The 1,153,433-nt window shown below is 33.7% G+C and overlaps 48 protein-coding genes, 1 long non-coding RNA gene, 1 other non-coding gene and 1 pseudogene across 63 annotated transcripts in view; 30 read left to right on the top strand and 21 right to left on the bottom strand.

Moving 5' to 3' along the window:
- The window catches only part of LOC146536997 (carboxypeptidase A1-like), a 2,741-nt gene extending 104 nt beyond the window's left edge, over positions 1-2,637 (top strand). Inside the window, exons 1-3 of the mRNA XM_085189397.1 lie at positions 1-19; positions 594-648; positions 2,395-2,637. The exon at positions 1-19 is cut by the window's left edge and continues 104 nt beyond it. Of these exons, the coding sequence (XP_085045523.1) occupies positions 1-19; positions 594-648; positions 2,395-2,617 (297 nt within the window). The 3' untranslated portion in view covers positions 2,618-2,637. The remainder of the gene's footprint in view (positions 20-593; positions 649-2,394) is intronic.
- Positions 2,638-3,334: 697 nt separating this feature from the next.
- On the top strand, positions 3,335-7,655 carry LOC146536996 (zinc carboxypeptidase-like). Its single transcript, XM_085189651.1, has 8 exons — positions 3,335-3,676; positions 4,216-4,428; positions 4,768-4,954; positions 5,419-5,485; positions 5,932-6,134; positions 6,486-6,570; positions 6,950-7,004; positions 7,409-7,655. The coding sequence occupies exons 1-8, from the start codon at positions 3,393-3,395 to the stop codon at positions 7,653-7,655; spliced, it is 1,341 nt and encodes a 446-aa protein (XP_085045777.1). The 5' UTR covers positions 3,335-3,392.
- An 11,979-nt stretch (positions 7,656-19,634) lies between these two features.
- On the top strand, positions 19,635-22,260 carry LOC146536995 (zinc carboxypeptidase-like). The gene is made up of 7 exons (XM_085189473.1): positions 19,635-19,969; positions 20,323-20,489; positions 20,700-20,926; positions 21,021-21,108; positions 21,293-21,495; positions 21,736-21,820; positions 22,003-22,260. The coding sequence occupies exons 1-7, from the start codon at positions 19,689-19,691 to the stop codon at positions 22,194-22,196; spliced, it is 1,245 nt and encodes a 414-aa protein (XP_085045599.1). The 5' UTR covers positions 19,635-19,688; the 3' UTR covers positions 22,197-22,260.
- An 816-nt stretch (positions 22,261-23,076) lies between these two features.
- On the top strand, positions 23,077-29,686 carry LOC146536994 (uncharacterized). The gene is made up of 12 exons (XM_085189474.1): positions 23,077-23,419; positions 23,507-23,897; positions 23,981-24,065; positions 24,146-24,348; positions 24,427-24,511; positions 24,890-25,102; positions 26,253-26,403; positions 26,493-26,883; positions 26,961-27,045; positions 27,124-27,326; positions 27,416-27,500; positions 29,349-29,686. Exons 1-12 carry the CDS (start codon positions 23,127-23,129, stop codon positions 29,612-29,614), a joined length of 2,451 nt encoding a protein of 816 aa, XP_085045600.1. The 5' UTR covers positions 23,077-23,126; the 3' UTR covers positions 29,615-29,686.
- Positions 29,687-145,496: 115,810 nt separating this feature from the next.
- Positions 145,497-217,870, top strand: pxb (putative Hedgehog signaling attenuator pxb). 2 transcript variants are annotated; one of them, XM_085189403.1, is made up of 5 exons: positions 145,497-145,532; positions 183,743-184,331; positions 198,115-198,227; positions 215,296-215,461; positions 215,938-217,870. In XM_085189403.1, the coding sequence occupies exons 2-5, from the start codon at positions 183,765-183,767 to the stop codon at positions 216,565-216,567; spliced, it is 1,476 nt and encodes a 491-aa protein (XP_085045529.1). In that variant the 5' UTR covers positions 145,497-145,532; positions 183,743-183,764; the 3' UTR covers positions 216,568-217,870. The 2 variants fall into 2 exon arrangements, with proteins under 2 accessions (XP_085045529.1, XP_085045528.1); XM_085189402.1 differs by lacking the exon at positions 145,497-145,532 and adding an exon at positions 178,794-178,904.
- Positions 217,871-301,115: 83,245 nt separating this feature from the next.
- LOC146536992 (uncharacterized) lies at positions 301,116-303,810 on the bottom strand. The gene is made up of 4 exons (XM_085189527.1): positions 302,270-303,810; positions 301,946-302,153; positions 301,744-301,839; positions 301,116-301,361 (listed from the first exon to the last, which is right to left on the bottom strand). The coding sequence occupies exons 1-4, from the start codon at positions 302,366-302,368 to the stop codon at positions 301,144-301,146; spliced, it is 621 nt and encodes a 206-aa protein (XP_085045653.1). The 5' UTR covers positions 302,369-303,810; the 3' UTR covers positions 301,116-301,143.
- Positions 303,360-305,377, top strand: LOC146536991 (apolipoprotein D-like). Its single transcript, XM_085189650.1, has 4 exons — positions 303,360-303,479; positions 303,806-304,013; positions 304,627-304,725; positions 305,151-305,377. The coding sequence occupies exons 1-4, from the start codon at positions 303,360-303,362 to the stop codon at positions 305,342-305,344; spliced, it is 621 nt and encodes a 206-aa protein (XP_085045776.1). The 3' UTR covers positions 305,345-305,377.
- Positions 305,378-306,066: 689 nt separating this feature from the next.
- LOC146536990 (insecticyanin-A-like) lies at positions 306,067-307,796 on the bottom strand. The gene is made up of 4 exons (XM_085189526.1): positions 307,636-307,796; positions 306,965-307,196; positions 306,553-306,654; positions 306,067-306,286 (listed from the first exon to the last, which is right to left on the bottom strand). The coding sequence occupies exons 1-4, from the start codon at positions 307,765-307,767 to the stop codon at positions 306,096-306,098; spliced, it is 657 nt and encodes a 218-aa protein (XP_085045652.1). The 5' UTR covers positions 307,768-307,796; the 3' UTR covers positions 306,067-306,095.
- Positions 307,797-309,311: 1,515 nt separating this feature from the next.
- On the top strand, positions 309,312-312,477 carry LOC146536989 (lopap-like). The gene is made up of 4 exons (XM_085189486.1): positions 309,312-309,480; positions 310,619-310,847; positions 311,614-311,718; positions 312,146-312,477. Exons 1-4 carry the CDS (start codon positions 309,355-309,357, stop codon positions 312,337-312,339), a joined length of 654 nt encoding a protein of 217 aa, XP_085045612.1. The 5' UTR covers positions 309,312-309,354; the 3' UTR covers positions 312,340-312,477.
- A 1,569-nt stretch (positions 312,478-314,046) lies between these two features.
- On the top strand, positions 314,047-315,767 carry LOC146536988 (bilin-binding protein-like). Of its 2 annotated transcripts, none has more exons than XM_085189146.1 (4): positions 314,047-314,221; positions 314,571-314,787; positions 315,120-315,227; positions 315,501-315,767. In XM_085189146.1, exons 1-4 carry the CDS (start codon positions 314,129-314,131, stop codon positions 315,647-315,649), a joined length of 567 nt encoding a protein of 188 aa, XP_085045272.1. In that variant the 5' UTR covers positions 314,047-314,128; the 3' UTR covers positions 315,650-315,767. The 2 variants fall into 2 exon arrangements, with proteins under 2 accessions (XP_085045272.1, XP_085045273.1); XM_085189147.1 differs by having other exon boundaries at positions 314,048-314,221; positions 315,123-315,227.
- Positions 315,768-317,624: 1,857 nt separating this feature from the next.
- LOC146536987 (bilin-binding protein-like) lies at positions 317,625-321,548 on the top strand. Its single transcript, XM_085189148.1, has 4 exons — positions 317,625-317,740; positions 320,033-320,249; positions 320,775-320,882; positions 321,283-321,548. The coding sequence occupies exons 1-4, from the start codon at positions 317,648-317,650 to the stop codon at positions 321,429-321,431; spliced, it is 567 nt and encodes a 188-aa protein (XP_085045274.1). The 5' UTR covers positions 317,625-317,647; the 3' UTR covers positions 321,432-321,548.
- Positions 321,549-323,868: 2,320 nt separating this feature from the next.
- Positions 323,869-335,377, bottom strand: LOC146536986 (uncharacterized). The gene is made up of 11 exons (XM_085189649.1): positions 335,207-335,377; positions 334,783-334,999; positions 332,555-332,662; positions 331,641-331,790; positions 330,886-330,986; positions 330,599-330,815; positions 330,277-330,381; positions 329,618-329,760; positions 325,442-325,658; positions 324,642-324,731; positions 323,869-324,274 (listed from the first exon to the last, which is right to left on the bottom strand). The coding sequence occupies exons 1-11, from the start codon at positions 335,312-335,314 to the stop codon at positions 324,126-324,128; spliced, it is 1,605 nt and encodes a 534-aa protein (XP_085045775.1). The 5' UTR covers positions 335,315-335,377; the 3' UTR covers positions 323,869-324,125.
- A 3,833-nt stretch (positions 335,378-339,210) lies between these two features.
- On the top strand, positions 339,211-341,945 carry LOC146536985 (KRAB domain-containing protein 2-like). The gene has a single exon (XM_085189485.1). It carries the CDS (start codon positions 339,393-339,395, stop codon positions 340,725-340,727), a length of 1,335 nt encoding a protein of 444 aa, XP_085045611.1. The 5' UTR covers positions 339,211-339,392; the 3' UTR covers positions 340,728-341,945.
- A 4,706-nt stretch (positions 341,946-346,651) lies between these two features.
- Positions 346,652-387,775, top strand: LOC146536984 (uncharacterized). The gene is made up of 58 exons (XM_085189145.1): positions 346,652-346,804; positions 349,998-350,220; positions 350,660-350,746; positions 351,248-351,480; positions 351,724-351,937; positions 353,653-353,748; positions 353,969-354,198; positions 356,743-356,959; positions 358,470-358,565; positions 362,118-362,344; positions 363,355-363,568; positions 364,504-364,596; positions 365,000-365,229; positions 365,484-365,688; positions 367,554-367,649; positions 367,848-368,077; positions 368,446-368,662; positions 369,474-369,569; positions 369,814-370,043; positions 370,159-370,378; positions 370,511-370,603; positions 370,688-370,917; positions 371,229-371,436; positions 371,543-371,638; positions 371,766-371,995; positions 372,289-372,505; positions 372,645-372,740; positions 372,960-373,189; positions 373,273-373,492; positions 373,736-373,828; positions 374,000-374,229; positions 374,523-374,733; positions 375,233-375,328; positions 375,595-375,824; positions 375,914-376,130; positions 376,281-376,376; positions 376,839-377,068; positions 377,264-377,477; positions 377,768-377,860; positions 378,295-378,524; positions 378,936-379,146; positions 379,342-379,437; positions 379,954-380,180; positions 380,719-380,932; positions 381,177-381,272; positions 381,483-381,712; positions 381,987-382,194; positions 382,527-382,622; positions 382,764-382,999; positions 383,565-383,784; positions 383,984-384,079; positions 384,321-384,547; positions 384,767-384,971; positions 385,662-385,742; positions 386,015-386,241; positions 386,501-386,723; positions 386,984-387,091; positions 387,567-387,775. Exons 1-58 carry the CDS (start codon positions 346,688-346,690, stop codon positions 387,773-387,775), a joined length of 10,341 nt encoding a protein of 3,446 aa, XP_085045271.1. The 5' UTR covers positions 346,652-346,687.
- Positions 387,776-389,586: 1,811 nt separating this feature from the next.
- On the top strand, positions 389,587-399,272 carry PpD3 (protein phosphatase D3). The gene is made up of 9 exons (XM_085189184.1): positions 389,587-389,853; positions 390,003-390,244; positions 391,568-391,715; positions 392,509-392,630; positions 393,142-393,412; positions 394,117-394,347; positions 394,663-394,882; positions 395,181-395,262; positions 395,557-399,272. The coding sequence occupies exons 1-9, from the start codon at positions 389,760-389,762 to the stop codon at positions 395,617-395,619; spliced, it is 1,473 nt and encodes a 490-aa protein (XP_085045310.1). The 5' UTR covers positions 389,587-389,759; the 3' UTR covers positions 395,620-399,272.
- Positions 399,273-399,784: 512 nt separating this feature from the next.
- Positions 399,785-402,074, bottom strand: LOC146536982 (uncharacterized). Of its 2 annotated transcripts, none has more exons than XM_085189389.1 (5): positions 401,805-402,074; positions 401,353-401,476; positions 400,836-400,989; positions 400,383-400,569; positions 399,785-399,977 (listed from the first exon to the last, which is right to left on the bottom strand). In XM_085189389.1, exons 1-5 carry the CDS (start codon positions 401,879-401,881, stop codon positions 399,821-399,823), a joined length of 699 nt encoding a protein of 232 aa, XP_085045515.1. In that variant the 5' UTR covers positions 401,882-402,074; the 3' UTR covers positions 399,785-399,820. The 2 variants fall into 2 exon arrangements, with proteins under 2 accessions (XP_085045515.1, XP_085045513.1); XM_085189387.1 differs by having other exon boundaries at positions 401,353-401,488; positions 401,805-402,057.
- Positions 402,075-403,905: 1,831 nt separating this feature from the next.
- On the top strand, positions 403,906-411,201 carry LOC146536979 (uncharacterized). The gene is made up of 5 exons (XM_085189514.1): positions 403,906-404,183; positions 404,478-404,564; positions 405,041-405,167; positions 410,322-410,466; positions 410,718-411,201. Exons 1-5 carry the CDS (start codon positions 404,073-404,075, stop codon positions 410,890-410,892), a joined length of 645 nt encoding a protein of 214 aa, XP_085045640.1. The 5' UTR covers positions 403,906-404,072; the 3' UTR covers positions 410,893-411,201.
- On the bottom strand, positions 405,417-406,939 carry LOC146536981 (uncharacterized). Its single transcript, XM_085189513.1, has 4 exons — positions 406,833-406,939; positions 406,363-406,469; positions 406,063-406,287; positions 405,417-405,992 (listed from the first exon to the last, which is right to left on the bottom strand). Exons 1-4 carry the CDS (start codon positions 406,915-406,917, stop codon positions 405,453-405,455), a joined length of 957 nt encoding a protein of 318 aa, XP_085045639.1. The 5' UTR covers positions 406,918-406,939; the 3' UTR covers positions 405,417-405,452.
- On the bottom strand, positions 407,209-409,497 carry LOC146536980 (uncharacterized). Its single transcript, XM_085189511.1, has one exon. The coding sequence runs from the start codon at positions 409,364-409,366 to the stop codon at positions 407,282-407,284; it is 2,085 nt and encodes a 694-aa protein (XP_085045637.1). The 5' UTR covers positions 409,367-409,497; the 3' UTR covers positions 407,209-407,281.
- Positions 411,202-411,599: 398 nt separating the features above from the next.
- LOC146536978 (N-acetylneuraminate lyase-like) lies at positions 411,600-418,100 on the bottom strand. The gene is made up of 9 exons (XM_085189487.1): positions 417,897-418,100; positions 417,496-417,706; positions 416,183-416,410; positions 414,739-414,868; positions 414,182-414,327; positions 413,131-413,299; positions 412,600-412,745; positions 412,108-412,279; positions 411,600-411,779 (listed from the first exon to the last, which is right to left on the bottom strand). Exons 1-9 carry the CDS (start codon positions 418,004-418,006, stop codon positions 411,634-411,636), a joined length of 1,458 nt encoding a protein of 485 aa, XP_085045613.1. The 5' UTR covers positions 418,007-418,100; the 3' UTR covers positions 411,600-411,633.
- Positions 418,101-418,518: 418 nt separating this feature from the next.
- Sgf11 (SAGA associated factor 11kDa) lies at positions 418,519-420,973 on the top strand. The gene is made up of 4 exons (XM_085189489.1): positions 418,519-418,962; positions 419,258-419,447; positions 419,815-419,952; positions 420,409-420,973. The coding sequence occupies exons 1-4, from the start codon at positions 418,608-418,610 to the stop codon at positions 420,638-420,640; spliced, it is 915 nt and encodes a 304-aa protein (XP_085045615.1). The 5' UTR covers positions 418,519-418,607; the 3' UTR covers positions 420,641-420,973.
- Positions 420,974-422,624: 1,651 nt separating this feature from the next.
- Positions 422,625-440,745, bottom strand: Adss (adenylosuccinate synthetase). Its single transcript, XM_085189488.1, has 11 exons — positions 440,686-440,745; positions 438,286-438,522; positions 433,782-433,884; positions 431,532-431,665; positions 429,310-429,455; positions 428,930-429,135; positions 428,261-428,415; positions 427,911-428,035; positions 427,511-427,637; positions 426,270-426,390; positions 422,625-425,670 (listed from the first exon to the last, which is right to left on the bottom strand). The coding sequence occupies exons 2-11, from the start codon at positions 438,469-438,471 to the stop codon at positions 425,618-425,620; spliced, it is 1,356 nt and encodes a 451-aa protein (XP_085045614.1). The 5' UTR covers positions 438,472-438,522; positions 440,686-440,745; the 3' UTR covers positions 422,625-425,617.
- Positions 440,746-441,438: 693 nt separating this feature from the next.
- LOC146536975 (post-GPI attachment to proteins factor 6) lies at positions 441,439-451,563 on the top strand. The gene is made up of 4 exons (XM_085189139.1): positions 441,439-441,921; positions 443,501-443,749; positions 445,864-447,006; positions 447,387-451,563. Exons 1-4 carry the CDS (start codon positions 441,624-441,626, stop codon positions 448,106-448,108), a joined length of 2,412 nt encoding a protein of 803 aa, XP_085045265.1. The 5' UTR covers positions 441,439-441,623; the 3' UTR covers positions 448,109-451,563.
- Positions 451,564-451,862: 299 nt separating this feature from the next.
- Saysd1 (SAYSVFN motif domain containing 1) lies at positions 451,863-453,856 on the bottom strand. The gene is made up of 2 exons (XM_085189140.1): positions 453,358-453,856; positions 451,863-453,265 (listed from the first exon to the last, which is right to left on the bottom strand). The coding sequence occupies exons 1-2, from the start codon at positions 453,520-453,522 to the stop codon at positions 452,852-452,854; spliced, it is 579 nt and encodes a 192-aa protein (XP_085045266.1). The 5' UTR covers positions 453,523-453,856; the 3' UTR covers positions 451,863-452,851.
- A 249-nt stretch (positions 453,857-454,105) lies between these two features.
- On the top strand, positions 454,106-460,343 carry Bili (FERM domain-containing protein 8 Bili). 2 transcript variants are annotated; one of them, XM_085189236.1, is made up of 12 exons: positions 454,106-454,287; positions 454,355-454,472; positions 454,568-454,782; positions 455,344-455,469; positions 455,781-456,020; positions 456,337-456,502; positions 456,884-457,045; positions 457,384-457,569; positions 457,901-458,030; positions 458,360-458,500; positions 458,573-458,690; positions 459,522-460,343. In XM_085189236.1, exons 2-12 carry the CDS (start codon positions 454,357-454,359, stop codon positions 459,704-459,706), a joined length of 1,785 nt encoding a protein of 594 aa, XP_085045362.1. In that variant the 5' UTR covers positions 454,106-454,287; positions 454,355-454,356; the 3' UTR covers positions 459,707-460,343. The 2 variants fall into 2 exon arrangements, with proteins under 2 accessions (XP_085045362.1, XP_085045361.1); XM_085189235.1 differs by having other exon boundaries at positions 454,106-454,472.
- A 472-nt stretch (positions 460,344-460,815) lies between these two features.
- Positions 460,816-602,262, bottom strand: lobo (coiled-coil domain-containing protein lost boys). The gene is made up of 14 exons (XM_085189234.1): positions 601,565-602,262; positions 601,125-601,250; positions 468,084-468,278; positions 467,418-467,579; positions 466,933-467,118; positions 466,498-466,705; positions 465,985-466,132; positions 465,147-465,256; positions 464,048-464,195; positions 462,892-463,168; positions 462,499-462,720; positions 461,849-462,055; positions 461,406-461,497; positions 460,816-461,134 (listed from the first exon to the last, which is right to left on the bottom strand). Exons 1-14 carry the CDS (start codon positions 601,994-601,996, stop codon positions 460,978-460,980), a joined length of 2,670 nt encoding a protein of 889 aa, XP_085045360.1. The 5' UTR covers positions 601,997-602,262; the 3' UTR covers positions 460,816-460,977.
- On the top strand, positions 596,095-600,704 carry LOC146536972 (protein distal antenna-like). Its single transcript, XM_085189237.1, has 2 exons — positions 596,095-596,236; positions 597,982-600,704. Exon 2 carries the CDS (start codon positions 597,998-598,000, stop codon positions 599,663-599,665), a length of 1,668 nt encoding a protein of 555 aa, XP_085045363.1. The 5' UTR covers positions 596,095-596,236; positions 597,982-597,997; the 3' UTR covers positions 599,666-600,704.
- Positions 602,263-602,819: 557 nt separating the features above from the next.
- Positions 602,820-604,813, top strand: elm (calcineurin like EF-hand protein 1 elm). Its single transcript, XM_085189233.1, has 4 exons — positions 602,820-603,027; positions 603,143-603,406; positions 603,625-603,718; positions 604,136-604,813. The coding sequence occupies exons 1-4, from the start codon at positions 602,961-602,963 to the stop codon at positions 604,278-604,280; spliced, it is 570 nt and encodes a 189-aa protein (XP_085045359.1). The 5' UTR covers positions 602,820-602,960; the 3' UTR covers positions 604,281-604,813.
- Positions 604,814-605,099: 286 nt separating this feature from the next.
- On the bottom strand, positions 605,100-614,927 carry Sec23 (transport protein Sec23). Of its 2 annotated transcripts, XM_085189230.1 has the most exons (14): positions 614,771-614,912; positions 614,396-614,683; positions 613,996-614,251; positions 613,279-613,849; positions 612,839-612,981; positions 612,268-612,407; positions 611,508-611,626; positions 610,852-611,005; positions 610,524-610,675; positions 610,059-610,233; positions 609,628-609,783; positions 606,005-606,070; positions 605,767-605,787; positions 605,100-605,297 (listed from the first exon to the last, which is right to left on the bottom strand). In XM_085189230.1, the coding sequence occupies exons 2-14, from the start codon at positions 614,672-614,674 to the stop codon at positions 605,208-605,210; spliced, it is 2,322 nt and encodes a 773-aa protein (XP_085045356.1). In that variant the 5' UTR covers positions 614,675-614,683; positions 614,771-614,912; the 3' UTR covers positions 605,100-605,207. The 2 variants fall into 2 exon arrangements, with proteins under 2 accessions (XP_085045356.1, XP_085045357.1); XM_085189231.1 differs by lacking the exon at positions 605,767-605,787 and having other exon boundaries at positions 614,771-614,927.
- On the top strand, positions 606,427-609,212 carry LOC146536969 (uncharacterized). Of its 3 annotated transcripts, none has more exons than XM_085189228.1 (5): positions 606,427-606,617; positions 606,708-606,816; positions 606,899-606,984; positions 607,063-608,058; positions 608,135-609,212. In XM_085189228.1, the coding sequence occupies exons 1-5, from the start codon at positions 606,512-606,514 to the stop codon at positions 609,148-609,150; spliced, it is 2,313 nt and encodes a 770-aa protein (XP_085045354.1). In that variant the 5' UTR covers positions 606,427-606,511; the 3' UTR covers positions 609,151-609,212. The 3 variants fall into 3 exon arrangements, with proteins under 3 accessions (XP_085045354.1, XP_085045353.1, XP_085045355.1); XM_085189229.1 differs by having other exon boundaries at positions 606,432-606,557; XM_085189227.1 differs by having other exon boundaries at positions 606,427-606,816.
- Positions 614,928-615,389: 462 nt separating the features above from the next.
- Positions 615,390-672,338, top strand: MTA1-like (metastasis associated 1-like). 3 transcript variants are annotated; one of them, XM_085189225.1, is made up of 16 exons: positions 615,390-615,758; positions 635,325-635,486; positions 648,279-648,386; positions 662,610-662,803; positions 664,215-664,332; positions 664,629-664,831; positions 665,579-665,767; positions 666,193-666,326; positions 666,669-666,784; positions 667,004-667,104; positions 668,043-668,162; positions 668,880-669,330; positions 669,487-669,684; positions 670,868-671,043; positions 671,299-671,405; positions 671,819-672,338. In XM_085189225.1, exons 1-16 carry the CDS (start codon positions 615,731-615,733, stop codon positions 672,015-672,017), a joined length of 2,604 nt encoding a protein of 867 aa, XP_085045351.1. In that variant the 5' UTR covers positions 615,390-615,730; the 3' UTR covers positions 672,018-672,338. The 3 variants fall into 3 exon arrangements, with proteins under 3 accessions (XP_085045351.1, XP_085045350.1, XP_085045352.1); XM_085189224.1 differs by having other exon boundaries at positions 667,004-667,116; XM_085189226.1 differs by lacking the exons at positions 670,868-671,043; positions 671,299-671,405; positions 671,819-672,338 and adding an exon at positions 670,356-670,551 and having other exon boundaries at positions 667,004-667,116.
- Positions 672,339-673,640: 1,302 nt separating this feature from the next.
- On the bottom strand, positions 673,641-680,922 carry LOC146536966 (uncharacterized). The gene is made up of 3 exons (XM_085189217.1): positions 680,216-680,922; positions 676,685-677,953; positions 673,641-676,286 (listed from the first exon to the last, which is right to left on the bottom strand). The coding sequence occupies exons 1-3, from the start codon at positions 680,394-680,396 to the stop codon at positions 676,258-676,260; spliced, it is 1,479 nt and encodes a 492-aa protein (XP_085045343.1). The 5' UTR covers positions 680,397-680,922; the 3' UTR covers positions 673,641-676,257.
- Positions 680,923-681,218: 296 nt separating this feature from the next.
- LOC146536965 (eukaryotic initiation factor 4A-III) lies at positions 681,219-683,988 on the top strand. Its single transcript, XM_085189218.1, has 5 exons — positions 681,219-681,633; positions 681,707-682,042; positions 682,450-682,672; positions 682,967-683,221; positions 683,623-683,988. The coding sequence occupies exons 1-5, from the start codon at positions 681,483-681,485 to the stop codon at positions 683,873-683,875; spliced, it is 1,218 nt and encodes a 405-aa protein (XP_085045344.1). The 5' UTR covers positions 681,219-681,482; the 3' UTR covers positions 683,876-683,988.
- A 112-nt stretch (positions 683,989-684,100) lies between these two features.
- Positions 684,101-685,767, bottom strand: LOC146536964 (ubiquitin-conjugating enzyme E2 J1-like). Its single transcript, XM_085189223.1, has one exon. It carries the CDS (start codon positions 685,597-685,599, stop codon positions 684,841-684,843), a length of 759 nt encoding a protein of 252 aa, XP_085045349.1. The 5' UTR covers positions 685,600-685,767; the 3' UTR covers positions 684,101-684,840.
- An 83-nt stretch (positions 685,768-685,850) lies between these two features.
- On the bottom strand, positions 685,851-691,377 carry LOC146536963 (uncharacterized). 3 transcript variants are annotated; one of them, XM_085189220.1, is made up of 2 exons: positions 690,666-691,377; positions 685,851-686,407 (listed from the first exon to the last, which is right to left on the bottom strand). In XM_085189220.1, the coding sequence occupies exons 1-2, from the start codon at positions 691,375-691,377 to the stop codon at positions 686,352-686,354; spliced, it is 768 nt and encodes a 255-aa protein (XP_085045346.1). In that variant the 3' UTR covers positions 685,851-686,351. The 3 variants fall into 3 exon arrangements, with proteins under 3 accessions (XP_085045346.1, XP_085045347.1, XP_085045348.1); XM_085189221.1 differs by having other exon boundaries at positions 690,598-691,280; XM_085189222.1 differs by having other exon boundaries at positions 690,646-691,280.
- On the top strand, positions 689,446-692,250 carry LOC146536962 (uncharacterized). Its single transcript, XR_014878197.1, has 2 exons — positions 689,446-691,417; positions 691,473-692,250. It is a non-coding gene; the product is annotated as an uncharacterized LOC146536962 (long non-coding RNA).
- An 828-nt stretch (positions 692,251-693,078) lies between these two features.
- Positions 693,079-702,515, top strand: Sf3b2 (splicing factor 3b subunit 2). The gene is made up of 13 exons (XM_085189216.1): positions 693,079-694,204; positions 694,498-694,628; positions 695,121-695,272; positions 695,430-695,625; positions 696,044-696,253; positions 696,777-696,979; positions 698,939-699,089; positions 699,462-699,665; positions 699,969-700,044; positions 700,465-700,633; positions 701,245-701,351; positions 701,748-701,944; positions 702,353-702,515. Exons 1-13 carry the CDS (start codon positions 693,265-693,267, stop codon positions 702,419-702,421), a joined length of 2,805 nt encoding a protein of 934 aa, XP_085045342.1. The 5' UTR covers positions 693,079-693,264; the 3' UTR covers positions 702,422-702,515.
- Positions 702,516-703,677: 1,162 nt separating this feature from the next.
- On the top strand, positions 703,678-706,831 carry Etfb (Electron transfer flavoprotein beta subunit). Its single transcript, XM_085189038.1, has 6 exons — positions 703,678-703,841; positions 704,232-704,390; positions 704,682-704,840; positions 704,931-705,011; positions 705,909-706,049; positions 706,543-706,831. The coding sequence occupies exons 1-6, from the start codon at positions 703,791-703,793 to the stop codon at positions 706,711-706,713; spliced, it is 762 nt and encodes a 253-aa protein (XP_085045164.1). The 5' UTR covers positions 703,678-703,790; the 3' UTR covers positions 706,714-706,831.
- On the bottom strand, positions 706,725-714,286 carry LOC146536959 (DDB1- and CUL4-associated factor 10 homolog). Of its 2 annotated transcripts, XM_085189036.1 has the most exons (11): positions 713,828-714,286; positions 713,460-713,573; positions 711,875-712,244; positions 711,315-711,470; positions 710,826-710,885; positions 710,450-710,601; positions 709,919-710,027; positions 709,350-709,432; positions 708,438-708,641; positions 708,076-708,226; positions 706,725-707,852 (listed from the first exon to the last, which is right to left on the bottom strand). In XM_085189036.1, the coding sequence occupies exons 1-11, from the start codon at positions 714,046-714,048 to the stop codon at positions 707,577-707,579; spliced, it is 1,896 nt and encodes a 631-aa protein (XP_085045162.1). In that variant the 5' UTR covers positions 714,049-714,286; the 3' UTR covers positions 706,725-707,576. The 2 variants fall into 2 exon arrangements, with proteins under 2 accessions (XP_085045162.1, XP_085045163.1); XM_085189037.1 differs by lacking the exons at positions 709,350-709,432; positions 709,919-710,027.
- A 918-nt stretch (positions 714,287-715,204) lies between these two features.
- On the bottom strand, positions 715,205-717,505 carry Gle1 (Gle1 RNA export mediator). 2 transcript variants are annotated; one of them, XM_085189033.1, is made up of 2 exons: positions 717,390-717,505; positions 715,205-717,309 (listed from the first exon to the last, which is right to left on the bottom strand). In XM_085189033.1, the coding sequence occupies exon 2, from the start codon at positions 717,278-717,280 to the stop codon at positions 715,349-715,351; it is 1,932 nt and encodes a 643-aa protein (XP_085045159.1). In that variant the 5' UTR covers positions 717,281-717,309; positions 717,390-717,505; the 3' UTR covers positions 715,205-715,348. The 2 variants fall into 2 exon arrangements, with proteins under 2 accessions (XP_085045159.1, XP_085045160.1); XM_085189034.1 differs by having other exon boundaries at positions 717,423-717,493.
- Positions 717,506-717,887: 382 nt separating this feature from the next.
- On the top strand, positions 717,888-738,581 carry PolE1 (DNA polymerase epsilon catalytic subunit 1). The gene is made up of 41 exons (XM_085189144.1): positions 717,888-718,115; positions 718,209-718,332; positions 718,416-718,634; positions 718,811-719,040; positions 719,455-719,775; positions 720,139-720,239; positions 720,537-720,678; positions 720,976-721,108; positions 721,713-721,826; positions 722,301-722,475; positions 722,730-722,997; positions 723,728-723,837; positions 724,197-724,315; positions 724,888-725,027; positions 725,537-725,719; positions 725,969-726,087; positions 726,415-726,533; positions 726,688-727,211; positions 727,476-727,707; positions 728,050-728,226; positions 728,719-728,883; positions 729,201-729,288; positions 729,532-729,656; positions 730,017-730,249; positions 730,425-730,550; positions 730,805-730,898; positions 731,327-731,508; positions 731,890-732,086; positions 732,902-733,052; positions 733,413-733,568; positions 734,322-734,454; positions 734,745-734,817; positions 735,036-735,180; positions 735,617-735,801; positions 736,120-736,244; positions 736,557-736,631; positions 736,730-736,887; positions 737,256-737,418; positions 737,722-737,894; positions 738,064-738,196; positions 738,377-738,581. Exons 1-41 carry the CDS (start codon positions 718,033-718,035, stop codon positions 738,542-738,544), a joined length of 6,681 nt encoding a protein of 2,226 aa, XP_085045270.1. The 5' UTR covers positions 717,888-718,032; the 3' UTR covers positions 738,545-738,581.
- Positions 738,582-739,220: 639 nt separating this feature from the next.
- On the bottom strand, positions 739,221-740,454 carry Sec13 (nuclear pore and COPII coat complex component secretory 13). Its single transcript, XM_085188980.1, has 2 exons — positions 739,787-740,454; positions 739,221-739,697 (listed from the first exon to the last, which is right to left on the bottom strand). The coding sequence occupies exons 1-2, from the start codon at positions 740,354-740,356 to the stop codon at positions 739,326-739,328; spliced, it is 942 nt and encodes a 313-aa protein (XP_085045106.1). The 5' UTR covers positions 740,357-740,454; the 3' UTR covers positions 739,221-739,325.
- Positions 740,455-740,753: 299 nt separating this feature from the next.
- On the top strand, positions 740,754-742,225 carry LOC146536955 (uncharacterized). Its single transcript, XM_085188981.1, has 5 exons — positions 740,754-740,937; positions 741,010-741,069; positions 741,139-741,312; positions 741,387-741,530; positions 741,704-742,225. Exons 1-5 carry the CDS (start codon positions 740,866-740,868, stop codon positions 742,061-742,063), a joined length of 810 nt encoding a protein of 269 aa, XP_085045107.1. The 5' UTR covers positions 740,754-740,865; the 3' UTR covers positions 742,064-742,225.
- Positions 742,226-742,254: 29 nt separating this feature from the next.
- Rab8 (RAS oncogene family member Rab8) lies at positions 742,255-745,876 on the bottom strand. Its single transcript, XM_085188982.1, has 5 exons — positions 745,670-745,876; positions 745,369-745,429; positions 745,089-745,293; positions 744,445-744,585; positions 742,255-742,786 (listed from the first exon to the last, which is right to left on the bottom strand). The coding sequence occupies exons 1-5, from the start codon at positions 745,791-745,793 to the stop codon at positions 742,682-742,684; spliced, it is 636 nt and encodes a 211-aa protein (XP_085045108.1). The 5' UTR covers positions 745,794-745,876; the 3' UTR covers positions 742,255-742,681.
- Positions 745,877-746,166: 290 nt separating this feature from the next.
- On the top strand, positions 746,167-748,366 carry Polr2G (DNA-directed RNA polymerase II subunit Rpb7). The gene is made up of 6 exons (XM_085188983.1): positions 746,167-746,325; positions 746,391-746,500; positions 746,667-746,826; positions 747,064-747,114; positions 747,604-747,741; positions 748,270-748,366. Exons 1-6 carry the CDS (start codon positions 746,314-746,316, stop codon positions 748,318-748,320), a joined length of 522 nt encoding a protein of 173 aa, XP_085045109.1. The 5' UTR covers positions 746,167-746,313; the 3' UTR covers positions 748,321-748,366.
- A 3-nt stretch (positions 748,367-748,369) lies between these two features.
- On the bottom strand, positions 748,370-826,330 carry Myo81F (unconventional myosin 81F). Its single transcript, XM_085188984.1, has 39 exons — positions 826,077-826,330; positions 795,364-795,430; positions 773,137-773,261; positions 771,677-771,739; positions 770,001-770,090; positions 769,481-769,640; positions 768,000-768,190; positions 767,488-767,709; positions 766,730-766,894; positions 766,302-766,544; positions 765,790-765,915; positions 765,318-765,578; positions 764,993-765,126; positions 764,463-764,669; positions 764,007-764,148; positions 763,636-763,868; positions 763,115-763,349; positions 762,392-762,776; positions 762,005-762,167; positions 761,429-761,576; positions 760,882-761,032; positions 760,454-760,608; positions 759,859-759,987; positions 759,293-759,586; positions 758,765-758,994; positions 758,158-758,296; positions 757,839-758,015; positions 757,390-757,537; positions 756,638-756,809; positions 756,150-756,386; positions 755,703-755,871; positions 754,919-755,113; positions 754,358-754,543; positions 753,912-754,119; positions 753,536-753,668; positions 753,131-753,266; positions 752,786-753,025; positions 752,218-752,421; positions 748,370-751,724 (listed from the first exon to the last, which is right to left on the bottom strand). The coding sequence occupies exons 3-39, from the start codon at positions 773,254-773,256 to the stop codon at positions 751,626-751,628; spliced, it is 6,690 nt and encodes a 2,229-aa protein (XP_085045110.1). The 5' UTR covers positions 773,257-773,261; positions 795,364-795,430; positions 826,077-826,330; the 3' UTR covers positions 748,370-751,625.
- A 291-nt stretch (positions 826,331-826,621) lies between these two features.
- LOC146536950 (lysM and putative peptidoglycan-binding domain-containing protein 2-like) lies at positions 826,622-846,089 on the top strand. Its single transcript, XM_085189032.1, has 4 exons — positions 826,622-826,889; positions 826,974-827,260; positions 835,712-835,936; positions 843,090-846,089. Exons 1-3 carry the CDS (start codon positions 826,695-826,697, stop codon positions 835,917-835,919), a joined length of 690 nt encoding a protein of 229 aa, XP_085045158.1. The 5' UTR covers positions 826,622-826,694; the 3' UTR covers positions 835,920-835,936; positions 843,090-846,089.
- LOC146536951 (protein GVQW3 pseudogene) lies at positions 840,629-841,030 on the top strand (annotated as a pseudogene).
- A 15,362-nt stretch (positions 846,090-861,451) lies between the features above and the next one.
- On the bottom strand, positions 861,452-992,268 carry LOC146536947 (uncharacterized). Its single transcript, XM_085189648.1, has 24 exons — positions 992,195-992,268; positions 990,618-990,972; positions 893,630-893,829; positions 890,960-891,064; positions 887,865-887,947; positions 884,218-884,295; positions 884,047-884,123; positions 883,565-883,629; positions 882,390-882,567; positions 877,389-877,525; positions 876,797-877,001; positions 875,938-876,102; positions 874,579-874,772; positions 874,081-874,177; positions 873,133-873,381; positions 868,460-868,734; positions 866,505-866,623; positions 865,956-866,110; positions 865,003-865,348; positions 863,972-864,173; positions 863,591-863,726; positions 863,002-863,128; positions 862,376-862,508; positions 861,452-862,278 (listed from the first exon to the last, which is right to left on the bottom strand). Exons 1-24 carry the CDS (start codon positions 992,266-992,268, stop codon positions 861,657-861,659), a joined length of 4,377 nt encoding a protein of 1,458 aa, XP_085045774.1. The 3' UTR covers positions 861,452-861,656.
- Positions 903,455-903,525, bottom strand: TRNAG-ACC (transfer RNA glycine (anticodon ACC)). The gene has a single exon. It is a non-coding gene; the product is annotated as a tRNA-Gly (tRNA).
- LOC146536948 (uncharacterized) lies at positions 942,645-944,029 on the top strand. The gene has a single exon (XM_085189406.1). The coding sequence runs from the start codon at positions 943,252-943,254 to the stop codon at positions 944,026-944,028; it is 777 nt and encodes a 258-aa protein (XP_085045532.1). The 5' UTR covers positions 942,645-943,251; the 3' UTR covers position 944,029.
- Positions 992,269-1,153,433: the final 161,165 nt, after the last annotated feature.

Genomic DNA, 1,153,433 nt, shown 5'->3' with positions numbered 1-1,153,433 from the left:
ACCGTTTATGATGTTGATGGTGAGTGGGTTTTTTTTTTGTTATTTTATAGTTTCACACTTTATAACGCATTTAGTGAGGAAGGCAGAGGGAAGTTGAGATATTGAGTGTCTGTCCTGTGGGATATTAGATATGCGGAAATTACGTGAAGCTTCCCGCCGTACCCCCCATTCAGTAGGATACGCAGAGGGAAAGTAGTGTTAAGATGCTTCTTGTTTACCGCCCAATTTTGAGATATTAGCGGAACTTTGTAGGTATGTTTTAACTCTTGGGCCTCAGCAGGAAAGGTAAAATGGTATGCGAAAAAAACGAGAAGCTGATAAAAAATATTATTATCATGGATTTCGTTCAGACAGGATAGATTTTAGGTTTGGCTGACGTAAAGAGGCCAAATCGACATTGGCCCGCCTATGTTATCTGTTAGACACTTATCAACAGTTATCCTAATGATCGATTGATTTAACGAGTTAATCAGATTTTGTTGTCTTATTCAGATAATCTTACATTGGACTGTTTAAGGCTGTGATGGTTGCGGGTTTGATTCCCACTCGTGTACAGTTAGACCGTGCTATCATGGTTTTTTTTTAAATTTTAGGATTCAGAGCCTCTGGTGACAGCATTTCTTGGGTAAAGAAGACACACAAATTAAAGTAAGTTCACGGTAAATTTATACATATTTTTTAGCTTTCACGCTGTATCCCGCACATAGCATAGGGTACGCAGAGAGAATTTGGACACCTCCGTTCCTATTAGGATACTTCCGTTCCGCGCGACGAAGGCTGAACTCAACGCAGCGCCTTGTTGCCTCTACACTAGAGGGAAGAAATTAAAATATTAAATATTCCATTTCCTGAAATAAGTAGATCTACATGATTAATATTATTGTTTTAACTTCCCCCTTTATTCTATCCATAGAACAGTAAACAAAGATAACCTAAAATTCCATTAGCATTTCCTTCTCCATGTTAAATTGGAATTCCATACAGCGGTAAATCAATGCATTACAAAGATCACGCCAAAATGGGAAAATAAAATAATGAAAATAATTTAACCTAGTTGGGATCCTACTTTCAATTCGATTACAAAGGTTTTACAAGGTATACAGAAGGAACCTAGCGTTAAAACACTTCGTTCCCCATTTTCCGTTGATTTTTATCTAGCAGTTTGTTTTGAATGACATAACTCAACGCCGTGGTGCCAGACCGAAGAAATGAAAATATTAAAAAATTGAAAATATTTAATTGATTAATGAGTGGGGATCGAACCCACAATAATCGCGTTTATAGCCACTGGTTTATGCCACTGTGCCACGAGGTCCTTTACATTTACAGTCAGTCATAGTAATAATAAAAAATATTTTTTATCTCCGCCCAAATATTAATTAAAGATTATTTACTATCGTGCCTAATTCCATTATGTCTGCAATTTTTTTCTCTTATCAAAAAAACGTGTTAGGTGCACGCGTGTATAATAATCTGATAGTTTCTATAGGTACTTGAAATATTTAATAATATCTTTTAATATCTAATATTATTTAGATATCAATTTATTTTATTATTATAGGTTATCGAAAAAAAAAATAGTGGAAAGTTTAGGTGCTGAGAATATAGGTATATACATTTAAATAACAACAAATTAAATTAAATAAAAACTATATATTAAATACAAAATAAAAGATTACAGGCTTTACGCGTGTCAGTTGTGGGTTCGATTTCCACTCGAAGAATTAAATATTAATATTTCCTCTGGTACGAGGCAAAGTGCGGTGTTGATTTCCGCCATTGATAACCTGTAATACCTCCAGAATTCCGCGGTAAGTGAGAAAATCTCAATGGGAACGAATATCTTAACACTAGCCTCCAAATTTTATAATGCAAGCCAAAGAGAAAGAATTTTTATTTAATCAAATTCGTAAAATATATTTATTTTACTATTAAATGCTTCTATATAATATAATAAAATTATAAGCTTTAAACAGATATTGAACCTAAAACAACCTATTAACCAAATATGTTTGCTCACCGTGTGTGCACCACTTACCTAAATGGATGTGGCGAACACGAAATCAACGTATTAATTACTATAATGAATAATCAGAATTTATTAGGCATGAATATATGAGCTAATATATATGTATGTTTGTACGTAGAGACATATTATATGTAATCCGTAAGTATACATAGGGTAGGAAGAACCTGGGAACCTAGTGTTAAGGTAATACGTTCCCCTAAAACAAATCCACTAGAAATTCCAATGAATTCTGGAGGTATTGCGTGTTTAGTGGTGTAACTTAACGCCGAGCGAGTCTACCAGAGCCATAAAAGGAAACTAATTGAAATGTAACCACATCCTCCATTTCTAAGGAAGTAAACATCTATTATTTGGCATTGTTTCAGACACGTGATGTCCTTTTACCTTCGTGACAACGGTACATTTGGGCATGCTTTGCCAGGAGATCAGATCTTGCCAGCGTGCAGGGAAGTCCTAGTGGGCCTCGTCGAAGCAATGACAGCCAGGCATAGACACGTTGGCAGAGAGTTGTTTAGTAGGGCAGAGATAACGAGAAGCTCTCCACCTATCATTCTACCTATTATTATTTTATATCGATTTGGAATGTAATAAATTTATCATGATATGTATATAATTTTTTGATTTATTATATTTAGGCTCAGACAGGATTTAGATTGTGGGGATTAATGTGAATACTCAATAAGGTTTAGTCTACAAAGTTAAAGATTGTTCATTACTTTTTTGGGAATTGAATGAATTTATGAATTGATTTTAGTGATGTCTCATAAAATTTTCATTAAAATTGAATCGTCGCTTCTTAGAAAAGTGAACTACTACATAGATAACTTTTTAGGATAGTAAAAGGCAATAAATTTAATTTTTACCCCGAAGAGAAATGTAATTTTAAAAGTGTTAAGACTTCATTTCTCCTATGTATTTTACATACATGACAGAAATTAAGTTCTCTAGCATTACAATAATTGATATAACAAACTTACATTGTATTTTTTTAGTTTTACGCAGATAGCAGAGCCAGGAAATAAAATTATTAAATATTTCGTTTTCCCAAGTATCACGTTTACACGCTTGAGCCACTGCAACATGACTGGCATCAGTATTGTAATAATATGGTTGAAAATATTTTAAAATATAATAAAATTTAATTTAAACATTATAACATTTACTATCGTAAATCTTTAATATCAGATGGAAATTTTAATTTTTGTAAGAAAATACGAATTTGATGTGGCAAACTAAGAATTTTAAGCAAATTAAAATTAATAACCTCCTTGCTGTCATTGTCATAATATAACCACTGACGTTTGATACAAAATGTACACTCTAGAAGGCTTTTTTATCTTACCTAAATTTAACGAGAACAGAAATGAATATATTTCATATTATAATTCCTATTATTTATTTAAATGGATGTTTATCAAAGAAAGAATATTATAATTATACACTATATAGAGCTATTCCAGTGAAAAGTGAAGATGTGGAATTTTTATTAGAAATAGGTGATGTCTACAATGCTAACTATTGGAGATACCCAAGTCTGGTTAAAAAACCAGTAGAATTTCTTATACCACCAGATGTGAAAGAGAAGTTTCTGCAAAACGCGGAAATGCAGAATATTTATTTGTCAACTCTGATTGAAGATATTCAAAGGTGAGAATTATGTCTATTACTTCTTCTGCTTCTTCTTCTTCTTGCTTATTTGCTGAAAATATTTTGCATTTTCTTTTTATTTGCAATTTTGAGTTGAGTATCGTTTGAAAATTATGAGCAATGTATATATATATATATATATATATATATATACATATATATACATTGCATTACATACATACAATGAATATATATATATATATATATATATATATATATATATATATATATATACATTGTATTAATAACAGAGTCGTGATAGTTATGGGTTCTTTGAATAAATTTCTACGCGTATTCCACCTCAAATACGAGGCATTGCGTGTTGAGTAGCGGGACTTAACGCTGTTTTATGTCTTAACAGAGCAATGCAATGAAAACAATTCATTACCCTAAGTGGGAATCGAACCGAAATGATACGTGTACAGTCAGACACGGTGCCAAGGCGCCAAGACAGCGAAAAACAGAGTATCTCTAAAAACTGGTAAAAACAAGTACATATATAATATTTAAATACAATAATTTTGACTATAATATTTTAGTTCGTTTGACCTACAAACAGTCAAAACATACATACGTCGTAATATGGAATCTTTCGATTGGACTAATTACTTCCGCTTGGACGATATCTACGAATGGTTAAGAGATTTGAGGGATACATATGAGGATGTGATGCAATTGCAAAGTATTGGAAGAACGTTTGAGAAACGTGAAATATTAGCTGCTAGAATTAATATAGGAGAAACGACCAACAAGTAAACATTTTCTTTTTAAAATGTTATTTAAAAAATACGGGGTAAAACACGGGGTTCCTCACTTTCTTCCTCATGTTGAATAGTAAAAATTAGAACTTAAAATTTGTCTTATTACCGGGCAGAGAAAAATGAAATGAATTCATTTATATGAGTGGGACTCAAACCCACAAACATTGGATTTACAGTAAGTGAAAAAATATAAATCATAAAAAAAGTATTGTAACGTTTCTTTTTTAGGCTTCCAAAGCCAAATGATGAAAAACCCTCATAAATTCGTCATGCCTGTCTGTCTGTCTGTCTGTTTGTACGTCACAGCCACTTTATCTTTACTAATTTTAGGCCAAAAGTGATAGTAGAAGGCGGAATCCACGCTAGAGAGTGGATATCGGTAGCTTTTGTCACATATTTTTTGCATCGTATATTGACAGCAAATAGAAATACAGCCTTGAACGATATCGCGGAGTCCTACGAATGGTTCTTCGTACCAGTACTTAACCCTGATGGCTATGAACATACTCACCTAAAGGTAAGCTTAATGATTTTGAATGAGATCCTTTATCCTGAATTATCGTGTATACCTATATATTTTACTTAATGTCAAACACTCCGTTCTCAATTTTCCGTCCGAATTTGAAATATGTGGTGTTGAGTGGTGGAACTCTACGCCACACTATCTTTTCATTGGATGAATATGGCGATCACTTTGTGCCTTGAGTGGTAATTAAATTTACAACTATAGTTAACACGCTGTGTCTACGGCGCATAACGCCGCCTGGCTACGACATATTGAGCAGGCTTGGTTATAGCTAGGACCTGAATAGTGGAATTCTTTAAAGGTTACTAGTTGAAGCTCATATAATTTACAGCACTTACAGCACTTCTTGATGTAGACAAGTGTTTTTTAGTTTAAATTTTTCACTGTATATTATTAATTATTAAAATTTGTTAATAAATATTTCTTATTTATTTAAGCTACACTGAAAATTTCAGGATCGCTTGTACAGAAAAAACTCTCGAGGTGTAGATATTAATAGAAATTTCGATATTCGATTTGGAAGTAAGTTTATTTATTTATTTACACTTTATTGTGCACAATTACATATTAAGAAGAAAAAGAAGAGTATAAAAACGACAAAAATATAACAATTGACACACAAAAGGCGGCCTTATCGCTAATCAGCGATTTCTACCAGACAATCTTTGTAATGTAAACAAAATGTTGTTATATATTTTCTTCTTGAGGCCTATCGTGGCGTATTCCCACATTCCCCAATTTTATCGATTTATGGAGGCATTGCATCTTGAGTAGCGGAACTCAACGCCGACCTTTACCTCGTTACTAGAGCGAGAAATGAAATTTTTTCATTTTTCATTTCCTTGAGTTGGAATCAAACTCACAGCCTGTCGCCATTACAGTATCACGTTTGTGCCCCTGCGCCTACAACTGGCCTCATCTCTAGCTTTATAGTATTACTATAGATGAAAATATTTTCTTCGTTACAGCGGTTGGTGTCAGTTCCTCTAAAACAAGTGAAGTGTACTGTGGACCTGCAGCATTCTCTGAAGCGGAGAGCTCGGCTATGGGGAAATTTATAAGAAAAAATAAAGAAAATTTAAAATATTATTTGGCATTTCATTCGTATGGACAGTATATGATCATACCATACGCCTACTCAGCTAAGCATCAAGATAATTTTGAGGAAGTTGTGAGTGTTATATTTAACTGATAACTCTAAGAAATAAATTGGAATCCCATTTTAATCTGTTCCCGTGGGAATTTCGGGAAATCATCACTTAGCTTCCCTACACACCCCATTATGACGAGAAATTTCATCATTTTTTTGCAAAATTATTTCATATATATAACATAATATAGCTATAAAATATTTTTCGCTAACGCACTGCTCGTATTACTCATCGCCTCATCGTCGCGCTTTGTCCTCTTCCAGGAACAAGAAATTGAATGTAATTAATTTTCCCGAATAGTAATCGAACCCATGACCGTCGCTTTTACAGCCACAGAAAGTAAATATTTAAATATTTTCATTTAATTACAGTACGACATAGGTCGACAAGCAGCGAAACGTATTTCCCAAAAATATGGAACCAAATATAGTGTTGGTACCGCGTACGATACTGTCGGTATGTATATTGTGAAAAATTCTTCTAGTGGCTAGTGTTTTAGTGCTATTTATATTAAAAACCTACTATTAATACACTCCGTTCCCCACTTTTAACACAGTTTTCAAGATATTGAGTATAAGAGAGTTATTTCTCCAAGTGGGTATCGAACCGTATTGTTGTTATTAAAAGACTTTTTAAATTGGTTAAAGGTCCATTTTGTTTATCCTTACCCATATATTTTTTAAAATACCTTTAAAGTGGCTAATAATAGTTTTTAATATATCAAAATAAAATATAATCTTTAAAGTTAGTTATAAAATTGCATACATGTTTACTTTTTAAGTAAGTTAGTTAAGGCCACGAAAAAGATCAACTCATCCTAAATTTTATTGCACAGGATACCTAACATCTGGTGTTAGTGGTTGTTGGGTAAAGAAACAATTTAAAGTGCCGTAAGTTTCAATATATATGTATTATAATTATTTTAGATTTAGAAGTACTATTTATTAGTTTTCACTTGTTTAATCAGCTTTGGGCTATTCTCCCTTTACTGCGATATGCGCTCGCGCAATCCACGGAATGGTGAAGATTTTTTTATTTAACATTTAGCTTCACGTTATATGCCGCACATAAAACGGGAGGCAGTGGGAACCTTACTGTATTAGACGGAAATGTCCTACATTAACACACTTGCGTTTTCCACTTTCCGCAGATTTCTTCCGACCTCTTCCGAGATTCCGCTTGGGCCACGACTGCTCTGTAAGGATAGACCAGATAAAAAGATAGATAGATAAAAAAAGATATATAGATAAGTCTTTTAATTTATTAGTATCGTTTATATATAAATTATTTTCAGCTATGTACTTACATTTGAACTTCGTGATGATGGTAAACACGGCTTCGCTCTACCACCCAATCAAATATTGCCCACTTGTAAAGAAACTATGGTGGGAATGATACAACTCTTGACAAATAATCAACTTCTAACTAAATTCAATAAAGAGGAGATAATACCTAAAGAAGAGTCCAATGGAGGGACTATTTTGAAAAGTTTCAAAATTTTGTGGAATTTTTGTTTGTTTATTATAGTGCGGTTTTATTGATAAATTGTCTTTTATTTTCAATTTTTACAATCTGTAGCGTCATGACACAGAAAATAAGTAAATAAGCAGGTTTTCTGTAAAGTTATTTTACAGGAGACATTTCGCTCCCCATTTTTAAGAGACGGAACTAAGCGCCGTGCTTTGTTACGATACCAGAGCCAACCACCATTTCATTTCCCCTAGGGTGTCAGACCCACAAACTTGTGCCCCTACGCCATGACCTCACGCACTTTTTCTTAAGATAAAAAGTAAATAATGCTCAAAGTGCTCAAATACCTATAATTCCAATGCACAAATAAAAAACACATATAAATATATATAAAAAAAATTCAAAACACCAAAAAACCATTAACTTTAATTACTTCTCATATGAAAGCCTCCGAATGAGGCATCATAAATTTTACAATGAACTAAGTAACGACGCTATCAAAGGTGGTAACATGACTAATGATAGTGTATAATCGTTTAGGCGTTACGACAAATGGTCTAATCACGTGACCTCGTGCCATTTATTGTGCTTACACCCAACCAATTTGTGAAGGACTCAAATGATCCATAATTGCTTTTTTTAGCGAAGGAGACACAGGAGGGTAGGCAGAGGGAACCTAGTGTTGAGGCACTCCGTTCCTCGTTTTCTGTGCAGTTTTGTGGAGCTCAAGGCTGCTTTGACACCAGAGCGAAGATATAGGTATAACAAATACTTCATTTCCTCGCGTGGGAATCGAACCCACAACCTGTCACGTCGTCTGAACAGTAACTCTTTGTGCCCCTGCACCACTAGCCTCATGATCCATAGAGTTTTATAAAAATAGTGGAGCTACACATGGACCAATTTATATTTGACGGTAAACGTAACGCGTTTAATATGAGGCCTATTTATGTTGTTTAATCTATTTTATGACTTGTGTTCTTGTCATTAAGTTGATTTTATAATACTTCTTCGTATAATAATGATAAAAGTAAAAAAGTTATTTTAGTATAATTAGTGTATATTTTTTTTTATATAAATAACATTACCGAATACTTCACTAGCGACAATTTTTAATTTATTTATTTAAGGTTTTTACTCTTCTCATATCTGTTCTGTCTCGATGTTTTTTTTTAGTAGACAGAGGGAATTTGAGAACCTAGTGTTAAGACACTCCCCTCTCATTAAGATACTTCCGTTTTCCACATTTAGAAAAATTCTTTTGTTTTGCCTCGTATATGCAGATTACAGCTAAAAAATTATAGGTTTTTTGATATCGATGTTGCGGAATTATACATTTTAAGCTTATACAAAAAAAAAACATTTGAAATGTATAAAAATGTCTTAATTTGCCAATATTAAAAACCCTAATTGTAAAATTAGAATTTAATATGAACATAGCAATTAATTATATGCAATTCGAGGGTAGCGCGTTCAAATCTCACTACATCATTAGTATGCACTCTTACATCATTTAACAAGTAGAAATTTCCTCACAAAATTAAAAATTCATAAATAAAAAAATTAGGTTAAACGAGAAATTAAAGAGCATTGTCCTAGTTTCGTTGGGACAAAGAATAGAGTAGTGGACGAGGAGCACTCTATGTTGGCAAGAATTTCGCTGTATCTTTAGATTTTCAGCTTAATCTCGAGCGCACTCGAGTGATTTTTAAACTCAATGTGCACTGCTTTTATGTTACGTTCATTAACATTAGTTTTAATATTTCTAAAGCGGAAGTACTTTAAATGTAAGAACGTACTATTTTTTATGGGGTTGATGGGTTGTATTGCAGGGGCATAGCGTGTGCCTGTAAGCTGATTGGTTGTGGATTTGATTCTCAATCGAGACAATGATTTAGTTTTATTTTATCGCTCTGATAAAAAGAAATCGCGTAGAAAGTAAATTATATGAGCTTAAACTCAAGTGATTTTCTAGTAACCTCTGGAAGTTCTGCTATTGAGGTTCTGGTTCCATCATCAGACCAATTTGATGAGACTATATCATTGTATTGTCATCTACGCTATGCATATGTGCACAAGCGTTCGTCTGTAAATACCACGGGTTGTGGGTTCGATCCCCACTGGAGGAAATTAAATATTTAACATTTTCGTTATTTCGCTCTGGTGTCTGAGATTAAGCGCGGCGTTTAATTCCGCCACTAAACACACAAAGCCCCCAGAATTCGACGAACGACGGAGTGACTTAACAATAGGTTTTCTCTGACTACCCTGCTGAAAAAAAACCAATTATATTAAACAGAATTCCGTTTCACACATTTCATTACACAGTTACAGAATTCCATAGTTATATCCTAATAAAATCATGTGAAAATATTCTTCATTTCTTCTAAAATAGTTCAAGAAAAAGCAATATTCAAATCTGATTATAATATTCCTAAACGAATTTGTTTTTTAAACAGAAATCGCATCTAAAATGGCATCCCTCGTTCAAGTTGCGGTTGGAGCTGGCTTCACTCCAAACAGGGAATTATTAATTGGAACATCGAGACGTTTCTCCACCAGCTCCTTAGTAGCCTTTAAGGATTTTATTTTTAAGTGCATTAGATGCTTACTGCTAGCTCTATTGGTTCGTTTTAAATATTTATAAAAGGATATGTGTACTGTTGTCGTTGAGATTTTTGTCACGATGCCTGTTTCTGCCATTGTAGATGAAAAAGCAGAAAGAATTAAATATTCTAGCGGAATTCTAGTGTAAAGACACTCCATTCTCCATTTTCCACCGAATACTTTGAGGCATTGCGTGTGACAGAATTCAATGGCGAGTATTGCCTTATTAGCAGGGCGAGGAAATGAAAATATTAACCATATCAATCCCCCGGGTATCAAACCTTTGGTTCTCTACCACCTCTATAAGTATAAGTTCAACAAAGACAGATAATATGATGTTGATATTGTCCAAAAATATTTTTACCTATTCTGATATTATATATATGAAGAGTTTATTTGGTCGATGGTTCTATATTCAGAAACTACTGGCAAGTGTTGATTTAGGCCATCTATCGATTAAGTCGATGCAATATAAACTTTTTGATATTAATCGTTTCGCTGTAGCCTGCACTTCCAACACGTGACTGTTGATGACTCAACACGCGAAGCCTCTGAAATTCGGCGAATAATGGCAAACGGACATCCCTTTAATACTAGGTTCCCTCTGCCTACAAAAGTTAAGTTAAGTGAAGTTAAAAAAATATACTTACTTCATTTGATCACGAGGCGAAGTGGTTTAATTAAATTTAATTAAATCTAGTACTAAATAAAATTGGCGAAGTTTATTAGACTGGTTATTATAAAACAAATTTTCAAAAGGAAAATGGTGGACTTATTAAAAGAATTTTGAGCAGTGCCAATTAAAAATTTATAACAAATAAAGACTTATTGAGTTGAGAAGTTTAATTTCCATTTTTCCTCATTAACGATGTACGACCAGTTTTATATATTTAAATCTAAAAGTTTTGTTTGGGATACAAAGTTATTTTCTTTGAACATTTCTTGTTGATTAAAGTACTTTATTTTTATATAACCAATTTCTAAAAAAATAGGAATTTTATATGCTACAAACATATTACATAGCATTATTTTACTTAATCATAGCACAAAGAAGAGATTATGGGTTCGATTCCCACTCAACGAATGATTACATTCTTTTTTTCCATTTTCACCAAATCTCGAATATGAGCTCGAGTGGCAAGGCAAGAGTAATAACATTAAATTCTCCCTTTTACCCTGCCCTAAAATTGTAATGCTAAATATTACTAAGTGCTGATGAGAAATTTCACAAATACCTATAGCTGTATCCCGCCAATAGCAAGGTAGGCATAGGGAACCTGGAAACCGCACAAATTGTTGCTCTTACAATTGCACGCTTGAACCCCTGCCCTCCGAATGACCTCAACTTTCACAGAAATAGAATAATCTAAATAAAATATAGATGTCTATTTCGCCTTATTTTTAAATTTCAAAATTTTCTCCATTTCGCAATATGCGTAAGATCCATGAAAAAAAAGCGTCTACTAAATAAATAATATCTTCTACCCTCAGGATAGACTTCATGATACTGGTGACCAAGAAAATATCAGTTTTAGAAATCTACAAACTTAGATGACTTGTTTGAAAGTGTGACCATTTTCAATTAAAGTTTTAGCCCTAGAGAGCGAGCTATGTACTGTCTGGCACTCCTGAATGTCTAATACTATTTGTAGTATATTTGTCAAACAAATACTAGGAGAGACCTGTCGTGGTGGTGGTACAAGCGCATACGGAACTTGGGTTTGGAACTCTAAAATTTTATATAAAAAAATGTGAAATATCTTATTAACCACAAAATTTCACATTGGAAAACTGAGTGTATTAATTCTCTGTCTACCCTATTATAATAAGTAGAGGGCATGCGAAGCTGAATAGAAATAAAGACACCAAAACATGAGTGGAATGCTTCAGAGTAATTCACTGGTATCGATCTTTCACCCTATACGTCAATGTCTAGTTGGCATTGATGCATGGGTTCGAATCCCGTACAGGGTGAATATTTGCTACGATTTGGTATATGTGATATTCGATACAATGTACGTTAATATTAGCCTATAGGATACCTATAGGATATCATTAGTTATTACTATTAAACTATGAATATAATGAAGGGAAAATCTTATCTTTACAATTCTAAGTAGATACCTATAGAAGATTTCAATATATTACAAAAGTCAACGTTAGCTTTAGATGTGTAATGTGGAAAAAGTATTTTTATTTAAAGAATTGAACCCAGAACCTAATCGTACATTCAAAACGTATCTACTGCACTGCATTACAGCATATAGTTATAGTAAAATTAGGTAATTGTAATAAGTGATATGTACCATCTAATAACAATACTTTACACGAGTTTCTTTTAATACTGTGACATACAGAAATACAGTATAAAGCTGGAAAAAGCTGATATTTTATTATTATATCTAAAATATCACAAAAAAACTGTGAACAAATAAAAATATTTAATTAAAACACCCATCTAAAGGTACAAACTATTTATACCGATGGCCCAATAAATCAATTAGACCTGTAAACGAAGTATCGGACTTCGAATCAGCTTTGGCAATACGCCAGTACGTGCCTAAAACAACGTCAGCTCGAGCTACAATTGTCTGAATTAATGCAGCCGCGTGATAGATTGCATTGTTTTTGAGATGTGACAGGATGAATGGCTTTATTACTTGGTGGTTTGATTTTTTAATACTTTTAGACATTTTTTTATATAAAAAAAAATTAAAATCGGGAGGGAATCGGGAGTGTAAACGCTGTTTGTGGATACGATTCCCACTGGAGGGCAAGAAATATTAAATATTGCCTATGCCTCCAGAATTCGGCAGAAAGCGGAGAACGGAGTGTTTTAACACTAGATTCCCTCTGCCTACCCTGCTATGTGTGGGATACAGCGTGAAGCTAAATTGAATTGTAATGCAGCAGAGCGCGGCGTTGCCTTTCGCCACTCAACACTTAATGCCTCCGGAATTCGATGAAAAATGAAAGGAACGGAAGAGTCTTAATGGAATCGGAATATCTTAACGTTAGGTTCCCAGGTTCCCAAAACAAACGTGTACAGTGGACACACGCTGATGTCAATATCAATATTTACTGCCTAATTACTTAAATACGTTAATCTGCTTACCCTGTCTAATCAGTCGTATAATTTTAATGATTGCAGTTTGTTTTGAATTGTTTTGCAAATATTGGAAAATGTATTTATTTATATCAATTTAGTATGTAATTGAAGTTTTAGTTTAATTCAAGATTATATTGTACTGTAGGTGCCTACACTACATGGCTACAATTCCAATTGTAGTTTAAAAAATATCGTATTTAAAAATAGGAATGGTATTATAATTCATCAAGAAGCTAGCCTTGCAATTGTAAGCGCGACAGATTGCGAGTTCGATTCCCATTTGAGGGGCAGAATATTCCTTGCACTATATGATAAGGAGAGAAGAAACTATAAGAATAATTAAAATCTTATTATGTGCCTACTAGATTTCAGTAGGCACCTATAGCAGGATCTCATTAATTATTATATCCAATGACAAAAGCAAAGTTAATAGATGCGTCAAAAACACAGAGCCTTAACACTAATATCTCTCTTTCTACTCTAAGCGTGTATCAAGTATTAAGACAGCACACCCCCCACTTTCCATTCAGCTTTTAAGACATTGCCTATCCAGTCACGCATTGTGTTGTTACCAGAGGATCCTGTAATGGGAATCGAACCCTCAACTATCGCTATTACAGAAACACCTAGAACAGAAAAAATCCTAATTAAAAATTCTATTATCAGTCCAAGAGATCCAAGCAAGTACTGCATGATCTCATTCATTATCATGCACATTAGTGGGCGTGCGAGCGGCGGAGACGACGGCTACTGATTTATTGGACCACCTCCTGCCCTTAACGACACGCGGTGATGTACGGCTGTTGAAGTTTGGTGCAAGTTCTAGTTGGTGTCTACTGGTGAAATTCTGATTTCGACTAAATAATTTAGTAATTCTTAGTTTTTTTTAGTGGTTATTCCATATCAAGGAAAATAGATTTTTTTAAAACCTAATAAAATTTGGATATTAGATAATTACAAAAGAAATTCTAATTTGTAGATTTAGAAGAAAAGTTGTTATTTGTTTTATTGATAAGTAATTCTTTTTTCTATGCTTGTCTATCTTAGGAACACATTTGTTTAGGCAATTTATTAATAAAAAATATATTTGTGAACGTGTAAATGAACGAATGAACAAATTAACTCCTCAAAGGTTACTCATCATCTTTAGCTTCGGGCTATATCGCCCATAATATGGCAGAGACTGGAAAAAGGAATCCCATATTATGACACTATGACTCTCCGCCCTTTTCGGTACATTATTATATGAAAGAACACTACGCTGTCTTCTTCACCAAAGCGAGAAAATGAAATTATTCCATTTCTCAAACGGAGAAGGAACCCACAAATGATATCCATGGAAATTTAGTAGCAATATATGTATATATTTAATTTCATACATTCAAAAACAAAACTTCAACATACAATCCCACACGCACTACTTGTACCATACAAAAAAGAGGCATCAGCCATCCGTAAAGAACAAAGGGAATTATTCGAAGATGAAGTCAACCGCGTCATTGTGGCACGGACGGAGCCGGGTGATGGATGCTGTGCGTAATTTACTATTGCGCTTTTGTTTATAAAAGGAAGACTTTTATTGTTACTGAAATCGACTTTCAGATGTTTTGGAACGGTTTAACAAAGCTAAATGTTATAGCAGCTTGTGATATAATTAGTATTAATGGTTTGATATATCCTTTAATTATCCATTGGTGATGAAAAAGCGGCTATAGTAGATGTAAAGGGCTTTTGTAGTCGTATTGACTATAAAAGTTGTAATTTATATAGACTGTGTACTGGTGGAATAGAATTAGTGGATAATGTTTCATCTGCCTACGCTGCTGTGTACGGGATACCAAAAAAAACTTATATCTGTTAATATATTGAAAGAAAAACCTTGTCACAGAATTATTAAATTGGCAGAATTCAACGCCGCTCTATACCTTATTAGTCTATAGTAATAACTCCCTATGGATTAAATGACAATACAATAATATATTTCGTCGAGTTCGGATTCTAATGCATTCTGCCGAAAATTGCTTTCATCCAGACGCTGCCCCACTAGTCTACAACGGCGATTTTTCTATATTAGAGTACTACCATGAACGGAAACCTCGTCAGAAAATTACCTTGGACCTTCACAGATGAATAGGTATACTACAAATAACCACTACGCTATTAAGGCGTCAACACTACCCCCCTTAAATACTAGGGCACAAATTAAAAAAATCTATTCACAAAAATCACTCTCCCCCCCTTCAACGTGAACGAACACAATGCAGAAGTGTAGAGGCACTCCAAAAGCGAATCTATTCAGATTATATTCTGAAGGAACGACCGAGCCATAATATTCAATATTTATAAGAGAACTGCGAAAGTATTACTTGAATTAATTAAATGGAAACCTCACCATCCTTTGTTGACCTTCGCCGGTATAGAAAGGTTATTAAGAAATTTCGCAACGTCAGACCATTACTTTAAAGGAAATGGCTTATGCTGGAGTGCTTTGGTAAACTGCTTTTTAAACGAGGAAGTTAGAAAAAAATTGTTAGAAAAATGCAATTTTATTATAAAGTGTACGGATAATAGTTGATTTTTTTTAATTTTTATATGAATATTGAAGCGGAATTAGGATTTTTAAACTGTTAACTTAACTACATATATACATTTATTACTTTAAAGATAAGCGTTTTCGAAAATTGTACACTCACGTTTGTCACCTGAAGAAAACTACATAATCATAGAAAAGTAGTTTTGCATATAAAAACTGTAATATATATATTAACTGTAGTATATATCTGTAATATTCTTAAAAAATTGTAACATTGTACCAAAATACCCCATATAAAATGCGAATTATGGTCAAGAAGCTTTAGAAACCGCACTGGCACGACAACTCAATCTGGCTTGAATCGTTTCATTAAATTTGTTTCGTGTTTCGAATCCATTAGTTTAATTTTAGCCCTTGTAATATGCGGTGGACAATAATTTCGCGGTTTACGCGGTGATTTAGTCATCCGTGGCCGTGGAGATTGTTATATACGAGATGTCGAAAAAAATTGAGGCCATCATGGCGCAATAATACAGCTTTTGATTGTAGATACGACCATTGTGTGTTCGATTCCCATTTGCTGAATGAATTATTTTCATTTACTGGTCAGTTTCAGTTCTGCCACTCAGTAGGCAATGTCTCGAAAATTGGACGAAGTGTCTAAACACTAGATAACTTCTGCCTTACATTATAGCGCAAAAGCCAAGCCGAGCAGGTGCGAGTCGGACTCCCCCACCGAGCGTCCCAATCAATTTCACAAGATACATTTTTCCTCATTAAGACTTACATTCCTCAATTTTCGCCGAAAACTTGAGGCATTATGTGTAGAATGGAACTCTACGCCACGGCTTTTATCTCTTTTCCAAAGAGAGAAAATCCTTTAATGGGAATCGAACCTAGAACCATAACAGTCACGTTTACAGTCGCACCTTTGTACTCCTATGTCACAACAACCTCAAATACATCACATTCAATAAGTCCACCCCACGACCGCAATGAATGAACGAATGATAAAAGGGTTTTTCAAAGCCGTTTTATCACCACCCTACGAACTATACCTCCAATACATTTACCACAGATTTACCTTCCCTTAACACTTTCAATCAACCTAATTAGCTCCACTAAGGCGGAACTTCCTGCGCATGTCTGCTGAACAGCCAACAGTGAAAAGTAACTGTCCGCATCGGGACCTAAGACAAACGATGACGCCTTTACAGCTTACATTAATCGCAATTAACGTAAAACAATGGATTGTATAGAATTTTTTTTATTTAGTTTAGATGTTTAAATAAGTTATTTAGAAAATTATATTAATTTTAAGGAATAATTTGGACATATTTAGTTCTAGACAATTTCATCAACTTGGTTGTTATATCGAATAAATAGACTATGAGAAAATTAGCATATTTTATTTCAAGGAAAATTACTACTAAGCGGTTTGTGGGTTTTTTTTTTATTTTTCCTCTACGATTCTATGCCTCTAAAATTCGGGGAAAAGTAGAGAACGGAAGTATCATAATGGGAACATAGTATTTTAACATTATGTTCTCATATTCCCTCTATCTACTCTGCTTTGTTAATGGTACAGCGTGAAGCGAAAGAAAATAAAATAATAATAATTAATTTTACTTTCCAAATAATTACTAACGCGTTGTCAAAATGCTGGCATTTAAAAACTAAGTGCAGACAGTTAACCACCGATTCATTGCTAATTGCTCTCATGCCATCCATCTTTAGAAGACGTTGTTAAATATCCACTCCAGTATTTTATTTTGTAAATTTTTTTGGGAGCTAATTAACTTTTTAGTTTTGCTTCACGCTGTATCCCGCTCACAGCAGGGTAGGCAGAGGGAACCTAGTGTTAAGATACTCCGTTCTATTTACACACTTTTTAGTTTATATTAAGTCGAGAATCGTGGACTTAAGACTAGTAGTATATCTAGGTATAAGAAATGGTTCTATAAAAAGATATTTATTTGTGCTTTTAAATATTTATAAGAATTTAGATTTTAGATTGTATAAATAGTATCGATAGTATAAATAACGAGGTATAACATATTACCTATCAACCAGTTTTAATAATTTGCGTATTAATGAATTTCGTTAAGAATTTTTTTATTTAAATGTCTTAAAATAAAAATAATATTTAACTGAAACTGTCGTGGAACATCGATATAGTGTCCATTAATCGCGACGGTTGTGGATTCTTTTCCTATTTAAGGCCATGAAACTTTAATTTCTTCGCTCTTGAAATAAATCTCGTCTATGAGTTCTGCAATATCTCTAAAATTGAATGAAAAATGTAGGACGGAGCGTTTCAACACTATTCTTACCTTGCAATTAATTTTTCGTCCATATAGCGGAAACCTATATTTATTTTTAATAAAACCATTACGAAAATTCGAACTCAAAAACCTCGTGCTTTTAGGCACTACATTTCAATGACATTTTCCATATAAAAAAAACTGGATCATATTTAGTATCCATGAAATTTTATTAAAACCGACAAAGGCTTGTGGTATTTCAGAACAAATACAAACATTGCACAAAGAACGAACTCAATTATTCAGAGTGGCTGGTCGAGTTTTGGTCGTTATTTTGGTAACTATAGACTATCGTAAAACTAAGAATGGATATAAAACCTAAGTATGTACTAAATAATTATAAATATTATCTATAAAACGTAAAATTATGAATTGTTGACATGATAATGTCTTATATATCGACTAGACGACCTGGGCGGCTACGCCCGCTTAAACTATACGAATGTTTTGCAGGGGACGCTGTCAAACGGTTCTTGTTATCAGAGAATGTGTGAGGCTAGGAGAACATTTAACTGTAAAAGGCCCATTATATATCCCATTGTATTTACGATCAGAGTTACCTTGGACAATAAGAATGTTATTCAGCCCGAAAATATAAACAATATTTAATAGAAAGGAAAAAAATCAACTTTGCAACCACAGATAACAGAGCAACAAGTAGTTTTAAACATAAACATAATATGTTAGGTTTAATATGTAGATATAGATTATTTCAGAATAATTAACTTAATACATTATTATGTGATATTATCGCGCTAGAATGGACAATAATTTCGAATTAGACCTAAATGGAAATTCGAAATCAGTGGGTCATTAGTAAGCATTATTGCCTGGCCAATGCTAAACGATACTCGATACTGCATGTACTAGCTCCCTTAGGCAATTCAAAATTTAGTATATTGACTATATATAATTAGAAATTTAATATGTAATAAGTAAGATTCGATTGCGGCGTGATGATGTATCTTTGGTGAGGTAGTTATGTGGTCAATCTCGGTTTAGAAGTATGTAAGAAGATAAAAGAAGATAACAACACGTTCTTTTCTGCATATCAGAGTAAGCAGAGGGAACCTAGTATTAGGTAGAGAACCCAATGTGTTCCCATTTTTCAAAGTGGCAAAATTAACGCCACTTTTCATGTACAGAAATAATTTAAATATAATCATTCCCCCATGTGGGGATCGAACCAACAAGCATCACGTTTGCAGCCATATGCTGTCCTTTACTCGCAAAGGGCCTTACGATTTTTGAGCTATTATCTTAATCAGAAAATATTTTAGTATTAAAATTAAAAAGATATCGAATGAATGTTGTACAATGAATTTATAGATAATTGTACGATATTCATTCGATATCTTTTTAATCCTGATAACATTTAAATTATCAATGTACGGCACACGATTTTAATTAAATATTTGTATTAAAATGAACCTTAAATCCTAAGATGATAAAAAATAGAAACTACGATAGTATATCAGATAATTCTTAATAGAAACAGGCTATTCAGTGCATTTTGTAAAAAACAACGAAAATGTTACTGAAACTAGTATTTTTATTTGTTTTAAGTGTTATAAGTGCAGAGAAAGTGAGATATGATAACTATGCACTATACAGAATACGTGCACAAAATGGAGATGACCTAAAAATTCTGAATAAGATTGAAGAAAGCAATGATCTACATATATGGAAGTCGGCTGTAAATGTTGGTGATTATGTGAGCATTGTTGTTTCTCCGAAAAAGAGAGTCGCCTTCGAAAATGATCTTAAAAAGAAAAATATTATCTATGAAGTTATGTTGGAAAATATACAAGAGTGAGTAATTATTGATATGAATGAGTGAGAATTAATTAAATTAGCAAGTTCTGTGATTAATAAATTAGCATGTATTGAAAATATGTCGTGGCCCAGGAGCAAAAATGTGCTTGTAAGCAAGGGGGGCATTGTGGGTTCGATTTCTACTCGGTGGAATAAAATATTCAATATTTTCATTTCCTCGTTTTAATCAATGGGCTGAGATTTTAGAATGTACTCGTTTCGAATGTACATGTTTATGGAAAAGATATTTGGACCACAAAGCCACATCTGTGCATCTTCAGAATGGGTTTTAAATCTAGTCTAGAACCTATTTTAACTCGAAAATTAAAAATATATATATATTTTTCCAGGGCGTTTGAAGATGAACTTATAATTAATAGAAGTAAACGCGACATAAGGAATCAGTTATTCTGGACCAATTACCAAACAATGGATGACATATACGCGTGGTTTCATCGCTTAGCAGATACTCACAGAGACATTGTTTCTATTATCCATGGCGGGAAGTCTTATGAAGGTATCAGCATAATTAGCCATGTTGAATGTTGATGCTATAATCGGTTTATATTTGTATAATCTGTTCTATTCTATTTAAAGAATATTAAAAAATCTTATGCTTAGAATATGAATAGTATTTCTGTGGGAATTTCTGTATTAAGCAAATATTAAATTAAATATTATTAAAAGAACTAAAGCAACTCCATAAGATTATATTATTACATTCTAGGGAGGAACATAACTGGAGTAAAAATTTCTCGAGGAACTAGTAAAAGAGCTGTATTCATTGAAGGTGGACAAGTAGCTGCAGATTGGTTATCTCCAACTGTAGTAACGTATATTGTAGATCAGCTAGTTAAAGGTGACAATCCTGTAATAAGAGAAGCTACAGAGGAATTCGAATGGCATATATTCCCTATCCTCAACCCTGATGGCCATGAATTTACACAGAATTCTGTAAGTAGCAGAAATCCAAATTATAATGTTTTCCACAAATCCAAATTTGTGGAAAAAAATGATTATATTTTATGATTGCATATTTTTTTCACAGAATAGACTTTGGCTTAAAAATAGAAGACCTATCTCTGGTTCTACTATTGGTGTTGATCTAACAAAGAACTGGAACTCACAATGGGGCGGTAAGGTTGACATAAAATAATTGTATAAGATTTTGCAAGTTTCTGGGTTCTATTTGTTTATTATTGTAAATAGACCGCTAAATAAAAAGTAGCAAAAGAATTATGTTAAATGATATAGGACTTATATAATGTTTCTTAGTATTTTTTTATGGTCATGTATATTTCTACTCCTTTTTTGTTGCAGTGAGAGGGGGCAGTTTTAACGCTGCTGACAGTAACTACATTGGTTTAGGCCCATTTTCAGAAGTAGAAACTAGATCAATTTCTAGATACGTAGAAAACATTGATGCTGGATTATCTGTCTTTTTATCATTCCGAGGTTTTGGACAAAGATTCATAATACCATTCGCCCACACTCTTTCGCACATGTATAATTATAATGAAACGGTATGTTTAATATCATTAATATGCATTATTCTCTTCTCAATGAAATTATTCAACAAAATAAAATGATAAAATAATAGTTCAGCAATATCCTATTCGTAATAATATAAATGTGAACATTTATAAGTAGTTTAGTGTGGATGTTCATTCAATTTAAAGCTTATATTTTGTAAAGAATATTGTAAAAGTCGTCTATTTAAACTTGTAACGAGCCTTGTATTGTATATATGCTTTATTTTTTAGGTCTTAATAGGAAGAAGAGCCATGGGGTCCTTATTTGTACGGTACAATACACAATATTTAGTTGGAACGTCAATGGAAGTACATGGTAATCCTCATATTTGTTACAATTAAGTAGTGTAGCTTAACGGTTTCGCGCATGACTGAGTAGGCAGAGAGAAAATATTGCTTAGTGTTTTAGCCGTTGCCCACTCACCGCACAATTACCAGAGAGGGTAAATAAAAATGATTAATTCCTCAAGTGAAAGTAAATAAAATCAATATTTTCAGATGGTGCTACAGGCTCTGCAGCTGATTGGGCCAAGCATCGATACAACCCTCCAGTAGTAGCGACATATCAGCTAAGAGATAACGGCGCTTGGGGCTATATCCTACCAGTTAATCAAGTTTTACCGACTTGTGAAGAAACCTTCGATTCTATAGTAACAGTTTTGCAAGAAGCGAAAAATCTTAATGTTCTGTAAAATTAAAATATAAAATAAAAACTCATGAAATAAATATTATAAAAAATATATTTATATAGCTTTATTTATGACTTGTTTTTCTTCATAGTTTAAATATAAAGAACGCTACTATGACACACCCGGATTTTTTTTTAATTTTATGAGTGACACATGACGGTTATTGGTTGGTTATGGTTTTCCCCTACGAGTCTATGTCTATTTTTTGTACTTTCCAGTCAAAAAAGGGATTCAATTGCAGATATTTCCATACTATATAATTTGGGGGCAATTAATTTTTTATATTAAGTACACATCTAGTGGTGGCAATGGTCTCTTAAAGCAGAACTCATTTTTAAATTTAACACGAAGCTTCATGCAAGTCTAGCAAGCCAAGATTACAGATATCTGCAATTTGCGTATTACACTCGCGATAGCATTGATTAAATAATGCTGTCAGTAGTTAAATTTATTACATTCATATACTTATATTAACATTGAAATACAAATTTATATTGCAATTTATATTTAAAGCCAAAAAGATACATTGTTATATAAAGATTTTAGGGACCATAAGAAGTGTTGATATTACAATAAAATTTATCTAGTTTATGATATATTTTAAAATATCACAAAGGAAATTGACCTTATTTTATTAAAGGACATGGATAGACGACTTAGTGACATAATTATATTAATTGTAACTCCACTTTTGTTGCATATTATATAAAGTCCACCTTTAAATTCGGAAATAATTGTCTTAAAAATATAAGCAAAACTGAAATATTTATATTTAATATCAAAAGAACGAGAATGTAAATATCAATTGTAAATCAATTTTTATGTCACATATTATCAGCTGTACTAATAAAATTTTGCTATCTGATAGCACCGTAATTATTTTATAAGGATAAACTTGATCAGTGTTTCATGTAGGTACCTCCTTTTGCAAAGATGATATTGAAATTTACATTAATTTTCTTAGTTTTCTTTTTATCCGTCGTTTTAAGTGAAAAATTTCGTTATGAAAATTATACATTGTACAAAACATTACCTGAAAACGAACAACAAATGAAATTTCTTCAAAATATACAAGATATTGACACCAGATTCGATTTTTGGAACGAGCCGGGGCCTTTAGTGAAATATGCCTTAATTGTTTCTAGTCCTCAAAACAAAGGTAGTTTGGAGAGTATTTTGAAAGAAAATAAAATAAAATATGAAATCAAAATGAATAATATTCAAGAGTAAGTATTTTTTTAAAATAACTCTATCTGGCTTTTTGTCAGCTTATTTAAGTTGAATACAAAGTAGATGCAATAATTATTTTTCAGTGCTATTGACAAAGAAGCTGTACATGGGGACTCGAGAAGTGCTGTCACAAATATACAATGGAATATTTATTATACCCTAGATCAAATTAACAGCTGGCTTGATAGTTTAGTCGTAGCTCACCGAAACGTTTCCAGTATTGTCAAGGGTGGCGAATCGTATGAAAAAAGAGACATCAGAGGTATCCGGATATCACATGGGTCTGGTAGAAGAGCTATATTTATTGAAGCCGGTATTCATTCACGAGAATGGATTTCTCCATCATCAGCATGTTACCTTATTAATGAACTTTTAAACAGTCAAAATTCTGACATTCGAGCAGCTGCAAGAGACTATGACTGGTATATCTTCCCTATTTTCAATCCTGACGGTTATGTGTGGTCTCATGAGCAGGTATTTAGAGAAGATATTATTATACAAAAAATAGTTAGCTTTCTTGGTAATAGCTGATTCTTAAATATTTTTTTAAATTTTAGTTCCGCTTGTGGCGTAAAAACAGACGGCCTTTTGGCAATAATTTTGGTGTTGATTTAAACAGAAACTGGAATAATAACTGGTTGGGTAAGTGTCGAATGTTGTAATTTTTCTTAAGATAATTCCATAGTATGTCAATTTATAATTTTTTTCTGTAATTTTTCCAGTTGCTGGATCAAACCTTAATCCAGCATCAGACAATTATGCTGGTCCAGGACCTTTTTCTGAACCAGAAAGTAGGTCTTTGTCAAGATTTATTCGATCAATTGGTAACAAGATAGACTTATACATTTCAATTCACTCCTTTGGGCAACTTTTACTTATACCATTTGGAAATTCAACTGCTCCTTACGCTAATTACCATGATGCTGTGAGTAATTTGCAAAATTGAAGGTTAAATTATATTTTTAATATAAAAAAAACCTTATTCTTGAATATTTCATTTTAGATAAATATCGGTAGACGAGCAATGGGCGCTTTATCTGTAAGATATGGAACACAATATGTAGCAGGCAATATAGCTGAAGCCATATGTAAGTGTTATGAATACTCAAATTATTAACATTAATAATATTAAATTTAACGACAAGTCTCAATCAACATAATTCAGCTACTTCCAAAGTATTATCATATTGATATCGTTATCATGTAGTTGTGTAGTCGTTTGTAGGCAAATTATACATTTTAATATATATAATTTTAAATTTACAATATAAAAGGAAAAATATGAATCTAAATAAGAATAACAAGTAAGGTTTTATTAAGAAAACCGATCTACGTCTTAAGGTTAATAATTGCACTTTAGTAGTATTATATGAGTACTCTAATACATAACAGAAACTAACTGGGTAAAGTATATATTTAAATCCATTTATATAGTTTTCTTTAATATATTTAAAAAACATTTTCAGATCTAGCTACTGGTAATAGCCTTGACTGGGTAAAAGAACATTTGCAAGTACCCCTTGTATATTGCTATGAGCTTCGAGATCAAGGTAATAATGGCTTCCTTCTTCCCGTGGACCAAATCTTGCCAAACAATAAGGAATTTCTGGACTCAATAATTGATTTACTTTATCAGGCAAAGAGGTTTGGCTATATGCAAAATAGCTCTTGCGGTGTGAGTTCATCTATTTTGATGATTGTGGTATCAGCTTTTATAATTTTAATGCAATACTGATGGTTATAATTAAGTTATTATATTTTATGTACGGAAATAAATAGAAAATATTTAAATATTTAAAAAATAAACTAATAGATTTTTTATTTTATGTATCTTACCCAAAACTTCCCAAAACATACAAAAAGCAGTTAAGTCGCAAACGTCCTGGAAGGCTCGGTATAACTCGGCACAACAGGTACAATTTATAAAAATTGAAGTTAGCGGGCATTTGCTTACTTTTTCGTACTTTTTAAAATTAGGTACTCTTTAAATAAGACTATTAAAAACTGCTTTGAATGTGATAAGTAAAAAAAATGAAATGGGAAATTTAATTTTTTGTTAAAGGATTATTGCTTTGCTAAAAAAATTACAGAAACATTTGTGTCAGGGTAACAAAGACTAATATAATGGAGGATATTACAATGGTCATTTATTATATTGGAAATGTTTTCAATTTATCCGTTTATCTAAAGTTTACCTGCTGTCTAAAGAATATTACTTGAGTTGAGTTTAGTTAGTATTTTATTCAGGATTTTTAAGATAAAATTACATCATTGGCAAAGAAAAAAATAATAAAGTATTAAGCATTTGTGTGAAGGCCATGACCTTTCCATTGAAAATTATTAAATACATTTAGATCAAAACACTCGATCATCAACTATATAAGTACAAATGAACATCACCATTTCAGCTTACTATAAAAGAACCATTTAGATCAGTTCAAAAGAAACGTCTTTTATGGTCGATAATTTAATAATTTATAAATACAAGCAAAACTGCAAATAATGTATTGTCCATGCATCAACGATGACATCGATGTCGATATCGATTGTAACTCAATTATTCATATCATATTTTATCGGCTTTAGTAATAATATTTTCTAAGCTGATAACAATGTAATTATTTTTTAAACATGCGGATCTAAAATTGTTCAGTCTCTCATATCCATATGTACCTTCTAGCATCATGATGATATTAAAATTCACATTAATATTTTTAATTTCCTCTGTAACTGTTGGTTTAAGTGAAAAATTTCGGTATGAAAACTATTCGTTATATAAAGTTTTACCCGAAAATGAGCAGCAAATTAAATTTCTTCAAAATGTGCAAGACTCAGACTCAAGATTCGATTTCTGGAACGAGCCGGGGCCGTTGGTGAATTACGCCTTGATTGTTTCTAGTCCTCAAAACAAAGGTGACTTGGAAAGTATATTGAAGGAAAATCATATAAAATTTGAAATTAAAATGAATAATATTCAAGAGTAAGTACTTTTTATTTAGCTCATCTTAAATATTCCTTTTAAAATAAAAGATATGTAATAGAATAGTAAATGCAATAATTTATTTTTAGGGCTATTGATAAAGAAAGAGTCCATGGAGAATCTAGAAACGCTGTCATAAATATGCAATGGAATGCTTATTATAGCTTAAATCAAACTAACAGTTGGCTCGATAGCTTAGTAGCAGCACATAGTAACGTTGCTAGTATTGTCAAGGGTGGTGAATCTTATGAAAAACGAGACATCAGAGGAATTAGAATATCTCATGGCTCTGGTAGAAGAGCTATATTTATCGAAGCCGGTATTCATTCACGAGAATGGATTTCTCCATCATCAGCATGTTACCTTATTAATGAGCTTTTAAACAGCCAAAATTCTGATATTCAAGCAGCTGCTCGAGACTATGATTGGTACATCTTTCCCATTGTTAATCCTGATGGTTATGTATGGTCTCATGAACAGGTAAGATATCTTCAAATAAAATATTTGAAGATAATTTTTTGGAAACAACTAATTTTAAGTAAATTATGTTATTTTAGTTCCGCTTGTGGCGTAAGAACAGAAGACCTTTTGGAAATAACTTTGGTGTTGATTTAAACAGAAACTGGAATAACAACTGGCTGGGTAAGCGTAAAATACTGTGAATTGATTACTATCTATTTTTTACGAGGCATTTTCTAACATTTCGTAATTTATTAACAGTTGCTGGATCTAGTCTTAATCCAGCATCAGACAATTATGCAGGCCCAGGACCTTTCTCTGAACCTGAAACTAGATCTTTATCACAATACATTCGATCCATTGGAAATAAGCTGGACTTATATATTTCAATTCACTCTTTTGGCCAACTTTTGCTTTTACCATTTGGAAATTCAACCGCTCCGTACGGTAATTATAATGATGCAGTGAGTATTTTTTATTCTTTCAAATCATAAAATTATACCAAAAAATTATAGTATATTAAAAATATATATTTATGTGATATTAATTTTAGATAAACATCGGCAGACGAGCTATGGGCGCTTTATCTGTAAGATATGGAACAAAATATGTAGCAGGCAACATTGCTGAAGCCATATGTAAGTTATATCCTATATCTTATAAAACAAAGTCGCTTTTCGTGTCTGTCTGAACTTTCTAACTCTTCTTCTTCTAAACCACCCAAAGGATTTTGATGCGGTTTTCACCATTAGGTCGAGTATTTCTCAGGGAAGGTTTATATATAGTTTATTATTTGTACGTTCTTATGTAAATTAACATAAATACGATAAATGTGTATAAAGTCCTACCCGCTGAGACACTTTGGCGCATGCGCTGCTTTAATGGTAAATACTACATGAAAAAAATGTACTGGAGTATTGTTCCTCTTAATAAGATCTACAAAAAAGTCCGCGAGAGCATATTTTTATCTTTTAAAGATAACGTGTAGTGATCATATTTCTGTCTAAAAATAGTAATTTCAATATATTTTTTGTTGTGAGGGATATTTTTCCATAATGGTATTAATCCTTATCCTTTAAAATACTTTATTAAATTTCTACGTTAAACGAAGATAAAATTTGCTTTTTAAACTATTTCGAAATTGCGAATAGTTTTAGAGAAAAACGCATTTAATTATTGACACATCACGCCGTTCACACATCAACTGTATCGAGTCAAGTTTCACTTATCCCGTACTCTCAGCATATAAATAAGTATATTAGTTACGTTGGCCATTTAATGTAGATCAAAACTGTCTTTTCTGTTTTTCATTTTAATAAGTACTTTAGAAGTTGTTACAATATCAAAAAATCCTTGCTGCGAAACAGCTCGCCACTCGCCATGCGTCCGCCGCGCCCGCATGCCTTACACGCATCGGTGGTTCAGTGGTAGAATGCTCGCCTGCCACGCGGGCGGCCCGGGTTCGATTCCTGGCCGATGCATTCTATTTAATTTTCCTCACAGGCAGCCACGTAGTGCTTGCTTTTCATCAGCTACAGAATACCCTCTTCAGCATTAACCACAAGCTCGAAAAAAAAAAACCCGCCTGCCTTTATAGCAACGAAGATTTAGATGCGTTTGCACGTATTGGATAATTCGAGTTGAATGTATTATTTAATGTCATTTAACTATCTAAAAATAGTAATTTAAATATATTTTAATAAGTACTTGAAAAGATTAGTAGCACAGATTTAAAATTACGGTACCTACTAAAAAATCCTTGCTGTGTAAAACAATTGGAAAATCGAAACTACGAACTACGAAAATGCGGGTTGCATTAGGGTTTAATTAATTTTCACATTATCTTAAGTGCTTTGCAAACATACATTATATGAATAATCCAGTAGTAAAAGCGGGCGAAGCCGCAATAGGGTCGCTAGTAAGTTATAATCCATATTGATAACACTTCAGTGATATATTATAATAGACAGAATATAAAGAAAGAAATAAAAAATAATTTCCTAAATTATATATATTCCTAAATTATAACCTATCACTCAGATCTCAGAACAATAACAATTGATTGATACAGACGCTCAGAAGCATAATTATACTGTGCTAATTATACAATTGAGCTGTATAATATTTAGAATATAATAAAATCTACAATATTAGCAAATATTGAATATCCCGCATACAGCAAGGTAGGTAGAGGGAACCTAGTGATAAGACACTCCGTTCCCCACTTTCCGCCGAAATCTGGAGGCATTATGTGTGGAGTGGCGGAACTCAACGCTGCGCTTTATCCTGACACCAGAGCGACGAAATGAAAATATAAATTGAAATAAATATTTTCTTTCCCCGAATGGGGATCGAACCTACAACCAGTCAATTTTCAAAAATCACGACTGGCTTCAAAATATAAACTAAAAAATATTATTTATTATATATATTTACTCTTTCAAAGGTATTTAGTTTAACGTAAAACAAATTATTAAATATTTCAGATCACGCCACCGGTGGTAGTATCGACTGGGTGAAAGGACATTTGAATGTACCTCTTGTGTATTGCTATGAGCTTCGTGATCAAGGTGACAATGGGTTCCTACTTCCCGCGGACCAAATTTTGCCCAATAATCAGGAGTTTATGGACTCAATAATTGATCTTCTTTATCAAGCAAAGAGATTCGGCTATATGCAGAATAGTGCTCACGGTGTGAGTGCATCCATTTTGATGATTGTAGCAGCTTTTACTGTTTTATTTAAATTTTAAGTTATTTATATTTATACTGTTTATGTTAATAAATCAATGCTATTTATAAAATAAATAAATTATATACATAAATATTGAGAATTTTTATTGGTAACTGATTTACGTTGGAAATCTGAAAAACATGTTTTCCGATAAGACATAAAAAAATATTTTTTTAAATACATATATTATACTATGTATAAAGTATTTTATGTTGTTATATATTTTGTTTATAAAATTAAAACTTTTATTTACTTTTGTACCAATTGGATTAAAATAAGATATTGTAAGTGTCTATAATAACGTCCTTTCTGAGTGAGGAGGTTTCCACATATTCTAGTATTGAAAAAATACAGTTGTGAATGAATATCAAAAATATATGTAGATATAAACCAAAGGTAAGTCCGATACTACAGTATTGTGTTTTATATACAGTATAGTCTAAAGCTAGACTTAGCTTTCAACCATTACGGTTTGGCTAATGGACGAGCTTACGAATAGAAGATATATTAGCAAATACACCTTAATATTAAAAGGTGCTTTAATCAGACTTATCTACAAGTTCAATTCTTGATTATATTAAACAAAGATTCATTTAAAAAAGTGAAATATATCGTCAGTTAAGTAGAAAAGTTGTTTAATTGAAAAAACACGAATTTTACAATAATGTTAATTTTAATTAAAAGTTTTTATGCATAGTTAGCACTATACGTTTTTGGTTTCAAGCAAAGGTTTTGGCTTCAACAATGAAGCTTATCTGAGGTTTTAGAGCTCCCGATGCTTACAAAACATAGCTTGCACCTATTGTGTATATTTACTTATATCCCCAGTAAAATCAGCTTCACGCTGTATCCCGCACACAGCAGGATAGGCAAAGGGAACCAAGTGTTAAGACGCTTCGTCGTTCCCCACTTTCAGCGGAACTCAACGCCGCGCTTTTGCTTTGACACCAGAGAAACGGAAATATAAATTTAAGTAAATATTTCGTATCCTCAAGTGGGAATCGAACCCGCAACCAGATGCTTTTACAGTCACACTTTGTGCGTCAACGACTGGCCTCAAAATATCTTCTATAACAATAAAATGTAGAAGATGACTAAATAAAAAAAAACATTGAAAAAAAAATCCATTTCTTATGGATTCGAACCCTCTCTTACCAAAACAGTTAAAATGTGCGCGGTCATGGCAAAACAAAGATGTTTCGACGATAATTGTTATTAATGGCCGAAACAGTTATATATACAGATAAACTTTGACATTCTGTCTGTGTGTCCGTTGATTTATTTTTATTCCGAATTTAATGGGGTTGCATGATTCATGCAATATTTTGAGTGTTTGGTTTGTGATAATGGAAATAATTATGAATATTTGCTATATTTTTTAATTTTATAAAAAATGTATTTAGTTTACTTTTGGGACATTTTTAATGAGAATAAATTAGGTTGATGTAGTCTGATTACAACTATGACTTAGTGGTTAGAGAATTTGCAAGAGTGAGTTCGAGACTCGCTTCGTTTTAATACGTTTTTCAATATGCTCGAACAAAAATAATAACTAATTTAATGTTTTTGTTCCAGAAGAAAAATACTCATCAAATTCTATAAACATTTAATATTCATAGAAATATAATTAATAATTTCATTAGAAACTGGTTTCACAAAATGAAATGAAACCAGATCACATTACTAGTATACATTAATATATTTGAATCAAAAAACGAAGGTGTAAACAAAAAACAACATTAACACGCTAAACTTATCTCCGTATCGATCAATTACATTCGAAATAAGAGCATTTCTTATCAATAATGGATCAATCATTGTAGATGGTGGGGTTGCTTTTGATCTTCGGCTTTTAATATAATGGAGAGATGAACTGAGAGACTATTGTAGCACGGCAGCACAGCATCTGGCTGCATACGCAACGGTTGGGTGTTCGTTTCCCATTTAGTGCAATAAATTATTTTTATTTCGTCGCTCTTTTAACCAGACAAAGAGAAATATTGACTCTACGAACTGAAAAACTGAAACTAAATTTTTTATGCTATCTTTACTAATATTATAAAGCTGAAGAGTTTTTTTGGTTGAATGTGCTAATCTTAGAAACTACTGGTATGAATTGAAAGATTTTTTTCCTATCCGGTAGTTCATTTACCGACAAAGGCTGTTAATTATACTATATAACTATACTAATTTACTATGTACTATATGACTATAACCATTAGCTACGAGAACCTGAGAACTTAGTGCTAGGACACTCTGTTCTCATTAACACACTCCTTTCCTACAATTCGCCAAATTCTTGAGGCATTGCACGATGAACTGAACGCTTTACCTTAAAATCAGAGCGAATAAAATATATATCAAATATTTAATTTCCCCGAATGGGAATCAAACCCGTAACCATTACGTTTACAATAAATTTACTAACCAATAACACAAAGAACATAATAAGACTAAATTTCAACTATCAAAATATATCGAACCCACTACACCCGCTTCAATAGCGAATAAACATAATCGTTCACACAAACCAATCAATCGAGAGAGCGATACGACGCTATGATCTTATTGCTTTTTGTGGATCATTTAATGCATCACTATATTTATTTGAATTATTTATAACAGTAACTATTTGTTTTTTTTACAGCTTCATGCTGTATCACGCACAGAGCAGGATAGGCAGAGGGAACCTGGGAAGTGTTAGGACACTTCATTCCTCATTTTCAGCCGGTATTCCGGAGGCATTGCAGCATTGCATGTTAGGTGGCGGCACTCAACGCCGCGCTTGGCCTTGATGCAAGAGGAAAAAATTGAAAATATTAATATTTTAATTAACTTTATCTGACAGTAAATGCGACGTTTGTGAGTTCATTTCTCTCTGTGATGGATGATTTATTTAGTTCTGCAGAAAGTCGGGAAGGAAGGGTTAATAATAAATTCCCATACCTAAAAAAATTACATATTGCATACAAATTTGTTTCTATAGTATCTATATAATGATTATTAATCTACTTCATTATTTATATGTGACCCCTTTAAATACGAGCAAATAGCTATACTTCAATCGGGAAATGAACCTGTTGACTACAAACAAAAAACCCATTCCAAAATACTCAAGAAGTACATTCACAATATATAATTTTAAGCTCATTTCTCCTAATGTCGATAGTTTGATAAAGTAAGTGAAAGCTAAACCATGGGAACGCTCTCGTTTCATTATAAGTGAATATAAAAACAATTGTATTGTTATACTTTTTTTTTATTAATTTAAAATAGTTTTCTCACGTCATTTTGGAAATTGATATCATAATATTATTAGAAAGATTATTCATATTCAAAACAGCACGGCGTTGTGTTCCGCTGCATACAGCGTGGAGTTAAAGAATCCATAAATATATAACATGTGCGGCCGTTATGGCCGTTATGTGCAACAGTAAACGCGACGGTTGTGAGTTCGATTCCCATTCAGAGGCATTAAAAGTTTTATATTTTCATTTCCTAGGTCTAGTAACTAGTAGAAATGGAAATTTATATTTAAATTACATATAAAAACTATTACAAATTAATAATTGTTTAAAACATTTCTGGTGGTGTAATTCTCTTTGTCTACATCCTGATACAGAAGTCTCTGTGGGCGAGTCCGACTCGCGAAACTTTCTCAAAGGCGAGCGACGCTAGCGAAAACTATCGAGCGAAGCGAAACGGCCATAGTACAAATAAATAAAAATATTTCTACCTAATGCTTACAAATAATATCTTTAATACTCCTTCAAGCAGGAATCAAATCTAGAACCATTTCGCCTAGACCCGAAATCCTCTGCTCTAACCTAACCAACTGCTCTAGAATTACTTTATGCTATGTATTAATTAAAGGCCAAAATAAAGAAATAATTTCACTTTAAAAACTAAACTAAAATTAATTTTAGAAACAAAAGAAGAAAATTAACTTGTGTTTATTTGAAAATCGACGTAACACACGTCGTTAGGGCGGCTAAGTAAATAATAATGGATGCGGCAATTATATTCACATTGCCTTGTATGTACGCACCAGTCGTTATTCATGACAAAAGAAACTATTATATTTGGGATCATTGAACGAAAAGGGGGCTTTAGATACTGTATTTGATGATACATTTGGTATTGGGTTCGATTCCGTTTTGTTTTTTTTATTACTGGTTACGTAAGATATAATAGTAGAAGCGTTAAGCTTACAAGATCTCGTTAGTCAAAGGAGTTCTTATGCCACCAATCAAAACACCAGCAAGTAATACGTTTAAATATATAGAAAATGCTAAAAGAACCCCTTAAGATTGGGATCTTATAAACTGAAAATAAATAGCCTGCTAAAAGTTTAAATTATGAAATAAAATACAGGAGGACAAATTATACTGCAAAAAATTCTTCCTTAATCAAAAACATTTAACACTATTCGATGAGAATTGATACCGCCCTCTCCGTCTTTCAAAATGGAGAAAAGAGAGACTTATCAATTATAAAAAGAAAAAAATTATAAAAAAATGACAGTCTCCATACAATTTCTCGCTCAAACCTTACGTAATGTTGTCCCAAGTGAACGTTGGACGATGAACAATAGGTTTTTATTCGAGAGCAGCCACTCGTCTCTCTATTTGTGTAAGTGACGTCCGTTTTACCGGTTTTTCATTTTAATGCTGACCTTATCTCATAGATTAGAAGGGTGATTAGAAATGGTGGGAGTGTGTTAAAGTTAAAGTCAGATTTTTTTTAAATGAAGCTTAAAAACCTTAACATATGAGTTATATAATTTAATTTACCGTGTTCCACACTTTTCAAGTTGTTTAAGATAACTCGGAAGATTTTGTTTTAGCTTCCATTAGGATAATTCCGTTCCCCACTTTTCGCCGAATTGTCAAAGCATTTGTGAAAATATGAAATATTTAATCCCCCAAATGGTAACAACACGTACGGCTTCAATTCTCGCCTAAAAACTGAGCAATCCATTTCATATAACTTCATGCAATTTCTATCAGAATTTCTATTCTATTTCCTTCTAAGACGTAAGCAGCCATGAAATTAGGTGGATTGGCAAAGCGCTTAATGAATTGAAGTATCTTGAATATAAGCTTTTTTAACCGACTTCTGTAAGAAAAGGAGGTTATCAATTCGACTGTATTTTTATTTTTTTTTTTATTTTTTTTTTTTATGTTTGTTACCTCATAACTTTTAACTGGGTGGACCGATTTTGATAATTTTTTTTTTATTTGAAAGGTATAGCTTCCCGAATGGTCCCATTTTTTTTTGGTCCATGTCTGACAATGGTATCCATGAGAAAATCACATAAGTCTTAAATTTGCATTATGCATGTGCGCGACTAATAGCCGAATAACTCAATGTCGCGCCAACCGATTTTGATGATTCTTTTTTTATTTGAAAGGATACACTTCAAGGATAATTTGGTGAAAGTTTGCTTAGGTTTCGATTATGGAATTCGGAGAAAATTGAGAAAGTTTGTTTTTTTTGGTCAAAAATTAATTATACTGTAATAGTTACAAGCAAAAACTTTTTAAATTGATGTCAGAAGTGAGATTCCTGATCGTTGCATTTCTTTTCAACCAATCTCAAAAAAGAGGATGTTCTCATTTTCAACCAACTTCAAAAAAGGGAGATTCCGAATTCACCCGAATACTTTTTATGTTTGTTCTTGTCAATATACCAAAATGTAACTTTGCACAAAAATAATAGCTAATTAAATGAAGTTTTACATAGAACAATCACAACCACTCGTTGACAACCACTACCACCACCATCACCACTCGTTCAAGAAGCATCATTTTAAGATCTACCCATCACTAAAAATCGTAAAATAAATTAATTTTTAACAAAAACAAAAACCGACTTCTAACAACGAACTAAAAAGTGAAAAATAATTATATAAAGATTTTATAATTTTGAAGTCGGTGTCAAACTAATGCTACAACACCCTTACTACAATATCTAATTACTAAGCCTGTTTGTTTTACTTGGCACCGACTTCAAAATTATAAAATGTTTATATAATTATTTTTCACTTTTTAGTTCGTTGTTAGAAGTCGGTTTTTGTTTTTGTTAAAAATTAATTTATTATATCGTACGCCCGAGGTCCGCTCTAGATATTTTGGATTTTCTTTATTTTTGTTAGAGTTGACAGTTTGGTTGGGATAAAAATACCATGAGTACATTTACTTTATTATATTTTATTTATTTTTGTAGTTTCAACGTGAGTGGTTTTATAGTGAAATTTTCGATACGTTTTACAATTTGGAAATATTTAACTTAAATCGATGAATACAGGTTCAATTTTACTTTTTTTACGCTTTAACAGACACTATCCCCTTTTTGGCAGGACTTCTGAAAAATCACTTATCGAGTGAACGATATGGAGGAATCGATCGAAGCGAAGCGAAGGAAACGATCAAAGCGAGGAAATGAAAATAACTCCGAGAATCGAACTCACAGTCGCGCCGTCATGCTTTTTACATGACCTTCCACCAGAAACATCAACATTGTGCTCTTAAAGTTCCGACATCTCCGTCTGCCTCTCTTACCACTTATCATTTAAAACAATAATTGTCCATACAAATCGAATTCTTCTTCTTCTTCTTAGTGGTACGCTCCTGTCGGAGTGGTCGTGGTCATGAGCTGTCTTTTCCAATTAAAAGCTAGATTACGAGATTTCTCCATCTAACAAATCGAATTCACAATACCCAAAATCCAATTCTCAAATCACTTCACAAATACACCATCGAAACCAAATACAAATTTATCTTTCCAAACTATCCTACAGATAGGATGCGTTTGTTCAAACAAGTAAGATTAGGAGGGTCAAGAAATAATGGGGACTGTGGGACCCTAATTACGATCTACAAATCAAGTAACTTACGATATATGGGTCAAACTATGTTCCCAATATTCAATTATACAGGCAGACCAATATTTCGCCCCTAGCGTTCTCCCATCTCAAAATTGGCTACCCATCTGAGGATATTGGTATTTTATTATAGCGCTTATTCCAAGGTAATAAAGTCTGTTTTATGATGTTTTATACGTCTTTGAGTTGAGAAGCCTTTGATTGGGTATCCTAACACGTTGCTTACCAATTACTTAGCCTAAGTGATTGTCTTATACCAAGATATATCAGTTTTCATTGAGATTGTTCTAGCATCTACATAAAACGCATTTTAGCTTTTGAATTACTGTTTAGATTTATTTAATAGCACGTTAGTTATTAGTTTTGTACATATATATTAGAGGCCAGTCATGGCGCAGAGGCTCTAAGTGGGACTGTAAGCGTGAACAGGTTGTGGTTTCGGTTCCCACGCGAGGAAATAAAATATTTAATATTTTCGCTTTGGTGTAGAGGCAAAGCGCCGCGTTGGGTTTCCCCACTCAACATGCAATTACTCCAGAATTTGGAGGAAAATGGGAAACTGCATGTCTTACCACTAGGTTCCCTCTTCCTATCCTGCTGTGTGAGGTATACTAGTGGTCGTTGGAAAAATAATTTTCAAAAATCATTTTAATCGTCCCTATAGGATTTTTTTGAAATTTAGTAAAATTTTAGTAACCCCAACACCCTCTAAGAACCATAAATACCAAATTTCGGTTGTTCGTTGTCCGTCAGTCATTCAGTAACGGAAGAGATTTATCTAAGTTGATAAAATTTGAAAATAAATAATGAGGAGACTTTAAAAGCGATGGTTGTGAATTCGATTCATTAATTTAATGTCCTCGCTCGATGCGAAGCGCGGCGTTTAGTTCCGCCAATAAAGCATACAGCGTGAAGCTATAAAACAACACTAAAAGCACTTAGTCTATAAGCTATTACAACAAATTGAAACTATAGATAGAGTTTCATAAATCTCAGACGACCATCCTTTATAAATTCTTCCAAGCGATTAAATTCTGTTACAGAATTCTATGAAAGAAGGTGGCAAATTCGAACTCCATTACCATATGAATGAAAGGAACTAAAACGCCGCAGGTAGCCTGGTGGACCGGAAATATCCTTTTGAAAAAGATGTACTTACATATTCGTGTCGTTTTACAGCCTCTGAGGGTTATGGGTTCTATTCCCAGTTGAGAAAGTGGATTATTTTTATTGTCTCGCTCTGGTGACAAGATAAAGCGAGACATTGAGGTCCGCCATTTAATACGCAATGTGTCGGAAATTAGAAAACGTAATGTCTTAATATTAGATACAGCGTAAAGCCGATTTGAAATTTTAAAATTTTCATATAAAACATTTTATTTTATAGGTAAATAAAAGGGTTTCTTATAGCGCTAGAGAATCTTATGAGGTCAAGAGCTTGCAGTCTGCGGTAATATTGCAAATATATTATAGTGCTATTTTATAGAAAATATTTATATGCTATACCTAATTTAGAATTCAGTTGGTCGTGGCACAGGAGACCAGTGTCCAAGTTCGATTCCCACTCGAATTATTATTCGAATTATTTTCATTTCCTCCGTCTCAAAAAAAACAAAGGGTTAGAGGTAATTTCCGCCACTTTAAAGATAATTTCTGGATAAATGGGCTGAAAATCTGGAACTAAATAACAATCTTACAACATTTTATGTATAGTTATATCAGTATTTTTATTTACCTTAATAAGAATAGAGAATATCTCAAAATTCCTATGGAAACGAAAAAAAAGAATATTCTCCGTTTTAAACGTTTATGATCGTCTTTTATATTAATTCTTCATAATATTGAAGAAGAACTTTTTCTTGTACACAAAACGATATTTACTTGATAAAAGTTTACTTTGTTTTAATAACAAACTTCTTCAACTTCACTAGTGAAAATAAAATTAAATGAAAATTTCAAGTAAAAGTCCAACTTTTAATCAGATGACAGTATCTATTTAGTCTCTGTGAGTGCAGTTTATAGGTATAAGTTTTTATATTAGAAAGATTTAATTTTGCGCCAGTTGCTGCCCAGAGGCACAAAGTGTGACTCCAAATTGAGTGGTTGTGGGTTCGATTCCCACTCGAAGAGATTTATTTAAATGTATATTTCCATTTTTTCGCTCTGGAGTCGAGTTTGCGAGGTTGAGTTCTGCCTCGCAACACGTAATGCCTCCAGAATTAGGCAGAAAGTGGGGAATGGAGTGTTACACTACGTTCCCTCTGCTTACCCTGCTGTGCGCGGGATACAGCGTGAAACTGAAAAAAAAATATTTTAATGTAAATTTGATGATTGTACTCAAGAGAAAGATTATATTTAAATTATTTTAATTTTCCTTCTCTATTGCTCTCTTCAAAGGAAACCTATTGTCACGACTTAATATTGCAAAGCTAAGAAATGTAAATCGATTATTGATTTACTAGCCTAAAGCCTCTAAAAGAGCCAAGTAACACAAAAAATAATAATAATACGAACCAGTAGTTCATGAGATTAGCTCGTTCAACCAAACAAACACTTTAGCTTTACAATATTACCAACATTACAAAAAAGGAATCTCAAAGGAACTTAATAAATTATAATAAGATCAAATTAACCTAGGTTCCCACTGTTTTTACAATAAGTTAAAAATTAGTGTTATTTTGTAGACGGTGAACAAAATGTATGCGGGGCACGCTCTCTGAAGAACGGTTGGCTGATTTCAAACTCTCTTTTCCGTAGCTTCCTGTGAGGAGGTTCTTTTTTTAGAAGAAATATAATTTGGTAAATTATTTTCTCTATTCGTGCTTCGTACTAGCTGTGCAGATTATATGTTTTTTTATTCCTATCCTATTACCTAGGCACCTAGTGTCAAGGCACTTCCGTTCCCCTCTCTCTGCCGAACTCTGGAGACATTATAAATTGTTTGATGGAACTCTCCCTGTAACGTCTGGTAAAAAAGGTAAAACGCGGAATAGATTCTTCTTAACACGCAAAGCCTCAAGCGGAGGAAAGTGTGGGACAGAGAGAGAGAGAGAGATTTCGTCTGCCTACCATGCTATACTGCTGAATCACTTATTTCTTATAAATGATACTTTGCGTTACCACCCACACGTTTACATAAATAATCACAGTTAGAAGATCAAAAATACGAATGCATCTATCGAATCTAGTTAATAACGTAAGTAGTCCATTACGAACAGATTACTTTATGTTAGAGAAATTCTTTAAATTATTGTTTTTTTTAATCTAGTTTTAAACTTGGATAAATAATTGTTTTGGTGATATTATTATAAATATTATTTTATTAAAAGTAATAATTATAACTGAATTTAAATTTACTTTGAACCAAACCAAAAATACGTATTCTTTAAGAAGTTATTCAAGACGTCACCTGCACTGACTATATTTTTTATATCTCATCTTAATATTATAAAAATTAAGAGTTTGTTTGTTTGCCCTAATCTCGGGAATCACTAGTTCAAAATGGCATTGGCAAGGGCTATATGCTATAGGGTATATATAGTACGTAACGTCATGTATCACACATGAGTCTTACTTATTTCTATTTCACTACAAAGGCAAAGCCAAAGGTAAGAACTAGTACATAATAAATATTTAATAAAAAAAACCTTTCTTGACTAAATTACACAAAAACTGTATAAACAAATGAACGGAAAAACGGAGGGTACACTCCGTTCCTCATTTTCTGTCGTATTTTTCGAGGCATTACGTATTGAGTAGCAGAACTCAACGCCAGACTTAAGCCTTGGTGATAGAGCGAAGAAATGAAAATAATAAATAATTAAAATTTTACTATTTTTATTTTTTTTATATTATTTTTTTTATTTTTAAGTTACAGTCACACCTTTATGCTTCTTTATAAATACAGAATAAAAAAACACTCTACCCACACTTACTCTATACACCATACGTCACTTAAGCAATGTGAAACTCGAATAGAGCTGTTAATGTGTAAACTAATTTAGTTTTAAAATATTACGCGCGGTGTTAAATAAATAAATATGTATGTCTGTCTGTATGTTACACTAATGGCGGCGTGTGGGGCATATCTCACGGACAGTTACTTGTCAATATTTTTATAGGTTCTGTATTGTATTGTATTCTGCACATAGCAAGATAGGCTGGGGGAACCTGGGAACCTATTATTAAGACACTTCTGTTCCCTACTTTCCGATGATTTCGAAGAATGGATTCAGAGCGATGGAATGCAAATATTAAACATTTCATTCCTCTGAGTGGGATTGAACTCACAAACGCCGTGTTTACGTTCGCCTACTTGTGACACTGCGCTACGACGGTCTTTTTACGTATTTTGTAAAAATATATATTTATATAAGTAATATTTCTTTAAATTGTAAAATTGAAAATATCTAATAGAATATTTTAATAATCTTATCTATTATATTATCAAGTCTGCTACTGATTTCACTATCAAAGTTATTTTTTATTTATTATCATTAATTTCATTTCGTCCCGAGGCCGTTTAGCTTCATTCAAATGGATTTTTTATTTATTCCCTCATTCTGAAAGACAAGGTGTGACGTTAAGACGACATAATACAACTATGTCAGCTTCACGCTGTATCCCGCATGCAGGCAGAGGGAACCTAGTGTTAATGGCGGAACTTAACGCCACGTTTTGCCTCTAGATTGGAGCGAAGAAATGGAAATATAAACGTAAATAAATATGAAATATTTAACATTTTTATTTCCGCGCTCTGGTATCGAGGGAAAGCGCGGCGTTGAGTTACAACACTTAACACCTAATGCCTCAAAATATCAGCGGAAAAAGAAGAACAGCACTTTCGTTCTTAATGAAAATCGGAATTAACACTAGGTCCCCAGGTCCCCTCTGCCTACCCTAACAGCTGCTATATAGCGTGAAGCTAAAAAAATATAAAATAAACAAAATAAACACAGAACTGTAGATAGAGCCATTAAAATATTCCGCTTTAGTTTCAAAATACGGTGCATTAAGTGAACAAATATTTCAATGTATAAAAGCAGAGACCGCGCCGTCTCTCACATTTGGCATGCACTCATTAATCCGTTGGATTATGTAAAAACTATATTTTTTTAAATAAATAAAGTAGAGTTATAGAATTTGTTTTTTTTTGGTATTGGTTCATGAAATTTTATGCTATTCGAGGCTATTATGCCGGACGAGCACAAAGGTGCCTGACGGTTCCAAACGTGACGATTGTGGATTCGATTCCCACTCACTCATGAAATATTTAAAGACCAAATCAACAAGTAATACCTTAAGAATTGAGTGGAAAGTGGGAGATGAAAGTCTCTTAATTGGGAACAGAGTTTCTTAACTAGAGATACGGAACTCAGCACCGCGCTTTGCCTTGTTACTAAGGAAATGAAAATATTAAATCCTCAAATGAGATTCGAACTGACAACACTTGTGACGGCCTCAAATTTAAAATTAATATCAATAATAATAAATTTCACCAAGAAAACGCCAATCAGCCCTAATTACATATTTAAAAGCTTTCTAAACATTGTTAATAAAGTATAAAGGCACCTACCTACCTACATTCAAAGCTATAAATCCGCCTACATTTCACTAACGTAGGGTGTTGCTATTCGTTTAACGCACTGCTAAATAAATCAGAGTTTGTCCCCGTTAAGTTTTTGTCACGCTATGTTAGTTGCAGGGAGAATTCTGTTTTGAAAAATTGTAATTAATATTTATTGTATTGGATAAATCGATTAAAATTCAATTAATTATTTTAATTCGATTTTTTTAGGAACCTATTCTTAGAAGACTGCGTTCTCCATTTTCCGTCGAATTGTTTAGACATTTTAGAAGTGAGAAAATTTAATGCCGCGTTTTGCCTTGTTACTAGATGAAATGAAAATATTTCATTATTCCGAGTGAGCATCGAACCCACAAACATCGCGTTTACTGTTTTGTGCTCCTGCGCCACAAGTACCTCGTGAATGGTCTAATGGAAATATTTAATAATTGTATATAATACATCATGTATTATATATTCTTTCCCATGTCTTCCTTCGTTCTCTTCTCTCTTTACTTTTTCTGCTTTCTGATAAATTGAATAAAAGGATTTATTTCATTTGAACAAGTAATTCTTGAGATTTACCTGTTCAACCAAACAACCCTTTATTTTTTATTATTAGTATAAATCCTCTGTTCCCAAGATAGTTCTGGTGAATGGATGGTTCTGGATGTGACGAAAAAAGAGGGTTCACAAGTCGTAAGGTAAGAAGATAATTTATTTGCCTTCGATGGTGAAGAATTAAAAATATTGCTTGACTTCTACTATTTCTATCAATAAACACAGATAATATTTTAAGAAGTTTAGTAACTTTTACTAGTAAAAACTTGCATATTTCATATTCAGTTCAACGTGTGGAGACTTACTAAGCTCCACCGCTGCCTTCATCCACAATGCTTATTCAGATCAGTAGCGTGCGTGTATTTCTTGCATGAATCTTCTTTTGCAAATTTCCATATATAGATATAATCTTCACATTTTTATCGACTTTTTAAAATATGATAGAAATCTAGCTGCAGAAGGTGCGAGACCAACTAAATTTTAAAAGAGGTGTATATGAAAAAAATTGGGAACCTCTGGTATAGATTTTGTGATTCCTGTGAACTATTAGAAACATGATCGTCTTATTCAATTATTTTTTTTTTTTAGTCAAATAATTTTCAATATGTAGGTACTTAAACTTCCTTGTCTTCTAACTAATCAAAATAATTAACCTACCGAGTAGATGGGTGAAGGATTGCGCCTTGAATAGTATGCCTCGATGATGTATCAATAAGAAATCTCTTATTGGTATATCATATTTCTAGACCTCAACAACCGTTGAAACCACTTTCCGTTGCATTCTGAAGGCATTGTGTGTTGAGGGGCCCAAGACGCTTTTGCCTCAACACCAAACTGAAGAAAAGAAAATATTAGTCATTTCATTTCCTCGTATGGCAATCGAACCCACACGAACGAACCCCAACGTGGCTTTTGCGCCACGAGTGGTCTAGAAAAAAAAGTTCCATATCCTATAATACCTGTTTCTATTAAACAAAAGCTATTACCAAAGCTCAATACAAACCACTACAAAAATACCTATAAACAATTACAGCACTAAAGTAGCGGAAATGGTCATAAATCTAGAATATAGCGTGAGACGCCCTGAGCCCTAACATCTTATTTAAACTAAATAGGCTCACATTAATAACCACCTACTGGCTTCAAATACTGTAAATTCAACCCTATTTTAATAGTGATAAAGTTTATATTACTACAGAAATATTTCTAGTACGTAGGTGGCTGAGATAGAGGTGAAAATATTGGTTTTGCCGACACATGGAATTTAACTGGAATTAGAATTTAAATAATTACTAGTTTTCTTATACAGATTAACTTAATTCATTTAGTGAGGACGTCGCGGCGTAGTGACAGGCTGCGATTGTAAACGTAAAGATTATGGGTTCGATTTCCACTAGGAGGAATACATTTTTAATATTTTTATTTCTTCGCGCTGTGACGGGGTGAAACGTATTGTAGAGTTCCGAAACACGCTACATTTGGTGAAAAGTGGAGAACTTAGCTTCACGCTGAATCTCGCACATTGAAGCGAAGGCAGAAGGAACCCGGGAACCTAGTATTAAAACCACACCCATAACAGTCACCCCCTATAAGAAAATATTTTACAAGATAATGCACATAATAGTAAAAAATATCCTCCACGTTTCATTCCAAATTAGGAAACTCAACGAGAAAACATCGTTTAAATATTAATTAGTGAAAGGAAGTTGGAGAGAGAGGAGAATTTATTACACCATTAATAGTCTGTTACGAAAAGATTTATATGAAACTGGTATGTCGTGACTTTGCTCTGATGTAATTACTATTTTTTTTTTCAATTGACTACATAATTGATGCTGATAGTTCGGTTCGGTTCGGATAAGTTCGGTACTCTCAAAATAAATTATCTTTGTTTACTTACGCTAGTAGTTTCAAAGCGCGGTGTTAAGTTCCGTAAATTAAATGTCTTGATGTTCTGTTTTTTTTTGCCTATACTGCTATAGGTATCGACTATAATACAAGCTAAACGAAAAAGATTTTGGCAAGCATCGATTTATGTTATTGCCAAACAAAGTGATTGAGTTGTTTTTATTTGTTGGCGCTAGGAACAAGGGTGCGACTGTAATCACGACAGGTTGTAGGTTCGATTCCCACTCGAGGTAATGAAATATTTAAAATTTTCACGTCCTTGCTTTGGTAACGGGATCTCTCTTTCTGATTTTCTCCACTAAACACGCAATGCCTTCAGAATTGGACGAAAGAAGGGAACTAAAAACTATCTTAACACTAGGTTCCCAGTTTCTTTCTTCCCATTCTGCTCTATCTCAGGACACGGTGTAGATAAAATAAGAAAAAACTATTGTTTCAAATACTTTTATTTTTATAAATAATATTTAGACTTGACCTTTCCCTAAAATTTTAAACCTCATTCATTAAAGGCAACGTCCAGACGGCCATTATGTTAGCAAATAAGCTTATAAATAAAATATATATTTACAGCATCCCGGCGTGATCAAACACTTATCTAAAGTGACTGAGCGATCAATATACATTTGAATCACTGTATAAATTTGCAAAAATATCCTTGTGTAAGCTCTGGGAGGCCTCGATAGTACGGGTGTGGGAGGTACCAATGTTTTGCTATGGATGCGGTGTTTGAGTGAAAATTATTTAAAAATAAAAAAAATCAGCTTCACGCTGTATCCCGCACACAGCAGGATAGGCAGAGGGAACCTAGTGTTAAGACACTCCGATTCCCACTTTCTGTCGAATTCTGGAGGCAATAATAATAAAATAATAAATAAAAAATAAAAAGCCTTTTATTTCTTGCATCCTTAGTTGGTAGTTACATTTCATAGAATATAAATACAATTTTTTCCGTTAGTTTTAGTTTTAGTTGTTTTCTAGCATATTGTAGTTAGTAAATTTATTAGTGCGTTTATTATATCTAATCATATATTTATTATCTATTTATTTATTTATTTTTTCTTCCATTTTAGCTTTTATTATTATTATTTTTAAATTTGCTTTTTTGTATATTTATATATCTATATCTATTGATGTATATGTATCAAGCAACCTCTGGAGGCAATAAATAAATTTTATTGAAATAAAATGACTTGAATGTGCATTTTTTTATTATTTATTTAATAACTTATTGACAGGTATATTTTTCAACACAATGTTCCTTCATAACAGGCTAAAGGACGTGATGAGCAGTAATCGACCTTGCGATTTATCTTATCAAAACTGGAACATGAAAACAATAATTACCTGAGTGAAAATCGAACCTACAACCATTGCGTTTACAGGTATGCCTTTAAGCCACGATGGCCTCAATAATATACTTTTTGCAATAAAGTTATTACAATATTTGCTCTGAAATTTTTACTACCTTACCAAGCACCATTCACATTTTTTTTAAATAAAAAATAGAAAATTAAGCTTAGGCCGTCGTCGAACAATTGTGGGTTTGGTTTCTACTTGAAGTAATGAATTATTTTCATTTTCACGTTTTAGATAACATGAATAGAAAATTGGGCGAAAAGAGGGTAACAGGGTATTCTAAAACGGGGTTCCTTATGTCTACCCTGTTATATATGGGAAAGAAAATAATGCCATATTCACAATTTATTACAAAATGTTCTAAAATACCAAGATCAACAGCAGAGCAACAAACTTTTCGTCGAGGGTTGCTATTTGCATAAGATCTTAAAACAGCAATTGACTGATCTCGACACCTTACTTGGAGAAAATATTGAAATTCTGGTGCAGTAAATGAAATATATACGTAATAAGGTTCCGTTGTGGTTTAATAGGAATACGTAACACAGAATAGTCGGTCGTAGCGTAGGGATTCGATTTCCAGTCGAGGGAATAAAATGTTTTCACTTATTCGTCTTGCTAAAAAGATAACGCACAGCTTTGGGTTTTAGCTCTCAACAAGTCATGCTTGAAAATTAACAGGAAAAACGGGAAACCCACATATGTGTCAATTTTCTGTATACGGTTAATTTAAACAGATTTAAAATTTAAACCACGTTCCTGCGATTAAAGAGTTGTATTGAAACTTTAATATTTGCGGGCTCAGTCCATTCGGAGGAATACTTAGTTATTTTTAAATCATTCCTATATATAAAAAAGTATATCTATATATTCTCGTAATACATTATATTCTTATAATAATATATTTTCTTTTAAACTATTGGCATATCATATATCAAGATTGTAATCGGCAAGAGCAAAACAGTGCGTAACTAATGATGCCAAGTATTCTAGATCTAGTTAGACTAACATGAGCTTACGATTCATATTTAAGATAATAATTAGCTTTCAGTTAATTGGAACGTATGTAAAGATGATTAATAAAAGGGATAACTAAGTGAAGGAGGGCATCGTGGTGCAGTAGGAAGTTCGATTCCCGTTCAGGGAATAGAAATTTTTCGTTTTCTTTTTTTGGCAACAAAATATAAACATGGTGTTGAATTTCTCCTCTAAATACGCAATGAAATGTTTTAAAACCAGTATCCCTCTACCAACATTCAGGATGCAGCGTTAAACCGTGCCCTCGTAAATAATGGAACGTAACTTCTATAACTAAAATCATGACTATCATTATAGCACTTTCAAATCCAACGATATTCTAAAATGTATATTGCCAAAATAAGGGACGCTCACGTGAGGTTCACCTTAATAGGACAAACACGCTTAACCCAAATGCATTTAGATACTAATACTATGAAAATACTAGTACTTCCATATCCAATAACCAAACTCATGATATTCCCAAAAATAGGAATAATATGTTGTAAAATATTTTATATATTGATAGATAAATGAATGATAGATAAATGAATGATAGATAAATGAAGAGAGAGAGAGAGGGAGAGATAGAAGTCTAGTTAAATAATATCTAGTGTTATGAGATTCTTCCATCCAAATTTCCAAATATACCATAATAAGTGACAGAACTCAAGCAGCACTTTATCTTGTTACTAGAACAAAGAAATGAGCAAAAGATCAAACTCCTACTGGAAATTGAACGTATAACTATTGCGCTTACGATCAGATATCTTACCATCGCGCCAAGACATCCTCAAAACATTACCAAGAATAATTATAAGTTTGCAGAAACTAATACGTCATTCTCATAATAGAACTACCATTGAGTAGAAGTCATTGATTTTAAGTCGCTGATTGCGTGTGATTAATGAGAGCGCTTCCATTCCAGATCCATTTACTTCAATAATTAAACTATACTAAGATTGAACGTGGTGCAGTTGGAAGTTATCTTAGTGCACATTGATAGTTGGAACTTCGAATCCCATCTGTAGGTTTAGTAGTGTTTCGCACAAAGCAGGGTGGGCAGAGAGATTTAGTGTTTGGACATTATGTTTTGAGCATTCCCGATAAATCTGAGACATCATCACTTTGATGATTGTAGATAATTAAAATTAAAAAAAACATCCCAAATGTAATTCGAAATGCAATGTGATATCTCCAGCAATAATTATTCCAAAAAATATACGCGTCGGGATGTCGATTCCAAATTTCTTAAGAACATCATTAGCTTATGAACCAAATTACGTAGGCTCACGTTCAACCAGATCAAACTTGTTATTGGGTGTCATTCCCGAAGATATAACAAAATATAATATACAATTAGATGTCTACACAAGATACAAATGCTAATCCAGAAACCCAAAATTTCCAAAAAGACACTTGGTCCATCGAGAAAATATTTCACACAGCATCGCGTTGGTCTGGCATGCCAGAACGCAGTCCCACGCGTATATGCTCTGGTAAAAAGCGTTTATCAGACCGCGGCGGTCGACGATGCGTTTTTTCTTTATTTCTCCAACAAGTGCCATCGATACATGGATATGTACCATTGTTCTGATGTCATTGTTGTGACTTCGAAGGTTCTGCAATGGTTTTGGGGTACGGAATGTTGTAATTAAAGTGCAAAGTGTTCGTTTCTTTTAAAAAGGGTTCGCTATATCCCGCAGGATAGGTAGAGGTAACCTTGTGTAAATACACAATTTCTTACATCCCGCCTAATTTTTGAGACATTGCGTATTGAGTGGCGGAGCTTAACGCCGCGTTTTTTCTTGTTACCAGCTAGTAAGAACATCTTCCTTATACAAAGAAGACGCCTAACTTAACATAAGCCGTTGCATTTTTAAAAATAAAATTGAAACTAAATGTGGTTGACATCATTTTGGTTGCATTATTCAACTGAATATCCGAGTTGCTCCATTTACGATCACGACGCGAGGGATGCGTTTTGACATTTCCAATCCAACTCCTCTTTCCTCTTTTGTGGAGATCCTTATGTAATAGCGTTATGTAAAATATTCTACTATAAGCCGTTTCACGCTTTTTCCCGTATGACAGCGTGAACAGAGAAAATCTAGTCTATGAAAACAGTAAAATAATCAAAATATTCTATCAACTGGCTCACTGGGTGTCTGACGCATATGCAATGTTTTGTGGGTTTAACTGTGTGGTATAATTAATTTTCATATGTTTGCCCTCGTATAAAATTTGCGGTGTTTAACACCGCTCGTTTTGTAACGTCTCGAATTCAGGTGGTAATCGGAGATCTAAGTATATTTAATATTTAATCTAGATATCTATCTAAACACTACATGTATAATATTTACAAATAAAAAATAACCTACAGAACTACTGTAGTTTATATACTAATAGTGTTTTTTTTTTATTTCATTATTCTCCGGCCGTGTATGAAGCGAGGACAATGAAGTCTGGTCGTAACGAATATGTTGATTTACAAAATCGCATGTATGCCGCCGGTCAGATTTATATTAAAAGGAGATCCGTTTACAGAGTATCGTTCCGACATGGATTTAAAATTAAATGTTTTTCGAATATTTTTATATTACTTTTTATATAAACTTACTATTACTGATATCAGGTATTTATTATCTACGAATATTTAATTATATTTTATTTATATATTAAAAAAAAGTATGATAGGATTAAATCTTTTAATTTATTAATTTTACAGAAACAATTTTAAATAACTCAACTTCACTAACTTAAATTTATAGACTAGTAACTACGTTAAGAAACTTGGACAACAGTTACTTTAATAGGAAATATTATGTTTAACTGTTATTTTGTAGTTTTTTAATTCAAATAATGAAACACGAACCCACAATCATCAACCACGACCACCAGTCGTGGCGCAGCGACACCAAGTGTGATTATAGACGCGACAGGTCATGGGTTCGATTCCCACTCGAGGAAATTAAATATTTAACATTTCCATTATCCTCGCTCCGCTGTCGAGACAAACCACGGCTTTAAGTACGGGCACTCAACACGTAAAAAAATCAACAATCGTATCGCACACATAAAAACAGAAATAATATCATGATTTGCTTCACACAGTAATGATGATATGGGACTTTATGTGTATTTTGTAGGCGCGAATGTTCCTTGGGTCGTATTTATGGTTTCCATAACCTTTTGTTTCGTGAATGCCGAGTTATGTGAACATACGCTATGGAGCTGAGATCTAAATTGGCTAAACAATAATCTTGCTGACCACGTCGATACGAAGTGAGAATAAAGACTGGTGGTGGTGATAAGAAATGTTTTCTAAAAGTGCTTGAAGAATATTATTAAAAAATTATATAGATTATGTATATTTGAGTTGGTTGGAATTATAAATCGACGGTAGTGGGTTCATGTTTCACTTGGATTATGAATCATTGCTATTTCTCCATACTAAAAACAGAAGGAATGTCAGAAAGAGAATGTCAGATTTTCTAGAATAGGCTCTTTAAGTTTGTTGATTATACAAACCTATATAATGTTAATTATGAATTTGAGGAACCTAGAGGTCCTAAGACATTCTGCACTTTCCACCGATTTTTTGGAGATATTGGGTGTTGCATGGTGAAAACTAACGCCGCGCTATCTCTACCAGAGCGAACAAATCATATTATGATTCTCTAAATAGAAATCAAACTCACAATCACCGCTTCAACCCTACCACTATCCCACCCAAAACCATTTATTTAGCACACATAAATATTTATATATTTATATTATTATCTCCCATATAAGAAGTGCCCATATAAAATTTATTGTGTCCAGAAAATAACATGAATTATTCCAATTTTTATAACGATGCAAGATAAACATTGAATGTAAATAGAACAATGTGGTCTCTTTATGAGACATTATAAACCAGTTCGTTCTTATACTGTAGTGGCTTCGAGATATTGTTAGCCATTTGGTGTTGAATACAAAAGATATTCGTTCGTATATATTTAAAGGTACTCTTGTAAAAATATCAATGTTTTGGAGTTAAGTTACGGAAATTTTTAAAATATTAAAATTTCTTCATTTAAAAAACATAAATTAAAAAAAACCGAATGTAAATTAGTAAATTCTGACCATCTAATACACAATATCTCTAAATAGAGACAATCACTAAGTAGAGAACATAGTGTCTCGTCACTCTCTCTCTCATTTCTCTGTAAAATAAAAATAAATATATTTTTTTTCACATAGGTGTATGTTTTTTCTAACCGTACACACTCGCGGTGGGTATAATGTAAACTGGTTAGCTGATGCGTTTTCAATGCCGCCGCGAAAGTAATAACATATGTAGGATAAAAAGGCGAATTTACTACCCACGCTGTTCCTTGTTTGTGTCTTAATGGAGTTGAAAATTGTACTTTAACTTAAACATTTTAAGTAGAATTTCCTTTGAAAATAAATGTAAAGCTGGTCAAAGACAACGATGCATTTATTGAGGATTTTTTCGTAAAACTTTCGTAGTAATATTGTTTTGGCGAAAGTTTGTTTGTTTGTCGTCCACTTTTTTAATAAAATATAAGATTAATTTATTTTGTGCATATTTTTACCTCTGTGCTGCGAATTAGCAAACTCCGCCGAATTCTCGAGGCATAGCGTGTTCAGTAGTGGTACTTAACGCCGCGCTTTGTCTCGTTACCAGAGCGAGGAAAGGAAAATATTAAAATTTATTTTTAATTTGGGAATCGAACACAGAACCACTCTTGTGGCCCATACTTCACGACGGCATCGATGTTTTTAGATTGCAAAGTATATTTTATTATTTTTGCAGAAAAACAAGTAAAAACACAGTCTTAAGTTATATTCTTATAAATATTAAAATAAGACCTGCGAAAATAAATTCGGTAGCTTCATCGTTCCTTAAGTATCGCATAACAAACTAATTAAAAAAGTAGATGTTATCCTTTTGAATAATTGACGTATTGTTTTAAATTAATTAAATTGAATTTTTGTCCTTTTTAGTTTTATTTTCAAGATTTTACAAAGTAAACAATAATAACTTTTACTAGGAATTTTTAACACGCTGTATCCCGCAGATAGTAGGTAGGCAGAGGAAAGCTGACATCTCAGTGTTTATAAACGTCTTAAGACATTTTCTTTTCCCATTTTCTTCGAATTCTCAAGATGCTTTCCCATATCCATACAAACTTTCAATAATGTTAATATATTTAAACGGCCTCATAACTAACGTTCAAAGAACTATAATAAATCTCATTGATTTATATCATTTTATTATTATTCTTATTTCATACTAAAGTACGCAAAAACTTAATTTATATTGTTTACTCGGAATCGTATCGATTACCTTTCTTATCGACTGATAACGGTCAGCTTGACTTTTCTTCTCTTTATTTATTGCACAGGACTTTTCTTCTCTTTATTTATTGCAGGCACAGGTTCATTATTGTTTTATTTAGATTTATTGATAAAATTAAATTTAATGCTTAAGCCATATTGGGTAACTCTGGTTTTAAGATAAAAAAAATTTTTTTTATCATATTTTATTTTGTATTTAGTATCATATTTTTAGGTTAATTTATATTAAAAAACCAGTTAAGTGCGAATCGGACAATTTGATTGTAGATCAATGGGAAGTACAAATTATAAAAGTGTACCAACTTAAGATTGCAGACATAATATATGGACTTATGTTGTGTGAAATTAAGAATATACACTAAAAAGCGAGGGGAACACACTACGGGGGGCTAAGGGTTGAAAGTTTGTATGGAAGAATCTTTAAATCGGCATCAATTATTATAAAATGTGAAATTTAAACTCTTAAAAATATTTAATTGAACACGTGTTTCATGTTTTTTTTTAAGAATTCTTAAAATATTTCCATAAACAAATTTAACAAATATTCGTATAGTTCAAGCAGGCGAAGCCACCCAGATCGGTTAATATAATATAAGTCTCATAATAATTAAACCAACATACATTTCTAAGAAATATCGATTCGAAACAGTGTAGTGTGAAATTTAGATTAAACTTATTAGAGGGTGCATGCTAAATGATATTTTGGGTGCTGTTAGAATTTTTTTATTCCAATATTTGTTTACAAAAGAAACAAGATATAATTATAGCATAAATGTGATATTTGGAATACTACTCTCTGAGATTCTTTTAGTTTTAAAGTGTCAACAGGAATGTATTTTTATTATGTTAAAAATTGTATTCAGTACTGCCTTAATTATACAAATCAATAAACGAGTATTGTACTTAGAAGGTTTATTTTGATTTTGGAAAAGGCCTTCTCCTTCACAAGAAATTGGGTACTTGAGGTTTAGTTAGAATGCGTGCGTTGATTGTGGGTTCGTATCCTAGTCAGAAAAATGAATGATTAAATAGTTATTTCTCCGAATAGGTAACCAGCCATTAAAGTTTGCTACTAAATATGCAATTACTCTAAAATCGAGCTGAGAGTGGGAAACAAAAGTTGTTTTACACTAGGTTCCCTTTGTCTACCCTACTATGTACGGAACATAATGTAAAGAAAATGAATTTTATTCGATATTAATATCTTTTCTTCTCAAAAATACAAAAAATAAAGTTAAATTTCCACAAAACAATACAAATCTTTCCAACAATTTATAACAGTACATAGAAAACCATGAATATCTTCAGATATTCATGAAGTGCTAACATGATTTATTTGACATCGGCCACAAATTCGAATCCTACTGTTGAGTAATTCCACTACACACATGTGGCTTACAGTACAGTTAACCTAGAACCCTCAAAACTAATAAAAGGAAACAAATATAAGCCTTACCAGCTCCAGGATAAGACAGGAATTGGAGTAGTTCCAGCAACATTTTGGTCACCGTACCAAAGATTCTTGGTCAATTCACAGTTGCGATATATAGATTTACTAGAGTGTTTTCGTACGTCAAATCTACTGGTTCATGTTTCAATATATTTCGGAAGTTCCATGTAAATGTGTTGACAGGCTTTTAAGTAATTGATACGTTTAGCCACGAATAGCTGGTGTTTTAGCAAATGAAGTTTCTTGAATGAAAATGAAATTGTTTGTTTTGTATCTTCTGTTTGTTTTAAGAATTTCACACTACTTAATATAGAAATGTAAATAAGTAAGTATTTGGATGGTATTTTTGCACAACTTAACTGAAATGATAATTCTGAGTTATGAATCGATGGAAGGTTTATGGTATTAGTTTACGTATATGAGGTTTATTAAATTGGTCAAAGAAGGTTACTCGGTTTCGCCATACATAAAAACATTGTTGTGAATTCCATTTCTATTAGGAGTTAATTGATTTTCATTTCTTCGCTCTATCTCTAACAACACAAAGAGTATCTATAAGTTTCCCCATTTGGACCGACAGTGAACTAGGTTCCCTCTGCCTACGAAACTTAAAAAAATAAAAAATGCGATTTATTGGTCGGTTATAACTCTTTGAAATACTTTATATAAGTATACGAATATCCTGGCTTAAAAAATAAAAGCAAGAAGGTAGTGTGTGATCTGTATCGGCTTTATTGATACTCTCAGTCTATTTGATTATTGTTTTATTTATTACAAAAGAAAGATAATATTTTTAATTTATTATGAAATACTTTATTCCATTATTAGTATTTTTATCGGAAATTTCAATTATAATATCAATGCATCTGAGTATAATTAAATTATTGGAACAACAGATTTTAATCATAATAGTTCTTGTTTCAGTAGAATTAACTTCTACTTCTATAACATTATTTTGTATTTCTAGTTTAAGAAATGGTTTTTGGCACCAATGTGGCCTTGCAGAGCTATGATTATCACAAAGATTATTTAAATTAACAAACAGACAATAAAGAATGAACGATCTCTCTGTTTTTTTCTCCCACATTTCCATACAGAATTCGAATACAGTACCATCATTCTCTCTACAAACGACTAGGCAATATGTAATACACTTCTATAAATAAAACTATATTTCATTTAATTACTGCAATGTTCACCCAGTCATGCATATTTCGGTCACACGTAGCAAAGGGCGAGTTTTAATCTTTAATATGGCGAGATATTAATCACGTTAATTTATAGCTTTCACGTCGAACGCATTGTAATTTTAAAATTATAAGAATTATGATATTATAGTACTTCTAGACATGTTGAGATTTTGCTATTCGATGGTTGTAAGTTGGAATTCAAAGCATATTTACATTTTTTATAAACGCGACGATGGTGGGTTCGATTACCGCCAAAGGAATGAATTATTCTTATTTCCATGCTGTGGTAACAAGACAAATGCAGCGTTGAGTTGGAGACGGAGGAGACGGAGTGTTTTGACATAAGATTCCTCGTATTTTTACTTCTTTGCTTCTTTGGATATAGCTGGCTAGGCTGGATCCTAGTATTTATAGTATAGTATGTGTTTCATATTTTGTACTTTGCAATGATTGGCAAAAGAGACGAAAATTTAGATTATTAAAAAATATATTTTAACAGATTATAATATTAGCTTTCATTTACAGCATTGCAGGTATACCTCAGGTTACAAAAAAATACCTGATTTTCCATATATATATTTTAAATTTTTACAAAGACTTTTTTTAAAGATATTTCTCATGTGAAATCAATAGACTAATATCCTTTAAGTCAAATAAATCGCGACCAATCTTTAGGAGCCACGAGCCGACATCGAATAAATTTAGCTCGATTTCGATTACCGTTATCGCTGCATCGCTCGTTCAAATAGAATAGATAATCTAAGCATGGCTACAAGAAGCTACGAAGTTTAATATTGGGAATACAAGTAATTGTTAGTGCTGGCACGAGATGTTTAGCAGAGAATATTGTATAATAGTCGAGGGTTCTGGTTTCCTCTGTGTACAGCGTGAAAAATAATATTTTGATTATGCTTGCAGTTTTCATTGTTGAATTTTAGCAGACATCCCTTAACATCTAGCATTTATTTAATTTAAATTGGTTCTTAAATAAATAAATATATATGAACATGTTATATTTTGCGACAATATAGCTATAAATTATTTTTGTAAGAACAAAAAATAAATTCAAATTGAGATTAGTAAATAAATGATTATGAAATCTAAGCAATTATTTTTATTCCCCAATTCCTATAAGGTAAAGTGTGAGAATTGAGTTAAGTTGCAAATTGAAAAGCAGTAATCCAAATTAGGGTCGAAAACGGAAAGTGGAATATTTGAACACTACCTTCTCTTTGCTTACTTGCAGCAACTTTCAAAGGCAATAGACAGTAAATGGAAGCAGCATGGCAAAGGTCATAAACGTCCATGCTAGGTTGCGTAATTCAAGCGGGCGAAGCCGCGAGCGGGTCGCTAATTCTAAATAAAACGATAGTTTATATAGCAACTCCAAAAGCTTTATAGATCCAAACCGAAGCTAACCACCAGGTTCCTCTCCAACATGTATACAAGTGTATTAATGCATTCCTGTTCCAGTCGGTGGTACTGAACGGTTGGACGCACAGCTAATGCTATGTACACGGGAGCTCCTTTGCTAATCATTTACCTATTTAGAAATAAACGGAGTGTTTTCTCATTATTTTTTTTAGTTCTTATGTAGAATTTATGAGATTTGTGTTGATTTGAAAAATATTAATTAACTTTTCATAGCTTTTGGAATATATGTATGTAATCTAATGTGATTTATTAACTATTTTTAACTATGAAATATCGGCTGTTATGGCGTAGAGCGACGGTTTTAGGTTCGGATCCGACGTATTTGTATCTAGATATAAATTATGTTAATTTTCTATCAGCATTAAGTTCCGATACAACCGTATCGGAACTTAAAGAAACCTCATTTAATTTAAATAATTTACAAACATGAAAAAAAGTCCTGAAAACCTGGCTCTTATTTTTTAATACATACTGTATAATATAATCTGTGCAGATTTTAAATATTTTTCATAATATCAAAATTTCCAACAAAATTTAAACGATAAGAGTATCGCTTCAATTTCTCCCGACCGATACCTCATTCCAGATTTCCGATAGGATTCTACTTGAAACAACTAAACGTTAAGCGACAGAAAATTAACGAATATTCGCTCAAAGTTTCGAAATTACTGTTTAAGCTGTTGCCTATAAGTAGTACTTTACTATGATTTTGTTTAAAATTATTATTAGATATAGCTAATACTTTTTAAAATAATAATAATGTATACTTATTATTTTTAGTAGGATTGTTCCAAAATTGGTTAGTTAGTGAATTCCAAGAAATAATAATAAAATATTAATCCCCTCGCTCCAGTAGCATAACGCGGCGTTAAATACCGCCACTCAACACACTATTACTCCAGAATTTAATGGAAAACTGAAGTCTCTTAACACTAGGTTCTCAGGTGCAATGTGCGGGATACAGCGTGAAGCTACAAAAAGTATTCCTGTCAAATATTAACTAAGTAATTACGCCACCAAGGTAAATTCAGTTAACCTAAAAGTCTTTGTTTTCAATTGAATAATATAAATAATAAAAAATACGACTCGTATTATTTCTTTAAGCCAGCGACGCCCGCATGTCGCGTCTCTGATCTTGTAACTGATACTGAAATGTCGATATAATGCATTGTTTTTAGCCAAGTTTAAATGGCTATTGTGGCACAGTGGAAAAGATACTGGCAAGAACGGGTTGATTGTGGTTTATTTATGCTCGATGATGATATTTTTTCAAATAAATATATTTACTAGACCTTTTATATGGGTCTTTACTCCTGCCAGACGTCCTAAAGGTTGTTTAAAATTGGGGCAAATACGTTATATTAAAACTTTAATTTTACATACATTATATACTATTTCAATACCCCTTTTAAGCACCCAGACTACACCGATGGCTCAATCATGATCCCAGGCAAAGATGTACCCTTATTTGGAGCTACCTCGTAATGGGCCCCACTATAACAGAAAACTGTCGAATATATAATTAAAAGAATATTTTTTTAACATTAAGCCCACAGCCATCGTGTTTACTAGAGTACTTCATGTTGCCAAAGTGCATCAAGTAGCTCCCAAATAATTATATCTTCAGGCTAAAAGGAAGATCAGGGACCGTCCTTGCGGTAACTCTTCCTACAATAAACTTATAAATCAGTTACTGAGAGCTGAATCAAATCGCTTGTATCTATCGCCTTAGCAATCGATAAGATCGTCACCTTAATATTGTAGTTATACAGGCCAGTCGTGGCGCAGAGGCACAAAATTGAAAAATCGACTGGTTTTGGGTTCGATCCCCACTCGAGGGAATTTATTTAAATTTACATTTTCATTTCTTCGCTCTGGTGTCGTGCCATAGAGCGGTGTTGAGTTCTGCCACTCAACACGCAATACCTCCAGAATTCTGCAGAAAGTGGGGAACGGAGTGTTTTAACACTAGAACCCTCTGCCTATCCTGCTGTATGCGGGATATAGCGTGACGCTGATTTGAAGAAAGTTTTTCATTTCATTACAGCATTGTTAGTAATATGAAAGATTAAAAAGCGCGACCTAAATACAAATAATTTTAAAAATATACCCGCATCGATTCGACCCACATTCGCCCATTGAAATAAGCCGGATGTTTAATCTATTCAACAGAGAAAGTTATATTAAAATCTACACAGGCGGACAGTTTATAAGCAAACATGTTTATGAACTGTTTGAAAAGTGTGTAGAAAATGTAAATAGATTATGTACGGTTTTGTTGGTTATTCACAGAAGAAGTATATTTTATATTTATTAAAAGAAAACAGTCTTATTTACTTTTCTTTATAATTATTCCATTATATATAACAAAACTATTAATTTCGCTCTGGTAAGAAAACAAATCAAATATTTAAGTTCCGCTATATGCTTGACTTTTATCTTTGAATAGAGGGTACTTGAGGCCGTGTGACGCAGTGGTACGGGCGCAGCATGTGACTATTAACGTTATAATTCATTCCCACTTGAGGTAATTAATTATTTAATATTAACAGGTTTCTAGTCTAGTAACAAGATAACAAAACTAAATAGTACTATGATCTTATGGTACTTCTGGACCCTAGAAGCAAAGAGATCTCTTAAAGAGATTAATCCACTTTTTAGAACTAAATATTTTTTCGTTATTTTTCCTTATGTATTCTAGTATAATAAAGAATATTATATTACGTGGCGTTGAGTTCCACCCTTCAACACGTAATGTCTCAAAAATTAAACGAAAAGTGAAAATATAACAGCTATATTACTAAATGACCTCCTTACAATTATTCTTGGAGCAAACGAGAAGTTTTAAAACTCGATCAACCCCCATTGTGGTCTCATTTGGTAGTTATTAATTCAACTTAACCCCTTAATATCCTCAGGAATAAAGGAAACGGGCCAAATCCCTTGTCTTTCAAATTATTTGATTGTGGACTTGATTGCTTACAGCCAACAAGTGTTACGTTATTTAAGTAGGGTTTTAATTACGGATATTAGTCTCTTGTTGTATTGTCGAAAGTTACTTTTGAGTTTAATGGAATTTATAAGTGAGCTTCAATTGAAGGTAGTAGATTCGAATTTAGTAATGTTATTTGTTTCTAGAATTATGAAATTCAAAAAAAAATAAAAATTTAGGTACAGTCAATAAAGATTTTTTTTCACGCTTTATCCTAAACTTTAAACAATTTTAACTAAAATATGCCGAAACGCGACTAGGTTGTTTCAAGACTTGGAGTCGACAAGTGGATTTGGGGTTACCAGTTAACAGAATGTTGCCCTATTCGCACTATCTAGATAATTTTATTTTATTTTTTCAAATGTGCTACGGACGCAGGCAGCTCGATCCACAAATCTCAACAGTCCTGAAAATTGGGCGGTTTGTGGGCAACGGAGTGTTTTGACACTAAGTTCTGTCTTTTTATCCTGTTGTCCTTAGTAAACTGTGAAGCTGAGAAAAAAAAATACAAAATATAAAATGTAAAGATAAATTCTTTTACGAAAAACCTTAAATTTTCTATATCAATTGCAAGATCAAATACATTCGTGTTTTCAATGGATCGCGAGCGACATCATTCACGAGTAACGCGTTAACAAGTGTGAGGCAAAGATATCATTCTTAAGATAAATCTCGAGGTAAATCTCAAGTTTCGTTATTGAGAAGGATCGTGAATTTGCAAAGTCTTTTACGAGGTAGATAAACAATGTTTTTTTGGCTGGAAAGTGATAAGAGGCTCCAGAGGTTGTGTTTTTTATCTTTTTTTTATCAACACGATGCTTGTGAGTTCAATTCGTAATCGGGGGAATTATTTATTATTATTTTCATTTCCTCGTTCTGTTAAATTTTGACATCGGAGTGTCTTGGCACTAAACGTGAAGCTCACAAAAAATAGAAATAGGTAATTATTGCTTAAATTTGTTGATAATAAATATTCAAATGAAATTGAAGTATTTATTAATTTATTTTATGATATTTTGTACACACTTTTTACACATAAACTATTTTAAAAATTTCGGCTATTACAATTACCTATTTAAATAATTGAAATTTTCAACATTTTCAACATTAGAATTATTAACAATACTCCATACAAAACCATTCAGAAATATATCAAAAGATTATCTTTAAATTGCCATATATATGGTTCAAAAAATCCGTATGTTAATCGCGACGGATGGAATTATCGAGACTGTCTTTATCTATAAGGCAATTACGCGTAAACGATTAAGCTCTTTCGCATAAGTGCTAATATATCATTAATTTTTATTTTTTCTACTTTGACCGTTGTGGTGCAGTGGTAGAGCGACAGATTGTAAAAGCGGTGGTTATGGGTTCAATCCACTTAATAAATCGTGGCGTTCAGTTTCGCCACTCTTTCAAATCACAAGATTCCCAGATTCTCTCTATGTGCTATAGCGAGATATAGCGTGAAGCAAGATAAAAGTAAAATATTATAAAGCGTATTGCATGTTGAATGGTGGAACTTAACGCCGCGCTTTGCCCGATACTATAGTGGAAAAAATATATATATTTTTTTGATTTCCTCGAATGGGGATCGAACCTACAACTTTTCGCGGTTACGATCATACATTTATGTCTCTGCAGCACAACTAGCCTTAAAAATTAATACCTATAAAATAATATAACTATAAAATTGAGTTCTGCCACTCAATACGCAATGCCTTCAGAATTCGGCAGAAAATGGGGAATGGAGTATCTTAACACTGGGTTCTCTCTGCCTACCCTGCTTTATGCGGGATATAGCGTGAAGTTGATTAGACCAATAAACAAAATTTTCAAACTATATAGCAAAATTGTCGAAATTCGTGAGCAATCCTTATTGAAACCATCTTACGTCGCTTCAAACAACTTTATTAACTTTGATTGAAAAATTGTTGTACGAATTGTTTAGAACCCCTTTGAAGATGATGAAGATGGGCGGAGATTCTGAAGATTCTATGTATTTTAGCTGAGGTTAGTGAACTTTTTTTATTATTTTATATATTTTTTAGTTATTCTACTACTAGATATTTTAGTAATTTTTATCTAGTGCTTATTATAATAAAAATATATTATATACTATATAGTGTGATAGTACCTACTAAGTTAATATAAATGTTTTATTTATGCGGTGTTAAACTCCTTTACCTTAACAAACAGTGGCTTAAAAATTATCAGAACTATTAAGCATCTGTATGTTTTTCTTATTTAATAAAAAATACAAAAGGGAAAAGAAGTACAGGCCGCCCTCCAACCAGGTGGATCGACGACCTCAAGAAGACAGCGGGAACCCGCTGGATTTGGGCTGGACCGAACGGAGACCGCTTGGCGCTGGACCGAACGGAGTGGCAAGCATTGGGGGAGGCCTATGTCCAGCAGTGGACTTTAAAAGGCTGATGGATGGATGAATGGAGTAAAAAATTCAAAATTAACAATCTTACTAACAAATTCATATAAAAAATTTTCAACTATAAATTCTAACCAAACTTTTATTAGAAACAAAATGTTATCAATAAAAAACAAATTATCCAATTAACATACAAATTAAATTTGTCCTCATAACTCTAAGTAGCTTTTAAGCTCAGCTACAAGAGACTTCTGCACTGGTATTACTAAGGCCATCTATTATTTCAGTACATATTCATCTAGGCGTGGGACGATGACACGACCAGAACGGGTTCGTTCCTTTTGTGGCTTTTAAATTAAATAATATATAGAATTCTATTTTAAAATTAAATAAATTAATAAAATTCTCAATTTTTTTAGAGGAGAAACTAGTCACTTACAATAAGGACATTTATTTGCTTGTATATTAGAGATGTTTAAAGTCTTAAATACCAATTTTTTCAAGTTAATTTTTTTTTTAATATAGCAACAAATGTTGATGTTTGCTCTACTACGGAACTACATGATCATTTTATCCTAATAATAGTGCTGAAACTCAACGGAACGTTTTATCCCCTTCTTCATATCGAAGAAATAAAAATATTTTTTCTCCTGAGAGGAAATCAAACCCTCTACCATCGCGTTTGCTAGACATTGTGCCGCCACTCTGCGACAATCTCAGAATAAAAATGATACCAATAAAAATATAATACACGATAAAATAACAAAATAAAGAAATTTAATTTAAAAGTATTTTATCCATTTTTTTTTTCAGCTTCACGCTATATCCCGCACACAGCAGGGTAGGCAGAGGGAACCTAGTATTAAAACACTCCGTTCCCCACTTTCTGTCGAATTCTGGAGGCATTTGAGGAGCAGAACACATCTTTTAATAATAAATCTGGAGAATATGAAGAAACCCAAGTAAAGTGCATAGCGGAACACCACCATACTCTGTCCTTAGTATCAGATCGATCTCGGTCTGATTAATAGCTGCTCGGGCTATCACGATTGCGTTTCACTAATTAATTGGACGGTGTTTAGTTTAGACTGCTTCAATATCTTCATTTTAAAATACTATAGAAATACGAATATTTATTGAGAAAATTGAATGGAAAATCGAAGCAATCGAAATAAATTATTGCAAGGTAGTGTTAATACACTCCGTACCTCGCTTGGTATCTAAAGTTACCTTATTACCAGAGTGAGAAAAGTCATTTCTTCGTGTAGGAATTGAACCCAAAACCGTTGCGTTTATAATCGCTGCGCCAAGACGGGCGTTGAATTTTATATTCACGTATATTACATCCAAGAGCGTCGCCTGAGATGGTTTGGCCACGTTACGCACCGGCCTATGAACTATGTCGGATGCAAGTGCCTTGCTATACCAGTTCCTGGGGCGCGACCTCCCGGACCCCTAAGGAAGCGCTGGTTGAATGTCATGATGCAGGACATGAGAGCCAATGGTCTAACCACCGAGGACGCAAAAGACCTTGCAAAGTGGAGTAGGTTGAGTAGGAAGGCAGACCCTGGTATTAGCCGGGATTAATGCCAGGAGGAAAAAGTATGTTACATCTGCTTATTTCATATAAATGGATATTAAATCCCTAATTTATATTTTACCGCGGTCAAAATTCAAATGAATACGTTCAACCTAAACGTCTCTAATGAGGTCGTATACTCCTAATTTAGTATTAAATCGGTGGATCGAGTGGGATGAAATTAAATAACTTAAATTATTCATTACAAGTTTAGACTTATACTTTGTTTTAAAAAATATATAAAAAGCAGCTTCAGGTTTTTCCCCTTATAGCACTAGCTAACTAGACTAGCTAACTAGACTCTATTATTAAAATACTTATTTTTAATTGAAACTTTTTAATTCTTGTAATATATTTAGAATTATTATTATATAATTTGTATTAGTACTCCGATATATACCGATTCTTGATATCAGAGAAGTGTTCCTCAATCCTTACAATTCTAGTGATATCACATACATGCACGTCAAGATGATAATTTCTTTCCTATTTCAGCTTCACGCTAAATCCATATTGCTGAATAGGCAGAGGAAACCTAGTGTTAAGACACTCCATTCGCCATGTTTCCTCGAATTTCAAGGCAGTACGTGTTGAGTAGCAAAAATCAATCGTTTTTACCTTAGTTGATACCAAATAGAGAAATAATGAAAATATTAATATTTTTTTATTAATTACCCCGAGTGGGAACGGAACTAGCTACCAACATGTTACAATCACACGTTTTTGCCTTTGCGCCATAATGGCCTCAGACCGCCCTTTTTTAAAGTCAGTTAAAAAATTCTATATGAAATGCATTGTTATGGTATAGGAGAATATACCAACGCACTCCTCGCCGTCACCGACTGGTTTACATTAAAAAAAAAACAGAAAAAAAAACATGTATGTATGTTTCAGACTTTTAATTAAGCCGTCTTGTTGGCCTGATTAAGTATTTGTTTGTTTTGTCACAAAGTGGGGTTTTATCAGCTTTAACTCCTAAACTAACATGTATCTTATTTTCTTTACAATTGAGCTTATATTCCTTTAGCACGACATTTTAATGCAATTATCAATAAGTAAATGGATTCAAATAAGAACTTTTTGCAAATACCTGCTTTTAAAGCTCCATTTAAAGTAATGTGTGTATCATTCGTTATTTTATAATTTAAGTGCTTAATGGAGAAACTGGTGTGCGAAATATATTTTCAATTTATTTCAATTTAATCCTGACTTTTGAAATTTAAATCAAATATGTGGACAGGTTAGTTGTGGTCCGCGATTTCGTTTGGACGAAATTGGACAAAAAATCATAAAATCCTATATTTCGGTTAGAAATGTCCTTTTCTTTTCTTAGGAATTTCGACAAATTCTCTTTTATGAGAGCAAACAACCTTTCTTTGGTAAATAGATATATTATCTGTATCGAAATTTGAAATTAAAATATGTGAGTAGATAGATAGATAGATTATGTTTCGAAAATTCCTAACACTATATTAGCCCTATATAATACTAAAAAAACGTAAACCTATAATATTTTAAAACACAATATTTAAAACCACTCAAAATCTACAATATATCACTTCAATAGATGCTACTTCTACACGAGGGTGGCAATACAACCCCCCTCCCCCCCCCCCTACAATTTTTCAGAACCATGATCCATAGTATACATTACTAAACTGGTGAGTCAGCGAATTACCCCATCATTAATACCAACAAAGGCATAAATACAAATAAATCTGTATAGTGCTTATGAAAGTGATGAATGATTTTAAAATGATTCTACGATGTTTTGTTACGGGATGGTAATAGATAATAAATATGTATAGATCTATAGATATTGATAGAGTTGTTTTTTGACGTCATTACCTAGCTTCTCTCTCGTTCTCTTTGAAATGTATGATTTCAAATTATAACGCACTAGTAGAGCATGTGCCTGTAGGCGTGAGGGTTCCTGATTCGATTCCCATTCAGGGTAACATTGTTAAGTCTTGTAAGCGTATTAGTTTTATAACTTTAAGCAATAAAAATATATTGTAACTAAGTTACTGAAAGAAAACGCTTAGCCAAATTTTATTTATATAAAAACTGAAAATTAAGGATTCTACAATCCTCTTTTAGTCCCTCTACACCTACAAAGACTAAAAGAGGATTTCCTGAAATTTGTCCTAAATATTAAATGTTATAGTTAACTATATAGCTTTATAGTAAACCATTTTAATAACAAAATAATATACTAAAACACTAAAATGATGACAAAATCACAAACACATTTAATTTAATTATTCCAGTAGTTCACAGCATCCGGGCAGGTCATTCAAAGGCGTTCTCTGGAACACCGTTTAACACTCTCATTGTGGGTTCACAAAGCTCTCTCCAACAAAACACATGACCATAAATAGCTAGAAGTGATACAGTTTTGAAAGGGGGGGAAAGTAAATGGAATTATTCGTTGTAGCAAATTATTCAGGCGACGTGATTGTAAGCGGGACGGTTCTGGATTCGATTCCCACTCCGGAGAATGATTATTTTGAATATCTCTCTCTGGTAAGAAGGCAAAGCTTTTACATATATTATATATACGTGAAATATTTAATTTTCTGTTCTTTTCTTTAATTCTTGCCATTTGGGCGTTAATTACTTAGCCAATGTCACGTAAGGAGAGCATATGAAAGAGTTTGTATAATAAAACAGAGATATCCTCACAACATTTTTTCCTTTTTTAACCAAAATAATCTAAAAGAAAATAAACCAAATCAAGCATTTCCATTTAATTTCTACGTTTCTTTACGTTTGCCCTCAACAAAAGGCTTCCACATTATACAGTGACTGTAAGAGCCTTATCCGGAAGACGCCACTTGTAAGGTAAATACGCTTTTGCCAGAGAACAGAGACGTTATATAAAATCACTTCAGATTATTTAAGGGCGGTCATTTGGCTTTTTGTTAAAATAAAACAGAGCGCGGCGTTGAGTTACGCCACTCAACATGCAATGTCTCCAGAGCTATGCTTTCCAAATTCGCTAGGTTCCCAGGTTCCCTCTACCTACGCTGCTATATGTGGAAGACAGCGTGAAGCTAAAAAAAATACAATTGGTCAATGTTTCTTAAATAGAACGGGTACAGTTCTGTACAAGGAATTTCAACCCAAGACTATAATTGATTGATCGCAAGTAGACCTTGATGCTATCGAAGCTTCAATATTACGAGAGAAGGCAGTCCATGGACAGAAAGCTCTTTTAAATATTATGTATGCAGCAACATTGTTATTCATTGACTCTTGCAACATTGTAAAAGTAGTAAAGTAACATTTTTAGCTAAAATTGACATAATTTAATTTTCTCTCCGTCTTTCATGTTTCATCTATTCTAGGGAGATATTTTTAAGACATACTCATGTTTATAGGATGTAATTTAATTTAAATATTTTATATTTTTAGTTTTACGCCACAAGTCTAACATCTTAGCTACATCGGCAGCGAAAACTATTTATGCATAAAGTTCTAGGTTCAATCCCTACTTGGGGGATTAATTATGTTTAAACAATTTTAATTTTCCACACTGGGTTCCCTTTATGCTGTATGGGAAAAGCGTGAAGCTTTTTGGTTTTTTTGTTTGTATAATAGTATAATATTTTTAATTCCAGCATTACATAATCTTTCTGAAAATCTTTTACAAACGTAAAACGAGAAGCAAGTCCAAAATTAATTAAAGCCATTTTTTCCATCAAAAAAACTTTGGTCGTTAATATAAAACAGTTATAGGAATATCGATTCATATTGCATTTACATTGTAAAGTAGAGAAATGAGGAGAATGTCTTATTAAGAGCGGATCTTTTACGACTAAGGACGAAGCGAGTGTTACTTATTTCAAGACATATAGATGTGTGAGTCAGTTATGAAATGTTTAAATGATTTGGTAATGCAGAATTTAAATCGTAATTTTTTTCTTTTTTCACTTTGTATCCCGCTATGTGCGAGCCAAGCACATATAAAGTATTTTATTACCTTGAGTGGGAATTGAACCCACAACCTATCACGTTAACAGTCGCATGTATGTGCCCCTGCGCCACGGCTGGTCTCAGTTATTATTTTATTGAAAGTAATCAAAGGCTGTCGTAATGAGACATCGCCTGTATCGCGATAATTTTTGGGTTCGTTCCCCGCTCGGGAATTTTTCTTTTAAATATCTTAAAATCAGGCAAAATGTGGGGAAAGGAATGTCTTATCGTTAGATTCCATATGTCTACTCTGTTATAAGATAAAAACGAGAAGCTGCTTCTTAAAAACTCTACGAATATGTATTATCTGTCTGTGAGTCGTGGCACAGGGGCACAAACGACACACGGCAGGTTGCGGGTTCGATTCTCACTCGAGGAATATGATATTTAATTATTTAATTTCCTCGCTCTGGTAATGAAGCAAACGAGTTGAGTTTACCCCAGAATTTGGCGGAAACGGAAGTGTCTTAACACTAGGTTTCCAGATTTCTTCTGCATACCCTCCTATCTGGGGAATACAGCGTAAAGTAATAAAAATGTACTATCTAAATAAAACAAAATAGAACCAGTAGTTGACTTCCTACTGATCATTTAACACTAGAAGTGCCGAAGATTGAGACCCCCCTTGAACCGCCGTCGTGACAAATTTGTCCCATTCTACTTATTATGTTGATTGTTGGTATAATACAAAAAAAATATTATTAAAATAATTCGTAAAATATGTAGACCATCTTTAATAATCAATTCTTATTCTTTAACCTTTAAGTATGGACGTCGGGTCTGACAGACCAGACAGTTCTACGAATTCTACAAATCGGCCACTTCTCGGTGACCTCCGCCACTGAGTCTCTCAGTACCTTTCGTATTAGTGACAAAATGAATGTAGATAGCAGTGGTTTTGTCTCTGGGTTCAAAACACGTGAGTATTTAACTTTCTAAACGCGGCCTGGGTCTGTCAGACCCGACGTCCATGTTTCCCATACATGAATGATTTCAAAACGCCATATATTTTCATAATATTACAAAATATACTTTAATATTTTAATTGTATTATTTGTATTCAAATGCTTTTATTGTTATATATCATATATTATTTTGCATTGTTTGTTATATATTTTAGTAATATAAATATTATTTACCTAAAAAAGATTCAATTTTTTTAGTTTTTATGATAAAATGGAAAAAAATGATCGACCTAGCACGTCAGGGACAAAAATATCGGTACTTTATAATCAACATCAAACAAAAGAATTGGACGACGACATTTTATAAAGAAAATAGCACTTTATCAAATAAAAAGACGCGTTTCGTGTACTAAACTACTCTAAGAATTGAAAATGACTTTGACTCGCGTTTCGCGATCTGATCTATCATTTATTGAACATGAAGCTAAAAAAATAGTTTTGGGTTCTTGAAAAACATGTACACTTTGCCCCCAAAAGATATATAGAAAGACAACACATACTTATGTTGACTGCAATCGTCCTGTTTGCCTACAATGTTGAAAGCCATTGTGTATCGATGTTCAATAATACCTTATCTTGAGGTGTTGTCAAAATTTTATTTTATAACATAAGACGTAATTTCTTTATTTTTTTTATTTGTTAGACTTTATATTTTGTTAAAAAAATATTTATTTTATTATCTGTCTTTTTTTTATAGTATTATTTTCTTAAGAGTCATCCCATGTGGCCAAAGACTGAAATTGTGACTTTAAGTTACTTAAATCGTTTTGATGCGTAAAGTTTAATAAAAAGCGATTTTATTTATATTGATTTTGTTTGATTTGAGGCTATTCATGTAAACTAAAACATAAAATTGTCTTCTTCCTTTAAAAAACAGACGGAATATGACCAATAAATCCACTGGTCTGACAGACCCGACGTCCATATGTGTGTTATAAAAAAATCACGTCCATAGTTAAAGGTTAACAAACATAAAAGTACCAAAAAATAAAACACAAAGAAAGAATCAAATATTTCTAATACGTTCTGAGGTCGTGACAACTAACTGAATAACTCTTACAAAATTATAAGTTATTGAAATTAGTTAATATTATTAGTAGGCCAAGTAATGCATTAATATATTCTTCATCAGTGATACATCACAGATGATTTATAACATTGCTTGGTAATGCCTCCAGAATTCGGCGGAAAATGCCAGCGGAGTGCATAGCACTAGGTTCCCAAGTTCCCTCTACCTACCCTACAATTGCCCACATTTGGTATCAAGTGTATTTTTGAAATTCAAGCCTAGATTAGTCATCCTTTCATCTGATACCTCACTTGGACTAGCGGCAAAATTTAGTATTGACACCAATTTTACCCCACTTTTCAGGCTATTATTTTTTAAGATTTATACATAAATGTATAGTTTTCAGATTTTTTCCTGTACTGGTACTACATGTAGATGCTAGCTGCCAAATTTCATAATTCTAAGTTAACTGAAAGTATCTTATTAATTTGATTCCCTTTATAGTGTCGAAATACGTGTTTTTTACTATATAAATGGTCATATCTTTTTTTAAGGGCGCTTTTTCAGGAAATCAAGGGACTGTAGATCGTCATATAGTTCATATTCATATACTCATATGAATATCAACTCGATTTCTCCAAGCATTCCTAAGATAAAGGCACCGACAGACGGATGGACAAAAAAATGATCTTATAAGGGTTTTTTTTTCCTTAAAAGCTACAGAACCCTAAAAACTTAGGCATTGACTGCTAAATCTACTATTCAATTTTTTTCCGCCCCCACATTGCCCTTTCCCCTCCATCTCGTCCCCGAGGCATGAAAATATGTCAAATTATACCCTCAAATAATGAAATAATAATAGCGGGACAAAAATGACCCAGCGGCAGTTCTAGGTATATCTATTTTTTTTTCAAAAAGTATGACTGCTATAAAATTATATATATTTTTAATTAAATAAAGGTGTAAAATTGGTAATAGTAAAAAAATTTCATCTACATAAATTAACAAATAAAAAAGTTATATACAATCAACCTTGCGTTTGGGTCAAAAATGGGACGGCGGCGCTTCTAGTGTTAAAGCACTACCACATTAAAGCCGACGAAATATGATCAATTGAAAGGGCTGTCACAAGGTGCAATTCTAGGTCCAGTATTTTAATGTTAATGCGACACGGATACCAGTTTTGCCGACCGGTAGCCATTACGCGTACACAATGCACGATAATACCTGATAGAATATTCATGGGATATATCATTCAACTCCGTTGTTCAGAATACGTATTAAATTTACACTAGCTCATGAGTAAGAAGAGTTTTGAACGGGTGAATCATACTGTTTTTAGTGTTGCTGTGAAAGATATGAAACGACTAGATGAGGGTGTCTATATCCAAGATCTTCTGTTTTTAGGAATGGCAGAAAGAATTTAGTGGTTAGTCACTTCTATTTTTTCTTGGTTTTAAGGAAATGTTGAATTTTAAATATTTTTTTTTGGAGATTTTGCTGTTTGATAATCTAAGATAGATTATTTATTGGATATATTAAAAATCTCGATGGGAGGGAACTTGTTACATTGAAACAAAATTTACGCTACCACCAATAAAACCATAGATAAGAACTAATCCCAAATATTATTAAAGGTGATTCAATGTTAATCTTTGTTCTCACATACATATATCCCACTGAATTTTCATATCTTCTCATTGTTTGCGACGACGGTACGACCGTTGCGAGTTACGAGTATGACGAACCGGTAGCCATTTCGGATGCGGTGACTTGGTGAATAAATCATTTAGTATAATGCTAGTGAAAGATCTTGGAAGCTTACATCTGTATAACAATATATATTTGTTAAATGTATTCTATACATTTTTTTTCACGATCTATCCCGCACACAACAGGATAGGCAAAGCCTAGTGTTAAGACATTCCGTTCCCCACTTTTCTCCCCATTTTTCGAGGCATTGCGTGTTGACTGGCGAAACTCAACGCCGAGTTTTCGGCTTGGCGTCAAAGCGTAGAAATGAAAATATTAATAAATAACGATTCATTCTGACGGATAATCCCACGAATAATACTCATTTAAAATAGATACAGGTAAGCTTTAAATCAATAAATCGTAGATTTCGCCCACGATACAAGTAAACACGCTCCATACACGTCCAACATGTGTGGGACGTGATAATGCGTGCAAATACAAGCTCATTATATTACTTTTGTCATCAAGAATCTCAGTAATGTTATATCTATACTATTATTATAGAACTGAATAGTTTGTTTGGTTGAGCGCGCTAACCTCAGGAAGTTCTAAAAAACTAGCTAAGCGTATCGAAATCGAAGCTAACTTAATTCACATTATTCATAAGAATGTGATGTATGACAAGAACTTTTTTTTAGTTTGCATCCCGGTTATAGCAGGTTAGGCAGAGGAAAAGTGTAGTGTATAGACACTCCTAGTTTTCCTTTTTTATATGGATTTTAGATAGCTGGCACAAAATCCCGCATTGTCTTCATACTAGAGCGAGCAAATGATCTTAATAAATTCCGAGAAATAAAAACTGTGACTAATCACTAGATATTCTATTCATTTTTTCTTCAAAGTAGTGACATGAAAAAAAAAATATTCAAATAAACATATTTTGTGAGCTGCAAGTCCTATAAACAGACCATAAAATGAAAACCGTAATATTGTATCAACACGTTCGTTCGCTATATACGGTGCCTTTTATTATAGTAATAAAATATCAAAAATATTATATGGCGATTTTACTCTTACAAGGTTTTGTTTTTCTACAACTACCCTATATAGCATTGTAAAGTGTATTTATTTAAAAAAATAAGATATTTCTTTTTTCAACGTTATACACTCCGTTCCCATTAAGACACTTCCGCTCCCCACTTCTGATTCCATTCCGTTTCTCCCAATCCTCGAGGCGTTGTGTGTTAAATAGCGTAACTCAACGCCACGCTTTGCCTTGTATTAGCAATTTCTCTGTTTTTTATTTATTCGAAAAAGATAAGATAAATAAAAAATAATATATATATATATAGTTAGTTATAGTTAATAATAGAACACTGACATCATTGGTCTTAGAAGTGTACTCTAATGAAGTTAGGAAGTTGCCCATTTGAGCCTACAGCGGATATATGAGGTTTTCGATTCTACACCTGATAGGATTGTGGATATGATTCCCAGTTAGGGGAATATTTCCCCAGTTAGGGGAATGTTTTGTTTTAATAATCTGTTTAGATAAAAGGCGGTGTTAAATTCCGCCAATACGAAATAAAATTAGGATCATGTATCTTAGCACTAGATTATTTTCCTTACGTGATTGTCCCGCTGTAAATAAGCATGATCATTGTTGAGACATCCCCCGAATGAGAATCGAACCCGCAACCGTCGTATTTACAGTCAGACTATCCTTACTAAGACTTACTAAGAAATTTATGTTAATTTAGTTCCAAACAATAAATTATAAACGTATAACGAAACGGACCGTGCTCGTAAATATTGTAAAAGACAGACTTGCTAATTGTCATTGTAGATGATGTTTCAAAGGGCTTAAAGAGGATTATACATGGAAAATGTCAATTTACTTAATTAACTTTTTTTAAAAGAGTAATTTTATTTGTGTGTTCTTAATTTTCTCGTTTTTCCCCGTTTCTGTAGGATTTTAGAAACAACCTTTCTTTTAGTAATTGCAGTAATGTCATCTGTGCCTTGTCCGTTTGTCACTCAGTAAACATGAAGTAAAGATTTTTTTAGATTGGCAAATATTTCGATAGAGTTTTGCTCGCTTGATGCTTTTATGCCGGGATTAATCGTAAAGCATAGAAAACCTAAAGCTAAAACACTCCGTTCTTCATTTTCCGTCCAAATTTGACAAGTTGCCTTAAGTGGTTGAATTCTTTCCTCCCCAATGGAGATCCAACACACAATTCCCGATTGTGTTCTCTTTAAGAATAACTAGAATATTCATATTTTTTCCTAACATTTATTGTTCTTAAGTATATTATTATTATTTATTTTTAGCTTCACATACATAACGGAATAAGCAGAGGGAACTTGAGAACTTATTTAAAATTCGTTTCATTAAACAATTTTAATCGCAAAACCTTTTTGAGATTTTTAAAACAATGGGTATTTATTGTAGAAATCTTTGAAAGAAACCCTTCGAGAGGGTAAAAATAAAGTAACCTCTATACTTTCGTACCTACAAAATGATCCTATATCCTATCAATCTGGACAGTGTGCTATATCTCTAAAACATATATAAAGCTACAAACACTAAAGAAAAAACAAAATTTTGTTAGAAAATCCTACATTGTGAAAATACCTTAGCTATATCCAATATATTTGAGCCAACACAAATCACTGGAATAAACTACTGAATATTATTATTTAACACCTGTAACCGTACCGTAGTTGGAGATATGCGGGAGAAATCTCTCTACTCTATCCTAGTGGATCAAGGTTCAAAATCGGTTGAAGCATTTTAACAAGGCACCCCCATTTTAAATGTAAATCTTCTTTGAAAGGATTCTTTTGTAAGGTACAACTACGAAGTTTAAATCGACGATTACTTACTGCATTTTAAAACAGTATTCTGAACTTGTGACATTAAAATGTCGATATTCATTTTTCATTTATGTCCGACGACTTGGGTTTTGTTGTATTGAATTGGGAAATTTTATATATTTTATGTAAATATATAATATAAAAATAAAGGATATAATTAACTCATTACCTAAAATATAGCATTTTATTAATGTGAATGATAATTATGCATTCTTTTCGGCACCACGCTATGATCCCGCACGTAGCAAGGTAGACAGAGGAAACTTAGACACTCCGTAACGCAACACAACGCCGCGATGTGCCTCGATATCAGAGCGATTTGTCCTTCTATTATAATTGTGCTTTTCTATAAATATAAGATTTTCTGCTTCTAAGAGACTGACAGATAACATACAGACAAGACTACTAGACCTAGAAAATACAAATTTAAAGGTTAATCATTTAGATATGTTAGGTTTTAGTGTAGGGGAGCACTAAAAGAAGATTTCTCAAAATTCCTAAGGAAACAGAAAAAACTATTTTTATCTAAACAGAGAAATTTTAAATATAAATTAAATACTATTTAAATAGTTTTATCTATACATCAATACAAATATACAGATTTAACATCAGTTAAACGCTAATTGATATCTCTGAGCGTGATCAACACAGTCTATTTCAGTTTCCAACTATTATCGCTTCGCCCGACAATCGACTGACACTTATCAAAGTCATTTATCGGGAAATATCCGCCATTATATAATTCAGGGCAAATTGATAGACAATTGACACAAATGTGTCGAACACCACCATCATTCTATTACGGAATTGAAAAATTAAATTACTGATTGTTTAACTCAGTATAGTTGGGTGGTGTGTTTTTAGAAAGGTTAACAGAGGGAACCTAGTGTTAAGACATTACGAGTATCTTCTTCACGCATCGCCCAATTTTCAAGACATTGCGTAGAGATGTACAAAACTTCACTTTGTATTTCTTGACAGTCGAACCCGTTGTAGCGAAGGCTTAAAGCGACGTTTGCGAATTCGATGTCCTCTCAAGAAATTATTATATTAAATTTATTTTATTTTCCATGTTCTGGTGGCATATAAATTTTTTAAAAAAATACATCCAACGTTTTGCCACTCATCACGCAATGCCTCGAAAATTCGACGAAAAGTGGGCAAAGGATCTCTTAACACTACGTGCCTACCTTGCTATATTTGGGATATAGCGTGAAACAAAAAAACACTCCACGCTTCCCAAATTTCAAGCTATCAATTTGAATTTACTGTTTTTGTAACGTCTTATAATAAAACAATGCAAAATATCCAAACTATATTAATTAAATGTTGGAATTATTAAAAGAGCTTTCGAAAACGTTTCTTTTATGCACCTGTGTCATCATTCTACATAATCAGGTATTAAAATTCAAGTTAAATGGACACACAGTGAAAACTGTAATTTATAACAAGGCTATTTGTATCTACCCTGCAAAACATAAAAAATACTAAAATAGAAATAAAAGAAATAATAATAAATTAACATTCTCATTTAGACAGCTAATATTCTGTCAACAAGAAATAAAGGCACTTAATCTCCAACCTGTGCATTACAAGCATAGAATCTATGCAGTCTCCCACCCCACCTGCGCTACTCTCTCTTTCGCTCTCATCACACCCTCTCTTTCACATTCACGAAGCACATTCGGCAATTTTCGTGCATTCTCGGATGCAATGGCAACTAATAATTTTGAGTCAGTCCATTCCCGACCGTTGGAGGAGAACGTTGCTGCCGGTCGTCCCTCCCGCGTATAACATCGCAATCGGTGTTGTTAATGTTGTAAATGTTTGCAGATTTAAGTCTCGGATTTCTACCAGTGTTGTGAACTGAGTGCTTAAAGTTTTCTGGTACTTAATTAAAGCTTTATAAAAAAATCTGTTGTTTCTAGATTTAAATTTAAATAAGTGTTAAATAAGCTGATAATTGCGACTCTACATATAAATTGTATGTGGGAGGATCAAAAGTAATGAATGAATTGTTTTCTATTGATTTTTATTACAATAGCCTATTGTTTGTAATTAGTGTGGCTTTGAAAATAAAGTACAAAGGTCACAAAAATTAATTAAACTTGAACAATAACAATATCAATTGAACTTTGGCAACGGCTATTGGTTACGCGTTCAGTTAACCAAAGCTGACCTTAAGTATGATTACATTTTGGTTGATTTAGCTAAATAATTATTTATTCAATTAACCTATTTTAAATATAGGTAGTTCACAGTTTAGAGTTCTTTGTTGTTTGTTCGAATACAATGTAAAATGATATAACTAGTACTTTCATAAATAATTTTGGAAAACATAATTTTATTTCCTACACTTATTTGCTAATACAATTAATATAAAAAAATTTGGTTATATACAAATATTTAATTTAGAATCAGCAAATTATTATAAGGTAAAAAATATGTTTCAGATTTGAACCCTCTAACGTGAAATAGTGATAAGTGAATAGTTCTGAAGGTGTCTCTACATTTTATATGAAAAATAATATGATGTAAGTAGCTATATATATGTTTATAAAATTATATATCTTTGTATATATTATTAGTATTATAATACATACTTTAAGAAGGAATTCTAAGCTCTTAGAATAATAGCTGTTTCATGCAAGTCTTTTTAATTCGCAAAAATGCAATGTTTTTAACAATATTGTTTTTCTAAATGTCAAAATGTAAGTCATCACTTACAATGTTTACATATTTTTGACATTTTCAAACGTTTAAGCCTGCAGTATATTAATTTACTTAAAACCTTCGAGCTCTGACACAATTTTTTAAAGAGTCTTCGCTAAGTGTGTACTATTTTTAATGAGATTCTCATTGGATTATTGTGGTTTTTCTACCTTTCCGTCATAGCGCAGTGGAACAACGTCTGGCTGTAAACACGACGGTTGTTATTTCATATCTATAACGACAGGTTGTGGATTCAATTCTCACTCGAGAAAATTAAATATTTAATAATTTAATTTCTTCGCTGAGTTCCACCACTCAACACGCAACGAATTCGACGGAAAATGGGGAATGCAGTGTTTTCACGCTAGGTTCCCTTTGTCTAACCCGCTGTGTGCGGGATAGGAGTGAAGTTATAAAAAATATCAACAGTTCATATTACATAAGTATATAAAGTGAGAAGAACAATCCTGATGGAGTCCACACAAAAATTTTTTTGGAATAAAAAACCATTAGAGTCATACCGAAGCCTACAATGTGCTTTTATTTTTCATTTTTCATCCTCGAAACTCTAATGTTCTTTAGTGAAAGAAGCCGATGCCACATTTTTTCTTACTGAATTCGTCTTTGTAATGTTTCATCTGAAGATGCCCTTATTATATGTGGGTCAATGAGTTGGAAGTAATTTATTTAGGAATTTTCTTAAGAAGTGTTTTGTACAATAGAAAAATCGCATCAAAATTGGTGGAGTAAATTTTAAAGTGATATGTGGTGGTTTCAATTCCCACTAGGTTCCCAGAAATCTCATTTGAAACTTTCAATCATGATTTAAAAACGCAAGTACAAATATGTATTATAGTAGAAAAGTTATCAACAGTTCCCAATGAGATTCGTTTAAGCTATTACTAAGTTAGAATACTTTCCTAGATTTATATGGGGTTAGTTTGTGAAGTCGTGCTAGATCTTTCACTTAGGATAAATGTTGAGATGCATTTTGAATATATAATAAGTTTTGTAACAGTCATTGCTTATTGTAGTATTAACCGATTTAGAGGCCAACGTGGTCATGGGTTCGATTCCCACTCGGGACAATTAATTATAAGTTATTAATATTTTTATTTTTTTTTACTCTTGTAATAAGTAATACGTCTAGGTACTCCATACCGCCTAAAAAAATAAGTATAAGAAAAGAGAGAGAGAAGAAAAAATTACAATATATTTTATAATTATTAAAAAAAAAAGAAAAAAAATACAACAGAATAAATTAAGAATATAGAATAAAATGTTATATTTTTGTCTGTAATAAACCTAAGGATTACTAAACAGATCTAGTAGTTCATGTTTCCATATACGAATAAGACGTAGGTCAAGATATCGTTGAAATATAGAAGATATACAGGTTTTATTTGTAATGTGAAACGTTTACGTAATTAAGAGTCTTTTTTATCCTGCACGTAGCAGGGTAGAACCAGGCAGAGGGAACCCAGTGTTAAGACATTACGTTCCCCACTTTCTGCCGAATTCTGGAGGCATTACGTGTGGAGTAGCTGAGCTCAACGCCGGTATAATAAATACAGGTGTTGCTATTACATACTATTCACACCAACGATTCAATATTTTAAAAGACCCGTACACTAAAAGTACTGCTAGCAAAGACCACACATAGAAATTGGACTCACAACTAAAAAACTAACTTTAACATCTTCTTCTTAAGACATACACTCGTTTGTTAGTAAAATAAACTATTTACTAGATAAAAGCGACATTTGCCAGCCTGGTTGGAATAGATAATGCTTCGTCCGGATATAATGATGGTGGACCCAACTATCCTCATTAGGTAGATCAGTATGTCTTGGTTTGAGTTGATGAGTTAATTATATTTTGTTGTTATTAGCATTGATTTGTATAAGTAGGATAGGAAGAGCAGAGAGTCAGGAATCTCTTGACAATGAGTATAGAATTACGTAACTCAACGCTGTCAACCGATCTAAAATTGCGCCACGATTACCTCTTGAATATGAATAATTTCCATATTAGTAAAAAAAATTGTGAGCTATTGATTTGTTTCTCCTTTTTTAGGTATATTGGAGTGAGTGGGGTTTATGAGTGCCAATTTCACAAATATTACGAAAATACGAAAATGTTGTACATTTTTTTAGAAAATTTTAATAATAATTTTGGGTGTATTTCGTCATATTTCACGGTCATATTATTAGGAATACTGCAAAAAAAGTATTTAAGGATCACCAGTTGTTTTGCCAGTTATATGATAAACTGGCTTTTATCTGCGGCTTCGCCCTCGCACTAAAATTCCAATAATTAATATATGTATAATGTCACCGAGGTTACTCCAAGCGTAGATAGAAAAGATTATCATGATGATATACAGCCTATAAATAGGCTTAAAACAAAATTATTTTTTCAATTTGAACCAGTAGTCCCTGAGCAGAATGTCCAAGCTCATCAGATTTGTTATATTAATATTAAGTAAGAGTATCAATAAATAAATTCTTAGCGTAAAAACCTATATATATACGACTATATTAAAAAACCACTTTGGGGGTCCAAAATTAATATCAAAAATATTAAAAAAAATCTGTATACACTATCAATATAAACATTCCATACATTACAAAGATCACAATTCTAAGCTTAAGGTAAACTGTTCTATTTTTATTTCTTTGATCTTCCCTAAGACGGTACGATAGGGCGTTATTAAGCATGAAATGTTTACATATAGATTTTATAGACTGTATAGTATGTACCGTGACTTTGTTCGGATGATATAATTGAAAGCGTCAATAATTAGTAGGGTAGTTAGAAATTCTTTTCTAAAGCTTGTAATGTGTTCCTTTTTTATCTTCTTCAGGGAATTGACTGGTTTTTAGTATTTTTATAATTCACAACGTCTGAAGTATTAGATGGAAAGTGGAAAACGGAGTGTCCTAACACTATATATTCCTCTGACTAAACCTTCTATTGTGGAAATAGGATGAAGTTATTAATAACATAGACGCTGGCGATTCTATTTTGTGAATATCAAAATTGTATACATCAAAGAGAAATTATAAAAATTTTTCGACAAAAATGTAATAAAAAGGCTTAAGGTATATGTAAATAATTATATCAAATAAATTTATTTAACAATTTTAAGCTTACTGAACAAATCTAAAATTCCGACACTCCGTTCTCCGAATTCTACTTAAGCTATTGCATTATGAGTAGTGGAACTCAACGTTGCGGTGTGTCTACTAAGGAAATTAAATGAAAATTGGAATAATACTAATTTTAATATATATTCTTTGAATAGGAAATAAAGATTTTACTCAAACAAACAAATATTTCTATAAATTCTTATAGGAAACACAAATAATTAATTAAGCGGAAGCATCCTTTGTGAAGAAATACCGGCAAGTTCTGTAAATAAAAATGTTAGTAGTTGTACGTAATGAAAAACCTCTCATTGATATCTCGTGTTGAGGTAAAATGTAAATACTAGGTATTTTTTTAATGTACCTACGGGCTAAATACTGTGCTGGTGGTTGTGCATTCAATTCTCATTCAGTAGTTATGCAAATTGCATTAAAATGATTTTCATTAAGTTAAATTTTAAGTTATGATTTTATGTTAGTTTCATTTCCTTAGTTCAGTTGAATGAAAGGCGGTATTAATTTGCGACCCAGCAAGCGATTTCTCCTATTAAAACTTTCTTTCTCTCTATACTCTCTCAACTTTCCGCCTGAATTCCAAATATATAGTGTTGAAGAGCTGATATCAACAATTTAACTAATTATTTTGAAAAATTAAGATAAATAGTTTGAATGTAATCATTCCCAGAATTGTCACCAACCTCCCTTATAATATTTACTTTAAAATATTATATTACCACACAAACAGACAAACAGACACACAAATCAACCTTCATACACATGGACAATACACCCCGGCCTCCCCTATCCGCTCAATGAGGAATTCTAAACATAAACTAATATTTACTGAAAGTGCATATATCTAAATCTGGCTGAGGAAGCAACCTGAATAATTTCATAGGCCATCAGAGCTGCGTGTGGAACACTATATGAATATTGATTTTAGGTATGACGGGAATGTAGATTAGTTTAGATGTAAATATATAGATATTGTTAGAGGTTGACGGTTGTAAGTTCGATTCCCATTTCAAACTTTATCTCGTATAGAATATATTAGGAAGAGATGTTATTAAGGCGCTGACGGACCCTTAAGAGTATTTTTTTATGTAATATTTCTTAGCCGAATAGATAAAGGAACCTGGGAAACTCGTGTTAAACTCATTTCATGATCAATGGTGGGCATCAATACCACGCTTTATGATAAACTATTTTGATCAGCTTCACGCTGTATCTCGCATGTAGCAAGGAGGGCAGGGGGAACGTAGAGTTAAGACACTAAAATATAGAATATAAAATTTCCTCAAATGGGAATTGAACCCACTACCTGTAATGTTTACAGCCACGACTGGCATCTAGTATATGATTAATAAAAGTATTCTAAGTAAATCTCATCATGATATCCATAAGCTGTGAATGTCCGAATGAAATAGATTAATGGTTTACTTTATTACTTTCTGAACTCCGGTATAGAGAGAGCTATTAATATAAAGAATTTACCAAAACGATCATGTAGACTTTGTCTTTTATTACTTATGGGGTGCTTTTAATAGGATAGGGGTGGGGAGAAGAAGAAGGGGGTTGAGGTCATCTTTTCTACACTCTCCGCCAATTTTAAGGTTAACATCGTTAACTTGATGCAACAAATATTTCAAAAATTGCAAATATATCTCAATTTTTAGTTTATGAAAAGTTTTTCCTCATACTTTATTATGTTTTACTTCGAAAGTTCCATTTCACCAATGTGATGCTACCTTTTGAGTAAAGAACAGAATTCATCGATTTTTCTTTCTATTCTGTCAAAAAATATAATTAAATATTGACATTTTTTAATGTGAATTGAACCCCCAACCATTGTGAACAGCTCGACAATCTCCCACTGAACTATAACGGTATTACAACAGATTAATGACCCGCTTTATTACTTTCTGAAGTCCGGTAAGCTATAAACCATTTACTAAAACTAACCGTTTCCCCGTTCCGTTCCCATGTTAGTTATACTATGTAAGTAAGTAGAAAAGTAGTGAGTTTTTTCCATTTTTTCCAGTATGAGATATAAAAAATAGTGTTTTATATTATTTTTTATAGCTTCACGCTTCCCAGTAAGCAGCGTAGGCAGAGGGAACCTTGTTTTAAGACACTGAGTCCACCACGCACCGCCCAATTGAGTAGCGAAAGCGAGAAAATGAAAATAATTTATTTCCTTGGATATGATTCGAACCCACACCCATAGAGTTTACAAAAAAACAAAAATTTTCTCTAAACAGCCAAACATTTTTAATTAACCGTATATAATTTGTGTATACGAATTCCGCACAAATATTAGAAGTAAGAAAATGTATTCGGGTTAATTACTTAGAGGAGTGTAATAAAAACCAAATTAATTTGATCTCTGACTTTAAAACTTTCATGTCTATATTTATGGAAAACAAGTAAAATTTTATTATATATTTTTCTCGTCTTTCCTTTCCCGATAGAGAAAAACATATATAATCTAGTGTCAAAACACTCCGTTCTTCGTTTTCAGCCAGATTCATTACATGTTAGTTAAGTAGCGGAGCTACTAAGCGGGAAGTAAATATTTAATACTAGCGGCCCACTCGCGATTACACTCGCGTAAACTATGTTATTATTAATTTCTGTCTCCATGACTACGTCGTAGTGACGTCTATGCAAAATTTGAGACTCCTAGCATTTGTAGTAACGAAGTTTCATACGAACTTTCGACCCCAAAAACAACCCGAAGTCGAATAAGTTAGAAGTCGAATATTGCAAATTCCCGTCTTAGCGAGCACTTACGTCCTATAAATAACTCCAATGCAAAATTTGCGAGTCCTAGCACATGTAGTTTCTGAGATTTCGTGATGAGTGAGTGACCTTTCGATTTTATATATATAGATAACGAGGTAATGCGTGGTATTGAATTTCGCCATCCTGCCATTTCATTATCCAGCCATGTGCAGGATACAGCGTAAAGCTAAAAAAAAAACTATTTTCTCGATTTGGGATCGCACCTACAACCATCGAGTCGGACGTTGTCTCATTGCGCCACTACGACCTAAATTGTAAACTGGTTAAAAACATCAGAAATCTCTTGAAATGAATAGAAACATGATAGTTGTCTACAAATTCGTTATGTTTATTTATAGTTATTGTTTTGTTTAATTGCTTAGATATTTACATAGGCTTGGCATAAATATTTATTATAATCTATCTATTGAAACCATCGTGGCGTAGAGCACAAGCGTACGACTGTCAACGGTTATGGGTTCGATTACAATTTTGGTAATGGGGAATGCGCGGCGTTAAGTGCCGCCATTCAACACGCAATATCTCTAGAATTCGGTGGAAAGTGGGAAATGTTTCTTAATGGAAAAGTAATGTCTAAACACTAGGCGTAGATTTAGGTTTCCTCTGGCTATCCTGGTAAAAATCGCTTCACGCTATATCTTAAACTTCATTATTGGTTAACTTTTATTATTTACCCAAAGTACTATAAAACAGTCAAACTCAAATAAGAATTCACTTCCCCATCTTTACTTTTCAAACCTTGAACTTCTTTCAAGAGCTTCTCCAAGCTAAATACGTACATATATGAAAAATATTTCTTAGAAAGAAACTCTTTAAAACGTCTTAAGCGGGATGAGGCAAAATATGTTTATGTAATATAAAAGAGGCTGGAATTGAAATAGTATTTTTTTCATCTTTCTTTGAATACAGCTCAGCTATATTTAAAATTGTTTACTAAATATTCAAATGGCTGTTAGCATTTTAAAGTATTTTGGCATTTTATATTAGAGTCGTATTTCTATTTTGTAATGGAAATAAAAAAGTAGCTCAATTGTTGATATAAGTGTTTAGAAATACTTAAGACATTTTGTCTTGGTTCTGGGATTCCAGAAAATATACAAAAAATCCCAGAAATGTATGTATGTGTTTGCTGATCTGAAAGGCGTAGCTCAACTACGAATACAAATTTTGTCTAATTGGTCAGGCCAAATCAGTTAAAATATAACTCAAAACCCTTATTTGAAATTGAACCAAGAACTACCGCAATATTTAACTAACTTAACCAAGCACTTATTTGTAAATATCTTAAAGGAGTACCTCAAGAGTAGAATATCGATAAAAACGTAACGGCACCGATAAACCTTTGTTAGACGTTTCTGTTTCCTCAGCATTTGGAATTTCCTTTATACTACTCGAGGATAGCTGAAATAAAGTAAATTGCACGCACTGGTATATATAAATGTATTTCCCCTAATATCTTTATGGTTATTTTCAAAGGTATGGGGTTCATATACTTTTTGTCAATTTTTGAAGAGAGTGTAGAGATCTGGAATGTAACGTTGTGGGTTCTATTTTCACTCGAGCAAAATTAAATATTATGCCCTCGTTTCACGTAACAAGGCTAAGTGCGGTGTTAAGTTGCGCACGCAATGCCTCTAGAATTTGGCCTGCGTTCACAGTCGCACGCTTGTGGCTCTGGCCATGATTGGCCTCATATCTCTATCCTTATGTATTTTAATACTTAATTTGAAACAATTTTAAATATTTACTCTATACAAATTGATTTTTTTTTGCTTCTACAGGGTGAGTCATATTGAACTTTCCGGTTTTGGAAGGACGTTGCACGAAGAAGGGAAGGAGTAGAAGGGTGGGGATGGTGTCATTAGACGCGCCATGACATGCAGTTTTAGTGTGAGCAATGGCTTGGTCGGGACAACATCGTGCGTTCGTAGTTGAAGAGTTTATTAAAAATGGCGGCTCCGTGATCACAACACAGCGTGCGTTCCGTTTACATTTTGCTATTGGTCGACGTGATCCCATTCCCACTGGACCAACAATCAGAAATTGGGTATCAAATTTTAGAGCAACATCATCAGCATTAAAAACAAGACCACAAGGCATGTATTATATAATAGAGGTGAATAGATGAACGAGCGTGTGTTGATTTTCGTGTTGCCTCCAGAATTCGATGCAAAGTGGAGAGCGGAGTGTCTCAACACTAGGTTCCCTCTGCTGATAAAAAAACTGATATTGCAATAAACATAGTGTCCCACTTATAAACGATACACGTCTCTAACTAGTTAGAATAAACTAAGTAAAGATTTCACAGAAAATCTTTATTTTCTTTTATATAAAAAAAGCACATCTAAAGAAGCTTTTAAGCTTATTTCAATAGGAATATATGAAAATAATATAGCAATTTATGAATTTTCCATGAGAACATCGTGCCCGTATACAATTACGTTATCTAATACGAACTGAGCGCCTAATAAATTTTAGGCGAATTTGGAGAGTAAATAATCTTATAAGAACGTAAGATTTTCTACAGCCTACGCATAAGAGTAGAAATGGGGGTGAAACCTCCCTTTTAAATATAATAAAGCGAGGTAGCGACTGTAAACAATGATTTCGGGTTCGATTCTAACTCGAGGGAATAAATTATTCTCATTAGTTTCATCTGGTTACAAGATAAATATCCTCACAATTTGACGGAAGTGGAGAACGGAGTGTTTTAACACTAGCTCCCCGATATCCTGCTATATGCGGGATACAGCGAGAAACTAAATAAAAAGTGTTTAACACACTAGAATACATTTTTTCTTTTTACTAAATAGAATATAAATATTTTCTAAACAGATTCTGAATCTACAGCATTTTTATAGGTTGCATGCATATTCATGCAAATAATTTAATAGTGAAGTGACTATTAATGAATAAATCTTAAGATATATCGCAAGCATTAGTTTCCATTAGATATTATCCGGAGATATCGATGCATTTATCACTTGAAGCCTAATTTCAATACTTGCTTTACGACTAGAACCACTGTAGTTGACTTGTAATCAATGTTAGGTAATTATGTTATATACTAATATTATATAGCTTGCGGCTAGTCGTGGCGGAACAACGCCTCAGGTCACGGGTTCGAGGATTTTTAAAATTAATATTTTCATTTCAGAAAAAAATCTTGGGAAAGCAGTGTCTAATATTCCATTCATATTAAAACAGTTCTCCTCTTAACTTACTGCGTACATTTACACTTTTGAGATATTGCGTGTAGAATAACGGAACTAAACACCGCGATTTGCTCGTAAAGCGAAAAAGTTTTATATTTAATTTCCCTAAATTCCCAATCGAACTCACAACTATTCCACTCTAATGCCACCGAGCCACAACGGTCTTGGATTTTGTTTAGACGCAAGTTTATAACAAAACCACTTAGCACATTTGAAAATAATTAAAAATCCTTTGTTATTTAAGACTCGTAAATTTTATTGGTAGTATCCATTCTAATTGCAAAGTGTTAATAGGGACTTCCGCCAACATGTATGTATGTTCGTACGTTACACACTCTGTACGATTTGTTAACATGTTCTTTAGATATATTATTCTAATGAGATTTGGGGTTAGTTTATATGAAGAGGAAGTTTTAATTAATGAAAGAATTAAATTGTTCTTGGTTTTCGTTTAAGGAATGTAAGCATTTTTTTTATTATTTTTACTAACGATTATAAATTACAATCAATGGCTTTTTATATAAAATTGAAAGGTCACTCACTCATCACGAAATCTCAGAAACTACAAGTGCTAGGAATCTCAAATTTTGCATAGGAGTTACTTATAGGACGTAGGTGCTCGCTAAGACGGGAATTAGCAATATTCGACTTCCAAGGGGTTGTTTTTGGGGTTGAAAGTTTGTATGAAAGTTCGTTACTGCAAATGTTACGAGTCTCAAATTTTACATGGACGTCACTTATAGACAGAAATTAATAATAACGTAGTTCACGCAGGCGAAGCCGCGGGCGGGCCGCTAGTATATATATATATATATATGCACTTTATCTTGTTCAATGTTCACTCTAAGAATTTTTTTTATCGAACTCCAAATCGAACCTACACACTCAATTTAAATATAAACGCTTTAACCACTGTACTATATACATTCTATATTGTTATAATTCAATGACATACTTTGTCGACGCGAAGTTTGGCATCATTTAATTATGAAGGCAAGTAATTTCCTAGCTCAACGAAGTTTCAAAGTATGAAAATTGTGTTTTCTATTGTTATAAATAAGATATATGTTCATTTAATATATCTCTTGTATGGAGTGAGGATACTTTCTGCTATTTAGTTCAGTTCTTAATATTCTTATGCGGAGAACGGAGTGTCTCGACACTAAGTGATTTCTCTAACGTTTGTGATCTTTATTTCCTTCAACAAATTGACATCTAATGTTGCTGTTTTTCAGGTTTTGGTGGTGGGTTTGATTAGGGGATTCCCGTTACGAGCGTTCGTTCCCCAGAGGTCACCATTGCCCATTATGTTAATATTTACATGCATATATAATATAGGTTCTTTCCTTCATTCCATACTCCGGATATAGCAGGACAAACAGAAGGAACCTGGTGATAAGATACTCCGTACTGGGATGACTAAGATTTATCCAAAACTCCTGTCCTTTTATTCTGTACCTATTAAACCTTATTGGAATGGCGTAAATATTTCCATAAAAGTAATTTAATATTAACATTTAAAATTATGGTGACAAAAAAAAGGAAACTTTTTTAATAAAACATACCAGCATAACCTAAGAAATTTAAATTTAATAAAAATGCCAGGTGCTAGAGACAAGCTCGTCCTAATAAAGGACTAATAAGAAAATTGAAAATTTTCATAATTTTTGTTACTAGTATCTAATATAGTATGTACTTATATAGTCAATGTCTATGATACCTACATCATGATACATGTGAGTTCAATCTCCTCTAAGGGGAATAACACATAGTGATTTGACTTTACTTGAATGTTTAATTTTGATGTGTAAAAAAAAATATAGTCGAATTGATAACCTCCTTCTTTTTGAAGTCGGTTAAAAATTACTGTTTTTTTTTTCTTTAAATATTTCTCGAGAATAAATCTTTCTCTCCATAAGGAGAAGGCAAATTGAAATAGTCTTTAGATATTACCTGTAAGGTAGTGAAACTCAATGCCTAACATAAAATTCTACCATTCAAAACATAATATCTGGAAAATTGGACGGAAAGTGGAGAACAGAGTAGCTTAGCGGGATACAGCGTGAAGCGGCAAAGGATACAAACTCTTCCAAACGAGAATCCACTAATATATAAACCAATACCGTTAAAATTCCTTCATATATCTTCATACAAACATACGTACAAACATAAATATTTTATTACATCAATATAGATTTTTAATAGAACATTTAAAACCCATCAGTCATTTACAACAGTAATTACAAATGCTCGTCGGGCATTACTCCAGAACTACCTCTAGAACGTTATTTATGGCTATCATAATTTAATTTGGATTGGAATATAATTCCAAGGCGAATTTCAATAGATATACTAAACTATAAAATATAATTTACAAGTATTTTAATATATGAGTCGTATATCTTTTTTTTATTTTCATACGTTCTTATGTATGTCAGAATAGTGTTAAGACACTACGTTTTGTAGAAATTGCGTGTTAAGTGCATGGAAAAGAATTCCCCCTAATGAGAATCGAACCAAAACCGTCGTATTTACAGTCAAACGATTTACCATGGCGGAACCCCACGACCATCAGGGATAAATAAGGATAAAAATATATGGTCTTAGTTTTAGAGAAAATATTTAAAATAAATATTGAAAACTAAAAATTAAATGGAAAAAAAATGACGAACAGAAATTCTGTAATATCGAATGTTACATCAGATTTAGAAAAAAACAACCATTATAAATTACTCCGAGCAGGAATCGAACTTAAAACCAATTATGTAGTTAAACATTATACTACTAAAGAACGATTCATAAAATTAAATATTCTTTACGACAAGTTTAATATTCGAGTTATAAATCAAAATGATCCAATTTTATATTGCTTCAGTATACTTAATTTTGTAGTTTGACATCGATTCGATGAAGAATGACTTTATTAATATTTAAATTTTATTATAATAGACAGATATTTTATGGTAGAGGCTGTAGAGTGACTGTAAACGCAACAGGTTGTGAGTTCGATTCCTATTTGGGGGAATGAAATATTTACTAATACGATAGAGGCAGTAAAACAGCACCTGACTGTAAAGGCGATGGTTGTGGATTCGATCCCACTCGAAAATGATTATAATTTTTTTTTTCACTTCTCTGCTGAGTTTTATCATTTATCGTGCAATGTCTTAAAAATTAGGTAGAAAATGAGGAACAGAGTGTATTAAAATTAGATTCCGTTTGCGGGAAAAGTGTGTAGGATATATTTTGCTTTTGTCTATAAATGCAACGATTGTGAGTCAGACCCTACTTACGAAAATTATTCATTTCTGAGTGAGGATATCCTTGTCAGACAAGGAATATTTGGTCCTAGTTACACCACTCTACACGAACTGTGGATTCCGGAGAAAAGTGGAGAACGGAGTGTCTTCCCCCTATCTCTCTGTCTACATTCTGCCTTCCTTAATCTCTTTTACATATCAAAACAGAAGTCAACACTTTAATATTACACAAAACTAATTTAACCCTTTCACGTTCTAACGAGAACGTTTACACCTCGATTATCATATGAATAATCTTGACTAAAAAACTGGTCTTTCAGAAAGGCCGCCCGCCCATTTAGTCACTTAGCATTCATATCATATATTCGTAATACCTCTACTTAGTAACGAAATATATTCTATATATTTAGAGCCTCATGACATCATTTAGTACAAAAAAATGTCTTAGAAAATCCTCAAGCTATAGAAACCCAGGGGTCAAGCTATAGTGGTCTCTTTTTAGCTTGGTCGTTTTGTTTCACGAAAACGTTATATAAAAGATTAACTTATTAGTATTCGAATAACGTATTTAGTTGTGGCGCGTGAGAAATGCAACACGGCTTTGGAGATCAATTGTTATTGTTTTTGTTATACATATTATAAGTACTAAAGGATATAATTAAAATCGTATACCATTCTTAAGGACCGGTTTTCCACCTGTCTTGAATACAGGTTTTGTAAAAATGAGGGCATTTTCGTAGAATTGCGTGGTATTTTAGATGATTTTGTTTTGGCGGAAATCGAACTTGTTACTTCTGTGGTTATAATTTACTTACGTTATTAAAAATCATTTGCTCGAAAGTATCATAATTAAGAATACTTATATTCAAAGGCTGCGAGATTTCAATAGAAATTCCCATCAAATAAATTGGTCAAAGGTCATTATAGAACATCACCAAATACGTGTTGAGTAACTGGAATTAGCGAAACAACGGCTGTTAATGTACTGTCATAGCATATTAGGCGAATCATTAGTTTTGATTGTACGAAATGATTCAGCGTATATTACTTTTTAATGGAATGACTATTGCAATTTACCTTTGTATGTATGTGGTGGGAATTAATAGAAAATGGAGAGCGGAATATCTTAACACAAGGTTCCCTTTACCTATTCTTCTGTGTGTGGGATACAGCATAAACTGATGTTGAGGCCAGTTATGGCGCAGAGATACAAGCGTGTGATCTTTACTTGAGGAAATTATATATTTCCTAATTTTAAGTTATAAAAAGGGAATGATTTTTTTCAGTTATTCGATCTGATAACACGATAAAACGTGCCGTTTAGTTCCGCTACTCAACACACATTGTCTTAGAAACAATAATAAAAAGCTAAAAAATGATCAATTTCTCCCGTTTCTCATAAATTCCACATTCTAAATAGAAGAAACATCTATATTCTTATTAATAATAAGAATATTTTTTCTGCCACCAGTACAAGACAGTATGACTAACGCACGTCTTCGTAAACTGATTATAGTCGGTCGGACATAATGACTTTATTACCATTACAGTCAATTGATTCGAAATAACTGCGGGAAGAGCTCTGACCTTGGAGCTAACTTGTGATATAAATCGTTTTTTTATTATGTGAAAGAAGTGTTTTTTTGGGATTTTTTGCTAAAATACTTTTACGGTAACAGTTTTACCCTTTTTTTCTTATTAGCAAGGTAGGGAATGACGAAATTTCTTCAACTCAACGTCATAAAATGTCTCGAAGCTCAGCCAAAATTTGGAGAATAGATTCTTGACACTAGGTTCCTTCTGCCTAGCATGTTGTATATGAGCTAACGTTTAAAACTAAAAAAAAATATAAAGAAATATTAAATATTTCTTATTTACTAGCCCACCCAAGATATTTATTTTTACTAGAAATAATACTTCTCAGCACATCCAACTTAAACACACCCATTACACATAAAGTTGCCTTATATTTAAATGTAACATATTTCCAACAGGAATGAAGACATTAACCAGTTCAAGGCGATAATACGTTCATAATCGTATGCTATATACCTTGACTAGATGTAGTCCCCATAATTTTAAACTTGCGTGTGTTCTTCTTTAACAATATCTTTTCTTCCACAGATTATCTTTTTTTAAAAGATATCTTTTTAACTTCACGCTGTATCTTTAAGGCATTGCTTGAGGAGTTTTAGTTTAAAAATATGGATTCTAATGTGGTGTAGATGATATATTTATGAGTTCAAATACGAATTTGTGCTTATAAAATAGATTGTTTTCCAATCTTGCAAGAAATATATTAATCTTGGATGTAAAATGATTGTTATTTCAGTATTTCTCTACATATACGATATTTTAGGAATAATGTCAAAAAATATTGAATTCATAGATATAATTTGAAATATGTATGAGGAATCTTGTTGGAAAATTATTTTGCTTAAACATTAGGATATTTTATTAGTATTATTTTGATTTCCAAATATCGTTATAATTGTATTTTAATAGTTATCGTAAAAAATTATAATACCTAGACAATTTGAATCTACAGTTACAAGTTAGTACAAATTAGATTTTCAATGCTGCTTATCTACCAAAACAGGAAACTGAAAATAATTCATTCCCCTAAATAACAATCGAACCCATAACCACGTTTACTAATTACTTACAAATTATTCCAAATCGAAGATTTTCATACCTCACATCTCTACTCTTTCCTTATTAGAATTCCAAGCGAAGTTTAAGGGCTGATTGTGATGGGTATCTACGACTCTGATACCAATACGTGCTGCGAAATTTCGATCCTCAACTTAGGTAAGCTTGCGGTTATCTTGTCCCAAGTATAGTTTTATAGCAGACTTTGTTGTTACTGAATGTGACGTGCATAAATTATGGGCACGCGTTTGTTTCTGCTTTAGAGCTGATGAAGGATTTCACATTCTCCTGTTGGAAAAGTTATGTTTATTTTGTAAAACTTCTTCTTTTCTATAGGGGGCTCTAAAAATTATTTGTAATATGTTATTAGGTTCTTCAGTTTCTAATCAATTTTGGTATACAATTATTAAGAGACCAAACTGGTGGACAACGTCTGAACGTAAACTTGGGAAATGAATGTTCTTATATTTTTTTTCTGGTAACAAAACATAATGTGTCGTGGAATTCCACTTTCAATATCTTAAAAATTAGGAGGAATTTCGGGAACGGAGTGTCGTAACACTAAGTTCCCTCTGTCTAATTTTCTAAGCTAACCACGATGAGAACTAGTTTCAAAATTTGTTTCATATTACTACTCACATTTTACAATCATAAATTATTACAATAGACCTCAATTGATAAAACTTTTAGCTTAGAAGATATAACTTTAAATCATAAAATCAAATCAGTAATTTCTGAGATTAGCACGTTAACCCATGTAAATTCTCCAATTTTATAATATGAGTATGGAGTATAAATTAATAATCTTTCTTTCAAAAATACTTGCTGTTTAAACATCTCAAGTATTTCAATTTTGTCTTGAATCCTGATATAAGGACCGGGATGAGTAATTTAATAAAGTGTTTTGGCAAACTTAATTAAATTATGCTTAACTTACTTGGCTTCTATATATTTTATCCCACTAGATTATACGAAATTTGCCTAATAATATTAGACTACAGCCAGTTAACAAATTATAGTAGGAATTATAATATTAAACCTATAATATCAAAATTGTATTTCGTAAGTTACTTAAGACTCCATCTCGATAAAATAATTGGGATATGCTTAAATTATTTTTATTAGCTTTAAGCTGTATCCTGCACTTATCAAGGTAGACACAGGGAACCTGTGAGCGTAGTGCAAATACTCTCTGTTCCCCTTAAGACACTTCCACTCCCCACTATGAGTGGAGGATGTCAACGCCGCTCTTTGCTTCGGTACCATATCGAGGAACTGAAAACATTACATATTTCAATTGGAATCCACAATTTCTTTCATGCCTTTCGACTGGCTTTAAACAAAAAATAGATTATAAAATAAAGATAAAGTACGTTGAGTTCTTCCACTCAACACGCAATGCCTCCAGAATTAAGGGAAGGAGGAATTCTGCCGAAGTCACTAGGTCACTAGATTCCCTCTGCCTACCCTGCTGTGTGCGGGATACAGCGTGAAGCTGGTTTTATTAAGGTAAAAAAAGAGTTTAAAATTAAAAAAAAAAAGATTAAACAGTGTTAACAAAAGCATTCGTCACACATTAAACAACTTTCACGAAACACCGAAACTTATTCATACGAACAAGTAACTATTGTAAAAACTATGTCACATGAGACAAAAGAATAATCAAAGGTTGACTGACGTGAGGTCTTATAGACCCTCGAAAGTTATTTTTAAAAAAATAGTATAAGCGAAGTTAATCATATTTTTTTTATTATGATAAACAAAATTAAGCTTTAAATTAAGGATTTTTACGGCTAAAATCGATTGTATAAATAAAAAATCTGTCGAACAGTATGTGGCCACCGTACTCAGGAAATTAACAGACAACGATGACAAGTTACAAGTGTTCTTCACTAAATTGCTTTTTGCAGGTGATTTTTTTGTATTTCTTTTATGATCCTATTGTTTTGTAATAAGGTGTATAATTGAAGTATTTGATAAGTATGGAAATTATTTTAAATTATTTCTTTTGTTATAGCCGGTTAGGCAGAGGAAACCTTGTGTTAAGACTATCATAATATAAGTTCTTCTGTGAATAGCGGAACTAAACTCCGCTTCGTCTAGTTACCAGAGCGAAGAAATTAAAAAAGTTCATATTTCCCAGCAAGATTCGAACCCCGTTATGTAATTAGACGCTGTTCTCTGTAACTCGATGGTCTCATAAATTATTAAAGAATTAATTATTAAAAAAAATAATAAGTGTATTTTCTATTGACCATTAAAAACTCAGAGCATAAAAGTTTCAAATAATAGCTTATTTAACACTGTAGTAAATTCAATATAAAATTGTTTTTTAGTTTCACGCTTTACTCTCCACATAATAAGCAGAACTTAGTGTTAATACACTCAGTTATCTACGTGTTATTTTCAAGACATGGGAAGAGAAAAACACCGGATATGAACCCGCTCCTAACAGAAACCATTAACAACTTTCCAAACACACATACAATAATCAAATATTATATTAACTTTTAATATTTTTAACACCAGAACTTCCAAAGCTTAGCAGTAACTTAGCTAACAAATGACATAGTCCGAGCGCTGATTGAGATAAATGCCGCTACATTTGCACCATTAATAAATATTAACACAAACTAAACTGATTTATACGGGATTCTTTTAATAAATCTCTTCGTGCCAGCACTTAGACTATGTTCGTATATTCTACTTTATATAGTTATATCGAAGCTCCTATAGATTTTTACTCGATTGCGGCGGCTAAAAGAAGGGTTAAGTTTTTAGTATAGATGTATGTCCGTTCTTCTGTTCCTTTGTAACTGTTAAACAAGTCAATCGATTTTGATTAATGATATGTCGTCGGATTTGTCTCGATGGCGCGATATGTAATTTTAAACTAAATTTCAACTTTCCTAAGAAAGCAGTTTAATCTGTTAGTTGTCTGTCAGTCAATAACAGAAGAGTTATATATATATATATATATATATAACTCTTCTCATATATATATATATATACATATATATATATATAAATAGTATTATATATGTATGTATATATATATATACTAGCGGACCCGGACGCGGCTACGCCTGCTTGAAATATAAGAATATAATTTCTATAGAAATATAATTTCAATCTAGATGAAATGCTAAAAGTGACATTTATTTTCATAAGGATGAATATCAAAATGACGCGGTAACGAACGCGGTCGCGTAGCGACGACGGTTGTTATTAACATGGCAGAATAAATTGCATGTTAAATTAGAAAGTATTTTAATTTATTAGTATATATGTGTTATGTTATGTTATATAGCCTATAGCACTTCTGAAGAATGCAGCTTTCATACAAAACAAAAACAAAGTAAATCGATAGAGTAGATCCAGAGATCTTAGCGTTCAAACAAACAAACAAACAAACAAACAAACTCTTCCGCTTTATTATATTAGTATAGATATATATATATATATATGTATATATATATATATATATATATATACTACTACTACTACTATACTACTATATATGTATATATATATATATATATATATATATATATATATATATATATATAGGATTATTTAATAAATCTCATCGTGACCACATTTAGACTTAGCTCGTGATTTCATTCAGCTTTATACACGAAGGTTCATGTTACATAGAATATTTATATCTCTTTCCTTTGATATGATTTAGAAAGGGAGAAACTATATTTTATAGATTCTTCTAATGATTGCATATCAATAGCAATATTTTTCAAATGTTGTTTTGTCTTTACTATAAATAATTTAAAGTTTGAATTTATTTTGTTTAGCTTCAAGCTGTATCCCTTATATAACAGGGTCGATAAAGGGAACCTGGGAACCTAGCGGAAAGACAATTGATAATTTCTGCGGTTTATTATTTTTCCTTTATAAATCACTAGCGACCCTCTTGCGGCTTCGCCCGCTTTAACTACTGGATTATTCATATAATGTTGTTTGCAAAGCACTTAAGATAATGTGAAAATTAATTAAACCCTAATTCAACCCGCATTTTCGTAGTTTCAATAAAGATTTTCCAATTGTTTTACACAGCAAGGATTTTTTAGTAGGTACCGTAATTTTAAATCTGTGCTACTAATCTTTTCAAGTACTTATTAAAATATATTTAAATGACTATTTTTAAACGGAAGAAATTATAAACAAGAACCTACCTACTAATAACTACTACAAAAAATATGAAACCATATATATCGCCCTGAAATAATACATTCAACTCGAATTATCCAATACGTGCAAACGCATCTAAATCTTCGTTGCTATAAAGGCAAGCGGGTTTTTTTTTTCGAGTTTGTGGTTAATGCTGAAGAGGGTATTCTGTCCCTGATGAAAAGCAAGCTCTACGTGGCTGCCTGTGAGGAAAATTAAATAGAATGCATCGGCCGGGAATCGAACCCGGGCCGCCCGCGTGGCAGGCGAGCATTCTACCACTGAACCACCGATGCGTGTAAGGCAAGCGGGCGCGGCGGACGCATGGCGAGTGGCGAGCCGTTTCGCAGCATGGATTTTTTGATATTGTAACAACTTCTAAAGTACTTATTAAAATGAAAAACAGTAAAAGACAGTTTTGATCTACATTAAATGGCCAACGTAACTAATATACTTATTTATATGCTGAGAGTAAGGGATAAGTGAAACTTGAGTTACATACAGCTGATGTGTCGACGGTGTGATGTGTCAACAATTAAATGAGTTTTTCTGTAAAACTATTCGCAATTTCGAAATTGTGTAAAAAGCAAATTTTATCTTCGTTTAACGTAGAAAATCAATAAAGTATTTTAAAGGATAAGGATTAATACCATTATGGAAAAATATGACTCACAATAAAAAATATATTGAAATTATTATTTTTAGACAGAAAAATGATCACTACACGTTATTCTTAAAAGATACGAATATGCCATCGCGGACTTTTTTGTAGATCTATTAAGAGGAACAATACTCCAATACATTATTTTCATGTAGTACTTACCATTAGAGCAGCGCATGCGCGAAAGTGTCTCAACGGGTAGGACTTTATACATATTTATCGTATTTATGTTAATGTACATAAGAATGTACAAATAATAAACTATATATAAACCTTCTACGGAAAATACTCGACCTAATGGTGAAAACCGCATCAAAATCCGTTGGATGGTTTAGAAGAAGAAGAGTTAGAAACAACAGACAGACACGAAAATCGACTTTGCTTTATAAGATATAGGATTAAACGTGTACGTATAGATAATCAAGGCAGTCCCTTCTCCACTTTACGTAATTCTAAGTATTTAAAGTTAAACTTTATTAAAAAAATATATCTAACACCTGAATGACTAATTGTAATGCCAAATATCCATTTTTTTTAAATCTTATTCATATTTTATGAAAAAAAAAAACATTTTTATTCTTATTTAATCTGCAAAACCGATAAAAAATGTATTGCAATAAAATTAATAGTATTAACAACTCAACGGATGGGAAATAATAAAAAAAGCGTTTGTGAGTAACGTCAATCAATTTATCGTAAAAGTGCATCACTATGAAAAGGGTAAGCCGAGTGAAAACACCTCCTGGCGGGTATTATGCAATAACCGAAAGAAGTAAGGGCGAATATAATATTCCTTAGCGGGTTCTGTATCTAATAATTAGAAATATTTTAGGGAAAGTAATTGTTTTTTGTTTTAAAACAAAGAATAACATAACAGACAATGCCTCGAGAATTCCGCGGTAATTGGAGAATGGAAATATTTTAATAGGAACGGAGTGTCTTAACACTAGGTTCTCTCTGCCTAGTTTGCTATAAGCTAAACGCAACGTTAATCAAAAAAAAAACAAACATAAAGACAGTATTATAGTATTTATTACGTAATATGAAACTTATCCACGGTACCCAAATATTTATACATAAAAAAACTACCTTTAAACGTCTCTATTCTAGTAACACGATGCGTTCGACTTCAATGAATCCAATTGAATGGTTATATCGGATTGTAAAAGATTAATTTTTTTCTTCTTCTATAAGTAACGTATATATTCTGAATATAAAGGAATTATGCTATAGCAGTATTAGTGTGCGTTCGAATATTTTAAGGGGTTGATGAAAAATTGTACCTGATTTCAAAACATATTTTAAATAACTTATAAAAATCTGTCGTTCTCCACTTTTCGATGTACGTTACGTTCGATAGAGATTGCGTGTTAAGTAACGGAACTTAACGCCGCGCTTCTTCTTCTATCACAATAATCTCGTTTACAGACAATTTTTACTTTAAGTATATTTCTTTAAGTATATTTATTATATATTTCTTTAAGTATATTTAAGTATATTTAAGTATATTTTTTACTTTAAGTATATTTCTCTAAAAAAAACATTTCAAAACTTTTTAATAGCCAGCATCAGGCCTGTAGTAGACAGATTGTGGGTTTGATTCCCACTGACAGAATTTCTTCGCTCTGGTGTAGAGGCAATTGATCTCCGCCACTTCACACACAGTAACTCCAGAATTCGGAAAGTGGGGAGCAAAGCGTCTTAACACTTGGTTCCCTCTGCAACCCTGCAACCTGAGGGATACAGAATGAAGCTAAAAAAAAAGTTACGTTAAAAGGTACACCTTTTTAACATAACATTACTTAATATCACACAATCCTCACATACAAAGGTCGAGGACAGTTTCTGAGTTTTTCCAAGCTTTTTATAAAAAATATTTTATATTTTCACCCAAAATATGAAAGCCCGAGTACTTTCTACGTTTGTGAATATTTAAACCTTAGATTACCATGTTAGAGATGGTCATGAGTGAAAAAACAATGTGACAATATAATGCTTAAGATTGCTTGATAATGCTTTGTTAGATATAAATTGTATGGATAATTTACTCCTTCTTTATGTTCACCCAGTAGTCTTACGTTTATTAAATAAAGACTGGAAAGAATGGTTTTGGGTTCGATTCCCAATCCGGCGAAAGAATTAGTGTTGTACTTCGTGATATAAATATGGCTATTTTGTTATTTAATGATTTTTTTGGGAATTTTAAAAATATTGTAACTATTTATTAAATCTAGGCTTTTATATAATCTTTTTGTATTATTATTATTTTTTTAATTTCAAGCTGTACTCCATAGGATAGGCTGAGGGAACCTTGGCACCTAGTGTGTAGACATTTTCGTTCCCCATTTTCTGTTGAATTTTGGAGGCATTGCGTTTTACTTATTATTGTCAAAGAGAGGAAATGAAAATATTAAATGTTTCATTTTATCGAGTGGGAACCTACAACCGGTCACATTACAGTCACAATTAGCCAATTTGTTACTTTCTATTTAAAATTCTTTGTCTCTTGTACGTTTACAACAAAAAAACATCTTTATATCTATCTATACATAAAAATTATCTAAAACTAGAAAAGATAGATATATATTTTTAAAATATAAACAAACAACTATAACCTAAAAGCTTCCACCAAGAACGAGAATGCAAATATTTTGCAATATAATACAGACTACAAAAAGGGGCCATTCATACGACGTTCCATAAAGGATTCTTATGTCATACCCTTAATATTTTTTACTCTCACTCTGGTACATTGTTAGTTGTAAAGGGGGGTACCTATAGACGTAAGCTGATAGCTGTGTTTGGGGGACAACATATTATTATATCCTTTTGTATTTGCTTGAATCGATTTTGATAATGTTTTGTGTTAAATGTTGAGACTACATGTAGTGAGGCAGACTACATGTACAGGAGTATCATTGTCAAAGCGATTGTAGATTGGATTCCCAGTTGGAGAAATTAATTATTTTATATTTTAGTTCCTTCTCTATAGTAGTCGGGCAGACCCTGGTAATAGCCGGGATTAATGCCAGGAATAAGAAGAAGTAACAACGCAAAGCGCGGTGTTGACTTCCGCGGTTGAATGTACAAAGAGAGCTGAACTCTCCAACAGAAAATGAGGAACAGTTAAGTTAGCTTAATATTAGGTCCCCCCACCCTTAACCCGTAATAATAATTATCAAAATATATTTTCCAGTCTTTTCTTTTCTTAAATTGATATAAAGTTACAAAATAAAAAATAAATAAATAAAAAAATGGGTATCGCAGTTTATTTTTTTCCAAATATTTATCCCATTATTTACTTAGAAATCCTATTCTTGCTTCTTCCCGCCCCTTCCTAAACGTGATATCTTTTCATTTTGTTATGACTCTCGTCGTTGATATCTGATTACAGTAAACTTGTTTATGATATAGAACATTTTTATTGACTCGACTTTGTTAATGCTGTTCAAATATACACGAATAATAGAAAATATAAAACATTCTATACATTTTTGTTGATAAATTCAATTTAAAACTAAAAATGTACTTTATTTTAAGCTTCCCGCATGTGAGGCATGCAGGAATCCACGGCTGTAGGCGCAACGGTTATTGTTTCAATTCCAACTCTGAGAAAATTAATTATGTTCATTTTGTAGTCAAAACATAAAGCTTGGCATTGAATTTCTTAAAAATGGGAACGGAGTGTCCTAATTCTACGTTCCCACTGTCTACCTTGATATATGCGAAATATAGCGTTAACCCAAAAAATAAGTTTCTTTTTCATTTCATGAACTCTAAAACTTATCTTACGCAATTCTCCACATTGTCATATATATAAAATTTATAGGCATCGCCGTGTTTGTGGTTTGTACGAAGCTTTTGTATGAACAGAACGCTCCGGAAGTCCAGAATTCGCATAAACGTATAAATGACAAATAATAATCATTGTATCTCCAACAATTGTATAGACACTGCAACGAATGTTGCTTTAGAACCTTTTATGATCCACTTCCGTTATTCTATTTCTTGTTTTTTTTTCTTTTTGATAGATTATGTCAATTTTTTTCGTGGTTTTTGGTGTTCTGTCTGTCTGTAGGTAGCGTCCTTTTCTTTTGAATTTTTATATATAGCTAAATGTAACATTTAGAATAGAATGGGTGTTAGACCAAAATTGCGAGATGCCCGGCGGCAACTCCTTCAGTTTTTTAGTGTCACACTTCTTTCGATAAATTTGGTTAGGCAGGTAAAAAATATAGAATTAAGGCACTGTTATTCCATGTCCAAAAAACTATATAAACAGTCAAGAATCGAACCCACACTCTCATTAACAACTGGTCCATAACAGCGTCAATAATAGATAATTGTAATAGTTTTAAATCTAAATATACTTCGTCTTACTTCCCATGTTCCAGAATCTTTTTAAGAGGGCCATTACATATCGAAATGTATACGAGGTACTTGAAGACTGATATAGTAATATAGACATCTAAATCATAGTTAAAAAGATACTAGAAGTTTCAAGTGTTCCTGTCAAAATTATGCTTTTTATTTATTACTTGCCAGCTGGTTTAGCTGTAATAGATTGCTTGGTTTTTGAAAAAACCGGTCAAGTGCGAGTCATATCCGTTCAGTGAGGGTTCCGTACCAATTTCAGGTCAGGTCAAGTCAAAGGGAAGTAGCTGCAGTGCATAAAAGTAGACAAAGTTAAGTTTCCAGAGGTTTGAACTAGTTTAATACAAAATGAACTCCAATTTAAGTTTGTCATAATTTTAAACTGTAATATAAAAGTATTAATTTTCATTTTTATATTATTTTAGTGTCTATCTTATAAACCTTGATATGAAGATACGAAAAAGTCGACAAAATCAAGTTTGCGGGCGTATGCACTTATTTTGTATGAAATGAACTACAAATACAGTTGTACTCAGTACGGAACCATCGGTCGTGTCCGACTCGCACTCGGCCGCGTTTTTATTATAGTTGTATTCATATAGCAAAGTAAGCAGAGAGTACATAGTGTTAAAACACACCATTCCTTACGCACCGCTCAATTTTCGATACATTTTGTATTCAATGGCGAAACTCAACCCCAAATCTTATCTTTTTACCAGAGCGAGGAATAATAATAATTCATTCCCCCAAATGGGTACCGAACCCATACTAAATTATGTATCATTTCATATTAATACTACAGCTGACTACATCCTGTCAACTAATTTTATGAAAAAAAAAATGACAGGTGGACATAATAAACCTTCATCTTTGAAAATGTCAAACTTATATCTAAAGAATCCAAAGTTGACAAAAATGATAGATCATGGACAATGTGTCACATTATGTTAGAATTGTATTACGTTTTTTTCTTAGTTACACGCGTCACTAATATTTGGCAGAGAATAGTAGAAAATAGAGTTAAGCCTCTTAGTTCTCAACTCTCCGCGTAATGTCAAGACATTGAGTATTAAGATTTAACTCAACCTAGCGAGGTTGGAGACATAAAGCGTTTTGTCTTTCCAAAACAATTTTGTTCCTGTGTCCCACATATCAGGTAAGGTAGAGGAAACCCGGGAACCTAGTGTTATGATACTCCATTCCCGTTAAAACAATTTCGTTACCAATAACGAAGAAATAAACGTAAATTTCCTTTTATATTAATTGGGAATCGAATCTACAACCACGGTCGTACCTCTACGTACAAATCTACGATGCCAGCGTAGCGTAGACAAAAATAACTGGTTTTTGTTTTTTTTTTCTATTTCTCTACAAAAATATACGTTTCCAAATTTAGTTCACATCGTACGTCCCCCCACTAACTCAATAAACGTTAAATAAAGTCAATCTATGAGAATATGATAGCAAAATTAAATTCTCCCGTTATACGAAGATATTGAAACAAAATGTCATCCCGATAAAACAAGGGTCCGGGCTTTTAAGAGCTACGTGAGCAATTTTCAAGTAATTTTCAATACTAAAAGCTAAGCTTCTAACGTTTTTTTGTATCGTTATTGTCACGTTCAATACATTTTTGTTATTATTTCGTTGTTAATATTGTTTTAAAGTGAATTAAAATTCTTAAGGACTGTAATAACAATGGTTTTAGGTTCGATTCCCATTTGGGTGACTGGGAGAAAAAGTATAATATCAGAAAATTTGGTGGAAAGTTGAGAAAGAAAAGAAATCTGAAATTTTGCATAGGAGTTACTTATAGGACGTAGGTGCTCGCTAAGACGGGAATTTGTAATATTCGACTTCTAAGGGGTTGTTTTTGGGGTCGAAAGTTTGTATGAAACTTCCTTACGACAATTGCTAGAAGTCTCAATTTTTGCGTAGACGTCACTAGGACGTAGTCATGGAGACAGAAATTAATAATAACATAGTTCACGCGGGTGAAACCGCGAGCGGGCCCCTAGTATTTTATATATTTGGTTACTATCGATAAACTCAAAAATTACATCAATAGATTTTTGAGGTATACTCAGTTTTTGGTATGACAAAAATTACCCTCAACGGAAAATGAACCTGCTACAATTAATATAAAACTACTGTGCAACTGGCTCTATAAACACTTTATAAGTCTTATGCTAAAAGTACGTTCTCTTAAGGAAGTCAAAGGAACTCCTTTTATATACTGAACAGAATGAGAATAAAATACAAACAATGAAAAAGCTATTATTCACAAATTCAATTTGTCGTTTCCATTCACGATCATTAGACTATTTATATATACCCCTTTTTGCATGACTTTCTCCACTTACTGACAATTTTAGAAACGTTGTTTGTCTAATAGCGGAACATAACGCCGCGTTTTGTCTGAACAGACCCTCCTAGCGCAGGGGTCTTCATGCTTCAAGTCAAGGATTTTTTTTTCTAATATTTTCATATCCTCTCTTAACAAGGCAAAGCACGGAGTTAAGTACCGCCACTACATGCAATGCCTCCAGAATTCAGTGAAAAATGGGGAACGGAAGTGTCTTAACAACAGGCTCCCATGTGTGAAGCTGAACAAATAAAAATACAACTTTTTGGAATTGTGAAAGCTATCCGGCTTCTATCCTACATGATTATAGTTAGTGACTAAAAACTAAAAGAACAGACGGTTTAAGTGACTCATCACTCCACTCTACACCGTACACCCTATAATAATATCAAAAACAGTATAAATTGGGACAAACATCTTAATTGTCATAGCGAGCTAACCCATTAATTAGCTGGGGAATAAATCTAAGAACAAATAGAGCAATTATAATAAATTGTCAGTCGGTTTATTTAAAAGTCATCCGATTGCAACGTTAATTGCAGCTTAGATAAATAAATAAGGAATGGGATTTATTATCCAAATTCAAGTGTATTTCTGTACTTAGATAGTAGAAGCGATGGTAGTGGGTTCGAATTATTTTTATTTTCTCGCTCTGGTCACAAGTAAGCGTTGAGTGCCGACGATTAGTACGTAATACGACGATTAGTACGTAATCGTATAATTAAAATTAGGCGAAAATTAATATAAATAAACTAAGTGTCCTAACACTAGATGCCCTCTCCATTTCCTGCAATATGCGGAAAATATGGAAAAAAATAAGTATCTTTCTCAACATTTTTAGGTAGAAACTTGACATACACTTAATGAATCTGAAACTATTAACTGAAAATGTTTCCTATTCTGTATTTTCCACTCAATTTAATTTAAAATAATGTCTTTCTTTATTTTTTTTTTGTTACAATGTAGAAATACTATGTATACAATTAGTTATTAGTTATTAAATGCCGTAAAGTTTTACTTCATTTGCCTATATATAATTGAATTTTTTTTAGAAATAAATGAAATCGAATTTATCTTTTCTATATTGAGATTTAATAACTGCTTTATAATAGTGTTTATAAAAACCAATTTTATTGTAGCCTAGAGCATAATTATAGATAGAAAGTTAACTCTAAAATTATTCACGCAAATTTAAAAGATGTATGGGAAAGTTCAATATGTAATTACAGTTTATATTTAACTGTTATGACTTAACTAAGACATTAAGATACAAATTTAACCTATTATACGAGTATAAATAGGTGTTTCATACATAATATATTTTCATACTTAATTTTTTTTTATTTTATTTCTTTGTTAAGTGGAGGAAATCAACGCCACAACTAGACACTAGAGCGAAAAAATGAAATCATTAAATATTTCAATTGTACGAGCGGGAATCGAAACCACAACCGACGCGTTTACACCCAAACCTTAGTGCCCCGGCGCCAGGACTGGTCTCTTTTTAAAATATTTCATGAATAATATCCTAGCTGGACATACTGCAGTATAGTTATTACAATAAATAAAGATAAGATACGATATCCTTAAAAATAAACAAGATAAAGTAAACCCTAGTAAAATATTTCAAATGCAGTTTAAAAAAACTCTACCACCAAATGTATGCATATTTTTTTTTATGACGGTACCTACCTAAGAGACATGAAGTTAATGATAGAGCTTAACGCCGTGCTTCCATCAGAAATCAAAAATATAGTAATGGTAAGGCACAAGTGTGCTACATGGGTTCGATTCCCAATTGAGGAAATGTAATATTTAATTTCTTCATTTCCTCGCTCTGGTAACGAGGCAAAGTCAAAAAAGCGTTAAATTCCGCCACTCATACGCAATGCTTCCCGATCTTGGCGGAAAATGGGTACCAAAAATGTCTTAAAAGGAATAGTATCTTAAAAGCATATTTTCTAAAAAATTATGAAGATGATTATATAAAATTATGAAGATTGAACCCATAACCTACCCATTTATAATTACAATTTACATTCTAAATTATACCTAAATAAACACAGAATAGGCATTAACCAATATAACAAGAGTTACAATTAAGCTTTAGACAATGTATCGCTCGAGTCGAGTCGAGTCGGTGACAACTTAATTTGTTATTAAAGATTTATAAGACGGCTATAGAATAGTAATGTCGATATCTTAATCGATAATTCTGAACGATAAATGTGATTTTCTTAGGCATAATAATCGATTTTGATTGTGAATATTGCTGCTTTCACGCTGCATCCTGTATATAGCAGGGTAGGCGAAGGAACCTAGTGTCAAGACATTTTGTGGTCTTTTTTCCGCCCAATTTTTTCAGACATTACTGTTTTGTTACAAGAGCGAAGAAATTTAAGTAATTAATTGCTCCAAATAAGAGTTCAACCAACAAGCAACGCGGTTACGGTCAGTTGATCTACTACCAAGCCAATAAAAATGTACTTTATTAGTACTTCGTTGCTAACTGATCATTGTCTCAAATAGGAAGCAAACCTGTAACCATCGTATATGGCAGAAAACACCAGACATACAACTATTCCATTCAATACTGGACATAAAGTGCAGGACAGAGAAACGTACCACTAAATTTCCTTTATCATGCAAAACTGCGGAAGATAATATAATCGATAAAACTCTATTCGATTCTTAGTATCGAAACGCCATTAAAATAACTTAAACATTAACAAACAGAACAAGTATTTCTGAATTGCGTGTTCAGACATAGATTAGGTCTTTAGCACTTAATTGTAGATACAAAATATATTTCTTAATATTACACTCTTAATTTTAATAAAAGGCATTTGAAACTCTATTTCTTTGGAACTAAGTCGATATTTGTGAAAATTTATTTTTGAAATCTATCTCTTCTTTAGTTTATAGCTAATTATTGTGGTGGCTTTAAATTTTCTCAATGAGCTTTAAGATAAGTGTCGTTATTGTGCATATATTTTATAGATTTTGATAAGAAATGCGTGCTCCGTGCATTTGCGGTGTTATGTTCCGCCACTGAACACGCAAAGCCTTCAAAATTTTATTTATAGGAACATTTTCAGTGTTAAATCATTAGGTTCCCAGGTTCCCTCTGCCTATCCTGTGTATTCATTTTACAATAGTTTTTTATGTTTATTTCATGGCTTATGATATATTCGTTGTGTTAAGACATACCGTTTTCTAATTTTCACCAAGTCTCGAGGGATTGTTGAAAATGTTTAATGTCATCGTAGTTTTCAATATTATCATGTTTAATTATTTTTAATTCATCTTTTATTTCACGGTTACGTTATTTTACTAAATTTTATTTCTTTTTTCTTTTTTAATTAAGGTGGTCTTAAACTTTTGGCCGACAGTGTATGCATAAAACTAGAACTACGAAGCTTTACACTAAGTAAGATACCTACAAGAAACCTGATCTATATTGACATAGTAAATTATAATTGCCAATTTACAGCTTATTATATGATAGAATTGTAGAGCATAAATTGGCTTTTAATATTATTTAGTATAATATTTAAGCGAATGGCTAAGAAACTGGTTACATCACATTTAATTAAAAAGTAAATTATAGTAGGCATTTTCAGAGACATTTTGGTTTGAGTTTCGGCGCTAAACATCACATTTTGTCTTGTAGTCGAGAGGATTTGAATAATTTATCTTCCCGAGTGGAGGAAGAATGATAGTGGGGAAAGGAAATGTCTTAATGGGAACGGATTGTATTCCATCAGGTTCCCTATGCCTACCCTACTATGTGCCTGATATTATAAAGCTGAAGAGTTTATTGTCTGTTCTAATTTCACAAATTACTGGTTTGAATTGCTTTGAGATAGTCCATTTATCGACGAGGCTATATTACATAACGTAAATGGTTTTGTCATAAAATGTACTACAACTAGTAGATATTTCTATTTGATCACGCGGGTAAAGCCTCTTGGGAGACTTAGTCAAATATAATATTAAAAAAACTCTATCTTCATCGATACCCAAAAAAAATAGAGCCAACTGACAACAGGAAGACGCGCTACGATATCTTATTTGTTCCATACATTTTATTAAAAAAAGTCTCACCAAGGATCCAACAACAAAATTATCAACAAACTGACATCACCATACACTTTTATATTAATATATAAATATATTATACATACATTTCTCTTACTCTACCCTACCAGCTACTGTAGAGTATGAGAAGGATGTATAAAATATTTTATCAGACAACGTCAGAAGCTCGAGCTTGATTTATCAATTACTTATCAATTTGTAAATAACATTCGACGTGTGGATTTTATTAACTGGAAACTTGTAATGGATTAGAACACACTGACACGTGGTAGCTGATAACGTTTGATCGATGGTTGTATGGGGTTTTAAATTTTTCTATATAGATTGTGTTTTGACGCCTGTGGTAGGGTATGATGGAGTTTAACATGGTTGTTTTTAGATTTGTTTGGGTTAGATTGGTATTAAAAATGTTTGGGTGACATTGGTAGATCGAAAACTAGAGATGGCGGCGGCTTCGCCCGCATTTCATCTAAATCTGTTCTGTAGTTTTTGCGAGAAAATGGAACAAACATCCATCCTCAATAACAGAACATATTTATAATATCAAATATGAGCACAATACAATTAGCTTAGCTTATTATTTATAAATAGGCAAGTATTTAAAAGTATATAATTGTAGGTAGAAAAATAATTGTTAAAAAAATAATTCTACTTATAAATTAGAAATATGGCCTTTCTTTTTCTATTCATAATGTCTCATGTTTCTTTTTATAACTAACGCTTTTTACCCTCTCATAGAACTTAGTACTTTCAAGAGATTACATTTTAAATGGCGGAATTTAACGCCGTCGGGGAATTGTATTGGACCCAAAATTCAAATCTATAAGTAAAATACTGGAAAGCACATAAACTATGATATGATAACATTACAATATCCAACAGATATGATAAGCGATAGGAATACAAAGGCTATATATTCGCCATATCGTACGCTCTCAAGGGAAAGGAAAGCTTATATATAACTGTACTAGACATTTTATATTATGGTTTATTATTGTTAAATTTTGGTTTGCAAACCGTTATGGCGCAGTGAGGGTCTGATATAATGGTTGTGGCTTCGATCCTCACTTGTGAAATTATCATTTACGTAAAAACATATATAAAATATATAAGTAAATAAAAAGTAAACTATTTATAATAATAATTCTATAAAAAAATAATATTAGCATCATAAATTACAATATATTAATATAAATAGTATTCTATTTTAGGTAAAGCACAGGTTGCTTTATATTAGCTTGATCGTATCTCTTCAAAAAGCTAAAACCTTGAAAGCCTTAAATCACGGGCAATCTATCTGAGCACCGGGTACTATAAAAATAATAATTCGTCTCAGTCAGCACAGTCCATGGGTTAAGCGGAAGCGAATAAGTTGTTTTTTTTAGCGTATTTTTACACGTTTGTTTTTATTGTTTAAGCTGATTTTAATTTCCTTATCATATTTAAGGTAAATTCAGAAAAACTTATAAAAATCTTTAAAGTTGATTAGGTGAGGGCCGCCGCGGTGCAGTGAGATAACAACCTGACTGTAAAACCTGTCGAAGGAGAGAGGAGAAATTTGATTCTCATTTAGGGGAAGTCATAAATTTTATTTATTCGTTTTGTTATCAAAACAAAGTGTGACGTTAGGTTTCGCCACTCAACATAAATTATATTTAAAAAGTATGTGATATTGGGAAAGAGTATCGGAGTATATTAACACTAGGTCATTGCCTAGTTTGCTACATCCGGAATACAGTGGAAGCTAAAATAAATGACCTATAAAAATATATATTTACATACTTCGTATTCATGTTTTTTGCTAACATATAATCAATGTTATATTAAAAAAAAACGTATTTCAAATACACTTAAGTAAATAAACCAAATATAAATATAAACAATATTGGCCATCCGTCTTCCTCTTATACCACGCTACAAAAACGCGTTCGTGATCCCTGGACCAACCGCGTGGCGTCCTAATATCCCTTAGAGAGCAACCGCTTGGTTTTCATAAAACAGAATCTTATCCTAAATTATACGTAAAGGTAAAGTGTTTGAAGATTGCATTTTAAGTGAACGGATTTTGATGGAACTTTAGCTATAGATAATATATAATATTTCTTGACTAGAACTAGTGGGTGCTTTAGAGCTTTGTAATATTATTTGTTTTTTTTTTTTACAGCTTCCCGCTCTCTATCCCGCTTATAGTAGAGAAGGAATTGGTATGGTAGTGTTAAGATAGTCCGTTCCCATTAAGACACTTTCGTTTCCCGCTTACCTCCAATTTGTTAATATAAACCTATATTGGTCGAAATTAGATTAAATCCATGAAATTTATATTGAGAGAAAATAACAACTACCAACTTCTGAAAAATTTCTACGTACTCTTCTTTAATTAAGAAATTTAATTTAGTTATTTATACTTTGAAAATATCATATTGTTTTATTTATACAACCAATTTGATACAAGTTTATAACATCAATTTTATTAAACTTTACGACTTTTTTGCAATTTTAAATTGGACAAGAGAATCAAAATAAGTGATAAAATAAGGCGAAAGAGGTCTGTCGAGGCGAAAGAGGTAAGTAGGTAAAGACTGTAGCGTTTGGCGCTCCTGACTACCTCTCTACCCCGCTAGGGATAAAGCGTGAAGTTAAGTATCAAAACAAGATTAGCAGTTTCCATAAACAATCAAACATAATACTAGTAATTATGAGGCTTGACCTCGAAAAAATACCGGTTTGGTCGAGCCTGTGATTAAGCGATCCCCCGTTGTTACACCGATTTCGAGTTAATTTCTTCATTTTGTTGGTTCTCCGGAATTCTTCATTCTGCCCCATCTTAACATTCTGTTCAAAACTTGAACAATTTTTCTAATGGAGTTTCAGAGAGCTCGTGTCGCAATCAAAATGCTTTCTTTTGTAATAATGGTCGTCTTTAATACCAGTTTGTTTTGTTCACGGCAAATATCTGTGGAGCTCTTGGAAGTTCGCGTTGTTAGAAGTTCTAAGATTTTGTTTTTTGGGTCTGTGTATGAAATGTTTTGTGTACGAGTGTATATTTTTAATTGCAAAATTAAAAAGTCTGTATGGCCCAAAATATAGCACATCAAGAAAATTGTGATAAGGATTTTTTTTTGGTGTATTAACTAGGACAGATGATTAACAAACAAAACAAAACAAAAATTCAATTCGTTTCCGTGGAGAACGGAGAACGGAGTGTAACACTGGGTTTCCTAGGCCTTCCCTACTATTTGTGTGATACAGTGTAAAGCTAAGAATATTGATCAAGGGAGAATCGAATTCACTCACCGAGGGGTTCGTACCAAAAGCAGAATTTTCTAATCTAATAGGTATCTTATGATTTTTGTCTATGGAACATCTTTCAACTTTCACTTTTCGTTTCTTTATTTCTATTATATGTGCTCACTTAGTGCCTATTTCATAGATATAAGTTCTTCCAGATTGCATTAATCTAAGCTTGAATTTCCATGTATTCCAAGATACCGTAAACCTTATTGTTCGATGATAATTTCAGCTTGCAATCTTGAGATAAATGGTGTTGACAGACGGACAGACGAACGGACAGACAAAGTGAAAAACTGAGGAACCCTAAAAAGTACAGCACAGACTATTCAGTATGTCAAAAAACATACAAAATATAGAGAGACAAGAAAGAATAAATAAAATCTAATATCAGAGAAGTGTGATGTGCAAGACAATGGAGTTACGAAAGCTATTTCGTCACTGTTTGACGTATATTATTTTCGTCTTCAAAGAAAAATTGTTTTGTATTGAAGAGGAAAATCGCTTTTGAAATACATATACTTGTCTTTATTGACATAATTAAGTAAGTCTGAGGTTAGTTGTGGCATAGGCACATAAGCGTGTGACTGTAAACATGACAGGTTCGATTCCCGCTTGTGGGAATGAACTAATTAATATTTGCATTTCTTCGCTCTGGTAACGAAGCAAAGCACTTCCTTTAGTCCCTTCACTCAACACACAATGCTTCCAGAATTCAGTAGTAATTCATTTATGTGAACGGAGTGTTTTAATATACTAGGTTCCCAGATTTCTTTAGCTTACTATAAAAAAATATGTCATTTTCATTATTGACTTAGCTGTCATATTTTGAAAATACTCGTAAGAAGAACGGAGTAATGATAAATCACTTCTTTGAACAACGATTCTTTTATTTCAGTCAATTACTACACTATGAAATACATATTTACTAAATTAAAAGCTATTTTTTTAATTTTTTGATTTCATTGAACTAACCGACAGTAGAAAGAAATTATCACACCTCAAGCAACACATACCAGAAATTTCCAAAAGAAAAAAAAAGAAAATAAGAATTCATGACGTTTACCTCAATCCCAACGAACCCACGACCCCTCAACTGTCAGGCAAACGTAACATTAATCTTAAAGCTACGACCTTGTCACTTCGAAGGCTCGTCTCCATGACAGTACGGATTCCGAGCATCGACGGGACGCGACGTCGTGATCGAGATGTCAATGTGACGTTTTTATCTACACTCGTGTACCGACAGATTTTTTTTTTAACTTTTCCCAATGTTTTTTTACATTTTTTGTTTTACGATTGGGTTTGTTTTTATAATCTTTTTGGCTTATATCCAATTTATTTTTAAGGCTAATTAGTAAAAAGTGCTAATATAGACCTTGTAGATAGTCAAAATTTGGGCACAAAAACTCCTATAATTAAAAAAGATTTACTTGTTCCCAAAATTAACGAAATAAAATTAATGAAGTTACTTTTAGACGTCCATGCTTATTGCCCATGTAACCTTTTTCTTCTTACCCATTTAACCAGCACCAGTCGAGCTAAGAATAAATTACAAACTAGTGATCATAAGCATAACATCTGAAGAATTCAATTATAAAACATTAAATTTCATTCTGGTAATTCAATAAAGTACTTTCTTACCTTCAAAAGCAGGAAAAGACAGATGTACTAAAACAATAAGTGGGCACAGAATGCAATAACGAAATTATTAAACCAAAACACACAAATAGCGGTAAGGCACGGATTCAGATTTCACATTATGATGATTCTTGACATTTGAAAGCTGAATATTTAAAATGTTCATCCCAAGATATTGTGGATCGTAAAGTTGAACATTTTACGGTTCAAAATGGTTCCAACTTTGAACTTTCTTAGTTAAGTATGAACCGAACGCCAAATCGTAGGGTCAAGAGCTTCAACGTTATACATGTTGGGTATTCATTTAAATACATTTAACAAGCATGAAATGGAGTTTCTTTAGTTTTCTAATATACTATATATAATATACTTGTAAGAATATAATGTTATAATTAGTTAGTTCGTTATAAAGACTTTGATTTGTTGATGTTGTTGGGACGAGTTTTTCTATTTTGTTTTTGATAGTTTGGAGTAAAGTTTATTGTTTAGCTTTCTCATGTTTGATTGGATTTTTGTTTGGTTCGAAGGTTATTTTCTATTTGTTGTTTAATGTTCTTATCACAATTGTATTGAAATGGTGAAATGTGAAATAAAATAATTATGCCGTTGTAAGCATTAGTTGTGGTTTCGATTACCAAACTATGAATTACTCACTTTTCTACTGGTCACAGAAAGAACGTCGTTAGATTTCAACACTTACTTGTACATGCAATTATTTAAAAATAAACGAAAAATAGAAAACAGATTGCGGTATGTGTAGATTGTGATAAAAATAAAATAAAATTAATAATGTACCGTAGACATTTAGTTGAAAATTATTCTAATTATTTAATATATCTTCTAAAGTTACAATAACTTATTGTACGTAAATTATAATAATATCTATGGCAGGTTTAAATCCATACATCGATTTGTAAGCATTATGGTAACACCTTTGGGAAATATCTTAGTATACTTCGGAACGATCTAAATCTATTCATATCCAGTACTTGAACTAGAACTTCTCTATTGTCTCTAGAGGCATATTGTTAGATTTAAAATTTTAACTTATTTTTACGCTTATTGGTTCAGCAAATATAAAATATATAGCCACATATAAAAAACCTAGTGTTAAGACACTCCTTTCGCCATTTTTTACCAGTTTTAATGGTATTTCGTATTGAGATATTTGTGAAGTTTTATCTCTTCCTTTAGTTAATTAAATATAAACAATCGAACACCCATCGTGTGCACAGTTAACACCAGTTCTACTACGTCATGAGATATAAAAATAATAGATAATTTTACATACACTATTGTAGTATAGGTAAGTACATGTTGCGGTTTAATTGATCATTATTCCTGAGAATGTTACCCGGGAGACATAGAAGATTTGTGTGCCGCAGTGTATTATTGGCTTATATGACAATATTATAATATCCTATACTATAGATGAGTCCGTCGTGGACCAACGGCACTAGTGTGTGACTGTAACGCGACGGTTGTGAGTTCGATCCCCACTCGAGGAAGTGAAATATTTATTTACATTTATATTTTCATTTCTTCTGGTGTCTTATATAAATGGGTAGGCAGAGGGTGTCTGGTGTTAAGACATTCGATTTACCGCGAACTGCCCAATTTTCGAGACATTACGTATTGAATGGCAGAACTCAACGCTTTGGTACATCTATCAGAGCAGGGAAACAAAAATAATTTAGAATTATTATAGCAGCTATCTTTCCAAATAATTTCTGACAATAATATACAAACAAAAACTTTTAAAAGCGGTTTTTTTTTTGTGAACTACTATATATGAATCAATCTATTGATTGAGGTTGGATTTGTGAACAATTCCTCAGCTTTGTTTCGGCGTTATAAAGAAGGTGGCAGCTCGTAAACGTCGGCTTTATTGGCATTACTCAGTTTGTTTATACCTTACTGGATTACAGTGATTGATTCCTGTTGATACGAATAAAAATACTTGTCTTAATGCGTCCTTTCTGTGATATTCTATAGATTTTTTTCTTACTTTTTTTGTCTTCGACTATGTTGTGAGGGTATATAGTTATTCTATTTTTTTTATATAGACTAGTTATAGCCTGCAACAGTGTTTGCGTGGACTCTTATAAGTAAAATGAAAAACCTCGTCCCCATACGAATGATGAAAAATTCTAAGTGATAACCTTTACTCCCAAATTCCAGCTTCCTTCAAAGGTGTAGGTAGTTCATATTAGCCACTCTGTAATGAAAGCGTAAAAATTAAAATTGTGAAAATTTATATTTCTAATACGAATTTTCACAGGTTCCCTAAAAACTGTATTATATTTTAACAATTTTAAAGGATAAACGAGTTATATAAAAATAAAATATCACAATTGAAATTTACCTTTTTTCACCACGTAACTCGTAAAAACTGTGATATTACGTGCAGAGCGATGTGCATACAGCATTAACATTGTTTATTATTCATTTTATGATTGTAATAAATAATGTTTTTTTTTTATTTATATTCGCGCGATCCTCTTCTGGTTTCCAAGTACATTCTGTTGAAGAGGCGAAGTGACACATGTGTCATGAGAGAGATGAGATGAGAGAGATCATGTTTTTTCAAACTTCACGCTCTATCCCGCATATATAAACAAATGGGAACGCAGAGGCATTCCTGAATTTACAGTCATTCCCCGAGCGAGAATCGAACTCACAACCGGTCAATTGTTCCATTTTGCCTCATATCCACAACTATGTTATACCATTAAAATGTGATTCATATTTTAAAATCCAAAACCATATAAGCATTTTAAAAGAAAATTACATTAAGAATCAAAGCAGTTAATAGCCATACGCCTAGCTTCATCTACTACATAACACAAACATTTAACTGTATTTTCTTACTAATAGAGTATAAATTTACTTAACAAATAACCTTCCTCCATTCGTACCAAAAAGTTCCCTACGCCTGGTTAATTAAGACATGGATTATCAAACGTTTTTTGGGCAATAAATAAAGTTATAATCTATATATATAAAATAGGCGTCTCTAGCACACTCTATTATCTCTTAGCTTAGAGTACCGCGTTTCTTTGATCCATCCATATCCATTTACGTAATGTCTCTGTGATACTAATGCACTGTCAATTTTTAGAGTTCCGTACGGGTTATGCAATTGTAATTTATAATGTTAGTTTGTCTGTTTGGTTTTACCTCTAGAACTATAAGTTGTAGATATTTTTAAAATATATTTGTTTTAATAAGTGAAATTGTGGTTGAAACTTTTTCAATTTTTTTTAAATATTTATATTTATAATAATTATACGTCGTTGCTTATGAATAACGTTGTTTATTTCTGCCACCTCTACTTATAATTTCTGCTAACACGGATAGAGTCTAGAAACATTGAGAATAAAAAGCTAAAATTGCGAGTAATAAAAAGAAGAATTAGGTTTTTTTTAGCTTTTAATGTTCTTAGCTTACTTAAAATATATTATAAAAAAGTTAAATTAAGATCTGATTTTAAATGAATTATTCATAAATATTTTCCTTGATGTTGCAAATATATTATTCTTATATATTAATCACATTTATATCACATGCTTTAACATAGAAACTAAAAATAAATATCTTACGGAACCCACCTTGAGTAAAGTAAGCCTCTACAAATCTTGTTTTACCGATAAGCTACATAGAAGAGTAAATTTAACATTAAGTGATCCAATATTTAATGTGTGTTAGAGTTTTGACACTGATACTTTTGTTCTTTACAGGTAAGTACGTGATTCTGATCTGATGCCACTGAGTGGGAGTTATGAGGATGTTGAGGTAATATTGGTAGCACTTAAAATGGTTTTGTAATTGAATTTTTTATAGCTTCACGCACTTTCCCGCAGAGTGTATAGACAGAGGGTAATTAGTGTTAGGATACTCCGTTTCCAATTTTTTACAATTGTTGAGGTTATTGTACGTTTAGTAGATATTCAACTTGGAATTTTCTAGTTTATAGTTTTATTTCTTCGTTTTGGTAGAGAATGATGAGTGAGAATTGAATCCATATCCATTGCGGACGTTGTCTCTTTGTGCCATCAAGGACTTGTGTAACACAAGCTTTTAGCTATGAATTTTAAATTAAAATGAAAATTGGAGTAATCATTTTCCTGTATATGTACGGTACAGAAATTTTTTAATCTTGTTTTAACTAGCATAACTTGCTTTAGTTATTTATTTATCTTTTACAAAATTTGTTTGTCAAAATTTATTTCTCTTTCCATAGTTTCTCTAAGTAAATATCTTATTTTGTTACTCAAGGAACGGAAGAATATTTAGTATTATAGCTAGCAATACAAGTATCCAAATTTATTGCATACCACTTAAGAATTAAACGAACCCAAACCTGAACAATTAGAAAAACGAGATTACTTTAACAGTTTTCTTTTATTGAAACCTAACGCCGTAATTTGTTTCTTTAGTACCCCCTTCTTTATTATCCCTAATTTAAGTAAAACTCCAAAATATAATTCACGTCAGAACTTCTTGTGAATGGTAGGACAGATTCGGTTTTAAACTTTTATAGAAACAAGGATCGAGATTTATTGTTTTACTTTAAATAAGCATAAAGTTAGTGTAATTAGTTCGTTATTTACTGCTTTGATATCGTCTAAGTATTATGGGATAATTTATAAACAAATCTACTCTATAAGATTGATGGTATTTATAGTGGCTGTAGGTTTGATTATTTTTTTTTTATTTAAAAATCTACTTCACGCTGTATCCCGCTCACAGCAGGGTAGGCAGAGGGAACCTAATTTAAGACACCGTTCCCCACTTTCTGCCGAATTCTGGAGGCATTGCGAGTTGAGTGGCAGAACTAAACGCCGGGCTTTGTCTCGATACCAGCGCAAAGAAATGGAAATATAAACGTAAACAAATATTTCACTTCCGCGAGTGGGGTCGAACCTACATACGTCGCGTTACAGTCACACCCTTGTGCCGCTGGGCCACAACAGCCTCAAATCTTTAAACCCCACATATTACTAAATATAGTATACTAAACGATATTAAATACAAATAGCTATTTATATTACACCTAAAATAGCTTCCGAGGTGTAGTTCCTATACTCATATATAAAAACATCGGTTTTACGTAAAGACGACTAACGATACAGTCAATATTGACCTGCTCTGAGCATTATCTGGGGAAGCGGTGTTTCTTTGACGAATGTACGGTCACCACCTTATTTGTTGGTTTTAGTAATGCTTAGCTTCTAGTGGGGGGAAATTATTTTTGTCTTGTATAGCTTCTATAGCTGTCGTGGTTCGGTGGAATAGCGTCTGATTGTAAACGCGACAGTTTTGGATTCGATCAGGTGATGATTATTATATCTAAATTCTTTACATTTCCTTGCTCTGGTAAATAAAACGTGGCGATGAGTTTCGCCACTATCTTTTGAACCCACGACCGTTGGTTTTACAGTCAGATTTCCCACCATTGCGTCAAGACAGCCTGTGAAGCTGATTGCGAAATTCAACTAAATTTGCGAAACGTGATTGATAAAAGTTATTTATAAAAAAATATATCAATAGTAATTTAGATTTATTGAAAAGCTAACGAATTACCTTAAATAACGTTTAAAAGGCTGATTCAAAATTCATTAAGCAAAATATATTTTAAGCACAGTAAAAAGAGTCTCCAAAATATATCATACAAATATTATAAACTAGCGGACCACTCGCGGTTTCACCCGCGTGAACTATGTTATTATTAATTTCTGTCTCCATGACTACGTCCTAGTGACGTCTATGCAAAATTTGAGGCTGCTAGCATTTGTAGTAACAAAGTTTCATACAAACTTTCGACCCCAAAAACAACCCCTTAGAAGTCGAATATCGCAAATTCCTGTCTTAGCGAGCACCTACGTCCTATAACTAACTCCTATGCAAAATTTGAGATTCCTAGCGCATGTAGGTTCTGAGATTTCGTGATGAGTGAGTGACCTTTCGATTTTATATATATAGATGTGAATTTAAGTTTGTGTTTTTACGCTTTCACGCTGAAACTTTGTACACATATTCTAAGTGGTATATCTGTGTATTAAACTGTACTGACTGACTGACTGTAACTGTAACTGACTGTAAAGCGCAAAGTTCGTGGGTTCCATCCCCACGCGAGGGAATCAATTTTTTTTAATATTTTCATTTCTTCGCTTTGAGACCAAGGCAAAAGCCCGGCGTTGAGTTCCCCACTCAACACGCAAGCAACCTGCTGTATCCCGCATACAGCGTAAAGCTAATTTAATGTTTCATTTATAATATAAAAAATAAATATAAGCAAGCGAAAAAATCTACTCACATTCCATGGAGGACGACCCTAACGTCTGTTTGTTTGTTCCTATTAATGTTCTCGGTGTTTCGAGGCGCGGTGCCCTTTGTAATTAAGAGTGGGTTCATATTTCTGGTCAATCCCGACTTTTGAGTATCTACCGTCAATATTTGCAATTGACCAAACCTACTGCTGTAGGGGGCGTCGGTCAATTTATAAAATGGCTGCCGACTTGATGTTTACTTCTGAGTATTTCAGTTCAGTTAAATATGGATTTTTGTTTGATTTTAGTTATGTTGGTTAAGTGGTTGGGGTTAATATTTAATTATTATGTTAATATATATAGATCGGCAGTTCAGATTCTATAAAGATGTTTATTAATATATTTTTTTAATTATTATAAAACGATGAATGTAATGTATAACATAAAAAAGTTATTAATATTTAAAGGTCGGCAACGCACCTGTAGCTCCTCTGGTGTTGCACGGGGTCGTGGGCGGTGATCACCATCAAGTGACCCGAACGCTCGTTTGTCTTGTCCTTTTTCCAAAAAAAATATATGTATATTACCTAAATGAAGCTTTTTAAAAAAAACATTCTGTAAGTACTAGACTACTAGACTAGTAAGACTTCAAAAATTTTAAATATGAAATTGTAAACACATATTATATAATAAATATCAATAATTTAATTATTCTTATTAAAATTCTATTTCGAAAATATTATTTTAATTCTTTTTTAGTTTGCGTCTTTTTCAAAGTAACATCAAATGTCACAACAAACCATCGAAACTGGCGTTTCTTCATAAAATCGGGCCTATCACCACATTTGTTACCAATTAAGACGTTGAAATACACACTGAGAATCGTTTTAGTCGGATGTCAGTCGGTCTGTAATTAATAACTCGGGAACGCCCTCACTCAACACATGTGCGGGTAGGGTTACTGATTTATTATATTATTATACATTTTAATATATCATATGAAGTTTGAGGTCGTTATGGTCGTAGTACCAGCGTGTGTCTGTAAGCGCGACGGTTGTGAATTTGATTCCCATTGGAGGGAATTAATTGTTTTATTCTTGCTCTGGTTACCAGGCAACGCGACGTTGCATCCCTCTCTTTAATAGGCAATGTCTCGAAATATTCAGCAAAAAGTGAGGAAAGGAGTGTCTTATCAATGCAATCCCTCTGCCTCACATATCAGAAAAGGCTAAGAATCAATACACTTCGTCCATTTACAATTAGACACTGACAATGCAAAAAAAAAGAAAATAACTCACTCCTCCGAAAGGTAATCGAACCCATAACCGCCGTATACTAATGTAAGAACGCTCATATACGAAACTTTATATTTTTAAAAACCTATATACTTAAATAACACTATGAAAGATATTATATCATTATTATCAACTCAATAATGATAGACGCAGGCTTACAACTACTTTTTGCAACAACCTGTCTTGATTGCAACTGCAACGGTGAGAACTCTAGTAGTAAATTGTAGTTTTTAATGAAATACAGTTGTTTTTCCATTATTTATGACATTTTTTTGTTATTTATCCCGTTATGATAAAAGATAGCTTTGGATTTTGTTTTATTTTATATTTTTATTCCTAAACTTAAAATTTACTATTAGGGACGGCCCGAAAGTTCGTTCGAGTGAAATACATATTAAATCTGTTTTTTTCCCATTTTTGTAGGAATTTCTATCTTACTAATGTCTTAAACGTGAAATTTGTAAAGATAAACGATTGTTCTTCTTTCAAACAATAAGGATTTGGATGAAACCTTGTAGTATATACCTATATTTACATTAGAATATACCTAATGTACACACATAAGCTACAAATTATGTAAACATTTTATATAAGTTCGCTTTAATTAAACAAGAAATATAAGCGGGCGAAGCCGCGTTTGGGTTGCTAGTAAAATATAAGACCGTTATTGACGGAAAACGTAGAGCCGAAACTATCTGAAATTCGGCATGAAGGCTATTTGGGGAACGTAGGAGGGCATTAAGAGAATATTTCTCCCTATTCTCATTCCTCTACGGGAATTGATTTTACAAATATCATTATATAGCCCACACAAACGGAGCTGTAAACAACAACTAGTCTATTATAAAATACATATATTTCCATATTAAACATAGCAATAAATCAAAACACAATAAAACTTCACAAAGGAAACAATTATTCTCACTAGATTACGAAGATATATCAAGAATTTTGCAACAATTACTCAACGTTGAAATATTTAAATTATGCTACTTAGGCCTTTTTGCTTTCATATGGAAGAGGCATAAAATTATCATTTTATTAGCGAGGTTATTTACATTATAAATCATAATTATTAATGCCGTTTCGTTTTTGAATCTAATTTGAGTTGTCTCTTACGCATAATTTATAACTTTACAATACGGCTGTTTATATAATTTGTCGCCGTTTGACGTTCAAACTAAAACTTAATTTTGTAAAGTTCATTTGAATTATGTTTATGTTGTAAATTAATGCAAAAAGAAGAAGCTTTCGTGGTGCAATGGGGGGGTTGTGGGTTTGGTTCCCACTTGGGGGATTGATAGTATTTAATTGATTGATTAAATACTATCAATCCCCCCGACGCGGCGTTGAGTTTCGCTAGTCAATGTGCAATGTAGAATAAGAAAATGGACTGGAAATGGGGAACGGAGTAGAGTCTCTTTGTCTTAGCCAATATACGTTAAAAAGTTGTTTATACATTAAATAAGTATAATTATTCTAAAGTGTGAAAATTGAACCCATAACCGCTGCTTTTACCATCACAAGCTGGTCCACTGAACCACGATGACCACTATTTTTTTTATTAATATACAACATAAAAGTTATTTTAATTAACTTCACAAAATTCAGTTTTTCTATAATATTTGAGAACTAATCAACATTTATAACATACAAACCAATGGTGCAAGAAATACTGAATTTGTGGCGCGACGCTACGACAATCTCAACGGGCCGAGTATTTTGTAATTTGCACTCTGGTCAAACTAGTGTGGCCATGATTTTTACTATTAAATAAATAAATCAGCTTCACGCTGTATCCCGCACACAGTACGGTAGGCAGAGAGAACAATGTTAAGACACTCCGTTCCCCGCTTTCCGCCGAATTCGCACATTTCTTCACGCCGGTGTCGAAGCAAATCGTTGAATTCTGCCACTCAATACGCAATGCCTCCAGAATTCGGTAGAAAGTGGGAAACAGAGTAATCCTCTCTGCCTACCCTGCTGTGTGCGGGATAAAGCGAAAAGCTGAAAAAAAATCCAGTTGTGGCGCAGGAGACAAGCGTATGATTGTAAACGTGACAGGTTGTGAGTTCAATTCCCACTTGATAAAATGAAATATTTATTATGTTAATTTCTTCGCGTGAAAATCTACAACTTAAGACAAATCCCGAAAATTCGACAAACAATGAGCAACGGAACTTTTTAACACTAGGTTCCCTCTGACTACCTTACTATAATGGCAAGTAACTAAAAAAAAAATTTATGGTAAACCCACACTGGCTAATTTCACGTTGACTGCAAATTCAACACGCGCTTATTAACCGCCCAAATATATTTAATTACTTTGGAAAGAAACAAGTAATTAGCGAGTTCTTTCGTGCGAATAACTTACTTGTAACTTGAATTCTACATCATTACAATATGTTATTAAATATCATATTATATACTAGCGACCCGCTTGCTGCTTCGCCTGCTTGAACTAAATAATTATTTAATTATTTACTGAATTGCTTTTGTGTAGGCGTTAACTAATAGTAATAATATTATAGTAAGGATGGTGTAGCGCCATTCAGGGGAACGAAAGTGTCTTAATGGGAACAGAGTGTCTTAACACAAAAATAATTGTGTTGTGTTTTACTGACATTCAAACAATGTTAGTAAAACACACCAAATATCAAAGAAAAACAAAACAAACTATCACAAACCCATAAACTCGTACAATTATATTTCAATCCACCGTATAATAGTATATTCATATAGAACAAAGACAGATTTCTCATCAGCTCGCTGACCGACAGCATTCTTTAGCATTGAGACCGAACGAGTTCAGAGCAAAAAGTTCGCGCTATTCATAAAGCCTATACCGACTGCCAGCGTAGCGTCGATATATGAAAGATTTATTTCTGTCTTTACACTAGTTTTACATTTACTTCGGTTGGTTTAAATTAAATATTGTTTTTTTAGGTTCACGGTGTTAGAGTTCTCCGTTTCCATTAAGGCACCAATTTCCGCCGAATTTTGGAGACATTGCATGTTGAGTGGCGGTTACCAGAGCGAAGAAATGGAAATATTAATTTAAATAAATATTTCATTACCTCGAGAGGGGATCGAATCCACAACCACCGCGCTTACAATCCGACATACATTCCGCTAGGTCAAAACATTTTTACGTAAAATAACTACTTTAAAGAATCATTTCTGTTCAAGAGCTAATATTGGCCCAAGATGTCGTAGTACATAGGAGGATACAGTACGGCCGATGTGTTGTGGCTGCCCTGAAGAAAAACTTCTTGAATTTATTCATACTCGTGGAAAAATAATCAAAAGTAAGATCAGAGAGAGAAAGAGAGAGATAGAAAAATCTGCGCAGCCATCTACAATTAACTTCAGGGTGGCCACAACTCGTCGATAGTACTGTACGTACCTACTACACTATAAATATCGCGAGTTATCGATACCACAGTCCACAGACAGACGCCAAAGCTTTTTACCAACTTCAATGAGATAGAATCACATTCATATAATTGAAATGGCTATAAGATATACCGTTATTATGTTTTTCTCACACTGTTACTGAGAAAACTATGGGAATTTTTTAATTGGTCGCTCTTGTCGCTGTAATAATGGCCATTTGTTGGGAGTTATTATAAAAATGTAAGTATAGAAAGAAATTGGTATTTATTTTACGGTAATCATCTACCGGTGACTTATGATTGTAGGGTCTTTAGGGTTTTTTTAGTATTAGCTAGTAGTTAGTAGATAGAGGATATCTTGTATTAAGAGAGTGCATTCCCCTTTTCCCCCCCAATTTTCGATTTTCGAGACATTTCCTGCTAAATAGCTAATCTCAACTCCACACTTTGTTTTCTTTACCAAAGAGCAAATAAAAATGTGTACTGTAAACACGATAATCGTGGGTTTGATTCCCATATGAGAGAAAGAACTATTTAATATTTTCATTTCTACCACTCAATAAGTAGTGTTTCGAAAATTCGATGGAAAGTAAGAAATGTCTTAATGGAAACGGAGTTTCAGAATACTAGGCTTTCTAGTTCCTTCTGCCATAGGCGGGATGGTGATGGAGGGATGAGCATCTATCCATCACCATTAAAAAAAAGCTCTAAAAAATAAATTTCAATCTACAGCACCTATACTCAAATACACACTTCCACAAAACATTAATATTAATAACCAATTTAAAACATTCACACCAATTCTGTAGCCGTCGTTCTAAAAACGTCAAGACTTTTTCTAATTATTATTCTTAACATCATAATCGTGAGCAATCATCGTGTACTGGCCAGCGTAACAAGGCACCTTAGAGACCCGACATGGGATATTTATCTATATTAATATAATAAGATGAAATGTCTGTTTGGTTGAAAACCCTTATCTCAGGAACTACTGCTTAGAATTGAAATACTATTTTTGTGTTGGATAGACCATCTGTAGAGGAAGGCATGGGTGGGAAAGGGGATATACGTAACTTAGGTTGTTTTCAATTGACCAAGCGAGCGATTTCGCAGATAAAAGATAATTTAATAAAACTCTTCCGTTACAGTTTGACAATATTTATCAATAAATAAAATTTGGGCTATAGAGAGCCAAAATGTAGCTTTAAGAGTCTACTATAAGAGGATTCTTTGAAATTTAATAAATGTCATAAAGTCAAATAAATAATGAGACCAGTCTTGGTGCAGGGGCTCAAGCGTGCGACTGTAAACGTGACAGATTGCGGGTTCGATTCCCACTCGAAATCGAAACCGAAATGAAATATTTAATTTTGACTTTACCTTGGTCTGATAAGAGGCGAAGATCAGCGTTGAGTTCGACACTCAGCACATAATACAGCAGCAATATATAGAAAGAAGTATCTTAACACTAGGTTCCCAGGTTCCCTCTGCCTACCCTGCTACATATATGCGGGGTGCAGCGTGAAGCTAAAAAACCCAAGCAAAATTACGAACAAGATCTTGTTCTTACATAGCCTTAGTTTGTTAAGTATCTTGTTATCTGGTCGTTGATTATAATGTTAGTTGAAAACGTGGTGGAGCCACCCGCTGAGCTCGATGTGAGGTGTACAGTCGGTCTGTAATTTTGTTTTGTTCTTAATATATGTATGTGTTTTTATTTGAATTTTTAATTTTGGTGTTTTAATTTATTTTATGTTGGAATTTTTAATGATTTAGTGCTGATGGGAAGGTGATGATGGTCTCTACAAATGATGGTCTTATTTTTTTGTTTCTTTTTTTAAGTAAAATTTGAAGTTAAAAGTTAACTAGAACAATATTGTTAAAAATATTAGGATTTGAGCTTTTCTCGTCAAGCTATCATCATTAAAAAAAATTTTTATATAAAAAAAATAACAAAGCGAAATATAATAAAGTTTTAAATACTAAAGTTTTAAGTATTTTCTCTATCAAATCTTAAATCAGTTTTTTAAATATTTATATTCGTAACTAAGTTAGTTAAGTAGCATATTAACTAAAGAAAGGATAAGGTCAGGCTTTAAATTTAAAATAAGCTAGATTATTTTCTACTATAAAAAATAATACCTACATACAGACATAGTATTTCTTAATATTGAAACTGAACCTTGTACTTCTGACTAAATTTTAAACCACTCTACCTATAGGTAAATGATTACCAATATATTATTATCTGTCAAAGTTAATAACTAAACATACGTCGATAAATTCACAATTGGATGTAACTTTAGTTGTAAATTGTACACCGCAAGCAGTTTCATTACATCGTTTATCATTTACATTACAATAATTTATTCATATATATATATTTTTATTTTACAAACAGATTGTCTTACTCTTAATGCTTTTGAGGACGTGATGCAATGTGTAAAAAAGAAATGAAAATGTGATAAAAATAGCCAAGTTCATATACGTATGATTTTTGAATTTTTATTTCTGTCGCCAAAAAAGGGTCCAGATTTAGAACAAGAAGAACAGACATCGCACTGACGGATAGACAACGTACAGACAGATTTAAAAGTAAAAATTTAGTATGTTAGTGGGTTAGATAGTAGAGGAATTACTGATTTTTTTATTGAAACAGGAAAATCGGGATTTTCTATTTTACGAGTACGTGCCGTGTATTTCCACGCAAAAAAGACGTTCACTTATATGTATTAATTAAAATATATAACACTATATTCTCAGTCATCACAGCACAAGCTTGGCTCTCACACTCTCCTGTGTTGTGATTCTTATAAACTTGTACACACTTATTTTCTTTATAAATAACAATATTTCACTTGAAACTCCATATGCAAGTGTAATCTGAGCACTATTTATGTTTCTATAACTAAGACATCTTATCAGATTTAATGTTTTATTTTATTTAAAGTGTACCTTTCCTTGTACGTATACTATATTTAAAAATTCGTTCACATCTTGTTTCTTAACTTATATTTTCGTATATGGCATTCTGCTTATGAGATGTAAAATTTGGACTAAATTCTCGATAATAATTGGTGGCCAATCCAAATAGCAAATATCATGAAATCCACATGAATAAAGTTGCTGGCAACTGCTATAATATTATATAATTAAGAAAAAGAAATTACAGATATAATATAGCACACACTAAATAAATAATAATGAAAGATTGTTATTAATACAGACATACTATAAATTTAATTATCTTAACGTCTCTAATCTTGTTATAAATTTGACACTGTTATTATTTACTTTAGACTGTGTGATTATGATAGTTAGAAAACTGATTGATAGGTTGATATTTTATTCTAGCTAGGAGGATCTAAGTATATGATAATAATTTTAAAACGAATTGTCTTAAATTTAGGTGAAAAGCGGAGAATGAAACGTCTGGGCACTAGGTCGTTGCCAATTCCGAAATATAAGAGACAAATGATGAAACCAAAAAAAATAAATCTAATAAAAATATTTAGATTTAGAAATTTTTAACTTAAATCTCATTAGTTAAGCTTCCTGAATCACCAACTGCAAGGTACAATTTGAATTATGAACAATATAATCGACGGTAATCGAACTCACGGCCATTGCCATACAATCAAGTGCCACAGAATAAGTAATAGTTAATATGTACATATTTTTCATATTTTCATATATTGAAAGTAATTTATGTTATTTAATACTGAGCTGGGTACTTCATAGCTGGGATAGTATGGAAATGAGACTGGGTGAGATCCAACTCCCGGCCATGAGAGCTGAACCTAGTGACGTAGAAAATTGTGTTCCCTAGTTGATCTTGCCAAAATTGCTACCCCGTTGTATAACAATGTTAATATTAATGTATTATTTGATTATTAAATAGTATATAAGTTATTTATTTAGTTTAGAATAATTGATAGTACAGGCGTTTTCTCATTTAGTGTAAGTTCAAATTCAAATTCAAATTCAAAATATTCTTTATTCAAATAGGCAATTATTATAAGCACTTTTGAATCGTCGAATGAACATATGAACAAAAAGCTACCCCCGGTTCGGAAGGCAGTTCTGCTGAGAAGAGCCGGCAAGAAACTCAACAGTTGCTCTTTTCAAAATCAATGGTACAATCTATTACATTAGCTGGCAGCTATCCTGCATTACATTCAATAGACATTAATTCCATACATGCTTATCCTCTAGATATTCATGAACAGTGTAATACGCTTTACTTGTTAGAATTTTTTTTACAGATATTTTAAATTTTTGTAGTGGCAAGCTAAGAATACACTGCGGAATTTTATTATATACACGTATACTCAGACCCATAAAGGATTTATTAACTTTCTGGAGGCGAAAACTTGGTGTAACGAGCTTATCTTTATTTCTCGTTTCTATCATATGATTGTCACTATGTTTACTATGACAATGTATATTTGTGTGATAAGACACTCATTTCCTCGCCGTCATTTTTACTAGATATTTTGTGTTAAGTAGCAGATATTATCGTCACTCTTTGCTTTTTTACCAGAATTAGAAAATAAACATAATCCCCCAAGAAAGAATCGAACTCACAACCGCTAACCGCAATCAGACGCTCTTCCACTGCATAAGAGAGATGTAAATATATATAAGAACAAATTATCAATAATATTTTAAAGACAGCACTAAAATTACCAAAAAATATACATTTTAAGTATATTTTATTTATAAATATAATTCTATACTAATAAAATATAATAAACGACGGCTAATAATAAATTCCAATAACAAACTCACGTGCAAAGTTATTAGGCCATTTAATTTTTAATAGTAATTTTATGAAAATATATTTAAGTAGAGAGATTTATGATTCATATAATATTAAAAGTTGATAGAAACGTGGGCTCGGCTTAACACCTTTTTAATAATTTATAATAATTAGTAAGGCTAAACGAGTATACCCGGCAGCACAAGGGTTTGACTGTAAGCGTGGTAGGTGGGGGTTTGATTCTCACTCTGGAAATGAAATATTTAATATTTTCATTTCCTCCGTATTTCCATTTCTTTCCGTAAAAGATTTCCTCCACTCAACAAGCAAATCAAATTTAAATTATGAAAAAAAAAGAGAGTCCATAGTGGCGCAGTTGCTCTAACAGTAAAGGTTGCGGGTTCGATTATTAATATACAAAATAATTACGATTTTCGGGGTTCCATTTCCAGGTTCTTTCTCCCCACCTTTTCGCTCGAATTCAAGACGTTCGATACCAATGATTTGCTAAAATAAAAAAGAAACTACAACCTATATATATCATTCGCATCAATTAACCTTAGTTCAGGCGACATTGGGAACCTGTTTCTCTCAGAATCAGAAAGTAAAATAGAATGATCGCAATCAATAAATTTTGTGTGTGGGCTTTTCTGTATATATTTATGGCTTTATTAGCATTAATAACGGTATTTAGCGTTTTAATATCATATATTCCAATCAGTTTTATATTATTGTATATTATTATATTTTTTAAGTATCAAATAATAAACTTCCCGAAATATTTTTAGGAAATGTATAAAAATTTGAACGTAGCGGGATTTGAACCCATTCCTTTTGTAAGCCGTCCAAGCGCTTTGATTACTATACCTACGCTCTTATTATCCAACGTCGAAATTTTTATAGGCTTGTTACAATCGACTTTTGTTATAGTAAGCATTTTAAAATATCTAATTCTGACTATATCTACACTCTAAGGCTGTATTGGCGCAGGGGCACAATCGTGCGCTTGAAAACACGATGTGTATGGGTTTGATTCCCATCCCTCTACCTACCTTGTTATGTGATGAAAACGGTGTAAAGCTAAAAACATTTATTTAATCCAAACTGTACCAACGAAAAGGCTAAAAAGAACCAACTCGGACCATGTCCATCCGTCCAGTCAAAATGAAAACTGAAAATATTCCAACAAACAATCGAAAACGGAGTGTCTTTACTCAAGGTTCCCAGCTTCCCTCAGCCTATACCCTAGCTCTACCATGTGATGAAAACAGCATGAACCTAAAAAACATTTATCCAATCCAAGCCGTACCAACGAAAAAGCCAAAAAGAACCAACTCTGACCATGTCCGTTGGTCCGTCCATTCGAAACGAAAACTAAAAATATTCTAACAAAGCTGCCGACTGATGTCTTAATTCCACGAACGAAACGTATGCCCAACAATTTGTCGGCCCCGTCCGCTTGATATCTAAATTAGTATGTAGACGTCTATCCTTCTTTTTTCATCATCCTTTGCAAACTCGACGTCTCAATTAATGGCGTGTAATTTGAAAGATCTAAATCGTTAACGCCTCATGTAGCAGTAAAATGATTTTACGGTGTGGTTTTTGTTTATTTTGGTTCACCCTGTATAGCACCCGCGTATAGCAGGATATGGGGACTTAGTGACAAGACACTCCGTTTCCCAGAGACCCCAGAATTTTCAGGATACTACGTGTTGAGTGGAGGTCCTTCATATCGATTTTAAAAGGATATTAATTTTTTGTTACGTTGAATCCTGAATATAACAGAGTAAACATGGAATATAGGGTTTCTCCTTTCTGTTATCATATATTTTCTACTATATATTTATGTTATTATACATATATTCCATTCAGGAATGAGAATCAAACCCGAAGTCGTGTGGCCAACGACAACCAGTGTACTGCACCAAGCCGGCTTCAACTAATGGCGTGTAATTTGAATGATCTAAATCGTTAACGCCTCATATACCAGTGAAATGATTTCGCGCTGACGGTTTTAGATTTGCTATATTAATATTGGTAGCAAAAGTGCCTTTTTGTATGATTTGCACAAATTATACGCCATCCATCTTGACTTTATCAAAATTACTGACGTTTAATTAAAATTGAGGCCTGATGATGGTTCAGGGGCACAAAGGAGTGACTGGTTGAGGGTTTCATTCCCACCCGAGAAAATGAAATATTTAATTTTTTTTTACTCGTTCTAGTAACTAAGTAAAATGCGGCGTTAAGCTCCGCTAATCAACACATCACAATTTTAGAATAGTATTGTCTATATTTTGTATTTAAAGATAAGTTTTCTAATGCATGCAACGCAACGTTAAGCTTTTATAAGCTCAAAAGGATTTTGTCAAAAATTAATGCAAAATAATACAATTTGGTTAAAAGACCCAGACGAGAGCAATGTTTTGGACTCCATGTAACCACGAACCATTTATTTTTTTATTTTAGTTAGTAGTTAATATAAACTGCTTTTTTTCTCGTTTGAATATTGCCTGACTGTAAACGTGATGGTCGCGGGTTCGTTCCCTACTCAGAGGAATGATTATTTTTAGATTATTTAAAATCCTCCAATTTTACAAACAAAGTCTTGAAAATTGGGCCCAAAAGTTTAGAACGGACTGACCTAACACTGAGCTACCTCTTCTTCAGAGAATCAAAAACCTTTAAATATAAATCAAAATTAAATTTTACATTGAAAACTATTACAATATTACATAAAAAACCACAACTACCTCGTTAGTTGAAAATCTCGAAAGCACTATAGAAATTATTATAGCCCTAATGATGTAACTGCGGCAAAGAGATTTCTTTACTAAAATTTAAAGAAAAAAACCCTTAAACCTTACAAAGTGGACTCAAAAAAACTGACAATCCATCATGGTAGTGCCAAGCAATTAATGTTGGAAGTCTTAATGCCGTTCATTATTATACTAAATAACTTGTTTTGACTGTATAAGATATAACGATATCGATAATAATCTCGTTTTTATAATTACTTGACCATTTCTCTTCTAACAATCTAATAGGCTCTATTTGTATGGGTTTTATGTATGGTCCATACAAACATGCCTTAATTTGGTTGGTGGACGTGTCTCTTTAAACCTAATTTGTATTATTTTTTATCTCCATCAATTACAAATTTGGGGTATTTTATCTTGTATGCTGTAAAAGTTAAACTTGGTTTAGTTAAGTTTTGATAACAGAATGTTATGGCTATCATTAAATATTTAGTTAATGTGTTGTTTCTTTTGTAAATGTGCTTAATGAGCACTAAAATTTGTAAAAACTAAATAAGAATTTATATAAAAAAGTTCAAATATATGTATATTATTTGTTTATAAAACAGTCGAGATCCGCCACTCAAAATGCAATGCCTCGAACTGAATGCCAGAAACTGTGTGCTTCCCTTTACCTATCCTGCTATGAACGGGATATAGCGTGAAGATAAAAAAAATAATATTTCATCCTTTCTTCAACCAGCCAAAGCAACCACTAAAATTATCCAAATTACCCACCTAAATTCTCTGGCTACCGTTCTAAATAATAAATATTAATCACTCTTTAACTCATATTTAAATGACGGTAGCTTCTGTTAGAAAATAACTAATGCCCGAACGTATTTTTATTCATACATCCTCATTATCATATGGGGCTGGCTGGGCTTGTGGGTCAACGAGTTCCCTTTATTGTTTGAAGCATTGTCACAGGCTTGGTAATAATATATTTAATTCTATACTAGTTTAATGAACTGACTTTGGCTTTTTGTTATGGTTATTAATATTAAGTTACTATAGAGCTTAGCTGTGGAGAGGCACAAATTGTAATTGTAAATGCGACAGTTTCAGATTCGATTCTCTTTCGAGTAAATTAAATATTTTACATTTCGTCGATAGGGTAACGAGGTACAGTGCGGCGTTGCATTCTACCAGTCAACACGCAATGCTTACAGGATCTTGCGGATCATGGGGAGCGAAGGTTTAATGGAATCGGAATATCTTAACACTAGGTTCTCAGGTTTCATCTGCCCACCTTGCTATTTGCGGGATACAGCGTGTAATTAATAAATAAAATATAGTGACGAGATGATTTTAGTTCACATGTTATTAATGTTTGTTTTCAGCCTCTCATTCCGAAAAGCAGGGTAAGAAGAGAGAACCCTCTATTTTTGACTTCCCATCTAAATTATCGAAGATATTGCATGTTAATTTGCTTCTGTATACCCTTCTATATGCAGAATACAATGTAAACCTAAAATAAAATATACCAAAAACCACATCAATTCTTTATTATAAAATAAACATTATTTATATTTATGACCACACAAAAGAACAAAACAATTTATTTCAAAGAAACCCGATCCAAGGTTGATTCACCCTGATTATGCTAACCAAGTCCTTCCTATCGTAACAACTTTAAAATATACTACATTTTAATTAACTATAGCATTATCTCTTCGTATATCATTATCTCTATCTCTCCGTAAATCATTATTTCATCAGATAGTCACGTCTCCATGACCCCGTCAACGAGGTACAGCGGTTATATTATAATTCTAAATTTAATGTATTAAACATGCCTCTAAGTATAAATAAAATTACTGGCCATTTTGTTTTTAAGCTCGTCTCAACTCGACGCGCGTCAGTGGGTTTCGTAATTATGATGTTAACTTGCTGTGTTGCCAGATGCGAACAAATAAAGTGGATTTAAAATTAAATTTTTGTGTTAAATTTAATTATTATTAGGGGTAACTGAAATATTGGTTAAGTGTAGATTTGCGTACGTTTTTCATATTTGCGATATATTTTATATAAATAAATAATGGAAAAGAAAAAGGGAGGGTGCAAGTGTGCGAAAAGTTATGGGTTCGATTCCCACTCGAAGAAATGAAATACTTATATTAATATTTCCATTTCATTGCTCTAATATGAGGCAATGCGGCAACGCGGCCACTCACTGCCTGCAAAATTTGGCGGAGAAAGGCGAGAGAAGGAGCCTTAATGGAAACAGAGTATCTTAATAAGGTTCCCAGGTTCCTGTTGCCTACCCTGCTAAATGTAGAATACCGAAAAACAGCGTGAACCCAAAAAAAAATTACAATATTTATATAAGAAAAAAAAACAACAAATAAAAATATTTTTATCAGGCAACCCCAGTATATTAGTAGTGAGTACACCTACACGCATGTCGGCCTTTTTGATATCGGACTTTAGCGTTTGTCTAATAATAATTACTATATACCTTGCACCCGCGGGCGTTCCCTCTCGGTTGCTGGCAAGTTTTTATTGGCTCATTTTTTATCTTCATTATAATGTGAGTTGAAATGGTGGTTTAAATAATAATTGACGCCATCGTGGTGATGGTGGGAAGTATCTTAATGGGGTTTTAGGTTTGATTTTTAGTAGAATTTCTGTACTAATTCTTCATTTTTAATGGCGTAGATTGGACAACCATAAGTCACTATCTGTATATTGTTATATACCACACAAAGCAGAGACAACCTGAGCACCTAGTGCTTATTCCGTTCCCATTATGACACTACCGTTCCCCACTTTCCGCCGAATTCTCGCGGCATTGCGTATTAGGGGCGGAATTAAACATCGCGCTTGACCGTTGTCCAGCGAGAAAACAAAAAAAATCCTCGGGTGGGTATCGAACCTACACACAACCTGTTACGTTTACAGTCAAATGCTTGAACCGGCCTGTCTAGGCGCTATTTATTTTTCAAAACCCATCTCTTTTAACTTTTATTTAAAACATTATTAATCTAAAATGATAATGGGCTATTAAAATAGTTTCATTTTATATCAAAACTAGCGACCCTATTGCGGCTTCGCCCGCTTTTACTACTGGATTATTCATATAATGTATGTTTGCAAAGCACTTAAGATAATGTGAAAATTAATTAAACCCTAATGCAACCCGCATTTTCGTAGTTTCAATAAGGATTTTCCAATTGTTTTACACAGCAAGGATTTTTTAGTAGGTACCGTAATTTTATATCTGTGATACTAATCTTTTCAAGTACTTATTAAAATATATTTAAATTACTATTTTTAGATAGTTAAATGACATTAAATAATACATTCAACTCGAATTATCCAATACGTGCAAACGCATCTAAATGTTCGTTGCTATAAAGACAGGCGGGTTTTTTTTTTCGAGCTTGTAGTTAATGCTGAAGAGGGTATTCTGTCCCTGATGAAAAGCAAGCACTACGTGGCTGCCTGTGACGAAAATTAAATAGAATGCATCGGCCGGGAATTGAACCCGGGCTGCCCGCGTGGCAGGCGAGCATTCTACCACTGAACCACCGATGCGTGTAAGGCAGGCGGGCGCGGCGGACTCGCTTATATAAGCATAACGTTGCGAGGCGCGTTTCGCAGCAAGGATTTTTTGATATTGTAACAACTTCTAAAGTACTTATTAAAATGAAAAACAGAAAAGACAGTTTTGATCTACATTAAATTGCCAACGTAACTAATATACTTATTTATATGAGAGTAAGGGATAAGTGAAACTTGACTCGATACAGTTGATGTGTGAACGGCGTGATGTGTCAATAATTAAATGCGTTTTTCTCTAAAACTATTCGCAATTTCGAAATAGTTTAAAAAGCACATTTTATCTTCGTTTAACGTCGAAATTTAATAAAGTATTTTAAAGGATAAGGATTAATACCATTATGGAAAAATATCCCTCACAATAAAAAATATATTGAAATTACTATATTTAGACAGAAATATGATCACTACACGTTATTCTTAAAAGATATGAATATGCCATCGCGGACTTTTTTGTAGATCTTATTAAGAGGAACAATACCCCAGTACATTTTTTTCATGTAGTATTTACCATTAAAGCAGCGCATGCGCCAAAGTGTCTCAGCGGGTAGGACTTTATACACATTTATCGTATTTATGTTAATTTACATAAGAATGTACAAATAATAAACTATATATAAACCTTCCCTGAGAAATACTCGACCTAATGGTGAAAACCACATCCAAATCCGTTGGGTGGTTTAGAAGAAGAAGAGTTAGAAAGTTCAGACAGACACAAAAAGCGACTTTGTTTTATAAGATATAGGATAAATACTGACCACTATCCATCAATATTATATTTACGTACAAAAGTTATCAAAAAGCAATAACATATTAATAAGGAAAACAATTATATTTATGAATATAAATAGAATATTCTATTGGTATGATATTATTAATATTCCACTAGTCAGTTATTTTTTGGAGTAGGCAGAGGGAACCTTATGTTAAGACACTGTTCCTCCCGCTCAATTTTTGAGACTTTTGAGCATCGAAACTCAACGCCCAGCAGTGTTACATCTCATATGAAGGGTCGTAAAAAATAAATTATAATCATTCCTCCAAAGGAATTGAACCTACAACCATTGCACGTACCGCCAGGCATTCGGTTCGTTATAATGAAATCAATAACCATTATTTCTTTATGCATAATTAAAAGATTAGTCCACTCAAGTAAACAATTGATAAATTTGCAGATGACGTTCTCCATTTTGTTTTGAAAGGAAGTCCGGCATTGAACATGACAGAATTATTAGGCTTGCAGCTTGCTATCAGAGGATAACTGTAGGTCGTAGGTTCGATGCTTTGCTCTAAACAAATGTTGTAAAATATACGTATTTGTTATTTGTTTGTCTATATGTCTTATTGGAACCAGGGTTTCTTAATATTAGGTTAACAGGTTCCCTCAAACATAAAATAAATTACAAAATATATAATATAAATAACAATTTCGCAGTACAACAGCTGGCAATAATTAACAGTTATAAAAGCTAACATTAATGATTATTACAATAAAGTGATTAAAACAAAATCAAGAGAAAAAAAAAAGGTTGCACGAAACAAGGCCAAAAAAAGTTAACAATAAGAAAACGAGGCACCCGCCCGCGTCTCGGGCCTAACAAAACAACTAATGATCCCACAGATCATGGAGCGCGAGGCTGACGACTTAATCTACGTTCCTTTGTGAATCTTGAACTCTAGATTTATGTTTTCCTTTTACTTTCACGCTGTATCCCGTGTTTTGCAGGGTGGCCAGAAAGCTAGTGTTTAGGCACTCTGTTCAAGCACTCTGCTCACGTCACCAAATTAAGATTTTAATTATATGTAAAAAGAGATTACCTTACTTTATTTATAGAGAATCGGAATGTTTATATAAATAAAATAATTAAGGAAATATAAATAATATTTATCTCCCATAGGACTTGAATCTACATACTACATTCATATCCAATTAGTTCACATTCTACTGCGTCAAGACGGCGCCAAAATTCCAAGACAAAATATTCGTCAATTAAAGTATTCCTCAAGATTTCTTCCTCTCTTGAAATGAAACAATGTTAATGGCACTCGAGATCATATTTAACTTGACGTCTCCATAACAATCTATATGTACGTTTTACAAGAAGTTCCCGAGAAAATGCAGACTAACGAAAGTAAACAAAGAAATTGTTAGACAACAAAAGGTAAATACAAAGGGCATTTAGTTGGACGATCCTGACAGCGCTACCCACGGCGTCACGACTCCTTTTTCGTCTCGACTTCCATGTAGGTATTTAGCTAGCTTTCAAAATTATTATATTGTATTTTTTTTCGATTGAAATATGAAATTAACTACTTAATTATAAAAAAATAATACTTAATTAAAAAAATATGGAGGTATTAAGTAAGTTTTGAGTCTGTTTCCCTTTAAATATCCTTCGAGTGTCCTCTAGATACAATTTTTACAAAAATTAAACTACAGTCTATAAAATATAAATAGAATTTAAAATTGATTTACTTATACGTTACTAAGTTTGATTACAAAAAATAAGAGTTACATACTTATCCTTTTAATTATCCTTATCCTTAAATCCTTCAATAATAATTATCCCTTTTAGTCTTTTTTTAGGTTCACGTCATAACCCGCAGGGTACACTGAGGTGATCAATACTCCCCACATCACCAATTTTTCTAGACAAAGCGTATTGGTTTATGATGAAATGAAAATAATTCATTGTCCCGAGTGAGAATCGAACCCAAAACCGTCGCCGAACAAAAGATATATGTAGAAAAGATTTATTCATATCTTTTTTTTCTGTATTTCTACCATTGTAAAATACCATTTGAAATAAAAAAAAAGATTCTGTAACGTATTCGCAAAAACCGCCGACGCAAATTGATAAACCTTTCAATTTCGTTGTCCAAGTCTAGTTGAAAGCTAAAAAAAAGTCTGAAAAAAAAACTTAAAGTTAACAAACGAACGCCAATTAACTTTTTCGGGTTGATCTTTTTTTTTTTAAAATGAGGCCAAATTTTAAACCGTAAAAGCGTTTATTTTAAAAGTATCGTTTTTTAATATACCTATTTGTATATAGCTTAAATTGATTAATTAAAATTCTAGATTTATACTATTCAAATATATTTTATGAGTATTGCGAAAAATTAAATAATAAATAATTTAATAGATGGGCACTTTCAGGACATCGGGCACAGCGTCAGCATGTGAACGCAAAGGCCGTGGGTTCTACTCAGTTCCAAAAAATAAATGCGGCGTAGAGTTGTGCCACTCAATTCACATATCCAAAAAGTTTTGCGGAGAGTGGAGAACGGAGTATTTTTACACCAGGTTACCTTATCTATGTACAAACATTCCCGTTCCACACTTTCCGCCAAATTCTTGAGACATTGCAGTGGAACTATTTCGCTTTACGTTAACAGAACAAGGCAATGAAAATGTTAAATATTCATTTGTCTAGAGTGTGAATCGAATCCACAACCTTTCGCGCTTACAGTCGTCGTCGCCACGACTGGCCTCAAAAGTTTTATCTATTATACGTATAATATATAGATTATAAAGCGAAACGACACGACTGACAAGACTTACACCCTATTTTATTTAGACCATTTCTTATTATATTTTTTGTACCCTACTTGTTGGTTTTGTAGGGAATGTAAAGATATTGACGTCTTCATAGAGATTCGTCACGCTTTGCCTATTGGATGACTTTGCGATTTCATTTCTATGTTGTATTGGGATTTTTTTGGTTGTTGTTGAGTAATATTTAGGTGTATTTAAAAAAAAGTCGGTAGCTAGTTTTAAATTATATATATAATTTTTTATTATTTTTTATTTTTTTACAGCAGCTGTATATAGGAGAAAATAGTGTTAAGGCACTACGTTCCTTACTGTTACTGCTACACGAACAGCTTATTTTTAGTAATATTATAAAAAAATATTACTTCATTTATATATTCTTGTATTGTTGTCTATTTTATTTAATAATTATATAGAAAATATGTTTCACCTAAATTCCTTCTATGACTAAATCTGATTATTTTACATATATTTATATAAACAACAAATAATTCATTTTCTAGAAACAAAACAATATATTTCTAATTTATTATAGTGTTTCTGATGTTAGAAATATATTTTACACGGACTACAAGTATACTACTACAACTAGAAATTACTTTAGAGGCCATAGCTTATCCCTTACAAGATTTACAAAGCCAGTTATCTTGTTTACGTACTCTTGTTAGGTGTCTAATTTTTTTCATATATTTGTTACATTTTTTTGTAAGTGGAGAGTGGAGTGTCTTAACACTAGGTTCCATCTAGCTACCCTGCTGTGTGCGGGATACAGCGTGAAACTGATTTTTTTATAGCCTGCCATTTCGCTTGCAAATTGCAAATGTATATAATAAAATTAATACATAATGACCAGAAAATGTAAAAAATAATGAACCTTAAATAAATCAGATTGTTTTAGTTAGTTATTATTCAAACTGCCCGGGCATTATCAATAATTTACAGCACCCTTGACTTCTTCCACTCAAATTGCCAATTGCCAAATTGCAATGCCTACAGAATTCAGCGGGAAGTAAGGAACGAAAGTGTCTTAATAGAAACAGAGTGAACACTAGGTTCCCATTTTCCCTCTGCTATGTGCGGGATACAACGTGAAGAAAAATATTAGAAATAATGTATTATTATTTACTTTGCCCAAAATATATACAAATAAAATAATTATTAATAAAAACTATAGATCAGTATTTACTTATAATAATACTAGTGGACCCGAACTCAGCTACGCCCGCTTCAACTATACGAATATTTATTAAATATGTTTATGAAATTATTTTCAGTTTTCAATAGAGAGATGCGTTAAGCAAGCTCATTTTGGGTGACGTTTTCTAACAACAAACTTTGCAAATCGTTGCTTAGCAACGGTCATAGCGATAGTTGTTATTAACATGGCAGAATAAATTGCATGTGAAATTAATAAATATTTTAATATATTGGTATATATCGATAATATTACAAATATGAGAAAAAAAGTATCCTATGTTCATCCCGATACCCTCAAGTATCTCTATATGAGTATTTTATCACAATGAAATTAGCAGTTTGGCCCTGATTGCGTAAAAGACAGACAGACAGACAGAGTTACTTTCGAATTTATAATATAGGTATGGATGGTTAAATGAATAATTTTCAACACATCATGTTTATTAAACCATGTATGTAAATTGTATCGACAAGTGATTTTATAATTATAACAGAAATATATGTTTTTAGCACAAACTGTATGCAAATTACCAGCAAACTGGGGATAATATTTGCTTAACCGCAATCCAAATTGTGGATAGTACTGATAGAACTCGACTATTTCTATAATATATTATAATAATTATATATTGTATTATATTATGATTATAGTGTTGTGCTGTTGTTATTAATATAATATTATATTATATAGATTGTATTAATTATGCTTTTATTATTATTAAAATTATAATTTAAACTGTAAAAAGGATTTTATTTTTAGTATTGTTTATGTAATTTTCTATTTGTTTAATTTTATTGAGGTGCAGTGACACAAACGTTCGACTGTAAAGGTGACAGGTTGTGGGTTCGATTTCCACTGTAGTAAATTAAATTTTTAATATTTTAATTTCAGTCTACTAATAACATACCTACTTGCTTAGTTAAATTATAGGTATATGACCAATAATTACAATGCGAACTGTATAGACTGGTTGAAATTTGGATAGAACAAAGGCAACGTTATAGTATTCACAGTTAGCATGGAAATTGAAACACTCTAACTTGTATAGGAAAGAAAATATACGTTTACTGATATGCCAAAATGAAGCTCTTATTACCCGACAGCGGCGAAGTCCAAAAGAAGGGTAATGTTCTTAGCACGTATATATATGTCCATTCCTTTGTTCCCTTGTAACTCTTAATTTTTGGATTTGTTTTGATGGCGCAAGTGTTACTGGATAAATTAATTTAGTTTATTCAATCGATTTTTTTGTTTTTATTATAATTTACTTGTCTTAATTTATTTTTTAATACACGAAAAAAAAGGCAAAAAATAACAACCTTCATTACTATACGAGAAAAAGCTAAGAAATACACATACACAAATCATAATTAGCAATTTAAAAACACATAACTTTTACACACAAAAACAAATAAACACGTAATAGTACGAAACTACACAATAATTGGCCTAACAATAGTTCGCAGGAAACACATGTTTCGGTCGTACGTACGTCTGTATGTACGTACATACATACATACGTACATACGTCACTGGCCATTTGCATTTAGTAATCACGCGTGTAGTTGCTTTAGACATTGAGTAGTTGTTTGGTTTAATAATAAAAGACATAATTCAGAAGTTACATTTCGTTTATGTTTGTAGGTAAATGCGGTAGTTATGGATTCGAATCCTACTTGGGATATAATTATAATTATGCTCATTTACGCTCTGGTAAAGCACGGCGTTGAGTTCGGCGAAATATCTTCACACAGTATCCCGCTCGTAGCAGAATAGGCAGAGGGAAACTGCTAATTATCCGTTCCCATTAAGACAATACCGTGTTCCCATTAAGACAATGCCGCCGAATTCTAAAGGCATTACGTGTTGAGTGCTCGATCTTAATGTCATGCTTTGCCTCGTTACCGGGGCGAGGAAATGAAAATATTAAAAAAATCATTCATTCATTCCAACCCCGCAATCCGAATCGAACCCATAACCGACCCGTTTATAGAGTCATGCTTGTGCCGCTCCGCCATGACTTCCAAAGAAGACTTAATTGAAACTACTGGAGCAAATTACGATTTCATAACTTAGAACAGTATTGCAAAAATGAAAATAGTCGCTTTAAAATCTCAAAGCTCTAGGAGTTCTTGTCATTACTATTTAAAAGAATAATAGAACGACCGACTTTCGTTGTTCGGGTGGCAAATATTTAAACTGGGTCAGTGTTCCTTGGTCTGCATAATATTTTGTCATTTCAATTATTAGAGGCCGTCGTAGCGTAGAGGCACAACCGGTTGTAGGTTCGATTCCCATTCGGGGGAATCAATTTTTTTCCCTCTCTCTGGTGACAACGTAAAACGTGACGTATTTATCTTAAGTAAAGTTTTTTTATCGTAAGTGTCTTAATTTAAGGTTCCTAGGTTCCCTCTGCCCACTCCTGCTGTGTGTGGAATATAGCTATAAAAAATTGACATCGATTCCAATATAAGGCGTCGTCTGACTATAATTGCAAAGATTGTGGGTTCAATTCCTATTGCGAAAAATAAATTAAATAAATTATTCGCGTTTTGCCTTGTTACTATTGAACTAAATGAATAAAGTTGTATTCCCTGAGTGGGAATCGAATTCATAACTACCACGCTTACAGACACACGCTATGCAACAGCCTTAATATATAATATAAATATATATATATATATATAATATATAATATAAATATATATATATATATATATAATATTTTAATAATAAGCTTAACCGCAACTTACCGCCCAGGTTCAGAACCAATAAACCAGCAACTAATATCTCTCACAGAATTTGCATCTCAAACGGTATCCCGTAGGACCTGATAGCTAATACTGCAAGACAGAAATTTCCCTACATTAACGCCGTAATGGTGTGCTTTAAATTTTCGTATACATTATTTATTTATGAAGCCGCCGTAGCCCAGTGGGGCGGTTTGCGTCTGTAAATGTGATGGGTGTGGGTTCGAATCCCGTTTATTGTTCAAAAATAATTTGTCTGGTAGAAGACGTGCGGCGTTGTGCTCCGTAAGTCAACAAACAATGTTTGTAAGTGAAGCGGAAGAATATCTTAACACTGCAAAAAATCGTTTTTCTTAGTAAGCATTTTAGAGCATAGACTTTTGTATTATTGGTACTATACTATGGAGAGAATTTTCAGTAAAAAATTTTAATTGTCTCTGCCAATTGATTTAAATCGCGATATTACTATTAAGATTGAGATAAGTAAATATATATTTTATATATAAAAAAAATTGTTAAATAAATCAAAGATTTGTAGTCCTAATCAAAAATTCTAGAGCAAATGAAAGTCTCGTTAAAGTTATGACTTTACAATATTCTATTTTACTAAAATTCTAACCGATTTATTGTATATATTTATAGTATTGTATTTATTATCTTTGGATATAGTTAGGTTTGCAGAAATATTCTTAATTTAATCTTTATTAAGTTTTTTATGCTTTTTAATTCTTGAAATCCGTTATTTTTAACCTATTTTTTTATTCCCCTATTAATATTATACAATAACAGTATAACAATAACATTATAACGACGTCAAAATATACATATATATATTATTAAGAACCATAATATGCTAAACACCTATCATATCCCATTACTTCGGTCTACGAATATGTAATAAGCTTGTATTATATTACCTCTAGCTAATATTACTTAGCAAAGTCATTAGACAAATAGACATTATGTTGACATAAACGAACTTGACACGTCTAATATATGGATTTTTTTCATTGTTTGCTATTTAAATTTTAAATATATTAATGAAACGCGGCGTTAAGTTACGCCACTTATGTTGAAAATGGGGAGGAAAGTGGAGAATGGGGTGCCTTAATACTAGGTTCTTTATAAAAGTAGGTACATATAAATATAATACTCAACGAGGTAAGGTTAAACGCGGTTTTAAGTTCCGCTATTCAACAAGTAATGCCTTTAAAATCTATCGGAAAGTGGGAAGTGTCTAAATGAAAATGGAGTATCTTGACATTAGGTTCCCAGGTTCCCTCTGCCTACCCTGCAATATGCGTGAAGCTAAAAAAATAATAATTAGTAGGTTCATCACCCGTTTACCGCAAGTTTTAATATTTTCAATAAAAGTAAACATCGTTTCAATCACTTCAATGTTTTGCTCTATCAAGAAAAAAGTAATTGCCTAGCTTTTTAATTGGCTTCCTTTTCTTGAGACCTCATCTTTTACTCGATACACTTCTTATAAAATATTTCTTTATTTCCTATTAATTTTACGTCGATTATTCATATAAATAACGCATAAAAGTTACTTCGAAAATGCTAAAACATACGTAAATAAATGCTAAAAAGATATGCTATGTATATTGTAAGATATTCTTAGAAAACATTAAAAAAGTTGTACGTAAAAGTCGAGTGTTATTTGTTCGAGGCTTCGCGACTTTGGGTGGCTTTAAGTGGCGGATATCAACGCCGCACGTTGCCTACCAGAGCAGTGATAAAAGAAACATTAAATATTTTAATTCCCCCGAGGGAGAATAGAACTTACAAACATCGCATTTTTTATAATCACTTTCATATATTTTCCACAAAACAGAACAAATTCAAGGAACCCAATTATATAAATATACATAACTCATTTAATTCCACCATTTATGCTCATTAAAATCGTTAACTTTAGTAAGAGAAACAATGTTTTTACCTATTAACAACTATACCGGAAACATCAAGGAGATATTCATCTATGGTTTTAATTATTCCTCTTTGGCCCCGCCCGGTGTTGTAAATTGTATGGGACTGTCCAATCAAATTAACTTTAGATCACAGAGAGATGCAGTGATAAGTCACTTTATATTAATGTTATATGACGTGTAGTGTCGGTTCAGTTCCATTTAAATTATATTATAATATATATTTTTAAATGGATGGTTGTTTAAATTCTTTTTTAGGGTTCCGTGCCTCGAAAGGTGTAAGCATAACCCTTATAGGATCACTTATCGTTCGTCTGTCCCTCGGTCAAAACGAAGAAGAAGAGCTACAAATTGCTGAAAGAAACTGAAGCTGAAATTAATATTAAATATTCAAGTTTTTGGTGGAATGAAGCACAGAAAAAATCTAAGAAGTCAACACAATTAAAAGATATGAGCGTTTTATATCCATCTTCCTTTTAAAATTCATATATTTGTACCGTTTAAAATACCACGTAAAGTGGGGAATGGAGTAACTTAACACTATGTTCCCTGCGGGATAAAGCGTAAGGTTGATTTAAATGTGTAATAAACGAATAAAAATCTTGTAAAACTCTTGCAATCATTTCCAATATTCCCTTTCATCAAAATCTCAAGATAGCACGATTCAACACTAATAGCCCACTCATCGTTATATAATATAATACAATATAATTTACAGCTGCTCAAGCGGATGCCTTCTCACAAATTACGTTACAAAATAACACATTCTTACCGACACGACTGGCCATGGGGCGATTTGAAATTAACTATAATTGCTTAATTCTGAACTGGTGTTTGTTCGCCGAGTACGGCTCTGTGTGAAAGAGATGGTTATACGGGTAATGATATTGGTAGTGGTTAAAAAGCCAAGTTCTTTTTGATGTGTGATGATTGCGAAGGATAAAATCATTTTTTTTAAAAGAATCTATCAAAAATAGTTTAAAAAACTCTAACTTCTTCCATTAACAAAAATAAATTGCTTTATTATTGTTAATTATTTGGTCACTATTACTCTCAGTCCTCTAGAACAAAAGAATAAATTATAATTTAATCAACACTACTATATATCCAAGGTTGTACTTTCAACGAAAGTCCAGTTATTATTTTTTTTAGCATCCTGCTTCATGATAGCATAATTATATGTTCATTATAGGGTGTAATACTTAACAACATGCCATTGCTTGATTATTGTCACATTTTTTATTATTATAATAATAATTTCCTTAAACTTGGCTCTACAACTGCTGTGTTTAGTAATAGCAGTAGAGCATTGACTACAGAAATTGGTTGAAATATAAAAAAATAACGTGCGAAGGAAATCAAATTGGTATAGATGTTTTTTGTGTTTAATGATTTTTTTAATATAAGATTTATACCGACATGTGTATTTTATATAAAAATATTTTAAATACGTTCATAAACAATTGAAAAGTTATTTAAATTACAGTAAATACGCACTTAAAAAGCTAGAAAGTTAGAGACTTTTCTCTGCCATATGAAGGGGATGAATGAAGTAAACAAAAATTATATATGAGTAAGTATATTTAATTCTAATATGTGACGACCATGGCATAAAATAAGCGATATAAAATGAAACTTTAAAGTATTTTCAATTGTTTTATATATGTTTTGCTGTTTTAGTATTATAATATGTGTATAATGATAAAATATTTTACATTATAATTAATTGCTTCCTCTCATTATTTGCAAATGTCGTCGTGACTTGAATAATGACATTGAAAAGGTCGGTATATCATTATATTGTATTATTTTTTTTATTAATATTATCTTTTTTTAGTTTTAATATAGCAGTTACAACGTGAGAGCCCACCAATGTCTCGAAAATGGCTGTGCGTTGAGAACGGAGTATCTTAACTCTAGGTTCCCTCAGCGTACACTGCTATATAGGATCTATATGTACTCTGCTATATAGCCAAGACTCTCCTTTCCCCATTCTCCATTCGAATTCGAGACATTCCGTGTTAAGTGGAAGATAAGCCCCCTCAAGTGATAGTTGGATCCCAATCATTCAAGATACGTCGGTTCGTATTTTTTTCTTTTTACTTTCTAGTTTAACGCTATATCCCGTACATAACAGGGTAGGCAGAGGGAACCTGGGGTACTAATGTTAAGATACTCACTTCCTCTCTCAACTTTGTGCCGAATTTTCGAATCAGTCTGTCCTTCTGTTAACAAATGAATGAATGAAAACATAGCAATCGATTTTACGATACTAAATCATGAAATATGTTAAATATAATTTCAACTTTAGCGTGCAAGTAATAAATTTAAAAATTTAGTGTGGCCATATACCCAGTATTTATGGTCAAATTATTGATAGTAAAACTGTATGACCAGGTAGAGTACTCGTGTGTAAACAGTAAAAGTCTGATAGCACCTATAGCTTGCTATAAATTTACTTTATAGTGGAATTTCTAGATCATTATTATTTCCACATTTCGTAGACATAATGTGGTGTTAAATTACCTAATTTTCTCACATACTTTCTATGAGCAAAGTAAGCGTTAACTGTGAGTTTGATACTCACTCGAGGGATGGATTATAATTAATTACTTATATGTCTTGAGTTCTGCTTTCTCTCTCTGCAAGTAGTAATGGCCAAAATTTGGGCCAAAAGCGGAGGATGAAGTTACACTAGATTCTCCTTGCTTATCCGTTTTTATGAGGGTTGCGTACCCAAAAGACAGTTGGAAGAAAAATAAGAAAATAACAATAATTCATTCTCCGGAGTGGATATCGAACCCACTACCGTCACGTTTATAGTGAAAAACTATGCCGCTGCGCCATCACGGATTCAATACAAATTATAATTTACATTGATAAATTGACTTAACCCTGGGAACAATTAATTTACTTTGTCATTCGTATTATACTCGTAGAAGACAAGTGATTTAATATTTTGCGACTCAATCACGAGATTTCTCGTTCATTTTGAATTTATTTCTGTTTGTTTCAAGCAGTAATTGTAAAATTTGTACCTAATCTGAGCCGTTCTGGGTCGATATCGTTCTTGGATACTGTTAAGTTTCACGTTATAGGACCACACGAAATAGGAGAGATAAAGTGAATTTAGTGATAAAACACTCTGTTCCCCACTTTCCGACCAATTTTCGAGATATTTCATGTTGAGTGGCGGAATTCAACAGGTTTCAACAGGTTAAAGGAATAGAAAAATAAAAATAGTGCACTTCCTCAATTGATTTAACAGTAGGTTCCCTCTACCTTCCCTGGTGAAAACTTATAAATTAAACAATATAATTATTAATTAATTCCTAACACCCATATTTTAGGATAATTTCTCACCAACTATATAAAACTCGTTATCACACTAACTTCTAAGCAAAGCATTGCTTCTAATAAATATAAAAATGCAGTATGATCGCGAAACACGCTAATGACTGTTGTAAACAACGAAGAGTGGTGAACTGTTGACTACAATTCACATTATTACTGTCGCATTTTCAACCTTATTCCTAAGACTTAAGATCTATGGCGCAAATCTCAGGATGATTCAAGGCAAACAAAGTTTCTCCTTCTCTGGTATACAATCAAAGTTGTTTCGCATATTTCTTACAGTATTTCGGTAGCTAAAAGGAAATTGCTGGCCTCCGGCACCAAACGTTCCATTCTTTTATAGTAACCATAATCTTGCCCGGATTTTTAAAATAAGACCTTTTGTGCTGTTATAGCGATGCAATTTTTAAAACGGCCGTCCTATTACAATGTCCATTGGTGAAATGGGTCAGTGTTTCAATGAAATATTAAATTTCTGTTGTCTAAAAAATAGTTGAAAATATATAAAATCTATAAAATTATTATAATTTCGTATAAATATTTTGCGTTACTGAGTGACGGACAACGCACAGACGAAAGGAACTACTGGACTTAAAAAGTTGAAATTTGGCATGTAGGAAGTGTAGTGCATTTTTCTCCAGATTCTCCGTTGTACATCTTAAAGTATACGCAAAGAAAGTCGTGAGTGACAGCTAGTTTAATTTATGTAAGTTTCATCAACAACATTATATACGCAAAAAATATAATTTTATCACATTTAATGATGAAATAGCGTATAAACGAAATTCATAGAACATTTCTACCCAACTCTTCCTGGCACCACGTACACTTGTTCTCTATTACAGCCAGTCATGTTACCCTAAAAGAGAATTAAAACCCAACAACACTAATAAACGTTTACAAACCAAACATACGAATAAATAAACATAAATCAGACCAATTAAGTCACAAGTTTTTGCTGAACGAATCAAGGTACTCACACAGATGGTTTAAATCCCTCATAAATCCAAGCGACGCTTGTCAACACGAAATCTCTTTCTTCGAAAACAGTTTTAACTTGTATGTAGTAACTGGCGGTTTGACATGGTGAAACAGATGTCTCCTGTTTGACGGATGGGTCAGCGAGGTCGGTTCTTCCCCTCCGTTACCCCTGGGGTGCCTGACAGCTGATGAGACAATTACTATGATCGTGACTTCGTTGTATTGTTCTTATGTAATCTAATCTAAGTTATATTTGAATGGCTTATAGTGTTTGTTTGTTTTTTTAGAAATAATTGACAAAGTAAATTAAGAAAGATATAAATATATATGTTATATTTAAATTTATTATTAAAGTGAGATGCAATTATGGTATACATAAATTAAATCTGTTGAGCACATCACTAAAGTTCATATTCCATGTAATATTTATATTGGCCTTCGTGACGCGAGAGAATAGCGTATGCGTATGGTTGCGAGTTCGATCCCTACTTCGAGTAACAAGACAGAGTGCGGCGTTAAGTTCTACCGAGTAACGGTCGGTCGGAAAATAGGGAATTAAATGTCTTAATACAAGTCTCCTGTTATACGTCTGATACAGCTAAAAAAATATATTTATTATTTAGGCCTTGCAACCTGTCTAATAAAATAAAAAAAAAATACGCAAACTAAAACCAGCTAATAAACTAATGAAAAGGCGGTCTCCCCAATAGCGTCCAAACCTTAATACAGCATAAATTTAACTATCAATTATAGTCCGCAACCTCCAATCAGAATGCACCTGTACAGGTTGTTATAATGAAGACGTTTGAGTTCCTCGCAGGTGTCCATGGTTCCCCATCCCAAATCTTCTTATTATGTTGTTTAATTCATTATGCGCTTTGTTTTCTTCATTTGTTTTTTGTCGATGCCGCGAATAACTTGATTGTCTCCTCGGAAATTTATTATGGCGCAAAGGAGGGAAGGGTCCCATTATAAATCGTGCCCACTAACATATGTACGCAATTAAGTTGTAAAGTTTTTTAAACGTTCCCAACGATTTGGGAAAACACGAAATATTTGAACTTAGAAAGTATGAGAGAACGCATTTAATTCTAAACAATGGAGGTAAATGAGGCGGGGCAGCGGTTTTATTTTTTAAATAAAACCAACCGACGGGCACGTAACAGACTCACATAGCGTCCAATTTTTATTTTTTCGTGTCAACTTTTTGAACTGCCATAGCATCGACAGCGTACATCGTTTTGCGTTTCGAATCTCGATTACGAACTCATTGACGTTTCCAACCATACCTTTAGGAAATAAGAATGTCATGTGGAAATTGTGCCTTTCAGAAATGAGCTCAAAGGGGCCGTGATTAGAGCTATCGGGGCACTCGTTTTGTTTTACACATGACGTGCTAGAAATAGACGACGTGAAATTCTTTAAGATAAAACAAGAGGTTCCCTCCAGCCGTTAACAGGTCCAAGGCAATTTAACCTTTCTCCACGCTCGAGTAGAGCTTTTTATTACACGAACGAAACATCGAGGCCTCAAATAAAAGTTATTGAATGATCCCTGATTAGATGATTATCGATGGAGTTGGGCTGGATCGGCTTGGTACATTTTATATGGTAATTGAAATGTAATATAGGCATTCGCTTCGAGACGTTCATTATCGGGGTTTATGACGATCGCTATTGGTAACGTGAGTGAGAGGTTTCATTTTAAACATTGTATATCAGAGTTAGGCATTCGAATAATTATCGACTTTTGGTATCGGTTACATGAATTTTAATGAGCGAATTCGATACTGAAGGTCATTTGGTTGTATTATTTATGTTGAGGATAGTTGTGGCACAGAGGCACCAAGTTTGACTTAAACGCAACTGGTTCTGGGTTCGATGATTCGATCTCCATTCGAGGAAATGTGTTATTTATTTAAATTTATATTTCCACTTCTGAACTCTGGTCGAGGCTCCAGAAACCTCTGCTGACCCTGCTGTGTGCGGGATACAGCGTGAAGCTGTTTTGATTATTATTGTATGTGGACGTTTCATATATATCTATTTTCGGATGATAAAAAAGGGACAAAGGCGGCAGATGCAAGCTAGCGAAGGCGCAATTAATTTCATATAAAACGTTCCTATCCAAAGGAAACCATTTCTCCACAGATTTGACGTGTTATAAATTTTCGTGAATGTGGGTAGTATTATATTTTTTTCTCGTTTCGTTTCATGCCATATGCCGGTGTTATATTCGGGCTGGGTTTGTTAGCTGACTAGTTTTTATGGACTTGTGTTATTAGTGTTAGCGTTAGGTCCAGCGTAGTCCGTACTCGTACCTCCATTACGAGTGCTCCAAAAAATATTTTGCTTTAACAAATAGAAGTATTTTTTCTATTGTTTCGTTATAAAATATTGTTTTGTGTTAGTTTTATATTGGCTTTTATTTATTAATAAAATGTATAGGTAAATGCACAATTGTTGCGAAGTTTTTTATTTTATGTTTTAGTTTTCTACTTAAATTTTGTAATAGTTAGTTAGTCAAAAGAAATACTATAATCATTTTGTAGAAAATTTTGTTAAAAATACGAAGAAATTTCTTCAGTAAAGTTCTTAAGAAAATAAAATCATTATTATTAATTTTAATGTAGATTTTGTAATGAAACTAAAGTTACTTAGTCTAACACTGTACCTTTAATTTTGCACCTAAATTTAACATAATATTACCTTAATAAAAATATTAATAACATACGACAAAAAAAATTATGCCGGCTACCTGCTAACTTTACATGCAAAAATTTATTTAACCGTAACATGAAAACGCCATCAATATCCAAATGGATTCCAACCCCCGGGCGACAGATGGTCGAATCTACCCCACATTCATATTTTGATTATTTCTATAGCGTTCCATTATATATACAATTCAAAACATTAATACAACAAAGAGTGGTACAAAGGGATAGTTTCGTTGCAATAAACGATTTATTCATACATTTATTAGAGACCCAAATGACCCATGTGAACAAATTTTAGGTATAATTGTCGTTTGATAATTTGGGTGGTATCAGGTACTTTGTATGGTAAAGCTGACTGTCAATTAGATTTATTTCAATGAAATTTCGGCACTAAGGAATATTATTAATAATATAATTTATATATTTAATGGTTTATCTTTAATAAGAAAAATATTAAAAATGTTGATTATTAGTAACAAATTTTATTTGGTTTTATCTCAGATCACTAACCGTATAAAATATAATATATATGCGTATAAAATTTACATCATCGTTCATGTATTAAGTATATTTAATTAAGACAAGTAAGTCTGTATAAGTAAGACAATTAAATTATATCTTCCTTTTGCACTCGATGGTATAATTAAACTGAAAACACTACTCCTTGATTTCAACTTGTCATCTACACTTTTCCACGGTGCCACAGGGTAAAACACATTACGACACATATGGATTTTAAAACAAGATGTTCACTGGCGCCAAGCAGTTAAAAATCCAACAATAAACGATTTTATGATTTAAAAAAAAAACCCTTATTTTTCTAAGACTAAAGTTTGTTTACTTCGTCTACGACTATGAATACACCGCTACTGACTCATTGTATTTCGAGTATCTATTTGTCCTTTCTGAAGTGCTTTATAAGAAAGAAATGTTTGATAAAAAATATTAACAATTGTCACGCAGTGTTCTTTTTTTTTCGTCGGCCGTTAAGTGTTAGAAGATCGTGACTTTGATATTTGAACAAATAGAAGGGAAACTTGTATTTTTATATTATTTTTTACACAATAAGGCCTTACATAAAATAAAAATAATTTTAAATAGAAAAAAAAGAAGTAAAATTGGCATATATTTTGATGGAAACTTTGAGTGTGATACAGTGAGTGTTTTGTATTATGTGGAATAAAAATTATTCACTCTCCTGATTTCGAATCGAACCCACAAGCGCCGTGTTTCCAGCCAGGCCCTGTGCCGTTGGGTCATAACGACCTGTAGAGAAACATAAATAAAAGTGTTAAGGACATAATAAAGTTCAAAAACATACTGGTACATAGGAAAGTGAATAAATTTAATTTAATATCGTTACTTCTAGGGCTCTAAACAAAGCGCACTTTAAACAAAAGGTCTCGCAAGTCACCGTTGGTAGTATCGTTAAAGTTAACTATTGTAGTAAAGTTATTTGAGTTTTACTGTTGAAACTTAAACGTAAAATGGACCTTATAATAGAGAAATTTTAAGTGTGCGTTTTTTTTAATAAATGTTTTTTGTCTTTTTTTTCTTCACGATGTATCCCGCAATTAACGCAGAGGGAATATACTAATAAGACACTCAGTTTTCCATTTTTCAGCGAATTTTCAAGACATTGCAATTAGAATGGCAGAACTTAACTTCGAGCTTTTTCTTCGTGCTAGTGTAAGAAAAAGAAATAACATTCTTCCGAGTGAAAATCGAACTCACAACTGTCGGGTTTTCACTCAAACGTTGTACCACTGCGTTGACAACCTCAAATCTTCATATAAAAAAAATTCCTGATTTTTTAAAATCTTTTTTGAACTAAAAATCTATCTACCCACAATACGTAATTCATTTCAACACGTCACCAGCAAGAAACACAACATTTAGCATTTAGACGCGAACAAATAGATTTAGCTCGTATTTCGAAACTAGGCAACTAGCGCCTAACTACTGTACTGCATTAAGCTTGTCAAATAGTACGGCAGCGTCATTTGTCAAACGTTAGTATTGTAGAATTACGATAATTCAGCTTTCTAGTGTTTCGTTCTAGTTTTGGATGAGCTTTTACGTTGGAAGGTGAATCTGTAACTCCTTTGTATATTATGATCGAGGTCAGTCGTGGAGCAAGGGAACTGTGAACACGACTGGTTGTGAGTTCAATTCTTTATATTTTCATTTCTTCTTTCACTAGGAACTACTATAACGGAGGAACGGAGTGTCATAACACAAAGCTCCCTCTGCCTATCCTGATAGTTGCGGGGTATAGAGTGAAGCTGGAAAAAAAAATGAAATTATTTTAGCTTTCAACGAGAACATTTTATGAGTAAAGTGTATCAGATAAGAATTTAAAAAAACACGACTGATAATAAAATTTTCAAACTATAACAGCTTACTTAGCTTACAACTAAACATATGGAGATACAACAAACACCCTTACAGTACAACCGTATATTGTGTTAATATATCAAAACGACTTAAAACTATTATGTAAAATACGATCAACACCTTTAAAATAAGCTTTGAACGACTTCATCGATGCGTTTATGATTCAATAATTTAATACATCATCAATCAACGATTCATGGAAAGCGATTTATAAGACCGTATGCCGTTTGAATCTTTACCTGCTCGGGTATAAAAAAAGGCGACAATAACGATGCATGGGTAAACTGACCAGATATCTCAATTTATGAAGTCGACCTCAGTTTTCTTTAAAGTTTTGGGGGCAATTTGTTCGTGGAATAGCTCACAAATACTGGTGTCGAGACGATTATCTATTATATTTATGTCTTTATACTGTTCTGCTTTAGATTGTAGTTCTTGGGTAGTGATCGTTCACTTTGATGTTGGCCGCTTTGTGTTATTATAAGCAATATTCAATACATCTTTAGTATATGTGAGTTTTACTAAATTTAAGTTGAGTTAATTCTATAATCTAGTAAACTAAATTTGGTCACAATATATTTGGGGTTCTAATCAGGCATGGCTCATTTACGTTCAGAACCCTTCAAATTTAAATAGAAGCGCCCTCACTGTCCATTTTTATTCCCTAATAATATAACATTTTATATGTAAATTTTAATCATTATTCTAGGTAAAATATTTCAATAGTAAAATGTTAGAGAATTGAATTGGCAACCATCAGTACCATTACCCAGTGGTTTAAGAATAGCTTCCGAAACATGACAGCTCATTCCTAGAACCCACCAAGTGTGAACTTAATAAAGTCATCATAAAACAAAGCCTACAGGTCCTAAAGGCCCCAAGGGTTCCCAGAAATTATTCGGAGATTATTATCTAAGTTTCACCTCGGCCCGACAGACCAGCTAAGTTCCTCTATCTGTTATTTTTTTCGACGTCAGTGGTCGTTGTCGCGATGAGTGAAGAAGATAGCTATAATAGATGGCTACCGATTGACAGCTAAGGATTTGGTGCGCTGACAACTTACAATTTACGATATGGCGTTGTTTGATACGAATGTACTGTTATGCAAGTCGTAAAAATTGTGTTTGTTTTTGTAGATGGAAGTAGTGTTTTAATTGTTTATTTTATTTCAATTACAGAAGTTTTAAAAAGGAGAAATTACTTATTTGGTCCCATTTTGATATGGTTGGGCATGGATATTTAGATATGGCGTAGTCATTTTGAGAAATATTCTTTTTTATTTTATTTAGCTTGTTATTAAAATTGTATGTATATAGTGATAAAACGGTAATAAACTCTTTTTGAGTGTTAAGTGGTGGAACTTAACGCCGAGAGAGGTATTTTCAATAGAGATAAGAAATAAAAATAATTTATAATCCTCCATTATCATTTATAGACCATTTTTCCTAAACATTTAGTTAACTATATCATTTACCTTTCAAATTCAAACAGAAATAAAGACCAAACTCAAATACAGGTGTGTTTATTGTTATTTTAATAGTATACAAGATAACCCGAGTGCAACTGTCGCTACCCTACTAGCCTGGCATATGTCGCGCAACGCTCCTTTGTAAAGCATATCAGAATTAAGATAATGCGTAGTGACCATCCCTCTACATTCCTACTTTATTATTGGCTTCGGTGCCAGCTGCCGTCGTTTTTTTATTAAATGGCCAGCCGTTATTTTATGGTTGAAATAGTTAATGACTTTATTTTAGAAATTGTGGTTGAATTTGCAAATATGGCTCGTGTGGGTAGCTTTAATTATTGAGATGGATATTAGTTGTTTTTGTATACAAAATTGGTTTTTCATTTGGGTTCGCGTGATCATAAATATATATTTTTTATCTGTTTAATGTCTCTTCTTTTAGTTTCACGCTGAATTCCGCCTGTAGTAGCTTGGCAGAGAACTTAGTGTTAAGACATTTCATTTTATACGTTCAAACTAGGTGATATAAAATAGAGCTTATGGACGTGTCATTAAAATAGAAAACTTCGAAATAAAAAAATATAATAATAAAACATTGACTGATTTTTATTTAAGATTTTTAAACCCTTTCAATGGCACAAAATGGACGTTTACATGAAAATTTTTAATCAAAACTCACATATTGGCCGTCACTATACCAATTTCCGCGACTCCAATCAGTACAACAACAAAACAAACTGTTACATGGCCATTGTTATCTCATCGGCGACAGATGCCAGAGCGTTCGTTATCGTAATATTTATTTACATTTTTGTTAACTTTTATAAAAAAAATAGGTTTAGCATGGTAAAATGGCAAAAGGAGCCTAGAGTTAAGGCACTTCATACTCTACTTTCTGCTTATTTAAAAGATATGGCTTATTAGTAAATGGCGCAACACCTTGAGGATTGAGAATCTCCTCCTTTTTGGAAATATACTCATTTCCAGGACTGGGGTCCGAACCCATAACCGTATTTAGAGCAAAATATGGATCTAAATTCGTTATTTTATGATCACTTTCTTTCTATACAACGATTTACTACAAATAAATTGGGAAGAGCACCACCATGATTCCATTTGCTTAATGGTACATCCAAATATTTGGCCCGATTCTGATTTAGTTAGATATGTCAATACGACGGCTAATAAAGGACAACATCACAAGCTATTGATGGTTGTGTGCCAAATTGAGACATATCTCATGGATTCAAAATCTATTTTAGATCTTGATGAACCTCGATCCCATCATGGAGTAAGCTTAAATAGCGAGTTTAGATCTCAATGAAAAGCTTTTTGATAGCTTCATGCTATGTTTCTAATATAGCATGATAGGTATAGGGAGAGTGAGAGAGAGAGAGAGAAAGGTGGACAGAATATTTGGTTATTTTTTTTAGTTTGATGCTTTGTCTTGCATATAGTAGAGTCCTACCGTCAAGATGCTTCGTTCTCCGCTTTCGACATATTTTTTAAAAAGCATGTTAATATATTTATCACTTGAAGAAGATGCATAAGACAGGTAGAGAATTTTGTTTTTTTTTTTAAATGCTATAAAATGTAAAACTTATAATATGCTGCTTCTCCCCTTCTCACCTTCATAGCTAGCCGCACGCAGAAATTCCTCATAACTCCGAAAGTCTGTTATATCTTACCATGTATGATTTTATACCAATCGTAAAAATTTTACAATCTCTTTTACGGTCTAACGCATTAAGGGAAGGAAGGTTTTTAGCGTTTTCGCGCGTCCAAAGTTGTTTGTTCTGTAATCACAATAAATGTTGTTTTTTTGTGAAGAGGTTAGAAGTTTTTGTCATTGGAAGAATTCTTAAATTGAGTTAACTGAAGCCTTCGGTGTGTTGAAACAGCCTCTAAATTTAAGCGTGATAGTCGTGAGTTCGGATACGTTTGGGGGAATGATTTTTTAATTATTTTCTTTTAAAATATCTCAAATTTAGTCTAAATACATTGGCGGAGAACTGGATGTCTTGGTTGTCCGTTTGTAATGATGAGAGAAGATTGCCTGAAGATAAAAGTAATAAAAAGAATACGTATAAACAAATTTGAACAAATGCATATATTTTGTAGCTCTACTAGGGCCTAGTGATAAGACACTCCGTTCCTACAAAGACACTTTCGTCCCCAACTTTCCAAATTCTGGAGTGGACTTTTCATTTTATTTATTTGATTAAACAAAGTGCGATAAAAGACTTACCCTATTTAATTGTCAACATCACAATGTCTCTGATTTAGGTGTAAATTAAAATAATATTGATAATTATTTAATTTTGCAATTTAAAAATCACTTTTTATTTCATATAGATCCAGAATTATATATATTTTTCAATTACTATCAAGATTAATACAATAAATCTCAACACATTATACTTAACGACTCCATCGATGATGTCTTCATCAGAATATTTTGTAAACAAACAATTTTCACCTTCCGGTGGAGACTAATAATTCTTTAAGAGTTATTACTATAAATTAAATAAACATATCAAGTTGGACATTTATAACGGAACGTGGAGTCACTGTGGAATATAAATACGCGTAGAAAACGTCATGTTTTAGAACTGAAACGTATTTAATTGGGTGCGACTGACAGATCTTAAAATAAATAGAAATAGTGAAAAAACGTCACGAAATTAATTTGCTTCATAAAGAATCTACTGCTATAGTTTTTTGTTAGCGTTACTTCCCGCGTATGCATGGTAGGTAGAGGGAACCTACTGTTACGACGCTCGGCACCGTCCGTCCAATATTCGAGACATTGAATGTATATAGAAAGGTGGAACTAAACGCCGCGGTCTATCTTGTTAACAGAAAGAACAACGTCGCTTTTACAGTCATACGCTATGCCGCTATTAATATATGGTAAAAGATTCCATCTAAACAAATTAAGATGTAAATCTTATTTAAAATTTATTTACTTCATATTTTAAGTTACCTGTAAATTTAGCTTAGCTTATAAACTTAATGAAAGAATACACCTTTCTTTCTTTTTCTTAGATACGTACTATATCTCGCACATAACAGGGTGGACAGAGGGAACCTGAGAACCTATTGTTAAGATACAACGTTCTCCATTTTCCAGCTAACTCTGCATCATATTGTTTTGAGTGGTAAAACTCAACGCAGCGCAAAGAAATGAAAATATTGAAATATTTAATTTCCTCGGTTGAGAATCGAACCCATAACTTTCACGTTTGAGCCCCTGTGCCACACCTGGCCTTTCCAATCTCCTCTATTTTATAATAACCAATAATTTAATAGTATAAACCATGTTAGATTATCGTAGTAATAAAACTATACGATGATTCTAGAGTGGGTGTTTACCCTTTGTCCAGCTTGTACGTCCGAATGGGCCCGGGTGTGATAAAAATTGTGATTTTACGATAGCGTAGATCTGAAAACATTATTCATCTTGGGTGGGCGAACACCAGCTTGTTGGTTTAAGCTAATGCTCATTTAATTGTTTATTTTAGTGTCATAACCACAGAATTACTATAGATTTTTTGGTCGATTAATGTTATATTTTGTTTGTGTTTTATGGATTTTCTATGGAGGCTGTAAATGGATTCGATTTCGAGTCTTTCTCCACCACTCAGCACGCAATGTCATCAGAATTCAGTGGAAAGTGCCTTAATGGGAATTAAGTGTGATACTAGGTTCCCGGGTTCCCTTTGTCTACCATGCTATGAGCGGAATTCTAGCTCCCCAAGGTAGCTTAAATATAGATTATGTAGGTTACATACCAAGATTCGGCTGTGCGTTGTTAGTTGGTGAGTCAGTAAACGAAGAGTTTATATACCCTATAGATTATACAAATATTATACATATCCATACAATATGTATTTTTTATTGCTTAAAGTTCATCCTGGTCAAAAGATATCTCATCTTAAAATCTTAAAAATATAATTTCGCTGAAACGAAGACAATGTTGCCGATTGACTTTTTGCGGACCTTTGTCGTATTCTGGTAAAGCTGATATCACTGGAAGAAATAACTCTATAGGTATACCTTATTTCGACCTCTTATAGTTAAGTTTTGCTTATAAAATCTAGTCTTAAGATTTCGGCGGATCTTAACGCCGCACCTTGTTTTACTAAAAGGATATTAAATCCTCATGTTTTCATTCAAACATTATTCTACAACGAAACGAGAAATAAATGGCTTAACCAAGACTAAGCTGTCATTTTACTAAATAGAAATGAACCTATAACCACCGCAACTACACCATATTGGCACAATTTTCACCAATGTATGTATGTATGTATAATTTATTAAATTTCTCCGAAACCTTGCACTGGCCGTATCTTAAACCGAGTATATTTCATCACAGTGACATCTGTCAGCTTGTACGGCGTGGAGCGTACACGGATCGGCTTTGTCGCTGACGTTTGTATTAATTTCCTTTCCTCCCGCTTATTGGTTTTGATTGGTTTATTTTAAAGTCTTTTATATTTTGCATTTTATTATAATGCTGAAGAATGAATAATGATGTTAAGTATCGGTTCGTTCTTTTACTTTTCTTTTGGATTGGTCAAGAGATAATCGATGAGCAATGAATGCTTGAATATGATTTTAAAGTTTTTGAACTGAATGGATTTTTATTAAAAAATAGTCTGTTTGTTTCTTATTTTTACTTCAAAACATGTGCTTTTCTCTCCTTATAATATGTTAAACGGGTTTACATATTATACTCTTTTTTTTTTCTTTCAGCATTGGCTAAATGAGCGAATATATTAAAAATAAACCAAGTTTCCCAGTGGTATCAAAATCTGCATCTATAAAATACAAATTATAATATCTTTAATCACCCAAATGTGCAACAATTTTTTTTTATTAAATGACAGAACCCCAAAGCTTTTGTCTTACCAGACCTAGAAAATCAATATAATGAATTTCCCCGAACAGAAATCGAACCCCAACCCGTACTGACAGCATTTACGTCAACTGACAGAAAATACTATTAAAAATACATATAATACAGTGTAAAAGTTGTCAGTCCAAAAATATTTGAGCTTGTCGCCAGCATTCATGTCATTTCCCTCAGCTCTCGTTTATGGCCGTCTATTGAATTATTTCCGAGTCGAGTTCGCTTCTATCTAAAATAAGCTACGTTTATTTGGATCTTGTTAGTTTTAATATCTTTCAGCGTTACAGTTTTTCTTTCTTGATTGGCAATAAAGAAGAGATGAATGTTTCTCGGGTTTTTTTTTTGTGGAAAAAACTTTAGTTCTAGCAGTGTTTGGTATTTGTTGAGTGGTTTCTGATAGTTGCTATTGACTCTTTTTTTTAGGTTCACGCCTTATCTCGCATTTAGCGGGTTTGGTAGAGAGATGTTAGTGCTAAAGACATCCTGATTTCGCCATTTGATATCGCGTGTGGAATGGGGGAACTTAGCACTGTTTTTAGATAAGGAACGGTAAGAAATAGGGAACCTGGGAACCTAGACGCTCCTATACCATTAAGGCACTTCCGTTCAACACCTTCCACCGAATTCTGGAGGTATTGAGTGTTGAGTCGCAGAAATCAGTTTTGCTTTGTCACTAGAGCGAAAATAAAAATATTAAATGTTCCATTCCCCCAAGTGAGAATGGAACCCACAACTGTCACGTTTACTATTGCACTCTTGTACTTCTGCGTCCCAAACTTAATGGACAAAACTAAACAAAATAAGAAAATAAAGCGAAAGAAAAACAAAAGTGATTGTCATAACAATTATATTCTCAGCACGAAACTTCTTAAGCTCTTAAACTGTATATCATTAAAGTATATTGTACTTAAGAATAAAAGTAAGTAAACAGGGTAAGTAAGTACTCAAGATAAGTAAGTAGGCACAGGGAACCTAGTGTTAAGTCTCCTTTCCTCAATTTCCGTCCAATTTTCGAGATATGGCGGAATTCAACTACAGAAAGTATTTCGATAAAATGAAACTCGATAAAAGACACTTCCGTTTCCTATATTCTACCGAACTTTTGAGGCATTGCGTGTTACGTGACGGAACTTAACGCCGCGTTTTCCCTCGTTACCAGAGCAAGAAATGAAAATATTAATACGCTTCTGATAAAATACAATACGATGTAATATAATAGATTTTTTCTTAAAATTATTAAAAATACAAAAAAACTATATGAATATTGCACAAAAAAAATAATTACAAAATCCCATAACATCATATTTAATTACTATACGGAAGCGCCGCTACAGACTGCCTTGCAAAAAATATATATATATCAAACTAATAATAAGGTAATTACTCACGACGATGGGTTAAAGTAACTTGTCGGTGAGCAAAAACAACGTAGGTACATTCGAACCAAAGTTTTTGTTGCAAGAATCACAGGCCACAAACCACAGCCTACAAAAACGCTGACACCGTATGTCACACTGTACTGTCACAGGACAAGAGATCGTGTTGAAATGACATATGGTAGCGTATGAGAAAAAGTATTGTTGTTATATATTTTAGAGTTAATAGTTGAGGCCAAGGGAATAATCGTAAGCACGACAGGTTATGGGTTCGATTCCAACTCGAGAAAATTAAATATTTAATATTTTCCTATGTTCATTCTGATGTCAAGTCAAAGCTTGATTTGATTTTCGTCACCCAACAAGCAATGCCTCCAGAACTTGGCGGAAAGTGGAGAGCGGAGTGTCTTAACACTAGGCTTAGAAGTCTACCGTTATTTTAAAATAGCTAGAATAATAACATAATAAAAATAATGAAACAATATAATATTATGATTATATAGGTGAGTGTACGGTCTAGTAACATCTAGTAACTGTAAAAGTTACTGGTCGTGGTTAGTTTGTGAATGAAGTCATGTTATGCACAGTTGATTTCAATATATTTCACATATTTTATTATAATAAAATTATGCTTATTCATATTATTTTTTTTAGTGTACTAAAATAATGTAGTTTTAATAAATATTTGCCGTAATAGGAAATCGAAGCTATAGCTTTAGACTTGGCAATCTGTTGACAAGGTTCAACGTAAAAAATATCTAATTTACATACAAAATAATCTTTACCCAAATAGAGTTTCACGTGTTTATAGACCAGGGTAAACAGGGAGAACCTGGGAACTTCGTGTTATTCCCTAACCTAACCTAGTAGGAAAGTAGAATTACTTTCCGCGGAATTTTGAAGTATCTGCGTTTTGAGTGACTCGTTACCAGAGCAAAAAAATGAAAATTTCAAATATGTAATTTCTTTGAATGGAAATCGAATCCACAACCCGTCGCGTTAACAGTCACTCACTTATGTTTCTGCATCACAATAGGCCTTAAAGCTGACTTCCTAATGAAAATCTCATCATAATTCGAAATACCATTTCACAAAGTAATATTTTGATTCACGATCCTCACTTAGCAGAAACATTTGTCTCGGATGTCCGCTATAAAATCAACTGCGAAAATTGCGTTGCAGCTTTGTAGGACGAGACAAAAAAGACATTTCTGTAATTGGACCCAATCCAAATTAGTTGGGGGACGTCTTACGGAGTAATAAGATTTTGTGCTTTCAAAAAATTATTTTGGATACATTAATTAGTAGTTAATTTTGGAGTTATAATCGAATTTGTTTGTGCTTGATATATTTTTTTGTTATAGGTTTTTGGTTAGGTGGGCAAAGGCCCAGCTTTTGAGAGGTAATTCTATTTTTTTTATATTTTTGAGATATTGTGTTACTCCCACATAACAGGATAGGTAGAGGGAATCTAGTGTTACGATATACGTGTTACGTGTTACGATTTCTGACACCAAATTTTGCTCCCGGGAGCGGGAATCGAACCCATAATCGCCGCATTTACAGTCGCATAGCCTTAAAATATATAATCATCTGTCAATATTACAATTCTTCTTAGTTTATCTCTGAATAATTATAATATATGTAAAAAATATACGTACAAACATACATAAGTAGGATAATATTAGAGAAATTTCATTTATTTAATTGGCTAGACTGTTTGGATCGTTTCCAAGAGACTTGAATTCAAATCATACTAAATTATTAACTTTTTGTAGGGAATAATAAAAGATATATTAAATCACGAAAAAATAGTAAGAAATATATGCGTATGATACATCTAAAGGTAAGCTACCTACGGCGTTAAGTTCCGCCACTAAACAAGAAAACTGACAGAAATTGGGGTACGGAAGTGATTTAATGGTAACGGATTGTCTCAACAGTCGGTTCCCACGTAGAGGAACAGCGTATGACTAAAAAGCGGTAGTCATGGGTTCATTTTTAATCGTGGAAATGAAATCTAAAGTTTATCGGAATGAATTATTTTCATTTTCCTGCTCCGATAGAATTACAAAAAACACCAATATTTTAACAAAAACCTTACTAATTTCCTCAACCAACTAAGCCATGGAAGTCCATAACTCACATGTTAAATGGGAATCCTAATAACTAAAAGATTTAGTCCAATCAATCAACCTAAACCCTACTGATTGACGAAATCAACGCTTCAACGTTGAATGGTGACAAATGGTGGCGTAATTGTCGTGAAAGGAAAGAACAAATATATTTTTTAAGGAGAAATCCTGATCTGGAATAAGTACTACGATTGATGGCCTGTTGATGGATTGAACGATCTGTGTTATCTGATATGGCTGTAGAGTAAGTACGGAGAGCTTTTGTTATATATTTTGTAGGCTTTTACGGTGCTAAGAAATTAGGTGACACAACGTACGGGGGTTCGATCCCATTGGGAGGATGAACCACTGTCTCAAAAATTTAAAGGATAACGTGGAAAGGAATGTCTTGACATTACACTCCCGTTGTGTAATGTCAAGATTTTTTTGCACTGTTGTATACCAATACTGCTTGGAACTTTAAAAATGACATACATTTTCTTGATCAAAAAAAAATTCTTTCTCTATCTCTCTTTTCTCGTTCTTGAGCTTTTTCCACCGTAAACATAACACAATAGAATCTACACATATTAACGTTACTAAATATTAAACAATATTAGACATTATTAAATATACTTAAATAATCTTGTCAGAATTTTCCGTCAGCGATGTCAGCCTACTTGATATCTTCTTAAGTTTCATTAACAAAAGACTTAATAAAATCTAGACATCTTTGTGTCTTTAAAAACCTTTATAATAAAGGAACAAAAGAAATTATCGTCGAAAATCTAGTTAGTCCTTATAATATTATTATAGAAAATTGTGATTGACATTATCGTGATATTAAATTTGTAATCTTAATTGCACATTGATAGTAGTTACGAGTTCAAAGTGTGTTGTCCCCTATAGTAACGCAGGCAGAGGGAATCTGGTGTTAAAACACTCCGTTCCCTAAGTTCCACCAGATTTTAACACAGCATGTTAGGAGGCGGAAATCAACGCCGCGAATTGTCTTGTTCCCTGAGCGAGAAAATGAAAATAATCAATTAACCCTGACTGCGCTGTTTTATATTCAAATATTATATACCTTTAGCAAGACAACACAAGTATAGAGGATCTAAGGGTAATTTTCCATTCTAATCGAACCCATTACCATCGTTTCGGCATGGAATGAAGATAAAGTATTACTATGTAAGTAGTACTATGTCTATACAGTCCGACAGTTATTCTCTTCTTGCAATATATGTATGTATGTTGGCCTCAATCTCCGTGAAAAACTGAAAGATTTACGACCCTTTTACGCAAAGGTGGTAATTCTGCATACCTTCTAGTAATATCATAGAAAACACGTGAAAACAGATTGTTTAAAATAAATATAGGACAATTTAAAATAATTTCACTTTTTAATAAAAGCAATGAAAAGGATCAGCCTTAAAAATAACAAAACTCTTTGTTAGTTGAAATGTAAATCTATTTTATTTAAAAGAACTCCGTTCCACCTAAGCATTACTCGCGGTGGAACCGGGCTTTTACCACTGCGCTACAATGGTCTCTTGCTCTTTACACGTATAGAATAAATAAAAACAAATGAACACAATGAAAATAAAAAAGATAATTTATTTTTAATTGTACGACAAATTTTATCGAACCAATTGTCAGGTGACATTTACCCTACACCTGTCCTTATTAATATTTGTTCGAACTCGAATCCATTACAAATGCATCGGTATTAAAATTTTACGATTTCCTGTACGAAATAAATAACAATAAAATAAATGAATCCTGTCTGTTTAAAGAAATAAATGTTAAGGTTTCTATATCAATTTTGAAAAAAAACCGAAAACGAAAGCACGGCGTTGAGTTACGCAATCGATTTCAATGCGGTTCTCGCTAATAAACACATATATAAATATAGATAATCACGACCAATTGAAAACCACTGAACATAAATTTTCTGGCTAAGTAACATCACTTCCATTTCAACAAAATTAAAAAATTACTTGAAAAATAATACAAAAAAAATTAAAAAACGGAAAATCTTTTAACATTTTTCATTTTAATAAATACAGAATTGAAACAAAAGGTTGCTAAAGTATTATATTTTAAAAATATAACAACGAAATAGTTCAAACGGTGCTTTCCATAAAGCTCCGAGATATAATCAAAGGGCAACCAACCTCAGGATATCGTCCGCCCCATAAATTCGCTTTTGACTTAACCGAAAAAACTGAAACCTTTCAGAATTTACGATGCCATTTTGACGCAGGCTGTTTTTGCGGTAACGGTAACGAAATCGTTTAAATTTTTTCCATACAATATACCTACTTGTTACAGTTCGTATGGCACAGGCTGTATTGGGATGGAGTATAGAAGTATATAAAGTTAGGCTTTATTGAACGTTATTTTTAGGGTATATTGGCATAGTTAAGCGGTGTTTGCGGAAATTCGACAGTTCTAGGTTCGAATATTGTTGGGAAAAAGTCCAAAATATACAAAATATTTACTTCTATCTTTTTTGGTCTATTTTATAAATAAATACTTACCTATTATATAAGTACCTACTTAAAAGTATAGTTAGATATTATATGCGTATAATATATTTTAAGTGTCGGAACTTAACGCCGCGCTTTGCCTCGTTACTAGAGCGAGTAAGAATCAAACTCACAACCTGTCGCGTTTACTGTCGCACCCTTATGCACTTACGCCACGACAGCTTTTATATAAATCGATATAATATAAAGTTATTAATGCTTATTTACCAAAAGGTGAAAATGGAAAAAAAATAACATAATTCTCTTAAAACAAATGTATTATACAAAAAACTAGAAACTAGACTTGTTACAAAACATACTAAAAAAACCTAAAATAAAATAAAAAAAATATCAAATCAAAGAAAAGTCCACGGAAGTGACAAGTTTTACAAATAAACTTCTTAGATTAGGATGTCAAGCACATCGCCTATCTAAATGATTGTTAACGCACGTACAAACGTTTACAGAACTTTTGATAGAGTCGTGATCCGGTGGACGTAAAAAGTGGAGCGACTTTAAAAAATTGGTGCTCTGGAACTGATAAAGTAAATAAGTAAAATACAAAAAATATATTAATCTACATTTATAGCTGTAATGGCGCAATGAGACCGTAATTGGGTTCGATTCTTATTAAGGGAAGTATCTTCTGTTCTGGCAGACGAGGTGAGAGGCATGTATATGAGAATTTTGATATAAAATGGTAAGAACATAATATGGCTTAGTGACCAGAGCGCTCGGACAGCTTTTAAGAGATGGTTCGGGATCTGTCCCGTTTTTATATATTTTTAAATAAGGTAAAATATGAGTTGTTAGAATTCGAGTGGAACGTAGAGAATAGAGTATCTTGGCACTCAGTTATCTCTGCCTGTGCTATATATAGTGTAGAATATTTTTTTTGTGAATTTTTAATATATTTGGTACAAACAGGTTTATGGATTTGTATCAAAACTACTTAGGAATTAGCAATCCACTCAATCAATAAGTTCGTTTTATTTAAAAACAAAGGTAAAAGAGGAAAGAAAAAACATATATATATATATATATATATATATATATATATATAAAGAACAGTAAAACATAACATACAAAAATATACGACAAAACCGTGACAAAATGACTAAAAACTTTCGAGCTTCATTAATAACTGAAATTAATCCAAAGTACAATATATGTTATAGGTATATTCATACGTAACGCTCGCGTATTAATTAAAACACGCTATACATCAAATTTAGTCGTGTTTCTCCATCCGTCCGTCCTACTTCGTGGAACAGCGGGTGGTGGTGGTGGTTGTGGGTTCGATTCCCACTCGAGGAAATGAATTCAATATTTTCAAGGCAAAGTGCGGCGTTGAATTCCGCCACTCAACACGCAATGCTTCCAAATTCGGCGGAGTGGAAACGGAGGAGCACTAGGTTCCCTCTGCCTACCCGTACAGCGTAATGCTAAAAAAAACATATATTCGTACAACACACGCGTATTAAAACGTCGTATTAATTAAAATACGCTATACATTAAATTAACTCGAGTTCCTTTTGATTAAACGGTACGGAGGTTGAATATTTGCAGGATTATGGTGCTCTCGTCACGGTATAGCTTACAAGTATTTTGTGTAGTGTTATTTTGTTGACATCTAGTGCTCGTTCTCATAATAGATTGTATTAGTTTTTAAGTTATTAAAATTAAATAAAAACTAGAAAGGCTAAAATTAATTCTAGATCTGTATTTTAGTCTTTTAAAGTTTTTAGTCAATTTTTTAAAGTTGAACAGAGTGAAATATCACTTGTTTTTCTCTTCCTACGCAATAATGACAGAAACAAACGCAGAAGAATAAATAAAAATAAGGCTGAAGTACGAAGGGGAGCTTTAACGTGAATAGTGTGAAAATGGCTTAATAATTGCCGTATGTCTAGACGAGGTTTTACGACAGTTATCAAAGTGCTTTAGGGAGGGATACAGTAGGAAAAATATTTCTGTATTAGCTGAATTTATTAAGAACATTTATCGTTGAAATAAAAAATATGGTTTTTAGCTCTCGTTGTATTCTTTAGATAGCATAGTAGGCAGGTGAGAAGTACAGAGACCTGTCGCCTTTACATTCGTGCGCTGGTGGTCTTATATGAGTTTTACTTAATATTTTTATTTTTACGCCAGTAAAAACAGGTTATATAAATAAATGGTATAACTTAGTGATAAGACACTTCGTTGCAGATTTTCTAAAAAAAAAAACATTATAAAAAAATCATATTAAATAGCGGAATCAATTAATCTCCACCAAATTTCATTTTTTTGAAATATTATTACTATATTTTTATATTAATAACAATTATTTATTACCATTTTAATAACGATAACTAACATTAATTTCTGTCTTTGATTTATTCTTGTACTTCAATTATGCTTTTTGTTCAGTTTCTCTTTTGTCTTCTACACGGTGATCAAAGGCCTGTTAGTGTTTCATTATAAATGAAGGTGCTGACGTGTTGAAAATACAGTACATTATGCTTATATTTTTAGATACAATTAACGCACAAACGATAGCTAGCTTTGTTATTCTGGTTTTGCTTAGTCAGTTATTTATTAAATTAAAAAAATTACAGCGTTGAATTCCGTTACTCAACATGTGATATGTACAGAATTAGGTGGAATATGGGGAACGGAAGTGTCTTAATGGGAACGAAGTATCCTAGAACTAGATCACAAGTTTCCGTCTGCCTACAAAAGTAAAGTAAAGTGAAGTAAAAAAAATCTTAATGATTTTTATTTCTCGATGAAATTCACTGTAATGATAATTATGTAACCGATGTCAATTCATAGCTACCTGTATGAATATATTTATTTATTTTTTATTTTTTTTACAATATAGAAAAAAAGATAGATTTTCCATACAAAATTCTTATTTATTTTCATTTATCCACAGGAAAAAAACCATATAATAATATAAAATATCGCAGCAACATTTCAAATAACAATTAGTTCTAAACACGTATCTGTTGGCAATTACATGAACTGAATGTACCAACCAATTTGCTTGTACTGAGCGAGTGATAAATTAATGCTAAAACACTGCTTCAGGCACCAATCCTCATTTCATCCTTTATAAATATAGGCGTGTTAGTTTCCCTTCTTTTTTCAGCTTGTTAACCTGTGTCTTGGAGGGAAGCATATTATAAACAAGACGGCCGATAAAATTAATTTTACTTTGAAAGTTTAAAATTAATATTTTGTTTGTTGCCCTTATAAATATTACCTATTAGTTTTAGAAATAGTATTTAGGACATAGAAAGTATATAGAAGGGGCAGAAGAAACTTAGTGTCAAGACACTCCGTTTTCATTGTAAGTTCGATTCTTATTCGAGGTTTTCTTGTAACGAGGCAACCCGTATTTTCTCCAGAATTCTGCGAATGGAAGTGTCTTAATAAGAAAAAGTATCTTAACACTAGGTTCCAGGTTCCCTCTGTTTACCCCGCAATATGTAGAACTAGCGGACGCGCGCAGCTTCGCCCGCTTATTTGCACTTTTAGGGGTGAATTCCAATAAACCATGAAACACGTGTTCAATGAAATAATTTTAAGAGTTTAAATTTCAAATCTTATAAAAATCGGTGGTGATTTAATTTTTTTTCCATACAAACTTTCAACCTCTATTTCACCCCCTTAGGAGTCGAATATTGCAAATTCCCGTCTAAGAAGCACCTACGTCCTATAAGTAACTCCTATGCAAAATTTGAGATTCCTAACACATGTAGTTTCTGAGATTTCGTGATGAGTGAGTGACCTTTCGATTTTATATATATAGATATAGCGAGAACAAAAAATATATATATTAAAACGTGTTCATAGTATTATACAAGGAATCTTTAAGTAACATTATACACTAGCCAATCAAAATACATACAAAAGCCGCGTCGAACATGTTCGTAACATGTACATGTTACATCTCACTAACATGTTCGTTAGCGAAAATGCATGTTAACTAGAGGAACGGGATAAAGTGATCAAGTAAGTAAAAAATACCACCGGCTATTTCAATTCAACACAGAACTAAGACTTGCGACGCTCAGTTTCTAGACAACGTAAATATTTCCACAAACGTGCGGTGCTTTCGAATTTTGTTCCTTTTTTTTGGGTTCCCTTTATTGTTTTTTAGTTGTTCACCTTTGGTATTTGGTGATTGGAAAATTTATTTGGGTTGAATGTTTTTAAAGTACGCTTCACCGTTCTTCTCGCATGATCGGGACAGAGAGATCTTAGTGTTAAGACACTCTGTTACCCATTTTTTATTGATTTTTCAAAACTCAATGCCTGCTTCCTGTACCTGAGCAGAGAAATGAAAATAAATGAAATGTAAATGTCTCCACGACTGAAAAAAGAACTCACAACTGTCACGTTCACAACCATTGAACTACGACAGTTTCAAATGGTTTTAATCTATATATATAAAAGGACTTGTCCTCACTGACTGAGGTAAGACGCACGCACAGCCGTAACCGCTGTGCGTAGAAACGTGAAATTTGGACAGATGTTTACTTTCGTAACCTAAGACATACACTAAGAAGGGATTTTGATAAATTTTAACCCTAAAGGGGTGAAATAGGGGTTGAAAGTTTGTATGGAAAAAAAATTAAATCAGCACCGATATTTATAAAATTTAGCAGCACGTCTCGGTCTTCTATAAGAAAACATTTAAAAAGTCTCTTTTAAATTTATAAAGATGGTTAAAGAAACCATTTCCTAAACTTTATAATTCCAAATTCTTTTATACTAAATTCAAGCATTTATGGGTTAAACGTATCGCTTACTTCGACAACAAGTTTAGTTAAACAGTTTAAAGTATACAATATTTGGCACCGAAGTACCATACATACAACTTGGAGTATTTACTTTTAACTTAGCTTTTCAATGAATTGAAGAAGTTGGAGATAAATGGGCTCACTTCCGGTCTGGACTTTTGCGAGGAACTTGAGGAACTAAATAGGTCACCCCTACGTCTTATTATAGTAGTAAAGTGTGAGATATAAGATATTTGTTTGGAACACTCATATGAGTTATTGGAAAAGTAAAATCGTGATTTATGCACCTGCGCTGGTCTTGGTCGTTGGCTTAATAATGGAGATATATTTTTAAGATATTTTCTTTATCCACCTTCAATTAGTGTCGGATATTTCCGAACTTGAGTATTCACAAGGAAATGGAGAATAGTCAATTTTATTAAGATTTTTCTGTTTATTTATTTATTTAATATGTGGAGTATGCAAAAACATAAAAAAAATTGATGAAAAATGAGTGGGTTCGATTCCCACTCAATGAAATATTTCATATTTTATTTTGAGTTCCCCCAGTCAACACGCAACGCCTCCAGAATTTGGCAGAAAATGGCCAACGGCGTCTTAACACTTCCCTGAGTTTGAGTTCCCTGTACTTACTCTCTCGTGAAACTAATCTTAGTATAACATTTTTCTTTATTAAGCCAGCAAAGACAGTTTTAAATCAAAATTTAACAAATCATGATATAATGACAGCCACACATAACAAACCTATCAACATTAAATTTACGTTAAGAAACTCAAACACATCTAACCCCCCCAGAACTTGGCTATGCAAAATTAGTGCGGAACACGACTTACCAAAACTCATGTTGTAAGTACGTGTTTCAATTTTAATTACATTGATATGCACTCACGTAGCGGAATTAGATTTGGAATTCTGATCGAACCTCGTTATTATAATGGGGGGGAGAGAAGTTCAACCCAAGGAAGGATTCAACCCGTTTGGTAACGATTGTTTGATTGGAAGATATGTAAGATATTAAGGATGGAAAGATAATATGAATTGTTGTTTAGAAGATCTGTCTAGAGGATGATTCGAGGCAGTTGTGGTGGCACAGCAGTGTCTCTAAACGCTTTGGCTTTAGGTTCAATTTTCACTCAGATAAATATTTCTTTTTTCAATACCTTTGCTCTGGAATATTATGTGGTGTTGACGAAGTTTGTGCTGCTTCCTAATTCAGAGATATTTTTATTGAAATTAAATTTATCTAAATATTTCTTTTTATTAAAATTCCAACAACTTTGGAAATTCAAATACCAATTTAGCCAATGATTTTACATTCAAAACAAACCATCTATAAACACAAATACCATATATAACTTTAATAAACACAATTGTTCACTATCCCCCTATAAATGGCAACTATCCCTAGTATATGTAAATAATCCGGATAACCATCAAGAATTCTAATAGCATCTTAACTCTGTAGACACGTACGGATTCCTTGTAAATTGGCGTCGTTAGGTATCTTAATTAAGTCCCCCAGTTCAGTTCAGTTTTTAGTCGTGGCCCGCGAATAGTCGTGAGGTCTTTACGTCTCAAATTGATATATTTATTGTAATGTTTCTTTTTAATTGTATATTTGTATATAAATTGATTAGTTTGTTATTTTCTAGGAATAGGGCAAGTTTGTAGTAATATTTACTTATGGACGTTATTATCTTATTTACAATTAGGAAATTGGTACGGAACCTTGGTAGAGCAATAATTTTGTATTAAAAGGTTTGTCTGTTTATCTGTGTGTTTATACATGCTAATCTCAGAAATGGCTTAACCGATTTAAATGTTGTTTTCACAATTGTATTTTGACAAACTAATTAATAAAAAAAATATATCAATTTAAAAAGTTTTGCTTCCTTTATTTCCAATAAATATTATTTTAAAAAAGATAATAGATAAAAAAGATAAGATAATTGTCTTTAGAATATGATAGTAATTCAGATTAATAAATAAATAATTGCGTAGTACAAGCTGGTGAAGCGCGCGCGAGCGGGTCGCTAGATTTATACTAAACTAAATTTTACTTGAAGATTCGCCCACGTGAACAAATGGAAATAGCTGACAGCCTAACTTCATCGATAAATGGACTATATAATTTTTTCCCAATTTCAATAATCAGTAGTTCTTAAGATTACGGCATTCAACCAAACAAACTCACTCTTCAGCTTTATAATATTAGTATCGATCATCTACTTAAATTTATTTATAGCTAGTAAAATGTCCTAAAATACTCTAGTCAGAGGTAATATCAATAAAGTTGCCTAAAAAATTGTTGAAATGTTTATTTAACGGTTCGGATTAACTCCGCTGAAGCTTTCACAAATTCCACGCCGGATTTGTATTGAGGGCAATCATTTATTAAACAATTTTACTTTAAAATAGAAAAAACTATTGCTTATCTATGGAAGTAAGTTTAAAAAATTTAAAAAAATAATACCAAATAACAGAGTAGCCTAACTACATTATCTCTAGGACCTAGTGTTAAGACCCAAGAGACGTTCTTATTTGCCGACGTCCAAAATCGAGATATTACATGGCGGAACACAACGCCGCACTTATCAAAACATAACAATTAAAGGAGTGATTTAAATTTATCTTATTATGTTTCATATTTTAAGAAAAATAAGTAAAAAAATTTTACATAAAGTAAATAAAGTAAACAAATAAAAATATATTTTGAAACATTCTTTATTACATTAATGATTTGAATACATAACTAACGATTGTTTAAGGCATTTACAGATGAAATTCACAGCGTAGAATTCGAACTGTTTACTCAAATATTTGTATTTTATACAGCCCAGTGAAATATTTCGATTTTAAATATCCATTAATATTATCAATATCAAAAATTTACATACTTTATTTACAATTTTCACTTGGCGACAGTCAAAACATAAATCAAATTGGAATCCATCGATAGTTTAAACGAAATTTTAGTAAGAACTGTTGAGAGATAGCCTCTCGAGCAAACTCAATATGCTTCCGGCAGTAGGTTGTAGTTGCCAAGTTCTAACATCCTCCCTAAGTCCTATTGCCACCCCTCTATCTGATATACTACGGTTATTTTACTTTACTAAGGGCAGTAACGTTTTAACTATATTGTTATTTATTCTTTAGTGTAGTTAATGTAATACATAACTCCGAATTTCTTTTGTATAATTCGTGATATATTGGATTGGTGATATATAATAAGTTAATTAAAAGATGATTAAGATTAAATGTCTATATAAAAAAATATTAAAAATATGTTATATGCACAACGGCATTGAATTTCTCCTCTTTATCAGGCCAATTTCCGAATTCGGGAGAAATTCGATCCAGATAAGCAGAGACCCATCTTGCTATAAAGAACTAGATGTGAAACTAAGAAACAAAATATAATTTAAAGTATAATTCTAAAACAATACAGACAGTAAATATTTTTCGAAATAGTGACACGTAAACGGACTGTAAACGCAAAGGTACGAATCTATAGATTCGATTCCCACTTGAAGAAATGGTTTATTTTCATTACCTTACTTTGTTAACCAGACAAAACGCAGCGTTAAGGTCAGCCATTCAATATGAAATATCCCAAGGATTAGACGGGAAGAGAGTTTCAATACTCCCTTCGCCTACCTGCTATACAGCGTGAATTAAAACAAATATATATTTTGACATTACCATAGTAGTCGCCCTGTAGACATGTTAGTGATACTTGGCTGTCTTTTCACTTGGCACGCATGTACATCAGCCTGTATAACCCAGATTTGTATCTAGATTTTCTACTTTGTTGCAAAAAAAATTGGGTTACGTTCTTGTTTTTCCAAAAGTCGTGAAAATTGGTGACATTATTACTTTTTATAGTTCACATTATTTCGTTATTCATATGTGGTGTATAGTTTTACGCCAACAGTGTGTAAAATATTTTTGTTGTTTCCATATTTTGAATGTGGAATTCAGTTTTTAAATTGTATATGAAACCGGTCACCGGTTCAATTCCGGTTGAGGCACAAATCTGAATGATAGTTTATGAAAGAGTAGCTTCACGTTTTTGCCGCTGAGTAGATAGCTCTGAGATATTTCCCTATTATTCGCCCTATTTTATGAGATATTAAAATAATTCGCTCCCCTTAATTAGTATTGAACTCACAATCATGTAGTCAGGTGTTGTTTCACTACGCCGTGATGGCTTAAAATTCTAAATTTAGCTTGGATTTAGCAAGATGTTTAGTGCTAAGCGAAGAATGTAAAATAACAATAAATAATAATGAATTTCCTCGAGTGGGGATCGATCTCACAACCGTCGCGTAACGAAAAACCGTTCAAATATTAATACATTTTCTTAATATTCTCTAGTTTCTATCCTTAATTTCGAGAAACACTTAAAAAATATAAAAAAAATACTATTTTTTATTAAAAAAACATGAAAGAGGTACTCATTAAAAATAACGTAAATAGTATGGTTTCAAACAACTTTCTAAGAAGCTTTTATCATTAGTGCATCTAACATCTTTTATATACATTTTATGGTTTTATTATGGACTTAGGTAATATAAAGTTAATTTAATATAAAGATCTCAGTTTTATAAAAATGAACTAGTGAAAAACTAAAGAAATATTTGATTAAATAGAAGTAATAGATTATTTTTTAGCTTCTCGCTGTATCCCGTACATAGCTGCGTAGGCAGAGGGAACCTGGGAACCTAGTGATAATATACTCTGTTCCCATTTCCGTTCCCTAGTTTCTGATGCATTCAGTTAACCAGATAACGTGCCTCTGGAATATCCTTTAAAATTGATACAGTCATTATATTTTAGTAGTTTAGTTTCATAGTTAATTGTTACAAAATTTGATGGATCGACAGACATAAGTTTAGAAAGACTACGACGGTACTATATCTTTTTCTACCTTATCAGTCTGTAATTGTCGTAGTATTCGTAATATTCCCTAGAAATTGAACCGGTAACACTAGGTTCCCTCTGCCTACCCTGCTGTGTGCGGGATAAAGCGTGAAGCTGATTTATTTATTTAAAAGTGAAGCGAACCTTCAACGTGGCGCCTATGTTCTCACAGCCGATATTTTTTTTAAAAAACTTAAAATTAATAGAAAACGATATTTTCAGTAATAACTACGGAACACATTTCATATGAAAACAAAGTTTTCGAAGGTTAAAATAAAAACAAATCTTTCGGCGTAACCCGCTCGAGTGTTATTGCATTTAGTACAAACCAATAAACCTGGGCATTGGGCAAGGTGAGCGCTCACTACTGGTATTATAAATATTATTTTTCTCTCTCTTTGTGTTAGCTTAAAAGTAACTAATAGCAAAAGTTTAAATTTTCCTAGAAACAAAATTTGGAAATACGTACAAAAAATTTCATTCAAATCGGTCCAGTCGTTTAAGATTGGGATGACAAATATATAGAAGAATTATTAAATTCTAAAAATGTATAATAAATAATTGTGATAGTCAATAGAAAAAATATTAACAATAATTGAATAAAAATTGATAAAATTTTAAAAACAATTTCGTATTTGATTAGTTACTTGTTTGTGACGTCATAATTTTAAATATATTATTAAATTTTACCAAAATGGAAAATAACTAAGTATATGACACACTATAGTTACATCAAACAGCTGTTTAGAGCCTGAAGCCTGCAGCTCCAGGTTATCATAACCGCAGGTATAGTGGTTAACGTCGTCGTACCAATTAACGTTATACGAGTACAATTTAAATTAAATTAAATTAAATGGACAATACAAAAGTCCAGTCGTGCTGTAACATAAAGTGTAGTGCAAAATCGACTGGTAGTGGGTTCGATCCCCACTCGAAGAAAGGAATTTTTTTTTTAATTTATATTTTCATTTCTTCGCTCTGGCGTCGGGGCAAAGCGCGGCGTTGTGTTCCGCCACTCAACACGCAAAGCCTTCAAAATTCGATGGAAAGTGGGGAAATATGTGCGATGATACAGCGTGAAGCTAATTTGATTTTATTTACAAAAATAACTTACCTTTAAAAAATAGTTCCTGACATTAGCATTATCATATTTAAATATAGCAATATAGATACAAATATAAAAAAGCTCAAAAACCCCCAAAACTCCCCAACCGTAGTGCGTTTACACCCCAGCTTAACTACTTTACAAGCGTGTAAAGAACAAGACGCCGGCCATTAGACGGAGGCTAACACCAGAACAAACATGGAGCATGCTCTCAGCTAAAATGTTTGACCGCTATACATCAAATGGATGGATATTATACCGACTTATACCGTTATTTCATAATTTAGGGGATTTAGGGGGAGAATTAGTTATTATTATTAAATATTTAATATTTTGTTTTTCTCGCCTTATTAAGGAGGCAAACCGCGGCGTAGAGTTCCGCTATTCGATACAGAATGCCTCGAGAATTGGGTAGAAAATGGGGATCGGAAGTGTCTTAATGGGAACAGAGTGTCTTAATATTACGTTCCTATCTGTGTATCCTGTTGCGGGATACAGCGCGCAACGAGATGAACTTGAATTATATCCCCTCTCGAGGTGATGAATTATTTTCATTTCTTCTCTTTGGTAATAAAAGAAACAAGCGGCGTTTAGTTCCGTAACTCAACAAGCAACACTATGTTCCCTTTACCTACCTCATCATATATTCGGGAAATAGGAAGAAATAATAAATAAAACGACAAGCTCAAAAAATGTCAACCTTTTTTATATTATTTTTTTAGCTTCATAAATAATATTTAATATAAAAATATACCACACCTAACAATTTCATATAAACAGAACAAATACCAAAACAAATCCCCACAAACTTATTAACTAGCGAACACGTATTAATAAGATTAGCTACGTCTAAGGAATAGTTTTAGTTGAATGTCGCTGTCGGCCGCAGAAATATATTGTTATTTACTTGCAAAGTAATATTTTTATACTTTTCTGGTATATTTACTTTATATTATATATTTGATTTTTTTTACAAGACAAAGCGCGGCGTTAAGTTCTGAAATTCTACACATAATGTCTTAAAAAATGGACGAAAAAAGTAGATGTCTCAAAAAGTGGACGAAGTCTTAACACTATGTTTCATTTAACTACAATTTGAAAGTAAAAAATCTGCGTTCTCCAAAACTCTCCAGAGCCCTTTGTCAGCCAGGACAGGGAAATAAAAATATTTTTTAAATAATGATATTCCCGAATAGGAGTTGAACCCATAATCGTAAAAGATAGACAGCCCCACTGCGCCACGACGGGTTATGAACGAGACGAATACTTTATTAAAAGAAGTAATGAGGAAAGGTGGAAATCTACAAGATTTTTGCCTTGCACTTTCTTAATTAGAGTGTTTACTTGGTTTTATACTTGTAATTTACTTTCTTTCATCGTTTGACTTTAGTTAACTTTGAAATATAAACAATTTTCATAGCAAACTAGCTATCACCAGGCCAGCTATCTTTTGAAGAAGCAGCTGTTAATTTAGCATCATATTTTTCAGTGAAAAAGAAAATATTTTTCATTATAAATATCTTTTGACGTCATTTTGGCAAAGTAAAAATGTCTCAGTTTTAATACGGTGTTTGGGGATTCAAATTCTATTCGGATTTATAATTATATTACCACACCGAGATAGTATGTAAGATCTAAGATCTCTTTCATATTTAAGTTATTAAAGATTTATTTTTAACTTTAGGAAACTTTTTTAATATCCCACAGAATAGCAGGAAAGGCAAAGAGAACACTCCCTATCCCTACTTTCCGCCGAATTCATAAAATACAATATCATTAAATATCAAAATTAAAATCTATTGTAATTTAGTAATAAGGAACCATAGAGACAGAGAAAGAGTTTCTTATTTAGATAACAGATTTGGATTTGAACCTTTCCTGTTATTTTTAGGTTATAGCTTCACGATATAAAGAGGGAAAGCAGAGGGAATCGTGTCACGACACTCTATACCCAGTGATAGAAGAATAATGAATACAGCTCTTTGTGTTCTTATAAAAGCAAGAAAATTAAAATATTTAATTGCTTTGAATAAGAATAGAGCCCACAATTGTCAAGTTTCCCAGTCATACGCTATCCCGCTGAACTACGATGGTCTCTTATTTACTAATATATATAACAATATTATAGAAAAGACATAACTAGCGTCCTCAAATATACATAACAAAATCATAGTTATCAAAATAATCAAAGAAAATATTTTCATAATAAATCTTTGTAACAACAAAAATATACAAGTTACGAATACTAGCTAATGAAATACAACAAAAAAGGGGCTACCTGGTCACAGCCAATCATAGTTGAGCTCTACTGTCGAAAACCGAGGATTTATAAGGGGGTGCCTGTGAAAAATATCATTTAGTTCCGAACTCTGGTCGTGAACGGACGTGAACGGACGTGTTTGTAATGTGCGTGAAAGTGCTGTGTTATTTAAAAGTTTAGTGCCAATATGTGGATTTGGATTGCGTTTTCTAAAGGTTTGTTTTCTATTTGGAAATAATATTTAGGTTCATATTTAATTATGTGTAGTTTTAGTTATTTTTATAAAGTTATTTTTGATGTAGAGTTTCGTGAAATAAAAGTTTTTAGCTTAGCTTTTTCAAAGTTTTAAAAGGTTATCGTTATGTTTTCTTTATATTTACGTTATTATAAAATTATTATTTGTTTAAATAATAGTATAAAATCTATATTTTAAATCTTATAAAAGAAGTTTCGTATTTTTGATAAAAACAAATGTTCAAACGTAAAAATCTTTTTAATACATTAATAAAATCCAGCACTATTATTTGCGTAAAAATATATTTATTATTATCGAAAAAATATAAAACTACGAGTAACATAATTTAACTTTGTAAGTTATAGATTTTACTTAAAATATATAATTTAATTATGATGATATTTAGTTAAAATAAAAAGATGGAAGTTTTTTATCGGGATATTTCATTGTTTTTGATATTTAATAACGAAAAGTATTATTGAGGTCGTCATCGAATGAAAAATCGGTATCAGTGTCCCAACACTCTCAGTTTAGAAAAAAGTTTTATAGTAAATTTTAACAAGAAAGATTATACAATACCAATATGAAAAGTAAACATATATTCTACCTAATATTAGTTTCGTAATACGTCTGTCCGTCTCGAATCAAATAAACTAAAGCTAATTATAAAAATAACCTCCTTTCCAAACATAAATTACACCACAAAAGAGAACGAAATCAAATATGTCAGTGGGTGATAAAAATGAAGTTCATAAATTTTAAACCCGTTTTGTTTAGAGCCCGTCAGGACGCGGGATGGATTGTAAACCATGGCAGGTTCGATTTCCACTTGAGGGAATGATTATATTTAAATTATTTTTATTTATCTGCTCTGTTAGATAAAGCACGGCGTTGTTCTCCGCAAATCGATATGTAAGATCTTATTTTTTTTTTTTTAATTTAGTTAAACGGAAAGTAAGGATTGTTTTAACATTTAGTTTCCTTTGCCTAGCACTGTATACGAAAATCTTTTAACTGTAAAAGAAATAATTGAACCCAATAAGAATAGTTACCCATATACCTAATTCAATACACGAACTAAATAAACTTGGCAATGTTAGGCAATATTTAATATATCGCGTTATAACATTATTGCTGTACAGGTCCGACTGTTTCCCAACAAGTTATTCTTTTCACATGTTTTGTAGTTTTACAAACGAAATTATTAAGTTCTTACTTTTGATTAGTTTTAACGTAGTTATTTATTTTGTTTTTATTGATTTATATACGTGCAAAGTAAGTTCTATATGAATTCGAATATATAAAACTGTAATTGCCATTAATTTCGTCGTAGTGTAGTAGCGCATTCAAATACTGTAAAACTCGGACTAATGAATTATTAAAATAAAAGTGGGAAACTGTGTTTTAACACTGGGTTTCCTCTGCCTGCCCTGCTATATGCGGGATACAGCGTGAAGCTGATTCATTTAATGTGAGCTGCTCGGCGTAACCCAACGCCACTTTCCGCCTGAATTCGAGATATTGCGTGAATGGCAGGGTTCAGCGCCGCGTTTTATCGTGCCGTGACCGTAATTTTAGCAAAACAGCATCTCACTGAGCCACGATAGCCTACAATTACATAAATTAGTCTGTCCCCAAATTCGCCATATCGGTATCAATCAATCAATTAATAGCTTGCAGGAATTGAACTAGCAATATCTTATATAATATTACTAGCGGCCCGCCCGCGGCTTCGCCTTCGTGAACTAACGTTATTACTAATTTCTGTCTCCATGAGTACCTACGTCCTATAAGTGACATCCATGCAAAATTTGAGACTTCTAGCATTTGTAGTAACGAAGTTTCATACAAACTTTCAACCCCAAAAACAACCCCTTAGAAGTCGAATATTGCAAATTCCCGTCTTAGCGAGCACCTACGTCCTATAAGTAACTCCTATGTAAAATTTGAGATTCCTAGCACATGTAGTCTCTGAGATTTCCTGATGAGTGAGTGACTTTTCGATTTTATATATATAGGATATATCAATTTTCCGCATACGTGTAATATACAGAAATCGATACATTTCAAATAAAATAGGTCACAAGTCAAGCTCTACCATACAAATTGAAAACTTTATCGTTCTTGTGTATTGTTATTTGTATAAAAAGAAATCTTTTGGGCAGCTGTCCCATAAATCTTTAGACTATATATGAGAATATTGAAATAAAGTAAAAGTAAAGATATTATATAATAATGAGTAATTAGATTTTAAATATTTTTTGTTGTTTATTTAATAAAAAAAGTTTTTTTTCGGTGCAACACACTTAACAATATAGTTTATAAACTCGGCTCATGTTTATCAGTAGCGAGTATTTCAATTGCGTTTCCACGCAATCACTCGCCTTTAGTTCAGGCGGAAAGCAGAGAACGGAATCTTTTAAAATAACGTAGGTTTCAGAATAAAGCTTGGCAAAATAAGAAATCTCAAATCTTGTTAAAATCAAACAAATCCCATTAGAATTTCTCAACAAAATCGATACCACATTAAAATTCAGAAGAGGTCTTATTAGAAACGACCATCCCTACCTCCAGCACTACGGTACCGGTAAACCTAATAATTCACACGAGAAAAATCAACAGAATAGCGTTCGTTAAGAGGCTCGATGGCCCTACAGTTTGTATTGTGCTGATGTCAGACCCTCGGAGTTCGCCAAAATGGTAATGAGACAACCCAGATTGAGTGCTGTCGATGGGATCCGTCTATAACAATTACCAATAATTAAGATGTTTCTGATTTGTACGTGGTTGATACAGATTCGAATTCTATTTGGGGTATATTTATATTTTTAATTTTTTTTTTTAATTTTGCGCAATACCTACGAATTTGTGTCGAATTTTGCAATCAGGTTCAGTCATTTCTTCGTCATTACTTCGTCAGGTTACTGAAAAAACCAAAAAAATATTTGCAGTATTTCGACATATTTAATTATATTCTTTCTATTCTTTTTCCCAATTATATCACTTTTCAGTACAAAACGGACCAAAAAAAAATAAAAAACATTAATTCCAAATAATTTATTATCAAAATAGAAAAAAAGTATCAAATACCTCATTAACCTGTACTATTTTAAAAGCTTAATTAGTAAAATTATTCGCATGTCTATAGAAGATTTCGTCTGTTCTACTCACATAGGCTTATTAATGTCAATCTATCTGACAGCGTATTAAATCTAATTAACGTGAGTCGGTACGTATTAGGGTATCGTACGTGCGTGTTCTACGCCTTTGTTGGAAGAATCTTGATCGGTAAGCCTGTTTGTTTTGGATAAAGGATTTTGGTTATTTGTAGTTTTAATAAGATTGCTTCACGCTGTATCCCGCACACAGCATTGTAGGCAGACGGAACCTAGTAACACTCCGTTCCCCAACTTCTGCCGAATTCTGGAGGCATTGAGTCTTGAGTGACAGAACTCAACGCCGCGCTTTGCTTCGACAGCAGAGCGAAGAAATGGAAATATATACGTAAATAAATATTTCACTTCCTCGAGTGGGGATCGAACCCACAACCGTCGTGTTACAGTCACACCCTTGTGCCGCTGCGCCAAGACGGCCTCAATAAGATTAAATTGGTAATTCGTAAAATATAAAATAGCTCTTTTTAATTAAGATTGTAAACTTTTAATTTATTTTTTTATCTTTGAGATAGCTGAGATTTGTATAAATAATCAAATGGGAAATCATTCTTTATAAAACGGCCACACAATAGCCCTAGTTAAGTTAGGTATAATTCAATGCAAAATTTCTTTCATTATTGTATAGATGTACTTATATAAATTTAAAAAATATTTCAAAAATATATTTTTTTTTATTTAAAATTTCCAAAATAGTAACATCTATATATTTATTACATAATCAATATTAAATTTAACAATCCTATCAAAAAATAAAACTTGCAACACTGCACACATAATTATTAAGCATTATATTCTAAACCAACTCTCAATCAATCATATCGACTTAACTACAATAAGTTATAATGTTCGCAATCGATGTATGTATGGTATGTACTTATTGACTTGTCTTGACCTCCTGAACTCGGAATCTCACGCCGGATTCACCGAACCTTTTACGCCCAACTATTATGTCTAACTACAATGTCAATGGAACATTAATATATATTCATTGGAATAATACGTTGATTAAAGTTTTTGACGTATATTAAACGTATGATTAATGGATTTTTAGATTCAAAACGATATACTTGAGTTTCTATTAAAAACAAATAATGTTTAATTTTTTGTTATTTTTATAGAAAAGTTGGACTTATGAACTTATTTATACACTATAGGTGAATATTATAAAATTATATTAACCTCGAGTTAATATAAGCACAATAATAAAGCAATGTTAGATTATCATTTAAATTACTTCAGAAATATCTGATCAATGGATGCTAGCAAACGTTTAAACAAAAAAAACTGAACTTTAATCTTCGAAAGCCTGTTCTGACATCACGATACGAAGAGTGCATAGCTAAAGAACCATCCGCTTAAATGGACATGGTAAAAAATAAATTAAAATAACCAGGCTCGATGATATCGATACTAACGCAGCCATTGTGCTTCGAGATGCGGTAGTCTCTAATTGCGGTCTCTTTGTTATACAAAATGAGGTGTTAGTTCTTCTATTAAATAATAAGTAGTTTGATCGAAGTCAGGAATTGATTCGCCCCATTTCAGTTACGAAATTGCTAGCAATGACTGACTATATAGTCATTATTTAAATTTGATTCGTTTATAAGATAAAATTGATATTTAAATGTTGTTTTTGTTACAGATAAAATAGAAGAAAACCGCGCATGGACGCAAGGTACGACGACAGTCCAACTAAGGCGTCAGTGTACGCTTTTTGGACAAAACACAATGCCTGGCGCAGAAACCTTAGTGAATATACACTGCCAAAAATAAACACTGTTCCAGAATCTGTCAATGAAAATGTTGTCCAAACTGAAAACACAGAAGATAGTGATATTACGGAATATAAAAGTGTTATAGCACTAGAGGAAGATACGATAAGTGACGAAAGTGACTCTGATTATAATGATAGGAAAAATGTGTGGAGTGATGTCGATGATGAACTGTACATAGCAAATTTAATCAAACTTAGGACTTCAAATGAAGTCAGCCGCGTTATACGTGATACTAGCCTTTCTAGTGTTAGTGATTTCAAGGAGGTTGTGAATAGTGTTAAGTTAGACAAGTACGAGATGTGGGAGTTGGAGCCCACGGATCTAACAGATTGTGACTGTCTCGGACCACCGCCTGAGTTCCTTTTGCCACCACCACCACGACCACCGTTTCTCCAAGCGGAGTATTACTGTGCTGACGATCCTATACCAGATTTGGAAACTTGCAATACGGAACCAGTGAGTATTTTATATTTATTTCTTTAAAATAATTGACATTATGGCTATGAACACTACGTTAGGCCCCAATATATCAATTTTAAGAATAATAAAATTGATAAAGTGTTGGCATTCTTTATAGAATCTATTGTAGAAGTTATAGCTTATTTTAAATATTACTCTTAATTGATGTAGGTCATTATAATTCCATATTGTGAAATACTTAAAAGAAACAACTCAAAGAAAGAATTCGAGAATATGAAGTTATTAGTATTAATATACTGAACTGAGGGAAAATAACAAAAATAATAACGAATGCATGTATGGTGAAAGAAAAATAAAATGTGGTTCGCTCGTAAAGTTGGAATAACTTAAATATGTAGGAAAATTTAATGCAAATTCTAATTAGAATGCCACTTCTGCAACATTTCTGCAACAGTCCACTTGGAAAAGCTTACTTAATCTAAAACAAAGTGTTTTAGTATTCACATAGTCAAATTTAGTCAGGCTTAAAATTATTTTAAGCTTTAGTAGAGAAAATTTGATATATTTTACTAAAGAATGCAATAAAAATAAGTAATTTAATTTAGTAGTGACTTAAATATTTGTAATGTAGTTGAAGGTTCGAACAGAGCTTTTACTTTTATAATTTGATCTTTTTTCTTATTTTCGTTTTTAATACCATAAACATAAAAAGCTTAAGCTTAGATAAAAAAATATGTTTTAAATATATTATTTATAGTACATGGCTAGGTGCCAGTTAGTCCAACCTAATAAATATAAAACCACCACCGTACATTTTTTTCTGCTCTAATTCAAACCGAACGTAATTCGTGTCGATGATCTTATTGAATGGAGAAGGAAATGTACTGATCTTAAGATTTAAATTTAATTTTCTTGAATTGAAATATATGGTTGTAGCTAGTCTTGGCGCTGGTAAAGTGTGACTTAACGCGATAGGTGTGGGTTCGATTCCCTTACGAGAAAATTAAATATTTTATAATATTTCTACATTCGTGTTAAGGTAAATCGTGGTGCTGAGTTCCACCACACAGATTAAGAGCTATGGAAAAAAATTAAATATTATTCTTATGTTTTTTTTACATTTTCGTTTGTCAACACTGTGACTATAAGTTTAATTTCCACTTATAATAAGAAACTATTAGCCCCTACAATTTAATAACCATTTATAGTGGAAAAGTCTAAAATGAAATTCTAAATAACTCTAGCTTTTATTTCATAATATTTTAAAGCGTTATTCATGCACAAAGGATATATTAAGCCTATTGAAAATATACATAAAAATTTCAAATGTAGCGCAATTCTAACTAAGCTTTATATTGAATAATAATTGAGGTTATAAAAATATTATTTAGGGAATAATAACACACTACAGGTAGTGGGTTCGATTCCCACTTGAACCTGGAAATGAAAATATGAAATATCTATTTAATATTTTCATTTCCTCGCTCGAGTAACACAACGTTCAGTTCTTCCACTCAACATGTAATGCCTGCATTAGGTAACGGAAATGGTAACGGAGTGACTCAAAACTAAAATATTCCCGCGAAATACAGCGTGAAGTTAAAAAAATATATAATTTTGTATAAAAGCATTTATAAAAAAAATATTTTCAACAGATTAGTAGTACCATGAAGAAAATAGTAACTTAACCTTATAAAAATTTCACTAGAAAATAGGCACAAGCAGTTTCGTTATAAAAAATTGCAATTTGATAACAAAGAAAAGGGTCATTTGTTCATATCCTGCCATACCCAAAAATTTAGTACACATTTTCTATGAATCACTCGAGCTTTTAAAAGTTCAAATAAAAGCTTAAAATATTAGAACACCTATGAACGTGAGATAACCGATTTCTGTTATCTAAAAGGCTAATGACTAACTCTCTTATCAGTACTGTAAATATTTGACATATGCTGACTTTTAATGACAATGCCTTTTATCTCTACATCTTATCTGTACTAAGGCAAGTCGATAGTCGCTAGCGAGAAGAATTGTGATATTGTTCGAGACTTTAAAATAATACTGTCAAACGTATGGTATTCGTGGTTCTATTAATTTAATGTAGTTTTTAGGCATTACTTAAGAAATACATTTTCTCTATTTATATTAACTACTAGCGGCCCGCTCGCGGTTTCACCCGCGTGAACTATGTTATTATTAATTTCTGTCTCCATGACTACGTCCTAGTGACGTCTATGCAAAATTTGAGACTCCTAGCATTTGTAGTAACGAAGTTTCATACAAACTTTCGACCCCAAAAACAACCCTTTAGAAGTCGAATATTGCAAATTATCGTCTTAGCGAGCACCTACGTCCTATAAATAACTCCTATGCAAAATTTGAGATTCCTAGCACATGTAGTTTCTGAGATTTCGTGATGAGTGAGTGACCTTTCGATTTTATATATATAGATAGATAACTGTGCAAATTTCGTAATCCTTCAACTGCACAGTTTAAATAATATATTAAAGGTACCGTACTTTTTCTATAATACTTAAGACGTGTTTAATATTTTAATTAAAGCATACCCATTAAAAAAATACTGAATAATGATAAAGAATAATAATATACGAATCAAAACAAACTTTTAGACAAAACGTAAGCCACTCAAGTAATCTACAACTGCCATAGTAAGTTAAACGTTACCAGCGATACATTTTACACTCAAACTGTTGATTACTTTTCTACTTTACTGTTAGAAACTGACTAACGGTTTATTGCCTGGATTTCGTAAACACTCGTAATGCTAACATTGATACTTGCTTTCTATTTGCTTCCCTCATTTCTTCATTATTACTAAAGAATTTTCAAGTTGTTTTTTCTTCGTATTGTTTATTCTATTGTTTAGTATAATATAGATACGTGTAATATTATTCTTAGTTGCACGCTATATCCCGCACTTTGCAGGGTAGGCAGAGGAAACCTGGAGACAAATTAAGACACTTCGTTTCCATTAAGGCATTTTCTTTCCACACTTTCCGCCGAATTCTGGAGGCATTGCGTGTTGAGTGGTGGAACTTAACGCCGAGCGATGCCACGTACTAGTATGTTTAATAAACAATTTCACGGTGTTGGGTTCCGCCATTCAACTTGTCATCTCAAGACTTGGATTCCGGCGGAATCCGTGCTGTCTCCTGTACATATGTGATAAAGCTTGAAAGTATAAAAATATATAACTTGGTTTAAACGGATTAGAACGTAAATGATAGAGTGTTTGAAAACACTTTAGATAGTGTCATAGAGTGGAGTGACCATAAAGTTATAATTAGGTTATCTCAGCTATCACTACGAAGTACAAATATTGTTTAGATATGAACGTCAAATATTATGAAATACATAGATAGTACTTTTAAAACCATCGTAGAGCAGGGACATAAGCGCCCGACTATAAACGCGGGTTCGATTCCCATTGGGGAAAAAATATTTAATATTTTCGTTTATATTGAAAGATTCCCTGAATATTACCTACATTTTTCATATATCTTCCTTGTACTTCCAGCTATTATTTATAGTTTTATTCTATGTAAAATAATTCCAAAATTAGAGATCTTTCTAACTAAAAGATTTACTACAATTAAAAAACGTTTTATAAGTACATTATAAAATATTTAGGTGTGGAGTAAATCGACCAATTAAAGTATCCAAATCCTATGTTTTCCATTAAAACTGAGATATCGGTGTAATCTGTTCTGTAAATGAAGTGTGTAACGAATCACTAATTTTTAACGCGTTTTTATATCATTTTTATAACCCGCGTAAAATTCCATAGCATTTTCATATCACATTCTCTTTTGATTAAGACATCAAGGCGGCACTTTGAGAGGCCGATAAAGTTTTAGTAGGTAAATGCGCGGTAGGTAGCGATACTAGGTTCCTCCTCCTTACTTCACTCTCCATATCATAAATTCAGAGGTAATTCTAGCGCAGTGGCACATCGACTAATTATAAACGCGATAGTTGTAGATTCGATTAATACTCGAGGAAATTAATTATATTCATTTCAGTAAAAAAAGTCTATTATTTATTAAATTAAAAGTTAAATGAGAAATTGTCTTTATTTTATGATTATTTCTTTTATTGCTATCTATCTTTCTTTTCTATTATTTTTATATTTTGAAAATGTCGTTTTTCTATTAAAAAATATTATTTCAAAGCCCATTATCTAATTAAACAAAAATAAAGAACGTTTAAATTACGACCATTACTAATGCAAATTTCAAAACAAAAGACAACATTAATCCATTACTCACACAACAACCATTTTTCACTAAACCCATTACACCACGGAGGTCTTCATTAAAAAATATATCATATATAAGTATTTTAACAAGATCTAACCGACAGAACATCTTCTTTTATATAGACGTTTGCGATTTCAACGCCAACTGTGCTAACATGTTAGCTTGAGTCATAGTAAGCGGAATTACGAGGTGGTCTCTATCGGGACAGAAATTTTGTAGACATTGTAGACAAGAAGCAATAAATTTTTATATAATTAAGTTGTTTTATAATTTTTTTTATGTTATTCCCACACTTAAAGTGTTTAAATTCATTTTTTAATTCTTTTTCATTTTGTTTTTAGCTTTGTGAATCAGACATTGGTTTTTCCTATTGAATATAAAGATAGGTAGTAAAGTAAGGTAAGACAAATCACGGAGATAGGTTCCGCCTCTTGTTTTTTAATTGATTGAAAGGAGTATATTTTGTGGGGTAGTGTATTAACACTAGGTTCCCTCTGCTTATCCTGCTGAGTGCAGGATACAGCGGTCTCTGAAAACTTCTTTAGCCTCGTCCACTGTCATCAACCTCTTCATACATGCCCTCCGGGGGTTCCTCATGCGTTATACGTGACCTTCCTCCACTATCTTTGATATTGTGTTTTCGAAGGTCAACTGAGATCCCAAACTACAATACCGCTTACTTTTTCAATAAAAATAAACAATCTTACAATATTTTAAAGAATTGTTAAAAAAAATATTATAATGATACTGAAATTCCATATTAAAATCTGCTTCGTTTTAATTTAGTATTGAATTCCAATAACTTTAGTAAGTTGTCATTTTTTAATGCATGTTTTTACGCTTCTGTCGTCGGGTGTCATTCTTTTATGAATCATCCAGTGACCCTGTCTTTAGTTAATATATAATAGAGGAGTTATTAAAAGTCAAGTTAAAAGGCATAATATAGATAAATAAGTATATGAAACTTATCTTATTAAATAATTTAAAATTTTCATTTTCTGGCCCGCTCGCAATGCCTCCAGAATTCAACAGAAACTGGTGGAAGTATCTTAATAGGAACGGAGTGTCCTAACACTAGGTCCCAAGTTCCCTCTACTTACCCTGCTGTGTGTGGGCTACAGCGTGAATAAAAAAAAAATTTATAAGTGCAGTTTAAATAACGATACTTATTAAACCATGTTCTCAGTATCTTTAGCCATTTTCCTTAACTTTTATAATAATAAAGGACACTTTACGACTTATAGCTGTAATAAAAGTGCTAAAATGGTGGCTACAATTTTAAAACTATATTTTATGAGTTAATATTAATTTTTAAATATTTCTAAAATGAAAATATAAAGTAGTGACTCAGTATATACAGACTGTAATACAGGTCTACATCAACTTGCAATGCCTCGAAAATTAGTTAGAAAGTGGGAAATAAAGTTACTTAACAGTAGGTTCCCTCTGCCTACCTTGCTATAAGCGGGACTAATTAAAAAGAACATATTTAATAGTGACTCAGTGTATATTTTACACTAACTTATTACTTATATTACTAACTAACTTATCTATACTAATATAATAAAGCGGAAGAGTTTGTTTGTTTGTTTGTTTGTTTGTTTGAACGCTAAGATCTCTGGATCTACTGGTCCGATTTTCATTGTTTTTGTTTTATATGAAAGCTGCATTCTTCAGAAGTGCTATAGGCTATATAACATTACATAACACATATATACTAATATACTAATATATTATACTTTCTAATTTGACATGCAATTTATTCTGCCATGTTAATAACAAACGTCGCGTCGCTACGCAACCGTTACCGCGGCGTTTGGATATTCATCCTTATGAAAATAAATATAATAGTCACTTTTAGTGTTTTATCTAGATTGAAATTATAGTTTACTGTATAACATTGTAATAAATAATTAAGAAGATGTCATGATTCGAAGTGACCTAGCCTTCGGGCGGCACAGTATGAGTATGACCGACGCGAAAATATTCTTATAGTTCAAGCAGGCATAGCCGCGTCCGGGTCCGCTAGTTATTTATATTACTCTAACTATACATATTTAAAAGAGAAGACTGGGGTGCAAAGTCACATTTTTTTGTCAATATTTAATTTTCTATTATATTTTTTGTTTTCTTTTTTATTTCTTTCATATACATTTAACATTAAATAATATACAAGCGAAACCCAGTATTTATATAAGTGTTATTGTAACAGTTGTGTTTATCCTTTTAACCCTATCCTAATCATTGTTTATTTTAACTATGATTGTTTGTGATGAGACTGCAAGATTTAATATGCACATAATATTAAATATCATTAAAATTATTCTCTCTTTTTTGTTTCTGACTCGTTTTTTCAAAATTATTTGAATAATTAATTTTACATATTCATGTAACGAGGCCCGCCCCCTTGTTGCTTGGATTTCTTATTTTTTTTATCTTCAAATTTATCTTTGAGAGTAGAAAGTGATAACGCATTTTTTATCTACATTGATAGTAAAGAAAAGTTAGTGACCAATCTTTCTATTTTAATTTTTATTTTTATTCAGCTACACACTATATCTAACGCATAACAAGTTAGGGAGATGGAATCTTGAAACCTATTGTTAAGTCTTTTATAAAAATATGTGTGTCTACCTGCTATTTGCGGGATACAGCGTGAAGTTAATAAAATATAACTACTTTATGTTTACGTAAATTGTTTAACGTTAGGTACAATAATATATCGATCAGGTTTAAATTTAAACTTTGTAAGTGAACTTGTTAGCCGATGTCGGAAATTGACTGTCGTGATTTTCTAATGCAGCCGTTATGTAAGTTAAAAAGTTTATAAGAACCCTATTAAAGTTGGTACAGCCGATGAATTTCATTCAATATTTTTATCTGGATCTTCGGAAATTTGAGACTTTCACCTAGGAACGTATATTATTTATATTTAAATTAAATGATTATTAATGAAAGTTAATTATATATTATTTATTAATAATTAGATTTTAATATGAAATTAAATATTAATAAGAAAATATACATTTGGATCATATTGTTTTAGATTTTTAAATGTGTATGAAGTCTCATATCTTGAATATTAACAACTAACAACTATGCCAATAAGCATATACGAGTACATATTATTAAAAAAACAGGAAAGCATTTGAAAATAAAAAAAATGAAAATCTATATATATAAAAGGACTTGTCCTCACTGACTGAGGTAAGACGCACGCACAGCCGTAACCGCTGATGGTAGAAACGTTAAATTTGAACAAAAGTTTACTTTCGTAATCTGGACATCCACTAAGAAGGGATTTTGAAAAATTTTAACCCTAAAGGGGTAAAATAGGGGTTCAAAGTTTGTATGGAAAAAAATTTAAATCCGCACTGATTTTTATAAAATTTGAAATTTAGGTTTTTAAAAGTATTTCATTGAATACGTGTTTCATGGTTTTCTAGAATTCACCCCCTAAGAGTGCAAATAAGGGGTTGAAAGTTTGTATGGGAAAATTCTTAAATCGCCACCGATTTTTATAAAATTTGATATTTAGATTCTTAAAAATATTTAATTGAACATATGTTTCATGGTTTTCTAGAATTCACCCCCTAACGGTGCAAATAAGGGGTTGAAAGTTTGTATGGAAAAATCTTCATATCGCCATCGATTTTTATAAAATTTGAAATTTAGACTCTTAAAAATATTTCATTGAATACATGTTTCATGGGTTATTAGAATTCACCCTTTAATACGCAAGCGAAGCTGCGCGCGTCCGCTAGTATAATATAAGAACAGAAAAATCACAATCTACACATTAGCTATTAAAATATTTATTGCTAACGTGTAGATTTTATTGTATCCTAAATTTTTACTAAAACATGAACTCACATCCACAAAAAATCCAGTAAATTCAAAACAATTCCACGCAAAAGACTTCCAATTAATTATACATTTTGAAATAAAAAAAAAATGTATTTCATAAAATGGCGTACCATTCAATAACGAGTCCCCACTCCACCCTTTGCTTAATTGTCTTATTTTGGAATCCTCTAAAAAATTAAGGATGGAGGGATGGTCATAATTTATAAAAAACTTCCAGTAGCAGCACCAAATTAATTAAAACCCTTCCAATTCTTTTCCTGCTTTTTAATAATTAAACGACGAGCATTGACAAATAGCTACCGTCTTCAGATCGATTGGGTGAGGGTGGCTGTGCAGCTTATATTTATAGGACAATATTTCGTTTGTGAATTTAAATTTGGTTCTATCATTTGTGCTAGCTAGCAATACTAGCTTCCCTCTATCTGCTCTGCTAAAACATTAAACTATGTTCTACTTTAATATTTCAATATTATTAATATACCAGCGGTCCCCCGCGGCTTCACTTGCGTGAATTACGTTATTATTAATTTCTGTCTCCATGAGTACCTACGTCCTATAAGTGACGTCCATGCAAAATTGAGACTCCTAGCATTTGTAGTAACGAAGTTTCATACAAACTTTCAACCCCAAAAACAACCCCTTAGAAGTTGAATATTGCAAATTCCCGTCTTAGAGAGCACCTACGTCCTATAAGTAACTCCTATGCAAAATTTCAGATTCCTAGCTCATGTAGTTTCTGAGATTTCCTGATGAGTGAGTGACCTTTCGATTTTATATATATAGATGATTAAATAATTATATGGAATTGAATATAAATAAAAAAATAGACTGTGGATATATTTCTAATTACAAAAATTATAACTTTCTGCATTTTTTATCGGTCTCCTTTACATTCACCATCAATGGTCACCCAATCCATATCATCCGGAGAATTTAGAATATTGTTCTTAAGATATATCCGTATCTTTTGTTTAGATACACGCGATATACCTTCGATAAATCGTCTTGCCCCGATGACGGATTCCTGTACAGATAGCTCGACGTTTTGACAAATCGAGGTCCCTTTTTTCAAGTTTAATTCTCTTGGGCCTGGTCTTGTCTGATATTTATCTGTTTTATGGAATATCGATACAATGACCAGCTTGGGAATGTTTTAGATAACTTATGATATATGTCATATATGTGTATGTGGTTTAGTTGAGATATTACTGGTTTTAGCTTATCTGATGATATTAGGGTTAATTTTTAAATATTAATATTGAACGGAGGCTATCGTGGCGTATGGGTCACACGAGCGGCTGTAAACGCGACGGTAGTGGATTCGATTCTCATTTAGGTGAATCAATTATTTCATATTTTCATTTCGTAGCTGGTATTGGTAACGGGTGAAACGCAGCGTTCAGTTCCGTTAGTCAACACGCAATATAAAAGGGATTTTGAACAACATTACATTTTTAATTAATTGCATTGAAAACTCGACATATCGATATGGGGTGGAATTTTTAACTAGCTTTCCTTTATCATTCTCATAAGCACACATGTACGTAAGTGTGTGTGTGTGTACATGTGTATATTATTAAACGAGTTCTAACGCGACCTCTTAACGAGTTAACGTTCTAAAGTTATTTACACAATTGATTTGGTATATTGTTTAAAATGTACTTAAGTGTCGAATGGTATAGATAGCAAATATACTTTACAACTTAGTCTTGTATAAGAATGTGACTGTAAATGACAGAGGTAACTGGTTCGATTTCTATTCGAGGAAATAAAAAAAATAATTTTAATTTCCCCGCTCTGGTACGAGGTAATGAGGCTAAGCGCGGCATTTAAAATTGAGTATGTCCAAAATTCGGCGGAAAGTGGAGAGTAGAAGTGTCCTAATAGGCATAGGCACTTATCTTAACACTATGTTCCCAGGTTCCCAGGTTTTCTGCCTTCCTTGGTATGTGCGGAAAGCAGCGTGAAGCTAAAAAAAAAACTAAGCATACATAAATTAAGAAATCTCTGTACACGATAGTTGTAGGTTCGAATATATATATTTACATAAGCAAATATACAAAGGTAAACCAAATTCTTCTCTCTACAAAACACCACCTAAAACAATAACTCCACATACCCTACTCCCCAGGCCCTAATAACGTACGAAGCAATGATATTTCATTACTCCCATACAAAATGGACAGGCAGACGCCCTAATTCGATAAAATCTATCGAATTGCCGTAGATAATATTATTTGCGCCGCACCCTAATTGCTTCGAAATGCCGAAAAACATTAGCACACCCCCCATATTCGCACATATACGTATAATAATGGAATTCGGCGTTGGAATCGGTCACTTGAAATATGACATCGTAATAAGGGCGGAAAGAGGAGAAAAGAGTCATACCACTCGGCTCTTTCTGTTTTTGCTTAATCTTTATATAATTGCCAAATTTAATTACGATACATTTAGTTAAAATAATAATAAATAAATAAGTTTAAATAATGGGTAAATAAAGTAAGGTTGGTAGGATAGTATTAATTCCGAATGACTTTGAAGAAACGAAAGAAAGAAATTTTCCCGATTTTCTTGTTATGGAAAGCTTAGAATAATATCTGCCAAAATGTCATATAAGTAAATCAAGAAACAATCAACAAAACTAAAGGTAGAACGTATTTTTTTAAATTTCCTCATTGTAAGTAATGAAATAGTCTTAAAATACTTAGAAATTGAAATAATTTATTAGTAATTCGAACAATAACTACTCACGCGTATATTTAAATAGTTTTTACGTACACCTCTATGATTAATGTGGCTTTCATTTTAAATACATAAACAATGGTCGTTTGTAAGAATTTACATTGTCCTGTGAATATGATTCACTGGGTACTAACTGGGTACTAACTAATGTCTTAGAAGCCAGACTGTCAACGCAATGGTTGTGGATTCAATCCTCACTCAGTAAATTGAAATTATTTACATTACTCCTACCTGATATACCTGAAGAATAACGGAGGAGGAAGGAAGAGAGCGAGGGGAATCAGACCACAACCGTAATGTCTAAAGTCAGATCTTATGCCTAGGCCACGACGGCCTCAACTAGAATTTAACATAGTACTGAATTCATATAAGAAATAGTGACAGATGGCTGCTATGCATACCAGCTGTGGAGTACTCTTTATATCCTATCTATATCTTTTATTATAATAATTAACAGAATATGCAATAACTGCATTTTATTATTATGAACGTCTGTAGGGTTCTTCCCTCGTAAATAAAATGTCATCCATGCATAATATAAATGGTTGTAGAGACAAATAACCACTTTCCTTTCCTTTTTGATATACTGTATTGTCTGACAACCCTTTATTTTTTTCTTTTATTATTAAAATTTGTTTCTATAATAAAGAGCTAATAAAAAAATCTTACGACAACATTTAATGAATTAAGTTATCAAAAGAAAAAAGGTTGAAACCGTCGCGTCGTGATTCAGTGGCATAGCATCTCATTATAATCGTTTTTCATAGGTTCGATTTACATCCGGGGAAGTTAATTGTTATTATTTCCTTGCACGTACGGCGTTAAGTTTCGCCAGACAACACCCAATGTCTCAAAGCAAAATGGTATGTGAAGAAAAAACCATTCATCCATTGCACATCTAACCCTAATATACATTAAATTAACAATTTATATTTAAGTCTCAAAGTTCAATATTAGAATAAATTTTCAACATCATTACTTCTGTCAATTGTGTGGAATTCCTCGCCTTTGTCAATCTAGTAGGGTAAAAAACAAAGGAATTTTTTCGACCCTTTTTTTGTTTTTTGTATGAATTCTCCAGAGGGAAAGTATTAGGTACATGGGGCCACAATGAGCTTCTTCAAAAGCGTGTTGTGAAGTTATTATAGCATCTTAAGCTTAGTATGAACTGGTATTATTTTAATATGATGGAGGATTTTATATTGTTTCAATAAATCTAGAATATCGAGAATATCGAGTGAATTATTTATATTTCTTCCTCTGGTACAAAGACATAGCCATTCACACTAGGTTCCCTCTGCCTACCCTGCTGTATGCGGGATACAGCGCGAAGCTGATTTATCTTAAACCAATACAAAATTAAAACAACCATACAAAAGTTAAACCAAAAAGAAATCAGGCTAATACAATATATCAAACAACAAACGATCTACAAACTATAGAATAACATCCATTACCAACAATTTTGGCAGAAATGAGCTATGGAAGTGGAAATTTTCAAATGGTCCAAATTTGGCTAGGATAGCAGCAGGCTCCTTCCAAGACATATTAGTAGCAGTAGTGTCCAAAAGTGATTATGTCACTAGCGTATTGCATTATAGCCTTTCAGGGTACACATGAATGCCTATTTCTCTGTCATATTTATGACAAATGGTATACGCGATTGTTCCTTTGGTATCTGGATCTGGTCCAACTATTCTAGTATTGAATTATTCTCTGCACAGATACTTTGCTTTGATTAATTTGTGTTTTGTGTGTGTTTGTATTGATTTTTTTTTTGTTCATTGTGTGTTTTATTACAATTCATATGTTTTTTAATGGATTTATAGAGAGAGAGAGAGATAGAAAGCTAGTAAAGTCTCTTATTTACTTTTTACAAATTTCGTTATGCAATATGTAAAACTCTTGAGATAATCTTTTGTAGAAAATTATATCAACAATAGAAGCAAAAATTGAATACTCTAAAGAAGGACGTTTTTACTCACATTGCATAGTAAATACTTAGTGTGAAGACACTCCTTCTTCTATTGTTTTACTAATCAACAGTCCCAGTACTCAAAGAGCGGGAAAATTCAAATAAATTTATTAAAATATTAAAACAATCAATCCCTCGAATTGAGATCGAATTTACACCCTTCGAGTTTCAACCTGAGATCGTCTCAAACCTGCTCTAAATACTGCTCAAGTCCTCCTACTTGAGCAGCATACTACCAAAAAGGAAAACAAAGTTATTTTCACTATATAAACGTATAAAAAATCTGTCCGTACATAATTCCATGATATAATTTATCGAACGAAGTGTAATTTACGCTCCAAATAAAGTGATGACTAAAGAATTTTCTTACAAAGCTACCTATTACGGGCTAAACGTGACATGTTTCAATTTTCTTAATGCTACCAGGTTTTCACATTTTGAATATTTGTAAGGAGGAAAAATATGAAATTGTGAATGATATTACGTTTATTTTTTTATTTTCACAATGGGAATTCAAAGCACCTGTTTTTCGAAATGTTTTTGTAAATATCTAATATTTATTAAGTATATTGAGAGATTTATAAGAATTGTAAAATGTATATTTTCGTAGAACTAGCCGTTGCCAGCAACTTTGTTTGTGTTGTGGACTTTAGTATGTAAAATTAAAAACAATTGGGTAATATGCCGAATTTCAGCTTGTTTTAGTAGATTCGTCTTTGCGTAATATTAAATACAGTAAAGATAATCTAATAATATTCGAGGAAATAATTATTTGCATCAGAGAAGAGAATAAATGTTTGAGACCAATTATCAAGAAGTTTGTTTTCCTCTCTTCAATCATTTTTAAAGACATTGTGAGTTGGAGGGCGTAACTCAACACTGTATTTCATATAAATAATATATTTTTCTTAATTGTAAAATATCTTTTATTAATCATAATTATCTTTTACAGAAGATAGACGCGTACAACCACAGCGGACCATCGTTTCAAACGTCAGCTGTCATCGCGCTCTGTTCCGTTGTCCTCATCATAGGCGTGTTTATAGGGGCCATACTTATTTGGAAGTAAGTACTTTTTTAATATAATAAAATATAATTTAAATATTAATAATCATATTTTCAATTTACACAGTAATTTTCTATCTATATACTAATAATAAGAAAACTTTGCACATCTTTTTAAGAAAATTACGCAGATTAGAGTAGGAGGTGTATGAAATTTGACATAGTTATAGTTTATATAAAGAAAGAATGTAGAAATGCATGAATTATTTTCACTTCCTCGATCTGGTAACAAGACAAACAACGGTCTTTAATTCCACCATTATTCATTAATTAAGCAGAACAATAAATAAAACATAAATATCAAAATTTCTATCAACAAAAACCAAATTAAAACTCACTCCAAATCCAAACTCCAAATTACCATCTCCAAACCATAAAATCCTTCCACCATCACCATCAAATCGTCACTAAATCACCAAGAAAATGGAAAGGAGGGGAACAAAACAATATTTTCACGAATTAGCGCCACCGATCTGGAGACAAGAGTGGATGTGACAGTTTAATCGTCGTTAAAACCGTCGTCACATACGTCTCGGCAAAGTTGATTACGACTGTCACCTATTCGAGATTTAGTCTCGTTCTTGGGTGTAGTGTATAAGTAAAAAGCTCAAATATAATATATGCATTTATGATTTTTACGTTTTTAGAGAAGTTTTCTTACATATGTACTAGCTGGACGCAGGGGCCAACAGGTTGTGTGGTTTGATTCGCTTTAGGGGAATTAAAATATTTAACATTTTAATTACTTCGCTTTAGTTGAAGAATTCAGTGGAAAATGGGGAACGGAGTGTCATAACACTAGGTTCCCAGATTAATATGCAATTTTAAAATCACTTTTATTTTATTATAAAAAAACGCTTCCTCCTTTAACTTGATTTGAGCAGATTAAATAAAACTTGTCACAATACTCCACGGACAACTCGATGTTATCAGATTTAAGCCTTAACAAGACCAAAAATGTAATGTTATTTATTTATATATATTAATTTAATAAGCTGACAGAAATTTCAATTTGGTTATAAATTTATAATAATTTGTTTAAATGGAAAAGTACTTATCATTGGGAAGTTTACGTGGATTTTGATTTGTTATATGAAAAATCCTTTCCCTAACGTACTAAGGACTTAAAATTAAATAAGAAGATATAAAATTGAATCACTTTTAAGGTCTGAGGTCGCCGTGGCGCAGCGCCACAAAGGTGTGGCTGTAACGCGACGGGTGTGGGTTCGATCCCCACTCGAGGAAGTGAAATTTCTTCGCTCTGATATCGAGGCAAAGCGCGGCGTTGAGTTCTGCCCCTCAACACGTGTCTTAACACTAGGATCCCTCTGCCTACCCTGCTGTGTGCGGGATACAGCGTGAAGCTGAGTTTTAAGATCTCGTAGCTTAAGATCAATGATATTTCTATTCACATATTAGATATTTGTCTAAAATCAAAGATTTTTATGAATATAAAATTGAGGCTGACATAACACAATGGAACGCAATAGTTATAGGTTCAATTACCACTCAGGATAAAAAAAAAACTGAAAAATCTGTCCATCCATCCTACAGTTTTCGAATATAAAATTCCATTCGCATTTCACTATTTTTAACCGACTTTTTCCTTACATTTCTGTTCATAAAATGTAAAAGTGAACGACGTGGGTCTAACTAAACAAATACTCTAACGTTACGTCAGTCACAATCGCCGGCAGTGACGCCCACACCTCACGTGCCTACATACGAGTACAGCTATAGAATAAAACGACAGAGTGAAAATTTCATACGATTTATATTTAGTTTTATTGTACTATATAAATAAAACACAAGCTTTGGCCTATATATATTCGGTTGAGGCTGGAATTTTTTTTTTAATATTTTTTTTAGCTTCACGCTGTATCCCGCACGTAATAAAATAAGCAGAGGGAACCCGGGAACCTGGCGTTACCACTCCACACTCGTTTCTATACTTTCCACCGAATTCTGGAGGTATTGCATGTTGGGTAGCGAAATATATAAACATAAATATATTTTTTCAACCGAACTAGTACGAACTATGCCGTGACGGTTATCATAGATAGGAAGATATTTTATTCCCAAAGCAATTATTGTAGGAATACGACAAAGCCCAACTTATTTACTTAGACTCTCATTATTTTTAAAAACCCATATAAAAAATAAGCTTTTTATAGTATATTTTATTATAATTCATGTTATAATGAAATATATTATAAAAAGCTAGAAAACTACTAAAAAATACATTTTGTTTATATATCTTTCAAATTCTTACAAATGTAATGAAATATACCAAAAAAAAGTAAAAAAAAATACACAACAAGAAAATCGACCCTACTAACCCCCCTCCCCCCCATTTAAACCACAAATCGGTGTTAACATCCAAAGTTAATCTAATAAAATCACTTACCGTATAACGAGCCGTTAAAGTCAGTAACTACGGAGAACAATGTACGTCGTAAATTCCAATGTTTAGCTATTGCTAGTACCGTCTGACCGTCAGTAAATCTAACTGAAGATATTGTAAGTATTGTTTAAAGGTTAGTACAGACGTAGAGAAGTTTGTAAGCTATTTAAAAAAAACAGAGAGATCTCTCTGCTTTCTATTTCAGTTTTTATAAAGTTTAGAGATGATTTTTGAGATGATAAAGTTTAAAAGCATTTTTTGTTCTATTTCTTTATTTTTCCATATAGCAAAGTAGGCAGAAGGTAGAATATTAAGACATTCCTTAATTCCCCATTTTTTGAGACAGTATGAATTCAGTGGCAGAACTTAACGCCGTGCTTTGTATTGTTACCATAGAGAAGAAATTAACATAACTTATTCATTATCTTGTTACCAAAACGATAAAGAAAATAATTTATTTGGTTCTACCCGAGGGAGTGATTATATTTAACGATGGCTTTGAGACCAATTCCCACTTGGAGAAATTATATTATTTTTATATTCCCTCTAGTGAGATCGGCGTTGACTTCCGCGATATTGGACAAAAATATACAGTCTAATTGATAACCTTCTATTTTTTAAGCCGGTTAAAAATAGAAAATGGATTCGCTTAGAATTAGGTTCCCGCTTCTTAACCGGCTCTTATACGGAAAAAAGAAGAAGCTCTCTCAATATATGTTATAATATCAGATATGTTGGTAACTCTGATCTATCAGTATTACCATTTTCAATTTTACATATTATTTAAATGTAATTTTTAAATGTAACTTTACAACGAAAAAGCTTTTTTTTATACGTAAAAAAAAACTCAAAAGGGAAGGTTGTAGACCTTTCGTTTTTTCTGAGAAATTCGTAATTAAAATGCTTTGTGATACCCCCAGAGCGATGTCAGTTAGCATTAAGAAATTCAATTTAAATTTTGGAGGGCACTTTTTATTTTTATTTTTAGAGTAATTTACTCGTTTGAACTGTCTTGATGTAGATACTTATAACAAAAAATATATATTTAAAATTTTCTTTCATGTTATAAAATTATTTAAACAACACAAGGTACATAATTAGTAAAAAAAATATGATGGCTGAACTCAACCCCGCGTTTTGCCTCATTACCAGAGCGAAGAAATGAAAGTATTAATGTCACAAGCCCCACAAATAACCTCAAATTTATATAATTAACTCATCACATATTTAAAAGTGTATTTCATATTTTTTTTTCTCCTAATATCTACAAAAACACTAATGTATGTACGTACGTCCTTAGAACAATAAACTATTTTAGAACAATATGGCAACATGCCGCACGCGTTTATTATTCATAAATCATCTAAAAGTCGATATGTAAACAGAAATATCGTACGCTTCCTCTCCGTCTCTCCTATGATGGAAAGAATAATAATCTCAACAGGACATTAGGTTTAATGAACTTTATTTAATTATAAGTACTTACTTATATGAAGAACTTATGGGTTCGGATTCTCTCGGGGAAATGAAATATTTGAGCGGCGTTAATTTCCGTCACTCAACACGCACTGCCTAGAGAATTCGGAAGAAAGTGGGCAAAGGAAGTGTTTTAGTGGGAAAAGAGGTTCCCAGGTTCTTCCTAAGATCAAACCATAAGAAATATCTCTGATGATAATGCTGATATAATAGAGAAAACTTTACCTAGCGAGTCTAATCAATACAATTTTTGATTTCTAAACTATTTTTCTATTTCCATTCAAAAAAAACCTTAGGAAAAGTCATTCTAAAGGTCTCCACACACATCTGTTACCTAAGATTTTAAAAAAGAATTTTCGTGTTTGAATAGTACTTAGAATAACGCTTCGCCAACGACGGCGGTTATTATTTTCGCTGAAACATTTTTCCATTCGCGACTACATATTTACATTTCGTACTAGAAAATCTGAACTTTTGTAAAAATATGCTTGTATCTATCTATCTATCTATGTTTTAATTTTTTTTCCACTTTCAACTAATGTATGTTCTATTTGCTGAACGTGGAAATGGAAATTAAAATTTTTTCTACGCTAATGCTGAACGAAAAGCACTAAAAGTGGGTTCAAATTCATATCCTATAAATATCTATATTAAGTCTACTGATATTTGTCAATATTTTTTCCTTTTTTTTTAATTCACATTACAATTTTTTGACATATTACAGATATTCCAGTGTTCATTTTGTACCTCACATACCTGAAGAGGCATACATACATACTAGGCTTTAACTAGGCTGTACTAAATATCGCTTCGCTTCGCCCCATGGACAAATCGCTATATCTAAGAGTTGCTTATGACTTATTCAATGTCCAAAAGCTCTGAACCCAGTTAGTTAGAAAAATGTGATTTTATGTAACCCATAAACCTACCTGGATGGATGAAAGGACTACTCAACACAAAAAGAATATTTCAATTGGAACCTGTAGTTTCTGAGATTATCGCGTACAATCAAACTAACTTTGTAGCTTTATAATATTAATGTAGAAGTAGAGATAGAAACATTGCACCCAGTGAGCTTTGAAACCACAATTACCAAATCAACAATCAAAAACTCACACCATAAAGAATACCAATTTTATTATACTTTTCTATATAAAATAGCATATATATATAAAATAGAAACCTACCAGTATTATTTAAATCAGAAACATGTGGCGGACAAACAATTTTATAGCAAGCGTATATCAAAAATATTTTTTGTATCATTTCAATGCGTGACTAATTATGCCAAATTTATACAGCGTAGCTCGTTTGCGATTGGCCACGGACGTGACGGTCGACCAATAAAATTGTAGGGCGGTCCACTCTTGCGCAGTACTTCACGATATATTTGAATATAATAATATTAATAATACTATAGGAACACCATCGGGGCGTAGAGGCACTAGGGTGTGACTGTAAACGCTGGTTGTGGGTTTGATTATCACTTGAGGGAACGAACTATTTAATATTTTAATTTCCTCGGCGTTGAGTTCTGCCACTCAATTCGCAATTCGCAACGCTTCCAGAATTCGGCGGAAAATGAGAACGGAATTTCCAGGGAACCTATAGGTGATTTAAATTGATATGAAAACAAAATCATTTTCATTTATTATACCTACGAGTACTTGTATTTATGTATACCTGTAGCAGAATCGATATCGTTAACCGGATGAGTTCCTTGATAGTTGTACCAGATACGTTTGAATGTGAATAAGCCGGAAGTACCGAATTATGTTATAGATTGTAAAAGATTTTTAAAACTTTAATAAGCGAATTAAGCGCGGCGTTCTGTTCCGCCACTGAAAACACAATGCCTCCAGAATTCGGTGGAAAGTGGAGAACGGCGGTGTTTTTATAGGAATGGAAAGTCTTGATACTAGGTTCCCAGATGCCCTGTGCCTACCCTGCAATGTGCAGGATACAGCGTAAAGCCAAAAAAATATACGTTACAAAAACCCTAGTTTGAATATGCAAAGCTTATTTTCAATTAAACCACGATCGTTATCAACTATTCCCAACTTTCATGAAAGATTGAACAGAACCACACCTCAACAGAGCAGCCCTCAACAACACTCAGCCTGCACTCGAACCCCCTTTGCTGGGGGTCCAAACAATGGACTATTTACAGACGCCTTTGTTTTAACTTTGAGTGGTCCAACCCAAGAACTAAGAAAGGCTGCAGTAAATTCTATTTTGCTTTCCTTTTTTCAAAGTCTGAACCAGATTTTCAATGGATTCCAGTTCTGATTGAAGTTTCCAAATTTTGTTTGTTTTCTTAATTTTTGGTAATTGAGCAAGAAAGCCAAAGGGTGGTTTAGCTAATTAATAGACTTAGGTCTTTTGGACTTATTAGTTTTATGGAGTTGGTAATTCCAAACTTGGTTTAACAGAACGTGGATAATAATTTGGAATATACTTATACAGGTTTTTGTGAAAATTATTTAGTTTTTACTGTATTCTATAGGAATTATTAAAATTTACAAATTTCTTAACTCAAACGTTATTTATACTATAGTATTTACATAAAATAATAAATAACTATAATCTCCACTTTTAACCAGTATAGAGGAAGTGCGTGCCGAGTAGCGGAACACACATCACGCTCCCTCAAATAAGACTAGGGAAACGTGTTGAGCACAACGTGGGCACAATGGTCACAGATTCGATTTCACCTTACTATTAGACATAGAAAATATATCTTTAAAAATATAAGCTTTATTAGTTATGTTTTATACAGCTTAAAATATAACAACCCAAAAAGTATAGAGACCATCGTGGCACAGAAACACAGGTGTTTGTCTATAAGCGCGACAATTTTGGGTTCGATTCCCACTCGAAGGAAAGAAATATTTAACACAATTTCAATTTCATCACACAATGTCTCAAGAATTTCGGAAAGTAGGGTACGGATGTCTTAATAGAAAACGAAATATCTTAACACCAGGTTCCCAGGTTCCCCTCCAAAAAAAAGGTTCATAACATAAAAATATCGATACAAATTCATAATAAACATTCGATGCGTGAAATTTTATACGAGAACCTATAATCAAATAGGACCCCTCAAGCTTAAACCGTATATCATGCATATATCGTATAACGTCTTTATTAAGCCCCATTGTTTCTCTCATTATAGTTACCAATTGCGCAACAAACTGAAAACACCAAATTAAATCTTATTTCCTATACATAAAGTCTAAAATTACTTAATGTCTTAGATCTCGATAGTCATACTTCCAATGTCTTAAAATAAATTATATTCAATAAATAATGTACTCTATTGATAAGTTTTAAGGTTGATTTTTAATTGTATTATAAAAATCTATATATTTATATCGATATCAGCACTCTACATACAATAACAAATTTGCATTATATCTCAATTCGTTTGTTGCTTAATTTGAATAGTATTTTACGCAAGAGTTCAACTTAACTATTGTTTTGTTTATTAGAAACCGTTCACTTTCGGTTATTGTTAACGGATGTACGGATTATATAATAAGTAGCGGACCCGCACGCGGCTACGCCTGCTTGAAATATAAGAATATAATTTCTATAGAAATATAATTTCAATCTAGATGAAATGCTAAAAGTGACTATTATATTTATTCTCATAAGGATGAATATCAAAATGACGCGGTAACGAACGCGGTCACGTAGCGACGACGGTTGTTATTAACATGGCAGAATAAATTGCATGTCAAATTAGAAAGTATTTTAATTTATTAGTATATATGTGTAATGTAATATTATATAGCCTATAGCACTTCTGAAGAATGCAGCTTTCATACAAAAGAAGAAAAAAAAATTAGATCGATCCAGTAGATCCAGAGATCTTAGCGTTCAAACAAACAAACAAACTCTTCCGCTTTATTATATTAGTATAGATTAAGAGATTGTTTAAACTTCCGTTATCCAAATTCCGTTAAATTGTCAAGACGATGCGTGTTGAGTGGCGGAACCCAACTCTTCGCCTTACCAAACCACCGGAGCGAAGATATGAAAATATTAAATATTTCATTCCCCCGAATGGGAATCAAACTCACAACCCTCATATTTAAAGTGGCACGCTTGTGCCGGGACGGTAGTGTCTTGTTGAGAACAGAGCTCTGCCTACCTATCAACGTGAAGATTGTGAGTCACTCGGGAATCTTCATTTCTCCGGCTTGGTAGACAAGAATAGAGAGGAGATTAGGAAACGTAGTGTCTTAACACTAGGTCTACTCTATACGTAAAGTACCTACAATAATATATATACTTACATACGATAAACCTCTAAATAAACAAACCATTGAACATTATTTACTTATATTAATTATCAATTTTAAATAAGTATTACACTTTGAATGGATTTCAATTAACGTAGAACAAATAACAGTAAAAATTAATTGTTATTATACGCAATACTGTATTATTTATTTATTATAATTACTGACGTGAAAAAGCGAGTTACACGAACTATACAAACACGCTTACAATGTGTGCTTTTGCTGACCTACCCTTAATTAACCTGTTTTTATTGAATTTTGTGGTTAATCATTGTTTTGAGGCCAGAGTAAATGCGACAGGTTGTGAGTTCGATTTCCATTCCAGGAAATGTTTTTTTTTCCATTTACCTTGCTCTTGTAACGAGGCATTGCCGCGGCGTTCAGTGTCGCCACTCAACACGCAAATTAAACCAAAAAGTCAATGATTGCTATAGCAAACAAAAGCCCGGCGTTAGTTTCCGCTGTTCAATACGAAATGTGTTGTAAAGTTGGATTCTTAACAAGTTATCAGTAAAATGCGGGTACTATTATAACTTGAAGTAGTTTTTTAAGCTTTGCCTCATTGCCTAAGCCTAATATTAAATATTTCATTTTGTCGAGAGGCAAACAAACCTAAAACTATACCATTTACAGTAGGCCTTATAAAATTCACGAGGCCTAATAAAAATCAAGAAGTCCTATTGTCTAACTTAGCAAAACACATAAAAGAAGCTTAAATGAATACTGGTCCAAGTACAAACCAATCTTCAATGCTCCAAAAGCACCAGATTTCCTTGTAATTATTGTCTCAAAGCTATCCGTTGAAAGCTTCCCAAACTTCATGATTAAGTATGACATTGTCGGTCCATAAATTATAAGATATAACCCATTTATCTAAACTCCATTCGTATTATGTAATTACATACAGACAGACCTTATATATATATACGTTATCAGTACAAATGACAGGTTTCAGGCTCAATTTAAATTATAGTGTGATTTTGACAGTTTTAATTAAGTATAATGGAGGACTGGAGGAGTTTATTAAGGTTATGTATAGGAAATGTAGAATATTCTGAGCTGCCTTAGAAAACGTTTGAAATGCTGAGGAAATAGTGTTGTAACACTCTCTTTTGTTTTCTTTGCTTACTCTGCTTTATGCGGGATACGTGTAGTTGTAAGATGATGAAATATGTAGAGTTTAGAGGCCGTCGTGGCCTTAACTCTCTGCCTACCTGTATGAAGCTAAAAAAAATTATATTTTTTATAATGTTTTTAAAATAATAATCTATGTCATCTACACAGCCAGCAAGATAAGAATAAATTAAATAAAATCATCACAAAAAAAATATTTTTAAACAATATTCACGAACACACTGGATACTGTTACGTTACATTCAGAATTTTCGCCCCCAGAAGTAGGAACCAGGAAACTTATAACTTCTGCATGCCAATTCGGAAACTTTACAGACACTAACTCCAGCATAATGGACTTCTCGATGTTCACGCTATAGCTATACTATGCTATACTATACTATAATATATCGAAGTACCAAGTTATAAATATGCAACAGAAAAGTTCCAAATATTATCCAACTTTAACGCGATTAAACTGAAGTTAAAAAGTTGTATAGAAAATGTATGTGCCTTTTTCCTGTGTGTTTCAAATACGCTATTACGGCATACGATGATTCTGGGTTCGAATCTAAATTGACATATTTTTTTGATAAATGATCTATGGTGGCTTCGCCGGCTTAAAGTTATAGTTATATTATATTATAGAATATAAATATAAATTTTAATCTGACGTATAAGCTTTAAAAGTGAAGGAATGTAGCCTCTATAAATATAGTGGTTATTGGTTTGATCTCCGATCGGGGTCCAACACGCAATGTTGAGAGGAAAATTAGCAGTTTTAGGTTCTAGGTTCTCTCAATATATCCTGCTGCGGGATAAAGCGTGAAACACTTTTTTGCTGTAACGACTATTCTTCTTTTTTGTCTTCTAAAAGCAAATGGACAATCGTCATGTTAAAAATCATATACTGTGCCTACACCACGACGGTTTTAAAAAATAAATATTTAAATGATTATTTACTCCTCATTAAGACAAGTGAAGTAAAGGCAAAAAGCTTAAACTTTATTTCTGGTAATTATTCCTTTTATCTAGATTCCACTAGTCCTCAAGCTAACCTAGGTCGAGCAGTCTAATTCAAGTTGTCACCTTAAAAGGATGTTACCCTAGATTATTTTTTTTCTCTATGAGAAAAAAAGATGGGACTGTCGTCGCGCATTACGATAGCGGAATATAAAGTGATTTTTTTATGAAAAAAAATACTAAATACAGATTTTTAACAATTTTTTTTTAAAGAAAATGCATTTTTTTTCAGTTTGACGCTTTTTTGCATATGGAAAAGTGAACGGAGAGAATTTTGTATCAGGATATTCTTTTCTCTGCTTTCCACCTGCTCTTTAAAACATTGCGTGAAAAGTTGCGAAACTGAACGCCGCCTTTCCTCAATGGGAAAAAAGCGAATTAATTAATAATAAATTTATTTTATCGAAATAATTTTATCATTGAACATAAAAATTTATATTTTATAGAAACTAATATAAAACACATTTTTTCTCTATTCGAACGAGAGACGTCAATCCTCGATTACGCTCAGGCCATTTGCGAGTGCCATACGTTACGTTAACTTGAACAGGTAGTTTTTCCCTTAGAATTTAGATGTTAATAATTTTTTAAAATTGATTTATATAAGGACAAACCGCGGCGTTAACTTCCGCCACAATCTCATATTAATTTGTTATGGACAGAACGTATAGGTAGAAAACGAAATGTCTTAACGTATATAAAATAAATCGGCTACCCAACGAAAATGATCTAGAAAAAAAATCTATAACATATATAAAATGCATTTAAAGCATGATCACAATAATTATTGGAAAGAAAACCAATTTTTAAACTGCTGATAAAGGTTTCTAACTGAATTTGAATCTAGATCCACCAAAAACTTAATAATTTATCCACTCGGCCACTACAGAAAAATGAGTATAATTATATATAATACTCCCTACAACAATTTATATACAATTTTACTGCTAAATAATATATTTTTGCTCTGCTGGGTACCCTACCTTGCATTTGATACGCGCGTCAAGTACACGTGCCAACTTTTTGGGTATGCGATATCAAAAATGAGTTTATTATTACCATATTTTAATGCATATTATCTAAAGTTTAAATTTTATTATATAGACATAACTAAGACACCCAAAAAGATAAAAAATAGTGATTGAACACTATTTTCTCTACATTTATAACACAAGACAGAAATCACTTAATAACATCTTGAGCATACACCCTATCTGCACGCATCCGTAGTTCGTGAGACAAAATTAAATTTTACTTTCGATATGAGCCCAAATAATCAAATAAGGCTTTGATGCCGATCCTGTATCCTATCCCAACAATTATAGAACCCGGATATGAATTTTAATTGAAACATGATGCTATAATTAAATGTACAGGGCCGGACTAGATTAATATATTCTTCGTTGTATTACAGATCGTATAGGCCCCATATATAATATGATATACTTTCAATTATTATCAGATATTTTAATTAAGCCTTCATTGCTGATGCCGCCAACACATTCCGTCGTGGCGCAGTGGCACAAGGGTGTCTGTAACACGACGGTGGTGGGTTCGATCCCCACTCGAGGAAGTGAAATAGTTATTTACGTTTATATTTCCATTTCTTCGCTCTGGTGTCGAGGCAAAGCGCGGCGTTGAGTTCGGCAAAAAATGGGCACCGGAGTGTTTTAACACTAGTTCCCCTCTGCCTACTCTGCTGTGTGCGGGATACAGCGTGAAGCTGATTTAGTTTTTAATTTATTTTATTTTTTTTGATTGATGTCATTGTGGCATAGTATAGTGGCATCATACAGAATAATAGTAATCACCAAGGCTATAGGTTCGATTCCCACTTGGAAAAATATATTATTTATTTCTCCGTTCTAAGAAAGAAATAAGTGTAATAATTTAACTTCAGCGAAAACATTTAAATAACCTTAAACAAGGACGGGAACCCGTACATAAATTCAGATAGACAATACCAGCATCACGATACTGTAATGTAATCTTCTCGAAAGCGAACGAGACTTCACAACGCCTTCTTGTAACTTAAATATATGGCTTTTGATACATTCGTGCTAACAATTAATTATTTAGTACGAAAATCTGTTTATTATATTAAATTTTGTTTATTTTGTTTGTAGCTTTACGTTTTTATTCTGCCTACTTTAAACTGAACTAATCGAGAATTTATGAATTAGACATTCTGATCCCCACTTTCTGTACAATTTTCAAATGCATGCTTAGTGGCGGAACTTGACGCCGTGCCTTATCCGGCCCAATCTGGAAAATTAAATTATTAATTTAAGAGAGAATCAAACCCAAAGCGATCATAGCTATGATGGCCTCGAATATACTTTTAATATACATTAAAACGCAAAATAAATGACCCAAAACATAATTCCGTTACAAAACCAACGGAATGTAAAAATAAATAACAAGTGAACAAGACGCAAAATCGACGTCGACACTTCATTTTGTCGATACCACCACATATCAGGTTTCTCCATATTTAGTGGCTCGATAATAATTAGTGGCGCGTCACTAATCGCTTGGACAACTTATGAGATTGATTGGCGTATTTCTTTACAGCTAGTGATGTGCCATGGGATAATGAGCTGTGACGTATGACGTGTTGATGATAAATCACATGGGGTTTTTAACACTTTCTTTTTTCTACTGTAGCACCAATTAAAAGATAAAATTACTTTGTAGGTGGTATTTGTGTGAAAATTTACGCATCAGCGCGGTCTTGGGATTGTTTTTTTGCTTTTTTTTTTTTTTGAAAAATTAATTTTGTATTATTTTTTAACTTTCTTACATTATTTCCTTTTAAAAATTTTCGGGTAAGATAAAGTTTTACGCTGTATCCATGGCACATAAGCAGGGGAGAACCTAATTATAAGACACTCGGTTCCCATAGAGACACTTCCGTTACCTAAAGCATTGCGCGTTGGCGTAACTCAACGCCGAAGTTGTAAATACACAGTTATAAATTATTATTATTTAAATTCTATTAAATTTAAAAATTTCACTTGACTAACTTTTGAAGCACATCCTGGCTCCTCAATGTAAGGATATTTTAAATGAAATGAAGGACTACCTATATTCTTTACAATGTTTACTTATATATTTAACTTCTGAAAAATAAAGTTAAAAAAGGAATACCACCCCCATCACCAGGAAATATGGCGATCCACTATTGAGCAGTTTTGTAAGAACTCCATTTTTTATTATTTCTGGTAACAAATTTGTCTTGTTGAGGTGTCAAAATCTGCCATTCAGCACGCAATGTGTAAAAATTGAGCAGTTAGTCCCCACTAACTGCAACAGAGTATTTTATTAGGTTCCCTCTGCCTTCCTTGCTAATTCTGAGATTTAATGTAAAACAGAAAAAAAAAGAAAATAACAATATATCACCACGCCGATCTCCATCTTTAGATATCATAACCCATTTAACTATCAACACAAAATAAACTTAAAATACAACGTTTGATCAAAGATAAACATAATTACACAAATTATACGAATATTTTTTAAGAAAACAAAATCGATATCTAAAGAAAATATTTATTTATGAAAATATAATTTATCGATATTTAAATTCGAAACAAGTTGCTTGATTTATTTTATTGATTTTGTCGACAGCCTACGTGCGGCCGTAGGAGATATTTTTAGGGGGGAAAAGATAAAAAATAGACTTTAATGTCCAAGTTAATAAAGTTCAGTTTCTATTAAACCTTGGATGTTATAAAAATGAGAACTTATCTTGAAAAATTAGATAATAGATACGTATCTTCCGTATATGGTCAAAGTGAGATTAATAAGGAATGACTAAATGTTTGGATGGGCATTCCTTTATAATGCAGGTGTATATCACATATCGTATAAGAAATATAATTATTTATATTATAGTGTATTTTTTATTATTAAAATTTAATTATTTATATTATCAATTCTTCGCTCTGGTGTCGAGACGAAATCCGGCGTTGAGTTTCGCCACTCAACACGCAAGGCCTTTAAAATTTGAGAGAAAATAAAAAAAATAAAATCACTTCTATAACAATAATCACTCAATAACTCCTCAATTCTTCTTAAATGTGAATTTTATTTATATACTGTTATTACATATATAAAACTATGGAATGACTGAGAGAGAACGCACAGACGAAACTATTGAACTAAACTTAGAAAGACAAAATTTGGCGAGTACGTAACTTAGGAAGTAGATACAGGGGAGACTAAAAGAAGATTTTTCGAAATTCCAACAGAAACGGAGAAAAAAAGGAGATTTTCAATTATTTTTGTTAAAGTCAACGCGAAAAAAGATACGGGCAACTACTAGTTAAGACACAAAATTGCAAGCCCGATTTCTGTACCCAACAAAAACTTTTCTTTTCCTCTTATATCTTGATATCAAAACAAAAAAAGTACATTAGAACAGACAGACGTGTTTATATGGCACGTTGTTTGAGGGAAAGCGTTGTATCAGTCAATCGACAACGAGCTGTTAACTGCCTTTTTATAGCAGTGGCCATTTCACGATGTCAGTACTATAGCCGTGGGTGGTCGGTGTTGTAATCGGAAGTTAGTTTTTTGGTTTTCTGACCTTTGAATTTTGATATTTATTATTGAAATACTTTGAAATGTCGTTTAGTGTATAGAAAGTTGCTATAAATATATATTTTACAAGACAAATTGATAAAATATATTTTTTCATAGCTTTTCGCTTATTCCGCACACATATTTTCCGTCAAAATTTGCTTGTATTGCGTGTTGAGTGACGGACCTTAACGCCGCGCTTTACCTCAACACCAGAGCAAATAAAATGAAAACATTAAATATTTCTTTTCCTCGAGTGGCAATCGAACCCACAACCTATCACGTTTACAGACACACTAGCCCCTGCACGGCGATTAGCCTTAAGGCCTCAAGTACAATATACCTATCGTGTTTTTAATTGCTGCATTTCCTATATAGGAAGAGTCTACTCTTGTCTACAGAAGGGACGTAACGTTAAGCCACTTCGTCCCCCATATTCTACCCAGTTTTAGAGATCTTGCATGTTAAGTGGTCGAACTTGAGAACCCGCTTTGTCTTACTACCAGAGCGTACAAATGAAATCAATTCATTCCCTCGAGCGGGAATCGAAAACACTACCATCGAATTGGTAAATTCTACAAGCTGTGCCTCTAATCTATACACATTCACGCAAAAACTACTGAACGGATTTAGATGGAACTTTATGTAAAGGTTTTATATAATTTGGTTAAAATATAATAATAACTTTAAGCGGGCGAAGCCGCATTTGGGTATATAAAAAAACATATGTTAACCACATTAGAGAAATATTCAAGTACCGTATCTAATATGTTTATAATAAGCCAATAGTAATTATCCTAAATTCAAACTTGTAATTGCACAGTAGAGTGGACAAATATAATAATATTATTCGAGCATTGTAAAATTAAATGCATTCGTTGAAATTATTAAACCAAATTGTTAGAAAAGATAGAAATTTTATTTTTGAATGCTTTTTTTTGTGACGTTGTAAATTTAGCAGACGTATTAATAAAACTTTTTATATTAAAACTATAATTAAAATCCATCAAAATCATTGTTATTAGCTTCATGTGTCACCTACATTTTAAACTTAATAGAATATTATACCATGAGAAAAACCATACCAAAAATTTTCAACCGCTTCTCTTGGGTTCACCTTGTCTTGCCACACTTTGCTGATAAAAAAAATTAAATATGGGCGAAAACATGAAAATACAAGAGAAATCTGCGAGAGGGAATCGAACCCACGACCAGTCACGCGCCACTACTTGCCTCTTCTTAAAATATAATTCATTTACTCAAAATCAGTTAAGAACATCTGCGTGAATACCACAATCGTTAGATTTTAGATACAATACGTCCCCGACAAATATTAATTGAGATATAACGATAACCGCATATACATTCGTAGAGGCTTTGTTGAAATTTTTCATAATAATAATAATATATTATATAAATTTTCTTTTTATAAGAAAGTCTGTTATTATCTTCTAAATAAATAGTCTTTGTGATAGCAACTTCCTGTTGTTTGTACTTTATATGGGTACTTTTTGATATCGTTGGGTGTGTTCAATATGCTCGTACTTGCGCTATTGTATATCTTAGAAATATTTAATTGTATGGAGGTCTGTGGTCGCTGCACAGGGGCACAAGAGCACAAAGCAGGTTAGGTAGAAGGAACCTGGGAACACAGTTAAGATACTTCCTTTCCCCAATTTATACTGATTTTTGAAGGCGAAGCGTGTTGCAAAATATTGAATATTTCATTTTTTCGAGTGAGAATTGAACCTACAACCTATCGTGTTTACATTCTTACCATCATACCCCTGGGTACCCTGGCACCATTTTCATAGGTAAAGATAAAACGGGTAGCATTAAATATAGGGCGTCGCTGTCGTCTCAATCGCGTGTTCATGTTTGGAAACCCCGATAATTTACCTCACTTTTGAACGCGAGATGAATCTTAAATGCTAAATTTACACAGAAACCCGAAAACATGATTTTGTAATCCCGAATGTTAATCACTGAGCCATTACTAAATACGGCACCATAATTCAAAGTCATTATCGTATAAATAGAAATTGTTAGTTACTGTTGTCAAACTAATCGTTGATTTTTTTTATTTTCACGCAGTATCCCGCATGATATGCGGGAAAAAAAGTGTAATTATATTTTTAACTTATGTAATTTTTTTTTACAGACATAAACGAAAAGTAACGAATCTTCTACCATCAAAATCATCAGCTCACAGCCAGGGAGGATCACAAAGACGGGCTCCTCCGCCAGCGCCTCTCTACGAAGACCTGCAAGACTTGCCAAGGAGACCACCCTTGCCTCATAGACCGGAAATGGAACCACAGCTTGAGGTAATTTCGTTATTTTTATTTCATATTGTGTGGATAAAGATGCAGGTTGTGAATTCGATTATCATTCAAGGAAACGAAATATTTCACATTTTTATTCTGTCTCTCTCTGGTGGCCTCCAGAATTCGGCGGAAAATGGAGAATAGAGTCATATTAAATATAAACAAAATATAATATTGACAAATCCAAAAAATATACGTATTATGTTGTCTTATATTTACTTAAACCACAAAGTTGAATAAACAAACTCGAAAAACGTGAACTTGTCGTCAACACGCTTTACTTAGTACGTGTATTTTGTAACACGCACGAACCTTCCTTAAACGTCTCAAAAATGAAAAGTAATTTATGTTAATTATACATGCCTGTCACGTGAACACGTTGTATATTTCTGTTTTGATGATTTTCGATAATACTATGGTAAAACATGTGTAAATCATAGAAACTACTTATTAAAAAAAAACATATTTGTTTACAGATGGTGGAAACAAAGAGGCCCAGCTGCCAAGAGCGTGTTTTTGTTTGTGGAACTGGTGGTTCGTGGCGAGGAAACTCTTGTGGTGACCCTTGTGGTACACCATTGTACGAAGAGTTGCCTCATCGGTCTGATGACTCTGTACATAGTGATGACCACTTTGCTGAAGACGAACTAAGTCTAGTGGGCGAAGCTGTACCCTGTCGGACATGTTCACGGCCACCTGCACCACATTCCTTGCCACACAGACCGAGACCGCAACGATTAGATCGCCGGCCCAAGTCTCTGGAACGACGACGAGGTCAACATAGAATGCCAAGACATATACATCCACCAGATCCTTCAGAATTTCATGAAGGAGTTCTCCTAGATGCCCTCCTGAGACTGTATCCACAAGTTGGAACGGTTGGAGCCAGACCACCTGGTCCCATGCCAATTGGGCCTGGCGGAGCGTGGCCTGGAGGTGAATTACCAGGGATTAACTGCTGGAGAGGTCCAAGGGCGTCTCCAAAACCTCCTAGTGGAGACTCATCATTTGGATCCGATTCAGGATATAGTAATAATACTTGCGGCACCTGTGGTACCAGAGCTTCATCACGACATCGCTTATCAGCAGAAATACCCTTGTCGTGAACGAAAAAGTTCGGACACAGTGGGTGTGCCATAACGGTTCTGTATTGAGTGATATCACAACTTTTAATCAATTGTAATTCCAAGCATTTATTAGTTTTACACGGCCTACTCTAACTGATATTCAGTATGGCCTCTTGCCTTCTTCGATAATAGCGTTTATGGATTCATTGGGATTATATATAGTAGGAATATTTCTACAAGTCTGTACAAAAGAGTTTCTAATAAGCCGAAGGTTTTTCAATTAGAAATATTGATTTTTCATAGCTTTTAGTATTCATTTTAAAAAAAGCAATTTGGATAGGTTTGTATAAAATTATGTGAAAATATTTAGATAGTAGCGGTTTCGTCCTAGTAATTTATCGAGCTAGTCCTAAAATTATTGCAATTATGTATTATGTGTGAAATTATAAACACATTTTTGATTTAATGTAAAAAGATTGTAAATCGTGGACTTTACTGAATTGTAGATATTGTAAAAATAGATTAAGTATAGAATAGTGACTTGAATTTTATAATCATATCACAGTAAAATTATCTGCATTAATTTATAACAATTTTAAAGTGTTTTTCTCACGCTTAGTAAATATAAACGGATTTGAGGTCTGTATAACACTAAACATGTCAGGATTTGCAAGAATTCTGCTATGTTTTAGCTTTGTATGGATATTAAGCCTGTCTATCTGCATCACATCTTATAGTGTAAAATCACTCTTTTTAATTTATGTAGATTATTTATTTTCTGGTGGTGCTACTTTGGAATTACAAAATAAATTGAAAATTATTTATGTATGAAATTGAAATATTCTGCATTTCTCTATAGGAAAAAAATATCATGTAAATTTTCTTTCAAATGTAAATTTCACTACTGTCCCGGAAAATTAAAAATTAATTTACTAAAAAATAAGCATAAAATACTGTCCTTTTCAGGCTAAGAGAACTAGAAGGAGATTATTAGTAACCGTCAAGTAACCTAACTAGAACTTGAAAATTAACATAACAAATTTCACTCTTGATGTATATTGAAAATATCATATATATTATAACTATCATTAAAAAAAGTTTCTACATGCAGTATAAAAAACTATAACAAAAAAACTAAAATTGTTTGGTTATAAACTAAGTTGTTATCAATAAAGTTTTTGTTTCTGTTTTTCCATAGAATTTAAGTTATATTTATTTTTTACTTATTTCGAATTGTATAGTTTGAAAGCATCGCTATTATTATAAAGTTTTCGGACGAATACGTCCATTTATAAATATGAAAAGCACAATAAAATGAAAAATAAATACATTTCTAAATAAACTGTATTTTTATTTTCACAAAACTATCGACGTGTACAATCCTCTCGTTCATTTTAATGGCAATAGTACAAGAATTTTAGAAAATAAAACTAGTAGTGCCGCTTTTATACAAATTATAAATGTTAATAAAAATGGTAAAACCGCCTTAGCTACAGCTGTTTAGTGATGGGCACAGCAGTTACAGCGTTTAACTGCGATAATTCTGAATTCGATCTCCACGGAGGGAAATAATATAAATATTTAAACTATTTTCATTTTCCCACTCCGGTTAAACAAAGCCTGGTGTTGATTCGCAACTCAATACAATATCTCAAATTTAGGTAGAATGCGGAGAATAAAGTCTATCGACACTAGTTTCTCTTTGGCTGTTTCAAATTTCAATGACGACGGATGGTAATTGCAAGAAGAAAAAGAAGATTCATAAACTAATTGGTGTCTAATACTCGTCAGTCGTCAATATTGATATTTTGTTTCATTATTTTTTTTTTTAATAGGCAGAGGGAATCTGGGATCCTAGAGTTAAAAAGTTCCCCATTTCCCGCTCAATTTCAATAGGTTTTGCGTGTTGAGTGTCGGAACTGAACGCTGCGTTTTGCCTCGTTACCAGTGCGGGGAAATAAAAATATTTATTATTTCACATTTTCGCATTTATGTCTATATTAAGAACTTTTATTGCACAGTGGATTATTGTAAGCCATAAATTATAGTCCATTTCTAAATAAAAGCACGACATATGACAAAGTAGACGTACAAACTTCGTGCAAACAAACTGACACACGCACAACTCTTTCTACGTATTCGTTTAGCAATGCTTTAGATTTTACTATGTTATTTATACTGACATCATAATTATTATTTATTGGATGTGGTATCCAATTTTCCTATGTATCTATATATAAATGAAAAATTAACTATAATTCCTTTTTAAGCTTTTAAGTGTCTGCTATAATTACTCTTAAAAAAAGGCCACTTATTAAATTCTATTAACTTCCCATTTTCGTAACAAGTGTTGAAATTGTAGGCAGAGGAAACCTATCATCAATAAACTCCATTCTCCACTTCCCGCACGACTCTCATCTACTTACCAGACCGAGGCAATACAAACAACAAATTCCTCGAGTGGAAATCGAACCTTGAACCGTCGTGTATCATCCAGTACCACTACATACTACCCAGCAAATATTAATAAGCCGCCCAAGGCAGTTGATTTATGCGTGTAGACGAGCGCGCGCAAATGAATACATTTTAACTACATACGAGGCCGAGATAACTAAATGAGATTATTATTTATATGGGGGACAGAAACAAAAGAAATAAGTGATAATCGTGGAGCTAAAGTGTTTATTTATATTTGTGTTACAAGTTAACTATGGAACGTATAGTGTTGTGGTGTTCCCTTTGCCTGTCGTGCTTTGCGGGAAAAAGCGTGAAGTTACATAAAACAAAGGAGGCCGTCGCACTATGGACAATGGTAGAACAACAGCAGATCAAAAGTCATTTTTTCAAAGTCGTCCCTGACGCACTATTTTTTTTTTAATTAATAGTATAATAGTGGAACTTTAATGTTATGTATTATTTTTTCGTGAATTACATTTGGAATATATATTTATTCATCGTGAAAAATTGTCATTCGTGAGAATGTCTATTTCAGGTTGTTTACTTTGATACTTTAAACATAATTTCCTTAAAAAAATGTGCAAATAGGTATAAAGTGTTATATATTTTTGCAGAGCCCATAGTATGTAGATTTTAAAACAACTATTATATTGTAGATATCGTGACTATATTTTAATAAAAAATATTAACAATAAGTGAAGAGAAAAAAGGTACGTGTTTAAAGTTCATCGAGACTTTTAACAGTTACCGACGTCTCCCGACGCGTTATATTTGATATTGTTTTATAGTCCAGATATTCATAAATAACATTTATCAAAAATCAGCTGCAGAGACCTGCAGACTGAGAAGTTATCACGAAAACTACGATATAAGTCAGGGGACACGAAAACTCTATCTATTGTAGTTTCTAATGTTTTACTATTTAATTGATTAGATTGCGGTAAATTTCCATTAAATTATTGTTATTTATTGATAAAAGGACGTTTTATCTTCATTTTGCACGCATTTTGCACGATCATTTATTCACACTACCCTCATTTATGAAATTATATGAAGAGTGAATTAATTTAAAAAAACTATTACAAATTAGTAATAAAATTACTAACAGACGTTTGATTATTAAGTGTTTTCACTAAATTTCAAAATGACGAATACTTTTAAGTTGAATTGAGTTGAATTATTACTCCCATACATTGACGGTGCAGGGTTTACGTTCAATAGGAGAAGAATTAGCACCTCTTTAAATTATTTGAGGTTCCTGGTAAAGATTTTATTGATTGAAGAATTACTTATAGGTCCCAACTGTTCATCCTAATAAACTATTGGGCTTGTTAATTTCTTTTCAGATTTATGCAGTCGGGGTGTTTGTTTTTTAATAAATATTTTTTTATTTTTCAAATTTTGGTAATGATAATCATGATATACCTTTTTAAAATCCTCGTATTGAGCTCTTGAATTTGATACCCATATTGTGGTATTCGAAACCAAAAATTTTTTTTCACTAAGTCCAATGGCGTCCCACAGCCGCCATGATTATTATTTTTCGTCACCTACCTAAGACTACTTGGGCTGCTAAAGCGAATATAACGATACCTCAATTATGTAAATCCGTTCAGCGGTTCTGGAGATACAAGGTAATAAAGAATATTGCATACAAACATACGTACATACATACATACAAAATACGCGCGAAAAACATAACTCTTCCTTAGCAGTCTGGAATAATAATAAACTAATTTAATAATACATTTTTACTATTATTCCTTTAATTTTTACTATTATTTACTGAAAACTTTTCTTTTCATTATTTTTTTATATATATATTCTCCAATAAAAGTATAATATCTGAACTTCACCTAACGCACTATTTCATACTTTATGCTTATGCAAAATTTCAATAGTTTATCTTAACAAATAAAAAAGTTATCGATTTTTGATCTGATACAGACCTCGATTTCCCATAGTGCGTCGTGACGCAGCGGCACAGGCGCGCGATTATAAGCGAGACGGTTCTAGGTTAGATTCTTAATCGAAGAAATGAAGGATCACCTATTTTCATTTCCTGACTTTAGCAACGAGGTGTTGAGAGATTGAGGAACAGAGTATCTTACTGGAGTACGTAGTACCTCAACACTAGGTTCCCAGGTTCCCTTTGCCTACGTTCTCTCAACGCTACTTTACTCAGAACGACATTCTAACATTTTAATAATATAATACGTACTTACATACATGAAACTAAAATAACTAAATGAGATTATTATTTATATGGCTGACATGAACAAAAGAAATAAGTGATAATCGTGAAGTTCCAGGGTTTATTTATATTTGTATCACAAATAAATTAACAATGTGTCACACGCCGTGTTGAAGCGTGTTCCATTAATATATCCATTCTGGTAACTGGCAACTTGCAGACAGTCCGCGGCGTTGAGCTCCGTTGAGTTCGTATTATTATTATTATTATATTAATCATTTTATTATTGTTTTATTTTTTACTAACAGTTAGTAGAAACCTAGTGATAGGTCATTCCGCCCAATTTTCGGGACTTTGCGTGTTAAGTTCACCAGCACAAGGTTTTCAGGTTCCCTCTGATACGATAAAGCGTGAAAGTAAAAATACGCATACATATATATAAATAGATATATATTTGAAGTTATTAAATACAATAACCGTCAATACGAAGACGACAATATCAATCTTAGCAGCTATCGTCGGCGTCGGAGAGTGACGGAGAATTTCAAAGGATGTCGGTAGCTGATACCACTTTGTAGGGGTTAATCTTGGAAAGTTATCATTTATATTAAATATATTTTATAATACTATACCTGAAGCCATTGTGCTGTGCCCCATAGCGGTAGTGGGTTCGATTTCTGTTCAGGGGAATAATTTAGTTTCATTTCTCGATAACATTTCTTTAGCATTACTCGATAACCTAACACAAAAAAACCTTTTCAATTTGAAACAGTAGTTCCTGAGATTAGTGCGTTAGAACAAACAAAAGCTTTTGTATTAATCATATTAGTATAGATTTATGAGATCAGTGTGGCGCAGCAGTTATTGGTTCCTTTTTGTAGGAATGCGTTATTTTCGTTCTCTCACTCTGGCAACGAAACAAACACTATAACACGTAACCCACTGGGTTCCCTCTCTACCCTGCTTTAAGCAAGATTCATAGTGAAACTATTAAAAAATTATAGATTTGTTCTTCAAAGTGCAAAATGTTATGATATATTTTAGTACTAACTAGCGACCCTATTGCGGCTTTGCCCGCTTTTACTACTGGGTTATTCATATAATGTATGTTTGCAAAGCACTTAAGATAATGTGACAATTAATTAAACCCTAATGCAACCCGCATTTTCGTAGTTTCAATAAGAATTTTCCAATTGTTTTACACAGCAAGGATTTTTTAGTAGGTACCGTAATTTTAAATCTGTGCTACTAATCTTTTCAAGTGCTTATCTATATATATAAAAGGACTTGTCCTCACTGACTGAGGTAAGACGCACGCACAGCCGTAACCGCTGATGGGAGAAACGTAAAATTTGGGGAGATGTTTACTTTCGTAATCTGGACATCCACTAAGAAGGGATTTTGAAAAATTTTTACCCTAAAGGGGTGTAATAGGGGTTCAAATTTTGTATAGAAAAAAAAATAAATCGGCACCGATTTTTATAAAATTTCAAATTTAGATTTTTAAAAGTATTTAATTGAACACGTGTTTCATCGTTTTCTAGAATCCTCCCCCTAAGAGTGCAAATAAGGGGTTGAAAGTTTGTATAGATTTTTTTTAAATCGGCACCAATTTTTATAAAATTTGAAATTCAGACTCTTAAAAGTAATTTAATTCAACATATGTTTCATGGTTTTCTAGAATTCTTCCCCTAAGGGTGCAAATAAGGGGTTGAAATTTTGTATGGAAAAATCTTTAAAACGCCACCGATTATTATAAAATTTTTAATTTAGAGTCTTAAAAATATTTAATTGAACATGTGTTTCATGGTTTTCTAGAATTCACCCCCTAAGGGTGCAAATAAGGGGTTGAAAGTTTGTATGGAAAATTTCTTTAAATCGCCACCGATTTTTATAAAATTTGAAATTTAGACTCTTAAAAATATTTCATTGAACACATGTTTCGTGGTTTATTAGAATTCACCCCTGATTACGCAAGCGAAGCTGCGCGCGTCCGCTAGTTAAAATATATTTAAATGACTATTTTTAGATAGTTAAATGACATTAAATAATACATTCAACTCGAATTATCCAATACGTGCAAACGCATCTAAATCTTCGTTGCTATAGAGGCAGGCGGGTTTTTTTTTCGAGCTTGTGGTTGATGCTGAAGAGGGTATTCTGTCCCTGATGAAAAGCAAGCATTATGTGGCTGCCTGTGAGGAAAATTAAATAGAATGCATCGGCCGGGAATTGAACCCAGGCTGCCCGCGTGGCAGGCGAGCATTCTACCACTGAACCACCGATGCGTGTAAGGCAGGCGGGCGCGGCGGACTCGCTTGTATAAGCATAACGTCGCGAGGCGCGTTTCGCAGCAAGGATTTTTTGATATTGTAACAACTTCTAAAGTACTTATTAAAATGAAAAACAGAAAAGACAGTTTTGATCTACATTAAATGGCCAACGTAACTAATATACTTATTTATATGCTGAGAGTAAGGGATAAGTGAAACTTGACTCGATGCAGTTGAGGTGTGAACGGCCTGATGTGTCAATAATTAAATGCGTTTTTCTCTAAAACTATTCGCAATTTCGAAATAGTTTAAAAAGTAAATTTTATCTTCGTTTAACGTAGAAATTTAATAAAGTATTTTAAAGGATAAGGATTAATACCATTATGGAAAAATATCCCTCACAATAAAAAATATATTGAAATTACTATTTTTAGACAGAAATATGATCACTACACGTTATTCTTAAAAGATACGAATATGCCATCGCGGACTTTTTTGTAGATCTTATTAAGAGGAACAATACTCCAGTACATTATTTTCATGTAGTACTTACCATTAAAGCAGCGCATGCGCGAAAGTGTATCAACGGGTAGGACTTTATACACATTTATCGTATTTATGTTAATTTACATAAGAATGTACAAATAATAAACTATATATAAACCTTCTACGGAAAATACTCGACCTAATGGTGAAAACTGCATTTAAATCCGTTGCGTGGTTTAGAAGAAGAAGAGTTAGAAACAACAGACAGACACGAAAAGCGACTTTGTTTTATAAGATATAGGATAGGATAATATAGATAACATATATACTAATAAATTTTATAAAATGTAAAATCTACGTAACTCCTGTGATGGTAAATAAGCATAATAACTTCTTTAAAGAATTTTACGATTGCCCTTAAAGTATTCTTCTTTATTTGGCTAATTTTAGAAAGAATCTTATTAGAAGTTCCTAATATTTTTGTACTTTTGCCACATTTTTTCACGAATTTATTGTGATCCTTTTACTTCATTATTGTAAAAGTTTTATCACTCCAATCTAACAGTTGTAACCAAAACTTGGTACGAGCAAGTTTTTGTAGTTACATTTCCCTAAGAACCTTCTATTGTAATGTAAATTTATATGGTATTGGGTGAGTTTAGCTGGTAATGTCTAATATGAATGTGGTAGAAGATTCGAAAAGTAAATTCTTTCTTTGGATTCTTTCTTTGGATTCTCTTGGAAGTAAATTCTTTCTAAATAAGGATAGCATCACTTTGTTGTCTGTCTGTGTATCAAGCTGAAATTAATATCAAGCTGAAATTAATATTAAATGTTTAAGTCTACGGTCCCTTGGAGACAGCGGCAGACAACAGAATCAAAAGATACTAGCATTTATGAATTTCGTATGAAATTTACGGCGTAATCAAAACCTATATGTTATTTCCCGTTAACCTGCAGTTAAGAAAAGTGGCACGAAATGAGAACTTAACCACCAACATAGAAAATATCCTTAAAGTACATATTTATATGTATTTCATAGAAAAACATGGTAATAATATATTTGTAATTCACTGCATACAAAATGAGTGCATAAGCTCACACAATATAAAGATTGTCAATTTTCGAGGGCAATTGTATATTAATTGGCGAAACTCAAGACCACAGCTTACCTTGATACCAGAGTAAGGAAAAAAATTGATTCCCCCGAGTAGGATCAAATCCACAACCGACGTGTTTGCTGTTAGATGCTGTACAGCTACGTTTACCATGTCTAATTCTCATATACTATACAGTACGTTCAGCGAATCGTGGCCGTACAGCTAATTTTTCAGTACAGCCACAACTTGTTGACCACACTGTAGTGTAAGGGATTCGTCGTTTGAATTCATCAAAAAGGACACGAAACCATAATTCTTTGGACGGACTCGGCCACGAGGAATGCAATTTATAAAAGACAATTTTGTTTCAAAATTCACTGAACACTCGCTCGTGACGATCTTTAGGCCACACGATATAAATAAATATGTGGGACTATTCTGAACAAAATAACTGTTAATATTAATTAAAATACTTTCTTTTCTTCAATCAGTAAAGACAATATAAACTCTATTTAGAGACATTGTGCGTGTGTGTTGATTAACGGAACTTAACACTGCATTTTATCTAGCCAGCACAGGGAAATGTTTTTTTTTATCTTCATCAACCACAATATGTTGAGTAAACCTAGTGTAAGACCCTCCCTACTTTCTGTCTAAATTACGGTGGAACTTAACGCCGCGCTTTGCCTTGATACGAGAACCCCCAACTGTCGCATGATGTACCACTAAGCTTTTTCTTCATTTTTTTATTATAAACCATTTCCCAATTAGAAATCGAATCCACTACCATCCATCCATTCACTGTGGAACTGCGTCGCACTGGCGCCATGACATTTCATTCGTTTATTTAAAGATATGCAAATGAAGTTGGTTTCGATAGTTTGCTGTCGTAATTCATTTTAAACTTTTATAGTGTACAGTATCGATTTCATCTATTAACCGAGTTTTACTGCGTCATGTTTTATATTGCTTTTTCTTTTTGGTTATAATATGTATAATGCTTGGAAGATTTTGAAATGTGTGCATTTTTTTTATAAATAATCTAAAACAGAGATATTATAACTAGTCTGGACATTATATGATGGTAGTTGAGAATTCAATTCCATTGAACTATTTTATTTTATTATTTGAAATATTTTTAAGTTTAGTTTTCATTTCTTTGCTCTAGTGTCGACGCAAAACGTGAGGTCGAATTCCACTCAACCCACAATGCTTCCACAATACAGCGAAAGGTGAATAACGTAGTGCCTTAACACAAAGCTTTCTATCATAATATATAAAACATTAAAAAATATTAAAAAACCATTCGACAAATTAACGTACGACCACTTTAATAGACGCCCAACTGATTGAGTATTTCACGTTATAATTTTAGCTCTAAGCGTTTACGATGTTTGTCACCTTCTTTGTACTTGCCATGTATCATTGCGGGGTGTTGTGCCCTTTGAAATGTATTTTTAGTTAATATCTATATATATAAAATCGAAAGGTCACTCACTCATCACGAAATCTCAGAAACTACAAGTGCTAGGAATCTCAAATTTTGCATAGGAGTTACTTATAGGACGTAGGTGCTCGCTAAGACGGGAATTTGCAATATTCGACTTCTAAGGGGTTGTTTTTGGGGTCGAAAGTTTGTATGAAACTTCGTTACTACAAATGCTAGGAGTCTCAAATTTTGTATAGACGTCACTAGGACGTAGTCATGGAGACAGAAATTAATAATAACATAGTTCACGCGGGTGAAACCGCGAGCGGGCCGCTAGTAAAACTATAAAATTTGTTTCTATTATCCTTATTAATGAATGAAAGTAACCTCATAAACATTAAAAGTCGTCGTGGTACAGTGGGGCAGTGCCGACAATGTGATGGTCGTGGATTCGATTGTGATGAATGCTTAAATTATTTTCATTTCTCCGTTCTTTTAGAAAAGAGCAGCGTTTAGTTCCGCCGCGCAACAAGCGTAGATTCTACGGTTAAACACTTCATTAACACTAACATAATTCACTATGTTAGTGTTAGTGAGGGCAAGCTGTAAACGTGGCAGTTTGGGTTTGATTTCCACTAGAGGAAATTTAATAATCACATTTTCCTGGTTCCGTTCACGAAGCAAAGAAAGGCGTTGAATTCCGCATCTGAACACATAATGCAGTGCTGCAGTGTCTTAATGGGAACGAAGTGTCTCAAAACTAGGTTCCCAGGTTCCCTCTGCCTACCCTGCTATGGTTACAGTGTGAAACTAAAAAAAAAGTAGTATGAGTGTAGGTAGCACTCATATTAATAAATAATGCTACCTTAAAATGAAAATATCAAATTTTAAAAGCTTTTTACAATTTACTCTACATGATGTCAGGTAAATAATATTTCAATAATAATTGTAAAATTTTCATTAGTTTTCTCCCAATAATATTATTACAGTATACGAAAGAGTATTACCGAGATTTATATTTACGAGGTTCACCAAATCATTTTGCATGCCCATTTTTTATGGAAATTTAAATTTCACGCTCTATCACGCAGCGGGGTAAGACTTGGTATCCCCAAAACACACACACTATCAAGACACTCTTCTTCACTTTCTGCTAGAATTTAAAACAGTTGAAATAGGTAATTAAAGATAAATAATAATAAAGTAATGAAAGATTAAAGGTAAGATACCGCGGCGTTGAGTTACGCCACTCAATACAAAATCGCTCGAATTCGGGTGAAATGTAGAAAATGAAATGTATGGAAACAATTAAAGAGTTTTTTATATAAAACGTTCGTATTTTACGATTAGTGTTTTCCACATATGTTTGAAATTGGCAATAAACAAATATTTATGTAACTTATTCAATTAAACCTTTTGCTCACTTATTTGTGTTTAAAGTTGAAAAAAAAAACAATTGTAGTACTAGCTGTTTTATTCACAAAATTTCTATTATTCATCACAAATAAATAAGAAGCCTGAATTATAAGAACGTAACGTAACGGCGCGGTGTGCTCAGAGCACTTGATGGATTGTCTTTCATAGGCGTGGATTCGAGTCCCTCAAAGTTAAATTTTTCAAATTTCAGCGGGAAGTATTTTAAGGGGAACAGAGTGTATCGAAACTAGATTCCCAGATTCCTATGTGAGGAATGTAGCGTAAAGCTAAAAAAAATAACACCTAGAACTGAAAAAGTGAATTAAAAAATATATTAATTAAACTGTATTTATTTTGTAGAGCACGCTGTATAAACTTCCCTCTGACCTATTACCTACGACCACGTTAAAAAATTAATAACTTAATTTTGAATTATTAATGGAAATTTTATCTTTTCAATCAACAGCTGTCTGTTATTGTTAAAGCGTTCACGCTAATATTCCCCTATTGCATGACTTACTTATAAAATGATTATATTTTCATTTTAACCCAGTGAAATGATATAAGATCAAATTTTACTAAAATTGAAAACATTTTTCATTTCTTTTTTTAGATATTGCTTAAATATTTAATAAACTAAAGCAATTAATAGCAAAAAACTATTAAAAAGTGTAAATAAATACTTTGAAGTTCTACAGGTAGCTTCTTTTACCAGTCACCGATTGAGCTGGAATTTGGATTACGACTTCTTAATTATAATCAATAAGATATCTGGAAACAAGACAAATCATAGCGTTGTGCTCCGCCTATCAACACGCAAGGCCTCCAAAATTCAGCGGAAAATGAGGAACTGTATCTTAACACCACCTACCTACCATGCTGTATGAGGAATGCAGGGTAAAGCTATTTGATTACTGGTTGATGATATTTTGGACATCGCCAAATTGAACCCAAAACTTCAACCAGTCCATAAAATCTGACATTTCCAATGTATCTACCCTGGCACCCTTAAATACACTGTTAATATAATTTTAAATAATCGTTTATACACTGTAATACGAGTGTACGAAGTTATCGAACAATGAAAATGAGCTCTGGCCAATTAACAATTTGTACCCAATTACATAGTACGTGTCGGATCGACCACGATGCTGGCAGTGTACTGTTTATACTATCTAATTATTATGTGTTGATTTTTATTTGTTTTAAATTAGCATAATGAGGCCAGTTGACTGTGTGATAGGTTATGGGTTCGATTCTCGATTGATAAAATGAAGAATTTAATATCTTCGGTGCCTTCGTTTCGTAGCGACGCAAAGCGATGCCAAATGACTCTAGAATTCGACGCGAAGTGGGGAATGTTTTGAGACATTGTAAATTATATGGCGGAACTCTACGCCGTGCAGTTTTAGTAAAGAAAATATTACACAATTTTACCGCAAAATTAAGGAAAGTTTAAAAAAAAAACACAGGTAAAACACATACAGCCATAGTAAAAGGTAAAAGTAAATCATATATGTATTTGAATTACGCTTCGCCAGTTCAAGTAGTTTTTGCGTGGAGCGAGATTTTTAATTGATTTCGCGTTTTTAAATGTGAACGAGATTTATATAGAGATTTTTGAATTTCATAAAATTGTATAAATCCTGACTTTTTCACGAGCAAATCCTTCGTTGAAATTATATTATTATACTAGTACTGTAACCTTTTTCAATGACGCCACGGCACAGATGGGAATATCTGGCTCTAGTACATTTTTGTAAAATTATTACGAAAGATTCCGCAATCTCGACAAAAAAGCGATTAAGAGTTAGGTATTTTTCTCATCATTCTGGTTTTTCTGGAGAAAATCGTCTCGTTTCGAACGTTTGGATGAAAAATGAGAAATGGAAAGGTGTTTTGACGCTAAACCGAACCTACAACCTTCAATTTACAGTCAGACACTTTGCCGCTGTGCCGCTAATGCTTCAAAATCAAGATGAGAAAACTGAATAATTCTCAACTCGCTAAAAGAACCCTGGACATCATAATCTCTCGTATAAACTAGTTGATATACTAAATAACAATAAAAGAAAAGCGAGTTTAAAAACCATTTCTAGCACTGTCAACGACAAGTTAGTCCTAATTTACTATGTTATTATAATGTGCAGATTAAACTCGGTACGTCTAAAACCTTAAATAATATGACATTTATATTACAAAAACCTATTTAAATACCAATAAAATATTAAAGTTATTGTACACTAAGCCTACTTTGCGCAATTTTGTAATGGTTTACGCATGTTGAGGAATTTTTGGTTGTTGTTAAACGTTTTTCAACATTTTTTTATAGCTTCTCGCTGTATCCCGCACAAAGCAGGGTAGGCAGAGAGGGAACCTACTGTTAAGATCCTCCGTTCCCCACTTTCTGCCGAATTCTGGAAGCATCGCGTGCAGAACTTAACGCCGCGTTTTGTTTCGACACCAGAACGAAGTAATGGAAATAAAAACTTAAATAAATATTTCATTTCCTCGAGTGGGGATCGAACCAATAAGATATCTGGAACATTTAAAATGGGCCACATTAGCACGGTGTTCAGTTCCGCCACTCAACACGCAATATCTCGAAAACAGGAGAAAAGTAGTGAACGAAAGATCTCAACGCTAGGTTCATTCTACCGACCGTGCTATTTGCGGGATATTGCGTGAAACTGAAAAAAAGGGACAATATGAGGAAAGTATAATAAGCAATATAGTTTGAATAAGTAGATCAATTTGTAATACAACACTAACTCTAATTTAATATCACAATGTGTTGATTTAACGAGACGCATAAATATAAGATTTAATTGAGTTATGATTATGGCGATTTTATAATCTTCTGCTTAGTGACTTACTGTTATTAAGTTTGATAGTGATGTGCTTTCAATTATCGGTTTTTAATTTATTATTTTTATATGGAATTTTATATATTATTATTATGGAAATAGTTATTTAATATAATAATTATAAAGGTAGGAATGATATGCGTTAAAATCTTCCAAATATTTATTTAGATTTCTTAAAAAGAATTTTCTACTCTGTTTTACAAACGCAACATATTCAAAGACAAATTATAGAAGCATTACGTACTATATTGCATTTAAAAGGTGCAATAAAATATCCTGACTGTACATTGTAGGTAAACGCAATGACCGTGGGTTCGTCCGGTATTCCCCTGTATATTTAATTCACCGATTTGGTAAGACACAACGTGGCGTTGGTTTCAGTAACTAGCATAATGTCTCTAGAATTTAAAGAAAGAGACGAATAGAATACTTTTAGACAATGCCATAGTGAATGAAGTCTTTACCCTGGCCAAAGAAAAAAAGCTAAAAACTCTTTTCTCAATAAAAAATGCTAAATTTCAATGATAAATAAAAACAAATTTCCAAAAATCAATATCGATATATTCAACTCACCACTCTGCTCTTCACTAGAGACATAGTATATTTTTGTCTCCCACCTGCCACAATCCGTCTAACGGGACGCGTCGTTCTGTTAACAACCTTGTTTTGACGTATACCAGTGTTTAGTTTTCAGAATTGGGAGATTTCTTTTTTTGTATCTGAAATATTATAATAATTATGCAATTTCTAAATTTCATTCAGAAAAGTATATTTTAAGCTTCATTATAATAATCTCCTGAATACTATGGGGTGGGCAAAAAACTCTACGCTATTTTAAATGAAACTGTAACCAGATTAATCGCGTATATTTAGTAATATAAGTTTTTGGAAACCCCATGTTTTGAATATATTGCAGTAGTCCGTGGTCACAGGTAGACTTAACCACTGGGACGGGAGACCACGGACTACTGTAAGGTGCTCGGAATGTCGGTTTTACGAAAATGTATACAAATAAATATGAGTACGTGATTAATCCACATAAAATTCAGAAATAATCGTGAAAATCAAAGATCTTAATAATTCTACAATAGTATTTTTAACCCAAACTTACCGAAATAGTGACTGTCATGGGACAATGTCTCAATGTCTTAAAAATGGTTGTGGGTTCGATTACCATTTGGTATAGTGATTAAAGTAGTTGCATTTCCATTTCTCCGGTAATACAAAGCCTAGCGTTGAGTTCTACCACTCAGTACAAAAGTTCTTGAAAATAAAGTGAAAAATGGGGAACAGAGTGTCTTAACTTAAAGGTTCCCTCTCCTAACTTAACCAAGAGGTAAGATAGGAATCTGTGGAAAAATTGAAGTTGATAAAAATTGTAATTTCAGGTATATTTATGTGTAATTTAACCGAATTGTACCCAATATAGCCGTGTTTACAAACAAGCTAATATTAATTCTTAAAATAGTGGAATTAAGTCTCGTACTTACGCCGTCGTGTAAGCCGATAATTCTAACTCTAAAAATAGAGAACATAAAGAAAATTAACACATCTCATGTAAACTAGGAGTAAATACACTGCTTCTATTTCCAGATATATTACCTACCTACACATGTTTTTCCTATGATTTATGACTGTAATAAATTTTGTAAGGTTTTAATTATATATTCGTATCACAAACGGTGCCAAGTCCGTTGTTTATTAGAAGGCGATTTAATTAAAATTAATTTTTACATTGTAAAAGACAATCGTGTATTCCCAAGATATATCAATTATTTTAGTGTTAAATTACTATTTTTTTCTTGACACTAAAAGTAATTAATAAGAAAACTGAAAAAATAATGATGTCTTTACTTTGTAATTAAGGTCAGTCGTGGTGCAAGGGACAGGTGTGATTGTAGACGCAACTGGCTGTGAGTTCGATTCCCACTCGAGATTCCCTCTGCCTACCCTGCTGTGACCAGAATACAGCGTTAAGCTGATTTTTTTATTTTATTTTAAAATTATGTAAAGAAATGTAAAAAAAATACAGATTTACTTCAATTATAAATTCTATTAGGTAATTATCGATGACACGAATGTGGATTCGATTCTCACTCGGTGAAAATGAAATATCATTTTTACTCGCTCAAAACACAATCTCTTCAAAATTCGTCAGAAAATGAGTAACGGAATATCTTATCACTAAGTTATCTATATACAAAAAAATAAATAAAACATATGAACAAAAGGCAATATCACAATACCATAAATAAACCATGAGATACTATATAATATGTACCAATACCACTAGACCATACAGTATGTCAATCGAAACCATTTTTAATTCAGCAAAAATCCCTTAACGGCAGTCACAATGGCCGACCTGAGGTAGGTGGCGAATACCTATATACCTATATAGGTATACTACTATAAAGGTATGGGTAGGAAAAAATCACCATTGTATTATACCTACGTGAGGTGAATACCTGGACGGCTGTGTTGGAAATTATTCTGTAGCTGCTTCTTTTTTTTTTTTTTTGATTTGCTTTGCTTTACTCTGGGTTGATAGAGGAATGGCTGAATGAGTCTTAGGGTTAGAAAAATATTAAATTTCGATATGATTTAATTGAGATATTATATACACTTTTATTACATAAGTGGAATAAATTATACATTTTTAAATATAAATTGTTATAAAAATTACATTTAAAAATATAAAAAATCACTCTTCCGAAGGTGGGACAAGCCAAGCCATCGGTGGCTAGGGCTCCAGAGAGAGGAACCTCCTCACAATACGCATCGACTCAAGTAAATCTGTTTTATTACAACAGAAATATGATAAAAAAATGGTTCCATATAGCTTTCGAATTTCTTATACTGTTGTTACTCCTTCTGGAACTTTCTATCCTAGGCACGTACATATATGAATAACTTATTAAAATAGATAAAATAGTAGTTTTATCAATAAATGTAAATAAGCATAAAATTTTGCTTCATTAGATTTATTTATTTAAGTTATTTTTTGTCAACACATTCCATTTTCCATGCACCACCTAATTTATTATTAAAACTAAATATTTTATAAATAATATTTCCAAATTGTAAGCCACATCTAGCACACGATATCTATAATTCCTGGTTCTTCATAAACCCCTTATTGGTTCGTATTGTGACAGTTTTTAGGGGTCCGTAATGAAAGAATTATTCCACACAGGTGCCGTAAAACCTATTTCGTCGCTTTAGCAGATAGTTAAGATAATCAACGCCACCGTGGTCGAGTGGGATAACGTAAACAATAGGTGGAGGTTCAACTATATTTCTTTGGTACATCAATGACGTATTTGCATTTTTTCGCCCAGATAATGAAGACAAGGTATAAAACTACATCTCAATACGAAATGTCTTGAAAAGTGAAGAACGGGGTGTCTTAACAATAAGTTCCCTCTATACGCTGCTATTTGCGGGATAGAGCGTGAAGGGTACCCAAAGATACCCTTGTGTCTTGTGTCTTGTATATGAATGAGAATAATAGATATATAAGCGAACCTAATCACAATTTATTTCCGGAATCGATGGTATTGACTGTACTTTGGGTAAACAAAGATCTTATAGATTACACAAGGAGTACATGAAACGCCTTTGATTGCGATACATTGCTTAATTAGACACAGCTAACATACAAGAGGTGTAACCCTATTTTATAATTATTTTAATTTTTCGCTCTGGTGTCGAGGTAAGGCGCGGCGTTGAGTTCCATCACTCAACACGCATTGCCTCCATAGTTTGGCGGCAAAAGGGAAACGGAGTGTCTTAACACTAGGTTTACTCTGCCTACCCTGCTGTGTGCGGGGTAATACTTGGGATATAATTATCGTTTTAAGCATTTCGATAATTTTATGGATATAGGTATATTTATTTATTTATAGCTAGTTGAAAGATGTCTAAAATTTCTGTGTAACTGAAATATATGTTAAATATTTTTTTTAAGAACCATAAATATCTAATTTAGACCTAATATTCACACTATTACTGTTATATCACTTTGCTTGGCTGCCTTTAATTAATCATTGTATAGTTTGTTTCCGTATGTGAAATGCAAATGGTTATCTCGATTTCATATTAGCAATACAATACAATACATTTCAATCTGTAGTGATTGCAATTTTGTAATCATTTAAATATTATATACAGTACACATCGTTAAACTCTGCTGCTCGACGTGGGTTCTCCTTCTCTATGAGAAGAAAAAAAAACACAAAAAAATCTATATAGACAAAAATTGTAGTCTACAATATAACTATGAGATGTTAAATCAAAAAAATATTTTTTTCTCATTCCTGTATTCATTTTTAAAAAATCAATACCTCCATTGGAAATCGAACTCACAACCATCACGCTACCACCCCAGAACATATCTTATTAGTTGTTATTCTAAAAACGTTATGTTTAAAGGTACCCTCTCTAATTAACACTACACAAAAATTTTTGTTCGTTAATTTGTATACAAAATGAAATAGGTAAAAAGTAACGAATGACTTTTAACAGTTTTAATAGAACAGTTGTAGCTTATTAGAAAGATTGACTACTATGTAGTTATGGGGGCATTACAAAATTGATTAAAAAACATATAATTGATAAATTGAGTGGCGGAACTTAACGTCGCAGATGAAGAAGTAGGTTCTGGTAGAGCTTTTGTGCTCCACCAAACAAATTCTTCAGCTTTATAGTATAGATATAAATATACGAATACGATTTGAACTGATAACTCTCTCTCTTCACTCTCTCTTTACTAATTAACTTCCACGTACATAATATAAGATGAATGTTTAGATATTCAACGTATCAGGTGGTAACGCCCTAACGATTAGTATATCTAACTAATAATAATAGGGAGGAGCTGCAAATTGCGGGATTTCGGACTCGGCGATTTTTATGTTGGCCCAATTCAAAAGCTTTTTATTGTTTAAATATTGTTGATGCCATCGTGGCGTAGGGGCACAAGCATGCGACTTGTGGGTTCTATTCCCACCAGGAAGATTGATATATTTGATATTTTTATGTCTTCGCTCTGCTAACGAGGCAAAGCACGGCGTTGATATCATCCAGTCAACAAGCAATGGTTCCAAAATTGTACTAAAATTGGACAACGGAAGGGTTTTATTCGCGGAGTGTCTTTACACTAGATTTCCAGGTTTACTCCGCCTACACTACATTGTGCCGGATATAGAGTAAAGTTAAAAAAATAGAACTGATAAGTACAACCGAATCATCAAGATTGCGGAAGCGAAAATATTTTTTTTCATATAATACTTTTCTGAGTGTGAATTCATTTATTCATTGACAACCATTGTGTTACAGTAAAAAAAACCTAGTGTTAAGATACTCCGTTCCCCACTTACATGTTTTGGCTAGATTGATTGTTGTATTTAGAATAATTGTTTGTCTTGTTAGTATTATTTCCATTTACGAGGATTGGTAAAAACAAACTATGTCAGAAATTCGTGTGAAAATGAAGAGCAGAATGTCTATATCCCTGTTGTTTATTTATTTATTTGACTTTAGTTTTCTATTGGCATTATGATTATGATGTTGATGATAATGATATTATAATGACGATTATTTGCTCGATAAAACTTAAAACTAATAAATAAAAAGAATATTAGTATTTTAATTACAATACGCTTCACGCTATACCTTGTCCCACAGTCTAACATTGCCTGCAACGTTATGGGGTGCGTGTTCAGAATTTTATGAGCCCCCAAATGAACCTGAAACAGTTATTTTTTCCCGAACATCTGTTTAATTATGCCGAAAGATCTTACCAATGGGTTTTCGTTAAATAGACAACGAGGATTCTCTTTTTTTCGTCTTCTTTGTTAAGATTAGTATGGCGTTAATTTAATTTGCTTAGGTGCTAGTCGAATAATGCAGATATATCCGTAAAATCAGAGTAGATATTCTCATAAGGCCTTCGGTTAAGTTGCTTTTTCTAGAATTGCTAAAAGTCTGTAAAGTAAATAAATGGTATTCTTTTACATTTTTTACAGACTATTATTTTGAATAACGCCACTCAACCCAATTAGAAAGTGGGGAAAGGAATGTTACCTCTGTCACTTCTTTTTCTTCCTCTTTAAGCCAAGTGAAGCTAGAAAGGGACGTATTTTTTTGTGATGAATGAAGAGTTTATGTAAGATTGCATTTTGTCTGCAGTAACTATTGAAAGTAAATTGTTTGCTAAAAACTTTACTGACTCACTTTATTGATTCGTGGAAATTGAACACATTAAGAAAACCAAAAATAGCAAACCTAAGCTTAATTAGCAATTTCCGGATCTTTCAAATATTCACTTTTATGCTATTTTTTAATTTTTGGAGGAAACTTTATTTAATTCTCTTAGTTTTTTGTTTATTCAAATTATTACTATTACAGTATGAATTTTGTTAAAGACCGACCCACTGCGTTCCTTAAAGAAATTTCCTTTAACAATCAAGATGCCCTTAAGAATGATGACGATGAATTCTGTTAATGACAGCTTTTATCAAGTGGAATTCGAACCTAAAATAACAGTATTTAGTAAAATTGTTTTATATGAACATTCCCAAATAATCTTAATAGTTTCAGGAAACAAAACAAGTGAACACATAGTTTTCATACACAAAACCACTTTACTAACTACAACCCCACACATAAACTTTGCACGATTATGGCAAAGTTTTCATAGTCAACCAGTAAATTTCATTTCAGACATTTAAAGCTTTAATAAAAACTATTTACACAACTTTAGGCCAGTCGTGGTGCAAGGGCACAAGCGTGTGACTATAAACATGATAAGTGTGGGTTCGATTTCCCCTCGAGGGTATTAAATATTAAATATTTTCATAAGCCAGTCACTAAATTATTTAATTTTATGTCCAGCAACCGTTTAATTTTTATTGAATATTGAAGAATAGTGAGTAAGAAATATAAGAATTGGTACGAAATATGTCATCATACAAATGCCATAAATATAAATGAATTAGCTTCACGCTGTATCCCGCACACTACAGAGTAGGCAGAGGAAATTTAGTGTTAAGACTCTCCATTCTCCACTTTTCGTCGAATTCCGGAAGCATTGCGTGTTGAGTGGCGGAATTTAACGCCGACACTAGAGCGAAGAAATATAAAATTCATATGATATAATGTAGGTATTAGGGTATTTCTACAAATTTAATAATAATTAAATGTTAATAGACATCTCTGAGGGTGTTAATTCGTCAAAAGAAAGCAATAATTACATACATCATTTGCACAAAATATCTATACAACGAATATGTTAGATTCTACTTTGAACGCCAAACGATTTTATGCAAATTAACCTAATTAGTCGAAATTATGTTTACAGAATTCAAATTGCATCACATTTTCGATAAAATCAAATCAAATTTATACTAAATTTAATAATTTAGAGGACGAATATTATAAAGCTTTACGCCTGTAATAATAATTTAGCAATTATTCATATAGTCGTATCGTATCGACATAGAGTTGTGCCTGTGAAATTTTAATGGCAATGATTTTTTTTGGAGACTTTGCTATTATTCAGTTTTAGATAAACAAAGGAAATGTTTGTAATATCAAATATGTAATAATATTTTTATACATAGTAAAAAGAACGCAGTAGACTAGATATACCGCTTCATTATAAACATGATAGCTGTATTGTTTGATTCCCATTCCGAAGAATGCATTATTTTCATTTCCACGCTCTGGTAACATGGTAAAGAACTGCGTTGACTTTCGTCAATGAATATAATTATTATAGTGTCTCGAAAAATGGGATGGATGGAGATTTTTTTCAGTTTCACGCTGTATCCCGCACACAGCAGGGCAGGCAAAGGGAACTTAGTGTTAATACACTCCATTCACCACTTTCCGCCGAATTCTGGAGGCATTGCGTATTGAGAGGCGGAAATCAACGCCGCGTTTTGCCCCGACACCAGAGCAAAGAAATGAAAATATAAATTTAAATAAATATTTGACTTCCTCGAGTGGGGATCGAACCCACAACCGTCACGTTACAGTCACACCCTTGTGCTGGTGGGCCACGACGACGGCCTGACATAGCAAATGATAGTTGCCTTTACTCTGATGAAACTATAGTGGCTACATTGTGAAGTTAAAAAAATTAAACTAACTAGACACCTATTTAAAATCTTATTAGAGTTAATTTTACTTAAGCCACTTAAATTTCCTCTCTCATCCACCTATAATCCAGTCAGTTGTTTTATTTTAGTAAATATTATATTAGCATATTCGATTGCAAATACAAAATTATCATATTTATTGCAAATCTCCTAACATACATACTCATTTCATCTCATAAATATTCTTACCCTATAGCTGTACATACAAATTTCTAAGAAACCTTTTATTAAAATCTTTTAAACGTAAAAAATATTTTATAGAAATATATCCTTTATTAACTAGTTTATTAGGATCAAAATCCTATGTCATAATAAATTTTTAGATACCCTCCTTCTAGATACAAAATCGCGGTAATATTTGTAAGTTACCTCCAAAATACTCGACTCACGCGTAAATTCTATAAATATTTGAGTTTTGTTCCCAATGTATGAAAGCTTAAGGTAAAATGCGGTCGCTATATACCTCATATAATACTTTTATTAATGTTTAAGACCATATTGGCGTAGCGGCCCAATCTGCATGTAAACGACGGTTGTGGATTCGATTCCTACTCGGTGTAATGTTAATTTTTGTATGAATTATTTTAATATACTTTCTTTCTTTTTTACTCTGTGTGATTTTAACATCATCGATATAGTTATAGAAAAGAATATGTTTTTCTTCATATTTACATTGAAGGGAACGATTGGCGATCGAAAAGTAAAAGAAAAGAATTAAAATAGAAAAAAATTAATATGCAATTATAATTAATTTTATCTTGCAAGTGTGGATTCAAGTCGTACAAACATACGATAGATTTTTATTACCAGAGAAAGAAAATGAAAATATTAATAAACATATTTGAGTTCCTAGAGTGGGAATCGAACCTACAACCTGTAGCGTTAATCACGCCTGCTTAGGCCTCTGTGCTACGAATGGCCCGAACCGTACTTTAGAATGAACAATTAATTTCTATGTTAAATGGACTCAATTTGTCGACTAGATAATTCCATCACAAAATGGTACCTCGGTTAGCCAAACTGTAATACATTAATAGAAATAATAACACGGTAGTAATTTAGTTCAATTTAATATACAAAATCTTTTATATATATGTATAATGTATATAGTTGTACAGTGAAACAGTGTCTGTCTGTAAACCATTTTATTTATAGTGCTTTCACTGCCCCAAACAAGCCTTTTGACAAAGTACGGCGTTGAGTTCCGCCTTTTAACGTGTTTTTTAAAAAACATAACTCCAGCACCTACTATTAAGACACTAAAGGATCGGCTTTCCTTATGTGGCGCCAAGTATTTCGTTGACAAGTATCTTCAGTCTTAAGACCTAGCTCTCTTCATGTCCTTTTGGACACAAATCAACCAGCTAGTGTGAGGTCTCCCCCTACTTTTTTCTCTTCTTTCTTCTTCTTCTTTCCCCCTACATTTTGTTTATAGCCATGGAAAGGCCCTTATGCACAGCATAATCCTCGGATTTTCTCATGACGTAACCGTACCACCTGAGCCTCGATCCTGATAATTAACTAATATCTAGCCAAGTTTTATACGCAAGAATGGAGTCCAAACCACAACATCAATAGTCTATAATCCCCGTAAACGCATCAATATCCTCATCAACCCTAATTTGACATATTGTTACCGGTAATATGTGGTAAACCATAGGTTATGGAATTAATTACAGCTAATATATGATAGTCTAGGTCGCAGTGCCAAGAGGAATATGTTCGCGCTGTCGATTTTAATATAATAAAAAAAAATACAGGCCAGTAGTGGAGGAGGGGCACAAACGTGACAGGTTTTAGGTTCGATTCGTATATCCGTGGACCATATGAGGTAATTTGTAAAATCTCGAATCCGTTAGCATTTCGAGAAATCTCCTTATAGTGGTCCCCTACACTTTTCATGTCACCTATATGAAAAATTTCAGCGCCTTCAACGGAAATTTGTTTACGTTTTAGTATAGTTTCTATTATTGTATGCTCTTGAAAAAAAAACATAATTAATTGAAATCACAAAGATGATTTGAATTTAGGGGAAGGTGGAGAATGGTTATTCGAGTGTGTAACCTAGGCTACGACATTCAATTATCCATGTCGATATGATAATATTATAGTTATTTATATTATTATAACAATTTAAATAAAAATTAAATTAAAGAAACAACCATCATAAGGTTTCCCTTTACCATATTATCTAAATTTAAAAAATTAAAGGAAACCTCTACGCCTGTCAGTTCTAAATATAAAAAATGAACCAAAATAAAGAAAACACTATAATTTTTCCTAGATGAAACAACGACATTTATATCAATATCTATATCCCAATATCTTTTTTCCTTAATATGTAATCTTATCCTATTACATAGACGTTATGAAATAACAAAACCTGACTTTCTCAGGATCGGAACGAGGAAAACGTTCATTTGAAGGGACACTTTGAGTGATGGGTGACCCTATTAAGAGGCTGGGTCAACTAGTCGACGCATTCGGACGTATGTGGAAACCAGATTAAGAAAAGCTCTTTGGGTCGCAAAAGCTGGAAAATCTGAAGGAAGGATGGTCCATGAGTATTGGGGTCCGAAGGTCAACGATGTTGGACAATGGGCATTACGCGGTTGAGAAAACAGACTTAATATGATAGACAGGACTATTTCGATTTATCTATGTCGAGAAGAGATTGACTTGTTCTATATATTTTTTTCTCATATTAAAGAGCAAATATTGCAATATTGGAGTGGTTTAAGGTTTAAAATAATATAATAGATATAATTTTGACTTTTATTTACTAGAAGCAACGATATTTTAAATTAATTTCCCGAATGTATGTTATATAATATTATTAGGAACCTGGGACTCCATTATATTCTACATAAGTACATAAATATTATAACATCAAAACATAAACAGGAAACGTCATGAAAAGTTATTTAATTATGTAAACTCTATTATTTCAAGCAACTAATCCCATAATAATAATTGAATTGCATTACAGTAATGAATTTTGTTTTTCGAAACACGAGTTCATCTTTTAATATTGTTTATGTAAATACGTAGCCATCGTCTCTTACTAAGCATGTGACTGTAAACGTTATGAGTGTAGGTTCGACTACCTGGAGTAGGAAATGAAAATTGTGTGTTATCATCAAGCCTGATTGTGTGAAGGGAGTGAAGCATTGCTGCCGTTTAAGGTGTTGTACGCTTGCCTAATAAATATCTATTCAGTCTGTTTCGTCTCCGTTTTATCATAGATAATTCTGTCTTTTTTTATTTTTTTTTTCTCTCTGGTTTTGGCATCGACAAAACGCGTTGAGTGGTACTACTTAACAGGCAATTTCTCCAGAATTCTCGGTCTACTTCCCTCTCGGTCTACTTTGCCACATGCGGGATAAAACGGGAAGTGAAAAGAAAAAAAGTATATCATTGGAAATACTGATACGGAACTCTCTGTGCAAATGAAGTGGCGTTTCTTTCAAACGTTAAGAATTTCCACAGTGTATGGATGGCGTAAAGCTTAATTCCTAGAGGTTCTATAGTAAAAAGTGGCAGGGGGAATTACGAGTAGGTTGTGCAAGTTCAAGAAATGTATGCAATAAAAAACAGACGAGGCAATGCTATGCATGTAAATAAGGCTCTGCATCTTAGTATTAACGAGAGTCTCATCTTTGACTAACCTTCTGGCTCATTTCTCAATTGACTTCAAAGCCTGTTATTGGTACTTGGTCCCAAATTCGAACGAAGAGAAGAAAACCGGAATCGAAGACGGACTATGTCGATATTTTTATAACACCAAGTGATCCTAAAATGAAAGGCAACTATGAAACTAAAACTTTTTCATAAGCTTGGTTTCAATTATCATAAACCTATGTTAGCATTTGGATCAAAATGAACTTTTTTTTACTACAAGGCGTTCATATTTTACGGTATTTTTATTTGTTTCTTCATAAATTTGTACAGTTGGATCTTTTGTTTCTTATGTTTTGTTATACTATATTTTTTATTTCTATTGTTTATTTATATAAGTAAATATAGTAGCTTCAAAATTATAAAATCTTTGTAAAATTATTTTTCACTTTTTAGTTCGTTGTTGTCGTCGTGGTGTTGAAGTCGGTTTTTCTTTTTGTTAAAAATTAATTTATTTTACTTCAACTTGCTTATAACAGGGTAGATAGAGGGAACCTAATATTAATATATTCCGCTTCACCATTTCGAATAATTTTTGAGATATTTTTTGTATAGAGAATTTTGTGTGCTTTGCCTCGCTGCGCTACAATGGCCCCAATTTAATAATTATAATAATATAATAATAATAATAATAATAAAGCCTTTTATTTACCGTTGCCACAGTTACAAACTTAATGCTAATTTAATATAGTTTACTTCCTAATTTATTTATTTTAACTACACTATACTATTATTTATTCTATGTACAATATTACTAATAATATTTCAGTATATGTTATAAGGGGATATATATTTAATAATTATGTACTATTATTTTTATGGTAAGGACGAGGCAAACGAGCGTATGGGTCACCTAAGGGTGATGGTGTGTGAAGTGATGACCATCGCCCACGACCACGTGCAACATTAAAGAAGCTACAGGTGCACCGGCCTAGATAGATTAAAATATATTATTGCAGCATTTTTTGTCTAGCCTAGCTTAGAAGCCTAATAAGTAAGGACTTAGTACTTAGTAGTTTTACGTAACTATTAAGTTAATAGAATAATTGTTACTAGAGATCAAATAATTTTATTTAAAATAAGAAGTTACATGCTTAATTTATTGGACGTCAAATAATTAACCGCCAGTTCACTTAATTTAATGCCTCAGATCTGTGAAGAACTGGTCCAAGAAACTCAGCGAGAAACCTTCAAATATGGAAATTTTACTTATTTATACCTACATAAAAAAATAAAAATATGCCTTTGTCCAATCTTAAAAAATCAATTATACGCTAGAGTCCTGAACAAGGGGCAATATTATGCTTTCATAAAAGAAATTTCCGACGTATTCATCCGCTTTGCCTTGCCATATTCGAATTTCTCCAGGGATATCACTCAACTCAAAGTGGACTCATTCTTGCCACTGAAAATTTAATAGCACGCATTGCTTACTGTGTCTACTGTGTGAGGTTTACTTCACTACGGTGGTTGTGGTGGGATGGGGAAATCTTTAAGATCAAAGGTTGTTTTTTGTTTTGTTTTTCACATCTTGCGTGCTTTTCAGGACAAAAACAAAAAGGAAACACGCTTTTTCACGCATGCTGGGTAGGCAGAGGAAACTTAATGCCACAATTACACCAAATAGGGGAAACGAAAATATTTATTGGTGGGTTCGGTCCCCATTCGAAGAAAGAATTACTTTCAATTCCCCATTCCGGTAATATAAAGTAAAAAATTTTTTTAAGCAACATATATAATAGAAGACGTGTTCCGATGTTGGAAATTAATGTAAATCTTTAATTATTAATTCTATGAATACAAATAAGACGAATAAAAATGAAATAATGTAGTTATATCAAAGTACTGAAAACAAAATGGCAACCTAAAAAAACGATATATTTTTATGAGGAACTTAGTGTTTAAACACTTTACGCCAAATTTCGAGGCATTGCGAGTTGAGTGGACAAAATGAAAAAAAATAATAAATTATATTCATTTCCCCAAATGGGGATTGAATCCATCTACACCGTCGCCTACAGTCATTCAGACGCCTGGCTAAACGACGCCTGAATAAAATCACATAAATGCCACACATACCAACAAACACAACAATACCAAAAACAACAACCCACCAGCTAAAATTTAATAAGCCAGTGCTAGTGGCGACATCTGTCCAAATAACAGTGTACTATGCAAAATTCATAAAACGCTTAATACTTAGCAGTACGTACTTGGACCGTCTGTATACGTCTTTATGACGCGCCGGGACAGAATCCAAAATTAGAATTTACCCAATTTAGCTTCTTTATTACTAGCTGCCTCCAGTCGAGTGGGGTAGGAGTGGGGTAGCCCTGTATTATTCTCATGACAATATCTTTTTAATATCTGCGTTATTATATATAGGGTATTTGTTGTTTTTTTTTTTAATTCACGCTGTATCCCGATGCTAGGCAGAGGGGACCTGGGAACCTATTGTTAATACACTCTGGCCCCCATTAAGATATTTGCATTTTCCACTTACTGCTGAATTCTCCAGACATGTTGTTTGGCGGGACTCAACGCCATGCTTTGCCTCGTTACTCGTTAGGAAGTGAATATATAAAATATTTATTTCCTTTCCCTGTTTTTAAATTGTAGTGATAAATCACTTTATTTTCTAACTTGTGAAAAATAGAACGATTGTGATATGTTTTTTCGGAAGCAATGCATTGATTGGTCACTATTGAATGGAAATAAAACTATAATAAACACTACCAAATATGATGCATATAGAACCAAAAAAAGAGAAAAAAAAAAACATAGAGTCGAATCGACAACCTCCCCCAATTGAAGTCGGTCAAAAATAATAATAAATCGCTAATTACTACATCTGAAAAAAGAGTTAAATAAGAAACAAACAAAGCTATCATCAAATATATTAAAAAAAACTTAATAGGTAACTTAATTAAATTTCATCCCATAACTTCTAGGTAAGGTTTATGCTTTCCATAATAAAACGGTACCATATTGTATACCAAATAAAGGGAAATATATAAATTCAAAGGACTTTATTCACTGTGTCTCATGATTTTTATAGCATTATTATTAAAGGGCCCTACATAAAGTTGGGTTTTTATGACAGAGTGCCTACCAGATCGGGTTGCCAGATTTATATTCCATTAGCCTGGCGTTCGGGCTGGAGAAACATTTTGTTTTAAGCTTAGACTTCTGTAAGTACGTAATTTGTACAATATATATTAATGTATGTTCTTTTTCTAGATTTCTATTGTATTTCAGAAATGTTTGGGTAAGTAAAGGGAACCTGCCGGAATTTAACGCCGCAATCTTCAAATGTTTGTCAACAAATAATTACCCTATAATGACGAGGTGGTTTTTGTCAGTTTCGTCTCAGGTTTGGCTTCATTTGTCTCTCAAAAAATTATAAAATTAAATCTTACTCTCTTTTACGTCCAAAATACTAACGAAAGTTTACTAAACGATTATATTAACTTCGTTGAAATATTATATACTCGTACTTACACGTGTTAATATTTTCCAGACAATCGTGACTATCTGGTAAAAAAATATTTTTTTTTTTTAAATTTAACTAGAAATAGATCTTGAGGCCAGTCGTAACGCAGGAGCGCAAACGTGTGACTGTAAACGTAACGGGTTGTGGATTCGATTCCCATTGTAGAAAATAATAATTAATTTACTTATTTAGATAGTAGATAGTTTCGACTTTATTTAGTCATCTTATATAATAAAAAAAATCATATAAGTCATTTTCAATTAAGATCCACGATATTTCAAAGAGGAAGAGAGATCTAATTATTTAGATAGAGAGAGAGAGAGATTTAAAATATCTTATATTTTAACTTAACCAATAAAATAAATTCACTGTAATAAAATTCCCAGTGGAAATACTGTATAAACACTAAAGTAACCTATTCGATATACCAATCGATCTCGGTCTTGCCAAAGGTTTCTAGTAGTTTATTTGTCGGGCTTCTTTGCCCCTTGCAGTCAACTCGAGATTGTGTCACTGAGGGAACCTAATGGAATAGTGTGATCGAACGCCAGCGCAAACACGCTTTAATTCACGTGTTTCTGAAAAATAGGATATCGGGTCTTGGAAGTGTTTGGAAATACCGGTAATGTATTTTTAGATATTTTTCTTGTGTACATTTTACGAAAATTATGTGTAAAATAGTATATAATGTACACAAGTACTAAATCTAATGTGTTATTAATAGCAAACCTTTATTATTCCTCGTATTATTACTAGAGCGGGGAAATGTAAATTATTTTGGATGGGAATCGAATCTACAACCATCGGATTAACAACTCGATGCTCCAACATGGACTCGTGTTCCGGTTTGTTTAGTATATTTTTTTATTATTTAATTAGATTAAGGAAGACAAGGGTAAACGGTTTCAGGTGGTCATTTCGGTAGAGGCTTTTTAAATAATTTATTTTAAAGCTTTTGTGCAATTTAAATTTTTTACTACATTATTTATGGAAAAGGTTAAAATTGTTTTTTTTTATTCGCACAAAAAAAAATTATTAAAAAATGCTGGTTAATTAATTAAATAATTAGATTGTCTAATTTTCGACCATAAAATGGTCATGTTCTACATTATGACATGCAGCCAACGCTCCCTTGGGCGTTCAGGGTACCTAACTCCAGAAACCGACAGGCACTCCTAAAATAATTCCATATTAATAGTATATTTACTAGGCTATTGCATAGTTTTACTCAAAAAAAACCTCAATTGCTAACCAAATACGTAAATCGTTATCCTCCTATTCCTATAGAATGAGTGAAGTAACCAGAATGGCATCATATCGTACAACAATACCCCAAATAGCTCGGCAATTCTATCACATTGGTTCCCTCCTATTTTTCGGATAAAACTAATTTTGTGCTTTGTTGACTTCCCTTGTGTTACATTTTTTATTCGATTTCGAGCCTGCGTTTCAGTGATAAGGGCCGAACTGTTGTTGTGTTGACAATTACTTTTATGCCACCTAGATTTTACGATCAAAAACTAAGCATTGTGACTAAATTCTCCTCATAACTCTCTCTCTCTCTTCTTTCTTGCAGCATCAACCCCGTGATCAAATGGGAATAGTATATGACACGTGACAAAAGAGCCTGGGGTACCTTTTATAAGAATAAAATTAAGTATGGCAGCTTTCTTCGTTAAATGGACTATCCAATAAAGAAATATTGATAGATACATCGAGGGCAGTCGTGTCGCAGGGTCACAACTAGTGGGACCGTAAACACTGGCTGTGGGTTCGATTCCCATTCGAGGAAATGAAATATTTAATTTTTTCACTTCACTACTCTGGCGCCAAGGCAAAACGCGGCGTTGAGTTCCGCTATTCAATACGAAATGCCTCCAGAATTCTGTGAAAAATGGAGAACGAGAGTATCTTAACACAAGGCCCCCGTCTGTTTCTCTCTACCTTTTTATGTGTGGAATACAGCAAGAAGCTGAAGAAAAAATAAAAGCAAAAAAAATATTTTTTCGATTTGAACTTAGGATTATTCTTAGGATTTATAATATCAGTATTAATATTATTATTATAAACGAAAATGTAGGTATGTTACAACTAAGCTAAAACTATTTTAGGTACTCATTCCACAAACTTAACCCAGCTAACTTCTTTTTGCCTTAAGCGATTAAAAGGAACAATCGTTTCATACAGTTGCCTTTTAGAAACGATCTAACTGAACGTGAAGTGTTTCAATTTCTAATTAATGATTTTTCGCTTTGAGTTTGTCTGGTTTTTCTTTTTCTTGTACGTTTGATTCTCTATGTGTAGAAGAATGTGTACTATATATCAAAAGAAGAAGCAAGAATAAGCGAAACAGTTGTGGTATAGGGGCACAAGCGAGCGACTGTAAAGGGTTATAGGTTCGATACCCTCTCGGGGAATGAAATATTTTTTTTTTTTCATTTTATTTTATTTCACATAACTTATTCAAATGTACTCATATTAACATTTCTTTTACTATAAACTCATAATGAAAACTATCTACTGCTAACACAAGTAATAGCGGAATATCTAAAAAAAAACACCTTCTTCATTGTTTAAGCTAAAATATCCTAATGTCAAGATATTCTGTTGTTATTATTCTAACTGAATTTGAGACATAGCTATCGGCTTATAATTTAAACTATTAAAAGCAGCAAGAGTCCAACATAATTAAAGAATATTTGTATAGACAATGAACCTCGCATACCGAATTTTAATCTAAAACGCCGCTTTAGATTTGTGTCGGTCTCGTACGTGGTACGAATAAATAGCCCGAAGGAACCCTTTGTAAATTCTACTTAATAAAATTTCCCGTACAAATTGGATTGATCTTGCCTTCCCTTCTAATTGTTTTAACCAACCCACCATTTGTTTTTAATGGGATTACTTAATTTGTTAAAGAACTTGCGATTGTTCTTTTTAAAAATCAAGTTCTTTTTTGAATTTGATGAACGTTCAGCTTGGTTGTTTTCCTTTTTCTTGTAGGAAGTAATTTATTTGTTCACTCGAGTCGATAAATTAAGGTATTTTTATAAATTATAAGTATTTATGTATTACAAAAATCCTGATTATGTAATTATTATACCCTTTAATAAAACAGAACGCGTCGTTGAGTTCCACCAATTAACGAGAAATGTCTACGAAAGTAATATTCGATTGAAAATTGGGCGGAAAGTGGGGAACTAAATATCTTAACACTTCCTTTTCCTTCTTTTCCTTTAGCTATCCTCTTATACAAGAACAAACGATGTTCCATTTTTTTAATTTATAATTTTAACGCTATAATAGAAATTTTATACAAAATGATATGTATTTATACAAATAAATAAAGAAAATAAGAATGACTTTAATAAAAAAATATATTTTTAATATATTCTCGTCTTGCTTGTTTTGAACTCATCTGTGCAAACAATAAATAAAATTCATCATTTCCATATTTGTGACTGCAATATATTAAGAGAAATAGAACTAAAAAAAAAGAAAAAAGGCCATTGACGCCATTATGGCTCATGGACAAACTGTAAATATGTTGACTGTTACGAGTTCGATTCCCATAGGGGGAACGTAATATTTTCATTTCCTCTCTCTAATAACAAGACAAGATACAATGTGGAATTCCACTGTGTGGAGAACGGAGTGCCTTAACACATCCAACCCTCTGTTACGCGGCTATATACGGGATACAGTGCTATTTCATTTTTTTACTAGAAAAAACATTTTCCCAGATATTCTCCAAGAGCTAGACTTTCTTAAACTGCTGGAGCATATGAAAAGCAGGTCACGTACGCGTCACTCACAGTCACAAACTGATGGTCGTCGTGTGCACTCACGTTATTGAGTTCCCAGCCAGACATATTTACTCGCTTCTTTTACTATTAATATAAGAAAGTATGTTTTTCTTGAAAACTCTTTTTTAAATATAATATGAATTGGGATATAGAATTGTAGTATTTTTTCTTTATATGTATACTTTATATTATAGAACTGGAGAGTTTATTTGGTAGAACGTGCTAATCTCAGAAACTATTGATATAAATTGAAAAAATGATTTTTAGTTATCTATATATATAAAATCGAAAGGTCACTCACTCATCACGAAATCTCAGAAACTACAAGTGCTAGAAATGTCAAATTTTGCATACGAGTTATTTATAGGACGTAGGTGTTCGCTAAGACGGGAATTTGTAATATTCGACTTCTAAGGGGTTGTTTTTGGGGTCGAAAGATTGTATGAAACTTCGTTACTACAAATGCTAAGAGTCTCAAATTTTGCATAGACTTCACTAGGACATAGCCATGGAGACAGAAATTAATACTAAGGTAGTAGCTAGTTGCTCTTATCAACTAGGGGCACAAGCATATATATAATAAATGCGACAGGTTATGGGTTCGATTCAAATTGGGAGAAATAAAATATTTCAAATTTTCATTTCTTACGTTGAGTTCCTCCAGAATACCTCCAGAATTCAGCGGAAAATGGGGAGCGGAGTCTCTTAACTCTAGACTCTCTGCCTAGTGAAATGTACCTTAATGCCTACTTATTTTTAGTGTCTAAAATTTATTTAGACATTAAACAAGGTAAGTGAAACAAAGCTTTATTCAGTTAAATTTGATAGCATGTCCTATTATATGATATTAATGTCAACCCCTACGCGCTACTAAAACGTATTCGCCCTACTATCCTAAAAGATAATGTAAATTGCCAACATTTGGCCCCCCGATGTAACGTTCACGCGATAGCTAGTACTAACTACGAGTTAAATTTAATAACTTACACTTAAACATTTCTATGTTAAAATGTAATACAAATTAGTTAGGTTTTGGTGGAAAATGTTATCGTAATAGCAATATATATATATATATAGAAAATATAATATGTAATACTATTCTACTTTTACAATTAAAGCTAATATGATTCAAAATACTGGTCAAGTGCGAGTCGGAATCATCCATTGAGGGTTCTGCACTACTTCGAGTATATTATGTATGTTATGGGAACGTTAATTATAAAAATTGAAAAATTGAAATTGTCAGGACTATGAAATGTACTACAAACATATATGAATTTGTAATGTTTCGTTTGTAATTTCTTGTCAAATTTCAAAATTGTAGGTCCATAGGAATTGACGACGCAGCGAAATTTACCAAAAGAAACTTTGATTATGTTGACATACAGTTTTACTGTACTTTAAAGGACTGGAGATCTGGATATTTAATATAGATCTCAGCTTTACACGTCAACAGGATATTGAGAAAAGTGGTTGTGACGGTTGGACAGATTATACAGACAAAAAATTGATCCAAAATGAGTTTTTTTTTTACTTTTTAGACACGGATTACTAAAATTAGTATATGTTAATTGTCCATAAAATCTTATACTATTTAGCTTTTGATAATATTTTTTGGCAATATTAAATTACGCTTCAGTTATGAACAGTTACCTGGCCAAGCAGTCACAAGAAGTGCTTCTACGCCCGTTGCAGTAGCATAGCGTCTGGCTTCATATCTACACAATTTTTGTAACTAGACGCAGGGAACCTGGAAACCTAGTGTTAAGACACTCTGTTCTCTTGACGATTTCTGTTCCCCCCAATCTGACTCGAAATTCAACGCCGCACTTTGCCTCGTTTCCAAAACGTGAAAATGAAAATGTTAAATATTTAATTTCCTCGAGTAGGAAGCAACCCCCAACCTGTCGCGTTTACGGTCACACTAAGTGCCGTTCCCACTGACTTCTTTTCAGTTTATTTTAATAATATATTAAAAAAAAAAGAAAAAATATTAAAATAAAATATCTAAATTTTAACTATTAATATAACATCGCGATACAACCCCCATTCCACACGCAGCACACGTCCGAATGTTATGCGGTTAGCATCTGTTCGCGACTGCTACGTGACTGACAAATTTTAATTGTCAGTCTAAACTCCTATCTAATAAGATTTTGAACTGAAATTTAGGTTATTGTTTAAATTAGTGTTATCTTATTATTAGTTTAAATTAATATATGTAATAAGATAAGATTTGTGGTAATTTTGGGGGCTAAGCGTGTTTGTAAACGTGAAAGGTTGTGGATTCGACTCCCAGTTAGTCAGCCAGTCCTGGTAACAAGGTAAAGCGCGGCATTTAGTTTCTCTTTGTATTATTATTAAAGCAAGGAATTGAAAATATTTCCCCCAAGTGGCGATCGAATCCATAACCCTCCCATTTAAAAATAAACGCTGTGCCGCTGCGCTACGACGGTCTACTATATATATATACTGAATCTCAAAAACAATTCAAACATTCTCACTACTGAGATACATTGGTGTAATAACTTATTATTAAAAATTCTATTATTTCTTGAACAATAAAATCCAAGGAAATATTGATTAAAAATATTTCTAATAAATAACACGCTGTATAGTAAAGTTAAAATATCAAAACTTTTTCCATTTAGTTCACAACGATGCATTATGTTTGCTTTGACCGAGCGAAACTTGCAAGTTCAGTTTAAAATCTAAATTACATACGTTTATCAGTATAGTAGTTTTCTGTTTCAAGTTTGCTTAGTATACAATACTAGCGGACGCGCGCAGCTTCGCTTGCGTATTTAAGGATGACTTCTAATAACCCATGAAACATGTGTTTAATGAAATATTTTTAAGAGTCTAAATTTCAAATTTCATAAAAATCGGTGGTGATTTAAGAATTTTCCTATACAAACTTTCAACCCCTTATTTGCACCCTTAGGGGGTGAATTCTAGAAAACCATGGAACATGTGTTCAATTAAATACTTTTAAGAGTCTAAGTTTTAAATTTTATAAAAATCGGTGGCTATTTAAAGATTTTTCCATACAAACTTTCAACCCCTTATTTGCACCCTTAGGGGAAGAATTCTAGAAAACGATGAAATACGTATTCAATTAAATACTTTTAAAAATCTAAATTTCAAATATTATAAAAATCGGTGCCGATTTAAATTTTTTTCCATACAAACTTTGAACCCCTATTTCACCCCTTTAGGGTTAAAATTTTTCAAAATCCCTTCTTAGTGGATGTCCAGATTACAAAAGTAAAAACATCCAAATTCCACGTTTCTACGCACAGCGGTTTCGGCTGTGCGCGCGTCTTACCTCAGTCAGTGAGGACAAGTCCTTTTATATATATAGATTATAAGATGGCATTTTTTTTATTTTGAATCCCCTTTATATTAGAGTATCATGGAACAGTGGAAGAGCGTCTCAATGTAAATATGATAGTTGTGGGTTCTATCGTCAATGGAAGAATGCCTCTTTATTTTTGAGTTTCACGCTATAGCATGAAATTCAGGAGTCGTAGCCCGTAACTTCTTTTCCGTGGACTATAAAATTTTGTTTATTTTGTAGTCTTATAGAAATTTCGGGAAGTAATCTCATAGTGCTCCCTTATACACCCCAAATTCTTCGAGCCAAAGGGTCTAGCCCGATAAGCATGGGAAAGCTGCACTGGTTTCTAATGAATTATTTTGAATATGATTGTGTTGCTTTTTATCTGAAATATTACTGTAAGCAATAAGCGAGCTATAGGGGTAACAACCCTTAAATTTATTTTCTCGGCATCTATTGCAGATATATTTATCAAATTTCTATTGAACAAGGCTTATTTAAAGTTGAAATATCAAACATAAAATGTTGAAATATCTATAAGCTTATATGTTTAATATATTAGTTATATATTTTTACTTTCATTTTCATAGTATGTATTAGTTAGCTATCTAAGCTACATTTTACAAAAAAAATCAAACTAGTGGTGTACCACTACTTTGATTTTATTGTAATTTCTTAAATAAAAAAAGCAATAGCCAAAAATAATAATAAAAAACCAAAAATCATAAGTAAGTACGAGCTTTGAAGTTTCAGATAGATACATTATAGCGCTACAATGATATTAACATATTATGTACATAAACAGACTACTTATTCATAATAAAGTTAATAATAAAATAAATATAATTTATTATCATAAAAAAGAAAATATACTTTTTAAGAAATATAAAGTAAAACGTCTCTATAGAAATCATTCAAAGGTTTTATTCATTTACGAATCCGCTTATCGGCACTCTACATACTTGCCTTGGAAAGAGATTTTTTTCCCTATATTCAGTAATAATGTTTAGTACTTGAATATATCTTGGAAATATTATTAATTACGTACTCGTATGTATTCACATTGCATTGCGCGCACAGCACGGTAGACAGGAGGAACCTGGGAACCTAATCTTAAAACATTCCGTTCTCAATTATGACACTTCCGTTTCTCCTTCCGCCGAATTCTGGAGGTGGCGGGATCCAACGCTCCAGCACACAGCAGGGTAGAAGGAACCTAGTGTTAATACACCCCGTTTCCCACTATAAATTTATAATAAAATTTAATTTACATAAAATGACTCAAATCGACCAATAAGTACGATTCTATAGATATGTAGTACTATATGTTCCTTTTTTTAGACTTACACTGGGATACAGCAGGAGAGGCAGAAGAAATTAACCTGCCTGACCTGGAAGCTTACCCTGCTATATGCAGAATAAATTCGAATATTATAAAAAAAGAATCATATTAATATTTTACTCAAACTTATTATCTCTTAGTAACCTACAGTATACCAGCGGAAAAGTATTTAGAAATGAGAAAAGTTTATAGCGAAGTCCGATTACATATTTACGACCTTTTCATTAATTTTTAAGAAAAATATATTTTTTTACTAAAAGTGGAAAACATTTTAAAATAAAAAAAAAACAATGAATAACATTATCTATCCAATTAATAATTCTAAACAATTATCTTTGAGAGATACTAACGACATAAAAAAATTGTATTAAGTGTATACAAATTCTACGTAGTTGATGAGATCTATGGTTAAACGGTGAAAGCGCTTGGACCCTTGAGAGTTCTCTGGAGAGTGGAATGTTTTAACACTAGTCTCCCTATGCCTACTACAGCTACAAGCGGCATACAATGTGAAACAGCAAAAAACTATCAAGACAAAACTGTCGCACACTGTGAAGTCTTCCTTAAATCCCACTTCAATTATTGAAATCAACTTTATATCTCTTAAATTTTCGTTTTGTTTATAGTACGAGTATACGGTGGCGGAGTCGCTACGTGATATGGATGACGATAAAAATGTCAAGAAGTTTGCTTCAGCCATGTTTCCTGAAGAATTTTACGATCGGCCATTTTATTTATTAGATTTTATGTTAGTAGATGAGATGAGGCTGTACTTTATTATTAAATGATGAATTTATAACAGATTTATTAAGACTAAATACGTAAGAATTGTATTTTTGTAGAGATTTAAAATTTATTAATTTATTTAGGCATAGGGAACCTAATGTTACGACACTCCGTGCACTATTTTACGCTGAATTCTGGAGGTATTGCGTGATGAGTGGCGGAACTCAACGACGCTAGTGCGAAGAAATGAAAATATAAATTTCATCGAACCCACAACCAGTTGCGTTTATAGTCACATACGAGTACTTATGCCTCAATCAAATAAAATACTGGTTAATTTCAACATACTCGTATATTCCGACATTTCAGTTGAAAATTAACTTTTGCGGTACAAAGCGTTAAAACATTACCAACCAAGCGCTCAGAGCTTTAAGGCATGAACCTCTTAATTTGAACCTACCCCCAATTCTAATTGCGACGTGTACGCCACTCTGCACCGCCTCTCGCTCCTTAAATAGAAGCTCTTGAGAATTCAAATATAGGATATATTGGTGAGATAAAGCGAATTAAGGCAAATTGTTTTTAAAGAATCAATTGTTCTGTTTTTATCTTTGCCCGAACTGAGATTTTTTTAAAGACCCATAAAATAATATAACTTTCGTCGCGCCAATCTCTCCGGCTACAGCGTTATCAATAAAATCTCCGGAATCGAATCCTACACCATCTGACTTACACGTTCTGAAACATGAAAACGTATAAAGTAACATAACTAACCTACCAAGTTAAGAGAATCTTAACTAATATCTACACTTGTAGTATACGTATTTGGGCACCTGTAACAGGCCGCGGTTATCTTCAGATTGCTTCACAATTTTTCCTAGAGAAACAAGCCTACTTTTACTTGTAAACATTTTAATTTTAAATCTCACAATCAAAAACTTAAGTCGCTTCCGCTTCCTTATATAATGTGCCCGCGGACTTACAAGTGACAATGAATTGAATACCACTTCAATATGGTGTGAAATTCTATTTATATTTTTATTTTTGATTAATTAAATTTTATTATTTAAATAAACAATCAATTAAAATAGTAGTCTAGGCAACCTATCCATACATTAATTTTACATTTCTGCTCAATTTTCTCTTATTAAGTAGCGGGACTTAACGCCACGTTCTGTTTTAGCACCGCGGGGAAATTAAGTTTATATAAATATGATCGTTGATGGAGGATTTTGCTCGTAGCTATCGCATCATAAGCCAGTCACTGTACCTCTGAACCATACGTTAAATTCATTCGGCGTTAAATTCGGCGTAAAGTGGGAAACGGAAATGTCTTACTGGAGAATGGAGTGTATTAACACTACACTTGACTGTAGGAACTCAACGTAGTCCTCTGTCTTGACACTGCACCACGACGACCACACCTTACTGGATTTTTTTTACTATACAGAAAAGAGACTTTTACACATTTTAAAATAATTATATTTAACTCTCCAGTCCATTACTCTTATATGAATTCGGCTTATAAAATTTCGATATCAAAATTTTAATACAAAGTAAATACACATTAAATCCTTTGGCGGAGAGATTTCGTTTTGAACTTTGATTGATCAAGTTTATAATGGTTTTGTTCTTGTTGGAGATTATCTTAACCGCTCTCGTAGTAGGCTAAGAGCATACTTCTTAAATTAACTGTAATAAGGTTTATATGGTTTAAATATTCTATATATGTAAATATAAACATTTGTACGTACGTGTCCATCCTTTGTGAGTTCGATTTCCACCTCGCTCTAATAACAAGACAATGCGTGTTGTGCGGCGTTGAGTTCTGCTACTCAATATGCAAGATCTCGAAATTTGGGCGAAAAGTGGGAAGTCTCCTTGCCCTACTTAAAATTAGGTCTCCCCTGTTAAATGACAGATAGACAAACATTTCAAAATTGTGTTAACACATTTATTTAGATATCGTATAAAAATAAACGTAGTAGGATTTGAACCCAGGCCACATAATTTTTTTATACGATTTTTATAAAATTGTAGTGAACTTCTACAATACGAAGACTACAGGAAATTAATTTCTTAACATAGCCATTATTTTATAGCCATCTGGTATTTCTTCGCGCGCGTCTGTTGGAAGTCTGTCTATTGAAATTTTTATTACTTACTTTTTTAATAAAATGCATAGAATATTATTATTTTATAAGCTTTTAGTGTTAGAATGTGAAGAAAACTTACAAAGCTTATTTAATTTATTTTAATAGAAATAAATTAATATTTTATTTCTATATCGATTATATGATATAACAAAACATCATAAAATAATCATCACACACTTTGTTTATGCAAAATAATACTGTTTTTGATTATTCTTAAAATTTAAATGGATTGGAACTTGAAATAGATAATATCTAACTATAATAATCTCACTACTACATTTCACATTTTAATATAACTATGGAATATCATATTTAATATATTAGTACAGAAAATTTATAAAAAAAATAAGATTTATGAATTATTTTTGGCATGTAATATAGAAGGAACATTTACAACGCCTCTTAGACTACTTCATTTATCCGAACACAACAATGACGTTATCAATCTTCTATTTATGCAGGGCACATTGAATATTAGTATTGAAATTTATAGAATTGTTCTTGTTCTTCAAGAAATTAGTAAGAATTATTTTATTAATTTATTTACATAGACTATACTGAAAATCTATCTATAAGCATTAAAATATTTAGCAGAAAAATGAAACTCGATTGATTTATTATCGATTATAAATAACCTATCGATTATCAATAGTCTTCAACATCCTCGGCGGTAAGTCCATTGGTTTCTCGTCCACAACATCCAGCCATTGTTTTGGGGATCTGGGAAATCTTACTCTAGGGAAAGACATAGCAAAGCACTTCCTTCCAACATTAGTCTATATTCTTGGGGCTTATGCGTTACGTCACGAGCTCCAAGACTTCCTGGACATATTCGAGGAAGTGCCTGGCTTTAAAAAGACAAAGCGCAGAATAAAGATGAGCCACTTAACACATAGTCTCAAAGTTAGGCAGAGAGAGGAGAACTGTGAGACTTGACTCTTTACAGCTCTGCCTAACCTGCTATACGGGAAAAATGAAAAATGGTTTTCCGTCTCAGTCATATTTAGGGCATTCACAAGAAAAGAAAGGATAATGTAGGCTAACGACGTCATATTAAAACACTCATTGTTAGCAAATCATTTGACAAAGCATTGTAGAACGTGACATGTGCCCATTCTTCCATTTCTACTAACGAGGGTATATAATGAATTCGAGGAGGTTTAGGGTCTACACAAACGTATTAATATGAGCCATTTAGGTGGTTAAAGGATTTATTGCTTACTAGTTTGCCCTGGTTTTTGTTGGACACCATATACCATTTTTTATGTCAACTTGAAAAATTAAAGAGCTTCCAATTTTTTATTAATATAAGAATTTATGTACTTATATATAATATTTATATACAATATTTCATCATTCATTTTTCAGTCACTTTCGTCATTCAGGATTTTAGGTTAACTTCCGTTAATGAAAATACAACTTAAAAAAGTTGACAAAGTTAACTTTTATATGAAATTAACTATAATTATATTTTATCTTCATCATCCTAAGTTAGTAGTAAAACTAGCATTAAATATAGATTAGATTACTTATTACTTGTAGCCTGTCACTTTACTTGTGTCAATTTTGTGTAGTTTCGGTTTGACTGTCTAACTGAAGATTTTTTTTATCAGCTTTACGTTCTATCCCGCATATAGAAGAATAGGCAGAGGCAATGTAGTGCTAAAATACTCCATTCCCTCTTAAAATGGCTGGTTTATTAAACAAAATAAGAAATTCAAGTTGTATAATTTAAAAAAAGGCTATCTGAAACTATTGTCTTAAAATTCAATTTTAATAATAATTATAAGAAAATATTACTCAAGAGATTAAAGACTACAAGTGAAGGTTCTATTGTCTTTTAAATAATGCGATGGAACCCCAAAATGATTAATTTTATTAGAGTCCTTTGTAAGAGGGACGGCCGTTAAATGACATAGTGAAAATTATGTGACATACTGAGCGTGTAATATAAAAGATGTCCTGGCCAACATAAATATAGCGAAAAGTCAATTTATTATTATTCTTTAAGTTTCATGTTTCATTCTAGATTTTTATTCTCTCCGTTCTCTCCTTTACACTTAAATTGAGTGAGAGACACTGAGTATGGAGTGGCGAAACTCAAAGCGGTGTTTAAAAAAAGTCTTAACAGAAGTTAACAATAGATGCATTCCTTGACGCCGCACTTGCAGCTCCCGAAAACAAACAATAGAGTTTAATATATTTGATGAATTAACTATTTTGAATAATATACAATTTTAATAAAGATTGTCTGTCTTCAACTTGCTTTAAAACCGAAAGGTTGTTTACAAAATTAAATAAATATTTTTTATAATTCCGGGTAATCTAACTTGGAGCATAAAAATGATATCTAAATAATGCAATCCCCCGAATGGGAAAACAACCTGCACTCTTCTTTAACAGTAGTTGGTCTCACTGTACCACATTGATACTTATATATATACAATTAATTGAAATTTCTTTTTTTAACTAACTACAGGCACCAGTTATTTAAGACAAATCCTATATCCTATCCTATCCTATATCTTATAAAACAAAGTCGCTTTTCGTGTCTGTCTGTTGTTTCTAACTCTTCTTCTTCTAAACCACCCAACGGATTTTGACGCGGTTTTCACCATTAGGTCGAGTATTTTTCGTAGAAGGTTTATATATAGTTTATTATTTGTACATTCTTATGTAAATTACCATAAATACGACAAATATGTATAAAGTCATACCCGTTGAGACACTTTCGCGCATGCGCTGCTTTAATGGTAAGTACTACATGAAAATAATGTACTGGAGTATTGTGTGTCTTAATAAGATCTACAAAAAAGTCCGCGAGAGCATATTCGTATCTTTTAAGAATAACGTGTAGTGATCATATTTCTGTCTAAAAATAATAATTTCAATATATTTTTTATTGTGAGCGATATTTTTCCATAATGGTATTAATATCTTATAAAACAAAGTCGCTTTTCGTGTCTGTCTGTTGTTTCTAACTCTTCTTCTTCTAAACCACCCAACGGATTTTGATGCGGTTTTCACCATTAGGTCGAGTATTTTTCGTAGATGGTTTATATATAGTTTATTATTTGTACATTCTTATGTAAATTAACATAAATACGATAAATGTGTATAAAGTCCTACCCGTTGAGACACTTTCGCGCATGCGCTGCTTTAATGGTAAGTACTACATGAAAATAACGTACTGGAGTGTTGTTCCTCTTAATAAGATCTACAAAAAAGTCCGCGACGGCATATTTGTAACTTTTAAGAATAACGTGTAGTGATCATATTTCTGTCTAAAATTTATAATTTCAATATATTTTTTATTGTGAGGGATATTTTTCCATAATGGTATTAATCCTTATCCTTTAAAATACTCTATTAATTTTCTACGTTAAACGAAGATAAAATTTGCTATTTACACTTCAGCATTAACCACAAGCTCGAAAAAAAAACCCGCCTGCCTCTATAGCAACGAAGATTTAGATGCGTTTGCACGAATTGGATAATTGGAGTTGAATGTATTATTTCAGCGCGATATATTGGGTTTCATATTTTTTGTAGTAGTTATTAGTAGGTAGGTTGTTATTTATAATTTCTTTCGTTTAAAAATAGTCATTTAACTATCTAAAAATAGTCATTTAAATATATTTTAATAACTACTTGAAAAGATTAGTAGCACAGATTTAAAATTACGGTACCTACTAAAAAATCCTTGCTGTGTAAAACAATTGGAAAATCCTTATTGAAACTACGAAAATGCGGGTTGCATTAGAGTTTAATTAATTTTCACACTATCTTAAGTGCTTTGCAAACATACATTATATGAATAATCCAGTAGTAAAAGCGGGCGAAGCCGCAAGGGGGTCGCTAGTATACTAGTAATTTTCAAATATTATAGTAAATTAAACATAAGAATAAATTATTTATAAATTTAAATAGGAATTGCAGGATATTAGGCTTAGAAATTATATTTGGCCTCGTTTATAGCTACAAATAAAAATAATTATAAATAATTTTGTAAACTAAAGTTATCTACCCGGATTTGAATTTATGCATCAAAGTTTAGCAAGGTCTCCATATTGGGTTCCGTGTTTGGATATTAGCATAAACTTTCTCAATATAAAATTAATGATCGGCAAAGGAAACTGGACAGTATAGGGTAAAGGAATGTAGCCTATAAGATTAATTAATCATTAAATAGATATATCTGCTTCACGCTGTATTCACATAACAGGGTAGGCAGAGGGAACCTGTTGTTGCGATCCTCCGTTCCCAACATTCCACTGAATTCCAGAGCGAAGAAATGGAAATATAAACGTAAATAAATATTTAAAAAAATCAAATAAAAAATACATATGTTAGACAGTTAAAAAGTTTGTAGGCGCCTTAAAATTGTTTCCTTTTGACATAATGAAAAACTGTTGAAGTTATCAACTTCAATTAATATCGAGTTTAACAGTAATGAGGGAATGAACTCGCATCGTGCTCGTATGTAAATTGCGTACAAGTTAGAAGTTTCAATGATTTCGGATGTATGCTTAAATTAATGATGGGCCGAACGAGCGTTGTCAAGCGTTTAATAAATAAATGCTATAGATTCTTAACATTTTAAAAATTTTATTTCACGTTTAAAAAGGAAAAATATAGTTTTTTTATAGAAATCAAATAAGTACGCAGTTAGATTTGAAGCCCAACTTCCTTGCAAGAACATATATATGGTTAAAAAAGGTATTGATTTTTTAATAATGATGCAGCTTGTGGGCTTCCCCATTCCCACTTGGAGAAATTCCCATTTTCATTTCTTCACTCTGGTACGAGGAATCTGGGAACGGAGTGTCTTAACTCTTAACACTACGTTACCTCTGTCTATCCTGCTATATACGGGATACAGCGTTAAGCTATTTATTATATATTATTATGCTATTTCTACATGCATTCATATAATATATCTATTTCCAAAGTCATCTTTATTTTATAGTAACTGCCAATTAGAATGGTCCTATAGCTAAACCAAATACAGCTAGTCACATTAAAAACAACGGCTTCGGACATTACAAGGCGTTCTATCACACCGAAAATATTCGTTTTTCCGGCCATGGCGTTTTCAGTTATAAAAAAAAATTAGGATATAAATACGTTTACACGAACAAGTTGGTTAATTTTGGTCTTATTTACTAGTTTTTGTTATGTTTATTCTGTTTTTGTAAGTATTTCCTATTTTGTGATGCCTGAGCAAGCAGCTTTACGTTTTTTTAGCATATAGCAGGAAAAACGGAAGGATTCTTCTGTTAAACACCTCTTCTTTATATTATTTTTGAATATTCTAGTTATCATCTGATTTATATTATCTCCTTATAAATCCATCAACCATCATCCATCAAGAAACCTAACAACTAACACAGCAACTCAGCCTCATACTGTCATACAATTAACGTATAGCTCCCAACATGTCTAGAATATAAATCGAGGAAACCGTAATCGCGACGGTTGTAGGATCATTTCAAGCTCGGGAAAGTAAATAGGTTTTTTTCTGACTGATAACAAGACAAAGCACGTCGCCGAGTTCCACCACTCTACAGGCAGTGTCTGGAAAATTTCACTGCAGTTTCCCCCGAGCAACCATAAGGTTTCCCCTGGCTACTCTGCAATTTTCGGGGTAAAGCCAGAAACATGAAGAAAAACAAGAAAAAGAACTGTATGGTGTTACTAGAGAAGGACATCAGAAAACAACACTACACCGGAGTAATTACATGTAGGTAATACCTTTGTGCGTGGAATGTTAAGCGCCTAGCCCTGTGGAATCCATAATGATATTAGCAACCTTTATCGTCACACGATTGTTGCTAGCGAGTAGTTAATATACCGTGGATTTGCTTGTATTCTGTATACTTAAATTTAGAAAAAATATTCAAAAGATTGAAGGTTTCGAGAAATTATTTAAGTTCAATCCAGAATTTGGAGGAAAATGGGGACGAGAAGTATCTTAATGAAAATGGAGTGTCCTAATATAAGGTTTCCAGGTTGAGGTAACCTGGAAACCTACTCTGCGATATGTGAGATACAGCATGAAGCTAAGAAAAAAAAAATTTAAAAGTTTTTACACCCATTATAGTTATAGCCGGTTATGTAAATCATTATAGCTATTAAGGATTCTTAAGGGTATCCTGTATATTTCTGTATATTCCTCTGTAAACTCTGTTAAGGAGGCAGAGGGAACCTAGATTTAAGATATTCCGTTCCCTATGCAAAACCCTATTTCCAAGACATTGTATGTTGAATGGAGAAACTCAACGCTGCGTTTTGCCTTGATATCTGTGCGAGATAATACCTATTAAATATTTAAATTCCTCGACGTATAATCGAACCCGCAACCTGTCATGTTTACAGACCTCCTCGTGCTCCAGTATCTATTCCACCTATTATAAACACATGTCTTTTCCGGACCTACGATAATGAAGAAACTTGTGGACATTTAGTACCCCATATTATTGTTAGTGTTATAGCCTCATAGCCCTCCATACTTAGATCGTAAACGTTAAAACGTTGTAAGGAAAGGTATGCTATTAAACATATATCAGTGCATAGTTAAATATTCATATTTAATCTATATATATAAAATTGAAAGGTCACTCACTCATCACGAAATCTCAGAAACTACATGTGCTAGGAAACTCAAATTTTGCATAGGTGTTACTTATAGGACGTAGGTGCTCGCTAAGACGGGAATTTGCAATATTCGACTTCTAAGGGGTTGTTTTTGGGGTCGAAAGTTTGTATGAAACTTCGTTACTACAAATGCTAGGAGTCTCAAACTTTGCATAGACGTCACTAGGACGTAGTCATGGAGACAGAAATTAATAATAACATAGTTCACGCGGGTAAAAACCGCAAGCGGGCCGCTAGTATTTTATATATCATGTGAGAAGTGGTGGAGTCTTTTAACACTAGGTTCCCACTACCTACTTTTGCTGCCTTAGAAAAAAATTAAATATGTTAAGTAAAGGAAAAAAAATCAATTTCACGCTGTATCCCGCTAATAGCAGACAAAGGATAATGTTAAGACACTCCATTCCCCACTTTCTCTCAAATTCTGGGGCGCTTAAATTGCCTCGACACCAGAGTGAAGAAATGAAAACATATTTATATTAAAAATAACGTTAATAACTGCCACACAGTTTACAACTAATGCGGTTATTATCGTTATAAATTGTTTTTTTTTTGTAATTTTGTTTATGAATAAATTATATTATTATTATTATTAAAAATAACATTATATTAACTTTAACATTATTTATTATTAACTAAATATTTAATTTCCTCGAGTGGGGATCGAACCCACAATCATTGGCGTTTAGAACCACACATTAGTTTCGCTGCGCCACGAGTAGCCTCAATACGGTTTAGAGATATACGGTTTTAAAAGTAAAATAACACTTTCTCCTATCTTTTATCCTCAATATATCCCCATTCTCATCTAATACTTCTATTTAATACCTAATATTGGGTTTATACTGTCCATATATCAGTAGCTTCGATAAAGAAAAGGCTAAAAGGATAGCACCATTGATATCATTTATGGCTTTAATTTTTGTGGAAACTGACTATAATATAGTTAGCTACAAAATTGTCCTTGTCAAATTTTTTTAAACTTCACGCTCAAACCCGCAGATAGCAGGGAAGGCAGTGGAAACCTTGTATAGAGACAATTCGTTCCCCATATTCGGCCGAATTTTAGAAGCATTGCGTGTTGAGTGGCGGAGCTGAGCGCCGCGCAATTAATGCGGTGTTTGTATTAAAATGTGTTATAATTGCTAAAGGCAAAATCTGGTTCCCAGACATTTATGAATAATTCAATGTCATGGTTGTTAGTTCGATCCCTTTTTGGGGAAATGATACAGCACCTCTGATGAAGTACAATATATATATTTTTTTTTTAATTTACAAGGCAAAGAAGTAAGAAGGAGATTCGTGTTGAGTCACTACGTTCTTCACTTTGATATATTATGTGCTATGTGGCGAAACTCAATTTCTCTATTTATTTACTAGAGCAAGAAAACGAAACCTTCATGCTTACAGTAATCTTCCACTGGGCCCCAATAACCTCAGCTATTTTTTAATGAAATAAAAAGTAAATATGAGAAAATAGAAAAATCTTACAATATATAAGAGCTAGAAAGTCTCTACGGTTTGTAGCCAGCCAGTTGCTTCAATATCGTTTATTTGCTTGGAACTGCCTGTGTTCGCTTTAACCTAAATTACCTACCAAGATATCTTGCTGGGAACGGTCTTCCTAACTTAGTTACTTACTAGTAATATATTTATATTGGAAAGGAGTTTCATTTATTTAGTCTACTGATCAAAGACTGAATAAATGAAATCTTGGAACCTTGAAACACCACCTAAGTGGGAACTCAAGCGGGTTATGAAGGACTCATGCACTGACTGGTGTAGGCTGTTTATAATACCGGTGTAAGCTCATGGTGTTCTTCCTATTAGGTAGGGGATTCGGGCCCTAAGGAAACCCTAATAGAACAGAGATCTTCTCCTTCTTCTCTTATCATCAACTACTTAAATTGAAAATATAGAAGATGAAACAAACATACTGAAGCAACACTTAGACAGATTAAAGGACGTATTTTTTTTTATTTAAATAAAATCCACAGTGGTATTTGATTCGTTATATTTAATACGGCACGTCTCAACTAAGCTACGTTAGTCTCGTAATATTATTAAAATTTACTTGAGCACATTCTCTTTGTCTCTAAAATACCTTAAACCAGACTACTTTATTTCAAGAACGTATTCTTGTGAACATTCTTCCACACGATAAAACTGCTATGAAAATCTCAAAGTGCACGGAGAACTTGAAAGTAGCAATCGTCTGTAGCGAATTAGTTTCATTGGTGTTTATTTACTAGTTACGCTCATTTAGTTTAAGCGAGGTGCGCTGGTGTGTAAATTTACCTCAGAATCTTTATAGTACAGGTTCAAATTCCATTTGAGGAATATAAAGGAAATTATTATAAAAATTAAATATGAAATGTTTTGAATTATTTTACAGATATTTGTAGTCAAGTTCTGAATGGGAATTGAACTAGCAATCATCACGTTTACTTACAGAGGCCGTCACGCATATTTTAGCAATATATAAACTAGTTCTAGCTAGAGATTTATTTCAGCAAGATTGAAGTTTCCACCATACAAAGTTATCAGAACTCAATGAACTAATCTACTATAACCATAGAACAACCAAATAACAATCCTTTCGTACAAACAATTTCAGTTCCACAGAAAAACTCATTTGGGCTTAATCCGGCACATAAAGAAGTTTTCCATTCGTTCCGCTAAGCTGCTAGTGGCGAGTCGTTCAAAAGTTTTTCAACCAACCCATATGTAGGTATTTATGTAGGCTCAGGAATTTTGGGTCAAATTCACTTTGTATTTCGTGTTTTGTTTGAACTAATGTTAATATGTATGTGTGTGCTCTATAAATTAGGAACTCTTTTTAATTATAACTGTTTTAGATGGGGGAGAATTCCTACTAAATGTGAATTCATCTGAACCCAACGCCAACCGTGACCATCGGTGATTACGGCATTTCTTATTGTATTTAGATTATCAGAGACATGTACCCCGCTCCTATGGTTAGGACTGCAATTGGCCACCACGACACGCGGCACCAAACTCCTCCAGATTTTAATGGGATCTTATCAGGGCTTGGCCGTTAGTCCGTTCTTATTAATTATAGTGCTAGACACTATCTCACACCCAGGACCAACCTCCATTGCTGATGATGTACGCTGATCCGATTGATGCTTGGGCGTAAAGTGTACCTCTGGAAGTGTATACTTGAGAACGGCGGTTTTAAACTAAGTGTGTCAAAGACTGAGTCCATGTTAGGATAAGAAGATTAGAGTAAGATTCAATTTTTTCGACTTTTCGTACGAATCTGAGTTGAGTAGCGGAACTCAACCGAGCTGGTGTACCAAAGCAAGAAAATTCCCTTCAGATGTCATTGAACCCACGACCATTCCATTTATTAGATGTCCACCTACGCTACGATATCCACTATAAATTTTGTTAATTTAAACTTAAATTTAGTAACATATTTAGTCTATGCTAACCTGTCTGGCAAGGAGATAGGGCTAGAACAATAAGTGGCATTGAAGCGAAAACCAGATAGCACAAAATTAATTTATACCGGGGTGCACTAAAGCATGTACTTGTATATCGGTGTAACTTTATCGGTGCTGGCTACTTCCATCTTTGTTTGCATGTATTTTATATATATATATATTTTGTATATGATATGTAGGCTTATCATGAAGTATTGTATCTTCATATAGGAAAATGCAAAGAGAACTCTACTCATATTCTTTTTACTTTTTTTTCAATTTCACGCAGTATCCCGGTGCTACCACTACTGGACTCTTTTCTTTACGATCTTATAATTTTATATTGATCTTATCCTGAAAAAACTGAGCACCAAACGCTATACTCACTAAACTCTTCAAAAATGCTCTCCGAGGGTTCGTCATCAGGGATTGGCTTATACTTGAACTTCCTCCAGTTTCATAAATATTATGCTCTCGAAGGTCAAATGAAGTCTCCTGCACTACGCAGCGAAAACATTTTAATATAAACGTTATCCTAGTTATTATTTCACAGTGGTCGTAGATTCACATTATGTTCATCAAAGAAATGTAATTTTTTATTTCTACAGATAAGAAAATTTCGATTTCTCTCGAATTTTACTGGTACACAGTATGCATATAAAATATAGTACAAAAATAAGTGAAAGAAGACGTAGGAATTGTTTAAGGCAAAAAAAAACATTAAAACGAATATGTAACAAGACAAGGCGTTTAACACCTCCACAATAAATAACATAAAGAATCAGTTTGTAGAAGAAAATTCAAACACAAATTTCACTTAAGGCGGCTTATGGGCAACTTTTATGAGTCGCTGTAGGACTATAAAATAACAAAGCTCTCCCATAATATATTGTTCAGAATATATATTATAAAGCGGCCAAATATGGTAGGTATGCGGGTAAGCGCGGTTTTATCGTTTCACTTAGATTTTTATTGGTATAACAATTTATTGCAAGGTATTTTGAGTGAGTAGAGAGAATATTAGAATGTAGGAGAGTTGTGGTTGAGGGTATTAGCGTGTGACTGTAAATACGAAGTTGCGGGTTCGAGTCTCGAGGTAATGAAATATTTATTACTTTCATTTCCTCCTCGAGGTAGTTAACGAGGAATTTGACAGCTCAACACAAAATGTCTCCAGAATTTGGTGAAAAGTGGGAAACAGAAGGGTCTTAATGGCAACGGAGTGCGCGAACGGAATTCTTAACACTAGGTTTCCAGGTTCCCTTGCTATGTGTAAAGCTGAAAAAAGAAAGAAAAAATCTATCTGTCCGTTCTTTATTAATCAAAAACATGTTTATAGAGATTACATTAGATTTTTTGTGTTGACGTGATCGCTATTGGCACTCTAAACAGGCAATGTCTCTAAAATTACCTCAACCGTAGGTTCCTTCTGCCTACCCTGCTACATTTAGAATAAGCGTAAAACTTGAAAAAAATAAAAATAAATCGACATTTAATATAAAATTTAAATCCCTACCTAAATGAACGTTCTTAAAGTAACAATATATATTTTTAATCCGTTTAACGGCAAACGGGGAAAAACTGTTACGAAAATTAGCGGCATTTCGACTGAAATCCTTTAATGATCTCTTTGCAATGGCCGTTTGTGGTGTAGTTTTTTATTGAAAATAGATAAAAGCGAATCTTTTTTTTTTCGCTTTTTAATCTATGTACAGACTACGTCTTGCAGTTTAAATAATCTATATATATAAAAGGACTTGTCCTCACTGACTGAGGTAAGACGCACGCACAGCCGTAACTGCTGATGGTAGAAACGTTAAATTTGGACAAAAGTTTACTTTCGTAATCTGGACCTCCACTAAGAAGGGATTTTGAAAAATTTTAACCCTAAAGGGGTGAAATAGGGGTTCAAAGTTTGTATGGAAAAAAATTTAAATCGGCACCGATTTTTATAAAATTTGAAATTTAGATTTTTAAAAGTATTTAATTGAACACGTATTTCATTGTTTTCTAGAATTCTCCCCCTAAGGGTGCAAATAAGGGGTTGAAAGTTTGTATAGGTTTTTTTTAAATCGTCACCAATTTTTATAAAATTTGAAATTCAGCCTCTTAAACGTACATAATTAAGCACGTGTTTCATGATTTTCTAGAATTCACCCCCTAAGGGTGCAAAGAAGGGGTTGAAAGTTTGTATGGGAAAATTCTTAAATCGCCACTGATTTTTATAAAATTTGATATTTAGACTCTTAAAAATATTTAATTGAACATATGTTTCATGGTTTTCTAGAATTCACCCCCTAAGGGTGCAAATAAGGGGTTGAAAGTTTGTATGGAAGAATCTTTAAATCGCCACCGATTTTTATAAAATTTGAAATTTAGACTCTTAAAAATATTTAATTGAACACATGTTTCATGGGTTATTAGAATTCACCCTTAAATACGCTAGCGAAGCTGCGCGCGTCCGCTAGTTCAATATAATTTTTAATTGTGTAATTTTGTGTAATATAATTTTGTGTTTTCATAAAGAAAAAAACTACATAAAAGCCTCGTAATACAGTGTCCTCATTAATATTCTTTGTCAAACAAAAATATTACCACTTATTATCCACAAAGAGTCGACACAGAAACGAAATGTAAGTGTGTAACGCCATTAGTGTCAGCTATTCTGTTAATGTAAATGCATAGACTATGAAGATGTAGTGCGAGTTCGAATATAGACTATATTAAATATGTCTATATTTTTTAATATAAATATTTATATTGAGTAAAAATCAAATTGAGGCAGTAGTGGTACTACCAGACCAGGTATGTGGTTTCGATTGCCACGACGAGGCTTCCGTACTAATTTTAGGATTGTAGGTCCTAAAGTCCGAAAGTCCTAAATCCGGAAGTATAAATTATAGAAGTTGACAAACTTAAGTTTGCGGGTATCTATTCTGATTTTGTATGAAATTAACTATAAATATAAGTTAGTAACGATTTTTTTAATTAAATATCTATAATTTTTTACTTTTTGGACTTTTTCCTTTAGTTATATTATACGATCTCACTTGGTGTGAACAAATAAATTTCTTAACTGTAGTTCCACGGAAAGGTTCCTTAAGTTTAAATATATCAAAAACGATACATAAATGCTCGTATCTTTTAATTGTTTTGACTCTAAGGGTCCGTAAACTTTAATATTTAATAACATTTTCAGCTTCATAGCTATATAGGATTTTGAGATAATCGGTCGTTACAGACAAACAATAGACGCATCCTATAAGGATTCCGTTTTCCCTTTTGAGTTACTTAATCCTAAATAAAAAATAATAATCACGTCATAGAGAGAGGCTGTCCCAGTGCGGCTTAACAAATCTTCTATTAAAAGAAGATATTTAGTTTCAAATCATCTTCATCATATTAGTTTCATATTTAGACCACATTTGGTAAAATAAAAACCAGTATGAGTTACTACTAAATATATAAGTGTGACTGCTACATGCGGTCGCCAGAAGCTACGAAATGAATTCATATGACTTCCTGAATTATGTATAAAAGTATAATTATAGGATTAGGCGTTTTTCTATGTTTTTTAGGGTTCCGTAAAAAATATTTTTTACTTTTATTTTAAAAATAATTGAATGAAAATATTTTATACAGCCTACAAAAATAGTTTAATTTTATTTTTTCTATTTTTTTAAAAAAAGAGATATAGTAATAGAGTGTTAAGACGCTTAATTTTTCACTTTTGAACCTAATTTCCAAGAATTTGACAAAAATGACAATATATTTACATAGAATTAAGTTGATGTTCTTATCAGGACGATTCCGATAATTAGAAATGTTTAATCTGTTAATTATTTATTGTTAGAGCCCACACTTTAATAAATAAGTAAATAATAATATTGCTATAAAGGCAGCTACGCTGTATACCTCGTGTAGCTAGACTGGCAGAGAGCCTAGTGTTACAACACCTCACTCCCCACTTTCCACCAAATTATTATAAATTTTATAAATATTAATTTTAATTGCTACCATCTGAACAATATTATACTCAGATAATTATTATTAAATAAACATTATTTATTACAACCTACCCTCACGAAATCTCCTTTAAAATTTTCAAAACCACTTATTCAACCATAAAGAAATAGCTTATAGCACAAAATAAACGAAAACTCCACTTCCTACAAAAGCTCAAACATAAACCCGCTTTAAAGAAGCTTATTTTATTTGGCAAGTTAACTATTCGATACAAACCCAGGCGTAAAGTTTATCTACCCGTAAACTTTTACACCTCGCGTAATATTTGATACATCCAGTACGTACCGGACGCGGGCAGTTTCAACCGGATAAAAGCGGATATATCCGGACTCGGGCGGTCGTAGCCGGTGCTTGCCGCAAAGCAATTAGTTTATGTTTCCGATGTATGTACGCATCGACGTTTGGCCTTTGTGGAATGGTGGTCTTAAACGAAAATCACTCTAGTATAAGGTAATATATTCACATCTTAGATCATGTTTTTTTCAGTTTCACGCTGTATTATGTAGCAGGGTGGAGGGAGCCTAGTGTTAAGACACTCCGCACATTTTTCGCCTAATTCTGGAGACATTACGTGTTGAGTAACGGAATTGAACGCCGTGATTGGCCTCGACACCAGAGCAACGAAATAAAAATATTCAATATTTACATTTACAGTCACAAGTATATAATTAAATCTATAAATTATTTTTAGAAATATTATTATTATTTAGTAGTTTTAAATTAAAATTCATATTAATCGAGATTCTAACTTGCAAAATTTGGTTCCATATTAATATTCGCACTACGTCTATGAATTTAAAGTGAAATAAAAATTTAAAATTACCAAAAGCTTATAAAATTTCTCACATGAACACAAACGCAAAGGAATATACGATAATAAACACGAACATAACGAAAAAATAACTCGGGTTTGTTCCACAGCACGCTCGGAGAGTTCGTTTAATTTAAAATAAAAATTAGTGTTACCAGTTCAAAACGAAATAAAGCGCGTTTAAAAGTATGTACGTGGAAAAGAGGTTAAGAGGCGAGCTGACTGTACTGCTTTGTGAGGACTGCTTTATACAGTTCCAGTATAGATAAATATTTTTCATTATAAGCAAAATTATAATTGAAGCCGTTCTGGCGTAGTGAACTAATAACTGAAAACAACGGTAGTGGGTTTGATGCTCAAGCGAATGAATTATTTTCTTTTCCACGTTCTGGCAACAAGGCAAAGAATGCCGTCGATTTCGTCCACTCAGGTCAAGCAGAGAGAGCTTGAGGCCAGTCCTGGCGAAGAGACACAAGTGTGTGACTGGTTGTGGGTTCTATCCCCACTCAATCCAATAAAATATTTATTTTAATTTATATTTTCATTTCTTCGCTTTGTTAACGAGGCAAACGGCGGCGTTCAGTTCCGCCACTCAACTCGCATTGTCTTCAGATTTCGGCGGATAGTGGAGAACGGAGAGTCAACATAATAGCTGATTTATATATAGATATATTAAAATAGAATACTATTATCCAAAGCTTAATTTCGCTTCAATAAACTTAGCAAGACCGGGCGTTGGGAGAGTTCCTTTGTATGCATTTGGCTACAAGGAGCTGAGTTAAGATGGAGTTAATCATGTTAATTGCTTGAAAATTCACATTGTTATATTATATATGAAATTTATCTTGTTTTTATCTGTTTAAAATATGTACGTTTTACATTATGTTAAGTAAATTCATTTTTTTTTACTTTCTGGTTTACTGTTTGAAGTCGGTAGGTTTTTTTTGTTAAAAAATATTTTATATTGTAAATTTTTACTGTAAAAGAATTATTATTAAGAATTCTTTATTTAAAGATCCATATGCAAAGTACAAATTAATTAATTATTTGCATTAGCGTTATGACACCCAGGTCTTAATTTTTTGCCTTATTTCAGTTTTCCAGTATATCACAATCAGAGATGTTTTTTTTATATATATAAAATTTGAATTCTTTTTTTAATTTGGCTAACAAATATCTTACAACAACGTTATTTTGCTTCCAACTAAACGTTCTGAATAGATAACATACATATACACATATATATATGGTATTGTAGAGCTTTCTGCTTCAATTAACTTTCTAGTTCCAAACTTTCCCATACACCATTCATAGTAGCTGTAGTTCGCAAGAAATCGAGCTGAGCTGGATCAAATTAGGGCGTTTGAGGATTTTACTATTCATCTATCTTTAAAAATAGAAGTTTTTTTTTGTTTAGTTAGTTTTTTGGGGAGGCAGAGGGAACCTGGGAACCTAGTAGTAAGACTTTTTGTTTCCATTAAGATATTTCCGTTCTCCATTTTACAATGAATACTGGAAGCATTGCATGTGGGGCAGTCGTTACCAGAGCGAAAGTATGGATTTTTTTTTTCATTTACTCGAGTGGGAATCGAACCTAAAACCTGTCGAGCTAGCAGCCTCACGCTTGTACTGCCCTACGCCACGAATGGCCTCAATAGAAAGCTTAATGTTATCTAAATTAAAATACTATTTTTTTATTTATATTATATATTAAACTAACTTCAGCAATAAGCGATATCAAGTGGAACTTCCTTCTCTGAGAATTTTCTCCCAACTTGTAAAACATTGCCCTAATATATTTCAACTTTAAATAGTTGTATGGTAAAATTTGTTCGTGCGTATATTTTCAGGAAAATAATTCTGTTGTTTGAAACCCATTTCCTTATTTTTGACTAGTGTAACGCTCGTGGCTTTGCTCGCATGGACTTATACACTATTATTATAACTATATGAGAATGAACTCAAATAATTATATCTTTTCGACATACATTACAAATCTTTAGTGCTTATGGCTTGGAATAAACTATTTAATATTTTTATTTTCTCGGTAAGGTAACGAGGCAAAGCGCGGCGTTGTGTTCCACCACTTACCACGCAATGAAAAATGGTAAATAGAAGTGTCTTAATGGGAACACAGTGTCTAAATACTAGGTTCTTAGGTTCCCTCTGCCTACCCTGCTATGCGGAATACAGCCATAATATCACTATTAATATAAAGCTATAACTCAAAGTAAAATTGAATTGTTTTCAAACATGAAATATTAGGGTCATCTATCAATTGCTTAGATAAAAAGAGGCAAATTCGAGCAGAATTCTAACACAGGTTCCGTAATAAATATTAATATATTTTTAATATTTTTATTACTAAAGATGCTATTTTGTCATAAGGTGAAAATATGTAAGTACAATAAAAAAATTTTCACCTCCTCCTCACCTAACACCTTCAATTGGAAATCGAACCTACAACTGTTTACAGTTATAGCTGTACCGCTGCATCACGACAGTGTCTACACCATATTTTCTTCATAAATTCATCTCGATAACAGGTTTATATACTCGTATATTTGAATACGGTACCCCAAAAAGTATTCAATCAAAAGCCTACACTGCCATAAATTGTTTGGAATCGTTGAAAAAACTATTAGCTTTTACTACCATTCATCATATCGCCAAAAAAATATATGTGGGCACGAAATAAATTTTGGTTTATAACTTTTATAACAAAGGCAATACAAATATGTGTAAATCATGCTTGTTTTAAATAACAGAGAGATATGTTTTTCAATTTCAGGCATCTTCAGCATTTGAGGGTATCGTGGCCAAGTTCGATCCTCGGTTGATATTGAGTACTGCATTTCACAATGCATCCCGCACATAGCAGGGTAGGCAGGGAACCTGGGAACCTAGTTTTAAGACACTCTCTTCCCATTAAGAAACTTCCGTTCCTCGCTTTAACCGAATTGTTAAGGCATATATCGAGTGGAGGAACTCAAAGCCGAACATAGCAGGATAGACAGAGACTTGAAAACCTAGTGTTCCTCTCCCCTCTTTCCACCAAATTCTTGGGGCATTGCGGGTTGAGCGACGGAACTCAAGCCGGCAGGTTGCTTCTGACTCTCCTGCCAAATGCGGGAAAAAGCGTGAAGCTAAAAAATAAAACAATTGTCGCGTCAAACTAATAAAGAAAAAAAACTTTACGTTATAATAGCAATGAATATATGTTAAATATATATATTTTTTAAACATTTATGTTCAATCTAGTAAATAAAGTGGACTATGGATAGCACATCTGGGCGCACCAAATGCGATCAATTTTAAAGTATATTAGAAACTAGCTTTAGGTGTGAAAACGGGAGGAAGGTGGAGTGAAGATTTCGTTATTAGTTAGTGTTATTTTATTCAAATATCTATAATACCTTCTTTTCAGGTTTTCGCTGTATCCCTTATTTAAAAGAGAAGGCAGAGGGCGCCTAATGTTAAGATCTCTCCACTTTCCGCCAAATTCTGAAGACAATGTCATTAAATAAAATACTTTCTATAAGTTGTATATAATAAATCGAGTGGTGTTCTCAGTTTTATATACTTTCGTACTCCTAGTGAGAATCTTTGCACAGAATCGAATTTGCATCTTCCGTTAACATATACCGCAATAAGCGTTCTAAACGAAAAACGTGAAACGGTAGAAAATAAAAACAGAGATCCCGAAAATAAAACTGAATGCTCATAAAGTGAACCAGCAATATACGGAACCGCGAGTGCTGCAGGACCGCCATACTTTTACTTTTTAATAAAACCCAGGTGTTTCAACTTTTTCAAAGTGCAGTACGTCGGCCCTCACTACACTGTTGATAACTGAAAATAGTCAACGCATTCAAATGGAAAATCGAAAACAGTTATATATATAATTGTTTGTTTTATATATATATATATATATATATATATATATATATATATATATATATATATATATATATATATATATATATATATATATATATATATATGGACCGTTTATTTTGAAAGTGGTGTAAGTCCATTTTTGAGAAAAATGAGCTATTACGTAATTCATGCTTAATTTAATGTAATTTTTTTATATATAACTAGTCCGTGTTAAATTTCTCAAAAAAAAACCCATGTTTTGAACAACTTAAAATCGGTCGGTAAATGAAATTGCATAATCATCGACATACTAACCTTTAATTTTCTCGAAACAAAAGAAAATGGACTATAAATATATATATATATATATATATATATATATATATATATATATATATATATATATATATATATATATATATATATGTATATTGTAAGCTTAAGATATTTCCTGCACAGCAGGGAAGGCAGAGGGATTCTAATGTTTAAATACTCCATTCTTCAAGTTGAGTGGCGGAATTCAACTACGGAATTGTTTCTTTATCTTATAATCAGAATTAGGAAATGAAAAAAGTTAATTCGCCAAAATGGGAATCGAATTCACTTCCTCATTATTTGGTGTTATTATGATCTATGTATATCCAAATTTTTCTCCGCTCTCTTATGTATATTCGGTTACTCTACTTCCCTTTAGTAGGCAAAGGGGCGTGAAAAAAAAAAATTCAACAACAAAACCTTCAAAATTTCGAGCTTCTCCGCTTTGTTATTCCAGCTAATTACAAATAAATATTTTAAACACGGAATGGCCTAAAATGCCTATATTCATTCTACATCTATAAAATATTCAAACTATTCAAAAACTGTTAAGAACTTGAATCGACTATAAAATAGCAATGAATATTTAAACTAAAAATTGTTTTAAAGCAATTTTGCAGGCTTTTGTCGCTAACATTAAGAGCAATCCCATTCTCTCAAATACGCCATAAGTTATAGTATCCATAGAATTACTGGCTGTTGAAATGAAAATAATTAAAAAAATACACCATCAGAGGCCAGTCGTGGCGCAGGAACACAACTGGTTGAGGGTTCGATCCTCAGTCGAGGAAAAGAAATATTTAATAAATGTATATTTCCATTTCTTCGTTCTGGTGTCGATTGTAAAACGCGGCGTTTAGTTCCGCCAACTAGCAAACTGCAGTCATGCCTGGTGGTTGAAATGAGTTCTTATCAACTGTTGCTCTTAGTGCTCACTTGTACTATAAAAAATCCTATTTGTATAATCAAGGTCCTAAGATTCTAGGTATAGGTTTTTGGGTTATGGGTTCCTTTTTCGTTATTCAACCCAAATTAAAATATTCCTTTAAAAAAGTAAAATTCACTAAAAACACAGATCAATAAAATTACACAACCTTTTATTAATTTAAAATATTAATAGAATAAAAGAAGGGAGACCACCCACCTTTTTTTATGAAAATTTATATTATTTTCAGTTTTTCCTTTGAACAATCTCCTTTTGAAGCGGACGCCTTGTGTTAACCGCGGCATACTTCGGTAAAGGATTCCTTTTGGTGAATTATGCCTGGGAACAGATTACCTTGGACGCTATCGGGGAAATTGTTTTAAAACGATATCCTCCGTCGTTTCTTGTTGTTATTATGACCTAAATATAATATGGTGGTCGTAGGTTCGAAAAGTGGAGATGAAAATGGATAAGAATTAAAAAAAAATCCTAACATGCTCTATAATAATATAACTGGTAAAAGAACTCTGTCAAGACACTCCGATAACCATTTTTCGATGAATTTTGGATACAGATAATATGTACGTAGAAAGCAAAGCAATTAAATATTTATTAAATTTAAACTATTTGAGGCGAAAATGAAGAACGAAAGTGTCTGAATTAGAACAGAGTGTATTAATATTATGTTCCCAGGTTCCCTCTGAATACACTGCAGTGTGTCAAAAAATAATAAAAAATTTCCAACCATGGAATACAATAAGACATGTTTCAATATTACATTCTTCTACTAGCACATCTATGTTAGTTGTTTACATCGTTAAATAAGGTTTTATAAAGACACTAACCAGTTAAAGCTATAATATTATTTTGCTAACAAGAAGATAAGAAAGAAGATCGATGCTTGCATTGCTAAGAAGATAAAGGGTGACTGAAAATTCATACACAATGTTTCGAAAATTCGGCATAAAGTGGGGAACAGGATCTTTTACACTCTGTTCTCCTTCCCCATACGGCTATATATGGGATATAGCATGAAGCTGCAAAAAAAAACAAAACATAAGTGACTTCTTTTATGGAACACAAGCCTTATAAGAAAAATGCATTTCAAGACCGCTATTCATCGCGAAGCGACGAAATGAAACTACAATACGAGTTCGATGCCTTTTGCTATTTTCAATTTCAGTCAATTTTCCCTGAAACAGTCGTCTATAAACATTTTATTATTTAACTTGTGTAGATAAATTCTTTCTTTTTTTGCAATTTATTATAATTTAAAAGTCACATAAATAACCATATTAATTGAGGCTATAGCGGCCCCCATTGCAAACGCGAAGGTCGTGGGTTCTATCCCAAAGCTATATTAATGAACTAGCGGACGCGCGCAGCTTCGCTTACTTATTTACGGGTGAATTCTAATAAACTACGAAACATGTGTTCAATGAAATATTTTAAGTCTAAATTTGGAATTTTATAAAAATCGGTGGCGATTTAAAGATTTTTCCATACAAACTTTCAACCCTTTACTTGCATCCTTAGGGGGTGAATTCTAGAAAATTATGAAACATGTCTTCAATTAAATACTGTAAAAAGTCAGAATTTCAAATTATATAAAAATTGGCGCCGATTTAGAAACCCCAACCCCATATTTGCACTCTTAGGGGGTGAATTCTAGAAAACGATGAAACACGTGTTCAATTAAATACTTTTAAAAATCCAAATTTCTAATTTCATAAAAATCTGTGCCGATTAATTTTTTTTTCCATACAAACTTTCAACCCCTATTTCACCCCTTTAGGGTTAAAATTTTTCAAAATCCCTTCTTAGTGGATGTCCAGATTACGAAAGTAAACATCTGTCCAAGTTCCACGTTTCTACGCACAGCGGTTACGGCTGTGCGTGCGTCTTACCTCAGTCAGTGAGGACAAGTCCTTTTATATATATAGATTATATTCATATCATTTATGTGACTACTAGTTGTTAGCTACGTCTTAAGACACTCTATTCTCGTTAAGACATTTCCGTTCCCCGCTTTTCACCGGTTTCTGAAGACATTGTGTGTTGAGTGGGGGAACTAAACGCCGCGGTTTGCCTTTTCGTTGAGTGAGAACGGAACCTACGACCTATGGTGCTAACAGTCAACAGCAAAGAAGATATTTATCTCTGTTAGAAAGTTTATTTTTAATTTATCATTATAAAATAAGAAAATATTGATATTCTAAAAAAATATTGTTATTTTTAACAAAAACAAAACAACTAGGTACAATATTGTAATTTTTAACAAAAAAAAACAACTAAAAGCTACAAAAGTTTATAAAAGCTTACAAATTTTAAAGCAAAATCTGTTCTGAACAGCTTTAAATATTTAGAGCAGAAATTATTAATGTAATTTCAATTTCAACAGAAAGAGCCGCTATTATGGCGCAATCAGTACAGAAGACGATAGTTTCGGGTTCGAATACCAATCAACTTAACTTAACTTAACGCTGTACCCCTAGCGAAATAGTCAGAGAGAATGGAGCGCCACCTCTTACCTCTTTCACCTCGTCCACTGTCATCAACCTCTTCATACATACCCTTAGGAGGTTCTCATGCTTTTTACGTGACCTTCCTCCAGTATCTTCGATACTGTGTTTTCGAAGGTCAACCGAGGTCTCCCCCTACCTCTCTTACCACTCACTTTTCCATTATAAATCTTTTTTGCTATTCTTTCAAACCAGTTGAGCCCGTATCAAACCAGCTGAGTACGTTAGGTGAGTAAGACTTATATATTTTCTTAATATATACGTATTAAAAGGCTATCGCTTAGCTGTTGGATCAAGAACCGGATACAGAAGGCAGTGTTACTTGAGACGGCACGTATTGTGCGGCGGTTCCTCTCTCTGGAGCCCTAGCCACCGATGGCTTGGACCCTAGTCCCGCCCTCGGAAAGGTGTTTTTTTATATTTTTAAATGTATTTTGTTATAATAATTTATATTTAAAAATGTAAAATTTATTCACTAATTTAATAAAAGTATATTCTGAACTCATTTTCAACGTTTAGAATGCATATACAAAATAGAATTTAGGTCGTTGTTTTCTAACTCCGTGACGGTGTAAATTGAATTCCAGATTGTGACCGGAGTGTACACTCCTGTATGACTAAAAAGGCTATGCTTAAAATACTTCACTAATATTGTACTAGACAATTGTTATTTTTTAGTAAATATTTCAATATTTTTTAATATACTATAAGGGTGTAAATTAAAAAACTAAACACATGCTTCGGGTTCCATCAACCATTTTCAGTTCCATAATCTCCAGGAGATCAGATCCCCAGGAGAAACGCTACCAGGGCTTCGTCTCTATCATCAGACTAACTTGATAATGCCATAATATTATTATTTTCTCACCAAAACTACATATAAATACGAAATCAGTATCTTAATTTTTCTTACATAGAACCATAGAACCTTAACAAGTAAGATACAACATAGAGTACAAACACTAATTTACGAATATTTACGTGTATTATATATATCTAAATTATAAAAAAAACAAAATAAATTTCTCTTTACAAAGTTAAATTTATATTTATAATTTTATTTAAAAATAAACAAACTATAAAAAAGATTTCTCTTAAGCAGTAGCAACACACCAAACTACGTCCCAACACGAAACTCAAAGGCTTTGCATAGAAAATGAGAATGGAACTAAAATCTACTATAAAATATGCTATTACTAAGACCTAAAAGGCTTAACAATTATTATTTTAGAAGTGTATATTATAACAGTTTGTTATGTTTTTCTAATTTCATTTGCCCAATTATATCCCGCACATAGCAGGATAGGCAGAAGGAAAGAAATGCAGAGAAGTATCTTAGCAGGGTAAGGCAGTCTGGTTCACTCTTTCTTTCTGCCCAATATATCAAACTATTTTGAGTCTAAAGGAGGAACTTAAGGCTACGTTTTGTCTTGTTGCCAGAGTGATTAAGTATTTGGCTTAATTTATATATAAAGGCTGAGCCAAATAATTTAGAACTGAATTCGATCTAGACAGAGACTGATGAAATCACGGTGTGGGTTCGATTTCCACTCGAGAGAATGAATTTTAGTTAATTATTCGTTCCACTCTGGTAACAAAAACAATAATGACAAAGCACGGTGATAATCCCACTGCTTAACATGGTCTTGGCACTAAATTTTCTCTGCCTACCAAATTACGAGGAATAAAGAGAACATTAAAAATTTCCTTAAATACAAAATAACCTGAAAATCAAAAATTTAACTAACCAGCCCACCCCTCCACATTGCATTAGGCAATCAAGCAAGTTCACTGACCGATCCGCATCATCTCTACCCCTTACTTCAGCAAACACCAAGTCTACTCGAATCGCGCCATAAAAGATAAACGGTGTTGTAATTCCGGCTCCCCAACGAATACGTAAAACAAAAGGGTCCCTGAGGTGCACCCAATGTACGGTTACCAACAAAATATAACGTCTATTACAAGGGATAGCTACGAATATAGCGATTATACAACTAGAAAGGTTTGCTATTAACGAGCTTACGAGTACGTTTTTTTTTAGAATTACGCTGTATTGTGCACATAGAGGGAACCTAATGTCCCCTCTCTGGACCCCAATTTCCGCTGAATTTTTGAATCATTGCATGTTTACTTATTACCAGAGATGAATGAAAATAATGCATTCCTCGAGTGGAATCGAACCCAGAACCGTCACGTCATACAGTCAGAGGTTGCTACGTCATGATGGCCTCGGCATATCTATTGTAGTTAGAATAAAGTAAGCGTAGTTAAATTATAATTTTACTTTTTCGTCTATATGTTTTTCTATTTTTTTTATTAATTACTATCAAATATCCATACAAATATATTTTTACATTGATGAAGGCACTACAAAAAACCACGAAGGTTTGTCTGGAGTACCATAACTCGTCTAAATTATAGATTTAAATAATATTTCTTTAATAGTAGATATCAATGTGACATAATATGTGATAATTCTTAATTAAACCCTTGAACTTTTTAAATTCCAACTTTACATTTCCGGAATATGAATCTACTACCCTCGAATATTAAGGAGGATCCACCCGTGCCACAATGGAGTCATATTATTAATTACTTAATTGAAATTTAATGTCACAGTATCTGATATCAATTTGGGAAATCTAATAAATCTTCATCGTATTGGATTCGCGGACAATCAATCTATTGGAAACGCAACCAATCGGTTTTCATTTGTTTTTGCCTTTTCAGTTATATTGTGTAACGTACAAAGAATTTGCATATACAGTTTGGTGCATGCATATATAAATGTATGCATTAACGAGAAGTGGCAAGGAAGGGAGAGGGAACTTAGTGTTAAAACACTACGTTCTCTTCCGCTGAATATAAGAGACATTGCGGTTGATCAATGAACTCAACGCCATAGCTCGTCTACTAAAGGTTAAAATATATATATAATTGTACTCTGACTGGAAATCGAACCCACAATCATCGCGTTAACAATAAGACGCCTGTCTCTTTATCATATTTATCGGGTCATATTTTATTTAATTTTATTTTCAGCATTTTTCCCATATTTAGCGTTGATTGCTTAATAAGTATCGCTATCGATACTTAATAAGAAAAAAATAAACATAATTTTTAAAGAAAACCTTTTAGTAAATTTGGAAAATATAAAAATTACCCCGACATATCCGTTGGAGTTTCAAGCAGTACTTCTTCCGGTCTTCCGCATCCGGTTCTTGACCCGCCAGTTAAGCGATGTCCTTTTAAATTTAATCCTATATTTTTACTACTAAACCTAATATTGCTTTTTTATTGCTTGCTATTTGCCATGCTGTTTCGCGTATAGCGGTAAAAGGAGTCTAGTGTTAAAACACTCCGTCTCCGATGTAACCGTTTCGAGTCACTGCGTGTATGAACTCAACAAACACAGCAGGTGTATTTCTCCGAGTGGGAATTGAACGTTAACATCTCGTTGTCAGTTAGACATTTTACTGCTGCGCTACGACGTCCTATATTGCTATTGTATTACAAAAATAAAATATTTAACAGCGTGAAATTTTAAATAACCTATTAGACTATGGTCTAAATCAATCAATATTTCTGTCAATCGATTTTTTAACTGCAATACTGTTATTGGTATTGCTAAAAATATTTTATGAAGTTAAAAAGTTGAACCTTAACTCTTTTTCTACAATTCTTATTCAATTTGGTTTTTTAGTTTTAGAAAAAAATCATTTGATTTTTCAACGGAATCCTACGCATGAATGGCACGCTAAAAATGTTTATATTTTGAATAAAAAAATATTTTTAAACTATGCTTTAAAAATAAAATTTCTCGTAGTAACCTATGTAGTTCTACAATTGGCAAGTAAAACATGAAGCAAAGCAAAATAAGGTCCATCGCGGCGTTAAGTTCCACCACTCTTTACTACCTACACTCGATGAATGAAAGAATGAAAAGGAATGTCCTGAAATAATGTTTAGAGAATGCAAATAGGAAAAGCGTAGAGCTAAAATAAAAACACTAGAAACAAACTGCACTACGTTTCAGTATAGGTGTATAAGTACTTTTGTTTTAAGGCTATTACAGACGAAGTATTTGCATTCAACGATATAAAAATCACTAGATATGACTAATGTGAATAATCTTAAAATGCACGTAGAAGGTGACCTTTTCTTTATGAACAAATAAAAATATATATTATATGTAATTAAAGTGACATAATCTGTAAATTCACTTACAAACAGAATTTTCCCACGAAATATTTTTTTTAAGTAATATTTGTATATCTCATAATATACCTCATCATGTGGATTAAACGTCGCTACGTCACTTTCATTTCATTATATTTCTAGACCAATAAAAAAATACTAGCTGTAATAAAATAAGAATCCACACCTCTTTTACATCAATCCGACATAACGAGTAACTAATCCACAATGGCATCAGTACTCGCAAATGAATACAATTATTTATTCATTAGATTACCATTATGTTAAAAATGTACATACACACAACCAAATAAAGCTTACACAAAACCCATTTGGCTTAAAACTAGAACCGACACTTACATGTCAAATAGAGAGAGAGAGAGAGAGAGAGAGAGAGAGAGAGATTCATAATCCAGAGCAAAACAAGTCTAAAAGTGCACTTAGCAGCATTACGCATGCAAATCGTCTCCCGTTCATCCTTAATCTGATTATACGGAAAACTTGCTCCCAACGATTGTTCTTATGTGAGAACAATAGGCGACAAAGCGTTTTTCGAAATTTGTGCAATTTTTTACTTTATTGCGAATGTAATAAAATTTAAATTTGAAATGGGTGATTGAGTATTTAAGGCTGGCTGCAGACTTGCAGTTTTACTACCAGACAAAGTCAAAATTTAAATTGTCAAATTTTTAGGCTTTTTAAAATAAAAAAATTCTAGCTTGCTGTGGCTTTGGGCCTGGCTCTATATTATAATAATATTATTATTATAAACGAAAGGGTTGTGGGTTACATTTCCGCTCGGTACCCCCGGTAGTTATTTTCATTTTTTAGCTCTTATAATAACACAAAGCAGACGGCGAGCACCACTACGTGAATATCTCATAAATAAGACGATACGTGAAGAGCGGAGTGCCTTAACACTCAGTTTCGTTTGCGTACCCAACCCTACGCGGCATAAATAATAAAGTAAGAGAAAAAAAATGGCTTTTTTATTTCACTTATATATAGATGACAAAATCTTTAAATACCCATTGACAAAATCCTATAAACCGCTAATAAATCGCACCAAACGCCCCGTCTGTGGGCTTCATCATCACAGTCATCTCAATGTTGCCCAATTATGTAAATGACAGTAATAATTTAAAACTTAATTGACCAATGATCATCAACACCCGTGGTGATTAACTTAATTACTTCTCAATGTGATTATTCTGTACTCCTTTCCATACTAATTGCTCCTTGCTAATTTACTTATAATGGGAGGTATTTGTCCCTTGGAGTCCCTTTTACTTTTTTTTGTAATATTGGAGTTTTTTAGGTTTTAATACCTCAGGTATTTTTGAAGGTGGAAAAGAGACTCGAAGTGTTTTAATAGGAACAGAGGATCCTTACACTAGTTTTCTAGGTTCACTTTGCCTACCCCTATTTTTCGCCAATATTTTAAAACGTTGTGTGAACTCTTGTTACCAGAAGGAAGAGAAGAAGGAGGAATACCAGACGGAGTAAATGTAATAATTAATTCCTCCGAATGGGAATCGAAACCACTACCGTCACGTTTACAGTTAAACACTGTACCGCTGTGCCAAGACAGCCTGAAATGTCAAACTTAAACGAAATATAATATAACAATGTAGCCATATTTATGTAACAAAAAGGCTGTATTTCCCTCATAATCCTGCTGCAATAAATTTTTTCGCTTTGTTGGTTCCAAATAAGGATATCAAGGGTTTTATTTGGATATAATATTAACAAAATGAAAAAGGTAAATATTTTTAGGTTTATACTATATGAGCATTTATCTTCAACTCAAATTCAAAATTTATTTACTTATTCTTATTTTATGTTTACAGATAAATAAAGAATTTATTTATTTTAAATGAAACTATTTAATAGGATTAAGGGTGTATGTTTATTTATCATATATTTTTTGGAAACTCAACCTTTGCAATAGTCTGTGGTCACTTTAAAAAAGGACTAAAAAAAGCTGTCCATCATGGTTTACTGAGGCAGCTTCTGATTATAAACGCGGTTACCATCAGTTGGACCTCTTGAAAAGAGAAGTCTGGATACCAGGTTTTTCTGTTCTCGCAATGGAGAAATACATCCAAAACATTTCCAATAAAAAAATTGGAAATATATTTGCCAAAATAAAAGAAAACATAATCATCCCAAACCTTCACGTAACACATCGGCCACGTCAGCTAAATCCCCCTAATTATTTTGAACCAATAAAAAATAAATCGGGTCCTCGGTATTCAGTTCACGTCCCTCTCGCGACACCTCACTCGAGTACCTCATAGTGCCTTATTGGCTTGCTTGTCAACTCCCTTATCAACGCTTCTCAATCTTTTATCAAGACTAGGCTTTACCTACAACTTTACTTTTTCTATCGAACGAATTTACTTTTTTAATTGTAAAATTTGAAGATTTATATCGATTTCTCTGGAATTCCACCTTCATGTTCTGAGTTACCACCAATTATTTACAAATTATAAATATTTTTAAAAAATGGCCAAGAAATCGATAGACATACAATCTTCTCCTTAATTATTAGAAATTATAAAACAAAGAATAATAACTCCAAAATGAACTATGAACTAAAATTCACTTCAAAAATTCTATATAAAGAAACTTCTATACAAACCATTAAAAAATTATACCTTATAATACCAATAATATACGATGACAATTTCTTTTGAAAATCGATGTGAAAATATAATAATTTTCCATGACATTAAATAATTCGATAATAAAAAAACATTTGAGAAGGGATGTCCGACGGGGGCAAAACGAAATGCTTTTCGTTGAGAGTGTGCTTTTAATACAAAGGGGGAACCGGACCGGAATGGAGCAGTCAATTTTTGGATATAAGTATGCCCTTTGGCGCAGGGTTACCCTTTTTTGGGGAAAAAAAAACCTTTTTAAAATGCATTTTTAGGGTTTGTTTTTAGAAACGACTAAAGGTTGAATTTATTTATGAAATCTCAGAATGTGAACATGGGGATTTTTATAGAGATTTTCCCGTGAAACCTAGCGATGCAGAACATAGAGTTTTGTACTACAACTGGTATGGTGAAATATATGAATAAAGTTTTTTTTTATTTTTTCAAAAGTCGTCATTTTTTTTATATAAACTCCGATTCTATACCTTAATTTTTTTCCTTTCACATGGTAGCTTCACGCTTTTTCCCGTATTTGAGTGTTATAGCACTCGTTCCTCATTTTCCGTTCAATATTGAGAAATACTATGGCGGAACGGCGGAAGCGTTTTGTCTTCTTAGCAAAGCAGCGAAGAAATAAAAAGATTGATTGCCCAAGTGAGAATCGAACCCATAACCGTTACAGTCAGATGCTATGCTGCTGCACGACGGTTTCATTAACTTTTTTACAATATGCTTATTTACCGCATTTTGCGTCAAACATCAAGCATGCGTAAAACTCACTGTATATTGAGTAGCGGTACTCAGCGCCGCGCTTTGCCTCATTGCCGAAACGAGGAAAATAAAAATATTAAATATTTCATTTCCTCGAATGGAAATCGAACTCACAACCTATGGCGTTTAGAGTAGCACGCTTATGCCCTGCACTACGACGGGCCTCACACATTTTGTATACCTAGAGGTACCCATCCATCCGTCCATCCATCAGCCTTTCAACGTCCACTGCTGGACATAGGCCTCCCCTAATTCTCGCCACTCCGTCCGGTTCTGCGCCCTTGTCCTAGAGGTATATAAATACTTACAAATTATATTTTGACATAGATCACGATTTTACTTACCTGAAATAAAAAATCTACATTTTATTATGACACCTTTTGTACAATTTCTTAAGAACTTTGACTCATATTGTTATTTACTGAAAGCATTCATTTACACTATAGAAATTAAGATTGGTTAGTTTCCATGTTTATGACCTTTATACCATTGAAAATAAGGTTCAAAATATAAATTTAAGTATAAATGGAAAACTTTTAACAGGTGTCAAGGGGTGCCGTTAAGGAAAACGGACGTTTGCACTCTGCACTTTGTTACCTAATTGTTTGATTTACGATTTTAATTCTCTGAAAGACTAAGTAACTATAGCGATATTATATTTTAAGGTAAAAATTAAATTAGTTTTGTAATTTTCATTTACGCATATTTTTAAGGTTTCATAAGTTCACTAGACGGTAAAAATTAAGCTTCTAGGTCCTAAGTCAACGCAATGAAAAAATAGGAGCATTTGTTAGCGGTAGTATTCATTATGAGTTTATAGTAAAAATGTGAATATGATTAATTAGAATGAAACGAAATGTGTAAGTTGTGTATTTAATAAAATCGATATGTATGTACGCACGCGCGGAATTTTATTAGTTATTTCTACTTCCCTTGAAGCAATAATTTCAAGATTTTTTATTCTAATAATAAATTCAAAATATTATTTATTCAAATTTACTATCACAAGCACTTTTGAATCTTCGACTGAACATATAGACACAAAGCTACCACCGGTTCGGAAGGCAGTTCTGCTAAGCAGAGCCGGCAAGAATCTCAATAGTTGCTCTTTTCAAAGTATATGATATAGTTTATTGTTACATTAGCTGACATCTATCCTGCCTGACATTCAATAGACATTAATTCCATACATGCTTATCCTCTAAACATTCTTGTACAGTGTAATAAGCTTTACTTATTAGAATTTTTTTTACAGATATTTTAAATTTTGGTACTGGCAAACTAAGAATACACTGCGGAATTTTATTATATACACGTATACTCAGCCCCATAAAAGATTTATTAATTTTTTTGAAGGCGAAAACTTGGCGTAACATGCTTATCTTTATTTCTCGTTCCTGTCACTATTTTTACTATGACAGTGTATATAATATACAAATATGTTTCCATTTATTCTCTTGATTATTTATATTTTCTTACTATTTTTATCGATAACTGAAAATAATTTCATAAATATATTAATAAATATTCGTATAGTTCAAGCAGGCGAAACCGCGTCCGAGTCCGCTAGGAATATATCTCTAATTCAACTACACTCTTCTGAAATAGAACTTAGTGATAAAGCATCAACATGCATCATCCGCTCGGCTATTACAGTGTTCAACAATAAGACGACATTCTTGCATAATATGCCACCGGGCACTTGTAGGTAATAAGTCCCGTTTACTCATGGCTCTACGAAATGCAGAGAAATCAGTGATCACTTTTACCTAACACTAACAACTACAGTAACCATTAACAACAACGTCTACAGGTTTAGTGCTTCGCGGTTCAATAATTCGATATTTTACCGTATGAAATTTAAATTTGTCACTGTCCACAATTAATATTAGGGATTTCAACGAATATAAAAAAAATATTTGTTTTGTAAATCATTATATACATTTTTACAGAAAGTATGTCAAATTAAGTTTACTTTTAAATAGAAAACAACAACTATTAAAAAAAATTTACGTCCGCACTTACATTTGATTACAATTAAAACACTTTTTCAACCGGTTATACTGTAAAAAGTCATTGAGATAAAGTACTTAAATAATTTAAAACTTGTTCAGGTTCTTTAAATGTGCAAGTTCCCGCTCCCATTCTTATAAATTTATCATCTATGGCATGTATTAACCGCCTTAATATCCTTAATTTTAATTAAAATCATTTTTTCATAATAATAATTTTCTAAAGATTATTATTAGCATATCCGTTAAAAGATCTTAATGTTTGTGTCCATTCTTCCCAAGAAAATAACAATCCTTTATACCACTTTCTTGCCGTTCAATTTTGGCCATAATGACATTTAGGATTAAAACACTACATAAAGCAGAAAAATTATTGCGAGTGTAAATAGCTCGCATATGATTATTACTAGTAGGTAACGGTACAACTTCGCTTACGTTTTAGATTTACCCATTTTAAGTATAAGCAAATCCTATAGTTTTTACAAATGTAGTATTATAGTGATTCAAACCAGCATATAAATTTAAATATAACAAATACCCTAATAAGAAACAATTACATAATAAAAGTAACCACAAAAGTAAAAATAATAATAAAAAGAACAATAGTCACTTGTGAATAACAAAATTCAATAGGAAAAAACATAATATTATACAATATATAACACTTCTAACCTTTGATAGATCAATTATAAACCTTCACTCTTTAAATCGCTTTATTATGAACACTTTCTACTTAGCACTGACATTTAAACACTCAGCACTTAAACTATCACTTAATAACGTTTGCTTAGAGCTTGCTGGCAGTATTACAACGTCGGGAAGACTGGGCTCATTTCTGTTTTTGGGGTGTTTTTATAGGTTACAATTTCCCTCCAAAACTAAGCTTGACTAAGCGGATGTATCTCATATTCATAATTCACAATAAAGATAGTTTCAGTGCTGCCATCATTTATAACATATCATAGTAACTTCTTATAGTTTTAACAATATAATGTACAATCACTATCACAAAATATTTAATTGAAGTCAAATTACTAAATCATATTGACAATATTTATTTTAAAATTATATATTAATAAAAGTACTTCATTTATATTTTTATCTTCAGTCATAATAATATCATAACAACTTCTCTTTATTTAAATACACAACTTACACATTTCGTTTCATTCTAATTAATCATATTCACATTTTTACTATAAACTCATAATGAATTCTACCGCTAACATTATTATCTATATATATAAAAGGACTTGTCCTCACTGACTGAGGTAAGACGCACGCACAGCCGTAACCGCTGGGCGTAGAAACGTGAAATTTGGACAGATGTTTACTTTCGTAATCTGGACATCCACTAAGAAGGGATTTTAAAAATTATAACCCTAAAGGGGTGAAATAGGGGTTGTAAGTTTGTATGGAAAAAAAAGTTCAAATCGGCACCGATTTTTATAAAATTTGAAATTCAGACTCTTAAAAGTATTTAACTGAACACATATTTCATGGTTTTCTAGAATTCAATCCCTAAAGGTGCAAATAAGGGGTTGAAAGTTTATTATAAGTTTCATGGTTTATTAGAATTCACCCCTAAATAAGCTAGCGAAGCTGCGCGCGTCCGCTAGTATATTAATAAAAGTACTTCATTTATATTTTTATCTTCAGTCATAATAACATCATAACAACTTCTCTTTATTTAAATACACAACTTACACATTTCGTTTCATTCTAATTAATCATATTCACATTTTTACTATAAACTCATAATGAATACTACCGCTAGCACATTTATGCACTAATTTCTACGTTTTGTATGAAATTACCAATAACCAACACTTATAGACTTACCTCCCGTGGACCTACAGCTATAAAAAATGGCATGAAGTGAGAAGTACGTATTTCACGTTATGAAGGGAGTATTTTAATGTTAGAGTTCTTCTGCCTACTTGCGCTTGGCTGTTTTACGCGGGATTCACAGCGAAGTTTAAAAAACACAATTTTTTTAATTATTATCAATTGATTATTTTACCAAAAGAATGCAATTGTTAATAACATGTATATGTTGGCCATAAGAATCAATCAGTTAGCTTTACGTTGTACCCCGCACACAACAGTGTAGGCAGAAGGAACCTCTTATTAGCACACTCCTTTCCTTACTTTCCGGTACCGGAGGCATTGCGTGGCGGAACTCAACGCCGGGCTCAAAATGAAAATATAAATAAATATTTCTCAAGTGGGTTACGAACCCACAACCAGTCGTGTTTTAACGCCACGACTGGCGTCAGTTTATTCAACAAATTTCTCTAATTCTAACTACTAGATTGGAAAAATATACGAAAAATATATACATAAATAAATAAATAAAAGCTACGTTTGATATTTTATTTACAAGTCAACAATCCGTCTCGTACCCGGGTGGATCCTAAATTGTCGACCGTACCGTCCTTCAATATTAAAGCACAAAGAATATTGGACTCGCTTGGGATTATAACGATAGGAAGTAACTAACTTATGGAGAACATTCGTTTCAACATATTGGAGAATTCATATTTTTTGGTTTTAGTATGTACTAAAATCTTCAGAGTTCGGCGAAGAGTATAGAACGGGAGAAAAGTGTCAACACAACCTAGTGGGTACTGGGAACTGGTGGGAAGTGGGAACCTTCCCATGTCCCCTCTGCATATCCTGCTATGTGTAGGATATAGCCTGAAGCTAAAGTACCACTTTATACCGTCAATACCTTTTCCTTACTCGAGGAAATTAAATATTTTCATTTCCTTGTTTTAACACTACATTACCTTTGGCTACGGTGTGGAATAGCTCTTTTATAACATTTTTCTCTAGCCGTATTTGATAAAAAAACAAACAACAAAACTTTATAATATGAAAATTTTATTTTCAATAACTATCTTTTTAAAAGGTACCTAACATAAAATAAAATTAATATTTACAAAAAATAATTTCATAATTTCACAATTTCCTCTTAGGGCCTACCTACCTACCTATACCCATACTAGTAAAGCAATGTCAGAGCACATAACTAGTATCCATATCTATATTATAAATTCAAAAGTAAGTGTCTGTCTGTCTGTCTTTTACACAATCAGGGCCAAACCGCTAATTTACTTGTGATAAAATACTCATATAGAAATACTTGAGGGTCTCGGGACGAACATAGGATACTTTTTTTTCTCATATTTGTAATATTTTCAATATATACCAATATATTAAAATACTTATTAATTTGACATGCAATTTATTTCGCCATGTTAATAACAACCGTTGCTATACGACCGTTGCTAAGCAACGATTTACAAAGTTTGTTGTTAGAAAACATCACCCAAAAAGAGGCTTGCTTAACGCATCTCTCTATTGAAAACTGAAAATAATTTCATAAATATATTTAATAAATATTCGTATAGTTCAAGCGGGCGTAGCCGCGTTCGGGCCCACTAGTAGTATAATATAAAATAAATCGTACCCACTTTCGACCCCATAGCGTCACGTGCCCCAGGGACCCGATACAGGGGCTATCTTGTACGTGCACGGCCGGGACTCGTAAATTCACACTATCGCGCTTTTGCAATATTTATTTATATATACTGAAAATTGGAATTCGGTAACATCTTGCTTTAAACAAGTTAAAAGAAATTTTCTTAATTTCATTTTTTAATAATTAGACAGCTTCACGCTGTATCCCGCACACAGCAGGGTAGGCAGAGGGAACCTAGTGTTAAAACACTCTGTTTCCCACTTTCCACCGAATTCTGGAGGCATTGCGTGATGACTGGCGAAACTCAACGCCGCGCTTTGCCTTTCGGTCCGATCCTTTTGGTCTGCCTATCCTCTTCTTATCGTCCTCTTATTCTCAACGTAACGCTAAGAATAAGAAGACGATTAAAAGTAAAATTTTGTAGTATAAAAATGTCCAAATACGTAATGATTTAGAAGTAGCCAGTAGACATCCGGAAGGAAACTTAGTGTCAAAACACTCTGTAATAATAATCCGCAAACAGTATAACACTTTTAAATAAACAAATAATAAAGAATATAACAACCAATGTACTACAAACGTAGTTAAAATGTCGGCCACAGCTAACCACGTCTGATACTTTAATTGTTTCTACCGAAGCGGAAATTGCCTTGTATTAACTGAGGAACATTTAAACTCAATTAATTTACTCTATCTATATAATAAAATAGTATTTTTTAGATTCAAATTTTACCTCATAGCAGGAAAGGTGAAAACCTAATGTCAAGACACTCCGTTCTCCATATTGATAAAATAATTCCTATTTCTATTAAATAGGGGAAGAAATGTTTAAATTTAATAATAAGTCTAATCTATATATATAAAATCGAAAGGTCACTCACTCACAACTATATGTGCTAGGAATCTCAAATTTTGCATAAGAGTTACTTATAGGACGCAGGTGCTCGCTAAGACGGGAATTTGAAATATTCGATTTCTAAGGGGTTGTTTTTGGGGTCGAAAGTTTGTATGAAACTTCGTTACTACGAATGCTAGGAGTCACAAATTTTGCATAGACGTCACTAGGACGTAGTCATGGAGACAGAAATTAATAATAAAGTAGTTCACGCAGGCGAAGCCGCGGGCGGGCCGCTAGTTATTTTATATTTCCCAAATATTTTCCGGCAAAAAATAAAAAATAAATGTAGGAAAAAATAACAGACTTAATAAAGCTATATATATATAAGCTTCTCTTCATAAAAGACTAACTTAGCAAACTTAAGTCGCGGGAGAACTTTTGATTGCCTACTTCACCTAAGTTTTTATAATGTAAAGTTTTTAAAGTAACATAAATAAAATTATTCCAATAAACATTGAGATGAAAGAAATATAAGAAACGTATAATTACTTTTTCTTTCTGTATAACCGACTTCTGTAAAAGGAGGTTATCAAGTCGAGTTTATTTCTTAAGATTTAAAACTTAGCTATAGTGTCTGTATTCTTACTCAATTCTGATAAAATAATGAAAGTAAAAATAATCTCAGGAAGTACTTATTCGAATCGGAAAAATATTTTTATGTTCTTCTTCTTCTTCCTCCTATCTTGAGCTCTTGAGTGGTGGTGATCGTCGTTTTAAAGGGTAACTAAAAACATCGTAATTGTAGGTTATAGACTCGAGATATTTATTAATAACATTGTTTTAAATCATAAACTATATAAATATGTATTAATATTTAGATTTGTGAACAATATAGATGCCAAAATATCTTATAGTCTGCTAAGTTTACATACGCTTAGTGTTGTTATTAATATTTTTAAGTTATTCAGAAAAAAAAATAATATTATTAAATCTAAGTAAAAAAACAATATATATATTTAAACTAAACCTTAGAAGCCAGGCCAGTTGACGCACAGGGGTGCAAAAGCCTGACTGTATGAGAAATATTTCATATTTTCATTTCTTTGCTCTTGTTCTCTATCTACACAGAATACCTCGAATTTAATCGCAAATTTGACTTGACCCAATTGTACGGGATAACGCGTGAAAATGAAAAATACATATAAGATACATGAAAACGTGCTTTTAATAAATCATATTATATTTATTCGAACATGTCAACAGAGGTTACGTTGAAATAAAAATGTACACTGATAAAAATTTCATGTTTCGTCTCGATGCAGCCGACTATTTTGTTTTTAAAATCTCTTTGTTGGAACCTCAGGGAACCTAAAAATCACTTCATACAATTTTGTAATATCTTAAAACTTTTCTCTTATCTTAACTCTTTTTAGGATTCCGTAAATAAAGGATAAAACGGAATCCTATTACTAAGGTTTCGTTATCTATACGTCTGTCGTCCGGCTGTAACTCATCAATCGTTATAATAGGATACTTGAAATTTTCACATATGATGTATTTCTGTAGCCGCTTTAACAATGAATGCTAAAAAGCAGAATTAAATATTTTTTTTAAGGGCAGAAAATAAATATTTAACATATAAAAATACCTGGACTCTCTCTGGAATTTAATATTTAGATAATTATTATCTTTAGTTATAAGGCCGACTTAAGTAATAAATAAATGTAAAACTAAAGGTGATAATTACAAAAAAGTACGGACCACGTGTCTGTAGTGTTTAGTTAACATTTAAAAAAATATATATATTTAACCAAATTTTAATGCGGTTTATACTAATAAGAGGAAATTTAAAGGTTTATATGTAAAATATGTTATATTTATTATTTAAAATTATAAAAACGACAGTAATTCAATAATAAATAAATGAATTTCCCTGTCTGTACATTCCTAACACCACTTCCATAGCTGTTCAGTTCAAGCACGTTGAAAAAAAGAACAAAATCCAAACGTGCTGTATTGATAACCCTTTGAATAACCAATGCTGTATTTTTTATACAAATATTGGAAATAAAACAAGTATTGGACTCTCGTTTCGCCTCTAGCTAATAAACGCACTATATGAATATTATAAACTAAAAACAAAGCTTTTTTTATTTTCAAATGGCAAGGTAGACAGAGGGAACCTAGTATCCTGAGAATATTTTACCAAATTTCTGTCTGAATTTAAAACAATACGTGTGGATGTAGTACCAGACAGAGAAAGATCAAAATTTGTTTTTTTTTTATTTTCACGCTGTATCCCGCACGTAGCAAATCAGGCAGAGGGAACCTAGTGTTAAGAGACTCCGTTCCTCACTGTCCGCTGATTTTTCGAGGCATTGCGGGCTTTTTGGTTTGGTACCAGAGCGAAGAAATTAACATAATATCTATATTTTACATTAATATATTAAAAGAGTACAAAAAAGTATTTAACCAATCATAGAAACTCATAGTACAGACTCCAGATGACATTAGCCGTGCACGAAACACCATCGAAAATGTTCGAGCAAATGCAGAGACGGCAGTATCAGGCAAAATTGGATCGATTTAATCCTTTTTCCTAGTCCACGTGTTAGTAAGCGAATGTGAACAGTGGCTTGAAAAAGAATTTACAAAACATTTTTGCTTGTAAACCCTTACTATTTGTTGGCATTTATTGTTCCCGCACGTACGCAGGAGGTAGGCAGAGGGAATGTGGAAACTTAGTATTAATGCACTCCATTCCCATTAATCCGTTCTTCAGTTTATGCCAGATTCTGGAGGCATGTGTCTTGACTGGCGGAACTTAACTCCACGCCTTGCCTCATCACCAGAGCGAAGAAATGAAGATATTTCATATTACATTAACCCGACTTGGAATCAAGGGTGTGACTGTAACGTAAGGTTGTGGATTCGATCGGGGAATTAATTAATATTTTCTTACTAATACTATAATTTATTCTCTCTGGCATCAAGGGAAAAGCCTGGTTTTGAGTTCCACCACTCAATACTCATTGCCTCGAAAAATTCGGCGGAAAGTCCGGAATGTCTTAACACTAACTTCTCTCTGCCTACCATTCTATATGCGGGATACAGCGTGAAGCTGATTTTTATAGCTTATATAAAACTTAGCATCCAGTACAAATAGTAAGGGCTACACGAACGAAGCTAGAAATGCATCTTCTAATGAAAATCTCTTATTGGACTATGTTAGCTTTAGTAAAGGTGCGAGTGTGGTACGCGCGAGTACGAGTTTGAAATTAAATACGTATCTAATAATAATTTCATTTCCTATATTACTTTGCGTGAATAATCCATTAAAAATAGCTTCTAGGTCGTAGTGGCGCAGTGGTGGTGGTTGAGTATAACGTAACGGCTATGGGTTCGTTTTCTAATAAAAAAAAGAGAAAATTCATTCTCTCGCTCAGTTAAAAGATAAAGCATCAAAAAATGGACGGTTAAGATAATACGGCGTTAAGTTCCGTTAATCCATTCGGATTTGGACAGTCAAAACTAAAATGTTTTGAAAAATAAATCATCGTTGGCTGTTTTGCCGTATGCAAAAGATGTCAGAATATTTGAGTTTTTGTTTTTTCCATAAAAAATTGACATATTCAAAAACATATTTGTAGGAACGAAATGTTTCTTTGCATTTAAGAATTTTAAAAAATTGACTAGATTTTTTTTCAACTTGACGCTATATCCCATATAAATAGTAGGTAGACAGAAGAACCTCTCTGTCTTCACATTCAGCCCAATTCTGAAAGTTTGAGTGGTGGAATTCAAGAAAAAAATAGAATTCCATTTCATTTCACAAATGCAACTATCTTAACAAATAGTAAACTTACTTTAACCCCAAACCCAATCCACGTAAGCTTAATTACACGCAACGTGTCTACATCTTGTAAACCAAACCATACAGTGGTGGGGTTAGGTATTCCAAATCTTAATGAAGACCGACTGGTAGCTTTAGTGTTCATTAAAAGCTTAGCAAGCTTCCTGAGGCTGTACTATCTTAGAAACTAAAGGGGGGCAGTCGTGGCGCAGGGCCTGTAAGCTTTACGGGTTGTGGATTCAATTCCCATTTGAGGAAATGAGGTATTTAATATTTGCATTTCCTTGCTCTGGTAATGAGGCAAAGCGCGGCGTTGGGTTTCGCCACTCAACACGAAATGGGAAAATGAGTTTCCGTTGAATTGTAAAGGAATGGAACGGAAGTGTCCTAAAGGAAATAACAGCGTTAAGGTAAAAAAAATCTAACGTATATTTACATACTTCCACTAAAAAGTAATTATATTTGTTTTTATTCTCATACTATTATAATAAACCCCAAAGTCCAATTTCCTTCCAATCTAATTCTTCTTCTTTTTTTCCTTCTTCTTCGAAGTTTGGGTAGCGTAACTGTGCACTTTACCTTGTCTTTTTAATAGAGTAAGGGAATGAATTTTTATTCTCCGACTGGGAATCGAACTCACTACCATCGCATTCGGTTACTTTGCCTCAATAGTGTGAAATAAGTATACAAATAATTTATACCTTTGTCCTCTAAACAACTGACCGCAATGTTTCTCGGTTCATTTGCTCCATTACGTCGCGGTCGCGCCTTAGTTTTTGTTAATATACAAAAACTATTCTGGCTTGTGATAAATAATTTCGCTTTTCTGGTATATGTTAAGATCGTTTATATATATATATGATACTACTAGTAGGCGAGGTCATATTATATATTTATTTAGCCCCACTTTCAGCCGATTCACAGTGTTGAGTGCAGAAACTCAACACCGCAAAGGGGTACTCAAATAAAAAAGTGTAACACATTCCTTGGCTTTATAGTTTAGCATAGTATTTATTATATTAAGTACAATTAAAAACAAATAACTTTATTTTGATATATATTTATTAAATGAATGAACTGAATGAACTCAATTGTCTCGTTACAAAAGCGAAAATAAAAATATTAAACATTTCATTGCCCCCAGTGGGAGTGGAACCCATAACACATTGTGCCCATAGTCACACGCCCAACTCTGCGTCACGCCTCAAATAATAACGTTATCTTTTTTTTATAAAAATTAATACTTAACACGTACGGAGACATCACCAATAATTAAAATCGATTTTGTTAAATGTCTATCGAATAAAATATTCCCATTTATAATAATTATATAGTACTTTAAAAGCTTTTAGCACAAATTAATTTCAATAATTTTATCCAATAGTGTGAGCTTGCATAATAATTTCAATATCGTAAAACGACGATAATCTAAGACTGTTTTTACTAATTCTTTTATTATATTCCATTGGAACATTTTTTATCTTTCTTAAGTTTTTATACGAAAAAATATTCAAATAATATTGGAGATTTAAAAAAAAGCAGTTTTATACCAGTCGCTATTTAAAGCAAGTTGTGGAGTCTCACAAGAGTGTGTCTGTAAACGTGACTGGTTATGGGTTCGATCTCTACTCGAGGCAAATGAAATAACATTAACATTTTCATATATTCGGTCTAATGAGGAGGCAAAGTGCAGTTGATTTTCGCTACTCGTCAGTGGAAAATAGAGAACGGAGTGCCTTAACACTAGGTTCCACCTACCATGCTGAGTGCGGTATACTTTGTGAACCTTTCTAAAAAAAGCTTACCTTTTAAGCAAAAAAGAAAACAAAAAACACACAACTAGCTATCTAAACCTCAACTATATCTAATTTGTTAGAACATTTACCGACTTCACATATCGTCTATCCCCTTGAAAACCGCCAAAGAAAACTCCTTCCCACTATTTCACCTTCGGGCATTACTGTAATCAACTCGTATACTAAAACCATTCTTTTAGCATTAAAAAACTATGTGTTTCAATAATATATATTTTATATCTATTTACATAAGGTTCGGAATATATTTCGCTTGTTTTCCGAAGTTCCAGTATAAATTTGTTTGGTTTGTACCAGCGGTACTGAACTCGCCGTTCGTGGGTGTAAAAACTGCCGTAAAAGTCAAGGATCCAACTCTGGAAGTTGTAAACACTTGTCGTAATCATAATAAGTAACGGTATTCCTCGATTGTATAGAAATTTCTTTAGATTGATAGTCATTTTCAGGATAAATTGAAATATGAGGTGTTGTATGAGATGAATGATGAGATAGTTGTGGCGTAGTGGCACCGCGGTTGACTTTACGCGATAGTTGCGGGTTCCATCATTTTTATGAATTAATTAGTTTTATTTTTTCGCTCTGATAGAATTTATTTCAATTTTCATTTTCTTTGCTCTCACGCAATGCCTTCAGAATTCGGCGGAAAGTGGGGATCGGAGTGTGTTAACACTACCTACCCTACTGTGTGCGGGACACAGCGTGAAGCGAAGTGATTGAAAATTATTATGTTATTCATAAAAAAAAATGTTATATACAAATGTACATTTAAAACTTTTACTTCTCGTTGAATTACGGTCATGGCATTGGCACGGGACCCTCTGTGTGCGAATCCGACTCGTAGTTGACTACTTATTTTATATTTTATTATTTGCTTACAACACCATCTACAGAATATATAAGGAACTTGCTTCAAGGTTTTTGTAAAATGGGTGTAGTGCTATAGTGTTTATAGTTTTCTCTCTCAAACGCAAGAGGTCACTTCTAAACAAAATATTTTTATCATAAAGAATATTCCAATTAAATACATTTTTAGTAAAATTTATTAAATAATAAATTTAAATCTTTTCCAAGTAATGAATAATTAGTAATGTTATAAAAAAATACCAAGCTTTCTTTATTATTATTTTTTTATTTTCTTTTAAAACTAACTTAATAATTTAACTAATATTATATTATACAGGTATTCTATTAAATTTTTCAAATAGTGAAACTACAAAAAGTGAAAATAGATCAGTTAAGCTGTAGTTATAAACAGCAAATATACTCGTAGGTACTATAATATTTTTTAAATTTGCCTCCAGATTTCGGCAGAAAGTGGAGAAAGGAGTGTCTTAACACTAGGTTCCCTCTGCGTACCCTGCTGTATGCGGGATAGAGCGTGAAGCTGAATTGTTTTTTTAAAAAAGTAATCTTAAATTATGTAACATTCTTATACACATACAAAAATTATATAGCAACTTTTTTTCTAATATAACCGTCGGAGCATAGCAATGGTGGCAGCCGACGTCATAATCAAGGTAGCTGGGTTCAAATGGTTAGCGGCGTTAATTTTACATGAGTCCTCTGAATTTTTGAAGAAAACAAACGTCGAGTTCTCCAAATCGTATTTTCGTACGGTCTGATCTAGCTTCGAAGCATCAGTTGCCTTTAGGTGAAGAGAACGCGTCAATTTCCATAGCTCATCTGTAATTTAACAAAGAATATAGCATATACTTCTTTTCATACATAGCAAGATAGATACAATTTGGGAACCTAGTGTTAACACACTCCGTTCTGATTTAGGCACTTTTAAAGGCCACACCCATGTGTCGAGTGAGAGAAAGCCACTTTATTTTATACAGTACAATTTGAATGAGGAAAGAAAATATTTATTGAAATTTACATATATTTCCATTTCTTCGCTCTGCTGTCGAGGCAAACCGCGGTGCTGAGTTCCACCATTCAGTAGGAAATACCTCAATCCGGAGGAAAGTTGGCATCGGAAGTGTCCTAATGAGAAGCGGAATGTCTTAACACTAAATTCCCAGGTTCCTTTAACCTTCACTAACACTTGCACTTCACTTACATGTTATACTTCCATCTACATTGTCAGCACACGCGTACAAAGTAATGTAATGCTCGTAGTCTACTCCCAATACTGAATATTTTAAGGTACGATTATCTGAAATAAAAAAAATATAATTGAGCATGTTCACGGAAAAGACAGAGTGATTTACTACTAAATTCTCTCTGATTACCCCCAAAAATACACAAAAATAAAAAAATACCTTTATATTTCACTATAAGCAAATCACCGCCGTTAACTTCATCCCTTAGAAACACAGAACCATTATTGAAACTAGCTGTGTTGTTAACAACCCAAGTAACTGATATATCGGTGGTGTTATTCGTTTTATGGTTAAAATCAACCATAGCACAGTCTACTTGCTCATTGAAGTTTGTGGCCACCGCCGCAAAGTACCATCTGCCGTCGAGCTGAAGAGAAAATATGCGGCGTTAAGTTACGCCTTTTTCAGTCAAGTTAAGTAAGTAGATATCATATGTAGGGTTAATGGTTATTAAAAGAGATTTCCATCCTAGGAAGTGCTTACCTTCGGCAAATCCAAAATGGTAGAGTTAACAATCGTACAACTTGTACTCTGACAATTAACTTTGTAAACAAATAAAACTAAAACAATATAAAATAACATTTTAGATTATTATATATGTATACTTTAGAAATAATATATTTATATGAGACCAAATTATAAGTGATTTTTATGTAAGTTAATGTCATAAAGAACCAAACATTTGACTAAATCTTAGAACTCTACACATTTCTTGAAAGGAAACTACTAAAGCAAAGTATAAAAAGGAAATACTTTTATAAGATTTTTCCGGAAATCAATAAGGCTTCCGTATTTACTTTGAGTAATTTGACGGTATTTGGCGTTTTTTTAAGGAAAAAAAATAATTAGATCTCCTGCCTCAGTGCATTTAAAGTATTTCCTTTTGTTGATCAACTTTTCAATTTCCGGTTGATGGTTTTAATTGAATTTAATGAAAGAAAGAACTTTGTTAAAGTTTGAAAATATTTTTTTTAATTATTATTTTAATATTTTAGGGAATAAAGATTAAGAAATTTTATATGTGATTTTTGTAGACCCAAGTTAAATTTAGATTCATATTATTTTTCGTAATAAAATTAATACGTTATGGGTTTCGGTTAAATAAAATATTTCATAATTTCTTTTCTTCACTCTGGTTACGACGCAAAGCGCGGCGTTAATTTTCGCGACGTAACACTCAATGCCTCAAAAATTTGGCGGAAAATGGGGGACGGAAATCTTCTAATAGAGACCTGAGACCTGACCTGGCCTCAGCATTAGGGAACGAAGTGTATTAATTATGAACACTAAGTTCCTAATCTCCTTCTCCTCCCTCATCGTCTTCTCTCCTCCTCCCTTCTCCTTCGTCCCTTCTCCTTTATGTGTAAAAAGAAACCGAGTGGAAATCGAACCCATTCAGTAATTTATGCAGTCATACACTATACCATGGTGGTCTTAACTACAGTTCAATATATTGGATTACGAAAATTTTTTTAAAGATAACTTTCAAATCTCCAAAAGATAAAGATAAGATAAGTGATATAAGAAAAAACATTTTTTCTTATTGTCAATAGTCTTTTAGCTCTTAGTAAGAATGTATCAATTTCTATTAATAATTTTTATTTTAGGCCTACAAAGTGTTAGTGAAGGACAGGTGTTGTTGTTTGGTGATTGTAAACAAGTGGAAACTATGAAATATTTTGAATTGGAAAAGGTAGAGCCAAGAGCTTGTTTTCTAATTTATCTATCTATCTATGTTTGCTATTACAATTGTTTGAATCAATTTTAATCTTGAAATACCTTTTAATTTCTTTTTTCTTTTGCTTATGAATCTTTTTGAAATATTATTTGTTTAATATACTTTTGATAAACATCATATATTCTACACAATCAAAAAAACCGAACAAGCGTGAGTCTCCCTCTTTCTCCTTTGTCGCTTTAATATTTTATTATTAGCTGAATTCGAATCTGCTCCCCTTGGGAACCGTCGCGCTCTAACCACTAAGACATACGTTCTTATCCTCATATATTTTATATTAGTTTCTAGGAAGGTGGTATCAAATAGCCAGATTTCCATCCTGGTATGAAGACGACGGTGACTGCTCATACAAACTCATTCAACGATGCGGCAGAACCTTACAATTCCAACATATTTACGTGAAAAGCGGGATACGATATGTACTGCACGTGAACAGCTCGTACACGCCTGGGGATGAAGCCGTTTTTAATATACGGGCGAATAATATTGGTTTGTTTTTTTTTTTCGTTATATATTTTATATATTTTAAACCTTTATTGGATGAAGAGATAAATAAGTCAATCACGAAACTCTCCGTTTTCTTCTTCCTTCTTCACAGTGTTGGTAAATATTTCAAGCGATTAATATTTCAATATTTTTGATCCTTCGATTCAACAAATTCAAATTCAAATTCAAATTCAAATTCAAATTCAAATTCAAATTCAAATTCAAATTCAAATTCAAATTCAAATTCAAATTCAAATTCAAATTCAAATTCAAATTCAAATTCAAAATATTCTTTATTCAAATAGGCAATTATTATAAGCACTTTTGAATCGTCGAAAAACTTACATAAATTGGTGAAACCCTATAATATCGTAATCTTATGACAATATACCAAAATAAAGAGTTTTTGCCCATAATTACTCTTTTGCAGAAATGAAGAGAGAACTCTTCACATGATCTCCACAAAATGGAAAACCAATTACAATAAAAGCAATAAATTCATGCCAGGGGTTGCAATCTCCACTCGGGGGACTGATCTCTCCCTCTTTAACGTTGAATTCCACTCCATTCCACATAAATATAATTCTGCCCTAACCTATTCCATTCTGTTTTCCAGATCCCATTGGTATCCCGTTGTCTATAATAACAACAGATTATACAAATTATGCTGTTGTATATGGATGCAAAACTAATGAAGAATTAAATTTAAAATATGGTGAGCATTATAAAATAAAGAGAGAGAGAGTTATGAGCTGGTAATGCTTAGGCGGACCAGACTCCTTCCTCCTCCTTTTAAGGCAAAGCACGGCGTTATGGAAAACGGGGTATCTTAACACTAAGTTCCAGAGGGAACTTCCTCCCTCCCGGCAGAGGCCTACTCTGTTGTGTGCGGTATACATCGTGAAGCTTAAAGAAAAATCCGATTATTTATTTCCTTGCTCTGGTAACGAGGTAAAGTACACAATATCTCCAGGATTTAGGCAAAAAATGAGGAACAGAAGAGTTTTAATGAGAACTAATTGTTTTAACATTAGGTTGCCAGGTTCCAGTGAGAACCTACACTCATATGTTCGCTTACAGCTAAAAAACAAAAAAAAAACCAAAAAGCTAAAAAAGTACATGTGTACACATTTTTTTCAGTGATTGCCTGGATCTTGTCAAGGGATAACTTCCTAGAACCAGATATATTGGACAAAGCGTATAGAGAAGTGAACTCGCTACCCTCAAGCAGCATTGTGTATTTAGATACTGTGAAACACGACGAGAAACACTGTGCCTATCACTGGTCAGCCCATGTAAATGCTGAATATATTAATAATACAACAGAAAAATGAAGAGAAAATAAAAAAAATATATAAATAAGAAAAATTATTGTATATAAATAATAGGTTTTTTTTATACAATAAACAAAATATACCATAATTATAATAATTTGAGAAATTAAATCCTGTATATATTCCCAGGAGATGATAAATTTGAAAAAGTAATTGATGAGTCTCTCGGTCCCTCTAAACCGAGCTTTTCGAGCTGTTAGTCGATCCTATAAGACTGACAAAACTGACATATAACTTTGCTGCTGCTGAGTTATATAACTTTGCAATTCAAAAGTTCTTACAATAGCTTTCCTTTTAATTGAGTAAATTACTGACATATTTAAAAGCAAAGACTGACATATTTTAAAAAAAGAGAAAGATTAAGTAACTAAGATGCAAAAAATTGTATCTAACTTTCGTTATATTATAAAGCTTAATTTTTTAATATTTTCTTGTGAATAATATTAGAAACTTAGCGTAGTTTAACCTCCTGCCAGATAGACACCTTTCACCTCTACTAAATTATAAGCGCCTATAAATCTAATATACTAAAGTATAAAAAAATATTATTTGCTAATAATATGTTCGTAGGTGCTTATAGCTTATAAGATTTGGGGGAGTTTGGCAGGGAGTTATAATCATGCTAAGTGGATACTTTCCAGAATTCAGTGTGAAACCCTTTCTTGTGCAGGACACAGCGTGCAGCTAAGAAAGAAAAGAGAAAAAAGAGAGAAAAAAATAAAAAAGTATATATGTTAATGTTATTTAAATCTTAAACTGGCACAGCAAATCTAAAAGTAGTGGGCTCCAACGGAACATCTTCATAGTACTTAGGATTACATTTGCTTCGGTCTTCTTGTATAAGTTTTTGATGATCAACTCCAATTTGCTGAAGAGGTTTCACAGCAATTTCTTTAGATACGGCATTCAATGTTGGATTCCTTGATAAAATCCACACGTAGACTATAATAAGGTAGAAAAAAATATTATTCATACAAATATAAAAGAAAATATTAGAATATGAAATAATTGAGAAAAAAACTGAATATAAATGTATGGGCTCTACGATGGAAGATTTTCCCCCCTCTTTTTTACGCTTAAGTTACTTTTAAGCAGTTATGCAATAAATATCTTAATATTTATATTTAAGATACAATATGAAAATAATTAAAATTAGTTTAAAAATTGAACGTTCGATCATATTTCTTAAGAAAATAGCAAATACTTACTAAAATGTTTGTTAATCAAGTGACTGTACTGACAGGTGTATATAGTAGCATAGTAGTTGTAGTTTGTTGCTAGCACACGGAACGGGTACTTGCGAGTCTTTACTGAAATATTTAGGATAATATAAATACTACCCTCATTATATTTAAAAAAATCTAAAATATTCTGCGAATAGCAGCATAGGCACCGGAAACCTAGTGTTAATACCCCGCTTTTCTCTCTATGAAAGAGACATTGCCTGTTGAGGGGCGTAACCCAATTCTGTATTCTTAGAAGAGCGGGTAAACGAAAATTCTTCCGAGTGAAAATCGAACCCGCAACCATCACGTTCTAATAATTAAATGTGTGACGATCACAATACTCAGAAAAACAAATTGATTTTCTTACATAAATATTTTTTCTATTAATACTAACTTCGCCTTGGTGCATTTTTGAACGCAAAAGTTATATCCAATTTTGATGCTTCTTCAATGCTAGAAGGTATTTCTATCTTGCCGACGCTAAATCGATGGAAAAGTCCAAGATCAACTCTGGACTGGTTTAAGTAAATTCCTGAAGGTCTCGTCATGAGCTCGATCGTTGAACAATTGTTTAACTGTTGACCATCGCTGGAGTAATGGTAGGCTTGGTACCATTTGCCATAGAACTGGTGAAATAAAAAGGAAAATTGAATTTATAAAAATACAATCCTATATTAGACACAGTGAATATAAAGTCGAGAAAGCTCGACTTTCGGTCCAATCTCTCTGAACTTAATTGCTTGAACTTAACTCTCCGCTTTGTCTTATAGGCTGTAGGGCGGAGAGATTAAAATAATATTATCATTATTGTGATTTATGACTGCGTTACGACGCAACACCTAGATTAATAAATATAAGAAAGGAAGAAATATTTATAAATATAAGAATAAACATTATGTGAACACTCTTGGCTCAGAGGCACAAGACCGTAAACGTGTAAGGTTGTAGATTCTATTCCCTCTCGAGGAAATGAATGAATAAATCAAAAATTTTTCATTTCCTCGATTAGGAATCGAACCCAGGCCAGGACAATTAATAAACAAACATAACTAAAACAATACGTACTTCAGCTAATCTAAAATCTTCTTTCAGTCCAACATTATCTGGACATCTTCCAGGTATTGTAAAATATGCAAATGCAGAATTAAAACAAAAAACTAAATATATCAACTTCAGCATTATGCCAGCTGATTGCATACTGAGAGTATCTCGGAGAGTATAACCGGAGGTTAACTATAGGTTATCTATTAACCAGATGATTCTAAGAATAAATATACAATGCTAGATACTTTCTTGTTTGTTTTATTTCATTATATAAATAATTAATTATATTTGTTAAATATTAACTAAAAATATATATTTAAAATTTTATATTTGAGTAAGAACTTTAATTTTATATTTGAGTAAGCGCGACAGGTTATGGGTTTAAATCCCACTCGAAGATATGAAATATTTAATATTTTCAATTCCTCGATCTGGCAAAACGCGGTGTTGAGTTCCACCACTCAATGCAAATGCCTCCGGAATTCGGCTGAACATGAGGAATGGAAGTATCTTAATGGCAACAGAGTATCATTACAACTAGGCTCCCAGGCTACCTCTGCCTACCCTGCATGTGCAGGATGAAGCTAAAGAAAACAGAAAAAAGGAAAATAAATAAAGGCAGCCTCAAGATTAAGTAACAAGAGTAAATTAAACCCAATTTTTTTTTAGAGAAAAGCCGAAGACAGCGTGGCATTAGAGAGGCATGGGCTGTTGGAGCCATCTCCAGCAGTGGACGAGGACAGGCTGGTGTTGATGATGATGATTGGGACTGTACTATTTTACAAAAATGTGGGCAATCAATAAATTTTCCTTCACCAATCTATATAGAGTCCATTCAAATTGAATTATTAAGCTAAATGTAGACGTAATAGATATCTTATAAAATAACATAAGGTCCTAAAACAACCATATATGTCGTTTTTTTTTATACTTTATTTTTTTTTGGGTATATTTGCGTAGACAGAGGGAACATATTGCTAAGACAATTTGTTTCCAATTTTCTGTCAAAGACATCGAACCCATAGCTATTTTGCTTATATTAAGTTACGTCGTGGCCGCGTGGTACACCACTGCGCTATGATGGCATCACTCAGTATAATATGTTATAAATATTTCTTAGTAATCTCTTGTTTTGTTTATTAAACCACATTTTATTTCATTTCTAGTAATTTTACAAGGAAAATTCTTGATTTAAATAGGATTTTCAATAAGATTAAAGATTTTAAAAATTGCAATTATATTTTTATAGAAACCCATAAGAAACTTGTAAGAAAATTATCTTATTATCTTTCAATGCGTTTTTATTTAAAAGATATTAGAAATATGTATAAGTAGTTTAAGTATTTAATAGTTTCCAATTCAAAATAAACAAATCTAATAGCTCGCTCTACACAAATGATTAAATTCGTTTTATTTATATTCCGTATACTTTCAATTTACAATTAACTGTTCTGTATCTACGATCCCAGTTATCTACTCATAAAAACAATTACAAGTATTTTTCTATTCCAAATTTAGCAAATCCCTGAAAAATCTTAAAAAATCTCAAATATCATATGAAAATATTTACTATAGCTAAAAATAACCAAATCTAAAAAGAAAACAACCGTTGTCCATTGTACAAACGAACCCCCATTCAATTGGCAATTTTAATATAAAGCGAGTTTACGGTCATTTAATAATAAAATTATCGTGTGGGACGCGACCCCGCAATCTGTAACGCACGCTCGGACGTACTACATGTCCACAATGTTATTTTTATATATATTTGGTGCTTATATTACTCTAGCAGCAGATGCAGCGGAGTTCACTCTACCAGGTGAATGTCCTCAGATGAAAATACAAGAGAATCTAGACTATACTAAGGTTAGTTTTTCTATTTTTTTTTTTTACTTCGGACCGAATTCTTCCGTTTGAGACCGTCATGGTGCAGGCACAAACGTGTGATTGTAGGTGGTGGTTGTGAGTTCGATTCCCATTTGGTGGAAATTATAATGTTATCGGAACAAGAGAATAATTCAGATTAGTAAATAATTAATGGTGTAGTTTATGCGAGTCGCTTCCACATTTAGACACCTCAAGTCAAAGATATTACATATTTATAAAAAGTAATACATTAAACACAATTGTATTAGATTCTTTCATTTTTTATGTAAGTATGTATAATATCTTGAATCTTTATTTATTTATTGTTCATTTATTTTCTCAAATAAACAAATATAAAAACACTTACAGCTACTCCGCCAAACCATTTAAATGTTTAACCGATAGACAAAGCCTTCTTTTACACATTTAGAATTTAAACTTAAATATAATGAAAAAACAAGGTTTAAAGTTATTAGCTAAATTATAGATACTGTATTTATATAAACATTTTATATTTAACAAACATTATAGATTATTTTTACTAAAAGTGGGTAAACAAAAATATTTATTATTATATTTATTATTATTATATTATATTCGTTGTTGATGCCGAGTTTATCTTCTTTATCTCATACATATCACAGAAGTTCGTCATCACAGGTACCTACTCGTATTAATTAAAGACAGTCTATTCTATTTTTACTCACAATGCGTTGGCTTTGCTACTCTTAAACTATTGTAACTGCGTATTCGTCCTTATTTTGGTTTGTTTTAATAAAAAAAAAATATATAAAAGAAAGTTATTACCATTTCTCTCTCTGGTGAACAAACACAATGTCTCAAAATATGATAGACAAAAAGAAGCTAATGTTAATATACTCCGTTTTCCACTCTCCGCCCAATTTTCGAGAATGATTTCATGTCGAGTACAAGTTGAACATTGCTTAAAAAATAATTAACTCTTCCAAGTGAGAATAACACAGTGTCTTAACACTAGGTTCCCTCTGCCTCTGCCTCTGCCTGGTCTGTGCAGGATATAGCGTATAGCTGAAAAAAAAGACCGAATCGACCCCATAAACGTCACGTTTATAGTCAATTTTAATAATAAACGTCTAATATTTATTCTTATTTTTTACAGTTTTCTGGTCTATGGTACAATGCAGCTAGCTACGCCAGTGACGGTCGAAGCATATACGATTGTGCCTCGCTGGACTTCCAGGAGGATAACCTGGGCTACACGCTGAGAGAGACCTACGTAGATTTGGATCAAAATAATAATAGGACCCAAAAATCCTATTTTGCAAGAGTAGACCCAACTTTTGATGCTGGTAATAAGGCACAGTTCATTGTAAGCCATGAGGATGGAGGTTAGTTCTGGTTATATTTAAAATCCGATGAGTATATAGAATGGATAGTGATGTATGTGATATACATCACTTAAGTAGGGGGTTCCTCTATAATAAAAAAAATGTATGGAAAAAGGTAGTTGTTATAGGCATTTCCGTTGGCAAGACAAAAAATGGCGGTGTCGAAAAATATTATGCTATCTATGCTTATCCAGGTAAATGCTGAAGAAGCAATACTGTGGCATGGAATGCATACAAGCCTAAAAGATGAAAGAGTTACATCTTTACATTTGATTCTAAAAGATGAAAAAGTTACATCATCTCTATACAGTAATCCAAAAGTCGCTTTTCATTGTTTGAAGGTTGACTGATGGGTGAAAAATGACTGCTTTACTTTTTAGCTTAAAAAAGCTTTCTATTACCGATAAAAATCCAAAACAATTTAAATATTTGGACCTTCGAAATTAAATAACTTTTTAGATGAAAATAATTACTTTTTAGTTACATCAAATTAGGAAGATGAATAAGGAGTTTAGTATTAAGACAATATGTTCGCTACCTTTTACCATTTTTTGAAGACATTACGAGTTAAGTTGAGGACCCAACACCACTCTTGGTCTTGGGTCCTCCACTTAACTCGTAATGAAAATGAAAAAAGGGAAAAAGAACTACTAATATTCATTCCCTATATCCAACACGCAACCACTGCGTTTAAATACGTTCCGCCCCAAATCCTATTTAACTAATACAATAATTACATTTCAAATAATTTTAATATATATTTCAGATAAAGTTCTACAGTTTCCATTCTTTATACTTGCAACAGACTACGACGGGTACGCTATTGCATACACTTGTAAAACACTGAAGAAGAAAACTAGAACACATTATGGTGAATATTTTTCTATAATATTTTCCGCTGAATTCTGGAAGCATTGCGTGTTGAGTGGCGGAACTCAACGCCGCGCTTGGCCTCGAGGCCAGAGCGAATAAATGAAAATAAAAATTTCAATAAATATTTAATTTCCTCGAGTGAGGATCGGATCCAAAACCAGTCTTGCTTGTTATACTGGCCATTGGTGTTAGTTAGTGACTTAACTCTCTGCTAAGCAATAAAAATATGCGTATTTATTCCGAAATTAAGATAAAATTTACATCATAATATTTTAACTCTCTGCTAAGCAGTAAAAATATGCTTATTTATTCCGAAATTAAGTTAAAATTTACATGATAATATTTTACAACTATAATTACAAAATATACCCTCGTATATTGGAATATTATATTTACGAAATGTTGCAATTTTTTATTATTTTCAGTTTTCACCTGGGTGCTGTCACGAAGGAAAGAAAAATTACAAGGGGAACTGCTGAAAAACGTTGAAAACACCCTATCGAAGTACCCTGAACTGGCGGAGCATCGACAGTCTTTTGTTCTTAAAGATTTTTCTGAGGCTAGCTGTGGTTTCACAAATAAATACGAGACTGATTTCTTTACTAATAATTTTTGGTAATAGTTATTCAATCTGTTTTGTTTTAAAATAATTGAAAAAATATTAAAAGTAGAAAAAAAAATTAAAATTTTGTAAACACAAAATTATGCTTGAATAATTTATTTTGAAAATAAACGTATAATTCTGGTTTTTATTTTATTTGCCATTTTTTATTCTATTATTTAATGCTAATTAGAAAATGTAAGTACGAACTTACTATATTTCTTCTTAGCAAGTCACTTATACTTATTTTATAATATTTTTATTAGGGTACAATATAGACGATCACTAGAAATATTTAAGATATCCTAAGCAATATAATAAATAATTCCAATAAAATTAAGTTGACTGTGTAAAAAGGATCCTAATGTCATATTATGATGCAAAATAAATAAACATTATAATTATTACACACATAGTACGAATATTCTTTTTGTTTCCCAAAACAAATAAAATATTGCACAAAAAATTATATTACAGTAAAAACTCGATTATCCGGCCCTCAGTTATACGGATTCGCGATCATCCGGACTATCAACCGCGATAATTATTTTACACGATCTACTATAAAGAAACATAAGAAAAATATGTATATATATGTACATAAATATTACACATATGAATTTACGTACATATATCAAAAAAATATTAATAATTTCTTAATGAATGTTGATTTTCGTTGGTATTTCAACGAAAATCAATCTTACTTGTTAATTGCTTCTTGCTTAATCAATCAATATTACTTGTTGTTATTAATAGATATATAACAATGTTGTGCTACATGAATGCAATGAATTGAATTTAGAATGAATTAAAATTTACTAATACATATTTTCAATTCTTCGCTCTGGCACCAAGGCAAAACCGGCGTTTAGTTCCGCCACTCAACTATACAAAGACTATACAATATGTACTTTAAAGTGTTATTTAATATACTTTGTTTAAACTGTGAGTAGAGTTTTTATTCATCTCCTTCAACACTACAAGAATAATCACTGATAACTAAATCAGTTAGTTGCCTGCTTCATTTTTATAATTTCTTTATAACTACAACTTTATCATTAGCAATGTGCCACAACGTCAGGCTTGTGCCGAAGGCTGCGAATTCACCAAGGTCTTACTTAACGGGCGAAAACGAAAGAAAAATTCAGAAAATGCATAGAGAAATCTTCTTCCTCCTGGCATTAACCCCGGCTATTGCCAGGATCTGCCTTCCTACTCAACTTACTCCACTTTGCACGGTCTTTTGCGGCATATAGAAATGAATTGAATTGACTCTTGGCTGGCACATGTCCCAATATGATCACTATCCCTAATAATTAACGTTAAAATAATCATTACCAATAACTTTCGGGTTATCCATCTATCCATCCATCCATGGTCCATTTTTGTTTGGTCGGTATTTCCAAGATATATAGAGTGATAGTTTTAATCTGTTTTATGATACAGAAGGTCCATTATAATATTTCAATTTAATTTTCCGTATCCATATATTATTAACTTATTTAAAAAAAAATAATTGCACAGATTCTAAAGGTAGAATTATTTTGTATGTTTTTCAAGATTTTATAATCACTGAAAATCACCAAACATACATGAGAGGAGGTAAAATTGATAAATACTGTTAACATCCTGTATATAGATATTATATAGACGTCTGAACCCGATATTCAAATAGGAACATATTACCGAGAACTTGACCTTGCATTAGACAAATCGGGACCGGGAGGAGTATAAAACGAGAACTCTGAACTTAATCGAATTAGTGGAATAAAGGATCCTTTGAGAGTAAGATCAACGTATAACAACGATGTATCGCTTCGCTTTTTTATTTTTGATCGTGTCCGTCGCTGCCAACTCTTGTCCAGAAGTGCAGCCTGTTGAAAATTTTAATTTTACATCTGTAAGTTGTACTAAATATCATATATTTTTTAATTAAATTCACGTCTTTTATAATTAAACGAGGTAATGAAATAAGGGACCCCCATTCTTTCATTCTTTAGTCTCTGAATATCTCTGGATATTTGTTCTTATATATTATTTAGAATCCAAGTCATAAAACAGTTAATTGTAACCGGAATATCTTATAGAAAATTGTATACTTTTAAATATTGTTGGGTTTGTTATATTAGCATTCTAAATATTTTCAGAATGATAAGCGAAATGTAGAGAAACTAAAAAACCATACAATACTTTCCAAAACTAAACTTATAGCATCATCAAAATCAAACTCCCCATACATTTCTTTCCAGTATGGTCAAGGCATTTGGTATGAAGTAGCACGGTACCCTAATGCAGGAATAGACATCGGTGATTGTGGTTCCGCAGAATACAAGTTAGAAGGAGATGAGATTAAGGTGAAAAATTTTCACGTTGTCAATAAGAAAGGTGTATACGTTGAAGGTATTGCAAAACTTGCCCCGGATGCTGGAAAAGCAGGAAAAGTGGCCCACAGTATACATCATGGAGGTAATTTAATAAAATAATTATATTTTTGGTTCCATTGTTAGTCTTATTGGTAGCATGGGAGAATTCTAATTTAATTTGAATACTAATTTTCATTTTATTAACTCACAGTCAGTCAGTCAGTCATTTATTTGAACAATTTAAATTAAAGTAAAGTGTGACTTTTGTTTCGCGTTATTTCTCAAGAGTCCTTGTAAATCGAAAAAAAGAAATTTATACTTGGTCCTAAGAATTAGTAAAAAAATATTTTTTATTTATGTACGTTTTTCTTATAGCGGCTAGCTAGTATTATTGCAGTTTTTCATCTTATATTAAAATAAACTATTTTATTTCAGCAGGAGACGCGTTAAGTGATAGTATTTTGAATATCTTAGCGATCGACTATGACAAATATCTTATCGCATATTATTGCAAATATGATGAAACTTCACAAAAACAACAAGGTATCTATGACCTATGAGGAACTCTTTAATTTTTATACGTTTTCTGAAATTATATTATGAATGAATTTAATATAATAAAAAACATGAAATTTTAAAATATATAATTTCATAAATTAGATATATGTAATCATAAACATACTTTAGGAATTACGTAATTTGTATATAATCGAATAGTTCTCGTAATTTTTAGATAAAATAGAAATATAGATAAGAAAAATATAGATAGACAAGAAAATTATTTAAAAAATAATTTAACTTATTCTTTTATTGCAGAATTCGCTTGGATCCTTGCTAGATCTAAGAATCTCTCCGCCGAATCGAAGGCAGTCGTTGACAAATATTTAAAGGAATGCATAGTGTTGAATGCTGAGCAGTTCGAGTGGCCTAAGTTCAGCGAGGAGGCTTGTAAAGTTGAAGCTTGAAATAGCCTTAAAAATGTGATAAATTTAATAAAATAAAGCGGTTTTGGAATTGTGAAATATTTTTTTCAGTACATTAGTGTACTCGGCAATATAATCTAAAAATAAATTTATAAAATATGCATATTACTTTTATTAAAATGATTCCTAACCTGACTTCCCTTTCTTTTTATTTTAATAATAGAAGTAGAAATAAAATGTAACTTTATAAATAATTATCAATGTTTTAATTTATGAAATATAACGAAAATTTCCCTCTGCCTACCCTACTGTATGCGGGATAAAGCGTGAAGCTGAAAAAAAACACATAATTAGTATACTTAATTATGAATAATACGCATTTGTATGAACGTAGATAATGCTGAAGACGTCACTCCGGGGCATTTATTTAACTTATCGGCCGCTTTGCGGTAGTGCGCTTGATCTAAAGACTTATATTAATCTCATAAATCAATTAACATAAAAAAAAATACTAACAAGTTAGCTTATTACAGTGTTCAAGAATATTTAGAAGATAAACATGTATGGAATTAATGTCTATTGAATGTAATGCAGGATGGCTGCCAGCTAATGTAATAGATTGTACCATTGATTTTGAAAAGAGCAACTGTTGAGTTTCTTGCCGGCTCTTCTCAGCAGAACTGCCTTCCGCACCGGTGGTAGCTTTTTTATCTATATGTTCATTCGACGATTCAAAAGTGCTTTTACTACTTAGTCTATTTAAATCCAGAATATTTTGAATTTGAATTCGAACATCAAAATGTCTGAAATTGGGCAGAGAGTGGAGACAAAAATGTCATATTAAGTTTCCTCTGCCTACACCTACTCTACCTAAACCTACTAGGATACATTGTCAAGTTAAATAAGAAAATAAGTTTTTATCAGCTATAAAAAGTCCATAAAATGCCCAAAAAACTTGTTTATCATTTGATTATTTTTTATGTCAATAATAATTTTTTTTAGTAATTATACTCTGATTTTTGTCACTTTTAGGGGTACGTCTTCAAAAGAAAAAGACGAAAGCCTTATACATGTTTTTTTAAGAACATGTGGCGGTGTCAAGCTGAAATTAATATCTATTATCCAGATCTATGTTCTGTAGACTTAGAATTATTAAATTTTGCAAGAAGTGAGTACTCACTGTACAAATAAAACAAAATATATAAAAAGTTATAGGCAAAAAAAAAACAAAAAATGCAGTTATAGAGGCTGCCTAAAATGTGAAATCTTATAACTATTGAATTTGGGCATTTAATAGAATCACTAAGTCGTATTTTTTTTTATGAAATAGGTTGTTGGAAAAATATTACATCTATAAATGTTTCATACATTTATGATAGGATAAATTCCAAGACTTATTAACCAAATATTAGCTTATAAAGGAAATTTATTGTCAACTGACATTAATGAAAGAAGCTGCAATTATAGTAAAGAATTGAAACTTGAAGAAAAATGGGTTAAATAGCACCAACAATTCAAAATCCAGAAGAGGAGAATATGGTTATTATTATTATTTATTTATTATTATAATAGAAGATACATACATAAATTAAAACCTGGTTGGTACCTATAGCTGAGGATATTTATTTTATATTATATTATATTTTTTATTTTTATATTTTTCTTTTTATATTTATTTTACCATACCATAATGAGATGGAGTATATGTAACGACTTACTAATGGAATTGATAATACTCGGTGGGCGAGACTGTTGCGCTATTGACCAGTTTTATATTAAATTGCTCGTTAAGATGTCCAAACAAATGCTATTTACTTTAAAATATACGAATTTGAAATCAATTCATTAAACAACCGGTAAGTGACCATCGTAAACGACTTGATAAGACAACTTTATGCAAGAAGACAAATAGCCATAAAATATGTCGATAACCCAACATTTTTATATTCATGACCTGCAACTGGGATGTATATATAAACTAAAGATTTTTCGAAATTACGCAATTCATTCACAGATCTGTAAAAGTCGGTATAAGTCAATATGTCTTTGATAGCGCCAGTAGGCCTCGTCGCATCAGTCTCGGCCAATGGCTGTCCAGATATCAAAACTGTTGATAACTTTCAATTTAAGACAGTAAGTACAATATATTGTATTTTTAAACGGTTTTATTTAGCTCACCCCGTTTGTTTGTTTGTTTGGGTCAAATTTAGTAATTGAAATTTAACCCTCTTCCCGTTAACCGATTGATCTGAAATTTGGTATACGCCTTTGATTCTGGTGACAATACAATTATCCATATTCAATATTATTGTGAATCCAAGATGGCCGCCGCTACAAGATGGCGGACAACTTAGTTTTTTTCAATCCCATCAATATGGGTATCAAATGAAAGGGCTTGTCAATTAGAATTCAGTGGACTATACAAAATCAAAATCCAAGATGGCCAACACTACAAGATGGCGGACAAGTTAGTTTTTTTCAATCCTATCAATACGGGTATCAAATGAAAGGGCTTGTCAAGTAGAATTCAGTGGACTACACAAAATCAAAATCCAAGATGGCCGCCGCTACAAGATGGCGGACAAGTTAGTTTTTTTCGATCCCATCAATATGGGTATCAAATGAAAGGGCTTGTCAAGTAGAATTCAGGGCACTATACAAAATCAAAATCAAAGATGGCCACTGCTACAAAATGGCGGATAATGTAGTTTTCAATCCCATCAATATGGGTATCAAAATAAAGGGCTTGGTAAGTATAATACAGTATACTATACACAATTACAATATGAATCTCCCACCTAAGTCAAGATCTGATATCCTGTCGAGGACTGTGTGGCTATAGGGTGCCTAAAAATGAGACGTCGCTAGGGGTACACCACCCAAGGTAAAAGGTAAAAGCGCGCCGAGAACTGTATGGCACTAGGTGGATAAAAATGATATGTCGTTAGCGTTTTCCCCTCAAGATTCAGGCACATCTTGTTGTACATAGCCTTGTCCCTCTATTGGACCTCTGGGGGGGTCGTTCGTAACATTCTCCATTAACCTTGCAATAATGAGACATCGAGCCTCATTTCAACGAATTGAATAGCATGAGAAATAAAAACTAAAAACTTAAAAATAAAAAAGTAAAAAAAAAATTTTAAGTTAAACGGTTTTATATTGCAGATAAATGTACTAAAAGCTAAAAAATAATTTCATAGAAATTATGATTACTAAAATAAAATCGTGGGGACACTTGCTACTTACCACTAGGTGGGTGAAGTCTCACGCTATGTCTTTCAATTGTAGATATTGGACGTGCCCCACGATTAAATTTTAGTAATCATAATTTCTATGAAATTATTTTTTAGCTTTTAGTACATTTATCTGCAATATAAAACCGTTTAACTTAAAATTTTTTTTTTACTTTTTTATTTCATCAGCCTATCGCCGTCCACTGCTGAACGTAGGCCTACCTCATCAAGCGCCAACCATCCCGGTGTTAGGGCTTCTCGCATCCATCTTCACCTTCTTTAAATCGTCTGTCCATCGTGCTGCAGGGCGTCCTACACTACGCTTGCCTAAGCGCGGTCTCCACTTATATTGTATGCACTTTGTTTATTAATTATTTTTTAAATACCCTCATTTTGATATTACAGGAGCAAAATAATCTACCAATTTTGCTGTCACCTTGGCTTGGCTTGTCACCTTTTTCGTAACCCATATATTAAGTAATTTGGTAATTTTAAGTAAAATGTTATTTATATTGATTATGTTTGTTTATATGCGTTTTAAGTTCCTTTTTCAACACTAATCTATTTTTATAAGTTTCAAGTTACCTCTCTCGGGTTCTAATGTTATCGAAATTATGTTAATCGGCAAATCCAATATGACCGCTACAGCCAAATGGCGGATATTTTTTTAGAAAAGCAGTTAAAATCATGTTTATTTTTTCTTAATATTGCCTTTTTATTTATAAGCCGAAATGTTTATTGAACTTTAACCGCCATCAAAAAATACAAGGAAAATCGTCGTGTCTTTTTATCTATATCTAAATAAAATATCTTACATATACTTTGCACCCCTTCTAGATAAATTATCTTCTCTCAAAGGTGTTTATTTTAATGCATTGACCCGGATTTTACTCGTCATATATACATATAGATCGTACAAACTTTTTTATATCCAACTGCGACGAAGGACAAATGAGGGTTATGGTTTTAGTGCGCATGGTATATCCGTTCATTTGTTCCATTGTAACTTCTAAGCCAGTGAACCGATTTTGATAAATAATTAGTCGTTAGGTTTATCTTGTTCACACGAGTATCTCATTCCTCATGCACCGCCCGATTTTCGTGATTTTGCGTGTTTATTGGCGAATTCACAATCATCTCACAGTTAAACACGCCAAGACGGCCACCTCTATATTCAATTTTATAATTACAGTTCGGACAAGGCATATGGTACGAAGTCGCGAGATACAACCACCCTGCTGAAGAAGGTAGCGTGTGTGGCCACGCGGAATACACCCTCGTCGGAGATGAAATAAAAGTGAAAAACTATTTTGTTCGTAAAAACAAAGCGTACACTATTGAAGAACCAGGTAGACCAGCCCCAAGTGCTGGTAAATCAGGCAAGATTCTCTTCCAGTATCCGTATGGACGTAAGTAATGCTATATTGTAATGCTCTAAAATGAAATATTTAATTAATAACCCACGATATACGAGTATATATACGTGACGGTTGTGAGTTCGATTACCATTAAGGGGAATTAATTATTTTCATTTCCGCGGCGTTTCCGCCAATCAACACACATAATCCCGAAATTGAAAGGGTTTCGTCTGCCTACCCTGCTGGATGGACCATGAAGCAAAAGAAGGAAGCTAAGAGAATAAAAACACTGCAACAGTCTCATCTCTATTAATAATATTTGCTGTTATTATTATTATATAAGCAGTTATTTTTGATCCGCGTTCAATATTTAATTTATTGATATATTCACTTTACAAAGAGATCCTGACCCTGATTAAAGTTCGAGAACAGTGGAAAATTTTGTGCATTTGTTTAAATAATTGTGAGATTTTTACCCCGGGCTTTTAGAAACTGTCTAAATTTGCAAACTTCTACATTTTATCTAAAAAAATATCTTTTATAAGTGCAGTATTTATCATAAAGTATTTTTTCCAGCCGGGCGTTCAATTTCTGATAGCATTTTCAACATCTTAGCGATCGACTACGATAACTACTGTATCGGCTACTACTGCAAATGTGACCAAGATTCACAAAGCTATCAGGGTATGATATTTTTCTATATTATTTAATATTTTAGAAGCCATCGTGATGCAGTAGAGTAGCTGACTCTAAGCGAGACGGTTGTCGGTTCGACCCACTCGAGGTATATTCAAATTAATTTGGCTTCTCCGCCCTGGTAGACAAATGGCGTCGTTGAGTTCCGCTATTTAACGCGTAAAATTCGTATGTGGGGAAACCATAACAGAGTCCCTTAACACTAGATTATTTCTGTCTACCCTTCAGCCTGCTCGGGAAAGAGCATAAATCTATAAACTAAAAAAAATCAACTTCACGCTGTATTCCCAGCACACCCATACAGCAGAGTAGGCAGAGGAAATGTAGTGGTAAGACACTCTGTTCCGCACAAAATAATTTTCTTAAATATATACTTGGTTCTTTCCAGACTTTGCTTGGGTTTTCTCTAGAACAAAAGTTCTCTCTGCTGATGCCAAGGCCGCTGTTGACAAGTTTATTAGTGAATCCAAACTTTTGGATAGTAAGAAATTCATTTGGCCGAAATTTACTGAAGAAGCTTGCAAAGTAATACCTTAGGAATAATATGATGCAGAAAACAGCAACAATAACGATCTCACCCTGGATATACAAATGTAATGAAATATATTAGATAATATATTAATATATATTGTTGACAATATATTCAAACAGAAATTTTAGTTTTATTGACTACACTCTCCGTCAAAATAAAACTCTTACAACGCCTCGCGTGGAGTTTACTGTGTAAGGTATAATGGTTCTATGACAATAAGCACCCAAATGGTAAGATGAGACCCTACTATTCAGCTTCACGCTGTATCCCGCACACAGCAGGATAGACAGAGGAAAGAATCTAGTGTTAAGACACTCCGTTTCCCACTTCCTGCTAAATTCTGGAGGCATTGCGTGTTAAGTGGCAGAACTCAACGCCGCGCTTTGCCTCGACACTAGACCGAAGAAATGGAAATATAAATGTAAATAAATATTTCACTTCCTCGAGTGGGGATCGAACCCACAACTGTCGCGTTACATTCACACCTTTGTGCCGCTGCGCCACGACGGCCTCTGTTAGATAGTTAGACAGTTGAGTTTTTTTTTACTTTAACCACTTATGATTGTAAAATTGTTATCATGTGATAACCCTCCACGTTGATTTCAACGTGAGGTTATAACGATATTATGTTTATAGATAAGGTTTTTTTATTATTAATATATAATAAATGTAAATTAGAAATGTATCACTCATTCTTTATTAATGTATAGGACATGGATTAGCTTATATAAAATATTTTTTAAATAATAAAAAAATATATATATTATACGGGGAATGACTGTTAATAAAATTAGATTGCATAACATCCTAAAAAATTTCGAAAGTTGTAAATACGTCGTTGTTGCACTAATTGATATGTAGTTTTGATGAATCGAGAGTGTGTGGAAGCCGTCAGTGGTGGGGCTGGGGCACAAGAGTACTGTACGCGACGGTTGTGGGTTCGATTCCCACTTATGGGGAAAAATATTTAATATTTTAATTTACGTTTTGAATTTATTTTAAGTTTTGGTAGCTCACTTGTTGAGTTGCACTCCACACGCAATGCCTCAAGAACTCGGTAGAACAGAGTGTCTTAACATTAGGTTCCCAGGTTCCATTTGCCTACCCTGCTATGTGCGGTATACAGAATGAAGTTAAAAATAAATTGTTTGGTGAAACTCAATGGCGTGCTTTATCCTATCCTATCCTATCCTATCCTATCCTATCCTATCCTATATCTTATAAAACAAAGTCGCTTTTTGTCTGTCTGAACTTTCTAACTCTTCTTCTTCTAAACCACTCAACGGATTTGGATGTGATTTTCACCATTAGGTCGAGTATTTCTCAGGTAAGGTTTATATATAGTTTATTATTTGTACATTCTTATGTAAATTAACATAAATACGATAAATGTGTATAAAGTCCTACCCGCTGAGACACTTTGGCGCATGCGCTGCTTTAATGGTAAATGCTACATGAAAAAAATGTACTGGAGTATCGTTTCTCTTAATAAGATCTACAAAAAAGTCCGCGATGGCATATTCGTATCTTTTAAGAATAACGTGTAGTGATCATATTTCTGTCTAAAAATAGTAATTTCAATATATTTTTTATTGTGAGGGATATTTTTCCATAATGGTATTAATCCTTATCCTTTAAAATACTTTATTAAATTTCTACGTTAAACGAAGATAAAATTTGCTTTTTAAACTATTTCGAAATTGCGAATAGTTTTAGAGAAAAACGCATTTAATTATTGAAACATCACGCCGTTCACACATCAACTGTATCGAGTCAAGTTTCACTTATCCCGTACTCTCAGCATATAAATAAGTATATTAGTTACGTTGGCCATTTAATGTAGATCAAAACTGTCTTTTCTGTTTTTCATTTTAATAAGTACTTTAGAAGTTGTTACAATATCAAAAAATCCTTGCTGCGAAACGCGCCTCGCGACGTTATGCTTATACAAGCGCGTCCGCCGCGCCCGCCTGCCTTACACGCATCGGTGGTTCAGTGGTAGAATGCTCGCCTGCCACGCGGGCGGCCCGGGTTCGATTCCCGGCCGATGCATTCTATTTAATTTTCCTCACAGGCAGCCACGTCGTGCTTGCTTTTCATCAGGGACAGAATACCCCCTTCAGCATTAACCACAAGCTCGAAAAAAAAACCCGGCTGCCTCTATAGCAACGAAGATTTAGTTAGATGCGTTTGCACGTATTGGATAATTGGAGTTGAATGTATTATTTAAGCGCGATATATTTGGTTTCACTTTTTTTGTAGTAGTTATTAGTAGGTAGGTTTTTGTTTATAATTTCTTCCGTTTAAAAATAGTCATTTAAATATATTTCAATAAGTACTTGAAAAGATTAGTAGCACAGATTTAAAATTACGGTACCTATTAAAAAATCCTTGCTTTGTAAAACAATTGGAAAATCCTTATTGAAACTACAAAAACGCGGGTTGCATTAGGGTTTAATTAATTTTCACATTATCTTAAGTGCATACATTACATGAATAATCCAGTAGTTAAAGCGGGCGAAGCCGCAAGAGGGTCGCTAGTGTAGAAATAAAATCCATAACATTTATTTTAAAAGTTTCTTTCACGCATTCAATAATATATGAATAAGGTGGAAATTGAAAATTAAATTTTTATACGATTCTTTTTTATTTTATTGTAGAAAGACTTTTATTATATATACTTTCAAATTTTATTTAATTCAAGCGTCAACTTTGCAAATATCATCGCCGAAACTGAGCCAATTGAATTTGTCACTCTGCAACACATTAGACTCCTTCACGAACTTGTCGATAGCAGCTTTAGCATCTTCAGAAAGCACTTTGGACCTTGAGAAGATCCAGGCATAATCTGTTAAAATAAATTAATTATCTATACTACTATACTAATATTATAAAGCTGAAAACCCTTGGATCTCAGGAACTACTATCGAATTAAAAAATATTTTTTGATGGAAACAAATGGATTGATATTTCATTTCTTTGACTATGGAGAAATATTAAATAGTAACGTGGCTATTTATACACGTCAATTGTAGGTTCAATCCTTATTGAGTTGATGGTAAATATTTAAAAGGAAAACACCAGCGAGGTATTAAGGAGCGGTTCACTTAACGTCATGGAGACTGGAGATAAAAGAAGTATAATTTTAAGTAAGTTATCTCTGTTTGTAATATAAACAGGTATTATCATATACGAATATATTTGAAATTCCTTACCAATGTGACTGTGGGATTTCTCATTGAAATTACAGAAGTATGCAATAAAGTACTTTTCATAATCAATATCGACGATCTCCAAAATGTGTTCTGTTGAGAAAAAGAAATATTACAAAAATTGTATTATATTCCAATCATTAAGTACTACTAAATATAAATAAAAGATGTTAAGTTACATCAATGAGAAGAATTTCATTTTAGATTCATGCTATATTCCGGTTAGAACCAAAGTATTCTTAAGGAAGTGGAAGTGGCTTAGCGACACTTTGTTACCAACTTTGTTTTGTTACCAAAGCGATTAAATAAAAATAATCCATACTTACAAGTGGTACTTGAACCCCCAACCGTCGTGTTAATATTCATAAACTGTACTTGAGTTACGACGACTTTAACATTACGCTAAACTTTCTTAAGCTATATATCGTCGGCTTAAAGTGTAAACCTGCTAATAATCTATTTAGCACATTATAGGAAGAGACAAAAACGTGTTTAAAAAGCTATGAGTTTTATTTTCAATTGTTTTATTTTCTCTATTATATTAAATAAAATAAAGGTGCTTTATTAAAGACCAGTGGGTAACAGAGTCTTACTTGATATCCTGAAGTTGTCAAGTAAAATACAAAAGATATATGGATAAACCCAAAAAAATTGTATAACAGTTTTAGCTTCAAGCTGTATCGCGCACACAGCAGGTAGACAGATGGAACCTAGTATATAGACACTCCGTCCCCCTCTTTCAGCCGAATACTGGAGGAAGAAATGGAAATATACATTTAAATAAATTACAACCCAAAACGTACCTCCATATTGATTTTTCAATATAAGTTTCCCAGATTGTCCTGCATCAGGTGCGAGGCGTGCCACGCTATCGATGATATCAGCTTTGTTATTGATAACAAAGTGATTCTTCATTTTGATCTCTTCGCCTTCCAATTTGTATTCAGCGTGACCACAGACACTACCGCTGGGAGCGCCACCGGAGTACCTGGCCACCTCATACCAGATCCCATTTCCAAACTAAAATTTTTGCGATACATGTTAATTTTTCGGAATTTGATTGCTTATTTTTTTTTACTATTCGTTTTTCTTCTTCTTTGCACTTTACTAATTTCTATGGTAATATAATTTATTTTAATTTATAGAATTTATAAATATAATAATAGAATTTATAACAAAATTTTGAACACCAGTAAGCACAAAAGCAACACTCACATTAGCTATCTGGAAATTATCAACAGATTTGACCTTCGGACAACAGTTAGCAGAAACTGATGCTATGACAGCAAACAACACTATTGGGAGCATTTTGACTTATTCTTGTAAAGGCCTGTGGACAAATAATGAATATTTAAAATCTTAACGTCTTATATACAAAAGGGTCATCTTGTGTAAGTACAAGGTTATCTATGTAAACAGACTGACAAATAAATAGCAACGATAAATATTACAATTACCTGATAGTATTTAGAATTAGATGTATTAAATTATTTCAAAAATATGATATACGACCTATGAATGCGAGTTGGATTTTTTTCTTATTATGTATATTATATATACATATAATCCTAAATATTATTCATTATCGATTAGTAAATATATGCACAAAAAAAATTATCCTAACTATAATTGTGTAACTGATATTACTTCTTACAATTTGTAGTAGGTATATCGATTCCATTCATCTTCAGGAGTTGAAAGAGAAATACAAATATAGTTGTATCGAATCAGGAGAAACTTACTGATTTTAGCAGTTTCTATCCGTTTAAAGCACATATCGACTTGAAGTGGTCGCACTCAACGGTGCTTTTTGGCTTACTTATTACTAGATCAACAGAAAGAAAATGAAATTACTTATTTTTCTAAGCCTTGAATCAGCGGATGCTGTCGAAACCAAAAGTACCGAGGAAATTTTCCCAATTGTCCAATGGTACCGAACATTCTATTTTAGATTTTTTTAATATTATTATTTTATTTTTTTATTCATTATTATCATTTCATTAAAGCTGTAAATAAAGCATATCTTACCTGATAGAAAATAAATCTAGATTTATTTATTATTTTAATATTTCAATTACGATCATTATTAGCAACTAATAGAACCTAGTGTTAAGTCACTACGTCCCCTTTAACATAATGGGGAGTGGGTGAGGAATGAGTGCGGTGCAAATACTGGAAGCATTGCCTGTTGAGAGCGGAACTCAATGATAAGCTTTGCCTCGTTGCCAGGGCGATGAAATGAAAATATGAAATATTTCAGGTAGATAGTATCGGTGGAAAGTGGAGAACGGAGTGTATTAACACTGTGATTCCTCTGCCAACCTTGCTGTATATAATTCATCCCGACTGCGATCGATCCTCCCCTGTTGTGTGCGGGATACAGCGTGAAGCCGATTTATTATATTTTAGTACCTGCACCTCTTAAACTTAGTGTAGCATAAATCTGTACTGAAGTACATTGTTATCTTATATTATATATATAAAATCGAAAGGTCACTCACTCATCACGAAATCTCAGAAACTACATGTGCTAGGAATCTCAAATTTTGCACAGGAGTTACTTATAGGACGTAGGTGCTCGCTAAGACGGGAATTTGCAATATTCGACTTCTAAGGGGTTGTTTTTGGGATCGAAAGTTTGTATGAAACTTCGTTACTACAAATGCCAGAAGTCTCAAATTTTGCATAGACGTCACTAGGACGTAGCCATGGAGACAGAAATTAATAATAAAATAGTTCACGCAGGCGAAGCCGCGGGCGGGCTGCTAGTTATAAAATATTATTTAGCCTGTTGATAAAAAGGTGACATTATCAAAATGTGTCCTCAATATTCATTAGATTTTTTAAAATGCTGAATATTTTGAACCCAAAACTGAAATTCATCAAAAATATAGATAGCTAGCGAGTAGTAACGGTTTGTCTGATGAGGGCAGGGAATGAAAATAATTAATCCCGACTGGAATCGAACTCGCAATTATCTAGACTACCAGATAATAAACGTATAAATAATATATTATATAGATACTTATATCAATCAGTATGTAATTTATAGCATGCAATTTTTTTGATAAACTAAATATTATATAAATTGTGCACCAACCAATAACATTTTTTTTTTATATAATAATTATTTAATCACGATTAAATTGTAATTGTAATACATGAGTGCGATGCAATGTATTTACAATTGTTTTATACTGTGCTTATCTGTGATTTAACTCACTCTGACACTAGCATTTATGGGTCAGTTACAAATATAACAAAACTTATCAATATTAATTTCTTTATAACGTTACGTATAACAGATATCACAGACAATAACACATTTTATTAGTTGTTGGCATGTAAATAATTTCTTTCACTTTCTTGGTTATTGTTTATCTCTAAAGTGATAATAGAAGTATTTATTTTCAGATTCACGCACTATCCCGCATATACCTAGCAGTGTAAATGAGGGCCTAGTGTTAAAGTAGTCCGTTCTCCACTTTTTTTTATTATAAACTAGCGACCCCCTTGCGGCTTCGCCCGCTTTTACTACTGGATTATTCATATAATGTATGTTTGCAAAGCACTTAAGATAGTGTGAAAATTAATTAAACTCTAATGCAACCCGCATTTTCGTAGTTTCAATAAGGATTTTCCAATTGTTTTACACAGGAAGGATTTTTTAGTAGGTACCGTAATTTTAAATCTTTGCTACTAATCTTTTCAAGTACGTATTAAAATATATTTAAATGACTATTTTTAGATAGTTAAATGACTATTTTTAAACGGAAGAAATTATAAACAAAAGCCTACCTACTAATAACTACTACAAAAAATATGAAACCAAATATATCGCGCTGAAATAATACATACAACTCCAATTATCCAATACGTGAAAACGCATCTAAATCTTCGTTGCTATGCCTCTATAGCGGGTGGGTTTTTTTTTTCGAACTTGTGGTTAATGCTGAAGAGGGTATTCTGTCCCTGACGAAAAGCAAGCATTACGTGGCTGCCTGTGAGGAAAATTAAATAGAATGCATTTTCCGGGAATCGAACCCGGGCTGCCCGCGTGGCAGGCGAGCATTCTACCACTGAACCACCGATGACTGCTCATGACGCGCTTGTATAAGCAAAACGTCACGGGGCGCGTTTCGCAGCAAGGATGTTTTGATATTGTAACAACTTATTAAAATGAAAAAAACAGTAAAAGACAGTTTTGATCTACATTAAATGGCCAACGTAACTAATATACTTATTTATATGCTGAGAGTAAGGGATAAGTGAAACATAGCTGATGTGTCAACAATTAAATGCGTTTTTCTCTAAAACTATTCGCAATTTCGAAATAGTGTAAAAAGCTAATTTTATCTTCGTTTAATGTAGAAAATTAATAAAGTATTTTAAAGGATAAGGATTAATACCATTATGGAAAAATATCCCTCACAATAAAAAATATATTGAAATTATTATTTTTAGACAGAAATATGATCACTACACGTTATCCTTAAAAGATAAAAATATGCTGTCGCGGACTTTTTTGTAGATCTTATTAAGAGGAACAATACTCCAGTACATTATTTTCATGTAGTACTTACCATTAAAGCAGCGCATGCGCGAAAGTGTCTCGACGGGTAGGACTTTATACACATTTATCGTATTTATGTTAATTTACATAAGAATGTACAAATAATAAACTATATATAAACCTTCCCTGAGAAATACACGACCTAATGGTGAAAACCGCATAAAAATCCGTTGGGTGGTGTAGAAGAAGAAGAGTTAGAAAGTTCAGACAGACACGAAAAGCGACTTTGTTTTATAAGATATAGGATAGGATATATTTCCGAAAGTTTGAATAAGTAAAATACACGGTGAAGTATTAAATAAAAAAAATTAAATATATTTTAAAGTACTGTATATTTATTTTATAAGTTATTGACAACACACCCACATTACACAGTATGTATCACATTTCATTCTCTAAATTAAGCATTGATTTTGCAGTTTTCCTCGCTGAAGTTTAGCCATTCAAACCTCTTACTATCCAAAATATCAGATTCTTTCAAGTACTTTTCAACGGCAACTTTATCATCATCAGGAAGAACCTTAGATCTCGAGAAGATCCATGCGAATTCTGTCGAAATAAACAAATGTTAGTGATTAAATGAATAAACTTGGGGAATAATAAAAAAATTAAGTAGCCTGTTCTAAAATCAGAGCTGTGTTAAGAAAAGTTAGATTTTCCTCTCCACTTGTTCCTGCCATTTTACGGTATTTAAAAAATATACCGATATAAATGTCACATCTACACATCCACACATCAAATCGGTAATGGTAATCCTTTATCTCTCTCTCTCTCTCAGCTCTCTGTTCAGCAGTTTTTATCAAATGACGTATGAAATATTTTCAACTGCCCAACTATAATATAAATTGTATTTTTCGTTCTATCGAAGTGAGTACCACATATTTTATTTAAATAGTAGATAAGTGGTTTACCATTATATATTTAAAACTAAAGCCAATCAATTTAAAATCTTATTGTTAAGAATTACAAAATTTTGGGTTTGGCTGAAAAAAAAATAAGAATAATAGTTCGAAATTTCATAGCGTCTTGTAAAGCTATTTATTTATATTACAATTACAAACTTACCTTTAATTTCTTGTGAAGCCTCGTCATATTTGCAGAAATATTCAATTAGGTACTTATTGTAGTCGATATTCATGACATTGACGAGACTTTCGATTGGACCATTAGCTGTAGTAAAAAAAAGTAATGTTAAATTCGTAGTAAGTTTAATTGTGCAATGTGGATATTTACTTTATCTGGAGACTCTTCCAATTGGGAGAGAGAATAGAGGAATTACTTTTTAATTTCCTTTTATATGAAAACTTTTTGATTTTTATATTATTGATGTGATTTGACAGGAAAAAAGAATTTATTCCTGTTTAGTGAAATAAGATTGGCAACTCACGTCCGTATGGGAGGCTGTAGATAATTTGACCAGATTGTCCAGCATTGGGAGCGAGTGATACAACTCCTTCGACGGATTTAACTTTGTGGTCATTAACGTAGTAGTTCTTCACTTTAACCTGATCTCCCTCTGCATTGAATTCCGAGCGACCACATATGGTACCTTTTTCAAGAGAATTCGGATACCTTGCCACTTCATACCAAACACCTTGACCGAACTAAAAATAAATAAATAAATAAATAAAATAATTAAATCCGAAAAAGATAATAAAATAAATGTAAACTTACAGAGGCAAACTGGAAGTTATCAACGGGCTTGACCGCTGGGCAGTTAGCGGAGACCGCCGCTACGAGTGCAAAAAGAAATAAGAAATACATGTCGACCTTTTCTTCTTAAATCTCCTACGTGAGTTGTCATTTCTTCAAAAATCCCACCTTATATATAATTCGATATGGGGTCATCGTATTAAAATAAAAGGTTATCCATTTAGATACAATACAGATCGTCGATTCTTGCAATAGGTATTTATAAATTCCCAAGTATAACCAAATTCCCAATTACGATATGATAGTTCTTAATCAATTATTTCTTAATGCATTCAAGTAATCATATTTATAGGGTTTATTTCTAAGACTTTTTAGGGTTCCGTACCTCAAGGCTAGTCATGGCGCACGGGTTCAGTGTGACTGCAAAATTGACTGGTTTTGGGTTCCATCCCTCTCGAGGAAATGAAATATTTATTTAAATTTATATTTTCATTTCTTCGCTCTGTTGTCGAGGCGAAGTGTGTTGAGTTCCACCACTTAACACACAATACCTCCAGAATTCGGCGGAAAGTGGGGAACGAAGTGTCTTAACACTAGATTCCCTCTGCCTCTGTTATGATTTAAATTTTAAGTATTATTTTGTCTAATTTCGATTTAATAATCTTAAATATTTGATTTTAATAATAAATAATAAAAGAAACAATTATGCGTCAAACTTTATTATCAATTGCTTCAAAATAAATGACAAGAAGACTTTAATTATTATCTCATTCATATTTTATCCTCAACCCTGCAAGCTCCTTCGCTGAAGTCAGGCCACATGAACTTCTTAGAATCCAAGACCTTGGATTCTCTCACATATCTGTCTATGGCGGACTTGATGTGGAAAGGCACAACTTTAGACCTTGACAGGATCCATGCAAAATCTGCAAAGAAAATTTAAATTACGTTTATAATACTCTGCTTAGTCCTTAGCTTTTAATAGTCATCGAATATTCATCCTATTTTACTATTATTATAAATGCTTGTAAGGATGGATCTTTGTTTCACTTTCATGGAAAATCTACTAAAAAGGGATTTAGTATGAAATTTAACAATAATATAGCTTACTGCTATATATCAGAATAATAATTATATAGGCTATAATTTATGTAAAAATTTATATTGATTGATTTCTTGATATTTGTGATATTTATGGTTTAAAGCGTGCCAGTTGAGCACAATTAATTTCGCCAATATCACGTTGTATGGGAAAAACACGAAGGCAATTGATTGGTAAAAAAAGATAACTTTACACAATTATAGAATACATGTAAAAAAAGAGATCCAGTATAAGTACAGCCTAGAACATACAAAATAAAAATTCTTAAGATATTATTTAGACGCCATGTACGATTAAATCCATATTAAATTTTATTATCTCATATCTAAATTCGTTTTCATATCAGATTTATGTCAGGTAGCGATATGAGTCAAAATCCATTTGATAGATTATCTTATTAAATATTGAATAATTTGTACTACAATAACAAAAGGGTAGGGTAGGTAAAGGGAGCGTAAAACATTCTGCCCCCCACTTTCCAAGCTCCACGATTGGCCTCAAAAAAAATTAAAACTCTTCTTTCTGACAGCGCAAAGCCGCTTAATATCTGTGGCGTAGAACGCTGTTAAATAGAAAATAAAAACATACCTTGGTGGCTATGGTTCTTCTCGTCAGATTTGCAATGGTAACCGATTGCGTAGTTTTTATAATCGACCTTCAGGACATCCAACATGCTCTTTTTGGGGGCAGCGTTATCTGGTAAGAGAAATAGTGAAATTAAAAACTGTATACATTTTGATAATTATTAGGAATTGTATGGCAATTTCGTTCGTGGCTTCGCCTACATGGACCAATTATGGCCAATTTTGTAAGCTAAATTTATAATATAAAGTAATATAATATAACTAGCGGCCCGCCCGAGGCTTCGCGTGCGTGAACTACGTTATTATTAATTTATGTCTCCATGAGTACTTGTAAGTGACGTCCATGCAAAATTTGAGACTCCTAGCATTTGTAGTTACGCAGTTTCATACAAACTTTCAATCCCAAAACAACCCCTTAGAAGTCGAATATTGCAAATTCGCCTCTTAGCGAGCACCTACGTCCTATAAATAACTCCTATGCAAAATTTCCTAACACATGTAGTTTCTGAGATTTCGTGTGAGTGAGTGAGTGACCTTTCGATTTTATATATATACTAGCGACCCCCTTGCGGCTTCGCCCTCTTTTACTACTGGATTATTCATATAATGTATGTTTGCAAAGCACTTAAGATAATGTGAAAATTAATTAAACCCTAATGCAACCCGCATTTTCGTAGTTGCAATAAGGATTTTCCAATTGTTTTACACAGCAAGGATTTTTTAGTAGGTCGCTCATCTAAACGCATCTAAATCTTCGTTGCTATAAAGGCAGGCGGGTTTTTTTTTCGAACTTGTGGTTAATGCTTAAGAGGGTATTCTGTCCCTGATGAAAAGCAAGCACTACGTGGCTGCCTGTGAGGAAAATTAAATAGAATGCATCGGCCGGGAATCGAACCCGGGCAGGCCGCGTGGCAGGCGAGCATTCTACCACTGAACCACCGATGCGTGTAAGGCAGGCGAGCGCGGCGGACGCATGGCGAGTGGCGCGCCGTTTCGCAGCAAGGATTTTTTGATATTGTAACAACTTCTAAAGTACTTATTAAAATGAAAAACAGTAAAAGACAGTTTTGATCTACATTAAACGGCCAACGTAACTGATATACTTATTTATATACTGAGAGTAAGGGATAAGTGAAACTTGAGTAACATACAGCTGAGGTGTCAACGGCGTGATGTGTCAACAATTAAATGCGTTTTTCTGTAAAACTATTCGCAATTTCGAAATAGTGTAAAAAGCAAATTTTATCTTTGTTAAACGTAGAAAATTAATAAAGTATTTTAAAGGATAAGGATTAATACCATTATGGAAAAACATCCCTCACAATAAAAAATATATTGAAATTATTATTTTTAGACAGAAAAATGATCACTACACGTTATTATTAAAAGATACGAATATGCCGTCGCGGACTTTTTTGTAGATCTTATTAAGAGAAACAATACTCCAGTACATTTTTTTCATTTAGTACTTACCATTAAAGCAGCGCATGCGCGAAAGTGTCTCAACGGGTAGGACTTTATACACATTTATCGCATTTATGTTAACTTATATAAGAATGTACAAATAATAAACTATATATAAACCTTCTATGAAAAATGCTCGACCTAATGGTGAAAACCGCTTCAAAATCCGTTGGGTGGTTTAGAAGAAGAAGAGTTAGAAACAACAGACAGACACGAAAAGCGACTTTGTTTTATAAGATATAGAATAGGATAGGATAGGATATATAAAATACCTATCTAATATTAATATTCAGATAGATATTTGTAGATAGATATAAATCTAATTGTAATCCAATCCGATTATTAATTTGCTTTAACATAATTTTATTAAGGAAGGGTAGTTACACAGAAATTTAGCTGTCTTTTCATATTAACTAATTAATACTAAAATTAATTTAATGAATTTAACAATATTAATTAATACTTCTCCCGATTGGATATCAAACCCACAATTATTTCATTTTTTTTATATTCACGCAGTATCTCGCACATACCAGGGTAAACAAAGGGATCCTATTATTAATACATTCTGTTCCCCACTTTCCATCGATTTTTTGACATACAAGTATTTCATGTTGCCGCGCTTTATCTTGTTACCACAGCGAAGAAAATGGAAATATTAAATAATTAATTCCTCCGAGCGAGAATCGATCCCACAACCCTCGCGTCAACAATTACACGCTCATTGAAAATTTATAAAGCAAATATATATTATATACAAGTATATACCTCCATACGGCAAAACGTAGACTAATTTCCCAAAACCATTGGCTTCTTTATCCAGTTCCGCAACACCATCTATCCAGACGAGCTTGTTGTTCTCCACATGGTTGTTCCTAATCTTGATCACGTCACCGTCAAGGGTATATTCAGCAAAACCACAATTTCCAGCAGATTCGGCCGAGTTGGGATATCTTGCCACCTCATACCAGGTTCCTTGTCCAAACTAGAAAAAATACAAATTTAAAAACTTGTAGCTATCTCATAGTCTTACATTTTTCTATTATAATAATAAAGTTGAGTAGTACGAAATTACTCTGTTTTTTTCTCAGCGGATGTTTATATCGTCACACCCTAATGTACAGCGGAGTGACTGAACACTAGGTGGTGTCTCTATCAGAGAAATGCGTGAATAAAAAAAAATAGTACTTACAGCAGTAAGGTTAAAGTTGGCTACAGGCTTCACTTCCGGGCATTCCCCTTCAGAGTAGACGCTGGCGGACGCCGTCGCTACCAAAGCGAAGATACAGAAGAATATCATCTTAGAATGCAGTGATTGCAACTGATGATGACACCCAAAAATCCTTGTCTTATATACCCAAATGTGATAATAACAATAAGAAAAAATAAGTAAGAAAAGTCAAAAGGACAATTTTGGATTCAAATTTATTCCAAAAGTTGTTATTTAGGTAGTTGGTATATATAAATAGATTTTTGAATTTTGCTTCACTAGACATTTGGATTTTGAATTTTTATACAAGTTGTTTTGAGACGTGGTGGCGCAGTGCACAGCGTGTGAGTATTATAGTAAATACAACGGTTGTGGGTTCGATTCTGATTCGATGAATAATAATTCATTCTCTCCAGTGAGATTCCTTGTTCTGGTGACAAGACAAATAGCGGCGTTTAGTACCGCCTCTCCACACGCAATGTCTCGAAAATTGCATGGAGAACGAAGTGCTCTGCCCTATATGCTATATGCGGGATAAAGTGTGAAGACAAAAAAGCGGAATATTTCGATTTTTTGGAAGCAATATTAATCGGCACAACATAAGGCCGTCGTGGCGCGGCGGCACAGTGCGACTGTAAGCGCAACGATTATGAGTTCAATTCTCGGTTTCTAATGAAATATTTAATATTTTCATTTCCTCGCTCTAGTAATTAGGCAAAGCACGGCGCTGAACCGTTGAACCAGTTAACGTTGAATTCTGCCTCTCAACACGCAATGCCTCGAAAATGTGAAGAACGGTAGTGTCTTAACGGGAATAGAGTGTCTTAACACTAGTTTCAAAAATCCCCTCTGCCTACCCTGCTATGCACACACATAAAGCAAGAAGCTGAAAATAAAATCCTTCGAAATCATCGAACTCACAACTACCGCATTCACAACCAGACTATTCAACAACACATCGGCATCTTTATTCGTAATTTAAACAAAATAAGAAGTCATGGAAAGTTTAAAGGAAGACAGTCATTCACCAATTTGGGGGGGCAATTTTGTAATACAAGTAGCGTAGTCACCGATTCGATTATCTTCTTCGACGGTTCTAGACGATGTTATTAGGCGTTTAATATTTTTTATGCGCTGTAACTAGGAGGGAACTTTTACTAGTTTATTAAAGTATTAATAGAGATTAAAAACAAAGTGTGACTCCAAATCGACTGGTTGTGGGTTCAATCCTCACTCATTTATATTTTCCTTTTTTCGCTCTGGGGTCGAGGCAAAGCGCGGCGTTGAATTCCGCCACTCAACAGAATTTGGCGGAACTTGTGGAACTTAACTCTAGATTCCCTCTTTCTACCCTGCTGTGTGCAGGATACAGCGTGAAGCTGTTTTTTTTTATAAATCCATACCTATATTATAAATTCGAAAGTAACTCTGTCTGTCTGTCTGTCTGTCTGTCTGTCTGTCTGTCTGTCTGTCTGTCTGTCTGTCTGTCTGTCTGTCTGTCTGTCTGTCTTTTACGCAATCAGGGCCAAACCGCTAATTTAATTGTGATAAAATACTCATATAGAGATACTTGAGGGTCCCGGGATGAACATAGGATACTTTTTTTTTCTCATATTTGTAATATTTTCGATATATACCAATATATTAAAATAATTAATTTGACATGCAATTTATTCCGCCATGTTAATAACAATCGTCGCTACGCGTTGCTAAGCAACGGCTTGCAAAGTTTGTTGTTTTAAGAAAACGTCGGCGTCGCCCAAAGTCAGTTTGCTTAATGCATACATGGCGCGCGCCGATATAGATTTGTATACATTAACAAAAATTAGATGATTTCTATAGTTTGATATCCATCCTTATGAAAATAAATATAATAGTCACTTTTAGCATTTCATCTTAATGGAAATTAGTTAGTTTACAGTATAACATTGTAATAAATAAGATATCACTGATTCCAAATGACATAGCCTACGAGTGGTATAGTATGACCGACGCGAACGGGCAGATGACGATTTTTGATGATTTTGTAAATTTTTATATATTTTCGAATTACTATTATTTTTTATGTAATTATTTGCTGCTTATTATTAATTTATCTCAGTTCGGTTATCTTTACCGATGTTATACACTTAAAATATCGTAATTTTAATCATTTAGGATTTTATTTAATGTTGTTCGCAAAAATTAATAATTATTTAATATAGAAAAATGTTTAGTACGCGCGCACGGCAAACTTTAGGTACTTTTTCTAATATTAAGAATTTCCTTTAGTTACTTTTACTTCTTTTGTTTGTTCATTTCGGTTACTCAGATATTTTTTCTAATAATAAATCTCCACTTATTATTATTTTTTAACTTATTTTAATTATTTAGGCATATGTTTTCGCGGGCGTAGCCGCGTCCGGGCCCACTAGTGAATCTATAAAAACTTTTAGTAAACCAAAGTCTGATGTTTAAAAATCAATCTGTTTTAAATCTGTTCTAATTTTTTTTAAATACCTATACACATGTAAATCAAATCTTCATTTAAAAGTTAAGTTCCAAATTTAATTCCAATTTTATGGAATTTATTTCACTTTTACCATTATTTAAATTGATTATGATCGACAATTTTACGCTCAATCTGGAAAGCGAATGAAACAATAAAGAATTATACAAAGATAGTAAATTTCTTACGCACTACAAGAATGTCAGTCAGTCATTCATATACATTTATCGTATTGCCTCTGTAATGGTATTAATCTAAATTCATGATAATCTCATTATCAGTATACCGTTAGTTAGATATTATGAATCATGATAAACTAAGCGGAAGCGTTTTTTTTGTTTGATTTGTTTAGCTGCCCGAGCAAATAAGACAAATGTCGAGTTTATTACCGTGGAGATTTTACACGTGACAAAGCAGAATATAAATTTATAATATACTTACCTATCTTTTTTAATGTCTAAATATTATAACTTAAATTCAGTTAACATTTAATTTTGACGTATGTATGATGTATGACTGGCTGACAAATGTTCATTGTAGTTTTACTTAAAATGAATTACAATTAATTAATATTTTCATGTCTTCGCTCTGGTACTAAGGCTAAAACGCGGTATTGTGTACCGCCACTCAATATGCAATACCTTGAATTCGGCGGAAATTGGATAACGAAGTGTTTTAACACTAGATTCCCCCCGCCTACCATGATATATCAGCATATATGCTGTGAAGCCGAAAAACAAAAGTTATAATTGTTCCTCTAAATCAAAGCCTACCCTTGAATAAGGGACTAGGTACCAGCTACCAGCGCTTTAAATAACTGAACCTATTATGTCATGTCATTCTTTATTTTTTTGTAGGATTATTTTTGTATTTTTCAACTTAGGCCTTAATTTCGTTTTCCAGGCGACTGTAGCAGTATGTGTAGTGGGTGACTATGGACCTAAACTGAAATATGCGTGGGGAGATGCGCTTGGAGAATTGGATTGTCCTGGTCCTGACGGCACACCATATCCTAGGTAAATAAAATTTAGTGTAACTAGTGAACAATAATCATTAAAAGGACATATTTAATCCAAAAAAACAATAAGGTTGTCATGGTTTTTTAATGTCGCGCGAATTGTGGAAAATATACAGAAACATCACCAATTTTTGACATAATGCACCCATTTTAATTGTTTTTATTAGCTTTAACAAATACACAACAAAGCAAATGACTACAAAATATACTATGAAATAAGACATTAATTTGTCGACTTCTATTAATGATGTTTACTTACTACGTAAGTACCTACAAATATTAGAAAATTTATATATACATCTTTATTTCATACAAAAATCTACCATATTATACAACATATAGAGTTTATTTTACAAAAAAATTGCTCCTGCTAGCAAATTGAGTCAACCGGTTCGATAAGTTGGACAGAACGCGCTCGTACTGGTTCACGGGCGAGGAAGACACTTCAGCTTGTGAATATCAGTATTTGTCCGATCGGTAAAGCTCGGTGATTCTCGTTTAATGCCGACGACGTCACGTATGGCCGCCGCGCAGAGGTTAGTTCGCGTCAAGCGTCACGATAGGTTTATACGCGTAATAACGCGTTATTACTTAGGAAGTCTTTTAATAAGTAAATGTTTGTATAACTGCATTATTTAAATAGTTTACTGTAAGCTATTATAATGTCGGAGGATAGTACAGAAGTCTTTGTGGAAACCATGTCTGGAAACGATGTAGATCGGGAGGAATTTTATCGCCGAGTTCACGTACTATTGGGCAATGAAACAGGGCAAAACGCGTTTATACTGACAGCTGCAAGGTACAGTCAACTACTTCGGGAACTTAAAGACGCTAAAATGAAAACTAAAAAAGAACATGCCGATTATAGACATGTGAAAAGATATGATATTATTTCAACTCCAAACGGTGAAAGACTTGTTATATCTGGCGTGGAGGGGAAGAAAACAAGGCAACTTTATGTTGCAATGGAAGAAATTTATGACATTATACGCGAGTACCATTTAAAAATGAATCATGCCGGTAGAACGCGTTTAATGTATGCTATAGAGCCAAAATACAAAAATATTACGACAGAAATTGTCATGCTTTACTTGTCACTATGTAAAGGTTGTAAAAATAAAGTCGTCAAGCGCAGTAGGATCTATACGCCTTCGGATATGCCGGACAGAAAAGATGAAGAAAATGTGTCCAATACTGACATCACGCAGAAAGCAGTTACAGATCCTATAGAATCTGATAATCAAGTTTATATATCCGAAGGCGATATGACGAATATAGAAGATACTAAAATATATCCAGAACTGTTTTCCAGAGGACAAATGGACATATTGGATGTCTCGACGGTATCTCGAGATAATTATAAGTATTTAATGGTTTACAGAAACTTCGTGACAAAATTTATTCATCTGAAGGCTTTAAAGAGTATCAATATAGATGAATCTGTACATGCTTTGTTGGAAATTTTTCTGACGTTTGGTGCCCCAAATATATTGCAATCAAAAAACGGAATATCCGTAACTAAACAAATATGTAGAAGAATGTACTCTATGTTTCCTGAAATTAAAGTTGTAACTGGTGATGCACAAAACAAATATAGTTTTAAAGGACAGTCTAATGAAGACATACTTAAACTTCTACGTGATTGGTGCACAGATAATAAATCGCAAATGTGGTATAGTGGCATCAAATACGTTCAATACATTTTGAATAACACATTTAACGTTGATATTTATCGTACTCCGAGTGAGTCCGTTTTCGGATATAATCCAAAAAGGGGAATAGCTACATTTATGGGTAAAGATGAGTACGATCATCTTATTACCGAAAAAGATTTAAAAATAGCTTTAGAAGAGAAGGAATCGGGAAAAAATTCCGATGAGTTGTTGCTAGAAGAATCATTGATACCGTCCTGTAGCTTTATCAAATTGGAAAAAGTTTCTAATGACGATGAAGATATGGATGACGATGATACCTCGATTAACATTGAAACAATATAAATCTATATCTATACTTATAATAAATCTGTAGAAAAGTCATTTCTGTACATTGAAAATATTTAAAAAAAAAATAGCTAGGGTGTTAAAGGACCATTAACAGAATCCATTTCCAGCATTTTTGGAATTTTTGTCTGTTTGTCTGTTTATGTGATCACGTATCACGTAAAAAGTACACAACAAATTTAAGCAACTTTTATATATAAAAATTACAAATAAATCAGAGTAGGTTTTAGTTTTTATTTCATTGTAATCCCTTCACTCTATCAAAAGATATAAGTATTTAATGTTTTCAAGAAGTTAATATTGGAGATCTATTGTCAACAAATAGTAAGTACTAACGAATCTTGATAACGAATAAAGCATATCTCAACAAGTTATTATTTGATAAGCATTAATTACTTCGAGAGAAATATTATTATTTTAAAATAAAACTTTAGCAAAATATAGTTTTTGATTATTTATACAGAGAAAACAGTATGTTTTAACTTTGATCGATCGGTGACAGTTTAACTATTAGCACAATAGATGGCGCTCTGGCAAGATTCTCTGGAAGAAAAGAATTTGGAAACGTTTTAATTACATGACTGTTGATAATATATATATATATATATATATATATATATATATATATATATATATATATATATATATATATATATATATATATATATATATAAGCAAATTTGTTCATAGTAAAAACTACTGAATAAAATATAAAGAAAATTAAATAGTATGTAAAGGGTACACTATTAAAACATTATGTACTCAAAGTTTTCAAGTTTATGTTTGAGAAAGGAGAAACATATGTAACGATATCTATTGACTACATAGACATACTGTAATGAATGTTGATAACGCGTAAAACATATTGTTGCTTTATTATTTGCTAAACATTTATTACGTCGGAATGAATATTATTAATTTTAATACATCAATAAAAGCAAGCCATCGTTTATGTTTAATATTATTTTATGTTAAGAGAAATTTAATATAAAAACTGTATGTTTTATCAGTTTAACATTAATAGATGACTCAATAGATTCTGAATCGCGCTGCAATTCTTGCCGAAAGAATGAAGCTTGAAATCTCTCGATTGGAATCACTATTGATAAAAAATTAATTATTAATGATAACACTACACTCTATCATAACATTTATTTAAATATATCAAGAAATTTATACTTGAGAAAATAAAAACAGAATTTTAAACATATAGTTGCGTTATTAATTATTATTTGTTAAAAATTTATTACATCGGAAAAGAATAGTAATCATCTCAATACTTTAGTAATACATAATATTTTCGATTAGCATAATTGAATGTTAAGTGTTTTAGTTAATCTACCCATATATTGAATCAATTCTTGTAGCAATTTCTGTTGAAAATTTTAGAAAAAGAAATGCCAGGGTGTTAAAGGATGGTTAAATCTATGTAATCTAATTTTAAAATTATTATCTGTTTTTCTATTTACACAATCAATTATTGTGTAAAAAGTACAAAACTAATGTACCTACATAACTTTTACACAAAAATAGTGCGTAATTTAGGGTAGTACCTATTTACTTTTTTAGTTTAGTTTGTTTAATTGCAATCACTTTACTCTACCAAAATATATATAGTATGTATGCATTTATGTATATATGTATTTGTATGTATGTTGTGTTTTTTTTATGGAAAAAGGACAAGGCAAACGAGCGTTCGGGTCACTTGATGATGATTACCGCCGCCCACGACCCCGTGCAGCACCAGAGGGGCTACAGGTGCGTTGCCGGCTTTTGAGGTGGAGATAGACGCGCTTTTTGAAGGTACCCATATCGTACCGACCTGGAAACACTACCGCGGGTAGGCCATTCCACAGTTCGGTGGCGCGTGGAAGGAAATTTCTACAAAACCACACAGTAGTGGAGTGCCACGTATCCAGGTGGTGTGGACGGTATTTAAGTTTGTGACGTGCTGTGTACGGTTGGAAAATTCGGCGGCAGGTAACAGGTCGAACAGTTCCTCAGAACACTCACCATGATAAATGCGATAGAGAACGCACAGCGAGGAGACGTCTCTACGCAGACCCAAAGTGTCAAGCCTTTCACAGCTCATTGGGTCCTTATTGATTCGAACGGCTCTACGTTGTATGCGATCAAATGGGTCAAGCTGATACTGGGGTGCACCAGCCCAGAGAAGAGAACAGTACTCCATATGAGGCCGAACCTGGGCCCTATATAGGGCCAATCGGTGTTTTGGCGTGAAGTACCGTCTCGCTCTATTGATGATCAAGGCCAAGTTCGCCTCGAAGAAACTGGTTATCGCGAAACATTAAGGCCCAATATGCTCATACTGGGCGCGGCTGTAGGGGGAGTGTTCTAAAAGACTGGCGATACGATAAATGAGTTTTTTTTGTGGTTAACACGCAAACCTGTGTCTTCAGGGGGTTGGATTGAACCAAGTTCTTTTACCCCATGAGGGGACATTCTCGAGGGATGCCTCAACAGAAGACACAAGTTTATTTCGGCACTGTTCAGCGTTTTTTTTTTTGTAAATATTGTTACTGTATTGCTTTTTAATTTTTTAGTGCAATAAAGTATTATTATTATTATATACTCGCCCCGGTGTCCCGAATAGCAGAATAAGTATTAAAAAACAATAAATAAAGAATGATTGTTAGGCGGTACGAAGTTCGCCGGGTCCGCTAGTATATAAATAAATTGAAAACTGTTTTGTTACCAAAGTTCAGTTCAGTTCAGTTCTTAATTTATGGCGCTTAAATATTTCATAATTCATTCCTCAGAGTGTGAATCTAACCTACTACCGTCGTCTGAGTCACACGCTTATGTCACTGCGTTAGGACGGCCTTGTTACTGAACTACTGATAAAAAGATAACTGTTATCAGTTTATAATATACAGGGTGGAATTGTCAGCGCCACTTTAAATGAAACCACAGTTTTAACTACTCTATAAAAGCCTAATATAATTTGGAAAAAAAATAATTCTCAAAAATGAAAGTTTTTTTTTAGAAACAAAATAAATAATAAAATTATCGTTTTAAAATAAAACGCCATTTGTAAAGTATAACATAGGCACGCACACACTTACCTGTCAAAGCGGCAACGTCGCATACGTATGTGTGCGTGACACGAAATACAGGTATGGATAAAAATCGTGAAATGAAAAAAAAATCCTACGTCCAAACCGTTGAGGTACCTTGATTATTTTTTTTAATTCTGGGTTTGAAATATTTTACCCTATATGCAGTTTCAGTAAAAGAAGCGCTGCCTCTTCCACTCTGTATACTTGTCTTTTTGAAATAACGTTTATTTATAAAAGTATATTCAATTCCTATAGATAATAATATGAAATAATTATTTAAATTTGTTTCCATTTCTCTGCTCTAGCGAGGCAAAGCGCGGCGTTAAGCTCACGTTGCACGCAATGTCTCCAGAATTCGGCGGAAAGTGGAGAGCCACCATACCAGAGCCACCATGCCAGAGCCTCTGCCTACCCAGCTGTGTGCGGGAAAACGGGAAATACAGTGTAAAGTTGATTTCCAGATAATAAAGCCTAAATAAGACAAGCCTAAATAAGAACTATTAACTAATTTTTCATTTATATTTGACATTTGACTCGAAAGCCACCGATCAAATAAAATTAACAATTTCCTGCAATTACGCCTACTAGAACCAAATTAATACTGACAGCATTATGAAGATGATGACTGCAAAACAATATTTTACCAGGAACGACTTATCGCAAAAAATAACAAAGAATTACCAAAAATATATGATTATTTTACTTGTATAATTAAATATAGTAATGTTAGATATAATATTGTACGCGTAAAGCAGGGTAGGTAGAGGGAACCTAGTTAAGACACTTCCGTTCCCCACTTTTCGCCATATTCCCGAGGCATTCCCGCGTTGACTGGGGTGAACTCAACATTGAGTTTTACCTCGTTCCAGAGTGAAAATTGAACTCACAAATCTTTTATCTATCTAGTTTACTATTTTATCTATCTACCCTAAAAATGCCAAAAATTCTCAGAAAAAATAAAAATAATTCTGCTTTAACCTATTATTTTGTATTTCCTATTCTTATCAGCAGCTGTAGGTATCGTATGATAAAAACACCTGTTATCAATGACTTAAAATAACAAACATATTAGTCAGTTCGGAAGTATGGATAGCTTAATTTTTATTAACAACACTCTAAACTCACCTTGCTATTCTACTTTTTAAAACTACGGGAATTCCCTTCAATGGTATTCCATCCATCCATCCATCCATCAGCCTTTCAACGTCCACTGCTGGACATAGGCCTCCCCTAATTCTCGCCACTTCAATGGTATTATAAGTATTTAATACCAATTAAGAGGAGATAAAATATTTATTTAAATTTATATTTCCATTTCTTCGCTCTGGTCTCGAGGGAAAACGCAACTTTGACTTCTGCCACTCTACGCAATGCCTCCAAAATTCGGCGGAAAGTGGGAAACAGATTGTCTTAACATTAGGTTCCCTCTACCTACCCTGCTGTGTGCGGGATACAGCGTGAAGCTGATAAAAAAAATACATTCATTCGTTGGGACCCACCTAACAAACCTATCCAACTACGCCACGATACCTTCGACTTCCTCCCTCCTCCTTAGAAAAAGAATTTCCTTAAAAAATAAAGTATTCATCATCACAAACATTGATTAAATTCCGAAAAGGATTGATACATATCAAATTTTCGTAGCTTTAGATTAAATGACGAATTAATGATATCATTAATATATTCCTAGAGTAGATATTACCTACTATTATTTCTGGCAATACCTAATGTACCTATGATTCATTATATTATTATACATGTCATAAAATAACCTCATTGACTTTGTATTTTTATACATATAATTATTTTATATCTTCACGCTGTATCCCGCACATAGCAGGATAGGTAGGGGAACCTGGGAAAATAGTGTTGAGACTCTCCGTTCCCAGTAAGACACTTCCATTTCCCATCTATATACAGCGAATATAGCGTGAATCTTAAAAAACGAACATAAAAAATCATACTTATTTTCATATATATTTATTGCAAGCAATGCAATATCCAATAGTTAAGAACCTCTTGAGGAAAATTTATCATGAACGATAATGTATTGCCTTTCATTTCATTTCAAATTTAAAATACATGCAATGTCTCCAGAATTTGGCAAAAAATGTGGAACGGAGTGTTTTAACACTGAGTTCCCTCTGCCTGTCCTGCCATGTGCGGTATATAGCGTAAAAGTGAAAAAAAATCGTATTTTAAGTTAATTTTAAGTTTTTGGCATAAATTTTTCAATAAATTGGAAATTGTGTTCATCAAAATATTTAAAAAATATTATTCTTTACCCATATGCAGATTAATTTAATACTTTTTTGAGAAGGTTACTTCATTTTCCAAAAACAATACGTAAGGGAGAACCTCTATAATGATCAGAGGGTTAATTTGGCAACTTTAGATGAGTTTTATAATACACCTTTCTTTAATTGAGCTAAATATGAACAAATAAACAGCAACCGTCACGCGACGGTCGTGGGTTCGATCCCCACTCGAGGAAGTGAAATATTTATTTACGATACGTTTATACTTCCATTTCTTCGCTCTGGTGTCAAGGCAAAGCGCAGCGTTGAGTTCTGCCACTCAACACGCAATGCCTCCAGAATTCGGCAGAAAGTGGGGAACGGAGTGTCTTAACACTAGGTTCCCTCTGCCTACCCTGCTGTGTGGAATACAGCGTGAAGCTGATTTATTTATTTATGAACAAACAAACAATTTTACTGAACAGATTCCTAAATAATATTTCCATTGCCATTACGATTACAGTACAATTCGGCCGACAAGATCCTCGATAAGATTCTCTTATAAAAATGATAAATAACCATATATATCGCCATTTCGCCGTGAAACCTATAAGTGCTGTGTTAATAATATGATCTTAAGATGTTAAAAATTATACTAACACTAAGTCTAGGTCTAGCTATAAGTAGTGCTCAGTTACTCCAGAATGGACAGTGTGATCCTAATATACAGCTCCAATCGGATTTCAGGGTAACAGACGTAAGTGTTTTTCGTTTGGGTATACATATAACTAGCGGCCCGCCCGCGGCTTCGCCTGCGTGAACTACATTGTTATTAATTTCTGCCTCCATGAGTACCTACGTCCTATAAGAAATGCCCATGCAAAATTTTACACTCTTAGCACTTGTAGTACCGAAGTTTCATACAAACTATTAACCCCAAAAACAACCCCTTAGCAGTGGAATATTGCAAATTCCTATAAATAACTGCTATGCAAAATTTGAGATTCCTAGCTCATGTAGTTTCTGAGATTTCGTGATGAGTGAGTGACCTTACTATTTTATAGATATACTTTATACGCACGAGGGTGTTATATTCACATGAGGTATTCAGAATTCCCCTAATGATACTCCAAAGTCTGCTAATTTGGAAGGTATTCCATGTTTGGGGGTAGAACTCGTAGCCCATTTCATTTCATTTCATTTCATTTCACTAAATAGAAATTAAAACGCATCAGCCACAGTTGCATAATCAATTATTTATTTTTTAGTAAACTCTTCACATATTATTCTTTCAAAAATTTAATCGATATTTATTTTTGTCTCAAGCTAGGAAGGGGGAATATGGGAATAAAGTTTAAACTACATTCATATTAATACACTTCAACTTTCCACTTTTCTCTGAACTCTGGAGGCATTGCGTGTTGAGTGGCGAAACTCAACGTTACCAGAGCGAAGACATGAGTAGACTTCCCACTCGAAGTAATCAACCATTTAAATATTTCATTTGTTCGAGTGAGAATCGACCCCTCAACCTTACGCTTTTACAGTTACACACTTGTGATCCTACGACACTGCTCTCAACTATTATCGAAAGTGCCTTTATTTTTATATTCCCTTTATCATAATGCCCTTCTTCCATCCATTAAGCACTTTTTCTGGGTCGTCATCTGCCCTTCTGTTTAATATACTATAATGCTAAACATTGTTCTATTAGTAATGAGAAATAAATAATAAATAATAGTCAACGTCGGTTTATATGTAAAAACCGACCAAGTGTGAATCAAGGAAGGTTCCATACCATTATCTTACGAGCAAAAAATCACATTTATTGTATGGGAGATCCTTAAAATATATGTTTTAGTCTATGTTTTTAGTATCCTTGTTTACGGTGGCAACAGAAATATACCATCTGTGTACCTTTCACGGTTAATGAGATACAGCCAGCTTAGTAATAAGATCCCGTTTTACCCTTTAGATATGAAAAAAGAAAAAAGAGTAGAGGTTAAAGAGTCAAAGTAGAGTCACGTGCAACTATAAACGCGACGGTTGTGAATTCCTAAAAAAAAAGTGTAGCAAAAAATAAAACAATAGTTAACTACCATTCCACATCTAAGGCGTTTAAATTTCGAGTATAATAATTAAAAAAATATAGAATAGAATAGAATAGAATATACTTTATTGCACACATACAAAGAATATATAGAAAGAACAACATAAATAAAAATAAATAAATATATTATAAAGTAAAATTAGAGTACACATATAATGGTTTTAAGGAAAAAATTAAAGCGGTAGAACACAAAGAATTTAAAAGCAATTAAATATTTTTATCTGATTAAATAAAATTTCCTACAAGTACGACGTTTACAGATTTGGAATCATAGTTTATCAATTGTTATCAAATATGCCAAACCGAATAACGTAAAAAAAAATAAAGAAATATTCTCTACAAGTTCTTGATTTCTTTCTTGCTGGGACCTATATTGTGTAGTTGCAACTGCGACGGTTGTGGGTTCGATCTCCACTCGAGAAATGAAATCTACATTTATATTTTCACTTCTTCGCTCTGGTGTCGAGGCAAAAGAGCGGCGTTGAGTTCCACCAATCAACACGCAATGGCTCCAGAATGCGGCGGGAAGTGGGGAACGGAGTGTCTTAACCTTGGGTTCCCTCTGTGTACCCTGCTGTGTACGGGATACAGCGTGAAGCTGACTATGACATAAACTTCAACGAAATTTTTGTATAAATTTCGAGAAATGTCGAATTTCACCTTTCTTTGACGAATAAAACAAAGAGGAAGAGGTAAACAAATCAATGTCATAGCAAAATGAATTAGTAAAATGTAGATAAATATAATTTCGATTATCTGTATAACAGATTTCTAAAGTACAATACCATCAATTGTCAATTTACAATGGCAGATATTTGTACAGCGATTGTCGTTATTTTTACATACAAGTTTTTTTTGCGTTTTTTCTTATTCTGTATTTTATTTTTCTTATATAAGCTAAAAATGGAGAACGAAATTTTTACCACAAACTAACGTCTAACACTTCGAATAAGCATCAAAAATATTATTTTTCTAAGGTCTTTCCTAGATCATCCAAGATCTTTCCATGAATAATATTCTGACACATGAAGCCATCGTAGTGCAACGCTTGCACCCAGAACTCTCGCTGTTACAGCAGCAAATAAATGTAATAGCGATGGTTATGGGTTCTATTTCTATTTTCTGTTTTGCGACATTGAGTTCCTGGGCTCACAAGAACAGAGTGCCTTAACAATAGGTTCCCTCTGCTTACTCTGTTTTATTAAAAAACAAAGTATGACACATATTTTTTTCTACGTTAAACAAAGATTTGGATGATAAAAAAAATATGTCAATATTGTCCGATAAGGTAATTACCGCTGTAATCAATGTTTCAATATCAAATTGATAATTTTCATGTCCTCTTTGTTAGAACATGATGCCGCTTTTTATTTTTTTACATTAAAATACTATACATACTTATATATACCTACTAGCGGCCTGCCCGCGGCTTCGCCTATGTAAACTACGTTGTTATTACTTTCTATCTCCATGAGTACCTACGTCCTATAAGTGACGTCCATGCAAAATTTGAGACTTCTAGCATTTGTAGTAACGAAGTTTCATACAAACTTTCAACCCCAAAAACAACCCCTTAGAAGTCGAATATTGCAAATTCCCGTCTTAGCGAGCACCTACGTCCTATAGATAACTCCTATGCAAAATTTGAGATTTCTAGCACATATAGTTTTTTAGATTTCGTGATGAGTGAGTGACCTTTCGATTTTATATATATAGAAGATGATGATTGCTATTGCAGTACTAAATGGCTACAAGTTCAAATTCAGCTAGAAAAATATTCATTATACATTAGAGCGTCGATAAGGCTAAACAGAAAATTACATAGTTAATTCCTTTCCAGTTTCTTGGAAGATGGTTCGTCGTAAGAAGAAGTGGATCGAGCATCTCGACAACAGACTGTTCCCATATCGACCTCTCCCAATCAAATGATACTGTATCAAATGGTACCATAACAGTTTATAACAGAGGTGTTAATAACAACTTCCTGGAAGAAACGACAGCAGTTGCAAATTTGGAGAATGGAACTGCTAAATTTAATTTTAATATATCTGGGTCTAATGAAAGTAAGTATTTAAATAAAAGGAAGTAAATATTGAATACAACTTTGTTTATAGCATTGCTTGTATATTATACATAAGTAAGCATATTTGTAGTTACTCAAAAAAAAATAGAGAACTAAAAATAGAGTAAGAAGAGAAATATAGATTATATATTTGTCGTAAAAGACAGTTCTCTGACTTCACATCATTCAAATTTAAGAGCGGTATGCTACTTACATTTACTCTTTTAGAAAAAATATATTAAACTTGATTCAATCATATATAAATGTATCGTTTTCGTTGCAAATTATGCTTAAAGAGATCTGAGATCGATCTTAAGATGTCATTTTCATACTTAAATCATATATCTATGTATGAATGAAAACGGTATCTCAAGATTGATCTCATCGATTTTAGAGCATTTTTCTCCTGAAAAAAAAATTTACCCTGGTCGTTTCCTCAGGTCTCAACTTTTGGATAATCACAACAGATTACGAGAACCTGGCACTTGCATACTCCTGTGATAATTTCAATGCTACGCATAGAAACCGTAAGTTACCAGTTATTTATCGCATTATAATAGTATCATGATAATAAAAGAAGTATATAATAACCGATGACAAGATACAGTTATTTAAAAATTATGTTTGATTTCCATGAAAAGATAAATGTAATTACAATAATGGAAAAATAATCAGAACTATGTTGGTTGGTTGGTGTCACACCCTATTCCTATTAACAAGGATATCTTTATCAATAGATTAGTAAAATTCTTAGAATGAAAACCTAAAACAAAACAGTACAAAGAATATAAAATATAAAATATAAAATACATAATAGTATTTTTTTTTATTACTTAAAAATTAATAACTCTACCCGATACTATTTGCAAATAATTATTATTTATTCTTTTAACATTTTAAATATTTACTCCAAATCTAAAGCTAAAATATAAAATTTAGGCATCCTAAACGATTTTTTTTAAATGTCCCAAGTTGTTTATAAAGAAATACATGTGAAATTGAAATTAAAAATACTTTTGTTCTTACAGTTCTCTTATGGCAGCTGGGAAGAACCACCTCATACCCCACTAGCATGATGGAGGCCCTCTTAAACAATACTCTAGTTTCCTTATTTGGTCTGACGTCAAATGATCTTGTATCAGTCGATCATTCAGCACAGGCTTGTGAAGTTCTGCCAGACATACCAGCAGGACAACCAGTAGTACTGCCTGGCCAGTGTAACGTTAATATAACTGTTGTACAAAATTTCAATGTATCTGCGGTAAGTTGATATTTTTTAGCTGTGTTAAAACAGTCGGTGTCCTTTAAGAAATTCCGTTCCTCATTTTCCTCCGTATTCTGAAGGCATTGAATGTTGAGTGGTAGAACTCAACGCCACGCTTTGCCTCGTTACCAGATCGAGATAATCAACATATTTCCCCAATTGGTAATCGAACCTACAAACCTGTCGCATTGACAGCCACACTGCTGGACTTACACTTTTTAACAAAGACTTAATTTTCAGTTCATGGGAGTATGGCATCAAATAGCCACTTACTATTCCACAAACGGCCAAGGTACATGTAATCGTGCGGAATACACACTCTTGGGTAACGTCGTCCAAGTTCTGAACAGCCAAATTGTGAACCTCACCCTGGATGCTGTTGCTGGAAACGCAACAGTTGTTAGCAACGATGGATCTGCTAGACTGTCAGTTGTTTTGGAAGTAGCTCCTGGGGGTAAGTGTTCAGTCTGTTCGATAAATATTTTTTATTAGTTTCACTCTGGCAAGCTATGGTTAAGGTATCTTTCCTATTGCAATACTTCCATTTCCCACTTCTTCTGAAAGCATTTTCATTTGCTTGCTTTAGTAACAAGGAGAAGCTCGGTATTGATTTCCTCGAATCATCAAGAAAAAGAATCAGGTTAACGTTTTTATCTCACATATTCACACAGCAGGCATTCACACACCTAAAACATGCATACACGCCATTACATAAGATTTAATATTAACGTCAACGACATTATCATAAGCTACTCAAACAGTGATAAACCAATCCTTTACTTTGGTTATTTTACGTGAATTTAAAAATAATATTAAAAAATGAAACAAAACTAAATAATTTTAACATATTTTTTTATGGTAGGATAGGCAGAGAGAACCTGGAACCCTAGTGATAAAATACTCCGTTCCCATTGAAACACCATTGATCCCCACTTTACGCCGAATTCTGAATCCATTGCGTGTTGAATGGAGGAGGCTTATTTTTAGTGAGAATTGAACCCGCAACCTACCAACCTACCAGCCGTTGCGTCACTAAGACCTAGATGTACTGTATTGCATAATAATTAATTAAAATTGAACAATTTGGTTCGTTTATCATGTGACAACCTGTTATGATACAAGGTTTATCACGCTTGGCAACACAACAAAATTCTGTATACAAATATTAGAACTATACGAAAGCTATTCGATGACAGTTTTTTTTTATTTTTATAACATTTTTATTTACAATTTAAATTTAAATACTATAGTATAATTATATTATTATATAAAAATAGTTATATAGAATAAAATAGCTATATAGAAAAAAAATCATATTGTAGGGCACTCAAAAAATAGAATTATTCATCGTAAAATCTAAGTATTATTTTTATTATTTTTAATAAATAAGAAATAATGTAAATTTTAATTTAGAATTGTTTGTTACCTCAGCCCATACCACTGGATGGACCGATTTTGATCATTCCTTTTTGTTTTGAAAGCTAATACTTCTCGTAACGCCCCATTTTAAGGTCCAATTTTAATTGATCCAGCTCTAACAACGCTTTCAATAAAAAATAATTAAATCTTATATTTGCATAGTTTATTGTTTGAAGTCGGCTTTTTGTTAAAAATTATCGTTTATATCCAAATACCGAATAACAAATGCATGACGACAGAATACGTAACGCTATTTCATATAGATTAATGTTGCATAATAATTATTACTACAATAAAAACGTTAAAATAGTCGATCATAATCATAAAGATATATACATATATAATGATATCGTAAATAAAATAATTGATAGTATAAAGTTAAATCATAAGGTTAATTATACACGTAACCGTACTGTAATAATTTGATAATTTCAAGGTAAAAGGCATGGATATGGTAATCAATAGATTTTTTTATCATCACGCTGTACCCAGGATATAGCAGGGAAGGAGAGGGAATCTAAGACCCTAGTGTTAGAACACTTCATTCCCATTAACACACTTCCGTTCCCCACGTGCCTCGACACCAGAGAGAGGGAATGAAAGCCGATATATTATACCGATCTCTACCGATATATTATACCCACGTGCATACAAAGACAAGAGTTCTTACTCACTTATTTCTCTTTCGTTATCTTCTCCATCTTCGTCATTCGTATATATTACTCTATATTAAAGATTTTTTTTTTCCAGTTTTGGTGGAAAGTCCACTGTTGATCCTGGCCACAGACTACACGAGCTATGCGGTCGCTTATGTCTGTTCGGACTTACCAAATAATCAAAAAAGAGGTAATTATAAAAATAATATAATTAAAAGTCTTACAATTAGTTCTTCGTTTGCTGGTTTAAGACTGATATGATGGAGAAAGGCAGAATAATAAAATGAAACATAATTCGTCTCCGGGATCTAAATTTGCCAATGGAATATTAGAAACTCAAAATCGAAACTGATAAAAATAGCATTTTACTGAGGTTTGAAGATACAAAGACAGTTATTTATTTATTTCAGTTAACACCTGGATAGCTAGCCGCTCTCGCCAACTCTCCCCTGCAGCACAACAAGCGGTTAATGTAGTAATAAACTCTCATGTGGATTTAAACAATCGTTTCTTCATTCAGGCGAACCAAACCAATGAAGGTTGCTTCTTCTATCCAAATGTGGTTCCTAACCAACCTGTAATATTTAGAGGACAGTGCGAGGAAAACATTAATGTCGTGCAAAATTTCAATGTTACTGCGGTAAGTTTTCGATTTTTATTTATTTTTCCAGCTTTACGCTGGTTCCAGTATATAGCAGGGTAGGCAGAAGGAACCTGGGAACCTAGTGTTAAGACACTCCGTTCTCATTAAGAAAACCACTTCTATTCCCCACTTACCGCGGAATTCGTGAGACATTGTGTCGACGAGCGGAACTCAACGTCGCACTTTACGTTTTACTAAAACGAATACAACTATAATATTAAATATGTCATTCCCTCGACGAGAAATTGAACCCACTACCTAAACACACCGTATTATTTACAGTCGCATTTTTTCATCTATTTTTATCTTTACGTATATCTCAAAGGGCAGCGTTTAGTTCCTAATTATAAAGTCCAAATTCCAAAAATATAAAGGTTAGATAAGTTCCTAATAATATATGACTTTCGGCTTCCATAAAACCCAATACTACTACTTTTTAAAAATATATATATATTTAAAATGTTAATTGAATTCATTTATATAAAATATGCTAATTATTAAATGTCATGCAAGTCGTATAAGACTAAGAGAAAAAGAAATTGCTAATTTAATTTACATTTAAGTATAATTTAGTCTGCTTTGTATTTGACCGTGCAACCTTTAGATAAGGTTTGTACATTATATAGAGGACGGTCGTGGCACAGGAGCTGACAGATTGTTGGTTCGATTCCCAGTCGAAGAAATAAAAAAATTAATATTTTCATTTCTTCGCTCTGTTGAAGCAAAGTGCGGTGTTGAGTCCCGGCACTCAACACGCAGTGCCTCCAGAATTCAGCGGCAAGTAAGAAACAGAGTAACTTGACAATAGGCTCTCTCTGCCTAACCTGTTACATGCGGGATATAGCGTGAAGCTGAGAATATGCAATTTACTGTTTCCAAATTTATTAGCTGCAATCGTTATATCCTATCCTATCCTATATCTTATAAAACAAAGTCGCTTTTCGTGTCTGTCTGTTGTTTCTAACTCTTCTTCTTCTAAACCACCCAACGGATTTTGACGCGGTTTTCACCATTAGGTCGAGTATTTTTCGTAGAAGGTTTATATATAGTTTATTATTTGTACATTGTTATGTAAATTAACATAAATACGACAAATGTGTATAAAGTCCTACCCGTTGAGACACTTTCGCGCATGCGCTGCTTTAATGGTAAGTACTATATGAAAATAATGTACTGAAGTATTATGCATCTTAATAAGATCTACAAAAAAGTCCGCGACAGCATATTCGTATCTTTTAAGAATAACGTGTAGTGATCATATTTCTGTCTAAAAATAATAATTTCAATATATTTTTTATTGTGAGCGATATTTTTCCATAATGGTATTAATCCTTATCCTTTAAAATACTTTATGAAATTTCTACGTTAAACGAAGATAAAATTTGCTTTTTAAACTATTTCGAAATTGCGAATAGTTTTACAGAAAAACGCATTTAATTGTAGACACATCCCGCCGTTGACACATCAGCTGTATGTTACTCAAGTTTCACTTATCCCTTACTCTCAGCATATAAATAAGTATATTAGTTACGTTGGTCATTTAATGACTGACTGATGAAGATCAAAACTGTCTTTTACTGTTTTTCATTTTAATAAGTACTTTAGAAGTTGTTACAATATCAAAAAATCCTTGCTGCGAAACGGCTCGCCACTCGCCATGCGTCCGCCGCGTTCGCCTGCCTTACACGCATCGGTAGTTCAGTGGTAGAATGCTCGCCTGCCGGGCGGCCCGGTTTCGATTACTGGCCGATGCATTCTATTTAATTTCCTCACAGGCAGCCACGTAGTGCTTGCTTTTCATCAGGGACAGAATACCCTCTTCAGCATTAACCACAAGCTCGAAAAAAAAAACCCGCCTGCCTCTATAGCAACGAAGATTTAGATGCGTTTGCACGTATTGGATAATTGGAATGTATTATTTCAGCGCAATATATTTGGTTTCATATTTTTTGTAGTAGTTATTAGTAGGTAGGTTTTTGTTTATAATTTCTTCCGTTTAAAAATAGTTATTTAACTATCTAAAAATAGTCATTTAAATATATTTTAATAAGTACTTGAAAAGATTAGTAACACAGATTTAAAATTACGGTACCTACTAAAAAATCCTTGCTGTGTAAAACAATTGGGAAATCCTTATTAAAACTACGAAAATGCGGGTTGCATTAGGGTTTAATAAATTTTCACATTATCTTAAGTGCTTTGCAAACATACATCATATGAATAATCCAGTAGTAAAACCGGGCGAAGCCGCAAGAGGGTCGCTAGTTTAATTATAAAATTGAAAAATTTTGCACTCTAGGTACTTACTCCCTATAATAATATAATCTGTCTGTCTGTAATTTAAGAAACGGCTTAGTCTTTTCCAAACATTAAAATGTTTCATTTATTTTATTTTATTTCGAAAATATTTCTTTTGGAAACGGGACGTTCAATTTACATTATGAAGTCCCAGCAAAAGAAAAAAATTACCAAAACATAAAATAACCTAATATTCTTGAAAAAAAACTAAAACTAACTAACTATAACAATTCTGTTCACCAGTACCTAGGACTATGGTACAACATAGAGTCCTATCCATCACTCTTACAACCAGGCACCTGCAATAACGCACAGTACACCCTCGGAGATGGAGTCGTGGACGTCTTCAATACACAGGTCATAGATCAAAGGTTGGATACCGTCAATGGGGTCGCCGTCGTCGCATCTACTGATGGCAGCGCCAAGCTGACTGTCAGTTTCCCTGTACCTGGTACAAATTGTAAGTAGTTTTAAATATTTTTGTGTAAAATGGTTTTTTTTTACTTTGAGGCCAGTCGTGGCGCAGAAATTGAGAGATATTCATTTCGTTGCTCTGGTCACAAGACGAACGCGGAGAATTCGGCAGAAAGTGGTAAACGGAACTATCTTTATGGGTTATTAATTCCTAATCCATTTTAAGAAATAAACTATCGTACATTTAAAAATAAAGAACATTTAAATGTATGATAGCATTCCAGTGTTGCCACTCTTGAAGAAAATTATAAATAGGTCGAAGATTTCTTAATATTTATCAATAAATAGAAAATGAACGTGATTTCAAAATATATATTTGTTTGTTGCTATATAAACTTAGTAGCGCCACTAATTTATATGTATATGTATATTTTTGCGCAGTTACTAAAGCAACGAAATGAAAATATTTCTTTTTACAATCAAGTGGTATTCGAACCCACGACCTGTTACAGAAGCATGCTTATGCTCCTACGGCACGACTGGCTTCAAAATTTATGTATAATATGTACATTTATATAGATATTTAGAGATATAAAATTATTGTTTTTTTAAATTTATTAATACAATAGATAGATAGAAAGTTGTTATTTGGTATGTTAACTACATGCATTAGGTTAAGGACTTTAGGGGAGTGCTAAAAGAGGAATTCGACAGGAAAAAGCAGAGTTATACGTGTTTCATCATAATTTCAACGTGAACTAAAATGAGGACAGTAACTATTATTTACATTTATATATTATTTTCACTTATATAGTTCATTGTCCTATTGCATATATAAAATAATTTAACGTTAGTTTTTTTACTCTGTTTCCATAATAAAAAAAACAATATTTAAAGATAAAACATAGTCAAAACAATAACAACGTCGTACGATTTTTTTTACAAAAAAATGTTTTGTCAACAAGATAATGATAGTATAGTATTTTTTTATTCTAATAACAATCATAATATCGAGTTTCCTAAAATATTATAAAAATAATATTCACTCCAGTTCCAAGTTCGAATCTCGGATGGAATGTACCAAAAATGGTTTATAGCAATGTCTTAAAGACCTATCACGTAGTAGGGTAGGCAGAGAAAACTAGGAAACCGAATGTTAAGATACTCTTTTCCCCATTAATACTTCTGTTGCTCACTTTCCGCCTGTAGGGTAGGCAGAGAAAAATAGGGAACCAAGAGTTAAGATACTCCTTTCCCCATTAATACTTCTGTTGCTCACTTTCCGCCAGTAGGGTAGACAGAGAAAAATAGGGAACCAAGAGTTAAGATACTCCTTTCCCCATTAATACTTCTGTTGCTCACTTTCCGCCATTTCCGAGTCTACTGGACAGATATATGAAAAACATTATGTACATATCTCTCTAAAATTTAAAGGGCCTAAGTTCAATTCTGCCCAAATATTGAGTAGAAATTAATGTGATATAAATTTAAATTTAAATTAACCAATTAATTAACATATTAAATTAACAATTTAATTTTAAATTAACCTATCACAGTGACAACATCTACCAACTACTGGGTCCTGGACACCGACTACGTCAACTACGCTCTGGTGTACAGTTGCAGCAATGTAACGGAAGATGAAAGATCAAGTAAGTATAGGAAGTGGGAAGTCAGTCAATAAATAATATTCATAATAAAAGGTTATATGCTTCATTTTTAGGGTTCCGTACTTTTTTTATCACTCTGTTGTCCGTCCGTCCGTCAAGTCCGACTGTCTGTCTGTCAAGACCCTTTATCTCAAAAACGCTTGGAGATATCGGGTTGAAATTCAAACCATATACTTGGATCTTACAAATTATCAAGATATATAAAATACTAGCGGACTGCCCGCGGCTTCGCCTGCGTGAACTACGTTATTATTAATTTCTGTCTCCATGAGTACCTACGTCCTATAAGTGAGGTCCATGTAAGATTTGAGACTCCTAGCATTTGTAGTAACGAAGTTTCATACAAAATTACAACTCCAAAAACAACCCCTTAGAAGTTGAATATTACAAATTCCCGTCTTAGCGAGCACCTGCGTCCTATAAGTAACTCCTATGCAAAATTTGAGATTCCTAGCATTTGTAGTTTATGAGATTTCGTGATGAGTGAGTGACCTTTCGATTTTATATATATAGATAGATATAAAAGGACTTGTCCTCACTGACTGAGGTAAGACGCACGCACAGCCGTAACCGCTGTGCGTAGAAACGTGGAATTTGGACAGATGTTTACTTTTTTAATCTGGACATCCACTAAGAAGGGATTTTGAAAAATTTTAATCCTAAAGAGGTGAAATAGGGGTTGAAAGTTTGTATGGAAAAAAAATTAAATCGGCACCGATTCTTATAAAATTTGAAATTCAGACTCTTAAAAGTATTTAATTGAACCCATGTTTCATGATTTTTTAGAATTCTTCCCCTAAGGGTGCAAATAAAGGGTTAAAAGTTTGTATGGAAAAATTCTTAAATAACCATCGATTTTTATAAAATTTTAAATTTAGACTCTTCAAAATATTTAATTGAACATGTGTTTCATGGTTTTCCAGAATTCACCCTCTAAGGGTGCAAATAAGGGATTGAAAGTTTGTATGGAAAAATCTTTAAATCGCCACCGACTCTTAAACCACCGATTCTTTTAGACTCTTAAAAATATTTCATTGAACACATTTTTCGTGGTTTATTAGAATTCACCCCTAAATAAGTAGGGGAGAGCGGGGCTAAAAGTTACCGAGGTAAGTTGTTCCGATGGAAATAATTTCGCGGAGAAAAGTGATAGGAATATTTAGTAAACATATAGTGAAATGCAATGTGATAGCGCACCCATGGCCAGCATATTGAACAATCCAGTGGCATCCGAAACCAATGGAATAGCACACGGGTGTCGTTGGTGCACGATTGTAAATATTTTTGCATTTCATATTTTTGGTCTATCTCACAAATTTTAACGATTAGCCTCGAGTATGTTAGTGTTTTTTTAACATTATATTACCTACTATTTCGGAACACTATTTGTAAATTATTTATGTTTTCTATATCTTATTTATATTTAATTTTTTTTCAACACGTGTTTTTGGGGCTAGATGTTCCCTTTGTTTGGGGCATGTTGTGACCTATTGTTGTGACGAAAAACTTTCGCCAATTCATTTGTACCAATAATGGGATGTAAATATTGTAATTTTTCATACTAAAAAATATTGCAATTTAGTAACATGCGGACTTATGCTCGGAAATCAACTCGAGGTTATGTGTCATATGAGTTGATGCAAAAAGCAGCGGATGTAGTTTTCAAAGATTGCAGGAATAAGATAAAAACTGTTACCATAGAATTACATATACATATTAAGTGCGAAAACCTAAAGGTATAAATTTTTTGTTTATTATTTTGGTTTAACAAACTCTAAAATAGTTTTATTTTATGTAAAATTATCTTTTACTTTTTACTTCCGTTGTTTTTCGGCTCGGGTTTTTTTTCTTCAAAATTAATTCTTTCACGATTTTAAGTGATAAGTAACCTTAAAAGGATACTTCTTAAACGAGTGTTGGTTGTGGTGGTAGTGGTTGTTAACGAGTGGCATCTGTTGTGATATGTAAAATTAGGTATTATTTTTGTGGAAACTAACATTTTGGTATATTAACAAGAAAATACATAAAAAATATTCGGGCGAATTGGGAACCTCTCTTTTTTGAAGTCGGTTGAAAATGAAAACTTCTTTTTTTAAGGTTGGTTGAAAAGAAATGCAACGATGGGGAATCTTACTTCTGACAATAATTTTAACAAAGTTTTCCCTTATTCTACTATTATCTAACTATTCCAGTATAAGTAATATTTACCAAAATAAAAACAAATTTTCTCAATTTTGACCGGATTTTATAATCAGAACCTAACCAAACTTTCATCAAACTATCCTTGAAGTGTATTCTTTCAAATAAGAAAAGAATCATTAGAATCGGTTGGCGTGATATTGAGTTATTCGTCATTTTGTCGCACACGTACCAATACAAATTTAATACTTATGTGATTTTCTCATAGATACCATTGTCAAAAATAGACCAAAAAAAAATTGGTTCCCACATGGGAAGCACTACCTTTCAAATAAAAAAAATCATCAAAATCGGTTCACCTAATCAAAAGTTATGAAGTAACATACATAAAAAAAAGAAACAGTCGAATTGATAATCTTTTTTTCTTACAGAAGTCGGTTAAAAAAGATTTGTTTTTGCGCCTAGTAATTATTATGATACTGTTGATTATTCCTTAAATAAACAGGCTTTGTTCGATACTTTATTGTTTTTTATTTTGCAAATAATAGCTTTAAAAATATGGTAACAATTTACCCCGGTCTGTTAACAACTTGCCCCAAGTCGGGGTAAGTTGTTACTTTCCGACTTCAGTCATAAAAAAAATCATAATAAAAAAGTCTTACAAAGAATACCCCAAATTACTGTTTTAATTGCAAGTCTAGATATGTAAGTTTAATTTGATTATATTGTATAAATACTAAAATCAAGTATTCGTAGCAATATTTGAGGTTAAAAAAAAATCGGAACTTTTGGCCCCGCTCTCCCCTAAGCGAAGCTGCGCGCGTCCGCTAGTATATATATATTACTGATGATTCCTTCAAAAACTTCAACCTTTGAACTTTAATATAATTTTGTACTTAACAATATGTTTCATCAAGATAAATTTTAAAAATCTAAAATGCCGCTTTTATTGATAACGTCAATTGTGATATGGTCGGGTTATTTTATTTATAACACTTGGATTGATAAAAGATAATAAAATGTTATAATGAATGTTTGACATAATACTACTGGTGAAATAAAAAATATAGTTTTAGATTCCCGTTTTAAGCCCGGTGACACGAGGCTGTGATTGTCAACGCGACGGTTGTGGGTTCTATTCCCATCCCAATTAAATATTTAATATTTTCTCTCTCTGGTAATGAGATAAAACAGTGTTGAGTCACTACACGCAATGCCTCCAGAATACGGTGGATCTTAATGGGGACGGTCCTAACTCTAGGTTCCCAAGTTCCCTCTGCCAGTTAGTCTCTTGGATTAAAAATGAAATTATATAATGATAAAGTAAAATAAATTTAAAGTAGACATTTAAAAAATATAAATGAAAGTCACTAACATTTATTTTTCCAATTACAGTAAGAAGCTGGAAACTTAGCAGGAGTAAATCTTTACAAAATACCAGTATAGCGTCCATCAATAGAATAATTGAAACTATACCAGTATTGGACCAACGCTACTATGAAGTGAATGACCAAAGCCGCGAAGGCTGTTTCTATTATCCTGAACCACAAGCAGGAGTTCCGGTTCGATTCCCGGGACAGTGTGAAGATGTGCCTGTGACTAGCAACTTTAATTTGACACAAGTGAGTAATAACAATATTCTTTACATAGGAAAAACCTTAAGTTAAGACACTCTATCCATCAAAACATGATACTTTTAATAAGCATTAAGTATTGAGATGATGGACGGACCGGACAGCTCGGTGGACCGACGACCTGAAGAAGGTTGCTGGCTTCGACTGGATGCGGAAGGTGGAAGATCGGGAGCTTTGGCGCACTCTGGGAGAGGCCTATGTCCAGCAGTGGACCCGAATAGGCTCATTTAATTCATTGATTGAGATGATGATGAACTCGAGGAATTGAAAAATTTAATATTCTAATTTATTCGCTCTGGTAAGTAGGTAAAGCACTCAACACTCAATGCCTCAAGAATTTGTTTGGTTATAGGTTCCCTCTGCTTACCCTGCTATGTGCAGTATATAGCGCGAAGCTGAGAAAGAAACATACGTTTTCGTATGGCTTAAAATCACTACAAGCCATACGATCCATATGGCTAAGTGTGGTCATAACATTTTTATTCGTTTTCCAAAAATATCAGCATTTTTTTATATAAAATAAAACATGTATAAAATTAACATTAGTGTGTGGTGTAGGGTAATCAACATTTCAAAATAAAATGTAAATTTTAAAAAATGTTTTAATAATAGGACATTTTTCAAGGACCTTTCTTATTGGTCAATTTCAGAAGTGAATATAAAATAGCGTTTTTAAATAAATTTTCATATCAACAGGATATTAAAAAGTGATTTACTTTTAAAAACTACAAAATGACAATGAAAACACGCATTCCGAATACAGTCTAGAATTCGGGCGGATTTCTTTCCCTATCTTTGTTATATATGGCTTAAAACCCGGTTTCCACCGCGAAAGAAGAATGAGTGAGCAACTCTTTCTACTCACCTGGCTAAAGAGGACAGACTTCACTGGGCCCGCGTCGCTTGCAATGAAGACAGGGCTGAAGACGACAATCCTAGCAATTAATATTATAATTAATTAAAACTATTATTTTTAAAACTTAGATTTCAATTTTCAGTTCCAAGGCAGATGGTACGAAGTCCAGGCTTACCCTAAAGAACAACAGCCAGGACAATGCGTGTCTCACGTCTTCTCCCTCAACGTCAATACATTCAATCTGACCACGAACGGTGTTGATGACCAGTTCGCTGTCGTATCAAATAGCATTGTATCGCTAGCCACAACTGATGGTACAGCAAAAATGACAATATCAATTACAGCTAATGGTGGAAGTAAGTTCAAATTTAGTTCTTTATTATATACTTCTTTCTTTATTTATCGTCAGCAATTATTAATAATTCTTTATTATAGGTATATAATCTATTTTGCCGTACTTAGAATTTAGACTTTAAATATAAATATTTCAATTAGAAATATATTATACTAGCGGACCCGGACGCGGCTACGCCTGCTTGAAATATAAGAATATAATTTCTATAGAAATATAATTTCAATCTAGATGAAATGCTAAAAGTGACTATTATATTTATTTTCATAAGGATGAATATCAAAATGACGCGGTAACGAACGCGGTCGCGTAGCGACGACGGTTGTTATTAACATGGCAGAATAAATTGCATGTCAAATTAGAAAGTATTTTAATTTATTAGTATATACGTGTAATGTAATATTATATAGCCTATAGCACTTCTGAAGAATGCAGCTTTCATACAAAACAAAAACAAAGTAAATCGATCCAGTAGATCCAGAGATCTTAGCGTTCAAACAAACAAACTAACAAACAAACAAACAAACAAACAAACTCTTCCGCTTTATTATATTAGTATAGATTAAAAACTAAATATAAGATATGATCATAATATTGTCAAATTGAGTAAAAGAGTAAATCATTTTACTTTTATGCACCTTTTTACCGTCGTAGCAGCACACTGCTGCTACGACGGCACTCACGCGACGGTTGTGGGTTCGATCCCCGCTCGAGGAAGTGAAATATTTATTTACGTTTATATTTCCATTTCTTCGCTCTGGTGTCGAAGCAAAGCGCGGCGTTGAGTTCTGCCACTCAACACGCAATGTCTCCAGAAATCGGCAGAAAGTGGGGAACAGAGTGTCTTAACACTAGGTTCCCTCTGCCTACCCTGCTGTGTGCGGGATACAGCGTGAAGTTAAAGAAAAATACTTTTATAACAAGCTGTTTTTTTCTCAGTTATACAAATACCTTATTGGATATTGAACACTGACTATGGAAACTATGCGCTGGCGTACAGTTGTGTTAATGAGAATGCTGATTTCAGAATGGGTAAGTCAAAATATTTTAGAAGGTTTCTTGAGATTATTGGTTAAAATCTTAAACAATTATCTAAAAATAGTAGAATATATCAAAGAATAACTTAGATGAATTCTAATCTGTCATCTGCTTAACGTCAAGCAGGTTTTCAAGGTGTAACTGAAAATCAGCGTTTCATTAGATCTTAGCCTCAAGCATCAGTTGTTGATTCAAACCTTTTTAGGATTCCTTACTTCAAAAGGTAAAAGCGGAACCTTTATAGGAACACTTATTCCGTTACTTACTCCGTCTGTCAAGAACTTTTATCTTGCGTTCACGTGGAGATTTTAAGCTGAAATTATTATCAAATATAACTTCCTTATATACTAGTCGTATGAAGTTAAAAAAAACTATAATTTCTACTCTCTATCAACAGTATACAGCTGGAAGTTAAGCAGAACTCCCCAGCTTTCACCTGCATCACTGACCGCTATAAACAACACTGTCCAAGGAATTACTGTCCTGGACGAAAGATACTATGAAACTGTAGGTCAGTCTGACGCCGCCTGTTTCACTCTACCTGTGATCGAACCAGGGAACCCGATTATATTAGATGGCCAATGTGATCCTAACATACCTGTTATTCAAAACTTTAATATTACCAATGTAAGTATTCATCTTTTTTTTTTTAATTAAAAAAATATATAAGAATTTACGATGCACAACCAAACCAAGCTCAAAATATATGCGACTAGTTGAAGCCTATGACTCCGTTTGCGTGAACTACATAACTTAAGATCTCGGGAAAATATTCCTGTTCCTGTAGTAATTCCTCTCTCTCCCAAGGACCTCCCCATGCCTAATTACAGCGTTAGACGCCGCGTAGCTTCTCAACTGATATGATATTCAATTTCTTCCAGTATTCTGGCCGATGGCGTATAATTGAAAGTTACGCGGACAGTCAACTGAGTGGTACTTGCAACGATGTCTCATACTCTCAAAGTAATGGCTCAATATTGGTATATAATTCACACGTGAACAACCAAGATCTCCTCACCACTGCTGGAACTGCTTCGTTGGCGTCTAGTGATGGCAGTGGGAGATTGCTAGTTTCGGTTCCTGCAGGTGATTTTTGAGTATTTTTAAGTCTTTTTTTTCGTAGTCACTGTAGTTGTGATAGCTTAAATGTAATAATGTTAATGTTATCAAATCAGAAATACTTGTTTTATGTTGTCGTTAGGTAATTTGGTTTGAAAAATTATATTTTTGAGATTTTCTGCTTTACATTCGAAATATTTCTAATGTTCTTTTTTGTTTGATATCGAACATTAAGAATATGAATATATTCAAAATATAAATATATATATATATATATATATATATATATATATATATATATATATATATACAGGGTGTCCCAGGAGCCAACGATAAAACGAAACCAGGTGATAGACCAAGTCGTGACAGTTATGAGAAAAATATAAAAAAAATTCTTTGTCATGTATTTTTCATATTATATTGATTTTAAAAAATATCGCAAAAACCGACACCCTGTGATGGTTTTTCACGTCCCTGGACTACAAATATTACTCTTTCTTCATTTTTTTTTCTGTAATGTAATCATGAGTAACCCTTCTGTGAATTACAGTTTAAGATTTAAACATACCTACATCAGTTTTCAATAAAATGTGGTGTTTTTGCCAAACATTAAATTCAAAATATTTACTACACCCAACTTTAACCGACTGTACTATAAAAAAAATGTACTACACTGTTTTTGCAAGTAACTTTAAAAGTTGGCGCATTTAATCTGGATTCCGAAATGGTACGACACTTGCTGGATTACTTCTTTGTTGAAGAGAGAAAAATCGAAATACACGATAATCGGGATGACGTTCAGCTTTTTGGTATATTTTCCGATACATTCTAGCTGCAGCATTTGCGTTACATAACCATTCTCCATGAATGAAATGCATATTGGCAATGTGTCAAAGACCGAGTATATCGCCTGCGAGACCCCGGACTCGAGCACTGTCCTTATAAGTCCTGGGTCCCCATCCCCTAAGTTGGAAAAGTTCAGGTACCTTGGATCCGTCATGCACGAGTCTGAAGGCATCGATCACGATCTCTATAAGACGGATAAGAGTTTGGACGGTATCCTGCGATCACAGACCACACCAGTCACCTCCCTAAACTAAACACTTAGCCCAGGCAACGCTTATCCGACTTAGGGGCTGGCCCAGGACTTATAAGAACAGTGCTCGAGTCCGGGCTCTCGCAGGCCATATACTCGGTCTTTGACACGTTGCCAATATGCATTTCATTCATGGAGAATGGTTATGTAATGCAAATGCTGCAGCTAGAATGTATCGGAAAAGATACCAAAAAGCTGAACGTCATCCCGATTATCGTGTATTTCGATTTTTCTCTCTTCAACAAAGAAGTAATCCAGCAAGTGTCGTACCATTTCGGAATCCAGATTAAATGCGCCAACTTTTAAAGTTACTTGCAAAAACAGTGTAGTACATTTTTTTTATAGTACAGTCGGTTAAAGTTGGGTGTAGTAAATATTTTGAATTTAATGTTTGGCAAAAACACCACATTTTATTGAAAACTGATGCAGGTATGTTTAAATCTTAAACTGTAATTCACAGAAGGGTTACTCATGATTACATTACAGAAAAAAAAATGAAGAAAGAGTAATATTTGTGGTCCAGGGACGTGAAAAACCATCACAGGGTGTCGGTTTTTGCGATATTTTTTAAAATCAATATAATATGAAAAATACATGACAAAGAATTTTTTTTATATTTTTCTCATAACTGTCACGACTTGGTCTATCACCTGGTTTCATTTTATCGTTGGCTCCTGGGACACCCTGTATATATATATATATATATATATATATATATATATATATATATATAACATCATCGGTAAAATGTGAAAAATCATTTGGAAAATGTTCTTAAATTTCTTTTCTATTACAGCTGGTAATCCAATAGAATATTGGATCCTGGACACAGATTATGTTTCTTACTCGCTGGTCTACAACTGTGTTAATATAAGCAGTACTCAGAGAAGAAGTAAGATATGTTTTTTACTCATATTTATTATTATATACAACTATTTTAGTAAATCAATAATTTACTAATTAATATGAAGGAACTATATTTTGTGAATTATTTAATAAAAATAAATCAATTAAATAGAATTTTAATAAAATCTATCATTTCGATTTATATTATTCATTGAAACTAAAACGAATGAATTAATGTTTTTAGTTGTCAGCTGGAAATTAAGTAGATCAAGCAGCTTATCAATTGATGCGAACAACAGTATGAATCAAATTATAAGAACTGTTCAAGTCCTGAACAACAGATACTATCAGCCCTTAAATCAGTCGGATAATGGATGCTTCTATTATCCACCACCAGCGTCTAATACGCCAATCATATTCAGAGGGCAGTGTGACCCTAACATAAATGTTGTCCAAAATTTCAATGTAACTAGAGTAAGTAGTCTTACAACTTCTATTATTGGTTGAGGAAATTAAATATTTAATAATGTCATTTTCTCGCTCTGGTAACGAGACCAAGTGCGGCGTTCAATTCCGCTACGCAACACACACTGCCTCCAGAACGAAAATGTATCTATTAGTGGGGACGGATTGTCCTAACACTAAGTTCCCATTGCCTTTGCCGACCCTGCTATGTGCGGGATTTTTTTGAATATTTACTAATGTTGATTTGATTTTATTTTTTTAAAATATTTACTAACAAATCAAATCAGCTTCACGCTGTATCCTGCACACAGCTGGATAGTGTTTAGACACTCCGTTCCCCACTTTAATGTTTACTAACATTGTTTTATATTTTGCAGTATTTGGGTCAATGGTATGACATCTCTTCATATCCTACACGCTTCCAACTAGGCACTTGCGGCAACGCGTATTACTCCCTCAATGGGGGTGTCGTCGATGTCTTCAATACTGAAGTAATCAACCAGAGTTTGAGCACTATCAATGGAGTCGCCAGTGTGGCATCTACTGATAACAGTGCAAAACTCATTGTTAGCTTCCCTGTGGCTGGAACTAATTGTAAGTTTTTCTTTTAAATTTTAATGTAGGTAATAATCTAAGTTTAATAATTTTGTAATTTTATGCAAAATATTCTGAAACTAATTGTCGCCCACAGCTTTCTTTGCGTTTTAAGAAATAAAGTGCAAAATCGCATGTTTTCTCTGTCCTGTAGGAAATGCGAAAAATCCTCTACTAGGGTTCCACTACACACCTAAATGCCAAATTTCAACTTACTAAGTCCAGTAATTTCACTCAGTAACAGGAAGCTTTTACGCTGTGTCCTGCACATATGAGAGTAGACCCCAATTATTCACCGAATTCTTCAGAATTGCGTGTTGACATGCAGAACTCAACGCCGTGCTCGTTAGCAGAGCGAGAATTAATGTATTAAATATTATATTTCTTTGAATGGGAATCGAACTTACAACCGTCGCTTTGACACACCCTTGTGGACAACTGCCTCAAGAGTAAAAATATACTTAAAAATATATTATACTTAGAGGACAATCATATATGGAATTAATGTCTATTGAATGTAATGCAGGATAGCTGCCAACTAATGTAATAGATTGTACCATTGATTTTGAAAAGAGCAACTGTTGAGTTTCTTGCCGGCTCTTCTCAGCAGAATTGCCTTCCGAACCGGTGGTAGCTTTTTGTTCATATGTTCATTCGACGATTCAAAAGTGCTAATTATAAGTTTATTTGAATAAAGAATATTTTGAATTTGAATACATTTTTAAATAACACTTTCTAACGTAATATTCAAGCTTATTTTTTTTAACAAAACCGAGAGTACAATTTATGCAAACATTTGTAATTTCTTCAGTGACCACATCAACACCGTACTGGGTGCTATCAACGGACTACGAATCTTATGCACTCGTCTACAGTTGTGTCAATATTGACGCTGAGAGACGACAAGGTAAGAATTTTTTTATTTAATTTTTTAAATAATATAGAAACTATCTCAAAATTATATAAAGACTCCAATACTGAAAAGAAAAAAAAAACTTTATTTATGATTTTTTTGATGGTTTCGTTAAAATATGAAATATTCTTATGAAATATTATTCTTCTCACATATGACAAGATTCGAAAAAGAGATTATTATTATTACATTTTATTTATTGACGTACTCGTATAAATTAATTTAATTATTTCTTCAGTATCATCATGGAAGCTCAGTAGAACAAAGGTCCTATCAGCAAACGCAACAACAGCCATCAATGCCGTCGTCAACACAATTCCTGTGCTCGATGATAGATATTATAACCAGCAAAATCACACCGCTGAAGGATGTTTTTACTTCCCGGATCCCCAACCCGGAATGCTAGTCGTGTTCCCTGGACAATGTGATAATAGTATACAGGCGGTTCCCAACTTTAATATGTCTGCTGTGAGTATGCTTAAATAATTCATATCTAAATTGAAAGAAACTCATGATGTTTCTCATGATTATTCTTACAAATAGTTCCATAATAAATAAATCTATAATTTTCTTTTTATCACAGTTCACAGGAACATGGCACGAAATACAAGCTTACCCTAAGGATCAACAAAATGGCCAATGTATTAACCACCAGTATTTCTCAACTTCTACAAATAACATGGCTTTAGTGTCCTCGAATATCATCAATCAAATTTTGAGTCAAAGTAGCAGTAACGTAATCTTTGCATCACCTCAAGATTTAAGTGCAAAGCTGAATATTTCTTTTACTTCGGGAGGAACAAGTTAGTTTTTTAAAGAATAAATTTTACTTTTTAGGATACTTTGGCAGCAAATTTAATTTATAATACTCTTGTAATAATAATAGCTAATTTTAATATAATAATAAGCATATATTTATATATCTTTTGTTGCAGATATCACTATACCTTTTTGGATTCTTAGCACGGACTATAGCTCTTACGCTCTAGCATATAGCTGCGTCAATTTAAATGAAAGTTTCAGAGGAGGTATGAATAATTGATAAACTAAGATAAGTTTATTTATTGCTATATTATATATTTCTTATAATTAATATATAAATCTTTTTTCAGTGTACAGTTGGAAATTAAGCAGAAATAAACAATTAAATATATATGATAATTTAGCTATTAACAACGCAATAGAAAACGTTACCGTTTTAAACAACAGGTACTATGAAAATATAGATCAATCGAATGATGCATGCTTTTTCTTACCAGATGCTATACCGAACCAACCTGTAGTATTTGTAGGTCAATGCAATGAAAATATCAACGTCGTACAAAATTTTAACGCTTCAAGGGTAAGTAACAATATTGTTTTAGAAATAGTATAAAATTTTAACATAGTGGAACTTGAAGCTGTCTGTCTGTCTGTCGCCTCTTGGGTACCTTCAATGGTATACAAAAAGCGTAGGTTAGAATCTCGTTAAATCTTTTATCGTTTTCTAAAACATTACTGTTTCTTTTGTGTAGAACATTTTAAAAATAAATGATAACGTTACAATAAAATAGATAGATTGTTTCTAATATATCACAATCAAAAAGAAACAAAAAAATTTAAAAATAAATAATGCAATTCCCTATTTAATAACAAAAATCTTTGGTATTATAGTATTTAGGAAGATGGCGTTTGATTCAAAGTTATCCACAAGCAAGTCAACGCGGATCATGTAATCAGGCAACTTACTCTCTCAATGCCAACGGGACAGTAGACGTCTTCAACACTGAAGTCATCAACCAGACACTAAGCACCATCAATGGATTAGCTGTGATAGCTTCAAACAACAGTAGCGCTAAGCTATTAGTCACGTTCCCAGGAAGTAAATATCCCTTACTAATTTAAAAAAGAAAATAAATATCATTAAGTTATGTACAACGAATTAAACTGTAAATTCTATAATTTAATAACGTTGCTTTTATTTTTAGCAAATGAACCAGCCCCGTATTGGGTGCTAGACACAGACTACGATTCCTACGCGTTAGTCTACAGTTGCAGAAATCTGGCCAACAATCAACGTTTAGGTATATAATTTTGATTATATAATCTAATTTTACTTTCTAATATAATTTAAAAGTACCAATCTTAATATATGTTTCATTATTTAACTTCGTCGTCATAATCTTCCTTCAACGATTTTTCTTATTTTAGTAACCAGTTGGAAATTGAGTAGAACATCAGCACTGACTCCAAACGCAACACAGAATATCAACCAAATAGTAAGCAGCATTGATGTCCTCAACGATCGTTACTATTCAAGCATAGCTCAAACGGATCAAGCTTGCTTCTATTTCCCTACACCAAATCCCGCCGCTCCTGTCGTATTCCGAGGACAATGCGATCAAAATATTGCTGTCGTCTCCAACTTTAATGTGTCAGCTGTAAGTCACACACTAACATTATATATCTTTCTCTTGGAAAAGATAACGCTGTACCTTGCACACAGTAGGCTGTTGAGACATTCCCCACTTTCCACCGAATTCTGAAGGTAGTGCGTGGCGTAACTCAACGCCGTGCTTTACCTCGACACCAGGACGAAGAAATGAAAATATAAATTTAGATAAATATGTTATTTCCTCGAGTGGGGATCAAACCCACACTAGTCAACTTTGTGCCCCTGCGCCACGACTGGCCTCGATATTTTTATATGAATAATATTTATCTTTATTTGCAGTATTTGGGTCAATGGTATGACATCTCCTCATATCCCACTCGCTTCCAACAAGGCACATGCGGTAACGCCTACTACTCCCTCAACGGCGGCGTAGTTGACGTCTTTAACACTGAAGTGGTTAATCAAAGCTTGAGTACTATCAACGGAGTCGCACGCTTGGCAACTACTGATAACAGCGCCAAGCTGATTGTCAGTTTCCCTGTCGCTGGCACCAACCGTAAGTTCCTAAATATTTAGAATTCTAATACACTTCTTATAAATATTGGTATCCAATTAATATTTTTATTTATTAACAATTTAGACCTAAATATTTTCATAGAATAGAATAATTGATAAGTTTAAAATTATATTTTCAGTTACAACCGAAACTCCTTACTGGGTCTTAGCCACGGACTACTCATCATACGCCCTCGTTTATAGTTGTATCAATATAGATCAAGAATACCGACAAGGTAAAAAATTACAATGGATATTTGTTATAAAAGTGAACATTTAATAATATAATTTTCACACCTTATAACACGGTGATTCTAGTTTTCCACTTTTTAAATCATTTTGGTTTTTTATTGGATCTGTTTAGAAAAATTGGGTAGAGTCAAACCACCGACACGCATTGTATAAAATCAGTATTATTAATATATTCGAGTAAAATAAACAATTTAATTTACAAGTTACATCGTGGAAGCTCAGCAGAACGAAACAATTGCCTTCTAATGCAGTGGCGCCTATCAATAACGTCGTAAATACTGTACAAGTTTTGGAAGACAGATACTACGTTAACACAGACCAAAGCGATGCAGGATGTTTCTACCTTCCCGAACTTCAGCCTGGAGTGCCGGTTGTGTTCCCTGGACAATGTGACCAAAGTATACAGGCGGTACCTAACTTTAACATGACTATGGTAAGTTTAAACTACTGTTTTAGCAATTGTAAATATATGAATCTGATAACATCTGAACACATTATAAATTCGTACATTTACAGTTCCAAGAAGTATGGTATGAAATTGCGGCATATCCAAAAGATCAGCAAAGTGGTCAATGTATTAACCACAACTACTCCCTCAATACTACCAATATCCTAGATCTAGTCTCTTCAAATGTTCTCAACCAACTTCAGAATATGTCCAGCAGTAGAGTCACATTCGCCTCAGCTCAGGACTCTAGTGGAAAATTAAGCATCACTTTAAGCTCTGCAGGAGCCAGTAAGTTTTAAAAAGTTACATCATCTGATAGGATTCACACTGAGAAAATAAATATGCTTATATTAATGTAATTCCTTTTAAAGTAAGAAGCTTAAGGAAAACTTACTTAGAAAAATGCTGTAGATAAAACAAATTTTATGATGAATTATTAACATACATTAAATCGATTACTAATCCTTTGATATTTTCAGTTCCTGTAAATTACAACTTTATTGAAACCAATATAAATTTGTTATTTTGCAGATATCGTTATTCCGTTCTGGGTTTTAAGCACGAACTATAATTCCTACGCTCTCGCCTACAGTTGTGTTAACCTCAACCAGAATTCTAGAGCAGGTAAATATATAAAAGAATTTCATTATATTTACATTATTTGGGAATCATCCCAATTAACGTTGATACGTTTAGCCGTGTGAATTAATTTTAAATTTACAGTGATATTTAAAGGATATTTTTTTGTCTATGATTTACCTATGCATAAACTGCAGCCTAACTTTTTTAATTCAGTATACAGCTGGAAGCTCAGCAGATCCAAGGTACTATCATCAGCTGATAACGTCCTAATCAACAACAAGATTTCAGAAATTAACGTACTCGACAATAGATATTATGAAAACATTGACCAGTCTGATGCTGCATGCTTCTACTTGCCTGATGTCAGTCCAGGACAGCCCGTAATATTCCCAGGACAGTGTGATCCTAATATACCAGTTGTACAGAACTTTAATGCTGTTGCGGTAAGTTATGCTTCATTTTCTCTATCTCCAAATGTTTTCTCCAGTTTCTATCCAATTTTGGAGACGTTAGGTATCAAATAACCTCAATGACCGTTTAGTAAAATATAAAAACATGAGGAGCTTGGGGCCTTTGTCAATGATGGGTTGGGTATAGCTTTGGCTTTAATTTTGTTAGAGTGCGAAGTATAATTAACATTTATAGTTGTTTATTATTAAAAAAGTCCCAATGATATATTTTAAGACTTTTTATTCCTTTAACATAAACTACCAATTTTAATTATTTAATACAACAGTATACTGGTCGATGGCGTATGATCGAGACCTATCCATCTAATTTCCAAGACGTAACCGCCACTTGTTCCGACGCAACATACACTCTCTCAGGAGGCGTAGTAGATGTCGTCAACACGCAAGTCATCAATCAGACCCTCGATGTTATCAATGGAAATGCCACCCTTGCAAGTACTGACGGCAGTGCTAAGTTACTTGTTAACTTCCCCAATTGTAAGTTTTAAGTGTTCGACTTATTTTATGAATCGGATCCTAATTAAATATTAAGAGTAGTTGATTATAACTATTTCTAAGCCAAAATTTCATAACAATACTTTTACTTGTTTCGACCATTTTAAGTATATCTCATGTTTCTTTAAATTTTTTTCTATATCCCGCACATTGCAAAGTAGGCAGAGGGAACATGGAAAGACGTCCGTTCCCTTTAGATACTTCCGTTGCCCAGCGTTAACAGTTGAGGCGGTTGTGGCACAAACGTGCAACCGTAAATGTGAAAGGTTATGAGTTCGATTGTCAGGCTCATGGATAGATAGGGGGAAAAGGAGAAAAAAAACTTTTTAATTTTATTTTCCAATATTTTTTAGTATTCAAAGTATACTTATAAAATCTATCTTTAAAGTTGTTTAATTTTCTTTAATTAACGATTACTATGCCTAATTAGTCACCTCTGTAGCAACTTGTCTTAAAGGCTATATAAGTATTTTATTTTCAGCCCCCGCACCCTCTATCTATTGGGTTCTAAGCACAGACTATACTTCGTACGCTTTGGTCTACAGCTGTCGTAACATTGGCAGTACACAACGTCAAGGTAACTAATATAATTATAATATTTCTTAACCAACTTGTTAAAAAGATAGATAGCAAACTTTATTAATTATTAAGTTAGCGTTTTAGTGATATGTGCTTTACTGGGACAAAAAAGTACGATCGTGTTTAAAACTAAGTTACTATTACTTTCTTTGAATTAGCGATTAGGATTAAATTTACTTTAATCCAAATGGACAATCCTTAATTGTGTCGTTTCATCAGTCTTTATTAAGTATAAATATTTAAATTTACCGTATTTTCTTTTAGTAACCAGTTGGAAATTGAGTAAGACATCAGCACTAACTCCAAACGCAACCCAGAATATCAACCAAATAGTAAACAGTATTGATGTCCTCGACGATCGTTACTATTCAAGCATAGCGCAAACGGATCAAGCTTGCTTCTACTTCCCTGCACCTGATCCCGCCACTTCTGTTGTATTCCGAGGACAATGTGACCAAAATATTGCTGTCGTCTCCAACTTTAATGTATCAGCTGTAAGTATACATGTTACACACACTAGCATTATTTATTTTACTCTTACAAAATATATTTTTATATTAATAATATTTACCTCTATTTGTAGTACTTGGGTCAATGGTATGACATCTCCTCATATCCCACGCGCTTCCAACAAGGCACGTGTGGTAACGCCTACTACTCCCTCAACGGCGGCGTAGTTGACGTCTTTAACACTGAAGTCGTCAATCAGAGCTTGAGTACTATCAACGGAGTCGCACGCTTGGCAACTACTGATAACAGCGCCAAACTGATTGTCAGTTTCCCTGTCGCTGGCACCAACCGTAAGCCTACTGTCTATATTATTTTTAATGGAAAATTCTTAACAACAACTAATGAGAAATATGTTTTTGAGATTGTTTTTGATATTATAAAGTTATTTATTAAATATTTTTAATAATAAATAACTATGTAACTCAAAATATTTTTTGCAGTTACAACTGAAACTCCTTACTGGGTGTTGGCAACCGATTATTCATCGTACGCCCTCGTATATAGTTGCATTAACATCGATCAAGAACATCGACAAGGTAAAAATTTGGACAATTATTCGAATATCACGAATGAAATACTCTTTTGAAATATATTTGCTTTCTATTTATGTTTGATTAACCATGACAAATGGGTATTTCCACTCATCGTATTAAACAGAAAATTATTGACGGAGAGCGTAGACTAGAGATAAAAAATATATAGTTATCTCTTATTCATCATCTTCCTTCATATAACAGGTTAAGAAGAGAAACAAGTGTCAAGATGAGCGTATCGAGTGATAGAACTCAACGCGCGGCCGTTTTCTGACCAGAGCGAAGAAACGAAAATAATTTATTTACCTGAATCAGGATCGAAACCACAACCATCGAATTTACAGGAAGACGCGAGCCCTCTGCGCTACGACGACCTGTATGGCATACGATTATTAGTTAATAAGAATAAATAATAATAGCAACAATGATTAATCTTATTATATGAACTAACATATTCTTCCACAGTTACATCTTGGAAGCTCAGCAGATCAAAACAATTAGCTTCAACTGCGCTGGCGCCTATCAATAACATAATAAATAATGTACAAGTTTTGGAAGACAGATACTATGTTAATACAGACCAAAGCGATGCAGGATGTTTCTACCTTCCTGAACCTCAGCCTGGAGTGCCAGTTGTGTTCCCTGGACAATGTGACCAAAGTATACAGGCGGTATCTAACTTCAACATGACAGCTGTAAGTTTGGACACAAATATGTGTAACATATTCGTTTTTACATAATATAAAATGAAATAGCTTCTTTACGATGTATTTTTATCCGTAGAAAGATAAGAGCAATAGTTAGGAAAGCTAAATTAATTAAATAATGAAATAATTTTAAACATAAAATCTAATTAAAAATAATAAAATTTCTATTTAACACATTTACAGTTCCAAGGAATTTGGCATGAAATTGCAGCATATCCAAAAGATCAGCAAACTGGCCAATGTATTAACCACGACTACTCCCTTAACACAACCACTATCTTGGATCTTGTCTCTTCAAACGTTTTCAACCAACTTCAGAATATCTCCAGCAGTAGAGTCACATTCGCCTCAGCTCAGGACTCTAGTGGAAAATTGAGCATCACGTTAAGTTCTTCAAGTAAGACTCAAAAATTATAGCTTAATATTATATAAGAAATAAAATAAGAAGTGTATTTCTGCTAGCAGCTTAGCATCTTTAAAACAATATCATTTATAACAATTTAATTCCTTTTTTTTGGAAAACGCCTAATGACTATAAATTTATAGGTAACCTTGAAGAACTTACATTAAATATTTGCTATAGTTAGATTTTTACTATACATTAAAATAGACAATAAATAATTGACATTTTCAGGCCATAAACATTATAATTTTTATAATTACAAGAATAATTTTATTAATTTGCAGATATCGTTATTCCATTCTGGATTTTAAGCACGGACTATACCGACTACGCTCTCGCCTACAGTTGTGTTAACCGCGATCAAAACTCTAGAGCAGGTAAAATACAATGAAATCTAAAAAATCCTAATTATATTTTTTAAAAAGGTTATATAGGCATTAGAAAATGCTGTAAACCTATTTAAGCTTATAAGATGACGGGGAGACGGGTGATAGGTGACGGTAGACTGGTGACAAATAGTGGCTAATGGACGTCAGAGGACTTGTGATGAATTGATGAATTGAAGGATCTCTTATTTACTCCTTCAAAATGATTTTTATCATTTCCCAAACATTTTCTAAACGTTTTCCTTATAAAAAAAAGTGGGGATCGTGTTAGTGATTTATAAAAATAGTGAATAAATGAGTGAATTTGGCGAGCGAAACCAAACTGAATGTGGAACTTCTCTTCCTTGACTAGAATTCTATTTAAGGACTCGATATTTTTAATTTATTGTATTCATAAATTATAGCACATTTTTTTAAACTTCTAGTATACAGCTGGAAGCTGAGCAGATCGAAACAACTATCTCCAGCTGGTAACAACGTAATCAACAACAAGATAACAGAAATTAACGTACTAGACAATAAATATTATGAAAACATTAACCAATCCGATGCTGCATGCTTCTTCTTGCCGGACGTGAGTCCAGGACAGCCAGTACTGTTCCCAGGACAGTGTGATGCTAATATACCAGTTGTACAGAACTTTAACGCTGTTGCGGTAAGTAAAGCTTTAATTATGCTTATTTTTTTATATATACATAAATATCTTCAAATGATACGAATACGAATACTACTTTTACTTCATCTCCTGTCAACTTCGCCTTGCATGTCTTCTAGAAGTTTCTTATTATTTATTTATAAAAAGTCATTTAATTCCATCAATATCAAAAAACCCAATTTCAAATGCTTATAATAGCTGAAATAGTGCAGATTTCCATATATCTAAAGTATATTTTAAGAAATGCATCTAAAATCTTTCTCTTGTAACATATATTGTTATTACTGTTACTAAATAACTTCAAATAAGATGTAAAAAAAATTTTTTAATAGGATCTTCTAGATATATTAAATAATATATCTACATATTAGAATATACTTACCTAATAAGAATATTTGTCTAACATAACAGTATTCTGGACGATGGCGTATGATCGAAAGCTACGCATCAGATTTCCAAAACGCCAATGCCAGTTGTTCCGACGCAACATACACTCTCTCCGGAGGCGTCGTGGACGTCGTCAACACGCAAGTAATCAACCAAACCCTCGATGTTATCAATGGGAACGCAACCCTTGCAACTACTGATGGAAGTGCCAAGTTACTAGTCAACTTCCCCAATTGTAAGACTTTTTTCTAAATTATATTATATAGATAGATTTTCTAATTGTAAAATTTTCATATTAAACTTTATCTATCTTTTCAAGCTGAAGAAAGGAATTCTTCAGTTTGAAAGTTACGAAAAATATGTATTTAATTCTAATTCTATTCGCATGAAAAAAAAATCTTTTTACACTGGTATTTTATATTCCTTCCAGCTCCCGGACCCTCTGACTACTGGGTGCTAAGCACAGACTATACTTCTTACGCGTTGGTCTACAGTTGCCGTAACGTTGGCAGTACACAACGTCGAGGTAAGTGATATTTAATGATGATTGTGGTTGTGAATGAATATCAATGAATAAACATAAATGATTTCCCTTGAGGCAAAGCGGCGTTGAATTCCGCCACTTGACCAGCAAGGCTTCCATTATTCGGAGGAAACTGACAAAGAGAGTGTCTTAACATTAGGTTCCCTCTGCCTTCCCAGCTGGATGCGGGATACAGCGTGAAGCAGATTTTTTTTTTTTGTAGCTTTCCACAAGACAAGAAATTTTATATTATTTTATATTAAAAATATTTTCGTTTCACCGACCTAGATAAAAGGTGGTGTTATATTCCGCATTCCACCAAATATGATTCTATGTGCTTACATAGAATCATATTTGGTGAATATATATTTGGTGATAAGCAGAAAATGAAATGACTTCATTACGTTCTCTCACAACACAAAAGCAATAATGAGACTGAGAAAGATTGGGAATAATGCCATTTTTAATGGTTTTTTATCAATAAAAATATTTAAATATGATTATTTTGTCTAATTCAAGTATACACATGGAAGCTGAGTCGGACAAGAGAACTGCCCGTCAACGCGACAACTGAAATCAACCGCGTCATCAACTCCATAAATGTTCTCGACCAACGGTACTACTCCAGTATAGAACATTCTGAGAGAGCCTGCTTCTACTATCCTGAAGCGGATGGCAGCCCTGTAGTGTTTAGAGGACAGTGCGATGTGAACATCCCTGTTGTTACGAATTTCAATGCAACAGCTGTGAGTATAACATAATTATTATCATGTATATTATCCCCAAATCATGTGAATTACATATATTTTGGAGTAAAACTAAAATCTGAGTATAAAGAACTATTAATTCAATCAAAATTTAAAGTTGAACTCGCAATTATCCACGATAACTAGATATGCACTTAACTATTATTTTTTTTTTATTATCTTTGTAATTCTTAAATTATTTTAGTTTGCTTAACCGCCGTCTTCACCGCCAAAACAATATTTTTTGAAATGCACGTTGTATCCCGCATATAGCGGGGTAGACAAATGGAAACTGAGAACCATATTCTTCTCTTTCGTATCGGATCACATTAGGCATTGCGTGTTGAGTGGCGGAACTTAACACCGCTCTTATCCTCTTTACCAGAGCGAGGAAATGAAAATATTAAATAATTCATTTCCTCGAGTGGGAATCGAACCCACAACCTGCAGCGTTTAAGTAAAAAAAACAATAATGTATTCATCCGTCAGTCCTCAAATAATTAAACTAATTCCACTTTCTTCTAATTTTCATATCCAGTACATGAACACCTGGTATGATATAGAGAGCTATCCAGTACGGTTCCAAGACGGCACGTGCCCCACAGCCACCTACACCCTAGGATCAGTGGTGGACGTCTACAACACCCAAGTTGTGGGACAACAGTTGGACACTATAAATGGAGTAGCTGTCTTCGCAGGAAATGCTAGTGAAGCTAAACTGAATGTCTCGTTCCCAATCGCTGGTACTGAATGTAAGTTAAAAAAATTAAATCATTTTCACTGTGTATCCCATACACAGCAGGATAGGCAATGGACTGGTGTTGAGTCACTCCGCTCCACGCTTTGGCACAATACGTGTTAAGTGGCGGATTTCAACGCCGCTCGCCGCTCTTTGCCAGAACGAAAAAATTAAAATATAAATGAAAATAAATATATCGAAACCACCACCGGCTTCAATAATTTCATATAAATTAACGCTATGCCTAATATTTCCAGTGACAACAAGCTCACCATACTGGGTTCTGTCCACCGATTACGTGAACTACGCACTTGTGTACTCTTGCAGTAATATCGACGAAGAATATTATAGAAGTAAGTATTTTATTAGAAATATATAATATATTTGTGTGTGTAAATAGAGATATTTGCTTTATCAATTATTTGTTAAATTATTCATTTTTTTAAGTTAAATGGAAATCTTTAGGAATTTAACAAAAGCGATTGCTTAAAATCCTTTCACAAATATAGATATTATTTATCTACATATATTGTTTTATATCATATATTTTTTCTCTCAAACAGTCGGAAGCTGGAAACTCAGCAGGCAGAGATCCCTTGCTCCGGCCGCAGCAACCACTATCAATAACGTGATGAACTCTGTCCCAGTCCTTCGCCAGGACTATTACGTTCAAAGAGGTCATAGCGATGAGAACTGCTTCTACTATCCTAATAATAACGGCGGTCCTGTCATACAAAACGGACAGTGCGATTTTAATAGCTTATCCGTTGTCAACAACTTCAACGCTAGTTTGGTTAGTTTTTAAATTTTAATTTATTTACTATTCGTTTCTTTCTTACTCGAAAGGTTGTTAGAAGCTGCTGTACATCCGGGAGGATTATTATATTTAAAATTCATGTTTTTGTTTGGTCCTGCTGTCCTAAATCAAGGTTTCTAAAATAAGCGGAAATTACACAGCACTTATTGAGTGCCTGGAGCTTCAAAATATTTCTCATTTTAATAAAAAAAATCTATTCAATGGCAAAATCCCCTGTTATATTATTTTATTTCTCACTAATGTCTTTCAGTTCTCCGGCCCGTGGTACGAAATCTCTCGCTACCCCTCTGAGCTACAGGAAGGAGAATGTGTTTCCTCACAATTCGAAGTCAATAATCAACAATTGATGATGAGCAAAAACATTGTATTTAATGAAAGGCAGATCACTTTAGTCGGTCCTGCCACACCCGTTGCAACGGGACAAGGAATATTAAATGTCAATCTAACTGGACAAGGAGGTATGACAAATAATAATATGTATTGGATATTATATATATATTAAATATATATAGATGTTATATATTGGATATTCTTAGGATTGTAAACAAAAAACTGATTTAAAGTGCAAATTTAGAGAATTTATTCAGAATTCTGAATAAACTTTGATTGAGGAGGTACCTAGTTACAGGTGGTGGTGGGTGAATTATTTGAAAATATGATATCTTTTTAATACTATTCTATTATCTGAAAAAAAAAAACAAAAAGTGTATGTAGAGAGCACAGACTCACCTTCCTAGAATTCAAGACGTTACGTGTTGAGTAGCGGAACTTACGTGGTTTTCTTTTGCAGTGAACTTTGCGACCACTTTCTACGTTTTGGATGTTGACTACAATGATTTTGCCTTGCTGTATAGTTGCGTCAACTACAATAGTTCATCTAAACAAGGTAAGAAACAGTTACATTAACTTAATATTTACAAATTAAATGCAAATAATCCAATCAAATATTTAACCTCTTCTGTCACCTTCTCTCCTTAATTATGGCCAAATATTTATATATTTTAAGAAAAAATATTTTTCTACACAGTATACAGTTGGAAACTAAGCAGATCTCAACAGGGACTATCGGCAAATGCTGAGAATCGTATCGTAGACGTGGTGAATAGAACACGAGACCTGTTCCAAGGCTACTATGAAGTAACCGACCAAAATACCACTGGCTGTTTCCACTACCCTGAATATACGGAGTTACCTGCTCAGATAGAACTGATTGGTCCTTGTGATGAAAGTATTAGGGCTAAAGCCAACTTTAGCGTTCAGGATGTAAGTAGATATTTTCTGGTTTTTAAATGACGTTGAGTTTCATATGATGTAATAGCGATTAAATTTTATGGTATCAAGGTAAAATGGTAGCACAAGAAGATATTTGAACTTTATTCTAGGTATGATTCCCTTCCTGCCATAATTTTTGTTTTATTTAATTTCTAGTTATTCGGATTGATCCAAACATAAATTATCCTATCAAGCTTAAAACTACAAAATAGAAAACATATTTTTTTTATAATCTATATTTTTTTTATTATTGCCATTTTTCCTCTACATGCCAGCGCGTGAATGAACGATTGTTGGTTCGATTCCCACTCGGAGAATTGAATTATTTATATTTCTTCGCTCTGGTACACTCAACACGCAAAGTCTCAAAAATTGGACAGAAAATGAGAACTGGGCATTTTGCCTACATCCCTTAGCTTTTTTCTACGTATTTTATTAAATGTTTCAGTATCCCCTATTATGTAAAGTAATAAATTTATTCTTATAAAATAATAAAAAAATCACACTTAGCGAACTCCAAACAAAAAAAATACTAATAACATCAATATATTTTCAGTATCTCGGCAAATGGTATGAAATCGCCAGCTACCCACAACCATTCCAATCTGGCCAATGTCCACGCGCCCAGTACAGCACCTCAAACGCTAGCAGTAGCGTCACCGTACTCAACACACAAGTGATTAACCGAGAGCTTGACGTGCAATACGCCACTGCTGTAGTCGCGTCTAATGATGGCAGCGGAGTTTTAGAAGTTACGTTCGTTTTGCAGAATGGAGGTTAGTTGTTTTGTAAATTGTATATAACTGACTCTAGTGGCGAGTGTTGTAAGTTCGATTTCCACTTGAGGCAATTAATTATTTTCATTTCTTCGCTCCACTGAACACGCACTTAGCGTGTTAACACTACGTTGCCGAAGATAGAAGAAATTTTATGCTTATAAATATGAGGTGTATTAATATTATTATTTTTTTTCAGTTACGAACGTCGTCAAGTATTATGTGCTTGAAACAGACTACACAAGCTTCTCGCTAGTCTACAGTTGTAGAAACCTTCCCAGTGGAAAAAGGCTAGGTAAAGTTAATTAATATAATATATAAAAATCTTCTTTTTTTGGTTTAGAAAATACTTGTTAAAAGTAGATACCCAGTAAGGACATAGCAAATCATTTTTTTTTTTAATTTTACACCTTTATTTTTACTGTATATTTTAATTAATCAAACTCAAATAATATTATTAAAAAAACATAAATATAATTATATTACTAATACCGTAAAAACATTCCTAATCATATATTTCGTTAACAAAATCACAGTAAGCAGCTGGAAGCTATCACGTAACACAACGCTGTCGCCCCAAGCGGTCCCCATCATCGACTCCATCATATCAAATACTCAAGGTCTCAACGAAAGGTTCTACAGACCAGCAAATCAAAGTAGCGAAGCTTGCTTTTACGTACCAGAGGTTAATAAGAACGAATCGCCAAGATTTAGAGGACAATGTGATAATATTCAGAGCGTGCAAGGTTTTGATGCTCAAAGGGTAGGTACAATTAAATTGAATGTAAATGAAAAACTTATATACTGAGAGAAAAAGAAAAATTCTATCTTAATTTTCCTCTACATTCTAGAAATTGTTATTTTTTTTGTCTCGTGCTTAGTACTTTCTAGCTATAATATTTTGGTCTCTGAGTCACTCAGAAAAAAATAGTTTATATATATTGTCATTTTAATAGAACTAAATATTTACTTAAATTTCCAGTTCCTAGGCTGGTGGCACGAAATAGAAAGCTATCCGAGCAACGAAAACAGGGGGACCTGTATAAGCTCCGAATATTCTCAAGTTGGCAACAGTTTCCAAGTCATTGATACAAATGTGTTTGGACTCTCAGCTCGTGTTAACAGAAGTAATGTTGTTATTAGCAACAATGGAAGATTAAGTAGAACTGTAAATGGACAGAGTGTGGGTGAGTATTTACAAACATAACTACTTACCAGTGGCGTAGCTAGGGGGTGCGAGCGGGGCGGTCGCACCGGGCATCAAAAGGAAAAGGGGCATCAAAGTCGACGATCAGTTTGTTTTTTCTTTGTTTTTATTTATTTATTTATTTATTTATTTATTTTAAGTTGGGAAACAAACAGCATTTTTTTAGACCTTAGACTATTTTAAAGGGTATCAAGTCCTCTAAGCCGCACCGGGCATCAAAAGGAAAGGGGCATCAAAGTCGACGATCACTTTGTTTTTTTTTTTAGAACTCATCAACAGGAGAGGGGCATGAAAGTCGACGATCACTTTGTTTTTTTTTAGAACTCATCAACAGGAAAAGGGCATCAAGTTCCCCAAGCCGCACCGGGCAGCAAATACCCTAGCTACGCCACTGCTACTTACTTTCTATATAGTACGATCGACGAGTTTTGGCTGCTCTGAAGTTACGCTTTCGGAACATTTGCGCATTTTTCATACATCACCTAAAATCAAACTTGCGCCGTCATCTACAGCAAAGTTCAGGGCAAATACGTTAAAGTGTTATTATACAAATATTAAAAATCTTTTATAATAAGTTCATCGTAAAAGAAACTTTTTTTATATAAATAATCAGGCAATTTTTTTAAACTTATAATTTCCAGTTTTAAATAGAACAATTATTTTTTTCCAGATGTATGGGTCTTGGCAACTGATTACGATAACTATGCACTTCTCTACTCGTGTGAAAATATTGACTCTAATTATAAACGAGGTAAGTTTCCATATCATTTTCTGATATTTTTATAATTTTTACTTTTCTACTGTGGATAGAAGAATGGATAATATTTACCACTAATAGTTCTATTATTAATTTAAAAACCCCGCCTATACAAATAAAGATATATCTTAGTTATTAAATTCTTAAACTTAAACTATTTATATTCCTTAAAAATATTTTTTCAAAAGAAAATTTATCATTTTTTCTAATCTAATGTCGTAGAACTGGGTGAAGTATTATATTAATTGACATAAATAATATTATAGTTTGGAGCGCGAAGTACAGCAAAACTCGGGGACTAAACGAAAACGCACAAAACGCAATAGCCACTGCAATCCAGAGAGAAGAGACTTTAGAGCCGCAGTTCTTCCAAAACGTGAACCAGTCTGATGTAGCATGTTTCCACTATCCCGAACCTACAGGAAATCCGGTCATCTTACCTGGAAGCTGTGATCCAAATATACCTGTCGTTTCGAATTTCAGCGTAGTTAATGTGAGTTTAGATATTAAAATGTCACATATCTTACCTCTTTATTTTAAACTAGTAGCTTCACCAACTTGCACTAAATATGATATGTATTTATTGTACAATGTAAGGTAAGGTTAAAAAGGAGCTTTTAAAATATTTTTATTTTTTGTATGTATGTTGAAATAACATAAGAATACATATAAAAATAATTAAAAAAAAAAAACAATTTAAAAATTACTCAATCTAGAGCAACATTTACATATAAGTACCTATTTCATTGCAGTACTCTGGCGTTTGGTACCAAATCGAGAAATACCCTCAAATCCATGAAAATGGTTCTTGCGTGGGCGCCAGGTATACCTTCAACGAGAATACTAATGTCGTAGACGTTTTGAACTGGCAAGTCATTGATGGCGTCCTCGACAGCGTACCAGGAAATGCCACTCTTATTTCTGATGATGGTAGCGCTAAGCTTCTTGTTAATCTACCAATACGATTTACTGATGGTAAGTGTATTTGTATAGATATAGATTTTGATAGAATTGACAAACATTAAAACAACCTATAACTAAGAAACTTCATTTAATTATTTATTAAACATATAACAATTTTGATGTAAATAAAAAAAATATAAGTACTCAACAAACAAATCATTGTTAGAATCATCTAAAGTTGCTAAAACATGAAAATAACATCTAGTTTCAATAGTTTCTCTCTGTTTACTCAAAAATAAACGCATAAATTATTATAATTTTAAATTTTCTAGATCCCGAACCCCAAATGGTGTCAATGGAGTTATATGTCCTCGCCACCGACTATTTGTCGTATTCATTAGCATACAGCTGTGTCAACGTCGGTCCTTACAGACGCTCAGGTACGTTTACTTTAAAATAGTGATATCTTTATTAAACTATAGAATAAAAAAACAAAATTCCACATTTATTACTCTGTTCATTTGAAAAAAATTGGAAAATATAAAAATGATTTAGATAAAACTTTCGTTACAGTTTCACTTGGTGTGAAATCTGAGTAAGAGTATAACTTAAGCGATTTGGGTATGATATAACTAATGTTTCGTTTGGACAAATTTGAATGAAATTTGACTATTTGAAAATATACATTTAAATAAATATTTCATTTCTTCGACTGGGGATCGAACCCACGACCAGTTGCGTTTACAGTGTCACTTTGTGCCCTGCTTACCGCAATTTACATTTGTCGTCGATCGCAATAGTGTTGTGCCTACCCTTAACGATGTGTCGATATATTACATACTTATTTTTTTTGAAGTGTTATGTCATTATAATTTTTTTTTTATTACAGAATTAAAATTTATTTGTTTTTTACAGTTGGAGTTTGGAAATTAAGTCGCACGCGTACACTTCTCCCTCAGGGAGCTGAAGTCATAAACTCTCTCATCGAAACAAGACAAGAACTTGATCAATCCTACTTCTTAAGCGTAGAACAAAATGTCGACTGCGACGAGCCATCCAGCGCTATTTTAGTTAAAAGCAGTATTATTATTATGATTTTATGCAGTATTTTACACTTATTATAGTATATTATTCGAAATACATGACAAAAAATTGTATATTTTTAATTTGTTCATAGTTTTTTAGGATAGATTGCATTTTGTTTTTACTACAAATTTAGTATTATAGTATAAGAATTTATAATTTATTCACTAAGATCAATAAAAAATAAAACTAGTACTATTTTTACATAATTGTATCTGGAGAATTTATTTTAATACAAATATAGGTTTAACTAGAAAGCAGGCTAACAAGAATATGAAATTATAATTGTTAAATAAATGCTCAATGATTAATTTTAGTAGACTGTCACATGTGTCACAATAAAGAATTAATTTAAATAAATTATTTCAGAGTACCGACAATTTTTTTATTTCTTTAATGATTACCTTTCCCGCTTATGATATGTTTAAAAAATACTGTCTGTCTTAGTAAATAATTGGATTTAAAACACAGATTACAAGTCTCTTTTTCGGTATTCGTATTTCGATTGACAGTATGCTGTTGGCGTTACTGGCCTCTGCAGCGTCACAGGGCTTTGGGAGGCCGAGCTAGGTTTGGTTACCGTGTAAGGTATTAACAATGAGAACACAGAGTCGCAAGGGCGTTTCCTGTGAGACCCGGACCGATTTGCGTACACCGATGGTAGTGGAGGGCTATTGGCGGAATAATAAAGATAAATTCCCAAGGTATAAGTTTAAAGCTAATTTGTGCGTGGAAGAAGTAAATGTGAAAGGTATAACGGAGAAAGCTCTTTATAATTTATTAAAAGATCTTGGCCTGAGATTGTGATCAATTGTAATATCTAGAATGTTCTTCGAAAAAGGCACTAGTAGATTAATTTTGAAATTGGTTAGTTGGTTAGGTAGAAGCGGGCATTTAAGTTAATGCGCATTTTCAAATGGGCCCATATACACTAGCGGCGTTAGGGTAGGGCGAGGCTGGGCGACCGCCCAGGGGCGCCGGATAAAAAGGGCGCCGGAGACGCCCGTTTAGGGCGCTTTGCTTTGCGCAAAGATGTCTCCTCGCTGCAGTGTCGTAGCTAGGGTATTTGCTACCCGGTGCGGCTTAGGGGACTTGATGCCCTTTAAAATGGTCTAAGTTCTAAAAAAAAAAAACGAAGTCATCGTCGTCTTTGATATGTAAAAAAAAAACAAAGTGATCTTAACAACTTTGAAAATAAAATTGCAGAAAACATAAACTTTAAATGCCTAATAAAAGAGTTCACAGATAGAAAGGCTAGAAGAAGTGAAATTTTATTACTTTTTGTCATTATTTTCTTTTTAAATAGATAGTTATTTCGTTGTACCCATTCCCTTTTTTGTATATTATTGAAATGTAGTTAGGGAGCGTCGAATAATTTCGCCCAGGGCGCCGGTAGTGCTAAAACCGGCACTGCCCATATACCTTAAGTACATAGTTTCTTTTTTTAATTCGATATGTAAATTGAATTAAAACTTCTCTCTATAAGAATACGATGGACAAATTTGTGCAAAAAAGTGCTGCAGTTCTGTCTGTATCTAACAAGTCTAGTCTGTGTTAAACAAGCAATTTAGGTTCAAGTCATCTATCATTTATTATTCTTTAACAATTTATATACACACTCAATAAAAACGTAAAATAAATATAATTAAACAAATAACAATGAAATAACTATAAGTCAACAACGAATTCAGTTAACTATTATTTGCTATTAGAAGATTTATTACAATTTATCCTTTTCATTTTCAAGTTGCATGATAAATAAAATACAATTTTTAAAATACCAGCATATAATCACAGAACCATAGATAAAAAAGAGCTGTCAGTATTAAATACTTCATTGACAGTAGCAACATTTAAATCAATCATTCATTCAAATAATCGTTCATTCATTATTCCATCAAATCATTTTTCCGGATTCGCGGATAGCATGTAATTTTGTGTGTGATAAAAATCACATTTTCACATGTATAAACGATATATTTGCATATAAAAGTTTTATTTTATCACGCGTGTTGTTAATAAACAATGTCTGATAACGGGGATCTATCTGCCCCTGTGTCTCAGGAAGACATAGAGGCGGCGGAGAAATTGAAAAATGAAGCAAATGAACAATTTAAAAGTGAGTGTTCTTTATATTTAACATAAATATGTTAATGAGTATGTATAATATACAAGTTTAACACATTCTATATACACTACGGCAGTATAATACATTGGCTTACGTATTTTTATACATTATAATTGGATAAATTCTAACCTTCATTTCAGAGCAACACTACGATGGTGCAATTGAATTATATTCTAAAGCAATAGATAAGAATCCAAATAATGCTGTTTATTATGCTAATAGGAGTATAGCCAACTTAAGGCTAGAAAATTTTGGATATGCACTAAATGATGCATCTAAGGCCATTGAAATAGATAAGTTTTACACTAAGGCTTACTACAGACGGGCGGCTGCGTACATGTCCCTAGGAAAATACAAATTAGCACTTAAGGATTTTGAATATGTAAGTAAAAAATTTTATTGGCTATATATAACTGTGCGTTTCATGCGAAGTTTCATATGCAAAAGTATTGTTAATATACATGTGGTGTTTTTCATGATGATTAATTTTAGATTTTGAGTTTATCCTCATTGCTTTAAGGATATGTGGTGCTTGTTTCACTTGTGTTTTTAGGCAGTATATCCAACATTCTAGTTGATATAATACAAATTTCACTATTTTAAACAATTTACAATAAAAAGCCTATCATCACTGACAGACATTCAAACTTAATTATAATTTTAATAATTTCTCTGTCTTAATTGTAATTTAATTTCTTTCTTAGTACATTAATTCTAAATTTGCAAATTTAGAATGAATGTACTAAGTCTCCTCATTCTATACATCAAAACAAATATTATAAAACTGAAATGTTTCTTTGGTTCGATTTGGTAATATCAGGAACTAGTGATTTAAATTAAAATATTCATTTTATGTATTAGTAGTCCTTTGGTAACGGTTGTTGGACCTGAGGTCAGAATTGCTTTGAGAACTTAGTATGTGTCATATACATCATGTAATAAATGATACAAACGAAGTCACTAGTAATAGCTAGTGACATATAAAATATGGAGCTATTTTTGTTTCTCATCATAACCAAGTAAAATGTATTAACTTTGTAAGCAATAAACTGTGTATTAGTTTAATCTGGCACCATGGTATTATCATATTCTGTTATCTTATCATTAAAATTGAGCTATTTCATTTTGAATACTTATATTTTTTGTACATGTTTCTTTCATAGTATGCTTAAATTGGTTTCTTTTAATTAGATATTAATAAATAATTTTTAATTATCTAAAACATTACTATTATTTCATCTCAACATAGTTATGTCAGCTTGTAATCAGTTTTTGAACTTAACTAAATGTTATGAATATTAAGTAAAATTTTGTTTATTTAATTAGGCTTCAATGGAAAGCCGAAAACGGCACCCGGCGAATAAAATGTTCACTTATTATGTAGATTTTTTATCTATAACATTAGATTTTGTCCTGCACATTCCAGTATAGGCATAGGGACCTTAGTGTTGAAACATTTCTTTTTTTTTGCTTTCTGGTCAAACTGTATATTAATTGGTGACACTCAATGCTGCCCTGTGTCACCAGGAAGGGAAATAAAGATAAATGATTCTCATGAAGATCCCCGTCTTAAACAAAGATAGATCCCACAACCATACTTGTAATAAAATAAAAAGCCTTTTATTTCTTACTGATTTACAGTTTGTAAATATATATATTTTATTTATTAATTGTATATTTTTTTTATATATTTACTTTATTTCAGGTGACCAAAGTGAGGCCAAATGATCAAGATGCAAAAATGAAATTCAACGAGTGCAATAAAATAGTTAAGAAGATAGCATTTGAGAAGGCCATCTCTGTGGACAAGAAGGAAGTAAATATCGCTGATTCCATCAATTTGGATTCTATGAGTATGACATTTTTTATATTTCTTTTATTTATGTCCCTTATATCATTAAAGTCCGAATTAAATAAGCTCTTAGCCTATTTTTATTTTTTATATGGAGAATGAACATATTGTGGTCCCAACAAGGGGATGATTCATCGATGTTTGAAAAATAACGATGTTTTAGCGGCTTTGTTGAACAAATCTATACTAATATAATAAAGCGAAAGAGTTTGTTTGTTTGTTTGTTTGAACGCTAAGATCTCTGGATCTACTGTTCCAATTTACTATGTTTTTGTTTTGTATGAAAGCTGCATTCTTCAGAAGTGCTATAGGCTATATAACATTACATTACACATATGTACTAATAAATTAAAATACTTTCTAATTTGACATGCAATTTATTCTGCCATGTTAATAACAACCGTCGTTGCTAAGCAACGGTTTGCAAAGTTTCTTTGTTGTTTTAAGAAAACGTCACCCAAAATGAACTTATATTTTAATATTCATCCTTATAAAAATAAATATATTATATAATATTTAATTAATATTCTTATAGTTCAAGCAGGCGTAGCCGCGTCCGGGTCCACTAGTTATTACATAAATCGCAAACGAAATTAAAATAGTCTCATAAAACTGAAATAATCGACGATTTCTGTGACACCTCAAAAATATCGATATTTGGAAACATTGATGTTTCTATATTTATTGTATATCATTAATATTGGATCGTTATTTTTTAACATCGAATCCAATCGAAATTCGATACAAAGTTTATCTTAACAAAAATCTATATATACTATACATATAAATTTTAGCAATCGAAGATGAATACGAGGGTCCGTGTCTAGAAGATGGCAAAGTAACACTCAAATTTGTCACTCAACTAATGGAGTATTATAAAGAACAGAAGAAATTACACAAAAAATATGCTTATAAGGTAGCTATCATTTTATAACAGATTTACCTTTCCATATTGCTTTACTGTACTCTACTTGGATTATATTGATTATTTTATTATTTAGTAATGTAGTAGTCTTACAATTTTAGTTTTACCAATTCGATGGAAAGCGAGGAACGATCAGTGTCTTAATAGGAACGTAGTGTCCTAACGCTAGGTTACAAAGATGTGTCTGCCTACCATGCTATGTTTTTATGTGCCTGTAAACGCGAAGGCTGTAGGTTCGATTCTCAGTTATAAGAATGCGTTATTTTCATTTCTTCGCGGCGTTGTGTTCCGCCACTCAGACACGTAATGTCTCAAAAAATTGAGTGGTGCGTAGAGAACGCTGTCTTAACTTTATTTTCCCTCTACCTACCGTGACATGCGGATTACCGCATGAATTGAAAAATAAAACTAATACAGCACTAGGGACTTATGACGTCACTTGTCACTAGCACGTTATTGTCTCGTTATAAAGTGATATTAACTTTATTATTCATAATTTCAGATACTAATAGACGTTAAAGCATATTTCCAAAAGCAACCATCATTAGTGGACATCAAAGTGCCAGACGACCAAAAGTTCACAGTTTGCGGGGATATTCACGGCCAATATTACGATTTGATGAATATTTTCAAGTTAAATGGTCTACCATCGGAGAAGAACCCATATCTGTTTAACGGTGACTTCGTAGACCGAGGGTCTTTCAGTGTGGAGTGTATATTCACTCTGTTTAGCTTCAAGTTGTTGTATCCCGATCATTTTTATATGTCAAGAGGTAAGTTAGGAAATTTTCTTTATCTTGCCCGCCTAAAATTTTATAACTTTTATGACAACAATATTACCTACTTATATTGTTTGGCCTTTGCCTTACTGATCAATACAACTAGGAAACGAAAAAAATAAACTGCAAGTGGTAGCTTTTCTTAGAATAACACATCAGTAGGGTTTCTACTTTGCAAATTGTGGTCACTCAAGTTGAGATAGATTTTCTGAACTTTTACACATTGTTCACTCGGGGAGAAAGTAAGAAAACTCTTAAGATTAAATCTGCGCAGCAGTCTATAGCTAACTTTAGGGCTTCGACTCGTCAACCGCACTATTATGCAAAGAAAGTATAATAGGAAGCTATGATATTGTTTTAAATATTTGTATAATATATTTAGATAATTTATTTAAACTAAATAGAAATTTCTGTATATTTTTGTAATGAACTTTTTTAAGTGTCGTTTATAGAAAGTCGTAGTGTCGTTTATAGAAAGTTTATTGTAGTCAAAAAAAGATAGTGTAAAGTCTGTAATATAATGTAAAGTATTCTGTTTATATCGTTCTAAAATTTATTTGCCCGTCATATAATTTTATTTTCCAAATTTAAATGACGGGCTCCCGTATTGATTGAAATTTCGTCTAATTATTAAAATGTAATAACCAAAGTAACCACATTGAAATTTAAGCCACTTAACTTTAAAATTTTATTACCAGGCAATCACGAAACGGTAGACATGAACCGAGTATACGGATTCCGTGGGGAAGTCACATCAAAATATACTTCCCAAATGGCGGATTTATTCACAGAGTTATACAATTGGTTGCCGCTAGCCCATTGTTTCAATGGCCGTGTGCTGGTTATGCACGGTGGACTGTTCTCGAAGGATGACGTCACTCTTGATGATATTAGAAATGTCGATAGGAATAAGCAGCCGCCGGAAGATGGTGAGTTTTGTGTCATAAGTTAGTTTGTGTTGTAAATTCGATTCCTATTCAGGGGAATAATATATTTATTATTATTTCCTCACTCTGATAACAAGATATAGCTCGATAGTTAAATTCCGCCACTACACGTACAATTATTCAAAATTGGGCAGTGCATGGGGAACATTGTATTACTTAATACTAGGTTCCGTTTACCTTCCCTACTATACGCTAGATACAGCGTGAAGGTAAAAGAATACTAACATAATCCCAGACTAGTATGGTAGAACACTTTATTCTCCTTTTTATATTTCTATATATTTTCTTACATTTCAGGCATAATGTGCGAACTCCTCTGGTCCGACCCTCAACCAATGAACGGCAGAGCGCCATCGAGACGAGGAGTTGGTTGCCAGTTCGGACCCGACGTTACGACGGCATTCTTAAATAGAAATAAATTAGACTACATTATAAGAAGTCATGAAGTCAAAAATGATGGATATGAAATTGCGCACGATGGAAAATGTATTACAGTTTTCTCTGCGCCTAATTATTGGTAGGTTTGAAGACAAAAAACATATTATTAAAAATGCTGTCTTATATCACGCTGATAATAATTTGTTTGCTGATAATGTTTGTTTTATATAGACAATTAAAATAATATATATATATTTTTTAATATAATTATTATTCGAACGAGCAGTTCTCAAGATTAACTACTCCCCAGTTCAGTTGAACTTCCCAGGTTTATAATATGTATTAGTATAGATAAATACAGTATTAATTACATAATTTTAAAAAGTGATAATACAAAATAGAAACAGACATTTAATTTTATTTTTATCTCATTTCAGTGACACAATGGGCAACCTCGGTGCTTTCATCACAATGAACGGCAAAGACCTTAAACCAAATTTCACTACTTATGAAGCTGTGGTAAGTACTTTAAAAATTGCTTACTTTTAATTTTTTTTTTCACGCAGCTTCTGCGCACGCAAGCAGAGGGAACCTCACTAAAACACTATGTTACTGGGGTATATAAAATATTTAATTTTCTCGAGTGTAAACCTAGTGGGTTTACACGGGGCATTTACAGTCGCACACTTGTACTGCTGCCCCACAACGGTCTCATTTAATTTTGTTGTAATATTATTTAAATAATAAATATTTTTAATTTAATTTCAAATGTAGCTAAAATATATAAATTAACACTACATTATTATATTTCAGTCACACCCCGACGTTAAACCTATGGCTTACGCGCATTCCCTAGTAAGCATGATGTGTCAATGATCCAAGCCCACCCTGCCAGGGTTCGGGGCTTACGACTACATTTACACTGATTAAAACCCTCTAACTGGAAACATTCGTCTGTCAAATGACAGATTAAGTATCAAAACAACTGTCAATGTCAAAATAAAATGGATAATTATGCAACTTTGCACATTTCCCGTTGTTATTTTATTTTACAATATTTGAATGTCAATAGTAATCTGTCTATATTAATTATATATTTTAATAATAAAATAGTTGAGTAAAACGCCATTAAGTGATCTACAACATATGTCAAACTGTAGCTGTCAATGTCACTCAATTGGATGTGACAGTATCTGGTAATAATAATAGAATGATGTGTGTATATTTTAAATATATAATTGATAAATAAATAAACATACTTTAAAACTTTTATGTTGGTATGAAACTGATAATTTCACTAAACCTTCCTGTTCTATCATTAACACAATAGATGTTTAAAGGCATTTTTTAAAATTACTTTCTTTGTAACTCCGTTCTCCACTATCTGCTTAAGTATTGATATCGTTGAATGACGGAGTTTAACGTCGCATTTCATAAAACTAGGCATCACATCGCGTTAAGTCGAATTTCAAATTAAGTACATTTTTAACGCTTTATACAATAGTAATTTTATTAAAAATACCCTAATATAATAATTAATATCAATTATTTATTATTGTAATTTTATCTTTTCCAATACTATGTATCGAAACTTGGGCGGTGCGTGGGGAATGGAGCTTCTTAACATTAGGTTCCCTTTGCCTATCGCGAAATAAATTCTAGTACTTAGATTATGTAGGATCCTAATATAAATACATATATGTGATTTCGAGCCTTCTGTTTAAACTAGTGACATATAATGTCGCAATAATGCCTTAACATCCAAAATTTTTAGTTTTGGATGGTTATTATGTAATAATTTGCGTGGATACGAAATATTGAAAAATAAGATTAATATAAATCTATTATTTCATAATGGCAACCAGTTTAATAAAAATATTTTACGCGGTGAACAGGGAAATTAATGATGGAACACTTTTTAATAATGATACAGATTTCTAAATTTGTATTTTTTGGAAAAATAAATTGCTACCAGCTTTTCTGCAATCAGTTAACATGAAGTCCATATGAAATAAATATATTAAACTTTATTACAAATATTTGTTTATTATTTTGATTTATATGGAACATCACAGTAAATGAGGTACATTTATTTTTCTTTAATATTTTAAGCTGTGTGTTTTAATTGAGTACTCAAGGTACTCGGTGACTTTTGTCTGTAAATATTTGCGCGAATTAAAGAAAAACATATGCTTGTATATTAGCTACTTTGTAGTTTTAAAAAAAAAACGAACCAAGTCAATATGTATTTTTGACAATATCTTAGTAACAAATCTGTGTTTTCTAAAAAAAAGTCTGTATAAATAATTGTCAGTGCATTTTTATCCCAAATAAATTTTTACAGTTTTCTTAAGAATGTTAATTTGAAATATAAATTTCTATTTCTTTATTATAATAAAGTATCTATTGTTTTTCGTATCTACTTAAAATTATCGTGAATTATTATTATTAATTTGTATTTATTGTACTTCACAAAATTATTTTTATTTAAATCGACGACTTGATTGTGCGAATGGGAAACAGAGTATCTTAACACTAGGTTACCAGGTTGCCACTGCCTGCCTGCTATGTTCGGAATACAGAGTGAAGCTAAAAAATATAATTCTTAGGTATTTTTATTTATACAAAACTTATAACATGTCACCATTCAACTAAATAGACGTCTAAAACCTAAATCACCTAAAAACGATAGTTTTCCAAGTTCCTATTTCTGCTGCATTAGTTTATATATATAATGAATAATGAATTAATTTCCAATAATGAACTAATTTTAATAATAATGATGATTTTTTTGTTACTTTTTTAGAAATCAGTAGTACTGCTTAGATTATTGTATTGAAGTGTCATTTTTATTACATTAATTTGTTTGTATGTTAATTATGTATAAGAAATACTAATTCAAAAACAACTTAGCCATCACAAATATTTATATAGTTATAGTTTTATTATATTAAAATGTATTGTATACAAGGACTTGCGCATTTACTATTAATTTTGATTTTTTTTTTAATAATCTGTTGCCATCTCGCGCCTCCCTTATTAATAATATTTTAAGTATATATAAGAATCCTTAGCTTCATTTCTACATTTATATACAATTCATGTTAAATTAAATAGTACCAAATTAAGAATTAAGATTTAGTACATAATAACGAGGGAACTATTCAGTCACAAACAGACATTTTAGTTATATTCATTAATTTTAATGACATATGGGTATAAGCTTTGTATAAACCGCAAAGTATATAGAAGTGATGCTTAGACGCCGCTGTGGACAGAAAACCCTCTAATAATTTAACTAGGTACTAGTATTTTCTCCTTTTTTTAATGTATATTATTTTACGACAATTTTCTTTAAATAAAAGCAATTCAATAGTAAATTTAGCATTTTTTTTAAAGAAAAATATGTTATTTTAAGTATTTTTACCAAAATGTATTCACAACAAATTCCATGTTATTATTATTGCAACTGGATTAGGCTATTTCTTGAAATTTATATGATTTACAAAGAGATTGCATTTTATTTGGATTTTTAATCCATAGCGACATATACAATATAAGGACCTACTGTAGATTTGTTGCCATCAATTTCCAAAAGATATGTGAACATTTTCTTGTATACAATAGTGTGCTCAAAGGCTGTTGTGTCTTACATGCAATAATGAGCGAATTTAGATATCTTCTAAGTATATACGATAGTCGATTTAATGTTAAGATATTTTTGTGGGCAGGTTTTGTTCGAAGCCGTCGAAAATGGTGTTTTTGATTTAACACAAACAAAATGGTTTTTTTTTGTTTATGGGGACAACGTAAACAGTGTTGCTCTAATTAAAAAATATATTTTAATCTTTTAAAATGTTACAAACTGGACATTATATTTTTATTCAGTCATAATTTTCCACCTTTGTCTTGTTTTACATAATATTTTTTTTTTATTTAATTCAGTTTATGATTTTCGGAATGACGTCACGCGGCTTAATATCCATAATACTCGAAATGCTTTGTTTTGGTGACTATTACTATATCACATTTGAAACGTTTAGTGACTCTCTTTACCACTATCACAGGACACTCAAAAACACCAAAATGAAGTTGCCAAAATAATGCTCAATTGCATTTAATTTATAGTAACCCATTTTCATTGGATAAGAAAATATGACTTGGATAATGCATAGTTACGTTATAGTACGGTCAATGTGTAGTGGTCGCTTTGAAGTAAGCTTGAACTTTTGTGCAAAGAAAAATCTAAACTCAAATTTACGCAGCCATCTACATATAACTTCATTGCAACCACAACTCATCGGCCGTACTATAAATAACAGATATTTCTTTCTAGAAGATTTGTTCTAGATCATTCTATACCTAAAGAAATATATTGCAAATCAGTTTTAATTCAACGCGAGTGGTTTTTAACATTGGCAGTGTAAATGATGGTTGTAATGTATGCCAATATTCGAGTATTGAGTTGCTGAGCATATCAGACGTGGGTAGGTTTGGTGTTTTATTTAAATAAAATTGTTAAATTTGTATTTTTAGTGGGTTTTTATTTATCACCTTTTCCAGATAATTTTAAACTATCCAGTAATAAATAAAGGATTGGATAACATTTTTTACTAAATTAAAAAGATTATTTTTCAAAGCAGCTAGTAAAAGAATGAATTTCATGAGTAAAAATAAGACTGCAGAAGTGTTATTATTATTAATAATAATCTTTAAATGAAACTCTGTTTATTAAAGGATGTTTACTGCAATAAACACAAATCTTTTTCGTCCTTTTTTATTTAAATATTCTGTAAAAGTTTGTTTACACTATAACAAAAGATACAAAGTAAAATTACTACTATGAAAAGTATAAAAGTATTATTAATATTTTAATACTAATGTCTCACAATGAACACCTTGACAAACTAAAATAGATAATAAATGCCAAAAATCCAAGATATTAAAATAATTATTTAATACATTTATTCAGTTATCTGTAACTGACGACCATTCAAAATGTATGACAATTTTATAAAAAAAAAAAAAAGAAATAAATAGAAAAAAAATCGCTATCATTCTTATCAAATACTTCTTTTTACGACGGTACTAATTGTGTTATCATTTTAACAACAGTTTTCTTGTCCAACTTGCATTTTGGGTATAGTGTCTGACAGTCAGTGTCTAGAGAGCGGCCGGCTGACATCGCTTCGTATATCGATGTACCGTCTAACATCCGACGGACTAACACGTTACTGTAAAAGTAAAATGAATAATTATATGATTTTTTTTTTAGATTCGGACTATATCCCGCACACAGCAGGGTAGGCAGAGGGGACCTAGTGTTAAGAAACTCCATTCCCCACTTTCCGCCTAAATCTGGAGACATTGGGTGTTGAGTACAGAATTCAACGCCGAGCTTTTGCCTTGGTGCCAGAGCGTAGAAATGAAAATATTAAAAAATATTATTCAATCCCTCGATTGGGAATCGAATCCACAATCGTCGCGTCAGTCACACCCTTGTGACCGTGCGCCACGATGGCTAACTATTACTGTAAAGAGTCATTCAAACCCGTTTACCAGTTTTTGTATGCAAGACGAACAAACATCCATCCATCACAAACTCATATTATAAGTAACTAAAATAAAAAACAACAAACCTCGATACACTATCTAACAACAACTCAAAATCTGTAGCATTCCCTGCCACAGTGTTCTCACTAGCGAGCTGCGTGTGCGCACACGCGAGACGACGCACACAGGAACCCCCATCGATATTGTACCGGGAAAGCATTTCATCAAACTGGTTCATCATATCTGAAACCTGGCCTAGGTCTGTATCTACGCCTGGATTGGAGGAAAAATGGAATGTTATGCCATTATTTTTATATTTTACATGCATGTTTAGCTATAGGCAAAAATAAGCACATTCGAAATATTAAAGTACCGGGTATATCATACCGGTAGCTGGTAGGTATTTCCCTATACCTATATAATATACCCATGTCTTTACAAGAAAAATATACATATATATAGATACTAAAATAGATAAGCATTTATAATTCAGGTTCTAATGTTACATTTATAAAATAGAATTTAAATAAAATACTCACTTCTTCCATACCCTCCATAACCATAACTAAAGGCATTGATAATTTTGGGAAGAATTATAACGGCCCCAAATCCTAGTATAGAGCCTAGAAGTACTCCACCTAAGTCTATCTTAACTGGTCCGTAGATACCTGGTGAGGATCCTCCATATGGGCCCTATAAAAATTAAAAGCATCAAAGGATATCGTCAACTATTTTAAAAAATCAGTTTCCCGATGTATACCACATTTAACAGGGTAAATAGAGGAGCCTAGTGTTAAGACACTCCGCTGTCCTCTTTCCGCCGAGTTCTGGAGGCATTGCGTCTTGAGTGGCGGAACTAAACGCAACATTCATTTCCTCGCACTGGTAAAATCCCAAGCGCGGCGTTGAGTTTCGCAATCTAAACACACAATGTCTCGAAAATAAAGTGGAAAGCAGGGAACAGAGTGTCTTACCTAGGTCTTACTAGGACCTAGGTTCCCTCTGACTACACTGCTACGAGCGTGAAGTTAAAAAAAAAAATATATCCATGCTTACAGTACTACCATATCCTGATATTCCAAACCGCTGCGTCCTGTCCGAACTGTCTCTCTCGTCGCGCTCCTTGTCTATTCGTGATGAGGGCTCTGCTAGCTGATCTTCAGTTCTCTGGTAGCCGGTACTAGGTAGAAACCTTTATTTAATGGGATAAATTTAATAAATAATAAATCAGCTTCACGCTGTATCCCGCACACAGCAGGGTAGGCAGAGGGAACCCAGTGTTAAGATACTTCCCCACTTTCTGTCGAATTCTGGAGGCATTGCGTGTTGAGTGGCAGAACTCAACGCTGCGCTTTGCCTCGACACCAGAGCGAAGAAATGGAAATATAAATGATAAGAAATGAAAAACAAAAAAGAATTCATAGTGACCAAAATGTATACATGAATAAATAAAAAAAAAAAACATTAACACCAAACTAAAAACAAAACAAATTTCACATAATACGCACCCATCGTTCCTATAATTAGCGTCAACAGATGCACACGCGAAAACCAGCAAGCCCACCAAGATTATCTTCGAACCCATCTTCCAAGTCCTCGGATGCCACTGCCAGATTCCGCGTCCGCCACAATACTTTATACAAATGGTTCCAAAGCTTGCCCTAGAACAATTGTATGGGGAAACACCATTGTCATATGCTTATATTACACAACCACTTTTACTAGACGTCACGCTGAGATGATATCGCATGAGGAAGAGATTTTAGTAAGGCATAATCGAGTATTAATGGGTGGCGTATAAAATATTAGTTCCTTTTTCGTTTTTTTTTCCGTAAGACACTCCGTTCCCATCAAGACACTTCCGTTCCCTATTTTCTGCCGACTTGGAAGAAACGCATGTTGAGCTTCAGAACTCACTCAACACGCAATGCCTCGAAAAAATCTACGGAAAGTGGGGAACCGTGTGTCTTAACACTAGGTTCCCTCTGAACCACTAGTTCCCTCAGAACTCAACACCGCGCTTTGCCTCGACACCAGAGCGAAGAAATGGAAATATAAATATAAATTAATATTTCACTTCCTCGAGTGGGGATCGAACTCACAATCACGACGTCACGAGCCTCGACGGCCTCGGAGTGTGGAGTTGCATTTTCTTTATTTTTTAACAACTAAAGTAAATTATATTTCTGGTTGAATAGTTGTTTAATACATTTTTAACATGATTTATTAATTTTCTCTCTCTAGTAAGAAGGCAAAACACGGTGCAGAGTTCCGCCACTCAAAACGCAATGCCTTAAAAATTCGAATAGAAAAGTGATATATATAATATGAAAGTGAAATAAGTAAGCTTTATCAAAATAATTAAAAACTCTCATATATGTACAATACAATAATAAACTATAAAAGACTAAATTTAATTTAACAAAGAAACTAATATTCAGTTTAGTCGTGGGTTCAGTTTAGTTCCCATTTCGAGGAAAAGAAACAAATAATATTTTCAATTTGTTAGCTTTGGTGTCGATCCTCCAGTATTCGTGAAAAGCGGTGAGCGGAATGTTTTAACACTAGGCTCCCCCTACACTGCTTAACTCGCTTATTTATTGACGGATTTCATTTTTTTTAACATATTTCGAAATTTTAATCTTTATTTTAATAATATTAAGTTGAAATTAATCATATCAATTTCATGAAATTAGGCCACGGGTACGAAACCGAAGGTTTAAGCTATAACATAAGCAGGATTCTATTTTAAAGTGCCTCACAACAAACAAAAAATTATAAAAAAAATGAATTAAGATTGCATCTATTTTATAGCAATTTCGTAAACAATGGATTTCTAACTAAAAGGACTGTCGGTTATTGCATATACTAATTACCCATTAAAATGACAACATGTCTTCTCCAAATTGGTCCAACTTAAATAAGCCATTACCCTGATCGCACCGTGTAAAAATATTCTAAAATAACATTTAATTGAGTAAAAAATAGCCTAATAAAAGTATAGACAGTTCAATATGATTTGTTTTTAAATAAAATCTTTAACAGGATTAATCACACATACTCGTATTTAGTATTATTAAACCTGAAGAACCAGTATTTCGAAGACCGTGCAGTGGTTGCAGTGCGGAGCACATGTGGTGCTAGACTCAGGTGACATCCGTCTCTCGGTTGACATAATTACCTAATACTTGTATCAAAACTACCGCCGACGAATTCCTAATTGCTTCGCATTTCGTCCTGGGATTTCTTCTTCAAAATGAGCTGATAAGGGCCTAGCCAAAGAACAATTTCTGGAAATAAACTTTAATCTACGCTAATTCAGTTTATTATGATGTAGAAGAGATGTGTGGTGTAAAGTGTAAAGAAAAAAACTACAAAAAATATAATTCCACAAAAAAAGCTTTTTGAAAAGTGTGAAAACAAAGATTAAATACTAAAAAATCGAATTTACAACCGTTTACAACTTTGCCAGACGACACACGGAAAAAAATATTTAAAAGAAATTACTTAAAATTAATAATTTATCTTTGCCAATTCTATTTATTTGAAGCTCTTTATCACATACGATTGTAGCTAAGCTGTTATATTTTATTGTGACAATGCTAGGAAACGTACTCACTTCTGTTTCCTTCACAGCACCTGTACCTAAATGCAGCGTAAAATACCACTTACGACCAAATCATCGAATGGCACCAAGGAAGAAACATAAAAAAATATTTTAAATTAATATTAATATATATTAATATTGAAAATCTATATAAAATTTTATTAGTAAAATGTTAGTCTTTCTTTATACGTTAGTTATTGTTTTGGTTTGTGCTTCTTGCGACGAGAGTTCGAGGCGGCCGAGATTTTTCTCTTTTATGCCAGAAGGGCAGGATGTTGATGTGAGTATAATTTTGATTAATACCTATACATATAAAACTCTTCTGTTTTAGAAAATTTAAGAGAGAGGAGAGATTTTTTCGAAATGAGTGACATATAGATTCTAGATATAGTAGGTAATGTATTCAGTTGAGTTCAACGGCCCAACAAATGGTTACAAAAATATGGGTGGCGCTCTAAAAAAGGGTATTTTCTAAATATTTTAAAACGTGATAATTTAATTAAGTGTCTTTTTACAAAAGCATAATATTAATATTACACAGCTTTTTAAATGTAATTTTAAAAACACATTCTAGGTTGGCCTGGACTTTTCAATACCATTTATAAAAATACCAATCACGAAAACATTTGATGCAGTTGCTGCATATGGCCTACCTGGACTTGTAAGTTGTCAAAAATATCTAAAAAAATTTTTTCATCTGTACACTACCTCACATATAATAGTTCCTGAGATTAACGCATTCAACCACACACTCTTCAACTTTATAATATTAGTATAGATGTAATATGTTAATTGAAAGAAATCAAATATTTAATTTGAAGTACATATTATACATATAGGTACATATTTTTAGTTTAGATGAGGCCGTAGTGGCACAGGGGCACAAACGTGTGACTGTAACGCAGCGGTCTTGGGTTCGTTTATCACTCGGGGAAATTAATTATTTTCATATTTTCATTTCTTCGCTCTGGTAACAAGCGACAACATGTCGTTGAGTTCCTCGACTCAAGACACGAGTGTCTCGAAAATACGACAGAAAGTAGAGAACGGAGTATCTTAACACTAGGTACTCTCTGCCTACCCTAAGATATAAGGATACAGTATGAAATTAAAACAAATATCGTTTCATATTTTCAGAGTCTATCTAAAATCAATATAAATCCAATGGCGGTGGTGCTCGGGAGTATGATTATATTTTTCGTTAGCGTTTTTGGACCATTCGTCAACATGGCCTTCGGATATCACGACGGTAGAGTTTCGAGAGGTATGTTATTTTAAAATTTGAAACTGTTTTTTAAACAATATCAATTTAAGTTACGAATATCGTTTTCCTTGAATTATAGTTATAACCTAAATCCTATATCTAAATAATTTTATGTATGGAAAATAACTGAAATCTAAAACCAATTCTTATTGGCTGCTAAAAATATTAAAAGAAAAAACGATACTTTTCCAAATTTATTAATTTGAACAAACAAAATTTATCTAAATGTTACATAGGTAGATACTTCACACTTTTCTAATAACATAATTATGATACATAGGTAATTTAAGAACACGGACCACAACAAACTTTTTTCGACGTTCTCCGTCTTGGTTTCAAAGACAAGCACGACCTTTTAGGCTTGACTTTCGGCACTTCCGTTATTCCTGCATCAGCTGGAATGTACTGGGTTTCCACATGTATGAAATTTTTACGTTTCCTAGGCGCTAGGTCGAAACAGCCGAATGGCGGAGTGTACTCTATATCCCAAGTTGCATTACTTGAAAGTGAACTTAAAGACTCCTCTTTACATATACACTCTGGTTCTTTGAAAGCTGGACAGCTGTCAATCACTTTGTCTATTGCAGTGAGATCGTTACAATACACATCCATGTAGGCACATTTGCAAATATCCTCCACGGCTTCGGCCAAAGCTTTCCGAATTTCAGCATCCCGTTGCTTCTTTAGTTTGACCATTCTTCTCGCTTCCACTTTGGCTTGCTCTTCTGGACTTCTCTTTTTGATAATTTTAAATATAAGAGGGTCGCAATCAACATATGGATCTTCATTTGGTGCGATTTCTGTCAAATCTTTTAATGGATTAACCTGAAAGAAAAATAAAATAGTACCACAATATGGAATATATATGTAAAATAATGCTATTATAAGTACTTACTTGTATCGTAAAGACGTCACCTTTTCTTTGTACTTTTAAAGTAGGCTTAGGTTCTAAAGGTTCGTCTGGCTCCGAGTCTCCACCACCCATGTCCGCACCTGCTGTGCGACCCTTCTTTTTCTTCTTTTTACTTTTATCCTTGTCCTGGCCGCCACGTGGACATTTGAAAGTCATAATTTTAGCCACACTCTTCCCAATTATGCCAGGTTGCCAGCCACGACGAGGCTATTTAATTATACCAATTTTTAAAATATTAATATGTAAGCCTTTCATTTAACAATTTCAAAAAGTTGTATGTACCTTTAATCCAGGTATATCTGAAGCATTCCACAACCAACCCATTTCTCCGGGCACTGGATAGCCAGGTTTCAAAAAGGGGTTGCATGTTTTGTGACCTATTACGACCCCTGCAATATTATATCGGATATATAATATGAACTTATGTATAATATTTAATATGCTAACATGGGCGTCGCCTTGTGTCATATATGTATGTATGGCTCGCGATCAACTGTAGGTACTTTAGTGTTTGTGATGGGGGCTCGCGGTGTAGGCGAAGGTGGACACCTTGTCGAGAAAATATAACATTTAATTTCCTCGAGTGAGAATCGAACCCACAACCTATAGCGTTTACACACCGGCCACAGTCCCTAGAATAGTATATTTACAAATATTTAATAAACTTTTGGTCGATTTATAGTAACATTTTATTCTCCTTAAGTGATATTAAATTATTAATAAACAAAAATATAGTTAATTAAAAAAAATACCTGGATGGATATCACCAAATGTGTAATTGTATTTTGAAGTGCATTTCTTTTTCTTTTTCTTATCATTATCTTCGTCCTCCGCCATTCTTATTTTACACCTACGGGTGTTTTAATTAAAGAATTAAGTATATAATTAATCGATATTATTAAATAAACAATATTATCATTTTAATTATGGATCTATTATCACTCTCCTTTAAATTTACTTAAGTGGTTAATATAAAACTTTTATATTGTTTAATATATTAAACATATTGTTTTGATATGAAAATAAATTTAGTTAATTTACAAATTAAGACTTTTATTTAGATTTTTATTAATTATTTTTGTGTCTCTCTTTAATAATAAAATAACACAAATGAAAAGCAATTAATAGATGTTACAAATTTATTTAGATCTTACTTTATACTAATGGGTTACAAAATAAAATATCAATGATTCATATTTAGTTATTTATCCTTAAACTTTTCTTGTATTGCCATCTTGTGGGCGCCACAGCATCCTTTGCCCATTAGAGAAAGCAATTTCTGCTCTTTGTCACAGCATCTCCTCTCAGTGTCTACATTAAACTTATTTATACATCTGTAATCATCGTCTTTCTCATATTTCATGTATTCTTTTATTGCCTTCTTTATTCGTTCATATTCCTTGGAGCAGCAAACTTTGCCCGCGTCGCTATAGCTTGGTGGTTGGGGTGGTATAGCTGCAGTCTTGTACATTCTCGCAAAGCCATCAGGGACAGTGCAAGGTCGCCCCAGCACTGGACACGGTCCTAGTTTTATAGGTGGCAAACCATAAGGTAACAAGGGTTCGGCTTCATCTTCTTCATCTGCTGCCTTTTTCATTTCTTCCTCTTCCAGCATCATTGTTACTGGGCAGCTTTGTTTATGTTTATATAAAGGACAGAAGGCCTTGTGAGCTTTCCTTGAAGCTATATTTGATATCTCAGCCAAACAATCACAATCAAATGTTCTACAAGGAGGTGCTGGCTTCGGAGGGTTACATTTACAATCCTTGTCCTCAGAAATTTCAACACAATCATAAACAGCGAACTTGCGTTTTGAATTGAATGCTTCCATGTTATAGACTATGGATTGATTACCTTGGATTTGATTGGGCAATGGTTTTTCTGGAAGTTTTGTCTTCGCAGGTAGATTTATCTGTGGCTCATTTAGTTTTATTTGTTCATATTGCTTCCAACTGCAACCAGATCGACCACAACAGCAACCACCTTTGGATGTCGTTACGTCGTTATTACCGGTTGATTGAGAATAACAATTGGCCATAACATCTTCTTCAGTATAATTATTTCCACAGACGGATTCTTTAAAGCCAGGTACTTTGGTTACGTTAAAAACGTAAGCAACCGTCGTTTTACTGGATTTTGGCGTAACACCATATAATTTATTTTTTCGATCCTCACAAGTTTCACCTTCTTTCACCTTCCCACCGCATCCTGTGCAATCAACTTTCTTTAATTTACCATCTTTGTCTAATTTTTCGGGACATTCATCACGATGCCAACGGTCGTCTTTACAGTCACATGTGCCACAAATCTTTCGTTTATTAACATCTTTTGTTTCTGTTACTTTACCTTCAGCTTCTTGTTTGTACGCTTCCAAGTTTCTGATATACATTCTAACTTTATGAGCTAACGGGCAGTTGGAATTGCCACAAGGACCCGTTATGTCACCCATTCTGATTTTATTAATAGGATATTTCTTTTTAGGTGGTGCTTCAGAATCTTCAACTTCATGCTTACAACTATAATCATCCTCTAGTCCTACTACACCACAGCTCTGGAGTTCTGTGCATATTTCAATTTTTTGCTGAGCATTGCTGGTTATCGTAGGATCTTCTAAAGTAGTTGTCTCGTACAAACTGCCAACCATACAGAAATTTGGATCATCACCCTCAATCCTGTTACATTTAAACATACTTGGTGCTTTATTTGTTCTAAATACAAAGGAATCCGGATCTTTCATCAGTTGTTGAAATTCTGTGATTATGCTGTCTCCCAATGCACTTATTCTGAGAATAAAAGATATTTCACCAACTTGCTTACAGCAACATTCTGCAAATAACGGTGTATTCTGTTTTATGGAGAGTGGCTCGTGGAGCTTACAAGCTTCGGCAGTTTCTTTAAGCATGTGGAAAAATTGAGTATCCCAATGCATAGTACCTATTCCAACAAATATCTCGACTTCATTTTCGTCATCATTCCACACTTCAATCTCTAAAGGAAATTTGCTTAATATCATCAGTACTGTGTCTGGATAAGAAGGGAACAAATACGACTTCCCGACTCTTATAGTACGACTCCATTTGCGTCTTCCATTTTCGTCACAATCTACTATATCATCTTTCAAATCTTCATTGAGTGCGAGTTGCCCTTCCTTGATTATAAATTGTACTTTAGGACCAAATTTAATCTTTATAATAAGTTTCTTATCGGCTCCGCTATTTTCGTCTTCACCAGATGCAAAAATAGTGACTTTGTCTATGAATATCTCAACCAGGTACATTTGCTCCATGACCTGTCAAGTTCAACGGTATTTATCAGAAGTCTATCTTAGAAGTCATTTGGTTACTTTCTTCAGTATCCTTTATGTACTGACTTTAAAGTATATTCATTCACAAAGTACACAGAAAGAGGAAGCGCGTAATTATGGTAAACATGTCACTGCATTAATTTTAAAAAATGTTATTGGTCTTTATTGTGTTTCACTAATGAAACTACGTCTTAATTTTTGATAGTACCGTCATATTAAAACAGTATATACCATATACTAAAACTACTAACATTATACCCATGTACACATAATGTATAAACGTATTCATGTATAGGATATTCTTAAAAGACGATGAATTCTCGATAGAACCTACCCTCATAACGAAATTCTTCCTTTAAATCGTATAGAGCCAATGCCTTAGAAATCGGCAGAATCGGGGAATTAATGGGAACGGAGTGTTTTGACATTTGGTTCCCAGGTTCTCTCTGTCTACCCTGCTCTGTTGCTGTGAAATATAGGGTGTATTCAGCACATAGCATTGCAGGCAGCAAGCTACTGAACTAGTATAAACCATGATATAACAAAACTGGATGTATTTCAACCTGTATACTTACGATAGCGGATAGGTTCAGTCCCGTCCTATTAATGCATTACTGAGCACTGAAAATTTTATTTTGTAACCCCAAAGTTAAATTTTGTCGATTTTCACACAACTGACATTTTGTATGTTTGCACCTATTTGAAATAGGAATAGGTAGGTTTTTCTTGCTTCCTTTTTAATTATATTTGTCTATATTAAAATGTTTTTATATGATGTTATAAGATCTCTTTAATTGATATATTAAAAAAATATCAATTCAAATAACTATAATTTTTTCGTTATTATCGTACACATACCTTAAACAGACAGAATGCCAGTTCAACATATTTTATAATTTATTTACGATTCTAAATTTCTGTTCAAAAATCTTTTTAGCTGAAAATCCGTCTGAGTTGACATTACTAAACATGAAAGAGCATTTAATGGTTAACAGCGGCGGATGCCCCGAACGACTAGCTTGCTGGATAAGTCAGAGGACAAGGAACTCTGAATCTATGAGCAATTGGAAACAAATAATGAGGTAAATACAAATATATAATGAAAATAATTTATAAGTATACATATCTCGTTATTTCTTGAAGCTGATACAAGACAAAGCGCTGCGTTTATTTCTGCTGCTTTTAGGAATGGGAAAAGGAGTATCTTAACACGAACGCCAACTTCCCTCTGTCTATCTTGCTATGTGGAAAAAAGCACGTTTATACGAGTATTTAAATTACCTGTCACCCTTATACATACAAAAAAATAACACTTTTCCTTATTTCTTTCCAGTAATAAATTGGTATCATCAATAATGAATACGACAGCATTGACAGACGCAACTATGAAAGGTGTGAAAGGATACGACTGCGAAACGTTCACGCCGTGCCCTATACAAGAGGAAGCTTTGGAGAAGTTATCAAATAGCGTTTCTGTTTTAACTAGTTCCGAAACCCGAAAATTGTAATATAATGTATCGAATAAAAATATCCAGTATTAGTGTAAATAGTTTTTTTAAAACCTTCCTTAATATCTGTTCTTCTTCGTGTCAATGCTTGGAGAATTCAGATAATATTTTGCCAGTATCTGTTGCCTTAATCAAGTCATCATGTGAGCCATATCGACGATTTTAGCGAGTCGGCCTGAATCTTAGTCCTAACATTAAATGCCCCGAGCGGGACAGATATGACCCCGCTTTTCATAATTTTTTTTTTTCTATGAACTTTGAAAAATGTTTTTAATTCATTTATTTTTTAATAAATTACTAACAATTTCAGAGACGACTTATCCTACTTATATTATAAATGTGAAAGTTTGTGAGGTTGGATGTTTCTTAAATTTTCACGCAAAAACTACTAATTTTTTTTGAGTGGAGGAACTCAATACCGCGCTTTTGCTTTGATACTAGAGCGGAGAAATGAAAATATTAATAGATAATAATTCCCCCGAGTGGGGATTGAACCCACAACCATCGCGTTAGAGTCACACGCTTGTGTTGCTGCGCCTCGACGACCTCAAAACTTATTAATATTTTTAACCGACTTCAATATCCATAAAGTTTCCATAAAGAATTTAGCTAGCAGCTCAATTCTAAAACCACTGACACAAAGTTTTTTTTTATATAATAGAAAAAAAAGATAAATATTATTTTCAGGCTAAAAAAAGAAAAAAAAAATAAAAAAATAAATTTATTTTACATAAATAACATTCATCTGAGCAGTTTTAATGTTCTTAATTTTGACGCAATCCTTTCCTTTGCTTCGTCTGAGATGGACCTCAGTGGTAAAGCTGGGGGGCCCACATTAATACCAGTCACCAATTCCATACTAGCCTTCATCACTGGGACCCACGGACCTAATGAATTACATTTTATTATTAGCTATCTATAATGTTATAATTTATAAAATATATGTTTTTTTAAATTAAATTTTGTTTGAAGCAAATCAAAAATCAACCGCACGCTGTATCCCTTACACACTGCTGTGTACGGCATATAGCGGGAAGCTGCGTGGAGGTAGGCAGAGGAAACTTAGTGTTCAGACAGTCTGTTCCCCACTTTCCGCCGAATTCTGGAGGCATAGCGTGTTGAATGGCAGAACTCAATCGCTTGAAACGAAAGCGTCGCGTGCTATGTGCGTGATAAAGCATGAAGCCATAAAAACAAAATAATTATAATCAATACCTTCAACAGTGTGAGCTTCTACAGCCACACTAAGCTTTTCTTGTAAAACTCGAGCAGTTTCGATGTCAGCTTTGTCCATCGCATCAAGGATATCTTTTGCCAGTTGAGGGAAAATGTTATATGTTGTTCCTATACTGGACCTTATCCCTAGAAGGGCACCCGGAGCTAGCAACTGTGGATAAATAATTAATTTTTAATATACTTATGAGGCCAGTCGTGGCGCAGGGGCACAAAGTGTGACTCAAGATGAAATATTTATTTAAATTTATATTTCCATTTCTTCGCTCTGGCGTCGAAACAAAGCGCGGCGTTGAGTTCCGCCACTCAATACGCAATGCTTCCACAATTCGACGAAAAGTGGGGAACGAAGTGTCTGAACACTAGATTCCCTCTGTCTTGAAGACTGTCGAAAATCTTCAAATTAAAATAAATTTCTCATTGTAATTGAGCAGTTCTGAGTTTGATTATAGTGCTATAGTATATTTTACTTACAGTGTCAGCTCCAAGAAACATTTCTTGACCAACTTGCAAAGATCTAAGAACTTGGGCGCCTTCGCTTAAATCATTGGAGGTAAACTTTAAACCCTTAAAATTTGGAATGCGTGCTGTGGCTTCTTTTACAAACGCTGGCATATTTACTGAAAATATATTAAAAAAATTAAGTTCAAATTATTAAATTAAAATTTATGTATAATAAAATTATTTTTGTACATAAGGCCAGTCGTTCCGCAGGGGCGGCAAAGTGCAACTGTAAACGCGACTGGTTCGATCCCCACTCGAGGAAATAAAATATTTGTCGAGGCAAAGCACGGCGTTGAGTTTAGCCACTCAGCAGGCAATGCCTCTAGAATGCGGCGGAAAATGAGGAACGGAGTATCTTAACACTAGGTTCCTATGCCTACCATGCTGTGTGCGGGACATTTAAATAAACATTTCATTTCCTCGAGTGGAGATCAAACCCACAACCATTCGCGTTTACAGTCTCCTTAATGGCCTCCTAAAATATACTTAAAAAATACTCACTTTCAACTTTGGACATGCTGGGTATGTTGTAATATAAAACGGGCATGTTGGGTACAGCATTTGCTACTATTTCTACATATGAAACTAGCTCAGAAACCGACTGAGGCTTGAAGTAAAGCTCTGGGAGGGTCAGGAGTGAGTCTACATTCACTTTTGAACAGTATACAGCCTGTAATAATAATATAAATGTGTATTTTAACATTATGTTTCATTTTCATGACATTTTTAAAATATTTAAGTATATTTTACGATTAAATAACATTGTGGGATCATAGTGTAAACATGCTAACATCTTTTTAAACAAACTATCAGGAAACATACAACACCTTTGAAAACTATTTCATTTGATTTCTCTACTATATGATATAAAATATATGTCAATTTTGTATATATTTTTTTTCACTTTAGAATGGTATAAAAAATTGTGCAGGCTTACACTGTAAGCCGACGATATTTTCTTTTGACAGAATTTCGTTATGGTTTCATAAAGCTAAGGTGATATAATACTTAAACAAAAATAAATTACAAACAACGTTGTAAAACACAATAATAAGATAACATTGGTGAAAACATACTGATAATATTAAGTAAATAAAACAAATTATATAATTTTATCTACAAGAAAATGTTTACTATTAATAAATATTAATTTTCGTTGCCTAAAACTTCAATTAATTATAAAAACCGGGTTTTTTTTATCATTGCAGAATAGGCACTACGTTCTCCACTTCCCGCCGAATTCTGGAGCAATGCGTGCTGAGTGGCAGAACTCAACGTCGCGCTTTACCTCGTTGCCAGAGCGAGAAAATGACAAAATTTCATTTTCGTTATGGTAATCGAACCCACATCCATCGCTTTTACAAGAGTTTAGCACTTTTTCAAGAGTTTATAATCATAAGACGAAACGACGATTAGACGTAAACGGAAGAATTATATAAGTTTAATTCCAACTTGGGGAAGCTTCAAGAAGAGAGAAGATTACAAATTTTTATTCCCCGGCTAAACAAAACGCGGTGTTTAACTCCACCATAAAAAAATAGGCTATACTTACTAAATCAAGAACGTCAGCGAGTGGGGCACCACCCACTTGCACCATTATATGTAATCCGAAAGGCTTCCCAGTAATCACCCATTCGTCTATTACTTTTTTTCTATCAGAAACTGATAAAGACATGTGCTCTCCCGTCGTACCGCCCACTAAAATTGGTTAAAGCATTTATTTTGAAACCTAGGGTTACTTTTGACGAACAAGTGTAAAATGGTGGAACTCAACGCCACGCATTGTTTTTTTTGTTCTTTATTTTTAGGGGAGGTAATAAAAATAATTAATTCCTGCGAGTGGGAATACAATTTAATAATTGAGGCCACCGTGGCACAAGTGCACAGCCGTGTGACTGTAAATGCGACGGTTGTGGGTACGATTCCCGCTCGAGGAATGAAATAGAAATCAGCAGAACAAAGCGCGGGGTTAGTTCCGCCACTCAACACGCAATGTCTCAATAATTCCACAGAATATGGGAAACGGATGGGTCTTAATAAAAAGTACCCCAACAGTCTGGTTTCTACCATCTCATAATATTAAAAATAGATGAATATAAAGAAAAATACCTAGTACAGCTTTGATCCCCTTGTCAACTAAGAATTTAGCATATTGTTTAATAACACCGTAGTTGATACTATAGTCCTTATTCAATGGAGTAAACACTGGTGGACATAGACCTTGCACGTTAAAGGCAACCTGAAACAAATAGATTTATTTTGTAATTTGGCGGAACTTAACGCAGTGCTTTGTCTCGTTACCAAAGCGAGGAAAAAAAAATAATACGGCAAAAAAATATATATATTTTATTTGGTATAAATATTTAACTCATTTTTTATGTTTAGTTTAGCAATGAATCTAGTGAATTAATTAAATTCAATAAAATCCCGCTACGTTCAAATTTTTATACATTTTCTTAATAAATATTTTCCATTCCTAAGTGTGGAAAAACACTTTTAAAATGTTAAAATATTAAATAAAAATAATATTCTCTATTGCCAACGATAATTCTAAGTAATTATCTTTGGGTAGCGACGTAGCTCGATGAGATCGTATAACTTAGTTAGTCAGAGAGTTTGGACGATATCCAAAGAGGCGCAGGTTCAAGTCCCGCTACGTTCAAATTTATATAAGTTTTTTTAATAAGTATATTTCTTTCCTAAATGTGGAATAACATTTAGGTGTTAAAAACAAGCTACAATTTATATAAGCATTAAAATAACATAAGACTTTTTATTTTACACAAAAAAAATATACAATTAACAAATAAACAACAAACAAACAAGCGGCCTTATCACTAGAAATTATATCCAAGCAACATAATCAGAATAATCAATTGAGAACAGCGGGCACGGCGCTTTATGTAAACATTTTATTTAAGTTGGCTATAATACAATAATAAATTTAAACGGGCGAAGCCGCAGGTAGCGACCTACCTAGTACATTTATATATATGTAAAAATAAATCCGCAATTAGTGAATATTTTATTGAAAATTAAAAGCAAATATTTAAAAGTATTGAAGACGTACCATAGCGATAATGATATTATATAATGATTAGTTTACTTTAGTTTCTCACGTCCGATTGCAGCGAACACTAATGTTCTTATAAACAATAAACGATACATCGCGACGTTATCTTTTGTAGAGTCAACAATTTTAAAATTATATTGTTTTGTTTAAATTTTAAGACATTGTTAAGTTTTTTTTAATTATTTATTTGCATTCAATTACTTTACTTTTTTGTTTCACGCTCTACACTCCCGCATACAGCAAGATAGACAAAGGGAACCCAGTGTAAAAGATATTACGTTCCAATTAACACTATTCCCACTTTCCGGCGAAATCTGGAGATTCTGAATACTTAAAAAAATAGCATCTATGAAAAACAAAATAATAGATGTGTTATGTAATAAATATAATTAATTAAATAAATATATCGATATTTTCAAAAAAATCCTTTTCTCAGGAGAAAAGGTTTTTGAACAATTTCGAGCTTGTATTTTTACGTACTTGATCTTTATTGCTGTGTGTCTCATTCTCATGAGCAGAGGTAGTAACCTCTATAATTACAATGTCCTCGGAGAGTGGTAGTGTCAGGTATTCTCCTGTTTCCGTCTCATATTCTTCACTTTCCGACAGCACTTGACAGTCTACTATATGAGGACCTGTGTCCGGTTTTAATTTTAATTCTCCGCTGACTGTTCTACATTTGATTAAATCTTCTGTGTTATTTTCTATCTGTAATAAAACATACAAGTTATTTCGATTTAAGATATGGTTTACCACATTTAGAGGCCAGTCGTGCCGCAGAGGAAACTTGAGTGTGATTGTAAATGCGACAGGTTGTGGGTTCGATTCCCACTCGAAGAAATTATTTCTTTCATATTATTATTTCTTCGCTATAATGACGAGACAAAGCGCGGCGTGCGCTATGACTGGTATCAACTAAATATCGAACAAATTACCATAAATTTAATTAAAGGTGATTGCACTACAATTTTTCTAAGCAACCCTGGTGTAATCTACATCTCATACAGTGTTTTTATTTTCGCGATTGCATCTTCAACTAATTAGCGAGTTCGCTAACAGTATAATAAATAATTAGCTTTATGTATCAATGCTCTAATATCGAAACCCAAATAATAGAATTATATTAGGCTTTTATAGAGTAGTTAACACTGTGGTTTCATTTAAAGTGGTGCTGACAATTCCACTCTGTATATTATTATAAATATTACGTATCAACATTCCTTATAGAAATTACGAAAATGTCGTAAAACATATTAGAAGTCATTATAATTGTCAGTCAATTTTGTGTATTAAATGAATAATCATGTAGTTCAAGCGGGAAAAGCCGCGGGCTGGCCGCTAGGTGTTAATATTATTTTTAATTGTCATTAGTCTAAATATATCTACTTTTTTTAATTTTTTTTTTTATTATATTTTATTTTTACCTTTTTTAAACATATTATGCTAAAACCCAAATTCATAGTACCAATAAATGGTATCCACTACAAGAAACATTATTCTCTTGAGTGACAGTGACTGCTGACACAAATTTTATTATATGCATACCAATATTGACACAACTTCTGGAAGTTGTAATTCTGCTGGTAGCAGGAAAAAATGGTTTAATGGTAAAATTATGACATTACCATGAAAGACAGAATATCGAAGGTATAGTATTGAAACAATATGAATTTTTTATTACATTAACATGTGGTATAATTGGCTTTGAAAAGAAGAAATTTGTGCCGCAGGGGCACAAGCTCGTGACTGCAAGTGTGAAAGGTTTATTTAATTCCAAAAAAAAATAACTATACCTGATCATTTTTTTGATTTACAGGTAAATCTTGTTCCTCAACAACATCTGGCACAGAATATGAGTGCAGTTTTTGTCTTTCAAGATCAGAAAACTTTGATGTGGTAAAATGTCTCGCACATAGGACTTTATTGGAATGATATACAGAGAGTAATGCTTCCAAAGTAGTCCAATCTTTAGCAGGCCAACAATATTTGGCCCAAGCCTGTGCTCTGAAGTTAAAAAACAATTTAAAGAAATTTATTGACCATTATTTTTTTGCACATCTCAAAGAGTAAGAAAGACCGTGATGAAGACCACCGTACCGTGGGTAAAAAATATCTATTAACTATCATCATAAATAAGGTAAAGTATTATTATAATAAAATATATAAATTAAATGTTTGGGAACTCATCACTTACTTGGTGATATTATATATTCCAGGCTTAGGAAACCTAAAATAGGAAATAGTCATATCATCAGCACGTGTTTGGCCACACTTAGCACATCTTCTATGGTTATTTTTAGACATTTTATATGATAGATTAACTTAAACTAAATATGTTAAAGAAATAAAATAAATTTAAATATGCAATTGTCACTTGTCAAATGTCAAGCGCCATGTGAATTGAGATTTGCCAGCTTAAATAATGTGTTTTATTTTTCAGTATAGTAGTGGTATAACGTCACCATATTATAACCTAGCCACCACGCAAGCCTAACATTCTATAGCCATGTTTGTAAGTTCTTGTTATTTTTATGTTTTTAATAGACATGACCATTTTGTGCTACATATGCAAAACACTAGTTTTTTTTTTATACATTCAATTATCCGAATGACTAACGACAACAATAAGTCCGGCTAATCTAGTTTCTACTGTTCTGTAACAGACAACTGTAAATTAAAGAATACAGGTACGCGCTCGCAAAAACAACAACCAAACCTTCGAAAATACTCAAAAAAAGCGTGATACAAAAAAATTACTTTATATTCTTGCTTTATTTGTAGTATTTGTTTCTATATTTGACTGTGTGCTACTGGCAACACTGTGAAAGTCCCTTATCCTATCAGTCAGCTGAGCGCAGTGCATTTTTTATTTTGATTTGATTTTCTTTTATTTTGATCACTTAAAATGAATACCATAGTGAGTGAATTGAGTATGAACGACTTAAATAATAAGTTTTTTGAGATAATGCAAAATGAAAGCAATGCGGAGGACGCAGCGAACTTTATTTATGAAAGTGTTTTTGACGATGTAACTTTAGGAGTGCTTTTTGAGTTCCATCATGGATTAAAAACAGGCTTAACTGAACTAATTGAGGGCGAAAAGGAAGAAGATGATGGATTTAAAATTGTTAATTCGCCAGAATGTGATGTATTTGGTTTCTCAATTCTAAAAAAGACTCCAGATTCTAATTGTTCTTGTCCGAACTGCGAGAGACCTGTATCTGCGACACGATTTGCCCCTCATTTAGAAAAATGCATGGGTAAGTAAGGGATTGTATAAAGTATAATTTATAATTAAGTTTTCAAATATTAAATATATTTATGCAACTTGTCTACTCTTAATGGTAAGGTATTGATAGTACTTACATATATGTTTGCCATCTGAACGAAATTAGAAAGAACTTCAATATTTTGTTAAATTAAAGTGAATTATTAGTGAAACCTAGTGAAACTCAATGAATATTTTTTTTTATACAATTCCAATTTATCTCTCATGAAACTATTAGCTATTTTATTTGTATAATTATTTATGTAGAAAAATCTATGTTTCTCAAGGTATGGGTCGCAATAGTTCAAGGATAGCATCTCGTCGTATAGCTTCTAACAGTCGAGAGCCTACCTCCTATGCAGGGCTGCTTAGTGACGATGAAGATGATGCAGATTGGTCAGGTGCATCAATTCACAGTGATAGAAGAAAGAGAAGAATCAAGAACAATAATAATAAACGGCCTAGCAAAGTGCATAAGTAAGTTTTTAATATTTTTAAATATTTAGCCCTTTTTTTTTTTAATAGCACATTTTTACTTGTATTTTTAATTTCAGTGTTAAGTTCAAACTCTAAATAACTAAATAACATTTATATCACTATTGTGTTTTAACATGCATAAATTGCAACATTATTTATCTAAGCTATATAAGTGACATAGTGTTCTTTTTATTTCAATGTTATTTGAAGCTGTCAGTTCATAAGTCTAAAAGACATATAACACTATTTAAAAATATAAAGAGTTAGTGTTAACTCAAATGTAATAGTAAAAAAAATTAAAACTGACATAACATTTGCTTAAGTTCCTTGTGACTTAAAACATCTTAATACTAACATTTATCCATAGGAATAACAATGGAAACCACAACTCAGATACTAATGATGGCGGAGCAACCTACGAAACAATGTCTGCTAATGAAAAGAAAAACCTTTTGCTCCAAATCTGTGGAGTAGTTTCGGAACATACTAAGAAATTGTGCACAAGGTAAGTCAATACTTTGGCTTAGTAGTCAGGGTGTTATTAATTTTAGTAATAACTTAAGCTTTTCTCAAGTTAAACTATTTTTGTTATTAAAATTCTAGGGTGGGCATGAACCTTCTCCTATTTCTATGCCCGTGGAGATTATGGACCTTTCCCCTATTTCTACACTCGCTTGACTCATCAAACGGGTGCAGAAATAAATCATAATAAGATGGAATAATTTTTAAAGGACTCAAATTAGCAAAAAACATATTAGACCTTTTTTGTAGATTGTTTAATTTCCTACAAGAATATATATTGACTTTTACATCTTTACTATTACACATTACTTTAATCACAACAAAGTTTCAAAGAAAAATACAAATTCTCCTTGTTATTTATATTTTCACTATAATTTAGAAAAAAAAAGAAAGATTTTTTTTGCCTACCCTAATATATATATATATATATACATTCCAGATCAACCCGTTGTCCTCAACACACAGAGGAACAGCGACGAGCATTAAGAAACAGTGTTCTAGAACCTTCCACGCCTGAGTCTCAATTGACAACAGCAGACGAGGCAGGCTCTCCTCCCGACTCCAGCCCCTCGTCCTCGTGCTCCTCCTCCAGCAGGAAGAGGGACAGGCACCGCGCAGCGCCCAAGAAGAATAAACGAGTTAGAGATCTGTCACCCAATAGTAGGGATTAAAACGAAATGTGTCTCTGTCTAACATAATAAAGATTTTGTTGAGCTTTTGTGTTGGTGGCCGCCCTGAATTTAGGCGTGCTGAACTTTTGTGCATTGTACACTCGAGAAGAAACTATTCCAAAGTAACAAAACCCCAAAATCTAATTCTGCCTAGCCTTCGATCATACTGTAATAAAGTTTATGTTGACTTATTTAAACATAATTTGAAGGTTTTATTTTGTTGAGCCAAACTTTAATATATATTATGTATTATACATACCACAAGAGTATGTACTATAAAAATTTCCAGCTGTTCCAGGTAATTTTTCCAATAAAACTTACAAGTTTTTTTGCCATATTATTTTGCCATTCAAAGTGAACGTAACAATAGCGCCATCTAGTTTTCCTTTCCATCTATATCCCCATCGAGTTAGTGCTTGCTTAAAACCCACTTTAATTTCCAAATGAAACGGAAAATCATTAAAGTTAGATAAAAATATTAATGAATTATATTACATACTAGCGGCCCGCTCGCGGTTTCACCCGCGTGAACTATGTTATTATTAATTTCTGTCTCCATGGCTACGTCCTAGTGACGTCTATGCAAAATTTGAGACTTCTAGCATTTGTAGTAACGAAGTTTCATACAAACTTTGGACCCCAAAAAAATCCCTTTAGAAGTCGAATATTGCAAATTCCCGTCTTAGCGAGCACCTACGTCCTATAAATCACTCCTATGCAAAATTTGAGATTCCTAGCACATGTAGTTTCTGAGATTTCGTGATGAGTGAGTGTCTTTTCGATTTTATATATATAGATTAGTCAGTGAATCAAGACTAAAAACCAGAATAACTATTACTGACTACTGGCGTCCATTAAATTAAGGAATAGTATATAGTTAGACATAAAAAAAGTATCGACCTTGGTATCGAGTACATTGCCGATTGGGGCCGTCGTGGCGCAGGGAGCAAGGGTGTGACTGTAACGCGACGGTTGTGGGTTCGATCCCCACTCGGTGAAGAGAAATATTTATTTACGTTTATATTTCCATTTCTTCGCTCTGGTGTTGAGGCAAAGCGAGGCGTTGAGTTCTGCCACTTAACACGCAAAGCCTCCAGAATTCGGCAGAAACGGAGTGCCGGAGTAACGGAGTTCGGGGAACGGAGTGTCTTAACATTAGGTTCCCTCTGCCTACCCTGCTATGTGTGCGGGATACAGCGTGAAGCTGATATACATTGCCTTTCGATACCGATACTTGTACTTATGAAGTAATTTTTAACAGATATCGTATCGAATAAATTATCCAGCTAACATGACCCTTCGGTTCATACTTATGCTAGCAACATCTGACTCACACGCACTCTTCCTTTGTATTTGAGGACCGGAAATCGTAATTAGGGAATATTTTTAACATTCTAAATTATCTTCTAATTACAATTTGATAAGTAATGAGTACTTAAATTAGTTACAATATTATTAAAAGATCCCGAAACCACCTTTCACCAAGACAATTGGAAACATTTTTATTATTAAGTGATTGTAAGGAAGAATGGGATTTATAATTTTTTTAATTTTTGCTAGTTACTGACTGACTTTGACGAGCTAACGTATACACATTAGACCCTAAGAAAAGTACTCTATACTTCAATTTCTTCAATAATTATATTTAAAAAAAAAAAACTTGTTTTCATAATATTTTTTATTAATGTTCTGTTCAACTGAAACTACACACGTAAAGTCGACGTCAGTGACGCGTGACGTTACTTACTGACTGACATTGACATGCTAACATGTACGCTTTGGGCTCCAAGAAAAGTACTCGATATTTCGACGTATCGATAATTGTGTTATCGACATAAATTATTACTTATATGAGTACGATCCTTTTTTTTCGATACTGCTCATGTCCCTACCAGCGCCGCGATTGGACTCAAAAAAATTGACAAGGTTGGCTTGAAAATATCGGGATATAATATAAAATACAACACACAAATAAATGCCCACATAAAAGAATAAACCATTGTTTATTAGCATAATAGTAACCATTAAATTATTTACATTAACATATTAGAGATATCACATAACACAAGTTGAATAAACAAAAATGTTGATATCCCAAACTGTAAGTACATATTCACGATCTTTGGAATGGGGACAAAATTAATAAAAATCAGAGAAAGAAATTTAAAAAAAATCAACATGTCCAATAATAAGCGGTATTAGAATATGAAAAAAAAAAAGTCTGTAACATGATCAAATACTAACATTAAATATTTTATATGTATATAAAAGATTACTGTGTTAATATTGTTATTGAACATTTTTGGCGAATATATCAAGTGAATTGAAACAAAAAGTATGAAACTTAACATTAGATTAGTTTATAAACATGTAAAGAAATAGACAACTATAATATTTTTTATTATACATATTTTATTTTTCACTTTTAAGTAGTACATAAAAAGGTATAAATATGTAAATTTAAAAGATATTATAATAAGTATTTTCATTTTATTAAATTGTTAAATTAGATAATTATTCCAGAATAATAACACACTTCACGCCTCGACATAACTGATTGTGACATGTCAACCATGATATAAAAAATACACTTTATTATTATTAAAATTATCGTTTATTAATAATATTTTATTAATAAACGTTTTATCTCAAAAACTGCCATTGTTGCACGAGAAAATAAGACAAAAAGTCTATTTCTTTACTTGTATGATATAAAGTTACTATTTTAAGCACAAAGATATGTCCATAAAAGACTATTATTGTTTGTGCTCGATCTTTATCACTATTATTTATTTAATACTTAAAATTAACTTGAATGATGTTAAAATGTATGTATTTATTTATCCGATTATAAAAGTTGATTATACATTACATTTTTAATATAAATTAAGAAATAAAATTCTGTTTCTGTCGTTCCTGAAGTTGGTAGTCAGTCATGAATTATAGAGTATTCTATAATTTTCAATAATAATATATATAATAATTAATTATTATTTCATTTTAATGATTATTTTTATAAGCGGCTATCATTATTCCCTTAATAGTAATCCAAATTGCGTTAAAACATTAAAATCTGCAATATTTTCGAACAAGCAACGATATACTAATTATATTACATAAAATTACTAGGAACCGAGCCAGTCACTGTGAGCCAGTATATTTGTATAACATCTATTGTTAAATTATTGCTATTTTATAAGCGGTATGAACTATGAAACAGTTTTTGAAATAGATTTCCAAAAACTTTACTAAAAATGCTTTTAAAATGGGCGGAGAACACGAAATGTCTTAGCACTATTCTCTCTGAACTGTATTCTCTCTGATCTAGATACAATAAAAATCGAACAAAATTTCAAATTTCTGTTAATACATCTAAAAAAACATTAAACAAACAAATATTTGATTCAATATAATTGTATTAGATCCACTTCCTTTGCTAAAGTATTAAAAAAAAATAACTATTTACAAAATCAGTAAACTATAAATTAATAAGAATTGTTTATATGGTTAAACTTATGATTGAAACAAAAATGTATAAACTAATAAATATATAAATCTATTGAAAAGCTTAAAAGTTGTTAAAATTATAAAAAAATTTTGTAAAATGTTATTCGCGTAATAAAGACTGGACAAGGCCCTTAATAATAAATTCGGCTAACGGTTTAAAATATATAAAATAATCGCTTATCTCACATATCGACATTGTGAAATTGATTTTAAAATTTGCCTACTTACATTAAAAATAGATAAAAAGTTCGAATTAGTATAATTTTGTAAAGAAAAAGAAATACAATATTAGATAAGCGATAATGAACGTATTTAGAACAATAATGGTGTAAGTGTACTCATAGCATAAATATGTAAAAAAATATAATGGAAAAAAAAATAAATATTGAAGTAATTAATAATTATATTTTAATTTTAATAAACGTTCATTTTACACCATTAATATTAAAATTTCTTTGTACATACATACTGTATATAACTATATAGTTGTATATAAATTTATATAAAGCGTAGTGTATAAAAAGAATACTGTTACTAAATTACAATCGGCACCTATTAACTAAAAGTAGCATTCATTTTACTTAAAATTGACAATTTAATCAAATATTTATATAGCATTCTTGATTACTTCATCAAAAGAGATTTATTAATTTATTAAAAAAAATCATTTACTTATGTAATTTTACTTGATTGTAAGTCAGTGTATATATATAATTTATTCTGCGTAATTTTTTAAATCAGCTTCACGCTGTATCCCGCACACAGCAGGGTAGGCAGAGGGAACCTAGTGTTAAGACACTCCATTCCCCACTTTCTGCCGATTTCTTGAGGCATTGCGTGTTGAGTGGCAGAACTCAACGCCGCACTTTGCCTCTACACCAGAGCGAAGAAATGGAAATATAAACGTAAATAAATATTTTACTTCCTCGAGTCGGGATCGAACCCACAACCATCGCGTTGCAGTCATGCGCATGTGCCGCTGCGCCACGACATAGTTAAAAAAGAAAATGGCGTCAAGAGATATTACAAAAAAAAAACATTTATTGATCATTAAAATTTTTATAATACAATAGTAATTTAAAGTCATTTAAAAAAAAAAGCTTCCTTTTTATAGTGTATTGTATTTTACAAACCAAGCCCTTTCATTTGATATCCATATTAAGTGAGTTTTGGAAAAAATCATAATATTTCATATTAATTTGGCGGCCATTTTACATTAACAACAATATTGGTCATATATAATTTCATTGTCAATTTTATTTTTCATTGAACTGAAGTCGTAATCCAAATTTCCGCTCAATCTGAAACTGGGAAGTACGTCAAACCAAGCTTGCAAGATATACACAACTAACACGGCAAGTGGAAAAGTTTGAAATAATGTGAAATAATCAAGAACACCAAATGGCAAGTGTTTTAAAAATGCTACAAATATATAGACACATAATTATCTAACATGGACATATGTATGTGTTAATCCGCATTGATGATCGACTCCCGGCCTTGACCCACGCCTATGTACTTCACTGTAAAAACAAAAAATATTAAATATAAATTATTTAAATAAAATCAGCTTTACGCTGGATCCCGCATAGAGCAGTTTAGGAAGAGGAAACCGAATTTTGGAGCCATTATTGTTGAGTGGCAGACTTGACGCCGCGATTTGCCTCGACACCACATCGAAGAAATGAAAATATTCAATATGTCATTCCTCAACTGATCAGATCGAACCCACAATCCGTACCTATACAATCCATACCTATATTATAAATTCGAAAGTAACTCTGTCTGTCTGTCTGTCTTTTACGCAATCAGGCCCAAACCGCTAATTTAATTGTAATAAAATACTCATTTTTCTTATATTTGTAATATTGTTGGTATATATTAATATATTAAAATACTTATAAATTTGACATGCAATTTATTCCGCCATGTTAATAACAACCGCCGTTGCTAAGCAACGATTTGCAAAGTTTGTTGTTAGAAAATGTTACCCAAAATGAGCTTGCTTAACGCATCTCTATTGAAAACTGAAAATAATTTGATAAATATATTTGTATAGTTCAAGCGGGCGTAGCCGCGTTCGGGTCCACTAGTAGATATATATAAATAAGTATAAACTTACCAGGCACTTGTAAATAGTCCTCAATAGTCCTGACATAGTTTCTGGCCGCTTCTGGCAGCTTGCCCATTTCCCTTACATTCTCAGTACTACACGCCCAACCGGGTAAAGTCAGGTATTCCACCTGGAATTTATTTTTAATATGGGAAATATGAATATGAAGATAAGATATGATATGAAGGTAAGAAATGAAATGTTAATATAATTAATATTATATTAATTAATAATATAATATTAATATTTTTTACATTTTCTCTGTTGTATAATTGCAATTTTTGTCATTAAAAATTTTATTTAAATACATACATAAACTTATTTAATTACTCATGTTATTTTTAAATCATCCAAAACTATCCTACATTTAAGGTAATATTTTAAAACTAGCGGACGCGCGCAGCTTCGCTTGCGTATTTAAGGGTGAATTCTAATAACCCATAAAACATGTATTCAATGAAATATTTTTAAGAGTCTAAATTTCAAATTTTATAAAAATCGGTGGCGATTTAAAGATTTTTTCATACAAATTTTCAACCCCTTATTTGCACCCTTAGGGGGTGAATTCTAGAAAACCATGAAACATATGTTCAATTAAATATTTTTAAGAGTCTAAATATCAAAATTTATAAAAATCGGTGGCGATTTAAGAATTTTCCCATACAAACTTTCAACCCCTTATTTGCACCCTTAGGGGGTGAAATCTAGAAAACCATGAAACATGTGTTTAATTATATACGTTTAAGAGTCTGAATTTCAAATTTTATAAAAATTGGTGACGATTTAAAAAAAACCTATACAAACTTTCAACCCCTTATTTGCACCCTTAGGGGGAGAATTCTAGAAAACGATGAAACACGTGTTCAATTAAATACTTTTAAAAATCTAAATTTCAAATTTTATAAAAATCGGTGCTGATTTAAATTTTTTTCCATACAAACTTTGAACCCCTATTTCACCCCTTTAGGGTTAAAATTTTTCAAAATCCCTTCTTAGTGGATGTCCAGATTACGAAAGTAAACTTATGTCCAAATTTAACGTTTCTACCATCAGCGGTTACGGCTGTGCGTGCGTCTTACCTCAGTCAGTGAGGACAAGTCCTTTTATATATATAGATAAGTCTCTAAAATACCCCACTAAAATATCTACAAACCTTTCTAAATTTCTAAATATGACACATTTATAGTTTAAATAGATTTAATTTTTAATAATTCTAGATTTAAAAAATAAGCGAATATAATAAAACTTACTTCAACATTACTTAATTCAGGCATTGAAGATGGGAAATAATCAATTTTCTTTCCATTCACTTTATAAGCCACACCCACTTTGATCTCTTTCAAAGTGTCTAAAATGTCCAATTTTGTTAGACATAAGCTGAAAATAAAAATACAGTACAGTAGCTGTTGACGCCGTTGCCATTGAAACATTTACATATGTCACTTTATAAAATGCAGTATAATTATTATCAAAACATATGGTAGTGTAGGTGTTATGATATTTATTTTATTATTATGAAGTATTTCTATTATGTTAGTCAGTTTAATAGTAGCAAAGGCCAATCTCTTCTGATTGGGGGGAGGGGAACTTTCCTCCCTAGGCTGACAGAGGCAAGAGACACTAAAATATTAAATTAGAAACAATACTAACGACGTATATCCGTTGACAATGGCTGTGTATTTGACTACAACGAGATCGAGCCACCCGCAACGGCGCACCCGTTTCGTCGTAACGCCCACCTCATGACCTCGCGATTGGAGCAGCTCGCCGGTCTCCTGGAAAACATAATATGTATAGAGGATTTTAGTACTTGTGCATATATTCTTAACATACTTAAATGATATTCTAAAATGGGAAAAGAAAAAGGAGATTAAGGTTAGGGCCAATCCATTAAAACAGCTGTTATTTTACAGCAATAAAAAAGAAGTGTCCTGACATTGAGGATACAGCATAAAAAAATTAGCTTATCAATATCACAAACACAAAACAAACCAACTAACATCATGCAACTCGGTGGGGAAGGGCCCATCCCCCACCCTCGTGGTGTACGCCTTCACCACGCCGAACACGTCTCCTATGAGGCTGGGGGGCAGGCCGAGGCCGGTGCACACGCCGCCTATGCTGCAGTTGGATGACGTGACGTAGGGGTATGTACCTGGGGGAAACAGAAAAGTAATAATAATGCTAGAGTAGTGATATGTTATAGTTTTTATTATTAGTTTAATATTGTCATTATATAATATAGTAATAGTAGCTTTATGTGTATCCGACGATTTTTCTTTGACGAAAATATTTGCAAAGTGTATTTCAAAATACAATTTGGATATAAATTAACTATATCATAAAATCATACATCTTCTACTTGATCTCAGGATAGGCACTCTTATTTTTTTTAGTTTCACGCTGTATCCCGGACAAAGGCAGAGAATCTAGTGGTAATTTTTTTTTTTATTTTGTATTTTTTTGAAACATTGCGTGTTGAAGTGCGGCAAAGCAAATGGTGGCCAATACCTTGCTTTACATTGTTACCAGAGCGAAGAAATAATAATAATTAATTATCCCGCATGAAAATCAAACTCACAACAATCCCGTTTACTCACAAACACAATCCCACCACACCTATACGACTAAAAATAAACAACAATAATAAAAATACATCCAAAAATTACCAAAATCAATATCCAACATGGCGGCATTGGCTCCCTCTACCAGCACTTTCTTCCCGCTCTTTACTTCCTTATGTAAGTAGGACACGGTGTCTTTGACTAATGGTCGTATTTTATTTGAATATTCTTTATAATTGGATAATTCACTTTCAATGTCTAATTCTAGAGATGGAAACATTCGTTTGTAGTTAGCTGCTAGTGTACGGAACCTGAAATTAATGAAAAAAAATATATCAAACCTCAACAACTTATATTATCTGTTTTCGTTAGTGAAAAACAAAAATATTACTCTATTACTAGAAATGGTGAATTTAAATATTAAATCGTCAGTATAAAGAGGTATTAAAGATCGAATATAGAGAAATAAACGTTAACTAACTCACTTGTCCTCAAAAATACTGAAATCTCCCATCAAATCGCCTATCCTGATGCCATTTCTAGTGGCCTTAGACGAATATGTCGGGCCGATGCCTTTCTTGGTCGTTCCCAGCGAATTTTTGCCCTTCTCAGCCTCTTGGAGGCCATCGACCTATAAAAATAATAAAATAAAATAGAGATCATTGCTTATTTGTTCTCTTTTTATCAACGTAGTAACAAAAACTACAATAAATTTCAAGCAAAAGAAAATCATTCACTTTGAGTTGTAAGTAATTACTTTTGTCTAGATTCGCCCATCATTTTTCTAAACAATAGGTGCTTACTTTACCTACGTATTTATAATAAAAGTAAGCTATTGTATTTAGAATAGCTGAGCTCTGAGTTAAGAATATAATTATAGTAATTAATTATTAAAATCTCATGTTTAATATTCGAAGCATTATAATATTTTTTCATTTTTTTAGCTTCATTGTATATATATAAAATCGAAAGGTCACTCACTCATCACGAAATCTCAGAAACTACATGAGCTAGGAATCTCAAATTTTGCATAGGAGTTATTTATAGGACGTAGGTGCTCGCTAAGACGGGAATTTGCAATATTCGACTTCTAAGGGGTTGTTTTTGGGGTTGAAAGTTTGTATGAAACTTCGTTACTACAAATACTAGGAGTTTCAAATTTTGCATGGACGTCACTTATAGGACTTAATCACTCATGGAGACAGAAATTAATAATAAAGTAGTTCACGCAGGCGAAGCCGCGGGCGGGCCGCTAGTTATAGTATATAGCTTCGTTGTATGCCGCACATAACAGGGTAGGCAAAGGTAACCTATCGTTAGGACACCCATTTCTATTAAGACACTTCCGTTTCCGATTTTCCGCCGAGTTCTGACAGCAACGCATGTTAAGTGGCGGAATTCAACGCTGCGTTACCCTCGTTACCAGAGCGAAGAAACGAAACATTTGATATTCTTATCGTGTGGGAATCGAACCAATAACCTGTCGCGTTTAGAGTCGCACGTATTATATTTCTCGTATAGACATTAAAAAATATAATAGTCTGCTGATATAATGAGATGGTAGCATGTGATGTTAAAAAACCAGGACCTAAAATTCAAGAATGAACAACATGTAAGAATTAAGATACTCTTTTCTAAATCAGCTTCACGCTGTATCCCGCACACAGCAGGGTAGGCAGAGAGCCAGAGTAGGTAGTGTTAAGGCACTCGTTCCCCACTTTCTGCCGAATTTTGGAGGCTTTGCGTGTTGAGTGGCTGAACTCAACACCACGCTTTGCCTCGACACCAGAGCAAAGAAATGGAAATATGAACGTAAATAAATATTTCACTTCCTCGAGTGGGGATCGAACCCACAACCGTCGCGTTGCAGTCACACCCTTGTGCCGCTTCGCCATGACGGCCTCACACTCTTTTCTTCTCTTAGATAATATTATAAAACAATTCTAGATAGGAATACACATTCAATTGTCAGTACAATGAACTTGCAGTAAAGTGGCATGAAATGAAAACTGAATAATTAATTTCAATACCGATATCTGTACCAGAAATTACCGGTAAAGCTGAATCAATTTAAATATTTCGATATACATTTAAATTACATTAATTGATACACAAATAGGACATTTAAGAAAGTTATTACTTTTTTATCAACCAAATTTTTATCTTTGAATAATTAAATTTTTATAATTATTTTGTATAAACATTTATTATTTGAAAACCCTCTTCAGATAATTGAGCTCATTTAAATAAATTATGTATGTTACATTGGTAAGCATAGTTTAAAATTGGATGAAAACAATATTTTTTTTCAGGTGTACTCCTGTACATGGTAAAAAAACTCAATATCAATAGTTTGTTCTTCGATACGACCGTTAACGCAAAAAAGTTCGTTGTAAGTACGAGTCCCACTCGGGGGAATGAAAATGAAGATGAAGAATTGATAATCAAAAACAAAGAAACCGAATCTATAGCCGAACCTACGATTTTTGGCCGAAACTGGCCAAAACCGAAACCGAGTCTTCGGCACAGTCACTACTTAAAACTAGTGGCCCTCCCACGGCGGGATATAAAGTAGCCTGTATGTGTGAAAATTCCATCCTACAGATAACAATTTTCAAGTATTCTAGTATCGTCTTCTAGTTTTATTTATATGTAAAGAAAATATTAATACCTCAAGCTCAAAAACCGATACAAACATAAGAACTACCTGTTGGTGGAAATCGAAGACCAGATGCGCTCTGTCCGATATTATGAGGCGTTGCTGCCACTCCTTCATGCCTTTCAGCTCGTTCTTCTTCAACTCCTCGAAAAGACCGGGCAGGTGGATGACTACACCGTTGCCTATACATAAAAAAAAAAAAAAATTTATATTGAAGGTCGTAGATTTGATATTCGTATTTTTTTTAATTGTAATAATTTTATGAGAAATGGTGTTTAACCCTAGGGTCCTTCTGGTTACATCGTAAAGTTGGAAATTTTTTTTTCTTAGAAGCATTATTTTTAATTAATTAATGAGTAGAGGAGTACCTAATGGCTAATAATATTTTATCTATTGTTTGTAATGTATGTGTTTAATAGTATCTAATAGTTGGTATATGAAAATCCCTACAGAGGTTGGGGATGGTAGTCTTAGATCTGATTCGAAATACCTAAACTTAATATAATTTATCTTAATCCTCCTTCTTTTTTTAGCTGCAGGCAAATAGAACGTAGTGTTAGGACACTCATATCACCATTTTTATCACCATTTTCCGCCGAACTTTGGAAGAATTACGTTTTGAGTGAACTCATCTTTGCGCTTTACCTCGACACCAGAGCGAAGTGTTAAAAATATTAAATATTTCATTTCCTAGAGTGAGAATCCTATCCAAAACCTTAACCTACCAACCTTTTCTTTATATTGTAATACTGTTATTAAGTAACATTCAATCAATTTCCCCAATTTGGCTATGACATAAAAATACCTAAATTTAAGCGGGCGAAGCCGCGTACATCTCGCTAGTTATTCACATTAAGATTTACGACCGACTTTAGGTAATGTTTCGCAATGGTAATATTATTCCAGCATTAAGTTAGCAATTTACAAAATTAGTTTGCGTGACGTTCAAAGTTAAAAAGATGACTATTGTTTCTTTAAACGAAAACGTTCACATTTCGATTTATTCTTGTAATACCTTACTGTCCTTGTAAATAATTATTTGAAAGACGAAAATTGTAGACCATAAATTTTGTATTGATTTCATAAAAAAACGTTATGGATTCGACGATAATAATTTTTAATGACATTAAAATGGACATTAGCATATTTTATTACTTTGGTTTATGTTAGTTTTATATACACAGCAAATTAATTATAAATAAAATTAATCTTTATGTTGAGGCAAAGCGCGGCGTTGATTTCTGCCGTTCTACATGCAAAGCCTACAGAAACCACCAGGGTAGGCAGAGGGAACCAAGTGTTAAGACACTCCGTTCCCCACTTTCTGACGAATTCTGGAGGCATTCGCTTTGCCTCGACACCAGAGCGAAGAAATGGAAATATAAACGTAAATAAATTTCACTTCCTCGAGGGGGGATCGAACCCGCAACCGTCGCGTTACAGTCACACCCTTGTGCCGCTTCGCCACAACAACGGCTCCGATTAAAAATAAATTACTTGTATATTTTAGCAGTATTTTTTTCTCGCCTACAAACTACGGTAGATAAATTACTCAGTAAAAACTTTTTAAAAGTATTTCCAAGTAATTGTTTTCTTCGAGTCAACTGAAAAGAAAATGTCATAAATCCGAATAATATTACTATTAATTTGGACTCAACGATTATTTAGGCATGCTGTATTAACCGTACCTGCCGTGCCTGGGTACTGTCATATAAAATTTAATTTCCCTATCCGTTTTTGTTGTTGGCTAATCATAATTTTGTTTGGTTAAAACATTTTCTATAATAATTGCAAGCAAGCTTTATTGTTTTTCGCTCATAACCCTTTTATGCGGAGGGTAGTCAGTGGAAACCTAGTGTCAAAATATTCCGTACTTTGTCTTTTATCTATATGTATAACTGAAACTTCCAATTTATTTTGCCTATCAATAAAATATTGCCATTTATAAAAAATACGCCATACATTTACCTACACAATATAAAACGTAATCACCTCACCAAATTGTTCTTATCAGAAAACTTATATTTTAATTAATTAAAGAAACGACAAAGTATAAAACAGTACTAATTTACAGTATGTAATTATCGATAAGCTATTATAATTACAGGTTATTTTATGGACTAAAAACAACTTTAACAATATAACGTTTTTTTTAATTTTTCTTTCTTTACGCTCCTCGGTACAGGGAGCATTGCCCACGCACCGCCCAAATTTATTCTTCACTTCATTTCCCCCAGTAGGAATCGAACCCAGCCTGGTTTATTATTTTTTAAATGAATAATTTGAAAAATGTCATACCTATAACTGAGATGCATTTTTGATTGATGATACCACTGGGAAGGAGATGGAAGTCGAATTCCTTGCCATCCACCACGACAGTATGACCGGCGTTGTTACCACCCTAAAAATAAAACAGACAAATGAAAAATATATTCTTTTAGTGTGTTAAGTAAAAAAATATATAAGTTTCTGATATATAAATACACGATGATAGGATTATAGATTCAAATTACAATTGACTGTTTTTGTTTATAATTTATCTACAGTTTCACGTTTTTTCCAGAACAGAGGAGAGGACCGAGGGAACCTAGTCAGTTTCCCACTTTCCGCCTGATCTCTCACATTTGGGTAACCTATCATGTAATATTTGGGAATTAATGAAATAAGAATAAGTAGTCTCTCGTTGTGATCTTTATATCCAATTTTTTGTCAATGTGTCGCATTTTATGAAGAAGTTTAGTGTTAAGACTGCCTTTTTATGATAATATCTTAAAATATTATCATAAATAGGAAACTTGCGACGAATTGTGGGTTCGAGCCCCACTAGGGGAAATGAATTATTCATTAATATTTTCATTTCTATACTCTGTCACTAAAGCAAAACCCCGGCGTTGAGTTCCACCACTCAACACATAATGCCTCGGAAAATATTGCGAGAGCTGAGTGTCTTAACACTACGTTCCATCTGTATACCTGTTGTGTGCGGGATACAGCGTGACATTAAAGAAAAGATAGAAACCTTCATAATAAAAGCAATAAAACCGATCCACTTTCATTATAAACGAGCTCGCCATTTCATCATTGTGAACAAAAAGTAAATAATAACAACTTCAATTACTAAGAGACCTTGTAGACAGACATCTATTAGAGATTTCACTCGAGTGTCGATCGCAATCGATAAGTTTACGATAGTCGCCACGTGATATTATTTTTTTGTACTTGCAAAATATCTTCAATAAACAAAAGACTCGAGCTCTGGAATATATATATTTTTTATAGCTTCGCGGTTTTTCAGGAATAACAGATGTTACACTTCATTTCCATTAAGAGAGATCCATTCCCCACATTTCTCCGAAGTCTAGAGGTAATGCGTGTTGAGGGGCGGAACTGAACGCATTTTCAACACAATTTCATTTCTTCAGGTGAACTCCTTGTTGTCCGATTTGCTTGAGAAATTTTACGTATTCGAACGATATAATATTTTCCCATACAAACTTTCAACCCCTTATTTGCACCCTTAGGGGGAGAATTCTAGAAAACCATGAAACATGTGTTTAATTATATACGTTTAAGAGTCTGAATTTCAAATTTTATGAAAATTGGTGACGATTTAAAAAAAACCTATACAAACTTTCAACCCCTTATTTGCACCCTTAGGGGGAGAATTCTAGAAAACGATGAAACACGTGTTCAATTAAATACTTTTAAAAATCTAAATTTCAAATTTTATAAAAATCGGTGCCGATTTAAATTTTTTTCCATACAAACTTTGAACCCCTATTTCACCCCTTTAGGGTTAAAATTTTTAAAATCCCTTCTTAGTGGATGTCCAGATTATGAAAGTAAACATCTGTTCAAATTACACGTTTCTACGCACAGTAGTTACGGCTGTGCGTGCGTCTTACCTCAGTCAGTGAGGACAAGTCCTTTTATATATATAGATTACTAGCGGCCCGCTCGCGGTTTCACCCGCGTGTACTATGTTATTATTAATTTCTGTCTCCATGACTACGTCCTAGTGACGTCTATGCATAATTTGAGGCTCCTAGCATTTGTAGTAACGAAGTTTCATACAAACTTTCGACCCCAAAAACAACCCCTTAGAAGTCGAATATTGCAAATTCCCGTCTTAGCGAGCATCTACGTCCTATAAATAACTCCTATGCAAAATTTGAGATTCCTAGCACTTGTAATTTCTGAGATTTCGTGATGAGTGAGTGACCTTTCGATTTTATATATATAGATAAGCCAAGAAAAAAATCTACAGTTTTTGCTTCACAAAAAAAAGAAATATATAATATTTACACATCATTGTTAGAATTGATGTACTGACACATATTATTTCTTTCTTCAATTGGCTAAACAGAAAAGGTGCATTACATATAAATATCATCATTTCCATGATTATAGAAACTTGAGTTTTATGGTAGCATATGTAAGCCATGGCTTCGTGGTTAGAGCCCTTGGGCAGTATCCAAGAGGTGCAGCTTCAAATCCCACTACTTTATTCTTTTTGTTTGGTATGTAATAATTGTAAAAAAGTATTTGTATGTTATTTAAATATAAATAATTCATGTAACTGAGAATAATGAACTGGTAAATCACTATCCAACTGTAAAACAATGGTGTTATGAAATAGTTAAATATCACAAACAGCTAAGCTTCTTTTACTGATTTATCAATAGAATTATTTTAAGTAATATAATCCTGATGTCATGTTATCAAAATTCTATGATAAATACTTGGATGGTTATTATGTAGAGAAAAGAACTTTAAGATCTAAAAAAAAATATTCATATGTATTTTAAAAAAAATAACATATAATTAAAAATAAATATATTTGACAACTATTTTAATGATTATATAGAACTATCAATAAGTGTTTAAATAACTTATGAGACATTATAAAAAAAATAAAGCTTTTGATTGCATTTAGCCTACTCTAGGTGTAATTCTGCCACAGATGTTAAGGAAAATTCATTACTGTCTCCACATGGAAAATATATGAGGAAATAGATTATTGGAGGTGTTTATTTATGTAATAAAATAACATATATTTTTTTAATTTTATTTTTTTAATTCTGTGTTTGTGAATGCTAATCTCAGAAACAACCAATATAAATGCAACTTGAGTTATGTATTTTAGCAAACTTCCCGTTAGATTTAGATAGTAATAGTAGCAGTAAATAGTTTTATTTTATTTGGTCATAAGTAAAAAAAGTTATGCCAATATGAAATATTGCATACAACAGTATTGCTACTGTTTTATTGAATTGGTTTAAAATATGTTTTCAATATAAGGATTTTGTCTTTAAAATATAATGTTATTAGATGACAAAAATAACTTATCATCACGAAAAGAAAATAAAGAATTGTTTACTACAATCAGACAAAGTAGCGAGCAGATCTCTAGTCTATAAAAAATATAACAATAAGTATATTGAGTCATAGATATTGTAAAAGTAAATTAATAGACATACAATTGTTATTAATATTTCATAAGTGTGTCACAAAATTTCTCCTATATAACAATATACATTAGGTAATTAATGAATGGTCTACCGTCTAACATTGTAAGTTTTATTTATGAGTTGATGCAATGATGCATTGTATTTTTATTACTTAGATATTAAATTTGTCACCATTGTAATTACAAGGATTATTACAAATTGCCATTATATATTATATAAAATATGGATACACATTTTAATGTGTGCTTATTATTATTTGATTTAAAAATCAGTCCAAAATAGACATTTTGTTTTGCAAATTGCACATGAAATTATGTATTTCCCAATTCATATTAATCATGCTTATCAAGTAACTCTTATATATACATATAGGTTCAATGAGTTCAATAATAAAGGAACTGTCTTTGTAAATACAGTGGTATAAATCAATCACAGACTGGTTCACACCAGTACAGAACGAGTAAACCAAAACAAACTTTATCATAATTACTAGATATCAGTGGTTTTATCAAGAAACTGATGACACAGTTTGACAGTTTACAAAAATTACATATCCGCATTATTTAGTCCTAAGTCCTAATAACTAAATTGTGGCAAATTTAAAAGTAAAAGTTTTATTTATACTTCAGTGGCTTTACAGATTATATAACAAGTACACATTAACCTTTTAATAGTGTTGCTCTTATAGTTTCAATAACAAAGTATTTATAAAAAGATGTAGCTACACTGAAAATATAAAATGCAAAAAATATAAAAGCCAGGGAGCGTGACAATAATGCCCCAGACCTTGGCAATAATCCACAATTAAACGGTCACCGTTCATGACATCTATTTGCGTTACAAAACGTATTGCCATACACATCAATCACGGTCACATGATTAAATAAAAAAAAAAAGAATAACTAATACAGCATCCGCGGGAAATGCGCACGATTGTTGCGTAATTACTGTTACATGAAGATTTGTGCAATTTAAAAAACAATGTTATTCCGGCATTCATTTCAGCAAGCTCAACATAAACAAATTCATAATATTTTCAAACAAACTGGCGCTTTGCCAACTAAACTCCAATGTATTCTAATAAGAGTGAACTTGAAATTTAAAATAAAACATTACTACAATAAGCGATAATAATATGTATTGTTTTGAAAAATATTAAAGAAAAACATTACAATTACATTTATAACCTCAAAGATTGTTTTGAATGGACTTTTGGGATTACTTATGAATTGACAATACTTTAATTATGTCACAATAAATATTCGATGTTTAAATTGGTGTCGTAGAAATATTTTTTATTAATAAAACAATAATAAAATAAAATATATAACCTGACAGCGGCACACGATGTCGGAGTTTACGGCAAGAAGATCTACCACTTTTCCTTTTCCTTCGTCTCCCCATTGAGCACCCAGCACCACAGTCACTTTATTATTATTTTCCATCTTATATCTTTTGGACGAACATGGGCATTCGCCGTTTACTTCTGCGGGCTTCGAATCTATAATCGAAGCCATTATTCTGCGAAGACCAAACTTCGAAAATTTATGCAATTGCGAGGGAGCGAGTAGACATGGGCGTTACGTAGCGTCACTAGTTTCAGAAACTGCTTACAAGCCAAATCACGGCATAACTAGTTTCGGGCTGTCGTCGAAACTAGTGATTGTGATGATTCGGAGCTACGCGGTGATTGTGAGCTACGCGGTTATTCGAAACTACTTACATGTTGCGTTGTGGTTATGTGTCTGTACACATAGCCATTATTTCACATACGTAGTTTCATGAGAGTAAGCAGTAACCACCAATCAAGTTACATCGACACTAGCACAGTTGTATCTCGCTCTATTATAGTACGTACCGCAACAAAAAAAGAGACGAGAATAGGCGAATTTGATTGAAAAGCTACAAACATCGTACTTTTTTGTATTATACACCCAATGAAACGAAAAAGCGATTCTAAACTGTAAACGCAGAAGTTAAACTATATTATTTATAGTTTTATGAAAATTCCAAGAAAAAACCATATTATTTTTATTAGCTTCATTGACACTTATGTAGTTGCATCTTGCTCTATTTTAGTACGTTCCGCAAGAAAAAAAGAGACGACAGTAGTTTAATATGTATGCATTAATGCAATTTGATCGATTATTATTTTATATCGATAATTAAAAAATAAATTCTGCCTCGACACCAGAGCGAAGAAATGAAAATATAAATGTAAATAAATATTTAATTTCCTCGATTGGGGCTTTCCGCAACCGTCGCGTTACAGCCACGCCCTTGTGCCGCTGCGCCACGACGGTGGATTTTAACCAATTCCGAGTTTTTTTTGTTTAGTGTGACGTAACTTTCCTAATGTTTATTATTTATTAAAAGAGGTTCGGTTACAATGGCTTGCGACGTTCACTTCACACTTGTATATCTTAAGCACATTGGGATTTTTTATGCGATCTACTTACTAAGACTTTTAAGAATTCCGAGAAACGAGGTTCGCTACAAAAAATTGAGGCCTACACCCATCACTTAATAGAACATTGAATGTTGATAATAAATTAGCGCAAAAATCTGAATTTGATGTTTTTAATGATTGCTTACGTTTGTATAAAGCTCAACAGAAAAAATATTTTATATACGTAATAAAGAATCCATAACTGAGCTTACAATTTTTATAACTTTTTTTAAGATCTTAATTTTGGTTTTGTATTTTGTTATTTTTTTTTGTTTTATGTTTAGCTATATAGCAATAGTGCAGGCTGCTAAAATTAATTACTTTTTAAATGTTTTTAATTTTAAGTCTTTTAAATTTTTATTGTATACTTTATTTTAATTATGCAAACAAAAATTCTGAAATGGTCAGCGAATAAAGGCTTTATTTATTTATTATTTATTTATATTCAGTAGTAAAATTTTAAAATTTAATTTTAATTTAAATACTATATAAATAAATCAACTTCACGCTGTTTCACACACACACAGCAGGGTAGGCAGAGGGAACCTAGTGTAACACTCTGTTACACTAGGTTCCCCACTTTCTGCCGAATTCTGGAGGCATTGCGTGTTGAGTGGCAGAACTCAACTCCGCGCTTTACCTCGACACCAGAGCGAAGAAATAAAAATATTAATTTAAATAAATATTTCATCTCCTCGAGTGGGGATTGAACCCAGGAACCATCTGGTTTTTACCTCAAGTTTGGTCTCAAGTTTCATCCAATTTTAAACCATAATATTTTGCTATTACGTGTCAGTTTCGCGTTTATGTTTTATTTTTTGTATTTTTAAATTTCTTTTTCCATTCTGTAAGTGTAAAATTACTCTTTTTGAATGTATTTTGTGTGTAAATTTTTTGTTTTCACTTAATTTGGAATTTTAATTTCACTCCGTAATGAAATATATCAAATATTATTAAAAAACGATCAGCGAAAAAACTATATAAAATTCTATATATTAAAAATATATAATATAATAAAGTGTATATAAAAAAATATATAAAAATAATTGTATATAAAATAAATTAATAAATAATTACATTTTAGTAGCAAGATATTGTAATTTAACCTAAAACGTTTTCAATCATAACTATAAAAGTAATCGTATTAAACTTCCAACTGCTTATGAAGCATTTGTAACTAGTTACAGAAATAACTAGTTTCTGAAACTAGCTACGCGTAACCCCGAAACTAGTGATCACCGGTTATGCTTAAAAGACGTTACGGCCCATGTCTAGGAGCGAGACATGCGCGCGCAGAATCCAAACAGCAAAAAGGTTTTCCAATTCTTAGTGTTACCAAGTGTAATAAATTTATTCTTATGTTATGACCTTGGTTTCTAATGTAACCACTTTGAATAATTATCAAGCTAATATCACGCCAAATATGTAAATACATATATTAAGCCACAGCTAGTACTGGGGGCTCATGTTTTAATGTGGTTTCTTTTATTTATGAAGTCAGAAGCATCGTTAAAATATTAAGTAAAATCTAAAATGTTTCCATCCATGCCATTTTGACATACGGTATAAAGTTATAAACCATCTACTGTAAAATTTAACTAAAAAATATATATAAATAGGTAACCGCAATGACATTAAAATAGCATCAGTACAAAGTATTATATTACAAGCAATAAAGAGATCAAGTTTATTTAATTTTTCATTAAATTCATCGGAGAGTTACAGGCATAAAACATTTTTGTAGAAAACTTGCATATTATTTGCAATGTTGGCATCTATTGAATTTTGAATAAAATGGCATATCAAAATACAGACAAATCAAAAACATTTTATTTCGTTAAAAAATTAATGCTATTTTTTGCTATGACGTTTACTGAGTGGCAAATGACAAACTGCATGTTAATATAATTACACATGTCCAATTTAATTTGTCATATTATCATATGAATATGTGATTAGCTATGAACTGAACCATAGCTTGGCATAGCATGAAAAAAAAAATTGTTGTCAAATGTCAGTGTCACACGTCAAATTCCAATTGTCACAAGATAACAGCGCTTAACGCAAGTCTATCGATCGGCGACGTCCGAGTAATGTTTTAATTTAGGAAAAAAATAAAAAATATATAAATTTGGACTAAATTTACAGTCAAATCCCAAACATACACAAATGATAAAATAACACAGATTTATAAATAATACATAATTAAAATTGTAAATAATGTTAAAGTGTAAATTAAGAATTGTTTATATATTAGTGTTTCTTGTTTATTATGTGGCCGGCAATGGTGATACTGATGCTGAGATTGAAGATAAGAAGAGAAGAATGATTGAACAGCTAATGAGCGCACGTCCTGTCATTTTAGAAGGATATCAATTGGTTACCAGGCATGTCGGAATCGACATTTATATGTACAGGAGTTATCGTACGGTGTCCCTCGTATTTTATCGAGTTGTTAATGATGTTATTGATGCCCGTTTCACATTCCAATCTGAGGAGCTGCACCTTAATAACATAGGTATTATAACGATACAGCAGACTTGTAAAGTTTGTTGCTTAAATAAAGTTATTATAATTTTAATTTGTTCTTAGAGCATCTTTTCAAATGAAAATTTCACAATATACATATAATATATTACAATACAATATATTATGTTTACAATATAGTATGTTATCTATTAGAAAGTATAATAATTTAATTAATTTTACAGATATCAATATCATAAGACTATCCATTAAAAATAAATTTATTCTTGTAATTAATACGAAAGTGATAAGATAAGACTATGTTTTACCTTCATTGTGTTCAAATAAGATTATTAATAAACCTTGATAATGAAAGAAAAATACTAAAACATCAACAAAAAATATATTTTTTTGAATATGTATAATTTCAAGTCAAAAGTTAGTCACTCTTTGCAATCATATTATGTAGTCTGGTTTAACAGTTTTATCATATATATCAGTATTATCATAGTCATAGTATAAGTAGATACATACTTCCCTTTAATACTAATTACATACTTTTCTTTGTAATATGAATTAAATTTCTTTACAATAAAATTAAAAGTGGTTTATAAGTGTGATACAAATAGAGGATGTAATTTTCTTTTTTATTGGTAATAAACTATACTATATGTTTACCATCGTGCCTTAGGCTGGAAAGTATGGTAGACAGAGCAAGCTTTCTGTTTTCCATTTTGCGGTCTGACAGACATTGACATTGTCTTGAGTGGTGATTATAAACACACACATTATCTTGATAGTGCAAGAAATAAAAATAAACCATTCAATAAAAAGCCTTTATAGCCTCACTTTATATTCCTCATATTTCAGGGTAGGCAGAGGAAACCCAGTGTTAAGATACTCCATTCTCTACTTCCCGTTAAATTTTCGAGATATTGAGTGACAATGTAGCCCGTGCCTTTGCCTTGATACTAGAGCACATATAATAATTCATTTTCTCTAGTTCAATTTTGTTGACCGATATTTTCGTAACGGCAAACGAGTAACGTAGGCAGCGGATTCTCTTAACATTAGGTTCCCAGGTTCCCTCTATTACCTATAGCAGGGTATGCTATGTTTGGAATATAATGTAATCATAAAAAATAATATAAATATTAGTAGGGACAACAACTAAAATGATTATAACATTTATATTTTATATAAAGAACATCTTTACTTGAGCTATACTGTTTCATATAATGGCAGGAAGTTCATAATATGTTCTAACATGTCATCCCACTTACTAAATTTGTGATGCAATTGTTGCTTATTAGATATGAGCTTCTATTTGCCTTGGTAAATACATGGATTCCGGTTTTTTTTTATCTGAGTATATATTACATAGATTGACAAATCAACCTGCAAGCTGTAGCGTTTACCTCTCACTTTTTGGCCCTATGCTACGACTGGCTTTCAACAATTTTCTTCTCTTGTGTCTGATTTGGCAAAGTGTGATGTTGAACTTATTTGTTGCTTCATAAATAATTGGCTAAGAAGTGAGGAACCCCTGTTAGTAGGAAATGTGTGAATCTAACAAAATTACATTATTTACAAAATAAAAAGAAAACATTTCATTAATTTTTTTTTCTTAGGATCCTGCAGCCCACAAGAGGTGATTGTACATCTAAAACACGGTTCTTTTCCAACCGTCAATCCGGATGGATACCCGTTTCCAAAGGGTTTCATAGATGTAGATTCTCGCCATATTATGTACACATTAAATCTTACATCTGATGCGTCGAATATAACGTTTTCGATGCCAAACCCCAAGCCCGGTATATGGTATGCCATGGCGTATATTAAATGGGAAGATCCAAGAACGCAAAAAGTTGAACAACAAGGTAAGTTCTTATATTGTGTATAATAAGTCACACCAATACATCAAAATTTTATTATAAAGTTACTGCATTTAATGCGCGTACTCGAGCAAGTATTCGTTGTTTTTGTTTTATCAAAATCGAGTCAGGATTTCCAAAGTTACTGCTTTGTAAAATTTCGCTGCGTGATGTTACGCGGTGGCAGTAACGGAGAATCTAATGTCAAGACACTACTTTCACCACGTTCTCACCAAATTCGAGATATTCTGTTGCGGAACTCGACGCCGCTGCTTGTCTTGGTAGAAAGAATGTAGAAACAAGTTATCCCTTTCTAGGTTTTCGAATATTTTTTTACGCTAATATTATCAATTTTACAAACAAATATTTTTTACATTTGATAACGCATTTTCGATTTAATCCTGAAATTATTCATAATTATGTCGTGATTAAGCTTTAAGGCTTTTCAGATATATTGTATTAATAATACCTTTTACTTATTATCATACGAATTTCCTAACCCATAAGTTTTCCGATAGAAATCGCTGATTAACAATAAGACCGACTTTTGTGCGTCAATTGTATATTATATTTCTTTTTCCCTTTATTTTCCTATTTTAATAAATAAAAATAAATATCACATATAAATTTTTGTATACACAAATCCGAATCAGAATGCATAATAGAGTAACAATGATGCATGCCCTACAGTGGCCTCGTCAACGCAGTGATTGTGACAACATCCGACCCACTTGTAAGCGTGGCTTATTTTATTCAATTACTGTACTGTAGGTGTCCTAACTGGCTGTTGCTGGCCAGCACATTGCTCTGTAAACAGTATGTACCTATAATATATTCTATGGACTTACTATATTTATTATATGTATAATTGGAGTTCATATCCAGTCATGAATAAACAAAACGATAAAGATTATCCTTTGTAATTTCTTTATTAAGCTTTATGCTTTATAACCAGCGGGATAGATAGAGTTTTCTTAAAAATCAACTTAGGTCTCCACTTCCTCTCTTGCCATTCACTCTTCTATCATATTGATAAATACAAAATACCTATACAAAGATATTAAGCCCTAGGTGGGTAGTTATATAATTATATCAACAGTTGTTCACATAGTTACATGTAAAGGTAAATATATTTAACAACGTCTCTAATCATTAGGTATAATTACCTAGTTGGTTTTATATGCGCTATAATTACTCTAAAACAAGATCTATCTGGTCAGTCATATTATTATAAAGCTAAATAATACGTGAGGCCACTCGTGGCGTAGAGGCAATGAGCGCGCGATTATAAACGCGATAGCTTGTGGGATTGCGGGATAGCTTGTCGATTATAACTCGAATGAAAAATGACTATTAGGAAATGAAATATTTGATATTTTCATTTCTTTCCTGTGGTGTCCAGGAAAAGCGCGGCGTTGAGTTGAGTTCCAACACTCAACACGCAACGAGTGTCTTAACACTAGATTCATTTTGTCTACCCTGCTGTTTGTGGGATATAGCGAGAGGCTGAAATATTTTTTTAAAATTAGTTTTAGGGAAACGAAACATTGATAGTAGACACTAGAGTAAAATAATTGACGGCCTTAAGTTTCGTCGCTTAAATGGACGGAAATTTAAGAACGGAGTATGTATAATTTCGCAATTATCGAGTTGTTACTTCACTTATTCTTAGTTAATCCTAATTGTTCTCTCAATTAATGAAAATGCTTAGTTAGGGCTCAGTTCCATCGAGCACAAATTCTCAACCACATGGTTTTTTTTTGCAGAATGTTAAAATTTTTTCAGCTTCACGCTGTATCCCGTATCTAGCAGGGTAGGCAGAGGGAACCTAGTGTTAAGACACTCCGTTCCCCAATTTCTGCCGAATACTCGACGCATTGCGTGTTGAGTGGCGGAACTTAACTCTGACCATTGCTTTGTTATCAAAGCGAAGAAATGAAAATAATAATAAATAAAAATCCACTCTCCCGAGTGGGAATCGAACGCGCAACCGTTAGGTACCTTTACAGTCACAACCATGTGCACGACTGCCTCATTGTTAGAACATGTTAAAATAATTATTTAGTACTTTAAGAATATGTGTGAATATTTGCCTAAATGCTTAATCATTTATCTTACAGGTTTGGTAGCGGCTTGCAACACCATTTTGTACACAGATCTACAAACAAAAGTCGATGAGTCCTCGCGTTACACTAACTGCTACAAACGATTAACAGTTGATTATGCATCTCTACCAGCACTTTACAAATGTCGTGCTGAAGACAGCTTGGAACCACTAAAATTAGATATAAACATCGTCAATACAACAACGACAAACAAAAAAGTGACAGTTCGTGTAGAATCAGAATCTTTTCCCACAGATAATAATTATATATTATATTGCGTTTTCGATCCAAGACTGAATAATGAGCAAATCATCAATTTCCATACACATCCAACTGCAGCACATTTCATTCTTATAGAATCTATAGAAGGCAATACGTCTCATATAGCTGACTGTGAATCGTACGCTAAGAATTATGATGAAGCTGATAACGTAGTGTTGGTGGACCTCATGAGAGACGACAAGGACAGATTTTTTACTTTTGACTACGGCATAGCTACTACCGCTCTAGGAGATGTTACCAGTTTAGTCAATATAAGCTCAAACGAAGTTAGAACTTTGAGATTTGAAATAAACCAGTTCATAGATATCGGTGGTAGCTTGGCAATTGAAGCTAGCATGGTTATGAGCTTGAAATACTACATGGGATATAAAAGGGAGTTACAAAAAGGGTCTCTTCTAGAATTTACGGAAGAAAATAAATTTCTTAGACTAGTAATTTGCTTGGATATCGATCATGCTAGTATTCCGTTAAAAAATGGCCAATGCCAATATAATGATCGCTTAAAACCTGCTCTGTTCGTTCTAAATAGCACAGATTCTGAATCTATTTACGACAAACTAATAATTCCATATCCAGAAGGTGGCTTATGGTATTTAACCCTTAGATTATTCTGCGACAGCGTCGTATGCCCTTGTCGTACATCTGATAACGGAACCAAGTATTATGTTGACACGAAAGTAACGGATACGGAACGGAATGTAATGCCAAGTGATACAGAAACAAGGGAGGGTGAAACAGATTGTAATGCGTCAGTGATTGTGTCTGTGTCGTCGACATCTTGTGTTAACGGGAGATGCAGTAACCATGGCAACTGTGGTTATAACACTTTCAACGGAATTGTGATATCGTACTGTTCTTGTTCTGCTGGATATGGTGGTATGTATTTCTTTTGATTATTATTACTATTCTAGCATAGATTCTGATAATAATAGGTCACTCCGTCCTAAATATTCTATATACTTAGTGACTTTAATCAGTATATACAGACATAAATATATATATAAAATTTTATTCCCGAATGTGATTTTAATCCAATAATTTCACGTTCAATCAAAAAGATATTGATTGTGTTATTATTGGTGTGAATCTTCTATATTTGTTTTGTAGATTACAATTACAAATTCAATTTATTGTATTATCTTGATATTGATAAAAAACAATAACAAATATTTTCTTTAAATAATCAGATAATAAAAATTGCTCATAGATTATTCTATTTTTATATATTTATATTTTAAAAAATAATTTCATTCCAGGTTGGGATTGCTCAGACGATTCAAGGATAGACAGTCACATGTACATGATTGTCGCCGTTCTCCTTCTAACGTTAAGTAACCTTCTCTTCTTTTTCTCCATTTACATAGCGACCATACGTTTATATTTCATCGAAGCAGTCATGTACGGATTTACTATGATATTTTCCACCTTTTACCACGCTTGCGATGCTCCAGCCCAAGTAGCTTATTGTATTATACGTGGTAATATCCTGCAATTTGGTGATTTCTACTGCGGTCTCATGTCTTTTTGGGTGACTCTGTTAGCAATGAGCATTATTAGTATAAAACTTCGTTCTTTCCTGCAAATTATAGGTGCTATTGTTATTGCTTTATTGACTACGTGGAATATGCATTCGTTCTTCGCTTTCGCGTTTCCCGTTGCTTTTGGAGCATTAACTATTTTCATAAGTTGGTATTTGGACTACGATAAGACTAAATTGATGAGATTTCCGCGGACGTATTACACTATATACATGCCTTTAGGTCTCGCTTTGGTATCAATAGGGTTGATTTGTTACGCGTTTCTGCAAACCGAGCAAAATTATAAGATAGTTCATTCGTTCTGGCATATGATTATTGCTGTGAGTGTGGTTTTCTTGCTGCCTGACAGTAAACGACGCGACGCCAACCCGTTTTTGCCGCGCCAGGACTTTTGTACCTCGTCTCTGTGCAATGCCTTTACCAGAACCCGTAGTTCGTAAATTATATACAGAAATATATTGGTTATGTTTGGAAAAAACTGTTCAGTTTTTCTTCATTATATTTGGGCTATTTTGGTGTTAGATAGTTGTTGTACCAAAAATCTTTTTGGATGTCTAAATGTGCTGATATTTTATATGATGTTTGTTTAGTTTAGTATTAAATAATTATTATCAATTAGTAGTAAAGGCCATGTATTTGGCCGAAAGTGGAAGTATCGAGTGTCTATGGTAGTTTCTAAGAACAAAATGTTAATTTCACGTCAAAATAACTCTCCCTAGTCAAATGAATACTAAATAATTCCCTGTATTTAGATAAATTCTAAGCTATACTAAAATGTAATGACAATATAATAGTAGTGTTTTTACGAATTCCTAAAACAAATACTCTTTATTTTAGAAGATAATATTTTGGTTAGAGCCATTTCTTGCCAAAACCTCAATACGTATCTGAAATTATTATTTTACAATGTTATTAATTTTAACAGCTTGAAAAAGCTTGTCTGTAGTTAAAAATATAAGTGGGGTAGTTAACATTTTTTCTTAAAATTTTACTTATACAAAGATTTTTATTTTGATTCATTATAATAACTAATGTTTACTATTTTTAATTATATTTATATTTTTACTCATATAGTAGTCTGTTTTTAAATATTATGTAAATACCGTGCCTCTAATTTCGATTATGTTATTTTTTTGAGTTTTGACAAATATTTTTTATATTTATATTTCCATTGACTGACCAGAATAATGAACAAAACGTATACGTATAAATAATGTTATTTTTCGTTTAGTTCAGTTTTAGATTTAATGGAATGGTAAAAAATGACTACACGATATCTATGACGATGTCTTACAATATTCCTTAATTTTTATACAGCACTTTTTATTTAACGAACACGTCAAATAGTGACAATCGAAGATTTTATTGTAGAGTATGAAAACTTCACAGAATTTTGTTAATATTTTCATTAAGTACATGAATGTTATATAAAAAACTGTCAAGAGACATAAATTTAAAACACTAAATGACTAATAAAATGAAAGAATAATAAAAATGGTTCATTTTATGTGCAATAAATAAAACTCACTGACCATTTTGTATTTAGAAAAAACACATTCCTTTTAGTGCCATTAGAATATTTCGAAAATAAGTAAGTTCAAATTTTTTAAATCCTAACATAAGAAATGTAACAAGGTTAATATGATTAGAATATTCGTTTTTAATTCCCCTATCACAGAAATGTAAGCATGGCTTTAGGGTGGTCCGTGCCGTCCCCAAAATAGTCTGGTGGCCAACCCCAGAAATTTTATTAGCAAAAAAAGACCTCAGAAAATAAGAAATAAAAGAGAAAATATCTCTAGATACGCCCATGGAAGTCTTATTCTGTAAAAGTACTACAAATTCCACTGATTTAACTTCAGTGTGACCTATTTGAACTATGTTTGAGAATTTTTTTCACACATGATGTGATCTTCGTTCAAATAGAACAGCAAATAATTGAATTTTATAAAGCGTAACAGATCTTTTAATATAAATAAAATAATTTTCCTAATAGGGTTACAATTTAAATTGTTATTTAGTTCCTTGCATCTTCTACAGAGTATACATTTTATATAGCACAAACTAAATGTTATTAGCCAATAAATATATTAATTTGTTAATTGATTCACACAGATTAATATGTTAATTTTATCATTATATTTTATATTGTCGTTATTATGTACCTGTAACTTCATAAAAAATACATAATATATACCTAGCTTTATCTTTAGAAAATATATATAATAAAGTACCTAATATTGATTGGAAGTGGATAACGGTCGTTTCTCGTCTAAGCCGCTGAAAAGTCCAAAATTTATATTCTAAACATTCTTGGTGCCTTATAACGTCCACTTTCATAACTGTCGTTCTAATAATAGATTTTTAAGTGCTTCAGATTTATATTTTTTAAGAAAAGACAAAAAATTTGAACGTAGCGTAATCCTCTTGGAAACCAATTAAGCTCTCTGCTAAGAAAGTACATATGGTTTAGCCGTTAAAACGTTTGGTCGGTTTTCAAGACGCGCGAGTTCAAATTTTTCGTAGTAATTTAGGACACAAGATTTTTTGTAGCAAAAGTATTTATTTTTTTTAATGCTTTTTTACAAAAAATTTCGTGTCCTAAGTGTGGTTTAACACTTTAAAAATGCAAAAAAAGTTTAAGATTTAATTTTTTATCTGTAATACCGGTGCATATTATATGCTTGGCAAACTTTTCAAATATTTATTTTTAATTATTAAGTTAAGGAGGTTACCTGCATTGCAATCGCACAATAATAAATAGCATTTATTTTTTAAATATAGTGTAAATTGTTATTGTTTAGAATTTATCACAGATGAAAATTTTATTTATTTATAAGTAGAAACATTATTTATAGTTCTACTTTACCGACATACTCTTAAAATATGTTGTATTATAGAAAAGACAAAGTCTGGTACGTGACTGCTAATTTATTTTTAACAAAGAATGTTGTACTAGGTAATAAAATAAATGATTATAGTTTATCTACTATATTAATAGTAGATAAAAATATTTCCCAATTATGTATTATATATACTATTTACATAAACAATGCAGGAAAATGAAATTAATAACATAAATAAATGAATAAAAAACTGAATTTAAAAAATATATTGTAATTATTTTATTTTTTCTTAATAAAAATATTGTAATTATCATTATTTCACGTAAATTTTAAATCTTAAATAAAAAAATGAATTAGAAGATATAATATGAATACGTAGATTATTGTAAGGTAAAGACTTGAAATAGGAAATAAATTCAATAAGATAAATTTATTTAGTTCTAAAATATTTTTTTTTAAACTTCATCACAATACATATCTTAAGTAATGCATTAATTATATTAAAAGTCAATTTAAAAGGAAAATGGTTCAATATTTTGTTATTTATATATGTTTAAATGATTCATTTATTGTTAACATAATTTACCAAAGTTTATTTAAATACATAACTGAATAGTTCACTGTTATTTTGTATTAAAATAATATGTAGTGCCATACATGAAATTATTATTAATGCTTTTTACATATTTTTAATTGTTAGTTTTTTAATTTGTTTTAGAATTATACTTCTAGTGTCTAGAACTTAAAGATTAATTACTGGGACCAGAAATTTGATTTAATCTTCATATCTGTGTTATTACAGTAATGTCTTTATTAAACGCTTAAAAAGTACATGTTTCCATAATCTATAGATTCTTAAAAGAAATAATAAAATCCGCATATTTTTATTTTAAATGTTATTTAGAAATAAAAATAATTATTAATAATGTTATAATTTAAAATGTGTTGCTATTATTGTACATTTTGTTGCCATATGTTATAATAATAGTTGGATGTAATGTAAGTTTTTATTTTAAAGAGTTTTATGAAAAATAAATTATATACATGTCTGTTGTGTTTTTGATTTTACTATTAATAAGCCATTATTTCTTAACCAGTTTTAGTAATATTCAAACTTTTCAATTTCTTAATAAAATATATACTAAGGATTGTTAATTTTTTTCCAATAACATTGTTATTGAATTAAGAAATAAACTACATATATAGTAGAGAAATGGGCATTATGGGTTATTTGTGGCCACAACAGAAAGTTGTGATTTATTATTGTCTGTAAACTATGTATTCTACTTAGTTATATCTCTTTCAATTCAAAAAGTAGTAATCAAATTATAAAAATGAAATGAAAAAATGATATGGACATAACTTTATTAATAATTTAAGAGCACAGCACATTTTTAAAATAAATAAAATCACAATAAAATCCGTGGACGAGAAGTAACCTAAATATTTGGAACTACTATATAAAATAAAATTAAGGTAATGAAACTTGAACTTCTCAAGCGACATTGAAATCATATCTGTCTTATTATTATCATATCTATCTATCTTATTTTTGTTTCTTGGAACAGAACAGCTTCACAAGCACCACCTAAGGTGGCAGTACTCAATGCAGAGTTTTGCATCAACTCAGAGCGCAGAAATAAAAATATTAAATATTTCCCCACCTGGGGAAATATTAAATATTTTTATTTCTGCGCTCACATCTTTGTGCCCCTGCACCACAACCAGCCTCATTTTTGTTTTAGTATTTTATTATAGAAAAAAATATATTCTTAACCAGCAATGTCTTTATTATATATTTTTAAGTAACATTCTGCTCTTAGCTTCTAACACAAAAAAATGAATCTTAGTATAGTAATAAGTTAATAAAATCTCATTGTAAAATTACAATAGAATAAATTAAAGTGGATATATAAAAAAAAATCAAATTAACCAATAAGTACATGATTATTGATTGATATTGTAACAAAATATTGTAAAATTTAACGTTTTTTAGGTAACAAATAAACAGTTATTTATTTACTGTTTCTTTTTATGATATCATTCATATTTGAAGAAACTTTAAAAATCTTTTATTAGACTTAAAACATTGACAATTTCAAGGCACTCAATGTCTAGTATAAAAAATAAAAATATTTCAGAAAATGTATAAAATTTTGTACAATCAAACATGTCTTAAAAGCTATCCTAGGATGGTTTCCAATAGCAATTTTCTCCATGTACATTAATATTCTCTTTGAATTATCTAAAATTTTATTTTCCCTTCACACTTCTACTGTTATTCCACAAATAACAATTTAAAAATTATAAAAATAGTATAAAATATCCAATTAAATGCTAAAATATCCTAGGAATTCCCATTCCGTAAATCATTTGCCTTTGAAGTTCCTCCGCTTTCAAAGTTCCATCTATGCTGACACAGTTTTCATTAAACACACTATATGCTGAAACTTCTCCTCTCTTTTTTGGCCTAGTTCTTGTATTTAAACAAATCCCTACTAAAATTGTTGTGACAAAAAACACAGCTCCAAATTGTAAATATAAAAAGAATGCATACAAAGTTACCCAGATAAAAGCATATATGGACCATTTTATTATACAGTATCTCCATGATTCTTGATTTTCAACTACAAAAGATTCAATTTCACTAGTTTCAGATACTGGATCAATAAATTCTTGGTCATGCATAATTGGGTTCCTTTGAATAGGTTCTTGAATTTGGACTTCTTCTTCTTCTTCTTCTTCCTCTAACTGTAATTAAAATAAAGATTAATTGAATATATTGTTATTATATTATTTACATTAGCATAATCCAATTTGTATTAAAAGTTAATAAAAATTACCAATAAAACTTCTTCATGTTTTATTTTGTTGTTCATATTTCTAAATATTTTTGGAATTAAAAAGTTTGATACTTTCTCCTTTGGCTTCTCAGTTTCCTGTTCTGTAGTGTCTATTATTTCTTTTCGTTGACGCAAAGCGCGATATTCCCTTAGTTTCGCCTCCATGAGGTTGTCAGTTTTTTGTAGTCGATTAGATAATATACTGTTGATGTTTATCGGCAGTAATTCTTTGAACTTTATTTTACACAACTTTGAGTATAATGTTTTAGTGAAGATATTTTATACTGTATTGTACATAACTAGTAAAGAATTAATTTTTCCACTGTAGCTAACCCTTTCAGCATACACTAACATAATGGAATTATTTATAAGTTATTAAACGTAATCGGTGAATATGTAAAAAGCGTAAATATTTTTGATTATTCACTGATAATTGATTTGCAGCTGTTGTCGAATTGTGAAATTGAAGACGTTTGTTTGTAATCGTAAGTGACAGTACTGTCAAAAGTTGTCAAATATGATTGCATTATTTATCTGTAATATGTATAAATAGTTTTTTTTATTTATTTTTAAGTATGATTTCAGTGAAGTAAAAGCAATCACTTGATTATTAGTTACATTTATTTAATTTTCAAAAAAAAATTATCAGAAAAGCGACTTGTATTTGAAATATTGCCAGAGGCAAAAAATCATAGGCTCGGTTTAAAATTTTATATAATAGCAACACAAAACGGCGCGAATTCCGATCGATATTTGAGCTCTCAGTAGAATAATTGACGACGGATGATAAATTTTACATATTTTACAATTTAGATTACTTAGATGAACTAAAGTATTTTATTCGGTATAAACATAACATTTAGTTAGTAGATACTAACTATCAAAAATAAACATTCAAAATTGGTGACAATTGGCGAAAGAACTTCAAAAGTAAGGCAAATTTTCTTTATATTATAATTTATACAAATAACACATAAATTAATGGATCATAAATCAGATATGGGTGCTTATGGAGAAAATTCGAATACTCAACACAACAGCGGGAATTATATTACAATTATTCCTGTGGATTATTCGAGGCGAGGATATCCTATACAAGCCGAATATCAATATAAGTAAGTTTTGGTATTTAGATAATAGTATTTCATAAAATGTTTACAAATATTTAACTTTGAAAATAGATCAGTAAATAACTTAGTTGTATTTCTAGTGAATTTCGTTCACGTGAAGAATACTACAGTGTTCAAAGTCAAAAGCTTCAAGCAGAGGTGAATGCGCACTTATATTCAGTATCACAGCGCTTACCGCACTTATCCTATAGTCCTTTGGGTCGCCACAGTGAATGGGATAAACATGATCCGCACAAACCATTACCAGATTCGAAGGAAAGTAATTCTTCAGATTCACTTGAAAAAAGTGTCATGGGTTAGTACCTACATATAAAAGAATACATTATAGCAATGCAAGTTAGAGCGTGGAACAAGAGATGGAGAGGCACGGTCAGCATTGTCCTTAAGAAAAAGTATACCTTTTTACAAACATATGTTTTTTAGAAAACGTACAAAATTTAAACGCACCATAACTTGAAAATGCACCTTAGGAGCGCCTTTCAATAAGGCGTTCAAATGAGGCTAGAGAGCGTTCAAATCTTCATACGTTTTCTAAAAATATTTTTTTTCCTTGTCGTAGAAACACACTTAAAAAAATGTTAAGAATATGTGGTTCATATAATTATTTCAATCCTTATTATTCAATAATTTTCGAACAAATTATGAACGCCAGTCGTGGCGAAGGGCAACAATGTGTTAATGTAAAATCGACTGGTTGTGGGCTCGCTCCCTTTCGACCTCCATTAGACTCTTAAAAATATTTCATTGAACACGTGTTTCATGGTTTTTTAGAATTCACCCATACGGGTGCAAATAAGCATGCGAAGCGTCCGCTAGCATTATACATAGGTATTATAGAAAACTGACACTATTGCAGGTTCAAATCTAAGCAGTTGCTCAAATCAAACGGGTTCAAGTAGCATAGCAGCGGGATCTTTTAGCACGACTGAGCCTATAACGAGTGGAGGGAGTTCTTCTAGCGCTATATCACCGCCGTTGCCAGGTTCGTTCGTTTGTTCGGTGCTTTTTTAATTAACGTTTTTCCATTTCATTATTCCTCTTTAAATGTTTTAAAGGGCTAACAACAAAGTGACCATTTTTACCAAGTCATAATTAAAATATTGTATATTATTGAAACAATTACGTAAAAATAAAGTACTTAGGTATATCTATTCAACAAAAACAATGTTACGTAACGCATATTGAGTACTGTAAGAATTATAAATAAATAAAATGATACAAAATAAATAAGTATTACATATTTTTAAACACAGAAAGAAAGGTCAGGCTTAAACTAATACATCAAAAATCTAGGTTCCTCAGGTAGTACAGCATCATCATCAAGCAGTTCCTCTAACCCGGTCACCTGCGTTTATCTCATGTCTCGTACCGCTATCATGGTGGAGATGAGCTCTGAAGAAGTACCCTCATGCGTAACAGCATCCAGGTTCTTGAATGCTGTTCTCGCTACTGAAGAATTGGGACTCTCAAGTCCGAGTTCCAGGGGTTTGGCTGCGAATGTTTTCGCTTTGTGGATGTGCAGTCCTTTATTAGGTAAATTGATGGTTCTTAGTTCATCCCGTATACGGTAGAGAAGGTGGAGAGGATTTCTCCGCAATATAGTCACTTAACATTCATGAAATATTTTTTATTAAAAGTTAATATTTATCAATAGTAATATTAGCGGCGCACTGTCTGATTCTAAAGGCAACAGTTTTGGCCTTGTGGATTCGGTTTCTATTTAGATCAATAAACTATGTTCATTTTCTAGTTCTTGTAACAAGTATGACGATGAGTAAGTGCGATGACGATTATTTAATAATATGTGACATTGTAGGTATTAATTTAGTTTATATATCTTTTTCCATAGAAATTCAATTAAAACCCCACCACTGTCCATGGCGTATCTGGTCAAGCTGGCAGAAACTCTTACAGAGATACGGCCACGGGTCAGAGTCCCGTCGTTCCAAAGACCAGCCGGTGTTGAGATTACAGAGGAATATATTCTTCCCTAAGCATTTGGAAGAGAGTATTAAGTATGTATACATATAGAGAGCTCAATTCCACTTCATTTTAGAAATATTGAATATTTTCATTTTCTTCAAAGCAACGCAAAGCGCGACGTTAAGTTCTGTCTTGTTAACATAATGTCTCTAGAATTCGGTGGTAGTTTCCGCTGAGTGAAGTGTCTTAATAATAGGTCTCCTGTATAAATTAAATTTATTAAAACCTTTTTTTTTTATTTGTATTAATATATCTATAAAACATATGAATAGTATTTAAAAAAAATGTTATTCAACTTGTAAACATTTGAACAAAGCGAGAATTGAACTTCCACCTCTTGGTCCACGCGTCTTGCCTTGGACTGTTGATCCCAAAAGGCGCGATCTAAAATAGTATATTCATAATATTCCCAGAGACTCTCGCATCCAAGAGCTTCTCTACGAAGAGGCTCGCCACAATGTAGTAACCGGGCGCTACCCGCTGGAGAGCGCGCAGGCGGTCATGTTAGGAGGCCTGCAAGCGCGGGTACAATTGGGGCCCTACGACCCGCACCGGCATACTGCTAAGTTCTTTAGGTAAATAAATAAAATAAATCAGCTTCACACTGTAGCCCGCATATAGCAGGCAGAGTGAATTTAGTGTTAAAACATTCCGTTACTCACTTTACGAAAAATTTTCGAGACAATGCGTGTTGGGTGACCATTCTTACCAGACGCATAGGAGTAACTGAAAATATTAAAAAAATAAAATTTCCGCCATAAATCGCCACGAGGCAAACTCAAATGGGGAACGGAAGTGTGTTAATGGGGAACGGAGTGCCTTAACACTACATTCCCTCTGAATATCTTAATATGTTCGAGAAGCTACAAAAAATAATTTCTAACTTAACTTAATTCTTTATACAAAACTCCAGGGAACAACAAGACAAATACCTACCCCAACACGCAAGATCAGGTCGCTGGACGAGATTCCTCCCCGCAGGGAGGAAGGGAAGTCCCGAGGCCAAACTCCTGGAACAGGCACAGCGTCCCCCCGCCGCACCACCTAGGAAACTAAGACATAAATACTTATCGCATACCCGGACTTTACCTACTTATGGGTTAGTATTTATGTATATGCAGGATGCAGCGTACAGCTAAGGAAAATATATTATGGCACAAGAGCGCGACTGTAAAGGAGACTTATTGTGGGTTTGATTCTCTTTTGCTCGCTCTGGTAACGAAGCAAGGCGTGGCGTTGATATCCGCCATTCAACACGTAATACTTCAAAAATTCAGCGGAAAGTAAGGAACGGAAGTTTTTTAATGAGAACAGAGTGTCTTATAACTAAGTTTCCAGACTCCCTCTGCCTACCCTAATACAGCGTGAAGCGAAAAATAAAAATAAAAGAAAGAAAGATAATATAAACATTATATATTTTTTAACTTCAGGGCAGCATTCTTCCAAGGTCAAATAGAACAGCCAGTAAGAAGCTTAACTAGTCTCCTTACTCATGAGGATATTCCCGTACTAGTTGCTGTTAATTCGAATGGAGTTTATGTCATCGATGACACTGAAAGTGTAAGTTTTTGCCAATATTTTATTTTTTTAAAACTTTACTTTCTTTACTCTTGTTTAGTATTGTGGGGTAACTCAGTACCAAGACATTCCACTCCCCACTGTCAAAAATATTTTTTAAATATATTATAATATATATTGGATTTCCAATGTCGAAATTATTTTGTAATTCTTTTCATTTCTCCCAGTGGCAATCGAATCCACAACTGATAAATAGTTGCATCTATTCCACATACAAAATTTAGGCGATGTGTGGGATAATGGAATGTACTCTCTGCCTACCCCGCGGGATAGTATATGATTATATAAAAAAAACGTTTTTCTATTTCCAGACGGTTCTACTAGGACTGCTATATGAAGAGCTCTCATGGGATATAGGATTGCCTTCAGATGACAATGAAGATTGTCTACCGTGCCTCTTCTTACAGTTTATGGTGGTTGAAAATGGTTTACGAGTTTCTAAAATATTACAGGTATTATATTATTTATTACTATATAAACTTAAGTTAACTTTCTAGTAGTAACAGTAAAATTTTTATTGTCAGGTATTTTCAAAACAAGCAGTAATGATGGATACTCTAATAGAATATTTTGCTGGAGAATACAGAAAGAGGCTTGGACAAGAGACACCGAGCGATCACGCTAACTATGATTATCATTCTGGTAAGGTTCTTGAACGGCCGGGCTGTATTAGCCAATTTTCTTTATGAATCCGAATTTTCCTAAAATATCATAAATTCTCTAATATCTGCTGAACTATTTAAAATCGTTAAACATACATGAGGGTGAAATGGATAGGTATTGAGGTCCCTTCCTTACTCATAGACTACTGTTGATCCGTCGATTGCGTTACACCTGTATAAATATTATTTTATTATTATTTTATCTTTGTGGAGTATTATGTTGTTTGATCCTACAGTTGAGGGTTCGATTGGTGCGACAAATTATATTCATTTCTTTGATTTCGTAAGGCAATGTTTAGTTTTTTTTCACTCAACTGAATATCTAGACAAGAGGTTTTTCTGGCTACCCTGTTCTACGAACAAATATAGAACTTGAAAAAAAATAGTTGAGAGTACATAATATGAAACGTTTTTTTATTCTCTTAGGTGTAACTAAAGTTATATAGTGTATTTTTTTTAACTTCACGTTGTATCCCGTATATTATTAGCAGGAATTTAGGCCAAAGAAATCTACTGTTAGACACTCCATTCCCTATTCCGTCTTGAGTGGTAGAATTCAATACCAACGGAAAATTTCCCGAATAGAATACTTAAACCAGCGTTGCCAGATTTATGTCTCGGAGTAGGCATTGTTAGTAACTTATTATAAAAAAATAAAAAAAGTAATTCACGAAAACCGGGACCATGTCTGTCCAGCTTGGGTCATTTAAATTTTGAGCTAGAAATCAGGACGTCCGCCAAAATCGAGATATCTGGCAACGTTGATTCAAACCCAGACGTGTAATTTTTAATTTCCATCCGTCATGCACAGACTCCGGCAGCATCTCACTACCCCCGCTGGCGCGGCCGGACTCCCCGTGCCGGCGGCTCGCCAACAAGTTGTCACGGCTGGCGTTGGCTACGCACGACGGACGCGGGCATCTGCTGGGTGGTGCCGGCGACTGGCATGCCGGCCTGCGCCACACGCAGCCCGCCTGGGTGCTGCCCCGGCACTGAGACTGGCAATTGAGGACGTCTACTTATATTGGGTTATACAGTGGGTTTTTTTTAACTTGACGTTAATGGTGTTAGTCCTACTGGCTTTAACAGCGGCACTAGGTGGGTGGGGAAGACGGTTCTTTGTCCCATGAAAATTGGCAAGTGGCTGCTTTTGATGATGCCGACGGCGGTAAGGGTGTCTCAGGTGGGACTCGAAGCTTCGCTTGCGGCCGTCGAACGGAATGGAAAGACGGTCTCCCAGTCCTGCGGTGATGTGCTAAAGTAGTGAGAGAGTGGTAGAGAAGTACCGAGGGAGGTGAGAGGACATGGAATAGACACGCAAACTACTACATTCTTCTCTGAACCCTCCCGCAAGCTGAAAAAAGAGGCCAGATGAAACACAAGATGGTTTTAATCCTCACATGATTTCATGGGGTTTGCCCCGCTCAATCTCTTAGACAATTTTTAAAAAACATTGACTTTAGAGGCAGAGGATATGGACCCTTCAGGAGATCTCAACCTCCCTTTAGAACTCCCTGAAGACCCACGACAGATATTAGCTCGGGCTATTCTAGAAATATAGGATAAATATAGGATCTTTAATCATTGAATACCTGTACACCTGTATTTTATATATATTGTTTGATAAGAGAAAGATTGGTTTTGTTTTCTTTGCCCATTATAGTATGTGTGTAATGTTATTTTTATTTTGTCTTTCTAATTTGGGAGATATAATTATTTTAATTTTCTTCTTGCACAATAGAGTCCGGCGTTGAGTTCCGCGAGTCAACATGTATAATCTTGATTAGAAAATTTATTAACCATCAAACCATACGTTCTAATCACGCTACGTCTACAACATATTTATGATGTTAGCCATAGTTATTAAATAGTACTACTACTATAGTAATAAATAATAGTACTACTATTACTATATTTCTAATTGTTCTCTAATTAAGATAATCTTGCTACTAAATGGAATGGCAACGGAATAACACTTTCAAAATAGTAAAAATGTATGTCTCGAAAGTACCAGAACACAAGTGTGAAATTTGGCTCCTTTGGCTATTCAGTTATATGTCAAAGTAAAGCTGAAAAAAATATTAGCCGTAAATAAGAAAAATATGTTTTTTATTAAATTTCTTTATTTATTATTAATAATAATAAACAGCTAAAACCTTTTAAAAGTCATTGGCAAATAACATAGCAACATTAAGTAAATATATATTTCTATATAATAATCAAACACAATATTTCAACAAAGTTATAACTAATAAAAAATTAACTATTTATTTTTTATAATTATGTAAACGTAAACGGTTATATTCTTTCAATAGGGGATGTTTGTTCAAGTAGTCTTCTAATGCTTTGAACCTTGGTACCGTGAGGTCCTTGTGTCTGGTCAAACGTACCTCCAGGGTGTGCACCTTGAATGCTAGTTCAGCACTGAAAATATAAATAATATTAAATAAACTCAAACGTTTTAAATATTTTTCGGTTCAGTTAGGTATATTTACGTATTTGGAGGCTGTCGTGGCGTGCGACGGTGGTGGTGGGTTCAATGCCCACTCGGGGGTATAAACTATGATTTATTAATATTGTAATTTCTCCCATCCCACACTTTCCGCCCGAATTTCAAATCTAGAAACTAAGATTTGGTGTTAGGTAATTATTGTACTTGAAAAGCTAAAAGATAACTAATAAAGATAACTCTTACCTTGTAGCGAAATAAGCGCTTTCTTTTTCAGGTGTAAGTATAAACTGATTGGCCAAGTACCACAGCCTCTTGTTCTTATATTCGGTGTTGAGCTGGAACAGAATTCATTGAATTATTAAGAGAGTTAATGTATTTATAGCTAAAGAATTTGTTTGATTGGTCGCACTGATCTCAAGAACTGTTGGTTTAAATTCAATAACTCTTTTTTGTTGGATTGTCCAATTTGGCAACTACTTCCACATTCTGTCAACACAGCTTAGAATATGTAAAACATTGGATGTTTCCATACAACGTGACATTGGCGAAATAAATTGTGCTCAACTGGCACGCTCGAAACGCCATATATCAAGAATTCAATTCAATTCAACATTGGGTGTCTCATTCATTTCGTATATTAACGGAAATGAAATAAAAAATATACCTATTATTTAAAAATAATCTACCTTGTCAAACCTCTCTTGAACCAGCATTTGCCTGGCAAGTTGCTTCGCTTTAAAATCGTTGATACACTGTTCTCTAACTAACGACGCCTCCTTGAGGGACAGCTGCCCGGCGCCATGTCCGCATCCGAACATCCTGGCGAGGTAGGGCGCTAGAGGATCGATCTCGGCTTCCTTCTCGCGTTCCGTTACTTCAGCTTTTTGGGTTTCCTGAAAAATAAAACAATTATTACTTTAGATAGATCATGAGAATTTTTGAGATTTATATGAGAAAGTTGTCCTAAATTTAAGTGTATAAAAGGAAGGTACTTAACTTAAAAGTCTTCTATAAATTTAATAAAAACTTATAGAATCAAAAAAAATTTAAAAAGAATCAAAATCAATTAGAAGAAAAAATATTTAATGAATCTAAGACAGTTATCAATGAAGACTTTTTTAAGCTTCCCACTGTATCCTGCATATCTTCAGCATCGCAGAGGGAACCTCCAAACATTCCGTTCCCTATTTTCCGGTCAATTTTCGAGACATTGAGAGACGAAACTCAACGATGCGCTTTATCTTCCTTCTAAATGAAAATAATTCATTCCCACGAAAGGGATAAAAATACATTAGGTACGCCATGAAGGGTTATAATAAAAAAATATGTGTGGCACCTGTTCTTTCCATCCTCTCTTCGCAGCATCATTCCTCTCGGTATCAAACAGCGCCACGAACAGCATTGGCTCGGTGAGCTCCCTCTGTCTTTGCTTCAGATACACCGTCACATCTGATTCTCTATCTCTTACGTGTTTTCGACTGTAGTACTCGCTGTCCATGTTGTCGCACAGCGTGTAGTATATGTCCAGAGCACGTGGTGGTTTGGCGGTGGGATCCGCCTGGAAAATGTTTTAAAAACGTTTTTTTATATATATGTATAATATTTAAGGTTTTATCTATATCAATACAAGGAAATAGAGAGAGTATATGGGTTTTTTCTTTATTTTTTTTACTTTATTTTGCTGGTTTTTTTTTATTAAACAAAATCTCAAAATATACTAATGACTTACAATATATCCAGTAGTTTTATCCGGATAAAATAATATTTTTCCACCAGTTTCAGCTAAATTAGGCTTTATGAAGCTTCTAGTATTATTTGTGACGAAGTTATAATCATAATGATAATACAGTTCTATGGTGTTATCCTGGGTGTGATATATTTTCTTCCATACATCAAGCTTGGAAGGTACATCAGGGTTACGGCCGTAGGTCTCGGTGATATCTTTGACTTGCCGCTTGGAATTCCCTTTAGTGCCTTCTGTGTATGTAATGAAACGGTCTTCGAGTCTGAAAATTAGAATAATCAGATTCAAGCTGTATCCCGCTTATAGCAGTATACAGTTCTGAGGGAACCCTGTTTTAGGTTCCCACTTTCCGCCGAATTTGCGAGGCATTGTGTATTGAGTGGCAGAACCCAATCCGGAACGAAGAAACGAAAATATTCATTAATAGTAATTCGTTCCCCCGAGTGGGAATCGAACTTACAACCGTCGGGGTCCAGTCATAAGCTTGTGTGCCTGGGCCACGACGCCACGGCCTCAAAATTTTATTTTAATTGATTATTTATTATTATCAATTAAATTGATGTAGTTCTAGTAAATTTAGTATTTATATTAAAGATTCATATAAAATGTAAGTGTCACTTAGTTCAGTTACGTAAGTTACGGCATTACGTTACTGTATTCAGGACAAGGACAAAAATAAAACGTAAAAAAATAAAAGACAAATATATCTATTTGCCACAATTGTAGAGCTGTTGTGATGCACGGCATGAAAACAATAGATGGAAATTTGATTCGACTGATGGGTTATTAAAATTTGCACATATTCTGAACGAACAAAGCACAGAAAAATAAATCAAAATAATTAAAATACTTTATTTTAAGCCATTGAGGCCAGGCGTGGTGCAGGGGTACAAAGTGTGACTGCAAATACTGACAGGTTGGGTGGGTTCGATTCCCACTCGAGGAAATTAAACGTTTAATATTTCCATTTTCTTCGCTCTAGTATCGAGGCAAAGGGCTGCGTTGTTTCCTCCACTCAACACGCAAAGCCTCCAAAATCCGATGGAAAATGGGCAACGGAGTGTCTTTACACTAAGTTCTCTCTGCCTAACGTGCTGTGTTGCTAAAAAAATAATTATAGGAAGTAGTGAAAAATGGGAACCTGTCCCCCCTGTCAGTATATAGCTCGTGGAACGTCAGCGGAGTGCACTCGAGCCTGGTGAGGTGGTCGATGCGTGCGTAGTAGTTGAATTCGACGGTGCGCTCGCCCTCCACCGATGTGGGGTCCGCTTCCATTGAGTACATGTGCTCTGGAAGAAATTGAGGTCACCGAGGTGAATTGACTGTGAGGTAATGAGCGTTGTGTTTGTGGGTTCGATTCTCAATCGGTGGAATGATAATAAACAAGGAAAATTTTTGTTATTTTATAAATGTGAAAGCTTGTGAGGAAGGATTTTTGTTTCACTTTCGCGCAAAATCTACTCGTACTTACTGAACGTGTTTTGATTAAACTTTACGAGCTCTAGAACGAGCATAGTACTTTATGTTAAGAAGATTAACTATTGTTATTAATAAAAAATATATATTATTATCACATAAGAAAAATGAAGTATTTTATTACTTTTCTGTATATTAACATTTTGTAAATTTTGAACATAACTGTAATTTAAAAAATCTGATAGATTAAAAAAAAGAGAAAGAAAATTCAAAAGTGAAAAAAAAAAAGAAAACCTTATGAATAACAAAATATAGTGTCGGGTCACTATAAAAAAACGATAACAAGTCGTTATATGAGTATTATTATTATTATTATATTATGTAAGAAAAGCGCGGATTTTGAGTTACACGATTCAATTGTCAAAATTCGAAGTAAGTAAGTACTTACAAAGGATATGCGGGTGATGAAACAATGTGTGCTGCGATATGTGGGTGTTTAATACTGAGAAGAAATAACCTAAAGCCGTTTCACGCTTACGCCTTTCCCGCAGGATAGGCTGATAGGACAGTGAGATTTCTTTCACTTATATTTACACTTAGTAATTTTAAGTTACTACATATTCGAAACATTAGGGTTTGAATGTTGGAAATCAACAAACAGAGCAAATCAGTCTCAATTAGATCAGTTCGACAAGCGAGTGACTCTAGACTCAAGTGGGTTTGATTCCCACTTGGGTGAATTAAGCATTTAATATGTTCATTTCTCGCTCTTCCTTTCTCTCTCTCTCTCTTTTCTCAATAAACATGAAATTATGTATACTAACTTAAAATATGATCTCGTCGGCCGACCCCAAAAAGCTCTCGGATTTCGTTCTTTTGATGATCAATTTTAACTGTTTCCATTTTATCCACACGATTTTTGTACCATTCGTACCTAAAACACAAGAGAAGATAAAACACAAGAGAACACAAGAGAGAGAGAGTAAAGAATACAAAGATTTATTTTAAATTTTATTCTTTATTCTACTATTCTTTATAAAGAATTTTAAAAATAATTTACCTGTCTTTTATGCTACTTAAATAGTTCATGAAAGTATCAATGCGAAAATATAAGGGGAGAGCAAAGGGAAATATAGGGGACCTAGTGTGAAGGCATTTTGTTCCCCATGCAGGATTAAATTTTCTAGACTTGCGGAGCTCAACGCCTCGCTTAATACTAGAGTGAGAAAATCAAAATAATTTATTCCCCGAATGGGAATAGAACCCACAACCGTCGCATTTTCCGTCAGAGCAGTGAGTGCCACGCCGGCGTCGACATAATAAATTATTTGAAATAATTACAGTAATAAATTTTAAATATCCAATAAAAAATTGAAAAATTGAATTGAAATTGAGGCCAGTCGTGGTCCAGAGGCACAGAGTGTGACTGTAAAACCAGCTGGTTGTATGTTCGATCCCCACTCGAGGAGATGAAATATTTATGTAAATTTATATTTCCATTTCTCCGCTCTAGTGTCGAGGCAAAGCGCGGTGTTGAGTTCTGCCACTCAACTCGCAATGCCTCCAGAATTCAGCAGAAAGTGGGGAACTGAGTGTCTCAACCCTAGGTTCCCTCTACCTACACTGCTTATTTTATTTTTTTCAATAAAAAATACATCATACGTCAGGAGAGGCACTGTCAAGGCATAATCATCAAATATTTTGAGTCTCTTGACCACTCCATCGCTTTCGGAGTACGGCGCGAACTTTTCCAACAAAACTTTTTTATAATGGATCACCCTGCGGCTGCCAGGATATCGTTGCTCATAATCTGAAACATTGTATGAAATTGAATTATAATAAAGAAAATATTATCTAAATCTCTAATATCTCAAAATTAAAAAAAACCCTATTGTTGTAGTGTTTTATTTCCTTTACGCTGTATCCTATAATATATGATGCAGGGTAAGCAAAGGGAACCTAATACTAAGACTCCGTTCCTACCTATCCTCCGTTAAGTAGCGGAACTCAAGCGCTTTGTCCCGTTACTTGAAGGAGAAAATGAAAGTAATTCATTCCTCCGAGAGACAATCAAGTCTATAACCGATCTTTCGACTTTACCAATCAAAAGCCAAAAAAATAAAAGAAACTGAAAAATAAAAAAATAAACATAAAAAACAACACACAAAACACTACCATCTGCCGTTATGTCCAATTTCTCCACCCAACTTGGTGGCACATCGAGATGTTTTTCAGTATCGAGGGCGCTCTTCTTGTCCGCGATATCTACTCCCGTCAGCTGCCTCCTGTAGTACGGCTCACCAGCCAACAAGTGTTCCCAGCATGATAGATCACCAAGATCATAGTTCATGTCGGATAGATCTTCGACCTTTTGTATGTTTACCTAAATAATGTTAAGAAGATGAAAAAAGAACGAAAGGAGTAGTGATTGATCTATAATTTTATACTAATACTTAAGGATGAAGAGTTTTATTTGTTTGACAGCGCCAATCTAAGGAACTAGGTGCTGGTTTTAGTTGGAAAATTTTGGGTGTTTGGTTCGATTATAAATCTCCCCTCTGACTATGTGCAGGATACTTAATAAAAAAAAATCTCAAACATTCCACTCACATAGTAATTATCATTATTGTAAACAGATTCCACTTCTTGATATTGGGGAGCGTCTGTCGGATAGGCGTTTCCTTCACTCGGCTCGATAAAGAACGGTTCCTCTACACCTTTGAAGCCTGGCAGCACGAGGACCCAGGCGTGGGTCCGCCATCCGTCGATGGCATCTGGTGGCGGCTTTTCTAAATCCTGGAAAGTATTATATATGTTTTTAAAGTTTCACACGGCTTCGATGGCTTAAACTTAATATAAATTATATATATATATATATATATATATATATATATATATATATATATATTTTTCAGAAAAAATGTTACATAAGAAAGAAATTTATATTCACAATTATAATATTAGTATGATAATTGATAACGCAAAGGAAAAGGAATGTATTTCTTTTTGGCTATACCAGTTAATAAATGCTCTAAATTATTCTAAATAGTCAACTTTCAGATTTTTTTATAATGAACTCTAGGTAAAGTTCTTACAGCGATCTTCCTTAATCTTTCATTTTCTATCTTGTCTAGCTGCGCCTGTTTTTTCTCAGCATCCTTGCGGTCCATCTCTTTACAGTACTTGGACGTTAGGTCCGGCAGCGGCACGAGACGGTATCGCGGCTCTTCCTCCGGAGGCGGTGGTTCTTCAACAACCTAATTAATTTGTTATTGGCTTAATGCTCCATCCCAAATACAATAGGATAGGTAGAGGAGCACGGCATGCTAGCACTATGTTGCGCAAATCCTGCGAAATTTTCTGTTTTGACCGCACGTGCTGGGTTAGGTTAGTCGAAGTTAAATCTGCGCGCGTGAATTTTAAACCATTACACAGCTTAACTTAAACTTCAGAGCTATAGGTTTAACAGTCTAGGTCTAAACACACCAGTAAGACTAATAATTTAAGACTAATTATTTATTCCTCACTTTCAGCCCAATTTTCTAGACGTTGAGTGGATGAGGTGTTTTGTCTTGTTTGTAGAGCAAAGTGATTCGATTAATCATTCCCCGAGTGGGAATCGAACCCACAGTCGTCGCGTTACAGTCAAAACCTTGTAGCCTCTGTATTATCTAAGTTATATAAGCTTTCAAATTAAGTCTTTAACTTTGAACAAGTCACCAGAAATGTAAATTTAAATATTTATTTATATATAACTTCACCTCAGCCTCGTCAGGTATTTCGGGACACTCGGTCCTGTATCGTATGGCCATGCAGATGTCCCTTTTAGCGCACCCGACCACGACGTAAGCATCGTAACCTGCACCAATTAGCCAGGAGACCAGCACGTGGGCCAACTCAAAGGGATTGCCGCTGCGCCTTACGATCGCTGTGTACGGTGATATTATACGTTCTGGCTGTGAAACAAAATATATTATATGTATATAATAAAATATGGTTATTTCATAAATATATGGAAGTTGGAGAAATATTTATATCTCTATTTTCAATCTAATGAATATTTTGCTTAGGACCGTTTTTTCAGCTTCACGCTACAGCGCTACGGGATACATCCCGTACAGCAGGGTAGACAGAGGGAACCTAGTTCCGTTACCCACTTTCTACCAAGTTCTCAATATATTGTGTTGTGGTGGAACTCAATTATCCAAATTTGAAGAGAGATAGAGATTTTTATTGAGATTTGAAGTCAGTCAGCGTAGTCAGCTTAGGAAGAATAACCTATTGATAAAATACAGTTCTCTGATTTTCTTCCAAATTTGAAATATTTGCGAAACTAAAATAATTCTTTTCCACAAATAGGAATCAAACGGACCAATACGTTTACCACTAATCCACAATGGTATCTAACCAGGATGTATTATGCAAAAAATAATAAAATAAACTCAAAAACTTATTCACGAACGACTTTGTGCAGAAATTCAAAGACACCTAAACAATTATTATGCATGAGGAATAATTTGAAACGTTTGAATTCTAAAACGAGGAGAACAAACAACAAGGATTGTTTTCCGAACAGAATCATAAACGGTCGGCTGTAACAACGGAACGGAACGAGACGTAGGGCGGGCGGGGCGGTGGGCGGGCACCCTTAGCCTACAAATTGAATCTAAAGTTGTGAAAACAAAGTCGTCGGCGCAAACTTTTCAACTTATCGCTCTCACTTTTCGCTGAAAACTTTTCAACACTTTCACTGTCCGTTTTTACTTTTTTTTCATCCCCCCCACCCCCTTGGATGCTGACTTTTTGTTGTTTGCGAAGTACGATTCGCTGACTATTGAAAGTTAAAGTGGTGTTCTGTGTTTTAGTTTATCGACTGTCCCCCGGTGATATAAATGTGCGGGTGAGGTAAAAAGTTGGTAGTTTAATAATTTAAGGGGCAGGTACTCTGCTAAAGTACCTCTGACACTTTCTAATGACATTTTTACTTCGAAGGTTTTCGGGGCCGTTGTGGCACAACTGTCACCACGATGGTTGCAGTTCGATTCCTTTACTTCAGAGCTGTATGATTTTGATTATTTCATTTACTCGCTAACAAAAGCACGACGTTGAGTTGAGTTATCACTCTACACGCAATGCATCAAAAGTTTAAAGAAAAGTGGGAAAAGTGGCGATTTCTAAAGTAACTTTAAATCTCTGATTTAAACTAAAATACCATAAATTTAACATACGAGTACCTATTTGCCTGTGATTTTGTAGCTTTGAAAAGTCGTGAGTTTAGCTAGTACGTACATATATACTATTAAGAATTCTATACCTATTTTCAACATAACAAAAAAATATAAAATATATCTATCATACAGTCGTCATTTCCAGAGGTAGTGTCTGCCATCAGTTACTCCTGGAAATGGCACTACACAGTGGTACATATGTAAATGAAATTTAGCACATACAGCGTAGACGCTTCTGGGAGAGATCTAGTTTTATATGCAACGAGCTTTTGAGCTATAAACGTTGCGATGCCCTAAAGGGTGGCGAGTAGTTGTCAAAATTTAATTATATACCTACGTGAAATTTGCTTCTAGATTTTTTTTATTCTGTTGATTCATTCATTATTTAATAACACTAATATATGACTTTACAAATACATTTTAGAAACACAATGTTTTAAAATAAGGTGATATGGAGAACGCAGTGCCTTAACACTGATTCTTGTATTAATTTTCCTATAAAACCATAATATGAGAGATGCGTAAAGATAAAACATTATAAATTATAAAGTTCAAAAGATATTTATAAGGAGAATCGAGAATCGAACCCGCAACTGCACGTCAGACGTTGCCGTGAAGACCTAATTTTATAGCCAAGTATTAAATTTATTATTAAAATATTATTTTTCTCATGTTAAACTACGCTTAAATATATATCTATACTTCTATACTATATATACTATAATATAATAAAGCGGAAGAGTTTGTTTGTTTGTTTGTTTGAACGCTAAGATCTCTGGATCTACTGGTCCGATTTACTATGTTTTTGTTTTGTATGAAAGCTGCAGTCTTCAGAAGTGCTATAGACTATATAACATTACATTACACATACAAATTAATATATTTTAAAGTACTTTCTAATTTGACATGCAATATATTCTGCCATGTTAATAACAACCGTCTCGTCGCTACGCGACCGTTCCCGCGACATTTTGATATTCATCCTTATGAAATTAAGTATAATAGTCACTTTTAGCATTTTATCTAGATTGAAATTATAGTTTACTGTATAACATTCTAATAAATAATTAAGGAGATGTCACTGATTCGAAATGACCTAGCCTTCGGGCGGCATACTATGAGTATGACCGACGCGAAAATATTCTTATAGTTCAAGCAGTCGTAGCCGCGTACGGGTCCACTAGTAATATAATAAAGCGGAAGAGTTTGTTTGTTTGTTTGTTTGAACGCTAAGATCTCTGGATCTACTGGTCCGATTTACTATGTTTTTGTTTTGTATGAAAGCTGCATTCTTCAGAAGTGCTATAGGCTATATAATATTACATTACACATATATACTAATAAATTAAAATACTTTCTAATTTGACATGCAATTTATTCTGCCATGTTAACAACAACCGTCGTCGCTACGCGACCGCGTTCGTTACCGCGGCGTCATTTTGATATTCATCCTTATGAAAATAAATATATTATATAAAATTTAATAAATATTCTTATAGTTCAAGCAGGCGTAGCCGCGTCCGGGTCCACTAGTTTTATTATATACTGCAGAATAACCTTAGGTAGATGTCCACCTGCCTCAGTATGTAAACATAAGACTTTCTCTTAATACGAACATGGCAAAAAAATCCTGATATATTCATCTTTAAAACAAGGACGTACAACAGATAAATTACAGAAAACAAAACATAAGAAATGCAAAGTTGCAAATTGCAATATACAAACAAAAAATAAGAAAAAAAAAAACATTCCGAAATTATTGTTATAATATATTAAACACAAACACTCCAACAAATATACGTGTACCCTACATAAGGAATATAGGATATCTATCTATATAGCTATACCTCCGTTATATAGGTATAACTTCTATACTTATATACCCGTAGGTATACGCCATAGCAAAGACCCAGAATACGGGCACGGCATTGCAAGCACAAATTACACCTTCCACGTTCCGCTTTGAGTTGCGCTTGACCAAGCGTTATTCGAATTTCCAACAAGACGCTCGCTCTAGTGATGTGCCAGCTTGCAGCGTGTCGTTATCGATACTATTTGTATTGAGTCGAGTGCCACTCACGCGAAACTGTGACACATCTCTAATTGAACACGCTACAGCGTGATTTTTTTAAGAATTTTTGTGTAATTTTTTGTGTTTTAAAATATAAATTTATTTTTAATGTTATTGTCAACTAACTTACTCCAACAATGTGATTTTTAAAAGAGTTGACAAAAATGTTGTTATTTTATGCAGACTATTTATTAATTAAATATGATTATCTTTAACGTTATAGATATATAATATATATATATATATATATATATATATATATATATATATATATATATATATATATATATATATATATATATATATATATATATATATATTATATATATATATATATATATATATATATATATATATATATATATTATATATCTATAACGTAATTTATATGTTTAAAACTGGTGTGCGTAAAATAACGTAAGATTTTCTTCGTCTCTTATAAAGTTCACTCACATGGAGTTCGCTAGAGGAATTGCACATTCAGTGATAAAACTTAGTGCCATGCCTCATTACCGAGAGGTAGGAAATGAAAATATTAATTATTTCATTTTTTGAGTGGGAATCGAACCTATAACCACTTGCGTTTCAAGATGACGCGATATTTGACTGGTCTGAAATATCTGAACAAATAGTAGTTATAATAAAAAGCTTCATAAATTCATAGACTAATAGTAATAGGTTAATTTTGGATATATTAATAAAAAAGTAAAAATTGAATATATTTGAAATATATACACAGTACACTCGCATATATTTACAAAAGTTCAACTGATATTATATTACCATTAATTTACGTTATCATCACGGTGCAATTGTAAACTATCTAAATCGCAACATTTCCAAAATGAGAGGAATGCACTGAATGGAGTGCTTATAAGTTCTCTCTATCCACCCTGTTCAAAGTGGGAGGTGCGTAAAAATAAAACAGAAAGGGCATATCGACAAAAACGATGGAAAAGACAAAAAAATTGCAGCTCACAGCCAAGAGGGAGTCCTCTTGAAGAGCGGCAGTACGCGAGAATGACTCGCGCCCCCCGCCGCGTCGCGCCCTCCGCCGCCGCCGCGTGGTCGCGACGCGTGTCAGTGATGGAGACTTAAACAGCTTTTATTTTTTGTCGACATCGATAATTATTCCTTTTTAATTACTTACCATACAAGAACATAATAACATTGTATTGTATAATGTACTAATTATTAATTATTGTATGTATTGATACTTACTATCGTTTCTATTATGTGTACAATCGGAACTTAAATAACTTAAACATGGCGTGCAGGTGGTCGTATCCAGTTTTTATTACGTCTCCATTCCTCGAGCGGCCGCTGGAGTTGGGTTCACGTCGTCGCGTCGTCAAACAAAGGAGTGTTTTTGTCACGCGGCGCCACCCTCCCGTCGCGAACCGTGTCCGTGGCGACGAGCGGCCGCGGGCGTCGGGCCGGCCGCGGATCGATATCGCTCGAGATCTCGGCCTACGCGCCCGCTTCGCCGGCCATTTGCCTACCTCGACGCCTCGGGCTCGTGTGTACATAACCCGCCACCCACCACCCAGCACCGATACACCCCCGCAGATTACCGCCTACAAAGCAAACTTCATTGGTACGTGCATGCAATATGCGCAAGGAGCGAGCCGAATTGCGCCTCAGACTCTCCGTCCGGCAGATTGCTTTGATATCCGACCCGGCTCCGCATTTAGCACGGCCTATTTGAGTCCATTGCACATCGAATCTTAGCCGAGGGCCTAGAACACAGTTCTAGTACATATGAGACAGCTGCAATCACGTTAATTACTCAGGCGTAGGATCTCTCTTGCGAGTAGAAACCGAATAGCTGAAATAAACTAAGATGCCTCACAAGGTGTATTTTGCCTTATATGGTATTAATATATAGAGGTACTGAATTTGAATGTACTGCTATTCTATTTGTTAGAAAATTGATATGTAAATTTATCTACACGTATACGTATGTATTTACATACGTATATGTTTTGTAAGATATATAAAATATATATTTTGTCATAATCTTTACAAAGTATATAAAACAGTAATTCTTTAAATTAAAAAAGCTACAACAAAAAAATATTCATAATTTTGCTCACATTTTTACATGTTAAGCCAAAACTGAAAATGGCATGAAAACTGCAGTAGTATGCATTAGGAAGGAGACGCAAACTAATCTGACGTTGCAAACGTATAGAAATGCTCGTGAATTCCAATTGAAAAGCTTGGGAGGGTCGTAAATCGGCCAAGTGCAGTCCTCTGTCCTCCGCCTCGACGAAAGAGGGAAAGTTCACATTTGCATATTGGCCGCCGTCGCCGTCCAACTCAAACAAACTTCGCGCAGTCGTTGAGTCAACTACGGGTAACTTTTAATTTACTTCGCAATTTTCATTTTGTGTATTACTTAGTAGTGGAAGTTGCCAAAAATATGTTTTGCATGATGTTTAGGTAATCATGTAAAGAGTGATAATGCTTATTGTTGACGTAGAGACGATTTTTTTATTGAAAAATAGATACCAAATATGTATATAAAAAAATCTTTTAATTAAAGTAATAGTAGGCACGAATTGTTATAGCTAGTAGACTCTAGGTGGAAAATATCATTTATGACAAACCGACGACTATTTCATAATAAACTGATGCGAAAAACAAACAATAAAGATCTGAATGAAATGAGTACGAGAGTTGAATGTGAATGGACGTCGAGGCGCCGGCAGTCGGCCGGGCGAGCGCCTTCGGGAATATTTTAGCGTATTTCAATAAAGGCGCGACATCTTTAATCTAGGCGGGATCGGGCAGGGGCATAAATCTTGCAGGTCCGGGCGAGTTTTGAATCATTTAGCGCGGTGCGGCCTGAGCCCTGCGCGACTTCCGTCCGGCACGTGTCCCCCCCGCCCGCCGCGCACCCCCACGCCGCACACCCGCGCGGCCTCGCCACCCGCTACCAGCGCGTCTGTCTTACTGAGACAAAGGGGCGATAGGGACGTGCATGTTATGCTATCGATAAAATATATTTTGTTATTTTCTATTATTATTCTAAATATTTTATTTGTTGTGTAAAAAAAATATAAAATGAGAATAGCAATGAAAAGTCGGTATTAATCATAATGTGTATATTATTTTATATAAAAAAATAATTTCATAAATAAATTGTTAAATGAAATGACGACATTTATATTACATTTATTTTTCTTTATTTGCTTATTTTAATTGAGTAAACAACTATTCCAAAGCATATTAGTAATTAAGCCAACTGATAATAAGTACTCAGAGATCTAGAAATACCATATGATAATTAACATTCCTTTCCTTTCTTTTTATTTATTATTATTATTTCCTATAAATTAAATAATTTCATAATATGTTAACAAAACATACTTAGTTAACAAAAACAAAAGACGAGCAAAAATTGAGCTGTCGATAACATAGCCTGATAAATTCAAGCTCTAGCACACGACGTCCGAGCCGCCTCTAATTTGAATTCACGGAGACTCCGCGACGCGTCCGCCGCGTCCGCCGCGCCCGACTTAATGAATCGCGAGGGGGGTGAGTGGGGGTCGCTGGGGGGTCGCTGGGGGTCGCCGGCGGTCGCCGGGGGGTGATCGGACGGCCACCGCATCCTCCGCGCGGATAAGTGACGCCCGTGTTGCTCCGGAGGCACATAGCTGCTCCTTATGTACTGCGGCACATAGACCGGCCTGTAGCTAGTACCTACCCTGCACGAGTACGTAACGCTCGCCAAATTTATGTCCCGCACATGTCTAGAGACCGCGGCGTACCTTTAGAGGGATTTTGCGTGTGTACATACAAACAGGGGCCGTCGAAGATATTTGAGATGGAATTTCGTGTGGACCTTTATTGATGAGTTGCCAAGGCGCTTTATCAATGTAACTGTTTCTGATCTAATGCCGGAGAATTTCTTAGTGTTACGTATTTAATTGCTATTTGTAAGACAGAGAGTAATGTAACATAATTAAGATGTTTTGGTGACTAATTTTATATTGTGTGATCATCAAGAACATGATAATATATGACAATATGTCTATTAAAAATTTTATATTTCATACTGAAACCTCACTGGGTCAGAATAGACACAAATATTTAATCACACTTTCCAAAAAAATACAAATAAAAAAATATGGACAGTACTATGGTTCAAAAACTTCGCCGTAGCCGTCAACGGATACGTCTGGGAAGACATCATCAAAAACTTAACAAATAAAATCATGACATTTAAATAAATTATATTTAATAGAAAATAAATGATTGATAAGCATCTATTACGTCTCTGTAACCCTATCATATCATTCTGAACGAGTTCCCGTGGACTGTAAACAAAAACTTTCTAATGGGCAATTATGTAAATGGACGATCGCTGCAAACAATCAAAACGCAGTAAATTATTCAAGCGTTTCGAATTTGCTTGGGGGCTATCTTGGTATAATTTTTTGAACTAACTTAACATAATACTCTTATATTGTTATAATTATGTTAGGCCGTCGTGGCGCAGCGGCACATGGGCACGTCACTCTAACGCGACGGTTGTGGGTTCAATCCAAACTCGAGGAAGTGAAATATTTATTTACGTATATATTTCCATTTCTTCGCTCTGGTGTCGAGGCAAAGCGCGGCGTGGAGTTCTGACCCTTAACACGCAATGCCTCCAGAATTCGGCAGAAAGGGGAGAACGGTATGTCTTAACACTAGGTTCCCTCTGCCTACCCTGCTGTGTGCGGGATACAACGTGAAGCTGAACTTAACATAATCTCTTATACTCTTATAAAAGTAACAAGATAAGGATTATGATGTAAATGACAATATTTCAGTATAATTATGCATAGTCCATTTTTTTAAACGATTGCTTATCTCATAGTTTGCCGAGAATCTCTGAGAGAAAATGTAGAATCAGGTTCTCTACTTTCTACCCACTATGAAGACATGCATCTTGGGTGGCAATACCTAATGCCATTTTTTTAGGGCACTGGTAGGAACTCACGACCATCTCGTGTACTCCTTCTCAACTGCGTCACGATATTTAAAGAGCGATAAAATTTAACATAAATCAAAATCGGTAATTTTCATACGTCACGTCATATTAAATAGATGCTGCCTACACACTTAAGTGAAGTCACATGCTACTTGCGTCATACTAATTACATATTATATTAATACACATTTTGCAGGATGGATTGCTTTGAACATAACGTGTGCACTCTATAAAATTACTTCATTATCAAAAGTATTTTTAACAAGTGAAGATACAGTATCTATGATATATGTGATATATTTATAATTATAGTAATTTATTTAGATTATATACTTAGATCTTCGTCTCTAAATTTGCGAAAAGTGAATAATAAAATGGCAGTTCATCAATAATTGTTTATAACGACAAAGAAAAATGCGTCAATTCTATGAAATTAATAGGTATAAGTTAATACGACCATTTTAAAGTAAATTTCTTAAATCTAATCCCAATCACCAAAAAACCATCCAACAGCGTCAATTACAACCAAAAGTGAACAAAAACAAGCAAAAAAACAAAAAATAACCTAAAAACAAACCATTTCTCGCGAACAATATGCGTCTAAACACATCACGTGAGCACGTTATTTTTTCTCTCCAAACTAATCTCTCCATCTCTCCCCCCGACGCCGAGCGCCGCGGTCGGGGTCCCCGCCGTCGTGGGAGCCGGCCATTATTCTCGATAATCACGCGATATCGATTGACGACGTGCGTGCAGCCCTAATTTGGTTTCTCGTGGAATTACGCGGCACGTATAGGATACATACGAGTACATATCTACGTATAGAAATGTAGATAATGTTTCGATTTCTTTCGTTCGTTCGTTCGTTCTTCTTTCTTTTACGTGTGTGATGGGATTTAATTTGCTGGGTGTGTAACGGGATTGTTAGTTTTATATATTTTTAATTAAAATCATTTATTCACGTTGTATCCCGCACACAGGAGGGTAGGCAGAGGGAACCTAGTGTTAAAATACTCCGTTCCCCACTTTCTGCCAATAATTTCCGATGTAAAAACGAAGTTAAAAAGTTTTGACAGTTAAAACCTATTTGAGATTACATATAAAACTATGGAGAAGAGTTCACTAAAAAGTCGTTCGATAAAAATTATTCTAACTCTTCATCCATAAATATATAAATAAAGTACAGTGGCGCAGGGACATAAGCGTGGGATTGTAAACCCCAAAATTTGTGGGTTCGATTCCCACTCAATCGGGTAAATTTAATTCCGTTTTTGTGGTAACAAGATAAAACTCGGTGAGTTTCAACACTTACACGTACTGTCTATAAAATTGGGCGGAGCATAGGGAACAAAATGTCTTAACAGTAGGTTCCCTCTGCTTACCCTACTAGGTGCGGAACACAGCGTGAAACTAAAGAAAAAAACAAAATCTAGGCTAAGTACCTATTAATTCAAGAGATAATAATTACGCTATTTGAAAATAACTACAATAGAGAAAACCGCATCGTAAATGCTCATAAAGTCCTAGATTAAAAGATTTCAAGAGTTATTCACAATATGTTAGAGTACCAAACAAGGTAAATTATTTCATTTCCTTTCATGACGTTTTCACGACAGGAGCTGGACAAGCGAGTGTAGTTCGTGTAGTGGTATATACATACATATATAAATAAATATATTCTATTTGTCAAAGAAATATTGGGGTCAACCGAGCCGTGTATTCTATATAAGCTTAAAATTAGCTGCACTTTTGCTAAGAGAATACCGTAGCTTTTGATGAAAAAATAAAAATTACTACTGTAGAACATTTTTTTCGGGCTTTGTACGTTTGTACGTAGCTCTTTGCTTCTCTTTTTATTATTCTGTGACATCTTTTTTATTTATAATTATTATATAAAAAGATACATACATAATATCTAATATAAAATGGTCTTGTTTCCTTGTTTTCATCATAAGTTCATTTAAATATAATATTTAGTATTTTTATCGTACGAGAAAACAAATGAATAAGATTAAAACGAATAATCTCCTTTATTATAGCAAGTTAGACAAAGGTAACCTGGGAACCTAGTGTTAAGACAGTCCATCCACCGCGCTTTGCCTCGTTACTTTGCCTTGCGAAGAAATTAAAATATTCAATATTTCCTCGGCCGGGAATCGAATCCACAACCAGTCGCAATTTTATTGTTTTTTTCACAAGTTTACTATTTATTTACATTAGAATAATCTCTTAAAGCTCACAGTGGCCCAACTTCTTAAACAAATATTTCTCTCACATTCATGAGAAACGAGCACGATAAGCTGACAACATAAAAAAATCTTAAATCATCAAAAGATAATAATTCCTAACTCCACCATATCAGAAACCCCCCATAAAACATAAGAGACTCCGGACCGGATGTTTCGTTACGCAACGACCAACAGGTGGCATCATTAAGATATATTTTATAGCGCTCTGGAACTGCTGGAACTGCCGGAGTGCCGGCAAACTTTTGGGTAAGTTCTGTTATTATTGATAACTTTGAGCTTTTGTTATAATTTTATTTGTTTTTAATTGAGTTGTTAAATATTTTGGGTGATGCTTTTTTTGTATGGTAGTTGGAATGAGCCAAGTCTATCTTAGCACTATGTTTCCAGGTTCCCTACTTTGTACTACTTACTACTCTCGCACTAAGGCAAAGGCGCGGCGTTGAGTTCCGTCACTCAACATGTAATGCTGGCAATTTCTCCTTAAATCGCAAAATCGCCGGTCTATTTTAAAATAATTAAAAATATGTACGTGTGAACTACAGCAGGAGGGCCGCGTAAATACTTAAAAGAAAAAATTACAAAAAAAAAACAAGTTTTTTAATAGCCTTACTATTAACAATTACAATTTAATTAGCTTTTATTAAGCAATATTATTAACTTAAACTTAAAATATATAAAAACACAGGCGTCACAAAAAGGTGTACATATTGAAAATCGTCTGTGCAATTTCTTCACAGGTGCACTCCGCATCGCAATGAGGGAGGGCCCCGCGGGAGGGCCTCGCGGGAGGGCGACGTGCCTCCCAGCTGCGCGCGCGCTCTCGTAGGGATGCGTCAGTAAACGATCATTTACTTAAAAGGTCAAGTACCTAACCAAAATTTTATGGTATGACACGTTTACGGTATTTTTGTATGAGTTGAATGTAAAAGCTTATTAATTATTACAAAGCTTTTGCTCTCTTTAATTATTGAATGGATATGCTTAAGCATCTAATTCAAAGGGTGCAGGACCGGACGGAGTGGCGAGCATTGGGGGAGTCCTATGTCCAGCAGTGGACCTTAAAAGGCGGATGGATGAAGCATCTAATACTTATTGTATCATCATCATCGTAGGCTACCTTTCTTAAGCACTGCTGGGCTTAAGTCTAAAACATTATGAAATCCACATATAAAAAAACCACCAACTAAAAACCAAACAGAAGAGAAACCATAAAATCAAAAAAAAATAAACAAACCAGTACCAATACCAAATCCCCACCCGCGTTTTCCCCGCATCGACGCGGCGACGCGGCCGCTATCGACTATCGAGTATCGCGTGACACTCCCTGGTGGCGGCCGTGATAAAATCTCGCGAACGTGCGTGACCGCATCCTGTTCCCGGTTGCCCCCTTTCCCCTCCACTCCCCACTCTCTCCCTCCCTCCTCCGCACCGTCCTCGCCATGGCGATATCGCATGCTCACGCGCATCGCAACGCTTCCGCCCGCGACGTTGTCCACCGCAAACCTCGTGGGGTTTAACGTTACGTTAACACTTGACTGAATAATAATTTGGGTTTCTTATTTTTCTTTAATTTTATACATATAGGTATAAGATCTTCACTAAATATGTATAACATAATTATGTAGCTATGATTTTAATAGTGAAACTAATAAGTATTGCTATGTTATAATAAATTTGACAACGCATCCACATCATTATTTGTCTTAGCTTCACATTACATCCTGCTTTCAGTGTAGGTAGAAAGGAATTAATATTATAACACTCCGTTCTCCTCTTTTATCAGAGAAATGTCTCTTAATGACAGATGACTGGCAAAAATCGGATTTTCATAAAACATATATTATACTTAAAATATTTTGATTATTCCGCTCTAGAATACGAAGAGAGAGAGAAGAATACGAAGAGAGATAGTGTCGTTAGGCTCCGCCATTCAACAAATAATGCCACTGAAATTGGTGCATGGGGAATGCGGTGTCTTTACAGTATGTCTCTCTATCTACATACAGCGAATAGGAATGATGCTAAAAAAATATATAAAAGCTAGAATAAATCAATTTTAAGTATATTTAGCTGTTTCTATACATAACATTGGTTCTTTCCACGCAAGAGGGAGATAAAAGCGGCCCCACTATTAGCGGTTGCAGCTGTGAATTACTCGCAACGGACGCGTCCCGATGAGTTCAGATCAGGTAATCTTTTGAAAGGTAGGCAGCCGTAAATACGTAATGGGGTATGGCGGAACAAAAGTACCGTTAGAAACGTAAAGCTCGGAGAGAGAGCTTAAAATGGGAGCGAAATTGGTTTGTTTTTCAAAAAAGTGAATGAAAAAGATTTTTTGAAGATCATCTTCGTTGGAGTGGAAGGGGTTAGGATGTTTTGTCGGTGGTTATCACTTCCATTATTGAGTGATGCAACGGTTTATACAAATTAATTAATTTGATTTAGATATTTAATTTATTTCTTGTTAGTATGCACACCGAAGAATCTTTCTTTACTTATATTTTTCATTTAGCTTTCCATACACATTTGTGGTCGGTGTTTTCAAAATATGGTATTGAAAAAAAGTAAGTACGTCGTAGGAAAATGAAATGGCTTTATGATGATAACCAGTTTTCCTATTACTTTTCGTTATAAAAAATATGTTATATTTATTTTGGTTTAAAATCCATCCATCCATCCATAAGCCTTTCAACGTCCACGTCTATAATTTCTATAATTAAAATTTACATATTTATATTTTTTTAATTATTTCATTAGATCGTAAACGATCGTAAATATTATAGATTATCGTAAAACAAATAGTACCCTTTAACCACCCACAATCCACCCTTTAGAAAAAACAAATATATCTATTAACCCACACACAGCATACAAAAAAAACTTATTAACACCAGAATATAAATTAGAAAATCAGTGACTAGCAACACTCCAGTGAACTCAAGTACAAAAAACTGGCAACACCACCACGCAAAACTGCTAAAAATAGTCGTGACGGAGGAGTTGCATGCAATATTTTCGCTCCAGGTCACCCCCACACCCACGCAGGAGGGTTAATTAGTCCGCGGTCCTCTCCATCTAGCCTCGCCTTCTTTATTTGCCCACTTGATACAAATGTGGGGATTTCGAATGGACGATAATAAAATACGGATCGAATGGCACCTACCTACGTTTTAAGCGAAGCGAAGCGAAGTTTTAATGATAAGATAGTAAAATTTAGCTGGTTGGTTGGTGTGATGTTACGTTATTTTCGTTGATTATGGTATTCACTTATGGTTGTGACAGGCATCTTTCACGGTAGTTTTAGGTTTTTTGCCTCGTTATCAGGGCAAGCGGAGTAATTAATCTCTCTTTTTTTTCTTTTTTCCAGCTTCACGCTCTATCCCACACATAACAGAGTAGGCAGAGGGAACCTTGTGTTAAGACAATCCGTTCTCCACTTTCTGCTGAAGATTTGTAATACTATTGGGGGGAAATATAAATAATTCATTCCTCCGAGTGGGAATCGAGCCCACTACCTTTGTCTTCACAACTCACGACAAATATAATGCCGCTGCGCTAGAATAGTATCGGCTACATATATTTTAAGCATTTGTATTTCCAATTGGGTGAACTTGTATGACATACATACAAACAAAAACATTTTAAAAAATAAATACGTTTCATAACATATCGTGCTGTATTCGTACAAAAATAAGCCCACGCGATACAAGAAAAGTAATTGGTGTCCAAAATTTTTCCTTTTGATCCCCATACAAAATAATTTTTATTGAATATATGACCGAGCATCGAAAATGCTGAGGTTTTAATAAATATTCGCCTACCCACTGTCCATCAAAAAAAAAAAATACCAACATTTTAGCCATGAATTTTATTGCGAATAAACTTAATTGTAGAAAACTGTTTCAAATTGAAGTGAACAATTATAATGATGTAAGTAAGCCTCCAGAATTCGGCAGAAAGTGGGAAACGGAGTGCCTTAACACTAGGTTCCCTCTGCCTACACTGTTGTGTGCGGGATACAGCCCGAAGCAGACTTTTTTTTTCATTTCTTCAAGTAGGATTCGAACCCACAACCGTCACGTTACAGTCACACCATTGTACCGCTGCGCTACGACGGACTTAAGAAATTAAATATTTAATATATTCATTTCTTCGCCCTAGTGTCACGGTAAAGCGCGGTGTAGAGTTCCATGCCATTCAACAGAACACCAACATACCTCCAGAACTCGGCGGAATAGGAGTAGAGGAGTGTCTTAACACTAGGCTCTTTCTGCTTATACTGATGCTGTTACAACGAAGTTAAAAAATATACATAGACAAAGTAAATTATTATTTCAATAGAGCCAAAAACGATAAAACTATTACACAAACGTAGCCAATTACAATCAAATTATAAGTATCAACCACTAGCTAACCAAGCAAAGGCATGCTTTGAAACATCAAAGAGAAAACAAGAAGCAACACGATACCTCCGAATTAGTAGTTACCGGGTATAAGCATAGCTTGCAATTACAGCTCCCGGGGAGTACCCGCGGGGTCAGCCGGGGACCCCCCGCACTAATGAAGGCGAATCTTCAAAGGGGTCCGAGCCCCGTCTGTCCAGCCCGCGGCGCTCTTGAATCTTTAAAGGGGTCGGGGGGGTTGCGAGAAGACGGTGATGTTGGACTCTCAGCGAGTGTGTGGAATCGGTGTTTGTGACCTCGTACAATTTATTGGTATTTATAGAGAAATGGTTTGAGAGGGTGGAGAGTAAATTGTTACGGTTTGCTGGCAATTTAAATGATTTTTAAACTGTTGAATGAATTTATGTATAATACTAGCGGACCCGGACGCGGCTACGCCTGCTTGAAGTACAAGAATATAATTTCTATACAAATATAATTTCAATCTAGATGAAATGCTAAAAGTGACTATTATATTTATTTTCATAAGGATGAATATCAAAATGACGCGGTAACGAACGCGGTCGCGTAGCGACGACGGTTGTTATTAAGATGGCAGAATAAATTGCATGTCAAATTAGAAAATATTTTAATTTATTAATATATATGTGTAATGTAATATTATATAGCCTATAGCACTTCTGAAGAATGTAGCTTTCATACAAAATAAAAACAAAGTAAATCGGACCAGTAGATCCAGAGATCTTAGCGTTCAAACAAACAAACAAACAAATAAACAAACAAACAAACTCTTCAGCTTTATTATATTAGTATAGATTAGTAAAAGGTAAAGGGTTCCGCAGGGTCGCGACGTCTACGCTTATTTTATATACATATGTTAAGTTTAAGTTTTGTTTGTATGCGATCAAAGTTACACAATTTCTCTTAACAATTATCAATTACCTATATATTTTTTGTTAGCTTCAGGCAGCGGGGACTCAGAGAATCTAGTGTTTAGACACTCCGTTCTCATTAAGACTTTCGTTTTTTATTTTCCGCCGAATTTTGGCATTGCGTGTTGAATGGCGAAATTTAACGGTGCACTTTGCCTGGTCACCAGAGCGAGGAAATAAAAAAAAATTAAAAAAAATCCTTGACTTTGAATCGAACCCATAATCTGTCTCGTACACAGTCGGCTGGTCTCTTCGACGCGTTCGAAGCCTAGCTAAATGCTAAAATCTAGTCTTAATATAATTTACAAATCAATATTAATAAACCAAATTACTTACAAGAATTACAAACCTACTACTATTACAAAATTATCCATAATTTCTAACATAATTAATAGAGTTGAAATACGAGAAAATCCGTTGTCAACCCGAGGCAACATTTGTATTTGATTGGCGTGCCTAAGATGTGTCTACTCTATGCTATACGAGAGACAGCGCTATATAGTACGCTCGACATGTTGTGGCCACTCTGAAGTTAGCTGTAGACGCCAGCGTAGATTAGTTTTTAGCACTTTACTTACTTTTAATTATTTCCTTTTGGAATGATCAATGCGATAAAGTTCAGAAAGCCTAATTTGCGACGCCACGACTGGTCGAGAGTGCTGTACCTGCGGTCCTTTAGCGTCGATTCGGAGAACTTGAGGAATGGCCGGCGGGAGGGAGGCGGGTGGACTGGGGGGGTGTACAGCTGACGTTGGTTGTCGGGCTAATATCCTACAAAACGCGGCTTCAGGCAGGTATGTATATATAGAGACTGTTTGTATGGTTTTCGAGATATATGTATGTTTGTATGTATGATACGTGTATGCAGAAATTCTAGTAACTAAATATTAGTAACTAAATATTAGTTTGTGCGGTATATCTTGTTTTACTTAAATTTCCAAGTAAAATGTTACAAATTAAAGTAGAATGTCAACTTTTTTCCCTTTTTATTTTTGGTGGAGTCGTAAAATTTTCTTGTTATAGAAAAAAACTAACTTTTACGAAAATTTAATTATAATTTATACTATGCACTGACTATAATAAATTAGAATTCCCATAAGGAACAGCAATTTTGCAAAAATTTTACATTTCATCTTAAATACAATACACATTCAAAAAGAATACAAAAAATACTGTGAATGTATATCGTCGTATAAATTACTATTTAAGTAGATCGCTTACACGTGTAAATGTAAATGCTTCGTAACTTTCGTAGCAATTTTGAATAAGTTCCATATGATTTTATTATATTTATAAAAAAAGAGTAAAGGTTTTTATTAGCAAAGCGTCTAGAAAAAATTGAGACCCGTCGTGATCGTGGCCAGGCAAAGTTGTGTCGACGGTAATGCGTTCGATTCCCACTCGAGGAAATTAATTATATTTTTTTTATATATTCATTTAATCGCTTTAGCATCAAGGCTGCTACAATGCCTTGAAAAATTCGGTGGAAAGTCGGGAACGGAATGTTTTAACACTAGATTCCTCTGCGTATCCTGCTGTGTGCGGGATACTGCGTGAAGCTGCTTCATTTTCTTTAAATATAATAAAAACATACAGTATTTAAATAAAAGATAAACTATAGTACAATTAGTTGAGTGAACGACAGGATGACGTTTCTAGTTTCTCGTTGCGAGGCGCGGTTTTCGGGACCCGAGAGCCGGCGGGCAGCGCCGCTTTACAAACGACGACAACGCTTCGATAAACTTTATTGTTTGCTTTTTAGAAAACAATTATAGCTATTTCTCTCTGTATTTGTTTTTCACTAGTTTTTAACTGTGGCGTTGTCCGTATTGCCTTATAGAAATAAGTAATAGTAATATACGCCACATGCAGTTCCTGAGGTCAGTGCGTATAACCAAACAAACACTTCAGGTTTATAATATTGCTAATAGATTGTAGGGGATTTTTTTAAAAGTTATGGCAACTGTAGAGCTAGTAGCTTGGTGAAGCTCCATAGTTTTTAAGATGAACGCAAAAAACTAGTATTTTTTAAGGACTTTCAATGCACGTATATAAATATAAGGCTACATTCTATTTTTCACTATAATAAAAAAAAACAATAAGAATTATTACAATGAAAAACGGAATGAATTATTCTATAGAAACATATTTGAAGAGACAAAGCCAAAATTACAACAGACTGTTCTAACTAGAGTCCTATCATCAACATCCTGAAAAATAAGCACAACAGTTAAAAAAAAAATAGAAGGACTAAAAGAAAAAAAAATCGAGGTCACCCAAAACAAGTCCAACCAGGTCTTATCTACATTGAAAATTAACCAAAAACGTATAAGAAGATACAAATATATAAGATATTATGTTTTTGATTAAAAAATGCTATATTAAAACGGCGGTCAACCGTCACGTCAGTTCACAAAGCTTGGCTTGCTTTGTCTTAACAAAGGCTGGTTGCTGGACGGCCTACGCGAAGTTATATATAGTAGTATAGTGGTACTGGCCAGGAGTTCGGGACATCGAGGGTCCGGCCGCGGAGTCCGCGCTCTAATTAAAACATCCCCCTAGCCCCCGACGCCCAACGCCCGATCACTCAAAGAACACTGCTGATATCATTTGTAGATGTGCCTAATGGTGAATTATGGTTGATGTGTTGATCAATGGTAGTGGTGGTGTTGGTGGTGGTTGTGGTGTATACTCTTTATACGACAGATAATGAAAAATGGTTCATTGAATTTGTCTTGATTTCGCAAGTATTATTGGATATATTCATTTAGTAAATGCATTCAGGTTTATTGTTTTGTTTATAATTCACTAGATCTAAGAATTTGAATTGAAATAACTTCTAACAATTGTGTCAACTTTTGAGGCTTGGTAGTTTTTATTATTGGCTTGTTTTACGTAGCTTAGACGGCAATACAGTAATTAATGGTATCTTCTTTCGAAAGTGACATTTTTCAATGATTACTAGAACATTTTTTAAAATACATCACAACAATAAACAACACAAACTCATCCAAAAATTTCCATTAAAAACAAAAATTCAAACATCAAAAACAATCTCCATCAACCTAAACAACTTAAGACAGCACCTACCACCACCACCACCTATAACAAAAAAAAAAAGGATAAGGAAAAAATATCCTTTTTTTAACCAAGAAGTATGTAGGTTCCCTCTACCTACCCTGCTGGATACAGCGGGAAGCTGATTAAATTTTTAAGCAGTACAAGGGTTCCCAGGTCTGTTCCCATATTTCTCTTTGACGAGCGTGGAGCAGAGCCCGGAGGCGCTGTAAAAAAGGACAACCACGTGCCGCGAGTAAGATTGCTCCATGAAAGCGCCCCATGCCACGACCGACCTACACACGTTGTTATAGCGATACATAGACAAGAGTGCCTAATTAAAACATATATATTATGTATTTTTAGATATATGTATTTATAGTGTTTCTTTAGTTTCACATAGTATTCCGCAACATAGTTGGTGGGCCAAAGGGAACCTAGTGTAAAGGCACTCGGGTATCACTTTTCGCTGAATTAATCTGTATGTAAACATATGGCTTAATATTTGGTTTGTGTAGACTTTAAGACATTAAATAGAAAATCTCGATATTTCCCGCTTCCTTAGAATCCTACTTTTTAAACTTTCTGTAATAGAGAATATTATTAAAATTAATTTTTGAACTTAAGTTATATCTTATCCTATGATTTTATATTCTTCACGCTTCACACTGTATCACTGTAAATAGCAGTAAAGGGAGAAGGAACCCAGTACACTTCTTTCTCCACTAAGACATCCACTTTTCGTATATAATTCTTAACAAAATCCGTCCAATAAGCTACAATATGAAAATACTTTAAGAATATTATGAGAGAGAAAAATAGAAAGTTCATTTGAAACAAATTAAGAGACTTTACGATATATCATCACTGCCACATCCTCTGCCCGAGTTCACATAAAAAAAGTAAATTACTAGAAAGAAGCACTGTTAAGTAAATGAATGGCACGAGCAAGCGGAGTCGACTGCCTTTTCACTTGACATTTTAAAATGTTTCAAGCAACACGAAATATTCTGTTACTCTTGGCTCGAAGAAATATTTCGTAATATATGGTAAGAAATGCCTTCTAGGGCATTGAGGCCTTAGTAGCGCAGAGGTACAAGCGTGTGAATGTTAACAAGACGGTTGTGGGGTTCGATTTCCAAGGCGGGGAAATACGCAATGTTTTAAGATGTTGACGGGAAGGGGGAAACGGAAGTGTCTTAATGGAGAATGGAGTGTCTTAACGGTAGATTTCCAGGCTCCATCTGTCTACCCTGCTATATGCGGGTAACAGCGTGAAGCTAAAGAAATTGAAAAAAAAAATAAGATAAATTATACACATTGTACTTACGTTACGGGTTCGTTTCCCTCTCGAGGAAGTTAATTATTTTCAAACAAGACAAATCGCGGCTTTGATTACCGCCACATAGCACGCGTCTTGAAAATTGGAACCTAGTGGTAACATTCTGGTGGGGAACAGAATGTTACCACTAGGTTCCTATAATAATAATAATAATTTATTTATTTCAAAAAATTGTAGTTCATAACAAAAACAGTTTATGACGGTAATAACTGCAGTAGTATGACACTGTGTCGCAGTTATTAACACCCGCCTCATAAGCGTCGTTTCAAAAGATAGATCAAATTTAGTTGCATAATTATACATATAAGAAAAATAAAAATTAAAAATTAAAAACCATGACCATAAAAAAAAAATAAAAAATTAAATAATAATAATAAAGAATTACAATATTTAGGTAAATTTAGAATGTGTGTAATGTTTATATGTGCTTATATGTGTGTATATGTGTCTATGTCTACTACCTACTAGAAATACAGCGAGAGGCTTAAAAACGTACACATTCGAGGTAACTCTACAAGCCTCATACTATAACTATACGTTATTTACAGCCAAAAAATGAAAATCAAATTGAAATTATTTTTTAAGTATAATTCTATAGATTTCGATGCAGATTTTCTAGAATAAAGAGAGAACATTGCTAACGACTTCGGAAGGCACTAGCGTGACGGCCGTGCCAAAAAGTACGGAAAAAATAATACGGCCATTTCGAATGCCCTCTCAACTTTAGTGGAGGAAAATTATATTTTCTAAATTAACAAACATAATATTTGTATTTACTGTTTTTAAATAATTCTAGTCAGTTTCTTTAAAAAATAAATAAAGGTTTTGTTATTTTATTATAAGATTCAATCGAGATCTTATTATTTTTTATTAATTATTTAAACGTTCTTTAGAAATTGATAGAATCGGTCTTGGTGTAGCGGAACAGCTGTAGTCGTCAACTACATATATGCGGCAGAAAGAAACAAATTATATAAGTCGTTATAAAATAATATTAAATAACAATAAACATTATTATTTATAGTTTTTAAAACTTATATAGCCACAAACTTAGCTAATACAAAAGAAAACAAAAATAAAAAAATCCTTTATTTCACATTATTCACATTATACATACCCTTCGATTCCGAGACGACGAAGCAAATTTTTGCCCGAATCTTACATAAAACATTCAAGAACGGATATCAAATTCACCAAAGGCCGTGGACGTCACCGGGGTCGAGTGGACAGGAGGGCCGTCGAAACCCGCTGATGAGGGATGAGGGACCGGCACTCAGACAGGGTACGCAGGTATCCAAAGCTTTTGTCGCTCAACTCGAGCTAAGGGATATCGCTTACGTTTTGATCATTTAGATGGTTTTACTTGGGATTTGGGAATGCCTTTTGTGTAATAGTATAGTTTGTAGGCTGATGTGGATTTGTAATGATTGATTGTAGTAGTTTGCGTTTTTTAAAATATCTTGCAAGACTGAATGTCTTGCAAGACATTTTAAAATTGTTGTTTAAAAAACACGTTTCACGTTGCATCCCGCACTTAGACAGAGTCAGAGACAGAGAGTGTTTTCACTGATACTGTGTTCCCATTATAACTCCATTTTTACTTCTCGCTGTATCTCGAAACCACAATCGTCGTATCTACGCAAAAAGCGCTTCATCGAGTTGCGTCACTCTACTCGGAATATATCAAACACTAGCGGGCGCGCGCAGCTTCGCTTGCGTATTTAAGGGTGAATTCTAATAACCCATGAAACATGTGTTCAATGAAATATTTTTAATTTCAAATTTTATAAAAATCGGTGGCGATTTAAAGATTTTTCCATACAAACTTTCAACCCCTTATTTGCACCCTTAGGGGGTGAATTCTAGAAAACCATGAAACATATGTTCAATTAAATATTTTTAAGAGTCTAAATATTAAATTTTATAAAAATCGGTGGCGATTTAAGAATTTTCCCAAACAAACTTTCAACCCCGTATTTGCACCCTTAGGTGACGTATTCAAGAAAACCATGAAACTTGTGTTTAATTATATACGTTTAAGAGTCTGAATTTCAAATTTTATAAAAATTGGTGACGATTTAAAAAAAAACCTATACAAACTTTCAACCCCTTATTTGCACCCTTAGGGGGAGAATTCTAGAAAACGATGAAACACGTGTTCAATTAAATACTTTTAAAAACCTAAATTTCAAATTTTATAAAAATCGGTGCCGATTTAATTTTTTTTCCATACAAACTTTGAACGCCTATTTCACCCCTTTAGGGTTAAAAATTTTCAAAATCCCTTCTTAGTGGATGTCCAGATTACGAAAGTAAACTTTTGTCCAAATTCCACGTTTCTACGCACAGCGGTTACGGCTGTGCGTGCGTCTTACCTCAGTCAGTGAGGACAAGTCCTTTTATATATATAGATTAGACGGCAAATGGAGAATGAAGTGTCTTAACACTAGAATCCCTCAGATAAATAAAACGTATGCTCTCTCGGTATATATAATACCCAAAAAAATATATAAAAAAATCTTTTGCTATCTGTATATATATTTTTAATTATAAATATAAATTAATTTATAAAACAAATTAAATCAGCATCACGCACTGTATCCCGCAAATAGCAGGTTAGGCAGGGTTAAGTTAGTGGGGAACGACTAACTTTATAATTTGCAACATTTTAAAACGTAAATAACAAACAAACATTAATAACTACAAAGCAATATTGCGAATATTGTATTTGTATTCATATCTATCTGTATGTTGATACGTTTACATAAATTTTTTACACTTTTTTGTTAATAAAACTCCTTCAAACGATAGAGCTCTACGAACATCTGTACGAAGAGAAAATATTGGAAATTTAAAAACGTATCAAGGACTAGTATTTTTATTACTATTTAATTGAAAAACCGTACATATCTCCTCGTGCCCAAAGATATTTGCAGTTCAAAGCGGAGTGAATCTAAACCACTAAGACACTTACCAATAAAACACTTCCGTTCCCCATTTTAACCTGATTTAAATGTTCCTTGTAAATAACAAATCTAGTGATGCAATATTCCGTTTAGTTCTCCCGTATAGAATCTCCGCCACTCAACACACAACACTTCCAAAATTCAATGGAAAGTGAACGAAAGTGTCTATAGAGAAAGTATGTGTCTAAACACTAGGTTCACAGGTTCCTTTTACCCAAGCTGCTATATGCGGGAAGCTAAAAAAAATAATAGTAAATAGATTAAATAATAAACAATATTTAAAAGATATATTCCTTTAAGTTTTAGGAGTGAAGGCACCTCGGGCCTGACAACCTCATTTCACCCACACCGCCTGTCCCAGGGTACAAACTTTGAAATTGATATCATAAGTGCTTTTTAGAACTGTGTTTATTTAGGCTCCTCGTATTTTAGTATGAATGTCCGATTGTGGAAGTTCTCTTTGATTTGATATATCGAGGGTTTTCTCTGGTCTTAATTATGTGACGTAATGAATAAAGGTTAATATTTTTTTAATTTATGACTAACAATAAAAAGATTGGTCTTATTAACCAGCTTCCCAAAGGAAAGGGATCAAAAGTAACGACTTATGTTCAGATAAAATTAAAAAAATTGCAGTGAGATCCTAGGATCTTTTTTCAGCTTTTCGGTGCAGTCCACATACAGCAGGGTACCTAGTGTTAAAACTCTCCGTTGCCCACTTTTCGCTAAATTCTATGTGGCTTTGCGTATTGAGTGGTCAACTCAACGCCGCGCTTTCCCTTCGTACCAGAGTAAAGAAATGAAAATATTAATAACTAATATTCCTCCGAGTGGGATTCAAACCTACCATCATCCCGTTTACTGTTACACCCTTGTGCCACCAGGCTACGACGGATTCATTCAATTAAGATTTGTTAATGGAATATAATGATATAACAATATATATTTTCTTACAAAAATATTAATGTTATATATATTTCGCAAGACTTACTTAATGAGCCAGGGTAAATTTTCCAGTCAGAGGGCTGTTTGCCCAGGGATCTATGGTAGAGCGGTGAACCCGATCAATTATACACTAGCGTGGGAGACGAGTGGGCATTGAGAAATGTGAGCTAAACTACAGGACAAACTTTCAAGCAATAAATTTTACATAATATAAGGTTCTATTAATACTTAAAGGTTCATTTTTTGTTTCACGCTGTTTTCTGCATATAGGTGTAGAGAGTTTAGTCTGGTGGAACCTACTGTTAAAAAAGCGACGTCGAGTTCTACCACATCAACACACAGTGTCTGGGGAACTCGGCGGAAAGTGGAGAACGCAGCGTGTGAGATCCTGTGGTATTATGCGGGTACAACTTGTGAAATCTTTACTTAATCTTAGGTAGACAGAGGGAGCCTAGTGTTAAGCCACTCCGCTCCCTTATTTCCACTGACTTCTGGAGGCATTGCGTGATGAGTGGCGGAACTCAACCACGCGATTGGTCTCGACTTGATATGAATTTTTTTGGTTATATATTTGGTTTAAAAAGCATTCTGAAGAAAACAATTCCAATAAATTACTATATGTAACTCATGTTATTTTCTTTTCCCCTTTCATATGTTTAGCTTCATGCAGTATCCCGCGTATAGCAAGACAAGACAACCCGAGTGAATAGCGAAATTGTTTCCAGAGTGAGGAAATAGAAATAACTTATTCCCTCAAGCTGAGATTGAACTCACAACTATCACATTGACAATCAGCAAAACGATGTCCCACTGCACCGACAAACCCATCATACCAAATCCACAACAAAAATCCTCACACATCCATATCCTCATAATCTGGAGCAAATACTACATCGGAATAGTAATTTGGGGATGAGAATTAAGTATTTTTTTCTCCACTATCCTGGTTATTTACCCATAGATCCCTAGATGCTGGTCGATCAGCCGCCCGCCCTCGGGGGCGCGTCAATTTACCCTCGCCTCGTCAGCGCTAAATTATCCCGACATCTTTAAATGGAATTCCGCGGCTCGCGTCCGAGTCGTCCCTGCACGTTTCGTTTAGGTTGTGTTCATATTTGTTGTTTTTGATCTGTACTGTATATTTTATTATTATTAATAATAAAAAAAACAGCTTAATGATGCATCTCGCACGCAGCTGGGTAAGGTTCCCCCTAGTGTTAAGTCACTCCGTTTCCTGTTTTCCACCGAGTTCTGGATGCATAGCGTGTTGAGTGGCGGAACACAATGCCCCGCTTAAAGAAATGAAATTATTAATAAATGAAAATTCACGTCTCCAAGTGAGAATCGAACCTACAACCGTTTAGTTTACAGTCTATGATATTTTCAAGCAGAAAAAATATTTGAAAACAGAATGTGACAAGCACAGATTTTCCTCTGTCCCTTTAAAGAGACAATTTCAATATTCAAATAATTAATTTTCAAATATAATTTTCAATGGCTTTAGAAATAAACAACATGTTACGAAAATACTGACTTAAAGTTATTTTAACTATTTTTAAACACGATTAACTTTAAAATGTTAGTTTCATCTTTAAACCCATCGTCTAACATTTTTAAAACAAAGCCTAGTACAAAATTCCACAATAGGCTTCTGCACACAGCTTTAGGGTCAGCCAACGCGACGTGGGGTGGATTTCGGGCCAGTCCCTGACGGCCGCGACGCACCTGCCTCGCCTGCTACGAACAGTTTGCTCAGCATAGAAAAGACGAGGGCACCACCCCCAACGTCTACCCGATACCTAATTATGTATATGGGATTGGGAAAGAGGTAGTGTGCTGGATGAATACTATGAGGTACTATTCAGGTTGTTGGTACGTGTTTTTTAGTTATTATTAATAGCGGTTTTCAATTTTACTTATTTGTTTTTCTATCTATATGGCGATGCCTCCAGAATTCATCGGATAGTGAGGAACGAAAGTGTCTTAATGGGAACGGAGTGTCTCAATACTTGGTTCCCAGGTTGCTACATGCGAAAATCAGAGTGACATTAAAAAAAATGTTTATTTAGACTTATAGCGACTTTTCATTTATATGAATACTAGACGTGAGTATGTACTATCCAATATAAAAACATTTTTTCAATTCCACCCAGCAGTTCCTGGGATTTACGTGTTCAACCAAACATACCCTTCATCTTTATAATATTAGAATATAATATAAATATTTAATAGGATATAAATATTTCTAACTTTGATCTATTAGACATATATACCTATAAATAGTACATTTAATCTTTGTCGACAATTAAAAAAAAAATTTATACAAAAGGAGAACATTCTGCATTAAAAACAAAAAAAAATCAGCTTCACGATATATCCCGCACACAGCAGGGTAGGAAGAGGGAACCTATTGTTAAGACACTCCGTTCCCCACTTTCTGCCGAATTCTGGAGGCATTGCGTTTTATCTTAAAAACAATTTGGCAATTGTCATAAACTTACTTTAATAGTTTTTGTCTTTCTTAATATCTAAACATATATTTTTTAAAAGAATATTTTTCTTCATATACACTCTTTTAGTATAGAAAAAGAGCAAAAATCCTAGACCTGTACAGATATTATGTGGATAGTACGTTATTTGTTGGGCTGCGGCTGCTGCGGTATACGGTTAATGTGGTGGGATTAGTCGGTATGTGGGGTAGAGTTGGTGGGTTCCTTATGTATATGTGAATATAGCAGCTAATATTAATGTTATTCTTACTATATATGATAAAGAAACTTGATTTAAAACTTAAAAGAGAAATAATTAGATTTTAAAATTAATTAATATTAGTTATAATAATAAATAAATAAAATAAAAAACAAATATATTTTTATATATTAAAGCAGTAAAGTATCCTGCAAATGGCAAGGTTGAGAGAACTTAGTGTCAAGACGAAGAAGTCACTCCACACACCGTCCAATTGATGAATGGGATCGAACCCAAAACCTTCGCGTTTACCAATCACCCGCTGCCGCTGCACCACAACGGCTCTAAATAAGAAATAGCCTCATAATAAATAAAAAATATATATTACTTAGTTAAAAAGTTATTAAATATTTAAATAAAATTCATAAATAAACGGCAATACGGCAAACAGAATTTATCATTTAGTTTATTTTATCATTGGTGACTCTACTTTTACTATTTGAGACTGCCTTTTGCATTCGCTTAATGAGGCCGTCATGGCGGAGTGGCACAAGGGTGTGACTGTAACGCGACGGTAGTGGGTTCGATCCCGACTCGAGGAAGTGAAATATTTATTTACGTTTATATTTCCATTTCTCTGCTCTGGTCAACACGCAGTGCCTCCAGAATACGACAGAAAGTGGGGAACGAAGTATCTTAATACTAGGTTCCCTCTGCCTACCCTTCTGTGAGCGGGATACAGTGTGAAGTTGATTTGATTTGATTTATTTTGCTTCCTCGGTTTGTTTTTATAAACTTTTGCATTTTATTATATTGATTTTATCCATTATTTGAATACATAAAAGAAACAAAAATACCTAAAACCTAAAATCTAATTGTAATACTAATGTAGAACTATTTCTTTCAGTTGTGTCAGCGTATGTAATTAAGTAAGCTGACACGTCTAGGGTTCCCCCCCGGGCACGGCTAACGTAACGTAACGTCCGCACCGTCTTAATAAATGGCTCGTACCATGCCGGGGCAGTCCCATGCCAAATCAATTAGATATAAAACTTAATATAATTAATTTAATATACATTTCTTAGTTATTACTTTTTTTGTTTTTCTATTGATTTCAGATAACACGACTTTAGTTTTAAAAGTTTTTTTCTGTCTCCACTTTTATAATCGCTCACACAAATACAAAGCTTATTAAAATGAGGTTTATAAACCTCGCAAATTGTACTAATATTAAAAATTGCCAATCACTTAAAAAACTATGTGAAATAGCAAAAAGTATTTAATTCAACGAAATAATACAAGTTCGCTCTCATTTTTCGTTCATTTTAAAGTCAATATATGTCGTGCGGCGGTCGTGGGTTCGATCCCCATTCGGGGTATGAATTATCATTTATTAATATTTTCTTTTCTTCGCTCTGGCATCAAGACAAAAGTCCAGCGTTGAGTTCCGCCACTCAACACGCAATGATTGAAAAATTTCGACGGAAAGTGGAGAACGGAGTGTCTTAACACTAAGTTCCCTATGCCTATGATGCTATATGCGTGATACAGCGTGAATCTATAACATTTTAGAAACAAACGCACGACAACAAAAGTCCACTTATCACGTAAGCGAAAATCCAACAAACAAAAGAAACGGACTGGACTTTGTACGATCAGCAAAAAAAAAACACAATTAGTAACGATTGAGACGACACGCGGCCTATCTATTTGACAGTGAATGGTGAATCAGAAAGGGGAGGAGGGGGGATTGGGGAGGAATAGGTGGGGGGGTGTCAAATAATATCATTCGAGATTATCAGCCCGGCGTCGTAATCACCGGCAGGCACCGACCACTCACGCGTAAATTACGCGACTTGCCCGACCGTCCTCGTCTACTCGAACCGTCCTCGAGGCGACCCCTCGAAAGTGTGCCCGCGTGTTCGATTCTGTGGGGCACAGTGTATTTTTATTGCAAATTCGACTGAAAGTGGGGAACGTAGTGTTTTAACACTAGATTCCCTTTACCTGCCTGCTGTGTGCGGGTAAATGACATTTAATGGTTGTTGTCGTTGTTGTTCTTTAATTATGGCGATACATTTAATGGTTAAAATTTTAACTAACGATATTATCTATTGGTTATGCTTAAAATAAAAAGATTTTACTTCAAACTTCAGCGAGCTGAAAACAAAAGAGAAACACTGCCCTTCTTCTTAAAAAAAAGATATATAAAGTTATTGACAAAGCGAGATTTTAAACTTGTATTGACATTTCAACATTGTAATAACATACACAAACAAAAGTGAAACGAACTATAAAACTACCCACATTTGTTTTCCAACATTTCCCACTGACATATCTACTCTGTGTCACCGTCGTAGGCAGCAGGTACAAACTACGGAGGTCTAGCTCCGCTGGTTGCCGGCAACCTTCGTTAATGTCGCTTAGGAGTCGCGCCTTCAAATACAATGGGGCCCTCTCGGCCCTCTGACGAACCACATTGATTGATCGGATTAAAATGTACCAAATTTTCGTACGAATTTCAATATACGGAGATTCTAGCAATTGGTTAATATCTGTGAATGTAACGTGTTAATGTTTACCTAATATAATTTATATAAATATTATTTGTGCTTTACGCTTTTATCACATAGCAAGGAAGAACTAACCTAATATTAAGACAATTCCGTTACTCACTTTCTGCTAAATTGTGAGGGCATTGCGTGTTGAGTGGCGGATAACAACACCGCGTATTGCCTCTTTAACCAGAGTTAAAGAAATATATGAAATATTTCAACGGAATCGCACCCACTACCTTACGCATTTACAGTCACACTTCGTGCCAATGCGCCACAACTAGCCTCATAGAGAGATATTATTACCAAATACAGAACTAGTATAGAGTCAGTTCACAAAATCAACATAAACAAATAATAATGAAACTTCAAGCAAATACAAATTAACTTTTCAGAAAACTAGTACAAAATTCTACCGTTTACGTTACAACAACGGTAGGTTATCTCCCACCTACCTACCTACCTACCTACCTACCTCTACCTCAGCACCCATCCACGGCACAAGGCAAACGCATAATTGAATTTCGATGCACAGTAGGTGCCTTTATTAAACATCCCAGCATTATCTGGCGTCGCCAGCGCACGCCAAATCCAATATCCCGTGCCGAACGCGCAATAACAATCGCAACGCGAGTGTCTATCGGACGCGCGTAAATTATGCATCTACCTACTTGAGGCGAGGCGGAGGCAGAGGCAGAGGTGGCGGCGAATGTGGACTCTATCTCAATGTCCTAAGTTTGGGGGGCTGGCTTGAGTCGCGGACGCGGACGGTCGTACACCGACGTCGTGCTAATGGCTAAGACCCCCCACGACCCCCTCGTAAGGGTTGATGTACACTGGGAGTTGAATATTTAATTTTGGCGTGTTACGTTTTACGTGATTATGATATATTTTTTTGTAATATTATTATAGTTTTCAAAATTATTATAGTAAAATAGGTATTAAATATTTCATTACCTCAAGTGAGGCATAAAAAATATACTTACATATTTAAAAAACCGAACAAGTGCGAGACGGGCTCTCCCACCGAGGGTTCCGTACAAAAATTGGAGGTCTCGAGCTTTTTCTGCCAAGGCTCTTTCATCTGATACCTCACTTGAACTAGCGCGTTTAATACCAAATTTTATCCTCTTCTTCACTGATTCACTTTTTTTTGCTATATAAACGGCCATATCTGTTTTGTAAGTAAATATAGACATACAAATTCTTCAGGAAATTAAGGGATCGTAGACCGAGTATGTGGTTTAAATTTCGACTGGATATCTCTTAGCGTTCCTTAGATAAAGGCTCTTGACAGACAGACAGACAGACAGACGGACCACAAAGTGATTTTAAAAGGGATCCTTTTTTTCCTTGAACGGTTCCTACGGAACCCTAAGCACAAATTTAGAATTGTCTGGTTGTTCATTCAAAGTCTATAACGCTAATGCCCACCAGGCAACCAATGCAGGCAGCGAGTACTAAGTAGTAAAACAATATGATGCCTCGCTTGGCGGCCACTCAAAACTCATTAGGGGCTCAATTTACGGTAAACACGCGCTAAACGAATATCACGTTCGTATATCACGAGTTCATATTCCAGACATGCTTGTGCCCCAGTTCTGATGTCACATTGTGCTTCTATAGCAATTTTTTTAATATATTAGATATATAAAGATATTTGATTTTGATTATATACGTAATGTATATTAAGTATAGATTTAAATTTGTATTTAGTTAAATAAAAATATCTAGTAGGTAATGTTTTGAATGAAGAATAAAAATAGAAATCGAAGAACAACTCTGTTTTCAGCTTAAGTTTTTAATTCAATATCAATTATCGCAATACTAAACAATTTTAATACTAATCAACGAAAATATAAACCAACTATTATAACATGATTAAATATTTACATAGTATATACACCTAGTTTGTATTCCTGCGCTGTCGCCAATCCTGTGGGACGGCAACCTGAAACGACCGGAGAGTACCTACTGGACACACGCTGCTACGTGACCTCTAGATCTTACCAACTTAGATGGAAAATGCCAACTTTGTAACTTAGGCTGATATTTAGAAGTGAATAGCTTTTAACAGTAGGTTCCCTCTGCCTACTCTACTGTGTGCGGGATACCGCGTGAAGCTGATTTTCTTTTACATAGCTTTTGCCCTGACTGGGGAATCGAATCTCATAACTATGATTGAATCTGTTTTGACACTAAGGATAGAGTTAAGACACACCGTTCTCAATTTTCTGCCAAATTCGAGATTTCGAGACAATAAATGTTGAGTGGTGGTCAACCAAATAAACAAACAAACGTACAAATTAATAAATAAAACATAGAAATTGATAATTTTAAAAGAGATAAACCGATGAGAATCATTTTATATGGACATTTCGCAGCTAATACTCTAGTCGTAAAAGCAGTTTTGGAGTCGCTGTCAGCGAGCGATGTTTATTATGCATAATGCAAGCGGACACGACAGTTTGCTCGTTCACTTAACTTCCTATCATAAAGTTAAACTAAAATATATATGTATATGAGTCTCGTAAGTGTTTAAATCCTATCGTTCATACCAAATTATTATTAAATTATCTTATATTTAATAGATGGTGAGGCCAATCGTGGCGCATGGGCACAAGCGTGGGGTAATTGTATATCGCTTTACTAGCTTTTAACTACGGCTTTGCGTTCAGAGTGAATTGAAATTAATTTCCTCGAGTGGGAATCGAACCCCCAAGCTGACGGTTACAATTGCATATTTGTACCCCTGGACCACGACTGGAATACAAATAAATACTTTCTTTTTGAGTCGCTGTATAATAATAATAAGTTAAGTAGCTTCTTCCATTAACATGTTCGTCGAGCTTATTTTGGAGAATGTTTCCAAACGAACGGGAAAGTAAGTAGCGTATGATAAATCTCTAGCTGAATAAATTTTTAATCATTTTTCAAAAAGACAAGGCTTTTTGGCGTCAAGAATTCTCCACTTTTCACCTAAATATTGGTTAATGAATTGTGGAACTTAACACCGCACTCACCCTTAGCGGCGAATATGTGAAACGTAATTCCCTCGAACGCGAATCGAACCACGACCGTCGCGACAACCAACCGATGTTGGTTGCACAGCGCCAGGTTGACGGCACTTAAAATTACTATCTATTATCCACCCCATAAAATCTTATACGGTACTACCGATTGTATATATATATAAATGGAATATGTCTTTCGTTCTGTGCCCATTTCCATGTGCGTGTCGCGCTTATTACCAAGACAGTTATTCTCAGTTAGCGACGACGGCTATTCTCGATCGTAGCGCGATGTCATGCCGTCGATTGAAATATCGATATTTTACTTGAAAATATCGATATTCTACAAGAAAATATATAAATTTAGTTAAAATTTACTTGAAACAATGTATGATGTGTGTTAAAACACGTTTTTACGATCCACTCTCTCTCTGTTTTGTATGCGTTTACTATCGAGATAGTTATTTCTAGTTTTATATTGGGTAATCTAAATGAAAGTGTAGGTAGAAAATACGGATATCATAGTGTTTTTTTACTAGTATATTTATTTAGAGCTTCATGCTGTATCCCGTACATAACCGGGTAGGCAGAGGGAACCTGGGGACTTAGAGTTAAGATACTCCGTTCCCATTAAGACACTTCCGTTCCCAATTAATAAATAATTATTTGAAATATTACAGCATATATTAAATAGATGTATTAAATGTTGTTTTTGAAACAGACGACCGGTTAAGTACTTGCAAAGCGATTGTAAACTTCTATAATGGTGTGCCCAACCCGTCCCCGCCCTGGCCAGGCAATTTATGTCCCCATTGTAAGTTATGTATACAAATTTTAATTTTCACTAAAGTGCTTGATTTTTAAGCATAATTATTCTTCTTACTTTTTAAAACATGTTCGATTTAAAAAAAAGTGATTAATTATTTATTAACTAGTTTCATTTTTTTAAGTTTGTCAATCAAATAAGTTGTACCACTAGTTGACATGCAATCCTGAAATTGGCACGGAACCGAGTCAACGGCGAGTGAGTCCAACTCGCACTTGACCAGCTTTCTATAAAGCAATGCAGCATCGCTTGATTATTTTATTTCAAAAATGCAATATTGTTACTTAAAAGCTAATAAAATTAAGAACTAATATAACTTAAATATGTTTGTCTATCTGTACCTTAGTCACATTAATAAGTACGAGTATTCTCTATCTTATTTTCAGCTTTACGCTGTATCCCGCAGATAACAGACCGAGAGAGAGAGAGAGTTGAGTGGCGGCTCTACAAGTTGCGCTTTGCCCTTTTACCAGAGCGAAAAGACAAAAATATTAAAAGAATAATGTTCCTGAGCGGGAATCGAATTCACAACCACACGCTCGTGTCCCTGCGCCACGAGCACCTCATTTAACAAACATCTACCAGTTATTCTCGTAGTGGCGACGCTAATATCGATAATGGTGCGCGCAGCCCGCCGCCCGCCGCCGTCCGTCGCCCACATAGCTCGCATGTGCCGTATAATCCGTATAATTCACGGGGCCAGTGTACACGCGCAATTTACTCAGGGTTGGTGCTTTTGTAATTTGGTGGTGTTTTAATATTTTATTCTATATTTTATTTTGTTTTGTTTTTTTTTAAATTTGGTAGTGATTTGAAATTAAAATTATGTAAAAGGAAGAGTTTTTTAGATGTTTGTTGTTGTATGTTTATGGCATCAGATATTTTTTATACTCAAACTAGTTATGTAAATAAATATTAAAATAAAAATTTATAAAGAAAGAGAGTGCAAGCGTAATTAGATATTATAATGAAGCATTAGCATATAAATATTTTATTGAAACTACAATCGTGCGCTGTCCTATATCTTATAAAACAAAGTCGCTTTTTGTGTCTGTCTGAATTTTCTAACTCTTCTTCTTCTAAACCACCCAACGGATTTGGATGCGGCTTTCACCATTAGATCGAGTATTTCTCAGGGAAGGTTTATATATAGTTTATTATTTGTACATTCTTATGTAAATTAACATAAATACGATAAATGTGTATAAAGTCCTACCCGCTGAGACACTTTGGCGCATGCGCTGCTCTAATGGTAAATACTACATGAAAAAAATGTACTGGAGTATTGTTCCTCTTAATAAGATCTACAAAAAAGTCCGCGAGAGCATATTCGTATCTTTTAAGAATAACGTGTAGTGATCATATTTCTAAAAATAGTAATTTCAATATATTTTTTATTGTGAGGGATATTTTTCCATAATGGTATTAATCCTTATCCTTTAAAATACTTTATTAAATTTCTACGTTATACGAAGATAAAATTTGCTTTTTAAACTATTTCAAAATTGCGAATAGTTTTAGAGAAAAACGCATTTAATTATTGACACATCACGCCGTTCACACATCAACTGTATCGAGTCAAGTTTCACTTATCCCTTACTCTCAGCATATAAATAAGTATATTAGTTACGTTGGCCATTTAATGTAGATCAAAACTGTCTTTTCTGTTTTTCATTTTAATAAGTACTTTAGAAGTTGTTACAATATCAAAAAATCCTTGCTGCGAAACGCGCCTCGCGACGTTATGCTTATACAAGCGAGTCCCGCCTGCCTTACACGCATCGGTGGTTCAGTGGTAGAATGCTCGCCTGCCACGCGGGCAGCCCGGGTTCAATTCCCGGCCGATGCATTCTATTTAATTTTTGTCACAGGCAGCCACGTAGTGCTTGCTTTTCATCAGGGACAGAATACCCTCTTCAGCATTAACCACAAGCTCGAAAAAAAAAAACCCGCCTGCCTTTATAGCAACGAAGATTTAGATGCGTCTGCACGTATTGGATAATTCGAGTTGAATGTATTATTTAATGTCATTTAACTATCTAAAAATAGTAATTTAAATATATTTTAATAAGTACTTGAAAATATTAGTAGCACAGATTTAAAATTACGGTACCTACTAAAAAATCCTTGCTGTGTAAAACAATTGGAAAATCCTTATTGAAACTACGAAAATGCGGGTTGCATTAGGGTTTAACTAATTTTCACATTATCTTAAGTGCTTTGCAAACATACATTATATGAATAATCCAGTAGTACATTATATGAATAATCCAGCTAGTTATCGAATAAGTTTATGTAGGTATTCAATTAAATGAAATGCAAATAATAAAACGATAGCAGTAGTTTAATGACAACTGACAGACGAATGCCTTATGTCTACAGTAGTGTTACAAACAACTGTAAAAAAAAATCAAAACGTCGATTTAAAAAAATAAAGCATTCTAAGTACCAAAATGCGATTAACCGCGTTATAATACAGCTTCACGCTGTATCCCGCATTAATTTAATACACTAAAATCATTAAAAACAAATAGTAAAATCCCTCTAAAACCGTAGAGCAGCCCTGCCGGCGCGGCCGGGCGGCGCCTTGACAGCGCGGCCCCGTTAATTCCTGAGCGCTCCTCGCGAGCGATTGACAACGCGGTCGGAATTTATCGACGCACACACTCGCCGCCCGCCGGCCTGTAGGGATGGCCCCTTTAGAGATCTATCGATGTTCTTATATATATTTTATTTTTTTAGCTGGCTACATTACATGTGTATCGATGTCATAATGGGTAATTTTATAATCTTTAATTTTTTTTCAACACAGCAAGAACTTAGTGTTAAGACACTACGTTCTAGCTTATATGCATTTGTATATCTGTAACATTGATGTGCGTGTAGAAAGCTCAGCAATCGCTTTATGTATTTTTACTTTTATGTTCAACATTTTTAAAGTAAATTAAAATAATTTTAAAAAGAAAAATGTTTTTAAAAAACGTTTAGATAATCGAACGTAACGTAACTCAAACCTGCCTCTGTTGAACAGTTGCAAGAGTAAAATATTTTTTTTATATAGATTTTTTAAAATTTTACCACAATGAATTGTAAGCGAACCAGAGCGAGGAAATTAATTCTTTCCCCCAGTGGAAATCGAGCCCACAATCGTCATGTTTACAACCAGACGAAGCGCCGCTGGGCCACGACGGACTCGACCACAAAAATGTCCATACGAGTATATGCCATTTACAATATTTTATATTGTGTGAATGTTCATATACTTCAAGAAGAGAAGTGTAATATGCATAAAAAAATCTGGAATTTCATGCAAAAATATGAAATTTCAAAAAAGTTATAATTTCATCAATTAGCATTAACAAAATTATTCGTGTTATATGTATATATTACATAAAGTTTCCTTAATGATGAGATATAAAGACATATGAACAAACTTTAAATTATACCGCTAGCTCAATACTTCAACCAAAACTCTAAAACCCACAAATATCCATCCAATATCCATCGATATCGACATCTTCAGCAAAGGATTAACTTCGTAACCCGCGTTTCTGTTCAATTCACCGTCGTCGCCTATATACCCGATATGTATCTACTACCTACCCTACAGCTTGGTAGGTATAGTACCGCCGACGAGTTGTGGCCAACATGAAGTTAGCTGTACGATGCTGATTACTGCGCAGATTTGATTTTAGGATGTTTTTCTTATTTTTCAATAATTTCTTTCCAAGTGCACAATGCGCAAAATTGTATATAGCCCAATTTCAGTGGCCACAACTCGTCAACCGTACTGTAAATAGGGGCTTGCCTTTTAGATTTGACCCAAGTTCCTGCCAGCCTTGTGCCGCGCTCGTTGCGCCTAAACGCTTCGACGATTAAATAATAATGACGGGCCACCGACCGACGGTAAAGCATCCATTGTATGCGTCAAGCTTCCTCTATTTGGATATTTTGTGGGTAGTACGAAATTGAATTTGCGCCTTTGAGTTTCAAGACTGAGATTTTGGACAAAGCTAGCTGTATACGTAAGGTATATATATAGCCTACAGAATCCTAGTTGGTAACGAGAGTAATTTTTAATATATACCTGCTTGTTTATTTATGAAAATAAATTCTTAATCTCTACAGGTGATTGGGATATAGATAGACAAACTGTTACAGGTGAAAGAGAAAGTCATTCTCAACTTTTTTTTACCCCATATAGTCTGATGTACTGAAATCTAAAGCTTTACCTGCCATATCGGGCATAAAGTGAGAAGATAATATAAACAATATATTTTTTTAAAGAAAATTTTGTACTTAAAGTTTAAAAATTGCATATAAAATAAAAATTTTAACGCATACTACATGTACTAGGCAACCCTCAATCACAAACATTATTTTACCTATATAAAACTAATGAAGTCCAGTCGTAACTCTTAGCACATGGGCATAAGCGTGTGACTTGAAACGCGACAGGTTGTCGGTTCGATTCCCACTCGAGGAAGTGTAACATATTTTCATTTCAATACGCAACGCCTCAAATTTCAGCAGAAAATACGAAACGGAGTGTCTCAACACTACGCTCCCTCTGCCTGAAAACAAACACATTATTATAAACCAGCAAAATACAATACAATTATATCTTTTTACACAATTTCTTATAAAGTAAATGAAAAGTCCGACAATGACCTTTCTTACCATACTATATATAAACATATATGTATGTATATATTATATATTCCAAAGTGTCCAATCTCTCGTGGGTAGTCGGTAACGAGGAGAGCGCGGGCTCTAATGTCTTCATTTGTATTCAGATTTACCTACGCAGATAGCACGTGTGTACCCACCACCTACCTGAACTATACCACAAAAGAATTTACCCAACTATTGACCTTATTAGCAAAGACATAAAACCTATATTTCTATGCCAAAGTTATTGATAAGCGTTATCGTTTAGCCGCGACAGGTGTATAAGCTTACGTGGTACATACTATAGCGGCTATTTCCAGCGAAGTCGTGGTCATGGTTCTAATTAGGATTTAATTATTTATCGATGGTGGTGGTGATACCAAACGGTATCGATTGGGTTGTCGCTTAAATAACGCTTAGAATATATATCATAAGCAAAAGCGACCATAATCAAATATTTCAAAATTTAACTTGTCATCATCAACATCAAATATTTAAATAAAAGATTGAATAAATTTCACCTTTAATTATTTTGATGTTTGGTGATTTAAGTTTTCAGTTTTTTTATTATTTTAGTTTTAATTTAGGTTAATTCTATTATTTGACATAAAAAAAAATGTAAAATTGAACTGTATTATCATTCTAATAGGATAATAATTTTATAAGTATTTATTAAAAAAAAAGACTAACATACTAAATTGAACCAAATATGACCTAAATTTAAGTTATGAATAAATTTAAAGAACTTAACTCTACAATTATTAGATAAGTACATGTTTACTTTAGAAACAAAATATTATTTCTACAATATTATTATAATTTTAAAACTAATATAATGTAGACGAGGCCGTCGCGTCGTGCCACAGCGGTTCAGCGTGTCACTGATGAAGCGACAGATGTAAGTTCGATTCCCGCACGGAATGAATTATATTAATTAACTAGCTTAGCTCTACGAAGGCAAAGCGCGAGGTTAAGTTTCGCAGTTCACAATTCAAATCTCTATGAACGGAGCCTGGGAGACCGATATCAACATGAAAAAAAACCGAACCCATGACCTCCCCTACACCCCACCAATGAAACACACCAGCTAATAAACTTTACATTATAAAAATCATAAACAAATAAATATTATTTATTATCAATTCGTAACGCGTAATAGGGCAGACGGGAGAGCCAGACGGCCGCGGGGTACACCTATATCTATCTATATCTAGTGCATATACTCACCTACCTACCTAGCTAGCCTACAAGCGGGAGGCAACTTTGACCCACTTCCCGCGACCCAACTTTTATTCACAACTTTTGCTTTTTCCCCCCCAGTTATGAAAAGTTTTTTTTTTGTGTGTGTGAAAAAAAAACTTAAGTTATTTTTTTGGTGTTTGTGTGTTGACTTTTTGTGTCTATTGATGATGATTTCTTTCTTGTATTATTGTTTTTTTTATTCACCTCACGCTGCATTCATCCATGTAGGCAGCAAGGTAGACAGAAGGAGCCTAATATTAATAGAATTAAGAAATTAATTCTGATTACTGGAGGCATTGCGTTTTGAGGGGCGGAAATTAACGCCGCGCCTCGACACCAGAGCGAAAAAGTGGAAATCAAACCCTGTCGCGGTAACAGTCATTTTATTAATATTTTATTTCGAATTTTATGATATGGTAGTATTCCCTTGCCAAACACACTAAGGAAAAATATAATATTTTAGCAATGTATAAAATAACATTTAAACATAGCGTAATAATGATCACCTCCAATTAACGGCCCAATTACTGATATATTCTGATATATTTTCCCTCGGTTTCCATGAGATTCCACCACCAATTCCAACTAGGTGGTAACAAAACCAATAGAAAACTAAGTACGCTTTTTCAAATAAAAAAAGAATGATTAAAATCCGTCCATATTTGACTTGGAAATCCACAGACAAACATAAAAAAATATATAATTAACGAATACAGAAATTCCTACTTTGTAAAGAAAAGAAAAGATAATACGTGTCGGTTAAAAAATACTTAAAATATAAAGTATGACATACATATAAATCATCATTCGCATTATTACGTCGTTTAATTAACGAACATCGATATCAAGTAATACAGTGATAAGTAAGCCATTTCTTGTATTATCTTATATATTTAAAATTAAAGAAAAAGTTTTCCTCCAAGATTTCCTCATTTAAGGTTCCCGATTCCGCGCGACAACACCTAAATGGCTGCCGATTATTCGGAACCAGTAAAAAAAAATATTACGTGACGCGAATGCTGACTATACTCGTAGACATACATAATGAAGAAAATGTCCGTCAATTTACATTCAAACGTCGAAAAAAAAAGGGGGAATCACATAAACCCCGCCATTCCTTTCATCTTTGGCAAACAAACAAAGAAAGAAAAAGAAAAAAAGAGAACAATTAGGACCTAAAAATCCCCGCTTTGAATGTACCTACCCGATTAATTGCGGTGCCTAAGGCGTATGTGTAGTCTACCGACTATATAGGCACGAATTTCCGAGCATATACCTAACAAACGTATAGGTGGGTCTCGCTCAGCGTCTCGCGCCTCCACCCCATCCCTCGGGCTTCGCCCCCGCCGCCCCCGTCTAATTGACGCCACACCGGACGCGCCGCGGGGACTGCGCTCCGCCTTCCGGACTGCTCCCGATTTACAACATCGGCCGATAATCTTTTCTTGATGACGCAGCTACTAGCGTAGGAAAGGTCTCGACATAATAACTAGCTAGTGTCAATAGAAGGGCTGGGCCTTTTGTGCTGGATTATCTTGTTTTGAGCCTAGATATTTTATGAAGTAACTTATTAAATTATTTTATTTTAGCTCTACGCACATGGCAGGGTAGGTGCAGGGAACCTGTGAACGTGGTTATGACTCACCGTTCCCATTCAGATACCTCTGTTCCCAACTTTTCGCCAAATTCTTGAGGAATTGAGTGTTAAGTGGTAGAACTCAACGTCGCGCTTTTCCCTTATTACCAGAGCGAAGAAATGAAAATATAAAATATTTCATTCCCTCAAGTAGAACCCACCACCAGCCCTGTTTACAGTCCCACGCTGGTGCCCCACGATGGTCTCCAATATTTTATTTTTCGCTACATTATAAAGTCGCTAGCGATATTGTGAATATCATATTATTTATATTAAAATGACATAACTATGTCATTCATAAAGAAGATTCCATACACTTAGAAACATTATTATCCGCGTTAAACACAGCGCTTAGTTTCACCTTTATAATATACTGAGAAGGTGCCAACACCGCCTTCTGTCCTAATTAAAAACGCTCAGCCGAAGACGGGTGCCGCAATAAGTATATACATAACGTAGGGTGAGTAGGGAGAGGCCGTGGGTCCGCGTAACGAACGCACTAATTAATAAGGGTCCGCCGATATTGATTTACGAGTACGACGTACCGCGTGTGAGCCCGAGGCGGAGACGAGAGCTCTGAGCCTGAGCCTTGTTCGGATCAAGCGACATTTGGGCGAAAAAAATATTTTTTAAAGGATTTACATGACATCACCCCTTTGTGTGTTGTGTTGTTAGGGGTCGGGGGTTGGTACTGATGGGTTCAGATTTTATACAGACGAATAGTTATATTTTAAACTAATTTTCACATGCGGCTTCGCCCGCTTGGACATATGGAAGTGATTAAGAACTATGTGTGACGCATTATACAAATAACTTTTGTTGATAAATGTACATTTATCAGGCATTCCATGTTGAGTGGTGGAACCGAACGCCGCCTGAGTCGGAATCAAATCCACAACTGTCGCGTTTAAAGTCGCCCGCTTTTGCCCGTCCGTCTCACGACAGCCTCAAATAGACTTTCCAACATATTTTTTTTCAATCCGATCAGTATAATATTATAAAGTAGATGTTATTACTATATTATGGTTATAGTAAGCGCATTGCATTCAAAAAAAAAAACAAAGATAATTAAAAAAGAATTTTAGCCTTAAGTAATAGGCACAAAAAAATAAAACGTTTTTCATCTCCAATTACAATAAGAACAGTAAGAAGGAGCACCTTTCAAAAGCAGCCGAAGCAGAACGTGTTTCACGTTTAAGAGACGTCGGAATGATCCTCCAAAGCATACTTCACGGGGCTCCAAGTTCGGTGTGGACAGAGGAAATTTAATTAAACCCCCACATTAGGCTATGCAATAAGGCCTTCTTTGTTTTAACGGATACTTTAAGAGCGCCGGTGGATAATTCTCCGAATATCCGGCCACTGTGTCAAAGGCGTGTATTTTAATCTACGTACATACCGTACGAAACCTAATATTAAGATTCAATTTCCGTAGAGAGCTTAGGGAGATATTAATAAATTTACTAGCACATCACTATTTTTGGGGGGGATAAATCGGTAAAATTGGAAACCCATAATAACCGGTAATCGTACTACGGAATTATGCATTTGGGTAATGCCTGTGCAGGGAAAAATTTCGGCTTGGTGAAAATCTTTTCTAAAATAACGAGCTGGTCAAAATACGTACATTAGGTAACGTTCTCAATTTCCATTTGCACGGCCGCGTTGCAGTGACGGGGAATTTGCATCGGAAAGAAACTCAAAAAGAGTTAAAAAGAGCAAGTCCCACCCCCCCAGGGAGCCACTGCGCCACCCACCACTCCTGCACTCCTATATGCTCAAGTAGTGCAGCTTAGTTTTTGTTATCAACAATCGATCGTGTACCTTACGCGAAGTGAATGCTGGTATTCTGTGTGCTTTGGCGAGCTGCTGGCCAGTTTAAAAATTTATGTGTTTGGAAGAAGTTGAATTAGTACAAAGTGGTTTCTTAATTAAATGAATTGAAAATACCTAAGGAAACATGTTAATGATATGAATTAGAATCTAAAATAAGTGTAATTGTATTTTAATAATATTAATAATATTTATAGTATCTAATTATTTATTTCAGTTAAATTTCTTTAAAATTATTATAGATCAATATCTTTTTTTTTTCAACCAAGAAAACAGCTTAATAATCAAGTAAATTGAATAATCTTTCTAAAATACTACCGAAAATTGTAAAAAAAATTATCCATTATTTCATTCCACTCAACACGCAATGCTTCCAGAATTCGTCGGAGAATGGGAAGCGGAGTGTCTTAACACTAGGCTAACACTGCTTACCCTTGTACATGTGGAATACAGCATAAAGCTGAAAAAAAAAGGTAATGAGAGATACGAGATACTACATAACTCCCATGTAACTTGCACCAGGTGTTTCCGGATACGTTCGCAACTCCTGGATTTTTTATTCAAATCCTTTGGGCGCCTACGGCGATACAAAAACTCTTTGATAAATTCATCGAACCCTGAAATGTTAGCTTCGAAAAGTTGTACTCGAAATTTTTACGATCGTTCTAGACGTACATTCTTTATTGTACCTGTGTACTAATAAAAGTTGGAAAAGTGAAGAGTTTGTTTTCTTTGTTTTTGTAGGAAGATATTTTTTATGTGTTACATATATACTTGCATGTGGATTGGTCATACAAAAATGAAATAGCATTAAGAAACACAAACATTTTTCTCTATAACAGCGTAATCAGAAAGAACATGTTGAGTGGCGAAACTCAACGCCACGCTACGTCTCACCATTATGTAAAAATAAAAATAAAAAACCCACAACCAACACACTACCAATCACACCACCATAACCTCAACAACACACCAAAATAAAGAACCCAAAAACAAAACCAAACCATACATGGACATGGACAACCACACCCACCCACCAAACAACACTAGCACCAGCACCAGCAGCTAATGTACCAATGCACGACATCAGCATCACAAACCAGATCAACAGCCAGTTAGGACAACTGATGATACTGCATCTGGGTCGTAACTCGCAGAAACTGAAACGAACAGACGGCCGCGCCCGCGATCTGCCGCTAAATGACGTCATTACCGCCATACGGACGGCTGTAAAGCACAATACCTGTGTGCTGAAAGCGTAACTAAGGGTTGGTGTGGAATGGTCGTTGGGTGCATTAAATTTTATGTGATAACTAGTCAGAGGCATAGACGCGGCTTCGCCCGCTTGTGTTTTTTTACTGTATTATAGTGGAATTATATAAAAATCTTCAGTAGAACAACTAAAGGTTTCAGGCTTGAAAGTGGAATGAACATCCGTCATCACAAGCTTTCACATTTACGATATTACTAGATACTCAAACACTAGTATATGTAAATTGTGATATAACAAGGCGATAAATAAAAATATTTTTTATATAATCATTGTTTCGATGATATCATTGGGTCCCACTATAATTTACAGTCAGACATAACTAAACTAAAACTACTACTAAACGCTAAAAGTATGACTGTAAAATCGACTGGTTCGATCCCCACCGATCGGGGAGATGGAATTATTTCTTTAAATATATATTTCCATTTCATCGCTCTGGGTTCGAGGTGCCACTCAACACGCAATGCCTCCAAAAATTCATCGGAAAGTTGGGAACGGAGTGTCCTAATACTACGTTCCCTCTGCCTACCCAGCTGTTTGCGGGATACAGCGTGAAGTCGATTGGATTTGACAATTTTTTTTATTTTTATATAACAAAAGAAATTAACGGAAATTTTCTAAAAGGGTTCACACGAAAGTGCCTTTCCTCACACGACCAAAACTCAGCACATATCAGGTGTGACTCAGCACGCGTTTACGAGTTCACATAGATAATAAAGGCATCGTAAATAAGGTAATTTTCTACGTGACATCCATCACCAGCACCACCAATTTCGCTGCACAAACTGAATTTCGGCGCTGGCCGTGGCTTAGTTCCTAATATCTTAGTTGTTTGATTTTCTGCACTCGCAAGCTCAAGTTCTTGTCGGTGACCTTTTGTTCTTGTCTTCAGAAAGTGTGATGAGGTTTATTTTCCTGAAGTATATTATATTTCTTAATCTACATATATACACACATATTTCTTATATTATGAACTTTACTTGGCAGAGTTTTTAATTATAGAATAGGTATAAAATATCGAATGTAGAGGAATTTGAACCTGCGTCTCTTGAATAGCGTCCAGTGTCGCTGCCACTGAGGCATTAGTTGGATGGTATGCAATTTTCATAAGTTTTCTAAAAAAACATATTTTTCTCTTTCATATGAGTTTTACCACACAATTTTACCACATTTGTAAAAATTATTCCTTATACTATATCGTTATAGAAAATACTTTTCCATGATGTCGAATATATCGTTGGTAGGTAGTTCATATTTTTAAAAGCGTAAATCAATTTCTATATTGTTTATTATACTAATTAATAATTTTGCTGCTAATATATGGATATGTTTTACCATTCTTTATGATTACGAAATTCAGATTTTTCAAGGACCAGAAACATCTTTGGAAACTAATTTATATTAAAAAAAACTTTGTTTTAAAACATACAATTCTTACCAATACTTTACCTCAGCCCACCCTGCTATATTTGGGATACAGGGTGAAGCTAAAATAACAATTTAAAAAAATTATAAAACCACTACTAAAAAACAAACAAAACAAACTAATTCCAAAAATGCGAACGTAAAATCCGGCTTAGCAAGACTTCCGTGCGACACATCTTTATGCAGTAATGAGACGCGAGAGATGCTGGCAAATTGAAATTCACGTCGCGGGTCCGGAAGTGTCGGTCTTTCAATACTTGGGGGGAAAAGGAGGAGGGGGAGTGGCGTGAGGAGTCCTTTGTTCCGTTTAATTGCTTCCATCCTCCCGTTTTAGTTTTATCATGTCCGTTGGTCCGTTGTTACGTACTTGTTACGTATCGACCTCGTTTGATAAGAAATGCTTATTTAGGTTCCTTTTTGTGAGTTGGTCTTGAATGAAATGGATGTAGATGGATATAAAGAATTCAAATTCAAAATTCAAATTATGTTAACGTTATGTTTTCGGTCTGTATATAAATTAAACATAGAAAATATTGGCTTAGGTTTTAGCTTCATGCTGCATTCCTATCACATCAGTGTAGGCAGAGGGAACGCAGTGTTAAAACACTTCGTTCCCCGTTTTCCGGAAAGTTCTAGAGGCATTACGAGTTAAGTGGCGGTAGCATAGAAAGGAAAACACAAACATATCATTTCCTCAAGTGGGAATCGAACCTACAACTTAACTTAATAATTTAGAAGTAACAGATCTTAATAATCTTAGACAAAAAAATGATGTCGAGTAATCTAGCGTTCTACGGCCGGGAGTTCATTAGCAGTTAATACTGTGAGAAGTACCAGTTCTACGAAGTAGGCAAAAGGAGGCATTTGGTTCAGTTTTCAGCTTTATTCAATAATCCAGTGGGGGATTTAGTTTTAACTCTTAGAGCACCTTAAATTTTTGACGCCTTCATTTTTTTTTACATATAATAGGACTAGTGGGCCCGGACGCGGCTACGCCCGCGAAAATATAAGCCTAAATAATTAAAATAAGTTAAAAAATAATAATAAGTGGAGATTTATTATTAGAAATAATATTTGAGTAACCGAAATGAACAAACAAAAGAAGTAAAAGTAACTAAAGGAAATTTTTAATATTAGAAAAAGTACCTAAAGTTTGCCGTGCGCGCGTACTAAACATTTTTCTATATTAATTAATTATTAATTTTTGCGAACAATATTAAATAAAATCCGAAATGATTCATCATCATCATCATCATCATCAGCCTGTCCTCGTCCACTGCTGGACATAGGCCTCTCCAATAGCACGCCACTGAGCTCGATCTTCAGCTCTTCGCATCCAGCCGCTGCCCGCCACTTTACGAATATCGTCACCCCATCTAGCTGGAGGACGTCCGAAATGATTAAAATAACGATATTTTAAGTGTACGAGTATAACATCGGTATAGATAACCGAACTGAGATAAATTAATTATAAGCAGCAAATATAATTATTAGCATAAAAAATAATAGTAATTCGAAAATGTATAAAAATTTACAAAACCATCAAAGTCATCTGCCCGTTCGCGTCGGTGATACTATACCACTCGTAGGCTAGGTCATTTCCAATCAGTGACAGCTCCTTAATTATTTTTCACGAATTTCCGAGCATATACCTAACAAACGTATAGGTGGGTCTCGCTCAGCGTCTCGCGCCTCCACCCCATCCCTCGGGCTTCGCCCCCGCCGCCCCCGTCTAATTGACGCCACACCGGACGCGCCGCGGGGACTGCGCTCCGCCTTCCGGACTGCTCCCGATTTACAACATCGGCCGATAATCTTTTCTTGATGACGCAGCTACTAGCGTAGGAAAGGTCTCGACATAATAACTAGCTAGTGTCAATAGAAGGGCTGGGCCTTTTGTGCTGGATTATCTTGTTTTGAGCCTAGATATTTTATGAAGTAACTTATTAAATTATTTTATTTTAGCTCTACGCACATGGCAGGGTAGGTGCAGGGAACCTGTGAACGTGGTTATGACTCACCGTTCCCATTCAGATACCTCTGTTCCCAACTTTTCGCCAAATTCTTGAGGAATTGAGTGTTAAGTGGTAGAACTCAACGTCGCGCTTTTCCCTTATTACCAGAGCGAAGAAATGAAAATATAAAATATTTCATTCCCTCAAGTAGAACCCACCACCAGCCCTGTTTACAGTCCCACGCTGGTGCCCCACGATGGTCTCCAATATTTTATTTTTCGCTACATTATAAAGTCGCTAGCGATATTGTGAATATCATATTATTTATATTAAAATGACATAACTATGTCATTCATAAAGAAGATTCCATACACTTAGAAACATTATTATCCGCGTTAAACACAGCGCTTAGTTTCACCTTTATAATATACTGAGAAGGTGCCAACACCGCCTTCTGTCCTAATTAAAAACGCTCAGCCGAAGACGGGTGCCGCAATAAGTATATACATAACGTAGGGTGAGTAGGGAGAGGCCGTGGGTCCGCGTAACGAACGCACTAATTAATAAGGGTCCGCCGATATTGATTTACGAGTACGACGTACCGCGTGTGAGCCCGAGGCGGAGACGAGAGCTCTGAGCCTGAGCCTTGTTCGGATCAAGCGACATTTGGGCGAAAAAAATATTTTTTAAAGGACTTACATGACATCACCCCTTTGTGTGTTGTGTTGTTAGGGGTCGGGGGTTGGTACTGATGGGTTCAGATTTTATACAGACGAATAGTTATATTTTAAACTAATTTTCACATGCGGCTTCGCCCGCTTGGACATATGGAAGTGATTAAGAACTATGTGTGACGCATTATACAAATAACTTTTGTTGATAAATGTACATTTATCAGGCATTCCATGTTGAGTGGTGGAACCGAACGCCGCCTGAGTCGGAATCAAATCCACAACTGTCGCGTTTAAAGTCGCCCGCTTTTGCCCGTCCGTCTCACGACAGCCTCAAATAGACTTTCCAACATATTTTTTTTCAATCCGATCAGTATAATATTATAAAGTAGATGTTATTACTATATTATGGTTATAGTAAGCGCATTGCATTCAAAAAAAAAAACAAAGATAATTAAAAAAGAATTTTAGCCTTAAGTAATAGGCACAAAAAAATAAAACGTTTTTCATCTCCAATTACAATAAGAACAGTAAGAAGGAGCACCTTTCAAAAGCAGCCGAAGCAGAACGTGTTTCACGTTTAAGAGACGTCGGAATGATCCTCCAAAGCATACTTCACGGGGCTCCAAGTTCGGTGTGGACAGAGGAAATTTAATTAAACCCCCACATTAGGCTATGCAATAAGGCCTTCTTTGTTTTAACGGATACTTTAAGAGCGCCGGTGGATAATTCTCCGAATATCCGGCCACTGTGTCAAAGGCGTGTATTTTAATCTACGTACATACCGTACGAAACCTAATATTAAGATTCAATTTCCGTAGAGAGCTTAGGGAGATATTAATAAATTTACTAGCACATCACTATTTTTGGGGGGGATAAATCGGTAAAATTGGAAACCCATAATAACCGGTAATCGTACTACGGAATTATGCATTTGGGTAATGCCTGTGCAGGGAAAAATTTCGGCTTGGTGAAAATCTTTTCTAAAATAACGAGCTGGTCAAAATACGTACATTAGGTAACGTTCTCAATTTCCATTTGCACGGCCGCGTTGCAGTGACGGGGAATTTGCATCGGAAAGAAACTCAAAAAGAGTTAAAAAGAGCAAGTCCCACCCCCCCAGGGAGCCACTGCGCCACCCACCACTCCTGCACTCCTATATGCTCAAGTAGTGCAGCTTAGTTTTTGTTATCAACAATCGATCGTGTACCTTACGCGAAGTGAATGCTGGTATTCTGTGTGCTTTGGCGAGCTGCTGGCCAGTTTAAAAATTTATGTGTTTGGAAGAAGTTGAATTAGTACAAAGTGGTTTCTTAATTAAATGAATTGAAAATACCTAAGGAAACATGTTAATGATATGAATTAGAATCTAAAATAAGTGTAATTGTATTTTAATAATATTAATAATATTTATAGTATCTAATTATTTATTTCAGTTAAATTTCTTTAAAATTATTATAGATCAATATCTTTTTTTTTTCAACCAAGAAAACAGCTTAATAATCAAGTAAATTGAATAATCTTTCTAAAATACTACCGAAAATTGTAAAAAAAATTATCCATTATTTCATTCCACTCAACACGCAATGCTTCCAGAATTCGTCGGAGAATGGGAAGCGGAGTGTCTTAACACTAGGCTAACACTGCTTACCCTTGTACATGTGAAATACAGCATAAAGCTGAAAAAAAAGGTAATGAGAGATACGAGATACTACATAACTCCCATGTAACTTGCACCAGGTGTTTCCGGATACGTTCGCAACTCCTGGATTTTTTATTCAAATCCTTTGGGCGCCTACGGCGATACAAAAACTCTTTGATAAATTCATCGAACCCTGAAATGTTAGCTTCGAAAAGTTGTACTCGAATTTTGTACGATCGTTCTAGACGTACATTCTTTATTGTACCTGTGTACTAATAAAAGTTGGAAAAGTGAAGAGTTTGTTTTCTTTGTTTTTGTAGGAAGACATTTTTTATGTATTACATATATACCTCCTTGCATATGCATTGGTCATACAAAAATGAAATAGCGCTAAGAAACACAAACATTTTCCTTCATAACAGTGTAATCAGAAAGAATATGTTGAGTGGCGAAACTCAACGCCACACAACGTCTCACAACCAACACACTACAAGTCACACGGCGCCACCATAACCTCAATGACAGACCAAAATAAACAACCCAAAAACAAAACCCAACCATACATGGACATGGACAACCATACCCACCCACCAAACAACACTAGCATCAGCAACTAATGTACCAATGCACGACATCAGCATTACAAACCAGATCAACAGCCAGTTAGGACAACTGATGATACTGCATCTGGGTCGTAACTCGCAGATACTGAAACGAACAGACGGCCGCGCCCGCGATCTACCGCTAAATGACGTCATTACCGCCATACGGACGGCTGTAAAGCACAATACCTGTGTGCTGAAAGCGTAACTAAGGCTTGGTGTGGAATGGTCGTTGGGTGCATTCAATTTTATATGATAACTAGCTAGAGGCGTAGACGCGGCTTCGCCCGCTTGTATTTTTTTACTGAATTATAGTGGAATTATATAAAAATCTTCAGTAGAACAACTAAAGGTTTCAGGCTTGAAAGTGGAATGAACATCCGTCATCACAAGCTTTCACATTTACGATATTACTAGATATTCAAACACTAGTATATGTAAATTGTGATATAACAAGGCAATAAATAAAAATATTTTTTATATAATCATTGTTTCGATGAGATCATTGGGTCCCACTATAATTTACAGTCAGGCATAACTAAACTGCGCTAAAAGTATGACTGTAAAATTGACTGCTTCGATCCCCACTCGGGGAGATGAAATATTTCTTTAAATATATATTTCCATTTCATCGCTCTGGGTTCGAGGTGCCACTCAACACGCAATGCCTCCAAAAATTCATCGGAAAGTTGGGAACGGAGTGTCCTAATACTACGTTCCCTCTGCCTACCCAGCTGTTTGCGGGATACAGCGTGAAGTTGATTTGATTTGACTATTTTTTATTTTTATATAACAAAAGAAATTAGCGGAAATATTCGAAAACGGTTCACACGAAAGTGCCTCACCTCACACGACCAAAACTCAGCACATATCAGGTGAGAGTCAGCACGCGTTTACGAGTTCACATAGATAATAAAGGCATCGTAAATAAGGTAATTTTCTACGTGACATCATCACCAACTATTTCGCTGCACAAACTGAATTCCGGCGCTGGCCGTGGCTTACTTCCTAATATCTTAGTTGTTTGATTTTCTGCACTCGCAAGCTCAAGTTCTTGTCGGTGTCCTTTTGTTTTGATACTACGAGTACGTACCGTCTTCCAAAAGTGTGATGAGGTTTATTTTCCTGAGGTATATTATATTTCTTAACCTACATATATGCACACATATTTCTTATATTATAAACTTTACTTGGCAGAGAGTATATAATTATAGAATAAGTATAAAATATCGAATGTAATGGGATTTGAACCAGCGTCTCTTGAATAGCGTCCAGTGTCGCTGCCGCTGAGGCATTAGTTGGATGGTATGCAATTTTCATAAGTTTTTTTTTTTAAATTATTGCTTAAATTATATCGTTATAGAAAATTATTTTCCATGATGTCGAATATATCGTTGGTAGGTAGTTCATATTTTTAAAAGCGTAAATCAATTTCTATATTGTTTATTATACTAATCAATAATTTTGCTGCTAATATATGGATATATTTTACAATTCCTTATCATTACGAAATTCCGATTTTTTGTGGACCACAAACTGTTTTGTAAAGTAATTTCTATATAAAAAAACTTTGTTTTGAAAAATAAAAAAAATACCACTAGGTTACCTCAGCCCATCCTGCTGTATTTGGGATACAGGATGAAGCTAAAATAATAAATTAAAAAAAATATATAAAACCACTACTAAAAAACAAATTTAAAACAAAACAAACTAATTCCAAAAATGCGAACATAAAATCCGGCTTAGCAAGACTTCCGCGCGACACATCTTTATGCAGTAATGAGACGCGAGAGATGCTGGCAAATTGAAATTCACGTCGCGGGTCCGGAAGTGTCGGTCTTTCAATACTTGGGGGGAAAAGGAGGAGGGGGAGTGGCGTGAGGAGTCCTTTGTTCCGTTTAATTGCTTCCATCCTCCCGTTTTAGTTTTATCATGTCCGTTGGTCCGTTGTTACGTACTTGTTACGTATCGACCTCGTTTGATAAGAAACGCTTATTTAGGTTCCTTATTGTGAGTTGGTCTTGAATGAAATGGATGTAGATGGATATAAAGAATTCAAATTCAAAATTCAAATTATGTTAACGTTATGTTTTCGGTCTGTATATAAATTAAACATAGAAAATATTGGCTTAGGTTTTAGCTTCATGCTGCATTCCTATCACATCAGTGTAGGCAGAGGGAACGCAGTGTTAAAACACTTCGTTCCCCGTTTTCCGGAAAGTTCTAGAGGCATTACGAGTTAAGTGGCGGTAGCATAGAAAGGAAAACACAAACATATATTTTTCTCTAGTGAAAATCGAACCTACAACTTTTAACTTAATAATTTAGAAGTAACAGATCTTAATAATCTTAGACAAAAAAATGATGTCGAGTAATCTGGTGGCGTTCTACGGCCGGGGAGTTCATTAGCAGTTAATACTGTGAGAAGTACCAGTACCACGGAGTAGGCAAAAGGAGGCATTTGGTTCAGTTTTAAGTTTTATTGAATAATCCAGTGGGGGATTTAGTTTTAACTCTTAGAGCATCTTAAATTTTTATCGCCTTATTTTTTTTTTACATATAATAGAAGGCCAGACGTGGCGTAATGGCCAGGTTTTAGATTTGATCGAGTGAAACTAGAGGAAATTTAATATTTCCATTTTCTCGTCAAGTATTTCATAATTTCGTTAATAGTTATTTAGTTTGAGGAAATTACATAAATCTTTTCTATACCTATACTGAGGTCAATTGTGGCGCAGGGGCCTAAGCGCGTGAATGTAAACGCGACTGGTTGTGAGTTCCGTCTCCTCTCGAAGAAATGAAATATTTATTTAAATTTATATTTTAAACGTACGATACTTACCTATCCATCTAATATCCCTAATACCGTATTACCGCGTTCCACCCACGTTCTAACAAATACAATAACTTAAACTATATATAAACAACAAATTTTACTTACGGAAATGAAAGCGAACAGCGTTTGTAAGATGGACGGTGTACGGGGTAATAAACACATGCACTCAGATAACAAAGAACGGTACTATGATAGCCTGGGGTCAGTCTACTCATGCTTATGGTATTTTTTTTTGTTTCACGCTGTATCCCGCATGTAGCGGGGTAGGGGAGGGAGAGTAGTGTTAAGTCACTCCGTTGCCCACTTTCCGCAAAATTCTGGAGACATTGCGTGTTTAGTAAAGAAACTCCTTTCTTTACATTAGTAAATATCTTGGCCGATAGAGAGCAGAGTTCGTCAGGCAGTTTCTCTAGAGAACTTAACGTGATGGAATGAGTAATACTGTATCTACTTGGCATAATATAAGCATTTTTCGCCTCTACAGGAACTACTTCCTATCATTTGTTTGGTGCAACAATGACGTAATCGCATTAAAAAAAAATTGGCAATTTCACAAAAAAAAGGAAATACGTAAACAACAATCATTGTAACACTAAATAAGCTATATGTATTACAGAAAATTCAAAGTTTTCTATCACTGAAATTAAATAAGCTGCTGATTCATTTATAAGCTGTGGCGTTCTGGTCTTTCGGTACGAAAGCTCATTACCGCGGGGGCAATAAAACAGGCGGACACCTTTCGAAAACAAGCTATAGGTACTATAGACGCAATTAAGTTCTCACACCTCACCTGCCTAACGAGGGCCGAGGGTACAGCTTGAGAATGTGAGCTGCACCGTGGTAGAACACTTGGATTGGAAGGTTTGACCACAAGATGGAGACCACAAGAGGGCTAGATGAAAATTTTTAGTTACCAATCTAAGCTAAATTATTTTTTTAGGTCCAACTTTTCTTCGGCGAGAGGAAATAGATTGAATGAACATAGTGCTAGCACACTCCGTTCTCAAATTTAAAAAAAAACTATTGACGAAACAATTAAACTTATAGGTAGGTAAATCTTTTTCCTATAATTCGATATTTTAAACACCAAATAAAAGCTAAATAAAATAAATTTCACCTGTTATAAATTGCACTTCCCGTTGACATACTAATCCATAAATTGATACGGAACCCTCGGTAGACTAGTCCAACTAGCACTTGCTAAAACGATTGAAAAAGTGACGACTTCTTGATTTTGTTTAGTTTTGTGCATAGATTGCAGTTAAGACAACAAAATATAGCTATATATTAGTTATTTTTCTTTTTTAGTGTATATTTATCGATATATTTATACTTAATGGCAATATTACAATCTCTTACTGATTTGAAATAGCCATGTTTAAGTGCATTAAGATAATTTTAAAATACTAAAAGGTTTAAAGACCCACAAACTATGTCAATGAAATTGAATCCTTGACCATAGAAGAATATGAAATAACTATACTTTAATTTAATAAAAAACAGGGCTCCTTACGTAGATACGTCTACGTGCTTATAGTACTGTAATAAAACAAAACAGTTTAAAATTAGTGTCAATAATAATTGACATCTATTAGTAAAGGTCTTAAAATATTTAATTAAAAGAATCACAATGAGGTTGAGGCAGAGCCTCCATTCATCCATACATATATATGAACGTAATAAAAAAGTACCTACATCTTAGAAAACCTAGGTGCTATAAAACCTTGACAACATCCTAAGTTGGAATATTCCTGATGCAAATTCAAAAGATCATCTCAATCTCAAGTTTCCTAGAAATTTGTGTACAAACATACAAACCACACAAGTACACCTACCCCACCCACAAATCTACATATCATCCAATCCCAACAACAACAAACACGCACACACGTGTCAAACTCACTACATCCCATTTTAAAATCGGTTAAAACCATTCCCCATTCACTTTATAACGCCATCACATTTTGTAAAACAACATTACACATCCAATCTCCTGAACTATATGCGGACGCATATAATATTCATATTATAAAAGTATTCAATGCTGTGCGAGTCATCGCGCTTAATCGAATCGATACAAAATGGGCCGCGTTACGGGATATTATCTTAAGTTAATAAACACTGGCCGGAGTTCTGATGAAGCGAAGCTATTTTATATATTTTTGCTTAATACACGAGTACTCTACGTTTGGATGAAAAGAGCGAAGCGTGTCATTGGAATGGTTTATGTCCAGCAGTGGACTAAGACAGGCAGATGTTGACGCCAGCAGGCCACATAGCAGATTCACCATGTGATAGACCGACCAAGTGGAGGTTGCCCTTAATGGCCGACGAGGGCCTATCAAGAGTTTTCACTCTTCAACGACAAAGAAGAATGTGAATATCAAATTCGTCTTTTTATTAGGTTGGAAACTTTCAAAAGAAGAATACTACATCAAACTTGTCTTCACAATTCAAATTAGCGTTATACATTTGGTTACTGCAACATCTTAATAGTAAACAGAGAGAACTTAGTGTCAGAACTCTCCACTTTCCACTTTCATGGGTCAAAACGTAAGAACGTTTAATAACAATTACGTCCGCACGAGAGGCCTCACCTTACCAATCTGTAACTGTACAATCCTATAATATTTAATGACCGCACTTATGCCAACATTGTAGGATTCATATACTGAATAAGTGAAGTTTGAGAGTTTACGATACGGCGAGCTCTTAACGTATAGAAAGGTAGTTGGGGATATTGCAAAGACAATGTTAGTGTTGCATACTTTCTAAAACGATGGTGGCTGGAGCTGGATGCGGCTCCTTTGGTACTATCGATGGTTGATATGCAATGTGCTGTAAATATTACTTTAAATTTTATATGATTTTATAATAGTACTATTGCAAGTCTATATTATTCTTATGTTGAACTGTTGTAACAGTATGCTAAAAATAATATAACCTGTTAATTTAGAGGTTTATATCCGCTAAGAATCAGATCTAAGTTCACAAATGTCACGGTAAATGGAGAAGACAAAAGAGATCGGACTTTAAATTTCGAGGTAACAAAACTTTAGGACCGAACTAACAGATACCAATAGAAAGTTGTGTTAGTTGACCGACACTTAGGGAAAACAGTTTTTCTTGCAATTGAGCATAGCAAATATAATGATACTTCACTCCGTTCGTCATTTTATCTATTTTTTTATCTTTACACTGTACAGCAGGGAATATGGGAACCTAGTGTTGAAACATTCCTTTCCCATTCCTAACTTTCCGACTAATTCTGAAGGCATTGTGTATTGAGTGGCGGAATTCAACTCACTCCGCGTTTTCCCTCATTATAAGAGCGGAAATGAAAATATTAAGTATTTTATTTTATTTTGTAGAACGCAAGTTAAGTGTTTTTACAGTCGCAAGCTAAGCCAAGTTAACCACTGCGCCACGACTGCTCTCCAATGCAAAATAACCGCTAAAATAAGAAAAATACATACATATATTATAATTTGATATAAAAATATTAAATTTTTGCGATAATTACTAATTGATTAGTTATTATTAATTTAGCTTTTATTTATTCATTTCAAGGGAATTGAATCCAATATAACTATAATCATGCAAAAGGAACTCACAGTGTATTTCTACACGACGATATTCCAACGTCAACAGAATCGCAACCCCTATCACGGCACGTCAACATGTCGTACACACTATATGTAGAACACGCTGTATATAGATAGTAAGTGTATGTAGGTACGTATATACGGTACACCATATATAACGGTAGAAAGGTAGGTATACGGCTGTATAGTACAATCGCTGGTAAGACGAGCGACCGCAGCGGACAGGCTTTGTGCGGGTCCGTTGCTAAATTACGCCTATGTTATGTTAACGCGTGGGCGCGATTTGAATGTATTATTTAATATATAATTTAATATATATTCGTATACATTGAAAAATATATTTGTGTCTGTAAATATAAATGATAAACTATTAGTTATTTTATTAAATTCTTCATTTTAAAATCTTTTTCTTACGTGGATACTATGAAGACTGAGATCTTTGCTATGCCTTTAGTCTATTTAACTCTTACCCCTTCATGAAGCAGTAACCGCACCTTCGAAAATTCTAATTAGATTGTTACTTATGAGTAGGGAGCTTGGAAGGACTTGTGCATTCCACATCTCTCTTTAACATGTCTTGAAAAAAATAAAGCAAAAGTAAAGGAAATTATTATTATATAAAATTATCATAATTAATAGAAAAATTAAATAATAAGTAACAATAATAGAAAAACGCCACCTCGAGCACACGCCTATGGCGCACTGTCAGAGCGGGCGGGCGTCAGGTGCCCGTATTTCGGTCGCTACGGCCGAGCGGTCGCCGCTCAGTTTATGTAACACATACACGTTATATAACCACCTCACCTTCTAATGGCTTAGTCTAAAATGGTGTACTCTAGAAGTGTTATTAGGCGTATTTAATACGGAATACCAGAACCTAGATGGATCGATGCGATGCATGGTGCAACGAATTCGAATTATGTAAAGTTTTTGATAACATTCTACTATAGTTTTCTGCACATTGGTGACATACTTTGGGCCTGACTGTAATCGGGGGAATGAATTACGTTTGCACAACGCGCGATATCTTTAAAAATGGGCTGAAAGTTAGGAATTCCCTCTGCGTACCATTCAAAATGCGACTTATAGCGTGAAGGTTAAAACCATGGTATGAACCTGGTAATTTTTACAAATGAGTAACCCAACCTAAATGCAATAGATATGCAATAATCGAGGAGTAAGAGCAGTTACGAGAAAATCGCAAAATGCAGGATGTATGAGAACCAGAAAAATACGCAGGCCACGCATCCGAGAGGATATCGAAATTATAGATGCTTAATAAGGAAGTGAGACAAGCTTCAAAGACAAGCATCTTAACAAAAAAAACATACGAATCAAAACCCATATACCGTTTAATATTTGTTTCTTTATTGAGATATATTTTTATAGCTTCACGCTGTTTCCCTCAAAGCGGAATGGAGAACGGACTACCGTTCTCCATTCTCTGTCCAACTTTTGAGACATTGTATGGTAATTGAATTCAACGCCATACTTTGCTTACCAGAACGGGTAAATGAAAAACAATAAATCGAAGCCACAACGGTCACTTTTGCAGTCAGAAGCGGCTGCTTTCAGGCGGCTGCCATCATGGTGCTAGATATTTGTGTTCCAATGACTACTTAAGTTATTAGAACACTACTATTGTCAATCTTCCCACTACAAACAAAAAAAAAGTCATAATCAATATTATATTAACCTATATATTTACGAGACGGAACCAGAAAAAACAAAGAAATAAAAAGAGAAAAACCAAAGCAACTCTACGCAGAATACGCAAATAGCACCCGTACCACTTCAACGTCAAACATTGTTCTTAGTTAATAGTACTGCAGCTTTCCCTCTGCCTCGCCTTGCGGCGCGATTGAATTAATCGTATATTCCTTAGTACTAATGCTCTCTTAACGTCCGGCCGTGTAAACGTTGGTATTATGACGCGATAAAGATGAATCTCTCAATGGCCATCCCTGCTACTTGTTCATAGGTACTCGTTCTGTACGGTATTGATGAAGATAAACGGGTATTTTTTTCTAACTTTCGTTTTTCCATCTTAATACAAGATTGTAGGAAACCGTCGTAGCGCATAGGCACAAGGGTGTGACTGTAACCCGACGGTTGTGGGTTCGATCTCCACTCAAGTGACTAAATTATATTTTTTTAATAATTTAATTTCCTCGCTCTGGTGTAGAGGCAAAACGCGACATGGAGTTCCGCCAGAATTTCGCAGAAAATTGGAAACAGAGTGTCTTGACATTAAATTTTCTCTGTCTACTCTCTGTGTGCGTGATACAGCATGAAGCTGATTTTTAATTTTTATAATAAACGATGATCGTTCATTTTCAATACCTTTCAATCTTTAAAACTTAGTACAAATAAACCGAAAATAGATATTGCATACATAAGATACTTTAATCCTTTTCAAATTAGATAATATCCAACCAAAATAGCAAAAACTTTAGCCAAACGACTTCACTTTCATAACAACTTCATTCAACAAAAGCAACAAGTGCTCATTTAAAAGCCACTCCTACCCAAACATAGCAATATAGAGTATAATAATAAAGGCAGAGACGAATAATTAAACAAACAAGCCAGCCCAGAAACGTAAAACAATTTACTTCTTGGTATATCTTGTTATACATACATATATTCAAGAGACAAAGCGTGGACAAATCATAAATAAACTGTCACTGTGGTGCATATCCTCCTAGCACCGAGGTCCAGCGGTCTCTATATGCACAGTATTTCCCTATACAGCATATATGCATAGGTATATAGGTATATGCACAGTATTTCCCTTTATAGCATATATGCATATAGATATATAGGTATATACGGTTCGGCATTGGAGCGCGAATACTCCACTCTGGGCGAGCTTACCGCGCTGCTTCCTAATGACGACGTTAGATACGGATGAGGTCATGGTGGCGGTCTTAGCGATTTAATGTTTTTTTTAATATAATATATTAAACTTTTAGTTGCGATTTCACCCCAATGGAGAGGGAAATGACTAAGAGTTGTGTATGACACATTTTAGGTATGTAAAGTAACTTTAGCCACAGGTATGGTGGGTTACATCGAAACCTTTTTTTTTTAAATATATAATTTTTCAATTTGAATTAGTACTATCTGGAATTAATACTAATATTATAACGGTATAATTAAATGATTATTTTATTTCAGGAGGGAAATTATTTTACAATTAAGTATTCGCTTTCTACACGAAAGTTTTATATAAAGGTTTCCATCAGAGTTCTGTGAGAAACTTAACTGTAAGTGAACTTAAAAATATAAATTTACAAATAACCATATTTATATATAAATATTCTTATATTATACCAAACGTGATGAAGAAATATAATTCAATATAAAGCAAAATTATAAAAATAAACGAATTCCTAAAACAAAAAAAATTCAACCTAAAGGAAACACATTTTCTACCAAATTTATTTAAACAAAACCAGTCCATCTTAAACCTTTCATAGCACAACCCCCAAGATGGGTGTCTTCAAAACATTCTAAAACATAATGTTAACAATATTTCTCGCTCCCACCCTCACTAAATCCTGCCGCGACGCCGTGGAAAATGGACGGAGCCGTGACATCGAGGACCTGGATATATAACCTGTCGTCCAAGCCGAGGCCCAGTCCCCTCCCTGATTTAGAGCCTTTGCAGCTATCAGTTTCTGCGTTTATAGCGTCTATTGAATATTATTCAACTTTAAATTGAGGATTATTTTGGAATATGTCTTGAATTTTAAGAAAACTATCAATTTTAGCAATTTTTTTGTTAATTTTTTTATTATAAGCTTTGATAATCTAAATATCAATATTTATGACATTTTAAGATGATATCATAACATGGAAGACCTGGAACCTGTCCCTCAAGCCGGAGAGTCTTAAAGATTTTTATTGCATAGACTATTGAAAAATATATAAAAAACAATATAAGAAAAAATCCAAAGCTTTAACATTTTAACTAAGAAGTCCCAAGAACCAACATATTGTAGATTATTTTTCTAGTCTTAGTATAATTCAAATTCCTAGACATCTTGTACACTATGTAAACATATTTGAAGAGCACCAAACAGCGACCATCTTTTAATAAACCAAAAAAACCCAAACATTTCCCAAAAAAATCTCAAATCCAAATCCTCAAGAAAACCAAGATGTTTTAATCAGCATCAATTACTTTCACGTAATGCCTTCCACTAGTTCCACTGGCGCTACCAACACGTAAATAAACAAAACGCAGCGGCCTTCGAGCCCAATTTTCTAGTATTATGCACTTTATGTTCCTTGCTCTAAGAATTTTGCACCCAAAGCTACACAGTCGAAGCGGAGAGTTCACAAAATCGATCTCTATTAACGGAGAGCTAGGTCCGTATATCGTTTGAGCGGTCTTCGTGTACGTGTGTATGTTGACCTACTTACCGAGCTTCTATATACTACGCAATGTTTATATAAGCTTCCGTTTGAAGCCTGGTTTCCACTGTGGCCGGCTTAATTTGGCTTGAAAGTGTATTGAATCAAATGAAATATGCACATCATCAAAGTAAAAATGCACGCTGTTGTGAAAATATGGGGTTCCATCTCGTTGTGAACATTCATTGGTTCGAAATATGGCTGGATAAAAAAAAGTATTTTGTAAATGAATATTTTTTTAACTTATCACTGTATCTCCGCACATAGCAGGGTAGATAGAGGGAACCTAGAGTTAAGACACTACCGTTCCCCACTTTCCGTCGAATTCTGGAGGCATTGCGTGTTGTGCCTACGCCACCACTGGCCTCGTAGAGAAACTGGTCTTATAAACTAGTCTCAAAGAAATATGTATACAATATCCTTTCCACTAAACTTCTTTTTCTACTTAAACTCACTAATTAACTTATCTGCTTTTTTGGAGTAAAAACTATCAGGAAATATAGACCTTAGCTGCATGCGAAGAGAGCTCCGATTTATTTTTGATGTGCTGAAGAATGCTCTACTAAAATGATAGACAGACATGCAGGCTGTCATGGCGCAGTCGGATAGACTGCCTGTATGTGCGACGGTAGTGAGTTCGATCTACTACACTCTGGGAATTTATTGTATTTATGTTTATTTATTTTCTTTGATAGACGAGAAAAAGAGCATGGATCTATTTATTATTGCTAGCTTTTGTTTTTATTTTCAGACGCTTACCTTCGTTTACAATCTATACTAATATAATAAAGCGGAAGAGTTTGTTTGTTTGTTTGTTTGTTTGTTTGTTTGTTTGAACGCTAAGATCTCTGGATCTACTGGATCGATTTACTTTGTTTTTGTTTTGTATGAAAGCTGCATTCTTCAGAAGTGCTATAGGCTATATAACATTACATTACACATATGTACTAATAAATTAAAATACTTTCTAATTTGACATGCAATTTATTCTGCCATGTTAATAACAACCGTCGTCGCTACGCGACCGCGTTCGTTACCGCGTCATTTTGATATTCATCCTTATGAAAATAAATATAATAGTCACTTTTAGCATTTCATCTAGATTGAAATTATATTTCTATAGAAATTATATTCTTATATTTCAAGCAGGCGTAGCCGCGTCCGGGTCCGCTAGTAATTTATAAAAACAATTTACATTTTGAAATGATTTAAAGCATTATATGCAAACTGTAATTTTGGATTGAAAAATAAAAGCGTGTCTAATCCCGTTCGACTCGAATAAATACAAGCAGAGTCAACCATTTGTAAATAATAAAAGCTACCAACATAATAATAAATACAAATGGAGGAACGAACGTGGCAAAGATATTAAAATAAACATCCTCACTACACTAAATACTGATACAGATTATTCTAAAACGAATAGAAAAAAAACAAAAATTACATACAATAATCTTTTCTAAGCACAAAATTCAACACAGATTAAATATAAAAAAGAAACAGTCATCAAATAAAAAAATAAAAAGAAGAAGAAAAGACTAAATCAATTACAGACAATTTATAAAACATAAAAACGACAATTGAAATATCATAGCGCCGGCAAACTCCGCAGAACCATAAATTATGTTCAAACGTAATAAAACTAAATGCATGAAACAAATCGGGAGAGGGGAGGGAGGGGTGGCGCGGGGGTGCGGGGGCGGCAGGCGGGAGGGGGGAGGGGAGGTCTACAACTCTACTACGGCACTCTCGGTTTCATTCATAACTTTTTACAAGTTTATCTGCGGCGATACCTCCTACATATTTATGTTTGCGACGGCTTTCAAAGAGTAGATGTTATTGTTTTTTTTTTCTTTTTTTTTTTTTTTTCTTTTGATTTTTTTGAAGGCATCTTTAAATTTAATATGTGTTAATGTTGCGTAAGTCAAAGAGTATGGAGTTGGCTCCTGACGATTTGTAGATGTGAACCTGTACAATATAGAATTTTTATTTCATACTTATTTGGTGCATTGATTTCGAGTAAAAAGTAAGAAAATACTAAATGAAACTCAGACAATGTTATTCACGTTCTAAGTTTTGGCGGAAAAGAGAGTTGAGTCACAATTTTGGAGAAATTCATATATAAATATTGTGATTTGGCTTTGTGTATCACCAAACTGACAATACATATTTAAGCACCTTCGGCAGCCATCAGTTGTGTGGTCTGTTTCTGACAAAAGACATCTACCGTAATCGTCCCTCCAAATTTGAGAAAACTCTAATGAACGACAACAGCTACTTTTGATCTTGTCAATTTGCTTTAAATGGATTAATAAGTTAAATAATGCTTGTTCTGCAGGTCGAAATTTCCAGCAAAAATGTTGGAACCAAAATGTTTTCTTTTCTTTTGCGATACTACCACCATACACATCATTAACCCTTCGAGGCGTTTACCCAGCACTGGGCACTACAGTGAAACTCGTACTCGTAAATAGCGCGATATTTCAAGTTTTCCATTTTAAACTGAGTGATGTAAACAGAAAAAACCGAAGAAAAAACAAATGTGTGACGGTCATTCAAATACAAATACATGTGTGTATGCTGTATAAATTTGAATTTAGACTTCATAAAAGAATACAATTTATCTTCAGTGGTTTCTTATAACTTAAGTTTTTTTTTAATGTCATTCAACATTTAACTTATTTATATTAATAAATATGTAATAAATTGTAAAGTGTAATAAATTGTAAATGACTTTACATTCAAACTACTTATACTATTAACACTGCTCTTATCAAATAAAATAAAAAAAAACAACGCCCTCTCAGCGCACACACACAGCTAGGCAGGGAGCAATTCCAAAAAAATATTTCAATGTTTATTCTCTTATCTATGCCAGAACGCACACGGGCACAGCAACACGACACACCGATACACACTTGCGCAAATTGAAATAAAGTTTGTTTTAGTTGGGCAATGGGCATGAATGAAAGCGAAAGGGCGGGAGTTTAAAATGAATTGTTATCAAAACATTCACTTTTTTTACAACTGTTGAATACCACCTACATTCTCTGAGTAACTTTATAATTTTTAGGTTGAAGGTCGGGGCTTTTTGTTTTGTGTGAAAGATTAATTAATTTGAGTTTATATTTTTACACTGTGAGAGAGAGAAAATGGCGGGAGCTGACAATCAACTGTCAAAAAATATTAACTTACATTCTATCGTTAAATAATTTGGGACTTCAAGGTAAAGTTTTTGTGATTTTACCTGTTAATTAATGAATGAAATACTCTTAAATAGTTTCTTATTGGTTATTAAAAATGGTCTTCAAATCCTATTCGTATTCATATCCCAGCAGCGGTACAACCTCTTTCTGCAAACACCACGGTTGTGGATATTATTCTCACTTAAGGAATCAATTATTTTCATTTTTCCTTTCTCCGCTCTTGTAACAAGACAGTGCGCGGCGTTGAACTTTTTCCCACATAGCACAGTAAGGCAGAGGGAACCTAGAGTTAAGAAACTACGTCCCCCATTCTCCCTCCGAAACATTATAAATTGAGTGACGGACCTCATCACCGCGTTTTCTCTTCTTACAAGAGCGAGTATATGAAAATAATACTTTCCCCCGAGCTAGAATCGAACCTACAACCGTTGCGCTCACAGTCAGACGCTGTGCCTGGGCTCTGTGCTGGGGCGGTCAATTAAAATCAATGTCAAGTAGGATAAGAGATCTAAAATTGAATCTGCTTAATATGCCAATATGCAAATCGATGAAGATTGATATGAGCTTGAACGTGAAAACTACCTTTTGATATAGCTTTTAGATTAGGTACCTTTTATACATTTTAATGTTTAAATTGTAAATTTTATGAGGCCTTCGTGGTGCAGGGGCGCTAGCTTGCAATTGTATACGCGACGGTTGCGAGTTCGATTCAGAATGAAATATTTAATATTTTCATATCTTCGCTTTGACTTCCATGACTCAACCCGCAATGCCTCGAGAATTCGACGTAAAATGGGAAACAGTAATCCCATTAAGAAATGGGAACGAAAGATCTTAACTCTAGGTTCACCTTCCCTCTGCCTATCCCGCTACGCTTAAAACTAAAAAAACTAGGCATATAATCTCAAAACACTTTTTTACTGCGTTATGACGTAGCAAAAGCACGGAATTTTTTTCTCTCTATAATACCACTTCTGGCAGTTGAACAAAACAGGTAAAACCTTAACGAGCAGCTAATTAAAACTTTTGTGGTGCAATTATTAACAAGATAGATGCTATGGAGATGGTTTATTGGTTCATAAAATGTTTCTATTATTATTTTTCATTGTATACCTACATAAATTTAATCTTTTTAATAATTAATATCTAAAATTTTCTGTAAAAATAGAAAACTATTAGTTATTTTAACGCAATAGACTTTATCATGAGGACGTTATATCGCAGCGACTCAGCTGTTAATTGCAAACGCGACGGTTGTGAGTTCGATTCTCACTCTGGAAAATGAAATATAATTATTTCCAGGCTCTAGAAGATAAGTCGTCGTCACCAAACAACAACATGAAAAAATTAAGAGAAGAATAAGAAACGGGTCGTCTTAACGCCAGGCATGTACCGTTAACACGTGGCAGCCTTAATAAAATAATAAATTCTATTCGAGTACTATTTGCATCGAAATTTTTATTTGTAATCTTAATACTTTGGTAAGTGACGTAGGTCTTTCAAATAAATGAACGAAAATATTAATGTTTCTGTGTTTAGTTTGTCATAAATAAATTATTTAAACCAAAATTAACACCAAAATCTCCAAGAAACTAAATATACCTATTAGGTTTCTTCTTAAGTATAATATTTAAGTGTATATTTTATAAATATAGTTATCAGCTACTCTTCTCTTCTAACTTACATTCCACATACATATCATCAATTATCGAATCTCCTAATTTGGCCATCATCACCACCACCGTCCATCATGGCACAGACACAAGCACGAGCCAAGGCATAGGCATAGCAAAAACTCGGGTGTTTGACCGTGGTCCCCTGCCCCCCTGCCCAGGGGGAGTGGAGGGGAGGGCAGAGGGGGAGGTTTGCCCTTGCGAAGGTGACGCGACAATTAGCGTCGCCCGGTCATTCCTCCGCGGGCTGGCGCGGTGTCAACGATTCCGCGGCGATAAGGCGACCGGACGCGCCCGCGCTTCAGGGCTGCCAACTAAGTAGTACATTAGTTTTTTTTCATCAGCTTCACGTTTTTTCCCGCATAGCACGTTAAATCCACAACCGTAACGTTAACAGTCAAGCACGCTCCCACTGCCCCACGATAGCCTCTAGTTATGTTATATACATATTGTTATTTGAAGTAAATCCACAGAAATCTCTACTAATAAAAATTATTTTAATAAAACCAGTTTCAGTAGATATAGAAGAAAACAGAGTAACGGAACACTATACTATTCGTCTACTTTATAAAAAAGCGAAAGATGCGCGACGATTAAATAAAAAGTAGTTAAAAGTAAAACTATTATTATCATATTTAAAAAGAATACAATTTGATCGCCACCACAAAGCTTGTATAATAGAGTTTTAAATGAAATTATACTTACTTGAAAATTAAACCATTTTGCATCCATTTAATAAAATGAAGCTTTTAAATCCTAAACTCACTAGTAAATGTTTGTATAATGTATTATTAAGTATTTTGGCTTATAATGCAAAAAAAGAAAAGATAAATTACACATAACTATTACATGTGAGACCGTCTGACTATCCGCGATGTATATAGCTTCAAATCTGATTTAGGGAATTGTATTAAAATTTAATATAATTTAATTTTCATATATTCTCAGCTTTGTTGGTCACAACGTAATATACAAAAAAAAATTTTAAAAATGTATCGAATCCTCCTGACATTAATCTCGGCGTATGTTGCCAGGATCTGCCTTGCTGCTTAACATACTCCCCTTTGCATGATCTGTAACGTCCTGGGTGGTAAGACCATTGGCTCTCATATCCTGTCCTCATCATCATCATCAATATATTTATAAAAATCATGAAAAACAAATGACTGCCAACCCTGATTCAGACATATTGCGCCACGGAGTTACAAGTAGCACGCAAGTCTCTATACGGTCGCGGCACGAGAGCTCCCAGAACGACGCTAAATATCGAAATATCAGTTTTCACTAAACGAAATATTATTAGCTTCACGCTGCATCCCGCGTATGGCAGGGAAAGTCGAGGGAATCTGGGACCTAGACCTAGTTCAAAACCTCCCCTTATCCATTAAGACAAGTGTCTCAAAAGAAAAGTAGAAACGGAATTTCATTTACAAACCCACTTACCACCGATTTCTGGACCCTTGCGTGTTGAGTGACGTGGCTTAACATTAGATTCCCAGGTTCCCTCTGCGTACCTTACTATATGAGGGATATTAAATAATCATATCTATATATATATATATATATATATATATATAGATATGATTATTTAATATATTTTAATATTATATATATATATATATATATATATATATATATATATATACAATTCCGAATGTAGTCTGTCCGTTTTAAAATTCAAAAAAACCTTTTTAAACATGGTGACGAGCTCGCACGGCGGACGGTGACCGACCGCGAGATGTCCGCCGTCGGCGCGTAACGGAGCTGCGGGTCGCTAGACAATGGCGTTCGTTGTAGGTATATATTATGGATTTTAAACAGAAAATGTATGATATTCCTAGTTTTAGCTACCTGGCTGAGTGTGTTTTTGAAAGTTTATGATAGTATATAGGTTTGATTTCAATTTCGATTTATGATAGTATTCGGTATGTTTAAAATGGTAGAGTGAGAAAATATCCAAAGTAATATCTATTACCGGCCGTCGTGGGGCACAAGGGTGTCAACAAATGCTAAGTGCGATTCAAAAAATTGTATAATAAACGATACAGGGGCACTTATATTTAACTCTGACTAACCTTGACTGACTGACTTCAAAATTAGCTATTGCAATAATTTTAAAAGTTATTTTAATTTACAATAAAAACATACGGAGTATTGAAGAGTTTGATTTGTTTTGCTTAAGATAATCAGTTAAAGAACTTGTGGACGTACTATATTACCTACATAACATTGATTGTTCCGACGTAACCCACTCTTCGCCTTCGAACTCCACTTATAGTTGTAGTTCGGAGGCGAAGCCGCAGCAAAAGCTAGTAGGCTGTACACGCGACCGGTTGTGAGTTCGATTCCCACTCGAGGAAATCAAATAATTAACATGTATATTTCTTCGTTCCGAGGCAAACCGCGGCGTTGAGCTTGCCGAAAACGGAGTGTCTTAAAACAAGGTTCCCAGACTCCCTACAGGAATATAGCGCAAAGCTACACAAAAAAATATATTTCTAATAACTTCCAACAAATGAGGGTCAGTTTTTTCAACATTCTCTGAAGTTCCTTTAAATATAATTATGCGTAATGTGGGCGTACCTATTCAGTATTATTATAACAAATAAGTATATAGGAGTTCTTCAGACAAAGTAAGTATATAAAGCGTGATGGATGTTTCGAGACGAGAAAGCACAGGTGGCGTTCGACGCGGCCCATCGATCTCGGTAAAAATACGATAATGCCATATATTGCCTACAATGTACTCCTCTTGGGAGGGACACGGTGACAGAAGGTGGAGGGCGGAGAAAAAAAACATTATAGTTAATAATTTTCAAAAAGTATTAATAACGTATTGACTACGTGCTTGTAGTGTTTTGTTATGAAAATAAATATATAAATAAAGGAACAAGGACCAGTATACAGTTACAATTATTGAAATGAAAATGTTAACTACAACCACATTCCTTTAGAAAATTTGTCAAATTGTTTGTTTTTGTATTAAAAATAAAAGATCTTATATAAAGTAAAATAAAGCAGTTCATTTAAAAAAATACGTATTAAATGTTTTTCTTATCAATTATAAATAATAAAATAACAAAATATAAAATCGCTTAGCGCCCATGAACGTATCCTCTTAGCATATTGCCTACGCGCGGCAAAAATACACGCGATTCGTGGCCGTCAGCGATAACGCGGACCCCGCCACCCACGCGTCTCACACTTCACCAAACCGCTACCTACACCTACACACTTATACCTACACTTACACCTACCCATACCCGTACCTACCTATACCTACATACCCAAGCATCATTTGTTCATGTTATTAGCGGTACTCCGCGGTTAAATATAGCCCATAGCCTTACGAAAACCGTTCAAACGACGACTTTTAGAAAATGCACCGCGGCGGCACTCGTCTCATTCCTGAAGTTCACACGTATGTATGTATGTATGTATATACTGCCTTATATACAGAACTGATGGCGGCTAAATATATCCGGTGCGGCGGCGGCAGCTAAAGGCGAGGCGAGCTCATAAAAAGCGCGGCATGGTTGATTACAAAGCCCTCGCCGGGTTTATGGCACGTCGCGTCGCGTACGCGTTGGGGCTACCGGGGTAGTTTTTCAGCTGCCCCACGGGCCACGACGTAAACAAGCGATCGTGCCCCCCCTTGCATCCTCCACAGTCCCCCGCTCGTAAACCACGCGCAGATAGCGAGACCAGCTTAATGGCTGATCGGACTTTGATTACCGAGATTACCGAAGGCCGGCGACGCAGCCCCACTCCCGAGCGAAATTTGAATAGATAAGTGGGCACCCGAGGACGGCCGCTCGCGACCGTAATTTACATACTTACTGGCTTTCGGCGCTCGGGGGGTGCCGAGTTATGGAGAAGGCGAAACGATAAACGTTGATATAGCGCTTCGGACGTCGATTCGAAGCCGGCGGACGGTATTTCACAGGACGGTGTTTGTTATCGGCGGTGGTCTCCGTGGTCGTTTTTCCCCCGATGTAATCGCTCGCTATTGAAACAAAGGCTCGGACAGTTTTAACAACTCACTTTTGTATTTCAAATTCCACACTGCCCGCCACGTGCGTGATGTCCCGTTTTGTTGTTATTTAGGTCGTCACTATGGTATATGCGGTTTTTTTTTAAACTGGCAACATTATTTTGTATAGTATAAATGTAGATAGATGGCCAATTATTTTACTAATAAATCTATATTACAGAGTACATTCTAACTATCGCCATTTGAATACATTCAGCTCTGAAGCCGGCGTTCAGCTCAACTGAAAGGTCACGCGAGGTTGCGGCTCAGTAGTTAGGGGGTTCCCCCTGCACCAGAACGCTATTCTCATACAAGATGGGTACCCATCAAAACATCTAGCTGCTGTGACTTTGACCGAGCGCCGCCATCGACGCGACCCTCCCCTAGCGTGTAGCAGGTAGACAAGTCGCGGGAAACACGCGAGGGGGTTCCCGCGCCCCCCAGACCCCGGGATGGGGACGTCTTCGTATTTGTTTGCTTTGGCAGATAGCGCGATGCGTACACATCAACATATTGTAATGAAAAGTGTACAGTGGAACCGAGGAAAGGCAAATGTTTGCTGAATTCATTACTAGATTGTATCTCAAGTTTTAAAATCTAGGATATATGAGATAGACTACTTTTTAGTAGTTAAGTGCGAGTCGGTCTCGCCCACCGAGGCTTCTGTACCAATTTGAGGATCGTAGGTCAACGGGAAGTACAACTTACAAAAGTTGACAATTAGCAATCATTTAGTCTGGAATGAACTCCAAATATAAATTTATAATTATTTTTTTAATGAAAAAATTTTCACTATTGGGATTTTTTCCGTTATTTGTATCGTAAGTTCTTACTTCATGCCAAATTTCACGACTGTAGCACCACGGGAGTACTCTATAAGTTGTGACTACGATTTTCATACAAAATGCAGCAAAATCAATGCATAAGTGCTCGTAACTTTTGGTAACGTCGACTTAGAAGTTAAATTTTTTCTGTACTTCAAGGAACCATAAAGTTTAATATTTGATATCAATTTCAGCTTGATATATACATCAGCTTATACGATTCTTATTGAATCGGTCGGTGAAGGTTCCGCCTTCACCTTTTGGTGTACGGAACCCAAAAAAAAACAATATAGTCCATTTAAATCGCTTATCACAGAAATAACACACTAAGACAGACGCACCTCCCGTCTCCTCAGGCAGGCTGAAGCACTACAGGGTCCACGATAAACATCCAAAGACAATAGAATCTCAATTAAATTAACAAAGATGCCTTAAAGCCAATTCATTTGTGAACAGACGGATCACAATGTAGATCGCTTTTAGATTTGTCCAAAGTTTCGCTTACAAATTGAATGTCAGAAATCAGAATTCAGTTCGAATATAATATAATATAATATATCTAAGCTATGTTTTCAATTGGTTGCGTACGTTTGTGACTGTTTTCGATATCAATATCCACACTATCGACGTTTATTATGTTTACATGAGAATAGAGTCTTTTTGGTCATTTTATTATTTTCTATACAGCTATGGATATTTAATTAGTACATAAAATTATAATCTATATATATAAAATCGAAAGGTCACTCACTCACTCATCACGAAATCTCAGAAACTACATGTGCTAGGAATCATAGCAATCAAATTTTGCATCGGAGTTAATTATAGGACGTAGGTGCTCGCTAAGACGGGAATTTGCAATATTCGACTTCTAAGGGGTTGTTTTTGGGGTGACTTGAAAGTTTGTATGAAACTTCGTTACTACAAATGCTAGAAGTCTCCAATTTTGCATGGACGTCGCTTATAGGACGTAGGTACTCATGAAGACAGAAATTAATAATAACGTAATTCACGCGGGCGAAGTCGCGGGCGGGTCGCTAGTAATATTATAAATTAAGGCCAGTCGTGGCGCAGGAGCGCAAGCGTAAACGCGACAGGTTGTGAATTCAATTCCCATGAGAAAATGAAATATTTCATCTTTCATGTCTTTGCTCAGGCAAGCCGCGGTATTCAGTTCTACTAAACCACACGCAATGCCTTCAAAATTTATCTAAAAGTGGGCAACGAAAATGAGTAATATATGATATTATAGAGAATAATGATAACAAACGAAAGCACCTTTAGTTATGTCCATATAATAATATTAAGTTCAATATTTTATTTCCAAGCAAACTACCCCTTTAGTTTGAGAAAAAAATGGCTTCACATAGCAAACGTAGAGAAAGTGGCGCGCCAGTAAACAAATAAGTTAGAACCACCGCCATCTTTATATCACAATTCACAATAAAAACATCCGGCGAGTAACTTAAAGATGTCCCCATACTCCTTTAGGGCAAGCCCATAAAAGTAAACTTTATGAGTGCAATTCGACCTCACAACTATTTCTCAGGCCATATCGAATCCCACCTGATTTACGGTTGCCACAGATAATATAATATATATTTTGGGATGAAAACCTTTTTAACCTGTGCTATAATTTGTAAAAACATAATCTTGCAGAATCTAACCGGCACAGCAGTTTAGTCTTGGTTTAGAAATACATTTTTTTTGCTATTATAGGCTTTATTATTTAATTTTGTAACTGAAAGGGTAAAAATATATTAAAAATCAAATCAAATCAGCTTCACGCTGGATCCCGCACACAGCAGGGTAGGCAAAGGGAACCTAGCGTTAAGCAATGCCTCCAGAATTCGGCAGAAAGTGGAGAACGGAGTGTCTGTGTCTACTATACACTAGGTTCCCTCTGCCTACCCTGCTGTGTGCGGGATACAGCGTGAAGCTGATTAATTAATTTAATTCCAATTTACTGTTTCACCAGAACACGTACAGAAACACTAACACCAAGACATATCATACTATATTTGAAAAAGAATAAATTAACTTCCAATGCGATATATTTTTTTCTCCCCCCGGCATCGTATCTTGGACCTACGGGGCTACGGGCACCGGGCCCATAACTCACGGCTGTCTCGTTTATCACTCAGGCTTGCGGCGTGATTATGCGCGAGACGGCGTGCCAAGTGTTGAGTCGCCGTATTCACTGTATACGAATTCGTATTTCGAGACAACTCACCTCTATTTCAGCCAAAAATATAAATCCGAAACAAAGACTTTATACATTTGTATACCCACCCATACCATATATATATATATGGTAGTTCTAGTTACCGTTGAATAATATACAAAACTAAAAACACTGCTTTGGTGCGGTGTTTTTAATAAAAAACCTAATTATTAGCGTAAACTTGCGGCTTCGCCCGCGTAATCGAATGCAAATAACTAACTTTTATGTATGACAGTCACATCGAAAGATTATAAGTAAGGAAGGTAAATAAATGAAGAAAATTCCAAGACAATTCCAATCAATGTATCTGTAGAACGTTCAGTACAGAATAATTTATAACTATACAGCTTGACGGTGTATCTCGTGTTTAGTAGCATTGGCTAGTGTTAAAACCCTCCGCTCCCTACTTTCCACTGAATTCTAGAAGCATTGTGTGAAACTCAACGCCGCGTTTACCTCGAGAACCAGAGCGAATGGAAATATAAATTTAAGTAAATATTTCACTAACTCGAGTGGGAATCGAACTCACAATCTGTTGCGTTTACAATCACACGCTTTTGCCTAATAATTTATAATTGCTATATATTTAATTCTACCAACATATTATAATATATATATTACATACACATACATATATATGTAATATACACACACACCCAGTCAGAGAAGGTGGACTGGGTCCATAAAGTCCAAGCCGTTCTGTTTAAAAGGCCATCAAAGCCGGCGTCTACATAAAACGAGTCCCCATTTTACATTCGGCGCGCTAGGACCCCGGTTTATAGCGGACCGACAGGAATTCGACTCGTAATGAGGAAGAGAGTGTGATACTGTGGAAACTCGAAAGAATATTTCGATTCGAGTTTGATCTTTTTATATACTGAAGAAATAGCAAATAGCAATATGAGTACCAAACAAAAGTTAGTGAAACCTCTATTTCTATAATAAAAATAAAAAGTCTAAAATAAAGAATTTACGGCTTGATGTCATCCATCCATGTCTTTTTTTGGGAATATATGAATCTAGTAAAACGTATTATTATTTAAATTTCCTTCCATTTGTAGAGATCAGGTAACAGTGAACTTTTTTAAAAAACGAATAAACATTAAAACTTTGCAAGATTTGAACCCGCGTCTCTGGGAAATCATCTTTAAGCTCGAGCCACCACGCCATACGAAAGCAACAGCTTTCCACGAAACAATAGAGTTAATTAACAAAAAATAGAAAAAAACTATTATAATTATCATCCCAATTAGAAACGATTCCAACAAGTTCCAACATTAAGTCAAAAAGAGCACATGTTAGGGGTTACGGCGGAACAAACAGCTATTTTAGCACTTGGCACCTTATCTGCCTCAAAGCGCGAGTCCACAGCTTTCTTTGCACTCCCCAACTAATGAAGAGTGGAAGACGTGTTCGATGGTGATGTTATCTAAATTACGGATAATTTAGATACTTGATTATGTTTCTTATTTATTGTGTTTAATTAAGAATACTCGGAGCTTTCGTGGCGCAGTGTGGATAGGGTCTGACTGTAAGCGGGATGGTTGAGGGTTCGATCCCTACTGGTAACAATTTAAAATTGAACTTTTCTTATTTCCTTGCCGGGGTAGATAAAGCGAGGCATCGACTTTCTTCACTCGATTTGTAATATCTCTTCAAATTCGGCGAAAAGACCCCACATTCGCTCTTTCGAAAAATTCTCTCTGCCTACTTGGTGCTATATAGCGTGAAGCTGAAAAGAAATCGTTCCCCATGGACGCAATCGAACTCTCAACCATTACATTTACAGTCAAACTGTTCCACTATACCACTATGAAAATCAATAAATAAAGAACTATCACAAACTACTACGAATACATACGATAAGAGATAATAAAAAAGACTTCCCCCCCCCCATGATGAACTTTACATAATAAAGAGGAATCTAGGCATGCAAGTGAACGTCCAACGTGCCCGCTCGAGCATTCTTCGCGTAAACGCTGAAACAGCGCTATACCTATGCGGGATAGAATGGAGCCGATTAAAAAGTAACGTGGTTCTTTTTTTAGCTTCACTTTGTATCCCGCACATAGCAGGGTAGGCGTAGGGAACCCGGAGATTTAAGACACTCCGTTACCATTAACACACTTCTGTTCCCGATTTTATAACGAATTCTGAAGTTACTGCGCGTTGAGCGCCGGAATTCTATGTTGAAATGTGAATTTGTGATTACATATAATTTTGTTTTTATATTATTTTTAAAGTAAACTTAAAATTACCTCAATTTTTCTACTTACGAGTAGGTACTTATTTAATTTTTATTAACAAAAACAAGAACCAATGAATTATTTAATGTTCTCGTCTCTTTGTTCCGATGTACATAGCAAAGCATGGCATTGAATTTCGCCACTCAACGTGCAATGCGTTCAGAATTACGCAGAAAGCGGGAAGCGCAGTGTATTAACACTACCCTCCTTCTGCCTACGCTATATACAGGATATATTGTGAAGCTGACAAATTAAAAAACTTATGTACACTTATAATATTGAAAGTAATATCTTATTTATCGCTTAATATAGATATCTCTACAAAATCACATTTCTCGACACCAAGTTCAAGTTCACTAGTGTAGTAAGTAACTAACAATCTAAACTCAAGTCTATTGAACGAATCCAATTAACTTCACTTTGAATCAACCAATTCGAATAATATACCTACTTTCTACAAACAGATTGTTTTGCAGAACACGTGTCAAACTAACTTGGAAACAATTTAATTATTCACCCCAACAGTTGCTAGGGCCTTAAATTGAAAAATATCTTCGCACAGCCAGCTAGATGTCTGGATGACCCATATTTCTCGTGAACTTCCACAGTACAAACGCTACCTACCTACCTATATAATTTATCGTGAAGCAACTGTAACATAACAATCTTTCCAGCCGCAGGCCCCTTCCAATATCTCCGGGCGACCTATCTTGAAAACCAGACATCTTTTCTGACTTACGCAACAGAATTTACGCTTAAGCGAGCCGAGGTCCACTAGCGCTAACATTTCTCACACACACAAACGCAATGTATGAGCTACTGTGCCAATATATCTTGATCTGCCGCGTTCCTCTTGGTACTTGCTTGAGAGAGGACAGCGGGGTGAAACGGACTAGCGGTTAGAGTTCTAGTTACGCCAAACTATGGTATAGTGCGGTATCGGCAGTTGGCTAGCGTAAGTTGAGCTGCTCTGCGTATTCGGTATCAGAGGGTGGTGTGCATAGTGGGGGGTCAGGTATGGCTGGTTGCTTCGGTAGGTATTAGCGTAGATGTGTAGCGAGGCGAGTGGCAAGCGGGCGCGCGGCATGTGGGTGAGACGTTTACGGTCGGATCGCTGGTCGACAACGTCGCTGTGACCATTCATTTTGTGCATTCATCTGGGACATGGAAAATATATTTATATACAAATTGAGAAAAATAAACAGACAAAACCCATTTATACAAACTTTTGGAACAACTATAATTATATTTCAAAATTTATTTACTTACAATTGAGTTTTTTAACTTACTATCCATTATTGTAATGTGCTGTGGAAATATTAAAACCTCTTATGTAAAAACAAGTTAATCAATATCACATTTTTTTTAAATATAAATCATATTATTATTGAAAATATATTTAGATAGAACAGATGAAAACATTTCTAGGAGTACCTATTTAATAACTTTTTTATAAAAGTCACATTAAAAGTAATTCCATTTTCTTCGTTTTGGTGTGGAGATAAAACGCGTCGTTGATATTCACCACTCAACCTCCATAATATAGCGAAATATGGGGAAAGGAGTGTCTTTACACTAACTTCCCTACTTATCCTGTTATGTGCGGAATACATCATGTTGCTAGAACTGTACACCAACAAAACAAAACAAATCCCCATCTCAAACCCTAAATCATACTATCCCAAACCCACAAAAACCATGGCACCAGCACACGCGCAATACCGCGCTAGACGCGCCGCGGTCGGCCCCCGCGTCGCGCCAATTAATTACGGTGGCCATCTTACCCCACCCTCCTCCTGACGGACAATTGCGGACGCCGAATCTACTGCTTGCTAGTCGCTAGCCTCTTGGCCGCACCTACGACGATGTTATACCTATATACATATATGTATATATATAGGTGAGTATGTACGTCGGTATATTTGCGCTCAACTCCCTTGGAGAATAAACGTGAATTGAGCTTTGGCGTATAAATTTTGAGCGTATACTTGGTTTAAAGTAAATTACATAGAAGATAAAAAGCTTGTCATGTCTTGCCATCTTAATTTAAGACTGAACTGGTGTTGCTAGACAGAAAAAAGACGAAATATATATAAAAGAAATATCCAAAAATATAAATAATTTTCCTAAATATGTCACTCACATGTCCAGAACGCTTCGTACATGTTATTTGGTTAGCAACATGTATTATTTTGATCTTGAACTACAACTTTTGTTCTGAAACCAACTAAAGTTGTTGACCAGAGGGTTGAGTACGTATTAATATCTATTACTAATCTATTATAGTTCGGTTGTTTAGTTGTGGCGTTTCGAGCGTGCCGGTTGGGCACAATTCACTTTGGCTACGTCACGTTATATGGAGAGAAGACAAAGAAGATGGATTGATAAAGAACAAGTCTTTTTTTAAGAATATAGAATACATCAAAAAATGTTTTTATTATTGAAAATTAACCATGATGTAGTAACAGATAATAAACGCTAATTTAATGAAAAATAAATGGTTCTATATTATAAAGATATAACGGTATGTTTTGTTTTTAATACTATTATACTTGAAGTAAACTACTAAAGTGGGGATACACATATACCAACGAGATCTGGTTTATAGCTGCCAGTAAAAAAAAATTGTTTTTTTCTCCAATTTTCCTATAATTACTAAATTAACAAAGTACTACCACTAGTAATAAAGTTTTGTTTTTTATTTCATGTATCCGGATATAGCAGGATAGGCAGAGGAAATCTAATGTTAAGACACTCCGTTCTCCACTTTCCGCGGAATATCGAGACATTCCGAGTTGAGTGGCGGAGCACAACGCCGGGTTTTTGCCTTGGTACTAGAGCGAAGAAATGAAATTATTATTACTTATTTTTCACCCACTAAAACCATTTCTTCTCTACACTCCACTATTAATATAAGCTTACGAAAAACCGTAGTAAACAGTTCATACCAAAAAACAAGATTGTAATACTTTATCTACGAACGTTGCCAACTCGACGATAAACGCAATAGATATCTACAGTATCGGTGAGACCCCAACTTCCTTTGTCAATAACAAGTTCCAAGTATTTCAGCATTTCTATAAGACCATCAAAACAAAGATGGTTTTACCATAGTTTTTTTAAATTTATTTTTTTGCATAAAAACAATAGTAAATTTCGTTAGTCAGTAAGTGCTATTAAAATGTTAATCAAACTATTTCTACATGAAAAATGTGCATAAATGTACATACACTCAGAGAACGGAGTCTAGAACGGAGTCTCTTAATATTAGGTTCCCTCTGCCTTCACTGCTGCGAGCGGGATACAGCGTGAAGCTAAAAAAACTAAGTAATTTTCCTAATAACCGCTAAAAATCAAATCCCGCGGAATAAGCATATAATTCCACAAACCACGGGATAGAAGTTCAGTAACGATATCGCATTTTACAACTTGTAATACAAACAAATACAAATACAAACTCATCATTCATTAAAAGTCCTATAATCTATTATGATGATGCAGATGTACCAGCACCGCGCATATGTCCGTTGCATAAATCTACTTATATAATAGAATAATAGACCTTAGCTCTGTGTACGTAAGGGTTATAAAAGAATAATTCGTTTTTTTGTGATCGACGGTTACGCTCGCAGATGTTTCGAGATTGACACGTGCGCTTCTTTCTTTGGGATACTTTCGCTACATTTTTTTTATATCCCAAACGGAAATAAATTGGTTACCTAATGGGAAAGGACGTCGCGACCTCTGCGTCACGTCAAGTATAAACGCGACAGACTGTGGATTCGATTCCAACTCGCAGAAATTAAAATTTAAATATTTTAATTTCTTCGCTCCCATAACGAGGAAAAGCGCGGCGTTTAGTTCCACCACTCAACACGTTATATCTCATTTTGAATTGATATGGAGAGCTGAGAACGCAGTATGTCGTATTTATGCATCGTACGGGATTAGAACCCACAGTGAAAGAATATAAAATTCTAGTTTATATAGAGAATTAAATTAGTAACTAAAAAGCAACACACAATTTTCTTATAATATTATTCACAAGCCTCTTTCATAAAAGACATCAACGCTATCGAGTTTGACGAGTTTAATATTTTTGTATATAATATAAATAAAAATTGAAATTATTTTATTTTTGTAATTTTCTTTAGTGAACAACAGATACTATAATCCTTTGTTGTGATATAATCCTTAAAACACTCCTTTCCTAATTCCTAGGAAAACTAAATTATGTATATGAATATAGGAGCCGAGTGGAAATCGATCTCAGACCACTGTGTTGTACAATCACACACGCCTCCACTGTACCATAATGGTGTAAATTTCTTTATAATTTTTAACAACTGGGGCCTGTAGCACAGCCTATTAACGTTAAACGCGACGGTTGTAAATACAATTCATATTTTTTTCTGTTATAACATCTAAAAATCTAAAAAAAAAAAAAAAACTACCCACATTACTAAGTTACAAAAAAAAACAACAAATTAACCCACATTTAATATATTAATAGTAGAAAACCATATCTAAAACACAAGCCCCACCACCGCAGTAAGCCCCCCAGAGGGCTCGATCGTTCAGCGCGACACAGACGGTCGCGCCAATTGCTGATTCTCTAATGACTACGGCGATAACGCCTTGCCGGATGCCATTTGCGAAATTGGCAAATTGTAGATTGTTACTTACTTTTATTATTGTGTTGTTTTGTATATCGGATTACGCTGTTGTCGCCTAGCGATAAGTGTAAGTTTCACGCACTTTCCCGCATACCAGGGCAAGGCAGCCAGAGAAAAACTGGAAAAATTGCATGTTAAATGGCTCAACGCCACGTTTTTTTCATTTCTTTTATAGAAAAGACAGGGTAAACGGGCAGTGGGAAGGGATCACCGCCAACGACCCTGTGGGGATCGAACTTGCAACCAGCGTGTTTACAAACAAACGCTGTACGACTGCGTCACAATAGCCTCAATAATTATAAGCATCTATACAAAATAACCGAGCCCCATTTGAACTTTACAGGGCTTCTGAAGGAAGATTTTATTGGTTGAAGAATGGATCCTGTTAATTCATCAAATTCTCAAAATTATAATATTATTTTCAACAGTGTTATTGTTCAGTGTTACTTTTGACTTTTAACACTATTGAGCTTATTGTTAGTCTTTTTTAGACATTCGGGGTTTGTAGTTTTTGGGAAAAATATTTTACTATTTCACAAATATAATCAAATCAGCTTCACGCAGTATCCCGCGCACAGAAGGGTAGGCAGAGAGAAGCGTGTTAAGACACTGCGTTCCCTTAAAAAGTTTTACTACTTTACTTACTTTCAACAACACCTATACATAAATATATTATATCTTTAGTTTCTTACGACAGTTGGCTACGGTTGCGCCAGCATTCGCCAGCAATCACCTATCATCATGTTGCGAGTTCGTTTTTTGTTCCAAATAATCCAGGAAGTCGAGAGTCGTCCGTATATTTATTTAATACAAACATTCGTTCCATAGAGACCTTTAGTGTTGATGTAAGGGAGAGTTAGTCTCTTCATTTTTTGTATTGATTGAATCTCTCCACCTTTATGGTTCATATAAATTATGTTGAAATTGCACAGTGTCTGGCTGTAACCACGACAGCCGTGGATTCGATTTCCACACAGAGGAATTAATTATTTTCATTTCCGCTTTTTCTCACAAAGCCAAGGTAGGCAGAGGGAACCTAATGCTAGTGTTAAATACTCCGTTCCTGTCGTTACCAGAGCGCTTCATTAAAAACAACAGTCTTCGCGTTTACAGACTAATTAAAATTATTTTAATTAATCTATCTTCAAATATACATAATTCTCTATCCGGGGCTAATTTAAAACCCACCCACCCCATTATAGAGAAAACCGAGAAAACAAGCTAGGAAATCTAAAGTATTTCCTTAGAACTACCACAGTATCTAGTCGTCATTTAAACGTCATAAGCCCTAGCCTGAGTTTAGAGAAGACCGCCTCAACACCATTAGCTCCAAGCAAATTGTTAATTCTCACTAAATACCACAGTTTATAGTATCTATCTATATATCTATCGCTTGGGAATCGCTTTCGGTGTAGATCAAGGCGATTATTGTTAATGACAGTAGATGAATCAATCAATAGAATATTATATTAAAAAAAAATTAAATCAGTTTCAAGCTGTATCCCGCACACAGCAGTGTAGGCAGAGGAGACGTAGTATTAAAACACTCCATTCCCCACTTTTCGCCGAATTCGTGGCGGAACACAACGCCGTGCGTTGCTTCGACACTAGAGTGAAGAAATCATAATATACATTTAAATGAATAATTTCATTTCTTTGAGTGGGGATCGAACCCAGAACCAGTCGAGTGTACAGTCACACACTTGTGCCCCTGGGCCACAACTAGCCTAGATCTAGAAGATCTAAAAAAAAGCAAGAAATCTAGGCTATCATTGTTAATGATATTAGATCAATCAATGGTACAAAAAACAACATATTAGGTGTGCTTAAACCAATATCGACCTATAATTGTTATTATGCCTAATTTGTGAACGAATATTATTATTTTGAGGGCAGTCATGGTGCACAGCTACGGGTTTGATTTCCAGTTGAGAAAATGAAATATTTAATTTTTTGCAATTCCTTGTTTTGGTAACGAGGCAAAGTGTGGCGTTGAGTTACGCCACTCAACATGCAATTCCTCCAGAGTTTGGTGGAAAGTGGGAAAGGGGAAAGTTTTAGAGGGAATGTGCATACATTCCGTATCGAACGAACACAACGAACACAACTAGTCGCATTTATATCTCCTACGCCACGACTGGCCTCAAAAAAAAATTATTGCCTTAATGAAATAATCTGAATAATTTATCTACTCTAATAATAAGAACTATCCAACCGACATCCAAACACCGAATATCATAAAGGAAAAACAAAAAAAAACCCATAGATTTTCAAGTTATTTTAACAAAACAAACTGAGTAGGTACCGGGCTAGCGTAGTTTGCCCGACGACGATAGCTCCGAGCCTCGGTCAGCTACCATTAGCTTTGTACAAATTACTAATTCCCTCCGAGGAGGGCGGAGAGGGCGGAGGGCGGAGGCAAACGCGATATTTGCTGCTCTATTTGATAACGGAAACCCAAAGCAAGGAGCATGAAAGATTAATGCGAAATTTTGGTCTGCATTCGCTTACCGAGTACTTAGTAGGTAGATCTATAGATATATATAATAAAATAGTAACTTATCGTTGTCTGTCTGTAAATAGAGGATATATGAGAAAATGCATTAATAGATGCCCCCAATATTAGATTATTGGGGGCATCAGTGAATGTAATAATCAAAACAATGTTTTTATATTTTTGTCTAATTTGCCTGTTTGTCTGTGTGCTTGTGGATGTTAATCATAGAGACGTCTTAACCGATATAAATGCAGTTTTCACACAAATTTAGTGTCAGTCAGTAGTAAGTTGAGGTCAAATGCTTGCGATAATATTCCTCCAAAATAAATGTCTTATTGAAATATTTAGATTCATAAATCACTTCGTATTAGTAGCGGACGAAGCCGCGAGCGGGTCGCTAGTATATAAATAAATTTAGTATTATTCATGTACCTATGATACCTACATATATTTATTGTGATTTTAATCGCTTTAATAGTATCTTGAATAACTAACGTCGTGGTGGAGTGGGGTTCCCCGGGAGTGCGAGTCGGGGAATATAATATAATATTTTCTTTTCCTCACTATCGTAGACATAGCGCAGCGTTGAGTTTCGTCATTTAACACGTAATATCTCCAAAATCCAACACTGCCTTTACCCACCATCGTATATATGCAGGAGAAATATAATTAAAGCCATCATGATATAAAGATAAACTTGTTCCTCCTCATGCGTGTAATCCACGCAGTCATCTTAGAATTATAATCTATTCAGACAACATGGGGTCAATTACTTTTTTCTCATTCAAGTTATTACTGCAAAGAAAATATAGAGAAAAAATATTTTTTTTAATAAAAAAAATTCTAAAAAATTCTCTGTTAATACACATATTGCGGCTACTCGAAAAGAAGACAATAAAGTAATGTTATCTTCGCTCTACTTTCGCTTCTCTTTTAATACAGATAAAATTCCTTAAAATATATATATTTTATTTCGCTGAAAATATCTCAATTAATAATATAAAGTACGAGATCAAGTTTCTGGACTAAAAATAATTATAACATTAATTAATTCAGTTAAAAAAATATTTTCCACACTAAAGGAGTATTTTCTAGTTAGAAATAATTCTTATTCGAAATTAAATTAATATTGGAATATTTTAAAAAATATTCCAATATTTTGATGATAAGACGTACAACACATATATTGAATTATATTGAAGGAATCTAATTAAACGCGACGCGATGTAATGATTTAAAAAGTAATAATGTAAAAAAGAAAGTAAAAAAAACGTAATTAATAATAAACAAATTATTTAAAAAAAAAACTGTATATAAAGTATATTAGTGTAGATTTACGTAACTTATAAAACCAGATTAAATCAAAACTATATTTCACATATACATTTTAACATCTACAACATAATTCCTTTACCTAGAATCCCTTTCACAATATTTCAGTAGATCACGGGAGCGTTGCAATAATCCCTCAAGGAGCGTTCCTATATTATGTAGAGACATACATACATACACACACACCTAGACCTAGGTGTATGAGATGACCTGGTTACGAGCTATCTATAGAATATACTGTGGAACTTCAGAAGGAGTTCGCGGAAATCGCCCCTGGATGCTAGTACCTAATGCTTACAGACAACAACTTAAATATGTTTTTAGCTTCTCACTATATTTATACTGCAGGGTAGGCGGAGGGAACCTAGTGTTAAAACACTCTTTTTTCCAGTTTCCACCGAATTTTGGATATATTGCATGTTAAATAATTATTTGTATAGAATATACTATGAAAGCGTAGAAACAGTTCGCGGAAATCGCCCCTGGATGCTAGTACTACTGTTTACAGACTACAAATTATATCACTTGGCAAGTGAAGTGAGGTTGAATAGAGGGTATTACTTAAATGAACTACTTTCAGTTGTGCTGGGATAAGCTAACTTTGTTGTAAAATAGTATATTTTGGTGGGGATTTTGTATATTATTAGGAGCTTTGAAATATTATGAGATCAAAATGAAATTATTTATATAAGCAAGTTTACTACCGCTACCACCACCGGTTTAGAGGATCTGCAGGAATAAACCAGCGAAAAACAGTTCGATTTTCCTCTATTCATATTAATATAATTAATATTCTAATAGTTTTAATTTATCTTACTTTCTTTTATTGAACATTATTTTTATTCAAATTTATCTTCTTTGTTCTAATTATTTTTATTTTTTTAATTCAACAATTCCTTTCATATTAATAGTATAATAAAGCCTACAATTTTGAGACATTATAGACAAACCAAACCAAAGTCAATTCAAAACTCATCCCTATTTACAACAACGTAAATACATAACGAAGTTCCAGCAATTTCTGGACATCCCAGAAGTCCTTACGACACGTTTCAAGTATAAAGCTGACTCTACAATGACCTACCCCTAGCTATACATATATAAGAGTGATCAACTTAAAAAATTTTTTCGCTTCAAGATGTATCCCACATTCAGAAGGGAAGGTAAAAGGAACCTAGTGTTAAGACAATCCATTCCCCACTTAACACCAAATTTTCAAGATGTTAAATATGTATTTATATAAAGTAAGTAGATTATATTTATAGAGATATATATTATAGATTATATTATATTAACTTTAGTGAACTGGTGATAAATTGTTAGACGTTCAAAAAATTAAGCATTTAACTTCTTATTTTGAATAAAACCATTTGAATAGCGGAATTCAACGCCGCGTTATGCCTTGTTACCAGATAGAGCGACGAAATAAAAACATTAAACATTCCCTTCTCCTAATTGACAATGGAACCTGCAACTGTCACATTTACGGCCACACAGACGCTTGTACCACGGCACCACGAGGACCTTAATAAAATTTCCAGGTGTCGATGTCTGCAGCACGCTCCGCTATCTGGCAAGGCGTCCGGCGTGGACCGGTCCAGGTCCAGATCGTATTAATGAGGGCAGGTGGGCGGGGTGGTTGTTATGGCAACGCGACGCGGCCTCGAGCGCGGTATTACAATGAAGGCTACGATGTTTGGAGAATAGGGTTGGTGCCTACTTTTGTCTCTTTTTATTTTATATTCCTTAGTTTTGTTTTATTTAAAATGATTTTAAATACAGGAAATTATTTACCGTAGAGGCCGTCGTGGCGCAGCGGCCCAAGGGTGTGACTGTAACGCGACGGTCGTGGGTTCGATCCCCACTCGAGGAAGTGAAATATTTATTTACGTTTATATTTCCAATTCTTCGCTGTGGTGTCGAATCCAACTCTCCTCCTCTCTCTGAACTGCAGAATTCAGCAGAAAATGGGGAATGAAGTGTCTTAACACTAGGTTCCCTCTGCCCACCCTGCTGTGTGCGGGACAAAGCGTGAAGCTAATTTAAATTCAAAATTCATTGAAACTATAAACATAACCTTAACAAATAGACTATACAACACAAAAACATAATTATAATTAAAACCCACACTAATGCATAAACAAAAAAAAATACAACCAAAAGCAAAACGCATCACAACCCTGCAACGTCGCTCTCACCCCTGTTCCGAGCGTGACGGGGGTGTCCCGGGGGGTGTCCCGGGGGGTGGTCCGAACGTGCCGCGACAAAAAAGCCCGCGTCGACCCGAGTCCGGCCATAAAGCGCCGGCGAGCAGTAATAAGCCCCCTTTGCTTGCCTTGCCGGTCGCGTTACGTCACGAAATTAAACGTACGGACGGACGGACGGACCAAGTCGCGCTCTAATTTCAATGAGATTTTACTAGAACGTTCGATTCGGTTTTAGTCATCCTACTAATGTAAATGTGAGTTTGTATGGATGGATATTTGTTCTACTTTCGCGCAAAAACTACTGAATCGATTTCGATGAAAGTTAATATATCTTATATATGAAAATAACACATAGACAACAATTGATGTAATAGAGTTTGTATAATTTTCGTACGAGTAAACGTGAACGGATTTAGATGAAACTTTACAGAGATATACCTTATATTATGTAAAAAATACTATAATTTATATAAAGATTTCTTATAATTTAGCTTTTAAATAATAATAATTAAAAAGTTTAAGCGGGCGGAACCGCGCTTGGGTCGCTAGTTTATATATTTATTTATATATAAGGAGTGCGATTTCCGGGACCAGTTTTCGTTGGAACTTGTAATGTTTGAGAGAGTACCTACTGCTCTGATCGGGATTAAATATGAGATGGGAGTTACTTTTAATCTTTTTTATTTTACATATATTACTTGACGAATACAAATCGTGGGAAAAACATTTCTTGTGTAGAAAGAAATGAGAAAAATATGTTGTTTAGGGCTCCGTAGCTAAAAATAAACACTGAAACCCTTCCGTTAACAATTTCAGTTCGTTCGTAGTCCTTCTGTCTAAAGTCTAAACTAGTTCAATTCTCTGGTTATTAGTTATTACTTAAATCGTTAATATAAAAGACTGTTCCGTTCTAAATCTTAATGTATAAAGTCGGCTAGTGACAATTAAGATACATTCTAAGTGAAATTAAAACTTAAATATATTTAAAAAAAATGCACTTTGCCTGCCTTGTATATGAAAGTTTAGGTCTAAATCCTTTTGTTTCGAAAACTAGAGTTCATTTCAATGAATAAAGAAAAGCAACACTGTGTCATAGTACACTGAACGAAAATGTAGACCAAGTTGTCAACCGCCAAACAGACGTGAGGTTCTCTATTTACGATTTACCTATTTTGTTTGTTTCATTTGTTTGGCGACTGTTTTTTCGCAATATTGTAAGTATATATGTAAAAGAATATTATCCCAGGTCATATTTTTGAACCAAAAATTAAATTATCAGAGTAGCCCGAGGGAACCTAGTGTTAAGACAGTCCGTTCCCCACTTTCTCCTAAATTCTGGAGGCATTTCGTGTTGAGTGGCGCAACACAACGCCGATGGATTTACTAACATCGACTTTCACACACTCAACCACTATTCTAGTTCACAACACACCCACCACCACACCAAACAAAAACCACCAGTAAAACAGGACTTACCAGCAATTATAGATATTCAAATTTATTTCAAAACCCATAACAAATGCTCGTCCATTCCGCAAATAGGGACGACCATTAACAGAGTTGCAGGCAAGAGCTCGCCGCTCAACAGGTGGAGCCATTCGTTTCAATATCTGCAAAACTTTCCGGCACGACTCAATAAATCGACCAGTGGAAGTTGAACCACGAGGTTCTACGATAAGTTTGCCGTTCACACAAAAACACAGGAACGTAGAGCTCGTGCTACATTGGTTCTTTCTTTGCCCTGTTGTTATTATCTCAGCCTTACAAATTTTACTCGAGTTTGAACTCTAATAAAAGGACTAAAAGTTTATTTTTGGTTAGGAGTGTAGTTAATTTAGTATTCAGCAGTTAAATGTGATGTTATTATAAGGGATGACATGTTTTAGCGATTGTCGAAATCAACGTTTATTGTATTTTAAATTTATTAGGCGCACCTTGAAAGGTGGTTATATGTTTATTTGTTGTGAAACTCTTACTTATATTATTTATAGCTGTAATAAAGTTAACTTATTCATATTATATTATCATTTGTAAAGTGATTATTGGCTCGAGCTTAAATATTTTTATAGACTTTTAACTATTATAACTATCTTCGTTCTCCATTTCCCTTTAACATTGTTATTCGCTCGGGTGGGAATTGAACTTACAACCATCCAAACGAAAATGAAAAAAAAAGAAAAATACTGACATAATGATCGAGCTTTTGAACAGTTTCTAAGAGGTATTTTCTTTTCCTAAGTGTGTGATAACTAGCATTTTAAATACTTATAAATTGAATCAGCATAGATGCTATCCTAGAGGATATTCTTGCAATTCGCTCTTGCCAATTGATTATTTCAAGCTAATTAATTATGTTTAATAACATAAACAAATTATAACACATAAGAATATAGACACAACTCGAAAAAAGCACAAAAGACTTTGCGATTAAAACGTTTGTACGATTTCCAAGCTTCGCGGGTTCAAATACATCAAAACAAGCAAGCAACCCACGCATACCTATATCATTGCAACACGAAGCCAGATACTAATACTGTGTATATTCGAGTCGGTAATTCACGTCGCGTCCGCGTCCTGTCCTTTCCGCGTGAGTCAGCGCGCTATCTGCGCGCGCGCAGCCGACGTCAGCGGTACGCGACCACCTAGCTCGTGGGGTGCGGTGTTGGGAGGCAGCGGGTTGTTATTGTTATTTAATTTATATTTTTTCGATATAATTTAATAATACTTAATTTTTTTATTAAGTTTAATACGTGACATATTAAAAAAAACATTTTATTTAATTAATGTTTATAAAGTAAGAATAAAAAAAATAGAATTATTATACTTTCACCATATATTTTATATTACTTTTATATTAGAATCTAAAATAAATCTAATTTTCACATTTCTAAATGTTTTACTTCCCTTAGACGGAAAAAATACTATAAATAAAAAAATTGTCATTTTGATACAAAACTACCACTGGCATTTACACTACACGTTATTCTTTCAAAAAAATATTTTTTATAAAGACTTTTATATTCATATCACTTATTTTTATTTCTTTTTCTTATTTATATCATATTTAATAGTTTTTTATTCTATAACCTTACACTATCTAAAACTAAAATAGATAGTTTATACATAGGCAAATCTATCATAACCCACGTAAGCTTCACACGCGCCAGCCTCCCACGTACACCACATTCGCAATTTGCGTTAAAAACCATGCCTCCAGACACAGCTGGGTTCCCGCTGCAAACAATGTATCACACGCTACTACCGCAAGCAGCGTAGATATTATAGTGAAGCCTTAACACTCCTCGCTCCTCCTCCGCCTCCTCTTTTACGATATGGCATAGTAAAATTTAATTTGTTTGAACCAGAATATGAGAAATAACAAATTACAAACTATTTTCAAATCCTATTACTAAATAAAGTGAGGTAAGTACGGCTAGTTGAACAGCATATCATGGAAAACATTTTTTTAATAGTTTATTTTTAAGTAAAAATTAAATATATATAATAGTATTTGGAAATAATAAGTCAACTGCTAAATAATTAAAAATTTTACTAAAAGTATGATTTAACCGATCGCTTAATATCTATTAAGGAAATTTAATATTTTTCAAGGTGCATGTATCCCGCATGTAAAGAGAAGCAGAGAGAGTCCAGTTGACACACTCCGCTCCCCATTTCTCTCCAACTTCTAGAGCCATTGCGTGTTCAGTTTTCACAACCAGTCGTTTAGATCCACACGCTTGTTGCCCCTGAGCACACAACTAGCCTCAACATAACATTTTACAACAAACAAATATACAAACGTAAAATAAAATAAATAACTATATAAATTATTCATTCCCCGCTACCGCTCATGCAATGGACCGTGTTTTCGCAATCCACGTTAAAAACACGGCACAGCTGCGGCGTTGCAGCGTCTCTTTGTGAGGGGAAACGCTAAAACGGATACTTTTACACTGACCGCGCCGCGACGACGAACGCCGCCACCCACGTTACGTGAAACGCGACCGGGAACCCGAACTTCCTGGTATTCGGAACGCGAATTACTACCATTGCTACTTCTAAGTTATTAGGTTCCTTTTTTTGGTATAGCGTTATAAGTTAAATTAATAAAGGGCATCGTGCAGCCTCTGACTGTTAATACGATGTTTGCAAGTTGAAACTCCACGTAGGATGATTATTTTTAGGGTTCCGTGGGCTTAAACGGTAAAACAGTATCCTTTTAGGATCTTTGTCGACCGTCTGTCAGTCTGTCAAGACCATTTGTAAGTTTCACAACTTTTGTAAGTTACTTTGTGAGGTACTTACCGTTGACCTACATTCCTGAAATTTGTACGGAAGCCTCGCTGGTCGAGTCCGATTCGCGCTTAACCGGTTTCTTATATAATAATGTACTATACTAATATAATAAAGCGGAAGAGTTTGTTTGTTTGTTTGAACGCTAAGATCTCTGGATCTACTGGATCGATGCATTCTTCAGAAGTGCTATAGGCTATATAATATTACATTACACATATGTACTAATAAATTAAAATACTTTCTAATTTGACATGCAATTTATTCTGCCATGTTAATAACAACCGTCGTTGCTAAGCACCGGTTTGCAAAGTTTCTTTGTTGTTTTAAGAAAACGTCACCCAAAATGAACTTATATTTTGATATTCATCCTTATAAAAATAAATATATTATATAATATTTAATAAATATTCGCGTCCGGGTCCACTAGTAATGTATATAGCGTTGATTTCTACCAGACAATAAGCAATGTTTGGAATTTGGACGGATGGGGAGGAACGGAGTGTTTTGACACTACATTGTCTGTTTACCGTCTAGATAGATAAAGGTTGTAATTAAGGGGGAACCTCTCAATCTCATTATTATTATTATTTGTTGAATTTCTTTTTGTATGTCCATTCGACGATTCAAAAGTGCTTACAATAGTCTATTCGAACAAAGAAAATTTTGAATTTGAACTTTGACTAACTGAAACGTGAATTGCTAATAACTACTGCACTACCGTTACTTATCTTTACTACTTCGTTATGGAATGTCGTTTTATACACGTGTTTAACGCATGTTCAGTTAACTTTGTTATAATATAAGGCTGTGTTTAATTATTATTAATATTATTAATTAAGTTGTATATAAAAGGTAAATGATAGTTACTTCAAATAGTGTATAATTGAAATTTTGTAATATTAGATATTTTCCTAAAAAATAGACAAATTAAATTCGGAATATTTAGAAACGCCAAACAAGTATTGCAACAAACAGATTTTACTCGTATTTAAATCATTGAGATGTATATACTATTAATTATACAGCTTATACAGCATTAGCCTATATAAAGAATAGTACATAATATTGCTAATTTCCACTACTGTATAATTAAAAAAAAAGAATTAACAGACAAAGACAGAACGGGCCGTTATTTTATATATAAGGTCAATCGACACGTTAGACATCATGAATTCACATCAGCATTCATCTATTATTGAACACAGAAAGTTCAACTTAAATGAATAACATTAAAATACTCTATAAGAAATAATAGACTTGTATGACGTAAAAGTAACAATTCTATAGAATTAGACATAGAAATATCCCTGAGCAGAATTCAAATACTAAATAGTTTTAAATATAAATTAATATTAATATTAATTATCTAATTAAATTAGCTAGAGAGAACGAAACACCAAACTACAGCCCTCCACATATCTCTTTCGCTTCGCCCACTGTTATCAACCTATTTCTACATGCTCTTCGAGGGTCCTCATGCTTTTCACGTCACCTTCATCCAGTTCCATCGAGTTTGTTCTCTTGAAGGTCAACCGGGGACTTCCTATGCCAATTTTACCTCTCACTCTTGCTCCGTCCGTCCATTCTCTAGACACGCCCAAATCACCTGAACACGTGCTTCTGTCATTGAAACATAACAATCCCCACTATTAATAATAATAATAACAAAATTTAAACCTACAACAAAACACAGATAGGCCATTTTACCGTCAACCTCATAATGGATTCGTATCTACGACATGCTTAGGTAGCTTATCGACGACAAAAGGTCCATTGTCCGCGGGCAACGGGAACCCGCGGAACACGCGTGTAATTAGGCGGGGGGCAATCGCCTCGTGGGGCGACGGCGTGGGAGTGCCCTGCCCCTGACTCACTCGCTGCCACCGGCCGTTGCGCTTGCGCACCGCATTATGAGTTTTAGAACGAAAATGTTATATTTTAGATGGATGTTATATAGATAGATATTTTTGAATAATATATATTGCATTAAAGTGGGTGAGAAATTGGTTCACCAATTAAGACAGAGAGAGTAACCTTATGTGGATGGAGAATTATAATATGAATAAATCGATGATTATAAATTGATTGTATAATTATCAGCTTCACGCTGTATCCCGCACACAGCAGGGTAGGCAGAGGGAACATAGTGTTAAGACACTCCGTACCCCACTTTCTGACACCAGAGAGAAGAAAGGAAGATTGTGTAATTAAATATTCTGTTGGCTCTTCAAAAATCTTATTTCAGCTGGAAGCGCTGTATCCCGCAAGAAAAAATAAAATATTTCATTTGCTCGAATGAGAATCAAACTTAAAACCTGACACGTTTCACACTTTGAACCCCTGCACCACGACCGTCCTCGAAATATTTAACATTAAATAAACATATGAAACAAGAAAAAGATTTTACAATTATCACAGGCCAATTACCTGTTCAGTGGAAATGGTTGATGATGGACGAGCCGAGAGATATCCGCGTTGCGTCGCGAATGTTCCTGTTAGCGTAAGATTGATGCATATTGCAATGTAAATATCAAAGTTGAGATTGTTAATATAATAATGTCTTAACATAAACGAATACAGGTAGGTATTGAAGGCAAAATATTTAAATTGTTGAAAATAATAAAAATTTGCCTTTCTCTTCTATTAATTTTTGAAAAAGATTTTAATTTTTTTTTATCTATCTTTTAGAACTTTATTTAGATTGGTTTTGGTTTAATATAACCGATCGTTATGGGAATAATTGGGATAGGCATAGCTGATAGGGATAGGGATAGTCCAGCTGTGGGCGTACAAATGGCTTGGATCATCCTGCCTTATCCATCCAAAGCCTTTATATTATAGACGATAGAGAGATAGATAGATAGATTGTATGACTATTCTTATAAACGATGGTGGTCGTATCTTTTCATGAGATTATAAATAAATAAAATAAATGCGCTATATCCTGCACTAGTCATTCCGTTTCCCACTTTCCGCCATATTCTACAGGCTGGAGGTTTTCAGGGATTTGTTGTTCACTTAATCAGAAATAAAAAAATTGTATGACAACAGAACAAAACATGGAGAACCGAGTGTCCTAACACTACGCTTTCTCTACCTACCCTGCAATATATTTAAAAAAGTATATACCTAAAAAAATACCAGAACGTCACCCGACAACTTGGCATGACAGAACAGGTAATTGAAACACAACAAAAGTCTTACGTCAATAGTTCTCGGTCCACGTGCACGTGCCCGCGGACCGCGGCGGCGACAAACGCCGTTTATTTATATCCGACCGTCATTAGATTCGCGATTGATGAGTCACGACCACGACCACGTCGACCGAGTCGCGACGCCTCGCCTCGCCTCGCCTCGCCTTCCAGAGATTTACGTAAATGAGAACTTCGCTATGCTCTTTACTTGTATGGTAAATGGTTGTGAAAATCAAAATATAATAATAACAAAATTTTAGAACTACTTAAATGTCCGAAATGTCCATTCACCTGATCACATGACGATCTGATGGAGGCAACAGATGCCGCAGTCGACGTGGCTAAATACTGGTAAAATATGATATGAATTCTCCAAGTATTGACACGAAGAAAAAGAAGAACTACTTAAGCCCGCAGTGGTGACGCAGTAGCACAGCGTGCGATTGTGAACGCGTCGGTTGTGGGTTAAATTCCTCGGAGAATGAATTATCTTTCGTTTTCCTGGGCAGGTAACAAGACAAAGTTCAGCTCGATCGAAAATTGTGATATGATTATGCGAAATATAGTAAACACTCAAAATTCTAACGGAAACTATACGGAACCCGTGCTGAATGAGTTCCACATGCACTTGACCAGTTTTTAGTAAAAAAAACACACCAAATAGTAAATATTGAAAATCAAACTACCCTAACTTAGGATTTACTAAACAATTTCCGCACTTCAATTATTCACGGACAGACAGTCCACGGGTAGCGGGCAGCGGGCAGCGGGTCCAGGGTCCGTAGCCCCAGGAGATACAGACTGTTGAGAGGAGCAGTCTTTCGGAAACTAAAACTAAGTTAGCCAGGTACGTACAGGTAGCGGCAACGGACGACGCCCCGGGACTAGCCCCGATCATTATAGAAGACAATTGGGAATTTACGCCGCTAAATCTGTTGCTAGGTTGGTTAGAACAACGGTTTGACCGACTTTCAATAAAGAGTATATGATGTTATATTTAAAAAAAAAAACCAGTTTCACGCTATATCCCGCATACAGCAGGATAGACAGAAGCAACCTAGTGTTAAGACACTCCATTCCCCACTTTCTGCCGAATTTTTTGAGGCATTACGTTATATTTACTGGCGAAACTAAACGCCAGGCTTATGAATTGGTGCCACAGCGACAAATTGAAATAATAATTCATTCCCTCTAATGGGGATCGAACCCACAACCATCGCATCATACCCTTGTACCGGCCTCCATATAGGAATGAAGATGATCATATAATCAATAAGACTTACGTATGTAGGACCGGGTTGAACGCAGTAACTTAATTATCAGCGAGTAAAGGAATTACATAAATATGTGTGACACTTCCACAATCAACTATAACAGCTATTCTTTTGTTTTTGTTTCGCTTCACGCTGTATCCCGCATATAGCAGTGTAGGCAGGATTGCCTTCCCAAATTTCCACCGAATTCTGGAGGCATTGCGTGTTGGGTGGCGGAACTAAACGCCGCACTTTGCCTCGTTACCAGAATGAAAATTCTAAATATTTCATTTACGGAAGTTGAAATCGAACCCATAACCTGTCGCGTTCACAATCGCACTAGTCCACGCCACGACTGGCTTTAATTCAAACAAAAAAACCAGCTAATAACAAGTAAATACTTCATAAAATTCTACTCAACCTTAACAGACAAAATAAAAGAAATCCTTATAAAGAAATATTGCGAAAAAAAACAACTTCCTCTGTTACCCGACACCCATTACCGCGGTCTCACGTACATACTTACCTCTACCTACCTACCTACCTACCTATACCTACTCGAGCCGGAACTCTCGGACGCGGCGTTAAACTTTGTAAGATATCGTCAGCCTCGCCAGAACTTAACTTACACTTCCGTCCGAATTTATCAAGATAAGATCTTTAACGCCGGAGAGCTCGTGATGCAGGTGAGAAAACTTTTGGCTGTACAAGTAATGATTGTTAGGTTCTTGTAGCGCAGTTGTCTAGATCTGCCTAGAATAGAATGGCTGTGAGTTCGATTACTACTGGGGACATAAAATTATTTTCATTTAATTATTAATTATTAATTATTATAGGGAAACCACAGCCTAAACCTTGACTGTAGTAAAAGAATAATTTATCACTCAGATTCTCTCTGCTAAATCTGAGTCATTTAAAGGATGTGTATAATTTTATATAGAAATCTTCATATACTTGTTAATATAATAAAAGTTATGTAAAGGACTAAAAATATAATTTAAATATATTATGTATTAAAGGAAAAGGTGACTGACTGACCTATCGGCGATTAGCTCAATTGTATGCAGAATCGAATTGGAATAACAAAAAAAAAATTTACTTATTTTTTTTAAATATTAAGTTGTACATATTTTTTGTGGTTTTTTTTTTATTTACTAAAAATTTTTTGTAAAATATATTAGAAAAGGGGCTTATATTTCATTGAGTAAGCAGCGTAAGAGTAGGCTGAGCGAAGTTTCTTAATAACTTAATTAAATAAATACATTTAGCGAAATTCGTGTTGCATACGCAACCGCACCATGGAAACATATTCTATTAAAACATATCAAATTCATTCGAGATCTAAGCTCACAATGTGTTACTAAGGACAAACCAATAGTAAAAATATTATTTATTTCTTAAAAAAAAATCTTTAAAATATAATAAAATTCACACGTTAAAAAACAATAAAATACAAATAAAATTATACGTCAATCCTTATCACCGCGTCCAAGTGCATACAACGCTCGATTATCGCTTTATTAATAATACCTACGTCACTACGACCGAGCTCGCGAGACGACCGTGAATAATTATATTATTAGAATTGGGATCGTGGGTTCAATTTGTGAAAAAAAAATCTTAATATTGGAATAATTTTTCCTCAAAAAAGCAAACTCAAATCTCTGTCCTCTTACGTCGAAAAATTTTAATTGCCCAAACACCAAGAGTCTCTTAGAAATTAAATACCTAAAAAATGTTGTCTCGTTCTAAGACTATTACTTAGGTTGAGTAGCTATTAAAAAAAATCAATTACAGCTAATATTTAAAAAAAACTAAATATCTTACTATTTTTCCAAATTCGCCTTAAAAAATTAAAGAAATCCTTCACACGAAGTTATATCTGTTTAATGTAGTGTCTTAATAGGAACGGAGTGATTCCCAAGTTCCCTTTAACTACACTCCTATGTTCAAGATACCGGGTGAAGCTAAAACAAATATATTTTAAACAGCTAAATCTCAATGAATATTACCACTCACGACTCATGAACAAAATAGGACAACCTATACAAGAGGCACTGGCGCTGGGTTCCGCAAAGTAGCGTCGCGTCGAGCAAATAAAACCTCCTTTTCTTACAGAAGTCGGTTAAAAATTAAATAAACAAGATGTTGATCGATCGCAGCTATATCCGCCGCCGGTGCGGTGACGCAACCCTAGCGTACAGTACGGCCGACGAGTTGTGGCACTCTAAAATTAACTTTTACGGGTAAGCAGATCCAATTTAAAAATAAAATCTTAGTTTTTATACATATAGTTTCATATCGTGCGAACAATGCGCAAAATTAGAAAAGCTAACTTTGTGGTGGCCACAACTCACCAACCGCAGTGTACACCCCGCTCGGATAATAAACATTCAATAGCACTATAAAACGCCCTATCCATAGCATAATATCAAATAATTAATTTAAAATTTAAATAATTCATCGCGTTAACCTATATTAACTCCTGTTTTTACACGTTTTATTGGAAAGTTCACGCACTTTGGCCTTTGAAATAAATAATTCCAACATTAAGAATAATAATTAGTCTATTTATAAACTAACTGCTTTTTTTTTAGGCCTAGATTACGGTATTCTGGATGGCGAAGTACACTAAAAGGTCAGTTCAAAACAGTATTATGTACGAGGACTTTCTTACGCTCGTAGTATAGAGGTATCAAATAAAAGCTAATTTTATCATTATCTTACAAATAGTTGAAAAAAACTCTCGGGGGAATGAAATATTATTTATTAATATTTTCGTTCTAGTACCAAGTGCCAAGCACAGCGTTGATGTCCGCCAAACAACACACAATGGCTCACAAATTCAGCAGAAAATCACAAAGAACCGCTACTACCACACACTAGGTTCCCTCTGCCCACCCAACTACAATATACGGAAAACAGAGTGAAACTGAAAAAAGAAACCTTAAGTTCCTATATAAAAGATATTTTTGGCTTAGCATCGGCATTTGTCACACACTCTATACATACTGTACACTGAAGGTATACTGTAGGTACCTAGTAGGTACCTACGTACTGTAGATGCGCGGCCGCGGGCGCCACGAGGTCACCGCGCCCGCGGCCGGTGACGCGCGTGACCACCTCGGCACCAAGACGAGATGCCAATTAAAATGCAATGAATGTATAGAGTTAGATTTGTTAAAACATTAATATATAGTAAATAATTATTATAAAATGAGTCATTAGTACTGTATTCTGGCGTAATTGAGATGGATTTAACTAACAATAATAATTGGGAGTTCGAATTCGAGTTGAAGGAATATTTAAACATCACGCGGTGTTCGGTTCCGCCACCTACAAAACCAAAACCACAAAATCTATAACTAAGCAATTATCAATATTTCTATACGGCAGAAAAGCATTAATGCAACATTCACTATACCAACATAGGTAATGCAAAAAGGAATACCATCTCCATATCCTTATACGGTAATTACTAGGTACCCGGCAGTCCACCTACGTAACTTAACACAGCCGTAATAAAATAACAAACAAAAGTGCATTTAAATACACTTTTATTTGCAATTTTGTTTAAAGTTAATCGTTCGGCATTGAGTCAGCAGCGGCACGCGTCACCCGCGTGACAGCCCAGCGGGTCAGTGTCTACGACGAACTTTCTAGAAGCTTGTCACGCACGACTTTCCCTTGTACCTACCGAGATGGACGATTACCACCTCTGGTCTCACATCGGCGAATCTAAATGAGCTTTTGAAAGTTAAAGATAGTTGTAGAAGTAAAATATTATTTATAGTAACCGACAGATAAGCTAGCGACAATATAAATCGTTCATCATATACAAAAAAAATAAACTTATAGCTATATCCCGCTATATAACACGGTAGGCAGAGGGAACTTAGTGTTGAGAAACTCCGTTCCACAGTTTCTGCTGAATTCTGGAGACGTTGCGATTTGAGTGGCGAATCTCAACGCCGGGCATTTATATCCCACTATAATATTAACTTAATAAAAGTTTTGTATGTTTTTTCACACACAAGTTTAATAAATAATATTTATTTATACTCAAATTAATTAAAAAACAATCTCAATCACGTTGCCATATTCAAATTGAATTAGCAAAACCAAAAAAACGTGCTACAATTTTTCACAACAGACAAACACATAAACATATTTAATTAGAATAAATTATGTTTAACTTAAGGCTTACTTTAATGGGTCCGTTTTATATAGGAATGTACCGCGGCTTTGCTTCGTCATTAATTAACGATACGTCCATAGTGGGAGCGGGTGACTGACTGCTTCATTGTCATATCCTTATACGGCGTGCCGTAAAATTTTACATGAGAATTTGTATAGACAAGAGATAAATCTTACTATTAATAATATTATTATATGGGGAGCCAGTCGTGGCGTAGAGGCACAATTATTTGACTGTTAACGCGACTGGTCGTAGGTTCGATTTTAGCTCGAGGAAATAAAATATTTATTTCATTTACATATATAATAGAAACCCAAAACAATTGTTTTTAACATTTTGTGCATTTTTCTGTGCATTTGTTCACGCTAATCTCAAAAACTGTTTCACCTATTCAAATGCAGTTTTCACTATTGTATTTTGCTAAGCCTTTTAGTTACTTAAACTGACTTACTGGCTGAAACTTTAGTTTTCAATGTATGGATTCAAATGAGAAATTAAACAATTTAATTTTTCAAGCGGGCGAAGCTACGAGGTTGTGATGAAAACGAAACGAAATAAGATGAAACTTCACAGCAACATAGCTTATACATAAATAACAATTTATATAAAGATTTTGTATAATTTAGCTGTAAACAAAGCGGGCGAAGCCGCGTGTGTTCAAAATTATTGATACTATAAACAAATGAATTAAAATAGTTTAACCACCCTGAGATTTCGCAGTCGGGTCTATAAAAATTCTTCAGTAACACATTTGGTATAACGGCGTCGCCTTGTAGGTACGATGTTACTTTCAAACGTATGTAATTAGACTTTGCTGGTTATTTCTTAGTAGGTACTAGAATTTATAATATAAATATTTGATTACCAAACAAGGTGTATGGTATCGAGAAATGTTATGTAATGTCCATAATAGGTATAGATATAGCAGGGTAGGCAGAGGGAACCTAAAGTTAAGATACCCGTGTCCCCATTCTGCCGAATTCTGAAGTGTGTTGTTGGGTGGTGGAAGTCAAAGCCGCGCTTTGCCTCGAAACCAGAGCGAACAAAATTCAAATATTAAATATTTCATTTCCTCGAGTGGGAAGCGAACCCAGAACCCCCTGTACTTTCGCGTTTACATTAACATTCTGAGCCCCCGCGCTACGACTAGTTTCAAATATGAAAAACTGAAAAGCAGATTTTTTAGTTTGTAAATACAGTTTTTTTTATATTAAAAAAATATATAATATACATACACATTTTCACGAATATCCTTTTATTCCACTTGTAAACAATTGACCCTAACCCAACCTGAATAGTTTTTCCACCTGCGTCAAAAACACGAGGATCGAAAAATCAAAGAACATAAAAGAATTTCAAAATCACTTTTGTATCGATATCGGACCAAATGATTGACTCCGGAAAAAAATATACAGATAAAGAAAATATCACCTTTTAAGACGTAATTTCAAAAAAAAAACTAAATAAGAATAGATAATTTATTTCATAGATATCTACTATTTACATGCGATATTTTTTTATAGCTTCACGCCGTATTCCTCACATAGTAGGGTGGGCAGAGGGAACCTGGGAACCTACCGTTAAGACAATCCGTTTCAATTAAGACACTTCCGATCCCCACTTTCCACTAAATTCTGGCGCTGTTACGTATTAAATAGCGAAATTCAACGCGATAATTGTGGATTTAAAAACAAAATTAAAAAATAAACCCTTATTGGCAAAACAATCTCCAGTATTAAACTCTTAAAGACCTCTTGTCAGTTTCTCTCCGTACGTAGCGAGATCAGGAAAACGGTTGAAGTAATTTCATTTTATCATTTATCTAATATGACATTTAGAGTGTAGAGCACGTTGCACACCACCTGGCATTCAGGGCTGAGACGGCCCGCATGACACTTCCTGCAACCCTCGGTAAAGGGGGTTATTGTATTGACACTATGCGAAAATAACTATTAATAGTATGTTTACTAACTTATGGACGGTTTGCAAGAGACGCGGGTTCAAATTCCGCTACGTTCAGCTTTTTATACGTTTTCTAAATAAATTTGTTTAGTAACAATTATGGTTTCTTAAGGATTATATACAATTAGATGAAGGGGTCAAAAAATTCATCTCCAAATCTATTCTTAAATGCGGAAAATTCTTTCTCTTTTCACATTTCCGAATCCACATATATGGGCTAATTTAACGACGGTCCTTAAAAAAAACGGTCAAGTGCGAGTCGGACTCGCACACCGAGGCTTCCGTACCAAATTTGGCATTGTAGGTCGACGGAAAGTACCCTATAGATTTTGAGTACGCAGCGAATTTCACATAAAATGCAGGAAAATCGATGCACGTATCTTTTGATTGCGTTGACCTAGAAGCTTTATGTTTTCTAAGTTTTAACTGGATACCTCTACACGATTTCGAGATAACTGGCCTTGGACAGACGGACAACAAAGTGCAAATAAGGGTTCCGTTTTTACCTTTTGAGGTACGGAACCCTAAAGCTTTAAACGTACACTTCGGACATTCCTACCAAAGAATACGCACATATCCTTCCACATACTCAAGAATCGATCAAGATAATTACCATTATACCAACAGACCTCTCTCTCTATATAAGGTGAGGCAGTGCAGTGGAAGCTTCTTATCATTTGCAAATAATTGAGGTGTTCCCGCGGGAATTTTTTATATCCGCGCGAACGGTGGAACAATTAGCCGGTGATTTCGTACTAATGTTACGTAGGAGATTGGTTTGCTCGCCTTTGAAATATTTTGTGAGTAAAAATAAATAAATAAATCAGCTTCACGCTGTTTCCCGCACACAGCGGGGTAAGCAGAGGGATACTAGCGTTATATTAGACACTCCGTTCTCCGTTTCTTGGGAAAACAGACCAATAATTCCAAACGCAAAACCCAAAAGCACACATCAAACATCTACCAACCCAAAACCATCTTAAACAAAACTGCCACACAGTCACCACTACCACACATACATACAAATTAGATACTAGTACCTACTGGGCACCTAAATTACCCTATCTAAAACGAGTGCGCCGCCAGCCAGCACTCAACGAGGACATGCATCGCGTCCGATACGGAGCAATTAGTGAAATGGGCACCGGAAAGGCGACGTGGACCGTGGACGCGAGCTCGTGGCACTATTAATAGACGGACCAATCAATATTCGGACCGGGGCAGACCCTCGTTCGCTTCCCGAAAGCTAGATGTCAAGACTTTTGAGCATGTGTGCTGAATTTATGTTTCGTGGATAATTTATGGAGGAATAAGGTTTTTAGTTTTAGTATTAGTTTATCTATTATGTAGATAAACAACGTACGGCGTCGAGTTCCGCCACCGTCTGAAAAATTCGGTGGCAGGTGATGAATTGCGCGTTTTCACGTTAGGTTCCCTGTGCCTACCCTGCTATATGCGAAATACAGCGCGAAGCTCTGTGTGTCGTTGCATTGCAAGGTATAACAGAGAAGAATATATTCTTGATTATTTTTTAATTATTTAAAAACCATTCATGATTTAAAATAATTGTAATGCGCGAATTTTCTCGCTGTCAAAAATAATGAAGAACGTATATTATACAAAAAGAACGTATGTTCACAAACAAACAATAATCATTATATTTTTTACTTACTAATTGTTACATTCCTGCAATAATTACTAAAATAAACAATAAAAAAATTATAATAATAAGAATGACGATAATCAAGACTAAATACAACCAATTACACAGTACATCCGGTCGAGATAAAATCTGAACAAACACACAAACAAACAAAAGTATAGAAAATTCTAAAATTACACTTCCCAGCGTGAATTCCTAGAGTGACCGTCAGCAAATAACGGCCGGTATTAATGACAGCAATCAATACCCACGGCATTTTAAAGACTTGGACTATCCTTGGGTCGGACCCGCATCGCGCTTCCTGGAAGCCGCGTGGAAAGGCCCGAGGTACAATAGTTACGATTTTTTTTAAAGCGGCCAAAGAGAGCTTAAGTTATTCTGTTTGTTCTTTTTTTTTTGTTTTGACGAATATTTAGATTTTTGGGCTGGGTATATGAAAAGGAGGTAGTAGAAGATTGCAACTCCAATAGTCACATATGGACAACCCCACTTGACCGGCGTCACGACGGCGTCAACTTTTTGTAAAAAGGTTAATAATGTGTTATACTAAAGTATATCATTTTTTGTGTATCCTGTTCACAGCAGAGTAGGCAGAGGGAACCTAGGAACCTAGTGGTACGATACTCCGCGCCATGAAGACACTTCCGTTCCCCATTTTTCGTCGAATTCTGAAGGCATTGCAAGGAAACAAAAACAATAAATATTTCATTTCTGCGAGTGTGTATCGGACCCACATCCTTTCGTGTTTACAGACGCACGCCACTGACTGTGCCAGACTGGCCTCTACATACATTTATTTCTATTTACCCAAGAAATACATCACACATTAGAAATACGATTCAAATTCCTATATCACAGCTACGAGTATAGCAACGCAACATCCTGCAACTTCAGCCAATATCCTATCACCACCAAACACAATCCCCAATCCGCCAGTAGATTACAAGCAAGTCATCCAAAAAGCTCACTTCCCTCTTCCCTCCCCTTCCTCACCCACACAGACCCACCACGAGCTGTCACTGCCATCGCTAGTGTGCGTGGAGCTGAACGTGGCGCCCCCATAAATCTCCGAGGCCGCTGCCGCCTTCCTTTGTTTTTTTTTTTCCGACGGTAATAAGATCGCGAGCGTCAACGTCAGGTATAGACTTATATAGTACACCCGATGAGTCGTGGTCACTTTCAAGTTAGATTTTTTGAACTTTTGCGCATTATACACTTGGAACGACAATAATCAATATGAAGTAAATTCCTAATATCATTTCTACGCAACCATCTACAGTCTACAGTTAGTTTAAGAGTGGCCACGACTCATCGTCCGCACTGTACAGTCTTATAGATAGTCGAGTCGGCTCCAGCCAGCCGCGCGTGAAATGCATGCGCTATCGCCGAAACGCCGTATTGGTTTTACTAAGAAATAACCGTTGTCCCTTGTTTTCAATGGTGAATGGAAATAAGACAAGAAATACGGATTATTTTGAATATTAAATGGTTTTTTCTTTGCTATAAAAAAAATAATTCGTACGTTTAATATACGTTTACTTAGATATATTAAAATCTACAATTACTTTACAGAAACTAAATAGTATATTTCAAAGTAATACATTATATGAACTAAAATAAGTTACGAACTTATAAATAGGTTTAAGAAGTAGGTACACAAAAATTCTGAAATATCAAGAAAGACCTAAACACAGTTTCTTAACTTTTTTTTCTCCGCCAACACCGCTAAGACGCGAAACGAGAGAAAAATCCCATAAATATTTTTAATATTCGGCTATGGCTAAATGGTTAAAACGCTTGAATGGAATCCAAAAGCGGCGTGTTCGATTCCCGCTGCGTTAAAATTCTTATACCTACCTGTAGTACATGTTTTCTAAAAACATTTTTCTACCCCAATACCCCACACTACCTGCAACACTACCCCGCAGATGTGCGTTCGTAACGTGCTCGAGGTTCGACGACGGTCATTGAGTCGAACACAATTAGCGGACCCCATGACCGTCACGAACGCGTGACCCTTCTTGTTTATGTTATATAGTGCACTTTTACATATATTTTTCCGCATATAAAGAAGAAAGGCAGAGGAAACGTAGTGCTAAGACACTCAGTCTCCCAATTTCCGCCGATTTTTTCGAGGGTTTGCGTGTTAATTTGTTAATAATTACATAATAATAAAAAATAATTCATTACTACGAGTGGGAATCGAACCTACAGCCGTTGCGTTTATAGTCACACTCAGTTCATCCATTCCATTAATTTTGTACTAATTTACTTTATTATGTCCAAGTGTCAACTAATTATGTTTTAAATTTTATTTATAACTAGCGGACCCGCACGCGGCTACGCCTGCTTGAAATATAAGAATATAATTTCTATAGAAATATAATTTCAATCTAGATGAAATGCTAAAAGTGACTATTATATTTATTTACATAAGGATGAATATCAAAGTGACGCGGTAACGAACGCGGTCGCGTAGCGACGACGGTTGTTATTAACATGGCAGAATAAATTGCATGTCAAATTAGAAAGTATTTTAATTTATTAGTATATATGTGTAATGTAATATTATATAGCCTATAGCACTTCTGAAGAATGCAGCTTTCATACAAAACAAAAACAAAGTAAATCGATCCAGTAGATCCAGAGATCTTAGCGTTCAAACAAACAAACAAACTCTTCCGCTTTATTATATTAGTATAGATAGACAAACTGAAAACAAAAAATAAACTTATTTATAGTTTTTTAGTTATTGACAGCTAAAGCAATTAGCAAGCACTTCTATATATTGTAACTTATAATTTCTATACATTTTAACCGTATTAAACCTAACCTTGTAACGATACTTGCAATATTGTAATCTAGGGTCTTACAAAGTCGCCTATAAAAGTCATTAGTTGAATAACTTGCAGTACATTTTTTTTTTGTATGTTTACATTACACATCATTTCTCATTACTTAAAAAATGCTGAGAAACAATGATTCAATTAATTTACTACAATTTCTTAATAACTTCATATTTTATTAATTCATATACAGGATCATCTCGCCAAAGCGATAGCGATGTATGTATACGGTAGACGCGACGGTTATAGGTTCGATTCCCACCTGAGCGAGTGAATTATATTCATTTCTTCGCTTTAGTAATAAGGCGAAACGCGACTAAGTTCCGCCAACACCGCCGGAAAGTGGAGAACGGAGTGTCTTTACACTTGGTTCCCTCTACCTACCTTTTTATATTCCGGATGGAGAATAAATCTAAAACTAAAACAGTACACACAACTATAAAATTACCACCTAACACCATACCTTATCTAGGACGTGTTCGGTTAAAACGTCGCACTCGAGCCGTTTCTTGTGTCGGCGAGAAACAGCGGCTCAGGCTCAGGGCCAACGAGGGCCATTAGCATACATAATGATCTCTGAAACGCGGCCCAGCGCGGCACTCGGAGACCCTCCCTCCTCCTCCGGGAGGCTGCAGGCAGTCAGATGTAATTATGCTATTCGATGTAGCACTATCACACAGTCTCATCAAAGATCACTCACGGGCTATCAAACGAACTTACATTCACATTTAAAATAGTACTAGCGGACTCAGGCGGCTTCGCCCGCTTGTAAGATACGCTTATGTATTCAATTTATGAAATTATTTTCTGTTTAGGGGGTAAATTCTAATAAACCGTGAAACACGTGTTCAATGATTTCAATTTTTAAGAGTCTGTGTCAAAATTTTTCAAAATCCCTTCTTAGTAGATGTCCACATTACAAAAATAAACATCTTTAAAAATTTCACGTTACTACCATCATCGCACCGCACCACAGCTGTGCGTGCGTCTTACCTCATTCAGTGGAAACATCTTTAATACATATAGATTACCTACTCTGTTCTACCAGACTACATTTTTTTTTTTAATTTCTTATAACAGCGTCCGCAGAGAGAGCCTAGTGTTAAGACACTTCCTTTCCATTAATACACAAACACTATGTCAATTTCCACCGAATACCACGTATACGTAATACGCCACGACTGGTAAAACCTATTCTTTAAAAATATAAACATTTTCCGAATAGAAATCGAAGCGGGAACTATCACGAGTATATCTGTGACACTTCCTAACTAAAATATTATGAACAATTATAGTACTGAGTATTGATTATTAATAGTTTTTGCTATGTCAATTATTTCTAACATAATGTAATCAAAATTAATTATAATACAAACAAGAGAGTAAATAAAAACATTAGTCACTGCCACCGTACGCTAATATGGTTGAAATTTTCAACTTTAACCAGTCCAACGTTATCAATACGTCACTTGTGGGAAGTAATAGGTTACGTAACTAGTTTGGTTCCTTATCAGCGTCCGTGATTCCTTATCAGTAGTGCCTCGTGTCGCTGCCGATTGCTTAGAGTCACTTTAAGGCCTATAAAATCTTGGTTTTTATGGTCTTCTGTGTGTCTGAGAAAGAACCAAGAAGTTATTATTTCCTCGATTTTCACTTATTTGAGTTTCGCCATTTTTTTTCTTGTTAACTAATTATTTCGCACTACATACTTATAAAATAGCTTGTATGATGTCTTAAATATCACTCGCGCTATTTATCTTATTAATATTATAATTATAAATGTGAATAGTTTGTTTTTTACGCTTTCACGCCAAAACTACTCAATCGATTATTATGAATCGTATAATATATTATACTTTGGTATATTATCCTATAATTGAAAAATAAAATTAAGCGGGCGAAGCCTCGTTACAGACTCTAGTTATATAATAGATACATAAACCAAATAAGATTTTTACAGCTATTGAAATAAAAACAAAAATTTGATATTATATCTTAACCAAAGTAAAAAAAAAACTCAAGGCATTTATTCAATGTTTCGATAAGAGACACGGCCCGTAGGCAGAGTGTTCCGTATCTTTACGCCTCCTTCCTCGCACGCATGCATACATACATACATACATGCATAATCTCCGAAAATTCCGAACGAAGGGTGCAATTAACACTGAATTCTGCTATCAGAATGAGAATCTCTCACGCAATCGTAGCCCGCTGGCACTTTTTATTTAGTTCGTTCACAGAATTATTTAAAGTTTTACGTTAAGTATATTATCTATACTTATATATAATAAAATGTAACTGATCGCTGTCTGCAGATGGATGATATATGAGAAAATCTATTATCGGGTGCATTTATCTACTTAATAGAGCCAAAAACAATGAATTTCTATTTGTTTTTTTCTGTGAATTTGTAAACGCTATCCTCAGAATGGCCGCCTCGCCGTTTCCATCATTGTATTTAGGCAAAGATCCCTTAACATTCAACTGGCGTAAACTTTAATTTTTGATGTATACCATATAGTCTCTAAAGTGATAAAGTGATAATGTGTGTGAAAATGAAAGCAATTCAGTTTAGTAAAAAACTAATTGCGTAGTTCTAGCGGGCGAAGCCGCAAACGGGTCGCTAAATTAGGATATAAATGTGTCTCAATTTAGGGGTCCAATCGGGAAAATTAATATTTTCATTTCCTCGCTAATAACAAGGCAAAGTTACTTTCAAAAACTTATCTAAAATCCTTTTTATCGTAATTTAAAACGGATAAATAAACATACTTTTTTATAATTTTAAGAATATATTTAAATCGATTTCCTCAATGCTCGAGAGACGTCGCGTTTTCGTTTAACAACAAACAAAGCGCTAATTTTATCTTCCCCATCAATATACCTTCTTATCGATGAACCCCCGTCATTTGGGCTTGTTAATGAAGTAACCTTTATTTATTTAACAAGATATATTAAACCTTTTTTTAATTATTTTTATAAATAATTTACACAATTTATATGAGATGGAATGAAAATACTAAAAATATATTCAAGATTCTTATAAATTTCATTAATTGGGTAGAAACGGTGATGAACAGAGTGTCTTATCACTTGGTTCCCTCAGCCTACGCTGCTGAGATACAGCATAAAACCAATAACAAAAAAAACCTATAACAAAAGAAAAAGAAATACTAAACTTAAAGATAACGAGATAACTGATAAGAAATGCACCAAAAACTGAAAGAGAAATATAACAATAAAATCTAGGGTTGACAATATTATGTATACAGTAAGTAAATTGAATTATCCATCAATAATTTATGGGAAATGAAACATAGTAGTGCCATTGTTGCGAAACTTAACGCAGCACTGTGTCTTTGTGACCAGAGCGAAGAAATGAACATAATATATTCTCCAAGTAGGAATCGAACCCACAATCGTTGCGTTCACAGTCAGATGTTATGTCCGCTGCGTCACGACAGCTTTTTAACATTACTAATATTTTAACTAATATATTACTAATATTATACAATTTAAAGCTATATATAGCAGAGTATAGAATCGCTTCCTTATAGCATAGGCAGCTATGAACATAAAGGATGAACCCGCGACGGGTGCAACTCTACAAAGATCTCTCTCTGTTTTTTTGCAAAAAAAGGTGATCCATTGTTAAAAAGAAATGCGGACGAAGGGGCTGATAAGGGAAATAATAGATTGGAACCCGCTCTATATCTTGCAGTGCAAAATGTCGCGATCATTGTATAAAGGGTTCCGCTTTACATTTAATTATTGTATATTGTTATATACACCTATACCTGCGAGGGAAGTATTGTTTATTTTTTTATATTTCTTGTATTAAATTAAATTTGTGAAGTTCTTGTAACCGCCATTGCATTTGTCAAACTGAACTGAACTGCAATTGTTGTAAATACGAATTCTTTACATGGGAATGGGAATATTTCTATTATTAATGATAAGCATATGTTCGCGAACTGATAAGAGAAGATGAAATTTGTAAGAAAAAAATTATTAACTACGAATTACGAATTATGTTATATTAATATACTTCAATAGAATATTAAAATTTACGATAGTCAACTTCAATTTCTCCCAAAAAAAAAACCATTACTTAACACAATATTCTCTTTATTTCAATAAAGTCTCCTATTGCATATACATATAATAGAGAACAGAACTGACATATACGAAATCCGTAAGTAAATCACCGATATCACAACTAAAACTGCGTCGGCCAGACAATACCTACAGCCAGATTAGATATCTCCAAGAGTTTCCAAACCGAAGCGTCAGCGACTCGCGTGACTAGCTGGCGACACCTCACCGTGTCATCGACCACCGCCACCGTACGCCGCACGGCGAGCTGAGTCACTATCGGCCAACGATATTAGATAACTACTTGCTTAGGTAAGTAGGTAGTAGAAGGTATTTGAGCAAAGTAGCAAGCAAAGAAGAAAAATATGAACCTAATATACATAGAGGCCGCGAATGGTTGTGGATTCGATTCCCACTCGTGAAAACGAAATATTTATTAAAATTTATTGCGCCGAATTCTGGAGGCATTGCGTGTTGAGTGGCAGAACTCAACGCCGCGCCTTGCCTCGACACCAGAGATGATGATAGATGGCCTCAAATAAATACTAATCAGCTTAACGAAATAAAAATAAAAAAAAGATAAAATAGAATAGACATAACCATGACATTTATGTCGGGTACCTTGTCTTAACTAAGCAAGTTGTAAGTGACTCATGTACTAAGTAATATAATTATCTTAGAAAAAATCTTTTCGTTCGAATTTCTTTATGTTAGAACAACGAAACTTTGAGAAAATATGTTAATTATATAAATAGTCATTAAAATATCAGTAGTTACGGTATAAATGTAGTATTTATGATAATGTTTAATAATAATTGATAGAATTCATTTCTCAATATTAAAAAACAAACTGATTTAATACTGATAGAGACCGTCGTGCCTCAGAGCCACAAGGGTGTAACTGGGTTCGATTCCCACTCGAGGAAATCAAATTATTATTTATTAATATTTTCATATCTTCCCTCTGGCACCAATTCAAAACGTCGGCTCTGCCTACCTTGCTATGTGCGTGATACAGCGTGAAGCTAATTTATTTATTGAACACTAACTTCCCCCCACCCAACCCCGTAACACGCGCGACTGGCGTGAAGATTGATAGCATTGTTTCCACGCCGCCAAGCAACAGAATAGATCGCGAACGGATGGACTGACGTACGTTCGCGTTTTTGTATTATTATACTAAAACGTGACGTCATAGCGCGTTACATCCAATTATTGACTTCCCTTACAAGGACAATCGACTATGTGTCGATGGTGACGCGCGCTGTTGAACTAGTTAGAGCTGCCGGTGATAAATCTTAAGATATTTATTTATTATTTATATGTATTTTTTATTTTGTTTACTTTGGAAGTGAAATACATAGAGAAAATAGTGTAACATTATTCTGTTCTCCATACGTTTTAGGTAGATTGGTCTAGTTAAACAGTAACGTTACAATACGAAGCTATCACTAATTACGTTCGTTTCGTTCGTCATTTTAATCTTCAATATCCATAGAGTAATCGAACCCACAACCATCCAGCACAGTCATAAATTTCAATTTAATACTAATAATTGTAACCACTAATTATTTCTATTTTATACGATCAAGTAAGGAGAAACAGAGAGTTTAACATCCGGTTCCCTCTTGCTACCCTGCTATATTCAAGACTAGTGGACCCGTACGCGGCTACGCCTGCTTGAACTATAAGAATATTTTCGCGTCGGTCATACTGTGCCGCCCGTAGGCTAGGTCATTTCGTATCAGTGACATCTCCTTAATTATTTATTAGTATGTAATACAGAAAACTATAATTTCAATCTAGATAAAATGCTAAAAGTGACTATAATATTTATTTTCATAAGGTTGAATATCAAAATGTCGCGGTAACGGTCGCGTAGCGACGCGACGGTTGTTATTAACATGGCAGAATAAATTGCATGTCAAATTAGAAAGTACTTTAAAATATATTAGTTTATATGTGTAATGTATGTATAGCCTATAGCACTTCTGAAGAATGCAGCTTTCATACAAAACAAAAACAATGTAAATCGGACGAGTAGATCCAGAGATCTTAGCGTTCAAACAAACAAACAAACAACTCTTCCGCTTTATTATATTAGTATAGATACAGTGTGAAAATGAAAAAGAAAATGCAATTACTTAAACATTTTCTCCAATAAAAGTTAAAAAAAATAATATCTAAAACAACATATAGCTATACTGTATTTTACGGCACATATACAGCGATGATGCTTAGAAACTTATCCGCGTCCTCCATAGCACCTCTGTAGATGCTCAGTAGTTACCAGTCACTCGACACCCTTACGAGGGGCCCTCGAATCTTATCCCCAGCTGGGGGGAAGGCACGCGAAATGTCAAGCGTTCGACTATACTGTATACGTACGTACATACATACACTCGTATAGTACCTTATAGCTTACGCCGTGTTGTTATGTTGCGGATTAGCGAGATAAACTTAGCAATAGCTAATTCTTTTTTTTTTTTGCATAGGGAACCTGGGAACCTAGTGGTACGACGATCCGTTTTAGCATCCCACTGTCCTCTGAATTTTAGAGGCAGCGAGTGTTAAGTGGACACCTTTAAAAAAGGAAACCTTTGCCATTAAGAATTATTGTACATCGCTCTAGTAACAATCTTTATTAGATAGTATAAAAAAACTAAAACATATGATTAATAAATAATAATGATTAACCCTTAATATAATTATTATTTATAATAAAATGAAATAAAATCTAAAGAAAAGCAAACAAACTCGAACAATCAATAAGAAAACTAATTTACCTATCACTAAAACACTTGAATTAGAACCCGTTCCAAACAACCTGTATCGCGTGACCAATCTAAATATTCGATCAGTAAAAGACAGACAGTCAGACAGACCCGAGGGTAGTGGAAAATCACCACGAGGAATGAGGAGGAGGACAGAGGAGGACAGAGGACGAGACGAATGCCACAACATCGCAACGCATTTACATTCACGCGTCGCGCCGCCGCGAGCTGCGCCGCCATTATCGCACGCCACGGATAGTCACCTCGCGCTTGACTGGAAGCGGCATTGGATATTTTATTTATTTTTAATACTATAGAATAGAATATATTTTGGGTTACACAAATATAAAAACATGAGAGGCAGTCGTGGTGCCGTGGCATCAGCGTGTGATTATAAAAGAGAAAGTTGTCCGTTCGATTCCCATTCGGGGAAATTAATTATTATTTTTAATTATTTATATTTTCATTTCTTCGCGTTGGTAATAAGGCAAGGCGCGGCGTTAAGCTCCGCCATTTGACACACACTAACTCTAAAATTAGATGGAATGTTAAAATAAAAGATTAAAATAAATTGAATTTGAATTTGAAAACAAAAATAATCCAAACACAAAGTTTGCTCGATAAGTGAACAGAATAAAATGTTATACCTTCAGTAAAGATATACCTTCACAAAGGGATAGCTGGATAGGCAAAGGGAACCAAGTGTCAAAACATTACGTTCTCCATTTACCTATCTAATGTAATTAATTAAGTTTGCTACATTATCTAAAGTAGTATATCGGTAGTATAGTATAATAATATAATAGTAGCTAATGATCTACATGAACTTTACAAGTCACACTCGCCTCTTATCTACAATTGCAAATGTAAATAAATAAATCAGTTGTCGTTTGTTGTATTCAGGTTGTATCATTAACTGAGTGTTTCGTTTATTATCGGAATGTTGTAAATGGCCGTTGTGTATTGTATTATTGATTATCTGTGTGCCAATTCTGGGGAACGGAATTACAATATACCACAATATAACACTTGTATACAATGAAGAAATTAATAGATATTATTACAAAATAGTAATAATAAAACGATGAACAAACATACAGATCCTCGAGAAATGAAGACTTTTTAATATAAAGAAATATGAGGCTAAGATAACTAAGATTAACTAACTAAGATTTTTTTATTAGATTTCGCAAATTCACAAATGCAAAGCAGATTAATCGTGTATATGAATTCAGTTTTACACATTTTTGGAAATCCAACGTTTCTAAGACTTTGCGATAGTGGTCTACCAGTTGATACCTCCAAAAATCTAATTATATTAATCAATTTTAAACGTAAAGATATTAATCTACTTTAACTAGCTTAAAAGTATTGACGTACTTTAAGAGATTAATTTTAAAAACATAGTTAACTTAAGTTACATTATAACATGACTAACACCCAAACGGCGTTTACAACGAATATCTATTTAAAAAGCGACAAATATTTCAACACGATTGAACCGACATTTTTTTTTGTGCAACATAATGCTCTAGCATTAGCCAAGCCCACGCGGGTCTTCAGAAAGGAGGCACATTTTTTACAAGCACTCGACTGTCCGCGTCCACTACTAAGAAATCAAGAGGACCATGTGTTGGCCCAAGCCAAACTCTATTGTCAACGTCTTACTGTTAACTGTAAACGCTTTATGCTACTATAACAATATAATTTTATTGAATTGTATACTCAAATATTGGAGAAAGAAAACACTTATAAAGACGATATAAGAAAACTTGATAAGCTGATAACTTATTTCACTACTAAAATCCATTGAAGCAAAATTTAAAAAAAAACACTATTTAGTTCTAAAATTCCTGTTAAATTCAATAATATTCTCTAGAAAGAAAAACCAATCAACATCCCTTTGTCCTAATGATCGATCCGTTACAACTTCAAAAAATCTAAAAACAAGCCAAACCCGAAAGCAGGTAAACATTAAAAGTTTTAACACGCGTGTCGCTTCCACCGCGTTTAACGCCGCGTACCTGCCGCTCATTACCAACGTCTACCTGCCGTCCACAATTACGTCCCAAGGTTTTTTCCGCGACACCAATTTTACCGTTTCACGGAGTATGCATCGCTTTAAAGTCGAATCGGAATGGCGGCGAGCTGGAGTGTAGAATAAACTAACGAAATACATCAGCTTAAGTCAATTAGGAAGAGTGATTGGTCAAATATCTTTTTATAGTGTTTATTTTAATAACAAAAAATTTTAAAGTTACTAAAAAATATATTTTATTTTATAAATGCAAAAAAAAATCGGTTCATTAACTTAGAATAGGTTTCATCTTAGCATTTAGTTATCTATCTATCTTTTTGAACTGAAATCTTATACGACCATAATATCCTTATCATCAAAGATAAGTTAACACGCACCAACACTCTGCTATCGCGGTAAAACGCGACTCTATAATCAACTTTTATTCGCAAACAGCACGTTCGCGTATATATATACTAGCGGCCCGCCCGCAAGTTCGCCTGCGTAAACTACGTTATTATTAATTTTTGTTACGTCCATGCAAAATTTGAGACTCCTAGCATTTGTAGTAACGAAGTTTCATACAAACTTTCAACCCCAAAAACAACCCCTTAGAAGTCGAATATTGCAAATTCCCAAATTATAAGTAACTCCTATGCAAAATTTGAGATTCCTAGCACTTGTAGTTTCTGAGATTTCTTGATGAGTGAGTGACATTTCGATTTTATATATATAGATTACGCAACAATCTAGAGGCTACGGTCGGACAGACGGACAAACAAGGAAGGGGAAGTCGGGACATAATGTAGCAAAACACTATAGAATCACGGCGAAATGGAAGACTGCATCTCCGTGCGTAATTAAATGCGCCGCTTCATTGGGTGTACAATGTTGTTGATTATTGACGTTGGATTTTGACACTTATTACTTTAGAGCTAAAGGTGGATATTGTGTTTGAGGTATTAGTGAACGTGATGTACAGTCGTGATCAGAAAATGGGTGACGCACGTCTCATTCGACGCGTTATTCACGCACGCGACCTGCAGGATCGCGCACTCACGCATATGAAAGCTCGTCGTTTTATATTATCTGTATTATATATAGATAGATAGATATAGGATAGATAGATAGATATAGGCTATAGGAAAATGTCTTTTTGCATATATTTACTTAAGATATTGAATTGCTTGTAATATTGTACATCTTTGTTTAGGTGAAATATTACAGGCGTGCTACTTTCAACGCGACGGGTCGTGGGTTCGATTTCTACTTGAAAAATGAAAAATTAAATACTTTAATTTCTTGTGTCTGTTGTCGAAGCGACAAATGTGGAGCGGAGTGTCTCAACACTATGTTACCTACCCTGCTACATGCGGAATACAGCGTGAAGCTGAACAACATATATTAGTATACAAGGACTGTCTTTATTTGCAGACAAAAAATAAAATAAATACATAATTTAATAAAATCTACAAATATTTTATAAAAATATAATATTTTCTTAAAATAAACTAATTTCGAAGTTACCTAACCAATAGAAAAAATAATATAAACCAAACAAAACAAATTTCTAATATACGACGACTACATTCACAAACAATACACTGACGCTATACGCCAAAATCAATCAGTCTCACATTTTTCTCTCTTGTCTCTCTAAAACCCCCGCGTTCAACGCACATGCCGCGACCGAGGGACGCTAGGGCCCAGGACCATATTATTGGAGCAACAAAAGAACATATCTGGCCCACCATTGTCGCTTTCCGGGAAGAGATGGCCGCGATACCCATCACCACCACCACCACCACGACCACTACCACTGTAAATCATTATCTCAGTAAAAACTAATTGAAAAGAGCTGCACCTTTTGTTATCTCACTTATAGCGTTCGGACGTGCCTCCCTCGCCGCGGCCGTGATAACGCGGTGGCAAACAAAAGAACGCGTTTCTGGGAACCTTAATGGCCGTCATTTCTAATCCTTAATTAAGTAAGGAGCGACTAGCAGGTAAATATTTGTTAGCTAACTAGTTTTAGAATATGTACAGTACTGTTGATAATGAAATTGTTGTAATTTTACTTAGTTTTAGTTTAAATAGGACCGGTTAAGCGCGAGTCGGAATTACCCAATTTTATGATTGTAGGTCAACGGGAAGTACGAGTTATAAAAGTTGACAAAATAAAAATTGTGGGTAGATGAGATGCACTCATTTTGTATGAAATGAACTACAAGTATAAGTTTTTTTTTAATTGTATTTTTTTTCGTGAAATGTCTATAAATAAATAAAAACAAATAAAACTTAAAAAATAAATAAAACTTTACATAAATAATAAATAAATTCATAGCTGTAGGTCCACGGAAAAGACCGTAAAGATAAAGATAAAGGCTTTGGTTACGCGGCAAATTTCATATGAGATGCAACGAAATCGATGCATAAAAGCACGTATCTTTTGATAACTTCAACATTTAATATTAATTTCAGCTTAATATCTTCACGCGATCACGAGATGAATGGTCTTGACAGACGGACAGACGGACAACAAAGTGATCCTGTAAGGGTTCCGTTTTTACCTTTTGATGTATGGAACCCTAAAACTATATAACGATTCTTAAAAGTTTTATAACTTTGTAATATTTGTTTAAATTTGCATCTTTGAGAAACCTTTTTCAAGAGCCACTTATAATCTATCAGAAGAATGTTGTAGGATTTTTGGCAAATTCTCACATAACTATAGGTACATTTGCCACTTAAAACCAAATGTTTTAATTTTTTATACTTGGGGTTAAAAAAATTTAACACTAACAACTAAAACCCTAAAAATCATCGAGAACATTTTAACGTCTACAATTACCTTATTTATATAAAACTTAAAAAAAAGTTATCTGATAATTAAATACGAAAAAAATTGAACAAACTGATTTTCAATAGTTTTATAATTAAAACATAATGTTGTACCTATAAATGAAAGAGTGGTATTGATTTTTTTTGACTTCACGCTGTATCCCGCACACAGCAGGATAGGCAGAGGAAACCTAGTGTTAAGACACTCGGTTCCCCACTTTCTGCCGATTTCAGGAGACAAAAAATCTTCCATTGAGATAAAACATGATGAAATATTGGCAAAGAATTGGTAGAGAGAATGACCAAAGATTATTATTTAGTAATATAAACACAGATATAACCATCGAAAGCAATATGAGTCGACAATAATATGGTGATTGCGTACAAAGCACGAGGAGTGAGGAACCCCTGGAGGGAGAGGTGAAAGAGGTACGTATGCTGTAACAGTATCATTACATCTAAGTTGAAAACAATGTGTGAAAGTTAATACATAATGTCTGTTGTACGATATGGCAACATTTCAAAAACAAGTATCCGTAGAGTCAAGACGACGCCTTTGCAGAATAATCGAGAAGAATTGTGTGACTTTACAGTTGCGAGTTCGATTTCCATTAGGGTTATTTCAACATTATTTTTTATATTCTTTTTTTCTTTCCTAAGTTCTCTATGCCTATTCTGCTTTACGGGAAACTGGGTAAAATTATAAAAAAAAACGTAAAATTTTTATTTTTTTATACATATTTAAGATTTAGATAAGCAAAAAAGATCATTTATCATAAGTATATGTAAGTAGACGGTGACAAAAGGCGTAAACACCAGAAGTATTTTATTATCGTCGTCAAATTAGCGGTAGTGGAGTTCGTCGTAAAAGTTGGAACGCTGACAGCTCATTTGCTGGTTGCATTCATTATTTTATTAGTTTGTATACGTGTTTGTATCGTTTGTGTTATTTTTTTCCTCTAATTTTTATGGGGTACTAGCGGACCGCCCGCGGCTCCGCCTGCGTGAACTACGTTATTATTAATTTCTGTCTCCATGCAAAATTTCAAATTCCTAGCACATGTAGTTTCTGAGATTTCGTGATGAGTGAGTGAGTGACCTTTCGATTTTATACATATAGATTACGGGGTCTATCGCCATGAAAAAATTCTTTTTTACTCATATAACATTTTGATGGGCACAATTGAACATCCTACATGTAGCAGGGTAGGCAGAGGGATTCTAGTGTATCACTCTGCTCTCTATTTTCCGCCGAATTCAGGAGACATTGCGTGTTGAATAACGAAACTGAACACCGTAGGTACTTTGGCTCGTCACTAGAACGAAGAAATGAAAATATTAAATAATTCATTGCCTCGATTTCCTTAATTTCCTCTATTTTATATAGATTTATGAATGTATTTCAAAATAATAATAATAATTAATAATAATAATTTAAAAATTTCAATTCATAATTATATAAAAAAACTCACTTTTAACGCCACCTTAGCTAAAACATTGCACTTCTATAAATAGGTAGGTCACTATTTAAGCTATGAGGTCGCTAGACGACAACTATTAATGCAATATTCCCCACTGGCCGTCAGCTTATCTGATAGCTCGCGCGGTAAACATTAATTTGATTTTATAATAATAATTAAAAATTTTACGTAAGCCTGTGCCTGTAAACGCGGCAGATCATGAGTTCGATTCCCATTCGAAGAAATGGAATATTTGATTAAAATAAAATTGTTTAAAATTTAAATATGGCTGAATTCAAAACAACCGCTTTTTGAGACTTACAACGACTTACAAGTTACTTTATAGTCTAAGATAGTTCCTATTTTTAAAATATTTTATAAAAATATGTATAAAGTTTTTACAATTTAAGTATTATTTCTACGAAATATTCAATTTTAACAAAGCGCATTCACCAAAAAATTGGACGGAAAAGTGGATAACGGAGAATTACAACACTAGGTTCCCTTTACCTACCCTCCTATATGCGGGAAGACCCTCCTATAAGTCCTATATGCGGGTATTCTCACAAAGGTGAAGCTAAAAAAATAATTCTCATTCATACAGTAATAGTAGCAGTAGTAGTACATCAACAAGTACTATCCAAGTAGAAAAACAACCCTTCTCTTTATTTCATACGTCAACAATAGAACAGCAGTTCGCGTTATATAGAGGGAATCTCTACATATGATTTTAGTATTTTATGATGAAATTAAAATGAACCATTTTTTTTCTTTGTAATGAAAATTGTGGAAATCGGGAAATCCACATATCTGTTTTTATTAATACCGTCTAGTCTAAATATTGAAATTATAAGAATTTTGAGTTGAGTCATTGAGGCACGTGGGGAACGAAGTGTACACCAGGTTCCCTCTGCCTACCATAGTATACTGCAGCGTGAAGGTGAAAAAAAATACGAATTTTACTGCACAGTAAACCTGGCCTGGCCAACTGGCCAAATAATTACCTATGTATGACCTACTATGAATATCATACAAAACTGTTATAAGCTACTGAAACTAAATTCGTTAAGGTCCTGAGAGATCTTAAAATTTAATCAAAACTTTCAAAATCTAAATACAAATAAAAAAAATTCTATCAAAAATTTCATACATTTACATAACATCCAAACCCAACACACACACAAACAAAACGAACAGACACACAGTTTCCACAAACCAACACCTCGTTACCGAACCACCTAATAATCATCGAAGCTGTTACCACCACCAGACAATCATAAAGCCATCTAAAGCTATCTAAACCCCATCAATCTATTAACCCCACCAAAGCCGTAACATTACGTAACCGATCCCACTACACCGGCAATGATATCAACAACCACCTGTTGAGTTTTGAGCTTAGTTGGCTATACCTATATATATAATTACAACGTTTTATTAGCATCGCTCTTCTGCGAAATTGTTCATATTAAATGTCAAATCGGGCTTGGTAAGAATAATTTTATTTGCATAAGTATTTTAATATATATATTATCGGTTAGGTTAATGTTTGCAAAAATGTACTTGCATATAAAAATAAATCAGCTTTAGGTGGGAAGTGACGTAATGTTAAGACACTCCTTTCCCCACTTTCCACCGAATTCTGGAGGCATTGCGTGCTGAGTAGCGGAACTTAACGCCGCGCTTTAGTTTAGAAGCAGGGCGAAGAAATGAGAACATAAATTTAAAAATAAATATTTCATTTCCTCAAGTGGGGATCGAACCTACAACCAGTGGCGTTTACTGTTACACTTAGTGCCCCTGCGCCACAACGACCTTAAAAAGGAAACAAATTCTCTATTCATCTTATGATTTAGACAAAGAGATTCAAGTATTATAACTCATTGCATTTCTCTTTCTTCTCTCGCTGTCTCTTAATCTTTGGCAAATTATTTTATATCTTCACACTTAAGTATATTTTAATTATAAACCAGATTTCTACCATCGCGTGACAATTAACCAATAGATGGGTCATTTCGACCAAAGTGTTCAACAAGTTGAAATTTTATATAGAATCTTACAATTAAAATGTATATTAGTGGAATTTTATAACAGGCGAACACGTTTTTTATATTATGCAGAAAGTTCCCAGAAAGTTTCTTAAAGCTTAAAAGAGGAACAACTTTTACAACTTTAAAAATATCTAGCGACTCAAACTCGCAACGCACTAATTGTCTTGTACCCTTGTAGGTAGGTACCCCTGTAGGTACCCTCGTGTTCTGTTTGAACTTATTATTACTTACGTCGTACGAATGACCCTAGCCGTTGTCCTTTGTTTAGAGAGTACAATAAAAATAAGGAAATATAAAAAAAATAGTCTCACAAACGTTCCCGGGGTGCGATCGTTTTAGCCCGTCCTTAGTCCAGTATTGAATGTACGCGGCGTGGGTTTGTTTAGTTTCATTTTATAATTAACTAGTGGCCCCGGACACGGCTACGCCTGCTTGAACTATAAGAATATTTTCGCGTCGGTCATACTCATACTATGCCGCCCGAAGGCTAGGTCATTTCGAATCAGTGACATCTCCTTAATTATTTATTAGAATGTTATACAGTAAACTATAATTTCAATATAGATAAAATACTAAAAGTGACTATTATATTTATTTTCATAAGGATGAATATCAAATGTCGCGGTAACGGTTGCATAGCGACGCGACGGTTGTTATTAACATGGCAGAATAAATTGTATGTCAAATTAGAAAGTACTTTAAAATATATTAGTATATATGTGTAATGTAATGTTATATATAGCCTATAGCACTTCTGAAGAATACAGCTTTCATACAAAACAAAAACAAAGTAAATCGGACCAGTAGATCCAGATATCTTAGCGTTCAAACAAACAAACAAACAAACAAACAAACAAACAAACAAACAAACTCTTCCGCTTTATTATATTAGTATAGATACTTCGTGCTGGTAGTTCCTATGATATATTACTTTAGTTTTAGTTATCTACCGTATTTAGCGTGGTAGTTGAATTTGTCTGATTGTGAACGACGGTTGTGGATTCGATTCTCACTCACCAAATAATGCCTCAGTGATTGAGTCTACCCTGGCTATATCTTGGATATGGCGTGAATCTAAAAAAATATATGTAGAGTATCTGGTGTTACAAGTTTAGAACACTGTTGCACTTTCTATTAGAGACAATATTTCTATAGTTCTATCTATGATGTTGTCAAAAAAAGATTGGACTTGTAGAGATCTTGGAACTGGAGAGGACCCAATATTAAGGACACCTCATTATTTTTCGAGACATTAATGTTGAGTAGGTATATACAAAAAAACTGCCACGCAAACCACATGCATAATATAAAAATGTTATCTCCACACCCTCTCTCTACAAAGTCGGTAAGCCGCGCCGCTTCATTCCACTAAGTAATGTAAGGCAAGTAATTAACCAAACCAATACAACCAAGCTGATAAGCGGCTCCAGCGACATTCGGGGAAGGTGGGAAGGAAGGTTACCAAGACTCGACGCTGCAGCGGTTCCGTGAAATCGTTAACGCATTTCCGCTACCTGAGTATAAAACCTGACACGTCATGTTTTGAACATTTTAGCGTTTAACAACCATTCTTGGGCCATTCTTTCTTGTTAGCGGATACCTCTTAATAGTTTAGTGGACGTTTTGGCGCTGTGAGTGTGTGAGCTTGATGATTGTGGGTTCGATGCCTAACTTAAAATGACATCGATCTCGAAAGCGAAATAATTATTTTAGTTCTAAAAATCTAGGTATCTAAATATATTTTTCTTAATATCTATATTTTTATAGTCATATTAATTATGAATTATTATATTGTTTATTATAAAGACTTCATAATAAACCATAATACCCAGATTGCTTCTCTACAGACCGTTATTAAACATTTTAATAACAGAGTAACAGAGTGGACAAACAAACAAATCCATATAAATAATAATATCTTAAACAAACAAAAACACAAGGAGCTAATAACTTCCATCTACATTTGTGGTAACAATATCGAAATTTATTCATAGATGATAAGGATCCCTTTCAACCGATCACTCCCAGGAGTGTATTGGTCATACACACCGTGACTCACAAACTGTTTAGCAACACCATCAAGATATTAGGCTTTAAGCACAATAGCTTGATGATTGACGACTGAAATCCAAGTAATTGACAAGTGTGCGGATGAACCATCCAAAATGGACTTTAACCGACTGCACAAAGTGTTATATTGTGTTGTGGCAAGCCGAAGGTTGTAGGGTTGGGCCGTTATCTATATATCGGTCGAGTGGCCTCGCTCGTCGCGACGGCCCTGTTGCACTCGCGACTCGCGACACTCACGATATAAATTACTGAGAAATTCATTTTGTTTTGCACGTCAATTGCGGCTGGTATTTTTTTATGGCAAAGAGAAGGTTAACGAGGCCGTGTATTCGACCCCTAATTGGGGGAATGAATTATTATTTATTAATAGTTTCATTAACACAAAAGCCCGACGTTGATTTGCCCAACCTAGAAAAATTCGGCGGAAAGTGGGGAACGGAGTGTCTTAAAGTACTAGTATTAGGTTCCCTCTGCCTACACTGATATATGCGAAATACAACCTGAAGCTGGTATATTTTTATTTGACAAGGCAAGCGAGCGTAATTAAGGGTTACTTGAGTCACCCACGACCCTGTGTAACACCAGAGGGATTACAAGTAGGGAACCTTGCGTTTGGAGTCTCATTTCGTGCAAGACTAACCACCAGGAATGCACCGTTGTGTCCACAGAGTTCGTATTCGTAGGCGCCGCGTCGCCACGAATACTAAGTGCCGAACGGTTCTAAGGTAACACACTAACATAGTAGGTACCAGCTAGGTCCGCGTTGCAGCTAGATATCCTAAGCTGGAGGTTTATGTGACCTAATTCCCAGTACTTGTCTGCATTGCACAATATCTCAGCTCTCAAGGACAGTTTCGGGTTTTACGTGTGACTGAGATACTTCTAGACCTTTCCGAAACACGTGCGGCGTGCGCACGGCCGAGAACATCGAAAATGATTTACTCTTACATTGCAATTGTTAAAATGAACCTTAAATTCTTAACGATAATATATAACATGATGCAATATCGTAATATTTTATATCTATTAATAACATCGTTATAATTATAATACGAAAAAAGTTTTCTTTTAATCTTTACCATGACATTTGGAAAGCACTAAAAAAAATTATAAGTAGCAATTCCTTTTTAAAAAAACCAAACAAATTACTTAATTAAATCTTATTTAGATAATATAAAAACTTCCACAAATAACTAACTACTAAAAGCCAACCATCCAACTAAAAACTAAATAAAAAAAAAAACGAGAGTGCATCAACTGTCAAAACATAGCGAACTTTGGACCGCGATCGCGGATCCGTGACAGCTGCGGACCGCGAACGTTCGACAGACGTGAGATAAGAGACAATACACGTACATACATACACACAACTATAGCTATAGATAGATAGATAGATAGGTCTAAAAATTCTTGTCGCGGCGTCAGCGAGTGCAGCCGGTCTCGCGCCATCGGGCTAATGAGTGGGGGCCGGGTGGGGGTGTGGGGGGGCCGCGGCGCGTCGGATGTCGCCGGGGGGTGCCGCCGCGCCGCCGGTAACAAAATCACTAGAGAACGACGACCGCGATCTACGAATTACACTTGGAATGGATAAGACAATTAATTATTATGTATTGACTATAGAAGTCACTGTTTTGTGTATTTTACCATTGTTGTATACTACAGTAATTTAGTTGTGAATAATTATAATAAATTAAAACGAATATATTGGTCTTGTTGAAAAATTAATTATTAGGTTATGCCAAATTTAAATTACCATTACCAATATATAGTTACTTAGTTAAGTAAAATAAGAAAGAAAACACGAAAAATAAACAAAAAAAAGCGGCACATCCAAACAATTCACTGATCGGCAAACATCGCCAATGCCCGAAATACAGTGCGGGCGACGCGTCGTAAATCGCGCGGCTAGGAGCCTCGGAGGGCCTTTGTGGCCTCGAGTTGGCACAAACATACCTACCGCCTCGCCTTGCCTCTATCTACCTAAGCCTTGCAAAAACACCAGCGCAAAAACAGTTAGGTAACGTTAGGTTAATACAAGTATAGCGCGCCGTGTGTACTTACGACCGTGGAGCTCAGGCTGCTGGCTGAGAGGAGAATGTTGAAAGGGTGACCAATTGATTGGGAAGGATGGTATCGATTTTTTGGATTTTTGGACTTGCATAATGATGTTTTGTGGAAATTATGGATTTTTATGTGTGTTTTTAAGCAATTTTGATTGTTTAATTATGTTAAATTAATATTTAACTGAATACCCTTCTTCTATTTCTATCTAGGTTAAAGAAAAGTTGGTTTAAGTCTAGATAAAAAAAAAAAATTATACAACAAACTAACCTTATCTAGTTTTTGAAAAGAACAAACAATTCAAAAACAAAAATTGCTTTAACAAGTTCACAATTAATTAATATTACTTTTTGCTAGTATAGTAATATTACAATTAAATTATAAAAAACCAATAAAAACGTAAGCTCTAAAACTATAATTCTAAAAGAATAAACAAAAGTTGACCGCGACAAAAGTTTCGCAGCGAACTAAACTGCGGACTTACAACTGTGCCAAAGTACCACAGGAGGGGGCTCCGAGCTTACGAGACCGATGCGCATAATTAAGCTTGACGCATCATATTTAGGGCTGGTGGCTGGTGTACCAACATACATGTTTCATATTCATTTATATATTGGTATTTGGATATGGATTGGAAAAATTGAATTATAAGTAGTAAGTTTTCTTTATAGTAGAAGTTGGTTTTAAGTTATTTATTTTTGTCTACCCATCGTTTTAAATTAATAAGATTTAATTATCATTTTGTCGTATCGTCTATTCTCAAACAAATATATTGTAGAAAAGAACATTATTAATATGTAACATAGACATTTAATCCCGGAAATAAGTTGTATTCATTTCTAACATAATTTAAACAATATATCGCAACTTCAGAATTATAGTGACCTAATACAAAAAGACCCTTGATTTTAAAAAAGAAAAAAGATATATAGATAAATAAATCAACAATCAATTTAAGAAGCATTTACTAGTGTGTATCATCTAAACTGATTTTGTAAGCCTAATTTTTGTACAAAAACGTAATTGTACACATATTTAATTGACGTATCCCAACTTAATATTTTTAAAACGTCTCTATAATTCTAAAGATGCGATATGTATTTAAAAATATATTTTAATTTCTGTTCGTATGAAGAAAGTTGTTAAATTCGCCATAATTTCACAAGTATAAAAAAAATATATACTCGATTTATATAACCGTCTCTACTTTTGAACTCTACATTTAGATAATAATACAAAATATCGACTACACAAAAGAAAAATAGAATAAAACTTAATTTTTATATAAATAGAAAAAAAACATTTATTTTTAAAGAATTTGTTCAATAATTTATATACCTACCATCACAAAATTAGCAACATAAATTGCAGATTATAAAAAAAAAACAATTTTACCATTCGCACGAAACCATTCACATTATAAAGAGAAAAAAAACAGCATTCAAATGCAATAAACCCTTACAAAAGGACACGGCAACAAGCCCTTATCGCACTCAGAAGATAAATACCTTTATCTTACGGGTATCTCAGATTTTTTTTACTAGTTTCGTATATAATAATAGCGTCAGTGAACCCTTTCCATGCGTCCCAACTCCTAGTGGAAGGTAAAAAGCGCGCACAAAGCATTCCCGGAAAGAAATTTACACCTGGCGCGTACTCAAGACGTTAGTCAAGAGTTAAACGCCGCGCCGCGCTGCTTACAGTACTATTTTCCTGCCAGTGCAAACTTTTAATGTTAAAAAGTAACGCAGTGAAGAATATTCTTGGAAATGTCTTTAATTTACACGGGAATTATATTCTTTGCCGTTTTAGTAGACAGAATATGTGGAGTTTTTAATTGAAATGTTTAAATTTTTTCAAATGAAATTAAAGTAGTAGTAGTAGAAGAGTAGTAGAGAGTGTCTTAATATTAGGTTCTTTCTGCTTACCCTACAGTATGCGTGATTCAGCGTGAAACTGATTTTTTTTAAGATTCATTACACAAATTATAATTACCGAGGACAATGTTTTTAATTTTTATTTAAAAAGACAACACTATGAATAAAATAAATAAAATATTTTAATTATAATTATACATAATTATTTTATTATAGTTAACTCATGTAAAAATAAAAAAAAAATTGAACATCATCAAAAATACATAAAACGGGCCGTTCTAGGCGAGCTTTTAAAAGTTCATCTCATAAACTTAAACGTTGTTTTAAAATTTTATATGGCCCAAAGCGCGAACATAAATTAGCGTAACAATTACTAGGTTTATATTATATGCAGTTAATTATTAGTTGTTTAAAATATACTGAAGTTATTTAATCATAATATATTTCATTTTTACGAACACAAACACAAAAAAAGGAAGTCGCAAATTACACCGATGGTTAGATACATCTGTGGCGCAACTTTTTACGCGGGAATACTTGTAGGTAAAGAAAAAAAAAACTCGCTGAAACAAAACCACCGGTCCCATTCATTATCCAATTCGGCAACAACTAACAAGTATAATTGTAGATATTAGCCGGTACCCTACACCGCGCCGAGACACCCGCGAGACACCCACGAGACGTTGCAAACTTTGATAAAAGTTAAAACCGCGGAGTCTTACAAAACTTTGCAAAGTTTATAAGTTTAAAAACTTCGCCATCATCGGGGGACTGCAACCGGTAAAATCGGTAATCGGTAATCGGTAATCGGTAATCCAGAACCAGTGGTCGAAAAACGGAAAGTTGATGCGTTGTGAATTAATTGCATTAATAGAGTGCGGTCCGCGGCGGCGGGCGCGGGGGCAGGCGGCGGGGTGAGGCGCGCGGGGCGGGCGGGGGCGCCGGGGCTCCGCGCGCGGACAAAGGAGAGGCGCGGCCGGCGGACGGCGGACCGCGGCCTTATCACCGGCGGGCGGCACACACTCGCCGCGCGCGACCCGCGACGCACGCCTCGCGACACCCGACACCCGACACTCGGACACTCGACACGCGGACCGGACACCAGTGACTCGAGTGACTGACTTGTGATAGTGACCTGTGACAAGTGCCGCGCAGTGCGCATTCTCCCGCTAAACTTTTGCCGGAGTTTAATTTTTCTATATTATTTATATAGAAACGGCTGAACTGTCAAAAATTGTAAACAGATCACACGTGCCGACTCGCAAGTAAGTACTGTGTGTTTTTATATATTTTTGGTAGGAAACTTAGGATTTGTGGTGTTTTATTAACTTTTCTTTATAATTTTCGCTTTAACATTTTTATATTCGTTGTGTAAATGACTTGGAAATGTTATATTTCTTTAACGGTCATGTAAAATCGACAAGATATACAAATAACTCATAATATTTGTATTAAAATGTACTAAAAGTTTGGAAAGATCGTTTTTAATGTAACAAGAAAATAATGTCAAAGATCTAATATTTGTTCTGACATAAAAATAAATATTTTTAAATACCTTCAATTCTTTTACATTTACCCTCGTCGAAAATGTTAGATAAATCCAAAAATATCAGTAAATAAAAATTGGTTATAGTTCACGGGTAATAATGATAAGTTTCTTTTTTATTTTCGTAATTGTGAGTTAGTTTTTATTAAATAATATTTTGGTGCATAATCCACTGAAGTAAAACTTTTTATATGATTAATATTGTAATATAAATCATTTTAAAATTTACTAAATACTGTAAAACTTGTAAAATTATCGCAAAACAAAATCAAAAAAATACCGTCGGAACTTGAGATCTAATTTGTTGTAAATTTAAGATTTTGAGTAGGTAGAATGTGCATGCTTAAAGAAAATGACATAAGTAGACAGGCGTGCATTTTATTAGAAGTGTATTTTGTTATATTTTAATTTAAAATAACCGTATGAAACTTGCGACGTCGTAATTTATCTTAGAAGATACCTTTAATTATAAATAAATGATAATCAAAGTTATTTTTCATACTGTTATTTTTACATAACCTATAGAAAAGAAGAAAGACAAAAGTAAAAAACATAAACTACAAATACTTACAACTTATTAAATAACATCATAGCAAAACGTTTTCAAATAATAATAATAATATTAAAATTATCACCAAGAAACATCCTGTATGAATTTCTAGAAACACATCCGTAACAAAAACCCGACGGACCGACGTAGTTAAAAACCGCAAACTGCAAAGTAAATATTTATAGCGTATTTAACTTTTCGCGTCCGCCGGCGCCATCTAGCGGCGGCCGCGGGAGGCGCGCCGCAAGGTCACCGGGCCAACGACCCGACAACTTTTGCCGCTTACTGTTGTCGTAGGTCATAATTTTATGTCTTCTTTTTGTTTATCTTTTCGTAACTTTATAGCTTTCCGCGTAAACGTATTTATCGTTTACATCCAAATATGTCAAATAATATTATAATATAATCTGTGTCGCAATCATATTTAACTGTCATTTTGAAATTATATTACTTTTTTTTTTTTTCAACATCAGATGCAATGATTATCGAGTTCATTCCACTTTGGTATTGCGTTATTGAAAATACGGGAAAATACATGCTGACTTGTGGGTTGCATCATTGCTATTTTTAAATTCTTTACAAAATTTACTTTTGCCTTGGCCATTTCGTTATATATTTTACATAAAATTTACTATTAGTGTTTTTTTATAATTAGTGTAAAAAATATTTAAAATGTGCATATGGTTTTGTTCTATTTAATAAATGTAGTATATCTATCTAATAAAATAAACGTATCATTGTCATAATCGTATATTATTTTACGCTGTATTTAAAATTACAACACCCGAGAGACATAAGAATATAAATTTAAATGTTTTTGCCGCGGACGGTCAACCGCTAGATGTCAAAAGTAACCCTCGCGGGAATACAAGTTTTTAGAGTAAATTGTAATCGTAAATTTTATATTGTTTCAGTAAGCGAGGGGCCAAAATGACAACGAAGGGTAAGCGTCCCATGCGCGCCCTCACGCCCGGAGATAAGATAGAGGCGATACAACGGGTGAACGACGGAGAATCCAAAGCGTCGGTTGCTCGGGACATCGGCGTGCCCGAGTCCACGCTACGCGGCTGGTGCAAGAACGAGGATAAACTACGCTATATGACATCTCGTTTATCCTCCCCGGACACTGATAAGAGCAATGACGGCGAGCCGCCAGACAAGCGCGCTCGCACCGAGTCTCCCATCGCACCGCAATCACCCGTTTCGACGGGACTTGATCTTACAAACTCGGTAAACGTTGCGCACAATGTTCCTCCGACCACTGTACCGACCGACGCGCCAGTAGAGCTCACTACCAAGCGATGTGAGCCGTCACCACCGACACACCCACAACGTGAACGCCGCCCCGATCCTGGAGCAAGCGTGTCAATGAGTGCTATAAGCCCATTATCTGGACTTGGACATCTGCCCGGCCTTTCTCATTCACATCTTGGATTAAGTTTTAATGAAATTGCCACCAATCTTACATTACTTGCACAACTAAATCCAGGACTTTCGGCCCTCTCCGCTCAGCCTGCTAGTCGTGCACTGCGCTCTGTGCGCTCTCCCAAACCAGCGCACAATGGCGTTTTGAACTTAAATGAACCCAAACATCGAAGCAAGTCTAACCATTCATCAGACCTATACCGCCATAGCTCAAAATCAAGTCATCATATATCATCACAATCTGCAGCATCACAACCCGTTGACGACACTCTGTGGTACTGGCTAAAAACTCAACAAGCTATGCTGGATTTAACTGCTCAAACAACGACTGCTCACCCTCTACAACTGGGTAAACCAATTTCTAGTGAATCAGCACTACCACCAAAACCTGTAGCACCTGCACCTCCTGTCTCGTCGCATCTCGATTATAATAGGAATTCTTGGCTGTGGCAATATTATAAGCAGTTTGGCGGTGCCATGCCATTACCGGAAGATAAACTCAAATCTGCATCGCAAGTACCCAAGGACAAATCTGCTGATAATATTCTGTATTCACATCTCACTAAAGGAAAGACAGAGGATGACAGAGGTACGACCAGTCCTGTACTAAATCATGGATCTGAGCGACATGCTTCTGATCGACATGCTTCTGATCGACATGCTTCTGATCGACATGCTTCTGATAGGCATGCTTCTGATAGGCATGCTTCTGATAGGCATCCAACTGAACGACATATATCTGATAGGCATCCAATTGATAGACATGCAACCGATCGACATCCAACTGAAGTACGCGAGACCGTTACAGCTACTGAAGAGCCACTTGTTGCTGAACCTGCGATAAGCCCTGAAGTTGGCACTGAAAACAAGGAACCTACAGCCGAGAAGCCTATTGAGTCTGGAAAGAGTCAGACGAAAGCAAGAAATGTGTTAGACAACCTACTGTTCAACAGCAGTAACCAGACAGCCATCGAGGAAACCAAAAGCAATGGATCTGCTATTGGGGAGTGGGAGGCCGGCACGGTGGAGGCGCTCGAGCACGGCGACAAGTTCCTCGCGTGGCTGGAGGCAAGCGGCGACCCGAGCGTGACGCGCATGCACGTGCACCAGCTGCGCGCGCTGCTGCACAACCTGCGCACGCGCCGCGCCGCGCCCGACGCGCGCCGCAAGTAGGCGATACAGGGAATGTTTCAATTACGTGTATATAGTCGTACGTATGTATGTATGTCGTCGCCGGACCGCCAGTAAGCGTTCACTTGTGATATGTGTAGCCAAATTTGCGTAATTTCTTTGTTCTAAAAGAAAAGCTATGCATTATATCTCTTTAGTTTTAGTCTATATTTAGTTAAGTTATGAATCCGACGCTGTTCTCTAAAGCTTTGTCGCCGAGTGCGACGCTAGTTATCTATTTCCGAGTTTATATCAGACTTATTCTATTACAGATATATTATAGTAAACATTGTAATTTAATGTTATCGCCGAACACGTTACTTTTCAATGCACACAAACAATTAATTAAATGTGATTAATGTGTGTAGTACCGCTGTATGTTGCCATTTGACGATTACATTCCTAGCTGTACCCTGTACTGTACTGTAGTTCGAACCCTATGTTCTACCTCAAGTCATAAGCGTAGCTGATGATGAGTAACGGCGTCCTCCCGGGCGCCCGTACCCGGGGTCCGACCCGAGGTCTATACCAAATATTGGAAGGATGCGGCGTTCTCGTGTGCCAATCATGCGGACAAGGTAATATTGTTAAGATAATTTATGACTATCGTGTTAGAGCTAGACATTCGTGTAATTGTTTTCTATTGCTCAGTATTTTATATGGTAGACATTGTCTATGTCTCGACTCGGAATTGTATTATATGTTAACGTTAACAGTTAAGGACACTGTGATCAAAATTATAAATTATTGAGAGATTATTAATATTGTAAGTACATTCCTAATTAATAGAGTGTATTATTGTAATGTTGAAAGATTGTCCAATGATTTAGTGGACTGCTACTTCTAGCTGATTTCAAATCATTTTTCATTGAAGTTGGAATAGTTAATTTGCATTACGTGTTAATTATATTAGCTCCACTGGAAACTGTTTGAAAGATGATATTTTGTACAAAAATTACAAATTGGAACTATTAAAATTATGCTCCTTACACAAAGTATGTGATCTTGAAGATGTTAAAGAATTAAATTTGATTGAACCTTATGCTGACTTTTATTTCTTTAAAAATTATGCTACATTCCACACGTAGTTTTAACAACATCGATATATACACATAATTATATATTTCTTGTTAATGCTTTTTAAAACAATGTATTTTAACGCCATCTATTGGCGTATATAAAAACGAAGTATTGTATGAATAAAGTTTCTTATAAAACAAAGACTTTCATTATCATACGGTGTATGTAAATCTAAAAATATAAATAACTACATCATTTGTGTTAAAATGTAACTTAATACCCCGCCAAAATCCTTTAAGAAAACTTTACGAAAATATACGTAATAATAAATATTTCTACTAATTTCGCTGACAAAAAGTTATTTCATTTATGATAATAAAACAAACATTTTCATAAATATAAGCTACTTGTTAATAATAATATATATTTGAACAATACTTACGTGCAGCATGGGTTTTCTAAGTGGTTCGTATTGAAAATAATCGGACACCAAGGATGCTATGCCCTGCCAGGTTGCAGTATCAGCAAAACAAAGTTTGGTGGGCCTTATTGTAGTGCACACCATTTTCTAAAAATATATAATAAAACTAAAAATCCAAACAGAGGTTATTGTGACGCAGCAACACGACAGTTGTGAGTTCGATTCCCATTCGAGGGTGTGTATTATTATTTATTAATATTTTTATTTCTTCGCTGTGGTAACAAGGCAAAGCGCGGCGTTGAGTCGCGTATTAATACGTAATACCTACAAAATTCGGTGGAAAGTGGGGAAAGGAGTTTCTTAACACTAGGTCCTATCCTTCTATATGCGTGATACAGCGTGAAGCTGACAAAAAAAGAAAATGCGGTTATTCAATAATTTAATATTGATAGCAAACTTACCTGAAGACCACATTCGTTTGGCGCTTGCAGAAATAAAGGCCTTTTAGCCTGATAATGGAATAGGAACTGTCGTCTGAAGTTTTCTGCATATGCCAATAATAGCCTCTCTTTATTAGTGTTAGTATAATAACTTTTCGGAAAACATGTCCGCGTTTCGAAAACAGGCTCATTGATTTCGGGCCAGCAAAGATTAATTACACCAAGTTCATAGATTGCATTATTTAATGATTCTATAGTTAGAGGTTCAGTAATATCTATGAGGCTGAAAATTTTTGGCGGTATTTCCTCGAATTCCTGTTCTTCGTGGGGACGATCAAGTGTATCGTTCGCATTTTCATTAACTTCTAAAACTGGGTCAAGTGGTTCTATCTGATCTGATTTCTTTTCTGGAGTAATTTCTGAGGGTATTTTTACCGCACTCATAATTAGCATATATTGTTGAACAAAGTAATTTAACTAATTTTGTATTTTTATGCCATAAATGTGAAGTAAAAACTCATGACCCAATGTTATACTATAAAAGTAGGTCATATTTGAAGGCTTCAGCTTCAGACTTTCAGTTTCTAAGCAACGGGAGGATAAAGCTACTTTTGTTTATTAGGTTTTGCTTATTACTATTTTCTTTTACAAAACCATATTTACTCTACCGTAAGTATTAAAAAACTTTTGACAATGATAGTTGATGCAGCTAAAACTACTTTTCTCAGAAAAATATAGGATAACAAGACCATTTTTATTATCTCTAATAAAATAGCAATATCTATTTAATAAAACAATATCTTATTATTTTAATAAAATAGAATATATTTAATAATGTTATATTTTTCTTACAATAAATAAATTAAAATAATATTATTATATGTTCGTTAAAATAATTTTACTTTTATATTTTTTGATGACCATTGTTATTTTCGGATTTCCGAACGAGATAGAAACTTCAACGTCAACACGACAGTTGACAATATGACTAATGTCATTTATACATTGTTTCTGATTCGACGAAATTCAGTCGTAAATTGTAATAAATCATTCTATTTTAGCTTTAACTGTAAAATACTTATAGTTGAATTTGCACTAAGCACAACTTACTGCGTTGCACATTTGTCAATATCGGAAATGAGCAATAGTTATCAAAAGAAAATACACAAGGCAAAGGTCGATTGTGAATAATTAGATTTATTAAATATTATCGCTATTGTCATATTTAGTTGGTCATTTTAATACTTATTTTGTACATTGCTTGATACCAAGCGTAACAAAAATTCTATAGTTTAATATAAATTTCACGCAGTTCAAACAAGTGTTGAAAATCGATTGTTTTCACATTCTTAGACAAAAAAACCTTATCAGTTAATTACAAAGAGTTAAGGACGGTTATCAGAAAGTCAAAAGCAAAATGGGAAATAAATCGTCTTTGTTGTTAAGAGAAGAAGAAATTGCACAAATTCAAGAGGAAACTGGCTGTAAGTACTGTCTTTTATCAAATATCTAATATACTATTTATTATTTTTGTATCCTTAAAATTATAATCATTTAAATTGATTATTCTTGCTTGATATGCTTTTCTTTTTTCTTTAGTTACTCCAAACCAAATTGAACGCTTATACTCACGTTTTACATCATTGGATAAAAATGACTGTGGAACACTTTCAAGGGAGGATTTTTTGAGGATACCAGAATTAGCAATTAACCCTCTGAGTGAAAGGATTGTACACTCATTTTTTGCTGAGAGTCATGATGATAGAGTAAACTTTTTGCAATTTATGAGAGTACTATCTCATTTTAGACCAATTAGAAAGAATAGGGAAAACAGGCTTAACAGTCGTGAAGAAAAGTTAAGGTGTAAGTATAACAAAATTTGTTACAATTTATCTTTAATTACATTGTGTAAGCAAATAAATTTTAGGAAATTATTTTATTTTATTACAATATCTGTAATGTAGCAGAAGAGAGAGCAGTGTCTCTACTAAGATATATCTCCCTACCTTGGCAAGGGTGATTATTTCACACTAGTTTAATATAAGTTATAAATATCAATTTGGAATTCATAAAACTTTCAGTTGCATTTTCCATGTATGATCTGGACAATGATGGCAAAATATCCAGAGATGAATTATTGGCAATTCTACACATGATGGTGGGAGTTAATATCAGGTAAATTGGACATGTTTCAACACCTCTAAGCATTAAGTAATCTTGAAAAAAATTATATATAATAGCACAACTTATTTCTTTGTACCATTGAAGGTCAAAAGTTTTAGGTCATTGTGAATTTTAAGTGTAATCAACATTTAAATGTCCATATTGTGGGACTGCATCAAAATAGTTGTAGGTTCAATTCTCAAAGTAATTATTTTCATTTTTACGCTGGTGTAGACAAAGAGCAAACCTGCTACTCAACTTGCAATACAGGCTGACAGAGGTAAATGGAATCACTTAACATAACAGTCTTACTGTCTACATGATACAGCATGACACTTAAAAAAATCTATATTTAAACCATCCTTTTTTATATTATGATATTTATTTCTTCTAAATATTACTATAAAGTATTCTATTTTTATATTTTAGTGAAGAGCAACTCACTAGTATTGCTGAAAGAACAATCCTAGAAGCAGATACAAACAATGATCAGATGATATCTTTTGAGGAGTTTTGCCGAGCCCTAGAAAGGACAGATGTAGAACAGAAGATGTCCATCAGATTTCTTAACTGACCACCAAAAATATAAGCAATATAAACTACTGACCATATTGCTTTTAATAAATTCCTAGGGGCTATTAATAAAATACAGCATTTTACAAATAGTATTTTGTAGATGTCAATGTGGGACATATTTAATATTTCTATCAAAATGTGTGTTTATTAACATTTTTTTGGTAATAATTTATTTTTTCTTATATTTTATTATGATTTTCAATTAATGTTGTAGAATTATTATAATAATATTTGCATTTATTTTCTGCATAAATAGAACTGTCATATTTTTGTATTGTCAAAATTTTGACCGACATGACTATGATCATTATTATTGTATAAATAAAAATTGATTAAAATGTAATCTGCATATTAGAGAAGTATTCAAAACATTATAGATGTTATTATTTCAAAATTGATACAAAAAATTAATACTAAAAGGAATTGTATATAATATATAACGCTAATATTTTATTATAAACAAAATAATTATTGTGTACTCTGTGTGGTATTGTATCTAAATACTGATCAATAAAAATATTTTATTTATTATGTTTTTATTTTAATTTGTTAAAAGAAAGTTCAGGCAGTAATCCGAAATAATGTGATAATGAAAAAAACAAATTGTAGCAAACATTTATTTTTATATAAATTTACATTATTATATTTACTAATAAAAACTATTGCCAATCATTCAATTCTGTCAGCGTAACAGATAAATAAAAAATGTAATTTATGTGTAATTTAACAACATATTTATATAAAAAGAAATAGTTGAATACATTTTAATTACAATACCTTATAAAAAGTCAGCTTACTCCGGATTTAAAAAAAACACTAATATATTTATAGATATATTATATTACACAGATTATAACAGAAAATGGAAATAACATAAAAAATGATATACAATTATAGAATTTTAGGGCAATTAATTTTATTTCAATTAGGCAGTAGAAGATACTGCTAATTTCTTTAGATGCTCCATGAATACTTGTAGGGACACGTCATCTGTCAACACGGGGGCGCCACCGTCCTATAAAAATTAAAAAAATATATAAATAAAAAACAATATTACGTTTTAATATAGCATGCATATCCCCTTATTTAAAATTTAATATGCAATAAATTTAGTGTTTAAGAAGTTTTTATCCCGGAATTTTATTTATTAGTATAAAAATAAGTAGATATATTTAAAAAAAATGTCAACAGTTAATTGTATAACAAATTAAAAGCCATTCCAAACATTGAAGAATAACATACACACACATACATATATTTAATAATTAACTAAAATATATAAATATTAAAGTTTTATTTTTTTAAAGTTACTTTAACATTTTTAAAATAATAGCAAAATAAAATCTTAGCACATTATTTATGTAAAGTTTTAGAGATAAAAATAAAATTAAATGTAAAATAGCAATTATATAAAGCATTTAAAACCAAAATTTATAAAAAAAACCAAAACCCTTTTAGAAAAAATAATAATAAAAAGTCACTACCGCAGATGGTATCGGCATCGCCTGGTTTTCGCCAAAACAATGATGAAACAAAAAAATATAAAACGTCAATTCAAACCATGCTACGATGGCGGAAAAAACATGCTACTTGCATTACTTAAAACACACTGAGAAATCATTCTTTAAATATGCAAATTATTAAATATTAATAGTTTCGTGCAATTTTTTATATAATAAAGTATACAACAAATATAAATAAAATATTATTATATTATCTCACCCCTCCGTAGGCGTACATGTTGTTGTGTGTCTGCGATGGATTGACTTTAGACAGGAGAAATCTTGCCTAGAACAAATAAAGATTATATTAATAAAAGTCTAATAAAAATTTCACTCCTTTAACCAATTGTGGGTGCGATTCCCACTCGAGGAAATGAAATATTTAATATTTTCATTCCGTCGCTCGTCAGTAGAAAAAACGCGGCGTTAAGTTTCGCCACTCAGCACGCCATGCCTCCAAAATCGAGCGATGGAAAAGTAGGGAACGGAAGTTTCTTAATAGGTTCTCTCTTCCTATCCTCCTATGTGCGAGCTACTAAAGCGTGAAGCTAAAAAAATGCAATTAATTATATCAGACTACGTTACGTAAATAGAATATTTCGATAAATTAGTATAATCTCGTTTGAATATTCAGTGAATGAATAATGCACTTTCATACAGCGTTGCACAAGCGTCCCTCTCGCTGTCGCACAGCGGCCGTCAGGTGGCGCATTAGTCAGACGCGAGCATGTCGTGTTTGTGCCGAACACTGCTGGCGTTCGTGGCTGTCTCATGTACGTTATCACGCACACACGCACACGGTCAGGCCACTCAGCGCTTAGACCAGATAAAAGGTTCCAAAAATATACTCTTTAAACACTTAAAATCGATATATAAATCAATTTTAAAGAAATTAACCCTTAAAAATTGTATAAAATTCACAGATCTAATGTGCGTGTTTCTATTGAGCGGCATGCAAAAGGAGGACTTGGATGTGAACATGTTGACTAAACTGCAGCGGCACAATGTAAACATAGGCGATATGAGCAACAGGTAAGCTGTAAATATGCGCGGTGTAAATTTAGACGTGAGTCAGGCGTGCATAATGAACTGAACATATTTGTTATAATTTTAGAGAGCTCCTACAGAAATGCACTAGAATTAAACGTAACGAAAGTATCCAGAACAATAGTTTACAAACAACTACTGAATCAGTGAAAGGTGAGCCTAATTATAAAATAATATTTTTATTATGAATTTCGAATTTTAAAAAAATATTTAATATTCATTATTGTGCAGACAATTATACAAAAGGCGATAAAATAGAGATGACATCTAATAAAATAGATAATAAAAATGCAACTAATGATAAAACTATACCGAAGGATAAAATTGCAACGAATGATAAAAATACAACTAATGATAAAATTGCAACGAATGATAAAACTATAACGAATGATAAAACTATAACGAATGATAAAACTATAACGAATGATAAAAAAGAAAATGTTACAAAAAGCGTTATAGATTATGTCGGAGGCCAACCTGACATACAAAGCGTTTTAAATTTTTGGCAAAATGTGAAAGTTAATAAATCCAATATTACAATGCATTTCAAGAAAAGTGGGCAACTTACGGACACGAGTCAAAAAAAGAGCGAACAAAAAAATAAAAGAAATATTCAATATAATCCAAATGTTCAGGAAACGGAAATTAAAAAGTTAATAACAAATTATTTACGAGATTACACCGTGAGCACAACGACAGTAAAAACAAACATTATAAAGGAAAATGGCCTGAGAGATTCATCATTCCAACAAATGTACAATGACAATAATCAACGTTTAATTGAGAATAATATTGTTAGCGATAATACCAATAATTTTAATAGCTTATTAAGATTATTTGATCAATACTCGAAAACGCGACAGAAATCGGAGGAGGAGAGTACGACCACTCCTAGAATAACAACAAAGGCATATAAAAATAACACAAATATTAATGATCTGCTCAATTTTCTAAATGTATACAAAACTTATTATCCAGATGTGGCAAACGGTAAAAATAAAGAATCAGTTAACTCTGCACAGGAATTAAACGTAAAAAGAGATTTTGTAACTGATAAAGCTTTTACTGTAAGTAATAATATTATCAATGAAAATATACCACAAAATTTCATAAAAGAAATAGCAAAAAGTGTAAAGGAAATGGTCTTGAAAGAATTACGTAAAGAAATAAAATCGCCTACAATAGGTTACACAACTGTAGGCAGCTTAACGACTTACGACACCACAGGTTAACACAATAAGTAGCCATTTTCTTCTTTTTTAATTAAATGTAACATTTTTTCATAGAAGTTTTGTGTTTTCAGAAAAAGCCATTCCAACAATAAATCACAATATTGATGAAGCAATTATGAACAAATTTTTAGATTTATTCAAAGAAATCAAATCACTTAAACAAAGTTCAATAGTAATATCGAATAAAAATAAACCAGGAAGCGAGATGGTGAGATTGGAATTAAAAAACGATAATGCACAATTAAAAAAAACAAAAGGAGAAGAATATGATATGGAGCCAACAGTACAGATTTATAATAACGTTGAAAGTAAAAAACCTATATTATACAACTTTTCTCCGCAAGTGCATAAATTAAGAACTTTTAGCAAGCCTAAGCCTATTCAAATCTCTAAACCTAGACGATTGATAACCATACAAACAAACAACATGGAAATTCCACCATTAGGCATACCCATTGACATGCCAGAAAATCCTATAAATCAAAATATTGTAGTAACTACGGCCCAATACAGAATAAGTCGAAATAAAGCCAACTTGAGGAACGTAAAAGTTGAACAAGGCTTAGTTTTTGATGACTATGTGCCAAAGGAAAAGTATATGGCGAAACCAATCATAGATGCTTATAATTCCAATATTAACCCAAATTATCAAGTCATGCTGCCATTATCACTCAAAAAGAACGATCGCACAAACATTGAGAGGCATCATAAGAAAAATTATCCAGAAAGATATACGCAATCAGATATGACATTGATAGCAAAAGCACCTATAGCGAGATATCATGAAAAATTAGAAAATGGCGATATATTCTTAGATATAGCGCCTCAAAAACAACAGAATATAATGGACCAAATAGACTGCTGCAATGAAAAATACACGTTTTCACAACAAATGATCGAGTGCTGTAATAGTAGAATAGCCGCAAGACAGCAAATGTCGCTTAGTAAAGTTAAGAAACAGTCGTTATACGATGCACATTATAATAACTTTGTAAAATCACAAAAGAAAGTTAATGATATGCTCGAGAAGATATTGGCATCGAAAAATAGCAATAGAATTCAAGCCCCTGGTGTTCAAATTGCTTAATATTTTTAAGGATTTTTTTGTACTGAATTTCTTTATCGTTTTATAAATTAATCAAATATAAATATTTTATTTTCTTTATTATTATGATAAACCTAATAAATATTAAAGTATAAACCTGAATGAATTAAAGTGAAATTCGGCTGGACGTAAAAGCAGTTAATTCAAAGAGCTTGTCATGTTATCTAACCACAATGTTTTTTGTTTTATTTTTCAAAAATCTGATATCATAGTTGTACTGATAGTACTTTATAAACACAGTTAACAATTAATTTATTTTTTATAGTATAATATGTAGCTAGCTCAACACCGCAAAGAATCCAATAGTCTTCTTACCGTAGGATGGAAATAAACGAATTATAATTATTTCCACTGATGGATTATACACATCACCTATCGAATTTACAGCCAGATGATGCAGCACTGCACTACCGTGGCCTTAATAAAAAATTTGACTAGTATTAATTTTAAAAGTCATACCTGTGAACCCCCATGTTCAGTATCGATATACCGAGGCACCGGGAAACGGCTTTGCAGGATTTCCTGTGCATCATCAACAGGTGCTCTTAATAGTTGAGCGAAACTTTCATATTCCGCCATGTCTTGATAACGTAGGGCCCGCCATTGGGCTATTGTCTGGAAGAAATTATTAATATATATTACTGAGGAAGAATTCAAAATTTGTATTGAATCTTTGTTTGTACTATAGCATTTAGAAAAAAAATTGCTTTTAGAAAAAGATTATGAGTTCAATTCTCATTCAAGGAAATTAAATATTTCATATTTTTATTAATGGGATTAATGGGAGTATCTTAACACTAGGCTCCGAGTTTCTCCCGCTGCTATGTCCATATACAGCACAAAGTAAAATAAATATAAGTATGTCATTAGTAATATACTAAGTAACTAACCTCCCCATGATATATAAGTATCTGGAAGAAAGTATCCATAAGGAGTATCCTGTCAGGTTGTATAGAGGATGTATCTAGTAACACTGGCTCAGGAGGACCACCAAAGCTGTATGAGTAGAGGATTGGCTGGATCATGATGAGGGATTGGGTCAGGTCCTCACGCATTAACATGTGCCTACAAAACAGAAATTAATCTATTAGTAAATAAATAATATTAAATAAATTATAATGATAGCTAATTAGTGCTAATTAAGATTGATAACAAAATGCTGTAAACTTTTGCTCCTATGTTCATAGTATGAGAGTATCTTTACAAAATTTAAAGTAACATTTAGTTTGATAATACTGAGAATGATATATTTTGTGTGATACCTCATTATGCCAGGAATTTTTATTTTCACTTTAAGAATATTAGGAAAATTATGTATAGAAATACATTTTGATAGCCATTATACTAAATAATACCTATAGAATGTAGTTTCATCTGGTGAATTATTGAATACTTGTAAGAATTGTGATCGTCGCAAGTGATACATGAACTGTGGATACAAGCTGAAGTTCTCAGAGAGACGGAAGCTGTTCGGATCGTCCTTAGCGTATTCGCCGAATTTCTGACACTGTAAGAAAAATATTATTAAATAAATATCTTACATAATAATGAATAATCTTATCTTATGCATTTGGTTTGGAGCAAATCTCATAATTCTTCAAACTGAGTTCCTGTCCACCGACCATTTCGAAACTCAATATCGCGCTTTAAACTTATAAATATTATCTCATCAATAATATTTACCAATCTGATAAGCATCCTATCAAGCCAGCGCAGCACATCAGGTCCATCCTCCTGCTCAGCACGGTACACCACGAGGCGAGCCATGACCACTGCTGCTGCCTCCTGGTCGAAGCCTGCGGAGATGTGGTGCAGATTTACTGCTGCATCGCCCCAACTGTGTCGCAATTATAATGTTATTTTTTTTATGATCTTATGATACTTTGATCTATAGCAGAGAAACCAGAAATGATGTATTATTATAACACTACACACACCATACAGCTTCACGTAGCGTATTAAGATACTTCACCGCCTACTTTCCGCCGAATTCTGGCGAAATTGCGTATTGATTGACGAAATTTAACCACGTGCTTTGCTTCGACACCAGAGCAAAGAAATATCAAATATTTAATTTCCTCGAGTGAGAATCGAACCCACAACCTGTACCATTTACAATCACACTATTGTGCCCCTGCGCCAAATAATATATACCTACGTGCTCAGCATTTCTAATATTTCAATTATTTATAGCTACAAATATTATTTTACTAGGTTTTTTTTATTTAAAATGTCCCATCACTTAAAATATATTATAATCATAAAAACCAAAGACTTTTAGGAGGTTATATAACACATATTTTTAATAACTTAAAACAATGCTATTATTTCAAACTCACTTCCTAGCAGCAGTAGTGACACGAACACGTCTCTGTCCGCTGGAGTGTTGGTACTGAGTGATGAACTGCACACAACCGCGACCACCTTGCGGTACAGGTGCTGCATGTTGATTCACAACCTAATGTAGAAAACAAAATAATATTTTATACTTTTTTAAAGTGTTAAACTTTGGATCAGTTAGGAAAGAAAAATATTTTTTTAGAATACATATAAGAGTTTTGTTTTTAAGAAAACATATATAATTCTGCTATGTTAAAATTTCTAATTACACAATAATGTGTAAAAATAATGTGAGAATATATTTTTACTTCAGTCATAATATCGTCTGAGTTTCTTGTACCAGTTATTCTTAGATATTAATTTAAGTGAACCAATGTAAACTATTCAACATACAAAAATAAATGGAATTTATCCTGCAGATAGCAAGGTAGCTGTTACACAGAGTAGTAGTGTAGTAGTGTATACTGCAATGGATTTTAGAGAAAATTTGAAATAAAAATTACGAATTGATATATTTTGCATTATTAGGAATCTAGTTTTTAATGTAGTAAAGGATACTAACTTCATTTACATTTTAATTTACAAACTAGAGATCGATTTTTATTTTAAATACATATTTAAGCATACTCTTCAGTAGATTGCACCCGAATTTATGAATATGATGTAATTTTTTTCAGCTTTATTGCATTTACAACCAAGCATTATCTCACTGTGCCATAATGGCCTCATAAAAATGTATTAAAAAAAATAAAAAATTACCTCAAAGAATATAGCCATAGTGGTGCTTGGTGTAAAAGTGCACATCTTCCACTGGCATGTATTACCCATGCCCACTTCTTGATCTGACACGCACGGGCCTTTCACATTTAGTGATACACATGAGCCTATTGCACCAGTTACTGAAATTATGATGGTAATTGTAATAATTTACTTTAAAGAAATTTAAAAAATAAAATGTTGATCAAGTTAAGACCTAAATTCGGATAAATTATTAATATAATATTTTTAAAGCTTTACTCTTTATCCTCCATTAAGTGTTGGCAAAGTGTCTTCCACTTTCCACTCTAATTGAGACCATGATGGGTGGAAATCAACACTAACACGCTTTAGTCTTTCAGGGCAGAAATTTAAATTATAATTAATTTCTCTAAATGGTGATTGAACCCATAATCAACCCATTTACGGTTACATGCTGTCCTAATCAAAGTTTCTGCTCAATAGCTGAATTCATTAAAAAATATTAATCATAAACAAATTTCCAAAGTGGTAAACAATTAAAATTATAATTAATTAGTAAAAATATATGTTTGAGTGAAGCTAATTTACTTACTTTTAAGTTCACGGCTACATTTAACCTCTAGAGTACCATTAAAAGCCATCTTGTAATCACCCTTCTGATCCTTTGCAAACACCCTTTGGAAGGTTTGTTTAAACAGTGATGAGTTGAAGGAATCCCCCATTACCATATGACCTCTAAAAATTTTATTTAAAAATCAATAGTTGATTATTTTAGCATATAAATGTATCAATATTACAAAATTTTTTAAAGATAGTATATATCGATTTTTTACAGCTAAGAGTGTAAACAGATGCAAGCTAGCGTTAAGAAACTCATTTTCTCCTCCATTTTTGAAATATGACTACTCCAAGTGAGGACAAATCCCACAATTATTCCATTGACAAGTCACTGCACCACTGGCCTAAATATAGTACAATAAGGTATACTATGTATATTATTTATTTTTATTTCATTTAATATTTAGTACTTACCCTGTTGAATTACAACATTGTTTCATCTCCATTAAACCAGTTTGGTCAAGAGCACAAGAGTATATATCAATTGTATGGCCATTTGTCGCTGTTCTTAACGACAAGGCTTCATAGTGTTTGATTGCCTTTTTCATATATTTGGCATTATCTTTATGAATGTCATGGTGAGACCTGATAGGTTGTTTAAGTTCATCATTGACTACTTGACCTGGACCCTGAGAGCAGGGACCACCAAGGAACAACATGATCCTACCTCCAGTATTAGGATAAGTCACTTCAAGTAATCCTACAGCTAAAGACAATGCAACACCACTACTCCTCAATGGACGCTTGCCTACACCGAGTGGCCATGGATCTCTACCCAATTCACTTAATAGATCAGTAAGAGCCATGTCACATTGCTTCACCGGTTGCAGGAATCTATGGGCCGGTGGTTGGGGGGCAGGAGCACCCTGTCTTTGTTGAGGATTTGGTGCATTAACTCGGCCAATAGATAATTGTTCTTGTATTTGTTTTGCTGTTAAATCTTTGGTCCCTTTGAAAACATAGCACTTGTAGAGTCCTTCCGTACCTTTTAAAGAAAAATCAAATATGATATCAAATTTATTTTTTAATGTAAAAATTATACTTATATAATCACATGTTACTTTTTGTAAAAACTTGATTATATAGGTTTATATATATATATATTTAAATATAAATATACATATAACTTACCTAGTTCATGTATTTGGACCATACGCCCAAATGTAATAAGGCCAACAAGGGCATTTTGTGGCATTAAGCTAAGAGATGTTTGAAGAGAATCTTTAAGAGCACCTAGTTCTTCCTCATCAAGACATGTATCTACAACTAATAGAAAGATGGGTGGCATACTTTGGGCTCTTGTTATAGTATACTCTATAGTAGAAAAGTTAGGTATTAACTCAGCTGGCTGATGTTGCTCTGAAATGGCAGCATATTGTGGGGGAAACTGAAAGAGGCAATTACCAAAATTAATATTTAAGCAAACATAAAACTATAAAATATTATTTTAGTTCAAAACAAATTATTATACATTTAAAAAATAATATTATATACTAAATAAGTGAATAATTATAAAGCTTAAGATACTTACAGGATTTCTCTGAAAGCAGAAATTGCACACCCATAATTTAGCCCTGTAATCAACTTGACACATAGGATTCAGTACAGCACGGCATGTATTACGTGTACATAATACTGGTTCATATTGAATAGGTGGTAAGTCAGGGCGTTCTTTTAATGGTTGATATAAAGATACCAAAGGCACGACAAGCCTTGTAGCTTCAATTCTACTCGATGGCCATACGTTCCAAGTAAACCGTATTCCATCCCTATCTTCGTTCTGCTGAATAAATTCTTCGTATGTAGCCATTTCAATGCGCTGAGAAGGAAAAAATTAAGAAACAGTGAGAAGTTGACACAAAACACAATTTACACTTTTTCACTGATAACTATTACATGTACCAACCAAGATCACATATGCTGGTTAGCGGTTAGTTAAACCAGCAATTGAAAGCTACTTTAATACTAATTCATTCAGAATAATCAATTTAATTGCCTTCACTAAAATTTCTTAAACAGACGGACTGAGCCCGAGCTGATTTGGCAATAGTCAATTAGTCAATGCCATAGACATCAAAACTGTCACCTTCGCCACGTCATTTTTGTAAACGCATGAATATTAATATACGCATGAATCTAATTAAAATATATAATATTAATAAAATGCATTACATTTTAAGCAATGTTGTTTTAAATATTTTGTTTAAAATATATTTTTTATAACATTTATGTTCTTTATGGATAGAATCTTCATAGATTATGCTTAGCGTCTTTCTCTATGGCCCCAAGCACAACGTTCCATTACATCATCTTATTTAATGTGAATAAATAAAAATATGTTATTTTTTGTGAGCAAAAATAAGGAAATACTAAATATTTATTCAAAATAAACATATTTTTATATAATATTCCAATAAAACACTTTGTGAGTCATTAACATTTTCATGAATAAAGGAATATAAATAATATATTTCCAAACAGTACTAAGTGATAATGAAACGTTCTTGAATGAAACATTTTTTTTTTAATTTTTGATATAGTAAATTAAATTTCAATTGTAGGACATGATTTGTAAAATAATTTATACTATTATTTAAAGTTATACATATTTCGGATAAAATAGGTGCATGTAAATTTAATGACATGTCATTGCTTTGTTTTAAGAGCAGGAAGTTTACGCCAAAAAGTGCGACTGCGCACTGGCCAAATTAGTAGGTAGTGTGAAAGAAAATGGCGATCAGCGAAAGGCGTCCGGAGTTAACGTGATGAAAAACATTGTTAAAAGCTCAATTACATAGTGTTATAGTTATTAATTGTGTCAGATGTAGATTAATTAAGTGTTAATGAATAGTGATTGTGTATAAAAATGGCTGCGAATATGTACAGAGTCGGCGGTAAGTAACAATAATTGGTTATTTTTGTTGTAGCTTCGCCGGTTCACCGCCAGCCGACTAGCGGTGCTTTGCTTTGATTGTCGTACCTTCATTAATTGTTAACATTAATTAGTTCAATATTGTTTTATTGCGATACTTTATCAAATTCCTGGTTGTTTTTATTATGAATTAAAAGTACACAAGCTACTGAAATGTTATTTATCAATAAGTTATTATTTTACCAAAATTCTTCAAATAGGACATTAGCATTTGCATCTAGGTATCATTGTATCGGCTCGCATATCTATGTGCGGACGGTAAGAGACCAATCTCAAGTATTCGCGGGAATTTATTCGTTTGTTTTCTATGATCTTTGTCAAGAAATGTAAGGTTTGACACGAGATTTTAGGTTATAATTGATGTTGTCAAAACATTTTGCTTCATATTTTGATAAATGATATTAAGAAGTACTTAAGGTCTGCGAGAGTCGTATAGACATGAGGTTTTCGACCATGCCTGCCCAACTTGTATTCATGTACATACATTTCTTTTAATGTTTCGATACTTCTTTAGAAGTCGTCGAGGTATTATAGATAAGGTTGGCTTTGTCATGAGAGCTGGCGGCAGGCGGCTGGGGCTTGTGTGCCGCGCTTCGCGGTCGCCGCGCCGAATGTTAATTAGCTCTTCCTTTTAAACTACTTCCTATTACTAAATATCCCGTCATTGAAAACTTGTTGTAACATTTTATTTGAACATTGTTTTAAGAAATTATGTATTGCGATACTATTACATAGGTTAATATATATTTAAATAATATATAGAAAACAAAGGAATCCTAAGACCACATGACATGTATGATACACATTTTTAAAAGTAAATTAGAATATTCTTCTACTGAAAAAAAAAAATATTTTTCTTTTCAAAGTAATGTTTGAATATTTAAATTGTATGTAATGTACAATTTTTAGTTTTTAAATAAAAAAAATGTCGAAATTTTAAATTAACATAGTATCTCTATTAAGATTTTTTAATATTATACAGTGCTAGTATATTTAGTGAAATATTGGACAGCAAATAATTAAAATTATATGCTTAAACATAAATTTAAGTCACAAAATCTTTTCTCACTATTTATTTAATAATAGTCAAAAACAATATTGCTAACTATGAACAAGGTATATATTTAATTAACAAATTATTAGTACAAGTATTAAATTTAAAAGGTAATGTATCGAGTCAACAAGAAAGTTTGTCTACATAATCTCTTACAGTGTCAGATAAAATGTTATCTTCTAAAATAAACATTACAGGTATTTTCTTAATATAAGATTACTTGTTTATAAAATCTATAAATTCTATATATTCTATTATTTTGTTTATATTTCATATAAAATCTTATTCCACTAATAACTTTTATACCCAAAATTTGGAAATAAATAAATTATCTTTAAATATTTATATAATATTAACACTATACTGAAGAAAGTGGAGTAGCTTAACTCGGGTGAATTAATTATTTTCATTTTCCAAAAAAACAATAATAGTATTGACTTTCACTAGTTACATGCATACAGCATTTTTCAATAGGATGAAAAGGGAGAAATTAGAATCTTAACTATGAAAGTATGACATGAAGCTGTTTTTTTATTTATATTAGACTACATTGATTATTGTTTTTTTTACAATGTTTATATATTATACTAACCATCACCTTGTATTTAATTTACATATTATTAATATTTATTTAAGCAGTGTCAGAGAACACTTTAAATTAGAACGTATAACTAATATCATTGTTAAAATTTGTTAATAATAATTAATGAAATATAATAGATATACATAGTAATATTCTTAAATTGTAGATACCTCACATAATATAATAATACTCATATCATCAAATTTATTATAAAAAACATTATTAAAATACATCAAATTGTCCCTTGATGTTTCAGAAATATATTTTATTGTAATATCTAAAATGAAAAAAAAAATTATAACTGAAGACAAAAAACCTACACTTCTTTTAAATATTACACCTAGTGCTTTATTTACCAATAAATGTGTGTAAAATTTGATTTTTTTATTCGAATGTAAAAGATGACAGTGCTTGAAGCAATAAGACTGTCTTTGCACACCTTTTATATTTTCTATGTATTTCATATTATATGTATTTTTATGTGTATTAAATAATATCTATTATATTCTATTCATTAGACCTACATCAGCAAATCTTTAAAATTGCAAGTCTTAATAAATGTACATTTCTTATAATCTTTATCAAATGATAAGAACAATCAAAGAATTTAATGTCATACTCCCTGGAAAATAAATTAACAAAATAAAAAGATAAAAGTTATATTTACACCATAGCATATCTAGCATGTGAATTTGATTACCTAGAAATATTACGTTTTACCAGTTTGACCACAGTTAAAGGACACAAAGCGTCGACATTAAACGCGTTGCAAGTATGTATGTATGTATGTACCGAGAAAAAGTGACGTGAGAATAGTTTTTCGACTTTTTTTTTTTTTTTATGTCATAAAAGCACATGTTAGAAATGTGAATAAAGTTGTTACTATACTCACCTTTGCCTTTTATTGTTGCTCAAGTAGCATTTTTTTGCCATTTTACGGTGACATTAAAAAATTAAATAATTATTTCGAACTGTCTTAGAAAATTCATTTTTTTTATTATTAAGTTTAAACATGTTTATATAAATTCGTATAATTTGTAATAACTAAAATTGGGTAAATTGGTCCCAATCGTGTTTCCTAAATATTTGATGTCTATCATTCTGTTAAATCATATAAAACAATATTTTATATTCTTCTTAGGCATTTTTAATTATTTTCACAAAATAAATCCATTTACATGTGTTAGCGGTAGTATTCATTATGAGTTTATAGTAAAAATGTGAATATGATTAATTAGAATGAAACGAAATGTGTTAGTTGTGTATTTAAATAAAGAGAAGTTGTTATGATATTATTATGACTGAAGATAAAAATATAAATGAAGTACTTTTATTAATATATAATAATGTTAGCGGTAGAATTCATTATGAGTTTATAGTAAAAATGTGAATATGATTAATTAGAATGAAACGAAATGTGTAAGTTGTGTATTTAAATAAAGAGAAGTTGTTATGATATTATTATGACTGAAGATAAAAATATAAATGAAGTACTTTTATTAATATATAATTTTAAAATAAATATTGTCAATATAATTTAGTAATTTGATTTCAATTAAATATTTTTTGATAGTGATTGTACATTATATTGTTAAAACTATAGGAAGTTACTATGATATTGTTATAAGATTATAAATTAAATGAAATACTTTTACTAATAAAAATAAAGATTGTTATTTAAAAATAAGTATTGCTAATAAGATTAATTTAAATATATTTAATATGAGATATGTTATAAATGATGGCAGCACTGAAACTATCTTTATTGTGAATTATGAATATGAGATACATCCGGTAAGCTCGGTTTTGGAGGGAAATTGTAACCTATAAAAACACCCCAAAAACAGAAATGAGGACAGTCTTCCCGACGTTGTAATACTGCCAGCAAGCTCTAAGCAAACGTTATTAAGTGATAGTTTAAGTGCTAACTGTTTAAGTGTCAGTGCTAAGTAGAAAGTGTTTTAAATAAAGCGATTTAAAGAGTGAAGGTTTATAATCGATCTACCCAGTGAGTAGAAGTCTCTTTCATTTCAGAAGCGGGTCGCAGGACTAAATAACGCCCATTAAAGACTGAAGGTTAGAAGTGTTATATATATTTTTTTTTCCAATTGAATTTTGTTGCTCACAAGTGACTATTGTTCTTCTTCTTATTATTTTTACTTTTGTGGTTACTTTTATTAAGTAATTGTTTCTTATTAGGGTATTTGTTATATTTAAATTTATATGCTGGTTTACTATAATACTACATTTGCTTATACTTAAAATAGGGAAATCTAAAGCGAAGTTGTACCGTTACCTGCTAGTAATAATCATATGCGAGATATTTACCCTCACAATAATTTTCCTGCTTTATGTAGTGTTTTAATCCTAAATGTCATTATGGCCAGAAAAAAAAAAAAAATGAACGACAAGAAAGTGGTTCAAAGGATTACCCACATTGTTATTTTCTTGGGAAGAATGGACACAAACATTAAGATTAGCGTTTTTATTAAACGAAATTACAAAGTCAAAGTCAAAATATCTTTATTCCATAAAAATGCTTAACATTTACTTGGACATGTCATAAAACGGTGATCTTTTAACGGATATGCTAAAAATTAGGTATAAAATTGATCAATCTTTAGTAAATTATTATGATAAAATGATTTTAATAAAAAAAAAAGTGAAATTAAGGATATTAAGGCGGTAGGATGTTAATACATGCCATGATAAATTTATAAGAATGGGAGCGGGAACTTGCACATTTAAAGAACTTGAACAAGTTTTAATTTATTTAATTACTCAATGACTTTATACAGTATAACCGATTGAAAAATATTGATAACAATACAAGTAACAGAGCTTCAAATTGTAGTAACATGATAAATTTTCAAGAATTAAGGTGTTTTAATTTAACATTTTCATTATCAAATGCTATATCAGTATCAAATGTAATCGACTAGTTCAAACGAGTAACTATTGTTTTAAATTAGGCCATGAAACAAGATTGCTATAAACGAAATTTAGTATATGATTCCAATAGTAGTATTAATAATGATACTTATGATAAATATTACAAACGTTGTCGTTAATGGTGTCAATACAACAACCTACGTTGACTTAGAACTAAATGTTTTAATTTTATAGGTGAAGGCAGTACTGTGACTAGACTACTTTTTGACATGTATTCTCTTAATGTGTAATATAGTCTTTTTTTTTACTGTACAATCTCCTTCGTGTGTTCTCCATACGTGACATTGATGATGTGATTGGTCCTCAACTACCACGCTCGAAGCGCCGTTAGGTAATTTTGGTTCAAGATTGCAAGTAAATAAGTACGGACGTAAATTTTTTAGTAGTTGTTGTTTTCTATTTAAAAGTACCTGCCTTAATTGGACATACTTTCTGTAAAAATGTATATAATGATTTACAAAACAAATAAAATTTTTATATTCGTTGAAGTCCCTAATATTAATTGTGGACAGTGACAAATTTAAACTTCATACGGTAAAATAACGAATTATTGAACCGCGAAGCACTACACCTGTAGACGTTGTTGTTATTGGTTACTGTAGTTGTTAGTGTAAGGTAAAAGTGATCACTGATTACTCTGCATTTTCGTAGCGCTATGAGTAAACGGGACTTACTACCTACAAGTGCCCGGTGGTATATTATAATGCAAGAATGCCGTCTTATTGTTGAACACCGTAATAGCAGAGCGGATGATGCATGTTGATGCTTTATCACGAAGTTCTATTTCAGAAGAGAAGTGTAGTGAAATTAGAGATATATTCCTAGCGGACTCGGACGCGGTTTCGCCTGCTTGAATTATACGAATATTTATTAAATATATTTATGAAATTATTTTCAGTTATCAATAGAAATAGTGAGAAAATATAAATAATCAAAAGAATAAATGGAGACTTGTATATTATATTATAATATTCTCTTTGTCCTACAAAATAAACACTGTCATAGTAAAAATAGTGACAGGAACGAGAAATAAAGATAAGTTGTTACGTTGTGTTACGCCAAGTTTTCGCCTATAAGTATAAGTATAAGTGTAAATAATAAAATTCCTCAGTGTATTTTCTAAGTTTACCACTACCAAAATTTTAAGTAATTAAAAAAAAAAAAAAAGTCTAACAAGTAAAGCTTATTACACTGTACAAGAATATTTAGAGGATAAGCATGTATGGAATTAATGTCTATTGAATGTCAGGCATGATAGATGCCAGCTAATGTAATAGTAAACTATATCATTGACTTTGAAAAGAGCAACTATTGAGATTCTTGCCGGCTCTGCTTAGCAGAACTGCCTTCCGAACCGGTGGTAGCTTTTTGTCTATATGTTCAGTCGAATATTCAAAAGTGCTTGTGATAGTATATTTGAATAAAGAATATTTTGAATTTATTATTAGAATAAAAAATCTTGAAATTATTGGTTCAAGAGAAGTAGAAATAACTAAAGGATTATTAGTATTGGTTAAATTGGCTTAGTATTGGGAAAAGTACCTAAATTCCGTGCGTGCGTACATAGATATCGATTCTATAAAATAACTAAACATTTTTTATATTAAATAGGATAATTTTTGCGAGCAATATCAGGTAAAATAAGAGAACCAAAATGTAGATTAGATTAATTATAAACCGCGAATAATTACATACAAATTAACAGTAGTTCGAAAATGTATGAAAATTTATAAAACCGTCAACATCATCTGCCCGTTCGCGTCGGTCATACCTATTATGCCGCCCGAAGGTCATTTCGAATCAGTGACATCTCCTTAATTATTTATTAGAATGTTATACAGTAAACTATAATCTCCATTTAGATAAAATGCAAAAAGTGACTATTATATTTATTTTCATAAGGATGAATATCAAAATATAAAAAAAAAAAACATTATGTAAAGAACAATATTTTTGTTAAACATTGTTTGTATGTATCTCATAAGGTTGAGTCGGCACTCGCCATATATGCGTTAAGCAAGATCATTTTGGGTAACGTTTTCTTAAAACAATAAACAAGCGTTGCAAACCGTTGCTTAGCAAAAGTCGCGTCGCGACGGTTGTTATTAACATGGAGAAATAACTTACATGTCAAATTATAAAATATTTTAATATATTAGTATATATGTGTAATGTAATGTAGCCTATAGCACTTTGAAGAATGCTTTCGCAGCTTTCATACAAAACAAAAACAAAGTAAATCGGACCAGTAGATCCAGAGATCTTAGCGTTCAAACAAACAAACAAACTCTTCCGCTTTATTATATTAGTATAGATTGTTATTAGACGAAAACACGTGGTTAAAGTCGTTACATAGTCAAGATTCTGAAATACAAGGTAAAGATTTAAAAACGAAAGATATTACAGAAGGTTATAAAAATGATTTAGGAAACAATGGTAAATTATATAAGTGGATAAATTCCACCCTTGGTTACTTTTTAATAACGATGTAATATTTAGTGATTCGGATAATAATAAAATTCATAGGTGTATAAAATGGTGCTTTTTTCTAATTCATACTTGATGTTGTACTTATGATATCTAAATGCTCATCAGATATTTTATTAGTTGTCAAATTTACATATTTTTAATGATTTATTGGAAGTAAATATAATATAATATTACATTAGGTTCTATACAGTGATGTTGAAATGTACTCGTATGAAATATATTTTTAGTGATTTATAAAAATAGAGAAAATAATAATGTTCTAATTTATTTAAAATATTATACTTGATGTTGTACTTATGATATCGAAATGTTCATCAGATATTGTTTTTAGTGATAAAATTTACATATTTTTAATGATTTATTGAAAGTAAATATAATATAATATTATATTAGGTTCTATACAGTGATGTTGAAATGTATAAACATGTATTTGATGAATTGTACTCGTATGAAATATACTTTATTTATTATTATTTATAAATATATAATATTATATTACTTTATTTATTATTATTTATAAAAATAGAGAAAATAATGTTTTTCTAATTCATTTAAAATATTATACTTGATGTTGTACTTATGATATCGAAATGTTCATCAGATATTGTTTTTAGTGATCAAATTTAAATATTTTTAATGATTTATTGAAAGCAAATATAATATAATATTACATTAGGTTCTATAAAGTGATGTTGAAATGTATAAACATGTATTTGATTAATTGTACTCGTATTAAAATATACTTTTAGTGATTTATAAAAATAGAGAAAATAATAATGTTTTTCTAATTCATTTAAAATATTATACTTGATGTTGTACTCATAATATCGAAATGTTCATCAGATAGTGTTTTTAGTGATCTAATTTACATATTTTTAATGATTTATTGAAAGTAAATATAATATAATATTACATTAAGTTCTATACAGTGATGTTGAAAGGTATAAACATGTATTTGATTAATTGTACTCGTATGAAATATACTTTTAGTGATTTATAAAACTAGAGAAAATAATAATGTTTTTCTAATTCATTTAAAATATTATACTTGATGTTGTACTTATAATATCGAAATGTTCATCAGATAGTGTTTTTAGTGATCTAATTTACATATTTTTAATGATTTATTGAAAGTAAATATAATATAATATTACATTAAGTTCTATACAGTGATGTTGAAAAGTATTAACATGTATTTGATTAATTGTACTCGTATGAAATATACTTTTAGTGATTTATAAAAATAGAGAAAATAATAATGTATTATGGTGTTAATGTTACATTTATGTAGTGTAATATGAATGTAATGTGTCAAGTAAATTTTGTACAGTCAATTGTATTGAATAGTGAGTAAAAAGTGAGTCGTTTGCAGAAGTTGCACTCGATATAAGTGAATAGTGAGTCGTTTGCAGAGTTGCATCCGATATAAGTGAATAAGAGAGTCGTGTGCAGAGTTGCATTCGATATAAGTGAATAGTGAGTCGTTTGCAGAGTTGCATCCGATATAAGTGAATAAGAGAGTCGTGTGCAGAGTTGCACTCGATATAAGTGAATAGTGAGTCGTTTGCAGAGTTGCATCCGATATAAGTGAATAAGAGAGTCGTGTGCAGAGTTGCACTCGATATAAGTGAATAGTGAGTCGTTTGCAGAATTGCATCCGATATAAGTGAATAAGAGAGTCGTGTGCAGAGTTGCACTCGATATAAGTGAATAGTGAGTCGTTTGCAGGGTTGCATTCGATATAAGTGAATAGTGAGTCGTTTGCAGGGTTGCATTCGATAAGTGAGTCGTTTGCAGAGTTGCACTCGATATAAGTGAATAGTGAGTCGTTTGCAGAGTTGCATTCGATATAAGTGAATAAGAGAGTCGTGTGCAAAGTTGCACTCGATATAAGTGAATAATGAGTTTTTTTCAGGGTTACATTCGATGAGTGGGTCGGTTGCAGTGACCTGCAATCGATATTAGTGCGTTGATTGCAAAGCATGCAATCGGCGTACATTCATCAGAACCAGGGAAAAGTGAAAGCCTTGCAGAAGGCTTCACGTCGGTGAAGAGTCAGTGTAAGTGAAGAGTCAGTGTTAGTGAAGAGTCAGTGTTAGTAAAGAGTCAGTGTTAGTAAAGAGTCAGTGTTAGTAAAGAGTCAGTGTTAGTAAAGAGTCAGTGTTAGTAAAGAGTCAGTGTTGGTAAAGAGTCAGTGTTAGTAAAGAGTCAGTGTTAGTAAAGAGTCAGTGTTAGTAAAGAGTCAGTGTTAGTAAAGAGTCAGTGTTAGTAAAGAGTCAGTGTTAGTAAAGAGTCAGTGTGAAGAGGTAGTGCTTTCAGAAATACGTATGAAAACTAGTGATTTGACTATAAAACTTAAAAACTCTAGTGTTTATATTATTTTATTTTTTAAATTATGTATTAATTATTAGTTTTGTTTAATCGCTACTAAACGCGAGGGCGCGTTTACGTCAGGATTGGCCGAATGTTAGCGGTAGTATTCATTATGAGTTTATAGTAAAAATGTGAATATGATTAATTAGAATGAAACGAAATGTGTTAGTTGTGTATTTAAATAAAGAGAAGTTGTTATGATATTATTATGACTGAAGATAAAAATATAAATGAAGTACTTTTATTAATATATAATAATGTTAGCGGTAGAATTCATTATGAGTTTATAGTAAAAATGTGAATATGATTAATTAGAATGAAACGAAATGTGTAAGTTGTGTATTTAAATAAAGAGAAGTTGTTATGATATTATTATGACTGAAGATAAAAATATAAATGAAGTACTTTTATTAATATATAATTTTAAAATAAATATTGTCAATATAATTTAGTAATTTGATTTCAATTAAATATTTTTTGATAGTGATTGTACATTATATTGTTAAAACTATAGGAAGTTACTATGATATTGTTATAAGATTATAAATTAAATGAAATACTTTTACTAATAAAAATAAAGATTGTTATTTAAAAATAAGTATTGCTAATAAGATTAATTTAAATATATTTAATATGAGATATGTTATAAATGATGGCAGCACTGAAACTATCTTTATTGTGAATTATGAATATGAGATACATCCGGTAAGCTCGGTTTTGGAGGGAAATTGTAACCTATAAAAACACCCCAAAAACAGAAATGAGGACAGTCTTCCCGACGTTGTAATACTGCCAGCAAGCTCTAAGCAAACGTTATTAAGTGATAGTTTAAGTGCTAACTGTTTAAGTGTCAGTGCTAAGTAGAAAGTGTTTTAAATAAAGCGATTTAAAGAGTGAAGGTTTATAATCGATCTACCCAGTGAGTAGAAGTCTCTTTCACATGCACGAAAGAAACAATGATTCGTTTGACGCTATGAGCTCGCAATTACCACCGTCCACCGTCCACTGGTGAAAGTTGAATACCTAAGTACGTTTCCGAACAATAAACTGGTCCTGACAAGCTAAACTCGACCGGCCACTTGCCGTAAATTATTATTTTACTAACAATTTCCCACTGTAGGTAGGTACATCGTAACTACGAGTATACTGGGCCGTTACAGAGTTATGCTCGAAACACTCGACGGACGACGACATTTTTGAAAAAATAACTTTGTCATTTACCTTTTCATATGTTTAATTTAGCACATAATTATAATTTATGTTTGAGAATCAGCTTCACAAATCAGAAGGAGTCTAGAGTTAAGACTCTCACCACGACTGGCCTCCACACGCTCAGAAAAGTCATAAGTTAAATTGCAGTTATTAAATATAGTAATTGCTATAACTCGATAATATAATAAGTTATAAATCACTAATCTTTCGGATTGCACAACTAAGGCACAGGTTGTAAACAATGATAGAATATTGCTATGTAATTAATTATATTGTACAATATTTTTAATATTTTTGTCCTAAATTTTTATTCGAAATGTTCTTCATCATCGTAAAATCATCCACTTGTATCAGTGTCAGGGTCAACGATCCAAAATGGACACCTATTCATATTTTGTTTACTCTACAAACACTCGATCACTAAACACAAAATACATAGTGAGGAAGCACTTTTATTATATGGACCGTTTATTTTGAGAGTGGTGTAAGTCCATTTTCTTTTGTTTCGAGAAAATTAAAGGTTAGTATGTCGCTGATTATGCAATTTCATTGGCCGACCGATTTTAAGTTGTTCAAAACATGGGTTTTTTTTTTTTGAGAAATTAAACACGGACTAGTTATATATAAAAAAATTACATTAAATTAAGCATGAATTACGTGATAGCTAATTTTTCTCAAAAATGGACTTACACCACTTTCAAAATAAACGGTCCATATCTTAACATCTATATCAGTAATAATCTCCTGTGTTCTGCATATTTTTATGTCATATATGATTAGTCTCCCTTTTTCCATTAGGCAGATTACTTTACATCCCTCCGCAAAAATCTGAGAGAAATAAAAATGTAGTTGAATCCAGTAAGCGTGTTATGGTAAATGCGGTTGTGGGTTCGATTCACAATCGAGCACCATTTCTTCGCTGTGGTAACGCCACTCAACACGCAATCCCTTCAGAATATGGCTATGGTTCCCTAGCCTGCTATATGCGGGGTACAGAGTGAAAATAAAAAATATATATAGAAAGATGTGTATACCTTTTTATAACCTTTCATACGTTTATAAATATGTCTATTACAACTGATTTAGATGTGACCACTTTGAAAATTTAAATGTATTATAGCAACAGCCCTTTACGTACAATGTAATGTAAAGCCTAGATTTGTAAAATAAAACTAAGTTTCTCATAAAGTATCCATTTTTGCATATTACGTTTTATATAATTATAATATATACATATTATATGTAAATAGTGAGTCTAAACTTCCATTATCTCTTAATGAATTTTAATTATTTCATATTATGTTGATTGTTGCTTTCTTTTAAAACTGTCGTTAATTCCAACCTAATCGTTTTAGTTTCTGTAAATGTGCATCTTATTTTTATTAAGGCAATTTTTGATAAATGGAGAATTATTCATATATTATATGTAAAGTAGTTTTTTTTTTTCAACTACAACATATTTTTATAATACACGCGTGAGAGAACATTTTTAGTCCCATGTCTCAAAAAGAGATCATCCAGGTACGAAATCGTAAAATAAAAAAACCAAACATGTATTTTTTTTTACTGTAAATTAAATCCAGCAGGGATTTAGCTGGTGCCATATAATTGCCAAAATCATATTTTACATAAGTATTTAAAAAAATATTTTAGTTTTTATAAGCAATAAACTGATTACACGAGGCCACTTATTCCGCTGGGCACAGTCGTATTCACGTCACGTCACGTTTTCAGTAAGTACTGAAAACGTGACATGTTGTGGATTCGATTCCCTCTCGAGAAAATGAAAAAAATAATCTCGTTGCTGGTGTACAGGCAAAACGCGGAGTTAAATTCGGGCACGCAATGCCTCCAGAATTTGGAGGAAAGTCGGGAGCGGGGTGTTTTTTTACACGAGGCTTTCTCTGCCTACCTTAGAAAATACCTTGAAAGTAATTACATTTTTTTAATCTAATTAAATTTTTATTAAATTGCGACAACTTTTTGATAAAATACAAAACTTGTATTCAATTAATTGGCATGAAAGCGTGTCGCGACGTTCATCGAACGTAATTATGCAAAATTAAGTATTATCTATTAATTCGTGGATTCATTGGCTGTTTTAAATTATATTGAGGCAAGTGGCCAAAAAAAAAGTGACTGCAAACGCGACAGGTTGTGGGTTCAATTCCCACTCGAGAAAATGAAATATTCATTATTTTCATTTCTTCACTTCGCTTCGCTTCTTAGGTGTCGAGGCAAAGCGCGGCGTTGAGTACACTCAACACGCAACGCCTCCAGAATTCGGCAAAAAGTGGGGAACGGAGTGTCTTAACACTAGGTGCCCTCTGCCTACCCTGTTGTGTGCAGGATAGGTTGTGAAGCTGGTAAAATAAAGAGGAGTTCTCATCGGGTTCGTTCGCTCGTTTCACTCATAGCTTTGATAGTTTTAATTGTACGATTTCGGCGTACCTGCGGGGTACGTTAAAACGTAAAAATTAATATAACTGACATTCAATATTCTAAAACAATTGCTCATAAAATTTGTTGAAATGCGTTCGATCCGTGGGGAATCCAATAATTCTACCAACGTCTTATGATGACGTGGCCGCGCTATATTTACTACACTTACATATTGACACGTTCCAAAAATACACTGAAAGTCTTGGCAAAACTGTACGGACGTTAACACCGCTATCGGCCGCGTAATGTCTGTAGGTACTTTACGATCTGTGTGTACGATTGTACAGTGTACAGTGCGGTCGACGAGACCTGGCTGTTGTGGTGTTGGGTTTTCTGAACTTTTGCGCTGTTCACTACGGAAGGATAGTAATCAAATGTAAGGAAATGTTAAAATCATAAATTTGATTTCCAAGTTTATAGCGGCCACAACTTGTTGACCGTACTATACTAGTATATATAGTATGGGAGCTAGGCAGTACTGTATATGTGTCTATGTAGATGATTCTGAACGGACTACGGGTACGGAGCGCATTATGAAGTTTGAAGCGGTGGTACGTATAGTGTTCTTGCTGTCGTTAGGTCCGTGCTGCCACTCTAGTTTTTTTTTTTTTTTTTTTTTTTCAATGAAAGCACTATATGGTCGGCTTAATTATTTTTAGTTGACTCGGTTGGAATATAAAGAGAAAAAGATGATAGTTAAGATTTTTTTTTTATGCTAGTTATAATATTCTATTAAATATACTAAAAGCGTTTTTTTTTACAAAATGTAATACGAAAAATGGATAGTCCTTTAAAACTACAAATACAATTTAAAACAAAAGATCGTCGAAAAATACTCATGTTTTACATATTGTGTAATATTTATTCACTGTCATTGGTCTGACATAGATGACCTTAGATTTCTTATATTTATTGTCACGATGATAAAAACAGGATTTTATTGTTTTGCTACTAATCATTAAAACTAAAATAAAGTTAAAATTTATTTGTTATGTTTAATTTAAATTAAATAAGAAGTATATGATTAGCCCATTTTTTATATGAAAACGTTTTGGTTTAAATTGCGGAAATGAGAATGTTATTTAGTTTTTCTATATATATGAATTACATTTAAGTGTCTGTCTCTCATTTCAAAATAATCGTAATACAAACAATCTTAAATTTTCTGTCTCACGAAACAGCTGGACCGATTTTTATAGGACTTTCTCTGAAAGATAGAGGGGGGGTTGTCGAGTTACATATAGGCTATTTTTATCCCGGAATTCCTGCGGGCTCAGGATTTAGACGGGAAAAACCACTGTTGTCGTACCTGTCGCCTACCTAGATAGATTTAAAATAAATAAAGCATAATAAGATTTGAATTAGGATAAATTAAGTTCATATAAATAGTAAAATAATCAACCAATCTTGCCTAAATACAGTTTAATAAGTATTAATAAAAAAAGGTATTAGTATAACAATATTATGTATGTTATGTAATATGAAATTATAATATTATTGTAAATAAAAAATGCAAGAGAATAGTAGTAAATAACAGAAATTACAAGAGAATATTAGTAATACAATAACGTCAAAATCGCATTTATCACTTATAGTAAATACGCAATTCCTAGGTTATATTGCGAAGGCATGCAACTTTAGAGATAATTGAAAACTGGACTGTAGACTAGACCGTCATTGAAATCACTATCTTGCAATTATTATTTTTTAGTATTCCAGTTTTTAAGTAGACCACTCCCTGCACTTATCAAATCGCTCGTCATCATCATCATCATCATCAACAACAGCCTGTCCTCATCTACTACTGGACATAGGCCTTTCCAATGGCACGCCACTGAGCTCTATCTCTCTTTGCAGCCAACCGTTCAGATCTCCTATTCTGCATGATTTCTTTTATCTTTGACTTCCAGTCTTAGTTCTTTGTGTTTCAAAATAATATATTGTCATCTAAGTGCTTAAAAACTATAATGTTGAAAGGCGGGCGTGACGTTTCTATATGAGTTTAACGCTCTACCTTTTATATAGTTTATAGGTTGTATTGTAACTGTAACAGAGTAATGAAATATGACCATATGGTGACTCATTTAGTAACTGCACTTATAATATAATTATTGTTGGTTGGCCGTTGCATCTTAGAAACTCTAGTATGTTTCAAGTATCATTGTTAATTTCTTTTGATTATGTTGCAAAATTCAAAAACAAAAAATTCAAATTCTGTATGTAACAGGGTAAGCAGAGGGCACCTAGTGTTAAAACACTCCACTCATCCATTTTCCGCCGAATTCTGTTGGCTTTGCGTGTGTTCAACGTCGTGTCTTGTCTCGTCTTAAATATTTAATTTCTTCAAGTGGGAATCGAACGTACAACCTGTCGCGGTTATAGTCACACGCCTTTATCTATATATATAAAATCGAAAGGTCACTCACTCATCACGATATCTCAGAAACTACAAGTGCTAGGAGTCTGAAATTTTGCATAGGAGTTACTTATAGGACGTAGGTGCACGCTAAGACGGGAATTTGCAATATTCGACTCCTAAGGGGTTGTTTTTGGGATGGAAAGTTTGTATGAAACTTCGGTACTATAAATGCTAGGAGTCTCAAATTTTTCATGGACTTCATTTATAGGACGTAGGTACTCATGGAGACAGAAATTAATAATAGCGTAGTTCACGCAGGCGAAGCCGTGGGCGGGCCGCTAGTCTATCTATATATATATAAAATCGAAAGGTCACTCACTCATCACGAAATCTCAGAAACTACAATTGCTAGAAATCTCAAATTTTGCATAGGAGTTACTTATAGGATGTAGGTGCTCGCTAAGACGGGAATTTGCAATATTCGACTTCTAAGGGCTTGTTTTTGGGGTCGAAAGTTTGTATGAAACTTCGTTACTACAAATGCTAGAAGTCTCAAATTTTGCATAGTCGTGTAGTGACGTCTCACTAGGACGTAGTCATGGAGACAGAAATTAATAATAACATAGTTCACGCGGGTGAAACCGCAAGCGGGCCGCTAGTTCGTATATAAAATTGAAAATGCATCCAAGAGCAAACATTGGTGCCGTTTAATTTCTCATTTGTGGATTTTCCTAAATATCAGTCATATCGGTCCCCCCTCTGTTTGCTGGCTGTTATAATGAGCCGGCTCAAATACTTGTAACGTTTTAGAATAAAAACCCCCCCTCGGTGTAGTCGTTGTGCGCGAGTCGCGTGTTCTATTGTAAATCGTAACGGTAAATGACGCCGTAGTTTCATTTGTTAATTCATGTGGTCCGGCCCGATGGTCGCGATGCTGTCGTCGTATGGGGTGGGGTCATGTGAGAAGGCGGTGTTGCTTTCTCTTCTTACCTTTGTGTTGTAATTTGAAGTATTTTATTGGTTTATTAAGTTATTTATTAAGTTTTTAAGTTATTTCTGTACGTTCGTTTGTTCGTGTTTCATTTTTATATTAATAAATGCTAATTTATTTTACTGGGTAAGGCTTTTAGTTTACCCGTAGTAGCATTAGTACTGTTGAAATATGTCTTGATTTCAAAATAGCTATCGATTATTATTTATGAGATAAGTCAGCAAATTAGCTTTATTTAATTAAAATTGGACGATTCATTTTCAGAAACATTTACACATGGTGGGAATTTGTTTGCTAAATTGTATAAATTACCTCAAAATACTGGTGTAATATTCGTATTGTAAATAAACATAAATACTGTTTGCTCAAAGTAAGGCCAAATAGGTAAATATTGTGACGGTTTTGGCCCAAGCGATACCGGTAGACAAGTAGAATATGATACAATTACATAGATAAATGAACTTTACATAGATAACGTAATAAAAATACGTTTTTCAATAAATTGGAAAATTCTGCAACGAGGTGTTAATACCTCAAACACTACACACAATGCTATCTTAAAAAATCTCATGTTTTGTTTCTGAAAGTAACCACATTTTTTATTTTATATTATTTTTGGGCCTAAAATTAAATTATATACCTACATTATAAAGCTGTAACTGTTCCGTGCATAATATAAAGAAAATTTTAATGTTTTCGTATAAAATTAAATGGACGATACTACTACTAGAATCTATTACTAGACATTAAACCTAAAATCTAGAGCACATTTCACTGTCTGAAATCCTAGTTATGACTAATGAATAACCTTCCTAACATTGTAATTGTGAATTTTTAGATGTTTATTACTTAATAAAATAAATAGGTCAAGTGCGAGTCGGACTCGCCCACTGAGGGCTCCCTACCAATTTTAGGATCATTAGTCAACGGGAATTTATAAAAGTTGATATGCTCATGCTGGCGTATGCACTCATTTTTATGAAATGAACTACAAATATAAGTTTTTAATAATTTTATTCTACGAAACAACTATAAGCCCACAAATGTTAAGAATACAAAGTCTCTATACTAATAATAAATAAATACTAGGTACTTTGGTTCGATTAAAAGTTAATCCATACCTATATTATAAATTCGAAAGTAACTCTGTCTGTCTGTCTGTCTTTTACGCAACCAGGGCCAAACCGCTAATTTAATTGTGATAAAATACTCATATAAGAGATATTTGAGGGTCTCGGGATGAACATAGGTTACTTTTTTTTCTCATATTTGTAATATTTTCGATATATACCAATATATTAAAATATTTATTAATTTGACATACAATTTATTCCGCCATGTTAATAACAACCGTCGTTGCTAAGCAACGATTTGCAAAGTTTGTTGTTAGTAAACGTCACAAAAAATGAGCTTGATTAACGCATTTCTCTATTGAAAACTGAAAATAATTTCATAAATATATTTAATCAATATTCGTATAGTTCAAGCGGGCGTAGCCGCGTCCGGGTCCATTAGTTATTAATAAAAGTTAAAATAATTTTAAATACTGGACACTTTAAAGTGTTACAAGCCATCGAAATACTCTAGATAAGTTTTTATTGTCCCAATAACGTAATAAAGACGTCATAAATTTTTTATAGACACCCAAATGATAACTTGTTTTCTGATCAAATCTCTATAATTACTTGAGTTTCTGATGGCTAATATTTTTATTAATATCGATTTTAACTCCTTTATTGGCTACACTTTTTTTTATTTATCTATCAACCTATGTAAAGCCGTTTTACCGCACTCACCTGACTGTATGAGCGACGGTTGTGGGTTCGATTCCCACTCGGGGGAGTAAATTATTATTTTCCACGCATGATTGATAAGAGGCCGAAGCGCGGCGTTTATTTCCACCACTAGACTGCACTGCAGCAATATATAAAAAAAATTGGTGGTCTCAGTACTTGGGAAACTGAGTGACTGAATATTAGGTTCCCTCAGTCTAACCCACTTATATGCGGTATATAGTTTCAAGAAAAAAAACTTATAAATATGTAACAATCAAACTAACTGATAATCAACAATTTTGGTCTCCTTGGACGTTCAATTCGCTCGAGAATCTGGACACTTGTTGGTACTTGTTCGGATCCGATGACAATGTAATATTTTCACAGCATGAGGACGATGGATGATGAGGAGGGGATGTCGAGCCGATTAGAATGAGAAGAAAATACTTTTAAACGTGCTTTTCAATTTTAAACTACATATTTTGTAGTACTACTACCTACATATAAGTCCCAACGATATATGTGTGTTTCCTTTTTGCTACGCAATGGATTTTGATGCGGTTTTTACTATTAGTAATGCGGTTTTCACTATACTGTATTCTTATATGTTTATATTATAGGCATATTGTATTAGAGTAACGCATATAAGGAGAAATAACTTCAATCGTTTAGCATTTAGTAAGTCAGCAATAGTTTACTTAGTTTACTACAATAATAATTTTTGTTTCTTTTAATTAATATTAATGTACCTACATAAAACGTAAATTAAAAGCAACACTGTATAAAAAATATATCAAAATTTGATTCGTAAATGTTATCATTTTGTTGAAAAAAAAATTATAATAATGAAGAAGTAAATAAGATAATTTTATAGCGAGCAAAGCGTGAATTTGCGTGGAGACGTCTTTCCCATGCATTTCGCTTTCATTTTGCGTCGTCGGACCGGTTAGTGCACTGTCTAATAAAGCCGTGGTGCTCGAATTTGACAGCCTTAAGAGAAAAACTTCTCACACTATGGTTGTTCTTAATTATTAATAATTTTCTTATTTATTTTGTACTAATTTGTTATTGTATTGTGGCTTGTAGTGGTGAACGGAGTGTCTTGACACTAGATTCTCTCTGCGTAACTTGCTATATGCGGGATTCAGCGTGAAGCTATATGAGAAAACATTTTTTTAAATTTAATACAATAAATAGAAATTAAGTAGTTTTAATAGTATTTACTATCTAGGTATATAATATTTGTAAGCTGTAAAGAGCTTCGAGTGATAATGTATTTATTTGGTGTTGTTCGCAGACTGCGTCTATTTCGAGACGTCGTCGACGTCTCCGTACCAAATCCGGCGGATAGAGGAACTGAACAAAACCTCGTCGGGGAACGTGGAGGCCAAGGTCTTGTGCTTCTACAGGCGGCGGGACCTGCCCAACCCTCTCATACAATTAGCTGATAAGCATCAAAGTGAGTAAACATTATTATTTGTATTTCCCCTTGCAGTGTAAGCGAATTTATTAGTTATTAATATAAATATAGGATGTATAACTTTACTTATAGGTACTGTTAACCTAAAATGACGTTATTCAGCTTTTGAGTATCAGCGTGTGCTAGATACCTATCACGTCGTACCAAGTTTTCTTGTGCTTTTTTATAATATAAAATGAAAAGAATCGGATATTTCTTTATACGATCTACATGCATTTAATAAAATTGGTTAAGTGAGCTTAAAAATGGTACAATCTATTCTTTTAAATAATTATAATAAAAAGTAATTGTTTATGTGCCTAAATAGCACCAATCTATAATTATATTAAAACCATCATGAGGTCAATCGTGATGCAGGGGTGTAGGCCTGCGAGTGTAAACGCGACAGATTAAGGGTTGGATTCCCACTCGAGGAATTGAAAAATGTATTTTCATTTCTTGGCTCTGGTAACACGAAAAACGCGGCGATGAGTTCAGCCACTCATCGCGTAATTACTCCAAAATTCAAAATAAAGAAAGTGTTTTGGCACTAGGTTCCCAGGTTCCTTCTGTCTACCTTGCTATGTGCGGGATACAGCGTGGCGCTGGGAAAAAATACTATGATTATTACACATTTAGCCTACAAATGAACTTCTACGTCAAACGTGCCCATGTGGTTATACTTACATTTGATTATGATCTATAAATAAACGATTATCCTATACTAAAAGTATCTATTGCGTACTTATTTTCACAGCGGGAGTGCCTAGAAATTTGGGTTATTATTTAGTGCAAAAGTGTAGAGTGGGGATGTGAATGTCTGTAATCGTTATTGGTTGTGGGTTTGATCCCTCCTAAATTAATTATTGTATTCTGTGATTCCGGAGAGCGCGGGGTTGAATTCTGCAACTAAATACGCAATATCGTGAAATTGGGCTTTTGCCTACCCGATTATCGTATGCTCCAGAAGAATTAAATATTTAAGATTTTAAATCTAAGATATTTTATATTTTGGATTTATATGATGGAAAATAATATTTTGAGACTTTTGTAGAAAACTAGTTTGACTTCTTATAATTGACGATTATGATACCTAATTGCAAACTGCTGAAATAAATGTAATTCATAGGAATATATATTTTGCAAAGAATAAAAAGAATTCAATGTCAATAGCAATTTCCTAAGTACAATACATTTTTTTTGTCTCTACACTCTTTGCATGAGTGAATCGTGCTAAGGCTGAATAATAAATATTTTAATAATTTATCTATACATATAAATAAAATTGATGTGTCTGTCTATGATTCCAAAATAACCGTGACTTTTTAAATGCATATAGTTTATTTAAACAATACTAAAACACGTCTATCTTTCTGTCGTCCGGGCTAATCTCCAGGACAGCTGAACTTTCATTGAAAGATAGAGGGGGTTGTGGACCGACATAAATGCTACTCATATCCCGGAACTAAAACCATCTATTGTTGTATTGAATATGACAGCTGGTAACACCAATATAATCGTACAATTATGGGAGGGTTCCATATAAACATTTTAGGTGGTTTAGGTTTAGGTGTAAAAACGTAACAGACGAATATATGGATGGATGCGCAACGGTCGCGACGATTAAAAAAACCATGTAACCATGTAAATTGAGTACGAATAACATAACATAAAATAGTTAGAATTGTTTCAATAAAACACATAATATATTTTACCGTCGCTATCTTCTTAATAATATGTAGAAATGGCTTAAAGCACCGGTGGCGTACTAAGATCTGTATCAGCTTGTCAACGACTGAAACTAACTGGAATCCATGGAAAGGCCAGTGACGGGACACGCGAGCACGCGAGTCAGAAATGTGACGATTTGTGTAAGCAACAGTCAGGCGGGGCAGGCGGTACAACCTTGGGCCTTCTTCACTTGACGTATAAAACTTCACTGCAAATATTGATTTTACTACCCTTTAAAACGGTCTCGCTGTCTTTCTTTAGCTTATGGAAAGTCAACACTGTAATATTAACTTATGTTGGTTAATGATAATTTTCAATTCTTCGCTCTGGTACAAAAGGAAAAGCGCGGCGTTGAGTTTCGCTTTTCAACATACAACGTCTCGAATTTGTCGGAAAATGGAGAACTGTGTCTGAAAACTTCCCCAAGGTTCCCATCTACATACCCTGCGTGAAACTATAAAAAAATAATTAAATAAGCATAATGCGAACTTATACATCGACACACATATTTAATATTTGTATGTAAATATATAAAAAAGAAATATCTTTCACATTTCTACAATCCACGAAAAGCGAATTGGAATTTTTAATCTACCTATTCTAATCAAAATCGAGATGTTCGTCTCATGGATGTTTTTCAAACGACCTTATACCTGAATAGAGCTATTTAAAATTGAACAAATAATTGCTTGTAAAGATTTTTCTATTGTTATTCGCATATAATATTCTTTAATTATTCAAAAGCGGTTAGTCGTGCTGTGGGTTCGATTCCCATTCGAGAAAATGGCCATGTTTTCGCTCTCGCCTCGAGGCTCTGAAGGCGCTGCGCCGCGTTCCGCCCGCCACACCCAACACTAATCCCTCCAAAATTTGATGGAAAATCGGGAACGGATGTGTCTTAATAGGAACGAAGCGGTCTTAACACTAGGTTTCCTGATTCCCTCTGCCTATCCTGCTAGGTGCGTGATAAAAAAAAAAACAAAATAAATTCTTTAAATTTAAAAACACGCTAGGAAAGTTTTAATTACAATTAACAACTCTGCATATTATATAACTTTGGCAAATATATTACGTAATATATTGTTACGGTTTCGGTACCAACGTTTACAACTGGACAATTTTACTCAAGAGTTTGTTACTTTTAGTTTTAGGACCACAGTTGGTACATTCTTCTCTTGACGTTATTGTTTGTCCAAGCAAAGGGGAAACTTCGAGGCCAACGTTTACTTATACGAGTTCACTTCCTAGCCAAGTATTAACTGCTATTCTAAAACTATGTTAAATGTTGATACGGTTAGTTGTATTGGTGAAAATTTTTAAGCATATTTCGTGTTTGAAATTTTTCCTTTTGACAAGATTTAGCATATGTGGATATCATATAACTAGCTTTTACACGGTCCTTTATACGAGTATTATTACTAATTAAATGTTTGTATTTGTTGCTTTTTATTAGATTTAGAATTCTTATTATAAATTTTTATGGCAGGCACACACAGACAGGCAGGTGGAACGTATTGACTTAAAGTCGTTGCCGACTCGTTAGCGACGATACCGTATATTACATGATTAAAGTAACTGATATATAAATAAAAAATGGCGTTAATATTTTTATACCCTTTTACCTCATTATTACGCCATCCCAGCTCAGTGTACCTTTTATTTTTTTTTTATTTTACTTACTTGCTTTTATATTTAATATTAAACCATCAGTGGTAGTAGTGGTTCCGATCCGACTTTTTTTCATGCTGTATACTCCATTGCGTGATGGGGAGGGAACCTACACTCCGTTCCTCACAGTCTGCAAGTTATTGTAACATTGCATAGCGAAACTGGAACCGCGCTTTGATTTTGAAAGCAAAGAAATTAAAATAATTCATTTATTTGAGTAGAAATCGAACGAACAACCATCGCAATTACAGTCAGACTGCGCTAAAACGTCCTAACAGACGATCCCATTGATTTGAATATTAGCAGTTTTCTATTCATCCATTGAGGCTAAAAAAATGTTATTTGTTTCGTTATGTATGTCTAACATGACTATATTTCTCTCGCTCTGGATGAGACAAAGCACACTGCCAGGTGCCCCTACCCCCCCTCAATATGTAGTTGGAATAACAAAAGTGTAGTGATTACTAACTTTTGATTGCCAAGCCCGTAAGAGTAGAAATATATTCTATTCTGTTGATCCTCCAATTAGGCAGTTGCCAAAAATGTTGATTTGGAAATTTCTGTCAAAATAGTCTATGCACAATGTGAATGTGGCATTTTTTTATGCTTTTAAATGTGTCCTTTTCTCTCTTTTGTGGGGTAGGCAAGAGCTACCGGTTTAATACTTAAGACGCTCCAGTCCCAACTTTTTGCCCATTTAAGGGACTTATTGTACTGGATATGTTAACCTGGCATGATCATGGCAACACTTCTTCGAATAGAGCTTTGATGTTATAACTTCATATCATATTATACTAACTTCATTTTGTATTTGTGTTGTGTTTTTATTAAATTAAGCAATTGGAAATACGATGTGGCTTGTTGAAAGGAAATGTAATTTTGTCCTGAACCGATAACGTTAGTCGTACAAGAAAATTGTCAAATATAAAAAATACAATAAAATAACATTCACAAGATTTGGCGCATGCTTCACTTATTTTTTATAAAAAAAGTTTAGAACTTTTTTTTATAATAAATAAGTGAATCGCACTAGATAGTCGCGTAGATAGCCATAGTCAAAAGAATATTTGTTTAGAGTAGCGAATTTCGAAATATCTATTTTTAATTTCATTTCTTGTATTGTGACAGTCATCTCTATATGATGAGGTAGTAGGATATAAGCGTGAATCTGTTTTTATAATCAAGTTAGTTCTCATTTGTCATTATATGAGGTAAACTTATTTTGCGTAAAAAATAATATATTATACAAGTCGTAGGTTTGTTGTCATACGTCTGGTTGACGAAGCAAGAGTGATTCATAGCTAGTATACATTAGGTACTTTATTGGAATTATTTCACACGGTAGCGAATGTTGCTATTGGGACTCAAGTCTTGATGCTCTCTAATTAAAGGGTATAATACAACTAAATATTGAGAGGATTCTTATATAAATTATATGAAATCAAATCAACTTCACGCTGTTTCCCGCACAAAGGCAAAGGGAACTTAATGTTAAGACACTCTGTTCCCTATTTTACAGGCATTGCGTGTTGAGTGGTTTAAAAAAATATAAATTTAAATGAATATTTTATTTCCTCGAATGGAGATCGAACCCACAACCAGTCGCGTTTACAGTAACGCACTTGCACCACGACTGGTCTCAATTAGATTATAATTAGTAAATAATTTCCAAATATTTCGGGTGTATTCGAACAAAGCGTATAAGGACCAAGAATCGAGTGTTAATTCGGGCCGCGTAGACCGTAGGGCGGCGGCCGGGGTTAGTAAACATAATCATGGCCTCCCGCTCTACAATTTAGCAGCTAAATGGGAATGAAGAGTGCCCGCCGCCCCCCCCATCCCTCCCCCGACATCTGTCTGCCTCCCGCGTAACGCGCTTTACGCTTATTGATATTATCAATACTGCTTTTACAGTTTTTGAGTTGTGCTCGTCTTGGTGGATCGATATTGGTTACCTGTAACTTTAGAATTTAGGTTTTCATTTAGTGGTATGAAACAAAAGTAATTTTCTCTGAAAATCTATATATTTCGTTTTGTATATGAAATATAAGAGAATTTACTATTATTACTCAATTCATACATATTACACCTGAACAATTTAATTTCATGCTAACTAAATATCAATTGTATATATTTTGTAAATAAAAATAAACGAGATTTGCATTTTATTATTCTAAAAATTCAACCACCACATCAATTCTAAACTTCTTAACCAGATCTCCCCGCAGAGCCCCCTCGTATCGACCGCCGCGCCCTCATCTCGCAGGTATACGTAACACTTATCTCGGCTTTAATTGTCGCTGCGGCGGTGACCCTCCTCCTCTCGTAGTGCGATACCGGCAAACTCATTACCAACTTCAACTATATTTTATAATGGACAGTATAGTGAAACTAACATTATGTGGATTCTACTGATGCTATTATAATCGTACGGTACGTAAAGGGAACCAGAAGAATGGAACGTCACCTAAAATATGAACAAAAACATTACGATAAGGGCAATACGGAATGTTGAATATAAAAATACATAAAAGAAGTAAACACACATAGAAATTGCCATTTACAACAGATGGCAACTTCAAATATATCAATTGCACCCTTCCTATTTAATGACAGCTGGTAATGCAAGGACAAACCCCAGTTTTATGTAGACAAGGCTTATTTTAGTAATTTCTAATTAGTATTACGTTATTTGCGGCGTTGAATTCCGCAACTAAACACTCAATGCGTCCAGTTAGTTCAACTAGGTTCCCAGGTTTTTTCTGTCTACCCTGCTATTTCCCTGCTAATATATATTATGAGAGACTACTGTATACATAATATATATATATATAACTTGTAGATGTGTTTTAGAATTAGAATAAAAGTCTGTGTATGTGTAATGTATTTTGTAACGGTACAGTGTCTGTTCGTTAGATATTTTTAAAAAACTAATTGAAACGACTGCTCAGAGGTCGTTGAACTTAAAACATATTTTTTATTTTAAATTCTTTGTCAAACAAATTATCATATAAAGTATTTAGCCAGTGTATGTGTATATTACATACGAATATCCAGTTTAACTTAAATTACATTAGGTAAAAAAGGAGTAAAAATCTTTTTGCGAATATATGGCAAATATAATTTAGGAAACATTCTAGAATCGGCCTTTTTTTTTTCATAAAATATTCCAAAATTTTATTGCGAAAACAAAACTTACTGTTTTAGATAGGATCATCGGGAGATGAGGATAGCTTTTAGAACCATGTTAGAGACGAACATTTCGGACTTCATCAGAGCTGAAGACTGGCCGTTGTCTAGTCCTAGTCTTAATCCACATTGTCAGTTTTAGAGAGCTATGCTTGGTCTAAACGCCATGATAATTTGGAGACTCTAAAACAATCCGATTGGCCGTATAGAATTTTTATAGAAAGAGCGCGTGCTGCTATTGACAACTGGCCTCAACGTTTAAAGGTCCGTATGCCAATGGAGAAAATTCTTAAACACACGATAGACGTGTATAAATTAATTATTATAAGAGAAACTTAATTTCCTTCATATTTTTACCATACTGTCTGTACCTTACCATCTAACGCATACGCTTCGTGGAAGGAAAGAATAGGCAAATTGTCTTTCAGACCGTGTTTTTTTTCATCATCATGCTCTACTTACCAGAGAAATAAGGCAAGAGATATTTGTGTTTTTTTATACATATTATTGAGGTATATACATGAATACCGATTCTTATTTTACGTGATTACGTTAATTGAAAGAAGGTGAATCAAACTCGCGAATATATTTTCTAATGATGTAAAGGAATCGTGTTTTGTTGGTATTTGATCTCTTTACGTATTATTTATTCTTATTTCTTCTTATTTATTCTTATTTTACTGCTTTGACTTATGTTTTTCACTTCTCTGTCAAATTCATATTTAGGTTAGCGGTTAACTTTTTGGTCTATATAGTAAAAAAATCTGTTTTCGAAATATTTTACTATATTTTACAGTATAAGAGTAAGAATAGTCTATGGTCAAACTATGGTCAAAAAAATATAAAACGCAAAATGGGGGGACGCAATACATGTGACCAAATTAAGAAAACGGTAATATAGTAAAAAGCACGTTTCACCCAACAAACTCACGACTCATCCTATAAAATCCTACAAGCTTAACCTAATCTTCTACCCGATTCTCGTTGGCTTCCTCTGTTGATTGTCTTAGTACGTATGCAAAGAAGAATTTACTAGTTAAATAATTATGTTTTACAAGATTAAAATTCAACGGCGTGGTATATCCGTACAGTTGAGTGTCCATTGAAGGCACCATGTCACTAAGAGTAGAGTAGTATATGCTTTACTATGTTATGATTGAGTAAAGTATGCCAGCTAGAATAAGTCCTCAACATAGCCCGGTTCCCATGGCGGTCCTAATGAGGAGCACAAACAGCTCCACGCTCTACTGAGCGCCGTACGGTGTTGCGTCCTACGGTGACGTCAGCACCGGCGCGGCGCACCGGCACGTGGTCGCGGGGCCGGAGGAGCCGCGGGCGCATCGAAAGTGAGACCGCGGGGGGCGCGGGCCGGGCCGGGTCGACGAACTTGTACTCCACACCAGCAGCCATTACCAACTTGGCGGTTTGCATACCACTAGTGCAGAAAAACGAAACTAAATATTTGAGGCCATGAAGTGTGCTGAAAAATCAACTGGTTGACGGTTCGATCCCCACACGAGGAAATGAAATATTCATTTCTTCGCTCTGATGTCGAGGCAAAGGGCGGCGCTGAGTGCCACCACTCAACACGCAATGCCCCCAAACATTTGGCTGAAATTAGGGAACGGAGTGTCTTAACACTAGGTTCCCTCTGCCTGTCTGTCTGCTGATTTAATTTGAAATATAATATATAATTATATATGTATACATCATCCATTGTTCTTAGCAATAGCGTCAACGACAACATTAGAGAGAAAGCTATAAAGCCATAGATAAGTGTTTCTTGTAATTATCCAACGGAAGTGAGCAGCTCAAGCGAATATCCGTTTTTACCTGTACAGCAGTTGTCGGGAGTGCGTTCTCGTTTATACTTTGTGTTTATTATGATTTCCATTATAAATATGCTTATATATTATTAATTAAACTGTGAAAATAAGAACTAAGATAGTTATTTTTCATTAAAATTGAATACGTGACTCTCTCTCTCTCTCTTCATCATCATCATCAGTTTGCCAATATTATCGACAAGACATTTTATATTATAGTTTATTCTCGAGCGGGGCTCTGGCGTAAGAAAAAACAGTTCGCCTTCACCAGTAGACGCAGACGACCTTACACAGTCACGTCATTTTAAATAAACTATTTGATTGTTTTGCGAATATCGAGCGCTGACCGTTCCAGTATTGTAGTGTTTGAACACGAAGGTCACGAGTTTCGAGACTTTAGCGGGGCCGTTATCCACTCTATCATTTATATAGCGTATTTTATAGTTGGTAATATATTTTTTTTATAGTATTTATTTAATAATGACATCAGCTATGAGTTGTCTGTCAGTCATTCGGTACTCTACTGACGACTCTACTAGCAAATAATGGACTTAGAAATTTGACAGGTACTTTAGGGAGGGCAGAAGAGCGCTAGGAGAGTACCTCTCCAAAATTCCTACAGGAACAGGACAGTGCTTTCAATTGTAGGTCTTATCTTATCTTCAAATTATGTGTCGTTTTTTATACTCTTCTCAATTTCATATACAAATATATCATTGTCTTCACAATGTAAATGTCACATGTGTTTTCACGATGTCGAAAATAATATACCGAATGTAAGTTATTACGTCTGTAAGAAAAGAACATCAGTATTAGTATGTATGCGCGTTTGCGTTGCGTTACATAATGAAGCGGGGGTCATTCGGTCTCCCAAATGTCGTTCCCGCGAAGTTGAGAACAGTCATATCCTATCGATTTGTTAAGATGGCGTGCGCGGTGTGGGGGCGTGGGGGGAGGGCGCGGGGGGGCCGGCAGCCTCCCGGCGCAGCGTGCAGCTTGCACCTGCCCGCCGCCTGTATCGCGGCTTAACCGCGACACACTAGCGACATCGCGCCGCGCACCCTACCCTACCCTACCCTACTATAGGACTACGCGTATGAAGACTGCTTGTTCGACAGTGTCTAATGTCATCTTGCACTACTACTGCAGCCATCTTCGTTGCTATACTGTTAAGAGACGCTAAATATATCTCTTATATAATATACTATACAATCAACATAATTATGTATATGTACATGTATTTGTGCCTCCATATGTGTAGGGCTCCTGAGGAGTCCACTTTTGTAAACTAAATGATTTTAATGTTATTTTCTTATGTACATTTAGTACAATAAATAAGATATATAAAGAGAGTATAGATTAATGTTTTATCGATGACTAAACCGTTTGCTTTTATCTAAAATTCTTCAAATAAATGTAAAGACTTGAACAAAAGTGAACGTGAATACCGGTGTACGCAAACTTTCCTCAAGCGGGAACTCCGGTGCCGGTGCCGGGCCCTTTTGGCCTCGTTCCATTCCCGTTGACCGTGAACCCGATCGAAATAAAAATATTACGATATATTAGGGTTAAAAGTATTTGTAAGGTTTTGTAGAAATTTATTAGAATTTTTTTAATTTCTTAAAAGTATTTTTTTTTCTTTCTACTACTACTTTTATTATTGTCAGTACAAGATCTCAATTACGATTTTTTTATGTGATAGCTAAGAACAATTTAATTTAGTAAGAATAGTACCGGAGAAAGCTTGGACATGTTTTTGTAGGGGTGTGATATGTCTTTGGCGTTATGCGGCCGCCCTCGAGCGCGACCGCGACCCAATACTTTGAATGCAGCTCTTGGCGCAAGGTTGCTTATAATATTATGTGTTACACATTATTATATACATAGTTTTTCAGTTTTTTCAATATCTTAGATGCAATAAGACAAAATATTTTGATATTTATTACTTCTTCCTCTTTAACCTTTATCTCCTGGGAGCCTATTGTTAATACCCTCCGGTCCCCGCTTTTCTATGATTTCTGGAGGCATTGCGTGTTGAGTGGCGGAACACAATGAAAATATTTAATTTCCTCGAATGGGAATCGAACCCACGACCGGTTGTCCCGTTTACAGTCGCGCCTACGCTTGTGCCCCTGGGCCTCGACTATGTTTATAGTATGATTAAATATTAAGTAATATAATACAAATACAAAATAAGCCATTGTCGTAAATAATGAATTTATTTGAATATTTGGTCATGGGACGCTGACGTGACTAAGCGCCTCCTGTCAATGAACAGCAACCGGCTGCCGGCTTAGTGTGGCGTCCGAAACGAGGAACGCCTATTTGTTATGAAAATAAATGACAACACCTATCAAAAACGTGTGAATGAGAGAATTGTTTTCTTATTTGTTTAATATATAAAATAATAAAATAATATATAAAATATATTGGATTTTGAAATTCATTATACTATTAGAAAGAGAGGTAAGAGAGTATCAAAGATATTGGAGGAAGGTCACGTAAAAAGCATGTACCCCGGAGGGCACGTGTAAAGAGGTTGATGACAGTGGACGAGGCGAAAGAGGGGTATGTAGAGACCGTAGCGTTTGGCGCTCCGTTCTCTCTGACTACCCCGCTAGGGATAGAGTAGAGTGAAGCTATGCATGTATGTATTATACTACTAAGAGATATCGTATTGAAATCTGAAAGGGGATGGTCGAGACAAATTCGTCTTTTTAATCAGCCAGATATTTGCGTGTGAGGTTTTAATCTTAACTTTTGCAGTTTATTTAATTAACTCTATGCTAAGCATATATAACATATAAATTTTAAATTGCATCATTAAGTAACTCTCTCTCTCTCTCTCTCTCTCTCTCTCTCTCTCTCTCCTTTATAATTATAAGTAATATTCATTAATGTTAAATCTATTTTTGATAAATTTTCCATTGAAAATGAAATATAATTCTAGCCTCCGTAACATTTTCCACGTTGAGCGTGGTCATGGTTGTGGAATTTTCAGGAGAGCGACGCGTAGATGCTCGTAGTTTGTTGAGCGGGCCTCCCCTCGACCGCGAGGTCTCTCGTGACCGACGTGTGGCCAAGGTCGCAGACAAAATGAAATTTTACGCACTCTTTATTGCAAGAAATATGTTATATGTATATGTTTCACTATTAATTTTCTATCTGTACCGTTTATATTTTGATAATTTCTGCTTATAAAATTGTTAAATATGTTCCAAGTTTCGAACTTCAACACTAAAGTAACGGAATATTAAATACAACATATTAATGTATGTGAAAAAATTACGATCAAAATATTTTAAGCAAATTAAAAAAACTCTACCTTTTCTACCCTAATAGGGAAGGTTTATAAACGACTTCTTATAAAATTATGATTAATTTATACTATTAAGTTTTTGCCGTCAATTTTATTACGCACTTAACTGTGTATATCTGAATTCTTTGAGCTCCTTCACTAAATATTTTTTTATCTAAAAATATTTATTGCACATGGTTAGGTGTCTAACATTAAAATTAAAGAAATTATAGTACAGAAGAATTCTTCACCGTCAGGTGAACGATCGCTTATAAAACAATAAGGCTATATAAAAAATGCTTATATATATAATTTCTATAAAAAGACCGTCGTGGCACAGCGGCACAAGGGTGTGACTGTAACGCGACGGTTGTGGGTTCGATCCCTACTCCACAAAGTGAAATATTTATTTACGTTTATAGTTACATTTCTTCGTTCTGGTGTCGAGGCAAGCGTGGCGTTGAGTTCTGCTACTCAACACGCAATGCGTACAGAATTCAAATTCGGCAGAAAGTGGGTAACGGAGTATCTTAACACTAGGTTCCCTCTGCCTTTCCTGCATTGTGCGGGATACAGCGTAAAGCTGATTCTTTTTATATTTTTTAAATAATACATTTAAAAATAGAAAAATACTCTTCAATGGGAAAGTTTAAATTTTAATTTATTACGCTATAAGTCATTCAAAATATGTTATTCTTTCATGTATGTACTTGTTACCACCAGCGACACTGTATTTTAGCCGATAATGATGTCTGTTGTTTTAATTAATTATTAATTAGTGTTATTATCGTCGCCAAAAACTGTAATATACAAAGTTACTACAGTTCTGATAATGAAAATAGCGTTTTGTTTAACGGTTTTGCACTGAAATGTCTTAATAGTTCATAAATATTTTATAACATATTGTAGTCTAAGGTTATTTTTTGTTTCTTCCCGTTTATCAGGGTAGGCAAAGGAAGCCATAAAGACAGAGGTTACGTGGTTGGGGAAATCCGTTGACCATTTTCTGTCCATTGCGGAGAATCATTCCTGAAGATTTTTATATTTGTAGAGTTTCCTAAGTGATATTTTATGTTGCAGTGGCCCAGTCAGAAGACTCACCAGTCGCGATGAAACTCAAAAAAATATGCCTTAAAACGCCGATAGGCGAGGAACAAGCGGCACAGGCTGTCCTCGATCCAGCGATAGGTAAGCGTTTTTAAATAAGTTTGGCTTAGGTATAAAGTAAACCATAGTTATAGTTATTAAGACCACTTGGAGTTTTCACTTTGATTAAACAAAGAAGTGGTTTTTTTTTTTGGAGAAGAAGCTTAACTTCCTTCTTTGCGTTCTGGTTTCTCTAGTACTTTGTGAACGATTTTATGTAATATTTTGGTTTATTACTATTTTGATTATATCAGTCGTGGCGGAGTGGTACAAGCGTGTAATTGTAACTGTAACGGGTTCGATTTCCAGTCGAGGAAATGAATAATTTAATAGTTTTATTTCTTCGCTCTGGTAACGGAGCAGCAACGTAGCGGACAATTAAGAACGTAAGTGTCTTAACACTAGGTTCCCTCTGTTTTCCCTGCTGTGTCAGGGATACAAGCTATAAAATATGTAAAAAAAGTCGTTTCAGCCAAGTAATAACATGTAGTGTGTAGCTTCAAACGTTGCGAGTAGCTGATGGCCAATGTGTCGCTATCAATTGATTGAACTGTGCTTTTATTTCCCTTCGCAGTCAGAAGGCTGTGACGTCATCGGTCATTAATTGCGGTGACCGCTTCGTTACTTATATACCCACGTAAAACAATATTTATTTCACTCTCCACAAATTCACTTTTTATTAATGTTTTATCGATTTGTAAATACTATACAAGGTCGGGCGATCCGTAATATAATAATACACCCACGTCGCTTATATCAAAATTATGTTTTATTTTTACGCCTAGATACTTTCCTTTTTGTGTATTGTAATATAATAGTAGCTATTTTAGACAGCACTATTGTTATTCTCCAAATTTCTATTATAAGGAGTAAAAAATTTCATCAAAAATCATCTTCAATTTGTATCCCGTACACAGCATGATAGGTAGAGGGAACCTAGTGTTAAGATGCCAAATTCAGGAGGCATTGCGTCTTGAGTGGCGGAACACAACGCCGCGCTTTGCCTCGTCACCAGAAGGAAGAAATGAAAATATAAAAGTAACATAAGGAGAGTTTTTTTTATTTTTTAATTAACGTTTAAACATGTATATATATTGTATAGTTGAGGGCTATGTGTGCATACATTACACACAATCGTGAGCGAGTCGTTAATGTTAAAACGTAAATCCGTTGTGCGCTACGCGAGAGGAATAACCTATAATTAGATGCGCGTACACCAATACCTCGACTATAGTAACTCGGAACGCGTTCACTTCGTCCGCATAATTGTTTGATATTGGGCAGCCTCTGAAATGATCATTGTTATTATTTTTAAATACTTTTTCTAAGATAATATTATATATATGTTATTATATGTCGTTAATTCGAAGCTTTCGATTGGTAAATCAATGGTCCCAAGGTAAAGTATCGAAAGTGAGAAAAAAATATTGTTCTTTTCAACTATTGAGGGTTTATGAAATTTAAAAAAAAAATGTTTATGCCCTTATTAGATTTTAAAACAGCAATAAAAGAAACTTGTAATTTTTCATTTTCGATATTTCTTCTTCTCTTTTCTCTTCTCTTCTCTTCTCTTTCGATTTTCTACTCTTCTAACGTATCAGACATTATGATATTGTTTATTGAAAATGGTCAACATTAGCCAAACAAAACGTCTGCAGCGTGCGCTATATAACGTAAACGCCATGCCGTCGTCATATTTGACATTCCCTCTTCTCGACCTTCACTTTAAAAGTTGAAAGTGCAATTCTAATACATATTTGATACAACAACGGATATTTCGTATGAAATACAACTGTTATTGGGTTATGTTAAATTCTGGATTATCTATATTTTAAACAAATTACCATCAAGTTATCTTGCATTACTATTGGAATGAAAGAATTTCTCTTCAGCAGTTTGAAATAAAAACGCTAATTTTATTATTATATAATTAGTCTTGGTTGGGTTAACTCTCCTTTTTTTAGTTTCCTCGTATAATTTCTGGCGGCTACTTTAGATAGAGTTTCTGAGAAAGCAATGAAACAGCCATAGGAAGCTGATAACTGAGCAGACGTGTTAGTACATCATAAATCTACAAAATTTCTTAGTGTAGTTTAAACTAGTAGAAAACATTCCGCCAAATACTGTAGGACGCCCTACGTCTCTACCTCATCTACTTTAGTATTGTTCTTGGATACAATAGCTGTCACGCGATTGTTTTTTCCTCATACGTTATAATAGTTGTAACGGGCGTGACGATCGTATACGTATGCATATGCGCTAGTAGCTATACCTCGGGTCTGCCCGCGTCGAGACGGCCACTGCACGTCTCTGGCGTGCGTGCCAGTGCAACTCTTCTCCACCGGCGGTAATTTGATTGGGCCCGAGCTGTCACCTATGCGCCGCAGTCGCCCGGCCGTCGCTCGCCGGCTATCGATTAGAGCACCCCCCCGCCCCGGCGGCCGCGCGCGCCCCCTCGCCACCCGCGAACCGGATCTCGTCACGCCGCCATTGTGTACCGCGACGCTTAAACGCATTCGTTTCTCCCGATGCGAAAACGACGCATTCCTTCCGCGCGCCCTCTCCCCCCGCCGCCCGCCGTCCGCCGCCCGCGCCCTCCCGGCGACCACTCCGCGCGGCGGCCGCCTCGCAGGACCGCAGCGATCCTCTCATTACATATTTACAGTTTTACCTCACCATGCTTGTGTGCTTGTCAACGGCTGGTTGACTACCGTCACCGCACTAACACCATACAGTCCCCCCATATAAGTTATATTCTTGATAAGAAATGATAATGTTAGCCACTTTTATAGTGACTGTATACATGGTTGTTTAAATTATAGAAAATAGCAGAACACTTGGCTATACCACATTCGTCATGTTACAAATTAACCATTTTTTTTAAATATAATACATATTAATTATATTTAGTAATTTTATAAGTAATAATTATAAGATATCCCCTTAGAAAAGGTTACAGCATGGTCCGCAACTAACCGCAACGTGGATAAAACTTAAAATTAATTAATTAAACTACTACGAAGAATTTTATACTCTGGCCTTGGTTTTTAAAATATTTCATTCCAAGGTCCCGACGTAAAGCCTGTGACATCCACAGTAAAACTTTTGTGTGGCCATTTCCAGCCGCGACCGCTACGCGCGACGCTACCCATTATATAATAAAAACTAACTGATTTGTCTGTTTATAAATGTTGGGGAAAAAGTTGTAATATAAAAGATTCCAAATTAGCTTTTTTTTTTAAATTTTGACATTTATTAATAAATAATCAGTACCACGTCGTTCTTGTGCTTGTCAAATTTGAAATATCTAGTAACTGGAAGTGCAAACTAAAGAAAATAGTTATGGGTTCAAATGTAATTTGAAGAGACATATCTTTTAAATTTTTTATTAGGTTAGTTTTTATCTTATTAAATAAATATTTCATTTCCTTGAGTGGGGATCGAACCCACAACCAGTCGATTTTACAGTCACAGTCCGACTGTGCCTCTGCGCGACGACTTAAGTATTTGATCATATTAAACGATTTTGTAAAATTTTTGTCAACATTAATATTTAATATCCCTAAAACTACTTGGATCCGTATGAAAGGCCGGCTTATAAGGTCTTATAAATAAATGCAAGAACGTATAAAAACATAGTAGAATGCTTTTCGTCAAGTGGGACGCTTTATCAAAAATGTTTTGAGCAGAATTTAACTTCAAAAATATTATTTATAGCTAATCTACATGCCTAAATATACTAGAACTATTTACTCGATGGAAAGATTGGTCTTTTGACATAAAGACATCTTCGAATAGCAGGTTGAACTGTTACAAACTAAGAATGGCAGAATGAATGAAACATGGCAGTTACACGAACCTTAGTATTATGGAATCAACGAGCTGGTGTGATGATGAGGCTGGGACCTGAACATTGGGGCACAAAGATATTTTTTAATTTTTTTCAAAACCATATATTTTCCATAAGACCTAGCCTAAACTCTAAACTAAGCTTAAAGGTTGTTCAACTTTAAAACAACCGTCGGCGATCTCTTTTGTTCGATAATTACAAAACGTGTGCATTATTTGTTTTTGTTTACGTACATACATATGTAACTACTAACATTTTAGTATATATATATATTACATATACATGTGTATATGTGTATGTATGTGTTCACGGCATTTATGGTATTGTAATACCAAATGAACAGCACAAACAAAGGCATGAATACCCCTGCAGGCTATTTAGGCTGCGCACACATATTTTATGCTTTTGTGTTTCAAATTATTAACTTCATGGGATCTTCACATTTTTAAACACTACTTTTAGTTCTGTATTTTTAATATCTATACCTACCTTCTTTTAATTTGGTTTAAAAAGTTCAAAAAAATGCTTTGTTTTTATAATTTTTAATTTAAGCCTTATACCATTATTGTAGCCGTGCATTCATATATATATTTTTTAACTATTTTCTTTTGTATAGTTGTTTCATTTGTTAAGTTAATTAAATATATGAACATATTCTACTTTATTGTACCAATTTTAGAAAATCCAAAAAATCTTTTGAAATAAACGAAAATGTAGTAGTAGTAACGCTCGAGATATATTGGAATTGTTTTATGTTAATCAAAAGCAAGCGTTTGAACACCGTCGTGGCGCTCAAGCCTGCGAATGAAATATTTAATATTGCCATTTCCTCCATTTTCGGCATTGAGAGATCCGCCTATCAATACAGAAAATGAGGAACCCTGCGTCTTAGCAATGGGAACCCCCCTGGTTCCTTCTGCCTATTCTGTTATTCGGATGCCTAACCGTAGGATTTTTGCATTTTCTGATGTTTTTGCGATACTTACAGGAAATGCGTGAAGATAATGTAAATGGCGGCAAAAGTAGCAGCAGCTAAGTGACATGTCACTCAACTAGTCACTTAAGTTTAAATTTTCATTTTTTCGCTCTGGTGTCGAGGCTAAAGCGCGGCGTTGAATTCCACCACGCAATGCTTCCAAAATTCGGCGGAGAGTGGGAAACGAAGTGTCTTAACACAAAGTTCCCTCTGTCTACCTTGCTGTGTGCGGCGTATACAGCATAAATATGAAAAAAAAATACAAATAAATCAGCTTCACGCTGTATCCCGCGCACAGCAGGGCAAGCAGACGGAACCTAGAGTTAAGACACTCCGTTCTCTCTTGAATACTTAATAAATATTTGGTCTAATAAACAAAAATACCGTATCTTTTGATTGTTTTATTAGGAATATAATTTAAAAATCATAATGTAATAAACGTTATATAGAATAACATTTATTAACATTTAAATGTACAGTATGAAAATAAAGGCCTTATTTACCAATAAAGATTTACCAATCATGCCAAAAGTAAATCAGTACAATAGAAGGAATTCTTGTATTAGGTACTTTGTGCAGCGGTTGATATCAGCAAAATTTGCAAGTTAACCGATTTCCGGTTCCTCGCGGGGATGAGAGTAGTCTTTTCCCTTCCCTTTTCCTCTCGGTTCTCCGCATCCGCGACAGAAACAAATATACCTCTGAACTTTTATTATATAAAATGGATTTTACTTAATGTTTAATACAATATGGTAAAAAATTTACTTCGATGTATTTTTTATTTTACCAAAATTCTTATAAATAACTAAGAATGATGAAAGTTTATGATACATTATTGAATTTCTTAAAAATTGAGTTGCTATTTCTTGAATTTGATACTCTAAAAATTGTAGCATTACAAATTAAACGCTTTGAAGTTCTTATTTTCTTAAACTCTTCTTTGTTTTTAGAATTTTTAACGGACTTCAGAATAATAAAATTGTTCAAAAATATGATGATATAAGCATCAGGTACTTACTGATTTCGCCAACTAGACGGATTTCTTAATAATTGACCTTTCAGTCGTAACGGTAAATACTAGAGGCAATTTAAAATTCAAGAAAATACATCAGACTGCTAGTTGATAGTTTAGAATGGCAAACACAATAATGATATTAAAAGATAGTTATTATATATACGTATATTTTGTTCTTATTTTTTTTTATTAAATATTTAAGACCATAGTTGTATAGTGGAATTGTATGTAGATTCGATTATTTACATTCCATTACTCAATGCTCGTTGTCTCGAATTTGGCCGTAGATAGGAGAACGGAGTGTTTTGATAAATCTCATTGCTAAGTCACTATAAGCAGAATATATGAAGCTTAAAAAAATAAACTTTCAAGAAACATCAGGCCTAGTAATAGTTATCGTAATCAATATTATTGAAATTGGTCGATGGTCATAAATTTGAATTTTACTCCAAAATATACTTTTTGTTTTGAGGCCGTCGTGGCACAGGGGCAAGGGTGTGGCTGTGATGTGACGGTTATGGGTTGATTCCAAGTCGGGAGAATGAATTATTTATTATTTATAAATATTTTCATTTCTTCGCTTTGGCACCAAGGCAAAAGCCCGGCTAAGGTAAAGTTCGGCGGAAAATGGAGAACGGAGTGTCTTATCACTAGGTTCGCCCAAAACGTCATAAAAAAAGAATAACAACAACACCTCTAGTTTCCCTCTGCCTACCCAACTGTGTGTGGGATACAGCGTGACAAAAAAAAAGAAAAAAAAGAAATGATTGTTGACTGAAGTATCATGTCACAAGGTATAATGTATTAGATTGTACGTTATATAATAATTTATATTGTAGGAAGTCATTGTGCCACTCATCTCATCCTGTGGCCTATAAAGATAATTTATGACTAGCTAGCAATTGTCAATTTATATTAATAGATATTTTTTGTCTATATTTTTGTTGGTTTTTTTCATACATGTATGTATATATGTGTATTATATCATTTATTAGTCGTCGCCCGTAACTTTTTTGTGTGGACTGTAAGGCATAAATATATTTCCGCTTTCTCCCGTGCTGTAAGATTTTCGAGAAATCTTTTCTTAGTAGATACTTCCCTAGACTTCCTCAACTTGTTAGATGTCAAATTTCGTCTTTGTAAACGGTACCTTTGTCTATGCGAAGTTGATGCCATATATCACTCGGCAACAGAAGAATTTTTGTACGTTATATACATAAGTAGCACTATCTAAAATATTATCATTTATTATCATTATATACATTTTAATTTATATAGTAGATTTTTTGTGAATAACAATTGTTTTTCATACAAGTAGGTTCTCGATTGTAACTGTAGCCCCTTCATCTACAAATTGGTCCTTGAAGCTCCGGCATTTCTTGGCGTTTTTACAGGCCAGTATAGCCAGATTATGTTTGGAGATTTGGCTCTCTCATCTAGTTACCGTTGATACCTTTGTCAGTATCTAAATTTTGTACGTAAATTATGTAAAAAATAAATAAATATGAATATTTGTTTATCTTTGTTTAGCTGAAATGTAATATAAACGTTAAAGTTATAAAACGATTTACATGGATTCTTCTGATTCATTCTTTTGATTTTAAGTTCTGTTCTTATGATATTTTGTATCTTTTTCTTAAATTCAAAATATCTTACATACCTTTATAGTTTTTGAGTATTTAACTTCTATACGATTTCTACTTTATTCTGTATATATAGCGACGGTAAATAAAGTTGTACGCGGCGTTGAGTTCTGCCACTCAACACGCAAAGCCTCCAGAATTCGGCAGGAAGTGGGAAACGGAGTGTCTCAACACTAGGTTATCTGCTGTGTGCGGGATACCCGCGTGAAGCTGGTAAATAGAATAATGTAGTCATTTGAATATCAATTATACATAATTCATTATCGTTATTAAGAATAGGTTATGTGTTGGATATCTCGTTTTGAATAACAAATTCATATTGATACAAATGTTAATTTATATGTTTTATTTAGTAGTGAATGTCGTTGACCCCTATGAAAATAGCAGAGGCGTAGCGGCTTAACACTAGGCACCTCAGCGGTCGCGCGCATGCCTGTTTCTAAGGTCGCGCCCGCCGCTACCGCTACCTTCCGATAGAAATTATTTCAATTAAAATGGCATTCCAATTCAAATGGAAATAGAAAATTGTATTACGTCCATACGTCCCGCAATGTATTCATCCGTTTCGAGATGAGCTTAGGTTAGAGGCTGCGGCCACATCTTACCGGTGGCCACTGTTGTCACTGCGGTGTTTCGCGGGCGGGCAGATTTATTTGGACGTACACCCCCTTCGGATGGGGGGAGGGCAGGGGGGGGATAGGGCGCGCCACCCACCGCGCCACCTCCACACATTTGACTGGATCAATAAGTAAGCAAAGGATGCCCGAGCAGAAAAACCATACACCCAACCACCCCAAGGGGGCACACGTAACCGACCCCCCCCCCTCCCCTCCACTAGCAGGGGGGGGCTCCACAGATTGCCATTTTCTCTTTGCCTACGCTTTAATTAGTTGCGTAGTGACGCGTGTGTATCCATAATCCGAAGTTATTAAAATTGCCAAAAGAGTTCTGTAAATGTGGCATAAAGAATGGCATTATGTTTATTTAATTATAATTTATCAACTTCAATTGTGTAACATTATATTATAGTCGAAAAGAAATGTTGTATATACATATTGTACTCCATCCATACCAATTAAATCAGCTTTACGCTGTAACCCGCACACAGCACGGTAGGCAGATGGAACCTAGTGAGAGAGTTAAGACACTCCATTCCCCATTTTCTGCCGAATTCTAAAGGCATTGCGAGTTGGGTGACGGAACACAACGTCACGCACTGCCTCGAAATTACAGTCGAAAATAAATATATTCCTTCTAGGTACATATTATTGTCCTGAGTCCTTACATTGTATCTCTAAATACAATTGTACATACATATAGGTAATTCTGTTTTGTTATAAACTCAACATATTTATTGTTCAGGCTTCGAAATAAAGCTAAAATGACCCCAATCTTGAATCTTCGGCGCTGACAATGCCACCATAGCGGAAAGATAAGATAAGGAGTGATACACTGCGCCCCACCTGTATCAGAACAAAGCTTGCCTATGTACTTGCTTGTATGAAAATACTGTGTTTATTACCGTGGCTAATCTAACATGGTCCTCATCGTCCCCAGGTCCCCATGTAAACTGTAGTCTGTATAAATATAGAAATTGGTCCAAATATTGTGAATTTGTATACCTAGTATTATTTTAAAACAATCGTTTATTTAAAAGTATAATTGTTATACTAAGTTGCTACATTAGATATTAAGGTTTTGGGTTTAGATTCTCACTCGGAGAAATAAAGAATTTTATATCTTCACTTCCTCGCTCTGATAAGTAGCCCAAGAGCGGTGTTGCGTTCTGCCACTCAATGACACGAAATTTCGGTGAAAAATGGGAAACGAAGTGTCTAAACACTAAAAATGAAACAAAAAGATATATGGCAGCCTTAATAAGCATAAAATGTAAAATCTCTTTATTATATTACGTACTTTCATATAATAAAACATGAAAAAAACTCGTGTCTAATCTACGACATAGCACCATGGATAGCAACTAACACAACTCATTTAGCAAAAAGTAGCTACGGTGCGTACAGTACTTGCGCGTTGTAAAATATTTTATATTCATGAGTTACTCCTGGCATCGATGTCGTGATTCCCACATTCCACATGTTTGCTTTGCTTGTTTCTAAGAATGTTACCATTACATCTTTATGTCATTTAAAAAGGAGGTAAAAATAATCAGCTTCAGCAGAGGGAACCTAGTTTCTAAACTCCACACTCCGGTCACTACGTTCAGCCGAATTTGTCGAGGCATTACGTGTTGAGTGGTGGAACTTAGTAGTGCTTTACCTCGACACCAGAGCGAAGGATGGAAATTAGTAAATATTTTATTACCTCGAGTGGGAATCGAACCTACAACCTGTCGCGTTTACAGTCACACAATTGTGCCCCTGTGCCACGACTGGGTTTTCATCGTTTTGGTGATAATACATTTTTCACCCAATGTACTAAAAGTATGTATTTACAAGAAAAGACCTCTGTGTCTATATTATATCAATAATTGTAAATGCATTTCTTTCAACGCTATTTTGTTTTTACCAAAAAAGAAAATTTACTTATTATTTAAATTTAAAACAAATCTTAATCTTGTCTATAAATTATTATACGGCTCTCTTAATAATATAATTATTATACGGCTCTCTTAATCTGCTAGAATAATTTGCTAAGAAGAGATATAAAATTAACTGGTCTTGCTTGGTGAACGCTGTAAAAGTTAAAGCTGATCTGTACTAGTAATTAATTTTAACATAAAAATATTTTATGACTATAAAATGCGGGTGTATGTGTGCTTGTGTGAAATTATATCTTTTTCCACATTTTTTTTATGGTAGTTCTATAAAAAGATAATTTTTATTCGATTCTATTTTAATTGTCGTTATCAAAATAAACTGACATTTCTATATTATCAAGTGATCTTTACAGTTTTATAGATTATATTTAAATTATGTTAAAAGAAATAAAATGAGCTATTTATATAATACTTTCTTTCCATCTAAGCGTAAATTAGCGTGCAAAGGTTTATGTCAATAAATCCTTTGAAAATATAAAAAGCATTAAAAAATTTACAAAAACAAAAATATTAAGAGTTTATATATTAAAGCATTCTTTTAATAGGAAATAAAAAAATAATTGATTATGTCTCTTAATTTTTTTTATTTTTATTTGTATTATTGTTTATTTGCTCAATAACGTCATTCACTTCACATAATTAAGGATAAATTTAGACTGAGCTAAAATTTATTATAAAAAAAACAATGAAAATCCAAGAAAAAATACCAATGTGTTATTCCTGTGTTTTGAATGGCTGCATCCTTTTGTATCTTAACTTAACTTCACGTTTTATCCCTAACGGGGTAGTCAGAGAGAACGGAGCGCCAAACGCTACGGTTTCGACATACCTCTTTCGCCTCGTCCACTGTCATCAACCTCTTCATACATGCCCTTCGAGGGGGGTTCTCATACTTTTTACGTGACCTTCCTCCAGTATCTTTGATACTGTGTTTTCGAAGGTCAACCGAGGTCTCCCCCCCTACCTCTCTTACCACTTTTCCATTATAAATCTTTTTGTATCTTATTCTCTATATATCCTATTATATTATTTATTAACATCGGTGATTTCGTAGACTGGTTTTTTTTTACAAGATGCTTCCTGAATAATATAAGTCACAACAAATATGATAAAAATTCTATGGATTGATTTTAAAAAATTAAATAGTATAGTTTTGTGGAAGACAAGCGGCCTTTTTATATAGCTTAGAGAATGTAAACAAAAACAAAAAGCTATAATCTTACTTTCTTAGACATAGAAAGTGAGGTTCACTTTATTGCAATATAGAATTGTCAACGATGCGTCATATTGTTTTTTTTTTTCAACACATTGTATCCCGCATGTAGCAGGGTAGCCAGGAGTCTAGTGTTGAGACTCTCCGCTTCCCACTTTCCGCCGAATTCTAGATTATTTATTGTTTTATTTAGAAAAACGAACTTGAGGTATAATAAATTACCACATTCCACATTCCATATTAATGCGCCGCTTGCCTTAACATCCAATCTTTTTGTTCCCCTCCCCCTTTCTACTAATGCCAATAATGGCCTCGCTCTACCCAATCCGAGCTAAATGGACGATGTTTGGCGATACATCTTTTACGTTTATTTTAACTGTTAGTTGCTATCGATCGGGTTTTTTTTTCTAATCATAGGTTTATTTTATTCCATGTTCTCTTAGAGCGCGTTTGTTTCAAACCGTACGCTTCACGTGGTAGAGCGCTTATTTGTAACTGGCAACTTTTAATACTCTCATAAAAAAAATAATTACCATACGTAATTGGTCGGTCCCTAAGTTAGTGTCGTACATATTTATTCAACATTTTACATAGAATATATTTATATATGGTATTAATGAGGTGTCTGCGTGAGACTGCGTGGTAATAATAAGTAGCCGGCACTACCCCTCGACAACCGCCCCCCCACCCCCTCCCTCAGACCGCACGCGCCGCGTCACCACACAAAAGCCATCTTAACTTAAACCGGTCCTCGGTATCGCCAACTTTTAATTTTAACATAATGAATGAAATATCAATATGACCTAGTTCGTACCTGTAGGTACCTACCAGGTAACCAGGTAACTACAAAGTAATTAAAAACTGGGACCTTATTCTACACAAACATATTGTATCAAATAAAGAAAATGATATTAGAATAGGTCCAGCTCCGACCCGGGCGAGCTTTTATTATAAAATAGTACTTTTATATATGTCTAAGTAAGATCATAGTTCATGATTTTTGGTATCTTATATTGGATTTATATTTTATATATATGAATTTTATTATAAGTAAATTAATTTTATTGTAATGTTCTTTTAGTCTGCTTATCTATCCAGCAATTGCTTCTACTTGATATTGTCTTTCTTTTTCTTTCTTTACCTTTGTCTGGTTATATGAACTGTAAGTAAGTAAAAGATATGTTTAATTCTAAATAATAACTAGCAGCATTACACAAATGGAGCGAGGCGGCAGACATGTTGTGATACGAGTGCGCGTGTCGTAATGGCGGCAGATCGGCGTATAAAAATTATAAGCTGACGTGAGCGCGTTTCGCAACGCACCTGGGGCCGCCCGTCTGATGGGCTGCTGTGCCAATACTTGCACTTGCAATTAATTCTTTGAATTCTCATGTACTATCTATCTTTTTTCCTTTTTTTTATTTTTGGTAGCTTCACGCTGTATCCCGCTATATGGATATAGCAGGATAGGCAGAGAGCATCTAGTGTTAAAACACTATGTTCTCCACTTTCTGCTGAATTTTCGAGGCATTGTGGCTTGAGTAGCGATACTCAATGCCGCGCTTTTGCCTTGACTACGAAGAAATGAAAATATTAATAAATAATACTTTATTCTCCCGATTGGGGTTAAACCCACAACCTTCGCGTTATATTGGCACCCTTGACGCCTCTGAGCCAGGACGGCCTCTTCTCATCTAATTGCAACATTATCATAATCGAATAAATTAATTTACAAACTCTACCATTTAGTACCTTTGATGGGTTTAGTTACGTGTGCTTATAATATCAACACCGGGCAATATCCCCAATTGGACGGAATCTATTTTGCACCGCTTACGTTACTATGTCGGTACGTTTCCATTAATGGCGAACATGATTCATGGAATTAGTACCTACATCTCAACTATAAATGTAGATCATTATTTTAATGTTATTATATAAACAAATTTTAATTTTATACTTATACGTTTAATTAATCAGTTTTTTTTTAATATGTTTTCAAATTGGGATGGAGAATCATAAGCTTAATTTTCAAAGAGTTAACTCTTAATAGAGACAGCAAAATAGAGAGTAGAGTTGTTTTTTTTGTACCAAATTAACTATATATTAAGGTGAACTATATTTTGACAATTGTATTTAATTTATCCTCTTTTATTGCGCAATTCTATAAATTCGCAACTAACTCATTCCTTGCGATCATAATGTTGTAATAGTTAACACATCGTATACAGCTTTAAGTATATTTCAATTCAAATAATAATATTTATATTATACGCTATAATATATAATACATAAGAATATAGGTATTCCTATACTTCTTCCCACGACAATCAGTTTTTTTTAATAGCTTTTAATCCATAAAATAAAAAAAGCAAAATAGATATACGTAATATATAATATAAGAGTTACTATTAATAATTACATATAACAAAATCATCAGAATAATGAAACAAGACATTTGATGTCTTCGGTAGTCAAATAGAATCATGAAAATTAAATATTTTTTTGCTCTCGACATACTTGGAAATGTAAATGAATAAGGAATATGGTAAAAATGCAAATCGACATTTATATGTATTCGGAGAATTAGACGTCTAATTTTTTTTTCATCATTACACACCTCGCAATAAGAAAATATTTTACCAATTATCTTACTACCATATTATAAAAAATCGGCTTCACGCTGTATCCCGCACACTGAGCAGCGTAGGCACTGAGGTAGCACTGAGGGGACCTAGTGATAAGACGTTTCCGCCGAATTCTGAAGGCATTGCGTGTTGAGTGACGGAAGTTAACGCCGCACTTTGCCTCGACACTAGAGTTAAAAACTGAAAATAAAAATTTAAACAAATATTTCATTTCCTCGACTGGGGATCAAACCAACCATTCGCGCTTACAGTGGCACTTTGTGCCCCAGCGCCACTAATGGCTTCTACGATCATATTATAACAATGTTAAATACTTTCTTTATTTAAAATTGCTAAATTTGCAATTATTATGCATTATAGTGGCGATGGAGGAAGAAACCACGGATCTCCCAGGCACAGATGGGCTAGCGCCGAAGCAGCGGCACCAGGCGAAGCACCGCGAGCTGTTCCTCTCGCGGCACGTGGAGACACTGCCCGCCACGCACATACGCGGCAAGTGCACCGTCACACTCCTCAACGAGACAGAGTCGCTGCTCAGCTATCTCAATAAGGATGTGAGTATGTACCGCGCGAGGGTAGATACGAATGTTGGGTTTTATGTAGACTGTTTTTTTTTTAATTTTTCAGTTTAGTTTAGCTTTTATAATGCACTATGAACTGTATGACGTAAGTGAAAGGTCATAAATTTCTTTTTTTATTTGATATAAATATATTTTTATTGTTATATACAACCTTGACATTTTAGAAATGGTGATAAGATATGCGTATTTGTTTAATAATAAATTGTTTTGCCAGAGTATGTTAACACTAGGTTCCTAGGTCCCCCCTTCCTACCCTGCTGACAATAAACATTTTGGTACGGAAGACATGTAGACTGTAGTGTAGGATCAATTCCGATGTCTGGTAGATGTTATTAGCAGCGATCAAAATTCAGCATTTTCGCACTACTATCGAAAACAAAACGCAAATAAGACAACGTCAATATTGTTTGTCCTTGTCCTTGTGTACGTTACGAAAATGCTATTCATATATACCTATATAAATGTAATAATAAAATTTGGTAAAGTTATAAAATTACATAGACTTAGTATATTATACGTACGTTTGTATACGTCCGGTAGGAATCGTAACTCCAATAATATTCCATCTACGCCAACTAATAAGGAAATGAGCATGCACTTGCCGACTATCTCGTATCGCTGTCCGAGCTTCCTGTTTGCTTTATTGCGAGCGCCATATAAACATTCGTATTGAATTTAATCATATTATTATTACATATTACTATCGAATATTTCGGGCCTCGTCGCGTCTCTTTGACGAGCGGCAAAAAAATTGAGAACTGGTAATATAGTTTCACGCTTTATCCCGCCTATTTAGTTGTTGAGTGGCGGAACTCAACGCCGGACGCCTTTGTGCCAGAGCGAGATGGATCCCACAACCTTTGTGCCCACGTGGGGCAGGCCAACGGGTCACGAAGGCCTCACACTTATTATTTATCTTAACGATAACTATGATTTTTCTTTAGTATAGAACTATTGAACGCAACAACTATAATAAAACTATACTTTTTTTTGTCACAGTCTAGTCTATTATGTAGGTCATCACTACACACTTCACTTGTCACACAGACGAGTTGGAGAATTTGTTACAAAACAATGTCTGTATTTTATTGAAGTTTTATTTCAATTATAAATTTATAATTATAAGAACTTGAATTAAGATATTATAAATATGATGAATATATTCATATAACGCTTTCCGCGCCATGTAACTGTTGCTGTGGGAAATATTATCTATATTGTTTTAAGTATTATATATGCAAAAAAAATAACGAATAATTAGACATTGTCGATAGTTTATTTTTATTTTACTTTGCAATTTAGCCACCTTTTATAATTTTATTTATTTAAAAGCCACTTAACTCTTGACATGTTTTAGTTAAAACTCTCTATTTCTTTGTTTCAGGACGCATTTTTTTATTGTTTAGTATTTGATCCTTCACAAAAGACTTTATTAGCAGATAAGGGAGAAATCAAAGTTGGAAGTAGATATCAGACTGAAGTAACTAATTTATTAAAAGAAGGTAAGATTCAGTTTTATTTTATATTATGTAATAATATGAATATTCATTTATTACAATAGTATTAATTACAATTTAAAGTGAAAAAAAAAACGAAAAATATTTGCAATCAAAATTCATTAAGAAACCTTATTATGAAGCAAAGCGATTATGAGTTCGATTCCCATTCGGGGAAAGAGTTTGTAAGATAATTCGGTTGGAGTGTCCTAACGCTAGGTTCCCTCTGCCTGCCGTACGTTATGCAGGATACAGCGTGAAAGTAAAAAATATGTACGTAATACGTGTAACGGTGGTTGCAGGCGAGGAGGACACCCGCGCTCGCAGCTCGCTGGAGACGCTGGTGTGGACGCCGGCGCACGGGCTGTCGGACCGCCAGATCGACCAGTTCCTGGTGGTGGCGCGCTCCGTGGGCACCTTCGCGCGCGCGCTCGACTGCTCCTCCAGCGTCAAGCAGCCCAGCCTGCACATGTCCGCCGCCGCCGCCAGCCGCGACATCACGCTGGTACGTACCACTAACTAATGTGGGGGGGTACAGAATGTTCCTTTCAGTCTTGTTATAAAACAATATGTTTTATGTTTTACTACTGATAAAATATTAATGTATATTGCTTGGCAAAACTTATAATCGATATTTTTCTCTTTTCTAGTATTTTTCTTAATTATTGATGCAAATGTTAATAATTTCCATCTAACGTCATACATATTACATTTATTTAAATTTACACATTGTTGTCATACATTTTTCCATTATTATCGAGCAGAAACCTTTAGAAATTACATTTGAGATGATAAACTTTGCTAACGTAATTGCAAACAATAAAATGACACGAGTTTTATGCGTGGCAATTAACTTCAGGGACATTTATAAATATAGTTAGTGCACCTGATCATTGTTGATCGAATATGTAATTCGCTTAGCGAAAATTATTTTTTATATTGTTGGTTTAATTTAAAAGTATATATTATATTTAAATTGTCTAACATTAAATATTTTAATTGTCCTCGCTCTGGTGACGTGGAGATGCGTCGTCTAATACGCTATACCAAAATTCGGTGAAAAGTGGGAAAAGGAGTGTCTTAACACTGCGTTTTCAGGTTCTCTCTGAACTACCCTGCTACATTTGGGATGTATCCCAAAAAAGCGTAAAAAAAGAGTTTCTAATATTTTACTCAATTGGTTATTTGTCTAATCATATTAATCTAATTAATACACACTTCAAATTTATATATAGATAAATTTATGTAACAGTTCCACGCAATGGACACCCTACACAAATCGGGCTACAGCATAGAAGCGGCTCTGTCCTCCCTAGTACCGGCCTCCGGGCCAGTGCTCTGCCGCGACGAGATGGAGGAGTGGTCGGCCTCCGAGGCAAACCTCTTCGAAGAGGCACTTGACAAGTACGGCAAGGACTTTGCTGATATACGACAGGATTATGTGAGTATTGTTTATATTGTTATTGTAGTTTTGCTTAATTTTTCAAGTTTTAGTCATGATTCTAACTTATTACGTATATAATTACTGTGACAGTTATATACCTTTTCGTTAAATATATTGCTTAAAGGAATAAAATTTAATTTGTTCCCCATCTATTCATAATTATGACAAAATGGTTGACATCCTGGAAGATTTGATTTCTGATAAGGCGAACCGCGAAGATTTGATTTATCTGATACCGACAGTCCCAATAGAATAAATATAATCATTCACACATACCTGTTTGCTAGAAATCACACCCATTTCCTTCATGTTGCCTTCTTCTATTTTCTTACATTTATCTAGACATCTAACCTTCTTAACGAAGAAATCAATGAAAATATTAAAATTGAAATATAAATAAAAACTATTACACAAAATTCCAGCTGCCATGGAAGACGCTAAAGAACCTAGTGGAGTACTACTACATGTGGAAGACGACGGACCGCTACGTGCAACAGAAGCGCGTGAAGGCCGTCGAGGCCGAGTCGAAGCTGAAGCAAGTGTACATTCCCAACTAGTGAGTGTTTGTACCGACGCCAAGTTATCTATTGTGTTTTTATATTGTGTTGCCATTTTTATTTTTTGGTGTATATGTTTTTCCTTTTTTTTATTTTAGTCTCATGCTGTAGAAATAAGCACTGCGGTTTTTCCTATCGGAGCGTGGAAGTGAAAATAATTAAGAAAGTGGGAATGCAACCCAGAACCGTCGCGTTTACAGTTAGATGATGTTCTGACGACGACCTCTTTTATTATTTATTTTCATTTAATTTTTAATTGTTTGTTGCTTTTTAAATATAATATTTTAATTATAATTTATTAGTATGTTGTAATTAATGAATTTGTATAATAATATTTACAGTAACAAGGCAAACTCGGCTCTGATAACAAGTTCGAGTGCCAGTAAAGGCGCTGTTCTCAACGGCGGTACAAACGGCACTCCGGCCATACCGCCGAGCCTCTGCGCATCCTGCCAAGGTATTTTTAAAAACAAGTTTCAGTAAAATAATTAGGATTACGAGGCAAATCATACTTAAAAATTTTTTAGTTATAGTGATATTGGTTTTTATATATATATATATATATATATATATATATATATATGTATATTTATTCTTAATCTATTTATTAATATATGTAAAGTTCAAATACAATCTGCGATTTTTAATTAATTATTTTATATTTTATTAATTTTAGTGACAAATTCAAACCAGTGGTATTCCTGGGGTCCACAGCATTTACAATATAGATTGTGTGGCTCTTGCTGGCAGTACTGGAAGAAGTATGGAGGACTTAAGGTAACAAATGTTGTATGTGCCATTCCAAAGTAATTACCAATTTTTTATATTTTTATCTAATTTAACATGAGCTCTTGCTATTTTTAAGAGTACATTTTAAATGTGACAAATTTATTTAGATGATGTGTGATAGTGTGTGTGTGTGAATGATTACTGTATAATGATCATACTGAATTTTAGTAAACGTATTTGGATTTGCTATAATGCTATAATTTGTGATCCAATGGAACTGTGATACAATGGAGTTAATGTGGCAGTTATGGGTTCAATTCCCACTGGGGTAATTATTTGCGTTTCCCAGCTCTGCCAATGTGAAAGCGTGGCTATTTCAGTTCAGCCCACTCGTGTGGCTGAATTTAAATTGGAATCTCCTCTCCTCTCTGTCCACGCGAGATACAACATCTCCTAACAGGCTCAAAAAAACTAACGTAGCTTGAGTTCTTCATTCTTAAAATTATTTTTACAAACATTTTATTTGTACCAGTTGAAAATTAGTTGATAAGTTTACGTGTTTACCACATTCTAGGTTCCCTCTGCTTACTTTACTATATTTGGGATACAAGATAAAGTTAAAAAAAAATTAAGAGTATTATAGAAGTATTAGTATAAAAGAAGAAAAGTCTGTTATCGATCCATCCATACGAAGTCAGCCATGGCGCAGGGGCACAAGCGTGCGACTGTAAAGTGACATGACAAGTTGTGAGTTCGATTCTCACTCGAGGAAAAGAAAATTTCATATTTTCTTTTCCTCGCTCTGGTAAGGAGGCAAAGCACGGCGATTTATTCCGCCACTCAACACGCAATGCCTCCAAAATTCGGCGGATAGTGAATGAAATGGAGTATTTTAATACTAGGTTCCCAGGTTCCCTCTGCCTACAGCGTAAAGGTACGGCTTTGATAATTGAATTGAATGTATAAATAATATTGTGTGTGCGTAGGCGGCGGGCGTGTTCGGAGAGAGCGAGGCGGAGACGCGCACGGCGCGCGTGGAGGGCGAGGAGACGGCGCTGTCCGTGTCGCACCGCCCGCACCGCTGCACCGTCGTCAACTGCGCTAAGGTCGGCTTGGGCACTTGTTTCTTATGTTCACCCCCTTAGATTAGCATGTTCAGCCGAATACCACATACGTATTCAATGTATATTATTGAAGTGGCATCAATTATGAAATGAAAAAAAAAAAGAAATTATTATAAAATAATTCATCATAATTTCAATTCTTTTGAGATCATTATAATAATCTCATGATTCAATTTTGTAATATAGAAGCTAGTTATGGACATAATTGTTTATGGACATTTGTATTACAAAATTTAACGGTTTTTCTAAGGATCTAAATTATATTTATATGAATTTAATTTAGATCCACAGAAAAAATAAAATTTAAATTATAAGAACGAAATACATATTTCGTTCTTATCATTTTATGTATTATTATTTATTAGGCATGGCAAATAAACGATTGATTCTAGTTTTGCTGTTACACACTCAGTGTATATTTATATATTATATTTGGCCAGAAAGCTCTTTATATATTCAGTACTTGGTATATGGCAGATTATACTGTTAGTTGTGTATTGGTGGATATGATCTAAGTTTTAAGAAAAGTTTTCCAAAACATAATAGTGAAAAAAGCATTTAAATCGACTAAGCTGTTTTTTAGATTACATAAATGTACGGGCTAATATATACACAAAAACTTTAAAGATGCACATTTTTCTAATAATACCTTAAGAAATGTTCTATCGTTTGCATTATATATACTGTGATTGGGGGCAGGAGTTCAAGCTACGCGCGCACCTAGCGCGGCACGTGGCGACAGCGCACGGCGGCGCGGGCGAAGGCGCGCGCCCCGTCATGAAGACGCGCGCCGCCTTCTACCTGCGCGCCTCGCCCTTCACGCGTCTGGCGCGCCGCCTGGCACGCGCGCTGCGCCGCCCGCGCCACTACGCGCGCTCGCCCTTCGCGCCCATCAACTTGCACCAGGTCAAGCATGAGTGCACCGTCGCCATGGCGGGCCTGGGTGCCCCTGCCGCCGGCGCCGAGATGCGTGGCGTGGGCGCTACGGGCGTACCGCGCGCGCGCGGGCCCGTGGGTGCCGTCGCCACACGCCTGGCCGCTGCGCTGGGCACCGCCGCGCCGCGCGCGCAGGACTGGCTCTTGCTCACCCCGCGCGATCGCATGCCCACGCCCAATCATGTCGCCTTCCCCAAGCCGCCCAAGGCGCCGGGTATGTGTGCTGATGTCTTACAACTAAATTGATATTACTCAATTCAGTGAGCTAAAAACTTTTTATGCATTTGTCTCCCTACATTTACTCTTTTCTGTTTTTGTTGTTATTATGATAAATAATTTTAGATTTTTTTATTTTCATAATGATCCGTAGACGGCAGTCTAATATACGAGCGCGTAGTGTCCCGCGCGGAGCAGGAGGCGCGGCGCGCGGAGGCGAGCGCGGGTGCGCTTGCGCTGACGTCGCTGGCGCCACTCGCGCCGCCGCCCGCCGCGCCGCACGCCGCCCTCGCGCCGCACGCACCGCCCGCCCTCAAGCGGCGCGCCTATGACGACATCAACGGACTCGATAGTCAGTATCATGTCATTTGTGGTTTATCTGTATTATTCTGTCTGTCGCTTTAATACTTTATGTCCCTCTTGTCTTTTTGTTGGTTACACTATTGATTATAGATGCAACACAATTTGATGGTAACAACGTATGTAACTAAAAACAACAGAAAATACAATATGAGATCATACGACACAACATTACGATGTCACATAATTATTACAACCCATTTCATTTGATAGCAACATCAATAAACAACAATTAAATAAAATAATGAGGGATTATAATTATATCACCTTTTGATACATTTCTGATTCACCACAGCATTAAAAGTATTATATATTTTTATTTAATTATATATGTAAATTAATCTATACAAAAAAGTCCCTATGATTTTTTTAATTTTAACATGACATGACAACAACACACATTTTGCGATTTATGTTGCTCTCCGTTTTCAGCTAAGCTTACGAACTATTTTTCTAATTTAAAAATTTCTTATAAATTAAATTACAATGTAAAATAAATATTAAAAATCTTTACATAATGTAAAGATACTAAAAGAAAATGTGTATCTATAAGTAAATTTACTCTTAACAAACCTCGCCTAAACAAATTTTGTGAAATATAATAATCTCTATGAGATGTTATTTTTCTTTTTGTGCTGCTTAATTTTGTCGGAGTAGCAACAGGTTTGAAGTCATAACAATATTTTTAACAATAAATCATTATTCCTGTGGTTGTTCTCATTTCCCACCCTCCATGTTTATTGTTATCATACACAGGCTAATACGATTGTAGGTCTAAATATTGTCAAGGGTCTTTGTAACGCCATGCGAAATTACTTAGGAATATTAGAGGTAAACTTGGGGCCATTTAGTGAGTGTACACTGAATGTGTTGTTATATATATATATATATATATATATATATATATATATATATATATATATATAAATTTTTATATTCTCTTCATTATATTATGTGTCTTTTGATCATAGACATGGTTTGTTTTTATTCGGTAGTCAAATGATCAAGAGATGCATTTACTAGAAATGATACAATTAATGACGATCTTTAGACCTTTGTCTGAAGTATCGGAATCGTATCGTTTCTCTAGATGTCGTTACGTAGTACTATTTATTTATACAATGTCTCGAGTGTTAGTGGGTCGGTGCTAACGAAGGGTGTGTGTGGTGTCCCAGGAGGCGGAGCGCGCGGCGGGGCCGCGGGCGCTGGAGAGGCGCACGCGCCACCGCCTGCCAAGCGGCCCAACAAGCACCCGGCGCCCATGCAGCGGCCCTCGCGAGAGCAGTACGCGGCCATGTGCGCGCGCGCGCAGGCCACCGGCCAACCACTGCCCGCGCACGTCTTCACTCATGTATGTCACACGTCACGTAGCTTTGTTCTAGCGATGCCCTCGCGGCTTCGCCCGCTTGAACTCACTAATCTGAATTACTGTTGTTTTTTAAATAATAATATCATTTTAAAACCAATATTTATACTTATATTAAAAAGTGTAAGTATATATGTATCTATAGGATAGTTTCAACCTATTCAGTTACGAATTTTTTAAAATATTTTTGCCGAACAATTATAACTGCAGTATTAATAATGTTTTTTTTATTTTAAACAGATAAATGGTAAACCCACTAACTTGACCGGTCGTGGTGGGCGACGCCACGTCATACCGTGGATGGATGCTCCCGACGACCTCTACTTCAGAGCCACCGAGACCGCCAAGTACGTATATAAATAACATTATATTATAGTTAATGTTAAAGTTGAATTTTAAACTTAATTTTAATTTTAAATTTGAATCATAAAATTATTCATGAGGGAAATTAAATATTTATCTCTTATTTTTTGCTTTTTCTTTGTACATTAATTTAACCTAAAGTGGATATTTATTTTTGTGCAATATGTGCTATATTCTAAAGAATAAATCTACTAAAATCTGGTATATAGTGTAAAATTACTCCATTTCTCATGTTTCATCCAATTCGTGCGGTGAGTGGTGGAACTCAACGCCAGCGTGATAAAAGCAGGAAATAGTGTGGATCCAGTGTAGATTGATAAACCCAGAATTCTCCCACTTTCTTTCTCTCACTCTTTTCTCGCTTTATTTTTAAATTAATATTTTATTTTGCGCCCAGATCCGCCAGACGAACTCTCAGCTGCGGCGAGCTGCGCCGGGGCGCACGCGCTCCTTGGCGGGCGATGCGAGGCGCACAAGGCGCGGGTGCCGCGGCGGGGGCCCCGGCCGTGGGGGCGATGGGGGCGGGCGGCAAGGGGGTGGCAGCGGCGGGGGCGGCGGCGGGCGCGGCGCCGCTGCAGCTCGTGATCCTGGACTGACAGGAGCCGCCGCGCCCGCCGCACGCGCCGCACCCCTACACCATGGAGGCGCTGCTCGCCGACGGCTGAGCCCGCCCGCTGTATATTGCTCGTGTACATAGCCCGCCAGCCGCACGATACCGGACGACGTATTTTTGAAACCGAATCGCCGACGCAGGATTCTGTAGATAATATTTTAAACTATAATGTTCTTATGTGGTTTGATCTGGCGATGAGCAAATAATGTATTTGATACATAAAACGATATGTAAGTCTATTTCATTCGGAGATTCATTGTAGGATAATTTACAATTTTTTTCATAAATAAAGCACAAATTGGAATACTGTGTATTTTATTTCTTTATTGTTTGTCGTTTTTTTTATTGGCATAATGCCTCTGCCGTACCTAAAAACATTATTTTGTTGGCACCTACTCCTTTTCCCGATCTTAAAGCATGTAACTTATCAGTCTACGTAAACCTATTCATATTGTCGAATGCTACAAAAAATTACAGATATAAATTATATAAAACTACCAAGCATTGTTTGTAATTTTCTGAAATTACACTTAAAATAAACTTAAAAAAAAACTGAAATATATTTTTTTTAATAAATTGAAAACTAATACGATATAACCCGTAAGAATCTTAATATCAAAAATAGATATCATCTGTCCACTGTCCATACTTATAAATGAATTCCCCGCGTATTACAGACTTCCGTTAGCCGACGCCCGCCATCATGAATTATTTATAACACGTTTAAATTAAACGTAATAAACTCGTATATTACAAAAACCAGTAAATACAAGGACAGATATATCACTCGAGTGCTCTTTATTTATTATACAGATGAACTTATATCTTTAAGCACACTTATAAAATATAAGTTTTGGTATGACAGTTAATTACTATTGAAGATTTCAAGAAAACATTAAAGATTACACATTAATAATGCTTGTATTTTTTTTATGAATACTTATTGGTTAAATTTACTTGAGTGGCCGTTTACTCATCGCCGTGCTTTGCCTCGACACCAGAGCGAAGAAATGGAAATATAAATTTAAATAAATATTTAATTTCGGGATCGAACCCACAACCAGTCGCGTTTACATTTTCACACTTTGTGTCCCTGTGCCACGACTATCCTCAATATAAACATTATTTATTTATAATTACTCCCTCTACCTACCTTGCTATAGTTATTTACTCCACTATCAACTTTACACTAAATTCGAGACATTGCTTGTTGAGTGGCTGATCAGAAAATGAAAATATTTTATTCTCCAGAATGAAGAACCTTTTAGTAAGTCAGACGGAAGTGGGACAGCTAAGTCTTTCAGCGGAGTGTCTAGAGACAATTTCACTCTGCTTACCTATTATATGCGGAATTAGGCGTAAAATTAAAAATTATTTAGTCTTTAAATGTTATGTTTGCAAATGTTTATGATTATTTTAAAACAATTTTTATTTAAACATCATAATCACCACCTATAATCTATATATAAATTAAATATAACACTTTTGTGAAGACCACAAATGTAGCTTGTAATGCAACAAAAATTGTTATATAACGTGTTGCTTGTGAATAAGGATAGTTTCTCGCTGAAATCAATAAATATCATAACAAAAATAAAACAACACATTTTAAAAAGTTATATTTATTCGAGTACATAACTACATTCTTAATATAAATGGATAATAACTATTATTCTGCATGATAAATATGTTTTAAGTTGTTTTTAAGACACCTGCGTAGTCACGTCTCCGTTCAATTGATAAGCACTATCACATACCTATTATAAATACACTTTTGCATAGAAAAATATTTAACTTTTCAATAAAAGGAGCTAAAACGTCGCGGGCGGGATGCAACTGAGTTTATAATTTGAACCCCCCTACATCATCTATAGTAATACTTGATGGCACATATCTGTACTTGTTGTATATGATCTTTTCATTTCTATATTTTAATGATATTTTTTTTCTTTACATATATCATAAAATTGATTAAACTTTTAACATTATATAAAAAAAGTTGACTTAAATCTATGTTAGACAAATAGTACAGATTAAATCTACATAGATTTCCATTTGTATATAGTTATATATATAAAATGCTCAGCGATTCGTTGTATTGTTGGTAAAAATCTTTAAAAAAAAAGGTGGCTTCCAATTTGAGTATTATTTCGTATCGCGTATTAAAACAATCATGAAAATATACATGTAATTCCAAAGAAGCAGGAGTAAATTATATACATAATTAAATAATAATCAATTTGTGGACATCACTGTTAAGCTAATAAAAAAATACTCTATTCTACAAAAAAAAACACATTTAATGTTGAATAAAATATTAAATTAAAATGAGTCCTATACATACATATATATCGTTCCATATATTATAAGTAATTAATAATTTGTGCGCTGTACAATATTATTATCAAATTCTCGAGTAAATATTATTAAATATATTATTTTAATTAATTTTTTTTACAAATATGAAGACATTTTTAAATCATATTTCGTAACGCTTGTTGAGCACAAATTATTTTTTAATCTATAACAAAGTTAATCTTATACATAACATTATTAATTCGCTTTAAATATTATATTCATTCGATCCAAAGTGACTATTATACAAAGGTCCCGAATTCGGACTTTTGGTACAAGATTCACATTGCAGCTACTTACATGATAATAATAATATAGAAAAATATACATATAAGCTTCCCAATCTATCCACTATAATATATCAGTCTATTAGGAAAGTGAACGAGAATTATAAATGTCAGTTCCATCCCTCGTGTCCGTCCGCGCGTCGAGTGTTTAATTGAGCAGGTTGTTTACTTACATTTACACTAAGTCAACTTTGTTGTAGAGCGGGGTACAGGGTACAGGGCGGACCTCTGGACCTCCGGACCTCCGATACACGAATAATATACAATTCCATTAATGATAACCTGCCTCACTATACATAAGGGGCCATAAATTGTTTACGTCACACGAATTTCACCTTTTTTTATGCCTCTGTCACAGATCGTGGAATAAGGTACTATTTAGAGTGGGGAAATAGGGAGTGACGTCATATATTTTACAATTTTACTTCTAATATTAAATAAAAACACCAGTTCGGGAATTGTTTTTGTTCACACTTTCGTGTTTCAATATATTATATTTTAAAATGAGATGTCACCTAACGTAGGAGTCCCCTCCCCACTCTTTGTCACACAATGTCACACTTCGTCGACCCCCTTCCTGCCCCTAAACGTGTGACATAATCAACGAACGGCCCCTAATCCCATACTAAAATTGCAGTAATCTACCTCTACGTTTAATCTCAGAGCCGCCCCGGCGCGCGGGGGGCGCGACCGCCATACGACACGGCCGCCATAAAATACTCCATACAAAAATACTGTACAATTACAATGATTCGTTATTACATGCGGGCAATGACGCCAATACCCACAATACCACCCATTCACAAATTATATACAATGTCTTTTATTTTACACGCTACCATAAACACACATCCAAATTTGATCCCAATAACTGTAGTCTTTACTCGTTTATTTTCTAAATTAAATAATGAGATCGAACGTATTCATTCTTGCGGGCGTCGCCGAATATGGACCGAAATATATATTTTTTGTACCTAATTTGTATATGATCATATCAAAAATGGACACACGGCCGCGATAGCGATATCTGTACATCGGGAGACTCTAATACGTCCCATTCATAAATATGATATAATATCTTCATCTCTGACAAGGCACTGATCGTTAACAATCGACAACTGTGTTTTGTTCCTTTTAGATCTTAGCGTCCTATACTAAAGTAATAGCCAATGATAAAATATTTAGTCGTAGTTCGAATAATTCGTACGAAAATACACTCGTGACTCTGCATTCATACATTTATACTAAAATAACGCTATTTCAGTACACTATACATAACTCTGTAAATATATAAATGGACCTCCGGACTGGAGTCCTCTTCTCGTATAAAAATATAGTTCGCCCTCGCGGTGCTGGCGAGCGGCGAGATGCGCGCTGGTGCGGGACCGGTGGGTGAGACTGATAGCCGACATTGGAATGTTTAGTCCGACTCCTTTTAGAAAATATAAACATACGAAAATTTACATTGCAGTTCAATTTGCGATTTAATTAATCTAAAAGTCTTTGATTAGCTTTGCATATATTAGGGCCGAGCTCGCGTCCGCGGCGCACTCCTCTGTGGCGACGGAGACCTCGGTCACTTCAGTGCTTCGACAGGTTTAGCGGCAAATCTGAAACCGACCGGATAATTCTATAAATCTATTAATTAAATCATGGTGAAGTTTCAGTGCACACATAAAAGGAACAAACACAAACATTAAGTGATATTTCAAAAATAACTAACACAATTTAGCTTCACGCGGTATCCCTAGCGGGGTAGTCAGAGAGAACGGAACGCCAAACTCTCTACATACCTCTTTCGCCTCGTCCACTGTCATCATCCTCTTCATACATGCCCTTCGGGGGGTCTTTATATTTTTTACGTGGAAGGTCACGTAGTCTAGTATCTTTGATACTGTGTTTTCGAAACTCAACCGAGGTCTCACCCCATCCTCTCTTGGACTAGACTTGTATTTTGCATAATAAAAACGATTTAAGTTAGAAGAGGATATAAAATAGTGTGCGGTACCTGAAGTGGGCTCGTCCCTGGGGATGTGGTCGGTGAGCAGCGGATGCGCGCGCGGCGCCCACGGGCCCGGCGGCGCGTAGTGCATCCACAGCGGCGCAGTGGGTGCGGGCGCGGGCGCGCGGTACACGTGTGGCACGTACCCGTACCCGTACAGGTAGGGCGCGGGGGCGGGCGGCCAGGCGCGCCCAGCGGGCGGGGGCGGTGGCGCGGCGTACGCGCGGTAGGCGGGTGGCGGCGGGGGCGGCGTGGGCGACGGCGCATACCGGTATCGGTAGCCGTCGGGCGACGGACTCAGGTCGGGCGAGTGCACGCTGCTCGGCGACTCCGTCTTGAGCGAGGGCGGGCGCTCGTCTGGCATGCTCAGCAGCGAGTGGATGCTATAGCTGCTCACGTTCTTGGACACAGCGGCGGGCACGGGCGGGGGCGCCTCCTTGCGCGGCGCCGTGCCGTTGTGCGCGCGCGGGGCGTGTGGCGCAGGGGTGGGCGCGTGGCTGGGGCCGGGTGACGGCGGGTACGAGGCTGTGCTGAGCGCGGGAACCGTCTTAGCACGGCGCTTGGTGACCTGGTCCTCGAGGCTCACGCGCTCCATCTCTCGTAGGATACGCTTGCGCGGGGACACCATCATGTGCTCCTGCCGGCAGCTCGCCAGCTTCGCGTTGACGAGGACCGGCAGCGACGCTATTTTCTCCCGAAGCCTGTCGATCGTGCGCGTCAACTCCTTGCGTCTGAACGCCGACCTCGTCTTTTTGTACACTCTTAACTTATGATACTGATATGGTTTTTTAAGTTTCATGTGATAGTATTTTTCCCTATCGAAGTCCGTCCACCGGTCGTCGTCGGCCGTCGGCGCGTCCACGGCGTCCTCGCCGACGTCGCCGTTCCTGCGCGCGTCACAGAGGCCGTTGGGCGCATCGTGGTAGGAGAGGTCGAGGGGGCGCCGGCGCTTGCGGCGCGAGGCGGCGTGTATGTGGTGGTGAAGCAGCGCGGCGGGCCGGCAGTAGTAGAGGGCTAGCTCGCGGGAGAGGTGGCGGCGCGGCGCGGGCTGCTTCCAGCAGTGGTCGCGGTGCGAGGTGCAGGGCGAAGAGTGCAGCGAGGAGTTGTCGTCGGAGAGCGAGAGCGAGGCGCAGGGTGGCGCGGCGTGCGGTGGCGTGGGCGGCGTGGGCGGGGCGGCGGCGGGCGGCCAGAACGTCTTGCGCGGCACCGACACCCAGCCCGCGCGCTCGCCCTCGCGCGCACTCCCTCGCACCAACTCCAAGATAAACTTCCCATCTGCACACATATGAAACGACGCTTCTAAGTATAACGACCATACATTGTAGGGATATAAATGTGTATACATGAAATATAACTAAAAATTTAGCATTGAAAAACTTATTCAATCATAACCTTCTCACATGTGAAAGTCAAATCAAAACTGAATAGCCAGTATATTAACATATTATTTAAGTTTATATTTTGGCAAATATTTAAATATTTTTGAATAGCAGTGAACAAAATAACAAGGTTAAAAAACACTATATAATATGGTAATATTCCAAAATATATATTATTCAAAATATGTCTTATAAAAAGATACATAAGATAACATTTAAATTTTCAAAAAAATTAATGTTTTTACACAATGTTTAAATTAACATTAAATTTTACGAAATGGTATCTCAGTACTATATTGAATTTATGTCTGTGTTATTTATATTTTATTAGACACTTTTGAAGTGACATAAAATAAATAGTGAAAAAATAACATTATATTTGCCTTTTATGATATAGAAACATGTTATTTATATGTATATCTAAAATTAATATACTGAATTCATAAATATACCAAAGATTGAACTCTTAGTCGAACAGTTGGTATATTTCTCAATGGGTCACAATGACAACAAGAAAAAATTAACAGTACATAAATTTGTTTGGTAAATTAAATTTTTAAGCATAGTAATATGTTTAAAATGTCATAAATAGCAAGCAACCTAATTATTTATACAAGATACTGTCCAAATTTCCCACTTTATTACTTAAATTATAACCTCCCACATTATAGTAACTAGTATTGAAAATTTTCTCAATTTTTTGCCATTCATGCAAACAAACATAAAATATCACTTTATTATTATTTACACTTACAAGATTTTTTCTTGTATTATAAAAAAGAGAAAATACACACTATGTTATGTCTACATATGTATACAGAAAAACAGTTTTCTTCCCTTTCAGCTTCTAGCTGTATCCCTCATATAATAGAGTAAGTATTCAAGTTCTTCATCTTGCAACCTAATTCCAAGCATTGCATTTCTGTAGCAGGGAAATGAAAATAATTCATTCAGTCTGTCAGTCAGTTTTTCAACATGTAACTAGGAGAAAATATTACCAAATCCTTACTAAAAATTGATTTTTCAAATATAAAAGTTGAATAATAAATGTATTATCACTAAGCCTTTATATATATAAAGACAAATATACATTTAAATTATATTGGTTAAACACTAAATTATGATTAGAAGCTAACATTGTTATCTTGTGTTTAATTTGCATATCTTGTAATTGACACTTGCCCTAAATGTTTGTTTATAAAACAACAATGTGCTTACTTGGTTCTTCTAGTGTTGTCAATACGATCATATTTACTGAGATACTATCACATTTCTTATGTAATGTATAACATATTTTATGATAAAGGCCTTCAAGGTGCAGTGGGAAGCCACTGTAAAAACGCTGGCTGGTTTGATCATAGGATTGGCATAGAGCTCTGCTAACACACTATATTTTAAAATTGGGTGGAAAGTAAAGAATGAAGCGTCTTAACACAAGGTTCCCCTACCATGCTGTGCACGAAAGAACTAGATGCTGTTTTTTATTATACATATAGCAATACACTATTTACTTTTTTAAATGGTATGCAACGTATGCTATGAAAATTAATTATTTAAAATTGAAAAGGAATAATTTAATGTGTTTATTTACATATTTGTATATGTAAATTCATTCACTCTATTTAAATATAATTATAATAATTTCTAATTTTCTTAATATAGCAGTCTCAGAAATTTTGTTTCATGTTAGTATAGTAATTTATAATATTTTAAGATTTATAAAGTGTAATAACACTTAGGAAAATTTATAATATTCTAAAAGAAGGATTTTTTGTTATATATTTTTTTCATTTTAATGAACTATATAAAAAGGTTATTTATGCTTATATGAAACATTGTAAGAATTTAACTTAAAGTAACATAGTAAGTTCTTTCCGCAAGGATGCTTCCAGCTTCTTACAAAACAACAATAGCACAGAGACTTGCCCACACAATTGGCAACTGCTCACTCAAATGTAGCTGTATATGCTTATCAGAGCATGAATGACTTTCTAGTTTTTATTATTGTATTAGAAATGTAAGCACCTAAAATATCTCCTTCAAACATATGTCAAAAGCAAATATTTACTATTAGAAAATCCTATTGAAAATATAAATTTTGTTTTTAAAAATATCTCAAACGTAATAAATAGCCGAAATAAAACAAAATAAAAAGAACCTTTAAAAAATTTGAGTCTTCCACCCGAAGTAGCGGTAGCGGTAGGTGAACTGTGCACAGGAGGGTCGTCATTGGCACCCTTGCTACTGCTGTTCCCATTCACACCATGTCTTCTGTCTACTTCTTCTGTCATTTTGGTACATGTTGTCAGAGTTGTGTTTGTTCCTTCCTGTATATGCATTTCATTTCTGCTCGCTCATACAGCACACGAGCAACACTTTAGTCCGTTTATTCTCGCCATCTTGCGCCGAGTAGCTACGGCAGCCCGACACACACCACTCGCTGATTTGAACCGACATTCAATATTTCCGTCAGAGTCCTCATCCTATTAGGGACACCTGCGGGAAGCTTGCCTGACACTCTCGTAAACACATTACCGACACGGTGACTTCTGAATTTGGTCACTAATTTGATTGAACTTGTTTACTAGGACACCTTTACGGGTTTGTCACTATTTAAAATACTACAAAACAAAACCGTGATGCCGGATTCCCGATTATAATCGGGCCCACGACACAACTCAATAAAAAGCTGTTCGTTTTTCAGTACATAGTTCATTCACACCCAGCATCCATTTTGATTCGTTCAAAATCCAAATATAATCGTTCATTTTGCCCATAAGTAAACTTGAAAACTGAATGCGTTGTTACATTATACGTTTGAACATTTTTAGTCATGTAATAATTTATGTTTATATACTGTAAGGATTCCTTTTATTAGTTTTGTTTCTGTTGTGCTCTTCAAATGAACAATTTAAAATTAATAACAGTCTTTAAAATTTTAGGAATGCAAAAATATACATGATTTGGTTATTGCTAAATTGTAAGAGTAAATTGTAAAAGTGTTAAAATATGTTTGTATATATAATACTTTAAAGTGTTAAAAACAAAATATAACAATGTATAAAATAAACTAAAAACGAGTATTCCTCAGGCACTTACTATATTTTCATATATTTTTATATCTGTATTCCATATTTTATTATCTGTGTTAAACTTGCCGCCATATTGTATTCTTGTGTTGCTTTTTCATGAACTGCACGCTGTTGTTTTAATAAAACCGATACTATAGAAAAGACAAATTATTTTATTATCATTTATTTAATTAACTTCCTACATCTTAAGCTAAAGTACTAAGCAATAATTAAAATATTCAAAACAGTGTATATCCTTCGTATGTAGTTGCGTGAGTGCATAAATTGTTTTCTTGACACGGTTTTCATTACCGTTTAGAAAGTTGAATCAGTACACGAATACACAATACAATTATGACGGCATCAGAAGTATCATATAATCGCAAAATAATATCAGAAGATTTATCAAATGTTGAATTCGACACCAGCGAAGATGTTGAAGTCATACCTACATTCGATTCTATGGGCTTGCGAGATGAGCTACTACGAGGCATATATACTTATGGTAATATTACAATAATTGTCATATTTTTTTATTTTGTCATAGTCAATATTTTACAATAACTTAATATTTTTAGGTTTCGAAAAGCCATCAGCTATCCAACAACGAAGCATTTTGCCTATTGTAAAAGGACGTGATGTCATAGCTCAAGCCCAATCCGGTACAGGAAAGACAGCTACATTTTCGATATCAATTTTACAGTCATTGGACACCACTCTTCGTGAAACTCAAGTTCTGATTCTTTCACCAACGCGAGAACTGGCTACACAAATTCAAAAAGTTATTTTAGCTTTAGGTGATTTTATGAATGTTCAGTGTCATGCTTGCATTGGAGGAACAAACCTTGGTGAAGACATAAGGAAACTTGATTATGGACAGCATGTTGTCTCTGGAACACCGGGCAGAGTGTTTGGTAAATAAATTGTTTTATACATATTTTATTATAAATTTATGATAAATATACAATCTTATAAATGAAGAATATTTTTTGGATACTAAGATTAAAATGGAAAAGATATAGATCTTTATACTAGTTAAAGCAATTTAGAGATTCCAAAAATTATAACATAAAATCTTAGCTTACTTTTGGACAGTTCCTAGTAAACAAAGAAACAATATTCACTAAAAGTCCACTTGAGGATATTATTCTTATTGCTAAATTTAATTACTAATGTTCATAACTAAGTTGATGAAATTAAAGTAAGTAAGGTTGGAGCCTGGCTTGAGGAGACTTGTTAATTAATTTAAATCTGATGTTTAAATATACAATTCAATATGTTGATGCTTTATTACTTTTTTCTTATTAGTTTTTTTTTCTAGACATGATAAGGAGGCGTGTCCTACGTACTAGATCCCTCAAGATGCTAGTACTTGATGAAGCCGATGAGATGTTAAACAAGGGCTTCAAAGAGCAGATTTATGATGTGTATCGTTATTTGCCACCAGCAACCCAAGTGGTCTTGATATCAGCTACTTTACCCCATGAAATACTTGAAATGACCTCAAAGTTTATGACAGACCCCATAAGGATTCTTGTAAAACGGTAATCATTTGATACCAATAGATATTTTTTTAAATTTATTGTGTGTCACATAGCACTTATCCCTAAATACTTAGCTTTATGATCAGATTCTGGAGGTGGTAGGTTTGATCTCCACTAATGAGTTTTAAATAACTTATTTTTATTTCCTAGCTCATGGAATGTCTTTACACTAAATTTTTACTGTCTGCTAATGGCTATTTCATTTTTATAGCTTAATGTATACATTTTATGCATCCATACATGCATAAAAAAATATTTTCTATTAAGTGTTTTTATATTAATGTTTTATTTCAGTGATGAGTTGACACTAGAAGGTATAAAACAGTTCTTTGTGGCCGTTGAACGTGAAGAATGGAAATTTGACACATTATGTGACTTATATGATACACTAACAATAACACAAGCTGTGATCTTTTGTAACACTAAGAGGAAGGTGGATTGGTTGACGCAGAAAATGCAAGAAGCTAACTTTACTGTCAGTTCAATGCATGGTGATATGCCACAAAAGGAAAGAGACAATATTATGAAAGAATTCAGATCTGGTCAAAGGTAATTTATTTGTTTTTTCTCTTTTTTACTCAATTATTATAATAATTTTTAGATATGTATGTAAGAATTGTTCTAATACAATATTTTCTTCAAATATATTAATTGTTGGGGATATTGTAATCTAAAGCTTTGTATAAAAATTATAATGGATCATTGTGTATGTGTGACTATAAATACCATGTTTGTATGTTTCATCATTACTCAATGATAATGTAATTATTTTCATTTCCTTGCTTTGATACAACAAAATAAGACTACGATTATTATACCACAAATGAAAATCATTGGAGCTCAAGAGCTTTAGAGCTCAAGTAATCAGGAGATTACTTGAGCTCTAAATAATAAAGATATCTTGTTATCTTAAAATTTGATTATTTTTTAGAAATGTCAATTACTTTCAGCCGAGTACTTATCACAACAGATGTATGGGCCAGAGGTATAGATGTGCAGCAGGTGTCACTAGTTATCAATTACGACTTGCCCAACAACCGTGAGTTGTATATACACAGGATTGGTAGGTCTGGTCGTTTCGGTCGTAAGGGTGTCGCCATCAACTTCGTAAAGTCCGATGACATCAGGATTTTAAGAGACATTGAACAGTACTACTCAACACAGATTGATGAGATGCCTATGAATGTAGCCGACTTAATATAGTTTTGTAATACCCACAATATCATGTTTGATGTCAAAAGTCAACATTGCTCCACACATTGTTTAAATTATATTGAATAGTGTTACATTTATTTCTAATAAACATAGAACTTATATACTGGGTTTTATTTTGCTCTTCACTCTTCTTGCAAGCAGATTTGATTTCTGTATAAAGTTAAGAATCATTAGATTTTGTCTTATTACTCATAAATAATAAAATAAACAAAGTTTTATACATTTTAACCACTTTATTAATATATTAAAAGCACAGCAAATTTTCAAAGCAACCAAGCCTTTATAAAATATACAAGAATCTACCTCAACATTAAAGTAGACAATCTCTTAAGTAATGTCACCAATATTTGTTTATATTCTAATAAATATAGTTAATTTTCAAGGCTAAGCTCCTGGAATGTCACCATTTTAATACAAGTGGAATAGTAAAACAAGATATTATAAATTATTTACAACAAGATGTCCAAATAATAAGCAAGAAAAAAATATTTACAAAGTTCTACAAATTTTACAAGTTTCTGGTTTAAAAGTATTAACTAAATGTTACATATTATACATGTTATACTATGTGCATATAACAAAATACAAAATTATGATTATTTACAAATTCACAAGGAAGCACTTAAAATCATATTATATTGAGTGATATTTTATTACATATGCCTTCAAGACTAATAAAAACCAATTTTAAGGCACAAATTGAAAGTAATTTTGAAATTTATTAATTTAGTTTATATTACATACTTTAAGAAGAGACATACAATATTTTATTGTTTTTAATTTCATAAAACTCCACACAAACATTCTATTATAAATTTGATAATACTATTAATAGGCATAGGAAAATATCCCAGTAAAAATCTTATAACACTTCAAAGATGTGGACAAAAAATGTAAAATTGAACTTACTCCATGGCGAGCATAGTATGTATCATTATTATATTTTCATAAATTTATTCTATTTGTGGCCCTGTATTGGCATAGGCATTCCAGCGCCTGAAGATAAATATTCCAATAGCTCCAAGCAGCAATGCTACAAGAATCTCTGTCAATTGTTCCAAGAAGCTAGTAGACGACTCTGAAGACTGTTGGGTGTACGGTACATTCTGAGGCTCAAAAGCTGGTTCAGTTGGAGGTTTTGATGCTTGCTCCTCTTCACCTTTAAATGCAATTTGATTTAGTACTGATTGTTCTTCTTCTGTAGGAGGTTTGGCTGCCATTGATGACAACAAGTTTTCTATTTCACCGCATTGAGGACAGACCCAACTTGTTGATTTTTTTGCAAGAACCTTTCGCTCTGCAGAAGTGTAATCTAGTGAACCAATGGTCCCTTCGGCTGGAGTTGGCATAAACGCTATTAAAGCTAATAATGCTGTTCTTATTGACCATGAAGGCTGCCATGTCTCTGGATGGTGACCAGAAATGGATAAACATATCTTTTTATTAACTTCGAATCTACCATTTGGTGTTAAAAGAATAATATGAGGAGGATGCATGGGATACTCTTTGGGAAGTAATATTCTTCCGTGGTATATGCCACCTTCAAAATCTGTTCCCCTGGGACCACGTACTGTGAAATGCCACTCAAATAAATTATCTTCAAGAGGTCTTGCACAATATTCATCGGTAGCTTCTGCTAATTCGATAGCTTCTCGCATAAGGCGTTTTACGCCAGGACACTTTGTGTTATATTTTTCAACCATTTCTGCCATATTTTATTTAAATAATAAATTAAATAACAAAAAATGTCAAATCTCAACAATGATTTAATATAATATACAAGTAAATTTCTCAATGTTGTGATAAATTAAATGAAATATTGAATCGTGACGAAAGAGTAGATAAGTGTAGAAACAGATCACAACAATTCACCAATGAGAAATGCACAGATGTTGGAAACTGGAAGCTAATGACATATAATTAGGTTTCAGAAGTGAAATATCAAAAGAAAACTACACAACACTAATGTTACAAATACAATCTTATTTATTAAAAATCTAAATAACTATAAAATGAAGTATAAATAACTAGAAACTTATATAAAACACCAACAACATTCGAAAACACATATAGGTATTTACTCAGTGTTAATTATAGCAGCTCTTTTAACCAATTCACAATATTTATTAATTAAAACATTTAAATTACTTTATAACTTGCTAATAATGATCTATTAACAACCTAGTAACAAATCACATCGACTACAACACGTGTAACCTCAAGTATATGAGAGCCAAATATGTCTTCCCGCTTAAATTAGTAACTTAATAATAAAATGAAAAGAGCGGGAGCGGAAGACATTGACATTGACACATTGCAGTACTATATTTGACAGTTGACATTTGTAGCACAGAAGTCTCCTAACTCGGCCATTCTGACCCTGCGTCGTCCCCGACGTAGCTGATCCAGTTGCCTGATCACATGCTGGTGCATCCCGATTAGCCCCAAAGTCATCAGCGTCGTTTCATGGCTGTATTGATGAAAATTCTACAGTAGTACCATATTCGCTGTCTTCATCATCTAAAATTTTAAGTTTATAAATGTCTAAAGATTACAACATAAACGGATAGGCAATCAAAATGTACAGACAAAAGATATAAAAATAAAAAGTTTTGAGAGCTCTCATTTTTAACCCTGTAAAATCTTCATATCCAAGTATGTTCAGTCTGGTGCAGCAAACTCTGGAACCTGTGAACAGAACAGTCAGAAGGCGTCCCCTCTGTCTGCCAGGACCAAACGTCCACATAGACGTCACATGGTCCACAATGACCAAACGTTCACACAGACGTCACATGGTCCACAATGACCAAACGTTCACATAGACGTCACATGGTCCACAATGACCAAACGTTCACATAGTCGTCACATGGTCCACAATGACCAAACGTTCACATAGACGTCACATGGTCCACAATGACCAAACGTTCACATAGACGTCACATGGTCCACAATGACCAAACGTTCACATAGACGTCACATGGTCCACAATGACCAAACGTTCACATAGACGTCACATGGTCCACAATGACCAAACGTTCACATAGACGTCACATGGTCCACAATGACCAAACGTCAGCAAGGACCAAATGTCCACCTTGACCAAATATCCACAAGAACCAAACGTCCACATGGGCGTCACATGGTCCACAAGGACCAAACGTCCACATGAATGTCACATGGTCCACAAGGCCATAATGTCAGCAAGGACCAAATGTCCACCTTGACCAAATATCCACAAGAACCAAACGTCCACATGGGCGTCACATGGTCCACAAGGACCAAACGTCCACATGAATGTCACATGGTCCACAAGGCCATAATGTCAGCAAGGACGAAACATCCTTCAGAGCCAAACGCTCTTCACAAAATCTTTCAGGGCCACACACCCGTCAAAATTTCTCAGGCCATATGTCTCTTCAGACCAAACGTCTGTTACAAGTCAAAGTCAAAACACCCAACCCAACCCCATGTCTGTGCCCAAAGGGACCACACATCCAATTGAACTCAATAAACAAACTGCCACATTACACCAGTATTGTACACTAAGCCCCACCTTGGTTGTCACACAAAAATTAAACAATTAGAAAAAGAATTAATGGAGGAAGAGAAAAAATAAAATGTCAGTCTGTATGTATGTAAACATGTAATGATTTAGAAAGAAATTGTGCTAGACAACAAAGCAAGAATTAGTGCAATACAGTTAAAATAACTTGTCAATGAAAAAGGCAGTACATATTTCCAGTCACTAATCCCCATGCCATTGTACCATGTTAGAGCTCCTCAAGTGGTTTAACTACCACCACTCAATAATTAATTGCCTCAGTCTTATAGAAGCTCGGCCTAACCTGACCTCTATTTATAATTCAACCAACATGTTCAATTTCTGTTGAAGTAATAAACATATTCGAAATTTTATGGGAAAATCGGTTTTTTTTTTTGTTTGAGTATTAATAGTAACTGAATCCCATCATAACGCATTATCAACACGTCATCAACATATTCTAAAACATGACCACATTCAATATGTGTTTACATAAAATATAACAACATTCAACACATGTTTACATAAAATATTCATAACCACCACCACCACCAAATTATCCGTGTGTGATCATCAATCAAAGGGAGAAGATAGCATCCTCCGATATTCAACCCTTTCAGTGCCCCACAATCAACACATATACACACTTTAGATTGCACCCTCCAACACACATACTACACTCCTCTCTTCAAGATAGCTGACAATTTCATATACTTTAAGCTTTTCCCCACCCCATAGGGAAGATAAGCATTTTCCCATATTTACCGTTGTTTGCACATTTAATGGCATCGGCGACCGAATAATGTGAAAATTTATTTATTATGTACATAAGAGAATCCAGCTAATAACTTAAGTGGTACATTAATGTGCTGCCAAACGCAGAATGTGCTGACAGACACTTCAATACAGACACACTTCACACTTCAGACCAGAACAATAGATATTCCTAGGCATTGTTTACTCCTCACTAATTAAGTTGTCTGAATTTGTCTTCTATATCATAAACAATAAATTATTATTTACTATAAACATTCTTCTGGTTTCAATTTCCCATTTTAATCTGTTTAAAATAATTCAAACTCCTTAACCTCATAATAGAAGTACACAGAAATCTTTTGCTACAATAATCTCTCCCACTAATTACTTTTATAGCCATTAATAGAGATAAGTCTAAATATTGTATCCTCAGTAATATAAGTAATAGTTGTAAACTTAGTCTTAGCAAAAATTATATATGTAGTAATCATAATGAACTTGATGTAATCGATAATCCTATTTGTGAAACTGAAATTATGTCTATGTATGTTATGGCTTTTAATTCACTTCCTACTATTTGTAAAACAAATTTTATTTTAGGAAATTTACATTTTTGTCAATCACTAGGTAATAATTGATGGGTCTTTATTTATTCAAATCTACTAAATTGCATGTTAATTGTAATAACAATGATTTCAATGTAACTTTATTTGACACTGGAATTTTAACTTTGAAGCTGAATTTATTTACTCAGAATGTTACCTACAACATATGTTACAGATGTAATTAATTAATTATTAATATTTAGTCTCCATATACATTCTACCATTAGGCATGAAAATATTACATTTGGTTTTATTAACATAAAATTTACAATTTTTATATTTACTTGTTATGTAAAATTTATTAGTTCAATTAATCCAACAATTAAATTAAATTCTACTCATTCTGATTTCAATCGTATAGCAGACAATTGTTGCAATTGCACATAAATTAAAAATATTAATAATTCTAATTTGTTTAATTTAATAAATCCTAAGTTATATATAAGGTTTGCACCCTTATCTGCAGCATTGCATCACTTCAATACTATGTATGTATTAATAAGTCATTAGTATAAAACATAGTTAGTCTACCTGAAACTCTCCTAACAGCCACACATTTTCCTATCTCCACTGTGACTCAATTCTATTTGTTTTATGATTGAGACTTTAATTAATATGTTTTAAATTATTACCAAATCTCTTTTTAATTGATTAAATCTTTTTTTTTTTTTTAAAACAACTTTAAGCCAAATGTACATAACAGCACACACATTCTACATACAATAACATCAGCATCTATAATAACTAGAACAGGCATGCAAGATCTCGGAACACCTATCAAGTCAGTTCCAAGTGAGAACTCATCAATAGCCAGGGGCACAAAACCATTTCCTGCCAACAAAGTAACAGTGTTACTCACCCTCCAAGTGAGAGCTGATCAATAGCCAAGGAAACAAAACCATTTCCTTCCAACAAAGTAACAGTATTACTCACCCTTCAAGTGAGAGCTCATCAATAGCCAAGGAAACAAAACCATTTCCTTCCAACAAAGTAACAGTATTACTCACTCTCTAAGGTACAGTTTATTGGTTCTCCCTCACACAACAAACATTTCAGAACAAACAAAGGTTACAAGTCATACTGCTACCATTCCTAGGTTTCCTTATCCAATGTTACTCACACCCCCTTCACCAACAATAAAATTGTTCCAATCTAAAAGAATTGTGTAACGGACGCCCAATTATTAAGCTATGAATCTCTTGTCTTTCTTTTTTTTTTTTAGTCACTATGAATTATGCTCAACTGGCAAGCTCGAAACGCCATATATCAAGAATTTAATTCAATTCACTAAGCCCTATATACATTGACAAGAATCATCTCAAGGCAAACTGGCACCCGTCTCTCCTCTAGCACACTAAGCACAACCGCAGGACTCTTCAGAATCAGCCTGCATAAAACATCAACCACCTATGATCACCAGTAATCACTCACTCACTCATTCAATCATGAACATCACCCTTAAGGCACCCAGAGTCATGTGATAAACATTCTGAATCATTCCAGTTATTAGTACTTCTAACCCTCTCCACCTCCTCACACTATAGTTCAATATTATTGATAACAGCGTCAGTTTGATATAAAATAGTTTTGTATTATTCAACTATTTAAAGATTTTATTGCATCAGAAAGATTAAGGGCTACCTTGGTAACCCCTGAAGTACATTGATAAGGCGATGAGGTATCAGAGGCCATACTTTCAGATAATGCACCTTTGGGAAAAGTATCAAATCTAACAGTTAATCATTTAAATTTGTTTTTAACAAACTAGCATGACAGGTTGAATTATGAGGAGAAATATTACTTTTTACCTTTTTCAAGTTTGTCTAATCTCCAAAGAAATGCATTGTAATGCTCACCAGTAGAGGCACTCAGATACCTGGAGACACACAGAGACGCGTCGCGCATTGCAAACAGAAGCGCGCATACACGTGCGGGGACGCGTCGCTCATCAGTATCAGAGGCGCGCAGACACGCGCAGGAACTGCATCGAGAGCAGTGGCGCGCAGATACGCGCGGGGACCGCATCGAGAGCAGTGGCGCGCAGATATGCGCGGGGACCGCATCACAAGCAGTCTCGCAGACGCATCGCACATTGCGAGCAGAGGGTGTGCAGACGCACACCAAGATGCGCAGGAATGCGTCGCACATCGCGAGCTGAGGGCGTGCAGAGGCACACCAAGACGCCCAGGTAAGCGTCGCACATCGCGAGCTGAGCGCGTGCAGAGGCACACCAAGACGCGCAGGAAAGCGTCGCGCATCGCGAGCTGAGATCGTGCAGAGGCACACCAAGACGCGCAAGAAAGCGTCGCGCATCGCGAGCTGAGGTCATGCAGAGGCACACCAAGACGCTCAGGTAAGCGTCGCGCATCGCGAGCTGAGCGCGTGCAGAGGCACACCAAGACGCGCAGGAAAGCGTCGCGCATCGCGAGCTGAGGTCGTGCAGAGGCACACCAAGACGCGCAGGAAAGCGTCGCGCATCGCGAGCTGAGGTCGTGCAGAGGCACACCAAGACGCGCAGGAAAGCGTCGCGCATCGCGAGCTGAGGTCGTGCAGAGGCACACCAAGACGCGCAGGAAAGCGTCGCGCATCGCGAGCTGAGGTCGTGCAGAGGCACACCAAGACGCTCAGGTAAGCGTCGCGCATCGCGAGCGAAGGGCGTACAGAGGTACACCAAGACGCCCAGGTAAGCGTTGCACATCGCCAGCAGAGGTACACAGAGACGCGCGGGGACGCGTCACTTGTCGTGGGAGCAGAAGCACCTCATAGCGGCACGGCGGCGGCATGAATGTCCTGCAACAGCACCTTGAAAGCACCAGCGCGAGCGCTCGAGACACCCTTAGCGCTCGAGTCTCATAACGTGGCCTTCAAATGACTTAACCTATCTCGCTAACCGCGACCACGTGTCGTGTCCGGTCGACGTGATTTGTTTTGTGATTTACCTCCAGCATCACCCATATTTAACACTGTATTTCTGTATAGGCAATAAATAATTTAAGAAAAGAAAAATGATGAAACTGGTGTTTTATTTGCTTTCACAAAAATAACAAAATTATAAAGTACAAGGATCTGGCCTGATGGGCTTAGATAGGTATCCCACTTCTGAAATTAGGTTTCAGAAGTGAAATATCAAAAGAAAACTACACAACACTAATGTTACAAATACAATCTTATTTATTAAAAATCTAAATAACTATAAAATGAAGTATAAATAACTAGAAACTTATATAAAACACCAACAACATTCGAAAACACATATAGGTATTTACTCAGTGTTAATTATAGCAGCTCTTTTAACCAATTCACAATATTTATTAATTAAAACATTTAAATTACTTTATAACTTGCTAATAATGATCTATTAACAACCTAGTAACAAATCACATCGACTACAACACGTGTAACCTCAAGTATATGAGAGCCAAATATGTCTTCCCGCTTAAATTAGTAACTTAATAATAAAATGAAAAGAGCGGGAGCGGAAGACATTGACATTGACACATTGCAGTACTATATTTGACAGTTGACATTTGTAGCACAGAAGTCTCCTAACTATATAATAAATAAATTTGCATTGCAAATTGGATCCAAATTAAAATATTGTTAATCAAATTATCTAAGTTTTGTTTAAAATAAAATGAATCTCTTGAGATTTTTGTTAATAATTTAACATAACTTTAACAAGCTACTAACATATTTATTTAATAATTTTTAAACATATAAAAAATTAAGAAATTTATTTTTTAGCATTACTTTGATAATGCATATATCCATATTATACGGATTTATATACATATAATTTTATCTTCTTTACGTACATAAACATTTTTATAATTTATTTGAATTAGATTTATTTACATAATGACTCTTGTCGTTAGTTAAATTTAATGGATTTTTGTATACAATTGCAATGATACAATCAGATATGTTTTAAATAAAGTATAAAAGTAGTATTAGTAATTAACATATTATTTAATCTTTACGAAATAACTCTTATTTATTATATTTTTATCGATTTTTATTTTAAATGCCAAATAACTGGGGTGAATAGAAAAAAAACTGTGAAATTCTTATATGCAATGATTTATAATGAATGAATATAAAATCACATTTTACTGTGTGGTAAATACAAAACCAATATTAATTTACACTTACATGTACTTTAATATCATTGTTTTATGTCAGGAGAATTATTAAATTGCAATAAAGTCTAAAACCGTTTCTATCCAACCCTAAATTTATACTAATGCTATCTTTCTATTCATTAACATGTATTGTAATATACCACATAGTCTGTGGTTTAAACTTTAAAATTTTTGCGTTTGTCTGTGAAATATCAAACAAATCACAAATAATATTCAATAACCTATTTTATATATTTTTAAGTTCACCAAAAAGGTGAACTTATAAATCCTAACTTATTACTTAAGAAATATTTTAATGTGAATATTGTATGAAGAAAGATTAATAATTTGGTCATGGACGGGCCACCAGGGAATAATTCCGGTAACAATAACGGATCAATAGGTCCACCGCCGGGCATGCCAAGCTTTCCACCGATGCCTCCCCCACCAATGGGTCCTGTAAATATGCCTCCACCTCCAGTATCATCAATGTCGTTGGGCCCTGGAAATATTCCTCCTCCTCCAGGTTCAATGGGTCCTGGAAGTATACCACCACCTCCCGGTTCAATGGGTCCCGGAGGCATCCCACCGCCCCCAGTGTCAATGGGACTGGGAAGTATACCTCCTCCTCCGGGATCAATGGGTGCAGTGAACATGCCTCCACCGCCAGTCGGTCCACCCGGGCCTATGCCTCCGGTCAGTTCAACTGGTGGGCCTCCAAATATGCCGCCTCCTGGTATGGGACCTCCACCAGGTTTAATGGGTATGGGTCCACCTGGTATGGGACCACCACCGCCCCCGGGTATGGGTCCGCCTGGAATGGGAATGGGACCACCGCCAATGGGTCCACCTGGTATGCCGCCTCGTTTACCACCAGGCATGATGCGTTCCTCTAATATGAAGAGTAACTATAATCAGTCTATGGATATGGGGCCACCTGGAATGGGTCCTCCTCCTAATATAGGTCCTCCTGGAATGGGTCCAAATATGGGTCCTTGGGATGATCAAGGTCCTCCAGGATGGGTTAGGCAAAGTAGAAATGACGGTCCACCAGGGTGGGATGATCATGTAGATGATGAAGAAGACAATGATGATGAAAATAGTGATTCTGGTCAATCATCTGGACCACCCAATTTACCATCACTGCTAACCATGAAAATAGATACGCCTGAAGAGTTTAGGAACAAGCCACCAGCACCACCTGCAGGAGGTGTAGTGCTACCAAAGGCACTTGAAGAAGCTCTTGCTTATAAGGATCAAAGACAAGCAGCATTAGGAAGTGATAAAGAAAATGGTATTCTTATTTAAATTTTTATAAGCAATTTAAGCGCAGCAGTTTAACAATTCTTTGCACATAGAATGGTTGGTAATGGGAACCTAATGTTAAGACTCTATGTTCTCCATTTTCCATCCAATTTTTGGGACACATATTATAGGCAATATAGACTTCTGCCACTCAACATGCAATGCCTCCAAAATAAGGAAACACTGTCTTAAGACTAGGTTTCTAGGTCCTTTTTACCTACTATTTGCTATAAATTGAAATTTCTATAATATATAATAATTTGTAAATTTAATAATGTTTAGAATCAAGCAAGCAAGTGGAACCTCCTGCAGCACCTGTAATTAGTTCTGAATATGATGGAGAAGAGGAGGGAGACTCTGATGATGACAACATTCCAGAAGCTCCACAACCACCAGTGATTTCTAAACAGGAGGTACATAAAAATTGTGATTTAGATAATTTTACAGAAAAGATAACTTTAAGACTAGTGCTTAAATTAAACTTTACTGATGACTTAATTTTATTTAATTCTTTTGGAATTAAATATTCACCCAAATGTGTTAATTATAAAAAATTATCAGCACCACACTATATCCAGCACATATCAAGGTACTCAGAGAGACTTATTTCTTTTTTTTTATTTCAAAAAAATAATAATAATAATTCATATCTTTTTTTTGCTTTCTTTTTATATCTCATGTATGGTATGATAGGACAGGAGGAAACTTGGTGTAGAGACACTTTCTATCCTGCTTTATATTCAGCTTCTTATCGGGGCAAGAGAAAACGAAAATTAAAAACATATTTGTTTTTCATGAGTGGGAATCGAACCTGCAACCATCGTGTTTATAGTCAGACACTATTGAATAAACTGCTCCACAATTGCTTTTATATTATATTTTATATATATTTTTATTTTGCACAGTCTCATGTAAATAAAACAAACAAAAACAAACGTAAGAAGAAAAAGAAGAAGGCAGCGAAACAGAAACGCAAAGAAATAAAGGAAATGGATCCCGCCAACAAGGATAGTCACAAATCTAGCGACAAGGAAAATGCAAAAGAAGCAGACATTGAGTATGTACATGTTGCATAATTTTTATATTCATTTTCAAATTAACTTCACAGTTAAATTCCTTAATTGTGTTCATCTTTAGTATTTTTAACCATCTTTAGCATAATTGTGTTAAATACAATAAAGATAAAAAAATGATGAATGAATGTGTTGTTACAGATATGTTCAAGAAAACATACAGTTTCACGAGCTGGAACCGATGTATAGACAATTTCATCGCATATTGGAAGCTTTCAAGATCACTGAGAAGAAAGAGGAGATTAAAGATGAGCCTGGTAAAGATGTCCCTAAGCTCAATAGTAAACCTCAAGAAAAAGTCACTGATCAGTTTGCAGCTGATGAAGAAGCTGTTGAGGTGATAATTTTTTTAAATAACTACATATTCCATCATATCAGGGTAGAAACATATTTTTTGAGGTAATGTAGAGAATTCAATGCCACCCTTTGTTTTTCTGAACTGAGGGAAAGAAAAATATAATCATATAGACTATGCAATAAAAAATTATTAGATTTTAGTGAAATTTTATATGCATTATGTAGTATCGTTATATGATAATTATGTTGTTTTCTTGTACAATGGATTATATAGTAAAATAATAGTTATTATACATTTATATTAATTAGCGTTGAATAGCATGACTTAAATTTAGTAAGTAAAGAAGTAAGTCTTTAAGTTTTCAGTGTATAACTTTTTTACATATGTTGGAAACATGAAATAATAAAAACTAGTAGAAGTCCAAAAATTCACAATGAATAATTTTTATAATCCACAGAAACACGCGGCAGATGAAAAAGAGCGTCTATCCAAGCGAAAACTCAAGAAACTCTCCCGTCTCTCCGTTGCGGAGTTGAAGCAGCTAGTAGCGCGGCCAGACGTGGTGGAGATGTACGACGTGACCGCACGAGACCCGAAACTGCTGGTGCAGCTGAAGGCCCACCGCAACACGGTGCAGGTGCCGAGGCATTGGTGCTACAAACGGAAGGTATGTTGTATGTTTGATGTTTATATATGTAGTTACTAAATTGTTATTGCCATGGTTGTATGTTCAATCCTTATGAGGGAGGAAGAGGAATGACTTATTTTTATATCCTTGCTCTTGTGAGATAAAATATGGGTTGATTTCTGTTAGTCAACAGTGTCGTGAATTGATTACGGAGTGTCTCAACACTAAGATCTATTTGCTTACTTCTGTTTCATATTATATATATATCTATGATTTCTTATTGCGAAAATAGATTCTAAATAAAATTAAGTCATAATAAATCTTACAAAAGTTAAAGTAATAAAATGCTCATTAGACTTACAGGCAAATGTAAATTTGTTTCCTTGTGATTCTTCCTTCCTCTTCTGTAAATGAAATGAAAACTTAATAAAATATTCAGTTTAAATTTTAATTTTATTTACATTTTATTTCACATAAATAATTGCTAAAACATTTATTGACATGTTTAAGTTTAGATATCATAAATTTTAGAGAAAAAAAAGTTTAATTCTGTCCATTACAGTATTTACAAGGTAAACGAGGCATAGAAAAGCCTCCCTTTGACCTTCCGGACTTCATCAAGAAGACGGGCATCATGGAGATGCGTGCGTCGCTCCAGGACAAGGAGGAGACTAAAACCCTCAAGGCCAAGATGAGGGAACGCACCAGGCCAAAACTTGGAAAAATTGATATTGATTATCAGAAGCTCCATGATGCTTTCTTTAAGTGAGAGACTTTGGATTTTTTAAATGTTTTATACAGTTTATACAATCTAACTGTGCATATAATTAATTTAAATGTACATGGACTTAAAACCAAATGACCAACCAAAGACATAAAATGGATTGAGTTAAAATAAAGAAGATATTTTTCTTCTTTTCATACTATAATAACATCATATAATTGGTCCTTCAGATATGTATGAGTCGCTAATTGATATATAAAATTTAATATTGATAATAATTAATAATAAGTCCTATTTATATTATATAAAACACTTCTAAGTAAAAAACTAAATTCTCTAAACTATATCTTCTATCCATTTCCATAGTTCAAAAACAAAATTGGAAATAAAAATTAAATTATGTTGAATGTTCAAATAGACCATAAAATAAATGTTACAGCTCATTTATGGTTACCTTATGCTCAGTTTGAGTACTGAACATTTTAACTTTTTTCACAATCTTAGGTTTTAGACAAGCATATGGGTTTCTAAATCCATATTTTTCCTTTGAGGGTGAAAAGTCAATTGTATATGTATATTATAATTATTGCATGATATTGAGCAGTAAAGTGGAATGGGTAACAGAAAAAATTGCTTCACACAGGCAAATTCAAATTCAAAATATTCTTTATTCAAATAAACTTTATAAGCACTTTTGAATTGTCGAATGTACATGTCAACAAAAAGCTACCACCGGTTCGGAAGGCAGTTCTGCTGAGAAGAGCCGGCAAGAAACTCTACAGTTGCTCTTTTATAGTAGCCATATATAGTATGCCATATATAGTAGGGTAGTCAGGAGGAACCTAGTGTTAAGACCCTTCGTTGCTCACATTTGCTCAATTTTCGATAAATTTCTCTGCTTTGTTTTGTTATTATAGAATTTTGTCTTGGATAACAAATAATATAAACCCTATATGATTGAAATTTTTTTTCTTAATCTTTCCCACTTTATTGCTTATTACTTCAGTTCTTGTAATATATGTGTTCATCCTTCTCACTACCAAAGGGACTGTATATGTATGATATAAAATTGCTGTTTTTTGTGGTAAGTGCATTGTATTATCATATTTTTGTTTTGATTAACATTTCACAGCATAAACATACTAATTTCCAATAATATTTTAGTGTCAACACATCCGTTGCTGTAATTTTTTTTTGCTTCATGCTGTATCCTGCACATAACATGGTATGCAGAGGGAACCTGGGAGCCTACTATTGAAACCCTCTGTTCCTCACTAAGACACTTCCGTTCCCCACTTTCCTCTGAATTCTTGAGGCATTGCGTGTTGGGTGGCAAAACTAAACACAGCGCTTTGCAACGTCACCAAAGCAAGAACAGAAATGAAAATATTAAATATATCATTCTCTCATGTGGGAATCGAACCCACAATCGGGGCGTACACAGTTATACAGTTGCACGTTTGTATCTTTGCGCAAAGACGGTATTAATATTTCTTTTTACTTCAAATAATATTGCGTAGTAAAGCTAGCTACACAACGTGAACAAATTCAATATGTTCAATGTAAAGGAATCCTCTGTTGAATGCGCTAAGCTTAGGAAGTATGGGTTCAAATTAGATTTCTTTTTTTTGGATTTGAAGAAAGCTACTAAGATGCATTATGCATTATGACATTATGTTGATTGTTTCGAATTATTCCACGATACCTGTGGTCAGATTTGCCTCGGGCGCTGTTACTTATTACTAATTTATTAATACATTCATTCGGCTTTTCAATAAACTGTATAAAATAAAATAGAAAATATATAACAATCATAAATAAAATGATTAAGGAGATGTTGTATACAAATTGTTTGCACTTAGACCTCCGAGTAGTCGTGTGCATGTGTCATACACTAGTTTTAGTTATTTCCATTTGGCCATAGGTAAAAACTAGTTTACAAATATTTATCCACATCATAATATTCTGTCATTTAAAACTTTTATTCATATTTTATATAGATGGCAGACCAAACCTCGCATGACAATCCATGGTGATCTGTACTACGAGGGTAAAGAGTTCGAAACCCGTCTAAGGGAGAAGAAGCCTGGCGATCTATCTGAAGAACTCCGAACAGCACTCGGCATGCCCGTTGGTCCTGGGTCTCACAAGGTAAAAAGTACAAAGTGTAAAGGAGAGTACTCTTTTATATGCCGATTAATGCATTACAACAAAATTGACAATAGCCATGATCATAGGATTTTAGAACTGTGCTATTATTATGGGAAATATATATAGTAATAAAAAAAATATTTTAATTTATAACTTACAACACCAAAACACGTCGAAGTGTTATGGGGTCGCGTGTGACGTCAAGTCTTAGTAGTCTGTCAATACCATTGTATATAATATAAATTGGCCATTCGTTTGTTTACCAAAGCGTAACCTAAATCGCTCCTTACGGGCGTTCAATGACGTTATTTGACGTTGAGAAGTCAAAGCTATTTTATCTAAAGAAATATTCTAATAATACAATTTATCCAGGTCCCGCCCCCATGGCTGATTGCTCAACAACGTTACGGGCCACCCCCGTCTTATCCAAATTTGAAGATCCCGGGCCTCAACGCGCCCATACCCGAGGGTTGCGCCTTTGGGTACCATGCCGGGGGGTGGGGGAAGCCCCCGGTGGATGAAACGGGGAAACCCCTATATGGTGATGTGTTTGGACACCAGAGTAGCGGTCAGGATGTGAGTATTAAGTGTTTATATTGTTTCTCATAAAATTTATTACAAAAACTTAAAAAAATTACATTAATAGAAAGAAAGAAACAACAAATTATTCAACAAGTTTACAATTTATTTAAAAAAAATTATAGTCAGAAAAATAAAATTATTAAAATAAGTTATAGAAAACAACAATTAAATTATTTTTAAAATTTTGAAAGTGGTATACTACACTTATGAAAGAAAAATACTTATTTAGAAAACTTCATATTTTTATATGTTTATTAAATAAGTAACTTTAAATTTGTCATTATATTTTTCTTATAGGATGCTGAAGATCAAGATATCGATAGAACGATGTGGGGTGAATTGGAGTCTGAGTCTGAAGAAGAATCAGAAGAAGGTATTGCTCTTTAATTATTAATTAAATATTTTAAAATTCATATTACAATAGTGACAGATATTTTTATTTTCTTATAATCTTTACGTTTAACGAAAATGATCAAAGTAACCCAGCATATCAAAGTAATTTGATAATGTAATTATTTTTCGTTTTTAATTTACTTACACTTAAGCTATCCTATATCTATCGTGAGTTTGCAATTCAAATACTTTTATTTTTTTTATTTAAATTTTTTCTTGTGAAACGACATGAAGAACTCTATGTCGTACTCTATATTACGACAACAAGGAAAACCAAAATAATGAATTCCCCGAGAGGAGATCGAACGCAAAACGTTTGCGTGTATATTCAGAAATCGTCCAACTGCGCCACACTGTAATATATTTTTTCTCAATATTACTTAATTTCGTATTATAACAGAGGAATCAGACGAGGGCGAGAAATCAGGCGAAGGTGAGGTGCAGGCCGGGGTTGCGACCCCGGGCGAGGGGCTGGTGACTCCCCTCGGCATCACCTCCGTTCCCCCCGGCGTCGAGACTCCCGACACTATAGAGCTGAGGAAGAAGAAACTCGACTCGGATGTGGAAGGGTATGGAATTTATTTTTACTTTCAACATGAAAGTAGCACTCTATCTATCCCGCATATAGCAGGATAGATAGAGTGAACCTAGTGTCAAAACACTCTGGTTGCTGTTGGCTTAAGATACATTGTAGTTTTATATGGGAACTCAACCAGAGGAGGGAGAGAGAGAGATAGAGCATCATAGCATACCCACTGCGCGGCGATTGCACCTATGATGCTATGATTTGTTTATTACATTTATTGACAATTTCCTTAATTTCTTTGTTTTAATGTATTCACAATATAGTAAATAGTATATTATACAGTATATTAGAAGAATATAGTGAGTGAGTTTACAATTTATCATTTGTGAACATTTTTCAGAGCGTTTTTAACAATCAAATTTTTTAAAATCTAAGCTAAGTAAACAAAAACGTCTTAGTTAAAATATGAATTAAAATGTATAGTTACGTGCGATTTATATATATATTATCTATTTAATTTTCTCGAGTGGGATAGATTCCCACAACCTGTCGCGTTTACAGTCCCAGAGGCCAATTGTAGTACGATTGGCATTATAAATGGAAATAATTTAAATATAATAATTTTATTTATAAAATACATTACTTTCTTTGTAGCGGCGATACTCCAGCATTATACCAGGTGCTGCCGGAGCGCCGTGTGGGATTGACAGCAGGCATGATGGCCTCCACTCATGTTTACGACATCAATGCAGCCAACCCAGGTAAATTATCACTTTATTTTCGAATAAATATTTATAAGAATACCTAGGCACCAAAGCTGCCTTACCAAAGTATTGTTGTTTGTAAATGTATAGAAAATTTACTACAAAGTTTCCATTTTGGAACTGTAACGTTTATTTAAGCATTAATATATATTTTTTAATTTAATCATGAAACATAACGGAACTTGCTATATGAATAGCCAGACATCTATATCAAGCTATGTCGAAATTTTTATTCAGTTGTTGCAGTTTATTATCTTTATTTTTTGATATATTTTTATTGAGAAATAAAATGATTTTATAGTGAAATGCCACTATTTAATTTTATTGTATTTATTCAACCACTTACTACTATATGTAAAATATTAAAAAATCTTTCTATTTCTTTGTTTTTAGGCAAACAACGACTAACAACAGGCACTACAAGCGAAGCAGCGTCAGGAGGAGGTGTCGAAGTGACCCTCGACCCTTCAGAACTGGAGTTGGAGCCCGAAGCAGTGGCAGCAAGATACGAGAGACACTTGAGGGAGCACCGTCCAAAAGGACGAGAGGATCTGTCTGACATGTTAGCTGATCATGTTGCTAGGCAGAAGGTGGGAATTTTTTTAAATGTCATTCATGTCGGTCATTTATATTATAAGCCCAGTCGTGTCACAAGGACACAAAGTGTGACTGTAAAACCTACTGGTTGTGGGTTCAGTATTTTCATTTATTCGTTCTGGTGTCGAGGCAAAAGCGCGGCGTTGAGTTCCGCCACTCATCACGCATCATCCACAACTCGGCGAAAAGTGGGAAATGGGGTGTCTGAACACTAGCTTCCTTCTACAAAAAGTAAGTTACTGGATAGGCATAAACTAGTAGGACGATAAACATAGTAACGTTTTTAAATTAATGTTTATGAGAGATTATGCTTGCTTAATACTTCTAATTGGAAATTGTTTTTTTGTAATATTATACGTTAGTTTTTTTCAATACATAATTATAATCGTTTTATTTTACAGAATAAACGTAAGCGTCAACAAACAACAGATTCTAAGCAAGCAAAGAAGTATAAGGAGTTCAAGTTTTGAATATATTATTCTGTATATAATTTAAGTCTTTAATAGAATCTGTCTAATTATCACATCTAATATGTATGCACTATGAATAAAATGATGGAAATCATGTTGGCGTTTTATTTTTGCTTAACAATATGATACTAAGTATGTATGACAAACAGATTGGTAGCTTTTTTTTGTTTTGGTTAATCATTTTACCTACCAGTAATTATTTTTAACTATTAAGTAATTTTGAATTTCGCTACTCAACATTTGATATCTGGAATTTATGTGTGTGGATTTTTTATATAATGTTATATAGATAAATTGTACCTCATTCAAATTTTAAAGATTCTAAGAGATTTTTTTTTAAGTTTTAAAGTTTTATTCCACACTTAGGAAAAAAAATACTTATCTAGAAAACGTATAAAAAAAGTATACTAAATAAGTTTTATTTTATATTTCTTTCCTAAGTGTCGGGTAACTTTAGGGCGGCCACAACATCTTGACCGTACTGTACACACTGTACACTGTTTGCTGGATTCTGTTAATGGTAAATTTACGTTAATATAAAATCCTTATCGACTTATTTCGGGTAGCTTCTGCAAATTAACTACAAAAACAAAGTAACCTATTACATGATTACGTTAGCGCTAAATGAAATTTGAACTTTTATTAGTTCAGTGTCACACACATTACACTTCACCTTACGTCGAATTCTGGAGGCATTGCTTGTGCCACTAACAAACGGAACTCAACCTCGCGCTTTATCTCAACACCAGAGCGAAATTAAATTATTAAATATTTAATTTCCTCGAGTGGGAATCGAACCCACAAATGGTCGCGTTTAAAGTAACACGTTTGTACCTTAGCGCCACCACTAGTCTTTTTTATTACATTATAATAATTATAAGTCACATCTATGTTTGTCGGCAAGCGTAATGTAGGACGTCTTCTGGCTAGGTGGGGTGACGACATTCGAAAAGTGGCTGATTGCCTGCCACTGGATGCGAAGAGTTGAAAATCGAGATCCAGCAGTGGACGAGAACAAGCTGATGATGATGATGACGATGATTTCCTCGCTCTGGTAACTTAAGTAGTGATACAAAGCCCAGCGTTGAGTTCCACCATTCAATATGGTGAGAATTCAACCAAAAGTAGTCAACGGTAGTGTCTTAATGCGAATGGAGTGTCTTATCACTAGGTTCCCTCTGCCTACCGCTAGATAGAATGTGAATATTAAAAAAAATACAAATTATTTGAAATTTGTTCTTATGGCAACACACGGTAGTATAATTTTCTACTTGTTGGACTTCGCTCTGACAGATTTGATACTATTTTGTTTTAATTAAATTTTTATTAGTTTCATAAGTATATTATACATTTTTTTATTTTAAGTAAAATGGCTCGTGTTTTAGTTGGTGTTAAGAGAGTAATCGACTATGCTGTTAAGGTAAGCGTAATAAAAATACAAATTTACTAAAAGTTCAAAGGTTATTTTTCTAACTAGTATATTTTATAGAAATAAAATAGATTTATATATTATTTGCTCCTAATTTAGTATATTTTTTTTTGACATTAATGTTAAGGTTAATAGTAACTACAACTTTGGTTGTAATATATATTCTCCTATGAAATGTATTAATAATAAATCGTTTAAGTATAAAATAGTAAGTGTTATGGATTTATACAAAATTTAAAGGAACTTTGCTAATATAAACTTTGTCATTGAAGTTTAACATGTAGGCGAGTTGTATTTGTTATTACAATAGCTAATATTCTCAACCAGTACTTACATGAGAGTAAAATTCATGTAATATCAATTTTTTCACATATGATTCAGATTCGTGTTAAACCAGACAAGTCTGGTGTAGTTACTGAGGGGGTTAAACATTCTATGAATCCGTTTGATGAGATCGCAGTAGAGGAAGCTGTGAGAATGAAAGAAAAAAAGCTGGCTAGTGAGGTTATTGCAGTTTCTTGTGGCCCAGCTCAGTCTCAGGTAAAGTATAAAATGTACTGTTTACCACTAATGAAGAACACATCTAGGAATCATGGTTTATAAGCTGTCAGCTTCATCCAGCGTGTACCAAAACAGGCAAAGAAATCCTAGTGTCAAGACATGCATATCCTCATTTTGATGGAATATGTGACATTTCAATTTGAATGATGGAACTCTTACCAGGGTAAGGAAATAAAAATGCTTCACTCTTTCTAAGTAATCCAACCCACAACCATCACATTTACATACATATTTTTTTATGTAAGTAACTATATAAATAACTATTTACAGGAAACTCTGAGAACTGCTCTGGCAATGGGTGCCGACCGTGCCATCCATGTAGAGGTTGCAGGAGCTGAGTATGAAACTTTACAGCCTCTGCATGTTGCCAAGATATTAGCCAAACTGTCACAAGATGAAAAAGCTGATTTGGTGATAGTTGGTAAACAGGTAACATATCTATTATTTATGAAAACTTTATTTGTCAACACTTGTTCTATTACAAATGTTTTTTTGTTTAATTATATGTGCTTTTTTCAGGCTATTGATGATGACTCAAATCAAACAGCACAGATGACAGCCGCACTTCTGGACTGGCCACAAGGGACATTTGCATCTAAGGTAATTATTATTTTGTTACTATTCTGCTCTCCCCTTTTCCCTTAATTGGAGATACTGAGTGTTAAGCAACAGAATTTAATATGGGGTTTTGCAAAGTGAGTGAAATGTTATTTATACTTAATTCATTCTCAGATAAGGCTTTCAAACTACAACCATCTTTTTCAGTGTGTCAGTTTTATAGTTACTACTACTACCTAACTATAAAACTTTAGCCTACTCCACAATGGCTAGAAGTAATTATATTAAGTTCTATTTTAATAGTCTAAAAATATAACATCTCCAAGGTTGATTTGTAAAGATAACCTTTGTAGATAAGAAATATTCTTCACAGTAGCTCAATTCCATATATTTGAAACATGATATTTTAAATATTTATATTATTTAAGATAAATATGTATTACATAATTCTTACTTGTAGAACAATCTTTTTGAAATATTATTATTATAGGAGAAACCACTTTTTCTTCCATGCAATTATAGTATAGTTTTTTTTTTAAATGTTTAATGGTGGAATAGCCTGCATTACTAGCAGTTTCACACTTTTTCCCACACAGCAGGGCAGACACAGAGACCATAGTCTGCATTCTAGCTGAATTTGAGAAACTGCATATTGAGTTGCAGAATTTTTCACTTTGTTTGGCCAGAGCAGGAAACCAAAATAGAATTGAACCAACAACCATTGTTTAAAGCCAGATAGTATTCCAATTACTAATTGTGTGCTTCAATTACTAATTACAATTTTAAAAAAATGTCAATATGTAGAATAGAAAGTATAGAAAATAATATACATGTATTATATGCTCAAAAATATAAGTGGAGTTTGAAATTACAATAATATATTTTTCAAGACATTTTTTCCATATTAAATTTATTTATTTTTTTGATTTGCTGTTTCAGGTGGAAAAATCAGATGCTGGATTGCAAATAACCCGTGAAATAGACGGAGGTCTAGAAACAATTAAAACTAAACTACCAGCTGTCATCAGTGCTGATCTCAGGCTCAATGAACCTAGATATGCCACACTGCCTAATATAATGGTTTGTTGTTGTTTTATTATTACATTAAACTTGTTTTTATATTTTAATGTTAATAAATAGTGGTCAGTCGTGGCGCGGGGGTACAAAGTGTGACTATACACATGACTGTTTGTGTGTTCGACTCTCACTCACTCACTCGAGGAAATGAAATATTTATTTAAATTTATATTTTGATTTTTTTTGCTCTGGTTCAGGCAAAGCGCTGCGTTGAGTTCTGCCACTCAACGCAACCAGAATTCGGCAGAAAATGGGGAATGGAGTGTTGAACACTAGGTTCTCTTTATCTACCCTGCTGTGTGCGGGATACAGGGAAAAAAAGGATATACAGTACAATCTCACTAATCCAGTAGTTTAAAGAATCGAATCGTCAAATAATCCAGCACCCTCTGAATATAATTCTTATTAAAATTTAAAATATTGAACTATCATTCTCTACAAAAAAGTCTTGTGTTATAGTAATAAATTCTCATGATAATTGTATAATATTACACAGAAAGCCAAAAAGAAGCCCATGAAGAAAGTGAGTGCTAAGGACCTGGGAGTAGACCTGGCACCTAGAATCAAAGTAGTCAGTGTAGAAGACCCTCCAGTGAGACAAGCAGGCTCAATTGTACCAGATGTTGACACTCTCATAGCAAAACTCAAGGAAGGTGGACATGTTTAAACAACAAAAACTGCTAAACTGTTTATTTAGTTATTTGTATAGTTATTTCAATGAGCTCATCATTTTGTACACAACATATTAATGTAGGTTTATTGTTAAATACATTTTATCATGTTTATATAGTGGTTTTATTTGAGTCTTACAATATAAAAATCTGTGACAGTGTAGGATTGAGGATATTAATTTTTTTCAACTTAATTGTTAACAGTGTCACTGCACAATGAAGAATTTGTTAATTTTGTCGTTTTTGAATTTACATTTGTTTTACAGTTTTTAGAAACATTATTTATTTTATTTTTTCCGTAAAATGTCATACACTCAATGCTCCATAATCTGGAAACTGAACTAAAACTTATTTACACACGAGTATGTAAAATAAAACTCAAAAACTTATATTTTTAAATATATCTTATGAATTAAAAAATTCTTCATTGCGCGGCAAGCATTTACAATTTTACATTAATACAACTAATATCCAAAACGCGATTCTTAGACATACACTGGAAAGACAAAATATAATAATAACAGTTATTCTTTTAAAAGTGATCAATTTCCATAATTTGTATTAATGTAAAAATGTATTTATAAAACACAAACAATAGCTGTATCAAAAGCCTGGTTTTTCCAGCTCTGTATATCTATTTTGGTTTAGCTTTACAACTTTAACTAACACAGTAAATTATGAGGAACCACAATATAGACATACCTAAATGAACACAAATCATAATACAGTCTGTAGAAAGAACCGATACAGTGAAGTTTTAAGTATCTTTCAACATTTTCCCTAATAAAGTGTAAAGGCTCTATCATCTATTTACTCCTTGTTTAAATTTAACTGGCTCGGAAAACCAGAGTCGGTACTGCTAGTAGCAAGATTCTCCGCTGTAGGGTTCATACCACACTATTTTCCCCTCGAGGCAGCCAGTTACTAGGAGATGATGACGAGGGCTGAACTTAGAGCTGACCACTAAATCCTGATGGATGCCCAGGCTCTGGCCGATGTCCACCATTTGCATCGGTCCATTGAAGTCTTGGACGCAATGGGATAGTTCAGCACAGTTTTCGTTTAGAGCTAAAAGGCGCATACCGCGACCGAAGGGCGAGCAGACGAGCCGGCCGTCCGCAGAGAAACATAATTCCTGTAAAAAAAATATCATATCCATCCACTTTTTTTTCGCCGAAAACTATACCTACTCATACAATTTCGATTTTTCATATTCAAAACCAAACTTAAGTTAATTAAGGCCCTAATTATACCTATCTATATAATTGTAAAAATACTAACGACTAAATATATCTATCTATATTTAGTGTGCAAATGTTTACTCTAATATAGACCAAGAGCTAACTACCATAACCTACCTTAATAAATCCCTTCCCTTCGTTAGTTTCTTCAATATAGTATAAGAGGCGGTCTCGGTTCTGGCGAATATAGTGTATGATCTGCTCCTCGTCCTCGCACGGGGTGGTGCCCTCGCGCCACGTCTGACCTGATGTGGACGGTAGTGTGCTGCTGCAAGGTGGTTAAATTCTAATATAATATTGACTGACTTCTAATATAATATTGAGTGATGATAAATGATTGTTAATAAGACAAAGCGTGGTGGTTAGTACCGTCAGATTTTCTGAACTTATACGCATTTTTCACTCAATGGAAAAGTAACTATCCATAAGCTATCTACAGCTAACTTTAGAGCAAACACAGGTCGTCATACTGCACTAACCTAGTCCCAGTCCCTCCGTCAGCGGTCCCGGGGGGCGCGTGCACGCGCTGCAGCAGCGGGCGCAGGGGGCGCGTTCGCACCCCCACACCTCCACCTCCCCCCGCACCCGCACCACCCGCTACACCCCCCGCTACTCCTGGAGGAGAGATGCCTGTGTTGATGCCCATGATGCGTTGCATGTTGAAGTTGCGCCCCACTTGACCTCTGTAATAAGTCATATGATCTGCTTATAGTTATTTATAAAAAAGCATGGACGTATTTAGAAATATTGACTATGATTAGGATCTTGACTTTTTGTTTGGAACTGATCTTTTGGGCTGAAGCTTTTTTTATTTTTCAAGTTCTTTTAAAATTGTTTGTCAAAATTTTGTGGTGGGCACCAGTCTATTCTGGAGTGGGCATGGATTTGCATAGATTTAAGTCATATACTATATATCTTTGATTGAGATTAATTTGTAATTCATCATCATGTGATTTGTTTTATAAAGAAAAAGGAATGGATTATTAGTCAACTTTAAAATTATTTTTATAAATAAATTAAAAGAATCGTTTATATTTACTTAATTATCATTTAAAACAATTGTATAGTCTCCAATATATATTTTACCTCACCAATAGATTTCATATATTGGTATGAGATATAGAGAAATATTTAAAAATAATATCTTTTTAAGAATTATTATAAGATACATAGTACAGGTAAAATAAATAAACTGCTTTGAAAAAAAATGTTATACTTTTAAATTAATTGTACCACAGACAATATTTCAAGGAGCCATAAGAGTGAGAGAGACTACTGTACTCTACTTTTTGCGATAAAAAATGCCTCATATCTAAAAGATGAAAGCTGTTATTGTGAGCAAAATTTTAATTCTAGATATTGTTTTATTTATTTACTTCTAATTGATTTACCTGCTGTACATTTCTTGAAGCATTCGATGTTGTTTGATCGTTATAGACGCCTCCCACACGTCATTCTGAATGCTCGAAAGGCCCTGGACATTTAAAAAGTCTGTTTTCATCAATATTTCAATTCCTATTTTTATTTAGTTCCTAGAATTTTATAAATTAATATTTTAAATTATGACTATAACTTAAGATATCATGCAGAAAAATCCTTTTCAAAGTTTTATTATGGACAAAATATTATCATTGAATTCAAAAATTAATTTAATTTCTTATTTTTACTCATTGACACATAATAATTACTAAGATATGATCAAGTTAACTTTTTAGCAAAATAAGGAAAATTATAATAATACATCTCATTTTAGAAAGAGCATTCTAGAATTTGAAAGATACATAAGCATAATAACAAATAATATAGTCTAATATCTAATAAAATTGTCTATTGCCATATACAAAAATCTTTTAAATTTTGAATTAAGAATACTGACAAGAAGAAATGTCTAATATATATACTGTATTATCAGAAACTTTTTGAATTAAGAATGCTCACAAGAACAGCTGTCATCACTCACCGGCGCGAGGCGGGAGGGCGCGTCTCTACTCGGGCCCGCTTCGGGCTCTGGCTCTCTTTCTCTCTCTCTCACTCTCTCTGGCTGTCTCAGTCTCGGTACTGGTGGCGGTCTGCTTGATGGTTTTATTTTAGTTTTAAATATTCCTTAAATAATTTGTCTTTTTCCACTCTACTAATCACTTTTGTGGAAAATCTCGTATCCCCACAAAGGGTTATATTTTTTAAAATGTACCTTTAAAACCTTAAGATTTCTCTTGAAATGGGGCATCAAATAAAAATATTGTAACATCACTAATATATTAAATAAAAATATAAGTCGGAACATAAAATGTTCGACGATAGTCCACCCGGCTGCTCCCTTCTTACGCTAATGATTATTTAAAAAAGGTAAAGTACTAATGATAAGCCGTGGCTCCCCTGTAGTTAGGCTTTCTAAACTTTTTCTCATTGGTCAATCAGAAGATAATCAAAAGAAACAATCTTAAAATCAAATATATGCAGCCACTAAGAAATAACAGTGGGATATACTGACGTGTCGGCATGGGGCGCGGGGGCGCGGCGGTAGGGGCGCGGGCGGGGACGGCGCGGCGGGCGGCGGGGCACGGGGCGGCGCGGAGGGGACGCGTCACGCGTGCCCTTGTCGGCGGCGGGGCCCGCGGCCTGTATGTCGTGGATGCACGACCACTGCAACATAACAATCGATTTTTGTGTTTAACTGTTAGCTATCCATGTTCTTAATAGTCATTTTTTAATACAAAATATGTAAATTTGAAATACACACGTACAAATATTCATTTGGAATATTAAAATAAAAAATAAAATATTATTTATTGTACAGCAGAAAGATACAACACATATACATGTATTAATATTTAGAACAGTTTAAGTACATAAAAAACTATGCTCACCTCGGACCTATCATCATGACTTATATTTCTACTTAAAGCACACCAGCCTTGAGGATGGATCTGTAAAACATTGTCTTTAAATGATATTTTTATGGCAATAATCATTATTTCACATTTAAACTAATATATTTAAAGTAGTGTATTTATTCTAATTTAAATTAGTGTAATTATAAAGTTAATAATTCTAAATACAATATTATACACAACAATATCATGGTACATAACTAAATTGGTGGGTACCTTTTGTGGTTGTGTGGTTTTAATTTTATTTATTTATATATTTTTTTACGTTCACGCCTGCATATAACAGGGAGGAAACTTTCATTTCCTGGAAACTGAGCTACAACGTTCTTACACATAATTAATTATAAACAACTCTAAAAGTTATTAAAATAAAGTTAATGTTATTTAAAACTATTATTATAAACAAATAAGATAGCATTATCTCTTAAACGACATTGACAAAAACAGATGAACATATTTATTTACCTGTAAAGCGCTAACGACCTCAGCGTCATTGCCATCAGGAAAATCCGATACAAACTCAACCCTATTCTCCTTGCGTTTTTGATAGAAGAGATGGTCGTACATGGCCGCGATTGGAATCATTTGTTGGCTCATTTGCATCAGCCTGTAGAGATTTGGCTGTAAATAACGAATTTTTTTTTTCACTCTGTATCCCGAATATAGTAGTAGGTAGATAGAAAGGAACACGGTGTTAAAAGACTCCAAAATTTCTACTTAATTTTCAGAGATATCATGTGTTAAGTAGAATTCAAGGCCGCAATTTATCTTATTACCAGTGCAAGGACCAGTACCAGTGTAAATAAATAATTATATTACCCTTTTTGATATAAAGTTTGCATTGTGTTTAATAATATTTAAATATTTCTTTTTTTACAACCTTTGTAAAAAGTATAAAAAGTTATATTTATTTAAATAAATTGACGAATGTCGTCTTATGTTTCAGAAACCAAAAAATCACAATTTTAAAATAATATAGATTTTAAAAATAATATTTGCTTGCTTTCTTTAAATTTTTTCTGTACCTTAAATCCATGTAAGTCTTGAGCCAGTGTTGACAGGTTCAAATCATGTATAATAACTAATAAACCACCAGTCGTGCACATGACCATCTGCCGAGCGTCTGGTGACAGCCTACATCTCATCAAACCAGATGCATGGAAAACTCTTTGGTATACCAAGTTGAATTCTGTATAGGAATTTATATCCCATGTATAAATGCTGCCATCTAACCCAGACGTGACTAGAAGTTTGTCTTTAACTGAAAATTCTATATTTTTAACCCAATTTGAATGGCCTAGAAGAGAACGAATCTTTTTTTTTAGGTTACGAACATCCCATAATGCTATAGTGGTGTCGTCAGAGCATGTTGCAAACATTCTACCATCGAGGAATCTGTGAAAAAATGTTTGTTACATAAGAAAAATATTCAACATATATATTTTGTAGTTGGACATTGTGCGATGCCTTTACTATACAATTCAGACAATATAAATTAAATCAGATTCACACTGTATCCCACATACAGCAGGGTAGGCAGATCCCCACTTTCCACCGAATTTTAGAGGCATTGCGAGATGAGTGACGGGACTCAACGCCGCGCTTTGCATCAACACCAGAGCAAAGAAATGAAAATATAAATTTAAATAAATATTTCATTTACTCCAATTTATTTTGGTCTATTTGTCTGCATGTTTGTTCACGCTTATCCCAGAATCAGCTGAATTAATTTAATTGTAGTTTCCACTGTTGTATTTTGGCAAGCCTCCCTTGACATGTAGCATTTTAATTAAATTGTATAAATAAAAATGTTATACCATGTAAAAGAATGTTGTTTGATAAAATTGCTATAAATAACTGTTTTATTGAATTCAATAAAATGAAATGAAAAGTAAAGTTTGAGCCAATTGGCGTTTCATTTGGCAATAACCAATAATTTTTGTCTTTTTTGTACATATCACAATAAATATCATAAAAAATACAATAAGCTCAAAGTCACATTATTAATTTCAACATATGGTGGGTTTGGTTTATTTATGTATTTTATTAACAAAAATAATTTAACAATGTATACACAATGTTAACATTGGAAATTATTATAAACACATTATCTTGATGAATAAAATAATGAAATTCCAATGGGAATAAATCTATTTATGAAAGAGCCTTTTCTTAAACCTTCTTTAAGATGTAAAGGTACTAAATGAGCATGAACAATAAATAAAGTTAATAATAACATATTAATTTTATCTAACTTATTGTGTATAGAAAATGCAAGTAAAACAAGTAATTTATAAGGACTCATCCTGTAGATTTGGTCTACATTAAGAAATGCCTATATGTAGTTTTTTATTATTTATATTCAATCTAGTGAAGTAGATACAGGTGACATGAATTGATGTGACATGACATGAAGTGACATGAATATTTGACTTAATATAATATGTTTGATTTAGTATCAAGATACATTTCAGGAAATTGAAATATACACTAACAAGTGGTGACAAATCACTGATGGACTTGGACTTGATTATCACTAATATATATATTAAAATATTTCTATTAATGTTAAGGCTAATTGTGAAAAGATTTTACTACAAATCTACTTACTTTACACAGTTTACACAATCAGAATGGGCTCCATTGACTGAGTGAATTCGTTGATGTGTCAAGGGATCAAAAATTTGAATAGATTTCTTCTCACAAGCAGCAACTAGCAAAGACCTGATAAAATTATTGAAACTCATAATATAAAATTAGATTTCATTTAGTTATATAAAATACCATAATGAATGATAAATGTTAAATATTGAATTGAAAGCCGTCAAAACTGGGATTTTTATGTTGGCTTTATTCTACCTTAGCAGGATTAACCATTATCTAAGTAAGTCATCTCTGTAATGCCATTGTAATTGTAATTTTTTTGCAAATAGAATGTCAACAATACCCAAGTCAAGGCTAACAAGTACTTTGCTTACCCTTCCGGGGAGAATTCAAGGTTGAACACGCCACCGGTAGGAAGAGCATTTGCTTGGTCACAGTCCCAGGAAGCTATGGGCTTCATGCCGCAGTAAAGGCTTCGAGCCATCGCATCACTGGCGCCCACCGGGTTATTGAACCCACACTCCCTTTGAATAAGCCTATAAGGGCTGTACGCGGAGTACTTTGCCATGAACAAATTATCACTTTTAGCACCCATTTTGATAAGAAAGCACTGACACTGATAATTAGTAATAACTCATTTAAGTACACGACATGTCCCAAAAATATAAATGCAAGCAGTGTATATCTTAAAAGTAAAAGTTTAAGTCTACATTGTTTGTTTCCAACATAAATGGTAAAAAGTAATCAATGCAGGTAGTAAAAGAAGTAGAACGCAGGTCACAGAGTAAAAAATCGTGCTGTCGCCTTAAGCTTGTCCAAGAGACAAATGTCAACTCTGTCAACAGCTGATTAACAAAATAATAACATACAGATAAAAAATATTTTTCAGAACGCCATAGATAAAGAATAACAAACATGTGATTTAAACTAGTATTCTTCTTAAATAAATATTTTTTTCCATTTAGTTTAAAATATAGTGAAGTACCCATATGATACCGTACCGTACCGTATTTTTACGATTTTAGTCGGTAGACGGCAAGATCACAGTACTATGTACGGCTGTTAGATCCACGTGCTTTATATCAATTTCGGGATTGCAATAGATCGTGAGTCGTAATACACTGTATCGATTCTATTGTTTCGATACAATTTTTTGGATTAATCTAATATCGTATGAGTATCTTTTAAAATAAGACAGTGTCTTTTTAAGGAAGAAAAATATTTTTTGTAGAGAAACAAAATCTAATATTTTTTATAGCCGCTTTGGATTTTGTCAATTGTAACTTTCATTTCATTTAATGTGTGGTTGTGGTTGATAAACGAAAATACACTTCATGTCGTACAGAATCACACAAATAGAGTTTAATTACTCAGTGTTCCCCAAATAATATATACAGATTATAAATCGACTGATTATAGTCGTTGCATGTACATATTAATAAGATTTTTTTTTCATTTGATCCACTTAATACATGTAGCGATTCAAACAGATCAAACAGAGATAGTTTTTACATTACATATTTACAGGCTGAGAATATCTAATAGACTAGTTAAGGTTTAAAAAGTTCTTTAATTATAATTTAATACAGAATTTTATCTTATTAAAGTAGCAAGTACTTAGTTCATTGGTCATAGTGGCAAAATAAAAATATTACAATAGCAAAGATACATCACATTACCACTCAGACACTGTAGTGTCTGCCACAATGGAATTTTTATTGTCATGAAACTATTGAAATAAAAATATCAAATTGTTTTATAATAAACTTTTTATGTCTATCATTGTACAATAAATTAAGAATGAGTTTATGTCAAAATGTTCAGATATTTATTGTTAAAACATGGCAAAATCAACTAATTTTATTTTCTTTATTTTTAAATTAACATTAATTATATTACCAAGTATGAGGTGGTAACAATCCAGTTGGCGGGGGTATATGCTCAGTCTTTAATACATTTTGAAGGAATACCTCAAGTCTGCTTTTGGGTCCACCTTCATCAATATTATTAAGAATAGATAAATATTCAGTACTAACTAATTTTATTATTTTTATACACTGCTTACCGTAATGTTTAAGAAACTCTGAGCCACACACAATAAAAAAATCATGTAATAATGTGGCACTTATATCAGGTTCTGGCTTAAGATTAATAAATGATGCTAACCACTTCCATCCAAAACATAAGCTGCAAGGATTTGATGAATTGATAAATCTGGGTGTTTTCGCTGTCCAAATAGCACAATGAAGTCTAAATATGCCAGACATTCTTTTTAAAAATTTATCTTGTTTTTCAACCACACCTTCATCATTGTAAGTGTATCCTCTGGACATGTAAAATTCTTTATCAGTTTGTCCTTCTTTCTGAGGTAACATCATTGGTACTAAATAAGGACAATATCTATGAAAATAGGCTTCAAGTAATTTACCAAAATCAGAAAATTGTGACCATAAAGCAACAGCTACTGCGGCAAGAGGAAATGCTGCCTCAGGATTACTGGAAACTAATAACTCTCCTTGTCGAACAATTTTTTTGGCTAATAGAGCTGTGCAATAATAAAGGCCTTGAGGATGCTGTGATGCCATCACAAATGTGTCCAAAACTTGTACTTTTTCTCCTCTGAGTAATTTCGCTAGCTTATCATATTTATCTCGAATATGAACTCCACTAACTGAGGATAATGCATTAATTGGAGTGTTCACTCCTTTTTGGCAGTCAAATCTAAATTTTTTTAAATTTGTATTTTCTAACAAGTCTTTATAACTGTTTTCATATAAATCTAAAAAATTTTTGAGTTCTTCAAAGTAGTCAAAATTTTTTTCAGAATAAAACATTGATTGAGATCTTTTAGCTTGTTCTACAAGAGTCTGTTTGATATTAGCTTTTTCAACTTTCATAGCATCCTCTGCTTTTTTTGCCTCTAAGTCCCTTAGTCTTGCTTCCTCTTCTTTCTGTTTCTGCATGTATTCTTGTTGTTTGACTGCCTCTAAATCTTGCTTTATTTTTTGCCTAATATTTTCAATATTAGATGACAATATTTCAGATTGTTTAACTTCTTTATCTGTGATTGTGCCAGTTCTACAAAAGTCTAGTATGGCACTTATATTTTCTACAATTGTGTTTATTGCTATAGCATATTTCTCTAAAATATTTTCTGCTAGTGGTTCCATTATAACAAGATTATTTATTTTATTGTAGCATATACATATTTTAGTATGACTATCAGTAATTGCTGCAAACCGTGTAGTAGCCCTGTTTTGTTCTTCTAATATCTTATTCATGTTTTCAATAGTCTGTTGGTTGATTATTTGGGACTCTTGTTCGTCTAGTCGAACATTTTCAAGTAATGTTAAATTAACATTATCCTGTAATTGTTGAGCCATTTGTAGTTTCCTTGCCCTAAGTTCTAAAGTTTTTCTTTTACAATCATCACTTTGCTTTTTCCAAAAGCGATGCATTGTTTCAGTATAAGTGTTAAACATTTTTTCAACTAAGTTTTTATATAAATCCTCTGAATTGTCTTGTAGCTTTGCTTCATATTCCTTTAACAACAAAGTATATCTTAAATCTTCACCAAGTTTGTCTTCTATTAAATCTACAAACTCTTGATTATTTATAGACGGCATTTTGTTGACAATAGGTTTCTTTTTGCCAGGGCTTCTAGGCCCTATTGTTACTTCATTTACAAAAGGACTGATTTCGGCTGCTTTCGTCAATGCAGATATACGTAATCTTTCAAAATCTGATAAAGTTTCAGAAATATTTATATCACAAGTTTTGTTGATGGTTTTGGATAGGTTATCCATACAAGAATACGGGTCCTCCATAATTTATTTAAATATTATGTATCATTTATCTGTGAGAAGAGAACAAATAAAAATTATAGTTTAAACAATCATTCTTTAAATATAAAATAAAAAGTAAGATGAACTTAACTCTTTAATACAAAGCAAAAACAAATCAAAATACCGCAATTTTCCAATACTAAGGCTTGACAGTAGCCTTGTTGACAATACACAAAATTCAATTTCCAGACAATTATTGCTATATGAGAATATGACTATTTAAAATTCTCGCAGATAAATTAGTTTTAGTATTTATTACAGACAATACGATATCTTAAAATACGATCAATTAATTAATTGATTTTTGAAAATGGACTAATACTGCTGTAAATCGAAATTGTTAACCGAAATTATTTTATTTATGCAAAGATTGTGTTTTGGAAAAAATATAATATTTTTACGTGCCGCAAACATATTCGTAATCCGTATTTAAATTAATCAATTATAAATATTTAACACAAAAGAATCAGGTTTATGAAGGGAGAATATATATATATATATTTGTATAAAATCTGTAATATGCACATTTTGGCGCGAAAAATGATTGAGTTATATGAAATACCTAAAATAAAGTTGACAACTTGACAGACGACAGTTGAAATTGGTTTATATTTTTACTATAGAATTATATTGTTTGATATAAGACTATATAAATAAAGATCTGTTAGAAATGATGCTAAATAAAATATAAACATTTAGTTATATAAACATTTATTTACTACTTGTTGGACAAAATGGTACTGCAAAATACTGGAAAATACAGGGCAGAGAAAAATGATTTCAATAAAAAAGAAGCTGGATCTTCTTCAGGGCCAAGGTTTTTTAATATATTTCTAGCAGCTATTTCTAATTCTTAAAGTATATGATTATACTTTAACATAATATGATACTAATAGGGTATGATTTATAGGGAAGAATCATCGGAAACACGACTACGAGTAGCTATCGATAATGATAGAATTGACTCAAAATATGGATTTGACAGGGTTAGAGATGCGAAGGAAAGAACTGGATATCTAATTAACATGCACACAGTATGATTTTTATGTATACCACTTAGCTGTTGTTATATAAACATTACATTGTTTTATAAACATTATGCTAATCTAAATTTTAGGCTGAAATTTTGGATGAAGACAAAAGACTTGTTGCTGCAATGGATTATTACTTCATAGAAATGGATGGATCCAGGTTTAAAATATCACTCATGTTTAATCCTTATTTTCTTGTGATGGCCAGGAAAGAGTGTGAGCAGGAAGTAATACAATACTTGTCCAAAAAGTTTGCAGGAACAATACACAAGATTGAAGTTGTTGAAAAAGAAGATTTAGATTTGGTAAAATAATTTTAAAAATATTAAACTATAATCCTATTTCATTGTTTTAGATGATTCATATAGGATTATAATATATTAAAGCATGTTTATTTTCATCATCAAACAATGATATGATTCAATATATATCAAACATATATTTTTTTGTTTTTATTATTTATTGAATATTTTTGTTTCAGCTTAACCATCTATCAGGAATAAAACAGAGATACATTAAGTTATCTTTCATGTCACAAAATGAAATGATGAAAGTGAGGAAGGAGATATTGACAGCAGTAAACAAAAATAAAGAGAGGGAGAAAAAAGATGCAATTTATTCTGAAATGTTGACTAATGCACTCAGTAGTGCTGCCGCAATAGAACATGCAAAGAAAACTACTGACCATGTGGATAATATTCTAGACATGAGGTTACTTTATTTTTTTAGTTTCACACTATCTTACATATAACAGGGTAGGAAGGGAACATGACCTAAAATTCGAATTTCCATTCCTCACTTTCTTTTCTTTCTTCATGCTGCAACTCAATGTAGTTGTCTTCTTAGTAGAGTGTCAAAATATGGACGATCTATTCCACTGTGTTGATGGATGTTGGTTGCATTCTCAGTCAAAGGCTATGCTTCAATTCCCTCATAATAAGATTTGTTCCCATTGGGAAAACAATACCTAGAACTTTTTATATTTTCAAAGTGTCTTAAGAGTTCTTACTAAAATTGTTTTTTAATCATGTTTAATGAAGATTATACTTATTTTAAAATTAACACAATAATTCTAAGGTTATTTGTTATCATATTTTCATACATATAAAAAATATTACATTACAGAGAACATGATGTGCCATACCATGTGAGAGTGGCGATAGACTTGAAAATATTTTGCGGTACCTGGTATACAATCAAATGTAGAGGAACTGAACCACCTATATTTATTAAGAGGGATGACATTTTGGAACGGCCAGATCCTATAGTATTAGCTTTTGATATAGAAACAACAAAACTGCCATTGAAGTTTCCTGATTCCCAAACAGATCAAATTATGATGATTTCATACATGATTGATGGTCAGGGCTATTTGATTACTAACAGAGAAATTATTTCAACTGATGTGGAGGACTTTGAATATACACCTAAGCCAGAGTTTGAAGGGTATACAGTTTATTGTTTACTATGTACTGCTTAATAAAATAGATTTTTGTATTGAGTTTTTCCTATTGATTAACTGAACTGACTAGAAAAATGATGGTTTTGGGTTTGATTCCTATTTGGAGGCACCAGTTATTTTCATTGCCAAACCCTGGTTAAGACAAAGTGCAGTGTTGAATCCTGCCATTCAATATGTATTATTACCTTGAATTCTGGCAAAAAGTGGGGAATACAATGTTTTAACACTGACACTCACACCCTATGTATATATGGAAAAAAATTAAAAGTTATTTACCATTTAAGTATAGATTATAAATATATTTTTCAAAAATAAGGATTTATAAAATGCATATATTTTTTTTTCAGACAATTCATTGTATTTAATGAACTTAATGAATTGGGTTTGATTCAGAAGTTTTTTGATCATATTATGGATGTGAAACCTCATATATTTGTCACATATAATGGTAATTTCTTTTTTACATAACTGAGGGGCTATCCATAAATTACGTCTGTTAAGGTCGCAGCAACAAAATCGACAAAGTGTATAAATTCATTACATACACATTTCAAAATATGATGTACTAAATTCATTTTTGGAACTGCTGTTTTCGTCAAAAAAATTCTAGATGTAAAAGAGTTAGTGTGTGTTGACATGTGTCGTGATTTATGGATGGACCATTAAGAATTGTCTTATAAAACTTATAAAATGTTTATTTACTGTATAAGTCTGTATAAATAATAATCATTGATATAATTTTTAGGTGATTTTTTCGATTGGCCATTTGTTGAAGCGAGAGCAGCCATATTGGGGTTAGATATGAAGCAGGAAATAGGTTTTAGTAAGATAACAGCGAGAGATGGCACATATGCGTGTCGCCCGGCTATGCACATGGATTGTTTATGGTAATAGTATTTATTATATCTTTTCTTTTATTCCGCACACAGGGTAGGCAGACGGAACTTGGGAACCTAGTGTTAATACTAGGTTCACAAGGTTCCCAATTTCCGTCGAATTATGAATTTGAATTGCGCGTTGAAAGGCGGAACTCATGCTTTTTCTTGATGCGTCTACCATAATATGATGGTACAGATATTTTTAACAAGTGGTCTTTCATAAATGTTATTAATTTTAGTATTAACAATTGAAAAGCGGAATCTATTCAATATTAAACTTTTAATTTTTTTATCTTCCTAATAAAGTTGGGTGAAGAGAGACTCATATTTGCCAGTGGGGTCTCAAGGTCTTAAGGCTGTGGCTAAGGCGAAGTTACGCTACGACCCCGTGGAGTTAGATCCTGAAGATATGTGCAGGATGGCAGCTGAACAGCCACAGGTAAGAGGCCGTCGCGGCGCAACGGTACAAGGGAGTGACTGTAACGCGATGGTTGTGGGTTCGATCCACACTCCAAGAAGTGAAATATTTATTTACGTTTATATTTCCATTGCTTTGCTCGGGTGTCGAGGCAAAGCGCGGCGTTGAGTTCTGCCACTAAATACGTTATGCCTAAAGAATTCGGCACAAAGTGGGTAACGGAGTGTTTTAACACTAGGTTCCTCTTGCCTACCCTGCCGTGTGCGGGATACAGCGTGAAGCTGATTTGATTTGATTTATATTACCCCTGTCTGGAAATAAAAAACCACGAATTCTTACGACTATTATTGCGACTATCATTGTGCCGATAGTGGTTGCCATTAACGGTTTAATAGCGAAAAGCCTCGACCAACATCTTAAGTGCCTATCGCTTAGCTATTGGATCAAGAACCGGATGCAAAAGGCCTGACGGTGCGTACTGTGAGGGGGTGCTCGGAAGAGTGTTTTTTAAATTTTTAACGTATTTTTTAAAACAATGCATATTTAAAAATAAAAGTATATAACAATATGTTTTGTTTATAGAGCTTTTTAATACATTATATAAAATAGAACAAATATATTACAGGTGTTGTCAAACTATTCAGTGTCTGATGCCGTAGCTACATATTACTTGTATATGAAATATGTTCATCCGTTTATATTCGCCCTTTGTACCATTATACCATTGGAACCTGACGAGGTAAGTGAATGCAAATAATTTGTAGAGTTTATATTATATTAATGCAATTTATTTGGATTTTCCATCAAAATGTTAATTAGTAGTTAAGTATAGAACGGTCGAAGAGTAGTGGTCGTCTTAAAGGTAGTCTTTCTGAACTTTTGCGCATTATTCACTCGAGTACAAAGTAATCAAGATCAAATCAACAGTAAGAAATATCCACAAATAAAAACAGCGCAACCATCTTCAGGCTAATTTCAGGACGGCAACGAAATGAATTCAAGTAAATGGAAAATAGGTAAGACTTACACATTTGTCTGCAAAACCTGTTTATTGTTCCACCAATACAAAATAAAAATATTGTTGCTAAAAATAAGTCTTCCCAGTAATAAAAAAAAGGCTTAAATATTGAATGTGCCGTTGTGAGTTCGAATCCCGATTATATTAAATAATACAATCAGATATATATTATATTAAATAATTATTTTATTTCAGATCCTACGCAAAGGCTCAGGCACGCTATGCGAGTCACTTCTCATGGTGGAAGCGTTCCATGCTAACATAGTGTTTCCAAACAAGCAAGTTGAAGAATTAAATAAGTTGACCAATGATGGCCATGTTTTAGAAACGGAGACCTATGTGGGTGGACACGTGGAGGCACTTGAGTCGGGTGTGTATTTTATGGGGTAGTAGGTTTGATTGTTCATTGTGGGAAATGGATTTTGTATATTAGACTATAGTTTTTCTTATTTTTGATTATTTTTTTAATCTAATGACTAATTATAAACTTGGGACTTTATAATAATTGAAAACTGCTTGGTTTATACATGACCACGAAGGGATTTTTAATACTAAATAATTTGTGGCCTTTAATTGTGTAGTTTGTACAAAAAAATATTTATTATATAATAATTTTTATTTCAGGCGTATTCCGCGCCGATATCAAGTGCAAATTCCGAATAGTGCCCTCCGCAATAGATAAATTAATGGAGAATACAGAGAAAACAATGAAACACGCTATAGAGGTAGAAGAAGGTATACCATTAGACCTGGTGACTAATTTTGATGAAGTTTGTACAGACATAAAAACAAAGTTGCAGCACATGAAGGATCACCCGAGGAGAGATGAAAATCCGTTAATATATCACTTGGATGTGGGTGCCATGTATCCTAATATTATTTTGACTAATAGGTTAGTTGAAACTTTTTTGAGTGTTTTATATGTTTTACTGTTGTTTGATATTCTTACTGATGTAATAAATGTGATAGTTTGTGAAGATGGGTGTTTGTTCGACTTTCACGCAAAAACTACTAAACAGATTTAGATCTTCAGTAATATAGCTTATATAGATGTATAAACATCAGTATAACACATATGCTACAATTATTCTAAACATATTGTATAATTTGGGCAATTTTTTATTTAATTTTTAATGAAAAATATTAAATTTTTTATTAAATTTTATGAAAAATTTGATCCTTTATGATTTTTAAACAGGTCTGAGCTTTATTTAACACAGGTAATCATTTTAAAATTTATTCTACTTAGATGCTATCACCATGGTATTTTGGCATCCTTTTTTATATAAAATTTAGGCAGGACCTATTAACTTATTTAGAAATATTGCTTTTTAACATTTTAGACGCTTTCGTAGCGCAGCGACAAGGCATCTTATTGTAAATGCGATTGTAACAGCAATCTTTAATCAATAAATAGAACTAACAAGTTTTATTAATATATGGGGATGAATAATATTTATTTTCTCGCTTTGGTAACAGGACAAAGCGCAGCGTTAAGCTCCGCCACTCATCACACGATGTATGAAACGGATTACACAAGATTCCTTCTAGTTCCTTTACGCAGAATAGAAAGTAAAATATTATAAAAATTAAAATTACAAACGTTTCGTTTCCGTCGCCAGGCTGCAGCCGTCGGCCATGGTGTGCGCGCGCACGTGCGCTGTGTGCGACTACAACCGGCCCGGCGCGGACTGCCAGCGCCACATGGACTGGATGTGGCGGGGGGACTTCTGTATGTACATATTAATTATATGTTACTTTATTATTATGCATTATAATAGCCTATAATTCGTTATGACAAATTATTTATTTAACTCATTCCCGTAAGAGATTTGAGAAATAGTTTAGACTCTCTACATTAGAACCTCCATATATTACTTTTTGTTGTTTGTCAGACACTGTATATTAAATGAATGAACATACTATGTATTTAAATCATTGGTGATATGTATGCTATTGTATGGTGTATAGAATATGCCTCAATCCATAATAAGCTAAAGATTTGTTTATTATTTTGCCAATATCATGTAAGATTTGTCAAAGCCTATTTTATTAATACCAATCTATATTTTTGTTAAATAAATCTTTTAGTACCTGCAACGAGAAGTGAATACCAAAGAATTCAACAACAGTTAGAAACTGAGAAGTTTCCGCCACTCCACCCTGGAGGGCCACCGAGGGCATTTCACGCGTTGCCTAAAGAAGACCAGGTATAATAACATATTAGAGTTAAGATTTACTATGACCGTCGGCATATTCAAGTGTTAATTCAGAATAGTGTCCTCTATAAAGAGATCGTCGTGGCGCTGTGACTGTAAACGTCACCCAATACGAAATGTCTTGTTGAATTTGCGCAATTTGTTTTATAAGTGAGGAAAGAAGTATTTTATTACTTTGCCTCTGCCCCCTACATGCGAGAAATAGAGTACAGTTAAAAAAATAACAGTATAATCATCTTCTCACAAAGATTCTAAGAAGTGTGGGTTCTAGGCTTACTATTTTTAAATTTTTAATATTTTCAATATTTTATTATATTTTCAATATTTTAGTGTAATAAAACACATACTGTCTATATGTTTCCAACGTACTCGGATAGAGGTTCCACGTAATTACAATTAGTGACATGTATCACTTAATAAAAACACTACACACTAGATACCTTTCAATCAGGGCTTCCGCCTACAAGCAAATGTGTCCGTTTGACACAATTCCACTGCTTTTATAGTCTTTTTCACCTAAATCTACCCACTTTTACACGAGTATGCTAACAATATATTTTCAGGCGGCATACGAAAAGAAACGTCTGGCAGACTATTGCAAAGTTGCCTATAAGAAGACTAAAGTGACACGCACAGAAGTACGCACCACTACTATATGCCAGAAAGAGAATTCGTTTTACGTTGACACTGTAAGAGCTTTCAGGTATATATTTTTTTTTATTATTTTGTAATATTAAGTAAACTAAATATATTGTAAATTCATTTTAAGTAAAACTTTTGAATAACAAATGAAAATTAAATATTTTCAATAATAAATATTAAAAATATTTTAATATCTTCACTCTGGTGTTGAGGCAAAACGGCCACAATTCTGCCACTAATTCCGCGGAAAATGGGGAGCAGTGTATTAGAATCCCTTTGCTTACCCTGCCACAGCGTGAATCTTACAAAAAATATATATATTTTTATCAATTTGCCTTTACTTACGATATCGCCCCTTGGTGGTAAAACAGAATTTGCTAAATGTGTATGACTCGTAACACATTCTAAGTGCAGGGAAGTGACCTCTGACTAGGTCTGGTTGGATAGACTATTCAATCAACTCAATCAATTCGAGCCAGTAGTTCCAGAAATGAGCGCATTCAAGCAGCTTTATAATATTAGTATAGAAGTATATACAAACCACAATTAATTCACAAATTACCTTCTCAGAGACCGTCGTTACGAATATAAAGCGTTAAATAAACAAGCTAAATCGATGGTAGCTCAAGCGGTGGCCAGCGGAGATGCTGCGGAGATAAAATCAGCGAAAAGCAGAGAAGTACTTTACGATTCCTTGCAATTGGCTCACAAGTGTATTTTGAACTCTTTCTATGGATACGTCATGAGAAGAGGGTGAGATATATTAGTTTTGTAGTTTTATTTAATATAGGATTTAAAAATAATATTATATTTATTTCTTGAAAAATATTAAGTAAAAAGTTATACAATACTATATAGCCTACACCACTGGTTATCGAACACAATACTGTTCAAATCCCGCTGCGTTCAAATTTTTATGTATTTCCCTAATAAGTAATTTTGTTTTCCAAGTGTGGAACTTTAAAAATATATAAAAAAATTGTATAATATATTTTTTTTCAGAGCTCGTTGGCACAGTATGGAGATGGCGGGTATAGTGTGTTACACTGGTGCTAACATCATAATGCGTGCGCGAGAGATCATTGAACAAGTTGGTCGACCACTAGAGTTAGATACAGACGGTATGTATGGTTTAATTAATTTAAATATTCTCTTATTTGTTTCAATATTTATATATTTTTTTATCTTCAAAGTTCTGCGTGTATGATAGAATCTAACATGTTCTCTTGTCTTAGTTGACCAAGGAAAATAAAAATATTTTATGTCAAAAATCCATCTATGTGGGATTCAAACTTAAAACCCTTGAATGTAATTGGATGCCCGTTTATAAAATTATTCGTCCTTTTTTAAAATTACGTTTTAAACTCGGTACGGTACTTAAAGTAGCGAAATAAACAAATTAGCGCGCAAAAGTTCGTTTCCTATTAATGATTATATTTTTTTTATAGGAATCTGGTGCATACTACCGTCATCATTCCCTGAAAATGTTACCATTCACACCACGCACCAGAAAAAGAAGAAAATTAATGTTTCATTTCCAAATGCTGTTTTAAACGCTATGGTCAAGGTAATATCATTTTTATAAACTATTTTATATCATGTAAAATTTTTGGTTTTATAAATTACATATATACACGCAACCCCAACTACAATACTTTTTTAAATCAATCGGTTATATCGAATCTTTTGAATTGAATAAAAAATATATCTTATTTTTGTAGGATTATTTCACAAACGATCAGTATTACGAATTAGTTGATCGCGCAGAAAAGAAATACGAGAAGCGATCAGAGAATTCTATTTTCTTTGAAGTAGACGGGCCTTATCTCGCCATGGTGCTACCGGCTTCCAAAGAAGAAGGCAAAAAGCTAAAGAAACGATACGCAGTATTCAACTTCGACGGTTCCTTAGCCGAATTAAAAGGATTCGAAGTTAAACGCCGCGGAGAACTGCAACTTATTAAAATATTCCAATCTTCTGTATTTGAGGCTTTTCTTAAAGGCAATGATTTGAAATCGTGTTACGCAGCCGTAGCCAAAGTAGCTGATTACTGGTTAGATGTTTTATATAGTAAAGGGTCTAATATGCCAGATTCGGAATTGTTTGAATTGATCTCAGAAAATAGATCGATGTCCAAGAAATTGGAGGATTACGGCGGTCAGAAATCTACTTCAATTTCCACTGCTAAGAGGCTGGCGGAGTTTTTAGGAGACCAGATGGTTAAGGATGCTGGGTTGGCCTGCCGGTATGTTGATATATTTAATTGGTTAGCTATTTAGATGTTGCCGTGGTGCAGGAGCACAAGCGTGCGACTGTAAACGCAACGATTGTGAGTTCGATTCCCACTCAGGGGAATGAATTTTTTTATATTTTTGTTTCCCGTTTTGATAACGAGGCAAATTAGTTCAAATAATAGCAAATTAGTTTGGAAACTAGGTTGACTCTGCCTACCCTGCTGTGTGCGGGATAATGCATGAAGCTGATTTAATGATTCTCTCCATATATCCAGATTCATAATATCCCGCAAACCTGATGGTGCACCAGTAACAGAAAGAGCTATACCTCTCGCCATTTTCCAATCTCCGGCCGCGGTTAAACGCCACCATTTACGGCGTTGGCTCAAAGACAGCACTATTGGGGAGGATGTGGACATACGAGATGTTTTAGACTGGGCATATTATATTGAGAGGCTGAGTGGTGCTATACAGAAGATTATCACTATACCCGCTGCTTTACAAGGGGTACTATTTTAATTATTTTTTTTATTAAAATCTGTATTAAAAAGTATATTTTTTTTATATAGGATTTGCATTTTTTTTTAACTTCACGCTGTATCACGTATACAGCAAGGAAGGTGTAGTAATTTGTGTACCTAGTGTTTAGACAATTTGTTCGTATTAAGACACTTCCGTTCCTCACGTCGCAGAATTCTGGAGGCTATTTTCTTATATTATTAAAGTTTTTTTTTATTAAAGGATGAATAGATTTTTTATATAAATATAATTGATTCTATTTTAAAGTCCTCAATCTAACTCTGTTCTAAAAATACTACGAATATTAAAACACATATTGCTTTTTCATAGTTGGATAACCCAGTCCCCCGAGTCCAATATCCAGATTGGTTACACAAAAAAATGTTAGCAAAAAGTGACAAATACAAAACTCGTAAAATCACAGATATGTTTAGTATTAAACCAAAAGAGCTGTCTAAGGATGTAGCCAATGAAGAAGATGAAGAAACTGAGGAGAATTCTTGCGGAGTGAGTAAAGTGAAAATTGTTATATTCGTTGAATACCCATAACATAATAGGATATTTAACTCATATATGCAATAAATATTAATTTTTATAGTGACACCATTTTGTTAAAGTACAGTATAATCAATGATTTTTGGCCACCGTGATGTAACAATTCTAATCGTTTAAACAAGAAATAATAATAAGGTATTTAATAAAACACCATATACGTAAACTATTAAAATACACACCATAAAATAGTGATATTATATTATATTTTTAAACCACAAATTAGTTAAATGTTACAGTGAAGTTAGCTTGATTTTAAGATTTTTCTTACTCTTGATTATTTTCAGGCAAGTAAACAATAAACAATAGTTTAGATAGCTCCACTTTGATAACAATTCGGAAAGTCGGGTGCCGCTACTCAACCTTAGCTCTTGTCACTTGATTATATCTGCTTACCCAGCTGTACATAGGACAACTGTAAAGTTAAAATAACTTTTTAATCCACAGAACACAGAAGTGGATATAGAAGATATAGGTAAAGAAAAAACTGCATCGCCTACGATAAGGCCAATAGTTCACAGCGTTAAACGCAAAAGAGAAGAATCTCCGGTGAAAGAAGCTGCCACTTGGAGAGAAGCTTTGGGACCTCCACCACTATTTGGAAATACTAAGGTTTGTTGGATTAGTTTTAAAGGAATTTGTTTTTGTAAATTAATGTGAGAAAATTAGTAAATTCTTATATTTAAATTTGTCATTTCTCCAATCTGGTAAGATAAAACGCAGCGTTAGGTTCCGCCAAAAAATGCAACATTTAAATATTGCAACAGTTATTTTTGTAAGCAGAAGATTTTAATAATAGTCAAGTAATTCTTTTTAATGATCTATTTCATATAAAAAAAAAGGAATATTTTGAATTTGCCTTAAAAACGTAAATTATTTAGTAAAATATTTTTTCCATTATACATTAAATATTCTTTCGGGTTTTGTAGGAAGAGCGAAGAGCGTGGATAGTTTTTCAGAAGAAAAAATGGATGTGGCAGATGGAACAACGAGGACTACGCAACAAAAATAAAAGAGGTCGCTACCACTTTGCATTTAAAAAAAACAATATTTGAGCTGGTGAAATCTTAAAAAGTCGGTCGACCAGTAGTGGCCAGCCTGAAGTTAGATATAGATTGTTCATACTTACTTGATTTTTTTATTTTTTTTTATTTAATTATTTTCTTTCCGAATGTATAATACGCCAAAGTTCAAAAGCGAGGCTACGACTCATTAATTTTAGTGATTTTGTTTGTGTAACTAGTTGAATAATTTTTACAGGCAGAGTGGACAAAGACGCGTCAACGAGCATGATATCAAGGGGTGCCGGACCTTCTAATACTTTAGGAGGGTTTATAAGAAGAGCACAACGGACTCTTTTGAATACACCTTGGCAAATCATACAGGTATATTTGTATTTATATACCTTAAATTTACAAAACACATACTAAGTACAAACAATTTTTCAGTTATAATATTAGTATAGATTGTTTTGTGGAATTGCTTCTCATTACTTTTTACTGGAGGGATGTATTTTCTCTCATAGAGCTATGTTTAATTTTAAACTAAATCAATGCGAAAACTTATTCATAGTTTATAATAAATGTTTTGTGTTAATAGAAGTAATGAAAGCCTCTACTCTACTCTATTTTCTTACTCCATAGCTCGCTTTAATGCTAGGTTCCCTCTGTCTACCCGGGTATGTTCTGGAAACACCGTGAAGATAAATAAAAAAATTAAAGACAATAAACGTCATATTCCAACAGGTAGCTGAAACAGCAGAGCCAGGGCTTTTCAAACTCTGGGCCCTCGTTGGGTCCGAGCTCCACCAGATCAAAGTGACTGTGCCGCGGATTTTCTACGTGAATAGAAGAGTGGCACGTGACACTGACAGCGGGCCCTACTGGAGGAAGTGTATGCGGGTCCTGCCTAGGGCCCGCCCTGCGCAGTATTTGTATCAGTATACTGTACCGGAGAGTCTGTATAGGGAGAGATGCCAGTATGTATAACACGCTCTTTAATTAGATTAAGATGTGGATACAAATTTTTGTGTCTGATTTGTTGTTTTATTTCAATACACTAGTGCAGGTGCTTAAAATAATATTTTTTCTTATAATAAAAATTTACTGAAATAAACCATATGAATTTAGAATAACTTATAATAATATCCACAGGGAACTAATGAGTGAACTATCAGCGCCAGAAATAGAAGGCATATACGAAACGCAATTGAGCTTAGAGTTCAAAGTGCTCATGCAGCTGGGATGCATTTGTGTTGTGGACCCGCAAGAGGCGAGAAGGTGAGAAAAAAAATAAGTGTTAATTAATGATTATTTTCAAAACATTGCGCGCTAAGTTGCGAAATTTAAAGTTTCACTTTATGTAGCAGAGCAGCGATAAAATTAAGGAACAAAACAACCAACCATCGCGTTTGCAGTTAGATGCTATTCGAATGTGCCACGACGGCTTTACCATTTTTAATTTAACCTTTACTAAATTTATTTTAATATATATATAGCTAAACCCGGTAATATTTAATTATATTCTTTTGTAGGTTGGTCCAGTTTGGCTCTAACAACATGGATAGTTTCACACTTAATCAATTACAGTTTAAAAGTGTTGCGTATCAACCTTATTTACAAAAACAGGTATGTAAAAAAAATATAATTTAATAACAGAAGCGGTATTAATAAATTGTTTAAAAATATTACTAATTTTATAAGATCTTATCTTTTTTTAGATTTATGCTGTATCAAGTATATAGAGTGGTCAAAGGGAACTTAGTGTTAGTGTACTCCATTCCTAACGCACTGCTCAATTTTCTATGATATCGCGTGTTAAGTGAACTCAATGTTGCCCCCTGCTTGTTACCAGGACTAAAAATGAAAATAATTCATTCCCCCAAATGGGAATCTAATCCACAACCATCGAGCCTACAGTGATATGCTGTACAGCGCACAATGGGCCACTGATCTCTGTCCTGAAATCTGGTCTAGTTTTTGAAATAAGTAATTTTTGACTTTTTAATTTGTTTTGAAACAATTTAAAGCAATCAATTAAATTTTTTATACTCCAGGATGGTGTATCACCAATTAAGCATATATTCCTATACCAACATTCGGCCCCCAGTTCCTCTCGTAGCATGTGGTCACTCATACTGGGTCCCGTCAAACGAGGGTACATCTTCGTACAAGACACTGTTAAAACGAACCAAGTTCCGAATATGAATACATTATACTCTGCTGAAAGGACGGCTAAGTATGTGATTTTTTTATAATTTATTTTCTACGGATCACACATGTCTAATTTTTTGTCCGTCACTTAATGAATGCCTTGCCTTTCCCTAACTAGACAAAAGTATGAGGATATTTTACAACATAAACTTTTCCTCGAGTGGGAATCAAACCCCCCAAGTATCACAATTACAGCTAAAAATCAAATGACGTTTACGATTAAATAAGGTTAAGGAGGACCACCAGTCAGACACAGTACCACTCCACCACAAAGGCTTAAAAATAATCATTATTCAAATAGACTTATGCAAGCAAATTTCAATAGTAAAATGAACATAAAGCCACCACCACTATCCGTAATTTAAATACTATATTTGTCAACATAAATTATATCCCACAATTTCAGAATAAACCTGGGCACAGAAGAAGCTACATTACCGAGCGCCGACATGACGTGGGAGGTGGTGGTGGAGACCGAGGGGCGTACCATTTGGCGCGGCGTGCAGCGAGCGCTGCAACGCTACAAGGACGAGCGGTGCGGCCCCACCGTGGTGGTGCTTCAGGCCGCACTGTCCCCCGGTGCGCTCGTGGCGCTGATGCCGGGTGAGCTACCAGGGTGACAGAATGTTGGTGGAGGTTTTGTTTTCTGTTGTACTGGTATTTGGACGTGGTGTTGCGGATGTTTCAGTTGATAATCAATTATTTGGTCAATGTCAAGAATATGTATTCCTATAATCGGAATGCAAAAACCGCTCTTGTGGCATTTATAAAAAACTAGCGGCCCGCTCACGGTTACACCCGCGTGAACTATGTTATTATTAATTTCTGTCTCCATGACTACGTCCTAGTGACGTTTATGCAAAATTTGAGACTCCTAGCATTTAGTAACGAATGACAAAGACAAATGTCATTAGAAACGAAGTTTCATACAAACTTTCAACCCCAAAAACAACCCCTTAGAAGTCGAATATTGCAAATTCCCGTCTTAGCGAGCACCTACGTCCTATAAGTAACTCCTATGCAAAATTTCAGATTCCTACTACATGTAGTTTCTGAGATTTCGTGATGAGTGAGTGACCTTTCGATTTTATATATATAGATAAATGTCCTTGTAGGACAGCATAAATTTGAAATGTTCAGCTTCACGCTGCATCCTACACACAGCAGGCATATATGCTATAGATGTACTCATAATCAAATGATCAATTTCCTGCAGAATCAATTTCCTCCGAAGAATAGGCAAATTACAAGATATAAAGAAAGAACTATGCAATATTCGAGATATTGAAATATGCATAAAGGTTTTTTAATTTAAAAATATACAATAATTAACTTATTCTAAAATTTCCGTACATTTTCCTACATTTTAAGCTAGCTATTAATTAATATTTTTCCTAATAATAATCCATCCCTCACAGGTCTATCAGAGTTCCCGCTAGTCGCGTTACACGTGCGCGACGTAGAAACACTGTACAGCACGCTGGAGTGGCAGCGTGTGGGCGCACGAGCTATTGTTCGACATTATTTGAATCTACAATCTGTGTTGGACCTTACTATTGAGCAGTGCAGGTGAATTACTACCTCAAAAAATAATGAATACATTAAATATATACTAATTTGAACATATAATGTCAAAGTCAGTATGGGGATCCAAAGCTACGCCTCTAATAATCGCTGAAATAATTAACCAACTACATGGTACTTCTTCAACTACTTAAATTTATGAAAATATAAGTATTTAATTTCACTTTACTCTGGACTAATAAGACACGCAATGTCTCGAAGGCGGCAGTGGTGATAGAGTATCTTACACTACGATTCTCTCTGTTTACCCTACTATTTGCGGGATTCAGCGAGACGCAAAATAAAAGTTATTTTTTTTATAATAATTTCCTTTATAAAAATCATAAATCCTATATATTCCCCTAGATATTTCCACTTGCCGCTAGGCAATACGGCGGCAGATCCAACACAGTTTGGCGCTGACCTGTTCTACGCGAGACACCTTGTCAAACATAACTTTGTGCTGTGGTGCTCCAGTCTGGAGCGACCCGACTTAGGCGGCAGGGAGATTGATGATAATAGGTATTGTTTTGTTTTTTTATTTTGTATGGTGAGAGTAGATTTAAGGGAAATTACAGTATTGTTGACGATTTGTGGCCGCCTTGAAGTTAGCCGAAGATGGCTGCGCAGATTTGATGTTAGTGTTTCTGTTCCAAATCAACAATCCGCAAAAGTTGAGACAACCTAACTTGGGGTCGGCCACTATTCGTCAACTGTAGTATATTAGTATGTGGAACGTGAAATTACATCATTGTAGATAACTATTTATATGTACATGACTTTTTCACAGTGACCAACTTTTAATAGAGCACAAATATTGAAGCATTTCGTATTTTATACCAATAATGAGAAATTCAGTGTTCTAACACTGTTTCTCTTTGAAATGCGAATTTTTCCTTTAGAATGAGACAGAGTATAAAGCTTTTTTTTAACATTTTTAAAGTGTTATTCTACACTTAGGAAAGAGAAATTCTTATTAAGAAAACATATAAAATTTTGAACGTAGCGGGATTTGAACTTGCTACGTTCAAAACGTCGCTATGAAAAGCTACGTTGAAATTCTTATATGCTTGTTACAACTTATTTATGTTGTTAACATCTCTGTAATTCTTATCTTTACAATTTTTATACATTTTCTTAACAAAAGCATAAAGTTGTTTTTTTTATTTATAGGGTATAATAATATAGATAGACAATAATTGCCTCCTAAACATTTGTTTATATATAGACTGAGACTAAAATACATTTACTAATAATAATAAAATAATCCCACAGATTAGTAAGTGAAACAGAGGAGTGGTCGGGCTGCAGTCACAGTGCCAGCGGTGCCTACAACGGCGTGTGCGTTGCGCTGTCCTGCGACGCCCTCGCCGTGTGCGCCTTACTGCAGGCACATCATATACTACAGGTATAAATAAATAAATCAGCTTCACGCTATATCCCGCACACAGCGGGGTAGGCAAAGGGAACCTAGTGTTAAGACACTCCACATTTCACCGAGTTCTGGAAGCATTGCGTGTTGAGTGGCGGAACTGAACGCCGCGTTCATTTTCCATTATGATATTGGAAGTAGTATAATTGAAGCAAAATTTTAATTTGAATTGATATTATATGTGTAAGTAAGACACAATAGAATATTCACCAAAAACTTTTTTAAATTATGAATTTTACCATGTTAATTCAATTTCTATATTTCAGGTTGAAGGCACAAGTGTAGCGACGTCATTTGGCGCTCAACATGCGAATATTCAAGATGTAATGGCGTCTACTGGTGAGTTATTCGTGAAATCTTGCTCCTCTATAGGATTTGTTTATACAAATTGCCATAGTCGAGGGTTGAGTGCCGTAAAAACATGTAGTGTTTCGAATTTCGCTAGCGGTGACAAGTGATTTGACACTCAGTTCTTCATGCCTATACTGCTGTCAGGATAAAACGTGAACCAAAAAAAATGTGTCCATCTATTTATTCTGAATTGTATTCTTTTATAGGTACAAATGCAACTGAAACCTACGACGAGACGGCTCAATGTAGCGCCGCCTTTAAGATACTAAGGACAATGATAGCTTCGTGGTTACGTGACGTCACACAGTATAAAAACATTTTTGCTGATTTCCAGATATCACACTTTTATAGGTATTTATTTTTATTATTAATTTATATCATATTATATTATTATTTCGCCTTTATATTTTATGTTTATTGTTACTTTGTTTTTAATACTAATATAATAAATAAATTTTAATATTTATAGTTTTTTGTAGCATTGTAATAGAACGTAACATAAAATAACATTACGGAGGCCATCTTAGGCAGGTTTGGCGTGTTGCTGTAAACCGTACAATAGTGAAATCGATTCCTGCTCGGGGTAAAGAATTACTATGGTAATATTATATTTTCATTTCTTTGTTACGGTAACAAGACAAAGTGCGACGTAGGGCTCCGTCATTCAACACACAATATCTAGAAAATTTTGCATCCGTGCGGAACAGTCTAAATCTTAACATTTAGATTCCCTCTGCCTATCCTGTTATATGCAGGATACAAATAAGAAATAATAATAATATTTCAGATGGCTAAAAACCCCCACTTCTCTCCTCTATGATCCTGCTCTCCGTCGCACTCTATACAACCTAATGAAGAAACTGTTCCTTATGTTGGTAGCGGAATTCAAGAGGCTCGGCTCTCAAATAGTATTTGCAGATTTCAATAGAATCATACTGCATACTAAGAAGAACGCTGTGTTGGATGGGATTGGTATTTATTTTGGTTTTTTTAAGTTTTAAAGAGATTTTGATTAATAATAATATGTATATTGAGGTCATCATCGCGCAAGGGCACATGCGTTTGACTGTAACATGACGGCTGTGGGTTCAGTCATTAAATTCCGTCTCTCACTATGTAATGCTTCGAACATTCGGCGGAAAGTGGAGAACGAAGCGTCTTACCACTATGTTCTCTTTGCCTACCCTGCTATGCGGGTAAAGCGTTAAGCAAAAAAGAAAAAGATTAGCATAGTTGACTAAACGGCTCCAATACAGCGTCAATGATATTTAAATCAATCAATATTTTTAGGTTACGTCGAATTCGTCGTCCAAAGTATAAGAAATAAAGAACTGTTCCACGGTATAGACATCCGCTACAAGCAATGCTGGTCATACTTGTTGTGGTTAGATGAAGCTAATTTCGCGGGGATTGAGGTAATATGTTTTTTTTCGTATGAACATTTCTTAATATTATTAAAGTATTAATTAAGATTTGTAAATTTCTTAGCAGCTTGTAACAATGTAACAAAAATTTCCTAAAGTAGTACATATACTCTACTTTAGCTTCTTCTCGATACAATTAGTATCACAGATTTTCTTTACTTTACGTGTATACTATTGCATGGTGTTGTCTTTTTTTTATCCCCCATTAAGACACTTGCGTTCCTACTATTAATTTAATTGGGATCATACTACTTTACTTATGTAAAGAAAATTATCTTACTTAAAAATTTTACATATTTGCAGGGAAAGTTGCCATCAGGATTAGTGGAAGTAGGATCATCACAGATACCAACTAATGAAGAAGAATCTGAGGAAGAGGTAAGAATTATAAAATCTAAAAATTCCAAATTTCAGAAACCACTCACACCTTTGTACCACTTCGCCACGACGGCTAATTAAATGTATACTTATTACAGGGTGCAGTAACAATGCAATGGAACCTCTCACAAAGTATGCCGGTGCCAGTGCGCGACGCCTTCACTGCCGCAGTGGCGGGCTTCCTCAGCGCCGCTCATTCCCACCCAGAGCGTCTAGCTGCTATGCTGAGTGGGGATATAGCTCAGAAGTTGTTTCAGTAAGTACTATATTAATGTACAAGTTACGTCAGCTACAGACGGAAAGCCGAAAGAAAACCAAAAACTAATTTAAACTTAATATGTTATTTAAAAATTAATAATACACAAAAACATCACTATAATATTATTTCCTACTCGATTGTAAGGTACAATAATTATCATTTTATACAACGAAAATATGCTACTCTATATACTACCAAGGGTATGGGAAACATTCCATTGTCGAAATGGAATTTCATCATTCATTCTTTCAATTGGAAATTCATTTCATCATTCAATGGCAATGAAACCGATCATTTCGACGTCGGTTTCGTTCTCATTTCTTTACAAAATACCCCAATTATAATTAAATACTTTTTTAAATCAGAATGACAGAAAAAATCAACCGTCGCATGCCGACTCTGAAATTGGAGGACATCGGTCCCCAAGCCGGCCTGCGGACAGACGCGCTCAGTGACGTCACGCCCGCGCTGCTGTTTGTCAACGCGTTGTGTAGAGTGCTTGCTTTGGACGAAGGGGTGGAACAAGAGGTTAGTATAAGAACTAGAAGAAAGAGGTTGGTATAAGACTAGAACTCAAAACTATTTTTTTTACTTTTTCTCATACCTTTGACATACTGTTGACTGGATATATTTAATTAGCTTCTATGAGAGACAAGTCCACCCTTGCCAACTATATTCATCTTTTTTATATCTGATTAATGTGTATTATAAATATAAAATATACTAAATAGTTTTTGTGTACAAGTTTTTTATTTCTAGCTCTAGCTTATAGCTTAGCTATTTATTTGTTAATACATCATATATATCTAAAAAATATTATCTCTACCGCAGGTCACTCTACTACGACGAAACTTACTCCGTCTAATCAACGTAGGTGAATTCAGTCCTGCGGCAGAGTGGCGTTCGCCGTGCGCCTCCTGCGTGCTCGGGGAGGTCATCTGCAAGGTGTGCAACCACTGCCGGGACCTGGACCTGTGCCGCGACACACACACGCACTCCGACCCGTAAGTACTAATACTGACAGTCGATTGAAGCTTAAAACAAATGTTTATTAGGACATGACTGACTGACAATGATAAACGTGACTCTCAGACATTATGAGTTGTGATCACACACCCACATATCAAACTAAGAATGTGGTGTTCAAAACCTCTATAAGAATATTTCTTACAGGCCAGTTTGTTTGTGCCCCACGTGCGGCACGGCATATGAAAATCAAGAATTGGAATGGAGGTTAATAGAGACGTTAAACCGACGAGCTATGACGCACACGCTTCAGGACCTCGCGTGCTCGAGATGTCACCAGGTAAATTATATTTAGGTATCTTTTGTATTTTTTTTTAAATCAATGAGTGTAACAGAAACCTACAAACGTATTGAAATAGGCACATCCGATATACGTGTAACAATTTTTTTTTTGTTTTTAATTATTTATATTGTTTTTGAAATATTTTCTTTCATAACTAATACAGAATTTATTTTATAGGTAAAAAGAGAGAATCTCTCAACAGTATGTGACTGCGCGGGAGACTTCTCCCTCATAGTGTCCGTGAAAGAGATTCACACTCAGCTGGCCACATTCAAAACTATAGCAGAATATTACAAGATGCCATTACTGATGGAGCTCATTGAATTTAATATGAACAATATGTGATATAGTGTAATTATAAAATTAAATCATTTTGAATATTTTTTATTGTTTTTTTTATATTCTTACGATTTATGACTGCACAAATCCCGAAATATTGCACCATAACGACCTCAAAGATTAAATCCACAAATGTTGCATTTTGTAAAGTATACCTATCAATATCATACATTCAGTTAAAAAGTATGGCATTCTACCATATTTCTTCGTTTATTATTTAATTTTTGTAATAAATGTTTTGACTTGAGACCAGTTGTGGTGCAGAGGCGCAAAGTTTGGTTGTGGGTTCAATACCTACTCGAGAAAATGAATCATTTATTTAAACTTGTATTTCCATTTCTTAAAAACAACAAAACAAAGCGCGATGTTGAAGTCTGCCATTCAATATGCAATGCCTCCAGAATTAGGCGGAAAGTGGGGAATAATGCCTTAAAACTATGTTCCCTCTGCTTACAGGATACAGCGTGAAGCTGACTTTGATTATTTATCTCCAGACTTGTTTATTGTATTATAATTTAGGAGAATATTCTTTCTTTTGGCATTGAGAAGGCTTTACACTAAGTTTCCTTTGCTTACTCTGCTCTGTAAATTAAGTGTGAAGTGTAAGACTTTCCAATTTATATATTTTGTACATGTAAAAATTCACAACTAAAATAGGCAACATAAATTAAATGTGAGTAACTTGGTTAAAGAAATATTTATTAAAGTAATTCCTAATTAATTTTATTATATTACAATTACAATAAGAATACACAAATCAACAAAAAAAACCATATGGAAAATTTAATCAAAGAGTGCTTCTTTCATCATTGGGAGTTTGTCCCAAACCTTTGGCGACTTCACTGATGCATAACCACTGCCCATCAGCATTTTCTCTCCATAAACTAACTTTGTTATCACCTCCTGAGACTGCTAAGATGTTCCCTGTCAGAGACCAGCTGACACTCCAAACAACATCATCAAAAGTATTAAGAGTAATGGGAGTCCATGATACATTGTCATCACTAGACCAGATAACCACTCTCTTATCTTGAGAGCAACTTGCAATCATAGATTTTTGTAATCCAAGAGAAGGAGCCCAAGCAACATCTCTAACCCAGTCCATATGCATCTCCAATCGATTCTCCTCAACCCATTGATCTCCTTGTTCTTTCCAAATCTATAAAAGAAGGGTATTATATAATAACATATTAAAGTAATATGACATATTCATGTATAAAAAATATTTAAAAACAAGCAAAAACATACTTTAATTAAATTATCACATCCACCAGAAACTATCCTCTTAGGTGCATCTTTATTTGTTAATGGATCCAAGTTTATGTCGGCAGAGATAGCAGGACACCAGCTAATTGAATTCACCCCAATAGCATGGGCACCAGGGATTTTTTTAACATCCCAATTTCCACCATCTTGGTTATAAGTAATAGTCGATATAGAACCATCAGAACTACAGCACCCTAATATCAAACCATATTCCGCGGGCGCCCACGCAACTGAGTTCACAGAACTTTCATGTCCTGAGTATTCGTAAAGTTTAGTCCACTCTCCAGATTCTTTCCAAATTATAACTTTTCTGTCATAAGAACAGGAAGCTAATAGATTACCGAATTTTGGATGTGCCCAGGCTACTTGCCATACAGGTCCAAAGTGTCCTTTTAAATCAGCGGCAAGAGTTTGGGTACCGCTCTTGATGTCGTAAATTTTAACGGAGTTATCAGAAGAACACGTTGCTAATCTCAACCCATAATAGTCTAACTCCGCATCGTGTATCATGTCCTCGTGACCTGTGTCTATTGTATTTAAAACACTAATCATTTTGAATAATTTCTTCACAAAATCACTAAACAGAAACACTATGTACCTAATCTTCGTTCGCCTGTTTGGTTAAAATTTAAGTCATGTCAAACAAGTTGACGTGGAACATAGTGTTGCTAAATGAAAAAAATATTATTGCTCACCAAAAATATTTTTGATGTGAAAAAGTGCTGTTTAAATAAATACATACAAAATTATTATCATTCAGATTTTGTTTTTTTACATAATATGATGATGAACAAGATTTTATATTTTGTAATACTTTTTTGATATTTTCGTTGAAAGTGAACCGATTTACTAAAACTGCTTACTCGTGTGTTCACTGTTCACTATGTGCGCCGTACAATTAAATAGGCTGGCAAATAAGAATGATGATGACAATGACAGCAACATAATAATAAAAAAGTCAATGTCACAAGTTACAAGTTCATTCTTGAGAAAAAGACAGAAAATACCGATGAGCTAATATTTTAAATTATGAAAGTCTGGTTTTGCTCAAAACAATAAAAATGACTGAAAAAGAAGGCGGAATATTCTATAATTTAGAGAGTTTACTAAAACATGATTATCGCGGTGTTAACGTATGTTGAAAATAGTTCAAATATGAGATAAAAACATTGACTACTTTTATCACTTTTTTCTTAACATTTCAGATAGCTGTTTACGCTCTCGCCACAGCAGGCTTGGCAGTGTCCATTTATAAAATCCGTCCGGCAATGAATACTTTATTATAATATAACATTACATAACTAAAATTTTCAATGATTTATTTTATTATTTAGGTGAGCAAATTCTCTAAAGCCAGTAAAGTTCCTGACCATTTCATTGCGAAGAATGAACCTATGAAAGGTGTTTATGTGGGTGTTCAACATTCTCCTGTCCGCCTTTTAATAAATCACAAAGCTCCTATCTACCTTCCACTGTGGCATTCCAGCAAACCACCTTTACCAGTCAAGGTATTTACTTTTTCTATAAGTACATGAATTACTTTAAATGTTATTTATATACCTATTTATTTACACAATTCTAGTTATGGGGAGTGAATATTGTAAGCGGTAATGCTGTCAATTGGTTGGACTGTGTGGCAAAAGGGCAGCAAGTTACTTTAAAACCAATTAGTAAAGAAAAAGATGATCTGGTGTCAACAGTTTTATTGCATTTACCACAACAAAAGGTAAATATGAAATTCATTTAATTCATTCTAATGTTTGTTTTTGAGTTGTCTTTATTTATCTTCATTTTTCTAACATATTTTTTGCCAGGGTCTGCATAATGATTCAGTTTTTTCACTTTGCACGATTTTTTAAATGATTTAAGTGCTAAATTATGTTTCAATTTATATTGCAGACCAAATCAATTGAGACAATAGACATTGGGAAAAAATTAATCGAACTTGGTTTTGCGGAAGTTTCTGTGCCTCAAGAAATAAAGAAAAAGACTATACAATCACAAATAGCACCTCTGCTGTTATCAGCTGAGTCTAGAGCCAAAGCCTTCCGTAATGGAGTTTGGTCAGACAAGCTTCCACCGATACCTTTATATGTGACTTATTGGAGGAAGGGAAGTCAAGTAACAATTGATCTTATTATTTTGTCGTTCAAGAAAATATTGCAACTATTAACTTTTGTTTCCAAAAGTGCCTTAGTTGGCGGAAAGTACTTGATCCAAAGACCATTCAAATCTTCAAAATCAGTTCAGGCAACGTAACACTATACCATATTTGATAGTCATCTATTTTTTCATTTATTTTCTAGGATAGTCTCAAAAGCATTATGGACTTAATTATATATAGATATATTTAGATATTACTGTTAAAAAACTCTTTTTATTTATAAATTATCTGTTTGACAATAAAAACTTCTTACAAAAGTAGTTGTATTATTTAATGAAAATACTGGTTTTGTAAAAAAGCACTGTTTATTCAAATTAAATATGTAGTATATATTACATTAAAATATATATCTTAATTAAAATAGCAAAGAAAAAATACAGCTAATAAATCTATTGAAATAATATCCATTAAACCTTTTTGCTTAATAGCATAATACCAAGTAATTTCGCCCTAAATAAAATGTCACTGAAATACTTTTTTTTTACAAACAGAAGATAAATGACCACAAATTATTAAAGGAGTTCTTGAAACATTTCAAATTGGGCCTCATGTTTTGTTTATTGCATTTAATTTTTTATAAACAAATAGAAATAAGAACTGATTAACCGCGATATGGTGAATTATTAATCGACACGAACGAAACAATCGGATATAAAAATACAAAAGCTCGTCGGTCCCCGAGAGCCCTACGCGGCGGGCGCGGGCGCGGGGCGTCAGAGCAGGGAGCACCGCGACAGCCACGAGGTGGGCTTGCGTTGTTGCTCGTTCGCCTTCAGTTGGTGCGCGCCGCTGCGGCCACCGGGGGGGTTACTCGCCTCCTATACGTAACATAAATATGTATTAATATAGTGTCAAGACTCCATTCCTCACATTATCGCATTTATGACATTGCAACAATTGCAGTATGTCTTGTTACAAAAAGGGGAAATTAAATATAACTTATTCACAAAGTGGAAATCAAACACACAATAGGCATGTTTACGATCAGACAGTATGCTACTGTACCATAAAAGCTTCCTAAATTTGTTAAACAGATAAAGTTACAGGTACAAACAGCAATATACTAATTATTAATTGTTAAATATTGTATAGTTATGGTATGATTATTATAAATCTTATCAGGAAACAATATCTAAATTAAATAACTGATATTTACAAATATTATGATTAATGAGGAATCCTCTGTATGAAAGTGACAATATATGAAATTAATCTATTACAAAGTATTATATTATCTGTATAACCTGTTATGAAAATGTGCCGGCAGTGTCCAGTATATTTAAAACCAAAAAACACGCAAAGCAACTATTATTATTTATCTATTTAATTAAAAAGTTTTAATTAAATAGATAAAAAAAATGCATTTAGGCAAAAAAATCACACCATTATATAACTTGCACAGATGGAACTGGACACTTCTTTAGAAATAATAATTAGTAGTAATTTCTTTAGCTTAGTAATTTCTTCAGTGTAATTTAGCAAAATTTGGTAGGAACTGTAGCATGCAAATTTTTATACAGTGAAGCTAAAACACAGTTTTAACAACTGAGCATGCAATACACCTATATTTTTGGTTATACACCGCTAATGATAAATGTGCAAAAAAAATACTATTAAATAAAATAACTAGCATTTAAATGAAAACAAAAATAAAAAAGATATAGAATTACCCAACCTAATATCCTGTTAGGTATATTAAATAATAGTCATAACATATGTATTCACATCCCTAAACAATAAAGGGATTCCCATATTTATCATGTTTGAAAATACAGCTATTTTTGTAGCATTCAATAGTTATCTACTTTGAAAAATGGAAGGAATCTATACAAACTGCTTGCATAATGAATTGAGACTACATTCTATTTATTTATTTTCCCGTTGTAACAGGGCTGAGAAAAATTCGTGTTAAACATTTTATTCCTCATTTTCAATTCAATTTGCGTTTTTTTATACACAATGATAAGTCTTATCAGAGTGGGTAATATATTATAATACTGACAACAAGTATTGTCTCCTATACTAAAAAAATGTTTCTTAACCACCATTGTTTAAAGGAGGAAGTGTTTAATTAGAGTCAATGTAGAACAAAGCCTTTGTCTATAAGTTGTGTTAACAGTACTTAAGCAATTTTAGAAGAAACTTAAAATATTAAGTAATAACTCATTAACACATGAATTAAATAATAAAAAAAAAACAAAAAATAATATAAATTAAAATCACAACAACTCAACAACATTTTTACCTTCTGTGTTCAAAAGATAGCCATGGAACAAAAGAAATTATAAATTATTATGTTAAAAATGTTTTTTTAATCTTATATGAATCAGATGTGTATTGTATAGCTAGATTTGAAGTGATATTATATGAAGTAGATATTCTTTATTATTATATATTTATTTATGAAAAACTAAGTTATATTTTTACTAAATATGTAAATCAATTCCAATTATAATTTAAATCTTTATAAACATACCTGTTTTTTCTCTGTTTTCGCCTTAATGTCTCTTGCTAACGTGTAGAATGCATATTCAACATTTAATGAGTCTTTTGCCGACGTTTCCACAAATTTTATCTGATATTCTATTGCTAATTGTTCACCCCTTTCTTTTGATACCTGTTGTATAAATAAATAAATGTAAAATAATATGAATTGGTAAGAACACACTCAATTCATATTTAGACATTATATTAAAAATGATTACATGAGAGCATTAATTAGGACATTGGGAATATTAGTTTTTCAGATAACCACACCTACAAGGAAATTAAAAGAATATTTATATACACAACTTAATTTTTTTAATTAAATAGGAACAAAACTAAGTGTTGTCTTTTAACAAAACATACAAAAGAGATATCATAAGCATTATTTTATATTAAATATATGCTTGTTTAGGATGAAAACAATACATATAGTTACAATAAGGAAATAACAATATATATGTATGTATCTCACAAATTAATAATTAACTAGTGCAATTAATAATGTTTTTGAATATAAAGTATATTTTAAATGCAGTATAATAAAAAAAAATATATTTTTTTTAGTTTTAGGTAAAATATTTTTAAACAAATTATTTACTAAATTATGTTAAGTTAAATAATAAATGAACTCACTTGTCTTTTCTCATCCAAATCACATTTGTTTCCAAGAATCATTTTTTCCACATCAGCACTTGCATTTTCTTCTATATTTCTAATCCAATTTTTTATATTTTCAAAACTTTTCTCATTTGTAACATCATAAACAAGCATTATGCCCATAGAACCTCGGTAATATGCGGTTGTAATTGTACGGAACCTTTCCTGACCCGCCGTGTCCCTGAAATTAGGATTCTATTGAGCCATACTGTTGTATTCATAAAAACTTTCACTTAAAAATCAAATAAAATCTCACCATATTTGTAATTTTACTTTTTTGCCGTCGAGATCTATTGTCCGAATTTTAAAGTCGATACCTGAAACAGTTCGTTGTTAAACTGAAGTCAATTAATTAAAATTAGTATGTATGATGTCATAAAGAGTTTGCTCATTTAATTCGATAAGGGCCCCGTTTATTGTTATGCCGCGCCCTTTTTACAGATTTAGTATAACGAAAAATTGATACGTCGAAATAAAAAATCTTGTTCGATGACAATTACGTATAAAAAATACAACTTTTGACAATAACCTTTGATACAAAGAATGAAAGTACTCACCAATAGTTGATATAAATGAGATATTGAATGCATCTTCAGAGAATCTGAATAATATAGATGTTTTTCCGACTCCAGAATCTCCTATTAAAAGTAATTTAAATAAATGATCGTAAGTTTTTGCCATTTTTTATATCAATCTGATTACAGGATACACAGCCACTCATTTGGCATTTTTGAGTAATCGCTAGTGATGTCCTCTTAACCGTTAATACATAAAAGCTTCAATACCGTACGGTAGTAGGTAGGTAGTATAGTGACACAGTGCGAATGATAATCTATAAAATATATAAACCGTACATTAAGCGATATATTTGAATTTTTAATGCCTTATATTCTTGTCTAATGAACATAACCGTATTATTGTAAGAGTGTTATGCTTTTATATATATTTTAGAATTTTAATAATGTTATTTAAAATTTTATAAAATCTACTGTTGAATGCGGATAAACAACACTAGGATATGCATATACTGTAACTGCCACTATACGTCACTTGTCAGCCATATCATATAGCTTGTCATCTGTCACATTAGCGTTTATTATAGCAAATCGGCGGCGAATCAAATATATTTTTTCTTATTGTTTATTTTAATACAGAAAACTACATCTGATAATGAATTAAAGACTATAAATTGCAATATAAAATGTTTTACCACGTACGTGTGTTTGGAGTAAGCTTATTTTTTAGTTAATTGTATAATAACCCTAACTAAACTTTCAGATTTCTTTAGAGCATGAAATTTTACTGCATCCTCGATACTTTGGTCCACAATTACTTGATACGGTGAAACAGAAACTCTATACAGAAGTAGAAGGAACATGCACTGGAAAGTGAGTATAAAACTAAACCTCTTTGAGAATTTCTTAACTTTAATGTAAATTAAACTTATTGTGTTTTTTAGTATCACATACAAATTCAATTTGAAAAAAAAAATCTGTACTTAAAATTATTCCGACAAGTGAATTCATAGTTAACTTTATAATTATCATGTTCCAGATATGGTTTTGTCATTGCGGTAACAACAATAGATAGTATAGGTGCCGGGCTTATTCAGCCTGGTCAAGGATTTGTAGTATATCCTGTCAAATATAAAGCTATTGTATTTAGACCTTTTAAAGGAGAAGTATTGGATGCAATAGTTACTCAAGTCAACAAGGTATGCCATTAAATATAACCTAGCTTATTTTTTTTGTTTAGCCTCATGCAGGTAGGCAGAGAGAACCTAATGCTAAAACACTCCATTCCCTACATTCAGCTGAGTTTTGGAGGTATTGATTGTGGAGTTGCAGAGCTCAACACCAGGCTTTACCATATTACCAGAGTGAGGAAACGAAAATATTTTTTGTTTATGCATTTTTTTAATTAATTTATTTAAAATAATATTCTGTTGTAGGTTGGCATGTTTGCTCAAATTGGTCCTCTCAGTTGTTTTATATCACATCATGTAAGTACATTCACATATTATGATACAGATTAAATTTATAATAGATAACTACATATATATATAAGTATTTATTTGAAGTATCATAAACTTTTAGAAATATTACATTTAAAACCTAGTGAAACTTAAATCTAGACCTCTTGGAAACTGTCCTAGCACACTAGTCCATTGAGCCATATGTTTTTATCAAGCTGAGCTAAAATTCTTAGATACTGAATTTAAATTAAATCAGCTTTAAGCTGTATCCCACTTTCCACAGAATTCTGGAGGCATTGCATGTTAAGTGGCAGAACTAAACCCCACCCTTTGCCTCGACACCAGAGCAATGTAATGGAGATATAAATTTTGTATAAATATTTCATTTCTTCATTATACGTTTCATTTCATTTCTTAGATATTTGAAAAAAAAAAATTACTTCATCATTTTTTTCTTTCTCAATATTTTTCTTGCATGAGTGTGTGTAACAATTGAATTGCATTTTTTATTTTCAGTCAATTCCTGCTGATATGGAGTTTTGCCCTAATGTGAATCCCCCATGCTATAAAAGTAAACAGGAAGATAATGTCATACAGGAAGAAGATGTCATTCGGCTAAAGATAGTGGGTACTAGGGTTGACGCAACGGGTATTGTAAGTTCTCTTAATAATTTTATATTGTAAATAATATATACTTCTTTAATAACATTTTACAATTACTCTTAATTATTACTCTTTAATTAAACAATTACTCTTGTTTAATATTGCATTTGTTCCATTAGTTAGTTATGGTTGATATATAAATTTCCTTTATATTTATATTTTCCTGATATAAAATTTGTTTATTTTGACTTTTAGGCAGAAAGTGTGGAACAAACTGTCTTAACATTGGCTTCCCTCTGCCTTATTTGATATATGATTTATTTTTTTGTACTTTTGTTTATCGTAATTTAATCTTAAAAGGTAACAAATTTAATGAGTTTGCAAGAACAGGAATCGAATCCATTGTCATTTGTTTAGACTGTTCTCAACAAAAAGTAATTTTATAATATAACATCTTTTTTTATGTTTTTTTTATATTCTATAGTGTTTCTTACAAACAAATGATATTTTAGTTTTTATTTTCTAATTTAACCATTCATAAGATCACTTTTAAAGCAGTTTTTATTTTTTATTTTTCAGTTTGCTATTGGAACACTGATGGATGACTACTTAGGTTTAGTCACACAATAATTTAATGTAATATCATAAGAATAATATAATTTTTATAGAAATGAAACACTGTTGTATTATTTATATTTATTTGGCATTCAAATAATATTGTAAAATTTGTATGCAAGTAACAAAAAAAATCTGTCAATGGACAAAATATTTGGACACTTCAGTCTATTTGGGCAGTATGTGTGACTTGTCTGTTTGACTGTGTAAACTGTGGTTATTACATATAACTTATGTTAGACATAAACCAAACTTACTGTTAAACTTACAATAATATAATGCTGTATCAAATTTAAAAAAAATCTAAAGAAATAAATTGAGTAAAAATGTAACATAATTTCGTTTCAAATTTCGTCAAAAAACATACATTTAAATTACATACGATAGGAGAATGCCAAAATTTTACTGTTACATCTTTGTATGCCACATATTTGGTTTAATTTTGTTAATTATAATAATAATTGTTAAAACAATAAATCTTGCAATGTTATTTCTTAATTCAGACTTATCAATTTTTAAATTATCAAAAGCTAACATTAAAAATAATAATTTTAAAAAATAAAATTATATATACAATCACTTATAATAAAATAAGATAATGCCAAAATTAGTCATTAATGATAATCTCCAAAGGGATTCAGTATCTTTGGTTTGTCAATATATACAAAATCGCCACACAAATAAACATTAAGAGAATAAATTAATGAACTAAATCAAATATTGCTCGCGATTAACGACATATTATTATGGCATCTAAAATAATAAATAATACTCAATATGAGATCAGAAACGAACTAAGCAATGATTATTTGTTTATCTAAGCACCGTATAGGCCTAAAATCATAGATGCAGCTAGGTTCCGGAGAATTAACTACTTTATTGGAACTATTTATTACTGTTTTTTAACTATTACCAAACTTAATATGTATTATTAGAGATGTGATATATTATAAATGTAACACAAACCGTGCCTAGCTGCGACTATGTCTAAACTTTAAAGTAATCTATGCTGACATAGAATTAATAATTAATCTAGCATAACTCGAGCATAATATGCTTTTCTACAGTATATCCTACATAATTATAGTATATAATAATAATAATAATTTCTATAAAATATTGACACTTAACATTGTGCATATATAAACATATTAATATGCATGATAGATATATTTGGAACAGTCAGTAATTTAAGTCATTATCGTTTGCACAATTGGCTTACTGAATACTTGCTTAACGAAATCTGACTGGCTGACCCTTTTTTAAACTATAAATTTTTATATTAAATAAAAAAAAATATATAAATTAATATTAAATTATTAATATAATTGATACGTTCAATTGAAGTGTGATTTTTGTATATTATTTATATACAAAGTAAAAGTATAAAGGGGGTAACCATGTCAGCATCGTGTAGCATTTACAAGGCACAAAATAATATATCAGGATAAAAATATGATTGCAAACATTTAAAACAATGATATACTCTGACATACCAACATTACAGGAAGGTAAGCGAAGGAAACTTTCTATAATTGAATAGGAATTTTAAGGCTGATATGAATTATTATTATTTTAGGGAATATAGTTTATTTTACTATGAGCTTCAACTAACATTGTGTCTAGGATATAGGGGAATGAGTGGGCTTAGTACTAAATAATTACTAGCAACATTTTATTTCATAAAATATCTATTCTCAAAATGTTTCCATATTGAATTGTAATTAATGAAATGACAAAAAAATAAAATATAATACAATATAATTAAAATAATACTTTATGGTTCCTGCTAAAAAACTTAAAAAAAAATGAAATAAAATGTTGCCAGTAAGGGATTTTCTTAATAGTTAACCATCGATAAGGGGAATAAAATTGAAATATTATTACTATCTAATCGAAACATCTTAACAATTTTAACACTTTACACTAAATCTTGAATTTCGAAAACCACTTATTATAATACTGACATATTTACTACGGCCTGTTGCAACCTTTGCATTATTATTTTTATTCAAAAATATATTTTTATAATTATAAATATGCGATTGCGATTAATTACCAAAAGAATGAGATATCCATATTTGCTGACAATTATTTTGTTTCTTGAGAAATATAGTTAAGTATTATATTAATTGATAATTACAATTTTTTTTATATGTTATCTGTTACGCCAAAATTAAAAGTTGGCCGATTGGCTCTTATTCCTTTTAGGAAATGTTTTTTTTTTTCATTTTGACTAATAATTATAATTATAACATTATTATAGCAAAAGTCGAACAGGCCTACAGATCGGAATACAGATTAAAGATCTAACTATTGAATAACTATTGAGCTATATTGTTAATTTGTATTGTTTTTTTTAATCAATTTATTTGTGTGCTTCCCCGTCAGCCTGGCAACTGTTTATCGTCCATCCGTACACTCCCCACCACTATCTATTGTATTTGAAGTAAATGTAGACTGATGACACGAATTCACTAGCTAATATAATTTTTCACTCATATTTTATTAATATATAAAGCCGATAGGTTAACCCGACTATTATAAAAAACTATATTATAATAAAAAAAGTAGCAATATACATATATTAATTTGCCCTAAATGAGTCAATTTCGTAGACGAGTCAATAATTTTTAAAATAAGTGTAAAAAAAAGTTATACTTAGCAATTATTATATAATTTTGTTTGTAGTCAGGTTAATATAAACTTTCATTATATTATATACAATAAATATATAATATCATATCAACATTTACTTCTATATGCAGCCCGATCACATCCGTCTGTTTGTGAGACGTGAGCGATACTAAATATTTTACACGATTTAATACTTATTTTTATATAGATTTAAGCAGTGTATCGCTCGGCTTCTCAATTCTCACGCCATTGAAGAGACAATTGTAGAATTTTTGATATGCGAGTAAGTAACGAAAAAATGTGGATTATTTTCATTATAAGACCACATTTTTATCTCTTTTTAGTAACATTTATAATTATTATCTACGTAATTCAGATATTACATCAAAATATACTGTGCTACTAACTCGCATATCTGGTATGCACATAATGGGGCAGTACAAAAATGATAATTAGAAAAAAATATATAAATATATAAAAGAAACATCGTAAATAACCAAAAAAAAAAAACATTACCATAACAGTAATAAAGAAAAGTATTATAAAATACCCAAGATAAATATAAAGCTTCATATAAACCATCCCATTACCATGTCATCCTACCCTACTGTCCCCCTGTCCTCCTGTCCTCCTACCACTGTCGTTTACGCGACGTGGAAGCACTGGCACTATGCAGGTGGGTGTCAGGAGCGCGGAGCCTCCCTACCGTTAGGTACGGCGGGGAACACCGGACCACGTACTGCCTCTATGTAGTCCTTTATTAGAGTTGCGATTTGATATGCCTGTTGGATTTGTAAGAATTTTGAAAACATTTTTTTAGTTATCGAATAGTGAAATTGTAAATACTGATTTAAATAATGCCTGCGACTATAAACCCGATAATTAGGGGGTTCGATTCTTACTCAGTGGAATGAAATAGCTAAACTTTTCATTTCCTCATTCCGGTAACGAGGTGTAGAGCAATCATTTAGCATTTGTGACAGGACTCGAAAGGTAGCGGGGACTTCACTTATCGCGCCCCTGTGATGATATCTTAAATATAGTGCGGCATACAAGTCGTGTCCGAATTGAAGTTAGCTGTAGATAACTGCACAGATTTGATTTTAGAATGTTAGTTACTTTTCATAATGTTCTTCCTAAGTGTACAATGAGTAAAAGTGCACAAAAAATAAATTCAGGACGGCTGTAACTCGTCGACTAAACAGTATACATTCTACACAAAAATTATAAAATATTCTATCCCAGACGCGTACCTGGTCGTGGACGTGTACGTACCTGATCCGTGGACAACACAAGTTTAGCATGTTTCCTATCTGCCCTGGTCACCAGCAGCAGAGCCCGTGGTGCGGGAGACACTGCCAGTAGCTGGTCGTGGTCGTGGGACACGAGGGCGGCGCGCGCGCCTCGTCGCAGCAGGGTCAGTCCCCGCGCGTCTACGGCCAGCCAGAGGGAACGTGGCCAGTTCGATGTAAACGATTGCTGTGGGGGAAATGTGTTATATATTTATTATTTCGCAAAACTATGAAGAAGAAAAAGAAAATATTAAGAAAAAAAGTAAAAATAGCAAATATAACAACATATTGGTAAGTTGTCGTTTATTAATAATGCTTTATAGAAATTAATGAGTTTTAGTGCGTTAAACTTTTTATTCAGGTACACAATATTCAGAAGAATTTCAATCGTTTTTTTTAAATTTAGAAACTACAAAGTTATATTGGTTATTAATAAACTAATTCTGTACTTGCAATCAAAATCAAAACTTTTATATTTCATTAAGCATGGAGTTTGTGGAGAAAAAGAAAACATATTGAAGAATAATAGAATATAAAGAAACAAAAATTACCATAACATCAAATATAGTAGCCTTAGTTAGAGGCCACGACGAGGCGAGGGTCAACGCGCGCTGCATAGCAGCGTGGGGCTCTGTGCCTCTCAGCGCGAGGTGGTGCAGGCGCACGGCGGGCGCGGGGAGTGCGGGCGCAAGGCGCGGGGGAAGTACCGCACCAGCTGCTGCTGAACACTCCTCGCCTCCGCCCAGGCAGTCGCCCTTTACTACTTGCGCATGGAGCGCTGCTAGCATTACCTGGGGAATGTTGCTTGTAAATTATAGGTGGGAATAAAAAAAGTTAAATTATTAATTATTAGTTAGTTAAAGTCACATACAAAAACAACCAAAATAACAACTCACAGCTTCATCAGTTTCAATAGGAAGACGGTCGTGTCGCACCGCGTGCAGTACTTGATAGTATAGAAGCTCCATCTCGGCCACACACGCCGTGTGGAGGGGACGCTCGCCGAGGAACAGACGCTTTTTGAATACTAATCTGTAGGGGTAAAATAAAAACAATATTTTTATTTAAAAAAAAACATGGTTGATTATCATTTAAATTTTGTAGTAAGCTCTGATGACTTTATATTACATATATTAAAATTACATATACTAATTCTCTAAATCATGTACAGTCGTGTTTATCTGCGTAGTCATTCTTCTTCAAATAAAAATCTACTGAAAAGTATTACCAGTCAGACGTTGTCCGTCGATGGCCCAAACTGTAAAAAAAACCTTAACAACAACAAACAAAACTCAAATTACCTGCAAGCAGCAGCAGTAGCGCCCGCTTTCTCCCATCGTGCAAGAACGTCGCCCGCACGTTCAGCGCCGCCCAGCGCACGCTCGCCCGCACCCGCTGGACTCGAGTTAGCGCATACTTCATATAACGCATAACCTGTGGTAGAAATATTAACATTTTAACTACATATTAATGTTATAAATCTGAAAATTTGTTTGGTTATACGCACTTATCGGTGAGTTGTGCCCGATTTGAAGCTAGCTGTGGAGGGCTGCGCAGTTTTGATTTAAGGATAATTTTTAGCTTTGATCATTTTCTTCCCGAGTGGACAATTTTCTTTAGAGAACTTTAGAGAACTTAACTTACTCGTACTGTACTTTAGAGAACTTAATAAATTACCAGTAGCAGCATCAGTAAGCCCGATCTTGTCCCTCAACATGGCGACCAGGTGGTCGGCGGTGGCGGCGGGCCCGAACACCAGGCCGTGCTGCTTGCCGTCTAGCAACAGTACGCGCACGTGCATGGGGCGCCGCGCGCTCGCGCAGAGCAGCTCCTCCTTGGAGGGGGCCGAGAGGCGCCGCGGGACTTGAGCTATGCTTAGCGCTACCTGGTTGTTATTATTAATTCACTCTTTTTATTCTAATCATATATGTGGATAATGGGAGATATTTGTGTTATTTTATCCAAGAATTTAAAAAATATTATTTTCAATGCAGTAACCGCAATCTAATCTAAGAGAATAAAATAATCTGATATGAACATTTCTATAGTAAACTAAATCATATTTAACATATAATTAAGAAAAAAATTAAGAATGTACAATCTAGGAACTTTTTTTTTCTCACCTGTTCAGCCCTTCTCGCAAATTTCCCCTCTTCAGACGCGTGTAGCGCCGCCGCGCGGTACCTCAAGTGCGCTAACAATAAACGTCGTAAGGGCTTCGCGGGAGGCAAAGCTGCACCCACCGCCGCACAGAGCAACGCCCAGTGACGAGCTGACACGCGGGAGTTGGGCTCTGGGTGGTCTGTGGTCTGGGGGTTTTAAATTCGAAGTTTTAGAAAACGTATAAACAATTTTGACTTAAAATCTTAAATTATCAAACCTTTATATAAATAAACTTTTAAATCGTGTATATTTAGTTTTATACATTTTGGAGACGCGACTACCAATGGACTACTACAAAAATATAAAATAATTAGTATATATTATATTATTATATATTATAGAAGTTATAAAAATTTTACTACGATTGAGATACTTTTTTCTTGTGTCTTTAGACCAGTTAGGCACGAAAAAATTGAATTAAATAATAAATTGAATTAATTAAATACGGTCAAAAATGTAAAAACTAAAACTGTTAACTATTACGGCATATAAAATATAAACACAATTATTTAAAAACTAACCTGCTTAATAAGCTGAGCATACAATTCACAAAGCAGCGTGTCCTTCTGCAGGCACCGTTGTAGCAGCGCCTGAGCTAGGGCGACACGGTCGTCACTGTCCTCAGTGACCACCGAGCTGCTGCTATTGCTGTTGCTGCTGGCGAGGTTGTTAGTGCTGCCCTCGTTGTGGGTTAGGCCCGCGTGGCTCATTATGTCCTTGGGAATTGAGTTTTTAGGTTATTTGCTTAAATTCTTACCAAGTGTGTGGGCCAGGATAAGTAGGGCAAACAAAAAAGTAAAACGTAATTTTTAATTTACTATTTTTCATTTCTTTAAATGTGCATTCTCTTCTAATGAGATTTGAAGTCTAAATTAACGTATAAATTCTTATACCGGTTAACTCTTGTTAAAATATATTAACTACTAGTGAAGTAAAGTAAAGAATAAAAGTAAAGTAAAGAATAAAATAAAAGTAAAGTAAAGTAAAGAATATTATCTATCACATATAACACTCTATATTTTATATAGGCGACTATTAAATACAACATTCCAAAAACTGACAGTCATTTTAAATTCAACTGGTTTCTTTATCAATAATGCAGGATAGCTGCCAACTAATGTAATAGATTGTACCATTGATTTTGAAAAGAGCAACTGTTGAGTTTCTTGCCGGCTCTTCTCAGCAGAACTGCCTTCCGAACCGGTGGTAGCTTTTCGTTCATATGTTCATTCGACGATTCAAAAGTGCTTATAATAATTGCCTATTTGAATAAAGAATATTTTGAATTTGAATTTGAATAAATACCTTAAATATCTGCATAGCCGCGACCTCCTCGGCTTCGTTGAGCTTGGTGAGGCTGTGGGGTAGGCTGCGCGCCCAGCACCAGTAGGCGGCGGGGAAGTTCTTGTAGCTCTCGCCCTGGCCCTCTGAGGTTATGTCCAATCGGACACGTTCCAGGCGGTGCTTGCTGAGTCTGTAAATATTTTGGAGAATATTCTAAATTGTACATTGAAGTATAAATGTTTTTTTAAATATTGTATTAGAACGTTATATAACAATAAAGATCATTTTCAAGAAATTCCATATGAAAGTGTAAAATATTACTGGATTTGAACGATCCGAAAGCTGGCTGACTTACATGTTTAAATAACATCATTATATACTTTTTTTGCTATTTATTAACAACAATTCACGTGACCAAAACACTTTTTATAGAGAACATTGTCAAAAAAACATATTAAATCAACACACCTTCTCAAAGTATTCCTCAAGAAACCACCAGCAGACAGATCCTGGGGGCGTCTCAACAACGCTGAGTCTACTAGGGCCCTCCTAGCCGCCCTCAGAGCAGCTGCAAGTCGGGCCCTCTCTGACGCGGGGGCTGCCCTTCTGGGGGCCTCCTCCGCGAGGGAACCTCCTAACGCGGGGCTGTACGCCGCCATTAGCCAAGCCGCTTCTGATTTTTGTGCACATTCTAAGACAATACATCTGTGAAGGATATTGGATTTTTAGTGCACAATTACATGGATAATGTTTTTATTGTTATTAATTGCAGCAATTGAATTTGATCAAATAAAGTACAAATTTGGGTTTCTCATATTTACTAGCAATGTCTTTCTTAAGCGTAAAGTGGAGCATTACATGTTATATGTCACTAACTTGACGTTGTTTAAGCCACACAACATTATTAACTTCAATTTAGAAATGTACAATTTCAAATAAAATAAATATTTTCTTACCGTAACCCATCGTGCTGTCCATGATGAGTCAAACTAAGCGTCAAGCCGTTATCCACTGGGTCCATGAGAATGGCGGCTATATTTGTATAAGGATACTCTGCTAACACTACTTTGTCAGCCGGCCGAACTAACACTACACCTTCTGCACCAACACCGAGAAGTACATTTGGACCTGAAGAATAATTAAAATTATTATTGAAATAATTGAATATGGCTAGGGTTAAATCGACAATCGATCAGTTTAACAGTTTAACCGGCTGGAAGTTACTGGTATACTAGAGTTACTAGATAGCGGTGTAAATTTGATTCCATTTGCTATTACATTTGATTATTTTTTTCTATAGTGAAAAATGCGATAAAGTTATGGAAAGAAAGCGTGATTTTATGGTGGCTTTATTGTATTTCGACTAAACATTTACTTATTCATTGTGAATAATTGGAAAGATTAAAATTTAAAAATTATTGTCATTTGATAATTGCAGTTTACTTAAAAATTACATTTAAAGCAAATTATTACTTAAAACAGGTGGTATTTAATAGAGTCCAATGTCCACTTAATAATATAAAACTAATAAAATTAATTATTATAACAGCATGAAGCTGATTTAATTTGATTTTATAAAATTAATTGTGACCATTGAAACACTGCTGGAAAATATTATTTCAATGTAAAACGTAAGTTCAATTCTCTTTCGAGTTAAAGAATATTTTTTTCTATGCCTTGACAAGATTAAACAATTAAATTATATTACCATGAGCCCAATACCCCTTATAGGTGACGGGGAACAGAGTAACTCCATACAATGGATACTGCATCACACATGATAGGTACAATGCCTTGGCTGTTAGTTCAGCTCTCCCGGCGCCGTACTGACGATGAGCTTGCGCTAGGATAGTAGCCTAGAAATGGTAGAAATTAGGTGAATATCAATATTTTCTGCCTTTTTTAAATATACTTTTTATTTATGTTTTAAAAATAGTTTATTTGAAAAGTTTGAGAAAAACTATTCTAGTGCAAAGACTTGATTTTTTTTCTCAAGATATAAAAAAAAGCGGCGTAAAATGTAGAATGGAGGACCTTAACACTAAGTCCTCTCTGCCTACCTAGCTATCAACGGAATAAAATGACAAAAAAAAAAAATATTAAATTGACTTTTCATCACCAAGATCACAATTTTTATAAATCAATTCTTCCACTCACCCACATATGCGGAGCTCGTTGTTTAGCTATCCTCGGCGGCAGGAACTGGTCGGGATGCGCGTAGTAGGCGCGTGTGTGGGGCGGCGGCGGGCTGGGCGGGGGCTCCCCCAGCGATACTTGCGCCTGAAGCCCTGCCAGCTGGAGGGCCACCTTCTCTGATACGGGGAACTCGTCCATCTGTGGAGGTCAATTATTTTTATACGATGATATAATATGTTTGTTAGATTATAGTGTATTTTAAAAAGGAGGTAATAAGAAATTATTCAAAGACGAATAAGACAATAGAGCAATATGATATATAACAATAAAAATTCCGTACCTTAACAACACTATGAACAGCTTGAGCATATAGTAGAGCAACTTCCACAGGATCATGTGGCAACTCCCGACCACCGCGGAACAGTCTACGTTTGAATACGAAGCGGTTGTCAGCTGAGCCACCGCCTGGACCTTGTTGCCTGTTAGGAATTGATAAAGATATATACTATGGGCAAGATTTTAAGGACCAGTGAAAATTAATTAAGTATAGGGATAGTGATATCCATTACACCTTTCTTTTGTGAGTTAAAACCAATTTCAAAAGATATATCATTCTTACAAGTAAAATTTAGTGTGGTATTATATTCATTGCAGTAAGCGTTCGTGACATATCCTTACTTACAACTATATAACTATATATAATAAGCTCTCCAAATATCTTCCGCATTCAATTAAATGGAGCAATGAGTCATATGTCCTACACAATGATCACATCACACATGTACTGAGTAAGTACGAAGATTTGTTTCTGCCCTTATTCGTTGCTGGTATACTGCCCAGCCTGCCCTCATTGCAAGCCCTAACTTGTCTGCGAGACGAAATGTCCCTATTTAATATTTACATATATTATAGTAATTATAAACATGAAGTAGAAAAAGAATACTCACATCTCCCACCCAGCGATCACATCATACAAATACTGCGTCGCCCGAACATGTTCCTCCGTCCCCGCTCGTTGCTGGTACACGGCCCATCCTGCCCTCGCTGCAAGTCCTAACTTGTCTGCGAGGCGGGACGCGGCTGCAGCGGCCGTGTCCGCCGGGTGCACGTCTATAGCCTTTGTGCGACCGTCGAGGAAGAAAAAACGGCATACTATGGTGCCTAGACGACGCATTGCCTGTAATTGTTTGTTTGTGGTTAGTTTCGTTTCAGAAATTATTGTCTGGTGCAAGTTATAGGGTTAATAAATTAAGTAGAATATCAAGGAAAAATATTGATTGTCACAAGACATATTCTTCAGTGATCTTTTGGTTTTAGTGTATCTCTGTTCAATTTTTGTTTTGCAAAATTTTGAGTCATGATTGTCTTTTTTTTTCTACTCGTAAAGACTATACAAATTATGTAGAATTGAATGTTATTCCAGCTATATCGTGAGAAATAAAATTTTACTAAGACAAATCAAACAATAAACCAACCGCAATTTCAACAGTACTAGGGGGCAGCTGCCTCGGTGCGGCGCCCCTACAGTTATCCAAGCACCACTGCGCACAATGGGCCGCACGCGCCGTGCTCGACACCGACGCCCCCGACGCGCCCGACGCGGCCGACGTGACAGATGCGACTGACGGCGACGTGACGGGGCGCGCGCGCGCTCGCAGCCACGAGCAGTAGTAACGCGCCAGTCCTCTGCTCGGTTGCCAGGCAACGGCGCACAGGCAGAGGATCAGCCAGACTCGCTCGGACCAGTCTTCTACTGGACAGTCTGTTAGCTGTGGGAGTTATATTGTGTTATAGTTTGACCACATTTTACAAAGGGGTTATGTTACAGGTTAAACATATTTTGAAAAATATTTCCTTGTTGTTAATTTTAAAATTATTCATAAAATGTCCTTAGTATGTATTTTACGTCTGCTGATACCTATTAATATTTATTAAATAGAATAATTGATTTCAATTATTTAAAACACAGTTACTTATATACCAATTCTCAATTTCAACTATCAAAGTAATAAATATGGTAAACATTTTCAAATATACACACCTGTCTAACACATTGTACTAGAATCTCATCGCGTAGTTCCTCCCGCTCCAAGCCTTTGCCAATAATAGATTGTATAACTTGTGTCTCCTTTTCAGCGGTCAATTCTCCTCTCATATAGCGACATAGATCCTGTTAAATAAATCATTGCACTTAATCATAATACATTCATAACAATTTATAGTGCAAAGTAAGGCTAACTAAGTTAGATATAGTTGTATTTTTTTTAAATGAACAATATAAATAAAGTACTATCTGTCTACAATTGATTTTTAACTATCAATTAACATTGACAAAAAGACTTCAGATGAACAAAATAAAACATTATGGTCCTTTGAGCCGGATATCCGTCAGCCATGTGAACTAGAATAAACTAAAGTTGCCTTAAAAATGAGGTTGTTTTTCAGCCTCACGCTATATTCACGCAAATAATAGAAAAGATCGAGAGAATATATTTTTAAGAAATTCCATTTTTTACCTTTCGCCAGAATTTGAGACTTTAATACTGTATTTTACAGTAATACGTTACCCCTTAATGGGCATTAGAAACAAAAATCTATTACTAGTTAAAATATTACTGTCTTTCAAGGAAACTTACTCTGAATATATTAACAGCTGCGGTAACACTGTCGGGGTCGTGTAACTGAATATGCGAGGTGGGTATGTTATTGCCTTTGTGATATGTTATCATCTCTTCTTTGGTCAGTAGCTCCATTGACTTGCTCTTGCGGGTCAGGGTAGCTATTATTGTACCTATAAAGAACGTTGGTTACTTTGTTTGTTATATTTTTTTAGAAAAAGAACATTTTTTCCATATTTATATTTTTTTCTTCTATATATAATCGACTAAGGGATGTATTTATTTATAATTTTGAGGAGCCAGTAATAGAGAATTTCTTATTAGAGATAGAGAGAGTTTCTTATTAAATTCATTTCGAACAAGTAGTGCTTAAGATTAGCAAACAAACTCAGAAGCTTCATTTGTGTAGAGTAATAACTTAAAAAAACAATCAATTGTAAACTTACCTTCAGGCGACCTAGGATGGTCATTAAAGTACATTTTGGCGAATTCGCTTAAATCATTCGGTGAATCAGCAGGGGCGTCGCTAGGTGCAGTCTCAAGTTGGTGGAGACGACGTTCCACACGTTCTTTGCGACGCGCGTTGCGTTCTACGTTCTGGTGGATTGGATTTTATTTATTTTATTAGAGAGTCAAATGTGGCTTCGCCCGCTTAAACTTATTTTTATATTATAGCCAAACGTAAGTAAATATATTAAGAAATATTAGATAAAATAATAAGTATCATATGCCATTTCTAACACCTTTATCATGACAATCGTTTAAGTTTTGGTGTGAAAGCGTAACAAAGACACTTACAATCATATAAATAATATTAGTATGATTAATGACAAATAGTGTGGCGTTATATTATTAATAGATTTTTTAAATAAAATATTTTAAAAGTCTAAATATTTCAAAAACATCGAATAAAAATCTTTTATGATATAAAACTAATAATTGGTATAGTAATTAAAACAATTAAAAACTATATTAAATATAAAGAAAACTAACATTAGCATCTCCATTCAGCATGGGCGGTGGACTCATACAAGAGTCAGAGGGTATTGGAGACGATATATCGTTCATTTCCGGTGACGTTAAGTTGCTTGGTAACGGTGGGAGTGGCACATCTGGTTCAGTTTCTTGTTCTTTGATGAATCTAATAAAAAATATATTTTACTATTATAACTGATGATAAAATCATCTGATTTTAACTGGAAATATGAAGCTTGGTGTCTTTAAAAAAAAAACGGTAAATTAAATTAATTAACGGTAAAAAAAATCAAAAATAGAGGTAACTCTGACCGCTGGTACCATTGTGCTGCAGTGGTGATGTTAACGTGATGCAATATAATCCATAGCCTTCCTCGATAAATGGACTATTTATTGCAAAGAGAAAAGTGAGTGAGTGGCGGAACTCAACGCTGTGCTTTGCTTCGTTACCAGAGCGAAGAAATGAAAATATTAACTATTTCATTTCCTCGAGTGGCAATCTAACCCATACCTTGTCGCGTTTACAGTCGCACGCTTGTCCCACGTTTAAAAAAAATAAATAAAAAAAAGTAAATATTATTTTGTATGGCTCACCCATGACTCTCCGGTGCGTTAGCGGGTGGTGGTGGTGGGGACGTCGGCAATACTTCTGGATTCGATCGCGGTATTACCGATTCATATATTGGCTCTTTATCCTTAATTACAACTACTTTGCCATTCGGTATTATACCGTTTGTTAGCTCTGGCGGAGTTATATCTGTAGGAAAATAATTAGAATAACATATTTTTTTATCAACAAATAAAACTATTGATATCATAATATGAACTAAATATAATATAATAAATTATTTCACTAAAACTTGCGATTTTTTTTAAAGTAAAACGATGCACATAATATTACATTATTTAATTTTTATTTTCTTTTAAAAATAAAATATATAGTCCAGAATCTATATATAAAAATACTTATTACTATCATACCTTTGACAGCAGGCGGAGGAGGGGGCGGTCCAGCTGGCTCAGGAAGGGAACATATGGGTGGAGGGGGAAATATCGGGGAACCTTCCACTGTATCCTCCAACAATGGAGGAGGCGGCATAATCAATGATGACGACATCACATCCCCATTGGTCAATGACGACGACACGTCACGCGGTGACATGCCGTTTGACGTGACGCCGTTGGTCATTGATGACGTGATTGATGACGTCATAGATGACGGCATATTGGGTTGGTTGATTGATTGTAAGGCGAGGGTGGACGGTGGGGGAGGGGGTATCGCGTCGGAGGGCGCCCCGTCTGGTTTTCGTTCCACTTCTGTTTGTTTAGCTAGTTCTTTCATCTCTTCGGCTAGTACGTTTTCAAGCTGTAAATGTTTATACAATTATGATAATAGTTGAAAAATAGAAAAATAATAATATTGTAAATGAAATAAAAATAACACGAGTCGAAAGCCGAAACCATAATTTCCAAAATAAAGTTCACTATGCCATAAAATTTATTCCACTTTTTCTATCAAACGTTGGTATTATTGATTTTAGACAGAAGAAAAGGACAAACATTAACTTCTAAATTCTCTATTTATTTGCAAATACTTAAAAGTGGATTTTATCTGTGGAAGCTTCATTAGTTTAAGTACAAAAGAGTAACTATACTATTTGTTTCCCTTAAAAATTAAAAAAAAACTAATATAAAACACTATACCTCTTGATCCAAATCATCAGCCAGCCTCTCCATGTCGTCACCAATTTCCGCTATAGTGGGTTGATGGGCTGGTTGACCATCAGGAGCTCCTCGTTGAGCTGGCACGTCCGCCAGGAAGTCGAACAAGTTGTCCAGGTTGACTGATTCAGCCCGAGGACCTGTGCAGGATATGTTGCGGAGCTGATCCGCCATGGTTTCTAGTTCGGCTCGCTCTTGTTCCGCTTTTTCCGCTAAACTGTTTGTTGGAAAGTTGGTTAGAAAAATGCTATTTATTTATATGATGGGTACGCTATAATATGTTGTATAATATAATTTAGAGGTATTTTTTTTTAATTAAATATTATTAGTTTTATCATGTTTTAGGTAAAAAACGGTATTGGAATTGGAATAGCTTAAGGAAATTTAGTGCCTTATATATAAAGCATTTTATTTACTTTTTGATGTTATTGACAATATCAAACAACAACAAATAAAAAAATCATTTAAACCAATAACTCATAAACCACCTACACAAAACTTACCTATTCCTCTCTTCCCTCAGCTTAATCTCCTGGTTAACCCTCTTCATTTCACGCAACGCAGCGGCAACTTCCCTCGCAAAAGCACCACGTAAGTGCCGTTGTAGAGTTAAAGCCGCACGTCGTAGCCGCAGGAAGGACGCGCGGTCAAACCAGCCCCGCCACGCCGCCTGTAACACGATAGCTGCGCGACGCCATTGGAGATATTGACGACGTTTTATTGAGCCCTTGTACCACTGAAAGAAAATAGAAAATGTTTAATATTGGAGTAAATAGTTTGATATTTCAAAGAAACTAAAATTGTATAAAAATATCTAAAGTATAAAGTATTAAGAAAGTTGTGAAAACGTTTAAAAATAATGTTTTTAACTTACTTTCTGAAGAAGTAGAGCAGAAGACTGCAACAGCGCTGACCTCTTCGCCTCGAGCGGACCGTGAACTGAACTTCTCATAAATATCTTAGTGTGTCCTATTTGCCAGTCATTTTCCGGAGCATTTACTAAGTCCATTATTGTTCTGCAAATGTAAGACAAAGAAATAATTATTAATATTTTTAACCAGGAAATTAAACTAATGAGATAATAGCAGTTACCTCGGCATATATTAATTATTTATACGCATATTAGACTAGGCACCAAAGTAACGGTTGTCCAAATACTTCTAAAAATGATCTTCACATACTACATAATTACAAAAAATGTTGTGCAAACTGGCGGATCTTAACATTTCTCTTTATTTTGCCAGACCGGAGCAACAAAATAATTAAACATTCAGTCAATAAAATACAAAAAATCATTCAGAAACTATAATCTAGATTAGAATCTACTTACCCAATATCCGGATCGATGGGCCTAGGATGTTTCAACAAACATCTATATCTCGCTTTGAACATAGGCGCAGGCAAGTGTACGGGGAAACCATCACGTCGTATACGCACTATTTCATTCATGCCTAGATATCTTAGCTGTTCCAGGACGAGCTGGTCGTTGTATTTACCAGCTACTTTGTTCTCGTTCGGTTTTATGCATCGGACGTACCTGAGGCAAAATAGCTAGTGGTAATAATTAGATAGATAATTAATGTAGAAACTTCATTATGTTTCCGCATAGATCTGCTGTGCTGTCTCTACACTCTAGACCTATTGTCAAGACAAATTGTTCTTTCTGCTCAATTTTCGAAACATTGCATGTTCAGCGTGGAACTCGCCAAGCTTTGTGTACCAGAAACAAAAATACTTTGACTGTTGTCATTTCCGTGGGAGAATGGGTTGCAACTAACATATTAACTTTTTTGGTAAACATAGAGACATAACTGCTGATATGTTCTATTAAATAAATTATATATTGTTTTTATTTCTTACCAAACATCAGTAACCTGTAACATATCGACCAATGACTGCAGTTGTGCTCTAAATGTATCGACGACAGTGGGTCGTCCCTTTGAGGTGCCGCGTTGCGTTGTACTCGTTGCACCAGGGCTTGAGAGCGAGATATCCTGCACAAGGAAATGATGTATATTATTTAAAATGTCACATAAATTATACAAATGCAAATTATTAATAATAGTTATATTTTTTGCCGCAGACTTTTCCCTGTATAATATGGTAGTCTAATCTATATATAGTAGGAAGGATAATTAAAAAAAAAGGAAACTACACATAATTATATACATTGTTCTATACTTACATGGCCAGGAGGAGCCAAATCTTGTACATAATCCGCCAGCTCCCTCACAAAAGGATTGGCAGATCTACTCAAATGGTCAATAAATGCATCTTGTTGGGTATCTCTATTCTTGTCGACAAAACCCTGAACGCTATAAGTAACTGTGCCTGCGTAGTGCTGGACTCCGAATTCCTCTTCCCATTTCCGCCTGGAACCTTTGACGAAGCTTTGGTGGTCCCCGAACTCGCCTTGTATGTTTGTTAGGTAAGCGCCGTCGGAACCCTGGGCATTCGATATATTTTTGGAATTTTAGCTATGCAGAAAATTTATGATTGTCTATTTGTTTTTGTTTAATTTATGTTATTTACAATTCTAGCTCAGCAGTAAAAATTATAAAAAATAAGTTTAAAACAGTTTTTTATTTGAATATATTTTAATAAACAGTATTAATTGTTCCAATATAGTGATGTCAAATTAAAGTTATTATAATCACCTTCGGCATATGACACTGTTCACTAAGCAGCTTTAGCAAACTTCTAGGAGGTTTTTCCAACAACTCCAAACACGCTGCATTATCAGTAAACTGAATCTGGTTGTATTTGATGCCTTCTTGACGATACTGAAAAATTAAAATCCATATAATCATATAAGAAATGGACTTGTATGTTAATAAATAATGTACAAAATTACATATAAACCCTTAAAAAATATAATAAGCTTTATGAAAATCAAAATATTCTTTATTCAAATAGATTATTATAAACCCTTTTAAATTGTAGAATGAACATAAAACCACCAACACCTCGAAAGGTAATTCTGCTGAGAAGAGCCAGCAAGAAATTCAACAGTTGCTCTTTTCAATATTAAGGTAACAATTTTATTGTTCAAACAATAATAGAATGGTAGCTATCCTGCATGAAATTTACATAATTTTAATCAATAACATTTTTATCCTTCAACACATACTGAGTTACTTTTTATAACAAATAATAATTAATAACTCACAATTTCCTGCTCCAACGCAAACACATAATTATTGAAGAACATATGCAATTTCTCATTAGCATAATTGATGCACAGTTGCTCTAGGGAATTGGCTGCAAAGTTCTCAAAGCCGAATATATCTAGAACACCTAGGGCTCGTTTGGCCTCTCTTCCTGGGGCTGAGCAGCTGTTGACGTGGCGGACTAGCCATGCAAATGTACGGGAATAGAGAGCCCGAGCCATTGCGTGACGATTTTCACGAGCCTGGGAAAGATATGTCATATTTTTAAAATATATCGAAAAAATATATAGGAGAGTAAAATCTGTGTGTGTGTGTTATGTAAGCTTGTCACACAATATAAACAATGATTTTAGTTTTGTAAATCGTCTTATAAATCTATTAAAGAACTCTATTTTTTAAGACGTTTTTATAACACTTCTCAACAAACCTCATGTAACCGCAGCGGTATATCGGTAACGTTCCCTCTAACATTGATCTGTCGTTCCAATAACACCCGCTGTGCGGTGGGCGGGGCCAGGCCCAGTAGGGCGGCGACAGCGTCCACTGCTTCCGAGTCTTCTGGAGCTAGGGTTGTTCTTTCACCATCTATATCCTGAGATGGAAGATTGGGCTTTAATTATCAGATTCAATATAATAATTTGAATATATTGTGATTTTAATATTAATATAGTATTTAATATATGCAAACATTTTATGAAATAAGTTATTAACATTTTTATGGTGGAGATGGAAACTGACATCGGCATCCTTAGGTATAACCATGATCTAATTCAAAGGGCCTTAACCTACTTTCTTTATAAGAAAAAAGAATATTGTCAGCAATGTTTTCCTTAATAATAAATACCGCAAAATTATTTATAATGTCTAATTACGTCACTTTGTACTGGAATAACCACTACACCAACATTTCTAGATATATACAGTTAATATAATTGAAATTTATCATATAAAATATAAAACTTGTTTTGTTCAATATCTATCACTTTTACATAGTACCGAAACTATATACTTGAAATTAATAGTTGCTAATTATCTAAGCAAATCTGCAGATAGTAGTTTATTGCTGACATTCCAAAAATAAGAAAGGAATCGAAATAACCTAATAAAAAAAATAGTATTGGAGGAATACAATGAAAAAAATACAAATACTTTTCTAATAGAAACAAATAAATAAAAAAAACTCACTTGAAACTGTATATTCCCCAACCACAGCACAGCAGCCAGCACTTTGAACAGACCCTCACACATGTGCAAAGGGACTTGCAACACTGTCAGTGCAAGTTGTAGAGCTTCCAACTTGCCCTGTTCTCCTCCTCGACCTTTCCTTGCTTCGTCATCTTCTGGTCTTAGATATTTATATTGAATGTCGTCTCGTAACCGTAGTGTATTCCGTAGTTCTGTGTTATGCTGAAAAAAGATTTTTTTTAGTTTCACGCTAAAACAATATTCTATTCTAATTATTAGATGAAGAAATTTAGTGATAAGACTCTCCATTTCTCAGTTTCCAATTATCGAGATTCCATTTATTTCATTCCATTGCGGCTTGATTAACGGATCTCAACGACGCGCTTTGTCTTGTTGCCAAAACAAAGAAATGAAAGCAATTAATTTATTTTTATTTTCTTAAGATTGAATTACGCTTTCTAGATGTGAATTATTGCTAGATGCATATAACTCCACCAAATATATAATCTCACCTTAGCCCCCTCAACCAATTGGTAGAACACGTGGTAGTTGGTCTCCCTGGGCGCCGGGCCGGTTATCCTGGCGCGTTCCAGGAGGAAATCCCTCAAGACAGCCCCTCTGATCCCTCCCCGATGGTCGAGTCTTACTTCAACGAATTTTCCGAAACGTGACGAATTATCGTTGCGCACGGTTTTAGCGTTCCCTGTAACAAATTGTTACTCAGCAAAGAAAAAAATGTAGCGATCATAAAAATAAAAACATCTACGTTTTTTCCGTTTTTAGGAAGCGTTTCCTTTTTTATCAACTTCACGCTGTAACCCGCATGTAGCAGGGTAGGCAGAGGGAACCTAGTGTTAAGGCACTTCGTTCCTCACTATCCATCGAACTTTTGAGACATTCGTGTTGAGAGGCGAAACGCAACACGCTTAGCGAAGAAATTAAAATATTAATAAATACTAATTCATTACTCCGAGAGGAAATCGAACCCACAACCGTTGCGTTTACAGTTACACGCTTGTGCCACAACTCATGAATATTTTTGACCAATGAATATTTTTTTAAGTAAGTGTTTAATTATCATATACTATAACTATTTATAATATACATTAACATTATTAAAGAAAATTAAAAAAAAAACATCTACCTACTTTCATACAAATAAAGAATAATAAATAACTAAAAAAAAAACTAGACCGTAAGCGAGATTGTCATTTTAATTAGAAGTAGAACAATCTTCAAAGTATGAATAAACCCAACAAGCAATCCTTTGGGAGTTTCCACATTTAAGGACAGGCAGCCACGTCGAGGATGGCGATGAATATAATTAAATTACTCTACTTTAATTGTGCCATGTTAATGATGTAATAACACTTTAGAATTTTATTACAAGTCATATTAAAGTTACGAAATGTATGGCAGTGGGGCGTTTTGAATTTATGTAGAATTTTAAACTGAAATATATATTTTTAAGATTTACGGAAGGGTTGCCGTTCTCTCCGACTATTCCGCTAGGGATACAGCGTCAAGATAAGTTTTGTTTTAGGAAGAGAAATAAAGAATTTATCTGAGAGATAGTTTTTTTACAATAATAGTTAAAAGTACAATTTGAAGCAGCCTCTATTGGACAATTTGAAGTAGGCCAATCGTAGTGTAAGGGCACAAGAGTGATTGCAACGCGACGGTTGTTGGTTCGATTCCCAGTCGAGGAAATGAAATATTTAATATTTTTATTTTTTCGCTCTTATAACGGAGCAAAGTGCAGCGTTAAAATCTGCCACTCCACACTGATTGACTTCAGAATTCGGGGAAAATATGGGGACAGAATGTCTTAATAGGAAGGTACTGTCTAAACACTAAGTTTCTATTCCCGTTTTCAATCTGCCTACCTTGCTATGTGTGGGATTCAGCGTGAAGCTAAAAAAATTATGTACAAAATTAAAGTTAAGTAAATTTTAATATTCTTAATTGTATATAGTTTTATAGTTTTTCATACCAAAAGCCTCCAGCACAGTATTCGCTTCCAGGATCTGCTGTTCCGCCCAGGAGGCCTGTCCTCCGGCCGCGCACAGATATTGCAAAATTAATTTGGTAGTTTCCGTTTTCCCCGCTCCACTTTCACCTGATATCACAACGGACTGATTTTTTTCGCCATTCTGTTGAATAATAAATATATTTAAATTTTATTATAATTGTGTAAACTATAGATAAAATAATCTTCAATTATGAATATTCTTAGATAAATATTATAAGTATATTAAAGACTGGCCACCAGTGTACATCTGTAGAGAGTTGTGCTTTTGATTCCCAGTCGAAGAAACGAAATATTTAATATTTTTATTTACATGCAATGCCTCCAGAACACGGCGAACAGTGTTGAACGGAAGTGTCTTAATGAGAACAGAGTGTCTTAACAGTAGTTAAGTTCCCCTGAGCCTACCATGCGGGATACGTGCGGGATACAGCGTGAAGCTATAAAAAAAGTATATTAATTTGAACGTTGAAAATTTATTCACCTGTAGGGAGCTGTACGCCGACTCGGCTAAAGCGAACACGTGAGGCGGTAGACTCCCAAAGGCCTTGCCACGGAAGTTTTGCATATCCTCCTGTAATTAGCGTGATGTTTACTTGAAAATTGTGATATTTAAAAATGTTAAGTTTTGCAAAAAAATACCTAGAGCTAGGAGAATTTGTCGGTGTGGTGGAAAAATATTAAAAGTTATATGCTTTTTCTTGTTTTTAAAACTTAATGATAGTTACAATTAAAGAAATACATAAATAAATATATAAGCCTAATGTTTTATTAGTCATTTAAACATACAGCAGGTATTTTATATTTTTATTATTTTACTTTTTGAAAAATAAAAGGCAAAACCAAAAACCGCAATAAACTTTTAATTACGAGTGTAATTGTTTTGAGGACACGTGAATAACTTTTATTCGCTCTCATGGTTTGCCCTTTGAGCCTTTTCCTCTTCCACATTTACACCTACGCACGTTTAGCTGAAGGGATGACGATCCACCCCTATATTAAAAAGGGTTGAGATTAATGAGTGTACGATAATATTGCCTTAAGCCTATGAGAGCTTGTTTGCTCAGTCGATGGTTTTTCAATTGTTTTTTAAATTGTGCTAATTATTTGTAAAACTGGTTTTAGTTTCTTTTTTTTTTAATAATATTTTTTAATAATAAAAGAAAACAAAAAGATGTCAATGTCATTATACTAAGGTTTGACAAAAACATTGTAAGACCAGGTTTACCATGGATTTTGAACTTGTTACCATCACGCCACTACATTTTACCTGTCTCAAATCGAGCTACGTAGACTCTAATGATAAAATACTTTCCGTTGCGCTCCATCATTTTATCATTGTTATCTATCTATCATTATAGAAAACATCGGAAGTTTCCAAGAAGTCTGCCAATGTCTCACTTTACTTTTTGCTACAGTACCTAGATCAGTTATCTTCCTACTGATGCACAATGGTAACGAGGCTCGTTTTTCTCCCACGGCAGTAACACAGAAGAAACCTATTAATTTTGCAGATGAAAGTGATTTCAAGTTTGAGAATAATGTCGATTGTAAAAGTATATACGATGTTTTGCTTCTGATTGTACGAAAAATAAATGTTTTACGTGATATTGAACGGATTATTAGCTTTTTTTTAGTACACCATTAATAAATTTGTATATGCAAAAACATATTACTATCTATCCATACCTATATTATAAATTCGAAAGTAACTCTGTCTGTCTGTCTTTTACGCAATCAGGGCCAAACCGCTAATTTAATTGTGATAAAATACTCATATAGACATACTAGAGGGTCTCGGGATGGACATAGGATCCTTTTTTTTCTCATATTTGTAATATTTTCGATATATACCAATATATTAAAATACTTGTTAATTTGACATGCAATTTATACCGCCATGTTAATAACAACTGTCGCTATCGGCCGTTGCTAAGCAACGATTTGCAAAGTTTGTTGTTAGAAAACGCCACCCATAATGAGTTTTAAGCAAGCTGATCTGACGCATCTCTCTATTGAAAACTGAAAATAATTTCATAAATATATTTAATAAATATTTGTATAGTTCAAGCGGGCGTAGCCGCGTTCGGGTCCACTAGTATACTATATAAATAATTATCATCGTTATTAAAATGAATAAGACGATAAAGTTAAGCTTACCATATTGTAGCATCCTAATTCCTTGTATGGATTTACTGCAACTAGAATCGAACCTGTGTAAGTCTGTTAATCATATAGGAAAATTATTTTGTTAAATTATTTTATGTTAGAGGCTTGTCGTTACGTAGGGGCATAGGATTCGATTCCCATTCGAGGAATTGAAATAATTAATATTTTCATTTCTTCGCTCAGATAAGGAAACAAAGCGCGACGTTGAGTACCAATACTCAATATAATGTGTTCAGAATTAGTCGGAAAGTGAGAAACGGAAATCTTAATGGAAGCGAAGTGTCATAACAATAGGTTCCCTCTCCCTACTCTTCTATGTGTGGAATACTATTAAACAATATTTCTCCAAGCGGGAATCGAACCCACATGGAAGGTTAAATCTAACTTCCAACGCTAATAGCTTATATAACATTAATGTCAGACATTAAACGTTCACAGCGAGTTACTTATACTATATGCAATTAAAAGAAATGAATAATTAAAAAGATCCGGAAGCGATTACCCAGTAATTAACTCAGTTGATAGTCTCCATCTTAATGTGCGCAAGACACAATTACATTGTTAAATTATTATATGATTAATTGTTTATAGCTTTACACTCTTGGGAAGTTCATTAGATATAGATAGATAATAGATATTTTATAGCAATTATATCTTTTGTGTGAACTATTAATTAATTATATATATAAATTAGATGGTTTTAGTTTAGAATATTTAGAAGCGTGTGACTGTAACGCGATGGTTGTAGGCTCGATTCCCATTTGGGAGAATTAATTGTTATTTATTTTTATTAATATTTTAAATTCTTCGCGCTGGTACCAAGGCAAAAAACGCGGCGTTGAACTCCGCCACTTAACGCGAAAATTCGGCAGAAACTTGGGAGCGGAGTGTCTTAACACTAGGTTCCCTTGCCTATCACTGCTATAGGGCGGGGTATACCGCGTGAAGTGTGATTTTTTTTCTTTATATATTTGCTTATTCTATGAATAGGTCTACTTTGATTTCGGATAGTAATATATATTAAAATTACAATGAAATTAAATAACCGTATATTTAACTAGAACGACAGTTAATTCTTAGTAATAAATGTGATTACACTTCTTAGCGAAGTGATAAACAAAATTCGGGGAATGATATATAAAACGTTGCTCTCAATTTTTAATATTGATAAAAAATATATTAGGGTAGGCCGAGGGAACTTAGTGCTAAGACACTCCGTTGCCCACTATCCGCCGTAGTTTTCCGGGCATTAAGTGTTAAGTGATGGAACTAAATGCCGGGCTTTCGCTTTGATGCCAGAGCAAATAAATAAAAATATAATTAAATAATAATTCATTTACCCGAGTGGGGATCCCGTGGGGAACCCACAAACATCCCTTTACACTCACACCCTTGTGCTCCTGCGCCATGACGGCCTCAATACTAAAATATATATATTTTTAAAAGGATACATATATGAGGTCGTGTACGTATCGCCGCTTGAGATTGTCGTTGATGGCCTGCTCGGTGATCTGGGGCATCATGGTCATGTCGGGCACGCCGGCCCCCTCCTCCTTGTCTCGCTCCTCCATTTTGTCTGGAAAAGGAAAATTTAATCAGTAAAATCATTATTCTTTATTTATTTCTTTGGACAGGAAATTCCATCCCTTTTATTTATTCAATATAAGTAGGTTATGTCTTTGTTTGTTAACTTAAGATAAATCTATTTGTACTTTTATTATCTTATAATAAGATATTATTATATGTTATTTTTAAAAAAATATTTGTGACATAGGCCAGCCGTGGCGCAGGGACGTAAACGTGCGACTGTAAAGGTTGTGGATACGATTACCACATCGGAATCTCATAACATTAGGTTCCCAGGTAACCTCTTCCTACCCTGCTATGTGAAGAAAAAAGAAACATAATATATTAAAATATGTACATTTATTGTACATAAATACACATTCCACAAAAGCTATTATTTCAATGAATAAAGTGATAAATCTCATTTAACAACTACAACGTGAAGTTGGCAACATTCAATATCGCATTCCTCAAATATAAATAGCCTTTATCTACTATAGTCGTATATAATTTAACTTAAAAATGAGTCGTCCATATTCATTGCCAACAAGAGAAACATAAGTTGTAAAATTAATATTTGAGGACACAAGCGTGTAACAGATCGTGGGTTTGATTCCCACTCGAGGGAATGAATTATTTAAACTCCTTGGCTCTGGTATCGAGGCAAGGCTTAAGTTCCTCCACTTAACAAGCAAATTCTCCAGAATTCGGCTGACGATGATGAACAGAGTGTCTTTACACTAGGTTCCCTACCTATCCTGCTGTATGCGGGATACAGTGTAATGCTAAAAAACCATTTTTGTTCTAAGTATCTACAAAAAACAATAACAACACTTATAATGACAAAAACGATTTATTTAGTAATACATTCACCTTTTCCCTAAAAACCAATCGAGTTCATAATAACTCTTCAAAACTTCAATATGTACACAAGTCCCCCCACAGTTTTACACTCGTCAGAGTATAATGCAGGTTGATGCGTGATAGAATAATAGATAAATCTCGGGGAGCTTATGGCGCGTCCCTATCGGTTCATTCCATAAAGCTCCCTAGTGATGTTATTTCTGTCATATAGCGTATGTTTATTATTATATTTTCTCCATTTATTTGCTCTAGTTTTACGAATCTATATAATCATCATCATATCTAGGAGGACGTCGTAGCGCAGGGGTTCAAGGGTTGTGGGTTCGATTCTCACTCGAGGCAATGAATTATTTCGCCACTCAATTCGCAATATGTTAAAAAAATCGGCGGAAACTGGGAAACGGAATGTTTTAACACTAAGTTCCCTCTGATCTGATTTTTCATTTTTTTAATCTATAAATAACTATTGCTTTTTTCCCATACTTTTATTCAACAAGTAGAGAATATACCAACTACAGTAAGAGTCGTAAAAGAAGTGAAGCGAGAATCCCGTACTTGTATTATAATTATAGTAAAATACACGCAAAAGCCAAACCATTTTAATTATAAAGCTCACTGAAGCCAATCATTTTGTTTAACTGTATGTCAATTTTACAAATAAAAAAAAAATAGCGAAAAAAAGTAAATGGTTTGCAAATAGATACCTTGAACGAACGAAATAGTCGAGAGAGATTGAAAGTGTCGATTTACATATATCTCGATTCTTTCGCCCCCGAGGGTTCTTTACGGGCATGGCATAACTTTATCGATACGATCGTCTGCTGAGAATTTTTACGATCATGTCTGATGGATATTCAGATAACCCGATTTGTATATATTTAGTTTGATAATTATCATTTAAATATTGTGGATTCGACTCTACTCTTTTTTTCTTATATATCAGCACCAGTTGTAACTTAAAAACCTTATAATATTTGTCTTTCTCCTCATTAATTAGTATTTCAACGAAATAACGGACAAAAACGGTAATTCCTATCAAATGTAACAGAACAAAACAATTTAATTATAGTTAAATCAATAATATGTTAAGATACCCAATTAATATGACCAAGTTCCGGTACATTCCACTCACGTTAACGCTAACATACCTCGGCTATCAGTGCATATGAGGAAAATAACAATCGAGTGCACATTACAAACAAGTGGTAGAGACCGTCTACTCTAAAACTGAACTTACAAACACATACAAATAAATGTAATTACTATAACACGCAGTTGTCGTTTGTCACTCGGTAAACGTCACCAAAAAATAGCATCAGCAAATAAATAAATAATATAAATTTAAATCGTCTTCGAAAAGAAAACTCAAATCGACATTAGAGGATTTCGATTTGTCTGTCCTTAAAAGTGTTATGTCATTGTCATTCGTAATTTAATGAGATGCCAACATTAAAAAAAATGTTCGAGCTTAGTCTCAGCAAAGATGGCTTTGATGCCTGTATAAAAACTCGCCGATAAATTTAATCAAAACGTAAAAATTTTTGCTAATTAAAAATTCTTTTATAGCAATACAAATGTTTTTAGTTACATCCAATATAATAGACATATTGGCAGATGGTATTTTTGCTCTTATGCACTTAAAAATATATTAAATTATTATTATATATTTTTATGCTGACTCCATTTTTATGTCATAATCTATTAGCATGTGTTAGTAAGTTGAGTTTTACATTAGATTATCTACACTAGTGTAGTTCATTCCACCCTATATCGATTAAACACTTAAATAGCACAACATCTGGGCGAGTGGGAGACGAGCGCTGGTGTCGCCAAGCCGCAAGTAATAGCCCTTGAGGCAGGACGAGCCAGTTATCGGCCGGAAACGTCAGAGGATAAATACGTCACTTTCGTTCGCGCTCTTTGTTGATATCGTGTGCAACACTTTCACTGGACGTTCCGCATAATTGTATAACTAAATATGATTGTGATAAGTATGATATTAGGTGAGGCCAGTGGTGGCTCAGGGGCACAGAGTGTGACTGTAAAACCGACTGGTTGTGGGTTCGACTACCATTCGAGGAAATTAGGTATTTATTTTCATTAAAAGAATTTTCATTTCTTCGCTCTCATGTCGGGGCAAAAGCGTGTTGGGTTCCCTCACTTAGCACGCAATGCTCGCTTGCTCCTTTTTTCATTGTCCTTTTTTGTCCTTTTTTCATAAAAAAAAAATGCATTCAGAATTCGGCAGAAAGTGAAGGGCGGAGTGTCTTAACACTAGGTTCCATTTGCTGTGTGCGGGATACAGCGTGAAGCTGATTTTTTAATTCACATTAGGTTTTGATAATATCAGATATTTTACAATTACTGGAAGATATATACATGTACAAATAGAGGATGGTCTTTATAAATAGTCTTAACAAATAACACATTTAACTGGGGAATAATTTTAATATGTACAATTAGTTGGTATTGGCATAGTAAAATTAGCTTGAAAACAAATAATAATAAAGTAATAAATAATAATTACTAAATCAGAAGTGTGTTCGTGGAATAATAAAAATAACCTTAGCAATTAATAATAATATGTACGAACAGGAAATGTACACTTGAATAATTATGGCGTCCCTTTAAAATTAACTCTTAACATGAGGTCACCAAAAGATATTTACCAACATACATATTTATAGTTTAAAAGGAACTTGATTTACTATTTATAACTTAGGTATATTCTGTTCCGTCTTGGCGCTGCTGGGGCACAAGAGTGTGATTGTAACGCAACGGTTGTTGGGTTCGATCCCCACTCGAGGGAATTAATTATTATTTATTAATATTTTTATATCTTCGCTCTGCCACCAAGGCAAAAGCCCGGCGTTAAGTTCCGCCACTCAACACGTGATGCCTCGAAACATAAGGCGTTCGAAACGGTGTCTTAAACACTATTTTCCCTCTGCCTATCCCGCCGTAACCCTGAAATAACAATATAAGCTAGATAAAAATATTTACCGAATATTTGAACCGAATTTAACGTACAAGAACCTATTAAATCGAATTTTGCTTTTAAAAAGATTTACAAAATAAAATTTACATTTAATCTTAATAACATAATAATAAAATCCGCTCGTTTGTCATCCGCTGATGTTATTAGATCTCAGTATTGTCTACAAAACGGTCGGAGGGTAGGAGAATAAACAGGGACGATAAAAAGTCCTCCCCTTCTTGAACAGCAATTATATCTGAGAATTTTTAACGATATTTATGTGTCCTTATTAATTTACGTCCCTATTATTTTTGTTACAGACAAAACTTGGTGCTTTAAGTAAAAAATGCGAGAAAACTTTTTAGGTAATGTTTATGATTCATAAATATAACGACAGTGAAATAATAATCAACTTATATGCCGTGTGAGGCCGTCATGGCGTAGGTGCAGTAAAGTGTGACTACGTGTTGTGGGTTCGATTCCCACTCGGGGGAATAAAATATTCAATATTTTCATTTCCTCGCCTTGGTAACGAGGCTCACGACGTTGAGTTACGCGACTCAACAGGCAAAGCCTGCCGAATTCCGCAGAAAGTGGGAATGTCTATACAGCCTATGAACCTAATGTTCCTTCTGCCTGCCTTGCGCCACCATAAAGTTAAAAAATCTTATTTAATTTTTATTTCCATTTCACGAGCCTACAATTTCTCACGTCTCATGTTATACGTACAAACACATTAATATTCATAAACGCGCGTTTCTTGCGGGAACGCCTCAGAGATCCTTGTAGGCGTTAACGCTGTGCTGGTAAATGAAAGGGTGTCAAAAGTTTTTGTAACGTAAAAATAAAATGTAGAAGAGTACGTTTTATTTTGCTGTATAGAATTTATAGCATTAAAACAAAATTATGTGTGAGCTACAATTAATCTTAAGATCATATATCTTGAGATTAATTGTAGTTTTTACTTTTTTATCTAAGAACAAAAAGGGTCGTGTGAGACATAAACATAACCTTTAACCCTCAAACTGCGTGCCGGGGTATATATCGCGGTAGGCAGAGGAATACTCTGTACCCCGCTATGCGCCGAAATTTTACGCTGCACTCGTCTTGTTGCCAGAATGAGAAATTGAATACAATTCATTACATCGTGTTGGAATTGAATTTATAACCGCAAATATGTATACCAGAACCGAATAATACCAGTTTTTTTTTCTTCAGCATTATCTGATACTCCAACGATAGAAGTTGGTATTATTCCTACATTACTTCAATCTCCTTCGTTGAATAATGAACATAAGTGCCGCAAATTGCCTTTACAATCTGGGAAAAACATAAAAATGTTCAATGGAACCCACTACCGACGCCTAATCTACAGCCAACATTGACATACTCCTAGTAAACCACGAAGGTATATTCACACCTAACAATAAGATGAAAATCAAATTAATTAACTTATCAATTTTCGACTTATTCTACAAAGAAATTGCATAGTCATATAGCATGCATTTTACAGAATTCCATATAAAATGTTCAACAGAAGGGTGGGTAGCGTGCGTATCTTCCATTGAGCGGTCTACCTTAATCGATAAGCGTGGCGCCGCGTTAGATTGGTCATTGGGTTCGATGAGACCCATTCAATGGGTACACGTGATTCAATTATGTCTTTGGTTGAATGTTATAGTGATTTGTCTGTTTCGGTTTATTTTCTGGTGAATATAACTGAGTCGTGAATACATTATTAAGATTAGTAGTTAGGAGAGAACGTAGTGTTAGACAACTGTTCTCTCAGTTCCTCCAGAATTCGGCACTTAACGTCGCACTTAGCAGAGCGGGAGAATAAGAATAGTTCAGCCCCCCAATTGGAGATCGCAACCAATCCCGTTTTTAGCCAAGGCCATTGCGCCACGATGATCACTTTAGGGATATTTAAATTAAATTTTGTTTATTTAAATATCAAAGCTTTTAATATAAGGATGGTGCCATCACAAATAAAATGCTCGAGAGATGAAATGGTTGCCAGCACAAATACCACGTCATATTATATCCCCGGTGTCTACTTCAATTTTGAACTGCCCACGCTCCAACGTCCCTCTGGTCTTACAAGTCATTAATATTGCAAGTTTCCAGGGACGCTAGAGCTAGGATATTTGTAATATAATATACCTTTAATAAGCTACATTTACTGTGAATTATTATTTTTTATAGCTTCGTGATTTATGCCTAGGGAGATAGCCAGAGTAAGAAGAGCGCCAATCGCGCCATTCTCTGCATAACTCCACCTTCACCGTGAAGTAGTCGCTAGTACCTGATATTCTATGCATCTCTTCATTGCGGATCTCGTCACCATATCCTACAAAATCTTCACAACATTCATCGTTCTTTCATTCTTCTTCTATACTAGCCACGCGTATAATACCCACCTTCTATATACAGGCAAATGTGCAGTTTTGTTAACATTTTGCCGTTTTATCAATTATACTCCTTTCCACATTAATTTCGTATCTCCTATTTCCTAAATATATGTACATCTTCATTCACTTGTTCTAATATCTTGCTGTTCACACTGACCTCGTATTCTGTCATTAATCCATTTCTTTCAAATGGTCACAAAGAGTGGACAAAGGGTCTTACTCGCAATTGAATAAATTATTTGTTTAGTCCACTCTCGTGAACCTACTTACTATTGGAATATTGTATCGTGCATGATTTGAACCCACAACCTCCAATCAGGTTTAATCGGCTTTACTAGCCGCAATAAACAAAGCCTATTAGAATGAGCCCACTAGGCCACTCATTAGAATTAATCTCTGCCACTCAACACACAATGCCTCCAGAATTCGGCAGAAAGTGGGGAACGGAGTTTCTTAACACTAGGTTCCTTCTGCCTACCCTGCTGTGTGCGGGATATAGCGTGAAGCTGATTTATTTATTTATTGCATTTTATTTCTTTATATTAATTATGATATCATTCATATCAAAATAAATACCCAGCATAATTCGTACCAGTGGGTGGACAGCGACAGTGTTGCAAAAGGAATTTCTTGAACCTGTCCTCCACAAGCGTGGGTAACTGGGTACGTAGAATAATTTTAGCATAGGAACAATTTATTTTTGTCATCTTGCTTTATTTTATAAGTGCCTTGTTAGGGCCTAAGATAAAGTGGGGCGGGTGTGGTTTTTACCCTTTTCTGTATGATTTGTTAGGTAGATTCTAGCCTCGGCCTCACCTCGTTAGCGCTTAATAAAGGTAGCGCAGCGCATTCTTTATTAGCTATTTTTATTCCAATATCAGACTTTTATAGAGTTTACATTTTTCGCATATATTTTACTTTAGGTATATGTTAAAGGTTGTAAGGTTTGAGTTATGTATTATTTATATATTCCCTCAGCGCAGGCAGAGGGAATCTAGTGTTAAAACCCTCCGTTTCTTCTCGCTGAATTCGAGGCAATGCGTGTGGCATGGCGGAACTAAACACCGCGCTTTTGCCTTGGTATCACAGTAAGGACGAGAAAATATTAATAAATAAGAATTCGTTTGCTCGAGAATGAGATGAGATTTATACCTATAAAAGTCATAAACAAACGTGATTCTTGGGAAAAAATATGTTTTAACGCTTGGACACGCTGGGTGCGGATCGTGAGAAGCCAGAACTACTGGACGCAATCTCCCTTGGTCTGCTTGACTGCGAGTGTTCATTGTTCTACGTTCCCGAGGGACGAAAGTACTCATTATAAACAAAGAATTTTTATCAACTCTTTATAAATTATAAAAAAGTTATTACACAGTTGATCTGACCCTTCTGGAGTCCCTCATTTTTAGGTAGGCAGAGGGAATCCCACCCACTTTAAGTCGAACTTTTGAGGCATTGGGTGTTAAGTGGCGAAGTGTCTTAATAGGAGCGGAATATCTTAACCCTAGGTTCACAGGTTCCCTCTGCCTACACTACAAAGTGCGCTATACAGCGAGAAGCCAACAAAAAAATGCTAATATCGTTTACCTAACTTTATATGATAATTATATCCTACGTTTAAGAAATTATCACACTACGTGCCTACTACGTTACTCCACCTATCAAAATTGATTATTAATTTAGTATTTGATAATAATGAAACTAAACTTGACCCAGTTTCCTTCATAATTACAAAAAATATGAATTGTTATGAATGAATTGTTGCTAGAAGCAGAAAAAATGTTTTTATAACCCTAATGTTAATGTAAAATCCTTTTGTTTTTTTTAAATTAATAAGACAGAGAAAGGAGATAAAACACCTGAAATTATCAAATTTGACTTCAAAAATTCTTTAAACATTGTAAAAGGTTTAAGTCTATAAAACTCGTCTAGACGCTTAAATTATTTTTTATTTCGTTTACGTTCTACGGATTCACGTACACGTACTTAAGGGATCTGCCAAAACAGGGATACGATGCTAATTGACTATCTGTATCAGAACGATACTTGACTCTTAACCTTTTTGTGAGGTGATTAGTTTAGGCACTTGACTTATTTAACTTCACGTTGAATCCCGCACATAGCAGGGTGGGCTGAGGGAACCTAGGAGCCAAGGGGTAGGACACTTACTACCGAAAACTGGAGGCTGAGTTCTGGAGGCATTGCGACTGACTGGCCGCGCTTTGCTTCATTACGAGAGCGAGGAAATGAAAATATTAAATATTTTCATTTCATTATTGCTATACCGATATACATTTATCTTTCATTCGTACATTTGTTTATTCCATACAGTAATTAACTCGTGCACTCGTTAATACGTATAAATAAAGAAACACAATCCCGTTTGCACCAAGTTTTCGATACGAGAGCTACTAGAGATGGAGAAGGTAGACAATGCCATTGAGTGCAGATACGAGCTTGTGAAATACACTTATAGTAAAAAAAATATTTCTTTGATTGTGCTTCACTTGGGTCCCCCCAAGTTCTGCAGAAAAAAAAAAACAATATTAAATTAGCTTCACGCTATATCCCGCACACGGCAGGGTAAGCAGACGGAACCTAGTGTTAACACACTTCGTTCCCCACTTGCCGCCGAGTTCTGTAGGTATTGTTTGTACATATTACCATTAAATATACCCACGACTGGCCTCAATCAAAAAATATCTTAATAATATATTATTCCATTATGCGCTACCCTTCTAAAATAACGATATATAAAACGTTATAGTTAATTTTTAATGGACGAAATGAGAATAACAAGGAGCAGTGGACATTCCTTTACCTAATGTGGAAAACAATGCTTGTCTGAGGATATGAGAGTTATTTCTGGAGCACCATTTCGTCGTCCATTTCTCCGAAATAATCACTTTGGATTCGCCGCGAACGATTCGCACTTTTTGCGGGTAGTCTGTGACTCTGGGTATTTGCGATCAGATCAGCGATATATTATCCCATAATGAGTACCCCACAAGTCATTATTTTTTTGTAAATAATGTTATATATTATATATACTTTAGTATTTTAAAATGCAATTGGGAATGCAGCTTTAAAACATATTAAAGATATATTTTTTAATAAAAAAATTTTGTAATTATTTATAAAGACTTGCCAAATTTATAGCAATAAAATTGGTTTGGAAAGGGTTCCACCAAGGAATGATTCCATTCCATCAAGTAATTTCAGTCTAGTCGACTAAATAACCGATTATACGCGTTTTCCCAAATATTTAACCAATTAAAAATTGAAAAGTCCAGTCTCATTTCACTCCAATCCAGTGAAATAGTTGAACAGGCACAACCTTCACCCTTTCAAACAACCACTATATATGAAGAAATAATAGCTCGAAGTTTTTTTAATAGCTCGAGCCTAAACGAGCACAGACACCGGCTTACCGCAAAATAAGTATTATCCCCCCTAAAACAGATTAGTAACGGTTGTATAGGCGTAAATTGACTTTTAGCTAAGCCCGCTTTATTGATGCTAATGCTATTTACTTTAGTGTCGTTGGAAGCCTTGGAAGAAAGGACTTACAGTTTTATCTTATAAGAATGTAAAACAATTTATTTGACTTAGTCAATATTGATTTATAAGACAAATATACCAGTTAAAGTGTAATTTCATAGAAAAAATTATATTATTGAAAAGCTAGGTGTATATAGATACAAAATCATATAAATTATAGACGATAAATTTGCAAATCGCATAAGTTTTTATTAAATTTTACGCTGTGGCAGGGTAGGCACTGAGAGAGAGAATCTAGTGTTAAGACACTGCCAATACCTGCATTGCGTGTTGACTTGCGTAACTTAACGCCATGAGTAAAACACATTTTTAAAAAAATTGTATTACATAATATGCGCATACACCTAATAGGTACCTACATTATATTTGGAATGCCTGAATCTTGATCTCGAGTGAGGTTCAATAGGCGACACTCATTACTGGCCATTATTCAATCTAGGAGTGACCCGTGTACTGTTTCATTTAGTGCTAGACTACAATTACGTAATTGTTTGTCGCTGTATTAGACATAGAGTCTATTTTAAAGAGAGGAATTTAGAGGAGAAATCATTTATAATATATAATTTAGCATTATTAAATTATAATTTAATTTAATTATAATTATTAAATTAAATATAATTTAGCATTATTAAATTATATATTATAGAGAGGCTGGAGAGGCCGTTATGGCGCCGCCACCCAACACGCAATGCCTGGAGAATTCGGCGTATAAAAAGGGGAACGTAGTGTCTCATAACACTAGCTTCCCTCTGCCTACCCTGCTGCTGCTATGTGCGGGATACAACATGAAGATATATATAAATATACGTTCTTTTAAAAACGGTAGTAAATCTCATACATGGTCAGACAATACCATCATTCCTGCAGTATAAACAGTATAGTAAGGCAGCGTGGACTAGACGACAAGTGGGCACTTTCTCCCCCCAACGACGAGAGTGGAACTCTTAAAATATCCTTACCTTACAAAATGCCCAATTTAAATAACTTCAAAGTCATTAATAATCCTGACATTTATGTATGAGAGTGAAAAATATATATCCGTGTTAAGCGTTTGTTTAACACCGAAATAAAAATTATTTTCGTCACATTTCTGTGATTTATATCCTGCCAACGGAAAACGCCATCTTTTAATAAGTTAATTTGAATATCCATACCTATATTATGAATTCGAAAATAATTCTGTCTGTCTGTCTGTCTTTTACGAAATCAGGGCCAAACCGCTAATTTAATTGTGATAAAATACTCATATAGATGGATGAATATAGGATACTTTTTTTTCTCATATTTGTAATATTTTCGATATATACCAATATATTAAAATACTTATTAATTTGACATACAATTTATTCCGCCATGTTAATAACAACCGCCGTTGCTAAGCAACGATTTGCAAAGTTTGTTGTTAGAAAACGTCACCCAAAATGAGCTTGCTTAACGCATCTCTCTATTGAAAACTGAAAATAATTTCATAAATATATTTAATAAATATTCATATAGTTCAAGCGGGCGTAGCCGCGTTCGGGTCCACTAGTACTATTTATTATATGTAAGTAGGTAGGTATGTCCCCTACAGTTGGAACCGAACCTACAACCATCACGCGTAAATTCAAAGTATAAAGCACCGAATGAACGAAATCCAATTTTGATTGCCATTACCAAGTTTTCAAATGAACGCGTCAAGGGGTATGGTATGGTGGGGTAGTTATCGAACCATCGTTTTATTCCGCTTTAGTGGAAGAGGCGTTTGCAATTTTCCAGCACTTCATCAGACTTAGCGTTAAATGAACGTTATTTCCATGTCATCGGCCTGTGCTCCAGTTAAGTTGGGTCACACTTTTTAGATAATATTGAAAAAAAAGCCTAGGTAGGTATATTTTTTATTTTATATTTTTTTTTGTCGAGAACCGCGGCGTAGAGTTCCGCAACTTCCGTTGTTCCGCGGAAAATGGAGAACGGACTATCTTAACACTAGTTTCTTCTGGCCACCCACCCTGCTGTGTGTGGAATATAACGTGAAGCTGATATTTTTACTTTTTATTCAAATATTCCCTTCTTCAAACAACTTTTTCTTTAGCATTATTAATATTTTTATTAGTTTGCCCCTACTAACACTATTCTTAATATAAACATTATATTAAAATAGTTGTAAAACAGACCAAAAAAATAAAAACCTAATCCAAATTTAGAGCAGAATTGAAATAAGTCTTATGAAATATTTGAAATTGATTAATCTTTGGAGGAAAACCTCGGTATTGGATCTTGATTGCATTACTTACCAATATCGTTACAGATTCTTCGCTCTATTTATTATGTGATTTTCAATCTTCGACTATTTTATTTAAAGAAATATATATTTTTGTACTAAAAGAAACTTACATGCATACAATACAAATGCAGTATTTTTTTAAAATTAGGTTCGCTTTCATAGTTTTTTTAAAATAAATTATTAATAAATAACAATTTTGTTACTCTTAACCTTCCCGAAATTGAATCCCAATAATTAAGTTTGGAAAAATTGATTTATTTTCCCCGATTCCTTTAATCTTTTCAGATTGAGAGACATAAAGAATTTAAAATTGAAATACTTTTAGATCGGGAAGAACTAATCTAACTTGGAAAAACGTGTAAAAACACCTATAACATTAAGATATCTACATTCCTCTCAAATTAATGTAGATAATAAATAGATCTAATAGATGCGCGTGCGCTCGTAAATCTTTTCACTTCTAATGGTCGTACGAGTATAAACCCGACGCGTGCCGCAGCGGAAATAGATCTCGTATGGATGTGTTGTTTGAAACTTATATTTAATTTAATAGTAATAGATAAACAGGTAATGGATTATATTTAATAGTATGGGAAACTATTGTGACGTAGGGGTATGAAGGTGTGACTGTAAATGTGGGTTCGATTTCCACTCGTTAATATTTTCTCTGGCGGCAAGGCGCGTCAATACCTACGTAATGATTCCAGAATTCCTAGCTGCTAGCTAGTGCCTGCAGAAAGTGGGCCACGGAAGTGTCTTGATGGGAACGGTGTATCTTAACACTAGGTTCCCTCTGCCTACTCTGCTATGAGCGGGATACAGCTCGAAGCTAAAAAAAAATAGTAATATAATAAATTATTAAAATATAGATACCCCATTATTATCTACGTTACAAATTACTTTTAAGCAGCGCAATAACCAAGAGTAATTTGTTAGTAATAACTAATATCTACGCCCACAAGCAATAATCCCGTGTCAACAGAATTAATCTGTCGTGTTGCCATATAACAATTACCAAATTGTTTTTTAGAGTTATCAATATAATGCTTTTTGAGATAAGAGCGTTTGAAATTGAAAAAATATTTTTGTACTATCTAAGTCCATTTCTCGAAGATGAATGCTATGGGCCATCTGGGCAAATTTAAAAAGTGACGTTTTGACCCATGAATAAAAGAGGTATAATAATTTGTTTATTGTCGAATTACGGCTTTTCTCACATGCTATTTTCTTATTTTGTTTAATTTTATTATATATTTAATTTAATATTTATTTTAGTGTAATTTATAATATAACAAAAAATAATTCTAATCATTATTCTTAAACGACTAAGAAAACGACCAGAACGTACAAGTAATCGCAAGCCAAGACGTCTAGATTCTGGAACTTTGTAGGCTACGATAAGGAACGCGAGGCATGAATGGACCGCGTTTGTTACACAAAGGGGCTGGTCCCTGACAGGATATTACATGGTAAGTCAGGAGATGAAGAGATGAAGTTCAATTTAGCAAAATTTCAGTATTCTAAAATGTGCTAACGTTGAATTTTATTAGAATAGAACACGTTTACTATTTTTTCTCGTATATCATCAATATTTTGTTTTAAAACACTTTATTACATTTCTTCCAAAGACAACCAGTATAACGTTACTTAAAACAAAAACTCTAGGTAAATTAAAAGCAATTAAAACTATAAAAGTTCCAGTTCAAATCCAACTTTGAAAGGGGGTAGCCAAGTTTATTTGAAGCAGTAAAGGGGGGTGGCGGGCGAGTCGGGTACTTTATTGCGGTGATGAAGACAATGCTGTCTGAAAACAGTGCTTTAAGATCGTGGTTTGGTTCATTTTATGTATGAACAATTTTATATAGTGTGTTGTTGAGGAGGATTTAAAACTTTATGCAGTTCTTAATAAACAATAATAAAAAAAAATTATAATAATAATTTATTTAATAAATAAAATTTAAATTAAACTTATCGATCCATAAGATTTTAATAGCAAATAATTAACTTAATTAAGCTTTACGCTATATCCCTAGCGGGGTAGTCAAAGATTACGTTCTCTGCATAATTCTTTCTCCTCTTCCACCGTCACCAATCAAACCATCATCAAATTCAGTTGTTCTAATACTTTACCATTTACACTGATCTTGTAATAGCAAATAATTAAATTAAAAATCGTAATCGCCAATTCAAGACATAAAGACAAAAAAATACTTTTTGTCCCAGTGATATAATCTAAAATCAAAATTAAATCAGCTTCACGCTGTATCCCGCACCCAGCAGGGTGGGCAGAGGGAACCTAGTGTTGAGACACTCCATTCCCCACTTTCTGCCGAATTCGGGAGGCATTGCGTGTTGAGTGGCTAAACTCAACGCCGCGCTTTGCCTCGACACCATAATTTAATAACTCAAGAAATTATAATATTTTTAAGTAAAATAGTGAATCACATGTATATTGTCAATTATGTAACGTATATATACAAATAGAACAAACCATGTCCACCATAAAATTGATGAGGTGAGAAAAAGGAAACAAAAACACCACTTTATGGTGTTGTAAAGGAAGGTTGGCAATTTGTCGCCACAATCTTGTCATTGTATCTTGATTGGAAGGCTTCGTCACTTCTTAAAACAAGAAGCTGACTCATCATCCTTCGAGCACCTACTTGGTGCTACGTCAGCAAAATCGTGAAGTTAGATAGTAGATCAAATAATCGATATTATCACTATTTTTTTTATATTTATTGAGGCCGTCGTCGCGCAGTGGTACAAGTTTGTGCCTGTAAATGCGACGGTTGGGGGTTAGAATCCCACTCGGAGAATCCCCCGCAACCGCTATTATCATTAATTAATATAATCGTTATTATTTATTAATATTTTCATTTCAAAGCGCGTTCAGTTCCGCAACTCAACACGCAATACCTCGAAAATTCGACGGAACGAAGTATCTTAACACTAGGTTCCCAGGTTCCCTCTGCCTACCCAGCTATATACGGGGATACAGCGCGAAGTTAAAAAAACATTACATTACATTAATCTTTACCATTTTAAAATGTAATTTAATAAAATAATAATAACATAAAAATCTGCAGTATTACTGCATTTAACCTCATGCAGTATAAAGCCGTAAAAACATATTAAACCATCGCTATTACTAACATGATAGCATAATCCTGTAAAAGGGAATTCCTATGTACTTATTTATTTATTGTAGGTTAGTAGAAATGGAGTCAACATCGCATTCGTATAGTAATGGGGGCACCAAACTGTTTATATAATACTAGTGGACCCGAACGCGGCTACGCCCGCTTGAACTATACGAATATTTATTAAATATATTTATGAAATTATTGTCAGTTTTCAGTAGTTTTCAATATTCGTTAAGCAAGTTCATTTTGGGTGACGTTTTTTAACAACAAATTTTGCAAGTCGGTTCTAAGCAACGGTCGCATAGCGATGTTTGTTATAAGCATGGCGGAATAAATTGCATGTCAAATTAATAAGTATTTTAATATATTGGTATATATCGATAATATTACAAATATGAGAAAAAAAAGTATCCTATGTTCATCCCGAGACCCTCAAGTATCTCTATATGAGTATTTTATCACAATTGAATTAGCGGTTTGGCTCTGATTGCGTAAAAGACAGACAGACAGAGTTACTAAAATAAAAAAAGATTTAGAATTGTTTTTTATTTAAGCAATTTTAGCTTCTCGCTCTATCTTTGATACCTATTCCATAACACTCCGTTCCCGGCTTTCCACAAGAATACGTGATATTACCTCCTGAGTAACGGATCTCAATCTCGCATCGAGAGAAAGATCTCGCACTTTGTCTTATCAAACACTTACATACACTTATTTCATCTTAATAATCAATAATGTAATTTTGTTAAAAAAAATCTTTAGAAAAATTATAGTTTATAATTATACAGATAAAAATTAAAAATGTATCTATTCAAATTTCATGCCCCAATTTATTTCTAGCATATATATATATGTTAATTTTCTACAACAACCGAAAAAGATATGACATTTTTAGATTCCATTTCCTAGAGTGTTAAGAGAATAGTAACGCATGGAAAACTAGCATGAATTTTGAAAGGCTTTTTAAAATAGCATCCCCGTATAGGTAAATGGGTCACAGCTGAGCTGCAGTTGCCGACCCACTTGTTTGACCTCTGACCTATCATTCGAATGGAATTTATAGAATATTGTTTATATTATACGTACCTATATATAGCTTTTGCATTCCTGCAGCGGTAACGTGCGAAACCACAACGAATATAGGAAGTTTGTATTAAAATATAGTGAAAAATTGTATTATTACAATAAAAACAATTTTTCTATTTGTCTATATGTAATTTGTTTAAACAATTTGTCTATACGCACATATTTCAAATGAATATATCAATAAAAATTCTCAACAGATATTCCATAATTCTTTAACAAAACCTTAGTTGTACTGGGTATATTATAAGCATACATTCTATTGGCCTTTCCAAAAAATCAACCCGTTTTTAGGCAGCAGTGTGGATAGAACATCCTACAATTTTGTTCTATTTCAGCTTCGCGCTTATAGCAGGGTAAGCAGGGGAACCTTTCCGTCGTATTCTGGAGGCAGACAGGAACTCAACACCGCGCTTTGCCTCGACATCAGAGGGAAAAAATAATAATTTTTATATATAAAAATGTTTAATTGTCTCTAGTGGTTATCGAACACACAACCTCACGTGTTTACAGTACACGTTTTACGCAACTAAAATAGCAACAAAAATAGGGGATATTTTATTAGTAGGTATCTCTATCATTAATATTTTTATTTGTATCATATTAACATACATCAATGTATGTATGACGAATTGGTAGTATCAACCAAGTTTTTCTACCAAAACAACTTGTTACAATATTATGAGAGGCATTTGTAACTCGATCCTTTGTTTTTGTGTTCTCAGACAAAGGAGGGGTTTATTAGGGGGTGACAAAATTATTTAGTACAAAAATTACTTTTGTATTTTCTCAAGGGAACACCTTGGGAAATGTGAAATATTCGCAAATATTGTTTTATTAAGGATTTATTTTTGCTTCCCGAACATAGCAGGTTCGCCAGAGGAACCTGGGAACCTAATGTTAAGACATACTAACAAAACTAAGTATATTAAAATTTTAAACGAAATAACAAGTCTAACATTTAAAATTCTGTTATTCAAAGAACTTTTGTACTTTAAAGTTTAATTATATTTAGGGTTAGCGAATATTAGCATTTAACCTTCACTAAAGGAAAATATTCTTCAATAAAGCTTTTGAATTTTCATTCTCGAGAAGCCCTTAAGCCTTGTTATTCTCATATAGAATTGTAAATATAAATGGACTTTATATTTTATTTATGAATCAGGAAACGAGAAAGAACCATTGTTAACAATTCTACGATTATCATAAACGTTAAGAGACGCCAGTCAAGTCACGATTTTAATTGCGACAAATTGTGGATTCGATTCCCATTTGAGGAAATAAAATATTTAGCATTTTCATTGCCTCGCTCTAAAAATGAGGCAAAGCGCGGTGTTGGGTTCTGCCACTCTACACTGGCAATGTCTCCAGAAACGATTACGGAGGAAAACGTGCAACAGAGTGTCTTAACACTAGATTCTCAGGTTGCTCTGTCTACGCTAAGCTAAGCTAAACAAAAATTTAACGTAATTTATACAAAAAAGATTCGTTACCTAAAACTGGATTAACAGTTAAGTAAGGTCATGTTAAAATAGATTACATTTTTTATTCATTAACCAAGCCATAATTCTTTTTTACTTGGAAGTAATTTGCAAAAGTAAACAAATTAATTTAGGTTACATTAATCTAGTGGTTAGGCAAAAACGGACTGTATTAAAATTAATTACGTTCGTTTTAATAGAGTCAGCGCGTGTTGAGATTTTATATTATTATCCATACCTATATTATAAATTCGAAAGTAACTCTGTCTGTCTGTCTGTCTGTCTTTTACGCAATCAGGGCCAAACCGCTAATTTAATTGTGATAAAATACTCATAGAGATACTTGAGGGTCTCGGGATGAACATAGGATACTTTTTTTTCTCATATTTGTAATATTTTCGATATATATATCAATATATTAAAATAATTATTAATTTGACATGCAATTTATTCCGCCATGTTTATAACAACCGCCGTTGCTAGGCAACGATTTGGTAAGTTTGTTGTTAGAAAACGTCACCCAAAATGTGCTTGCTTAACGCATCTCTCTATTGAAAACTGAAAATAATTTCATAAATATATTTGTATAGTTCAAGCGGGCGTAGCCGCGTTCGGGTCCACTAGTCTATATATATAATATATTATTTTTAAATGAGGTTTAGCGTCGCCTATTTCTATTAGTTTTTGATATATCTAGCACTAGTCTGGGAACACACTGTTATGACACTCCTTTTTCATTGATACACTTCGGATACACAGTATCTGCCGTATTCTGGAGGCGTTGTGTGTTGAGTGGCTGAACTCAACACCGCGCTTTGCCTAGTTACCAGAGCGATGATGAAAATGTTAATTAATTAGTTACCTGGAATGAGAATCGAAGCCACAACCTATCGCGTTCACTCACCCGGCCTCATTTTTTTTAAAAGTTAAATAATTCTTATTGATAAGAATTATTTTATATTCCAATATTTTCTATATATAAAAGCAACAAAAAAATATTTTTATGTACGTATATCATATCAAAATTCAATACGACACATCAGTAGGTAGTTTTGATATTCGAGTCCGGTGGCGCACATCGTGATCGCGGCATTCGTTCAAAGGAGTAATGCCTACATCCACTAACACTAAACCCGTGGGACTTTTTTGCTGAATAATATAGAACTAGAGACTAATCTCTACAGGTCGTGGGTTCACTTCCCACTCGAGAAAATGTTTTTTTTTAATATCATTCATTTCCTCTAGAATTTCCCGGAAAGTGGCGTACGGAAATGTTTTAATAGAAACTAAGAGTCTCATCCCAACACTAGGTCCTCAGATACCCTATAAAACTGTAAAACATATTCTATTAATGCAAAGAAAAATTTATTTATACGTGACAAATAATTTTATTCGTTTAATCTATCAAAATATAGAAGTAAGATGAAATCCACTTCATAATATCTCCTTTGAGGATAAAATGCTGACGCTGTAACATGACGTCACAGTCAGGATCCTGGAGCAGCGTGCAATATGCAAACGCCTGTAAGAGCGAGCTCGTCGTCGCGTACATTACAGTTTTATAAGTAACAAGCATTCTACACACAGTGTGTGGCATCTATTGTTTAATTTTTCCTTTTTTTTTCTCAGCTTCACGCTGTACCACGAATATATCGGGGAAGGCAGAGGGAACCTTGTGTTACGATCCTCTGTTTCCCATTTTTCGCCGAATTTTTGGACCATTGCGCGTTGAGTGGCGAAGCTCAACGATCCGCTTCGACACCAGAGTGAGGAAAATGAAAAGATAACATAAATATTAAATTATTCATGTTATTAACTCGAATGGAAATCGAACACACAACCTGTCTCTAACAGTCACACCCTTGTACCCCAGCGCCGCGCTACTTATAATATTCTTATTTAATTAGAAACAATATTTTTACTCTATACACTAGTGCGCTTTTACTTAAAATTTTATCCAAAATCTAAAGCGAAAACCAATAAAAAATAATAAATAGGGGGCACTAATGATCGTATAAGCTATTAAATTAAAAATCCAACCCAACGCTACATACATACATGCTATCAGCGCGGGAATCAGGTCGGCAACAGTCAAGTGCAGGCGTAGTGGCTAACTGCGGTTATTAATTATGGAATAATTTAAATTTTATTTAAAATCAAATATATTTTATAACGTGGTGCAGAGGCACAAGGATGTGATAGTAACGCGACGGTTGTGGATTCGTTCCTTAATAGAGAGAATAAATTATTATTTATTATTATTTTCATTTCTTTGCTTTGGCAACAAGGCAAAATGCCGGCGGTGAGTTTCACCACTCAACACACTCTGTTTGTTCTGTTGCTGATTTGTTTTAAATAACTATTTGAAAACACACAAACATTTAACTTTCAAAAAGCTATTATAGCTAAATACTAACGTAAAAAATATTATTTTCTATATTGACGACACTTTTAAACGACAGTAATAATTTTAGTCTCATTAAATATATTTCACCAGGATAAAAAAAAAGAAAAAAAGATACCAGAGCGACGGCTCGCGACAGGATTTGAAATTCAAACTATGGAAAACGTCGCCCAACTTCGCGCTGAAACAAACTGGGACACACTCGAGATGCGATGCCATGGGTCCTTTTCCACCCCGCACAGCAATTTCAGGGTTAGTGAACTCGTACAACAAAGATGAAGAGTGCTTTGAGAGATTACAGCGCTTAACTTGTTCAGTGTTTCCGATTAACCGTTTTATTGTGGGGGAGTCGAACGACTTGGAAAGTACAAAATGTATCACGCATTACACAATTACCTAAATACTTTATTAAATCAGTTTCACGATGTATCCCGCACACAGCAGGGTAGGCAGAGGGAACCTAGTGTTAAGACATTTTGTTCCCTACTTTCTGCCGAATTTTGAAGGCATTGCGTGTTGAGTGGTGGAGCTTAACGCCGCTCTTTGCCTTGACACCAGAGCGAAGAAATGAAAATGGATCGAACCCACACCCAGTCGGTTTACAGTCACACGCTTGCTCGCTGCGTCATGACTGGCCTCAGATCTTATGACATTGTTCTCCCAAAAGGATGTCCGTTTATATACTATTGATAAAATAGTTTTATTTTCCAAAGTTTTTTTGCTCTACGATCCGCCACACAACACGCTTTGCCTGCAGAATTCGGCAGAAAGTGAGAGCGGAGTGCCTTGACACTAGGCTCCCTCCGCCTACCCTGCTACATACGGGATACAGCGTGAAGCTGAAAATAAAATCATAAGATTTAATTATAATATAATAAAATACGCACAACTGACAGTTTTGTATTTGAGTGGAACCTTTTAGATCACAAGGAGTTGATATCTCCTTTGATCCACATTTCCTTTCACCGCTTCAAGTATATTCATTCATGTTTTAAAGAGTACGTAGCTCGTACGTAACGTTGTTTGACGTATTACTCCAATATACCAGGAACTGTTGAACACTAAACATTCTTGTGTTAGTGATTCATTAAAATATATAAACGGAAGTACAAACTGTATATTATTCAAACGTTTAAAAGAAGTTTTGTCTGTACTGAAATTATTTTATATCCTAAAAACTTTTTGTAAGAAAGTTAAATTAACAAATAACATCACAAGTTGCTAAAACCTTTTTATTTGTTCATTTTATCAAATATTTTATTCTTCGAGTGCGAATCGAATACCCTACCTACGCGTTTATATTCGCACGCTTCTGCCCCTGCGCCATGCCTGGCCTCAAGTTGTGTATATTTCATTGTCGTCATAAAGTCACCTATTTACATATAACAAACTTCCATTTATTACATTCTACGATAACAAAACTATATACGAGTGAATCAATCCATCAACCGTCAACGCTTATCAATTCAGCAATCGCAATTGTAAATATCATTAAAACTGAATGATAAATAACGGATATGGTTCCCTCGTACGGCGTGCCAACTTGCCATAGAGTCTTATATGGTATGGCACTGTACTGGCTGGCTTACATATCCTCAGCAGCAGCTAATGGAATGACAATCAGGCTATTGTCTATTGTTGAAGGCTTCTTAGGACAGGAACTAAGATAGCTGTTCCCTCGGTTTAAATGTAAATTTTTATAAGTAAGTGGTTTTAGTTGTTAAAGATTTAGTTATTATGTTTAAGTTGATAATAATATTGCAAAAATATTACTAGAAAATAATTGTTATGAAATATAAAAAACGTATATAGAAAGAATTTGGTACTTAATTGAAAGTAATTAGTTGATATTTAAAATAAATTATATCTACAACTGGGAGACATTTTAAGTTTTTTTTAATTTAATTTTTAGAGCTTACTTGTTTTGCGTTGTCGTCCTCAGAAAAATATATACTTCTATGATGGCCGCTTCATTTTATTTAAAATCTGAAAATAAAAATATTATTTCAATTATAAAATTAAATAAATGTATTATTTAAAAGAAAGAATTTTACTATATAATATAATTTAAATTTTAAATTTTGTTGTGTTATTAGGTATTTTCGTCAAGACGACGACTGTCACCATACAACTTTGAAAGCAGTTAATCTATATATATAAAATCGAAAGGTCACTCACTCATCACGAAATCTCAGAAACTACATGTACTAGGAATCTCAAATTTTGCATAGGAGTTACTTATAGGACGTAGGTGCTCGCTAAGACGGGAATTTGCAATATTCGATTTCTAAGGGGTTGTTTTTGGGATCAAAATTTCGTATGAAACTTCGTTACTACAAATGCTAGTCACAAATTTTGCATAGACGTCACTAGGATGTAGTCATGGAGACAGAAATTAATAATAACATAGTTCATGCGGGTGAAACCGCGAGCGGGCCGCTAGTGTACAATAAATGTCACCTTAAAAACGCCCATTTAGAGGGACATCGCGTGTTGAATGGCAAAACCCCAGTTCGCACTTTGACTAATCAAAACGAGTAAATATTTCCCTATACTAAAAATATTTACGAAAATTTTACAGGCGAAAATATAATGAAAATTTGAAAAAAAGTTAATTGGTCAGTCGTGTCGCAGGGGCACGAGTACCATAATTATTTAGTAGTATTAAGTCATTTCCGATTCTCACTTTCATTTTATACGATTCCCATATAAAATGAAAGTGAGAATCGGAAATGACTTAATGGGAACGGCGGAACACTAGGTTCCCAAATTCTCTTTGCCTACCCTGTTATGAGCTCCCCTGGGATATGGGATAAAACTAAAAAACCGAACAACAATTGATAGAAGTAATTAGAAAAGACAAAGAGTATTCGAGGATGTGATGGAATATTCAATATTGAAATCAGGAACCGTATAGGCTATGGAGTTCCATGCAATTTCCTTTCGTGCTTCATGTAGAGCAGTGTCCGTATATGTATGTATGTAGGTACATAGATGAAGATAAAGGTTCCCTACACAAACAGAACTGGCTTTGTCATTTTGTAGTCTATTTGAAATCTGTAACACATTTTTATTTTGCACAGTTAACTTTGAAGTCAAAGTTTTAATTTTTTTTTAGCTACTCCAGCCCTAAGAATGGTAGGCATAGGTAACTTGTCATCCCAGGGTTAAAACACTGCGTTCCTATTAAGACACTTCCGTTCTCCACTTTCCGCCGAATTGGAGATTTACCTCGTCACCAGAGCAAAAAAATGAAAATATCAAATATTTCATTCCCTCGAATGGAAATCTAATCCACAACCAGTCACGTGTACAGCCCGCTTGTACCCTTACAGCACGATTGGCCTCATTTTAAATTAACATTTTATCTTATATTGGCTACTAAACGAAACAATGTAAACATAGGCCTCATTATATACCAATAACATACCATAAATAGAAGGAAATATACATAGAGACATGCATACGACAATAAGAAAACGATCCTTTTAATACGGCAAATGTAAAAAGCGTAAACATCACAATGCACGCGAGCGTATCAACCACGAGTGAGGCTCATCAAATATGCGTTAAAGAGATATTAAGCAAAAATATTATAATTTAGGTCGTAGTGGCGCAGGGGCGTGACTGTAACACAACAGTCCTGGGTTTGATCACCATTCGCGGGAAATAGAATATTAATAATTTCATTTCTTCGCTCCAAGGCAAAAGCGCGTCGAGTCCCTTCACTTAACTTGTGCCTCTAAAAATCAGCAGACTTAAGGAACGAAGTGTCTTACCACTAGGTTCCCTTTGCCTATCCTGTTGTATGCGGGATACAGCGTGAAGCAATTTTTTTAAATATTATAATTTAGACCGCGACAGTTCCTTTTGGGTGGGCGCGTTGCGGAACCGGAAAATGGCAGTAGGTATGTTACTGGTATGTACTGATATCATACTTATTTTTGTTACCGAACTTCGGTGCGATTAGAATTTTAATTATTATATATATATATTTATATTTAATTATAAAATTGTTAAACACTGTTTGTGTTTTATTATGTATAAGTTCTTATAAATATTAGAAAATTATATGGCTATATTTAAGTTTCTATTAAAGGAAAAATATATGAAAAACTTGCGGTAAGTACCTAATATTACGTCCTTTGTAAGTTACTTCCTCAAGGAAATAATTGTAGGAAGAAGTTATATAAATAATATAATAGACGATGTATTGTATTCAAATAACGATTTCACTTTTTGCTGACCGCTAATTTACATTGTTTAAGAAATGTGACACTTTTATTAAAATATATTTAGCTTTTAAATAATTCCTATAGAGAAATGTTATTACAGAAAATAAATGCGATAGATTGTGGGTCATTTGCCCGCTTTGGCAACGGGACATATCGCGGCGTTAATTTCCGCCACTCAACACGCAACGCTTCGAAAGTACGGTGGAAGTTGAAGAACGGAGTGTCTTAACACTAGGTTCCCTGCCTACACTGCCTATACAGCCTATACAAAGTGACGTTAGGGTGGGCGACATATGTGAATTTAATTTAAACTATTTTAGTTCGGTTTGATAGAAAAAGACATAGAGTTCATAATATTCAATATCAATTACAAATAACGACTCCCCTCACACAATATTTTTATAGAACTTATGGAACGCCATGAAAAAAATATAATAATTTTTCATAACATAATATTAGCTAAGTGTATTAGAAAATTAATCTCATAGCATTAGCATAACGCTGTTCCCTAAATGTTTCAGAATTCATTACTTCTCTGTGGCTTTGTTCCAAAAAGGGGATTACCATTTAGGAATTAAAGACTCATATTCTAACTCAAATAATAGTAGCGGCATCATGTCTGACTTTAAATATGTCTCATATTATTTATCAACTTCAGCTTCACGCTGTATCCCGCACACAGCAGGGTAGGCAGAGGGAACCTAGTGTGAAGACACTCCATTCCCCACTTTATTTATAGTGGATTATTAGTTATGGATTATTATTATTTATAGTGGATTTAAATCGCACACGATAATATGTTTCTAATAAAGACATAAACGACGACAGCTAAGGAGTGGAACTCCCTGCCTGCTCAACTGTTCCCCGATAAATACAACTTGGCCGTCTTCAAGGACAGAGTGAATAGGCATTATCTGGGTAAACATGCTCCACCATCGTTCGCATCGTCACTTACCACCAGGTGAGATAGCGGACAAATGCTTACCTATCTTCAATAAAAAAAAAACGTATAGTTTTCATTATCTAATAATTATGTAACAGTGAGACAGTGCAGTGGCTGGTCACTACGTCCTCTCTAGCCTGAGAGATAATCGACGATGACCAGAAACACTACATATCAAATCCCACATAGTATGCAACTTTCATAAATATAAACAATCCGGTCTGACGGACTCATTAAGTTCGCATTGGGAAGTAGTCATTAAAAAGTGTGGAATGAGCAATTTCCGTTAGTTTGCGGGTGAGCTGGACGCGTCGGCGATGGTGTTTGCACGCATTGCATTTGGAATATTGGATACGTGCGAGTTCGTATGTACCTAAATGCTTCTGTGTTGCCATATAAAAAAAATAATTATATTCCTTCAATCCTATCGAGATCGTCGTAGCGCAGGTGGACATGGGTGTGTGCAACGCGACAGTTGTGGGTTCCATCTCTATTGAGATTTTCATTTCTTCGCTTTAACTCCAAGGCAAAAGCCCGGCGTTGACTGGCACCAACGAACACGAAATGCTTAGAAAAATTCGGCTGAAATGAGTAGATAAAGTAACTGGTCATTTAATTCTCTTCTCTTTCTTTCTTATGGAAAATGAAAAATAAAAAGTAGATTTAATTCCATTATTTTTATGAATGCACAGTAAAATATAATTTCAAGTCGAGGCTTACACTATGATGTACTTATAAAAAAATTGTTTACTTGCATTTTTTAATATTACAGACATTTATTACATTCTACGAGTATACTCAACTATTCCACCTATTCACCAACTAAAATAAATAGTAGTGTTATGTTATTCTTTTCATATCATTCTGATCATATAGCTGGTTTTACTAGTTCAGTTTCAGGATAGCATTTCTGTCTTTATTAAAGACCCGAGTCCTCGAGCGCTGGGCACCACGCCAATTCCATACAAGGTGCGCCTTGAGACAAAATTGGCTTGCAAGATTTTCAAGTACAAAAATCGGTCAGATTCCACGTTTAACTAACATGTCTGTTCTTTTTCTTTACATAATTACAATTGTAGTAAAAAGATAAGCTTATTTTGTTAGCCTAAAGTTATATTATATTAAGGCCAGCCGTGGCACAAGCGTGCGACTATAAACGTAGGTTCGGGTGCGACTATAAAGGTTGTAGGTTCGATTTCCACTCGAGGAAATGAAATATTATTTAATATTTTCATTTTCTCATTCTGGTGTGGTCTGACAAAGTGCGCCGTTAAGTTCCGTCACTCTACACGCAGCGTCACCAGGAACAGAAGTGTTTTGATAAGAACGGAGTGCCTTAACACTTTTCGATTCCCAGATACCCTCTGCCCACGCTGCTGTATGCGGAATACTGCGTGAAGATAAAAAAAAGTAAAGTATTTTCATATAACATGTTTAGCGTTTTTGCTGACGGCTAAAGTGTACTGAACGTTTTACGGTCAACGTGCTCGTCTGTTGCACTAATTTATAATTAAATTGTGAGCTAGATTTGGAGTAACTCGATGTTAATTTATTTTTGCTTGTATAAAATTAACCTATGTGAGTTTTTCATTTGAGATTTCTACGATTTTTATAAAATATTTACGAAATATTGTGGTTTAAGTTTTTACATTCTGTACGAATAGGTATTTTTGTACTTAATTTAAATAATGAAAAAAGTCTCACGCTGTGGTGCTTCAATAAACAGACGTCAGTGGCAACAGCCTAATAATTCTTATACAGGGTGGAAGAGGCAGCGCTTCTTTTACTGAAACTGCATATAGGGTAAAATATTTCAAACCCAGAATTAAAAAAAATAATCAAGGTACCTCAACGGTTTGGACGTAGGATTTTTTTTACATTTCACGATTTTTATCCATACCTGTATTTCGTGTCACGCACACATACGTATGCGACGTTGCCGCTTTGACAGGTAAGTGTGTGCGTGCCTATGTTATACTTTACAAATGGCGTTTTATTTTAAAACGATAATTTTATTATTTATTTTGTTTCAAAAAAAAACTTTTTCATTTTTGAGAATTATTTTTTTTCCGAATTATATTAGGCTTATATAGAGTAGTTAAAACTGTGGTTTCATTTAAAGTGGCGCTGACAATTCCACCCTGTATATACACTAGCGGCCCGCTCGCGGTTTCACCCGCGTGAACTATGTTATTATTAATTTCAGTCTCCATGACTACGTCCTAGTGACGTCTATGCAAAATTTGAGACTCCTAGCATTTGTAGTAACGAAGTTTCATACAAATTTTCGACCCCAAAAACAACCCCTTAGAAGTGGAATATTGCAAATTCCCGTCTTAGCGAGCACCTACGTACTATAAATAACTCCTGTACAAAATTTGAGATTCCTAGCACTTGCAGTTTCTGAGATTTCGTGATGAGTGAGTGACCTTTCGATTTTATATATATAGAAGATAGATACATATGTATCGTTGATTGTTATTTGAGTCCTGTCTCCATTATTAAGAGAAGTGCGGGCGTGAAAGGTGTTACTATAATGAAAGCGCAAAAGCGTGCAACTGTAAACGCGAGGGTTGTGGGTTCGATTCCCACTCGGAAGAATGTAATATTTTAATATTATAAATTCCTCGCTTTGGTAACGGGAAAAAGAGCGGCGTTGAACAGCGTCACCTAACACGAAATACTTCAAGGATTCGGTGAAAAAAAAGTAGAGAACAGAAGTGTCTTAATAAAAAACGAAGTGTCCTCACACTAGGTTCCCAGCCTACTAAAAATATATACAGATACTATGATATCACTATAAATACATATCACATATCTACAAATTCCTTTATATCATCACCAACCCACCAAGCAAAGACCAAAAGACATTTTCTTTTTCTCTCACCGCACCTCGCCTACTGTCCCTGCACCGCATTGCATATGCAATTATGCATAGATAGCGTGACATGCGTGCCACGTCACGCGATCGTCCGCCTTCCTATTACATAGAATTACTATTTATCGGTCACACCTAACTTGGCGAGCTAATGTTGCTTGCCGTTGTCTTGTTCTTCTGTATTTTATAACATCGTCATTTAGTTGCACTAGAACTAGTAACTAGTACGTATAAAATTAAAAGTTTAGACTTTGCTACAAATAAGTTCTGAGTGAATTGTGAGGAAAGTGAGTCCTTAACACTATGGTTCCTCTGCCTATCCTTCTATAAGCGGGAAACTGCATGAAGCTGGAAAAAAAAATGTTACGATCATGATATCAAATTCATTAAATTAATAATTCACCGTACAATATACAATTATCTTAAGTAAATACCGCTTATAATAACCACATAGCACTCTAACAACGCTAATTAAAAGATATACATTCACATATAATTCAAAGAAACAATAGTAAAATATTTAAAGTCGATGATTAAAACACGCGATGGTGTCTGTAGGTACCACTTTGTTAGAACTGACGTTGTTATTAGAAGTTATTTAAAATTTTCAAAGTTAACTTTTACGCTCTATACTATAAATAAACTGCTTCGAAAAAATTATAATTAACTTTCTGCGAGGTTTTTTTTTAATTAAAATTTTTAAGTCTAATGTGAAGTCTGTCTTTGGCTAACAGTCAGTTACTTAACTGTTAGCTAAATTAATCTCTTACAAAAAATATTTTTTTTATTGAAAATATATATTTATAATATTCTTTGTGAATATTAATGAGCGTATAGGATATGCGCTGTACTATGTGGAATGCCTTGAAATTACTGTCATTATATTATTTTTATCGTAAACGCATAGTACAGGAAGGAAGTTAAAAGTTATGTGGATATCGTTATAGTTGTATGTATAAAATAACACTCATGGCGCAAGAGCACAATGTGACAGGTTATGGGTTCGATTCCAACTCGAGGAAAAGAAATGTTTAATATTTTCATTTCTTCGTTCTGGTATCGAGAAAAAAGCGCGACGTTGTGTCCCGCCACGGAATGTGTCTAGAATTCAGCGGAAAATGGGAAATGCAGTGTTTTAACACTATGTTCTCTCTGCCTACCCTGCTGTGTGCTTCAACACCTATACCCGACCGATATATCAAAACGTAACTTAAAACCGATATGTTAAGGAAAACATAACGTATCGATATATGTTTTTAGAAAACCGTTTTTACAGAAACTTAAAACTCAACATAGTTGTGATCTGAACAAAACCGTAATAACGCAAAACTTTTGAAACGTCAAACGGTTTTATATTAAAACTAACTTCCTCTCTTTCTAAGTAACTTATTCCGAACGGGCGTAAATGAGATAAGGCGAATATCTGATAAACTGATATTCGCTACCCGTACTCTCGACTCTCGACTCTCTTTCTATCCGTATATTCTTCACGGGTGTAAAAGAAATGAAGCGAATATCCGATAACTAACTAACTAACAGATTCATGTTTCGGCGGTTTTCTTACATTACATCTACAAGTTATTATTTCGTCGTTATGAAATCGAACTTCTAAATAAATGAATAAAGTTGAAATTTAGATATGATTTTGAATTTTAACATTATTTCAATTTAATTACAATTCAAATATTGTTTTTTTACATTTGATTATAGTTTTTATTTATATGTAATACTAATTACATATATTTATTATGATATTATAATGTTATAATTATGATTTTGCGTTTATTGACAATTCGAAAAAAAAAACGATATCTGAAAACCGTTTTTGATATCGATACGAAAACCATATATCGGTTTCATAACCGTTAGCGGAAAAAAACGATAACGCCCATCTCTACTGTACTTCTAACGCTTTAGCAAAGAATATAGTATAAGTATTTTCAGTATCAATAAATACATATTTTAATCCTTAAACAAATTCTAAGAACACTTAAAATATAAAATAGTCAATGTTTCCCCAAGTTGATGTCCTCATCCTGAAACTTACTGCAGGCATGGTTGTCCACAATCCACAGCCAGAAAGCGTGTTTCAAACATCGCCAACCGTAAAAGCGGATGTTTAAAGTATCGTTGAAGCCCTGCGCCGGGCCTTTTGTTAAAAGTTTGTTTATATAAAAAAAAAACTATATTCTTCTTCAAATATTTTAATACATCTTGCAGATACTATCCGTATAGTAATTTAATGGGTTGAAGAAAGAAACAATGTTTAAGCTTATACAACAAATTTTGCTAGCGTAGCTTTTTTAAAGCCTTTTGTACTAAGATACTGACCAAAAAAAGCTGTATTAAACTTATAAAAATTGCATAGTCGTCTCTGCATGGAAGCGTATAGCTTAATCGACCAAGGTTTAAATTCCTAGCTTCAAATCCTGCTATGTTTAGATTTTTAACCATTTCCTTATCATTATTATGAAAATAATGCATTTAAAGCTGTTAATTGTTTACAAGCTCTTGCTAGAGGCTCCGTGATCATATAGAAATTATTGGGACTTATGTGTCACATGACACAATCCAAGGATCGATGGGTTCCATCGTAGTCGCAGGTCCAATGAGTTACCTACATCGAAACAATTAATGTGACGTTTTTATTCGTCGATGAATAGACTATTCATCACAAAAAGAGATTTTAATTTGAACCAATAGTTCCCGAGATTAACGCGCTCAACCATACAAACTATTCAACTTCATAATATTTGCATAAATTAAATGATATATTAACAACAGTTCATATATTTATTAAAATAAATCAAAAATCAGCTTCACGCTGTATCCCGCACATAGCAGGGTAGGCAGAGGGAACCTACTGTTAAGACACTCCGTTCTCCACTTTCTACGCAATTCTGGAGGCATTGCGTGTTGACTGGAAGAACAACGCCGCACTTTGCCTCGACACCAGAGCGAAGACATGGAAATATAAATATTTCACTTCCTCGAGTGGAGATCGAACCCACAACCGTCGCGTTACAGTCACACCCTTGTGCCGCTGCGCCACGACGGCCATACATTTTTAGCTTTCTTACTAAACATCTTTACTAAGGAAGTATTAAACCTGATACTTAACAAATCGTTGTATCGGGGTCAACTGTACTTAAGTCACTTCGTAATAGGATTACTCAAAACCAAGTCGGCTGCAAGTGACCGCAGGGCTCGAGCAGTCTAATTAAGATCTCAGCGAAGCAATCAATCAATATTAACGTTGCGGCTTTACGTTGTTCATGCGTTAAAATAGTAAGATTATCTAGTTTTGTCCTTTTATAATTAGTTAATTATAATTTTTTTCTAAATATAGCGATAAGTACCAGTACTATAATATACTTGTCATATATTTACTGGCTTGCTAAATACCTATAGCAAAATAATGTATATTACAATATTGAGAAAAAGAAAAAGAAAATATTTTTTTCATTTCCCGAGTGGGCATCCAACCCACGACCGTCGTGTCTGCAGTAACAGACGCCTGTGCCACTTGTGTCACGCTGAGGCCACACCGGCCTCTATAGATAGACTAATATATTATTAAATTCATATCATTATCATCAGTATAACACCACGAATGTTTTTGTTCACCAGTTCAGCTGCACTATAACCGGTGAGCTGTTGCAAGTAACGCATTTTCACCCATTGTTGCGCCCCATCCAGGTAGAACAATGAGTAGACGATAGAAGTATTCCATGCATAATGTCAACCATAGCTTAAAATCAGTGTTGCTATTTAATATTATATTTTTTTATCTCATTTTCGGAAATATGTATCTGTCCTGTGATGTGTGTTGCTGTGCTGATATTGTGTTCAAAGGGCACCTAGTGTCTACACACTATGTTCTTCATTTCCAGGCCGACATCGAGGCATTTTGGTGGTATTGGGTGACGAGATTCATCCTAGCGTTTTGTCTTACGATAGCAGAAAAATGACCATAAAGAAAAATTTACTTTCATTAATTTTGTGAAGGTATGTGAACGCAACTAGGCCATCCTTGGTGGCCTATTTCTTAAAAGTAAGTTACTTAAAATATGCCTACTTAGAACCTCTTAAGACATTAATTAAATAATACCATAAAGTAGCTCGTTATTTCTAAGTGTTCATGCATTAGTCATCTAAATTTGTTACAATCAAAGTCAAGAGTAATTGTTGTTATCATTACGATTTATTAGACTGAAATACCATTGTTTTCTTCATCAATATGAATAAAATAGATTAGTTTAACTAGATACTATAATTTATCAATATTTAACTTCATATTTCCAAAGCGTAAACAAAAATGATCTGTTGCTGCTTTCATAATTCGTCGAGACAAATTTCCACGAAAATAGGGGGAGTCTAGAGTAATAATATCATTAGGGGAATGACCGATGAATAAAAGATTTTACAAAGATAAATGAACTTAACCTTAGACAAATATTTTCAGAATAAAACATATAATAAATACAGTATAAAACTATAAACAAATGTAAGGGGTAGGTAGAGGCAATTTGGGAACGCAGTAAACCTACATACTCAGTTCCCATTAAGACACTTCCGTTCCCTACTTCTCGCCGAATTCTATAACTTATCAACAGGATGCTCTAATTAACTTAAGTCATTATAACTGTAAAGTGACGTAGCTCATACATTTCATATATGCTGTGGTATGCATACTAACACAAGGACTATTTTGGAAACAGCTGAAGTGGGGTCTCCTCAATGTTCATTCACCTTGTGACCCATTTAATGTAATATGCTTAAATTTAGATTTTTTTATTCCCAATCTGTTGTTCTTTGTTTCGTTTTTTTTTACTAATGTGTATACAAAAATAGTATAATATAGAATGTTAATTATTTTAATAAAGTGGGGTTAGATATATATATATATATATAGTGTACTATTTATCTCTTCTTGTTATATTTTGATAACAGTTACTTATAACAAAAACATTAAAACTTTTGATTAAAAAAAAGTTTAACCATGGTACATATTCAACAAGAGAACCATAACTGCTCCTCCAAAACCTTCAACTTTCAGCATTTAGCAAATTGCTAAAAATGCAATGAAACTTGACGAAGGCTTTCACTAAACGGAAGTAATTTAAGGAAACACCACTTAGTTTACTTCATAACGGAACGTAGTAAGCCAGAAAGTGCTTCATACAATTCATTCACCTCATGACCTATTTAGTGAATGTTCAACTTCATCTAACTTCAAGGTAGATGAAGTTTACTTTAACGTGATTGTTGTTTGGTGAACGAGTTAAAGCAGTTCTGATTGAGGCTTCAGTTCAGTTTGGTCAGGTATTTAAATCGTAATTACTTTTAGGTTTAGAGAACAATCTGCTATATAAAGATGACACATTTCCCGAAAAATCGGCGAAAAGTAGCAAACGGAAGTGTCTTAATGGGACCAGAGTGTTTTGGCACTAGGTATCCAAATTCCCTCTGCCTATCCTGCTGTGTGCGGGATACAGCATGAAAGTATAAATAATTACTAACTGAGTGATCAACAATCAAGAGAATAGTGTCTAAGTGTTTTTTATAACAAACTCGTTGTTTCAAAAACGTTTCATTTCACAAAGTAAGAAGTTCTAATTATGAAAATAAAGCACAAAAGAGTATGAAAGCGTGCGTTCTCGACATACATTCAAATGATATAGTGCGTCACACTAACGAACTTTACACACGCCCTAACTAGAACTCACATGAGAAATTTAGAGCCATACTTGAAAAATTGTCGCAGAAAAATTTTAAATTATCACATTTCATACTTACTTTAACTTATGAAATTTTATATAAAATTATAATCAGCTTCACGCTTACAGCAGTATAAGCAGAGGGAATTTAGTGCTAAAACACTCCGTTCTCCATTTTCCGAAAATGTTCATCAATCATGTTCCCGACACCAGGGCGAAGAGATGGAAATATTAAATATGTAATTTTCTAAAGTGGGAATCGAACTCACAACCAATCGCATGCTTCGGCGCCACATGTGGCCTCTGGTTAAACATAATAATATTCACATATAATAAAACCATGTTGCATTTCAACAAGCGGTGTTCTGCTTTTCTTCACTCATAACAATATAATAGACGTGCGTTCCAGTTTCTATATCAGTAGGATTTTAAAAACATTCTCTTGTACTACTTACTTCCTTGTCTATGGGAATATTATAATACATACAGGTACGGACGGACTACCTTTCCTTTTTTTATTTGTGAATATCTCTCTCAATATCTCAATGGAATATTTATTTAAATTTTAAGTTTAAAGATATTCAGATCATTTATTTACAGACTTACTCATATGGCATTATTATTCTAAAGGAATTTTATTTCTTTGCTATATTTATATTCTTACATAGTATTTATTTCTTGTATTTTAAGAGATTTTTGTTGTATAATCAACAATTGTAGAGTAGATATTTGTATATAGTACTGTTACTAATTTCAAAACTAAAATAGTTGTTATTTAAGTGACAATTCATTGACTGTCAAGTGAAACAAAATATTATATCTTATGAAGTGTATTATTATTATTTATTATTTTATTTATTTTATTACTTTATTACACCATAATTGATATTAATTAACCAAAACGAAAAAAATATTATTTATTATTAGTTTATTTCAATTATTTTTCTTCTTTTTTATTAAATCGTATTTCAATGATCATCACAAGTATCATTGTTACTATTTAGAATAACAAACCACCTAGTACAATAAATAAAAAAAAATCAATACAATATACCAGTCGAAGTAAACAAACAAGTCATCCACCTGTCAACAGAGGCAGACAAAAGCACAGCAGACACTCGACACAGTTTGCGCGGGCACGGGATTCTCATCAGGCTAACGAGCTCTACGCCATCGCCATACCATAGCTATACCATATAACCCCATAGAACACATAGCATCGGGAGGACTTGAGAGATCGTGCACCTCTCTCTCTGTATTTTGAATATTTTCCATAATTTTTTCCCATACTTAGCTAGTGTTTGAAGTGGTTTCAACCCAGTTTCGACTGCGGTGTGGGTTCTTTTAATTAAAATCATGGTATATTAAAAGTAGAATATTTTTTTATGGAGTACTACGGATAGAATGAAGAAGATATTATAATACTGCAAGCAGATATGAATTATTTGTATTATTTTTTATATCATATTTCAATGAGTTACTCCGCCGTGCCTTAGCTATAGCATAACCCCATAGAATACATCGCTTCTAGAGGACTTAAGAGATCGTGAACCTCTCTGTATTTTGAATATTTCCCATAAATTTTTCACATACTTAACTAGTGTTTGAAGTGATTTTAACCCAGTTGCGACTGCGGCGTGGGTTCTTTTCATTAAAATCATGGTGGGTATATCAAAATTTAAATATTTTATTTAATAGAGTGCTACGGATAAAGTCAAGAAGATATTATAATACCACAGATTATTTGTATTATATTTTTTATCCCATTTTTAATCAGTCACAATATTATTTAAAGTCCTTTAACAATTGATTATTAATAAATGTATTTTATTTATAAGAAGCGTAAGATGAATACCGATTGAATATAAATTGAAAAGTTAAGTTAAATATTCTGAATATTAAACCTTTCCACAGTTTTCTGTTGACTCTATCACGATATATTGACTTATTAAAGGAGGTTATTTTGCTAAAGTAAAACAGACAGAAAGACTACTTATCATAGCCAAAATTTTAAATAGCCAAATCTCACATTCTGCCATATTCCACATAAACTTCCCATGATTTCTAACCCATTATAAACAACAATATATAATAATGCAGTTATAGTAGAATTACCTACAAGTAAGTCCACGTACAGTGTCGTCGCGACCATATAAATCTTATGGAACGTGACTTACGCGCAAATGAAGACCATTGATGGGACTATGGCAGAGTTTCATTAAGTTACTAACATAAATATATATATATTTCATTAAGTTACTAACATAATAAAAAAAGATGTAATTACGCGGGAAAAGTTGTAACGACGCCATTTTGGTAATTTGGAAGTGTCTGTAGAAAATATCGTAATGGGAATAAGAGTCTGCTAAGCTAAGTCTGCTCTAAAGATAAAAAAAATACTATAAAAATATATAATTTTTTTTATAGTAAACCCTAACAATAACTCGTAGGGTAGATCCTGTTGTGAGCAAGACTCTCATGACCGTTACCACGAAACCAGGTTGATATGCTACAATTGAGCAGTAATGTGCACATGTTACTGTGGTTACTCTAGTAAATATTATCTGTGTCATAAATGAACCTATAGAAGATGCAAACATTCAAACAAAAAACATCAAATCATAGAACCTCTCAATCATCAAATTGTTATATATGGTGATACTTTCAGGACGATGCGAGAGTAAATAAGAGTTTTTACTATGGTTTGCTCGATTGTAATCTGCATAACATAATACATTATGGTACATAAATTGAACTTAAAACCTTCGTCTTAGTAGTGAAGCCATTCGTGGCGTAGCGGTACAATTTGAGATCCGCCACTCAACACGCAATGCCTCCAGAACTCGGCGAAAAGTGAGGAGCCAAAATGTCTTAACATTATATTAATATCTCAACTGCGGGATACAGCGGGAAGCTGAAGAAAGGGTCTTAATAGAATAACTGCTATTGGATAAAAAAACTTTACTTATTTTCTTTTCTCCTTTGTTTTAATAAACTAAATTCCTTCATTTAATAAAAAAAAACTTACACTAAACGCCATAAAATTTAAAATGCTAACCAAAGTTTAATCTTGAAAAAAAAATGAGAACAAACAAACATGTGGCGCGGAAGCCAGGGATGCTGAAGGTCAATGACCTGAACGCATATAATATTTTTACTAGCCGTCATTTAAAGTTCGTAATTATCTCGTTTATGTTGCGAACATTTGGCATGTTTTGTTTAAAACTTTAAGACGACAAAATTTTATGATCTTTTTTTATTATAGCTTTCATATAAGAGGCCAGTCATGGCACAGCATGGGTTGTGGGTTCGATTCGCAGTCGAGAAAATTAAATATTACACAGCCGATACAGCGTGAAATTGAAAAAAAAACATATTCACTGATTGCCTTTTAAGTTTAGGATGTATTTTGTAATTGATGGCATAATAATAACAATTTGTATATATAAATATTTCGTACGCTTGGCCTACATAGCAGCATTCAGAGAGAACAGAAAGTCAAGACACTACGACTCCGATTTCCTCTGGATTTAATAATAATAACATCGATTGGTCAGTCATAACTTCACCTGTTTTTTCTCCCCGCGTAACCTTCTAGGAAGTAAAAGTAACAATGTAACAATTTATTTACCTAACCGTATAAGACTTAATCGCTTTTAAGAGTAATAAAGTTCCAGCAAAGGCGTTTGTTATGTAGGGGCACCATGAAGCTGGAGAAATTTTTTATCGAAGCTTATTCATTGAGACCAGTCGTGGCGCAGGGGAACGACTTATGTCTGTACACGCGACTGGTTATGGGTTCACACTCAGGAAAAAAATATATTTAATATTTGCATTCCTTCGCTCTGGTATCGAGGTTTTTTATAAATAAGAGTGAATCATATTTGTTCATTTTAGAAGATTTTTTTTATCCAGAACCTAAAGACTAATCTCTCCGTTACTAATTTTCCACTATTTACGGAGGTGATCATCAGAAATCATATAAATAGTAAGAAATATAAAGTACAAACGAATAAACGGGATTTAAACCAACTACTTCCAAAAAATAAAAACACATACTATACAACAAATGAGTTTTAACATACCTATATTGTAAAATAATATAAACTTAAACTTTGGCAAAGTTCCAAGATTCAAAGTAATTAATAATTTATTAGATCCTCCCTCATCCGTAGTTTGGTCACCGCGTAACACCCAGATGTCTCTTGTAAACAAAACACGTTCGCATTCATTGTAACGGCGCTGTGTGAAGTTTGGTTAGTGGGCGCGAGAAAATAAAAGCTAACATACGAGTAGAAACGTTAGTAACCACTTTTTAGGGTTCCGTACCTTGAAAGGAGTAATTTGGTACGAAGCAACGTCTTACAGCATAATACTGCAAAATTGACAGAAAAAAAACACTACAAAGTTATATATGTAGTTCATTTCATACAAAATTAGTACATATGCCCGCAAACTTGAGTTTGTCAACTTTTATAAAGTCTACTTGTGTACTTCCTCTTCACCTACCATCCCGAGATTGGTACGGAAATCCCGCTAGGCGAGTCCGACTCGCGCTTAACCAGTTTTTTTATAAACGGAAACATTGAAAGCTTTCAAAAAACGTATTTAAATCATTCGTTGTTTCCTGAAATGTAAGACGATATTTATAATAAGTTTTATTTCGTTATACTGTTTACAATAGCGAGCTTTTGATACGTTGCTACTTTATTTTTAGTAGAAACAATTCTATTGAATTGTTATAATAACAAAATTTATTATATTTGTATTCGGAGAAATCATTTCTTTTTAATCAATAGCAGTCATAGTGCCACATTGAAAAAGTTATATCAAATCAGTTTTTTTAGCGTTGTATTCCGCTTATAGCAGGGCAGGATAAGCCGAGGGAACCTGGGAACCTAATATTTAAACATTCCTTTCCTATTAAAACACTTCCGTCTTCCATTTTCCGTCGAAAGTACCTAATGTTTTATATGCCATATAATTAACCGTTTAAAATTATCATCGAACTCACATCTAAAAAAAAAATGTCAGTAAAAACTCTCTAACAACAACATAAACCATAACAACCGCTACTTGCAAAAATCTTTTGACATATGTCTTCAATCAACACAAATAGTAAAATACCAGAACTACGACACACATTTCCAGTTCCATGATTGATGTCGAAGCCATTATAGCTTATCGACGTGCGGGAGAGAAAGAAATATGTTCTAAGAAGTCACGACTGCCATTACAGATTATGGATATTGGTAATTTATTCACGGGATATCAGTAGTGGGTTCGAATCTCCGGAGATGAAGATAAGGTGCTATTAAAATGGCACCTGCCCGTCTGACATCTGGCGGTAGAGTAATTATTCAATGTCAACATACAAGTGTGTTGCCATACTTTATTATTATAATTCAGCTATGCTCGTTAAAATTTATATTTAATCTATATATTTACTTTTTTTTTTTGATTGATTATTATTATTGGTATTTTTAATTGTATGGTAAAAAAAGAAATCGCCTTGTTGAAAATTGATTGACGGACAAATATTATTACAGTTATGAATACCATTTTTTTACAGTGGTAAATTCTTATCCTCACTAAGAAAAATGTGGAATTATACTTAATTTTGTACGACCCAAAAATGTATATCTCCGTTTATTGCCGTTCCTGTAAGAATTTTGTAATTAGGTTCTTTGAGAAATGTTGACTCCCCAAAGAACCTGAGTACCAAATTACAGCATTCTGGGCCGCGTAGTTTCGACTGTGACCTGTCAGTCATTCAGTAACCGAATACTTTTTATATATACAGATGTAAATATTTTAATTAGAATAACTAATATAATTTTATTTTATAATGGTAACGACATCATGATTTTTAAATACGCCAAATACCACTAACATACATTTGGGCAACAATATAAGATTAAAAAAAAATACAGTCGGATTGATAACCTCCTTTTCTTACAGAAGTCGGTTAAAAAATGAATATGGAATGTAGTTCTTTCTCAGTTAGATAAATCGCGATGCCGATTTCCGTTACCCAATTTTGAAGAAGAAGAAGAATCCATTTGTTTATCCAGCAAAAATACGGAAGAAGAATTAAGACATATACAATAAAAATAAATAGTAATAATATAGAGTATAATTTAATTAAAGCCCACGATCACAAGTGTTCGTTTGGCAAAAAAAAAAACATATAATAAATATGATATAGATGCATCACTCGTAAGCTCACAAGCAGGTAGATAGAGTAGGTAGACATTAAAAGGTCGATTTCGTTGCAAATTGCAAATCGATGTGTGCAGGTAGCTTGCAAAAAATACAAAATGTCTCCCAGCTGCCGTTCTATAGGTAGGTACTCGTATGTGTAAGTGGGTAGTTGAAGACTATAATTATAAACGCACTTACCTATATTACCTACGACGTAATTATTTGATTAATTAAACAGATAAGAGATCTCACTGTTTATTTTAAGAATAACTGTAGACACTTGTTTTGTCAAGTAAGTACTTAAGTTTCTATTCTTGTCTGAGAAGGTAAAATTTTACATAAAACTATTTAACAATCAGCTTCACGCTGTATCCCGCATACAGCAGGCTAGGCACCGGGAACACACTCTTTACCCTGGTGCCAGGACAGCCTCGATATTAAAATTATTATATTTAGATATCTAATTGTTATTGTCCCAACGTAAAAACGATTATTGATATACATACTTAACTTACAAGTAAGTAAATTAAGTATAAACAGTAAACGTAATACTTTTACTTATCAAGCAAAACATTAGTAAGCAATTTTAACTACTTTAGAAAATAATCATTAAAATGAATAACGATCGATCGATTGTCTTGTGAAGTTAGAACTAGAAAGTTTGTCTTTTTTCGCTATTAATATAATTACAATTATATATTTTTACTATTGTTTAAAGAAATTTAAAAGTGATAGCAATTAAATTATAGGTAGATTAATTTAATTTATTGGGTTTTTGTTAAAAAATATATTGATTTTGTCTTGAGAGAATGATTAAATTGTTATTTCGTATTTATAAATCGCTTCCAACTCAGAGATCTATCTTGAGAGCGATCTTGAAATGTAATTTTCATTCAAACATTATTAAAACGACATTTTAAGATCAATCTCAGAGTTGAGAACGATTTTTAATCCATCCATTTATGTTTGATAGCTAAGGCCCGTATTTATAGATCGCTCCCAACTCAGAGACCCATCTTGAGAGCGATCTGAAAATGTCGTTTTCATTCAAACATTATTAAAACGACATCTTAAGCTCAAACTCAGAGTTGAGATCGATTTATAAATACCGCCATATAAAGTCTATCTATATATATAAAATCGAAGTCACTCACTCATCACGAAATCTCAGAAACTACAAGTGCTAGGAATCTGAAATTTTGCATAGGAGTTATTTATAGGACGTAGGTGCTCGCTAAGACGGGAATTTGTAATATTCCGGGTTGTTTTTCGGTTGAAAGTTTGTATAAAACTTCGTTACTACAAATGCTAGGAGTCTCAAATTTTGCATGAACGTCACTTGTAGGACGTAGATACTCATGGAGAAAGAAATTAATAATAACGTAGTTCACGCAGGCGAGGCCGCGGGCGGGCCGCTAGTATAATATATAAGACAAGCTATAACAGCTATTTCCTTCTAAACAGGTACGTATTAACTAAACTACAATGTCGTCACTTTTAATAGACGTTTGTTTCTAAAGACAGTGAGGCAGCGACCAAGGTGTGTTTAATATGAAAAAAGAACATAAAAAAAAGAAGGCGCGTGCACACCTGCCACACAAAAACTCCGAAACATCTGTCCGTCTTTATGCATTGACGATAACGAAATCTAGTTATATTTTGAATGTACTGACTGCATCTTGTAAAGATAATTTTGAAAATAAAGATAATAATATAGGTATTTTTGGTAATTACAGTTCAGATCAGTTTTTTTATGATGGTAATTACTAATTACAGTGTCCCGATAACACTAATTTAAAGTGATAAATATTTTTCTTATAGCTTCACGTTGTCTTAATAACAGGGCAAGCAGAGGGAAGCTAGTGTCAGGGTACTCTACTTTCCGCCTAATTGAGATTCCCTGGAAAGGAAATCGAACTCACAACCGTGGCGTTACGCTGTGCCACTGCGGCACGACAGCCTAAAATAAGTGTCGATGTCGATAATTATTTTATATACTTACTAGTGGGCCCGGACGCGGCTACGCCCGCGAAAATATATGCCTAAATAATTAAAATAAGTAAAAAAATAATAATAAGTGGAGATTTATTATTAGAAAAAATATGTGAGTAACCGAAATGAACAAACAAAAGAAGTAAAAGTAACTAAAGGAAATTCTTAATATTAGAAAAAGTACCTAAAGGTAGCCTTGCGCGCGTACTAAACATTTTTCTATATTAAATAATTATTAATTTTTGCGAACAATATTAAATAAAATCTCAAATGATTAAAATTACGATATTTTAAGTCTATAACATCGGTATAGATAACCAAACTGAGATAAATTAATTATAAGCAGCAAAAAATTACATAAAAAATAATAGTAATTTGAAAATATATAAAAACTTACAAAATCATCTAAGTCATCTGCCTGTTCGCGTCGGTCACATTTTACCACGCGTAGGCTAGGTCATTTGGAATCAGTGACATCTTAATTATTTATTAGAATGTTATAGGGTAAAACCCGGATAGTTGCCTCGGACGGATACTTGCCTCAGTTTCAAATGCGCTATGTTAGACGTGTTGTCAGTGTTTCTTTTTGATCATAATAAGAAGCGTCCCCCGCGTAGGCCTCGGTGCCGCATCAGCTGTCGAAGTAGGTGCACGAGTTTTGTCCGTGTGAGTAAAAATCTTCCGCGATGATACTTTGACGAGCGTCAGAATTATATTGGCAAGTAATCTCCGTTAAATATAATTATAACTAATTGCGGTTTCAGTAAAATAATTATTTCTTTGATTGCATTAGAGTTTAAATTGCACTGTAATAAACGTTTTGTTGTTAAATATGTTTTATTTATTTTGTAAATAAAAAGGGCAAGTATCCGTATCAAAAAGGATAGTTGCCTTACTGTCTTTTGCGGATTGTTGCCCTGGGGCAACTATCCGTAACTACACATTTTAACGAGCAAACAGATTTTTTTCTTAGTTATTTTTTTCATTTGGTTTTACCTTTTTTTCTTGGTGATATTTTTATTGGGCTTTACTATAGTTTATCTATACTAATATAATAAAGCGGAAGAGTTTGTTTGTTTGTTTGTTTGTTTGTTTGTTTGTTTGTTTGAACGCTAAGATCTCTGGATCTACTGGTCCGATTTTCATTGTTTTTGTTTTGTATGAAAGCTGCATTCTTCAGAAGTGTTATAGGCTATATAACATTACATTACACATATATACTATTATATTTTAAAGTACATTCTAATTTGACATGCAATTTATTCTGCCATGTTAATAACAACCGTCGTTGCTACGCGACCGCTACCGCGACGTTTTGATATTCATCCTTATGAAAATAAATATAATAGTCACTTTTAGCATTTTATCTAGATTGAAATTATAGTTTACTGTATAACATACTAATAAATAATTAAGGAGATGTCACTGATTCCAAATGACCTAGCCACCTAGCGGGCGGCACAGTATGACCGACGCGAACGGGCAGATGACGTTGACGGTTTTATAAATTTTCATACATTTTCGAACTTTATTTGTTGTTTATAATTAATTTAAGCTACACTTTGGTTCTCTTCTTATTTTATTTGATATTGCCCGTTAAAATTATCCTACTTAATAGAGAGAAATGTTTAGTTATTTCGTAGAGTCGATATCTATGTACGCACGCAAGGAAAACTTTAGGTACTTTTTCTAAAATTAAGAATATCTATCCTTTAGTTACTTTTAATCCTTTTGTTGGTTAATTTCAATAACTCAGATATTTTTTTCTAATAATGTGTATCTACTTATTATTCTTTTTGATTATTAAACTTATATTTTCTTACTAATTCTATTGAAAATTGAAAATAATTTAATGAATATATTTAATAAATATTCTTATAGTTGAAGCAGGCGTAGCCGCGTCCGGGTCCACTAGTCTTAAATAAAATAAATTCTCAACAGCAAATGCCTCGCAAGTATAAACGAAAGCCAGGCGTGGTGCCGCGCCACATCAGCTGGACAGAAGATAGCTTAGCACTTGCGTTCGAAGATCTAAATAAAAAACAAAAAAGTATCAACGAAATATCCCGGATTTATGGCATATCCTCTCGAACCTTAAGAAATTCAAAATAGCAATATCAATTAGCAAATTCAAAAAAATGAAATACCAACAAAGAAGTTAAAGTTGATAATTATTGTGTAGAATGTTTTGAAAATTATGATTTAACTAAATCAAAATCAGATTGGATACAATGTGAGATGTGTCGAATGTGGTTGCATGAAACTTGTACAACATTCAAAAACCATTGCATGAGATGTGGCAAGTTGAAAACCTTGGCTTCTGGTAATAATCAATACTAATGCCAAAGTTATTCCCATAATTATTTTTAATATTTAAGATAAATACTAATATTTAACACGTTCAGCCATCGGTGGCTGACACTAGACTTTCCGTTTAGGCCGCGTCAGCCATCGGTGGCTGACAGTGTGTAACATGAGAACTATAAAATTTTACACTATTTTACGGAATTACAGAAAATTTATTTAAAATTTACTTAATTTGGTATCATTACAGGATTAATGGGATTCATTGTAACATGTCAAACATAAAAATGGTTTTCCTTCACAAGTATCACAAAATGTTACAACACGCTTGGTCTTCCTTCTTGCCTTGTAATTTTATAATTATATTGACTTTGATTAATACTTAATGAAAGATTGTGTTCAATAACAAAAAGTGATTACTTAAATTAATATAAGTTCGTTTTTATTTGAAAAAAAAAATAGACAGGCAAGTATCCCCCGAACCATTTTTAACGTTAGGATAGTATCCGCCATAGTAGGCAACTATCCCCTTTTTTAGAGGCTACGTAAAACAGGCAGTACTCAAAATTAATAATATTTATATTTGAAAAAATTGGCTAAGTTAGAAGATTAATATATTATGTTTAAGAACACACATTGAATAGGTAATGTAGTGGTATACATTTCTAACAAAAGAGCTTTTTCAAAAAGTGTGGCAACTATCCGGGGTTTACCCTACATTAAACTATAATTTCCATCTAGATGAAATGCTAAAAGTGACTATTATATTTATTTTCATAAGGATGAATATCAAATTACAGAAATCATCTAATTTTTGTTAATGTATACAAATCTATATCGGCGCGCGCCATGTATGCATTAAGCAAACTCATTTTGGGTGACGTTTTCTTAAAACAACAAACTTTGCAAGCCGTTGCTTAGCAACGCGTAGCGACGATTGTTATTAACATGGCGGAATAAATTGCATGTCAAATTAATTATTTTAATATATTGGTATATATCGAAAATATTACAAATATGAGAAAAAAAAGTATCCTATGTTCATCCCGAGACCCTCAAGTATCTCTATATGAGTATTTTATCACAATTAAATTAGCGGTTTGGCCCTGATTGCGTAAAAGACAGACAGACAGACAGACAGACAGACAGAGTTACTTTCGAATTTATAATATAGGTATGGATTACCTAGAAATTTACAGTTTCTTAAATAAAGCAAATAAATAGAGCATTTTTAACTTTTATTCATTAAAAATGTTAAAATCTTTTATTGTAACAGTGTATTGTTTAAAAATTCAAAAGGATTTTTTTCTAAGCTGAAGAAAGTTTTAATTGCCAATTGAATTAACGAATACATTCACAAAAGCACCGAAAAGAAAGTCCATTATTTTAGTTTAATATATATTATAAAGAAAAAAAGCAAAAGTACATACTAAAAATATATTCACGCAAAACCAAAGCTTTAAGTACAATATTTATATATATTCCATAGAAATACTTGTTAGTTTTATTTTCGATAAAGCTACATGGGCTGTCGATTTTTATGGAGATAAATTGGTAATGTGAACGAGATAACAAGGCACAGACAGTATTGTGAAAATAAAATCTTACAAGATATTTGTTACAAAAATCTGATACTGTACTCAATCTAGTAATTGGACAATAAATTCGTATAAAATTTACATATATCAGCTTCATGCTGTAACCCGCGCACAGCAGGGTAGGCAGGGGGAACCTTGTGTTAAGACACTCCGTTTCACCCTTTCTGCCGAATGATTCTGTGTTGAGTGGTGGGAATCAACGCCGCGCTTTGCCTCGACACCAGAGCGAAGAAGTCAAAATATTAATAAGTAAATTATTCATTCCCTCGAATGGGCATCGAATCCTCAACTAGTGGCGTTAGTCACCACGCGCGCCACGACTGGCCTGTATATACGTATTCTTAAAATAGTAACCGTCTCTACCACAAGGATATGATGTACCACAGTTCCTCACATCCCACATACAGGCGGAAGTTCATTACTCCTTTGTAGAGCTTTCAGGAACACATTACCTGTTGTATAACTTAGCCTATAAACGAGAAAAGCTAAGCCATAAACATGTTTTTTTGTACGACGACGTTAATACATTGTTCTTTGTTAAAAGTTTTAGTACTTAGGGTAGATTTTTTTTGAAAGTAAGAATTTCAATGAAAAAAAGAGTGAATAAACAAAACAAATGCCCCTCAGCATAAGCTAAATAAATGTCTTGCGACATCAAAACTAAGTTAATTCATAGTTAGCAGGGGACAAAGGAACGGACATACATACATACATACGCACTAAAAACATAATCCTCCTTTTGGGCTACAGTTGGGGAAAACAAAAATTAATTCATTTTAATAGCCGTGACAAGATCCTAATGGCTTATTGAGAAAAACATATTAAATTAATTATTTTTAGTAGCACTGAGCTAATGAAGTTCTTATAATATCTGATTCATTATATTTCAGTATAAGATTTAATGACAATCCTTGCTTTACTCATATACGTAATTTACGAGTTAATTGTTTTTTAGATATTTTGAAATTAGTCACCGCTATTGTTTAATGTAATAAGACGTAGAGTTTCACCACTCGCTACGCAAAGTCTCAAATTCGGGCGGAAAGAAGGCTACAGAGTTTTGCCTGGGTTCCTTCTATATACCCTGCTAAGCGAGAAAAAGCGAAAAGCATATTTTTTGTTTATTTACACACTAATACTGTTTTTTACAAAAAGATAGATATCTGTTAAAAGAAGAGACATTTATCTAAAGCAAGTTTATCATAACATCGAATTCCCATGCTTTCTATGGCCATGGAGAATATACCGTAGTACGTTGCTATCTACGGCGGATGTTCATTAGTCCTTAGTTGTGGCACGAAGTACACATTTGTATGGCAGAGAAATGACGCCACCATTTTAATACTGCCTAGTGGTTAGGTTGCGGAGGTTCCGTAGATTTGCTAAAAGTAATTAGTTTTGCATGCTGTTTTCCGCATACAGCAGGGTAGGCAGAGAGAATTAGTGTTTAGACACTCCGTTCCTCATTTACCGCCGAGTTCTGGAGGCATCGAGGTCGTGTTTATAGTAACACTTGTGCTCCTGGCTTCAAGTCAGGTCTCATATGTGTTGATTTTTTTTTTATTTAAATAATGTATTATATTATGTAGAAATCGATATTAATTTATTATAAACACTGTAATAGTGTTTATTTTTCATTTTATTCCAATATTTCTTCACAAGAAAGAGTGAATTAATTAATTAATACGATTAATCTATTTCATTTTTTGTGCACTTTTTTCTACAAAACACAAATAACTTATACAATACTTTCATTTATGTTATAAATATATTAAACCAGCTCTGAAAAACTAATAATGGTTTTTCCTATTTAACTAAAAGAAAAACATTTAAAAATTTGCTTTTTCGGGTTAGAAGTGCTTACAAATATAGGGTCACATTTTAGACAGATAATAATTTAAACGTGTAGAACGCGATATAAACTGCTTTATATTTGTATTTTTGTAATTAAATTTACAATATTTCAATATATTTGGGTTAAAATGTTTGCGGCACAAGTGTGGTACTGTAATCGCGATAGGTTGTGAGTTCGATTCCCACCGAATTCCTCCTAAATTCAATGGAAAGTGAGGAGCGGACTGCACTACGCTCCTTCTATCATCTAAAAATTTATGAGTCACACTTCAAAATACAAAAAAAAACGCAAAATAACAATTAAAAACGGTATTTTAAAATAATTTATACTAAAAAGCACCTCTCAAGAGGTCAGGGTTATGTCCATTCATGCGTATTTACTTTCCCGTTGTATCCGGAGTAGCTCTTACACAACGGTGCATTACTCAGATCCTTCTTGGAAATACTGGTACGGATCTTCGAAACTTGACGCACGAATTAGGTACGCTTGGCTGTTATCTATATATATAAAAGGACTTGTCCTCACTGACTGAGGTAAGACGCACGCACAGCCGTAACCGCTGCTGGTAGAAACGTGGAATTTGGACAGATGTTTACTTTCGTAATCTGGACATCCACTAAGAAGGGATTTTGAAAAATTTTAATTCTAAAGGGGTGAAATAGGGGTCGAAAGTTTGTATGGAAAAAAAATTAAATCGGCACCGATTCTTATAAAATTTTAAATTTAGATTTTTAAAAGTATTTAATTGAACACGTATTTCATCGTTTTCTAGAATTCTCCCCCTAAGGGTACAAATAAGGGGTTGAAACTTTGTATAGAATTTTTTTTAAATCGGCACCAATTTTTATAAAATTTGGAATTCAGACTCTTAAAAGTATTTAATTGAACACATGTTTCATGGTTTTATTGAATTCTTCCCCTAAGGGTGCAAATAAGGGGTTGAAAGTGTGTATGGAAAAATTCTTAAATGGCCATCGATTTTTATAAAATTGTAAATTCGGACTCTTATAAATATTTAATTGTGCACGTGTTTCACGGTTTTTTAAAATTTACCCCCTAAGGGTGCCAATAAAGGGTTGAAAGTTTGTATGGAAAAATCTTTAAATCGCCACCGATTTTTATAAAATTTGAAACTTAGACTCTTAAAATATTTCATGGAACACATGTTTCGTGGTTTATTTTAATTCATCTCCTAGGGGTGCAAATAAGGGGTTGAAAGTTCGTATAGAAAAGTCTCTAAATCGCCATTGATTTTTATAAGATTTTAAATTGAGACTCTTAAAAATATTTCATTGAACACGTGTTTCATAGTTTATTAGAATTTACCCCTAAGAATCTACCCCTATTACCCGCAGGCGAAGCTGCGCGCGTCCGCTAGTTAAAATATAAGAACTGTAAAGTATTTTCTTATAATTTATACTCTTTGCATTCTATTAAAACAGATTTATTTCAATTTTATTTATTTAATAAATAAATTGTGATTTTTTTTCGTGACAGCTTCACGCTGTATCCCGCATATAGGAGGATAGACATCTCGAAGCGCCATAAATAAAGAACTGAACTGAACTGAGGATAGACAGATAGGACGTGTTGCAGAGACGCTGGGGTGGGAATTTAATGCGACGGTTTTGGGTTCGTTCCCCACTCGAGGAAATGAAATACTTATTTAAATTTCCATCTTCGCTCTGGTATCGAGACAAAGCGTTAAATTCCGCCTCTCAACACGCAATCCCTTCGGAATCCAGCGGAAAGTGGCCAAATTTTCGCTTGTAGACAAAACAGAAGCGCGAAGTACAAAATATATTTTTTTATCTACACCTAACAGTGGTATAATAATTTTTATATTTAAAATGTGTCTCAATTATTATCCAATAATAATAATCGTTATAAACTTTAAACCTATTATTACATATAATAAAGATTTTTTACTTTGCATAGTTACGTTACATTTTTTTATAGAATTTCATAAATGTAATTAAACTATTGATTTATAGTCAAAACATTACATGAAAAATATTATGTGTACACAAAATACCAGTAAACGACGCTATAAAACCAGTTTACATACTCGTATTATGTGTTGGACCCACTTTAATTGGTGCCTGATTTTTTTACATATTTTAGTATGTTTTGATAGTCTTTATGTTTAATTATTACCATATTTGAATATTTTATAGATATAATTAGTAGTTAATAAAAAAATAACCATCTTCACGTTGAATCCCGCACACAGCAGGATAGGCAGAGGGAACCTAGTATTAAGACCCTCCGTTTCCCACTTTCTGGCGAATTCTGGAGGTATTGCGTGTTGAGTGGCAGAACTTAACGCCGCGCTTTGCCTCGAAACCGGAGCGAAGAATTGGAAATATAAACAGAAATAAATATTTCACTTCCACGAGTGGGGATCGAACTCACAACCGTCGCGTTTCAGTCACACACTTACACTACATATTAAAACCTAATATGAGTAATCGTTTAAAATCTTTTAACAAAAACACAATGACACTACATCTACAATCCACTCAAGGGCTTTTAGATACAAACAAAAAAGAAAAACATAGAATACCATAGGTTCTACACCATAAATCATTTTAATAGCTGTATATTATAACAGTTAAAGTTTAATATTAACGTAATTAGTTCAACTTTAACAGCTTTGGTTATCTCAGTAGATAATCTCGAGATAACTGGAGGGATTCCTCGGGTCAGTGTCAATGAGTCATACTCGTAAGTAAAACTTGCTGCAACCTTGTTCTTACATTCCAAATGACTCACGCGCATTTTTTTATGAAATTATTATAATTTATTATATTCTAGTAGAAAGGGATTGGACGGTGACAGGTTCCTTTTTTATCTAAGCACTTAAAATAGTAATATATAAGGTGAATTCTTTGAATATTTTTCATTGTGTATTGTTAAATAGGTAGGTTTTAAATATAATATGGTAGACAGTTTTATATGAGATGGTTCTAGTTAAAGTAATTTTGGTAATTAAATATGATTTGGACAAGTTGTGGGTTCGATTCCCACTGGAGGAAATTAAATATTTAATATTTTCTTCTTCGCGCTAGTATTGGAGCAAGTCGCGACGTTGAGCTCCGCAACTCAACACGCATCACGCAATGTCCCGGAAAATGGGGAACGGAGTGTTTTAATACTAGGTTCCCTCTGCCTAATTTATAAAAAAAATGATTTGGTTACCTAACGACTGGTGTTTTTGCATTACTAAAACACTGTTAAGTCGATAGTAATAACACGAAAAACACACTCGGCTACCAAATTTGAATATTCACCCCAGCTTGCTGCAATTAGAAGGTATTTACATAAAAGGAAATAAAAAATTGTAAATAAAACGGTCGCCGTTACGTATATACACATCGTCTTTTTAACCGACTTCTGTAAGAAAAGGAGGTTATCAATTCGACTGTATTTTTTTTTTTTAGAAACAGCGGTCGTAGATTCTATTATACAGTAGTAAATAACATAAAGATTATTAGACTACCGTTTAAAATTACAAACCACTGAGTAACAGGTACTTATAGTAGTTAGTACTGAGTACTTGAGAAGTAATGAATACGACAACAAAATAAAAGGAATACTCATAGATATGTAATTTATGAATGAAAACGGCATCTCAAGATTAATCTCAGACAGAGAGGTTTATAAATAAGAGCTTTTTTTTTTAATTTTGAAATTTTCTATATTTTAGCAAAATGTATATCTACAGCAGTTCTGAAGCCTTTCGTGTGTGTGTCTATACAGTATTGCAATAACACCCATGATTGGTTAGATTAAATGAAATGCTTCCCTATCAGTTCACTAGACGTCCTGCAGTAGGAGGGCTTTTATGTTATAAAAAGTATTTATATGATTATTCTTATTAATTATAGGTTATAAATGTAATTTTATCGTTATAACAGAATAGAAGTGAATAAAGAATGACTTGATTCTTCTTTAGATAATAAAAATCTAAGCATTTTTAGTAGAAATTGTTAGTGTTGTTGGTACATCACTTGCCAATGGACAGCGTCTGTTTATAAATGCGTTAGTTATGAATTCGTTCTCTATTCGCAGGAATGATAACAAAAATAAATATCATTCCTCTGTTCCAGTAATAAAATTGCATCGACATTATGTTCTCTCGAAAGTTGGCGACATATGGGAGATGGTGTGAACGAAAGTGTCTCAACAGTAGGTTCCCTCAGTCTATCCTGCTACACACGGGAAAGAAAAGAAAAGAAAAGCATAAAATTGCTTTCTTTCACGCTTTTTTACAACGTGGATTTTGTCGATGTATACAGTATAACTAAGTATGATATGATGACACACACGTACATTATGATTCTATGAAAACTTGATATTTATATTATTTGTTGAATTAACATTTTACAGTGACAATTCTGATATTTGTATGATTGTATTGAAAAATATGTCTATTTTAACTTAAAAGAATCTATAAAAGTTTTGAAATTATATCTAAATGGATATATTTTTTAAAAATAAAAAATATTTATCCAATACAACTCATTTAACACAGCTGATATATTTTTCTCTGTTCAGTTAGTACTTGCGCAATCGGGTTAAAAGGAATTTTAACGATTGTTTCTTTTAGGTAATGGGATATCGCGTTTACAATATACAAAAACAATTCATTAGGGTCACACCCGTTTGCATGCAAACCCCCAAAATATGGCTTCATGGTAATAAAAGTTGCCTAGTTCGCGAGACTGCGCCCGAGGCTCGACCCTCGCAATGTTTTCGCCACCAACCCGGGAAGGGCGGCTGGTGCACGGACTGCGGGGTAATACAGGCCCGGTCGTGACATATATACAATTGAAAATAATTTTACAATTTCTTAGTTAGTTATCAACTAATAATAATTGCTAATTTCATTCACACTTACCCTCATTAAAGAAGAAAACAATTACGATATTTGTTATATCGATCACATGTGTATAATAAATACAAATAAAAAATTATCTCAACAGATTTCAGCACAGATTTATATACGTAATATGAGAATTAAAATAATTTTTAAACACAAATTGTTATTCACAAAATTCAAAATATCACAAATCATTAGTTCATAACAATTCAATTTTTAAACAGTCACAGAAACACACCACCCATATCCAAACGTTCCGAAAGACTGATTGATTGACTGAATGAAATTCGTTAGCTGCGTAATGAATGAGTCATGAATGGATAGCGAGTGAACAGATTGGCCAAAAGACGTTCGCGCCATCTGTTATTATAATCTTAAAGCTGCTAACGGAATTATAAATAAAATAAAAATCCCTAATAATAAAAAGATTTATGTATTTCATGTCATTTTTAACATCACATATTTTTAATTTTAAATTAATGCTTAATCAATTTTATCATAAATATTTTGTGTATGACAACACATTACGATCGAAGTAGTGTGTTATCTGTTACAGTGTTATGTGCCTAATTTCATTCCATTATTGTTTGCTCTCTTCATTGCTTTTACTTTTTTTGTCATTAACAAGTTACATTTATGTCATTTTGTTTTACGTCAAATATGGAGGAGGATCGTCTTTTTGATGAACGAGTTTCGATCCGAGAATCTGCTCGTCCTCTAAAGAAATATGGGAGCACATGCAATCACATGAAGAGGAACGAAGAATATATAAAACACACAATGGCCAAAGGTGACACTTTACAAGGAATTGCTTTAAAATATGGTGTCACAGTAAGTGTGTGAAGATCATAATAATTGTGTTTATAATGGGTTTATTTTATAATTTTTATAAAAAGTGATTATATCTGATTGTAGATGGAGAAAATCAGGCGAGCGAACCGCTTATTCGCTTCGGATAGTTTATTTTTGAGAGAATATTTGTTAATTCCTGTAACTAAAGAATCTCCGTTTTACGAAAATGGTGAAAGAGTGACGGAACCTGCACCTCCAAGTCATCGTGCTTCAATAGCTGGAATGCCCACGAGAGACTTTTCGCCGGGTAGTCCTGATGAAAAAGAGACTTTCGACAACTTTCTAAATAGACTAGACTCTTCCATTGCTAATATAAAAAAACACGTAGAAAAGACCAAGGAAAATAGCGAGTAAGTACTCTTTAAATATTTTATAAAGTTGTGTTAATTACTTTAGATTTTATATGTTATGTAACATTCGTAGACATCAATTTTGACTTCATTTTAAATAACAATGCCTGTTTTAAATGTGTAAAAAATAATATATTTTTTTAATTAAAAGGCAAACAAACTCTTCAAATATTATTTTAGATAACATTAACACAGAATATGAGTAATTAAAAACACAATTTTGGGATATATTACAGTATCTTTCCGTCGACTTATCAGGATGTTCCACTTTGGGGGCAGTGAACTAAATATTAGTATTATTAGCATTACTATTTTATCTTTTCTAATGCAATAAAATACAATACAATGTGTAGGCAATATGTGTGCCAATATAGAAGATGTATGAATTTTTAATGTTAGTTACTTTAATAATTATTATAACAAATAAAAATTAACAATATATTATTTTCAAGAGTCAATAAAAAATCCAGTAAATGACATTGAACAGATAATGTGAACTACTAAGTAAATATGGGGGCACTATAATTTACTTTTGATAATTTTATTTACAATTTTGTGATAAGAGTATATTTGGTTCGAGTCATGTCACTTACTTATATAGAAGTTTATTTATTGTTGATTTTGCATTTATAACTGGTAAGCATATTAAATGATGTGTGTTTTTAAATTATAATATTTTTTTCCTAAATTCTAGTTGTATACTAAAAAGAAATATGTATAAAAATTTGTAGGATAATGTAGAATCTGAATGTGAGCATGATGGGTGTGGGTTTTGTCTACTCTTGGAAGAATGATAATATTTAATTTGTTGTTTCCCTACAGTGATAGACAAAGTACATAATTGGTTTGTGGGAAGTAGGCTGATTTTGCTTTTTTTAACTGTGGACAATACTCTCTTAAGTGAGAAGTGACCTACATACATCACACTTACATAGTTTTGTTTGAAATTTCTCTACTTATAGAAACAATAAAAAAATTATAAAAAGAACAACTATTCACTTCTAATAATTTTCAAATGAATAGTTTTTAAATAAAAAGTAATCAAACTGTTATATATTTTTTATAATCAGGTTGCAAAAACTAACTAAATAGCTCAAAAAGCTACAGAAGACATGTTTTAAAAAACACAATATGTTGTTATTTTTATGCCGATAAAATGATTTTGGAAGTAACTATCAATTAGCTGCCTGTTTTATTAAAAAAATCTTTTTGTAATTTAATGATTAAAAACATATATGAACAAACAATATTCAGTGACAATTTCCCAATGACGTTTTCGGAATATTAAATGACAAAAACACACTAAATATTAGTCATTGAAAAACACTAAGCAAAAAATGCTAATAACGTCTAGAACGCGCCCGCGCCGATCACATGACTGTGAATTACACAGCATGCCTTTCATATTTAATTTATTCTTTTCCACTATATACTCATTGGATAAATCTTTGTTTGGATAATCTACTACTTGAGATCTATTACTTGAGACTAGTTGTGGGTGTAGGTTAAATTCCCACTCGAGGAAATGTTATTTAAATTTTTATATTTTTATCTCTTTGCTATGGTGACGAGGCAAGGCATGACTCGTCATTACGCAGTGTCTCCAGAATTCGGCAGAAAGTGGGGAATGGATTGCCTTAACACAAGGTTCCCTCTGCTCTTCCTGCTGTGTGCGGGATACAGCGAGAAGCTGATTTTATAATTTTTTTATTTAAAAAAAATACATTGCATAATTTCTGCCATGTGGCACAAAAGATGTGTTATCTATGATTTTTTATTAACATGCCATCCATCTATTTAAATATTGAAATGCAAATAGATAAAACTGGTTCATATTCTCACGGTCTACGCAAAATATATTCTAGAAATATTTATTGACCTATAACAATTTTAAATTTAGTTATTTGATTTGTTATTTATATATAGATTTTTATGATTAGCCGGTTTTTTTCCGGGAGGCATTGCATGTCGAGCGACAGCTCGTTACCAGAGCGAAGAAATGAAAATATTTTAAATATTTTATTTTTCTCGAGTAGAAATCAAACTCACAACCTACGGCTTTTACAATTACACCCTTGTGGCCATTACAATACTGGTCTCATGGGCGATACATGATTTTTATATATTTAAGATTGCGATATTAGCAAAAAAATATTTAACAACTTAATACGACTAAACTAACTTAGGCTAATATGTGAATGAGTTATATTTTTAGAAACATTTGTTTTTGGGCTCAGTCGCGTCCCATGAACCTTTCACCTCTGACACTTAACCGATCGATTAGGCTTCGACGACCCGTGAAGACGCTACCCTTTGCCTTCGTGGCCTCCCCCTCTTTTATAGAAGTGCCATCGATGTTACAAAATGTCGCCTCTAGACATGTATTTTCCATATTTAATGATTTTTTATTTATTTATATTAAAACCGTAACGGATGGCATTATTTGTAACTAAGTTTTATTTTTGCATTTATATTTAATCCAATTTTTAATTCATTTATAATATAATATACAGGGTGTCCCAGGAGCCAACGATAAAACGAAACCAGGTGATAGACCAAGTCGTGACAGTTATGAGAAAAATATAAAAAAAAATCTTTGTCATGTATTTTTCATATTATATTGATTTTAAAAAATATCACAAAAACCGACACCCTGTGATGGTTTTTCACGTCCCTGGACTACAAATATTACTCTTTCTTCATTTTTTTTTCTGTAATGTAATCATGATTAACCCTTCTGTGAATTACAGTTTAAGATTTAAACATACCTGCATCAGTTTTCAATAAAATGTGGTGTTTTTGCCAAACATTAAATTCAAAATATTTACTACACCCAACTTTAACCGACTGTACTATAAAAAAAATGTACTACACTGTTTTTGCAAGTTACTTTAAAAGTTGGCGCATTTAATCTGGATTCCGAAATGGTACGACACTTGCTGGATTACTTCTTTGTTGAACAGAGAAAAATCGAAATACACGATAATCGGGATGACGTTCAGCTTTTTGGTATCTTTTCCGATACATTCTAGCTGCAGCATTTGCGTTACATAACCATTCTCCATGAATGAAATGCATATTGGCAATGTGTCAAAGACCGAGTATATCGCCTGCGAGACCCCGGACTCGAGCACTGTCCTTATAAGTCCTGGGTCATCCCCTAAGTTGGAAAAGTTCAGGTACCTTGGATCCGTCATGCACGAGTCTGAAGGCATCGATCACGATCTCTATAAGACGGATAAGAGTTTGGACGGTATCCTGCGATCACAGACCACACCAGTCACCTCCCTAAACTAAACACTTAGCCCAGGCAACGCTTATCCGACTTAGGGGCTGGCCCAGGACTTATAAGAACAGTGCTCGAGTCCGGGCTCTCGCAGGCCATATACTCGGTCTTTGACACGTTGCCAATATGCATTTCATTCATGGAGAATGGTTATGTAACGCAAATGCTGCAGCTAGAATGTATCGGAAAAGATACCAAAAAGCTGAACGTCATCCCGATTATCGTGTATTTCGATTTTTCTCTGTTCAACAAAGAAGTAATCCAGCAAGTGTCGTACCATTTCGGAATCCAGATTAAATGCGCCAACTTTTAAAGTAACTTGCAAAAACAGTGTAGTACATTTTTTTTATAGTACAGTCGGTTAAAGTTGGGTGTAGTAAATATTTTGAATTTAATGTTTGGCAAAAACACCACATTTTATTGAAAACTGATGCAGGTATGTTTAAATCTTAAACTGTAATTCACAGAAGGGTTAATCATGATTACATTACAGAAAAAAAAATGAAGAAAGAGTAATATTTGTAGTCCAGGGACGTGAAAAACCATCACAGGGTGTCGGTTTTTGTGATATTTTTTAAAATCAATATAATATGAAAAATACATGACAAAGATTTTTTTTTATATTTTTCTCATAACTGTCACGACTTGGTCTATCACCTGGTTTCGTTTTATCGTTGGCTCCTGGGACACCCTGTATATAATGTCCAAAATTAATTTGAAACATGTTTTTTATCTGTCGATATCTCGTTTATTTTACGGTCTGCGGCGGACAAAAACATTGCACTAAGATTGCACTTTATCTAATCAAAGTATATCCTCCTATATTTTAAAAAGGAAAAATTGTGTTAATTGAATACTATCTGTCCCCCGCGACTTTGTCTACATGGGAAAGTTACTTTTTAATTTATAAACTGATTGAATTTAAGAAATAACATATTTGTGTTACAAGCACTAAATGTTAAGGGAAGTTTACCGAAATACAATAGCGAAAACTGCACTTAAATCGGTTATTCCGTTTCTGAGATTAGCGTGCACAAACGTACAGTTAAACAACATACACGAAAAAATAAATAAAATAAACAGTTTTTCTCATATATCTTCCACGCACAGATAGAGAATAGTAATTTTTTTAAATTATAATTCGTACGATATTGTCAAAAAATAATAAGTATAAAATAGCACTCGTTTAGTTCTATTAATTGCACCGTGTCACGCAAATCTAATTCTAGGTCATATTGTAGACATGACATTTAAAATTTCAGTAAGGACAAATGAAAATAGACATAATATGTATGTATGTTTGTCCTCTAAGGCTAAGTTCACTAGAGGTTTTGAACTTGCTCTTATATTATTTATGTTGTACAAGCAACAGGCACTTAGAACACTCGCGACATGCATTCTTTTACAAAAAGGAAAATACGATACAGTTGTATTTCTTAAACCTTTCACTTTTATATGAAAACAGTATGGTGTAAAATATTTTAGGATTCTGTATTCCGCAGGGTAGGCACCTAGTTATAAACACTCGTTGTCTTGTGGCGGAACTTAACGCCGCGCTGTGCCTCATTATCAGGGCGCGGAAATGAAAATATTAAATATTTCATACCTCGAGGGGGGAATCGAACCTATAACCATCGCGCTTACATTCGCACGGCTCTGTCTGGCTCTGCGCTTACGATGGTAGCTCAGTTATTAAAAATAATGGAATGAAATTATTATTTCATCGTTTAGACTTTAGGTATGTTAAATAATAAATATGTCACGAAAGTAATTTAGGTTATTTATTAAGTTAGGGGTGGTGCGGAACCCCTTATAAATGTCTCTGGCACTCGCACTGGGGCGGCTTTTTAATTTCGATAATAGCAAGTTCTTATCGGTTCTCGGTGTAGGTGTTGCGTAATCACTAGTGTCCATTCGTTTTGTATCGTCCAAATGGAACTTTCAAACTATAATATTTAATGTATACAATCGCGACTGTTAGTGGATATTAAAACAAAAAATGATAATATTGTAGATAGCTTTTTGGAACGAAAAGAAACGTTCGAACTATATTTTAGTTGGTTAATTGCTTTCGTCATGAAAAAACACTTTATTTATTAAATTTACTCTTTTTTTTAGTCTATTACACTAATTATATTATTCTTTTTTTTTTTTCATTTATTTATGTACCACACAAGAAAGAAAGTACAGAAAACTTATAATAATAGAAAAAATGTGTACAATGGATAACTTATCTCTAATAGAGATCTCTACCAGAAACCCTTGAATGTAGGAGATGTTAAAAGAAATGATTCGGGTGCGGTATTTTAATATTATGTTAATAATAATAATAATAAACCTACATACAAATATTAATACACTATATTATAATATATATATATATATATATATATATATATATATATATATATATTTATTATATATTATTATTATATTATTTATTTATTATATATATATATATATAAATATAATAAATAAATATAATAAATTTTTTTGTGAAGATACATATAATAAAATTCTAACTGATCGCTATATGTACATGAAAGATGAAGTATAAAAACTTATTGCGGATATTTATTACTGTAGTCTGTGCGTTTGTGCACGCAAGTGCGGTTTTCAGTATTGGATTTTGGAAATTAGCATTTAGTGTTAGTTTTATTTAAATCGGTTCATAAATAAGAAAGTTATGTGAATATAAAGTATTACATACGACAATATTGCTACAATAGACAAAGTGAAAAACATTTGTATCAACGGTCTTCACGAATTACATTCTTATAATTAAATAATTATATTATAAAAAAAAGCTTTTAAAAAGATGAAGCTTTCGATGAAAGAATAAATAAATTTATTCTTTGCTTGAATATGTTGGCAAAGTTTCTGAATCGATATTATTGCGCTCCATTTTATATTACGTAAAGAAAGATACGCGCGCTACATTTTCCAATATGAGGCAACAATTCAGGTCTAATACTAAAGTAAATTAATATATTTTTTTTGAGGCCAGCCGTGGCGCAGAGGCAGCGTATGACTGTAACGCGTCGATTGTGGGCTCAAATCCCACTCGGAGGAATGAATTATTATTTATTCGCTCTATCACCAAGGCAAAAGCGGCGTTGAGTTCGGCCGCTCATCGCCTGCTTCAAAAATTTGGCAGTAAGTGGAGAACGGAGTGTCTTAACACTACGTTCGCTCTGCCTACTCGGCTGTGTGCACAGCTTGAAGTTTTTTTAAATATTTTTTAAAATTTCTATAATAAAATCTGCTATTTCCGGTTGAAATTTGATACACATACGTAAATATCCCTGAAATATTGTGTGATGAATCGCGAAGAAACCTGTTTTCATAACAGCGTTCACTTTCGGCTGTTTTACGACCTCAGCTATAAACACTCCGTTATTTTATAAACTGAACCCCGTCATATTAATCTCTATGGCCCAGTAATAAAGTTCATGAAATTTTATATACTGAACCCGTCATATTAGTCTCTATAGCACAGTAATAAAGTCTACGGTACGTATGAAAAGTTTGTACGTGAGTGGTCAATTGACGACGCGAACCTAATTCCGTTTTACATTCTATAAATAAATTCCTTTGTATTTTTGCGGATGTACTAAAAAAATGTTTATTTGATATTATGTTTTCGAGTGAGTGGAATTTTGTTTGTTGGTATTTCGCCGATTTTTTTTTATAATTGAGTAAAATAATCGCTGTGGAGCAGTGGCACAAGGGTGTGACCGTAACGCGTCGGTTGTGGGTTTGAGCCCCACTCGAGAAAATGAAATATTTATTTATATTTATCTTTTAATTTTCTTCGCTCTGGTGTTAAGGCAAAATAGCAGTGCCTCCAGAATTTGGCGGAAAATGGAGGACGAAGTGTCTTAACACTAGGTTTCCTCTGCCTACCCTGCTGTGTGCGGGATTATATTTCCTGATTTCTTTTTTTTGTTAATCTGTCACCATAATTCATAATATTTTATAAACGAATAGGAATCGATATTTATTAATAACCTCACTATACAAACAACTCCGATTTTTGCAGACATAAGTAGGATAGTTCATTATTTGATAGATAACCCATATTGATATGGAAAATCTGTGATAATACTTATATACTTTAATACCTGAAGGCCTAATTGTGCTACCAAGCTATCAATGATAGATATGTCGTCTGGCTTATGAGTGTTGTTTGTTTTTATTGAATGTTATTGAAAACTATTTACATATAAAATATTTAAATAGTAGATATTAGGCCAGTTGCTGCGCGAGGGCTCAAGTGTGAACACGACAGGTTGTGACTTCGATTCTCCCTCGAGGATATCAAATATTTAATATTTTCATTTTCTCGATCTGGCGACGAGGCCACTCGACAAGCAATGCAATCGGAATTAGGCGGAAGGTGGGAAACGGTATGGTCTTAATGGGGACCGTAATATCTTGACACTAGGTCCCCAGGTTCCCTAATTCTTCTAATCTACTTTGAACTGGTTTTTTATGATATGTTGACAAATAAGTCGACATTCTCTAGATCTAATTATTACTAAGTTGGTGCAGTAGATCCTTATAAAGTATAAAATAGTTTTTACATTTTTCCCCGTATGATATTACCTAACTTAAGTATGTCTATTTTGCACGAATGCAAAATAGACATACTTATTTATTGCGAGTTTCCTGCAATTAAAAATTAATTTCGTATGTAAGACATACAAATGTAATCAATTTGTATTACAAATATTTTTTATTACTTAACGATTCGTTTATAAATAGTTGTATTCGTTATTTTTTTCTATCTTTGTTTCTAACTAAATGCGTTTTTTTTTAAATAGTAGACTACACGGTCTTGCATCGGAAACTTATTAAATTCCTTAATTTTTTATATAATTTTTGAGGTAATATTTATGGAAAATTATTAATATTATTACACTTTACTGTTACAAAATCCATATTCGATGTTGTTTTCCTCAAATTATTTGAAATATCGCTTGTATGATGTTATAATAATTATGATACTTATTTTTTATATAGAAAGAAATTAAAACTAGTTGTTTTAAATTTGCCTATAGAAAGTATAGAGATATTATCTTTAAACAGATTTAAGAAGAAAAATTTTAACTGGCTAGCAAAATAACAAACATTAACTATATTTTTTTTCCATAAATTTCCAGATTCGTAAAAGATCTAGAAGACGGTTTCGTCAGGCACCGGCCGACAGCACGCCTCCGACAGTCGGCCTCCATGGGTGCTTCGACCTCGTACAATGAGGTGATACCGCCGCCCCTGCCGCCGCCGCCGTCCGCCCTCACCCAGGGGCGCCGCGTGGACAGCTCGCTGAAGAGGCTGGAGAGGGCCCACGATGATCTGTTCCAGTTGTAGCGGCCGAGACAGCGCAGGTGATTTTTTTAAACATGTATTATAGTATAACTAGGGTAGATACCTTGTTATAATATACTATAGTAAATAATAAGTAATGACTGTAAATGCCGATTAAAAAGTTATATATAAAATTAATTTAAATTAATTATTGATTTCATAGTGAAAAAATGAATTAAAGAATATCTAATAAGTAAAATATGTGGGATATTTTACTTTTATGTTTTATAACAATATTCGTAAACAAGAGGACAAATATGAAAAAAGACCGAATTCTTTAAATTAATAGTTTTGTTAATATGCCGTAGTAATTAAAATAATAGAGATGTGTAATTTGTTCGACCTTGACATAACCATCTCAACTAATAAAAGATAAGATAAGTCTGGATAACGATCTTAATGACTTCGCAAGTAGCGGTCGAATTTGATAACATAAGTAAATAAATTTAAAAATATATATTTTATAATATAAATTAATAAATAAAATTTTAAATTTAAGAATTAATTGCTGTATATAAAATATTAATAGTATTTTTTCCAATCTCAACACTTTTGCATACTCTTTAGAAAAAAAAAACTTTGAACGTAGCGGGATTTGAATACGCGCCTCTTGGAAACCGTCCAAGCTCTCTACTACTTAGCCATGCGTTATAATCAAGCTTGTTACAACTTATTTCTGTTGTCCTACGTGTGGAATAACAATTCAAAATTATTAAACATAATTTTCCATTTTGGTAATAAGACATTTCCCTTTAAGCGTACTGTGTTTGAACGAACATAGCTAATATTTGTATCCATGACCTTTAAACATAGAAATTTAGATACGCCACCACCGTACCACAATAGTGTTTTAAAACATACAACTATACTTCACATCGTCATGACATAATATGAACGTCATTTTCTTCAAAGACATTTATGGTTTCTCGTTTCATTAATTTGGAACTCCAACCATAGTATTACGCCTACGTTTCCTTATATTCATCTTCTAGAATAGACTTGAGATTTTGCGTTTCGTTTTCCTTACAAATAATTATAATGTTTTTCTTTTTATTATTTAAAGACAGGGATGATTTTTGGGTTTTTGGAACATATTGGAAACTTTGGGTTTCCAAAAATATATAATCCTATATATACGCGATTGATCCGGTTAAAATAGTTTCAATTAAAATGTGTAATAATCGTGAAAATCGAAACACTTATAATTCTATTATATTAAATTAATTAAACTAATTATTAGTGAAATATAGCTAAAAGTTGTGTTATGAAAATCCTGCATGTAGCAGGGTAGGGAAAGGTAGCCTACTATTAAGTGTTATTACACTCCGCTCCCCACTTTTCGCCGGTTTCTAGAGGCATTGAGTGTTGAGTGGTGGAACTCAACGATGCGCTCCGCCTCGACACGAAATGAAAATATTATATATTTCATTTCCTCGACTGGGAATCGAACCCACAGTTTGTCGCCTTTACTGACTGGCTTCAGATATATAAGTTGTGTGGATAGATATAAAAAGATATATGAGTATTTCTTTTAATATACGTTTTCATTTCATATTATCCAATGAACGTCCGGTTGTGTCCATTTGGTTTGACGTCACACGTCATTTGGTGTGCGTAATGTAAACAGACTGCGATATGCAGTTATTGCAAATATAAACTTTCGAATGATATTGATCTTTTTGATGATTTAAACAAACTGCTTATAAGAAAATATGAAAAAGATATTTTTTCTCTTTATTAAATTTATATAAAATGATTGTAAACGTGGGTTCAATTGCCATTAGGGAACTCAATTATTTTCATTTCCTTTTTTTATAGCTTCAAGTTGTACCCCGCACATGGTAGGGTACACAGAAAGAACTAAGGATCTGGAAACCTAGTGTTAAGACACTTCGTTCCCCATTAGGACACTACCGTTTCCTCACTGTTCGCAGAATTCTCGAGGAATTGCGTGTTCAGTGGTGCATCAACACCGCCCTTTGTCTCTTTACCGTTCTTCCGTACTTTCCTCATCAGAACGAGGAAATGAAAATATTAATTCATTACCTGTAGTGGGAAGCGTATCGATGCCCTCATTTCTAGCTTCTAGTAAATAAAAAGATACATAAAAGCAATAATAATAAAAAGCATTTTTATAAACCATTGTAATTTTGTATGAGAAACTAGTAGAACAAAGCTTATCTTAATTCTTTAAGCCTTTCCCTATTTAATTAAGCTGACCTGCTATTGTTCTATTACGATATGACATTTATAATAAAGTAATATACTTTTTCCAACTGTAAAGGTGACTAGGACGGTTGTAGGTTCAATGGAGAATAATCACTAATTTTAAATTCTAGCTCATCGTATTGTCTTTTAAAAACAAAAAATACTTGTGAAAGAATTATTTTGATACGTCTATTAGTTTTTGAGATATTGTCCTTTAAAGTAAGCGCGCGACGCGAAATTCCGTCGGGCCGTAACCGACTCGCGTGACGTCACAGGTCTTGCAAAAGTCGCTCGCTCAGTTCGTCTTCGTTCACTCGCAGTTCGCGCTCTTCTTTAGCTGGCGTTCCACCACAAATTTAGTTTCGTTTAATAAATAATATATAGATACATTTTTAAAATCTTTTTTTTTCACATACATAATGAAATAGCGAGCATTGTATTTTAAGATATTGAAGTTACTTTGTATGTACTTTGTCAAAAAGACAGTTCTATCCTGCTCGGTTTCATGGCGTGTTGTACCAAAATCTATAGCTTTGATTATTTTTATTGTAGTATCGATACTAGAAAGCTTGAATTTTTTCCAACAACACTTGGCTTGGCTTGGGCGTTACCACAAACTTAATCAGTACTTTAATGGAGAGACTACTCAGAATTTTGATGGAGGCATACAGGAAAAAAGGAGAGCTCTGCATTTACGGCCTTTTTAGATTTGCAGAAGGCCTTTAACTGTGTGCCTCGTCAATGTATTTGGAGGGCATTGCGATCCAAAGGGATCCCTGAGGCCTATATCGAGATTATCAGAGATATGTACCACGATCCCGCTTTGCGATTCGCGATGGTTAGGACTGCTGTTGGCGACACCAAACCCTTTAGATCACAGTAGGGGGTTCACCAAGGCTCGGATTTTAGTTCGTTCTTATTTATTGTAGTGTACTGTCACGGCTCACATCCAGGACCAGCCTCCATGGCTGATGATGTATGCCGATGACATTACACTCATTGAAGAGAAGCAACTAATGCTGGAGCGTGAAGTGAACCTCTGGAAGGGTGCGCTTGAGAACGGCGGTCTTAAACAAAATGTGTCGAAGACCGAATACATAGCCTGAGGGAGCCCGGACTCGAGCACTGTCCTTATAGGTCCTGAGCCAACCGTTAAGTTGGAAAAGTTTCAAGTACCTTGGATCCGTTATGCATGAGTCTGGAGGCATCGATCACGATCTCCATGGCTGGATAAACGCTGCCTGGGCCAAATGGTGGAAGGTTATTGGTGTGGTTTGCGACCGCAGAATACCACCCAAGCTCAACGGGCTGATATATAAGAGTATCATCTGACTGGTTCTATTTTACGGCAGCGAATATTGGCCAGCACTATCTCGGCACGCTGAGGAGCTTCACGTCACGAAAATGAAGATGCTGCGGTCTGACGCATTCGAGGTAGTCTTGGGGTCCATGATGTAGCGGATAAGCTCCAAGAGCGTGGCCTAAGATGGTATGGCAACGTTGCGCGCCGGCGTAGGAACTATGTCGGATGCAACTTCCTTGCTATGTCTGTCCTGTCCCTCAAGCTAGACCTCCGAACGCCCAAGAATGCGGTGTTTGGATGTCGTGATGCAGGACATGAGTGCCAATGGTCGAACCACTCAGGACGTTATAGATCGTGTAAAGTCGAGTAGGTTAAGCAGGAAGGCAAACCCTGGCATCATACGCTGGGATTAATGCCAAGAAAAAGAAGACTTGGTTGCAGTTGTTGAAGACTCGTCGCTTCGACGATGTAGCCCATTATAAATGCCATGGTATGTTTACAATCACCTCTGCTGGCGGCACAATCTTCACAGATTACGTATAAACTTATTGCTTCTTTTCATTGCATTCTAAGCTGCAATAATATAGTTTAATACGTACACGGTGTTCTGCTGTAATCTACATTTATAGTAATATAATATATATTACTATAAATGTAGATTACAGCAGTTATAATAGCACGCAATAGTACGCATCATGACCATAACTCTCTCTTGCCGATCTTCAATAATCACAATAAAAATAATATTCAGATATACATATATAAAAATATTAAAAATCTACATTAAAAAAAATTGTGCATGCTCAACTTACTGCATGAATTTAGTTATATTATTATTATATTATTTTCACTTATAAAACAATCTTACTACTTTGAACTTGAATAAAAAATTTGGTACTTTTAACGCAAATAGCGTTACCTACAATATACGAGGTGTGTTCAAAAAGTAAGGTGACTTTTCAAATTTGGCGGGCAACGTACTTTCGATTATCGATTTTTTTATTTTGTTATGTTGGTACACTCTTCCCGAACATCTGTACCAAGTTTCAAGTGTATAGCATTTTTTGTTTGGTTGGGAGAGGCGTAAAGGTTATAAATGTTTTGCGTGCTCGGCGATTTCTTGCTATCGAAAAATATGGATCAAAGGATTTGCATCAAATTTTGTGTAAAAAATAAAATAAAGTGCTCCGAAACACTTAAAATGTTGACAGTGGCATACGGTGAAACTGTTCTGAGTAAAAAAAATGTTTACAAGTGGTACAAACTCTTCCAAGATGGCCGGGAAGATGCCAATGACGAGCCTCGCTCTGGACGCCCAAGCACGTCAACAACTGATGAAAACGTTCAAGCAGTGAAGAAAATTGTTCTGGAAAATCGTCGAATCACTATCAGAGAAGTTGCTGAGGATGTTGGTATATCGCTTGGCTCGTGCCATGAAATTTTTTCTAACGTTTTGGGCATGAGACGTGTGTCAGCGAAGTTTGTTCCGAAATTGCTAAAATGCCCCTGCTCACTCATCTTTGCTGGTGAGAGATTTTTTGGCCAAAAACAACACCACAATCATGCCTCAGCCACCATATTCACCGGATTTGGCCCCATGTGACTTTTTCTTGTTCCCAAAACTAAAGCGACCTATGAAAGGACGGAGATTTGCAACGATTGAAGAGATAAAGACTGCATCGCTGGAAGAGCTCAAGGCTATACCGAAAAGTGCTTATGAGAAGTGCTTTGACGATTGGAAAAACCGTTGGCATAAGTGTATTGTATCTGAGGGGATTACTTTGAAGGGGACAACATAAATATTGATAATTAAATAATTTTTTTTTCTTAAAAATACAAAGTCACCTTACTTTTTGAACACACCTCGTAAAACTAGTTAGGTTAAGTTACATTACAGTTTTAAATAAATAATTTCAAATAAAATAACGTAAGCTAGTTATTATCTATACCCCAAATTGACATAATATTACTAGTTAGACAACAAAATTTACCTTCGCATTTTTACTCCTCGCATTTCTGCGGCGACGAAATCACTATTTTCCGATAAATAATCGGCAATCATAAATCCATGTATTACAGGTAGGTTATCCGATTGACCTTTTTCGAATCCTTCATCCATTTTAATTAATTGTATTGACACTAAACACAAGCGAGTAACAAACAAACAAAGTACTGCGCGAGATCTCCTATCACCGTTGGCGATTAGTGAGTTTTGCCAGACCTGTGACGTCACCGCCGGCCGCGGGACTGTTAGCGGCATTTGAAATTTTTGCAAACTTCAAATGCCTGTAAAATCATAACTACTTGGTTATTTTTAATGAAACAAAAACTAGTGTATTTATATACGTAAAAACTTTACTGTAACGAACTTTGAAGCATTATTTCATACCTATTACCATTCCTCATTCTCTCAAGGGAAAAGTTTGTTTTTATGTCTTCACTCCACAAGACAAAACCCATCGTTGATTTTCTCCATAGAGTGACAGCCGCTACTTGCGTGGCACATTATTGCTAATGTCTCGAAAATTTTGCTGTGCAGGGGCAGCGGAGTGTCTCAACTCTCTGCTTACCCTTCTATATGCGGGATATAGCTGAAAGCACATGATTGACTTTAAAAATGTAGAACGGCAGTCTGATTGTCATTTTTTATTGTCCTTGTAGATTAGCACTTTTTGAAATAATGTCTCAAACAATTATCACTAAGTTATTGTCACCATTAAACTAAGGTGTTAATTTAATGATGATTTCATTTTATTCTGTAGATGTATATGTAGGAAATTGAAATAAATTTAGTATATTATAAGAAGTCATATATTTGTATAACACCTACATATCTCCTATCTCTACAAACAGATCGTGAAAGTGTTTTTCAAAATAGAATAATTATATAGATTAAAAATATATTTATAAAAAAATATAAAATTTGAAAGGTTTTGTAAAAAAGGTTTTTTAATAATGCTTCACTTAATTTAAAAAAAATATATTTCTTTAGTATCGTATTCTATAGTTCATGGAAAGTAGATGCATAGTTCTAAGCAATTAATTTTGTTGATAAAATTGATCAGTGTAGAAACACTAACCAGAACAGTGTTATCAGCTTTTATCGCAAGTGATAACGTAATACCGCAGTGAACACGATACATAAATGATTTTTCTCATTAACTATAGTACCTACATGTGATAAAGGTGATCATTTATTTGATTATTCTCTTTGAATTTTTTTTTCAGCTTCAAGCTGTACTCCGCAGGTAGCAGGGTAGGCTGAGGGAGCCTAGTGTTAAGACACTCCGCTCCCCACTCTCCACCGAATTCTGGAGGAATTGCGTGTTGGGTGGCGCAACTCAACGCGCGCTTTGCCTGAAAATTAAAATTTTAAATATTCCCAATAGATTATGGAATTGAACCCACAACCGCTTGTACAGTCACACGTTTGTGCCCCTGCACCACGACTGGCCTCAATCAATATAGAAGTGTATGCAGAAAGAAGCTAATGCTAGTCAAGACGTCTTTTTCTCCAGATTGCAGAAATAGCTTGTGTTAGTCACTAGGTCCTCATGCTCCCTCTGTTTACCCTGCCATATGCGAAATACAGGGTGAACCTAAAAAAAAACTTAACATAGTATAAAGCAATATAATATAAAAAAAATCTTGTTATATTCCAGATATGCGCGACTAGAGTGAGATACTCCTAACCTGCGTCGCAGGCAACGCGAGTATTAGCAGAGTTTTATATGGACTAAAGTACATGCTTGGTGTCACCTTCCAGAGGTCACGGCGAGTGATATTAGATAATAAATACTATTAATATAACTGTAAATTATGATCTGTTTGTTATATTTAAGTTTATTTTCTTCTTGTTGGTCCTTCGAGCCTTCCTGACATATGTCCAACTAAACTAAAGTGACTAAATATAGCTAAGGTGGTGTTGACGACATATTTTTTTTTATTTCAAATTGCTTTGCTTTGTACCAAATAACGACATTGGCGTTTAAATGTTTAGGTATTTAGCTCTAGTTAGAAAAATTTTAATTATCATTATTATAGATTATATTGGATGTTATCTCATGCTTATGTTGATCTAGCCACCTTGTTACTTGTCGTAGACGTTTCTAGATTTGACTTATTGTAACACCATATTTAGAGATGCAATGAACATTTGTATTGGAAAGAGATGTTAACTAAATGTGACATAGTTTAATAAATCAATAAAAAGATACAAAATAACCTATTAACTGTTGTTTAAAACAATATACCATATAGCATATTACCGTAAAAATATCGATTTTGCTTGTTATATCGATTTTTGACTTGCAATCGATTTTGAAATATAATGACTCGCGTTTAAAAGTCAAAGGAACATTTATCAAAATACCAAATAATCGAAAACGGATATCCGTAACGTCTCTATTATATTTATATTGTATATTCAAATAACAGCTTTATCTAATCGTGGCAGGTTATTTTTTAAAGTAATTAATGTCGCTTATCTTATCTTATATTTTGTATAAACTAATATAAATATGTACAGTGTGTATAGTCTGTTTCACTGTATGTGAATTCGTACGTCCGTAAATTTATAGGAAAAAATATTTATATTAAGATAGTATGTACAGCACCTTCAAGATGAAAGTGGCATAACTCAAAAATATTTATATTTGTGAGAAATTGGCTAGTAATCTGTTATTTATAGGCTTTTTATTGTTAATATATAGCAATATTATAATTTACGGACACTGGTAAACATTTTCATTTCATCTGGAGGCTGTTGAAGCATCATCTTACTGTATGTGATGGTTGTGGCTTCGATTCTCACTCAGGGGAATTAATTATTTTCTTTCGCTCGCTTTGGTAATAAGGCAAATCACATCGTTGAGTTCTGCCACTCAACACATATTGTGTCGAAAATTGCGTGAAGAGTGAGGGATGGTGAAGATTAAAAAAAATAGAATTAGGTAATTTTCATTCTATGGTGATGATATCTTATATATTCTATTTCTAACTTATTGATTTGATATTTTTTTAAATATATGTAATTATTGTTAAATAGACATCGGTTTATTGAACTATATTTCGTTTAAACTGTGTACGGACTGAATAACTATCTCTTCTCTAAGTACTATAATATATATGTATATGTAATTATGTAAATAGTAATGTACATTACTGGCTTTTTCTATACTAAATTATTATCAATGCTATATTTTAAAATGACATACATATCGATAAATAAATCGCTTTATGTGTTGTATGTTTAAAAAGAAATATAAATAATCCGATGCCTAATTAATTTTTAAAGTGACCATGTTTTAAATATATACATAGTATGTGTAATACTGGGATAAAATAAATATATCATAATTATTTATTTAACGATATATTGTTTGAAAAAAATATATGTGACGCTAAATTTGTTTATTATAGAGTAGACAAGCTTATTTTTAAACACTGTTGCTATACTTTTTTGATATTAGCAGATTTGTACTCTAAGCTGAAGATATACAACAATATTTTTCAAATGTATAAATGAAAATTATTAATTACGATGTGAGTAAGAAAAAATATTGAGAAATAAATACCGTGCAATGGCAGCATTGCGTCTATAGCTAGTATAAAATACTTCGCAACTTTAAACTAAATGTTACATTATAGCCAAAGTATACAAAATCTTTATATAAATTGTAGCCCTTGTGCTAATTCTTATTTATAAGCTTTATTAATTTAAAGTTTTATCTTAATTCGTTCAGTATTTGAGGCCGTTGTGGCGCAGTGGCATAAGGGCGTGACTGTAACGCGACGGTAGTGGGTTCGATCTCCAGTCGAAGTAATAAAATAAAAAATTACATTTATATTTTCATTTCTTCGTTCTGGTGCCTCCAGAGTGAGTGACACGGAGTGTCTTAACTCTCTGGTTGATTCTCTCTGGCTACCCTGATTTGATTTAATTTTCGTTTAGTAGTTTTTGCGTGAAAGTGAAACAGACATCCATCCTTACATTTGTATATTGGTAGGAAATATTACGTTATATAAACCTATATTGTTAAGCAAAAATTGGCCTTTATAAAACATTAAAAAAATAATTATATAACAATATTTTACTGACTTTATCATATAATATAGCTTGTCTACTTAGTATGTTGAAGCGTATCTTTTAACCTATATATGTGTGATGCGTTAATACTGAAATATTTTATCTGTGTAATATAAAATTTTAGAGAAAAACGTTCAGAAACAACAATATAATAGATATAGATAAAAAAAATTATGGTCAAAACTATATGTAGATTTTTTATAATACTTACATATTTTGAGTAATAAAAAAATGTATAATTTAATTATATGACTTCATTGTTGTCCATTTGTCACAATAAAAGAAATATCTTTTATTTTTGCAGATACACCGGAATTTGTACTTGCGACCGTCTTATATAGTCACAATTTTAACACATTTCTTCTGATTTATATTAATTCTATGAATATCATTGTTTCTGATTGTCGCTAAGTATGTTTTTGGCACTAATGTTTATAACCGTGTATAAAATATAATGAATGTTGAGCTTGATAGTATATTATGTATAGATATTGTAATAACCACATGTTAGACGTAAGGAACATTCAATCGAGTCAATGTTAATCTTTAATAAAGATTTTATTTGGAATCGTTATTATTTGTATAGAAATTTCTTTTCGTTTAAACCTTTTTTGTTATAATTTCGATCATATTTAGAGTTTACACCAAATGACAATAGCTTTTCCTAATAAATTAATTTTTAACAAAAAGAAAAACCGACTTCTAACAACGTACTAAAAAGTGAAAAATAATTTTACAAAGATTTTATAATTTTGAAGTCGATGTCAAACTAATGCTAACCACACGGGAAGCTCACACGGGAACGCATAATTAACCTTATTGTAGTATAATAACGATTATTCCGTTAAGTTACTAAGTATCGCTACCAAATTGTAACGATACGTATCTCTATGGAATTTAACGTTAATTAACGTTAATTTAAATGTGAATTGGTAACGTTAACAAGCCCTGTCCTAAACTACTGAACTGATTTTAACGAAATTTGCACAGTGTGCAGTTTTATCCAACTTGAAAGACAGGCTAGCTTACATCTCAATTTATAATAATTGCAATATTATTATTTTATTACAAATTATTAGTTTATTATTGACACTTGACAGTAACTTGTAACAGTCATTTTGGACTATCTGTTAGATTTAAACGATTCTAACAGGTGGACTCTTTCCGATCATGATGTTAATGCTGTTAGCCCTAGTGGCTTTTACAGCGACATCGGTTGGGTAGGGAAGAGGGTACTCTGTTCCTGAATAAGGAAGAACTACGCAGCCACATAGCTTGTGAGTGAAACAGATGGCGATGTCTGTGGAATGTATGGAAATAGGTAAAGATTCAATAGATGGCGCTATGTATTTGTACTTTTAACATAGCAGACATATATATTAAAACACGAACGTCATTCATTGTATTAAGTAAATAATTCAGTAGTTTTAGCGGGCGAAGCCGTGACCGGGCTAGTAAGAATATATGAAAGGTGAATGATTCATTCGTTCATCTAAATCTCATCTATAAGTTTCATCTAAATTCGTTTAGTAGTTTTTGCGTGAAAGTGGAAAAGACACAATACATACATACTTATCGGTTGAACTCTTCTCAGATAGGAATAAGTAAGAAAGTAAATTTTAATGAAACAATCAAAATAAATAGTAAAAAATTGTATTTAATTGTAAATAAAAAATATATTGTACTTGATCTAACTCAAAATGTATACATAATTCACTTAGAATCGTTTCTAACGTATTTACATATTATTTGGGATGTGACGATGCACAGCATCTGTGAGAGGGCGCTGTATACTTCCCTTTGATTATCCAATGATGTTCACTTCCGGTTGCTGTTTTCGACCAATCAGCGATCGCCGGAAGTCACGTGGTCTCAGGTGGTAGGGCGCCGGAACGTATAAAAGGCGACACTACGCTTTTTACCTCAAAGGTTCCAATCCGACCGCGGTACCGCCAGGACGTCTCAATGTCCGCTTGGCATCGCTTTCGCAATCACCAAAACCAAAAAAACCCAAAAACCAAAAACCAATCCACGCACGCGCGCACTCTCGGCCACGCCATCCTGCAACACCAAGAAGACGAAGAGGACCAATCGGCGTCGTTTTGTTCGGCGAGCGGCGATCTCCGTTGTTTTGTGTAGTGCAGTGTAGTGTGTTAGTGTCCATAGGATTTCACCTGGATTCCATACCCACGTGAGTACTTTTACACAGTGTTAGCTTAAGCTAGGTACTCACCCCGGCCCCACCAGGCCGAGACATTAGGTAAAAGTAGGCACACACCCCTCGCCACGGCGGGGGGTCAATTGTCCCCAAAATGATCCGAGTAGATGCGGTTAACCTGCTAAACTACGTCGCGCAACATTTCCCCGACGCCTTAGAAGGCCTAAAAACGTACGTAGACAATGAGGCGATCGCTCAGTCACCCGAGCTAATTGAGCAAATGGAGGACGAACCTGAGGAGGCCGACGCCGGCTCGGATGAGGACGAGGCTTCCGCAAATGACGCGGAGTCCGAGTCTGAGTCTGAGGCCGCGGAGGCTTCCTCGTCGTCTTCATCATCCTCTGAGGCCTCAGCCGACGAGGAAGAAACTCCCGGTGTGGAGGATAATGACGGTTTCGAGACCGTCAAATCAAAATCGGCCAAACGGAAGGCCCGCAAATCGCTAGGTACTCCGCCATCAACCCCAGCCAAACGCGCCGCGCGCGCAGAAAAGACCCCCTCCCCGCGGTCCTCACCCCCCCGTAGATTTAGGGACAACGCGCAGGTAGTTAAAAAGGGTGCGCAGGTAGACTCTACCGACAAGACAGACAATACAACAAAGACAAGCAATAATAATAGCTCGATCCCCGCGTCCAACTCTGGCGACGGTTCGGTACCGCTACCGGCCGGCGCTCGTAGGGATAGGTTACCTCCCCCGATCATAGTTCAGGAAAAGAAAGCGTGGGACAATTTACAACTTTGGATGTTGTCCGCTAAAGTGCAGTTCAATTCTGCCAGATCCACAGCGCAGGGAGTTAGGATTCAGGTGTTAACACCCAAAGACCACAGGGTCCTTACGACCCACCTTAGGAATTCAAACATAGGGTTCCATTCCTACGCTCTGGAGGACGAGCGTCAATTACGTGTAGTCCTCAAGGGTATCCCAGTCGAGTTAGAGACCCAATCCGTTTTTCGGGACTTAATGTCCCAAAATCTTCCCGTTAGGGCAGTCCACCGTATGTACAATCAGTACACTAAAAAAAGCTACGACATGGTCCTAGCTGTCCTAGACCGCAGCCCAGAGGGCAAACAAATTTTCAATATTAAATCCATCTGCTCACTCACGGGCATTACTATAGATAAGCCATGGTCTCGTGGCATTCCCGGGCAGTGTCACCGCTGCCAGCTCTATGGGCATTCCGCCAAAAACTGTCACGCAAAACCCAGGTGCGTGAAGTGCTTAGAAAGTCACGCTACTGCTGACTGTCCGCGCAAGGTCCCAGACCCGGCCGTACCTCCCAGCTGTGTCTTGTGTGAGACCCAAGGGCACCCCGCAAATTACCGCGGATGCCCTAGGGCCCCACGCAGGTCCGGCGGAAAGGGCGGCAGGACGCATAAGGCTTCGATGCCTTCCCGTCCAGCGCAAAACCCGTCCGGCCCTCAGCCACTACTCCAACCAGCCCCTCTTCCTTCCACCAATGCGTGGAAAAAACCTCTACCAGAGACCCAAGCCGCCAAGGCCTCCAATCCCAAACCCAAGCCCTCCAGGGCCACTTCCTCTGCCCGACAGCCCCGTGGGGAGGTAACAGAACAGGATAGGATCGAAGACGCGATCGACATTGCGACCAGCTTTTTAGATATACTAGATAAAGACGAATTATTGGCCTTCGCGAAAGGCTTAGTAGACTCAAACGGCGATCCTAAAAGTCGACTCCAAGTAATTAAGCTCAACAGAAAGCTTATAGCCAAATTACTACTTGTCAATGCTCAAACTTCCAATGGCGGTCAATAATAATTTTAGAATCAACCCGCCCGATTTAAGACTCGCGCGAGTCAAGCCGCGTTCTCTCAACATAGGTTATTTTAACGCTAACGGTCTCAATACGCAAATGGGGCTAGTCCGCGATTTTGTTACAAACCGACAACTCGACTTATTTCTAGTTCAGGAAACGTTCCTTAGAAATTGCAATAGGGATCCCAAGATAGCCAATTACCGCACTATTCGTAACGACAGAGACGGCGCCAAAGGCGGCACCGTCATATTTTACAGAAAGACGCTTCACGTCATACCGCTCGATCCGCCGCCGACGCTCACTAACATCGAAGTTTCGGTCTGTAAGGTTCACATGACTGGACATCCACCCACTATTATAGCTTCCGCCTATCTCTCTCCATCAAAGAGTTTACTTAGAAGCGACCTACAGACACTACTAGACATGGGGGACTCGGTTATCATAGCCGGGGACCTTAACTGTAAAAGTACCAGGTGGAATTGCAACTCCACAAATAGAGGAGGAATCGAACTCGAAAACATCTATGACCTGACCACCTCTCGCTTTGAGATAATAGCCCCCCTCACTCCCACTAGATTTGGGCCCCGGGGCCGACCTTCAATTCTCGACATAGCCATCCTGCAGGGCGTCTCTCTCAGGCTGTTCTCTATCGAGGTAATACCAGAGTTAGACTCAGACCATAGACCTGTAATAGTTAAATTAGGACCCGATTGTCCTCCAGTTCTTCCTAAAACCACCATCACCGACTGGTCTAAGTTCGCGGAGCGCCTAGGCAATCCCGACACGGAACCGACAGACGACATACCTGACAGATTCGACTCGGTGGAAGTAGTCGAGGCGGAAATTAACCAACTTACTGACAGACTGGGTAGCACTCTCGACGAGTGTTCTAGGGAAATTCCAAGTAATCCAGAAGGACATTTTAAGATCCCGCGAGATCTCAGAAAGCTCATGAGACGTAAAAACATTGCCAATAGGGCGCACGATTCATTTCCGTCGGCGGCTAACCGCGCTAAACTCTGGAGGCTCCAAAGACAGGTTCGAGCCCGGTTCGAGGACCTCAGAGACGAATCTTGGGATCATAGGTTATCAGAGCTTACGCCATCGCACGTAGCGTTCTGGCAATTAACCAAATCATTCGAAAAAGACACCGTAGTCGAATTACCGCCGTTAATCCGTCCGGACGGAACACTAGCCTCAGACGATCTCGAAAAGGCCGAATGCCTAGCGGATAACTTAGAAAGTCAATGCTCCCCCTCGGAACAACCGTGTGATCCAATTCACGTCGCCGCGGTGGACACACAGGTCGAAACGTGGGCACCGTTGCCACCAGCGGGCGAACCTATAAGACCGACCTCTGTCGAAGAGGTACAAGACATTATAAAGCGCCTTAAGCCAAAGAAAGCCCCAGGATCCGATCGCATCTCGAATAAGATCCTTAAAATTCTTCCCATTCACATTCTAACGCTTCTCGTTGCCATTTTCAACACGCTCTTAAAAGAGTGCTCATTCCCAGACCAATGGAAAGAGGCAATAGTCATAGGTATTCACAAGCCTAAGAAACCTCGCACATCCCCGTCCAGTTATCGCCCCATAAGCCTTCTCAGTTCAATGGGCAAAATATACGAACGTATCCTCCTCACTCGTCTCCAAGCCGCAGTCGTGGCCAATGACATAATCCCCCCCGAACAATTCGGCTTTAGAGCCAAACACTCCAGCATACACCAGGTACACCGCCTCACGGAATTCCTGTTATCCCGAGCCAAATTAATGCCATCAGCGGCAATCTTCCTAGACATTGCAAAAGCGTTTGATAAAGTCTGGCACAATGGCTTGATTTACAAGTTACAAAAGACTAACGTACCTGACAGACTCGTGCACATCATTCGAGACTACTTATCAAACCGCTCATTTAGATACAGGGTAGAAGGCACCCTTTCCTCCAGTAGGCCAGTTAGAGCTGGAGTCCCTCAGGGCTCCATACTATCCCCGCTTCTGTACAATTTGTACACTCACGACATCCCCAAAACCCCAGGTACAAACCTAGCCCTTTTCGCAGACGACACCGCCGTCTATACGTCCGGCCGTGTATCAGTCTGCATAGCTAAAAGACTCCAAAAGTCCATGGACCGCATAGGTCAGTGGCTATTTCAATGGCGCATAGAGGTCAATCCCGATAAAAGTAACATCATTTACTTCCCCCTCCGTAGGACAGACTACCTGCCACATGTCCGCCTTTTAGGCAAAATAATTCCCGAGGCCAAACAGGCCAAATACTTAGGTGTCATTCTCGACAGTCAACTGTCCTTTAAAGCCCACATTACTTATGTTCGCCGCAAAGCGGCCTACGTCCTAAGTTGTTTGTATCCACTCATTTGTGCTAAAAGTAAACTCTCACTTAGAAATAAAATCCGACTCTATAAAGCATGCGTCAGACCCATTTTCGCCTACGCCTGTGTTGTGTTCGCACAGACAGACCTTAGCCGATTACAAGTGATTCAAAACCGTTTCTTGCGTAATACTACCGGTGCCCCGTGGTACATGCGTAATACCGATCTCCATAGAGACGTCAAATTAGATTCAGTAAAAGAGCACTGTCGCAAGCTCTCTAGTAGTTATTTCACTAAAGCCGAATCGCATCCGAATCCGCTGGTGGTAAACTCGTGTAATTACGCCAAACGTCGCCCGTGGGACCGCCGTCGACCCCGGGATATCTTAACCGATGATGCTGACCCCATCACTAAAGCGAACGACCCTAAATTTGTAGGTAGGGCCACACACAATCGCACACATACACGCTACGCACACCGTCCCCGCCGGTGGAGACGAGGTCCCAGCTTTACTGTGGCCCAATCGCGCCTCGGCGCGAGAGGAGCCCGCACTCATTAATCCAATAGGGCATCAAGAGCCCTCCCCAGTAGGCTTTGGTCGAACCGATCGAAGCAAAGCCCCCCACTACGAACGGTGTTCGCAAGTCGCGGTCCGAGTCTCAAAGGAGACGCCCTTGCGCCACTGTGTTCTCTTTTGTTGGTACCTTCCACGGTAGCCATGCCAAGGTCAGAGCTCGTCTAGCTCGGCCTCCCCAAGCCCGGTGACGCTGTAGAGGCCGATATGGCCAACAGCATACTGCTCAATCGAAAAACGAAAACGATTTTTACCTCATAGCGTCGTTATTTCCCATCAGAGTAACATTGTTTAAAAGTGAAAGTGCTGTGGTAAGTGTAGTGTTGGAGGTGGAAATTCTTCACGTCGTGAACCGGATTTCTATATCGGGCCTACTCCTGGGAAGGCCTCCAGCAAAGATGTTCATCCTCATCAGAGAATTTGTTTTTGTGAAATTCAGAGGTAAAAAATGGACAACGGGCGAGTCATTTGAACCTCTTGTTTAACAAGTATCTACATGCATGTAATACTGTTCTATTGCTTGGTATCATATATACCAATACAGTAGTGGATTCTGAGCTTCACCGAACACGACTGTGTTATAACCTACAATAAGGTTAGGTATATATCTCGGATTTTCAGCAGTTATGGCCCAATTTTATTCAGTTAACGGGCATTGCAAAAAGCAAGAGGACTCATCGCTTGTTTCACGCTCTTGGGAACGTTCTCAGCATAATATCATGCGATGTAAACGGAGTTTACTAAATAAATCGGTTTTCACCGAGTTTACTTAGTTGTATATTATCTATTAATATACTACCTTCGTTTAAATGCGATAAATTCGTTAGGAACGTATCCTGAGCGAGTTATCAAATATATATAGTGGCTAGTTGTCAAAACCAGATGGCGTTGCCCGTCTGACGTGACACCGATCGATGACAATCAGAAGTGGGATCGGAACAAGCTCCGGTCCCAACCACCTTATTCTCCGACATACATAAAAAGTCTGTCTATTTTTAGATAATCTTTTTTATTTATTAGTAATAGCATAATTACTAACGCTGTTGAAATGTTATATTCGCTGGGAGCGTATCCTAAGCGATAATGGATAATGGATAATAACAATGGATAAGTAAATCTGTGTAAGTTTCTTTTAGCTTCTTTTGACAATGAGGAATGGTAATAGGTATGAAATGCTTCAAAGTTCGTTACAGTAATGTTTTTACGTATACAAATACACTAGTTTTTGTTTCATTAAAAAAAACCAAGTAGTTATGATTTTACAGGCATTTGAAGTTTGCAAAAATTTTAAATGCCGCTAACAGTCCCGCGGTCGGCGGTGACGTCACAGGTCTTGCAACTCGCTAGTCGCCGATGATAGTTAGGAGATCTCGCGCAGTACTTTGTTTGTTTGATACTTACCTGTGCTAAAGTGTTAATCCAATTAATTAAAATGGATGAGGGATTCGAAAAAGGGCAATCGGGTAACCTAGCCGTAATAGATGGATTTATGGTTGCTGATTACTTATCGAATAATAGTGATTTCATCGCCGCAGAAATGCAAGGAGTAAAAATGCGAAGATAAGTTTTGTTGTCTAACTAGTAATATTATGTCGATTTGGGGTAGGGATAGATAATAATATCTTATGTTATTTTATTTGAAATTATTTATTTAAAACTGTAATGTAACCTAACCTAACTAGTTTCATATTGTAGGTAACGCTATTTGCGTTAAAAGTACGAAACCTTTTATTCCAGTTCAAAGTAGTAAGATTGTTTTATAAGTGAAAATAATATAATAATAATATAACTAAATACATGCAGTAAGTTGAGCAGATGTACATTTTCTTTTATGTAGATTTTTAATATTTTTATATATGTATATCTAAATAATATTTTTATTGTGATTATTGTAGATCGGCAAGAGAGAGTTATGGTCATGATGCTATTGCGTAGATTACCAAATGTAGATTACAGCAGAACACCGCGCACGTATTAAACCATATTATTGCAGTTTAGAATGCAATGAAAAGAACCAATAAGTTTATACGGATTGTAAACATACCATGACATTTATAATGGGCTACATCGTCGAAGCGACGAGTCTTCAACAACTGCAACCAAGTCTTCTTTCTCTTGGCATTAATCCCGCCGTATGTTGCCAGGGTCTGCCTTCCTGCTTAACCTACTCCACTTTACACTTACACTTACAACTGAGTGGTTCGACCATTGGTATTCATGTCCTGCATCACGACATCCAAACACCGCATCCTTGGGCGTTCGGAGGTCTAGCTCCAGGGACAGGATAGACATAGGAGGGCACCAGCATCCGACACAGTTCCTAACTGGCGCGCAACGTGGCCATACCATCTTAGGCCACACTCTTGGAGCTTATTCGCTACGTCATGGACCCCAAGACTACCACCTCGAATGAATGTGTTGCGTATGCGGTCAGACCGCGTTACGCCGCCCATTCACCTCAGCATCTTCATTTCCGTGACGTGAAGATCCTCAGCATGCCGAGATAGTACTGGCCAACATTCGTTGCCGTATAAAAGAACCAGTCAGATGATGCTCTTATATATCAGCCCCTTGAGCTTGGGTAGTATTGTGCGGTCGCAGACCACACCAGTAACCTCCTACCATTTGGCCCAGGCAGCGCATAACGGATCCAAGGTACTTGAAACTTTTCCAACTTAACGCCTGGCTCAGGACCTATAAGTACAGTGCTCAAGTCCGGGCTCCCTCATGGAGGCTGGTCCTGGATGTGAGCCGTGACAGTATCCAGCACTACAATAAATAAGAACAAACTAAGAGCCGAGCATTGGTGAATCCCCTACTGTGATCTAAAGGGTTTGGTGCCGCCAACAGCAGTCCTAACCATCGCGAATCGCAAAGCGGGATCGTCGTACATATACCTAATAATCTCAATATAGGCCTCAGGGATCCCTTTGGATCACAATACTTTCTAAATACATTGACGAGGCACACAGATAAAGGTCTTCTGCAAATCTAAAAATTACTAAAAAGGCCGCAAATCTAATGCAGAGCTTTTCTTTTTTTTCCTGTATGCCCCCATCAAAGTTCTGAGTAGTCTCTCCATTAAAGTACTGATTAAGTTTGTGGTAACGCTCAAGCCAAGCCAAGTGTTGTTGGAAAAAATTCAAGCCTTCTAGTATCGATACTATAATAAAAATAATCAAAGCTAAAGATTTTGGTACAACACGCCATGAAACCGAGCAAGATAGAACTGTTTTTTTGACAAAGTACTATCAAAACTTCAATATCTCAAAATACAATGCTCGCTATTACATTATGTTTGTGAAAAAAAAGATTTTAAAAATATATCTATATATTATTTATTAAACGAAACTAAATTTGTGGTGGAACGCCAGCTAAAGAAGAGCGCGAACTGCGAGTGAACGAACACGAACTGAGCGAGCGAGTTTTGCAAGACCTGTGACGTCACCCGAGTCGGTTACGGCCCGACGGAATCTCGCGTCGCGCGCTTACTTTAAAGGACAATATCTCAAAAACTAATAGACGTATCAAAATAATTCTTTCACATGTATTTTTTGTTTTTACAAGACAATACGATGAGCTAGAATTTAAATTTTGTGATTATTCTCCATTGCAAGCGAATACTCGGAAGAATTAGACGCAAGGATTCGAAGACAATTTCAAAGCCTCCTGGCAGGAAAAGTGTTTCAAAAATGTGTCTCAATCCTGGAGGAGTGAGGATAAAAGAATTGTGGATTTCCTGCTTATTCGTGGTTACTGCCATCGCTATGAACGTCATAACATTTAGCAATGGGCTCCATAGTATTTAGCAATCACGGGATCTCCTGCATGGCCTCTTCGGCAAAGATTCTAGCCAGTCACCTTATCTTAGCCTTAAGAGGGACTCGGGCTATTACTTGACATAAGGTATGTCCAATTATTTAAAGTGCATTTATCCGTAGATTAGAATTTAAAAAAAAAAAAAAAGAAAAAAAAAAAGCTCGGTACTATTTTAATTAGAAATGGTCTCAATTGTACGGGAGGGGGGCAGTTATAAGGAGGCTGCCTCTGAGCGTATCGGAGGCAGTGGCTGATGGTTTGGGCTCCGTAGGCCCTTCCCGGTTTAATCGCGGGAATGCATCTAGCCATCTACCTCCATGCCACCAATAATCCTTTTCCAAGATTATTTGAAGCAGCTAGACCTTGTCAACCGTACATGCATCAAAATTGAGAAGCGTGCGTTGAGTATAAAACTCTAGCTCATTTAATTATACATTAGCAATTCTCAGGTATCGGTGCATACCGGATATCGGTAGTTTGGAGTGAGAACCCGCCGACTGGTAACACAAGCCCAGAACTTAGTACAAGGGTATTGCATGATTGTTAATAACTTTATTTAAATGTATCTGTATCTTTCTGTATACATTGTGTTGAGAAATACGGAGGCTGCCTCTGGGTATATCGGAGATGGGTGTAGATGGTTTGGGGCTCTGAAAACTCTTTTCGACTTAATAACGAGCTTTCTCCATATCATCTCTGGCTTTATCCAATTAGAATTCTGAAGCGGTTCGAGAAAGCAAGGATAGAAAATAGTTCGACTCACGTTCGACAACTGATAAAGCAAACCAATAGGAAATTTTCTAATAGATAACGAAAGGTTTATCAAAAGAATAAAAAGTTTGATATATGGATTGTTAAGTAATGGATAAAAAGAAATAATGTCTCTAAAACTAAATTAAAGTCCACAAGTATTATAAAAAGTCACCGAAGGTTTCTTCGGCTAATTTGGTATTATCCTCGTGCCAGTGAGTGCACATCCCCGTGAGTACCTCGGCAAAAGTATTTAATACCTGACGTTACTATATATTAGAAACTGTGTATACCTATTGTGTATCCCAGTAACCATCAGAATTAAAGCTGATGTAGTGGAAGAAATCTGTAATCCAGCTAGAAAAAAAGTATCCAGCTAGAAAATGCGGAGGCAACACATACGTTAATATTTGGAAGAAGTAAAATTTGCATCTAAATAGAAGGAAATGTTGGTAAGAAGCAGGAGAAAGTGGAAAAGAAAGCAGTTAAATAATTCGGAAGGCAAATCAAGACCAAATTAAAGTCTCCAGTTGGGCCTATCAAGCAGTGAATTGTATTGTATTAGGACCTTTTATTAGTGAAGTAGTCAGATATGAAATGCGAGAATTACAGACGACAACCTTTTATAACTAAGTTGTTGGATACCATAACGTATGATACACAATAATAGTGCAAAAAGACTATCAAGAAGTTTCATTCATTTTTTTTTGTAACTTTGGTTCCAGAGCTGGGAAAAGCTAATGAAAATAATATCTTCATGGAACATGAGGGCTGTGTAAAGGTAGTTGTGCTAATTATTACTGTCAACAGTCTTGTTATATATGTCTGCATATAGACCTTGGCCGATATCCACGTGCGTAACGTAGGTATTCCGCTGCATATTGCTATGAGTTTTGCATAATCTGAACCTGGCTAGCGAGGTATACACGTAGTCACAACTCCAATATGGCGGAGAGCATGTTGGATGTCTACGACATCATTAAGTCCGGGGGAATCGGACGTTTAAATTGAGTACATCTGTATTTAAATGGTATAAATTTTGACACTAAAGTTACTTCTAAAGGCGAATTTCAGAGAGTGAACTATTGTAGTTCTAAAATACAGCTAAGAAGCGATAATTGAAATATTATAAAACTGATACATTTATATGTCAATGTTTAGTAGTATCAATTACTTATAACTTTATTACACTTCGAAGAATGATATAAGCATTAGTCGGCCTAAATTTTGGTTGAAAAACTAATGAGCTTATAAACTCACATTTTCTAACGCGTCGTATGTCAAATCCAGTTTTCTTCAAAACTGTACCTAAGTAGCAGATAGGACATTCATATCATGAATTGTCCGTCGGGTCGCGGTTCTGGTGAGTATTCATTGATGCTTTTATGAAGTTATAATACTCAAAGTGTGTGATGGTGGACTCAAGTCTTAAATTTTACAAAGGTGTTCAAAGGTTTGACCAGTTTAACTCTAAATTGGAAAAATTGGAACATATTATTGGGCCGAGTACATAGTATTTTGTAGAGCATTCTATTAAATGCTCTAGTGTTATTAATATGTTGTACTAATGGCATCAATTACAAGGTAAAAATTAACTCGGGGAACTACATCATCATCATCAGTCTGTCCTCGTCCACTGCTGGACGTGGGCTTCTTCAATGGCGCGCCGCTGGGCTCGATCTTCGCATCCGGCCGTTGCCGCCACTTTGCGGACATCGTCACCCCATCTAGCGGGAAGACGTCCTTCATTACGCTTGCCAAGGCGTGGTGTCCACTCTAGAACGCGTCTCTACTTACTATAAATTTATTATAGTTGTTGTTGGAAAGGAAGGAAGGAAGGAAGTATGGAGTTGGTTGCCGGTTCTATCTAGGACCTGCTGTCTGAGCCGGAGATAATTTTCAATAGACCGGACGACATTTTCATGGGCATTTCGATCCTGCTCGTACTTCTAATATCATATTTCGTTTAGAAATATTTCGGTGTTACAGGTGAGACCTGTTGAAAATTACGCTCTAAAGACGGTGGTGTCATCCTAAGAAAAAAGTTTTTCTAGGTTCTACATTAAGAAACTAGATAGACCACCGGAAACAGGCTACAAAAGGTAACAATTTTGTGTAATTTAGAGGGGAGGCTACGCAAGGGCTTCATGAATAATAATCGATACTTATATAAACAGGTTAGTAAATTATCAAAAGAAGTGAGCACGTCTAGCTTTATTATTTAGACGGTTATGAGAGCTTCCTCTCCTACTCATGCTTATCAGCGAGTTGCGAAACATCTTCTAAAATTTGTTTGAATGCAGATTATAAGTAAATCTAATAATTGAAGTTAGATTATAATTTAGGCTCGCTTCCGGCAGAGCGATTATTAATTGAATTAAAAAATTAAGCAATTTACAATTCTTTGTTTGCTTATAAATAAAACAATGTTACTCATGTTTTTTGTGGTTTTACAGATCAATTTATCTGAATGTATCAGAATCAATTTATACAATCATTCTGATTTAGATCACATAGCGTCGTGCGTGGTCACCAGGAGTTATAAACACGTCTCTCACAGATGCTGTGCATCGTCACATCCCAAATAATAGTACAAGTTTTACATAACAATAAAACTTGTATTATTGTGGAGAGACGATGCACAGCATTATTTTAAGGCTCCTGGTGAGAGTCTGCTATGAGGTAAAAAGCGTAGTGTCGCCTTTTATACGTTCCGGCGCCCTACCACCTGAGACCACGTGACTTCCGGCGATCGCTGATTGGTCGAAAACAGCAACCGGAAGTGAACATCATTGGATAATCAAAGGGAAGTATACAGCGCCCTCTCACAGATGCTGTGCATCGTCTCTCCACAATAATACAAGTTTTATTGTTATGTAAAACTTGTACTATTTTATTTACATTTAACATCGATTTTAACATCGGTTTGGACAAATTTAATACTATTATTAATTAAAAGTTTTGTTAGTAAAATTAAAATTAATCGTATACTGAAAGGTTAACAATAAAAAAATACTACTTATTATTTATGAATACAGCGTTGGTAACTTTTATAATACTTTTGTCATAATTATGTTATTAACATTTAAAATAAAAAAAAAATACACTTGTCACGAATATTGTTTCTTAATTCTAATATGTAGTAGGTATTTGTTATATCTTTATATTTAAGATTTTTCAATAACAAATTTAAATTAATTACAGTAGTAACATTATTCCAACACAATAGTTTTCACAACAACAATATTCGTCACAAGCTTAATAATATATGAATATATTCTCAATTTTTTCGTTTTAAAATGTAAAACTAAATTATTTTGTACTCTAATACTGTTTATTCTTAGTTATACTTAACGTGACCATTCTTTGTTTGGCTTAATTTTCTCCTTTTTAATTTGCTATTTTTATTAAATATTTTGAATGCTTTGGCTTTTTCCAATTGCGGCCAAACGTGATTCGACCGACCAAATTTACGTGCCATTTCAAAAACGGGACGCCTGGTCACGTTATTTAAACTCGTATTATAAAGAAAATATATCACACTTAATAACAGATATAATAAAAATATTTATTCTTCATAGATTCTGTATATGTAATTAAATTTGAACTAAAATATCATAGCGGTCTACTATTGCATGTAAATACAATTTGACTAGCATTTGAAAAAGTTAAAATGAAATGAATTAAAAAGGTTAATAATTAAAAAAAGATATTTAAAATTTAATTATAGAAAGAAAAAGATACTAAAACATGAGACAAAGCCTTTGTAGAAATAAGGTGATTGTTTTTTTTCTAGAATAAAGTAATACTTAAGAAATAATACTTAAAATTATTTAGTTTTCTTTTAAAAAATCTTTCTTAAAAGTAAATTATTTACAAATTACTATTATTTAATAAAATTTACAAGGATTTTGAAATTCACTTACCTACTTATACATTGAAATGACGACTTAAAAATAAATATTCGAATTTTCTATATAGAGAGCTCTTAAACTGTCTTGACTTTTTTTATGTGTATTAGTTGTTTTATATGGTACGGTTTCTTTTTATTTTGCTGACTGAAGGAGAGACCTAGTGTCAGAACATTCTGTCAAGATTCTTTAGAACGGAATTCGAATCTGCAACAATGGCGCTATACCTAAATAAAAATGTGTAAATACAACGACAGAAATTCTGTTATCGATTAGTTTTTTTAATTATTATTTCGCACCAAAAATATTTTTTTAAATGAATTATTATTAAATAGTTTAGTTTATTTTATAAATAAATTATTTAGAAACGTCTTTATAATATATCACACGTAGCAGATTAACTATCCTTTTAGCTTACTCTGTAGGCTGTATATAAACTTAAATTATAATGAATAATAAAGTTAAGTTAATGTTATTCTATTACTATAAGTTAACGAGAAAATTAAAGTAACTTAAAATTGAAAATTAATCTTAATTCAAAATTGAGCACCACAAGCTCTATAGACAAAACTTAAGTATTTTTTTTCTGTAAATATAAAAAAAAACTAAATTGTCATATATACCACGCATCGATAAATCTGCATTTTCTTTATATACACGAATAAGAAATTTACAATTTATATCACTATATAAAAATAATATGTACACAAACGCACCCCTGTTACCATTTTCTATTAAATTATCTATCTATTATCCTAGATTTTAGCCTAAGTCGGGGCTTCCTCTATTTGACTTAAGTTCGTACTTTTATCCTGAGTCCTGTTTAGAAGGAAATCCAGGTCATCAGATATTTTGTTCAGCATTCGGTCTGTGTCCGGAGAGTCGTAGGCTTTGTTCCACTCTCTGTTGACTTCTTCTATGTCTGACTTGGACTTGTCCATCACATCCATTGATGGTAAGGAAGTGCTCGACGAAAAATCTTTTTTAGTTTTTTTTAAACAGCTTTTTATTGGCGGTGATGTTATTTTTGAAACGTCTGGATTTGATTGTACGCATATTGTACAAGCTTCTTTTGACGTGTCGATTGTTCTGTCGAAGGGCTCGAAGTCTACTGAGCACGTTAGTAATGGTGTTTCGACTGGTGGGGTCCTTAAGACCCCAAGTTCTAAGCACACCCGGGCCGTGTATTCGGGTTGAGGGTCGTGAGGTTTTAAGGAATTTAAGGGGATGTGTGGTTTTTGGGGGTTTCGGGGGGTCTGCGGTATGAGATCACATATCGCGTGAGTGGTGGTCACGTGGTGTCCGTCGTATCGTAATGGACTTAGTAGTGAGTCCTTGTATTCGATACATCTGACGATATCTGCTCGACTGTCTGGTGTTGACTGTCTTCTGTATGGAGAAAAAATTAAATCTGGTAAGTTAGTTTAAACGATTTAGACGAATAATTATTAAAAATAACTTTGTTTCATACTATATGATGATGTACCTGTGCATTCTAGCAGGACTTTCAAGTCCAGGCGCCCTCCAATATGAGGCGATCGGAGATACTGGAGATGAAGTCGACTCAATTATTCCAGCACCTCCTCTACTTTCCACCTCTCCGCCTTGTTTTATATACACTGTGTTGAAACGAGACATTTTTTAATTATTTAATTTTTTTTCAGCTTCACGCTACGCTATATCCTGCAAACAGTAGGATAAGCAGAGGGAAACTAGTGTTAAGACACTCCCGTTTCCCATTTACCGCCAAATTTTGGAGGTATTGTTGATTATCGCAACTCAACGCCGCCCTTAGCCTGGACATCAGAGCAAGAAACAGAAATATAAATTTAAATAAATATTGCATTTCCTCGAGTGGGGATCGAACCCACATCCAGTCGTGTTTCAGTGACACTGTGCCCTTGCGCTACGAATGATTTAATGAAAATAGAAAAAATACAGTCGAATTGATAACCTCCTTTTCTTACAGAAGTCGGTTAAAAAAAATATGGACTTGTTTGTGAACTTTGATCTTTTAAAATGATTATGAAACTTTCGTATTTATAAGGGAGGCTTAAATAGGTACTATATAAATTAAAAATAAATATGAAATTAGTAGTTTATTTAACTTACAGCTAAGAGAAGTATCCCCAGCAGGAGACTCTTGCCAGTCTCTACTCGACGGTAGTGAGAGGAGTCTCCGCGCTGATTGGAGACAATGCTCGTCTCTTATCACGTAGCACACCAGCATTGTTATGCCCTGGATTATTGTTATAAGAATATTTAGTTATAGGTACTTACTATAAAGTCTTATATAATATTAATAATTGTTGAAATTTCTCTATGAAATCTAAATATTTATTATTTACTTAAATAAGATTGTTAGTAGATATTATAGTGTCCTAATAATAGTAAATGTTGAATTTCGTCGTCGTCGTGGGGAACGGAGTGTCTTAACCCTTTGCCTGCTCTGCTGTGTAGGGGAAACAGCGTGAAACTGATTTAATTGAATTTATTTACTTGTCAAGTAAGCAATGTCGAAAAGTGCAGAAAAATTAAGTTTCGGGCGGCTACCACTTGTCGTCCGTAGTATATGACTATAAATTTCAGCAGAGCTGTCATCCGAACTGGAAGTAGCTTCCTGTAGGATTGACGCTACTGTCGATTTAAAAGTGTTTGTAATGGTATGTAATTGTATAGAGTGTATGTATATGTAACTGACGTTGACGAGCGCAGCGGCGGACAGCGCGAGCACGTGGGCGAGTGCACGCGGCCCCGGCTGCGCCCACCACACGCCCGCCGCCTGCGCCGCGCTCGTGGACGCCAGCGCCGCCAGCGTGTGCCGCACCACGCGCGCCCTGCAACCACACACTGTGTCATATCTGACTGACTGACTGATTCCCACTCAGCCGGATAAATCGTTTACATTTTATTACTCTGGTGATAAGACCAAGCGCGGTGTCGAACTCCTCTCAACACATAATGTAAAAAGTAAACGGAAAATGGGAACTTAACTTAACACTAGACTACTAACTAAAAAAATACTTACAAGAACTTTCACTTAATTTGTAGCATCACACTGTACTGTTCAAAAAATACTTACCTATCCCTCAGAAACGTCCGCCTTTCAGCGGGCACTTTATGCGTGATACTGCGTAACCGCATCGCGGCGCACAACGCCAGCGCGAGGCAGAGCAGCGCGAGCGCCCCGCAGCTCACCGCGCACACGGCCTGCGCGGCGGCCCCCAGCTGCAGCGGCGCTCCGCCCCACAGGCGCGCTGTCAGACCGGCCAGTGTACATACACCTGTATAAAAATATTGTATACAATTGTAAAATTCAATTTCGTTTGTCTTATAAGACTATCATCTATAAATTACGATTTTTATATATTTTTTAACTTCTTTCCCGTTATTGTCACACCTCAGTGAGACATTTGTGTACTTGATGTTATTTCATATATTTTGCAATTTTGCAGCTAGAAAATATAAAAATTAAACAATACTTCCAAAATTATATTGTAGATATAATGTGTATTCTTTGTCAAACTTATTATTATTAACATGGACCATAAACACGGACTGATGAAAATTAATGCCCCCATGCGTCGTTATAGGTCAACTAGCGGACGCGCGCAGCTTTGCTTGCGTAATTAGGAGTGAATTCTAATAAACCACGAAACATGTGTTCAATGAAATATTTTTAAGAGTCTAAATTTCAAATTTTATAAAAAACGGTGGCGATTTAAAGATTTTTCCATACAAACTTTCAACCCCTTATTTGCACCCTTAGGGGGTGAATTCTAGAAAACCATGAAACACGTGTTCAATTAAATATTTTTAAGAGTCTAAATTATAAATTTTATAAAAATCGGTGCCGATTTAAAATTTTTTCCATACAAACTTTCAACCCTTATTTCACTCCTCTAGGGTTAAATTTTTTCAAAATCCCTTCTTAGTGGATGTCCAGATTACGAAAGTAAACATCTGTCCAAATTCCACGTTTCTACGCACAGCGGTTACGGCTCTGCGTGCGTCTTACCTCAGTCAGTGAGGACAAGTCCTTTTATATATATAGATAAGGTCGTAATTTACTGAATAGGATTGATTATTAACATCGAACGGTAACCAGCTAACCAGCAAGCAAGGCGACAGACGGCGCTCGCTGGCGCCGCCCAGCCAGCTCGGCCTGCAGCAGCAGGGGCTGTGCGCACAGTGCGGCGCCGCCCGCGCACCAGCACGCCGCGCACAGCCAGCCCAGCGCACCAGGGCAGGCCTCCTCCTGGCGCGTGTCGCACTCGAGCAGCGCCAGCACGGCGGCGGAGTGCGCGCCTGCGGTGGCCGCCTTGAGCAGCACGGGCAGGCGCGCGGCGCGGCGCGGCACCAGGCTCAGCAGCTGCAGCGCGGCCGCCGCCAGACACATGGCGCCGCCCACGCCCACCGTTATCTTGACCACGCCGCGGAGATCTTTTTCCGCTTCTGTCTGTGTTTTCGGGGAAACATTATTTTCTAAGAAATTATTACTTATTCGCTTAGAAAACATTATTATTTATTCTTATTGTCTATAAAAATCATGATATAATTAGTTCTATCATCTATAAGTAAAGATATAAAATTATGTCGAGTGGTAGGGCCTAACTAAGCTAATATATATATTTTAAATTTATTATTCATCCGAATAGACATTACGCACAATCATCCCAGAATATACGACGTCTATACGCAACATAAGTAGGTTCTAGGATGGCCACTTCACCCGCCCTGGCCATAGCATTCCACAAATTTCGACACTTTCAACACAAGTGTATACTTATGTATAATACAAATACACAATCAACAAAACAAAATCAACTATACGCTGTATCCCACACACAGAAGGGTAGACAGAAGGAACCTAGTGTTAAAACATTCCATTCCTCATTTTCCGCCAAATTCAGGAAACGTGTCACTGACCACTCAAGGCCAAAATCAACACAGCGCTTTGCCTCGATACCAGAGGGAGGAAATGAAAATATAAATTTAAATAAATATTTTCATTTTCTCAACCAGTCTCGTTTACAGTCACATATATTATAGAAATATAAACTCACAAGTGTAGATCTAGCTATAGTAAACAGCGCGTAAGTGCCAAGTCCTCTACACCGACACGCGACATGCGTGGGCTCCGGGACGCGCACCTCGCACGCCTTGGTCACCCACAGCCGAGGTTCACTGGGGGTTCGGAGACCACAGGCTAATTTAGAACCTAAGAGAAGAAAATTAGTTGCAATTATTATTTAATTGTGATTGAATAATAAATTAATATTATGGTAATGTTGTTATATGAAGAACTTTTGTTCATTTTCTCTCTTTGGCGTAAATTAAAAAACGTAAATCAAAAGAAATATATTATTTGGAAGAACCAAATAATTTCAATGTTATGATGTAGCATATTGCCCATATAAATATTTCCACAATTTTTTTTTACGTAACATTAAAGTTGTGAAGAAATGCCTAAGCATTTATTTCATTTTCTAAAACAACTAAACAATAATGTCGATGCTTATTGGTAGATCCTGTTTTTCTATAAGTATTTTAGTATATAATAATATATAATAAAACAAATAACCTATATAATTATAATAATGTTAATATATTACCTATAGCAGTATAATTTCTGGAATGCACAAACAGCAAGGTGACAGTATGAGCGTCGTCCCTACTCGCTGATATCTGTACTTGAGCTGACGCCAACTGGAACTCCACCTCGCGACCGCTCCTGGAAACCGACGTGCTGTACGCCCACGGTATAGTGGGTGTTAAATAAACAAAAAGAAACAAATTATAATAAATGATATGTTAATGACTGTGGAATTGGAATTGGAATGGAATTATGTAAAAAACATAGAAGAAATAAATTTAAAACAAATTATAAAAATTATAAAAATATATCACAAATTTATCGGTATTAAGATGAAAAAAAAAGTAAAAAAAAAATTTTAAGTTAAACGGTTTTATATTGCAGATAAATGTACTAAAAGCTAAAAAATAATTTCATAGAAATTATGATTACTAAAATAAAATCGTGGGGCACGTCCAATATCTACAATTGAAAGACATAGCGTGAGACTTCACCCACCTAGTGGTAAGTAGCAAGTGTCCCCACGATTTTATTTTAGTAATCATAATTTCTATGAAATTATTTTTTAGCTTTTAGTACATTTATCTGCAATATAAAACCGTTTAACTTAAAATTTTTTTTTTACTTTTTTATTTTTAAGTTTTTAGTTTTTATTTCTCATGCTATTCAATTCGTTGAAATGAGGCTCGATGTCTCATTATTGCAAGGTTAATGGAGAATGTTACGAACGACCCCCCCAGAGGTCCAATAGAGGGACAAGGCTATGTACAACAAGATGTGCCTGAATCTTGAGGGGAAAACGCTAACGACATATCATTTTTATCCACCTAGTGCCATACAGTTCTCGGCGCGCTTTTACCTTTTACCTTGGGTGGTACCCCTAGCGACGTATCATTTTTAGGCACCCTATAGCCACACAGTCCTCGACAGGATACCAGATCTTGACTTAGGTGGGAGATTCATATTGTAATTGTGTATAGTATACTGTATTATACTTACCAAGCCCTTTATTTTGATACCCATATTGATGGGATTGAAAACTACATTATCCGCCATTTTGTAGCAGTGGCCATCTTTGATTTTGATTTTGTATAGTGCACTGAATTCTACTTGACAAGCCCTTTCATTTGATACCCATATTGATGGGATCGAAAAAACTAACTTGTCCGCCATCTTGTAGCGGCGGCCATCTTGGATTTTGATTTTGTATAGTCCACTGAATTCTGCTTGACAAGCCCTTTCATTTGATACCCGTATTGATAGGATTGAAAAAAACTAACTTGTCCGCCATCTTATAGTGGCGGCCATCTTGGATTTTGATTTTGTATAGTCCACTGAATTCTACTTGACAAGCCCTTTCATTTGATATCCATATTGATGGGATTGAAAAAAACTAAGTTGTCCGCCATCTTGTAGCGGCGGCCATCTTAGATTCACAATAATATTGAATATGGATAATTGTATTGTCACCAGAATCAAAGGCGTATACCAAATTTCAGATCAATCGGTTAACGGGAAGAGGGTTAAATTTCAATTACTAAATTTGACCCAAACAAACAAACGGGGTGAGCTAAATAAAACCGTTTAATAATAAAAGCGCTAAATTAGTATTAGGCTTTTTAAATAACTATCGCAAATTTGGTCAATATAGTACGTTTTATCGTACGAAAGGATTTTTTCTTTTTACTATAAGATTTTCAACATCACTCAGCTTTCGGATTTTTTGCAATTTAAAAAGGGAACCTGCTAGGTTCCCTTCCTGAGCTTTTTTTCTAATTCACTGACAACTAACAAAAAGGCATAACCCTATCAATTACATTTTCAGTAAATTGGCTACATAAAAAATGTAACAAAAATAAACCAAATACTTTTTTCACATTCTTAGAAGTCATACACAGTTCAAAGAGGTGAGGTTTAAAATCATGCAACGTTAAAATTTTATACTCTTTCTATAAAAAAAACGAAAAAACATACTTAAATTCAATGGATCTCCTCAAAGAAGGTAAGCGAGCTGCCAAATCGTGGTACTGAACGGCTACCACCGAAGCGTTCCCAGTCTTAGGCACCAGTTCCACTCCAGTGGAAGTCAGGAGCCATTCATCAGATCCAGGACTTGGAGTAAAGGTGAAGTGAGCCGCACTGTCTTCTCGGACTTGTTTGGATTTAACAGTGAACTCTTGGTACTGGTGGTCTAGACTGTCCTTCATCGCCGCCGTGTCTACTATTGCGTTTTGTAACTCGTATATTTTCTGAAATTACTATTTTCATTTAATTGCTACTGAGGCCAGACCTGGCCCAGGGACACAATGAAATATTTTAATTTTTTCGTTGGTGCCAAGGCAAAGCGCGGTGTTGATGGTGATTGGTGTGTTCCGCCACTCAACACGTAATGCCTCCAGAATTGAGTGGTTCTCGTATATTCCAAATACAATAAAAGAAAAGTACAGTTTAAGGATTTTAGTGGCCATTTGCCATTACTTTTTTCTATTCTGCTAAATAAATTGAAGCTATATGATAGGTAGGGGGAACTTAGTGTTAAGACACTCTGTTCCCCTTTTTCCGCCGAAGACTGAAGGTATTTCGTGTTGAGTTAAATCTATTTAAATATTTAATTTAAATCTGTCATGAGCCTAGTACTTAAACAACGTCCAAACAAATCCAAAACCAAATATAACCATACAAATATATGTCTACATACATTATACGACATATCAAGCAAGTTATCCAACAAAGGTATCCTCAAGAGCGCTCAGATCAACGACATTGTCACATACGAGGCTCTCAGTGGGAATATTAAACCGTCGGTTATCTACAAACATTTGTTAATCAACAACTCTGGGACCTGTATGGCCCTTAATGAAGCCCTTATTGGGTTTAGTGTTGATGTTTTAATTGTTGTTTATGCTGGATGTATTGTTTTTAGATTATTAATTAATTAATGGCAGGCTAAACGCGGTGTTGAGTTCTGTCACATAATGCCTAAAGGATTGAGCAGATAATGAGGAACGGAGTGTGTTGACACTAGGTTCACTCTGCCTTCTGTGATGTGTGCGGGATATAGTGTGAAGCTGATTTTTCATTTTTTGATGGTGGAAAAATATTCAACGTCTATATAAATGTGAAAAGAACAATTTTAAAGATGTCGAATATTTTTTCTTAGTAGTTTTCCAATTAAATTCATGGGAATTTCATGGAAAACGAAGTGAATATTTATTAGTTTACAGCATTTTAGAACAGTTACATATATCTGTTGCAAAATTTACGTTCAAAAATAGTATTTAGGGGTGTAGAAAAATATAGTATGATATTCTTGGTATTCTATTGAGAAATATATGTGAAACCTTTTCTATTTTTCATCGTTATATCCCATATAGAAATTGATAGAATCTTATGTCAAGACACTCCTTTATGATTTTCCGCCAGAATTCATGGCATTGTGTGTTGTACGGCGGAACTCTGCACCGTGTAAATAGAAAACAATTAATCCTCTTAGTGAAGACCGGACTCACAACTATCGCGTTTATCATTAGATGCTGATTGTTTCTAACAATGTACCTACGTAAAATATCTTTTTTTATCATTTTAATGACTTTAAAGAGGTGAGAATTTCAACACCCCCCCCCCCCCCCCCCAGTTTAATAAAAAAAAAAATACTCGTATATTTTATCCCAGACATATAAGCGGAAGAAATTGTTCAGTTTTCAACAAAGCGTTCATCATTATATATCGAGCTTCGTTCATCCGTTACGAGTCATTGAATCATTTAAAATTTATTCTGTTGCTTTACTTGTTATCTGTACTTATAATAAAACTGTAACTCATTGCTATACACACATATACATGGAATATACTTATGTATGAGAAAAAATATTATTGGAAGCATTTATGAATTTAATACAACTAAAAATAATTATTTTTATTTTTTTTCTGTTGTTCGATTTGTCTGTGTGTTTGTGCATGTTAATCTCAAAAGTTATTGTCGATTTAATGCAGTTTTAATGCAGATATTGTCTATAAGATTTTATTAGATCGCGAAAGCAATTCAGATGAGAAAATAAATAACTTTATAGTACACGCAGACGAAGCCGCTAGCGCGTCGCTAGTTATTATTACCTACAAATACAATGTTACGAATACAAAGATACAACCTCGCGTTTACAGTCTTTCCTCGAGTGGGAATCAAATAAACAACGGCACTGGATTAGTCTCACATTCTAATTATAATAAAATTATTTCACAAATATTTCCAGAACCATAACAGATAGAATTAATCTTCGATAAATTCATCATCAAACTCTAGTCTAATAAATCAAATTAGAGTATTAGAAGCAAGATAACCAGAGCTAAACTAACAACCAATACCATTAAATCAAACCCACGCAACTTAACTCCGCGTATTTAAACTTCTTATGTCAATTTATATTGTCCTAAGTAATCACACGGTACATTTGCGTTTGATGGAGTATTGAGAGCCCGTTCAATGGTTGTTAATATTGAATATAACACTCGAATATTACAATTGAAGTTGATTAATTGCTTTGTGTGTTTGTCTCTCACAATGGGCTTAACTACACAACTATTATTAATATGTTATATTACATATTACATGTTACGTACGATTGGCTGTTTGTTTGTCAATATTTAGCTAGTTCCTAATGTTTAAGGCTTCTGTTTACCTTATAATGAAATTTTATACTCTAGGTTAATTTCTAAATGCCTCCAAAATTCGGCAGAAAATGGGGAACGGAGTGTCTTAAACACTAAGTTCCCTCTGCCGCCTCTGCGTGAAGCTAGCTGATTTTTAATTTTTAATTTCTATGTAAATAATTTAGTTTTTCATGCGTTTGATTTGTCGTTTATTAAAACACTAGGGTAAAAAAGTATTGGAATTCTAATAGTTGTAATTGAGATCGAGCTATGTCAAAATTCTAATATGCATGTTAGAATTTAAATAGATTGAGGCTCAGGTTCAAATACCGCTACGTTGAAATCTATATGTTTTATTATATATATATATATACATATACTAGTGGACCCGAACGCGGCTACGCCCGCTGAAACTATACGAATATTTATTAAATATATTTATGAAATTATTTTCAGTTTTCAATAGAGAGATGCGTTAAGCAAGCTCATTTTGGGTGACGTTTTATAACAACAAACTTTTCAAATCGTTGCTTAGCAACGCGACGGTTGTTGATAACATGGCGGAATAAATTGCATGTCAAATTAATAAGTATTTTAATATATTAATATATATCAACAATATTACAAATATAAGAAAAAAAAAGTATCCTATGTTCATCCCGAGACCCTCAAGTATCTCTATATGAGTATTTTATCACAATTAAATTAGCGGTTTGGCCCTGATTGCGTAAAAGACAGACAGACAGACAGACAGACAGACAGACAGAGTTACTTTCGAATTTATAATATAGGAGTCAACCTAGTCTAGCATTGTTGTAACAAATGGTTTAAATAAAAGATAATAAATATAAAACAAGAGCTCGACGGCATGTGGGCCTATGGTAGATTTATGACTCCGAGAGAAAGTTCTATAAAAGCATTACGAGAACCCTGCTGCACATGTTGGGGCACATGAACATTTGGATGTCGATGACAATAGGCTCGCTGATTTCCGACTTCCAGGGAATTTCATATAATAACTCCATGAGAAACAAAGCATCGTGGGAAACGAGCCAAAGGGGTGGGGACACCCGAATTTGTATTAAAGCCGACCAACCTTAGGGATAAGGCGATTCCACTACCAGCACTCTTATAGTTAAGAACTAGTTTTAATAATAATTGTATTTTATTTTAATAAAATAGTTTTAATATACAAAGTTTAAGATATTTTTACTTAGGTATGGATATATATTTAACTCTTGTTATTATTAAAAAAACCATATAAAATCATATTTATAAATGACAATTAAACAAAATACTACACTTATTTTGTTTAATTAATGATTATTAATCGATGCAAGCGACGTTAATAGCATTAGCTTTAGATAATCTGTTAACATGTTAATTGACGTAATTTGTACGAGCTAATAAACCCGACAGCTTCCTGCGTGTTCATCACAACCATTATTAATGATGAGGATGGGGATTTGCATCAGTGATTCTTAGATTTATGATGTTAAATTCAAATATATGTAAGAGGAATGAAAGATTTGTGAATATAACATATATACATATTAATAAATTAAGAAGAATACCAAAATTAAACGTATTTATTAGATTTTTTTACGTACGATTGTTAGTTATATAGAATACTAGCGGCCCGCTCGCGGTTACACCCGCGTGAACTATGTTATTATTAATTTCTGTCTCCATGACTACGTCTTAGTGACGTCTATGCAAAATTTGAGACTCGTAGCATTTGTAGTAACGAAGTTTCATACAAACTTTCGACCCCAAAAACAACCCCTTAGAAGTCGAATATTGCAAATTCCCGTCTTAGCGAGCTATGCAAAATTTGAGATTCCTAGCACTCGTAGTTTCTGAGATTTCGTGATGAGTGAGTGACCTTTCGATTTTATATATATAGATAAGTAAATTACATTTAATATAAAATCATTTAAGTTATTAATAATTTTCATAAACAAAACTTGGAGCAAGTAAAATATGAATGTACGACTTACCTCCTCATCCAAAAACGCATCAGGATGTTTTAACAAAGTGTCATATATAATTAATAGATGCGCCACACTCTCTTGTCTATCCTGGAACTTTCCAGCTGCTGAACGTAAATATTCCAGCATTTCCCTGGAATGTTGTAAAGGTAGAGTGCCTTCGCCGGGATGGGCGGGAAGGAACCTAAGAACTGCTCCGTACTGGTGTGCGACGTTGGATACATTCTCCCAGGAGTAACCGTAGGATATGCGCGTGAACTGAAAGGTGTAGATATTATTTTTTACGAAAATCCGTTCATCATTCTTCACATTAAAGAAAAATTTTGTCGTTCTTAATTCTTGACTTATACATTTTTAACATAGCTATGGACATGAATAATATGAGAAGATAATATTTGCAAAACTGAAAAGTGGCATTGAAATATGTCGGAATATTTCAAAGTACCTCTTAGATTCATATTTTGCATCTATTTACTTAATTTACTTACAAAAATACAAGTAACATGTTATCTACTAGACATGTCTAATGAAATTTTCTTATTATTAATTTCCAACTCCTGTAAAAGGATGAGGTTCTCAGGTCGACTGTATTTTTATCATCATATTGCCAACTGAATTCCCTAATTAATTTCTTTCTCCATCTTGCGCACGTGTGAACTCACTGAGCTATAACATCCTCATTTTTATTGCTACTAAAATGAACATATAAAATTGTACTCGAAAATTATAAAAGAATTTCATGATTTCTAAAGCGCACGTCGTCGTCTAGAAAATACACGTGTATATGAAATTGAATTTGAAATAAACGCTACAGCCAATCTCGCTTGAATCTTGTACTACAAAAGATTTTATATATCTGACTTTCTCGGTTTTTATTAAAATATAAATAGCCATGATTCTATCTTCATTTTAAATTTCATTTAAAAGAAAATTAATAATAATATCCAGGTTGTTTACCTGTTCGTAAATATCTTTCAAAGAATCAGCGATGCATCCAGAGAAGTCCGGTGACATCCATTTGACTCCATGCTGAGTTGTCTTCGGCTCGCAAAATCTAGATCAGAAGTGAATCGATAAGATCCTAGCAAATTACTTAATCTTTTGAAAGTTATTGAATTCACTGACCAAGTTATCTAACTAATAATTCAGTTCAGACTTTCAAAGCTAAGTTTATTAACAGTTTAAATATTTAGACGAGGTCATTAATGAGGATTTACTCGTATTCATGAATTCGTTAATTAATTAATTTCCAAACTTACAAATTTCAACTTTCAGACGATTTTCGGAAATATGAAAAATAAAAGTGTGGCACATGTCAGAACTTGTGAAAAGTTAATAGAAATATTTTTAAAAGGTTCAGAAGAAAGGATTGTATTTAAACGTTTTTAAAATGTTTTTCCATAATTAGGAAAGAAAAATATAAAAAAAATAGAATTGTAGCCTGTTGTTGCTCACCTCGTAGACTCGCCACTATGTCCAAGCGGGCAAGCAGCAGAAGCATGGGCTCCAGGAGCAGTTTTAGGCCACCTCAGACCGTGGGAAGCTTCCGTTTCACAGGCTTCATCTTTAACACCCAACGCCCACATCGTCACTCCCTTAGCATTAGTACCGGCCACTGACGATACTTGACATCGAAACTCACCGGATTTCTAAAAATATTTATCGAATGAGATAACGAAGAAAAACGTATGTAACTACGAAATTATTAAAAAATAATTTTACGGTTTTTCCCATATAACAGATATGAAGAGACACTTTGTTCTACACTTTCCGTCCAAGTTTTCAGAAATTATGTGTTGAGTGACGGACTTTATTGCCGCGGTTCGTTGGACAGAGCGAGAAAATTTAAATATCCCCAGAATGAGGATCGAAGCCACACCCATCACGTTTACATTCATACGCTGTCCCATTCATACCAAGTCATGAGGAATTTTTAAATACCTTCAATTATTTTGTAAAGTCATATCTTATTAATTTTATTTCAGAACCATTTCGATTATCCGTAAAAGCAATTTTTCAATATCAAAGAATTAAAAATGCAGACAGTTCAATTTTTTCCTTAATTTCATAAATACTCCATTACGGATCTCTTAATAATTCAATATACAGCGTAAAAATTTTCATTAAAATTATTAAAAGAAAGTCTTATTTGCCCAGTTTTTTTAACAAAATATAAAGAAACATTCGTTAGTTTCGTAAACAACAATGATTTACAAGAAACAATGCTCTTGTCATTCGCTGTAGGCACGGCGGGGTAATTAGCGGTGTACGACAATAGATGGAGATTCATTAAAACTTTATCTTGGTTAGGTCTTATATTTTATTATGTTATCTAGGTCTTTTCTTTAAATACTGAACTATATAAGATTAAGATTTTAATGAAGGATTACGAATAAAAGGAAAGATTTTTTTGCATTGTGTTACTTGAACGACACACCATGTCAACGTTCGGAAAGCCCAATTTGGGCGACCTTTTTTTTAAAACAACAAAATTCCTTGTTGCTTAGTAACTTTCGTAATTAACATGTGAGACAGTAAATTGCACATCAAATAGAAAGGTATTTTAATTATATACATCGAGTATATTACAAATATGAGAAAAAAGTAGCCTATGTTCATCCCGAGAGTATACTCCCCTCGAGTATGGGTATATGAAATTTTATCACAATCGGCTCAGTAGTTTGGCCCTGATTGAGTCATAGACAGACAGAGTTACTTTCGAATTTATAATATAAATATAGATATTTTATTTCAATATGACTTCAAAATTATTCAACGCATAGGCTTAGAACTAAACAGATATGACATACAAACCTGAACATTATACAACTTCAGTACACTTCCAGCAGGGTACAGGTCTTCCCAGACCTCTCTTCCCGGTGCTAGCGGCAGCAGTGATCTTTCTCTCGCCCAACTGAATCCCAGCGCTCCGTGCACGCGACCGGCGCCCGCTAGGCAAGTTATGCTTACGTTGTCGCCCTGGTAAATATCATATGAATATAATAAAATTACATAAATTTGAAGCTTTTGGCGGCTACGGGTTTGATTAAGAAGTTTAGTAATAAAGGAAATTTATTAAATTAATTTTATAGCTCTAGTAAAGCGAAATAGGATAAAGCGAAATATTGAGTTTCGCTACTCAACATGCAATGTCTCGTTCTCAAGCAAATCGAATACTTATATTTGTTTCAGTCGTTTCTAGAATCTGTTAGACACGTCAGTTTATTCTTGTTTTAAATTGTCAGGTTATAAGTTTGGCTTTACTCAATTTAGAGAATTCTTGTTGTTTTCAGTCTTTAATTTAACATCATATTGAATCGAAAATGTCGCATTTAGTTGAACATTTTTTTTATCTTCACGCTGTTTCCCACACATAGCAAGGCAGTGTTTGTGAACCTTGTATTAAGACATTCCGTTCCCAATAAGACACTTCCCGTCACTTTTCGTAGAATTCTGAAGGCATTTTGTGTTGAGTGGCGGAATTCAACGCCGTGCTTTGACTCGTTACCAAAGCAACCACAACCTATCGTGTTTACAGTCGCATGTTTGTGACTCAATGCCACGACAGGACTCAAAGAGGCTTTAGTTGAACATAGATTAATAAATTAAAAATGGCTAATATTTAATCAGACTTAAACCCCTTTTGTAAATTAAAAAATAAATTCATAATTACCTTATTAACAGTCAGCGTAGACGGCACAAGCCGGATATCCGGTGGTCGCAGTATCGTCAGCCGTAGAGCGCTGCACCGTCGTCTGCCGGAGTCGTCAGCGGAACACGACCACCGACCACTGTCGGGTTTCTTAGCCCCCGATATTCCGAGCACTGACATACGCCTTCCTAAGGCATCTTCTGCTACTGTTCTTGTCCAAATGTCTCTAGGGAAGAGAGGTTTTGACCTTTTATTTTAGCTGTTTGTGCAACTGTAAACGTGGTAGGTTGTGAGTTCAATTCTCACTCGACGAAATTAAATATTTAATATTTTCATCGATCTGGTAACGTGGTAAAGCGCGGCGTTGAGATGCTTCAAGAATTTGGCGGAAGGTGGGGAATGGAAGTGTCTTATCTCTCTACGTTCCTTCTGCCTACCTTAAAAGTAAAGCTAAAAAGGAAAAATTGTAAAGTAAAACAAGTGTGTATAAAAAAGGCTAATAAAAATCTGTAATTAGACTTATAATTTTCTTTGCTTCCAACACTTTTTACATTTAATTTAATGGAAAATATTGAAAGAAAATCGACGAAAAAAGATTTTAATTAACACTTACCGAGTAGTACCGTTGAAGTTCACTTTGACCCCGTCCTTGTACCACGTGAACGCAATCTCCGAGGACCCGTACGCCATACAACTCAGTATGAACTCTGAGCCCTCCCATGCTTCCGGCCGCTGGTTCACGATCAACGCCTGCAATGAAAGGTAAAATTTACAACCCCCAAGAAATGTTTCAAGGTAGAGAAACATTTTTATTGCCTAATGAAATTTTTATGTCTCAATCCTAGCAATGCACGGCCATATTTTTACGAGTTTCTTATTGCTGTCAGTTGGATTCTTTGGGTAAGTTATGTCGCGGAAATTGAGACTAGGAGACGTCGCGTCGCGTCGCGGAGTTGGATAGGTGTGTTGATAATTAAATTATATTATACACTAGTGGACCCGGACGCGGCTACGCCTGCTTGAACTATAAGAATATTTTCGCGTCGGTCATACTCATACTGTGCCGCCCGAAGGCTAGGTCATTTCGAATCAGTGACATCTCCTTAATTATTTATTAGTATGTTATACAGTAAACTATAATTTCAATCTAGATAAAATGCTAAAAGTGACTATTATATTTATTTTCATAAGGATGAATATCAAAATGTCGCGGTAACGGTTGCGTAGCGACGCGACGGTTGTTATTAACATGGCGGAATAAATTGCATGTCAAATTAGAAAGTACTTAAAAATATATTAGTTTATATGTGTAATGTAATGTTATATAGCCTATAGCACTTCTGAAGAATGCAGCTTTCATACAAAACAAAAACAAAGTAAATCGGACCAGTAGATCCAGAGATCTTAGCGTTCAAACAAACAAACAAACAAACAAACTCTTCCGCTTTATTATATTACTAGCGGACCCGGACGCGGCTACGCCTGCTTGAAATATAAGAATATAATTTCTATACAAATATAATTTCAATCTAGATGAAATGCTAAAAGTGACTATTATATTTATTTTCATAAGGATGAATATCAAAATGACGCGGTAACGAACGCGGTCGCGTAGCGACGACGGTTGTTATTAACATGGCAGAATAAATTGCATGTCAAATTAGAAAGTATTTTAATTTATTAGTATATATTTGTAATGTAATGTTATATAGCCTATAGCACTTCTGAAGAATGCAGCTTTCATACAAAACAAAAACATAGTAAATCGGACCAGTAGATCCAGAGATCTTAGCGTTCAAACAAACAAACAAACAAACAAACAAACAAACAAACAAACAAACAAACTCTTCCGCTTTATTATATTAGTATAGATTAGTATTAGTATTAGTATATTAGTATTAGTATTAGTATATTAGTATAGATTCTGTAAAGAAAGAATAACATAGTAATAACAGAAACATAACAGAATAAGAAGTTCTGTAAAGAATTGGTAAGCTGAATTGGCAATGGGCAATGGGGCATATCTGTCGTAGAGCCGACGGCCGCTGGGGCAGACGTGTCTTAGAGTGGAGACCCCGTACAAAACGACCGGTGGGACGACGACATAACGGATGGGTCCGAAGAGTTGAGGATCGAGTGTGGTGGCGAGAATTGGGGAAAGCCTATGTCCAGCAGTGGACAAAAGATGGCTGTTGATGATGATGATGATGATGATTCTTTCTGTGTATTAATTAGAAAAATATATAGCCTGATGCTGTTGTGATACATGGGCGATTGTACACGCGACGGTTGCGGGTTCGATCTCCACTCGGGGGAAACTAAAAAAAAAAATTACAATAAGGAATTCCATGAACAAAAGGCACTCAGTTAACTCAATTACCATTGGCATCTTAACTATTCATAACGAGAACCACTCTCGAGTCTGAATATAATAAATCTGCAGTATTAACTTGATTGAGAGTCAAATAAAAGGAATTTTCCTAATGAAATGAACACTTTTACTTGATTCTGGCGTAGCTGGTGGAACAATCATGCTAGCTCACGTTATCGCGTTTAGTACAACTGGCAGACGGCCAGAGTTAAGAGTTTTAACGAGCTACGGTGGAAATTTAAGATTTCATTTGATAGCTTAAGAGAAGAACATTTTAATTATTATATGTACTTCTTAATACATAACATGCATTTCAAATTTGCAAAAGTCAAAAGGCGTCGATGGCCCTGCGTTTGTTAAACGTTCTAATGGCGTTCGACGGGCGTTGTTGCCACAGTAAAAAAAACTTGATGTGGAAAGACCCTAATTTCCTTTTGTAATGTTAATAAGTTACATTCTGTCTGTTCTCTGGTATGGTAAGTTCCAATTCTAATAACTGCTCTTACATTCACTCTTACAGCTTAGCTAATATAGCTAAACCAAGAATAAAACAAAATAATTTGAATTAGTTTAAAATAGTAAAACTGATGACATGTGACACTGTGACGAAGAATGACTTCCCCTCAGGAAGCACTAAGATACGTACTGTGTATGTATGTGTGTATGTTTACTTTATGACACTGTATTGTACTGTACATTAGACATATTCTTCAAATTAATTTTAATATAAATATCTATACAGTAAAAAAAATCGTTGTGAGTTAGTTAGTGAGTACTTATGAGTTCTAATGACTAAATTATATTTTCTCTTAGATACTTACAATTCAGACATTTATTATAAAAATATATGTACTATAAATACATACATACATAGCTTCACGCTTTATCCCAAACGGGGTAGTCAGAGAGAACGGAGCGCCAAACGCTACGGTCTCTACTTACCTCTTTCGCCTCGTCCTCATCATCAACCTCTTCATACATGCCCTCCTACTATAAATAGAATCCTATTTACTATAAATAGATATTAAATAAATTTCCACAACGTACAAAACAAACAATAACAAAAAAAGTAGATCTTAATTAATGACATGAGTGAACGCAGCGTTGAATTAAGCAGTGATTAATTATTAAACAAAAGGGTTTTTCATTGTAGAACTACATCAAAACAGAGACAAAACATGAATAGGGCACAATGTGGTTCCTGGCAGCGCTACGCTTGCAGCTCACAATGGGACGAGATGGTGAGAGTTGCGCTTTAAAAAATATATACATATTTTTTTAATTTGCTAACTGTACTCGGGGAATACCCGAAAATGTAGGCCTCGATTAAACTTTTCTTTTTTTTTTTGGAATTTTTATAATATTTTGTTCTTATAGAAATTTTTATAATGTATTCATGATGTATAAAAAAAATGTATAATTCGAAATAGACCCCATTTTAGTTTGCTTACAATGTTTTTTTAATAAAATCGTGCCGTGAAGACTTTTATGTAGATAAAACAAAGCTTTAATTTGTCTTTTTGTCTGTTGCTCATGCATTACTTTAAAACTACAACATTTGGTTGCAATGGTTTCATTAAAAATATTTATGTAGTAAGAGATCTAAAGAATAGAGGTCAGTCGTGGCGCAGAGACACAAGCGTGTGACTATAAACGCGACGGGTTGCAGGTTCGATTCTCACTCCAGGAAATGAAATATTCAATATTTCTTCGTTATGCTGTGGAGGAAAGCGCAGTGTTGATTTCCGCCACTCAACACGCAGTCTCTCCAGAATTCAACGGAAAATTGGAAGCGGTCTTAATACTACGATAGAATCCCTCTGCCTACCCTGCTGTTGCTGAAAAGATATGCTATAAATGAACTACAAAAAAGCATACAATGTAAGAGTATGCAGAAAAAGAGGACATGATTGACATTCCAAAGAGTTCCTCTCAAAATGTATGGGGACTCTTCAAAGTATATATGGAGAGGTTGACGATAACTTATCTGAAGAACGTATTTTTCTCTGCTATTTTTTAAATTTATTTTTCTCGTATATTTATTAATATACGTTTCTTCTATAGTAAGTTGGGTTGCAATTTTTAAAAGAACTCCAAAGGTGTTGGTAGTAATAGCCAGTATTCTTGCAAAAATACAGAGAAAACAAACCCAGCACATACTATATTAAAGTGCATTGCGGGAGCAGGTGCTCGCGGTGTATATGCGGCGATAAATACTGAATTTAACTTTGTAACTTTTTATTTATTCTTCTTACTGTAACTTTATACGGAGAATAACGTTTCGTGGAGAAACTAGCGGGTATTTCTTTTGAGCTTATCGAATTTTGTATTAAGTTGCGAAGTCGTGGAATATTTAGGAGGTATATTATTTAAGCGTTTAGTTTAAAGTTAATGTAAAGAATGGAATGAATACAAAAGTTTTCATTGTTCTTTTAAGTGCATATTATGTTTTTGTTTTTAGCTTTACGCTGTATACCGAAACAGGGTAGGCAGAGGGAACCTGGGAAGCTAGTATTAAGATACTCAGTTCCTATTAAGACATTTTTATTCTCCACTTTTCTCCGAAACTCAACACTAAGTTTCATCTCTCCTGCTATATGGGGAATAAAGCGTAAGGCTAAATATTTGTAACCCAAAATATTTTTTAAATTGTTAATTCTAGTTAAAAAAGAGAATTTTCTGCCTTTGTAATTGCTTGTACGTCGTTACAACTGTAAAACCTGTTTGTTTTTCGTTTTCGTTGAATCTAATCTTTGAAGTTGTGGAACTGATTTTGACAGACCTTTCTAGTTCGCAATATCAGTTTGTTTGTGAGTATATTTTAGATCAGTTTATTTCTAAAAACATTTTGTTGTCGCTTAATATTTAAGAACTTTGTGTATTTTTTATTTAGATGTCAACATCAACTTTTTATATTATAATGCACGACGTTTGTGGGTAAATTCCCAGTCGGAGGAATGAAATATTTAATATTTTCATTTCAACGTTCTGGTTTCAACAAGGCAAAAGTGCGGCGTTAAGTTCTACTACTCAACACGCAACGCCTTAATAATTTGGCAGAAAGTGGAGTGGCAGTAAGTGTCGTAACGGCGAGCGGAGTGTAATAACACTAGGGTCCCAGGTTATCTCTACCTACCCTGCTATGTGCGGGATACAGCTGAAGCAAAAGTTGAGAGGCGAAACTCAACGCCACGGTTTGTCCAGCATTACTCAAATACTTATAAGTAAAGAAAGCTAGCTCACATGTAAGCTCAACGCCGGCTGCATCTCCAGCCGCAACGTGGCGGGCAACACTCGCAGCCGGTCCTCGCGCGTCCTGGTCGCCGCCAGACGTGCCAGAGCCGCGCGCAGCACGCCCGCCTCCTTGCGCGCGCCCCACACGCGCAGCCACACCGAGCGCGCGCCCGACGCTTCAGGGGAACTGGGGGAGAGATGAGCTCATATCTAATTTCATACTGTACTTTTATCTTGTTATATTATAGAAAATCTTTACAAAACTTGTACCCTATGTTTTTGAGCCTAGTCGTGGCGCAGGGGCATAAGCGTGTGACTTTAAACGTGACAGGTTGTGGGTTCGATTCCTACTCGAGGAAATTAAATATTTAATATTTTAATTCCTTTGCTCTAGTGTCGATGCAAAGCACGGCTTAGTTCTGCCACTTAACACGCAACGCCTGCAGAATTCGGCGGAAATGGGTTATGGAATATCCTAAAACTAGATTACCTGTAATGTTTCATCTAAATCTGTTGAATAGTTTTTACGTGAAAATGGAAGAAAACAGTCATTCTCACAAATAATTCATATTTATAAGTAAGATATTAGTAAGATAGTAGGATAAAGCTATAGCAAAAAAACAAATGTTAACAAAAAACAATTGTCACTTTAATAATTAAAATTCTACCAGCATTCTCAGTTGAAAATGAAACTTTATTTTCTTTTTTCTTCCGTAAATTTCATTAAATATTTATGAAACGAAGCTTTTTCCTCTTCTTAAAGCTTTAATGGTAGTGATAATATAAAAATCGATTAATATTCGAAGATAATGGCGTAATTATTTTTGGCTAACTTTTATACTTTCATGATTTTTATACATACATTTAATTATTTTACTATTAAATTTTATCAATTTTCCTTTATTTATTTTTTCTAGCTTCACACTGTATCCCTTACTAAGCAGCGTAGGTAGAGGGAACCTGGGAACCCAATGTTAATACACTTCCAAATAAAAAATATTACTCTTCTCCACTTTTCACTAAATTCTTTAGGCATTCATTACACTGATAGGGAATCGAAGCCACAACCATCGCTTACAGTCAGACCCTTTGTCTCTGCGCTATAACGATCTCAGTTTTACAGATAGAATTACATAAAATATTTGTACAATCGTCCGAAAACAAATTTAACTTACTTGACTTACCTTATGTTTAACAATTGAATATCATCATGTAGCGTTATATTCGATGCTCTTAAATAGTTTGTGATCTGAAAAAAAGGGGAACATAATAGTATTACTACTTTTTAGCTTCACGTTTCATCCCACACATAGCAGGGAAGGCAGAGGGAACCTAGTATTAAAACATTCCGTTCCCCACTTTCCGACCAATTTTTGAGTTTGCAGAACATTATCAGAGCAAGGAAAGAAAAATATTAAATATTTAGTTTCCTCTAGTCGGAATCGAATCCACAACCAGTCGCGTTTACAGACACACGCTTGTGCTCCTGTACCACGACTAGCCTCAAAAATATTTTTAAATTCTAAATACTTAATTGAATTTCATCAACCATTGTTCTTTACAGCCAATACCTATTAAACAGTGGCCAGGACGTCGATATATAAAAAGAGTACGTCGGTATATAACCTAAGTATGTCAGCTTAATAAAAAAAAAAATAGTAGACACCTGCTTAATAATCTCTTGGGATGTGTTACTGCTGCCCGGGTCCATAATTTGCAGTCCTGTATCGAAGCGGGCGGAGGCTGGAAATTATATTAGTATAGAATATATGATAATTCAAATGAAAGCATAATATATGGAAAAATGCATACAGTTTTCAATTTTTAATTAACTTACAAACATCAGTGTCTTTTGGATTGCAGTCGCACGTGGTCCCCTCTTTACAGCCTTCTGAGCACTCCTCGATGCCGCATTCTGCGGAATGAATTATAAATTCGTTGTAGTCTTTTAAAATAAGATTTTAATATAAAATAAGATGAAAATTAAAATAAGCATTTTTTTTCAGATTCATCATATATGCTGCATATGGCAGGATAAGCAGAGGAAACCTAGTGTTAAAACACTCACTTTCCGCCGAATTTTTCGAACCATTAAGTTTTGAGTAGCGGAACTCTTTTTGCGCTTTTGTCTAGGTACCAGAGTGTAAAAATTAAAAAAAAATCAACTTCACGCTGTATTTTGCACCACAGCAAGGTGCCCACCTCGAGGAAATGAAGTATATTTATTATTTTCATTTCGTCGCTCGGGCAGCGATGCAAAACGCGGACTTGAGTTTCGCTACTCAACACGCAATGCCTTCGGAATTCGGTGAAAAGTGAAGAACGGAGTGTCTTGACACTAGTACACTATACTCTGCTATATGCGGGAAACAGCGTGAAGCTGAAAAAAAGGTATCTATTCTTGAACAGATGCTTCGTAATATCCTTTTGCCATTTCTACAATATTACGCTGTACCTACAAGGATTCATGAAAAACCTATATCAAACCAAAAGGTCCTTATTTTCTTAGATCCGCCAAAAAAATACTAAGCTGATGTTTACCGCCATCATTATACCCAAACGTTCATTAGCTGACAGCAAATGAGTATACAGAGAGGCTCAAAGTGAGGAAATGGGTAGGAAAATGAGGATGCTATTTCACTAACCCATTAGAGTGAGGATCTATAGCCGAAACGTGGTTATTGGACTGTTGACTTGAAATTTGACTATCTGCTTGTTTAGGCGATGCCATTTTTCTATTTTTTATTTCATTTTTTTCAAATATAATAGTTTAAAAACCAGTGGTGCGCTGGGGCATAAGCGTGCGATTTAAACGAGACAGGTTATAGGTTCGATTTCGACACGAGGAAAAGAAATGTTTATGATGTAATTGCCAGGTAAAGCACGGCTTTGATTTAACACATTCAATACGCAATGCTTTGTTTTAATGCGAACAGAGTGCCTTAACACTAAGGTCCCTGATCCCCTCTGCCTAAAATATTGAGATTTGAATTCTTCAACCTTCAACGCCATTGTAAACATAACTTTTTAACTGTTTTCTTACTATTTTCTTACATGTGCAATAAAGAATATATATATATATATATATATATATATCTTGATATTTGGAGAACGCAGTGTCTGAAAACTGGTTTCCCGTGCACTCTGCTATACGCGTGATAAAAATAAAAACAAATATAATAATTAAAATTCTATTCACATAGCGAAACATGTATTTTTATATAAAAGGATTTTGTTTAGAAATAACTTGTCTAACAGAATAAGCTTAATTATATTGGAATGCGCTGCGAATGGCTTCCAGGGTGATTACGAGGAAACTTTTGCAATCACCATGTTCAAATTGAATAGGGTCTGGCCACTTTTTTGTTTGGCAACGATCGTTGTTTTGTTTTTAGTGGAGTAATAAAAATAATTTTAAATCGAAATACTTTAAATGTAAATGTTTTTAACACTTTGGTTTTGAAATTTGGGATATTAATACAAATAACAGGTCTTTGTGTCGCAGTGGAATATAGGATCGATTGATATATGGCGTTGATTATAGGATCGATTCTTACTCAGTGCAATCTGATAGGGTAGGACGTTGATATTAGTCTATTTTACAGGAAATGGAGAATGTAGTGTCTTAACACTACCTTACATATGCTTACCCGGCTATGCGGGAAAAAACGTGAACCGCCTAATATAAATAAGGGTTTCAGTTATGTAAATATTTATAATGAGTCTCTAGTATAATGACGTCGTTAGGCGCAGGTGGGATGTGCTTGACTGTCGAATTTTAATATACTTATAAAATAAATTTTCGTTTTCTTAATCTAGTTATGAACTCATGTTTTCCATACAAAAGCGGGTTTTTACAATAAATAAACGCATTAAATAAACAATTAAACTTCAAACAAATATTGTTTCACATAGAGAAATATATGAAAAGCTGAAAATAATTTGAGCAGTAATTTTATCTTCAATTCAAACATTTTATCGTAATTCGAATGATTCGTGATATTAAAAGGAATTCCTAAAAGGTATTTTCAATAAACGAAACATGATTACTCGAAGCCAACTAACTGGAAATCCATTATGAGTACACCCGTCCTCCAATAAATATTTTTTTAAAGACACGATAACTTTATATGAAAGTTATAGGAATTTATAGAAAATTATTTAATCTTTGTCATTTTTATGTAAATAATAAAAAAAATTATATTATAGTATGTGTTATATGTTTGGTTAAAATTTGGACGTGGGGAACTACCTACCTACCCTACTATACGGGAAAAAGCGTGAAATTGTAAATTTATTTTCTCTAGATTCACTGCAAAATTTGATACATAACCATCATATGGATGCGTATGGATTATGCGTATAGTATAGTCGTGGCGCAGCGGCACAAGCACAAGGTTCCCTCTGCCTACCTTGCTTTGTGTGGGATATAGCGTGAAGCTGATTAATGTAGAAAAAACGGAAAAGATGAAAAGTTTCCGTAGTGTTGAGAAATCTTAGTTATTTCCATATAACCACGGGACGAAAGCTAGTAGGTACATAGAAACGTTAATTCAATAATATTAATAAATATCGTCTATTAAATTCGATTGAATACTAATTCTAATGTATGTTGAATATTTTCTACAGAATAGTTGACACGTTGCCATACAAAATAAATCTACAATAGCTAAGTGCTCACAAAAGGGCCATGTGGTCCAGATGCCAGGCGAGTGTTTATTATAGGCATTTCACTTTACGATCTAGGTTTTTTATTATCCACCTACCACGATTTAATTATGAAAAAAGAAATTACATATTTTTTCACCAAAGCGAAGTAAATGAAAATATTAAATATTTTTTTTCCTAAGTGGGAAGCGAATCCACAACCTGTAGAGTTCACAGTGAGGTTATCCTTTGTGCACTTGGGTCACGACTGGCCTCATAAACATTGTCAATTCGTTTTATATATATTTATTATTCCAATATGGAGAATTTGGAGAATTTGTATAAGACATGACGTCTAATGGACGGTCGACTGGTATTCGAGGAGTATATCTGAGATATTGGAAATCTGCACTGAAGGCGCATTTGGAGGAGTGGATATTAGACTTCGACACTATAGATCTGTCCGTTCGGAATAAACTATGTGTTTTATATTCTTGAAAGTTTTTGTTGTAATTATAGAAAATATATAATTGTTTAATATACCATATTATTTTAGGAAATTGAAGTTAAAACGATTTTTTTGTTGGTTTTGTGTGTTTTTTTACACAATAACGTAATTTTTTTAGCGTTACGCTTTATTTTAGCAGAGTATGCAGAGGGAACCTAGTGTTAAGACACTCCGTTCTCCATTTTCTGCCGATTTTTGTAAGCATGACGTGTTGAAACAAACCTTATTAAAAAAATGACTTTAAAAATTTAACTTGTATTATATTGTAGTTAAAAAACATTTAAAATGCCATAATATAAAAAATAGTAATATTAATAGTTTAAACATACCTGGAGCTGCTATCTGAGACTCGCACAGGTCCCCAGTGTACCCGGGCGCGCAGATACAACTCACCGCCGCTGGACCCATTTGCCTGTTACAATGGAATACTTTAATATATAGATAACTAATTATATTTTTTATATACACCATTTTTTTTTATTTTGCAGTGTTAAGCTCCGCCACTTAACACGTAATGTCTTAATAATACAAATATAGAAAATTGATAAGATATTCTAGTCTTAAGGCGTATCTTAATACGAAAATTCGTGAAAATTTACATAGAAAATTAACTAGTTCTAAATTGGTATAACAGCCTCATAGTACTTGTATACGTAGTACAGCACTGGAGCCCTAGCGTGTATCCAATCTGACCTCCGGTTCGTTAACTAAACTACCTAATGTACTCGTGGCTGCTATCTACAAAATTTATGTAAATCCCCAAATGAGTATCGAAGTATCCGAAAGCAATTAATCCCTCAGTGGATTCTCTAATATAAAATTTATTATTTTACTAGTACCCTCTTGGCACAGTAGCACTGGAAATACGATAGTCGTGGCTTCGATTTCAATATGGGGAAATGAATTATTTTCATTTTCTCGCTTTGGTAAGACGATAAAGCGCGGCTGCTCATTATGCAATGTCTTAAAATTCAGGAACGTAGTGTCTTAACACTATGACCTAATGATTAATTTGTCGTACTAATGATTGTACGGCAGTAGATTTAAATTTGATATAAGCTGTTATTTATTAAACATGTTTGTTTTAATATGCTACGCTAGATGAACTTGATGATTTTTTTTTAGGTGATAAAACAAAAATATGGTATAATTGAGTTGGTCTGAAGATGGAGCCATCATCAGAATAATGGTACTCCTCAGAGGTTACTAGTAAAACACTTAAGTTTAGGCTAATGTACATAATTTATAACTCCCACTACATTTTTGATTTTATTCACTTTTATGTTTTTTTTTGTTTTTGTTAGTACGGTAAGTTACGTATATAATTTTATTTTACAAAACGAATAGCTACTATTAATTGAATATGTGCTATAATAAATAATTAAGCTTAATTACATGAAATTATTACACTAATTAACTCTGTGGTTTAACATAACTAAAATTCTGGCTGCCTCTGTGTTGATATTTACAAACAACAATAATGATGTTTACCAAACTTTATATTTTTCAATAAAATCAAGCGAAACAGACAGTGAAATATCACTCCGTTTTTCCTTTTACAGGTAATTATTATAATATTATAATATAATAATCCTTAAGTTAGTTTCATTTATTTCTAATAACACAACCCCTAAACTCTACCCTAGAATAGTATAGAATTACATATTATATAATGGCATTATACAGCAGTAATTAACCCATAACGAATAGTCATGTATTCGTGATATGAGCGTTTCTCTATTCTGACACACCCTGTAGCTACTCAAGTGAACATTTATCAGGCGAGCACACGTATTTAGAACATACGAGTAATTCATGGGCCACGAGATTGTATGGAAATTGATGCTATTATCGCAGCGCGGAGAGCACTTCACGCAGCGAGTGCATTACGTCGGGCAAACAGTTTGAAAGCGTTTATTATGCGACCTGCTCTCGTAGTGTCAGTGTGCTTCGTGGTGGGTTGACGGGTTGTTTACGAAAATTGGGGGTTTTTGGTGGGAAATTTATTTTTTTTACGTTTACATCGTAATAATATGTTTTTTATTTGCACTTTTATCTTTTCCTATAAAATTAAAGAAATACTTGTTTGTATAAATGTACTCGTGTAAAAATATAAAAATAAATTTGACTTGACCTTGAAATTTGACCGAGCTGAATATCTGTGTACCATTCTGAATCAATATTTAGAGTATGGATTAAACGTCAAATATTATAAAGACCACATATTACGTATGGAACAATCATTGCTTGAAACCTTCGGTATTCTAATTGGAAGAAAATTTTGAAATATATATCGGATGTTTTTAAGTAATTCTAGGTTTTCCTTTATAACCTATCATATAAATTAAGATTCGAAATCAAAGTTGATTGCCTTACAAAATGGAATACATAATAATTATATTGTTTAAACTGATTATTACCTTGAAAATTTAATTTGTTATTTTATAGTAATGAACTAATTTATTTTTGGCTTAGACTATAATTTCTTCAAATACAAACTTCCACAAAAATATCACTTCCATATTAAAACTAGAGATACAAGAGAAACATTCATTACATAAATAATATTGTGACAACAGAAACTTTCGTACTAAATATCGAGGGAGATCCATTCCGCGGGGAAATTGCGAGGAGTTAGGACGTGAGCTGTGCTGTGACCTCTTTCGGATGGATGGGGGAAACTATTTTAATTGTGTGAAAGAAAAAGCTCAAAATATTATTCGTTTGTTATTTTTTAAGCTTTGGAAAATTCTTCTAAAATTTTAAGGTTTATATTCAATTCTAAAAATATCGTGACAGCAGTATAAGGATAAGGAACATTATTTGAGGACACTATTACTACTATTGTAAACTAAATGTTTGATATTTTAAAATGGGGCGTTAAGTTCCGCCGCTCTGGTGGTCTGGTGTCTTAATAGACGTAGTACGGAGTGGTTGACACCAGGTTCCCAGGTTACCTCTGCTCGCGTGCTATGTTCGGGGCACGTTGTAAAGCACAAATTAAAGAGTGAAAACAAAAGTGATATATTAATATTATAAGAATGTAATATCAATAATATGAGACCGTGTTAAGTCAAAATTAATAAGACAAATTTAAAAACCAGAAAGTGCTGCAAACTAACAGTACCTACCTGCACTTTAAACTTTTTCCTTAATTCTGTAATAAATTATTACTAAGCCGTCTTAAAGTTAGGTCGCCTTTGGGTATCCTAATTAATGACTACCAAATGAATATTAAATTAATCACAGTTAAAACGTAATTTATTTGGAAACACCCTTTAATTAGCGATGTCGAAACGAAAACTTAATTACTGTCTGTATATATAAGTACATGTTATATTAGGATCAGCTAAAGCGTGCAATTCAAATCTCATTTATCAAAACACCTGTCTCCCTGGGAAGGTTTGACATGGGTCACGCTTACCTGCAGGTTCCGCCGTTTTTGCACATGTTGGACGTCCTCGGGCACAGCGGCCCGACGCCGCAGTCAGCGCCGGAGTAACCTTCGAAACACGAACAGTAGAACTCTCTGTAATGAAAAACTTGTATTATTTAAATGGTTCACTAAGCTTTTTTTAAAAAAGAAATTTAACTAGTAGTTGGATATTTTTTATTTGCTTCACTCAAGGTAGGCAGAGGGAACATAGTCTTAAGACATTCCGTTCCCCACATTCCGTCAAATTTTTGAGGCATTGTGTGTTGAGTGGCGGAACTCTACGCCGCGCTTTGTCTTGTTACCAGAGCGAAGAAATGATAATATTAAATTATTTCCCCAAGTGGGAATCGAATCCATAACCGTCACGTTTACTCTATTTTATTTTAAAGTTAATTGTGTAATATACTATAGTTTTGTCTTTTTTGTACCTCAAAAGAAAAAAATACAGAAACTTTTATAGGATTATTTTATTGTCTGACTGTTTGTCTATCCGACTGTGAAGGAAAGTTTTGAAGAACGTGTTAACAAGCTATTTTTTATCAAATATCCAGGATTACAATCTCTTGGAGTTACATATATCAAAAGTAGAAGAAAATAGATATTAAAAAGTTAATTAAGTTAATATGTACTTAAAATTAACAAAGCATAGCCAAATAAAAAACAATAGTTTGACCAAACAACTTCAGAAGCCATGAAAATAATCCATAAAGCCACCCCCCCTTCGAAACGAGGATTAATTTTAAATATTCATGATTTTTCAATCTAAAGCGAAAACCCAATTTCAGATTTGGGCGGCAATTATTAAGCAAATGAACGGATACAATTAGCATTATCGGGAGTTAACGCCCGACGATCAAATTACAAGCGATACCAATCCAGATGTTTTAATTAAGTAAATGTTTTCCCGGCGTTGTACCTCTTTGAAACACGCTTATACATCAGTAATGGTAGATCCTGATGTCGATAGGTTATTCTGGATATATATACAAAATAGTGAATATTTAATTAATTTTTATTTATTTTTATTCAATAACAATAGTAAACGGACTTCGCTCTGATGTAGAGGTAAAGCGCGGCGTTAAGTTCCGCCACTCAACACGCAATGCCTCCAGAATTCGGCAGAATGTGGGGAACAGAAGCAAGCATAGTATTTGCTACATTTTGTGTGACATTCAGTAGATATACAGTAATAAACCTTACAATATAAATAAAAGAAAGAATTTGAAAAGTGATTTTTTTTACGTATTTTATGAGACAAAAACGTTACAAACTTTTACAAATAGTTAATTTCGTATAAAATGAGTGAATACACTCGCAAATGTAACTTTGTAAATTTGTTCAATTTTGTCAAGTTGTACTTCTCATCAAACTGGAATCCTGAAATTTACATCATCTTAAATATTATAGCAATAAATATAAAATTCATATTACTTAAATAAATGTAAACTTTTTGTGTATATTCCTCTCACACGGTGTTATACTAAAGGAATGCCAATTAAATTTCTCAAACTATCCGTGGCAATACCGCACAAAGCTCAAAGCTTTCAAGTGGTCCACGAAATAAACAAATTGACACGCTAACAAATATTTTGTCACGTAAACGTGAGAGGATGCGGTCGACGTGCTTATTGAATAAACTAAAACTTATTTATGCTTAGAATCTCTATGCATCCACCAGCAAACAGAAATTTGTACTAAACCCAAACAACTGCACGCCACGTACTTCGTATTTATCTGAATCCACAAGACGTTTAATTAATGTATTTTCAAGTGGAACTTGGCGCTCTCGCTCGTTAGAATTCATTTAGTCGCCTCGTTATTATAAATTACCTTCACGCTGTATCCCGCACACAACAGGGTTAGCAGAGAGAACTTAGTGATAAGACACTCCGTTCCCCACTTTCTGCTAGTTTCTGGAGGTATTGCAACTAAACGTCTCGCTTTGCCTCGACACAGAGAGAGAAATGCAAATATAAACGTAAATAAATATTTCACTTCCTCGAGTGGGGATCGAACCCATAACCGTCGCGTTACAGTCACACCCTTGTGCCGCTGTGCCACGACGCCCTCATTATTAGAATAGAGTAAAATTAACTACTATACTTAACTCTAATTTGGAAGACTAATTTGCTACTTAAACAATCCTTAGCTTTGAACTCCTAAATCAGTGTCGTCTTCCAAAGGCCTAGACTAACTTAACGAAAAAGACCACTTCCAGCTTAAGATATAACAACCCGTTCATCGACTACCCTCGATTATTTGCGTAAGGCTCATCCAATTAAAACAAGAACAAAAGGCATGGCAATTGAGTCAATATGATGTGGAATTTTGAGCGATTCATTAAAATATAGTGAATGAGTGCTATTGTCAAATATATGTTTTATAAGAATCGGGGACAAACAATTGCAATTATTAAATCTATATATTTATTTTCAGAGGCCGTACTGGCTCAGGGCTGTAAGGGTGTGAGTGCAACGCGATGGTTGTGGGTTTGGTCCCCGCTCGGAAGAATGAATTATTATTTGACTTTAGCCACTCAACGCACAATGCTTTAAAAATTAGGCGGCACGTGGGGAACGGAGTGTCTTAACTCTAAGTTCCCTCTGCCTACCCTGTTATATGCGGGATACAGCGTGAAGCTGAAAAAAATATACTTACTTATAATCAGGCTTAGCGTAGCAATGTCCCAGCAATCTACACTCTATAGCGCTACACGAGGCCGGCTCCGGCGCTGTGGACGGCGACTTCACTACATACGTCATGTTGAACCCGAAAACTGATAGCAGGCCGAGAGCCCTCAGCTGAGTGCCTTCCAGTCTGTTGAGAGTCAGTTCTACGACTAGCACTGGACTCTGGACCTGTAAAGAACATTAATTGTTAATATACTAGTTATGTACTGTGCTAGTTTAGTTTCAGGTATATGTGTAATTATTGGTATTAGATTTATAATTTTATTTGGCAAAAAAATAGGGTAGGTCAAGGTAAAAGAGTATAGGAAGGTGTGTGTTTAAAACCGGCCGTCAACGCCGCCTTTTTCTTAGGAAAATGTAAATAAATATTAATACAAAAAAAAACCAAAGAGAAATCACCGTTCCTCTTGCAAGCGATTAAGGTGAGTATTTCCTTTATTATGTTAATTCTGGCTAAGTCTGTACTAGCATCTGCTTTACAGTGAATTATGTAGATTGAAGTAGTCCATTGCTAATATAATGTACATTTTTAAAATGTTTTTGAGAACTTATCTGTATGCAGAATAACTTATTGTAAATGAGATTAAATGAATATTGTTTATTCGGTAATACTGCCTGTATTTTTACCTCAAAGTTTACCTTACTATGCTTGGAGCTAAAAGAAAAAGAAAAAGCAGATTATACAGAACTATATGTTGTTAGCGTACAAGTGTAAATGTGGGTAGATTTAGGTGAAAAAGACAATAAAAGCAGTGTAATTGTGTCAAACGGGAATAGTTGCTTGAAGTCAGTTGCATGATTATCAAAGGTAACTAACTAACTTAAACATAATCATTTTATGTTCAGGAAGCAATTGATCTAAATAATGGACATATAGTTTTAAATATTTAATTTTTATCACTCACACACAAGATAAAAACAGTAACAACCTAGTGTTACGATATTCCGTTTCCATGAAGACATTTCAATTCCCAGTTCCTGAATGCTCAAGGCATTGCGTGTTGAGTGGCGGAACTAAACGCCGAACGATACGAAGGGAATTTCAAAATATTTTCTCAAACTATCTCTTGTGCACGTTTTGCAGTTAAAAGTGCCATAACTACAGCACTACGCGACGCTACAGCACTTCAACTGACTGGGAAAGAGGCTATAAAGAAAATATGTTTTCCATTTTATTTAAACGAGCTGTCTGTGAAACAATTTTAAGTATTAAATGTTTGGATTTCTTTGAAATAATAGGTAAGTTATTTATTGTGAGTTTGTATGTGTAATCATATTTTATAATAACAATGAGGCTGGCCTGTAGGTCCTCTGGTGTAGCACGGGGTCGTGGGCGGCGGTGATCATTTACCATCAGGTGACCCGAATGCTCATCTTCCTTGGCCTTTTCCATAAAAAAAGATGCAAGTTGTGATAAGAGACGAGTTGTTTTTTACACAATAACTGCTAAAACGATTTAGATAAAACTTTACAGTAATATAGCTTATACCAGGGGTTCCTAACCTTTTTCAGCTCGCGGCGCAGTTACAAGTTTGGTATTTTTTGACGGCGCCCTACTCAAGCTAGTTCGCTATTAGAAAAAAAAACAGTCGAAAGAAATAGATACCTACACTAATATGAAATTGAGTTTTATTTATTTAAATGAAAAAATAACAATTAAGACAAGAATAATAAAGTACGACAGTTCTTAGTCAAGTCAATGTGACCGTTGATCATCAATGTGACCGCTCAAGAGATTTTGAGATTTTAGATTTAGAAACCAACTCACGACGCCCCTTTTTACTTTCTATGGCGCACTAGGGCGCCGCGGCGCACAGTTTGGGAATGGCTTATACAATAAAATAGCATTAAGGCTATTTTTTATATTTCTTTTTAAGTTAGCTTCAAACATAAACCTTTATAACAAACAATTCACATAGGACTTGAACCACAAAGCCTTTTAACTAAAACATCATTAATAATTTCACATTTGAAAAATCCAACACATTTGCACGTAAAAAGTCGTACAATCAGTCTTTTCTAGCGCCCAGCGCCGTCCCATTTCGTTTTTACTCGATCTTTCATTTTCGGTGCCATATATGTACGTATGTTTGTACGTACGTATATACGAACACGGGCTTCGCAATCCCGCTGGAATGGTTTCGGCTATTATCACGCTTTCTTTTCCAAATGTGATTCGTTTGTCACGTAATTACTTTGGATTGTCTACTGTGGTTGCATTTTGAGGAATTTAGGTTGAACATTACTCTGTCTACAACGACACTCTGTCCCAGGTCGGGTCGGGTAGGTCGACAAGAGTACAACTAATTCGTGTTACGTTTTATATTTTTCGTTTAAATTTAATTATATTAACAGTTTTTACATGTATTTGCTATAAAATTAATCAGTCAAGCCTACATTACCTGGTTTACATATTTTCCTTACATTTACTGTGCAAAATAAGAAGTTATCACAAGATGGATATCCACAGTCAACTTTCTAAAAACATGGACGACATCGTGGCACTGTTTCAAGCACGTATGGATAACTTTGACAAGGTACTATCACAAACACAAAACAAAAGTCCAATCCAGAATTCTCAGAAAGTCTTTGGTGATCTGGCTACATTGTCTTCTGATTATACCAAATTCAAAGACTTCGTTTGCAAGACGTTGTCTATGTTGCGTCAGCAAATTCAGCTCCTCACAGAAGGCTACGATATGCAAGAAGCATGCTCCCGAAGGAACATTTTACTATTTCATGGATTGCCCGAGACTGCAGATGAACGCCCAGAAGCTGTAGTGTTGAATGTGCTTCATGATCAATTAAAATTATCAAATATAGACACTTCTATGATTGATATATCACATCGCCTGGGTACGATAAAGAGTAAGCCCAGGCCCATACTGGTCCGCTTTTCTAATTTAAAGTCAAGAAATTTAGTTTGGAATACCAAAACTTCCCTTAAAGGTTCCAGTGTGACAATGTCAGAATTCTTGACAAGACCAAGACAAGAAATCTTTAGTGCAGCTAGAAAGCATTTTGGCATTAAGAATTGCTGGACGGCTGATGGAGTGGTTATGGTGATTCTGCCTGACAAAAGTCGCAGAAAGGTGGTAACAGTACAGGAACTTCAGATCCTTGTCAGCAATCATCCCCAGCCAATTAGTTCCAAAGACCCAAAGCCTTCCAGGGTTCGTCGTGGTGTTAAAAACGTTAAATAGTGTGCTTACTACTATATTTTCCTATATAAGTAGTTATAGTTTCTAAACCTTGTATTTGTGTTAAATTTATCTTATATACTTCATTAATACTCAAATCTCGTTGGCGGCTTACGGACGACTTTTCCATATCTTGTTTTATTAAAATCATTTCACTTAACACATTTTATAAACGCACCACTACAAAGTGTATACATTTGTTTTGACAATCACACGCGAGTAACCTTTGTAATTGCTTTGTAACTACTAACTTGCATTGTATTATAGTCGCGCCGCTGACGTTACACTGTTAGCTAGTTCGGATAGTCGTAGTTCGGTAGATGTGTATGATAAATGTATGAATAATCGAAATATATATATTTATATGTATGTATGTATGTGTATATGTATTTATATATGTGTATTGTGTATTGTGTGTATATATATTTTGATAAGGAATGGTATAGGTGTAATTGTGTTATACTTTCATTGTTCTATTAAACAAGGTACAAAAAAGATATTATATTTATATTGCTTGTAATAATATATCATTGTCAAACCAAACTTATTAAGTTACGCTTATTGTTGTTTACATTGTGTAAACAATAATGTGGTTTTTAGTGTTGTTAATATTGTAATTTAGCATCCTCTCTTCCGAACTGCCAGTGAATGTGGGTTTGATTATATTAAAGTCTTTTTTTTTTTTTTAATATAATTATTGGTGTTATGTAAACAGTAGCCGATATTAATATATTAGAAATATTTATTATTTATATTTTTGATTTATTCTAATTATATATTTTTATCGTTTTATATTTGTTCTTATATCATGTTATTATTGCTGTAAGTATATACATATACATATATAAAGTTCATAAATTATGTCAGATATTGATGAAGCCTTAACGGATAATTATTTTACATGTTCCTCGTCTGAAAGTTTTCATAGTGTATCAACTGATGGTAGTGATTTGGGAGTTAGTGATTTTTCTTTGGATTGTAAACTTCAATCAGTATTCAATGTGAGCTCTTGCTTGAATCTGGTGCACATCAATGCTCAAAGCATACCAGCGCACTACACCGACCTTCTTGTGTCGTTTAATAATGTACCCATCGACTGTATCTTGGTCTCAGAGTCATGGCTTAAACCTTCTCTCCCTTCTTCTCTTTATTCCATTTCAAACTTTAATCTCATTAGAAATGATCGTATTAATAAAAGAGGCGGTGGTATCTGTATTTACCTTAAAACTGATATTTCTTATAAGATCTTACAACATAGTCCCAATGAATACTCAGCCAATTTAGAATATCTCTTTCTTGAAATTAATTGCCGCCATACTAAAGTCCTTCTTGGTGTTGTTTATAGTCCCTCTAGGAATATTAATTATTTCAATACTTTTGAAATAGTTCTTGAAAGCCTTGTCTCTTCTTATGAACACACAATCATTATGGGCGACTTGAACACTTGCCTTCTAAAACAAGACTCCAGAGCTAAAAGGTTACAATCTTTAATGACTTCTTTCAATCTCTCCATTCTTACCCTCTCTGAAACACATTTTCCTCCAAATTCTGACCCCTCTTTGATTGATGTCATTATGGCCTCCAAACCGGAGAACGTACGTGTACATGGTCAACTGACAGCCCCCTTCTCGTACCATGACCTCCTGTTTGTAAGTTACACTTTATCACTACCTAAGCGAAGAGGCAAAGTGTTAATGCGTCGTAACTATAAGCATATTGATCACGACTCGTTTGCTTCAGACGCTAGTTTAATGGATTGGTCTCATTTTTATTCATCTTCTGACATTGACGAAAAAGTTGACATTTTTAACAATAACTTATTATCTTTATTTAACGCTCATGCACCACTTAAACCAGTCCGTTTTAGACGCCCGCCTGCCCCTTGGCTAACTTCGTACGTAAAGATAATAATGAAGAAACGCGACAAAGCCAAGAGAAAGTGCAAGTGGCACCCGAGTCCAGAGAATGTTGCTGTCTATAAAAAGCTGCGAAATCGGTGTAACAGGTTGTGTAGAGATGCAAAACGCCGGTATATAACTTCCTGCATTGATAATTTCTCTCCTTCTCAAACATGGAGATTCTTTGAGTCACTAGGCGTGGGTAAATCTCGTAACATTTCTTATCAGTCCATTGATTTAAATTCTCTAAATAGTTACTTTTCTACTTCCCCCGTGCGTATGGCCAAATCCAATAAAACTTTATGTCTTCGAAAACTGGCTCAGGCCACCCAGCCTAACTGTGATCCTTTTGCCTTCCATGAAGTGACAGTAGAAGAAGTTAGAAAGGGCATCGTATCTATTTCCTCTAAAGCTGTTGGAAGTGATAACTTAAGTCGTGACATGTTGCTGCTAGTGCTACATCTTGTAACTCCTATTATTACTCACATTCTAAACTTCTCATTCGAGTCAAAATCTTTCCCTACTGCCTGGAAAAGTGCACATGTACTCCCGTTACCTAAACAATCTAATCCTATTCATTTTTCACACTTTCGTCCTATTTCCATCCTTCCTGTCCTTTCGAAGTTCCTTGAGAAATCAGCTTTTCAACAGCTTTCTAACTATCTTTTCCAAAACAATCTTTTAAATACATTCCAGTCCGGCTTCCGCCCATCACACAGTACTTTTTCAGCGTTAATTAAAGTTACTGATGATATTCGTTTCGCGATGGATAATAAAAAATTAACTATACTTATTTTACTCGACTTTAGTAACGCGTTTAATTCTGTGGATTTTGATGTGTTACTTGGTATCCTTTCCACACTTAACATCTCTCCGGCTGCCACTGAATGGTTTCGTTCTTATCTTCGGGGTCGCAAGCAAAGAATCTACACCGGAGAGCTTTGCTCTGACTGGGCTGATTTGGTAACTGGTGTACCTCAAGGCGGCGTACTCTCTCCTCTGCTCTTTTCCATTTTTATAAATGAAATTACCAAAATCCTATCTTGTCAATACCATCTTTACGCTGACGATTTACAGCTATATAGACACGCCACTCTTGAAGACTTAAACACTGCAATTCTGAACATTAACACTGATCTCGCTCATATTAGCGAGTGGGCGACTTTGTTTGGCCTTCTTATTAACCCCTCCAAATCTCAAGCTCTAATAATTGGCAGTAGGCAATTACGTGCCAGAGTAGAGTTTAGCACCTTGCCTTGCATTAAACTAAACGAGACTATAATACCGTTGTCTGATTCAGCAAGAAATTTGGGTCTCATAATTGATAGACAGTTATCGTGGTCTCCGAACATTAATGTAATCAGTAAGCGCATACATTATTCTCTGCACTCTCTTAAACGCCTTCAAAATTTTTTACCCATTCGCACTAAAATCATTCTTGCTCAATCTCTTCTTCTGCCACTGCTAGATTACGCTGACGTTTGTTATCCTGATGCTAACGAAGAGGCTCTCGACAAACTTGACCGCCTTCAGAATATGTGTATTCGTTTTATCTTCGGCTTACGCAAATTTGACCACGTGTCTGATTTCCGTCGACAACTGAATTGGCTTCCTGTGCGTTTACGTCGTAACCTGCACATTCTCACTATGCTTTTTAACATTTTAAAGTCATCCTCTCCTTCTTACTTAAGGGAGCGTTTTCAATTGACACTTCCAAGTGAAAGACCTGTACGCTCATGTGTAACTCAAAGAAAGCTTGAGTACCCTATATGTAATACCTCTTTTTATGAAAAATCTTTCACAGTTCAAGCAGTGCACTTATGGAACTCGCTACCTAACTCTGTACTGTCGGGCAATCCGTCGCTAAATACTTTTAAAATAAAATTAAAACAACATTTTCTTAATCTCAATTAGAATCTTTAGTAGTCGCTTTGTCTTTTTCTTTATTAATTTTCTTTTCCTGTTTCATCTCTTTTGTGTCATTGTATATATTTATATGTTGTATGTGTGTATGTTTGTATAAGTATGTTTATTTATATAGGTATAGTAATATTTATTAATATTATGTATTATATATATTTATATATTATAATATAGTGTATTAATATTTGTATGTAGGTTTATTATTATTATTATTAACGTAATATTAAAATACCGCACCCGAATCATTTCTTTTGACATCTCCTACAATCAAGGGTTTCTGGTAGAGATCTCTATTAGAGATAAGTTATCCTTTGTACACATTTTTTCTATTGTTATAAGTTTTCTGTACTTTCTTTCTTGTGTGGTACATAAATAAATGAAAAAAAAAAAAAAGAAATAAAGGTTTTTTTTGGTCAAGTTATATAGAAAAATCAGGTTTAAATTCTACATATTACAACAATGAGGAGAATTAATATTTTTTTGATTTTTCACTTTAGACTTATGTTTTCTTACATTAAGAAGGGGTTTCCCGAAATTCTAACGTAAACGGTAAAAGACAAGATTTTACGTTTTATAGACTACACAAACGAAATGGTGGACCACTAAACGTATTTTTCTTTCCATTATCGTCCCGGTTCTATAATTTTATTTCCACAAATATCTATTTACTGGAAAACAGAGAGATTTGTCATTAAATCCCGTCTCATCACCAACGAGAAACATTAGAAGTTAACCCTGACAAGTCATAGAATTATCTTTCTGGAAAGTAAAATAGCATTTGTGAGTTATAAGCGCACAGAGCGCGCTAAGCGAAGTTAATTATGAAACTCGAAGTCGTTTACAAACTTTTAACATATTGTCATAAGTTATTAAACATATTTTACTGCATATACGTTTATTCTACTATGGTAACGATAATAAATAATTTATATGTAATATTCATATTTAATATTCGTATTTCATAGTTTTCTGCTGGATTCAAAGAGGGCAGGATCGGACGGAGTGGTAAGCATTAGGAGAGGCCTATATCCAGCTGTGGACTTTGAAAGGCTGACGGATGGATGGATGATTCATATTTATAGATATTTTAGTAGGTACTATTCCACACGACATTAGAAGGCTAGATTTAAAAGAAAAACTTGAAATACTTAATCATAGTTTTTCCATTTATATTTAAAAAATATATATATGTTTTAACATTCACAACTTATTCAGTTTTTCGTTACTTCTGCACAAAGCAAGCAAAATATATTAAGTTGTTACTTGTCTGCCTTTGTTTAGCTGAGAGTCGAATTGAATTGAATTCTCGAAATATGGCGTTTCGAGCGTGCCAGTTGAGCACAATTCATTTCGCCAATGTCACGTTGTATGGAAAACACACGAAGGAAATTGACCGGTAATAAAAAAGATAAATATACACAATTATAGAATACATGTAAACAAAAGAGATCCTGTGTTAGTACAGCCTTCATAGCTGAGAGTCTGACGCTTTTCAAAATTTGACAATATAAGCGAAGCGAGGTTAGTGTTATATTTTACATAGAAAATTTTAATTAACTACTTTGGAAAATAGAATAGTTAAGAAACTCTTAACTATTCTATTTTTCGAAGAAATAAATAAATTAAAAAATAAATTTGCCAGAATATTATTTTAATTGCAAATATCGCAACACTGTGTATAAATAACAACTAGCACCAATTTTTCAAATGTAAAAACTTACAAATTTAATTTATTTTGTTACTTATTACAAAATAAAAAAAATCATACATATAAAGAAATTTCTAGTTTCTTATAAAGAATCCATTCTCTTTAAACTAGATATTATAAACACCCTTACACCGGTGAAAAATATAAGCTATTTTTTCAACTTGTATTTTTGCATTGAAAATTGCTCCGGGGCTTTAATAAATGGAGAACAAGATCTCGCCACTAACTACTCAGAAAAATATATATGCTCCTTAGTTTTTAACATTTCATTTTCTCTTAGAAGAAGCTTAAATAGAAATATTTTTATTCCTTCAATAGACAGATTATGGTATATCTGTATATATATATACTAGCGACCCGCCCGCGGCTTCGCCTGCGGCTACGTTATTATTAATTTGAGACACCTAGCATTTGTAGTAACGAAGTTTCATACAAACTTTCAACCCCAAAAACAACCCCTTAGAAGTCAAATATAAATAACACCTATGCAAAATTTGAATTTGATTTGATTTTGACAATTTGCACTTGTAGTTTCTGAGATTTCGTGATGAGTGAGTGACCTTTCGATTTTATATATATACTAGCGACCCCCTTGCGGCTTCGCCTGCTTTTACTACTGGATTATTCATATAATGTATGTTTGCAAAGCACTTAAGATAATTTGAAAATTAATTAAACCCGCATTTTCGTAGTTTCAATAAGGATTTTCCAATTGTTTTACACAGCAAGGATTTTTTAGTAGGTACCGTAATTTTAAATCTGTGCTACTAATCTTTTCAAGTACTTATTAAAATATATTTAAATGACTATTTTTAAACGGAAGAAATTATAAACAAAAGCCTACCTACTACTAACTACTACAAAAAATATGAAACCAAATAGATCGCGCTGAAATAATACATTTAACTCCAATTATCCAATACGTGCAAACGCATCTAAATCTTCGTTGCTATAGAGGCAGCCGGGGTTTTTTTTTCGAGCTTGTGGTTAATGCTGAAGAGGGTATTCTGGCCCTGATGAAAAGCAAGCACTACGTAGCTGCCTGTGAGGAAAATTAAATAGAATGCATCGGCCGGGAATCGAACCCGGGCCGCCCGCGTGGTAAGCGAGCATTCTACCACTGAACCACCGATGCGTGTAAGGTAGGCGGGCGCGGACGCATGGCGACTGGCGAGCCGTTTCGCAGCAAGGATTTTTTGATATTGTAACAACTTCTAAAGTACTTATTAAAATGAAAAACAGTAAAAGACAGTTTTGATCTACATTAAATGGCCAACGTAACTAATATACTTATTTATATGCTGTAAGTAGGGTATAAGTAAAACTTGAGTCGGCACAGCTCAAGTGTCAACGGCGTGATGTTTCAACAATTAAATGCGTTTTTCTCTAAAACTATTCGCAATTTCGAAATTGTGTAAACAGCAAATTTTATCTTCGTTTAACGTAGAAAATTAATAAAGTACTTTAAAGGATAAGGATTAATACCATTATGGAAAAAATATCCCTCACAATAAAAAATATATTGAAATTACTATTTTTAGACAGAAATATGATCACTACACGTTATCCTTAAAAGATAAAAATATGCCGTCGCGGACTTTTTTGTAGATCTTATTAAAAGGAACAATACTCCAGTACATTATTTTTATGTAGTACTTACCATTAAAGCAGCGCATGCGCGAAAGTGTCTCAACGGGTAGGACTTTAGACACATTTATCGTATTTATGTTAATTTACATAAGAATGTACAAATAATAAACTATATATAAACCATCTACGAAAAATACTCGACCTAATGGTGAAAACCGCAACAAAATCCGTTGGGTGGTTTAGAAGAAGAAGAGTTAGAAACAACAGACAGACACGAAAAGCGACTTTGTTTTATAAGATACTAGTGGACCCGAACGCGGCTATGCCCGCTTGAACTATACGAGTATTTATTAAATATATTTATGAAATTATTTTCAGTTTTCAATAGAGAGATGCGTTAAGCAAGATCATTTTGGGTGACGTTTTCTAACAACAAACTTTGCAAATCGTTGCTTAGCAACGGTCGCATAGCGACGGTTGTTATTAACATGGCGGAATAAATTGCAAAGCAAGCACTACGTGGCTGTCTGTGAGGAAAATTAAATAGAATGCATTGGCCGGGAATCGAACCCGGGCTGCCCGCGTGGCAGGCGAACATTCTACCACTGAACCACTCATGACGCGCTTGTATAAGCAAAACGTTGCGGGGCGCGTTTCTAAAGTACTTATTAAAATGCAAAAACAGTAAAAGACAGTTTTGATCTACATTAAATGGCCAACGTAACTAATATACTTATTTATATGCTGAGAGTAAGGGATAAGTGAAACTTGAGTAACATACAGCTGATGTGTCAACGGCGTGATGTGTCAACAATTAAATGCGTTTTTCTCTAAAATTATTCGCAATTTCGAAATAGTGTAAAAAGCAAATTTTATCTTCGTTTAACGTAGAACATTAATAAAGTATTTTAAAGGATAAGGATTAATACCATTATGGAAAAATATCCCTCATAATAAAAAATATATTGAAATTACTATTTTTAGACAGAAATATGATCACTACACGTTGTTCTTAAAAGATATGAATATGCCATCGCGGACTTTTTTGTAGATCTTATTAAGAGGAACAATACTCCAGTACATTATTTTCATGTTGTACTTACCATTAAAGCAGCGCATGCGCGAAAGTGTCTCAACGGGTAGGACTTTATACACATTTATCGTATTTATGTTAATTTACATAAGAATGTACAAATAATAAACTATATATAAACCTTCTACGAAAAATACTCGACCTAATGGTGAAAACCGCATAAAAATCCGTTGGGTGGTTTAGAAGAAGAAGAGTTAGAAACAACAGACAGACACGAAAAGCGACTTTGTTTTATAAGATATAGGATAGGATAGGATAGGATACCTACGTCGCTAGTTAAATTGTTGTCAGGTGGAAAGAGTCACTTCAAATCCTTTGTTAGACAGTGTTTAAAGGAAACTGTGAGAAAGAAATCAAATAAATTAAAAATAAGGTTCCCAGCAGAATAGGCAGAGGGAACCTAGTAGACGACTGAAAAAAAATAATGAAATGTAACTTCATTAATAATTCTATTCGATTACATTTAGTCTTCTCGGTGCTATAAATGCAAAGGCGCAATCCCGTCGGAGAGACCATTATCCGTCTCAGGGCCTCATTTGCTGAACGAAATTTGTGGTGAAGTACTGATAAATACTCTATCATATAAAGTAACAGTACAGTACAGTAAGTAACAGTATAAAGTAACAGAATAGTTATTTTTGATGCACTTGTACATTACGGGTATCAAATGAAAGAACTTCTTAAGAGCAACTTGAAAAATAATGTGAAATCATTCTAAATCTAATTTGGCGGACTATCCAAGATGGCGGTATAGTTATATTTAATGCACTTCTATAATATGGGTATCAAATGAAAGGGCTTATTAAGATCAACTTGGGAAATAATGTGACGTCATTCTAAATCCAATATGGCGGACTATCCAAGATAGCCGAATAGTTAATTTTAGTCTACTTCTACAATATGGATATCTATTGAAAGGGCTCGTTGAGAGTAACTTGAAAAATGTGACGTTTTTCTAAATCCAATATGGCGGAACATCTAAGATGGCAGAATAGTTATTATTTATCCAACCAGCGCTTGCTTGGGCGTCCAGGACGTCTCACTCCAGGAACTGATATAGCAAAGCACTTGCATCCGACATACTTCCTAGACCGGAGCGTAACGTGGCCAAACCATCTCAGGCGGCGCTCTTGGAGCTTATCCGCTACGTCACGGACCCCAAGACTAGCTCGAACGAATGTGTTGCGTATGCGGTCCGACCGCGTTACGCCGCACATCCATCTCAGCATCTTCATTTCCGTGACGTGAAGCTCCTGAGTGTGCCGAGATAGTGCTGGCCAACTTATCCGGCCATGGACATCGTGATAGATGCCTCCAGACTCGTGCATAACGGATCCAAGGTACCTGAACTTTTCTGACTTAACGGCTGGCTCAGGACCTATAAGAATCGTGCTCGAGTCCGGGCTCCCGCAGGCCATGTACTCGGTCTTCGACACATTTAGTTTAAGACCGCCGTTCTCAAGCGTAACCTTCCAGAGGTTCAATTTACGCTCCAGCGTCAGTCGGTTCTCGTCAATGAGTGCTATGTCGTCGTACATTGAATAAGAACGGACTAAGAGTCGAGCCCTGGTGAACCCCCACTGTAATCGGGAAGGGTCTAGTGTCGCCAACAGCATTCCTAACCATAGAAGCGGAATCGTGGTACATGTCTCTAGTGTGAGAAACCTAGCTAGTGGTAACTAAAAAGTAAAAAATAAATTATAAGCAAAAAATCATTTTTAGAAAAAGCTTTTATTTAAAAGCCTTAAAAAGGAGAAAATAAAATTTGTCTTTTAAATTTTAACTATTAACTCATAACCTCTTTGTACACAATTTATATGATCATAAAAGCTTGTCGCGTTAATCAATATTTAATTAAATTCAAACTTTAAAAATTGAAACTTAGCAGATTTTACATAATTAAATTAGTACTAGTTTAGTTACACAAGTAAATCGCGCGACAAGCTTTTATGATCATATAAATTGTGTACAATGAGGTTATGAGTTGATAGTTAAAATTTAAAAGACAAATTTTATTTTCTCCTTTTTAAGGCTTTTAAATAAAAGCTTTTTCTAAAAATGATTTTTTGCTTATAATTTATTTAATGTTCTTTAAGTAATTGAAGAATAAACGATTTATAATTCTATAGTAATATCGTTTAGCTGAAGAGTTTTGTTTGTTTGAATGCGTTTATCTCAGGAACTACTTGTTCTATTTGGAAAAAAAAACAATTTTATGTTAAAAAGGCTATCCATAATATTACATGAAAATGTAAAAAAGACCTTCTGAAGCAAAACTCTTATCTCTATTTGACCAACAGCCGTAGAAATACAACTGTAATATTTTACTGTTCTGTAACACTTTTCCCATTAAAAACCAGCATTCATTCACGCTGTATCCCGCACACAGCAGGGTAGGCAGAGGGAACCTAGTGTTAAGTCACTGTGTTTCCCACTATCTGCCGAATTCTGCTTTGGCACCAGAGAAATATAAACGTGAATAAATATTACACTTCCTCGAATAGGGATCGAACTCACAACCGTCGCGTTACTGTGACACCCTTGTGCCGCTGCGCTACGACGGCCTCTAAAGTGCGTTGTTTTTCAATTTTCAATGTATCTCAAATGAAATGAAAGTGCGGAATGTAGTGTCTAGACATTATGTTTTATTCGCATACTTCATAAAATGTGAAAAATATATAACAACGAAAATTAAACGCTTAAATGTGCTTTTACATATATGTATACTAATTCTATCCATAAATCTCATGCAATTTTAAATCTCTAAATACCCACATAATCAATGTACGTATTAATATCGTACAAATTCGTTTACAAAACGTATATTCAGTACAAAGCGAGCATTATACATGGTGTTTGTATTTATTCAAATATGTAGATACAATGTGAAGGTTCAATACATTTAGATTAATACGAATATATTAATTCTATAATTAAGACAGTATTATTGTGGTTCTGTAGGCAGAGGGAGCCCAGTGGTAAGACACTCCGCTCCTCACTTTCCGTCAAAATCTGGAGGTTGCCAGCTGCATCGACACCAGAGCGAAAGAAATGCTAATATTAAGTATTTCCGCGGGTGGAAATCGAACCCATAACCTATCGTGTTTACTTACAGTCACACGCTACTGCTGGGCCACGACTAGCCTTATAAATAGATTTATTAACATAAAAATGTTTAGATTATACATATGTAAATGTAAGATACTTATAATAGAAATGGTTTCTGTACATAAATATTTCATGCATTGAAAAACAATTGCACTTCTAGATTTACATAATAGAATCTATTTTGTGGAATGTTGTTATCTAAGTTGCGATGTACTGCTTGTACGATTTGCATCTTTTTTGTGTTTTTTTTATGATTTACTTTATCTGTATCCCGCATATAGTAGGGTAGGCGGAGGGAACCTGGGAACTTAATGTTACGATACTTCGTTCCCAATAGGAAACTTCCATCCCCCAATTTCCGCCGAATTCTAGAGGCATTGCACTAAACAGTTAATTTCCTCGCGTGGGAATCGAACCCACATGTTGCGTTTACAGTAGCACGTTTGTTATTCTACGTCAACAACTGGCCTTTTGTGTTGAATAGCCTATTATATATATAGCATAGATAAATGAGCAACCTTTCGATGTAATCCACTGTACCTGCGGACAGGCACCTCGGGCGTTTAGGACATGTCATACACAACTTTAAGAACTATCTTCATTTGATCTTTGGGCCGAGTTCACAGGCTAAAGCTAATGTTATATAACATTATGTATTATTTTAATGTTATTAGGTACTATTTCAAGATATCTTTTTCGAAAAAAAAACATTTGAAGAATTTAAATATACCAACTGATCCGCGGCGTTTAGTTCTGACAATCAACATGTAGTAACTCCAGATTGCAGCAGAAAAAACAGAAAAACTGGAGAATGGGTTTTTTAACACTAAGTTCCCAGATTTCCTCTGCCTACCCTGCTATGTGCAGAGTACAGACTGAAAATAAAATAAAAATATATAAGATCTAGTCTTACGTGTACATGGTATAGTAGTAGTCACGCTACAATACATTCATCTAACTCTAAAAATTTAATATATTTTCTAAAAATTTTATTTAATATAGCTTGCATAAATATCAATCTTTGCGAGAAAACACGCGAAATACTCCTCAAAAGCTCCATTCCACTGAATCCAAAACAAATTAGCAAATAACCAAGAAAATATTAATATTAATAGAAGAAAACACAAATTTTCGCATACGTCGTACTTACCCTGAATCTACAAATAATTCCTTTGATCTATGTTCTTCGTTGTAAATCATTGAATTGAAACCCAGCATTAAACGATTTACAAATGAAATCGAAATAATAAAACGATTCAATGGAAATAGGATTAAGCAATTGTCGATTTGCTCTCGTTCGCGCAGTAATAACAGGCTTGGAATCAGAATTTAATATTTCATTCCATTTTAAGAATATTTTTGCCAGCTAGTTAAAAATGCTCTTAGAAATCATAGGAAATTAATATTCAATAGAAATTATAAGTATTAATATTCTTGTGAGCGTATAATTTTAAGCTATTTATATAAATAAAAAAATAAACGAATGAATGATGTATTGCTGGGCAGATTTCTAGCCTCGCTAGGTCTACAGACATCTTCACTCTTCAGGCGTTTAAATAAAAAAGAATATTCTTCACGCTGTATCCCGCACACAGCAGGCTAGGCAGAGGGAACACAGTGTTCGCGCCTCGCCGTGATTGCAGGATGTATATCAAATTAGTCACTCGACTGCATCTAAATTAAATGGCTTCCTCTGAAACTAGATTACGTAGGCTTCTAGCATTTATTATTTAATATTTAGGGGTAAATATTTTTTATAATACTTTCTTTACAGCTTCACGCTTCACGCACAGCAGGGTAACCGAATTTTCCAGGAATTGCTTGTGGAGTAGCGGAACTAAACGCCGCGGGGACCGAACCCACAGCTAGTCGTGTTTACACTCACACTTTGTACCCATACGCCACGACTGGCCTCGTATACTAAATATAAATATATATAAATTTTACAAAGAGCACCAACTTTCTATTATAAAAAGTACTGAACTACAAAATGGTTATAATACGTAGTTAGTGTTTGTTCACAAGTTCACCAACCAACGTAACGGGTAACGACCGCTCGGTAAGCAACTTCGAGACCGACGGCGGTCGCTATCAAGTAACTAAAACTGACGGATGAGCTATCTTAGTTTGTGTAGACTTTAGATCCACTAACTTGTTCATTTATATTATGTATTCATTTATAATAATATATCTGAAGCCGAGGCCGAGGCGAGGGGTTGAGGCTGTCGTGGCCCAGCGGCACAAAGGTGTGACTGTAACGCGACGGTTGTGGATTCGATCCCCACTCGAGGAAGTGAAATAATTATTACATTTATAAACATCTTATATATACGTAAATACATCGAAAAGTTTGTATAAATCTTCAAGCTAGGATATGAGCTAGGATGTTTTATTGCAAATTTTTCTTATAACGTCTTGATTTGATAGTTTTGGGTATATATATATGAAATAAAATAGATATGATATCTGTCCAAATGATACGGCCACCTTGGATTTTGCCTTTTGTCAAGTAAGTTGACTGGGTTTTATCAATAACACTAACGATGAAACTCGAGCACCTGTTTTTCCTTAAGTGACAGCTTTATAAATAAAAGGAGAGTGACAGATATTGAAGTAGAGAAATAAAGACATTTTAAATCTTATTGTGATACTACCACCAAAACATATTGCACAATCGAATAAATACATCTTTAGTTCAAAAACGTTTTTGAAAAAATAATTTGTTTTTTGCTTTTTTTGCTCGTTGTGTTTCGTATGTAGTAAGAATGGCAGAGGGAACGTAGTGTTAAGACACTCCTTTCTCTACTTTTCGTCGAATTTTTGGGGCATTGCGTGCTAGGTGACAGAACTCAACGACGCGTTTTGCCTTCAAACGAGAATGAGTAAATGAAAATATTAAACAATTTATTCTTCGTAGCGGTAATTGAACCTGCAACCGTCGTGTTTACACTCACACATTTGTGCCACAGCGTGACGGCTACCTCAACTAAAATATTATATATAAGTAAATATTTAAAAACTTTTAATGAAAATCGTGCTATAAACGTAGAGCTGTATTAGTTTTCTCAAATATTGGTTCATTATAAAATCAACGAGAGCATAGTAAACTAAACGATGAAAATTTAAATACATTCTGGGATTATTGTAAAGCTGTAAAGTCGGTACAAAAAAGGGTGCATGTTTTTTACACGGCCTTAGAGGGTTGTTTTAGTTATTTAGAAGGAAAAAAAGGTTTGAATTTTTTGGTTTACAACCTTTGTATATTACAATAGAACCGCTTTGGGTCTCGGTCTGAATGCCATTTTGCAATTGATCTTTTTTCCAGTTTTTCGTTTCATTTGGAACCGAATCAGCATATGCAAAGGGAAACTAGTGTTAAAAGAATGAAAGGAATATATTGATGTCGAGACTAATGCCAAAATCTTCCGGATGTCTCTGTTTTCTAAATTTCTTTGAAATTTAAGACACTGCAACTTGACAGATACAAATTAACGACGCGTTTAGTTTTATTAAAAGGATATGAAAAATAATCCATTTCCATATTCTAACAATTTTTGTTTTTAGCTTCACGATTATCCCGCACGTGACAGGGAAGGCAGAGGGAACCTGGATACCTAGAACTTAAGGCACTCCGTCAGGCGATTTCTGGCAGCATTGCCTGTTGACTGATGGAAGCGGCGCCGCGCTTGGGTTCATTGCCAGAACGAAGAAATTAATATATTAAATATTTCAGAATTACCTATATTATTAAAATTCGGTTTATTGTTCGGATGAGAGCTTTAAAACTAAATTAAAGCAGCTCTAGAGAGATCTTCATAATAAAACAAATAGAGAAAAACAAACATATAAAGCAATACGAAAAAAAACCTAAATAACTTTTAATATAAATCATCATGACATTTTTTTATTACTCCATCTTACTTATCAACTGTAAGTTGACGGCTTAAAAGATGGATATTGCGGAGTTCGTAGAAAATGTTTACTTAGCCTAATTCCAGTGTTATTTGTAAGCATTCCTAAACTTTTACGAGTTCTCGTCATTTTTACAACTTTATATATGTAAATACTAATATTATTAATAAGAAAAAGTATTGTCCGTTTGTCTAGGAAAAGCTCTAGAAAGTTTAGCCGAAAGTCGTGGGTACGATTTATACCCAAAGCAAATATTTATGGGACTCACGTCAGTCTGATCACCGGTTTATTGTTTGTTTATTCATTAAAATACTGTATAATATATTTCTGTACATTATAATTTAAAAAATATTCTTAATGGCAAGTGGAAAACGGAGTGTTGTGACATTACGTTGAACGCGAACTGTAAAAAAAAACAAGTAAGTACAACCAAAACAACAGACCACCGCTAGTTACCATAAAGTTAAACCATAGAAGACAAAAGGTCGAAAAGGGGATATTTATTCGTAAACAAGTCGTAAATCAACATTTCAACATCGTATTGTTTTATATACGTAAATAAGTATATATAATATATATTATCTTTGGCGATGAATAGAAACAAAATTTTCCTCCCCCCTTAGATAAGAGGTATAAACAAACCACATTAGTTGGATGGTGGAAAACTGGATAATGGATTAAAATGTCTTAAGAATTTTTAACTTTTATTAAAATTAATTTGTTTGTGAGGCCTGTTATGTGACTGTAAGGTTGTGGGTTCGATTCTCACTCGATTAAATTAAGTATTTAATATTTTCATTTCGTTCGCTCTCGCGTCGTTGATTCCACCACTCAACATGCAATGACTTCAGTATTCGGCGGATAGTAGAGAATAGAAGGGTCTTAATGGGAACGAATTTTCTTAATAGTAGGTTCCCAGGTTCCTTATGCCTACCCCTGAAAAATGAGCTTTATATAAATACATTCCAGGTACTGTCTATCGAAAAATCGAGTATAAAAGTGTCAACTTATTGTTCGGGGAAGGATTTAAAGAAAATTGCAAGTCGTGCAGGGGAGCTCTCCACTCGCATTAGGTGCAATACTGGGACAAAGTTTAAGCCCGGATAGAGTATTTTTAGACTTTTAACTTTATATTGTTTGTAGATGGTTAAACATTTTTAGATAAAACACTAACAATAAGAATGTCGTCTTCAAAGACGTCTATTGAATTAACGAAATTTGAATTAAAATCGGTTCAGTACTTTTTGCGATGGTATCCATGTATTTCTGGAAGAGAATATAATACAGATTATTAAGTAATAATATCATTATTTTCTTAATTGTCGTATTGTGTGCATCTAACTTTAGACATATTTAAAAAAAAATGCTATCCCGAAAATGAAAAAAATATACATTTTTGTAAAAGGTCGTTTTCGCTAAAAATTAATCACTGAGGTGGTTCGTGCGAAAAGGTCGGTAAGATATTTTCAAATTTTCTTGGGGCAATGGAAGCGTACGCTAATAATTTACGTTTTTTCACCGAATATTAAGGTAACATTTGAAAGAAAAAGAACGAAAAAGCTATGATTTCTTTTCTTATCTTTTCATAATAATATTAAAGAATAACTCGATTTGTTCGAGGTCAAGTATTGCTGCGTAGTTGGGTCGTTTATTTTAGTAGATCTAAGTTCAAATTCAAATTTCGTTGTTTTGGGGTTTTTTTAACATACAGTAAATATATATATTCTGTTATTTTTAAATATATTTATGGATATGTATTTTTTAATATTACACAAATTTGTATCACTCACTTTTCCTTCTCAAATGTGAGTAAGGTAAGAGATGTAGGGGGAGACCTCGGGTGACCTTCGAAAACGCAGTAATGGTGATACTGGAAGAAGGTCACGTATAAAGCATGAGGACCTCCGCAGGGCATGTATGAAGAGGTTGATGGACGGACCAGGCAAAAGAGGTATGCAGTGATGATAGCGTTTCGCGCTCCATTCTCTCTGGCTACCTCTCTAAGCGTACAATGTGAAGCTAAAAATAAATAATATTATACATATATGTTTTGTGTTGAAAAGATAGCTAACCTAACTTGAAGACACTCTATTCTCCATTTTTCGGTCGAATTCGAGACAAAGTGGGTTGAGTAGCAAACTGGACACCGCAATTTTTTAACACATTTTTATTAGGTCAAGCTCTAATAAATTAAGTATTAAAAACGAAGAGTTCCAATTTGAAGCACTTGTTATAACTGTTTCCTCGTGAACCTTGGCTAGGCGACGTAACTTAATTTAGGTGACGATACAATATGGATGGATGGGATCAATGACGGTGTGATGACGGAGCCAGTACGTAAATATTGGAGCTCTTCAGAGGTTACCAGTGAACTATTGGAGTTTAAAACATACAATTTACAGCGGCGAGCACGTCCTATAGCACTTATATCACTTGACGTAGAATAGCGTGTGTTTTTAAGGTTTTATTAAACTATATATTATTTTTATCTAACAATAGCAAGGAAACGAAAACTTGAGGAGGGTTTGAACCCACTACTATCACATTTACACCAAGCCAACGTGCTGCATGGGCAATTTTATTCACTATATATATATCCTAGTGTATGGTTCTTAGAAGCTGATAATCCCTACAAAGCTCACCTAAGATCATTGGACAATTGTGACTATTCTATTGTCAATGCTGATAAGATAAGGGAATGTGGGGATATTTGTATATTGTATTGGATATATATGCTTATAAAAGAAAATAAGTTGCATCACGCATACACAGAGTGTCTTAACACTACGTTCCCTCTGCCTATCCTGCTGTGTGCGGGATACAGCGAGAAGCTGATTTATTTATTTATTTTATAGAGATGAGAATAAGTAAAAGCTGTAAATTAATCAATATTTTTTCTACCCTTACTGTTGCGGTTTCGATGGCTGATTTTTTTACTTTTATTCATTTAGTATTTCATTAAAAGCTACATTAGTTCCTTTTTAAGTCTCTATTAGCTATTTTAATACTATTGTAGAAACCTTTTAAGATTAAAATCTAATAGTTTTAGTTCTATCACCGGCTTTTTCTTTTAGAAGTTATTAGTCAAAATTATATAAAATTTTAATTATTAAAGGTAAGTGTGAATATTCTAAATAATGTATTAATTTTTTTTCAGCTTCAAGTTGTATATATGAAGCAGGGTAGACCGAGGGAGCCTAGTGCTATGGCACTTCGTTCCTCACTTTCCGACGAATTCTGGAGGCATTGATAGTGATTTATGTAAAGGTAATAAACAATGCTGAATTTTAAAAATGCACATTGTTTACTCTATTTAAAAGAAACTTAACATAAATAATATACTAGTGATCTAATTAATATAAAAAATAATTTCATAAGTTAATTTAATAAAAATATTTGCTGTTAAAAAAGGTGTCTCGTGGACTACTGCGTGAGTATAATTGTAAAAGTTAATCCACATCACTCGCAGAGAGTTAAATGAATTTCTACTGATCTGGTTGACAGAAAATTTTAATTAAAAAATTATAGTATCGTTACACCAGGTTCCCTTTACTTCCCCTATTATTCAAAAGGAACAAAAAAACATACAATTAAAAGAACACTATATGAAACTAGAAATTTAAGATTTTTTTAATGTCTATAGTATATTTTTGGTTTATTCACATATATGTACATAAATAAGCTGTTTGCTTCCCAACAGTTAGGCATTGATCCAGTCCGAATGTGTGCCAGATCAGCAAATCCTATTAAACTGAATGGTCTGCCGGCTTACTATGCTAATCTTGCCGACCGTGAACCGCATTAATTGATATCGGAACTTTCTGAATACGTGCTATAAGTGTTTTTATGTTTAAACAGTTATTTTCAATGCGCACAAAATTGATAAATAAGTCTAAAAAATATTTTTTAGTAATGTGTAAAAATTTGAAATCGCGTGAAAACCCTCTAAGAGACGGTTCAAATCCCGCTACGTCCAAGCTTTCTCAAAAAGTATATTCTTTTCTTAACTGTGGATAACAGATTAAAAATGATTAAAATTCGAATTTAAAAGACACTATAATATTATTAAAAATGCGTATGTATGTCTCAAGTTAATCCCTACGCAAAAAATTACGGTAAAAAATCGGGAAACTGGCAACGATTTTCACAATGTGAAGTCAGACTTCAAGAGAACTGTATGTGTTGTTGCTAATACTAAGAAGCAGAAAATTCATTTAAGTTCTTAGTATTAGAGCAACAATCAAGGAAAGAGAGAAAAAAAAGAAAATAAAAGAATCCAAAACAAATAATTGACCGATCCATCCATCCATTTGACACCCAAGGTACTGTCAAATGTATCGTTTGGCACACAATGGATTGGACGCTGTGACCTCAAATCATACTCTGGACCGATACTCTGGACACTGACGAGAGGGAATTCAATCAACATGTCGACTGGAGTCGCGTTCGATCACATCATCACGTTCAGACGTTGAGAGCTGAAGGCATTGCTTGTGACTGCTGTCAAGTGAATGTTTCATAGGGAAACACTTTGTTTGGGTTTGTTTATTTACTATTAACTTCTTTTTATATAAAACTAGCGACCCTCTTGCGACTTCGCCCGCTTGTGCTGTAGCTATTATAATATTAATCTGCATTACTTTCGTTTTCTTATAATCTATATTGAAAATAAGTATATCCATATTGAAAAGTAATATTTCGGCTACAGTCGAAACGATAAATGGACTATCCAACAGAAAAATATTTCTTCAATTCGGGCCATCAATTCCTGAGATTAGAGTGTAGAACTAATACGTAAAAATTTAAATTTTTATTTTAACTAGTTTAGTTTATTGGAACGAAGTTCCTTACGGCAGGCTTGGAAGGGATAGGGATTTCGCTGCGTGACCGAACTGAAAAAAATGTGATAATAAAACCGTAAGAAGAAAAATGCGTGGAATAAAACCGTTAAATGAGACGTGCGCAGGCGCGACAGTCGCATACACAGACGAGTAGTGTATAATACTTTTCTCTTTCTCCCTCTTTCTTTTGGGGTGGAGTGGTAATAGAAAGAGAAGGGATGAGAGTTAAAATTATTTTTATTTCTATTTTTCTATTCTATTTCTATGTAATTTTATGTTGTCAAACAAAAATAAAGAGACATATTTTGTTATTTTAGTTGATAATTTGAATTACGATGCTTTTTTATTTTAAGTAATTTATTATTTCCTAAAATACTGAATTTCCTAAATACTTTCTTGTACTTAAATAAAAGCTAATCAGAAAAATTTAAGAGAAAAATCAAGAAAACCTACATAAAATTGAGCACGACTTTTTTTGCAATTTGTGTCGATTCTACATTAGCCGAAGGAACTTCGTTCCTACCTGGTGTCCCACGACACCACATTAATATATTTTTTCATTATTTTATTATGTAACACATGTATTTCTAAAACCTCTACTAAATTGAACGTGATATATCTCAGTGCGCTCTATGACATTGAAGCTCCCAAACGGATGATTGATTGACTAAAGTGTTTCAATTTACGATTAAAAGCCTTCGGAATGGATAGAACCTTCGGAACTTGGTGTTTAGTCAATCTGTTCCTCATTAAGACACTTCTCGTCCCCACATTCCACCGAATTCTGCAAACGCCGTAGTTTCAATGTTTCTCTATTTATTATTCACTAAAAATAAGAAAAAAATAAGACTAAAAACCTAATGACACAGAAATAATATCGCGTGAACACAGAAATAGTAAAAATATTTATCTAACCTAAGCAGCAAAGTGCTTGTAAGTTTGTTGCGAATTTTTGGCTCGCTCTCAACTACTGACTGTGGAGTTTGGAGAAACAATAAGAGGTAAATATTTTGCTATTCTATCGTTTGTAGGGTATCTTTAAAGTAAAAAATATGTTTGGTGTATGCCAAAATATTAATGACTATTGCTTAGAGGTCGCCTTGGCGCAGCGGCACGGAACGTGGCGGTTCGATTTCTACTCGGTGGAAAGAATAATTTTCCTTTCTTCAGTGTAATAAAATGACAAATGCGGTGTTGATTTTCACCACTTTTAACGCAAAGAATTAATATTTTCCGATAATATTTTCTTTTTTCCTTCAAATAAAAAATAGCATATATGGACATTCTATTCGTTTGAGGCCGTCGTGGCGTATTTCTTTGCTTTGTCACGAAGGCAAAAGCCCGGCGTTGAGTTACGGAAAAATACTCGGTAAAAAATAATAGGTTTCCTCGTTCCTGCTATATATGGGATACAGCGTGAAAGCTGGTTTTGGTTGGACATTCTATTAAAATAGATTTTGAAAACAATCTTGCTCAAAACTGTAGGATTGTAGGAATTTCGCAGAAAATACAGTAGGAAAGACTCATTTATTGTATCAAAGTAGTCTATTAAGTATAACTTCATTGTATGAAAATTAAAAATTACACTATTCATGCAAATATTTCAAAGACAGGTAAATTAATAGTATCATAAAATTCAATTTAAATAGTAATGTAAGTTGTGGAAATAGCTGAAGCTAAGAGTGAAAATGATAAACGTTGAGAGCTTGTACGTACTTAGTAAGCGCCGCCAGTGAGGAGGTGCTACTGAGAGCGGTTCACATTACGAGTGCCGTTCCAGTTAGTTAAAATTATGTTATTATAGTTTAAATGTTAATCTTGAGACCAGTAGACCAGTACAAGGTAAACGGTATAGGTTGCTGGTTCGATTTCCACTGAAAATGAAATCTATCTATATTTATAAAATCGAAAGGTCACTCATTCATCACGAAATCTCATAAACTACATGTGCTAGGAATCTGAAATTTTATTTAGGAGTTACTTATAGGACGAAGGTGCTCGCTAAGACGGGAATTTGCAATATTCGACTTCTAAGGGGTTGTTTTTGGGGTCGAAAGTTTGTATGAACGTTACTTATAGGACGTAGGTACTGATGGAGACAGAAATTAATAATAACGTAGTTCTGCTGGCGAAGCCGCGGGCGGGCCGCTAGTATTTAATATTTTTATTGCTTCGTTCTACTGTTGAGACAAAGCGCGGCGTTCAGTTCCGCGACTCAACAGAATACCTCCAGATGCAACACTCGGTTTTTTCTATGTGTGGAATACAGTGAGTCGCATAAAAAATATTAATTTTCTTTAAGACTTTTCGCATTTAGTTGGATAGGTTACGATAACCTAGTGTTAAGAACATACCATCTCCCATTTAACGGTATTTTACGCAATATTGCGTTGTGTGTGACGGTGCTAAACGCCACGATTTATCTTGTTACTAAAGCGAGAAAATGAAAATAGCTCACTAATCGAACCTACTACCATCCCGCTTAATTATTTCTATGTGATAATAAACAGAAAGTCTACTTTTTAATACAAATTAATTAACATAAGCTGCAATTTGTTGAGATAAAAACATTTTATGTGTTAACCAAGCCTATTATACTTATAAGCCAAATTTAATATAATCCAGTGGCTTGTGTATTAAATATATGAACTTTTGCATTTATAATATTAATAGGATTAACAATAATATATTTATTTTTAAGATTTAAACAATTATTTTTGTTGCTAATTTAAATAATCATTACTATGAAAATTTAGTCTAATTTGGATATCAATATCTAAGAAAAGACAGAACGCTTATAAGATCGTTTTTTTAGTCTTGTAGAGTCTGACTCGTATTTATTTTTTGTTATATAATTGAAGAAAATATCTGAAGATCTGACTGTAAATAAAATGGTTGAGGGTTCGATCCTCACTTTTGGGGGTGAATTATTTTGATTTTACGTTTATTACGTAAATGTAAAGTGGAAAATGAAGAGATTAGTTCTTTTTGTCGTTCTTCAAAATAACATACATAAATAAAAAAAAAACTAATTACAATACAACCCCGTTTCACAATAGTATTCACGATGTTTTTTTTACTAAAATAAATTTAATTTTTTTAAAACGAAAACAAGAATTCAGAGTGTCTTAACACTAATTCCCCTCTGCTTACTCCACTCAATACGAGAAATGCGTGAAAAACGAACTATTCAGGTTTATAAACCAATATATCCTCGTACAATTTATAGGACACACGAGGACGAAGCTCGAGCTGCATATGGAGGTGCAAGGTGAATAATGCATGCTGCATCTACATCTCTCGGACTGGATAGACTTTTGTGTGCCCTGTGTCGCTGTGAAGTATGTAGCTGCTTGAATTTTTATTAGCAAGTCTGTAAATGGATCCTTCATGCTATGTTTGTTGGGAGCTTACAGCTGAGTAATGTGTTCTTACTTTGAATCCTTTTGAAAAGTATATTAACTTAATGTTAACACTAGAAGTGCCGAAGATTGATACCCCCCTTGAACCGCCGTCGTGACAAATTTGTCCCATTCTACTTATTACGTTGATTGTTGGTATAATACAAAAAAAATATTATTAAAATAATTCGTAAAATATGTAGACCATATTTAATAATCAATTCTTATTCTTTTACAAACATAAAAGTACCAAAAAATAAAACACAAAAAAAGAATCAAATATTTCTAATACGTTCTAAGGGCGTGACAACTAACTGAATAACTCTTACAAAATTATAAGTTATTGAAATTAGTTAATATTATTATTAGGCCAAGTAATGCATTAATATATTCTTCATCAGTGATACATCACAGATGATTTATAACATTGCGTGGTAATGCCTCCAGAATTCGGCGGAAAATGCCAGCGGAGTGCATAGCACTAGGTTCCCAGGTTCCCTCTACCTACCCTACAATTGCCCACATTTGGTATCAAGTGTTTTTCTGAAATTCAAGCCTAGCTTAGTCATCCTTTCATCTGATACCTCACTTGGACTAGCGGCAAAATTTAGTATTGACACCAATTTTACCCCACTTTTCAGGCTATTATTTTTAAAGATTTATACATAAATTTATAGTTTTCAGATTTTTTCCTGTACTAGTACTACATGTAGATGCTAGCTGCCAAATTTCATAATTCTAAGTTAACTGAAAGTACCTTATTAATTTGATTCCTTTTATAGTGTCGAAATACATGTTTTTTACTATATAAATAGTCATATCTTTTTTTAAGGGCGCTTTTTCAGGAAATCAAGGGACTGTAGTTCGTCATATAGTTCATATTCATATACTCATATGAATATCAACTCGATTTCTCCAAGCATTCCTGAGATAAAGGCACAGACAGACGGATGGACACAAAAATGATCTTATAAGGGTTTTTTTTCCTTAAAAGCTACAGAACCCTAAAAACTTAGGCATTGACTGCTAAACCTACTATTATTTTTTTTTCCGCCCCCGCATTGCCCTTTCCCCTCCATTTTCCATGAAAATATGTCAAACTATATCCTCAAATAATAAAATAATAATGGCGGGACAAAAATGACCCAGCGGCAGTTCTAGGTAAATCTAATTTTTTTTCAAAAAGTATGACTGCTATAAAATTATTTATATTTTTAATTAAATAAAGGTGTAAAATTGGTAATAGTAAAAAAAAATCATCTACATAAATTAACAAATAAAAAAGTTATATACAATCAACCTTGCGTTTGGGTCAAAAATGGGACGGCGGCGCTTCTAGTGTTAAGCTGGATATATGCTGAACTTCTAGTGTTAAGGCATCTCGTTTCCGCCGAATTTTGGAGTTATTGCATGTTGAGTAGCGGATCTCAACAGTAGGATAGGGAACCTAGTGTTGAGACGTTCCTCAATAGGGAACCGCTTTTCTGTGGATATGTTGTGACCAACGACCTACCCATTCCAGTAGGCAGATGGTACTTGCGAACCTAGTGTCTCTCCGGCGATAGAGTCTCACACTTATACCTCTGCGCCACGATTAACCCCTTGAAATTATATGTAAGTTTTTAAAATACCTCTAGATGTAAAAAATCCTGGAGAAGAAAATCTTTTCTACTCCTGAACTGCATTTCTTATATTAATCTTAGTTAAAACTTTAGAAACGTTGAACTGGCTTACATAGTTCAACTCATCGAAAATCGATTGTTAGAGTAAATAGCAATCCTCATTACTTTGCTTGAGAATTTTCTTTAAGAATTTGCTTCACTAGCTAATTTCATTATATTCTACAAAAAAATTGCAAAAATATAAAGGTTAGTCATCTATACAGCGGAGGTCGCGGGGTCGTGCTCTTCATAAATTAGTACGGTTATCTCTTTATAAAGTCGACTTACTAAAAAACGTATGTATTGCTATCTAATATTCGCGAATCAATCAATTATGTGTCTAAGAATTCTTGTCTATATATATATAAAAGGACTTGTCCTCACTGACTGAGGTAAGACGCGCGCACAGCCGTAACCGCTGTGCGTAGAAACGTGAAATTTGGACAAAAGTTTACTTTTGTAATGTGGACATCCACTAAGAAGGGATTTTGAAAAATTTTAACCCTAAAGAGATGAAATAGGGTTTTTTTTTTTAAATCATTTATCATATTTGATTGAACACACACACACCCCCTAAGGGTGCAAATAAGGAGTTGAAAGTTTGTATGGATAAACCTTTAAATCGCCATCGATTTTTATAAAATTCTAAATTTAGACTCTTATAAATATTTAATTGAACACCTGTTTCGATATTAATTAGAATTCATCCTAAGGGTGCAAAAAAGCAGGCGAAGCCGCGCGCGTCCGCTAGTTTATAATAGTTGTGAGGCATCAAAATAGAAACTATACCAGCGAGTAACTAAGTAAAGCAAATATTTGAAATCCACATAGACATGGTAGTTTCCATAAAATAGTGTCAGGTATTTCGGTAAAAGCCGTCACTATTTGGATTGGTTGCAAGAACGCTGGCTGCATTCCGATTTGTGCTTCTCTACGTTTGCCGAGCGAAAATCAGGCCTCACTCACTTTTACTGGGAGAGCGACAAACGAGACATTTATTTAAATGGTTTTTTATACTATGGCCATACAGAGAAATAGGGTTTTCGTAGTTCCCTATTTATTTGATTGCGAACTGAATTTTCGTACAATATACGTATTTTCGTACAATATACAATATATATTTATTTATGATGTTTATTTTACTGTATAGTAATGTATATTTATCTACGTATATGTATGTGTTATTTATTTAGTGTATTTTAGTGTATATCCTATCCTATCCTATCCTATATCTTATAAAACAAAGTCGCTTTTCGTGTCTGTCTGTTGTTTCTAACTCTTCTTCTTCTAAACCACCCAACGGATTTTATTGCGGTTTTCACCATTAGGTCGAGTATTTTTCGTAGAAGGTTTATATATAGTTTATTATTTGTACATTCTTATGTAAATTAACATAAATACGAAAAATATGAATAAAGTCCTACCCGCTGAGACACTTTCGCGCATGCGCTGCTTTAATGGTAAGTACTACATGAAAAAAATGTACTGGAGTATTGTTCCTCTCAATAAGATCTACAAAAAAGTCCGCGAGAGCATATTTTTATCTTTTAAGGATAACGTGTAGTGATCATATTTCTGTCTAAAAATAATAATTTCAATATATTTTTTATTGTGAGGGATATTTTTCCATAATGGTATTAATCCTTATCCTTTAAAATACTTTATTATTTTTTTACGTTAAACGAAGATAAAATTTGCTTTTTACACAATTTCGAAATTGCAAATAGTTTAAGAGAAAAACGCATTTAATTGTTGACACATCACGTCGTTGACACTTCAGCAGTATCGACTCAAGTTTTACTTATCCCTTACTCTCAGCATATAAATAAGTATATTAGTTACGTTGGCCATTTAATGTAGATCAAAACTGTCTTTACTGTTTTTCATTTTAATAAGTACTTTAGAAGTTGTTACAATATCAAAAAATCCTTGCTGCGAAACGCGCCACGCGACGTTATGCTTATACAAGCGAGTCCGCCGCGCCCGCCTGCCTTACACGCATCGGTGGTTCAGTGGTAGAATGCTCGCCTGCCACGCGGGCAGCCCGGGTTCAATTCCCGGCCGATGCATTCTATTTAATTTTCGTCACAGGCAGCCACGTAGTGCTTGCTTTTCATCAGGGACAGAATACCCTCTTCAGCATTAACCACAAGCTCGAAAAAAAAACCCGCCTGCCTTTATAGCAACGAAGATTTAGATGCGTTTGCACTAATTATATTGGATATAATAATTAATATATTGGATGATTCGAGTTGAATGTATTATTTAATGTCATTTAACTATCTAAAAATAGTAATTTAAATATATTTTAATAAGTACTTGAAAAGATTAGTATCACAGATATAAAATTACGGTACCTACTAAAAAATCCTTGCTGTGTAAAACAATTGGAAAATCCTTATTGAAACTACGAAAATGCGGGTTGCATTAGGGTTTAATTAATATTCACATTATCTTAAGTGCTTTGCAAACATACATTATATGAATAATCCAGTAGTAAAAGCGGGCGAAGCCGCAAGGGGGTCGCTAGTATCTTATAAAACAAAGTCGCTTTTCGTGTCTGTCTGTTGTTTCTAACTCTTCTTCTTCTAAACCACCCAACGGATTTTATTGCGGTTTTCACCATTAGGTCGAGTATTTTTCGTAGAAGGTTTGTATATAGTTTACTAGCGGACGCGCGCAGCTTCGCTTACGTATTTAGGGGTGAATTCTAATAAACCATGAAACATGTGTTCAATTAAATATTTTTAAGAGTCTAAATTTAATTTTTTTTAAAAATCGGTGGCGATTTAAGAATTTTTCCATACAAACTTTCAACCCCTTATTTGCACCCTTATGGAAAGAATTCTAGAAAACTATGAAACACGTGTTCAATTAAATACTTTTAAGAGTCTGAATTTCAAATTTTATAAGAATCGGTGCCGATTTAAATTTTTTTCCATACTAACTTTCAACCCCTATTTCGCCCCTTTAGGGTTAAAATTTTTCAAAATCCCTTCTTAGTGGATGTCCAGATTATGAAAGTAAACATCTATGCAAATTTAACGTTTCTACCATCAGCGGTTACGGCTGTGCGTGCGTCTTACCTCAGTCAGTGAGGACAAGTCCTTTTATATATATAGATTATTTGTACATTCTTATGTAAATTAACATAAATACGAAAAATATGAATAAAGTCTTACCCGCTGAGACACTTTCGCGCATGCGCTGCTTTAATGGTAAGTACTACATGAAAAAAATGTACTGGAGTATTGTTCCTCTCAATGAGATCTACAAAAAAGTCCGCGAGAGCATATTTTTATCTTTTAAGGATAACGTGTAGTGATCATATTTCTGTCTAAAAATAATAATTTCAATATATTTTTTATTGTGAGGGATATTTTTCCATAATGGTATTAATCCTTATCCTTTAAAATATTTTATTAATTTTCTACGTTAAACGAAGATAAAATTTGCTTTTTACACAATTTCGAAATTGCGAATAGTTTAAGAGAAAAACGCATTTAATTGTTGACACATCACGTCGTTGACACTTCAGCAGTATCGACTCAAGTTTTACTTATCCCTTACTCTCAGCATATAAATAGGTATATTAGTTACGTTGGCCATTTAATGTAGATCAAAACTGTCTTTACTGTTTTTCATTTTAATAAGTACTTTAGAAGTTGTTACAATATCAAAAAATCCTTGCTGCGAAACGGCTCGCCACTCGCCATGCGTCCGCCGCGCCCGCCTGCCTTACACGCATCGGTGGTTCAGTGGTAGAATGCTCGCCTGCCACGCGGGCGGCCCGTGTTTGATTCCCGGCCGATGCATTCTATTTAATTTTCCTCACAGGCAGCCACGTAGTGTTTGCTTTTCATCAGGGACAGAATACCCTCTTCAGCATTAACCACAAGCAAAAAAAAAACCCGCCTGCCTTTATAGCAACGAAGATTTAGATACGTTTGCACGTATTGGATAATTAGAGTTGACTGTATTATTTCAGCGCGATATATTTGGTTTCATATTTTTTGTAGTAGTTATTAGTAGGTAGGCTTTTGTTTATAATTTCTTCCGTTTAAAAATAGTCATTTAAATATATTTTGAAAAGATTAGTAGCACAGATTTAAAATTACGGTACCTACTAAAAAATCCTTGCTGTGTAAAACAATTGGAAAATCCTTATCGAAACTACGAAAATGCGGGTTGCATTAGAGTTTAATTAATTTTCATATTATCTTAAGTGCTTTGCAAACATACATTATATGAATAATCCTATGAAATAATTATATGAAAATAAGTAGTAAAAGCGGGCGAAGCCGCAAGGGGGTCGCTAGTTAATTATATATATTTATTTATTTATATTATTACTAGTGGGCCCGGCTACGCCCGCGAAAATATAAGCCTAAATAATTAAAATAAGTTAAAAAATAATAATAAGTGGAGATTTATTATTAGAAAAAATATCTGAGTAACCGAAATGAACAAACAAAAGAAGTAAAAGTAACTAAAGGAAATTCTTAATATTAGAAAAAGTACCTAAAGTTTTCCATGCGCGCGTACTAAACATTTTTCTATTTTAAATAATTATTAATTTTTGCGAACAATATTAAATAAAATCCCAAATGATTAAAATTACGATATTTTAAGTGTATAACATCGGTATAGATAACCGAACTGAGATAAATTGATTATAAGCAGCAAATAATTACATAAAACATAATAGTAATTCGAAAATATATAAAAATTTACAAAATCATTAAAGTCATCTGCCCGTTCACGTCGGTCATACTATTCTATACACTCGTAGGCTAGGTCATTTGGAATCAGTGACATTTCCTTAATTATTTATTAAAATGTCATACAGTAAACTATAATTTCTATCAAGATGAAATGCTAAAAGTGACTCTTATATTTATTTTCATAAGGATGAATATCAAATTATTGAAATCATCTAATTTTTGTTAATATATACAAATCTATATCAGCGCGCGCCATGTATGCATTAAGCAAACTCACTTTGGGTGACGTTTTCTTAAAACAACAAACTTTGCAAGCCGTTGCTTAGCAACGCGTAGCGACGATTGTTATTAACATGGCGGAATAAATTGCTTGTCAAATTAATTATTTTAATATATTGGTATATATCGAAAATATTATAAATATGAGAAAAAAAAAGTATCCTATGTTCATCCCGGGACCCTCAAGTATCTCTATATGAGTATTTTATCAGAATTAAATTAGCGGTTTGGCCCTGATCGCGTAAAAGACAGACAGACAGACAGACAGACAGACAGACAGACAGACAGAGTTACTTTCGAATTTATAATATAGGTAAGGATTGTTATTAAATTCCTTATATTATAATTTAATGCACCACCCACCACCTTCTTTTTTTATACAATTCCAACAACCAAAGGTTGCCTGGAAGAGATCGCTTCAAGCGATAAGGCCGCCTTATTGTACATGTTTTTGTTAATTATGTATATAAATTGTGTAAAATTTTGTTGTTTTTGTGCAATAAAGGATATTGTATTGTATTGTATTGTATTGTATATGGTGAAAACGAAGCATAATCGCATCTATCTTTTCATTACAAAATTTATTTACTTAGATCTGGAGTATTAGGTAGATCTGGATATTTGGAAGTTATTACCCAGGTTCAACACCTCTAAGCAATTTGGAGAAAAACAAATTGGATAGACAGACAAAACAAGACTATGCGTATTATATGACGTAACTTAACGCTGCATTTTATGTAAAATATTATCTAATACATAAAAATATATGAAATTCACTCAGCACGTACAGTCTGAAACATCTCAACCTGTGATATATACTGGTATACGATTTAGTATGCACCCAGTGTCGTTAGCGTGCCCAGTTATATGAACAATTACGTGACGTCGGTCAGTGTGGGAGATCAAAGCATTACACCGCTATTTTATGTTGAGTAATGGCCCTAGTTTATTTGTGACATAAATTGTGGATTTATATGTATTTATTTAGAAATTTATTTATATTACTAGCGGTCCGCCCGCGACTTCGCCTGCGTGAACTATGTTATTATTAATTTCTGTCTCGATAGGTACCTACGTCCTATAAGTGACGTCCATGCAAAATTTGAGACATTTGTAGTAATGAAGTTTCATACAAACTTTCAACCCCAAAAACAACCCCTTAAAAGTCGAATATTGCAAATTCCCGTCTTAGCGAGCACCTACGTCCTATAAGTAACTCCTATGCAAAATTTTAAATTCCTAGCACTTGTAGTTTCTGAGATTTCGTGATGAGTGAGTGACCTTTCGATTTTATATATATAGATTTTATTTTTAAACATATAGTATACTCGGCAGTGGGAGAACGTTCGTTTGTTTTGATTTTTTGACACGAAGAAAGAATTAAACTTATTTTTTCATCTTTCATAAGACGCTCTGATGAGACAAAGTTCAGCATTGAGTTTTGCCTCATAATATAACGTATCAAATTTGCGTGGAAAGTAAAGAATGAAGTGTTTGGATACTAAACTCCCTCTATCTACCTTGTGTTGGTTTGAGGGAAAGCAAGAGAAAAATTAAACACTATCTATTCGTTATCTATATTTTTTAACAATTTACTTATAAAACAAATATTTATATCGTCTAGACAGATTTTTTAATATCACGTACGACAATATTTTTTAAACAAACCCAAGAGAAGCATTGTTTATTATTTGAAAGAAAACAAAGATATCGCAAAATTATTATAGTAGTGCTTGCGTATTCTGGGCGGGCGTCGCGTCGCCCATTTTGTAAGCCACACTTTAGAAACTTCGGTCACAAGGCATGTTGTATGTAGTAGCGACGTTTTTCGAGTCGTTGCATTAAATGTCTCTTACGTGGACATTTGAAAATATTCTTATGGCAAAAAAACTGGTGGAACTTTCCACATGAAGAATGGAGTGTCTTAACATTAGGGAAGGGGTACCCCTATGCTTACCTTGCTAAATACATGCGGAATAAATGGTTAGCAAAGTATTTTAGATTTCAAAATATAATACCAATTAATAGCATTAATAGTAATCGGTAGCAATAAATACACTTAAATTATATATTTTTTTCATTTAATTTATTCCTCCTTTCTCCTCCAGATCTTCCTCCAGTATCATCGATACTGTGTTTTCGAAGATCAAATGAGGTTAAAATAATCGGAAATTTCTACTGTCTCACAGTTTATGAGATACAATCTGGTGACAGGGATAGACATGTAAACACACAGACAGCCCGACAGGTTCCGACGATTACATTTTGGGTACGGAACCCTAAAAAGTAATAAAGCACGCACCATTTCTCGTTCCATTTGGTCGAAAAGTTCCACTTCCGGTACATTTTCCAATTCAAAGTCGGAATAAGTTAATATAATAAGGTTCATAAATTACAAATATTCATCGTTTCTAAACGCTTTACTATAGAATTGTTAGTTCTATATATAATAGGGGATGCGGAAGAAATTACTTTCCCCACAAACACTTTGGGATGTCTAACTTTGTTGTCGTAAATGGTCCAAAGTTGAGGAAGAATGATATTTTGAAGATATTTAGCGAGTATTTACATAAATATTAAAAGAAGTGAAATAATATTCATAGGTTTTAGTATAGATAAACTACTGTACTATTAGGTTTTTAAACTTCATGCTTTATCGCGCCTATGGCAGAATAAGAAGGGAGGATCTAGTGCTAAAACTATCCACTTTCATCTAACTTTTACATATTAGATGTTGAGTGGCGGAGTTCAACGCCTCGTTTTGTCTTGTCATTTATTAGAAGGAAGAAATGAAGTAGACTTTTAAAGGTCAGTTTTATTTACACGATTATTACAATATTATATTTATAGGTGATGTTTTATTTACCAGGAGGTTAAAATTTTTAAGTAGACAGATTAGGACAGTTAATTCTATGTTACTAATATATGTATTTCAAACGAAATAAATAGTCAACCAGTTCAAGGAATATATCAATATCATTAAAAATAAATAGCAGTGAGATCATAAGCGGCGTTAAGCTTCGCTACTCAACAAGCCGTGTATATAACTGATATGCTTTGTGGACGACGTAATTCAGACAGTAATATTAAAGTTTTATAGTTCGGCGTTCAGCAAAAAAAAAATAAACAAAAACCAGTTCAACATTAAAAATTAAAACAAAATATAAAACTTGTCTGTATGTCCTTAATAGGGAAATAACCCGGGAACCATAACACGCGGACTTTTTATAATTTTTTATTTACGCTTATAGTACTTTGCAATTTTTAATATCTTCGGGGTATTCATTAAAAAAGTTACCCTCAGAATGGGGTGTTGGACGCAAAAGTCTATACTTTCGGGCGTATAATGTTGCCAGTAGCAACTTGTAGGCCGTGGGGAAGCGACGGTGTCATGTTGTCCACATCGTAAAGTTTTTAAGGGTTTTTTTGCAGTTGCCGATACTATATTCGTATATTACGTCGATGGAAGCTTTACTTTTAATTTGAATATATTTTTTATTTTAACATAGTTGTCGTAGTCCGTGTACGTAATGCTTTTGTTTATACTCATTCGGTTTTGGGCCCCAATACAGCTGGAAAAATGTATATAACGACATTTTGCAAGGTAAGCAGCGAGAACCTGTGAACCTAGTGTTAAAATCTCCGTTCCCATTTTAACACTTCGCCAAATTCTAAAGGCATTGCGTGTTGAGTGGCGGCCGGCTGGCTTTTCCTTGTTATCAGAGCCAGGATATGAAATTATAAAATCACAACCTGTCACGTTTACCCTCCCTCTTCAGTTCCCTTCATTAAACTCAAAAAATATATAAATATTGTAGCTATAGTATTATATATATATTATTAAGAAAACATACTAAAACTGTATAACAATTACTTCAGTGTGTCGTTTTTACTTTGTCCCCAACTAATGGTTTGGGTGACGTGGACGTTAAGTGCGTTGTTCGTGCGTTACTTTAGTTGCTTTTGTGGGTATGATTTATTGTGGGATCCAGAAGTAAATCTTTAATGTATAATATACGTATGCATATACAATTTATTGATTTTTTTGTTCTTTTTAAAACGTTCCACAACGATGGTCATAGGATCCATTATATCTAACCGGGGTTTGGGGTCAAGGCGCTATATGAATATTTGATAATAAAATAAACTAATAAAAAAAATTAAATTAATAGCATGGGTAAGTTGAATTTCCTTTTAAAATAAAGCAATATCTAAAAATTAAAAAAGGAAGTTTCACGTTTTTTTCTGCCCAGCAGGGTAGGCAGGGTGAACTAACTAAAGAGACACTCCATTCTCCACATTCCTATCGAATTCGAGACTAAACCTATCGAATGGCTGATCTCAACGCCACGTCTTGTCTAAAAATATTCCTGCGAGTGGGAATCGAATCCACAATCATCGTAATGACAGTCAGAGGTCTCAAAACACTACGTAAAAAGGTAAAAACATCTTATTTCACTCCATACATTTATACTACAGTCCAATTAAAATGTATTCTACTAAATAACTCGGGGGTTGTTTGAAATAAAAATGTGATGTCATTGAAATGATGCCAAGGGTTGTTAAGATACCGTTCATTACTTTTGTTTGTCATTGTAATACAATTTTATATGTGAAATTTTACTTTCATTTAATATAAAAGTATGTAAAATGAATAAAATATATATATAATTTTATGTATCGTTTAACAAACTGCCTTTTTTCCATTTTGTTAAAAGATTGTTTCATTTTATTGTGAATATTTTATATCAGTTTCATATTTATATGTATTTTTTAGGGTTCCGTATTTTAGAGGGTAAAAACGGAATCCTTATAGGATCACCTTTGTATTCGTCCGTTTGTTAAGACAATTTATCTCGAGATCGCGTAGAGGTATCAAGCTGAATTCGTAATTCGCCTTTAAAAGGCACGAAGTGAGAACTTACAATACAAATAATGAAAACTAAAACAATAACTAAAAACTGAAAATTTATTAGATATTTCATAGAAAAAAATAATTACAAATTTATTTTTAAAGTTTATTTCATACAAAATGAGTGCGGACTTAAATTTGTCAACAATAACTTGTACTTCCCGTTGACCTAAAATCCTCAAATTGGAACAGGAACCTCGGCGGGAGTCCAACTCGCACTTCCCGGCTTTTTTTTAATAAAATACTGCATTCCACATGGTTTCACTGGCACCACCACGTGTCCTATTACCATTATTGTATTCAAATTAAAGTATTTATTATATATTTTTTATTGAAATAACAATAACATGAGTAAAGACAGCCCGATACGGTGTCTAGTAATATTTTATAGAGCGAAAAGGGCCGAAGAATAAACATTTTTACGAGAGTCATGTAAGAAGGATGAATAAATCAGCTGAATGCAAGGTTCCCGAGGAATCTCATACAGTAAGACGTTTTCGATGTTTTTGGTAAGTCCTCTTACATTTTCCTTTTATATACGCTTATTGTAGACAGACGTGCATATTTTACGTTAGTTCGTGTTTATTTTATCGAAAAAGATACTTAAAATAATTGTATATTTTTAACGGTTATGTGTTGAAATAAAAGGATTATTTCTCGTTTGCTTAGGAAAAACTTTGTGAAAAAGTGTTTCAAACTTTGTGTTTGAAATGTCCACTTATAATAAAATCGTAAGGATCCGTGTCTGTACATGGAAAATATATAAGAAATTAAAATTAATTCCTGGCCTTTAATAACGTTTGTGTGACGGAGACCAACAAAGAAAGTGCAATTGCGTCATTGTTGCACCAAATGAGCGATATGATATAGCAGAGATAGAAATTTAAAGTATGTATACATCAAATAATCTTATATATATATATATACGTTTTTTAAATTCTTAAATAAATTTGCCGCTGTTAGAGAAAAGTATACCTACTCTTCTTATTACAAAGATATGAGATAAGGTGCTAAAGCTAAAAAAAAATTGAAGAGCCTATTCAATTTTTTTACCCAATAAGGCTTACGTATCAAATTCTCTACACTTCATTCCATGAATGCCTATTTAGAATCTTATATAAAAAAAATGGAGAATTTTGCTGGTTTCTCTCCTCCCATAATACAATTTTAAAAGCGAACACATTTTCATTAGAACTTTAATTACAAAATACGATATTATGTTTAATATTGTTAATTAAAATTTTCATTAAACGTAAGTTATAATTTTAATTGATTTAGTTTAGATATAATATTAAAAACCAATACTTGTCGTTATGGCGCATAAGTACAGCGTGCGGCAGTGAATAACGACGGTAGTGGGTTCGATAAAAATTGTAATGAGCGAAGCGAGCTAATTTCATACATATTTAATAATTATACTTGTAACTTAAAAAAAAGTTTATTTTTCCTATCACAAACATTTCGCTCTTTACGTCTACGACTGCTAAGTTAATAAGCTAACAAGGCTTCCGCCTACAAGAGACTATTTATCACCCCCTGGTATAAGGAAGTCAGTAAAAACTCGAAATTTATGAGAGTGGACCGCAATCAGGGTAATATATCCTAAGTGATCCTCTGAGTAAAGCTTTGATACTGAATTGAGTGATGAAAATATTTATTTACAAATAAAATATATTACTATGAAAGTATTTGATAATAACACACATGGTGCAAATCGCAAGAACATAGCTGCTTCTGTGTGTGACTATAAACACGATTGGTATATTTTCATTTCTTTGCTGAATGCGGTGGAAAATGGGCAAAGGAGTCGTTAGTTTCCCTCTGCCTACCTTGATTTATTTATCTATTTTTATTTAAAGGTTTCACAAATATTAAATATATAATATATTTATATATAATATACATATAACGCTAACTTAGAGAAAATAACAAAAAAAACAGGCATTTTCCTTCAACGAACAATTCATTATTAGTTGACACGGAAAGACCAGAAAAAAGTGAACAGTAACGAGTGGGGTCGGAAGTAAAATAAAATCCTCATTATTCATCCACCTCAATGGCTACTTAGGTTCCGGCAGATTGAACTGGTGTTTTCTACTCTGTTAATTAGATCTGCAATTTGTCATTTGGAATAAGCTTTTAAACAATTTTCTTTCAAAAAATGTTTTTTTAGCTACATGTTGTATCTCGTACACAGTAAGGTAGGTAGAGGGAACTGGGGACATAACGTGGTGTTAAGACACTCCGAGTCCATTAAGACACTTCCGTTTCCCACTCTCCGCCCAATTCTAGAGACATTATTTGTTGTCTTGCTACCAAAGCAAGAAAATGAAAGTATTAAATATTTTCTCATAAGTGGGGATCAACCCCATAGCCGTCGACTTTAAAGTCGTGCGCTTGCATTATCGGCTATAATTAATCTCGAATATGAGAGGATGCAGAGAGAATCTAGTGTAAGACACTCTGTTTTCTCCCTTTGGTGTTTGGTTTTATGTGAATAAACAGAGAAATAATTCATTTACTCAGGTGAGGATCGTACCCACGATATTGTATAAACATACGAGTATGTATATGCAACATGAGGTGTATTTCTTAACAAAATCATCCAATAATTATTCTATTATAATTTACATCTACAGAAAAAAAGTAAAAACAAACATATATTTTTTACATAACTCTGTGAAATCCATTAAAAAACTAACGTGGCTTTTGAATAAAACCATAATAACCAACGGAACTAGCCAGCTAACCAGCTAGACATCACAGTAGTAAGCTGGTCTCATAAATGTGCCATATTTCATGCTCGCGTTGAGCTCTTAGGCTTGCCGGTTGAAATAGACGAATTTAAACTTTACAAGCATTGAGAATAAAAAAAACATTTTTTCTGTCATTTTTCCGTTTTATCCTACATAAAAAGGAAAACGAAATAGAAACCAGAGTTAAGAGTGTTAAGAAGTTGTAACAAAGCTTACAATAATTTCGACGTAGCCCGATGAGAACGTATAGCTTAGTTGGTAAGAGCGCTTTGACGGTTTCCAAGATTCGCGGGTTCATAGTTCTATATGTTTTCTAAGAAGTATTTTCCTTTCCTAAATATGGAACAATACTTTAAAAATGTAAAAAAAAAACAATTAGACTAACTCACCAAAGTACTTTAAAGAAATCTTAGTTGCTTAATTCGTACCTGAAACAAATTATTATAATTAATAGAGACATGTATATAATATTTTTATATCGTTTATATATATTTCTGTAAAAAAAATCAATCTTTTTAAACAAAAAGGAACAACGTATTAAATATAATAAGCTGCAGTAACATAATTAAAGTCCAGAGGCCAGTCGTGGAGCGTACAAGCTAGAGACTGTAAATGTGACAGGTAGTGGGTTCAGTTCCCACTCGAGTAAATAAATATTTAATATTTTAATTTCCTCCTTAATAATAATTATTACTCTCATTTTATTTTATTTCAATTAAAATATATTTTTTGAAACTTTCTAAACCGTAGGTTATATAATAGTTCATTAAACCTAACTTGCTAAATGTTGGAGCTTTACTTATATAATCCAATCTAAAAAACTAAGCTTAATGTAACCGTTCTCCACGGGGCACCAGAGAAGAGGTTGACGACAGTGGACGAGGTGAAAGAGGTACGCAGAGATCGTCGCATTGACCCCGCGAAGCCAGCAACCAGAGAGCCTAGTCTTAATGCACTCCTTTCCGCATTTACTATATTAATATTGACAGTAATATTTTACAAAAACAATAATTTACTTTTTAAACTTCAACAACAAAATAACCAAAACAAAAAGAAGTTATTATTATCAAATAATCAGTATAAGTTTTCACATTTAATTTCTATACATTTCAAGAATATATTTTAAGCAAGGACGAGATTTCCAAGTGTCGTTATCAAAGTAAGGCTACATGTTTGTTTCCGCGTTTCAAAATTACATTTGACCCCATTCCCGCTATCTCCACGCCGCTTGTTAGTTAAGACGTCTTGACTTTAAACATAATATTCTTAGTTAATTAAAAAAGAGCAGAAAAGATTAAGGGAATATTTTATTATTATTATTTTAGTTACATGTTTTATCCAAGCGAGGAGTAGGCAGGGGTTAGCAGGATCGTCAATTATCATCAACCTGTGCTTATCTACTTGCTCTCCTTCAAGTATGTTCCTCATTGTTTTTACATGATCTTGCTCCAGTATCATTGATACTGTAACTCAAATGTCAACCAAAATTAATAATTAATCTAAGTATATGAATTGTGTCGAATTTAAATTTCTTTATATAATGCAGATAGATGTTCAATGATTTTTACAAGCTCAACTAAGGTTAGCATTGGAACTATTCTTGTTTTAAGATCCAACAAATATCAATTACATAGTTTTTTTATTATTTTAAATAATATTGAAATAATGAAAAGATTTTTTAAATTTCATTATTTTTACAATGTGGAGTTTCACGCTGTATCCCGCATACAGCAGGGTCGGAAGAGGAAACCTACTGTTAAGGCACTCCGTTCCCCACTTTCTGCCGAATTCTGGAAGTATTGCGTATATATTTATATTTATATTTTTTGCATTTATATTCATAAGTAATATATTTAAATATCAAATTTAAAATTTTAATATAATTGTAAAATGTAATCAAAAGAGCTTATCATATCCAACAAATATTGGGCCTAAACTCCCCAATTCCCTAATCCCAGTGTATAAAAGGCTTTATCCAGTGATAACGTTTGACGCTACCGAGTCTACCATGCAAATGTGACTAATTTCAGTCAAAGCAACTGCCTCGAATGGGTCCATATAAGGCCATCCGCAGTATTGTCTGCCTGGCCTTGCCGACTTAAATGTAAATGTGGTCTGGACGTAAATATTTACTAGCGAAATATACCGAGCATAGACGATTTATAAAGGAAATATTTGTTGGCTTGATTTTTTTGTTTTAAGTTGGATTGGAATATTCTTGTTTCTTTTTAGTTAAATAGATATTTTTTCGTTTTTTTTATATGCTCAAACAAACAAAAATTGCACTGCACAAATAACATTTAAATTAACTTAAAAATTTAACAATAATTAGTAAAACTTATATAGGTACTTATTTACAATTTCCGCTTTCCCTTCTTTAGCATATCTAAAGTAAAAAGAAAGATAAAAGATATGAAACTAGGAAATATAATTTCTATGCCAAATTCTCCAATTCTCATAAACGGTAAACCCTAAAATAACCTTTAAATTGAATAACCCGTAATATTTTCCATAGCGAGTGCTCGGTAAATCGCTGTTAACTGTACTAAATCACTTTACATTTTATTGTATTCATTACACGGAAGACCGCTGTAATTTACGATATCGTTCATTTTCCCGACAGTTGGAAAAGAAAAGATCTTTTCAATTAGGTGCAATATATAATTTTTAATTTATATTTACAATGCACGCTATATGTTTTAACTAGCGGCCCGCCCGCGGATTCGCCTGCGTGAACTACGTTATTATTCATTTCTGTTTCCATGAGTACCTACGTCCTATAAGCGACGTCCATGCAAAATTTGAGACTCCTAGCATTTGTAGTAACGAAGTTTCATACAAACTTTCAACCCCTTAGAAGTTGAATATTACAAATTCCCGTCTTAGCGAGCACCTAAGTCCTATAAGTAACTCCTATGCAAAATTTGAGATTCCTAGCACTTGTAGTTTCTGAGATTTCGTGATGAGTGAGTGACCTTTCGATTTTATATATATAGATGTATTGTATTTTTCATCGTGACTCAGCTTGCTATCTAAGAGGGATGTAGGTTCAAATTTTTATCGATAAAATAAGTCAGACTTTGATTAAAAATAGATATATTATTTAAAGCGTCTAGAACTTTCGACCCAATTATTTTAAGGTGAAACTGGAGAAGCCAGTCCTAGGTTTTGCTTAGTATCCTATCCCTGCAACGAGACGAGTACGGTGAATCTGTACGATGCTAAGGAGCAGCTCTTCATTTCTTCTTCTTTTTCAGTTTCACGCTGTATCAGAGCTGTACAAAGAGAGACCCTAGTGTTGAGACAATCTGTTCTTCCCTTTCCGCCGAATGGAGAAGTTCTGGAGGCATTGCTTATTGTATGGCGGGCCTCGACACCAGAGCGAAGAATTTAAATATTAAATATTTAATTTCCTCGAGTGGGAATGGAATCCACAATCTGTAGCGTTTAGAGCTCACCAGCCTTTTATTTTGCAAATGAGCTTACTATCAACACAAATATATATAATGTCTACACTTAGAGCTCAATTAAACAGTTAATTATCGTTTAAACAATCAACTCGATTCAATCAATTTGCATAAAGATTAATCCCTAAAATATTCATTATTTTTCTTCAAATTAATTGAAGCCCAATTGTGATTTCATTGGAAATCACCGACAATTAAATGAATATTAATGATATAATTAGTTCCTCGAATACGTATTTGTATTTAATTAGGCCTATGATGAGAGCTTTAGCATATTAATTATTTTTAGGGTTCCGTACCTCAAAAGGTAAAAACGGCACCCTTATATTATGACCTTGTCCATTTTTCTCCAGATTCCGTTGAGGTATCAAGCTGAATTTAATATCAAATATTCTAGCCTATGGTTTAAGTCAACGCAATCGAAAGATACGAGCGGTTATACATCGATCGATATTGCTGCATTTAGTGTACTTTGGTATTTTCGGTGGACTAACGGGACTTACAATATAAATAAAGGTATAAAATAAGAGAAAATTTTAAATGAAATTGGTACGGAAGCCTCGGTGGGCGAGTCCGACTCGCACTTAACCGGTTTTTTTTACTTTGGCGCAATACAACAACGTCCAGCTTTAAGCACTTTGATAATAGGTTCAATTCTCACTCAGAGGAATTTAAAATTAATTAAGGTACCTATATAAAATTCCTCAGTCTAGTGCGGTAATTTATTGCGGATTTATTATAGAAGCACACACACATATCAATCCCGTACTGGGATCGAACTCACTGTTGTCTTAGTGTTCAATCACTCTCAACTCACTCATAACAGATTAACTTTCAATGTATTCACTAATTTTACCTTTCTGAAATAATATAACAAAACTGTAGACTAACGAGACAAACGAAAATTCCATTCCATTCTATTTTCCATTTCATTATTGTACTACAATTTACTTCGAAATTGCTATAAGACGTTCTGGTTATTCCCGAGACAACGTTCTTGGGGGTATTGTGAAAGAGTTAAATGTTTTATTAAATTATGTTTCACAATTTCTCAACGTAACAAGGCCAAATGAAACTGGTTGTGGGTTCGATTCCCATTCAAGGAAATGGAAGTATTTCATATTTTCATATTTTCATAATTCCGCCACCTAAGGTCTAGAATTTGGCAGAAAATGGTAAACAGAGCGTCTTAACACTAGGTTTCCTCTGCCTACCCTGTCGTGTGCGGGATTCAGCGTGAAGATGATTAAATTTCTCAACATGTCGGTGGCGTGCCGGAATGTCACGTGGAAACTACACGGGTTTCTGTAAGGCATTTAATTAAATACCACTGCGAGCGCTAATTAGGTTCAACTAGGCACTCATAATGATATAACAAACAATATTATACGAGTTTAGTGTGAAGTATATTATTTATATTTGAAAATAAACAGCTTCACGCTTTTCGAGCAGGGTAGGCACTTCAAACCCGCGCGTAGCAGGATAGGCAGAGGGATCCCATTAATATACTTCCGTTCCCCATTTTCCGCCGAATTCTGGAGGCATGGTGTGTTGAGTGGCGGGACCCAACTCCGCTCTTTGCCCCATTACCAGACTCAATCAGAAAAATAAAATAAAATAACAAATCCAATCAGGTCCACGCTGTATCCTGTATACAGCAAAGTAGGCGGAGGAAACCTAGTGTTAAGACACTCCAGGAACAGAACTATCCGCCTAATTTCTGAGCCCTTGCGTGTTGATTGGCGGAACTCAACGCTGCGCTTTGCCTGCAAGTCAGAGCGAAGAAATGGATATATAAATTTAAATAACTATTTCATTTCATCGAGTGGGGATAGAACCCACAACCAGTCGCGTTTACAGTCACAGTCTAAGATGGGTTGTACGTAATATACATTTTCTCCGCCATAGTTCGTTTCCTCTACACATAATACAGCGTGAAGTAATTTAAAAGGTTAACTGATAGAAGTATTTACTAGAGAAAATACTTGGGAAGTACATGCAGGCACCGTAAGTACCAAGTTAACTAGACTCTAAGACCTGGTTACAAACTTTGCATACATCTCGTTAGGATTTTGCGTTGTTTTAGTAATCTTGGAAGTAGTTTGTTTAAGTTTTTTTCTTAAATTGTTTTCTTCTTTTCTTCTCGTAGGGTAGGCAGAAAGAACTTAATGTCTATTCTCCGTTCTCCGCTTTTCGTCTAAATTCCACACATTGTGTTCTGTTTAAAACTAAGTTGTTTCTCATATCTTAGTTCTTTTTTAATTATTTATTTCATTCGCTAGGGACACATGATCCGTACTTTATGCTAATTATATAATTTTAGTTAATTTTACAATGACCCTTATACAAGAAGACAGCTACCAAGTATTTCTCATAAGTGACCAGTATTTTGCTCACGGCGTTAAGTTCCGCTACTCAACACGGAAAGTCTTGACACTTGTGCGGTACCTGGTTCTTTCAGTCTAACCAGCTTCAGCTATATGCGACATATAGCGTAAAGCTAAAATCTTAAACTCATATATGGAAGACAATGTTATCTTCTTTTTCTATATATATAAAAGGACTTGTCCTCACTGACTGAGGTAAGACGCACGCACAGCCGTAACCGCTGATGATAGAAACGTGAGATTTGGAATTAAAGGGGTGAAATAGGAGTTCAAAGTTTGTTTGGAAAAAAAATTAAATCCGCACCGATTTTTATAAAATTTGAAATTTAGATTTTAAAAAGTATTTAATTAAACACATGTTTCATGGTTTTCTAGAATTCTTCCCCTAAGGGTGCAAATAAGAGGTTGAAAGTTTGTATGGAAAAACCTTTAAATCGCCACCACATTTTTATAAAATTTTAAATTTAGACTTAAAAATATTTCATTGAATAAGTGTTTTATGGTTTATTACAATTCACCCCTAACAAATAAGCAGGCGAAGCTGCGCGCGTCCGCTAGTTTTAATATAAATTCATATAGCTCTGAACCTTCTCAGATGCAGTCTAACAAACAAATACATAAAAACATATCGAATAATATCCTTTGTAAATGCAAATAGCAGTACAGTAAGCGTTATTACCGCAATAGAATTCATATTTCTTATAAGAGATTGCACGTATACAAACTGACAAGCTATATTTATATAAATTTGAATATTGGAAAACTTTCTTTGGAATTAAATTGTTTGGTACTTTTTTTATTGATAATTTTTCCCCGAATATTAATTATTATATTATTATTATATTTCTCTTTAAAGATTCACGGGTTCAAAAGAACCCGGTCCTTTGGAAGGCTTGCGTGGGGACACAGGTCCAACACGTAGAGGCCCCTTAGAGAATATTCAAATGTTTTACTGTGACGCATCAGCCGGGATCCATCTCTGGGTAACCACAGGTAATTGCCCAGAGATGGTCGCCGGTTAATGCATAGGAACCATGGAAAATGTGGAAATCTAAACTAGGATTATGGAATGGAATTTAGATGGACTGGCTACTGGGCTATTATATTATTATTTATTTCAAGTTCAACAGTTTATAAAAGTTTCTAATTATAAATTGCTTATAACTTCCTTTCAACCAGTAACTTCCCCCACAGCTTCTATATTTCCTTTTCAATTAATTTAAATGAGTCTTATTTACATCGGCTTTATCGCGAAAATCTCTTATTATGTTTTGTTATTGACCAATTAATTCAGTAACGGCGCTCCTTTTGTTGGGAACAAAAGTTTTACTCCTTTAACTACAGTTATTTAGAAGTTTATTCAAGTATCTTCATTGAAATGAACGTTTTCCAGTTTGGATAATTAAATGTCTTTTCTGTGTACCCTCAGTTCGGTTCTGGCAATAAAACACTTTGTTATAGATATTGTTATTCTTTCAATAGCCTAATTTATAATATAAATAAGATATCCCATGCCCATGAAAAGATAAAAGATAGAAAAAGATTGTGGGTTCGATTTCCACTCGAGGAAATTAATTTATTCAAATTAAATAAATTATTTTAATTTCCCCTCTTTGGTAACAAGACGAAGTATGTCGGAAAATAGGCAGTCTTTGGAAACAGAGTGTAGCCTTGGCCTAGCGGGATGAAGAAATGCGGGATACAGCGTGAAGCTATGATAGCTTCATCAATAATCATTCGCTTCAATTAATATTTACCCATTATAAAATTAAACAATGATCAATGAAATTTAGGAGATATTCATTAGAAGTACTCGAAGCGAAAATAAATGCGGAATTTATTCAGAAGGAAGAAGTAACAAACTTTGCTAATTTGTTTCCTCGAATGTTAGTCCGACGGGTGGTTTATTTTTGTAGAGCTTATTTTATAAATAACAACGTCACAAAAAAGTAAAAAGAATACTTTCTTTTAAGTTTTGATGATAGATTTCTTAATTTTTGTTTACTCGTAGACGCTAATGGTATTTTTAAAGTAAACAGATAGTTCGAGCCAAGGCCAAGAATATAGGAAGTTCTGGAAATTAATAGTACTAATAGAATCATTTCATTTTCATTAGACAGATGGCGCTGTTGCAACGTTAACAACAGCTCCAATAATAAGTGTGTTAAATATTTGTTAAAATTAAGTTACGAGTGTAAATCATCGTTAATAATAAAGATACTAAGGTGAAGTTTTAGTGGGAGTGTTATCTAGCCAATGTGTCATGCTAGCAGAGTGCAAGAACAATTGTACAAAATAGGAGACCACGGACGCTAATACAAACAGTATCAACTTCGTAATAAAAGTGAATGTTTAAAACTGTGTTATATTCGCTTTAAAAACTTTTCAAATAAAATCAGTGATAATAATAAGCATTAATGTGAACTTGTAAATGAAATAGTGAACTTTAAAAAATTTCAAATTATAACGGTGACATCGTAAATGTATCTATAGCCAACTGTGAAAAGCGACCTCTAGCTACACTCCATTTTGCACTATTGATTACTTTTTATTTAACCTGTACATTGCGCTACTACTTACGCGCTAGCTAACGCTAGATGGCGCTGTCATATACATTTTAGCAAACATCGAATTATGAAATATATATCTTGTAATAAAACAAAAGTAAATAAATAAATTTAAAAAAAAAGAGGTACAAAAATTTACTTAACACAACATTGCCCTAACAAAATGGAAAAAACAATGGAATTATTATTACAAAAAATTGACGAAAAGCTTAACCAACAAACAGTTGCTATAACAAATTCAATAACAAGAAATGTGATGGAGGCGTTAGACGAAAAAATGAAATTAATTGTGGAAGAGAACCAAGTACTTAAAAGTAGAATTACGGAATTAGAACAAAAACTTCACAACGTCGAAAAAGAAAAACGGAAGAACAACCTTATCTTTTTTGGAATTTTAGAAATGAAGAAAACAGAGAGCGAACTGGTAGAATATATGAAGGAACTCATTGTAGGCATGGGAATTAATATGGATAATTATGAGATTAGCAATGCATATAGAATTGGAAAGTGGAAAGATAATAAGAACCGCCCAGTTATTGTTTCCTTTACTACAATTTGGAAAAAACGTATGGTACAGAAAAATAAATCAAAGCTTCCTCTAGGAATATATATTATGGAAGACTACACCAAGGAAGTACTAGAAAGACGGAAGCAACTACAGGGACAACTTGAAGAAGAAAGAAAGAAAGGAAAAGATGCATTTTTGGTACAGGACAAACTGATAGTAAAAGATCCAATGGATAAAAATCGCGAAAAAAGGAAACGAGAAACATCAGGGTCGCCAAGCTCGTCGTCATCGGCACAAAATAAAATAAATAAAATAAATAAATCACCATACCCACCTACCAAGTCAGCTGATAAAGATGTTATTAAGCCGGGCATACTTAATTTTGTGGAAAGGAAAAGACCAGCTTTAAAAGATGGAACTTCAAAAAACTAAATACTATGTACACTCGCAACCTAAATAAATTAAAAACAATATATAAAACAAATTTTACAATAAGCACCCCAAGCCGGCCGGTCACCGTGGGGGAAGAAGACCGCTACCCCCCGAATAAAATACAAAAGTATATCCGTGCAGAAACTGCACACAAAAATAAACAATATATATACATTGCCACATTTAACACCTTAACCCTAAGAACCAATGTAAGCTTGACGGAACTGATAATTGCACTATCAAATATAAAGTGGTCAATAGTAGGACTAAGCGAAGTTCGACGCCATGGCGAGGCTATAGAAGATCACGGTAATTTTATATTCTACTACAATGGAGTCACACCTGGACAATTCGGGACAGGATTTCTTGTCCAAAAAGCACTGTGTTCATATATCGACGAATTTATAGGAATATCCGAACGCATTACAATACTCAACTTAAAACTACCTAATACTGAGATGTGGTCAATTATGCAAGTCTACTCTCCAACTGAGCAATCCAACAAAACAGAAATAGATGATTTTTATGCTATGGTAACAAAGTCAATAAAACTCCATACTCACAATAACTTAATTGTAATGGGGGATTTCAATGCAAGAACAGGCAATAGAGTAGACGGCGAAGAGGTTGTATTAGGTCCATACTGTTCAGGGAAAAGGACTAGAAACGGTGGAAAACTTTTGCACTTTGCGTACGAAAATAATTTAAAAATACTTAACAGTTTATTTAAAAGTCGGGACAGTAATAGGTGGACATGGATATCTCCAAATGGCCGCTACAAAAATGAAATAGATTACATCCTTACTAACAAAAACAAACAATTTCAGGACTGCCGAGTTATAAACAACCTAAACTTTAATAGTAACCATAGAATGGTGAGAGCCAAATTGTTACTTAACTCATGTAAAAAAGCCAGACCATTTAAAGTAAAACAAACCTGGGGAAAGACACGGGATAATAACGATAACTTAAAGGCAAAATTAAAAAACTTCACAGATTGCACAAAAGATTTAAATACACAATGTAAATATAACAAACTTGAAGGAATTTTGGAAAATAAAACAAGTATCTCAAGGAAAAGGCAAAGTACCACAAAATGGTTCACAAACAAAACGATAGAACTCCTTCGAACTAGGGCGGAATTAATATCTTTGGTTAAGAAAACAAAAAGGACTAGACAACAGATAGCTGAGACAAGCAAAGAAATAAAGAGTAATATGCGAAGAGACCGACAAAAATATAGGCTGGGTTTATTAGAGAAAAGTATTCAGGGAACGGGAGGTATAAAAAAGGCAACTAAACAGCTAATTGGAAAAGTGGAATGGATACCCAATATTTCTGACCAACAAAGAAAAAGAAAAACAAGACGTCCAGAAATTATGTCAATAGCCACTGAATTTTTTCGAAATTTGTACACAAAACAAAACGAAAGCCAGTTAATAGACCTTACTGGAGGAGATCGTGTACCAGATATATTACCCGCAGAAGTAGAAAAATCAATAAGGACTCAAAAAAAGGATAAAGCTCCTGGATCAGATGGCATTGTTAATGAAACACTAATTGAAAACATGACACAACTTGTACCAATATTAACATCCATCTTTAATGAAGTATTGCAAACTGAAGTCATACCTGAACAATGGATAATGTCTACAATAGTATTGCTTTATAAGAAAGGAGACAAAAATAACATAAATAATTACAGACCTATCAGTCTGATGTCAAATATCTATAAAGTCTTTGCTAAAGTAATTCTCAACAGAATATCTAAGACATTGGATGAATGCCAGCCAAGAGAACAGGCCGGATTTAGGAGTGGTTACTCAACTATTGACCATATCCACGTCGTAAAACAATTATTTGAAAAGGGCAGAGAATTTAATATGACTTTTTATTGTTGTTTTATTGACTACAGCAAGGCATTCGACTCATTAGAGCATAACAGCATATGGCAAGCACTGAAAAATCAAGGGGTAGAAAATCAATACATTCGCATTCTTGAGTACATTTATAGGAACAGTAAAGCCAAAATCAAACTAGAGAAAGAAGGTAAGGAAATAAGAATAGAAAGAGGCGTACGCCAGGGGGACCCCATTTCACCTAAGCTATTCACAGCTGTCTTAGAGGAAGTCATCCGCAAATTAGATTGGCAGGATTGTGGGTTAAAAATAAATGGAGAAAACCTAACGCATCTCAGATTTGCAGATGACTTAATTATCTTTTCGTCATCAAAAGAAGAACTGCAGACGATGATGAACAGCCTAGAAATAGAAAGCCGTAAAGTAGGATTGATTATGAATGTCGAGAAGACTCAAGCCATGACAAATGGATTGCAAGAACCGATAATTATTAACAATAAAATAATCAACTACACAGAAGAATACGTGTATCTAGGCCAAATAATCTCGCCAATAGATATGACTTCCAAGGAAATCGATAGACGTATAGGTCACGCGTGGAAATTATACTGGAGTCAAAAAGAAATCATGAAAAATAAAGAAATTAGCATATTTATCAAACGAAAACTTTTTGATACCTGTATATTGCCAGTCCTAACATACGGTTGCCAAACTTGGTCCCTTAACAAGAACCATATACGAAAACTTGAAGCGTGCCAAACGGCCATGGAAAGGAGTATGATGGGAAAGAGACTTTCGGACAGGATAAGAACTGTGGACATAAAGAAATATACAAGGAGAACCAAAGATGTTACTGTAACCATTAAAAATCTAAAATGGAAGTGGATAGGACATACTATAAGGGGAAAGGAAAAATGGTCCAAGACGATATTGTTTTGGTTCACCCGCGACAGAAACAGAAGAAGAGGTAGACCACCCAGGAGATGGGTTGATGAAATAAAGCTTGTCGCAGGTGGTAAATGGACCAGGACAGCAAATGATAGGGAAAAATGGAGGCAATTAGGGGAGGCCTTTGCCAATAGGCATACAGACGTAAAATAATGTTAGAAGTGTACATTTTTTTAATTACTGCTGCAAAATTTGTTATTTTTTCTTTTTGTATTTATATATAAATGTTTAAAACTGTAGCATTATTGTAATGTCTGAATAAAGAGGCTATTATTATTATTATTATTAATAGAATCATTTGAGTGGTGTCGGGAGAGAGAAGAGGTGAGATAGTGGAGGTAAGAGGTAATGAACAAATATCTCTCTAAATAGAGAGGCCCTTTAAACCTACACTTGAATATCAAGTTCCAGGTTCTGCTCTGTGCTCCTCACCCTGTAATTACCTAATGTATTTTTTGCAATAAAGAAAAAAGTCAGCTTCACGCTGTATCCCGCACACGGCAGGGTAGGCAGAGGGAACCTAGTGTTAGACACTCCGTTCCCTACTTTCTGCCGAATACTGGAGGCTTTGCGTTTTGAGTGGCAGAATTCAACGCCACGCTCTTTGCCTTGACACCAGAGCGAAGAAAGGGAAATATAAACGTAAATAAATATTTCACTTCCTCGAGTGGAGATCGAATCACACCCGTCGCGTTACAGTTACACCCTTGTGCCGCTGCGCCATGACGACCCTTTCATAATAAAAGATACCTGTAATAAAAAGCATATGGTGTTAACACGTTATTACGAGAACACGTGATTTACAAATACATGTATAAATGCAAAGAAGGCTACTATAAAATTATTTTATTACCTTTCATTATGTTAATGAAAAACAGTCCATTGTCGAACATTGAATATGAACGGCTGTGGGCACGATTCCCCCGCGAGGAATGAGGTTCCCAGGTTCCCTTTGCCTACACTGCTAACAATGAAAAACAGCGTAAAGCTTGAGAAACATATTATCCTTCTCTTTCTTCACCAAAACCCCCATTTTCAGTAATAGTGGTCATACATTCGTAAATTAGGAAAGTTACGCAATACACGAGTAGCTTCTTGGCAGCGCTGTACCGGCTTTAATTAAAACTTGTCCTACACTGTCATCCTATTGTCTTGCCTAATAAGATTTTGATTTTGTAATGGGGTTTTTGCTCTTCTATAATGCAGTAAAATATTTAGATTTTATATTAGAAGAAATATTTTACTATATAAAATTTGGAAAATAAAATGTATATTTTCTAATTCGTAGATAAATAAATATTTATATTTTTTTAATGAATATTTTAGTACTTTTGTATCAAAAGAGTAAAAAAGCAATCAAACTGTGTAATATATTCGCACCGCCAATGCGTTAAATGAATAGCGCTAAATTAGGCAGCTTTTTTGCACCGTAAATTATGAATTTATCTAAGTAAAGGATTGTGGGTTCATTTCCTATTTATCTTTAAAGCATAGTTTTCATTTCCTCGCTCTAGCAACAAGGGTCAAGATGTAGCGCGGCGTTGTGTTTTGCCACTCAACACACAATGTCTCGAAAATTAAGCGGAAAGTCGAGAATGGAGTGCTCGATTTAGAAGGTACGAGATATTTCCAACACAACTTTGTATGAAATTCACCGCGTAATCAAAGTCTATAGGGTACTTCCCGTGGTTCCTTCCCGATATATAGTTCCTTCCCGATATATAGGTTCCTTCTCGATATATAGTTATGAAATTTGGCACAACGTGAAAACTTATAATACAATTAAAAGAAAAAAAAGTGAAACGCGAATCCGACTCGCACTTATCCGGTTTTTCTTAAATGTACATACAGTATGACAAAAATTGTTTACAAGTAAAACTTGAAATTCATATTCAAATAGTAAATTAGCATACATCGGCTCGAATCAATGCCTCTAAATCAAGAGTGAGTTACGCGCCATCTAGATACCATGCAAAAGGTAATATTTCAAACAAGATATATGTATGTATGTACATCAAACGATTTGTCATTTACCAAAATAAAATACATAAACATATGGGCCCCCATATCCCATGGTTTATTGGAAAGTTTTTAAAATTTATGAAAGTTAAATTTATTGTTGTGTTTTTTAATTAGAATTTTAAATTTTTTTCTTTACATCAAGCGTTTTAAAATAAGCTTCACGCTGTTTAGCACATAGCAGGACAGGTATAGGGAACCTGGGAACCTAGATTTCTGATTGCGTGTTGTATGGCGACATTCACAATTGTCGTGATTACAGACAGACGTATTAGATCTTTGGGGAAAGCTTATGAGTAGCAGCGGGCGTCAAAAAGCTGGGGGAATGATGATGATGCTGTCCTATTCCTTCAGAAGCGATAGCCTATGTCTATATGTTACCACAAAATTCAAAAGAAAACAACGAAGATCTTTCACATTATATTTAACATCACAAGATTCTTCTTTTCAACGAATCAGATACTTGTCGTACGACATCTTTGATGAAAAAAAATTAAACCATCCAGATCAGATTTTTATTTTACGCTTTACAAATTCAACCAGCTTTCAAAATGTTAAATAAATTTGAAATCCATTTCCATCCCCAAAGTGCACTTTGTATCTTTTTCGCGACAGTAGCGCACCGCGCCGCCCGGATATTACGAACAAATCGGTATAAATAAAATTCTTCGGTAAAAGCGTGGTTCCGGTCAGACATAACGAATAACGTTTAATAAATAAACAATGGAGCAAAAGGACATCTAGGAATTTTCTAAATTTCCACGATATATGAGAGACCAACGAGAAACGCGACAGGATCTGGGTCCTCTGATGTCGAGGCACCCAACACGCACCAGCATTCGGCGGAAAATGGGGAACGGAGTGTTATAACACTAAGTTCACTGCCTACGAAGCTGAAACAAAAATACTAAAGTCAGATTTCATAAAGACGCGAGCATAGTACAAAAATGACATTACCATTCAATTTTGCTTAATACAATATGAGCTTATATTTCAGGCGCCAAGAAGTCTGCCTTCCATTCCAATAGTCCAGTTCAATCTCGAGAATCCAACTATTCTCCATTCGCATTACGTGCTATCGGTTTGTCACAGTGCATCCAATCTTTTATCATGACCCTTCCTTACTTACATGTTTTAAAGAAATTCGGCCTTTCCATGCAGTTTTGCTGTAAAATATAGAAACTTGAAACGTGAATTTCTCCATTATCATAAAATACTTTATGGAATATCAAGTTTCTTATAATAAATTGAGGTAAATTAATATTTTTGTAATTTTTCTTTAGCTTCAATATACATTAGTTTTTTGATTTGTACATAATATATTTAATCTATATACTTTTAGAGCTCAGTCTATATAGGTTGTGGGTTCGATTCCCACTGAAGGATAAGATATTTTTTTTTTACTCGCTCTAGTAACGAGGTTCTGCCTACCTCGCTAAAAAAAATAAAAAAAACACTTTTATATTTAGTGTTCAACATAAAAACAAAGACATAAAACTTAAGTTTTATTATATTTCCTGTTATTTTGCACACGAAAACGTTTTATTAGGACAGATCAAACGAATACGTAGAAAAGATCTATTTTATTCCAATTTCAATGTCAATAGAAGCTCAATATCCTTATGTACTCAATTTGTATCGGCAAACCGAAACTATCTAAGTATCTTTTATAGTGGTTTTGAATTGCTTTTTTCTCCCTTGGTAATACAGCGGAAGTACTTTATATTTGACTAGTTTTTAGGGTTCCGCACATCAAAAGGTAAAAACGGGACACTTATAGGATCACTTTGTTGTTCGCCTGTCCGTCTGACAAGACCATTTATTTCGAATATTTTATTTAAAAAAATAGGAGTGTTTAAGTACCGCGTTTACTGCATTTTGTAAGAAATTCGTTGCCTAACCTATAAGAGACTTCTCGTTGATCCATAGTTAGGAAATTTGGCACAAAATGATAACTTACAATACAAATAGAGGAATAAATCTAAAAGAGTAAAATTTAGATACTTTGTAGAAAACCTTCATTATAAAATTATATTTGTAGTTCCTGTTATAAAAAAATAGTTCAAGCTTAAGTTTGACAAACATTAATAATTCCTGCAGTGAGTTTCCCACTAATCTACTGATCTGACTCGCACTTAACCGTTTTTTTTACTGTGGCTTTGCGCACGTGGTCACACAAAACTAATTAACTCTAAAGATGTACAACAAATAGATATGACAAATTCAATTTGCTAACAATAAAATATAAATATTACATTTTTTTTCAATTAACATATGAAGAGCTCGAAGATGATGAAAACTCATAAAGAAAATCGAATTTTTAAATATGCATAATAGCTTTTTTATCTTACGGAAATCTTTTCAAAGTGCTGAAAAAAAAACTTGATAACCGATGGGACATTTATGTTTGCAAGCATCTTTTTATCTTCACCAAGCAATTTAGAACATTTTAGACAGAGAGGAGCCTAATGTCTTACTCTTTCTCTCCGCTTACCTCTTTCCATCGTATTCTAGAGGGATTGCGTTTAGACTGGTGGAACTCAACGCGTGTGGCGTTCGCTTCGACACCAGAGTGAAATCCTGCTATTTGCGGGATAGTGCGTGAAGCTAAAAAACTATTCTTACATCCTAGCCACCATCACTTAGAATAACTTATATTAAACCTTGCATTCACGCTATAGCACTAAATATTTATAAGAAAAATATCAACCCAACTTTTGCTTTGGCGTTCATTTGCAACGAGTAAATTTGCTTGTCCTCGAACAATGGTAGTCGCAATTTAAGTTTACATTCATTTATAAGCCATCGCCGGGAGCTCCGTGCGAATAAATAGGCGGAGAGATTCATTACATTGAATGTTTCATAGTACATTGGCTACATTTAATTTATAAAGAGAATGGAGAGTAACTGGGTTGTATTCAATTTGAATTATGGTTTATTATTAATGGTGAAAGATATTCAGATTTGGATAATAGTTCTGGTCCATCTAGCACTTGAGTATCACCAGTTACCTATATCCTAAAATCTAACGACGGAAGTGGCCTTCATCAGTGCCATACCAACTTTAATTAAACCTTGCTCTAAATTGCTATTCTATTACTTCCCAATACACTGCGAGGCTAAGGAAATTGTATCATGTGGTGGCTGTTCTGGTGTACGTTATTCAAATTCAGTTTGAGAAACACGGTGTGCCAGCTCAGTCGATAGATTTACTGTAAGTCTACCTAATACATATATTATAATGTCATTTGTCATACAAAGTTGTTATTATAAAGTTGTGTTTTCTTATTCTCTCTCTCTCTCTTCTTTTATTTATTGTTATCTCACTTTAAATTAAGTTGTTAAAAGAAAATAAATGAAAATAAAGGGATATAATGATATTGTAAATAGTAGACATTGGCTTAGTAAAAGGCCTCTAAAAATAAAAATGGAGAACAAAGAAATTTGGCATATTTAAGATTGCATTTTTGACAGCAAGGTTTTTTATCTTCACATAAAGAAAATCTAGTGTTAGGATACTTCGTTTTCATTCTGATTCTCCGTTTCCCACTCTCCGCCGAATTTTGGAAGCATTGCGCATTAAGTGGCGGAACTAAACGCCGCGCTTCATCTCGTTACCAGAGCGAGGGACATCAAGAATGTTATTCTTAAAAAAATGTTCCAAAAAAAGACCAAAATTGTATTTTTTAACTAAAATGCTTATTAGTAACTCTTGTAAACTGCATCGTGCAGAAAATTTTTCTCGGGAACCCTATTACGGAGGTCTTAAATGAAGTTTATGGCAGATTGGAAATCGCTCGAGCTGCATTGAATTTTCCCTTTTTATTTTATTTCTCACATTTTCATTACGTGTCTTCGACGTAATGTGGTTTGACATTAGAGCTGAAGTAGACTGGTGTGGAACTTTAAGTAAATAAGCAATTAAGTAATTATTTTAGTATAGTATTTTAGTATAGTATAGTATTATTAAGTATTTACAAACAGAAATGTTTTTTTTTATTATTAGAGGCCGTTGCGACACAGAGGCAATCGACTATAAATGCGATGGTCGTGGGTTCGATTCCCTATCGAGGGAATGAAAAAGGTATTTATATTTTAATTTCTTCGCCTCCACCATTCGGCGGAAATTAGGGAACGTAAATGTCTTAATGGAAACGAAGTGAACACTAGGCTCGCAGTTCACTCTGCCTAGTCATCGAGACGCAGCAGGATGTGAAAGGAAATTACAAATAATTTAATTAGTTATTCGTTAGAGTGGGGATCAAACTCTGTTCCACTCAACTTCTTTATAATTTCTGAGCACTCTTAAAGTGGTCCCACATTTTGGAAAAAACATATTTTTAAGAAAATAAATATATTTAAATTTGACAAACAAAATTTCTCAGATGTGTATGGCTTAGTGGTCAAATCAGTGGTCGGTTTCCTAGAGAAGAGAGAGGGTTCAAATCAAACGTTAACAACGTTTCCTAAAAAAAGTATATTTCTCTTAAGATTTCTTCAGATAGTTCATTTACTACGTACTTGGATTAGATATAGTGACATTACTCTAAACAATAGATTAATCTTAACTAAAGTGTTCATGTAATCCTATCTGTGGAATTTGTGGAAATCAAAATCGGATATTTCTCACAGTATATTTACCTTGTATATTTATCTTCAACTGGATACTGTTTCCCTTAAATGGCAAAACAATATTAATTGATAGGGATATTTATTTGGGACTAAGAAATAAGATAGAAATTTATTATTTGTCTTGTATACTATTATTATATAGTAACCTATTGTACTCATGGGCGTATCTAGATATATTTTCCAGGGGGGTCTGGACTTTAATTTGAACAGATCAGAACAGTAAAGGGTTTTTTAACTATTTTGCTTTTAATATTTCAGGGGTGGGCACAACACAATTATGGGGTGGGCGACTTCCGTGCGGGATATAGCGTGTGCAGGATACATATGTATGCAGGTGTTTTCTTGGTAACATACATAAATTAATGCAATATACAAAACGTGTAAATGCTTCTACAAATATAAAGTGTAATTTGAACCACACCGTTTGTTTTCATATGGAAACAAACAGGTGTTTGCAGTGAGGCATTATAGCCCATTCTATGTTAAATATTATGATGATAGCAGTTAAATGACCATTTCACTAAGATAAATCCCGTATATAGCAGGGTAGGCACGGGGAACCCAGTGTTAAGTCACTCCGTTCCCCATTTTTCACATCGATTCGACATCGATTTTTTTAAGCATTGCGAGTTAAGTGGTTAATTAAGTTCTGCCATTCTACTCGCAATTCCTCAAAAATTGGTCAGGAAGTGGAAATCGAAGAGTCATAACATAAGGTTTTATCGTTCTTCTCTGTTTTGCCGTTAAAAGGGTGAATTTGTTTATTTTTTGCTATTTTCTCAAGAAATATTTATTGACAGTTTCACATAAATACATTTTATCATAATTTAACTTTAAGCTATGTGAATAGATTCAAAGTTGTTAAGTTTATGCTATGTCTTGTGGCAGCATAACTTGAAGGCGCAAGAGGAAGTTCCTAATAAATAGTAGCAGATAACAAGCACTCACGCTAAAGTCGTTAGTTTCCACCGTATGGTATAATATGCAATTATTGTCTTGTTTTCCTTTTGTTTCGTCGTTAAAATGTTATATATATATTTTATATGAAAATGACGTAATTGTATTTGATAGTGAAACTTGAAATAAAAATCTGTTAAGTGCGAGTCGGACTCGCCACAAATTTACAATGAATTTTCTTTACGTAATTTAACTATAGAAGATAGCACATACAATGTAATCTATATATATAAAAGGACTTGTCCTCACTGACTGAGGTAAGACGCACGCACAGCCGTAACCGCTGTGCGTAGAAACGTGGAATTTGGACAGATGTTTACTTTCGTAATCTGGACATCCACTAAGAAGCGATTTTGAAAAATTTTAATTCTAAAGGGGTGAAATAGGGGTTGAAAGTTTGTATGAAAAAAAAATTAAATCGGCACCGATTCTTATAAAATTTGAAATCCAGACTCTTAAAAGTATTTAATTGAATACATGTTTCATGGTTTTCTAGAATTCTTCCCCTAAGGGTGCAAATAAGGGGTTGAAAGTTTGTATGGAAAAATCTATAAATCGCCACCGATTTTTATAAAATTTGAAACTTAGACTCTTAAAAATATTTAATTGAATACATGTTTCGTGGTTCATTTTAATTCATCCCCTAGGGGTGCAAATAAGGGGTTGAAAGTTTTTATGGAAAAGCTTTGAATCGCGATTTTTATAAAATTCGAAAATTAGACTTTTCAAAATATTTCATTGAACACATGTTTCGTGGTTTATTTTAATTCATCCCCTAGGGGTGCAAATAAGGGGTTGAAAGTTCGTTTAGAAAAGTCTAAATCGCCACTGATTTTTATAAGATTTTAAAATGAGACTCTTAAAAATATTTCATTGAACACGTGTTTCATAGTTTATTAGAATTTACCCCTAAGGGTATTATTACCCTATTACCCGCAGGCGAAGCTGCGCGCGTCCGCTAGTATTATATATAATATGGGGAGATCTTGGGGAGATACATAAATGTGAGGCTATTCATGGAGTAGGGCTCAAGTGTGTAATTGTAATCAACAACGACAAGTTATTAGCGGTGGGTTCGATTTCCATTTCTTCGCTCTGGTATCGAGCGATGACTTTCCTAACCTACAAGCATAGTGGCAACAAAAGTGAGTTTCAACACTTAACATGTAGCGGAACTAAACGCCACGTTTTGTCTCAACACCAGATTTAATAAATGAACATATTAATTAATTCATACCTTCAAATGGGAATCAAACACACAACCGTCGCGTTTACAATCATGCAGCTTTATGACCTGAGCCACAGCCCCGCCTCATGGGTAAAATAGCTTAATTTACATAAAAAAGGATTTTTACCAGGAAGTTACTGGTAAAAATCCTTTTCTTACTTCCCTACCTTCGACCCGTCTTCAGGTCAACAAGGCATCACGTCTAATTGGCCAATTAATTGAGGTAAGCATTTCCTGCTTTGAAACTTCGTTGAAAACAAAAGTTTACCTCTTAAATCTTAGTTAGTGGAGTTTCTTCTTAAGAATGTTTGCATTTGTGTTTTGGGGCAAAAATATTCGCTAACAAAATTAGTGCGAAAAATTCACATCTTTAGAAGGTTTATTCGAAATAACAACCTATTGTAAAAACACTTTGTTCCCTACATATCACCCAATTTTCGAGATATTGACTTATTACTACAGCGAGGATACCAAAGTTCTTTCCACGAGTATGAATCGTAACCACAACCATCGCCTTTACAGCCAAGCCGACTCAAGAAAAACAACTTAAAAGAAAATACCTTAGGTTTTCCCACTTGAAGTCTAACATTTGATACAATGAAACTTAGAATATTTCAGTATCTAACGCTACGGAATATTTGCAGACATATTTGCGCAATCAGTGCGGCTGGGAGCTGTGGAGGGAGTTATTGGCTGTGTAAGCCAGGAATTTATTTCAGCCCAGTGGCTCGAATTGTGCATATATCGTCTATATCTGACCATGATACGTTCCTTTAGCATGAATAAGCTATTGTTACGTGTCGAAATATTGACAGAATTGATGGTCCATACTAATATATTATGTACATACCAATGTTTATCTTAATTATAACGGGGGACGGAGTGTATTAACACTAGGTTCTCTCTGTTTGCCCTGCTACATGCAGAATACAGGTGAATCTAAACACACTTATTTATCATTAAAACTTGATAGATACTCTGGTAAACTGTAGCTCCTCTGGTGCTGCACGGAGTCGTGGGCGGCGGTGATCATCATCAGGTGACCCGAACGCTCGTTTGCCTTGTCCTTTTTCCATAAAAAAAAGATACATATATAGCACGCATGGAACACTAAAATATATAACTTCACTAATTATTCAAAGACATAAATTCCCATAGTTAAAGCTCATCGTTGTGGTATTTGTACACCGTATTAGTTTGCAACTCCAGATTGTCAATAGTAATACTGTTAGAAATTCTGTTTCACTTACATTCTGAACAAATATTAGTTAAACAGTTATATCAGGTTCCCAAATATACTACATATCTCACGTAAGTTTCCATGGATCTAGTACGATTAAGCCGACGGCGCGCTCCAGTGACGATGACAAGAGACGAATTTACGACGTCATAATTCTGTAGGGGACACTGTAGGGTTCGTTTCGCAATTTTGGTGCTCATTAGCCGTCGCTTTGGTCTTAGAGACGAGTATTTGTTGTGTTTATGTTTATTTTTTAATTTAATTATTCTATGAATATTAAAATTATATAGACATTTTGTTATAGTTGATATGATTTGGATATTGTTTTAGCTTCATTCTCTATTTGCATATGGCAGGGTAGGCAGAGAGTTACAGTACTCCCTTCTCATTAAAATACGTTTGCCATTTTCCGCCGAGATGCGTTGCTTGTGAGATAAGTGAAAAGTGTTGTTGAAGAAAAATCTAATTGCTGTATTTCTAAGTTAAATAAAATTCTGAGATTAGACTCCTTCGTATGTCTCCGATGTGACATGCGTTTCTAAGACCAAAAGTTTATATTTTTTTATTAATGTTACATAAAAGTAAAACTTACATATCAAGCCTAATTTATGTATTTGTTCGAGCTGCTGGAGCTTTAAAGCTAGTTATTGCTAATTGAAGAAAAAGTAAGTTCCTAATTGAAGACTTTAATTCTTTATATCAGCTCTAGTATTACGATAACACGTCTATTGCATGATCTATTTTTGAGAACTTTCATCTGGTGCGGTTACCTTAAGGTCTTTTCGGCCTCATATTTTATACGCTGGTAAGATACCCTGTATGGGCGTGAAGTCTTTATGAGGTCGATTTCAACCTCCAACCGCAGTAGACGCGTTAATCTAGTTTTGACAAGTGTGTTTATCTGGAAACATCTTACCTAAGGTTCCCTTGAGATATATAAAACGCATTTACGACCGGCAGTTGTTGCGTTAAAAGTGTGAGCAATAAAAATAAGCCGCTCGTAAACTACCCTCGCATTCCATTCAAATTACTGGTTTCTAAAACGAATGAATAGCTATTTAAATTTTAATGAACGGTGCCATGCAGCTAGTGTGCGATAGGTGTGGATTCGATTATTAGAAAGTTTCTGAAATAAATATAGATTTAATATTGTAAGTCCGACTAAAGTTTGTTTGCTTGAACGCGCATATCTCAAGAACTACTAGTTTGTGTTGGATAGTCTCTAGTATATATAGTTTCAAGTCGGTGCCAAGTAAAACAAACAGGCTTAGTAATATGATAAGCTAAATTGTTGTAGCATTAGCTTACTAACTAAATAAACAATTAAATATAAATAAATAGGCGGACTCTAAACGCGACAATTCCGTTGAGTTACGCCAATTAACAGGAAATGTATTGAAAAATGTTTTGAATGCACAAAGTTGGGAACAAAGTGTCTCAACACTAAGCTTCCACTGTTTGTTCTGTTACGTGGAAAAAAAACTTGAAGCTGCAAAGAAAATCTAAAATAAGTATAATAAAAATGGCAGTCAATTCAAAAAATAACGGAATAAAAGCGAAAAATCCAGTTGTTCCAGCACAATTAATTTAACATATAACACAGATATTATGCACAAAATGTATTTAATATTAATCACGCATAGCTATTGCGAACATCTGTACACGACGAAGTAAAAAAAGGCGCCCGCAGGATATTTGCAATTCAAATTCGCTATTTCCCGACGGCGTATAAATATTTTGTTTAGAAAATAACATCCGGTTTTGTTTTTGCTATCGTGGATGTGTACGCGGTACACCATGTATATACCTACACTTAAATATTAGAACCGTTGCTACTTTTGAAACGGGTTCATAAAATTATTTTGGTATGGTATGGTTCTTTTATAATGGCGTTCCGAACGTGCCAGTTGAGCACATACCACGCCAATATCGCATTGCCTCGAGTGAGAATGGAAACCCATGGGTAACAGAAGTGTTTTAATGGGAACGGAGTGTCTTAATAGTAGTTCCCACGTTCTCTCTGCCGGACCTTCTATATACGGGATGCAGCGTGAAGATAAAAAACCTACATTTAAATCACAAACTATTATTGCGATATGATATTATATCTTTTAATTTATGAGAAATCGGAAATGGGCGCAGGAGCACAAAAGTGTGACTGTAACGCGACGGTTGTGGTTTCGATCCCCACTCGAAAACATTACTGATAATCTCCATTTTCTTGTAGTTGGTTAAAAACTTTATATTTTGAACTATATTCCATGTAATTCACATTAAGCTTCCGGTAAATTAAGCTTGAGTTTGAAGTTTGTATTCTATTAATAGCATAGTTCAGTTATGTGCAAACCTAGTTACTCCAGTACAAGCTAAGTAACGTGAGTGGTGTTAACGTAAAGGACCTAAATGTTATTAGAAGGTCATAAACAAAGGTCAAACCCAACTTCCTAAAAAGGAAGATATCATTTTTTAAAAACGGTATTTGAACGTCCATCCCTGTGACCTAATGTTCGTTAGTGGTTAGGATGCTTGAACAGTTTCCAAGAGATACAGGTTCAAATCTTACTACGTCCTAATTGGGGAATAACTCTTTAAAAAATGTCAAAAACGAGCGTAAACCTTACAAGCGTAAAATTTAAACAAACCTTTTTCAATTCTAAATACCATAAAATATAGACAAATGTAGGGTAGTAATTAAATAATGGATTTCAATTAGCTTTGTAACGTTTCATAGATCCCGTGACCTCATTAACAGTCTGTACTATTCAATTGTTTCAATACTATTCAAGTCCATTTACAGAAGCTAGTAAAAGGTATTTAATGGATTGACTTTTGTACTTCGATTTTACAGGATGATAATAAACAATTTAAAAAAAATAAGTTTTCACTTTGCCTTCCTAGCAGGGCGGGGGGAGGCTAGTGTCAACACACAACTCCCTACTTTCAGCATAATTTTTGTAAAACTTTAGGCCGCGCTGTGCCATAGTGGGTAAATGAAAATAATTAATTTTCCATTGGGATCGAACCCACTACCAGCGTTTATAGCCAGATATTTGAATGGCATATTATAGAAAGAAGTAAAATTTTGTTTTTATCTATCTTCATATCATCTATCATGTCTGATTTATAACAGACATCACCTTAGAAGCCGTTCAAGGAATTCTAAGTTAAAATTTAAAGTTACTGCAACTTCTAAGTAATGAAACATGACAATAAAGTCAGATTCCAATCTATCTAATCTACTATCCTCCACGAGAGTTGTAACGCTCCCTACGTACACATAAGGTACTCGTATATCTAGAAATAAACAGAATGTAGATTTCAGTTAAATCTAGATATATTTTTCTGAAACAACTCGGCAGTGTGGACTTAAGAGATATCCCTAGAATGAAGATAAATAATCCTTTGCTAGTGCTTTAAGTGTTTAAGTACAATACAAGCAGGTATAAATATATATGGTAAAACCTGTTTGTACATCAGTCGTCCGTCTGTTCGTTCATAAAATTGTGAAACTTACAAATAAGAGTTTTTCATATTATGCTAACTTGATATTAATCAGTAAATTATGTAACAATAACTAAAACGACATTAATTCCAAGATATATAATATTTGAAGCATGTACATATATTTGTTGGTTTATACTGTTAAGATTTTTACATTAAATCCGACTCCTATAGTTGCCAAGCGATACGGCTTCACACGCTAAATAAGCTTATATTACAAAAAGAAAAATGTTTACAATAAAACGGATTTAGAAGGGTCCAAGTTAGCAAGAAGGAAGTGTCCTTAGAATCATAAATTTCTTCTTCAGTATACCCTTAGGGAAATGTGGTAACCGCACATTAGGTATTTCTAAAGGCACGGACTTCACAAGGGTCTTTGTCGTCCATAGAAAAATCTTTCCTGAATCTTATGTGTGAACAATGGAACTGTTACAGTCTATATTACCGAGGCCTGATATATTATTTTGAAGTTTGGTAGTGTGTTTTTTGTTGTCGTTTCTTTAATATTTTTTAGTGAACGAATGTTAAAAAACGTCTTTCTGTTTATGTTTATAGTTACATAAATTATTAGTTTTCTTTTAAGTTTATTTGCATAAATTTCAATATAAGCCTATATTTTTATTGTATACCTACATTATATATGTAACGTAAAGTTGGGCAATCTCATATAAAAGAGAGCATATAGTATAGCTGAAAAAAAAATTTATAAGCAATGGAATTGTGTCAAATTTCACAAGCGCAAATCAAACAAACTCGCACTCCAGCTCGGTGACTCTAAAGACCATGTTAGGTTAACAGTGAAAAAGCCAAGTCGAAAAAAAAGTCAATCGAGGGTAGTTGCTCGTAGACAAAGGCCCTTAATAGAAGGAAACTCATGTGAATTATTATTATTATTGGGTGATACATATTACTTATTGCAATATCGTAGAATCTCTTTTCGAATAATATAGAAAATAAGAAAAGTCTATAAAAAATCCAACTATTATTCGTCCTTAACAATTTGATGAAGTCTAAGAACACCCTTGTCAGGCTGGAGTACACACAGCACCGTTGACAAACGATCGAGACCACACTTCGGTGATTGTCAATATTGGTACAAGTTAGGTGATGATTTATGGCTGTTCCTAATTACTTTTAGAGCATTTGCAGAAATTCCGAAGTTACGAGTACCTTTGACTATAACATGTGTCCGATATTGTAAATCAAGTTTCAATTACTTGGTTTCTTTGATATATTTAGTGTTATCATAAATATTTTTACAAAGAAAATATATGTTTTTTTGTACTTAATATTTACTATTAAGCTTTTAATACATTAGCTTTAGAATTTGGTGGGGTGTTAGCTATGAAAGAGACTCACACTTTCACCAATCAGCTATTTAACATACTGGCTGTGTTCAAAACTTTATATATTTAAAATATCTTTATCTATACTTTAATATAATAAAGCTGAGGAGTTTGTTTGTTTGTTTGTTTGAACGCTAAGATCTCTGGATCTACTGGTCCGATTTACTATGTTTTTGTTTTGTATGAAAGCTGCATTCTTCAGAAATGCTATAGGCTATATAATATTACATTACACATATGTACTAATAAATTAAAATACTTTCTAATTTGACATGCAATTGATTCTGCCATGTTAATAACAAGCGTCGTTGCTAAGCACCGGTTTGCAAAGTTTTTTTGCTGTTTTAAGAAAACGTCACCCAAAATGAACTTATATTTTGATATTCATCCTTATAAAAATGAATATATTATATAATATTTAATAAATATTCTTATAGTTCAAGCAGGCGTAGGCGCGTCCGGGTCCACTAGTTTATTATATTTTTTTTAAGATATTAATAAAAATATTAAAAAACGTCTTGTCTCAGCTTTATTGCTTGCAAAGTAAACAAACGACTTTCGCGTCATGAGGCTATCATGATAGCCTCTACGGCACTCTTATACAGCGAAATGGTATAGAAATTTAGGCGAAATTTGTCAAGAGCATCTGGTACTTTACTTTAAAAATGGTCCTCCATTTGTCTCGACGAAACACTAGCTGATCAACTGAGGTCCCTACAGTATTCCTCGCATATTTCAATAATGGAGGTGACAAAGGAGACAATTCCTCACGTCTCGCAAGATATAACGCTCTCGTTCTTTCAATAGTTTAGCAACGAAATGACATTCTAGAAAGTTTATTTTTCTAGCAAATATTTATTTTAGTACAGGGTGCAACTAAAAAATATAAAAAGAATAACTTAAGTTTTTCATATAAAAAAACATGTATTAATAAGAGACAAGAAAATAAATGATGCTTGACGGGAATCTCTTGGGAAATATGGTAACCGCACAACTCCTTTATGAAGCAATGATTGTAGAAAAGGTCTTTGTATCCTAAAACGACCGCCATGAGTCCACCTCCAGGGAAGAGTGTCATTGTTAAAATACTTTACATAAGAACCCCAATTTGTTCAAATATATTATGTTTTGTTGCTTCTCACTGTTATATGGCAATTTTGTTCTTTTTATTATGGAAAAATATATGTTATAATATAATTATTTATGTAAGACTAATGAAATATGAGGTTGCAGTGGTATCTGATTATAAGAGCGTTGGTTGTGTGTTTGATTCCCACTTGGTAGAATGATTATATTTAAATTATTGAGATTTAACAACACACAAAACTTTAACGGAAAGTAGTGAAAAGAGTGTCTTAACACTACTCCTCCTACCTTCCTTTTTGTGCGTCGAAAATTGAAATTAACACAAATGTTTAATATTATATTCGAGCCTGGTTATATTAACACCCGCCATTTTACTACGATATATATAATTATATTCAAAAATTTCAGTAGGTACTCAAAGATTTTTACAGACAAAAGCTGAGAAGTAAACTAATTTGTACCTTGCTAGATATATTTTCTATGTATATGTATTTATTCTATAAAATACTTAGAACATATGAAGGTTTCATTGAAATTAAGTGTATTTAACTCAATCGACATCTCAAAACTTAATTTCGTAAGAAGTTTTTGACATTAGTCAAAGAAGCGGATATCTTAGCGAGTGCTCAAAAAATCATTTCGCTATCCTAATAAGACGTGAAGTATTAAGGTTTTAATTCAAACGGTGCGCAAAATTGATAGTCCTTTGGTAGATTTTAATTTTAATTCGCGCTCATTTCGAGCGGATGTCATAAATGAAGGAGCTTAATTGGGTAAACTTGATGAAGCAATATACCGGTGTTTTATGTTCTGGTTGTGATTATTTTCAGCTGTTTTACAGGAAATTATGTATGGTTTTTACTTAATGATATGTGTTGAGTTTCGCTACCCAACACGCAGATTAAGTGCGAGTTGGGTGTGCCCATTGAAGCTTCAGTACTAATTTCAGGATTGTTCATCAACGGGAAGTAGGTATATCTTATAAAAATTGACATATTTAAGTTTGCCATAAACATATGACTAATTATGTATGAAATGAACAATAAATATTAGTTCGTAATGTTGTTTTCTATGAAATACCTTAAAATTTTCTCTTTTGGGATTTTTTCCTTTTTGTATTGTAAATACTCAATTCGTGTGAAGTTTCATAATCAGTCTAGTAGTAGTCTAGGCGTTGACATAGAAGATGGATTATTTTTGTGCTTCAAGAAAACATAGATCCAAAATATTCGATATTAATTTCAGCTACCGCAAGTAATCTCGGGAAAAATGTCAAAAGACAGACAGACAGACGAATAAAAAAGTAATCTTATAAGAGTTTGTTCTTTTCTCTTTTAGGTACCTGTAAAAGCAGCAACCTGATGGCAATCAGATTCCTACAACTTGATGACAAATGAGTAGGATATTGAGTGAAGTTCACTGTCAACATTCATCTTGGATGATTCATGGGTATTTAATGGCTTTTCGATTAGCATATAAATATACTCGTAGTATTTATAATGTTCTAGTTTGTATTGATTGATCTAAAATGTATTAATAGTTCTTTTGTGAGTTATGTTTCATTTACTTAGATATACATTTTTTTATATAGAATAACCTAGTGGTAAGACACTCCGTTCTCCAATTTCCGACAGATCGAGATAATGACAATACTTCTTTTATTGAAACTGCATGTAGAGTAATATATTTCAAACCCACACCTAAGAAATTAATCAAGGTACCTCAACAGTTTGGACGTAGGAATTTTTTTTCATTTCACGATTTTTATCAATACCTGTATTTCGTGTGACGCACACATACGTGTGCGACGTTTCCGATTTGACAGGTAAGTGTGTGCGTGCCTATGTTATACTTTACAAATGGCGTTTTATTTTAAAACGATAATTTTATTATTTATTTTGTTTGAAAAAATAACTTTTTCATTTATGGGAATTATTTTTTTTCCGAATTATATTAGGCTTTTATACAGTAGTTAAAACTGTGGTTTCATTTAAAGTGGAGCTGACAATTCCATATACATTCCATGACCCTGTATATATTACAGTAAATTAAGGTACGTATATTTTTGTACTATACAAGTAAATAAGCATTACCAAAGTTCTCCTGCACTTCGAAACTCAATTTATATCTTATATACAAAAACTTCCAATACTCGCATACGATCGACTGAAACTAGAAAATGGTGTACGTCTGTAAATTGGTGAGGTTTGTTTCAAATAAAATATCTTTTAGTAATTAAGAATTACTTGCATTACACAATTCAAAGAAGTAAGCATATATGCAACATTATAACTTCGTTTTTTTCAGTTTCTCGCTCTATCCCGCACATAGTAGGGGAAGCAGAGGGAAACTGGAAACCTGGTTCCCATTAGATAAGCCAACCCTACCTCTCATACATCATTAACTTATTTTACTTAATAAGTTATAAAAAATATGTATATGCATAATTTCATATAAAAATGCATTATTAAGATATTTTTCTGACTTTTATTTCTTTGATAAATATTTTCAACAGTGTTAAAAGATGATACGTTCCCAAACATTGGCAAATGGTCCCCTTGTGTAAAAGAATACTTCTAAATAGCCACGGCCCGGTGATAGATGAATACAAAAGGGTGCTATATATAAAAATTATTGAGCCATTCAGTCAAGATAATATTTTATAAGATAAAAAGCAAGAAATATAAGATAAAAATAGATGAAGTTATAGGGTAATTTTGTTGTGCGTTCGATTCCCATTAGAGGAAATGAAATATTTATTCGGCGGAGAATAGAGAAAGGAGTGTCTTAACACTAAGTTCCCTCTGCATACCCTGCTGTGAGCGGGATACAGCGTGAAGCCATTGCTTACTGAAGTTGTCGGAATTTACTTTAAATATTTTTTTTTTATAAAATGCTAGCAAAGATGCAAGAAAATTATTTAAGAGTTCGATATTATACATGACATACCTTAAGTACGGGAAGTAACTCTGACCGCAGTGATGACATATAGTCTTATAGCCCACTTCGATGAATGGACTATCCGACACAAAAATAATTTTCAGTCCAAACCAAATATTTCGGAGATTAGCAACCAAACAAAAAATTCAGGTATATAATATTAGAATAGATTATTATTTTTATTTTGTTCTCCGTTTTCAGAACAAGCACACTTATTTAAAGTATCAACTGCAAATACACAGCTTAAGATAGTCCTTCAGATAACATTCAATCGCGGACGCGAGACAATCGCGATATCCCGAGCTGGTAGCCGGGAGTCGGGGCCGTAGAGATCTGGTGGTAGATACCACGTAAATGGTTGCATTATACTGTGTTACTACAGTTCCTTGTTTTGATTATTATTTTGTTCAAAAAGTGGAGTTTATTCTTCAAATTTTAGTAAAGTTCTTTAAATGGTAGAAATTTTCTCATATATATTTAACTAAGAAAGATAACTTAGCCATGTAATATTGGCCCCTTTACTCATTAGATTGCCTTAGAGATAACTTAAAATAAATCATATTTGAGTGTTAGAAGCCACCGTAGCGTACTCGGTGAAATGAATAATATTTTCATTTCTAAAATATTTCTTTCATATATTAATTAATATTTTCATATCTTCGCTCTGACACCAAAGCAAAAATCTCGGCGTTAAGTTCCACGACTGAACATGCATTGCCTACAGATTTCGGCGGATAATAGATAACGGAGTGTTTCAACAATAGGTTCCGTCTCCCTACCCTGCTGTATGCGGAATACAGCGTGAAGCAAAAAAAAAAGATATTTGAAGCGGGAAATTCTTTATTCTAAAGAATTAAAACACACATAAACTCATCTGTAGTTATTGCGGACATTATTTTATTAAAAAAAAAGGAAAAAAAAAACAAAACGAATTGCAAATATTGCACGTGAACATAACACGAATCCATTAGTCTCGAATTCCTGCCTCTCCACCGTAATGCTCCAAAAAAGGGTAAATTTCCGTTTTCGGTATTCCATTTAAAATATTACCCCTTGCTTGGGGTAAAGAGGAAATAGAAATACAAGTGGATGATAAAGTTGCATTTGCGCAATGAGTGTTAAAACGAGTATAAGAATAATATATTAGGATGTTAAAACCATAATCTGCGGTGTTTAGTTCCGCCACTCAAACTGGAGCGAAAAGTGAAGGTATTGACACTAGGCTTCTTTGGGTTATAATGTTGTAAGGGGTAAAATGTGAAGCTGGAATCATGTCCAAGTCTGTATACAAATGGCAAATTTAATCACATTTTCTCTCTTTCTTCTCTTTTTCTTAGAAAGTGAGAATAATGAAATATTGAATTTATTTAATCATAGACTTTTTTAGCTTTACTATTGTCATCATGTGTATCATCTATTGTTTTTTAATAGAAAAAGAAACTACTCCACTGTAGCTATCACGTACTAATACCACGTTGCCAACGTTGTCAAAGCATTGGACTAACAACTGGTATTTCTCTAATTCCAGCCATTTGAAGTAAATAAAAATTAATTTTTTCAATTTTTTTTACATTTTTGAAATGTTATTCTACACTTGAGAAAGAAAAATACTTTTAAAAAACTTGTAAAAACGTTAAAAAAAATTATATGTTTTATAAAAGTATTTTAGACTCTCTTATTTCAAAATACTAAGAAAGTACAGTACACAAAGGAACAACACCAACAAAATAACTCGACTAATTAACATTTTTGTCCGCCATGAATTTAATTACAATACAAGATAGCGTTTTCATTTCACAAGTAGAAGGTATAAATAAGGGAACCTAAATAAAGGAGTTTATTTGGGTTCATTCAGGTTTATTTAAGATGCAACGAAATTTACCAATTTATTCGAGTAGATGAACGGCGTTGTAATGGGAATAGACGGGTGAATAGGAATAAAATTAGGTCGATCTGTGGTAGCTTTGCTTCATTCTATTAAAGTACCACCGGCCACACCACGCTACTCGAGTGACAGGTAACTGTCACTCCTTAGATAAAACTAGCAAAATATAAATTAAAAAAAACTCATTTTGGCAAAGTCCTTGTAACTCTTTGACTACTAGTTCGATTCTTAACCGACTTCTGTAAGGAGGAGGTTATAATTTCGATTCTTTGTGTTTGTTATCTCAATCTCAATCTCCCGTGTAGTTCCATTTTATTTGGTCACGTAAGTCTTAAATTTGCATTAAGTATGTCCGTGATAGATGAACGTATAACTAACTCGATATAACGCGAACCGATTTCGATATATACTTCAAGGATAGTTTGACGAGAGTTTCATTAGGTTTTGGTTATGGGATCAGGTGGAAGTCGGTTTTTTGTTTCACACAAAGTAAAAGTACTTTATTAACAAAAATGAATAAAAACCATTAATCTATCCCTATGTAATCAGGCAGTAGCTTAATTTACGCGAGAGAAGTATTTTTCAGTTTAGAGAACCGTGAGGCACAAATATGACATACGTGGTAACCCCCACCCTTTACCTCGTCACCAGGGCGAAGGTATGAAAATGGGAATCGAGTCCACAACCTGTCGTTTTACATTCACACATTCAACGATGTTAATGTGAAAAGAGAATTTTCAATTGAACAATACGTTTGAAATGCAGGCCAGCTACCTAGTAGGTACCCGTATGTACCACCGCCAGGTATGGGGACGGAGCAAGCGGACGTCGTTTCCGAAGCACTGCCGGCCCCATTGTCGTCCTCACTGGAATACGACACATATTGTTCAACTTTTTATGTTTCGCGGAAAAAGTCCGGGTCACGTTGTACAATTGTTTCGTACAAATGCAGTGTTATTTTAACTTTACTATTATATTCCTTTCTTTTTGTACCTTCACGCTGTATCCCGCATATGGCAGCGTAGGCAGAGGGAACCTGGGGAACTAGTGTTAGTACAATCCGTTCCCATTAAGACACTTCTGTTTTCCACTTTCGGTCTAATTCTGGATCCACTGTTTGTCTTGTTACAAATATGTAAATGGTCATTATGGGGCAGTAGCACAGCGTCTGATTGTAAGCGATGGTTATAGGTTCGATCCCTAGCACAACTAAGTGTTAAAATGTAAACTTGAATGATTGTATTTAAGTTATTTCAGCTTATGGTAGACAAATTGCAATCAATCTCGAGATTGAGTTTGGCCTTTCAATACGGAATGTCTTGACAATTGGGCGAAAGGAGGGAATACCAGTGTCACAGCACTAGTTTCCCCCTTTTCTAGGATCTTATAGGATCATTAACCATTAATTACTACTACTTTAGGAATACAACATGAATAAAAAAAGGTATATTTTCCTATCGTCATACTTCTAGCGAACATAGGTTGTCATATATGACGTCATTCAGCTTAGATCATCATCTAGTATTTGGAACACGTAGTAGCTACGTTTTAGTTAATTCTATTTGTGTTTCGTTACAAAGGGTTGTTGGATGCAGGTATCTAATGAACGAGGCGGCCCCTACTGGACAGTATACCATTTGGATTTATTATACAAGTTTTTATTGGTTTTTTGCGAGAATATAGACATTGTTAGACTTACTTACGTAAACGCGACAGGTTATGGGCTCGATTCCTACTCGAGCGAATGAAATATTTAGTATTTTCTTATGGCGTTGAGCACCGCCACTCTCTACAATTCGATGGAAATGGAGAACGCAATGTCTTAACACAAAGTTGCCTCTGTCGACACTGCTGTGAGCAAAAAAAAGAAAATTATAAAAATTTGTTACAATAATACACTGTAGTGTCGATCAAATTCGAAACGAACAATAACTTTTAATCAATTTCAAACAATCCCATTTCCAATGACGATGAAATATCCATCCAACTACTGAAAATCTAATTGGATTGAAATCCTTTAAAAACTGATAAAATAATCAATCACCTATGAAATGAACGAACTGTTGTCGAATGGGATTTACTGAATAACCAGATGTTGATATTGCCTAATAATAATTTGCAAATGTTTGCTTTAAAATTACTGTTATTAGGGAAGAAATTGACTATGTCCACAGAATTGATTATGCCCAGAGGGTGTCTGTCCGATATTGGTTTGTGGGCATACGGGTACGCGACCCCGGATCCTCGAGCCGCCACTCTTACATCCTCATCCAGTCCGTAATAATAGTGTCCTTCCTCCCCCTCTCTTCCTCCTTTCTTTACCCATCCTACCCTTTTCTATTTTCCTGTCCCCTCGGTTTTTCCCCACAAAGGGGTTTTGGTTCAAGGTTCAAGGTCAGACGGCAGCCGCTCCACGAAAATCACCAATCACCATAACATGGAACGAACTAAGAAAAGATTGGGAGGAAGAAGAAGGGAAGAAATTGACATATTGATTATTTCAAACCGTCAATTTTAAAAATATTTATTAAATATATTTCTCTTTTCAACATTTGGAAGAGGAGATTTTGTGTTAAGAAACTCCATCCCCATTTTGCCGCCAAATTTTTTGAGACATTGCGTGTTGAATGGCGGAATACAACGCCGTACTTTATCTTGTTAGGGAAGCGAGAAAATGAAATGAAAGATTCAAGAAAATGAAAGATTCTCCCAGCTGGGAATCGCACCCACGACCATCTTGTCTCCAAGTAAAATGCTGTTTTTGCACCACGCCCCCTATATAAAAAAAAACATGACGTCTAATTATATTTGTTACAATAATTAAACCTATTAACGATATGTTGAAAAAGCGATCTCGTTTGCGAAGGCATTGATGGATCGAGGCACTCTGTTACGGATTGAATCGTTGGTTAAAGCTTAAATTGAAGTCCAAAATACTTCTAGTTTTGCTGACTTCTACACAAAAAGCGACTATGTTATATTAGTATTTTCGTTTATCTGTATGTTCACATTTTATATAATTTTTTAAATTTTATTTTTACACCTACACGCTGTATCTCAAATATAGCAGAGTCGGCAGAGGGAACCACGGAACCTGTCACGACATTTCGTCCCCATTTCGCTCTGTTCACCAGTTTCTGCCGAAAGTTCGAGACATTGCGTACTAGTGGAACTGAACGCCGCGTTTTGCCTTGTTACTAGAGCGAGGAAATTAAAATATTAAATATTTCCTTCCCCCCAAGTGGGAATCGAGCCCACCATCTTCGCGTTTACAGATACACGCTTGTATTCTTGTAATAATGTATAATATGCCTAGTTAATTATAAATTTATTCAATTTACATTTTTAATTATACAGGTTTTTTAAGCTAACATAGTCATAGCCAAATGCGACAGTATCTAACAATAAACTCAATAGTAGTCGGTTGTAATTCATATATATTTTTTCTTTTGTTCCTAATATTTATAACTTAATGGATAACAAGGAATAAAAACGAAAAACAATGTAAAGAAAAAACGTTGATTCTATTATTATAAATTGGTTGTCCCCAATTGGGGACATTTCAGAATTAGATTAGAAAACAATGTCTGAAAGGGAATTTATTTAACGTGGTCTTCGAAATATTGGAGCTATAAATTCTGGCACCTCGCTTCTATTGCAGGTACTCGTGTGCTGAAGAGGATTTTGTATTTTGAACGTTTAATATGATAGATAATACATCCAGTGCCGTCGTGAAAAATAGTGACGCTAGTTGGTCGTGGTTCAAATTCAAATATTTTAGGACATATTGATATTTTTAACAATAATTTACTTGGACCGTCATGACGCAGCGACACAAGGGTGTGACTGTAACGCGACGGTTGTGGGTTCGATCCCCACTCTAGGAAGTGAAATATTTATTTACGTTTATATTTCCATTTCTTCGCTCTGGTGTTGAGGGAAAGCGCAGCGTTTAGTTCTGCCACTCAACACGCAATGCCTCCAAAATTCGGCAGAAAGTGGGGAACGGAGTGACTTAACACTAGGTTCCCTCTGCCTGCTATGTGCGGGAAACACCGTGAAGCTGAAAAAAAATTACTTAGACATAATCTAAAGAGGTACATAATTTGTTAACGTATCAATGTAAAAGAAGACTGACGAAATAAATTATACGTGTATGGAATAGTCGAATTATTGAAGTAATGAGAAATTTTTCATATTATATAATTTAATTTTTTATCACAATTTTTTTTAATAAATGAATGATGCTATAGCAGAGTCTCAGAGAAAATGTAGTGTTAAAACACACCTTTGTTCTCTTTCTGATCAAATTGATGATATCGTAGAATAGGGTCTTGTATGGAAGAACCCAACACACCAAGAAAGTAAAAATAATTAATTCCTTCGATTTCGGATCGAACCCATACTTATTATATCAGGCAGACAAATAATAAATATTGTTCAGGCCTTATCTATTATACTCACAATGTTTTTATCAAGACCTCCACTAAATATGAAATATGAAACCTGTCTTACAAGAGGTGCCTGCCTTACCCATGGAAAGAATTTATGTAATGAACTGACGTTCCTGAAATATCTAGTTTAAGGATGGATATTACATTATATTAGTATTAGTTTTCGTTGAGTGTGGGTCGTTGTGGTATTTAATAAAACTTTGATCGTTTCATTTTTATAGTGAACTTTAGTTATTTCAACGTATACATATAGAATAATTTACAGAAATGTATACCAAATTGAACTCTTTTACCAAGTTATATTTTTAGGTAGCTCAAAACCTATTATTTCCTATAAACCAAAGTTTAACCTATTATTTCCTATAAACCTATTATTTCCTATAAGCCAAACTATTTTCCAAAGACGCCACAATGAAAAATAATTTGTAGCAACTGTATAAGAATTTTGATTTGTCGCGTTAATCAATATTTAATTAAATTGAAACTTTAAAAATTGAAACTTAGCAGATTTTACATAATTAAATTAGTACTAGTTTCACACAAGTAAATCGCGCGACAAGCTTTTATGATCATATAAATTGTGTACAATGACGTTATGAGTTGATAGTTAAAATTTAAAAGACAAATTTTATTTTCTCCTTTTTAAAGCGTTTAAATAAAAGCTTTTTCTAAAAATGTTTTTTTGCTTATAATTTATTCACACTTAAATCAATAAATAGAGTATTTTGATCGGTAGCGAGTTTGTTATATAATGTATAATATTGACGAATATAGTCCAAGTGTTCTTGCAAATCCACATATCCAGTAAGGTGAGCTCGCCCAGTTTCCACCACGCAAGAGAAATGAACGAGTGAAGGTTAGGTGGCACGGGCACCTTTGAAATAAAATAATTTAACATTAAAATAAGTTAACATTTTCTGTTCTCTCGATCCTTTCCGTCTTACTATTTATTGGTGGAAATACTGGCAAGAATTCGTTTTCAAAATTTCGTTGAATTTTATTTTATTATTATTCTAAATCCTTAACTTTAGAGAGATTATGTACACTAAGTGTGTAAAACTTAAGGCTTTTTACGGGAAAAATGATCTTTATACAAGCAGGAGCTTATGTTTCTCCAACATAAGTTGGTATATCTGATGGCTCGTTTAAAGTTATTGTTATTAAAATAGAAGCCTTGAGCTTATCTTGAGATCTTATCTTTCCTATCTTTCAAGATATTACTATAAAAAAAATATGGTTAGTAATATTAGATATTCTACAGAATTAAGCTCAGTTATTATATGAGCGTGGTACGGCTTGTGCTGTAAGTACATTTTTATATTCTTATTTTTTGTAAGTGGAGTTTGTGTCTTAAAAAACATATTCTTTTGATTTCTAGAGGGCTTGGTATATCTTAACCAATTAGAGACCTAACGTATTGGATATAGTATATTTCTCAAATTTATATTATTACAAGGAACTGAGAAGTGCCAAGGTATTAAAATCATCATCTTTGTTTACCATGTAGGAAGACAGGTGTAGTCGAATTCGGCAAAAAATGAGAGACGGAGTGTCTTAACTCTAGGTTCTCTCCGAATATTCTGCTGTGTGCGGGATACAACGTGAAATTGATTTTATGTTAAAAAAAATATTTATATTAAATTATGTATTTAATTTCTAAAATGTCAACAAATTGTTTGAATTTTCAATACAAAAATAATTTCATGCTTAAAATATCCCGATTCGTCGCAAAACCCAAACAATTGTGAAATGTGGTTTCGTATCGTTCAAATGTAATACCGTTATATTTGATCCGGGAACGGATGTTGCTCATTCACTTCGTTGCGGAAAAAGCAACTAATTAAGCGGATCCCGCGACCCCTATTTTCCATTTCGACCCTTTTAATGTTTAAATTATTAAGGGATTTGGTGGCGAGCACCACTTACAAGTCAAGCTTATATGAGTATGGTAATTCTGTGTGTGACGTGAAATATCTTTCTTTACAGAAATATTTTTTTCAGCTTTAGGGTGGGCAGGATAAGTGTTAAGACACTCTGTTTTTCACAGCGCGTAATTGTAAACATGGTCTGGTTGTAGGTTCGATGCTTACTTGGATAAATTAATTTTTATTTGTCCGTTCTGCTATGACAACAAGCGGCGTTGAGTTCCGTAACTCAACGTGTAAAATCTCGAAAACTTCCCTGCCTATCCTGCTGTACTGAAAACAAAAAAAAATCCATTACTAAATATTTTGACAATATTATTCCATAGAAAACAAATCTCGTAAACGGCACTCGTTAATTTTCCTTATGGAACAATATCTATGTTAAATTGCACAAGAAAGGGCGTTTCTATTGAATTTGTGACGAATGTGACGACGAATATAGGTAACTATTTTTTACGTCACACCCCCATGAGTGCGATGGAATTGGAATAAATGTAACATGGGCTTTCCAATAAAACTTGTTCTTATAACACGCTAAAAGATTATTTTTTATCTCGACCTATTTTTTGGTATTTTCAGTGCAAATAGAAAGTAACTAATAACGCATTTAATGAAACTATTAACCTATAGATTTTTTTTAAGCTTCACGTTGCTTCTCGCACATAGCAGGGTAAACAGAGGGAACCTGGAGACCTAGTGTTAAGACACTCCTTACCGATTAAGTACGTTCCTCAATTTCGGTCGAATTCTAGGGACATTGCGTGTTGAGTGGCAGATCTTAACGCCACGCGTTGCCTCTTTACCAGATTATGAGCTAGGAAATAAAAATCGAACTCATATCCGTCGCGTTTATTCAAATTTATGCAAGAAGGTGAAGGATTATATTAAAAATATAAAGAAAGATTAAAATATTTTTTACTTCTTTCAGATTATTGAGAAATAAATTAAGTTCTGTCTTGTCAGAGTAAGAAAGGGGAAATGAGAATAATTCATTTGCCTGATTTGGGATCGAACGCACAACCATCGTTTAAACAGAGGACTCTGTGCCACAACGCCCCAATAACTTCATGCGAACAAAGTGTACCAAAAACCATATTTTTCCATATATTTTAACTTTAATATAATTAAAAAAGTTTCCAAACCATATGAGCGGTTCGAGCATCTTTACAACGTGGGCACGCGAAGTTAAGCAAGTTTAAAATTATAATATCTGACCTTTGTACGGGTACAACCATTTACTGTTTGGGACTATAAATTATTTTACGACTGAATAACTTTACAAAGAATCCAGGGTATATATAATCGTATACGTTTATTAAATAATTTTCTAGGCCAGTCATGGCGTAGTGGTGGCTGTTAACGCACAGGTTGTAGATTCGGTTCCCAAAATGAAATAAATAATATTTTAATTTCTTCGCTTTGGTGATGAGTCAAAGCGCGGCGTTAATTTTAAAATTATTTTAATGAGAACGGAGTGTCGTAACACTGCTGTGTGCAGGATTTTAAATAAATATTTCACATAAAAATCGTGATATATTCACATGTTTTATTCATTAACTCGATTATTACGATTGATAAATTTTTACATTACTGTTCAATTAAATTTATTTTGTGTGAATTTTGAGAAATATTTGAGAGTGCGGTTGGTGTTTTTACTGAAAAATAAAATATACTATTTTTGTACCATTGCTATCGTGCTAGTAATATTTTTAATACGCACCTATAAAAATACATAAAATATACTAGGGACGCCTTCATTTACTATACTATCTTAATTGAAAAAAATAAAAGAAAGTAGAAAAGATAATAATACGAGTATGGCAAGGTAGGCAGGGGGAACCTAGTGTTAAGACACGTTCCCACTTTACGCCGAATTGTTCGAGGCAATGCGTGTTGAGTTGCGGAACTCAACTGCGGTTTTGCCTTTGGCCCGAGAGAAATGAAAATATGAAGAAATAATAATTCATTCCCTCGAGTGGGCATCGAACCCACAACCATTTACAATAAACTCTAATCTATTATTAAATTGTCAATTTTATGAAAATTTATACAATCTTATATTAAGTATTAAAGGAAGGAAGATTATAACTGGAACCAGGATTTGTAATAAACTTGTAGACAGATGGAAATTTAAGTTGTTCAATTCATTCACTTCACTGAAATTGAAATTTTAAAGAACGGGATCTCAGTGGAGTTCCACTTTATTAAGTTTGTTTGTCGTTATCTAATTAAGAACTGAGGTAACATTTTAACTGTCAAACTTAATAAAATTATGTTATGTTTAAAGTTTAATATTTCCATTAAATTACATTAATTGAAATTTTAGAAATACAAGCATAAAGTAAGTTAGTGGAATAACAATTTGAGTTAAGCATTATATGGGAAGTCAGTATTGGAAGTCAGTATATTTCTTTTAGTAGAATATCAATATTAATTTGATTTAGCTTATTTTATTATTTTATAAAAAGCTCAAATATTTTTTTTCCTTTTTGTTTAGGTATTTCCTCAGCACCCTACCTACATATAAATAAACATATAAATAAATTATATGGCACCAAAATCAAATAAATTTCTTTGTTTCTCTAAGTATTAGTACAATAATATAATTAAATATAAAAAAATAAGCTTACATATTTAATACATTATAATTTATAATGCAGGTCAACTAAAAAAATTAGAGATAGAGCTCTTAAAAATATGAGGTCGTCATGGCGCAGACGTACAAGTGTGCGAATGTAAACGCGATGGTCGTGTGTTCCATTTGCAGTCGGGAGAATGAAATATTTAATATTTATATATTTCCTCGCTCTGGTAGGCAACGCTGCGTTAAGTTCCACCATTCAGAACATACGCACCCTCTGCCTGATGATAGAAAAAAATAATTGTAAAAATACTTGAAGAACAACTTCGTAAATCACGACCACGAGGCGACTAAGCTTGTCAATTGTATAGAAGTGCTCCCAAGTAATATAATCTGGAAAGGCGTCTGCGTTTAACTGTGTCTAAGCGGATTATATCTGGTTGATTTAACAAAACGAGTCCTAAAATCCAGATGCACATTTATTAAAGGGTTTTTTTAAAAGAAAGAATCTATATTTATTTTGATGGTTGGATGAGAGCCAGGTTCTTGTGCATTGTAACATATTTGGGGCAAGTTTGGAATCATTTGCATCATCATCAGCCCTTAGACGCCCACTCAACTTAGGTCTCCACAAAAGATTTCTACTATGATCGGTCATGGGTCGCCAGCTTCCAGCGGCTTCCAGTAACCTTAACCAGATCGTCGGTCCACCTGGTAGTGGTCAAGTCTACTGAGCGTCATTCGAAAACCTTTCCATCCCAACGGCCATCAGTTCTCCTCGCTGTGTTCAGCCCAGCCACTTTGCCACTTCAGCTCAGCAATTCCTCGATCAATATTAGATACATTTGTTTTTCTACGGATATCGAAATTTCTGATTCTATCACATGTGTCACTATGTGAATACAAATATTTAGATAATATGAATGTATGATATAGTATTCGTTTTCTATATTTTTGTTGAAAATATTTAATGAATTTTCAACAAAAATATAGAAAACGGTTTTACGTTTTAATATAGAGACGATAGAGCAGCATTTACCTTCCTCACCGCTAATAATTACCTGAAACAATATAAATCTCTTCAGTCTTAACCATTTAGTTAATATTATTAAAGCAGATGTTAGCAACATAAGCGGCACCTGCTGAATTATATTTACACGGAAAAGTTGTTTATTCCTGCAACGAGTTTATTTAACTTTACTCTGTGTGCCGCATATAGCAAGAGAGGACTCAAGACACTCTTTTCTCCACTTTTCAACCATTAGACATTGCGTGATGAGTGCCGTAACTTAACTCCACGTTTTGTATTCTTAACAAAGCTTGCGAATGGGTTTTAGGTTATTTTTATAATATAGAAGTATTACATTTCAATTGTTTTCAACTCTTCTTACTGCACAATTGTCTAAGGTTAACACGTTCGTACAAAGGATATAAGTTACAAAGAAATTGTTTTCAGTCAAGTAGAGTATGTTTTCTATATTATATAAAATTAAATTGTATTGTTAGATAACAAAGGGTTATTGTTGGAATGTTGAAAGTTTCAGATTCGTTTCTCGTATAAGAATTTGACTTTATTTTATTTAAATGTAAAAGACAATAAATTTTATTAAAATTCGTGCACATATTCACAGATCTCTCCTCATATTTTATTGCTAGAAAATATTTTCTTATCAGCTTTCCGCTGAATTAAGCAGGATAGACGGAGAAAACCTAGTGTCAAGACAATCCATCCTCCATCCTCCGAATTCATTAACGCCCGATGTTAATAATCAATCCTAATCCATAAATTGCAACCATAGATTGAAATAGACTATTAGAATATTTTTATTTTCGGTAAATAATGTTCTATTATATTCATAATTTATCCATTTATAGTATAAAAGGCAATTCTAAGTACTACATCTATCACGTTACGGAATCTTGTCCGATCTTATATGATTTCTATTCAGCCATTCTACCGATAACAGAGGTCATTACAGGAGAAAATAAAGCTGACCTCCTTGTCTAGACGCATTGATTATATTAACATTATAACTAAATTATCGTCTTCAAGCAGACGATCAAAACATCCTTTTTTAGCTTCTGTTCCTATTTTTTCCTTTGAAAAATATTTTTTTAATATAATTGCTGTTTTTACGCCGCTACGTCACGGCTTAGATCTGAACGTCTAAAGATTGAAATGAATAGATAACAGGTTTGGGACGACGTAATGTTTATATTTGAATTATTTGTTATTTCTTATGTTACGTGTACTTGGATAAAGTCAAAATAGGCGGAAAGTGGAGAACGGAGTGTCTTAACGCTAGGTTCTCTTTACTTACATTGGTAAATAAAAGAGATATAGCATCCAAAGTATCGTATCTGCCTTCTATTTATCTCAGAAAATGGTTTTTGCAGATCATCCGTGGGCAAGACAAATGTGCTGTTATGGATGGTACTGTGGGACCTGAGTCCCACGGGATATCTTCCAAGGGCACCCCGAAACTACCCACTAACACCCAGCGGAAACCCTCTCCCCCTATATGAGACGTCGTAAAATCCGCCACGTATCGTATATCCCTTGTTCTAACGGTAACATGACAACATCCATTTATGTACATACGAGTATATTGCTCCTCTATTCAAGATGCTAAACGACTACCATAATATATTTGCAAGGAGTCGCCATAGTCATCAAAGTGTCAAGAATTTTCTTTTTATTATTAACGGCAGGAATAAATAAATGTCAGTCGTAGTGAAAGAAGGGGCAATTTAAAGAACCTATTATCGTTAAAAATCGAGAGGCACAAGTTTGTGACTGGTCGTGGGTTCGATCTCCACTTGAGGATATGAAATATTTATATAAATTTATACTTTATTTTTTTGCTTTGGTGTCGAGGCAAAGCGCGGCGTTCAATTTCGCCACGCCAATGCCTTCAGAATTCGGCGGAAAATGGGGCCTGCCTACCCAGCCAAGCCTGCTGTATGCGGGATACAGCGTGAAGCTGATTTTCATTATTGGCTCGAGAGCGGGTTTCTAGCCGTACCTCTTGAACATTTAAGGGCTCGACATTAAATGAATATGAAATGGGCATGACGTGAAGATACCAGAGACTTGTGGGAAGATACTAACGCAAGTTTGTTAAGAATTTATACGGTTCACAACTTCAGAAAGATTAATTGTCTTCACTTTGTTAACTAATGTTTGTATATATAGGTATGTTGAATTTACTTTGTGTAATATGTTTGTATTTAATTAGGAAATGGACGATAAAAAGGAATTCGATTCCTCCTTGAACTTGGGAGCGAATAAAACTGAGAGTCTTGACACTAGGTTCCTTTTGAAAACTGTATCATAATATACACAATTATTATTCTGACAAGTAACACAAAAGATCATAATACAGGCAATTATGGAGAAAGAGAAACAGTGAGACCGACGTGACGAAGAGTCACAAGTGTGTTGTTGTAAGCGCGACGGTTGTGAGTTCGATTCTCACTTGAAAGTGTGAAATATTTAATATATTCATTTTCTTGTTCTGGTAACGAAGCAAAAGCAAAACGCGGCGTTGATTTCCCCCATTCAATTCGCAATGCCTCAAGAATTTGGTGAAAAGTGGAGAATGGAAGTATCTGAACACTTGACTCCCTCTGCCTACCCTGCTCCTTACAGGATACAGCGTACAGCTAAAAAAAAGTGTTTCTACACTAGATTCTATCGATTAATGCCGAAATAAGAACGACTGTTAAATTTAGCACAACAGGCACTAATTACCAAAGTTTGCAAACTTGCAAAGCTAATGCATCCAGTGTTTCACAGATCAACCAAAGTGAATTACGATGGAGTTGGCATTGAGAGAGACTTACGAGACCAGACTAGACCAGGTGAGGACAAGTACATTTACATGACTTAGGTACTTACTAAATTCTAATTTCAATGACTATTGAGTTTATTCCGATATGTTCTTATATTTTTTTTTACCTTCGCGCTAGCAGCATAGGTAGAGGCAGGGGAAGAGTCATGCAACCGTAAACACGACAGGTTGTGAGTTTGATTCCCACATGAGGAAATGACATGTTTATTATTTTGATTTCTTCGCTTTGGTAACAAGGCGTTACCAAAGCCGTCGTTGATTTCCGCCACTCAACAGAATTCTGCAGAAAGTGGAGAAAGGAAGTGTCCCAATGGGAACGGAGCCTTAACACCAAGTTCCCAAGTTTCCTCTGCCTACCCTACTACTAATACAGTATTTTTCTCTGAATTTTCTGCCATGCAGTCTTAAATCAAATTTTTATTCACACCTGGTCCACAAATCACGACTTACAAAAGCTATATTCTAAAGCAATGCACAAACTTGGGTTATAAATAAAATTACCACGGAACTGCACTCGTGTCGTCTATAACACAGCGGCTATAGATAGAAGTTTAGATATAGTTCACCTTGACACTAAGAATACATTTACTGAACTTGTTTGACATACGTCGATGAAAATGCAATGTGCATATGCATGTGATTTATGCATGCTTGTTTTGTTTGATATTAAATCAAAGGATATACGAATTTGCTACAAGTATATGTTTTTCCGTTTTTTTAGCTTCTTCATATTCCTAGGGGGTAGAGAAAAAGAACGAACTCCTAAAAAGGACGGGGCGCTAAACCAATGTGTGTTCTTAGGGGGTATGTGTCCTCATGCTTTTTACGTGGCCTTTCTCCAGTATTGTCGATACTGTACGAGTAATTTCAGGTCAATTGAGTTTCCCCGTACCTCTCTCACCACTCACTTTTCTTTACTAATTTATAAATAACTAAAACACTAACAGTGTGAGTTAAAAATAAAGAATAAACATTTTTCACTCAGTTTTTATTTTTCAAATTGTATTTTTGTACGAACAAATTTGCAAGTTACTCAAATTTTAAACTAGCAGGTTCGTTGCCATAAATTGAATTAGCGTTAACACAGCTAACTTCGTTTAGAAATATCGAACGTCAAATGATATATTTTGTATACAAATAAATGTAAGTTAATTATTGATGTCATCTCAGTACAGTGGAACATTATATGCACATGATGAGTGTAGATTCGATTTCCACTCGGAGGAAAGATATATTTAAATTGTATTCATTAGAGGAACTTAAAAAAATCCTCCTGGTTTTTATTGTTTATTCTATATGTCACATTTTACAGTTACAGTATACAGGGTGATGCTAAAGAGAAACATAGTATTATATATCAAAGGTAACTTAAGACCACTGTAACACTGTACGGAACTCGTTGGAATGTCCGACTCGCACTTGTCATACCACATTTGACATTTAATCACGGCGAGGCAGTATGCACAGTCGACATCTTTGTTTTCTCTCTAGAGGGTAAACTTACTTCCCGCTACTATTTCCTGGATTTTCCTAGAGTGATGTTTCTTTCTTATATTATTAGATTATTATTATAGTATTTGTTTTATCTCGTATTTAGATTTTGTTAACTTAGTGATATTAAAGAAAGCCAGTCACACTTACTTTTATTGAAAATGTCAATTTCTATGTTTTTCTAATAAAGACAGGGAAAACATCTCAATCTTAGTGCTAGAGCACTACGTTCTCCACTTACAGGCAAGCTTACAAAGATTGCGTGTTAACTGGCAGGACCTGAGTTAATACATTTTTATGGTTACCGTACCTCAAAAGGTAAAAACGGAACCCTTGTAGGATCACTTTCTTGTCTGTTTGTCAAGATTGATTATCTAGCATAGAAAGAATTAAGCTTCTAAGTCATCGCGATTAAAAGATACAAGCATTTATTTTTAAAGATATGCATCGATTTTGGTGCACTTTGTATGTATTTTTTAAGAGACGTATGCTAACATTTTATTTTAAAATCTCATCTAAAATAAGCCAGAGTAGATCATTACTTAAAATAAATTAAAACAAAAATCTTATAATACCAAAGATCTCTAGATATAGTGAAATTACAAACTTTGATTATTTCATCCACATATGAGAATGGAAGCCATTGGAGAAGTTCAGAACGTCTTCATAATACAAAAGAGGCGTACTACTTCAAGTGTTGTACGAACTTTATTCAATTATTGAAAAGCGATTATACGCTGAGCTAAGTCCTAAACTAATATATATATAGATAGGTAATTATACACTATCGTGGGGCTTATATTGATGAGGATTTAAATCGTGCTCAAGAAAATATTTCACACATAGCAGGTTAGGCAAAAGGAACCTAGGAACCTAATGTTAAGATACTACGTTCTCGTCAACATACATCCGTTCACCATTTTCTATTGAATTGTCGAGGCGTTGCGTGTTGTATGGCGGGACTCAACGGCTTTGCATTTTTGCCAGACCGAGGAAACGAAAATATTAATATTTTACCCCCTGAACCGAAATCAAACCCACAATTATCCTCATAATTCATCTCTTTTAATAGAATCCTCCCTTTAATTCCTCTCCTTTAATAGAAATAAAAGTTTTATGTATGATGACAATGGCGTTGAGTGATGAGATTCATCGGTGATGAAGTTCAGAAAGTACATTAAATAAAAAAAAATGATATTTTTATATGTAAGCAATGTAGTTGTGCTACGTTCATGTACACTCCGTTTCCATTAGGATACCCCCTTTTCCACTTTCGGCAGAATTCTTGAGAAGTGGCAAGCTCAACGAAACAATTTCTTCCGATCTGATGAAAGACATGTTTTTTTTTTGATATTCAATAAAAATATAATAAAAGTGTGTGCCATACCGTAAAAAAGGATAAAAAAACTAAAATGTCCTAATAATGTCGTTTATTATTCTTTACTCGAATACAAATAGGTTGTCTAGGTACAACCGCGAGATCATGTCGGACGACCTGTCACTGCCAGAGTTTGCAGGAAATGTATGAAGATTGTTTTTATTATTATAATCTTTACAGAAATTAGGTATTATTGTATCTATTTTAATAGATTTTTAGGGTATTATAGAAAGTCATTCAGTTTGAGAAGTTCTTAATTTTAGTAAAATTAGTGAATAAGACAAAGTTGGAGTATAAAATGGTTAAAAAACAAAATTTTTGTATTGTATTTTCAAAAAAATAAATGTATTGTATATATTGTAAATAATATATACCTCTTTAGAGTTCCATTCAAGAATTGACTATAAAAATGGAGAACGGAGTGAATCAGCACTAAATTTCAATTTCCTAACACCTTTTACGGTGAAAGCGTTATCTGCTTTTTCGTATTAAAATTTCTAAAAACATGAAACTGTCTATATCAATTTTACAAGTAAAACTAAAACTAAATATCAGTTTCCTCTAAAAATCTATGAAACGGGAAAATAAAATCCAAAACTACCATAAAGCTTACGTAAGCGGCGAGCTCGTAAACTTGAATGCGGGCGTCCGCCAGTCAATTTCGCCTAAAGCACTTGATGCTAAATTTTTTTACCTTTAACTTGGATTCCTATCAGACGTGATGAATACTTGGAGAATAAAAAATGGGATGTAGATGACGAGGCAAAGCGTGACTTTGAGGTTCGCCAATCAACACGCAATACTTTCAGAATTTTGCAGAAAGTGGAGAACGGAGTGTCTTAATAGGAAACAGAATATATTAACACTAGGTTCCTATGTTCTCTCTGCCTATCCAGGTACGTGCATGATACAACGTAAAGCTAAAAAAACAAAGACATTAATTACTTATTGACCCAAATATTAAATAATTTTTATAATAATTAGAGTTTCTCAGTTTGTAAAGTAATTAATTTCTTAACTAAACTTACTTTGCTTCATCTTTTACTGTGCTTTTAAGTCGCGTAACTCGAAATCGTTCACTCGAAACTAAAGTCAATATTAAAAGTACAAACTCTACCAACTTAAATTAAACTTTATCGACTTTAAAAATAAAACTAGCGTTTGTTACGAATGTTTACTGTTTGCTAATACCGTTGAAAGCATCCGAATTTCCAATAGCAGTTTATTTAAATGGTATACGTAGTGGAAGTTCTGAAAAGATGTTCTGAGAGTTCATTGCTTTTCACAAAAAATTAAAGAAACTAACTTTGTATGGAAATTAAATAAATAAATTTTAAATAATAGTTTAACATCACAGGTTTTAATAAAATCTCATGTATTTGTTTTACTTTTTTTTTAAATAGGACATTTTTTCATAAGAAGAAATAATTTTCTTTTAGGTTCACCTCATATCCCTCATATAGCAGGATGTGCAGACGTACAGATTTTGGAGACATGGCGTGATGGGTAGCGTAACTTAATGTCGCATTTTGTTTTCTTATCACAGCATTGAAATTTAAATAATTAATTCCCCCGAGTGAGAGTCAAACCTACGATCACGTTACGATAGTCACACACTGAGCCACAAGGGTTACGAAAATAACTTCCTACAATGAAATACTAAGTTGTTTCACAAGATTTTAAACTGCGGCAAAGGAAGTTTAAAGTTACGTGTGTTTCACAAGTGGGGCGTCCCACCCGCATTGAACCCGGGACGTTGAAAATAAAACAACTTTGTTTACCGTTTGCTAATATCCTCGGAGGCTGCCATTGGATTTTATTTTAAGTATTATTTACATTTTAGCGATCGGTTTTTGTAGTTTGTTGTTTTTGGAGCTTTACTTTGTTGGAACTATATTTTGAATTGTTAATATTATGTTTTTTAATATTTACAAGTAGCTTGCAATTTTTTTTTACATGGATCGTAAATTATAAAACTCTTTAGAAATTTCGAGAAATTCTCCTTTAATCCTTCCAAATACTCCTCATGTTAGAGAAGTAATGAATTGTCAATTTCTCTCTTTATTTTATATTAATTCTTTATATTATATTCTTTGTTTTCCGGACAAAGAAAATTAAAGAACAACGAACTTAATGACACTATTGTAGACCATTAATTAATTAGTTTCTACAATACAATCCAGCTACAGTTACTTAGCAATGCGAACGAACGTGAGTTAACGCTACAATGTACATTTAAGGTTTTTACACGGTCTATGGACTTTAATGCTGTATTTATATGTTATGAAAAAAAAAATGGTTAAATATTTTAAACAATTTAAGAGATTTTTTTTTCCACTGTTAGAGAAAAAAATACATTTTGAAAGGTGAAGATAAAGCTGCATCTATAGACGACATCTAGTCGTTAGATAAAACTTTTTCCACATTTTTCTTTTATTAAGCATGACAAATATTTTCATTCTGTCTAAGTTTAAAAAGAAGGTACATACATTTTCGTATATCAGTTGATTGCTATAACGAAATATAGCGACACGTATTCATAGCTACGAGTATTCGTAGCTGATTTCGTAGCAAGTGCACACGTCACATTTGACTTACGTAGCAACCTACCAATATATTAACTGCTCTAGCTATAATAATACCTGCTATAGCTTCAATTTTTTTTTATTTACAAATATATTTTATAATATTTATTGCTCATTTCATATAATATAAAGAATTAATTCATAAGGATTAATTTACCCGCACAGAACCGAGGGAACATAGTGTTTAAGCAATCCAATACAATTCCATACCATTAAATAATATTTTCAATATGAACATTATTTATAAATTAAGCATACATATATAACTTGAATTATATAACTTTATTTAAGTATTTTGAGTATTCGTAGCTGATTTCGTAGCAAGTGCAATACGTCACATTCGAGTCACGTAGCAACCTAACAGTAAATTAGCTATTGCGACGAATGCTAGTTTACCTACTAGTTAATATACTTGTAGGTGGAATTAGTAGTTTCAGTATTCACTAAACAATCTTCTATAAAAGTAATAAAATGGTAAAATGTCTGTACGTGGAAGATTATTAGAATATATTATTGGAGCACAAGTTTGACTGTAAACACGGCTTGTTATGGGTTCGATTCCTACTCGGGAGATTAAATTATTTTATTTAGTGATACAAGATACACTCACAAAACTTGGACAGAAAGTGGGGAAATGACAAACGGGTGTCTTACCACTAGATTTCCTCTAATTTGCACCAAAATATTTTTATAGATACACTAGTAATTTAAAATCGCTATTTTTATAGTTATTTAATTATTTTTTAATCAATTCTACCTTTAGGTTATTTTCTTGTAATTATCCCGGGGTTTAAGTCCACAGTCTACACCACCGTCTAGACTTACTGCTGGATTATTTGTGTATGTAAAATTTTAATTAATATTAATATAGTACAATACAATTTAATCAAAGAAACCTTATGCATATCTAATTATAATAAAACAGATGCGCAGCTATAAAAATTTCGATGAAGCTAAAAAATAAAATAAGTATAAAAGTCAAATTAATTAATAATAATATATTTGTATGTATATTTTTTTTTAAAATTCACGCTGTATCCCGTGTATAGCAGGATAGGCACAGGGACCCACAAGAAACAAAAATATTATATATTTCATTTTCTCCTTTCATTTCTTCCAATCGAATCCACAACCTAGCGCCTTTACTGACATACCATTGTGTTTTTGCGCCAAGTTTGGCTTCATGTATATATAAACATAAATAAAATATTTATTTTTACGTATTTGTTATATGGAAATGGTTTCCGAACTCTGGAAAACAAGAAAAGTTTGAATTGCCATTATTAGCGGGCTTTTGTGTATTTGTTGGCTGTTCCTTGGATTATTTGGAACAATGGCATGGAGGATTTACTGACGACTGTCGAAAGGTTTTCAGTTCTATCAGTTTAGGATAAATAAATTAACTTAGTAATTTAGATTATTGGTTTTCAAGTAGTGTATGATTTAAAAGAAAACGCAGCAGGATTCGAACCCCCGATTTGGATACCCTCCAAGAATTCTAGTCAATTAAGTCATACGTTAACTGCGTCAAGACAATGTATGCTTATTACAACGTGTTAATGAGAAGGTAATGGGTTCGACATCCACTCGAAGGAATGTTTAAATTTAAATTAGACGACGTTGCTTTGAGCCCTCAACTCGTAATACCTCGAACATTAAATAGAAAACGTGAAACAATATGTTTAAACACTACGTTGCCGAAATTATTAGACATTTTGAAAAAAAAAACACATAATTTAAATTTTTTATCACAAAAGTTAAACATACATAAAATGTACCATTTAAAAGATTTTCAAATACACATTATTCATTAAATTAGCATATTCCTATTCGTTCTTTCAGCTCGGCGCGGCCGCAGCCTTCCCCAGTACGTGATGTGAATGACAATTACCTCTAATAACTCGATATTTAAATTTTCTAACTTCAATAGGTTTTGATTTGGTATTGTAACTAAGTTATATTATGTTACTAGCGGCCCTCCCGTGGCTTCGCCTGCGTGAACTACGTTATTATTAATTTCTGTCTGCATGGGTACCTACGTCCTATAAGTGACGACCATGCAAAATTTGATACTCCTAGAATTTGTAGTAACGAAGTTTCATACAAATTTTCAACTCCAAAAACAACCCCTTAGAAGTCGAATATTGCAAATTCCCGTCTTAGCGAGCACCTACGTCCTGTAAGTAACTCCTATGCAAAATTTGAGATTCCTAGCAATTGTAGTTTCTGAGATTTCGTGATGAGTGAGTGACCTTTCGATTTTATATATATAGATAGATATTAGGTAAGCGAGACAGATGAAGCCGTCGTAGTGTAGCGTCTGGCTGTAAACAAGATGGTTGCAGATTCGAATCACACTCGGGGAGATGTTGATGTTTATTTATTCTAGTGTTTCTGTCATTTAAATGGGTCATAAATAAAAAAAAATATGAATATAAAATATTTTCTTTCAACAAATTGATTCTAAAATATTAAATGATATGATATTGCCTTTAAAATGGGTTCCAGGTTCCCTGAAGCTAAAAAAAATAAAAAAAAGAGTAGGCAATGTTCACAGTGAAAATGAGTTATATAAACAGTTTCATAGAGTCTACTGGTCTGGCGGGCTGCCATTGAAATGCGTAAGTCGTTGTGCTCTTTTGTACTTATTTGTCATCTTTCATTCATTCTATTCTTAGAGATCAAATATAATATAATATTATATACGTAAAGTATATATTAGTTTTTAAGATTTTATATAAATGATAAAGATTTGGAACAACACAACAATAATACGAAATTGAAGGTGTGTAGGTTGCAAAAGAAAATAAATTTCCACTTCGAATTCATTTTGAATTATAAGTGGGTTAAAGAGCTGTATTAGATTTTTTTATACACATTGTTACTTCCACGAACGAATTCCACGAAGAGTAAAGAACGAAAGTGTCTCAATGGGAACGGAATGTCTTAACACAAGTTTTCCAGGTTCCTTACTATTGGAATATGGGGTAAAGTTAAGAAAACACAATTTATCCCAGGATAGTTTCGCGAAGATTAGATTAGAATTATGAAGAAATAAGTGAAGAAATAATATGTGAACGCGACGATTATGGGTTCTATTCCCGCTCGAAAAAAATAAATATTTAATATTTCCATTTCATCGCCATGCTCAATACAGTGTTAATTCTAAGTTCTAAGCGGAAAGTAGGGACGGAAATGTCCTATTGGAAAACGTTGTCTTAACACTAGGTTCCCTCTGCCTACCCTGCTATGTACGAGATACAGCGTGAAGCAAGAATAAATATTCCATATAAAATAGCATTTTTGCAAAATAACTAAGCGGCCGGATGCTTCTGCGGTATTTCTCATTTTCTGAGGCATTACACAATCAACTGATTGTGTAATTACCGTAGTTTCCTGTCGGTTTCAAAAGATTCGCTACGACTTAACGGAATGGTGTTTTAAAGTTATTTTTAATTGTTTATTTTTCAGATTAACGACAGAACTTAGTGTCAATACACTCCGCTCATCATTTCCTACTCGTGTTATTGAATATTGAGTCACGGATCTCAACGCCGCGCCTAAAGACAGAGCTATATGGCATAGAACTTTGAAATTTTGTAGGTTCTGTAGGTAGGTTTTGTAGGCATGTAGGTTCCTTAAGAAGTATTGAAGAATATTAATAGAGGACTTTTCGAAATTCTTACAGGAATGAAAAAAAATAGTATAATAAACACAATTTATTTCAGAATACTAGCTAAGTTTCACTAGTACTGTAGTAACTTGCTGTGTCTGTTTTGTATAATGATGGGAATTGGCCCAATTACTTTATATCACGCAAAACTAGAAAGAGGTCGTTATCTCTTAAATGTCGAAAATCAAAATGAAAATCTTATTTAATATTTTTATAGCTAACGATGCAAAAAAACCCTTGAAAATCATTTTTCTATAAAGAATTTAGGCCCCAGGATCACATTCTCGAAAAATTATCTTATAAAATATATAAATAATTTTTGCTTTAAAATTGCGATTTCCCTAGAAGTACCGTCATCTTTGTGAAATCCGCTTGTAAATGACAAAAGACATTTACGTTTACGAGTAACATCAAGCCATAGTAGCTTCGAGCCTTAAGTAGGTATTTTGTGTTAAAGTTTTTTTTTAGAAAAATATACTTTAAAAATAATAACTTGGAATTTATGTTTTATTTTCTAAAATATATGACACTGTCGTATTTCAAATTTTGCATAGGTCATTGGTTCAAATTTTGCTACGAGAACTACTACGAGTCTTGCGATTCTGATGTTACAATTAGTGAATTAAGAAAAAATGCACTTACATACCAATAGCTATCATAATATATATGTTAATCCACTCAACGCTTTAATTATTTAATTTTTTTATTTTCACTCTGCATCCCGCATATAGCAAAGAAGGCAGAGTTAACCAATTAATATTTTCTTTATTAACACAAAAAACTAAAACTATCCTTTTAGTAACTCAAGGTACTGAAATATAAATTTGTAAAATCACTGCTATATATAAGACCAGAGATAAATATATTGGAGAGGGATTAAATAACGCTATTACAGCGTCTAAAATTTTGATTAATATTTACTTTTAACCTTGCCAAAAACTAAAAAAACACAACTATAAAAAATAACATGACTATCGAATAAAATATATAGCAAAATCTATAAATACCTGCAACCATTTGATCCTTGTGATATTCTCCTCTGTGACGCTCAAAGCTTTCCGTTCACCCAGCTTGTACGACTCATCGTAGTACATGTACTCTGTGAACGTCAAACCACTAGTGGTGTATTGCTGTGTGAAATATATCGATATCGTACCATTTACGATATCGTGCTGGATAATCCATCGACATTTGATAGGGACGGGAAATGGATTGGGAAAGTTGGGTGTTTGTATTATGCCGACTGGACCCTTCAACCGGCCGCCGCATGTCTGCGGACCCTGGTGCTCTCCGGACTGAGATGAGACGGTTTTTGTGAAGATTGTGATCAGTGTGATGCTGAGTAGCTGGTGTATTGATAGCCTGGAACAAAGAAATATATATTTAAGAACTTTATTAGGGTTTTTATTGAGAAATTTGTGTTTTGTTAGAGTTACGTTATCGTCGTAAGTGAAGAGTGAAAAATACGTAGCAAAAGCTCACTGAATTCTGTTTTGAGATTTTTTTCTTTTTTTGTAGCATAGTAGGCAGAGGGAATACTTCGTTCCTCACTATCCTCCGGCATGAGGCCACAATAAATTATTCATTCCCCGAGTGGGAATCGAACCCACAACCTTTCGCGTTTACAGTCGCACACTTGTGCCACGACTGGCCTCTATTTTATTTTCATAATTTTAATTTCACGTTTTTATTTGAAAATATAAGCGTGGCTAAAACCAAGCTGTACGTGACGAAAGTAGGTCTGGCCATTCTAATTTACTAACGACACTTGCGTCCTTTGGGACAAAATGCCTGAAAGTGCACACCATATTCGATGCAAAATGTAGTTTTGAAATTCCAAGAGTTTAAAAGACTTCATGAGATAAATACCGTTTTCTTAACAATTAGAAATACTATAGTGTGCCTTACTATGCTTAATAGTTGTAGGAATATTAATAAAAAAGGAAAAAAAAAACACAGTCAAATGTGAGTTGGACTCTCCTACCGAGTCCTTCTTACAAAAGTTGACAAACTTAAGTTTGCAGGCATATGTATTCATTTTGTACGAAATTAACAACAAAAATAAATTTGTAATTCTTTTTTTTATGAAATACCAATAAATTTAAATTTTTCGGATTTTGCTATTTATTTATATTTCTAGTTCTCACTTCGTGCCAAATTTCTAAACTGTAGGTGCACGGTAAGTACCCTATAGGTTTTAACTGCGCAGCGGATTTCATACCAAATATAGCAAAATCGATATATAAATGCTCGTATCTTTTGATTGCGTTGACTTAGAAGCTTAGGGATTATAGACTTGAGATCGTATACTTGAATATTTGATACTAATTTCACCTTGATACCTCTATGCGATCTTGAGATAAATGGTCTTGACGGACGGACAAATGGACAATAAAGGGATCCTATAAGTGTTCTATGTTACCTAAGGAACCTTAAAATTAGTCAAAAATAATAAAAGTAATTTTTGCTTTGAAATCTCTATCAAAAATATTAAATACAAGGTCAGCATTAAATGACGGCAATATTTTAATTAAGACAGGACTAATAATTTGATAATAATCATTCCCTCGAGTGATATTCAAACCTGCACCCGTCCCATAAACATCCACTAAGCCACAACGATAAATTTACAGTATCAAACAAAATTCTCAAAGGCATCTAAACACTGATTGGAATATTCCAGACATGAATATTTCATAGAACGTAGCTAAACATGAAACTTGTTCCCTTTTTAATTTCAGCATAGTTAGCTGCGATAGATGATGTCGGTTATCTCCGCCGTACTCAATTTGCATTTTTAAACTATTAATATCCTTTGCTGTACGATAGTAATTGAAATTGTACTCTGATATTTAAATTAGTAGTAGTCTTGGAGTAAGTTTTTTTTTTAAAAACAGCAAAATGAGAGAGAGAGAGAGTTTGGAGTTAAGAAACTCCACTTTTCACCGAATTTTCGAGGCATACTAAATTGTTAAATGAGGCTACTCGTGGCGCTGGGGCACAAAGTGTGATTGTAAATGCGACTGGTCATGGGTTCGATCCCTACGCGAGGAAATGAAATAATAATTGAAAATGTATATTTCTATTTCTTCGCTCTGGTGTCGAGGTAAAGCGTGACGTTATGTTCCACCACTCAACACGTAATACCTCCAGAATTCGGCGAAAAATGAGGAATAGAGTGTCGAAACACTAGGTTTCCTCTGCTTACCCAGCTGTGTGTATGAAAGATCGAAATATATATAATTTTTTTATATCAAATCAATTTTACCTAAAAAAAAAACATTATTTTTCATAAAAATAGATAAAATATAGAAAATAGAACACTAAGAGCAACCAACAAGATTGGCTTCCAATATCCTCAATTAAACGGTACTTTTATACTAGCTTGAAATAAATAACTTTCACACTTGTTAATTCATATTGCTCTAAAATATCCGCTTTATATAAAGGCAGTGGCGGTTCGCAGTGTTGGATCGGATTTAAATTTTATTACCGAATAAAAATACTGAAAGAGTAGAATACCGTAGGTACCGTATTTTATTTTAAAACGTGGCTATTGATTAAAGCCTTATGCATTATATAAAAAAAACGTGTGGAAATCATCCAATTGATCTATGGCTTATATATAAACAAAATATACGAAATCCTAAAGTGCTGTTTTAATATAATTATGTACACACCTAAATGAGGGGCCTCACGGGGCCCCAGGGGTTTTAGCGCAGTGGTAGATGCGTGAGACCGTAAACGCGACAGGTTCAAGTTCAATTACAACCTAGGTAATTACAACCTAAATGAAAGCTCAGGTTAAGTAATAAGCTTTAAAAAAAATATACCAGTATTTCATGCTATATTACTAAAAAAATAAGTCAGCTTCACGCTGTATCCCGCACATAGCAGGGTAGGCTGAGGGAACTTAGTGTTAAGACACTCCGTTGCCCACTTTCTGCCGAATTCTGGAGGCATTGTCTCGACACCAGAGCGAAGAAATGGAAATATAAACGTAAATAAATATTTCTCTTTCTCGAGTGGGAATCGAACCCACAATCGTCGCGTTACTTACATTTCTTTTACTTATATATTTTAATATAATATTAATTCTTATATGAACCGTCAACAGAAGCTACATATAACATATACAAGTAATAGCGCTTGTGACACATTGACAAATGACGAGACCAACTTGCTAAGGAGATTCGCGTATCTCGTGAATACTCAATCTTCGCTCTCACCCGTCCGTGTTACTTAACGTTCATGTCTTTGTATTTATTATTAAAGTTTTAAAGCCGTCTTGGTACAGTGGCGTAAACATGACAGTTGTCGGTTCGATTTTTATTTGGGGAAGTGAAATATTTGATATTTTTAATTTCTTCACTCTGGGAACGGTGTAATGTTCGGCGGTTAGTTCAGCCACTTAATGTTTTGAGAATTCAGCGGAAGATGGGGAATGAAAGTCTCTTAATGTGGAGTGTGTTTTAAGGTTCCCAGGTTCTTCTGTGCTGGCCCGACGACCTCAGTTGTGACGGGGTTCGATTCCTACTTGAAGTAATTAAATATTTTCAAAGAAAGAGAAATTGAGAAATTCTAAAGGCCTTTTTTGTTTTAACCTGATCTCTAATAACATTTCAAGGCAATATAGGAAGGCTCAAGCTCCAATATAGCATGGAAATAATTTACATACGAATGCCTTGCAAACAGTGTACGTAAATAATTTGGTTCCCAATAAGAAAATCTAGGGGTTGTTATATAAAGAACCACGTACAATTGGCAATACGGGTGGAATATCAATGGAAGGTTTGTTATTACTAGTGGAATATCTTACTTACGATGTTATATATTGTTAGCAACAGGCACAGATTGAAATCTACGCAAATTTAATTTTTTTCCCGCACATATTAAATTAATTAAAATTAAATAAAATTCCCATTTGCCGGCCAATTCTGAAGGAAATCCGTGTTGCGCGTTTTACCTCATAGCCAGAATGAGAAAATAAAAGTATTAAATATTTACTTTCTACGATTGAGCATCGAACCCACAACCCGCCCTGTAAGATAATACTATAAAAAGATTAACTTAAGCTGTGTTTATGCTGTGTTTATTATGGGACGTCACTTCCAAATTTTTCTAATTATCCTTGTTATGTAATTTCAAATTCATCAGTTGGTGCGCTTTGCAGAAATTTATTCTTTGTTAACAAATGAAATTTATCTAACGAGAAACAAACAAAACTATTTTAATATTTATTTTATAATATTTTTTCAGAATAATTTTGAAGTTACAGAAAACAGTTAAAGAAAGAAAGTTACAGAAATTTCAACCGAGTGTTGTAAACATTGTTAATTAGGCATTTTTCAACATATCCAAAAGCACGTTCAAAAGTAGAATTTTTGTTTCTTTTCAGTTTCACGCTTTATCGCGCTTATAGTAGGGTAGGAAGAGGGAACCTAGTGTTATGACCCTAAGTTCTCCATTTTCCGCCGAATTTTTGAGGCACCAGAGCAAAGAAATTAAAAAAATTATAAATAATGATAATTAATTCTTCAGAATTGAACTCACTACTCTCACGCTTATAGTCACACGCTTGTGCCACTCAGCCAGGACCTCTAGAATCTTAGTGGATTATTAAATTATTATTTCTAGACTATACAACTTCTGTCTCCTGGGATTGATTCAATTCTAGATACAGACGTGCCTGACAGACCAGATACAGACGTAAGAGCCGAGGGGACAGTTGGGACGTGGTCTTGTACTATTTTGAAACTAGCTCTACACCAGTTATTTAGTGCTCTTTTGGGATAATAATATTATAAGGCACGTTTGCATACACTAAGAAGTTACTATTTATATTTATTTATATATATTTACAGGTTAGGGGTTTGATTCTTACTGAAGGAAATTCAATATTTAATATTGTTATTTCTTAGCTCTAGTGTCGTTGAAAAGCTTCTTCTTCTACGTTCTACGTCAAGTTCTAGAAGCAATGCTTTCAGAATTCAGTGGATTGTGTAGTGTGGAATAGGGGAGCAGAGTGTCTAAACACTAGGCTTGCAAAGGAATACCTTTAGTTCTACTTTATAATAATCTGAGATTGTAATCTATATATATAAAAGGACTTGTCCTCACTGACTGAGGTAAGACGCACGCACAACCGTAACCGCTGATGGCCGAAACGTGAAATTTGGACAAATGTTTACTTTCGTAATCTGGACATCCACTAAGAAGGGATTTTGAAAAATTTTAACCCTAAAGGGGTCAAATAGGGGTTCAAAGTTTGTATGGAAAAAAATTTAAATCTTTATCGATTTTTATAAAATTTGAAATTTAGATTTTTAAAAGTATTTAATTGAACACGTGTTTCATAGTTTTCTAGAATTCTCCCTCTAAGGGTGCAAATAAAGAGTTGAAAGTTTGTATGGAAAAAATCTTAAATCGCCACCGATTTTTATAAAATTTGAAATTTAGACTCTTAAAAATATTTCATTGAACACATGTTTCATGGGTTATTAGAATTCACCCTTAAATACGCAAGCGAAGCTGCGCGAGTCCGCTAGTATTGATATATACATATATATCTTTACAACAATTTTCTACAAAAAATAGTTTATTTTATTTAGGAAACAAATTATAAGATATATAATAAGAATCATTTTTCGGAGACTAACGGTCTTCACTAGGGATATTAGCACGCGATATGTTTATTTTTGTTTTGCAAAAGATGGCCTTATAATTTCGTATAGAAATTGCGGAAGAAGCGTAAAGAGTTTATTTATCAAAAAGTATATTTTATCAATTCTCTTTAAATATCTTTCCAAATCATCAATTAATGAGACCGTCGTGAAGTGCGCAAAGGCACAAGTGTGCGACTGTAAACGCGAGAGATAAAAAACACAAGGTGGGTTCGATTCCCGCTTGAAAAAAGGATCTATTTAATATTTTCACTTAATATTTTCAAACTAAATTTGAAATTTGGCTAGAAATGGTAAACTTTGTCTTAACACTACGTTCCCTCTGCTTACCCCGCTATGTTCAGGATACAGGGTGAAGCAGAAAAAAAACCATTAATTATAAATTTAGACAGACCTCTAAGCCCTACTGAGGCTTGTCAAGGTCTTGGCACGCGGGAGACCGCACTGTGGTGGAACCACAAATTAATGGCCGAATTAAAACCACACTAGACGTTCCTTGGGAAGTTGGCACTAGCTGCTTCTGGATTTTTGGCTGGAAAAGCAAGTTTTGTATAATTTGTTTCTGACATTCGCAACAATATTTATGATACGCAACGCTTTAAACTTAACCTTTAATTGAATTTATTTTTTGAGCTTCACGCTAAATTCACATTTGCACATTGCACATAGCAGGGTAGGCAGAGAGAGAATAATGTGTGGCTTGACAACAGAGTGAAGAAATGCAAATATTAAATATTTGTTTTCCTCGACTGGGAATCCAACCCACAATCTTGTCGCGTTGGTGCCACCGTGCCACGATTGGCCTGGCTTAAAATTAAGAAGGACTTTCTTTAATAAATATTATTTCACACGAATATATAAGTGACTTAATATAAGGTATTCCCGTATATTTTTGTAAAAAAGAAATGTTAAAATTGATGATTTTATAAACATAATTAAATACTTCCTTCATTTAAAATCATATTAAAAAAAAAACAAATCCTTGGCTTCTATCAATAAAGCGCTCTCAAGATCGATCTCAGACTTGAGAGCGATTTATAAGATGGGCCTTAATGTCATGGAAATGCTCAAAATAAACAAATCCACTATACACTTTCCACATCTCCCTCATCATCACAGTTTAGTTTTACCGTACACTAAGCTTACATCCTAAAGGAAGCATGTCACAGGTAAATTAGCATGGAGCCTAATTTCCCCTACTCGTTTAACGAGTGACGTCGCACGTTCGTAATTAAAGGGAAAAACTAACAAACCCGCACTACGTACTGAGACTTGCTCATTCTTTACGACTATTTTTAGTCTGTAACATTTTAACTTTACAAAGTGGGAGAGCTGGTAGAAGCTTTTACCTGATTTTGAGGAGGTGATAGAAAATTACATTTACGTGATATATGAGTAAATGTGAAATTATTAAAAAGGTATATTAATATAGAAAAATAAAGTATATTTAGATTTTTTAGGATTTTTTGCCTATTTATGCGTGGAAAACATATATAAGGGATAATCATTAAATTTCATCAATAGACCAGATGTGTATTTTAGTATAGGTAGCATTTTAACAAAAGTATAAAAACGTATCTGTAAATTGTTTTTTAAGTGAATAAGCTTAAAAGCTAATAATTAATCAGTGAGGTAGTTGTTCAATATTATTTAGTAAATAAAACCCAATAAAGTAATTTTAATTTTCAGTACAATAATATGTGTAGGAGTGGAATGTCTTATCACTAGGTTCCCAGGTTCCCTTTACTTACCTACCCTTGCTATGTGCGGGATACATCCTAAAATAATAATGGTCCATATTCACTTAATTATATCGGATATATGAATGTTATTTGGTGGTAAATCTCTAGTATTTCTGATATAATTTAATATTGCAATGATAAAATAGAAAAGGAATTTGCATTAACATTTAGGTAATGTATGAAGCGAAATTATAATATGTACGAGTTATTTTAAATATAGTGAAATATTCATATATGTGAAAAATAGTTCATAGTTCAATACTTGTTAAAAAATATTCATATTGAAAATATTTTTCTATTGGTTTGTCTATGTTGTTTAAACAAAAGGCGGCTTTAGTTTTTAATAATAGAACCACGAATTAATTGTACGAATATTTAAATATTTTCCATATTTATTTTTTTATATATTTGGCCAAAAACTTACAGTCCAACATTTAAGGACGATCTCAATTCACTACATCTTTTCTATATATTTTACAAACACAACGTACAAAACTCCAAAACCCTGCAATTTTTAAATTTCCAGAGCAAAAACACCATTTGGCACCAACCGGAATCACGTATGACCAGTATCTTTCTTGTCTAACCAGAGTTCTATGTAAGTTGAAGATAAGGAAGCTGCCATAAAGAATAATTCATGTTTGCACTTAATAGCTTTATAGAATTAATGATAATTAAATAATAAATAATACATATATGATTGTTATCATAAATAATGTTTGTAATTGACATTTGACACTTGTCATTGATTTGGCGTTTAAAATATCCATCTATGATTTGGTAGTTAAGTAATGGATTACTATAGAATTATGATTATATTTATTAGATATATAAAGTTAATAGTAATTAAATAATAAATAATATATATATGATAATTACAATAAATAATATTTTATAATTGATAATGGACACTTGTCTAGGATTTGTAGTTTGATACATCTGCCTATGATTTGCTGGCTGGTGATATAAAACAATGGAATTACGATAATATTTGACTTATAGGATTATTGAAAATGTATTATATATCCTCGGCGATCTTTATTATAAATGTTAGAAGATTTATCATTATAATAATGTTAAGTGAATCAACTATTATTGTAATTGCAAATGTGGTACGTATAGTACAGGTAAGTTATATGTATTTATCAGTATAAATAGTTTATGAATTAGCCCAGTAGCTGGAGCAGTGAAAGGCGAGTGTTGTTATAACGTAAAGGGATCCCTTAAGCCTACAATTGTGGTTACAAGTCCACGGCACTGCTCCAAGCTTCAGATCATTTAAAAGGTAACATAACGTTACTTATGGCTACCATCTGCTTCTGATGTTGGTTCGATACGACAATCCTAAAATTCATTCAGACAATTATTGTATTTTATCACTATTTATATTATCTACTATCATGATTCTAACACACTCGACAGAGAATTCGACACTAAAGTGGTAATAACCAAAGGAAAATCGATAAATGGAATTCGCTAACAAGTTAAATTTACTGTAAGAGATAATGGATCAACTAATTTTGTAGGAGGTCTATTTGGCGACAGGATGGCCGGTCGCCAGAGTTCGATGATATATTATCTGATTTTATAAGAATAATGGACATTTTTTATTTAAATAAAAATAGATTTGTATTTGTTAACGATGTAACAGCTTTTGGATTAATTAAAACCAATCCACCGCTGAACGCGTTAAGGAAAAATATATATATATATATATTTGTTACTATATCCCTGGTTTGTATAAAAAAAGTACTGCAAATTTACACGCAATATCTCTAAAAAGGCGGAAAGTAGAATGAATTATTCATAATCAAATTCTCTCCGCGTCCTTCTCTTAATACTGTAGCAAAAGCAACCATAGGGAGCCGGTCGTGATGCAGGAGCACGAGCGTGTTACTCAAACACAACAGGTTGTGGGTTTAATTCCCGTTTAAAGAAATGAAACATTTATCATTTAAGTCAAAGTTAAAGCGCGGCGTTGAGTTCCGCCACTCAACACGCAATGCTAGCAGAATTCATTGAAAAGTCTCCACTTTCAAAGCAGAGTATCTTAACACTAGGCTTCCTCTGCCTACCCTTCTACATACAGGATACAGCGTGAAACAAAAATATACGATATATACGAACTTTACAAAAATTGTAATTTAATGTTACTTTTAAATATAAATCAAATAATAAAGATGTATGTATGTTGCAATGCAGTTTCATTTCTCTATATTATCTTGAACAATACGTGTAACTGGAGCAAATCTGAAAGATAAAATGTAAGAACTAAGCCAGCTATAAATATAACATCCTTGCATTTACATTACATTATTCATGGGTTTTATCATTCGATAAAATTGTAGGGTAGAATCGTAAATGTAAGCTCGACGATTGTAGATTCGATTCCCATTTGAGGCAATAAAATATTTAATATATTTTTTCGTTCTAGTATCGAAGCGCGGCGTTGAGTTTTGCCACTCCACACACAACGCTTTCAGAATTCAGCGGAAAGTGGAGAACGGAGTGTCTTAACACTAGACTTCCTCTGCGTTCTCAGCTATATGAGGGATCAGCGTGAAGCTGAAAAAAATGTTGATATTTTTGAGTTACTCAAAATTAACAAGCTACCATTTAGTTTTTAAAAGATATGAACCATTTTAAAACATCTCACACATAAATGTATATGAAATCTACGAAAGAGATATTTAGTCCTTATACAGAATTATTAAATTAAACAAAACATTTAGCGACGAAAACTGGATAAATAATACGAAGCAGGCTCCCTGCGGACATTACCAATGTAAATATTAATTTCACAGTTAACTAGATGAAGATAACGAAGATACCGTCTTTGGTACGTACAGCAGTAAAACGGTGTATATTTCCTGTGTTCTCTGTTCTTATTATATTTTCATTTCTACGCTTCACGCTGCATCCCGCAAACAGCAGGGTAAGCTGAGGGAACCTAGTGTTAAGATACTACGTTCCCCATTTATCCCAACGATGCAAGGGACGGCGTAGAGTTCCGCCACTCAACACTCAACACTCCAGATTTTGTCGGAAAGTGGAAAACCAAAGCGCATCCTAATGGGAACTGAGCGTTTTAATGTTAGGTTCCCAAATTCCCTCTCCTATCCTGCAATGTACGCGATACCGAAAAAGTATAAAAACTTAAAATACAATTGAAAATTCAATTCCACTAACCATTAATTAAGCTATCACAAAAAGAAGTACAATAGAAAAGAGTTACAGCCTCGATCTCAAAGAAGCTAGCTAGCTCGTTAAAAATGAAAATCAAATGTAATAAAGTTCAGGTTAACTGAACCCGCGGCCACTGTACGGTTAAAGGATTTCAAACGTCAACGAATGCTGTTTTTTTTTCTCATTACTGAACAATACTTAACCGTTCTAACTAAACGATTTAAAAAATGTCGAGATGCTCGTTGCCTTTGTGTGAACTTTCTTTATGCACCTGGTTCTCTTTTCTGTGGTCTTTTATGCACTAACTAACTAGCTATATGCTAATTGAAAAGAACTAAATTGCTTAACTCCTATTTGTTGAGACAATACAAGACAGTTTACTCTGTGGATATCAAAATAGATGTGTTATGTTAGGTCGTAGGTTCAATTTCTCATTAAACAAAAATATTTATATGGTGATATATTAAGATGATGATGATTTAGATTTATATTAAGACATACTATTCCCCATTCTCCCCCTATTTTTCAATACATTCGTAGGTTCAATTTCTCACTAAGCAAAGCAAAAGTATTTATACTTTTTTTTTATTATTATAATTATGATTATGATTATTATTTATATTAAGACATACCATTCCCCACTCTCCCCCCATTTTTAAATACATTGCGTTTAAAGAGGCGGAACTCAGCGCTGTACTTTGACCGCACTAAAGAAACTTATATATGAAAATCCAAAACTTTGAGTAACCCATCACCCATCATCTCTCATTAAGCTTCACGTTTATATTAAAATTTCCAACGGAACCCGCCTAATGATATGCCAACGAGGCTCCTTACCGCCCTAATTCCTCCAAGAACACTAATTATGTCCTTAAGGCGGTAATAACCCTTGTCAAAGACAGTCATATGTAGAGAGACTTTGTTATCTTCAGACGGAATATTTACTATGGTAAATTGTGTTATTTCTAAAGGTATAGTTAAATTCAAATTTAAATTTAAAGTATATAAATACTAGGTTTCTACTGTGGTTTCGCTTGAAAAATTATTATACATTTCTTTTAACGTTTTGTTTTGTATTAGATTTTTTTAATTTTTTTTTATTGTTATTTAATTTCTATTTTAAAATAAAATGTTAATAAACTTTTGTGATTTTTTTATTTTAAATGAAAATAGCCTATAAGTCCTGTATCATATCACAGAGAATAACCTGCCTTCTTTGAGTTCAGTCTCTTAATTAAATAGTATATATAGATATGTATATTATATTAAGAAAATTATACAGAAATCGAAAGTAATTCCGATTGCTAGTACTAAATAATATTTATTACACTAACGAATACGAAGATATTATTTTAAAAATGTTTAATTATAAATATTACAAATTTTAAAATTAATCTAGATATTTCATGTAATTTTCGGTTTCCATCGCGTATATCTGTCGAGTGGCTATCGAACGTGCTCTCACCATCTTGACCGAGATCCATTTTAATACCGATTTTTTAATTTATTGGATAGCATAATGAGATAATTTAATTTATTTATGGGACATCGTATTTTTTATTATAACTGGGTAGCTTCCAAAATACTACTATTAGTGGAAGAAAAAAATATAATTAACATACGAGGCCAGTCGTGGCTGGCAGGGGCACAAGCATGTGAATGTGAATGCGACGGTTGTGGATTCGCTTCTTACTCAGGAGAGGGAAGCGTTGAGTTCTGCTACTCAACACGCAATGTCTCAAGAATTCGGTGGAAGATGAGGAACAAAGAAGTTTTATGGGAAACGGCACCAAGTTAAAAAAATTGTTATATTTGTCATTTATTTTTAATAATTTCCAACTCATTTATTTATTTTTACAATATTTTTTTTTACAATCTCGAAATAAGGGATTTTGAAGTGAAGAACACAGTGTTTTAGTCCTTTTTTTTCACAAATTTCTCTGGAAAATAAATATTCCTTAAGAAATACTTTTGATAACAGAATAAAATGATTATATATTACTAAAATATATCACAATATAAAATATTGCTATGGCAACACTATGTTTAAATGATGAAACTGATTGCTGACGTAAATTACAGAGGAAATTTGATCCCGTCTCCTCTCACAGGAATACCTCTACAATGGATCACTTGGCTCTCCCAAAGGCATTACACCTGGATTTATGTGTTGCGAAAATTTGTACTGAATGTTAAACAGTATATTTACTTTAAAAGTCTGAGAGGTTTTGGATTTGTTTTTATTTGAAGATAATAATTATTATATAACAACATAAAAAAGTATATAATAAAATGACATTTTTATAGCAGTAAAACGTTTCATTTACGTAATTTGCAAACGAAAAAAAGAAAGATGATATTTTCTTTTAATTAATTCCGTTACATATACCTACGCGTTAAATTGTTTTATCAATTTCATGTTTTTTTTACTCTTCATCGTTTTTAGGGTTCCGTACCTCAAAAAGTAATAACAGAACACTTATTACTTTCTTTATACTTTGTTGTCCGCCTGTCCGTCTGTCAATACCATTTATATCGAGATCGCAAGGAAGAGGAAAAACTATATATAAATTTTTATCTTATTGTAATCAGAAATCAGAAATTGGAAATACATGACGTATATATTGCATCAAATAAGCGATATACATATATACTCACATATGTATTGTATATACCTATTCTTAGTAATTATTAGTTAAACCAATTGTTGGCTCTTAGCCTATCACGTTCCCCTAAATTACGTACATTTGATCCCTAGACATCCCACTAGGGACCCCTACACAGTATACACCACTACTGGAGCAATCTTGACGCGTGAATGAGCCCAGATTATTTTGTTATACGAATTTTCTGGAAGCTTATTTACATATACAATGAGGTATTGCTTTGAAATATATGTTCTTGTTTACTGAGCTCATATATTAAAGATGTAGTGATAAATTAGTCTGTTTTTTTCTGATGCAAAGAAGGTTTTTTATGTCAAATACAAACCAAATTCTGATGATCGTCATAGCGCAGGGGCACAAGCGTGCGACTGGAATCCCTACGGCTGTGGGTTTGATTCCCACTCGGGGGATTGAAATATTTAATATTTTCATTTCTTCGCACTGTTGACGAGGCAATGACAAGGCGTGAAAATGTCTCAAGAATTCGTCAGAATTGTAGCTAATGAAAGTGTCTAAATGGGAACGGTAACGGTGATAAGTATATAACAATAAGGCCAGTTGTGGTGCAGTGGTACAAAGTATGACTGTAAACACGACAGGTTCTACGTTCGATTCTCACTTGAGGAAAATAAAGATTTCATATTTATATTTTCTTCGATCTGGTGTTGAGGCAGTATTCGGCAAAAAATGAGGTACGAATTGTTTTAACACTAGGTTCCCTCTGTGTACCCTGCTGTGTGCGGGATACATCGTGACGAAAAAAAACAAATATGAAATTCAATTTTATTCGTTTACTTAAATTATAACATACCTTACAAATACACAAACATTTTTTAAATATACAGTAAAATTATAGCTCAAGACGATTTCGTATAATGAGAGATTTCTATTAAAATATAATACGTTAAGTAAATTTGTGCCGGTCGTTAGAAAACAAGAAAACCTGCTGCGAAATGAAAATACTGAATTATAATCAAAATTATAATAGGCTTATTAAGTAGAGACTAGCCAAGCGTGTGACTGTAAGCGCGGCAGGTTATAGATTCGATTCCCAATTGAGGAATGAAATTAAATATTATAAATTTTCATTTCCATGCAAATTTTGCAAATATACTCAATGCCTCGAAAAATTCGTTGAAAAGTGGGGAGCGGAGTGTCTTAACACTAGGTTACCTCTTCTTACCCTGCTGTATGCGGGATACAGCGTGAAGCTGATGAAAATTAATATCTAATCATAAAAAAATACATAATATATCTTCTTAAAGTTATATTAGTTAGTATTTACGATATTTAATATAATATTATGTGACAAAAGCTAAATAGTCCTCCAAAGTCCTGAAACTTCGCTACGTTGGCAAAAATCAATTTTATGCAAACTTTAGTGTCATCATATATTCACAATGCTTCTTGTGCCTCTTCTAGTGCACTTGACATATTTCATTATAGATTTAAGATGTTTCAGTATATTTGTGAATCTAGACCGAGCATAGTCTAGTTTCCTATAACATACCATCTATACATTCATACCTATATTATAAATACGAAAGTAACTCTGTCTGTCTGTCTGTCTGTCTTTTACGCAATCAGGGCCGAACCGCTAATTTAATTGTGATAAAATACTCATATAGAGATACTTGAGGGTCCCGGGATGAACATAGGACACTTTTTTTCTCATATTTGTAATATGTTCGATATATGCCAATTTATTAAAATATTTATTAATTTATTTGACATGCAATTTATTCCGCCATGTTAATAACAACCGTCGTTGCTAAGCAACGATTTGCAATGTTTGTTGTTAGAAAACGTCACCCAAAATGAGCTTGCTTAACGCATCTCTCTATTGAAAACGGGAAATAATTTCATAAATATATTTAATAAATATTCGTATAGTTCAAGCGGGCGTAGCCGCGTTCGGGTCCACTAGTACAAATATATAAAGAGGAAGGGTTTGTTTGTTTAAACAAATATATATATATATGAAAGCTACATTTCTCAAGACTGCTACAGGCTACATATAAAAAAATGTAATGGTATTCTTAATAAGCCTTATTATAACAAATTAACAATAATTATGAACTCCGTTGAATTTTTATAACCGTGTGTGCTGCAAAAATAGTTGTAAAATTTTCTTTTTATTTATTTTGCAACAAACTTAGGAGATATGTTGGAGAAGACATAATATATATCTATTTACTTAACATACGTACATTTCCAAACATTTCCCCAAAAAGATATCTATATGAGCATGAAAGAAGAAAACATTAATATATATTATACAAGCTAATATGATCACTCGTCTTTCATTTATAAACAATTTCTCCACGACTAATAAATTCTACGAGGATAACCCTAAGGGCATGACATTCACGGAATAATACGAACAAACCAAAGAAAACAAAGGCTTGTATTATAATAACGGAACGGAATAGGACGGAAAAATATTTTTGCTCCAGCAATAACGCTAACACTCGACTTAGCAGGATTACTCCTTGTCATGATAAACAATTTAATTAAAAAAGCACCTAGCCGCCATAATTACGGGTTTTGAGGGTTTCAGTAATATTTAGAAATACCCTAATAATGCTTAAAACCCTTCCGCAAAATGTGGTTTTTGCTGACAATTATACAAAATATATTAATTTTCTTTTAATTTTAGCTCAAATGATTATTCAGGAGAACTGAGGAAAACGACACATCTTTCCTTTAATTTAATCATTTTTTGTAATAAGATAATTCGTAAATATATTAACTCAGTTTCAGTTTTAGCCAAATTTCTCCTAATACGATTCGTCATATTTTAATTAAAAAGGCATTTTCGTTCCTTAGATGAATATGGATTTCCACTGAGGGAACCACGAAGTTATTCACCCGAGTGGAGATCGAACCCCAAACGTTGCACTTACAGTCACACGCTCACAACTGCGTCACGACGCCCTCAAACATTTTCATAACTAATAATAATAAACGGAGTAAATATCGCGTTATTTCAAAGGAAAATTTCTAAGCTATTTATGTTCGTTAAATGAAGCGGAACGTTAGAGCGGGCCTCGTGGGAACCAAGGTTTAGACATCAAGTTCTAAATGTTGGAGGTAATTTAGAATTTATTTTCTATAAATGTGCATAATTTTAAATTTATTTTTTAATTTAAAAAAAAATCGTGTTTTCGACTACGAAATAGAAACATAAGCAAATTTTAATGCAAGTTAGAATTTCTGTCATTATTTACGAAACTGAAAATGTTAATTGCTTTCATATAATAATATTTATTTAAAACAGCGCAGTGATGTTTCTTTAAACGAGATGGCATGCGAGCCATTTCTTTAATTTTAGCATCACTCTGTGTCCCGCACAAAGAAGGGTAGGCAGAGAGAACCTAGAGTTAAGACACTCAGTTCTCCACATCTTCTTGTTGAGCGCTGCGCTTTGCTTTGACATGAAAGCGAAAAAATATTAAATATTGAATTTCCTCTAGAGGAAATCGAACCAAAAGGAATTGCAAAGGTAACGAAGTTAAGGCAGAAAGTGTGGAACTGTGTGCGGGATACAGCGTGTAGCTGATCCGTTTATATTAAAATTTATATCAAATTTAATTTCTTTTGCATTTTTATCAACTCCAAGTGTAATTTGAAGTAATTTCCTACTAACTAACTCAGTTTGTCGCTCAACTTTCTTAAGTTATAATCTTTTAAGCCAGTCGCCGGCAGCACGAATCAATCATGGTGACACGAAACTTACTTTATAGAGTTACTAAAGCAATATAATACCACTAAAGAAATTAACTGAGAAGCTTTTTCTATATAGGTTCTTTCTTTTCTATAGGAGGTGGATAGAAAAATAATTTGCGATAAATAACGTTAAGAAAGTTTCATTCACATATATGAATAGAGGGATAGAGGGAAAATGTCAAATATTACATTTCCTCGAGTGGGAATCGAACTCACAACCTGTTGCATTTACAGTTGCACGTTTGTGCCCCTGGGCCACGACTGGCCTTCTGGCCTTGTTTTATAACTATAAAAAAATACTTCAAGAAAGGAGAATAAAGTGTCTACACACTAGGTCTTCTCTAAATAAAGCTATAAACAGAAAAACAAAAGAAAACAAGGAAATTCGAAATCAGTACTGTCATTTCGACGAAAAGATTCCAAGTGCTGTGTCACGTAGGTTTTGTTTTGAATATACTTTATAACTACATCTCCTCTAACTCTCTGAAGATAAACTAAAATACTAACCTGAGAATAAAGAATTTAAATTTCATACAGAATTTAATTTTCTACTGTTTTCAATAGAGACATTCTTTAAAAGAAATTTCCATTCGAAACAAATTGTTAGGATTTCTTCTTTTAGCTTGCTTAAATGCAAAGAAACAGAAATAATAAAATAATATATTATATAGAATCTGACGTTTTGTTGTCCAGAAAGCTTCTTAGTAGAGGAAGAGAAATTAAATATAAATATTGTTCCACCATTTTATGTGTAAAATTATATATGTATGTTTTCGTTGATGATTTGACCTCTTATCCTACGAAAACTATCCCATTAACGCATAGCAGTCTATGGACAGACCGATAATAAAGTGATTGTATAAGGGTTCCCTGTTTACCTTTTGAAGTACGGAACCCTAAAAAAGCCCAAAAAAGAAACGAAACTTATGAAATGAAACGCCAAACTTATTTTAAACTAGCGACCCCCTTGCGGCTTCGCCCGCTTTTACTACTGGATTATTTATATAATGTATGTTTGCAAAGCACTTAAGATAATGTGAAAATTTATTAAGCTCTAATGCAACTCGCATTTTCGTAGTTTCAATAAGGATTTTCCAATTGTTTTACACAGCAAGGATTTTTTAGTAGGTACCGTAATTTTAAATCTGTGCTAGTGTAAGGTTCTGTTGCTTATTAAAAATAATAATAAAAAAAAATTAAATTATTAAATTGATTTTGTAAGGTTCTGTTGCTTATTAAAAATAATAATAAAAAAATTAAATTATTAAATTGATTTTAATCTGGGAATATTGGATAATTTGGCAACACGAACGGAGTAGGGATCGGGCGGTGGGCAGATTGGCTCGGGGCAGTCTAGACTGAGTAGTGATAGCGAACGGACATATTGAAGTGGAGTTGTATTAGTACTGAAATACAGAGTCTTGAAATTAAGCCGAGGAAGTTTTATTGAAGAATTCCCTGTCGTCTACACTTCAGAAGTGGGATTAGCCACGCTCGCATATAAAAGTAAGTACCATTGATTTTGTAAATTTTACTGTGACATATATACATCATTTATTCGTGCTAATTTGGTCAAGAAATAATGTTTAAGTACTGGGGAAAACAAATCAGGGCTTTACTTGATTTAAAATGTTCATTTTTTTATAAAAATTAGAGCGTTGACGTTTAATTCATTTCATGCTTTACTATATAAATCCGAATAGAAAAAGCACAAATAATCCGAATACTGCATACATCAAAAGGAATGTTGTGAAAACTGTTAAAAGTTCAATTGCTAGATTTCATATTACCAACTATTTACACAAATTAAAAAAATATATATATTTTAATTAGTCAAAAAAAAAGGTAAAATATAAAACAAATAAATGATTACAATAGTATGATAATTGAAAATGTTTATTTATTATTATATAATAATATAACATACTTTAACTTGACGCTTAAATCGTACACGTAATAGCAAATACTCGTATTTTTTTCTCATCCTACCTCACAATCGTATTTTTAATTTTATAAATTCTACTGATTATTATAATTCGTATGCTGTGTATGTATTTAGTTTTATTACTTAATATTCTTAGAAATGTGCATGGGTCACTCAGGCAAAATCAAGTTTAAAACCGTGAAGGAAATATGATTAATCTAATATTACAGACAGACAGATATAAATAAATACAGATATAAATAAATTATAAATCAAGGTAAATTCGGGTCAAGTTAGGGGTGCTTATAGAGATGGGGTATTTGGAAGGGATATTGATTTCTTACGTCCAAAATGAGCTATAATGCCACGTTTACGTGAAAAATAATCGATTTTTTTTAAAAATAGTTTTGTTTTAAGTTAAAATTATTCGTTACTTGTTACAAACATTAAGATACTGATACTGTTTACTTTTGTTTCCGAGATAATGGAGCGGGGCGAGAGTCGTGAGGGCCACAGTCTGCGGACCCCAGAACGGAATCCATCTGGGAGCGGCGGAAAGGGAGGCAGACGGAGTCGCAGTCGCGATGGAAGCAGGTATCGCGGTCGCAGCACCAGCATACGCCAGCGGGAACAACATCTGGAGCGCGAGAGGGAGCGCCTACGCAAAATGGAACGAACACTTCAAGATGAACGCGATCTGGAGGCCCGTTCCAGACGCAGCGAGCAAAGTCACCGCGGCCTTCGTGTGGACAGCGAGCATCGAGAGCATCGAGGCGATGGCGATCGTCGATATGACCAACGTCGAAAGGATCGCCGGAGCCGCGACGTCGGTACCGGGCATCGCTCAAGGTCATGTAGTCCTTTATATTCATCTAGGGATATCATCAAAATAATAAATTCTTTAAAAAATAATTCCACGACACAACCGTTAGAGCAGAACACTAATACAATAAATAAACATGATTATAAGAATATTTTGCCAGAATTTGATCCTTCAAACAAGAATCAACGTATGGATGTATGGCTCAGAAAAGTAAATGAATGTGCCTCTGTCTACGGTTGGGATGATAAAACAATCATTCACTTTTCCATGCAGAAACTGCTGGGACTGGCCAAAATCTGGTATCAGAGTTTAAATACAATTCTCTTTACTTGGCCAGAATGGCAAGAAAAACTTATTAAAGCTTTTCCGTCAGAACAGAATTATGGCCAATCCTTGGAGGACATGCTAAGGCGTAGGAGTAAATATAATGAGCCGATTGAAAACTATTATTACGAGAAACTAGCCTTAATTAATCAGTGTGAAATCACGGGAAAGCGCGCCGTGGACTGTATTATCCATGGCCTTAGTGATAGGACTGTAAAATCGAGTGCATTAGCATTACGTTGTACTGAACCCGAACAGTTGCTACAGTTTCTGCTTAGTAACAAAGAACATCCATATCAGTCTAATTTTAGGAACAAAAATTCCACAGAGAATTTACTTAATGAAAGTAGTCAGAAAGGAAATTCCAAGCTTAGCATGCGCAGCTCAGGGCTGTTTTGTTACAACTGTAAGGAAAAAGGGCATCTTTATATTAAATGTACTAAGCCCCTATTAAAATGCGATCATTGTCACAAAATAGGACATGAAATCGATAATTGTCGCGCTAAACAAGGAGGACAGTCTATAAAATCTACCACTGTCCACCAAACTATGTGCATATCAGATTCCCATCCAAATGACAAGTTCATGAAGAAGGTATTAGTTAAAGGAAGGTCCTTGGACGCCTTTGTAGATTTTGGCAGTGAGGTTACCCTAATAAGAGAAACTGCTGCTATTGATCTGGGGGTGGTGCATAATGGGATACCTTCGGCTATGAAAGGTTTTGGTAATGGATTGGTCCAGTTTTTAGGGTCGACAACACTGACTTTGTCGATAGACGGGGTAGCTGCAACGGTGTGTTGTAAAGTGGTTGACGATCGATTGCTTGATAAAACAATGTTGATTGGACAGTCATATTCCGAACAACCCCATATAATGGTTATTAAAGACTCAGCCAAGTTGCAGTTCCTCGATGTTGGTATAGAGAATTCTTTCGATTGTTTTGAAGATGCAAAGCGTACAATTAAAGTTAAGGTTATGGGATTCGCTCAACTTTACGGATCAGCTAGTGTAAGAGCTGCAACGGAATTTGGACTTAGTGGGAATATCTTGTTAGAAACAAAAATTGTAGGGAAACTTAACGAACAGTTTGTTGTACTAGGTGGCGTTTATGAAGTTAAAAAGGGCTATTTAAGCGTTATGGTAACACCGTGCTCCATACCGTGTTTGCTACATAAAAACTTTGTATTTTCCCGCGCTGAAGAAATAGACCTAGTTAGGAGGGTAACTGCGGTCCCTCCAGATACCACATCCTATGAAGGAAAAATTATCAGTCAATTTGATAGACAGCAAATAAGAATAGGAGAGTCAGTAACTGATCAAGACAAGGAGAAGTTGCTACAATTATTGCGACGCTTTAAACACTGTTTTGCTTCAGATCTGACTGAATTAGGATGCACTGACATCACAGAGATGCAAATCGAATTGAGCAGCAATCGACCTGTAGTTTATCGTCCTTATAGGCTTTCGCATCAGGAGCGTGAAAAGGTGCGCGACATGGTAGATAATATGTTAGACGCCGGTGTAATAAGAGAATCTAAATCTAATTACGCTAGTCCTATTATTTTGGTCCGTAAAAAGGATGGGAAGGTACGCATGTGCATTGACTATAGGATGCTCAATTCTATCACCGTGAAAGAGCGCTATCCAATGCCCATCATTGATGATGAGGTTAGCCGTTTGGCTGGACAAGCATGGTTTATTACCCTAGATTTAATGTCAGGCTACTATCAGGTGCCTATAGTTGAACAACACAAGCATCTGACGGCGTTTGTGACCCCCGACGGCCAGTATGAATTCAATCGTGTACCGTTTGGGCTAGCAAACGCCCCTGCAGTTTTCCAAAGGATGATGAACCGTGTTTTGGGACCGATGCGATTTAATGGAGCCACTGTGTATATTGACGACGTACTTGTGTACGGTAAGGACGCAGACGAAGCTCTTACAAGATTGGAGGAGGTATTGCAGTTATTAGATAATGCGAACCTCAAGCTAAACTTGACGAAGTGTAGTTTTCTGGAGAACCAAATTGACTATTTATCGTACGAAATTAGTTCAGCAGGTATGAGACCTGGTAAGGCAAAAATCCGATCCGTATCTGATTTTCCCCGGCCGGAAAACGTTCACACAGTGCGTCAATTCTTGGGACTTGTTAGCTATTTTAGGAAGTTTATCCAGAGCTTTGCTGAGCTAGCTTCTCCACTTACGAGACTGTTGAAAAAGGATGTAAAATGGGAATGGGAAGCTGATCAGGAGAAGGCTTTTGAGGAATTGAAGACTAAGTTAGTAAACCGACCGGTCCTTGCTATTTATGATTATTCCGCAGAAACTGAGCTTCATACCGATGCCAGCAAAATAGGTATTGGTGCAATCCTGCTGCAACGACCGCCAGGTGGTACAGAGCCACTGAAACCCGTCGCGTACTTCAGTCGGCAGACAACCCCTGAGGAGAAGAACTTCCATTCCTATGAACTAGAAACGTTAGCTGTAATTTGCTCATTACGAAAGTTTTGGGGTGTTCCTGCTCGGGAAGGAATTTAAGATCATTACGGACTGTAGTGCTCTACGCTCTACGTTCCAAAAACGTGATCTCATCCCTAGAATCGCGCGATGGTGGCTTGCACTTCAGGAATTTAACTGCACGGTTGAGTACAGGGCGGGTACAAAAATGGCTCACGCAGACGCATTATCAAGGAATCCAATCAATGACAGCAAGCATTGATCAGCATTCCACTGTTTTAGCCATAAGTAACGAGGACTGGCTTTTGACGTTGCAAATGGGTGATTCGGAACTGTGCCGAATTCGAGATATTATTAATAGTAACTTAAATTCAAAGGGACTTGAGTATATTAAAGACAATTATCTTATAAAAGAAAACAAATTATTCAGAATTATTGAGGGGGATAAGTCTAATATTAGATGGGTGGTACCCAAGGGAGCGAGGTGGCAGGTGTGCAAAATGAACCACGATGATATAGGTCACGTTGGTGGGGAGAAGACCTTGGAGCGTATTAAAAGACTGTATTGGTTTCCAAAAATGTCGCGTTTTGTCAAGAAGTATGTGCAGTCTTGCATTGACTGCGCCTATGCCAAAAGAACTGCAAATAATGAGGGACTCTTGCACCCTATTATTAAGAATGATATACCATTTCACACTTTGCATACTGACCACCTCGGACCTTTTATAAGATCGAAAAAGGGGAACACTCACATCTTGGTAACTGTTGATTCGTTCACTAAGTTCGTGTTCATTAAGCCAGTCAGGAATACAAAAACTCAGAATGTAATCAAAGTGCTCGAAGATATTTTTGATACCTTTAGAAATCCGGACCGAATTATAAGTGATCGTGGCAGTTGTTTTACGTCACATGCTTTTAGGAGATTCTGTATGGATAGGGGTGTTAAGCATATATTAAATGCAGTGGCGAGTCCAAGGTCAAATGGGCAAGTTGAACGATACAACCGCACCATTTTAGACTGCCTGACCGCGCAGAACCTAAGGGACGATGAAAAGAACTGGGATAGCCATCTCGGTAAGATTCAGTGGGGACTTAACAACACTCTACAAAGGACAATAGGCCGAACTCCCGCGGAGGTTATGTTTGGTACAGGAATAAATAGTGAGAGTAATCCAACACTTAATGAAATAGGAAATTTCACTCGTGAATCCTGTGACCTGTTGTCTCTACGCAAAGAAGTTAAGAATAATATCAATAGGGAGCAGGAAAAACAGAAACAATATTATGACAAGGGGCGCAGACCAGCTCGTATTTATAAAAAGGGGGAATTGGTTAAAATAGTAAAAACCGCATTTCAAAATGCTGGCAAAAGCACTAAGCTTTTACCCTCATACGAGGGCCCGTATAAGGTGGTGAAAGTGATGGAAAATGACCGTTACAAAGTGGCACCCATTCCCGGCTTTGAGGGAATGAAAAATAAACGAAAAACTACAGTGGCGTCTGATCGGATGAGACCATGGATACATATAACTTCTTTGGAGCTAGATAATGATGACGGGGATATTGTGGAAATTGATATTAACACATCCGATGGGGATGAATAAATAAAATAAATATACAAATAGATGTTTTGAATATAAGTTGCGATATATAACGATAGTAATGATGTGTATGATGAGATAATTGATTATGCTTTAATGTTGAGTTTATCTGCAAAACATATTTGTGTTGTTCGATGTCAATCACGAGACTTTGTGAGCGAGCAAGTTCGTGACTTGACATCATTGCTTATTAAGAGAGTTTTTAAGATAAATGGGATGGTTGAGCGTGAGACTACGTGAGCGAGCGAGTTCACGACTCTGCTTTTCCCGTGTGTTGTGGTAGGTACGAGACTTTGTGAGCGAGCAAGTTCGTAACCTTCACCTGATACAAGAGTTATAATTATAATTGCTGTTACTTGAATTGATATACAATTAATTCTGTAGAGATAGATATATATTTTTTATTGACTGTTGTATGTTAGCTAATTGATTAATTTTGTGTAATAATGACCTAGGTATAATGATGATATAAAAAATAATAATAATATAAAAAACAAATGATGTAACTGTATTTAGATAATCATGTTTTTATTTATTTCTCTTGTTATTATTTTTGTATTTTTTTTTTATTTTTTTTATTATTTATTTATTTCGTGACTTATTGTATTAATTGTTATTGAGATCACTTAATCGCGAAAAGAATTAACCCCTCCGAGGTTTCTTGCTTGTTCTTTTACTCGAGTTGGGCCGGATAGGGTTGGAACAAGCATAAACTTAGTTATAAGAGAGAATGAAACAATGTGATCTTTTACTGCTGTGAGCCAATGTGCCGAGTGTAAGGTTCTCAACTGAGGCGTGTATGGGGTCATACACGTCATCAGGATGGTCGAGTGTAAGGTTCTGTTGCTTATTAAAAATAATAATAAAAAAAAATTAAATTATTAAATTGATTTTGTAAGGTTCTGTTGCTTATTAAAAATAATAATAAAAAAATTAAATTATTAAATTGATTTTAATCTGGGAATATTGGATAATTTGGCAACACGAACGGAGTAGGGATCGGGCGGTGGGCAGATTGGCTCGGGGCAGTCTAGACTGAGTAGTGATAGCAAACGGACATATTGAAGTGGAGTTGTATTAGTACTGAAATACAGAGTCTTGAAATTAAGCCGAGGAAGTTTTATTGAAGAATTCCCTGTCGTCTACACTACTAATCTTTTCAAGTACTTATTAAAATATATTTAAATGACTATTTTTAGATAGTTAAATGACTATTTTTAAACGGAAGAAAGTATAAACAAAAACCTACCTACTAATAACTACTACAAAAAATATGAAACCGAATATAACGCGTTGAAATAAAACATTCAACTCCAATTATCCAATACGTGCAAACGCATCTAAATCTTCGTTGCTATAGAGGCAGGCGGGTTTTTTTTTTCGAGCTTGTGGTTAATGCTTAAGAGGGTATTCTGTCCCTGATGAAAAGCAAGCACTACGTGGCTGCCTGTGAGGAAAATTAAATAGAATGCATTGGCCGGGAATCGAACCCGGGCCGCCCGCGTGGCAGGCGAGCATTCTACCACTGAACAACCGATGACTGCTCATGACGCGCTTGTATAAGCAAAACGTCGCGGGGCGCGTTTCGCAGCAAGGATGTTTTGATATTGTAACAACTTCTAAAGTACTTATTAAAATGAAAAACAGTAAAAGACAGTTTTGATCTACATTAAATGGCCAACGTAACTAATATACTTATTTATATGCTGAGAGTAAGGGATAAGTAAAACTTGAGTCGGCACAGCTGATGAGTCAACGACGTGATGTGTCAACAATTAAATGCGTTTTTCTCTAAAACTATTCGCAATTTCGAAATAGTGTAAACAGCAAATTTTATCTTCGTTTAACGTAAAAAATTAATAAAGTATTTTAAAAGATAAGGATTAATACCATTATGGAAAAATATGCCTCACAATAAAAAATATATTGAAATTACTATTTTTAGACAGAAATATGATCACTACACGTTATCCTTAAAAGATAAAAATATGCTGTCGCGGACTTTTTTGTAGATCTTATTAAGAGGAACAATACTCCAGTACATTTTTTTCATGTAGTACTTACCATTAAAGCAGCGCATGCGCGAAAGTGTCTCAACGGGTAGGACTTTATACACATTTATCGTATTTATGTTAATTTACATAAGAATGTACAAATAATAAACTATATATAAACCTTCCCTGAGAAATACTCGACCTAATGGTGAAAACCGCATAAAAATCCGTTGGGTGGTTTAGAAGAAGAAGAGTTAGAAAGTTCAGACAGACACGAAAAGCGACTTTGTTTTATAAGATATAGGATAGGATAGGATATTTACCAAGTTCCACCAATTTTAATTTTAAACGTATCTACACCTATATTAAAAAAATTGCGTAGGAGTCTTTGACGTGTATTTTTATTGTTAACTAACAGAACTATTACATATTTTTTTTTTAGTTTCATGATGTATCCCACACACAACAGGTTAGACAAATTCCGTTTTCAATTTTCCGCCGAATTCTGCAGGGATTGTGTGTTGAATGGCGGCACTCATCACCGCACTTAGCTTAGCACGAGCTATGCTTAGTGGGATAAACACAGAAATATAAAAAAATATATATTTGGTTTCTTTAACAAAATACATAGTATAAAGAAATAAAGCCTTACCTAAAAATATATTTACTTTTTTACTTAGCAAAAGAAAAATAAACACGCCCAACTGTCTCTCCGCTATTTTGACGGGAATACTCTAATATTTATATGTTATTGAATTTTATATATCTGATAACATAGAACTTTGGTAGGAGTATAGATAGAAATTTGTTTTCCCAATGCATTTGGACTGCGAAACTAAAACTCTAAGATTCTAATATAATAATTTTTAACATTTTTTCAAGCATAATAACTGCGTCACAACAAGAGTTTATACTGTCTTAAAATAAATTGCTTTAAATCAATATATATATTTAACGAAAAACAATATATAATAAGCATAATACCATTATTAGTTTTAAAGAATTCACATACTTTTCAATTTCACACTGTATCCTGCACAGCAACCCAGGCAGGGAACCTAGTGTTAAGACACTCCGTTTTCCATTCACAATTTGTAACAAGAAGATGAGAGTACTATTAATCTATTGTAAATTATAATCAAACCTACAATATCCAGCATAGCAATTCGAGTCCAGCCAATCCAGTTAAGTAATAACTCCAGTTAGATTCAAACTATACTATTTCTCTGAACTGATCATAAATTTTAAACAATTTAAAATAACCATTTGATATACACAACAAACAGTACGTGACGGTACTTCCCCAGCTCCCATAACCCTGGACGTGAATAATGAACCGCATATTCGCGTGTACGTAAAATGCTCGCGGTTCCAGGCTTTATATTTAAAAATATAAGGGAGAAATTTTGTATATGATTCCGTAGTGGCACAGTGGTACCGCATGACTGTAAGCCCGACGCGATGCAGGTTCGATTCCCGTTTGTGAGAATGAATTGCTTAATATTTCCATTTCTTGGCTCTCGCGTCAACTCTATGGCGAGTTCTAGTACTCAATGAGCAATGTCTCGTAAATTTGGCGTAACGGAGGTAACGGAGTGTTTTAACACTAGGTTCCTTCTACCCTGGGCTTTCAAGTGGGATAAAATTGTACATATAATTTCGTGGAAATGTAACAAGTACCTCGTAATAAAGCAATGGCTCACAAATGTGCGAGGAAGCTCGTTGCGTCACATCCTCAAAATGCTGCGTCAGGCTCGTTCAGAGTAAATTATATTTGGAATTTCAACACAAAATAATTTGCTGACAGACCGACAGTCTCTGTTAGATTGTCAAATGTTTTGTTATTTAAATTTTTATCATCAAAAATATGCTATATGTGTACAAAATTTTATACGAGAGAGAGATAGAGAGGCCTTTTAAATGTCCTGTTTTTTTTAGGTGTGGGGTCTCGTTTCGCGTATCAGTTACTTTAATGGAACAGGCCAATATTTTAATAAAAAACGTTTTTTTTTGTATTATCAGGTGAAAATATTAGTCGTTGGGTATTGAAATTCAAAGCTGTTCCGAGACTGAAGGAGCAATTTTTGTAAGATTAAATATTCCAGTGTTTATATAGTGTAAGTGAGACCAGTAATGGTGTAGGGCCATAAGCGTGCGACTATAAACGTGACAGGTTGTGAGTTCGATTCGAAGAAATTAAATATCAATTATTTTATTTTCTTCGTTCGGGTAACGAGGAAGAGGGCGGTGTTGAGTTCAGTCACAATTCAGCGGAAAGTGGAGAACGGAGAACAGAGTTTCTTAACATTAGATTCCCAGGTTCCCTCTGCCTGCCCTGTTATGTGCGGGAAATAATGCGAAGAAAAAGAAACATAATATTTTGTTGTTTTTGTTAAGTTTCATTACATTACGAAATCTAAAAATTATACTTTTCTACATTTGGTTAAAATCTCTCTACTTACTGCCCTGCACTAAAGCATGAAACGGAAAAAAAATCTTAAATGGGAATCGAATCCACAAACATCGTGTATAGTCATTTAAGTTTCATATCTTGTCATATATCGCTACTATCCTTTCTTAATATCTACGAAATTGTATACTAATAAAGAAAATATTGTAACAAATTCAATCAAATGGTAATATTTTCGAGGATATTACGCGGATCAATTTTTCCTGTCAATTTTGGTAAAGCGATTCCTGTTGACTTCAAGCGGATGTAAATATTCAGATGCGTGAACTTTTTTTATTTCGCAAAGGAAATCGAATGAGTTCTAGAGAAAAAATCAAATCCCGAAAAAGATTGTGTCTATGTAAAAACGTTGTAAGGATCAAAAAGAATTTTTCAACCATTTATTTGATAGAAACAATATTTTTCTTTTCATGTTTCTCACTCTAGCAGCAAGGTAGGCAGAGGGAACCTAGTGTTACGACACTCCGTTCTCCACGTCTCTAATATATTTTAGATATATTACGTGTTAAGTGACCGAAGTGTACACCGTGCTTTACCAAAGTCAAAGTCAAGGCCGTGCTGCTGCGCCCCTGCGACCTCATAAAATATTTTGAAAACATAAATAGATACTAATGAATGATTGTCCTACGAGTATCTTTTACTTTTATACCTGTAATAAGTGGTCTATAAAAAAAAAACAATTTACTGTAAATTTAAAAATCTGAAAAGAAGGTTCCGTTACTACTGATTTAACCTTTAGAGGTACGGATCTCTAAAAAGGTGAAGCTGCTACCAGTTAAAGAAATACATAAAGATATGATAGTCAAGAAGTACCTGACCCAGTCCCAAATGTCGATGGCAAACGTCTCCGGCACGTATCACTTCACTCGCGCTCGTAACATCAATTTTCGATTTCTTTCAAAGAATCAAATAAAAATCAATTGGCAGTGAAAGCATTCACTCTCTATAGATTACCTGCGCGTAATGGATTTTTAATACGTTTTCTTTAGCGCTGTAATAAGATAAGAATTGAAATAGTGTTACAGTAAATTCATATATAAAATATTGGGAAAACTTATGCTTTTCTTTATTTTCATGTTTTTTTTTCGAGGCCAGTCTTAACACAGGAGTACTTGTCATCTTAGCGTGACTGGTTGTGGATTCAATTACCACTTTTGGAAAGGAAATAATTAATATTTTCATTTCTTCGCTCTGGCAGAGGTCAAGCGCGGTAAGTTCCGCCACTCACGCATTGCCTCCAGAATTTAGCGGAAAATAGTGAGCGGAGTGTCTTATTAGGCTCCCTCTGCCTCTCTTTCTTCAAGTGGGATACCTCTTGAAGCAAGCTTCCTAATAAATAAATATTATTTAGAAAAATCCAACTCTAAACTTTGATAAAACTAGAATAGGTTGTCATATATTTTGAACCAAAATAATTTAATATTTTTCTAATAAATTAATATCACTTGAGTTCAATACATTTGTGTAGTGTTCTCTATTCTTTTTATTTAATTTCATTAAAAATGTCAAATAAAATCGAAACGAAAGCTTTTTGGCTGCCGTTAGTGTATAGAAGTGGTATATCAATATATATTTTTAATTTGCAAAGTGCGGTACAATGTTTTTAGACTTAATTTTCATTCAAATCTTTACTTGTTTTGACCTCCTTAGCATTTAGGGCGGAATCAGAGGGTAAATAGTCTAGTGTTATAATTTGAATACGTGTGATTTTTTGTAGCTTCACATGTTATCCTGGTACCATAGGGTAACCTGGAACCTAATGTTGAAAGATACTCTATTCCTATAAACACGCTTCTGCTCCCCACTCTTTGCTTCATTGATAAATGAATGATTTCACTATATCGATATATATGCTAAATTCCTGTAAAGTTTAGTCTAAATCCGTATATTAGATTTTGCGTGAAAGTGAAACAAACAACCATCCTCAAAAACTTTCATAATTAGAATATTTATATTATTAGTAAGTATAAGTACTAGTATAATATTTAAGAACCATTATACAGTCTAGCTCTCTCCTTTCTATGAAAATTGTATTACAAGAAAGCACAGGCCAGAAACCATTTACCGCTATCGAAGTGCTCCTTTAATTATTCAAGCACTAAACGAGGCAGGATGACGGCAAATACAATTATTGAACGTCACTTTCAATTCTAACTTAGTAACAGTTATTGCTTATTTCTAGTGGAAATATTGGAGAATATTCAGCTTCACGCTGTATCCCGCACACAGCAGGGTAGGCAGAGGGAACACAGTGTTAAGACACTCCGTTCCCCACTTTTTGCTGAATTCTGGAGGTATTGCGGTTAAGTGGCAGAACTCAACACCAGAGCGAAGAAATGGAAATATCAACGTAAATAAATATTTCGCTTCGCGGTTATAAAAGTTTGTGATAATAACTATTTTTTTTACAGCTCCTAGTTAAATTCCGCATCAATTCAATCACTATTTTTTCTAGAATTACATTCAAAAAGAAAAAATAAAACCTACATAAAACATAATGTTTAGTACAAAGTCCTTAAAATGGCTGTTAATATCAATTTGTCATTTGCTCTCGAATAGGAGAGAGTAATAAACACAGCGTGACGCAGGGAAACGAGAAGGAGCAAATAAGATATAAGTAAAGACTAGTAATCTTTTACAAAATTCGAGAAACATAGTACGTAATACTTATGAATGAATACATTTTATTATTGCTAAGTTTAAGAAATCGAATTTGAGTATTTTATATAAGGAGAATTATTTTAGGGATCCGTACCTCAAAAGAAATAAATTAAACCCTTATAGGATCACTTTGTTGTCCGTCTACAAAGAGAATTTTTCTTTAGATGACGTGGATGTACCAATTTCCTCATTTTTGAAATTTACTTAACATATTTAGATATACAGTACCTTGGAGCACAGAAAAAAATAATATTCTACTTCTATCAAAAAATATGTGTGTTTATATATCGTTTTGCTGCACTTTGTATAAAATTCGCTGCCTAATTAAAACCTATAGCATACGTCCCATTTGATTCGCTTTTGCAAGAACTTAGAACTTGCAATACTAATAAAGGAAAAAATACAAAAGTGAAACTTTATAGGCATTTCATAGAAAAAGACATTACAAACTAATTATTATAGTTAATTTCATACAAATGAGTGCCTACGACCGACCGACCTTTTATCAATTGTACTTCTCGTTGACATACACTCTAAAAATTGGTGCGGAACCCTCGGTACGCCAGCGAACTCGCATTTGGCTTTTTTTAATGAATATAGTATTTTTTTTAAGTTTTCGACTCTCTTTCGATTGGTATTCCAATAACTTTTCTTCATAGTTTGTCTTTACCTATAACAAAGATTTTTTATTAAAATTTAATTAATAATATTTTTTTTTTCCTAGCCTGTACTATCCCATTGTTGGGCAGCCAGGCTTATAATCGTCCAGCTCGTGTCGCCATCTCCGTTTTGTTCTGCCAATTCTCCTTTTGGAGGTCGGAATCCACCTGGTAGAAGATTTCGCCCAATATAATTAATAATAATTAATTATAGATACTGATTTTAAATTTCTTACTACTACTTATACTGTAATAAAATAAAATACGAATTGGAAAATATGAATATGATTTTATAAATGATGACACGCCTTGGGAATGAAATGCTCGCTCGAACCTGTTTCAAAGGTATCATTGTTGCAAATAAATAAATGTAATTTTGTAAATAATTGATTAAAAAAAGTCCCACTTTGTTTTATACGCCGTTTCTTCTCAAGTCTGAGCCATTAACGAGCTGATGTTACATATTTTTATTTATCACGCTGTATCCCGCACACAGCAGGGTAGGCAGAGGGAACCTACTTTTAAGATACTCCGTTCCCCACTTTCCGTCGAATTCTGGCGGCATTGCTGTGTGGCGAAACTCAACGCCGCACTTTGCCTCTACACCAGAGCGAAGAAATGAAAGCATAAATAGGTAGATTCAAGAAATATATGTGTGCAATTATATAGGTAAAATTCATACATTTCATTTGTAAGTCAATAACATTTACATACATACATACGTACATACATAGAAAGGTCAATTTATTGAATGAGAAGAAAGTTTCCGAAGATTTCCTTTGCTTAGAGAATAAATCTTAAATAAGGGTGAAGCTAAATGCTAATGTAAAGGTTGGAATAAAAACTTTTTTATACCTGCTATATACTCGTATAGTTCTAGCTGAATTGCCGAAGTGGAGCAAAGTTTTTTTTATTAATACAGCATTTCTTGTAACCAAGAAACGAATTTCTATCATCGTCGTAGCGTGAAAGAGTTTTTTTGTTATCTTCGGAACCTGGACGGAACCTGGAAGCCTAATGTTAAGGCACTCCATTCTCCACTTTCAACCAATTTCTGGAGGTATTGCGTATTGAGTGGGGGGCTAAACGCCGGAACGGCGGAGCTCAACGCCTCTGCCTATCCTGCTGTGTGCGGGATACAGCGTGAAGCTAATATTTTTCTCTATTTTAGTATGAAACATTTTCCTACTAGTATTATACAGTTACAATCAAGTATTTGATTGCGCCCGCTGACAGGTCACGTAGTGTGTTATACAGCAAAGAGAGCCATTTATCAAACTGAAACCAACAAATTACTAACATATGTACTAAAATATAGGAACTACGCGAAAGCTTAATAACTTTAAGCCTTTTATGTATTTTAGAAGTGATTGGTATTTTCGTTATTTTAGAAAATTCTAGAGCTTTCGAAAATGTATTAATTCAAACGCTGACTGCCGGTTTAAATCGTATTATCTAACTTAGTGCTAGGATACATCGTTCCTTACTTTCCATCCAAAATTTGAAACATTGGGAATTGAGAATCAGGATTTTAAAGCCAGAGTAATAGTAAGTCATTGCTCTATCATGGAAATCGAACCCACAACCGTCACGTAAACTGGCACCTGACTGCCTATCTGAAAAATAATATAATATGTTTAACCCAACACCTATATACACTCAAGTATAAATTTCAAAGACAATTCCTGAAGACCTGATGAGGTAAACAAACAAACATTCCTCATGATTATGAGGAATCACACTTTAACTGCCTACACTCTACCGTACCGTACGAGCAGAGATAGCGCGGCGTGCGCCTCGTTACTAAGATGCGGATGTGACAATGTCGACCATTTGTCTTCCTTAAGTGATATCAACTTAATTCAAGGATATGATTTCTTAAAGGAAGTTGTTTACTTTTCACTTAACTTAGCTTCATGCTGTATCCCTAGCGGGATAGAAGAGAGAACGAAGGGCCAAATGGTACGGTCTCTGCATACCTCTTTCTCCTCGTCCACTGTTATTAAATTTCTTTATACCCATCTAAGTTTACTTTTAGGTCTTAAATAACTTGAACTAAGCTAAGCCATCCTACTAATATTATAAAAGCAATAGTTTATGAGGATGGATGTTTGTTTCACTCTAACACAAAAAATACTGAACGGATTTTGATAAAACTTTCCTGTAATATAACTTATATATCATTAAATCACATAGGCCATAGTTTATATAAAGATTTTGTATAATTTTTCTTTAATACAATAATAAATGCGCGGGCGAAGCCGCTGTTGCTATTTGCTGTTGTGTGTTTGTTTAGTTAGTTATAAGGCTTAGTTGTTAAGCATTCAGCTGGTTGATATTAATGACTCTAATAATCTAACTCGAGTTGTTATCGAATTTGCCGTAAGAATTAGTATTTATCTAATTCGCGTCATTATATGTTTGCACCATTAGACCTATAGCATAGAATTAAGGCACCCATAACATTATAGAAGAATAATATAATTAAGATATAGTCTGTAATATATAATTAAAATATTTTTTCTGACATAATGGTAAATTTAATTTTTTGTCACTTTTGTACATTCTATTTTGTCAAAAATCTCACCAACTCAGCTAATGCATGTTTTATCAAAATCCGCATCCGCATTAACTACGACACGTAAAGCACCACTTCAGGTGCGGCAGGTATTTACGAGGCGCTATCTGGATGCGGAGGCGGAGGGATTCTCGCTGCGATTACCTCAATAAAACCTTTATTGGGTACCTTAAATCAAGAGGAATAATTGAGTTTGTGACATTAACTTGGTAGGTTGGCTAGCACTGAACTAGTTTCTTTTGTGGTTATTGACGAAGCTGGAGAGTTCATGATAAATGAAAGTTAAAAATTCAAATATTTATTAACTGTAATTGGTAGTTTTCGAAATAATAAAAAAAATTTTAAATTTGATACTTTAAATAAAAAAGAACGTATACAAATATTTATACATATTTTAATAAGAAGTACTAGTAATAACCCAAAAAAAAACAATCCTCTCACAATTTCTCTTATTTTTAAGTAGGGTTACTTAAGAATAAATACTATTCACATCAACAATAAACTATATATAGTAAGGACCAAAAACTTTAAATTTTAATAATTTAACTTTCCAAATTAAGGCAGAGATTTAATTTTTCATAACAAACTTCAACAGTAACAAGTTTTAGTTGTTGAGGAAAGAATATAAAAACTACATAAGTACTTAATTTATTAAGCTAACTTTCACTAGGTTTTTCTTTTAAGCAAATTAATATCAAATATTAAAAAAAAGCAAGTTTTAGATTTTATGCATCGATTTTGCTACATTTTGTATGAAACTCAACGTACGGAACCCTAAAAACAACAATATTTAACATATTTATAAATATCTTAAATTTTTTGTTTGTAATAACAATAATTCTTTTACTAGTCTAACAAAATAAGTCAAATACAGTTAATTTCGAGAGTCATGGCCATGCAATATGACACACCTGTCGACACCAGACACTTATTTAATCTCTCCATGATTTATGTTGTAATTATTTTGGAAATTTTAATGACTTTTGAACTTTAAACTCTTCTTACAAAAGCTAGGCATATTTTAATTATTATTCAATAGTAGATGTAATTTGAAATTCATTTATTTTAAATACAATATCAGTTTTAATCTATAAATATTGTTATAGAATTGCTCGTGCCCGGAATCGAACTCGTAACTTCATTTCTATATTCTCATTTTAAATATCATAAAAAAATTGTTTAATAACTAGAATTGTTTGAGTAAGCTACAAGGAAATATTTCTAAGAAAGAAAGCTTTTTTAATTTCTCGAGTAAGCCATTTGTGAGCTCGATGGAACAATCGACCGACGTCGAAACCCATCTCGATCGACGATGATAAATGATCTATTGTTGTAGATCTATTAATATTGTTTTAGTGAAAATGAGTGAAGTAGGTAAAAAATAAGTATAGGATAAGTATAGGTTAAGTTTTGTATTCTTCTTATTAAAATCTTTTTTTTTTCGATACCTGCATCTCGCACATAATATTATTTAACACGTCTATTTAATATTAGGTAATTTTTCAAAAAAATAGCTATAAGAAAATGGCTTTCTCACGTCATTAAGTAAGACGTTGCATTATATTTATTAAAGCCTAAAAGTAAAATCAAAATACGAATTCTTTGTATATCACCTACAATGACAGCGACATAGAACTATGAATAGACTAGAAAAGTTGATAATTGATTGACCAAACATCAAGTGGAATGTGAATCGATGAAACAATATAATACAAAGTTAACAATTTATTGTTGTTTTCAATGAAAGAAACTATTATAGCTCAGTGATGTTATAGCAAACAGTACTAAACCAGTTTTAGATTCAAAACCAGTATTTGATGATTTTATTTTATTTAGTGCACTTGGTTGGTATATCCATGTGTTAAATGTTAAATAATTTCAAATGGATTCATCTATTGAAGAATTTTATACTATCTATTCTCCATGTCATTATTAGTATTGTTATTAGGCCTGATTGGAGTTTAACATAGTGTCTATGATACTGAAGGAAGGTCCTTTAAATAGCATGAGGCCGAGGAGTGAACGAGATGAAAGAGGTATGTAAAGACTGTAGTACTTGATGCTCTTTTCTCTCTGGCTACCTCTATTTTATTTGTCACGGTCGCCCATATGAGTGTTATTTCTCAGAGAAAGAGAGAGAGAGTTCTGTTTATAGATATCTTAATTATCCAATCAATACAATAATGCATGCACATACCAGCAATATACAAGTGAAAAACATAACCTCTATCAAAAATGTTGTATCGGCATTTTCCTAAAATACAATATAAAAATTCCACCTAGGTATATGTATACAAAAATGGTAATTTTTGATTAAAACACACAAAAAGATCGCTCAAACGAATTAGGTGACATATATTCTTTACAAAGCGGCCTTCTATGACTCAAAAGGATTTTTTTCCATATTTTTGAAATACAAAATTGTCGGTCTAAACGACTCCAGCTCGTTTGTTTTGTCATTACGGCCTGTGTTTTGGCCTTTAGCTTTGACTAACACCGGCGTGGAAAATTTTTGTCACTAACTTTTTTCGCTAGTTTATTCTGTTAATTTTTTTTTAGATAGACTCGGCTTCTTTTTGTAAATGTATCAAATAGATGCTTTTGCCAGAGGAGTTTGTAATTAACTATTTAAATTTAAATCCCCCTTTAAAAGGGGGTAGTTGAAGTATCGTTAAACATCGAGGTTAATTATGTAAGTGAGCTTACATTGGCATATTATATGTAAATGTATATTATGTGTATACTTGTGATTGTAAAAGCGACGTTGTAAGTTCGAATTTTACTCGGGGTAATGAATTATTATTTATTAAAACTTCCTTTCTTTTGCTCTGGTAACAAGGCAAAGCGCGGCGTTAAGTTCCACCACTAAGCGGGCAATGCCGTGAAAATTCCGTAGAAAGAGGGAGAATAGCCCTTTTGGCCTATATGCGGGATACAGCGTGAACAATAACATAAAGTATATATGTTCAAACAACACTGACTTCTAGATGAATAGAGCGTATCTCATTCGACCGTTCTTCGTGCTGATAAGCGTCTTTCTTCAAGTGTCTCGTCACTAAAATAGATTGGAAAGGTCAATCAATGAAATCAATCAAAAATGGATGGCTAACCCACCCATATGTATCGAGGATTTTCTTAAATGTTTCTTTATATAAACAAAAGGATAAACAAAGGATAAAGGAGGAGGAGGGAGTCGTGGTGCAGGCGCACAAGCGTGTGACTGTTAATGCGACAAGTGCTAAGTTCGATTCCCACTCGAGGGAATTAATTATTAGTTGCTAATATTGCCATTTCTTCGCTGTAAGCTAAAAAAAATATTTAACTGTCTATAATTTCATAAAAAGATGTTATATATCTATATAAAAATATTTGTATAAAGTTAAAATTAAAATGTTATAATTTCTTAGTGACAGAGACCTAAAACATTTAAATGTGTTTGTATTTACGTACATTTTCAATATGACGTTAGGGAATCAGATTTCACAGCGTGCCCATAATTATTGGAGGGGAGAGGTGGATATGTAGGTCGGACCGAATTTGGAGGGAGTTTGATCATTAAGAATTATAAGTATATCTATATTCTATAGCATATGTTATAACATATAACTGGCTGATTTTCAACTTTTATTTTTTTGGAAAAAGGACAAGGCAAACGAGCGTTCTTGTCACCAGATGATAATCACCGCTGCCCACGACCTAGTGCAGCACCAGGCCTTTGAGGTGGAGATTGACGCGCTTTTTAAAGGTACCCATATCGTATCGACCTGGAAACATTGCCGCGGGTAGACCATTCCATAGTTCCAAACCTTTTCGTTTTATTCATGTACTCGTATAAAACATTCCTCAGAAAAAGCCGTATTAAAATATATAATAATTTAAAAGATTTCAGGTACATTTGTGAAAAGTCATGGATTTTGTATTACTATAGTAAAGAAAAAATATTGCTCCAGAATTTATAAAAGAAAAAACAATTTCATTTCACAAATATTTTTTTTGTACCGAACAAATACAACTTAATTATGTTCTTACAAAGCTAACTAGATACAACGAGCACAATTTTATGTTAGAATTCCATATTTGGGACAACGAAAATATTATTATAACATTTCTTTTAAGATATACTTTCGAGGATATAATTTAAAATCTTGATATAATTTTAGTTTAGCCTCACGCGAATCGTGCATACAGCGGGGTAGGCAAAGGGAGGCTAAGTTCCCCATTTTCCACCAAATTCTAGAAGCATTGCGTGTAGAGTGGCGAAATGCTACGCTTTGCCTCAACACCAAAGCGAAGAAATGAAAATATAAATGTTTAATTTCCGCGAGTGAGAATCGAACCCACCACTTCGTGTTTAGTCTGCTTGTGCTTGTGCCCCTGGCCGCCACGACTGGCCTCTATGCATACATACAAGAGATAAATACGAAATAAAATTAAACCTATAATTTTCAATAATAAATTATTCAGATAAACACTTGTACCTAAACTTCAAGCGACAGCAAACACCAAAACTTCATTATTGTTAAGAGATCCAATAGTCTAAGATTGAAAATTAATTGAATTGCTTCCGACAGTGCCGGTTGATTGTTGTAATTTACACCAGAAAGAGTTTTGATTCAAGTTCGAAATTAGAAAGACAGATATCTATCTCCCTTTTTAATTAGATTAATTGAGAATTAAGTTAGTTTTGACTTTGAAAGTTGTTTTATTATGACAATTGTAATTTTCATGTTAAAATGCTGGTATTGTAAATTATTAGAAGGTGGTTTTAAAGATTATGGTGTTGAGTAAAAATAGAGGAAATTAAAAAAAAACTAACTGAAAACTATAAGTCTACTTATTAGCCCAAATTAAAAAAAATAAAAATCTAGGCCGACGAGGCGCAGGGGCACAGGGACGTGACTATAGCGTGGCCGCAGTGGGTTCAATCCCCACCCGAGGGAATGAATTATTATTAATCAACATTATCATTTCTTTGCTCTGGCAATAAGGTAATCAGGCTTTAAGTTCCACGAAAAAGTAGGCAGAAAGTAAGAAAAGGAGTGTCTTAACACTAGGTCTCCTCTGTCTAACTAAAAAAAATGTATATTCATAAATATTTACTAATTTACAGACAAAACGATTCATCAAATTAGCTAATACGACGGCCGTCTATAAATAGTCCAAACATAGGTAAGACGAGATGATCCTTGTATAATGTTACCGACAAAACACCTTTTCCCGAAGGATCACCAACTTTAACCCGCATTCAATCTATCGAGAACTTCGTCCCAAGTTCTGACCTCCGGCCGCAAGAGGAAACTATTTCAACGATATCATGATTCATCTTACGGTGAACTTTGGTGTAATTTTATATGACTTTTCAATAAGTCACTAAGAATAGATTGTCTATATATATTTTTTATTTTCAGTTTCACGCTATCGTATAGTAGGCAGAGGGAGCATAGTGTTAAAACACTCCGCTCCCCATATTCCGCACCATTCTCGTGGCTTTCAAACTCCAGTAGTAATTAGACTGACCTCATTATTTTTATAGTCGTATTTACTTAAATTAATAACGGCACGACTAAATAGTATAATAGAATATAATTAAATATACTTTAGTTAGTTTTTTTCCTTTATTATAATACTAGCGGCTCGCCCGCGGCTTCGCCTGCGTGAACTACGTTATTATTAATTTCTGTCTCCATGAGTACCTACGTCCTATAAGTGACGACCATGCAAAATTTGAGACTCCTAGCATTTGTAGTAACGAAGTTTCATACAAACTTTCAACCCCAAAAACAACCCCTTAGAAGTCGAATATTGAAAATTCCCGTCTTAGCGAGCACCTACGTCCTATAACTAACTCCTATGCAAAATTTGAGATTCCTTGCACATGTAGTTTTTGAGATTTCGTGATGAGTGAGTGACCTTTCGATTTTATATATATAGATTACGATTGCTAAAAACATTTACTTCCTTTCTTCGTATACTTTTCTTGTACAGTGGAAAAAAAGGACAGCCCCTTGTTCCATTTTCTTGCATTGCCAATTTCCGGTCACTGCTTGTTGAATGGTGGTCCCAATCTACGGTTTAAGCTAAACAGGGTCGACTTATGTATGTATTGACTGTATAAACGTGTTATGGCCTAGATTTGGACCACATAAGCTTTGCGGTCTCTTGAGGTCTGTCACCATTTCCTATCTAGTAAATTTCTGTTAATTTATAAACCTTTTACTAATTATATTGATTATATTTCAGTTGGACCCCAGTTTACATTCACAGCAATGTTTATCAAATTTAGTCACCCTATACTAGGTTCAATTTCAGTAATTCCTTGACGGAGATATGAAAATTTTCGACACTCAACTCGCAATGCCTCCTAAATCCGGTGGAAAATGGGGAACGGAGTGTCTTAACACTAGTTTCCCTCTACCTACCCCGCTATATGTAGAACAGTGTGAAGCTGAAAAATAAGTTTATACTTATTGTCTTGTTGTACATGTCATGACATCATTCCATGCTGTATATATGTAAAGTAAGTTAAATGGAACTTACCATATTATACAGGCAAAGCTACCATATATATGACATATCCTCATTATCCAATGATAAGTCCATTGACCTCATTTGTATATATTTTAATTCTATCTTAATTACTTTATAACAAGCAAATATAATGACATATGCACACACAAATTATACACAGAAAGAGTAGCTGCTTATCGTTCATTGGAACTCATAGAGATGCTACGAATAAAGGATTCTTTCATCTTTCTTTCATTAACTTCACGCCTTGGAAACTTGGGAAGCTAGTGCTACGACACTGCGCTCCCATTACAACACTTCCGTTCTCCAGTTTACGCCTAATTCTGAAGACATTACGTGTTGAGTGGTGGAACTAATCGTCGTGTTATGCCTGGACACCAGAGCGAAGAGATGAAATTATTAAATATGTCATACCCTTAAATGGGAATCGAACCCACAATTATAAATAATATTATATTAAAATTTTAGAACCAAATAATAAAAATCATATTATTAATTTTGAATTACTTTATTCAGGGTGTTAATACGTCCACTGGGAATGTGTATTCGGTTAGGAGATCGATTATACGGTGTGCTGTGTGACCGCTGTGGACACAGAATGATGAACATGGAAAATGAGGTATATTTTATTTATTTTTTTATTTTTCAGGATGAGGAACAGATTCACATTCACACCCTTGGGATCCTGCGCCACGACTGGTTTCAATTCATTTACTTGAATCGATATCAACCTACTAGCTGAAAAGTAAACATATTTTTTTAAAAATTGTAGTACCATAAAGCCCAAATACCTACATACGTCTTAAGTAAAAAATGAAAAAAAAAAAAACTTAAAAAGATTGCTGTATTTTTGTCTAGCAATCGTTCTTTATTCTCGTACGTCTCCTGTCTGGAATTTAGATGTAATTTAGATAGTAGCAGCTGTCCTCTATAAAGGTTATCTAAGCATTGTATAACTTTGAGTTCTGTTTTAGATATATATTTTGAAATTTTTACTTAACTATGAAAGTTTTGTAACTTAATAGTACCTATGTTATAACAAAATGCCTTTGAAACATCCTAGTAATATTATAAATATGAAAGTTCATACAGATGGATTTTAGATGGATGGATTTTCTTCTTTCAGCGGAGTGTCTTAACACTGGGAGGGAACCTGGGAGCCTATCCCAGGTTCCCTCTATCTACACAACTGCCCGCGAGTAAAAGCTAATCATATTTACAAAAACCATCCACCACCACCGTAGAAAAACCCAATTTGCTGTCATATTTAATAATATTTCATAATAGAAGGCCACAACGGAAGGAATGTTTCATTACATTCACAATATAAGGTGAAATAAAATGAAACACCCGTCTCTTAAGCGAAGGTTCCCTGCAAATTTAAATTTATAAAGCTTATTACTGTAGCTTGGAGATGTTCTCGTATTGCACATTGCGTCTCGTTTGTTACGTAGGGCTTACCTGTGTGACAGCGGTAAGTAAGGAATAATGTTAGAGACGAATGGAATGGAATGGAATGGGATATAATATTATTCTGTTAGATTATGGGAAATGTGAAATTATGCGTGTTTGCCTTTTATTTATTCGTATTAGGGTTTTTATAGAAAAAAACTACTAAAATACTTTAAAAACCAGCGATGGTATTAATGAGTATTGTTGCTGATATGATAACATTTATATTGAGTTATCTATTTTTTTAACGTCACATTGCTGTACAAGCTGTATACCGCACATAGCAAGGTAGGCTGAGGGAACCTGGGAACTCTGTCTGTAGATTGGTTGTTGTTCTTAAAATGAAGTTTTTAAATAAATAAATCTATAAATTTTTGAGGCTCGACTAGCGTAAGGGCACAAGTTTGTGACTGTAAACATGACAGATTGGGGGTTCGATTACCACTCGAGGAAATTAAATATTTCATATTTTCATTTCTTCGCTCTGGTGTCGAGGCAAAGCGGCGTTGAGTTGCGCCGACCAAGCTAAATAATTATTATATTTAAAAAAATACAAAATTTTGAATAATAAGTGTTGAAAGTGTTTAGGCTAGGTAAAATAAAAAAAAAACAATATAATTAAGGTTAATTAAATATTACAAATATTATATATTTTTTTGTTATAATTGTATTCCATTATATACCAAGACACTTATTAAAATATACGTAGGTATATGGAAATTCTACTGGAAATATTTTTATGTCAAATAAATATATACTCACGTTTACTCTCGCTAATGAGGTACCACACACGTGTAGATGTTAAAAATATTTTTAAATTAGTCTCGTTTTTATTGCAATATGTAATATTAAAAATCTTAAAAATAGAGTGAAAAAAGTTAGAGTCACTGTTTTTTTATATTATTAATTTCTCCATTTCTTTCGTTTATTTTTTACTCAACACTATATGCCTCGAAAAGTTGGCGAAAGGTGAGGGACAGTGTTTTAACACTTAGTCTCCTATGCCTACCGAGCTATATTCGGGATAAAGCGTGAAAGCTGTTTTTTTTTATTATTTTATGTAAAACAAATAAAATAAAACAACATACATTTTATACATATTTAATGTTCACACATGGTTGACGATAATAGTAGTAGCCTCTTGCTTTATATATGCAACTGTCATTCAATTTACACAAATGAGTTACTTACATTTCATATTTTTGTATACATTTTTTAGTTTTAAATTATTAAAGTAAAATCTAATAGTAACGAAGATAAACGCCGCACTTTTCCCTCAGACCAGACCGAAGAAACGAAAATATTAAATATTAGATATCTTTGAGTGGGCATCAAACCAACCAGTCGCTACTTTTTTTCTATTGTTTATTAAAATAAAAAAACAAAACAACTTCGAAATAAAAAATTAAAATAAATAAAATAAAAGGAATACACCAGCTGCATACAACATCGGCGGTACAAAGTAAAATTAGAATATGAAATTTTATAATAAAAATCACTGCAATCTAAAATTTGCATAAGAATTGCCGAATACAAACGACGCTCAAGTAAACGGATGCTACGAGGTCCAACGTCGCTTCTACTTTGCAGTTTTAGTTTTGTTTATGATAGGCTTTTGACATTTTATAGTATGGTAGAGTAAAAATGGAAAATTTATCTTTCTATTTTTCTAACGAAAAAAAAAACAATTTTTCAATTCAGAGAATTTATATGACTGTAAGCCCGGTATTGATGATGTAGATTTTCATTCGTTGGATTATAGGACCTAGCTCTGGTAATAAGACAATGAAAATTATGAACGAAGTGTTTTAAAGCTGTTTATTATGTCTACTTTTTATATTTTATTTGAAACTAAATAAATGTATTTTCAAATATTGTTTACTGAGAAGCCCTAATGAAAAGTGCCATTGCCTGAATTCCACCGATTCCGACTTTGGGAAATGACAATCAACGCGATTATTATTTAAATAGACATTTAAAAAAATTATATTATTATAAGTTTTTTATACGTTAAATTGTAACTTAAATGTAATTTTAACTTCGACGAAGAACGGCATCATACCCCGAAAAAATATTCAATTAATATTATTATAAATTTATTTTGAAAACTTTAAATATGGTAAGGAATGTTCTCTTTCAAACGAGACATTAATAACGGGTGTCTCTGAACAGATTTCAACGTTTATTTACATTAACTGAAGCTTTAAATTTTTACAGAACAGTTTAATTCATTCAAATGGAAACCGCGAGCTCGGCTTTTGAAATCTGCCTCGTTTTACAAAAAATGTGAATATAATTTCTATATATACAAAATACTTTATGAGATCTGACCAATGGTTGTGAAAGTTGTTTGAAATTTAAATGAATCCCTTTGATTTGTTACTTATATTCAAAACATATTGAGATAATTTCTGTTTCAAATTCAAATTCAAAATATTCTTTATTCAAATAGGCAATTATTATAAGCATTTTTGAATTGTCGAATGAACATATGAACAAAAAGCTACCACCGGTTCGGAAGGCAGTTCTGCTGAGAACAGCCGGCAGGAAACTCAACAGTTGCTCTTTTCAAAATCAATGGTACAATCTATTACATTAGTTGGCAACTATCCTGCATTACTTTCAATAGACATTCATTCCATACATGATTATCCTCTAATATATTTGAGCATGAATTATGAAAGAATGATAAAAAAAAATTTATGGAGCATAAGAGTATCACCAAGCACCTTTGAGAACGCAGAATCGATGATAATGGAAAAAGGTCACAGAAAAATAATGAATAAACTCAAACAAGAATATGAGACCAGTCCCGGCAAGGTACAATCACGTGACTGACGTAAACGCGACTGATGTGAGGTTTGATTCCCACTTGACAAAATAAAAAAAATAATATTATAATTTCTTCGCTCTGGTGTCGAGGCAAAGCTCGGCGTTGAATTCCGCCAACCAACATACAATGCCTCTAGAATTCGGCGGAACCTTACTTCTACCAACCTCACTACAGGAGGGATACAGCACGAAGCTGATAAAAAAGGTCCATGAGATCAGACGAGAATCGAACCATTACCAACTCTATAACATGACTCCCCCTTTATAGTTTATAGTACACGCGAACGCACTCGCGAGGTACGACCTGTTCAGTATAAAATAAAGAGGTGATGAAGCGGTTTCGAGGCCGTAATTCACACCACGCTCTCACAAAACATTTAAAAGCGTCAAATTCACGTTTAATGGAAAACGACGGAAACAGAAACGTTGCGTATTCAATAAAAGAGTGCACGCGCCAGTACTCATTAATCCTTTCATATATTCGTATATTTTTTTTTTGCTAAATTGTAAAAACAAATAGTGGAATAAAATTTAGTTTTTAAACTATTGCTAACTAGGGTCATTGGGATTTGGCTAGTTTGTATTGAATATAACAGGGGTGTCTTTTTTTATTTAAAAAAAAATTGAATTGAAATCTCTATAAAATATCTAAATGAAGCCGTCTTTGTGGTGTAATGGAAGTAGAACTGACAATAAATGCGATGGTAGTGGGTTCGAACTTTGATCGCCACTGGGGGGTAAGATTATAATTTGGTTATACCTTATAACCCGAAAATTGGACGGGAAGTATGTATGACATGGATTGTCCTAATACTAAGTTCTTTCTAGGCTAGACAGCTGAAAAAGAAATATTTACATAAAGTAGCTTTTTTCAATTTTATCCGGGAATCCTCGTTCTTCCTCCACTTTTATCTGTGACATTCCGTAACTTAACGCAGGACAGCTACACTGTGTATATACAACAAATACGAAGAATTATAAAACAATTACTATTATTAATAACATAAATACAAATTTTCATTAATTAATTATAAATAGATCTATCTCCAAAATCCTTACTCAACACAGAAACTTGTTCTCACTGTCTCCGTGGACCACATTGACTTTATATTTGAGTTTCCGTGTTTGTTCCGCACTCGTATAATTAATAGTCGAACTATTCAAAAGTTAGTCGCATTTTCACTTACAAAATAATTACAGTTTACATTTTCTTTTCGAGATTAAGTTTCAAACAAACATAAATATTATTTTATTTGCTTAATTTTAACACTTAACTGTTGTGAAAATTAAAAAAAAACAATAGTTCTATTATATGTTTTCTGAGATGTAGGAATAAAAAAATACCCGAATACAGCAGAGTAGCCAGAGAGAGTCTAGTGTTTAGACACTTTCTCACTTTCCGCCGAATTTTCCGAGGTATTATGTGTTGAGTAGCGGAAGTCAATGAATTTTGCCTCATTGTCAGAGCGAAATGAAAATAATAAATATTTTTCTTTTTTGCTCCAGTAAAAATCAAACCCACAACGATCGCGTTAAAAGTCGCACGCTTGGACCTAGACAAATATATAAATAAAAAAACAAACATAATAAACGAAAGTAAATAAAGAGGATATTCTGGTATGCATCTTTTTTTTATGGAAAAAGGACAAGGCAAACGAACGTTCGGGTCACCTGATGATGATCACGACCGCCCACGACCCCGTGCAGCACCAGAGGAGTCAGATCTGCCTACATAAAATAGAAATTGCAATAATAGCATTCTTTGTGAATATTAAAATACCATGAGAATGGTTCAGCTCCAGGTTTTATCACTTACTAGGCGAGCATAAATCACGCGTGCACGTATTAAATGAAGAATTATGGTGTCGACGAAAATTAGACCATTCTCGAGGTAAGTTTCCCGCTCGTTTATCATAGCATTTGCGAATTCTACTAATGCGAATCCTGTAATCTATTTTTATCTTTTAATTTGGTTAAAATTTTAAAGTTCCTAATTAAACTGAAAAAAAACGTATAAAAAAATAATATGCTCTTTGTTCTTAATAGGTGCTAGCTGTTCTGAGAAACTATTGGGTTTTTTTAATGTGTATTCAGTTGAATTTTTTGTTTCTTATATATTTAGTTTATTATTAACCTTATGTTAGACTTAATAAAAGACCAAATCTCAGATAATGGTCCCTACTTAGAATATTATTTTAAATATTTATATCCATAGCTATATTATAAATTCGAAAGTAACTCTGTCTGTCTGTGTTTAACGCAATCAGGGTCAAACCGCTAATTTAATTGTGATAAAATACTCATATAGAGATACTTGAGGGTCTCGGGAGAAACATAGGATACTTTTTTTTCTCATATTTGTAATATTTGTAATAATTTGACATGCAATTTATTCCACCATGTTAATAACAACCGTAGCTAAGCGACTGTTGCTAAGCAACCATTTGCAAAGTTTGTTGTTAGAAAACGTCACCCAAAATGAGCTTGCTTAACCTTTAACTATGGACGTGATTTTTTTATAACACACATATGAACGTCGGGTCTGTCAGACCAGTGTATTTATTGGTCATATTCCGTCTGTTTTTTAAAGGAAGAAGACAATTTTATGTTTTAGTTTACATGAATAGCCTCAAATCAAGCAAAATCAATATAAATAAAATCGCTTTTTATTAAAGTTTATGCATCACAACGATTTAAGTAACTTAAAGTCACAATTTCAGTCTTTGGCCACGTGGGATGGCTCGTAAGAAAATAATACTATAAAAAAAAGACAGATAATAAAATAAATATTTTTTTAACAAAATATAAAGTCTAACAATTAAAAAAAATAAAGAAATTACATCTTATGGTATAAAATAAAAATTTTGACAACACCTCAAGATAAGGTATTATTGAACATCGATACACAATGGCTTTCAACATTGTAGGCTAACAGGACGATTGCAGTCAACATAAGTATGTGTTGTCTTTCTATATATCTTTTGGGGGCAAAGTGTACATGTTTTTCAAGAACCCAAAACTATTTTTTTAGCTTCATGTTCAATAAATGATAGATCAGATCGCGAAACGCGAGTCAAAGTCATTCTCAATTCTTAGAGTAGTTTAGTTTACGAAACGCGTCTTTTTATTTGATAAAGTGCTATTTTCTTTATAAAATGTCGTTGTCCAATTCTTTTGTTTGATGTTTATTATAAAGTACCGATATATATGTCCCTGACGTGCTTGGTCGATCATTTTTTTTCATTTTATCATAAAAACTAAAAAAAATTGAATCTTTTTTAGGTAAATAATATTTATATTACTAAAATATATAACAAATAATGCAAAATAATATATGATATATAACAATAAAAACATTTAAATACAAATAATACAATTAAAATATTAAAGTATATTTTGTAATATTATAAAAATATATGGCGTTTTGAAATCGCGTCGAAGACGTCGGGTCTGACAGACCCAGGTCCCGTTTTGAAAGTTAAATACTCACGTGTTTTGAACCCAGAGACACAACCACTGCTATCTACATTCATTTTGTCATTAATACGAAAGGTACTGAGCGACTCAGTGGCGGAGGTCACCGAGAAGTGGCCGATTTGTAGAATTCGTAGACCTAGATGGGTCTGTCAGACCCGACGTCCATACTTAAAGGTTAACGCATCTCTCTATTGAAAACTGGAAATAATTTCATAAATATATTTAATAAATATTCGTATAGTTCAAGCGGGCGTAGCCGCGTTCGGGTCCACTAGTCCTATATCTTATAAAACAAAGTCGCTTTTTGTGTCTGTCTGAACTTTCTAACTCTTCTTCTTCTAAACCACCCAACGGATTTTTATGCGGTCTTCACCATTAGGTCGAGTATTTCTCAGGGAAGGTTTATATATAGTTTATTATTTGTACATTCTTATATAAATTAACATAAATACGATAAATATGTATAAAGTCCTACCCGTTGAGACACTTTCGCGCATGCGCTGCTTTAATAGTAAGTACTACATGAAAATAATGTACTAGAGTATTGTTCCTCTTAATAAGATCTACAAAAAAGTCCGCGATAGCATATTTTTATCTTTTAAGGATAACGTGTAGTGATCATATTTCTGTCTAAAAATAGTAATTTCAATATATTTTTTATTGTGAGGGATATTTTTCCATAATGGTATTAATCCTTATCCTTTAAAATACTTTATTAAATTTCTACGTTAAACGAAGATAAAATTTGCTTTTTAAACTATTTCGAAATTGCGAATAGTTTTAGAGAAAAACGCATTTAATTATTGACACATCACGCCGTTCCCACATCAACTGTATCGAGTCAAGTTTCACTTATCCCTTACTCTCAGCATATAAATAAGTATATTAGTTACGTTGGCCATTTAATGTAGATCAAAACTGTTTTTTCTGTTTTTCATTTTAATAAATACTTTAGAAGTTGTTACAATATCAAAAAATCCTTGCTGCTAAACGCGCCTACGACGTTATGCTTATACAAGCGAGTCCGCCGCGCCCGCCTGCCTTACACGCATCGGTGGTTCAGTGGTAAAATGCTCGCCTGCCACGCGGGCAGCCCGGGTTCAATTGCCGGCCGATGCATTCTATTTAATTTTCGTCACAGGCAGCCACGTAGTGCTTGCTTTTCATCAGGGACAGAATACCCTCTTCAGCATTAACCACAAGCTCGAAAAAAAAACCCGCCTGCCTTTATAGCAACGAAGATTTAGATGCGTTTGCACGTATTGGATAATTCGAGTTGAATGTATTATTTAATGTCATTTAACTATCTAAAAATAGTAATTTAAATATATTTTAATAAGTACTTGAAAAGATTAGTAGCACAGATTTAAAATTACGGTACCTACTAAAAAAATCCTTGCCGAGTAAAACAATTGGAAAATCCTTATTGAAACTACGAAAATGCGGGCTGCATTAGAGTTTAATTAATTTTCACATTATCTTAAATGCTTTGCAAACATACATTATATGAATAATCCAGTAGTAAAAGCGGGCGAAGCCGCAAGGGGGTCGCTAGTATATTTATAAAATGTAAAATACATAAATAACTATCACAAACCGCATACCAGTAAATCATATGAGAATAAACAATAAAAACAAGAGATGTATCTGCAAAATGCATGTGGCTTATATTGTATCTATACTAATATAATAAAGCGGAAGAGTTTGTTTGTTTGTTTGTTTGTTTGTTTGTTTGTTTGAACGCTAAGATCTCTGGATCTACTGGTCCGATTTTCATTGTTTTTGTTTTGTATGAAAGCTGCATTCTTCAGAAGTGCTATAGGCTATACAACATTACATTACACATATAAACTAATATATTTTAAAGTACATTCTAATTTGACATGCAATTTATTCTGCCATGTTAATAACAACCGTCGTTGCTACGCGACCGCTACCGCGACGTTTTGATATTCATCCTTATGAAAATAAATATAATAGTCACTATTAACATTTTATCTAGATTGAAATTATAGTTTACTGTATAACATACTAATAAATAATTAAGGAGATGTCACTGATTCCAAATGACCTAGCCACCTAGCGGGCGGCACAGTATGACCGACGCGAACGGGCAGATGACGTTGACGGTTTTATAAATTTTCATACATTTTCGAACTTTATTTGTTGTTTATAATTAATTTAAAATATACTTTGATTGTCTTCTTATTTTATTTGATATTGCTCGCTAAAATTATCCTACTTAATAGAGAGAAATGTTTAGTTATTTCGTAGAGTCGATATCTATGTACGCACGTACGGAAAACTTTAGGTACTTTTTCTAATATTAAGAATACTTATCCTTTAGTTATTTTTCTTACTAATTCTATTGAGAATTGAAAATAATTTCATGAATGTATTTAATAAATATTCTTATAGTTGAAGCAGGCGTAGCCGCGTCCGGGTCCACTAGTTATATATAAGGCCAGTGCTTAGAGCAGACCAGTTATTTATGGGGCAACGGAACTTGACAGTCTCTCTGGCTATGTTGACTTTTAGTCTTAAATGTTCGTCTTTTTAGTTTCACGGTATATCCTGGGTATAACAGGCAGCGCGATCCTAGACCTGAATTTATAAACTCAACTCTGAGGTCGAACTTAAGAGCGATCTTGAGACACCGTTTTAATAATCTATGAATATTTTCATTTAGTAAGTATAAAAAATGGAAAAAGAAAAGTAAATAGTTGAAATAATTAAGTTTCTTCACCCAATACGCAATATCTCGAATTTAGGCGGAAGGAATAGAGTGTACACACTTGATGCTCTACATACAAATTAAATATTTTTTTGATATCGTTCTTTATATGTAACGACTGTTTATATCTAGAATATTTATAGACCTTATATCATAATATGTTAAGAAATAAATAATAATTTTAATAAATTCTTAAGTAAACGTGCCTTTAAACCTGTAGTTTTCAAAGTTAGCTTATTCCGACTCTATAAGAAAATTTCGAATTTACTTTCTATAGAGCTAACAACCCCGGTCGGATATTAGATTAATAAAAAGTTAAATAAAGTCTACCATTATAGAATTTCAAGTCTGTATTTCCAAGTAACAAAGGCGTATATAAATAAAATTAGTGTTTTAACTAACTTAAGTAACTTTTAACCTTTAGGCATTTTCCAAGTACTTGTTAAGTTTATTAAGAAAATGTTTAACTTTAAAATTAAGCTATATAAAAGTAAAGATATTTTATAAGAAAAATAAATTTCCATTTCATAAATAAATTAGACTCATATCCTAACCGATTGTAAATAAAATAAATCAACTTCACCTTGCATCCCGCACACACCTGGATAGGCAGAGGGAACCTAGTGTTAAGACACTAAATTCCCCACTTTCCGCCAAATTCTGAAGGCATTGCGTGTTGAGTGGTGGAAGTTGATGCGCTTTGCCTCGACATCAGAGCGAAGATATGAATGGAACTGGCCTCATAATCGCCACTTATATTGAAATATTTATATAATATTGAAACATATAGACTTTCTATACATACGAGTATTTACTAGGAGATAAAACATTCCACAGAATTCACTTCTGCACTCATACAAAATTTAATACAATGTTGCAAATTGAAGTGCATTTGCATAGAACAGCCAACGTCTGCCGTTTCCGTTATTTTCAATAACCCGTACATTTTAATCATAACTGCTCTCCACTTATATTTGTTTAAAGTGGAAAAGCTTACGTTCATTGCAGAAAATCTTACCGTAGGTATATCACATTTCTTTCATGAAGTCATAATTATATATATTCTATTTTAATATTTTTAGGGTTTCGTACTTTAAAAGGTAAAACTGTCTGCCAAAACCGAGAGATCGCCAGCTGAAATTAATATTAATTTTTTGTCTACGATCCTTTATAGTGCGTAAAAATTAAGCTTCAAAATCAACGTAATTAAATACTACGAGCATTTATGCATCTTAAACACCTATAGGATACTTCCCGTAGACGGTACTGTACGCAGAGAGAACTGGTGAACGTTAAGATAAGACACTCCGTTTATACTGGGGAAAGTGGGGGGGGAAGTGTTTAAGACACTTCCGTTCCCCACTTTCTTTCTTTTTATTTCTGTAATTAAATACGCTGTACGTATACATACTGTAGCATAGGTAATTAGAAAAATCTTTTAATTTCATTAAATAAAAATATTCGTAATATATGCTTGTATATTATCAAATCGAAGCTTTCAATCTCTGTTCAATTTTTACTTCTGAACGTTTCACGCTTCAGGCGTTTCAAATGAGCGTTAAGTCCCTAGAAATTTATGTTCTTGCCGATAGATTTTTTTTTAATAATTTTAATATGTATATAAGTTATTTGCATTTAAATAAGCTATGTAGCTGCTCACGTAGGGATTACTGTTTTTAGAAAATAATTTATAACAATTTAGTAAATTATAAAATAAGATAGATTTAATCTTTTAAACATAATATATTTTAAGGATATTCAAGAGGAACTTAGTGAAGAATTACTTTTTTCTATCTCTAATCTATTTCTAAGTAACATTAAAATATTAATATTAAATTTCTCGATTTGTGGCGTTAGGTTCCGTCGAATGTCTTTATTTATTTAGGTAATTCGGAAATTGAATAAAGGAATCACTTAAAGGAACCTTGCTATATGCGGGAGCTGCGAGAAACTACAAAAAATCATCATACTTTTGAAAGGAGCTCAGAATAAAAGTTTGTCGTTGAAATTTAATCTTTATTGCTCCTATTTCTCCACCGTCTCAAGGCAGAGTGACTTACCGAATTTAAAATACTTCATAAGAATACGACTTTAAAACATTTGAATAAACCTGTAAAGGAGATCTATTGCTATCATAACAATATCAATTTTTCTATGATATTAAATAGTTTTATATAAAACTACTCTTTTTAGTATATTAAGGTAGAAAAACTCTGAACCCATGGGTTTTTAACACATCGAGTAAAGCGTAAGGGGTTGGGAAGCGAAGTGAGTAGTGGGCGAAGCCTTTGAGTATTTATAAAAACCTGTAACTGTGATATAATATATATTTTTTAATTTAAATATAAAAAAAACGTACTAAAAAGTCATGAAAATAAAAAAAAACAACATTTAAAAGAAATTCCATTACCGTAAATGAAATTACAACCCTCGACGGACGCTTTGAGCGTAATCACTGAATGGCGTCGCTCAAGCTCGTCTCAAAGGTGACGTCACTAGTTTTTGACGAAACTATTCGCTTTGTCTTTAACACTTGTACTGTTGGGGTATTTTTATTGTGGCCGTTTGTTAGCCTTTTAATTGTAAACGTAGACGTTATATTACTTTGTGAACAGAAAATATATTTTACTAAAAGATAAGAAGCCTAAAAATAATAATTTAGTACGAATGTACATATTATTATAGGTTTAATATAAATATTTAATTTCAAGACAGACAAGAAAGTGATTCTATAAAGATTCAGTTTTTTTTTGAGGTACGCAACCCTAAAAACTACATGATTTTTTAGAAAATTTTACTTAAATGACCAAAATATCGAATAGGTCATACGGTCATAGAATATTTTATATGTACGACATAAGTATCAATTTTATATATTTAACCACCATTAGCTATACTTTTTTAATATATTCTCTACGACATTTAATATATTCACATTCATACCCGAGGAATACCTCTTCTTCATGCATGACCCTGCAAAATGCTGTGTCATTTGTAGGTCAATTGTCAGCTCAGCTAATGTTACTTAATGAACGCTTACCTGAAACAAAATAGAAGTAACTTAGTAATATATTTAAAGAAGAAATAACTTTATTTAAAAAAAATAAAATAGCTTGAGTTGACAGAGAAAAATATACGCAACTCTCAATACCTCGAAAAATTCAGCAGAAAATGGGGAACGGACACTCCGTTCCCCATTTGCCACTAGGTTTCCTCTATCTGTCCTGTTGTATACTGGATACAGCGGATAGCTAATTAATTTTGAAGTCTTCGTCTTGTAATCTTACTTAGTTTACAAAGAATAAATCAGGAAAATGTAATCTTAAAGTAATAGATAAATATTAGCCTAAAATAATGTTCTTGATAATTAATAGATAAACTGTTTACCTTTTATTATACAAAATAGAAAAAAAATATAAATAAGAAACTGCAACACGCAATGCCTCCGGAATTCGAATGTGGAGAACGGAGTGTCTTAACACTATGTTCCCGCTGTCTACCCTGCTGTGTGCGGGATACAGCGTGAAGCTGATAAAAAACTGCAATTCAGTGTCAACATTCTCTGTAGCCAACTAAGCTAAACGTCTCGCGAAATAATCATCTCTCGATACAAACGATCGATAACATTTTCTTTTGTACGGTGACAGTAACAAATGTAGGGCGTGAGGTCTTTACTTTGTGTCGATATCCTCCGAATAGAACTATCAATAAAATAGTAATAGATTGTTGAGGCACAAAGCTACACATATGATACAGTCATATATAGTCATATAATACGATGGTTGTAGGTTCTATTTTCAATCGTTTAACTTAGTTCCTAGTTATGATAAGGATAAAACGCGGCATTGAGAACCACCACTGACGAAATTTTTCGGATTGCAGAGAATGGAGTGTCTTAACACTAGGTTTTTTCTGCCTAGCCTGATCGTGAAAATCAAATATTCAAAATTAGCTGTCCAGTTTCATTTATCCAAAAGGTACAGGTATGGGTGCTAATAGTACAGCCTCAAATGCTCGTAGTTATTCTACAAAAAAAAAACCTTAACGTTTAACTTTTACTAAACTTAACTGAAACTTTTGAAAGGAACGTTCATAATAAATGAGATTCTCGTTCAACAAAAGTAGGTTCGTTATAGTGAAATATCTTAAAAGGTCTAGGCCAAATCACGTCTCGTCCGTATAAAGTGTTACCTTTTTGTTTGTTTATGAATGCTTCGCTACGCACCGCTGCCTTTCCTTTTGAACCTTCTTTTCATGTAAAGAAGTTGTATAAACCTTATATAATATGTATTTGGAATAAAAGTATTTTTAAATTATACATGCCTTGCCTACATAGATTGTGTTGTAAGTAATCTATATGTATAAAATCGAAAGGTCACTCACTCAACATGAAATCTCAGAAACTACAAGTGCTAGGAATCTCATATTTTGCATATCAGTTATTTATAGGACGCAGGTGCTCGCTAAGACGGGAATTAACAATATTCGATTTCTAAGGGGTTGTTTTTGGGGTTGAAAGTTTGTATGAAACTTAATTACTATAATTGCTAGGAGTCTCAAATTTTGCATAGACGTCACTTATAGGACGTAGGTACTCATGGAGACAGAAACTAATAATAACATAGTTCACGCAGGCGAAGCCACGGGCGGGCCGCTAGTAACTAATATTAAAGGCGAAATCAGTAAGCATATTTTAACTTTTTTGTTTCCACTTATTATTCATTGCTTTTTTCAAGTTTGCTCTTTATCCCACACATAACAAAGGGAACTTGGAACTCGTGTCGTAACACTCCGTTCCCACTGTTTACGTCAGTTCCCAAGCTGTTCCTTTCTCAGGTTTTATTACAAATATGAACAAGATCATAACATTCTCATAACCAAAACTGACACCCTGAGTTAATAAAATTAGTAAATAATATATGGAAAACGTACATCTCGTAAACAGGAACACCGCAAGCAATTTGCCCATATTTGAACAAAGAGGGCACACGGGCTGAGGGACAATTTATATAATTTCTATTAGGAGAGCATTTGGGACGGTCCACATTGACATAGGATGTCCATAAATATCACTAAGTAACCTTTTTGAATGAACTAATTTTAATATTAATATTATTTTGAGGCAGAATTCGGTGGAAAGTGGGGAACGGAGTGTCTTAACACTAGGCTCCCTCTGTTTACACTGCTGTATGCGGGATACACCGTGAAGCTGATTTTTTTGTCTTTTTGATGCTAATCTTAGAAGGGAACCTAAGTACCCTCTGCTTATCGCTATGCTGTGCCTTGCTATTTATAGCGTACACCGTAGAGGCAAGTTCTTTTATTTGATCTTACTAAAAGTTCTTACTTATATTAATAAAATATTTTATTTATTACAATATTTTACTTCTTTGGAATGAATATTCGAATACTTAGGTGTTTCGATACGCTTAGATCTTTCATTAGCTATTATAATAATTTGGCATCAACTGATGATGCGGCGACCTCGAAGATGTTGAGAATGAAGATGATGACCTTAATGATGCTGGTGATGTGATACAGTCAATGTAGACAGTAGAATATGAAAGTCGACGAATAAAGCTAGTATATTATAGTATATGAGCCAGCCGTGCAAAAGTAAAGCTATTTTCCATTCCAATTACCGCTTAATGCATCCAACATCATTAGTGGTTTTATATCGGCAAGCATTTTGGTTAAATATTAATATTAAAAATGAACTGTAAATATCAATTATTTAGAGGAAATTTTATAGTAACTAACGAATGAATCTCTCGAGCGTGCAAATTAGGCACTCGATAAATATTCACGAAATTCACTTTCAATTTTAATTATATAAAAATGTAGATAGATATAGGTTTAAGTAAATTATCAAAATAACTATATGAGAAATCCTAATATTACTTGTACATTATAACAGGGCTGTGGATTCGATTACCACTTAGGGAAACCATTTTTTACAATTCCTCTCGCTTGCAACAAGATAAAATGCGGTGTTGAGTTTCGCAACCCATTATTCCTCCGCCAGTCTCTTTCTATACTACATGTGAGAAAAAAATGAATTTATAAGTGGATTAAATAAAAAAAACCTAAAAGTAATTTTACATTAAGCCTTAATGGGTAATGTATTCATTTAAAGCCCTCTACAAATTCTACGCATGGTCACTCTATGTTAAATTTCAACCAAGCTTAATCGTCCTGAAGTTGTGAGTCATAAACGGTGGGATCCAAATGGGATTGCGAGAATAACTATGAACGAAAACGTCGAGGGTTGATTCTCACTCTAAGGAATTGATAGAAAACTTGGATATAAAGAATTCCACCATTGAACACAATGTCTTGATAATTCGGCGGTGCGGATTGTAAGACATTACAAGGTTCCCTCTGCCTACCCCACCATATACGGGTATAGGTTAAAACAAATATCATTTATTACTTCTTCACAAATTAATATGTCATCATCATCATCAACAGCCATCTTTTGTCTTTTGCCAATTAATATGTAACAATTATATATACATGAAAAATGTACTGAAAATTCAATTTTAAATCAATTAAAAGCACTAACGCCTAATTAAAACATCGATCAAAAGCTGTTTCAATTAAAAAAGTTCAGAACGTAACGTACATTTTGTATTACAAAAGTAAACGTAAATATAGAATTTCAAGTCCAGAGGTTTACTCGAAGGATTTTCTTTGATAAAATTCTATTAGCACATTCTGTATTCATTCAAAGTTTTAAGGTTTCTTAGATATCTTAAATATTTTAGATCTAGAGAAGCTCCAACCAACTGCAATGTAAGTAGGAAAGATGGGCTAAGTATTTTCATAGTTTAAGGATTGTATCGTATATACTAGGTACTAGTGAACATAGAATGGTTCGTTAGTGTTGTTCGTTATATTAATTGATTGCCGTTTCCTCACTTAATAGTGTTACCATATTATTATTTAAATTTACAGGTGATTAGAATAATCACTTTATCTTCTTTTATATATCCTATATCTTATAAAACAAAGTCGCTTTTTGTGTCTGTCTGAACTTTCTAACTCTTCTTCTTCTAAACTACCCAACGGATTTGGATGCGGTTTTCACCATTAGGTCGAGTATTTCTCAGGGAAGGTTTATATATAGTTTATTATTTGTACATTCTTATGTAATTTAACATAAATACGATAAATGTGTATAAAGTCCTACCCGCTGAGACACTTTGGCGCATGCGCTGCTTTAATGGTAAATATTACATGAAAAAATTGTACTGGAGTATTGTTCCTTTTAATAAGATCTACAAAAAAGTCCGCGATGGCATATTTGTATCTTTTAAGAATAACGTGTAGTGATCATATTTCTGTCTAAAAATAGTAATTTCAATATATTTTTTATTGTGAGGGATATTTCTCCATAATGGTATTAATCCTTATCCTTTAAAATACTTTATTAATTTTCTACGTTAAACGAAGATAAAGTTTGCTTTTTAAACTATTTCGAAATTGCGAATAGTTTTAGAGAAAAACGCATTTAATTATTGACACACACGCATCGGTGGTAGAATGGTCGCCTGCCACGCGGGCAGCCCGGGTTCAAAACACGTAGTGCTTGCTTTTCATCAGGGACAGAATATCCTCTTCAGCATTAACCACAAGCTCGAAAAAAAAAACCCGCCTGCCTTTATAGCAACGAAGATTTAGATGCGTTTGCACGTATTGGATAATTCGAGTTAAATGTATTATTTAATGTCATTTAATTATCTAAAAATAGTAATTTAAATATATTTTAATAAGTACTTGAAAAGATTAGTATCACAGATATAAAATTACGGTACCTACTAAAAAATCCTTGCTGTGTAAAACAATTGGAAAATCTTTATTGAAACTACGAAAATGCGGGTTGCATTAGGGTTTAATTAATATTCACATTATCTTAAGTGCTTTGCAAACATACATTATATGAATAATCCAGTAGTAAAAGCGGGCGAAGCCGCAATAGGGTCGCTAGTTTACTTATAAAGTATAGTGTACGTGTATAATACAAAATTATATATGTTTCTTATTTTTTTTTAAGTTTTTGAATTGAGAATCGCCTTATTTTTACTTATATACATTTGTGTAAATTTCAAGTGTCTAACTATCATGGTTGGCACGCTTAGAAAGCTATAATCAAAGGAACATATCATACTATCACAGTTCATGAGATACAGCTTGGTGACAGATGAACAGACAGACAAACGAAGGGACGGACAGCAGTCTTAACAATAGAACCCGTTTTATCCTTTGGTTTTACCATGTCATATAAAAAATTGTAATACTAATTAAAAATATTTTAATTAAGCTGAAGCTTAAAGCTCAAAGCGTAATCTATAAATATAAAAGGACTTGTCCTCACTGACTGAGGTAAGACGTACGCACAGCCGTAACCGCTGTGCGTAGAAACGTGGAATTTGGACAGATATTTACTTTCGTAATCTGGACATTCACTAAGAAGGGATTTTGAAAAATTTTAACCCTAAAGGGGTGAAATAGGGGTTCAAAGTTTGTATGGAAAAAAATTTAAATCGGCACCGAATTTTATAAAATTTGAAATTTAGATTTTTAAAAGTATTTAATTGAACACGTATTTCATTGTTTTCTAGAACTCTCCCCCTAATGGTGCAAATAAGGGGTTGAAAGTTTGTATAGGTTTTTTTTAAATCGTCACCAATTTTCATAAAATTTTAAATTCAGACTCTTAAAAATATTTAATTGAACACATGCTTCATGGGTTATTAGAATTCACCCTTAAATACGGAAGCGAAGCTGCGCGCGTCCGCTAGTATCTTCATATACGACTATTTACCTTAGTGTTTACTAAGTATTTAGAGTAGTTATCAACTGTATAGCTTGTATAGTTACGTAAGAATCCTCTACGTGCAACTTAGGAATTAGATTTGAGGCGAGGTGCGCTACGGTTGCGCACTTTCCTATTTGGATAGCATATTATATTAATATTCTAGTTATTTTTAGTCCATAGAATAATCTTTTAAAGGGCTAAAACCAAGAGGTTCTTTCTTTTGATGGTTAACGGATGGACGGAAGTGTCTTAATGGGGAAAGGAGTGTCGTAACACTAGATATCCAGGTTTCCTCTGCGTACCCTGCTAATATGCGGGATGTAGCGTGAAGCTGAAGAGAATAATATTGTCAAACTGTGACAATTACGTTACAATTGACCAAAAAACATTTGGATAAAATGCTAAATTGGTCGCTTTGGGTTTCAAAAGAACATCTCCAATCACCCTTCCCCTGAATTATGGAATCTGCGTTGACACTTCATTATTCAGTGGAATGCAATAATATGCAAATGGATGTTCAGAGCCCGAGTTGATCCCCTCAACAATTTTATGGGACGTGCCACTCATATTTAGATTAAGATTTTATTTCTTGCTTATCTTTAAACTATAAGATAATTCTGCATTTATAGTATAATTTATAATATGACGGTATTATATAATTTTTGTGACACCAAAGTGAACCTTTGAGCTTTTATTTGAATGCCTTCCGGTTTTAGTTTTACTTTTTAGGACATTTAGCAAGTTATTTGAGAACAGTAAAGGAAGAAGCAGCAAGACAAGTGTCATTTTCACTAATTAAAATAGGTAAATTAAGTACATATGAAAAAAATACATATAAATTACATGATGAATATAAAAAAATAGAAAAGTAAAAAAATGAAGTGCGAGCAGCAATTCAAGAAGCAATCTTCCAAATAAATAAACAAAGAAAATCTGCTTATAATATCAGTATCTGGATTTTTTCTACCCGTATAGAATGAACGGTGTAATTCATTTCACTAAAACAGAAAATTATTTTAAATTCTTCTCGTAGCTAGTGCTAATGTGACTCTCGGAACTTAACGCCGCGTTTTGTCTACTAGATTGTTTATAATCGTCAATCGTAATAATTTTATAAATCCATCAATTAAGGAACGAACCCGCAACCGACGAGATTGTTGTTTTCTACGAATTTCCCAGAAGCCATGACCATCACGTTATTAATAAGTTCCCATTCCGCTTTCATGGGATAAATTACAGGTAAAAATTAGTCTAAAACTTAAACCCCATCGATCTTAGCAACTAACACTTAAATACCACAACAAAACAATAAAATCCCACGGAAGATCATTCAAGAGTCAGCTAAAGCCGATAAACGGAACGGATTACTAAGGAACTGACGCCACGGCGTTATTGGAAACATATAAAGACGTATAAAAGCAGTAAAACGACATAGTCCAAGGTTTTATTATTATCGATGACAATTTGGTGATACAATCTTTTTAAGTGTTAAAGGAAATTTTACCTTGATATTATAGTTTGATGATATTCTATAAATGATATTCTGTAAGCTTAGTGGCTTAGCTCTCTAGTCTCTGTTTATTATTGAAAAACCTGTATCATGTATTTACTCTTTCTGCCTCAGGAATCCAGTAGTCCCGAAAGTGTCTTAACGGGAAACGGAGTGTCCTAACACTATGTTCTCTTCTATGAACGGGACACAGGAGCGTGAAGCTATTAATTGAAAAAAACACTAAAGTAAGTCATCTTTAAAAATAGTAAAATATATACTTAACTCTAAATATAAAATATGCTCTACTGTGATTATTCTATGAGATACCATAAAAGAATGTAAACGGCCCAATAAAAATTACAAATGCTTCCGTTTACTGTAGAGCTGACGCCATCGTCGGCAGCAAAGGTTACTATATAATGTTAATATAAGCAATCCAGGCTTTATTTAGTTATAAAAAACGCAGTTTCACGCTTTATCCCTAGCATAGCAGGAAAAGTAGAGGAAACCTAGTGTCAAGATTCTACTTTCTCCATTTTCTATTTAGTGGTGGAATTCAAAGTTAATTAAAGCTAACTTTGAATTCCACCACTAAACATGCATTATCAAAATGTAACCGTAAATAAATATTTCACTTCCTCGAGTGGGGATCGAACCCACAACCGTCGCGTTACAGTAAACCCTTGTGCCGCTGCGCCATGACGGCTTATACTTCGACGGTATTTGTTATCATTTCTTTATAATAATGGATCTCTTTATTAATAACTAGCGGACCCGGACGCGGCTACGCCTGCTTGAAATATAAGAATATAATTTCTATAGAAATATAATTGCAATCTAGATTTAATGCTAAAAGTGACTATTATATTTATTTTCATAAGGATGAATATCAAAATGACGCGGTAACGAACGCGGTCGCGTAGCGACGACGGTTGTTATTAACGTGGCAGAATAAATTGCATGTCAAATTAGAAAGTACTTTAAAATATATTAGTTTATATGTGTAATGTAATGTTATATATTCAGCACTTCTGAAGAATGAGGCTATCATACAAAACAAAAACAATATAAATCGGACCAGTAGATCCAGAGATCTTAGCGTTCAAACAAACAAACAAACAAACAAACTCTTCCGCTTTATTATATTAGTATAGATATAATAAACGTCAGTCTCAAAGGGGTGTTGATTAACTTTCATATTTTACATTGTACACTGTATTATATATTGTCAGGCGTTAATGAGATCGGTATCGCGTTCGTCCGAAAATTGCCACCTCATTTTATTGGTTAAATAAATTTGTAATTAATATACACTATTTAAACTTTGATGATAAATAGGTGTATTTTGGTCACATCAAAAATAGCACCAGACAGAGGGAACACGCAATGCTTCCAGAATTCGGCAGAAAGTGGGGAACGTCTTAACACTAGGCTCCCTCTGCCTACTTTGCTGTGTGTTTGTGTTTAGATATTCACCATAAAAAAACGTAATTTAACTTTCTCCACGAAACGGAATAAGAAACAGCATCTAAAGCAAATAAAATAGAGTTTGACAAATATCGTAAAATTTTAACGCCGCAAAAATACTCAGACTTGGTGACGCTGAACTAACGCAGGCGTCGACTGAACCTAAGGTAAACAAGACTGGTATTTAGTTAAGAATTTTGTTTTTTTAAAGACTATTATTTTTTAGTTTCACACATATCCCGCACATAGCAGGGTAGGCATCGGGAACTTGGGAACCTAGTGTTAAATTTCTCCGTTCCCATCGAGATACTTCCGATCTCCATTTTCCGCTAAACTCTGGAGTACTATACATGTTTGTTGGAATAAAATTGTACAACTTATTTGGTCATCCAGCTTCATCTTTTTTCTGACATAGCAAGATCAAGAAAATGCAAAAAAGAAAAATATTATAATTGTGTCAATATCTTTCATACGTACAGACGGCGATCAGTCCTAATTTTATTATATGTGAAGATAAAAAAAGGCATAAGTTTTTAATAGATTTTATTTTAAAATATCTCATTTTGTATGTGCCTGTACAAAAATCTCGATATCCACAAGTATTTAAAGTTGCCGACCGCACGAGCGACGTGAGAGTTATTTCATACACTTTCACATAAAATTGCTTTGACTGCTTGTTATTCGGAGCACGATAGAGAATTTTATATAATATTAATTTTTATTTTCCTTTTTACGTCCTTTTCATTTTGATATGGTGTAATTTTTTATGTTCAGTTTTTCTTCTATCACATTATATTGCATCACAGTTTATCCTGCATACACAAAAGTAGACAGAGGGAACCTAGTGTTAAGTCAATTCTTTACTCATTTTCCACTGAATTTTGGAGGCCTCGATAACAGAGATAAGAAATGAAAACATATTTCATTTTCTGGATTGGGAATCGATCCCACAACTTACTGTACTTCTTCTAGTATATAAGTAATATACCTATATATTATTACGAAAAGAATGAAGATTCCAAATTTAATCAACATTAGAGACATTTGAATCAAAATACAACGCTTTTAGGTCCCAAGAAGTCCCTTCCCATAAACTGTAACGCGTAAAACCATAGAACTTGACCGCCGGGTACGGTTAATTGCAGGTCGAGAAGCGATGGCCTGAAATTCTTAGTGTTTATTATTCCGTTATTTACGACTCACCCTTAACATATTACACCGTATCATTAGAGAACTGTGGTTAGCAATCAACATTACAAAGTCATTGACTTAAACCTTTCCACATTAAGAATAGCGTTACTCTATTTCTCTATCTCTCTTTTTCATATTTGCAGAAAGAAGAAGTGAATTATATCACTCAGCTCTTCACTTTTCGCCCAAATATAAAAATAATGATGTATTTGTTTCTTACAAGTAACAAAAAAAAACCGCAAACAAAGCACAAGAAATTCGCATTATCTAAGACAATAACTAATATTGTCAGTAAAAAAAAAAAGCAGAATATTTCTCATCAATATTGTCCTTTTCGTGCCAATTTAGTTTATATAATTGGATCTCAAATTGAGCCTTAAGCTTATTTCTATGGAAAGTGCGATTCATTCCGTTCTAGTTTTCTGAGAATCTACAAAGTATATTACCTTTCGCCATTCTTTGTGAATTAATTGCAGGCAATCAATTGAAATCTTTCTAAAAAACGAATTTCTTGTGAACGTGGATAGTTTTCGTAAAAGAAATTAAAAGTTTTATGACATATTTTTTAATGCATATGAATTTGAATATACTTTTATTAAATTAGTGAATAAATTTTACATTTTTAAATATAAATAATTATAAAAAAATACATTTAAAAATATAAAAAAACACTCTTCCGAGGCGGGACAACGGTCCAAGCCATCGGTGGCTAGGGCTCCAGAGAGAGAAACCTCCGCACAATCCTTCAGTTTCTCCGAAAAGATCCCCGAACTGTAACCAAGATAATGATGAAGCAGTATCCACGTCCTGGCCCACTAGGGCTCTATGGAATCTACCTTGCAGCTCCTTGCTCTTCCATACAGCCATGCGATCAGAAGTAGTAAGTACTACAGGCTGACGCCAGTTCTCTTTGCCCAAGGAAAAAGGATTATTATGTTAATGCTATATGAGTTTATTTGTTATGCTTTTCTAAACATGAATTATTTTTCTAAATTATTATGAAATATTACATACATTTATAATAGGATTTCTTGACAATATTATTAAGAACGTCCATAGAACGTATTGCTTAGTGATCATAGCGCTTGGACAGTTTCAGCGAGGTTCGAATCCTGTTACGTGCAATTTTTTAAAAAAAGTGTTTTCTTTCCTACGTGTGAAATAACAAAATGTTAAAAATAACAAATATTCTGGTAGGATATAAAAAATTAAGCCTGGACCACCATATGAAAAACTCTAATGGACCAGGTTAACTACTACAAAAAAATTTAGAAAAATCCAAACTATATGAGATATGAAAATAAAGTCTTAAATAATGTACTTCAGTATCTGTATACTTTCATAATAACTTAATGTTAAAGTATGAGAAATAAATATAACTTTTTATATATATTTTTCCATTTTTTTTATAGAGAAAGGAATTACACTTCTTACATAATTCCTAGCACTGGTAACCTTTATGGCATTTCGATGGTTGCAATATTTTTTCAATAAAGTCCATTTTCAATTTGAATTTAAATATAATATGAATCCAGTTTGTTTAACTTTGCTAAGGTTTTTTTAAACTTTGTTATTCTTGTTATTATAAAATCCATTTCCTTTATTCAACTTTGTGTTCTGTTTGTTTGTGTTCCTTTTTACGAAACGATTTTTTCGTATTTTTAAGGTATCTTTATTAAAAATACACAATTTTATATGTATAGGTTCTTATATATTTGTTAGCCCTAAAAAAATATATATTGTAGATCTTTATTGAATATCTATTTATGTTAATATGTATGTTAATATTGATATTTTATATTTATTATATACAAGGAAAAATTTACCTTAAATTCTGACTACAAGGAACGACATTAAAGTGTAGTAGAAAAACAAATAATTTGCAACTAGAGACCGTCACAAGGGTGTGACTGTTACGCAACGGTTATAGGGGTTCCCCACTCGAGGGAATGAATTATTATTTATTAATTCTTTCGCGAAAAGTGGAGAACAGAGTGTGTTAACACTAGGTTCTCTCTGCCTATCCTGCTGTATGCGAGAGCCTGAAATTGATTGAAATTAATTTTAATTTTTAATTAAAAGTAACATATTTTTAAACATAAACTAAAAGTGTTAACTTTTCTCAATTTCAAATTTTTAACAACTCCAAATGACAGTAAAAAATTAATAAAGATGAAGTACAAAAACAAAGTTTATATATAAATATATTTTTTTGGAAGTTTTATTAATGAAAACAAGTTAATTAGAATATTATGAATTTATTTTGAAGAACCCAGTCGTGGCGGAGGCGCACAAGCTGACTGTAAACGCGACTGGTTGTGGGTTCGATTCCCATTCGAGGAATATTGATATAATTTTGGAGGAATATGGAAAATGAAGAGTAGAGTGTCTTAATTGTAGATTCTCTCCACTCTCCTCTGCCTACCCTGTCATATACGGGATACAGCGTAAACTAAAAAAAAATGTTACAAATAACAAAAAAAAAACATAAAATGAAACAGAAAGAAACCATTACTCATCTTATAAATATTAAACTCTGGAGAGAATATTGTCAGTTATTTTTCATATTAAACGGGTACATTTCGTTCAATAGAGCCTCTATGCAGATGTCCCACCGGACGCGACTCCGGAGCCACTCTGACCCGGAAATGTTACTTGCCTTTTTATTATTATTATTATCTCAATTGCCTATTTCGTAAAGATATAATATATTTTATAGTATTATATAAATAGGTTATAAAGTTACTGATTGTTAACACGGCGGCTGTGGGTTCGATTCTCACCAATTGATAAAGAAAGGAAGAAAATAAAGGAAGAAATAAAGGAAGAATTAATTATATAATATTTTCATTTTCCTTGCTTTAGTAAGACACGATGCATTATTATTTATTAATACTTTCAGTTTTTCACTCTAACACCGGCGTTGAGTTCTGTCACTCAACATACAATGTCTCATAAATTTGGTAGAAAGTGAGGATCGACGTGTGTTGATACTAGGTTCTCTGCTTCTTACTTTTGGGTAATATGGTCAGTGAACCACTATCTGGTCTCTGTAACCTGGTTTTTACAGGATACTAGACTATCCCCGGGAAGTCTGAGGGTTGTGGGATATCCAGAAGTCACAAGTCTAGGAAAATTAGTCCAACGTAACAGTCATAGTTTTGCACACCAGTTAAACATAGATATTATATTTAGTTTCTACTCTCAATACGAAATTGAAATAACATATGTTTCAAAATGTACTAAAAAAATATCAATTCTTTTTTTTAAACTTTTATCTCTGACGTAGTTTTTAAAATAAATAAAAATTCCCGCACAGAAAAGAGTTATATCACTGTGGCAATATTTGGAAGTTTCATAAAATTCTGTTTGACGTTTGCTCTACATGAAATTTTGATTCAATCAGTCCAAAGGAAGAATTTGTGCTCGATATATATATATATATATATTTTAACGTAGTTTCCGTATTTTATGGTTGAGAAATGCTAAAATTCTTATATTAAAAAAAAACAACCTCTTCACAAAAACAAAGAAAACGTTATAGAAATATATATATACTTTTACCCAAAACAATCAAGTCTTGTTAACAAAAGAATTATGTATATTCATTGAAGTAAAATGGAAATAAACATAAAAAATAAAAATTATGGTTTTTTTTTATTATCATGGGTTTTAGATTTAAAAATCATTTTTATATGTCAAATACGTAAAAAAATATTTATACTATTATTTGTGGCACAGAAGCACTGTAAGTGTGACGGGCTCTGGTTTATAATATTTTCATTTCCTCCCACTGGTGACGAGGCAGCGCGGCGTTGAGTTTCGCCACACAACACTAAATGTCTCGAAAATTTGACAGAAAGTGCGGAGCGGAGTGCCTTAACATTGGGCTCTGCCTCTCCTACATGCGGGATACAACGTGAAGGAAAAAAAATCATATCATCGAAGGAAAAATCATATTCCCATCTAAACAAAGCTGGGATAAACCGCTAGTTTAATTATATTACCGAATATGACCAAACTTCTGTCTCAACTGAAGATTAATGAAAGTTCTAGTGCCCGAGAGCTTTTATTACAGCTATTAAATCAAAATTAGTTAGTCTACCTACATTACAAGTGGTATTGTGGCACAGCTTGCTACGTATGTGACCAACTCTTACTGCACACGGTCGTTGTAGGTTTTGTTCTCGCTTAGGGTAAAGCTTACATATATCCCCATAAAAAATTGTATGGTATGGTATTTTTAAGTTTAATTTATGTATGAAAATTATATAAGAATAATTGAAAATTTGTCAAGATTGTATGAATTTTCGAGCTCAGTGGCGTGCCATTGGAGAGGCCTATGTCCAGCAGTGGACGAGGACAGGCTGATGATGATGATGATGATGATGATGCTGTATGAATTTTTAATTATCAGTATTTGAAAATGTGTGAGTGCATGTGCGTACATACATGAAACATGCATTACGTTATCTGATTCTATAACTATACCAATCAATATAAATAGATGGATGTTGAAATAGCTCTTCAATATTAACGTTAATTCCGCATATTTTATATTTTGTTTTTATTGAAGCCAGTCGTGGCGCAAAAGCACGAGTATACGACTGTAAACACGACTGGTTATGGGTTCGAACTTATATTTCCATTTCTTCGCTCTGGTCTCCAGAATTCGGCAGAAAATAGAGAATGGAATGTCTTAACACTAGGTTCCCTCTGCCCACCTTGCTGTGTGTGAGATACAACGCAAAGCTGATTTATTTAGTTTTTTCTGTAATATTTTAATTAAAATTGTAGAAGAATGGATATACAATAAAACATTTTTAAAAAAGGTTGCCCTATAATTCTACCAAATAGAGTGAGCTCAGAGATTTAATAAGGATTTTTATGTAATAGCTAACTTTAAATAGAAATTTTAAAAAGGTTTTTTAACAAACAAGAATGAATCTTATTTGAATAAAAATGTTTCTTTTATTATTATCATTATGAATACAACTTTATTCGTTACTATTTCGTTTTTTTTTTTTCTCAAAGCTAGCTCAAACATTTGTCAATATCGATTTTTTATTCTAGGTTAGACTAAAGCTGGTAGTTAGAACGAATCTAGAGTTAAGACACTCGTCTCAGACTTTCGGACATTGCGGTTCATAATTAATTACCCCGAATAAGAATCGAATTTACAACCGTCGTGTTTACAATGAAAACTAAGTATTTCGTATATGAATATAAAATAATAATAATTTTAGTAAATATCTTTTTATTATAGACACTTTAGGTCACGTAACGGGGTTCTTTGTAAGACTTCAGTCATGTATTATTCTGAGTAACAATGAAAAATACTTGAGAGGTGTTCCTCTCACGAGAATAAGATTGTATATATTTAAAGAAGAAAAGCCTTTACAGCAAATGCCGCGTGTTTTATCTACCAAAAATATGTTTTAGTTTGTTTTTTGCTATTTTAGATATCTTTCTATACAAAATGAACAAATCAATTAAATAAGGTGTTAAATAATGGGCCGGAGTAACTTACACTAGGTTCCCAGGTTTCTTCTGCCTACTCTGCTATGTTTAGGATACATTATGAAGCTAAAAAATAAAAATAAAACCTTAAATCTCAGTCTTAACGTTATTTTTAAGAAATAACCAACTAGAAAGTTAAAAAATTGCTAAACTTTCTCGCAAAACTGTTCCTAAGATGCTATCAAAATCCCTGTAGTGACGTTAAACTAGAAAAACGACCGTTTAGAACTATTTCATGGGATTTCTCGTGTAAGCCCCAATATAATATATCAAAATAAAATGCCTTTGTCGGTAATAAATTACTTGCTTATATTAAATGTGACGGCTTACAACTTCACGTAGGAAATATTTTTTACTCTAGTTTCCCTAATTTCCCTAGTACCCTATCATTTTCTTAGCATCAATAAAAGTCAGAAATCGAGAATTCATTCGCTTTATATAAAATTTTAAACTTTATTAGATAGTTAATATTTAGAGGCCAGTCGTGGCGCAACTGTTAACACCACAGAATGTGTGGTTCAAAAGTTCCCGTGCGAGGAAATAAAACATTTTATTATCAGAAATTGTCAGAAATGGACCAAAATAAAATGAGACCATTCAGGAAGCAATAGCTTTCAAATTAAAAAAAGAAATAATCAAAATCGATTCGCCCAGTTCTGAGGTAACAAACGTAAAACATAAAAATACAGTCGAATTAATCTTTTCTTACAAAAGTCGGTTAAAAAAAAGTAGAAATAACTAGCAATTTCACAAATTGCCAATATTGATATCATTTAGAATTTGCGATAACGTTAAATAAGCTTTCAAAGTACCCTTTCATCTGATAGTTTTGACGTAACTAGGTTTAAGTTGGAATAAGCATATTAATTACATTTGGAATTAATATTAATTGGTTAATGGTAATCTCTTGATATTTCCATAGCTTCATTTAATAATTCAATTTTCTGTTAATAATATTTTAACCTCGTTTATTCATAGGCAATAAGTAAATCAACGCGCGTTTAACGTGGTTTTTATTCAAATTCATATTCAATTTTAATTTCGTTTAAAAAAAAACAATTGTTATCTTATTCCAAAATTGCAATGCTATTGATGTTAAAATAGTAAATTATTTTAGTTTATGTATCTCGTGCACAGCAGGGTAGGCAGAGGGAACCTAGTGATAAGCACTCCGTTCTCCATTTTCTGCCAAGTTCTGGATTCGTTGGTTCGTTGAGTGGCGGAACCCAACGCCGTGCTTTGCCTTGTTACCAGAGCGAAGAAATTAAAATATAAATTCAAATAAATATTTTATTTTCTCCAGTAGGAATCGAATCCACACGACAGAAAGTGGGAAACAGAGAATCTTAATACAAGTTCCTATCTATCTACCCCACTATTTACGGGGTACAGCGTGGAACAAAAGAAAAGAAAATAAATTAAAAGATCTAATGTTTTTTTCTTTTCTCGAAACTATCTAAATCTATTCAACCTCTCTCTCTCTATGTATAGGAACAAACATAATTAATTAACATAATGATATAATTGTGTAAGTACTTAACGGAGAGTGGTTCTACGTTTATGTAGCGGCAGTAATTTCGACGACAAAGAAAACTCTTAGAGAAGACTGTGCTGAATTATTGTTAGTTGTTGCTCTTGTAAAAAGAAAATTATTCGCTTTACTTCATAGTCCACTGCTAATTTTATTTAGCTCGAGACTGGCGTTACTCACTTCAACGTTTTTAGTTGCGTTCATTAAAATTAATTGTACTTATAACAAATATATAATTTGTTTTTAGTTTACTTTTTCTATACAGAAAGATAGGCGGAGAGTTTAATTACCACTTCATTTCCCACATTCCGTCTTATTTCGAATCATTCCCTATTGGGGAAATTGAACGACGCGTTTTGTTTGAAATAAGTGAACTATACCTAATAATGTAACAATAAATATAATACGCTTTTGTGCACTTTCATCGGAATTCTTGCGGAATTGTGTGTTGAGTGGCGTAACTCAACGCCGCGCTTTCCTTCGTTCCCAGAGGTAGGAAATGAAATATTTTATATTTTGTCGCGTAACCAGTCGCACTTTTCGCCACTGGCTTTAACCAAATTTCAAGTCAATCTAAATTGTTTAGTGTTGAAATCCTCCGCTTCCCATTTTCCGCCGAATTCTTTAAGCAGTGAATGTTGAGTGGCGGAACTCCTCCGCCTCCACACCAGAGCGAAGAAAATATTAAATTCAATTTAATTTACTAGAGTGGGATTCTAACTCCACAATCTCTCGCGTTTAAAGTTACTCCTTTGTCTTCCTGTGCCAGGACTGGCTCCATTACTTGTCTTTTCTTATGTAAACCTTAAACTCCTTACAAGATTTCACTTATCTGTGGTTTCAATCGTTGATGTTGGATAAGTTAGACGTTCACTGCGTCTATATATTGTTGTTCTTTAGAAGTTCCATGTAAGTTTAATCTACTTAGCACATTATTAAACTTAGACAGATTGACTTGTTATTTAAAACGAGTACAATATAATTAACTTTTTTTTCCTGTTTTGTTAATTACTTTTGAAAAACGTTATGATGACAGGTACTGGATGATGACGGTTAATAGATTATGAATGACGAATAGATTTAAAAGTTATTTAGTTTAGGGGGGGGCTAATATTTTTTCTGGATCTGTTTTAACTTGCATTCTCTTATTGTATAACATTCTCAATCTCCTTCGTATGTTCTCCATAAATCTTTCTTTACTCCAGCTCCAGTATAAAGGCCTCGTATAGATTTGGACGTCCGTCTGATAAAACTCGATCCATTGTTGTCAAATTTTTGGATATTTCAATATGAAATAAAGTGTGGTATGCCAAAACCAAATTAAAAGGAACTAGTATTACACAATCTGAGTTTTTGACACCACTTCGGCATGCAACATTTCTTGAGGCACCGTTTTTTGTTGTTTTTTTGTCTAAAGTCATTCATTCTCTATAAAAATAGAACTAACAAGGGAAGTATAACCATTCGAACAACGTTTTCTCCAAATACGCAAGAACTAAATCCAAAATAAACTAATTATAACATTTACAACATAAATAACACAAATACCCTACAAATCATAATAAAAGTCAGTCAGGAACAAAGTTCGTTAGTGGGTTGTGGTTTAAGAGATTAACCGCTGTCCAAAACCAAATTCAAAATAGGGATGTCAGGATCTGGTGGCGCTCCGACCGGAAGTACTTTACGCTTTTTAGGTATTCAACGATTGAAATTATTAAAGACAAGAACTTCCGGTCGCTTGAAAAAAATATATTTTTGTATAAGCTTCATATTTCTAGGTTTTTTTATGAAAATATAGTCGTTTATTTGCTTGTATGTAATTTAATGAAGGTTTACCTGTTACCTTTAATTTATTCTTGATTGTATGTGTGAAAAATTACCTAATTTATTAAAAAAAAAACTGACTGTCAGATTTCGAATGCCAACACGTTAACTGCTAATTACTACTAATTTGGCAGAAAGTGGGGAACGGTGGTGTCTTAATGGGAACAGAGTGTCTTAACACTAATTTCCCATGTTCCCTCTGCTTCCTATCCAAGAAATACCATTAAACACACCTAATACGTGAACAGCATAAATATTAGCAAGTCCAAACGAATTCTGTAACAGTTTAATATTTGCCTCATAACATATTCACAGCCATTTTCAAGGCTTTAGTTAGACGTCGCTGATATACGGTCCGCTGAACTAAACAAACTTTGGTGAAACGTGGCGTTGGATGAGAGTGGATGTATTCTATTAAAGTTCCTGTTTTTCAAACGAGCTCACCACCATGTCTCCTAGAGCCATGATTAAAGAGAATAATAAATTGTACTATAAAATAGGATAATCGTTGTTCTAGGAAATAGCATATTATTTGTTTAATATTTACTTAGCAGGATTGTAATAAAGATATTGCAATCGATTTTAATGAATGAAGATAATGGGTTAATAAATAGTGTTTCAAGTTTCATATGTATTTTATTACGTATGTACGAGTCCATTTTAATTTCGGGAATTAAATTCGTGAATCAACATTTTTCCTGGTCATATTCCTCGTACACTGTCGTTATAAAATTAACTTTTAATGTTATTTTTTTAAATGAAACCCAGAAATGTTTGTTTGTTATTAATATCATTATTTCTTTATAAAATGTTTTATCTTATAAGAATAAATCAGTTTGTTTGACAATAACATTGTTTCAGTTGACTTGTTTGTAACTCGCTTGTAACATTGGCGGAAGTGCCCAGTATTCACTTTAGTGCTTACTCTTAGCTAACTAAACAAAAGCAATGACGATATTTTAGATAAAGATTTATTACAAAATAAAATTTGAAACCTTTAAACTAAAGCTACATCACTCGGCGGAAAGTGAAGAACGGAAGTGTCTTAATAGGAACGGAGTGACCCATTATGCTAACACTAGGTTGCTAGGTTCCCTCTTCCTACCGTGCTGTGTACGGGATACAGTGTGAAGCTTTTATCTAAATTAAAATTACTCCTTAATCTCGATTGCTTTTTACCTTTTAATTTAGAAAAATTTTTAGTTATTTTTTCTAAAAAAAGACAAATTACCTCAGTGCACAGTAAAAAAATATGTCTAATATTAAAATACTGCCTGTGTTCTAGGTTTATTTGCAGTAAACATCTCGCCGTATTTTCTTTTTATGAAGACGTAACGTATACGGGGTGCGAGTAAGCGTGCCTTTGAAATATGTCTTCGCTATATATCAAGGTATATTAGAACATCTCAGTGAACTATCGGCTGCTATTGAATTGTACATTTTGTTGTTTTCGTTGTTTCCGTTAGGCATATTTTGTTGATATTATGTGTAAGATATAGGAAAGTAGTGTTAGGACACTCCGCTCCTAACTTTTCGTCGAATTCTGGAAGGATTGTGTGTTAACTGACTCGACACCAGTAGCAGCAATAAAAATATTAAATATTTAATTTTCTCGAGAAGGAATTGAAGCCACGACCTGTTATGTTAGCAATGACACGTGTGTGCCCTTACGCCATGACTGGCCGCAATTTTTTTGTACAAGAAAAATAAAAAATCTTATATAATATATATAACGACCCAAGATATAAAGGCAACTCATTTCTTTCCAACGCATACAAATATAATAATATTTAGATGAATACCGAATATAAGCAAGATATCCAATTATTATTATAGCACACGCTCCATTGGTCTGTAGGCTCATATAGACAAATACTTTGTTGTTCACTGATCCGTATTGGATCGTAACGTTAAATTTTATATATTCTCTTAAATGGCTGTAACTTATCCATACCTCCATATCTATATTATAAATTCGAAAGTAACTCTGTCTGTCTGTCTGTCTTTTACTCAATCAAGGCCAAACCGCCAATTTAATTGTGATAAAATACTCATGTAGGGTTGAGGGTCTCGGGATGAACATAGGATACTTTTTTTCTCATATTTGTAATATGTTCGATATATACCAATATATTAAAATACTTATTAATTTGACATGCAATTTATTCCGCCATGTTAATAACAACCGTCGCTATGCGACCGTTGCTAAGCAACGACATGCAAAGTTTGTTGTTAGAAAACGTCACCCAAAATGAGTTTGCTTAACGCATCTCTCTATTGAAAACTGAAAATAATTTTATAAATATATTTAATAAATATTCGTATAGTTCAAGCGGGCGTAGCCGCGTTCGGGTCCACTAGTTGTGTAATATAATCTCTTTTTTACCGTACAATCTCCTTCGTGTGTTCTCCATACAACGTAACATTGGTGGTGTATTAGTGGTCAATAGCACGCTGGAAGCTACAGAAAAAAAAACCTAAGCCAACTCTAGTATCGAATTACTATATTCTTTTCATAGCAAAAAAAAGATTAATATAATATGTTGAATAGAGGAATCAACAACCGCACTTAACTTACTAAGGGCGGTACCAACCCTCGTATAAGTGTTTAGAATATATTGTCAGCCTGGTGGACGACCGCAAAGCCTCCATTCTTGACATATTCATATCGTATATATAGTACTATTTTGAATAGAAAAGGATAACTTTTACAAAAGAATAGAAATAACTAAACTTGGTTCCTATTGGCTAAAAAATAAACATGAATTTACATATTTATTTAATTTTTTTTTAGCTTCATGCTGTATCCTAAATAGAGCTAGGTAGGCAGAGAGAGAGCCCAGTGTCAAGACATTCCTCTACGCATTTTCCGCCGACTTCTGGAGGCATTACGTGCTGAATAGTGGGTCGTGGGCTTGGGCTTCGCCTGTAGTGTTCCATAAGATTAAATAAAAAATTAATTAATTTATTTCAGCAATGTAATTTTTAAAATTAATTTAAATATTGTCACTAAAATAGAAATATAGGCTGAATTTAACCCAAAACTTAGACGACCTCCCCCTCAATACAGCACAGGCTATAAATTATATTTTACAATAAGCCACCCGCGTTTATTGGAAACTATTAAAGAGAGATTTGCTTTTGATTCAACTGTAATGAAATATTGTCAGTCGATTACTATTCAGCTTCAGCTTCACGCTGTATCCCGCACTCAGCAGGCAGAGGGAACCTAGTGTTGAAACATTCCGTTCCCCACTATGGCATTGCGTATTACAGAACTCAACGCTATGATTTTGCCCCGTTATCAAAGGAGCTAAATGAAAATATTAAATATTTAATTTCTTGGAGTGGACATCGAACCTACAATCTGTCGTGTTAATAATCGCTCGCTTGTACCCCTGCGCCACCACGGATGACATACATTTTGTTATAATTATCGTTTATACCGTGGAAATAATGTATGTAACCTGTTCACGCAAAATTAAACACGCGTAATGTTCAAAGAGATACCAACATAAATTGAAGGATCACACTTATAAAAATAATTTTAATATTTACAATTTTATATTCTTTTTTATGTTAATGCTCCGGAAAAACCAATATGTAAATGTAGAAGCTTTTTTGACTTGCGTTCGATGGTTGTGGGTTCATTATAAATACATTATTTTCATTTCTTTGCTACTCGAAAGCCTCGATTACGAGAGGAGAATAGAAGACGGATTATCTAAAGAGGTTCTCTAGTACTACACTTCATGGGATAAAGCGTGAAGATCACCTTCAAACCAAAGAAAGAAGCAATTATTATATAACAATACAAATACATTGTAGTGAAAAACGAAAGTGTCTTAATAGGAACAGAATATCTTAACATTGATTCCCTGGGTTTCTTCAGCCTAACCTGTTATGTTAAGGATATAGCGTGAAAAAAACAACAAATACACAGACAAACAGACCAGAAAAAGACATAGTAACAACAAACCAATGAACTCTATCAGTTATCCTCCAGAAGGGAGGCTCCAGGCTAGAGGAGGCAGTTTATTTCCTCTGATTAACGAAGCAGAATGAATTGGGGGGAACCTGCGCGTGAAATACTCTTTATCTACTAGAACTGGTAAACATTTGTTTTAGCCAATTGTCCACAGCTATTTGTTTCACTCAGCTCTATTGGGAGAATGGATACATAGATTAATGTATATCTCGTTATTATAGATTCGTTTTCTAGGGTTTGTTTAGAATTTTTTGTTTTTTTTTATATTGGTTGTGCTAATCAAAGACATTATTGTTTTGTGCCTTACTAATAAAAGTTAAGTTTGTCATATAAGACAAACTTTAAAAGTATTTAAATTCTGTTCGAGTTAACTGTAGAACTTTTTACAATTTTCTACTTTCATAATTGAAAATCTTAGGACAAAAATTATGTCATTTAAGGTGCTGGCTCGTAAGTATGAAGCTACGTAAGCTTGCTGTAAAAGGAATACAATTAGTATAAAAAATTTTACGCTCATTACAGCCCCAAATATACTAAACAAATTACTTAAGCCTATTAGAAAATACGCTCGAAATGTCAAATAAAATCCAACCAAGGAACCCAATTCTGTTTTAGGGCACTTATAAATAGAAGTAACAAAACCCAAGAGTTATTGGACTCCCGCCAGACACAAATGCCAACGAGTAAGTGCGTTCAAACTTGGTTACTAAAACTATCCCATATAAAGGTTTGTAAGACGAACAAATATAAAGGAATCTACTAGTAGTCTTTTATATCTTTGATAATTTGATCATTTAAGATCTACATTAGATCTTAAAATGCTTTAATAATGCTAAATATATTATATTGTTTATATTCTATTTCTTCTGAATTCAGCAGAAAGTGAAGAACGGAATGTCTTAACACTAGGTTCCCTCTGCCTACCCTTATGTGTGCAGGATACAGCGTGAAGCTGACATTTAAAATTTCACACTTGACGTGAAAACAAAGAGACGAGATCTAAACAACCGTCCCTCTAAAATCCGTGGCTCATTAAGTAAATGAGGAAATATATTTTTCTCTCTGGAATCAACGCGATCAAAACTCCTCGACTTTAAGTGCTTTTTACACAAACTTGGATTCGCATTTAATTTGAGAGCTAAATAGTTCTCTTCGGGCTCCATTCAATATGCAAGCTCAGAATCATTTTTATAGTCCATTTTTATATATAAAGCTGAAATTTTCCAATTTTTCAGGTTAGGATAGCGTTGTGTGGTATAATTGGGGTGTGATAATAGGTTCAAATTTTGCTGGCACTTTTTATCACGTGGCTTAAGGAAACAACTCTTTTCTAACGACTTTTGACACCAGAGTGAAGGAATGAAAAATTAAATATTTAATTTCTTCGAGTAGGAATCGAACACAAGCTTAGTCACCTTATACATCTAGTAAAGCTTCTAAATTTTCTAAATTGTACAACAGAATTGTAAAACTACAATCATTGATGTTATTAGTTTAACTAAAATTTTTATTCTAATACAATGAAAGACTTTAAAAGTGAATATTTTAAGAACACCTTATAGTAATTTCCCCTGCGGAAAACCTACTGGTTCATCATTTCCACAACGGACTCAATCATTCCTCAAAGAATTATTAAAAAGGTAAATTATTAAATTGACTTCATTAAGCAAATTGTCATCCTATCCTATATCTTATAAAACAAAGTCGCTTTTCGTGTCTGTCTGTTGTTTCTAACTCTTCTTCTTCTAAACCACCCAACGGATTTTGATGCGGTCTTCACCATTAAGTCGGGTGTTTTTCGTAGAAGGTTTATATATAGTTTATTATTTGTACATTCTTATGTAAATTAACATAAATACGATAAATGTGTATAAAGTCCTACCCGTTGAGACACTTTCGCGCATGCGCTGCTCTAATGGTAAGTACTACATGAAAATAATGTAGTGGAGTATTGTTCCTCTTAATAAGATCTACAAAAAAGTCCGCGACGGCATATTCGTATTTTTTAAGAATAACGTGTAGTGATCATTTTTCTGTCTAAAAATAATAATTTCAATATATTTTTTATTGTGAGGGATATTTTTCCATAATGGTATTAATCCTTATTCTTCAAAATACTTTATTAATTTTCTACGTTAAACGAAGATAAAATTTGCTTTTTACAATATTTCGAAATTGCGAATAGTTTTACAGAAAAACGCATTTAATTGTTGACACATCCCGCCGTTGACACATCAGCTGTATGTTACTCAAGTTTCACTTATCCCTTACTCTCAGCATATAAATAAGTACATTAGTTACGTTGGCTATTTAATGTAGACCAAACCTGTCTTTTACTGTTTTTCATTTTAATAAGTACTTTAGAAGTTGTTACAATATCAAAAAATCCTTGGCTCGCCGCTCGCCATGCGTCCGCCGCGCCCGCTTGCCTTACAAGCATCGTTGGTTCAGTGGTAGAATGCTCACCTGCCACGCGGGCGGCCCGGGTTCGATTCCCGGCCGCTGCATTCTATTTAATTTTCCTCACAGGCAGCCACGTCGTGCTTGCTTTTCATCAGGGACAGAATACCCTCTTCAGCATTAACCACAAGCTCGAAAAAAACCCGCCCGCTATAGAGGCATAGCAACGAAGATTTAGATGCGTTTGCATGTATTGGATAATTTCAGTTGAATGTATTATTTCAGCGCGATATATTTGGTTTCATATTTTTTGTAGTAGTTATTAGTAGGTAGGTTTTTGTTTATAATTTCTTCCGTTTAAAAATAGTCATTTAACTATCTAAAAATAGTCATTTAAATATATTTTAATAAGTACTTGAAAAGATTAGTAGCACAGATTTAAAATTACGGTACCTACTAAAAAATCCTTCCTGTGTAAAACAATTGGAAAATCCTTATTGAAACTACTAAAATGCGGGTTGCATTAGGGTTTAATTAATTTTCACATTATCTTAAGTGCTTTGCAAACATACATTATATGAATAATCCAGTAGTAAAAGCGGGCGAAGCCGCAAGAGGGTCGCTAGTATATATATAGAATGAAAATATAGAATGGAATTGTGATTTACTAATTTAATTTTAACCCTTTTGAACCTGCTCTAATGAAGCTTTCACATACCCTACCATTATGTTTGTCAAGAAAAGTAAATTAACTAATAATATTTATAATTGAGGCCAGTCGATTTACATTCGAGGAAATGAGACATTTAATATTTTTATTTCTTCGCCGAAATCCGCGAAAAGCGGGGAGCGGAGTGTTTTAACACTACTCCTTCGGCATACTCTGCTACACAAGGGATACAATGTGAAGCTGGAAAAATGTAAATTAACAAGTATACTTAATTACATTTTGATATTTTCTATATAAATTCATTTTTGTATAGAATTTTGTTTATTTGTATAGAAAATAAGCCCCAGCTTTTGTTTTTAATATGTCAACGTATTAATGTTCACTTTACATATAGAATTTCATTATTCCGATATCGAATGAAAACATTGTGTGATATTGAAAGCTTTTAAAATAGGCCGGGACGATATTAATTTTTGCATGCACAAAATTTAATTTTATTATTTTCACTCGTTGTACGGAGGAATATATTTATAAGATTCTCCGTTCTCCACTTTCTAATAATTTTGAAAACCCAATAACATATTTTATCTTAATCGAATAGATGATTATTAACCAAATTCTTTGTTTCTTAAATTATAGTTTCATGATTTTGGTTTTATCCTCATTTTTTAAATTAAAAAAACGGGTCTAGTGCAAGTCAGGCTCGCCTATTGAGGCTTTCGTACCATTTTCTAATATGGGAGGTCAAGGGGAAGTACAAAATTTGACAAACTTAAATTTACGGGCATATACAGTCATTTAACGTATCTTTTGATTGCTTTGATTTATAAGCTTAATTTTTTGAGAAGAAGAGAAGAGAAGAAGCTAGACTAGAATATTTAATATTATTTTCCGTCTAATACCTCCACGCAACCTCGAGATTAATTGTCTTGACAGGCGGACAACAGAGTGATCCTATAATGGTTGCGCCTTTATCTTATCAGGTACGGAACTCTAAAATTGAGGATAAAATACAAAAATAAACATTACAGTACATAATTGGCATTTACATCGTAACTACAATCGATTGAGCGATATATAAATCGCTAGCATTAGTAGATTTATTCGCACTATTAGAACTTAATTGACGTTAATTAGGAATAATTGTGCTGCCCGATTGATTGGAATGCGGTATACCACTTAATTGGCAAAGTTGATCACAAGTAATTGTAATTAACAAATTTAAATAAGATTAAGTATTGTTGTTAAGTACACCTCAAGTTAATTGAAAGGGATGTTTATTTTACATAATTAATAGTGAGAGACTGTCGCGGTGCGGTGGCGGAAGCGTGTGACTGTCGACAAGCGTGCGGAGGTTTTGGGTTCGATTCCCGCTATGGAAAATGATTTTTTTAATATTTTCATTTCTTCGCTCTGGTACAAAGTCTAGTTATATTTTCTTAATTAATCAAAATATATATATGTAATTTCTTAAAATGAAATAAAATCACTTATTTTATTTTATTATTTTTAATTAACTTAATTTAAAATAATATTTCCATTTAATTTTAAGTAAATTAGAATTTGAATTTATGATTTTCAAACGTAAAATTTAAAAAAAAGCACAAAAAATAGTACAAGTTTTACATAACAATAAAACTTGTATTATTGTGGAGAGACGATGCACAGCATCTGTGAGAGGGCGCTGTATACTTCCCTTTGATTATCCAATGATTTACACTTCCGGTTGCTGTTTTCGACCAATCAGCGATTCGCCGGAAGTCACGTGGTCCCAGGTGGTAGGGCGCCGAGACGTTGTAAAGGCGACACTACGCTTCTTACCTCATAGCAGATTCTCACCAGGAGCCTTAAAATGATGCTGTGCATCGTCTCTCCACAATAATACAAGTTTTATTGTTATGTAAAACTTGTACTATTATTTGGCATGTGACGATGCACAGCATCTGTGAGAGACGTGTTTATAACTCCTGGTGACCACGCACGACGCTATGTGATCTAAATCAGAATGATTGTATAAATTGATTCTGATACATTCAGATAAATTGATCTGTAAAAACACAAAAAACACGAGTAACATTGTTTTATTTATAAGCAATTTGAGAAACAAAGAATTGTAAATTGCTTAATTTTTTAATTCAATTAATAATCGCTCTGCCAGAAGCGGAGCCAAAATAATCTAACTTCAATTATTAGACTTACTTATAATCTGCATACAAACAAATTTTGAAAGATATTTCGCAACTCGCTGATAAGCACGAGTAGGAAAGGAAGCTTCCATAACTGTCTAAATAATAAGCTAGATGTTCTCACTTTTGATATTGATATAATAACCTGTTTATATAAGTATCGATTATTATTCATGAAGCCCTTGCTTAGCCTCACCTCTAAATTAGACAACAAAATTGTTACCTTTTGTAGCCCGTTTCCGGTGGTCTAGCTAGTTTCTTAATGTAGAACCTAGAAAAACATTTTTCTTAGGATGACACCACCGTCTCTAGAGCGTAATTTTCAATAGGTCTCACCTGTTTCACCGAAATATTTCTAATCGAAATATGATGTTAGAAGAACGAGCAAGATCAAAATGCCAATGAAAATGTCGTCCGGTCTATTGGAAACTATCTCCGGCTCACAGCAGGTCATAGATAGAACCGGCAACCGACTCCACGCTTCCCAACATCTATTATAAATTTATAGTTAGCAGAGACGCGTTCTAGAGTGGAGACCACGCCTCGCCAAGCGTAATAATGTAGGACGTCCTTCCGCCAGGTGGGGCGACGATATTCGTAAAGTGGCGGGCAACGACTGGATGCGAAGAGTTGAAGATCGAGCTCAGTGGCGTGCCATTGGACAGGCCCACGTCCAGCAGCGGACGAGGACCGGCTGATGATGATGATGAAGTAGTTACCAGAGTTAACTTTACCTTGTAATTGAAGATATTAGTACCATTTATTAATAACACAAGAGCATTTAATAGAATGCTCTACAAAATACTATGTACTTAGCCCAATAATATGTTCCAATTCAGAGTTAAACTGGTCAAACCTTTGAACGCCTTTGTAAAATTTAAGACTTGATACCATCATCACACACTTTGAGCATTAACTTCATAAAAGCATCAATGAATGCTCACCAGAACTGCAACCAGTCCGACCATTCATGATATGAATATCCTATCTGCTACTTATTTATTTATTTGTTTATATATACTTTATTGCACAAAATTACAAATAAACAATGTACAAAAGGCGGGCTTAACGCTAAAAGCATTCTCTCCTAGCCAACCTTGTCATGTGGGATCATAAGTATGCAGGTACTTAGGTACAGTTTTGAAGAAAACTGTACTTGACATGTGTTAGAATATGCGAGTATATAAGCTCATTAGTTTTTCAACCAAAATTTAGGCCGACTAATGATTATATCATTCTTCAAAGTGTAATAAAGTTATAAGTAATTGATACTACTATCTATCGCTTCTTAGCTGTATTTTAGAACTACAATAGTCCACTCTCTGAAATTCGCTTTTAGAAGCAACTTTACAGTGTCAAAATTTATACGATTTAAACACAGATGTACTCAATTTAAACGTTCGATTTCCCCGGACTTAATGATGTCGTAGACATCCAACATGCTCTCCGCCATATTGGAGTTGCGACTACATGTATACCTCGCTAGCCAGGTTCAGTTTAGGCAAAACTCATGGCAATATGCGGCGGAATACCTACGTTACGCACGTGGCAATCGCCAAAGTATATATGTAGACATTATATAACAAGACTGTTGACAGTAATAATTAGCACAATTATAGCTTTCCCCAGCTTTGGAACCAAAGTTACAAAAACGAATTAAACTTTTTCTTGATAGTCTTTTTGCAATATTATTGTGTATCATACTTTATGGTACCAATCCAATCCAACAACTTAGTAATAAAAGGTTGTCTGTAATTCTCGCATTTCATATTTTATCCTATCTGACAACTTCAGTAATAAAAGGTCGTAATACAATACAATTCACTGCTTGATAGGCCCAACTGGCGACCTTAATTTGGTCTTGATTTGCCTTCTGAATTATTTAACTGCCTTCTTTTACTCTTTCTCCTGCTTCTTATTAACGTTTCCTTCTATTTAAATGCAAATTTTACTACTTTTTCCAAATATGAAACTTTTATAATACTTATGTGGACTTGAACCGACTGTTTTAGTCAGTTTCTAATTTAGTTTTATCCATTACTTAACAATTCATATATCAAACATTTTTTTTTTTTTTTGTTCTTTTTTGATAAACCTTTCATTATCTATTAGAAAATTTCCTATTGGTTTGCTTTGTCGAACGTGAGTCGAACTGTTTTCTATCCTTGCTTTCTCGAACCGCTTGAAAATTCTTATTGGATAAAGCCAGAGATGATATGGAGAATGCTCATTATTAAGTCGAAAAATGTTTTCAGAGCCCCCAAACCATCTACACCCGTCTCCGATATACCCAGAGGCAGGCTCCGTATTTCTCAACACAATGTATACAGAAAGATACGGTTACATTTAAATAAAGTTATTAACAGTCATGCAATACCCTTGTACTAAGTTCTGGGCTTGTGTTACCCGTCGGCGTGTTCTCACTCCATACTACCGATATCCGGTATGCACTGATACTTGACAATTGCTAATGTATAATTAAATGTGCTAGAGTTTTATACTCAACTCATGCTTCTCAATTTCTTTGATGCATGTACGGTTGACGAAGGTCTAACTGCTTCAAATAATCTTGGTAAAGGATTATTGGTGGCATGGAGGTAAATGGCTAGATGCATTCCCGCGATTAAACCGGGAAGGGCCTACGGAGCCCAAACCATCAGCCACTGCCTCCGATACGCTCAGAGGCAGCCTCCTTATAACTGCCCCCCTCCCGTACAATTGAGAGCATTTCTAATTAAAATAGTACCGAGCTTTTTTAAGTTCCAATGTACGGATAAATGCACTTTAAATAATTGGACATACCTTATGTAATAGCCCGAGTCCCCCTTAAGGCAACTAAGATAAGGTGACTGGCTAGAATCTTTGCCGAAGAGGCCATACAGAAGATCCCGTGATTGCTAAATACTATGACGCCCATTGCTAAATGTTATGACGTTCATAGCGATGGCAGTAACCACGAAAAAGCAGCAAATCCACAATTGCTTTATCCTCACTCCTCCAGGGTTGAGAAAATGAACCTCCGATATTCCGTGTTTGAAACACTTTTCCTGCCAGGCTTTGAAATTGTCTTCGAATCCTTGTGTCTAATTCTTCCGAGTATTCGCTTGCAATTGTCAAAAGAAGCCAAAAGAAACTCCCACACAGATTTATCCATTGTTGTTCGTTAACTCGCTTAGGATACGCTCCCAGCGAATATAACATTTCAACAAAGTTAGTAATTAACCTATTACAAATAAATAAAAAAGATTATCTAAAAATAGACAGACTTTTTATATGTCGGAGAATGAGGTGGTTGGGACCGGAGCTTGTTCCGATCCCACTTCTGATTGTCATCGATCGGTGTCACGTCAGAGTGACAGGCAACGCCATCTGGTTTTAACAACTGGCAACTATTAAATAATCCGCTTCCCTGATATATATGATGAGAATAGATTTTTTTATATATTTGATAACTCGCTCAGGATACGCTCCTAACGAATTTATCGCATTTAAACGAAGGTAGTATATTAATAGATAGTATACAACTAAGTAAACTCGGTGAAAACCAATTTATTTAGTAAACTCCGTTTACATCGCATGATATTATGCTGAGAACGCGTCCAAGAGCGTTAAACAAGCGATGAGTCCTCTTGCTTTGTGCAATGCCCGTTAGCTGAATAAAATTGGGCCATAACTGCTAAAAATCTGAGACATATACCTAAGCTTATTGTAGGTTAAGTGTTCGTTCGTTCGGTTCGTGTTCGGTAAGCTCAGAATCCACTACTGTATTGGTATATATAATACCAAGCAATAGAACAGTATTACATGCATGTAGATACTTGTTAAACAAGAGGTTCAAATGACTCACCCGTTGTCCATTTTTGTACCTTTGAATTTCACAAAAGAAAATTCTCTGACGATGATGTACGTCTTTGCTGGAGGCCTTCCATGAGAAGGCCCGATATAGAAATCCGGTTCACGACGTGAAGAAATTCCACCTCCAACACTACACTTACCACAGCACTTTCACTTTTAAACGATGTTACTCTATTGGGAAATAACGACGCTATGAGGTAAGAAGCGTAGTGTCGCCTTTACAACGTCTCGGCGCCCTACCACCTGGGACCACGTGACTTCCGGCGAATCGCTGATTGGTCGAAAACAGCAACCGGAAGTGTAAATCATTGGATAATCAAAGGGAAGTATACAGCGCCCTCTCACAGATGCTGTGCATCGTCACATCCCAAATAATATAATATTTTGACACGTTAAATAAGTAATACAAATATTTGAGATACTTTGATGTCTCTTTAAAGAGACAAAGGGAATTTTGAATGCCCCGAAGGTACGTCGTCTTGTACACGCGGGATTGATATAAAAATTGTTATGCCTACAGAAATAAATGACAAAATAATAGAATTTCTTTCGAATTATAATATAATTCCAGAATAATTATTTATTTTTGTTGAAAGGTGCTTTTGTAGCCCGGTGAGGCTTTGGACTATAAGCGCAATGGACGTAAATTCGATTAAAAAAAAATAAAAATATTTCTCAAGTATAAACATCATATTTTTTTGCTATAATTTTTATAGTTTTAGGTTTGATTCCAGAAAATCAAAAATGAAAGGTTATAACATGTACTCGTATATAAGAATAAAATATATGGAATAAGAAATCACCTTTTTGGCCTTTTGAAACCGTCATGGCGGAGTGACACAAGCGTACTGTAAACACAGTGGTTGTGGGTTCGATTTACATTCAGGGGAATGACATATCAATATTTTAATTTCCTCACTCTGATAACGAGGCAAAGCACGTAGTTAAGCCATTCAACACGCAACGCCTTCAGAACTCGACCCAATATGGGGGGGAAGTGTTTTAATAGGAACGGAATATCTTAACACTAGGTTCCCAGGCTCCCTCTCCCTGCAATGGCTGTGTAAGGGAATTAGCGTAAAGCTAAATTAAATACGCCATAAAGTTCTGTTTTATTAATTAACGTTACGTGACATATTTGTATATTCAATTTGGTCAGTCAGGTTTTATACCATATTTGTTTTCGTTAAAGTAATTTAATATTATTAGTTAATTAATTTGGTTTTAATTAAGTTAAACAAATTTGTTTTAGTTACGCACAACAGATATATACGTTTTTTTTTTCAGGTTCCCACTATATCCCAGGTAGCAGGGTAGACAGAGGTAGCCTATTGTTAAAACACTCCACTCACCACTCCTCTCACGATATATATAATCATTACACATAAAACTTCTAAATATATTTCAACATACTTTTATCTAAATTATGTTTTCAAATGGAAAACTTGTCTGTGTGTGTCTTACTAACGCTTGGAGGTATTACGTGGCGAGTGGCGGACCTCAACGCCGCCCTTGCCTCATTACCAGAGCAAGGAAATGAAGGTGTTAAACATTTCATTTACTCGATTGGGAATCGAACCCACAAGCTGTAGCGTGTACATACGTACTCTTGTCCCCCGCGCCACGACTGGCCGAAGAATTATTTTTAAATAAATAATATAAATTTCAAGACCATGGCAACTTACTGTAACGATATCGAAACATATTTTAAATGCATTGAAAAAGAGCCAAATTGGTAAACGCATTTTAAAATACATCCTGATAACGTTATATTACTTTTACATTCATTTTGTTTTTAAGAATAAATAAAAATATGTTTTCTTAAATATAAAACAAAATTGTGTTTAGTATTACGTGCCCGAAAGAAAAATAAACGGAACCCTTAAGAAAAATATAATTATTATTTATTATTTTATACATATTAGAGGCAGCTGTGGCGACAATGCCTCTCTCCACTTTCCGCCAAATACTGGAGACATTGCATGTTGAGTGGTGGAATTAAACGCCGTGCTTTACCTCGTTACCAGAGCGAACTATATCCTCATGTGGAGATCGAACCCATAACCAGTCGATTTTACAGTCTAACTTTTTACCCCTGCGCCAATGGCTTACTACTGGCTTTTTAATACAATAAATCTTAAAATAATATCATACGAGTTACATATTTCATATTTCCAATTGAGTATAGAGCATGAAAATCTAACCTGCTAATTGGCACATAGCAAAAATATGAAGTCGACGAAAATTAAATCGACGATTCGTAGACGAAAATCTAAAGATAGATCTTAACAAGCCTACAACTATAGGTGATTTACATAAAAATTTTAATGAACTTTCTAAGAGAATATCTTTTGTAGAATAATATCAATTCATCATTTCAACTCGACGTTCGTTCAATTTTTATTCAGGCGAAGTACAAAAAAATTTCATAACAATGATGCCGAATCCACAAATTTATAGGAAAACTTCATAATTGGTTTGGTCATTATGAAACAAAAATCCTCTTCAATTTCAAATATAACTCGCTGATTAAGCTTTTGATATAAATTGTTTATTATTTAGATATATTTTTAATTAGTATTAATATTGTTATATTGTCTAAGGCCGTAGCGACACAAGGGTGTGACTGTAACGCGACGGTTGCGGGTTCGATCCCGACTTGAGGAAGTGAAATATTTATTTACGTTTATATTTTCAATTCTTCGCTCTGGTGTTGAGGCAAAGCACTTTGAGTTCTGCCACTCAACACGCAATGCCTCCAGATTTCGGCAGAATGTGGGGAATGGAATTCTTAACACTAGGTTCCCTATGCTTACCCTACAGTGTGCGGGATACAGTGTGAAGCTGATGAATTCTATACTCAGAAATATCTATAAGATATGAGGTAGGTTTTATTTATACTTTTAAGCACTTATGTGAACAAGTGACGGCCATTTTATAAAAATAATACATTATATAGAATGGTTTCTTTGTTCTAACTTATCTGAATTTTGCCATTGTTCTTACATTTGGAGTCTGCTTTTTAATCAACAACAAACGTACTCGTATATCATCTTTTAAAGTGGAAATTTGAGGAACAGTGTATTGTATCATGCAGTTTATTTTGTAAGGAGAAATATTTTTTTACTTATCGAAATAGAAACTACTTTTGCCAGAAGCTAGTTGTTTGATTGTAAACAGGTAGTGGGTTCGATTCCCACGCGAGGAATTGCAATATTTAATAGTTTCGTTTCGTTCATTCGGCGGAAAGTGGAATGCGGAATGTCTTAACACTAGGTTCCCTCTGCCTACCCTGTTATCCACGGGAACAGCGTGAACCTAAAAAAATCTTTCAAATTGTATAAAAAGCAAACAACATAAATAGCAAATAGCAAAATAACAAAAACGCGTACAAACCCGTCTCGGTGTCAACATTGAAAATAATGAAGTGAATTACACTTTGACAAATTTACCCGAAAAGTATCCTTTCTATTATTAATGACATCATCCCGTTGATAATAAAAGAGAATTCTAAATTACCGTTCCGTTGGTTCCGTATGGAAAAAAATGAGCCCCTCGGGGCAATTTGTGTCCGTCCCTGCAAACTGTAGCGACTTAAGTTAGTCCAATATTATCCTTATATTTCAAAAGCTCAATTACACTAAAAGGTTTATTATTAGAACTAACTGGATGCAATTATAATGTCTTGGCGACTATTTTTCGTTGTCTGCGATGTCATTTTTTCGTTTTGAAATTTTAGTTTCTTAATGTGGTCTTTAAGGTTATTTACTTTATTTCTAAGGAAGATTATATTTTAATGTAATAAGACTAATGTAGTGTTTTTTTAACAAACATGGGCTAAAAAGAACAAGTTAATGACGAAATAATAAATATTAAAAAAATATTTTAAATTAAATTAGATTTAGTAATGGGTCATTGCAAGCCAATCCACCCTAAATGACGCTATAAATGATGCTATAATTATTTCCATAAAACACTTTAAAAAACTACCATTTTACTCTTTTCGAAACTACTAACTTATTCTGTAAAAAACTAAATTTCTAAATAAGAAACGACTTTTCAAACGAACCTATTTTTTGTTAATAAAACTCTACCAACTCCACATTAACAAACTTTTTCCTTTCGTAAAAATACTTGCCTTATTCGTCGCCAGAAGTCGGCGTAAGAATTTATAAAAGCTTCCAGACTCAATATTTGTATATATATATATATGTGTATATTTTGAATCTGGTCATCATATTCATTGTTGAAGAATTAAGTAAAAGAATTCATTAGATTTGGTAGTAAAAGGATATTTTAAAATTTTTATACATTTCATTTAATTGGAATTAAATTTCATTGGACAGCAGTCAAAATAGTAAACAGCCAGTATACTATTTTTATGTTTTTATATTAAGAAATACACTTAAATTGATAACCTCCTTTTTATACAGAAGTCGGTTAAAAAACACATAGAACGCAGTTATGGTGTAGCGTAATGCATACGAGTACCACCAATAAATTTTAAAGTTCTCAAGCTTAAGCCATTTTTGCGCACTCAATGGAATGAAATATTTATTAAAAATTATATTTTAATTTCTTTGCTCTGGTGGTGTCCCCACTCAACAAGCAATGCCTTCAAAATTCGACGGAAAGTGGAGAAGTGAGTGTTTTAACAATAGTCTCCCTCTGCTTACAATGGCACATGCGGTATACAGTGTGAGCTAAAAATAAAGCTTAATTTCTACATATAAAATGTCGCAAAACACGGTTTCTTACCTTTAGGAACCAGTAGGTTCACTCAATTATTATTTATAAAAAAAATACATTTCTTTGAACCAGAATCGGGCTCCGGCATTGTTATAAACCAAAAAAATATTATATGACACCAATTTTACACACTTCTACAGTAGTCAATATTCAAGCACTAAAACTAATTCCCCTAGTTTACTACTTCATTGTAACCTACATATACCTAATAAGGTTATGTTTGACGCATAATAGAGGTTTCGAGTGAGTAACTATTGTACTAACTCATAAATTCTAACATCTTAACAATACCCCCCCATTGTTCCACGTAACGTGTGTTGATTAGACCCAATACTCCTCCATTCCAAACGAAGATTGAAATCGAAGTAATGGGTGCTTACTTAAAGATAAACGGTACTGTTAAAATTAAACGAATAGTTGTTACATAGTTTTACTGCTCAGAAATAGCAAAAAGTGAAAAAGCAGCTTCACGCTTTTTCCCGTTTCGCAGAATAGACAGAGCCAGTTGGACCCAGTGTTAAGATACAACGTTACCCCGTTACTTTCCATCCATTTCCATTTTTCCATTCATCTCCCCATTTTGTCTACCAGAGAGGGAAATTAATTGGAAATATAATTCCCCCATGTGGGGTTCGAACCGGTAATAATCTCGTTTAAACTCAGATAATTACCCCTGCACCAGCCTCCGCCCTGTAAAAAGGAATAATAACACCTGGAAAGTTGTCCAAATAAAATATAAGAAATACTGCCATTTCCATGAAACGAAAGTATGTTTCGCGTCAGCATGGTGGCCCTTTCATATCAGGGTAAAGTTCGTGTATATATTGTATATATTTTTACCTTCTTTATTATACTTTTTTGCAACATAGCACATATAAAAGATAATGATGTAAAAATAGAAGAAAGATGATAATGACTAACTTTGTTCGAATCGACATGACAGCTCGTATTTCGACAACTAAATATGCAATGAAAATGGAGAACGGAGTATGTAAATGCTCCGGTAAAGAAAAATATCACTTATTAGAAGTTCGAATAAATCATCAAAAGTTTTTTTTCAGCTTCAAGCTGTATCCTGCAGGTAGCTGGGTTCATCACTTTTCAGAAATTTCTGGAGTCATTGTGGAAATGAAAATAGTATGACGGGCTACCGTGGCGTAGGGGCACAAGCTTCTGACCACTCGGAGGAATAAATAATTATTTACTAATATTTTTGTTTTTTTTCGCTCTAGTACCATAGCAAAAGCGTGCATTGAGTTTTACCAGTGATAGTTGTGGGTTCGATCTCCACAAGGGAAATGAAATTGTTCCATTTCCCCCTCCTAAAAGCAAAGTACATACAGTATTTAATTCCACCACTCAACACGCAGTGTCTGATAAATAAGGCGAAGAAGGAAAACGAGTGTCTTCTCTCTTCAGACACTAAGTTTCCTTTGCCTAACATGCTATGCGGCGAAAAGCGTAAAGCTATTTTTCCTTTATTTTTATGATTTTATCTTAAGAATAACGTTGAAGTAAGTAATCTATATGCAAAGTCCGCAAATGATATTGTGTTTTGCACTAGCTTAACTGTAAATATGTGTCTTTTATGTTATTTTTACAAGGAAAAAACACCTGCAAAGGAGAAAGTGTTTTCACGAGGAATATTCTATTGTTCAGATTTGTATTTACATATAGTGTAATCTACTGAGAAAAATAAATCTACCTTAGCTTTTAGTAGATTTTTTATAAAGTACTTAGGTTACATGCGTTACTTTAACTGAGGATAGATCCAATAATATAGTGTTATTCATAAAAAGGTATGTACTAAAAATTCTATTCTCAACAACTTTCAATTATTGTTAACAAATTACTTAACAAGACTATAAACATGTACCTTCTGCTCAGCAAGAAAAGAAAAGAAACAAATATTAGATAAGCATTTCCTAACTACGTTACATCAAGTATTTCATTTGTTTCAAAACTAAACAGCCAACCAATCCAATAAGTAGAAAAGAGGATATAATGTCAAAACACTCCGTTCTTAATTTTCCTTTCGAATTCGATATAAACACATACCTGTTACGCCTTGAGTGGTGGTACTTAACGCCACGCTAACTCACTACCATAACGGAGAAGCAAAAATAATTGATAATATAATAATTATCCCAGCAGAATAGAATCTATAACCATCGCCAACGTCACCACTGTGCCACAATGACCTTTCATAATAATATTTCACGGTAGAAATTTAAGAAATCTAATTTATACCTCCAACGAAAAACCTACGTGCCTGCGCCCAGCATTAAAAAGCCCACTTGACACGAGGGCTGTCAAAACGTGAGACGTAAATTCACTGGGAATTTAAAAAAATATTACGTGGGGAATTTTAATAAACCTTTAGCTAGGATCATGGTATAAAATATCCCTGGGGGTAAATCGTTTTTGTTTATACGTTTTTCTCTGTGTGACATAAATATTTAAAATTGAAAAATAAATATCAAGTATGTTAAATTTTCTTTTATTACACCTTTTTTTAAGTTAACAACAGGACGCTTGATGTACCTCAAAATTATGTAAAATACGATATTCGAAGTATTTAAGGCTTCGATAATATTTGTATGAATTAATTTTTAACACATTTGCGCTGTAGAAAGCGGTAAAGAGCTTTTAAATAGCTAATTTTCTGTTACTCTCTTCTTTCCTTAAATGCAGAAAGAAATAAGTACTATATTGAACTGTTTGTTATTTTTAAGAGACCAGTTGTGAGTTCGATTCCCACACGAGTAAGTGATATTTTATTCTCGCTCCGGTAACGTGGCAAAGCACAGCGTGTTCCGCCATTCAACACGGAAGGCTTTCAGATTTCAGCATGTGGGATATGGAAGTAGCTTAATATGAATGGAGTGTCTTAACACTAGGTTCCCTCTGCATAACCTGCTATGTTCGGGATATAGCTAATTTCTTTTTTTAGCATCCTCACAAAGCAGGGTAGGCAGAGACAATCTAATATTAAGAACTATTTTTTTCACTTTCTATTAGAATTTGAGGAGTTCCGTGTTGAGTGACGGAGTTAAGCGCTATTTCCCTGAACGGGTTCAAACCAACAACTCTAGCGCTACTATCAAACGCTTTGCCACTACAAATACGTCACTCAACACAATGACCTCTTAAAATAGCTAATGCTCTTTGCTCTATTCTTTCTTTAAAGCAGTTACATAAAAAAGTATTTCTTTATTCAAGACATGATTTAGGCAAAGAGTAAAATATCTGACACCGCTGTCACCCGAGTGAGGATTATCACATACCCTTATTTCTCTATTTTTACGATGGGTAGGGTCGTTGTAAAAATATATATACAAATAAGATGTTTGGTTTTACTCTTAAATTTAAGACTCGCTGTGCCACCTGTTGCCTTTTAGCTTCCAGCTGTATGTACTTCCATTTCCCATTTTCCGTCGAACTCTGCAGGCATTGCGTGTTGAGTGACGGAACTAAACGCTGAAAAATGAAAATATTAAATATTTCATTTCCTTTAGTGGGAATCGAACCCACAACCTCTCGCGTTTACATTGACACGCTTGTGCCCCGCGCCGCGCCACGACTGGAGTTTTTTTTAAATATGAATAACTTTAAAAAAATAGCAAATTTACAAATATTTTTTAATATTATTACAAACATCGCCAATTTATATTTTAAAATATTTTTAATATGACTGCCGAAAGCCGCGTAATAAGCAATAAGTTTGTTGAAGTTTCGACTGATTGCTGATAATAGGGATGTTGATAATACCCTTTTGAATTCAAGTATATTGTTTGTGGTTTGTTCACATACAATTTGATCGCATTATCTGACAGGCCGTACTTGATTGCAGAAATTATTTTAAAACGAAGCTTTTCATTTAACAAAATATGGGGCTGCACCATCTTGTTGAAAGCAAAAGTCATCGTTTCCATCTACCAGAAACCAGTCAAAAAGCTTGGCAGGTCACTTGGAAAAACAACTTGGAAAAATAAACACCAAATATAACAATATGCTCACCTGAAAGAATCTGTGAACAGCATACTAATGGGAAGAATATAAGATAATAAATATTAGAAAAACATGGAAGGTAATCGTCACCAAATAAAATTATATCTTTACTTCCTTAATTTCTTCTTTTCGTATAGAAGCAGGTAAAAAAGTTAATTTTTCTTAATACGAAAATGTCTGGCTGAATCTTCTACTTTATAAAAAGAAAATTTTCGTACCTGATCTTCGAGATAGGTTGTATAACGCTTCCTAAGCTATTCCAAGGCCGACATTTAGAGGTGTAATTTGTCTCTGGGTTACATAAACGACACAAAGTTAGTATAATTTTATTTTTAAATTTCACTGTATATTTAAATTAATAGTGGAAATAATTGAAAACTAAACTAAAAAATGTTAACAGCGCTTATAATACCCAAAAAAGAAAATATGAAAAAAAGGGGAAAAAACGACCAATGAAAGATTCAAGAAAAAATAGTCCACAAAGCCTAGTAACAAGCAAAACAAACTTGCGCCTCCAGTGCTAACGACACAAAAACAATATGAAAGTGTCAAAACCGCTTATCCGTAGCAAACCGACGCCGACGTCAGGCAAGGCCGAGGCGACAAAAGGATTTTAAGATTAATCCAGCCTCCCTAGATATATCTTTGTCTTAGCAGTAAATCAGTTCTAGTGTTCCTTGTCTACGGGAGATAAGTCCTTTTCATTAACGTATTTTATATACTAAGGGAAGCTATAGCATGACGCAGTGGCACCAGCGCACTATGGGAAATCGAGGTCTGTATCAGATCAAAAATCGATAACTTTTTTATTTGTAAAGATAAACAATTGAATTTTTGCACAGGCATAGAGTATGAAATAGTGCGTTAGGTGACGTTCAGATATTATACTTTTGTTGGAGAATATATATATAAAAAAATAATGAAAAGAAAAGTTTTCAGTAAATAATAGTTAAAATTAAAGGAATAATAGTAAAAATGTATTATTAAATTAGTTTATTATTATTCCCGACTGCTAAAGAAGAGTTGTTGTTTTTCGCGCGTATTTTGTATGTATGTATGTACGTATGTATGTATGCAATATTCTTTATTACCTTGTTTCTCCAGAACCGCTGAACAGATTTACATAATTGAGGTATCGTTATATTCGCTTTAGCAGCCCAAGTGTTCTTAGATAGGTGACGTTAAAAAATAATAATCATGGCGGTTGTGGGAGGCCATAGGACTTAGTGAAAAAAAAATTTTTGGTCTCGAATACCACAATATGGGTATCAAATTCAAGAGCTCAATATGAGGATTTCAAAAAGGTATATCATGATTATCATTACCATAATGACTCCTAACAAAAATTTGAAAAATAAAAAAATATTTATTAAAAAACAAACACCCCGACTGCATAAATCTGAAAAGAAATTAACAAGCCCAATAGTTTATTAGGATGAACAGTCGGGACCTATAAGTAATTTTTCAATCAATAAAATCTTTACCAGGAACCTCAAATAATTTAAAGAGGTGCTAATTCTTCTCCTATTGAACGTAAACCCTGCACCTTCAATGTATGGGAGTAATAATTCACGCTTGGAACACTAAAAGTATTCGTCATTTTAAAATTTAGTGAAAACACTTAATAATCAAACGTCTGTTAGTAATTTTATTACTAATTTGTAATAGTTTTTTAAATTAATTCACTTTTCATATAATTTCATAAATGAGGGTAGTGTGAATAAATGATTGTGCAAAATGTATGCAAAATGAAGATAAAACGTCCTTTTATCAATAAATAACAATAATTTTGTGGAAATTTACCGCAATCTAATCAACTAAATAGTAAAACATTAGAAACTACAATAGATAGAGTTTTCGTGTCCCCTGACTTGTATCGGTGTTTTCGTGATAACTTCTCAGTCTGCAGGTCTCTGCAGCTGATTTTTGGTAAATCTTATTTATGAATATGTGGACTATAAAACAATATCAAATATAACGCGTCGGGAGACGTCGGTAACTGTTAAAAGTCTCGATGAACTTTAGACACGTACCTTTTTTCTCTTCACTTGTTGTTAATATTTTTTATAAAAATATAGTCACGATATCCACAATATAATATTTTTTTTAAAATCTACATACTATGGGCTCTTCAAAAATATATAACACTTTATACATACTTGCTCATTTTTTTAAGGAAATTATGTTTAAAGTATCAAAGTGAACAACCTGAAATAGACATTCTCACGAATGACAATTTTTCACGATGAATAAATATATATTCCAAATGTAATTCACGAAAAAATTATTCATAATATTAAAGTTCCACTATTATACTATTAATTAAAAAAAAATAGTGCATCAGGGACTACTTTGAAAAAATGACTTTTGATCTGCCGTTGTTCTACCATTGTCCATAGTGCAGCGTGACTGTAATTGGAACAGGTCGTGGGTTCGATTTCCACTCGAGGAAATGAAGTATTTCTCAATATTTTCATGGCTTCTCTTTGGTGTTGACGCCACCCAACACTCAACACTCAATGCCTCCAGTATTCAGCGGAAAGTTTTAACACTACGCACCCTATTACATGCGGGATATAGTAATAAGCTGAAAATAAAAATAAATTAAGAAAATTTTACTCAATTCGGTAGAAACAAAATTAAATTGGTAAAAAAGCATCTTTTATGGATATCGTTAGCTTCACTTCAAAATTAAAGTGAAAAATTTGTACGAAAATAAAGTTGATTGAAGCTTTACTGACTTATGTACCTTACAAAAAACCCTTTGTTACTTACGTTACTTATGGACACCAGACGAAATTTCTGGATTAAGAAACTTGTAAATTTGGTATAATTTGGAAGGCTGGACCTAATAAAGGATACGGGAGGTTTTATTTTAAATCTTGAAATCCACGCAAACAAAGTTGCGGAAAAACAATTAGTTTGTTATATAGACGTTAATATAGTAATAAGTAGAATCTTAAAAAAACTATATCAAACAGAGACTATAGACAGAGACTATATCAAAAATAACAAAACAGAGACAAGACAAAGGAATGCTTTCTTACTTCATTTCTTTAGAAGATATTAGAGACGCTTAAAATTTAAAAAAATATCTATATATTTTTATAACAACAATATATGTATATATTATTTTCCGTCATTCAACTCACAATACCTCCAGAATTTGGCGGAAAGTGAAGGAACCTGAAATAAAAATATGAAACATTTTATTTCCTCGAGTAGAAATCGAACCTACAACCTGTCGCATTTACACGCACGCTTAAGCCCCTTTCTTCGTTGAAACAACCAGTTAAACCTATATTTAATCTAATAAAACTGGTGCAAGACCTGGACGCTGGTAGAACTTGAAACTTGGACCATCTCACGCATATAAATGACCTATTTCAATATGGTCTTGCCAGATCATAAATCGAGTCGATTTCGACTTTGAAACTTATTTCCACGCACAGCTACCCGTAAAGGCAATTTAGATTTTATAACTATATATATTATTGAAGCAAATAACAGCTGAAAATAAAAGATTATGTTGGGATTTCGTATAAAAAACAGTATGAATACAACTCAGCCGGTCGTGAAGCAAGGCGTCTGTAAAGGACTACAATAGGTCATGAGTTCGATTACCAGATTTGAGTTCGGCCACTCAACACGCAATACAACCTTCATTGCGGAGAGAGTAGTTTTCCTAGTTGGAGCGTTCGGGTCCACTAGTAAGGTAAACTACGTAAATTATATTTTGGTGTTTAAGTAATCCCTTAAAGGATGAATAAAATATAACAACTTTTTAGTTTATTTTAACATTTAGAAATATATAGAGAGTCGACAGATTTTATAAGCTTTTTTGGCAGTTATCGATAAAAAAAAGTAGCCGTATTTTTTTATTTTTTACAAAAGTAACTTCGTAAAAAAATAATGAATAGGGTCTTTACGAGACAATATTTTTAACAGTGACTGAGTTTGTGTTAAGTTAATGTGAAAAAATAATAATGTTTGTGTTAAGTTAATGTGAAAAAATAATAATGTTTGTGTTAAGTTAATGTGAAAAAATAATAATGTTTGTGTTAAGTTAATGTGAAAAAATAATAATGTTTGTGTTAAGTTAATGTGAAAAAATAATAATGTTTGTGTTAAGTTAATGTGAAAAAATAATAATGAACACAACGGCGCGACTTACCAGAGCGAGGAAATGTAAAAAAAAAAATATTTCATTCCCTAAAGTGGTAGTCAAACCCACAACCCCCGTATACACTCGCACTCTGGCACTCCTGTCCCTGCACCACGATTGACCTCAAAAATCCTTTCATATTTTATCCTTTTTTTTATAGCATATATTTTTAAACACCTAAGATAAAAAATTCACTCGAAATATTTAAAATTCTCAAATGAAAAGATAATAATGTCTCACTAATTAAAATATTTGAAGGCGAACAGAAATTTGTAAAGAATGCGTTGGAAATAACGCCGTATGAGGCGAACGTTATAAAGTTCGCAAAGAATTTTATTAAACAACTTTTAACATAGAAATTTTACCACAAACTTTTAGAAGTTCGAATATGTTAATGTAAAACATATATACAAAATATATATGGGAGTATGCCTTTGAAATGTTGTATTAATAAATGAAATACAATACAATTAGATAAGTTAGTAAAGCTTTGTGACTTTTAGACAATAAATTTTACGTTAAATAAATTAATTTATCAGATTCACGAATTCACGATGTATTTCTCACATAGCAGGGTAACCTAGTGTTAAGATATTCCGTTTCCCACATTGGCATGGCATTGCGTGTTAAGTGGTAGAATTCATCGCCAAGCTTTTGCTTTGTTCCCAGAGCGAAAAAATAAAAATATTAAAAAAATAATAAGTCATTCCCCCGAGTGGGGATCGAACTCACAACCGTCGCGTCACAATAACAAAGTCTACGTCACGTGGTAAAATAAAGCAAATTAGCTTTTTATACATACTTGTTTTTTCTTACTTTCCTTTTTTTACTTACCTGTAATTAGACGGGTTGTCTACATCTCTTTGTTATCGACATTAGGGAAGTTGTCGTGCCGTATAAACAAACACACTCTTGTCTGATTTGACGAGAGTACTATTAACCAGACTAATTGTCAAAGGGATTTGAACCCGTTACTTTGGGTACAGATGGATAAAAATTGTAAATTAAATATATTTTTATTCAGTTTCGACGAACGAGGTCCACCTTTTCATCTAAATTCAAGACATTGAGTCCACTACGCCACGATGGCCTCGATTATGACAATAAGATAATTAAAATTCCAAATACTTTTTTCACTTTCTGCTCTCTTTTTTTACCAAAATCGGATAATGAATGAGTTAAAACGCACCGCATGATGTTATAGTCGTAAATTTTCCATTTTCTTTTATTACTTTCCATTCCATTCGCTGTAGAATTTAAATCCTTTGCAAGACGATTTATATAATACTTGTCGGATCCTATTTCTTGATTTTATTTTAATATAAAAATATTATGTAGTTTAAATATTCTACAACCATGACTTGTACTGCAATTGCTTTTTATTCACAAGGGGATGTGGGAAGCCATTTTATATTATAGTAACACTATAGTGGTTTTTGTCATAAAACTATGTTGAAAATTTTGGTTTTTTGTTGGTATCGTATACTTCTATGGTAAAACAGATTTATTTCTGCCAATAAAACATAAAAAAATCTGTACATATTGCACATAAAGATTTATGTACAATATGTACAGAAAAAAAAGAGTAATTTCACAAATAAGAATACTTGTATAGTCTAACTGATAATATGTCAATTGTAATTTTAACCGCGGGAAGATCGAATATCACGAGGGTAAAACCGCAAGTGGAAGAAGCTTATAAACAATCTAATCTTATCTTATTTACTATGTTACTATTATAATAAACTAGATGAATCCTTATAATATAACAAATTTAAATTTTCATATAAAAATGTTTAATACTTCAAAGTTATGAATATATAATAATCTCTTTAAACATCCCAACGGTATCTATTCTAAAAGCATTTTCTACTCTTTAGAAATTTATAAAGAAGAATATAATCTCAGCTATTTTCCATTAATATAGAGCACCTTATGCTCTCGTACGTAGAAAATTCGTTTATTTATTATTAGCTGCGGTGATATTACGTGAAGAGTACGAGATACACTGTATGCTCTAGTCTAGTCACTAGTCACTCGAGTGCAACTCCACAGACCTGTTCCGCTTTTATGATGAGTAGGATATAGGAGTATAATATTGAAATGAGGAAGTATTTACCTATTAATATAGTTGATCTAACTCCTAAGCTAATAAAGGCCAGCATCTGACAACTCAATAGTTGTACGATGTTGATTTTCAGAGGAATGAATTATTTTAAATTGTTTGTTGAATTATTTACAATTACTCCTTTCTTGTAGTGAAACAAAACACGGTCGTAACTGTTGATTGTGTTGACTTAGAAGCTTTATTGTTTTCTATACTTTAGTGGACCATAGCCTTAAATATTTGATACTAATTTCAGCTTGATACATCATCAATTGATCTATCGCATGGAGGACAAGGACAGACGGAGAACAAATTTATCTTATAAGGATACAAAAGGTAAAAATTACTAATCTCATTGCATAGACTTTCTATTTGTATAATTTCTTAGACATAATATATTAATCTAATTTCCTTATTTAATCTTCTAGGAAGCGCGTCCGCACGCGATGAGTGTAGAATAAAATTTCGGAGAATATTAATACTTTTATAAAAAGATATATGTTTCTTTGGACATATTGAGTTCAAAATGAAATTTAGTGCTATTATATTATTAAATAAGTATTGGATGTTTCTAAATGATAAAATAAATACTGAACGCATCGTACTGGCGCATGTGTTTTTTTCGTTAACTAATTTATACTTAATTATACTAAGAATTGTATACTTGCGAATCATTCAACAGGATATTAGGCTCTTTGTATTACTTTAAATCTATTTCTAGACCACCAATGTAGTACCTCTAGTATGACTAATGTAAGCGGATGTCACAAATTCAATTTAAAGGTCAATAGTTTCTTATTTATCTATATTGACTTGTTAAAAAAATCCTAGAGGCAAGTCGGCACAGGGGCACAAGTATATGTCTGCGCGACCGGTTATGGGTTCATTCTCCACTCGAGGAAAATGGGGAAGGGAGTGTCTTAGTAATAAGTTTCCTCTGCCTACCCTACTCTGTGAGAGGAATGCTTAACAAACAGAGTAATTTAAACAGTTATATAAATAATTATGACAGTATGTAAACTTTTTAAACTTGCATTAGCTGCGAAATGGCCGAGTAAATAGTATGAAAAATTCATAGCTCGTACGTGGGTCTCATTCATTTTTTATGTTAAAACCTCAAAAGAGCCCCGCTTGGGTAAAGTTAATCATTTCTGGAGAACTCTTCACTCCGGTAAACTGCTGTACACCGTCAACAGAAGTACAACTAGAACTACAACTATAACTTATAGTTGCTTTTATAAACACAGCTTAGCTCAAGAGCTTTAATACGCAGCCTTTATAGGCTTGTCGTAGTATAACGTAAGTTTTTAATTTCTTTGTTCGTACGACGAAACGTGTAAAATATGCGTTTAGTTAGCTATTTAGTGAAAAATGTTTGCTCTTGACTTTTCTTTACAATTTTTATAAAAAATATCATGAAGCTGAAGTAGGCTTTCTGTTAAGTGCCGCTACTCAACCCCCAATGTCTGTAATCCGAGGTAAACGTGCAGAACAGAGTGTCTTGACACTTAATTTTTCTCTATACGCTGCCTGCCATGAGAGAAAAGTTACGGTGCTATATAAAACAAAATAATAAATACAAACAATATCATTATAAACAAAAAGAATACAAAAGTTCATTAACTTATAACAAACAATGTTTTCGTTATAATTATTTCATTAAAACACAACACTAGCGGCGCGTGGATGTTATGAGTTCTTAATTGGGTGTCTGCATGCTGTACGGAATGTACCTTTAAGAATAATTAATTAAAAGATATTTTTGTTTATGTCATTTATTCTATGTTGGAAAGTAGGTACTATAATAAGAATATATGTATAGTTAACTAGTACTTATTATTCGAAACTTTGTTTTTCTGGACTCTATTCCGGTATAAAATCCCGTAAGAAATTAACGAATTTTCTTTTCAACTTTCCATTTCTAAATCCAGTAGTATAGTCTGTACGCTCTCTGTTACTATTAGTTACTAATGGTATATGCAATGAAAGCCATCATGATGCAGAGGTATCATATCTGACTGTGATATCAGTCATAATGTTTGTGGGTTCAATCTTCACTCGAGGGATGGAATGGGCGAGGGCAGAAAGTGGGGAACGCAGTGTCCTAATACTAGGTTCCCTCTGCCTACTCTGTGTGTAGTACTCTGTATCCCAGGTTGACGCTAAAAAAATAATAATATTGATAACATGAAATAATTTTAGCCCAGGAATTAGCGCGCGGTAATTAAATTTCACGAGCCTCGAGGTGCTTCACTAAAATCTTCCTCATCATACCAATTTTAAGATTTTGACTCCAAAATATCTCGTGGGGAAGAAAATGCTCCTTAATTAAAATATTCACAAAGTATGTGTAGGAAATTAGGTTAGGTATGTTATATTTAAATATGTTGTTTTTTATGCATGAAAATTAAATTAAAATTTTTGACAAAATTATGGGGAACGTCAAATTTAGTCTTAAGTTCAAATATGAATTTAAATTGAATATGTACACTCTAAAATCATTTATTCGTAGAGTCCACTCTTGAATTGAATTTTCAAGCACATATGTATATGTGTAATTATAGTATACGAAGTTTTTAATTTCTCATTCAGTAAATGTCACAACAAAAAATTGTACCAGCAAAAAATATATTACAAATAAATAATACAATATTAAATCGACTCTGAAAAGGTAACGAGTTTAACTGAATCGAAGGATTTTGATTAAACTTTCGTCTGTTTTAAAGGAACTAAGGGATTCCAATATTAAAAAATATATGCAAGTGTTGTCCGAAAAAAAACACTTGACACCTGTATAGAAACTCTCCGATAGATTTAATTAGATTGTTTAAACTGGCTGGTGAATTTTATTTAGTAAGTAACGGGAAATAGTTCATTCCGCTGAATGGAAATCGAACCGATAACCATTGCCTTCCTGCTTAGATAAAACATACGTTGATGAATTCAGCATCACCAACTAATAGAGATGTTAGATGATAATCGGTGATTATGGGGATGTCGATTAATGCCCTGGACCCTCAGTCAGCTCAGTCCACAAATCCCAGATTTTCTTTTCATTTTTTTTCTATGAAACAAAAATCCTAGATACTTATTGAAAAAAAAAAACCTCGTTATCATTCAAAACAAATTATCATTATGTCTTTTACAAACATTGTTGGAAAACCAAATGAAATTACATTGTGAATGCATTTTACAATCATCGCTGGAATCACGTCAATTTTTCATTTCCCTTTATTGCTTTACCGCCCATTTTACCGCCCTAGAGAGTTCGCGTCATTCGCACTGACGAGCTGTGCTTTGGACAAAAAATACTAATTCTATATATTAAAATTGATCTTTTTATTTTGTTAAAGGACTAAGTTTCCTCTGTTCGATAAAGGGTAAAGAAAAAACAATGCAAAATTCAAGAAACTTAATTATTAAGGCCAATTATTATTGAGGCCGTCATGGCGCAGCGGCACAAGGGTGTGACTGTAACGCGACGGTGGTGGGTTCGATCCCCACTCGAGGAAGTGAAATATTTATTTACGTTTATATTTTCATTTCTTCGCTCTGGTGTCGAGGCAAAGCGCGGCGTTGAGTTCTGCCCCTCAACACGCAATGCCCCCAAAATTCGGCAGAAAGTGGGGAACGGAGTGTCTTAACACTAGGTTCCCTCTGCCTCCCCTCCTGTGTGCGGGATACAGCGTGAAGCAAATTTTTTTTTTATTAATTATTAAGGCGTTGTAAACTACATCTAGATAGACCCTAGTCTATCTTTAGTCATAGTCTATCTTTTAGTACCTATACTACAGTCATACGTATATTTAAAATAGATAATAAATATTTTAATGCTTGACTACAGTATTTTTTTGTGTGCCCCAATATTTTAGAACTTCGTAAATCATATAGAGACGAGAGACAATTTGTTGAGATAATCAGACATTTCCAGCTGCCGAGCCGTCACGTCCTACGCTCATGTAATTAGTAAAAGAAAATATTTATATACCTACAGTCTAATATTAAAAGTATTTCTTGTGTTTGTGTTGTTTTTACTACATACTGTATTCCGCTCATAGCAGGATAGGCAGAGGGAATCTGGGGACACAGTGATAAGACTCTCAGTTCCCATTAAAACACTTCGGTTCCCCAATTTCCGTCAATTTTGGAGGCACTGAATGTTGAGTAAATTTAATGTTGTTGACTTTGATAAAAAATAATTTTTGTAAAGTTAATCATTAATTATTGTAGGTCTACTAATTCTCGAAACGCTATGTAAATAAAAACAAAAATATACTATAATAATTTTTTTATATTAATGTTATCAATAATTTTTAGGGTTCCGTACCTGCAGAGGTAAAACTGGAGGAACCCTTATAACATCACTTTGTTGCTTAACTATCAACACCATTTATGTCGAGATCGCGTAAAGGTACCAAGCTGATTTTTTTATGGCATGTCTACAGATCTTCAGTTCCTTAAAGCACAGGAACGGAAGGGTCTTAGTCGGAACGAAGTATCTCACCACTAGGTTCCCAGGTTCCCTTTGCCTAGTACCGCTATGTGCGGAATTACAGAGCGAAACTTAAAAAACATTACAATTACAATTGTTTCTTACAAAGTAAATATTATTTTGCATTAGAAGATCGTTCACAAAAACAATGTTTACGAGTTACCTCAAGTAGCTGCCATACAAATTACCTCGTGAACGTTTCACGTAATTTGTTGTGGGGAGCGCTCATTATACATGTATTTGTGGAGAGTAGAGTATTTTAAAGTATATTGTAAATATTTTATGCTCGAATCCATTAAAGAGTTTTTTCATACATAATTTGTAACTTTAAGTCTATTATTAATTTTTAATTTAAGTTTTTTTTAACAGATCGGGACGGTTGTGAGTTCGATCCCTACTGTACGGCGTCGAAATCCGTCACTCAACACACGTAGCTGCAGGAATTTGGCGGAAAGTCGGGAAAAGTGTCTTATATGTTTATGTTTATTTTATTTTATATATGTGGACGTAGTTGCGGAGTAATTTGAAAAAATAATAAATTTTAAAGTATAGTATAAGGAAATGAAGGTCGCTACTTAAAAATTTTCCGCCACTTACATGTGAATGTACTTTTATTAAATTAGTGAATAAATTTTACATTTTTAAATATAAATTGTTATAAAAAAAAAATAAAAAATAAAAAAAAACAACTCTTCCGAGGGCGGGACAAGGCTCCAAGCCATCGGTGGCTAGGACTCCAGAAAACTGCCACTTTATTATTCATTTTATTTTTAATTAGTGCTAACTATAATTGGATACAGCAAAACAAGTTCCTTTTACCGTCCCCTCTGACTACCATAAAAAACAAAAAAAAACAAAAAAAACACAGTAAAAAAAGTATTGTAATAATGTCTTTCCATCACAGATTTTACGAGCGTGTTTACTTTTGGCACGAACAATTACTAGCGCGTGGTACATTTTAACGACTTGTCAATATAAATGTCACTACGAGTTCAAAACGTAAATGCCGTTGTCGGAAATGTCGGTAATAAATGTATTTAACATGTCAACAATTTTTACGTAAATATTATATATATATGGAGCAGCAACCCAGCGTCTGTCTGTGTATGGCGGTTGTGGGATCGAACCCCGCTCGATGGATCTAATTAATTTTAGTTTCACGCCCTGGTAATCAGACAACGCGGGGCGTTAAGTTCCACTTTGAAAAGTTGGAGAAAAGTAGAGAACTGCTTTCCATCCAATTTTGGAAGTGCTTTAACACTAGGTTGTCTCAGCCCACCCTGCTCTACGCGAGATAGAGAGTGAAGCTAAAAATGAAATAAGTATCAAATTAAAGGGTTTTCTTTTCAACAACCACACTTTTTTTTCATTTTCACGCTGTATCCCTCGAACACAGCAGGCAGAAGGAACCTAGTATTAAGATACTCCGTTCTCCACTTTCCACAGAATTATCGAGGCATTGCGTGTTGAGTGGCGGAACTCAACGCCGCGCTTTGCCTCGACACCAGAGCGAAGAAATGAAAATATAAATGTAAATAAATGTTTTATTTCCTCGAGTGGGGATCAAACCCATAACCGTCGCGTTACAGTCACACCTTTTTGCCACTGACGGCCTTCTTTTTTTTAAACTATAAATAGAACTCAAAGAAGATTACAGACTGTGACAACGTCTTTAAGCATAAAATTTAAAGAAAAATCTGCCCCCAAAGCGTATGTGAACTGCTTATCATCAGATATTATCATTATACACTCCAACTGTAGGTACATACAGTACGTCGTCATTCATACACAAGTATTTCTGGTGAAAATCATCCGAACTTTTGGTGAGTCATTTTGGAGTAGAACGCTTCAGAAATAAACACAAGTCATCGCTGTCACGTGGCAATTCACGTTGACATTCGGGAGGACATGAAACGTGAAATAAAGGAGGGAGGCCGGTCTTTTTGACTGACCCCATTTATATTAGCTAATGTTTGTTATTTTTATTTATTGAGGTCCGTCGTGGTACGAGCGTGTGATTGTCAATGTGTCAGGTTGTGGATTCAATGCCCACTCTCTTTCAGATGCTTTATTTGTTAGCTTCACACTGTATTCCTTAAATAGCAGGAAAGGCAGAAGAAACGTCTGTTTATCATTTTCTGTCAATTTTTCGAGGCATTGCCTTATGAGTGGCGCCATTCAACGCCGTATTTTTCCCTTGGTACTAGAGCGAAGAAATGAAAATGTTAATATAAATAATTATTAATTTAACCACTCGGGGGAGTGGAAACGAATCCCCAACCGTAGTGTAACGATCACACGCTTGTGCTTCTACCAGATCGGCCTCAATATTACATACTTCCACTATCTAAAACTTATAAAACGCTAAGATTTTGTTCTGGAGAAACTGGAGAACGCAAATTCCTATCGTAGAAAACTTTTTTCATTTCATCGTTTACATGCCATATCGAGCGAGTCTTAGAGTTGTTTGTAATGTGTCATCTCCCATTAAAACTTCCCACCGATAACTTGAAGTAAGGAAATAATTTCGGTAAAAGAATATATGGTGCTATTAAGATATGAAGTTTCCCTATTTTGGAACTTATCGGTTCTCAGGAGACATGCAAGCTTTGCTGTGTTACTTCGCTTCAATATTAGAAATAGTACGGTTACTTACATAGATACAGACAGAGGGGACCTAGTGTTAACACACTCCGTTCCTCATTTTCTGCCGAAATTTCGAAACATTGCGTGTAGCGATCCCTCCAGAATTCAACGCTAAGTTTAAGGGAACAGAAATTTCTTAATGGGAACGTAGTCTCTTAAGTCTAAATTTCCAGATTTCCTTTACATACTCTGATATGTGCGGGATACAGCGTGAAGCTATAAAATTGTATAACTAAATTAATAATAAAGAAGCTAAACTAATAATTATAATAATACTAAAAATGATTACAAAAAAGCTCTATTCTAATAGAAATGAAATCAATTAGAATAACATAATTACTAACAATCTACAAAAAGAAAATGAATTTTAACTTAAACTTCACTCTAGGCGTACTTCAAAATAGCCCTAACTTTTTAACGCCTCAGGCAGATTCGAGTATTTGTTTTCGTCAGTTTAAATTACTTTTAACGAGAGAAAGTTTTGATATTTCATATACCTATTACGGTGTAGTTTTACGTTGAAACAAAGAATTTTGTCTAAAATTTGTATAGTATACTAGCTTTGTTATCTTCAAGCTTATTTTTTACAAAATAAAAAAAAATCAGCTTCACGCTGTATCATGCACACAGCAGGGTAGGCAGAGGGTACATAGTGCTAACACACTCCGTTCCCCACTTTCCACCGAATTTTGGAGGCATTGCGTGTTGAGTGGCGGAACTTAACACCGCGGTTTTGCCTCGATACCAGAGCGAAGAAACGGGAATATAAATTTAAGTAAATATTTCATTTCCTCGAGTGGGGATCGAACCACCAACCATCGCGTTGCAGTCACACCCTTGTGCCCCTCGCCTGACGTCTGCCTCTAATTTTTTACAGTTAAAAATATATAGCGAAACTAATAAAACTGAGCAATTAGGGTCAGTGGTTCCACCATACGAATATTATTAAGCCCTAATCGGTCATTGGAGAGAACCACATGTCGACCAAATATTGTATAAGTGGTATAATATATACTATATATTGTACCTGCAAATTCTAATGTGTTAATATGGAGTTTAAATATTAAAAAACGCTGTGATGGTAGTCAATTCTATTCTGAGTCAGTTACTTATAATTTAAATATACATACATATATCCGTACTCTGGTTAAAGTAAGTGCATTAGTTTTTGGCATGCACAACGTATGGCCAGAGTGTATCATACTATTTTTTTCATAACTCCTACAATAATTACAAACTAATAGATCTAAAACGCACACAAACTTGTTAATTTTCAAATAACTGAACATATTTTGTTGAATCATTATTAACAACCTCTCTTTAAAGTCTCATTGGAAACAACAATAAATTTAATTAAAATCGTTTAATTCGTTTAAGAGCTACGATGTCACAATCTTACAAAAACACACATACACAGACGCGTTAAACGAATCCTCACTTAGTCCTCTGTTTTCGTAGGGGGTCAAAAAACTTTATCTTTACACGCTAAAGCACGACAAATATGCTAAAATTCCACTAAAAGCTGTTTTTGTATATTAAAAGCTGTTTATCATGAAGAGATATATTAACATATAATAGAGAACTATTTTGCAAAGGTATAGAAATGAAGTATACAAAACGTTGTTTACTATAAAAACAGCAGTTAGACGGTGCCTGTGATAAATTTCATTCATTATCTTTGTGAACGCCATAAAAAATGTTTATCATCAAAAATATGTTATTTATTCATATGTAGGTTGAAATTGTCAATTTAGTGTTTTTTTTAAATAAGGTCTGGGATGCGGTATATATTAGATAGATAATTGCATTATATTTTTTGTCAATAACCGAAAAAAAATAACTATCAATAATCCTATAAGTTTAGAATTATAAACAAAACAAAAAAATTAGACTGAATAAACCATTTATTAAAATCACTTCACTGGTTACGAACAAAGGAATGGACATACATAGAAACATACGTGCTAAGAGCATAGCGATCATTTTGGGTTTCGCCGCTAGCAGAAATAGACAGAAACTCTGCCTTTTTTTCAGCTAAGCCTTTTCAGGTAGGCTGAGATAACCGAGAGAGTTAGTAATGCGTGTAAAGTGGTGGAATTTAACAACGCGTTTCGTCTTAATAAAGCGGAAAAATTAAAACAAATGTAAATATATCGGTTGTTCATTTTCTGAGAGCAATATGAGCTCTTAATGTAATAAAATAAAAAAAATACTATTTTTTTTAATATTTCCAAACATCTTCTATTTGACATCGACATTTAAAACTAACTAATACAATCAAGAAGAAGATGAGAAATCGGCGAAATCTAAATAAACAATATAAACATAATTATGTAGATAACAGCAGAAACGTAAATATATGCGAGGAACGAGGCCAACGCCTGCGCGTGCTTATTAATACATCCAATAATAATAGCGTTGCAATACTAATGCAGCTCAAATATATCTACCAACATATATACATATATGCAAAATACAGAATATCAGGTGTATGTTGATACAAAGTGTTGCTTTAAAGAAACAAATTGCTAAAATCATTTTGGCATGCTCTTATACAAAGCAATGTGTCTTCACTTCGTTTACCTCCACGCTACATCCCTAACGGGGTAGCCAGAGAGAACGCCGAAATTCTCCATACCTCTTTCGCCACTTCACTATCATCAACCTCTTCATACATGCCCTGAAGGATCCTCATGCTTTTTACGTCACTTTCCTCCAGTATCGTTGATACTGTGATTTGGAAAGAGGTCTCCCCATACCTCTCTTACCGTTCACTTTTCCTTCCTAAACTTTTTTTGCCATTCTTTCATCGACATCAGTTCGACTTGCCCCAGCGAACTGAGCACATTCTTCTTCATTCTCACCGTGACCGTCTTAATAAGAGCGCAGTATCTGAATACTAGGTTCCTAGGTTCCTTCTGCTTACACTGCTATATGCAGGATACAGAGTGAAGCAGCAGTCTTCTTCTTCTTCGTGTCAATGAATGGAGAATTCATATCACATTTTGCCAGTATTTAGCCACGTCGACTGCGGCATCTGTTGCTTCCATCAGATCGTCATGTGAGCAGGTGAATGGACATTTCGGGCAGGAGAGTAAGTGTGCCATCGTTTGTGGATCGGCGCCACAGTCACAAGGTGACCCATCCCTCAGTTCGTACCCCCATCTCACGAGAAGCTCTTTGCATCGGCCAACCTGGCTCCGTAAACGATTAAGTGACTTCCATGTTGGCCACTGCAAGTTGTAACCTGCGGGTAGGCACTCTTTGGGGGGAACAAAGCCTGAAGGTGGCGAGTAGATTGTCTGCCATAACCGTATCCTAGCGCGACTCGGAATGCAATCTAGAGCTTTGGTAGCTTGAATAAAACTGTGGCGACTTTTCAAGCGGGCACGAGGTGCGGTGTAGCCAAAGAGTGGGTGCCGAGGGTCTTTTTCCTGACGCATTTTTTCGACAGAACATGCCACCTCACGTCGAACCTTAGGAGGCGCTATTCCGGCCAGAGGGTAGACCTTGTTTAATGGTGTGGGCTTAAGGCAACCAGTAATTATTCGACAAGTCTCATTTAATGCTATGTCCACCTCCTTTGCATGAGCGGAACGGTGCCAAACTGGACACGCATATTCACCCGCAGAGAAAGATAGAGCAAGGCCTGTTGTACGAAGTACGTGCGGAGATGCCCCCCAATGTGTTCTCGTTAGCCGACGGAGCAGATTATTTCTTGCACATACTTTTTGTTTGGTATACAGGCAGTGAGCTTTAAATGTTAAAGACCTGTCCAGTATAACTCCCAGGTATCGTGGTTGTGGACAGTGTTGAATATGAGCACCTCGCCAAGATATTTGAAGAGGCCTGTTTGCTTCACGATTCCTCAGGTGGAACGCACACGACTGAGTTTTAGACGGGTTGGGTTTAAGGGCGTTATCGTCATAGTAAGAGTCGAGTGCGCTTAGGGCTGTCTTCAGCAAACTTTCCACCTCCTCAAAACATGGCGCCTGAGCAGCCAAAGCAAGGTCATCGGCATAGAGGAATTGACGGGTGTTTGGAGTTTTTGGTTGATCGTTGGTATAAATGGAAAATAAGGCCGGGGCTAAGACACTCCCCTGTGGGAGGCCGTTTTTCTGACTGCGCCACCTACTTTTGTTACGATTAAGGTGAACCTGAAATCTTCTGTTGTTTAAGATATCTCTTAGTATACGGACGAAGCCTTGATCGTTAGTTATGTTGTGAACTTTAACTAGGAGTCTACGAATGTTGACGGTATCGTATGCAGCTGTTAAATCAACAAAGACAACGCCAGTTATTCTCCTGTTTTCAAATCCGTCCTCAATAGCCTGTACAAGATTCAAAGTTTGCCTAGTGCAGGACTTGCCAGGACGAAAACCAGCTTGCTCTGGGATTAGGTGTTCCTCAAGTAAAGGCGTCAGGCGGTTTAAAAGCATCCTCTCAAAAAGTTTGAATGTATGGCTTAATAGCGATATGGGGCGGAAACTTTTCGGATCATCTGGGCTTTTACCTGGTTTTAACAGAACTATGATTTTGGCCCGCCTCCAGACCTTTGGGATTGTGCAGAGATTCAGGCATGAGTTAAACATTGCTAATAGCCATGAGATAGCTACGGGACCCAAGTGTTTAATTTGTTCCGTAGTAAGGTCGTCCAAGCCAGCCGCTTTTCCATTTTTTAAAGATTTAATGCTTGCTACTATTTCGGCTAGTACAAAGGGTTTGCTGATGGCATCGGTATTGTCAGTCGGTGAGATAAGTGGCTTTAGTTCCCTGGGCAGGCGGTGGGGTGGCTTTCCATTTAAAAGAAGCTGATGGGCAACTTGATTGGCAGTTACTTGACCAGAGTTTGTAGCATTTGGGGGGTCGCCAGTTAGCTTTTTAATGGTGTTCCATGCCTTCTTGCTGTTATGGGTCATGTCAACGGAAGATATAAGCTGAATCCAGCTGTTTTTTCGGCTTTCAACAAGTGTCCGCATAAGTTCCTCTCCAGCCAGAATGGTGTCCTCAGAAAAAGGGTCTTTGGAGTAGAGCGATTCATAGGTAGAAAGCAGCTTAGCAGACTGATCCTCAAGGCCTGGGATGTACAAGCACCGACAATACAATGAAGCAGCAGTAAAAAAACTGTAAAGCATTACTTCCTTAATCTCCTTCTAGCCTAAATCTGTTTAGTAGTTCTTGCATGAAAGTCGAACAAATATTCATCTATCTTTTCAAACTTTCACCTTCATAATATTAGTAGGGTGTAAATCTGTTTAGTAGTTTTTGCATGAGTAGAGCAAACATCCATCTTCTTAAATATAAAAATATTCATAATATTAGTAGACAAATTAAATAAAAATAACGTTAAATATATATAATAATATATATATTAAATTTTAACATATTTTTTAACGTTTGGCACGAATATGAGACGGATATGTAACATCACTCAATGAAGCCAAGGTTGATGAACTGGCATTTGTTGTGAATGTACTAGAGGAGAATAATTATGTTCTAGTAATAATAAATACGTCGAATGTTGTTATTTACTCGTCTCGTAGCGTAGTGCTTAGTGCCAAGTTTATGATAATTTTTCACGTTTCTTTTTATTCTAAGAATCTTTAGAGAAAACTGTAAGAAAATTGATGTAACCAGAGATGAACGCAATGCCGTAATTGCTAAACCTATAATCTTTAAGTAGAAAAGACAGTTTAGGAAAGTTTTTTTGGAAAATTAAACCCCATGACAGAAAATAGAAGAAAAAAGTTTGCTTGAAAGATCATCGTTTGCGACGATAATAGAAATGTGTAATTTTTATTTTAAAATTTACAAATTATAAAAAAATATTCTATAAAAAGATCGCACGTTGGCACGAGTTATATTAGTTGAAGACAAAAACTAATATTTGTACAAAGTAAAAATATATTGTTTAGAGTAGGTACGTCTGTAAGTCTAGACTGGTCTACGATCTACTATAAGGCCTCTGCATCATTATGTGCTTACAGCCACACGCTTGTGCGCTCTATAATGATACTGACGATGTGGCTATGAACGCAACAGGATGTGGGTTCGATTACCACTCGAGGGAATGAAGAATATGATGTTTTCATTTCCTCGCTCTGGTAGGCAAAGCGCGGCGTGGAATCCCGCCACTCAAAACGAAATGCCTGTAGAATTCTGTGGTAAGTGGGGAACGGAAGTGTCTTCTAGGTTCCTCTACCTACAAGAAGATATATAATATACTAGCGGCCCGCTCGCGCTACGTCCTATAAGTGACATGTATACAAAATTTGAGACTCCTAGCATTTGTAGTAACGAAGTTTCATACAAACTTTCAACTCCAAAAACAACCCCTTAGAAGTCGAACATTGCAAATTCCCGTCTTAGCGATCTTCATCCTATAAATTATTCCTATGCAAAATTTGAGATTCCTAGCACATGTAGTTTCTAAGATTTCGTGATGAGTGAGTGACCTTTCGATTTTATATATATAGATAAATGATAGATATAGAGATGGGTGAAAATAAGAAAAATTATATATTAAACATATTATATTAAAAGAGTCCGTCGTGGAGCAGTGGCGTAGCTAACTGTAAACGCGACGGTTGTGAGTTCTATTACACTCGAAGGATTGAATTATTTTCTATTCCTCGCTCTGATAACAGACGAAGCGGACATAGAGTTCTACCACTCATAATGTAACCTCTCTAAAATTCAGCAAAAAGTGATGGTTAACAGAGTCTTAACAGTAGGTTCCTCTCTCTCTTTGCCTATTCTGTTATATACGGAATACAGCGTAAAGCTAAAAAAAAGAATTATATAATCATGAAAGCTTCCCAGTAAAAGAAATTCGATATCGTTGCCAACATCGTAATTATAGTTGCCAATACTCGTCCAACACACTATAGTTGCCAATTCGAACGCATTCAAATCTCCTTAATTACGATATGTTGGTTTTGATATGTGCAAACAAACAAATGCTAGTATGTTGTTTGCAGTTCAATGATCTTGTCAAAGGGATTCCAACTATAGATGTAAATATATAGGTTAATGATGATTTGTGCTTTTGTATGTAAAATATTCAATTTGTCTATTTATAATTTTGTATATAGTACCAGTTAAGTCAGTAAACTTAAATAAATTATTTTTTAACAAAAAGAAAAAGCGACTTCAACAACGAACTAAAAAGTAAAAATTAATTTTACAAAGATTTTATAATTTTGAAATCCAAAATAATCAAAGTCGGTTCACTCAGTCAAAAGTTATGAGGTAACAAACATAAAAAAAAATAAAAAAAAAAAAAACAGTCGAATTGATAACCTCCTTTTCTTACAGAAGTCGGTTAAAAATGTTTATTGTTACACATGTAAATACTGTGTTAAACGTGATTTCAATATTTATTTTTATTTTTATAATATTATTACTAAAATTTTAAAAGTATAAGAAGTAAACATATTCTACATTATATTTACAGAAAAATTCAACGTATAGCGCTGACATGAACTTACCACCTGTAACAAAGAAAGGAATATTAGTATAAAGGTGGTGCATGGGATCATGGAAATTAAATTAATTATTATTAAAAATAGTAATTAAATTAATTATTATTAACAATAAATAGATGGACGGACGGAGAAATTAATTTAAAAGATTATTTTAGTTTTTTTTAAGTTAACCCATAAAAATCAGGTTTGTTGATATTTTTATATCTACATATTTAAATAGGTCTTTACTTTCATAATATATAGCTCAGGCCCTTGCCACCCAACAGGAAAACAATATACCGTTACTGTAGTCAGGCTTAGTAATATCCCCAATCGAAGGAATGATTATACATGTTTCAATTAATTTAATTTAGACGGAAAGCGGAGTGATTTACTACTAAGTCTTTTCTACTTAACCCTTCAATGCGAAATAAATAATGTCATTGAAAAAAAACTGCGCGACTATGGTGAGTTCGAACACACACACTCGAAGAAATGAAATATTTAATATGCACAGAGGGACGGAGAGGGAGGACGGATAATATTTGTGAGGACGGAGTGTCTTAACACTTAGTTCTCTCTGCCTACCTATGCGTGGTACTAAAATAATTGTTATACCATCTCTTTACTATAATAGCCTAGAAATGAACAAAATCCCCTCGTATATAAGCGTTTAGTATTTTCATTTAAGCCAAGCTTAGAGCTTTGCAAATGGAATGAAATGCAAGTCGTTGTGAGCTTTAATTTTCATTTCGTACTTTAAGTATTGGATGGATTGAAAAGTTTCAATGTTCTGTTACTTTGGCAATTGAAGATTTACCAAAACTTGAAATCTGCTTATACATTTTTGTTTCTACTTTTACTCGCTTGTCTCTGGATTAAGTTAATTCGCGCTGTGACAATAATAAAACTTTTAAGGGGAAGGGAGGTTCTTACCTTGTCCTTGTTATTGTGAAAAAATATGGTTTTTTTTTACTGTATGTTTAGTGGTAATGATAGTGAAGAAAAATAAATAAGTCAAGGGTTATATTCAGTACCACAACAAAGATTTAGTGTTGAAAAAGTTTTTCACATTTAAGCCTTTCCCTATAAATTGTTTATTGTTAATTTATGAACGAATGATGGGGTTCCCTGGGGGGAAGATTTGAATTTTTCATCACTCTCCTCGGTCACTTTTGAATTTCTCGCTCAAAACTTGAATTTCAACTTAAAAGAGCGACGCTCATTGGTTGCTACTTTATAAAACAACTAATAAATAGATATCTTCTTGAACACTCGACAAAATAACGCAGCAAAAGAACAAAAGGCACAGACTTTCTGCTATTGAAACAGAAAAGCTTTTTATTCTTAGTTTATGGTCTTTTATTCAAATGATAGAGTAAACTATAGACAGATTTATATTCTTCTTTATTAACCAGAAAATAAGTTACAACTTTATTTTATGAATGACCTTCTTCAACCTTTCTATTAGTTTTTGTCTGATGAACGGATCAGAGACAATTAGAGGGGGGGACCAATTAACCCCCTACAGCGAAACACTCTATTGTTATTGATATTCTACCAAATAGTTTTCCATCCAAAAAATATACTAAATTGATAGATTCTATTTGTTTTCTTAAAAGAAATAGAACAAATAGAAAAGTGGTTTTACACTTTTAAGTGCGCTATCAAGAGGGCTGTTGAATTAAAAATATTAATTAATTTGACGCAATGTCCCGCACACAGTAGGCTAGGCTATTCGCCGTGTTCTGAAGGCATTTCGTGTTGAGTGGCGAAACTTAACGCCGCGTTTTGTCTAGTGTAGTATAGTTGTGTTTACAGTCACACCCTTGAGTCCCTGCGCTATGACTGGGTTCCAAAAAATCTTTTTATTGAATATCATTAGATTTTACATAGATTTTTATATAGGTACACAGGCTAAATATTTCCAGTGTATTAAGAATACAGGGTAAAATTTCAGAACGGAGTCGTGTATTCCAGAATAATTTATTAATTTCCTCAAGAATATTAAATGATTTGCCGTAGGAAATTATAACAAAGTATCAATTTTGCTCTCACCGTCACCTCCCTTGGTGGTCAGTTATCAATGCTTTTTTTAACAATTTTGAAGTGTTATTCCTTAACAACTTAACTTAACTTGGGAAAGAAGGATACACATTTAGAAAACAGTGTAAAATATTTTCATAGGATACTATTAATAGGATACTATTATCGGGGATGAAAATGTTTTACAGTAGTTCAAATAAGTTCAAATTTATACGTTTTTTAAATAAGTAGTAGGATTAATATTAAATTAGGGAAATATATTATTATTTATAAAATACTATTTTTCATACAAACCACAATTATTATTAGATTAAAAAGTATAGTGTTTAACATTAGGTGCCCTCTGTTTATCCTGCTATTATAAAATAAAGCGAAAAGCTGAAATAATTATATTTTGTACAAACCTTCGCATTTTGAGGTAATATGCTGAGAATTGCTCAATAAAATACATAGGTTATTTTATTGCAGGCACAAAAGAATAAAAGTTGATTGTTTACGATTGCCTAATTAAAATTCGCGGCACGAACACTTTTTACGCCCGATAGCTCTTTATCGGGTTCAGTGTTTTTCAGTCGGATTCGGTTAACTTTTTAGTGTAAATGTATTTTTTTTTCATTTTTACATATTATATGTACCTCGTGGTACAATGGTACAGCGTCCGACTGTAAACGTGATGGTTGTGGCTTCTATTCTAATTTGGGGGAACGATTACTTAAATTATTTTCTTTTCTCCCGTGCGGCGGCAAAGCGCGGCGTTGAGTTTAGTCACTTAAGTCACTATGTCTTGATTAAAGGAAGTGAAATATATTTGCGCTGGTAGTGCTAGTAGTGCTGGTAGTGCTAGATAGCTGGTCTGGTAGTGGTTTTCCTTGCGCTGGTAATGAGGCAAACCGCGGCGTTGAGTTACCCCACTCAACACGAACTTCGAAACGTCTTATTACAAGGTTCCCAGGTTGTCTTTGCCAAAAAAACATTTTAGCATTTTTTTCTGCGACCAAATATTTATTATACAAGCTAAAAAAGTGGGTTACCTATTCAAATTCATACCTATATTAATATAGACAAATACGTTGTATATATAATTGAATTTTAAACCAAAACCACAAAATTACATTAAAAACATATACCTAATAACAAACCAAAATCCATCCTAATTATGGAAATACATAGGATTAGTCAAATTTAAATTGGTGTAGTTTTAGTTAAGGAGAGCGTTTGCTGGAATAAAACAGATATTAGAGCGTGTGCCGTTGACACCTCGTAATTAGAGCTGGCAGCACTCAGAGGCGAGGACCGGAACTAAATCACCAATTAAATCTTGCTAAAAGTATATATTTATTAAAAATATATCTCTATGCTTATAAAAAACATGTACTCGTACGATATATAAAAAATTAGCGGCCCGCCCGCGGCTTCGCCTGCGTAAACTACGTTATTATTAATTTCTGTCTCCATGAGTACCTACGTCCTATAAGTGACGTCCATGCAAAATTTGAGACTCCTAGCATTTGTAGTAACGAAGTTTCATACAAACTTTCAACCACAAAAACAACCCTTTAGAGTCCCGTCTTAGCGAGCACCTACGTCCTATAAGTAACTCCTATGCAAAATTTGAGATTCTTAGCATATGTAGTTTCTGAGATTTCTTGATGAGTGAGTGACCTTTCGATTTTATATATATAGATGATATTAGTGGAAATTGATGACGTAATAGAAATAAAAGCAATGATTTTTAAAAATGTTGTCTATCTATCTGTGCGTTAACCTCAGAAAGCAGTATCTGGGAAATTCAGCGGAGTGTCTTAACACTAGGCTTCCTCTGCCTACCCTGCTATATGTGGAAGCAGTTGAAGCTAAAAAGAGAATGATAAAAATTTAACTTTTCTTCTGAAAATAGTAAAATAGTAAAATTCTGATGTACCTATTTCTAGTATTGGAAGATTTTTTTACAATATTCATTAGAAATAATATAAAAAGCAAGAAAGACAATTTCTTGTTCAAAACATTTGAACACTAGGTTTTCTAAAGACGGAAATTGGAGATCAGAGAGCGGTGCCATCAGAGATCGTTCTTGGCACATCCTTTGTCTCCTCCTAAGTGATGTAGAGCAAAATGCGAATAAACATTGTGTTTTGTTCTCGAAGGAACAATAGCACCCATCGCATCAAGTATTTACCTACTTTAAAATAAATAACCATTTTCGAAACAATTTTTTTTTTAAGTAAAAAAACCTATCGAAATATGAATATATTTTCATTTCATCTATTAAGCGGATCTATCGATCGGCATCTATTTTATGGTTGCATATAGAAAACGGAAATAAATAATTGTATTAAAATTCAGTATCTATATATAAAATTTTGATTGATTTTGAAGCCGTCTTGAAGCTTGGGCACAAGTGTGCGTCAATAAACGCTACGGTTGTAGGATCGATTCCGGCTAGGGGAGAATGAAATGTTTAATATTTTCATATCTGCACTCTTGCGTGCTTGTGCCTAATGCTTCACGCAATTCAGCTTTCACTGCCTTTCCTGCTACATGCAGGATACAGCATAAAGCTAAAAAATACAAGTTTTATTAGAAAGAACAATGTAGAATAGTAGAATAAGGAACTACTTTTTAACAGTAAGCACTGTGAAATAAAAAGTGAGCAGTGTTTGCCGCATTGTCGTTTATTTGGCGCATGTCCAAACAAGCCTCGCTCTTTTACAATGGTAGAAAGACATCTTTCAAAATTAATTTAGTCAATAAGTTAACTTTGAAATTATTACAAAAGTTCTTTTATAAAAGAGAATCTTATTAGAAAACCTTCCTTTCGTTTGAGGCAAATTATATGCGACGCAATAGGAACTTATTGAGTTTGAAATTTAAGAGGGTACATTTAGGGACGATCTGCCTCAACTTCACCCGCATTAAGATAATGTAGCCGACAGAGAGATGAAACGAGAATTATATACGTTAATCATAAAAATAATAAATTATATTAGTCTTATAGTACTTTGTACATATAGTCGATATTAAAAATCGAGGATAATTAACTTGTTTATTTGAAGAAAATTGTTAAATATTTGCGTACGCCTTAAATTTTTTTTTACAAGAAAAGAAAAACTGTGCTTACTCTACTTTATTTTTAATTTCTTAAACAAGTTAGTATTTTATTTTTAGACCACTGAAACTCCAACTTTAATAAAATTTATTTATAAAGAAACTAAAGAGAGACCTTAGCACGGTAGAACTAGAACCGTAGAATAATATTAATATCAAAGACCTTAGCAGAAAATGAAGGATAATCTATCTACGAAATAAAGATGCTTATTATTAAACTATAGGGTGAGAACCATTATCATGTAAACCATTCACTGAAATTGTAAACGAATGCAAATGCGAGGTCAGCGCGATGACTATTTATTTATGACGGTTTATTGCGACTAATGTCCATACAAGCTGTATTATATAAATTTTCATGTATAATAAGCAATACGCATATTTATTTTAGAAAATAATATTATTTATAAAATATAATTATTTGCTTTGCATAATTTTATATATTTTCAGGTTAGATAAAGAAAATTTGCTGATGTTACTCGATTTTCCATTTTCCTGGTCAATTTTCGGGTAAAAGTTTATATGCAATAAACATTCTAACATTATAATTAACTTTCTAACAAAAAATTGAGTTTTCTTTTCACGTCTTTTTCCGCAAATACTGCAGAAAAGGGGTAGGGGATATCCCCTACCCCTTTTCTGCCAGTTTTCATTGACATTGTGCCTTGAGTGACGAAACTCAAAGCCGAAGTTTGCTTTTCTCCAATTATAAAACACTTTCAATTACTTGGTTAAAATACCTAATCCACTTGGTTGAAGTGATATTGAAAGTTGATGAAAATTATGAAACGATGAGAAATCGATATTTCAATAAGCATGCATTCTTATGACAATTATCCAAATTTAAATTAAAAACATATTTTACGGATTCACGCATCCCAAAACTATCTGGAATGAATGGGTTACAACACATTATTTTGCCAGAGTATAGCAACTTGAGTGACGGATTTAAGTTACGGCGCGCTTTGTCTTACTTAGTACCTACTACCGACGAGCTTACTTTTATTATTCAGACGTTGCCCCACTGTGTCACAATGTTGTCTTGGAAAATAAATACAGCGATAAAACGAGAGTTGCCTAGTTTTATGTTCATCAGCATAATTCTAAAGTTAATTAGCTGCTAGTTTACTGGAAAGGATGAAGAATAGACGAGCACTACACTACGTCGATAAAACTAGGCTATCTATCTATATAGCTATCTATCTATCTATCTATCTCGCTTCGACTGAAAAACAAATTAAAAATATTTCTGACAGCACTAAAGCGTTGCCTTTAAATTTCAAAACAATTTGTCCGAACTGGTAACCTATGCCGACGTGTGCTGGTCGAATTCAATTTGTAAGCTCCATCGAATGTGTTGACTCGTGTAAATTTCCATTATGGAAATTTTGTGGAAATACACATAGACAGGGATACAATTTGCGTAGTACTGTGTTGGATTTTGATTATTGTATTATGAGAGACATACATAATTTTACAAATCTTGTTTTATTTTAACCACCTTACTAGATCTTCGGACTGGAGGGAACGATGATTTGGAGCCAGCAAATTTGCAAGATCCTGACTCAACACAATATTTAAGGGTTCAACTCCTACTCAAGGAAATGGATATAATAAAAAGCTCTCTGACTGGTCTAGCGCGGCGTCAACTTCAGCTAACCAAAATATATTGTCTAAGAAGTAACGTCAACTTCCTGTTTACTTTTTGAGACATTTTTTAACATTTTTCACTTCGATTCTACTAAAACAATTAAACTAATGAATCTAGTAAAAATAAAATTATTTTCAAATAATTTAAACCCTTATACAGTCCACACTAGAATAGTAATAGATTGCATTTGGCAGAATTTCAAAATGCGGCATTCTTTATGAAAATATAAATCACAACGAGCGCGTACCTGAGTGCGGTTAAATTATTTACTCGTATATTCGTATGTGAAAACTATCAGCGATGTCATTATATTGTAGAGATTTTGCAAAAATTTACTTTTAAAAGAATCGGCGAAAAGTTGGGAACGGAGTGTTTTAACACTATGTTCCCTCTGCCTGAACCTGCTGTGTGCGGGATACGGCGTGAAGCTGATGTGATTTAATTTAATTTTGGCAACGCTTACATATGTAACGAAAATTACTATAGATTATTTAGTTAGAAAAAAATATAGAATTAAAAAGAAAGTCCGGGTATGTATATGTAATAACATCCAATACTAAATATATAAGGTAGTATATTATTTCTGAAAACATAATATCATATTAAATGGATTTGTTACAAGCTGATTATCGCCATTAAATATAACTTTTAATTAAGCTCACACAATTAGAGTATTTGTACAATAATGCTTGTAATATATTGTTTCTATGACAGAATAAAATTGGAATTTATTGAAGTACGAGTTATTATGTTTGGCATTTTAGTCAATTCAATCAAAAGCTATGAACGTTTATGATTCGTATTTGTAGAATATTGTATGAAATTTGACGCGTAATAAAAACCGTTAGGGTACTTCCCGTTCACCTATTAACTTAATTATTTAATTTGGCAAGAAGTGAGTAGATAGTACGAATAAAATAAAAAACATCTGAAATTTAGTAAATTGTGTATACTGCAGAGAAAACCCATTAGACACGTATATTTCTAGTTAATTTCATAATAAAAGTAGTGCATACCCTCCCTTCCTCCCCTCCTCTGTGGGTGGAACCCTCGATGGCTAAATCTGAATCACACTTCACTGTTTTAATTTTTGTATAGTCTAAGCCTTGTTATATAATATACGAGTACATACTCGTATTTATGAAGTAAAGCCTAAATAAACAATAAATATTTAATACAATATTTGGAATCGAAATATATACTGTGAGGACACCATGGCGCAGTGGAAAAAGATCGGACGGTTAACACGATGGAAGTAGTTGTAGGTTCGATCGCCAGTAGGGAGAATTATAAGTTTGCATTTTTTGTTTCTTGTTTGCATAATACAAAGCTTCGCATTGCCTGAGCATATCATAAGGCATAGAAGAGATTTTATTATAATTATATAGATTTAGACTACTGGACCCGAACGCGGCTACGCCCGCTTGAACTATACAAATATTTATTAAATATATTTATTAAATTATTTTCAGTTTTCAATAGAGAGATGCGTTAAACAAGCTCATTTTGGGTGACGTTTTCTAACAACAACATTCTTTGCAAGTAGTTGCTTAGCAACGGTCGCATAGCGACGGTTGTTATTAACATGGCGGAATATTGCATGTCAAATTAATAAGTATTTTAATATATTGGTATATATCGATAATATTACAAATATGAGAAAAAAAACTCCACACACAACCACTCAACACATAATGCCTCCAGAATTCGGCAGAAACTGGGGAACGGAGTGTCTTAACACTAGGTTCCCTCTGCCTACTTTGCTGTGTGCGGGATACAGCGTGAAGAGGATAAAAGATTTATTTAGTTTATACTAACTACAAGCAGTAGTAGTTGGTCGCGCTGGTCCAAATACTATACGGATCGATATTAAATTTGGCTCACAGATTGAAATATCCGCTACACATAGAGAAGTAATATATCATCCTAGAATCAGTTCAAATTGGAATACACATAGAAATTGATACTGTAAATAAGTAATTTAATTAATTTTTAATATATTTTTTAAGTTTTATAAAAATACATATTTATCTGTGAACGTGACAGGTCGTGGGTTCGATTCCCACTGAAGGAAATTTAATGATGATGTAAATTAAAATTCCATTAAGTGTTTTATTAAATTATAATGTAAATGTAACACTGTATTTAATACTGTTAGATAAACCTCAACATATGTTTCATGTAACAGATATAATAGTCATACTATCTAAGTTCATTCACATGTACGGTGTATCACATAGCCAAATAAAATATTTAATTTAATATACATAATTTACTTTATTAAAACAGCATAAAGGCGGTTTTTCTATGAACTAATTACAAAGAGTACCTACTTTATAACAACAAAATTCGTGGAACTATGATTTAAACTGACACTTGTTTATAGGAAGCAAGCTTGGAATATTGTATCAAGTTTAATTTTCGATTACTCAACTTTCTATATATAACATCATTAATAAAATACGAATTAAAATATTATTTACATATTCTTACGGAGAACAAAGTGTCTTGATAATAAAAGAATAGCTTTAAAAAACTAAAAATGTACTTTTATCAACAGATCCCCTTAATAAGAAGAATGTTGTCAGTCCCAGGTTCCATCAGCCATGTTCCAATTCCATTATCAGACCAGCTGGATAGTATTACAATATTTTATTGTCATCTAATCCACATATAATTACCAAGTTTCATGATGATACAGACATTAGAAGTGCATATAATTCAGATTCTTAGATTTTATTTATTTATTTATAACTCGAACCAATAAAAGCGTGTTGATAATAAGTTTTTTCTGATAATAAGTTTTTTCTGCCTACCCTGCGTAATAAGGGATAAAGCGTGAAACAAACAAAAATGGGATTTGAACCCGCAATCATTTAGTAGATACTAGTACTTTCTTAAACTACAACCACAGAATCACTACTAGTTATAAATACATTATGTACAACACGTAAAATGTACAAAAAAAAAACACTTTAACACTATTTCATGAATTCGAAAATCGCTTAAATAAACAATATATATACGAATTTACGTTAAAAAACTGATATGCCATACGTGCGCAACAAACGAACGATCTGATACGGGGTATGTACGGTACGAATTTTAATAAGACCAACGAAAAACAACCCCCGATATCGTAAATAAAAGGGCATACCCTCCTGATAATAGCTTGGAATAACAACCAATGCTAGGTATAATAAATTGAAGATTCCAAGTATTTGTTTATTTTTCTGAAACCCTTTTATCCCTTTTAAGCTATGACGGAAGCGTGATGTGGATGACATTGTAACTTTTTCATGTATCCTTTACGTATCGTAGAAATTTCCTTCCACGCGCCACCGAACTGTGGAATGGCCTACCCACAGCAGTGTTTCCAGGTCGGTACGATATAGGTACCTTCAAAAAGCGGGTCTATCTCCACCTCAAAGGCCGGCAACACACCTGTAGCTCCTCTGGTGCAGCACAAGGTCGTGGGCGGCGGTGATCACCATCAGGTGACCCGAACGCTCGTTTGCCTTGTCCTTTTTCCATAAAAAAAAAATCTTATGAAATTAGACATAGCGCGGCGTTAGTTTCCGCCATGGGTGGCGAGACATTGTATTTTGGGAAATGTCGAGAAAACCCAATATTATTTTTCGCATTAACTAGCGGAACTTAACGCCTTCGTATTTATAAATTTGTCAAATCAATAATTTTACTAAATGAATCAAAAATTTATCTCTTTACTTCCGTCTCCAGTATTTTGTCAGGTCAAACGGACAGAGGGCTTAGTGATTTACGTCAACCCGTTACCCACTTTTCACCCATTTAGACGGTTTGTGATAGGTAACGGAAACCAACTTCAACGTCAAACAGTTGAGTAGCCTTGATTATTATTTGGTAAATATGTTATTTCACATTGCAAAATTATAAAATAACATTAATTCTGTAAGTTTTTAGCAATAAACATTTTATTCGAGGCAGTTTTAAAGATTGAAACATGTGCATTTTTTTCAATGCATATTAAAAGTGATAAAAATATCTATGATCTTTTAAATTTTTATTCTTATATGTCTGTTTGTACACGTAATTATTCGTTACTATTGAACAGATTAAACAATCAAAAACGTTAGCCCAGGCACCTAGTTAACAAATTAAAAAACAAATAAAAATGGACCGGAATTCCCTAACACTCGGTTCCCTCTTCCTATCCTGCTGTATGCGGGATCTAGCGTGAAGCTGAATTTGAAAAAAAATTACATTGCCCATTTATTGTTCGCAATGTCGATCGTATTATTCAACAATTTTACTATCACATACCTACATTTAGCTCTGTGATTACTTTTTACTGTTGTTGCAGTTTGTTATTGTTTTCTTATCAGTGTTTGCCAATAGTAAACTTTACACGTGTTTGCTTATATAGTCATAATATAGGTATATATCTATGTTATGTAAAAATTACAATAGAACTACGTAATTGAATGACGTTTTGAATATAATAATATGTAGGTTAATAGCCTTTTTGAAGGTTATCCCTTTTATGCCTTTTTATAGGTCAAATATATTTATTATAGGACGAGTTATTATTTAGGTTTATGGTTCTATATGAAAAAAACAGAAATGAAATGTCAATTTAGTAGACTTAATTCTTTAGACCTAACCTAATTCGTTCTAAATATAAACATTATCCCCAGTGAAAACCGTGCAACTTTCACTAGTTTTTTTTAACTTAACGGTATATCCCGCATATGGCAGCGTAGGCACAGGGAACCTGGAATCCTGACATCCTGTTAAAACACTTTGTTCCTAAGGGAATGAGATGCGAGTTCCCAGTTGAGGTCAGTCAGAAACAAACGTACCTACTACTGTAAGCGCGACAGCTTGTGGTTTAGCACAGCCCGGCGTTGTGTTCCGCCAATCAACAAGCAAAACCTCCAGAATTCGGCGAAAAACGGAAGAGTTTTAATGACAAAATTAATGGGTAATTTTGATAATCTCAAAATATATTGAATGATTAATCTTCCTTAATATATGAACAAATTTAATTATAGAAAGCCGTTGATAATTTGGTGTTAACTCGAAGATAAAATAACCGACCTTGCCAAGGGAGTTTACCCAAAAGTTTGTGCATTCCCAACATAACTAAGCTGTCTGGTCAGCGCGATAAGCCGGCCTTAGTTTCTTACTATTATAATATAATTTATGAAAGATTGTATTATATTATACGAGCGGCCTGTCCGCGGCTTCGCCTGCGCGAATTACGTTATTATTAATTTCTGTCTCCATGAGTACCTACGTCCTATAAGTGACGTCCATGCAAAATTTGAGACTCCTAGCATTTGTAGTAACGTAGTTTCATACAAACTTTTAACCCCAAAAACAACCCCTTAGAAGTCGAATATTACAAATTCCCGTCTTAGCGAGCACCTACGTCTTATAAATAACTCCTATGCAAAATTTGAGATTCCTAGCACATGTAGTTTCTGAGTTATTATAGAGAGGAAATTAATTATAGATACAATAGTAATACATAAATAAAATAAATAAATCAGCTTCACGCTATATCCCGCACACTCCGCTCCCCATTTTCCGCAGAATTCTGGAGGCATTGCGTGTTGAGTGGCGGAAGTGAACGCCTCGACACCAATTATGCTACGTACATGAACAGACACTGGTAGCTATATAAACGATGAAGCCACTGTGACGTCGTGAGACGATATAGTAATGGATTCGATGCCCGCTCGAGGCAATAAACTACTTCCATTCCTCCGTTCTAATGACACGAATTCCACAAAGTCTCGAATTCGATAAAAGTGGAAAACAGAGTATTTAGACACTCAATCTCTCCCCCTACACTGATATGTACGGGATACAGCGTGAAAGTGAAGCTGATTTACGATAGAAATATATACCGCCAGACAGAACCTAATTACGCAAAGAACGCTTCTCATATAAGTAAAAAATAGCATAATGGAATGGAAAGTGTTCAAATTAACAAAGTAGTAATTTATTAAGGTTCGCGCGACCTATTTCCACTCTACATATTAGCCTTAGTTCAAATACAAGATTTGCATTTTTATTTTCACTTTTAATGACAAATATATAGTAAGGTTATTTATAGGAATAGTCGATTTTTTTTTAGTTAATGAGAAATAGAGTTTTTGATTTTGAATTGCAACGATAGCTGGTGGTAGTTCACTCTGCTCTCTCAAATTATGTATTTGTTAATGAGATACTGTGAATTTTGAGGCAATTGTATTTTATAATATTTTACGTAAATTATGTTAAAAGTAATTTCAGTAGTGATCTATATATATATAAAAGGACTTGTCCTCACTGACTGAGGTAAGACGCACGCACAGCCGTAACCGCTGTGCGTAGAAACGTGAAATTTGGATAAAAGTTTACTTTCGTAATCTGGACATCCACTAAGAAGGGATTTTGAAAAATTTTAACCTTAAAGGGGTGAAATAGGGGTTCAAAGTTTGTATGGAAAAAAATTTAAATCGGCGCCGATTTTTATAAAATTTGAAATTTAGATTTTTAAAAGTATTTAATTGAACATGTGTTTCATCATTTTCTAGAATTCTCCCCCTAAGGGTGCAAATAAGGGGTTGAAAGTTTGTATGGAAAAATCTTTAAATCGGCACCGATTTTTATAAAATTTGAAATTTAGACTCTAAAAAATATTTCATTGAACACAAGTTTCATGGGTTATTGGAATTCACCCTTAAATACGCAAGCGAAGCTGCGCGCGTCCGCTAGTTAAATATATTTGGATAAATATAATACGTTTCATGTATTTCAGAATATAGTCACACAAATCCGTGTACAGTAAGCTTCGCCATGTACGCAGATAAAATATAAATAGCCGTATATTGTTAGAATACATCGTACGTACTATTTTAAGCGTTAACGCGTTTAATATGCAAATATGTAATTACTAAATATATGGCGGTGGACTGTGAAAATGTATAAATAAATTCAATTCAAGCTCAGTGAATAGAAATTCTTAAAATATTAATTTTATTTTTCAAGGGTAGACAGAGAGAACCTAGTGTTGAGACACTCCGTTTCCCATTTTTCGTCGTATTCTAGTGGCATTGCATGTTAAGTGGTAGAAATAAAGAAAAACCAGAGCGAAGAAATGAAAATAATAAATATTTCATTTGTTCGAGTGACAATCGAACTCACAACCTGTCGTGTTCACAATCTTACGTTTGTGCATCTGCGCCACAACTGGCTTCAACATTTAATTTGAGGTAATTTATACCACTTTTAAATAAAGGTTTTTTCTGTTTTTTTTTGTAAACGGAACCCTAAAAAACAATACAAACTAAATATTCTAAAGTAAAAAAAATCCATAGAGTCGTATAAACGCTATTCGCATTGCTTACAGACAACCAATGCGACCTTCCACCGATCTGCCCCGCACTGGAGTCTATAAAGGGGTCGCCTCTGCCATTCTTTATTGACCTAATGATCTATTTCTGCTTAGTGACTTTATCGTATTGTAAACTGTTACGTTCGTTAAAAGTTTCTGTAGGCTCATATTTCCTAGCCATTGACTATGGGCTAAGTTTTATAGGAATATATCGTTTTTTTTTAATAGGATTTATGCTAAAGTTTGTTTTTTAAAGTTGTTTCTAATTGAGGAAATTATTTTCTGTTTTTTTAGTTCGCACTGTATCAAGCATGTGAAAGGAACATAGTGTTAAGACACTCTGAGTAAGTGAAAATATTAAATACTTCACAATCCATATGAGAATAAGAGAACTGACCGAGTACGAACCGGCACCACTGTAATGTGAATCCTCTCTAACCTTGTTTTGTTTTCACGAGAAAAGGAAAATTATTCATATATTACCTTTCTCTGAGTAAAGAACAAACGTTTTCCCGATTCTTATATTTTCATCACCCTATATTTTTATAGTTATTTAAAAAAAACAGTAAAATGTCACAGCAAAAATATTTCTTTGTTCTGTCATAATTGTAAATTATTTATTTAAAATATTTTTTTCTAAAAAAATATATGTTAGTCATGTATTTTCCTTCAACTTCATATTAAAATTTATTAATCTAAGGCAAGAAATTTAATAATCTTTTGGTTAGTTAAGATAATCTTCCGCTTGGAAGCTGGTGATGTATATGATAATGAGTCCACTGACTCATTGTGCCGGATTTCATCCTACAAGATACTTTAAGGTCAATCGAACAATATTTCTTTATTTATTTCATTTCTTCGCTATAGAATCGAGTGAGTTCTGCCACTGAGGACAAACGGAGTGTCTTAACACTTAGCTTTTGATGCTCACTAGCTGAAAAAAATAAATAGTTTCTCTAAATGAAGAAATATCTAGATATTTCGTAGAATAGTATTCAAATTGCTTGCCCATTTAGATTCCAAGCTTAATGGTCAATGCATAATTTAGTCGTCATTCGCCACAAGCCTTCAGTCTTAGATATCTGGTGGTGGTGGTATAAATTTACATCACGCGTAGCCACCAGCCTCTGGAAGCTAGCTCTGCAAATGCAACGGTGGAACTGCTTTGAAACAACAAATGAACGAAGCGTACATTTACCATTTGACCTAATTCCTCTATATTTTTAAATGAATTGTAAAATGTTGATGTATTTTATAACGACGTTCTTAATCCATCCCTTTTAGTTTAATAACAATGATGGAATATTTATGAAGAATATTATTATTTATTCGTGTCTTTTTTAGATTTTGCATAAAAACAAAGAAAAGTATTGCTTTTATTTAATTTTAGAAGTACAATTTCGAATGAGTGGGTGATTTCGAATTATCTATATTGTTAACCAGGAATATGTAGACGCATGAAATGCGATAGAAAAATAAAATTTGAAAATATATATATATTTCTAATACTTCTATATATAAATTATAAATATACATATACTTTATTGAAATGCGTAAGCACAATAATTAATCTATAGAGTTTTCCTTTGCAAATCTAGAGGTATCTATTTTAAATTTACAGTAGAAACCCCTGAATTATTATAGTATTTTTATTTGGCTATCCTAAAACGGAAATCTATGAAAGCGGTATCATCAATCCTACTAAAAACTGTCGTATGTGCGGAAAACAATGAAATACGTTTGGCTCTACTATCCAACAGCGATATTTTAAAATTTTACACAGATATTTAGATATATTGGCGGAAAGTAGGGAGAAGAGTGTCTTAACACTAACCTCCCTCTACCCACTAGTTACTAGTTCTACTTAAGCGAGATACACCGTGAAGCTGACAAAAATACTTGATAATATTAAAAAAGGTGAATTAAGGTTTTAAAAATTGTAGAAAATATTTATTTCGCTCGATTAGAAAGGGCGTCTAGGGTTACCTAAAAGTTAAGTACTTATACCCTAGTAATTGTCGCAAGGGTACCAGAGCAATGGAACCCAATGCTCTGGTACAATTAATGTTTACCCTCAAACTGTTTATTGTAAGATAATGAGATAAGTTCCGCCATTAATATGATTTGTGCCCGTGACGACACTACCGTGGGAATTAGTGTTGATTTATTCTTTTATAAATCACGGCCTAAGTCTATGTGAGTTTGTGATGTTTAATGTTTTTCACTATATACGAGTATATGGTGTGTGTCCTAACACGGCCTGGCGCAGCAGCAGGGTGAGACTGTAACCTCAACTAGTCGTGGGTTCGATTCCCAGTCGAGAAAATGAAATATTTACCATTTATATTTCTTCGCTGGTAAAACGCGGTGTTAAGCACCGCCAATCAACACACAATGTCACCAGAGTTCGGCGAAAAATGAGGAACAGGGTGTCTTAACACTAGGTTCCCTCTGCCTACCTACTGTGTACAGAATACAGCGTTAAGCAAAAAAAATACATGCATATACTATATTTAAGGATATTCAAAAATATAAGAACAACAGGAACTTCTAGTTTATAATTATTAGTGGGTTAGACTACTAGCTATATATTTTTCAGTCCTACAAAGTAACGTAATGTTTCCTCATGTGGAAATTGTAATTCACATCCAATTTTTCAATTGTAAAACATAAAAGATACAAACAAAATACATAAAAATAAATAAAATAATACCAACACTAAATTAAATACACTTTTGGTTAACGAGTGCGTAGTGTTGTATCACTACATACAACGCGAGAAGCAGCTATCACAATAATTGGGGTTGATTCAGTTTATTTATTTGTCCGACCTCGACTTGTGAAAGAATTCGGCAAACAGCCAGCTCCTATCGTAACTTGGAGAAAAAATAAAAACTATATATGCTTAATGTTTCAGTTGTTTCTTACTTTTGATAAAACTACGAGTAAGTATACCTATTACGCTATAACTGTATTGTTCTTGCAACTTTTCCCATGATTTCTTTTTATCACCTTCACGCTGTATCCCGCACATAGCAGGGTAGACAGAAGGCTAGTAAACCTAGTGCTAAGACACTTTGTTCCCCACTTTCTGCTGAATTTAGGAGGCATTGTGTGTTGAGTGGCAGAATTAAACGCCGCGTTTTGCCTCGACACCAGAGCGAAGCAATGGAAATATAAACGTAAATAAATATTTCACTTCCTCGAGTGGGGAATATACTGTATGCTGCATACTGTATTTCGTGTCACGCACCAATACACATACTACAAAAATACTACTAAGCATTGCCAAGCTTCTACTTTTCATTCGTCAAAACATAATCGAACGAGAAAGAACGATATCTCGCGTTCTTTTTCACGCAATTACCTATTTATAATAATAAATCTAAACAACGTTCAAAACTCTTATTAAAATTGTTTAATAAAATCCTACTTTAAGGCAATTTATTATATCTCCTTTATTACGAAATTATTTAAAAATAACTCATGGTTATTGAACCACCCACAAAATTATATTAAAAATTTTTAACACACAAAATGATATTGAACTACAATAGATAGGTACTTACATTTAACATTAGTTTTACATCGTCGTTGTCGCATTCTCCTTTCACTACCACTAATATTTACATCATAAGTAATATTAAAAACTCAACATTTGTTTGAAATGTCTTAAAAGAATGTATGTTTTGATAGTACACTCAAATACTGACACACAATAGTTTCACATTTGAGAAAAATACTCAGTAATCACATCATCACGATCACGAAACATTCATCACGATTTTAGGAATCCGATTAATGATAAAATTAATATTAAACAACATCCAAATAATTTAAAACACTTAATAATTATTCAACGTCTAAAGTCAAACAATATCATGTAAATACAACGGAACTTAGCCGTTCCGCGGCTAAGTTCTGTTCCTACACAGATAATTAAAAACATTGTAATAGTTGCCATTAACTAAAATACTTCTCGAACATACTTTTAAATTTTTTATTAATATTTTCATTATTATTTATATTTGTTTAATTATTTTGATAGAAAATCGTATAAAAATTAAATAGAAACGAGTCTTATAATGTTAATGTTATGTCTTTTTTCTTTTATTAATTATTACTATAAACATAATTATTAAAACATAAATCTTATGCATTTTATGTCCTAAAATAATCATTATAATTCTTGTATATGTGCAATAAAGACTTTTTATCTTTATCTTATCTTATCTTAAATGAAAACTAGTATTCAGATTTTGAGGTAAAATATTTTTTTATAAAATCAGAATTGGTTTTTGATTTAATCAAATAGTAATCGATATATCTAAGCATTTACATATTTAGCGGAAATAGTTATGAGAATTTTATAACATATTAAGAAATTGACAGTTTCAGTAAGTGGTACTTGTAATTTCGTAATTTCGTGGTTTTATGGACACGGTATTGAATGGAAAGTATTGAAACTGTACTCATGAGTAGTATCGAAAAAAAAGTATCGTACCCTCAAAAGTATCGATACTTTGAAATATCGAGTACTTTTTTTAGAGCGTAATGCAAATATGTAGCACGTCAATGTCAGTTAGCAAGTAACGTCTTTGTAAAAAATAACAAAATATTTTTTTTAAGCCACTTACTCATAAAACTATCAACACAAAAGTATCGATGTTTTGAAGTATCGAGTACTTTCCTTGTTGTTGTTGTTCTTTAATTATGGCGATCCGAGCGTGCCAGTTCAGCACTAATCACTTCGCCAATGTCACGATACTTTTTTTAAGAACTAATGCGCATACGTTAAAAAATCAGTCAGTAAGTAAGTAACAAAAATAAAAAAATATATCAATCCCATTCCTCCTCCTTACAATCGTTTAATAATAAAAAACATTCGAGCCGTTTCTGTGATAGGCTCTTTCGGGATTTTTTTCAGAGTAGGTATTAGTAGTAGTGTAACTAATTTATGTACTCATTACTATTATAATTATTATCAAATAGTAATTAGAGAATAATTTAGAATGTTACAAATATTCTCTAATTACGATTTATGATCCTCGCATACAGAGGACTCCAAAGGAAGATTGCGTGTCTGTGAGATGTTGCTATCATAATTATGAGTTGAAAGGCCAAGTTAGTTGGGTAATTTAATCGATACGATATCTATTAAAAAGTACTTGATTAGTACAAGTATCGAATACAAAATTATCGGTTTCGAAAGGCAATGTACTCGATACCACAAAGTATCGATACTTTTTTTGTGTCTACGTGTTTTGCTTTGTAACTAAAGTTGGGTTACATACAAAGATTGGAGGTCTCGAGCTTTTTCTGAAATTCAAGCTCAACGATTATGTATCCCTGCTGACATCGATGTTATGTTTTATTTAATGTAACATCCTTATTTGAACTGTTAACACCGATGATCATCGGGGGCTTCCCTAAGCTAAAGTGACTGTCGGCTTGTCTTTGTTAAATTATTTCGTTTTTTCTTGTGTATCGTGTATCGTGTATTCGTGTGTATTTTTATCGTGTTTTTATTACTATTTGTATTATCATTGTTTGTGTTTTTGTGATATTTACTTTACGAATTTGGAAAATTCTTTTTTTAAACGGTTTTATTTAGCTCACCCCGTTTGTTTGTTTGTTTGGGTCAAATTTAGTAACTGAAATTTAACCCTCTTCCCGTTAACCGATTGATCTGAAATTTGGTATACGCCTTTGATTCTGGTGACAATACAATTATCCATATTCAATATTATTGTGAATCCAAGATGGCCGCCGCTACAAGATGGCGGACAACTTAGTTTTTTTCAATCCCATCAATATGGATATCAAATGAAAGGGCTTGTCAAGTAGAATTCAGTGGACTATACAAAATCAAAATCCAAGATGGCCGCCACTATAAGATGGCGGACAAGTTAGTTTTTTTCAATCCTATCAATACGGGTATCAAATGAAAGGGCTTGTCAAGCAGAATTCAGTGGACTATACAAAATCAAAATCCAAGATGGCCGCCGCTACAAGATGGCGTACAAGTTAGTTTTTTCGATTATTTGTTAATAACTAATTAGTGTAGTAAGTACTGGTATTGGTAAGTAGTGGTCCCATTTTTTTATAGAACAAAGGAAAATAAATTTTAAGATGATATTTATAAGCAAATTCTTAAATTTCACGAAACAACATTTCTAATTACAATTATTCAGGCAAGTAAGAATGAATTAGAGGTTTTTTTCTTCTTTTTTAGTTTAACGCCCGTAGTATAGGTACCACACATAGCAGAGTAGGCAGAGGGTACCTAGCAAAGTAGTGTTAAGACACTGTTCCCATTAAGACGCTTCCGATCCCGTCTTTCCATTATTGTGTATTGGCAGAACAACCCCGCGCTTTGCCTCATTGCCAGGCCGAGGAAATGAAAATATTAATTTCCTCGAACCCACGACCTGTCAACACCGTCACACGTTTTTGCCGATACGCCACTACTGGCCCATGTTTTTTTATGTTATAGATATTATATGAATAGTCTATTATATATTTACAAGCTAAGAACTTATAAGAAAACAATATAAGAACGTAACATAAAGGCCAGATAAGTGAGGGCCGCTTAAATATTGAATGAAATTGTTCAGAAATCTGAGAACTCGCAACGAAACGACCCCCGAGGGGCAGCGCGGGTCTTCACCATACATAATTAAATGATCCTAAATGTTTTACCATAATTCTAACACAAACTTCGCTGGAGTGGTAAAGGATAACTGTAAATATTTTTTACTACCGTTTTTACTCTGTGGTAGTGTAGTTTCTACATAATATGTGAACGTAAATTTGAATTTTAATTCTAACGAGTGTTTTTTTCTGTATTTTACATTAAATTATTGTAAAATTATTTTCATTTTCTCACTTTTGAGGCCGTCGCGGCACAGTGGTACGAGCGCGAGACTGAACACAACGGTAGTGGATTCAATTAAAACTTGTGAGAATCAACTACTATTTAGTAATATTTCATTTCTTCGCTCTGGCAACCAAGGCATAGCGTGTTGAGTTCCCTGAAAATGAAACACCACTCAAAACAGAGGACGAAGTGTCTTAACACTAGGTTCTCTTTGCCTACCATGTTCTATATAGGATATGTGAAACCAAAGAAAAACCTTCCGCCTTTCTATATCTTTCATAGGTACATATTATGTCAACAAATATTACAATGGATCTCAATATTACCCACTCTGCTGTCAATAAACAATAATCCCCCACTGGCTTATGATAAAATAACGTGAAGCATATTACCGTCTCGTCGTCCACGCCAGCGATTAATTAATTTCATTCTCGTCTACCACTCTTTGTTACGTGTTTGTTCTTTATGTAGTACTATATTAATATATATTATATATTCTTTAGGGAATTAATTTTGTAGTCAAAATTGTAATTGAAAGGATTGAAGTACTGTAAGCTGAGGTGCGACTGTACAGGACGATTGTGGGTTCGATTTCCATTTGGAGGAATAAAATATTTAATATTTTAATTTGCTATCTCTTGCAATTGTAATGCGTCTCGAGGCATTACGTGTTGAGTTACGCCACGCAATGCTTGAGAATCAAGCGGAAATCAGCGGAAAGAGGGGAACGGAAATGTGCTAATGGATATGGAGTGTTAAGACACTATGTTCCCAGGCCCCCTCTGACTTCACTGCTTTAAAAAGTACTGTAAATAGGGCTAGATCCCCACTCGATATAATTACATTTAAATTTTCATATGCCCATTCTAGTGAGACCAATTGTAGCGTTAAATTACGCCAACACGTAATGTCAATTCCTCCTTTAAAAATATATAAAATTGACTAATTTTAGTTTAATATCTTATGAAATTGTTTTAATGTAGTGACAAAATAAATGAACATACCTAAGCTACTGCAACAAATGATATAATAAGAAAATCGAACCTACGAAATACAAATAAATAGGCATTTATCGCATTAAAATTACGTAAAATTAGGCCACAATAAACGTTTCTTCCATTAAATGCTTACTCGGTGTATTTTATGTTAGCTCTAATTAACATATAAACACACGTTTACGCACTCGATACCTAATTACCCACTTATTATGCCTATTTGAAAATTTCTTGATTGGTTTAATTTTGTATAGACAAGCATAATTATGTATTTTATAATATTGTATTAAAAGTTAATTTTGTACTTGAATTTTTTAACAATTTTAATGAGTACAGATAGATAGATAGATAATAAAGGTGATGTAGAAAATTATGCATCTTTCTTTAATCCATCAATTAGCGAAGAAGACAGAGAAAAGTTTATATTTTCTGATAAATACTACTAAAATGAAGCGCAGCCTTTAGAACCGCCAATTGGAGAGCGAAGTACGGGTCTTGGAACTGAGTACTCTTTGCCTATTATGGTAGTAAGCTTAGTAAGCACGTTTAACCCACAGGCACACAGCAGGTTAGTCAGAGGGAATCTAGTATTAATACACTCCGTTCCCCATCGAGTCTTGAGTAGAGGAACTCAACATCGCGGTTTGCCTCGACACTGGAACGAAGTAAATTAAAACATTAAGTCGAGTAGGAATCGAATCAACAATCTATCGCGTTGATCGCTGGCCTCAAAGACGAATATTTCCAAAATTCAAATATGTGTGTTAATGTGTAAATGTAGTATTACAAGGAACACCATCAAGCAATACGATCTCACACGTGAGTTATCTTAGGCTTGTAGGTACCATTAATGCAATGACTGGCAAAATCTGGCCATTCAGAGAAATGATGCGGCCAATTTAACGATCTTTTATAGTACTATACTTAATCTATCTACATATGTGGTACCTACTTCTTATGGCTTGGTCAAAACGTTTATTTTTTTTTCTATTTGGACATCAGGCCATTTGTGGCGCAGCGGCACAAGTGTGTGACTGTAAACGCGAGTTGTAGGTTCTAGGTTCTAGGTTTTTATTTCTTCGCTCTAGTAAGGGGAAACGCGGAATAACAATTAAAACTGTTTTCTTATCTTATTCTATATGTTTTGAAGAATAAGAACTTTGGAGTATAGAATAGAATAGTGTATAGAATAGTGTCAAAACACTCCGTTCATTAAAGATATAATAAGATATAGAGAGCATAAATATAATGTAACATATTAGTCATAGTGATAATCTTTGGACACAAAAAATACATCCGCATTTGAGACTATATATAAATAACCACTGGCTGTCCACACCTTCGTTTGTATGGACTTCCTCTCTTCTTCGCTTATGCTACTTCGTTATACCACCCATACAGTATGAAACTGCAATATCAACTGTATTTTGATATTAGATTGAGTTGCAAAAGATATTTTAACACAAATTGACTTTTACATTCTAAAACAATTTTAAAACATAAAATATTCGCTGTCAATACGTAAGCGCACCTAGATATGTAGGTCACGGCGTGTATTAGAAATCTATTGGAATTATACGATAATTAGGTAGTTAAACAACATTTCTAAGTTTTTTAGCACTTCCAATGCAACTTCTTTCAAAACAATCATCGCGGTTGGGAAATCGGAAATCTAACAAACCGAAATCTTTCCTAGAAAATATTAAGTTGGATATTTTAAAGACATCTTATTTAAACCGTAAAATATTTTTTTTATTAAGTCTTCCAGAGTTTGTAATAGTGATCCGAGTCTTACCAGGGATTCCCACCTCCATCCCTCAGCTTCATCCCTTACAAGCTTATATTTGTAGTTCATTTCATACAAAATGAATGCCTAAAAACTTAAAATTGTTATAATATACTGTATAATATTATAAATAACATAATTACAAAAGGCGGATAGCGGGCACGGCCGTCTCGTATAATAAACATAACACATGTTCCTCGTGAAACATTAGGAAAACAGCCTGCGAAATATTGTATGTACTCGTATGCTTTAATTAAATTTAATTCAGTCACGAGTGTGAAGCAAGAATTCCTGGCAGCCGCGGCTGCGTGCTCCTCATACCCTGTACTTCATATTTAAGTGTTACATTCCAAAAGGCAGTCATAGCGTAGGGGCGCAAATTCTAATTGTAAAACCGACTGGTTGTGGGTTCAATCCCCACTCGAGGAAATGAAATATTTATTTAAATTTATATTCCCATTTCTTCTTTCTGGTGTCGAGGCAAAGCGCGGCGTTGAGTTCCACCGATCAACACGCAATGTCTCCAGAATTCGGCGGAAAGTGGAGAACGGAATGTCTTACCACTAGGTTCTCTCTGCCTACCCTACAGTGTGCGTACATATTTGAAATATTGTTTTACATATTATTCATATATGAAAAAGTAGGCACACAATTTATTAGGCACATAATTCAAACGCTCACTAAATACCTTAACTCATATATAAATACTAGCGGCCCGCTAGCGGCTTCGCCTGCGTGAACTACGTTATTATTAATTTCTGTCTCCATGAGTACCTACGTCCTATAAGTGACGTCCATTCAAAATTTGAGACTCCTAGCATTTGTAGTAACGAAGTTTCATACAAACTTTCAACCCCAAAAACAACCCATTAGAAGTCGAATATTGCAAATTCCAGTCTTAGCGAGCACCTACGTCCTATAAGTAACTCCTATACAAAATTTGAGATTCCTAGCACTTGTAGTTTCTGAGATTTCGTGATGAGTGAGTGACCTTTCGATTTTATATATATATAGATTTCAAGAATCAGTTAATCTCACATAAAGCTCACCAAAGAACTTCGCAATTACTTTAAGAAAGTGGATACTACTTTAGTATATTGATAAAGGGATTTCCCCCAAATAAATAGTATTTCGTGGCACACATGTGGATAATGCGTGTTATCCGGAAGAAGAATTATTGGATAAGCGATCCACGAAAAATCCTTAGATAACAGGATAACACAAATAAACATTATATTCCTATAAAGATAGCGTCCAGTATTAGTTCTATGCTTCGCTATATTATACTTAAACTCTTTGACGGAATCATTTTCCATTCATAGGGCTGTCAAGGTGCAGCGGAAGAGCATCTAACAATAAACGAGATTGTGGGTTTGATTGCCAATAGAGGGAATTAAATATTTAAGGAATTGGAGTTGATTTTCGTTACTCAACATGTAATGCTTCCAGAATTCGCGTATAATGGTGATCGGAAGTATTTTAATGAGAAACGGACTAAATTTTCATATTCCTCGTGAAGCAAAAATAACATGCTTATTTATTTATTATATTTTTGGGGCCGTCATGGCGCAGCGGCACAAGGGTGTGACTGTAACGCGACGGTTGTGGGTTCGATCCCCACTCGAGGGAGTGAAATTTTTATTTACGTTTATATGTCCATTCTTCGCTCTGGTGTCGAAGTAAAGCGCGGCGTTGAGCTCTGCAATACCCCCAGAATTCGGCAGAAAGTGGGGAACGGAGTGTCTTAACAGTAGGTTTCCTCTGCCTACCCTGCTACGTGCGAGATACAGCGTGAAGCTGATTTATTTTATTTTATTATATTTTTTATTGAGTAGCTAACAAGCTCGTTGATAAAATCTAAGTTCTCCATTTTGTTTTCTCGGACCATCCGGCTAATATTTGATGGATGAAAACTATTTCCGTTGCCGCAGTGTAATAATAAAACACAACTTCCTTTACTAGCGTATTGTATTTTCGTTTAATAAATATATGCTATTTATATTTATTAACATATTTTATATTTAATTCGACATTATTAAGTTTAAAAGAAAATTTATTATTATCATTTGTTCACTCTGGCGTAGAAGCAAAGCGCGGCGGTGAACCCCGCCACTCAAAACACAATGTCTCTAGAAATCTGCGTGAAGTTGGAACCAGATTGTCTTAACATTAGGCTCCCTCTGCCTACCTTTCTACACAAGGCAAACTGCGTGAAATTAATAAAAAATAAAAAAATCTTCCAAATAAAGCTAATTTTCGCAAAATATTAATTTCATAATAATTATAATTAATTTAAAAAAAAATCCACTATACCTTCCCTTCGCAAATTAATTTCCACCATATCCCAGCTACGACAACACCCCGACGTACATTTCAAGCTCTTTATGATAGTAAATATTTACACTGGCGAAACAGGGTCAGTGGGAGGCTAATTAGAGGCATCTTTAGGCAAACTTAATGAATAGACCGTGTTTCATTACCAGCCTGCGCCAGTGGGGGGGGCGGGGGGGGAGGCTTTGTCGATATTTGGTAAAGTGGTATTGTGTCTACCACATTTTATTTTCATAGAAAATTATTTGAAAAAACACATTGTTTTTGTTTTGTTCTCGTTGGGGAGTCAGTAGCTATTTCTGTTGAGCCGTGAGATATTTTAAGCCTAAATTTTATAAGAATTTGGCTTTTTAACTTTTTAAGGTGGAATTGAAAAGTATGTGTAATAATACATTTTATTGTTTTATTTTGAAAACTCGACGTCTCGCTTTACCTCACTACCTGTCGAACAGTCGAACCTGCAACCGTCGCTTTTAAAGTCGCTCGCTTGAGCCTCTGTGCCACGACCTCATTATACAAATAATATTATTTAACCATAAAATAAATCAGAAATACACAACGAATTGTCCAAACAAATGAATTTTAATTAAAAAGTGAGTGGACTCAAATGTGATCGATGATTCTGTTTAATGTCACTGACATTATAATAAAACAATACAATAGTAATTTATTGCCATATTCACTTCAGTTTATATATAAATTATTAATCGTACAGGATATATGGACTTTGTAATAATGTGAAATTTACTCGTAAATAACAAACGTTTTATATTTTACTAGCGGACGCGCGCAGCTTCGCTTGTTTATTTAGTGGTGATGATGTCTAATAAACCACGAAACATGTGTTCAATTAAATATTTTTAAGAGTCTAAATTTAAAATTTTATAAAAATCGGTGGCGATTTAAGAATTTTTCCATACAATCTTTCAACCCCTTATTTGCGCTCTTATGGAAAGAATTCTAAAAAACCATGAAACACGTGTTCAATTAAATACTTTTAAGAGTCTGAATTTCAAATTTTATAAAAATCAGTGTCGATTTAATTTTTTTTCCATACAAACTTTCAACCTCTATTTTACCTCTTTAGGGTTAAAATTTTTCAAAATCCCTTCTTAGTGGATGTCCAGATTACGAAAGTAAACTTTTGTCCAAATTTAACGTTTCTACGCACAGCGGTTACGGCTGTGCGTGCGTCTTACCTCAGTCAGTGAGGACAAGTCCTTTTATATATATAGATTATAGAGATATTTTAAAATATTACGTAAGAAGAATATTTTACGGAAGTAGAGAACGAAAGTGTCTTAGCACTATATTCCCAGGTTCTCTCTGCCTACTCTCCTATAAGCGAGATATAGCGTGAAGCTAAAAAGTCATTTTTTGTTACTTTTAAAAGGAGGGGGGGCAAGTAAAGTTTAACATCGTTTTGAGTAACTATAATATACAGAAAATGTTATTAATGACATTTCATAGTCATTTTTATTACTTTCACGCTACATCTCTGTTTTGCTTCAGGGTAGGCAAAGGGGACCTAGTGTCAAGAACCTGCTGTTTCCTCGTTCGCCTTGTTACCAGAAAATATTAAAAATTTCATTTCCTCGAATGGTGGAGAGGGATCCGAACTCACAACTACTCGAGTTTACAGTCGCACGCTTGCACTTCTACGCCACAACTGTCCCCATAATCAATAGTCAATAATAGAACTTTTTAATTTAAAAAATATATATATTAAGAAAAATTATTAAATACAAAAAGCAGAGAAAGATGTATTTAATTTATGCATATATCATTATCTCAATACAAATACTACTATATATATAATATATTAATATTTCCATTTCGAATTCCACTGAAACCTCATCGTGAACCCACTTACTCCATGCGATAAACCCACCACACTCCACCATCACACCAGAAGGGATCCAATTAGTGTAATTACTAAATGCGACAACAGAATAATATACTGTAGTTTGAAATAGCGCTCTGTGCTCTTAAAAGGACACGGTTTTTTTTATTTTCATAATAAAAAAATGTTTTAACATTTCTCAGTTTATTGTTGAAACTGAAATTCTTTTTCAGGTATTTTTTTTTTGTTTTTTGCTTCACGCTGTATCCCACAACTGGGAGGAAGGCAAGGGGAACCTAGTGTTGAACAATCCGTTCCCCATTTTCCGTTTCTCATTTCTTTGAGTAGGAATCGAACCCACAACGCGTACTTCAAATGCAGTTTATATAAAATGTTAAACTAGTTGCTGTCCATAACTCCGTTTGTGAAGACTTTACAATTTTTTTTAATTTTCATTTAACAAATTTCAAACAAAATGCATTTTTTTATTGTATTGACTTAGAAGCTTAATTTTTCTGTGCTCATAGGGACGGTAGACCTGTTTTTTTTTTTAATAATTTCAGCTTTACACCACAACGCGAACTCGAGATAAATCCTATAAGGTAATCCTATAATATTGATCCTATAAGGCTTCTGCTTTCACCTTTTTAGATATGGAACCCTAAACCTAAAAGAAAACTCCACAAAAATATTATTTTACGAAACAAAACTGTATGTATATGAAGCTTTAATATAAAATTTGAACGCAAACTGACCGCCTAAATGTTTTTGAAACTGTCCAATATTTGGCGACTACAAAGTAAAGGAACGCAATAAAAGACCCATTTCGAACTACGGATAGCATTCACGTTTTAATACAATGACTAGAAAAACTAATAACCCTTCTATTGGAATATCTAGGGAATGCAAATTAAATGTTTTGTTTTAGCGTATAACTAAAAGAATTTCACGCTGTATTTTGCACAGAACAATGTATGCACAGGGAGCCAGAGAACCTAGTGTTAAGACACTCCGCTCCCATTAAGACATTTCCGTTTTCCGCTTTCCATCAAATTCCCGAGACGTTGCGTATTGAATGGCGGAACACAATGCCGCGTTTTACTTATATAATTAATTTCCTCGAGAAGAAATTGAATCTACAGTCTGTCGCTTTAACAATCGCACACCGCCGTAGAATGAGAATAGAAAAATATATTCTTCTAGATATATCAGGCTGAAATTAATTCCAAACATTCAGATGTACGGGCCTTTGTAACACAGAAAATAATAAACAACAAGCTTTAAAATCTACAAAAACAAAAGATAACAGCATTTAATCATCGTTTTGCTGCATTTTGTATGAAATTCGAGGTATATTAAATAATTAAATGTTTATTTCCCGCGAGTACAAATCGAACCCATAACCTGTCGCGCATACAGTCAGTTGTGCCCCTGCACCGCTACGACTACCGAAATTATTATTTTTTGCTCCAAATACAATTATTTCAATAATAAATATATTTAAAATTATACGAGTTTAATATAAGTAAGTACTTCACGCTATAACATTACGCAAAACTAATATGATTCATCGAAAACTAATTATCGATATGTAAATAACACAATGTGGACTTTATCGAACTTGTTGAATAACTATGTACATCGAGAGCTACGCAATAATAAACTGAAAAACATTCATATCCATACCTATATTATAAATTCGAAAGTAATTCTGTCTGTCTGTCTGTCTTTTACGCAATCAGGGCCAAACCGCTAATTCAATTGTGATAAAATACTCATATAGAGATACTTGAGGGTCTCGGGATGAACATAGGATACTTTTTTTCTCATATTTGTAATATTTTCGATATATACCAATGTATTAAAATATTTATTAATTTGACATGCAATTTATTCCGCCATGTTAATAACAACCGTCGCTAAGCGACCGTTCGATTTGCAAAGTTTGTTGTTAGAAAACGTCACCCAAAATGAGCTTGCTTAACGCATCTCTCTATTGAAAACTGAAAATAATTTCATAAATATATTTAATAAATATTCGTATAGTTCAAGCGGGCGTAGCCGCGTTCGGATCCACTAGTATTTCATATATTTTTACATAGGATAGAAAGAATATGTATAACGCCGTCATGGCGAAGTAGCATAAACGTGTGACTCTTAACGCGACGGTTGTCCAGTCGATTCCCGCTCGGGAGAATGAATTATTATTTATTAGTAGATATTTTCATTTCTTCTCTTTGGTAACGAGGTTAAGCGCGGTTTGCGATTCGACCCTCAACAGGCAATGCCTCCAGGATTCCGCGGGAAATGGGGAACGCCTGTGTCTTAATGGGAACGGACTGTAACACTAGGTACGAAATGTAAAAGAATTTCGACGTAGTTTCGTAAGTACCTATAGCTTAATAGGCGAGAGAGCTTGGACAGAGTTCAAGAAACATAGATTCGAGTCTCGCTTCGTTCTAAAATATGTACTATTTTATGAATACTTTTTCCATATATTTCACGCTTTATCTCGCATTGCTTTTAGGGAACCCAGTGTCCCCACTTCCTTCCCAACTTCCCACCCGAATTCGAGAGCTTATTGAGTGACGGAATTCAACGCCACGAACAAAATAAAATATTTATTCACCTTTAAACGACGCTAGCACCTCAAATGATTATCATATTTATAAATAACAATATGGAAACAAACAACACGTCACTGTAAATTTCTATGAAACGTTTGTAGCTACAATGTAGTTTAATAAATGTGCATGTTTATTGCAACTCTATCGAGACTATCGTTTCTATTATCATAGTTGCGTCACGTCCTCTATATTTTTTAGCTAAATACCAGAACACCAGAAGGTCTTTACCAGAGCAAATAGATGGAAATGTTATTAATTGATAATAGTATAGTATTTTATCACGTAGTTGTGGGTTCGATTCCCACTCGAGGAAATATTTTAATATCTTCGATCTGGTGTCGAGGTAAATTAAGTTCCACCATTCAATAAGCAATGACTGCAGAAATTCGACGGAATGTGGCGAGCGTTTTAACACTAGGCTCCCCCTTTCTACATACACACACAGCGTCAAATTGAAAAGAAATATATAGAAAATCCAGACCAATCCAGTCGTCATGATATGTATATATAATAATATTAACATAAAATATAACCGACTGACTCATTGTACATACTTTATAGGATGTCGTATTACACGCGCCTACAATGAATAATCTACACGCTAATATCTCTACTACAATGAGATACAAGCGAGAGTCAAGGCTGTTTAAATGCTATCTTTCATTGTCAATATAATAAGCCTTTCCCATTATTTTGTTTATATAGAGTAATAATAAAAGTAATTATTACATATAATTTTATATGTACATACATAAAGATAAAGATCTTTTATCTTTGTATGAGTATATTAACGACAGAATTATTATTTTTGAGGATTCATTTTCTTAAAAATATATCATAGAAAGTAAAAGTATCTAATGTAGTTCTGTAAAAATCTGAAAATTCAACATTTGTGGTTAAATCCTAAAAAATAATAGCCTTTGGTAAATTTGATATTCAAGCCACTAGTTTAAGTAAGGTATAAAATGAAAGAGCTATGGCTAAGCTAATCTTTAATTTCAGAAAAAACTGGAGACCTCTAATTCTTGTACGGAATTCGTGCGTATATTAGAATGTCATCTATGGAATGTTAAAAAATTTATTATATGAAAAGGAACTACTCCTTTTCATATAATAAATTTGCGTTTGCTTAGTAAAAGAACTAATTAACTTGCTAGTCTCAATGGCTGCTATTAATCCTTTCTAATCATAAGTTATATATGAACTTTCTTAAAATAAAAAAAGGCACGGGCAACTATGAGCCCGTGGATGTAGTTTTTTAAAATAAAAAAAAAAAAAAAAAAAAATCATAAGTTATACAGCATATTACAAGCCTTACATCAATTATAACTTAGAAATCATACGTTTCCTCTAGATTTTCTTAAAGGAATTGAATTAAAGAAAATGTTCGAAAAAGTCAAAGGCTTGGAATAAAATGGCCGGGGAATTTGCTGAAAGCTCGACAAAGGCGGGTCTCCTTGTACTTCTGGGGCCCCCTGTGAATTCTGGTATTGAATTCTTTGACTTTTCCACCTTTTGTGGTTTACAAAGAAAAATAACGAATTACTGTTTTTAATTAATTTATTTTATTTCCACATTCGTTTATTTTTTCAAATGGCAATAACTAAAATTACAATGTTGTTTTGGGGGATTATTAAAGATTGTATAGATAGATTTCAAATTGCCACAACACCATATTTCCTTGTATCTTCTATATATGTATATTTTTTATATAGCTTACTTAGCTTAGGGTCAATAAATATGATTCCACTTAAGTAATAATAAAATATATAATGAAAAAATATCATAACAGAATGGATAAATAGATTAAAATAGTCGACCAGGACCGCGTAGATTCTAAATTACAAAAAAAATAGCTTCAACCCATACGTAGTTTGAAATTTACAAACAGAATATGCCTTATTTACAATATAGAATGTGCACAATTGAACACTGATCTATTCCATTGAAATAAAAGAATAAAAGCGAAAAATCGACACACAGCTGTAGTACTGTTTGTTGCAGCTATGAAAGGTAGAAAATATTTGACGGCTATATGTTAGCGTATGGCCTGTTCGTGTACTGAAAAATAAAATTTCGCACTCAAAAAAGATATTTTTATGTATAATAGTGTCATTAAAATTAGGTGTTATATGAAAAAATGCTTTTGCGATCAAATATAACATGTTTAATAAATATAAATTTTATGAGAAAATGTCTGGACGAATTGTTAAGAGAAGTCTACCTAAATCACTTTTTCAAATGTGAATATTCTAGTGCATTTAGCGCTAGTATTCGCTCGAATATTCACATTTGTTGGTAATATTGTTACAAGTCAAAATTCAATATTTTATAATACACCGAATAATTCCTGTAAATTCTTTTTCAGGAACCCTAATTCTCATATCAAAATTGTAAGAATAAAAAACTGGTTAAGAGTTAGTTGGACTCGCTAACCGAGGTTTCTGTACCTATTTCAGGATTATAAGTCGAAGGGAAGTATAGATTATAAAAGTTGACAAATTTAGTTTGCAGGCCATATGCATGTATGAAATGAACTACCAAAATGAGTTTTTTATATTTTTTCTATGAAATACTTATAAATGTTCTGTTTTTGGATTTTTTTACGTGGCAAATTTCATACAAAATGCAACAAAATCCATGCTCGTATCTTTCCATAAATGCTCTTGACAGACGGAGAGAAAGACAACAAAGTGATCCTACAAGGATTCCGTTCTTACCTTTCGATGTACGGAACCCTAAAAGTGAACCTTTTCATTTCGTATATAGAATGCCACATTGCATTCACTGTCAACTGAACTGTTCGAACTGTTGACGAATGCAAAACCGTCTCTTTAATGAACTAAAACTCTTAACCCTATTACCTACTTTATTTCTCATGTTCTATTTTTCGTATAAATCTCGAATATTTTTTTATGCCCTTTCATTTTGTATTTAACGAATTATTCCTTTCACCTGGTTCCAGAACCAGAGTGCCGTTTGGTATTGACACAGATGTTGCTTTTATAACTTTTGTAATTATTAATGTAGATATATATTATACTGTAAGTGTAGGGAATTTATTCCCGCTTCGTGGAAGAATTACAAGTAGAATTTTATTATATTTGTTTATATTAACCCCGACACTATCATTTAAAGCCACTTGCATTATTACTTGCATTATTCTTAATATTAATCCATAACAAGAATTTTCTTCTTTAGTTTCAGACTTTATTCCGTATATGTAATACTAATATATTAACGTTTTTTAAACTGAAGTGTATTTCTTTTCTAAGTGTAAAATAACACTTCAAAATGTTAAAAATATACACACTATCCGTATTTTTGTATTGAAATTAAAACTAAAAACCATCGTAATTTGTTTCTAAAAGTCATATTCCATTTAAACGCTATAATGGCATCAAGTGCGAAGTAAGCTTTTAGGAATAACTATATACAAACATCAAAGCATGTTATTATACAAATAAACAGTACTCGTATAGTACACAACTTCAAAGCTTTTACCTATTAAGTAATAAACAGACAATAATTACATTTAAATTTTAATGTTTCTATTGTTTTTTTAGGTTCACGCTCTAGCAGATATCCCGCAAATAGCAGAGTAGGTAGAAGAATGGGAACGTAGTATTAAAACACTTCCGTTTCCATTAAGAGACTACTGTTTCCCAATTTCCGCTGAATTCTCAAGGTATTACGTGTTGAGTGGCGGATTGCAACGACACGTTTTGCCTCGACACTGGAGCAAAGATTGAATATTTCAGTTCCTCGAGTGGGAATTGAACTCACAACCTTCACGTTTCTAGACGCACGTATGTGGTGTGCCACGACTGGCCTCAAGTTACCTTACAGCTAAGTTAATTCAGACTATTTAGTTATTAAAGTTATTTCAGTAGAGTAATTATTTATGTATATTACTTGGAATGTTCAACAAAATTTTCGACGTTTGTTTTTATTGGAGTTGGAGTTCATTTGGACTTTTACTTGTTACGCGTGGGACGTATCACGTCTCCCACGCACTTCTAGTGGCCGTACGAGGGTACTTGATCAAACCGACTGACAATTAATTATATATTAACAACGTCCTATTTTTATAAATATAGCAAAATAGTTGAGAATAAATTATTGTAGATGTTTTTTGTGAATACGTAGTAGAGATCAAACACCTAATTATAATTGTATTTAAGTTTACATGTTAAATAATTTTGAATCTTGGTGCCATAGCATAATGTAAGAGCATTGGTTGTGGGTTCAATTCCCAACTTTTTGCATGAGACCAGCGCTGAATTCAGCCAACACATAACGTGTGAATTCCAAACAAAAAGATAGAAAGGAGCCTTTTTCACACAAAAGCATAGTTTTTCTTTAATTATTTATCATTTTAGCGCCAATATATTACTTACTCAACGGAAACAAAAAGTTCATTATTGGCGGGATTTAACTTTCAAAATTTGGGAAGAAAAACTATAATATAAGTAATAACCTATCTAAATGCATACTATCGTTGCCTAATAGTATGTTACAATATATTTCACAATTCCTCCCACTATTTATGCAGCAGAGCTATGTATGCAATGTACGTCATAAAACGACAACTATATTTATTATACCTGTAAAATACACATACAGTATAGCTGTATCGAATCGGGTAATACACGCTTACTGATAAAACTGTAGCGATTACGATGTAAAGGAAATTTTCAATTTTATATTTTCATAATAGAAATTATTAAGAAAATGTAGTCAACAAGAAACTCTGTTCTCCACTTTCCGTGAATTTTACGATTGCGTGTTGAGTGGCGAAACTCAACGCCAGGCTTATGCCTTGATGCCAGAGCGAAGAATTGAAAATATTAATAAATAATAATTCATTGTCTCGAGTGGGGACGGAACCCATAACGGTCGCGTTACAGTTACGTCCTTGAGCCCCTGCACCACGAGGCCCTCATATCTTTATATTTAGATTTATGTAGATTCTATTGCAAGTGTATATATATATATAGACGTTCATATGTTAATTAATAGCTACCATGATTTGGCAAATAGTCCCTGTTGATGCGTATGAGGAAGTGAATAAATGTTTCGCAACATTGTATACCTTAACCTGAAATATCATTTAATACTTTTTTTTGTGTCATATTAAGACACTTCGTTCCACTTTCAGGAGGCATTGCGTGTTGACTGGCGGAACTCAACGCCGCGCGAGTAAAAAAATGAAAATATTAAATTATTTAAAAAAAGATACTTTACTGGAAAAAATAAATAAAAGAGAACTGGTCGTTACATTTCGTATGAAATTGGCTGAAAATGGTAGTGGGTTCAGCAGTGCAGTCAAAAGTTTCATAATAACCTCCTCTTTTTACAGAAATTGGATAGTAAAAAAAGAATAATAAACGCTGATTTCAGCTGTAAATTTTATGGGTTTAATCACATTTCGTTTAGAACCATGTGTATAATACTAGAAAATAATTACTCACGATCGAGCAAATAACGTGCAATGCTACCTATAGATAAAACGAAGTCATTGGAACTATAAACGATCCGACTTTATTCTATTATAATATCTACTCTTCACTCTCTCTTCTCCTCTCTCTCTCTCTCTTCTATTCTACACTTTTTATTTAGCTTGACGCTTTATGTACAATTCGAGACACTGCGTTTTAAGCGACGATAATCAACGCCGTAGTTTGTCTTGCCAGCATCGGGAAATTAAAAAATCCTTGATGTCACCATATTTACAAAAAAATATTTCAAGAAGTAATAAAATCGCACAGAACAAATGCAGTTCATTCGAAATCTGCATAATCTATTTTCGTTTCAATCAAATCCAAGCGGCACGTGTACATCGATGCTACATTCGTACCTATAAAATTTATTATCGTTTAATAATACTATTACTTACTTTAGCATTTTTTTTTTATTTATACTATGTCGCGTATAGCAAGGGAACCTAGGGAGGGAGGGAACCTGTTAAGACCCTCCGCTATTTATTCCGTGTTAAGTGACTTCTTAAGACATTGTCTATCCTGTCTGTAGCCCCCTTCACATATGGTAGAAATGCAGGCTGTCTCTCTACTGCGGGTGACTTGTGGGTCTTCTGACAACGCTGACAGCCGGCATATTCTTAAATGGTGAAGCCGTGGATCCTGTCGATTCTATGGTATTTCTCCGCATCACTATTGACTCTAAATTACAGTGGGGACCTCATATTGAGAATAATAGGCATGGAAACGGCTCGTCTTCTTTTCTTTAGCTACTTTCATAGTATTATATCCTATGGCATTCTACCTTGGAGTAATACAACCAGTATTAAATAATTTTTGTCTTGCAGAAGTTCAATCTAGAGAAATTCGTGCAATCTATAACTTAGGCCCTAAAGACTCCTTAAGGCTAAAGATAACAGAAAGTAAAATTTCGTTTAAATTCTTTATTATTAATTAAAAGGCAAAAGCTATATTCAGTGAAGATCAACAATGTTTATATGTAACATTATACTTAGAAATTGTAAAAGATATTTCGGGTAACATATATTTGATAGCTAATTATGTTTAAAATATTCTATTATATTCATAGAAATGAATATAATGAAATTCAAGTCTGCGTGCTTTAGAAAATAATTATCGAGAGATGTTATTTTAAAGCTTTTTAACTTATAATGTATTTGAAAATTATAAAACTAAAAGTAAAAATCATTTAGATATTGAAAATAAACACATTTTTATTTCGCTAGGAGAATTTTATTAAAAGAAAATGTTGGTCTTGAAAGAAAAATTATTTTAAAACTTACTTAAATGCTAAAATTTGATGGGATCGAAATGTTCTCCTAAGATAAAATGTGGTAATTATAATATTACTTTTTCCTCTTACTTTGTTATAGAGATCGATAGAGAAAATCCAGCACCATGTTCCCATTTAATGGTTAATTTAATTGACAAGAAAATATATATTTTCATATTTTATCTGTAGTGACAACGAAAAGCGGCGTTGAGTTAAGTGGGGAATGGAGAGTTTAAACACTAGGTTCCCTTTGCCTATCTTTCTGTGTGCGGAATACAGCGTGTTTTTTTTCTAAAATGAGGATATTCCACTATTTAGTATATATAATCTGAAGCTGAAGCATTTAAAATATACAAGGATTTCTAGTAAAAATATGATATAATGAACTTGTTATCAAAATAAGGTAACACCTACAATAGGCACTCTATCTCCACTCCATCACTCACTCCACCCTTCCTCTCAATACATCTGCTATTGAACTTTAAGAAGTTTCTTGAGGGTGATTATTTATCCTTTATGCGCTAACGTTTTATATAAAGTTTCTTCGAGTACTTTATTAATTTATGAAAAATTATACTTTCTTTTGTGAAAGCCTAACCTGATCTTAAGTACGATGGTAGTGGGTTTTGATTTTTATTGAGGATAATCTGAGAGGATAGGGTGTTTTTAATTTTTTCTAGAATAAAATGACAGAGCCTAGTTTAAATTAAATAGTTTAGAAAATAAAAGAAATATTCTGGATTCGCTTTCCTTATACAACATTATCTAGAGTACGTATAATCTAACTCTAGTACAAAATTTTCTATCTTAAAGTCTCCAGGAGTTCTTCTAAGATATGAAGTCTTCTCGAAGCGCCTTTTAAAGTTATCCTATGGGAATTGTTACCTAAAATATACCTTCAAATGGGACATCTCTTCAAAGAACACGCTTTGAAGCAGTTACTCTCTATTTAAATTTCGCCGGATCTAAAATTATCAACGTATCTAATGTATTATTAACTGTTTTAATTAAATATTTTAGTTTTTATTTTATTAATTAACTAGCGACCCTCTTGCGGCTTCGCCCGCTTTAACTACTGGATTATTCATATAATGTATGTTTGCAAAGCACTTAAGATAATGTGAAAATTAATTAAACCCTAATGCAACCCGCATTTTCGTAGTTTCAATAAAGATTTTCCAATTGTTTTACACATTGATTTTTTAGTAGGTACCGTAATTTTAAATTTGTGCTACTAATCTTTTCAAGTACTTATTAAAATATATTTTCGAGCTTGTGGTTAATGCTGAAGAGGGTATTCTGTCCCTGATGAAAAGCAAGCACTACGTGGCTGCCTGTGATGAAAATTAAATAGAATGCATTCGCCGGGAATCGAACCCGGGCCGCCCGCGTGGCAGGCGAGCAATCTACCACTGAACCACCGATGCGTGTAAGGCAGGTGGGCGCGGCGGACGCGCTTGTGTGGCGAGCCAAGGATTTTTTGATATTGTAACAACTTCTAAAGTACTTATTAAAATGAAAAACAGTAAAAGACAGTTTTGATGTACATTAAATGGCCAACGTAACTAATGTACTTATTTATATGCTGAGAGTAAGGGATAAGTGAAACTTGACTCGATACAGCTGATGTGGCAATGGCGTGATGTGTCAACAATTAAATGCGTTTTTCTCTAAAACTATTCGCAATTTCGAAATAGTGTCAACAGCAAATTTTATCTTCGTTTAACGTAGAAATTTAATAACGTATTTTAAAGGATAAGGATTAATACCATTATGGAAAAATATCCCTCACAATAAAAAATATATTGAAATTACAATTTTTAGACAGAAATATGATCACTACACGTTATTCTTAAAAGATACGAATATGCTGTCGCTGACTTTTTTGTAGATCTGATTAAGAGGAACAATACTCTAGTACATTATTTTCATATAGTACTTACCATTAAAGCAGCGCATGCGCGAAAGTGCCTCAACGGGTAGGACTTTATACACATTTATCGTATTTATGTTAATGTACAAATAATAAACTATATATAAACCTTCCCTAAGAAATACTCGACCTAATGGTGAAAACCGCATTAAAATCCGTTGGGTGGTTTAGAAGAAGAAGAGTTAGAAAGTTCAGACAGACACAAAAAGCGACTTTGTTTTATAAGATATAGGAAGGATAGGATAGGATATAATATTATAACCTAAAATGAATACTTGTAAGCTGTCATTTTTTCACTTTTTTGTACATGTAATTTTTCCTTATGTAATTAATATAGCTAAATGTATATTTATTTAGTCTATATTATTGAAAGCGGTATTAACCCTAAAGGGTAATGTATTAATTATAAGAAAATAGACATTTATGAAGACTGTTATTTATTTAATGTAATACACCACTCGTGAAACTTAATTATAAATTAATATGGACTAGGTTAGATAGCAAACGAATATATTTTGTCCATTTTAAGTATTTTAACTCGACTTCATAATCCATTTTCAGTCAAGATAAATTCAAACAGTTTTGTTTTTACGGTCCAACAAGAGTTTCCTTTTATTTCGTTATTTCCTCTTCACCGCGGGCCCTTTTAATCTTTTGCGGGGACTACGTATTATTTTGGTCAAACTTTCTCCGCGCAAAGTAAAAAAGTTGCCTAATGTGTTTTTTATAAGAGAAATTGTTTCGAAATTGCTTTTAGATATTCGTCGCGAAATTGGTTTTTAAATTAATTTTGCTCGAGAATCAGTCTTAACTAAATATTATACATTTAATAGTGTACGCATCTTCTATCATTTATATGTAACAGCCGTGTTAAATTTGAATAGATGAATAAAAGGTTTACCCACAGGAATATATCCAACTTTTCCAACGGGAAAAAATAGCCGACGTCCGTTCTCGTGTCAAAAACAATCCATGTGCCAAATTGAATAACGATCAGCCGAACCGCTAAGGCGTGAAAGAACAAACAAAAAATATACTGAAGTACGCATCTAATGATACGTGCTAGTAATGTTAGTAGTCACTTTTTGTAATATATCAGCTTCACGCTATATCCCGCACGCAGCAGGATAGGTAGAGGGAATCTAGTGTTAAGGCACTCCGTTCTCCACTTTCTGCCAAATTCTGGAGGCATTGCGAAGGGTAGAGCTTAACCGTAAACGTTTTTTTACTTTTTGTGTATTTCTATAATATATATATGTGAATTTATATTTTTATTCGAGAGGTAAAAAAAAATATTTTTCAGAGCGAGGAATTAAAAATAAATATAATCATTCCCCCGAATGGTTTTCCACTGCGCCTCGACGGCCTCTTTAATTATTAAAGTAATAAGAAGCTGTAATTCTAACTGAAATGATCTCTATTAAAGAAAAAATGTTCCATTATCTATTCTAATTATCCGTCAATCATATTTTTTCATATTAGAAAAGACTTTTGATAATAGTATTATATAACATATACCAATAGATCTATCGGTATATATTATATAAATTTATATACACTAAAATAAATAACAAATTGCGAAGGTGTATTTTATTTTAAATATTTATGAAGCAGTTGCGTGCGGGTAAATGAAAATAATTAAAATATACCTCTGCTTACTTCTTGATGCAGGATAGAACGTGAAGCTGATAAATAAAATTTTCGTTGTAAGTTTCCGTTTTTTTTAAAACCACCAAGAATTTTATAATTTGTTTGAAACAATGTTGTTCTCGAGTACCATTTATTAAGTAGTAAAATGTTTCGTGGAAAAGGTTTACTTTGCACGAAAAAATACCGACGGCGAAATCTTTAGAGTGTCCTTCGAAACTTTTACAGTTGCATCGGCAGCACTTATTTAGAAATATGTATAAAAAAACTTTTTTTGCGATACTAATTCTCCTTTCTTATAGTCAATTGTTATTGCAGTCCATGTTTATATTAAGTTCAGAAAGTGAATTAAAAAAGTCTATTTAATAATTTGATTTCTTCGCTCTGGTGCCAGGGCAAACTCAACACACAATGCCTCCATAATTTGGCGGAAAATGGAGAACGGAGTGTCTTAAGAAGTTCCCTCTGCCTACCCTGCTGTGTGCGGGATACAGCGTGAAGCTTAAAAAACTTTTGTCTTTCATTGACATACAATATAAATAAAAAGAATAGCGAAAAGGCAAACGCTATTTGTATTCATTCCTCGTCTGGGAGGAGGTGAGCCCAAGCGCCAAGATTCATGACCCAACAAATAACCCGAAAACGAAACTTTGGAACAACCGAAACGGGTGCCATGAAAAATTACGAACTTCTCTTCGGGGAACTAAGTTTGAGCCATCTTAATATGAAATGGGCGGAAAAATCTTAGGTTACTCTAACAAACACTCACTTCCATTGCGTCTAGGATTTTCTTAAATCAATACAAAGATGTTGGATTTCTAATATATTTTTCAGATTTCCATATTAAAAAATAAGATAATGTTCAAATTTAGAATTTTATTAATGTCTAACAGGACTAAAACGTTTATGAATGAAAACGGCATCTCAATCTACATCAGTGTTGAGAGCTCTTTATATTTATAAACGCTTTAATAAACTTAGTCTACTAGTAATAATAATTAATATGAAAATTTATTACATGCCTTTAAATTATGTAACATTATCGTACAAGGTTACGAGAAAAAAACGATTAGGAAATTAAATCATAAACTATTAATGTTACAATACAAAAAAATATTTGATATAACATTGAACACATTCCCATACATTTAGAAGGGTACTTAAAGGACACACTCCCATATAAATATTTTGCTTCTGCAGACCGCTTGACGTTGTTTTTGAATCGAAACCGTAAAGTCAAGGAGGTAGCCGGCCTCTGACGACATACCTGTAGCATTACAACTGCTTTTGATCCTTATTCCTTATATTGTAAGACCACGAGAAATATACGTACGCTTTAAGCACCCACTTATCATTTGTTGTGGTATAATAAATCTTAAAAACCTGTTTGTAATTCGTCTTTTCTAATAATTTATGACGTTTTTATCGCATGTAAATAAATAAAAATAATATTTATACGATATTTTAATAGTTAAGTAATTGAATAATGATTATATTATTAAAAAATGATAAAAAGTTTGTATAATTCCCTGACTCATTCGAAGCATTGCGTCGTATTGCGAGATGCGTCACAGTGGCAGCAACAAGCAACCTTATCAAAGGTCATGGGTTCAGTCACCTTGTTTTTCATCATTTTAATGACCCCCCATTTACTATCTCACGGGAATGTTTAGTTTTTCCAGATTGTATAGAGATAACGTATACTTTAGTCATATACTACCTAAATATTATAAAATAAACAATATTATAGTAATGACTGGAGTTTATAATATTAAAGTTTATTAAATATAAATAAGTTATGTATTTTAAAATTTTAGTGGCCTAAAATTTTTTAGGCATCTTTGAGAGCAGGTGCGTCTTATAGTATTACAAACTATGAGATACGGTAAGAGAACCTTTTTCCCGCACAGTAAGGTAAGATTTAAGAATCGTTCCTTATTTTCTGTCCAATTTTTGTGACATTTTGTGTGAATTGAGATTCACAATTCAACACAAAATGTTTCAAAAATTGGACGCTTCTCTCTCGCTTTATCTTCCAGAAGTAGGATATGAAAATAATTTAAAATAATATCACTAATCAGACGGGATCGAATACACAACCTTCGCGTGTACAGTTATTACACTTTTAACAGAAATATTTACAGGTACATGTGTCAATCAGTAGTCATATATTCTGGAAAATATATTTTTTAATTATTTAATGTATTACTATAAATAAATGAAATTAAATCAGTTTCACGCGGTATCCCGCACACAGCAGGGTAGGCAGAGGGAACCCAGTGTTAACGCACCCCGTTCCCCACTTTCTGCCGAATTCTGGAAGCATTGCGTGTTGAGTGGCAGAACTCAACGCCGCGCTTTGCCTCAACACGAAAGCGAAGAAATGAAAATATATACGTAAATAAATATTTCACTTCCTCGAGTCGGGATCGAACCCACAAACGTCGCGTTACAGTCACACCCTTGTTGCACGGCCTCTGTATGTATTATTATGTTGAAAAGAATTCTATAGTCATTTATATATTACAGTTTTTTGGAATACAAAAAAAGTTGAAACGTTTTTCAAAGTTCTCCAGTTTTAACTTGTGTAGCAAAGTTGAAGTACCATACAGTTTTTTTATAGATTTCAACGACAGAAAAGACACAAAGGACATAAAATATATCGTTATTTCATTTTTTTTTTTCATTTATAAAAGCCAAGTAAAGCCAATCGCGGCGTAGATTGTAAATTCGACTGGTTATGGGTTCGATTCCCACTCGAAGAAATTAAATATTTATTATTATTTCTTAGCTCTGGCGTCGAGGTCGATTATATTCCGCCATTTAACACGTAATGCCTCAAGAATCGGAAAATCGGGAACGGAGTGTCTTAACACTAGGTTCCTTCTGCCTATCCTCCTGTTTGCGGGATACAACGTGTAGCTGATTTTTTTTAAGTAACTTCTATGTAAACATATCTAAATTTCGTAATAAAAAAATATGTTTTAGAATAAATTAATGTTAACAGATTGACGGTGAAGGGCAGTCAGAAACGGCGTTTCGCGTTTTGCATGGTATTATCCTGCTTTTGTTATATGTAGGCGTGACGGATGCCTTTAGGCGTACATCCTGTCTGTCACTTGGATACAAAAACCCTGACAGGGATATTTCGGTTATTCACTTATATACAATTTTTTTTAGGTTCACGTAACACTAGTTTCCAAGGTTCCTTCTGTCTTCCCCCACATAGTAAGATAGGCAGACAGCACGTTAGAAACTATTAAGACACTCCGTTCCCATAAGACCTTTTTTCGGTGTGGAGGAATTGAACGCCGCGCGACTAGGTATATTAATTTCTTCGAGAAGTTCTTCTAGGTATATTAATTTCTTCTTTCTTATTTAATATTTAATTTCCTCGAATGGGAATCGAACCTATAAATTTTCGCGGTTATAGTGGCACGCTTTTATGCTTGCGCCACAAATGTATATGCGTACATATGAATGAAAATATAAGCTATATGGTTGTATAACACGCGCTGAACAGAAGGAGGCTGATTGTCCAGTCCAAATGGAACCTTAATGCTGACCACTATCCTCAGACCGACTAAAGAGAGAGAGAGAGAAAGAGTAAAATATTGCTGTCAATTATCATAAAAATTATACATACATATCTACATAAATGCATACGATAAAACCAATTAAACGTCTATTATTTTTATATTTTCAGTTAAAACCTTTTTATAAAATGAATCCATTATAGAAATCATATTTAAATCACTTAAATAAGAAGCAATCCACTTGAACGAGCAGAAGTGGGATCCCTACTCACGAGCCTACACTTATTTTATTTATTTACATCTTTCCTTATTTCAATTGTATGTCCTCCTCTCTCCGAGGACCTCTTATTTCAATTTGTACTTTAAATAACTTGGAAACGATTTTATATAAGATAAGATAAGATATAAATGATACTTTTACAACAATACATTTTTTTTAAATTTCAAACATCCTCCCGTGAAGCAAGATAGGCAATAACCTAATCTAACTTAACAAGTGTTGAGACACTCCTGCGTGTTGAGTGGCACAACTCACCGCCGCACTTTGTGTTACTAGAGGTGGGAGCGAAAATCGAACCTACAACCCAAGAAAGAAACTGATTTTTACTTTAGTTTCTATTTATAAAACTTATTTTGCCTTTAAGATCTCTCGATACTTCAATCTTGAAAACTTTTTTTGAATTTAAAAACTGGAACGAAGCACAGATACCGTCAGCAGCATACCACAGCAATTACAATTTATAATTTAATATTTTTCTTTGTCAGATCATCTTTTTCTTATGTAAATCTCTGTCAAACTGAATGGTGAACTTTACAAGGTTGCATCAGACCGATCCTTGTTTATATAGCAAAAATTGTACAAAATAATATTTGCTTTAAGCTGTGTATCTGCCTCGCTACCAGAACGAGGAAATGAAATTATTAAATATTGCATTACCATGAGCGACAATCGAACCCACAACCGTCTTTACAATCACACACTTGTGCCTCTGAGCCACGACGACAACCTCATCTTAGATATTTTATACTATACTATTGGACCCGAACGCGGCTACGCCCGCTTGAACTATACGAATATTTATTAAATATATTTATGAAATTATTTTCAGTTTTCAATAGAGAGATGCGTTAAGCAAGCTCATTTTGGGTGACGTTTTCTAACAACAAACTTTGCAAATCGTTGCTTAGCAACGGTCGATTGTTATAAACATGGCGGAATAAAATGCATGTCAAATTAATAAGTATTTTAATATATTGATATATATCGATAAATATTATCGATATATATCACACAAATATGAGTAAAAAAGTATCCTATGTTCATCTCGAGGCCCTCAAGTATCTCTCTATATGAGTATTTTATCACAATTAAATTAGCGGTTTGGCCCTGATTGCGTAATAGACAGACAGACAGACAGAGTTACTTTCGAATTTATAATATAGCGGTTGAGATGTGATACCACTATTTAATATGATCTTATTTATTTTACACTAAATGAGTAAAATTAAAAATCCAAATTTTGTGGAGAAATTGTCCAAATTTATTTAACTCACAGATACGTGAAGAGAAAATGATCACAGAAGGAAATAAAGAAATTTAAATAAATACCAATAGAAAATACAAGCTAAACTAGCACGTAATAGCAAGAAGTTAAGGTTGAGAATTGAATGCTAGCTAAGAGAGCAATGGATACACAAGTGAATGTCGCAAGCGATTCTAGCCGACTCTTTAAACGTGGCGATCTTGACTAGCAGCCTACGGCACGCATAACAAAAAACTCGGAACAGGTTTGAATTGTTCCAATGCGCTGCGTCCGGATGATTCTAGTAAATATATTAATATTAATTTTGAATAAGTAATGTTCCCTACAATAATATAGGTATGGATATACTATTATGACGTCATATTATTATAAATACCAAATACAAAATATTATATGCGAAATCCAACGCAAGCAAAATTATCTAAGCAGACTGTAAAAACACCTGTATCAGAAATATAAACATTCTCCTGAGTTTTATTTGAATTTATGAATCCTATACTGTGTATAACATAATCAATAGGTGGGATGATGCTATATTGAAACAGAATAAATTTAAATCATTTTTTTTTTCAGTTTCTCGCAGTATCCCGCAGACAGCAGGGTAGGCAGAGGGAATCTAGTATAGGATATACGTATCCGTTCCCGACTTTCCGTTGAA

This window comes from Heliconius melpomene, chromosome 8 (genome assembly GCF_056956725.1).
Source record: "Heliconius melpomene rosina isolate 202511_hmr_F chromosome 8, ASM5695672v1, whole genome shotgun sequence".
In the NCBI taxonomy this organism is placed as follows: domain Eukaryota; kingdom Metazoa; phylum Arthropoda; class Insecta; order Lepidoptera; family Nymphalidae; genus Heliconius; species Heliconius melpomene.
The sequence above is the reverse complement of the archived record's forward strand: the minus strand, read 5'-3'. Positions and strand labels throughout refer to the sequence as shown.

Bases quoted from the DNA above. Each gene is read 5' to 3' on its own strand.
- LOC146536996 (XM_085189651.1), top strand. From the start codon at position 3,393: ATGAATATATTTCATATTATAATTCCTATTATTTATTTAAATGGATGT. The intron at 4,429-4,767 runs GTAAACATTTTC...TACTAATTTTAG, and splicing joins ATAGGAGAAACGACCAACAA to GCCAAAAGTGATAGTAGAAG. The intron at 5,486-5,931 runs GTAAGTTTATTT...TCTTCGTTACAG, and splicing joins TTTCGATATTCGATTTGGAA to CGGTTGGTGTCAGTTCCTCT.
- LOC146536995 (XM_085189473.1), top strand. From the start codon at position 19,689: ATGTTACTGAAACTAGTATTTTTATTTGTTTTAAGTGTTATAAGTGCA. The intron at 21,109-21,292 runs GTAAGGTTGACA...TTTTTGTTGCAG, and splicing joins CTGGAACTCACAATGGGGCG to TGAGAGGGGGCAGTTTTAAC. The intron at 21,821-22,002 runs GTAATCCTCATA...CAATATTTTCAG, and splicing joins AACGTCAATGGAAGTACATG to ATGGTGCTACAGGCTCTGCA.
- LOC146536994 (XM_085189474.1), top strand. From the start codon at position 23,127: ATGATATTGAAATTTACATTAATTTTCTTAGTTTTCTTTTTATCCGTC. The intron at 23,898-23,980 runs GTATTTAGAGAA...TTTAAATTTTAG, and splicing joins ATGTGTGGTCTCATGAGCAG to TTCCGCTTGTGGCGTAAAAA. The intron at 27,501-29,348 runs GTAAGTTATATC...TAAATATTTCAG, and splicing joins CAACATTGCTGAAGCCATAT to ATCACGCCACCGGTGGTAGT.
- pxb (XM_085189403.1), top strand. From the start codon at position 183,765: ATGGACGCAAGGTACGACGACAGTCCAACTAAGGCGTCAGTGTACGCT. The intron at 198,228-215,295 runs GTAAGTACTTTT...TTTTTTTTACAG, and splicing joins GGGGCCATACTTATTTGGAA to ACATAAACGAAAAGTAACGA. The intron at 215,462-215,937 runs GTAATTTCGTTA...ATTTGTTTACAG, and splicing joins AAATGGAACCACAGCTTGAG to ATGGTGGAAACAAAGAGGCC.
- LOC146536992 (XM_085189527.1), bottom strand. From the start codon at position 302,368: ATGTTATTTTATATTGTTTTAGTTTTATTTGTTTACAAAGTTAATTGT. The intron at 302,154-302,269 runs GTAAGCACTTCC...TTTTCTCTTCAG, and splicing joins CCATTTTGGATTTGCCGAAG to CTCGACGGCAGATGGTACTT. The intron at 301,840-301,945 runs GTATTTTTTTAT...TTTTTATTTCAG, and splicing joins GCTTATAGTGAAATATAAAG to ATAATCGTACCTTAAAATAT.
- LOC146536991 (XM_085189650.1), top strand. From the start codon at position 303,360: ATGTATCAATTTCTATTAATAATTTTTATTTTAGGCCTACAAAGTGTT. The intron at 303,480-303,805 runs GTAGAGCCAAGA...ATTTTATATTAG, and splicing joins AATATTTTGAATTGGAAAAG to TTTCTAGGAAGGTGGTATCA. The intron at 304,014-304,626 runs GTTTGTTTTTTT...TCTGTTTTCCAG, and splicing joins TATACGGGCGAATAATATTG to ATCCCATTGGTATCCCGTTG.
- LOC146536990 (XM_085189526.1), bottom strand. From the start codon at position 307,767: ATGCAATCAGCTGGCATAATGCTGAAGTTGATATATTTAGTTTTTTGT. The intron at 307,197-307,635 runs GTACGTATTGTT...TTATTTCACCAG, and splicing joins AAGATTTTAGATTAGCTGAA to TTCTATGGCAAATGGTACCA. The intron at 306,655-306,964 runs GTTAGTATTAAT...TAAATATTTCAG, and splicing joins CAAAAATGCACCAAGGCGAA to TAAAGACTCGCAAGTACCCG.
- LOC146536989 (XM_085189486.1), top strand. From the start codon at position 309,355: ATGTCCACAATGTTATTTTTATATATATTTGGTGCTTATATTACTCTA. The intron at 310,848-311,613 runs GTTAGTTCTGGT...TATATATTTCAG, and splicing joins TGTAAGCCATGAGGATGGAG to ATAAAGTTCTACAGTTTCCA. The intron at 311,719-312,145 runs GTGAATATTTTT...TATTATTTTCAG, and splicing joins GAAAACTAGAACACATTATG to TTTTCACCTGGGTGCTGTCA.
- LOC146536988 (XM_085189146.1), top strand. From the start codon at position 314,129: ATGTATCGCTTCGCTTTTTTATTTTTGATCGTGTCCGTCGCTGCCAAC. The intron at 314,788-315,119 runs GTAATTTAATAA...ATTTTATTTCAG, and splicing joins CCACAGTATACATCATGGAG to CAGGAGACGCGTTAAGTGAT. The intron at 315,228-315,500 runs GTATCTATGACC...CTTTTATTGCAG, and splicing joins AACTTCACAAAAACAACAAG to AATTCGCTTGGATCCTTGCT.
- LOC146536987 (XM_085189148.1), top strand. From the start codon at position 317,648: ATGTCTTTGATAGCGCCAGTAGGCCTCGTCGCATCAGTCTCGGCCAAT. The intron at 317,741-320,032 runs GTAAGTACAATA...TTATAATTACAG, and splicing joins ATAACTTTCAATTTAAGACA to TTCGGACAAGGCATATGGTA. The intron at 320,250-320,774 runs GTAAGTAATGCT...TATTTTTTCCAG, and splicing joins CTTCCAGTATCCGTATGGAC to CCGGGCGTTCAATTTCTGAT.
- LOC146536986 (XM_085189649.1), bottom strand. From the start codon at position 335,314: ATGATATTCTTCTGTATCTTCGCTTTGGTAGCGACGGCGTCCGCCAGC. The intron at 331,791-332,554 runs GTATGTTTTTAT...TTTTCTTTGCAG, and splicing joins GAAGAACCATAGCCACCAAG to ATTTTGCATGGATCCTGTCA. The intron at 330,987-331,640 runs TATGAATGAGAT...AGATTTAAGAAG, and splicing joins TTGCAGGGTTGAGGATAAAA to AAAAGGTCGACATGTATTTC.
- LOC146536985 (XM_085189485.1), top strand. From the start codon at position 339,393: ATGTCGGAGGATAGTACAGAAGTCTTTGTGGAAACCATGTCTGGAAAC.
- LOC146536984 (XM_085189145.1), top strand. From the start codon at position 346,688: ATGTTAAAAATTATACTAACACTAAGTCTAGGTCTAGCTATAAGTAGT. The intron at 364,597-364,999 runs GTAAGTCAAAAT...CTCTATCAACAG, and splicing joins GAATGCTGATTTCAGAATGG to TATACAGCTGGAAGTTAAGC. The intron at 367,650-367,847 runs GTAAGATATGTT...TAATGTTTTTAG, and splicing joins AAGCAGTACTCAGAGAAGAA to TTGTCAGCTGGAAATTAAGT.
- PpD3 (XM_085189184.1), top strand. From the start codon at position 389,760: ATGTCTGATAACGGGGATCTATCTGCCCCTGTGTCTCAGGAAGACATA. The intron at 393,413-394,116 runs GTAAGTTAGGAA...TTTTATTACCAG, and splicing joins TCATTTTTATATGTCAAGAG to GCAATCACGAAACGGTAGAC. The intron at 395,263-395,556 runs GTAAGTACTTTA...ATTATATTTCAG, and splicing joins TCACTACTTATGAAGCTGTG to TCACACCCCGACGTTAAACC.
- LOC146536982 (XM_085189387.1), bottom strand. From the start codon at position 401,881: ATGGGTTCGAAGATAATCTTGGTGGGCTTGCTGGTTTTCGCGTGTGCA. The intron at 400,570-400,835 runs GTGAGTATTTTA...CCTCCAATCCAG, and splicing joins TTATGGAGGGTATGGAAGAA to GCGTAGATACAGACCTAGGC. The intron at 399,978-400,382 runs GTTTGTTGTTTT...TTACTTTTACAG, and splicing joins TTGTTAGATAGTGTATCGAG to TAACGTGTTAGTCCGTCGGA.
- LOC146536979 (XM_085189514.1), top strand. From the start codon at position 404,073: ATGTTAGTCTTTCTTTATACGTTAGTTATTGTTTTGGTTTGTGCTTCT. The intron at 404,184-404,477 runs GTGAGTATAATT...AACACATTCTAG, and splicing joins CAGAAGGGCAGGATGTTGAT to GTTGGCCTGGACTTTTCAAT. The intron at 404,565-405,040 runs GTAAGTTGTCAA...TCATATTTTCAG, and splicing joins CATATGGCCTACCTGGACTT to AGTCTATCTAAAATCAATAT.
- LOC146536981 (XM_085189513.1), bottom strand. From the start codon at position 406,917: ATGGCGGAGGACGAAGATAATGATAAGAAAAAGAAAAAGAAATGCACT. The intron at 406,288-406,362 runs GTACATACAACT...ATAATTAAATAG, and splicing joins CAGATATACCTGGATTAAAG to CCTCGTCGTGGCTGGCAACC. The intron at 405,993-406,062 runs GTAAGTACTTAT...TTTTTCTTTCAG, and splicing joins GTGACGTCTTTACGATACAA to GTTAATCCATTAAAAGATTT.
- LOC146536980 (XM_085189511.1), bottom strand. From the start codon at position 409,366: ATGGAGCAAATGTACCTGGTTGAGATATTCATAGACAAAGTCACTATT.
- LOC146536978 (XM_085189487.1), bottom strand. From the start codon at position 418,006: ATGTCTAAAAATAACCATAGAAGATGTGCTAAGTGTGGCCAAACACGT. The intron at 416,411-417,495 runs GTATAGTTATTT...GTTTTATTACAG, and splicing joins TAAATCAAAAAAATGATCAG to ATAGAAAATAACACAGAAGA. The intron at 412,280-412,599 runs GTAAGTAAAATA...ATTTATCCACAG, and splicing joins TGTTTCTTGGAGCTGACACT to TTGCTAGCTCCGGGTGCCCT.
- Sgf11 (XM_085189489.1), top strand. From the start codon at position 418,608: ATGAATACCATAGTGAGTGAATTGAGTATGAACGACTTAAATAATAAG. The intron at 418,963-419,257 runs GTAAGTAAGGGA...ATGTTTCTCAAG, and splicing joins TCATTTAGAAAAATGCATGG to GTATGGGTCGCAATAGTTCA. The intron at 419,448-419,814 runs GTAAGTTTTTAA...ATTTATCCATAG, and splicing joins CGGCCTAGCAAAGTGCATAA to GAATAACAATGGAAACCACA.
- Adss (XM_085189488.1), bottom strand. From the start codon at position 438,471: ATGGCTTCGATTATAGATTCGAAGCCCGCAGAAGTAAACGGCGAATGC. The intron at 426,391-427,510 runs GTAAGTTTTATT...AATAAATTCCAG, and splicing joins CTGAATTAAGTAATGTTGAA to GTGGAATACCTGACTTTACC. The intron at 425,671-426,269 runs GTAAGTTTATAC...TTGTTTTTACAG, and splicing joins GGACTATTTACAAGTGCCTG to TGAAGTACATAGGCGTGGGT.
- LOC146536975 (XM_085189139.1), top strand. From the start codon at position 441,624: ATGTTAAAGTGTAAATTAAGAATTGTTTATATATTAGTGTTTCTTGTT. The intron at 443,750-445,863 runs GTAAGTTCTTAT...TTTATCTTACAG, and splicing joins GCAAAAAGTTGAACAACAAG to GTTTGGTAGCGGCTTGCAAC. The intron at 447,007-447,386 runs GTATGTATTTCT...ATTTCATTCCAG, and splicing joins TTGTTCTGCTGGATATGGTG to GTTGGGATTGCTCAGACGAT.
- Saysd1 (XM_085189140.1), bottom strand. From the start codon at position 453,522: ATGGAGGCGAAACTAAGGGAATATCGCGCTTTGCGTCAACGAAAAGAA. The intron at 453,266-453,357 runs GTAATTTTTATT...TTTTAATTACAG, and splicing joins AACATGAAGAAGTTTTATTG to TTAGAGGAAGAAGAAGAAGA.
- Bili (XM_085189235.1), top strand. From the start codon at position 454,339: ATGGATCATAAATCAGATATGGGTGCTTATGGAGAAAATTCGAATACT. The intron at 454,473-454,567 runs GTAAGTTTTGGT...TTGTATTTCTAG, and splicing joins CAAGCCGAATATCAATATAA to TGAATTTCGTTCACGTGAAG. The intron at 458,031-458,359 runs GTAAGTTTTTGC...TTCTATTTCCAG, and splicing joins TCATCGATGACACTGAAAGT to ACGGTTCTACTAGGACTGCT.
- LOC146536972 (XM_085189237.1), top strand. From the start codon at position 597,998: ATGACAACGAAGGGTAAGCGTCCCATGCGCGCCCTCACGCCCGGAGAT.
- lobo (XM_085189234.1), bottom strand. From the start codon at position 601,996: ATGCTAATTATGAGTGCGGTAAAAATACCCTCAGAAATTACTCCAGAA. The intron at 467,119-467,417 runs GTAAGAACTTTA...AATACTTTCCAG, and splicing joins AAAGATTAAGGAAGATCGCT to GATTTAGAAAAGCCGCCACC. The intron at 463,169-464,047 runs GTTCCCATTTTT...TCTAATTTTCAG, and splicing joins TATACTGACAGGGGGGACAG to ACTCGAAGACCGTTTCATTA.
- elm (XM_085189233.1), top strand. From the start codon at position 602,961: ATGGGAAATAAATCGTCTTTGTTGTTAAGAGAAGAAGAAATTGCACAA. The intron at 603,028-603,142 runs GTAAGTACTGTC...TTTTTTCTTTAG, and splicing joins AATTCAAGAGGAAACTGGCT to TTACTCCAAACCAAATTGAA. The intron at 603,407-603,624 runs GTAAGTATAACA...TAAAACTTTCAG, and splicing joins TCGTGAAGAAAAGTTAAGGT to TTGCATTTTCCATGTATGAT.
- LOC146536969 (XM_085189227.1), top strand. From the start codon at position 606,512: ATGTCGTGTTTGTGCCGAACACTGCTGGCGTTCGTGGCTGTCTCATGT. The intron at 606,817-606,898 runs GTAAGCTGTAAA...TTATAATTTTAG, and splicing joins ATAGGCGATATGAGCAACAG to AGAGCTCCTACAGAAATGCA. The intron at 608,059-608,134 runs GTTAACACAATA...TTGTGTTTTCAG, and splicing joins AACGACTTACGACACCACAG to AAAAAGCCATTCCAACAATA.
- Sec23 (XM_085189230.1), bottom strand. From the start codon at position 614,674: ATGGCTACATACGAAGAATTTATTCAGCAGAACGAAGATAGGGATGGA. The intron at 613,850-613,995 runs GTAAGTTATATG...TTTCTTTAAAAG, and splicing joins GGTCCAAATACATGAACTAG to GTACGGAAGGACTCTACAAG. The intron at 611,006-611,507 runs GTGAGTTTGAAA...ATTGCGACACAG, and splicing joins GTCACTACTGCTGCTAGGAA to TTGGGGCGATGCAGCAGTAA.
- MTA1-like (XM_085189224.1), top strand. From the start codon at position 615,731: ATGGCTGCGAATATGTACAGAGTCGGCG. The intron at 664,333-664,628 runs GTAAGATTCAGT...CGGTGGTTGCAG, and splicing joins AACTAATTTATTAAAAGAAG to GCGAGGAGGACACCCGCGCT. The intron at 667,117-668,042 runs GTATGTGCCATT...GTGTGTGCGTAG, and splicing joins GACTTAAGGTAACAAATGTT to GCGGCGGGCGTGTTCGGAGA.
- LOC146536966 (XM_085189217.1), bottom strand. From the start codon at position 680,396: ATGCATATACAGGAAGGAACAAACACAACTCTGACAACATGTACCAAA. The intron at 677,954-680,215 runs GTTCTTTTTATT...ATATGTGTGCAG, and splicing joins AAGACTCAAATTTTTTAAAG to ATGGGAAGTTTATCTTGGAG. The intron at 676,287-676,684 runs GTACCGCACACT...GGTCGGTTTCAG, and splicing joins CAGGGACGAGCCCACTTCAG to ATTTGCCGCTAAACCTGTCG.
- LOC146536965 (XM_085189218.1), top strand. From the start codon at position 681,483: ATGACGGCATCAGAAGTATCATATAATCGCAAAATAATATCAGAAGAT. The intron at 682,043-682,449 runs GTAAATAAATTG...TTTTTTTTCTAG, and splicing joins AACACCGGGCAGAGTGTTTG to ACATGATAAGGAGGCGTGTC. The intron at 682,673-682,966 runs GTAATCATTTGA...GTTTTATTTCAG, and splicing joins ATAAGGATTCTTGTAAAACG to TGATGAGTTGACACTAGAAG.
- LOC146536964 (XM_085189223.1), bottom strand. From the start codon at position 685,599: ATGGCAGAAATGGTTGAAAAATATAACACAAAGTGTCCTGGCGTAAAA.
- LOC146536963 (XM_085189220.1), bottom strand. From the start codon at position 691,377: ATGCGCGACGCTTTCCTGCGCGTCTTGGTGTGCCTCTGCACGACCTCA. The intron at 686,408-690,665 runs GTATCTGAGTGC...TTAAAATTTTAG, and splicing joins GCGTCTCTGTGTGTCTCCAG to ATGATGAAGACAGCGAATAT.
- Sf3b2 (XM_085189216.1), top strand. From the start codon at position 693,265: ATGGACGGGCCACCAGGGAATAATTCCGGTAACAATAACGGATCAATA. The intron at 699,666-699,968 runs GTGAGTATTAAG...TTTTTCTTATAG, and splicing joins ACCAGAGTAGCGGTCAGGAT to GATGCTGAAGATCAAGATAT. The intron at 700,045-700,464 runs GTATTGCTCTTT...GTATTATAACAG, and splicing joins TGAAGAAGAATCAGAAGAAG to AGGAATCAGACGAGGGCGAG.
- Etfb (XM_085189038.1), top strand. From the start codon at position 703,791: ATGGCTCGTGTTTTAGTTGGTGTTAAGAGAGTAATCGACTATGCTGTT. The intron at 704,391-704,681 runs GTAAAGTATAAA...AACTATTTACAG, and splicing joins GTGGCCCAGCTCAGTCTCAG to GAAACTCTGAGAACTGCTCT. The intron at 705,012-705,908 runs GTAATTATTATT...TTGCTGTTTCAG, and splicing joins AAGGGACATTTGCATCTAAG to GTGGAAAAATCAGATGCTGG.
- LOC146536959 (XM_085189036.1), bottom strand. From the start codon at position 714,048: ATGGGTGCTAAAAGTGATAATTTGTTCATGGCAAAGTACTCCGCGTAC. The intron at 709,433-709,918 runs GTGAGTGATGAC...TTAAATGTCCAG, and splicing joins CGCCCTCCCGCCTCGCGCCG to GGCCTTTCGAGCATTCAGAA. The intron at 708,227-708,437 runs GTTAGTGCAGTA...ACCACCTTGCAG, and splicing joins GACGGAGGGACTGGGACTAG to CAGCACACTACCGTCCACAT.
- Gle1 (XM_085189033.1), bottom strand. From the start codon at position 717,280: ATGGAGGACCCGTATTCTTGTATGGATAACCTATCCAAAACCATCAAC.
- PolE1 (XM_085189144.1), top strand. From the start codon at position 718,033: ATGGTACTGCAAAATACTGGAAAATACAGGGCAGAGAAAAATGATTTC. The intron at 721,827-722,300 runs GTAAGTGAATGC...ATTTTATTTCAG, and splicing joins TACCATTGGAACCTGACGAG to ATCCTACGCAAAGGCTCAGG. The intron at 728,884-729,200 runs GTTTGTTGGATT...CGGGTTTTGTAG, and splicing joins CACTATTTGGAAATACTAAG to GAAGAGCGAAGAGCGTGGAT.
- Sec13 (XM_085188980.1), bottom strand. From the start codon at position 740,356: ATGATTAGTGTTTTAAATACAATAGACACAGGTCACGAGGACATGATA. The intron at 739,698-739,786 runs GTATGTTTTTGC...CTTCTTTTATAG, and splicing joins GATGTGATAATTTAATTAAA to ATTTGGAAAGAACAAGGAGA.
- LOC146536955 (XM_085188981.1), top strand. From the start codon at position 740,866: ATGACTGAAAAAGAAGGCGGAATATTCTATAATTTAGAGAGTTTACTA. The intron at 741,070-741,138 runs GCAATGAATACT...TTTATTATTTAG, and splicing joins CCATTTATAAAATCCGTCCG to GTGAGCAAATTCTCTAAAGC. The intron at 741,531-741,703 runs GTAAATATGAAA...TTTATATTGCAG, and splicing joins TGCATTTACCACAACAAAAG to ACCAAATCAATTGAGACAAT.
- Rab8 (XM_085188982.1), bottom strand. From the start codon at position 745,793: ATGGCAAAAACTTACGATCATTTATTTAAATTACTTTTAATAGGAGAT. The intron at 745,294-745,368 runs GTGAGATTTTAT...TCCTAATTTCAG, and splicing joins AAAGTAAAATTACAAATATG to GGACACGGCGGGTCAGGAAA. The intron at 744,586-745,088 runs GTGAGTTCATTT...TTTATACAACAG, and splicing joins ATTTGGATGAGAAAAGACAA to GTATCAAAAGAAAGGGGTGA.
- Polr2G (XM_085188983.1), top strand. The intron at 746,827-747,063 runs GTATGCCATTAA...ATTCTGTTGTAG, and splicing joins TAGTTACTCAAGTCAACAAG to GTTGGCATGTTTGCTCAAAT. The intron at 747,742-748,269 runs GTAAGTTCTCTT...TTTATTTTTCAG, and splicing joins GGGTTGACGCAACGGGTATT to TTTGCTATTGGAACACTGAT.
- Myo81F (XM_085188984.1), bottom strand. From the start codon at position 773,256: ATGGAGGAGCGAGACAAGGAGGAGGGGGCCGGCGTGCCCGACATGACC. The intron at 758,016-758,157 runs GTACGGAATTTT...TGACCTCCACAG, and splicing joins CTGTTCATAGTGTTGTTAAG to ATGGACGAGTTCCCCGTATC. The intron at 753,669-753,911 runs GTAATTTATTAA...TTTCTACCACAG, and splicing joins GCTTACTGATGCTGCTACTG to GTTATGCGTTATATGAAGTA.
- LOC146536950 (XM_085189032.1), top strand. From the start codon at position 826,695: ATGTCATTTTGTTTTACGTCAAATATGGAGGAGGATCGTCTTTTTGAT. The intron at 826,890-826,973 runs GTAAGTGTGTGA...ATCTGATTGTAG, and splicing joins CTTTAAAATATGGTGTCACA to ATGGAGAAAATCAGGCGAGC. The intron at 827,261-835,711 runs GTAAGTACTCTT...ATAAATTTCCAG, and splicing joins AAGACCAAGGAAAATAGCGA to ATTCGTAAAAGATCTAGAAG.
- LOC146536948 (XM_085189406.1), top strand. From the start codon at position 943,252: ATGGAAAAAACAATGGAATTATTATTACAAAAAATTGACGAAAAGCTT.
- LOC146536947 (XM_085189648.1), bottom strand. From the start codon at position 992,268: ATGCCTTTGAGAATTTTGTTTGATACTGTAAATTTATCGTTGTGGCTT. The intron at 884,124-884,217 runs GTAAGTTAATTA...TATAATTTCCAG, and splicing joins TCCAAAAGACACTGATGTTT to CCTCCGCCCGCTTCGATACA. The intron at 874,773-875,937 runs GTTTGTATGTCA...AAATATTTTTAG, and splicing joins TGAAGTTGTATAATGTTCAG to AAATCCGGTGAGTTTCGATG.